The 1,082,679-nt window shown below is 35.4% G+C and overlaps 8 protein-coding genes across 19 annotated transcripts in view; 3 read left to right on the forward strand and 5 right to left on the reverse strand.

Annotated features, from left to right (window-relative positions):
- The window catches only part of LOC122399621 (icarapin-like), a 105,343-nt gene extending 88,976 nt beyond the window's left edge, over positions 1-16,367 (forward strand). The window contains exons 3-4 of the mRNA XM_043400420.1: positions 12,290-12,402; positions 15,194-16,367. Coding sequence (XP_043256355.1) covers positions 12,290-12,402; positions 15,194-15,427 — 347 coding nt within the window. The 3' untranslated portion in view covers positions 15,428-16,367. The remainder of the gene's footprint in view (positions 1-12,289; positions 12,403-15,193) is intronic.
- A 12,663-nt stretch (positions 16,368-29,030) lies between these two features.
- On the reverse strand, positions 29,031-33,442 carry LOC122399560 (dynamin-binding protein-like). 2 transcript variants are annotated; one of them, XM_043400325.1, is made up of 10 exons: positions 33,294-33,423; positions 33,148-33,197; positions 33,020-33,052; positions 32,825-32,943; positions 31,307-32,743; positions 31,078-31,227; positions 30,346-30,966; positions 30,079-30,261; positions 29,401-30,000; positions 29,031-29,321 (listed from the first exon to the last, which is right to left on the reverse strand). In XM_043400325.1, the coding sequence occupies exons 2-10, from the start codon at positions 33,164-33,166 to the stop codon at positions 29,127-29,129; spliced, it is 3,357 nt and encodes a 1,118-aa protein (XP_043256260.1). In that variant the 5' UTR covers positions 33,167-33,197; positions 33,294-33,423; the 3' UTR covers positions 29,031-29,126. The 2 variants fall into 2 exon arrangements, with proteins under 2 accessions (XP_043256260.1, XP_043256259.1); XM_043400324.1 differs by having other exon boundaries at positions 33,020-33,197; positions 33,294-33,442.
- Positions 33,443-34,010: 568 nt separating this feature from the next.
- Positions 34,011-35,589, forward strand: LOC122399663 (putative GTP-binding protein 6). The gene is made up of 2 exons (XM_043400503.1): positions 34,011-35,083; positions 35,161-35,589. Exons 1-2 carry the CDS (start codon positions 34,049-34,051, stop codon positions 35,587-35,589), a joined length of 1,464 nt encoding a protein of 487 aa, XP_043256438.1. The 5' UTR covers positions 34,011-34,048.
- Positions 35,590-40,439: 4,850 nt separating this feature from the next.
- LOC122399682 (plexin-A4) lies at positions 40,440-858,139 on the forward strand. Of its 6 annotated transcripts, XM_043400546.1 has the most exons (13): positions 40,440-40,718; positions 41,952-42,855; positions 207,734-209,014; positions 615,644-615,826; positions 833,673-834,404; positions 839,657-839,782; positions 839,947-840,408; positions 841,387-843,062; positions 845,535-845,748; positions 847,452-847,635; positions 850,170-850,880; positions 855,199-855,344; positions 855,428-858,139. In XM_043400546.1, exons 3-13 carry the CDS (start codon positions 207,845-207,847, stop codon positions 855,599-855,601), a joined length of 5,778 nt encoding a protein of 1,925 aa, XP_043256481.1. In that variant the 5' UTR covers positions 40,440-40,718; positions 41,952-42,855; positions 207,734-207,844; the 3' UTR covers positions 855,602-858,139. The 6 variants fall into 6 exon arrangements, with proteins under 6 accessions (XP_043256481.1, XP_043256483.1, XP_043256482.1 ...); XM_043400548.1 differs by lacking the exon at positions 40,440-40,718 and having other exon boundaries at positions 41,804-42,855; XM_043400547.1 differs by lacking the exons at positions 40,440-40,718; positions 41,952-42,855 and adding an exon at positions 112,882-113,328.
- Positions 858,140-858,294: 155 nt separating this feature from the next.
- LOC122399683 (NPC1-like intracellular cholesterol transporter 1) lies at positions 858,295-871,568 on the reverse strand. 4 transcript variants are annotated; one of them, XM_043400554.1, is made up of 10 exons: positions 871,504-871,568; positions 869,484-869,600; positions 869,169-869,415; positions 868,981-869,054; positions 868,445-868,880; positions 866,480-866,725; positions 866,005-866,307; positions 865,358-865,922; positions 863,246-863,728; positions 858,295-860,246 (listed from the first exon to the last, which is right to left on the reverse strand). In XM_043400554.1, exons 2-10 carry the CDS (start codon positions 869,582-869,584, stop codon positions 859,843-859,845), a joined length of 2,859 nt encoding a protein of 952 aa, XP_043256489.1. In that variant the 5' UTR covers positions 869,585-869,600; positions 871,504-871,568; the 3' UTR covers positions 858,295-859,842. The 4 variants fall into 4 exon arrangements, with proteins under 4 accessions (XP_043256489.1, XP_043256490.1, XP_043256487.1 ...); XM_043400555.1 differs by lacking the exon at positions 871,504-871,568 and adding an exon at positions 870,326-870,345; XM_043400552.1 differs by lacking the exon at positions 871,504-871,568 and adding an exon at positions 869,847-869,982.
- A 3,417-nt stretch (positions 871,569-874,985) lies between these two features.
- LOC122399664 (prostaglandin E synthase-like) lies at positions 874,986-879,292 on the reverse strand. The gene is made up of 2 exons (XM_043400504.1): positions 879,170-879,292; positions 874,986-875,369 (listed from the first exon to the last, which is right to left on the reverse strand). The coding sequence occupies exons 1-2, from the start codon at positions 879,290-879,292 to the stop codon at positions 874,986-874,988; spliced, it is 507 nt and encodes a 168-aa protein (XP_043256439.1).
- Positions 879,293-883,006: 3,714 nt separating this feature from the next.
- LOC122399553 (PI-PLC X domain-containing protein 1-like) lies at positions 883,007-896,097 on the reverse strand. Of its 3 annotated transcripts, none has more exons than XM_043400314.1 (7): positions 895,700-896,097; positions 893,771-893,896; positions 891,104-891,274; positions 890,343-890,574; positions 886,356-886,709; positions 885,034-885,221; positions 883,007-883,562 (listed from the first exon to the last, which is right to left on the reverse strand). In XM_043400314.1, exons 2-7 carry the CDS (start codon positions 893,820-893,822, stop codon positions 883,216-883,218), a joined length of 1,344 nt encoding a protein of 447 aa, XP_043256249.1. In that variant the 5' UTR covers positions 893,823-893,896; positions 895,700-896,097; the 3' UTR covers positions 883,007-883,215. The 3 variants fall into 3 exon arrangements, with proteins under 3 accessions (XP_043256249.1, XP_043256247.1, XP_043256248.1); XM_043400312.1 differs by having other exon boundaries at positions 891,101-891,274; XM_043400313.1 differs by lacking the exon at positions 895,700-896,097 and adding an exon at positions 895,610-895,634 and having other exon boundaries at positions 891,101-891,274.
- Positions 896,098-908,212: 12,115 nt separating this feature from the next.
- LOC122399665 (palmitoleoyl-protein carboxylesterase NOTUM) lies at positions 908,213-939,852 on the reverse strand. The gene is made up of 9 exons (XM_043400505.1): positions 939,630-939,852; positions 939,274-939,530; positions 921,367-921,733; positions 917,606-917,666; positions 916,753-916,976; positions 915,033-915,242; positions 911,628-911,904; positions 909,130-909,443; positions 908,213-908,550 (listed from the first exon to the last, which is right to left on the reverse strand). The coding sequence occupies exons 1-9, from the start codon at positions 939,850-939,852 to the stop codon at positions 908,213-908,215; spliced, it is 2,271 nt and encodes a 756-aa protein (XP_043256440.1).
- Between the last annotated feature and the right edge of the window lie 142,827 nt (positions 939,853-1,082,679).

Genomic DNA, 1,082,679 nt, shown 5'->3' on the forward strand with positions numbered 1-1,082,679 from the left:
ACATCGGTATGGCCGGTCGTTTAAAGGCCTTTCGGCGGTGAAAGTGATCTCCTGGCTGAAATAAACTTCGTTATGAACCGACCTTGGTGCCCGACAGAACCGCCGACCTTTGAAAAGCAAAACTTCGCCGTTGCTCCCACGACTGCGTTTTGCATTTGGTTACGCAAACTCTGGGGCAGGATACAGATAGTCATCAGCCTTTTTTTTTTTTTCATTAATCTCGCAACCTACCGTGTGTTGTCGCTACGAAGCATCGAAGTCGCTTTTTTCCTCTTCCACGGAAGTCGGATAACTTCATTATTTCCATTTTGTATTCTCATCCGATGGTCTCATTAAATTTTTAGCAAATTCAAATACATATGTCAGATGGTTCTTATATGTATTTTAAATATGTATTTGAAAATTTTATTTAGAAATAAATAAATATTTAATTATATTTAAATTTTATGTTTAGAAATAAATGAAAATTTTATTTAGAAATAATATAATTGGCACAAGATGTTTGTGGACGATTCCCTGGCTATAGAAAAAGTTAATCAGCATGACTTTTGACTCATTTTTAAAACGCACTAGAAAGAACTGTTTTACGAAAATCCTAAATAGCTCTGAGTCCATTTCGATCCACTTCGAAATTTAGCATTTCTGATTGAACTTTTACATTACAATATTTGTAAATTTTCTATTTAATATCACCTTTATCGCTCTTCATCAAAATTCAGAACTTTTCGACTTCGAACGAACAATTTATATAGGTCACATGATTGAAAGAAACGGCGAATTTCAATGTAATCGTCAACACAGTGGATTTCGTTAATATATAAAAATATATGGAAAAATTTTTTGTTAATGTCCGGTTCACTTAACCGATTGATCGCGAGATGAATGGTGGAAAACAAGATAGCGAAAACGAGAGAAAAATAGAAAAAGAGGGAAATCTGGTGTTTATGCCAGTTTCCTATTCGTTCATTGACGGGTATTATTCGTGGCACGGAAATACGTGGGAAACTATAGGAACGATATCGTTCATCGAGTTCACTTATGACCGTCCATACGAGCGATATTTGACGAATGAATTCGACTGTGTAATGCCGGACGTCGGTGTCGTTACATGGAAATGTCACGGATTTTATTCGCCGCTATGGAGCATCGACAGGAACGTTTTATCCGTGATGAACAGGACGCGGAATTTGACCGAACGAGCAAGAAAGCCGGTTGAATCGGAATTGTTGTCGTCCGGTTGAATAATTTGGTGCCTTGGAAACGCCATTTTCGAGCGCGATTTGGTAGTCAGATTCATTCATTTCGATTAATGGAACTGGTTCTTCAAATTGATTTCCGCATACGTACGGGGATTCTGATACGCGTTAAACGTTCTTTGACGCCCTGCTGTGCACTAAAAGACGGCCAAAACTACAGTAAACGAAATCTTCATAGTAAAAGTTTTCGTCATTCAGCAGACGAAACTAATCCAGACCTAACCCAGACCTAACCTAGAGCTAACACAGACCTAACCTAGAGCTAACCTAGAGCTAACCCAGACCTAACCCAGATCTAACCCAGACCTAACCCAGACCTAACCCAGACCTAACCCAAACCTAACCCAAACCTAACCCAAACCTAACCCAAATCTAACCCAAACCTAACCCAGACCTAACTCAGACCTAACCCAGACCTAACCCAGATCTAACCCAGACCTAACCCAAACTTGTTTCGAATAAAAATAGCAAGAATTTTAATAATGATATTAAATATATACCAAGAAATAATCGAGGAATAATAGAAAGCAGAAACCCAAAGTGTAGAATTTGAAAAAAAGTATTCCATTTCTGTAACAAACAAAATATTGCAATTTAATGCTGGGAAGAGTGGTGAAATTTTTATAAGGATTCTTTTTAATTTGTTTCAAGGAACTAAATTTGTAATATTATAGTGGTACTGCCACAGTTGTGTTTAATTACTTCAAACATTCTATTATACTACTAATTAATTTTTGAAATCTTACTAAATTTTCTGACTTTAATCTCGTTATATTGCTCTTCATAAATTTTCTATTGGATTTAAATCGAAACTACTTTTGAGTCTTCTTAACATTATGCATTATCGCGTTACTTTGCTAAAAAGTCAGCATCAAAAGTTCTCATGACTGATTGGTGACAAATCAAGATGTCCACTTATTACCAATTATCGAGCCAATGTTGTCTGAATTCATCAGATTTTTCATTATTCGTCTTAATTCTCGTCTAGTCTTGCTTTTGGATGAAATATGAGAGAAATGTAATTCCATATTTAATACACTATATTTCGTATAAGTTTTTCCCAAGGTCAACGAGGACTAATTATTTCAGACAGCTATTATTATCGGCACACCTTGTATACGAGGATACGCAAAGATCCCGAAAGCGATGTCAGGGTCTCGTTTTACCGGTTTTTGGACACGCTTCGCTTGCTCTTACATCATTTAATATAAATCTCCCGGCAACCAAGGTGAAATTATTAAGCCACGATCGTTCCTTGAAACTGGAACATTATTAGGGTAATTGCCTCATTAAATAATGGATCAAATAGATCTCGCGTCTGATAATTACGATTATTTCACTTCTACCTATAATTTATGTACTCGAAACGATTGATTTTCATCGCTTATTAATCGTGTAAATTAATCACTTTTCAGATAATCCTTGATCTCTTAACATCTAATATATTCTTGGTACATATTACATTATTATTAGCCAAGATTTTTAAATTTATTTATACTCATGTCCAGTATTGCTTACGAATGTAATATTAATAGTAACTATTCACCAAACACATGCTCGATAAATAATAATTGTACAGAAACATGAATTTACTGCTCGAAAGTTTATAAAATAAATCCTTTTCTGGTATTATTTATACAATAGCGAAAAGAAGAAGTCATTCATGAATTTAAAAATTATAAATGATATATTCAACAAAAGAATTAATTGTTTATTTGGTATTTTTTTTGCAAAAGCTTCTCGTTATTTGCAAACACTTCGCTGTTACTTCCTTGTTTTTTATCTTTTATTGAAGCAAAACGTTACGAATGTCGTTTTGTCCAGCTCACCATACTCAAGGTCTGGAAAATGTGCGTCTTTATCCTTCGCTTTTAACGTGTTAAATTGCTCGGCAAATATTCAAGGCCGTATTCTTGTCCCCCTATATTACTCGAATATAAAAATTTCCTACGGAACAACTAACTTCGATAAAATCTAGCTACGGAAATAGAGCAATTGAAGCTATCAGTTTGCGATCTCATATCCGACGATTTCAATTTCGAATTGTTTCGAAGTATTTTATACGTATATATGTGTACATAATAGCATTTATTACATGAATAATAAAAGATACTTAATGTTAAAATTGTTTCGGTATTTCAAATGTGAAAATTGCTAGTTTGACGATGTTTATTTATATACAGTTACTTTCAGTTATATTCATGTACACTATAATGATGATTCACCATAAATAAAAATACAGCTTCTTCTTATGAGTCGCGTTTTTAAAACTGGAATGAGTCCATTTTTTCATACATATGAAATTATGAAAACGAGGAATATAATCACAAATAAGTTTTCGAGTAGACCTTACGTCCAATGTATTTTCTCGGCCCATTTTTCTGAGGCTCTGAAACCCCATTACCATTTTCATGTCACTCGCTACATTACCGACAGGTTACAAAAATGAATAAAAGGGGAAGAGAGACAGAAAATCTCATTATACTTTGGTAAAGAATTGTTTTCTTGAAAGCGATTTGAAATTTTTTGATTTCGTCGAAAAATTTAGGCGATTTTTCTTAAAAATTAGTTTTTGATTTTTAATAATTTTGTTTGACGCACCAAAGAAAAGTTGTTTAATACTTTTTTGTAGGTATCCGTCGGCTCTACTTCAGAAAAAAATTTCATTGAAATACATTCGCTGTTGTAGGAGTTATGGCTGTTTGAAGATTGGACCATTCTTATGGGAGTTTTTCTCACTTTACGGGGTTAAAGAACAACTTATCGAATATTTTTGGAATTTTTACACATTCTTCACCAAAATATGCGTAGTTTGCAATTTGAAACATTAAAATCCTTCAATCCGTTCAGGAGTTATGATGTTTTAAATATTCGCATGAAATTTCAGGGTAACATTTCTGGCCAGACATTATATTTTCTTTTAGGAATTTTTTTCTCGAAAGTGTGTAGGATTTCGAGGGTAGGTCTATTCACCAAAAAGGATTGTAATTGACCCCAGCAACCAAAAATAATTTTTCCAGAACGATTTGAAATTTTTTTTTTCGTCGAAAAATATCGCACCTTCTCGAATTTTTTTCTACAAAGTGGGTAAGATTTCAGGGATATATCTATTCACCAAAAATGATTGTAATTGACCCCCACAACCGGAAATAATTTTTCCAGAACGATTTGAAATTTTTTTTTTCGTTGAATTTAGGCATCTGATTAGATTTTCGGTGAGGAATTTTTTTCTCGAAAGTGCGTAGAATTTGGGGGATATGTCTAATGACTAAAAATGATTATAATTGACCCCCGCAACCGAGAATAATTTTTTTAAAACGATTTGAAATTTTATTTTCCGTCGAAAAATATCACACCTTCTCGAATTTTTTTCTAGAAAGTGGGTAAGATTTCAGGGGTACGTCTATTCACCAAAAATGATTGTAATTGACCCCCACAACCGAGAATAATTTTTTTAGAACGATTTGAAATTTTTTTTTTGTTGAATTTAGGCATCTGATTAGATTTTCCGTGAGGAATTTTTTTCTCGAAAGTGCGTAGAATTTGGGGGGTATGTCTAATGACCAAAAATGATTACAATTGACCCCCGCAACCGAAAATAATTTTTCCAGAACGATTTGAAATTTTTTTTTTCGTTGAAAAATTTAGTCATCTAATTAGATTTGTTTCTAACGTATAATTTGAAGGAAAACAAATATTGTCATCCCCTAAATCATTGGATTAAACAAATATTGTTTTTCAAAGCAGTCAGACTCGGGCATAATATACAGACATTTTTTGAAAATATCTCGAGATCTAATAATTTTTCTGCCATGGTACCCTAATCATTTTTTACGTAGAATGAACAGAAGAATCGATCTGTGTAAAAAAAAAATACATTTCTATTTAAAGAAACGATGCAATTATTAATTGCACATGCACTGCTGCATCTAAAAAAAATTCAAAGGCCTACACATGTAGTGCTCTTCGAGCCATTTATCTTTTTCCTTTGGCATTTTTTCGGAAATGCAATAATAACGGAGTTATGACTTGTAACAATTGCGTGGACCACCCTGTATATTTGTTTTCGTCTATACGGCATTGTATTGCCAAGAAACGATTGTTTACCGGTTTTTTCGGTACAAAATGGCCTACTTGGCGACGGTTCCCCGCGATTAGGCGCGCGTCCGTCTGGTGTAACGCGATAAAGCGTTATTGGCCCGACGGCTGTCCGTAGGAGCAGAGAAAAGTGAAATCGCGGTCACCGGGTAGGGTCGTGTAGTAACGCGAAATCGATTATCGAGGAAATTACCATAATATCGCTGGGCGCTGAATCACTGCTCGTTATGGCGGGGATAAATTTTGCGTTTGAATAAAATGGTTGTAATCGCGAAGAAGTGCCGTGGAGATTATCGCGCTCGCGTAAAGGTTACGCCTGGATTACGCTGCGATTGGTCAGTGGTTTTCGTTAATAATTTAAAAACGAAGCCCCATCCGACATTTTTGCAAAGGAAATCGTTGTTCAGAATCGTCTCAGCTACCCCACGTTTCCGGTTCTTACGCTATTTACGGGACACCCTGTATGTACGTTGGGTTTGAGCGTTAAGAGTTCAGAAACGGCTTCGGAATGGAAACGTTCGTTTAAAAACAGTCCATCGATGGAAGACGTACAGGAAATCCTATTTTGATTTGCTGGGCAACATTATTCCAATCTAACTGTGCCGCGGCTTATAAGATTAGGTCGAATCAGGTTGCGTAATTGTACAGTGTGGATCGTATAAAACCGCTGCCAACAGTTTGTACACGCGTCGATAATTATGAAACTGGCCACAGAGTGATGGATCCAACAACTAAAGAAATATAGAATTTTAAATTTGAGATATAATGAAAACTACGAAAGACAATCTGGTGCTTGGTCTTTTATTTTTACGCATATTCGATACGAACGATTGGTTCGACATCGTCGATAGTTTAGAGTTTGTTAAAGTAAACGAGAAAATCGTCTAATGGCGTCGAGTCTTAGTCGCCCAGTTGACAACTGCATTTCTTCGAACTAATTTTATCATCAAATCTATGTAACGGTAAATTTATTCGAAACAACTTGAACTTCTTCAAAGTAGAATAACTGCTAGTTAATCTATATAATTAATCTGCAACAACAACAGAATTAGAAACAAAAAAAATAATTGCAGTATCAGAACTAATTGAAAATTTTAAGTTTCGTAATTACGTTTCTTGATACGATTGAATGGAAACCTTCCCGCAGTCGCCAGCAGAGGGCTATGCTCAACCCTTCTCTTTCTCACAAGTGCTCGAACAACCACCTATTCCTATATATACACCCTTCAACTGACTATTGGCTCAACGTTTAATCACAATAAACATAAATTAAAAAGAGAAAAATATATTTCAACGCTTAAAATGTTATGAATGTTGGAAATTTTTTATTTTCTTTGCCGTAGAATCTCATTTTCGACTATCTACCCCTGGAGAAAATTTTAATAGGAGATTCTAGAAGCCAAAATAAGACGAAAATCAAGGATACTAATTTGTTGATTGAAGCTTCGTTAAATAGTTATAGAAACATTTCCGGCCACACAATATATTTTCGGTAATGAATTTTTTTCTCGTAAATGGTTAGAATTTCGAGGGTATGTCTATTCACCAAAAATTATTGTAATTGACCCCTCCAACTAAAAATAATTTTTTTAAAACGATTTGAAATTTTTTTTTTCGTCAAAAAATTTCACACCTTCCCGAATTTTTTTCTAGAATGTGGGTAGGAATTCGGGGGTATGTATAATAACCAAAAATGATTGTAATTGACCCTTGTAATTAAAAATAATTTTTCCAGAACGATTTGAAATTTTTGAATTTGTCGAAAAATTTCACCCATTCCCGAATTTTTTTCTAAAAAATAGGTAGGAATTCGGGGTTATGTCTATTCATCAAAAATGATTGTAATGGACCCCCGCAACTAAAAATATTTTTTCCAGAACAATTTGAATTTTTTTTTTCCCCCGAATAATTTCATACCTTCTCGAATTTTTTTCTCGAAAATGGTTAGAATTTCGAGGGTATGTCTATTCACCAAAAATGATTGTAATGGACCCCCGCAACTAAAACTATTTTTTCCAGAACAATTTGAATTTTTTTTTTCCCCCCGAAAAATTTCATACCTTCTCGAATTTTTTTCTCGAAAATGGTTAGAATTTCGAGGGTATGTCTATTCACCAAAAATGATTGTAATTGACCCCTTCAACTAAAAATAATTTTTGCAGAACGATTTGGAACACATGAAATCTCAGGGGAATCATTCATTCATGGTCAGACATTATATTTTCAGTAATGAATTTTTTTCTCGAAAATGGTTAGGATTTCGAGGGTGTGTCTATTGACCCCTGCAACCGGAAATAATTTTTCCAGAGTGATCAGAAATTTTTTAATTCAATTTTTTAACAACGAAGCCTCAATCAAGAAATTGATATTCTTAATTTTCGTCTTATTTTGACCTCCAGAATCTCCCTTTAATATTTTGCTCAGGGTTGCCCGAACACCCTGTATATTGCGACGCTCTGTGCGTCGATTCTGTTTCTATCGCCATGATTGATAGAGACGAAAGTTCAACGACCTTTTCGCGGACTTGTAGATTTTTCTATGCAAACGAGGACGTCGTCGAATAATAGACCGAGCAACGTATCCTGATCGAGACTCCGCGTAGCGGTAATCAGCACCGATACAGTCGTCTATTTTGTTCTGGCGGGACGCATTGTAAACGTAATAAAATATGCGAAATTTATCGACGGAGGCTATCACGCGTCCTTACATTCACGGCCTCAATTTGCGCATAAATTATTGTTCCATCGCCGAGATATAAACGGTCGACTGGAATGCCATAGTGTGTACAATACGCGTGGTCTTATCTGTCGTTAAAAATGACACGACGAGGTAGCGTGTACGTTCCTAAGCTCCAACGACGGAGAAGAACAGACCTTTTTGCGGCAATTATTCACCGAACATTGGAAATAATTAATAGACTGCCCGGTGGATCAAAAAAGCGATAAAAAAAGTAAGAAACTCGTAATTAAAATAAAAACAAACAAATAATAGGAACACCTTGTATAATAGGTAGATAACAAATATAATTATAATTATTTTACAATCACTCGAAGCTTTTTACAGTATTTGCTAATTAATAAACGTAGTAATCGTTCCTCTTTGTACAAATCACGAACAAGAATTTTTCTTACATAATTTTGCTCGAAAGTTTCGCTCGCGATGTTTCTGTTTTAATGACGAAGAATCGTGAGGAAAGAAATTATAAATTATGATACGTAGTGGTACATGTGATGAATAATATCGGAGCAAAAGTTTTCAGGAACGTAATTAACTCTCGAACAGTAAAAGTTTCGGTATCCTCGTTGTGGGACGAGATAAACTAAACTTCGATTTTCCTGTTGGCTTCAAATATTCGGTAATCTTTTGATAGCAAGATATAAATAATAATGAATAGTTTGTAAAGAAAAAAAATTGTTGTTTCTCGAACAACGTCAATTCCGTTGCATTATGCAGTCCAAGTATTCTGCATTGATCGCACGACACGCAGCGGTTGTGGACGTTATTTGCTCTTTTCTGTGTACTTAGCGAACCATTTATAGTCGTATCCACAGCCAGGAACGAAAAAGAAACAGCACCATTTGTTAAAATCTTAATTTTTGTTAAATACGTCGCACGAAACCGATGCATCGTGTCTAGATTCCTCTAAATCGGTGATTCCCATCTTAAGAAAGACGCCTTACAAGTGATTGTACGAGAAAAAAACAATACGAGCGTAAATTTTTCGGAAAATTTCAAACAAATGCACGAAATGGTGGCAATATTTGTATTTTCATATTAAAAAAATGGCGCAAGTGTATTTCAGCACTATCAGCGACATCTATTGAATCGTACTTCAAGCTCTTAAAAGAGAACGCATAGGCGTATACTTAAAAAATGAATTTTCTATCTTCCTTCGATTCATTAATTGTATTAATTTTTGTTATACAGAAAGATTAGTTTTAAATTTATCCAACATCCTTTGGGTCTACTCGATTAAAAGGTACAAAAATAATTGGAAAGCAGAAGTGTTTTGGCACCGATCAATTACATTTTCAATCAACCGTAAAAGCAATTGTGATTAACTATTAATCGCTGAAACTAATACTTGTTCGCAAGATTTCGTTTCAGTTTTTGTTTCTGAAAGCTAGAAAGGGCGATGGTATTTTTCAAATTAATATCGTGACCTCGCGACGAAGATATCGGTATAAATAAATTGCGGTGGCTTCGAGAAAGACGACAGTTCGATGACACGGATATATCGCAGCGGGGGCTTAATTGAAATATATACATGTTACGGTTCGATTTTCAGCCGCCTTTATGGTCGTGCAATATGCAAACAGTAGTGTAAAGACTGTAAAGTAGAGTACCAACAGTGTTGGTGTATTAGAATAATAACATCGCAGGAGTTGGAACATCCTTGAGTGTGGCACAGAAACGTCATGTCGCTGAGAGCATTATTAAGCCATTATCCTGCCGCTGATAAAGCGGTTAAGCATAATTCTCATTGACGATGCTATAGAAATAATCACAGCTGCTATTTTTGCATCCGATTTAGCTAGCAACTTGGCTTTACAGCGCCGTTGTATCTCTCCTTAAATTATGCTTGATGTTCTTAGTCTTACGGGCCAATGCATACCTGTCGCCCCGAGGCTTTCTCAATATCGCTTTCCGTTCCGTGTCCGAGAAACTCTCGGCTTAAGCTAACAGTGCAAGTTCGATTACACTCGTATAACTCTCGATCCCTCTCGATCCAAACACTTGGAAGAAGGCAATATATTACGACCGTGGTCGTTTGTTTCGCGCTCGGCTAATACCCCAGTTGCCAGCCTTTCGACGAACAAAGTTCAAACTGATAAATAACCAGGCTCAAAATTATATTTAACGATGCCCGTTTCGACTAACAGGTGGCTCAATGATGATTATTATTCCCCTTTAAATTACTATCATAATATGAGCTACTCAATGATGATTATTATTCCCTCTAAATTACGATCATAATATGAGCTACTCAATGATGATTATCATTCCCTCTAAATTGCTATCATAATACACATCTGATATTTGAAATGTTGAATATTATTGTAACTAGAGGAATAATTATAGTTTAACATATAATTTGAGCTACTCAATTATGATTATTACTCCCCCTGAAATGCTATCATAATATGAGCTACTCAATGGTGATTATTGAACCCTCTAAATTACTATCATAATATGAGCTAATCAATGATGATTATTATTCCCTCTAAATTGCTATTAGAATAGTCATGTGATATTTGAAATGTTGAATATTATTGTAACTAGAGGAATAATTATAGTTTAACATATAATTTCAGCTACTCAACGATGATTATTATTCCCTCTAAATTACTATCGTAATATGAGCTACTCAATGATGATTATTATTCCCTCTAAATTGGTATCGTAATATGAGCTACTCAATGATGATTATTATTCCCTCTAAATTGCTATCATAATACACATGTGATATTTGAAATGTTGAATATTATTGTAACTAGAGGAATAATTATAGTTTAACATATAATATGAACTACTCAATGATGATTATTATTCCCTCTACATTACTATCATAATATAAGTTACTCAATGATGATTATTATTCCCTCTAAATTACTATCATAATATGAGCTACTCAATGATGATTATTATTCCCTCTAAATTGCTATCATAATACACATGTGATATTTGTAATGTTGAATATTATTGTAACTTGAGGAATAATTATAGTTTAACATATAATATAAGCTACTCTATGATGATCATTATTCCCTCTAAATTGCTGTCATAATACACATATGATATTTGAAATGTTGAATATTATTGTAACTAGAGGAATAATTATAGTTTAACATATAATTTGAGCTACTCAATTATGATTATTACTCCCCCTGAAATGCTATCATAATATGAGCTACTCAATGGTGATTATTGAACCCTCTAAATTACTATCATAATATGAGCTACTCAATGATGATTATTATTCCCTCTAAATTGCTATCATAATACACATGTGATATTTGAAATGTTGAATATTATTGTAACTAGAGGAATAATTATAATTTAACATATAATTTTAGCTACTCAGTGATAATTATTATTCCCTCTAAATTGCTATCATAATACACATGTGATATTTGAAATGTTGAATATTATTGTAACTAGAGGAATAATTATAGTTTAACATGTAATTTTAGCTACTCAATGATGATTATTATTCCCTCTAAATTGCTATCATAATACACGTGTGATATTTGAAATGTTGAATATTATTGCAACTAGAGGAATAATTATAGTTTATCATATAATTTGAGCTACTCAATGATGATTATTATTCCCTCTAAATTGCTATCATAATACACATGTGATATTTGAAATGTTGAATATTATTGCAACTAGAGGAATAATTATAGTTTATCATATAATTTGAGCTACTCAGTGATGATTATTATTCCCTCTAAATTGCTATCATAATACACATGTGATATTTGAAATGTTGAATATTATTGTAACTAGAGGAATAATTATAGTTTAACATGTAATTTTAGCTACTCAATGATGATTATTATTCCCTCTAAATTACTATCATAATATATATATATATATATACTATCATAAATTACTATCTAAATTTATCCCTCGTTAGTCCGAGAAAATGAAACGACACGAACTTATGGGACGACCTAATAGTTTGTTTCAAAAATTATTATATATATTATATATTTTTTTAAAAATTAAATTTGCAATATATAAATGAATGATACGTAAAAAAAAACTATTTTAATGGAAAATTGATTTCTTTTCCTTCTATACACATGCTCGTTACACTGTGAGTAGTAGCAAAACGTTGCTTCAAACTTGAAAAATAGCATTTTTGCCAGCGTTTTCTGGCGAAACGGTCGCAACTCCTCGTTTCTAATCTCAGTTTTCTTTTTCAGACGCTATGAACAGGCTGAAGGAGCAGATGATGAACATCCTGTCAGGCATTGTCGATAAAGACGCGTCTTCGGACGCGATTCCCGGAGTAGCAAACAGCACCTCCGTCACCAAGGTGAGTCGTCGTACGAATATTACAATAATTTCCGTTTGTCTCGTTTAACTACGGCCCCTCAGGTCCTCCCACCTTCGTCACGGTTAATCATTTCACCTCGCCGGCAAATTTCTTCCTTTAGTTAACCCTTTGTGCGCGTACGGTTGCTCCTCAATCAGCAAGTTGCGCGATGTATCCATTCCTCGCGCGAGCGTCTTCTTCCGGTCGTCGAGAAATGAAATTCACGCTCCGGCGATCTGTGTTATTCGCAATTATTGACGAACGAAACCGATAAAAGAGAGATAATATTGTTATTTTTACCGTAATTGCAACGAGCTTGACGCTAGTCGGCGATAAAAAACTATTTCATCGAGCAATATTTGACATCGTCGACGAAAATAAGAACAATATCTTTTCGAGTCGATTAGAGGTCGTTTAACCCGTTCGAATTGCTTGGAAGTTAAATCGCTGTCGATATACAGGGTGTTCGACCACCCCCTGGGAAAAATTTTAATGAGCGATTTTAGAGGCCAAAATAAGACGAAAATCAAGAATACCAATTTGCCGATTGAGGCTTTGTTGAAAAGTTATTAACAAAATTATTGTTCGAAGTTATTAATAAAATTTGTCCACCTCCACGAATTTTTTTCTTGAAAATGGCAAGGAATTCGGGGGTATATGTATTCACCAAAAATAATTGTAATTGACCCCCACAAACGAAAAGAATTTTTTCAGAACGATTTGAAATTTTTTTTTTCTTTAGGCACCTACCCCCCTATCGCTTTTTCTTAGAAATTCGTTTTTGATTTTTGATAATTTTGTTTCACGCTGTACGGAAATGTTGTCTAATACTTTTATGTAGGTATTAATGGACTCTATATCCTTCCAAAATTTCATTAAAATATATTCACTATTGTAAAAGTTATGGTCGTTTGAAAATTGGACCATTTTAAAGGGGGTTTTTCTCATTTTACGGGGTCAAGGATCAACTTTTCGAATATTCTTGCGATTTCTACATATTCTCCACTAAAATACGCGTTGTTTACAGTTTGAAAAATTAAAATCCTTCGATCCGTTCAGGAGTTATGATGTTTGAAAGATTCCCATAAAATTTCGGGGAACCATTTCAGTCCACAGATTAGATTTTCGGTAAGGAATTATTTTCTCGAAAGGGTTAGGATTTCGGGGGTATATCTATTCACCAAAGATAATTGTAATTGGGTCCTGCAACTAAAAATAATTTTTTCAGAATAATTGAAAGATTTTAATTTCGTCAAAAAATGTATCCACTTACTGAATTTTTTTTTCGAAAGTGTGTAGGATTTCGGGGGTATATGTATTCACCAAAAATAATTGTAATTGACCCCCACAAACGAAAAGAATTTTTTCAGAATTATTTGAAATTTTTTTTTTCTTTAGGCACCTACCCCCTGTCGATTATTCTTAAAAATTCGTTTTTCATTTTTGATAATTTTGTTTCGCGCTGTACGGAAATGTTGTTTAATACTTTTTTGTAGATATTCATGAACTCCACATCCTCCTAAAATTTCATTGAAATTTATTCACTATTGTAAATGTTATGGTCGTTTGAAAATTGGACCATTTTTATGGGAGTTTTCCTCATTTTACGGGGTCAAGGATCATCTTTTCGAATATTTTTACAATTTCTAGATATTCTTCATCAAAATACGCGTAGTTTGCTTTTTTAAAAATTAAAATCGGCCAATCCGTTCAGAAGTTATGACGTTTTAAAAATTTGCTTGAAATTTCAGTGAAACATCTCAACGGTATGGTCAGACATGAAATTTTCGTTAATGAATTTTTTTCTCGAAACTGCGTAGGATTTCGGGGGTATGTCTCTTGACCAAAAATGATTGTAATTGCCCCCCGCAACTAAAAATAATTTTTTTAAAACGATTTGAAATTTTTTTTTTCCGTCGAAAAATTTCATACCTTCTCGAATTTTTTTCTAGAAAATGGGTAGGATTTTGGGGATATATCTATTCACCAAAAATGATTATAATCGACCCCTGCACACAAAAATAATTTTTGTAGAACGATTTAAAATTTTTAAATTTTGTCGAAAAAATTCACACCTTCTCGAATTTTTTTCTCGAAAATGCGTAGGATTTCGGGGTTATTTCTATTGACCAAAAATGATTATAATTGACCCCCGGAACTGAAAATAAATTTTCCAAAACGATTTGAAACTTGTTAATTTTGCCAAAATTTTTCTTTTTTTAACTTTTTGACGAAGCCTCAATCAACAAATTGGCATTCTTGATTTTCGTCTTATTTTGGCCTGTAGAACCTACCATTCAAATTTTTCCCAGAGTTAATCGAAGACTCTGTATATAATTTATATTTTGGCAATTTATTTAGCACTTTACAGATTTTGAATTCTAATCGAAAGAACATAAGACGAAAATCAGGTGAATATACATAATAGAGTGTATTTGAACGTAATATATACATTTTTTTTTTTATTAAAATTCCTATATACGGTGCTTTGTTCAACAATTTTGACTTATATTAAAACTAGATACCAATATGGCCTCTTCTTGAACCGATTATGTTTCTTCCTTTGTTTAGATACATTTTCTGGATACTTTCTCGAATCTTACTGTTCATATTTACTATCCCTTTTCCGTTTTCTAACTCCCGTTAATCTCTGAATCGAAGGGTTCACCGCGTAATTAATATAAAAAAGTATCGATAGAACCGATATCGACGGGTATCCAAAGGGTTGATAAGAGTCGCCCTGTGTCAAAAGATAACGCAAAGCAAACTTACATAAATGTATCTGTTATAGGTCATCAATGGCCACGTGGTGACCATAAACGAGACGGTCTACGCGGACAAGGAGGACGAGTATGGAACGTGGATCCGTGTCCGCGTAATCTCCGTGGATCCCCAAAACGAGACGGTTTCGACGACCGAAAGGCGAGTCGAGAGCGAGGGTGACCACACGCCAAGAAGCGTCGAGACTGTCGAGGACTTCGAGAACAATATCCCAAAGAACGAGGTGGACACCTTAACTGCTTGAAGGCAGTCGAATTATTCGATCGATCATCCTCGGGATTGAATCCAAAGGAGCACACGCGTCCCGGTTCCTCGAAAATCTTCCAAGAAAATATGAAAATCGGCGTCCAAAATTGCACCGTACGCGCGTCACCAGAATTAATACTGTCAATTGTTATATGTATTATATATATTGTTAGAACAACGTAAAATATTTTTCATCCGCAAACCACCATAATGGATTCAGTACCGAAGACTCGGGGTAATGGAAAACTGTGTAAACTATCGCGTGTTAACAGAGCGTCTACTATCGTAGCGATATAGGAATAGTATTACATATTACATATAATATACGTTCTTCAATAATGATTATACATGGTATAGTTGAGATCGCCTGTAACGGAACGACCCGTAACGTTTTAAAAAAAACTAACTGTACATCTTTGCCGCGGTCTGGTTGGAAATGTGATCTAGCTTCGTTATATATTTTATGTAAGATCTACCCAACAGTAGTGAGACTATATTTGCAGGTTGTAACTATCTATAATATTCGACAGTGATAAGTGTTTGGAGGTGAACGAGAACTGTTATTATTTTTTAAACAAACAGTAAAAACTACTATCAAATATAAGATTCCTCTAGTTTGTCTCGATGTTCCTTCATGCATTCCTGAAAGATCCCCAAAGCAAGAATATGCAGCTGGTCGATTTTTTATATTCACAGGATAAGTTTCTATGGGTTTTAAGGAGCCGAAGTGCGCCATTTTTTATCCAAGAGCTGATGGGGGAACTTATAAAAAATAAATGTAAACTTTCGAGTGTCGCCATCTGCGAAACTCAACTAATTAGTGTACTTCAAGCAGCAAAACAATCGTTTAGGAAATTAACAGGTGCATTGGCGATGGTATTTAAGTAGATGTTTGTATGTGTAACAATTTATTGAAATAAATTCATAATGAAAGTAAATGCAATGAATTTTGGTAACAGACAGAATTTTTATTTTAAGATAAAATAATAACAATATTAACAAACATTTCTTCTTAATATTAATCTATATTGTTACAGACTATAATATTTCTGTCAAACTCGCCCCAAAGATGCTCCATTAAGTGCAAATCTGAGCTTTGACTTGGCCACAAAGGAACCGATGTGTTATTGTTATTTTATAAAAATTTCATAACAATTTTCACGGTATACTTTGGGTCGTTATCACGTTGAAAGACCAACACCTTATTATTTCCAAATTTTTCTATAAATGGAAACAAATTATCCTTTAACAACTCTATATATTTAATTGCAGTCGATTTTCCTTTGATAAATGCTAAATTTCCCACGTGATTGTTATTAAAGCAGCCCCATATCATGATAGAGTCATCTCCGTATTTGACTGCACAGTAATGACTCTTAAAATGAATCCAAAATATAATTTGTAAGTTAAACTTATCTATTCTTCCCAATGATATCGTTGTGTATAAATATCTGCACCAACTGCGAAGCAATGTTCATTATAAGAATCATTATTGTAGATGCAGTGCTTAAAAGCGTTTGAAATTTGCCAAGGATCATTAACAATAAATCTTTATCATTTTGGAAATTTATCGTTTGGAATGATGAGCCAAAATTTGCATTACGATAAAACAAACATTTATAACATCTGCTGTCAAACACAACGGTAGCTCTATTTCTCGGGAAAATAAGCTTGTTTGTTAACAATTACAATAAAAATTCTTCATAATCTTCATCTCTACTAAACCTAGGAAAAATTTTAATGGGGGATTCTAGAGGCCAAAATAAAACGAAAATCAAGAATACCAATTTGTTGATGGAGGTTTTGTTAAATAGTTATTAATATTTAAAGTTCCGCCGGTACTGAATTTTTTTTCGGGGAATGGAGTTGGCGATTTGGTACAATTTCACGAAATAATGAATGCAAATAAGTATATTGAAATAATAGATGAAAATGGGACTCGAAGAAGAAATTATTTTGCAATAAGACGACGACTCGAGGTACACTGCAAAAAGAAAAACAAAAAAATTTTTGAGGATTCCAATATTAAATTATTGGGATTTGAATCTTATCGAAGATAATTGTAATTGGCGTTTGAAAATGTTGATAAAAATTACATTGAAAATCTTATAAATAGCGTTCCACGATATTTAAAAGCATTTATTGCAGTAAAGGGTGGTCATACTAAATATTGATTTTATATTTTATTACCTTACCACTTATTTCAACAGAAATGTAGATATTAATTTCAATTATACGTTGAATAATCTATGTACCATAAAGATACATAATGTGTAAAACTTAATTCCATAATAGTTATACTACTTTGGTTAAATTTTATTTTTACTTATTTCCTTTACCTGTCCACTTAATTAGGAATTATTTTTACACTTTGAAAAGATACATTTGTTTACAAATATTTTGCTCATATTTTCAAATATTCTAATAAATGCTATTACAACATGTCCTTGAATGTTATTTGATTTATAACGACAGAACGATAAACGATATTGATATTAAATAATTGAATAGGAGAAAAAAATAATGACTGCGAAATATTTATCTTCCTCTTGTCTAATCAGTTCATGTTTTCAAAATAATTGGAAGCACAACACTATCTTTTGCATCTTAAAGACATAATCGTGGGAACAACTTACCCCCGGAACATTTAGCCTCAGTCTCCCCTAAAAATCTTGTAACAGATATGGTAATTTGCTCGTTTCAAACGCGTGAAAACTACGGGTCGATTCCTTCGTTCCTCGCAAATTTTTTTGCTCCTATTTTTTAGTTTTTCACGATTATTACTTATACAATATATATTCGATCGAAAAAACTTTCAAATTGGAATAAATAAAGCGCATGCGCAGAACGAAAGAAAAGTGAACGCGTAGCGCATGCGCAAATTCGAATTGATAGAACGAAACAATGAATATTATTCTATTTTCCTTCATTAAATATATTGAATGTTTACTACAGTATGTCTTGAAACAAGTATTTATAAATAATAAATATGAATATCCGATTGCAATACGTTCCTATGAATGAAAGTAAATTAAATCAATAATAAGAAATTTTTATTTCATCACAAGCAATGGACTATTTGAACTAATTTCATTTCACTTATAAATAGAAATTTCATAAAAAACTAAAGAAAAAGAAAACAAAAATATGCAAAAATCAAGGAAACCGCCAACATTGCAATCGAAGATAAACAATATCCGGACCGTCCATTTAAAGTTGATAACTACCATATCAAAGCATCAATCGATTCACATTGTCATAGTACAATAAGTGAGATTGCAGAGAAGCTCGACGTATCACAGTGCAAATGCTTATTGACATAATCATTCGTTATCTATCTTAGCTTATTACATGACAGAAGCAATAATTTATATACAATGATCCACAAAACAATAACAAAAGTGTATTTATCGAATGAAATCATTGAAAAATTACTATAATTAATTGGCCCGCCTTTCCTTTTGAGGACTTCCTTTAATCGTTTTGGGCACAGAATCGACTAACTTTTCTGTAAAATCCGGCTCCATTTTGTTCCATTCTTCGAGTCTGCTTTGTTTGTTATGTGATGTTTCATAATCCTGTTTTCTAATTCGTTCCAGACACGTTCAACAGGATTTAGGGAATGGGAAATATTATAAATGATCCAGTGGTATAGAAATATTTCTAGGAAATAGAAATTCTGCAAAAGGTATAATTTTTCAGTACTTTTGAATAAATTTTATTTCAATATATTTGAATGCGTGTATTTGTACGTAATATTATCTATAAAAATTAATTCGTCCCAGACGCTGCCATAACTCCACCATTTCCATGTTTTACACTCGATTATGTAAATCCAGTTATGTATTTGCCTTTCTTCAAACTAATATTCTCCCATCTGATTTAAATATATTGCTTCGTTAGAAATTCTTTGGCGAATTCAACCCTCGTCTTTCGATTTTTTTCCGATATTTCGTGCAACACACTCTGTACAGTTTTCGAACTTCATTTTGACAATTTTTAATTAAAATTATTCTAAGTTCTGTTTAATTTAGGATTTTTCTTCATTTCGTTTACCATTTCACGTTTTTCGCATTATCAAAATGTAATCTATTTATAAATCGTTTTACAATGCTCCTAACACTTATCAATCGAGACAATGATCTACAGCGAGATTAATCGTAACAAGACACGATCAAATGCACTCGTATCCGGCGAAATTTCAAAGTCGACTTTCTCGATAAAAAAGCCTCACATGATAGATTGTTATTCTATATTTTAGACTTATTTTTTCACGTAGAATCACCCCCTTTTCGCTTGCACCATCAGTTACCGAACACCCTGTATAAAACAATTTCAACATCAAAAATTAAAAATACAAATAAAATTTAAAAAAAAATTAATAGAAAATTGATAAAATTTAAAAATAATTAATCACTTATATTTGTTAACAAAGTCTTGCATTGATAAATAGGTGTTATATTTTCTATTTCTCCACGAACTCTGTGTCATTTACGAAAAATTTCAATGTAGAATTAGATCCTTTTCTCAAGATTTGAAAACGATATCCACTACTTTCTTATTTCTTATTCATTTGCAATACTTTTGCAGCAGTATTTGCGCATTTATGTGTTAGCTGTTATTGAAGAGGTAATATAGCAATCTTGCGTCAACTTTGAGTCACGGAATCAACGATAACTGTTTAGCTGATAATGCACAACAGATTTTCTGTTCATTAAATGTATTTCATAATTTAGCCATTCGAAACAACAGACTACAGGAGACATGGAATAACCTGAGTAATCATAAAAATTATTGCATGTTGCCTTAAGAAATGAGAAAAATTCACAAATCTTTGCTCTCTATTTATACATATGTATAGTAATTCGTTAGTTTAGGAATCGTTTAAGATATAATTCTAATTTCAATAATCTAATTTAAGAATAAGTCTAAAATCGACGTCCCCAAATGGGTATACCCTCTTAACTGAATGTTTTTCTGTTCATTAAATGTATTTCATTATTTAGCCATTCGAAACAACAGACTACTGGGAGACATGGAATAACTTGAGTAATAATAAAAATTATTGCATGTTGCCCTAAGAAATGAGAAAAATTCACAAATCTTTGCTCTCTATTTATACATATGTGTAGTAATTCGTTAGTTTAGGAATCGTTTAAGATATAATTCTAATTTCAATAATCTAATTTAAGAATAAGTCTAAGATCGACGTCCCCAAATGGGTATACCCTCTTATCTGAAAGTTTCTGTGCTGACTGGAACTGTTATCGTCCTCCTCGAGTACCGTGGAAGAAAACAATGACAGGATGTATTTACCTTCGTGAAAACTTTTTGTTCCGTGGGAATTGAGCATCGATTCAACAGTATCGATTCATTCAGGGGGAAAAACGAGGGCATTTTCATCTTGGTCACCGTAGAACGAGGCGAACAGGTGAATTTTATCTAACACACTTTAAATGTAAGCCTTGTACATTTGTTATTTTGTGTTTTTAAATGATTTGATCCGTCGAAAATAATTGCAATCGCTTTGATAATACACACTTGATTATTTTTACTGTTCTACAGAAATCTGCGATAAGATTGAATCTCCAATTTGATATTACGCGAAAAAAATTGTCAAAAAATGAAATGAAATTATATGTATATTAAAATACAAATATAATTTTTTTTATGACTCAATGTAAATAAATTTTGTTTTTGTGTTTAGTGATGTAGGCATTGGCCAAAAATTACGTAAAAAAATCTGGTGCATTGTGGTTATCGAGATACGTTTTCAAGAATTTTTTTCGATTTTTCGACTCCAAATTCTGGGTGTGATAAATTAAACACGCAAAATAACGCAGATAAATACCGATTTCGTATTGAAGCATTCGAGACACTAGATTTATATAATTACTGTAAATACGTATTATTATTGGTTATATCCCTGAATTTTATTAGATTTTTTGGCAGGGTGCGTTGTAGTAGCAAAAATCAAAAACCGATTTTTTCGACGTTTTTCGCGTGGAAAAGCAACTTATACTTTGAATTTTTGTGTTCCCTTTAATGAATAACTATATTCTATGGTTTTAAACAATTCTATGTTGAGTAGAACGGTGTATAGAATAGAAAAATAAATATAAGTCGCCAAATAAAAGGTGCTATGCGCGTTGTACATATACAGGGTGTTCGACCACCCTTGGGAAAAATTTTAATGGGAGATTCTAGAGGCCAAAATAAAACTAAAATTGAGAATAGCGAGCAGACGTGTCTTCCAAGTGTTTCTAATAACATTAAAGCTTAGTTAAAAGTAATATCTATCAAATTGTTTTTTTATTCCATTATCTATTTCCAATACATTGAACATTTCTTACTGTTGGCACAGACGAGGTATATGAATAGACCTTTTACCTTATGGACTTTCATGGCCGAATCTGACTGCCATACCGACCTGAAAATTCGGAGGTGATTTTAGCGGCCTCTTCTCATGGATGGCGGTCAGTTGAGAAACTAGGCACTGAATTAATATTAATGGGCAGCCAGCTGAATGTGTGCGTAAATACATGTGAGTTGACTATGGGAAAAATACCAAATATACAACTGGTCACCCGTGTTGATTCGGATATTTCATCCTACAACATGGTTGGAGACCAAAGGAAACAAAATAGCATGCGACTCACCAACTGTAGAATTCAAGCACCCGGGCGACGATGTTGCCTAGTAGGAGTCATCGGCGAAGTCATCAGCGACGTTAGAAACGAAGTCAGCATCAAGATCAGCAGCGAGATCATCGTCGAGTTTCTCTGGATCCACAAGTACGATGATGAGATGTCAGGATCCTTTAGAAGGAAAGAGTAAATGTTTTTACGAAAGGTTTCTACCGTATTTGAAAACTTGATGGCAAATTTAAATCAAACAATTTTTTTTAAGCGTACTCGGAACAAAATACAAAGGATACTTACATTCTCGCACGTGGGCATCGCCAAATACTCTTTTTCGTATAGATACAGGTTTCCTGTCGAAACGTGTTCACAAACTCTCAAAGCATTATGGCGTCGCGTGTATAGCGTGACCGTAGTTTCGCCGCAGTTGAGAGTCTCATGTGGTTGAATTGTAATTACGAGCTGCCACTGAAATAAAACACAAATTTGTTAACAGACACTTATTAATATTGGATAAATGCATCGATGGATAATGACGAAAAGAAGAGAACCGGTTAAAAATGAAAAATACGTTTGACCGTAGTCGAGCGTCCCGTGTTTGAATTGTAATTACGGGCTCTTACAGAAATAAAACACAAATTTGTTAATATGCACTTATTAATATTGTATAATTGCATCGATGGAGAATAACGAGGAGAATAGTAATGGTCAAAAATAAAAAATACGTACCTAATTCGTCGCGAAGCTGTCAACGCACTTCTCACACCACTTTCCAGACAAAGAAAGACGAACAGGATCGGACACGATCTCGCGCGAGGAGTGGGGAGTGGGGTGAGGGAGTCACGTAGTCCGTCTCGACTCTTGATGTGTATCTTCGAAATAAAGGTTAAACCTTATATCTCGAAGAACTGAAAATAAATAAAATTAATATAAAAAGATATGAAACAAACAATTAATTAATGATTTATAATCTTTATACTCCCGTGACGTCACAATGAGCAGCATCCGACTTTCGATTATTCGATAGATTCAATAGTGTCTCTTAAAGATGAAATATCGATATACATAGGGAACTCATTTTATCGAAATATGTACTAATTAATATGTAAATATATTCATTTTTAATTGAAATTTTGATAAATGCTTTTCATATAAATTGAGTGAACGCAACAACAATAGACAAATAATATGTATAAAATATACAAATATATTAATTTTTCACGATGTTTTTCTTTTGCGTCATAGGACTCCCACCGAATACCGTTCCTGTCTGTCACTCGTCTGTACCTATTTCTAGTGTATTCTATAATATTCTTTAAAAATAATTTTATTCTTACCATTGTTAGTATTCCTAAGCCAAGGATAATGATGCGATACGTTTCTTATCTTTTAAAAGCTCGGTCAGGTTGTGTTTACATTCTCGGACGCCGGCCTCTCGACTTCACCTTGGAGATGGACTCATGAATTCCTGATCTGCGTGACACTAACACTGTTGTTTTATGCGTCTATACTATGCATTGTCTGTGCCCTTAATCCCTGTGTTACGAAAAAATATCGCGTTCGGCGTCTACTTCACACTTCGTTTATGCCTGTTCAATGTTATCGACACCGCGTCAAAGAAGGTTGGATATCTAGTGAGAATTAAAATAAATATCTTTAGAAAATTTAGTAGAAACAAAAGAAACTTTTATATGAAAAACTGATTGAAATTTAGATTGTAAGTTAATACTTACGCATTATATGGTTATAATTAATATATTTTAATTGATCTAGTTATATATGCAACCAATAACAGATCGATATTAGATGAGCCAATGACAGCTTCCCATTGTGACGTCACAGGAGTATAAAGATTATAAATCATTAATTAATTGTTTGTTTGATATCTTTTTATATTAGTTTTATTTTCTTCGTGTCTTAATTTTATTTATTTTCAGTTCTTCGAGATATAAGGTTTAACCTTTATTTCGAAGATACACATCAAGAGTCGAGACGGACTACGTGACTCCCTCACCCCACTCCCCACTCCTCGCGCGGGAGACGTGTCCGATCCTGTTCGTCATTCTTCGTGTGGAAAGTGGTGTGAGAAGTGCGTTGACAGCTTCGCGACGAATTAGGTACTTATTTTTTATTTTTAACCATTTCTATTCTCCTCGTCATTCTCCATCGATGCAATTATACAATATTAAGAAGTGCATATTAACAAATTTGTGTTTTATTTCTGTAAGAGCCCGTAATTACAATTCAAACACGGGACGCTCAACTACGGTCAAACGTATTTTTCATTTCTAACCGGTTCTCTTCTTTTCGTCATTATCCATCGATGCATTTATCCAATATTAATAAGTGTCTGTTAACAAATTTGTGTTTTATTTCTGTGGCAGCTCGAAATTACAATTCAACCACATGAGACTCTCAACTGCCGCCAAACTACGGTCACGCTATCGACGCGACGCCATACTGCTTTGAGAGTTTGTGAACACGTTTCGACAGGAAACCTGTATCTATACGAAAAAGAGTATTTGGCGATGCCCACGTGCAAAAAATGTAAGTATTCTTCGTATTTTGTTCCGAGTACGCTTAAAAAAAATTGTTTGATTTAAATTTGCCATCAAGTTTTCAAATACGGTAGAAACCTTTCGTAAAAACATTTACTCTTTCCTTCTAAAGTATCCTGACATCTCATCATCGTACTTGTGGATCCAGAGAAACTCGACGATGATCTCGCTGCTGACCTTGATGCTGACTTCGTTTCTAACGTCGCTGATGACTTCGCCGATGACTCCTACTAGGCAACATCGTCGCCCGGGTGCTTGAATTCTACAGTTGGTGAGTCGCATGCTATTTTGTTTCCTCTGGTCCCCGACCATGTTGTAGGATGAAATATCCGAATCAACACGGGTGACCAGTTGTATACTTGGTATTTTTGACGAGTTAAGTGACCGCGGGTATGAAAAATACCCGTGAGTTATATTTTTTTAGTGCAGGCTAGGGTCTTCTTGCACTCGCGTTTTTTAATGTTATCAATAAATATTACACAATTTTGATAAAATATATGAAATATGTTTCTTATCTTTATATGAATTAAATAATTGAGTAGAATATGAATTAATATAATGTGAAAACATTATATTAATCGTATGATTGAGTAAAATATCTTACATCATTAATATAATTATTAAATATTCGTTTTATCAATTAATACATCATATGATGTATTTTATGTGCAAGAAGGCGTTTCGCGACTGGTCGATTTTCAACTCAAAGGAACATGCATGTTAATTTTATTTTTTTTTAAATTTACTTTGACGACAGAATCGTCCAAGGTTAATTGAATATTTTGAATAATAATTTAACAAATTTATTTCAATTTGCAAAGTAAATTATTTTATCATGAAATCTTTATTAAAGTCTTACATTTTGAACCATTAAATTTCAATTACAAATTTTTCTTGAATAATAATATCTTTCGATATTAACGTACTCTGTTGTTGATATATTACATATAACAAGTCGAGTCATTTTAACTGAGAATAGATACCGTTTAGTTAATTATTAATAACCAGTTGTTTTAGTCAGGATTTTCAGGGTACATTCCCGTGTTCGTTGCCTAAGTTCATGCACATGCCCAAGTGTTATTTGCACGAGCGAAGGCAACGGGGCACGATGACTTAGTTTGTAACATTTATAATAATAATTTATCCGTGCGACTGACAATGCTAGTGTCTCGTGCACGATGTACTGTCCACATATGTGTGTTTGTGGTTAGGTTGTGGAAGTGCATCGTATCAAAAGTTCATCGCAATTCAGATACAGAATTTTTTGACATTAGATTCATAACAATCACAATAATAATATTAAACTTATAATTATTATTTACTTGGCAATTGTTCGTATTGCATACACGTCGATAATATCGTAAAATGCATAATGAATTTTCAATCTTATATAATCATACATAGAGTATATTTTAATAAAGACTATATTAGATATGTTAAAATGTTTTACATAAATAATAAAAGTACGCAATGGGCACTAGCTTTGTCAGTCGATTCCAGAAAATGGTACGTACATTTAGAGTATGAATGAGGTTGTGTCCGGGTGTCGGAGGAACCCCCGGGGAGTCCTCTCTAGTTTAGGTCGCGCCCGGACATTGAGAATGAGAACCGTGGAGTGTTTGTTTGAGAGACTGAGTTTTGCAATTTTTTAAATATAGGGTTAGGTAGGTAGGTAACTTATTCTCTGGTGTGTGTGTTTAAACCTAAGTAGGTAGGGTCAGGGCAGGACTGTCCACATTAGTAATTCGGGTAGGCGCGTTTTCGCGTGGCAGTTCTGTTCCTGTAGTTACGATTTCGAGAGTAGAAATGTTGCTGATTCAAACGGTGCACTTGTGCTGTTTGTTTCGGCTTTATTTTCGACTCCTCGAATCGCGCGACTCTTAAAGTCGCTCTCTCGCGCTCGCGGTCGGGATTAGGTCCCTTTCGAAACGTTCGTTCCCCTCGAGATTCACCACGTATGCTCTTGCAACAATTCGTATATTGTTGGAAGACTACGTATTGCACAAAATCTCGAGCCCTGTCTTAAGTAAGTTTCAGGCATTGGCAGGACCGCCGAAGAAAGAAAAGGCTCTATATGAGCTGAAGAGGCTCTGACAAACTGTCTCAAGAGCGGGCTGCAACAAATGGCTTTTCATCTTCATCCTCGGATGAGAATGGAAAGTCATTCCTGTTACTACTTTGTCACTTAACTCGTCTGTAGTTGTAGTTAGTTTATTTTTCTGACTCGCTCACGTATGCATGTACCTGATGGTACATGATTGCACCATACATGCCATCTCTCCCCATAACTCGCGGTTATGATATACATAGAGTTGCGAATCACTGTTTTTCGCGTTTCCTTTTCAGGGTAGTGTTGCGCCTTGACACGATACGCGATTGGTTTTTTGCAAACTTAGGTACCGAATGTTTGCTTAAAAATAGCGTTGCGAATTATCGATAAACGTGATTGCTCGTAGAGTTGCGAAATACTATTTTTCGCGTTTCCTTTTCAGGGTAGTGTTGCGAACAATCACGATTCGCGTTGCTTTTTTACTCTTTTATATACATAATGGACATCAACCGCGTTTGTAATTTTCATTTCATAAATTAGCGTTGCGATCTCGATCAATCGTGCGATTTTTTATTTAGCGTTGCGATATTTTCAATGCCCAAATTCTACCCCAATTGTAGTACTAGCAGTAGTTAGTTTATTTTGTGGCCAGTACATGTCTACGTACATGTACCAATAGCCCCTGATTAAAGTTAGAGTTGCGAATAATATACAATGTTCGCGTTTGCTCGTAGAGTTGCGAACAAATATTTATCGCGTTGATATATTAGTGTTGCTCATAAACACGATTCGCGTTTCTTTTATGCAAACTTAGGAACCGGTCGTTTGCCTTAAAAATAGCGTTGCGAATTTTTGATAAACGCGATTGCGAATTAGAGTTGCGAATTACTATTTTTCGCGTTTGCTTTTCAGGGTAGTGTTGCGAATAATTACCATTCGCGGGTTGCTTTTATTCTTACAAGTCGCGTTTGGAATTTGTTCTATTATAAATTAGCGTTGCGATTGTTGATTTATCGCGTTGTTGCCCCGTAGTGTTGCGATATTTAAAACGTCTAACTTCATCCCCATATGTGCCACTCTATTGTAGTTTGAAGTAGCTTGATGTAGTTAGTTTCTTTGTACAGTTTTATTTATTGTCTGATTTATGTTTCAGGGAAACATCGTGGGATTAATCAAGACACCAAGAAGAAATATTTTTTCATATTTATTTGTTTTATATGAGTTATATATTTTATTGGATATGAGTTTTTGTTTCAGGAAAACATCGTGGGAGTGACGAAGACACGAAGAAGAAAATATCTTGTCGTATTTCTTCGTTTCGTGTCGGTTATATTTATTGTATATGAGTGAAATTGAAAAGTTTCAAATCGTTCTGGAAAAATTATTTTCGGTTGCGGGGGACAATTACAATCATTTTTGGTGAGTACACATACCCTCGAAATCCTACGCACTTTTGAGAAAAAAATTCGAGTAGCTGTATTTTTTCGACAAAATTAAAAAATTTCAAATCGTTTAAAAAAAAATATTTTTGGTTCCGGGGGTCAATTATAATAATTTTTGGTGGACAGACACACCTCCGAAATCTTAACCAGTTTCGAGAAAAAAATTCAACAAGTGGATAAATTTCTCGACAAAATTAAAAAATTTCAAATCGTTCTGAAAAAATTATTTTTACTTCAAGGGGTTAATTACAATCAATTTTGGTGAATACACATACCCCCGAAATCCTACGCACTTTCGAGAAAAAAATTCGAGTAGCTGGATTTTTACGACAAAATTAAAAAATTTCAAATCGTTCTAAAAAACATATTTTTGGTTGCGGGGAAATTTTCCAAATCCTATATAATTTACATAAATATCAAATATATCTCTTCATTTATATTTATGTATAAATATCAATTAAAAAAATACTGTTGAAATTGTAGCGAGGTATTATTTATTAAATTAATTAATAAATAACACACGTTCAAATAGTAACAATATATTTAAATTATAACAAAATTACAAGTACATTCACATTGAAACATACTAATATTATCACAGAAGTAATACATTTCCTTAGCAGACGAAGTTGTAATATATACTTTTTGCCTTTGTGTATGTGTATGTACAAATAAATTATTCGGACATACATTTAAGTCTAAAACATATAAGCAAGAATCATTGTACAATAATATGTTTCTAAAAAATTACAGTTGACAAAACATCTTTACTCTTAATTGTAAAAATATACTTACTAATATTCGATACTAATAAACATTTGGAATATTGATTAAACAAATTTATTACAATATAAAATTGTATGAATTAAGGTATCAACGTTAGTAATATAATTGATTAAGGTACCAATATTATCGACGTAACAGATTAAGGCAATAATGTGAATACTTAAGATAATAGACGAAGATATCGATGTATTAATAAGCGAAGACATTAATGTTTTTGATTTTACTGCTTTGCCACAGGCGGTTCGCGTAAATAGTTCTTAGGTACATATCCTTTATTACCATAACGATCTTCCATGAGCCACCATTCGTCGTTTCCCTTTTCATCGTGCGGTCTAACCAGTCTTAAAGCTTGTCCTTTAACAATAGACAATGTTCCAAGAATATTTTCCAAAAAATCATATTCCGCATAATAAAACTAAAAAAAAGATTGCAATTTTAAACTATGAAGTATCTTTTGACAATAACTTTATAATACATAATATATTGTTATATACTTCATAATTCAGATTTTGATATTGTTGAACTCTAGGAATTTGTTCGACGTTGCCATAGCAGTGGATCTCCTTTTTTACTTTTTCACTGATATCGAGATCAAGTAACTCTTGCAAATGCAATTGAGCTACACTCCCCTGCTCTTTCACAGGAGAATCCATGCAAATTAAATCAGGCATTGATGTATTAGACAATTTATTTGTAGCGCTAATTTCATCAGATGATGTACTTTGCGGTTGTTGTTGCAAATGTAACATTTTAGCCGGCAAAAATCCTTGGGTAACTCCATTATCTACAAACCACCTACTCGTATCACCCATAGGATCTTGTTTCTTTATTACCGCAACTAAGGTTCCACGTACTGCACCCATATCCAAAGATGTGGTGCTTACTATATTGTCTGTAACAATGTATAACTTGTCACTAGAATATTTGTTTCTCAATTTCATTCTTTGCCGTTCACTTTGCGGACATGCGGGTTCTGCTTCTTCTATTCTTGGGTTTGACCCGGCAAACGCAAACCGTGTTATCTGATTCCACAATAAGCTGTGATTAACTAAAAATGATTCTAAAATATCTTGAGACGACAGTTGAGTCGAAGCCTAAAAGTAAAGAGGAAAGTTAGTTATTTTCCTATTAACACGTTCGCTACCACTATCAAAGTGTGTTATGTAGAATACCTCACAAAAGGTTAGATAACGCTTGGTAATCTTTCCGCATAAAAGTTTCCGAGCTTGTGCAAAAGCACCAATACAATTAACTAATACTTCAGTTGCTGCATTAATCAGAATTGGCAATTCTTCTAACAATTGCTGCGTTAATGCTTCGTAATTACTTTTTGTTGTTGTCAATTCATCCTGTGCCTATATTAATTGTATGCAAACAATTAGAACGTTTTAGAATTTACTTAGCATTAAGAGAAAAGTAGTTTAATATAATATAATTACAATTCTTGATTCTTTATATTTCTCACTCTTAGAAATGGCTGCATCATAGTCGAGTAATTTGTCATGTCTTTTCGTTATTAACATTGCAGGTCCTTCTAACAACATTGCCAAAAAATTTATTGGTGCACTGACTCTATTCTTCAAACACGCTTTTAATTCTTGAATGAATTGCGACCAAATTGTGGATCGTATCTCCCTAAGTTTGTTTGCTTCAATATTTGGTGTTCCTTGATAGTACTTAATCAAGAAATCTGCTATTACTTCTCCAGAAATAGCTTCGTCGCTTAAATACATAAGACATTGTTCTACATCTTTAGCTAATTGTAAAGTACATTTCTCTATAGATCTAAACTGTTTTTCGAGTTCTTCAAATTCTGAATCAACCGCAACATTCGTTAATCCTAAACTTGCAGACAATCGTGTGCTTAATCTTGTAGACATTTTAGCAACAGAATGCATATTAAGTTTAGACATTTTACTCATTAATGTGTTATCATTGCCCAAATACTTCGTCACCAAATCTTTCCGACGTTTATACTCATTTATGTGACTTGCAACTGCTGTCATAGTCTTCCATGCTTCCTCGACTACAGGTTTATCAGGATGGTTGTCTTCGGTACACTAAAAAACAGCTATATGATTTCAAAAAAGATCATAGTGTACACACATATTCACACGCGCGCAAGTTGATACATTACAATACCATAAAATATACATACACGTAATACTGACCTTTACCAATTCATATAAAATAAGAGGATATTTCAATATTCTTTGTACTGGTTTTATAAGAATGGAGCTCATATCGAAACAAGCTACTTGATACCTTAATGTTTCAATACCTTTGTTGAATACTGTCATTATTTCTTCATTATTTTCATACTGAAATCATAAAATGTAAGAATATATATAGAATGTATAGGACACACATTTTATATAAATCACGTATATAAAATATAACCTTCTTCAACAAAACCAATGCAGCTTCATGATTGCTGCAATATTTAACATAGACATTTTTTAATTTTTCAGACATGTTTATAAAACAGGGCCCAATTGTTTGTAATTCTTCGTCGTGTCCTTTCATTGCTTTTAATATCATATCTAGCAATTCGTCAGCAACTTGAATAACATCAAAGATATTACCAAATAGGGTAACCACATCTATTCCCAGAGATTCAAGTGAACTTGGATTATACAAATTAAATGTTTCGTATGTTAAGTTTAAGTCACGGACATATTCCTTTTCTGTAAGAACTAATTCTGATATGACATTTTGCCTTTGATCTGCCTTTTTTTGTTTAACATCTATATTATTACTTCCGGCAACATCAATTTGTTGATTAATGTTTTCTAAAGTTTCTTTATTGTCCGCTGTATCTTTTTGTAATGGGATTCTACCAGGTGCTGGCACGGGCGGCGCGGGTCTGTGCGGTTCTGAACGTCTTTTTGACTTTTGTTCTTCTGTTCTCACAGAACTCGCTTCGTTGTGTCGTATTACAACAAAATCTTCGAGTACGTTTTGCGCAACATCGAATAATTCTGCATCTAAGGAACTTAGGTATCCTCTTGGACATAAACCAATTTTACCAGACTGATCTTTGACATTGACCCAGTCAGAATTTGCCATATTGATCACTGTAACTATATCACCTTCGATAACACTCATATCTCCATCCATTTGAGCTTTAAATGTGTGCTCCACTTTTACTTGAGCTCCAGGCATTAATTCATTGTATTCCGTAGTACTTGCATCTTGGTTAACAAAACTTTGTTCACCATTATTTTCGATGCAGTCTACTATAATGTTAACATACGATATAGGAAAAATGCCTTTATGGTTATCTATCATACCCTCTATCCATTCTGAATCTATATGTTTAATGAGATGTATTACTTCCTCTGCTCCGAAACTAAGTTCGTTCGGAAACTGAGCACTAAATGGGTATAAAGTTATGGCATATGGTTTTACATCCAATGTATTGAAATTGCTATTCTTTGTAGTGTCTTCTATCGGAGCTGATACAGTTACTTTATATTCAGGAAATAGATCAAAATAATTTGGTGCAGGTTCTTCAATAGAAGATTGTATAATTGTTTCATCAATATTTTTGTATATCATTTCATTGTAAGTTGTTGGTGTAGGAAAGGAATTTATGTCTTCCACAGGGGTGGTATGATCTGCTTGATCATCTGTATCACTTATATAAGTTACAAATCCTTCTGGAAATATTCCTTCCTTATTATCTTCTGTCAAACCACGACACCAACCGTCATTAAGAATTTCTGTGACAGTAACTATTTCCCCTTCAGCTAAATTAAGTTCACCTTCAAGTTGTGCTTTTAAACTAGTTTTTATTCTAGCCCTTTTTCTGACAGCTTTTTTCTCTAAAGTTTTCTAAACCAATAAAAGATTTATTATCTCTGATTTCAAATAGATTCTTTTAGTTTCAGAATAAACAGCGTTTACAAAGCATACCTTTAATAATTTAGAATCAAGTTGCCATGTATGTGTCAAAGGAAAAATACCCTTTAGGGAATCTATTTGTCCAAAATACCATCCGGATCCAATATCTCGAACTCCAATAATAATTTCACCTAGTTTTACGATATACAGTTTAAAACAAACTCTTTACTTTAAATTAGGTATTTTGTAAACATTGAAACAAATTACCTTGCTTAAAAGATAAATCTCCATCCTGCTGCCCTGGAAAAGCAGCAATTGAAACAAACAAAGTTTCCGAATCATGCAGTTTCGGTATATCTACTTTATGTAAATGACTTGAAGGGAATTTTCCTGACCTGCCACGAGATTCTCCATAACACCAGTGTTTATCTATGACACTATGTACCTGTTTCAATTTTACAATGATTATAGACATAATTTCGTATTTATTTTTCATAGGGTTATATGAAAATGTTTACATAGCATATACGTGTAAAATTACCACAAAGTATTCCCCTTTTTGTAAACTTAATTCTCCATCGACAGTTGTGAAAAAGTCGGACAAAACTTTCGTTAATATTCCTGGTTCCATTTTTATAAACAATTAAATTAAATTTGACGTTTGATCTTTGACAGTTGCAATTCGCAGTTCTAAAGACTGGTTCACTAATGCCTTGTCAGTTTTCTGATAAGCTGAATTAGTCACGTGGTAGGAATCTGTACGGATTTACGAAATCGTGTCGATCTGGAAATTGGCGTGCGTGAATAAATGTATTATAAAATACAGAATATATGAAACTGTTTAAAATAAGATTTCAAGAACGATTAGGATTATTTTGTAATACTTCTCGTAGTGTTATTATTCTTATAATTAATTCTATTTCTGAAGTTTATATAACTACTTGCTTCTTGTTTACAAATGAATTTATACAATTACGACACAACGTCGAGAAAAATTTACAATTGTTGTATAGCGAATATTGACTATTACAATACAAAGTAATTTTTTAATATAGTATTCAATGCTTTAATTTAATACATCATACAAGTGCAATGTATTTTTTAAGGTTATGGACGTATACAATTCGAGAAATTAATACTTTCGTATGAGTAATATTTTATTTATACCGTAATTTATAGAAAAATATTATAACATAGTTACAATATTGATAATTTAAAATTATTCCTTTTAAAGATTAAACTCAAATTATTACTTGATTTATAATTGTAAGGTTATGACATCATATAAATTATTCAATGATGCAGTGCCTAAAGAAACTCTTTTGTGTTATACAAATTAAGTCTCAATATTATAATGCAGTGAAACCAATATACAGAAAGAAAGAATGTACAGTATTAAATTTTGACTTTCGATTTAAACACGACTCTAATATAGAATTAAAAGGCTACGAAGAAAGTGAAGAGGAAAAGGATATTTATTCACAATTGTCTGAAGATTATTTAGGGTCAGCTGCGCTTGGGCATAGAGTATTCGTTTTACAGCCTTATATAAAATGGGGCGTTAATAAGAAAAGAGAAACTACACCAGAATTACAATTGAACGAAGCAGTAGCACTTATTAACACTTTACCAAGATGGTCTGTAGTTGATGCTAAAATTGTACCCTTATTAACTTTGGAAAAGAAAAAGTTAGTTGGTAAAGGTTCTCTTGAGACTTTGAAAAAGGATATTAGAAACTGTGCAAATGTTACAGCAATATTTGTTAGCACAAATTTATTGAAGTTTGTACAAATTCTTGAGTTACAAAAAGCTTTTAATTTGCCAATTTATGATCGTTACTCTATAGTTATTCATATTTTTCGTGAACATGCAAAGACTACAGAAGCAAAATTACAAGTAGCCTTAGCTGAAATTCCATATATAAGAAAGAAAATGATTGATTTATCTAATTGTCACGGCGGGCGAATAAATTTAGATGAAAAAAGAAAGAAATTGCTTGAAAGTAGGGAAAAGAAATTACGAAATACACTTAAGAAGTTAAGCGAACACAGGAAAATGATAAAAAGTCAAAGACGTAGTTATGGTTTCCCAAGTATTGCTGTAGTTGGTTATACAAATGCTGGGAAAACATCGCTGATAAAAGCATTAACGGGAGATGCGTCGTTGAAACCTGAAAATAAATTATTTGCTACCTTAGACACAACAGTTCATCAAGGATTTCTCCCCAATAAGTTAAAAGTACTGTACGTCGATACTATTGGGTTCATTCAGGATGTGCCAGAAACTTTAATAGAACCATTTATAGTAACGTTAGAAGATGCTATAAATGCAGTATGTTAATTATATTGTTTATTATTTATTTTAAAACATTTGAAGAATTCCCTGCTAATTTGTTTAATTCTTTGTAGGATATTATAATTCATGTCTATGACATGAGTCATCCTGATGTGAAAGCACAAATTCAACATGTTAAACAAACAATACAACCAATGCTAGATGAAAGTAAGTTAGTAATTAATGTTGCTAATAAATGTGATATTGCTAGGAAGGATACGGATGAAAAAGAGGACATACCAGAGGATACATTTCCTGTCTCTGCTGTTAAATTGACAGGCATTGATCTGTTACGATTGAAAATAGAGAATGAAATTTTGAGTGCTGCCAATTTAATATCAAAACGTATTAGAGTACAAGTCGGTGGTACAGTCGCCACATGGTTGTACAAGGAAACAACAGTTACAAATGCAGAACCTGACTCAGAGGATCCACAATACTTAATCATGGATGTAATTATGTCAGAGTCTGCATTTTACAAATTGAAGCGATTATGCAAATAATGAAATATTTGTTTTAGCCTATAATTTATTCATAATTGTGTTAATTGTAATATTTTTTCTATAGAATTTTTTAAATATGGCGATTAAATGCAACATTAGAAACCTTTATTACCATTGAATTTATATAGTTTTTTGATCAATTGGAAAATGTTAACAAGTTACGCAAATATTTATCAGTTTCAAAATCTTCGATATTGATCCCTGCTTCTCAAGAGGCTTTTCTTTTTACAAGTGGCCCTGTACACGTGTCTCACACGTGTTTCCTTGCAGTCGACACTTCCACATACCAGATGTAGAATGCACGATTTGAAATTTCAGCAAAAGTATTCGTTATATATTCGTTATATAAAAAAACAAAAAAAAAAATAAAAACAAGGTTAATGTCTGTTCAGTTCGTATTTAAAAAAAGGGAACGTGTATTCTTGTTTTGTTTACTATCGGCACTATGCGATTGTAAACATGTGAGAATAAAATTGGCCCAGAGGTTATTCAAATTATTTCTAAATGAAAATTTTGGGACATTTTTACGCAAGTGTTTGTGCATTGAAATCAATGCAGTGCATTTTAGCATAATTCGGTCTCTGACGTGACGCGTGAGCCGCGGAGGATGCGATTTCACATTATCAGGAGAGTAAAATTCCAGCATAGTGGATGGTACGTTGGAAAAGAGAGACGCGAAAATCCGACAAAGGGTAAACGAGATAAGGAAGTTTATTACACTCGGTTCGGTTTGCCTAAACAGTTTGATATACGAGCCTCGATAGTTATAACAGAACGGGGCCAATTACGTGGCCAGCTGTTAAACTAACCTCTAGAATTTAATGAACAATCGATCTCCCAGTTTCCGGATGTTCTTTACCGAGTAAAAATTCGCAGTTAGATTTCAAAGGTCGCGTTTATTAAGAGCGGAGTTTATTTGTCTTATCTCTCTCGGTGAGTGCAAGAACGATCATCCACCGCAAGAAACTTCGCAGCGAGGGTGCCGGCGACGTGATGTATAATTCATAGACCCGGTGGTTCATGCATATATAGATATATAAAGCGTCTTGAGGAATTAATCGCGGCGTTGTGTAGAAGAGTTTCGACGTGGCGTCCTTCGGTGAGGAATTAATGAAGGATTGATATCGCGATTATGGCTCCCCCTGTGGGAAGGGTCCGGGCGTGCCAAGAGCCGATCGACAACGAGCAAACGGGCCACGATAATTAATTACGAGCGTGACGTCGCTTTAACGTCGTTAATTTTCATTATCTCGATTGGAATTCGCTTGTAGCGCACCGTGTACCGCTTTCGGGCTTGCTAATTTCGCGCCTCGTCTCGGGGCCTCTCCGCGGAAAAGGCATTAATAATTCCGGCTGTCCTTGCAAAATTTGTCACCCACCAGTCGCGGCCAAGCCAGCGTTAGGTAATGGTAATGTTGGACACGCACACGAGACGCTCCGCTATGCTTTCACGGATGCAAGGATCCCGGCAATGCACTTTGCATGTTGTCTGGATTATTAAAGCGAACCAAGTGAAACCTAATTATCGCGGTGCCACTCCTGGCACTGGCCCTAACCGAACGACTAATTTCCACCGCTTTCCTACTGTTTACCGAGACAACAAAGCAACAACTTTACATTCCCGGCGCTCCCAACCTGTGGGACGACTCTAATCTCTGTAATCTTCGCGCGTCTATGTATTAGATGCATGATTGTCTGTCGACAAGTCGCACTTTTTGCTTGCATTGCATTTGCACATTGGGGATAGCAGCCAAGTGTTTTTTTTTTTACTATAGTTGTATATTTCAGAAAATATGAAGTGTGTAAATTAAGTAATGAGTCCCAAATGTTGACAGATCGAATGCTACGTTGCCAGTCTCGTTACTTAATTTACACACCTCGTATATTGTATTTGTTATAGTTAGACGTGGTATGGTCATTAGAATTTTATGGAGAAGAGTTAGTGGTTGAAAATGTCTGTCATTTCAAGGTTACAAATACGTAACGAATTAATTTTAAACGTGCTGCTTGACAACAGGTTGAAGATTAAATAAGTATCTGTTGCCAAAAATAGCGATACGCGTGTGTGATCTTGAATGACTTCGCCTGTATAGAGTATAAACGTTTTGTTTTAAAGAAAACTGGAAGTTGATCTTGAAACGTGTACCGATTCGTAGCTTGCATAGATACCGTTAATTTTCACACTTTTTATAGATCTCGTGAGGTTTACTTCTGACGTGTTACCTGGCGAATAACGATCGTGTTTCTTTCGTTTCAACGTGCCGTTCTCGCCCGTTAGCGCTGTGCGTTTATCTGATGCTTTCAACTACAAAGCTGCAGCTTAACCGGGAACTGTAACCCAACAATTATACGAACGATTGACTAACGAATGCCGATCACCACCGAGTGATTCGTATAATGTAATGATTGGCCGTCGCGTTGATTTGGTTGCTGTTACAGATTCAATTACGGTTCGCACGGCTTGATATTTTACGTCCCGATTGGACCTCCCAAAATCGACGGGATCGAACTTTGATCTCCGGCTGTCGGTGGTATCGGAATCGAGTTAAACGTGGCTATAAGCACAAAATCGAAAACTACGTCTATCGTTTATCGCAATTGTCACAACTCCGTAGGATATCATTTTAAACAGATATCGCTTATTTGTGCAACTCTTCTGATCGATCGTTCAGTAAAATTGTCTCGTTTGTAAAATATTTTTTTGCGTAAGAATGTCATGTGCAGTGACTAATTTCATAGATCTAGGAGGACAAAATGAAAATATTAATGGGAGATTCTAGAAGCCAAAATAAGACGAAAATCAGGGATACTAATTTGTTGTTTGAGGCTTCCTTAAAAAGTTATAGAAACATTTCCGGCCACACAGTATATTTTCGGTAAAAAATTTTTTTCACAAAAGTACGTAGGATTTCGCGGGTATGTGTATTCACAAAAAATGATTGTAATTGGCCCCCGTAACCAAAAATAATTTTTCCAGAATGATTCGAAATATTTTAATTTCACCGAAAAATTTGTCTACCTATTCGAATTTTTTTCTCGAAAGTGCGTAGGATTTCTGGGGTAGGTGTAATGATAAAAAATGGTTGTAATTGACCCCTGCATCCGAAAATAATTTTTTTGTAACGGTTTGAAATTTGTTTTTTCGTCGAAAAATTTGGGCCCTACATCGTCATCATCATCACCATAATAATAATAATAATTATTATTAAAATCCGTAAATATGTATAAAAAAAACAGATAGTGACAAAAAATTCACGATTATTATTATTATTATAAAAAAACCATAAATAAGTATAAAAAACAAATAGCGACCAAAAATTCATGAACATGTTTCTTAAGAAATTTGTCCATCTGGATCGTTTAAATTGCCCACGGTGTGTCGTAAAAAATAACAGGAGAAATAAACGGTAATAAGTTTGCAACGTTATGTTCACATTAAATCGTTAAGTTCTACTGTAAAGTAATTAATTATGCATATCATGCGAGCCCGGTTCGGCGAAGTATACGTTTCACTCGTCGACAGTATATTCTAAGGATCAGACTTCCTGGTTTAATTGCGTCGTTGATAGTCGTTGAACGGTCTCCCGCGACGAGAAATCAACGCTAAGGTGGGTCCTTTACGTGACGTGACCGATGTCCGTGGGACGGATACGAGCCGGTCGAGGAGCAAAGCCGGTAACATCAAAGAGACGCAGAAAAATTTGAACGGCCAATACCGGCATAGGAGAGTCTCATACTCGCGAATACCTTTGTTGGCTCCCACAAAGACTCGTGGAGCCGATTTACGCAGCAAATAGATATAATAACTATTTACAATCGCGTTTATTTATTAACAAATAAATGTGTTAACAGTAATTGTAACAATGGTTCGTAAGGGCTCTTGCAAATCTAGTTCTTTGTAACTGTAACTGATCCTTTGTAACTTGTAAGTGTTCTCTGTTCCGTTGTCAAAAGAGGTACATTCGCCAGATGACCAAATGAAGTAATTTAAGTAATATTGAAAATACATGACGCGTCCTATAATATAAAATGTTTGGAATTCCAAACAACCTTCGTCAAACGATCAACACGATTCCCTTTCCACGTGTACCACCTCTCTCTCTCTCTGTAGTTCAGTTTCGTTCCACGTTTTTGTCACATCTTTCACTCGTGAGGATCTTGGTAGAAAAAATATGTATTTACATATATGGACGTTTTCTTTGTTTTATTCTTTTTATTATTACGGACATGCAGATTTACACGTGTATCAATTAGCTCTAGTATTTCTTAAGATAGCATGACATTTAGAAGAATAAAGCTTAAAATATTATCGGTCATTTGTTTCACGGGTTGCGAAGAACCGACAAGTGGAAACAGACAAACGTAGACCATTAGAGTATTTCGTTCGTTTACCCAGTCACAACACGACTCAACGGGGCGATAGCTAGACCCGTACGTACACGAATCAGAGCCCTTGCTTTGCGAATACTTTTCATCCGTCATTATCGAATACCTTTGGTTTTACATACCTGTAACTCTTTAATTAAAGAATTCGTAAATATTTTTAGTAATATTACGGAATTGCTATAAAATTTAGATATTCGTTTTATAGGGTTACATATCGATCAAATTTTAACAATTGATCTTTATCGTACGGAAATATACTTCTTTTCGCATCGGTATCAACGACCTTAACGATAATGAATAAAATACGGGTGTTTTTTTCGGTATTTGTTGCGAAGCGTAACATTTATTAACGAACGCGAAATGTATTCACCGGTTTGACGCCCATGTAAATGGTTGGACGGTCCTGGCAAGAGGCTCCAGCATTGGCTGTTTCGCGGGCGTGGGAGCTCCGCAGGGGTTCAGTTAGTCTGCACGGGTAATAGAACTGCGCTGGGGGTGGGCGTAAGAACGAGGAACGGTTAGTACATCCTCGCGAAGGGTAGGAGCAATAGCCGGTTGGCGCAAGTGCGGCGGGGATATCGTGGCCTGGCGGAGCCCAGTCGAGTCCCGTGAGTCCGGGCAAGCACAGCTATTAAGGTGGTACGTGGTGGTGGTGTAGGCGTCGTCCGGGACTGAGATTTCGAGCCGCCATCGAAAAGCTTCTCAGTGTCTGTGCGTCTACGAGTATTCGTCAGTTTCGCGTGGTACGCATCGAATCGGCCCACACCGTGCTCCATTTCATTGTCCAAAATAACTAAACAGCTCCTTATCCTCTTGTGCCGCGTGTTATGAGAGTGTGTATGTGTGTATGATAGAGAGAAAGAGAAAGAGGGGGGAAAGAGAGAGAGAGAGAGAGAGAGAGTGAAGATAGAAGGATGGAAAGAGTAAACGTAGAGAGATTCAGGCGAATGAAAACTAAAGAATAGGGAGAGTGGAAGAGAAAGAGAGAAAGTATAGTCGATGCGTGCTACTATAGCCGAAAGAGCGGCTGCTCGACCGAACCCGGCGAGGAGGAGGCGAGAGCTGTCACTTCGATCGCCATTTTAGCGCCGAGGCGGTGAAGAACCACCGGGTATGCACCCGGCAGTGGCGACGAACCGGAGCGCCCTGACACGACGGACGGTGGTGCTGTTTATGGGCTGTGGCTCCTTCGGTGACTTTTCTCCGCGAGTGTATATCTCGTCGCGTCTTGGCCATCGAAGAGACAGCCACGCGAAAGAAAATAAAACGGCGAAGGAAATAGTGGTAAGCGCGCGTCGATCAGAGTATGTCCAGTGTGTTTTGTGTCGCAAGAGCTATGTTTTCTATGTGTCCGTCTCTGTCTCTTTCCCGACTTTTCGTTCGAAGTGCATCGTGTGTCGTATCGCGGCGGTTTGTTGTTCGTACGTCCGAGTGTATCGTTTTTTCACTCACCTGTTAAGAATACGAGTAAAACGGAATGTTTTGCCAGCAGTGAATTTGTCTTCGACAGTGGAATTTTGAATCGGTCTGACGGTATCTCGTTTCAGGCAAATCGGAGAATCTCGTGCGCGGAGTGACAGTCGAGTGTCGAACGTATGCGCGTGGTTAACTCGAAATCGCGAGGTCGGAGGAAAGGGAGCTCGCTAGAGTGAGAGACGGGGCACAGATGCGTGAACGGTAACGGAGAATGAGACGGTGCGAAGAAGCGAGCGAAGAAAATAGGGGGAAAGAGAAAGGAACGGACGGTCGTAAAGGAAAGAAAGAGGAGAAATGAGTGTCTGCGTGTGTGCGTGAAAGAGTGAAAGGGGTTAGAGAAAGAGATAAACGAAGAACGGCGCCATACTGGCTCTCCGTAGTTTCGTGGCACGTTAGGCAATCCCTCTGTCTCTCCTTCCAACCTCTCGATTCAGTTTACAACTCGTCGATCGTCGGTGGTGTATCGTGGAAGCCTCTGATCGATCGTAAATGGTTTTTAGGTACGTACAACGATAGGCCGACCTCGTGCCGGAACTCAGCAGACATCTCTCCCTTCCGGATCGACGAGCCTGTTTCCACTTCGTAACGGCAAAAAGAAGGATCAGTCATAAGTACCACGACGGCGGTTAGAACCACTTCGCTAGCCGCGCTAACGCAAACCCGTGGAAGACGCGTACCAAGTATATACGGAGGAATCGAACAGGCGTGTACGATGATTCTGCGCGTCTGAGAGCACCGAGGACGCGAGAGGGAGCGAGATAGCTAGATGGATAGATAGGTAGATAGGTAGATAGAGATAGATAGGACAGATAGAACAACGCGCGGAAAGGGTTACGCGTACTGTCGCGTTATTCGCAGTGTGCAAAGGATAGAGTGACAACCGGCGTTCCGTGATCGAGAGTGGGGGTAAACGTATCCTATCGCGGGAGGGTCACGAACGATGTTATCGTTCTTCGTCGCACGTTTCTTCGACCCCTGATGACCAGTGCTCGCTCTCAGTGTAACGGATTAACAGACTCTCACGAGTGTCTATCGATTAAACCGTTGAGAGAAGAGCGAAGAAAGAGGTAAATCTCGCTAAGAGGAACGAGACGAGGGAAATAAGGAGGAGACGAGCGAGAGCGAAATAATAAAGAGAAAGAAGATCCAGGAAAAGGAAGAGTGGTGAAGGATAGAGAATTAGCGGCAACTGTGAGTGGACCGTGGTGCGTGGCGAGAGAGTGCGTGTGCTCTGAACGGAGCACGTTGCGAACGAGTATCATCGAGGACGGGGGGTCCAAAACGACATTGGGGGGGCGTGTGAGACTTATTTTGCCCCCCCTACCCCCTGGCCCCGTCGTCCAAAATTGTGACTTCATCGTTGTCAAGCCAATTTCTCCTCGGCGTTGCAACGTTGCCGGTTAGGTGAGTCACATTCCATTAATTCTTTTCTTTTCCCGCGTATTCGTGCCCTTCGGGCTACTTCTCTTTGCCTTATCAATCGCGAATCGTTATACAGGGTGTAGGGAGCAGGGAGTGATTCTACGTAAAAAAATTCAATCGAAAATATAGAATAAACTTTTTTCATATCTCTTTTTGAAAATTTGTCGAGTACGCGTGTACTTGATTTAGCTTCAGTGATTATCTACAGTGATTAAAACAATAAATTATTATAGCGTTTGAACAATTAAAATTGCACAACAATACATTAGAAATCGTTCGATGCAATTTAATAAGGAGATCACAGTTATGTTTGCAACAACGTGGACATCACTTCCAACAGTTCATAATTTAGACGAATTCTGGAAATCTGTTCATCGATCCATAGACAACGTTTACGAATAAGAATAGAGGTGACAAATTCTCAAACTTATTTTTTTCAAAAATAAAGAGTCCTATATGAAAAAATTTTATTCCACATTTTCGATTCAATTTTTCACGTACACATCCTGTATTTACATGATTCTTATAATGAACCTCAGACGTGATTCGTCAGTTGACCATTTCTATCTCCCTTGGAGCCAGTGAAGTGTGAAAGACATTTAAAAAACGATAGGTGAGATACTGGCGACGATTTGTATAAAAGACAATGACTTTTTTTCTCATTCGTTGTCCTTTTCTTCGATCGTCGACTACGGCCGTCGGCAAAGGATAAAGGCGACCTCAGTTTCTCGCAGTCGATCCCGTTAATTACGTCGCCGCTTTTCGTTGCAAACTATTTTTGTTTCTTTCTTCCGCGACTTATCGTTGATACTTTCCCGTGATTATGGATAGTGACGCGTGTGCACGACCATGCACATACCATATATATAGGTATCGTTGTTACGGGAAAATTCTATGTTACGCTTAACCGCGCATGGTTCAGCACTGTATTACGATTTTATGGATCATGAACACATATCATTACTTACGGTGACCATCCCGATACGCACCGTGCGAGAATTACCCGTGTAATTTAATGTTTGCAACGTCTTTGAAAGTACCGTGCACTGCTCGGTATTCGCGCGGTAGTTACACGATTTCCAATTATTTACATTTCTAAATATTTATGAGCCACAGTTATGGGGATTCTCGATTAGTTGCGTCGTTCCGTTTAAACGCTCCGCTGACGGTGTGTATTTTTCATGGTAAAATTTTTATTTTACACGTTTAACGGATTATGTATTACAGATTACTTTATTACTTCCACAATGGCTCACACGATTACTTCTAGAAGTTACTTCTAGACCACCTCTGGGAAAAATTTTAATGGGAGATTCTAGAGAGCAAAATAAGACGAAAATCAAGAATACCATTTTGTTGATTGAGGCTTCGTTAAAAAGTTATTAACGTTTAAAGTTCCGCATGTGGAGTACGCAGATTGCCGTTTTACAGACGCAACTTCAAACGTTAATAACTTTTTAACGAAGCCTCAATCAACAAAATGGTATTCTTGATTTTCGTCTTATTTTGCTCTCTAGAATCTCCCATTAAAATTTCTTCTGTTCATTTCGTACATAGTAACGTAGATCGCGTACTACCTCCTCGATTTACAGTTATTCTTACCAGTTTTTCTGCGATTATCGTCGAAAGAAAATCTAGCTCGGAGCATGGCTACGCGGGAATTCATTTCTGGTTAACGGTGCAATTACTTTCGAATCGAATGACGACAAATAGCAGGCACTGTTTGCGCGACCGCGCTCGTCAGATTATATATTTAGCGAATACCGCGCCCCGGCGTATATTTCTTTTTTTTCCCCCCCCCCCCGTTCCCGAATATAATTGATTGACAGTGTGCAACGCTGAAATTCAATTACTGTTGATACAACGCTCGAATCTCGTCGACTTCTGATCAATACCCGAGCACGGCTGTTCCCGATGTACGTGTACGCCGTTGCAGCTCCGTATACACGTGCGTGGAAATAAAAAAAAAAAAATGGCACGGCGCGCGCGTTGCTTCGTGGAAATTCTTGTCATCCGCTGCATCCCATCCGCTTGTAAACCATTTCAGGAAATGCTCGTGCTCGTTTGACGGGGTGTTCTCGCGGGTCTAAAAGAAATTTATAATTACACGGGGTTCGTTAGCGGTCGCGCGGTGTTCTGTTTTTGAAGTTAATCGACGATGAAAGAATTTACCCCGGATCGCGATGAGCGGTGGCTTAAAATACGAGCAGCTTTCGTGGCTTTGACCATTAAAAGCCGTACTGCGATGCGGTTAACCTCAAAAAGTCTATAGTTGGGCCTTCCGTCGGCTACCCTGGGCAATTTCGCCGGAGAATATGAGGAAGGATAGGGCGGCGGAGAACGAGGTCGCCGGCGTAGGCTCGTCCTTTTTACTTTCTTTCGTAGCCCTCGGTTGCATCGGAAAAGACCGCTGCGTTGCGGCGTCGTTAACGAAAGCGTACGCTATAGTAGACGGTAGCTGCTTAATCGTGACCCTTCGTTCCTCTGCGTTTTATTCGACAACGGACAGGGAAGAGAAACACAAGGACCGTGGGCGGTAAAAGAAACGCGGATCGCTAAAATCCTTTTGATATACGGCCCGCGATAATCCGATCGATCGAGAAAAAATATGGCCAGGGTCATTTGGGGTCAGGGGGTACCTGAAATAACAGGAGGGCTGGTCGGATTACTCGATGTATTTGTTCAGAGGGTTCCACTCGTAAATTGTTTCTCGGGGCTTCGCGGGGTCCTGTGGCTATTCTCACAGCCCGGTCGCTGAGGTTTGTTTGAGGAGAAGGAGATCCGTTCGAACATCGTGTTCTTACGTAATAGCTAATGGAATACTGGTATTCCTTTTGTTTTCGCTGTGCAGTAAGTTCTTGATTTACACAGTTAATTCATACCGGAGCTTTTCGCGCAAATCGAACACCGTGCAAGGTGAATTGTGCAAATACGATCTATTGCAGGGTGATAAAAAGATCGATTATGAATTACATGCACGAGCATTGTTGATGTTGAGGTTTTTACTGCACAGTGTATTATTTTTTTATTTGTAACAAGTAATGAGAAGAATAATTAGCGGTACGACACGTGTCACATCACATTAGAAACTGATCTAAAATCAACAAATGATCCAGCAGGTAGCGATTACCTGCTCTATTTTATCGACGCAAGTGAGATTTACGTTTACGTTTTTATCTTGTTACTCCTGATAGACTACGTGGATTTGCAAAAGTTTATTAAAATGTTAGTCACGATACGACTTGCAATTTTTTCCAGAATATTTTCCCCTTACAGTACATCTGGTCTCGTAATTTCGAAAGTTAATCGAAGGTGTGTAGATCCAAAAATACTCCGTTTTTTATTAGTCCGTTTCTTATTAGATTGCGGATTTTTATGCAAATTCATATATTTATTAATAAAATTAATAAAATAAGAGCTTCGTAGAGGATTCTTTCAACCCCTAAATACAATAATTCTTATCTTACTTGAGTTTTTGTTATATTTTTACATATTAAATGCATTATATATTATAAATGCAGTCTAATCATTATCGAATTATATAGTCGATATTAGTACAACTTTATCAAATCAAATATGCACCGTTTTGTTCAATGACCTTGGCCCATCTTTCGGGTAACTGCATAATTCCAAAAAGAAGGTCCTTTGGTTCTGAAAAATAAATCCAGGTGATTTTTAAGCTCTACGAAGGATTTGAATGTTTTGTGACGAAGAAAATGTTTTAGTAAAAGAAACAGGTTGAAATCAGATGGAGCAAGATCAGAAGAATACGGTGGGCGAGGTAGAACGTTCCAATTAAAGTCAAATAACTTTTTTCATACAGACATTGAGTGATGATAGTGAATTTTTTTATTATCCATTTTTCCACTTAATTTCTATCGAAACAAACGTACTTAGTAAAGCCTGTGAAGTTACGTTAGTTGAGTAACTGTTAAGAAGCGAAGTTCTTAAAAAATTTACTATATATAATGTCTTGTGAATGTATAATTGTGATCTCGTAAATTATTATTTCATCAACCAACAGTAACACATCCAAAAACTTAATAAAAAATTTCATTGTATATCATTTCAAGATATTGCTATAGTCAATTTATATTATAAAATTAAATATAATTTTCATTGGATATGTGAAAATTATTCTATTATTAAATAACTTTTTTTCATAAGAATTTCATTGTATATCATATCAAGATATTGCTATAGTCAATTTTTATTATCCACTTAAAAATTAACTTTTTCTATTATTAAATAAAAAATTGTTTGTTACCATAGTAATCGGTTACAAGAGCAACGCAAAGCGCGCGAATTTGAAAACCTGATAATATTACGATTTGCCAGTCTAAGAAGGAACTTATTATATCGTTTAATTCCAAAGTTTTGCACGAAACGTTAAAAGGCGATGTTTCGAAAAACACATTTGTAGACACGATCGTTGTCCGATTCGTAAACACAGACAGAGAAGAATTGTTTTATCCGCGATTGTTCCCGTTAAAAATGAACTTTATCCCTCCCGTCTGCCTATGGTTAAGGTAATATCCATATCCTTGCTATCATTGTATACAAACAATGAGCTATTACGGAGAGCGTGTAGAACATAAACATAACGTGGTACGATGAAAGGTACACAAATCGTTAGGGAGAACAACGCGTCTCGTTTAAAGTACAGATGAAACGACCTGTACCGCCTAGCTTGCACCACAATGATGCAACTGGGCACGGCGCCCTTATAGAAAACGTGGTGCACGAGGAAGAACGAGAGGAGCATGCCTCGTGCACGACGTGCATGCCTCTCGACCATAGCCGGGGTCTATATGTATACGTGCATGCCGCGTATACACGCCGAGTCCTAGATTCTCGGTTTCGTATCCGTGAGAGAGAAGAGAAGGAACAAACTCGTAGCTCGCCAGTCCCACGGGGCCTCGGTGTCCTCAGTTATCTCGGGCAGAGGGGGCCTCACCTCTGCGATCCTCTTCTCCGGGCCCCCTTTCTCCCGGCCAGTCCTTTCGAATGCATCCATCTCGTACGTTCCTCTCTCTCTCTTTTTCCCACAGGAACTTATTCCCTCTCCGTCTCTTTCACCGCTTCAAGATCCCGCTTCCTCTCTCGCTCTTTGTTCCTTATTACGGAGTTAATCCTTTCTCCACCTTTTTCGCCCCTCCTCGTTGCTCTTTCGTTCTGTCGCTCGATTCTCGCTACGGCCGTGGCGGTATCTTTCTCCTCGTCACGATTCCGAGGCTCACCTCTGTACTTTCATAAAATATGTATCCGAGTCTCGCTGATAATGAGAAGACGAACGCTTCGCCGTTTCCCTTGACGGGGGAAAGCGGTTCCCTTTTCTCGCCTGACTCGCGTCAGTTATGAAAGACGGCTCTCGTGTCCGCCGATAATGACGCAACGGACGTTTAAATGCACGCTTCGCGCGCTCTGTCGTCCGTTGGTCATTGTTTTCTTCATTTTTCTTTATCGATCGGAACGGGAAAGTTTAATTAGACAGCCGACGAATTCCACGGGGAATTACTCCTCGTTTTAATATTCCCTCGCATGCCCCGCAAATACCAAAGGAGACCGCCCGAAAGACCGGACCCCAAGATACCTTGTGACCCGACCTCAACCTGTTCGACTGTTTAGGACTCCCGTTTCCTCTGCCTTCTTTTTTCCACTTCTCTCTTGGGGACCAGTCGGAACCCCTCTTGTCAGGCTACGGAACCTTCCCTCGACCTCAAATCCCTCCTCCCGCCACTCATTGGAATTCATCTTCCAAACACACACGTCTCTGCTCTCTTTCAGAGAATTCGATCGTTTCAAAACATCGTCGTGTCGTCCATTGACTCCCGTTTCGTACACTTTATTTCGATCACTCGGTGTAACGTTACACGCGGGGGCACACACGATCTTGGCCCCTCTTGTTGGATTTCCACGCACGTTGTCGGTTTTGAAACTCGAGCAGTCCCGCGAGGAGTCTCGAGGCGCGTTACGAGTTTAAGATGACAAATACGTGAAAGATGGGAGCGTGTTTCATATTTTGGCTTGACCAGCTACAACGGGGGTTGAAAGTTGTCCGGTCTGTACCATTGGTACGTAATGACGAAACAATGGCACGTCTTGATCGTGCATTGGACACGTAATCGTGGCCACTTCGGTCGGATTTCACTCAACGCCCATGCTTGAATATGCAACATCGACTCCGACATTCGTCGTATCGGCGCACGCTAAAGGTCTTGATACTCTGGTATGATTTATACACTTCCAGCAGCTGAACTTCGTTCGGTTTTACAACGCATTTTCAGACTTGATTCCCCAATTACTATATTTTATTGTGTTTTGCACGGCATTACTTTCGCGAGGAAATAGAATTGGAAACAAGTAGTAGATATTCCCCGCTGCGCTGATAGTTCTAGCATAAGTAGATAAAGCGAATAAGAAATACAAATAGTCAGTCATATAATTCTACATAAGCGCGTTCGTATCCCGTTATACGTTTCTTCTTTATACGACTTCCCGCTATAACGAACTAATTAATTAATACTAATAATAATACTTAATTTATTAATGATAAGGGTAGTTATAGCGAAAACCTGTCTAACGAGATTATAGGCATATACTCTTCTGATATGGTATGAAAAGCTACAGCTATTTATGTTGGCCATGTATGGCGATTAATATACCATATAGTGATGTTTTAATGTACTTATATTTTTATGTAGTATTGTATTTTTTAGTTGGTTTTTATATTAATATCGTTTTTGTCTTCAAAATACTTCCTATTTGAAATGATTTAGAATTTATTAAAATATCAACGCGTTGTCGTGTTGTATATAATATTACAATTTGCAGTATAAAGGCTGCACGATATATTTATCGTTAGAGATCAAGCGTAAAGATAGTATCTCCAGAACTTATTATTATTCGTCACACGATGAATGCGAGGATGCGAGTATTTAACATGTGACGGAACTTCGTGCAAAAGCCACTACAAGGAACAAGAAAGGCGTGTCTCGAGACATACCGTACCGAAAAGGTTGAGAAACTGGTTGCACGCCGTTAGGTAACACGTTAATCTATTTGCATCCGTAGGTACATACCATCGAATTATCGCGCATTCAATCTGATTTTCAAAATTTTGTCGTTCCTTCTTGTTTTCCATTAAAAAACGATATGATATTAATCATTTAGCCATTTTGCGAACATAGCTAGGCGATTCAACAAAATATATATTATCAAACTAAATTAAATTAATAGTTATACTCACTCTTCTTTAACTAAATGTACAGGGTAGTCGGTCAACCTTGGGAAAAATTTTAATGGATGATTTTAGAGGGTTCGTTAAAAAGTTAAATTAAAAAATTTCAAATCACTCTGAAAAAATTATTTTCAATTGCGAGGGTCAATTATAAGCATTTTTTCTGAATAGATATACCCTCGAAATCCTACTCATTTTCTAGAAAAAAATTCGAGAAGGTATGAAATTTTTCGACGGAAAAAGAAGATTCAAATTGTTTTGGAAAAAATATTTTTAGTTGCGGGGATCCACTACAACCATTTTTGGTCAATAGACATACCCTCAAATTCCTACACACTTTCGAGAAAAAAATTCGAGAAGGTGTGAATTTTCTCGATAGAATTAAAAAATTTAGAATCGTTCTACAAAAATTATTTTTGTTTGCAGGGGCCGATTATAATTATTTTTGGTGAATAGACATACCCCTGAAATCCTACCCACTTTCTAGAAAAAAATTCGAGAAGAATAGAAAAATTCGACGGAAAAGAAAAATTTCAATTCGTTCTGGAAAAAATATTTTTAGTTGTGGGGGTCCATTACAACCATTTTTGGTCAATAGACATAACCCCAAATTCCTACACACTTTCGAGAAAAAAATTCGAGTAGGTGCGTAAATTCTTCGTCGAAAAAATAATTTCAAATCGTTCTGGAAAAATTATGTTCGGATGCGGGGGTCAATTATAATTATTTTTGGTGAGTAGACATATCCTCGAAATCCTACCCAGTTTCTAGAAAAAAATTCGAGAAGGTATGAAGTTTTTCGACGGAAAAAAAATTTCAATTCGTTCTGGAAAAAATATTTTTAGTTGCGGAGGTCAATTACAACCATTTTTGGTGAATAGACATACCCTTGAAATCCTGCGCATTTTCGAGAAAAAAAATTCAGTTTAGGCGGAACTTTAAATGTTAATAACTTTTTAACGAAGTCTTCATCAAGAAATTGGTATTCTTCATTTTCGTTTTATTTTGGCTGCTAGAAGCTCCCATTAAAAGTTTTCCCAGGTATAATACTACGTAAAGATAGTATTTTTCCAGTAAAAATAAATTCCAAGAACATCTCAAGAAAGTTTCATAATACATCGTTTCAATCTCCTTTATGCGAGCTCTCTTCAGGTACTTACATATTATGCCGTCCCATAAGTAATGTCGTTTTCTGTCGACAAAGTCACCATTCAGGAATTTCGAAAACCACCCTCGACACTTTCTTAAATTTGAAACACGTTCACCATATGCTCTACAAATATTTTTAACAGTATCTGTACTTGCTTTTCTAAAAATTCATAGATTCATTTTAAAATTTCCTTTTGTATGAAAAATATCGATCTGGCTGCTTAGAACGCACGTTGTAGACCATCGAAAGAGTCTGTAAACACGTCACTGAGATGCGATTCGAGGGTTTATTCAAAGTAAGATAAGAAGCGACATAATGCATTGAATGAACTTGGTAGTTGGATTTTTTATTCTGCAGAATGTTTTCGAGAGGAGAACTGTACAGAATGTTTGCTCTCCTGATACGATAGTGTTCGAATGATCAAACATTCGGATGTTCGGTAAATATTTGTTAATTTTGTCGAGTATTGCACGCGTGTTTCGCGCCACGCGAGCCATCTTGTATATTGCGATCTTACGAATTCGTCGAACATCTTGGGGTTCGGGTCCTCTTACAATCACTTCGATGGCCGTCGGTATTCTCCTACGCCCACTCTTCCGATCTACCTATCTCTCTCGTTCGCTTTCCTTTTACGCTTCTTCTATCTCGTTCCCCCTCTTTTCTTCTGCCGGTTGCCAGGCTCGTTTTCTCATTGTCAGTGTCCGTCTCTTTGTCTCTCTTCTCCGGTGTTTCGCCGGTTCCCGTCGTTCTCTCGGGGCCTCTGGCCGCCTGTAGCTCTTCTGGAACTTCTCGTTGCCCCTTCCACAGGAATTCTCCTTTCCTACAGTCCTCCAGGTTGCCTCGGGCTTTCCAAACATCACCATCTTGTCGTGCCTGAAAGAGGAACCGAGAAACGGACGACTCTACCCTCCTCCCCTCCTCTCCCCCTCAACCGTTGAGCTTTTTCCTTTTTCTTGTTCTGCTTTTCCACTTCCTCCGCCTTGATTTCTTGACTCCTCGGATCGTCTGCTTTCGCCTGGCATCGCGAGATATCCCCCTGCTTCTTTCTGTCTGCAGCCTCCTCGCTTTGTCCATTATCAGTCGTGTTCGTTGCGCCTCCGCCAGTGTCTTCCAGACTCCTTTTCTTGATTTTCTACCAGGAATACGCCGCGATCATGGACAAAATACAACGGGCCCGCCGAGCCATGGAAACCACGAGTTTCCACCTTCCCCGTCTTATCAGGACGCATCTCTCGGGCTCCCTAACGACGAAACTTTGGGTAATCGGTTTTAACGAGCGCTTTTTCCCCCTCCGTTTGGAGATCACGATGCATCGAGATCGTTTTGGCCCCGTGACCGCTTGATTGCGAAACACCTGAATATGTAGTGGACGATTCGATGCAACCAACGTGCTCCAAATGAAATTGTACGGATACGTGTGCCAGGGTATTAGAGAAACCACTTTCAATACATGCATCGATCTTTTTCTATCTCGGTTATATTCTCATAAATTAAATAACTATTTTGTTTTCCTCTTGGTATTCTAGTTTCTGAGAAAAGTACGAAGGTTGGGTGTATATTACATATATATTTGAACGTATAAATTTTAAATTTATTTAGTACAAGTAAACTTGATATGTTTGTTAATTAAACTCGATGCTTTGATATAATATATGTGACATTCTAAGGTGTTCCAATATGAAAGTTACCGCGAGTAAATGATTGCTCGAGCGTTCGAGATGTGTGAAAGGAAAACACTCGGTATGGATTTTTGTGTACAACTTAGGGGCAAGTTGGAGCAGCCTGCGCGTTGTATCCGGAAAGTAGACTTTCACGAAGAGTGTTCGTTTCCGTCCAGAAAATGGAAAAGCGTGTATCGAACTCCGCAGGAAACTGTGCCGCGCGACGGGAGAAAAAGTTTTCTGTTCCATCTCCCGGTTGGTTCTCGCGGGTGGTAAAGTAGATTATGTATCCGGCGGTCGTCGTACATCTTTCCGCGAAACTTCGTACCTAATCGCGGCTAGATTGGTGAACAACGGCGAAGACGGGCGGAGAGGCGGCCAGCAACGGCGCAGAACCTTGTGATTTATCGGCTTAACGCGTGTACTGATTTATTATCTCGGGAATTGACCTTAAGACGCGATCCCGAGGTGCACCGCGCTCCACGGCTGATCACCGATGGGACGTCCTCGATAATGTCGAATGCGCACGCCGAGGAAATCATTGTTCTTTTAACGAAATTGCATTCATGTACCGCGCGATATTTAACCCCTTGCACTCTGACTTATCTAAGAATGAACACTCGACTGTGACTCACCTTCCCTACGTATTAACGAGCAACGCGAACTCGAGCTGATAAGTTGACCACGTATAATCGAGATTGAATTTTCCAGCATCGTTCAGAATCGGTATAAAACCGTAAGTTCTCTGATTAATTTTCCAAAAAGTTTTATATCTTCGTTATTCCATATAATATCTACGTAAAATATTTTATAAAATTTTTGTGGTTTAAACTTCATGTTTCAAGATTCGAAAGTCACCGAAAATTGGTCTGGTACGGAATGTGTGAAATATTGAAAAAAGGTCTGGGTTAGGTCTGGGTTAGGTTTGGGTTAGATCTGGATTAGATCTGGATTAGATCTGGGTTAGGTCTGGGTTAGGTCTGGGTTACATTTGGGTTAGGTCTGGGTTGGGTCTGGGTTAGGTCTGGGTTAGATCTGGATTAGGTCTGGGTTAGGTCTGGGTTAGGTCTGGGTTACATTTGGGTTAGGTCTGGGTTAGAAGTAACTTTAATTATCTAGAGTCATGAAATTTTTATTTTCTGATAAATAACAATGGTAATATACATTCCAAGTAACGATAATAATAAATATAAAATTTACAAATACGGTAATTAAAATTTACTGGTACGGAATGTGTGAATTATTGAAAAAAGGTCTGGGTTAGATTTGGGTTAGATCTGGATTAGGTCTGGGTTAGGTCTGGGTTACATTTGGGTTAGGTTTGGGTTATGTTTGGGTTAGGTCTGGGTTAGAAGTAACTTTAATTATCTAGAGTCATGAAATTTTTATTTTCTGATAAATAACAATGGTAATATACATTCCAAGTAACGATAATAATAAATATAAAATTTACAAATACGGTAATTAAAATTTACTGGTACGGAATGTGTGAATTATTGAAAAAAGGTCTGGGTTAGATTTGGGTTAGATCTGGATTAGGTCTGGGTTAGGTCTGGGTTACATTTGGGTTAGGTTTGGGTTATGTTTGGGTTAGGTCTGGGTTAGAAGTAACTTTAATTATCTAGAGTCATGAAATTTTTATTTTCTGATAAATAACAATGGTAATATACATTCCAAGTAACGATAATAATAAATATAAAATTTACAAATACGGTAATTAAAATTTACTGGTACGGAATGTGTGAATTATTGAAAAAAGGTCTGGGTTAGATTTGGGTTAGATCTGGATTAGGTCTGGGTTAGGTCTGGGTTAGGTCTTGGTTACATTTGGGTTAGGTTTGGGTTATGTTTGGGTTAGGTCTGGGTTAGAAGTAACTTTAATTCTCTAGAGTCATGAAATTTTTATTTTCTGATAAATAACAATGGTAATATTCATTCCAAGTAATTAAAATTTAGATTCTGGTCAAAATGAACCCGGGGAGTCTGTCCTTCCTAGTACAGCTGGGAGTGAAAAATGATATTTCTTTTTATATCAAAGTTTTTAAAATTTTCATCTAGCAGTGAAAATAGTAAAAGCGTCGAGAGAGTTAATTATAAATAAAATCTTGAAAAATATCATCAGTGTTCCTCCTGTTAGTCGTTCGTTCGAAATGTTTCGACTCTTCCTCGTTTCACTGGAAGGTTTTTCGGGGCAGAAAGTTGAAAGTTAATGACGCACAAAATTACGGAGCTACTCCGATTAGGGTATAATTCATGGCAACATGAAGAAGGATATAATAGATCGCGTGTTTGTCTCCTTTCGTCTATTAACTCGAGGCCGTCGAAACCTTCAATTACGTTATAATTGAGGGCTCCGAGATAACGCAGCCTCCTTTTCGTCTTGAGCTTTTCAAAAATTGCCGTCGGAGGTTCGTTGACTCCGTTTCGTCAGGTTCACGAACGGGGATGCGATATAATCATCGTCATCGTCGGGCGTCATCGGTGATCGTCGATGGCGGTAATGCGAATCTCTTGGACACGAGAGAAAATAAAGGTTGGGAGGCTCGTGAAACGCAGCTTTGTCCGACGGGTATCTCGATTCCAAACGAAAAAAATGAGCGTAGGTCGGCTGTGTGCTATCTTCTCATCGGGATACGCTTGCGTCGGAGGAAAAGAAAATCATCGTGATTAATTTTACGCGCGGCAGCGATCGACTACGCGAGATCGCGTTCCGATCGATGACCACGATATAATTTAATGTGTCCTTGGCTCGTAGATTTGATCGTAAGACCAGATTTCACGCGGAAAGAAAAATCCCCTGCTCTCTGTCAGCATTATTTATTCATTTTTTAAATTCTGTTGCAGACATCTTCTCAAACGTGTATACTTTAAGAAAATGAAGAAAACAGAATCGTTCTCTTCAAACTTCCACGATACCTCCCCCTTAACATCGATTCAATATCCACGATTTATTAAGATAAATCAAGCTCCAAAGCGACACTACGTTCACTGCATCACAGAAAATCTCTGAGAACGATGATTTGTTGCAATTCGAATGAGATACGAGCTGATGTTGAAACATTGGATCCAACTTGCCCGCGAAAATGGGCGCGAATGCGACGTACGTTGCATGTCCCTTCATAGATTTTACTTGAAACTTCCCTAGGACGGAGTTACTCACAGTTTCGAAGTTGCTCTCGTATCATTGCTCCCGTGTCCCGAGACCTTTTGATCTGTTTGGATTTCATTTGTGGCCGCGAGGGAGCCTCAGGATCTCCTCGCTGAAACTGGCGTCTCTTTTTCCCCGGAAAAATTTCCTACCCCCAGGCTGTTTCCTGATGACATCGTGCGTTCCGTTTCCTTGGCCGTGCCTTAAGAAGGTCGTTCTTATTCTTCGTGTCCCCCCCCCCTCTGCTCTTCTCGCTAAAGAGCAACCACCTCTCACGAGCGCACTTCCAACCGAGCTCGAAACGCGCACTCGACCCCTTTGCGTCCTTCTTTTCTTTGACGAAAAGATTAACGCACTGCATTTATTGCGGCCAGTTTCTCGAGAACCGTCGTTCCCGTGCAATCCGCTCGCGTTAATCAGCTTGGAACCCGCGACACCGATTTAGGGCATTGGGAGCATTCAGCCACTTGTAATCGCGCGACTTCCCCGCATTAAATGTTTCGTCGCGCGAAGCATCGATGATTTGTTAGTCGTATCTAAATATTCAACACGTACTACTTTACATTTCATTATGTCTCGGCGATAAAACGAATCATGTAAATAAATAATGAGGTTGTTAAGGTCTTTCGAACTCCCGGTTTTATGATGCGGTCGTCTGGTGTGCGTTATTTTTGAAAGACAGCTGCAGGCAATATCCATGAATTTAATTAGCTACGGTGACGGGGGACTGAGGCCCCAGAAGTTGCTTGTTGTCGGTGATCTTCCTCGTTTCTGGCGAACATGTGCATTTTTAATGTTTTAGTATAATTGTTGCCAAATGTGCAACTCTGAACGCAACTATAATAATCCCTCGTTAATGTTCGCTCCTATTTCCTTGAAAATGCATCGACTAGGTGAATACAAGCCTGTTCATTAAATGTTCATACATAGATTAACCATACTTTCTTGAAAACATGGAAAAAGAAGTTCAAAAATAGGAGAAAAGAAGTACACAAGGATCTGATGTTGAAGCAATAAAAAATGTGATACAAAAGAATAGGCTTATGTTCCCTGGTGAACGTTATTAACAAATCAACCTTCGCTATTTAAAAGTTGAGCTATCGTACTAGAATCATGCAATTTCTAAAAGATGTTATTACACATGTACTTTAATTTCTGAATGATTTTAGAATTCCTAAGTTAGAACATTTCTCTGTATTTCACTCACACTTTTCTTACTTTGGCCTGCAATGTGGTCAAATTTAATACAGATAAGAGTTAGCAATTCCCTAGTGCCTCCCTCCATAATGTTCGCGTTGCATTCTCGAGTGAACATTAACGAGGGTTCACTGTACTTATTTATTTTGCACGCGTCACGGTGGATCGGAGTGAATCAGAAAAACAGGCCCACGACGAATTTAGGCTCTAATTTGTCAAAATTTGTAGAAATGGTTGAGTCATTGCTATAATATTTTATTCATCGAAACGGAAAGTCTGTTAACAGTTTTTATATCATCTAGTAGAATTTAAGTTTACAATTATTGAAATTCTTCGAGAATTAGGCATGCGGAAATCGAAGTCTGTAAATACCTCGAATTTGATCGTTAAACACGTTACCGTGTTATAAAAATCTCTCGAGTTTTTTACGACTTCTCGCCTTTTGTCCGCGAGATTTCGGGATCAACGCGTATCTTTTCTTTCCTATTTCACAGCATAGCAATGTAAGCCTGCCTTACTACGTCCTTAATCCCAGTTCACGTGTGTCGACATGCGTTACTTTTATCGTCTTCGCCCATCCGACCGACGTATATCCGAATGTGTTCATTCTCTTTTATTACCAACCTGACAGAGCTCACAATTAAATCGACTCTTCTCACACTTTCGAAATTTAATTGACTGTCGAAGTTGGTTAAGCGAGTTGAAAGAACAAATCAAAATGTGTAGATTATTTTTCACGATTTGAAAAGTGATCGAATAGCAATGTGTATAATTTAGAGGAAAACGTGAAAATACGAGGGCGTAATCGATTGAAACCGGATCATTGAATTCAGTAATTAAGTAGATAATTGTGTCGAAGATCAGAAATTACAAGCTCGACATGCGTCTGATTTCATTACAACATACAGGGTGTTCAATTAGGAGAAAATGACAGAGAAAAAACTGTTACAGTTTCTTATGACCAATAGGACAGTTTATATCAATTTTACATAGTTACATTATTTTGTAAGATATTTTTACTTTAATATTTGAATAAAATGGTCCATATGGGAAGCTAACGCAGACGTAACCAACAAAATTATTATTAACAAGCGACTAACTAAGTGAATAACTTTTAAATGCACACTTTACGCACAATACACACACAAACATACTCTGCAATGCTTTCAATCGATAATCTCACATAGTATAACAGCACGCATTCATTAGAAACCTAAAGGCTGCAATTTTTTGAGAAATGAAGGTGACCCTCAATTTTTTAAATGAAACTTCATTTATTTTTTTATGTCATTTGAAAGGTCATTTGACCTTCGAGGTCATAACAGATCGAAAATGAAAAAAAGATTTTGAATATTCCATAACATTGTGTTTATAAGAACTCTTTATTAATAAGATTGCAAAAGATGTTCAATTGTGACTTCCTTGTGCACGAGAACACATTTTTGTCGTATTTTAGGGTTTAAATCATTTATATCTGTGAGTCACGCCATATAAAAAAGAAACATTTATAAATACAATATTATGAAATATTCCAAATTTCATTACCAAATTATCAAAAGATTTTTGTTTTGATTAACTTAAAAGATGCTTTGAACCTTCTATAATAAGGGGGGAGAAGTTTTGTGCCTGTACAAAATTCAAGAAAATTCACAAATTTCACAATTCACGCTATAGCTAGTCAGCGATTTTAAAGCTGTTTTTCTCGAAACTGCATTTTTCGGCACTGCGTATGTGACAACAAAAAAACTATTCAAGATATCAACATGAAATTGATACAGTATCTCTAGAACCGATCTCCCTATAGCATGAACTAGGATAATTGCGATATATGCAATACTTTTTCTTTTATTAACAAAAAAGCAACCGAATATACGAAAATATTCAGTTTTTTTCGTAAAATAGCTCCCATTTTGCCATTTTTTGTGTTTTTGAAAAGATCCTAGTTCATGCTACAACTACACTCATCTGCATTAAGAATATCGTCGGTTTTTGGATTTCGGTTAACTTGTTCCCAAAATATTACCTATGCAGTTGGGCGCAGTACCTGAAAACAGTTGTTTGTTGATCAACAAAAACTGCGTAATCAATGGATATTATGCGTTGCAAAAATTCGTAGATATAGCTAAATATATAATAAATGTATCTACAAAACACGGAATTAATCGCTCTTTAATAACCCGCAAAAAAAAATCACAAAGAAACACGTATTTTTCGTGCCTACAAGGTAGAATGGTCCCTTAACCCTTTGCACTTCGAATTTTTATTTCAATTTTGTTACCAGCAGCTCCCAACGCCTTTAAGTGTTTTATTTGAAATTTACCTGTTAAAATATCTGTTTTAAGATAAAAATTGATGTCGAATCACACTCGACATAGGAGTGCAAAGGGTTAAGTCCTGAGTGATTAACACTATATTGCCCAAGGAAGCCATTTTGACTGCTTTTTAATTTCAATTAGAAAAACAATTGTGTATATAATGACACAATTTCTTAGAATTTTGTTACTTTTTCTACAACATATAAATGAGTTTATTACTAATTGTAATTACCTCCTCCCTCCTTCATTTCCAGTATATATATATATACAGGGTGAGGCATTTTAAACAGGTCACCTGAATAACTCGCTTGTTTTTGAAGATAGGAGAAAATGCATTAGACCAAACTTATTTGGTATCGGGGGGCTCATAATCTGGTATTACCAATTTTTTTGTAGGTGGAGGCGTCAAGGAGATATGAAGGTCAACTTTGTTTTTTTAAATGGAACAGTATATTTTATTACTTACATTCTGATAGAGTGTTTCAAGGCGAATACAATGACCTATTATTAAGGTCATTCAAGGTCACCCAAAGTCAACTGCAATAGAAAATAAATTGTGTCAAAGCACTCTTCGAACACTTGGATACTTTGATACTGCTATTACAAGTGTTCAAAATGGCGACCTTGAACATGGATACATAGTCTAAATCGTTGCAATACTGATGACACTGCCTGGCAAATTTCATTTGTATCTATTACAGAGCAAGCTCTTCTTATACGTTCTTGCATGTCAAGTTTGGTAGTTGGTTTTTCGCGGTACACTTCTGCCTTTAATTTTCCCCACAAATAAAAATCGAGAGGTGTCAGGTCTGGGGATCGTGCCAGCCATTTGTTACTTCCTGATCGACCCATCCAACAATCTCCAAATTTTCTATTTAGAAATTCTGTAACATTGCGTGCTGAATGAGCAGGGCATCCGTCTTGCACGCAATGTTACAGAATTTCTAAATAGAAAATTTGGAGATTCTTGGGTAGGTCGATCAGGAAGTAACAAATGGCCGGCACGATCCCCAGACCTGACACCTCTCGATTTTTATTTGTGGGGAAAATTAAAGGCAGAAGTGTACCGCGAAAAACCAACTACCAAACTTGACATGCAAGAACGTATAAGAAGAGCTTGCTCTGTAATAGATACAAATGAAATTTGCCAGGCAGTGTCATCAGTATTGCAACGATTTAGACTATGTATCCATGTTCAAGGTCGCCATTTTGAACACTTGTAATAGCAGTATCAAAGTATCCAAGTGTTCGAAGAGTGCTTTGACACAATTTATTTTCTATTGCAGTTGACTTTGGGTGACCTTGAATGACCTTAATAATAGGTCATTGTATTCGCCTTGAAACACTCTATCAGAATGTAAGTAATAAAATATACTGTTCCATTTAAAAAAACAAAGTTGACCTTCATATCTCCTTGACGCCTCCACCTACAAAAAAATTGGTAATACCAGATTATGAGCCCCCCGATACCAAATAAGTTTGGTCTAATGCATTTTCTCCTATCTTCAAAAACAAGCGAGTTATTCAGGTGACCTGTTTAAAATGCCTCACCCTGTATATATATGTGTTATACCTATATTGCCCAAAAGCAGTCATTTCGACTGCTTGGGAAATTTTAAATAATCAAATGACTCTTATTATTGAATCGAGTAAATTTCTTATATGACCAGTTCGGCTCTGCATTGAAATAACAGTTTTCATCTTTTTTCGATTACCGACACACGATAACATACAAGTACATGATAAATGGTCGATTTGGTCGTATACTTGATAACTTGCAATTTCTCAATAAGCTAAAGTAGTACTTGTTATTCGAATCTTTATGCAGTGATACTAGTTCCAACAAGTTGTTCATTTTATTAAATTCATAATATTAAAAATTAATTTTAATCAAATTTCTTTACACATTAGTTATTCTCTCACGATACAGTCATTTTGAATGGGAACCGGGTAAGAAACTCGTAGACTGTCGGTATATTACAGGTATAATATATTTCGCAGTGGTTTCTAATATTACTCGGTTACAGCAACTAAAGTTCTACGATAAGACTAAACGAGGAATAACGTGACTGAATTCGTATTGAATCTCTGTCCCTATGTTTTGACGGCAGGGTATTGTGACTCAGGATAGATACAGATAGTAAACAGAGGACTGGTCTTCCAACAATACTAAGTGTTGATGAGGTCAGGATATAAGATAATAAACGTAGACACAAAACGAACAAAATGTGAATTTATATAAAAGCAAAACTATGGCTGTATACAAACGTTCCGTTGGAGATGAAAATATGTAATGCGACGGTCGCTCGTCGCAACGAAACATTCGAGACAAAACAATTTGTTTTAACTGGAACATTCTCAGCAGGCAATGAATGTACAGTCGCGTCGGTATTTAAGTTGACACTTATCATTTTTATAAAATAGCCGTAAAAGGATACAATAAAAATAAATAAAATACGAAATGTTTACAAAAATAAATTTATTCGTGTCTTAAGTAAATAATGTCACCTTATTAATTATGTTCATTTGAGTAACAATAGCATTAACAAATATTTTCTAATGAACGTCTATCGGAAAGCAAGTTGACAATGGTTATAAAGTAAATTATAATTCTATAAGTAACAGTAAAAAAAATATTTAATAAGCAGTTTGATACCCTTTGGCTTTAATTACTTCCAGTAAACGATTTGGCATACTGTGTATTAATTTTTTTAACGTTTTGGGCTGTATTTCATCCCATGCCTTTTTTAGTGCGGCTATCAATTTTGGTTTTGTATAGCGGTCCGATTTTGGTATTTTTCGATCGAGTTCGTCCCATAAGTGCTCAATCGGATTTAAATCAGGGCTCTGCGGTGGCCAAGAAAGCAGCAATAATATTGTTTTCGTCGATAAATTTTTTAACGATCTTTGCAGTATGTTTCGGATCGTTGTCGTGTTGGAATATGTATCCTGTATCTGGCCCAAATTTTTGAATCGATGGAAACAATTTTCTTTTAGAATATCGATGTATTTCGCTGCTGTTAATATACCATCAATAACTGTTAATTTTCCTACATTTTCATTGTTGAAGCAGCCCCATAACATTATAGACACTCCACCGTGAAACACGGTGGAGGTGATAACATTTTGTTTAAAAGCTTCTCCTTTTTTTCTCCACACATATTTCCTTCGTTTGTTTGATTGTAATTCAAATTTTGACTCATCACTCCAAATTATGGATTCCCACAATGCAGTCGGTTTATTAAAATGCTCTTTTGCAAAATTTAAACGTTTGCGAGCATTTGTTTCGGAAATGTGTGGCTTCTTCCTAGATATTCGACCATGCAACCCAGCTTCGTATAAACGGGATTTTATTTGAGTGGTCCCTATTGGCAAATTTAAATCTTCTTTGATCTGTTTGGCAGTAATAAATGGTTCCTTTTTTGTTATTTTAACAATTTCTCGATCCTGACTTTTTCTTCCCGTTCTAACTAAATTTTCAGGTTTCCCAGTAGTCTCAAATCTTTTTATAAATTTTTCGCACCCCTTCCTTTGATATCCCAAAATCTGTGGCAATCTGTTGCAAACTTTGCCCTTCTCTCCTTCTTTTATAAATTAATAATCTTTCAGACTCGTGTAATTCCCGTATTTTCGGCATGCTACAAGTAACCAACTCTTAACAATAACAATACATAACAAAAAAAAAAACATTATATAAGAGACTAAATACATTATCAAATTATTAAATGCGCGTTTAATAGCAAAATTTTATTAATGAAATAAAAACTTGATTACGTCAACTTACTTCCCGGCGAACCAAATTTAGGAAATATTTTTACAGATTGACTGTTATTTGATTGTACGCGGTGTTTTCACTTTGACACTCACTGGTATACTGAGGCATTTCTTGTACATAATGTAAACAATGTCAGAATGTACGGAAGGACGCGTACAAGTGTTTAAATTATGGAACAATATCGTCAATACCAGAAATACAACAGCGCCAACATAAATACCGACGCGACTGTATATGTATCCAGTGCCTGAGAAATAATCTCGTCCTTTTTCTTAACACTAAGTTTCAGTCTTTCCAGTGTTAAGCAAAAATTTGATCTCGATCGTTGATAGGTTGTACGCGGTTCCCTCGCACGCTGGTTGTTGCTACGTTGATACACTACAGCTCGGAGTCTGTTCCTTCTCTCCTTTATTTTTCATTTCATTGCAGCGTAAGCCCGCTCCCGGAACCTCCTTAATCCTCGTTCACCCGACGGCCGCGGTGAGTCGGTTTTACACGTTGTCGAGCGAACGGCTGCGAGCAAATCTCGTTTTCACGTGCGCACACGTGGACGACGGTGGGGGGGTCGTGTCGGGTCGGGATCGGCCCCGGTGTGTTCTACACCGGGTCCTCTCTTTTTTTTTTTTTTCCCCACCCCGGCACGAAAACGTCGGGGGCAAACGCGAGAGCAACTCGAGCGATGTAAACGCGCGTCAATCCGTGACGCGGCGCCGCGCCTAGCCGGACGTCGCGTCGCCCCGTTTTGTTTATTTTTCGAGGAAAGCGCCGCGCAGCACGTGGCGGCAGCTTGCAAATGACACATGTACACACGCTGTTCTCCCTCCCCGCTTACGTGCACCTCATTCATGCGGCCTGATCGTCCGGGACAACCGTTTCAATCCCGGCAAAAAAAAAAAGGTCCGCCGACGGCTTGTGCCACTGTGCTTGCTCGCTTCCCGTGAAAATAACGACCGCGACGGTGAAAATTAACGGAGCTCCCCGTTCTTTGCCTGGTGGATGTCGTCGTTTTAATCCCGATGCCAATAACCAAAATATTCACGGTTGTTCGATAACTGGGCTATTTGGGGACTAGAGAATACGCGCGGACGAGAGATAGGCTGTTACAATTGATCGTTTCTTGTTTTTCATTCGGTTCGTGCTCTATTTTCAATATTGATAATGATACTCGTGACAACTTTAAATAACAGAAAATGTACGTTTTATTTATTAATTCCTACAAAAGACCAATGTTTATCCAATATGTTGCGTTAGCACGTGGTTCAAATAATTTCAGATCCCGGAATTATCTTTTAACGTAAATAATACTTTATTTAAATTCAATAAACTTGATTAATACAAAAACAATTTTAATATTCTCCATTCTGTTTGAATTCTTCTAACTCTTTTAACACTTTTTACTTCCACGTTCCTATCTATTTTTTACGCCTCTTTCAGCTCCTCCCTACCACACACTTCACCATACATACATACTTCCACATCATTGCCAACTTACAGGAAGATTATTCCCTAACACAATATAAGATAACGTTTCGTTTGTCGCCTTATCAGGAGCAATCAAGAGCCATCAGTATTGTGAATCGAGGTCAGCATACATTCTTTTTTTGCTAAATTCTTTAACACTAGATTCACGGAATCCGTCAATTTGACGGATGTTTGATGCAATATTTAAAATTGCAGGTAAATATTATTTTTTAACAACTTATATTGAATTTTATTGATGCACTGGCATGAATACATATTCTAATTAAAAGAAAAATTGTATCTTAAGGTAATCATCAACGTGAAAGTGAATCTAGTGTTAAACAAAATATGTGGTGCTTCGTGGGAGGTCAGGAAAGCATTTAGAATACATTAGAATTTTGATTTTAGACCATTGTAAGCTGCATAATAATTTGTTTCGATACTGATTTTGTAACGTTGTTAAAATTCATAAATTCTATCCAAATTTATTTTCCAACAAAGTGTTAAGCATTAAGCATGAATTTATAACAATTTATAAGTCATAGTGTCGATTGGGGTTAGGAATTTTTTTATAAATACGTAACAATTAATTTAAGCATGAACTTGCAACAATTTGTAAATTATAATTTTTAAAACAAATATTTAGCAATTACAAGTCATACATAAATTAAAGAAATATATCAAATTGTTTATTGCACTCATCGATTCAATTTTATGGTGCAAATCATGCACGAAAAGGTCACGAAAAGGACCCTTGACTTATCGAAAATTTATTTTGTTTTAATTATCTCCTGCTATAAATATTTCCATAGATGTCTTATTTCTATAATTTGGAATCATTTTTCTGTGAAATATTACGTTACAGTTACCAATATATTGCATTAATAAATTACTGATAGATATTTCTCCTTATTTAACAAGTAACCTCAACTGACACCATAACTTGTAAATTATTGTAAGCTCATGCTTAAATTAATTGTTACGTATTTATAACCAAAGAATTTTTAAATGCTTTCCTAATCTCCTACGAAGCATCACATAATGGGGTTAAAGAATTTAGCAAAAAAAGAAAAAAAATGTATGCTGACCTCGATTCACAATACTGATGATTGATAACGCGGCAAACGAAACACTATCTTATATTGGATAAGCATTAGTCTTGTAGCAATTAATAAATAATGAGTATATTCATTAAATAACGACTATATTCATTAAATAAAGAGTATATTCATTAAATAAAGAGTACATTCATTATATCGACATTAAGTTTACTAAAAAGAGTACGAGATTTGTTTAGAAAATTGGTACAACCAACAGTTTTAAAATTAATATCGGATAATTGAAATCTTGAAAAATTATAAATATCTGTAAAATTTTATAAGAATTAGGAGGAAATGATTTTTGTTGGAGACCTCGAAATAGGAACAAGGTTTGTACTTTTAAAACGCACAACGAAATTCGAATTTATTCGAACGTGCCGAGAGGTTGGATTATTCCTACGCTTGGATAATAGGAGTTTACTGATTCCACCCTCCATCAATGATTTCCCGCACGGATAATAGGTAATCATGTACGGATGACTAAATTCGAGGATATCCATTGAGTTCGTCTAAACCAGGGATGGGGGCATGTGGTCTTTTCGCAATTATTGTCAATTATGTATCGTCGCCGTTTATAGATTATATATTCTCGCGCTACGTGTATTTCGATTGATTAAAAATTCAAATAACCTGGTAAGGTTTTCCTTCACTTCATAGTTTTGCATAGTCTGTGCTTATACAATACGAGACAACGTTGTGTTGAAATAGTGTTAAAACAGTTTGGCAACATTTAAGTATAGCTCTGAGTGAAAGTTAAGAAAATCTTACATTTATCCATGCAACGAAGACAAATATAATTCTCATTAATCGTACACAAATTAAAAACTTTGTAAACAGTTCTGAGCACACGAGTTTGGTATTAAGATTAGTAAAACATGGAGTAAAATTTCGTTTGGATAGATAAAGGCCTGTACAGTAAAATATATTGATCGTATAATATGATTATCTTATCATATCGCCCGAAGCACCGTTTGCTGTACGAAATTCTTAATCTTACAAACGTGGTTATCGTTGAAATAGTATACAGCCGATATTTTGGGTCGAAAATCTGTACTTTGAAATATTGATTCGAGTCGTCGAAGGTTCGGATGCTTAATTTTCAAAGAGTTTCGAGCACCGTCTGTGAATCCATATTTCTACATGTATGAAATAAGCGAAGTATAATTGGTGGCGTTCGTAAATAATTCAGCGACTTTCGATTGACGAAAGAGAGGGGAAGACTCGGTTAAACGCAAGCTGGTTGTCAGTTTGTGGGTTACTTCGATGGTCTTTCGATTTTATCATAGAACCGTAGACAGTCGAGTCGTAAAGAGCCAACAATGACACATAAATATGGCGATAGTTTGCACGCGAAAGTCGTAAGGCTGTTTTTAAGCAATCTTCGCGCGCGGACTATTATATTTCCAGTGACTCTTCATTATCTAACCCGGCGCCATTAGCATAATGAACGGCGAGTGTCACAGAATCAGGCTGTGAATTTAACATGCACCGGTGCCAAGATATTTACCTCTTTATCCCTCGTACGAGTCACGACGCGTCGTTAAATTACGTCGCTCGCAATGGGAAAAGACGAAGAGGAAGGAACACTGTCGCGTCTTAATGGCTGTAAAAGTCGACAAGTCGCGAAGATGATAAGTTTATTCAGGCAAAGATGTGGATAGCTGCTCGGGCGACGTTAAGTTACATCTTCATCAATTCTTGACGCGTTTCACGGCATACGTCGGAATGATTAATACTGCTCTATCTTAAACCACCAATCGATCCATAGTTACACTCAGAAAAATCAACAGACAAAGTAACCGTGTCAAAATTACTCTATATTCTCCATTTTCTGAGTTACATACCTGAGTGGAATGAAAAGTTTCCGGAATGACAATGAAAACGAAATAAATCTGTTCCAAATTATGTCCCCTCGGAGCTTGATACACTTGGTCCAACGTTTCCCTAGTTTTCCCATTTCCACCCGGAAGTGATTCTCTTCGAGATCACCAAAATATTCGTTTAGAGCCTCCAATCCATTGTTTTGGTTGGATTTTCGTTTCGAGCTCTTTATCCACAATTTCTGGCGTGTCAATTGCGTGACTGTGACCACGCTTGAATTTCGAAATCCAAAAATTAACCGTGGGAAAATGAGGGTGATGTATTGCCAAGAATCTTACCTTGGTTTCCCTCCAAATGAGAGAATTTGATAGAAAGCGTAAAATACTTGTAAAAACTAGACTATTTGATAGATTGTTTTAACATTTGGAGTGAATGCTCGTTAAAAATGTATCAACATAGCAACATGAAATCAGTTACAAACAAACTCCTGATGGCTATCCCAGAAACTTCTCAATCCGCTCTCTAGAACACGATTATAGCACCACCCATGCTTTGAAGTGTTTTGGACGTTTAAATAAGAACGAAAAAAAGTTAATTTTTTTGCAGGAAATTAAGTGTGTTTCTCGATTGTTATCAGTAAGTGTAAATTTGCTACTTTATGAATGGATCGATCAGAATGTGTTTTGCGTAGGTAAACGTTTATCCATGGAAAAATTCTTTCATAGATTGATATTCAAGATAATTATGATCTGTTATGTACATACGTTGTGTACAGGTTATCAGATCGGTTTGCTGTGTTGAAATGTGACAAATTTTGTTTCTTTAAGGGCTAATCATGATGAATGATTGTCAACTCGTTGTAAGTACATACATACCAGGTGTATTACTGTAAGTGCATGTTACGCGGGGACAAAGGTAATTCGAAAGTGTACTTTATGTTTAACATTTTTCTTACGATGTGGAGTAATGACTCCTTTTAAGACTAGTTCGGCCACACATCGCGTGAATTATTCAAGATCATAAACACGTAATAACACGATCTCGAAAGTGCAGCTTGTCGACAAGCTGAAAATCGAATTGGCCCTTGCATTACGATTTATTTTCAAGCAAACGTACTTGCTCAAACTATTTAATTAGTCGTGATATAGTTCAATTTTTATTAAATTTTCTAATTCATTCCCAAATATGGTAGCTTAATACTTTTATTATTTTGTCAAGTGTATCGAAGTTTGCACAAAATTCTGTGGGTGAAATTCATCATTTTCACACTTTCCACGCAGCCTGTATGTATTATTAAATAGCTTCTCTAATTTGCATTGTTTTGCATTAATCAAATTTGTGTGTATTCTCGAAAGATAAATAAAAAAGTGAGCAGAACCCAGAAAAAGTTTCAGGGTTGTTTTTTTCAAACAATGTGCAAATCAAACTTAGTTTTTTACTGTTCTAATCTTGGAAGTAATTATCATTCTACATGGCCTTGACATCTTCATATACTGTTAATTTTTCTTTGTGAAGTATACACGGTATTTTCGAACATTGTCATCAATTGGGTTCAGAATATTTTCTGAGATGTGTGTATTAGTGTATCGGGTGCGTTACGTAACTGGAATGCCTCGTTTCACCTGTCGTATTGAAGATGAAAAGACATATGTAAAAGATGGTATAACAAAGTCTAACTTCTCTTTTCATAAGCTGCAACGATGCACCTGCATTATGCAATTATAGTTGTTTATTAACGGAACCGTGTTCTTCTTGCATACGTAAATTCTTTTGACATTTTGTCGAAACTGTTTGACAAATGAAAGTTCACGATATAGTTTAAACGAAACTCGACGATACTCAATAATTTTTGAAATATCAATGATTAAAGTTTCATTATGCCAATTACCACCGTGGAGCGTGATAGTAAAGTAAGAGTCTGCACTCAGTTCGATTCCTGATAATTACATAAGTTTCTTGTTCTTAATATAGATAAAGAATAATGAAATTCACATATGAAAATGCTAATTTACTTTTGAATAAAGTGTCTCTGTATTTATTAAAATGTATAAAAATTTGGTATTGATAATCAGGAGAAATTCTCAATCCACAGTAGCTTTAAGAACCATTTACTCCGCAAATGAAGAAATGTTATAGATAGAGATAGTTTATATTCAAAAGGTAATTAATCTTTCTATGTGTGAATTCGACTATTTAAATTTATCTATATTAATTAAGAGAAAAAACTTATGCAGATATTGGGAATCGAACTTGGATCCTCTGGGTGGGAGTCTTTTACTCTACTTCAGACCCTATGGTGATAATTAGCACTTTATAGATTAAATTTGTATTTATGAATAATAATGAAACTTTAATCATCAAAATTTTTAAAATTATTGAGTATCTATTGGGGTTTAGAGGCCAAAATAAGACGAAAATCAAGAATAGCAATTTGTTGATGGAGGCTTTGTTCAATAGTTATTAACATTTAAAGTTCCGCCTGTAATGAATTTTTTTCTCAAAAATGCGCAGGATTTCGGGGGTATATGTAGTGACCAAAAATGATTATAATTGACCCCCATAGTCGAAAATAATTTTTCCAGAACGATTTGAAATTTTTTAATTTTGTTGATTTTGTCTATCTACTCGAATTTTTTTCTCGAAAGTGTGTAGGATTTCGGAGATATATCTATTCATCAAAAATGATTGTAATCAACCCCTCCACCCAAAAATAATTTTTCCAGAACGATTTAAAATGTTTAAATTTTATCGACAAAATTCGCACCTTCTTGAATTTTTTTCTCGAAAGTGTGTAGGAATTTGGGGGTATGTCTATTGACCAAAAATGTTTGCAATGGACCCCCACAACTAAAAATATTTTCTCCAGAAAGATTTGAAATTTTTTTTTCCACCGAACAATTTCATACCTTCTCGAATTTTTTTCTAGAAAGTGGGCAGGATTTCGAGGATATGTCTATTCACCAAAAATGATTATAATCGACCCCTGCATACAAAAATAATTTTTATAGAACGATTTTCAATTTTTAAATTTTGTCGAAAATATTCACACCTTCTCGAATTTTTTTCTCGGAAGTGTGTAGGAATATGGGGGTATGTCTATTGACCAAAAATGTTTGCAATGGACCCTCGCAACTAAAAATATTTTTTCAAGAACAATTTGAATCTTCTTTTTTCGCCGAAAAATTTCAGTAGCACCCCCCCTATCAATTTCACCCAAAGACCACTAATAAAACCTGAAATACTACACAATTTGTTTATTCAAAGCCAGGGAGATGGTTCTTTGTAACTATATTAAAGATCACCCTGGCGAACGACTCAAAAAACCTGATAAAAGTATTGCATAAGGGGGTAGTACCAACATCCCCCTTGTAAGACTACCGTACGCTTGGGACTATTGGCGTTCTGAATGAAGCAATTACGAAGCGAGATCTGGATTTGCAGCGACTTCTTTGGCTCGATACACGCTCCTTTTTCTTTGTCCTGGTGCCGCGAGGTGACGCGTTAATCTCTTCTTGAAGAGCTCCGTTGAATTGGATGATTCAAGTGAAGTTTGCCGGGAGTACATAACCGTTGATGAAGCGGGGGGTGGTGGGGAAGGTGGAGGGCACCGGGGTATCTCCTCGCATGAAAAGGGGTTGGAGACCCCTTCGGGCTGCGTTGGCAGGGGTTCGATCCCTCGGCGCGCGTTAAGCCTCGTTTTCAGAGTTACATCGGGAGAGAAACGACAGTCGTAGCCGACAATAAACAGCGGCGCACGGGCGAAATTCGCAGCGGGCACGGACACTGGGCCCCGGCCTGCAAAATTAACGAATTCAATCAACACACCGGGAGAACCGTCGGACGCGCGACGGGTTTGCTTAACGAGAAGGCTCGCGTTACGTCTGCCGCTGACACATAATGCATCGCTTTCGAGATTGCGATCGTTCTGTTTCGTTAATGAGGAGAATCGATGCATGGAATCAGGGGAGTAATCCGTGTAGTCATTTAAATTCAGATGTGACCCCGACTCGCGGGGATCATTCACCGGAATCACTTTTCGGGTCACCTCTCGCCGTTATCAGCTTTATCTACGACTTTCTAATTATTTTCTACGGCTCTTCCAGGCTGCTGGAAGAAGAAAAATCGCGGCGATTATTCTATTCGTGGCCAGGGAAAAGAGGGTCGTTCAATGAGTCCTTAGAAAATCCAAGTGCTGGGTGCTCGTGGCGTCGAAAATTATTTGTTTTTAGTAAGCATCATGGATCACTAGACAGCTATCAAAGTCTCGGTTATATCCACCACATGGTTTCATTTTTATTCTCGATTGAAGCAAGAAACTTCCTCTTGCACAGTTTCGATGGCCAAAATTATGGAATTAAAGTTTGAAATATTACAACATCCATCGTATCTGGTTCTCAGTGTCTCTTTTTTATTTTCAAACTTAAAAAAATGGGGACAACTACTATTTTGAGGACCTTCCTTTCGGAGGAAAAGTGTATAGAGCTAAAAGGAGATTATGTTGAAAAATAAACAAAAATCTACCTATAAAATAATTTGTTTTTCTATCTTTTTCTAAGGACTCATTGAACGACCCTCGTATTTAGGTTGAATCATACGTTCCTGTCCATAACTCACTGGACACTTGATGAACGAAGAATAAAAACAAATTAACACTGCAAAGCGATGAAAATTGCAAATTGAAACTAACATTTATTTATTCATTTCGTTATAAAGCTAAGTCATATCTGTGACATGAATTTTATCAACATTTTAGCGAACAATTTAAAATTTTCGTTTCGTGAGTGTATCAGTTTTGTTTGTAAACGATCTTTAAAATTAATGGTAGAATTCTATCGATTGTTTTTTAGTATTACTTTTATTAATACCATTTCAGCCTTTGTTGTTGTTGATTTGTCAGTTCTTCTTTGATTTTAAACACGTGTTTGTCTTCGAAATTTGCTTCATCGAACAATTTTACTTATTGCACATCTATTTTAATTTATCGCTTCGAAAAATTCAGCAAAATGTCTTATGGTGACTTATGGTCGATAATACTTATGATACGGTACTGTACATAAGTTCGTAGCGTTTTCTAAGCAAAATTTAAATAGGATTTTTAAATATTTATACGTACAGGCGACATGGAAATTAGAGGAGTTGTATTTTTTATATTATTTGTATTATTAGTAACAGATGTGAACAAAGTTAATTGCAATCCTTTGTAAGTTGTAACAATTGAAGTGTCCTATAACGCTAATATTTCGAACAAAGCAAAGTCTTTGACCCGGAAAGAATAACAAACTTATAATACTTCGCAGAACCGTTATTTACAATTGTTCAAGATAATTATCGTAAAGAAACAAGAACATTATAATTACCATGCAAATTCACTACTAGCACGTGACGCGAATGAGGTAAAATGGACTCGTTCCAATGAGAAACGTATGAAGAAGTTAATACGATCCACTTTACCTCATTCGAATCACGTACTACCGACGAATTTGTATAGCAATTATAATGCTTTTGTTCTTACACGATACTTTTTCAGAGCCAATAACGACGAGATTAAAAATGTCCAATTCGTTTCATCTTCCGTAAGAAAGGATTTAATTAGTTTGTTTTTTAATCAGATTAGGGGATCTAAGTTGGAATGTATTTTCGTTTACATTAATTTACTTGTAATTTATCTTTGTCTTTTTGTAGATTTATTAACATTTATATCTTTAAAAATTACCAATATGATTGTAATTGACCCCTGAAACCGAAAATAATTTTTCCAAAAAGATTTGAATTTTTTTTTTTTCGTCGAAAAATTTCACACCTCGAATTTTTTTCTAGAAAGTGGGTAGGATTTCGAGGATATGTATAATGACCAAAAATGATTGTAATTTACCCTTCTAATCAAAAATAATTTTTCCAGAACGATTTGAAATTTTTGAATTTGTCGAAAAATTTCACCCATTCCCGAATTTTTTTCTCCAAAATGCGCAAGATTTCGGGTATATATCCATTCACCAAAAATGATTGTAATTGACCCCTGAAACCGAAAATAATTTTTCCAAAACGATTTGAAATTTTTTTTTTCGTCGAAAAATTTCATATCTTCTCGAATTTTTTTCTAGAAAGTGGGTAGGATTTCGGGGGTATGTATAATGACCAAAAATGATTGTAATTTACCCTTCTAATCAAAAATAATTTTTCCAGAACGATTTGAAATTTTTGAATTTGTCGAAAAATTTCACCCATTCCTGAATTTTTTTCTCCAAAATGCGCAAGATTTCGGGTATATATCTATTCACCAAAAATGATTGTAATTGACCCCTGAAACCGAAAATAATTTTTCCAAAACGATTTGAAGTTTTTTTTTTTCGTCGAAAAATTTCACACATTCTCGAATTTTTTTCTAGAAAGTGGGTAGGATTTCGAGGGTATGTATAATGACCAAAAATGATTGTAATTTACCTTTCTAATCAAAAATAATTTTTCCAGAACGATTTGAAATTTTTGAATTTGTGGAAAAATTTCACCCATTCCCGAATTTTTTTCTCCAAAATGCGAAAGATTTCGGGTATATATCCATTCACCAAAAATGATTGTAATTGACCCCTGAAACCGAAAATAATTTTTCCAAAACGATTTGAAATTTTTTTTTTCGTCGAAAAATTTCACACCTTCTCAAATTTTTTTCTACAAAATGGGTAGGAATTTAGGGTTATGTCTATTCACCAAAAATGATTGTAATTGACCCCTGCAATCGCAAATAATTTTTCCAGAACGATTTGAAATTTTCGAATTTAATTATTAATAACTTTTTAACGAAGCCTCAATTAAGAAATTGATATTCTTGATTTTCGTCTTATTCTGGCCTCTAGAATCCCCCATTAAAATTTTTTCCAGGGTTGGTTGAACACCCTGTATATCTACTTGTCGCTCAGTCGTACAAAACGAGGTAAATTAATTTAAATAAAGTTATAATTTGTACTGTTTTAACGCCAATTGCGTAGAATTCAATTCTGAATTAATATTATAATATTATAATTATTCTATTTCATTTTCGAAATTAAAATGCATTCGGACGTTAATTATGTTTTCAATTTAAAAATTTAAACATTCTCAAGAGGAACTTCAGTATATCCACTCTCGAATTCCAGAGATAAGTTTTCAATGTTTTAATTAAAAAAATTTGGGTGATTTTCATATCTCGATTAACGTGCGAGATAGCAATAAACTAATTATTGGATCTCACGGTTCCCTCAATATCGCGCAACTTGTTCGAAACGTTTCTTCAGAGAACGGAGTGATTTATGTTCGGAAAGTGACTCTCCTTGTACATTGATACTAATTGATTTCTTACGCTTCTTGTTCGGGGTGCTCCGCTGTAATTAAAGAGTGACGTGAAACTATTAAAATTAATTAAGCGTGGCCCGATTTGCAACGGAACAATTACAATGATGCTCCTGAATAACGCAACTCGATTCTGAAATAGTATTTTCTGAATTTCGTTCCGCCGTTGTACGTATTTAATTAATTTCTATAGGATCGCGATGAATCACGGATGCGTTAGGTACAGTAAAAACACGATAAAAATTAATAGGATGTAATACTTGTGTACTCTAAGAATGAAAATTTAAAAATTTTAAACATCACTACTGTTGTTAGAAATGTTGCAAAATAGTTTATTATTAAGTTAACGATAATTTCTAACTCTCACATAATAATTTCAGCAAATTTCGAAGACATTTTTACACACGGAAAACGCGTGAATAATGGTATATAGTAGATAGTGGTACAGGAAAGAAAAGATCTAGAGGGTCATAGAATTTTTGAGAGAAAGATCACATATTATGGGAGCCAGAAGAAACGTTGAAAGAAACTAAATAGTTAATTTGGTACAATATAGGGCAGGTTGCCGTCCCATCGAATCCTAGTGATTTTTCTTTGAAACGTGGAGGCGAACTGGCGAAAAGCAAACTTGCGGCACAAGTTTTTCCAGCGAACAAGCATAACGCGGTTCTTGTACGATCGCGTTATTCATAGCCAGGTCTCGCGATATTCGTTATTCATCCTATTCGCTTCAAAGAGGAGAATTACGGATATTCAGGCGTATCGTGACTTTCACGGTTGAAAAGCACGTCGAGGTTATTCCCCAGAAAATAGACATTTTATTTAATTGCTTCGCGCGAGCTTCGATGGTCGAGGTTTCTTTATTTACCGCGAATTAAACGGACATCGGTGCATAGGAATCCGATTTTTAATTTGCACCGTTTTATCCGCTCCTCGAGCGCGTTTCAACGACACGTGTTTTCGTTGTGTTTAACGTTTGAGACTCGCGGGTATCAGATTCGTGTTTCGCGTCTCGCGTCTCGCGTTCGTTGTTCCCGCGCGCGAATTTTTCACCGAGCCCCGATCGAATATTTTAATAAAACGGTCAGCGACTTCGCCGAGAAAGCGAATTTTAATTAGCGAGAGAAACTTCCGCGGCGTGATTAAAATCAGAAGGAAACGCGGATTTTGTAAGCGAGATCTAACGATTAAAAAAAGAAAAACTGGAACATCGTTAATTAACGGCGGAACATTAGCAGATATTCCAATCATAGAGACGGTTGAGTGCACTTATCGGTCCTTCGCGGCAATTAATTATCGTAGGACACGAGCCGACAACCTTTCGGGCGAAGAGAGATAAATTACACGTTAAAAAGAAAACAAAAAAAAATTAAGTGACCCTCACCCTTAGAGATTATAAATAGAAACAGGAATATCGAAGTTTCGATGATTTTTCAACATTCGTCGACGAATAGAAAAATTACTCGAAGCGATTAAAATTTAGAAAATATATTTTTTTGTGTAGTGGGAAGGAGTTCGTTATTCAGTAGCTACACATACATAGCGCCATGTGTTCCTTTATACATATACAGGGTATTCGGCCACTCTTGGAAAAAATTTGACTGAGCTTCGTTAAGAAATTATTAAAAAATTATTTTTGGTTGCGGGGCTCATTTACGATCATTTTTGGTCAATACACATAACCCTGAATTCCTACTCATTTTTGAGAAAAAAATTCGTGTAGATACTGAAATTTTTAGACGAAATTACAAAATTTCAAATCATACCAAAAAAATTATATTTATTTCCAGGGGTCAATTACAATCATTTTTGGTCATTATACATACCCTCGAAATCCTACCCACTTTCTAGAAAAAAATTCGTGAAGGTACTGAAATTTTTAGACGAAATTAAGGAATTTCAAATCATACTAAAAAAATTATATTTATTTGCAGAGGTCAATTACAATCATTTTTGGTCATTATACATACCCTCGAAATCCTACCCACTTTCTAGAAAAAAATTCGTGAAGGTGTGAAATTTTTCGACAAAATTAAACAATTTCAAATCGTTTTGGAAAAATTATATTTATTTGCAGGGGTCAATTACAATCATTTTTGGTCATTATACATACCCTCGAAATCCTACCCACTTTCTAGAAAAAAATTCGTAAAGGTGTGAAATTTTTCGACGAAATTAAAAAATTTCAAATCATACCAAAAAAATTATATTTATTTGCAGGGGTCAATTACAATCATTTTTGGTCAATAGACATATCCCCGAAATCCTACCCACTTTCTAGAAAAAAATTCGTGAAGGTGTGAAATTTTTCGACGAAAAAAAAATTTCAAATCGTTTTGGAAAAATTATTTTCGGTTGCAGGGGTCAATTACAATCATTTTTGGTGAACAGACATAATCCCGAATTCCTACTTGTTTTTTAGAAAAAAAATCGAGAAGGTGTGAAATTTTTCGACGAAAAAAAAAATTTCAATTCGTTTTGGAAAAATTATTTTCTGTTGCAGGGGTCAATTACAATCATTTTTGGTGAACAGACATACCCTCGAATTCCTGCGGATTTTCGAGATAAAAATTCATTACTGGCGGAACTTTAAATGTTAATAACTTTTTAACGAAGCCTCCATCAACAAATTGGTATTCTTGATTTTCGTCTTATTTTGGCCTCTGAAATCTCTCATTAAAATTTTTCCCAGGGTTAGCCGAACATCCTGTATCTTAAAATCCTAATCAAAGACCATGCAATATTAAAATTATTGGCAAAGATTACAATTTGTTAAATATGCTCAAGATAAACAGTCCAAAAAGAACTATAACAGTTTTTTAAATTAAAAAATTGATAGCTTAAATCATACTGTCTGTTTCTTAGTAAAAAAATTATTACAGCCCTTTTATAACTTTTATTCTGTATATTATTATGAAAGTCTTTGTAGCAATAATTTTGTGATTCGTTGTAAATAAAAATTTCGAATAAGAAATAAAAGATAGACTACTGTTTAGCTGATGCTCGTTAAATACAAATTAATGTAGCAATTATAAAATTACTAAATTAATAAATTCCTATGCGTTGCATTTATTGGTTATCCATTATACGAATAAAATTATTGCCAACCCTGTCGCTGTATAAAAATTCTATTTTGCTTTTCACTCTTTAATATGTACAACTGATTGAATAAAGCTGCTTTGGGAAAAGTGACGCGAATGTTTTAAGCCTCTGAAATGAAATGAAACGTTAATGCGTTTCATCGATATTTTCGTGTATTAATGGCTGCATAAAAGATGTAATTTTACACACCATTTCCGAGTACGTCAGTAGCAGCCGTGTTGCCTGAAACGAACGCGATGAAAATGTCACTCAAGCCTCGAGAATTTTTCTATTCTTTCTTTCGTTCATGCTTCCATTACTGATTGAAATTCACCATTAACGTTGGATCGCTTGTTAGTGACTTTAACTACACGCGTACGATTGTTTAACATTCTCCAGGGTAAAGTAATAAATTTAATAATAAATTTCTCTCGTTCATTCGTATTTGTGCTTTTACGACTATTCAAATCACTACGTTTTGTAGCTATAGTCATTTACCATTACCACATTCTTAACCCTAATCGTACCATTGACTCTGAGTCAGGTTTGAACTTTGAACTTGAACATGAACAGGTTTGAATATTTCAACAAATATTCGCTGGACAGTTGTTGGACGAATTTTTCCCACCATGTTACGAATCTTAAGGAACACGTGTTGGGGGAAGACTCGAAGCGTTTCAGGATCCAAAGATGCAGAAATGGCCGAGGAAAAAAGAAGGGAGAAGAAGAGGGACGTTCTTTGGTAATTTCGACCTGATTTGAGCCAGCTGCATCGTCTCCCAAATGGTCAGAACAGAAAAAAAGAAGAGAGAGAGTCACAAGAGGAGAGCAAAGAATGAAAAGAAGACAGAGAAATGACCCGAAAAGCCGGAGAAATGAAGTCGTCGGAGATAAAACGGTGACGAGCTCAGGATGCGAAAAAACCAAGATACACGTCTTGCTAGATAACTTACAGTGTAATAAATTCGCTGTTCGAACCAGCAGCGTCTAATAACGATTCTATTAAATGGATAGGAAATTCGACATCTCTATGGCGGAGACACTCGATCCGAATTACATTATTTAAACCCAATTTCCCATTATACACTGACGCTTATAATTATTGGAACACTTGGGTGAATTTTTAGACTATTATAACTTCGTTAAAGGAAGTTCTTCTTAAAAGATGAAAATCTTCCCTCGTACCAGGAATAATATCTACGAGATTAGTCCCGCATTACGAAAATCAAGGATACTAATTTGTTGATTGAGGTTTCGTTAAAAAGTTATAGAAATATTTCGGGCCACACGGTATATTCTCAGTAAAGAATTTTTTTCTCGGATGTACGTAGGATTACGGGGGTATGTGTATTCATCAAAAATGATTGTAATTGGTACCTGCAACTAAAAACAATTTTCTTAAAATGATTTGAATTTTTTTAATTTTGACGAAAAATTGCACACCTAATCGAATTTTTTTCTCGAAAATGGTTGGGATTTCGGGGGTATGTCTATCCACGAAAAATGATTGTAATTGGTACCTGCAACAAAAAACAATTTTTTTAGAACGATTTGTAATTTTTGAATTTTGTCGAAAAGTTGCACATCTACTCGAATTTGTTTCTCGAAAATGGTTGGGATTTCGGGGGTATGTCTATCCACGAAAAATGATTGTAATTGGTACCTGCAACAAAAAACAATTTTTTTAGAACGATTTGTAATTTTTGAATTTTGTCGAAAAGTTGCACATCCACTCGAATTTTTTTCTCGAAAATGGTTGGGATTTCGGGGGTATGTCTATCCACCAAAAATGATTGTAATTGACCCCTGAAACCAAACATAATTTTTCCAAAACGATTATAAATTTTTTATTTTGTCGAAAAATTTCACCCATTCCCGAATTTTTTACTAAAAAATGGGTAGAAATTCGGGGTTATGTCTATCCACCAAAAATGATTGTACTTAACCCCTGCAATCAATCATAATTTTTCCAGAACGATTTGAAACTTTTTAATTAAATTTTTTTAAACCTTTTTAATGAAACTTCAAAGAAATTGATATTCTTGATTTTGGTCTTAGTTGCATCTAGAATCTCCCATTAAAATTGTTCCCAGGGATTTATTTCGCAGTTCTACTCCCGCGAATCGAAGTGGTATGTGCAACGGTATAGAAGCAACGAACCGAGCGTCGTTCCATTAACAAAACGAACATGAATCGAAGGTGAAGTTCTCGTGACGTTGCTAACCGCCTACGTATGTGTAGCACCGACTATAGCCGAGGTTGCTTCTGTGTCTTTAACCTTTGCCGGCAAACGATGCTCCGTTCGCGTTCCAGAAGCGAGCGAATCCCTATTTTTGCCACAAACGTGGACGTAACGCGTTACGAGAATCATAGACAGCTATAGGAATCGTAACAACAAGATATCTTTATCTTCCCAATACGTGTGTGCACAGTTGACTTCGTGATAAGCACGGGGACACGATAATGCAACTGCTCGAAGGGGAGCCCGCGTAGCGACGTGATTTTTCTAGTATCCCCCGATTGGTACATAAGTAATTCTGAAAAGCAGTCGGCGGTTCGTAAAATGTCGGCCAAGATAACGATACCATAAACGAGCTTGTCCGTGATTGTAGGGGGGAAGCTGATAATTTTATGCCACGGGTTATTCCCCGATAATTTGAATAAAACTGATTCATTAAAATAATTCCGACTTATTTTCAAGAACAATTTTGTAGTAAGTGGTCAACAGATATATCAGTCTCCTCTGATACGGTCTCACGATAATCGGACTTGACTCATGCGATATATTTAAACTTGTTTTGCTAGCTAGTCGGCTGGTTTTAATAGTAACCCGAGCATATCAGGACGAGGTGAATAAAATGTTATTTTTGACTGTATTTAGATAGAATTGAGATTTAAATATACAATATTTTTTTCAATAAACAAGCAGAAATTAGCTCGAAGTACACAGTACAGACTCCACAACTGAGATTTATACAGATTGTTCGTTTGAAAAGTCACAGCTGACATGTTTAAAAAATAATACATTTTCAAGAGAAGTGTTCGATGCAAAAGGAGGGTGGTAAAAATAGGTCGATTTTGGACCAACGAAAAGTTTAATCAGAATTCTTCATCTTCTAAAGAATATGAAACGTTAATTTAAACGTTAATTCGCTAAGAGCGTGGTTTCAGTGCTTAATAAATTACCTTCTATCTCCAAATAATAGTAATATGTCAATCTCTTAATCAACGTCCTCGATTCCGCGGTATCTGAAATATTTCTGTAATTCCAGGTCAGTTCTAAGTCAGTAAGAACAGGTAATTTGGACGTCGCGTTTAGAATTCTGGGATTGCAAAGCGATGCACCGACAAAAAGTTTCGTGAATCATGTTCAATTTTTACGGTTAATTGCACCGTTATGACCGTTGTCACAACAGTCGGATCGTTCGACTTTTATGGCGGATTTTATCAAGTTTCCGTGCACTCTTAGCGTCTCGGATCGTTTTCTATGAAATCGAGATCGCGATGGTCGTTTCACTCGTATCGATAACCACCCATTGAACGGTGGCAATCTATCAGAGCAGCTTTCTTTCCGCCACTTTTTTCCACGGTTTTATTAAGACGTTCGTCCTACGTGTGCCGATCTTATCGTCCCCCATGAGAATCGGTTATGACTCGCATTTGTCGCGCTTAAAAACTAGACCATACATACGTACTCTGACGTTTTCTGCGCCGACGTCGCGACGAATACGTGCCATTTGAATTGAATTCGTTCTCTTTCCCCCCTTCGTTCCCCTTTCGTCTTTGTCACGAGCGTTTAACCAGACACTGGCCGATAGGCCTGCACGACGCCGTTCTCTTTCACCGTCTCCTTCCTCCTCTCGCGACTCCATTCTTTCCCCGTTCTTTCTCTATCGTCTGAACTTTAACGTCACAATAATGTTCGTCGATAGAAAAAGACTATGTTCAACTTCCGTGCACCGCACGCAGACGGAATATACTCGATACTCTTTGAAAACGGATGCCTATGCGAAGAATACCGAACCAATTTGACGAATTTGCTATGGTTAGAGAAGAAGCTCGTTAAAACCAAACTAAAAATGATATTTACAAAATTTAAAAAGCAGCATATTGCAAAGTAAAGAAAGAACAAAGTAATGGCAATTGCATTTCAATATATATTGCAAATCATATAAATAACATAATTATGAAATATGATAAAAAACATAGAAACAAGTTTCTCTTCTACAAACGAATAATCATTGTTTCAGCACAGTTTTATGTAGGTCACGTAGTATAAAATATAGGTATTTGATTTTCAATGATTTTTTAATAAATAATCAATTCAAAATATGATATAATTACAAAGATATAGGAAAAAATAATAGGCAATGCATATTAGGGACTGTTTCAGAGTTTATTACTCTGTAAACAATTTTAAGATATAAATTTAGATTTTCTTTGCAAATATATGTTCCTCGATGCCCATAAATTCAAATAAACCAAAAATCATTATAATATCTTAGTTTCAAAATTGTACTACACAGGGTGGTCGGTCGTCACTGAAAAAAATGTTAATGGAGGATTCTACAGGCCAAAATAAGTCGAAAATCAAGAATACCAATTTGTTGATGGAGGCTTCGTTAAAAAATTATTAACATTTAAAGTTCCATACGTACTGAATTTTTTTCTCGAAAATGCGCAGGATTTCGGGGATATGTCTATTCACCAGAAATGATTGTAATTGACCCCCGCAACTGAAAATAATTTTTTCAGAATGATTTGGAATTTTTTTTTCCGTCGAAAAATTTTACATCTTCTCGAATTTTTTTCTAGGAAGTGGGTAAGATTACGGGGGTATGTATAATGACCAAAAATGATTGTAATTCACCCCCGCAATCGAAAATAATTTTTTCAGAATGATTTGAAATTTTTTGTTTCGTCGAAAAATTTCACATCTTCTCGAATTTTTTTCGCGAAAGTGGGTAGAATTTTGGAGGTATATGTATTCACCAAATATAAATATAATTGTAATTGACCCCTGTAACTAAATAGAATTTTTTTAGCATGATTTTAAATATTTTAATTTCGTCTAAAAATTTCAGTACTTACTCGAATTTTTTTCTCGAAAATGCGCAGGATTTCGAGGTTATGTCTATTCACCAAGAATGATTGTAATTGACCCCCGCAACTGAAAATAATTTTTTCAGAACGATTTGAAACTTTTTTTCGTCGAAAAAGGCACCTAATTAGATTTTCGGTAAGGAATTTTTTTTCTCGAAACTGCGTAGGAATTCGTAGGATGTTTTTTCACCAAAAATGCTTGTAATTGATCCCTACAATTGAAAATATTTTTTCTGGGACGATTTGAAATTTTTTAATTTCACCATAAAGTTTCAGCACTTTCTCGAATTTTTGTCTGGAAACTGAATAGGATTTCGAGGATATGTCTAATGACCAAAAATGATTGTAATTGACCCTCGTAACCGAAAATAATTTTTCCAGAACGATTTGAAATTTTTTAATATAAATGTATACATTACACAAAACAAAAACAAAAAAAAATAAGAATTATTATTTTAAATTTCTGCAACCTTAATTTAATAAATTATAATTTGTTTATATACTTTCATGTAAAGTCACTATAGTTCATTATTCCTTTGCGTCGTTATTTTAAGGTAATTTAGTTTTTAAATATGTTAAGCAGAAATCATGTTATCCAATGCTGTGGAAGTACAGTGTTGTACAAAGGTTCTCACAATTTTCTTATCGTGTTAGAGCGAAACCGCGTTATAAGATGCCGTGTTATAGGAGGACAACCTGTATTTTAATACAAAAATAACAATCTGCACAAGTATGAATAAAAAATGATCCATCTTTTCGAACATTCAACTCTAACTATTAAAAGTTGTATGGTAAATAGTATTGTACATTTATTTTTTAGAGACACCAAATTAACTTCTACACATAATAGAAAATATTTTGGTCGATGTATCTGGTACGTTTCCCCTAATACATCGAGAATGGTTAGTCCTTCGATGGAATTCCATTCGAATCCGCGTCGAAGAACGTTATTCGTCGACTAGTTTCGAACAAAACGCATGGAGGTAGAGTGGAATCGCGACGTGGAGCTTGGAAACTGAGCCTTTCATCGACGAGTATTCGGGACACGGATAAAAAGGATCGAATAGATTTTAGTAGCAAGTAATCGTGGTCTGCGCGATACTTGGGCCGAACGGTCCGCTTTTACGGGATGCATAGAATCTTTCTCCGTGAATTCTTTTCGTTCCGAATGCCGGGCTATACCTCATTCCGCATTCTCTTCACAAAAGATCGGTTATTTGGCTACTTCGTTGCCGCGATTCCCGGCTCGAGATATGCAAACTTTATATTTAAATATTCCGCGCGAGCCACATTATTATATTCTTTCATTCCCGAATCACGTTTCCGTCTCTGTTTCATTATGCTTTTTGCCCCGGCCCCCCCCTCCCCCTCTAAGCCCTGTTCCCGTGCTCGAGGTTGTTCCGCGGGTACACGAGAGCCAGGGGAAATTGTTCTCTGAAATTTGCTTTTCCACGTCGCGCGAAATTATCATCCCCGGAAGTCAGATAGGGATCCGTCGAAGCTGGCTCACGGGTGACGCAACGAATTACGGGTAAACAGGGGAAACGAACGTATGTACGGGGCGTTTCCGTCGCGACTATTGATTCCTCATTGTCGTACGCGCTGCGAGAGGGACACGCGAGGCGGACTGGCACCGCCGGCGTGGACAAAAAGGTAAAACTACCTCGCTACGACGGGGGGCCAGCCTTTTCCAAACAGCTGCCTCTATCGAACTTTTCCAATCTCTCGCTTACTCGGAATTTAACTCGGCGAAACGGTATCGCGGTGGAAAATAAATATCGCCCGACCGAGTGTCGATTTAGTTAAACGTTTCTAACTATGCTTTCCCACTCTTGGATCGATGTTGTCGATGCTCCCGATCGTCTCAGGCATTTCAATGGAAACGCGCGCCTTTATTTCCAGACAAAGATTGCCTCCGAACTGTTGCGTTACGAACCACACTGGGTCAGAATTGAATTTTTAAAATGTGCGATCCTATTCAAGTTTAGTAACATATTTAAATACAGTGGGACTCGAATTAATATTCGAACATTGTTGCTCTATATATTTGGTTATAATGAAGCTATTGATAAATTATTTTTTAATAGATTAAAATAATTATTGTAGTTAATAGAAACATCAATTTTATTTATTTTGTGACGCTGATTTGTCGCGTGTAGGAATTCGTGAGAATTGTCTGAGGAGTTGGTCGAGCGCTTGTGAGAGCATAAGCCCCCTGGTGGCGAGTATGAGAGGTAACGCCACAATTTAATGCACATAATCTTTGCATAACAAACAATAAATAAATAATGCCAAAATTTGTACTCTAAAAAATATTCGGATAGTCAACAAATCATATATGAAATATATCTAATTTTAACAATAGTATTATAATATTAATTTTTATGTTGATTGTCCTTTTAGTCTTATGACTTCATATAAACGTTTTGGCATATTAGATATAATTTTGTTTAAATATTCCTGTGTTATACTTTTCCTTTCCTCTAATAATTACACTTCCAATTCTTTTATTGTTCTAATACGTGTTTTTCTAATGTTACGATCCAACGGGGAAACATTTCTGGTCACAATAGTGTATTTTTGGTAAAGAAATTTTTTCTCGAAATCGAAAATAATTTTTCTAAAACGATTTGAAAGTTTTCAATTTTGTCAAAAAATTTGTCCACTTGCTGAATTTTTTTCTCGAAAATGGTTAGGATTCCGGGGATATGTGTAATGATCAAAACTGATTGTAATTGACCCCTGCAATCGAAAATAATTTTTCTAAAACGTTTTGAAAGTTTTCAATTTTGTCAAAAAATTTGTCCACTTGCTGAATTTTTTTCTCGAAAATGGTTAGGATTCCGGGGATATGTGTAATGATCAAAACTGATTGTAATTGACCCCTGCAATCGAAAATAATTTTTCTAAAACGTTTTGAAAGTTTTCAATTTTGTCAAAAAATTTGTCCACTTGCTGAATTTTTTTCTCGAAAATGGTTAGGATTCCGGGGGTATGTGTATTCACCAAAAATGATTGTAATTGACCCCTGCAATTAAAAATAATTTTTCCAGAACAATTTAAAAATTTTTTTTTTCGTTGCAAAGGCAATTACTGAATTTTTTTCTCGAAAGTGTATGCGATTTCAGGGATATGTCTATTCACCAAAAATGTTTGTGATTGACCCCCGCAAGCGAAAATAATTTTTTTAGAATTATTTTAAATTTTTTAATTTCGTCAAATTGTCCACCTGTCGATTTTTCTTAAAAATTCATTTTTCATTTTTAATAAATTTGTTTGACGCTGTACAGAAATGTTGTCTAATACTTTCTTGTAGGCACCCATGAGCACTATTTCAGAAAAAAATTTCATTGAAATATATTAACTATTATAGGAGTTAGGGTCGTTTGAATATTGGACCATTTTTATGGGGTTTTTCTCACTTTACAGGATTAAGAAACAAGTTTTCGAATATTTTTGGAATTTCTACATATTCTTCATCAAAATACGCGTAGTTTGCATTTTGAAACTTTAAAATCCCCCCATCCGTTCAGAAGTTATGATGTTTTAAAGATTTGCATGAAATTTTGGGCAAATATTTCTGGCCAGAAATTATATTTTCAGTAAAGAATTTTTTTCTCGAAAACGCGTAGGATTTCGGGGGTATATCTATTCACAAAAAATGATCGTAATTGGTTCCTTCAACTAAAAACAATTTTTTTAGAACAATTTCTAATTTCTTAATTTTGTCGAAAAATTGCACACCTACTCGAATTTTTTTCTCGAAAACGCGTAAGATTTCGGGAGTATGTCTATTCACCAAAAATGATCATAATTGGTTCCTTCAACTAAAAACAATTTTTTTAGAACGATTTGTAATTTTTTAATTTTGACGTAAAATTTCACACCTACTCGAATTATTTTCTCGAAAACGCGTAAGATTTCGGGAGTATGTGTATTCACCAAAAATGATTGTAATCGACCCCTGCAACCGATCATAATTTTTTCAGAATGATTTGAAATTTTTGAATAATTTTTTAACGAAATCTCAATTAAGAAATTGATATTCTTGATTTTCATCTTATTCTCTAGAATCTCTCATTAAAATTTTTCCCATGGGTGGCTGAACACTCTGGTTAAAGATAAAACGATGAGAATTACTAATAATATGTAATAGTAGTAAGTTTATTTAATTTTGAAAAAAGAAAAAAGTTTTGAGTATTATCTAATTTAATTAAGCTTGATTACCAGGAGAACGAAATATTAGAAAAGTCATTTGAATTTAGCACACATAATAATGGAGGAATCCATAGACACACGTTTGTCTTGATTATATTTTCTAGTTGGAAAAATTCTTGTGATTTAATGAATCTCTTTATGGAATGAGTTAAACAGCTTCGTGGAAGCCTGCTTTCGAAGAAGTGAAGTCTACCTTGAACTTCAATTCACACACCCAAGGTTGTACAAGAGGTATAAAACGTCGATAGTACATACCTGATTGGAATTGGTTACACGAGCTCAGTGTGTGACAAGAATGATTGGAACATAAAAACGTCTTTAACTCGAAAACAAGGTTAGATAGAATAAACGTTCGTACGAACACTATAGATCATGCGTGTCAACATGCAGCTTGCGGCCCGATCCATTAACTATTATGACTTGTTTGACCTTCTTATTATATTATAAACATCATTATTTACTTAGTCGACTTTTCTAAGTACCTATCAAAGTAAAAGCTCTACTTCTTGCGAGCAGTGTACATTTCAACATTTTTTTATGTCAAAATACTTGTTCAGAGTATAATTTCTATTTCTAATAATACTAATAAGAACTATTGAATATTTATATAAATTTAATTGAACAGTCATTGAACGTTGATCATATTTTTTGATCAAGCTCACACGTTCACTTAACGTTTAATTATTTTTTTAACGAATATTCTTTTCGATTGGTGAACAATTGAAGCGATGTATCATGTACGTTTTTAAGGATTTACCCAAATCCCCAGGTAGTAAGCCACTCTAGGGAATATATCCCACTAAAATCGCGAATAAAAACACCCAGATTCATCCTAAACTAAACAACCCCCACCACCATGATTCATGATGCATGAAAACTAGGTTTTTGAAAGTTTTCCCTCGAACACAAGAAATACCGCAATCCTACACTTAACATAAATATACCCAGGCACTAACACTCATTCTAAATGCAGGTTATAGGGTCCCCAGACCCAGGTACTGCGAACAATCATAAAAAATAACAAAAAAAAGAAAAAAACTTCCCAATATCCCAGTCATCCAAGGCAGGGCCTGCTTAGAAAGCCTTTTACTGATCAGTCCTTTCCTTTTCTGTTTTCCTACGATTCTCTCGAGTTCCACACCACAGCAAAGCAGTGCCACAATCTAAATAAGCCAAAGAAGGAACACGGTGCACCCTTTCTGACTTGTGTCTCGAAAAATGAAACGCAACACGCATGTCTATGGTTTTTGTAAATGAAAGAAAAAGTTTCTGTTAAAAAACGAGGCTCTCTCGAGGCAAACTATTGCTCGAATGAAATTTAGCTCGTCTCTGTCCGGCGTTAAGAGGTGGAAACGACGGTGGGAGGGTAAATGTGGCTCGACGAGCGATTTCCAGCTTAAGACGGAAATTATATTGATTGCTCGTTTCGGCGTATCAGAATTTATTGTTCCGCCGATCGAATGGTTTTCCACTTAAGTGGCTGGTTCGAATTTCCCCGTGGCTACGAGCGGGCGGAATAATTTATCGAACGAAACGAATGTCCCGGTAACGGTGAACTTTAAATCCCAGTTGGAGCGCGCTAAGGAAGATCGATATGAGTTTTTAAGGGACACGCGAAGTTCTATTTCGGTGTCGAAACGTGACCGTCCTGTTTCCCCTTCTTGGAAGTGCGTTCGCGAACAGAGACAGCGGGGAGAAAAAAAGGAAATGCAGGAAAACGAGCGGCGAGATTATATGGTCCTCGCTGGCATCTGGAAAAAATGTTGAAACCGCGCCGATCCACCGGAAATAAACCGAGTATACCGTGTCCAGGCTGTTTTCGAGCCGCGCCGAAACCCCACCATAATTATGTCTTTTTACGCGCGAGCGTAATTCATTCCTTCTCTACGAGCAGATAATTACAGGTCGCGCGGCGCGCGGTTCCCTCGTCGCTTCTCTTCACCGGTTCGCCTCGAAATAAATCATGCGGTGCCGGCGCGTTCCTTTTTAAAAACGACCCACGGCCGGTTGTGACCGATTTCAAGAATGGTCGAGGTATGCCTTTGCCCCGAATAAAGTCACTGAATGTACAGTGACGGATGTACAGTGCTCTGCAAAAGTTTACGCACAGCCACATTTCTCGTTTCATATTTTAACACCAGATTCACGGACTGAGCCAACTTTACTCGTTAAAAATTTGATTACTGTATACAGTTTGGGTATACTATTTGTAATTCTCATACTTTTATCTTTATAAAGGGTGTTCGATCACACCTGGGAAAAATTTTAATGGGAGATTCTGGAGACCAAAATAAGACGAAAATCAAGAATATCAATTTCTTGATTGAGTCTTCCTTAAATTCGTTAAAAAGTTATTAAAAAGTAAAATTAAAAAATTTCAAATCACTCTGAAAAAATTATTTTCGGTTGCGGGTGTCAATTATAAGCATTTTTGGTGAATAGACATAACCCCGAATTTCTACCCATTTTTTAGAAAAAAATTCGTGAATGGGTGAAATTTTTCGACAAAATTAAAAATTTTAAATCGTTCTGGAAAAATTATTTTCGATTGCAGGGGTCAAGTACGATAATATTTGGTGGATACTCATACCCCCAAAATCCCAACCATTTTCGAGAAAAAAATTGAAGTAGGTGTGCAATTTTTCGTAAAAATTAAAAAATTTCAAATCGTTCTAAAAAAATTGTTTTTAGTTGCAGGTACCAATTACGATCATTTTTTGTGGATAGACATACCCTCGAAATCCCAACCATTTTCTAGGAAAAAATTCAAGTAGGTGTGCAATTTTTTGTAAAAATTAAACAATTTCAAATCGTTCTAAAAAAATTGTTTTTAGTTGCAGGTACCAATTACGATCATTTTTGGTGAATAGATATACCCCCGAAATTTTACTCAGTTTCCAGAAAAAAATTCGAGAAAGTGCTGAAATTTTACGGTGAAGTTAAAAAAATTCAAATTGTTCTGGAAAAAATATTTTCTGTTGCAGGGGTTAATTACAATCATTTTTGGTCATTAGACATATCCTCGAAATCCTATTCACTTTCGAGAAAAAAATTCGAGAATGTGCTGAAACTTTACGGTGAAATGAAAAAATTTAAAATTGTTTTGCAAAAATTATTTTCGGTTGCGGGGGTCAATTACAATCACTTTTGGTGAATACACATACCCCCAAAATCCTATTCATTTTCGAGAAAAAAATTCAAGTTTGTGTTGAAATTTTCCCGGGGAAAAAAATTTTTCAAATCGTTCTGAACAAATTATTTACGGTTGCAGGGGTCGATTACAATCATTTTTGGTTATTGCACATACGCACGAAATTCCACGCATTTTCGAGAAAAAAATTCTTTACCGAAAATATACTGTGTGGCCGGAAATGTTTCTATAACTTTTTATCGAAGCCTCAATCAACAAATTGGTATCCTTGATTTTCATCTTATTTTGGCCTCTAGAATCCCCCATTACAATTTTACAAGCATTATAAATTATTGACAAAGCTAATTAGATTTTAGTCAGCTGTAAATTATAACATAGAAAATTTCATAAATAATTTTCTTCGATTACAAACCAAGCAGACGTTTCCCGTTTTGCTATGCAGTTCAAATAATTTGTTCTCAAGGTGAGATGTTAAGTCAAAATATACAGGGTGATAAATGTACCTGGGAAAAATTTTAATGGGAGATTCTAGAGGCCAAAATAAGACGAAAATCAAGAATATCATTTTGTTGATTGAGGCTTCGTTAAAAAGTTATTAACGTTTAAAATTCCGCCTGTAGAGCGGCGATCTGCACTGTCACGCGCATGTAGCTATACGCAGATTGCTGTTCTACAGGCGGAACTTTAAACGCTAATAACTTTTTAACGAAGTCTCAATCAACAAATTGTCATTTTTTATTTTCGTCTTATTTTAATCTTCACAATTAAAATTTGATATGATCTGTATAATTTATATAAATTATACAAAGTACACTAACAAATTTTAATTTCGTATACTTTGGTCTAGCGTCGTGTTAAATAACACCAATTATTTTTGATTGGAGGATTTAATATTTGTTGGTATGGATACTGGAGAGAAAACAGTTACCGCATGCGACCCAATTTCTAGAACCGCCTGGTATCTCGATTTTAGCCTCGAACGGTTAGCAACGTCCTTGAGCGGGACGTTGGTCGCAACTGAAATTACCGGAGGAACTGGAAAGCGTTCTGAAAGAATCTCGTCGACGTAATTATTCCGAATGGTCGAGGGTTAACGAGCTTGCGGAAATTTAGCTACTTCGTAGCTCCGGCCGCCGGTTAATGCGTTTCTCATTTTTTCCTGTCGTTCGACGGTCGCAAATCCCGGGCTGCTCTTCTCGATCCTTTTACGTCGATTACGCGGGGACACGAACTCCGAAAGAGGGCAACGTTGGCGTAATGATACGCTCGAAGAGTCGCCTTGTTTTCCTGTATCGGGCACGGAGAAAGGTCGTAGAACCGTCGGGGACAATAATATCTGTACTACTTGCACTAGCTGTGGAAGTCCGGCCAATGGTCTTGGCGACGGGCCAAAAGTTCCCGCTAAAACTCTGATTCATGCGGTGAAAGTAAAAGTTTTTACCGATTTCGCGAAACGGTGCGTTTCCTGACTCCCGTTTGTCGATACAGTGACACAGAAACGGTTACGGGATTTTCAACGAAAACCACGATCCGTGAAACTATACGGTTCTCTCTAACTCCTCCCACGATTCGAATCTCTGTTAAACGGAAACCATAATACAAAGGTTACGGGGGAAAAAGTGTTATCCAGAAAGGCACATATGCATTTACATGTACGTATATTTATTACATTTTGTGATAATATATGGTAGTTTTAGTATGACATACCGCTCTTTGTATTCTTTTTCCACAATATCTTCGTACCGTGTCTTCTTTCACATTTTGTTTCAATTTTAATATTAATTTAGATTGCAAAGGTTGGGACAAAAGAAATACATTCGTTGATGCAAGAATATTTTAACCAAACAATTTTCATGGGAGATTCTGGAGAGCAAAATAAGACGAAAATCAAGAATACCATTTTGTTGATTGAGGCTTTGTTAAAAAGATATTAACAAAATTATTAATAAAATTTGTCCACCTTCTCGAATTTTTTTCTCGAAACTGCGTAGGATTTCGGAGATATGTTCTTTCACCAAAAATGCTTGTAATTGACCTCTGCAACAGAAAATAATTTTTCTAGAACGTTTTGAAATTTTTTAATTTTGTCGGAAAATTTCCGCACATTGTCGAATTTTTTTCTGGAAACTGAGTAAGATTTCGGAGATATGTTTCTTCAGCAAAAATGCTTGTAATTGACCCCTGCAACTGAAAATATTTTTTCTAGAACGCTTTGAAATTTTTTAATTTTGTCGAAAAATTCCATACATTCTCGAATTTTTTCCCCGAATGGAGGTAAGAATTCGAGAGTATGTCTAATGACCAAAAATGCTTGTAATTGACCCTTGCAACAGAAAATATTTTTTCCAGGACGATTTGAAATTTTTTAATTTCACCAAGTTTCAGCACTTTCTCGAATTTTTTTCTGGAAACTGAGTAGAATTTCGGAGATATGTTTCTTCACCAAAAATGCTTGTAATTGTCCCCTGCAATAGAAAATAATTTTTTCGGAACGATTTAAAATTTTTGTTTTTTGTTGAAAAAAGGCATTTTATCAGGCCCTGATATTTTTCTTAAAAATTCGTATTTGATTTTTAGTAATTTTGTTTGATGCCCTATAGAAAAGTTGTCTAATACTTTTTTGTAGGTATCCATAAGCTCTAGTTTAGAAAAAAGTTTCATTGAAATATATTCACTTTTGTAGGAATTATGGCCGTTTGAAAATTGGACCATTTTTATGGGGGTTTTCTCACTTTACGGGGTCAAGGAACAACTTTTTCAATATTGTTAGAATTTCTACATATTCTCTATATTCAAAAGTGGTGATTTTGACGTGACAAATAAGTCTTGCTTTGGATGGTTCATGATGCTATTGTTCACAATTTAGTGAAGAAAAATCCATGAATTTCGATTATTTCGACTATGAAATCTGGTCAAAGAAAATTAAAATTAGGTCTCTGTTTAATCACATAATCATCTTTTAATTTGTGTACTGATTATTTGTACGTTTTCAACAAACACAGAAAATACGATCACTTTTAAAGGAAAGCTATCAGTCAGTCTTAACGATTTAAACTAATAGTCCGATCATTTAATATTTTTACAATCAATCGATCATTAACTCCTTCATCGCGTCATTCATACTTACAAAACTTCGTTGCAATTGTAATAAGAGCTTAGGTATTCATGGTATTCAGCTGAAAATGATAGAAAGAAATGTAGTTTGTACGAGAGAAACGATGAAACGCCGAAGCATTTAGTTTCGGAATGTGATGGAACACGAAGGATCGAATTAGTAGAAAGTAATTGCGATTGATTAATGACCTAGCCAAGAGTTATGGAGAAGATGAAAAAGCAACAGCGAAGGACAAATTTATAGTTGTTGCAATCAGTATAGATGTGAAGTGTGGGAGAATGAGTGGGAACTGAGGCAATCGAGATTCAGATAGACACACTGAACTCAATCAATAAATATCATCCTTATGCTAGAATCATGAACATGGAATTAAATTCCGAAATTCGAAGTTTCAAAATTAAGAACAAAAAATACATTCGCCAATTCAAGGTACATCTTCACTGTAAAAGATGAAAGTTAACACATTCATGGTCCAACAAAGTTTTTGACACAAATTTCGAATATTGTTTTATGAAAGCCTATATTTTCATCATTTTTATTGAATTCAGTAGAGGGAAAATACATAAATAAGCAATTAAAAATCGTAAAAGGGATTGCATACACTGCGTGCATCGCTCGCGAAGGCAATTGTTTCCCAATGAATCAGAATTTTATTGTGATTTATCGCGCAACGTTTGCAACGAGCGTCCAACTATAGAATTTTCCCGAGCAAATAAGAAATTTATTATCCCGAAATCCTTTCGAATCGGAAAGCAGAAATTTCACGAGGAGTTAGATTGTCCGTCGTTGATTGATAGTCGATATCGATAAATCGATAAGCGGCGCGAGAGGGAAGAGAAATCGGTGACTACGGAATCAAATCTCGTGCGATTTGACGCGAAACGGGCTCTCGACGCGCGTACATCGATACTCTGCCCAGGTTATGCGAAACGTACTCCGCCGTCTGCGTGAATGATGCGTGTGACGATTACAAAGCGATTGCATTACATGCGTAGCACGTTTCCCGGGGGAGAAATTGTTAATAGGCCGCCCCTGGAATGTGGAACGATATTTTTCGCCGTTCCTCCGCGGAAAGAATCCCCGAAAGAAACGAACGAAACAGCAGACCTCACCATTTCACGACTGATTTTAATAAAATAACAATACTATAAAAATTGCTTGCAATTTTGATTATAAAACGATACTAAGAGAAAGCTTGCATTCTACAGGAAGCTTTTAGACTAGTATCACGTATTAAAAACGCTAATGAATTTTCCAAATGATACGTTTCACTTCTATGGTTGCTGTTCAAAGTTGGACAAAAATTGTATTCTCAAACAAAGAGTAGAAATATTGAATTAATTTGTAAATTAGCTTCTGTTTACGTTTTGCTCGTAAATTAGGACAATAATCCCTCCCTAATGTTTGCTGACTGAGTTCCACGATGCGAATATTATCGAGGGAGGGTCTATTCCGGAAATTCCATTTCTTCTTTCCCATTTTTTTAAATTTTAATGTAAGATTTTAGAGGCCAAAATAAGACGAAAATCAAGAATTTTTTTCTCGAAACTGGTTAGGAATTCGGGGGTATGTCTATCAACCAAAAATTATTGTAATTAACCCCTGTAGCTAAAAATAATTTTTTTAGAACGATTTGAAATTTTTTTTTTGCCGAAAAATTTCTACACTTTCTGAATTTTTTTCTCGAAAATGGTTAGAATTTTGGGGTTATGTCTATTCACTAAAAATGATTGTAATTGGTTCCTGCAACTAAAAATAATTTTTTTAAAACGATTTGAAAGTTTTTGATTTCGCCGAAAAAGTTCAGCATCTACTTGAATTTTTTTCTCGAAAATGGTTAGGAATTCGGGGGTATGTCTATCAACCAAAAATTATTGTAATAAACCCCCGTAGCTAAAAATAATTTTTTTTCGAACAATTTGAAATTTTTTTTCCGCCGAAAAATTTCTGCGTCTTTCGAATTTTTTTCTCGAAAGTGGTTAGGAATTCGGGGATATGTATATTCACCAAAAATTATTGTAATTATCTCCCGTAGCTAAAAATAATTTTTTTAGAACGATTTGAAATTTTTTTTTCGCCGAAAAATCTCTGCGCTTTCTGAATTTTTTTCTCGAAAATGGTTAGGAATTCGGGGGTATGTCTATCAACCAAAAATTATTGTAATAAACCCCCGTAGATAAAAATAATTTTTTTAGAATGATTTGAAATTTGTTAATTTCGTCGAATTTGTCCACCTGTCGATTTTTCTTAAAAATTCGTTTTTGATCTTTAATAAATTTGTTTGACACTCTACGTAAGTACTCTACTTCATAAATAAATTTCTCTCAAGGTTTTAATAGATTATTAATATCAAAAATAATGTTGTGTATCTTTTTTTATATTTGCATTATAGTGCTACTTTTTTTTCACTTTTATTAGTATTTCTCTGCTTATTTACATTACTATCAAAAAAAGTTAAGCATTCCTCTTTTAAATCTTACTTTTAAGAGCAAATATGGCCGCGTTTGGTATCATTTTCATTGGAGAAAGCTCAGCAATGTGATTAAACTAATTTCATGGTTGTCAATTGGAAAATATGAAAACGTTAGTTTTGTTCCTTCGATGATTAATTCGTAATTGCTGTAAACAAGCTAGAATATCGAAAACAATATCGAACATTAGTGTGGGATTACTGTATCTCCTCTTCTTTTTTTAAATGTAGGTTATAGGTAGAAGCTAGTCCAGGAATGAATTTAACATTTTGTTAATAAATAAATCTTGCACGCGATAAAACGTAGAACCGGGCGACGAGGAACAACGAATGTTGTGCAATTTAGAACGGTTCGAATGTTTTCGAAGTTTTTCGGTGGGTGGGGCCGAGTTGTTACGGGGCCAAGAGCCTCTTCGCTTGATTTTAGCGGGACCAAAGGAATTGCAAAGAGAAACGCCCGGTCGAAGGCGGCGACAGAGGGACCACCGGCTTCATTACCGTCGTTAAGAGAATGCAGGCCTGCAGCTGCGCGCGTAGAAGTACGAATTTCGAAATCGTAACCGTTTGCCCCGGACGAGGGGTCTGAGTAGATGCGCTAAGGGAACCTCGTAGAAACTGGAACTCGTCGAATTGCCGGGATTCGAGCGGATGGAGGTACCGCTTTCATTTCAGCGCGAGGGAAATTTTCGTTGGGCGTGTCGCATCGGCGTTTTTGCCGTCTAGGTTTTACGATCCCGTCAATCAGAACATAACGTACCGTTTCCCTTTTAAATTCGCTCCTCGACGATTTCACCTTGTTCCCTCCGTTTTTCTTTCTCAATTCTGGAAGGTTGTTCCGAGCAAGGTAAATTGCATAGGTACTCGAGCGTTCGAAGTTTCAGTCGAGCATATCTCGCTCTGTTCGTAAACTTATGCAGACGCAAACTGCGCGTTACAAAGGACAGAGATACGTGGTCTGTTCAAAATGTAATCGAACTATTTTTAAAAAATATTTTTTCATTTAATGGGTAACTTATTGCTCTTTGTGTTCTTCAAAGTACTCCTCTGCTTTATTCACACACTTGTTTCAGAGATGTTTTCATTTTACGGAGCATTTCTGGAAAGCTTCTTTTGGAACATCCTTTTTTCTTAATGTCTTCGATTGAGTCAAAAAGGCGTCCTTTCAGCACTGATTTTAATTTTGAAAAAGTTCGGTTATTATTTTAACAGACCTCGTAGACCAATGATCGTGCTCTCTATCTCTCATGCGTTACAAAAATGGGGAAACTTTTTATTCAGATGAGAACGTCGAATAACGAATAAAATACAAACGACCATTTATCCGATTGTTTGGTTGCGACAGTTGATAGCGATTGAAATTTCTGGGAGAGTAAATCTCTTTTGAAACCATTCCGAAAGCTTCGACCAGTATCAACTGTTGATCCACAACTCGGTGAAAAAACCATAACAGCTTCGATTATAGAATGAATTCCATCTTTAGAAGACGACTGAGGATCGATAAGGGGAGGTTTCACGCCACGTGGCACAACTTTCTCGTATCTCCTCTCACCAATTCACAGGTTAAAAAAAGACAGAACGAACCGCCATTGCTTTCTCTCTTTCTCACTCTTGTGTTGCCTTCGACTCTTCTCGCGAGACGCTCGGGCTATATGTAGACTGATTAACATAAGTACCATTGCATAAGCACATGAGGTATGCGATTCCGTATACGAACGTTTATAACTATTGAAAAATGTGGCTGTAATAGTTGCTATTTATACGAAAAAGTGTGTCACGACAAATTTGTTCGACTCAAACTTAAGAATAGAATTATGACTTAATTGTAATTATGGTTACGCTTAAATTAGTGAGTGTAAAAATTGTCAAATCTGCACCAATACTTTTGTCTATACGTAATATGGCTTTGAAACACGTGTTTATTAGTCACGAATATAGGTTTGCAAAATGTTCATTTTTGCACGTATTAATTTAAGCGAAGGATATTCTGAGAGAAAACAAACACGAGTCATAATTGTATTTTTAGCTTTGAATTAAACAAATTTGCTCCAACACGTGTTTTCATATAAGAAACAAGATGTTTTTTCAATGTTTTTTTAAACATAAAAATGTGTTTTAAACCCATATTATTCAAGGACAAAAGTATTTGTATAAATTTGAAATTTTTATAAATGTTCTTTTTTTGTTATACAGGGTGTTCGGCCACCTCTAGCAAAAATTTTAATGAGCGATAGTAGAGGCCAAAATAAGACGGAAATCAAGAATACCAATTTGTTGATGGAAGCTTCGTTAAAAAGTTATTAACGTTTAAAGTGCCGCCCTTACTGAATTTTTTTCTCGAAATTGCGCGAGATTTCGGGGGTATGTCTATTCACCAAAAATGACTGTAATTGAACCCTACAACCGAAAATAATTTTTCCACAACGATTTGCAATTTTTTAATTTTCTCGAATAATTTCACACCTTCTCTATTTTTTTTCTCGAAAGTGGGCAGGATTCCGTGGGTATGTCTAATGACAAAAACTGATTGTAATTGACCCCCGCAACCGAAAATAATTTTTTTAGAACGATTTGAAAAATTTTTTTTCGCCGAAAAATTTCAGCACCTACTCGATTTTTTTTCTCGAAAGTAGATAGGATTTCGGAGGTATGTGTGCTCACCAAAAATGATTGTAGTTGACCCCCGCAACCGAAAATAATTTTTCCAGAACGATTTGAAATTTTTGAATTTAATTGTTAATAACTTTTTAACGAAGCTTCCATCAACAAATTGGTATTCTTGATTTTCGTCTTATTTTGGCCTCTACTATCGCTCATTAAAATTTTTGCTAAAGGTGGCCGAACACTATAAACGAGTGAAGTATGTATCTTAAATGAAAGTTTACACAAGAAACAAGTGCTATAAATCGTTTTTACCGTAGTTATAACTGTTTGTTTACATCGCGTTTCGCGTCGAGACTCGACTCCATCATTGAATGTGTTTACGTTTCTGTCCGACGAAGTCGAGTTCTCCATTGTTCGAGGGATGCCCCGAATAACTAGATTATTCGAGCAAGTTCGTCTACTTGATCGATTTACTCGAACGAATGGATACTATTGAATACTATGATACTATCTGAAACTTTGTGCAACATGGGGAAGGCGGAAGATATTTTTCTATATTATCTTTCCCGACCATATGTTAGTTATTTCATTCCCACTTGCTGTTACATTGTTATATTATTTTATCATTTAGTGTAAATAACATGTGTGGCCTATTTGAACAAACTGTGCTGAACCATTTTTTTCAGTGTACAATTTTTTGATAGCTTCTTGTTTTTCCATTGGAAAGTCGACAAATTAATTGCACGAATTACTGGAAAAAATTTCAATAGATGTTGGTCGTTGGATGTAATTTATGTTCCATTTCAGTCCAGTTGCGTTTTTATTTTTAACCAGGTTGAAAAACTGTGACACAACGTGGACTCAGGAACAAGATCAAATAAGGCACATGTTTGTGTAAACTTTTTTTTATTATATACAGGGTGTATTCTATAACAAAAGTTATAGTATATAGGTTGACAACGAGTATAAATTTTGTTATATTTATATATTTGAAAACGATTAGTTTTTTGTTTACCAACGCTGTTTATTTTTATTAGCACAACCCACGTGCAAAGTTAGCACTATAAATATATAATTCTGCTCTTTATAGACGATAAAGTAGGGTCGTGGAACGAAATATTCTCCCAATACAAAATAAGGACTTCATTCTTCCCATTACGTTGAAGCTTCCAGTATCAGTTGAAACGATAATAATAAATAGAGCAAGGGTATATTTACCAAGGTTCGTAGGACAACCAGCGACAGAGAACGAAATGTACACAAAAGATTCCCTCATCCTTCGCGCAGACGGTTTTATGGTTTTATGGTCGAAGTCGATGTTTTCTAAATCGCGTTCGACGAGGAAAACACACGCCCGATCGAAATAAAAATCGGGGGAATTACTTTCTGCCCTTTTGCATTGAAATTTTTATTTTTCCCTGGTCCGTGGCGACCGAGTTTATAACAAGGCGGATTTATCGGGGGTTAAATCGCAGGAACGGAATGCTCGAAGGGTGTAAAGATGAAATCAGCGTCGGTAGGTCGAGAGCGGATCTAGATTAAAGATTTCGATAATGGAAATTCGTGATGCAAAGGTCCGCGCTGGTCGAACCCCTCCCCCAGCATCGTGCTGGGATCGTAATCGAATTGTTATCGCTTCGTTTCACGGCGTACAGTAATTATTTTTAATTTACCTCGGCGAACAGATGCGCGCTCTTGACTTTGTAGGCACTTTCGTCATGCATGGAGAATTCGTTTCGAATCGTCCTCTGTCGTTCGACGAAAATAATTGCTTTTTTTTTTTACCCCCGTCGTGATTTCGAACTGTGTGCTCCGTCGATCGAAATTATCGGATCAATCTGTATCAAACGCGAGCCATGGAACACGGTTGATCGTAAAATTAAGTTGCTTTGTAGAATTTTTTCCACGCATTGATCACGGTACAAATTATTTCGATCGCTGAAGTTTTGGTACTAATAACAGTTTCGACTTGAAATCATCTAAAATTAATATCGACGGAGCTGATTGGAGTTATTCACTGTACGATTGTGATAACTTGTGGTTATTAATGTACGAGCAACTGATCTAGTATGCTACTTATATGCATGACTGTCGTATTATGTATATTGATGTGTTGGTAAACTTCAGTAAGGGTTTAGTAAATCGTTAGTGAATCTTTAATGAATCTTTTAATGGGTTTTGGGTATACTTGTAGAATATACGATTAACAAATTAGTGAGATGCCAAGTTTCTCGTTTTGGGGGTGTTTCTTCGAGCAAACCTTTGTCCACTTGGTGCTTACTGGGGTTGTACAGCGTTGTCGAGGGACACTGGGTATCTTTGAACCTTTGAGTGCTGAATACTCTTGCCCAAAGTGCTCCTTGAAGACGAAATACTATACCTTAGCGTGAACTCTGTTGATTGATTATACAGGGTGCTCAGCCAACCCTGGGAAAAATTTTAATGAGGGATTCTAGAGGCCAAAATAGAACGAAAATCAAGAATACCAATTTTTTGATGGAGGTTTCGTTAAAAAGTTATTAACGTTTAATGTTTTAAAGAATTTTTTTCTCGAAAATGTGCAGGATTTCGGAGGTATGTCTATTCACCAAAAATGATTGTAATTGACCCCCGCAACCGAAAATAATTTTTCCAGAATGATTTGGAATTTTTTTTTCCGTCGAAAAATTTTACATCTTCTCGAATTTTTTTCGCAAAAGTGGGTAGGATTTTGGAGGTATATGTATTCACCAAATATGATTGTAATTGGCCCCTGTAACTAAATAGAATTTTTTTAGCATGATTTGAAATATTTTAATTTCGTCGAAAAATTTCAGTACCTACTCGAATTTTTTTCTAGAAAGTGGGTAAGATTTCGGGGGTATGTACAATGACCAAAAATGATTGTAATTGACCCCCGCAACCGAAAATAATTTTTCCAGAATGATTTGGAATTTTTTTTTCCGTCGAAAAATTTCATAACTTCTCGAATTTTTTTCGCGAAAGTGGGTAGGATTTTGGAGGTATATGTATTCACCAAATATGATTGTAATTGGCCCCTGTAACTAAATAGAATTTTTTTAGCATGGTTTGAAATATTTTAATTTCGTCGAAAAATTTCAGTACCTACTCGAATTTTTTTCTAGAAAGTGGGTAAGATTTCGGGGGTATGTACAATGACCGAAAATGATTGTAATTGACCCCCGCAACCGAAAATAATTTTTCCAGAATGATTTGAAATTTTTTTTCGCCGAGAAATTTAGGCACCTATCGAAGCTTCTTAAAAATTCGTTTTTCATTTTTAATAAATGTGGATGGTGCTGTACAGAAAAATTGTTTAATACTTTTTTGTAGGTATCCATTAGCTCAAATTCCCCTCAAAATTTCGATGAAATATGTTCACTATTGTAGGAGTTATGGCTGTTTGAAAATTGGACCATTTTTATGGGGGTTTTTCTCACTTTACAGGATTAAGAAACAAGTTTTCGAATATTTTTGGAATTTCTATATATTCCTCACCAAAATACGCGTTATTCGCCTTTCGGGACATTAAATTCTTAAAAAAAATGACGTTTGAAAGGGCGAAAGCTTTGATCAAATCGTACGAAATAGAAGTATCTAATTAAAAATCTAAATTATAAGGAAACTTAAAGCCCCAGGAAAGTTTTATAAAATTGGCTTTGGCAGTCGACGTGTTAACAAGCTTCGATGGCTCCTTTCGTTACTCCTCGTCTTTCACGTTTCATACCTCAGCCGTAGAAATCTCTTCAGCAGCGTTTCTTAAACTTTTTTTTCACTCGCGACCCGTATTCAGAAGACGAAATAATTAACGATCCCCAGTTTTACAAAATCTATAGGCACTGTGAATTCAACTAACGTATGGAGCATAAATTATGGGAACTAAACTCTCCATAATAATGAAAAACAAAAAGTATCTGAAATTTTGTTACAGTGCCTGTAATTTAAAATAATGATATTCCAATTTACTTTCATTTGATAGAATTAAAGAAAAACACGCGGATAACGAAATTATTTTCTCGTATGATTTAATGGGAAACAAAAATCACTGCACAGGAATACTTATTTTAGGCAAATATCAATATTAAGTCCTAAAATTGATTTACAATAGTCACGAATCGATAGATCACACGATAGTGACTTTTGTACCTTGATAAAAAAAGAAAATAACATCGATTTTATGATATGAAAATGTATTTCTAGTATCTCGATAATTATTTTTTGCAGAGTCTATTCGAGATAATACTTTTTTATGTAGAATTTAATGCTCCATCTAAATTCTATTTAAAAAAGTGAAAGTGACTTTTGTGTCTTGATAAAAAAAGAAAATAACATAAAACCGATGTTATGATATGAAAATGTATTTCTAGTATCTCGATAATTATTTTTTGCAGACTCCATTTGAGATGATACATTTTTATGTAGAATTTAATGCTCGATCTAAATTCTATTTAAAAGAGTGAAAGTGAATTTTGTACCTTGATAAAAAAAGAAAATAACATCGATTTTATGATATGAAAATGTATTTCTAGTATCTCGATGATTATTTTTTGCAGACTCCATTTGATATAATACTTTTTTACGTAGAATTTAATGCTTGATCCAAATATAGGAAGAAATATTAACCATTCTATTTAAAAAAGTGATAGTGACTTTTGTACCTTGATAAAAAAAGAAAATAACATCGATTTTATGATATGAAAATGTATTTCTAGTATCTCGATAATTATTTTTTGCAGACTCCATTTGAGATGATACATTTTTATGTAGAATTTAATGCTCGATCTAAATTCTATTTAAAAGAGTGAAAGTGAATTTTGTACCTTGATAAAAAAAGAAAATAACATCGATTTCATGATATGAAAATGTATTTCTAGTATCTAAGTAATTATTTTTTGCAGACTCCATTTGATGTAGTACTTTTTTACGTAGAATTTAATGCTTGATCCAAATATAGGAAGAAACATTAATCATTCTATTTAAAACACTGAAGTATCTTGATAAAAGAAGGCAATAAGACCGATTACTATACCACCCTAAAAACCATGCAACTTTAATCCGAAACCGTGTAGCCTGAAAAGTTGCGGTATAGATCGGGCTGGATCTCTTAATAAATGCAAGCCGCGTCTCGTAATCCCTGGTAAAAGATATCAATTTTTACGATAGCCGAGCGTAGTCGGGGGAATCGTACGACCTCGTTATCGACTCGAAATTTTTCTCAATTTCCGTGAGAGGAAATCGAACGGTCAGTCGGAGTAATCTCGCTAACTGAATTCCATCTCTTGATGGACAAAAGCCAGCGCGCGCGCCGGTATTTCGACGGTTCTGTTTCGCCGTTTTCTAGGTCAGTTTACCCCCCACCCTCAACTCCGGGTGTTCATCCGACGGACCAGAGTTCCTGGTTCTGGGTAGGTCACCGTTTGTCTAAGTTTCCGAATGCTCCCCTATCGCGTCGAAAGTCAAGCACGAATGAACTTCGGGTCCGCGGGCAGAAGTTTTAACTGGCGGTACCATCTGCGATATGAGAATTAGTTACCGGAGGTAGGAGACAACGCCGCGACAACGGGAAAGTTACGGACGAGTGAACGGAGATAATTGTTGTTTGCTAAATTCCAAGCTGATATCTTGTAACGGAACTCCTTCTACGCGCGCATAGTCAGCATTATTATTCCATTAATTGAGCCTCCGCGCGGACACAGTGGAAGGCGTTTATCGATTTATCCACCTCACCACCCCCCACACACTTTCAACCGCCACCTTTTCGGCCCCTTCTTGTTCATCGTCCTTTCTGCCTTCTTCTTGACTCGCCCGGCACTTTGTACTTTTGTGTGGACGCGTTATTTTCTCCCAACGTGTCCCTCTCCGTGGGCCGGAATCCGAGCCCGGCAATTTCAGGTCGGATTTAAGGAAAGGATTCCGTATCCTTCGTGTCAAGCTACAGCGCGAACTATCCTTTTGTCCTTGGAGTTCCTTTGTACCGATACTTCGGTGCACGGGATACTTGCGTAGCGAGGATCGAACAGAATTCCGCGTCTCAGAATTATATGGCGAAACGGCGACGGCGAGTTGCTCTCAGGGCTGTAATACCCTTTTGCCGTGCGTAGAGCCCGGACCCCGGACCCCGGGATTGTTCATTGCGTTTCGAAGATATTGCTCGCAACCTCGTAATCCGTGACGCGGTTCGGAGAGAGTGGAACGCGTTAATGCGCCGATATCCGCGCGAATGCGCAAACAATTCTACTTTTCGCTGCCTGGCCTTTTTTTCTTTCAGCAACCTCGATCGGGGAACACGTAACAAGTTCGATAGGTTTATTTTTCTTTAGTTTAAACGGCGCTTAAAACCTGGTGACTTTTTAAATATTTTCTGTGTTGGCTAATTTTGTGGTTTAGCGACCTTTCTACATTTTGACAATTTTTTTGTGGTTTTTTTTAATACTTTGACTGTCACGTCACCCATATATGGGTGAGATTTATCACTATGATAGTAGAAAAATTAATTTTCAAGTTAAGTCGTCGAGGGAAATAAATTTGGATGGAATTTTAACAAAATTACGAGAATATATACTGAAACAAATTTTAGGTTATGTAGCTTACAATGGTGTGAAAGCCACCGTTCTCCATTTTGAAATTTTGTCTCTAGTTTTCTTTAACACTTTGACTGTCACCTATATATGAGACAGGATTTACCACTATGATACTAGAACAATTAATTTTCAAGTTAAGACGTCGAAGGAAATAAATTTGGATGGAATTTGTAAATTTTAACAAGGTTATGAGTATAAGAAACAAATTGTAGGTTATGTAGCTTTGAATGGTGTGAAAGCCACCTTCCTCCATCTTGACAATTTGACTCCAGTTTTCTTTAACACTTTTACTGCCACGTCACCCATATATGAGACAGGATTTACCACTATGATACTAGAACAATTAATTTTCAAGTTAAGACGTCGAAGGAAATAAATTTGGATGGAATTTGTAAATTTTAACAAGGTTATAATAAGTATTGAAACAAATTTTAGGTTATGTAGCTTACAATGGTGTGAAAGCCACCGTTCTCCATTTTGAAATGTTGACTCTAGTTTTCTTTAACCCTTTGCACTCCGAATTATATTTCAATTTTGTTACCAGCAGCTCCCAACAAAAAAGAAATTATTAATAATTATGTATAATTTTTAGTTTCATAATAAAAATTGACTATAGTGATATCTTAAAATGAAACACAATGAAATTCTTATGAAATAGCGTTATGGTATAAAAAAAAAGTTATTTAATAATAAGAAAAGTTAATTTTTAGTTGGATAATAAAAATTATTAGTGATATTTTAAAATGAAATGACTCGATCGAGTTAAGTGTTTTATTTGAAATTTACTTCTTAAAATATCTGTTTTATTTACGCTGTTGTTGCGTTACGAGAATAAACACTGAAACAAATTTTAGGTTATGTAGCTTACAATGGTGTAAAATCAAAATTTTAATTTTACAGAATATTATACAGTTTTCATCTGACAGTGAACGTGTTAAACAAAAATCTCTTGGTTTTTCTCTTCCTCAAAAATTTATTTAAAAATAATCGACTTTTAGTAGAATTCTACTGTAAATTATTATTATTATTCATTTTAATCTTGCAGAATATTATACAGTTTTCATCTGGCAGTGAACGTGTTAAATAAAAATCCCTTGGTTTTTCTCTTCCTTAAAAATTTATTTAAAAATAATCGACTTTTAGTAGAATTCTACTGTAAATTATTATTATTATTCATTTTAATCTTGCAGAATATTATACAGTTTTCATCTGGCAGTGAACGTGTTAAATAAAAATCCCTTGGTTTTTCTCTTCCTTAAAAATTTATTTAAAAATAATCGAACTTTAGTAGAATTCTACTGTAAATTATTTCTAGTTTTGAATTCGATCTAATAGACAGTTCTTTATTTTGATGTATTATGCTTTCTATAAGGTTTCCAGCGATCTTTAGCGAAGTATGAATCTATGGTTATGTTTTTTAAAAACCCAAAAGTCTCCAAAACCCAAAACCCAAAACCCAAAACTCAAAAGTCATTCCAGTAGGTATTTCCGGTTCAATCTTTTTCTAAAAAGTATTTAGAGCAAATCATGCAACGTAAAAACGTCAAAAGTATCATTTTTATCTTTTCCTAAGGTATGAATCATATTATTTAAAGTCACTGATAAAACTATTTGTTTTTCGCTTTATGTTTGACTGGTCGCCAGTACCACTGTGGAAGACTTGCTCAACCAGTGTTTTTTCGTAGACTTAATACACGTGGTTTTCGTCAATTATTTGTACTCGCAATAATATTTTAATTGGACACACTCAGGCGAACGAGAAAATAATACCAATCGGGTTTTAACTATAAAACGGATAGTTATGTGTTTTATTCGCTTGTAAAAATCTTTAGTTTTCTTCCTAATGACAGGTGTTTGAGTGCATTTAGAAATACAGGAAAAATAAATATCCAATTACAAAAAACACATTAATTATCAAAATAAAAAGTGACCGGGTATAAATTATGATGATCATTATTGTCTGCAATTTCGCCACATGAACATTTATTTTTATAAATGAATGTAAAATGCACAGTAATAAACATAATCTATTCCTGATTCTTTTTTTTTTTTTAAATTTTAAAGTCAAACATTTCATTTGATTTGAAAAATTAGTTTGCACGAACGAATTAAGCAACAGAGCACTATAGTTATGTGTCAACCCTGAATAAAAACTGATTTACGCTTAGATTCTTGAAAAATAAGATAAATAATACCTAAAGAAAGCAAAGAAAGCCTTTATTTAAATCAAATTGTCCCAAATAAAGACCAACAAATATATAAATTTCGTATAAAACAGTACCAAATTAGAATTTCTTTGGATCATTTTTCGAGTTCGATAAAAATCATGCAATTTCATATAAATCCAAAGTCTCGTTAAAAAGCATTAGCTACAAAACTCATTAACGACTACGAACCCAATAAGAAGGAGTATATATAATAAATTATAGCACTTAATGTCGTTTTTAAATACCTTTGACCATACCGATGGTTTTGTAAAACCGAATTATCTTTTTCTGATACGTGGTTAATATAAGCGATTCGCAATGTTAGTCTCGTTATTATATTCCCTTCTTTTTTTCAAGTGCCTTTCTGACATTCGCTAATTACGCGACGTTAGTTTTGCACGCTACGATCGTATCCTCGTTATTACGATCCGTTGCATCCGGATTAAGTCCGCGCGAATTTTTTCGATCGTAAAAATCAGGAATGGATTTACGGGGCGGGTCCCTCGTAAGATTTTGTTTTTCGCGCGAAAAACGAAATTCGCGTTGCGCCTGGAGATTGGAAATTACGAGCAGAAATACGAGCCTACCGCAGGAGGGGAATGCTCGCGAGGCCTTCGATAATAAATTGATTTCGTTCGATGAGAAGTGACGGGCAAGGATTAATGCCGAAGAGCACTTATCGTGAAAGCGTGGAACGGTTTTCATCGTCATTATACGTATTACTGCTTGTTTTTTCCTCGGTGCTCTAATTTTGCATCCTCCTCGAACGTGTAAAAAACACTCGTACGAATTCTCGTGCCAACCAGATTATCCGTTTCACTTTCTTTTCTTCCCGTACCGCGAGACGATTATTTCGGTAGCGAACAGGACGGATTAATATGGTGTATAGGAGCTATCTCTTAATCGGTGCTTTATTGGACGACTCCGTAACGCCGGTGGCCGACTTTTCGCGTCCAACGATAATTGCATCGCGTCTTTTTCTTCCCGCGTAAAAGGATTTTTAACGGTAACGAACCACCCCTTTAAACTCGAAAACCGGTTCGAGCGCCGGGCTTGGGGAAAACAACGAAAGCACCCAGCGCCGTATTTTATACGAAGCCACTCCGTTATTACACCCGGTGTCGACGAAGCGCCCGTATGTTTTATTTGCAACTACAGCCCTGGTTCTCCTTGCCAGCAGCCTTGCCCGAACCGGCCAACGACCGTATCTCTCTTACCTATCCTGTAGTACGCGTCTGATTCTCCGTCTCCCTTGCACTCCTTTCTCTTTCGTTGACTAACCTCCACTCCGTCCACCAGGTCTCTTTGATCCGTTGTACAGGTAGGCTCACGTGGAACGTGCATAACGCTCCTTGGACACTTTAAACGAGCCTTTTTCAAACGCCACACTGGGCCCCGGGAAAGCTTTTGCGCTTCCCTTCCCGGTTACGACCAATTCATACTTCGAGTTTGTCCACCCTTTGTAATTAACCACGTTAACTGTCGTTCACGCGAAAATGCAACAGGGTGTTAAGTTTTTCAAACATATTTGTTTCAGACATCATATTTCCCAAGGTTTCAGGATTTTTGCGTTGCTTACGCCATTGTTTGTCATACATTTTTGCGTGAAGCTGACTCGAGGCTTCCAAATATTTTCTAACACCAAAATAATTACATTCGATAACACAGAATATTCACTTTCAGTTTGCGTTGCTTACGCCATTGTTTGTCATACATTTTTGCGTGAAGCTGATGACGAGGTTTCCAAATATTTTCTAATACCAAAATAATTACATTCGATAGTAAATATTCATTTTTGTATAATGGTTTCTGTCGTTGATGAAAAAACGCAAATTTATGTTTCAAGTACAGTTTAATGGTTATACAGTTACAAAAATAATATTTGGCCATTACTAGGTCGTTAAAGGGTTGAACATTAATTAATTGTATTTATTTTATATTTGGAATGTAGATAATTTGGATGAATTGGTAAAAAAGAACTTGTTCGAGCAATAGTTTATACGTTAATAAGACGATTAAACATTTTGGAAAGTAATTTAATGTTGAAATAATACTTGGTATTAAACACAATTTGTCTCGTTAAAAGAACATAGTTTTAAGTAGTGTTTTGATTATAACTCTGAAAATTGATGTATCTCTAACGATTTCACTTTGATGTTTCACAAATATACAATTTGGGCGATACGTTCATCCGGTACGCTAGTTATAAAAATGAATATGAGAATATTCATGGATGTTTTGTTCATTACGAATGCCATTTCTCTATATCCTTCCTCATTATAACCAAATTCGATTGTATTACTCGTATTATGCAAATATATAATATTATATGTATTGTAATGCATAATACATATTCAGGGTATTCAGTAACCCCTGGGAAAAATTATAATGGGAGATTCTAGAGGCCAAAATAGGACGAAAATCAAGAATACCAATTTGTTGATGGAGGCATCGTTAAAAAGTTATTAACATTTAAATTTCCGATAGTAATGAATTTTTTTCTCGAAAATCTGCCGGAATTCGGGGGTATGTCTATTCACCAAAAATTATTGTAATTAACCCCCGTAGCTAAAAATAATTTTTTTAGAACGATATGAAATTTTTTTTTTTCGTCGAAAAATTTAGGCACCTTCTTGAATTTTTTTCTCGAAAGTGCGTAGGATTTCGGGGGTATATGTATTCACTAAAAATGATTATATCTGACCCCAGAACCTAGAAATAATTTTTTTAGAACGATTCGAAATTTTTACCTATACCTCCCTGTCGAATTTTCTTAAAAATCGTTTTTCATTTCTAGTAATTTTGTTTGACGCCCTATAGAAAAGTTGTCTACTACTTTTTTGTAGGTATCCATGAGCTCAACTACAGAAAAAAGTTTCATTGAAATATATTAACCATTGTAGGAGTTATGGTTGTTTATTAAATTGGACCATTTTTATGGAGTTTTTCTCACTTTACGAGGTCAAAGAACAACTTTTTCAATATTGTTAGAATTTCTACGTATTCTTCGCCAAAATACGCGTTGTTTGCCGCTTGAAACATTAAAATCCTTCAATCCGTTCAGAAGTTATAACGTTTTAATGATACGCTTGAAATTTTGGAGTGACTTTTCTGGGCCTGAAATTATATTTTCGGTAAGGAATTTTTTTCTCGAAAATGGTTAGTATTTCGAGGGTATGTGTAATGACCAAAAATGATTGTAATCGACCCCTGCATCCGAAAATAATTTTTCTAGAACGCTTTGAAATATTTTAGTTTTGTCGAAAAATTGCATACATTCTTGAATTTTTTTCTCGAAAGTAAGTAGGATTTCGAGGATATGTCTAATGACCAAAAATGATCGTGATTGACACCCGCAACCGAAAATAATTTTTTTACGAACGATTTGAAACCTTTTAATTTAAGTTTTTAATAACTTTTTAACGAAGTCAAGAAATTGGTATTCTTGATTTTTGTCTTATTTTGGCCTCCAGAATCTTCCATTAAAATTTTCCCCAGGAATAGCAGAACAGCCTGTTTAATGAAAATACTGGTTAAAAATACAATTAACATTTCTGTTGGTAAGAAAACAAAACCACTTTTCGAGCAATCCAATATTACGCCACAACGTAGTACGTCTCTCATCCCCGACATCTCCAGAGACCTCTGTAAACGAGATCCTCCAATTTTTTCCCCCGTCGTATCGTTTAACAAAGCAGTATCGTACTTTGAACTTTCACAGTCCTGATAAATCATCGGATAAAAGTTTCATGGTGCTATAAATAAATCAAAAGGGAAAGAGAACGACTTGGTCCAGCTTTCGTTCAACCGGTGAATGTAGGCGGCGGTACGCCTATCCTATCTTATCAGACGCAACGACCGAAACGGATGTTACGATAATGATACTCTCGGAATACGTCTCGTCTCGTCGCGGAGACGATCGTCGTCGCTGTCCCCGCGTTAAAAAGGAAACGCGTGCCGATAAACGGGCGAAAGACCCCGAAATTACACGGCGGTTCCCATCGATCGTCGTTCGAATCGCGAGCAACGACGTCGATTCGGTCGCGGGCGTTTAAATATCACATTCGAGGGAATATAAATTACGACGAAGATAAACAAAATTGCTGGCTCGGTGTTTTGTAATGCGCGCCTTCGCGCGGTTCGCGTGCCCCAATAAATGCAATTAATTTCCCCGGTCAATTACCGAGATAATGCAACGGTGTCCATTCCGAGACTGTAATTAATGGCTCAGATATGTAAAATAGAACGGCAATTTAGCGGCCGTTGTTGGAGATTTTTCATCTTGGCTCGACGGAACGCGCGACAGTAGCGTAAACAGGATTTGGCGAAAGAGGAAAGAAAGGAAAGCTCGTCGAAAAGCGATATTCCTTTGCTTCACGCGCGAGCGATCCGACAGAGTTCCTCGATGTCCAGGGAGCCTGGGCCTGTATACGCTTCTTCGTGTTGAAGGATGTATCGCGTTACACGTCCGTATCGCGTAACACCTCGATCTACAAAGGAGAGCACCTCGAGCGGCATGGAACGGACGTACCCACTTCGTGTGTACAGACGCCCGTGCTCGATCGCGCGCGCTGGATGAGAATGTATATCGTAACTCGTGCTTCTCCCGTCGCGTTTACGCGTATCCTTGTCGGTCGAAACGAGACTCGTGTTCGGTGAGCGCGGGCGGGCGTATTGCTCGCTTACGACGGGGTATGCATTCCATCGAAGGCTCGGAGCTTTCTCTCGGGGGACGACAGAAAAATACGTGAGAACGCGCATCGCGCCGATTAGGAAGAAACTGCGGTAACACGCTCTCGCTCTCTCGCTCTCGCTTTCGGGTGAAACTCGTCCCGCTGGATCGCCGCGCGCCGGTTACGGGAGTATTTGCCTCTATCGTGGTTCATTGCTATTCACGATGAACGAAAAAAAAAAGAAGCAGCGAGTTAGGAGAGGATCGAGAGTGAAGGGAGCCGAACGATCGCGCTCTCGTTTCTTCGACGCTTCGGAGTCTATGGGTAGAGATCTCACGATCAAGAACGAAAGAAAAAAGATAACGGCTATAGCCTTCGTGCCAGACAGTATAGTGTTTCGCTACTTCGTGGTCACGCGACACCCCCTCAAACCATGACGGGGCAGCGTGGTGTCGAATAAACGTTCGACTGGCGCATGCTTGATCGGACGCGTTCGTGCACGTCCGCGCAGACTCGGTGGTGTTCGGGCTAGTTCGGCCGGGTTCGAGCGTTCTCGGCGCTCGGGAACGACCGACGACTCTCTCCAGCGCGCTGAATCACAGTCTGGGTCAGTTCGCCGAATGATCGTCTCTCCAAGCGGGAGGACGCGTGCGCGTGTGCGGTTCTGTGATCACGTGAGTGGAGAGCTGTTCGATACGATTTTGCGGCCGAGAATCGGAGTGTCAAAACTAGTGCCAGTGAACCGACGGGAAAAAATACAATTCGGACTGTGGCGTGGAGGATAATGTTTAAGTGTGTCGCCGAGAAGGCTGTCGAGGTTGCACGGAGTGAGACGAAGCTCGCTGAGCAGAATAAGAACGCGTGACAGGTAAAACATAACCTCGATTCCGGGGAAGGGCATAAACGGGGGTGACGTTTTTTCGTGCGGTGGTTTCTGGAGCATTTACCCCGAAATCAGTCTCGTGTGGATTTTTCCGGGATTGCTTCGCCTCGTATCGGTTGTAGAAGTGTTTGATAAAGTCGGTCGGTTGGGCGACGGGTGACGCAAACGAGCAGTGGAAACGGTACGTTACTCCGAGTGATTTAAAAACGGTCGTATACGAAATTACACGCTTTCGATCGCACGCGTGACTTGTTTTATGACTGGCAAGAGAAAAGTACTCGAAAGCCACTCCGTATTTATTGTCGATACGCGAGGATCGTTGGTCAGTGAAAGATTTTAACTTGGTCTCTTTTTCTTTTTTCTTTTATTTGATTTTCGAACGGTCTCACGTGACCTGTGTGTTTTACCCTTGTCGCGAAGTGGCGCTTCCGTTTGCTTCGGCAAGAATGTTTCGAGCATTTATCATTGTGCGCGAGTGTGTTTCTCGCTCGTTCACCACGCCTTGAAATCCTCAAGCCTTTGATTTCACGCGGCGAATGAAAATTTACGAGTGCTGAAAGACATACTTTTCGCATTTCTGTGACTCGAGCGTTTTTAAACGGGGAGAGTGAACTGCGGTGTATTTTCAGGTAGTGATGGATTACAGTTTCCTTTAATCTTTAATACGACAACTATTGAGATTATTATCCGTGAGTAACAACGAAACACGTTGTACCATTATTATCGCCATTATTCTACGGTCGTGTGATCGCCGATGTGTTTGTTTTCTCCTTTGCTTCCTCTTTTTCTTTCCAACCAGTGATCAATTTTATTCCGTGCTCAAAGTCGCCTACTCAACTAGTGTGCGGAATTATTCCGAGAATTGTTTGTGCGTACGTGTCAAATCTCCGTTCCAGGTGTTTCGGCTAGCGTTATCCAAGATTGCATTGTCCACGTTAACGGTTAGTCATACTGACTTCTTTATTCGAAATTTTCTTTGTGTTACTTTGATGGGATTCGTAATCGGTGAATATCGAGAACAGTTTTGGCGACTAATTAGTCAAATTTTTCATAGTCTATTCAAGTGTACTGTTAATATTAGCGAGGTATATTATATTAATTTTTTTGTTCGGAAATTTAATAAAATAAAGTAATGAATTACTATTTAATCAGGTAAAATTTTACAAGTATCTTACATTTTCTTCCTTGAAAACTTTGTTCTCGTGTTTTACATATTTTTAGAAGCTTTTTTCATAGTGTACTCCGAAATTTTATATCTGATATTCAAGTGTACTGTTAATATTAGCGAGGTATATTATAATAATCTTTTTGTTGAAAAATTTAGATACGAAAAATTTAATAAAATAAAGTAACGAATTACTATTTAATCAGGTAAATTTTTACAGAGAAATTTTAAAAGTATCTTACATTTTCTAACTTGAAAACTTTGTTTTCGTGTTTTACATATTTTTAGAAGCTTATTCATGAATACGCGCGTATAAATATATTTCTTTGCGATTTTATTTGTTTTACGTATCAAAACATTATAATTCTATTTAATTTACTAAATCAATTTTTCTGATTCCACATGATTCTAATCAATGGAATATCGTTGAAAAGTTAAAGATTTTGTGAATGGATATTGCATAATGGACGTGAATTCTCTATCCGTTGAAGAATTTTAAATATTTCAAGGTCATTGTAATTTGTTGGCGCGCTATATCACATAGAATGACAAGCTCAGTGACCTAGTATAACCTCGAAGACTGTAGGTCGTTAATTTCTTTTCTAAAATTACTTTCGCGTAAACAAAGTATATAATTTCGTTTTAAACATGCCAATGACCTTAGCATGCTTGAAAAGTCTCAACTTGTGACCTTGTTTTTGTTCTTTTTTACCAGAAAAAAATATTGAACACTTTTATATGTTTGAATTATTGTATACAACAATTGTATTCCCAAAATTTGTCAACTTTTGTTTGAAATATTCTTCGATATCACAAATAATTTCGACGATGATTTTCGAAATCATTAGTGTCAATTTAAATATTGCAGAATATTTTCTAAAGCAAGCCTGTCGAACAAGCTCTTGCCTCCATTTTGATTTTAATATTTGTTCTATTTTTTGTTTATCGTATGTGCTTATATTTTTTAGTAAATATGTACACAGCTTATTTCAATAATAGACGAACCGATATTACGTTTCTAGAAATGTTAAACTATGTTTTCAAAATTTTCATAGATTTGTTGTTCTAATATCTGGAAAAACAGTGTCGAGCATCTGTAGAAAAATTAAATTTTATTTAACATGTGAGTAGTCCTATAGACGTGCTGTGGATTTATACTAAAATAAATAAAATTAACTAAATAATTCTAAATAAATAAAATGTTCAATGTAGTTGTGGCTACAAAACGGTCTTAAAAATATCTCCAATCATTATAAAATCTGCGATATGGTAGCAAAGTGGTAATTAGCACCAGAAATTGAGTTTGACCGTTTCACAAACATTTAAATTTCCCCAGCTGCGTTAATTTAGTAAAATTTATTTGCTTTCGTACCACGAACTGTTATATATACATAAATTAGAAAGACAAAGGTTAAACGGTGTCTATTTAACGTGAATGTTTCACGCTAGTCTAGATTTCGCGTAAACGGTGAAAATTGATAAAGCAGCGTTGACGAAAAAGATGACCCCGTTTCCGTTCGGCGCGGGTTAATGAAGACACGCGTTCAGCCATTCGCGTAACCGAATGTAAGTGTTCCCGAGTCCATGATCGCGAGCTAGTCGTAGTCGTTTGTATGCGAGAATTACGATGATAATCCGTGGACAACGATCGATGCGTTCGCTGTTTCTCCTCTGTCACGCTTTCAGACGTTTCAGCCGTGTGTTTCCCGCGTGAACTCGTCTATCAAGGAGCTTAACAAATTAGCATAAATATTCGTAGCCGGCACCCCGCATCTATCATACTTACGTTGATGCGAGTGCAAATTGAAAATCAACAGATCTCGCGATATTAAAAGAGAGAGAACTAGCTCGAGCTAATGACACTGACATAATCCTCTAAAAGACGTTTTTCACGATCGTATATCATTGTTTAAACATGTATGCTAAGTCGTAAATGGTCACAAAGTTTGCAGGTGCATTATAACGCCTTGAGATCAGAGAAAGTCTCAATAGAAATGGGGATTTATGTAAGATTTGAGATCAGCTTATATCACGGTACAAATTATCGGGGTTTTTTTATTATTATTATTCATTTATTGACGGGTTTAAACCCTTTAGTACAGAGATATAATATGTGAGGAACTATTGAAGCTTGTAAAGATCATTTTGAATTGATTGATAAAAATTTAGAGTGTTGGAATACCTTAGAAATCTCATTAATATATATTATAAATAGACGAGGTCCCAAAATGTGAACCTTGTGGAACACCAGACGTAACATTAATTTCTCTCGAGTTATTATTATTGAATTTAACTATTTGAACTGTATCTGATAAAAAAAACTGCATAGTCAAGAAAGCATACAGCTGTTTGTTCCTAATGCCTTTAATTTGGACATTGAGATTGAATGATTAATAGAATCAAAGGCAAATAGTATCAACCTGCATGCCTTTATCCATGAAGATCGTTCGGAGCGGGACTCGGAAAATTTCACCGTCGGACCGATCGCTCGCAACAGTTTTTCCTTAATAACTCGAAAACGAGCACGTCAACGCCTATTTTCGTTTATACGATACTTGTGCAGTTTCACGCCCCCTCCGTGGTTGGCAGGTCTTTTTTTTTTTATCTTGAATTTTGAGAATTTATTTTTTTTTTTCTTGAAAACGAGCACGACGACCTATATTTTTAACGACGGCATTGTGTTCCCCTGATTTTTTCCTATAAGATAGCGTGTCAAATTTTTGTAATAATGATACTCCACAAGGTTAGTCACATGATGCTTGTTAATAATGATGCATTTGCAAAGAAATGATAGTTTACGACTAATTCAATTTTCCTTAATCTCAGGCATGAGATTTTGAGTACTAATAGGTCTAAAGTTTGAAATTGACGTTGAGTAGTAGGTTTAATTAAACATAACTTCCATAATTTAGGAAAGATTTATTAAATATTAATCATAAGACTCTGGACATAACAGAATTACATGATTTAAAAGATATGGGAGGAATATTGTCGTATCCTGGACCACAATTATTTTTGAGTTCGTTAATACTTGTAAATATTTCATCAATATCAAGAGAAAGGTTAGAAATATTCATATTAGAGGTTAATTTAAGTAGGTGTTTATTTTTTCTATGTTGTATCCAAGAATATTTTATCAGACAAGAAAAATATTATGACGTATCTTGCAAATAAATCTTCGACTCATAGAAGTATTTAATAACATCGAGGAATTTCTATAACATACAATAACAAACACTATTCTAGATTTCTATAAACGATGAAGAATTAATGAAGAATTATAATAACGTGAGATAGAATTAGTTTTATTAACCAAAATCTGGGAATATTTCAAACTAAATAATTTTAGAATATAGTATTCTGTTTTATCGACAGTATATTTAAAAAAAGGTTGAAATATCTTTGAATTCTAAAAACGTAAAATTGTATTCGAATAAAAGATGGTGAATAATAACAATGTGTAGAAATTGGTTTACAACGTTTATTCAATTGTAGTTACTCAAACAAACTTGTATTCGTTGAATTTAATTCTAATTTTTCTCAAAATTTCGTTATTGGAATGTTCATGTACCCCTTCAACCCTCCCACAACACGATTTCGATATAACACAAAAATTGGACAACCCCATACATCACGAATTTTTCCATCACACTAATTTGCCTGAATCGAAAATTAACAATTTTTCTTCGTTTCGATCGTAATATATAGACTGCGGATCTTCATGCAAATTCATATTTTTGTTAATAAAATTAATGAAATTGGAGCTTTGTAGAGGGCTGTCTCAACCCCTAAATATAATAATTCGTATCTTTTTTGCATATTAAATGCATTCTGTAGTTTTTTGAGGATTAAAATTTCCCATAAATGCATAAACATCCGCAGTCTAGTAATATACGAACTCATGATAAAGCAACGTTTTATATCTCAACTCGATTTAAATACAAAATCGAATTAGCCATGTTCCAGGAGTATTAACGATAAGAATTGAGCATGTTTTATCGCGACACCGCGTATTGCGTAGTTTTTTCGACTTTTAGAAAGTTTCTGATTTGTTGTGCGTGGACGTTCGTGAACTTATGGCCTGTAGTGTACTTACATACGTGTACGTACGCCCTACAATCAAAAGTCGTCGACGTTGTGTTAAACGAAGAGGCACGTAGCAACCATGAATGGCTGGGAGGGCGAGCCGAAAGTATGAATGGGCTAATCAATTTCCAGGCACAATTGCGGTATAACGCGTGTCCCTAGTAACCGCGTCCGCCGGCGCAGCGTGCACGTATACGCGCGCTAGTATAAATTTTCAATTGCAAGTGGCGAGTAAGCGATCGCCAACAATGCGAAATGTTCGCCGATACGTCGACAGGCGTTATCGTGGCCGCAAACGTTCGCAAATGGAGACATATCGGTCCGTTTGCCTCGATCATACAACTCCTATCATGCACGCTACACTGTCGCCAGTCGGAGATTTACAAAATTCTTTCTCGTACATCGCAGAGTTCACTCTCTTCAGCATCGAGTCACACAAATATACATATACACTCCTGGACAAAAAGATAGCACACTTCCAAATTATTGTAATTTCTGTTTATTAACACTTTGGCTTTCACGTGACCCATATGCGGGTGACAGAACTTTTAACAGTGAAACGAAAATATTAGGTCGTCCCATATGTTCGTGCCGGGTTTTCTACTGCAACTTGAAGTAATATTTTAAACGTATGATGAAATTTTATGAAAAATAGTAAACCTCTTCTCGTTCAACAACTCCTTCCCCTTCTTTTGGCAAAGCCATTGTATCGTCGCTCCAAAACTTGCTGGATATTTTATTCAAATTTAGTTTAACGCTTTTCATTAAAACGTTGACATTTTCAAATTGTTTATCCACTAATAAGCCTGGAGATTGTTATATTTTATATCTTATAAGATTCGGTTTTATCAGGCTCTACCACGATTAAGAAAATTTTGTTCCATAAGCTAGTGTGGATTCCAAACTTCGAACTTTGACACAATATCTATTTGTTTCAAATTTCTATGAATTGTTGATGTTACTATGTTTGAAATTTCAGAAATCACCTCAACTGACAAATTTTCTTTATTTTTCATTGGATTACAAATTTTATCCTCATCAATTTTAGAATATCGAATGGCACGAACTTATGGGGCGACCTAATAATTAATTCTCAAGTCAAAATGTTAAAGAAAATAAATTTTAATAGGCTTCGGAAATTTTAATGAGGTCACGTAAGTAACTGCTACGACAACTTTTAAGTTGTGTAATTTACAATTGTCTACAATCAAAGTTTTGGTCTCGTAGACAATTTTAGGAGTTTAGACGTGTTAATCAATCTCTCGGTTGAATGCTGTTAGCACGATCGCGATTACATAGTAAAAATTATATATAATATTCTAATTGTCCAACAGTTCCATTTCGACACCTTTTAAATAAATATAATATTGTTGAGGGCACCCTTCTTGAGCAAAAACACAAGGTTGATTCGTCTAAAGTATAGAGTTTATTATTAATTACATATTATACAATTATTGCACGTGTTTAATTTTTCTAATTTAAAATACTAACTTAAAGTATAGAGAATCAACGATTAAATTTTCGTGCTTCCCTATATTCTCTATATTATCGAAATTTGTACTTAGAAATCTTTCTTCCTCCTATCTGCTTATCTATATTCAACTTCCCAACTACTCTATCGAGCATATATGGCTCTATCTCTAGCTCACCGACACATACACAATGCTTACATATATATATAAGACAACGGAGAAATTTAAGGACTTCCAGGAGAATAACCAACACGTGTTGCTCTATAGAAAGAGGTTATAATTTATACATAACATATATACAGTTTTTATAGATACAATGGTTAACTAGTTACCTATAGAAAGAGAAACGACAATTTAAGTCTATTCTCCTCACTGACTTACTACTAGTCCTATTCTCTTATTTAATGTTATCTATCGATCACTTAGATCATTGCACATGTGCCTTTTACACAATCTCCCTCTATATCCTGTCTTCCTCTCGTTTGGGTCTCGATATCCTGATTAGAGGGCGCGCTGAGGTACTAAAGCGCGGCTAACCTCAATTAAAGAAAGTATTCTTTCTTTACATATACTAAATAAATAATCGCAATTTCTATTCATTAAACGTTACAAATTCAGCTTTTTTTTTTTTTTATTATTAACGCAATTTGAATCTCAAGAAAGAGATTATTTTGCAGTGCTGTACAAACGTTTCAATACATTAGAATACTTCACCTAATACAATAAAACATAAACATACAATAAACATACAATACAAACATACAAACAAAACAATAAACATACGTATACTTGCTAAACAAACAGTTTACAGATGAAATCTTTTCTTAAATCCTTAATCCACAGTAATTCAGAAACGAGTAGATCAATTTACATATTTTAGACGTAGGCCTGGAGAGTAGAATGTTACATGAAAGCGGAAGATAGATATGTAGTTTTCGCAACTGTTTAATAAACGTTAATCTATGTTCATCAAATCTGGGACATTGCCATAGTACATGGTCAATGTTCTGAGTTTCATAGCCGCATTGACACTGTGGGTCGTTTATTACACCAAATTCAGCATTCTGTATGCATATATTTTCAGACTTGTTGATACATATGAATGAAATGAAACGAACCCTTCTTAATCTATCTATTTTTATTTGAAGAAATACAATTATTGACAAGATATAGAGGGACAAAATGGTAGCACATTTAACGAAAAACAATTAATGTTTAATATTTTATAGAACCTTCTTTGCATCTAATACTTTCGATCAATCTGTTTGGTAAAGATTTGTATAATTCTTCAATACTTTTTTTTGGATAATATTCTAAGATATAGAGGGACATAATGATAGCACATTTAACGAAAAAATTAATGCTTAATATTTTTGGTAGAACCTTCTTTGCATCCAATACTTCCGATCAATCTGTTTGGTAAAGATTTGTATAATTCTTCAATACTTTTTTTTGGATAATATTCTAAGATATAGAGGGACATAATGATAGCACATTTAACGAAAAAATTAATGCTTAATATTTTTGGTAGAACCTTCTTTGCATCTAATACTTTCGATCAATCTGTTTGGTAAAGATTTCTACAATTGATCAATACTTTTTTGGATAATATTCTCTCACTCGTTCAAAATCGTTAATATTTTGAGATTGTCTGCCATTTTGTCTGTCAAATCAATACAAAAAGTGTTTCTTTAATTGCATTTCTTTTATATGCAGCATCATACATAATTTTGCGCATAAAAAGTGGCCAGGCGTTTGATCGACAAATAGAATCGAGAAATTTACGAACGTTTCTCGTCGCGAGCAATTTTCTCGGATCTTTTAGGTTCGTTACGGCGCGACGAGGTGAAATTTATGGCGGTTACTGTACAAGCTAGGACGAAGACGCGCGCCAGAACATAGTTGAATGAGTCTCGCGCAAACAGCCGCGCGGATGATCATTGCCGCGAATGATTCAGTGACTAGTCATTCGTGCAAGGTCTCTCTCTCGGTTTTCTTCCGTGGTGTTTGCGTTTGCAGAGCCCACGTGGCTGCAACGACTCTCGATTATTCGTCACGCTGCTTGTGTCATGGTACGAGGGTCGTTCGATGAGTCCTTAGAAAAAGATAGAAAAAGGAATTATTTTAGGTAGATTTTATCTTATTTTTCAACGTAAATTCCTTTTAATTCTATACACACATGTCATTAACCCTTTGCACTCCGATTTATATTTCAATTTTGTTACCAGCAGCTCCCAACATAAAATAAAACAATTTAAACAAGTAGAGGAAGAAACAAATTCTATCAAATATCTGTTTTATTCACACTATTGTAGTATTTTGTAATTTTTAAGTGTACGACTTTGGTTTGGACTTGAAAACGGAGCTCCTGAGATAATAACCGATGACGAGTCACATAAGTGTTTCATAGAAATATTAAATTTACAAGAGTGCCAACACTTTTGTTGCGTCGAAAACTGCCCTCCGTGTATTTGTTACTATTTTTCATCATTACAAGTCTACTTAACCGCTTTATCTCGCTTGATACTGAAAGTTCAAACCTCAAACTTATATTTTATACAAAAAATAAGGAAGACGTGCTTTATTCACAGCTACATAACATTTTATTTGAAAATACGCTCTGTGCCAATACTTTTGTTCGGCACTGTAGGTATCCCCCTAATATCTGAGTTCCAGCGCTACCAACAGCAATCAGTAAAAATAACTACACACACGGAAGTTTCTTGCTTCGATCGAGAATAAAAATGAAACCATGTGGTGGATATAACCGAGACTTTGACAACTATCTAGTGAGTCATGATGCTTACCAAAAAACAAACCATTTTCCATGCTACGTGCGCCAAATCTTTGATTTTCAAAGGACTTATCGAACGACCCTCTTATTTTCGAGGAACCTCGGGAAGAATGGCGGAAGTCAACCGTCGCGTTATCTGATAAATCGCGAGGTAAAAAGTCGCTTCTCGCGCAATTAGCGCCGCGAGCGAATCGATCCCGGAAACGCGAAAAACCGCTCCTCCGAATCGAATCCCGAATCCCGTGATAGATGCGCGTTTTCACGATCGGTTGACTAACGAGGAAGACGTGGAAGAGCAACGCAGTGTTTATTTATTTCCACGGTCGCCCCTTTTGCAATCGGTTTCCCGATAAGCCGATTTTATTCCGTATAATTTACCGTAATTTGAATACAAAACGTTAATCCATTTTTAATGGAGTGTGTCCTTAATAGCTGCCGGGGATTTTAATAGTTGCGTTAATTGTGCCACTATTTTAGTCGCGACGTCGCTGGTTCCGGATGCGAATAAACTGACCGTCGTTATTTTAAGCGTCCGGTGGGCCGCGTTTCGATAAATTTATACCGACTGTTTTCCGTAGCTACGTTTTATCGAATTTCAATATTAACGGGCAGGTTTAATTAAAAAGTTCGATATTTATCAGAACTATTCGATTGCATAATTAATCGACACATTTTTCGTAACCGTTGACCAGAGTCTGGTCGGGACGACTGGAAAAATTAGATGGGGTTTCGTTTAATAGATGGTTTTTAAAACCCGTTTTACGTTAACGCGATTGCTGAAACGCGCGCTAATTAGTTCGCAGAAAATGTCAAGAAAGTTTCTTCTTCGACGAACTTTACTCGTTAAAAGGGTAATAATTTTCACGCTTCTGCAACTTTTTCGTAAATTTGTTATAACGGTGAAGAGTGTTATGTAGTTTGCCGGGTAAAAATGTGTCCGTCTGTGTTTAATATTCGTAAGAATACAACGCGCTCATGCTGTCGCACGAGAACTGCATTCCAAAACAGTAAGAATGTCGCGCGTACAGAACGCCGATATTATTGACGTACCAGTCGATAGGCAGATACGAGTCTTCTCTATTAATAGATCGACAATAAGCGTGAAATCTCAACAAACTTTCGATTAAACCAAACTTGAACACACCACGACCTGACTTCGTATTTGCTTTCCTTTGCTAGTAGCCTTGTTTCTCAACGACTAAGAAACAAAAGAGTAAAAACAATAGTACTTGTTACTTGTTAAATAAAAAAATGTAATACGAAGTATCAGTCTTTTCTTGTTATTGGTTGAGTTTTTTATTCTAGTGGAAGTGGACAGTGTAGGTGTTTTTAATTTCGTTTCATTGCGTTCCATTGGCTCAGGCGGAGTTGATGCAATTCTAAACTCGTGGAAAAAAAATATGAAGTGTTCCACGATGAATCGAACAAAATTTCATTATTCGATCGTGTGAACGTCATAAATAAATTGCTATACCTTGGTGTTATTGTTAATCTGTTATTCAAATAACATTTTGTCAACCGTCACGATCTATGTGCGTAAAAAAAAACTAAAAAATTTTGACCTCTGATTTACATTAAAGGAATCATAATTTCACCCAAAAATAACGGTTGATACACTTAGAATAAGACGATACAAGTAAATTATTAATAATGATTTGAAACTTCCAATCACTCTAAAATTTTGCGTAAAAAAAAATGATTTCTTGATCAAGCGTCAGGATCTATGTGCGTAAAAAAAAACTAAAAAATTTTGACCTCTGTTTTACACTAAAGGTGTTGATGAGGTCAGGATATAAAATAACAAACTTAGACACAAAACGAACAAAATATGAATTTATGTAAGAGCAAAACTATGGTTGTACACAAACGTTCCGTTGGACATGTGACGATGTAACCTCGAATATTCTCAGCAGGCAATGAAAGTACATATATCCAGTGCCTGAGAAATAAACTCGTTCTTTTTCTTAACAATAGGAATCACAATTTCATCAAAAAATAACAGTTAATACACTTAGGATAAGATGATACAAGTAAATTATTAATAAAATTTAAAAACTTCCAATCATTCTAAAATATTGTGTAAATGATTTCTTCATCAAGCGTCAAAATCTATGGGGGGGTGTAAAAAAAATTTTTTAAATTTTGACCTCTGTTTTACACTAAAGGAATCATAATTTCACCCAAAAATAACGGTTGATACACTTAGAATAAGACGATACAAGTAAATTATTAATAATGATTTGAAACTTCCAATCACTCTAAGATTTTGCGTAAAAAAAAATGATTTCTTCATTAAGCGTAAAAAAAAACTAAAAAATTTTGACCTCTGATTTACATTAACACTAGATTTACGGGCATTGATCACACGTATATTTGTTGATACCTTTCATGTTGACGATTACCTTACAATACGATTTTTTTTTTAATTAGAATATGTATTCGTGCCATTGCATCAATCAAATTCAACATAAGTTGTTAAAAAGTAATATTTACGCATTCTGCAATTTTAACACTTTGACTGCCACGTCACCCATATATGGATGACAGGATTTATCACTATCATACTAGAAAAATTAATTCTCAAGTTAAGACGTTGAGGGTATTAAATTTGGATAGAATTTGAGAATTTTAAGAAGGCTAAAATCAAAATTTTATTTTTGCAGAACATTATACAATTTTGATCTGGCAGTGAACGTGTTAAATATGGAATCTGACACCCGTCAAATTGACGGCTTCCGTAAATCCAGTGTTAAAGGAATCACAATTTCACACAAAAATAATCGTTGATACATTTAGAATAACACGATACAAGTAAATTATTAATAATATTTTAAAACTTCCAATCACTTTAAAATATTGTGTAAATGATTTCTTCATCAGGCGTCACGATCTATGTGCGTAAAAAAAATCTAAGTGACCTCTGTAGCTGAAGACCATCCTGTTGCAGATGTTTAGGTCTTCTACCAGCCATTGCTACAACCGTGCTTGAAAATCTGTCGATTTCGTAGTGTCCCAGGTCGGTTCCTGGAACGCTTCCCTTTTTCGAGGGTCGTTTTCATCGTGACGGAGAGGTCTTCTCCTTTGTCTCCGCGTAATTCACGCGGGCTCGCAGGTTGCCCGTGAACGCGTCGAATGGAAGTGCGAAGTCAAATTAGCTTTTGTCGACGTCGAAACGTCTCTTTTTCTTCGGTGCCGTCCTCTCCCGAGAACAGCTGTACGGATCTCTCTTTCCCGTCATTACGGGACTCTTTGTCTTTCTTCCTGGAACTCGTTTCGGGGCCCCATCGGCTTTCAACGCCACGGGACGGCGGAGGCCTGCTCGAAACGATCGCATTCCTGGTTTTGTTCTTGGCCTCGAGCCCTCCGCCGCCACGGTCCCTCGTCGCCGCCGCGGTGTAGTTCCACTTTCGCAGTCGAGGGGACTTCTTGCGGCGTACTCGTCCTCAGAATTCCGCAGAAACGCGGTATAATCGATGCGTAAGTGGCCGCTCCCGTATGCACCGTACAAAGTGTATGCACGTCGGTCGGTTGGATCTCCGTCGCGTCGCAGCTTTTTCACCCGGTTTTTGCGACACGTTGTCGAGGCCAGGCGTTATCGCGCGATGATCGTCCCGCGAGAAATTGCGTAATTTTCTCGATTGCACGGGCGCTACGTGGGTCGTCGATAATAATATTCCTTCGTATTCGAAAGAGATTCTTCTCGCTGAGACAAAAAGCACGCGAGACCGTGGATCCAGAGTACAATTTCGCGCGTTAATCAACCCGCGGTGTACTTGGTCAAGGAACGCAGGGACGCGGGGGTGATTTTCCATTGGCGACACCAGGCGTGCTTCATCCCTGTCTGACAAGTTTACCCGGGCGATAAAACGGCCTCGCCGCGGGTACAGCCGGGCAAATTGCAGGACGGGATGTCTGCCCACCTCCCGAGGAAATTCTGTCCTGGAATGGCCTGGGATCCTTCCATCCACGTGGTGGGATCCTCGAATAAAGGAGTCGACCAGCTGTAAAACGGCGAACCGTTATTACGAGGGGACTTGGCGCTATACGAGCCGTCATCCTGGCCAACGTTATACTCTGTAACTCACTCCGCCGCGACGCCCCTCGGTTTTCCCTCCTTTTTCGCCCATTTTCCGTCTCCTTCGTTCGTTCCTTTCGATACAGGAAGGAACCGGAGGGAATAATAGCGCCAGAGATCAAACGGGCAAAAATGATTTCACCTTTGAGCGAAATAATGGCTTCGCGATCGTATCCCCGTGCTTCTAGGGGCGAGGGTTAGGGGGGCTTGAGATCGAGACACGACGGGGCAGGGATTTTTCGGGCGCCGTGTGTTTAAGATACATATTTCGAGTTCGCCGTACGCGTTTGGTGAAATGTAGGGTAGGGATGGTTCGGAAAATAGGGGATCTGATTGTATAGGGTGCGTATGTTACGTATGGAAGCTCTTAAGGGTTGCTAGAATTTGTTTAAGGAAATATTTAAGCGTTCGAGCTCCAAACGATTTCAAAATATTGATGAATCTTTATAGGTTTGTTTTCCTACATTTATTTTCACAATTGTTTCTTGTTTTTCGTTGATTTTGAAAAGTCTGATTTGTGTATTGTATAATTGTAATTGGAAGTGTTGAATATTTGTCATATAAATACGACAGAGTTTCGACCTAAGTATGTATTTAATTCACGTAGTTTTACAAAACGAAAATGCTGTTCTTAGGTTTAGAGGCTTGGCAAAGAAAGAGTCGTTCAGGGGGTGCAATAAACGAGTGTCCTCTTCAGGTAGTAGTGACCTTTGCAAGGGAGTAGACTGCACCAATGGATACAAATTTTCATTGAAAATACATGCATGCAATGCTTATTCTCAACAAGAAGTATCGAATGTTTGTTCGATTTTAGATAACGAAAAAAGGATAAGGCAAAATTGATTAGTTTAGATGGCTATGATCCTGTTAGTATCGTGAAAATTAGATACAACTTTCCTTAAAGTGGAACTTTGTATATTATATTACATACAGAAACTTATTACAACATTTTTCAGTGATGTCGGTCTTTTCGATAATGTCTTTTTTATAATAATAGCACAAATAGCACAATAATAGCACTACGCATGCGTACGTTTACTTTTTGAGTTATTTTAAATATCATAATGTGGACTTTGCTAGATTTCTAAATAAATATAAAAGAAAATTTTTTTTTAAATGTAAAAATGGACCCAAGCTCCAACTTATTTTATAACAAAAATCACCATAGGACATTTTTTTCGATAATTCTAGAAGTAATCAACAACATTGGTAACACATAACAAGTGAAATAAACCAAAGAATTATTGAATATAATATTTAATATGAATTTAATATTTATTTCATAGTTTCTTCAGAAATAATTGTCAAAAATGACTCGTTTTTTGCACGTTAACAGTAGGGAGACTGCTTAACCCTCTGCACTCCTTAATTCTTGTTTTTTACCTCTCAACAACGTCTCAATTAATTTGCAAAATACATAAAAAAGTATCTGAAATAAAATAAAACAGATTTAAACATTGTAAGTCACTTTAGATATTGCATTGTACTGGGAAAAATTTTAATGGGAAATTCTAGAGGACAAAATAACACGAAAATAAAGGATACTAATTTGTTGATTGAGGCTTCGTTAAAAAGTTATTAAAACATTATATTTAAAAATTTCAAATCATTCTAAAAAAATTACTATCGGTTGCAAGGGTCAATTATAATCATTTTTGGTCATTAGACATATCCTCGAAATCCTACCTACATTCGAGGAAAAAATTCGAGAAGGTATGAAATTTTTCGACAAAATTAAAAAATTTCAAATCGTGCTGGAAAAATTATTTTTGGTTGCGGGGGTCAATCACAATAATTTCTGGTCATTAGACATATCCTCGAATTCCTACCGACTATCGAGAAAAAAATTCGAGAAGGTATAAAATTTTTGGGCAAAATTAAAAAATTTCAAATCGTGCTGGAAAAATTATTTTCGGTTGCGGAGGTCAATGACAATCATTTTTGGTCATTGGACATATCCTCAAAATCCTATCTACATTCGAGAAAAAAATTCGAGAAAGTATTAAATTTTTCGACAAAATTAACAAATTTCAAATCGCGTTGGAAAAATTATATTTAGTTACAGGTTTCAATCACAATCATTTTTGGTCATTGGACATACTCTCGAATTCTTACCTACATTCGCGAAAATAATTCGAGAAGATATGAAATCTTTCGACAAAACTAAAAAATTTCAAAGCATTCTAGAAAAATTATTTTCGGTTGCGGAGGCCCATTACAAGCATTTTTGGTGAAAAAACAAATCTCCGAAATTCTACTCAGTTTCCAGAAAAAAATCGGGAATGTATGAAATTTTTCAAGAAAATTAACAAATTTCAAATCGTGCTGGAAAAATTATTTTCAGTTGCAGGGGTCAATTACAAGCATTTTTGGTGAAAAAACATATCTCCGAAATTCTACTCAGTTTCCAGAAAAAAATTCGAGAATGTATGAAATTTTTCAACAAAATTAAAAAATATCAAATCGTGATAGAAAAATTATTTTCGGTTGCAGGGGTCAATTACAAGCATTTTTGGTGAAAAAACAAATCTCCGAAATTCTACTCAGTTTCCAGAAAAAAATCGGGAATGTATGAAATTTTTCATCAAAATTAAGAAATTTCAAATCGTGCTAGAAAAATTATTTTCGGTTGCGGAGGTCAATTACAGTAATTTTTGGTCATTAGACATATCCTCGAAATCCCACCTATTTTCTAGAAAAAATTCATTACTGCCGAAACTTTAAACGTTAATAACTTTTTAACGAAACCTCCATCAACAAATTAGTATTCTTGGTTTTCGTTTTATTTTGGCCTCCAGAATCTTCCATTAAAATTTTCCCAAGGGTAACCAAACATTTTGTATAACATCGATCCTCACTCGACATAGGACCTTCACGAAGAAGTTAAACATTCATAATAAAAAATTCAATAGGACATATAGAGGAGTTCTAAGCTCCAGTATACGCGAACCGGATAGATTTTTGGTCGTCTTTCTGAAAAAACGGAGACTCCGTGCGCTAAAACGTTATTTCTCGCATCTTATTTATTTATTCATGAGAAATCACTTCCTGCCGTTTGTACCGCGATCGCAGATACACTCTGTACATTATGCATTATAACATTATTTACATGGAAATATACACGTTAATGCTAGTGTTCGAAAGGGTCAAAGGTCGTATTCGAATGATAATATCGAAGACGTTGGATAAAATTATTATTCCCCGGTCGAATCGAGCAACGTTTCCGTATCCTCGACATAAAACGGAACAAGAAACACGGTATCGAGTTCCGTGCAGTCTCTAATGTATCGCGGAGAGTCCTTTTCCTACGTTTCCGCGCGTACTCGTGATATTTTTTCTCGTCGTCCGTTATCATCCCCCTCGCGCGCTTTGAAAGAAAGCTCTCAGCGCACGAGAGCAAAATGAGTTACAATTATTTCGGAACGAAAACGAACTACGGCCGGGTAGCACGATAAAAGTATAAATGTGTTTTTTCGTTTCTTTTTCTGGACGTTGCTCCCGCGCAGCGAAAGAAACGTTCTTTATTTTCTGAGCCGTTCTCGCGACTTTCATTTTATTTTCTCCCCTTTCTCCCGTACCTTTGACCGCCCTCCTCTCTCTGTGTGCGCCTCTGCTCAGAAGAAAATAATCCGAGAGACGTCTGCAAAAAATAATTTTCCGCGCGGCTGCCACGGAACAACTGCACACGCAGCATTGTGTTCCCTGGGATTTAATTTCTGGTCGAAGAAACGTTGCGAGAATTATTTCGTTTTTTTCCTCTGTTCTTTCCCCTTATTTCGTCTGTGACAAATTCAGCGTCCAACGACTTATCGACGCTGGTCGTCTTTTTTTTTGTTGCCGCTGTAACGGGAAACGGGATCGTCCGGATTGCCTTGATGTTCGAGTTGCGGCTTCCTCGGGGTTATCGTGTTGCGTTCAAAACTAAGTATTCAGGGCTACTCGAGCCCTCGTACCCAGTAAATCGCTTTATTGCTTCAACGGGCTACCCCGGCGTAACAGGTTTGAAAAGAATCGAGTTTTTGCGCGAATCGAAGGTACGATATTTCAAGTATGTGTTGGGAAGATAGCGTCAAAATTAAGGTCGAAACGACGAAGTTACAGCCCATTTAGCGAGACCCGTTAGTGCACCAATTTCGACATCAGGCTGCGTTTTTACAAACCGACAAGAAGAGAACCAAGATGCCAAAGATGCTTTAAAATTGCCAGTAGATGCAAATTGTGGGATACAAAGTTTTCTTTCTTTGTGTATAAATTACACTAATTACGGTTACTCTAGTAAAGAAGAGAAACAAACTTCTTGTTTTCTCGAAACGACCTGAATTTTCTGTTTCCATCGTATACGTTTTTTTTTGATAATTGTGTATTTTTTTAAAACTATTTTGTACCTGATTTTTGTAATTTTTACACAGAAATATGAACGATATTAATATTAGTTTCATTTCTTTATTTCTAATTTGTGTTCCACATTTCACACACTTCAGTAGTGTGTTTTGCAAAGAAAAATAAGACTAAATTGTTATATAATATAAAATTTATAAATGCTTTGTTAAGAAGTTATGACGAAAATATGAAATGTAGGTGTTTTTTATTTAGTAAACAAAGAAATGTATTAAAATTTTGTTTGAAGGGAACAACTTCTAGTCGAGGCACGAAATAATATTTTTAACGTAGAATTATGTGGATAATATAAATATTTCTTTATCAGAATTTAATTTCTATCATTTCTCTTGGATAAATTCCTGGGAATATTCTTTTTTCGATGATAACTTTTTGTTGAAATACAATTTTGAATTATTGTTCAAGTTGGCAAAAGATTGACTTTATTTTATTATAAATTTTTGTTATTATTTTACTATCCCGAATCTCAACCGAGTTTCACAGTTCCATATTTTTGTTATAATTTCTTAACAAAGCATTTATGGATATTTTGTTATACAGGGTGTGAAAATTTAATGTAAAATTTTAGTTTTGAAGAAAGCTATTAAAAAATTAAATTAAGAAGTTTCAAATTATTCTGGAAAAATTATTTTTGGCTGCAGGGGTCAATTGCAATCATTTTTGGTGAATAGACATACCTCTGAAATTCGACCCACTTTCGAGATAAAAATTCGAGTAGCTGGATTTTTCCGACAAAAATAAAAAATTTGAAATCGTTATGAAAAAATTATTTTTAGTTGCGGGGGTCAATTATAACCATTTTTGGTGAATAGACATACCCCCGAAATCCTACGCAGTTTCGAGAAAAAAATTCATTACCGAAAATTTCATGTCTGACCATACCGTTGAGATGTTTCACTGAAATTTCAAGCAAATCTTTAAAACGTCATAACTTCTGAACGGATTGGAGGATTTTAATTTAAAAAAATGCAAACAACGCGTATTTTAGTGGAGAATATGTAGAAATTGTAAAAATATTCGAAAAGTTGGTCCTTCACTCCGAAAAATGAGAAAAACCCCATAACAATGGTCCAATTTTCAAACAGCCATAACTCCTACAATAGCGAATATATTTCAATGAAACTTTTTTTTGAAGTAGAGCCCATGGGTACCTACAAAAAAGTATTAAACAACTTTTCTGTAGGACGTCAAACAAATTTATTAAAAATGAAAAAAGAATTATTAAGAAAAGTTGACAAGGTGCCTAAATTTTTCGACGAAAAAAAGAAACTTCAAATCGTTCTGGAAAAATTATTTTTGGGTGCAAGGGTCAATTACAATCATTTTTGGTGAATAGACATACCCCCGAAATCCTACCCTCTTTCGAGATAAAAATTCCTTTTCGAAAATATAATCTGAGGCTTGAAATTTCATGCAAATCTTTGAAATCTCATAAATCCTGAACGGATTGGAGGATTTTAATGTTTCAAGCGGCAAATAACGCGTATTTTGGTGAAGAATATGTAGAAATTCTAACAATATTGAAAAAGTTATTCCTTGACTCCCCAAAATGAGAAAAACCCCATAAAAATGGTTCAATTTCCAAACAGCCACAACTCTTACAATAGTAAATATATTTCATTGAAATTTTGGGGGGAACTAGAGTTCATGGATACCTAGAAAAAAGTATTAAACAACTTTTCTGTACAGCGCCAACCAAATTTATTAAAAATGAGAAACGAATCTTCTAGAAAAATTTTGTCAATTTGCAACATGAATTAATTATTTTGGTATTTTGGCTATAACTGTAAACCTGCCGAATAAAAATCTTTTTGATTTAGTCAACCTTGAGATCTGCAATAACCTACACCAGTGTTTAAACACATGTTTACTGCGTACGTGATAACATCGTTAAAAGTTACTAAAAATTAATAAAAAAATTATCTTATACTCCCAAAAGATAGCTAGATAAACTGCAAAAAAGAATCATAACGTCAGATGTAACATTTCCTTTAAAAAAATGAAGAAAAATGGTCCAATTTTCTATCATTCACATGAGACTCCCCTAATTTGAAAGGAACAAAGAATTCATCCTAAGCTGTTCGACGATAACAATGTTTGGAAGTCCAAAACAGCTGATCTTCGTCATAGAATCGTAATCCAGCAGTATCACGGGCAAGTATGATATCCGTCCCGCGAATCGCGCACGCGCCAACGTAAATCCACTTTCGCAATCGCGTAATTCGACTATAGGTTCTTAAGCGAGCAGCAACGGCCGTGATTAATCGACGAGCACGTATGGAAGTCATAATCGCCGTTTATGTCACGCTGCTAATAAATCTCTTTTTAAAACGGAGACACCGGTGCACTTGCTCCAACGAAATCGATTAATCACCCGCGAACAATCGGCGAACAATGAACGGTGGCATCGTTTATAAACATAAATCGTCTGGCGTTTCATGAATGGTCACGGTTCTGGAAGCGTTATAATAACGAGGAAATGTATTAATCAAATCGCCTTTCGCAATATCCTCCCGCGTCGATCGGGGGGGGAAAAAGGCGGGAAAACACGGGAACAAAAGAAAAACACAGAGCGGCGCGCATGCGTCCCGTTCGAAATCAGAATGCGCGTAGTCGGGTATTTTCTTCTTTTTTTTTTTTTTATTCGTTTCCTGCGTCCCACTGCCCTTATGCCGTGGCAGCGCCGACTTCCGGTTTGTGCTCGTCCCCGCGTGACGGGAAACGACGACACGCGATTCTTTCCCCGAACGATTAGAATCGCTGTAGGAAACCCGTGTAACGGCGGTTGCAACCATCGGGAAACAATGAACAGCTACGAGGGATCGTTACACGTATTCCGATCCGATCGTAATTAAATCAGATTCCACGCATCCAACGAACGCAGATGGTTGCTCGAGATGAGATCAATCGAGAATCAATTAACGAATGCCTTGGATATCGCGGGGGGAATCTTAATTCGTTGTTCACTGGGTCACCAGGTATTCGAGCTTTCTGATTCTTTGAAATTCTTTGCAAAACGATCGGTCAACTTGAGATAAATGTCCCAAAAATCGATGCATTTTTCCACAAACGTTGTATAAAACGAGGCAAACATTAGGAGAAAACGATTTTCATTGGTCCATTCACTGTTATTGCAAATGTACAGTGGAACCTTCATTGTCTGTGGCTTCGATCAACACGGTTTGCAATTAAAGGATCCTAATTTTTGTAAAATTTTAAATTACTGTTACTTGGAATGTAACTTGGCTATATGTAGAATGTGCGTCATTGAATTATTGAATATTTTTATTCTTAACTGTTGAACTTGGTTTATTAACAGTATAATAACAGTGGACTTTAGCGTAAGCAGCAATATATAAATTTTATTAGACACGAAGATACAAACAGAACGAACTGAACAGAATGAACAAAAACAGTTAATGAGGAAACAAAAAACGCATTATCACAGATCGATAATATCAACGTCACTTCGCGTACTTCATTCATTCGGATATCGTTGTTCTCCAACATTAACACTTTTGTTAGAGAATCGATGATGGCCGTTATCGATACGAACATATTGTTTTGTTTTTCTGTTGTTGTTCGGTCCAAATATGTCTCCCTGAGAGTACGCATCGCCTTTGTATGCACACGTGTTTAATTTACTTCTAAATATACGTTTATATTGAACAGTTATATCGAATGTGTCAGCTCATTACAAAACCCCAACAACTTTGACGGCCGCTGTCACGTATATGTGACTTTACGAGCTAACAGACTTTGGCCATTGTCACGTGCGCGTGATCTACTGTATCAGTCATCATTTCACCATACATTCAACTTATTACGTTTGTTGAGGTTACATTTATAATTCCTAGCATCTTCGTGTATCTCACTTTGGTGTACAATATCAGTGGTGATAAACAACAGTTTTTGAACACTATAATTTGAACAAACGTCGGAGATATGTCCAGAAATTAGAAATATCGTAACAGTCAACGTGTTAAAAACAAATTTAGTCATCCAAGATACTAAAATAAATAATTTTTAATTAACTCTGCGAGGAATAGAATCGTTACGGTCAATTTGAGCTTAGGTGAATCGACTATTAGCGATTGGTAGAAAAAATAGAACAAAAATAGTGAAACCAATTCATTAATTAATTCAGAGTCGAAAAATATTTGAAAAAATCGCTAATATATCGACACTCTTTGCGTAATTTTCGTATTAAAAAGATGGACGTATTTCTATTATTAGTGGCTCGTGTTAAAAACAAATTTAGTCATCCAAGATACTGAAATAAATGACACTAATTTTTAATTAGCTCTACGGGGAATAGAATCGTTACGGTCAATTTGAGCTTAGGTGAATCGATTATTAGCGATTGGTAGACAAAATAGAACAAAAATAGTGAAACCAATTCATTAATTAATTCTGAGTCGAAAAATATTTGAAAAAATCGCTAATCTATCGACACTCTTTGCGTAATTTTCGTATGAAAAAGATGCACGTATTTCTATTATTAGTGGCTTAATTTTGTAGACAAAAGCCTTACAATTTTACAACGAAATGAACAATATCGATGAAAAATTTATTACGAGCAAAGGAACGATGATTGAAAAATATATTTCAACGTTGTATCGAAGCAAATGTACATTGCAAATGAAACGAGTCCCAATTACAAATTGTTATCAAATTATAAAAAATTGGTGTCAAAATTCGAGAAAAAAGATTCACACTATAAAAGAAATAAAGAATTTGTAACCGTCTTAAGGGGTCCGTTAATTCTAGAATATTGAAAAATTCGATGGCTTAAATAATAGTTTGAAGCCTTAAAAACATTATGCGAAAGGTCTCAGTGTCGGAACAATGTTTTTGCTGAAAATTTAGAGCCCCAAACGATGACGTGTATCTGCGTCCTGTAGCGCGTTAATGCGTGCTAATGTTTCAGGAAACCACGAGTTTTCTTTGCTTCTGATTGATTAGTACAAAAGTTACTTACTGTCTCAGCCGTTTAATTGAGGTTCTATTTATTTACATTCTCAAAATGAAATTAATTTATGGCATCGTTCAATTCCACCCCCCCAGTGCCCGTTCCGTTTACGTTCGAATAAAGACGTAGATTCTGTTTAAAAATAATTACTGCTTTTCGGAGACGGCGTAGTACATTTAATTGATATTAATCACGGGTTCAAAGATATCGTATAAATCCTATTTGACCCGCCATAATGGGTCACTGGGGGCATACTATCTCATTTAGCCCCGCTATCCCACATGACTCATTGTTAGGGACTGGAATCTCACAATACGTATGCTGGAACGTATTAAAGTTGGGGCAGAATTTTATTCGAGCATACAAATATCGCATACAAACTTCGTACAACGATTTATTTGCAACGTTTGTTCGATGGAACAGTCAACTATTTCATCCAAGAAATAATCGAAAATCGTTGGTAGGAGTTGATCAGTTTTCATTGTTGGATTTGTTTCTAAAAACACGGTTTTTGTTAATTACAATGTTGTATTGTAAGGAAAATAAATATTATCATCCCTTAAACCGCTGGATTGTACAAGTATTGTTTTTCAAAGCAGTCAGACTCGGGCATGAACGTTGCAGGAGTTAAAAATTCATAGATTCGAATTAAAAAGTATCTGAATGCAACGATGGATGTAAGAAAGAGAGGGGGACGGAGGGGTACAGAAGCTTGACTAAAAAATTGTATTATATGAATTTTAAATTCTGAGAACAACCACCAAACCATTAAGATTTCTATTTGTATTAATAATTTCCAAGGATGGGATTCTGGGATTTTTTTTTTTTTATTATTAATAGTTTAACGTCGCATCAACTACATGGTTATTAGCGACATCGGCACAATTAATAATACTTATAATAACTTATTGAAAAGTCCAGTTTCTCTAAGAAATGAGAGTACGTTCCGCATTTTATGACCGACGAGGTTGTCTTCGAGCTCAGGTTCCAAACTATGTTGTATACGGGTCCTGTTGTATTTGGAGCAGTTTATCATGAGGTGTTCAATCGTCATTCTCTCAGAGCACTTATCACATATAGGTGCAGAGTCTCGTGACAATAAGTAAGAGCGAGTCATTCTAGAATGTCCAATCCTTATGCGCGTAAATATCACTTGTTCCCTTCTTGGTGTCATTAATTTCCTTTCTTCATTAGAGTGATCAAAAAAGCTCACAGTAAATCTTTTAATATGAGAAGGAGCATTACATATCCATTCCTCTTCCCATTTCATTTTTAGTTTCATTTTAATTTCTTTTAGAATTATTCCCCCTTCCACTTGTAGATCCGCGACTGATCGAATGCAGTGAATCATGTTTTACGATACTCGAGTATCATGCTCGTGGAAATGTGTTAATGGAAGCTCCTAACTGGCCATTTTCTTCTATTTCCATCTGCTTAACGTCGTAAATTATAGGGAGCACAGCCTGGCAGAATCTATCGTTGGGAAGAGCCGCGATGAGACGGATAAACGGTACGCGCGTCGTGAGCGTACAAGAACGCGCGCATGTTAATCGCGACATTACTATCATAGGCTTGTTCGACACCAGGAAAACAGCGGCCCCTCGCGAAGGTGGAAAAACTGGTACGCCGCTCGGCGCAGGTGTATCGATCATTCCGGAATCCAACGTCTTCGCTGCATCCGGTAATGAATGTGACTAACACGGTGATGACATCGCGAAGATAAAAATTACACCCAAGCCTCCGACGGCAGTTTGTTCTCTAATTATACGTTCGGTAACAACAGCGAACTCGCTAGCTACTCGCACGACGACGACGCAGTATTTCATTACGTACGATACGTACCGCGTGTAACGACGATTCTTCACAAATTTACAAGGTAATCATTTGCTTCAGCGATTCCTCGCCAATTTCGATGACCTTGAAATAGATTTTCAAGGTCACTGTTATGAAGATTTCTTCTTTATACATGGTACCGCCGCTCGACCTTCGTTTTCGAGATATTTGCAAAAATTATTTTACGTCTGAATTAGCCTGGGAGTGAGTTGGAGATAGAATATTAAACTTTATTCTTCATTATTGTTATTATTGTTGTTATTATTAACAGAAATTGGAAAAATGTCTGCCATTATGCAGGGTGTTCGGCCACACCTGGGAAAAATTTTAATGGGAGATTGTAGAAGCCAAACTAAGTCGAGAATCAAGAATATCAATTTTTCGTTTAGGGCTTCGTTAAAAAGTTATTAACAAATGAATTAAAAAATTTCAAATCGTTCTGGAAAAATTATTTTTGGTTGTGGGGGTGAATTACAATCATTTTTGGTGATTAGACATATCCTCGAATTCCTACTTACTTTCGAGAAAAAAATTCGAGAAGATATGAAATTTTTCGACAAAATTAAAAAATTTCAAATTGTTATGAAAAAATTATTTTTAGTTGCAGGGGTCAATTATTACCATTTTTGGTCAATAGACACACCTCTGAAATCCAACCCACTTTCGAGAAAAAAATTCCTTACAGAAAATATAATCTGAGGCCTGAAAATGGTTCCCCGAAATTTCATGTGAATCTTTGAAACATCATAACTTCTGAACGGATTGGACGATTTTAATGTTTCAAGTGGCAAACAACGCGTATTTTGATGAGGAATATGTAGAAATTCTAATAATATTGAAAAACTTGTTCCTTGACCTCTTAAAGTTAGAAAAACTCCATTAAATATGGTTCAATTTTCAAACGGCCATAACTCCTATAATAGTGAATATATTTCATTGAAATTTTGAGGGGAACTAGAGTTCATGGATACCTAGAAAAAAGTATTAAACAACATTTCCGTACAGTGTCAAACGAATTGATTAAAAATGAAAAACGAATTTTTAAGATAAATCGGCAGAGCAATTTTTCAGCGAAATTGAAAAGTTTCAAATCATTCTAGAAAAATTATTTTCGCTTGTGGGGGTCAATTACAATCATTTTTGGTGAATATACATACCCCCAAAATACTACCCACTTTCTAGAAAAAAATTCGAGATTGTGCTGAAAATCGACAAAATTAAAAAATTTCAAATCGTTCTGGAAAAATTATTTTCGTTTCCGGGGGTGAATTACAAGCATTTCTGGTGAATACGCTTACCCCTGAATTTCTACCCATTTTTGAGAAAAAAATTCGAGATGGTGCTGAGAATCGACAAAATTAAAAAATTTCAAATCGTTCTGGAAAAATTATTTTCGATTGCGGGGGTGAATTACAATCATTTTTGGTGAATAGACATACCCCCGAAATCCTGCGCGTTTTCGAGAAAAAAATTCAGTACTGGCGGAACTTTAAACGTTAATAACTTTTTAACGAAGCCTCCATCAACAAATTGGTATTCTTGATTTTCCTCTTATTTTGGTTTCTAGAATCCCCCATTAAAATTTTTCCCAACACCATGTATAAAAAAATGCAGGTATTCTTGTATTAAAATCATGACGAACAACGACAAATATTGTATACTGTGTCAAGCTAATGTCGGATAATATTAATAAAGAACATTGAAATGGAAGATGAATGCTTGCACACACGTTGCCACAGTCACGTCTGTATAGACAGAATTCATTGTAATAGCAGTGATCTTTTTAAAAAAATCTTCATAGCAGCGACCTTGACAACATATTTCAAGGTCATCAAAATTGGTGAGGAATCGCTAAAATATATAATTACCTTAAAGTGTTGCATAACAAAAAATCCATAAATGCTTTGTTAAGAAGTTATAACAAGAATATGAACTGTGAAACTCGGTTGAGATTCAGGACATTAAAATAAGAAATAAAATGTATAATAAAATAAAATCAATCTTTTCCAAGCATTCGAAATCGTGAGTTTCTCTGCAATTTACCGAACATAAACTTGAACAATAGTTCAAAATTTTATACCACGAAAAAGTTATCATCGAAGAAAGAATACTTCAGCAGCCAAGATAAACGATAAAAACTAAACTCTGATAAAGAAATGTTAACAAATCATTTACGAATTTTTTGTTGTATAACACTTGTCTTATGTTTACTCGTAAAATGCGTAACACCCTGTAGATTTGCACGTGGTCTATCAAAAGAAGAAAATTTTCGTTTACAAAAATCGTTCGTCCGCGATTAACAGCGATTTTTGACCGCGAGATTATCGTCAATGGGATCGAACGTTCACGATCAATTATCATTCTAATCGGAAAGTATCAACGTCGAGATTGTACCCGAAGCTACGCAGCGTAATTGTAGCCCGATCTATTCGCCGATGTCTGAATTAAACGCGGTTGTTTGCTTTTAATGATCCCTGGCGCGGTACGGGCTCGCTCCCCCACTGCTCGAATCGGCTCGAAATTATCCCTGCTCGCCAATAACGCGGCGCATTACCATAACTGCTGCCCGTGTCCGTGCAATTTTCAATTCTGCCCGGCCTTCTTGCATCGCGCGAGTCCTTTGCGCGCGGAGACCAACGCGGTGGGTTTTTCTGCGCGTCTCTGACGGGGTTCGCTTCTTCCATCGGCTGCTCGACGATCGGGGAAAAGCAATTCGTGGGTTGAACGCCAGGTTTTCTACCAGGACGGTGAATCACGACTCGTTTGGACCGATTAGCCAGCCGCGATCTACGATTCCAGATGCGTTTGTTTATCGTGGCGAACGAACCGCGGAGCATATTCGAAGGAAAGGATCAATTTTATTTGTCTTGCAATCAGCGTTGATTCGATAACACAAATTGTACCTGCTCCTCGAACGCTGCACCAGAATTCGTTTATCTGAAATGCTTTGGCCCGTTATTTCCAATAATCAACGTTCTAATGTACTATCTAAATACTGTCTAGACCTAGACAATTATGAAGAAGTATTTGAAATAATATATCTTGTTTGTAACTCTTAGAAATAGTAGATAGAGATTATACAGGATGTTTGGCCACCCTTGGGTAAAATTCTAAAGGCAAAAATAGGACGAAAATCGAGAATAACAATTTGTTGATTGAGGCTTCGTTATTAACAAAATTAAATTAGAAAAATTTCAAATCGTTCTGGAAAAATTATTTTTGGCTGCAGTGGTCAATTATAACTATTTTTGGTCATTAGACATATCCTCAAAATCCTACTCATTTTCGAGAAAAAAATTCGAGAATGTATGAAGTTTTTCGACAAAATTAAAAAATTTCAAATTGTAATGAAAAAATTATTTTTGATTTCAGGGGTCAATTATAACCATTTTTAGTCAATATGCATAACCCCGTAATCCTATGCATTTCCGAGAAAAAAATTCGAGTAACTTGATTTTTTCGATAAAATTAAAAAATTTCAAATCGTTATGAAAAAATTATTTTTAGTTGCAGGGGTCAATTATAACAATTTTTGGTCAATAGACATACTCCTGTAATTCTACGCACTTTCGAGAAAAAAAATTCGAGAAGCTGGATTTTTCCGACATAATTAAAAAATTTCAAATCGTTCTAAAAAAATTATTTTTAGTTGCAGGGGTCGATTGCAATCATTTTTGGTGAATAGACATACACTCGAATTCCTACGCATTTTCGAGAAAAAAATTCCTTACTGAAAATATAATCTGAGGCCTGAAATGGTCCCCCGAAATTTCATGTGAATCTTTAAAGTAACATAACTTCTGAACGGATTGGACGATTTTAATGTTTCAAGCGACATACAACGCGTATTTTGATGAAGAATATGTAGAAATTATCATAATATTGAAAAAGTTGTTCCTTGACCTCGTAAAATTAAAAAAAAAATCCTTAAAAATGGCCAAATTTTCAAACGGCCATAACTCCTACAATAGTAAATATATTTCAATGAAACTTTTTTCTGAAGTAGTGCTTATGGATACCTACAGAAAAGTATTAGACAACATTTCCGTACAGAGTCAAACAAATTGATGAAAAATTAAAACAAACAGAGGGTGGGTGCCCCAATTTTTCAGCGAAATCGAAAAGATTCAAATCATTTTGGAAAAATTATTTTTGGTTGCAGAGGTCAATAACAATCATTTTTGGTGAATAGACATATCCTCGAAATCCTACTTACTTCCGAGAAAAAAATTCGAGAATGTATGAAATTTTTCAACGAAATCGAAAAGTTTCAAATCATTTTGGAAAAATTATTTTTGGTTGCAGAGGTCAATTACAATCATTTTTGGTGAATAGACATACCCCCGAAATTCTACCCACTTTCGAGAAAAAAATTCCTTATCGAAATTATAATGTCTGGTTAGAAATGTTTAAAAAATCATAATTTCTGGACATATTGAAGAATTTTAAGGATCTAAAATTCAATCAATGAACAAATACATTGTATGTATGTCTACTGGCCGTACTTTAAGCGTTAATAACTTTTTAACGAAGCCTCAATGAACAAATTGGTATTCTTTTATATTGGCCTCTAGAATCGCTCTTTAAAATTGTCCCCAGAGATGACGGAACACCTTGTACAATATTTTACAATCTTCTGATGAAGTTACGAATCCTATTGTGTCATTAAAACGATGAAATGATGATGTAAGGAAAAAAGAGTGTCCGTCGTATGTATTTATAACTTCAAACGCACGATAATGGTTTATGTAATTCATAAGTGTACTGCCCAGTTGTTTCCCCACATGAATTTCGTCAGTACATATCATTAAAAAGTTAGTAACATTTTGTCTCCAAATTGAGGATAAACATTTCGATAGGGGAGGAAATATTTATTCATAATTTAAAGGGCTGGTAGTGGGGAACGCGATTCGTTTGCAACGATTTGCAAATCGTGATGTAATACGATTTTGAGCATAGTTTACCAGTCGCGGAGTATATTCGCGATATCATACGGATAATGGAGGGTAATCAGCATTATCGCAACGTGGATGGCATTAGGTGCTTTGGTAACATCGGCTGTCCCTCTTCATTGGCCAGGAAAGAACAAACTTTTTACGATAGCGGTAATTTTCGCGTGAACGTTCTGAATCCAGCGTGGCGCAAATAGAAGAGATTCGAACGGATAGGACGGACAATAATTGGAAAGGATAATTTTTCTCCCCGCGGTTGTGTATTTGGGATCGTGAAAATCTCGGCGTTTTCCCTCGGGACAGAGAACGTCGAGGGAGATCGTTCTCTCGATTCGCATTCCGGAATACGAAAGCGAGTGTTTGGTCGTTGATTGGCCACGGATGACTTCCCTTCCGCGTCGTGAAATCAAACTATCGTTGGCTGCGTCCCTAGACCAGAGGTAGGCGAATTCCTTATCTCGATAAAAATATATCGAATCAAAACAATTATTAAAGAAACCAACAAAGTTCCATCCATTTGATGTTCCTTTTATTTTCATTCGCTAAGAATCAGAGATCGTTGCTCCTTCGATGAATAAATGATATATCAAAATCAATATTAATGGGAATTTTCATTCTGGACACTCGTGTCTCGGATAAATTTTAATAACAACCAGTTTCGAGTTTGGAACTTCGAAATAAATTGCTCCAAAAAGTTAAATGGCGTCTCGTCCAGGTTGACGATGACCATTTCGATGAAAGGTAATTTCAAGAAAATTGATATCGTAATATGTAGAAATTCTAACAATATTGAAAAAGTTATTCCTTGACTCCCCAAAATGAGAAAAACCCCATTAAAAATGGTTCAATTTTCAAACGGCCATAACTCCTATAATAGTGAATATATTTCATTGAAATTTTAGGAGGAACTAGAGTTCATGGATACCTAGAAAAAAGTATTAAACAACTTTTCTGTAGGACGTCAAACAAATTTATTAAAAATAAAAAACGATTTATTAAGAAATATCGACAAGGTGCCTAAATTTTTCGACGAAAAAAAGAAATTTCAAATCGTTCTGGAAAAATTATTTTTGGTTGCAGGGGTCAATTACAATCATTTTTGGTTATTACACATACCTCCGAAATCCTACCCTCTTTCGAGATAAAAATTCCTTTTCGAAAATATAATCCGAGGCTTGAAATTTCATGCAAATCTTGGAAACCTCATAAATTCTGAACGAATTGGAGGATTTTAATGTTTCAAGCGGCAAATAACGCGTATTTTGGCGAAGAATATGTAGAAATTCTAACAATATTGAAAAAGTTATTCCTTGACTCCCCAAAATGAGAAAAACCCCATTAAAAATGGTTCAATTTTCAAACGGCCATAACTCCTATAATAGTGAATATATTTCATTGAAATTTTAGGAGGAACTAGAGTTCATAGATACCTAGAAAAAAGTATTAAACAACATTTCCGTACAGTGTCAAACGAATTGATTAAAAATGAAAAACGATTTATTAAGAAATATCGACAAGGTGCCTAAATTTTTCGACGAAAAAAAGAAATTTCAAATCGTTCTGGAAAAATTATTTTTGGTTGCAGGGGTCAATTACAATCATTTTTGGTTATTACACATACCTCCGAAATCCTACCCTCTTTCGAGATAAAAATTCCTTTTCGAAAATATAATCCGAGGCTTGAAATTTCATGCAAATCTTGGAAACCTCATAAATTCTGAACGAATTGGAGGATTTTAATGTTTCAAGCGGCAAATAACGCGTATTTTGGCGAAGAATATGTAGAAATTCTAACAATATTGAAAAAGTTATTCCTTGACTCCCCAAAATGAGAAAAACCCCATTAAAAATGGTTCAATTTTCAAACGGCCATAACTCCTATAATAGTGAATATATTTCATTGAAATTTTAGGAGGAACTAGAGTTCATAGATACCTAGAAAAAAGTATTAAACAACTTTTCTGTAGGACGTCAAACAAATTTATTAAAAATGAGAAACAAATTTTAAAGAAAAATTTTGTCAATTTGCAACATAAACTAATTATTTTGGTATTTTGGCGATAACTGTAAACCTACCGAATAAAAATCTTTTTGATTCTTTCGATTTAGTCAACCTTGAGAGCTGCAATCACCTACGCCAGTGTTTAAACACATGTTTACTGTGATAACAACATTAAAAGTTAATAAAAATTAATAAAAAAATTATCTGGTACTCCCAAAGGATAGCTAGATAAGCTGAGTTTCGAGTTTGGAACTTCGAAATAAATTGTTCCAAAAAATTAAATGGCGTGTGTTGCTCAGGTTGACGATCATTTCGATGAAAGGTAATTTCAAGAAAATTGATATTATTCACTCGTATATTCTTTAATAAATTACTCGAGAAGCTATTGGAAAGACTGAAATTAATGGTAGACTAAACGATTAGCAATTTCTAATCTGCTATTTAATCTAATTTAGAATTACACAATCGTTATTAAGTCGAATAAATCGTCAACCGAGTCTTCATTCTGTCCATCTTTCCCGATCGATCCCATTTCGTTACGTAACAAGGAGCTATTATTGAAAATTAATAGACAACAAGGATCGATGCAGGAAATAATTTCGATCGATTACGTTTACGCTAACCGGTTTCCCGATTATCTCGATTCTCCGGAACGTGGTGCGCTGGAAAATATTCTGCGTAAAGCGGATACGATGTCTCGGCTTGGTTCACCTTCAGAGTCGCGTTACATCAAGTAGAATTCTAGCCTGTGGTTAGTCAAACCTCTATTTACTACTTGCAAACAAAAGTTAAGAAACATGTCGGACCAGAGGCGGGGAACCAGCGTCCTTTCGCTGCGGTCTCTTCGCATATTTCGCCAATTACGTGTCCTCCGCGTTTGTAAATCACGCGCTCGGTAACTTTGATCGTTCGAAACGAACAAATCGTTATTTTTACAGCGTTGAAAAGTTAACCGATCAGTCCATTGTTTTATGGTTGACGCGCATTGTTGACCAAGACTTTACTCGTGTAATGGATGATCGATCAAACCAATGTATAGCAATTTATTCGTGACGTTCTAATGATCGAACAAATATATTTATATCCGCTCGTTGTGTAATATTTCATTGTGTAATTGAAATTCTCATTTAACGTGCAACGAATGAAAAAATGTCTTGGTAAGAAATTATTTGTTTACAAATCCTAAATAGACAGTAATTTGTATTTGGTTAAATTTTTGTAATTTTTGAATATTTTTGGTAATAACATGGCTCTTTAGTGTATTCAAGACGATAGCTATGGTAATAATATTTATTTGTTGTATCGAATTTGTAAACATGGAGAAATATTAATTAATCTCGATCGACTATTTTTCTTTTGGGAAAATACAATGTATTATTCATCTCTCATGCATTTATATTTAGAAAAGTATACTTCTTTTATCTAGATAAAATTTAGAGTATCACGATTAAACAAATATTATAAAATTTGAAAATTTAACGAATATTATAAAATTATGTTTTAATATTATGAAACACGATCGACTATTTTTCTTTTGGCAAAATACAATATATTATTCCTCTCTCATGCATTTATATTTAGAAAAGTATCCGTTTTTTAACTAAATAAAGTTTAGAGTATCACGATTAAATAAATATTATAAAATTTGAAAATTGGAAAATCGATGGACAAAATGGAAGTACTAAATACTAAATGTCTCCGACGGTAATATTTCTTCGAAATAAAATTACAAAACTATGTCTTGATATTATGAAACAGTAGATGTTGTCTATGTTTATTTAATAGAAATTAATTATACAAAAATCTTCTATTATATCATCCAGTATCGTTAATAAAATATATTTATATATATTGTTAGAAAGGAGTATCTGCTAGTGACCCACCTGTGGGTCACGTCGACTGTTTCGAACATTTAATAGAATTTAATTATACAAAAATCTTCTACTATATCATCCAGTATCGTTAATAAAACATATTTATATATATTGTTAGAAAAGAGTATCTGCTAGTGAGCCACCTGTGGGTCACGTCGACTGTTTCGAACATTTAATAGAATTTAATTATACAAAAATCTTCTATTATATCATCCAGTATCGTTAATAAAATATATTTATATATATTGTTAGAAAGGAGTATCTGCTAGTGACCCACCTGTGGGTCACGTCGACTGTTTCGAACATTTAATAGAATTTAATTATAAAAAAATCTTCTACTATATCATTCAGTATCGTTAATAAAATATATTTATATATATTGTTAGAAAGGAGTATCTGCTAGTGACCCACCTGTGGGTCACGTCGACTGTTTCGAACATTTAATAGAATTTAATTATACAAAAATCTTCTACTATATCATCCAGTATCGTTAATAAAATATATCTATATATATTGTTAGAAAAGAGTATCTGCTAGTGACCCACCTGTGGGTCACGTCGACTGTTTCGAACGATCAAGCAATATGATCCAGAGTCACGTAATCGCGAATATGTTTTTTTTTTATTTTTTAGGGAATTTTGAGATTCCTCAAATTCCATTGTAGAGTACAAATTAATAATTATAGGGTTTATTTAAGGGTAATAAATATTTCCAACTTTTTTACCTCTTTTTTTAGATTCCATCTTTTCATTGAAATTGTCGTCAACGTAGTTTTTATTTCGAGCAAAGTAAAACACAACTTTCGAATTTATATACACGGAGTCGTTATTTTGTTTAACGAGAGGGAGAGGAAGATGAAGATAGGAGTTCCATGATTTTTAACCGTAATTCAGATTCCCTGTTAGCCGCGTAATTTCGTTAGCGGCTTTTAGCGGGACTGGCGAATACGAGACCGCGATTACTCCATCGGAGTCATGCTCGGACGTTATGGTGTGCATTATGCCGCGGAAAAAGTGTGCAACATTATTTGCATGCCATTTGCATACGATTTGCATGTAATCTTTAATGAACCGTACTTTCAAATCTCTCCGGTCTAATGACGCGAGAATAGCGGACGCATTTTTGCTTTTACATCTGCCGAAACGCGTCCACCGATCGATCTTTGTTCCCCCGTTGTGTGGTAATCGCACGGAAAAGCGGCAGAAAAATACTGTCGGGAATAACAATGAATAATAAACGCATCGTTTCGTCCCAAAAATTACGTCTTACTTGCGGAGATATATTTTAACAGTCGTCGATCTGTTTGAATGCAAGCTTTGTTCACATTTGAAGCGGCTGATTCATGTTGAAAGTCTGCCTCGATTAATGATTTCTGTGTCTTTTGATGGAAACATTTGGTAAACAATGTTCAGTCTTGCGACAGTTTGTGTCAGTGCAAAAGAAATGTTGGATTCGGTTTGAACTGATATCTAAAAATTAAAAAAATACGGAAAGTAATAGTCGAATGATATAAAATTGAGATATTTGGGAAAGTGTTCGTAAAAAGGAGAACAATTTTAGTTCACAGACTATAATGGAAGCTGTTTGACGATGTTTGAAGCGACTGATTCATGTTGAACGTCTGCCTCGATTAATGATTTCTGTGTCTTTTGATGGAAACATTTGGTAAACAATGTTCAGTCTTGCGACAGTTTGTGTCAGTACGAAAAGAAATGTTGGATTCGGTTTGAACTGATATCTAAAAATTAAAAAAATACGGAAAGTAATAGTCGAATGATATAAAATTGAGATATTTGGGAAAGTGTTCGTAAAAAGGAGAACAATTTTAGTTCACAGACTATAATGGAAGCTGTTTGACGATGTTTGAAGCGACTGATTCATGTTGAACGTCTGCCTCGATTAATGATTTCTGTGTCTTTTGATGGAAACATTTGGTAAACAATGTTCAGTCTTGCGACAGTTTGTGTCAGTACGAAAAGAAATGTTGGATTCGGTTTGAACTGATATCTAAAAATTAAAAAAATACGGAAAGTAATAGTCGAATAATATAAAATTGAGATATTTGGGAAAGTGTTCGTAAAAAGGAGAACAATTTTAGTTCGCAGACTATAATGGAAGCTGTTTGACGATGTTTAGAGTAGAGTTAGGCGGTTAAATGTTGCTCGAATAACATTAATTAAATGAATATTATCCTCAAAGATGAAAAGGTAATGAGATTTAATTTTAAATATTACATTCACTGTGCTCGTGTCTGTTGATATTCGGGCACGAGATGTGCATCGAGTAAGAGTCAATACATTATATGAATCGATAGAGGGAATCCATGTTTAATTAGCTAAAATTACACGAGATCGATTCAATATTGACAGAATGGTAATTTTAATATTCCACCGATATCAGACTTGTATCTACAATCGAGAATTTGTAATATGTAGTTACATATGTATCGCGTACATGATATTTGAATACAATTTTTAAAAACGCAGTACTTTTGCATACTCTACATAACGGGTGATACTCGATTATTGGAAAAGACATTAAGAAAAACATTAGTTCTTGTTAAACGAATTTTTTAATAAATTTTGGAATTTTGTGATTTTACGTTGCTAAATTCATGAATTAAAATTAAAATATGACCGCTATTGTTGCCTAACGTGCACATTTACTAGTTAAAAAAAGACATTCAGGAGATCTAAACATATCTTTATTACAAACAGTGAAAGTTTTCACATTCGTTCTGGCATAAGGGGGATAATATGCAGTAGCTATGTGCATTTGTGCAATGTGAATTCTGTAACATAAATCATGCTCGTTTCATACTCGACCTTCTTCAATTTATGACTTAAGAACGCTTTGTCTCCTTTTTTTTCCTGCATTTAATATACGAATTTCTTAAATAACATATCATGATTATTTAATTTTTTAAACACAATTATATTGTTTTATAAAAATAACAATTCCGTGTTCAAAGTAATGGAATAAAGAGAATTTGGAAATCAATCGATGCGTATTGAAACTGTTGCAAAATATTCTGGTAGACGTAATTACAAATGTTAAACATTTATTTAAATATTTCATTAATATTTCGCGCCTCCGTTGTTTATCATTCGTATTTATAACTTCAAATACACTATACAGTTCACTGATTGCATAAATGGCGAATATACAGGATGCCCAACATGTTTATTTTTATTTATAATGTAAAGCCAGTTGAGTCATGAATATTTCAATGGCTGTAGCAGTTCAGCTGTACAAAGACAGCATAATTAATAGTGTTTAAATTCAAGACCTGTACGGAGGAATTAATAAAATATAAATCATCTCTATTAAGATAAACCTTCTAATTCTCTTTTATAAATACTATTTTTTGCTTGCATTATAATATGAAAAAAATTATGGCAACAGTACCCTTTATTAACATAATGGTTCCATATTTAATTTTCTAAAAATAGATCGTCCATGTTTCAATTATTTCTCGTATATGAATGCACGAAAATATAACAATAGCTTGTTAAATATTTCTTTAAAAAATTAATAGCATCAACACCTGAACATTTCACTTTTATTGTAAATTGTAATCTCATTTGTTCGCGATTTTATAGTGTTCCTAAAATTAATAAATTTAAAAGACATACTTTACAAAAATAACACAATTTATTTATTACTTATATAATAAATGTTAGGGTCGAAACTAGGTACAAATTCTATAGAAATTGAATTATAATTTCAAGTAAAAATGCTTAGGGTTGAGAAGACTCCAGAGGAGTAACTTTACTATTTAAAATACCTTCATAAATATTTTTTTTTTTATAGCTTGATGATATATAAATATCTATAATTTCATCAAATAGATAAATTATTTATTAATATATAGGTCATAATTTATTAATAACAAATTTTGAAGGGGGTTTGCTCGTCCCACCGCAGCGCCATCTTAGTATGCGCCATGTAGTCGTGCTTAGGCGTATGCTTATTTGAGTTTGTTCTTTTTATGCTTATTACTTATTATGTATCTGTATTACGTGTGATAACTAAATATATATCGTGTTATGTGCGCAGTGGAATTATTCAAAACCCCAACAAATTTTATATTTATATATTAATAAATATTTATATTATATACAATTATTTTAAAATACTAACCTCGTGATAATTTAAAGGATTAAAACGTTACTAGACATACTTTTTCGTTGTTTTCATTACGAATAAAATTTTCTCGACTATCTGTGAGTGGACATTTTAGATACTATGACCGAATAGGTACGTACGCGACACTTTCTCTCGAAGAATTCGTGGTGCTAGGAGCCGCCAGAAATTTTCGAGCAAAAGATTCCGGGCGGTTGGGACCGTACTTTCCAAGAGCATGTGACTAACGCGAATGGCCCGCGAATAGTCGAGTATGATAATTAATTTGAAAGGGAAAGGCCGGCCATCGACGGACACAATATACGCAGCAGATGTTTCTGTCGCTTCGCGTAACTCCGCAGTCCAAAGAGGTAGCACGACCAAATGCACATGTGCTTGGACATGGAGCATACCAACCAAGGCTGATCGAGATCTCGACAGAACCCGAGTCGAGGTTTCGAACCTTTTGAAAGTCTTAAATCGAGAACCAAGACCTCGAATTCCCGACCATTCAACATTTTTTGGCATCTTTTCGTGTATATTTTTAGTATACGAAAGATACGAATTGGAAGAAATTGTTTTTAAATGAGAAATTTGACGAATACGTTATTGATGATACGTGTACTTACTCGTTATAAGTAGACTGACTAGTAGATCTACCAATTTTCTTGTTCACCATAATCTCAAAGTTTGTTATTACTAGACTGCGGATTTTTATGCAAATTCACATTTTTATTAATAAAATTAATGAAATTGGAGCTTTGTAGAGGGTTGCCTCAACCCCTAAATATAATAATTCGTATCTTACTTTAAGTATTTCTTATATTTTTGCATATTAAATGCATTCGGTAGTTTTTCGAGGATTAAAATTTCCCATAAATACATAAACATCCGCAGTCTGGTTATAAGAAATTTTGTATATAATATGTAGGATTTAACGAAGAGGATTTAATTGAGGAACGAATGTACAAATCATATAATTATGATAAACGAATTTGGAACACACAAATTAATAATTAGCAAATTAAAATCACATTAATTGACAACACAAATTATAATCACGTTCGTCTTTCAGAATCAATCGTTTCCTACTTCCTGTTGTCTCGCTGTCCCTAGTAACAAAACACTTTGATCCCTTTTGCACATAAATTAACATCGAACAAGACTACAGCGTGGCACAAATATTCGATACAAATATTTATAGCATACAAACCTGGGTGTCTTAACCCTTTGTGACTCGAAATTATTTTTTTAAACCGTAAGAATGGTCTCTTAAATCTCCGCGTACTTTTTTGGTCAGGCATGCGATCATCGCGCCATCTATGTTGATGGATTCTTCCTAGGACGCGTTACAGTCAAAAGGTTAATGTACAATTTAGCTATTTCTACTTAGATCTTCCTTATTATAGTAATGAAAACCCAACTGAATTGTTTCACAATTATTCATAATTTCAAATTAGTCATCATTTGATATCTTTACACTCTAAAAAGTTAATAGATGTCGCTTGGGCTACTCGAATGCAATTTTGTTAATTGTCCATTTTAAAGAATATTAAAACTGTCCTTTTCGCTGGAGAAATTTATAAATGTTGGTAAATTTAAGTTTTTTCATTAGTTTCGTTGATTAGGTTTGGGTTACTATACGAAAACTTAAATCAAGTCGTGGTAGACATTATATGCATGTCGTCGTAGCGATGCCATTTGAGTGCAAAGGGTTCAAATAAGCTCCAATGTGCAATTTAGGTTTTGTTTCCCCTTTTTTTTCTGTGGATTTAACGGGTAAAGCATGCTGGACGAAATAATTATATTTAACCCTCCCTCTAAACGTTGTTGATGATCGAATGAGGACCATCTTAGCTCGAGAAAACAGGGTAATACAAACACAAATCGACTGAAACATGTTTTACACATATTAGTAATGAAATAACTGTCAGATGGATCGAATCATAAGATAGAAACAACGCTACTAAACAAATTCTATATCAAGCTGGATTTTTCAACTAAAACACTACGTCCAGGTTAATATAGAATCGCAGAGTTGCCTAGCCTCAAACACAAATCGACTGAAACTTGTTTTAATCATATTAATGAAATAAACAGTCGGATGGATGGTATCATAAGATAGTAACAACGCTACTAAACAAATTCTATGTCAGGCTGGATTTTTCAACTAAAATACGACATCCAGGTCGACATAGAACCGTAGAATTGCTTAGCCTCAAACACAAATCGATTGAAACTTGTTTTACACATATTAGTAATGAAATAACTGTCAGATGGATCGAATCATAGGATAGGAACAACGCTACTAAACAAATTCTATGTCAAGCTGGATTTTTCAACTAAAATACCACGTCCAGGTCAACATAAAACCGCAGAGTTGATTAGCCTCAAACACACATCAACTGAAACTTCTTTAATCGTACTAATGAAATAAATAGGAAGATAGGAACAACGCTACTAAACAAATTCTATATCAAGCTGGATTTTTCAACTAAAACACTACGTCCAGGTCAATATAGAACCGCAGAGTTGCCTAGCCTCAAACACACATCAACTGAAACTTCTTTAATCGTACTAATGAAATAAATAGGAAGATAGGAACAACGCTACTAAACAAATTCTATATCAAGCTGGATTTTTCAACTAAAACACTACGTCCAGGTCAATATAGAACCGCAGAGTTGCCTAGCCTCAAACACACATCAACTGAAACTTCTTTAATCGTACTAATGAAATAAATAGGAAGATAGGAACAACGCTACTAAACAAATTCTATATCAAGCTGGATTTTTCAACTAAAACACGACGTCCAGGTCAACATAAGACCGCAGAGTTGATTAGCCTCAAACACACATCAACTGAAACTTCTTTAATCGTACTAATGAAATAAATAGGAAGATAGGAACAACGCTACTAAACAAATTCTATATCAAGCTGGATTTTTCAACTAAAACACTACGTCCAGGTCAACATAAGACCGCAGAGTTGATTAGCCTCAAACACACATCAACTGAAACTTCTTTAATCGTACTAATGAAATAAATAGGAAGATAGGAACAACGCTACTAAACAAATTCTATATCAAGCTGGATTTTTAACTAAAACACTACGTCCAGGTCAATATAGAACCGCAGAGTTGCCTAGCCTCAAACACAAATCGACTGAAACTTGTTTTAATCATATTAATGAAATAACTAGTCGGATGGATGGAATCATAAGATAGTATTAAACGCTACTAAACAAATTCTATGTAAGGCTGGATTTTTCAACTAAAATACGACAAACAGGTCGACATAGAACCGTAGAATTGCTTAGCCTCAAACACAAATCGATTGAAACTTGTTTTACACATATTAGTAATGAAATAACTGTCAGATGGATCGAATCATAAGATAGAAACAACGCTACTAAACAAATTCTATATCAAGCTGGATTTTTCAACTAAAACACTACGTCCAGGTCAACATAAGACCGCAGAGTTGATTAGCCTCAAACACACATCAACTGAAACTTCTTTAATCGTACTAATGAAATAAATAGGAAGATAGGAACAACGCTACTAAACAAATTCTATATCAAGCTGGATTTTTAACTAAAACACTACGTCCAGGTCAATATAGAACCGCAGAGTTGCCTAGCCTCAAACACAAATCGACTGAAACTTGTTTTAATCATATTAATGAAATAACTAGTCGGATGGATGGAATCATAAGATAGTATTAAACGCTACTAAACAAATTCTATGTAAGGCTGGATTTTTCAACTAAAATACGACAAACAGGTCGACATAGAACCGTAGAATTGCTTAGCCTCAAACACAAATCGATTGAAACTTGTTTTACACATATTAGTAATGAAATAACTGTCAGATGGATCGAATCATAGGATAGGAACAACGCTACTAAACAAATTCTATGTCAAGCTGGATTTTTCAACTAAAATACCACGTCCAGGTCAACATAAAACCGCAGAGTTGATTAGCCTCAAACACACATCAACTGAAACTTCTTTAATCGTACTAATGAAATAAATAGGAAGATAGGAACAACGCTACTAAACAAATTCTATATCAAGCTGGATTTTTCAACTAAAACACTACGTCCAGGTCAATATAGAACCGCAGAGTTGCCTAGCCTCAAACACACATCAACTGAAACTTCTTTAATCGTACTAATGAAATAAATAGGAAGATAGGAACAACGCTACTAAACAAATTCTATATCAAGCTGGATTTTTCAACTAAAACACTACGTCCAGGTCAATATAGAACCGCAGAGTTGCCTAGCCTCAAACACACATCAACTGAAACTTCTTTAATCGTACTAATGAAATAAATAGGAAGATAGGAACAACGCTACTAAACAAATTCTATATCAAGCTGGATTTTTCAACTAAAACACTACGTCCAGGTCAACATAAGACCGCAGAGTTGATTAGCCTCAAACACACATCAACTGAAACTTCTTTAATCGTACTAATGAAATAAATAGGAAGATAGGAACAACGCTACTAAACAAATTCTATATCAAGCTGGATTTTTCAACTAAAACACTACGTCCAGGTCAATATAGAACCGCAGAGTTGCTTAGCCTCAAACACAAATCGATTGAAACTTGGTTTACACATATTAGTAATGAAATAACTGTCAGATGGATCGAATCATAAGATAGACACAACGCTAGTAAAGAAATTCTATGTCAAGCTGGTTTTTTCAACTAAAATACCACGTCCAGGACATAGAACATAGAGAGTTAGGACCGTAGAGTTGCTTAGGGACGTTGGTTTGTACGCAGTTTGAACAATTGTACGCTTCTTCTTTCTCGTTCCTCTCGCGACCTTGGCGATCTGTACCGGCGGAGCAGGCCTGAAATATCGCGCAGAATCCGGATTACATTCTCGCGAAACAATTTCGTAAGAATGTGTTTCTTCGAGGGGGCGCAATTGTCCAGGCATTCGCGGAATTAAATCGTTTCGAAATATTCACGTTGCCGCGGAAACGAGACCACCGTGCGCCGCCCCGATATCCGGCCCGCGACGCTTGCGAAAGTAATTTTCGCCGTGGATGCAGTCGGATTCGTGTCGGTGAGAGTCGTTTCCCGGAAGTCGAGTCGCTCGGGATAACGACGAAATAATAATAAAGACCATTGTACCGCCTAACCGTGCCCTGAGCGGGAGTATTTGACTCGAACGTTTGCTCAGCGTTATTTAAATGGTTCCATCGTAACGACGCGATCGTTTAATATAATTATTAATTAACATACCGTACGGTCAAATATTTATTTATTTGATCAACCAGCAATCCTTTTATTACAAACGTTGTAGCATGCCGGAATAATAAATACGTACATATTATTATGCAGTAAACTCACGGTTATCTGGTGCAGCCTCAACCGGTTTCCGGTATAACCAGCCACATTTTTGTCGCGAGGAAAATAACTGACCAGCAGAAAAGTTATTAACATTTCCCTTAATCGTTCAAACTTACTTTTTTTATTATATTGGTCGTTGTTTAAATACTCTTACTCTGATTAATTTCAGTTTTTATTTATATTAAATTTTTGAGTGTTGGAGTTTGTGTTTACTGTTTTCATTCGCGCACTTTTTATTTATTTTTTATTGTATAATGGCACATATGTTATATATGTGTAAATGATAATCATTATACGTAAATGTGTGCATTTTTTTTTGTTAAGAACCGATAAAGAGTAATTAGTATGTATGAGGAGAATCTAAGAAAATTAGATTTTAGAGTTTATTTAGAGTTTTTATTTACTGTTTTCATTCACGCAATTTTTATTTTTTTTTTTTTATTGTATAATGGCACATATGTTATATATACGTAAATGTGTGCATTTTTTTGTTAAGAACCGATAAAGTATAATTAGTACATATGAGAAGAATGTATGAAAATTAGATTGACCTTCAGATCTCCTCCACCACTCCACCCACAAGAAAATAATTAGTACTGCATGATGTAGTCTCTTCTACCAAACAACTTTTGTAGAAACATTTTTTTAATAACCACAACTCCTGAGATATCCTGCTGTTCTCATTTAACACGTTGACTGCCAGACCAAATCCCTCAAATTGTCTACGAAAAGGATACTCTTTTATGGATAATTGGAAACTAGCATATCCACAATTTGTCATAGAACTTATTTTTACAGCCTCGTTAAAATTTAAGTGTCCTATCAAGATTTATTCCCTTTAACATGTAATCTTGAGAAATAATTTTTTTAGCTGATCGATGAAAATTCATGTGACGTGGCAGTCAATGTGTTAAACAAGACACCCTGCACTACAATTTATATATAAGGGATAAATATTTAATATTTTGCATTACATGTTTTCGATATTGAGTTATCCTATTAGCACTAAAATGTTAGTAGCTTATAATGTTGTTAATAACTTTAGTCAACCTATCCCATACTATAAATCTACTTACCCCAACGTTGGGATTAGTTGACTAACATGGAAGGTGTTAGAAAAACAGTCAAATACTTTCAGTGAACTTTAATTGTGTCGTCATATAGTTAAGTGTAGATCTTACGACTCACATAATATTTGACATAAGTGATTAAAAAATAGAAACTGAAAAATTGGTCAAACCAGCCTCGAATTTCCCCTACCAATAGTATATGAATTTTAAGTGAACTTTAATTGTGTCGTCATATAGTCAAGTGTGTAGATCTTACGATTCTCATAAAATTCAGTTCACACAAGTGATTAAAAAAATAGAAATTGAAAAATTGGTCAAACCAGCCCCCAATCTCCCCTACTAATAGTACACAAACTTTCAGTGAACTTTAATTGTGTCGTCATATATAGTCAAGTGTAGATCTCACGACTTGCCTAATTTTTAGTTCACATAAGTGATTAAAAGATAGAAACTGAAAAATTGGTCAAACCAGCCTCGAATTCCCCCTACCAATAGTATATGAATTTTAAGTGAACTTTAATTGTGTCGTCATATAGTCAAGTGTGTAGATCTTACGATTCTCATAAAATTCAGTTCACACAAGTGATTAAAAAAATAGAAATTGAAAAATTGGTCAAACCAGCCCCCAATCTCCCCTACTAATAGTACACAAACTTTCAGTGAACTTTAATTGTGTCGTCATATATAGTCAAGTGTAGATCTCACGACTTGCCTAATTTTTAGTTCACATAAGTGATTAAAAGATAGAAACTGAAAAATTGGTCAAACCAGCCTCGAATTCCCCCTACCAATAGTATATGAATTTTAAGTGAACTTTAATTGTGTCGTCATATAGTCAAGTGTGTAGATCTTACGATTCTCATAAAATTCAGTTCACACAAGTGATTAAAAAAATAGAAATTGAAAAATTGGTCAAACCAGCCCCCAATCTCCCCTACTAATAGTACACAAACTTTCAGTGAACTTTAATTGTGTCGTCATATATAGTCAAGTGTAGATCTCACGACTTGCCTAATTTTTAGTTCACATAAGTGATTAAAAGATAGAAACTGAAAAATTGGTCAAACCAGCCTCGAATTTCCCCTACCAATAGTATATGAATTTTAAGTGAACTTTAATTGTGTCGTCATATAGTCAAGTGTGTAGATCTTACGATTCTCATAAAATTCAGTTCACACAAGTGATTAAAAAAATAGAAATTGAAAAATTGGTCAAACCAGCCCCCAATCTCCCCTACTAATAGTACACAAACTTTCAGTGAACTTTAATTGTGTCGTCATATATAGTCAAGTGTAGATCTCACGACTCGCCTAATTTTTAGTTCACATAAGTGATTAAAAGATAGAAACTGAAAAATTGGTCAAACCAGCCTCGAATTTCCCCTACCAATAGTATATGAATTTTAAGTGAACTTTAATTGTGTCGTCATATATAGTCAAATGTAGATCTTACGACTCGCATAATATTTCACATAAAAGTTCACATAAGTGATTAAAGAATACAAACTGAAAAATTGGTCAAACCTGCCCCCAATCTCCCCTACTAATAGTATACAAACTGTCAGTAAACTTTAATTGTGTCATCATATAGTCAAGTATAGATCTTACGACTCGCATAATATTTCACATAAGTGATTAAAAAATACAAACAGAAAAATTGGTCAAACCATCCCCGAATCTCCCCAACTAATAACAGTAATCCTAATGCAAAAATTCGATTAGAAACTTTGCACAAGAGTACGAAATAACGAAATTCAGCTTCGATTCAAAATGGACCCCGACAATGGGATTCCCCCCTCGTCCAAGGGTTGAGTTATCCTGGTCTTTTCACGTTAGAAATCCTCTGTTGCGTTCCTCACGGATGGTGCGACATTCCCCCGCTTCTGGAGCGTCCCCCCTCCGGTTTGGAAAAGACTGGCCTAACAGAATGGAATCGCGTGGATAACGCGGTCGCGCGAACGAGATTCGGTTGGCAAAGGGGTGGCGGGTTTTGAGAATCGGGCCAGCAGCGTGGCCCCGCGTACTATCCGATAATCGATTCCCCGTTCTACGTCGGCAACGAACTGCACGCTTGCGTCGGTGGCTTGAAAAGTATTAAGAATGAAACTTCGTTCACACCGTCTGGCCGGCGTCGAAATCAATAATGCCCAGGTTGAACTGGGTTAATACCACGGTACAGTTGGGTAGGAATTTCGTTCCACGCGTCCGCCCTTCGTCCATCCTCCTCTCGTCCCTCACTATTCCGCGTCTATCGTCTTTCTCGCTCTTGGCTCGACGTCGTTTTTCTTTTTCTTTCCTTCTTACCTTTTTCTCGACTTCGCTGCCTCCCTTCCGTTTACCCTCTCCTTTTTTTAATACCCTTCTTCCTCGCCATCACTCTGTACTCGCTCGACGGCCGAACAAGTGCCATTTTCTATCCCCAAAGTGTTCCCCAGACTCAACGAGGTGTTCTCGTTTCGAGCCTCGCTTCCTCCGTGATAATTAGGATTTAAGATAAATACGAATTTGCAATTTCTAACTCGCTCCTCAATGTATTTTTCAACTTTCTTGTCTCCTCGAACTTCAAGGTAAAAGTTCAGAGATTTTTCAACGTGGTTTCGACGGAACATACTCTCAAATTCAAGATAGAAGTTTAAAAATGTGTGTTTTAAAGGAAATACGGGGAAGCTTTCCTATTTAATCGACGCCATTTGAAGCGCCGGTCACCGGTGACCACCAGTTGCGTTGTTTAACAATTTTCTTTGTTCAAATTATAACAAAATACTCATAATGCAAGTAATATTGCTAAACAAGTTATAAAAATTGAGATCTATTTATTATTATTAGCGTTTTGAAGCGCCGGTCACCGGTGACCACCAGTTCCGTTGTTTAACAATTCTCTTTGTTCAAATTATAATAAAATACTCCTAATGTAAGTAATATTGTCAAACTAGTTATAAATATTGAAATCTATTTATTATTATTAGCGTTTTGAAGATCCATTTGAAGCGGCGGTCACCGGTGACCACCAGTTGCGTTGTTTAACAATTTTCTTTGTCCAAGTCAGCCCTCAAATTATAATAAAATACCCCTAATTTAAGTAATATCGCTAAACAAGTTATAAATATTGAAATCTATTTATTATTATTAGCGTTTTGAAGCGCCGGTCACCGGTGACCACCAGTTGCGTTGTTTAACAATTCTCTTTATCTAACTCTATCTTCAAATTATAATAAAATACTCCTAATGCAAGTAATATTGCTAAACAAGTTATAAAAATTGAAATCTATTTATTATTATTAGCGTTTTGAAGATCCATTTGAAGCGCCGGTCACCGGTGACCACCAGTTCCGTTGTTTAACAATTCTCTTTGTTCAAATTATAATAAAATACTCCTAATGCAAGTAATATTGTTAAACAAGTTATAAATATTGAAATCTATTTATTATTATTAGCGTTTTGAAGCGCCGGTCACCGGTGACCACCAGTTGCGTTGTTTAACAATTCTCTTTATCTAACTCTATCTTCAAATTATAATAAAATACTCCTAATGCAAGTAATATTGCTAAACAAGTTATAAAAATTGAAATCTATTTATTATTATTAGCGTTTTGAAGCGCCGGTCACCGGTGACCACCAGTTGCGTTGTTTAACAATTCTCTTTATCAAACTCTATCTTCAAATTATAATAAAATACTCCTAATGCAAGTAATATTGCTAAACAAGTTATAAAAATTGAAATCTATTTATTATTATTAGCGTTTTGAAGATCCATTTGAAGCGCCGGTCACCGGTGACCACCAGTTCCGTTGTTTAACAATTCTCTTTGTTCAAATTATAATAAAATACTCCTAATGCAAGTAATATTGTTAAACAAGTTATAAATATTGAAATCTATTTATTATTATTAGCGTTTTGAAGCGCCGGTCACCGGTGACCACCAGTTGCGTTGTTTAACAATTCTCTTTGCCTAAGTCTACCCTCAAATTATAACAAAGTACCCCTAATATAAGTAATATCGTTAAACAAGTTATAAATATTGAAATATATTTATTATTATTAGCGTTTCAATACTTAAAATTGAAAAAATCAATAATCGATTAAAAAATCGATTCAGAATCGAGTGTTCCTAAAATTGAGGGAATAATGAACGCAAAATATGTTCGTAATTTGTGAAACTGGAAAGAAAATTGAGAGTTGTTGCGCCAAGGGACGCGTACGCGTTTGCGAGAGAAGAATCGATGGTTTGGCGCGATGGTACGAGATACGTCGAACATGATATCCGACATTTTTCTAACGACCTAACACGATAGTTTGTCCGCGCGTTAATATCGTCGTAGACGCTCGACTGAATCGAGCGTTGATTGTGACGGCGTCGATTGTCGAGGCGCATTCGATCGGTCGATTCAGACGCCGGGTTCCGTGGCTTCGCCTCCGCTTTGTTTGCTCCTAACAACCGTAATTATCTTGGCACGACGTTATCTCACATGAATCATGCTAACCTGACGCAACGTACTTGTTGTTATTTGACGTCGCCGTGCGTTTAGGTACCTCGTTTGCGGGCTGTATCATCCACGGGACGCGCGAATCGACTCTAATTCGTAGATAAGTCGGCGATTAGTGATTCAGCACTCGGAGACCTGAGTCAGCCATTTTGGACCACGTAACTAAAGAAAAATTCGATCGACGTATCATGTTTATTCGCAGAGTTCATTTTAAAAGCGACAATCTGACTGGAATATTATTTTCTAGTTATAAAAATAATTGTTTTTAATCCAGGATCATTTCTTGCGGGGAAGGGGAGGAATTTTATAAAAGTATATTTAAAATTTGTTTGCACGATTTGGAACACGTTTATAACGTGTTTATTAATATTTTTGTTTGAAAGAAAAATGGTACAATGGTCCCTTGATATTGTTCGCTACTTTTCCCCTAAAATTTTGAAATTCTAATGACGAGCTGAACGTTGCAAGTCTGGATATTAATTGTTTATCTATAAACTAACTATACATCCCTGAAAACGTGAAATACAAAGTTTAAAAATACAGAAGTAATACATAAGGACCACGTGTTAAACACACTAGAAAGATGTGAAGCAATTAAAAATGCGATATAAAAGAATAGATTGATGATTCCTGGTGAATATGTTAGTAGAGGGCATAACATTATTAACAAATTAGCTTTCATTATTTTTTAATTGAGCTATTATGCGAGAATCATGCAATTTGTAAAGAAAACTACACATGTACTTCAATTTTTAAATGATTTTAGAATTTGTAGAATAAAGAAATATTTAATATTTCACTCACTTTTGTCTGTAAAGTGATCAAGCTTAACAGAGATAATAATCGACAATTCCAAGTCAATTGTTTACAAAAATCAAGAATATCAATTTCGTGATTGAGGCCTCATTAAAAAGTTATTAACAATTAAATTCAAAAATTTCAAATCATTCTGAAAAAATTATTTTTGGTTGCGGGGGTTAATTACAATCATTTTTCGTGAATACACATACCCCCAAAATCCTACCCTCTTTCGAGATAAAAATGGTTCCCCGAAATTTCAATCTTTGAAACATCATAACTTCTCAACGGATTGGACGATTTTTATGTTTCAAATGGCAAACAACGCGTATTTTGATGAAGAATATGTGGACATTTTAATAATATTGAAAAAGTTATTCCTTGACCTCGTGAAGTTAGAAAAACCCCATAAAAATGGCCCAATTTTCAAACGGCCATAACTCCTACAGTAGTGAATATATTTACTTGAAATTTTGAGGGGAACTAAAGTTCATGGATACCTATAAAAAAGTATTAAACAATTTTTCTGTACAACGCCATCCAAATTTATTAAAAATAGAAACAAATTTTTAAGAAAAATCGACATGGAGTAAGTGCCTAAATTTTTTAACGAAAACAAAAATTTCAAATCGTTCTGGAAAAATTATTTTCGGTTGTGGGGGTTAATTACAATCATTTTTGGTCAATGGACATACCCCCAAAATCCTACCCTCTTTCGAGATAAAAATTCCTTTTCGAAAATATAATCTGAGGAATGGTTCCCCGAAATTTCAATCTTTGAAACATCATAACTTCTGAACGGATTGGACGATTTTAATGTTTCAAACGGCAAATAATGCGTATTTTGATGAAGAATATATGGCAATTTCAAAAATATTCGGAAAATTATTCTTTGACTTCGCAAAATAAGAAAAACCCCATAAAAATGGCTCAATTTTCAAACGGCCATAACTCCTACAATAGTGAACATATTTACTTGAATTTTTTAGGGGAACTAAAGTTCATGGATACCTATAAAAAAGTACTAAACATCATTTCTGTACGACGCCATCTAAATTTATTAAAAATGAAAAACGAATTATTAAGAAAAATCGACATGGAGTAAGTGCCTAAATTTTTTAACGAAAAAAAAAATTTCAAATCGTTCTGGAAAAATTATTTTTAGTTGCGGGGGTCAATTATAATCATTTTTTGTGAGTAGTCATACCCACCAAATCCTACGCGTTTACGAGAAAAAAATTCGAGAAAGTGCCTAAATTTTTCTGTGAAAAAAAAAATTTCAAATCGTTCTGGAAAAATTATTTTTATCTAGGGGGGTCAATTACAATCATTTTTGGTGAATAGACATACCCACCAATTCCTACGCGTTTTCGAGAAAAAAATTCGAGAATGTGCCCAAATTTTTCTGTGAAAAAAAAAATTTCAAATCGTTCTGGAAAAATTATTTTTATCTAGGGGGGTCAATTACAATCATTTTTGGTGAATAGACATATCCTCAAAATCCTACCCACTTCCTAGAAAAAAATTCAGTACTGATGAAACTTTAAATTTTAATAACTTTTTAACGAAGCCCCCATCAACAAATTGATATTCTCGATTTTTGTCCTATTTTGACCTCTAGAATCTCCCATTACACTTTTTTCCAGGGGTGATCGAACATAAACTGTTCAATTTTATACAAGTTCTTGAAAATGTAATCCTTTAAATCTTGCATTCTTAGCTCGTCCTGTTTGGTCGTTGTTTAAATACAAAAATTCTATCATAGAAGGTGTTTTAATTGTCAAATCAGAGCTGGTCCCACTCACTGTGGATGCATATGGGGGTAGTCGACCGCGATGTCAAGGATTCCGGTGTCTGGGCCTAAAATCTTGAAACTAATTATCGCGTGCGTCGCGTAAATGTGTTTAGTATACGTTAATTTCCCATTATCGAACGAGACAGTACGATGGTAAAGTTAGAAATTTCTTAAATTGAAATAAGTCCAGTAAATTCTTTGCTATCAATATTCGAAGGAACTAAAGAATATCCCAAGCTGTTCAACAACACCACTGTTTAGAAGACGAAACACAATCCATTTTCTGAACGACTGAGCTAGAAACAACGATATTATTTTCGCGAATAGGGTTCGCATTTTTTCTGCCATTTATTCAATACGCTTTAAGTGTTTTAAATCGCTGAGGGGTTGCACCGGCGGCCTGAGTGCAGAACAAGTTAAGGCTTTTCCATCCACCTAATCCAGTTTTGATTATAAATCACTTAAAGCCGTCGTCCTGACGGCGAAACGAAGTTTTCGAAGGCACCGAACACCGGAGCGCGCCTGTATTTACGGACTTTTCCCAGCCGTAATTAAAGGATTTATCTAGGGGGAAAATCGACGCCCAGAGACAGGCGTCGCCTTTCTTTTTTTTTTTTTTCCACCTTTCCGACTACATTAGAAGCCGACACGGTCACGCCGTGGAAAAGTTGCGTGTCGTTGCGTATACCGTTGCATTTATGCGGTTGTTACAATTAATCCCCGACGAGTCGCCACGCGATGTGTTTGCACCGAGATCCGCGGCGATTATCTTCTAATTTTAGTGCTCTTGTCGCATTACTGGTTCGGTGTTACAACGCCGCGCGACAACCATCGGTCAAATAAATGCGATTACCAAGTGTAACAGACTCCTACGCCACGGGTTTCTCGCTTATAATCGCATCAACCATTCGAATGGGTTATTCGTTTCGGAGCATCACGGCTTTGAACATTCTTAAAATAAACTTAATACCATATTCTGGTGTTCCAAACTTGTTAAAATAAACCGTGGTAATAAAAAATTATTTATCTCATTGTCAGTGAATCGGTACAATGTCATTTTATAGATTATTTTTTTACCTGTGTACAGTTCATGACAAAAGTTCTCGTACACCTAAAATGTTCGTTTGATTACAAATGCTGTGACGCTTTTTCGTCATATTTTGCCTCTTCCGCTACAAAAATATTATACTTACTTTCGTCAGTGAATAATACTTTTCCCCAAAATTTAATATTCTCGTTTTCATGTTTTTTTTGCGATTTCAATTCTCTTAGAACGGTTGATGACACTAAGGATTTAAAAAATTATTTGTCTCAGTAAATAGGTACAATGTCATTTTACAAAAATATTATACTTACTTTCGTCAGCGAATAATACTCTTTCTCAAGATTGTATATTCTCGTTTTCATGTTTTTTTTGCGATTTCAATTCTCTTGGAACGGTCGATGTCACTGACTAAGGATTTCCTTGTACCAAGACTAAGGCTTTTAGATCTTGGCGAATAATTTACAGTACAGATCGAATATCTTTATTATTTAGGATTTTAGGGCGACCACTACGTGTTTTACTTTTGTATTTACCAGTTATTTTGAATTTTTTTGTTATGTGCTGAATAGTAGAATGTTTTCTGCCCAAAATGTTAGCAATTTTATGCAGAGATTTCTTCTCTTTATAGAATTTAACAATTAATTCGTGCATCTCAACGCTTGTTTCTCTCTTAGAAGCACTCATTGTTGCTAAATGATTGTTGGACATCTTTCAACTGAATCACAACATCATGTAAATAAAACATTGTCGGGGAAGCTCAGATATTATGTTTCAAAAATTTACTAGATTTATTAGATTTACTACCTTCGTATTTTAGTGTACGAACAATTTTGTAATAAACAGATTTCGTTCTTTCTACATTGTATAAAATATTCTTAAAAAAACAGTAAATTTTTATGTAGTTTAATTAATGGTATCCTACATAATAATAAATGAATATAATATTATACGAAATTGTTGCTTATTTTCTTTAAAATTACTATTTTAGAGGGTGCACGAAGACTTTGACCCCTGGGAAAAATTTTAATGGGAGATTCTAGGAGCCAAAATAAGACGAAAATCAAGAATACCAATTTGTTGATCGAGGCTTCGTTAAAAAGTTATTAACAATTAAATTCAAGAATTTCAAATCGTTCTGGAAAAATTATTTTCGGTTGCGGGGGTCGATTACAATCATTTTTTGTCAATAGACATACCCCCGAAATCCTACGCAGTTTCGAGAAAAAAATTCATTACCGAAAATTTCATGTCTGACCATACCGTTGAGATGTTTCACTGAAATTTCAAGCAAATCTTTGAAATGTCATAACTTCTGAACGGATTGGAGGATTTTAATTTAAAAAAATGCAAACAACGCGTATTTTGATGAAGAATATGTAGAAATTCTAATAATATTGAAAAAGTTATTCCTTGACTCCGCAAAATGAGAAAAACCCCATTAAAAATGGTTCAAATTTCAAACGGCCATAACTCCTACAATAGTGAATATATTTACTTGAAATTTTCAGGGGAACTAAAGTTCATGGATACCTTGAAAAAAGTATTAAACAACTTTTTTGTACAGCGCCAACCAAATTTATTAAAAATGAAAGACGAATTTTTAAGAAAAATCGACATGGGGTGCCTAAATTTCTCAAATTATCTTTCAAATCGTTCTGGAAAAATTATTTTCGGTTGAGTGGGTCAATTACAATCATTTTTCGTGAATAGACATACCCTCGAAATCTTACCTATGTCCGAGAAAAAAATTCGAGAAGGTATGAAATTTTTCGAAAAATTAAAAAATTTCAAATCGTGCTGCAAAAATTATTTTCGATTCCGTGGGTCAATTATAATCATTTGTGGTCATTAGACATGCCCCCCAAATCCCACGCATTTTCGGCAAAAAAATTCGAGAAGGTGTGAAATTTTCGACAAAATTAAAAAATTTCAAATCATTATAGAAAAATTATTTTTGATTGCGGAGGTCCATAACAATCATTTTTGGTTATTAGACATACCTTCGAAATCCTACCTACTTTCGAGAAAAAAATTCGAGAAGGTATGAAATTTGTCGAAAAATTAAAAAATTTCGAATCATTATAGAAAAATTATTTTCGATTGCGTGGGTCAATTACAGTAATTTTTGGTCCTTAGACATACCTTCGAATTCCTACCTACTTTCGAGAAAAAAATTCGAGAAGGTATGAAATTTGTCGAAAAATTAAAAAATTTCGAATCATTATAGAAAAATTATTTTCGGTTACGGAGGTCAATAACAATCATTTTTGGTCATTAGACATACCCTCGAAATCCTGTACATTTTTGAGAAAAAAATTTAGTACGGGTGGAACTTTAAACGTTAATAACTTTTTAACGAAACCTCCATCAACAAATTGGTATTCTTGATTTTTGTCCTAGTTTGGCCTCTAGAATCTCGCATTACAATTTTCTATCCTTTAAATTTAGTAATAGGGTTTCTGGGTTTAATAATATGAAGGGCAGTTAGTGCACTCATAGAGTCTTAGTAGATAATGAATTTGTCATTGTTATTAGCTTTCCTGATGTATTTCAGTCCCTCCAATAATAACACCTTTTAACAAAACCTAGATGGCAGAATATAGTAACGTAGATGTCGCGATTGTTACTATAGTGGAATTTCCATATTCCAACACAATAAATGTAAAGAACATGTATAATACATTTTGTTAATAAGACTATTGTCAGCTAGCTCGATTGCGTACATAGAACAAAAGAGCAGATCCAACTACAGTAACGATTCTTAACACGTTCACTGCCAGATCAAAACCGTATAATATTCTGCACAAATAAAATTTTCATTTTAGACCATTGTAAGCTAGATAACTTAAAATTTGTTTCGCTACTTATTTCCGTAACATTGTTAAAATTCACAAACTCTATTCAAATTTATTTCCCTCGACGTCTTAACGTGAGAATTAATTTTTATAATAATAATGTGGCAGTCAAAGTGTTAAAATCCTTTCTTTATTTCTATTATATATTTCTTTATATCACTTCCAACTTGAAGCAACGTTCATTTTAAGAATCATTACTGTAATCCTGAAACTGCATTCGCAGAAACATCGTAGTTCCTTGTAACAACGCTCACAGCGTGTTTCCCTTCTTTTCTCCAGCACCGTGCGACAAGACAGAGGCAAAAGTTTAGAGCACAAACATCTGTCGTCGATTCGCACCGGCGTTCCACGCGGAAGCGATATTTTTTACCCAAAAAGGGAAACAAGCCACCAAAGCAAATTTACACGTCGTGATAAATCCCCGAAGAAAATCTCTTCTTCGTCGCCGGGCATCATATCCGCGGTGATTTGTTACTCGGTCGTCGAGTGGGGTTGACACGTAGCTGTTTCATACTGATGGAAAAGCGCTGTACGAGTTTTCGCCGCGCTGCGAAAAGTCGTCAAGTCGCGTGACTTCGTGGCAGGTGGCTGATAACGATACCCAGCTATCCTCGATCTCTTATGACGCGCCATCAACGTCGAGCATACGCGGATTCCGGGCCGCCCTTTGTTTCTTATTGTTATTTCGCGGTGCCCTCTTCTCGAGCGGTTTTGTAAATAGCCGGCCAAATGGCCCATTTTCCCCGCCGCTGGCTCCCAGCTTCGCGTTCTTCGGTATCATTTCGTGCGCGCCGATTCATCACAAACTGTCACGCTGTCGCGCCGGGCCCGATGCATCCTAAATGCAACCGGACACTATCCGTTGCTCCTTTTACTTACTGTTCTCTCGATGCCCCGTTAACGGTGATTGATGCATTTTTAATGGCGGAGGCTCGTTCCTCATCGACTGCGAACACTTTACGAGCCGTGTTACAGTTTTCAGATTTCTTACGACGGAACGCATAACCCTCCCGCGTGACCCTGTCGTTTCACCGTGTTGCCCCGTATGGTCCACGGCAAATCGATCATTTTACGAGGTTGGTGTTAGGGATCTCGTTGAAATTGAAATATGATGTACTCCAGGCAAAATTGGGGCGAGAGGAGGGGGAGGGGGTTAAGTCATCGGCTTGCTGGTCTTGAATTTGTTTAATCCCTTAACGCTCATGCCCGAGTCTGACTGCTTTCAAAAATGTTTGTTTAATGGATCGATTCAAGGGATGACAATTTTTGTTTTTCTTGAAATTATACGTTAGATACAACATTGTAATTAACAAAAATCGCATTTTTATACAGCTTAGGAACAAGTCCAATAAAGAAAACTGATCATTGTTGGTTGAACATTTTTCACCCGAAAAATGTGAGCGTTAAGGGGTTAATAAGTACGAAACGTTGAACTTTGTTACTTTCGCAACAAACGAAGTCAAATTTCTTTGATGTTGAGGCCAATCAGTGTTGGTGTCTTCAATGTCCAAGGTGGAGTGTTAATCACTATAATTTGGAAGATGTTAGGGAACTGTATGTGAAACCGTTCCAATGTATTAGCAATGCGATTGTTAAGTGGTTTTGGTAATTTGATCCTGTTATTAAATAGGTGGGTGAATTTCTTTGAGAAAATTATTTCCTTCGTCGGATTACATGAAGATGATGCAGAGGTTAGGGTATATGAAAGAGTTAATTGCATTCTTCTGTAGTCAAGTGGTGGCAGGTTTTCTTCACTTAAGGGGGGACCTCTATGTAGAAATCCGAAATTAAGCCGATTTTCAAGAATTATTTCGAAGGATAAAGAATTAATAAATATTTGTAAGGTTTTGAGGACTATTTAGAACATACTTCAATTTCATTTTGCAATTTTTTTTGTTCGAATAAAATGCAAAATGGCGGAGATACAGCATGATTTGCTAGAAGCAAGAAGCGTCACAGAACGTCTTCTAAAACTATTAATAATTCTAGTGTCGGTTTTTATTATCCGAATCTGCTAAGCAACGAAATATGATTAGTATATAACAATAGTAAATGGATGAACCGAAGATATTGAAAGAAAATTAAAAATTGGAAAAATGGCAGACCTCGAAGCAACAAGCTTGATATTTCAAAGAAGACTTGTATTCGTTCTTTCGTGCAACGCGAGCAAAATGACTATTTTGAGGAAGCAGAAGGATTATTATACGGTGCTGGAATAGCAGATTAGCCAGAAAGCAACAAAATCATACATATTTCTCTTGTCGAAACTTTAAACGCGATTTACTCGAAACTTCTTTCTTCGCTAAGTTCAAAATCGGTGTACACGATTACTAAAAAACTACTCGACTTATCCGACTGAAATTTAATACACATTTTAATAGTAGTAATGTCACATGGATGAACTTAAAAGTAAGTTAAAATCGCGGAAATAAACATCATTTTTAATGCAAAAACGAATACAAGTCTTCTTTGAAATATTAAGGGCTCTGAGGTCTGCCATTTTTCCAATTTTTGATTTTCTTTCAATATCTTCGGTTCATCCATTTACTATTGTTATATACTAATCATATTTCGTTGCTTAGCAGATTCGGATAATATAAACCGACACTAGAATTATTAATAGTTTTAGAAGACGTTTTGCGACGCTTCTAGCAAATCATGCTGTATCTCCGCCATTTTGCATTTTATTTGAACAAAAAAAATTGCAAAATGAAATTGAAGTATATTCTAAATAGTCCTCAAAACCTTACAAATATTTATCAATTCTTTATCCTTCGAAATAATTCTTGAAAATCGACTTAATCCCCCCTTAATTTTTATCTTCTTACAGAGTTTTTGGTTATTTTTTTTTATTCTTTTTGGAAACTTGAAGGTCATGCTTGCATTGTAAAAATGATGAATCTTTATTTTAATTGTTTTTTAATGGGACAGGGACTTTTTTTGATGCATTAAGTGCAATGTAGTACAATAAACAGGTGTTGATCCATATATCGGTGATGATTAGATCTAGATTGGGTTCTTGAATTCTTACGAGTCTGTAAAAGGAATTTCTGTGACAAATATGTTGCTGGTTTCTAAATGTCTAAATACAAAGTGTCGATTTCGTGGACAATTCGAGGAGCTTAGCCTGACTCAACGTGTTAAATTGAAACATCGATAGGTGGGTGGATCAGTTAGGGTGCAATTGCATTTTCTTTGGAATCACTATCTCCAAGTGTAGATATAAAAAATCGATGCAGGACAAAATTGAACCCCATATTATTCTTTTACATATAAAAATATGAAGGCATGATCATTAACCCTTTTCTAGTCCAGCCTGTAACAGTCGTGGGCGGATATTTTGTGTCCAGCAGCTAGACTCCATTTTATTGTAAGATAACTTATATTATAATTAGACTTTGTGGATCTTTATGCAAATTCACATTTTTATTAATAGAATTAATGAAATGTGAACTTCGTAGAGGATTGTCTCAACCCCTAAATATAATAATTCGTATCTTTTTTGTATATTAAGTGCATTCTGTATTTTGTTGAGATATAAAATTTTCCATAAATATCCATAAACATTCGCAGTTTAGTTACAACGAACTCTACGAACACTAGTGTACGTACCTAAACAGAAAACGCTTATTTACAATTTCTTTTCGTGCTCGTTACATTTAAATAACATATCCATATAAAAGTAGACTGCACCGAACTGCAGCTTGATTTATATCGATCATTGACATCTAACTTTTAACATTGATGAGTGTAATGATAATTTAAAATTAATTACAACGGAATTGTTATAAAAATAGTTTTATAAGAAAAGAAAAATTAATTTTCAAATTAAAATTGTAACTAATTTTCACTGGATATCTGAAAATTAATTAATAATCTGAAATCTGTAGGAAAATATGTTTAAACTGATGAACGGGATACGGCGATGCAGGAGAATATAATAGAACTGATTTCACAAATAAAATGTAACTTCTGCGGTCTGTACACGTTCCTTTATTGTTCGAAGTAGAGACCTTGTCAACAGTTTGAGAGGTTACACATAACTGACTAATCACTTCAACCAGCGCAGAAATAAGGTCAAAAACAATAAAATACCCATGGAACCGTTCAAATGCTTTAAGGGGCCTTTCTACTTTGTGGGATTAAAAAAATCGAATTTTCTTTTGCATTGTCTTTTAGTATGTAGTCTCGAAAATATATCTACCAAATATTAAATTGAAATTCTGAAAACTAACGAAGTTATAGCCTGCTTAAATATACCGCGCGTAAGTATAACAACTGGACGTGAAACTTTAAAGCTGTTTTTCTCGAAACTACATTTTTCGGCACTGCGTGCGTGATAACTAAAAAACTATTCAAGATATCAACATTAAATTTATACAGTATCTTCAGAACTGGTCTCCCTATAGCATGAACTAGGATAATTGCGATATATGCAATACTTTTTCTTTTATTAACAAAAAAGCAACCAAATATATGAAAATATTCAGTATTTTTTCGTAAAATAGCTGCCATTTTGCCATTTTTTGTTTTTTTTGAAAAGATCCTAGTTCATGCTATAACCACACTCATCTATATTAAGAATATCGTTGGTTTTAGGATTTCGAATAACTTGTTCGCAAGATATCACGTACGCAGTCGGGTGCCGTTCGTAAAAACTGTTGTTTGATGATCAACAAAAAACAGCGTAATCAATAGATATTATGCGTTGCAAAAATTCGTAAATATAGCTAAATATATAATAAATGTATCTACAAAATCCGGAATTAATCGCTCTTTAATAACCCGCAAAAAAAAATTACAAAGAAACACGTATTTATCATGCCTACAAGGTAGAATGGCCCCTTAAACGCGACAACATAAAAGTACGTTAACACGCGGTCAGAATGAAACAAGTACGACACGTGAATTAATCCCACTTCTGAGAAAAGTCCACGAGATCGAGTCGCGGATAAACAATCTTTAGTAAAATAAATATCCAAGTAATCCGCGAAAAAGAGAAAGCTGACAATTCTTGCACCAATTTTGCGTAAATCACGAGGCTGAAAACGTAATTGAGCGTTCCGGCGGACCATTTTGGAAAACGTCGTTCCAGCAACGAACCGATCACCGATCGTCGGACACACGATTCGTCCCAAGGCATTCGTTGGCCATTGTTCGGCGCATGTAAACGCACCTTTAAAGGCACGAAACGTACGTCTCGCGGCGGATTCTCGCGCGCAGGCATCTGGCCGCATTATTACCGACAGTAGCGCAATTATTTCGGCCCCCAACAATGTCCTTTGTTCGAGGGACGTGTTTGCGGGTCGTGCATTTTCGGCAATCCATTGAGTTTCGTCGCCTGTCCCCGTCCGTTCCCCAACCCACGCCCCGCCGGGAACGCTCTGTTCCCGTCCTACCTCCCCCTCTATCCAGCTCAGGAGTTTAAGCAGGACGTCGTTGAGTACGGGCTGGGTCGATCCTCTTGGCGAACCCCAAAGCTTCGACGTCCCTCGAGGCTTCGGCGTACGATATAACGCACGAGAAACTTAACAGGCATCGAGCTTACCGGGGAACCTTGTACGGCAACACACCCCTTGCTCTCTTCCCTATTCGCCACGAGCAATCCCCGTGTACCCGGCTAGAGATTCCCTTCTCAACGCGCCGGTGCTCCTTCTCCGTCCATTCAGGACTACGCCTCTCTGTCCCGTGTTTCTACCCCCTTGAACTATAAGTCTCTCGTCGGACAGTCCCTCGTCGATACGCGTCGGATGTTTCTGTTTTCGAGTTTCGAGCGTCGCCCGTCTCAGCCCTGCGAAACATCTGCTCGCGGCGATTTTAGGGATCCCCGGGACTCTTGCAGATCGGTCAAACCCCCCATTCGGGGGAGAATCTCCAGCAACGAGTGTTTATGCGTCGCAGGGACGATTAAACGACGCGGAGGAATCTTCAGCGGACTCTCAAGTCCTATCAAAAAGCGTGTGTGGGACTGTAACTTCGATTTGTATAAGCTTTATTCAGCGCGACTGTTTATCGAGACTATTGTTGGATAAATTGTTGTACAACGGCCGATCTATTTCTCCTTCGTCAGATCTTATTCCACTAGTTCGACTCGTTTCCAGCGGCTCGTATTTTCTTTTATATATTCTGTCCTCTCTCTCTCTCGCTTTCTCTCAGATCCTCTCGCACTCATCACTCATTCGTCATTCCATTCCCTCTCACCATTCGCGCGCATTTATAAAACCTATAACACTATGTTCGATTGTTTTTGCCTGCTCACTTGTTACTTATATCAAATAATGGATGAGCCATTGCACATGTACGCTAATAATATACAGTTATAACAGGGATTTAATCGTTTTTCTGTTTGTTATGCAATGAAAACAACAACTGTGTTTTTGCTTGTCCACAGGCATCTAGACGTTGTTATTGGCGTAATTCTACTTACTTTTACCAAGTAATAAATGCGTTGTTGCACATGTACGCCAATAATACAGTTTTAGCGGGGATTTGGGGATTTATTCTTAAGCGTTTGACAGAAATGCAAACAGACGTGGACCTTAGACCATTGTCAGAGTTGTATGAAGAAATGTTTTATCCAGTGTCGCCATTTTTAGAGGTATAGTTAGAGGTAGAGGTCTTATTTCACTCCTTGCTAGGTAGCTTGCACATTATTATTAAAACGTAAATTATAATATTAGTGAAATCCTCCATTATAAATTTGGTTCAAGATTTCATCTTAGATAGTTATATACTGACGTGCAAAATTTAAGGAACACTAAATTTTCATCGAAAAATTGCTGATATTTAAAGTGTGATAGCTTCGTAACAAAACATCATTCTGAAGTCGTTTTAAAGTTTGGGAGCCTCTATAATGCCTATAAATACCAAAAAATACTTAATATTGTAAGATATTTTAGATATTTTCTCTTTAATATCTTAATACAATGGTTTGTACGGAAAGCTAACTCAAACGTAACTAACTAAATTATTATTAACAATTTATTATTAACTAATAAAATGAACAACTTCTAAATGCATACTTCACTCGAAACACACACACAGTCGGCAATGCCTTTAAAACTAAACGAAACTCTCACATAATGTAACTGCACTCATTCATTCACAAACCTAAAGGTTGCTTGCAATATATGCACATTTGTATTGGGTAATGCATACATTTGTATTTCATAGGTTAACACGTTGCTGTTTACAGTAAAGATTCCTAAAATGATTACGTGATTCGTAAGTTGAACATTTCTATCTCTTCTAATTTGAGGAATTCTTAGAGCCCAGTGAAGGGTGAAACACGATGTTTTGGAAAAGCCAGTTCCTAGATTCCTAAAATGATTACGTGATTCGTAAGTTGAACATTTCTATCTCTTCCAATTTGAGGAATTCTTAGAGCCCAGTGAAGGGTGAAACACGATGCTTTCGAAAAGCCAGTTAGGAGCATTTTATAGGTTAACATGTTGCTATTTACAGTCAAAATTCCTAAAATGATTACGTGATTCGTAAGTTGAACGTTGCTATCTCTTCTAATTTGAGTAATTCTTCTTAAAGCCCAGTGAAGGGTGAAACACGATGTTTTGGAAAAGCCAGTTCCTAGATTCCTAAAATGATTACGTGATTCGTAAGTTGAACATTTCTATCTCTTCTAATTTGAGGAATTCCTCTTAGAGCCCAGTTAAGGGTGAAACACGATACTTTAGAAAAGCCCAATTAGGAGAATTTCATAGGTTAACATGTTGCTATTTACAGTAAAGATTCCTAAAAGGATTACGTGATTCGTAAGTTGAACATTTCTATCTAAAGAAGAAAAAAATTTGAGGGTGAAACGCGATGCTTTGGAAAAGCCATTTAGGAACATTTCATAGGTTAACATGTTGCTATTTACAGTAAAGATTCCTATAAAGATTACGTGATTCGTAAGTCGAACATTTCTATCTCTTCTAATTTGAGGAATTCCTCTTAGAGTCCAGTGAAGGGTGAAACACGATGCTTTGGAAAAGCCAGTTAGGAGCATTTCATAGGTTAAAATGTTGCTATTTACAGTAAACATTCCTAAAAGGATTACGTAATTCGTAAGTTGAACATTTCTATCTAAAGAAGAAAAAAATTTGAAGGTGAAACACGATGCTGTGGAAAAGTCAGTTAGAAGCATTTCATAGGTTAACATGTTGCTATTTACAATAATGATTCCTAAAATGATTACGTGATTCGTAAGTCGAACGTTTCTATCTCTTCTAATTTGAGGAATTCCTCTTAGAGTCCAGTGAAGGGTGAAACACGATGCTTTGGAAAAGCCAGTTCCTTGATTCCTAAAATGATTACGTGATTCGTAAGTTGAACATTTCTATCTCTTTTAATTTGAGGGATTCCTCTTAGAGCCCAGTGAATGGTGAAATACAATGTTTTGGAAAAGCCAGTTATGTTTCGTTAACATCGCTAGCTTTTTCAAGGATCAATATAATCTCATTTTCTTTTGTTCTATCCCCGCTAAATCTTCAATGATTGACCACCTCATTATCAAATTTTAAAGACATCGCCAGGGGAACTTCCCTTATACCAACACGACGAGAAATAAATTTTTGCATCGACTATGCAGAGAAATTGTATCTGTAGTTTGTCCATCCACCGATATTTTCGTCAGCGTTGTCGTTGAATGGCGGCCTTAATCGCAATAAAACGCGCGTAGAACGAAATCGGCCGGGGGTATAGCGCGTCGGGGGTTTTCGTTGTCGAGGCGGTTTAATGACAACGGTAATGGAGTATAGAAATGAGGCAGCGAGAACGACCCGCGTGGGATTTCGAGCGAATGGATATGCCGGGCATTTATGTTTCATGAAACGTCGGTTCGTGCCAGCTACGAAGAGTAAACGTCCCTTTTGCCCCCGCGTCGGTGTGCTCTATCTAATGCAGTTTTCAACCGGACTACGCGCTCTCCTGACGTGCGTTTCATTTGGCCGGGATATTTGTACGGAGGTGGAATTTTTAATGTCTCTGGGATGCCTCGTTCCTGGAAACGACGCGTGCGCCGGCCACTTTTACGGTTCAACTTCGTCCTTTGATTCTTTCATTCGGTTCCGTGAATATTCCTTTCTTATTCTCGACGTGATCCTCTCTCTCTCTCTCTGGGTTTTTTAATAAAAGAACCTTACTATTTAATTTACTTGTGAAACTTTTTCCCAAGCAACGACATTCCCGGCGGACCACTATCCGCAACTTCTTCCATATTCAGGTTAAGGAAGAAGTCTGCTGTCAGCGGACGTACGTGTTCGAAGGTCGTACGCCTCGTTCCCTTCTACTTTCCCAACTCCTATCGGCTTTTCCATTTCCAGTTCTCTCGCCAGTTTCGACGTTATCTGCCCGCTACCGTGCGGCTCGAGGCTCAAGGGCACGGCGAACGCGTTAATTGCCACGAAATTATTCGGCTGGAAGGGCGCGAGGAAGAGATTGGGAATGGCTGCCAGTGAAAAGAAGAATTTTAGTAGTTTTCAGATCTCCCCCGCGATAAAAGTAACGATATTTCTGTGAAAGCTGCTTAGCTAGGACAGTCAGCGTGGAAACGTCTAGTAGGTTTTAGCCAAGCAAACAGATACTGCTTTTAATCTCTGCACTTGAACGAACGCTTTGTAGTTGTCACCTGGGCTCACTGATAGCGAACGAGTGGCTGTCGTTTGCTTTACATAGCTTCGTAAGACAGATCTATCTAACCCTGTTCCCCCTGCACACTAGATGCTCTGTTTCAGTTGGGTAGTCTTTTATCATATTTGTGATCAGCGGTGTACCTGGGTAACGCCCAGGGCAGCCATTCTAGGGGCCCAAATAAGACGAAAATCAAGAATATCAACTTCTTGACTGAGGCTTCGTTAAGAAGTTATTAAAAAATTTCAAATCGTGCTGGAAAAATTATTTTCGGTTGCGGGGGTCAATTACAATCATTTTTGGTCATTAGATATACCTTCGAAATTCTGTGCATTTTCGAGAAAAAAATTCGAGAAGGTGTGAAATTTTGGACAAAATTAAGAAATTTCAAATCATTATAGAAAAATTATTTTCGGTTGCAGAGGTCGATTACAATCATTTTTGGTAATAACGCATACCCCCGAAATCCTACGCATTTTCGGCAAAAAAATTCTAGAAGGTGTGAAATTTTGGACAAAATTAAAAAATTTCAAATCATTATAGAAAAATTATTTTCGGTTGTGGGGGTCAATTACAATCATTTTTGGTTATTACACATATCCCCGAAATTCTACGCATTTTCGGCAAAAAAAAATTCGAGAAGGTGTGAAATTTTGGACAAAATTAAGAAATTTCAAATCATTATAGAAAAATTATTTTCGGTTGCAGAGGTCGATTACAATCATTTTTGGTAATAACGCATACCCCCGAAATCCTACGCATTTTCGGCAAAAAAATTCTAGAAGGTGTGAAATTTTGGACAAAATTAAAAAATTTCAAATCATTATAGAAAAATTATTTTCGGTTGTGGGGGTCAATTACAATCATTTTTGGTTATTACACATATCCCCGAAATTCTACGCATTTTCGGCAAAAAAATTCTAGAAGGTGTGAAATTTTGTACAAAATTAGAAAATTTCGAATCATTATAGAAAAATTATTTTCGGTTGTGGGGGTCAATTACAATCATTTTTGGTTATTACACATATCCCCGAAATTCTACGCATTTTCGGCAAAAAAAAATTCGAGAAGGTGTGAAATTTTGGACAAAATTAAGAAATTTCAAATCATTATAGAAAAATTATTTTCGGTTGCCAGGTCGATTACAATCATTTTTGGTAATAACGCATACCCCCGAAATCCTACGCATTTTCGGCAAAAAAATTCGAGAAGGTGTGAAATTTTGGACAAAATTAAGAAATTTCAAATCATTATAGAAAAATTATTTTCGGTTGCAGAGGTCGATTACAATCATTTTTGGTAATAACGCATACCCCCGAAATCCTACGCATTTTCGGCAAAAAAATTCTAGAAGGTGTGAAATTTTGGACAAAATTAAAAAATTTCAAATCATTATAGAAAAATTATTTTCGGTTGTGGGGGTCAATTACAATCATTTTTGGTTATTACACATATCCCCGAAATTCTACGCATTTTCGGCAAAAAAAAATTCGAGAAGGTGTGAAATTTTGGACAAAATTAAGAAATTTCAAATCATTATAGAAAAATTATTTTCGGTTGCAGAGGTCGATTACAATCATTTTTGGTAATAACGCATACCCCCGAAATCCTACGCATTTTCGGCAAAAAAATTCTAGAAGGTGTGAAATTTTGGACAAAATTAAAAAATTTCAAATCATTATAGAAAAATTATTTTCGGTTGCGGGGGTCAATTATAATCATTTTTGGTCATTAGGCGTACCTTCGAAATCCTGTGCATTTTCGGCAAAAAAATTCGAGAATGTGTGAAATTTTCGACAAAATTAAAAAATTTCAAATCATTATAGAAAAATTATTTTCTGTTACAGAGGTCGATTACAATCATTTTTGGTTATTAGACATACCCTTGAAATTCTACCTACTTTCGAGAAAAAAATTCGAGAAGGTGTGAAATTTTGGACAAAATTAAAAAATTTCAAATCGTGCTGGAAAAATTATTTTCGGTTGTGGGGGTCAATTATAATCAGTTTTGGTCATTAGATGCACCTTCGAAATTCAGTGCATTTTCGAGAAAAAAATTCAGTACATGGGGAACTTTAAACGTTAATAACTTTTTAACAAAGAAATTGATATTCTTGATTTTCGTCATATTTTGGCGCCTAGAATTTCCCATTATAATTTTCCCCAGGAACAGCCGAACACCCTGTATATTAACATCAACACATTTTGGCATTCACTAGATAATCGTAAAACAAATCTATTCTTTCTTGTTGTCATTCTTTGTATGAACAAATTTAAACAAAATTAAATAGTATAAGTTTGAAAAATATTCGGAATTAAATCGTACAAGGGGTTAGTGTCCCCACGTTTCACACGAATACTGTTACAATCTGCTTTAAGCTTCTTGGATTCGATATATTTAATCTGAACAATTAATAATATTCATATATTAGCTTTCCTTACAATTGAAGTTTCCCAGTTAATTCGTTTGAATCAACTTTCTATACTGACATTGTAGACCAAAGTGAGGTACACGAAGATGCCAAGAATATTATTACGAGGCATTCTAAATATTAGATTACTACAATGAGTAGGCAAGATGAAACTTGAACCCCAAAAAATGCAATTTCGGTGATCGAAACGGTGAAAATCACGTACACGTGACAGAAGTCGATGACAACTGGCTGACAAGCTTACATACACGTGACAACGGGTGTCAAAGTGCTCTAAAGGAGTCTTTACACCAAAACAACCAAAAAATGTCATATAAACACTTGTTACTACACGATATTGTAGGATTTGTAAATAATTCAAATTTACAGTCAGTATCAGAACCAACAAAATGTTCACATACCCAAGTCTCTGTACTCAGAAAATTAAAAATACATCTGTACTATCAAAAGTTTTACTAGCGAGCGTCGGTGCATCAAAACGTTACATTCTATCCGTGAATACGATTCTTATCGCCTTTGGAGTTTTCAACTGTCCCTCTAATTTCGCCGCTATCTGCACGGTGCCGCGTGGCTCGAAGCTAAAGGGTATGGCAAACGCGTTAATTGCCACGAAATTATTCGGCTGGGAGGGCGCGAAGAAGACAAAGGACGTGGAGGCGGCGGGAAAAAGAAAGAAACAAAATGGAAGGGAAAGGGCATTCGCGAGGCGAGTCACGGCACTGCCACAGGGTCCGCGCCGTGACGGAATTCATCGTCTGGCATTGCTCGTACAGAGTGGTTGCATCTCCGTCCGCCTTTCGTTCGGGTCCATTCCTGGTTCTATTCCCTTCCACGACCGAGTGGGCTCATCCTTGCCTTCTCTGGTTCGGTTAGTTAGACGACACGCGGCGGGGCTCTCTCTCACGGACCCCCCTAGAACGTACCCGGTTCTATTTGTCTCTGTCACCGGTAAATGGCCTTTGCCGAGCGGCACGACGAGTCCTCGCGGTCTTTCTCCGACTCTGTTCGCCTCCTCGCCTTTTCTCCGATTCTCCTCCCCGTTCCCCCCGTGCCCCATGTGCACGCCACGGGCAGAGGGGCCTCATCGTGACCGGAAAAATCGGCGAACATCGACACGAACCACGCCACTAGGACGGGCCCCGTGCTGCTATTTCTCATTGGTATCGGTGCTGTCTCGTTTGCTTCTCTTTCCTCCGCGACTCGCGTCGTGTCCGTTCCGCGAGATCGAAGGCTCCCTCCTACGAGACCGATGACGCGGTTTTGCGGTAGGTCAGGTAAACACCGGGTTCCGTGGTGCCCGTTTCGGTGATTACGGGAACAATGGTACCGCAAGATATTCTCGTTCAGATTTACCTTTAACCCTTTGCACTTCTATGTTGTTGGATATTATATAGAAGACCAGCTTATCGCGACATCTCACGTCGAATGTACGGAACGTTTTATTTGTTTTTGTATTGCGACGAGACATGTTTGGGCGAGCCTCACTCTGTCTCTAACTACACGTATGCAAAGACCACCATTAGTCGAGCGTTATTAACCAAGTGTATCGATATTGCATACGAAATATAGACAATTATTTGTGGCATAAATCCCTGTGCACTAAATAATCCAACATATGTCGAGTGTGATTCGACGTCAATTTTTATCTCGGGAGCTCCTTCGTCAAGCCCCACTCGACATTTTTTTCAAGTCCAAACCTAAGAGATATCATACAAAATACAACAACAGTGTAAATAAAACAGATATTTTAACAGGTAAATTTCAAATGAAACACTTAAAAGCGTTGGGGAGCTGCTGGTAACAAAATTGATATATAATTCGGAGTGCAAAGGGTTGATACAGTAATGATTCCTAAAATGAACATCCGGGGTTGCTATGTTCATCTTCAGTACAATGGAGGCGAAATTCGACAGGAACATTTATACACTGCGATATAATGATGATTCTTAAAATGAACCAGACGTGATTCGTAAGTTGAACATTTCTATCTCTCCCAATTTTCAATTTATATGTGATTATTAGGTCTGGGTTAGGTCTGGGTTAGGTTAGGTCTGGGTGATTCGTAAGTTGAACATTTCTATCTCTCCCAATTTTCAATTTATATCTGATTATTAGGTCTGGGTTAGGTCTGGGTTAGGTTAGGTCTGGGTGATTCGTAAGTTGAACATTTCTATCTCTCCCAATTTTCAATTTAATATCTGATTATTAAAATATATTACAATATTCCAAGAATATGAATTTATGACAAAAAAAATTTGTGCATTTCTGGACGGTAAATTGAAAAAAAATGTGAGCGTTAAGGGGTTAATTCCGGGGAACTATTTTTATATATAATATTACTAAAGATGACCTAAAGATTGACTCGAAAAACAAAAACACATCTTTAAAAATTTTCAATAAGACGAGGATTATAAAAAATCCTTCGATCAAAGCTGTTCAAGTATGTGCTTGAAATTCAAACCAAGTCAAGTATCTGATTAGTCAGGCAGCTTAAATATTTCATCGATTTTGAGAAAATTCAATATTTCCAAATGTTCGAACAGCTTGATTGTTTATACAAAATGTGATTGTTCCTCTTGTTCCAAAACCATCTTGGTATAAACTCAAAGAAATTTGAAATTTTTAATCATCTCTTAACTTTTACACACTTGCCAGCGAGAAAACTATTCAAATATTAAACTTCCCCAAGTTATTTAAAGGAACAGATATTTTTTTTTAATTTCTAGAGTTATCGTGATTATTCTTGAGTATATGTAAAGTTATCTAAATCTTCTCCAAGCGAACTTTAGTATTGAAATATAGTACTATAATTACTATATATTATAATACTAGCATTCTGCTTTGTAGGCAAGAAAAATACATGTTTCTTTGTTATTTTTTTTTTTGCGAGCTATTAAATAGCAATTAATTCCGTATTTACAAATTTAAAAAAAAAAAAATGAAAAATGGCACAATGGTAATTATTTTACGAAAAGATATTGGTACTTTAATTACAATTTTCAAACTAAAATATATAAAAATAATATTTCAACAGCTAAGAATAATAGTTCACGAGCAGAAGAGAAAATAATTTAAATAGAATTACGTCATTGAAAAAAATTGATAGCTACGTCAATGGAAAAGTGACCGATCCGCGAAGAGATCGAGAATAATCTGCCATTACGCCAATGGATCCTCGAGCATCCCTAAAAAAAAACTTACTACACGCTCGAGTTCGACGTTTTTTTTTGCGGGTCAAGTTTCTTCTCACGTTTTTCTGCGTAGATTGTTTCTGTCTCCCTCTTTGTTATAACCTTTTTTCTATTACTCGCAGGCGCTTGTAGTCTTTTTTCCTCACTTTTTTTCACCCCCCCATTTTGCGTACGCGTTCCCAGAAACTCATCCAAGTTATCTCCATTCATTTCGTACGATCAATGAAAAAACTACGGACGACCGTAGCTCAGCGTAGAATCGTCGCATTCGCTTTGAACGAAATTTAAATTGAAGATCGCGAATTTTTCCATAAATATTCTTAACAAAATAAACTTCACCGAATTAATTAATATTTTCTCTTTTGTTTATAGTATTTATTCACTAAGTTAAGACACTGTATTGTTGCTTATAAAATACTTGGTTTTGCAAGACATATTCTAAAGATTGTTTACAATATGGCTGACGTAGAATCCTTCGAACTCCATCTTAGTTTTCAACACAATTGTTTGTGACTCAATTTTTTATAATATCACACTTGTAAAACTAATTGCATTATGTCATATTGCTCAATTATTTGTGTCAAAGTTTTAGTTATATAATTATTTAAATTCATGTTTGTCAAAGTATAAAGTCTGAAAACACAAATTAAATTTGGTCTCTGAATGCCATTAATGCTATAAATTTCGTATTTTTCGACAACTAAAGTGATCAAAGGAAGTTTTTAAACCTTCAGTTTACAGTTTCATTGTCTTCTAGTCGATTGGTATATTTCATCCAATATGGAAAAAATTCAGTTCCTGATTATGGCACACACAATCACAAACTAAATCCGACATTTAAAACCAATTTATCACCTTGTGAGGCTTCTTTATAACCTACTTCATTAATTTCAAACTCTTTTTTTAAATCTTTTACTCACACATTTGTTACATTCACACTAAATCTGCCACGATTGGTCAAAAGAGCGTTTTTAAAATTTCATTAGGAATTTTTAACATAGTATGTTATTTTAGCGCCATTTAACTTCACCACTTTTCATGTAGCATTTGTACAAAGAATTTTTCAATATTTATTTCTATTGTTGTTTGTTTTCTGAGAAAAATCTTGTATAAAACCGGGCATAATTTGGTATCAAATTCTAGTTAGCTTTCTATGTAAACTGGAGATATATACATATAGCTAAGATGAAAGGAATTTTCAGTTTCCACTGTCTTAGACAATCTAACAACGCGTATTATAATGTTAGTGTAATAGTGTTTTCTCTATAATTGAGCTACTGTTAAAAGTGGCAAGGGCTCTCATTCCCTTTAAAATCATTTTTGTTTTACGTCGATTCGACTTTCCATTTTGGAAATATCGTATTTTATGTAAAGGGGTATTTTTCTTGATTTTAGTATCTCTGTCTCCGTCTAACGTGTCAAATGACGTAGTGTTTGCAAGAATTTACTATTCCCCGTTTACTATTTACACGTGAGGTCAATGACCTCGCGTCGATGTAAACAATGAAGAGTAAACAAACGCTTCGAACCCTTATATCTCCGGAATTAACCACACGATAGACTTGAAACTAAAATTGCTATATCTCCGGAACTAATTAATCGATTTGAGACAAGTTTTCGATGAATATGACTACTTTTATAATTCATGCTGTTCTCTATATTTATTTTGATATTTACTTTGACAATATATGACTGAAGAAGTTTCCGTAATTCATATTGATTATACGACTTGTGTGCGATAAATCTGGATTATAAGTTGTTCATTTAATTGAAAATAAATTTGTATACAGGGTGTTTGCATAATTACTAGGCCATTTTTTCGCAAATAATTATTTCCTCCAGAATTAACTATGCTATCGACTTGGAACAAAATTCGGTTTCAAAGGTGTTCTATCTTCTATTCGATGAAAATTAAAAAATTTCGATGTAGTTCTTGAATTTTTTGTATGAATTTTTGTATAAAATTATTGAATAATTTTAAAAATGCATGATTTAAGAAAAAATGTGTTACATAAAAGAGATAATTATCTTACTAATAAACTTTAAAACACAACTTGCTATACATACAATGCAAAAATTGAAAGTACGTTGCCTCAAGAAAGAGAAAAATAAAGACTGGCCATTATTGACTATCCTTTGACACCTCGTCAAATCATCGTCACATCAAATGTCACGTCAAATCGTCACATCCTCTACCTGAATAATAATCTCAGCACCAGTTGGAATTTAAAATTCTCCGTTTCTACCTAAACAGTAACTTCCCAAGTGTGCTTGTGTCTTCGAGACGACGCTCACGAAAAGTTCGAAGGGAAAAAAGTGGGGAAGTTGTGTCGAGGAGGTACACATGCATTAGGAGTTTCGCGAGCACGTGTGTACATATTAAACCTAACAGCTACAGTCTCAAAGCAGCCCTATTTAACAGCGTGTCTATCTTGACTAACTTGGGACACTGTATTGTTGCTTATAAAATACTTAGTTTTGCAAGACATGTTCTAAAGATTGTTTACAGAGTATGGCTGACGTAGAATCCTTATCCTTGCGAAAAGTTCGAAGGGAAAAAAGCGAGGAGGCTGTGTTGAAGAGGTACACATGCATTAGGAGTTTCGCGAGCGCGTGTGTACATATTAAACCTAACAGCTACAGTCTCAAAGCAGCCCTATTTAACAGCGTGTCTATCTTGACTAACTTGGGACACTGTATTGTTGCTTATAAAATACTTGGTTTTGCAAGACATGTTCTAAAGATTGTTTACAGTATGGCTGACGTAGAATCCTTATCCTTGCGAAAAGTTCGAAGGGAAAAAAGCGAGGAGGCTGTGTTGAGGAGGTACACATGCATTAGGAGTTTCGCGAGCACGTGTGTACATATTAAACCTAACAGCTACAGTCTCAAAGCAGCCCTATTTAACAGCGTGTCTATCTTGACTAACTTGGGACACTGTATTGTTGCTTATAAAATACTTGGTTTTGCAAGACATGTTCTAAAGATTGTTTACAGAGTATGGCTGACGTAGAATCCTTATCCTTGCGAAAAGTTCGAAGGGAAAAAAGCGAGGAGGCTGTGTTGAAGAGGTACACATGCATTAGGAGTTTCGCGAGCGCGTGTGTACATATTAAACCTAACAGCTACAGTCTCAAAGCTGCCCTATTTAACAGCGTGTCTATCTTGACTAACTTGGGACACTGTATTGTTGCTTATAAAATACTTGGTTTTGCAAGACATGTTCTAAAGATTGTTTACAGTATGGCTGACGTAGAATCCTTATCCTTGCGAAAAGTTCGAAGGGAAAAAAGCGAGGAGGCTGTGTTGAAGAGGTACACATGCATTAGGAGTTTCGCGAGCGCGTGTGTACATATTAAACCTAACAGCTACAGTCTCAAAGCTGCCCTATTTAACAGCGTGTCTATCTTGACTAACTTGGGACACTGTATTGTTGCTTATAAAATACTTGGTTTTGCAAGACATGTTCTAAAGATTGTTTACAGTATGGCTGACGTAGAATCCTTATCCTTGCGAAAAGTTCGAAGGGAAAAAAGCGAGGAGGCTGTGTTGAGGAGGTACACATGCATTAGGAGTTTCGCGAGCACGTGTGTACATATTAAACCTAACAGCTACAGTCTCAAAGCAGCCCTATTTAACAGCGTGTCTATCTTGACTAACTTGGGACACTGTATTGTTGCTTATAAAATACTTGGTTTTGCAAGACATGTTCTAAAGATTGTTTACAGTATAGCTGACGTAGAATCCTTATCCTTGCGAAAAGTTCGAAGGGAAAAAAGCGAGGAGGCTGTGTTGAGGAGGTACACATGCATTAGGAGTTTCGCGAGCACGTGTGTACATATTAAACCTAACAGCTACAGTCTCAAAGCAGCCCTATTTAACAGCGTGTCTATCTTGACTAACTTGGGACACTGTATTGTTGCTTATAAAATACTTGGTTTTGCAAGACATGTTCTAAAGATTGTTTACAGTATGGCTGACGTAGAATCCTTATCCTTGCGAAAAGTTCGAAGGGAAAAAAGCGAGGAGGCTGTGTTGAGGAGGTACACATGCATTAGGAGTTTCGCGAGCACGTGTGTACATATTAAACCTAACAGCTACAGTCTCAAAGCAGCCCTATTTAACAGCGTGTCTATCTTGACTAACTTGGGACACTGTATTGTTGCTTATAAAATACTTGGTTTTGCAAGACATGTTCTAAAGATTGTTTACAGTATGGCTGACGTAGAATCCTTATCCTTGCGAAAAGTTCGAAGGGAAAAAAGCGAGGAGGCTGTGTTGAAGAGGTACACATGCATTAGGAGTTTCGCGAGCTCGCGTGTACATATTAAACCTAACAGCTACAGTCTCAAAGCAGCCCTATTTAACAGCGTGTCCTGCGGCGCGAGTTGGTAGACGGTCGAATAACAGCGGTCCAGAAATTCGTAGTAACAAAGGGGATAACGAGACAGCAGTCTGTTTCCAGAGGATTCGGTGTCTTTACGTTGGATCCTCCGGACACTTAGTTTCGGTTTAAGTTCGCGGAAGGTATGCCAGGCGAGCAAACCCGACGGAAGCGGAGAGAAAGAAAAGTTTCGCGGGACGATCCCGTGGAAATCGGTCGTTTTAAAAAGTCGACCGAACCGGGAGGGATTGTTTAAACTTTCGACTATTGTGTAACTCGTTAAACAGTCATTAGAGCCCGTTTAGCCCGCTGGCTTCGGGGAATACTTGTGTCCAGAGTCATCCGACCGCCTTTCTTTCTTTATTGGAAGTAAATCACGGCTAGGCATTCTCAGCAGCTTCTTTCGACGAATAATCTATTTGTTGAGGTGTGCTTTGTTTACGAGTTCCTATTTTCCTGTGTTTCCTCGGGTAATACTTTGTCGTTCGACTCTTTGAACGGTGGAACTGGAACTAATTTCGAGTCTAATTATGTCTCTTTTCGCGTGTTAGTGTTTTATAAAAGAATGTATATTTACATATTAGAAATTGATAATATTTATTCGTCTCTGGCTCATTCGTTGCAGAAGTGTATAATAGATAAGGTAACAAGACTAAATTATTGTCACATGAACAATCAACTCTCGTACTAGTTATTCTTTTTATTTATTTAGCAAAAATATGGGATTTTCTTCTTATTTGTTATTATTCGTCAATTTAATTTGTTTTGATTCGATAATTTATTTGTTATTTTCGTTAATATTCTTAAAACCTCTATTTTTAGTTATAAATACAATAATTGCATTCGCCTAAAATGCATTTGATGGAATTACTAATAGCTGACCAAATACTGCTTGGATAAAACACGAAAATATTAATATGATAAAAGTTAAAATATCAAATTTCATTTAAAAATTGTAATGGGAGATTCTAGAGACCAAAATAGGACGGAAATCAAGAATACCAATTTGTTGATGGAGGCTTCGTTAAAAAGTTATTAACGTTTAAAGTTCCGCCCGTACTGAATTTTTTTCTCGAAAATGCACAGGATTTCGAAGGTATGTCTAATGACCAAAAATGATTGTAATTGGCCCCCGCAACCGAAAATAATTTTTCTATAATGATTTGAAAGTTTTTTTTTTCGTCGAAAAATTTAGGCACCTACCCCTTAAAAATTCGTTTTTCATTTTTAATTACTTTGGTTGACGCTGTACGGAAAAGTTGTCTAATACTTTTTTGTAGGTACCCATAAGCTCTAGTTCAGAAAAAAGTTTCAATGAGATCCATTCACTATTGTAGGAGTTATGGATTTTTAAAAATTGGACCATTTTTATGAGGTTTTTGTCGGTTTTCGGGACGAAGAAGCAACTTTTCGAATATTGTTAGAATTTCTACGTATTCTTCATCGAAATACGCGTTGTTTGCATTTCGAAACTTTAAAATCCTTCAATCCGTTCAGGAGTTATGATGTTTCAAAGATTGAAATTTCGGGGAACCATTACACAGATTATATTTTCGAAAAGGAATTTTTATCTCGAAAGAGGGTAGGATTTCGGGGGTATGTCTACTGACCAAAATTGATTATCATTCAACCTAGCATCTAAAAACAATTTTTCAGAACGATTTGAAAAATTTTTTTCACCGAAAAATTTCAGCTTCTACCCGAATTTTTTTCTCGAAAATGGGTAGGATTTCGGGGGTATATCTATTCATCAAAAATAATTGTAATTGACCCTTGTAAACAAGTATAATTTTTTTAGAACGATTTGAAAAAATTTGTTTGCCGAAAAATTTCAGCACCTACCCGAATTTTTTTCTCGAAAATGGGTAGGATTTCGGGGGTATATCTATTCATAAAAAATGATTGTAATTGACCCTCACAACCAATAATAATTTTTTCAGAATGATTTAAAATTGTTTAATTTAATTTTTTAATGAAGCCTTAGTCAAGAAATTAATATTCTTGATTTTCGTTTCAAAATTTTTCCCAGGGGTGGGCAAACACCCCGTATATCAAGCTAACCATAGGAACTTTTATACCTCATCTTCTGAACTTTGAGTGTCGAGTTTACCCTACAGTAGCGATGGGAAGCCAATCATTTGTCATCATAAAGCAATTTACGTCTAATTATTAGGTTTCTTAAAAATATTACAAATGTTGATACACGTTTCTAGCCTTTTCTAAACTTACTTAAATGATTAAGAATGATTTCACTCTGCTAAAGGTAACTGACGACAAGGGCATCATTCATGCAATAACTTATATATTGCGTGGAATATTATCCTTATGAACTTTGAGGGGTGACTTCAGCCCCTAAATATTAAAACAAGCTGGAATAAAAAAATACGTATCGAATATTTGTCAATATTCTAATCTCTTGCAAAGTTTCGAAACAATTTGGAGGCGGACACCTAACAATCCTTGCTTGCTAGTTACAACTTTTATGCTCATCGTCCTAAGAATATTGTTTCGTTTGCATAATTATTACCTTCGATGAAACCAATATCCAAACGACGAGCCACGAAGTAACGCGGAGTATTCGTCTCCGTAAATTTCTTTTGATATCAATTCCAGACATTTCGCGATCCAAACAAGTTTAAACGCCCGTACAACAAAGGGTTTTAGTCGAGACTTTCGGGCGTTAGAACTTGTACGTCTTCTAATCGTCTTATCGGCGACGGCACTCGCCAGGCTCGGAGCGAGAAACAACGAAGACCCCTCGCTGTATATCTCTTTAAATTACTTGGCAACTTTTTTGTCCCCCCCCGCCATTTACTTAATGAGGAATCAGAGAGTTTCGCAGCTAGACGCCAGGAAGATTTAAAGGAACTTGCACCGCTTCTTTCGGCCGTGCACCGTTATATCCTGCGTTCCCTCTTCCTCGTTACCTTTTTCTACGCAGCCTAAGGTCGAATCCAAGTTGCCCGATCGCATTCGTTGCAGGAATGTTTCTTAAGAAGGCAGTTCGCGTCGAGGTGTCTCCCACGTTAGAGCAACACCCGTTCACCCGTTCGAATCCTCCGCGTTTCGAGCGTATTTTAACTGCTATCGTCGCTTCGCGCAATTACGCGTCAGCCTTCGCGGCTCGTTACGTTTTTACACGTCGTTCTCCTTTCCTGTAAAAATCTGAAGTGCCCGGATAGAAGGATAATTGTGTCTCGTTTCTTTGGTACGAAACAAAACTCTCGGATTAATTCGTTGGCCAACTTCTTAACTGGGACAAAACTTTTTACCAATTCGTGCTGATAGATCCTTTAATCGTAATATTCTGGCTAGTTACTCTGTGCACGTTGATTCCTCAGAAACGAAAGCCTTGCGTTGATCCCAAGAAGCAGGAAGTAGGCGCGGAATCAGTGCCTCCTTGATGCACATCCTCTTTTGGTTCCTTCCCGTTATCCACCCACGCTTCATTCTCCGATTCTTTTCCCTGCTCGCAGGCTCGTCCAGGTTTACCAAACGTTCGCATTCGTTACGGGAACTGCTCCTTGGAAAGGTAGTTACCCCTTAAGGTACGCTGGTGCTCTTTTAACGGGGCTCTTCCCTTTTTAAAACGTGCACATATGTGTCTACCGAACCTCGTAATTTACCTGTTTGGCCAACTATTTAAATTTCACTCTTTTTGAGCTCTCACGTGAGATTGCCCCCCCTTTAAGATGAACTCTTTTCTTAAATGTTTAACTCACGGTAATTCAGAAAAGAGTAGGTCAGTTTACACTGCCGCTCATAAGTATGTGGACACTTAACGCGTTCACGAAATTTGTGAGTGTAAAAAGTATTCGTACACTAGTCAATTTGAACAAAAACTTTGCAGAACTTTCTTTATTACGAAAGTATGTTAACAAAAACATGCATACATATTCTTAGAAATCTCTGGAACAAATGTCACTAACAACAAATTATTTATTTATATTTATTATGAAAATACCAACAAATTTCCAGAAATTGGCGTGAAATATACGTGCAATAAGTATTCGTACGCTTCTAATTTTATAACAAAAACTGTAAATTTTAGTACATAAACGTAACAAAAATCAGTCTATTTGCTATTTTAGTATCTAGTGGGATTTTTTTGCGGCAAAAAAAACTTGATTATAGTACTAGAAATATTGTTCCATTCCTCTAGAAGTGCATTTTTTAAATCTTGTTTCGAAGAAATGTGATGGTCTCGAATTTTTTCCTTATGTGGGACATTGCCATAGTACATGGATCAATATCCTGAGATTCATAGCCTCATTGACATCGTGGATCGTCATTTATGCCAATCTGAACAAGAGAGCTGGCCATATAATTATTTCATAGTTAATCCTTTGCACTCCTATGTCGAATGTGACTCGATATTTTGTCAAATACAAACCAAAGATATATCATACACTTGCAAAATTACAAAATATAACAATAGTGTAAATAAAACAGATATTTGATTGAATTTGTTTAAATTGCCTTATTTTTTAGTAAATTTCAAATAAAACATTTAAAAACAAAAATTCAAATATAATCCGGAGTGCAAAGGGTCAACATTTAATCGAACATCGTCACGAAACAGTTTGGAGATTGGATTTCTTTTATAATTTTGCCATAATTTTAAAAACGAACATTCAAACGTTTTCGACGTACTATGCTGTTATATTTTGAAACAGGAACGAACGAAGCGGAAACCTGTACGAATTTATGTAAAATGTACGGAGAGAATGTATTTTTTTAAACATTTTTATTTTATTTAAAATACGCTCTCTAGAAAATCCCCTCAATGGACGAAACTTAAATTCCTAAAAACGCTTGTTTAACTTTTCATCATTAAAATAATGTTCTTCATGTGGCATCCAGTATTTTTTAATGCATCAATATATTCAAGTCTGCATTCTCAACAGAGAAGTACCGCATTATGACAGAAAGCAATTAGTTTAAAAAATATTTCAACTCGATGATTGAAAAGCTTCAATATTTACGTTGAAATATCTTCTGAACTAATCATCTTTCATCATGAATAAATTGATCATTTTCAACGTGAAATGACTAGTTACATCGAATGATTAATTAAAAAATATATGATTCCATTAGAAAAAAAATGAATACTTGCGAAAAAAAATTACAGCAGATTATGCACTCCTCAAAACTATTTAATTTTTGTCTGAAATATTTTTAAAGAAGCATAGAACATAATAGGGTAATAGAGAATTTTGAAGCATAAATGAAAACCAAAAAAAAAAACAGTGGATTGTAATCAGAGTCGGTTGCGGGGGTCAATTACAATAATTTTTGGTAATTACACATACCCCCGAATTCCTACGCATTTTCGACAAAATTAAAAAATTTCAAATCATTCTGAAAAAATTATTTTTGATTGCGTCGGTCAATTATAATCATTTTTTATCATTAGACATACCTTCGAATTCCTACGCATTTTCGATAAAAAAAATTCGAGATGATGTGAAATTTTCGACAAAATTAAAAAATTTCAAATCATTCTGAAAAAATTATTTTTGATTGCGTGGGTCAATTATAATCAGTTTTGGTCATTAGACATACCTTCGAATTCCTACGCATTTTCGATAAAAAAAATTCGAGAAGATGTGAAATTTTCGACAAAATTAAAAAATTTCAAATCATTCTGAAAAAATTATTTTTGATTGCGTGGGTCAATTATAATCAGTTTTGGTTATTAGACATACCTTCGAATTCCTACGCATTTTCGATAAAAAAAATTCGAGAAGATGTGAAATTTTCGACAAAATTAAAAAATTTCAAATCATTCTGAAAAAATTATTTTTGATTGCGTCGGTCAATTATAATCAGTTTTGGTCATTAGACATACCTTCAAATTCCTACGCATTTTCGAGAAAAAAATTTGAGAAGATGTGAAATTTTCGACAAAATTAAAAAATTTCAAATCATTCTGAAAAAATTATTTTTGATTGCGTCGGTCAATTATAATCAGTTTTGGTCATTAGACATACCTTCGAATTCCTACGCATTTTCGATAAAAAAAATTCGAGAAGATGTGAAATTTTCGACAAAATTAAAAAATTTCAAATCATTCTGAAAAAATTATTTTTGATTGCGTCGGTCAATTATAATCAGTTTTGGTCATTAGACATACCTACGAATTCCTACGCATTTTCGAGAAAAAAAATCAAGAATGTGTAAAATATTTCGAAAAATTAAAAAATATTTCAACTCGATGATTGAAAAGCTTCAATATTTACGTTGAAATATCTTCTGAACTAATCATCTTTCATCATAAATAGATTCATAATTTTCAACGTGAAATTACTAGTTACATCGAATGATTAATTAAAAAATATATGATTCCATTAGAAAAAAAATGAATACTTGCGAAAAAAAATTACAGCAGATTATGCACTCCTCAAAACTATTTAATTTTTGTCTCAAACATTTCTAAAGAAGCATAGAACATAGGGTAATAGTGAACTTTGAAGCATAAATGAAAACCAAAAAAAACAGTGGATTGTACAGATAAGATTAGCTACGTAACGACCTGACAGTATATTTCGAGAAAGTCAGATTTACGAGAGCTATTTAATTTTAAAAATTCTTTTTAAAGCCAATCCAAATCTTGGAATCCTTTCTTTCCTTAAATCGTGCTAATAATAATTGAAACCATCATGCACGTCCGGATTGAATTTCTTCTCGTCGCTAAAAACCACACGTTTCCATAAACTTCCATCTCTGGATCACAAGAAACGATGAAAGAAAATTTATTTGAAGAATGTATGGTAAGAGTGCAATTAAAAAACAGAATATAAAGCGAAAGGTGCATGGAGCGGAAAATTAGAAATCGTCGACTTCAAACGATCGTAACTTCGAAACGAATGCAAAATTCAAGGATTCCAACGCTATTTTGTACGATAATTTTGTCAGGAATATTTTATTTAAGCAATTGAAACCCTTCTGGATTTATTTTGCTTTACAGAAATAACATAAATGGGTACAATAATATAGAATACAGAAATAATACAAGAGAATATAATAATAATACAAGTGAATACAGTAACAATGTCCGTTAAAACTAAATATGTAAATTACAATTTTTGAAAAAGGAATGAATACTAAGACAAGCTTCAATATTTGGCTTCGCTATGAGTGTGTCTATTTTGCACGATAATGTTGTCGGGAATATTAACTAACAATCATAAAAAGCTATAAAAAAATAATAAATAAAGACATTCATGTTTACAAATGCACCGTGTAATTTACTCGAAAAATAAAAAGTATCGAATGCAAAATAATAATAATTATCACATTTTGTTCTCCTCTTCTTCGAATGATAATTCTTCGACAATGTAACTTCTGAGAAAGCCGCGCAAAGAACCGGAATATAATTACAACATGTAAGTAATAACTCAAAACACGTTGATAAACTTTGTTAGTCGCAGGTATAAGCAACGATTTATAAAACTTTACTTTTACTCTCATCCAATAACACCGAGTGGATCTGTCGAGAATACAATCGTGTTTTAAATAAAATATTACTATCGAGATCCAGATCGATGTGACATTTACTATAACGAATGGACATAGCAGATGTTTTTATTTAAAGTTCAAAGTAATCATGTTCGTTTAAATGGTCCGTATTGATGAATATGCTGTTGCTTGTTTTATTCGATAAGATCCAAAACGAATACAAGCAGAGATCGGTAGTACATTTGCATGCACGTTTTCTCAATAATCATTTCACCAACGAATTATCATCCAAGGAGGAGGACAGCAAAATATAACAAATATTTTTCGCGTAAATTACTTTTTATCGTATAATAAATTACAGTGTACACGTAATTACAAACATATTTCTTCAAATTCATCGTTATTTATTACCTGAATTTATCGCTTTCTATGGTTGTTATAGTCGTTTCAAGGTATACACCTTCCACTTTATCTGCTTTCCGTGTAAATAAATGTACATTTGAAATTTCTTGCAGCTTATAGAAAAATGTCTAGCTTTTAATAGTATCGCATAATCGATCACTTGATCGAGACGAAATAGTCGATTAACTCTGCTGTGACTGTTAACAAATAACAATTTCAAATACTTCACTGTCTTTATTTTACAAACACGATACGAAAAATAACTTTATTTCGTGCAGGATAGAAATAAATTATTTCCAAATAATTATATATAAGAGGTTGTGGTGAGATTGTTATTTAATTCGAACGAATTAACTTTCATTTTGACTACTATGAATCAGTAAATTTGGAATAAAAGTTTATTGAAATAAACAAAAATTATTCCATTTCACAGTCAAATAACAAAATAATCCAGAAAAAAATAGGTCGACCATTAAAATAAACTAACACGTGATTGCTTTAACATGTTCGCGGACAGTAAAAATTTTATGAGCTGCAAAAATGAACGATTAACGTCAAGTGTTGCAATCCTACTTAATTTACACAATATGTTAGCTAAAAGAAATTTTTAAAAACATGAAGACAAAATAAAATGAAAATATTCAATGAACCAGTATTAACCATTGCATTGAAGTGCATAATAATTTCAAAAAATGCATAATAACGTGGCTTATAAATTTGAATATTTCACAATGAAAATGAATGCTATAACGCGAATAATGCCCGCGAAGGTGTTAATTAACATTTGGTTAATAAGATAAGAGAGATTTTTCGTCCACTGTGAGTCACATTTCTATTTTTTGCGAATTTTAATCCTTATTGTTGACTTTCCCAAACACAAATTTTCCTCCTTGTATTAACTACCATTTACACCATAAATTACCTCCATAAAAGTTGAATTTTACCAACTCTTGTCCAAGTTAGACTAAAAAACTGAAAGTTTATTTCAATAATGTTGAAACCTGCATAACCGGTGCTGTACGTGCATCGAATTTCGATAGGCGTTCGACAAAATCGTTTAACAAACGCGATTACCGATTTTCCGCACACGACTTCAGCAAATCTGAACACAGAAACGATCGAACGAAATATATTCTCGGTCCGTCGAATCTCTCGTGAAATCAAGGTCGGTCTGCGACGTGGATTCGATGTTGAAACCTGGCCAGGACGTCGACAATTCCGTTCGCAGGATCCTTGAATTCCTCGTTAAGGGGATCCGGGAAAAACGATCGCGAGGACATCTCGAGAATTTTAAGGAAATCTTGGACACTATTCGATTTGAGGGAGTATTGAAAAATTGTCAAAAAATCGATCTTTTTAATTTCATTTTCTCAAGATTATTTAATCTCCATTGGATTAAGAAAACGTCAATTTGACGAGTATTAGATTCCATATATAAAGTTATGGAACTTGTAAATTTGTGTTCAATTTTATTGACTCATATTCCAAAAGAAAAACCGCATTTCAATTAAAATATGTGCAATTAATACAATTTTTTAGTTTAACCCTTTGCCGTACAATGACATGTCTGACTTGATAAAATCTCAAAAACTGTACGTTCGATTGCTTTGAAATTTTTACACGTTGTTACACATAGTAACAGTTCTCGCCCGTACCAAAATCAAATTGTTATAATCAGTTTATCATACCTTTTTTTATTAAAAAGTTGCAAAAGAAACGACGAAATTTTGCAATTTTTAATTTGAGCTTTCGCCATTTTGTCAATTTGCAACGTAAATTAATTATTTTGGTAAACCTACCGAATAAAAATCTTTTTGATTTTTTTAATTTAGTCGATCTTGAGAGCTGCAATCACCTGCGCCAGTGTTTAAACACATGTTTACTGTGGACGTGATAACAACATTAAAAGTTACTAAAAATCAATAAAAAAATTATCTTGTATTCCCAAAGGATAGCTAAGTAAACTGCAAAAAAGAATCATAACGTCGGATGTAACATTTCCTTAAAAAGAATTAAGAAAAATGGGTCAATTTTCTATCATTCACACGAGACTTTCCCCTTAAATTCTTTAGCAAGCATACGAATGTTTATAATTTTTATTGTATCATGTGAAGTATTATAATGTATCGAAACGTTTGTACAGCACTGGAAAATGACCTCTTTTGAAATTCAAATTGCATTAATAATAAAAAAAAAATAATTATCGAGCAAGTTTCGATAGAAAAATGTATCGATGGAAATTTAGTGTTAAAAATGCCCCTTTGGGGGGGAAAATTCGGTACGCAAAGTGACCCTAGCAGAGACACCGACGCTAAAGCGTACTTAAAAACGGTCCGCACAAAGCAGGACGGGGCCACAACAAGCGAAGTAAATAAAAGTAAAATCTCGCGTTTCCGTGGAAATGATGAAATATGGGCAGGCGTAGAAAGCGCTATCGAGTGCATCGCGCGGAAACCCCGCCGGTTTTCCATTAAAATAAATGTGCATATTAAAGCGCGCGCTTTGTAATTAAAATTAACGCGCGGCCATTTCTGTCGGTGGGGTTTCGGCGATGCACGGGGCAGAAATTATTCCGCGCGTTCCACCGTCTCGTAAGCGACGGAATCGGGCTCGTGTTCCCTTTTTTCTTCATGTTAAACGAGGTTAACGATCGATGTTAGTTCCCAAACACCTTTTTATCAACAAATATACAAGCTATTCGATAACTGATGGTACAGGCGAAAGGGGGATGATTCTACGTGAAAAACTAAATCTAAAATATGGAATAACAATTTTTCATGTGGGGCTTTGTTTTCGAGAAAATCGACTGAATTTTCGCTGGGTATGTAGATCATTGTCTTGATTTAAGTTTATATTGATGAACACTTCCAGTGTTATGGAATTGTTTATTAACTTAAATTGCAATGATACCTATCGAAACGATCATCTATAGCGAGATCCTCTATAACAAAACATAGAAAATTCAAAGTCGATTTTCTGGAAAACAAAACCTCGCATGAAAGATTGCAATGATACCTATCGAGACGATCATCTATAGCGAGATCCTCTATAACAAAACATGAAAAAAAGTCGATTTTCTCGAAAACAAAACCTCGCATGAAAGATTGCAATGATACCTATCGAGACGATCATCTATAGCGAGATCCTCTATAACAAAACATGGAAAAAAGTCGATTTTCTCGAAAACAAAACCTCGCATGAAAGATTGCAATGATACCTATCGAGACGATCATCTATAGCGAGATCCTCTATAACAGAACATGGAAAATTCAAAGTCGATTTTCTCGAAAACAAAACCTCGCATGAAAGATTGCAATGATACCTATCGAGACGATCATCTATAGCGAGATGCGCTATAACAAAACATGGAAAATTCAAAGTCGATTTTCTCGAAAACAAAACCTCGCATGAAAGATTGCAGTGATACCTATCGAGACGATCATCTATAGCGAGATGCACTATAACAAAATATGGAAAATTCAAAGTCGATTTTCCCAAACACAAAACCTCGCATGAAAGATTGTTATTCCATATTTGAGACTTATTTTTTCATACAGAATCACCCCCTTTTCGCTTGTACCACCAGTTACCAGAACACCCTGTATATGCAACGATTACGTGTTAGCAGGGATTGTGTAATGATTCGTAAAAGTTCTTGAAATCTACTCCTTCCAAACTTGCATTCTATTGTATACTCTGGTAATTGTTCCCTTGTAACTGTAACTCTTGTGGTCCATATATCTGTAACTTCTAAATGCTCTGACCTCGTTTCTGTTCTGTGGTTAAATACAGAGTTCAAAAATGCGGTGATTCTATTTGCAAATCAGAAGTTTGCCCATCCCTCTCGAGACTCCAAATCCCACCCACAGAGCGGGTACATAGGCCCAAATTACCCCTTGAAACTAATAAAATGTGCTGAATGACTTCAGGGTACGGGAATTTCTATTGTCAATAAAGGTACACTTGCCAGATGATCTCTGAATTCTGCAAAGCGAAATATTTTAAGAACACCCTGTTACAAAGAGCATTTGAGCCCAACACAGGTAGCTTGGCAAAGGTTCCTAGCAATCAAGCATTTCTAGGACCCCAATCAGGTACTTTCGCGACCAGAACTGACCCCATAAACCCCATAAATAGAGTTCCTCGACAGCTGCACATGCTAACTACCCCAATAAAACATTACCTGCCAGTTAAACGACCAAAATTCCCCCAAAATGTTTAAACATTTAAGCCTCAAAATCATTCCTGATCCACCCTTTCCACAAAATAACAGCAACTAATCGTGATCTTCACCAAACCGTGAAGCGTGCAAACTCAACTCCGTCGATCAGATAGCATCCCAACGCTCAGTCAGAGTAGACTCCAAGAGTCTCGTCAGCTACCAGCTTGATTTCTAGGAAATAAAAGCGTTAACGAACATTACATTGTCTTTGCTTCTCTGAGCAACCCCTAACTAATCACTAGACTGCGGATGTTTATGCATTTATGGGAAATTTTAATCCTCAAAAAACTACAGAATGCATTCAATATGCAAAAATATAAAGGCGTGATTCCACTGAGGCAACATGTAGCATGCGGCAATGACGCATGCGACGAAACACAATTTTATTAAGGCAACATTTAGGCAACATGTCGACATGTGGCATGTTACAAGTCGCATAGTGTTGTTTATTATATTTAGGGGTTGAGACAGCCCTCTGCGAAGCTTCCGTTTCATTGATTCTATTAATAAAAATGTGAATTTGCATAAAGATCCACAGTCTACTAATCACAGAAATTTAAGTAGGCGTGTGAGGTACGCGTCCAAGAAGACAATCATCCACTTCGTTACGCGTACGAAAAATGATCAAATTAAGTAATTTCAGTAATATTGAAAATAAATCACGTGTGTCCTGTAATATAAAATGTTCGGAATTTTTCTCCTCGTGTTCGCTCGTAAACACGCTAATTAAAGTGTCGTTTCACGGTTCGATTTTCACGCGTCTCCCGACGAAAAGGTGAGGAGGGTAGTGCTAGTCCCCCGGTGGCTAGCGTCCTTCCGTCGCGACGTCTCGGTTAGATCGCTGGTACCCTGGTGTAAACTGTCGGCAATTAAGACGATCGTTAATTACGGTTTTAACCTACATAGAGGTGCGTGTGTCGCCCCGTTCACAATGAGGATACGCTAAGAAAGGCACGCGTGCGCTCATCAGATAGCAACCTACCTGCCGTGGTACTACCTACTGCCCATCTTTCCTTTTGATCTTTCGCAAGCGGTACGCGTGTGCGGGCTCTGCACGCACGTAACAGCCCGCTACAACGTGCCGCGGCTTTCCTTCTACGCGGAATCGCACCGTCTCGGATGTAGTATCTCGATAGTTATCGAGTCGTTGGATACCCACCGCGATTCTCTTCCGCCGTTTCTCCGCGATCGTTGCGTGTTCCTTCGTAGATTCGCTTAAAAGGTTGTGTTCCCCTTATCTTCGAACGAGAGAGCGAAACGCGATGCGGTGATGTAACTACCATCGCCTGAAATATTAAGTCTCCAGATTTATTTCGATGTTTATACTGTTTGGCGCACTGATAGTTGATGGGGACACACATGTGTTAAGGATTCTTAAGGAACCTTCGTGGGGTTTATGATACGGATGTGACTTCGCTATTCTTGAGGATCAGGCCTTCGAGATACTTTTAATTGACAAGTTACGTTATGGTCATCAAGGAAACTCCAAACTCCACATGGGATTTGGAATCCTTGGAGCTCTTCCTTGCCTCAATAGCGATTGACGTATCGTGAACTCGCGGTAGAGCATATCTGCAGACCACTGGGGTCTTAGGGGCTTTGACTTTCCCCCAATTCTTTATAAAAAAGGCAGTGTTCTTGCTCACTGTTGCATGGTGGACCTGGACACTGGACAGGAATGTTGCAAAAAGCAGGAAACGCCCTGCCAAGGTGATGACTTTGAGGATTGGCTTGACCAATCCTCTCATAGGTTAGGTCTGGATTAGGGTTAGGTCTGGGTTAGAGTTAGGTCTGGGTTAGGGTTAGGTCTAGGTTAGAGTTAGGTCTGGGTTAAGGTTAGGTCTGAATTAGGGTTAGGTCTGGTTTAGTGTTAAGTCGGGTTAGGGTTAGGTCTGGGTTTGGGTTAGGTCTGGGTTAGGTTAGGTCTGGGTTAGGTTAGGTCTGGGTTAGGGTTAGGTCTGGGTTAAGGCTAAGTCGGGTTAGGGTTAGGTCTGGGTTAGAGTTAGGTCTGAGTTAGGGTTAGGTCTGAGTTAGGGTTAAGTCGGATTAGGGTTAGGTCTGGGTTAGAGTTAGGTCTGGGTTAGGGTTAGGTCTGGGTTAGAGTTAGGTCTGGATTAGGGTTAGGTCTGGGTTAGAGTTAGGTCTGGATTAGGGTTAGGTCTGGGTTAGGTAGGAGAACCCAAGCTTAAATTAAGGGTAACACCAAGTTTTCGATTTAGATTCGTTTTTGATCGAGTCTTACAACCTCAAGTCGACTCTCTGCAAGGGTAGAAATACTCTTGTTCATCTAACACGAAGATCAACGGGCTCTCAATCAGAAGCAAGGGGCTTCATTTATCAGTATTTTCCCAAACACCAGTCTGGGTGGTCCTTTGGGCACAACGAAAGGGAAGAGAGTAAGGAGCTGTGGGTATAGTGCCTTACGGCCGAAACAGGGTGTCTTAACCCTTTGTGATTCGAAACATTTTTAATGTTTGATTCCTATTTTAATAACAACGAAAAGAGAGAAGGTGATTCTACATGAAAAAACAAATTGAAAATAAAGAATAAAATTATTTCATTTGAGATTTCATTGTCCAGAAAATCCACTTAGATAAATAAATGTCGATACTGGCTTTTATTATGTTTTTTGTACTTCTGTACACTCATGTTGACACGATTTCCTGAGCACGTATCATCATTTTATTTGATGTCTCAGTATGTTATTATCTTCAATTTTGTCTAATCATGGCCCCCATATTTGACACTCATTGATTCGTATCTATGGGGTTATGTTAACATATTGTTGACCGGCAATTTTACACAGAAACTATAACTATAAATTGCAATAGATAATGCAAGTGCAGTGACGAGTTAACTCGTCACCGATCAACAATGCGTTAAAACAAACGAGTATAAGAAGAATATTTGATGCACTTCTCAATTACAAGCGAGAATCATTTGTCATTCGAAGAATTAAATATAGAAAATAAATTAGAATCCATTAGTTCCTAAAAATCTAATTTAGAAAATTGTATACGTAGCACGATGGATAAAATAGTTTTTACCAATTAATACAATTATAACAAATACGTTCTATTCATCCACCCACAACAATTCTATTTGTAAAGAGAAATTATACCATTCTTGTAAACATAAGTAGATTTACCATAAACAGAACTCAACGTGAAATCTCACACTTAATATTTAAACACATTGGCCCAAGTATTACACATAAAACTCTAATTAATTAGAAAATGAATATTTCTAGAAAATTATAAGCAGAGGTCGAATAACATTGTTCGAGTCACGATAATAATCGCAACAAATGCCGTCTGGAGGAAGATATTCGAAGTTTTTCTCGCGGTTTTCCCCCCCCCTGTAAATTGAAATTGATGTTTGACAGAGCAGAAGGAAAGCCTCGACAGGCTCCGAGATGAGCGTTCGGAAAATAAGGAAAGTTTTTGTTGCGATCGAACGTTACCCTCTGCCGCGATAAGAAACGAGAAACACCTTTTCTTCGGTCCCCGCGCTCGTTTCCCCCTTTTCTCAGATTTTTTTCTCTTCCTCTTACATCTCACATATTTCTGTGCATCCCGCGTAAAGTCGGGCATTTCATTTCGTTAAAAGGAGTATGCGCCAGGGTTCGATTCAAAGGCACCTGGTTTCCGTAGTCGATAAATTGTCAGAGACGTCCCCAGTTCGTTCTCGTTCTCGTTCCTCTCTCTCCTTTTGCCACAGTCGCGTTCTCACTTTTCGTTTTCGTTCTCGTTCATCGACTTCCATGAAATCCTACGCGAATTGTCGAACAACCCCTTTACGATCGCGCCCAAGTAATTATCGCGGGATAATGTTACTTCTAACACGCGGGTATCTCGTGTTTTCCTCGTTAACTAGTGTCCCACTATGTTCGTGAAGCCTTTTATTTAGTAAATAAAAGTTCAATACCATTTACAAACACCTGAATTTATTCACAAATATGTACATATGTTATCAGTGTAATTTCAATGTTCTTGGTTCGATTCTTATGGAGTTCTTAAGATGTTCTGTTCTTGAAGTGTTCTAATTTGGAGAGGCCTATGTCCCACGATTTTATAGAGATTCCAAAATAGGTGGAGACCTTGTGTATCCAATCGAACCCCTGTCAATCCCTCGTGGGCCCTCAGATATTCGAAATCCCGCCCACTAAGGGTGGTACAGGGGTGTACACGGTCCCAAGGGGTAGTTATGGTCCCAAAGTACGGTACTTAACGGGTTTATAATACTGCAATCTTCTTTGTACCATGAGGTACTTGCCAGATGGGTAATTAAGTAATTTAAAATAACATTAACTAAATGAGGGGTATGCTAATGCCAACAACTAGAACATTTCTTTATTCTTCCATCGTAGATTAATTATTAGGCTATGGATGTTTATTTGCCATCTCACATGTGTTTACAAGCTTGGAAATGGTCTTGGTGTCCTTTTCTTGCCTTTTTGTATTCTCAAAATACAGTCCATTCCCCAATTTTTCGAGGAATAGTTCTTCATAGAAATATGGTTTCACTAAACACTTTTCATTCGTTTATCAACAAAATTTAGAAACAAAAAGATACTCTCTGGCGTCCAGTGACTTCTCTGTATGAATATTTCTGAAGCGTATAGAATGTCAACAGCAATATTCGTCTAAACAAAATATATTCATCGTATGGGTTAGAACTACCAAACCAGTCAAAATGACCAATTTGTAATTTCTAATAAAACTTGTAAAAAATTTACTCGACTGAATTTTGGAACATTATAAGAGAACATATAAACACTTATTTCCATTGCATTATATATTTCTTCGCGTATCTATCGTTTAAATTTCTTTGGTACAAATAAACACACTATAATTGTCGGTAGTTCTAGTCTTAAGTCGTTAAAAATACTTATTTTCGGTTGTTCATCGAATCTTTGCAACGAATAGAGAATCGTAAAATTCGACAGCAACTTTCAGTGTGTTTCACCAGCCTCTGGTTGACGGTTCCTGTTCATTATTATTCATAATTCACGGAGAATCGGTACTCGCGTGCGTTTGCTCGACTCGCCTTGAGTTTGAAAAGATAATCGGTGCAATTACTCGGCGGCAGAAGGTGTTTTGTGTCTCGAGTGTCGTTGGCCCGGTGCTAACTAACCATTAATGCAAAACACCTGTACACTCGTGCTAAAAATTTCACATCTTCCAAACACCTTCGCGTCAAATCACGTTCAAACTAAATTATCAATACGTTATCAGAAATATTGAATTTATACTATACAATTAAAGTTTATTCAGAAAATAAAACGCTAACATAAGAAATCCGTTTCATTTAGAATTTATTTCTATCAGAATAAATAGTGCAAAATACGCAGATATTGTTCATAGACAACTTTTGAAATATGTACACAAAATAGCCAAAAAAAAAAAAAAAAATACATCTTTCAGCAGGCTAATGCAATATTGCAAAATTAACAAAAGCATTTTTCGAATAAAATATTTTGCTAGTATATAATAGAGAATTCTTGGGAATTCTAACCAAAGAAATATATTCCTCTGGAGGAGTATAACACACAAAAAAAAATTAAGAAGTTATAAAAATCTCTTCCTAATAGAATGTTGGAAATTGTGAAAAATAGAGGTAACAACGCAGAGTATTGAGAAATCATGGAATTTGTTGATCTTTTGCAGAAAATATTATAACTTTGAAGGTCAATATTTTTGTAGAAAAACAACTGCCCTCCTATTGCACTCGTTGATTTAAAAACAGCCAACTAGCCTGAAAACCTGGTTAATAAAACACTGTCAAAAGTCACCTCAAAGTCACGATTTTCGTCCTTTCAATATTTTACTTACAAAAACATTAAATATCTTATAACACTCGGTTCACTGAGAACTGGCAGGAGATATAAACAGGAAGTTCACGTTTAGAAACGTTTTTTAGTTGCCCAACCTTTTTTAAATTCAATCGAGATGATTTTATTGCAAATTAAAATATAATGCAACAAATTTACAGATGTAACAAATTTATTTCACAAACATTAGAACATCCCACGGTCAAAAACTGTAGAAAATGCATCGATCGTATTGTTCACGTTATTTAAACATAAACGTTGGCAATCGGACATAATACTGATACATTAACCGAATCATTTGTAATTAATTTAAATTTTGACAGTTCAGACACGGAATCAACATAAATTGTACGGAGTGATAATTTTAATTTGTATTTTCATTTGTCTCCTTATTTACATTATTATGTAATTAATAATATCGTATTAACACATTATCGATGGAAAACGAAAATTCTCGTTTCATCGAAATATACGAGTATTCTGCACAAGTGTCTATTTTTCTAATAATAAAAAAATTCTAATATCATCCACACGTAACTTCTGAAAATTTCAATAAAATATATCAATCACAAAAATACTTATCTCATTTTTAATATACACATGAAGGAATTCTACAAGTCATAACTCCGTTATTATTGCATTTCCGAAAAAATGCCAAAGGAAAAAGATAAATGGTTCGAAGAGCACTACATCTGTAGGCCTTTAAATTTTTTTTGTATGCAGCAGTGCATGTGCAATTAACAATTGCATAATTTCTTTAAATAGAAATGCATATTTTTTTTTACACAGATCGATTCTTCTGTCCATTCTACGTAAAAAATGATTAGGGTACCATGGCAAAAAAATTATTAGATCTCGAGATATTTTGAAAAAATGTCTTTATTGAAGAAGATGCTCAAACGCTTCTCCATTACATTCTAAACATTTCTGATAACGTTTTTTTATTGTTTGCATAATTGCGTTTAAATTATCTGCAGTTATTGCTGCACATTCCAATATGATTCTTTCTCTCAGATTCTCTATAGAATCTATGGGATTTGAATAAATTCTATCTTTCAAATAACCCCACAGAAAAAGTCTAGGGGACTTAAATCAGGTGAACAGGCTGGCCAACGTATTGATGTATTTGTTGCGATAACGTTATTGCAAAACTTATTTTTTAGAAACCGCACTTTTTCAAATTCTTAATTTTCGTACTCGAGTTACGATATATGAATTGCTATTGAATGATGATATGCTTACTCGTAAAAATCAGTTTCTGTTATGATAACAATGTCAAAAGGGTGTTTACCTTTACAACATAGTCATGTAGTGTTTGAGCATCTTCTTCAATAAAGACATTTTTTGAAAATATCTCGAGATCTAATAATTTTTTTGCCATGGTACCCTAATCATTTTATACGTAGAATGAACAGAAGAATCGATCTATATAAAAAAAATATGCATTTCTATTTAAAGAAATGATACAATTGTTAATTGCACATGCACTGCTGAATCCCAAAAAAAATTTAAAGGCCTACAGATGTAGTGCTCTTCGAACCATTTATCGTTTTCCTTTGGCATTTTTTCGGAAATGCAATAATAACGGAGTTATGACTTGTAACAATTGCGTGGACCACCCTGTATATCATTAAAATCAATCAGGAATGTTTTAATAAAAATGTTAATATCGAGGACGACTGTTTTTTGTTTCGAAAATTAGCTTCCTTCCTACGATGTAGGGATCTGTATAGCAAGTTCTGCTCGCGTGCAGCTGTTTATATTTCCTGCAAGTTCTCGTTAGACCGGGTATAGTTTCAGTAGCAAGTGGATAGTTCCGTGTGCATAGAGACATAAACTAACGTTTGGTGTCGATTGGTTTTGTGCAGGTCTGGGCGAGGCTCGAGGAGGACGCCTCCGCGAGGATCATCGGGCGCAGCGAAGGAGGAGGAAGCCACGACAGATCGTGCCCCGTAGCGTAGGAAGTAGAGTAGTAAAAGATGCTAGTCTTCCCGAGTAGCGAGCCACCGACGAGGATGGGATCGATGCTGTCGCATCAACGGCAACTCCGTCTGCTCCTGTCGATACTGGTGCTGCTGTCCCCCCGGCTGCCGGTCCGCTCGACCCCCGCCGACATAGTAGAAAGGTTCCACGATCCGGAGGTGAAGCGTATGAACCATCTCGTCGTGGACAAGAACACCGGTCGCGTTTACGTGGGCGCGGTGAACCGGCTGTATCAGCTCTCGCCGGACCTAAGCCTCGTAGTGAAGGAAGTGACCGGACCGAAGGGCGACTCGCCCGCTTGCTCGATGATCGACTGTCCGCGCGAGACGCCGACAAGGCTGGTGGACAACGTGAACATGGCGCTGGTGATCGACTACACGACCACCAGGTTGATAGCTTGCGGGACCCTGTCGCAGGGCACCTGCAGCGTACGAAATCTTCAAAACATCTCTACCGTCGAGCTGGAGGTGAAGGAGGCGGTGGTGGCGAACAACGCCTCGATGTCGACGGTCGCGTTCATCGCGCCCGGTCCGCCGAATCCGCCTGTCTCTCAAGTCATGTACGTGGGTGTCACTTTTACCGGCAACTCGCCGTACAGATCGGAGGTGCCCGCCGTGAGCTCCAGGTCCCTCGACCAGAACAAGATGCTGAACATCGCGCAATCCGCCGTTACCACCGGCACCAGGATGTACGTGAACTCGTTGTCGCGCGAACGGTACCGCATCAACTACGTCTACGGTTTCAGCAGCGGCGGTTTCAGTTACTTCATGACCACGCAAATGAAGAACACCAACTCGCCGGCGTACTTGTCGAAGCTGGTCCGGATCTGCCACGACGACCAGCATTATTACTCGTACACCGAGATACCGATCAACTGCACCAAAAACGACGTGTACTACAACCTCGTCCAGGCCGCGTACGTGGGCAAGGCTGGATCGGTGCTGGCCGGAGATTTGGGTATCACCGCCCAGGATGACGTGCTGTTCGCGGTTTTTGCCGAGAGCAACGGCACGAACAGCGACGTTCCCAAGCCGCACTCCGCCCTTTGCGTCTACTCGTTAAAGGCTATCAGGAGGAAGTTCATGACCAATATACAGAAGTGCTTCAGCGGGGAAGGACACCGAGGACTGGAATACATCTCGCCGAGTCACCAGTGCATCTTAACGGTGAGTCCTTGGAAATCATTTTGTAAACCGAAAACGTGCAAATCAGCAATCGTTGGCTCCCACGAAGTTGGTGAAGCCGATTATCTAGCAATTTATTAACGATTCTATAATGTAAATAAGAAAACAAGTTAATGGAGAATGTCCAATGATGATGTATAGACATTTCGGTTAAATTCTTGCGAATATGCCAAATGCAGGTCAGTTCAGTTGCAAATTCTTACAAGTTCTCACGAATTCTTGCAAAGCCCTTAAAATGTTGCACGATCTTGAAATCGAAATTCTTAGAGGCTCTGTGCAATCCTTAAATTCTTGCAATCTAAGTCCTGTTCGGTTGTTACTTAACCCTTTATCATACAATTATGAAGACGCACACTCATCAAGTCTTGTCAATTTTTACATTCACGGAGGTAATCATAAAAAGATCTGTTCTTTGTCGTGGCCATTTCTTGTACGAATAGATTTAAACAAAATTAAATAGTACACGTTTGAAAAATTGAATCTTACGTCATATAAATTGTATTATGAAAGGTGATTTGAGCAAATCGGTGTTTGCTCATCTTTCATGAGCCAGTATTCCTTAAACTACAAGTCTCACCCACTGTGGGTGGGAACGAGGGTAGAGGGCGCTGGTATCTCTGCCTGAGACACCCTTGGAGACTAATTAACGAATGCACGTCGCGTAATGACTTCACTACATGGCAATTTCTATTAATAACATGGTAAAGTTGAACAAGATCGCCAGATGACCAAATTACGTGCAGTCAAGTGATTTGGAGGGTCTTAAGCCCTGGTACTATCAAACATTTTAAGTTTGGAACCCCAAACAGCAGTTCTCATCTACGCAATATTGTATAATCGAGTCACTGTACCGTTTTGTAGGCGGTGTTTGAAAACATGAAAGCATTGTTTGCTAGAAAATGTTCCTTCCAGAGATGACTTGTTGGCTAGGTAGCCACTGTTGAGAGATGTTGACACATTACCCACAAACTAATCGTCGCGAGGGGCTAAGGGAATAATCCTAGAACCCTCCAACTGTTTAGGTTCTTGGCTTGTTTAGGGACTTGGTTCGTGATCTAATAATAACCAAGAACCTAAGAAGTGGAGAGAATTAGTTGGATTCTCCTTGCCTCTTGCGTCGTTTATACAAATTGAATAGTACAAATTGATCATCGCGTCTAGTACCCACCAGAAAACTGCATTTATGACTTCTTAGTAGTAGGTGGATCTCCATATCAGCGAGAGATACATTTTTTTGTTCTATTTATGGTTAATACTCCGAGCAATATGGTTCTATCTTACTTTGTCTTTCGTTCGCTTTGTCACGCGATAGGATTGTACTTGCGATCGACTCAGCCAATAATGACAATGCGTGTGAGGATATTCCTTGCTATTATGGCCAATCATTATATGCCTAGCTAACAAGTCATCTCTATATAGCACGTACCCTTTTCTCACAATCTTTCCAAATCTCTTTTCCATCCAACTATAAGCCTCATAGTGTCGATCGAAAAAAGGTACCTCTAAAATTCTGGCTTCTAGGTAAAAATGTAGGACCAATATTAAAGATTCAGATTTAGTTTAGTTCATTTATTAGGAATGAAAGTTGTAATGAAAATCGAATTATACTATTTTATGAGTAATTTTTGCGACGTTCGGTTTGCATCGTCACGAGGACGACAGGTACATCATCGTTAATTTAACGTCGATGGAACCGAAAATTTCTGTCGTAGAAACTATACTTTCAATATTTTGAAATTTAATATAATTTAGTGTAGCTCGAAAAAAGATTATATAAAATAACATTATTATAAATAATACTTTGACACATAGAAAGCCAAGGAAAGCCAAGAAATTCAATAATACGACGTCTGCAATCTTACGTTTACACGCAAGGTGGTTATTTGAAACACCTATTGTGAAAGTAAATAGGTACAATATATTCAAGAAGGGGCTTGAAAATGGGGTCAAATGGAACATATGTTTATATGAACTTTTCTTATTGTTATACATATACAGGGTGTCCCATGTGGGACCCAATTTAAAAATGAATTCTGCATATAGCATATATCTATCCGTTACAGTAAATTTCTAATCCAAATCACGATACTATCTCCACCCATGAGATGAAGAGTTTGATATCAAGGAAGTAATAATAATTAAACATTTTCAAATATGAAATCAAACGTAACGATCTTTCTTTCTTCCATAGAACATGATCTTTCACGTGATAGAAACGATTAATTCGCGGCGGATTCCTTTGAATCTTTTCCCGCGTAAGATGTTCGCACGTTTGAATTACACAATGCACATTCCTGACTTTTTACGCCTGTTTCACGAGCAATTTGCCTCGCAGTTAAGCACGAATTCAATGCAGCATGGAGAATTACTCTTTTCTCACTTTTAATTAATGCCGACGATCGACCGGTACTTTTTCCCCCCCCGTTTGTAAACTGTTCTCTGACATTTCTTGATAGTCGAATCAATCGTAAACATAAAAAATTCAAAATTCATTCCTAAGCGGGAAGAATCGCGTTAGCTTCTTTTTTCTCGTACCATGACTGCATAGATGCTTAGATGCATTAAACCATATCATGCGTGTTCACTCTCATAGAAAGTTCCACCTTACACCGATGATACATATGAAAGTTGTAACTGTGCTATCTTTTCGCCAGAATATTCCAAGAAACTCAAATAAGAACAATTACTTACAGCTTCGATGCGGTTTACTATGCTTTCGAATCGTGTTGTTTTCACTTTGTTGAAAGTGTGAACATATCGTTCAAAATGTGGAGATATTACACCCCCGGAGCTATCTTTTTGCCCAGGACTGTATGTGCTCGGCTAAAACCACATTTGCACGCGAATAATCGCTCTCGAGAAACGCCGCTTATTACCGCGTTGCCTGTCACGTTATTTATCCATTAATAACACGTTTCCATTGACGCGACATCGGTTTCTAAGACTCGACGTTCAAACACAAACTGAGATACAATTATTCTCATTTTTTTCGTTTTCGAACGCGAAGAGACGATCGCCTCAACGTTTCTCACAAAGAACATCCGCCTATTTCGATGAAAGCACCTTATAGAGGGTGTCAAATATCAAATACAGACAAACTTCATTAGGTAAAATCGAATCTCCCTAAGTTGAGCTGTTCGAAAGATTTCAAGATTTCCTCTAATTCTTCATAATGAAATTATACGATAAACTATTTGACACAAAGTGCATAAAAACGTAATAAAACGCATAAAACTCTCGATCAAAGTTCGATGCAGTGTGTCGAAGTCGAACTCACTAATAATAAACAAAAAAGTCACTAAAGAAACGCGAATAGATTTATACAAATAACATCATGTATTATATCATTCCTAATTAAAACAATTTAATATTATTTTAATTTTGAAACTATAAATAGGTTATTACTCGCTAATGATCTTCTAATGAGAAATATTTGGACAAAAATAAAGAAGAAAAGGAAGCAATAAAATTGGAAGAATTATTTAAATAGTTATAATCAATATTGCAATTTTAAAATTTTGTTTAATTTCTTTTTGGTTAAACAAAGTTTTCTGATATTTTTTATTAATTCACATAGGATGAAAAAAAAATACAAAAAACTTGAAATAATATTTTAAACATATTTAATTTTATGAAAATTCCAAATAATTGAAAAATTTTGTTTTCTATCAAATTACAAATTTTATCCCCGTCAGTCTCGGAATATCGAACGGTACGGACTTATGGGACGACCTAACTATGTAGAATTTTCGTCGTTAGATGTTTTTCCGGCTTTTCCGGGTGGAAATTCCCTCGGTGTGACGTTTCGCGAGTTCCGTTGAATAAAATCGGTGATTCGCGGCTCGTCAGCGTCGCGGCGTGTTTCAGGGGAAACTTGGGGTTCGATTTGCTGGTACAGACCGCGAGTTTAGGGAGCAAATTCAATAATAAAAGCGTCGTTGAAGAGGCACGATGAAAGTTGAGCGGCGGTTGGAGTGCATGAATCGCGATCACGAACCGTAAATGGATTTTCCTCTTTACGGGGCCGTCGTTGAGGCGCGCGATAACGGTCCTCCGTTTCGTCCATCGGTGTCGATTTGCATTCAAGAACGTACGGTTGCTTTACTACCGTCGGGTAATCGGTAAACCGCCATCGAGTTTCTTATCGCGTGACAGCGCCGCACAGGGGCTTAAAGAACCCCTACGAAAGAAACACGAGAACAGGGCGCGTGCTTTCTTGCTCGATTTTACACGTGCACCCACGATCGGTTCATGAACCGTGGTTGCTACACAACGCGCGCCTGAATGATCGTTTCTCATTTACATACGGCTGAATATAAAGTAAACTTTGGAAGTGGCGCGTACGGAGTCGAGCGTTGGTATTCGTACGCGTCTTGTTACAACGAGAACTAAACGTTCCGCTGCAAGTAGCGATTATAACTTGAATTATGATACACGCCCGTAACGGTGACGTATACGGTGTCCAGAAACGGCCGGTACAACTTGAAACGAGTGATTATGCGCGGAAAAAAAAACCAATCGAGTCGAATAAGATCTTTTTCGCCGCGGGGCGTCAATTTTTCTGATAACACTATATCGATCTTGTTAACAACTTTGAAACGTCCGGGTGCTACGTTTATAATTTTTGCGATATCGTTTGCATATCGCGCGAAATACGAAAATTTTCCGACGCATTTTTGGTATGCAAACAAAAATATCAGACAAATAAAATAAAAATATTGAAAGGGAATTATTACGGACGCGATCGATTTTGTTGGTTGGTGAAATCAGAATTGTATATTCACAAGAGTTTATATACAGGGTGTCCGGACACTCCTGGGATAAATTTTAATGGGAGATTTATTTCTGAATTTTTTTTCTCGAAAATGTGCAGGATTTTGGGGGTGTGTCTATTCACCAAAAATGATTGTAATTGACCCCCCTAGATAGAAATAATTTTTCCAGAACGATTTGAAATTTTTTCTTTTCACAGAAAAATTTAGGCACCTTCTCGAATTTTTTTCTCGAAAACGCGTAGGATTTGGTGGGTATGTCTATTGGCAAAAAATGATTGTAATTAACCCCTGCAATTAAAAATAATTTTTTTAGAACGATTTGAAATTTTTTAGTTTTGTCGAAAAATTTCACACCTTCTAGAATTTTTTTCTCAAAAACGCGTAGGATTTGGTGGGTATGTCTGTTGACCAAAAATGATTGTAATTGACCCCTGCAATTAAAAATAATTTTTTTAGAACGATTTGAAATTTTTTAGTTTTGTCGAAAAATTTCACACCTTCTAGAATTTTTTTCTCGAAAACGCGTAAGATTTGGTGGGTATGTCTGTTGGCCAAACATGATTGTAACTGTCCCCTGCAATTAAACATAATTTTTTTAGAACGATTTAAAATTTTTTAATTTCGCCGAAAAATTTATCCATTTATTGAATTCTTTTCTCGAAACTGGTTAGGATTTCGAGGGTATGTCAATTCACTAAAAATTGTTGTAATTGATCCCCGGAACCGGAAATAATTTTTCCAAAATGATTTGTAATTTTTTTTTTACAGACTCCCTACTCCCTGTCGATTTTTCTTGAAAATTCGTTTTGCATTTTTAGTAATTTTGTTTGACGCTCTACAGAAAAGTTGTATAATACTTTTTTGTAGGTATCCATGGGCTGTGCTCCAGAAAAAAATTTCAATGAGATACCTTTACAATTGCAGGAGTTAGGGTCATTTGAATATTGAACCATTTTTATGAGGTTTTTCACATTTTACGGGGTCAGGGCTCAACTTTTCCAACATTGTTAGAATTTTTACATATTCTTCACCAAAATACGCATTGTTCGGTTTTTGAAACATTAAAATCCCCCAATCCGTTTAGAAGTTATGACATTTTAAAGATACGCATGAAATTTCAGGGAAGCATTTCTGGTTTCACATTAGATTTTCGCTAAAAAATTTTTTTTCTCAAAAGTGCGTAGGATTTCGCGGTAAGTCTATTCACCAAAAATGCATGTAATTGACCCCTGTAACTAAATATAATTTTTTTAGAACGATTTGAAAAATTTTTTTTTCCGAAAAATTTCAGCGCCTATCCGAATTTTTTTCTCGAAAATGGATAGGATTTCGGTGGTATATCTATTCATAAAAAATGCTTGTAAGCGACCCCTGTAACTAAATATAATTTTTTTAGAACGATTTGAAATTTTTGAATTTAATTGTTAATAACTTTTTAACGAGGCCTCCATCATGAATACATATGAATACAAAAATTAAAAAACATTCTGTTTGTACGATGAAATGATATACTATTTTTAAGTTTAAGATATGTACTGCATATCAAATTCTTAATTAAATAATATTACATTAATCTCTTAACGTTGATACTGTGCAAAATCCGTAATATTCCTGGATACAGACAATTATATCAAAATAATGATAGTTTCTATTAACACAGACACATTGTCTTCTTTTAACCTTGTTCTTTGTACATGGCATGAATAAACCTCTTATTCGTTTCTTCAGTCTTTGAGGAACCACTGTTGTATAATCTTCTTTTCAATTTTGTGGTTTTTATTATTGTTATCATTATCTTATTATTTTCTTCCTGTTGTTATTGTTATTATTATTGGTATCGTCAGCGCATTGTACATATATCAACACGTTACACAAGACACTCTTTTGCACAACCTTCTGTATTTCGACAAAAATTGCAAAAAATGCAAGAAATGTGTTGTAACATTCGTGGGACATGAATTTGTTAAACAAAAAATTTCTGTAAAAAAGAAAAATATTTGAACGTTAAGGGGTTAATGAAGATGGCCAATCATAACAATACGAGTACGATTAAGAACGTTGTAGAATGTCGTTAAGATATAATCACGAAGCAGATTGAACAAAGAAATCGAATTAGAATGATCGAGCGTTCGTAGCAGACAGCACTCGAAATCGATAATTTGTTGAATGGTTGCCAGGTAGGAAGGCCTCTTACAGAAGGCCACGATTCGTCCTCGTGGCCTATTACGACGTAAATCAATTGGCTGCATCTCCAAGAGGCTCTCAGCACTTGTATTTACGTAACAGGTGGTGGTATCGAAAACCTCGGAGATGATGCAGCAGAGGTGGCGGAGATCATGGACAAAGCATCGCGCGTTCCTTTCACGCGATCCTTGATTAATCTATACTAGACGATCTTCGTAACGTGTTCTAAAAAAAGGCACCATTCTCTGCCGTCGCGACGCATTCTGTCATCGTCGACACGAATTTGAGAGTCTCTGGGCTTTGCTGGATCCGCACTTCCGGTCTGTCGAGTCAATTAAAGTCGTATGTTTCACTTGCGTGAATTGGTCAGATTTCACGCCAACTTTACAATATACAGAGTGTTCAGCTAACACTGGAAAAAATTTTAATGGAGGATTCTAGAGGCCAAAATAAGACAAAAATCAAGAATATCATTTTGTTGATGGAGGCTTTGTTAAAAAGCTATTAACATTCAAAGTTTTGCTAGAACTGAATTTTTTTCTCGAAAATGCGCAGGAATTCGGGGGTATGTCTATTTATAAAAAATGATTGTAATTGACCCCCCTAGATAGAAATAATTTTTCCAGAACGATTTGAAATTTTTTTTTTCTCAGAAAAATTTAGGCATCTTCTCGAATTTTTTTCTTGAAAACGCGTAAGATTTGGTGGGTATGTCTATTCACCAAAAATAATTGTAATTGACCCCCCTAGATAGAAATAATTTTTCCAGAACGATTTGAAATTTTTTTTTCTCAGAAAAATTTAGGCATCTTCTCGAATTTTTTTCTTGAAAACGCGTAAGATTTGGTGGGTATGTCTATTCACCAAAAATAATTGTAATTGACCCCCCTAGATAGAAATAATTTTTCCAGAACGATTTGAAATTTTTTTTTCTCAGAAAAATTTAGGCATCTTCTCGAATTTTTTTCTCGAAAACGCGTAAGATTTGGTGGGTATGTCTATTCACCAAAAATGATTGTAATTGACCCCTCTAGATAGAAATAATTTTTCCAGAACGATTTGAAATTTTTTTTTTCCGTCTAAAAATTTCACTTCCTACTCGAATTTTTTTCTCGAAAGTCGATAGGAATTTGGGGATATGTGTAATGACCAGAAATGATTGTAATTGACCCCTGTAACTAAATATAATTTTTTTAATATGATTTTAAATATTTTAATTTCGTCTAAAAATTTGAGTACCTGCTCGAATTTTTTTCTCGAAAGTGGATAGGATTTCGGGGATATGTCTATTCACCAAAAATGATTGTAATTGACCCCCACAACCGAAAATAATTTTTCCAGAACGATTTGAAATTTTTGAATTTAATTGTTAATAACTTTTTAACGAGGCCTCCATCAACAAATTGGTATTCTTGATTTTCGTCTTATTTTGGCCTCTAGAATCTCTTATTAAAAAATAACACCCTGTATATTCGTCGTTAGTCGTAACATGCATATTATTTAACGCTTCAAGTCATCTTTGGAATTAATTAATAGTTCAAAATATAATGTTTGCACGATTGCTTGCATAGAAATTAAAATTTTTGCATTTGTCAAAAATATAGAGTCTATAATTTTATCTTTATTTTTGTCAAAAGTGTTTATAATTTTATTTTAATTTACTGCTGTCAAAGTGGTAAACAATAATTTATTGTATTAAATATATATAATATATTATTAAAATAATTTATTCGTAAAATTTGAATACGATCCTTAAACAGGAAACGTGCCCTCGAGCTTTGGGAATCTAACATGTAAAACAGCCTAAGCGCGGGTCCGTTGTTGCTTCAAATGGCATAGTAAATTTGTCCAGCTACCTAGCATTAATTTTCCTTTTGAATATGCTGGTACGAAAGCCCGGTCTTTCAATGCCCATTCGATCGAAGGCCCCGGTTCGATTACAATAGCTTTTGCAACTGTTTTCCCCGAGACTACCTGAACGGTCATGCGCATTATAGTGCACCGAAATTATGGTTTGGAATTTATTTCTTGGATTTTTCTAGCCCCACCTCTCGTAATGGTTCCAACCTGTAAAGAAATAATTTCTGTGAAATGGCAGCTCAATCGAATAACGGGAAAGCTGGCTAGTTTTACGCGTTAAAACTCTCGAACAATATGAATCATGGTTTTCCGTTATCCAATCGTGTGGATGTTTTACACGAATTATTTCTTTATGCATCGAAACCATTATCCGAGGCGGGTGTACAAGAATTCAGGAAATAAATTTCAACTATCTATAATTCCCGAGTAGTATAATACGCGCGGCGGAGTTCGGTCGTGCGGCCTCGGGGAAACACTTGCAAAAGTTATTGTAATCGAATGCACCCTCCGTCTGAATGGATATTGGAACGTCGTTTCCGTATCGGTAAATACAAACAAGAAAATTACTGCTAGATAGCTGGACAAATTTGGTACACCGTTCCGAGCAGCTACGAATCCAAGCTTATTTAGTTTTAAATGAAAAACTCCGAAGATTTAGGCACGTTTTCTCGTTACCTGATCGAATTCAAATGTATATTATTTTTTACCGTGGGATCTATAAGGAAATAAATTATTTTCTCTAAGAAATATTTTTTTAGAGAAACTTAACTTCTAGTTTATTATTTTATTTATTTAATGCTTGCATAGTAGGGTTGGGATGACTTCCATTTTACTGGTGATCACTTTTTCTATTTGGGAAGCTATAATTGTCTATGGTTTCTTAATCCTTGTGGCGTTGTCTCCCATGCTCGCCACTAGAGGGATTCGCGCTCTCACAAGCGCTCGATCGACATCTCAGTTGCTACATGAGCGCGCGGAAGGCGAGCGCCGTGATTGGTCAGTGTTTTTCGTTAATAATTCAAAAACGAAGCTCCATCCGACATTTTTGCAAAGGAAATTGTTGTTCAGAATCGTCTCAGCTACCCCCCATTTCCGGTTCTTACACTATTTACGGGACACCCTGTATATGCATTCCTCAGCCAGCAGCGCCAGATCCTATTCATTATTTACACTACGATTTATAATGTAGTAACTTCAAAGTTAATTGATAATTTGTGTTATTTTGTTTTTTTCTTTATATTAGTTATTAGTGACAATTTTAACACCTTGACTGCCACGTCACCATTATGATGATTTACCCTTTATGATGCTAGAAAAATTCATTCTCAAATTAAGACGTTCAGGGAAATAAGTTTGAATGGAATTTATGAATTTCAACAAGGTTACGATAATAACTGCTGTAACAAATTTTAGGTTATGTAGCTTACAATGGTCTAAAATCAACGTTTCACTTTTGCAGAATATTAGACGGTTTTTATCTGGCAGTGAACGTGTTAAGGAATATTTTAAATAAATATTAAAATGGATCCTAATTTGCATAAAAAGGTGTAACAGTTCCTTATTGGTTTCTCTTGCACCGTAGTTATGATTCGACGTTAACCAGATAAGTGACAATTGTGGTATTCTGTGCGTTTTAACCCTTTGCACTCCTATGCCGTGTGTGACTCGACATTTTTTCAAATTCAAACCAAAGATATATCATACACTTGCAAAATTACAAAATACAACAATAGTGTAAATAAAACAGATATTTGATTGAATTTGTTTGTTCCTCTGTTTGTTTAAATTTTCTTATTTTTTAGTCAATTACAAATAAAATACTTGAAAGCGTTGGGAGCTGCTGGTAACAAAATTCAAATATAATTCGGAGTGCAAAGGGTTAAGGAAACCTTCATTTTCTTGAAACTCACAGAACATGACATGTTGTTTGTTTGAGGACCCTCGAAATGCTGTTAGTAACGTAATGTTTCACAGAAAAATAGTTTTAAATCATGCGAGGAAGACATCTATATCTATAGAAGTATTTCTGACAGTAGCTAATTCATCATATAAAATAAATTTTTGATAAGACAAGTTGAGAGCCCTTTTTATATCTGCATATATTGTATCTGCATGTGTTATATTTCTCATAAAATTTCTGATCTTTATTTATAAAGAACTGATGCAAGTGCCATTTTGTTTGTTTGTTACCAAAGGCAAGAACAGCATTCTCACCTTTTTGGTGTCAAACAAGCAAAATATATCGAAAATGCAGCTTCTGATTTTCCATAATTCTACCAAAGAAGCACAATTGCACAGAAGCAAACAGAATTCTGTTCAAACAACCCTCGAAGTGTCAGCCATGAAAACATATAATAAAAATGCGGTTTAGAATAAACTTGGCTAATTAAATATACAATTAACGTCTCCGTTGGCAAGAAAACGAAACTACATTCAACCCAATAGAAAATAGACTAAAAAATGAATTGAAAAATAAGAAACCATCGATCGTAACGATCCTATTCCCTTCCAAAGACTGTACAGAACTCGGTGAATTTCTCGATCGAATTGGAAGACACATAATCGTTTGATTTAGGCGTCCAGGTGCGAATCGGCGAAATTCGCTGGTCTGTCATTGTCGCGTGACATCCAGCGACTTATCCGTCGCTGGAAAATGGCTTCAGCTCTAAAATAGACTCTCGCGGCGTCGGTCGATCATGTTTCGAACCGTTAGTGTGAGACACGCAGGTGGTTTTGCGTCACGAGGCGTAATGTCAAAGGTTCCCTCGAACGATTCATAATAAAACGTTCGCACGGTTTATTATCGCGTACGTCGCGTGGGTTAGAGTGGCGGAGGGGGTGTGTGGGTGGACGTAGGGGGTAGTTCGCACTTCATTGAGCGCGGCAGAGGCCGCTGGCATTTTCAGTTTCTCCCGTTTGGTGGAGGAACAGAAAACGAGATAGAGAACGAAGAGGGGGGTGGGAATGGGTTGTGGAAAGCAACGAAATGATATTCAGGACGGTGGCGCGTACCCAGCGAGATTTATTCAAATTTTCGTGACTAGACGGGGGTCGTTGGACGATCCTCTCTCTTCTATACCGGTCGGTCGTTTTTTCACCTCTCGTTCTATCCCTCTGTTTCATTCCCCGGTCCCGGAGTCTCTTATTTTTCTAACCTTCTCTTCCTCTCCCTCTCGAACTCGGTGAGAAAGTATGCGGGGAAACACAAAGGATCTCTTCACGTGCGGAGGGCGAGAAAAAGGCAGAACCTGCCACGGGAAAGCTGAAGAAGAGTCGGCTGGTTCAGATAAGAACGCCCATAAAGGAGATAAAGATTGTTTGTTTGGTCCAGGCCGACGACGGGGCTGCCGTGGGACCAGCGTTCCCTTTTTTACTCTTAGTTCCCTTCGTTTCGTTCATTTCGGTCAGCGGATGACTCTGCTTCTTCCATTTTCTCTTCTACCAATGACCTTTACTCCCTTTGTCGGGCTGCTCTCTGAATTCCTACGGTTGTCATTCTCTATCGAACATTGTTAGAACATAGATCATGCTATTGGAAATAGGTTGGTGGAATAAAAAAAAATAATTAGGACAATATAACTTTTAACTACTAAGCTTTATTGAAACACTTGGGAGGTACGTCTGCACAGTTTGAAAGCAATATACAAAATGAGAAGGTCAGTGACGAAAAATTCGTGCCCTCAGACACAATCAGGTTCTATACTTTGTCTAAACAAGTCAAGGAAGGGACACAATAAAGGTGTTTTTGTCACATAAAGGAAACTTTCTCTTTTAGAAGAGAAAAACGAATACATGCAATCGCGACATCTTCAGATTTGAGGCGTGAATACGTGTGTCTAGTTCAATATTGAGTAGATAAAAGGTTGTTACTGTCTTTGCATAATCAAATTTCAATAAATAGAACTCGTAACATTTGTCTATCGATTATATTGTTGGATTTTAATACTTCATAAAATGTAATAGTTCTTCAAGCGTATGTCTGGCTTTCGAAATATTTAGTTCTATATAAAGTTACTCACACTTGTGTTACAGTATATAACTAACCCATCTGAGTTAGGTCTGGGTTAGGTCTGGGTTAGGACCTTCCTTGGCTTCACTATAATTGAAAAAAGTTTGTTTCTTGTGAATCCAGCCATTGTGTTAAAAAACTGTATAGAGTATACAATTACTCGTATTTCTATACTATAATGGTGATTCATGCATAAAAAAAATTTGTTTCTTATCAATTGAGTCATCGTTGTTGAAATTAGTACAAGTCCATTTTTTTATATGTTAGAATATATGATAAATTAAGAAATTAAGGCATGGAATGTTGAAAACACCGGTTGTCGTCCGATCATCGACGTTAAGCTGCGTTGGTCGTGGTCAAGTACAGTACTTTGGGATGGGTGACCGCTTGGGAAACACCGCATATTGTTCTTGTTATTATTATTGTATATTGTTTGCATTATACTTCTCTATCGGGGTTAATAAACAAAAAGAAGAATCTACTTTGTAAATAGAAATTAAACACGGTGTTTACAAAAACACAATTTGGTAAAACAACGATTGGTAAAAATAAATGGAAAAAAATAAGAAATAAAACCTACGTAAATAGAGAAGTAACACAGAAGAAGAACTACTTGGTAAATAAAGTATCACAATGTAATAAACAACGTAACAATGTAAAAATAAATGAAAAAAAATAAGAAATAAAACTACGTAAATAGAGAAGTAACACAGAACTACTCTTCGTAAATAAAGTATCACAATGTAATAAATAGACTTCGGATGTTTATGCCCAATAAATATGTAATAAACATATGCTATTTATGCTCTAAATATATGCAAATATGCACAAAAAATATGCAAATATGCACGAAAAATATGCAAAGATGCACAAAGGACATGCTAATATGAAGGGAAAATATTACAAAATTAACAAAACATTTTGTGATTATTGTGACATATTATAATTCGAGTTACAATAAATGACAAGCATTTTTTCCAAGTTGGATGGTGTTAGTTGCCGACGCTTATCCGTAAAAATTACTAATAAACAATATTTGGTAAAAATAAATGGGAAATTCGTCCACAGGAAATAAGTTTCTTTTCATTAATAGTGAATCACTATTATAGGGTACGAATATGAGTGGGAGAGTAACTATAACATTCTTTAGTTAGTATAAAATTTCTTAGTGACAAAATGTACAATTCTTATGACTAAGAATGATTTGTCTTACCAGATTTATGGTGCTAGATTAGATGTTATTTACTAAAGATTCTGTTTGAAATCGATGAGTATCCAACAATATATTTATATATCATTTGATAGACCTCGTTTTCTTCTTTCAAATTATTGTTTTCCATTTGCTACTAATAATAAAAAAAATTGTGGTCAATAACTTTGAAAATGAATTTAATCCTAATTCCAAAATAGTTAAAATTGCTTAGAATATTTTTGCCACCTACGAGGAAGGTTATGTTGCTCATAAACCAGCGCATAAACGGTTCTTACTATCCCAGCAAGGTGATTTTGCTCCAAATGATGAAAAGTGTTCAAAATGCATGAAAAATTTGTCTACTTTTATCAAATCTAAATTTTCCAAGTCATAATAATAATAACATAAAAGTAAAATAACTGTTGAACGTAATATAATAAAAAAGTATAATAACGTAATAATAGCTTAACTCCTAGAGCAGATTAACATATACTTTCTTACGTTTCGACGTTAGAAGAAGGAACTAGAACAAACTTCCGCTTACATAGAGGGCGCGAGCATCCTGCCCTTACAATTTTAAGTTCAAACGATATACGATGTAACCTCGATTTTGTATAAAAAAAAATTCCTAAAACATTTTATATGAATGCAATGTTTTGTTCGAAACATCTTCTCGAATACTCCGTGATTAACACTTGGCATGCGGGCAACGTATTTTTACGTTTTTTACAGTCTGTACGTGTTTAGTAGATTTGTGATGGATAACGGATATTTTCGTAATTTCGTAAAAATATCGTTTTCTGTGCTAAAATAATCATACAGTATATATTTAAGTGTGAAATAAAAAAAGTTTCGTTGATAAAAACGAAGTAGTTTTCGATTTACTGTGATTTTACTGAATAACCAAACTTCCCACGATTCACGAAAAAACGCCCGCTGCACGCGTAAGTTGCTGGCGAAGTATACTCGTATGCCAAGTGTTAAAAGTTATCACGGTAAAGTTAATTTTTCCGTGGGTTTTGAGCGACGATTTCCGGTTTCCGTTGTTTCTTTCCTTCCGTCGGCGATAAAGGATATTCGCTTCTTCTCGGAATGTCAATATCGCGTTCTTTCCTATCTCCACACGCGCTACCCACACAGAGCTTCCCAGAACTACTGTGTGTTCCCGGAACACAAGGTGACATGATTTACGAGCGGTGAATCGAGAGTGGCTGTACGGCGCGCGCGCAAAACGCAGCCATAATCTACTGTTCCCATTCTGCTCGAATCAGTCGCGGGTATTAACACAGTGGCTCCTTCGCGACTGGTCGGACCGTCGTAATGATAATTAATGAACGAAAGAAACCATCGCGTATGGAAGCGTACGGTGCACGAACGGAGATTGTTTCCCGCGTGTTTCAAGGTTTCGAATGAACCGTGGCGAATTTCTACGAACGCGAGCGTAACTGCACGAAACGAACGTTCTCGTTCTGTTTAGAAACTAACAAGTTCGGTTAAAACGTCGTTCGACTCTTCCTAACAACTTTCTCGCGAACAAACGCGATCCATGGTCATTGTCAACTGTAACAACGACCGAGATATCCAACATGGCTCGGTAAATAACTTGGTCTACAACAAACCTGGGGAAAATATAGTCTGACTACATTCGCCACGATAAAAATTACCACGCAGTCTGTAATTATTCGATAATTAGGCTTTTACACGCTTTAAGGATTCAAGATTATAATTGCAGCGTGATCGAACCATAATTATCAGACTGCGGATGTTTGTGCAACGTGTTTTCATAGACGGATAGAAAAGTAGGACTTGAATTGAAATTTCTTTCAGATAAATGGTGTTATTACCAAGCAGATAGTGCCAGTATCGCACCAAAAAAAAAATAGAAATAGAAATTTCTTTCCTTTCTAAACGTTTCAGTTTGGACTCTGTTTTACGTGTTAAATGTATATCGAACGCATTGTTTACCATATTTTTTCGTGCATATATTCTTTGCATATTTTAACTTATGATTGCATTATATAAAATGTAATCCGATTATACTTTGCCCAACTCTGGTCCACAACACGCGAACGAAACTAAACCAAGACACAATGCGTTATTTATTTATTTATTTACAAGCACATACAGGTATAATCAGAGTTTGGGAAATTGTATTAAATTTATTTTATAAAGCTTTCATACTCGCTTGAATATTAATTTAACTTTGCAAACCAAGATCCTTTATGGATGATAAATATATTGTTTTTAAAATTTTCCAGCAAAATGCAACGCATGCTTGATATGCAAACAAAACGGAACTAAAAAAATTTGAGGCAATTTAAGGTAAAAGATAATAATAAGAAATTAAGATCAAATTTAGAGATAAAATGTAAAAGTAGGTTAATTCATGAATAAATCTAAAATTCTTGTTATTGGTGGATACAATTTTGTTTTAATAATTTTCCCAGTGAAATGCAACGCATGTTTGATATGGAAACAAAAATTTGAGGCAAATAAAACAGAACTAAAAAAATTTGAGGCAATTTAAAATAAAAATAATATAACGAGAAACTCAGATCAAATTTAGAGATAAAAAGTAGGTTAATTCGTGAATAAATTTAAAATTCTTATTGGTTATTGGTGGATACAATTTTGTTTTAAAAATTTTCCAGTGAAATGCAACGAAAAATTTGAGACAAATAAAACAGAACTAAAAAAATTTGAGGCAATTTAAGCTAAAATATAATAACAAGAAATTAAGATCTAATTTAGAGATAAAAAGTAGGTTAATTCGTGAATAAATTTAAAATTCTTATTGGTTATTGGTGGATACAATTTTGTTTTAAAAATTTTCCAGTGAAATGCAACGAAAAATTTGAGACAAATAAAACAGAACTAAAAAAATTTGAGGCAATTAAACTGAAATATAATAACAAGAAATTAAGATCAAATTTAGAGATAAAAAGTAGGTTAATTCGTGAATAAATTTAAAATTCTTATTGGTTATTGGTGGATACAATTTTGTTTTAAAAATTTTCCAGTGAAATGCAACGAAAAATTTGAGACAAATAAAACAGAACTAAAAAAATTTGAGGCAATTAAACTGAAATATAATAACAAGAAATTAAGATCAAATTTAGAGATAAAAAGTAGGTTAATTCGTGAATAAATTTAAAATTCTTATTGGTTATTGGTGGATACAATTTTGTTTTAAAAATTTTCCAGTGAAATGCAACGAAAAATTTGAGACAAATAAAACAGAACTAAAAAAATTTGAGGAAATTTAAGCTAAAAGATAATAACAAGAAATTAAGATCAAATTTAGAGATAAAAAGTAGGTTAATTCGTGAATAAATTTAAAATTCTTATTGATTATTGGTGGATACAACTTTGTTTTAAAAATTTTCCAGTGAAATGCAACGAAAAATTTGAGACAAATAAAACAGAACTAAAAAAATTTGAGGCAATTTAAGCTAAAATATAATAACAAGAAATTAAGATCAAATTTAGAGATAAAATGTAAAAGTAGGTTAATTCATGAATAAATCTAAAATTCTTATTGGTGGATACAATTTGCCTAACTCAGATACTGAGTGTAATGTGAGAAGTGAGGCAACAGAGAACAATACATAAATAATTTAATTCCTCGGTTATGAAATGAATAATGATTTTCAGATGATCCAGAAAATAGGTCGATTTAATCGCGAAATAAGTTAACTATGTTACAGACACAATTAATACAACTAATTGTAAAATTACAATACAATGCACGGTGCATATCGTTATGGAATAATTAACGGTTATGGAAATTTCTAACGAGAATATTGAAATTTATGCAATCCAAAATATCGAGCACACGGTATAAAATTTAGTGTTTTTAATAAAAATACTGTTCTTCGGTGTTAAAATTCAGTACTCATCAATTATAAGATTGTTTGATTATAAAATAAAATTCACCGAATTTTTAGTCGGAATTACAAACTTTTATATTGAAGGTATATTCAATCAGTTTTATCTTCGTATTTTATTCACCATTTAAGCCCTTAAATTGTGCACCGAATTCATTTATTTCTCTTTCAATGGATTTCGGGGTGAAGAGAAAAGTACAGCGTGAAATTTCCAGTTTTTTTACGTAATCTGGAATAAATATACAATTTTTTTAATTTCAGAATGGTCGGTTTATTGTTTTACTTTTTCTTTTATTTCTTTTGAAAAAAAATTTTAATGCATTTCTATAAACTCGTATTCAATGAACTTGACTTTTTTTTAACTTGAAAAAATGTACAAGATTGTTATAAATTTCCGACAGGAATGGAGATAATTGACTTGTTTCTGTTATTTTTGTGATATCTATGTTTCTCTTTACCCATTATGTTATGCAAATATTAAATGGTTAGGCTATTTTTGAAATTACTTGTACAGAACATGCATTTTCTTTTGTATCTCTTCTCTTCCTCGTTTCTCCTGTATGTATCTTTTTTCTATGATATGTAAAGTGCATTAAAGTCGTATTATTATCATATTTCCCCATTCTTGAAGCCCAAGATCTCGAGTTTCATATTCACGCCAAATACAAAGTATCGCGACGTAGTAAAATTACCACTAAAAGAAGATAATTCGCCGACTGAAATCAAATAACGTTTTGACAACGTCAAAGCCATTGACCATAAACATTACGGTGATTCTTCAACTTCATATCCCGCAATAAAACAATGGGGCAAAATTACGGTTGGGGAGGAAATCCCTCCAAGATAACCTCTGCAGCGATTGTCCATAATTTGCAACGAAAGAGGAAGCAATCGCGCTTGTTGAGTGACAGAATGGTCAAAGAAATTGCCGTGAAAATTGATCTGTCTAAAACAACGATTCCAAGAATCCTTCGTGAATATCTACATCTGAATAAAGCAAAAGCAACGTGTCTTTTCTTGGCCAAAAATACTCAAAAGAACTGAGCAATTTTTTAAAATCCGTGTAAGCCAACAAACTTAAAGGAATTGTTAGGAAATGGCCTGATAATAATTTTATCCAACATCATGCTTCTATACGTCGTAAGAAATCGAGAAATAATAATTATTTAACCACTGTGTGATTAAATATCCACACCTAATGTGTTTCATCTCTTTGATCTTTGAATAACTGTTTCAATTTGATAAAAAATCATTTAGAAGGTCTATAGGTAAAAATAAATGGTAAAAATATTCTTCGAAAAGTGCAAAAATAATTATTCTGATATACTTTAAATCTAATGAATAAAATTGTTAATAAAGATGTACGTTTGGATTCTACTGTAATTGGAAATGTTCAATGCTTGACAAAGAAATCTAAGAAAAAGTCATAATAAGTTAATATATTATGAACAGGGTGTTCCACTTTTGTAATTTTATCGTCTCAAATACTGATTGGTACTAAGATGGTATTAAAAAATGACAGAAAATAATATTTAGTTTAAAAGGGCAAATGTTACAAATTACTTTTTTCTTATGATCACATTTTTCGAGATTTCAAGGTTACCGAAATTTTTTTATATTGGAATTTCATATATTTATCACTTTAGTGGTATAGGAAAATACTATAGTTATCAACGTGACCTTCAAATGATCTTATACGTATCCAGAAAGTGGAAATTGTCATTTGAAGGTCACATTTTTCGAGATTTCAAGGTCATCGACATTTTTTTATATCGAAATTTCATATTTTTATCACTCTGATGTTATAGAAAAATACTATAGTATACATCGTGACCTTCAAATGACCTTATACGTATCCAGAAAGGGGTAAGTGTCATTCGAAGGTCACATTTTGCAAGATTTCAAGGTCATCAACATTTTTTTATATTGGAATTCCATATTTTTATCACTTTCGTGTTATAGAAAAATACTATAATATACAACGTGACCTTCAAATGACTTTATACATATCCAGAAAGTGGTAAGTGTCATTTGAAGATCACATTTCTCGAAATTTCAAGGTCATCAACATTTTTTATATTAAAATTTCATATTTTTATCATTTTGATATTATAGAAAAATACTATAGTTATCAACGTGACCTTCAAATGACCTTATACGTATACAGAAAGTGGTAAATGTCATTCGAAGGTCACATTTTTCGAGATTTCAAGGTCATTGACATTTTTTTATATTGAAATTTCATATTTATATCACTCTGGTGTTATAGAAAAATACTACAGTATACAACGTGACCTTCAAATGACCTTATACGTATCCAGAAAGTGGAAATTGTCATTTGAAAGTCACATTTTGCAAGATTTCAAGGTCATCAACAATTTTTAATATTGGAATTCCATATTTTTATCATTTTGATATTATAGAAAAATACTACAGTACACAACGTGACCTTCAAATGACCTTATACGTATCCAGAAAGTGGAAATTGTCATTTGAAGGTCACCTTTTTCGAGATTTCAAGGCCATCGACATTTTTTTATATTGGAATTTCATATTTTTATCACTCTAATGTTATAGAAAAATACTATAGTATACATCGTGACCTTCAAATGACCTTATACGTATCCAGAAAGTGGAAATTGTCATTTGAAAGTCACATTTTGCAAGATTTCAAGGTCATCAACAATTTTTAATATTGGAATTCCATATTTTTATCATTTTGATATTATAGAAAAATACTACAGTACACAACGTGACCTTCAAATGACCTTATACGTATCCAGAAAGTGGAAATTGTCATTTGAAGGTCACCTTTTTCGAGATTTCAAGGCCATCGACATTTTTTTATATTGGAATTTCATATTTTTATCACTCTGATGTTATAGAAAAATACTATAGTATACATCGTGACCTTCAAATGACCTTATACGTATCCAGAAAGTGGAAATTGTCATTTGAAAGTCACATTTTGCAAGATTTCAAGGTCATCAACAATTTTTAATATTGGAATTCCATATTTTTATCATTTTGATATTATAGAAAAATACTACAGTACACAACGTGACCTTCAAATGACCTTATACGTATCCAGAAAGTGGAAATTGTCATTTGAAGGTCACCTTTTTCGAGATTTCAAGGCCATCGACATTTTTTTATATTGGAATTTCATATTTTTATCACTCTGATGTTATAGAAAAATACTATAGTATACATCGTGACCTTCAAATGACCTTATACGTATCCAGAAAGTGGAAATTGTCATTTGAAAGTCACATTTTGCAAGATTTCAAGGTCATCAACAATTTTTAATATTGGAATTCCATATTTTTATCATTTTGATATTATAGAAAAATACTACAGTACACAACGTGACCTTCAAATGACCTTATACGTATCCAGAAAGTGGAAATTGTCATTTGAAGGTCACCTTTTTCGAGATTTCAAGGCCATCGACATTTTTTTATATTGGAATTTCATATTTTTATCACTCTGATGTTATAGAAAAATACTATAGTATACATCGTGACCTTCAAATGACCTTATACGTATCCAGAAAGTGGAAATTGTCATTTGAAAGTCACATTTTGCAAGATTTCAAGGTCATCAACAATTTTTAATATTGGAATTCCATATTTTTATCATTTTGATATTATAGAAAAATACTACAGTACACAACGTGACCTTCAAATGACCTTATACGTATCCAGAAAGTGGAAATTGTCATTTGAAGGTCACCTTTTTCGAGATTTCAAGGCCATCGACATTTTTTTATATTGGAATTTCATATTTTTATCACTCTGATGTTATAGAAAAATACTATAGTATACATCGTGACCTTCAAATGACCTTATACGTATCCAGAAAGGGGTAAGTGTCATTCGAAGGTCACATTTTTCGAGATTTTAAGGTCATCGACATTTTTTTATATTGGAATTCCATATTTTTATCATTTTGATATTATAGGAAAATACTATAGTTATCAACGTGACCTTCAAATGACCTTATACGTATCCAGAAAGTAACATCATTCGAATGTCACATTTTTCGTATATTATTGCATTTGATTTGACACAAGTTGATTATATACAGTAAAAAAACTAACGACCTGTGTGTGCATGTTTATTTATTTAATCAGAAATTAATGGTATTACACGTACAAAGTAAACGTCAGTGTGGAGGAAGTAGAGTATGCAAATTTCGAGATCTAATTACATAATGGCGTGCTATGAAAGCACAAATGACCCGTGTAATTCGCGGATAAATTATGTCAGTGGCACTTTGAGAGAGCGCTACTTTTCAGAAACTGCTTTCCTCGGTATTTTTAGCGGTGCAGTTTTTTTTTTCTCGAGCCATTAAGCCGAATCACGAAACTGCTCGACGTTGTCGTTCTTAATTGGAGTTAATTGACAAACCGCCTTTCCAAGCTTGATAGGCTTTTTATGGCTAACCGAAGATCAATGAGGTACGATGGCGGAAAGGAACACTCCTCTAGGCTAGAATCTCGATTAATTCAAGATTCGTGGTGCTTTTGAAAAATATATACGCATTTTATTGCTCGACTAATTATCGTTTCACTTAATATTTCAAATACACAGTCAATTTGTAAGACTTACATTCGTTCTATAAATTAAGATTTAGAAAATACGAGATTGTTTATAATTTTATAGATAATAAATTATTTCTCAGTTAAAATAAAAAATGTTCTGTAAATGTAACATTCAATTTCTCGATAAATTTCAAATACAGTAACTATATTGAAATGTACAAATAATGTTTGTAATAATATTTTAGATCATTAATTGGTCGTCAGAAGAGGTAAATTTTTATCTGTCGTGAAATATTTCTTTCCATTACTAACATTTTTATTTTTATTTATCGTTATCGCTCGATTTAATAGAAAACTAAATTGAAACAAAAATCAAATACTACAGTCGTAATTGCATACTTTCACCAAGAAAACGGATGAAATAAATAGTCATGAAAAACCAGAATGTGTCGACGATCTAATTAAATTTATAAAACGAGCAAAAGATTTCCGCGCTATTTTCAAATATAGAATTCTAGAATAGACCAGTTAACCCAAATGTTAAACTTTGTACCTGGTTAACGTTGATAACATTTGTCACGATCGTTGGTTTTTAGAAGGCAATACCTAGTTCCGAACTCTGAGATTGGGATAAAGAAAACTGTCGACAATGTCGATACGTCAATTGATAGAATCATGCTTTAGCAATCGAGAGTTTCGGGATTGTAACCTAGCTTGCGCCATTTCTTTTTACGAAAGTGCAGTGCAGTGCTCACATATAGAAGAAAGTGATCTCCCAATCGATTGTACCCATTTCGAAGAGATCGTAAAACCTTCGATGTTCTCTTTACCGAAAACTATCGAGATTGACATCTTCGATTAGTTCAGTCGTTTGGAACAGCGATCGTCGATCTGGTCCCAGCGATATGTAATCAATTTTCTCGCGTTAATTTATCTGCACTGTCTTCCGTTTAAAAATTACTCCTTATTCTTAGTACTTCTGCACATGTAATTATTAATAATGTTAGGTTTATTTGATACAAAATTTATCGATAATTTCTACGATTATTAAAATTGTTAAAAGAGTAACAGAATATTTAATTTTATAAATAGTAAAAATCGCTATCAGTCTTAGAAAATTCAAGATACATCTTGACAAAAATAATTTTTAATTTGTAATTAGAGTATAGTCATTATTTCACAATTTCAAACATAATTCAAGTCACATCTCCGATCAAAATTAATAAATTATAATAGTCTTTTCAAATGTTTCGAACAATGAATTCAAAATAGATTTTTACTGACATGAATAACTGAAAAATGGGGGCATGAGAACTAAGAACAAGGGTTGGAGCATAAAAATGCAAACTTAATTAGTTGAAATCGAGCTTATGGCGTTGCCTCCCATGTTCGCCACCAGAGGGATCCGCGTTCTCACAAGCGCTTGATCAACACCTCTGTTGCTACATATACATTCCTTAAACGACTTCCCAATATCCTTCCTTTTCTGTCTTGCTACGAAATTCTCACGAGTTCCTACCCTCAGCCAGCAGGGCCACAAGCCCAAGCATTTTCGATCGGATTTGTATCAGGGGGCCCTGAGATGTCCAAGGCAGCACCCCAGGATGATGTCGTTTCTCCCCTTCCATTCGATACACAAGCAGCTCCGGGTGTTTGGGATCTCGTTGTCTTCTTGAAGAAGCCATATATCACCAGGTTGATGAAACCACCGTCTTGTAGATGGCAATATACAGGGTGTTTCCTTAACTTTTGCCCACCTTTTTTCGAGCACTTCTGTTAATCTGACAGAGAAATGTTTCCAACAAAAGTTTATCAATGTCTTATGTACTACAAGATAAAATAGTGAATTTAAAAAAATTATTATTTTTTCAATAAGAAATCGAGGACAACTTGATTTTTTTAAACAGCATTGCATATTTTTTACTTCATATTATTATAGCTTGTCTTAAGACGAATTCAACGACCTGCTATAGCATGACCTTCGGATGACCTTGAACTGAGAAAATTGACTCCAATGCCCTGCTCACAATGCCCGCATAGTTCGTCAATATCTCGATTTTAAGTTCAGGAATCGTTGGATCGCTGGCCACCGCGTTCTCCAGATATATCCCCCTTAGATTTTTATCTCTGGGGACATCTGCAGTCCATTGTTTACGAAAAACCAATTGACAACGTTCAAGATCTTCGAGAACGCATAATACAGTCATGTAGTAACATAGATCGGAATGTGTTAATTGATGTGACAACTAGAAGTGTAGTACAGAGAGCGGAGTTCTGTGCTGTAGAAGAAGGATTGCAATTTGAACATAGGTTATAACAATGTTGTCACAAGTTATTATGAACTGGATTATCTAAACTGTAAAGATTCATCCTCATAACCGACCTGGTACCCTTCTTTTCGTTGAGTTTATTTAATGATATAATTTTTTGAAATAAACTTATGAATTTGGCAATTGATGTATCTTAAAATAAAGCAATTTTCATCTTTGATCGTTTTTGCTGATTGAACTCAATTTTTTCAGTTCAAGGTCATCCGAAGGTCATGCTATAACAGGTCGTTGAATTCGTCTTAAGACAAGCTATAATAATATGAAGTAAAAAATATGCAATGCTATTTAAAAAAATCAAGTTGTCCTCGATTTCTTATTGAAAAAATAATAATTTTTTTAAATTCATTATTTTATCTTGTAGTACATAAGACATTGATAAACTTTTGTTGGAAACATTTCTTTGTCAGATTAACAGAAGTGCTCGAAAAAAGGTGGGCAAAAGTTAAGGAAACACCCTGTAGACCCCTCTGCTACAATTTCATCATTTTTTGCGCGTTTAAATTGTCTGTGAAAACGCAGATAGTCCCCGAAACCTCGTGCACGAAAACATCCCCACAAATGCACCTTTGATGGATGTTTTATAGTCCTTTGAATCGCTAGTTCGCCATGAATTGATCAGGCATGGGCCCGAATTACCCCTTGAAACGAATTAAGTTTATCGCTATGGATGTGGCTTTAGTGTACGGCTATTGTCAAAAAAGTTGTCAGATGAGCAAATTATGTGCACTCAAGTAACTCAAGTAAAATTGAAAATACTTGCTGTTCGAATGCGGAAGATACAACACCCTAAGACAGAAATATAAAATAACGTCGACAGAGGTTCTGGCGACAAAGAAACACGTAGAAAATACCCTAAACTACCTAAAAGACATCATCAACATATACCACTGCATATGACTGGGACAGGAAAGGAGGAAACAGGTCCTAATCATCGCTAATGACCCGTAGATCGAATTTCAAAAAATTGAAAATAAATGACCCGTCCTACAATATAAAATGTTTGGAATTCCAAAGAATTTTAGAACAGAAACATTGCCTTGAAAATGCCCATTGTAAAGGAGAACGAGTACACTCGTCTGTTCGAAGTGCAAAAGCACGCGACATATAAAGGGGTGGGATGGGGGTGTAGCGATATTGCATTTTTATACAACTGGGCCCTCGCAATGCGTTATCCGTCCTCCGATTACGCGTCCGGTCATTCTTCCTATCTGCATATTCGCAGCTCCGGATTCGAGTTATCGGGGGGTTGTCGTTCGCCGAAACGAAGACAGTGGGGGAAAATGGGGTGGTGAAAACGGAGAATCGCAGTCTCGGTAACCTCTGGCGCTGGCACGTGCAAAAAGCTACGAGACAATGAAGCTGTAGCTAACCTGAAAAACTGGACGCGCGGAAAAAGGGTGAACGGGGGTGGAGGAGGAGACAATGCTTGGACGCTGGGGGGTGGAAGCGGGGTCGTGACGGCGGTGTGTACGTACCGTGCGTCTCTGCAAGCTCGAATTCAATTTTTACGTCACAAAAGAATCGCGGGAACGGCCGGAACGGGGACTGTACACTGCGGAAGGAAGGAAGGAAAGGGGTTGAACGGGTTGTGGAGGCTCGAGGAGGAACGTGGGAGGGGATGAAGTGCGTCACGTTCGAGGAAAATCCCATTCGTGCAAATTGGATGGCCCCCCGCCCCGGCCGGGGAGAGCCTTGCAATTAAAAAGTTTCGAACCGCGAATAAAAAAAAGCTTCCTCGTCCCCCCGGTTGCAGGGATTCGACGAAATATGTATTTTTTTCGGTTTTCGTTTTCGAAGATATGCCGTGCATTCGATCTGACGAGAGTTTTGGGGTCCGTTTCGTTCGTAGACGTTAATTATCCATTTAACCCCCTTTATAGTAATTTTATTAATAGATCGTGTTATACGTGCCAAATTTTGAACTTGAATTTTAAACGTATAATGGAATTTTATGAAAAACAGTAAAACTCCTTCCCCTTCCTTTGCCAGAGGAAGGTCTTTGATTTTTTATTAAAATGTAGTTCAGCGATTTTTATTAAAATATTGATGTTTTCAAATTGTTTACTCAGAAATCCCCTGAACCGAAAAATTTTGTTTGTTTTTTATTAAATTACAAATTTTATCCTCGTCAATTTCGGAATATCATGTTAAATTTAAATAGTATAGGAAATCACACAAATATGTGTTATTATATGGTAACAGTGTTGGATATTCAAACATGTAACGTTATATTGTTTATATTGTAAACACAAAGAGTAATGGTGCTGGGATAAATTTTGCTGATTCTTATTTACGTAACAGATTGTAAATATACTTGAAAATTATAAAAAAAAATCATTTTGATTTGAATTGTATTATTTCGAATTCCACCAGTGTACAAGGTTTCCGATTGAAATTCTTCGTTCTCGTATTTGTACGATTTTTATTTATAATTAACGAAGTGGAAGTTTCAACTTGAAAATAATTGAACATTAAATCAAATTGTATCCGATGAACCTGATTTGAATATGCATTACTTTCATAAAATATTATATCCCAATATGGCAATGCATATTTATTAGACTCTGAATTGTGAGCTTTAGCGTTATTTGCTCGTGAGTGGGGGTTAACGTCCGTGCATAAATCAGGGTATGTGGCCCTATTCAGAGAGAGAATCGCATAATCAAAAACGATGTTTCGGTCTATGCATTCGAGACCCTCTTCGAATTTTAGTTTAAGTTTAAGAAAATTTGTAATTCATGATCTCTTTCTATAGTCAATATTGTGCGGATATACCAGATTTATCAACATTAAGACATGTTAATATCGTTATTTTTAATCGAAAAATTCAAATCAAATCAATTTGTAGATTTTAATTCAAATCAATTCAATTTGTAGATTTTAATTCAAATCAATTCAATTTGTAGATTTTTATCCTATTTTATCCTCGCCACATTTTTTTATACGTTAAACTTATTTCGATTAATTAAATTTCAAAGTTAAAAATAATTTCTATGTTGAAAAATCGAAAAACAACAAAAACTATTTTTAAAGCAGTTCCTTTAATTTCAATATGTAGTTGAAAATAAATTTTTTAATTTGGAAAATGTCTCGAGTCTTGAACACTTGAGTATCGCTGTAATATTAATATATTAAAAGATAATTTTGTTCCACCTTCCATTTAGGCGACGTGTAAATATAAAAAATATGTCTGTGTGATTCAGTATAAATGAAAAACACTTGTTTCTTATGAATTCAACCATTGTTTAGAAACGTAAAAGCTCACATACGTTTTCAGGTTGGAATATTTAAAACCCCCTTTTTTCTGCATTTCTCGGTAAGGAATTTTTTTCTCGAAAGTGCGTAGGATTTCGGGTGTATGTCTATTCACCAAAAATGATTGTTATTGACCCATGCAATCGAAAATAATTTTTCTAGAACAATTTGAAATTTTTATTTTCGTCGAATAATTTCTCAATTTCTCGAATTTTTTTCTAGAAAATGGTTAGGATTTCAAGGGTAGGTCTATTCACCAAAAATTATTGTAATTCACCCCCGCAAACAAAAATAATTTTTTCAGAACGACTTGACATTTTTTATTTTCCCCGGAAAATTTAGGCATCCCCTGAATTTTTTTCTCGAAAGTGCGTAGGAATTTGGGGTTATATCTATTCACCAAAAATGATTATAATACACCCCCGCAACTGGAAATAATTTTTTCAGAACGACTTGACATTTTTTATTTTCCCCGGAAAATTTAGGCATTTCCTGAATTTTTTTCTCGAAAGTGAGTAGGAATTCGGGTGTATGTCTATTCACCAAAAACGATTATAATGCTCCCTCGCAACTGGAAATAATTTTTTTAGAACGATTTGACATTTTTTATTTTCCCCGGAAAATTTAGGCATTTCCTGAATTTTTTTCTGGAAAATGCGTAGGAATTCGGGGATATATCTATTCACCAAAAATGATTATAATGCACCCCCACAACTGGAAATAATTTTTTTAGAACGATTTGAAATTTTCTATTTTCCCCGGAAAATTTAGGCATCTCCTGAATTTTTTTCTCGAAAGTGCGTAGGATTTCGGGGGTATGTGTAATGACCAAAAATGATTGTAATTGATCCCTGTAACTAAATATAATTTTTTAAATACGATTTTAAATATTTTAATTTCGTCTAAAAATTTCTATACCTACTCGAATTTTTTTCTCGAAAGTGCATAGAATTTCGGGTGTATGTGTAATGACCAAAAATGATTGTAATTAACCCCTGTAACTAAATATAATTTTTTAAATATGATTTTAAATACTTTAATTTCGTCTAAAAATTTGACTACCTACTTGAATTTTTTTCTCGAAAGTGGATAGGATTTCGAAGGTATGTGTATTCACCAAAAATGATTGTAATTGACTCCCGCAACCAAAAATAATTTTTTCAGAATGAAATTTCTATCTTAATTTTTTAATTTTTTAAGTCTCAGTCAAGAAATTAATATTTTTGATTTTCTTCGTATTTTAGCCTGTAGAATTTGCCATTAAAATTTTTCCCAGGTGTGTTTGAACACCCTGTATAGGATGCACAGTGTCGAAAATCGGAAGCAAGTAGAACAATGTTGAAGTTGGTGGGTGCACGTTACGAAACTCGGGCGAGACAGTCTCCTCAAACGAAAGTTTTGATGAATTCCGCTAGTTCGGGGTATCTTTTATTTCCTGCCGTCCACGGGGCAAAGAATTTTAATCTCCGTTCTGCGTCGTCTTTGTCGCGAGTGCTCGCGAGTCGTAGCGATAGATCGATCTTTCTGACGTGCAATTAATCGCGCCGTCTCACTCCCGTTGCCGGCTGAAAGCCATGGCTACGGACATTTTTAACGACACGACCGTGTCTAACGGGGGGAATTGCCGTTCGCGCGACTATTGCCTCAAGACGGTAAAAAGCCGATGGCGGAGCGTTTATAACATTTTTCGTAAACGAGTCCCCGGCTAGCTTATTTAATTTTATGCTCGGGGTTTTCAATATTTTTTTTTTTTCCTTTCCTCCGTGCAACCCTTGTCGCCCCAAGCGGAACGTCATACACGACGATGCAATTACAACATCCCATCGACGTCGTTTTTTTTTTTCATAGTTGCTGGTGCTCCAGTTACCGGCAATTACTATGCTACAAATCGGCGATGTCGTCGTTAATTCGAGAACAAAAGTGTGGATACTTTTAAATTGCACAATCTTTCCCCCACCCAACGCAATTTGTCTTTAACTGTTTATTCAAATTCGTTGAAAAGAAATCGATTTGAGAAGTATACATGCATATTAAATCGTAGAATATATTTCCTGTTCGAGTCTTATTTTTTTATCAGTTTTTTTTAATAGAAATATTGCATTCTATCATCAATGATACTTTTGAATGCAATATTTGGGAGCTCGACGCTGTACGGAATCGGTAGCCACTTTTCAATACGATCGAAAGACGAAAAGTGTGACAGGGTGTGGAAAGGAAAAAAAGGTTCCTGGTGGTACGCAGATGTCGAACCGGTGTCGTTTTCGCCGATGCAATTTCTCGTGCATTCTCCCCTGACACCGTGAGACAATAACCCGGCACGGGGCCCGAACGGAATGCGACGGCGACGCGAAATAACGAATCGCAGCCGTCCTTTTGAAAAGTTCAAGCTAATGCATGGAGGGCCCCGCGTTGCACTTGCATAATCGCGCTCCATCGGCCCCGATTTCGGTTTCAACCCCGTTCTGTCGTTTCGACGAATACTTTACGGGACCTGGAGAAGCCATTTTGTCTGTCCATTGGACCGTGATACGTGGCTGATGCGTTCTGAACCGATTTTTAAAAAAATAATTATCCTGGTGATTTTTACAAGTTTAATTCCGACATTTTGATTTCTTCGGCCAAGAATCGATCCTCAATTTATGTAATCATCAATGAATTTAATTTTTTTTTTGGTTATTTTCGAATTTCACGTGGAATATTTTATTTTTCTATAGAAATAATTTTGTTGCAGTTTGTACGTTTCTAAAGATCTATCAGAAAGTATGTAAAGTTTCGTTAGAACATTTATTTTCAATCGTATATTATCTAACCATCGGAAAGATTTACCATTCGAATAAATTGCTAATAAACTGTGATTTATTTACAATTAATTCGCTTTTTTGCGTGAATTATTTCATTTAATTTCTGGTTATTTCTTTTCTAATTTTTTAAATATGATGCTCAATGCATTTTTGATGCTCAAGAACGACATATTTTATTGGTACCAAGTGAATCTGTGATATTGCATACTTTTTTTAAAAAGCTGGACCATATTTTATGTCCATCATATTAAAACTCATTTTATGTTTTATAAATAGTACCATTGTTTACCTTTTCATATTCTTATACTGCAATAAAAAGCCTAATACACTTTCATGTTTCACTTTAATTTTCTGATTCTAAATTAATTAATTCATGCTACTCTACTTTCTCATTATTCGTGATTATTTCTCATTATTCGTCGGATCTGATTCAGAATATTCACACAATTGGCTGAATAGCAAGTTTTGCAATAATAATAAGCATTGTCAAGGAAACATTCATTTGTTCGACGTTATGTATCGTCGAAAACCTCTAACTTCAGGCATAAATTATATTACTTTAGAATTAGAGAATTGAAATCATACGTGACATGTTCCTGAATTAGTTTTTTAAAATATGAATCGAACAATGTTTGGTACTAATAAAAAAATGCGTATTTTTTTAAGTTTTTCTTCCGTTTGAAACATTTTTATGTTAAGCCATCAAACTGATTTGTGACTCACATTGTGTATTCATAGGCTATTAAACCTTGGTCCACCATGCAGTAGGGTTTATAACGAACTCCAACAAAAAAATCTTGTTGGAGTATTTTTGGCAACTGTTAATATGTTAATATGTTGTTAGTTTTCAGTACTGAATTTTTTTCTCCAAAATGAGCAAGATTTCGGGAGTATGTCTATTCACCAAAAATGATTGTCATTAACCCCCGCAACCGAAAATAATTTTTCCAGAACGATTTGAAATTTTTTTTATTCGTCGAATAGGCCACCCCTGGGAACAATTTTAATGAGAGATTCTCAAGTGTCGAGCTACGGTCACCTTGGGTCCATGGGAATTTTTTTCCCGAAAGTGCGTAGGATTTCGGGGATAATTGTAATGACCAAAAATGATTGTGATTGACCTCCACAATCAAATATAATTATTTTAGAACGATTTGAAATATTTGAATTTAATTTTTCAGAAACGTTTTAATGAAGCCTCGGGCAAGAAATTTACATTCTCGATCTGCGTCATATTTTGGCCTCTAGAATCTCCCATTACAATTTTTCAAACAAACAATTTTTTGACAAACAAAAATAAATAGTTGTTATTAAGGACTGAAATCTTTTGCACTTGATTTTTAAGACTTCAAACTAATATTTGAGACAAACCAAACCAATTCAATTTTGTTGAAAATTCAAAATGTCTTAACCCCCCGTAAATTCCAAAATTCTATGGGTTGGTATAGGACTGCATTCTTTAGTGGTAACATCTTATAAAATCGAGGCAAGACAATGTTAGGCGCGTACAATGACGCACGCGCGTGGAACAGACTGGGAAGACCAACGGAATTAAAAAAGAATGGCGAGGAGGAGAGAGGTCGTAATTATATTCTGGGAAATACAGGCGTGTGCTAATGAGGTACACTAATTAAAAAGTTCTCGACTTTCTATGGGCGTTTCGAAGAAAGAAGCGGCGCGGCGTAGATTTTTCGCGAACCCGGTTACGCGATCCGACGCGCTTCTGGTTCCGGGGTGGGGGGTGGGGGGTAAATGTCTCTGAAGAAATTAAGGGGGGAGTCTCACGCGAGACCTCAAAAATATCAATTTTTTTTTTACTTCATTTTTTGAAATATATTCAAGAATGTACTGTTAAATTTTTAGAGATAAATGTCAAGTTTTGAGGTTTGTAGAACATTTTTGATTTCCATGTACAGTCCTGACATTACTGTTTCGAAAGGTTTACGATAGATCAAACGACATCTGCTGTTATTAGAAATTGAAATTTTAGCGTTTTTGTCATCTAGATGCCAATATTCTGTGATCATCCAATAATCACGTGATAACACCATTAAGAGTTAATAAAAATTAATAAAAAAATTATCTTGTATTCCCAAAGGATAGCTAAGTAAACTGGAAAAAAAGAATCATAACGTGGGATGTAACATTTCCTTAAAAAAAATTAAGAAAGTTCGATTTTCTATCATTCACATGAGACTCCCCCCTTAACCCTCTGCACTCCTATGTCGAATGTGACTCGACATCCTTTGTCCCACTCGACATTTTTTCAAATCCAAACCAAATAGATACACGCTTGAAAATTTCAAAATATAATATTTTTTAATCAACGTAAAGAGTATAGCCGGATAAGATGGTCAAAAGTGCCCTTGAGCCAAACTGATCAGTGAACATACCAGTTTATAGACCATTCAAAGAAAACCATTTGTGTCAAATGTCAACCCCGTACCCTTACTGAGAGGGTAGTTACAGGGCGTAACGCAATTTTCAGTTTAAGCTGTATATCTTTTGTTGTATTGTATCAAAGATTTTGAAAAAAATTGGGGGTATTTTGCTCCACGGCGTACGTGTTTGTGAATTTTTTCAGAATTTTTCACCGCAAAATGGATTTTTAAAAAATTCGAAAATTATAAAAATATTTTTTTTTAATAGAAATTATTAAATGACCACGTTTATATTTTTACAGTGTTAGTGTCTTGTTATGATTATTGATCTATAATTTTTTCAGATTTTTAGAAATGGGGGAGCGATGTTGGAAAAATCAAAAACCGACATTTGCTTGTATTTTTACCTTAATTTTTGTTGTGACCATGTTCGTATTGTGACAATTTTAATAGCTCGTTACTGTTATAAATATATAATTTGTTTGAGATTTTTTGTGGAGGTGTATCACATACAAAATAATTATAAATCGATATTTCCTAAGTTTTCGTTCGCAGAGGAGTAATATATTCGGGTAATTGATATTTTTACTTCATCGAATGTTCATTATATGCATGCTCAAAATAGTTTTACATGTATCAAATAATATAAAACTTAAAACCTTAGGAATGTCGAAAAAGACATTAATGAATACTTAATCTTTTATGAGTCATATTCTGAGAAATTCTAATGAGAAATTCTAATAAAACATTAGCTGCAATTCTCTTAATTCATACAACACTTAAAAGCATTGGGGAGCAGCTGGTAACAAGATTGAAATCTAATTCGGTGTGCATAGGGTTAAAGGAATTTGTGGAACGATAACGCGACGAGGGGAGCGGGACCGGTTGTTACGTGGGATTCGAATCGGAAGCGCGGGACGATAATGACAAACGACGATATGTGCGAGGTTGCACGCGGCGACAAAGCGGAAGAGAGGAGCCCGGAGTCTGGTTGAAAGCGAGCCAAAGGTCGTTTTATACGGGTGTCGTCCACGACGCGATAGTCAAAAAGAAGGGAAGCTGCTGCTGGCTGCTGCTGGCCCCGTTATGCTCAATTTCAAAAGTTCTGCAACCGCTCGGCCGTTTCTACTTCCGGAAGCCCCCGCGCGAGTTCCTTTCATCGAAAAAGAAATTAACGGCGAGGGGAGCTTAAAAAAAAGAGGAGAAGACGGAAGAGAAAGAAAAAAGTGCCGCCTAACGAGTCGCATTCAAAGCCCGCGGATTCCTCGATCCCGGCTCGCCCCGGCTGAAAAAATATTTTCACAAAATATTTCCGAGGACCCCGGGGGGGGGCTCGACGAATTATGAAGTAACATTTTCGAGCGTTCGTTCGTGCAGCGTGTCCTCGTTACCATTAACTCGAGTATCGGAATAGGGCGCAAAGTGGGTACATGGAAGTTCAATTTTCCAACGGGTACAGTGGGGGGGGTAGGGGGCGAAAAAATAGCCGTCGGTGAATCGCCGTTGCTTGTCTCCCTCGTGCTCGAGCAACCGTCGTCGTTACGCGCGAGCGAGCGTTTGTGCGTTTCGTTTTAAATGGGAACACGGACGCGGCCAGCCAATAGGAATCAATATGAAACGTGTATCGATGGAATCGTCAACGCGAAACGAAGATTGCTTGTAATTGCGACCGTTTCCACGAACGACGGGGGTGGGGCCGAGAGCCGGAAATCGAGAAAATTGTTATCGAAAAGAAATCGTTCCCCTCGCGGAATTAAAATACGATTGTTCCAGCCGGATTACCGAGATTTATTTCATTATCGATGGTCGAGGGGCGAGCGAAAGACATCGGGAACGCGGCGTGCATTGTACTCGTTGCATTCTCATTAATAGACACGAATCGCAACCGTTGCCGGGGGTGATGCGGAAACCCGATAAAATCGATGGCGGCGCGCGGGAGCGACGGCCACGTCGGCGGCGTTTAATTCGACCGTCAAACCTAAACGTCAAAAACTGTAATTACGTGGGCGACCGTTGAGCCACGAAATTCGTTTTCGAAACTTCATAGAGCCGCGCTTTGTGAGATTTCGCCCCTCCTCCCCCACCCCCACCGGTTCAACGTGGCCAGCAAACTGTAAAACAAGCGTTGAAAACCGCGATAACGGAGGCCCCATTTCGCGGATCTCGATGAATGCTTTGAGGCATGATTACGTTTCCGGCTCGCTAGTTTCAGCGATCACATTATTAAAAAACTTTATCGCGCCCGGGCTGCGAATTCGAGCCCAACGACAACGGAAGACGAACACACGATACGGTTTTCCTTGTCTCCGCTCCGTTTCCTGAACCAGTATCTACGGGCTATCTACTATCAAACGAATAAAGCTCTCGACGCCCACGCAGGTTGATCGAATCTTACGATTTTTAGGGATTTTTCTCTATTTTTTGCTGGATATCTCGATATTTTAAGGAGGCAGTCTCAAAAAAATCAATTTTTTTTTTATTTCTGATGGAACACATCTTCTGCTAAACAAGATCGACTCCGTGTGGCCAGTCAATACCCATAAGGCGGAATAATGATGTTCTGTACTTTCATATGTGTACATATATGTATATCTATATCTGAATCTATACAGGTTGTTCGGCCAACCCTGGGAAAAATTTTAATGGGGGATTCTAGAGGCCAAAATAAGACGAAAATCAAGAATACCAATTTGTTGATGGAGGCTTTGTTAAAAAGTTATTAACGTTCAAAGTTCAGCTCGTAGTGAATTTTTTTCTCGAAAATGCGCAGGATTTCGAGGTTATCTCTATTCACCAAAAATGATTGTAATTGACCCCCCTAAATAAAAATAATTTTTCCAGAACGATTTGAAATTTTTTTTTCCTCAGAAAAATTTAGGCACGTTCTCGAATTTTTTTCTCAAAAACGCGTAGGATTTGGTGGGTATGTGTATTCACCAAAAATGATTGTAATTGACCCCTGCAACCGAAAATAATTTTTCCAAAACGATTTGAAATTTTTTTTTCAGGTCAACAAATTTCACATCTTCTCGAATTTTTATCTCGAAATTGGGTAGGATTTTTAGGGTATGTGTATTGACCAAAAATGATTGTAATTGACCCCCGCAATCGAAAATAATTTTTGCCAGAACGATTTGAAATTCTTTTTTTTCGTTGAGAAATTCAGGCACTCGATTTTTCTTAAAAGTTTGTTTTTATTTTTAATAAATTTGTTTGACGCTGTACAGAAAAGTTGTTTAATACTTTTTTCTAGGTATCCATGAACTTTAGTTCCCCTCAAAATTTCAAGTAATTATATTCACTATTGTAGGAGTTATAGACTGTTTGAAATTTGGACCATTTTTATGGGGTCTTTCTTTATTTTGCGAAGTCAAAGAATAACTTTTCCAAAATTTTTTAAATTTCTACTTATTCTTCACTAAAATACGCGTTGATTGCTTTTTGAAACATTAAAATCCTCCAATCCGTTCAGGAGTTATGACGTTTTAAAGATAATCAAGAAATTTCAGTGATACATGTTAACGTATGGTCAGGCATTACATTTTCGGTAAGGAATTTTTTTCTCGAAAGTGCGTAGGATTTCGGGGGTATGTCCATTCACTAAAAATGATTGTAATTGACCCCTGCAACCGAAAATAATTTTTCCAGAACGATTTGAAATTTTTTTTATTCGTCGAATAGGCCACCCCTGGGAACAATTTTAATGAGAGATTCTCAAGTGTCGAACTACGGTCACCTTGGGTCCATGGGAATTTTTTTCCCGAAAGTGCGTAGGATTTCGAGGATAATTGTAATGACCAAAAATGATTGTAATTGACCACCGCAACCGAAAATAATTTTTCGAGAACGATTTGAAATCTTTTTTTCCATCGAAAAATTTCACACCTTCTCGAATTTTTTTCTCAAAATGGGTAGGAATTCAGGGGTAAGCGTATTCACAAAAAATGCTTGTAATCCACCCCCGGAAACAAAAATAATTTTTTCAGAACGACTTGACATTTTTGAATTTAATTGTTAATAACTTTTTAACGAAGCCTCCATCGACAAATTGGAATTCTTGATTTTCGTCTTATTTTGGCCTCTAGAATCCCTAATTAAAATTTTACCTATGTATATGCGCATCTCTATAAGAATAGTATACACGTGTTTTTCTGTACAGTTGCTCCTGTTCATCCATACATTTTCAAATAAATATTATTGTTAAAAGTATCATCGAGAAGGGTGGTTTTCTCTTATTTGAATAATAGTTTCGAGTCTGCCAATATTGTGGGATAGTTTTTACATTATTGCAACAATTCCATTTTTTTAAAAATATACATGTAAGAATGTTTATGACAGGGTCAAGAGACATCTGCTCTTGTCAAGTGATTACTGATTAATTTTTGTTTGAAAAGTGTTCCTTATTTCTGAAAAATAAAATATAAAATATATAAAAAAACTAATTCCTATCTCTTGAATGTGTTAAAAAAACATTAATTTTGGCGTCTTAATAATGATGGCGTTAAATTGAAGTTTAATATGCCCTAAATTAAAAGTTGATAAAAATTTAACACAGAAGATTAGGACAAATTGTTAATATTAAAATTGAAATAACTTACAAAAATCAAATTAAAAACTTAAACATTCGGCAAATAACAAGTATTTCTGTTCTCAAATTCAGTAAAAACGACAGTATTAAAATTGATGTTCCTTTACTGCTATTTTAAGATGTAAGGTTTTATAAAACATTGACTCCGAATAGTATCAGCGATCATTTTACACACTACCACGAGCAAACGCAACGACGATAATCGCTTCGTTTCGTGGTTTAATCAATCGAATTTCCACTCCGTCGTTTACCTCGAGATTGTTCGCGGCAGCTTGGCGAACTTTATTCCGCGGCAATTTGTTATTCGCGCGCGATACGGAGTCAGGAAACGATCGCGTAACGACGCATAGCCGTGAAATCGATAACCGTGTCCCGAGATAAATTGGCGTATCGGTGCCGCGGATAAACAGCAAAATTATTCAGTGTCGCCTCTCAGCAGCCACTGAAACCAATATCCGGCAGCTTCGTCGATTTCGCTGTCCTCCCGAACCCCCGCCTCGCGAAAGAAGCATCTCAAGGCTGACGTTATATATTGCCACACCGAAAGAAAACTGGCTGCTCGTGCACAGCATCCAACCAATCATCCGTCATAAAGTTCGCCGCCCCTGTGTCGTATCGTTTCGCGTATCCCGCGTGCATCGATCGCCCGCGAAACCGAGCAGTTCGTCTTCCGCGTTATCTCGCGTCCCATGTACTTGTTTTTCTCTGGTCTAGGTCAGGGATCGGAATCCTACGATCGTTTCGCGTTCCTTTTACGCGGTTTCTTTGCGTATTTTTTCAATTACGCTCCAAGAGAAAGTTAAACGCACGAATGATAGAAACGATCATTATCGAAATTGAACGGTCTGTGCACGGTGGAGCACGGTTTTTAACACTGGAGTTATGGAACATGTCAATTATACTGGTTTCAGATTCCACACAGTTACAGAACTCGTAATATTATTTGTTAGCAATTTATACTAAATTTGATAACGTTGAATTTGATATCGTACGAAGAGTTGTTATTCACCAGGATCAGGATCTCCGTGTTCCACAATAAAGACGGTATTCTGCGGAAAATTACTTTGGGTCATGAATCAGTATCAGATTAAATTGTTGTTAAATACTACTAGTCATTTTACCATCTGGGTTACTTATGACCCATCCTACTATACAAGGTGTTCGGCTACCCCTGGGAAAAATTTTAATTGGAGATTCTGGAGGCCAAAATAAGACGAAAATCAAGAATATCAATTTGTTGATTGAGGCCACGTTAAAAAGTTATTAACGTTCAAAGTTCCGCCCGTACTGAATTTTTTTCTATAAATAGGGTAGGATTTCGTGGGTAGGTCTATTCACCGAAAATTATTCTAATTGATCCCCACAACCGAAAATAATTTTTCCAGAACGATTTGAAATTTTTGAATTTTGTCGAATTTAGGCACCTACCCCCTGTCGATTTTTCTTTTTCATTTTTGATAAATTTGTTTGACGCCCTACAGAAAAGTTGTCTAATACTTTTTTGTAGGTACCCATGGACTCTACTTCAGAAAAAAATTTCAATAAGATACCTTTACTAAATAGTAAAGTTTGATAATTGGACCAGTTTTAGGGGGTTTTTCTCACATTACGGTGTCAAGGAACAACTTTTTTAATATTGTTAGAATTTCTACATATTCTCCACTGAAATACGCGTTGTTTGCATTTTGAAAAATTAAAATCCTCCAATCCGTTCCGAAGTTATGACATTTTAAAGATTCCCATGAAATTTTAGGGAAGCATTTCTGGTCTTACAGTAGGTTTTCGGTGAAGAATTTTTTTCTCGAGAGTGCGTAGGATTTCGGGGTATGTCTATTCACCAGAAATGCTTCTGATAGACTCCTCTAACTAAATATAATTTTTTTAGTGTGATTTGATAATTTTTAATTTAATTTTTTAATAACTTTTTAACGAAGCCTCCTTTATGAAGGTAGAAGTGTTGAAACTTTCCCGATTAAAATGAATCCAAACACGACATAAATCGTGAAACCTTTCGTGTATGTAATTTATTAATTTTTATTAGAGCAATCACACTTACGTCAAATCGAATATGCATCATTATGTGTATAATTGAGGGACCATTGTATGGCGTTTAACATATTGACTGCCACGTTACTCACCCATGGATGGCGTGATTTTCCATTAAGAAGCTAACAAAATTACTTCCCAAGATTAGGCCTGATTCATGGGAGAATCTTTTCTAACGTTTTTAACAAATAACTTCTTAACAAAGCATTTATGGATTTTTTGTTATATTACTTATAGAACACACTGGTGAAGTGTATTCAGAAAAATGCGGAACACTCTGTATTTAGGGGTGTATAAAATTATGCGCTGACTCGTGCTCTTTATCTTCATCCTCGTCTCGTTGGATGAAGTATACGAAGGTTGTCTGAAAAGTTTTGAGCCTAACATAGAAACAAGTAGTTTTCCGATTAAATATAGCTTCATTTTTCAACATAGTCTTCTCTTGAATCAATACATCCCAGCGATGCTGTAATCCTGTTAACCCCTCCAAATAGTAGTTGGTGTCCTGCCCTGCAAAGTAGGCATTCACGTTTGCGATGACCTCCTCGTTCGATGGAAATCTCTGTCCTCCAAGTGATATTCTAAGCTTAGAAAAGGGGGGAAAGTCGCTGGGGGGTCAGGTCTGGTGAATACGATGGGTGGTCGACCAATTCGAAACGCGATTCGTGAATTTTGGTTGGGTTAGGTCTGGGTTAGGGCTGGGTTAGTTAGCTTTATTTTTCAACATAGTCTCCTTTTGAGTCAATACACACTTCCCAGCGATGCTGTAATCCTGTTAACCCTTCCAAATAGTAGTTGGTGTCCTGCCCTGCAAAGTAGGCATTCACGTTTGCGATGACCTCCTCGTTCGATGGAAATCTCTGTCCTCCAAGTGATATTCTAAGCTTAGAAAAGGGGGGAAAGTCGCTGGGGGGTCAGATCTGGTGAATACAGTGGTCGACCAATTCGAAACGCGATTCCTGAATTTTGGTTATGGCGATCGCCAAAGTGTGAGCTGATCTATCTTTACAATACTGACATCGACCGACATAAACGGTTCCCAAACAACATCTGAGCGTCCAAAATTGCTGAAATTTCCATAGACATTTGTCAAAGCATATACCATTGTACCACCAGAATAATTTTGACGAGAAACACCACCTTCCTGACGAGACTCAAAACTTTTCAGTCCCTTTTGTAGTCCCAATCGTGATCCAGCGTGTACTGTCTAGCAACGTCCATTTTGCCCCGACACTTGCAATTTTTCCCCCCCATTTTGAAATAATATACGAACCGGGCAATCGTTCCTTTCACCTCTGTCGCCGGATTATCGAGCGCGGGGCAGAATTCACGGTTTGGTAGCCTCGGATCCCGGACGTCCAGTTTCTCGTTCGACGCCTCGCGCCTCGACGGCCGCAGACCACCGTCGCGGCGTCGGCAGCGGGCTTATACAAATGCAAATCCATTAAGCTCGCGACTAAGCTTAGGCTTTTATCGAAAAACCTCTTCGCGCCCCTCGCGGGGAGGAAAACCAGGGCGCTGTTCTATTTCGTTTCCTCGGCCCAATCGGGCCAGCCACTCCGGGGCTCATCGCGGAGAATTAACGGCGCTGTTCGAGTGTTTTTAATCCCTAGGAAATTTCGACCCCATCCTTCCGGCCCACCCTTCGAATAACATATGCAAATGCATGGCCACGCTCCCGGGGGATCGACGATCGATGAAATTTTCGTAGGTGGTTGTTTAATTTTTGTTTTCACCCGACCATTTAGGGGATCGATCGTATAAACCCTGTCGCGGTGGTCCTCTGTTTAACTCGGTACGGTTCGTCTGTGTTCGGTCGGAGAATCATTTTTTGCCACCCCACGAAAGGGCGGATTCCGTGGTTAAGAGCATCGGACCGTTCGAGTTCGGGCTTTTATTAGAGGCGAGCGCGAAACGATGGGACGAAATGAGAAAACTTTTTACCAGGGATTTCGAAGCCGAGAGCTTTCGAGCACTTTCGAAAGGCGATTTTGTCGCGCTTTAAACGCCCCCCATCGTATTTCGGTTGTCTCTTGGATCTTTCGTTATTAACTGCGTTACACGGCGAAGAGCATGACACTCATCAACACTCTACAAAACGCAACTAAAATGAACACTGAATCACACTGCATTCATAATTAAAAAATAAAATGAAAACTGAACATGTTCGATTAGTTATAACTAAAAAAATGTTGGAGATATAAAAGTGTACTTTGGTGTAATTTAAATACGTACTAAGTACATTTAATTCAATTACTCATCATTTACTTTGAAGAATCAAAGCAACAATAAACGATGATTTTAAGATTGAACGTTTCAAAATCATGTAGTCGTATAAAAAATCGACAAATGATAAAAAAAAATCACACTAAATCATGGCCCATGTGTCCCATTAACTATCAGTGAATTTCATTGTGGGTATATTTGTATAAAACCACTTTCTGCCGCGTTTGGCATGCAATGGGCCCCACTGTGGCGCCCCCCGGGGTCTTCCGCAGTGTGTTTCGAAAGCTGGAAGCCAATAACGCTGACAAATTTAGGCCCCCCTTCCGCCCGATCGCGTTTTCACACACCGTCCGGATGCTCCATCGACAGGTGAATTTCTTCCAACCGTGGAAGGGAAAGCGAGCGAGGAAATTGGCTGGCGTATCGCTGGTGCACGGATTCGTGAGAACCGCGCGACACACAATCGGCCATTGTGCGTCCCGCGACTGTGCACTCGAAGCTCGGACAATGATTCCGAGTTACGTCAGAGGCCGATCGAACGCGGGAAGCTCGCCGGGCCGAAGGATGAGAGGAACGAAGTACGAGGAGGAAAACGTAGCGGGATAGCGTCGTCGAAGCAACGTTTTCCCAAGGGCAAGAGAAAGCCGGTTGTCCTGGCAGCAGTAACCCAGTTAGAGCACGCGGTTATCCGTGCGTATCTCGTCCGTGTATCTCTCTGCCAACCCCCCCTACCCACCGACCCTGCGGAAAGAAACTCGAAGCCCGTCGACACCGTGAGGACGAGCACTCGAGAGGATCGCGAGGGCATCGTGCCAGCGTGTCGCGGATGAGAGCGATTATTGGGCCCCGAAGCTCGCGCTGGGAGCCTCGTTATTCCGGCAAACGAGGAAAAAACGAGAACCGGCGAGATAAACATGCAAATCCACCGAGATTCGCGAGTTGCGCAACGCCAGGACCGGTGCCGTCCAACCCAAGGCGATCGTTTCCTTTGTTAGAAAATTTCACCAGTTTTCGAGAGGGATTCCTCGAAAGGCGACGGGGACAAAAGGATGCAACGATTTACTCCCGCTGGAAAAAGTAGGTTGACCAGTTCGACGTAAGCGAAAATAACCTGGCGAACGTGGCGGATCCTGAGTCAAAGTTCCATCGAAATGGAACACTCTTTATACGGGAGGTTGCGTAACATATGACAAAGAGATGATTTTGTGTTCAAGCATAGGTCGAAAATATATTATATGTGATCTTGTTTTTATTCACTAAAATAGAATGCTTCTCTTCTTTGAGATATACCGACAACCTTGTTTAACCCTTTGACTGCTAAAGGCGTATATATACGCTTTCACAAGTCTATCAATATATACGAAAAGCGTAAATTTACGCCCTCTGCATTTTTTTACTATAACACCTCTTACTGTTTTCATTGTTTCTTAGTTTCTTAGTTTCTTAGTTTCATAGTTTCTTAATTTCTTAGTTTCTTAGTTTCTTAGTTTCTTAGTTTCTTAGTTTGTTAGATTGTTAGTTTGTTAGTTTGTTAGTTTCTTTGATTCCATATGGAATTGGATAAAAATTGGATATTTTAATTTATTTGCATTTATTATTTTTTTAAACCGTAAGAATGGTCTCTTAAATCTCCGGGTACTTTTTTGGTCACTAGTCGCAGCGACATGCGACGATCGCGCCATCTATGTTGATGGATTCTTCCCAGGACGCGACGCAGTCAAAAGGTTAATACATTTTCGCCCCTTTTTAACGAAGAATATTTTTTTATATAAAGAATTAACATCATCAGCTAAAAATTAATGTTGATGCTGTATTTAAAAAATAATGCTCGATGAAATGAAGAAAATTGTTGAAATTGTTTATAATTGACAGGGAATATCTTATTAGGTTTGGGTTAGGTCCCAAACAGATTCGTACTTTTACGAATTGGAATATTTTCGTTAAAAGAAATTGTTTCACTTCTTATTAATCTAAATTTTTATTAGAATCTCCAAAACAAGTATTTTGATGTTTTTCGGTCTTTTTCAAGATAATCGTTAAAACGAACTTTTACAGATGCGAATGTTAAGGTAATTTAGAAATTAGGAAACATAAATTTGCAGCTGTATGTGTGTATAATTTTGTATTGATATAGCTAGCTCTCTTAATGTCTAATGATCTGACTAACTTTTACCTGAAGAGAGCCAGTTTTAATAGTACAAAATTACGATTCCAATTTACAATAGTTGCACAAAGAAAAATTAATGTTACTTACATTCTATAGTTATTAAGTAGAGGCTAAAATGTTTCAATATTTCTGCACGTAAGAAAGATTCTAATAATCATTATCGATACAATTCTGTTTACATGTTGAAATATTGGAACATTTTAGTCACTAGATAATTCCTGAATGTACACATTATTATACAAATCTTAATTTTCCTTTGAACAATTTCAAACAAATACATTATTTTACATTATTAAAGCTGACCTGAAACTACGGTCATCTCAGTTGTGATCTTTGAAAGGATCAAAAAACATCTGTGATGCCATTTTTGTAATTTACATTAAAACTTTTTTATTCTATACATTATATCGAATACTTTTTAACACGTCAATCTTCAAATCTTTGAACTTAAGATTCATGGCAAAAATGTCGTGATAACCGGAGTTTTGACTCGAATTAAATTCTGTTCGATCGCTGAAATTGTTTTTATTTTCGACTTTTTTTTCGATATTTTTTTATCAGTTCCAGTATGTTTGAGGTGTGTGTTCGCGCGTTATGCGTGCGTTTTAGCTCATAACCCTCGATTGCAGTCGTGGCGGCCCCCGGGGGCTGTGCTATTGTTTCTTCTCACCCTCCTTGAAATCATTTAACCTTAATGAGCGGTACTTTTCTGTACCTTCTTAAATCCCAGTCGGCTTTTTGTATGTAAAGTAAGTACTCCATGTACCGACGATTTCCATATGATTTTCATACATTGTCTCAGTGTTAATATTCAGCGATGCTTTCAGTGGATATTTTCTGCAATAAAGCGTGTGCTAGATTAAATACTTTGTAAATATAATTGTTGGTTCTCCATCGTACGATAAATTATTTCAGAATTCTACGAAATAACTGCAATTGAACACGAAACATACATATACATACGCGTTCAAACACGATGAATATTTTATCTGGATAATATACACATTTATAAATCTGTATCGCGCAATAAAAGATTCATTTAAAAAAAATATAAAAGAAACAAAAATTTATATACAAATACATGTTTATTGAAATATAAAGCTTAATATTTTCTGTATAGTATTCTGGTCCAATATTAAGCAATCAGTCTCGAAATTTTTATCTCGATAAGAATGCCATTTATTATAATATATTCGTAATAAATATGAATAATGGATAGTAAGCGTTTGGAAGAAGAATTTACAACAAATAGAAATATTAGTTTCGATTTATTTTGTTTAACTGTATCGTATAAAGGTATTAATTCATTTATAATTGACATACATGTGTACACAATACTACAAAATCGATAACTTTATTATTTATAATATATGTATTCGTGCACACGTGGGTTCTATACAGGGTGTTCTGCTACCCCTGAGAAAAATTTTAATGGAAGATTCTAGAGGCCGAAATAAGACGAAAATCAAGAATACCAATTTGTTGATGGAGGCTTCGTTAAAAAGTTATTAACAATTAAATTCAAAAATTTCAAATCGTTCTGGAAAAATTATTTTCGGTTGTGAGGGTCAATTACAATCATTTTTGGTCATTACACATACCCCCGAAATCCTACTCACTTTCTAGAAAAAAATTCGAGAAGGTGTGAAATTTTTCGATGGGGAAAAAATTTCAAATCGTTTTGGAAAAATTATTTTCGGTTGTGAGGGTCAATTGCAATCATTTTTGGTCATTACAATTACCCCCGAAATCCTACGCACTTTCGGGGAAAAAAATTCCCATGGACCCAAGGTGACCGTAGTTCGACACTTGAGAATCTCTCATTAAAATTGTTCCCAGGGGTGGCCTATTCGACGAATAAAAAAAATTTCAAATCGTTCTGGAAAAATTATTTTCGGTTGTGAGGGTCAATTACAATCATTTTTGGTGAATAGACATACTCCCGAAATCTTGCGCATTTTGGAGAAAAAAATTCAATACAAATGGAACTTTGAACGTTAATAACTTTTTATCGAAGCCTCCATCAACAAATTGGTATTCTTGATTTTCGTCTTATTTTGGCCTCTAGAATCACCCATTAAAATTTTTCCCAGGGTTTATTGTTAGTGGAAATATGCAATTGAATTTTCAGAACATATTTTACAATTTTTATAAGAAATATATAATTTATAATTTTTTAAAACGTTGCTTGCCATGATGACCACTGGCGATCGACCAAAATTCTTTACAATAAAAGAATCGTAATTTTTGTAAAATTGTAAATAACGCTATTATTGTTAATAATTCTATAAAACAGAGTAAATTGTATTAATGTGTAAAATGAACAACTTGTTATATGTGACCTAATTGTGGTCATCAATAGTAATGTAATTGTGGTCATGAATAGTAATGTAATTGTGCTCATCAATAGTAAAAAGTATATTTACACATTAAACGAGTATCGTTACCGATATTGAAAATAAATAAAAAATACGAATTGTAACATACCTCACTCTCTCTCAGATATCGACAATTTATCGTAAACGGTGTAACGGGGGGTCAGAAATCTTTGTCATTTTAATGGAGGCAATAAATAAATGCACCTCTCATACATGGAGTATGTCTGGTACCAAAGTCGGTGGTCAAAATCGTAAACACTTGCGATCGAACAATGAAACAATAGCTTTCGCGGTCGCGAACGTTCCCATAAAAATGCTCGTCACCTACGATCGGACCAGTTCGATAGCCGAATGTGTGAACGCGCCACGTGCGTGTGGGTGTCTAATGTTTCGACAGGTAGGCCAGTTAGGTCGATTGTTCCTGCTTTGAGATCGCTGTGAGAGACGCCAGGCCGGGAAAGACAATGAGAAAGTCGATTTACAATAAGTGAGAGTATTGGGAATCGTGAGTTATGCACCGTATCTTTCGTATTAAATTATAGTTTGTTCTATCGTTTGTTGAGAAAAAGTGCCATTAATCATTCCTCCTGACCCACCGTCTCAATTCCTGTGCGTACACTTGTGAATCGAACCGAGACAAATCCGCCGACTAATTACAAGGCTGTGAATATTCCACTCGTGCAAGATTTTAGACGTTTGCATGGATGTCGATTCAAAAAAAGATAGATTTTAATTTTTTAAATTGACTCACCAACGAGTCTTGAACTTTTATTCGTTGTTTGATAATAAAATTTATATTAATGTGTAGTTTTTAAATTAAGAAATGATATTTCGTATAGAACCGTTTTTGAGTAATTATTTTTAATTTTTAAGTGTAAAGAATTCTCAGTTTATTGCAAATTAATGGACTGAAGTAAATTATATCTAATGTAAAAGTTTCGCGTTAATATTAGGCAAATAAATATTTTTTTTTTGGAAGAAGAAAGATTTATGGTAAATGTAGTTTAAAGTGAATGAATACATGAATGCGTGTTAGACCTATGCTCTTTGTATTTTGGAGGTGAAAGCAAACAAAATTAGAATTGATTAATTTTACAAAATTCTACAAGAGGCAGGGAAAGTAACACGGTTCATAAAAGGCGAATTTTGTTTTTTAACTCATGTTTTATACAAAAAAAATTCGTATGTTTAAGTGGAAGATTGTGTTTTCTAGTTTTCTGTTTTTTTTTGTCTTTGTACAGATGTTTCTAAAATTAATGTCAAACATTCATCTAACTGAAGCCTAAAAGATGGAATACTGTGAAAATCGAGGAGGGTTTAGTATTAAAATGTGTTCTGTTAGCCATTCAAATAGGAAACACTTGGGGGGATGGTGAATCTTGTTGATTTCGATGTTGTCTTCGATTGTAGGTCCAATTTTGAGTTTGTTAAATATTGCACATAGAATGCAACAGGATCAGACGATCTACCAAAGTTAACACATTACCGACCGATAGCCTATTAATCGACTTTTTTACCGGCCAACACTTACCGACCGATAGCGTATTAATCAACTTTTTTACCGACCAACGCTTACCGATCGATAGCCGATTAATCAACCACTACCGGTCGGTAAAGTGTTAAGACTTGGTACAATTCACAAATTAGTGTCACTTTTCAATTTAATGAGTATGATTAGGAGAATTCATACAGTTAGATTCAATCTTTACACGCTGAACTAATCTACGTAGCTAGGTAAACAAGTAAACCTCTCTAAGAGTAATTAACACCATATTATAATAAAATATTGCGAATAAAGTGAACAGAAGGCCTAAATCATCCCTTCCTGCATATTTTTTAAGAAGACTTAAGAAATGTGTGAAATAAGTTTTTCAAATTTTCTTGAGGAAACACCATTTGCAGTAAAATTTACAAGATTTATACATACATGTTAAAATTGATGGGAATGCATACTCCCAAACATAGTCAAACGTAACCCCCTTTAAAAAAGATTCACAATGCCCATGATTTGGGCCATTCCGTTCGTTTGAAATGAAAAAACACGAAAGATTCTTAATTAGTACGTGTTCGACATGTCGAATATTTGAAAAAAACCGCCTCGTAACGCACGAATGGTTAAAATTCGCTATGAGAATTCTGCGATCCTCGTTAGCGTAAGTTTCTGTGGTTGGTTCGCCGGAGCTTTTAATTCCACGTTCTTTCTTGGCCACTAAACATCCTGTTAGCGGGTAATAACAGTCCGGGCAAAAGGGGCCGCACGATTCCACGACGGGGCTCTCATCAGGTCGCGAAGAAGAGCCGAGCCGGAACGAGACGGTCGAGCTAATCTCGCTCGATTAAGGGGTGGTCGTGGATCCTAGAACGGATGTGAAAATTCCATACGGTCCGATGGACATTCGTAAATCAATCGGTCGTTTACTCTTTACCCGCGGACCCCTAAGCCGGACGAGCTGGTTCGATCCACGGACCACCCTGTTCCCAGAATCGCGACGAGCAAGCTCAGCAGACTTCTATAAATAAGGATTTAGCGAGAATTCTCCCTTTTCGTACTGCACGGAGGCAATTCGGGGCCGCTCGTAGGAAAATATGGGCTTATTGTGGCCGCTGGTTACGATTGGCCCGACGAAAATGTCTGAATTTTCTCGTCGGGCACGGGAGGACCTTCGACGTTGAATTAAGGGTGGGTTCTCGTATAAAAGCATCAAAATTAAAGAATTAAAAATTCTATTGTACTGAACTTTTAGGGACACGAAGAGGGGTCCTTAAACTATACGGAAAATATTTTTTTAGTACACTTTTTATTGCCTTTTATTAAATGGTAGTTAACTCTTTTAATCCTATACGACGATATAACTATAATTGGTGTACAGTAGAATAAACGAAAAATTTTCTTGAAGCTAGTTTCTGACTACTGGTTTAAACCTATTCTAAACAAGAAATATGGAAAATTTTGAAAAGTATAGTATTTTGAAGAAAAATTTTTCTTGGTATAAAAATAATACAAAATGGAGCAAAAAAATATTTTCGTATAGTTTAAGGGCTCTAGTGCAATAAAACATTTAGTTTTTTACGAACAAAATTAAAAAGGAAACTTTAATTTTAATGCTGTTACACAAGAATTCCCAGTTAAAGTTATTTTTTTTCAGGGTCCGAAAATAATGGTTGTACTACATTCGAGAAAAAATCATCAACTGTAAATTGATCAAAAAATAACGTGACTTCAAAATATCGATTTTTAAACTCTCTTGATTGTACGATAATCATTATTTATTTTTTGACATTTTACATTTGATGTTATAGTAAAACGAATCATAGTAAGGAGAAGAGTAAAGTATCATGGATAATATTAACATAACTGTTAAAAGTGAATAAAATAAATTTCTTTATGAAAGTCTATACACGTTGATAAACATCCGGAGAAAAAATACATTTTATTTCGTCTCGTTTACCGTAGACTCGAATCTGATTTCATTTGCATAAAAATCCGCAGTCTGCTAATAACAGAGGATTGCACTAATATTATAATTTACATTTTTACAGTAACGTGCAGCGTATTGCAACCCTTGCTCCAACATTGAAAGTCTTCTTTCTATTCAAATTCGCTGCTACTTTCGAAATCCTTAATCGTCCATTCCATTATTTCCAACGATTTATGGTGGGTTCGGAGAATATTGCTTGTTTCGCGGGACGAAATACTGGGTACTTCTCCTATTCTGTTTACGTTGGATTCGTGTTGAGACGTCCACGGACCCATTAAGCTCAAGGTATTGCCTCGTTCCTGCGGACGAGAAAGCTCCCATCGTCGTCCTCGCGGCCCCCCAAAAAGGAAAAGAGTCGTCTTCTTTTCCTCGCCGCGGGAATTCCGTGGCGCGGGATAATCTCGCGATCGTTTAATCAGAATGTCGGGCGGCGAAATTTTATCACGGATGCCCGTCGCGCGAACGGGACGATCAATTCGGATTGCGAGAGATAACGGGAACGGAGAGAATGCCTATCGTACGGACGAAAGGGCAATATGGAACGAGGAAGGACTCTTCCACTTTCCCCGAGATTCTTATCGGGCAGGAATCGCAGTCGTCGCGGCGCGAAATCTATCGGGAAAACTTTAATCGAGCCTGGCGCATAAAACGCACAGCGACCCGGGGAGGAACCCCGCGCAAATCGAGTTGGGTATCTTCGCGAAGGATTGAAATATTACGAGCGTTAGGTATCGCTTGGGAAGAAATGGTCGCCGGGATCCTATTTATGCTTCTATATTCTTTCCATTTCTTTGAAGTATTTATTACCGCGTTAACGCAATTGGACCCACAGGGGTCGAAATTGAAAAATTCAGTGACATTTTTTTGTACCTTTTGACCCTACAAAGTAATTATTATACTTAGAATTTGATCTGAATAATGTGAGAATGTTAATTTACAAGTAGACTGAAAAAAATTACGATAGCAATTATATATTTTAACGATAAAAATAATATAGAAAAGTCATATTGTTAAAAAGCTGATGCCTCTAACTAGGAAGACCGGATAGAGGTGCGCAGGGTTTACAGGGAAAGTGATTACAATAAAGTGGTTTTCTTTTCGTCCTTTTATTACAAACGAAGATGTGAACAAAATAAGAAAATCAAACGTAAATTGTTAATATGAAAATAGGAATGAACGACAGAATATCGAGGATTATCTTCCTCGTCGTCGCCTAAGCCGGTCGTCGAACTCGCCAGGCCTGGGTTAGGTCTGGGTTAGGTTTGGGTTAAGTTAGGTTAGGTTAGGTCTGGGTTAGGTCTGAGTTAAGTTAGGTTAGGTTAGGTCTGGGTTAGGTCTGAGTTAAGTTAGGTTAGGTCTGGGTTAAGTTAGGTTAGGTTAGGTCTGGGTTAGTTTTGGGTTAGGTCTGGGTTAGTTTTGGGTTAGGTCTGGGTTAGGTTATGTTTGGTTAGGTCTGGGTTAGGTCTAAGTTAGATTAGGTTAGGTCTGAGTTAGGTCTGGGTTAGGCTAAAGACGGCTATGTGTTAGACACACGTAAACACGTCCTCACGCTCCTGGCCTCGTTATTCGAACATACAAAAGTGCAGAATTTCGCCTGTTCGTAATATACGAACTACTATATTGTGTGGGCTGTATTTCTTGTCAGGCGTAGAAACGAATTAAACTTATTTTTTCCCCCGTTTTTTTGTCGATTGCCAAGTAGACAGGGGTGCAAATGGAGATTGTAAGCCTCCAAATGCACTGTTCCCGTGAGTATGCACTGATCCCACTGAATCTGCGCGTTATCGAAGATAAATGAATTGAGGATTTAAGAGAACGTGTTGTATATTAATTATAAGATTGAATTATATAATAATACAATTGTAGACAACAAGCAATAGATACACTTGTAATTTTATAGTGCTCTTATCAATGATTTACTAACATTTTTTGTTAGTTTGTTCGTTAGTTAGTTATTTAGTTAGTTTGCAGTTAGTTAGTTAGTTTGCTAGTTAATTAGTTAGTTCGTTAGTTCGTTAGTTAAGTTGTCAGATAGTTACATGGTTTGTTTGTTAGTTAGTTAGTTTGTTAGTCAGTTAGTTAGTTAGTTTGTCAGTTAGATAGTTAGTTTGTCAGTTAGTTAAATAGTTTGCAGTTAGTTAGTTATTATGTTAGTTAGTTTGTTATTATATTCTCAAAATCTCTGATGTTGTTTTATTAATATTTTTATTATAATTCCCATAAACGGTAATTCTGTTACCAAAATCATTTTCATTAGACTACGAAAATTATGGCTATGTAATGGTACGAATGTATCTATTGAAAATTTTTGTTTCACACGTAATGCAAAAATAATGAATTTTTTCGTAAGGAAATAGTACGATGTACTCGTTATATACAAAACGCTTAGAATGGCATGAATTTTATGCAGAATATTGATAATATACCTACTGTTCTAGTCTTAAGTCTTAAGCTGGTCAGTTATTGATACATTTACCTTCGCGTACAATGAGTGGTCCAGTCGCCATTGGTGTCCAGAATTGCCTTGCGAATGCATTTTCCATTTTCCATTATGTGCGTAGACCCCCGTATTGGGAATCATTATTCTTTTGTGAGAACCAATTTGCATTATTTTTTTTTAACCCGCTTTCTGTCGACGTCAAAAGACTCCTAATTTTGTATTCCATAGTGTCGTACACGTATGTGTAATATCTATCGTTCAAAGTTGTATTTTTAGTATAATTTTTGCGTACTCATTTAGTATGTTCGGTATCGTTGAACTACCCAAGAGATTAACTAGAAACAAAATTATTTCTGGAGTTACATTTTTAAATAGTACGGCACTTATATCTATCGACGGACGATTTTCAATGCTCCATCCGTCATATTGCCTCCGCCATTTTGAATTCAATAGATTTAACTCTTTCGTAATTATTGTTGGAATTGTGTTTGGTTCATTCTAAACAACTCATTTATTTCTACTCACAACGATCTACTCCGGTATTCCCCCTCATATCTCAGTTCCAGCGCTACCAACCACAATCAGTAAAAATACCTACACAATTATCGTCTCAAACTTTCGAGTAAATTTCACTATAATATATTCAACAGAAAATCTTACTGGAATCTTATTATCCCCGTGTTGCAATTTTCGAACATCCCCGCGAATATTTCGTTCACGAATACGTTTCCTCGCGAATGAAACGGCGCCATTATCCCGCCGAGGGACGAGCAACCGTTGTCTGTTAGGGGTACGCTAACTTCGACGTTTCGTTTAATGATCGTTTGGTTGGACCCGTACGGTCAGTAGCGAGAAAATGAATGCTCACGGTCGTTTTCCCCTCGCACTTAACGCTGTCGACGAACGATCCTCTCCGCGTGAATATGCAAATGTCGCGATAAGACGCGAGACGCTACGTGTATATCTCCGAGGTCGTAGAAACGCTGCGATTTGCACGCGTTACGTCACGGGGGCAAACTCTCCCGTTGAATTGATGTCGATCGTACGAACAGTTAGCGCCGAGATACATGGCCGGTTAATGGACCCATCGGCGAAATCTAATTGCTCGGATAAAGGCTATCTTCGAGCAAGCAGCCCGGGAGATATCGAGCATAAAATCAACGCCGTGGCCCCCCGATGCACGTGAAATTGAAACATTAAGCGTCGGGACGGTGTTGCGCGATGGAACGTGGAGGAATACCTTAATTCCGCGGCCCGGATTCCTCCAGTTAATTTCGTTTTCGCTTCCACGGGGCTGCGCCCACGCTCGACGTTGGCCATTTTTCGCGCCCCGTACCGGGCCAATCTCGAGCGATCTCTCTCGAGACTTCCTTTCGTTCCTCGGCGTCGGGGATCACGCGGGTTACCGAAGATTAAGGATAAGATATTCATCGACGAGTTTCGATTTAACGATAATGTTCCTTCGGATACCATCGATCCAAATGAGAGAATAAGGGAATCGAGATACGTATGGGCTCAGTCGTGAGAAATATCTTGGAGTCGACGATACGGACAAATTGATGGCTTTACCACGCAAAGGAACGGAGTATCTAAGATTTGATTGCTCGTTCTGAGCTACGTTGACCTACCAGACTCAAGTTTTTCGTCTAATCGTATCAACTAACATGTGGTAGTGTAATGTACAATAGTTTTCATGTAATAAATTATTTAAGAAATGGGGTACTTGTTTCAATCAGTAAAAATTGATTAAAATCTGTGTGAAAATTTCTATTTTTAAATGGTCTATAATATGTAGTTTAAAAAATGTAATAACAACTTAATTGACCGTACAAAAAGGGTACAAATATTACACACTTTTATTTTTATTAATTATTGCTTATTTTTTAACAACAATAATGACAAACTAATATGTCAATTTGTACAGTATCTTCACACTATCCTCTGTTAGGATGTATCATTGATTGCTCGTTCTGAGCTACGTTGACCTACCAGACTTAAGTTTTTCGTCCAATCGTATCAAGTAACATGTGGTAGTTTAGTGTAGTGGCAGTATTGGAAATGCGGCCAATGTCGGCATGGTTGCCGGGCCTGCAACCGTTGGGAAGCGAGGGGGAATCGGGTTTTCCCCGTACGTGAGCGCTCTTATGTTGTTTCCTGGCCATGAGGCGACTCGTAATATTCCATAACCTATGATATTGTTATTAATCAGTTTTGTTATAATGTGGTATAAATAAACTTTATACATGTGTTCGTTTGTAACCTCTAATAGTTATGATTTGGTATAAATAAACTTTATACATGTGTTCATTCATAACCTCTAATAGGCAGTTTTCATGAAATAAATTATTTAAGAAAAGTCGAATCACCCCGTATTGTCTGACTAATAGGATAAAATGGGGTACTTGTTTCGATCAGTAAAAATTGATTAAAATCTGTGTGAAAATTTCTATTTTTAAATGGTCTATAATGTGTAGTTTAACCCCTTGCCTTACGATTTAATTTCCAACTGTGTGCGCCAAAAGCGACACCAAGGTTTGGCCCGGTAGACTTATTACGTCTCTGAGACGTCTTATTCATGTTTGGCCCGGTAGACTTATCACGTCTCTGAGACGTCATTGTAAGCTAAAGGGTTAATTCATTACTATGAAAATGTAATAACAACTTAATTGACAGTATAAAAAGAGTACAAAAATTAGATACTTCTATTTTAACTAATTATTATTTATTTTTAACGATAATAATGGCAAATGAATATGTCAATTTGTGCAGTTTCTGCACTCTATCCAACCTCTATTAGGATGCATCATTTTTTCCATCCTCACTGTTCATTATCTGAGAATAACTTCCCTTTTTTATCCTTTGATAATTAAATTCTATTTTATTGTCTTCGATAGCAATAAGTTTATTCTTATAGAAAGTAAAAAATTGAAGAAAAGGTATTATGTCTAAATCGTGTACTAAATAATACAACTCTAATCATTGAAATTAATTGAATAAAATAGGATTTGTCCAACTACGCAGTTCTATAAAAAAACTGATTAAAACACATTGATTGAAGTTTGTAGAAAAAATGTTTATACTGTCAAAAAGAAGATAATAGCACCTACAATGGCTATAGCACTACCCTGTTTTGTCCAACCTTCGAATAAAACTGACTTATAATGTCTTACGTGTTCAAAGAAATCTGTAAGTTTCAAGATTTTATTTCAAGTTTCAAGAGTTTATTTTTATATGTACACATATTACCTTGAATTAAATAATTTGCAAACAATTTCTTCATATTGTCATAAGAAACAAATTTCTCTCGACTCCCATTAGACTCTGATTATTACTCATAATTTTACACGTAGAATTCATTAAAATGTTTCAATTATTTACAATATTAATTCTAATACTTGTCTTTTGTGTGTTACAGGTAAGGAACTCTTCCAATTAACATTTTACCTGTGCTCCTTCTGAACGCAATTCTGAAGTGAAAACAGCAAAAATAAAAGATTCGTGTTACGAGTAAGTAAATTTTATAGAAGTTATATTTTAACTTGTTTTTACGTCACGAGCCATTGTCAGTAACTTTGAATAACAAACGAATGGTTATAACAGTTATTATTTTGGCCGATATTTGCATGCTAGTTTTTCATTCAGAGTGAAAACTTAGAAAGCTCGAGGAAACTAACATAATAGTTCTTATAATTAGTAATTTAATCCAAGGTAAAGCTTGAATGATTCTCTGTTTAATTAAAAATTTTTTCAAACTTAAATTCATGTTATGAAATTAAAATGCATTCTAACGAGGAATAGAATATCGCTATCATTTACACGATTAATTAAAGCTTTCCATTTGAATTGTACAAATGCTGTGTACTTTTAATATACGATCTTAATTTCGAAAAATAGTTTAAATTAAATAGAAACGTACGTGCTTCATGTGTAAAGGAAAATTGAAGAAAAGCACATTTCTGCATGAAAAAGCAAATTTCAAAATCGATTTTGAAAATTTTTAGGGTTCGCGTACTTGAGGAACGTGTGTCTGCCCATAACTCGTTGTTTCTACTTGCGTTTATGTTTCGAACACGTTGACTGTCGCGTGACCTGATACTGGGTCATTTTCGAAGAGAATTTTAAATCTTAGAAATTTACAAAATTTAAATATACTTACCGATTACTGATATGCAGTGAGAAATAATTGTAACTAAATTTAAAACATCGAAATAAAAATATTTTTTCGGGGTTGAATTTCGTTAAAATTACAGTCGACGCTCTAAATATCGATCATGGTACGTTATTAACTATTTTTCATCAATCTTACCATTTTCTTACCAGTTAGGACCAGATGAAACAAACAATACAAATAGAATTAACAAATGGAATGAACAGTCGTGTTAGATAAGTTAATTCAGCACCGTTTATCTCGAAAGCAAGAACTTCTACGAGAGAACTTAATTACATATTTTTCCATTCACTTTCTTACGTAGAATGCACACTAAAACAAAGCGTTTATGAGGTCATAAGTGTTTAATTATCATTAAACCTACCAACGACCGGTCAAATGATCGTTTTTTAAATTTTGGTTAGGATCTCTAACATATAATGTTATTTTAGCGCCATTTAACTTGACTTTTCTTATACAGTACGAATTAATGAATTTTCTCAACATTCATGACTACTTTTACTGTTTGTTTTCTTGTAAAAAATTGGACAAAATTTGGTATCAAACATATAGCAAAGACGAAAGAATTTACTACCATTTACTTTCTAAGGAGGTCAATGACCTCGCGACGTAAACAATGAAACGTAAACAAACGCTTCAAATCCTTATATCTCCGGAACTAGTTGCGCGATCGACTTGAAACAAGTTTCATTTTAAAGGGGCTTTCATCCCCTATCCGATGACTATATCAACTCTCATTATTTATGCGGTCTTCTACGTTTATTTTGAAATTTTCTCAGACTATGCGCCCAAAGAAGTTTCAGCAGTTCTTATTGATAAACTTAGATTATAAATTGTTTATTCAATTGACAATGAATTGAAATTTGCACACAGAATGTTTACAGCATTACTATGCCATTTTTTCGTACATAATTCTTTCCTCTGGGTTTAGTGTCAAAGCCAGAAAATACGATGCAAACTTAGGATCTTCTACACTGGTTAAAATTCCAAAAGTACGTAGAAAATTTCTGCCGGTCCTGAGGGGTTAAGAGATCGAAGAAACATACAATAATTGTTATTCGAGAGTTTCTCGTAAGTTCTATCTACTCGTGAGCAGTTGAATTTCAGACAGCGCGTGTAACAACACATTTGTGCTATCGATAACGTTATCGTTCTTAGAACGTCGAGTACGCGCAGTCTGCGATACTCAACAGAACGAAAATATCGGGGAACAGATAAATAGGAAATCCCGTTTAGTCTCCCGCCACCCCCCGCCGGAAGCGTCGTTTTCATTGGTTTACATAGGCTACGACGCCTGGAGAAATAAAACTTAAATGATATCGTCCCGGAGAGAAACGGCGCCGGGTTTTATTGTGGGAACTCGAAACTAATCGCATCGTCTTGTTTCCCCGGGAAGACGGAAGCTCGTAGGAGGCACAACAATTGGTCCTGGAATGGTTTCGAGCAGCTCGTTGAATATGCCTATTAAATTTATTTCGCGAAAGACGGGGAGAGAAAGGGAGAAGGAGAAACATCGTGGGAGGAAGAAGGACGAACGTTTATGGTTGATTTTCTCGCGGCGCACGGGCTAATTTAATTTTGGAACGAAATTAGATTCGGTAATACACTCTTAAACCCGTTTCTACTGTCTGCGGATGGAATTTACGTGGTCTGAAACGGTCGTATCGACGTTTATTTTTTCCGTGCTCCTTAAAATCGGAATTGCACGTAAATGGGTACCTGGCGGAGAGAACCTGAGCTTCCTAGCTACACGGTGTGTGCAAAAACCGAGTAAACAAGGTTCTGACGAGAAATAATCGAATGGAGGTGAACGATTTATCCACTCAATTATATTTTTTTTAAATTTTAAGCACTGTTTTGTTTCCTACTTTGTAATACGAAAAGATTCATTTTTTTTTTTTAAAAAGAACTTAATATTTTTACTTTAGTGTAATCGATGAAAATTGTCCTCTTTTATATTGAAAATTGACAAAGTGACGAAAGCTTAAATTAAAAATTGCAAAATTTTGCCACCTTTTCCGCAACTTTTTATTAAAAGTATATGATATACTCATTATAAGAATATAATTTTGGTACGAGCGAGAGCTATTAGTATGAGGAACAACGTGTAAAAACTTTAGGGCAATCAAACGCATAGTTTCTGAAATTTTAATTTTAAGAAATGCATTTGAAGTACTGAAGATCGTATTAATCAATCCCAGCTCTACAATGAATTCCTAGAGCTTCTGGAATTCCTTCCAGAGTGTTGGCATCTAGGTGGCACGAATGCTAGAATTTCGACTTTTAAAAAGAGCAGATATCTCTTAATCCACAAGACTTGACATTTGTCTCTCAAAATTTAACAGTACATTCTTAAATATATATACTTTCATAAAATGAAATTTAAAAAAAATTGATTCTTCTGAGCTCTCACGTGAGACTGGTCCCTTAACAACGAGTAAAACAAATATTTCTCCATATATCGTCCTTCAACACTTTGGCTGCCATCATCCATATATGTATGGGTGGCAGTATTTTTTACTATGGAACTAGAAAAATGAATTCTCAGTATGAAATGTTAAAATTGAAATTTGAGTAGGATTCATGAATTTTAGTAAGGTTACGAAAATAAATGGTAAGACAAATTTTAAGTTACGTTGTTTACAATTGTCTAAAATCGAAGTTTTGATCCCGTAAAGATGTGTACAGTTTTGTAGGTTAATGTAGGTCGGGTAGCAAGGAACGAACGCCTGTGAATGAAATTGTCTCGAGGAGGGGGGGATACGAAAAAGGTTTAAAAAACTCTGCACACAGCAGCTCGTAACGTATTGTCGCTTTCCACGGGCCGGGAAAAATGTGAAATTAAAGGCACGGTAATTAGCAGTCACGGGGGCAAAAGTTATGCACGCGAGTTACGAAACGCGTTACGCGAGTATCATTCCCAGGATATGGTGGCACGATAATATCGTACGAATACGAGCCGACGAAATCGCTGCAGGCGCGGTGCAAAATGTAATCAACATACTTCGGCGGTGTAGGGTAAAAAAAAAAAAATAATTCCCCTCCGGTCGCGAGGGAGGACAGACACTGTAGGTAGCAACATCCCCCGCGGCTCGTATTATTCTCGCGCAACCCCAATTTTCTTGCCGATGCACCCTCCGAGGGTGGCCGCAGATTTTCAATCTGCATTTCTCTTCCACCTATCGCGGCAGTACCTTTCCACCCACTCTCTCCTTTCGCTATCGGCCACCACAACGCACTTTCCACGCCCGAATTCTCTGCGATCGTGCTACGCAAAAAGTGTAAATGTGACGGGGAAAAAGAAACGTGGAAAACAAAGAATATCGACTGTTTGGACTTCCAAACATTGTTATTGTCGAACGGCTTAGGACGTGTTCTTTATTCCTTTTAAATTAATAGCACGATGATTTAGGGCCCCCCAAATTACTTAAGGGGCCTTTCTACCTTGTGGGATTTAAAAAATCGAATTTTTTTTTGCGTTTTCTTTTAGTATGTAGTCTCGAAAATATATCTACCAAATATTAAAGTGAAATTTGAAAAACTAACGAAAGAACATGTATTTTTCGTGCCTACAAGGTAGAATGGACCCTTAATAGTACAGAATTTACCAGACTTATTTAAATTTAAGAAATTTGCAACTTTACCATTTTATTGCCTCATTCGACAATAGAGAATTGACGTATATTAAAACCATTTACGCGTCGTGCATGATAATTAGTTTTCAAGGGGTATTTTGGGTCCCCTGGACATTGCAGCCGCCACAGTAGGTGGGACTTAAAGTTGTGGAAGGACTGACCCATACGGGATGGGCCAGCTTCGATTTGACAATGAAAACACCTCCCATAATTGAATTTTGTATTTAAACAATCGAACAGGACGAGCTCAGAATGCAAGAGAATGAAAGATTTAAAGGATTAGAATTTCGAGAACTTGTACAAATTGAACCGTTTATACACAGTGTGCAAAAATGGAAAAAATTTTAATGGGAGATTCTGGAGGCCAAAATATAAATTAAAAAGTTTCAAATCATTCTAGAAAAATTATATTTAGTTACAGGGATCAATTACAATCATTTTTGGGCATTACACATATCCCTGAATTCCTATCGACTTTCGAGAAAAAAATTCGAGTAGTTACTCAAATTTTTCGGTAAAATTATAAAATAGCAAATCGTTTAACAAAAATTATTTTTGGTTACTGGGGTCGATTACAATCATTTCTGATCATTACACATACCTCCGAAATCCTACGCATTTTCGAGAAAAAAATTCGGGAATGTGTGAAATTTTTCGATAAAATTGAAAAATTGCAAATCGTTTAAAAAAAATTATTTTTGGTTGCTGGGGGTGATTACAATCATTTCTGGTCATTACACATATCCTTGAATTCCTACCCACTTTCTAGAAAAAAATTCGAGAATGTGTGAAATTTTCAAATAAAATTGAAAAATTGCAAATCGTTTAAAAAAAATTATTTTTGGTTTCTGGGGTCGATTACAATCATTTCTAGTCATTACACATTCCTCCGAAATCCTATACATTTTCGAGAAAAAAATTCCTTACCGAAAATCTAATGTGACGCCCAGAAATGCTACTCTGAAATTTCATGCGTATCTTTAAAATGTCATAACTTCTGAACGGATTGGACGATTTTAATGTTTCAAGCGGCAAACAACGTGTATTTTGATGAAGAATACATAGGAATTCTAACAATATTGAAAAAGTTATTCCTTGACCCTGTAAAGTTGGAAAAACACCATAAAAATGTTCCAATATTTAAATAGCCATAACTCCTGCAATAGTGAATATATTTAAATGAAACTTTTTTCTGAAGCAGAGCCCATGGGTACCTACAAAAAAGTATTAAACAACTTTTCTGTACAGCGTCAAACAAATTTATTAAAAATGAAAAAGTAATTTAAAAAAAAAATCGATAGTGGGTGCTTAAATTTTTCAACGAAAAAAAAAATTTCAAATCGTTCTCGAAAAATTATTTTCGTTTCCGGGGGTGAAGTACAACCATTTTTGGTAAATACGATTACCTCTGAATTTCTACTCATTCTTGAGAAAAAAATTCGAGATTTTGCTGAAAATCGACAAAATTAAAAAATTTCAAATCGTTCTCGAAAAATTATTTTCGTTTCCAGAGGTGAATTATAAGCATTTTTGATGAATACGTTTACCTCTGAATTCCTATCCATTTTTGAGAAAAAAATTCGAGATGGTGCTGAAAATCGACAAAATTAAAAAATTTCAGATCGTTCTCGAAAAATTACTTTCGTTTCCGGGGGTGAATTACAAGCATTTTTGGTGAATACGCTTACCTCTGAATTCCTATCCATTTTTGAGAAAAAAAATTCGTGATGGTGCTAAAAATCGACAAAATTAAAAAATTAGAAATCGTTCTGGAAAAATTATTTTCGATTGCAGGGGTCAATTACAATAATTTTTGGTGAATACGCTTACCCCTGAATTCCTACCCAGTTTTGAGAAAAAAATTCAGTACGAGTGGAATTTTAAACATTAATAACTTTTTATCGAAGCCTCCATCAACAAATTAGTATTCTTGATTTTCGTCTTATTTTGGCTTCCAGAATCTCCCATTAAAATTTTTCCCAGTGTTGGCGAAACACCCTGTATATCCATATCGCGATATGTAATTACAACTATTTATATCTTAAAACCTATTGAATATCTACACCTAATATTTGACATACATCAAAGGAGGCCTTTGCACCACCATTCTGCAAAAGCACATTAAAATTGATATCGTAGAGTCCGTGTCCTCCCCTGTTAACGATAATATAAACAATCTGTGGCTCGTATAATGAGAAAGATAAAATACAGTTGCCTGGTGTTTGGAGCGTTCATTTGAATAAGACGATCCGATTCGGATAAACCAAGTGTTGCACAGTGAGATTTACGACGTCTCCGGAGAGTCTTCATAGAGAATTGCGGTTCCCGATCGACGCGATTGTTCGCCGTGGAAAATCGATCCTGCAGTTCCCTCTCGATACTCGGTGGCGCTGAATAAACAGTAGGAACGGCGATCGTTCGCGGACGAATCGTTTCCTTCGGTTTCGAATCGCGATTAGCCCCGTCGAAGGCTCCCGGCTGTATAGCAAATTAGCAAAGTATCGGATTTAATGGGGGAATTAAGGTACGTAGCGCGAGGACTCGATTCGTTCCGCGTCTTAAGCCGATTCTCATTAAAATTAAAGACTCGGCGTTGTCGTCCTTTGGCCGCGGAATAGTTTCCGTGATTCTGCGGCCGTCGCGTCGCCGGGACGGCGGAAAAAATCCCGTCTTTGGCCGTGAGACCAGCGAGGCGAACCGGGGAAAGGATGGCCAAAGACAGTGACGATGTTTCGCGAGAGAAAGAGGAGTTGCTCGGGGTAATTAATTAGCGCGAGGTTAATGACTCGCTCGGGACACGTAGGCGGCGGATTGTAGACCGGCCACGGGCAAAAATTGCCGTGCATGAGGTCGTTGCATTAACCTATTTGCTCGGCGCGGCTACCATGAAACAGCCGTAATGCGACGACGTGCCGCTCGGTGAACGTGGCTAAGAAACATCGATGCCGGGGAGACCTTCTCGAACGAAAGCGGTTAAGTAACTTTCCGTATCCCCCTCCGCGTCCCTCCCCACGCTTTTCCCAATTTGCCAGCGTTCTCTTTCCTGCGCTTATTTTAACGCTAGAAAGACTGAAACTTGGTATCAGGTCATCCCATAAGCAATGTCGTCTCTTATCGTACTTCAAATAAACACTTGAATCGCATCTCGGACGATGTGTTTATAGAAACTTCTTTCCATGTAGCTTAAATAGTGCTCTCTGGACAGTCTAGTCAGTTCGATCCACATTTTTCAGTTGAAAAAGAATTTTTAACCATTTTAGTGCCGAGCGAAAAACGAGTGCCTATGCGAAGAATACCGAGCCAATTTGACGAGTTTGTTATGGCTAGAGAAAAAGCTCATAAAAACCAAACTAAGAATGATATTTAGAAAATTCAAAAAGCAGCATATTACAAAATAAAGAAAGAATAAAGTAATGGCAATTGCATTTCAATATTTATTGCAAATCATATAAATAACATAATTATAAAATATGATGAAAAGCATAGAAACAAGTTTCTCTTCTACAAACAATATTTACACGTAAGAATAATCATTGTTTGATCGCAGTTTTATGTAGGTCATGTAGTAGAAAGTATAAGTATTTGATTTTCAATGATTTTTTAATAAATACTCAATTCAAAATTTGATGAGGCTTTGTTAAAATGTTATTAACGTTTAAAGTGGAGCCTGTACTGAATTTTTTTCTCGAAAACGCGCAGGATTTCGAGGCTATGTCTATTCACCGAAAATGATTGCGATTGACTCCCACAACCGAAAATAATCTTTCCAGAACGATTTGAAATTTTTTTTATTCGTCGAATAGGCCACCCCTGGGAACAATTTTAATGAGAAATTCTCAAGTGTCGAACTACGGTCACCTTGGGTCCATAGGAAATTTTTCCCCGAAAGTGTGTAGGATTTCGGGGATAATTGTAATGACCAAAAATGATTGTAATTGACCCTCGCAACCAAAAATAATTTTTTCAGAACGATTTGAAATTTTTTTTTTCGTCGAAAAATTTAGGCACCTTGGTCTGGGTTAGGTCTGGGTTAGGTTTGGGTTAGGTCTGGGTTAGGTTTGGGTCAGGTCTGGGTTAGGTCTGGAAGAAAAATTAGATTTTCGGTAAGAAATTTTTTCTCGAAAGTGGGTAGGATTTCGGAGGTATGTGTATTTACCAAAAATGATTTTAATTGGTCCCTGCAATCGAATTTTACCTTTCAACATAATCTCCTTAGGAAAGTTCTAGCACATCATACTGTATCTCCGCCATTTTTGCATTTTATTTCAACAAAAAAAATTGTAAAATGAAATTGAAGTATTTTCTAAATTGTCCTCGAAACCTTACGAATATTTATTCGTTCCTTATCCGTCAAAATAATTCTTAAAAATCGGCTTATTTTCATACACTGTAACCGAATCACGTTGAAACTATAATGATGGTAAGACATGGGAAGATACAGTTTTGTAATTGGATGTTGGAGAAGTAGTGGAATGGTTATTTTGTGGAAGAAAGTAGGAGGAAAATGGAGGACGATCAGGATGAAGGGGTGGTCTTGGAAAAGGAAAGTCAAGATCGTTGCAAAGGATGATGGTGCCTAGGTAAACTAGGTAAACTATTTTCGAAATTTGGAAAGGTTGTGTTGATGTGATTATATCGCGTTCGAAACGACGATTTGACGGAATTTTAATTGCCATTTTGCTCCGACTGGCCAACTTGTATTGAAAGTTTTGGGAATTTACGCGACGGTTGTATTTAGTTTGTAGAGATTAATAGCATTTCAAAGCGTACCTTTGATTCCGTCTACCCGTGTGTGGTGTATATTAGAGCGCGATGAAATTAATCGATTAATTTAGCTTCCGTGAAGCCGGTGAAGCACTAACGCGGTCCGATGTAATTCAAGCGAGCTTAAAGCGGTGGCTGATTCGTGCATCAGTAGGCACTTACTACGCGCGCGGATTCGAGCCCGACCTTACGTTAATAATCCCAACGGTTTCTGCATCGTTACCCACTTACTACAATTGTGTAAGTACGTGTTCCTACGGTCGGCGGATGGTATGATCGTCCTACGTGATCCGTGGTATTACGTCAACGTAGAAAATGTCGATGATCGTGGACGGAGATGATGCTCGCCAGTAAGAACGCAGGCTCTGGATCCATTTAAGCAACTAGGCCAGGTCTCAGACATTTTCGAAACACGTAACGATTATCAGGTCAGCTTTACGAGGGTATATCTTTTTAAAACCCTATTATATTCCACAAAAGTAAAATTTTAATTTTAGCAAAAGCAGTAAAATTTCAATACTTATTTTTGTAACCTTCTTAAGATTTATAGATTCCATCTTAACCAGAAAATTAATTTTTCTAATATCACAATGTTAAATTCTGTTATCCATATGTGGGTCACGTGGCAGTCAAAGTGTTGATCGAATGTAATTACTAGACTGCGGATCTTCATGCAAATTCATATTTTTGTTAATAAAATTATTGAAATTGGAGCTTTGTAGAGGGTTGTCTCAACCCCTAGATATGATAATTCGTATTATTTACTTTTAAAATAAAATATTCTTTAAATAATAATTTTATAGCATCTATAATTGGTTGTATTAAACCTATAAAAAAAGATTTATTAGGTCCTTTTCGATCTTGAATATAACCTAAAATTTTTCGTTCATATAATGTTAAAAATGCAATTGCTATTATATTTATTAAAATTAATAAAAATAAATAAATTAATCCTATAAATATATAATTTAATAATGAATAAATTATTATTTATATAATTATATTATATATATATTTAAATTCTAAATTTAATTGCACTTATTGATGCAGTATTATATATTTACTTGCATCATTGTTTACATTGTCATTTTTAATGCTTGTTCTTAGAGTAGATGGTTGAATTTTTAATTTTTCAATTTCTCATATATTACACATTTTCGAGTCGAAACATTGAAGTTGAATTAACTTGCAACAAGGCAGCATCCGCTTTTAAAAATTCGAAATTAAATCCGTGATTACAAACTCTGTGAAAACAGTCCTAGCCATTAATGGGGATTAAACCCCCGGGAACAACATATTAAATGTGTGAAATGTTGTGTTGTTAAATTTTAAAGTATGAGAATGGGTGGTTGACATTACCCTGGCGAAAATTCTGATAAACGAAAAGATAGGGTAATTTGAACCAGCTGCCGGGGGTATTTTCGACCACCTCGTGCATTGTCAGTAACAAACCAGTATTAGTTGCCAGGGGCAATTTCCACCAGATACGTATCTCTGGTGAAATGCTATCGTAATGGTGCATAGTAATTGGTAACCAGAGTTACTAGGGCAAATAGAAAAAGAAAAAGAATATTAATGAAAATTTCGTTCATTGCTAATCTTTTGAGAAATAACTTGCTAGTAACCTAACCCAGACCTAACCCAGACCTGACCCAGACCTAATCCAGACCTAATCCAGACCTAACCCAGACCAAGGTGCCTAAATTTTTCGACGAAAAAAAAAAATGTCAAATCGTTCTGAAAAAATTATTTTCGGTTGTGAGGGTCAATTACAATCATTTTTGGTCATTACAATTATCCCCGAAATCCTACACACTTTCGGGGAAAAAATTCCCATGGACCCAAGGTGACCGTAGTTCGACACTTGAGAATCTCTCATTAAAATTGTTCCCAGGGTTGGCCTATTCGACGAATAAAAAAAATTTCAAATCGTTCTGAAAAAATTATTTTCGGTTGTGGGAGTCAATCGCAATCATTTTCGGTGAACAGACATAGCCTCGAATTCCTGCGCGTTTTCGAGAAAAAAATTCAGTACAGGTTCCACTTTAAACGTTAATAACATTTTAACAAAGGCTCATCAAATTTTGAATTGAGTATTTATTAAAAAATCACTGGAAATCAAATACTTATACTTTCTGCTACGTGACCTACATAAAACTGCGATCAAACAATGATTATTCTTACGTGTAAATATTGTTTGTAGAAGAGAAACTTGTTTCTATGCTTTTCATCATATTTTATAATTATGTTATTTATATGATTTGCAATAAATAATGAAATGCAATTGCCATTACTTTATTCTTTCTTTATTTCGTAATATGCTGCTTTTTGAATTTTCTAAATATCATTTTTAGTTTGGTTTTTATGAGCTTTTTCTCTAACCATAACAAACTCGTCAAATTGGCTCGGTATTCTTCGCATAGGCACCCGTTTTTCGCTCGGCACTAAAATGGTTAAAAATTCTTTTTCAACTGAAAAATGTGGATCGAACTGACTAGACTGTCCAGAGAGCACTATTTAAGCTACATGGAAAGAAGTTTCTACATTTGATAGCCTTCTAGAGAATTTCAATGACAGAATTTTATAATGCAATAGGCAAGACCAAGTTTATTTAAAAATAATGCAACTTTATCGAAGTTAAAATTCTTTCGAATTAATACAATTTTTCAAAGTTGTAGTTGTCATTGGATAATTTGGTATATAAAAAACAATATTAATTGACACCAAAAAAATGTTAACTTTGATATACTTGCTAAATTAGAGAATATTTTTGAATAGGTTTGTTGTCCTCTTTTTATATTTTTTTTTTATTCGTTTAAATTCTGAGAATCGAAAATCCTTTTCTGGTAAATTTGTAGTTCGAAGCCTTCGAAATAATATGCAAATGGTCCCGTATCGAAATTTGTATTATTAAGCAAATTATACCTCCTTAGGGCTAGCGGTACACACGGATATTAAATTATGTAACATTAAACTCGTTTTTCTCGAATCTCTGTTACGTGAAACGCTGCGACGCGATAACTGGGAAACGGTTATACCAATTAATTTTAAATTTAGAACAAATTTTAAAGATTCTTTTAAGCTTTGGATTTCGTTCATTTTTTGTTCTAAAAACAGAAACTGAAAGGGAAGAACTTCGAGTATAAATTACAAGCGTAAAGTGTTGTTTTTGGCTCAGACGAATTTTCCAGGTCGTAAAATGCCCACGTAGAATTTAGGAGTTTGTGAGAACAACAACAGTATCAATTTTACGTATTTATGGGCGTTCAATGCGCCAATTTGTTTGCCAAATGTTCTTTTAAATGTTGACTGCAGAGAAACAACGTAATTTTGCAGTCGACAGTCTGTGTACGCTTTAAAAAATTACTACATTTTACACGAGAAAACGTTTTGGTTTTTTTAAATAAAAATCTGATGAACCAAATGAGCTAATCTTTTACAGATATTTTATTGGTACAATTAAGAAGTTACATGAATTTTTTAAACACAAAATAACACATAGTTATTATACAATATTGACATCAGCGTTGAGATGTATTGGTTTGTCGAAATTACAAGAAAACGCAGTGGAAATTTAATTATTATTAATATTTCCATACAGCAAGACTAAGAAACATAACAAAAAGAAATACCTGTGATTTTTTACATTTTTTCTCGAAATACGTAACAAAAAAATAATATCTTTGAGCATCTAAATAATCCAACTCTACTATATATACAGTTAATCTAACAAACTTTTTTGCCTTAAACAAGATTTGACCATGATTTAACCATGAGTTAATTAGAAACTTGGGCAAAGTTCAAAGGCAATGAAATTTCCAAAATAACATTAATTTGTATAACCATGTCTTTTAAACGTATGACTAATTGTGGTTCATTACCTCTTCTCTTATGACACTACTGCACGTTTTTATATTTAACAGAGTTCAAGAATGGTAAAAATATTTGGTGGCCATCTTGAATCGAATCAGCGACCAAAAACTGTTCTGGATTATCGTACAAAATTTATTTATCATCTTCCATCCATGCATATATTCTGTTGCTTGCAGATGCGTCTTCGGTGGTATTCAAGGTAATTAACATAGTAATACGTCGCATTTCAATAACATTTGCAATTGCATATGTGCGTCGAGGTTTCGCGAGGGTTTAAGACGCGTTCAATGGGCGAAGGGGGGGGTGGGAATAGCGAAAGTTTTGGCACGATTGTTGGCAGGATTATGATCGAAATGGAGAGAAAGAGCAGATCATAAGGGGCGGGAGGGGTAAAAAGTCTCGGATGGAATCGGAAAAACGCAACAGGGCGGAAGTACGTCGAACAGGATAGCATTGTGCCATGGTGGAGTGAAGACCTCCCTTTTGTTGGCGTACTATTCCCTTGTTCGGTAGGGTGGTGGCTCGCAGTACATTCCACGACAAAAGTATCAGTTTATAACGTGGTCGCTTCTTGTACGTTGTATTTCCTGGTTTTGGACCGATTATAACAAAAAAGATGACGAACAGGCTGTAAATTATCCATGGGGAATTTTTTTTTCAATTTTACGGAGCTACTTTATAATTGTACCGCTTTAATTATTATTTGTATCTCAAAAAGTGTCGAGTACCTACGCTTAAAATTTTACATACGCCAAAAGGGGTCATTCTACATAGATTAATATATATTTAATATTTCAATGTACATATATGTATCTATTAATCTTGAGATCTATATACATCTATTAAAATATATTGAGTTTGATATTATACAATTATTTATGGATTTATCGAATATATACCATCATTCTGCAAAAGCACATTACAATAAAAATCGTACAATTTGTGTCCTTCTCTTATCAGAGTCGAATCACTTCAGAGGGAGCATGACCTGCCATACTGTTGATGCTATTTGGTTGTTAAGTTTCTCCACCTGAGTCTCGAATACCATTCGAATGTTACACGCTTCCTAATGGTATTAAATCCATAAGTATTATTAATACTTAATATTAATGATTTTTCAGCTTTTACACTTTTTCAAAACTAGTAGCTCAACAATTGCTGAATTTCCATTCGTAGAAGCTCCAACAACAAAAATACTAATTTTAAATAGCTCTTGAAATAACAGAGTTATGTAAGTTTCTAATAAAACTAAGGGTGGTATAAAGAAGCAATTGCTATAGTCAAAGGAACCAAGTTCTACAGATTTAAACCGTGGTTTGTAAACAAATCCTGTTCCAGAGATTTTGTCATTTGGAGAGCCACTTGGTTGCCTCACTCTTTGGGGTTACTTTATAAATGATTCAAAATGATACACCAACAAATAGAAAACAAGAAATATACACTAACATAGGGCAGAAGTATTGTAACAGATTATGGTATCATACTATATTATGGAAAAAGCAGCCACGTCAGAAAACTTGAAACAAACATAAAAAACAAAGGTAGATAAATACAAACCCCTAACAGCAGAGATAAAAGTGTCTTTAAAAAATACACCAGATCACAAGATCAGCCATGACTGTAGCCTCAGACACGCTTAAGGAACACGTAAAAGAATCATAGCTATTCATAGTATACCAACAATTATAGAAACCATATATCATAGTGTAATATTGCAAATGTGCAGAATAACCAGAGAATTCATGCAAACTTTTTAGTACCACCATGTTTGGTTAAGTCACCAGGACAAGATACTGTGAAATCACAAATAATAATGGAAAAACCTGATTAAATATAAAAAAACATAGCTACAGACAACAGTTATAGAAACTATATAACATGATATAATACTAGTACCACCATTTATCATGTTTGGTTAAACTTTTAATACTTTTGATACAAATTTTTTAATTCCATCATGTTTGGCTAAGTCACCAGGACAAGGTACTGTGAAACCATAATTAATAATAGAAAAATCTAATAAAATATAGAAAACCACAGCTACAACCAACACAGTTATTGATGCCATATAACATAATACTAGTACCACCATTTATAGAAGCCATATAACATAATACTAGTACCGCCATTTATCATGTTTGGCTAAGTCACCAGGACAAGATACCGTAAAACCATAATTAATAATAGAAAAATCTAATAAAATATAAAAAACCACAGCTACAGCCAACAGTTATAGAAGCCATATAACATGATATAATATTAGTACCATCATTTATCATGTTTGGCTAAACTTTTAATACTTTTAATACAAACTCTTTAATACCATCATGTTTGGCTAAGTCACCAGGACAAGACACCGCAAAAGCATAAGTAATAATGGAAAAACCTGATAAAATATAAAAAACCACAGCTACAGCCAACAGTTATAGAATTCATATAACATGGTATAATACTAGTACCACCATTTATCATGTTTGACTAAACTTTTAATACTTTTAATACAAATTTTTTAATTCCATCATGTTCGGCTAAGTCACCAGGACAAGACACCGCAAAAGCATAAGTAACACGTAGCAGAGGTTACAGAGTTTAAACAACCAACGACACATACGTTTTAAGGTTACGTTTATTTATATATAACATGGATCATTTTCGTACACGATACTCTCAACTGCGTTCGGCTATATAGAAAAAAAAAAGACTACGCGCACTCCTGCCAAGAAAGGAATAAAGGAAATCCCTCCAACACATGCATGTTTGCCAACATTCCCAACATAACAAAAAAAAAAGGAATAAAATATTCGCCCTGAAAAATTGATTTCGTTGTCTTCAAGACGTTATTCTTGCAACAAAAAATCGTTCACGTTCGATCGAAGCGTCCCGTAGACGCAACGCAACATGCTAATTCCGTTCGGCGTGTCGCGCAGCTCGGCTAGTTTCTTTATCGTCTGGAGGTTGGCACGGATACCGGTACTGCAGCCGCCTCTAATTCGTTAAACCGCGACCGACTCGGCGGTATAATTTCTCCCGGTAATTGCTGTCCGGTGATTTTTCCCTCGCGGTACGGTCTCGATTGTCTTTGAAATTGCCGTGACATTCTCACAAGCTCTCGCGTACTGGTGTCGTTACGTGAAACCGTCGCGTCGGTTTCACTTTTGCGCCGGAGAGTACGAAGCGCATACCGCCCACGCATTATCACACGTACGAATGCACACGGGTGCAGCCGGGTGCACGGTCTCGCGTTCGTCCGCAGATGCAGCCCAGGGAAGACACCTACCAATGGTTTTCGTGTACGTGCGCATTCACCGTTCCTCGGTACAGGAGATCGCATAGATGCACGTGCTGCAGCTACACGCGTGTTCCTCCCCCCGCGTCCCTCTTGTACGAGATAGATTGATAGATAGTTTAATGCACCCTGGGAATCCGGTCCCCTCCAGGATTCACTGCGGCTGCACGTACCACGGCGCACGGGAGTGCAGCAATGAGTATAATGCGTCCAGATATCGTCGCTTAGATAACGGCCGCAATCGAGAAACGGGGATGTCAGAAGGATAGCCTTCGACGAGGGAAAGTTTCTACGGCTGTTGCTCGACCTGTCGATAGAATAAGCTATTATCGCGCCTATCCGTGCCTCCATTAGGACTATTAATTAGGAGCGTTACGGGTATCTGAATGTCACGGCTACCGGACGACTGGAAACCGAGGAACAAATACATCCTTGGTATATTAATATTTTATTACGATGCTTTCTAATACTACTCGGTTACAACCATTACGGTTACAGGATAAACGTGAACTGATCGTCCACGAATTTAGACTGAAATCTAACGAAGATTTGGAACCTATACAGGGGTGTTTGAAAAACCCTGGGAAAATTTTTAATGGGAGTTTCTGGAGGCAAAAATAAGACGAAAATCAAGAATATCAATTTGTTGATTGAGGCTTCGTTAAAAAGTTATAGAAATATTTCCGGTCATACAGTATATTTTTGATGTAGAATTTTTTTTCTTGAAAGTGCGTAGGAATTCGGGGGTATGTCTATTCACCAAAAATGATTGTATTTGACCTCAGAATCTAGAAATAATTTTTTTTAAACGATTCGAAATATTTCATTTTTGTCGAAAAACTTAGGCACCTGTCGATTTTTCTTAAAAATTCGTTTGACATCCTACGGAAATTTTGTTTAGTACTTTTTTGTAGGTATCCATGGGCTCTACTTTAGAAAAAAGTTTCATGGAAATATATTCACTATTGTAGGAGTTATGGTCGTTTGAAAATTGGACCATTTTTATGGGGTTTTTCTCATTTTACGGTATTAAGGAACAACTTTTCGTACATTTTTTGAATTTCTACATATTCTCCGTCAAAATACGCGTTGTTTGCCTTTTCAAACATTAAAATCATCCAATTCGTTCAGGAGTTATGGCATTTTAAAGATTCACATGAAATTTCAAGGAAGCATTTTTCTGGCCTCACATTAGATTTTCGGTAATGAATTTTTTTCTCGAAAATGCGTAAGATTTCGGGGGTAGCTCTATTCACCAAAAATTACTGTAATTAACCCCCGCAAACAAAAATAATTTTTCCAGAACGATTTGAAATTTTTTAGTTTTGTTGACTTTGTGCATCAACTCGAATTTTTTTCTCGAAAGTCTGTAGGAATTCGATGGTATGTCTATTCATCAAAAATGATTGTAATTGACTCTCACAACCGAAAATAATTTTTCCAGAACGATTTGAAATTTTTTTTATTCGTCGAATAAACAATTTTAATGAGAGATTCTAGAGAGATTCTCAAGTGTCGAACTACGGTCACCTTGGGTCCATGGGAATTTTTTTCCCGAAAGTGCGCAGGATTTCGGGGATAATTGTAATGACCAAAAATGATTGTAATTGACCCTCGCAACCAAAAATAATTTTTTCAGAACGATTTGAAATTTTTTAGTTTTGTTGACTTCGTCTATCTACTCGAATTTTTTTCTCGAATGTCTGTAGGAATTCGATGGTGTGTCTATTCACCAAAAATGATTGTAATTGTCCCCCGTAGCTGAAAATAATTTTTTTAGAACGATTTGAACTTTTTCAATCTACGTCGCACATTATCGACACTTTAATAGAACTCATTTACACAATTTTATTATTATATCAGTTATACAATTTTCAACACTAAATTTACGAAAGCCGTCAATTTGGATGTCTGATTCAATATTTAAAATTGCAGGTAAATATTATTTTTTAACAACTTATGTTGAATTTTATTGATGCAATTACATGAATACATATTCTAATTAAAAGAAATCGTCAACATGAAATGTATCGATAAATATACGTGTGATCAATGCCCGTAAATCTAGTGTTAACGATATCTTTTCCAAATATTTATGCACGTATGTTGGTAGCGAACGTGTTAAACAAACTGATATTCGAAACATACTGATCGGTACAATCCATTCGCAAAATATCTCCGCGCGATGGACGCTTCCACAATTGGATCCAAAAGAACGAGCTGTAAAAGTAGAAACCTCAAAGGGTCATCGAACCTAACGTGTTCTAAGATTGGCGTACAAGTCGTCGAGTCGCTTAATCGCTTGAATAAAGAATGTCGAGCGCATATTTTGAACCGCGGAGGGTTGAAGACCGAGATCGACCTTCGTATCAGCGTTTGGTAGCGTTCGTAGCAATTTACGAACAGCGAGAGGCTGTTCGTTCGAAGTGAAGAATAATCAACGGCGTACTTTGTTTTCATAATTTATTCTTTCGACGATCGACGTTAATAGCGGCTCGGTTGGCGTCTCAGACCGTATTAATGGCCGCGGCGATTAAATAACAGACCCGGCAGATAATACGATGCAATCGAACGCAGGATGACAGAAACATGACCGTCCTCGAGAGAAAGTGTGCATAATTATTACCCTTGTTAGTGCGGAAAGCAAACGAACCGTACGCGATCGTAGATACAAGTGTAACGTCGTTGTTATATTTTCTAATCGCTATTAAAGTCGCTTATTAGCGTCCCGGTTACCGAGACGAGTATCCTCGGAACGGTCCCGCTGTCCCTTCTATATGTGTACCATTCCGGATTAATGGGTACCGGTTACTCGAAACACGCTATCTCGACCGTTCGTTCGATTTATGCCTGAAAGCGGGTTCGACGTCCAGGACTAGCTGTACTTACGCAGAATTCCAGCGACCAGCGACGATATCGCGAGGATAACGGTACCGAAAAAGATAACGTCTCCGCTTGGAAAATAGGATAGCAGGACGGCAGTCGACCTAACGTGAAAGTGTAGCACAATTATCGCGGGGTTGGCTCGCGAACCAGAAACCACCGCGGATTTCGTGACGCTCGCATAAACCTATCTGCGTAATGATCGAGCGTTCGGAAGCACGAATGAAATAACACGAAACGGTTGTATAATATTTGTATACGGCCGTAGCCGTGCAATTTCGATGCGCGGGCACCGTCGCCCGTGGACGTTTCGCCGGTTATTTAGTCATTTATCGCGTTTAGTTCCAGGCTGGTTAGGTGGACACGTTCCACGATCGCGTCGTTGGATAAGGCTGTTACAGCACGCGCTCGCAATCGGGGTCACTGAATTCAAAGAAACACACACACACACCGTGATTAAATTCGAGAAACTCGACTCGAAGGGTTCAAAGGAAATCCTAGCCCGAATAAACTTACCGAGATTCCTCCCCCGAACTGGCGTCTACTTGAGAACCTGGACTCGATGGAATTTAGATTTAGAGATCAGAGTAGGAGTGTTAAGAAATTGGCAAATTAGGACGGAACGTGATTGAACAAACCTTCTTGTCAGCGTGGAATTATCTTCTGATAACGTTAATCCTACCGCGATTGGTCAAATAACAGTTGTTAAAATTTCGATTGGGATTTCTGACATATAATATTATTTTGGCGCCATTTAACTTCACGATTTTTCTTATAGTATACGTACAATGAATTTTACAATATTCATTTCTAATCTTATTGTTTATTTTCTGAGAAAAATAATTCATCTGACCGGTTGAACGATTTATATATTTTTGTAAAAAACTGGACAAAATTTGGTACTAAATTCTCTATGAAATATTATATGTATGTATAGCAAAGAATCTTCAGTGTTCACTGTCTTAAAACAGTCTAACAACGCTCATTAAAAATAGTCAAACTTTAAACCCCTGCAGTATCGAAATTATTAGCATTTCTTCCATTATTGAGCCATCGTTAACGGCGGCAAAGCTTCCTCTTTAAAACGGTTTTTGGTTTTTGTCGATCCGACTTTCCGTTCTGGAGATATCGTAATTTATGTAAAGGGTAATTTTTAAAATTCCGCTGTCTCTTGCTTTCCGTCTCACAAAAGGCTATCAACGCGTATTAAAAATACTAAAAGTTTAGACGCGTGCAGTTCCGAAACTACTAGTGTTTTATTAATTATTAAGGTATTGTTAGAAGCGGCAAGGCCTCCCCTTTAAAACGGTTTTTGGTTTTTGTCGATCGGACTTACCGTTTTCGAGATATCGTCATTTATGTAAAGGGGTATTTTTCTTAATTTGACTGTCTCTGTCTCCGTCTGACACGTCGCGTTGCACGTGAGTCGTGACCGAGTGACAGTGGTTTGTTATTGTCGAGCGCGCGAGGTCAATGAACTCGCGAGCCCAACAACGAAACGTAAACAAACCTAGCCACCTCATCGACTTGAAATTAAAATCGCTGTATCTCCGGAACTAATAAAGCTATCGACTTGCACAAACGCTTATTTTAAAGGGAATTTCATCCTCTATTCGACGAACACACCAACTATTATTATTTTTGCTGTCTTCTATGTTTATTTTAACATTTACTTTGACTCTATATACCCAAAGAACTTTCAGCAATTCTCATTTATTATACGACTGGTGTACGATACAACTGAATCATAAATTGTTTATTTAAATTTTGTTAGGCTTGATTGCATTGCAGTCGATAGTGAAAAATACTGAAAGTGAGTAAAATAGAGAGTTTGTTTATTCTGCAAGTTCTAGAATCGTTTAGAAATCGAAGTACATCTATAGTTCTTTTTACAAATCGTATGATAGCTCAACTTTAAAATAGTCAAGTGTTATTTTTTAATAATATTACACCTTTAAATACATTCACCAGCAGAATATTTTTAAATTTCGCTTTTCACGGTTTTAAAGAAGTTTGGCGAGTCTTACGTATGAACGTAATATAGTTGCAGAAATTGGTGATGATGATTTTGAATATCAAGGGAGAGTAGCGAATATTAGTCAGGGACTACAGTAAATACCCACTTTATGACAAAGAAATATGAAAAAAGATATTCTTGGTGTGTTTAATTAAAAAATTGAGTCCCAAGCGTGTAGTGTCAGCGAACAGAAGACGCTATGGGGGTTCTACGAGTATTCTAAAAATCAGCAAGTACCTCTACTTTACTTCCAAAGGATCAAATCGATCGCGTCCGTAATAATTCTCTTTTACTCGAAATATTCTCCGAGTGGTGTCGAATGGGGAGTTTCGATCCGCTGGGAGCGTCGATCTCGACAGGAAGGAAGCTGGCGACAGGTCGCGAGTGATAATGACGCGACGTCCATTATATCACGATCCAATATATCGTGGTGCAACATAATGGAGAGGAAAGGCGGTCGTAGAAGTAGGCGGAAGACGCGACACGAAGACGATTCCGCGAATCTAGACACCTTTGTTAGGACGTCCTTTGACGTCCGCTGATGGAGAGAACCCGAGAATTTCCAGCCTGTATCTGGCCCACAAGTGTCTGTCGTTAGGCGAGCCGAAAAAAAGAGAAGAAGAAGCGAGACGTCTCGGTGAATTCTGACTTTTCGAGCAGCTTCTTCCAGCTCGCGGAGGTGGTCGAGATCGTCGAGGACGGGATTAGAAAAAAAGGAGGCGAGCACGCGCAGCTCAAAGGCGTTAACCATCCTCCAACTGGCATCCACCAGGATATCGACGAAAGACCTCGACGAGAGGAAACGAGACGTAATAACTTGACTGCGGACAGTAGGTTATATGTTGGCTGGAATGTCAAGTATTAACAAACGTTACACAGTTATGGTATTACTGGTGTATTGTAATTTCGAATTACAGTAAATTACAGTCAGTTTTTCTAAAATGGCGATCATTGATGGCATTTCTCAGTGTAAATTACTTTTTATGCGCCGAAAATGATTTTACTTAATACTTTTGTTGAGAAAAGTCAATGCATACAGTGTACATTGTATCGTGCGTTTTTACGGTGATGGTCGTGTTTTGTTTCTTCTCTCTTGGTTGTGGTATCTGAGCAAGAGTGTTGTGCGGCGCGTCTTGTATCGAACCGTAGTTATAATAAAGAATAAATTTATATATCATTCTAATATTCCCGAGATAACAATTATCTGCCTGATATTTCGCCAATCCTCAAATATTAGTTTTCTAACAACTTTGACTGCTACGTCAGTCATATATGACACGATTTTCCATTATGGAATTAGAAAAATTAATTTTTAAGTTGAGGTGTTCTTGGATGACCAACACGACCATGCAAACACCACTCAGTCACATCAGAAACATTACTCATCCAAATATTCTAATCACGATTTCTAATATCATATATGGGTGACACGATTTTCCATTATCGAATTAGAAAAATGAATTCTCAAGTTGAGACGTTGTTGGATGACCAACACGACCATGCAAACACCACTCAGTCACATCAGAAACATTACTCATCCTAATCACGATTTCTAATCCTTACTTATCCTGAACCTTGCACCCTTCCTGAGTCACATTGCCCCTTGACCATCGTCCCTACCTCTAACTATCTCCAGCAAAAGTATATAAAAGCTTGCAATATTGAAGAATGGTCAGAAATGGCCTAGTACTTAGTCGACCTAATAAAAGTTGTACGAGTTTCTTAAAAAAGTAAAGTGTTGTCAATTCTACTGGAATCCAGCAATGTCGTGGGAAGTAAATTTGGATAAGATTTATGAATTTTAGTACTGAAAGAAATGTTAATTTATGTAGTTTACAATGGTTTAATTATGGGTGACAGAATTTTCCACTATGGAACTAGACAAATTGATACTCAAGTTTAGATGTTGAGAGAAATAAATTTGACTAAGATTTGTGAATTCCAACAAGGTTACAAAAACAAGCACTGAAACAAGTTTTTGGTTATGTAATTTGCAATAGACCAAAATCAAAATTATAGTCTTGCAGAATAATTTATGGTTTTGATCTGATAGTGAATGTTGTAGCATGTTTATTGATTCTTCTATAAACTCAATGCTTAAAATACCTAAAATTATTCTTAATTCTTTGAATCCTGTATTTTTTCTAAAGTAGTACTTCATTTTAATAAATTCCTTATTTAATTATCATATTTAATAAAATATTAAAATAAAGAATTTATTTAATACAATATTAAAGTAAAGAATTTATTTAATACAATATTAAAGTAAAGAATTTATTTAATAAAATATTAAAATAAAGAATTTATTTATTAAAATAGCTGAAATTATTCTTAATTCTTTGAATCCTGTATTTTTTCTAAAGTAGCACTTTATTTATTTTAATATTTTATTAAATATTATAATTAAATAAGGAATTTATTAAAATGAAGTGCTACTTTAGAAAAAATACAGGATTCAAAGAATTAGGAATAATTTCAGGTATTTTTTGAGTTTGTACAAGATTAAAATTCTTTATTTTAATATTTTAATATTTTCTTAAATATGATAATTAAATAAGGAATTCATTAAAATGAAGTGCTACATTAAAATTCCTTATTTTAATATTTTCCCCACAATCACTGGTGATGTTTTGTAATCGATTTATAAAGTTCAATATTTCTATTGCCTGATCTAATAACAAATCTATAGATCTCAATTTTAAAAGGTGTTTTAACGAATATTTATAAACATCAAATTTAGCAAGACTTTAGTCTGTTATTTTTTTTAAACTTGAAACTACCTATCAATATAAAAAATAATTTCATAAGATTGATAGAAAAATGGCATATGCAATATATTGTTGCATATGTTTGTAAATAAAATATGTAAAACATATTATACAAAGAATATTTTTAGAATTTTTTAGTGGTGATATATATTTCTAAGTCCCATTGCTTCATCACTTTTCTACAAAAACATATATTTCCATAAACATCCACAGTGTAATAATTATGTTTGGTGGAAGGGTCGATCCATCAACGCCTGCAACGAATATTTAGATTTTTTAGAAAAGTACAGTTTCGTTATTTCGTTTTTTAATCCCTTAATAATCCCTGTTTAATCCGACCATTTAACACGTTGACTACCAGCCTAAAATCCTAAAATTGTTTACGGGACCAAAACTAGTTGCTTTCGTAATCTCATTAAAATTTACGAAGCCTATTAAAATTTATTTTCTTTAACATTTCAACTTGAGAATTCATTATTACAGTTCTACTGTTAAAAGTTCTGTCGCCCATATATGGGTCACGTGGCAGTCAAAGTGTTAAGGGATGAAAATCACTCGATTTCACGAAACTGGCGGATGCTACCAAAGCGATGTGTCGTCGAAAATGGCGCAAGTACACACATTGGGGGATGATGTAAACTCAGGACGAACCAATGGAATAAATGTAAGGGTTAAGTCGCCTTCCTGGAGAACGCTGGGCGCAAGGATTGAAATTCCTAGTTCGCGGAAACAACCCTCGCGGATCACTCGAGCGATAACCACAGAGGGGAACCTATCGATACTCGATGCCACTCATTGCTTTTCGACTATCGAGTTTTCGTCGTCGGCAGCTGAATTCATCCTGTCGGGAGCCGCTCAAACGCATATCCTATCTACGTTGATGCTCGAAAGTTTCGAGCACCTCCATTTTTAGAGGGCGATTCGGTTCGTTAATATTTTTTAGAATTATTTAAGGCCATCCAATGTGCTCAAAATTGTTCCTTACAACTTAATCGTTCTCTTAACAATATTATGTGTCTTTTCTTATCATGAAAATATGGTAAACAGGTGGTCCTTCAAATCATCTTCGAAAGATCGACCCTTGCAGGCCTGGGGGCATTAAATTTCTGTTCAAAATTATAACCAAAATCTTTATCGTATTCTACAAGTGTTATTGTTGAGAATAAGCATTGCGTCTGTATATTTTTAATGAAAATTTGTATCCATTGGTGCAGTCCCCTTCCTTGCAAAGATCAGTACCACCTGAGGAGGACACTCGTTTATTGCACCCCCTGAGCGTCTCGTTCCCCGAGCCATAAACTCAGTTAGTAGAAAACCGTCAGGCTAAGAACAGCATTTTCGAATTTATTTAGCAAATAAATATTCAACAGTTACGTATCGTGTATCTGGAGTAGAAATGTCGATTTCTGGCTTGCCATACGATTTATTAAATTTAGTGCATCAGTATGAATTCTTCACTGTTTAAACTTTGAAATGTTATTTGCAAGGCAATAAAAATTCTGAAACGATCGTAAGGTTACTCGGTTTGTTACGAGTTGGAACAAAGAGATTTGAACGACGAACGATAAAGAATAGAGCGTCTAATCGCCGAGCCAGATAAAGAAAGATAGACGGTAGAGTCGCGAGGGGGGTTCGGTATCGCGTATAAATGATATTTTTTAGAAGGGGCGGCATTGATTAGTCACAGCGTGCCGTATCTTTCATTGTCATCATTGTGTCGGGCGCAAGCAGTGAATTCGAAGTTATCAGGGAATGCATTTATCAGTCTACATGCTAGGAGGTATAATTGTTCGGTTCGCTGAGTGTCATTCCGATAGCGACCGGTCAACGAAGTTCGTGATTGCAATGGCTGCTCTACGCAGATCGAAGGGAAGATTAATTCGCTTTATTGTCAGCGTGCAAATGCGACCGCGGACAAAAGGGACGATGAGCAAAGCAAATTGGTATGTATTGAATTACCGGGTTCCTTATTATACGGTTGAATTCGTTCGAATCTTTCGGCGTGCTGGCGCGGTTCTTCAATTTACATAGCAATGACTAATTGAAAAAATTTATAAACGCATTTCAATGACAATATGCGGGGCGCTGGTCACCCGGTCACTCCTCGTTGGAGGGGACTATTGTCACGACACGAAGTTACCAGCCCCAACGAAGATGCAAAACGTATAACAAAATTCTTCTTCAAAATTTTTACACCTTGCTAGTTTGCACTTTGAGGAATTCGATGTAAACAACGAGTTTAAGACAATTTTTTAATGAAATTTTATAGGAACACTGTATAGTATGAATTTTTACATTCATTGTAAAGCTAGATTTAGCTTTGCTCACCTCAATGTCAGTTTCAAACATTCATTTATACAGATGTCTACAAACGAATCTAAAATTTGTATTCGATAGTCGCGAATAAAATTTGCCTGACCTTGGCCCCTACAATTATGTTTCACGTAATAAAACTCACGCTTATGGCTAGTCTACCAGACCAGGACCATAGAGAGGACCTTCTTCTTGTTCAGTAAACACCTGCAGCATAATTTCCATTGTGTTTTCTATTCGAGCTCTTTCGACAGCTTGATCGTCGTTCATAGCAGTGAGCTGTGTTCGTTTCGAGCATTAGCGTAAATTCCCGCCAGTTGTCCACCATTATTAACATCTCAGAGCATTTAAAATTGCATATTTCGCCGATACATTACTCTTCCGTGTTTCTGCAAATCCAAATCTCCCATAAATAGTTCTGATAACTTTCGAAACTTCGTTGGTAGGCGGTAGATCCTGTCTGAAAGTATCTAGTGCATTGTCTGCCTCTGTCTTCAGCCATTTGCACCAGTTTGCATCAATTTTTCTAGGGGTACAATGGCCCTTCGAACTCGAAGAACACTGTTTTTAACGCTAAAGAGTAACAGCTGGCCTAGAAATAAATTAGCAACGTCGGGATTAGCATTTTGGCCTGCTGTTTGGGATTTCCAATGTACGGGCGCAGAACACTAACGAACAGCGTGAATACCTCCGAGCAGAACCCATTGAAAACTATTTCGACTGGTGGCTGGCTGATGGATAGTGCGAATTCGCTATCACCCTTCTTGATTTCGCCGACGGTGGTGGTAAATCAATCGAGCGTTAACCCCGGAACAATTGTATCTCGTAAGTAGTATATCCTGCTGGCGCGGCTAGCTCGCCGATGCATCAGAAATTATCCCCCGTTTCCGGTGGTAGCAGCTTTGGAATATTACCAGCTGCGACCAGCAGCCGAACGATCGTTAATTAGATTCCTGGTAACGATTATTATTCCGTCGTCGAGGTAATAATTTTTGTCTCGGAACGATCATCGGTACGATTTGACCGTCGCGGAGGGTGAACCCCAGTTCACCGGCCCCGTGACTCGGATTCCACGGAAAACCGAATCCAATAGCATCGACGATGAATAAAAAACCGAATAAAAGGTAAGTTTGCTATCTGGGATGGCGAAGCGACTAACGCAGTGCTCTGTTGCGTCTGTCAATTTTGCTACTGTATTAGCCAGGATTCGTCGCAGCGGTCATCTCCGCGTGTACCCCTGCGTACGTTGACACTGCATAGGGGGTGGGACTGAAACTCTGTCCGCTTGAAATGTTCCCGTTATTCGATACGAAACGATTTTTGTTGGTTCTTGTTCCACGACGTGTCCAATGGAATTACAATAGTGATTCTTAAGATGAACACTGCTCGGGGTTTGGTAAATTCTTTTGTTAGATATGTTCGATTTAACCAGTTAACTGTGATTGACGAGTATACTCGTCATGGAAAAGTGACTGGATTTTGTGTCATGACGAGTATACTCGTCATGGAGAAGTGACAGGATTTTGTGTCATGACGAATATATTCGTCATAGAGAAGTGGCAGGATTTTGTGTCATGACGAGTATACTCGTCATGCGTGAAAACTAGTGACCATTGGCTATTTAAATTGTAATTTTTGTGGAAAATAAAACATGTTCTCCAATTTCAATTTCCGATTTTCGCGACACATATAGATGCGCGCTCTCAAAAGGGGGCGCCACAGCTAACTGGTTAACAGCGACACTTACTCTATGATTGACGAGTATACTCGTCATGGAAAAATGGCAGGATTTTGTGTCATGACTAGTATACTTGTCACGGAGAAGTGGCTGGATTTTGTGTCATAACGAGTATAATCGTCATGGAGAAGTGGCAGGATTTTGTGTCATGACGAGTATACTCGTCATGCGTGAAAACTAGTGACCATTGGCTATTTAAATTGTAATTTTTGTGGAAAATAAAACATGTTCTCCAATTTCAATTTCCGATTTTCGCGACACATATAGATGCGCGCTCTCAAAAGGGGGCGCCACAGCTAACTGGTTAACAGCGACACTTACTCTATGATTGACGAGTATACTCGTCATGGAAAAGTGGCAGGATTTTGTGTCATGACTAGTATACTCGTCATGCGTGAAAAATAGTGACCATTGGCTATTTAAATTGTAATTTTTGTGGGAAATAAAACTTGTTCTCCAATTTCAATTTCCGATTTTCGCGACACATATATAATTTCTTCACTAAAGGTCAAGTGAAGGTCAACATATTGTACCTCGATGAATTCGTCTTTTTATAAGCCATAAGACCGTCGCAGTAAAAATATGAAGTCCCATTTAAGAAAAATACAATGACCTTGGAATTCTCGAAAAGGATGACCTTGAGAAATAAATTTGCCCCATCACCGTATTGGCGCCTTCGAACAGAATATTTTCTAATTCTGACATTTTTTCTATCATACAAAATAAGCGATATATTTAAGGTGGTCGAATTAGGTGAAATGCCCTGTATAAGAATTTGACGCGTTTCTTGAAACGTTTAGTATGCAGATTGCATCGGATTTCGACGACGTTTCGAGCGTGCCCCGTCGATAACATTTTCCATCGGCAGTGGCGAGTGTCTGACGAATCGATAGCCGTAGCGGCCCCAGGGCACGAACAGCTGCCCCGAGGGGCTGTACATCGCGGCGAGGGTGGAAAAAGGCCGACGTATCGCCGCCCCGAGGGGCACGCCAGCCTCCAAACGCGTGTTCCTGACGCCGCGTCATTGTTTGGGAACGACTATTATGGGCTTGATTCGACTTCACTTTCGCCCGGTGGCGAAAAAAAAACAAGAAAAATATAAAGAAACAAAGGGACGCCTTTTGCTGGGTCGAAGCAATTGTTACGCGCGACTTCCTCGATGGGTGCGATCCGATTGTCTGAGGGCAGCAGGGATACCAGCAGCCAAGAATTCCATCTTCTCGCGATCCATTGGGTGTCATTAGATGGTTATCGCATGTTACTTTCTTGGCTGTCATCGAATATTACGGAAAACGTATCATAAAAGAACTGCTACCCCTATTTCAATTGTTTTTTACAGTTTTCACAATACGTTGTCTGTATGGAAATTATGAGATTGATGTGAAATTTTACGATGAACTGGAAAAATATTAACGTAACATTGTTTTCTATTATACTATTCTGTGTAGAGGTTCTTTGTGAGTGACAATTACTTGGTTTTCTAGTTTCTTGTATTTCTAAAGTTAGAAATGAATTTTAGAGCAAAGAATGAAATTTTGAACATTCTGGATCACTAATTTTGGCTATGATCGAAGTAGTTGAAGTAGATTTCTTTATTTTCTGAGATAACTTGAATTAATGTGTGTATGTGTATTCTTGGATTAAACCAACACACAGTGAAATTTGACAGAGAATAGGGAAACGTTGACATAGCTTGTAAACATGCACATATGTTGACGATTGTTTCGTTTTATATCTCAAGCGTGGTTTATTAGAAAATCGTAATGTTTGGTAGGGGAATTTTTGCATACAGGGCTTTGATACCCGGTTTTAAAAAATGTATGGCGGGTGGAGAAATATTGACATATTCCGTACGTGTATCTGCGTGTGTATATTGGCCTATATTTTGCTTTATATTCTTGAACTAATTAACTGGAACATCGTGAAATTTGATATGGAAACTTCTGCGTATGTGGGACACCGGTGCCAACTCAATTTGTGATAAAATTTAATGGAGGGAGAGGAAATATTGACATAATTCGCGTGCATGTATGCGTATTGGCCTTTCCTTTGCTTTCTGTATCGGGCGTGTTTCTTAAAGCATCATGAAGTTTGCTATCACACCTGACCTCAGCCCTTAGTATCAAACTTTCTAATTTTATATAAGATATAAAAAGGATTGAAGGAGAAGATTGAAATTTGACGAGGCGTTTGTTTCATTTTGTATTTCAAAATCGTGAAGTTCAGTTTGAAAACATTCACATATATAGGACACCACAGCATTGTGAAAATTCCATTATGCAAAATGTTATGGCACGTGAAGAGATATTGACATACTTTGTACAATGCCGTGGTTTTGTTTTATACTCTCCGAGTGATTAACCGGAATGTCACGCAGTTTGGTATGGAAACTTCTACATATATGACGCCATTAAATTTGCGAAAGAATTTAACAAAAGGTGGAGGGATATTGACGTATTTTTCATACATTCGTGTATGTATATTTGATTGACGTTTTAGGTAATTAACCAAAATATAGTGAAATTCGATATAACTGAGATATAGCAATATACAGGGTGTTCGATCACCTCTGGAAAAAATTTTAATGCGGAGATTCTAGAGGCTAAAATAAGAAGAAAATCAGTAAAAAAAAAATTAAATTAAAAAATTTCAAATCACACTACAAAAATTATATTTAGTTACAAGAGTCTATTAGAAGCATTTTTGGTGAATAGACATACACCCGAAATCCTATCCACTTTCCAGAAAAAAATTCGAGTAGAGGCTGAAATTTTAAACAAAATTAAAAAATTTCAAATCACACTAAAAAAATTATAGTTAGTTCCAGGGGTCAATTACAAGCAGTTTTGGTGAATAAACATACCCCCGAAATACTATCCACTTCCAGGAAAAAAATTCGAGAAGGGGATGAAATTTTGAACGAAATTAAAAAATTTCATATCATGCTAAAAAAATTATAGTTAGTTCCAGGGGTCAATTACAAGCAGTTTTGGTGAATAAACATACCCCCGAAATCCTATCCACTTTCAGGAAAAAAATTCGAAGAGGCTGAAATTTTAAACGAAATTAAAAAACTTCAAATCATTCTGAAAAAATTATTCCTGGCTGCGGGGCTCAATTACAATTATTTTTGGTGAATATACATACCCGCGAAATCCTACCCATTTTCTAGAAAAAAATTCAAGTAGAGGCTGAAATTTTAAACGAAATTAAAAAATTTCATATCATCAAAAAAAAATTATAGTTAGTTGTAGGGGTCAATTACAAGCAGTTTTGGTGAATACATACACCCCCGAAATCCTACCCACTTTCCAGGAAAAAATTCGAGTAGGGGATGAAGTTTTGAACGAAATTAAAAAATTTCATATCATGTTAAAAAAATTATAAGTAGCTGCAGGGGTTAATTACAAGTAGTTTTGGTGAATACATATATCCTCAGATTCCTACCCACTTTCGAGAAAAAAATTCCTTATCGAAAATATAATTCCAGGCGAGAGATGTCACTGCAAAATTTCGTGCGTATCTTTAAAACATCATAACTTCTCAACGGATCGGAGGATTTTAATGTTTCAAACGGCAAACAATGCGTATTTTAGTGAAGAATATGTAGAAATATCAAAACTTTTCTGAAAGTTGTTCCTTAAACCTCTAAAACGCGAAAAACCCTATAAAACTGGTCCAATTTTCAAACAACCACCACTCCTACAATAGTGAGTGTATCGCATTGAAATTTAGCAGGGAAGTAGAGCTCTTGGGTACCTACAAAAAAGTATTAGACAACATTTCCGTACAGCGTCGAACAAATTGATCAAAAATCAAAAACGAATTTCTAAGAAAAATCGACAGGGGGTAGGTGCCTAAAGAAAAAAAAAATTTCAAATCGTTCTGAAAAAATTATTGTTGACTGCAAAGGACAATTACAATCATATTTGGTCAATAGATACACCCCTGAAATCCTACTCACTTTCGAGAAAAAAATTCATGTAGGTGGACAAATTTTATTAATAATTTTGTTAATAACTTCTTAACGAAGCTTCAATCAACAAATTGGTATTCTTCATTTTCGTCTTATTTTGGCCTCCAGAATCTCCCATTAAAATTTTTCCCAAGGTTGGCCGAACACCCTTCATTTCCAGAAAGTGTCTTATAATTTTGTCCAAGTAAAATTGTATCATTTTAGTTTAGATTGAAAATTTGTTTAATATTTATCTAGTTTTTAAATGTATTAATTAGAAATAAATTTCATTGTTTAATATAAATACAATATTAAGAGAATATATCCTTATATCGTACAGGTACAAATGCATTAAGGTTTACGAAAAAATTTGGCGAGAAAGTGGGTGGATGTCGATGTATTCTGCACATATGTTGGCCTCGGTTTGAGGATGGAGCGTAGGAGCGTAAGTGCCCGTCGGTTTTTAATATTTCGTGTTTCGATTAGTGGGCGTGTGCATCTGGATTGGCAACATGGCGGAGCGTTTTAAGCACACTCCTATTGCGAATTGCGAAACATCGATACCTCTCCGACGGGCTGTCCACTCGGTTGCTCGTTCTTCAAGCCACCGACATAAGCACTCTCGGTTTGCACTTTTAATCCTTTATTTATGGTTTATCGGTGCGCTCAAATAATTGGCGGCGCGAGGTTGCTTCGTCTGGTCAAACTAGTTTTTCGAATCCACGTAGGAGTCGTTCTTTTCGCCACGTCCCAGCTGTCGTTAAAATTGTTGTCTGTATTCAGCGATGTACAAATCTCTAACATATAGGGTGCTCCACGAAACTATGCCAAATCACGTCAAAACGCCCGAAAATATAGAAAACACTGGAACAATTTACATTGGGAAAAATCAAATAACTTTCAAACCTTCCAAAATCGTTTCTATATTTAAAAATTTAATTCTATTTTCTGAAAACAGTATTAAGTTACTTGGGGCTACAACCCAAATGGGCAATTGGATTGATAAATATTTTAACTTTAATCTCACAATATCGTTAACTCGTGTTTGCTATCTGTATTCAAAAACACGTTGAGTTCCATTTAAAAGAAATTTTTTTTTCTACCATTTTAAGGTAATCCTAGATACAATATATTCTGTCGGTACTATTTCTTTTTTCCCCATTTTTTTTCAGAGAAACTCGGTTTGTTTTTGTATTGCGTTTGTGAGATTTCATTCATCATATTTTTTCAACATGTCGAACCGCGTTCAGTATCGTTTACTTTACCCATCAGTTGTTTTTTGGGTTCAATTCGAACAAGCGTGCAAACCATGTGACGGATGTTATTTTTTATCGCGTATCCTGCAGCGTCAATTATGGAGGCGTACGGTAATTTTGTTACCCCGTCAAATTTGTTTACACCGACGGAAAACACACGAACGCGGTTCGATTATTGTAGCAAATTGCTTTTGCGCCGCGTAAACCGACGTAAAGTGCATATTACACGCATAATAACGATTCACGGTTTCTTTCGAACATACTCTCGACGACTCGTCTCGGTTAACAGAGACCATTTGTCTTTATTTCTCTGAAAATTCGTGGCTCGATGTTTCCGTCGTCTCTGTTATTTCAAAACTCGTTGGCAAGTTCGGTAACGTCGAATCGTATCGAGTTTGCGGTGCAGATATGGTGGAACTGTTTTATACTAAACTTCGTTTTGCTCGAAACGAGTTATTAGCTTTGACCGCGAGAAAACTGAAACTTTCGTTTATTGTAAGTACACATTTCATTAACATGAGACTATAAACTGATCACGGAGTAAAACAAATAGGTTTCTAGTTCATTTTTTATAAATTGGTAAAGTTTTGTAAATAGTGAAACATTTCATTTGATTTGTGGATGCAAACGCTAATTATTGAGATATCCATATGTGTAATTCGTAAGGAACACGTATGTTTGCAGAATAACGACAGTATTAATTACAAGACTCGTGATAGTCGTCGAGACGACGCGTTAAGAAAATTTACTTGTTATTAACCCTTTGTGTTGACTTTTCTGAGCGACAATTGGCTAGTTACTCTTATTTCTTTCCTCCGCTACGCGTGTCAGCTATAAGATGCTAAAATATGAAAATTCCTTTCATTTCTTACAAAGTGAAACTACGTGGGTTGATAATTAACATCTCCAATCTTATAAAATATGTTTGAGATTCGAGGAATTAATTGCAACTGATCTCAAAATTAGTTTATTGTTTATTTTTCCACGTACTATTATTTAACGCGTTGACTTTTTAACCCTTTGCACTCCGAATTATATTTGAATTTTGTTACCAGATTTTAAGTGTTTTATTTGAAATTTACGTTAGCTAAAAAGTAGGGCAAATTTAAACAAATTCAATTAAATATCTGTTTTATTTACATTGTTGTTGTATTTTCTAATTTCCAAGTGTATGATATCTCCATGGTTTGTAAGGAGCTCCTGAGATAAAAATTGATGTCGAGTCATATTCAACATAGGTGTGCAAAGGGTTAATACCGCCTTCAGCTTTGGGACCAATCAGAAGTCTGATGATGTCCAATGGGAGGTGCACAGAAGGTGTAACCTTTCAAATAAAAAATCAAATACATTTGAAATGCAACAATGCTACAATAAGAAACTGAAACTTTGTAGGTTCAGACTATATTATACTTGGGTTATCAAATGCAGATTAGAGTATATTTATATCCCCATTAGTTTGGGACCTCAGTTATGGAACCTTCGTAAGTTGATTCCACTGGTGAAACTTAGGGAGATCCATTGAAGTTGGATACACTCGGGGTGCGAAAGATGATTCTATTTGTTATTTATAGTGTAAAAAATTGATGCTTTCTACGTTAAGACTACATATTCGAGGTTATCAAATGCAGATTAGAGTATATTTATATCCCCATTAGTTTGGGACCTCAGTTATGGAACCTTCGTAAGTTGATACCACTGGTGAAACTTAGGGAGATCCATTGAAGTTAGACACACTCGGGGTGCAAAAGATGATTCTATTTGTTATTTATAGTCCAAAAAATTGATGCTTTGTAAGTTAAGGCTACATACTCCAGGTTATCAAATGCAGATTAGAGTATATTTATATCCCCATTAGTTTGGGACCTCAGTTATGGAACCTTCGTAAGTTGATACCACTGGTGAAACTTAGGGAGATCCATTGAAGTTAGACACACTCGGGGTGCGAAAGATGATTATATTTGGTATTTACCAGGTATGTAAATATGAAACCGGAATTTTTGTACAGAAAATACACGTTTATTATATAAAAATGGTAAAAAATACTTTATTCGAAGTATTGTCCATCGCTAGCAATACATTTTTCCCATCTCTCTGACAATTTGTGGATGCCACGCCAAAAAAACTGTTCCTCTTTTGAGGCAATCCAGTCATCGAGCCATTGTCGTACATTTTCGTAAGACGTGAAGTGCTGCTCGGCTAGTGCGTGTCCCATCGATGCAAATAAGTAATAATCAGATGGAGCCAAGTCTGGTGAGTAAGCCGCGTGCGAAAGTATTTCCCAACTAAACGCCTCAATCGTTTCCTTCACCAGTTTTACAGTATGTGATGGTGCATTATCATGAAGTAAAATCATTTTGTGTTGCCTTTTTTGATATTCTGGTCAATTTTCACGCAAAGCTTGATTCAAATCGATCATTTGTTGTTGGTAGCGTTTGGTATCAACGATTTCGCCAGGTGTTAGCAACTCATAATACATCACACCTTTCTGATCCCACCAAACACAGAGCATTGTCTTGCGCCCATAGCGATTTGCCCTTGCAGTCGATGTCGATGGTTCGCTTGGAGTTACCCATGATCTTTTACGCTTAGGATTCTCAAAATGTATCCACTTTTCATCACCAGTCACAATTTGATGGAGAAATGACTTTCTTTTGTACCTGGCGAGCAGCATTTCGCAAGTGATTTTTCGGTTTTCCTGCTGTCTTTCATTCAGTTCATGTGGAACCCATTTTCACATCTTCTGGATCTTTCCCATAGCTTGCAAACGTATGGAGACGGCTTCTCGCCTCACGTTTAATTGTTTCGCGTGTTGTTGTTGCGTTTGAGCATCATCCTCATCCAACAATGATTGCAACTCGCTGTCTTCAAACTTTATCAGTGGTCTTCCACGTTCTTTGTTTCTCACGTAAAAATCGCCACTTTTGAATTTTTTAAACCACGCAAAGAACTGTGATTTGCCAAGAGCATGCTCGCCGTAAGCTTCGACAAGCATTCGATGCGATTCTGCAGCGGTTTTCTTCAAACGATAACAGAAAATCAATGCTGTCCGCAAATCGTAGTTTCCAGGCACAACATTCGACATGTTCAACGCTATTAAAAACTATGCTATTGTATGAAACTTGTATTGTTGTGAGTTGAAAATCCTTATCACATGTCAAAACAAAGGAATGGTGTCAATGAAACGGTCTGAAGGTAACAACATTAACAGCTTGCGCCACGTATGGGGAAATTCCGGTTTCATATTTACAGACCTGGTATAGTCTAAAAAATTGATGCTTTGTAAGTTAAGACTACATACTCGAGGTTATCAAATGCAGATTAGAGTATATTTATATCCCCATTAGTTTGGGACCACAGTTATCGAACCTTCGTAAGCTGATACCACTGGTGAAACTTAGGGAGATCCATAGTAGTTAGACACACTCGGGGTGCGAAAGATGAACATCTATTTCTTATTTACAGTGTAATCTACGTCCAAATGATAGGTGTGTTCACACTAATTGATGAATGGAACACACTTGGGGGGGCCCCATTCTCTCTGTTTCCAGTCGTATCTTTAAACATTGACTCAGGATTCTCGAAAATCAGCTTACAAACTGCTCGATGGTCCGCACGGTCACCCAATATGCACACAAGGGCGGGCGCCGTCGAAAAATCTCCGATTACGGAGCGTCGAAGGTTTCGGGGGCTAAAACCCGTGGGTGTTTTGGGGGCTCTTCGATCGCATCAATCGGGACGCGGTCGCGAGATCGCTCAGTCCGCGCTAAATAGTACCTACCGTGGCTTATGGTATCAGGCGTGATTTAGCGTCGTCCGCCAGAGTTCTTAAAGGCTATATTAGATCCGGTAATCTCCTCTCGTAATAAATGTCAACGGGAAAGATTGCCACGACCAATCGCCGCGAAACTCGGCTCGTTGCTGGCGTCACGTGGCCCCTGGCGGATTATCCCGTACGTTGGCTCGGGTCCGCGTTAAACGTCGGGATTTATAAGTTCGAAGTCGCTTCTAACGTGCCTATCAGACCGGTCCTGGTGGTCCCCGAACACCCAGCCGGACTTCTTCCGCCGTCTCGTTCAAACGACGATCGAGATTTATCGAGTTTATGTTAACGACCGCCCGTACCCGGCCAGCGACGCCCCCCCCTCGATCTCGAGGGGGTGGATCCTCGTTTCCTTGGCAGCGCGCGGACTCTTCTCGCGAAAGGATTTTTGGAAAGCTGCTTCTTTGTCGGGCCTCATGAATTTTTAATCCCCGGGACGCGTTTCTCTTTTCACACGGGCTAGCTGGAGGGCTTTGTTAGCCCCGGTAGCCTGTCTCCTCTAGCTTTTTAGGTGGCGCTCGACTCCCGGGGAATTGGGAATTTTCAAACGGTAATTGCATATTTAAAGGCACGGATAAATGTTTTCGCGAGAGTCTGCCTGCCCCGGTGGGAATAAAAGGACGCCGCGATAGAATTGCCGCTGCTTTTCAATTTTTTCTCAATTTCGCGTAGCTGAATATAGATCTCGCCGCAAAGTTATCTATCGACATTTATGAATCAGTTTCTACTTTCTGATCCGTTGGACGAAATGTATGTTGTAAATTTATTGTAATGTAAAATTTCAGCACCCCCTGACGATTTTTCTTAATAATTCGTTTTCCATTTTTAATAATTTTGATTGACGTCCCACAGAAAAATTGTCTAATACTTTTTTGTGGGTATTCATGAGCTCTACTTCAGAAAAAAGTTTCATTGAAATATATTCACTATTGTAGTAGTTATGGATGTTTGAAGATTGGACCATTTTTATGGAGTTTTTTTTATTTTGCAGGGTCGAGGACCAACTTTTCGAATATTTTTGCGATTTCTACATATTCTTGATTAAAATACGCGTCGATTGCTTTTTGAAACATTAAAATCGGCCAATCCGTTCAGGAGTTATGATGTTTTAAAGATACGCATGAAATTTCAGGGAACCATTTCTGGCCAGAAATTATATTTTCGGTAAAGAATTTTTTTCTCGTAAGTGGATAGGATTTCGGGGTTATGTGTATTGATAAAAAATGATTGTAATTGACCCCCGTAACTAAAAATAATTTTTTTAGAACGATTCGAAACTTTTTTTTTCGTCGAAAAAGGTACCTAATTATATTTTCAGTAATGAATTTTTTTCTCAAAATTGAGTAGGATTTCGGGGTTATGTGTATTGATAAAAAATGATTGTAATTGACCCCCGCAACTGAAAATAATTTTTTTAGTGTGATATGAAATTTTTTAATTTCGTTTAAAATTTCAGTTCCTAGTCGAATTTTTTTCTGGAAAATGGGTAGGATTTTGGGGGTATATGTACTCACCAAAACTGCTTGTAATTGACCCCTGCAACTAAATATAATTTTTTCAGAATGATTTGAAATTTCTTAATATTTTTTTAACGAAGCTTCAGTCAAGAAATTGATATTCTTGATTTTCGTCTTATTGTGGCCTCTAGAATCTCCCATTAAAATTTTTCCCAGGGTTGGCTGAACATAAGAGTGCAGCATATTGTAATAAATATTTTTTTTACACAATTGTTTATTTCATTAAGTGTGTTTACACGAACACAAATTATTTAGGAAATTTAATTTAACATAGAACGAATATTTATATTGTAGCTCGAGTCCCCTTCGAACCCTGACAAACATAAAATTGTACCAATTCTGTTTTGTAAATCTATATTTCAGAATTGTTCCAACAAATTTAATACAAATCGACTAGAATACAAAATCGATACGTAAAGACCCATATAACGATTGAAAACGTTACAATAAACAAAAAATGCTAAATAAACAAGAAACATATTTGTATTTTATTTTGAGACGTGTATTATATGGCCTTCCATGTATCACAAATCAAGTTCGTTCATACGGAGTTTAGGGTAACGTGGAATGTACTGTGCACGGTTGAAAAGTTGACACTTTAATTGCCCTAAGAACAAGAGGGGATGCGCTCGTTTCTATCGTTGGCCACGCTAAACGCCAATCAAGTCGTCGCGTCGCTCAGGCGCCAACTTTCCAGCTTCGAGCAGTAGAAATGTTCCCTAAATTCTCCAGAAATTGTCCCTAAGAGAAAATAAGAATTCAGAATGAAATCCACGCGTTCCCAGCAGTCAGGGGTTCTAAGTTGAAAAGTTTGCGGTCATCCGGTTGGCAAGTTTTCGAATGTGCGCGAAAGTTCAACCGAGCGAAATCACTGGAACACTTAAACATCGACAATGTCCCGTCGATAAGAAAAGTGTCCTCTCTCGGCGAGGTTAATAAATTCCCTCAATTTCTCGAAAGAAGCCCGGGGCGATCCCTCGGGCTCCGGTCTCGCAGATGTTCTGAAAGAAGATATGAAAATTTTAATTCGAATCCCCCTGGAAGTTGTTGTACCGCGGCATACGTGAAACGCGATAGAACGCGGGCGTTTTACATTTGCATCCCGGGCGAAGTTCGAGAAGAGGACTAGACTAAAAAATTAATAAAACTGGTCCGTGACACAGGCTGCACTCCACGGGGAGTGGATTTCTTTTCTTCTCCCGGTCGCTATCGGAGTTTTACGTTCCACGATCGTCTACTTTCCATATCTCCTTACCGTAGGCGTGTCGCGAAACGTCAACTTTTCGACCGGGATATCGAGGAAATTCGATCCCCGATGACGCTCCCCGAGTAACGAACGCGTTGAGAGAGCGCGTATTGTGAGCATTTTAAGACGTCTACCGAGCAACAATGTCCTGTCGCGATCAAAAGAATTCCTGCACGGGGAACTTCGTAAACCGATACTCGAACATTCCTATCCAGAGTCCCCGAGGCTGGACGGAAGGGGGACGAATTTTTAATAAAAGCTGCTTTCGCCATTTTCTGGCGTCCCGAAGCTTACGGGCTCCGACGACCCAGAATTCATTCGACAGACGCTCCTGATCGCGTATCGACGATTATTGTACACCACATTTCCCACAAATGCAACGGTTAAACTATTGAAAATATCAAATATATTTATTCGTCGACTTGAATTTGAATTTTATTATTTCACATTCCAGTATAGAGTTACAGATTAAATTGCATTTGTACATTTTTTGTTTAGTATTATTTCTGTAAACAGATTGATATACATACAGTTTATGAATACGTTTATACAGTGATTATAGTCAGGTAGTAAAGAGTGTGGGAGAATGATATATGGCGACAATTCTTGCACTCGCCAGCAGGGGGCTACGCTCTCTCACAAGTGTTCGAACGATCCCTTGTTCGTATCGATTTTGAATTTTAGTCGATTTGTATTAAATTCGTTGCAACAATTCTGAAATATAGATTTACAAGAATTGATACAATTTTATGTTTGTTAAAAAGTTATTAAAAAATTTCAAATCACACTAAAAAAATTATATTTAGTTACAGGAGTCTATTAGAAGCATTTTTGGTGAATAAACATACCCCGAAATCTTATGCACTTTCGAGAAAAAAATTCGAGTAGGTGCTAAAATTTTTCGACGAAATTGAAATATTTTAAATCGTTCTAAAAAAATTATTTTTAGTTGTAGGGGTTAATTGCAATCATTTTTAGTCAATATACATAACCCCGAAATCCTACCCACTTTCCAGATAAAAATTCGAGAAAGTGTGAAGTTTTTCGACAAAATTATAAACTTTCAAATTGTTAAAAAAAAAATTATTTTTGATTAGGGGAGTTAAATACAGTCATCTTTGGTGAATAGATATACCCTCGCAATCCTAACCATTTTCGAGAAAAAAATTCCTTCCCGAAAATATAATTTCAGGCCTTAAATGTCACTTCATCTTTAAAACGTCACAACTTCTGAACGGATTGGAGGATTTTAATGTTACAAACGGCAAACTACGTGTATTTTTGTCGAGAATATGTACACATTCTAACAATATTGAAAAAGTTTTTCCTTGATCCTGAAAACTTAGAAAAACTTAATAAAAATGGTCCAATTTTCAAGCAGTCATAACTCCTACAATAGTGATTGTATTTCAATGAAACTTTTTCCTGAGGTAGAGCTCATGAGTACCTACAAAAAAGTATTACACAACTTTTCTACAGGGCGTCAAAGAAATTTATTAAAAATGAAATACAAATTAAAAAAAAAAATTGATAGGGAGTAGGTGCCTAAATTTTTCGGCGAAAAAAAATTTCAAATCGTTCTAAAAAAATTATTTTCAACTACGGGGGGCAATTACAATCATTTTTGGTGAATAGACACACCATCGAATTCCTACAGACTTTCGAGAAAAAAATTCGAGTAGATAGACAAAGTCAACAAAATTTAAAAATTTCAAATCGTTCTGGAAAAATTATTTTCAGCTACGGGGAACAATTACAATCATTTTTGGTGAATAGACACACCATCGAATTCCTAAAGACTTTCCAGAAAAAAATTCGAGTACATAGACAAAGTCAACAAAAGTAAAGAACTTCAAATCGTTCTGGAAAAATTATTTTTGGTTGCGAGGGTCAATTACAATCATTTTTGGTGAATAGACACACCATCGAATTCCGACAGACTTTCCAGAAAAAAATTCGAGTAGATAGACAAAGTCAACAAAAGTAAAAAATTTCAAATCGTTCTGGAAAAATTATTTTCGGTTGCGAGGGTCAATTACAATCATTTTTGGTCATTACAATTATCCCCGAAATCCTACGCACTTTCGGGGAAAAAATTCCCATGGACCCAAGGTGACCGTAGTTCGACACTTGAGAATCTCTCATTAAAATTGTTCCCAGGGGTGGCCTATTCGACGAATAAAAAAAATTTCAAATCGTTCTGGAAAAATTATTTTCAGTTGTGAGGGTCAATTACAATTATTTTTGGTGAATAGACATAACCCCGAAATCTTGCGCATTTTCGAGAAAAAAATTCAGTACGGACGAAACTTTGAACGTTAATAACTTTTTAACGAAGCCTCCATCAACAAATTGGTATTCTTGATTTTCGTCTTATTTTGGCCTCTAGAATCCACCATTAAAATTTTTCCCAGGGTTGACTGAACACCCTGTATAACACTTTAGTCTTAATTTTATAATACTTGTAGGACACGTCGCTGAAGTGTGTACGGAAAAATGCACACCCTGTACAAATGTAAATAGTAATTGTAGTTTTTGAATGACCTTTCGAATCGAAGCAATCTTAATAGAAATCATACGAACAAATGTTGTTTAACATTTTAAAAATTTAAACGTGAACAGTTCCGATCTCAGTGGTTCGATGGCACGGATAAATCGTCGCGAAGTAATTTCCCACGCAAAGTACGCGCTCCGGCGTCCGTCTGTCCGTCTTACGGATCCCGGGGGCGCCTCGTGTATCGAGCGTGTCTCCGTCGAAGCGTTAAATTGCGCTCGCCGATAGCGAAGTCAATTACTTGACACCTACGTCACATCGATAGCCGATCGACGGGTTCGAGCGATTTGTCAGGGGTTTCCAGTTCCTCGCTGTCTCCATCCCCACGGGGAACAACGCACCCTGGTGGCTCGTGTGCGCGAAACGCGGACGGGAAACTCGCGGAAGGACGTTCGCGCCTCGACGGAGGATTCCCACAGCGAGATGGCCGATGATTCACGCGAAACAAGGGAAAGAGATCTCGTTCGAGTCGCTGCCCGTCCGGATCCCGATAACAAATTGCTCGAGGAGGCTCCCGGTATCGCGAGATCGGGGAAAAACTGGTCCACGGAGCGATTTCCTCGGGCCTCGACTTTCCTCTCCGGACCAGTCTTTGCGTCGCGTTTCCAACGATCGTCTCTCTCGATTTATTTCCTTCTCTCTCCGACGCCGCGGACCAGTCGTTCCTGGAGACCCAACGCGATCGTTGGCGTCCGTTCGAACGGAGGTCGAACGTTTTTTCTCGACCTCGACGCGATACCCTTTTGCTGGCCGTGCTCCAACGCCTCGAGGCCAGCGCTCTTGCCTTAAAGAGATCGCGCGAGAGAGTCGCTTTCGCAACTGGTTCGCGCGACACACGCCGCTTTAAGACTGCAAGAGGATGGCTTCCGCGTGGGAGAGCCTCGACATCCCTCTCAACTCTTTCTGTCCCACGACTCTGCTCTCACGAGAAAATTACAACCAAACCCCTCAAATTCTCCGTGAAAACGAATAAACCCACGATTTGTCAATGAACTTACGTTTACAGCCTCGTTGAAATTCCAGAAACCTATAACGTCTATTTCATAAGAATCTCATTGTATTTAATTTTAAAATGAAAAAAAAAAGTTGTAAACATAAGTAAAAATTTAATTTAGTGTGATATATTTTGAAAAGTGAGTTTAAAAATTAATCTCTACTATAAAATGTGAATGTATGTATGAATAGTTTATGTCACAATAGTTCTGACAAAGAGTATTTACCTAAAGCAGATTCTTTGTTTAACCCCCCGCTCCACATGTATGAAAAGTTTAAATATTTATCTTAATAGTAGTTTCGTGTGTCTGGGAAGAAACAATATCAACGAAGAAGAACGTTCGAAATTTTTAACAAGTTTTATAAATTTTGGAAAATTATATAAAATTAATATAACAGCGGGGACGCGGCTTAAAACGCAAGGATCCACAAATCTGACCGGGTAATTATTTCGCGACGAGCGAAACACGATATGGGAACTTCGAAACTGTCACAACGGAACGCCACTGGAAGGGAACGATTTCTCGCGGATGGCGTGTTGTTATTAAGAAAAAGAACAAAAATTACAGGGAGAAGTCGACGCTACGATGGCGAAACATCGGCTGCGTGCCGGCAATTAAACCTAAACGCTGCACCCACAATTAGGCGCTAATGTCCGTAATAACGGTTCGTGATGAGTATTTTAATCGCGACGTCGGGAATTTTGTGTTGCGCTCGCGAGCGCTCCTTGCGAACTACGGAGCCGGATTAATATGTGTTGGGATCATTTGCGGCAACTGTGTCTCACTCATTTTGTCCCCCGGGATCATTTGCACTATCTTACCACACCGCCGGCTGCGAATTTACAATTAAAAATACTTTAACCCTCGACTTGTATTATTTTTTTCTCCCTCCATCGACGCTAGAAGGAACTTTCGGGGCATTTTGTCTTAGGCGATTGTGCTATTTAGTGCACCTCAAACATTTTTTAATTACACTTATTTTAAATGTTTCGGAATTCGACGATTTATTATAGAAACATTTCCGACCACACAGTATACTTTCAGTAATTAATTTTTTTCTCGAAAGCACGTAGGATTTCGGGGGTATATGCATTCATCACAAATGATTGCAATTAACCCCTGCAACTAAAAATAATTTTTTTTTTCAGGGTAACCAGACAGTTATGGTCAGACATTATATTATCAGTAATGAATTTTTTTCTCGAAAATGCGTGGGATTTCGGGGATATGTCTATTCACCAAAAATGATTGTAATTGTCCCCCGTAGCTGTAAATAATTTTTCCAGAACGATTTGAAATTTTTTATTTTTGTTGACTTTGTCTATCTACTCGAATTTTTTTCTCGAAAGTCTGTAGGAATTCGATGGTGTGTCTATTCACCAAAAATGATTGTAATTGTTCCCCGTAGCTGTAAATAATTTTTCCAGAACGATTTGAAATTTTTTATTTTTGTTGACTTTGTCTATCTACTCGAATTTTTTTCTCGAAAGTCTGTAGGAATTCGATGGTGTGTCTATTCACCAAAAATGATTGTAACTGCCCCCCGTAGTTGAAAATAATTTTTTTAGAACGATTTGAAATTTTTTTTCGCCGAAAAATTTTGGCACCTACACCCTATCAATTTTTTTTTTTTAATTTGTATTTCATTTTTAATAAATTTGTTTGACGCCCTGTAGAAAAGTTGTGTAATACTTTTTTGTAGGTACTCATGAGCTCTACTTCAGGAAAAAGTTTCATTGAAATACAATCACTATTGTAGGAGTTATGACTGCTTGAAAATTGGACCATTTTTATTAAGTTTTTCTAAGTTTTCAGGATCAAGGAAAAACTTTTTCAATATTGTTAGAATTTCTACATATTCTCGACCAAAATACACGTAGTTTGCCGTTTGAAACATTAAAATCCTCCAGTCCGTTCAGAAGTTGTGACTTTTTAAAGACGAAGTGACATTTTTGGCCTGAAATTATATTTTCAGGAATTTTTTTCCTGTTTCCACCATTTTGAACATTTTTAGAATGTCTATATATTTTTCGCCAAAATACGCGTTGTTTGATTCCCAATTAATCGAGCAATATTCTGTTGTTGGACAAGACTATAACCTAATCGTAACTGAAAATTTTCAAAAATGATGAAAATATCAAACAATCATTTAGAACGTAGTTCTAATTCCATTTATTATAATTGTATAATATTTGTAATTACTGTAGTTGTGTAATTAATAATTTACCTTTTATTTGGATCGCGATCTCTATCACGAGTGCACAGAATTAAAAATAATTCCCAATTAATCGAGCAATTTTCTGTTAATGGACAAGGCTATAACCTAATCGCAACTAATAAATTCCAAGCTACCACCGTATCGGCGTAAAGAAAATTAATTCAGCGCAAAAAGGCAAAGTGTTGGAGATTGGGGCATTCCACGATAAATTAATATCGTAGATTAGTTAGAACGCGTGATTTAACAATATTCAACAGTCCGAGAGTCATGTAATAAATTTCGTACATAATTACAAAACAGGTATTACAAGTGTTGCAAGATTGTATCAGGAACGTATTGAGGAATTTATGATGACCAGCGTATATTTAGTATTCGAACATGTTCTCTTGGCAAAATATTATTGTCTGTGCTTCGTGCGTGTGATGATGGAATTTACTTCCCAATATTAAGATCCTTGTTGCGAATATACCAAAAGTATCATAACTTTTATACGAAAAGGTGATGTTTCAAATATTTCTTCGAAAAATTTTGATATTTAAAGATCACTGGGTACAAATTCATTTTTTAAGGATCGATAACCTTGGAAAATTCCTAAAATAAGCTTCCTAATTATTCAACCGAGAAAAATTAAACCATTCGCAGTTTTTCTGCATTATTATATACTCTCGATCCTGTTAATTGGTTTTCTGACCTTTTATCCCGAAAAGAAATAAACGTATATCGGCGCTTACCCCGTGTTCTCGCGTAATTATACTTATCCCCTATCATTTTATATCCCTATTATTACTGCAATTACCAACGGTATTATCGATATTATTACGGCCATTATTATTACCATCGCCAGTGTTAACTCTTTCCCTCAACGGTATCGCGAACATTGCAGATTTTTCTTTCAGTATTTTTCGATCATCGAAAAAACCGAATCGACGTTCCCTTTCGAAAGAAAATCACGAGTGACAGTCAGATTTCATCGAAAACATGAACCTGTAGTTAAACCGTAATTAGTAGTCAATACGATGAGACGAAAAATTCAACAATTCGCGTAATTACATTACTTTTTATCGAGCAAGACAAGGCAACCGAACCTTTGAAATTCTTCCGTTTTACGCTTAATCGACATTCGATTCCAGTAAAAAGCATTTAAATCCGACGCCATCGAACGATAGATACATCGAGAACGAATGATTTTACGAAACTTGCACGGTTCATCGAACAAAAATAGAACACGGATGCCAAAAGGTGCTTAAAATAAAAGTTCCGCTAAGTTTCCCGCACATAAAATCCAGGATTAAACGCGCGAAGTTTGCCGCCGAGCAGTCGTTCCGTATCCATTTTGTTTCCCCGTGTGAAAAGCTTTCTGGTCGAACGAAAAATATAAACAAAAATTCAAAGTAATTTTCTTTACTTATATTTTTCAATATACGTTCAAATTTTATTATAGAAGTGAATATTCATTTACATATAAATATTATTATTTGTAAATATATACGTTTTCAATCGTAAAATTTAGATTTATTATGTTAATTTGATGTATAATTATACAAAACTAAAATATAAAATTCGAATTAAAGTACAGCGTATTTTATTTTTTCTGAGATAGTTGAATATATATGGATTATTATGTTCTTACTGAAATAAATACTTTAATTGAGATATTATACATATATATGTGATATATTTTGATTGTTTCTTTCAGTTTAGAATTTTCGAACTTCACAAAAATTATTGATGGAGTTATATATGGATTATTATGTTCTTACTGAAATGAATACTTTAATTGGAATATTACACATATGTACATGTATGATATATTTTGATTGTTTCTTTCAGTTTAGAATTTTCGAACTTCACAAAAATTATTGATGGAGTTATATATGGATTATTATGTTCTTACTGAAATGAATACTTTAATTGGAATATTACACATATGTACATGTATGATATATTTTGATTGTTTCTTTCAGTTTAGAATTTTCGAACTTCACAAAAATGATTGATAGAGCAACTTTTATTTTCAACTTTTAGTTTCGATATTTCCTACTATAAATATATTCCAAGAAAATTAATAATTAATCTGCAATTATCTACGAACAAAAGGTCCAATTTATCAAAAGAATCTGAATTTTAATCACTTCATGCGATTTCTCTATTATACACAAATGTCGAACTTTAATATTTCAATTTTCTATTATAAACAAATGTCGAACTTTAATATTTCAATTTTCAATTATAATTTTCAGAGGTGCAATTCTTAAAATCTCGAATTTTTTTCAACCCCCATCCCCCTCCCAAACACTTCTAGATCCACCACTGGTATATATCTGTAACTGAAGTATAGTTTTTATTTAATTACATGAATAATCATTAATTTTTCATTGATTATAAATTTTATAAAATGTAAAAATTAATCTATAATAAGAAAAATGTTAAAATTATTATATCATATTTCAAGAGAACTTTGAATTTCTGTGCAACATAATTACAATGCACTTAACCTATCGAATGAAAACATTTCAACATTTGTGTTAATTTTTTTATGAAAACACGAAAGACTCAAAACTTAGTGGCTGAAATTATTATTTGAGATAAAGCTGTATGCAAATTTCAACCATTAAACACATTTTATTCTCGAAATATGAGTGATTTATGACGTAAAAGAAAGAAACATTCTAGTACCTAGCACAGTCAAACGAAAATGTGAAATCATTATATTGTACAAGCTGTATCAAACAGATTATATTATACAAACTGTTTATTTTTTTTGGTAATACAAATAAATATAGAACATTTTACTTTTTCAAATACTTCTAACCTTTGAACATTATGGATCACAAAAACAATTATCTATCTCATCTCTACTCACTGATCACATACAAAATCTGTTCACTTATGTATTGATTTAACATAAAAAAAAATTGTACTTCGTTTTTCTTTCTTCCGAAAGACAGATACAAGGCATCATTTTGTTATGTTTAAGTAACACGTATAATTCAGTTTCATACTTATATGTTTAAAATATTTCTATTTTGTATTATCATAAAAGTGAGTTTCTTAGTGACTAAAAACCATTTATTTGTCAATGAATGTTGTTGTTTGTGAACCTAAAAATTTTCCAGTAAATTACTTATCTTCAAATGCAAATCAGAATACAATTTCATCCGAGATACGAAACAAAAATATTTTAAAAACATAAATTACGTGTACGAAGATTCTTTAAATATAAAAAACGCTGCTTCGTAGCAGCGAAGAATGAAGGAAGAATGAAATATGATTTAGTTTGTATTTTGCATTTCATATCTTTAAATTATTTCTGTTTCGTATTACCACAGATGAAGTTACATTATGTTTTGCATCCAATGGTGAGCAATTTGGTGCACTTCGGAGTAATAATATTTATCCGTCGACGAATGTTGCTCGTACACCTAAATTTCAATGTTCATCGCAAAGTATAAACGAATAAATGAAACACAGGGAGGCTCTCGTCGCGAAAATCGTTAGAAAGCGAAACGCACGTCCGTTCGTTCCAAACATTGTTCGCGATGACGTTACAGCGTGGAATGTCGCTTGGATCAGTTCCAGACGTGCTTATCGTTTGATTAACCGTCTTAGTTTCCTCCTCGTGTACTCACGTGCGTGATGGAAGGAACGCGGGATTGCTTGGACAATATCGTCGTCCCCTCTAAATCCTTGTCAATTACCCGTCTAAATACAGGAATTATCCTTTCTCTATTGTCGCCCTGCTCTCGTCATTGTTACCTTCTGGCTGGCCCAACGGTGAAAAGAGAATATCCTCCCGAGACTTTCGAAGACACCTACAGGTGTCAGTGACCTGTGCTCCGGGCTCGTGCAACTTCTGATTTTCCGGTATTCCGAAGTCCGGTTCGTTTCTTTGTCAAAAGACTAGTTTTAAAGACGATCGTTGATACGCATCGTCCCCTTTATGGGACAATTCCTGTCTAGACCGCAATTCTTTAACACTAGATTGCCCAAGGAAGTCATTTTGACTGCATTTTAATTTCAATTAGAAAAACAATTATGTATATAATGACACAATTTCTTAGAATTTTGTGACTTTTTGTACAACATATAAATGCGTTTATTAATAATTGTAGTTACCTCTCCCCTCCTTCATTTCCGGTGTTATATCTATATTGCCCAAAAAAGCAGTCATTTTGACTGCTTGGGAAATTTAAAATAATCAAATGACTCTTATTATTGAATTGAGTAAATTTCTTATATGACCAGATCGACTCTGTATTGAAATAACAGTTTTTATTTTTTTTCGATTACCAACACATGATAACATACAAGTACATGATAAATTGTCGATTTGGGCTTACCTAACCCAGATCTAACCCAGACCTAACCCAGACCCTAGATCTGGGTTAGATCTGGATTAGATCTGAGTTAGATCTGAGTTAGGTCTGGGTTAGGTCTGGATTAGATCTGAGTTAGCTCTGGGTTAGGTCTGGATTAGATCTGAATTAGATCTGGGTTAGGTCTGGTTTAGGTATGGGTTAGGTCTGGGTTAGGTCTGGATTAGTTAATAATCCAAATTATCTTAACCCTTTGCACTCCTATGTCGAGTGTGATTCGACATCAATTTTGATCTCAGGAGCACCTTCGTCAAGTCTCACTCGACATTCTTTCAAGTCCAAACCAAACAGATATCATACACTTGGAAATTACAAAATACAACAACAGTGTAAATAAAACACTTATTTTAACAGGTGAATTTCAAATAAAACACTTACAAGCATTGTTCGTCAAGTCCCATTCGACATTTTTTCGAGTCCAAACCAAATCATACACTTGGAAATTACAAAATACAACAACAGTGTAAATGAGACCTAACCCAGACCTAACCCAGACCTAATCCAGACCTAACCCAGATCTAATCCAGATCTAATCCAGATCTAATCCAGATCTAATCCAGACCTAACCCAGATCTAATCCAGATCTAATCCAGACCTAACCCAGACCTAACTCAGATCTAATCCAGACCTAACCCAGACCTAACCCAGACCTAACCCAGATCTAATCCAGACCTAACCCAGATCTAATCCAGATCTAATCCAGACCTAACCCAGATCTAATCCAGATCTAATCCAGACCTAACCCAGACCTAATTCAGATCTAATCCAGACCTAACCCAGATCTAATCCAGATCTAATCCAGACCTAACCCAGATCTAATCCAGATCTAATCCAGACCTAACCCAGACCTAACTCAGATCTAATCCAGACCTAACCCAGACCTAACCCAGATCTAACCCAGATCTAATCCAGATCTAATCCAGATCTAATCCAGACCTAACCCAGACCTAACTCAGATCTAATCCAGACCTAACCCAGACCTAACCCAGATCTAATCCAGACCTAACCCAGATCTAATCCAGATCTAATCCAGACCTAACCCAGACCTATTGATAAATTACAGTTTCTCAATAAGCTAAAGTAGTACTTGTTATTCGAATCTTTATGCAGTGATACTTGTTCTAACAAGTTGTTTATTTTATTTCTGCGCCCTAAATTCATAATATTATACCATAATATTAAAAATTAATTTTAAACAAATTTCTTTACACATTATTTATTTTTTCACGATGCAGTCATTTTGACTGCTTTTGGGCAATATAGGTATATACTAAATTTCAGTCTTTCTAGTGTTAATGGTTTCTTAGAAATATTTGTCAAAGCTGCATATTCATTTAATTCAGTCTCTCATCTTTTAAGTGTGTGTCTCGAAAGTCTCCACAATTTCGTTCATAAACAATGTTAAAAACTGTAGGAGGTCTCCAAAAAGGGAAATATAATCTACTAAATCTGGTTGAAATGATTTTAATAACAGAATTCTTATTTACAAAACATATAATAAAAAGATATCAGAGATTTTAGAGATATTATTTAAAAATGTTAATAACATGTATGATATAATTAATAGTGTGTTACACGAACTTTGACACATACTGAGAAATGTTTCACGCAAGAATTAAATGGCTTCGAGGGAAGCATAATTTGATGTAATTTGTTTATAAATGGACGCGTAGAGAACATGCATCAGTAATATTTTTTTCAGCAGAATCACATATTTTTTAATCCACTGTTCAATGCAGCTCGTCATTTCTTGTAGAAAAATATTTAATCACTCATGACGAGAAAACATTGGTTTAAAATATATTATATTATATCATTGAAATATTATTATTCTAAAATAATGTTCTCCTTCGTATGACATTTAGTAAAATTAAAAATAAATGTGTTTAAGTATAATAATGAGTCTTTTAGGATTACTAGCTTGAACCAAACACAATCCCAACATGTAATGTTAATTAAAAATTAGAAATTAGAAACCATAGAATAACAGTGTAATAACAAAACCCCTTTATTATTTATAAAAATTATTTTAAATATTTAGTCCTTTCCTACAAAAATATTTGTAAAATATGAACACACAAGTGATGTGTTTAAATATTACATGTTTTGTCAGTCTATTATTGAGTCACAAATATAAATAAATGATCGTGAAATTGATAATTCAAGGAAGATGAACAATACTATATACAAAATTGCACTAATCTTTCAATGTAATAATTTTTGTAATTTTATTCTATAATCACGGGTGTGTCTCGATTTTGTAAACAATTCAATAATAACACGTACGAATTTAAACTGGATTTAATGAAGTAACATCGAAATGCAATACCTTGCATAATTTATTCCTAAGAAATTGCACAGGACCGAAAAAAACCCCATTATTCGCGTGATTAATAGTAGAGAGAACAGTATGATTAATTGGTTCATGAAACAGACATAATGAAAGTTTGAAAAAACTGCTATGTTGTGTCTGAATAGTCTTGTACTATTGTTCCTTAATTAGAACAGGCCTCGTGGTTCTCAGGTGTTCATAATGTGCCTGTAATCCTTTTCAATAAACTTGCATAATTCTTCAGAATGTTGATACCATTTTTACTAGAACTAAGAAATAAAATATGAACGATTGCTTACAATGATTCTCGATCAATACACCAAGTTTAGCAGAGTAAATTTAACACAAATCTACGAAATCAGAAATAAAGAAATTTAAAACACACAAAAGGATTTAATAATTCCCTTCAAATACTCAATTTGAAACGTCAAATTAAAATCAACGAGGTGTTTCTTTATATTAAAATTCTGTCGATTTCTTCAAATTATATTTGAAGACAGAAAAAAGGATTGGTCCGTAAAATGGACGTTTCAAAGTGGAAAAAGAAGGAGTCCAAGGTTCATAGACATCCATAACTTTAAATAATATTTGTACTACATGGACTAGCAATGGAGTCTGGACGATCAAACTGACATTGATCGATCTAGGTTCGTAAAAGTCATGCATTCTGAATTTTCCTTCGAATTCATAAATTTTTGCTCCAATACCCTGAGCAGTAAAACGCGACACGTAGTACCTCCGCGAGCACGTCCATAAATTTTTACAAATTCCTACAACAGACTGGCCTCGACAATAAAAAAAAACGACATTGCTACCAAGTAGATTGAGCAGCAGTAAAACGTTAGTTTAACTATCTATAAGAATTTATTTGGGATATAATAAACTGAAGTACACTATATAATTATTTAAGTAATTAATACTGTTAAAACAACGATGACAAACAATGTCTGACAATAACTGTCTGTTACCCTGAAAATTGAAAAGTTGCAAATCGTTCTAAATAAATTATTTTTAGTTGCGGGGGTCAATTACAATAATTTTTAGTGAATATACATACCCTCGAAATCCCAACCAGTTCCGAGAAAAGAATTCAAAAATTGGATAAATTTTTCGGCGAGATTAAAAAATTTCAAATCGTTCTAAAAAAATTATTTTTAGTTGGGGGTGTTTATTATAATCATTTTAGGTCAATAGACATACCCACCAAATCTTATTCACTTTCGAGAAAAAAATTCGAGAAGGTGTGAAATTTTTCATCAAAATTAAAAAATTTCTACTTGTTCTAAATAAATTATTTTTAGTTGCGGGGGTCATTTGCAATAATTTTTAGTGAATATACATACCCTCGAAATCCAAACCAGTTCCGAGAAAAGAATTCAAAAATTGGATAAATTTTTCGGCGAGATTAAAAAATTTCAAATCGTTCTAAAAAAATTATTTTTAGTTGGGGGTGTTTATTATAATCATTTTAGGTCAATAGACATACCCTCCAAATCCTATGCGTTTTCGAGAAAAAAATTCGAGAAGGTGTGAAATTTTTCATCAAAATTAAAAAATTTCTACTTGTTCTAAATAAATTATTTTTAGTTGCGGGGGTCATTTGCAATCATTTTTGGTGAGTGGACATACCCTCGAAATCCTAACCAGTTTCGAGAAAAAAAATCAATAGTTGGATAAATTTTTTTGGTGAAATTAAAAAATTTCAAATCGTTCTAAAAAAATTATTTTTAGTTGGAGGTGTTTATTATAATCATTTTAGGTCAATAGACATACCCTCCAAATCCTACGCGTTTTCGAGAAAAAAATTCGAGAAGGTGTGAAATTTTTCATTAAAAATTAAAAAATTTCTACTTGTTCTAAATAAATTATTTTTAGTTGCGGGGGTCATTTGCAATCATTTTTGGTGAGTGGACATACCCTCGAAATCCTAACCAGTTTCGAGAAAAAAAATCAATAGTTGGATAAATTTTTTTGGTGAAATTAAAAACTTTCAAATCGTTCTAAAAAAATTATTTTTAGTTGGAGGTGTTTATTATAATCATTTTAGGTCAATAGACATACCCACCAAATCCTACGCGTTTTTGAGAAAAAAATTCGAGAAGGTGTGAAATTTTTCATCAAAATTAAAAAATTTCTACTTGTTCTAAATAAATTATTTTTAGTTGCGGGGGTCATTTGCAATCATTTTTGGTGAGTGGACATACCCTCGAAATCCTAACCAGTTTCGAGAAAAAAAATCAATAGTTGGATAAATTTTTTTGGTGAAATTAAAAACTTTCAAATCGTTCTAAAAAAATTATTTTTAGTTGGAGGTGTTTATTATAATCATTTTAGGTCAATAGACATACCCACCAAATCCTACGCGTTTTCGAGAAAAAAATTCGAGAAGGTGTGAAATTTTTCGACAAAATTAAAAAATTTCAAATCGTTCTAAAAAAATTATATTTAGTTGCGGGGGTCAATTGCAATCATTTTTGGTGAGTAGACATACCCTCGAAATCCTACGTACTTTCGAAGAAAAAAATTCTTTACCGAAAATATGCTGTGTGACCGGAAATGTTTCTATAACTTTTTAACGAAGCCTTAATCAACAAATTAGTATCCTTGATTTTCGTCTTATTTTGGCCTCCAGAATCTTCCATTAAAATTTTTCTCAGTGCACCTTTTTATCCTTTATTATATTTTTATTGTTATCAAAAATTCGAAAAGAGGGCGTAACTTTTTTATAAAACTGATCCTCGATGCTATTTTAAAATTTTAATAGTCGAAATTTTTCCCATTGATTGCCAAACACCTTGTATAAGTGGTTCGTGTCAGTGGTTAGTATCAATTTTTTTATATCAAATCAGTTCAAATTGTGTTGCACTCTTGTATACTGTTTGAAACTCTTGTAACTAGTATAACTGATGTAACTATTCCCTTCTAACTGTAACTCTTGTGGTCCATGTATCTGTAACTTGTAAAATGCTCTGACCTCAAAAATAGACGGTGACTCTATTTGCAAATCAGAAGTTTGCTCCTGAGACACCAAATCCCACCCACTGAGGGACTGTAGGGGGGTAGTGGTCCGCGGTCCCAGGGGGCAGGTGGATGTGCTCAAACTACCCCTTGAAACCAATTAAATATGCCGAATGACTTAGGGTACGGCAATTCCTATCGTCGAAAACGTAATTAACTAATTTAAGTAAAATTCCAAATAGCTGCATTATTCCTTGAATACCGTCTTCCACGCAGAAAGCTCAGATCATGGCGAATATATTCCGATTGGAAGAGACGTCAGAAGGCTGATAGTGTGGCGTATCCTCGCTGGGAGCACGCGTAACGGAGATGAGGACAAATGGTTTACATGCGGGCGGAAGCGAGAAGAGGCTGCGTCGTATCTGCCGTCCGGGGAAGGGGGGACCTGAGATTTCGCGACGGAGGAGTCCCCGCGTGTGTTGGACCCTTGGACGGAGGCTTCCGCCGAGCGATTTCTGTCGATGCACTTAGCGCCGGGCAGCTCTGCGTTTTCCCCGACGCTAACGAGCGGCCTGGGTGAGCGTCGAGGAGGAGCAACAAGCAGCAACGGCAGCATCACGATGCAAAGAATCAGCGTGCTAGGGAAAGGGCAACGCCGGAGAGCAGAGGGCAGGCGCGTTACGAGCCAGACGAGGAGAAAAATACCGGGAGAGGAGTGGAGGGAAGAGAGCAGACGGTGGCGAGGAGCGCAAGAGCGAGGAAGAGGACGAGAGACTGGCTCAGAAGCAAGCGAACGTCGGCAAGATAGGAGGCGGCAGCCAGCAATTACTAGCTGGAATGTCTGGGAACGCGTGGGACTCGATCCTAAAGGCTCGACCACGACAAAGTCCCGCGATTCACCCCGCCTGCCCCTCGTCCGCGTCCGCGAGGAGGCCCCGTTCAGGCTCATACCGGGTGGTCAGCCGGAGAGGACGCGATCCTCCAGGTTAAATCGCTCCGTTCTGTTTCCTTTTTTTTCCTCCTCGAACCGTCCGTCGACCCACTTGGACGAAACACGTAACTCAACCGCTGCTCGCCTCCCACGCCGATAGCTCATATTTTACCATCGAAGATGAGGCCATAAACGGTCCTCCGAGGTGTTAAATTATGAACTAGGAAGCAAACTAAAAGTTAATATTTTCAGATGGTAAGATGTACGCAGCTTGGGAAGCTGTGGTTCCGCGTGGGATACCCAGCCACCGATTTATAACAGCACCCGAGAGTTTTCGAGTAATTCACCCGTCGATCGTTCCTCGAATCCTCCGCGGGTTAACCTTTTGCACCCGATTGTTCCTTCTAAGGGAACACGAGAAAACTGCGGGTAATTGTAGAGGAAAGCTTATGCAAATTCGAACTGTTTTCGAGGCATTCCGTTTCCATTGCCAGTGAAAATATAGAGAATATTGAGTATCGGTACTTGTACCAATTTTTATTTTACATGAAATCATTAATAGGTAAATACTTTAGACTTGATTTGATGTAGAAAAGATATACCTGTCTCTTTTTAAAGGGGCCTTTTTATGTGAAAAATATTAATTATTTCATAATATTTTTAATGAATGCGCCCTTTTAAGGACTCTGTGACTATTTTCATAGCTGTTCATATTTCTATGTGCTCATTGTTATTAGTTAACTTATTATTAATACCACTGTTAATAATAATATTGACGATCCCTTTTGATATAGTAACAGTCATTTAAATTCTTCCCTCAATATCAACTGCACATTATCAGTAATATTGATTGTTATAATGTTGACTTATTTCTTTGAATAACGTCTTTGATCTGTCTTCCTTTTTAATATTATTGGCGTTTTTAGTGAACCTTAACACTTTACCGACCGGTAGCGGTTGATTAATCGGCTATCGGTCGGTAAACGTCGACCGATAAAACAGTTGATTAATAGGCTATCGATCGGTAAGCGTTGGCCGGTAAAACAGTCGATTAATAGGCTATCGGTCGGTAAAGTGTTAAGTATTACTTTTATTATGATTTAAGTGAAACATGGACAGCCTTAATAAAAAACAGCCTTTTCAATTTAATTTGCCATTTATTATTTGCAAATGGTCTTGTGAAATGAATGGATAAAATGATTCCATTATTTTGAAAGATTATTTCATGTAATTTCTTACAAAATAATAATATTTTAACAATTTATTGCATGAGAATGTTTATAAAAATCATATTAAATAAATAGCCTATGTATTATTTTTTTAATAGCAAGTTTACCTAACGATTGTCTATTATGTTTTTTCATTTTCACTTTTTTTAAACTGTTTTAAACTTCCTTTTTCATTCAAGTTTTTCCCCCTTCAAATTACACTTTTCGAACGAAAATTAGGTTACATTGATCATTTACGCGGGAAATCAGGAGATCACTGAATCAGAGACATTTTTGGATTTATTTTAAAAATTAGACAATATGCTTCATCGGTTCTTTTTCAATAATTTGTTTACTGCAGTAGGCTTTTAGATAGTGTAGATCATATTAATAATTAATTTGCACAAAACTATCGATTGAACATTTTTCAAGGTTTCTGGCAAGAAATCCAAGTAAATTCTCTAAAATCGCTAAAAAAGCATTCTTTGAAAAATGCTTGCTACACTTTAACGTATACAAAGGGTAATACTTTTTCTTTATTCTTATATATTATTGAGCAAACGTAATTCAAAAAAATTTTCTATCTAAAAGATATCATAGTCGAAACGTCTAAAATCTGAATAAATCTTTATTTCTCGCGTGATCAATTAATTTGCATCGACCAAAATCGTTACCAAAATTATTACTCGATAAAATGGATTACGATAATTCGAAGCTTCTGCTTAGGGGATCTAAACCTTCACAGGTGCGCACATCGAACACACGTTGCAGCGAACGCGTTAACGAATGTCTTTACGATAATCGGTAAATCGAAGCTGATAATCGTTAATAGTATCTTCAGTATCATCACCGTTTCTAGCCTTAGAAAAAAGACATGAATGATCCACAATGATGGTGAAACGAGGCGTGCATTGGTAAGCACAGAAACCGAGCGTGAAGTTCGATACGCCTGCGACTCGGTCAGTGTGTTTCCAGCGTGATTGGTGAACTGTAATTAGTATCTTCCAAGGTAAACAGAATTGGACGGTAGCCGGGCCTGGTTCGATTGTTCGTTGCAAATTGTCGACAGTCGGTCGAATTAATCGTGCCCGTTCAAAGCGTGCACTCGCATGAGAGTAAATTATTTGCGCCGCGATCGACTGGCGCGATCCCGAGCCTCGGATCGAGCATCGATCGCGCGGAAAGTACAATTTCTCGGCGATCCGCCGTGCAGTCGAGCGTGTCACTGCGGTGCAAAAGCATAATCCTCAGCTTTGCTGGCTCAGAACTGAGAATAATCATAACGAACAAGAACGGCTTCGAAGATCGTGCAAAATTCATTTCGACAGAAATTATTGGGAGTACAAATCAGCTCGATCCGTTTTGAAATGACTCTGAGTGTTATGAATCTTTTTCTTTCATAGTGACAGCTAATTTCGGTTGTTTCAGAGAGCTTAGACATCTACCAATGTATATCGTTTTGAGTTTCATACAGAACTTTCGTTTTTTACTCTGTTGAATATGTCAAATTTTGTGTTAACAAGTATTTTTCGTATGCTTTCTGGTAGAACAAGGAATTTCGATCTCATACAGTTCCTATCTAAAAATGTTCCTATCTGAAAGAATTTAAAAATATTTGCCTTGAAATGTTCTTAAAGGAAGAAATGTACTTAGGCTAGTTGCTATGAACATTTCTATTTCACCATTAAATTTTTAGACAAGTAGTTTCAGTATGAGCAAACTCTAGTCTAGCTGCTGCACTGCTGTTTGAAGAAGAAACAACATTTTCGAGCAATATTTCAATTCCGTTGTAAAGAACTCGAAATGCATATGTGACTATGAGAACTATGAGTCTAGAATGAATTTAAAAATATTTGCTTTGAAATGTTCTTAAAGGAAGAAATGTACTTAGGCTAGTTGCTATGAACACTTTTATTTCACCATTAAATTTTTAGACAAGTAGTTTCCTGTCTTCCTTCACATTTCATGAGCAAACTCTAGTCCAGCCTGCTGTTTGAAGAAGAAACAACATTTTCGAGCAATATTTCAATTCCGTTGTAAATAACTCGAAATGCATATGTGACTATGAGAACACACAAGATAAATATTATACCTCTTTGAGCAGACCAACCGCATCGTCAATATTTATTTTCCTCCGCCTTTTCACCTAAGGTTCCAAAACGTGTCGCGAGGGCGGCTGTACCGTTGGAATTTTTCACTTCACGATGGTTTATAGTGCATAGTTGCAGCCATGTCTTCAATATAAATTCTTCCGTAGCCATTAATCTCTTCATTCTTTACTCGTATCACGCGGGAACAAATAATATGGTCCCCGATGGGGGCTTTGTTGCATTAAGTAACGAACTACAAGCGGTCCCCATATTTTTCTAAACTGGTTTCCGCTGAAATAAATTCTTTGTCGGGTTCGTGAATTGGAGTCTTGAAACTGCAACATTGTACGGTTATATTTTTGTACCGTGTCGTATAATTCGAAGGCTGTTGTCGGTATGCCTACGCAATCGGGAAAACACACGGCATTTTACGCCGACGTTTAACATTATTCCTTGGCTGGCGCTTGCACACCTTCGGGCCCCGTTTTACTTATTCCGCGGACACAAGCGGACTTACGCAATCCACATTTTTACCAAGGCGGTTCGCGATGTACGCGTGCCTCGGCCGCAATGTCCGTTTCTTGTGGCGCCTAAGGCTCGTTCTACTATGAAACTCGCGAAGCTTCAACTTCAGGTCCCAAAATAGAAAAGGCATTCTCCATTTATTAATTCGAATAAACTTCCATAAAGTAAATACTTTCGATTTTTTTTATACTCTAGATTCTTAGCGAAGCTTCAACTTCAGGTCCCAAAATAGAAAAGGCATTCTTCATTTATTAATTCGAATAAACTTCCATAAAGTAAATACTTTCGATTTTTTTTATACTCTAAATTCTTACGTATTTTGACGTGCTGATTACAAATATGACACTGAAAATTGACGCAAATTTTATTGTCATAGCGAAAACCATGAAGAAATCATAAAAATCACAGTTTTTTTTATTTATTTTCGTAAATAATGGGTATTTTGAAAAATACTTCAGATAGAAGTTGTAGACCTCAACAACATACATATTTTATGTCTTATCGATTTTTGTCATATAGCAAAGTTAGGCACTTCATGTCCCCTTGTAAGTACTATTATACAGTGTGTTAGGCTACCCGTGGAAAAAATTTGAATGAGAGATTTTAGAGGACAAAATAAGACGAAAATCAAGAATGCCAATTTGTTGATGAAGGCTTCGTTAAAAAGTTATTAACATTCAAAGTTTTACTCGTACTGAATTTTTTTCTCGAAATTGCGCAGGATTTTGGTGGTATGTCTATTCACCAAAATTGATTGTAATTGACCCTCGCAACCGAAAATAATTTTTCCAGAACGATTTGAAATTTTTTTTATTCGTCGAACAGGCCACCCCTGGGAACAATTTTAATGAGAGATTCTCAAGTGTCGAACTACGGTCACCTTGGGTCCATGGGAATTTTTTCCCCGAAAGTGCGTAGGATTTCGGGGATAATTGTAATGACCAAAAATGATTGTAATTGACCCTCGCAACCGAAAATAATTTTTCCAGAACGATTTGAAATTTTTTAATTTTTTCGAGCAATTATACAAAAAAATGGTCACTATTCGTATTTAGAAAAAGCGTTGTTTTCTTCCACGATAACATACGAACCATATAAAAATTTTAATGAGAGATTCTAGAGGCGAAAATAAAACGAAAATCAAGAATACCAATTTGTTGATTGAGGCTTCGTTAAAAAGTTATTATACATATATCCTTCACTGTTAAAAAAATGTAAATCAAATGATTGGCACAAAAACGAGAGAGATCGAACGAGGGGTAAAAAGTGTACGATTTAATTTGTCCGTTTAATTATCCGGGGAAGTTCGTTTGGCCGCGATCCACCGGAAACGTTCCTCCGTCGCGACCTAGGGTGTGAGTGGAAGAAAATGGCGGGGACAGTAATTCCTCGCGAGATCGAATTTCGCTGTTTGTCAGTGTCGTTGCTCGCGGATACCCGAGATTCAGTCCTCCCAAGATGAGAAATTTGGAGAATCCCTTTGTCGCGGCGCCGCACGTTACCATAGAGTTGCTCGAGATTACCTACCGGCTCTCGAGTGACCATGAGAAATTGCTTGCTCGGGATGTCGGATAATCACGAACACCCTGTACGTGAACCGGGCAGGATTATGCGACGTTGTGCATATAGGTACTGTAAACTCTCCCTTCCATGGCGGCCCTCTATCCGCTTGTCCTCGAGTCCCCTCATCTTCCTCACTCTATCTCCCTCTCTGTCTTTCCCTTCGGCGCGTCGACCTCCCCCCGTATCGTTGTCGCACAAATCTTCTCTTGTCTCATCTGTTACACCCTGAAATACTTGGACGTAATCAATGAGGGGGAGGGGGAGGACGAGGGGTGGCTAGGTTCGTGTCTCACCTGGGTAGCGCGTGTTTGTGTTTGCTGGGCTTGGGAGGTCTCGAGCCGAATCGTGCGCGGACCCGACGTGAAACCAAGGGTGAAACGGATGTCGGATATTAAGTGTACGCGGCTGGGCTAAGGAGTCTTCGGAGGTATCGATCTTTTTATCGTGCGTCTTGCAACTGGCATTTGACCCTGTGCGAGGTAATTTTCGATGCGCCTCCATTTTCACTCGCGGGAGCCTCGAATCAGCGTTGGAATTGGACATTTCTCAATTCTTTCATTACCACGTTAGCCAGGAAGCTATATAGAACTTTAGAAAATTATTACATTGGACAATAATTTTCTAATTATCCAAGCATCGTTCCAGTTGCGTAAACATCTTTCACAAACGAAAATATAAACAAAAAGTACCTTGCAAATGCATGTGTTTCTAGGAAATAGATGAAAGAGTGAAACCTAAGTAAAAGTTTGCTTCATCACTAGAGAACCTTAACCCCTTAACGCTCATATTTTTCGGGTCAACCAACAATGATCAGTTTTCTTTGTTGGATTTGTTTCAAAGATGTATAAAAATGCGGTTGTTGTTAATTGCAATGTTGTATCCGACGTATAATTTGAAGAAAAACGAATATTGTCATCCCTCAAACAATCAGATTAAAGAAATATCGTTTTTCAAAGCAGTCGGACTCGGGCATGAGCGTTAAGGGGTTAAGAATTGTCACAGTACAAAAATGGCTACATATTCATGTTGATTTGTTTCTAAAAATACGGTTTTTGTTAATTACAATGTTGTATCTGACGTATAATTTGAAAGAAAATAAATATTATCATCCCTTGTACCGTTGGATTAAACAAATATTGTTTTTCAAAGCAGTCAGACTCGGGCATGAACGTTATTAAGGGGTTAAAAATATATGTCGAAACATACTGCATGTGTCATATATATTTTCAAAATTGTTTCAAACCTTTGGATTTGGAAAACTTAGGGTTTATAAAGTGCTCATATGAAAGTGATTGATTCTGCTTTGTAATTAACCAAACACAGTATATATCTATCAATAATTATCGATACTTTATGCTCATTAGATAATAATAAATGTCTATACCTCTATTATATAGTATAATAACGTCTTAATCGTGAATAATAACAAATTGTAATGTATTTAATTTTGTTTATTGCAGGTAAGGAAATCCTTAAATTAGCAGTTTACCTTCTTTGAAATATGTTCGAGTACCAGGCTGCGAAACTACAAGAATCATTCTTTGAGTAAGTAAATTATGAGAATTGTTGTCTGAAACATAACTTTTGAACGATAGACTAAGCCATAGTAATTTTAATACTGTGCATTAAATACTATGATAAATGGTACGTAGTTTTATTTAAAGAAATATTAATGAAAATGATGTTTCTTTGATTAAAATAATTTATTTTTAGGAATTCTTTTGATCATTATGTCTGTTCTCTATTTTCAACAATTTCAATTGTTTTAAATATATGAAAATATTCATGAATAAAATAGTAAAATAATATAAAATTGTAAGATGAAAGAATTTTAATCTTTCAATGCTCAAACATAAACAATAGATAATTAGGTAAATAGGTAATTTTAATACTGTGCATTAAATAATATGATAAATGGTACGTAGTTCTATTTAAAGAAATGTTAATGAAAATTATGTTTCTTTGATTCAAATAATTTATTTTTAGGCATTTTTTCAATAATTATGTCTATTTTCTATTTTCAACAATTTCAATTGTTTTAAATATATCAAAATATTCATGAATAAAATTGTAGGATAAAAGAATTTAAATCTTTCAATGCTCAAACATAAACTATAGAAGTTGTGTTGAGAAGATAAAAAAATATGTCATTGATCATTGGAAAAGCCTAATATTCCATTAAATCATTATCAGTAGTTTCAATATTTCGTATTTTGTAACTGTGACAAATCTCGTTAACCCCTTTCCAGTCAGAATGCTGCAATAATAGATTAATCAAAGAAATATGAATAAACTTTTGCTAAAAAATATATTATATTTGTTACACATATTACACATATATTTTTGTACAAATATAATTTCAGAGAAAAAATAAGTTTTACGTATGTCAAATGCAATCACTATCATTGTGCAACAGCATGATAAAATCGAAGTCGGACAATTCTGGAGAAAATGGTAGAAAAAATGAGTGAGATACCCCTTTTATTTTTTAACCTAGAGAAATAGTAAAAATTAAAAAATTTTTATGAACAAAATCAGAGAATTTCACGTGAAATAAGTTGCACGACTATAAATATCGTGGACCTTACAAAACCTATGAATTTGTCGCTTTTTATAAATTGCTTCCAAATTGGACATCTAGAAAATGGGGTGATAATATGTGATAGCTTTACTTTTCTGGAGAATAACTTCTAAAATTGCATTAAAGGATTTCTAGAAAAGTTTTAGTAACATACAACTCTAAAATATAGCAATACAATTATAGTCTATGCAGTCTTGCAATAATTGCATATACAGAGTCCTTCGTGGCTCCGTGGATTAGACGCTTGTCTTCGACTCTCGAGGTCTCGAGTTCGGTTCCCCGAAGTTTGAGAAAATTTTTCATATATCAATTTTTCCAACTAGAACTATATTTCAGATGAATTGTACCTATAAAAGCAAAAATTATACACGAAATATAGTAATGCAATAAATAATGGCAATATATAATATTTCTGAACCTGTAATAATATTGGACAGAACAAACGTGTTGAATTCACAGCAGTTTACCCCCTTTAGTGTTTTCAGAAGATACATTTGATCGTTGGAAACTATAATACTGATTAACTAATATCAAATATCTAAAATTGGTATCATGCCTCATCTCATACACGAAATAGTAATGCAATAAATAATGGTATATATAATATTTCTGAACCTGTATAATATTGGACAGCACAAACGTTGAATTCACCAGCAGTTTACCCTTTAGTGTTTTCAGAGGATACATTTGATCCTAGTTGGAAGCTATACTGATTAACTAATATCAAATATCTCATATTGGTATCATGCCTCATCTCTCATAGAAACATACCTTCCTGCGTTTATTTAAAATCACAAAATAGGTAACATAAAAACAAACTTGTTGCATCAGAAACAACAAGCGTCTGTAAAACAATGAAATATCAATACATATTGTGCTATATTGATGTTACTTATTTGATCTTTAATACTTTAAAGATTAAGTCGTGTTTTCATCAATTGCTATACATCACTATTGCATTAGTGTTCTCATGTTCTCATGTTTCTACCCTATCTCATAATCTCACCTTCTCTATGTCTACACATGTGTCACAAAGAAAAGTGTTGTAACTTTGTTTCGTCCACACATGCGTCATTGACAGTGAAAGAATTTATAACTTAAACTTCCACAAGTTCCTCCTCGTGGGTTCCCCCATCTCGTAAAATAAACAATTCCAAGCTTTCAAACTTTGGTGCGCATCTTCCAAAGAAGTTAACAATTGTACCGGGCACAGAGCGGAGGAAAAAAGGAAAATCGATCGTTCGAACGACCCGTTTTTCCGCCCGTGCCGGATATGACGGCGAAAAGAGGCGAGGGGTGTCGGTACAAAAAAAAAAAATAAAGACATACCTTTGCAATCGCACGGCAGGCATCAACTGCCATACTTTACCGGTCCGGTTCTATCGCGCTTCGTGCTTGAACGATGGCCTCGTAAACGGCGTCGAAGTTGTGCTTTAATTTCGCGCGTGGAAATCGCGTATATCCGCGGAAACGGATGCGCCGTATTGCGCGGGAATTTATTCGCCGACGGACGGTCAAATAAACAAGTCTCAGGCGGTTGCCGAAAAGTCGATAGCCCCGGCGACAGACTTTATATAGGGGCTGGGAAATTGCGAGCTTTATTTCGAGAACGTTTCATTCGCTGTTTTACGCCAGAATCGGTCTTGTTGGCGGAACGATTTTCTACCGAATATTAAATACAGTGAGACAAACTCGGTGCAAACGTTGTCTATGGAACATAAACTAAAGGACACGAACTGTCCAATTTGGATTTTAATGTACTCTTGCGAAATTATAGTGATCCCTTTTTGGGGTATGTAAAATATTAGGTGTAGATACACTTTTTAACACTTTGACAAATTCATGGAGCTGATTTATTTAGCAAATAAATAATTATAATACCTATTTTTAAACACATGAGTTTAGTCAAAAATATATATACACGTGCTAACAATTATACAGGGTGTCCCGTAAATAGTGTAAGAACCGGAAATGGGGGGTAGCTGAGACGATTCTGAACAATTTCCTTTGCAAAAATGTCGGATATATAAATGGTTCGTAATTTTTTTGACATCTGATCCATTCAAATTGTGTTCTATTGCATCTCTTGTATACTGTAACTCTTGTGGTCTGTGTATTTGTAACTGTTCTGATTTTGTAACTTGTAACTTGCTCTGTTACTTGTCAGTGTTCTCTGTTCCGTGATTGTATAGCAATTAGGCGGTGATTCTATTTGCAAATCAGAAGTTTGCTCATCCTTCGTAGGCCAGTCCTCCTGAGACTCCAAATCCCACCCACAGAGGGTTGTACGGGGGTAGATGGGCCCAAATTACCCCCTGAAACTAATTAAGTATGCTGGATGGCTTAATGGCTTTAGAGTATGGTAATTTCCATTGTCAAAAAAGGTACATTTGCTCGATGACCAAATTAAATAATTTAAGTGATATAAAATGTTTGGAATTTTAAACAATGATAGTAGAAAAATTAGTTCTCAAGATGAGACGTCTAGGGAAATAAATTTGGATAGAATTTGTGAATTATAACAAGCTTGCAAAAATAAGTACTGAAAAATTCTAGGTTATGTAGCCTACAATGGTCTAAAATCAAAATTTTATTTTCGCAGAAATATTCTACGGTTTTGATCTGTCAGTGAACGTGTTAAAATACAAATAATTAATGTTGAGCAAATATAAATTTGTATGACCCTGTCGACTATTCACAGAATATCTCGTAAAATTTAATATCAATTCAGTTCATAAGTTTTTGTGCATTTTTCTATTATATTCAAGTTTATAGATGTTGCAATAGTAATTAGGAGAATTGCCTAATGATACTTACATACCACAATGAATCATCGATAAGTGTACCGAGTTGGTTTGGATTGCAATAGATTGAATTGTTTTGTAAGTATCACTCAGTGTACATCAGACCGTAACATTTACAAATAATTTGGTATGTGATTGTATAATAGTATGTGAGCGTCATTAGATCCTGGTGAAGGGACAGTTCTCCTAATTGCTGCACTATTGAAACATCAATAAACTCTTGGTACACATTTTCTTTCAATATAAAAATACAGAAAAACTTATAAACTGAATTAACTTTAATTATTTATATTTTTAAAAGTGTTGAGTATCTACACCTAATATTTTACATACAGAGAGATTCTAGAGGCCAAAATAAGACGAAAATAAAGAATACCAATTTGTTGATTGAAGCTTCGTTAAGAAGTTATTAACAAAAAATTATTAATAAAATATGTCCACATACATGAATTTTTTTCTCGAAAATGAGTAGGATTTCAGGGGTATATCTATCGACCAAACATAATTGTAATTGACCCTCGCAACCGAAAATAATTTTTCCAGAACGATTTGAAATTTTTTTTTTCTTTAGGCACGTAACCCCTGTCAATTTTTCTTAAAAATTCGTTTTTGATTTTTAATAAATTTGTTGGACGCTGTACGGAAATGTTATCTAATACTTTTTTCTAGGTATTCGTGAACTCTACTTTCTCCCAAAATTTCAATGAGATATATCTACTATTGTAGGAGTTATGGTCGTTTGAAAATTGTGCCATTTTTATGGGGCTTTTCTCATTTTGCAGAGTCAAAGAATAATATTTCGAATATTTTTGGAATTTCTACATATTCTCCACTAAAATACGCGTTGTTTGCAATTTTAAAAATTAAAATCCTCCAATCCGTTCAAAAGTTATGACGTTTTAAAGATACACACGAAATTATAGAGTGACATTTCTAGCCTGAAATTATATTTTCGATAAGGAATTTTTTTCTCGAAACTGAGTAGAAATTCGGGGATATATCAATTGACAAACAATGATTGTAATTGACCCACGCAACCGAAAATAATTTTTTTAGAACAATTTCAAAAAATTTTTTTTCGACGAAAAGTTTCGGTGGAATGTTCCTGGTCAGACATTATATTTTCTATAATGAATTTTTTTCTTGGAACTGAGTAGGATTTCGGGGTTATGTCTATTCACTAAAAATGATTGTAATTGACTCTCACAGCCAAAAATATTTTTTCCAGAACGATTCGAAATTCTTTTTTCGTTGTAGAATTCACCGGTCAGTATGGAACTTTAAACGTTAATAACTTTTTAACGAATTTCAATTTAATATTTGGTAGAAATATTTTCAAGGCTACACACTAAAAGAAAACGCAAAAAAAAAAAAAAAAATTCTATTTCTTTAAATCCCACAAAGTAGAGAGGCTCCTTAAAGTTTTACGTACAGTTACACCTGTACGTGATACATTTCAGCAGGCTATAACTTCGTCAGTGTTCCGAATTTCAATTTAATATTTGGTAGATATATTTTCGAGGCTACATACTAAAAGAAAACGCAGAAAAAAAGAAATTCGATTTCTTTAAATCCCACAAAGTAGAAAGGTACAATAAAGGTTTCAACTCGAGCTCGTAAAAAATCGAGGGAAGCTAAACAACCAGTCCCAAGTCATCGACTGGTGGAAGAATGAAGTATTAAGGTGTCAGCTGCTGGTAGCCCCGTACAAGAAACAATTGGAGTACAGGTAAAGAACTAGAGAAGCAAGAGTTGTAGAGAAATAGAGGCGACTTCCTGCAGTCTCGAAGCAGCTTCGAAAGCAATGGATTGTTCCGTAAGTGCATTGAGGATAGGAGGAGGGCGGAGGGGGGGGGGGAAGATAAAGTTTAATCTTTCGCAACGCAACCGATCAGGGTGCAACTTTTCCACCGTCTAGGAGGAATTGCAACCTTCGAGAATTGCCTCGGAACGCAGAGTTCGACCGTGTGCCGTTGCCATGAATTATTCAGAACAGCCGACGAGCGGAGTAAAACCGATTCTCGGCGTTAAACGTTCGACGACGATACTCTATCTGCTCCAGACGCACGCGCCACTTGTAACTCCGGTATTTTATTCGCCTCTCTCTCTCTCGGTTCGACACAACGGAACAGATAAAACCCGCCACGTTTCGCGTATTTCGTTGCAACGTTACACGCTCTCGCGGCGCGTCCAAATTCCGCAGCTTTCCGGCACATTCGTATCGATTAAACCTAGGTTAACTTCTGCCATGCTTTTCTCCTGCTAGTCCGATTCTGGGCTGCCCGACACCTTCGCGGAACTGTAGATTTTATTTAGAGGCAACGATAGGTAAGGTAAACAGTGCTGGATTAAGGGTGCATTTTCGTGCAACAACATCAAAAGTAATCGATATTTTGGAGGAATTTTTATTTTTCACTGTTGTTAATATTTGATTGTACATTTTGAGGAATATAAGATGGTGGCTGTTCGTATTAAAGTAACAGTGCTGGATTAGGGACGCATTTTCGTGTAACAACTTCAAAAGTAATCGATATTTTGGAGGAATTTTTATTTTTCACTGTTGTCAATATTTGATTGTATATTTTGGGGAATATAAGATGGCGAGTGGCAACTAGTAAAAAAAAGTGGCTCGAAAAAATTCAATTAGAAACCTTGTACTGAAAGGCGAAATAATAAAATGTATATTCAGGTCATTTATAATATATTTTTATCGATACAAAGTTAATTTATCTAAGTATTTAATTCTTTCTCTGTCTTTTCGTTTAAAAATTTTACATTCTGTATTTAAAATTTTATATTCTGTATTTAAATTAATTTTCAATTAAATAAACAATTTATGATCCAGTTGTATCGTACACCAGTCGTATGATCAATAGGAAGTGCTGAAACTACTTTGAGTATGTAGCGTCAAAGTAAATTGCAAAATAAACATAGAAGATAGCATAAATTATAATAGTTGTTATAGTCATCGGATAGAGGATGAAATGCCCTTTAAAACGAGCGTTTGTACGAGTCGATAGCTTTATTAGTTCCGGAGATATAGCGATTTTAGTTTCGCATCGATGCGGAGGCTAGTTTCGGAGATACGACGGTCCGAAGCCTTTGTTTACGTTCATTGATAATGAATGAACTCGCGCGCGTGAAAATAGTAAACAGTGCGTAGTAAATTCTTGGAAATACTACGCGAAACTAGGTCACGAGAGTCACGACTCACGTGCGACAAGGAGGTCCAACGCGACGCGTCAGACGGAGACAGAGATAGTCAAATTAAGAAAAATACCCCTTTACATAAATTACGATATCTCGAAAACGGTAAATCCGATCGACAAAAACCAAAAACCGTTTTAAAGGGGAAGGTTCACCGCTGCCAACAGTGGTTCAATAATTAATAAAACCCTAGTAGTTTCGGAACTGCACGCGTCCAAAGTTTTACTATTTTTAATGCGCGTTAATAGCCTTGTCTAACATGGGGAAGCGAGAGACAGCGGAATTTAAAAAATCATGTTTTACATAAATTACGATATCTCGAAAACGGAAAGTCCGATCGTCAAAAACCAAAAACCGTTTTAAAGGGGAGGCCTTGCCGCTTCTAACAATACCTTAATAATTAATAAATCTCTAGTAGTTTCGGAACTGCACGCGTCCAAAGTTTTAGTATTTTTAATACGCGTTGATAGCCTTTTGTGAGACGGAAAGCAAGAGACGGCGGAATTTTAAAAATTACCCTTTACATAAATTACGATATCTCGAAAACGGAAAGTCCGATCGTCAAAAACCAAAAACCGTTTTAAAGGGGAAGGTTTACCGTTTCCAACGATGGCTCGTTTATGCAGAAAACATGAGTAGTTTCGAAATTGTACGCGTTTAAAGTTTAACTATTGTTAATATGCGTTGTTAGACTGTTCTAAGATGGTGGATTCTCTCCTTTCGTCTTTGCTATGCATATATTTCCTATTTACATCGGAAGCTAACCAGAATTTGCTACCAAATTTTGTCTAGTTTTTTACAAAAAAAAATAAATCATTCAACCCCGGTCGTGGAAGGCAAAACTACATATTTTTCTCAGAAAATAAACAATAAGAACAGAAGAGAATATTGTGAAATTAATTGCAAGTATACTATAAGAAAGGTCGTGAAGTTAAATGGCGCTAAAACCCCCGAAATCCTACCTACTTTCTAGAAAAAAAATTCTGGAAGGTGTGAAATTTTTCGTCGAAATTAAAAATTTTCAAATCATTGCAAAAAAATTATTTTCAGTTGCAGGGGCCAATTATAATCATTTTTAGTGAATAGACATACCCTCGAAATCCTAACCATTTTCGAGAAAAAAAATCAGTAGTTATAGAAATTTTTCGTCGAAATTAAAAAATTTCAAATCATTGTAAAAAAATTATTTTCAGTTGCGGGGGTCAATTATAAACATTTTTAGTGAATAGACATACCCTCGAAATCCTAACCATTTTCGAGAAAAAAAATCAGTGGTTATAGAAATTTTTCGTCGAAATTAAAAAATTTCAGATCATTGTAAAAAAATTATTTTCAGTTGCGGGGGTCAATTATAATCATTTTTTGTGAATAGACATACCCTCGAAATCCTAACCATTTTCGAGAAAAAAAATCAGTGGTTATAGAAATTTTTCGTCGAAATTAAAAAATTTCAAATCATTGTAAAAAAATTATTTTCAGTTGCGGGGGTTAATTATAATCATTTTTAGTGAATAGACATACCCTCGAAATCCTAACCATTTTCGAGAAAAAAAATCAGTGGTTATAGAAATTTTTCGTCGAAATTAAAAAATTTCAAATCATTGTAAAAAAATTATTTTCAGTTGCGGGGGTTAATTATAATCATTTTTAGTGAATAGACCTACCCCCGAAATCCTACCCACTTTCTAGAAAAAAATTCAGTGCTGGCAGAACTTTAAACGTTAATAACTTTTTATATATTTTATATATTTACTAAAAATTTTAGTGGTAATAATGTACCACCGTGTAGTTTAGTCCCTTCTTCGTCTGTAATATATGAAAAAGGTATACTATGTGAATAATTTTAATCATTGCGTAGGTTAAGTGGCGTCGCCTTCCATGCTCGCCACCAGAGGGCTCGCGCTCTCACAAGCGCTCGATCGACACCTCGGTTGCTATATATACAATCCTCGAACGACTTCCAAATTAAGGCAGGGTCTGTTAGAAAGCCTTACTGATGAATCCTTTCTTTTTCTGTCTTCCTACGAATTTCCCGAGATCCTAACCTCAGCGAAGCAGTGCCCCCACATATTAAACAGATGAGAAGACACTTGTAGATATGGAAAACTGTGACGTGGCAGAGTTCAACGCTGTTAAGTTAAAAGAAACTCGAGTATTAAATCGAGAAAAATAATAAAAGAAAGCAAGAAAAAATTGCTGAAAATCTCACTCGAAAAGCGTCTAAAATAAACTTGAAATCTAAAGAAGAAAATTTCTATAAGAGTTAACAATAATAGGGCACTTGTTGTAGATATGGAAAACTAACGTGTGACAATCAACGCGTTATATTAAAAGAAACTCGATTATCGAATCGAGAAAAATAATAAAAGAAAGCAAGAAAAAATCGCTGAAAATCTCCACTCGAAAAGCGCACAAAATAAACAGAAATCTAAAGAATAAAATTTCTACAAGAGTAACAATATTGCACTTATTGTAGATATGGAAAACTAACGTGTGATAATCAACGCATTATATTAAAAGAAACACGATTATCGAATAGAGAAAAATAATAAAAGAATGTAAGAAAAAATCGCTGAAAATCTCCACGCGAAAAGCGTCTAAAATAAACTTGAAACCTAAAGAAGGAAATTTCTACAAGAGCAACAATAATTTTTGACGAGGATCTGTTCTATCCGGCCAGCGATCGCGGCGTTGAAAAGTCGCGGATGCCCGCGGGGGTTAAAGTTCATTTTCGCAGTTGGATTCCGTGGAGATCGCTGGGCACGATCGTCGGTTCTTCCAACGCGTCAACGTTTGTCGCGCGAAAGTTTTCTTGACGCGCACGTCACCCCGGTACAAATACACGCGCGTGCAACAGAAAAACATGAATAAATGCATCGGCCGTAAATAGGCGGCGTTGCAGTTTCCCAACGGCGTGCATTTACGCGCTGCATATTTCCCAGCGACGGTTTTCATTGCTGCCCGGTTTGCTCGCGATCTAATATTCTCCCGGGCGATTCTTTCGCGCGGATGAGCGTCGCATGCCCGTCGAGATTAACCGGTGATTTAATTTCTTTATTCGCTCGCGACTTTCCGCCGTCGTCTCGCGTCGTCTTCGACAATGAACACGCTCGCGCCCTGATGGCCCTATTAACAGGGCTGGCCGTGAAGCGACGAGACGTTTCGCTGGTTACCGGACGATCGATTATAGCGCGAATGGGCGCGATTGATGCCGCGTTATCGCGCGAATCTCGTTAAATTGCTCCTCGTATCTCGCCGCGAGAAAATTGCTTTCGCGATGCTTGGCTCCATTTGTTGCTAATACAACGCAATATTTCGACGCCCACGGCCTCCCGTCCCCTTCTGCGACGAAAAAGTTGCGTCCAAGAGAAAATACCGATCGATTTTACGTGGTTCGATAAGATTTGAGTGATGAAAAATATGAAAATTTGGTGAGAATTATATTTACGATATTCTGAATTCGATTATTCACGTATCGAGAAATAAAGGGGGGAGGGTGGTTAATGGCAAATTTATTTAAATGGTTGTTGCAAAATTGTACTGATAATTTTTATTCAGATTATGAAACGACAAACAACAAACGATACGACTCAGAAATAGCCTTTATGACCGTCATGTAACAAAATTTGTTGTTTAGGGGTCTAACAGTTGCGTTTTTTCCAGCAATTAGGAATCTAGATTTATTGCACGCCATGGTCAAAACAGAAAATTTTGGTGCCACCCACATCACCCCTTCTTCTAGGGGCTGGTCTAGCCTTACAAATTTTGTAACCAATCAGCGTTTTTCGTATATTAATAACCGCCCAAATAGAGTTCTACATATAAAGAACGATGCTCACTCAGAAAATAAAGGATTCAACAAGAATTTTTTGGACCATCAACAAACCAAAAAGTATTCATTTTTTCGCGTCACCGCATTGCTTATCCATCATAACTTTAAATACAGTCCACTTTCAGGGTTATGTCTGGGTTAGGTTAGGTCTGGGTTAGATTAGGTCTGGATTAGGTTAGGTCTGGATTAGATTATGTCTGGGTTAGGTTAGGTCTGGGTTAGATTAGGTCTGGATTAGATTATGTCTGGGTTAGGTTAGGTCTGGGTTAGATTAGGTCTGGATTAGGTTAGGTCTGGATTAGATTATGTTTGGGTTAGGTTAGGTCTAGGTTAGATTAGGTCTGGGTTAGGTTAGGTCTGGATTAGATTATGTTTGGGTTAGGTTAGGTCTGGGTTAGATTAGGTCTGGGTTAGGTTAGGTCTGGATTAGATTATGTCTGGGTTAGGTTAGGTCTGGGTTAGATTAGGTCTGAGTTAGGTTAGGTCTGGATTAGGTTAGGTCTGGGTTAGATTAGGTCTGGGTTAGGTTAGGTCTGGATTAGATTGTCTGGGTTAGGTTAGGTCTGGGTTAGATTAGGTCTGGATTAGGTTAGGTCTGGGTTAGATTAGGTCTGGGTTAAAGTTAGGTCTGGGTTACGTCTGGGTTAAAAGAAAACAGAAAATTTTGATGCCACCCACATATCACCCCTTCTTCTAGAGGCTGGTCGTTCCCGTCTTACAAATTTTGTAACCAATCAGCGTTTTTCGTATATCAGTAATCAAATAGAATTGTATAAAGAGCTCACTCAGAAAATAAAGGATTCAACGAGAATTTTTCGGACCATAAACCAACAAGTATTCATTTTTTCTGGTCACCGCGTTGCCTATCCATCATAACTTTAAATACAGTCCACTTTCAAACTTAAAATAATCGACGTAAGGGTTAGGTCTGGGTTAGATTATGTCTGGGTTGGGTCTGGATTAGCCTTCCAAACATCGTCGCTGGAAGACACGTACACGTCATAAATGAATAATTAAAAAAATGAAAAAGTCAGTTATTTTTCATGAACAGTATCCACGAATAAAAAGAGCCTTTCTTTCTTCTAATTTCTCAGTGTTCCTAAATTTCATACAATGAAGACCTATTATAATTATTATAATAGTATTAAATTGTCATTAAACACGTCATAAATGAATAAATGAAAAAATGAAAAAGTCAGTCATTTCTTATGAACAGTATCCACGAATAAAAAGAGCCTTTCTTTCTTCTAATTTCTCGGTGTTCCTAAATTTCATACAATGAAGACCTATTATAATTATTATAATAGTATTAAATTGTCATTAAACACGTCATGAATGAATAAATGAAAAAGTCAGTCATTTCTTATGAACAGTATCCACGAATAAAAAGAACCTTCCTTTTTTCTAATTTCTCAGTGTTCCTAAATTTCATACAATGAAGACCTATTATAATTATTATAATAGTATTAAATTGTCATTAAACACGTCATAAATGAATAAATGAAAAAATGAAAAAGTCAGTCATTTCTTATGAACAGTATCCACGAATAAAAAGAGCCTTTCTTTCTTCTAATTTCTCGGTGTTCCTAAATTTCATACAATGAAGACCTATTATAATTATTATAATAGTATTAAATTGTCATTAAACACGTCATAAATGAATAAATGAAAAAATGAAAAAGTCAGTCATTTCTTATGAACAGTATCCACGAATAAAAAGAGCCTTTCTTTCTTCTAATTTCTCGGTGTTCCTAAATTTCATACAATGAAGACCTATTACAATTATTATAATAGTATTAAATTGCAAGTGGAAATGGTCTTGGTTCAGAAGGTTGCTCGAGGAACCCGTACTTCATAGCGGTTCAAGTGCTTGAGAATTTGTCAGGTAGTTATGAAACGTTGTTCGCGGAATATTTGGAGTGTCTGTTATATCTCGAGCAGAATATCGTGGGTCTTCGTCGATCAAGGTTTTGGTGAAATCCATACCTATGGTACCCATAGAACGTTGCGTTCTAAACCAGTTGAGAACAGTTTGAACTGCTATAGTATGGCGCATACTATTCTCTATGATATTCTCAGTCGATGCTTTTTTAGATTTTTCATTCTGTGGGGGCACACACGAGAGACAATTTTTGCTAAGATCGAAACGTATTCTTCAGAAACTAGAAGACTAAACACCATAACATTAACGTTGAATAGATAGGGTTGCATATTTTCGTAAAAATTCCCTGAATATTACGAAAAGAACTTCCTTGAACAATCTAATACATATCGAATAATAATAAAATTAATAAAAATCCTAAAATATCTTTAATAAAAAAATAAAACGGAATTGTCAAAAATTAAACGTAAAGAATATTTCAACCCTAATGTAGAAAATAAAGTGTCGAAATCAGAGATTAAAAATATAATAATGAAGATTTTTAAAGAACAGAGCCTGATTGCGTACATTTGGCAATAGTAAAAGTGTGAGAATTGTGCTTCGAAAATTTCGAATTAATTTTTAATAAATGCTGAATATCATTCCAACTTTTCTATAATATTTTCCACAAGACCTTCTTTTAAAAAACGCTAATTTCTCTATATTTCTCTGCTTGGTGATGTCTTCGCACGATCCTAAATAAAGGCGAGCCTCATCTTCTTTAAAGGCTTTTTAAACATAGTTCCATTGATTCTTCTCGAGTGTTATACGAAACTTACAACAAAGTAATAACTTAAAATAACTAAATGTAACAAAGACAATAAGGTTGCTTTAGAAAATTGTGTTTGTATTTAATTTACATTTAATAATTACATTCACCAAGATGGACGAGCAAAATGAAATTTCCCATAAAATGAACAACTCTCTTCCATTGTCACGCGACGGTCTAAAATACTGTAACTTCTTGACACCTCTTTGCACATACAATGTAATTAAAAATAATGTAAACAGAGAGAATAATGTAAATTGCTCGAAATAAAAAAAAAACATGTCCGGTGATTTATGGACCAAAAGTTGAAAGTAATTTATCCCGTATATTTTATGTCATGCTCGTTTTTATATCATATATTTTTCCTGTGATGTAAAAGTGTTGAGACGTTTATAGACATATCGTTAAAAATTGCACGCATTTATCTCATTTTTCTCCGAGTCAATAAACCTGCAAAATTCTATCGAAATCGATCGAGAAAACGTTTCTGAGGGCTCCGAACCGATGGCTCGGAGAAGCTCCTTGGCTCCCATGATCCGAATCCTAGATTCAACTACGGGGATTCCGCGAGTTCGATGAGCACCGTATCCGCCGATAACGATAACAAACGAGGAACAGCGAACGTAACGAACGTGGATGAATCAAACGATCGTTTTCCTCGCGAGTTGGCCCCTCTGTCGCCGATTATCCGCCATAAAATCGAATCGATTCCGGTTGCACGTCCGATTTCGCGCGTCATGGCCGTCTATGGCGGCACACGCCGCCTCTTGAAAAATTCAACGCCGTCCGCGTACGCGCGTACTTCGAGCGGAAATTCGAACGGCGTGCTGCCGCGTAGCCCGCGATCGAGTTGACGTATCGATCCGTGTAATGCAATTCCGTCTTGTTCGGCGAACAAAAACAAGCATACACGCGGGCTGCGGAGGAACGCGCGCCCGGCTATGGTAAAAATCGCCGGAACGATCCGTCGCCGGGGTAATTGCTTCCCGAAGCACGAAAGAAAACAGAGGGGCGCCCGCTGATCAATAGGCAATTGTCAGGTGATTTTGCAAAACGCGTCTAGGATAACCTGTTCGCGCGACGGACGCGAGAAAATCCCATAATCGGCGAGGTCGACGCTGAATATGTATATTTCGCTGTTGGCGATTTCACCGTGAACGTGACGGGGACGTTCCGCAGCGGTTCGTCCGAAGGATGTGTGCCCATTAGGGTGTGTCTTGAAATTTTTAAAAAGTCCTACTCAACATGGTAACAGTTAGGTGGCTGTTCAATGGTTACGATACACGATATAAATAATTTATGAATCGTTTGACGACGAAGACAAAATACGGTTCAAAATTGGGCCACTTTCAAGTTCATCCAAATTTATTGTATTTTACTTCAAACAATTTATGAATTGCACGATTATAGAGACAGAATATGGGTCAAAATTGACCCACCGTTGTGGGCAAAATGTTAAATAGTATGTAGCGGTGCTTTGCTGATGGTAGAATCTTCTAAGTCGGTCGAGCGCTTGTGAGAACGCGACCCCTCTGGTGGCGAGTGTGGGAGGTGACGCGACAACGTGCATACACTTTTGAAGCGATTTGCTACTCTAGGAAGATGTGTGAGCGAAATAGCATAAAGAAAAGGAAAGGAAAGAGTGTGTTTCATCCTGAGCCTCTTTGTTAAATAAAGTTGCGTGGTAAAAAGGGTCTACTGATCTACGAACTGGTTTATTATAAATTGTTTTAACATTTGTACTTGGGTTCTCGCTCTAGGCTCGCGTAAATTCTTCTTCTTTGCTACTGCACACATACATACACTAGATGGCGTTGTCTCGCTCATGATCTTGTTCTCATGAAACGTGTTGAATGTAAATGTACCTTAATACTCAACACTCTTAATGGGACTTATCGGTAGAACGGCCTACTGACGCTGATACTCGTTGCGATACAAGCAAAGGGTTTAAGTTGTGGCAGACCATGCAGGCACTAGTGACGGATCTGAGCAAATAACTCATTCGAAGTTGAATCGTCAAGATTAAGTAAGAGCTGAGAACTGTACAGTTAGACCCACTGCTGGAACAAAAATGTATCATTTCGAATTCATCGAAATTTATAATATCGGTCGAGTGCTTGTGAGAGAGCGTAGCCCTCTGCTGGCGAGTGTGGGAAGTGTGGCCATAACCTTGTGCCTAAACTAAATTTTAAAATGAATCGTATAAACGTGTGATTGATCACAATTTCTTTGGTGTCCGTTTATTACTGGCTGTTTCTACTTAACACATTACCTACCGATAGCCTATTAATCGACTGTTTTACCGACCAACGCTTACCGGCTGAGAGCCTATCAATCAACTGTTTTACCGGCCAACGCTTACCAACCGATAGCCGATTTATTAACCGTTACCGGTCGGTAAAGTGTTAAGTTGAAAGTTATGCTGCACCGCACCTAATGAATTTTCAAAGTCGATTTTCTCGAAAACGAAACGTAGTATGAAAAAATTTTATCGTACATTTTCGACTTAGTTTTTCGTGTTCTACACGATTGTATCGTAATTACTGAGAAATGTGATATAAAATACTGTCTTATTTCCAGCGTTTATAGGGAGGAGATTATACTATTAATAACCAATCAGACCCGCTAGCCAATTTCTTATAGCTGTGTAGTATGTCCATGCCCGTGTTATGGTATCTAAATGATCTAAATTATATTCCCATTTATCACTTTTTTGTACTCGAGGTTAGAAACTTCCTTCTTGCCCTCAAGTAGTATATGTTTTACATTGAAGATTATTACTAGTTACTTTAATTGCTTTTCTTGCGTTATGATGTTATCTCTACTCTCTTTCCTTTATTTATTATATTATGTTTTATATGTATATTCTGGAAATTTCTATATCTCAAGGAATTCAGAATTTGGCTAAAACGTCGGTTAATTTACATTTTTAGGCGAAATCGAATTGTTCTTACATACCAAAGATCTCGATCTTTGATCAAATCATTATTTTTATATTATTAAGAATTCTGTCATATTCGTATTTGAGACGAAATCCATGTGCTTTTTACTGTTTATTATGTATAAAAAATGTACTAGTTAATGTCCAAAAATATACAAATAAACAAGAAGAACGTAACATATATTATTCTGTTTACTTTTATAAAGAGAAAGTACGTTCCTTCCCATCATGTTTTGAAAATTGAAATTATGGTTCCATGTATGCATATTAATAAGTTTTACGTTTTGTATGGACTGAAACGTTTACTTTTTGATTTCTTATGCATCTATGCAATTATTTTTTTAATCCACACGTGTTTTCATTTTTTTTTTTGTAACAATATCATTTTCGTGGTGGTTCATATCTTGAATCATCGTTACCAATACGAGTATTTAACATTATATAGTAAAATGGATCTACTTCCGTCTTTCATCTAAAAGATTCACTTTCAATTTGCATATTCTTTAGCAGCTCTCTCGTCGTTCGAAATCACATTCTTCGCGGTATGAAGATTTCACTTTTAAGTCAATAATCTTCCCTACATAATGTCCAATTATACAAGCTAAGCCAGGCATGTCCACGAGTGGAGCTTCCTATCCTAACGGGATAAAAGTGAGGAAAGATCTCGGGGCCAAGCTTGGACATGTCTGAGCTAAGCCCCGCAACGATGAAAATCCTCTTTCCCTTCATGCCCCATCGCCAGAAACAATAAGTCTGGAAATTTCTCCAATTTCTTGCTCGTCTGCAGTCAATTTCTTTTCACCCCATAACTCTTGTTTTAATCATTTTATCCCAAAAACTGTGACGAAACTCGGGAAATTCAGGTCACAAAATTTGTCGATTCCCATCGAAACTAATACCTGCTATATCTGTTGCGAAAATAAATCCATGATTACCGATCAAAACACAAATTAATTATATTTTTGTTCATTTAACGACTTTATTCATCAAATAATAAAAATATAAGCAGAATGTACGTGGAGAAAGAACGCTGGAGCAGGGTAAATATATCTAATGAAAATATCGACTTCATTTTTTGTTTTCAATTAAATGGTTCGGCTGAGCCAATATTTTCGTGCACAACAAATACTTTGGTGAACTAGTTTTTAGTGCATGTGTGCAAATTGAAATGAAATAGCTTGGAGTATGTGTTCTTAAGTTTATAAAATCGATTTTAATTTTCACTTCACATTTAACCATTTTGCTTATTGATAAAGTCATTCATCCAAGGGTGAGGAAGATGAAGATGATATTTTTGATAAAAAAACCAGTATAAAATCTCGTTAAATACGCAAATTTTAAGTTTTCTTTGTCGCTGCTTGTCGAGCTTTGTCGTTGAAGATGATTTTTTTGATAAAAAACCAGAATAAAATCTCGTTAAATACACAAATTTTAAGTTTTCTTTGTCGCTGCTTGTCGAGCTTTGTCGCTGAAGATGATTTTTATTATAAAAAAATTATTTTTAATACAGTATAAAATCTCGTTAAATACGCAAATTTTAATTCATTAGAGCGCTTGTGAGAGCACGATCCCTCTGGTGGCGAGGATGAGAGGCGACGCCACAGAACTTTCGCCGTCAAGGCAACCTAGCAATAGTACCAGTTCTGTTAATTGATCACTGTACTTGAGAATCGATCAGAATATATTCAAGTAGTATTCCTCACTTGTATTATTCACTTGATACAACCCTGAGCCCTATTAATAGTAAGACTAGGGGTATCTCATGAACTAGGTACACCTTTACCACTTGAGGTGTACCATTGCGACAGAGCAAGATCCTAAAACATCCTAAAAACCTATGTGGCTCCTAGGGTATAGAGCTCCTGATTCGTCCACTCCTTCTCGAGGCTCCCAGGGTATGAAACCTCTGCTTCGTCCACTCCTTCTAGCAGCAGTCAGAGTATAGAGTCCCTGGTTCGTCCACGTAACCTCCTCCTACGGCTCCCAGGGTATATAGCCCCTGGTTCCTCCACGTAACCTCCTTCTAGCGGCTCCCAGGGTATAAAGCCCCTGGTTCGTCCACTCCTTCTAGCGGTTCCTAGGGTTTAGAGCCCCTAGTTCGTCCGTGAAACCATACACTTTCCTTATAAATCTAACCTCGTGGCTTCCAGGGTATATAGCCCCTGGTTCCTCCACGTAACCTCCTCCTACAGCTCCCAGGGTATAGAGCTCCTGGTTCGTCCACTCCTTCTAGAGGCTCCCAGGGTATAAAGCCCCTAGTTTGTCCACTCCTTCTAGTGGTTTCCAGGGTTTAGAGCTCCTGGTTCGTCCATGTAACCTCCTTCTAGCGGCTCCCAGGGTATATAGCCCCTGGTTCCTCCACGTAACCTCCTTCTAGCGGCTCCCAGGGTATAAAGCCCCTGGTTCGTCCACTCCTTCTAGCGATTCCTAGGGTTTAGAGCCCCTAGTTCGTCCGTGAAACCATACACTTTCCTTATAAATCTAACCTCGTGGCTTCCAGGGTATATAGCCCCTGGTTCCTCCACATAACCTCCTTCTAGCGGCTTCCAGGGTACAAAGCTCCTGGTTCGTCCACTCCTTCTAGCGACTCCCAGGGTATAGAGCTCCTAGTTCGTCCGTGAAACCATACATTTTCCTTATAAATCTAACCTCGTAGCTTCCAGGATATAGGGCCCCTGGTTCGTCTTGAACTCCTTCCTCTTTCCTCACCATTCCTAGCACCACCGGTCGAGTACTGCCCTCAACTGAATCCAGGATCCTGCGCTCGCGTTCGTCACAATATATTAGAAAGTTTCCATAAACAAAAACTGAAAAATAAATAAGTTTCACATTGAATTATTCTTGATTCGCTGTCCTTTTCTACGTTCGAGAAGATACCAAGCTGAACGCCGTAGCTCGCGGCTTGTGCTTCTCTGGGAACGGAAAATTAACCACGCTTTTTCTAATTGCGTTTCTAATTCTCGCAGCTACCCAAGATTCGCTGCATTTGTTATCTACCAGAAGTCTCTCGATATTAATTTACCATACGCGGCGTTCCTTTTTTCAGACCTTTGGACGAAATTTAAATATCCTTCCCGAGACTCGAATAGACATTATTACCCGATTCGATATCCTTCTCCGATGGACACCGGTATCCTGTCGATTATTCGTTTTTCCTCCCCGAGGTTCTCGACCCCGGCTACAGAGTCATTTTTTCCCTCCCCCCGTCGAAGTTCTGATCAATCGCGCGTTCAGAAATTCCAGCCAGCCGAGTCGGTGGGGTCCCTTCAGAGGGAATACCGGGCAAAGTAGAGTCTCCCTTCGCGAGCTTTAATTTCGTCGCCGAGAATCGACGAGGCCTCCGCGGCCCGATGGGTGGAGAAGGGCGGTTCCGACGGGGCGGAAAAGGGAGACGGAGAAGCGGCAAAGCCGAGGCCAGAGGAGACGAGCGAGAGGAACGCTCGACAGGGAATATCGCACCGGGGTTGGATGGTAATTAGCATTTTCCAATTAAGGCGCTAAAGGCGGGAGGATACCCGGCCGCGCGGGCTGCTCCAAGAGACAGAGAATCGTTCCGTGCGAATTATCCTCGGCGTCGACATCAAGAAATCCTGTTACGTCCGTAATTCCCGACTTTCGCGAGTCCCGGGGCCCCCTCGCGTCGCCTCGAGAATTCCGTGGAAACGCGATACACGCGCGCGTGCCAACCCTTGAAACTCGCGTTTCAACCCCCGGCGTCGTCAGGGTTGCAATTGAGGTCTGACGCAAACTTTCGTGTCTCGAAATTCCGCGTTCTGCCGGGTCTCGTTAAATCCACGCGTTTGTTCTACGGTTTCAAGGGTAACGAGAGCATTGTTTTCGTATTTTAGATCCATGGATCGAAAACTCCGCGGGGAGAAAGGGGCGAACGGTCTTAACGAATTTTGAGTTAAATTTTTGTTTTACTGTTCGCTATGTCGCATATTAAACAATTTTTTTTATTGTAATTAAATCTTGATGTTTTTCGAATTCGCGATCACGTACGTCTTTCAACGTATTACCTTGTATCAATGGCAGGTTGAAATAATTTGTTTATTAAACTTAAAGGCATATCTAAATGTACTATAATTGCACAAAAATGCGTTATCCACAAACATATATCGTTATATACAGGGTGTTCGGCTACCTTTGGGAAAAATTTTATTGAGGCTTCGTTAAAAAGTTATTAAATAATTAAATTATATAATAACAAATCATTCTGAAAAAATTATTTTCGGTTGTAGGGGTCAATTACAATCATTTTTGGTGAATAGACATACCCCCGAAATCCTACCCACTTTCGAGAGAAAAATTCCCATGGACTCAAGGTGACCGTAGTTTGACACTTGAGAATCTCTCTAGAATCTCTCATTAAAATTGTTCCCAGGGGTGGCCGAACACCCTGTATATTAAAATCAACACATTTATACATTCACGAGATATTCGTAAAACAAATCTATTCCTTTTGTGACCATTCCTTGTACGAACAGAACGAAATTAAATAGTATACGTTTGAAAAAAATTTGAAATCGTATTAAGAAAATTATTTTTAGTTAGGGGAGTTAATTACAGTCGTCTTTGGTGAATAGACATACCCCCAAAATCCCACGCATTTTCGAGAAAAAAATTCGTGTAGGTGGACAAATGTTTCAGCGAAAAAAAAAATTTCAAATCGTTTTAAGAAAATTATTTTTAGTTAGGGGAGTTAATTACAGTCATCTTTGGTGAATAGATATACCCCTGAAATCCTTACCATTTTCAAGAAAAAAAATTCCTTACCGAAAATATAATTTCAGGCTAAAAAAAACACTTCGTCTTTAAAACGTCATAACTTCTGAACGGATTGGAGGATTTTAATGTTTCAAACGGCAAACTACGTGTATTTTGGTCGAGAATATGTAGAAATTCTAACAATATTGAAAAAGTTGTTCCTTGATCCTGGAAAGTTAGAAAAACTTAATAAAAATGGTCCAATTTTCAAACAGCCATAACTCCTACAATAGTGAACGTATTTCAATGAAACTTTTTTCTGAAGTAGAGCTCATCAATACCTACAAAAACGTATTAAACAACTTTTCTGTACAGCACCATCCACATTTATTGAAAATGAAAAACGATTTTTTAAGCAAATTCGACAGAGAGGTATAGGTGTCTAAATTTTTCGGTGAAAAAAAAATTACAAACCGTTGCAAAAAAATTATTTTCGAACGCAGGGGGGAATTACAATCATTTTTTATCATTACACTTACCCCAGAAATCCTACCCACTTTCCAGTAAAAAATTCGAGTAGGGGCTGAAATTTTAAACGAAATTAAAAAATTTCAAATTATTCTGAAAAAATTATTTTTAGTTGCGAGGGTCAATTACAATCATTTTTGGTGAATAGACACACCATCCAATTCCTACAGACTTTCGAGAAAAGAATTCGAGTAGATAGACAAAGTCAACAAAATTAAAAAATTTCAGATCGATCTAAAAAAATTATTTTTGGTTCTGGGGATCAATTGCAATAATTTTTGGTGAATAGACATACCCTTGAAATCCTAACCAGTTTCGAGAAAAAAATTCATTACTGAAAATATAATGTCTGACGACAACTGTCTGGTTCCTCTAAAAAAAAATTTCTTAATCGTTTTAAAAAAATTATTTTTAATTGCAGGGGTCAATTACAATCATTTTTGGTAAATACACGTACCTCTGAAATCCTACATACTTTCGAGAAAAAAATTCTTTACCGAAAATATACTGTGTGGCCGGAAATGTTTCCCCGAAATTTCATGCGTATGTTTAATCATAACTTCTGGAGGAATTGAAGGATTTTAATGACTCAAAATTCAAGTAATGTGTATTAATGGAGCTCCAGAAAAATGTGCCGAAAAAGTATATTGGATGTAAGGTCTGCTTGTATACCTCGTTTGTAATAACTTTTTAACGAAGCCTCAGTCGAGAAATTGATCTTGATTTTCGTCTTATTTTGGCCTCTAGAATGCCCCATTAAAATGTCTGCTTGTATACCTCGTTTGTAATAACTTTTTAACGAAGCCTCAGTCGAGAAATTGATCTTGATTTTCGTCTTATTTTGGCCTCTAGAATGCCCCATTAAAATGTTTCTAACATTAAATGTATTTAATATTTGACCAGAATTTACCGTAAAGTATTTAAATTCCAGCGATTAAAAATAATTTGCTCGCAAAGTAAGATTTTGAAACGAATTCTCGTAGGCTCGGTTTCACATAAAAGCGACCAGTCTGGCTCCGGAGTTTCTCGAACACGGGTCACTCGATTTCACTCTGGATTTTCATCGAGAGTCCTGGACAAAGTCGTGGCCGCGGTTGCAACGCGAATCGGCATTTAACGGACGTTCGAGGATGCTCTTTTATTTTGCCCCCTCGAAAAATCTCTGGCCACGTGCGCTCTGGCTCCTCCGGGCGCGCGTGTCCGCGCGTCCAATTACCATTCGCCAATTAAAAGTTGGAGCGTGTATCGGGGCCGGGCTCTCGAAAAGGCCTGCTCCGGGACTCGATTATAGCAAAAGTACGTTTACGACCGTTTAGAAAGAGACTCGGAGGAAAAAACGAGGGAGCTAGAAAGAAGAGAGGCTCTCGAGCAGGATGAAAGACGAGAAAAGGGGGGAATGCGAACGCAAAAGGGGGGGGGGGAACCGATAGTCCCGGAGAAAGACTGAATGTCGTAGGGGGAAGAATCTTTCGAGAAGCGGTCTATGGAGAGCTACCGCGGAAGTGGACAGAGCCAATTACAATTTTCCAATTAAAACGTCCGCTCGAGAAGATGCTTCCTCCCCGTCGTCGATGGGAAAACCAGCTGTTCGACGTGAGAAATCGAACGGGCCAACAATTTCGCTGATAAAAGTGGTTGCAGACAGTCGGTTGTTCGACGCTCGCGTTATTTAAAAACCCGCGATCCAGTTATGTGTATTGCAACGAGAAGCATTCGCTGTCCGAAACGATCACTTCGCGTCGATGATTTCTCTCTCGAGTATTTCGTGCGCCTTCCGTTGAATCAATTTCCTGTTTCCCTCGTGACTCGAGTCGAAAAATGAGCAGTTCTCACCTTTTCTCTCTTCTTTTCCCCCACCCAAATAGTTCTGTTAACTGTTAGTCCATAAGTTCGAGCGGGTTCCATTTTGTATTAAATGAAACTCAGAATACGTATTATTTTTACGTATGTTTCTTCTTGGAGTGAAGTTTTTCGTTCTGTATTTATAATTAAAAGTGGTCGAAAACTTTCAAGTCGCAGGTTAACAGAAATGAACATATAAATTTATTTAATGGGGCTGAAAATATAGTTGAAACTGTTACATTTGTATTATCTACCAAGAAGGTTATGTTGTTGATAAAATGACACAGAAATGGTTCTTACTGATTTCAGCAGTAATTGTAATCAGAGACAAAAATATATTGTGTTGTTCAATCAAATGAAATGTACACTAAATAAAATTTTTCATTTTTAAATCGCCCAAGTACGTGAGTTAAGCTTAGCTTGGATTGTTTAAGCAAATTTTATTATTGAAGAAAACTTTATCTATTCTTACTTAATTGTAGGATTATATTTGAATAATAAAGTTCGTTTGAATAAGATTTGGATAAGCGTGGATAAAATCGATAATAATCACGATACTTCTAGAAATTTCAAAAAAATATCTAATTATTTAAATAATTTTTCGTTAATAAGTTAGTATAAGTTGAAGAATCATCTGAAATTTGAAATTTCCTTGAGTTTAGCATAAAATGATCTTGGAACAATATGTAATATAAGTTTCTAACTTATTATATTATAGTAATTTTCACAATTTGGAACAATCATTCTTGGAACAATATGTAATATAAGTTTCTAACTTATTATATAATAGTAATTTTCACAATTTGCATAAACAATCAAGTTGCTCAAACATTCGAAGAGATTGAATTTTCTCAAATTTGATCAAATATTCGAGCTACTTGAATAATCAAATACTTGATCTGAAAAAATGAGTTCTGTTAGAATTACTCGAACATTTAAAAATTGTAAACTCTGTTTTTGCTCTGCCATTTGTAAACAATGGAAAAAGTGCAGAAATTTAGGCCATGTAACATGGAATTGGTAACTGAAAAATCACAAGAAAATATAAACCAAATTTATGTCAGATATCTATAATTTGATATTACTGTTTTCTAACAGTGAACAAAATTTGTCTTTATACTTTTAGATTAGGCCTGCAGAAGCTAATTTCTGTCAAAACAGATTTAAAGTAACGCAGGAAAATTGAAATTTTAATTTTATTCCGATTTAAACACATTGTTTTAATATTTTATGTCTCAATTTTTGTATAGTTTTAAAATAAAAACTAATCCTTCGCGTTTCACGTAAAAAGTTCATAATGATTAAAATCGAACACAAAAACCTACTTTCAAAAGCCTACTTTCGAAACCAAGAATCAGCTTAAAGTAAACAGTTCTTAACAAAATATTTCGTGTTCAATGTTTCGATCAGTTCTAAAATTTCAGAAAATAAAATTATGAAAATTAGAGAAATAATGTTTATACGAGACCTAACCCAGACCTAACCCAAACCTAAACCAGACCTAATCCAGACCTAATCCAGACCTAACCCAAACTCGTAGTTTAGGGTATCTTTAATGTGTTTCTCTGATATTAAAGCCAAGACTAATTCCAAATTACATCTTCATCTTGACTGTCCAATTCTTTTGCACTCGTATAATAGGTAGCTAACTATTATTTTTTTGTTGAAGTCATTTTAACGAATTAGAATTTTTTTAACTGTACTTCTACTTTCCGTGTGTCAATATCTGGGTTGTCAATATCATTTTTGGCAATATATTCTGAATTACTAGTAATCGATCAAAAATTTGAAAAATATCACTATTATTATTCCTTATAATACTGTTCTAAATATATATGATAGATTCTAATGTATTTAATTTTATCTGTTGCAGGTAAGGAACTCTTGCAATTTACAATGTATCTTCTCCCTCGAAAATTATTCGAGAGCCAGGACAGAAGTATAAAATTCACTGTACGAGTAAGTAAATACATTTACACTATCTGACAGAGATGAGAGAAATTTTATTCGTATAATAAATAATCATTCGTGACGTTTATTCGTCCGAGCAATTAAATTTTCATTTGTCCACTGTGGAATATTCATGATTGAAATTGTTATCCAATTTGATATTACACGAAATTTGAATCTAAACCAAAATTTTGCCTATCTCTGCTATCTAGTACATTCGCATTTAAACAACATCGAAATGATAGACGAGACCAAAACAGCTAAGAGATTCGTTATACGAGTAAGTAAATGCTGAAAGTTGCCGTCTAATATAATTATCGACATTTTTTTCATTATTTCAAAATCGAATTATATTTTTTGCTCTTCCACGCGAATCCTACAAATCTGCAGTGAATCCTACAAAGTGAATTTTCCCGAAATCGGTGCTACGTGGAAAAGTATTTTATCCCACATTTTCCACTTGTTTTTCCGCGTTCCTTACGCCTTTTGTGGTTGCACGATCGACGAGGCGGTCAAAGCGTTAATTGCGTGGAGGCACGGCGAGAAATCGAGGAACGGAACCGGGGGGGGGGTTAATTGCGCGGAAAGAAAAGGACGTTATTAAATTTCAATCGGTAAAGGACCGTAACGCCGCGGAAAGAAATTGTGTTCGCGCGTCGCTCGAGCGTCACACGTACGTCCTCGTCCGCGGACGATAATACAGGCGGGCGGGTTAATTGCAATTTCCCAATTAAAATGCCAAACAGTCCCATAACGCGTCGCAAATGGACGGCTTCAATCGGATTTCCATTATCGTGCCAGCGCCCGCGATAATTTGCGGCTAAACTCGCGTCTCGTTCCGGCTGACCACCGTACCAGCCTTCCTAGCTGGCTCTGTCGGTTATTGTTGCCGCCATTGCTCGTTGTTGCTTGTACGCCGGGCCCCGAAAACCCTCGTTTCGGTCCCCGCCACCCCCCACCCCCGTCGTTGCTTGTCCGCGATGCACCGATTCACCCTTTGTCACCCTCGGTAAGCGTCATCGGGTCGTTAAGTTCAACGTCAGCGGCGATTAGTTAACATGCTCGTGCCAGTCGACAGCCTCTGTTCGGGTCACGCGTGTAATTTGCGCGTCGCGGCGTCCCGACTCTCTCGTTAATTGCCTAATCTTTTTACGGTTACGCGACTTGCTCGGGAAACAGATTCCCCCTCGTCAGACGTCTCCACTTAAATTCAATCGAATCCGCGAAAATATTACAACGCAGTCTCAGAAACCATCTGCTTTGACAAACAAACGTTTATATCAGTGTAGGAGATTTGTGTTGAATATTTGTGTCACGATGTAGTTTGGTTCAATGTTAACTTATGTGCAAAAGGGTTGAAAGTGTTTTGTTAAAAATAAAGTGATTGGAAAAGACGGACGGGATTTGAATTTCTGTCGTCGATTAATGTGATTTTAATTTGTGTAAAAAGATTGTGTGCTTGGTGTATTTCAAATTCGTTCGTTTAATTATATATTATTTGTACATTTGTTCCAAATACAATTCTCTTTTTCAAATCCTACATTAGGTTGGGGGAAAAGAAATTCATTATTTTCAAAGTTTATTTCAAGATTTTATATAACATGGTTCGGATTGTACGATTTGTGGCTGAAATATGTACCATTTTGTTTTATATTACAACGCAGTCTCAGAAACCATCTGTTTTCATAAACAAACATTTATATTAGTTTGGGGGAAAAAAAATTCATTATTTTCACGTTTATTTCAAGACTTTATTTAACATGGTTCAGATTGTCCGATTTGTGGGCGAAATATGTACCATTTTGTTTTATATTATGGCGCAGTCTGACAAACCATCTGCTTTGAAAACATTTATATTAGGTCGAGGAAAAAGAAATTCATTATTTTCACTATTATTTCAAGACTTTATTTAACATGGTTGAAATTGTACAACTTGGCTGAAATATGTACCATTTTGTTTTATAATTTGTTCCCATTCGATTTGCAGATGGAAATTCGTAGGTACCTTTGCTTCAGAAAAATATTTCAATGAGATACCTTTACCATTGTAGGAGTTATGGCTATTTGAAAATTGGACCAGTTTTGGACAACCACGAAACAATTTTTTATTTATTTTAATATTTTATGAATAAATATTCACTTCTGCATTTTACACTGATTTTTGTTCATAATTTAACTGCTAATTGTATATTATTTATGTATAAACAACGCGGAAATTATCAAAAAATTAGAGGGAAGGTGAAACCAAGATACTTATATCGCCTGAAGTGATATAAAACCTTTCAAAAACAATTATAATATCGAACTTACAAACAATTCCGAGTTATAAATGTAACGTTGTTATATCAATATTGCAAATACGACGATAATTTCATGCGAGACTCCAGCGTTTAATTTCCATTATCGTTGGAATTGTAACCGCGATTCTCAATTTTTAAATCAGCCGCCATGATGTCTACTTTAGACCTCGAGAGATGGCGCTAAATATGCGTCCAAATTAAAAGACTCTTTTCAGCTAAAAATATATGTTTGTATGCGCCCCATTTTTGTTTTTTACTTAAATAAGTTTATCAGAATCCTTATAAAACACATGGCGTAATCTTGTAGACGAAAGAGAGGTTATGTTCGTTCCAGAATACCAGTTTAATTTTTATTCAATCCTTTATGTTTTAAACACGAACTAAGTTTGTTTATTAAACTTAAAGGCATAAAAAAATATATATAATTGCACAAAAACGCGGCACACATAAATATATTTCTTAGCTTTTAATAGACTCTCTTAAAATGGCGGGTGATTTGAACATCGAGAATCACGATTGCAATTCCAACAATCTCTATAACGATGATTATATTTTTAACACCGTGGCATAACAAAATATATATAATTGCACAAAAATGCGGCACACATAAATATATTTCTTAGCATAGTAGTCTTTTCAGCTAAAAATATATGTATTGTATGCGCCCCATTTTTGTTTTTTACTTAAATAAGTTTATCAGAATCCTTATAAAACACATGGCGTAGTCTTGCAGACGAAAAAGAGGTTATGTTCGTCCCAGAATACCAGTTTAATTTTTATTTAATCCTTCATGTTTTAAATACGAACTAAGTATGTTTATTAAACTTAAAGGCATAAAAAAATATATATAATTGCACAAAAATGCGGCATACATAAATATATTTCTTAGCATAATGGACTCTCTTAAAATGGCGGTTGATTTGAACATTGAAAATCGCGATTGCAATTTCAACAATCTCCGTAACGATGATTATATTTTGAACACCGTGGTATAACAAAATATATATAATTGCATAAAAATGCGGCACACATAAATATATTTCGTAGCTTTTAATAGACTCTCTTAAAATGGCGGTTGATTTGAACATCGAGAATCGCGATTGCAATTCCAACAATCTCTATAACGATGATTATATTTTTAACACCGTGGCATAAAAAAATATATATAATTGCATAAAAATGCGGCACACATAAATATATTTCTTAGCTTTTAATAGACTCTCTTAAAATGGCGGTTGATTTGAACATCGAGAATCGCGATTGCAATTCCAACAATCTCTATAACGATGATTATATTTTTAACACCGTGTTATTAAGCTTGTTCGAGCAGTTTTACGAGTCGCGCGTCATTCGAAAGAATAGAAATTGCGACTTGGAATTAACACATCGTCGCATTCGCGGGATGAGTAATTCAATACAAATGATGTATGAAGGTTTCCTGGCGAATGTAATTAAACGCGGATTGCGAAGGTCGTTGAAAAGCTGAAAGAACGTTCAATGGAACAAAAATTCTTTTTTAAGTAATTGAAGGAACGGTAAATCTGAAAGCAATGTTTCTTTTAACGAGATTTCCATCCGTTGGAAAGTTTCCGTGCAAAACGTCTGCTAATTTGATTATTCTGCGCCATATTTCGACGGGATTCAAAAGCTTGTCGCCCGCGGCTATAGAGCCTTTTAATTATTATACACACTCCTGTTCCGCGAACAAGGAATTCTCCACGCCTGGCACAATCCTTGGCAGGTTTCGGGGAATTATTAAAAATTTATCTTTTCGCTGGCTCGGCGTAATAATAACGCTACGCCTACTTCGCGATACAGTGTCTTGCTGCTTTTGGCTTGCTCGAATTCTCTGTCGATGGAGTGGAGGTTTTAAATAAAATTGTATGAGAACATTAGATTAAAGAAGCCTTCATCACTGATTTATTACAAAAGAATTAGTAAAAAATATATAATACAAAATAGGAAGGTCCAAAGTAAAATAAATAAAAATGTACTACTTATAAAAAGAAAAAGAGTTTCTAAGATGAAATACAGAAAAGTAACAAAATTGAAAATAGTTGCAATTATTTTGTCTCGGTAATTATAAAATAATTGATATGGGGGTGATTTTATGTCAAAAAATAAGTTAAAAATACAGAATAAAATTTCGTTATACGAGATTGTGTTTTCGAGAAAATTGTATAAAGTAGAATTTTTTTTCGACTTATTTTTTTACGTGGAATTACCCCCTTATCGATTTCACTATAATTACTGAGACATCGTTCAGAAAATATTGACCGTAGATGAGTATTTGTCTGTAGTGTAGAATTCTTAACCTGAGTAGAAAGGGTTAATAATGGATAAATACATTTATACGAAAAATTTGTTATTTTACGTCTTTTTTTGACCAACTTTTTTATACTGACTGTTTTCAGACAAAATTTTAAGATAAATGTTACTTTTGGTCTCTGCTAGAGTCGACGGACTATTATTTGAATGCATTTTTGTGAATCGTAAACTAAATTCTATGTTTAATAAATTCATTCATAAATTCATTTATAAATTGCAATTTACTAAGGAATGTTTTAAACCATCATTCGAATGAGCAAAGCCTTGGACAAAAAGTATAATAGTTTACGAGTGAATCTATCATTTCTTTTTTGACACATCGATGTCATCAGCGACTTATCAGTTGGGTCCTCCTTTCACAGCTAATCGAAGATTTCCGTTTCCTTCAAGCAGTCAAGAGTACCTTTTATTACGTTCTTGGGCTGTCGAAGCAATTTTCTACAATTTTTATTCGTTAAAATGTGTCCAACTCGAAAAGGTCAACAGTTTCGTATTTCACGGAACGAAAATTTTCAATGGCCATAGGAGTAGCGAAGGATGGAGCTATAAACGCGGTGTCACACGGTGATTAACGCGTTAAATGAATCGCAATCGGGCGTAATCGTGGCTGAATCGAACCGTTCGAGAAACACGCCTATCCCCTAGGCACTTTTTCGCGTTACAAAAGGGAAATCGAGATAGATAAGTGGCTTGGAGCTGCAATTATTGCCTCGAACCGATCCTTGCCGTTGGCCTATCACGAAAGATGATCCCACCGCGGAGGGTAACGGTCAGATAGCAATCGAGATATTACGAAAACAGCGTTACGATGGACCCCTCGATGCTTTCTACGTTTCGACAAAGCACGAATCATCGATCGAGGGAAACTACGAAACGATCTTCGACTCGATAGCTGGGGCACAGGTGCAAACAGTTGGAAAATGTCGTTCCTCGAATGGCATTCACCTCGAACACGTCGACAATTCGGCTATGCACGAACTCAGGATGTCAGAGATTCTTCCGCCACGCAGCGTTTAATCTCCGATAGGCTAGAATTCAACGATCGCAAGTGTGATCCAATTGAAAGGTTAATTGCAATTAACGCGTAAGTGCGCGAACGAACGTTGATTAGTCAATATAATGGATCATTTTAAATGATTGTATTTCACCTACTGGAATGCATCGATGGGAGTATTGAAACGTCAGGGACTCGATTACAATCATTTTTGGCGAATACACATACCTCTGAAATACTAAGCACTTTCGAGATAATAATTCCAGGTGTGAAATTTTTCGACAAAATTAAAAAATTTCAAATCGTTTTGGAAAAATTATATTTAGTTGCAGGGGTCGATTACAATCATTTTTGGTGAATAGACATACCCTCGAAATCCTGCACATTTTCGAGAAAAAAATTCAGTAACTGGAGAAACTTTTCGTCGAAAATAAAAAAATTTCAAATCAATGTAGAAAAATTATTTTCAGTTGCGAGGGTCAATTATAATCATTTTTTGTGAATAGACATACACCCGAAATCCTGCACATTTTCGAGAAAAAAATTCGAGCAGATGGACAAATTTATAAACAAAATTAAAAAATTTCAAATCGTTTTGGAAAAATTATATTTACTTGCGGGGGTCGATTACAATCATTTTTGGTGAATAGACATACCATCGAAATCCTGCGCATTTTTGAGAGAAAAATTCCCATGGACCCAAGGTGACCGTAGTTCGACACTTGAGAATCTCTCATTAAAATTGTTCCCAGGGGTGGCCTATTCGACGAATAAAAAAAATTTAAAATCGTTCTGGAAAAATTATATTTACTTACAGGGGTCGATTACAATCATTTTTGGTGAATAGACTTACCATCGAAATCCTGCGGATTTTTGAGAAAAAAATTCAGTACGGACGAAACTTTGAACGTTAATAACTTTTTAACGAAGCCTCCACCAATAAATTAGTATTCTTGATTTTCGTCTTATTTGAGCCTCTAGAATGTCTCATTAAAATTTTTCCTAGGGGTGGTATAGGAATAAAATAAAGTTGTAAAATTGATAATAGTAATAACAAAAATATGTGGTATAAAAATAGGAGAAATAGTTGTTAATATTGTAAAAAGATTGTTTTAGCAGTTTGAGAGGTACTATAATACTGTGCATAACTTGCAAAAATCAAATTAAAAACACAAATTTTCGATAAATGGCACATGTTTACGAAAGTGCACCGAAAATTGCAATAAATTTCAATAAATTGGTAAATTCGGTAAAAGTTATGGATAGTGTTACAATCTACATTCCTTTATTAACATATTGAGAGATAAGAATTTATAAAAGATGGACTTTTTTGCTGGACACACTGTGCGATGTTGAGAAACGCGTTCCCTCAAGAATATGGTTGCCTCTGGTTTCACAATGCGATGATCGATTCGTCCAGTTTGAATGCTATTGTTGTTTCCAAGCGTCTGTATTTATCGACACGCCCACTTTTAAGATACAAATTTAAGAAGTAATGAGAAAGCGGCTGTTGTTAATGGAACGTCGCACATTGACATTAATATCAACATTGCTTATAAAAGTCGTTATTGCCGCACCTCAGTCTTCGTTTCGTTACTTGCACAACGTCAAGTGGGATTCTTGAACAGCTAGACACACCATACACGCTGAAGACCTATCATAAGTTTTCGCGATGGAGAATTTATGTATATAGAATTGTTATCGTATAACAAAGTTCCCGCTGCAACTTTGGTACATAACCACGTCGTGTTCGTTACATCTACATACTCATCATCTCCACCCGTCAAGCTTTGAACTAGCCCTTATCAAACTTAATATGACTCAATCGCGACTGTGTGCCGCAACGGTTATATTGAACTTTCGAAGTTACTTGTTGTTAAACAATTAGCCCTGGGTTAGATCGTTCTTGGCCGATTATTATTTGAAAACTGCGCGTTGATGGACGCTCACGACACACTACGAGAACGTAATTTTATGCAATAGACAAACGTTTCTACTGAATTATTTCTCTCTTGGAAAATAGGTGGAATATATTCCTGGAAATTATATTTTTCTCAAGTTTCAGTTATGATGGTCTGAAGAAGGCATTCAACAATACATCTATGTTTACAGAAATTCCTTAATTATTTTTCTTCTCATCCGTGTGAATGTACTTTCTGATAAGTTATCAGTGTTCTCTGTTCTGTGATTATATACCGAGTTAAAAAATAGGCTGATTCCATTTGCAAATCAGAAGTTTGCCCATCATTCGTGGACCAGTCCCCCTGAGACTCCAAATCCCACCCACTGAGGGTTGTACTGGGGTGGGTGTCCATGGTCCCAAGGGGCAGGTAGATGGGCCCAAATTATGGTGAAACTAATTAAGTATACTAAATGGCTTTAAGTACGGAACTTCCTATTGTCAAGAAAGGCACATTTGCCAGATGACCAAATTAAGTAATTTAAGTAATATTGAAAATACATGACGCGTCCTATAATATAAGATGTTGGAATTCCAAACAAGCTCAAAGGGTTGAATATCGCGTCGTCGCAGCCCCGAGAATCGTTGCATCGATAAGAACCGCTAGGAGAAGAATGGAGGAGTATGAAAAACAATGGACGAGGTCCGACATCGGCCGCAGTCTCCTCGCAAGTACGTTGATCGTGGTTAGCCTATCACGAATGGTTCTTAGAAGCGAGGATCGGAACGTCGGACAGCGAAGGTAGCAATCAAAATATTGCACAAACGATATCACGGTGGCTAGACGTGTAACGCGATTGTCGTTACCCCTTCCCTCGGTTAGGCTGTCCGTCGTGTTCGTAGGAAAGTCAAGAAACATGGCGTCCACGGACAGGGAATCCGCTGGCCAGGCTATCGCGAGCCTGAAACGATGGAATGGAATAACTGTTTTGTCGAGGCGTGCTCGGTTACACCGTGCAGCTCTATGTCTTCCGGTCGCTGACTAACTCGGGTAATTGGAAACTGTTGTTCGCCAGAAGTGTGGCAAGTTGTGCGTTGCGACGCGAAAGAACCGCGGTTGTGTTCGTGAGCATCGCCGCTGCGTCCCATGCGTGTGCAGGTTTCATCGAATTCACCGTTTTCCACTGGACGATGCTCGAGTAGATGTGTATCGTTCATGTCGTTAATCGTTCGTCGTTACGTCGACTGAAACGGCCGACACGTGTTACGATTCTTCGTACGACATGTTTTTTTTATCCTTCATCTCCAAGGGACTTTGAGCACTGACGTTTGGTAAAATGTTTCAGGAGTAGCGTGTCATTTAACACATTGACTGCCACGTCACCCATATGTGCCCAGGGTTAATACAGTAATGATTCCTAAAATGAACATCCGGGGTTGCTATGTTTCATCTTTTGTACAATGGAGGCGAAATTCGACAGGAACATTTATACACTGCGATGTAATGATGATTCTTAAAATGAACCAGTGATTCGTAAGTTGAACATTTCTATCTCTCCCAATTTTTTCAATTTATATTGTGAGGATTGTCGAGGATAGCCAGAGCCGTATGGTTGGATGATTCTTAAAATGAACCAGACGTGATTCGTAAGTTGAACATTTCTATCTCTCCCAATTTTTAATTTATATCTGATTATTAGGTCTGGGTTAGGTCTGGGTTACGTTAGGTCTGGGTTAGGTTAGGTCTGGGTTAGGTCTGGGTTAGGTCTGGGTTAGGTCAATTATCGTCACAACAGAACCACCGTTCGTGCATTCCTTCTTAAAAATGTATAAATTATATAACATTGAAACAACCTTATTGAAATTATTTATTTTAATTTAGTCAGAATGTAATGCATCTGATGATACACATTCATCAATACTTTTACATTATTAATTCACTGTGATCTTTAAATGCTAATTGGTGACCAGCGATTTTTCACAAAGCATCGTCTTTTTCACGCTTCACTGGACTCCAAGGGGGGTCCCCCAAGTTGATAGAAATCGAAATGTTCAACTTACGAATCCCGGTTTGGGGCTCATTTTAAGAATCATCGCTATATTGCTGTGTATAAATATCTGCTGGTGTCGAATTAACATGCCAATCCCGGATGTTCATTTTAAGAATCATCGCTATACTGCTGTGTATAAATATCTGCTGGTGTCGAATTAACATGCCAATCCCGGATGTTCATTTTAAGAATCATCGCTATACTGCTGTGTATAAATATCTGCTGGTATTTAATTAACATGCCAATCCCGGATGTTCATTTTAAGAAACATCGCTATACTGCTGTGTACAAATATCTGCTGGTGTCGAATTAACATGCCAATCCCGGCTGTTCATTTTAAGAATCATTGCTACATTGCTGTGTACAAATATCTGCTGGTGTCGAATTAACATGCCAATCCCGGATGTTCATTTTAAGAATCATTGCTACATTGCTGTGTACAAATATCTGCTGGTGTCGAATTAACATGCCAATCCCGGATGTTCATTTTAAGAATCATTGCTACATTGCTGTGTACAAATATCTGCTGGTGTCGAATTAACATGCCGATCCCGGATGTTCATTTTAAGAATCATCGCTGTACTGCTGTGTATAAATATCTGCTGGTATTTAATTAACATGCCAATCCCGGATGTTCATTTTAAGAATCATCCCTGTACTGCTGTGTATAAATATCTGCTAGTGTCGAATTAACATGCCAATCCCGGATGTTCATTTTAAGAATCATCGCTGTACCACGATCCAAACACAAACGGCACGAACTTCCCGGACAATACGAACGTGTATAAACGTATAATCGACGCAGATTAACTTTTACCGTCGGATAACGAATAATGGACGGTAAAAGTACGCGCGCCGCGCCGCCATAGAAAAAGTTGGGCCGTTACAGCGGCGCGTATCGATCGTTTCAAATAAATTCAGGCATTTAAATGGACTACTTTCGTTTACTTCGACCGGAAACGAAAAACGTCCTGGCATCCACGGCGTTAACTCGATTAAAGTTCGCGGCGATCTCCGGGTGCCCGGGACCCCGACGATGGAAAAAAGCCATCCGCACGGCATTCGTGGAAGCAAACGTAACCGCGCATTAATGCGCACGCGAACCCGAGCTTGGCATCCAGCGTGCTCGGCGAGCCCCATTACGATCTCGCGTGGCGTAATTTTGGGACGGAAGAGGAGGAGGGAATGAGGTGGAGGGGGAGGTTTCGCGTAATTTCCCCGAGCATTTACGAGTCCCCGGGCCGTTCGAGTCACGAGACCCCCGAGGGCTCGTCGTTCTTCCTCGTTCCGTTCACCTGTGGGGATACCTTTCGGAACGGGTGGCGCCTCCACCCCCGTAAGCTATGGCCCTCGTAGCCAGCGGACGTTTACGAGCTCGAACGGACGACGCCTGCACCTAGCGAGTTCGAGTGAAGTACATACGTACCTACGTCGTTTCGCGGCTCGCGCGGACCTTCGCGTCGCGACGCCGCGCGCCTCTTTTTTCGCGCCGTCTCACGGCGGGCGATTTAAACGATCTGGTTGGACAAATTTTTTAAGAAACGTGTCCATAAATGTTTTGTCACCATTTGCTTTTTATACATATTAGAGGTTTTCTATATAATAACCATAATCATGAATTTTTTGTCACTATTTGCTTTTTCTACATTTTTATGGTTTTTTCAACGATAATATAAACGTATCGTAATATAATAATAATAATCATGAATTTTTTGTCACTATTTGATTTTTACACATATTTATGGGTTTTTAAACGATAATATAAACGCATCGTAATATAATAATAATAATAATAGTAATAATCATGAGTTTATTGTCACTATTTGCTTTTCATACATGTTTATGGCTTTTTAAGCTATAATACATACACATCGTAATATAATAATAATAATCATGAATTTTTTGTCATTAACAAAATTCGTAAATATTTCCTTCAACCACAAAACATTAAAAAACACATTAGTTACGAAACAATGGAATATTTTTTATTTATATCTTACAATACAATACGAGAAAATAAAAATTGACTTTGAAACAGCGTCGAGTGCTCAACTTCGAACATGTATCACGATCATTATGCTTCGTAAAATCAATTTGTAGGTGCATTTTCTATCGTTCCAAACCTTTTCCAATGCATTGCAAAATTTAAGGATTTTCTGACCGTCACTAGACATGACTTTCGTTCAGCTAGATTGGCGATTCGTCACGTTGCTTGTCCTACGTCACACGTCATATCTCACGAACGCGTCGCAATATTTTCCACCGCGATTTTCCTCCAACTAATGCACCCTGTATACAAGACGTGACTTTCGAAAGTGCGCTAGGAGTTATTCCCCCTGGTGGACCCGAACGCGGGGAAATAAACACCGGCGGCCAACCGAGAAGATTTATCGTCAATTTCGAGGCATTCTCTCGACCCTCTGAGTTTTATAGCGACCCACCATGCACCCAGGGAAGATCGTTCGTGTTACTTAAGGAGGTTCGATAGATCTCTTTAGGGGGGCGGTGAGAGGGGAGAACCTTGTACACAGGAGCTTTCCTTAACCCCCGTGCGATGTTCAAATAATTGCTACATTGCAGCGAGCCAGAAGCTCCCAGAAATTGGCCAAAATTCAATAAGCGAGAGAATTCGCGTATGTTATCCGCAGATGTCAATTACATCATGTTTCTTGAGGCGCTGATTTCAAGTATGGCCGAACGAGCGTGGAGAAAGTGCCCCTAAACCAAATTCTGTTTTAAACGTATCGATAGATAGGCCCTACAATAAAAGTTTTTTCACTACCTCTACCATTGGAGCAATTACACAGCAAAAAGTAGTCAGTTTCTGAATTTTTCAGAATTTTTCGTTGCAAAATGGAATTTTAAACAACTAAAAAAGTTTATAAATTGTTATAAGTGATCATGTTTATATTTTTACAGTTTTTTGGTTTTGGTATGGTTATCAGTGTGTAATTTTTTTAGATTTTTCGAAGTGATTTAGATATACATATTTGTTTAGATTATTATTTGAAATATTCGGTAAGCCATTTTTATATTATTATACAGTTTTAGCAAATTGTTATAATTATTCAGATTTTTTCAAAGTGGTCACTCGATAACTTCAATGTAAAATAGGCATTTTTGAAGTTTTAGTTGTTTAAAATTCCGTTTTGCTACCAAAAATTTTACAAAAAAATATGTACACCTTTGGATAGAATGGCTATGATTTTTGTCATAATTTTTTATTCTATACAACGAAAGAAATGGAGTTTAAAGTGTAGATTATGGTTTGCCCTGTAACTACCCTTGCAGTAGGGGTTGTATTTGGTTTTGGAGACACTTTTACCATACTTATTCGGTTATAATTCCCTTTGAACTCGAAATACGAAATGACAGATCCAGTATGACAGACTGAAATTGCAAAATCGATAAGAAAAATAAAGGATTCGTACAAGTAATTGTTATATTGCCTCCAAGAATGACTTCAAAGTTGTAAAATTTTAAATAATGGACCCAATATAGCAGATTAAAACAATTTCATAACGATTTCTTCTGTTTTTTGAACGACTTGGATTTTAAACTCAATCAGATCCCAAATTCAAAGTATCAATTTTATAAATGTGAATGGAGTATGTTTAACAAAAGAATGCCAATTGTTATCATTTAAATGAATTGCATTGAGTGTATGTACTCATGCTTTGACTTTCGAATTTTGAAATTCTAAAATATATGAAAAATACAGAGTAAAAAAAATATTTTAAAGGCAAAAGTATCTTATTAAAATTTCATGATAGAGTCGAGTAAATCATACGTTTAAAATTAAACTTTCTGAAGGGAGGAAGAATCGTAAGAACCATTTCTGTGTTGTTTTGTCAATTCTGAAATATTCTAAGCAGCTGTAACAACTATAAAACCAAATATAAAATATAAAAATAATAAATATAAATATAAATATAAAAATTTATAAAAATATTTGCTTTTGCTATTCTATGACTCCAATGTATTCAATCATAGCTCCTCTCATTATCAGCACAGAAAAATTCCACAATAATCCAAAAACTGAAAACAAAAGCTATCGAACGACATATAATATACAAACGTTAGATAAATAAATTCCATTCAATGAACTTACATGACCAGCCCAATACTTAAATGTGTCTTAAATCTCTATTCGTAATAAATAATGTATTACAAATATGAAACATTCACATAATACCTACAAATAGTAACACATTTGCTTACATATTTGATAATAAACATTTGTAGTAGATCTCAATAGCGTAGACTGTACATTCCGAATTATTTTAAAAGTAATGCTGTTAATTGTTAGAAAAATGATAATGGAACTCGCAAAAGTGGGGGATTGAAGGAGGTTTTGCGTATGCTTATTTGAGTTTGTTCTTTTTATGCTTATTACTTATTATGTATCCGTATTATGTGTGATAACTAAATATATATCGAGTTATGTGTGCAAGTGGAATTATTCAAAACCCCAACATTAATTAATGATTGAAAGGGAAGTAATACATACGTACAAATATATCATAGAATATTGCAAAACTGTCGACATGCAAGGAGAAATTGTGGGAATGATTACATTGCTGAATTGCTGGTGGAAGATACAATCTACGCTATCGTTAATCTAAACAACGAGGAAGGATTAATTAGACGTAAGATAACGTTAATTAAACGGACACAGATTGTGTTTATCCCAGCGCTGGCGTAAAATATTACGTGTCAAGCGTTCTATTCGACACTTTGAGCCTTTGTGTCACGTTTTTAATTCGTGCATCGAGAAAGCAGAGATTCGGTATATAGAAGGCACTTTGAATGTACTTTGCGTCACGTTTTTAATTCGTGCATCGAGAAAGCAGAGATTCGGTATATAGAATTTGCACTGCACCGAAACGTGTCTGTTTATGTCAAACACGTGGTGTTCTACATTATTCCGTCAGCCTTCAAACAACAATGGAGGCCATAAACCAGGGCGCGGGAGTCGGAGACTGCACCAGATGTCGAAACGCTCCGGGTCCAATTTTCCTGCGGCCCTCTGTACCATGAGTCTACCACCCTGTGCACACGTCGTGGAGGGTGGAAAATTCTTACCAGGGGCGGGGAGATTTTGCTCGCGAATTACGAATAAAATTTTAAACGGTCATTCGTAAACTTCGATTTACGTTTTATTCTTAAATTCGATCGTAAATTTTGTAGGATTTTTGCAAAATCCGTCGCTCCTTCGAACGTTCCCCCCCCCCGATTGAGCAATTAAATTAAATTGACGATTTGATAATGCATCTTTTGAGAGCAATTTCATCGGTCGTTTGTTAGAAATTATATTATTTGGCAATTTATAAATGTATCTTTTGAGAGCAATTTCATCGGTCGTTTGTTAGAAATTATTTATATAATAAATTGGTTACAAATGAAAATAAATGCATTAAAGTGTAAGAGTAAGTGTATGAATAAGCATAAACGAAATTTCGTGTCGATTACTTGGTCCCTCGCTTCCATGGTGCTCAGAATGTTAGTGATTTAGAAAATTAAAAATTATTAAACGAGGTTCAGAAGAGTTTAAATACACTTTCTCGCGTTTAATAGTCGCGAAAAATAATAAATTAGAAGAGAATCGATATGATACGATATTTCACTATTTCTGTGAATCTAGGAAGCAAGTGAAAACTTTTCTCAACGTCGAAGAAAAGCAATATGGCTGCAAGCTTACCGTTCATCTTCTTCCACGCGACAGAGTTCCTTTTTCGATCGCTTCACTCATTCGGAGCTTTAAGCAGATTTATGGCGAAATAAATATCGAGTATTGAGCGAGTAATGCCTGCGGAACAGTGAAACTATCTTTGGAGATTAATCTAGATATTGGTATCGTTCTTTTTTTAATAAAAACATGTACTCGTTGTTTCTATAAAACTGCAATTTTTCAGATGTTTCAGTATTTACGTAAATTTACAAGAATACTTCTGTAACATCAGAGTTAATGTTAGAGTCATTGTAAATCAACCCACGATCCTAATCATTTTCGAGAAAAAAATTCAGGAAATGGACAAATTTTTCGGCGAAAAAGAAAATTTCAAATCGTTCTGAAAAAATTATTTTTAGTTACGGGGGTCGAGTACAATCATTTTTCGTGAATAAACATACTCTTGAAATCCTAACCATTTTCGAGAAAAAAATTCAGTAAATGGACAAATTTTGCGGCGAAAAAGAGAATTTCAAATCGTTCTGAAAAAATTATTTTTAGTTGCGGTGGTCGAGTACGATCATTTTTCGTGGATAGACATACTCTTGAAATCCTAACCATTTTCGAGATAAAAATTTAGTAACTGGTGAAATTTTTCGTCGAAATAAAAAAATTTCAAATCATTGTAAAAAAATTATTTTCAGTCGCGGGGGTCAATTATAATCATTTTTCGTGAATAGACATACTCTTTAAATCCTAACCATTTTCGAGAAAAAAATTCAGTAAATGGACAAATTTTTCGGCGAAAAAGAAAATTTCAAATCATTGTAAAAAAATTATTTTCAGTTGCGAGGGTCAATTATAATCATTTTTCGTGAATAGACATATCCCCGAAATCCTTCCCATTTTCGAGAAAAAAATTCCAACAGATGGACAAATTTTTCAACAAAATTAAAAAATTTCAAATCGTTCTGAAAAAATTATTTTTGGTTCCGAGGATCAATTACAATAATTTTTGGTGAATAGACATACCCTCGAAATCCTACCTATTTTCGAGAAAAAAATTCCTTACCGAAAATCTAATTTCAAACCGGAAATGTCGCTCCAAAATTTCGCGCGTATTTTGCAATTTTTCAGATGTTCCGGTATTTACGTAATTTTGCAAGAATACTTCTGTAACATCAGAGTTAATTTTAGAGTCATTGTTGATTCCTGGTACGTCTATCTTTGTAAGTACAGTAATCCTCCGTTTAATGGCGAAAAGTAGGGCCCGTCAGATGCCATGAATGGAGAGTAGGAACAGAATTCTGTTTCAAGGTTATCGAGACCTATTCACGCGTGAAGTATCCGACGAGGAAAGTGAATGGAGTACAATGAGAATAGACAAAATGGAGTAATGGAAAGAGAATGGCTAAAATATTGCAGACACCATCCATATATCGACGTGGCAACCATAAACATAATATATATTCTTTTAATTAATGAATTGATGAGGTTTTCCTAACGAAAATAAGACTCAAAGTGATCTTATCTATAATATTTTTAATCGCATTATATACCTGGGAGTTTCACAGGAAAGCTTGGAAAATTCAGCGCGTATTACAGTAATCAAAAGAACTGATATAAAACGTAACGAATGTCTAGATAAATAGCAAGTAATTAATTGCAAATAATTGAGTAGTATCAATTACTCTCTCCCTCCTCGTTTAAATGAAAATTATTAAAATAAATACTAAAAGCAGTAACTCTGGAACACGAGCCAAGATAAATAAAACGCCGTTCGAATGGACTGATTTCTCGCGCCGAAGAAAAAAGAAGATGGCGACGTTGCAGAACTTTCCCCTATTAGGTGAGAACGTATCAAATTTTCTCGTCGTTAATGGCCAAACTTCTAAGGGGAACGGTTTTACTCGATTTTTCTTCTGAAAATTAAATGGCACGATTCTAAATTTGTACTAAATGACAATTTATAACACAAAATGGTGGTATTATGATACTTTTGTCTTAGTTATATCTCATTACATATAACGATTTGAAATATGGAAACTCATTCCCTGGAAATCATGATTGTTAAGTTGCACAATTATTGCAGCAAACAATAAATAAATTTTTTAATAAATAAATAAACAAAATACATTTTTAAATCAAAATGAAATCTTAATATAAAATTTTCAATATTTTAAATCTTAGTGAAAGAAAAATTTTAAATTTGTGAAAGTCACCATGGAAACAGGGGTACAATATTGTAAGGATGTCAAGGATGGTCACAGGCGTATATTCGGACACTTTCCGGGGTTGCTATGTTCATCTTTTGTACAATGCGATATAATGATGATTCTTAAAATGAAGCATTGGTGATTCGTAAGTTGAACATTTCTATCTCTCCCAATTTTCAATTTATATTGTAAAGATTGTCGAGGATAGTCAGAGGCGTATGGTCGGATGATTCTTAAAATGAACCAGCCGTGATTCGTAAGTTGAACATTTCTATCTTTCCCAATTTTCAATTTATATTGTAAGGATTGTCGAGGATAGTCAGAGCCGTATGGTCGGATGATTCTTAAAATGAAGCATTGGTGATTCGTAAGTTGAACATTTCTATCTCTCCCAATTTTCAATTTATATTGTAAAGATTGTCGAGGATAGTCAGAGGCGTATGGTCGGATGATTCTTAAAATGAACCAGCCGTGATTCGTAAGTTGAACATTTCTATCTCTCCCAATTTTCAATTTATATTGTAAAGATTGTCGAGGATAGTCAGAGGCGTATGGTCGGATGATTCTTAAAATGAACCAGACGTGATTCGTAAGTTGAACATTTCTATCTCGCCCAATTTTCAATTTATATTGTAAGGATTGTCGAGGATGGTCAAAGACGTATGGTCGGATTCAAACACGTGGATAATAAACGTAACTATGTAAACTATATTATTTAATATTACTATAACTATTTAACATAAAGAACATAAAAAAGCATAAAAAACGAGCGTAAAAACCATAAATGACTACTCTCGACCGAATTCCTATCTAAACCTAAATATTTTGCTCATCGATGCCAACGATCCTAAACACTTCTATCGACGCCAATGATAATAGTTCCCCGGGCCACACATGCATATACACTTCTTAAAACATATAGAATTGTGTTCGATTTTTTCTTTTTTAATTTTGGAACTTAGGAATGCTTAGAAGGTCAAGAACTACGATCAAATTGATCGATAATCACTGTCTATATCCTATCGGCTACAGTTGATAACGCAGAAAGACTCTGCGTCTTCCGCCGGGGGTAAAATTGAGTCAATACGCGAGGGAATACTGTGGGCGAAACATTGAAGCGACGATTTTCGGGAAATTCCATGCGTAGCCCCTTGAAACGTGCCGCGATAATCCGTAATCCCGCGAAACGAGTTCGTCCAGTCTGGTTTTCTCCACTTCCTTCCTCCCGCGCCGCTCCCCTCGCGCTCTTTTGCCCCCGGAGTTCCTGTTTCGCGCCGCCCGCGGGGCCCGCCACAGTCACCGGCTAATCCGTGGATTAACGCGCGACACTATAGGAATTTATAGCGCGGAAAGACAGGAGAGATGGTAATCGGGCGCAGTGAAACGCGGTAAAGTGTGCGAAATTCCCGCGGCAGGAGACATCCGCGCGGGCGCTGCGTATATTTTCTGCCCGTGTCCGCCGCCCCCGGCGCGACCGCGTTACTTATGGCGCGGAAGGGACACTTCGCATCCAGGTCGCTTTCTTGGCTAGCCTGAACGTGCCCGGGACGTAGGACTCCTTGGCGGAACTTTGTTTGCGTGGAATAACTTCACTTGTTGCGAGCCGTCGCGACGCTTTTACCCCAGATGCACACCACCGGTGCGTCACCGTCGCGTTTCTACAATTCTCCTTGATGTTCAGGATCGGTACAGCGTATGAGTTTATTCTACGGACGTGACTTCGCTATTTTTGACGATTAGAAAGAATTTCGAGACATTTTTATTTGGCAAACTACGTTATGGTCATTTTAGAAATCTCCAAACTCTATGTGGGACTTGCAATCCTTGGAGCTCTTCCTTGACTCAATAGCTGCGGAACACCGGGGAATTTTTGTTTGTTTGTGGAGAAAATCTTCTGGAGACTCCCTCCCACTTCTTTGGGGAGAGGTGGGAGGGGTGTGTGGGATTCCCCGTACCCATGGAATGGGAAAACCCCACGGTGACCCTTCTGCACGATTTGGGAGGATACTGGGAGTCGCTCGCAGCAAACTTCCGGTATCCTCCTCGAACACCGGGGACTTGAGGTGCCAACGGCGTCTTTCCCCAATTCTTAGTAAAAATGTAGTGTTCTGGCTCATCCTCGCATGATCTACACTAGCAGGGTGGGTGGGAATGTTGAAAAATGTTAGAAACCGCCCTAACAAGGTGACGACGTTGAGGATTGGCTTGACCAATCCTTCCTTCGATGAGCAGTGTTCGTCGTTGTCACCTTGGTAGGTGCAACCGAGGTTAGGTCTGGGTTAGGTCATTGGTAAAATAGGAAGGTAGGTCAGATTAATTTGGAGAGAGTTGCATTTCATAGTTAGTCACAAGTAGACTGCGGATGTTTATGCATGTATGGGAAATTTTAATCCTCAAAAAACTACAGAATGCATTTAATATGCTTGACCAATCCTTCCTTCGGTGAGCAGTGTTCGTCGTTGTCACCTTGGTAGGTGCAACCGAGGTTAGGTCTGGGTTTAGGTCATTGGTAAAATAGGAAGGTAGGGCAGATTAATTTGGAGAGAGTTGCATTTCATAGTTAGTCACAAGTAGACTGCGGATGTTTATGCATGTATGGGAAATTTTAATCCCCAAAAAACTACAGAATGCATTTAATATGCTTGACCAATCCTTCCTTCGGTGAGCAGTGTTCGTCGTTGTCACCTTGGTAGGTGCAACCGAGGTTAGGTCTGGGTTAGGTCATTGGTAAAATAGGAAGGTAGGGCAGATTAATTTGGGGATAGTTGCATTTCATAGTTAGTAGACTTATGGGAAATTTTAATCCTCAAAAAACTACAGAATGCATTTAATATGCAAAAATATATTGCCTGGGCCAACACAGGACCCAGCCTTGTACCCCTTGACGAACTTTGCTGCGTTACAAAATTACAAAAATAGCATGTTTTTGACTTGAAACGCAACAAGACTATTCGATGGATCGTTTTAATATTTGGAGCGAATGCTCGTTAACACTAGATTGCCCAAGGAAGTCATTTTGACTGCTTTTTAATTTCAATTAGAAAAACAATTATGTATATAATGACACAATTTCTTAGAATTTTGTGACTTTTTGCACAACATATAAATGCGTTTATTAATAATTGTAGGTACCTCCCCCCTCCTTCATTTCCGGTATATATATATGTGTTATACCTATATCGCCCAAAAGCAGTCATTTTGACTGCTTGGGAAATTTTAAATAATCAAATGACTCTTATTATTGAATTGAGTAAATTTCTTATATGACCAGTTCGACTCTGTATTGAAATAACAGTTTTCATTTTTTTTCGATTACCAACACATGATAACATACAAGTACATGATAAATTGTCGATTTGGGCGTACCTAACCCAGACCTAACCCAGACCTAACCTAGACATAACTCAGACCTAACCCAGACCCTAGATCTGGGTTAGGTCTGGATTAGATCTGAATTAGATCTGGGTTAGGTCTGGTTTAGGTCTGGGTTAGGTCTGGGTTAGGTCTGGATTAGTTAATAATCCAAATTATCTTAACCCTTTGCACTCCTATGTCGAGTGTGATTCTACATCAATTTTGATCTCAGGAGCACCTTCGTCAAGTCTCACTCGACATTCTTTCAAGTCCAAACCAAACAGATATCATACACTTGGAAATTACAAAATACAACAACAGTGTAAATAAAACACTTATTTTAACAGGTGAATTTCAAATAAAACACTTAAAAGCATTGTTCGTCAAGTCCCATTCGACATTTTTTCGAGTCCAAACCAAATCATACACTTGGAAATTACAAAATACAACAACAGTGTAAATGAGACCTAACCCAGACCTAACCCAGACCTAACCCAGATCTAATCCAGATCTAATCCAGACCTAACCCAGATCTAATCCAGATCTAACCCAGACCTAACCCAGATCTAATCCAGACCTATTGATGAATTGCAGTTTCTCAATAAGCTAAAGTAGTACTTGTTATTCGAATCTTTATGCAGTGATACTTGTTCTAACAAGTTGTTTATTTTATTTCTGCGCCCTAAATTCATAATATTAAAAATTAATTTTAAACAAATTTCTTTACACATTAGTTAGTCTTTCACAATGCAGTCATTTTGACTGCTTTTGGGCAATATAGGTATATACTAAGTTTCAGTCTTTCTAGTGTTAAAGATGTATCGACACAGCAACACGAAACCTGAAACAGGAACACGACGTTTACGTGTCATTCGCGTGAAACTCTGCCCTTACAGAGAAACAGCCCCAAAAGTCCGCCATGCCTCAAGATTCTAGGTTTAAAATGGTTTCCAATTCAAGTCCCAGCGAAGCCTGTTCCGGGATTTTGTTCGAAGCACGTGGCAGCAAACGGGTTAAACGTATCCGTGAAACGGTAGGCAAAACGAGAACCGGTGCCTCGAATCGGAGCTGAATTGAACGAGATGCACGAACGGTAGTCTCGTTTAAGCCGAAAAGTGGGCTCAGTTCAGTGGCGTTTAGTCGAACCAGAAAACGCAAGCGCGCGGAACGAGCGTCGAGTATAATTTCGGATAAATGGGAGGATAAGTGACGAGTCCCGCGGCGGAGTGAACGAGGCCTTCCTCGCGGAGGTCGACGTCCTGGCGAAACCATTCGAAACTACCGCTGAAGCGGCTAGCAGCCTCGTTAATCCTTGGCGTCGCGCGGTCCGTGCTAAGTCGTTGCGTTAGCAACTTTTTCAGAAAGAAGAAGAAAAAAAGAAGAGAAAAAAAATGAAAGACAGACAGCCAGCCTCGGCGAAACGCGTGAGAGAGAGTCTTCTCGGAACTTTGCGAGGCCGCGGAGCAAACGACGCCGCTTTCTGGCGCAATTAGCGCTTCGCGATCGGTAAACGAGCAGGCCTCGCCGGTGGTTGCTCGATTATTCTCGCGTGATACGGTTCATCGACTATGAATGAAGCGCGAACCCGGCTGTCCTCGTGGGAAAACGTTCCTGGTACCTTACATGGTCGCTGGGAAATGACGTACCAGGAATTCATGGCAATTTCCACGTAGATGCGCCGTGTCCCGTGCGTCTTTGATTTCGATCGCGGAGATATTTATCGACTGTTTCGTACGCGGTTTAGATACCATCTGGATTTCCTCGACGATTATCGACCGACGCGTTCGATTCTCAGCCTTCCCATGGGAAATCTCGATCGCGTGGGATTTTTGGCGATTCGTTGGAAATGTTACCGATTTTAACCGTAAAATTCAACGAACAGAATAGAATTTTTACGAAGTGGTTGAAAAACTGACGATTCGACTTACTTGAGTATGTGATATTCGATTCATCATTTTTCTAGTAACATTATGTTAATTTTTCTATTGCAGAAATTATATGTGTATTTTAGACACTCACAGAGAAATTATTTTTTGAAAAATTGGCTTTCGAAATTATATTTAGCATTGAGTTAGTCTGAACTTTGGTCAACTTGCAAACTAAAAATGTAAAAATGTAATAAAAATGTTTCCTCGAATGAGAATATTATTAAAAGTGGGCGAAAATTTGAATTTACTGTCACTGTATCCAGTATAGTTCAAGGGGCCAAAATAAAACAAAAATCAAGAATATCAATTTTTCGATTGAGGCTTCGTTAAAAAGTTAATAAAACATTAAATAAAAAAATTTTAAATCATTCTGGAAAAATTATTTTCAGTTGCGGGAGTCAATTATAATCATTTTTTGTGAATAGACATACCATCGAAATCCTATCCACTTTCGAGAAAAAAATTCAGTAACTGAAGAAATTTTTCGTCGAATTTAAAAAATATCAAATCATTGTAAAAAAATTATTTTCAGTTGCGGGGGTCAATTATAATCATTTTGTGTGAATAGACATACCCCCGAAATCCTGCACATGTTCGAGAAAAAAATTCGAACAGATGGACAAATTTTTCAACAAAATTCAAAAATTTCAAATCCTTCTGGAAAAATTATATTTAGTTGCAGGGGTCAATTACAATCATTTTTGGTGAATAGACATATCATCGAAATCCTATCCACTTTCGAGAAAAAAATTCAGTAACTGAAGAAATTTTTCGTCGAATTTAAAAAATATCAAATCATTGTAAAAAAATTATTTTCAGTCGCGGGGGTCAATTATAATCATTTTTCGTGAATAGACATGCCCCCGAAATCCTTCCCATTTTCGAGAAAAAAATTCCAACAGATGGACAAATTTTTCAACAAAACTAAAAAATTTCAAATCGTTCTGAAAAAATTATTTTTAGTTGTGTGGGTTCCGTACAATCATTTTTCGTGGATAGACATACTCTTGAAATCCTAACCATTTTCGAGAAAAAAATTCAGTAACTCGAGAAATTTTTCGTCGTAATTAAAAAATTTCAAATTATTGTAAAAAAATTATTTTCAGTTGCAGTGGTCAATTATAATCACTTTTTGTGAATAGACATACCCCCGAAATCCTGCACATTTTCGAGAAAAAAATTCAGTAACTGGAGAAATTTTTCAACAAAATTAAAAAATTTCAAATCGTTATGGAAAAATTATATTTAGTTGCGGGGGTCGATTATAATCATTTTTGGTGAATAGACCTTCACCCGAAATCCTATCCAGTTTCGAGAAAAAAATTCAGAACTGGCGGAACTTTAAACATTAATAACTTTTCAACGAAGCCTTCATCAACAAATTGGTATTCTTGATTTTCGTCTTATTTTGGCCTCTAGAATCTCCCATTAAAATTTTTCCCAGGGTTGACCGAACACCCTGTATATTACTATCTTAAAATGTTAACTATGTTAACTATGTTATCGTTTAACGCTTGAGACCAGTACAGATTAATCGGTTATTGCTTCTAAACCCAACTTTCTCTATTATTTCTCGTGAAAGTCTGAAACTTTTCCTCCCTTTCGTTTTCCACCACTCGTCTACGTTGCACCCTCGAATACAAGAGCGAACGTTAGACGAAAGTGCACTACAGAACACATTTAGAAATCTTATAGAACCCTTCAGAAATCGTGAAATACACACTGACCAAGCTCACGACTCGTTTACATGTTGGTACACCTATTCGTTGTTACCCCATTAATCACACCTTAATTGCACTAACAAGGAATCCACCGAAAACGATAATTTCTGATTTCTATGAAAGAATGATTCTCTAGTAAATAGAATTTTCCATTATGGAAGTGATCTCATTTTTATAGTTATTATATTTTTTTCAATGACTTCTAAAAATGAGATTAAAATATTTCTTACTACCAAGAATTTTAAAGTCAACATTCATTGATCCAGATCCCCAAAAAGAACGCTTGATCCTTACTTTGTAACTTCATTTGGGCACATATTAGAAATTACTTAGAACCTGACTTGTTTCATTTAATTATCCAATTTGTCTGCAGAGCGGTGGTACATCGCCAATGAAATCACATCCGAGTAAAATCACGGTTCGCAAGTCTGCACCACAACACGTTAGACAGAAGTTCCTTTGGCTATAGACGGATCAAACTCAATTGGAAGCTTAAGGCTACTTCCTCTACTGCGAATCACGCCTGTTTGTTTGAGAGACAGATTGTAGCTGTAACTTTGCGCGATGAGACGATAGATGGAGCAACGTGTTAGCCAAATGTTATGGTAGGGATAATCCTTCGATGGCCTTGAGCGATCAGTTGATTTTGATGCGCGTATAATGGAACCCAAGAGTGCACGATAAAATGCAATCTCTTTGGCGATTGTGTACCCAGGACCGAAGAGTTTGAACTAGACGTGCCTAATTTCGATCCTTTAAAAAGCTACATCATCCCTGACGATCTTTGGAAATAAGTAAAAAGTTTTTTCTTGAGGTGACTCTCGAGTAAAATCTGGAGGCTTTTTTATCTCGAGCCAACATTTCAATCTCAGTATCCCTAAAATTGATTAAATTTGTATGCATTGTTATTTGTAAAGGTATCTAAAATGTAGTCTATGATTTTTTAGTTATTTCTAAAAATAAGGAAATGGCATTTTGAAGAAAAATTTCAACTCTAAACATTCATAATAATTCAGTAAATCGTATACAAAAATTATATGCTATCATTGTAGACAACTTTATAATAACATATTTAAATTTTAAAATTTCTCTACTTTGTTTAACACTAAACCTACCGACATTTCGTGTATACCTATTTCTACCATGACTGGTCAAATGATTTCTAATCGCCTAATTTTTGCATTATATCGTATAATATACAGTCGTATGATCAATAGGAATTGTTGAAACTTCTTTAGGTATGTAGCGTCAAAGTAAATTGCAAAATAAACATAGAAGATAGCATAAATTATAATAGTTGTTATAGTCATCGGATAGAGGATGAAATGCCCTTTAAAACGAGCGTTTGTACGAGTCGATAGCTTTATTAGTTCCGGAGATATAGCAATTTTAGTTTCAAGTCGATCGCATCAAAGTAAATTGCAAAATAAACATAGAAGATAGCATAAATTATAATAGTTGTTATAGTCATCGGGTAGGGGATGAAATGCCCTTTAAAACGAGCGTTTGTACGAGTCGATAGCTTTATTAGTTCCGGAGATATAGCGATTTTAGTTTCAAGTCGATGCGGTGGCTAGTTTCGGAGATACGACGGTCCGAAGCCTTTGTTTACGTTCATTGATATCAATGAACTCGCGCGCATGAAAATAGTAAACAGTGCGTAGTAAATTCTTGGAAATACTACGTCTTCCTGGTCACGTGACTGTCTCGACTCACGTGCGACAAAGAGGTCCAACGCGACGCGTCAGACGAAGACAGAGATAGTCAAATTAAGAAAAATACCCCTTTACATAAATTACGATATCTCGAAAACGGTAAGTCCGATCGACAAAAACCAAAAACCGTTTTAAAGGGGAAGGTTCACCGCTGCCAACAGTGGTTCAATAATTAATAAAACCCTAGTAGTTTCGGAACTGCACGCGTCCAAAGTTTTACTATTTTTAATACGCGTTAATAGCCTTGTTTAACATGGGGAAACGAGAGACAGCGGAATTTAAAAAATCATGTTTTACATAAATTACGATATCTCGAAAACGGAAAGTCCGATCGTCAAAAACCAAAAACCGTTTTAAAGGGGAGGCCTTGCCGCTTCTAACAATACCTTAATAATTAATAAATCCCCAGTAGTTTCGGAACTGCACGCGTCTAAAGTTTTAGTATTTTTAAGACGCGTTATTAGACTGTTCTAAGACAATAGAAACTGAATACTGGACTATAATACAAGGTGTTCGGCCACTCCTGGGAAAAATTTTAATGGGAGATTCTAGAGGCCAAAATAAGACGCCCGATCGTTATAGGCAAAAGAGACTACATATTTTTCTTAGAAAACAAACAATAAGAATAGAAGTGAATATTAAAAAATTCATTGTACGTATGCTATAAGAAAAATCGTGACGTTAAATGTGCGCTAAAATAACATTGTGCGTTAGAAATTCTAAACAAAATTTTAAAAACGGTCAGTTGACCGGTTCGTGGTAGGTTTAGTGTTAAACACTCTTCTTTCAGTTCAATTCATTAAAATGTAATTTTATTTTTTGTATATAGTCTATTAAAATATATTTAAAAAATATATGGTAACGTACTTTTTTAACCAGAATTCCGTAAGTTATATCAAGGAATTATATTTCACGTGCCGTGCAGTCACATTCGGTGTTATAACTCAATTATTCGAATATAAACAATTGTACGCACCTGAAACTTTAACAAAATGAGAACAAAATTTAAAAAATTTTTAATTATAAGGGAACATACATAACAGTATGTATGTCCTATAACAAGAATATATATGAAGTACATAAACTCAGAAGTTTTAAAATTTTCAGTCTAACTTGGACCATAATTTTTCAAAATTGGATCGCATCCTATATTTGCTGATTTTCAGTCATGAATTATTAATTAATTATTTACGTTGTCTTATATGTCCAGGCGTGAAATATAATAGTAACGCAATGCTATAAACGAAGAATCAGATATAAAGATATTTGCGTTATGAAAATACCGGTTTAAAATTGTAATTTTTCTTTCGTAAACGATATTGACGGAGCAGGAATAGAAATAATATTCGTATGAATTTCTGGCTATCCTGGGATTTCTGAAAATAAAAAAATCGATCTACCAGTCGTAATCAGTCATTACAGTGCAATCAACTTGTTTAAAATATACTTTTTTGTTACTACTAATAGAAATTAAAAGCAAGTCAAAATATCTCTGAAAGTTTCGAAGCACATCTTTTCACGTAATTGTTTACGAACCTATTTTTTTTTTGTTTCCACTACCCTTAATAATACGGAAGTGTATTAGTGTCAGCTATTTCTATAATTCTACAAAATATTGCGCAAAACTCTCGTTTTAAAACATTCTAATCCCCTTTGTAGTGTTATAAAAAGACATAATTTGTCGAATGGGTGCATTCAGAATGGTCCATCGAGCAGATTAAAATCACTGCTTTATTTTTTACCGAAACAAAAATAAGAGTATGGTAATATATCTCATGGATCCTTACAGGCCTATACAAACTATGAATCGGTTGTTTTTTGTCTGGCTGGGTTTCCAAAGGAATTTTTCGTTCATTCTTTTTCAAGGTCTCAGAGTATGCTGGCCTTCTCTTTTTTAATTTTTCAATCAACTGTATCGAAGAATACTATTAATACTTTAACTGATTGTGAGTTTCAGTGGAAAATACGATTCACAAAATGGACAATATTCAATACAAAATAACTAGAGTAGTTGCAATTGTTCTGAATTGGTTCCATCGCGAAAGCTAATATAACTAATATATCTAATAATTTTAGTGTAAGTAAATGCTCGAAAAAGACACTCAGACAGATAACTCAATTTTGCTACGTTTTCAACAACAATTCTATCCTCATTTCGTTATTCATGATACAACCATGTGATTTCTCGTTAAAAAATAAGTTGAAAATAATGCATAAAATTTTTCGGGAAAGTTGAGTTTGAAAATGTATAAAGTTTCTGCTTCTATCGATGTCCAAATCGAATTCTATTGAGTCGAATACTATTTCACTAGCGCGTCCATTACTCATTGTTTCTACTTCTACTGATGTCCTAGTCGAACTCTATTGTTCACGATTTGATTGGTGCGTTCAGTAATCATTCTTTCTACTTCAACCAGTATCCAAATCAAATTCTATCTCACGCGTACCCGACACACTTTCAAATTCGATTTTCTCGGAAACGAAACTTCGTACGAAGAAATTTTATTCTTTTCCCCCGACTTATTTCTTTATGAAGAATATAGAGAATAATTCCTGCAACAATACAACTCGAAAACGGACCATCACGAGCGATTTAACCACTTTGATAGGACCGCTCTGTAAGTACGGAACGTTTATTTCTTCATTATTAAATGCAAAAGGAATCAAAGAAATGGAGGCTCGTTAACTCCATTTTCGTCGAGTTTAATCACCGAATATTTCTTTCGTGCGTATCTTTAGTCGAGCGTAAAATGATACATAAAATTTCATCGCAAACGGAACGTTCGAACAGAAATATTAGAATCGTAGATTATCGTAATGAAAATGGGATCATTAAACTCCCAGCTCGTTGGAACGTCTGTTTCGAGATGGTCAGATTTCTTCCATAAACATTCTTATTCGTTTTAAAAGTCTCTGGTATTAATGATCCATTAAAACTCCGGTGCTCTTCGTTTCCTGAAGTATCCCGAAGTGGTGTCGTGTTCACTCTGTTCTGCATAATCCGGATTACCGTCCGAATATCTACTGAAATCTTCGTCTTCTTCGTTCAGCATGGCTGGAGAAGTGGCACTTCTCCGGCATAGACCCAACATTTGAGTCTGTTACGCTCAAACCCTTTCATCTCGGTTGTCGGCTATATGTAGCTACGCACGCTGGAATCCAGTCTTGAAACGGCGAAGCAGAACTTAAAAATAATACGTTATTTCTGATCTTGGTCTCAACGGCGACGATCAAATGTTTACTTTGTTGCACTTACCTCGAGCAGCGAGCTCTTGGTACTGGAAATCTAACGCTCATACATGGCAGAATGAGACAAAAAAATGGAAAAATGGAAAAAATATGAGCGACGTAGCCTGTAAGACTAGTGCCAGTATGTACTTAACTCTTTGACTGCTAAAGGCTTATACAGGGTGATCCACGCAATTGTTTCAAGTCATAACTCCGTTATTATTGCATTTACGAAAAAATGCCAAAGGAGAGAGATAAATGGTTCGAAGAGCACTATATCTGTAGGCCTTTAAATTTTTTTTAGATGCAGCAGTGCATGTGCAATTAACAATTGCATCATTTCTTTAAATGGAAATGCATATTTTTTTTTACACAGATCGATTCTTCTGTTCATTCTACGTAAAAAATGATTAGGGTGCCATGGCAGAGAAATTATTAGATCTCGAGATATTTTCAAAAAATGTCTAATACGCTTTCACAAGTCCATCGATATATACGAAAAGCGTAAATTTACGCCCTCTGCATTTTTTTTACTGTTTTATCAATTGATTCGACATGGAATTGGATGAAAATTGGATATTTTAATTTATTTGCATTTATTGTTTTTTTAAAACGTAAGAATTGTCTCTTAAATCTCTGGGTACTTGTTTGGTCACCAGTCGTAGCGACAGGCACGCGATGATCGCGCCATCTATGCTGATGGATTCTTCCTAGGACGCGCCACAATCAAAAGGTTAAAGTAAAATGTCACTTATGTAAAAGATTTATAGAAATTATATTCTGGGTCATTCTTTATATTAAATTTTGTTAGTAAAATAAAGCAGTGTGTATAAAAAAGTGTCTGTAAAAGTAACATTTTGATTTTAGACCATTGCAAGCTACATAACCTAAAATTTCTTTCACTACTTATTTTTGTAACCTTGTTAACATTCACAAATTTTATACAAATTTATTTCGTGTGACGTGGCAGTCAAAGTGTTTAAATAGTTTTATTCAGAAATAAATTGGTTATTTTTTTATTTTTACTGTGAGGATGAAAAACCTGAAAATTTTTTCGAAGGCATATAAAATGAATATTGACAATATGATACCAAGAATCTATTAAATTTCTTTTGTTATTTTAGAAACTTGTTGAAAACACATTAGACACATATTAAACTTTCTTTCAGTGGAATAAATTTCCAGCATTTGGCTCAATTCGTAAACTGAGAGCTTTCATTAATTGTAGAATAATATCATAACCATTATTGAAAATACAGGTCATTCGATATTGACGCTATTTTCCAAATCATGGTATTCAGAGTTTCATTATTGTTCGAAGCAAAGCAATACAACGTTTTGTTAAGTTTTGATGACTTGAATCTGTGTATATTGGTTCGATCAATTCATACGATCAATAATATTGTTTGAAAGCGTTGGATTACGCTAAAGGGAGTTTAATGTACTTTTGTTTTGCATGAATTATCAAAATAAATAATTTTGTGAGGAGCAATTTATATTTCCAATGTTTCAGTGTAGATTCAATAAATAAATCTTTATTTCTCGTTCGACATCTCGGTCATAATTATTCACATTTTTTTGGATGACATTGTATATAGTTAAAATGAAAAAGAATAATATTTTTAATAAAGTACATTTGTGATTTCGACTAGAAAATTGATTTATGTACATGCATACACATATTATTTGTATTTTGGTACTATTTAATTTTAAAACCAATATTTCTTTAATGAATTTACACTGAGATACTAAGAAGGAATATAAAATTACCCTTTTTTACCAAAAGAATACGACTATCCGTAAAAATGCAAATATTTCATTTTTTTTTTATTTCCAAATGAATCCTTTCGAAGAAAAACTCTAATAATATTAAAAAATTAATGAAAAATGAATTCGATTTTTAGAGAGTTTCAATATGGTATATCCTATTAAAACAATTAACTTCAAATTTGCAAAAAACATTCTCGTTTGGTTTTCTCTAATACGCTCGTTTCAACGGACGAACAAACGAGTCTGGAAACAATCGGAAAAAAACGGGGAAAAAACTACTTCTACATTAACCCCTTCGCTGCCAATTGGAGGAAAAATCTGTCGGAGAAAAATTTTCGAAACTCCATAAAGAACTATAGAACTATAGTATAGTAATTTGCGAGATTTCAAATACCAAATCTGATATCACCTGTTCAGAATTTAAATAGCAGGATTAATAAAAAGACGAAGCTGGGTAGTCAAAGTTCTTTGAGATGAGATTTCAATTTTTATCGAAATAAACATATTTTTAAAAATTATGTCTCAACAGATTCAACAATCTAAAAATCACAATAATTTAAATACACATTTGTTTTAAGACACATATGAAAAAAAGGTACCAACAAAAAATAATACATACTTAAATTATCACAATTTTTCACTCGTTGAATCTCTCAGACCATAATTCGAAAAAACATTTGAATTTAAAATTGAAATTTTATTTAAAAAAATCTTGAATGAAAATTTACTGTAATTTTAAACGTACGATGAAACAAAAGTTATCGATAAAAGAAATTAAATGAGTTGCTTTACATCGATACGAGAGTAATTCTTCGTAACAAAGATGGCGACTGTTACGACTGCGCGCGCACCGGGGGAATTATTTATTTGGCGCTCTCGCTTTCGTTCGACTCCCTCGATCAGTGAATAGTTACGTTCTCCATATTGAAATCCATAGTTCATGAATTTTTATTCCCGCCCCGCCCCCCGTAAAGTCACACGCTGGCTTTGTCGCGTTCTCATTTCGCCCCCTGGTCGAACTTTTACGCCGGACCCTGTCGCCGGTCTAACTTTTTCAAACATCATTTGCCTTTGTAAAGCCAGCAGCGTCCGTTGAAAATTGCTTTCGTCGAGTATCGGGGTCCGCGGTAACATATTACATTCGTTCGTTGCGCAAAATGGAATATTTCTGTCTTTCTTCTTCGATTTTTTTTTTTTTTCCTTCGTTTTTTCTGTTTTTTTTTTTTTTATTCGTTTTCAACGGTAGGTATTGTAAACCTTTAAATCGCTCGCTTTTAAACGCCATCGCGGAGCCCGGTATTCAGCGGACAGATTCGCGAATGACATCTGTCCTGCTGCGAACGCGTGTGTGAGTTGTAATCTAGAAATCGCATAGAGCTTCGCTGAAAACTCGGCCTCTGCGAAACAGCAGATAACAATTCGCGGAAATCAATGATTTTTCCAACGCTAGGTGTTGCAATACATTCATCGCGTTTTATCCGGGATACATCGAGTTTCACGAAGTCTTCGCGTTTTCTGCGACGGTCTGTTGATGAACCGTCTCTGTTCGGTGGTTCCAAACCTTTCCAGAAACTTCCAACTAGAAAAAAAAAGAAACAAGTGACAACTTCGTGCTTTGTTATAGAAACGTCGAATATAATTTATTCTATGCTCTTTGAGTTATTATTATTACAAATATAAATATAATGCGTTCCAATATCTTTTAATGAAAACAGATCTCACTTTACCAGTCAATTTCTTTTGTAGGTGCCACTTTGAATAATGTGAATAACTTATTACTTGACATTTTATCAGATTTTATATATTTACTGAAAATTTTAGTGGTAATAATGTACCACCGTGTAGTTTAGTCCCTTCTTCATCTGGAATACATGAAAGAGGTGAAGAATGTCAATAATTTTAGTCATTGTGTAGGTTATGTGGCGTTGCCTCCCATGCTCGCCGCTAGAGGGCTCGCGCTCTCACAAGCACTCGACTCTCCAATATCCCAGTCGACTAAAACAGGGCCTACTAGAAAGCCTAATACAATTTTTAGTAAATAGTTGATTAGAGTTTATGGAAATAGTACTGGAAATTTCATGGTCCTGGATTTTACGTCGTGATAGTGCATTGTGAGTTTTTTTTATATTTTCTCGAACAAGAGGAATTTCTAAAATTCAGAACAATATAATGCAACTATCAAATCCTATACAGTACTCCCAGAATAATATAGCTCACGATAAATATGAATATTTAGTATATGAACAAAATTGATTGTAGAGATATAATTAAACAAAAGTTAACTTAACTCATATTTTTTAAATTTCTAAAGAGGATTTCTAAAATTTAGAACAATATAATGCAACTATCAAATACTATGCAGTACTCTCAGAATAATATAGCTCACGATAAATATGAATATTTAGTATACGAACAAAATTTATTGCAGAGATATAATTAAACAAAAGTTAACTTAACTCATATTTTTTAAATTTCTAAAGAGGATTTCTAAAATTCAGAACAATATAATGCAACTATCAAATCCTATACAGTACTCCCAGAATAATATAGCTCACGATAAATATGAATATTTAGTATATGAACAAAATTTATTGCAGTGATATAATTAAACAAAAGTTAACTTAACCTATATTTTTTAAATATGTTTTTAGCATATCACGGAATATTTCATGACTGATTGTTGATTCTTGACTTTATTTTGCACGATTCTTTTACTGTATTATAATTTATGTTTGAGTGTTGTTTTATTGCTATTATCTTCACATCTGTTATTTTTTATTATCATTGCGTTACTGTATGTGCCCGATGTATTATGGTTAAATGCTCTTAAGGGACTATGTTCCAGAGCAACAAACGGTTTTATCTATCTATCGGTCTATCTGTCTAGAATGAAAAATAGCCAAATAAAATATTAATGTGCGCGGTGTATAAGAGAATAATAATTTTAAAAAAGTTGTTTCCCGCCAAACAATACAAAAATTGTAAAATTTGTAAAAAAAAAAATGCAAAATTGTACCATGGAGAAGACAAGAGTAATTCAGACAAATTAATGTAAATTCTAAAAATTAACAAGAAAACTTATGAAATTAGAAAATACACAAATCTGCAAACGAATATAAAATTAAAATTAAGCTTGGCCAGATTGTGGTCGTTAAAAGTTTCGATATTTGTTTTACACCCTCTTCTAGTATTCATCTATTTACCAAAATATAATAGAAATAAAATAGTAAAATTGTCGTGAGTTTACAAAGTGATTTAACGATACATAACTAGATTAAAAAGTTGAATATTTTTGCATGGCAGAGATTTAAGGAAAGAAAATTATAATTGAATTAAACTTGTGAACAAATTACGTATTCAAAAATAAATTAACGAGCAATGAATAAAAGACAGATGAAAATATTAATAAGAATAGTAATTACACCAAAATTATACCACAAACGTAAGACAGCAATTATTTTCACATACGAAAGCAATTATTTTCGAAATAATATCAACGAAAAGAGACGTACCAATTACTTCAGTAAATTTTACTTCACGAATAACTTGTAATCGAATAGAATATATTGTTTAAAATAATCTTGCATAAAACTGATACTGTAAAAATTGAAATTGATCTCTTCGTCGTTGATAAAACAAATAAAGTCACGTAAAAAGATTAAAATTTAATGAATCGGATCGCCTGTTTGATATGTTTGCTTTAGACGAAATTAAACAAATTCGATGATCGTGTGAAAGTTTATAGGTCATGCACATTCGTATCCATTAAATTACATTAATCATTCAACGTGTTTAAATGCACGAAATGTTTTATATTTGTAGATATTAAATTGCATTGATCTTTTAACACATTTAATTGCATAATGAATTATCTTCTACGAGTGTCCTGTTAAAGTTGAACCAATTGCGGAAATAGTTCCTGTGTTTTTTTATTAAAGACGATCAAGGATCTTGATTTTCGATCTCTGAATGAGAAATTACTATAATTTACAATTACAAGTTATGGTAGAATAAATTCAGTTTACATGAGTTCATCAGAATTTTCTATATATTTTAATAGCATCGATACCAAAATGGTACGATAAAAATAATTTTAGTGGCGAACAAGCTCGAAAATAACAAACTTTTTTGGAAAATATTGAGAAATCAAGAGGCTGAGCTTATTAAATTTTAAATCAAATTAGTAGTAATATTGCTTGTTAATAAAAGATGAGTAATTTTTACGAAAAGTGGACAGAAATATAGGGCACATATTTAACTTTATTTCATTGGTTTAGATTAATAAAAATATTTGTATGTTTATATAATGAAATTATAAACTTCCTTAACGTCGAAGGCGTTTATGCAAAAAAAAAAAATGTAAAATAATGTTAATGAATGTTCGTATAATTCCTTGGAAAACCTAACTTACGCAGATTCCTACATTCGTTTCTGTTTTTCAAAATTTACAATCCGTTCTAAAGCATGAAAAATATTGTCGATACTTTTTGTAATTTTACTCGATTAATTTAAAATTAATCATTAGTTAATAAGAAATCGTTTCAATCAATTTGAAAACCGCGCGTAGAGGCCATCTTTGAATTTACGTTTATTTTAGTTCACACCTCCGAAATTTCAATCATGTTTCGAATTTTCTAACATTTAAGACGCACATTGTAGCCACCATATATTTACAATGTAAAAACAAAAGATGTTAAAATAGTTAAACAAGACAAAATAACAGAATCGTGATTACAAAACGCTGATAAACTTTTCTTTGACAAATAGTTGGTAATTGTTAGGCGAATTTTTCTACGAATAGCGATTGTAGCAGTGTTTAACGGAGCGTATTTAGTGCAGTGTATTTGTCAATGATTACTAATGATACCATCTAGTAGGTAATTTCAATCGTTCGTTTTATAACTCTGTTAGACCAGTGTTTCTCAACCTTTCATAGAATTTCGTTCATCTTTTTAATCCAAATCTAGTTTTCCATACTTTTTATTGAAGCACCATTCGCTTTTAAAAGTGTTCACATCATAAGTATTAAGTAAAATGTGTTTTTCAAATAATAATTTTCTTTAATTAACTAATTTAACTAATTTCCACGTCATTATGGTTGAGAAGACGGTTCCTAAAAACTGAATTTTCATTTTAAGGGATTAAAGAAAATTAAGAGATTAGAATTAGAATTAGAATTAGATAAAATTCATGAATTTCGGCGAGCCAAGAAAAATAAATAAACAAAATATTATACATATGTGTGTTCATCACTTTATTTAATTTTTGTATGTAAAATGAATTCTACCTGTATATATTTATTTATAAATAGCTAACAGGTGGCAAGAGGCTACTCCTTTGCATATAATAAAACCACACTTCTTCTAAACCATTGAACAATTGAAGATAAGAAACTTATATAACAATTTTCAGACTTATTAGTGGGTAAATGATTTGAAAATGTCAACATTCTTAGGAATGGTGTTGAACAATATTTTAATTAAAAATTGAACTAATGAAAGATGGAAAATTAACGGTAAAATTGAGAAAAATTTAATACGATACGATTATATGTAATAATTATAATTACAGTCCAATTGTGGTAAAATCTGGTAAAACAGATTTTAAATAATTTACAATAGAAAATTTATTCGAAATTAAATATCTTCAAATCAGATCATATTTTCCCAAAATTTTATACGAGTATATTTTTCGACCTATTACTTAATGATATTTAGATAACAATCAAACACTACTCAATCTACTGATAGACAAAAATAAAAAAAAATGATAGAGAAATTTGTATAAAATTGGAAATTGTATAACCGTCTGGGGAACCATGTGGCTCGTAATTTGAGAATCCCTGTGTCGGACTGTCGAGATTAGAATTCATCGTGTAGGCAACACGGTCGGTACGTGTCTAATTGTATCAAATTTTTCCACCCGTAAACTAATCTTCTACGTTCGACTGGGCACAGTTCTCTTTCCTCGACAGCGTTACGCCCGTGCAGAACCACGAAACGAACGCGTTGCATGTATTTGATTCCGGACGAAAGCAGAGGGGCCTGCATTGATGGGGGCCTCGAGGGCAATCGCAGGAACACTCAATTGCTTTTCAAGTAGATCGATCATGCTCTTACTTAGGGAAAAGTCACAATCGACAATTGCACAATTACGTCTGCGGCATTCATAATTTTCCAATCAAGCCTGCGCCCGGCTCGGCCATTAATTATTCCGGGCCGCCTGATTTCCCGCGGCTGATAAAACTAGAGTCGGTTCTCGTATCGAAATTTTCATTCCCATTCACGGTTTTACCATCCGCATTCACCGTTTGCCGGGGGCAAATAAAGATAAATAAAAGAAAGTCAATAGAACCTCCGTGCGTCGAAAACTCATTCTTAATTAAACCGTTGAAATGTACAATTAATGGAAATTCCCGTGCGGGGAACAGATCGACGTTATATCGACATTTTTCCCCATCGAATTCCCGACCAAATCTATTTTCCGTCCGCGAAAATTAATAAACACCGCGACGTCGAATACGGGGGAAAAACGACATTTGATAAATAGTAATATTTCTCATCTTCACGGTGAAATGAAACGTGCGGAAAGAGTTGTTCGAAGATACGCGAAAATTGCAAATTTTACTTTTTTTCCGGTAAAAACACTGGAATTACCATTGCACAGCGCGAGGAGATTTGTTCGGAATTTTTTCCCATGTATTTTATTACCTCGTGTTTATTACTCTTTATGTTATTTCAGTTTAAACGCAGCGCAGTCGGTTTCCATTTTGCTTCATGGAGCGGCTCGCGATTTGTCAGCGAAATTTTAACGGATCATAAAATACTAAAAAAATTAGTGTAACCGATTCAACGAGCCGCGGGTACAAGTTACAGTTTGTAACGCTAGAAAATCGATGGTTTTTTTTTTTTAACGGATCATAGACTACGAATAACCACCGAATACGTTAACGGGTTTCAGATAAAACGTCAAAAACCAAGTGATAAATTCGTTGTACTGTATGACAGATGTCTGTGGAGTAGAAAAAGTGTGATATCACCCGGTGATTTTTGCCACGTATGTACTACAGCGTTTTGCATTAATGTCGTTTGCATAAATTCTCGATTTAATCCTTCGAAACTATTTTCTGCGAAAAAAGCCCCATGAAACTGGAAAATTCAGCTTTTCGTGGAATTTTATCCAATTTGCGATGCAATACCTAACAATACGAACTCTGTAATGTGTGTTTGTTGTAAATTTTTTAAATGGTTGTACGTTTATTAACTTTGCAAACTATTAATCAAGTTAAAAGTACAATTTCGAAACGTTTGCTGCAGAAATCCAAGCGGCTGGCCTCCCGATAAAGCGTAATACAATCTAAGTTCGCTTTATTTGAGAAAATAACCACAGGAATCAAGCCCGATGGAAGTAATTCCGAAGTTAAGAATTTATTCATCGTAGAAACCCTAAAACGAAATTAAATTTCAAGCTGTGCAATTTCGAAATCCCATTCTGAAACTCGCGGCTCTTGATTCGTTCCTTTCTAGATCGAATGGATTCTTTCGATAAAGTAGTTTGGAACTCGGTTGGTTCTTGGTGAATAATAAATGGTAACATAAATTGATGCACATTGTTACTCGAGAATAATAATTTTAGATCTTTCGAATTCCTTTTGCGTTGGTCCAATACTGTCTCATTTCACTGAGTAGTATTCCATGTTTGGAGCACCTTAACTCAGTGATTATACTGATTTTATTTTAGTTATACTGATTAAAAGAATCAATAAGGTTTTTTACTTGTAAATATTTTAAATAAAATCAAATTGTTTGATCGATGTTATAAAAAATCGTAATAAAAAATAATAATTTAATGAAAAATAAAAAATTATTATTTTAAGAAACATTATTTGCTCGTCTAAGTCGTCTTCGTACATAATTTCTTACGTTAATATTTTTAACCTCGAATGTCATTTTCAAATTTTATAATATTTAAGGAACATTTATAAATAGAAAAATACAATCTTTTAAATAATATATGAGACACTCAATATATATAAAGATAATATATATAATAATATATATAAGATATAGTAACATAGTAACAACTATGTTACTATATCTCACTCTAGAGTGAGTACAATTTTGTAATTTGCACTGAAATTTTCGCTTCCAATTTATATCTCGTTATTAGTATTTATCAATTATCGTATTATATTGTTCATCGTATTATTCTAGGATTAAATTTTCGTCTATTTTAAAATTGTGGAACTCACAATAATCTAGTGCAACTTTGATGTCTCATTTTTAAGTTTGACTTAATCTTATCGTAAATATGTATCACTTGTGAGAGAGCGTAGCCCTCTGCTGGCGAGTGCGGGAGGTATCGCCACGTATGTATCAATTAAAGTGACTTTCAATTACAACAACTATGTTACTATATCTCACACCAGAGTGAGTACAGTTTTGAAGTTTGCGTTTACTGAAATTTTCGCTTTTAATTTATATCTCATAATAGTATTCATCAATTATCGTATTATATTGTTCATCGTATTGTTATAGGATTAAATTTTCGTCTATTTTAAAATTGTGGAACTCACAATAATCTAGTGCAACTTTGATGTCTCATTTTTAAGTTTGACTTAATCTTATCGTAAATATGTATCACTTGTGAGAGAGCGTAGCCCTCTGCTGGCGAGTGCGGGAGGTATCGCCACGTATGTATCAATTAAAGTGACTTTTAATCAGTGTACAACAACTATGTCACTATATCTCACACTAGAGTGTGATATTTTATATATAAATTTATATAATTTATATCTCGTTATTAGTGTCTATCAATTATCGTATTATATTGTTCACAGTATTGTTTTAGGATTAAATTTTCGTCTATTTTAAAATTGTGGAACTCACTATAATCTAGTGCAACTTTAATGTCTCATTTTTAAGTCATCAATTGAAGTGTCTAATATATCTCTTATTGTAAATATGTATCACTTGTGAGAGAGCGTAGCCCTCTGCTGGCGAGTGCGGAAGGTATCGCCACGTATGTATCAATTAAAGTGACTTTCAATTACAACAACTATGTTACTATATCTCACACCAGAGTGAGTACAGTTTTGAAGTTTGCGTTTACTGAAATTTTCGCTTTTAATTTATATCTCATAATAGTATTCATCAATTATCGTATTATATTGTTCATCGTATTGTTATAGGATTAAATTTTCGTCTATTTTAAAATTGTGGAACTCACAATAATCTAGTGCAACTTTGATGTCTCATTTTTAAGTTTGACTTAATCTTATCGTAAATATGTATCACTTGTGAGAGAGCGTAGCCCTCTGCTGGCGAGTGCGGGAGGTATCGCCACGTATGTATCAATTAAAGTGACTTTTAATTAGTATACAACTATGTTACTATATCTCACACTAGAGTGAGTACAATTTTGAAATTTGCACTGAAATTTTCGCTTCCAATTTATATCTCGTTATTAGTATTCATCAATTATCGTATTATATTGTTCACAGTATTGTTTTAGGATTAAATTTTCGTCTATTTTAAAATTGTGGAACTCACTATAATCTAGTGCAACTTTAATGTCTCATTTTTAACTCATCAATTGCAGTGTCTAATATATCTCTTATTGTAAATATGTATTACTTGTGAGAGAGCGTAGCCCTCTGCTGACGAGTGCGGGAGGTATCACCACATACGTATCAACTAAAGTGACGTTTACTAGTACTAGAATGACTACAGTTTTGAAGTTTGCACTGAAATTTTCGCTTCCAATTTATATCTCTTTATTAGTATCTATCAATTATCGTATAACTTTTGTCCAGAAGCTAAACATAATTTGTGCTCCAGAGTGTTAAAAGAAACGACTCGCCTAAGTGGTAACGTGGCACTGAACTCGCTCTAAGGCGCCATCGCGCGAAAGTCTCTCAGGATTATTAGGAGCCCTGCTGGCTTTTGTCTAGCGTATTCGCAGCGACGAGTAGCCTCGATTTTTCCGGCTTACGTTGGCACAGTGTGCGACCTCGAAAGCTTAAAGGTCCTTTCCCCGTTAGGATGATTTATTTCGATCGGTCGATCGACCGGGGGCCGATCCTTGCACGATATATTTCGAGGTTTATCTCGTAAAGTCGGTGCTTTCTACTCGATAGTGGTCTTCAATGGCGGTGCTTATCGTTTCTGAGAGGATGAATTTTTCCCCCCGGTGGAGGGGAAATTGTTTATGGGTTGTTACCGTACCTAATTCGATCCTTTTCGAAGGGATCCTTACGTCGAAGCTATTTAGATACGCGAGTGCTCTTCGTCTGGATTTCTTTACTTATTTCATAGGGGGGGAACGAGGAGTTCGTGATATGTTTTTATTAGTAAGAAACGTAAATACTGTTTCTGATTCGTTATTGATCCCAACTGGACTTTCTCCACGTAGCTTTTATTTTGTTAATTTCTGAAAAAACCTCATTACGATTTACACAAGTTCGTTGATTAGAAGAGAAATATTGTTACAGGATATTAGTTTCTAGACAGTTTTTTTATTTTTTACTTAAATAGTCCGAGTAATCATTCTATGTGCAACAAATTCTTTTGTCAAAATTTGTTAAATTTGTTAAATTTAAAGAAACAGTGTTATCTAGATCTCATCAAATTTTGTACCATTTACTTGAAATTTTATGTTGATTGTGCATTAAAATAAAAAGTTAAAATTGATTTTACAAACACATACATACGTTCAGGGACAAGTACTTCAAATTATTTCGATTTTTTTTATAAATATATACTTTTGTGCTTAGTGGAATACACTTTTCACCTTAACTTTGAAACTATGTACAATATACAAAAATGAACTTACACAAACTTACAAATACTTCAAACAAATGACATTTAGATATTTTTAGATATTAGACATTTACATAAAGAAACTGTAATCAAGTTCATTAGTTAGTACATATTTAACACTATGCAATAATTTCACGTTTCCAGAGAACTGTTTTTCGTAGTCACCAAGATGAGAAAATGCTTTTGAAACAGCGCGTTCAAAGCGCGTTCGAAACACCCGCCGCTATTCAGAATTTCGGTTTCGAATTCCGGCAGATTTTCGGGGATTTTTCGGGGAAGTAATCGACTCCCGGGAGTTTGGCAAAGAACACAACGGCGTAGAAAGAAAAACGCTCGAAGGGTACGCGGAGCGATTTCCATGAAAGGTATCCCCGCGTGGCACGCGCAATCACCGACAGAGACCAGTCCCGATAAAAATAACCGGTTTTCCCACGACTTATTTTCGATAATTGAAAAGCCCTTTTCGTCCATCTGTCCGTGTATCCCGCGATTGGAAAGGGTCCGGCGTGGCTTTTTGCCCGGGACACGGAAACCGTCCTAAATAACGGCCCTCGCGAAATTAAAGGAAACTTCGCCGTGCGCGAATCGTTTTCTATCCAAAACTAATCAACCGGATTTCCTTTTAACGGGCACAAAGCTCCGATACACGGCCGCGTAACCGGTTTCCATCGATAGGCCGTTTCGCGAGGCCTGGAAACCATTATCCGAACGATGATAAACGGCACGTGGACGGGGGGAGAGGGTGGGAATGGAGAAACGGTCGATGGAAAACCGCGGCGCTGTCGGAATGAAAGGAAAAATTCGATCACCGTGTCGGCCGTTGCCGACTCGATTTTCTCGACTCCCGGAAGCTCGGTGACCACGGTTAGACCGTCATCCTGTAATTAGCATTGTCGAAGTTGTCGAAGGTGCTCGAAGCCGAGCGTCCAGGCCCGGAAACACCCGGCCGTATCGCGCGTGGAATCGATATCTCGATTCCCTCTGCCCCTCTTCCACTACAGTCCCTCTCGGTCCGTTGCTTCAACCCCTCCGCGCTTCTATCCAACTACCGTGTCAGGTGTGCGCGCACAAAGCTACGCGTACGCGTTGTGCGTGCCTCCCACCCCTCGGCTGGATGCACCCACGGACAGATGTAGGTGATTAGAAACTTGGCGGAGGCGGTCAGAGGGTTTCACGAGCCTCCGAGCAAACGAACTCTCCTCTCGAGCCCCGCTGGTATCGACTTTTGCCGGCGAGAGTCGCTCCACTCGCGGCCATATTTCCCCCTCGAAAATGGGCCAATCCCTCCGCCCTCGACAATTATACAAGCGTCGGAGTCGCGTAAAACGCGCAATAAAACCAGCGATACCCGACAGCCAGCTCGTCTTAGTTTTCTTCATCGGCCATGCTCCTCTATCGCCCACGCACGTTGGGATTATCGTGCTTTATCGCGGCTTTTTGCCCGGGTTACAAGCTTCCGGGCCGCCGCTATCGATCGACGCGTCGCGTTTTTGAAAGTTAATGAAACTCGACCGCACAGGACACACGGTTTCGAGCGAGATTTCGACGCGATTCCGCGGCGTATCCGCATGGAGAGTTAGCCAAGTAGCTAGCAAGGACTGAGGCAGTTAGCAATGAGTGAGCTGGGTAGCTAGCTAGTAAGGAGTAAGCTAGCTAGCTAGCAAGAAGTGGACTAGCTGGCTAGCTAGCAAGAAGTGGACTAGCTGGTTAGCTAGCAAGGAGTGAGCTAACTGGCTAGCTAGCAAGGAGTGAGGCAGCTGACTAGCAAGGAATGAGGCAACTAGCTATGAGTGAGCTAGGTAGCTAGCTAGCAAGGAGTGAGCTAGCTAGCTTACTAGCAAAAGGAGTGAGGCAGCTAGCAATGAGTGAGTTAGGTAGCAAGAAGACATCTAGTCAGCGAGCAAGGAGTGATCTAGCTGGCTAACTAGCAAAAGGAGTGAGGCAGCTAGCAATGAGTGAGTTAGGTAGCAAGAAGACAACTAGTCAGCGAGCAAGGACTGATCTAGCTAGCTAGCAAGGAGTGAGCTAGCTAGCTAACAAAGGAGCGAGGCAGCTAGCTATGAGTGAGTTAGGTAGCTAGCTAGCAAGGAGTGAGCTAGCTAGCTAACTAGCAAAAGGAGTGAGGCAGCTAGCAATGAGTGAGCTAGGTAGCTAGCTAGCAAGGAGACACCTAGTCAGCGAGCAAGGAGTGAGCTAGCTATAATAGCTAGCAAGAGCATAATCCACCGATCGACACCAAGCACAGCCAGTCAGAATCGAATTTTACTTGCCCAGACTTTCGACTCGACGCGTCATTTAATCTACAGAGTGTTTATTTTTGCTCTCTATTCCAAATTTCTATAAGAATGCTACAATCTTTAATAACAATTTAAATAATTTTGGAACGCTAGGAAGTAATTAAGGTGTAATAGAAGCTGGAAAAGTAATATACAGGACAGGTTCGGCTACCCCTGGGAATAATTTTGATAACAGAGTCCAATTTGTTGATCGAGGCTTCGTTAAAAAGTTGTTAACAAAATTAATGTTAAAAAATATTGATATGGTAAAATTTGTCCACGTACACGAATTTTTTTCGAATAATTTTTTCAGAACGATTTGAAATTCTTTAATTTTGTTGGAAAATTCCACACCTTCTCGAATTTTTTTCTGGAAAGTGCTTAGGATTTCCGGGGTATGTCTACTGACCAAAAATTATTGTAATTGACACCCGTAAGAGGAAATAATTTTTCCAGAACGATATGGAATTTTTTTTTTCGGCCAAAAATTTTAGCACCTACTCGAATTTTTTTCTGCAAAATGCGTAAGATTTGAGGGGTATGTCTATTCACCAAAAATAGTTGTAATTACCCCCCACAACCGAAAATAATTTTTTCAGAATGATTTGCAACTTTTCGATTTTCAGGGTAATAAACAGTTATTGTCAGACAATATATATATAGTAATGAATTTTTTTCTCGGAAATGCGTAGGTTTTCGGGGGTATGTGTATTCATCAAAATCGATTGTAATTGACTATTACAAATGAAAATAATTTTTCCAGAACGATTTGAAATTTTTTTTATTCGTCGAATAGGCCACCCCTGGGAACAATTTTAATGAGAGATTCTCAAGTGTCGAACTACGGTCACCTTGGGTCTATGGGAATTTTTTTTCCGAAAGTGCGTAGGATTTCGGGGATAATTGTAATGACCAAAAATGATTGTAATTGACCCTCGCAACCGAAAATAATTTTTCCAGAACGATTTGAAATTTGTTACACCTACCCTCTGTCGATTTTTCTTAAAAATTCGTGTTTCATTTTTAATAAATTTGGTTGGCGCCGTACGGAAATGTTATCTAATACTTTTTGGTAAGTATCCATGAGCTCTACTTCACAACTAAATTTCAATGAAATCCATCGACTATTGTAGCAGTTATGGTCGTTTGAAAATTGGACCATTTTTATGGAGTTTTTCTCTCTTTACGGAGCCCAAGGAACAGTGATTAAAAAATGACGACTTTTTAAAGTTTGATTACCAATTTTTCATGTTTTTCTTTTTATTATAAGAGTCTATTTACTTTTATTATACGAGGTGATTTTACTGAATGTGTGCCTAAATTTTTAGCACAATTGGTCAAGTAGGAATCCGAGCACAAACTTTTGCATATATATTTTCGAAAGTATGTTCTTTAAGATAATTAAAAAAAAAATCAATTTTTGTAAAAGTTAATTTTAAGTGTACACAAAAATTTTTTGAATACAAAATAGTCAAAAATATAAGAGTTCGATAATGATAATCGCATAAGAAAATTTTACTCTACACTTTTGATATTTCGTTTCAATAGAATCACGTTTATCCTGCTTGTACCATGGTTACTGGGACACCTTGTATATTCAACAACATATAGTTTACAACCTTTTCCCAACGTAATACGCGGGGTCGTTCGACGAAGATCCTTCAGAATTAAGGCTACCAATTGATCTTCATAAACCGAGGACGGTCATTCTGAACATGGCTCGTCGGGGCCATCAAAATTGTCGTTCTAGAAACGTGCAAACGATTTGCGAGCTGTTCGGTCTCTGATACTATGTTATCCATAAATTGCACATACGTTTCGAGCAGTTACAGTTCGCGATACAACTTCGATATGAACACTCGATAGAACACTAACGTTACGAAAGTGGTCGATTTGTATACTTCCAATATATTTCAAATTGTTGCAATTTTCTTGAAATTAGAGAAGAAAATTGTCAAACTATAACTATATATCGTACTTGATAAACTAGAGATAAGTTAGCTATATATAATAAAATATTTACCTGGAAAGTGGAAGATTAATTCTAAAAAATAACGTTCAACGCTCCACGAGATCGAGAATAAAACGTTGATCTCCACGTCAGATTTCAAAGTCCAAACGTCCTCAACATTTGTTAAATTACAGTATAAAAAATGGGATTATTCTATGGTGAATCTGTTATTCTATTCCAATGATAGCAGCGTTACTTAAAATTTTACAAATATAAGAAGCCAGTGGCCACCATTGCAGTCAACGTGTTACTCTATTTCTATAGAACTCATAAATGCTGTTTGATTAGCTTACCTATGCAAAAATATACATCTTGACGAAAGTAAAATCCAAATTTTAATGTAATCGTCGACATAACGTTAGGAACTTGTGAATACCGCTATTTTTGAGGATAGATAATTTCAATTCGCTTGTTAATAGTTACATCTAAACGAAGAGTCAGGGCCCTGAAGAATCGTTACAAAAATTGAAGCAATTAGGAACCCCAGGACCCTGCTTCGTCGTTCTCAATAGCGATTGACGTGTCACAAACCTTCCAAGTAGTAGTCGAAAACTAGTGGTCGATTAAAAATATCCATTCTCGAGGGGGGGTCCAGTTTGTGCCCCAACTGGTGGACGACAACCTGGACTAGGCGGATTTCGGAAATAAACGAGGTTTTTGATACTTTTCCCTCGAGCTCTGACCCAAGGAAAACCACAATAACACATCCTCATAAACATCACAGACACTAACAGACATTTCAAGTGTAAGTTATAGAATACTGCGGGGAAAAACAGGAGAACGAGATAAAAAAAAAAGAAACTTTGGCAGATTAGGAACAAAATTATAGTTGGAAACGTCACTGTATCTCTCGTTGAAATTAACAAACACCAAATACGAAAACGTTTCCTTCATAGAAGGTGGTCCTTCGAGCAACACTCGACCACGAAACGAACAACAAGTTTCGACAGAAGTATGTGAGATCTTAAAACGTGTTTCCATTCGATGAAATAAACGAAAACTGACTTTGGTTGTTTCGACTTGTCCAAGAAAGTAAGTCGAGTGTGTGTTCTTTATTTGAAAGCGTTTGCCCGCTTTGTTGTTGCCTTCGTGCTCCGGCGCTTCAATTGGATGGGTTTCGTAGTCGGTGTTGTTTGTAATCTCCGGTGTTTCGGGGGTGTTCCGTTCGTTAACCGATTCCACGAGTTTGTTATTGCCGCGAGAAGTGTCCCGTGTTTGATTACGAAAGGCTCGCTAGTAATTCGAACTTCCCTCGTCGTCGAATTCGGGGACAATCAATACGGCGATACTCAGTATTCACGGTGTCCTTAACAGCTTCGGGTAACTACTGTTGGTTTGCCTGGACTTGGATACTTCGGGAACCACAGACTAGTGTCTCCGTTGTCGGCAGAAATTTCGTCGAGACGCAATAATAACGTTGCTAATCGAAATTCAATCTCACCGTGATTTCTATTAGCGCTGCTATATCGGTAAGTATCGAGGTTCCACCGATCGAATGATGGTAATTGCTCTTGTTTTATTGCGTAGATAGGTATCTCGACTATCGTAAACTTTTGATTAACAAAAATCACGCTTTATTTTTGTCGTTTTATCCTGACCATTTAAGTTTTACGATGGGACGATCCGATGGTGCGCTGCTCCGCTTCGAACAATGACGAACGACGTCCATTCTTGATCGCTTACAGTCTATTTATACGTCGTTCAATAAGTCCTTAGAAAAAGAGAGAAAAACAAATTATTTTAGGCAGATTTTTGTTTATTTTTCAACATAATCTCCTTTTAGCTTTGTACACTTTTCCAAGCGTTTCTCCAACTTTTTTAAGCCATCTAAAAAGCAAGATTTTGAGCACCAGTTCTTGGATTTTCTGAGGACTTATTGAACGACCCTCGTACATATCCAAGCCACCAAATTTTAGTCAAAAACGGTTAGTTTCGTTCGACAAACTAGGAGTTTGACAGAAAAAGTCACGAACAACAATTTAAATGTATAAATATTGGCAATTATACAAATTTTGTAAACAGAAATTAAGGTAACGATATATTTAATAACAAGAAATCAAATCAATTTATTGAACACATATATTATTGCAGTCACTATGTCACAAGCACTAAAATTAAAATTTATCTCAACTTTCTTTTCAAACATAAAATACAGACTGAAAGAAGTTTCAAAAATATTTAATTTCTTGCTTCCAGACCATTGACAATTACTTTAAATACCACCTTGCAGAGCCAAGATTTCAATTTAATTATATTTTCAGTATTTTTTTAAAATTTGTTTATAAACTGTCTCTAGTATTTAATTTATATTTTAAGTGAAACAGTTAATAAATTCGAGCCTTTTTCCTCCACTTTCAAATGATCAATATTCATTAACGGGTGTTACGTAGTTCATGAACATTTCATTTTATTCTGTGCGTAATTCCGGAACAAAAGTTACCTGCAGAATTTCATTAAAACTGCATACACAATTTACCAAATATTTGATTACGAATTATATTTATTCGCAATCGATTGTACGCGTTGCAATAGCGAATACATTGTCCGAGTTTTCCTATTTATTTTTGTAAATACCTGTCGTATTTATTAATATTTTTTTTAAATATTTGTTCCGTCGATTCACGGTGCTTTCGATCGAACGGTGAAATCCAAGCTCGTCCAATAGTCACGAAGAAATTTCTAATAACCATTCTGTTCTGCAATAAAACGGATTGCATCACGAGTTTCGCGTTTCCACGACCTAGTTAGGAAATGTTGCAATAAATTTGATTGGATGATTTGAGACTCGGGACTGAGATAAATTGTCGTACGGAGTAAATGCTTTCGATAGGTGTTGCAGGCACTAAAATCGGGAGACGAAATTGAACGATATATCCGTGGATGCAGCGTGCACGATCTGTCGCGAAGAAATATTAATCGTATTAAAATATTTGGTGAATTGCATGTGTGGTGGAAACAAAATGTCTGTTTCTATAGAATAAACGGTGATTTGCTAGGAAACGAGATGAAATGAAGAACATTGTGTCAGAGTGACATGTAATTATCATCAGAAGCGACGAAATATTCAAAAGCTAACGACTGGATAGAAAATTTATAAATTAATCGGGAAAAAATATATTGAAAAATTTGGCAATTTCCTCCATTATAATTTCAGTCGAAAGTTTAGTTTCGATGAAAAAAGTGTGCAATGGAAATATCAAAAATTGTAATATTTCCGTCGATTTCGTGAAGTTGACATGTTTTTTAGTTCTGTCACTTTTCATGCGGAGATGTGATATATTTATAGTTCATTCAAGGCGACAAAGGGAATGGAACAAAAAGTGATCCACATTCAGGCAATGGGGCATAATAAGAACTCAAAGAATGATGTATTCAGATACAATCGAACATGTTCGGTCATGCATATAGTTTAAACGTTTCGTATCGTTTTTGTTCCGATAACAAACAGCAAACAATAAGAATTCATTCTAGGAACAAAATTGACAGAAAGAAAATATGACATTGTTTAATTGTGTATTTTATTTAATTGACAATTCCATCTTATTCTTTCTCATTGATCTTCTATGAAGACAATTATTTTTGTTTATATCTAACAATAAACAGATTAAGAATGCGTTGATAAGTCAAGAGAGTTCATCAGAATTATAGTTAATAAAGAGAATAACCAAAAAATAATACAGAGAAACGTTAAGACATCTCAAATTTTTAAAATCAAATACGTAATATGTTAGCAATAAATAAACTTTGGTATTAGAGTTTGGTATTAGAAATTTTTTGTTTTTTTCCAGATACAAATTTGCGTCAGTTACTTTGCGTGCCTCAAATTCAATGGCGTCGTCATTTTGTACTATTTTTGAATAAATATTTGTTTTTAAATACTTAACGACATGGTTAATAACATTCTTATCCATCTATAAAAAAAAATCGCAAAAAAACGCTTTATTTCAGGTTTTTACAGTGGTTTTTTACCCCTTAATAAATTTCTAAAACGCGAACGAACTCTAATACCAAAGTTTATTTATTTACCAACGTATTACGTATTCGATTCTTTAAATTTGAAATGTCTTGACGATTCTTTATATTATTTTTTGGTTGTTCTCATTATTAACTCTAATTCTGATGAACTTTCTCGACTTATCGACTTGACTATCAACCCCATAACCCCTTAACGCTCACATTTTTCGTGGGGACCAACAATGATCAGTTTTCTTTATTGGACTTGTTTCTTAGCTGTATAAAAATGCGATTTTTGTTAATTACAATGTTGTATCTATCGTATAATTTCAAGGAAAACAAATATTGTCATCCCTTAAATCGTTAGATTAAACAAATATCATTTTTCAAAGCAGTCAAACTCGGGCATGAGCATTAAGGGGTTAAAAGGATGAAAGTTGACTGTAGTAACCTAAAATAAAGCGTTTTTTCGCGATTTTGTTTTGGATAGATGGAAAAGTAAGAGGATAATAATATTCAAGAATACTATTAAGCATGTTGTTAAGTGTTAAAAAAAAAATATTTATTCAAAAATAGTGCAAAATTACGTTACTAAAAATATTAAACTTTATTCTTTATTATTATTATTACTATTATCGTTATTGTTAACAGAAATTGGAAAAATGTCTGCCATATTATATAAAAAAATGCAGGCACTCTTGTATTAAAATCGTGTCGACCAACCAAAATTAATAATGTATACTGTGTCAAGCTAGTATCGGATAATATTAATAAAGAAAATTGAAATAGAAAATAAATGTGTCACGTACATACGTATAGACAGAATTAATTGTAGTAGCAGCGATCTTTTTAAAGAAACATCTTGGAAACTATAGAGAAAGAATCCTCATAACAGCGACCTTGACAACATATTTCAAGGTCATCGAAATTGGCGAGGAATCGCTAAAGTAAATAATTACCAAAAAAAAAATCGATTTTTTTATTTACCCATATATGGGTGACAGAACTTTTAACAGTAGAACTATAATAATGCATTCTCAAGTTGAAATGTTAAAGAAAATCAATTTTAATAGGCTTCGTAAATTTTAACGAGGTTACGAAAGCAACTACTACGACAACTTTTAAGTTGTGTAGTTTACAATTGCCTAAAATGACCTAATGCGACAGCCACGAGGGACCGTAGAATAAATCGGTGGAAACGTCAAACAGAGATGATTTTGAAAGACCTCGGAGTAATTTATTACCAACTCCTTGGAATAGATTCGATGGAAAGTCGGTGCAAAGGAAGATGAAAAACTATCAACAGTGTTACAGAGTTCGAATACTTTTGTGAGTGGCTTGCCATGCCTGTTTCTAGTAAATGTATCATAACTCCTCTTCACGTTGTTGAATCCTTTTCAAATTTTACTGGCATAATCCTAAGACTTCCATCTTCCTATTGGCATCTACTTGTTTCAGTAAATTGCTTTAATGTACATTATTTCGGCCATACAAGTTTGCATATGCAAGCGTTCGAATACTTTCGTGAGCCACTGTAGATTCGATGGAAAGTCGGTGCAAAGGAAGATGAAAAACTATCAACAGTGTTACAGAGGTCGAATACTTTTGTGAGTGGCTTGCCATGCCTGTTTCTAGTCAATGTATCATAACTCCTCTTTACGTTGTTGAATCCTTTTCAAATTTTACTGGCATAATCCTAAGACTTCCATCTTCCTATTGGCATCTACTTGTTTCGGCAAATTGCTTTAATGTACATTATTTCGGCCATACAAGTTTGCATATGTAAGCGTTCGAATACTTTCGTGAGCCACTGTAGATTCGATGGAAAGTCCGTGCCATTTCAGGTTGGAGAAAAATGGTGTCAATCCCTCGAGCGAATTCGATCGATCGCGTTCCGCGTGAGCGACGCCGGGGAGCTTAATTGAGAACGAAGTTCGCAGTCGCAGCCGATTAGAAAGACCGGCTCCGTCAGCGATAACCCGTGTTTTCGCCAGCCCAGAACGGTCCCTGTGCTGTAAACTAACGTCCGCTCCGGGTGGGTGGCTTCTGGTACGTCGAGGGCCTTTAACAACTTTAGCACGGGCGGCATAACCTCGTAAACCAACCGCACGGTCGGGTTATGTCGAAGGCTGCGGCTAGACAGCGCGAACTATCGCGCTCGCCACGACGAACTTGCGACTCGATAACTGAAAATTGACTTTGCACCCATCGGGCAACGTTGAAGCCCAAAAATTACGACTGGTATCGTCGACGCTGTTGCGCCTAGAGCTGTTCGTCTCCTGGCTGGGGCATACAAGCGGTCGAAGATCAAACTGAATGGATGGGGGCGAGAAACGCGATCGTACCACTATCCCGGGGATGCTATAAAATAAACCGAACGAACATCAGTCGCGCGGGTATAGGTGTCGTTTATAAACGTGCACGCTTCGTGAATATAAATTGAACCGTCATGGAAATTATTGGTAGGAGCATGAGCAAATAAATCGTTCCCCATTTTGGTTCTTGAGAATTTTAGTTGGACTGAATTAATACCAGACTAAATTTGTTAACTACAAAACTTAAAATTTATTTTCACTTAACGTCGCTGAAATTCATCACTCCTATTCAAGGTTATTTCCTTTAACATTTCAACTTCAGAATTATTTGGTTTAGTTTCATAGAAATCGCTGTTGTCCATGGTTGGATGACGTTGCAGTCAAAGTGTTAAGTTTCTTTTAGAAACTTTGAGAAACATAATGATTTCACATGATCCTTACTTAATCGAAGATCAAAAAAAATCTCAAGATCGTCTTTAAGACCATTCAGAGGTCATCAACACATTTCTACATATTGACAAGCTTGATAACCCAGCTTAATTAGTAATGATTAAATAATTATATGCTCTCATTAAATTTGTATGTATTCAGGGTGCCCTACTTAATGGAAGGTCGAAAAAAATCTCTCCAAGATTGTCTTAAGGTCACTCAAAGGTCATCACACATTTCTGTATATTGACAAGCTTGATAACCAAGCTTAATTAGTAATAATTAAATAATTATACACTCTCGTTAAATTTATTATGGTCTTAAAGTGACCTTAAGAAAGAAAGATGCATTTAAATTGGAACAATGTCAAAATAATGAAATACGAAGAGAATAATAAATCAACTTAGTGCTGGGTATTAAAGAATAACACGAATATGGTAATTGTTAAAAACAATTGACGATTTTAAAAATCGTATTTGTTTTTGATAAATGAGCAAAAAATGCAATTCATTTGTTCGATACAAATTTTAATGCGTTCAATTTTTTTGTTTGTTACAGGTAAGGGACCCTTGCAATTAACAGTTTATCTTTTACCTCGAAAATTATTCGAGAGCCAGGACAGAAATATAAAATTCACTGTACGAGTAAGTAAATAAAATTACACTATCTGACAGAGATGGGAAAAATTTTATTCGTATAATAAATAATCATTCGTGACGTTTATTCGATCTAACAATTAAATTTTCATTTGTCCATTCTGGAATATTTTATATTATACGAAATTTTAATCTAAAACAAAATTTTGCTTATCTCTGTTATCCGGTACATTTGCATTTAAACAACATCGAAATGATAGACGAGCCATAGTAATTAACCTACATACTGCGCAATAAACATGCACGAATTCATTTCTGTCATAAATTAAACGTAAAAGATTCAGGATGTTATCATCTGATCTTAAGAGATATCTAGATGAAATATACATGTGTTTTTTTAATTTAAATATCAATTATAATACGTAATTAAGTGCGTTTCACATTATCAATTGGAGTATACAGGGCATAAAAATATGCACTTCCGCTTGAACAAATCAGTCGTGACCTTCATAGCTCTTAAAAAGATCACTTTGAAAGAAAAAAGGATTGTGCCCAGCATCTGTTAGTAATTAACCTATATATAACGTGTGATACACACGCTCGCGTTACTTCCTGTCGTGAATGTAATCTACTCGTGCATCTTAGATGTTGTGCTGCTCTCCATTAGCCATAAATTTTTAATTCAAGATCGTGTTACGCTATATGGGATACCAAGAATGTGGTACAAGTACATCTATTACAATATTTTTTACTCGATGTACAGAGTGATTCTAGAAACTGTGTCAAGCTGAAACGAAAACTTTTTTTATCCACAAACAATACCTGTAAACTGATTAAATTTATATGCATAATAATATTTTTACAAGATATAATAATTTATTTTATAAAAATAATATAAAACTGGAAAAAAATTCTAATCATAAAAATAGTTTTCTAAACGAAGGTAATTCGTTTAACGTCAAACAAAATTATTAAAAATCAAAAATGAATTCTTAAGAAAAATCGAGAGGGGGTTGGTGCCTAAATTTTTCGACAAAATTAAAGAATTTCAAATCGTGCTGGAAAAATTATTGTCGGTTGTGGGGGTCGATTACAATCATTTTCGTTGAATAGACATATCTCTGAAATCCTAATCATTTTCGAGAAAAAAATTCGAGAATGTGTGAAATTTTTCGACAAAATTAAAAATTTCAAATCGTTCTGGAAAAATTATTTTTGGTAGCAGGGGTCGATTATAATCATTTTTGGTGAATAGACATACCCACGAAATCCTAACTATTTTTGAGAAAAAAATTTAATAAGTGGACAAATTTTTCGAAAAAATTAAAAAATTTCAAATCGTTCTGGAAAAATTATTGTCGGTTGTGGGGGTCAATTACAATCATTTTCGTTGAATAGACATACCTCCAAAATCCTAACCATTTTCGAGAAAAAAATTCGAGAAGGTGTGAAATTTTTCGACAAAATTAAAAATTTCAAATCGTTCTGGAAAAATTATTGTCGGTTGCAAGGGTCGATTACAATCATTTTAGGTCATTACATATACCCCCGAATTCTTACGCATTTACGAGAAAAAAATTCCTTACTGAAAATATAATTTCAGGCCAGGAATGTCACTCCAAAATGTCATGCGTATCTTTAAAACGTCATAACTTCTGAACGGATTAAACGATTTTAATGTTTCAAAATGCAATCTACGCGTATTTTAATCAAGAATATGTAGAAATCACAAAAATATTCGAAATGTTGGTCCTCGACCCTGCAAAATAAAAAAAACTCCATAAAAATGGTCCTATTTTCAAAGATCCACAACTCCTACAATAGTGAATATATGTCAATGAAACTTTTTTCCAAAGTAGAGCTCATGGGTACATACAAAAAAGTATTAGACAACTTCTCTGTAGCATGTCAAACAAAATTATTAAAAATCAAAAACGAATTCTTAAGAAAGGTTGCTGCCTAAATTTTTCGACAAAAAAAGAATTTCGAATCGTTCTAAAAAAATTATTTCTAGATTCTGGAGTCAAATGCAACCATTTTTGGTGGATAGACCTACCCCTGAAATCCTACCCATTTTCTAGAAAAAAATTCAGTACGGTCGGAACTTTAAACGTTAATAACTTTTTAACGAAGTCTCCATCAACAAATTAGTATTCTTGATTTTCGTCTTATTTTGACCTCTAGAATCTCTCATTAAAGTTTTAATATGGTTCGTACGTTATCGTGGAAGAAAACAACGCTTCTTCTAAATACGAATAATGACAATTTTTTTGTACAATTTCTTTTGATTTATCTAGTTATAAACAGTATCTCTCGGATTCATTGCACAAGCTAACACTTGCCAAATGGCAAAATGAAATCATCGAAAGGTAGTCCCCGTCGCGTGATTGAATTTTGTGTATGTACGGTTAGAAATAACTTGCCCCAATTTCTACGGTCATACCGCGCACTGAAATTTGTAAAAATGGAAACGTTTCGTTTGCTTTGGAAAAGACGAGAAAAATGGTAGTTTGAAAGCACGAAACTCGATATTCCAGCGGGCCCAGTTCGATCTTTTGCGCACAAAAGCGACCGTTTTCATCGCGAAGTTTCAGCCAAACGAAACTTCCCCGAGCGATTTCGAGAGCGGGTGTCGATAGGTCGTATCTGTTCTATCGCGAAAACACGTTTGCGTTTCAGTCATTCGACCCGTTTCGGAGTGCAGCGGAGAGATCGATTTTTTCTTTCCATTTTTAAATATTTACCGACAAAGTTGATATTCAGAAATTTAGTATTTAATTTTGAACGCGTTTTTCACGAAATGTAATTTTTTCACCTAGCGTGGATAAAATCTCTGGAATACGTACAGGTTATTCCACGCATTGCTAGTTCTCGTCGATACCAGAATTATATTTTTATATCGAGCACATCATAGTTTTTTTTATTAAAAGATACGTAATACTGGAATGTTCACTTTCAGCATTCGCTATTTCCCCAATTTTCAACATAAATTACGTATTCCGGATGATAATGTTAAATATAGTGATTAAGAATTTTTCCAATTCTTGGAAATCAGCATTCTGAGAGCTCCAATCATCTACCTCAACCAGACGTGAGCTTTTAAATACGTGTTCGTTGGAAGCGAGATAACAGTAAAAAGCAATTACTTAGAACTGTATGAAAAATGTAAATGTATGACTAAAATGTAGTTGAATAAACTGCAAAAAAGAATCACAACGTTGGACGTAGTATTCGCTTAGAAAAAAATTCATAAAAATTGCTAAATTTCGCAACATTCGCAGAGAGATGTCCCCCTAAACGACGCGAGCGTACTCGGTAAGAAGGGACTTTTCACTCGCGCCAGCCGCCTAATCCACTTTGGATCTGGTATATCTTCATCTATGGTAATTTACACCTGCCTTATCCGAGGGTTGGACGAAGGAAAAACCGCGCGGTTTTCAAGCCACGTACACCATGGTTTTCTGTTTCGCGTATCACGGCGCGTGGTCGCAATTTCAATTTGCCCGCTCAGAAAACGCACCACCAGCTGAGGATTTGAAATTATACGGTAACGATATTAGGAAACCTTCACGAATTGCGTACTTAGGAAAAGGGAATTTGTTTAGAAATATATTTATACAGTGTGTTCAATCACCCCTGGGAAAAATTTTAATGGGGGATTCTAAAGGTCAAAATAAGACGAAAATCAAGAATACCAATTTGTTGATGGAGGCTTCGTTAAATAGTTATTAACAATCAAAATCAAAAATTTCAAATCGTTCTGGAAAAATTATTTTCGGTTGCAGGGGTCAATTACAATCATTTTAGGCCAATAGACATACCCACCAAATCCTACGCGTTTTCGAGAAAAAAATTCGAGAAGGTGTGAGATTTTTCGACAAAATTAAAAAATTTCAAATCGTTCTAAAAAAATTATTTTTAATTGCAGGGGTCAATTACAATCATTTTAGGCCAATAGACATACCCACCAAATCCTACGCGTTTTCGAGAAAAAAATTCGAGAAGGTATGAATTTTTTCGACAAAATTAAAAGAATTTCAACTTCTTCTAAATAAATTATTTTTAGTTGCGGGGGGCAATTGCAATCATTTTTGGTGAATACACATACCTCCGAATTCTTATCCACTATCGAGAAAAAAAATCAGTTAGGTAAATGTTTCCGGTGAAAAAAGAATTTTTCAAATCGTTCTAAAAAAATTATTTTCGATTGCAGGAGTGAATTATAATCATTTTGTTTTATTACACATAACCCCGAAATTTTATGCATTTTCGAGAAAAAAATTCCTCACCGAAAATCTAATTAACTGCCTAAATTCTGTGAAAAAAAAATTTCAAATCGTTCTGGAAAAATTATTTCTATCTAGGGGGGTCAATTACAATCATGTTTGGTGAATAGACATACCCACCAAATCTTACGCGTTTTCGAGAAAAAAATTCGAGATGCCTAAATTTTTCTGTGAAAAAAAAAATTTCAAATCGTTCTGGAAAAATTATTTCTATCTAGGGGGGTCAATTACAATCATTTTTGGTGAATAAATATACCCCCGAAATATACCACAATATTTACTGTAAAAAAATTTATCTTCATTCTCTGAGACATGTCTCCCTAAAGTTGGATTTCGACTCCAATCTATATAATTCGTATCGCCCAAGACTCCAAGCAATCACATCGACGAATCCTCCAATACTATTTCGCGGCGTTTCAACTCCAAAGCCAAGACTGGGGGGGGCACGCTATCAAAAAATGCAAACGCACGTGTGGTCCGTCATCCGTCGGCCAAGGTTTCTACGTAACTATGCAGGAACTTCCATACACGTAGGACCATAATTCACAGACCTACACGCTGGACAACCCTATCATCAGACGGCGCGTCGCGTTTCGAGTTGAAGACCTTCCTTTCTTTCAGGCAATAACAACAAGACGGTAACAGGTATCCTTGTGACACTGTATAGGTGGTCTCTCGTAGCTCCGTAATCGGATAGTGGGTGTTTCTATTTTGCACCGCGTTAATTTCATTCGGAATTTTAATATTTGTCGCGAGCTTAGAAAAGATCGTGTACCCCAGATGCATAGGATACCAATTTTTATGAATATTTCTACGTTCCTAATCTTTCTTCTTTGTTTTTGGTATGTGACAGCGATTATTAACCTTGAGCTTATGGTTCCAAACCCTGGTAAAAATTTTAATGGGAGATTCTAGAAGCCAAAATAAGACGAAAATCGAGGATATCAATTTTTTCACTGAGGTTTCGTTAAAAAGTTATTAAAATATTAAATTAAAAAATTTGAAATCATTCTGAAAAAATTATTTTTGATTGCAGGGGTTAATTATAACCATTTTTGGTCGATAGACATATCCCCGAAATCCTACGCATTTTCGAGAAAAAAAATTCCTTACCGAAAATCTAACGTGAGGCCAGAAATTCTTCTTTAAAATGTCATAATTTCTGAACAGATTGACGGATTTTAATGTTTCAAAAGGCGAATCAACGCGTATTTTGGTGAAGAATATATAGAAATTCCAAAAATATTCGAAAAGTTGTTCCTTGACCCCGTAAAGTGAGAGAAACCCCATAAAAATGGTCAAACTTTTTGAAATGACTATAACTCTTACAATAGTGACTATATTTCAATGAAATTTTCCCCCGAAGTAGAGGCCAGGGATACCTACAAAAAAGTATTAGACAACATTTTCGTACAGCACCAAACGAATTTTTAAGAAAAATCGACAAGGGGGGTAGGTTGCTAAATTTTTCGACGAAAAAAAAATTTCAAATCGTTCTAAAAAAATTATTTATAGTTGCAGGTGTCAATTACAATCATTTTTTGTCGATACACATAACCCCGAAATCCAACTCACTTTCGAGAAAAAAATTCATTACTGAAAATATAATGTCTGACCATTAGTCTGGTTACCCTGAAAAAAAAAATGTTAAATCGATCTAAAAAAATTATTTTTAGTTAGGGGAGTTAATTAGAGTCGTCTTTGGTGAATATATATACCCCCGAATTCCTACCCACTTTGTAGAAAAAAATTCGAGAAGGTGTGAAATTTTTAGACAAAATTAAAAAATTTCAAATCGTTCTAAAAAAATTATTTTTAGTTAGGGGAGTTAATTACAGTTGTCTTTGGTGAATAGATATACCCCCGAATTCCTACCCACTTTCTAGAAAAAAATTCGAGAAGATGTGAAATTTTTCGCCAAAATTAGAAAATTTCAGATCGTTCTAAAAAAATTATTTATAGTTGCAGGGGTAAATTACAAGCATTTTTGGTGAATACACATACCCCCGAAATCCTGCACACTTTCAAGAAAAAAATTATAACCTTAAATTCGAACTTTCAATGTTAATAACTTTTTAACGAAGCGTCTATCAACAAATAGTTATTCTTAATTTTCGTCCTATTTTGGCCTCTAGAATCTTCCATTTCAATTTTTCTCTTGGACAATTCGTTTTAGAATTCGAGAATAATTTTACTCCAAGACAGTTTTCAATTCCAGCAAATTTTTAGTTCTAAAATCAACTAGTTGATTATTAGTTAGTCCTGCATTTTGGTTAGAATTAATATTACATAGAGAAGGGTTGTGGCTCTATTCCTCGTCATCGTGATCAAAATAGAAGAATTCTTAAGCACTTACAAGTGTTCACAAAATTCGTTTCTTAAACTTCTTCAATTTCTCAAACTTCTTCAGTCAGTATTTAAAAGTTTTCAAACACGTCTTCTATCTTTAAAAAACCACATATTTTGCGAATATTATTTGATTCAAAAAAAAATTTTCAAAAACATTGAACGATTCAGAGAAACTTGGCAATTGTTTACTGTCCGCTGCTAAAATAATACAGTGGAATGTCGGTGGCTCGGGGAAATCCCCAGTTCGATTCGTCAATTGTCAACTTTGGCGCCGATCGTTTCTCGGAAACTTTCGGAAACTTGTAGTCTCGACTTACGCCCCCGAATCGACGAGTTCGAACGATTGACGGGTCGGTTGCATAACTTTTTCTGGCCCCCCCTCCAGCACTATCGTCTTCCGTTTCAACTTCCAATTGAAGATGTCCCATTGACGTCGATGGTTCTCGCGTCGCGACGCCCAACAGCGTCGGGGAAGCGTGCCCTTCGGATCAAACAATTCAAAACCAATCAGTTTCCAACGTTGCTGTTTTCAGGCAATTCGAACTTTTGCTAGTATGTTCTCTAATTGGAGTCACAATAATTCATTATTTTCCATTCCAGTGATTTGATCGTGCAGGTTGCGCTTTCAGTTTCCTTTCTTTACGCTTTGGAGTCTTTCAAACGGAGTTAGGGTATGGCAATTCCTATTGTCAATGAAGGTACATCTGCCAGATGATCCAAATAAGTAATTTAAGTAATATTAAATATACATGACACGTTGGAATTCCAAACATATACCGGTATTTATTGTTGGAGTCCAAGGAAGAGTACGAGTTAGTGGCGTAGACTTGTTTAATATCGGCTTACAGATTCGACTGAGCCCAAGAAGGCCCTTTTTCGGGGTTTGGTCCCTATTTATCGGGAAGGGGAGCTTCTCTACTCTAGTAGCACACGGATGAGTCCTAGTGTTGATGAGTAAGACCGTGTCCTAGTGTTTACAATCTAGGGTACACTGACTTTGCACGTCCATACTCAGCCATGTGACTCAAGGGGGAAAATACTATGATTCATGCGTATGATACTACCGATATTCACCGTTATAATATCGGTATTTTACATTACGATAGGAACCCCCAATTGGGAGAGATGAGAAGTTAGTTGGTAGATTCTGGCGAAGTGTAGTGCACTTTCAGAAAAGAAGATTGCAAGCTGGAGACCATCCCAAGCCATAAGACGAGGATCGAACAAAAATAAACAAGTAAAAATAGCGTCTTTCAGCGCGTTTCGACGTCTGGGTCGTCGGTTTCGCGCCCCCGAACTCCGAGGCGACCCGGTGACACGGTGTCAGAAGCGCGAACGAGCGTGTACGCGCCTGGAGGCTCGACGCGGCGTGTGCAGTCCGCCTCGATACCAGATGATAACCCGCGTTATATACGCGCGCGAGTTATATGCCGACGAGCCCCGACAAAGGAGCCTCTCGAGCGTAAAGCGTGTCAGAGCGGTTGGGCTTGACATGCGAACATGATCCAAGAGAGCGAGACCCGGAGAACCACGCCACGGTGTTACGCACACGTGTGTGCGTCGGGGGACATGCTGGGTCAGGAGGAGAGTGCCAGCCCGTTGGAAGGGGTGTCCGAGCAGCGGTTGACTCGATGGCGAAAGCGAGAGAGCAAGAGGGAAGCGGCGGGTTTGCCAGAGGTGTCAGGGTTACGTGTAACAGCGGAGCAGATTTATTGGATCCAGGGAGTCTTGCAAATCCGCCAGGATCAGTGTGACCAAAGAGCTTGGTGTAGCAGGGGGGATGAAAGACACGCTGGACGGGGTTGCAGGGCGAAAGGCGCGTTTGGAGATAGGGCAAGCTTTTCAACGTACGAGCTAGTTAGATTTGGTTTTTAACAAGAGGCGTTCAGGAAGCTAAGGATAAGATTCGAGTCTTTCGACCTAGTTGCTAGGGAGCTTTCTCTCGTTGTGGCGCGAGTGGGAGTACCATGTGTCCACGAGAAGAAGGCACGGCGTGTTTACATCCCCACTCTTGTTGCAGTCCGCTGACTCACAGGCATTGGTCGAAAACGGTGACGAAGATCGGTGACAACCAATCAGCGGACTGCAGCAAGAGTGGGGATGTAAAAACGCTGTGCCTTCTTCTCGTGGATACATTAGATTTGGAAATTGGGACCCACGTGCTTTGACACGGGCCTTGGTAACAAATAGATGAAGAGGAAATGGGTGAAGAAGAACTCTTTTATAACTTTTGTTTAATCCGAAGTCGAATGGATTCGGATGTTAAAAGATTGCAGTAAACTAAGGTTCGAAGGACCACCCCTTTTTCAGGGGACTAACGAGACTTATTGTGGTTGTATTATATTTAAAAACTCAACAGAAATGTACACGTGACCGCGATTAGACACAGATTATGGGAAGCTAGCGCACTATCTGCTAGTTGAAAATGGTAAGGGCGAATTGTGGCGGGGTGCAGCGATGTCGACGTCGCTTGGCGTCCAAGGCGGAGGACATCTTGACTCTTAAAACTAAACGAGAAGTGAGGTGACGTTTAGATACCCAAAAGGAAAATCTGGTGTCCACTTAACGCGCTACAGGACGCAGAAACACGTCATCGTTTGGGGCTCTAAATTTTCAGCAAAAACATTGTTCCGACACTGAGACCTTTCGCATAATGTTTTTAAGGCTTCAAATTATTATTTAAGCCAAAAAAAAAAAAAAATCGAATTTTTCAATATTCTAGAGTTATCAGACCCCTTAAAGAAAAGAAACCATTGCCTGCACTATGTTTACTTCCCTGGCCCTCGATGACAAACAGTCTCAGACCCTCATACGGTCTTCATTTTTCTTTTTTTTTTTATTTGCAACGAAGGTTTATTGTGCCAAGAAAACAATGAAAATGGGTACAATGAACCAAAACGTACAGACGGCTATCTCATAACTAGGACTGCAATTTAGATTAACCCTTTGCACTCGGAGACTTTTCTTCGACCACCTACTACTAACTCAACGCACACTTTCTTACGAAATATATAGTAAATATCCAAGTAAACACATTTCTTTTTATATAATCACTTTAAAACAATAATAGCATTGTGTTTCCTTTGGAGTGTACATTCAAATTCTTTGCTGGATGACCCTTCAGAGGAGACAGCCGAGTGCAAAGGGTTAGTGACTCAATATAGAGCACGCATAATCTTAATTAAGGGGGCACCTCTGATGTAGAAATCCGAAATTAAGCCGATTTTCAAGAATTATTTCGAAGGATAAAGAATTAATAAATATTTGTAAGGTTTTGAGGACTATTTAGAATATAGTTGAATTACATTTTGCAATTTTTTTTGGTCAAATAAAATGCAAATGTCGCACTTAATGCTATGTACAAGATTGTTTTAAGAATGGTTACTTATACCAGGCACTAAAATGGCAGCAAAAATTATAACTAGGACTACAATTTAGATTAATGACTCAACATAGAGTTCGCATAATCTTAATTGAGGGGGGACCTCTGATGTAGAAATCCGAAATTAAGCCGATTTTCAAGAATTATTTCGAAGGATAAAGAATTAATAAATATTTGTAAGGTTTTGAGGACTATTTAGAATATACTTCAATTTCATTTTGCAATTTTTTTTTGGTCAAATAAAATGCAAATGTCGCACTTAATTATACAAGATAGTTTTAAGAATGGTTACTTATACCAGGCATCAAAATGGCAGCAAAGAAACTATACAAAGCATAATTAAATCATGTTACCATACAGAGGAAGGTTGTTTAGGATTAAGTAGAAGATATACAGTGGACAGTGTTTCTCATTGTTAGATTCAATTTTACTAATGATTATTAATAATCCAAATAAAATAAACTTTAATATACAGGGTGTCTCGTAGTATGTGGGATCCTTTACAGAGATAGATTCTATGCAAGAAAACAGTCTCAAAAGTTCATATAAACATGTGTGATATTTGACATTGTTTTCAAGTTATAACGAGTTCTGTAGTTGAATTAATTTCACTCAACTGTTTACAAAGGGAGCCCATTCTGAAGTTTATATTATGATATTGCCTGGATTTGGATTAATTTCTCATATTATTTTCAATATCTGTGGTTCAATCTTGTATTTTAATTCTGTAAATACTTCCTGTGAACATTAGTTTGTGGTCAGATTATTGAAATACAGTAATCAGAGGTGTACTAATGCAGGAATTGTCAACCCTTATCTCTGTCTGATGACACTAGTCATGAAAAACCCACGAAACAGAAATTAATCCCAAATACATGGCATTTACTATTTAAATAAATTTAAATATGTGTCTTAAATAATAATCTATACTGAAAATTCATACTCGTTTCTCTAGTAATAAAATTAAAATCTGAGTAGAGGTAAAAGTATAACGAGGATAAGTTTTAATCTGCCTCAACATTTAGGCCATAGTTTTTGGCCCTTCTCAGAAGAATAAATGTAATTTTATCACTTTGAAAATTGTTATACGAATAATTGGATAAACACAAAAAACTCTGTTTAGTGCACGACTAATCTTTCCCCGGTCGTTTATTTAAATAATAATTTTAAAGCCCACGTAAATTACAATGTACAACGGGCCGAAAGAGGTTAAACCAATTTCTCGTTAAAGTAAAACCACTTAAACTTAATTCCCCCAAATTACCTTTCCGTTTACGACTGTAAAAGTTACGCTTGCATATTCTGACCGTTTCGTTGAAATCATCTCGTTGTATATAGAGCGTGAAATTCAGATGTGTGGTTCTAAAGGATACCGTGAGACATAGTGACGTCTGTGTGTATTTTAGTTGTATGTTTATTAGAAATATAGTGCACAAATACAGTTTTTCACATGAGAATGTAGTGTCAATACAGGGTTAATAGAAACTAGAAAATAAACGTGTGGTTAGAAAGTGTATAATTGAAGACAATTTCGCGTGTAATTAACGTATTCAATTCCCACTATTATCGATTATAACTCAACATTGGTATATGCTCTCTGTGGGATTTTTAAAGCAAGATATTCACCGATAGTTCGCCATACTTTTCATACTAGAATTCGACTTTCTACTGTTTAAATCACATCGTTTCGTGAATATTCCAATGTTTATTTTTATACTGAATTTTACGACACTCGTATTAAATAAGAATGTGTTTGAGATCTTTTTCTCACAGCTCATACTTTCACTCTGTTTTTGCAAACAGATTGTATTTTTATCCTCTGGAATCCTCTATTAAAATCACAAATTATTTGCGTTTACAGGTACTTTTCATATAAAAAATTCGCAAAGAAAATCTTTCTTTCGCTTTTAATGTTTCTTCGAATTGCAATAAATATTGTATATCATCGTGATGTACTTTATAAAATGAAACAACGTCTATCTTTTCTAGAGTGAAATCTAATAACTAGGCCAATGGTTTTTAATGAAACGTCCCTTAGATACATTTCTGGAACTTGGCGAATTTATACTGTGAAATATTAAATATTTATACTTTGTACGAATAAAAATTATTTTCTATGCGATTTCGTATGAGGATTAATGACGTTATTCTAGGAAAGGAGTCCATGGGGAAAAAAGGTTAGGGTGGACTAGACGAAGGCAGCGATCTTTGTCTATCGAGAAGTAACGATTTCATTTTCCGTACGTTTTTCGTCGAGTATCGGTTCGATAGTTTTCGTTTCTCTTCCTCCCACCCGACATAAGAGTTTCTGGAGGCGGTTGCCTCGGCACGTCCAGTTTCTCAGCAAACAGTACCTTTATTTCAGCTTTGCCGCGGTATCTCATGAGACACTTGAGCGTTTCGCTCGTTTTCCTGGTATTATCGAGTTCAATGGCCCGAGGGGAGCCAAGTTAAGGGAGCTGGGAATGGCTAAAATGGGTAGAATGCGCTCCGGGGAACAAGGGGTGTTTTTCATTCTCGAAGGAATTATCACGTACAATGGCTACCCCATTTGACCGGTGAATGGACGAACGACGCTCGTCCAGTGCAGCCTTTGGACGACAATGTTCAAAAGACATCGATGCAGGGTTGCCAGATACCCGGATGTCCGGTTATCTGAATATCCTAGTGTCCTGTCCTGCTTGTCCGTTATCCGTTCGTTCGAGTACCGACAAATGAATATCCGCTTGCGTCTATCGAATGACATGGATGTCCACGTTATCCGTCTCGTTCACTACGCTGACGCTCTCCACGGGTTTCGGTTTATCGTGTCAACGTGATTGCATTATTCGCGTCGACCTCCAAATGGTCAATCCGCGACTAACGCAATCATATAATTACACTTAAGTAGTTTCTATTATAGACATTTCGAGACAAGTCGGTATTAATGATATATTGATACACACGATCTTGGTTCAAATTATTCTCGGTTGCGGGGGTCAATTACAATCATTTTTGGTCATTAGATATACCACCGAAATCCTAACTATTTTCGAGAAAAAAATTGAATAAGTGGACAAAGTCGACAAAATTAAAAAATTTCAAATCGTTCTGGAAAAATTATTTTTGGTTGCGGGGGTCAATTACAATCATTTTTGATGAATAGACATACCCCCGAAATCCTACCCACTTTCTAGAAAAAAATTCGAGAAGATGTGACATTTTTCGACATAATTAAAAAATTTAAAATCGTTCTAAAAAAATTGTTTATAGTTGCAGGGGTGAATTACAATCACTTTTGGTCATTAGATATACCCTCGAAATCCTACCCACTTTCTAGAAAAAAATTCGAGAAAGTGTGAAATTTTTCGACAAAATTAAAAAATTTCAAATCGTTCTAAAAAAATTATTTATAATTGCAGGGGTGAATTACAATCATTTTTGGTGAATAGACATACCCCCGAAATTCTAACCATTTTCGAGAAAAAAATTCCTTCCCTAAAATATTACTTCTGGCCAGAAATGTTACTCCAAAATTTCATGCGTATCTTTAAAACGTCATAACTTCTGAACGGATTGAAGGATTTTAATGTTTCAGAAGGCAAACAACGCGTATTTTGGCGAAGAATATATAAACATTCTAAAAATGTTCAAAATGTTAGTCGTTAATCCCGGAAACTTAGAAAACCCCCATAAAAATGGTCCAATTTTCAAACGTCCACAACTCCTACAGTAGTGAATATATCTCAATGAAACTTTTTTCTAAAGTAGAGCTCATGGGCATCTATAAAAAAGTTTTGCACAACTTTTCTATAAGCCGTTAAACAAAATTACTAAAAATAAAAAACAAACACTTTGGTTGGTGCCTAAATTTTTCGACAAAATTAAAAAATTTCAAATCGTTCTAAAAAAATTATTTATAATTGCAGGGGTGAATTACAATCATTTTTGGTGAATAGACATACCCCCGAAATTCTAACCATTTTCGAGAAAAAAATTCCTTCCCTAAAATATTACTTCTGGCCAGAAATGTTACTCCAAAATTTCATGCGTATCTTTAAAACGTCATAACTTCTGAACGGATTGAAGGATTTTAATGTTTCAGAAGGCAAACAACGCGTATTTTGGCGAAGAATATATAAACATTCTAAAAATGTTCAAAATGTTAGTCGTTAATCCCGGAAACTTAGAAAACCCCCATAAAAATGGTCCAATTTTCAAACGTCCACAACTCCTACAGTAGTGAATATATCTCAATGAAACTTTTTTCTAAAGTAGAGCTCATGGGCATCTATAAAAAAGTTTTGCACAACTTTTCTATAAGCCGTTAAACAAAATTACTAAAAATAAAAAACAAACACTTTGGTTGGTGCTTAAATTTTTCGACAAAATTAAAGAATTTCAAATCGTTGTGGAAAAATTATTTTCGGTTGCGGGGCTTAATTACAATCATTTTCGGTGAATACACATAACCCAGAAATCCTGCGCATTTTCGAGAAAAAAATTCAGTACGGACGAAACTTTAAACGTTAATAACTTTTTAACGAAGCCTCCATCAACAAATTAGTATTCTTGATTTTCGTCTTATTTTGGCCTCTAGAATCTCCCATTAAAATTTTTCCCAGGGTTGGTCACATGATTCTACGTCGAGTTATAGTCATATGACCGGTCGAAAGGAAATACGATTGGTAGTTCAACAGATGTCAGCGAACGGGGTTAATGCCTACACCTAATTCATCGTGTTGTACCCATATAGCCTCGTTTTGATAAGCCCGTGTCCAGATATATTGTACGAAAGATCATTACGTCCGTGGCCCCATTACCAGCGAACACGTCACGGATGAAAATCGGTCAGCGCTTGTAGGCGACTCTCCAACGTTCACCTCGAAAGTTTGCACAAGCGAACGAGCACTAGTCGAGCGTTCATGAATGCTGCAGAATGCTCGAGCTCGCGGAAGAGCGTCGTCGCGGAATCAGACTCCATCCAAATACAAGAACGGCCCCGTAAAAAGCGTGCAGTTAGCCCGGTAGCTCGGCGAACGAGGGGGGGAAAAAGAAGAAAGAAAGAGCCACTTGGACCTTTCGCGTCCGCCCCCGAGGATCCTCCCCGGCTTGTAGTACAGCGACCCCCGACCTAATTTCAAGGCGGTCGGAGCGGGTTGTTCCCCACTCCTTCCCTCTGAATTAATCGGCCAGCTAAGTCCAGGCAATTTGTCCACGGACGGCTGTCGTTGGGGATGTCCGTCGCGGATCTCGGACTACCGATCGTGCGTTGCATTATTTCGGTCCTCACCAGCCCCTCCCCGCCCCCTCACTCCGCGCGGTCCACACGAATTCTCTGGTCCGGCCATTACGACCGTCGCATGATCTTGAATGACGACAACGCGGCGGCGCAGATATTTCGGGGCCTCCGGCTGGAATTTGACACGGATTCCAAGAATCCGCGCGGAGAGCCCCATTGACGACTCCGATTCTGAATGAACGGGGCCGCCCTGTGCCGGGAATTCGATTACCTACCGATCGATCCTCACGCTGCACAGTGTGCCATTTTGCGAATCTACGCTTTGTTATTTTCGGGAGGTCTGGTGATTGCTTAGAATGGGGGGCTCACCGATTTTGATTATTTTCAAGTGTGTTATAGAAATCAACATTTTGGACAAATTTTGATTATATATATAACACATGTTCGGCTTTGGGTTCCGAGATGTTTGCAAAATTTAGTCGATGCTACTACTGTTCTTGTTAAATGAAAGTATTTTGTTGGATAATAATAGTAACATAAAAGTAAAATAACTGTTGAATATTGTAAGATTTCATATTGTGGTGACTCGCATTGGTCATGCGTTCCTGCCATTGCTACAACAGGACTATCTTGTTTTGCGACTGTGCACTGTCGGTTCTTCTTAGTTACATCATTATGTGTTTACCTTTCTCTACGCGTCTACGACATTTTTGGCTTTTGTGTAATTAATAAATACACTTTTATTTTCCGAGTCTTCTAATTGAAACTGCCCCTCCAAACAAATATAATATAATAAAAAAAGTATAATAATGTAATAATAGCTTGACTTCTAGAGCAGATTAACACCTTGACTGCCATGTCACCCATATATGGATGACAGGATTCACCATTATGATGCTAGAAAAATGAATTCTTAAGTTAAGACGTCGGGGGAAATAAATTTGGACAGAATTCGTGAATTTTAACAAGCTTATAAAAACAAGTCGTGGAACAAATTTTAGGTTATCTAGTTTGAAATGATCTGAAATCAAAATTTTACTTTTGTAGAATATTATACGGCAGTGAACGTGTTAACATATACTTTCTTACGTTTCGACATTACGCGCAAGAAGAAGGAACTAGAACTTCCGCTTACATAGAGGTCGCGAACATCTTTCAGTTCTTATGAATACATTAGTGGTTCACGATCGATTTTGTTTACGAAATATTGGTCAAATTTTGTGACGAGAGGTTTGGTAGTACTTTGATCATGAAAAATTCGATCTAAATTAAACTATAGTAATAATTCTTAAGATGGACACCATTCCATGGCATGTTCATCTTTTTTGAAGGCGCCTAAACGTAATATAGTTCGATTTTAATCTAATTCGTAAAAAGTGATTGTGTTTTAGTAGACTTCGACGATAATATCCGACCTAAATTAAATTAAAAATAATAATTACTAATACAGTAAATAAATTAAATTACAGTAATGATTCTTAAGATGAACATTACTGCCACTAACGTTGACGCTGATATGCATGTATAGTCATAAATCAATATATTAGCAGGGATTACGTACATAAAAAAAGATTGTTTAGAATGCCGCGTTCTATCAGATATTTGAAAATCCTTCTATTTTAAATAATTATTGTATTCAGTTTGTTATAAGAAGAAAGCTTAAAAAATGGCCCTCAAGCCTTTAGATCGAAACCACGCCTTAAGATACTAATACATTTGAAATTTCTTTTTTACTAACAAATTTAGGCACGATCGTTTAAATTAATGTTGAAAATCTCTCGATAATCGTTTTTTACTATTTTTTTCATTAATTTCGCACCCAGACCTAACCCAGACCCAGACCTAACCCTAACTCAGACCTAACTCTAACCCAGACCTAACCCTAACTCAGACCTAACTCTAACCCAGACCTAACCCTAACCCAGACCTAACTCTAACCCAGACCTAACCCTAACCCAGACCTAACTCTAACCCAGACCTAACCCTAACCCAGACCTAACCCTAACCCAAACCTAACTAGTGGGAGGATTGGTCAAGCCAATCCTCAAAGTCGCCACCTTGACAGGGCATTTCCTGCTTTTTGCAACATTCCTGTCCAGTGTCCAGGTACACCATGCAACAGTGAGCGAGAACGTTGCCTTTTTTATAAAGAATTTTGGAAAAGCCAAAGCTCCCAAGACCCCGGTGATCTGCAGATGTGCGCTCAATATTGAGGCAAGGAAGAGCTCCAAGGATTCCAAGTCCCGAGTTTAGTTTGGAGTTTCCTTAATGACCATAACGTAATTCGTCAATTAAAAACATCTCGAAGGCCTAATCCTCAAGAATAGCGAAGAAGTCACGTCCGTATCATAAGAATCCTTAACAGTAGTGGTGTTGATTTCGTTGCAAGTGTCCCTAACGCGGATGGACGCAATAAGCGAGGCAGTGCCATAGTCGAGGAATAAGTTGGCACCTTCGAGCTCCGCGTCGAGTGTTTTATCCCCTGGTATTGTGGTTAATGGTTTAATTTATCGAAAGGACAAAGAATGCGTTGCAGAAATCAGGCTCAGCGGAGCATGGTGTATCCACGGAAAGCGCAAACGATACTTGGCTCGCGAAATGTAACGCGGGCGCGTTCATTCGCGTCTCATTAAATCCCCCGCTAATGCGTTCGGGTGTGCCGCGAGACTCGTTAAAGCGGTTGGAGGAACATAAATCTTGTTCTGAAAACGGCGTGTTCCCGGGACGGTGGAAAACTGCGCCGAACCAGCCGCGACGCTTCGAGGGAAACGCGCGTTTATCTTGATGTATGCGAATAATATGGCATACATCAGCGATATTCTTTCCTATTTTTATGGAGATGCACGTTTATCGGAGAAGGGAATATTAAAACGGGAACGTCTCTTTATCACGTGGCCCGGCCATGAATTCGTACGTGAATTCGCGCGTGCGCGCGTACGCTCTGTGTCGCATCAAAAGCTTATATTTAGCGCCGTAAGCGTCTATCGCGCTCTAACCGGGCGAAACATTCATCCCTATAGCCGCGCCATCGACGCCCTCCGTGAGAGAAAGTAGACCGTGCCCTTTTTTCTTATCACGTTACGCTTTACGATTCCTCGGCCTTTTACAGCGTCTTATAAAAACGGAAGGGCCGACTAAAAAGCTTCATGAGTGATACAAGCTACGCAACAAAGCTGCGATACCCGCCATCGAACGACAGAAGTGCGTAGTTTGGAGAGACCAATGTCTTAGTTTATATTTTTTGATCACTTATGTGGACATAAATATCACTATGAGAGTTGTGATATCCGATAAGGTATACACTTGTGATACAGGGTGTTGTTCGACCAACCCTGGGAAAAATTTTAATGGAAGATTCTAGAGGCCAAAATAAGACGAAAATCAAGAATACCAATTTGTTGATGGAGACTTTGTTAAAAAGTTGTTAACGTTTAAAATTCCGTTCGTGTTGAATTTTTTTCTCGAAAATGCGCAGGATTTTGAGGATATGTCTATTCACAAAAAACTATTGTAATTGACCCTTGCGACCGAAAATAATTTTTCCAGAACGATTTGACATTTTTTTATTTTATCGTTATGTTTTGCATCTTCTCGAATTTTTTTTTAGAAAATGGGTAGGATTTCGGGGGTATGTCTATCCACCAAAAATGATTGTAATTGACCCCTGCAACTAACAATAATTTTTTTAGAATGATTTGAAACTTTTCAATTTTCAGGGTAACAGACAGTTATGGTCAGACATTATATTTTCAGTAATGAATTTTTTTCTCGAAAATGCATAGGATTTCGGGGATATGTCTAGTCACCAAAAGCAATTATAATTGACCCTTGCAACCGAAAATAATTTTTCCAGAACGATTTGAAATTTTTTAATTATGTCGAAAAATTTAGGCACTTGATTTTTCTTTAGAATTCGTTTTTGATTTTTAATAATTTTGTTTTACGTCCCACAGAAAAGTTGTCTAATACTTTTTTATAGGTACCCATGAGCTCTACTTCAGAAAAAAGTTTCATTGGAATATATTCGCTATTGTAGGAATTATGGCCATTTGGAAATTGGACCATTGTTCTCGGGTTTTTGTAACTTTATGAGGTTAAGAAACAGTTTTTTGAGTATTTTTAGAATTTCTACATATTCAGCGCCAAAATACGCGTTGTTCGCCGTTTGAAACATTAAAATCCCCCAATCGGTTCAGGAGTTATGACATTTTAATGATTCGCTTGAAATTTCAGGGAAGTCTCAAAATAGATTTTCGGTAAGGAATTTTTTTCTCGAAAATAGTTAAGATTTCGAGGGTATGTCTATTCACCAAAAATAATTGTAATTGACCCCTGCAGCTAAATATAATTTTTCCAGAACGATTTGAAATTTGTTAATTTTGTTGAAAAATTTGTCCATCTACTCTAATTTTTTTCTCTAACATGTGCAGGATTTCGGGAGTATGTTTATTCACCAAAAATAATTGTAATTTACCCCTGCAACTAAAAATAATTTTTTTAGAATGATTTGAAACTTTTCAATTTTCAGGGTAACACAGTTATGATCAGACATTATATTTTCAGTAATGAATTTTTTTCTCGAAAGTGAGTAGGATTTTGGGATTATGTGTATTGACCATAAATGGTTATAATTGATCCCTGCAACGGAAAATAATTTTTTCAGAAAGGTTTGAAATTTTTTAACAACTTTTTAATGAAGCCTCAATCAGGAAATTGATATTCTTGATTTTCGTCTTATTTTTGCCTCTGGAACTATATTCTATGTGATGACATAAGTAAAGTTTACTGAATGTGATTAGAATTGAAGCAGTTGAATATTTTTCATACATCGACAACTTATTCTCGTGCTAGTACAATAACTCAATATCAAAAAACATATTTTATTATTACAAAATATAAACTTTCATTTTTATTTTTTATACTCATTTTTGCAACATCTCATCTGCATTTAATTGGTCCAAATAAATAGACATAGTATCCTTATAAATAATTTCAATTAGAATATACCAAGATTTCACCTAACTCAGACCTAAATCGTCATTGATTTATAAACGTGTAACCCTTTCTTAGGACCAACTCTTATTTTTAGTTTAAATTAAAATGTTTTTTTCATTTTACAATATGAGTAGTTTCGGTGATTTTATGAAACAATTTCGATATTAATAAAAATGTTCAAAAAGGGACGTGTTTGAACAATTTCTAAACGGCGACTACGAATTTCGCGGGAAATTATCCGCAGGAAGGAAGCGAGTCGCGATAACGGTTTCTATGAATAATTTTAGTCGCGGCATCCGCTCGAACATTTCGCGTCGCGCGCGTGTTAACCTTTGATACGTTCCGCGCGGTAATTACGCGCGGACGTATTTATAAAGAAGAAAAAAAAAAAAAAAGGAAGGAATCTTTATGCACGGATTACCGTTCCACGTGGGACGTGATAAATAGTCGGGCGCAAACTAAGCGAATGTTACTAACTAACGCCTACTAGTTAGACTCTAGCTGCAGAGCCACGTTTTTCCAACCTTCCTCGCCCTAACGCCCTTTTACAAAATCGTTTTTTAGGTCAACGCCCCCTTTCTCACGGAGTACGAACACTGCGATTCTATTATGCACTCTTCGAGGCATAAGTTTTTCGATTAAAACAAAGTTCCAAGCGGCGTAGAAATTTTCATTCGATAGAATGTGTAACAATAGAATTATTTCGGTCGTTAACCGTGTAAAACAATACTTTTTCGCCTCGAATAATTTAATATTTGGAGGGGAATGACTCGACGAAACAGACTGAGTGCAACGTAACATGAATCTCTATATTTCTGTTTTAATTTTTAGAAGAGCTGGAACATTTTTTAATCCATTATATTCCAAAGAATTAATGAGATATCTGGTCTCGATTTATTTTGGAAATTTAATCTGAAGAAACGAATAACGCTGGAATATTAGCTTTTAGTACGGATGTTTGTCATCGTTTTATCTATCTGCAGGAATTTTTGCCATGAGCTGTTGTGAATATTTTAAAAGTTATTAACATTCTTGTAATGTCTCTTCTGGTCGTTTCAAATAAAAAGTTCATAGCGTATTTAAATCGTGACAATCGTAACAATTGTGGCTACCAGAAGAAAAAATATGTAAATATGTTTGACAAAATGGCGACTTCGTACATTGTGATTTTTGAAGTTTGGTATAAAGCATCAATTAATATACAAAATTGAAATTTCATTAAAAGGTCAAAACTGTTGTACCAAATAGGGTCTGAAATAAATCGTTGTTCTCAATAAAATTATTTAGTATCAGAAAATACGCCCATAGCGTATTTAAATCGTGACAATCGTAACAATTGTGGCTACGAGAAGAAAAAATATGTAAAAATGTTTGACAAAATGGCGACTTCGTACATTGTGATTTTTGAAGTTTGGTATAAAGCATCAATTAATATACAAAATTTAAATTTGATTAAAAGGTCAAAACTGTTACACCAAATAGGGTCTGAAATAAATCGTTGTTCTCAATAAAATTATTTGGTATCAGAAAATACGCTCAGTCAACGTGACTGGTACCAGGACTCGTAAGACAACTTTGTTTACGACGGAATGTCGTATTGGTAAACACAGTCCTTGTTAGATGTTAGACATCGCCAACGTGAACCAACCAAGCTTAAGGTAGATCTCATATCGTATTTCTCGCTGTTACTAAACCTCGCAAAAAGAAAAAATAAAATACTAAGCGTATCTCGTGTTGACGATGTCTAATATCTAACGAGGACTATGTTTACCAATATAAACTGCCGTCGTAAACAAAGCTGGCTTACAAGTCTTGTTAACAATCGCATTGGCAATTCACTTTAGTTTGATATAATACCACAGACGCGGTATACGAGTAGACCTTTCACCTTATGGACTTTCGTGGCCTAATCTGATTGCCATAACGACCTGAAAATTCGGAGGTGATTTTAACGTCCTCTTCACATGGATGGCGGTCAGTTGAGAAACTATTCACTGAATTAGTATTGATAGGCAAACAGTTGTAGTGTTGCGTAAATACATGTGAGTTGACTGTGGAAGAGATTAAAATTCATTTCTGAATCTGTCGGTAACATTCCATAAAAATAGGCCGCAAAAATACATTGAATGAAGGATCTACTTCTATACCACATCTGTGACAATACTCTAGAATCTTTGATGAATCAATGAGAATCAAAACTAACCTAGCGAAGAAGCTCTATATTTGTGATGACCTATGCAAAGCGGATCGCAGCCAATTTGCTAATATTATTCAGTTTTTAATTAATAATTGCATTGCCCAGCTAAGAGTGATACGATTATTAATTAAACGCTGAATAATATTACCCAGATCTCACCACGTGGAGGTTGCTGCGAATGAAGACCCGCCCTAACCGAATCCCAACCACCCTCCATTTGTCAATTCGAACAATTGCCATACGTGGGCGAAAAATTCTGAGGTGATTTTAGCGTCCTCTTCTCATGGATGGCGATTAGTTGAGAAACTATTCACTGAATTAGTATTGATAGGCAAACAGTTGTAGTGTTGCGTAAATACACATGAGTTGACTGTGGAAGAGATTAAAATTCATTTCTGAATCTGTCGGTAACATTCCATAAAAATAGGCCGCAAAAATACATTGGATGAAGGATCTACTTCTATACCACATCTGTGACAATACTCTAGAATCTTTGATGAATCAATGAGAATCAAAACTAACCTAGCGAAGAAGCTCTATATTTGTGATGACCTATGCAATGCGGATCGCAGCCAATTTGCTAATATTATTCAGTTTTTAATTAATAATTGCATTGCCCAGCTAAGAGTGATACGATTATTAATTAAACGCTGAATAATATTACCCAGATCTCACCACGTGGAGGTTGCTGCGAATGAAGACCCGCCCTAACCGAATCCCAACCACCCTCCATTTGTCAATTCGAACAATTGCCATACGTGGGCGAAAAATTCTGAGGTGATTTTAGCGTCCTCTTCTCATGGATGGCGATTAGTTGAGAAACTATTCACTGAATTAGTATTAATAGGCAAACAGTTGTAGTGTTGCGTAAATACATGTGAGTTGACTGTGGAAGAGATTAAAATTCATTTCTGAATCTGTCGGTAACATTCCATAAAAATAGGCCGCAAAAATACATTGGATGAAGGATCTACTTCTATACCACATCTGTGACAATACTCTAGAATCTTTGATGAATCAATGAGAATCAAAACTAACCTAGCGAAGAAGCTCTATATTTGTGATGACCTATGCAAAGCGGATCGCAGCCAATTTGCTAATATTATTCAGTTTTTAATTAATAATTGCATTGCCCAGCTAAGAGTGATACGATTATTAATTAAACGCTGAATAATATTACCCAGATCTCACCACGTGGAGGTTGCTGCGAATGGAGACCCTCCATTAATAAAGATCCACTGTGATCATCGTTGTTCGAAGAAGAAACAAACGAAAGTGCAACCAATGAAAGAGACAATCATCAACAAAACAGAGAAATAGACCAAAATATTGCCTGTCTGATATAATGATTAATATAGAGAACCAAACTCCTGCCTAACTATAAATCTAAATTCATTTACATCCTACCTATCTAATCATCTAACAAAATACATGGAAAATATATTCTTCCTTGTTGATCCTTCGACAAAGATTTCCTGAAACATACTGTTACATTGTACCTAACTATAAATCTAAATTATTAAAACATAAACTAAGCAATTTGAAACAAAATACATGAAATACATTCTTCTTTCTTCTATCTTCTATTTATCCCACGATGATTTCCTGAAACACAAACAAAGCAATATCAAACAAAATTGTAACAGTTCTTAATTGTTACTTCTATAAACCTAAAACTTCACACAAATGTTATACATATTAAAACGAACATTCGTAATTGTAGTGAAAGAAACTTGGATCGAGACATCAAGTTGAATCGACACCAAACAATCAAACGAAATGGAAGAATCAACAAAGTACCTCCGTAGAATATTACGAGAATTCGAGCAAGAATATAATATTATATTATTATATCCTGCAATATTATACGTATCAAAGCAATCACGTAAATTCGAAAAACAATGTAAAAGTAGAAACAGGGAAAAGGAGCATTCAAAGGAGCATGATAAAATCAGATAGATAAATAAAGTTGAATTCACATCAAACAAACAAATAAAAATAATAAAATATAAATAAGTGGAGTGGACTTACTACTTGTTGTCAGTACATAGGGTAGTTACCACTGGGCCAGCTGTAAAGTAAGAAAATATTCATATTATAGCAACGTCAGTTAGGCAAGGGAGGCAAAATCAGTTCATTGAAGTGAAATTGGCATCAAACGATAGAATAAAAGAGGGGAGAGAATTTTTAAACAGTCAGTAGTGGCCAGTAGTGGTCAGCAGTGGTCAGTAGTGGTCAGCAGTGGTCAGCCATGGTCAGCGCTGGTCAGTAGTGGTCAGCAGCGGCCGGCAGAGGTCAGCAGCGGCCGCAGGTACACTTCTGGCGATTTGTACACTCGCGAAACCGCGACGAGACTGAAGAATTTTTCGCAGTGACCCTGCTTATCTGTCTAAGGTAATGTAAGGGTGGGGAGACCAGTCAGAGCCAACGTTAAAGTTAACAGTTAAGACTGTCTTGTCTAGAAAGAAACTATTTCGATTGGTCCCACCTCTTGACCATTTCTGGATCTTCACTGGACCGCTGACCGTGATGTCAACCTCACTGTTGACCACCAGTGACCATAGTCATTGTTGGCCATCGACCCATTGAAACCATTACGAAGATTAAAGCCTTCTCACGAGGATCCCCTTACAATTTGATGCATGATCTTTTCAACATTTTGTTCCACTTTGGAGGAGTGTATCTCGTTAATTTTTGTCTTTTTGTACGTCAATTCGAACAATTGCCATACGTGGGCGAAAAATTCTGAGGTGATTTTAGCGTCCTCTTCTCATGGATGGCGGTCAGTTGAGAAACTATTCACTGAATTAGTATTGCCATACAAAGAGCTGTAGTTTTGCGTAAATCTATAACTTTTTGATAAAACCGATCCTCGATGCTATTTACCTTCGCGAAACTTCGAATTTATCAATACTCATTGACTGTAGCGGGAGGAAGGACGTGCACGGGGCCGAAATAACTCGGAGCCGTGATTAAATTAATTGCAGATACGAAAACAAATTTGCAAAATTAAACGGCTGCTGAATTATACTCTTGGACGGTCCGATAGCGAGCTACGTTTTAGTTAATTAATACCGTGAGCCGTTAATACCGCTGCAATTTATGCCAAAATCATTGCGCCCGATCCGACGAAGGAAACGAAAAAAAGAGGAAAAAATTAATAACGCGCGCGGTCTCGTTTGTCGTCGAAATTAATAACAGCGGCGACAGGGCACGTTCAACGCGGACAGACAGTGCGATTATCGCGCGAATCCCTGAGCATACAGGTGACGACCATCCGAATTCGGTGCACTTGGGCTCCTCGCATATGTAACGAGGGAGAATTCCAACCGGGGGGATGAAGTGGCGGGCTATTCAGTTACTTTGAACTACCGATTCGTGTTACGTTACCTTCGAGCCGGCCCTGTTAACGTTTCCCGAATATTCGACAACGCGGTGTCGGGATCGCGTTCGATAGTCACGCTGTTACGCGAACCCAGCGCGCGCGACAAAGAAATTTCGTGCATTGGAATTTAAATAATTTCAATCGTCGAATCGAAATCGAAATAATCGTGCAGTTTCATTACGGAGACGTGTTATTACGATGGAGAATTATACAAGGGGATCGGGTATAGGGGTAGAAGAACTCGAATAGATACCAGGTATGTAAATATGAAACCGGAATTTTTGTACAGAAAATACACGTTTATTGTATAAAAATGGTAAAAAATACTTTATTCGAAGTATTGTCCATCGCTAGCAATACATTTTTTCCCATCTTTCTGACAATTTGTAGATGCCACGCCAAAAAAACTGTTCCTCTTTTGAGGCAATCCAGTCATCGAGCCATTGTCGTACATTTTCGTAAGACGTGAAGTGCTGCTCAGCTAGTGCGTGTCCCATCGATGCAAATAAGTAACAATCAGATGGAGCCAAGTCTGGTGAATAAGCCGCGTGCGAAAGTATTTCCCAACTAAACGCCTCAATCGTTTCCTTCACCAGTTTTGCAGTATGTGATCGTGCATCATCATGAAGTAAAATCATTTTGTGTTACCTTTTTTAATATTCTGGTCGTTTTTCGCGCAAAGCTTGATTCAAATCAATCATTTGTTGTTGGTAGCGTTTGGTATCAACGGTTTCGCCAGGTTTTAGCAACTCATAATAGATCACACCTTTCTGATCCCACCAAACACAGAGCATTGTCTTGCGCCCATAGCGATTTGCCCTTGCAGTCGATGTCGATGGTTCGCTTGGAGTTACCCATGATCTTTTACGCTTAGGATTCTCGAAATATATCCACTTTTCATCGCCCAGTCACAATTCGATGGAGAAATGACTTTCTTTTATACCTGGCGAGCAGCATTTCGCAAGTGGCTTTTCGGTTTTCCTGCTGTCTTCCATTCAGTTCATGTGGAACCCATTTTCCCATCTTCTGGATCTCTCCCATGGCTTTCAAACGTATGGAGACGGCTTCTCGTGTCACGTTTAATTGATTCGCGAGTTGTTGTTGCGTTTGAGCATCATCCTCATCCAACAATGATTGCAACTCGCTGTCTTCAAACTTTTTCGGTGGTCTTCCACGTTCTTCGTTTCTCGCGTAAAAATCGTCATTTTTGAATTTTTTAAACCACACAAAGCACTGTGATTTGCCAAGAGCATGCTCACTGTAAGCTTCGACAAGCATTCGATGCGATTCTGCAGCGGTTTTCTTCAAACGATAACAGAAAATCAATGCTGTCCGCAAATCGTAGATTCCAGGCACAAAATTCGACATGCTCAACGCTATTAAAAACTATGCTATTGTATGAAACATGTATTGTTGTGAGTTGCAAATCCTTATCGCATGTCAAAACAAAAGAATGATGTCAATGAAACGGTATGAAGGTAACAACATTAACAGCTAGTGCCACGTATGGGAAAATTCCGGTTTCATATTTACAGACCTGGTAAAAATATCCTGTGATTCTTAATACTAGATTTACGGAAGCCGTCAATTTGACGGATGTCAGATTCCATATTTAAAATTGCAGAACGCGTAAATATTATTTTTTAACAACTTATGTTGAATTTGTTTGATGCAATGGCATGAATACATATTCTAATTAACAGAAAAATCGTATTTTAAGGTAATCGTCAACATGAAAGGTATCAGTAAATATACGTGCGATCAATGCCCGTAAATCTAGTGTTAATATTGATAACATGCAATTGATTCGATATCAAAGTATCGAGTTGTTGAAAATTATTGGAACTATCAATTTATGGGAAGAATAATTCTTTTATATACTGTCTTTTATTATTTGTGGAAGGTGTAACTAGATTTGCTCTTAACTCGACTCAACGATACAACAAAAAAAAAAAAATTCGAAGAAGAAAGATGCTGCGATATTGGTCGATAAGTGTTATTATTTTATGTTAATTCTCGACTACATGTTGCAAAGAAAACAGGAAATTCTCTTTTAACCTTATTATTTTCCTCCTACAGATCATCATTTCTTCAAAGATTTAGATACCTTCCTAACTCGAAGGGCGTAAAAACTGTATTTAGCGTATTGATATGTTTGTGTTATGAAAATATTGCAATTTTAAAACCGATATTTTAAAAAAACATGTCGAAAATACGAGCACATAAAAATGTCAATTAATTGCGTGTAAATTAATTAAATGTGTTTGATGACTGATCTTCTTTTTGGCCCTGATGTTCCATCAAATGTGTCTGGCTTAATTATGGAGAATCGATCATTCGAACAGCCGTAAAACACCCAATTAAAGTGCATGTTTGGAGTTTCGGAACTTGGGTCTTTACAAATATGTTGAATTCCCAGAAAATTGTACTAGAGGGATCTCTTAGCATCCGTGGAACGCTGGTTTGATGAAGTTTGAGACGAGTGGATTCCTCGAGGGAACAACGATCCTAAATACCAAAATCGCATTTGCATTGGCTGGGCATATCACTCAAGCGATATTAATCCAATAGAAAATTTTGTGTACAATATGGCGTACAAAAATATGTATAACAGTTTCATACATCCACAAATTAGTCGAAAGCATGTGCTAATGTTGTGAAACTACAGTCGATGACAATGGAGATTGAACCCACTATTAACACTAGATTTACAGACACTGATTGCATGCATTTTTATTAAAATCCATGGTGTCATTTTTCTTTTAATTGGGGCATTGTTACGATATTTAAATTCAATATAAATTTTTAACAAATAATATTCACGAGTTCTATAACATCGTGTATAGAATCTGAAACTTGGCAAATTGACGAATTCCGTAAATCCAAGTTAAATAGATGAGTATTTGTGTTTTAGATGTGCTTTCAGTCTATATGTATACAAGTTTTCTAAAAATATAATGATTTTTGCACAGGTATTGCGTTCACGCTCTTGTTTTTGTGTTACAGTTTTACATGTGGAAAAATTAGGTAAAAATATGATCAAACGTTGTGAAACTAGATTTGATAACTATGGAAAAATTTATTGGGAGATTCTAGAGGCCAACATAATACTAAAATCAAAAATATCAATTTCTTGACACAGGCTTCGTTAAAAAGTTATTAAAAAATTTTTAAATATTGTAAAAAAATTATTTTCAGTTGCAGGGGTCAATTACAATCATTTTTTGTGAATAGACATACCCCCGAAATCCTGCACATTTTCGAGAAAAAAATTCGAGTAGATGGACAAATTTTTCAACAAAATTAAAAAAGTTCAAATCATTTTGAAAAAATTATATTTAATTGCAGGGCTCAAGTACAATCATTTTTGGTGAATAGACATTCCCTCGAAATCCTGCACATTTTCGAGAAAAAAATTCGAGTAGATGGACAAATTTTTCAACAAAATTAAAAAAGTTCAAATCGTTCTGGAAAAATTATATTTAGTTGCAGGGGTCAATTACAATCATTTTTGGTCAATAGACATTCCCTCGAAATCTTATCCACTTTCGAGAAAAAAATTCAGTAAGTGAACAAATTTTTCCTCGAAATTAAAAAATTTCAAATCATTGTAAAAAAATTATTTTCGGTTGCGGGGGTCAATCACAATCATTTTTGGTGAATAGACATACCCTCGAAATCCTACTCATTTTCCAGAAAAAAATTCGAGTAGATAGACATATTTGTCAACAAAATTAAAAAATTTCAAATCGTTATGGAAAAATTATATTTAGTTGCAGGGGTTAATTACAATCATTTTTGGTCATTAAATAAATCTTCGAAATCTTACCTAGTTTCGAGAAAAAAATTCGGGAAGGTGTAAAATTTTTCGACTAAATTCAAAAATTTCAAATCATTCTGGAAAAATTATATTTAGTTGCAGGAGTCAATTACAATCATTTTTGGTGAATAGACATACCCACGAATTCCTGTACATTTTCGAGAAAAAAATTCGAGTAGATGGACATATTTGTCAACAAAATTAAAAAATTTCAAATCGTTATGGAAAAATTATATTTAGTTGCAGGGACAATTACAATAATTTTTGGTGAATGGAGATACCTTCGAAATCCTGCGCATTTTCGAGAAAAAAATTCAATACGTGTGGAACTTTAAATGATCGAAGAGTGAATTTACACCGATTTGAAGTATCAATTCATATTTCTTCTGACGAGGTTGTGCGTTTGGACGCAATGGTGATTTAACGACGCAACTAGCGTAACAGTAGTCCGTCTGAATACGCGACCAAGCTGTGACCAGAAGCGTAACGATACATTCGCCGCGTGTCCTCCTCAGAACCGACATTTCCGCCGCGACGACAGCGGCTTCTCGTTAATTCCACGCTGGTAGCGTTTTATGGCCTCATTGTTCTTGAATGATCTTTTTCATTGCTTCTCTTAATTCCTTTTTCTTTCTTTTTTTTTTGCTGTGCTGGACTTCGTTTGAAGTTCTTTTATACCCACCGAGGAACCCAAAGGGGACAATATTCGTGCACGGAAAATTTGTAAACTTGTAAGCACAATCGATCCATAAATTTTGAAAAATGCGTTTAAAGTTTTAAATATAATTCTAAGACACGTTGGTTACTTTTTCACTCTTTGACACGTCTTATTTACGTTTCAAATATTGTTATTCGAATTAAATAGTTACGCGTTTGGTCCATCTGGCATATCATTAGTAGATTTACAGGAAAACAGTTGATGATCCAACAAAATATCGTAAAAAATGAAATATTGATACCCGAGGACGGCATTATTGGGAACTGTTTTTGTTTTGAAAGTATCGCTCTCAAGAAAGTGATTTTGAAGATTTCTTTTGCAGTTTTCGCTATTGGTACTTGAATCTCCAGCAGGATTTTATGAAGAAGAAAGTGAATATTAGAGTCGTATGCCTAGGGCTGTATAGAATCAGAAGCTTTTGAAGTGTTCGATACTTTACAGCGCTATGGAGCTGCTTATATCGAGCGATTCTATAATTGCTTTGAGCAATATTGAGTCGACTTTCCTTTGAAGCTTTTCTCAGGTTAATGTAACGTAAATACATTGCCATGGTGCAGTATTTACTCGCTCAAGAATAGCTGGTTATTGCATGAGTGAACTTTAAACGAGACTTCGTTAAAACGTGCATTTGACGTGACTTGCAATTAGATTCAGGAAAATACTATCAAATACTTTTTAGGGGAGTAGAATTTTTTATTACGAGAAAGAAACTTTGAATAGGGAATTCTATAAAGGTTCTGAATGCTTAAAAGAATTTTGTTGGTACACTTTTGTTGTAAGAACAATTGTTTATTTCAGAAATATAAACGTAAATTGATTATTGATGACGCAATGTAATATTGTGATAATTAACAAAAATAAAGTAAAAGTGAAAAACTTACAATTAAAATAAAGGATCATGTATAATAGGTAGTAAACACTGTTGTTAATTTTGTGGAAGAATTTTTAATAATTTAATAATAACAGATTTCACCTACTTACTCGACTACATATTATATTTTAAATCATGAAACAATACAGTAATAGAATATCATTCGGTCGAACAAGTAATAACAACCAACGCGGTCGGTTCTAGAAACTCGTCCTTTTAAATTAGTGACTTTGGTTCGTGTTGTTCTGAAGGAAACGTCGGTCTTCTTCGTCTAGAAATTTTGGGGACCAATCACATTAGCGAAATCCCCAGATAGTTGCCACCGTGGTTCGTGCGTCGCGGAGCAAAGTAGTGTCGCGCTAGTTGGAAAAGTCTCCCGCGGTAGTAGGTCGTCGCTACGTCCGCCATCTTGGAACCGGCTTTAAGTTGCACAAAATTTAAAGAAAAATATTTCAAATAAAATAGTTGTTGCGGCGCGTAATACATTAATAATTCCGGATGGAGGATCGAAGAGGTTAAGAGTTATTTAGTTTAATTAGTTTATTATATTATTTATTCCTGGAGAGTGGTGTAAAGTGTTGTAAGCGAGTCGTAGTACGAAGGATTCTAGTTTAGATTGAGTTCTAAAGCGATTTCGAGTGAGTTCCAACACCAAGTGATTTTTTCTCGTCAGCGATGTACTAAAAAAACCCCATGCATGCAAGTAATACTTTCTCTTGGTTCGAAATTTTGAGGTTTGTGCTGACACGTAGATCTATAAATCCTGACCTTGCCTACTGTTGACGAATTTTTGCCCTACCACAAACCTCGCGTAACAGCGAATCTACGCGGTGTGCTGCTACAGCTTTCAACAATTATAGGTGTTGTACAGTTCAAATAAAATAATATTTTAAATAGCAAATGAAATTTCAACAAACCCAAATATCTTTAGTTTGATAATCCGAAGTATAACATGAAATATTTTAAGTTTGCATTTCAAATATGTATTTTAAATATTTATTGACGATGAAAATGAACGGGGACTAGACTTTAAATAATTGTTTCGTATGTTAGTATTTCATAATATTATTTCAAATATGAGAATAATGTTGAACTGAAAAAGATGTTGATTGTTTCTTATAACAATATGTTAACCATATGTTGGAAAAGATTATAATGTTTTCAATTTTTTTTTGTTACAGGTAAGGAACTTTTCTAATTAACAGTTTATCTTCTTTTTCGAAAACTATTCGAAAACTGATACATCAGTCAGATTCACTCTACAAGTAAGTAAATTCGGTGTAAATCTATTATCCAAGATATCCACATGTTGAGGTTTTTTTTACTGTAAAGCAGTTGAAATAATTTTTAACCGATATAGAAATATAGTATATATATTTGATGCATCGTATTATTAGAGACATTGTCATCCAAATACTCGTTTCTTAATTTTGGGTTTGTTTCTGTGTCATTGTATCATTTATGTACGATTTATTAGATTGAAGCCTACGTCCGATAATCCTGAAACTTTTTTAAGGTTAGGAAATTGCATTAACTATTTAACGATAACGAACTCGCCAGACAATTAAATGAAATTATGCTTAGTGAGTGGGCTAATATAAAATAAAACACAAAGCAATACAAATTTTAAAGTAGAAATTTTAGTATATCGTGAAATTAGAGAATGTTGGAATTTTTTAGATCGACTAATAAAAATTCGACAGAGAAATGGTCAAATTCACCCTCCATGAACTTATAAACTTTTGAGTAATATAAAATGCAACACCTTGACATATTATATACAAAAATAATAATAAGTAAAAGTTTCTTCAATTTAACTATACATATAAGTAGCTAATTTTTCAGCCTTTTACATTTATACACGAATTTTAGTCGCTTTAAAGGATTCCTTTATTCATTAGAAAATGTTAAATAATTATCAAAATTTCAATATTTCTATTTCTATTTACAATCTTATAATTTTATAATAGAGACAATACTGTATTTCTGAAGTGATTTTTGTATAATGTTTCCAATCTGTGGCTTCAAATCAACAGACTGATATAAATAAATTTAATTCTATTTATTTGGATTTGCTTTACAAATTTAAAATGTCAATATTTTGATAATTGTTAATACCTATTTAAGAAGATAATTTATTTACGATACAGATGTCCATTACAACAAAAGCTTACGTTTTTCAATCGAAGAACATTTTAAAAAGTTTCTGCGCGTGTTGCATAAAATCTGTAGACTTTTAGCATTTTCCTACCTTCTGCAAGTCATTTCTATATCAAATAATTATCAAAATTTCAATATTTCTATTTCTATTTACAATTTTTTGGGGTGGAAATCTCGAATTCTCGAAATCACGAAAATCACTCGCAATCAGTTTAAATTCATTGAAGATGATTTCATCAAAATATAGTGCACGATTAAATAATATTATTTAATGCATTCTTTGTTCAGTGGTAACACAACTGGTCGAGAAAATTAAATTTACACATAAATTACATTTAAACGTTTCGATTCAAATTTGAATCATCCTCGGTTTAGAAAAGAAAAATAATTAAAAATAGCCAATAAAAGACAGTGGAATGCTAATCCGCCTATTTTGTCGAGGCGATGTGTAATCGAACAAGTATGCACGCTCCCATAAATTCGACTCGATTAAGTCGGAATGGCATTCGATTGCTTCTTGACAGAAAAATCGTACAACTGAAGAACAATTGAAACGATAAAATCCTATAGGTGCGCGCATACTATGGCCGATTTTCGATCAGACCAGAGCGAAATGGAGTCCTTACCACAGTGGTTCCCAAACTAGCGACTTTATCGAACCACTGCAAAGTTAATTGAATAAATATTGAAATCTTTTAAAAACCCGATCTTCTATCTATTTACTGCGGAAAATAAAATAAAATCCTATAGGTGTGCGCATACTATGGCCGATTTTCGATCAGACCAGAGCGAAATGGAGTCCTTACCACAGTGGTTCCCAAACTAGCGACTTTATCGAACCACAGCTACGTTAATTGAATAAATATTGAAATCTTTTAAAAACCCGATCTTCTATCTATTTACTGCGGAAATAAAATAAAATCCTGTAGGTGTGCGCATACTATGGCCGATTTTCGATCAGACCAGAGCGAAATGGAGTCCTTACCACAGTGGTTCCCAAACTAGCGACTTTATCGAACCACTGCAAAGTTAATTGAATAAATATTGAAATCTTTTAAAAACCCGATCTTCTATCTATTTACTGCGGAAAATAAAATAAAATCCTGTAGGTGTGCGCATACTATGGCCGATTTTCGATCAGACCAGAGCGAAATGGAGTCCTTACCACAGTGGTTCCCAAACTAGCGACTTTATCGAACCACAGCTACGTTAATTGAATAAATATTGAAATCTTTTAAAAACCCGATCTTCTATCTATTTACTGCGGATGGCGCTCTAATGTCGAGGAATTTAAGGTCGTCGGGCACCAGTTTGAGTGGTTCGTGGCTCCCGAAAGAGTCTACGAGCCACTTTCCAGCTGAAAGAATAGCGTTCGCGAAATAAACTCGTGGATTTCATTTAAAGGAGTACGTTTTGCATTTTTAACGTCGTAGTCGGCAAGAAAACCCGAAGTTTACGAGCTTCTGCGGGCCGACTTACGCTCGAGTTTTTGGCGTAGGCGGAGAGGCCCTCGGTCGAGAGCCATTGGACTCGAATAATAACGAACGACGAAGGTACAATAAACCTTTGTTATTTAAGTGAGTTCATCGTAACTCGCGTCTACCGAACCGACCAGAATTGGGCAAATTTTATTCGCGATTAACGAATGAAAATTTGAGATTCATTCGTAAACTAACTTTTCTTTATATCCAACTCCCAGGGTAGGTTTTGTTTTTAAAATTGAACCGAATTTACAAGATTTTATTCACTTTTAATTGCGATAGTTTCTATCTACCTTAACATAATACGCAAATTACGACCATCGTATCGTAAAAAATTGTCTCTCGTGGACGTGTTATCAAGGAACAAAAGTGATTAAAGAAAGTTATTACTAGAATTCGTTAATAGCGAGAATTTCCAGAACTGATACTCAAGGTTGAATACATTATGTCTTGGTAGATATATCCTGCAATTTTTATTTATGGCAGCAGTATCATTTTACTATTCATATGTATAAATTATAGTTATATAAAGTATATATTTATATATTAGTATAATATTAGTATATTATTAGTATAATATTTATAGTTTAAATTATAATTTGTAAAGCTTTAAACTGACATTTAGATGAGCAAGATGGGTTAAATCTAGTTTCAGAATGGATCTGAAAATTTGATTCGTTAATCGTGAATAAAGGTTCCTCGATCTGTTTTTGAAGTCGAACGAATCGAGGAAGGGAGGAAGCTTTTTCGAGGGCACTTGGTGCGTTTTTACGGGAAAGCGCCCATTTATACTGGCCTTTATCGATTCCTTGTCCGAACGATATCTTTTGGGGGACAACAATTCCGACCTCCCTAACGGCCAGAGGAAAAAGATGGAGAAAAGACGCGACGGTCGCGCAGTGTCATTTCATTGTCTAGACGCCGGATTCGGCAGGTCCAACAAGTGGACAAACAAGTGTTTCGTCCGTCTCGTATTTGCCCTACTAAAATTTGCATTCTATTCCCCCTCCGACGACAAACCGCACGCAGAACATCCGGAAAGAATTTTTACGACTAAAAAATTTGTACCCTTAATTGCATCGTGATTCAATGTCGAATGCACGCGTTAATTCTAGCGTGACATATGGTATTTTTAATACTCTTTTCTTGGTTCTTTTTGTTAAAATATTATACAATTTTTTGCAATAAAAGTTTAAAAGTATATTTATATCCTTGGGAAAAATTTTAATGGGAGATTCTAGAGGCCAAAATAAGACGAAAATCAAGAATATCAATTTTTCGATTGAGGCTTCGTTAAAAAGTTGTTAACGTTTAAAGTTCCGCGAGTACTGAATTTTTTTCTCGAAAATATGCAGAATTTTGAGGGTATGTCTATTCACGAAAAACGATTGTAATTGACCCTTGCAACTGAAAATAATTTTTCCAGAGCGATTTGAAATTTTTTTATTTTGTCGATATGTTTTGCACCTTCTCGAATTTTTTTTTAGAAAATGGGTAGGATTTCGGGAGTATGTCTATTGACCAAAAACGATTGTAATTGACCCTTGCAAACGAAAATAATTTTTTCGGAACGATTTGAAATTCTTTAATTTTGTTGGAAAATTTCACACATTCTCGAATTTTTTTCTCGAAAGTGGATAGAATTTCGGGGGTACGTGTATTCACCAAAAATGGTTGCATTTGACTCCAGAACCTAGAAATAATTTTTTTAGAACGATTCGAAATTTTTTTTTTCATCGAAAAATTTCAGCACCTCGATTTTTCTTAAGAATTCGTGTTTGATTTTTAATAATTTTGTTTGACGCCCGACAGAGAAGTTGTTTAATACTTTTTTGTAGCTATCTATGAGCTTTACTTCAGAAAAAAGTTTCATCGAAATATATTCACTATTGTAGGAGTTATGGCCGTTTGAAAATTGGACTATTTTTATGGGGTTTTTTTAACCTTACGGGGATGAAGGAACAATTTTCCGAATATTTTTGCAATTAATACACATTCTCCACTAAAATACGCGTCGTTTGCCGCGTGAAACATTAAAATTGTAAAATCCGTTCAGAAGTTATGACGTTTTAAAGATTCGCACGAAATTTCAGTGAAACATATCAACGGTATGGTCAGACATGTAATTTTCGGTAATGAATTTTTTTCTCGAATATAGTTAGGATTTTGGGGATATGTCTATTCACCAAAAACGATTGTAATTGACCCTCGCAAACGAAAATAATTTTTCCAGAACGATTTGAAATTTTTTAATTTTGTCGAACAGTTTAGGCACCTGATTTTTCTTAAGAATTCGTTTGTGATTTTTAATAATTTTGTTTGACGTCCGACAGAGAAGTTGTCTAATACTTTTTTGTAGGTACCCATGAGCTCTACTTTAGAAAAAAGTTTCATTGGAATATATTCGCTATTGTAGGAGTTATGGCCATTTGAAAATTGGACCATTGTTCTCGGGTTTTTGTAACTTTACGAGATTAAGGAACAGTTTTTTGAGTATTTTTAGAATTTCTACATATTCATCGCCAAAATACGCGTTGTTCGCCGTTTGAAACATTGAAATCCCCCAATCCGTTCGGGAGTTATGACATTTTAATGATTCGCTTGAAATTTCGAGGAAGTCTCAAATTAGATTTTCCGGTAAGGAATTTTTTTCTCGAAAATAGTTAGGATTTTGGGGGTATGTCTATTCACCAAAAATGCTTTTAATTAACCCTTATAACTAAATATAATTTTTTTAGTATGATTTGAAATTTTTAAATTTGTTTTAAAAATTTCGGTACCCACTCGAATTTTTTTCTCGAAAGTTGGTAGGATTTCAGGGGTATGCCTATTCACCAAAATTGATTCCAGTTGACCCCTGTAACTAAATATAATTTTTTCTGAATCATTTGAATATTTTTTAATTTAATTTTTCAATAACTTTTTAACAAAGCCTCAATCAACAAATTGATACTCTTGATTTTCGTCTCATTTTGGCCTCTAGAATCTACCATTAAAATTCTTGCCAGTGTCTTGCCACAACATTAAAAAGTGTCATGAAAAAAAATGAAAGAATCAAAAATATTTCTCGCTATTACTAGTGCATCTATAATCAAAACTAGAGTAAACAAAAAATGTTAATAATTTAGAAAATTGTAGCTCTCTAATCGACTTAATCATCCATCTTGTCCATCTTGTATCTATAATCAAAACTAGAGTAAACAAAAAATGTTAATAATTTAGAAAATTGTAGCTCTCTAATCGACTTAATCATCCATCTTGTCCATCTTGTATCTATAATCAAAATTAGAGTAAACAAAAAATGTTAATAATCTAGAAAATTGTAGTTTCTACTCTCTAATCAACTTAATCATCCATGTTGTCACGTTATAAATAATTATTTCTACTTCAGACAATAATCTTGTGTTTACTGAACATTCATATAAAATATGATGCTAATTAGTCGAGTAGATTTCAAGATATCGTTAAGTACATCCTTTAAGAAGTTAGAATTTCCTTATCTTTAAAAATCCGAACATAAGCTTTTGGAAATATATTTGGGAAAGAATGTTTTTTAAAAAAATTAAGAAAAAAGGAAACTCTATTTTCTCAAATTAATTGAGTAATTCGACAATAACTTAAAAAGGTAAACAAAGTCATCGAGAATAACGACAAATATTTTGAAGATGTTGCATGGTTCTTTTGATACTTATTTCACACCAAAAACTGCTAATAATCTTCCAAGATGTTTTTTTACTTAAATAAAAATAAAAATTTACAAAAATAGTAATGAATATAAACGATTCATGAGTCATAATAAAAGTGTGTTCCATCGTGGTTTATATTCCGACCCAGTTTATAATAAATATTACCGAAGCATTAAACGTCGCACAGAATAAATGTTTACGCGTTCTATTTCCGTTATTTTTGGTCGAAAATATACCACCGGAATTAATGCTTACGTTTTTCAGAACACCTTGTATTCCAGATAATTATAAAGCGCCCGAGTTTTAGATCTGGAATTAATCTGTAGAACGTAGACAACGGGGAAACTTTTTGCCGATGTTGTTTTGCGTAGAACGAAAGGAATACACGAAATACGAGCATTAAAACATTTACAACGTTATCCCGACCGGGCTCGTTCGGTGCGATTAGCCCGGTAATTGCAAAATTTTCGAGATAATGAATTTCGTTATAACGAGACTTAATCCGTATTAGTTTCCATGCAGTCATCGTTAGCGAAAATTCTGACAAGTGGCCTTATCCCTCGGTGCATAAATTGCACGCGGAGAAGAACGTATACTTGCGCGAATCGCGTTATAATAAACTCTGAATTTTCCGATACTCGTAGGGAAAACTGAAAAATGCGATGAAAATTTTAAGCGGAACTTGCGCTATCTTCTGCTAGAAGGCTGACTGAAATATTAATCTCACCACTGATGTGCAATTTTGATACTAATTCTTACATGTTATACATATAACAAAGACACAATTCAAATAACGAATTATGTTTCTATATTGACAAACACCTAGCAGTTATAATTCTTTTGAAAGTCTGCATGTAATTATTCACCAAACATTGGTGAGAAAGTATAGTTATTTTAACGAAAATTATTAAAATTTCTGTTGCGAGCAGTGGATCTTGTTTGCAATAAGTATGAATAGCAGACTATTCACGAATTTATTTTTGTTTTCTCTATTTAACGTCGCGTCAACATTCGGGTCAATAACGTCGAGTTTCCGTTGGAATATTATATTTTTAAGTACGTGTTTGTTTCTTCAAGAAAATCTATTTTCGAGGTCCAATGTGAACTTTGTTTCTGTTGAAAAGTCCAATGATAGAACACTGATGCAATAAAAATCGTCTCGTAGCTCGATCTTAGAGGATCCAGCGTGTCGTGGACTAAAAATTTTGATGAATCGAGTGTCATTGGTATATACATGTATTATACATGTATGCTGAACGTTGTAAAGATTGGCCAGGTTTTTCGAATTTCCGACCATTGTGCGTCGTTTGGACGGTGATTGGATCCTTCGTGTCTCTCTACGGCTCCACGGTTGTGTAAAACATTTGTAACGAGGAACGAGGAGAGGCTGGGTACGAACGACACCGTCTGTCCCGATATCGCGAACAAGAGGCGAACCGGGCCACGAGAAGGTGGTGCTTTTCCGTTGAATACCTTTCGCACTCCAATTATTCCCGGATCCGCTCCTCGGTCGTATCCAATTTGCCTCGTGGCGAGCACACGCATCGTCGAGGCGACTCTTCTCCGGTGCTCGGATCTGCATTCAGATTTAAATGTAGTCCGAAGTTTCGTCGGACCCACGGATACTATGTTTCCAACTAGTACGCGTTACATTTTACCGCGAAACGTGTGTCAGCTCTTGTGTCGATAACAGAGTACAGCAACGATCCCTTAAAACGAGACCCCAGATTTGATTCGAAAGTTTTTTCAGTATTTATTCTTTCCCTCAAATTTCAACTCATTTTGTTATGAAGAAATAGACTTTTAACTCTAGTAATGATTCTTAAAATGAACACGTGATTCGTAAGTTGAACACTGTTGTCACAGGAAACCGTTCGTGGTATATCACGAGACGGAATCCGTTAACGGTTCAGCGTTGCACACGTCGTGGTTTGCACACGGCGTGCAATCGCCCTTTTCGGTTAGGGCGATCGTCGATTGTTAAATCAAACCGTTCTTAAGACGAGCACCGTGCCGTGCGTTCTGCAGATCGTCGCGAGTTCGTGTCCAGACACAACGTAACAGATCATTATGTGTTTCACCTTATATATCAAAGTCTTCTGCTCGTTATTGTTATCTGTGCCTATACTTTCGACCACAGTGCATCTCCTATTGCTATCCCATTAACAATAAACACTACTAGACTTCTCAATTAAGGGGGGTTCCCCTTTGGAGCCAGTGAATCGTGAAAGATGACATTTAAAACACGATAAGAAGTGTCAGCTCTTATGTCGATAACAGAGTACAGCAATGATCCATAAAACGAGACCTCAGATTTGATTCGAAAGTTTCTTCAGTATTCATTCTTTCCCTCAAATTTCAACTCATTTTGTTGTTGTTGATGGGGTCAGGATATAAAATAACAAACTTAGACACAAACGAACAAAATATGAATTTATATAAGAGCAAAAACTATATAATAATCTCGTCCTTTTTCTCAGGCACTGGATACATGTACATTCATTGCCTGCTGAGAATGTTCCAGTTACAAATAATTGTTTTTGTCTCGAATGTTTCGTTGCGACGTGCGACCGTCGCAGTACATATTTTCATGCCCAACGGAACGTTTGTGTAAAGCCATATTTTGCTATTATATAAATTCATATTTTGTTCGTTTTGTGTCTGTGTTTATTATTTTATATCCTGACCTCGTCAACAGTTATAAAGAAATAGACTTTTAACTCCAGTAATGATTCTTAAAATGAACACGTGATTCGTAAGTTGAACACTTCTATACTCCCCGACTGGGATTTGATTCGAAAGTTTGTTCAGTATTCATTCTTTCACTTAAATTTCAACTCATTTTGTTATGAAGAAATAGACTTTTAACTCCAGTAATGATTCTTAAAATGAACACATGATTCGTAAGTTGAACACTTCTATACTCCCCGACTGGGGGGTTCCCCTTTGGAGCCAGTGAATCTTTGAAAGATGACATTAAAAACACGACACAAGTGTCAGCTCTTATGTCGATGATTGAGTATAGCAATGATCCTTAAAACGAGACCCCAGATTTGATTTGAAAGTTTTTTCAGTGTTCATTCTTTCCCTCAAATTTCAACTCATTTTGTTATAAAGAAATAGACTTTTAACTCCAGTAATGATTCTTAAAATGAACACGTGATTCGTAAGTTGAACACTTCTATACTCCCCAATTGGGGGGTTCCCCTTTAGAGCCAGAGGATCTTGAAAGATGACGTTTAAAACACGATACAAGTGTCAGCTCTTATGTCGATAACAGAGTACAATAATGATCCCTTAAAACGAGACCCCAGATTTAATTCGAAAGTTTTTTCAGTATTCATTCTTTCCCTCAAATTTCAACTCGTTTTGTTATAAAGAAATAGACTTTTGACTCCAGTAATGATTCTTAAAATGAACACGTGATTCGTAAGTTGAACACTTCTATACTCCCCAATTGGGGGGTTCCCCTTTAGAGCCAGAGGATCTTGAAAGATGACGTTTAAAACACGATACAAGTGTCAGCTCTTATGTCGATAACAGAGTACAATAATGATCCCTTAAAACGAGACCCCAGATTTAATTCGAAAGTTTTTTCAGTATTCATTCTTTCCCTCAAATTTCAACTCGTTTTGTTATAAAGAAATAGACTTTTGACTCCAGTAATGATTCTTAAAATGAACACGTGATTCGTAAGTTGAACACTTCTATATTCCCCAACTGGGGGGTTCCCCTTTAGAGCCAGGGAATCGTGAAAGATGACATTTAAAACACGACACAAGTGTCAGCTCTTATGTCGATGATTGAGTATAGCAATGATCCTTAAAACGAGACCCCAGATTTGATTTGAAAGTTTTTTCAGTGTTCATTCTTTCCCACAAATTTCAACTCATTTTGTTATAAAGAAATGGAATTTTAACTCCAGTAATGATTCTTAAAATGAACACGTGATTCGTAAGTTGAACACTTCTATACTCCCCGACTGGGATTTGATTCAAAAGTTTGTTCAGTATTCATTCTTTCACTTAAATTTCAACTCATTTTGTTATGAAGAAATAGACTTTTAACTCCAGTAATGATTCTTAAAATGAACACGTGATTCGTAAGTTGAACACTACTAGACTTCTCAACTGGAGGGTTCCCCTTTAGAGCCAGAGAATCATGAAAAATGACATTTAAAACACGATAGAAGTGTCAGTGATGATTTGTATAAAAGACAATGCTTTTTTTCTCATTTGTCATTTACTCTTCTTTTCTTTGATTGTCGATAAAAGATAAAGGCGACTCCAAAGCTCAACGATATCGCTGTGTGTAAATATCTGTTGGTGTCATGTTCATTTTAACACTTCGACTTCCACGTCACCCATATATGGACGACAGAACTTTCAACAGTGGAACTAAAACAATTAATTGTCAAGTTGAAATGTTAAAGAAAATAAATTTAAATAGGCTTCATAAATTTTAACGAGATTACCAAAGTAACTAGTAGGACAACTTTTAGGTTGTATAGTTTACAACTGACTAAAATCAAAGTTTTGGTCTTGTAAACAAATTTAGGATTTTAGACTGGCAGTCAACGTGTTAAGAACCATTCCTGTATCCCCTTTCATATATCAGAAGCTGATGTTAGAGTAATGATTCTTAAGATGAACATGCCAACTACGGAGCTATTCAAAGTATATAAATAATTATTTTATAAATTGCAATATTTTCGTATGGTAGCTTAACTTAAAAACAGCAAAGGTTGATTTGTTAATAACGTTACGCCTTTTAATAAACTCACCAGCCAATCGTCAATCAATGTTTTCCTATCATATTTATAACTCGCATTTTTTTAGAGCATCTAAAATTTAGTTCTCACGTATTTCTTCTTCCCTATTCTTAAACTTCGTTTTCAAGAAAGTATGGTTAGTTTTATGTATGAATAATTAATCTAAGAAATTGGTAAAGACACCACGAACAATATCGAGGGAAAAAGCAACGAACATTAGCGAGGAACTACTGTAGTTATTAGAAAACTTCTATTGAACCCATAAAACGAAGTAAAAAGGTTTCAATAGGCCAAGAAAGATGCAAATTGGACAACAATAGATTTAGCAAAAAGTATTGCGAACAGATTGGTCCTTGACGTCGAAAATTTAATGAAAAATTATTATTCCAATGTATTTTATCAATGGCAAAATATAGAGTTGGTAATGTGATAATTTTGGGATGCTTTGATGCAAAGAAAGAGGAGAATTTAGTCAAAATAAAATGACTCTAAATACAGTGAAAAAATTTATCAGAATTATTTAAAATATTTAGCAGATAATAGCGAGATTAAAATAATGCAGAGACCACCACGATTGTCGGATTTAAATCCCATCGAGCTGTTATGGGCTGTTAAAATAAACACGAAGTGTCGAAAATCAGGAAAACAGTTGTAAACTTATTCACAAGATGCCTGGAAAAAATTTTGAAAAAACACAACTTTCAATAATTTTCACTGATTCGTTATAAAGTTTTTTTAAATATACAATAAATCCAAAATCCTCTACCCTTTAATGTCATTCGATCGTGTCAATTACAAGGAGAAATATTGCAATTTAATAAAGATATCAACGTTTCAATCAAATCGCATTTACTGTCTATAATAACGATAATATACAATTTAGGAACATTGTACTAAAATCGTCCCCTTTCTGTCTTTCTCAAAATATATTAACTAAAGGTTCGATTCATGCTTGTTAATATTATATTAAGGCTTTTATTTTAAATGACTAACAGATTATTACAAATTACTTTTTCACTTGGACAAACGGGCTCACACTTTTCTTATGGAACATTCCTCACAGTAGATACATTTGTCTCAAGACAATACACATGGCGTCTGTTTATTTCGTACATATCAACGTAGATCGACTACCACCCCATCGATTTTCAGTTATTCTTAACAATGTTTCGTGCAACCTCGTTCAATAAATTCTTCCGCCACGAAAGCAGACGTTCCACGGGGGGGTTGTACGATTTGGGCAAGTTTAGCCTACTCGTGTACCCCGGTAATCGACAGAGAAGGGTTGGTAACAGTCCTCTCGAGGAGTGGAGCAAGCGTGCAAGAGCATTCGATGGAAATTTATACCCGGAAACGTAATTTCGGCCATCGCGCGGTCGAGCACGGGGCAAGAAGGCGAGGGGGGTGGGGGGTACGTCAGGGCCGTGGCCGCTCGATGTTTTTCCACGTAGCCCTTGCGGGTGACCCGGCCGTAAGCGCCGTCCCTGGACCACCCCCGACGACCCTCGCCCAACCGCGCCACCCTTGGTTGCGAGCCCCCCTCCGGCCCCTCACCACCCCCCCTGAATCCCACGACTCGACTCGACTCGACTCCGCTCTGCTCAGCTCGGGCTCCTTCCTTCGTTCCCATGCGAATCAATAGTGCGTAGTCGCGACGCCGTGGCTCGGTTTAGTGGGTGGTTGGCTCGTTCGCGAGGGGTTAGGGAACTGAGAAACGGGGACGGACCGGGGTACGCGGCCCGAGGACGACCGAGCGTCGCCGGGGCTCGCCGATCCGAGAACGACGCGGGTATTCGGCGATCGACGAACTTCCACGAGGGTGCACGCCTTCTCCCTCTTTTTCAACCCTCTTTCCACTTATTCTTTCTCGCGAACGGTCGCGCGCCCCGCATCGTTCCCTCGAAAACGGTCGAAGCTTGTCGCGCGTTTCTCTCACCGTGCCCCCGCCACTGTTGTCGTCTCTCCTCACCCTGGTCGTCTTCACCCTCTCCGTGTTTTCCTTTCCCTTTAATTTATCGTCCGCGGGCCGCAGCGACGCCTTTTTGCACCGGTTCGACCGTCGGGGTTAGGTCACCGGATCGTGGATTAAGCTCCCCCCCCCACTCCCCCACGGGTCACGGAACGACAGTTTTCCCAATAGTGGAGTATCCATCAGGGGTAGCTAGGTCGCGAGAGTGCATTGTCGAGAGCGTCGTCTTACAGCTCACGGGATGAATGGGCGGAATGAACCGACCGGAATACCGTGTTTCGGTAATATTCGGTTAAAGGGGCGGTCTAGTCCAACCTGCAGATACGACATCTTTAGAATTTTATCGAACAGAAACTATTCGTTCTATCGGTTTCATGCTTTGCACGACCACTCACATACAAGTTATCGAATCACTTAATTTTTTTCGTGCAAAAATAAATAATAATTTCGAAAATATTCATTTCCCCTATTTTCTAAAATGTTAACGTTTTTGTAACTGTTTATATTTCACTGGTATTTTAGGGGTCTAATAAAATATGCATTCTTTTAATAAAACTCGAAAATATTTAGAATTAGGATAAAATTAGGATCATTGTGTCTTCCAACAAGTAGATGAAACAAATATTCTACATTATTATAGGTTAGAAGTCTAAATTTATAAGTATGTGGGCCTAAAAAGACTCAGCGATTGACCAAACTTTTACGATGGTTTATTTACAAAACCATCCTAATCGAACAAATTCAATATTGTCCATTACACTGGGACATAAAATTAATCTAGTGTATGCATACTCGACAGATGTGCAAGTCTCGATAGAATGGGTTTCAGTTGATTAACTTAAACTCTATTTGATTAAGATGGTTCTGGAAATCAATATGAGACAAGTATCTTCTAGGGCTGATTCTATTAGAGTAATTGTTCAAAGTGCTGTTATATTGAACTGCCATATGCAAGAATTTTGTTATATACTCTTAATTGGCAATGTTCACCAATGTTTAGTCACAGATACGATAAATTTGATTTCTTATAATTCTGAAAATGATAACCTGAAAATTTGTAAAATCGAGAACCGTGGTATTTTTCTCTGTACACGGTATATCTACCAAAATTGTTGTTTGTGTTATGATTGCATGCATGAGTCATACTTCACCGCGAAATTGTATATTGGTCGTGCACGGCTTCCGATCAATTTTCAGCGCAAGTGGTTAAAGGATAGCATCATCCTGAAAGCCTCTAAATATAGATGACGTTTGAGAGTTTTTTACATCGATAATTATTGCATAAAATATTTACATTTTTTTAACGTAGAAAAGCAACAACTTTATTTTGAATTTTTAAAACGTAAAAATGTTTAAAAGTTGAAACATCGATATATGGATTTTATTAGAATTTTTATATTTTTTCACGAAATTTGAGAAATAATAAATAAAAATTTCCAAAGATTTCGCGATGTTTAGACCAAAAATATAGTTTCCAGAAAAACGCAAAAAAAATTCGAGTCATTGATGTCGTCAGTAGTTTTCTGAATAGAAATTGTAGATTTTATTAATAAATTCGTAAATAGATTGTTTATACGGACACCTGGACGAAGATAGCAGTGGCTGAAAGCAAATTTACGAACGGATCTGAAATGTTTATTAAAGAATAAAATTTGCCTGACTCTGGTACGCAGTAATGTCGACATTTTCCCGCAGAACGTCGTTTTTGGAGCTATTGACCAAATAATGGAATTCAAACTCTCGTTAGGATTTTGTGTGGATTCACCCTCGCGTCTCTTTGAAAGTTCGCCCGAGTTGAAGCCCTCATAAATCGGACGAACTTCATCTTCAACAACTTGAAGAAGAGGATTTTTGTGGACATAGTCCTTCAAAGCATTGTTCGACTTTGCTCGTTGCCTGGAGTACCAGGAGTCTGTGACGCGAAGGGTCGCCTCGACCATCCCCTCTAACTTCGCTAAATGTTTGAATTTTGGTATATCGCTTTAACGAAATATTCTACAACCTTAAAGAAAATGTTTACGAAAATTCGATGTCTCGAAACCATCAGCGAACTGATATTATTTAAAACGTTCTTTCATTGACAGTATTTAATTTTGATGTCCACTCGATTTCACGCGTGAAATAATAATTGCAAATCACTCAAAGTATCCCAACTTTGTCATTTCGTATTCCAGTATAACAGTTTTTGCTTTGAAGAATGTAATAATTCTTGAAGAATTGTAGTATTTGCATTAAAAATTCCTTTAAAATGGAATTATTGAAAAATGTGAAAGTTGCATCGACCTCGATTCGTCAACTCGTACAAGAAATGGATAAAACAATGTAAAATACATGGCATTGTTTTATTAGTACGCGATTGGGTCAAAATTTCCTTTTAATACAGCTCCTATCCTTCTCAGGGTAGATTCGTACAACCTTTGAATAGTTTCCAATGGAATGTTATCCCATTCCTCTATCAAAACGTCTTCCAATTGCTCGAGAGACGATGATGGAGGAGGGAATCTGCTTCTCTAGTATCAACTCTGATCCCCAGAACTATTCATAGCGGTTATACCTGGAATGATATTTAAATCGGTTGACTGCGATGGTCCGTGAAACACGTTGAATTATATCTTAGTCCTCCGAACCAAGACGAAACTTTCTTGGCTTTTGAAGCATGGGTGCATTATCTTCCTGAAAAATAGCATCGTTGTTGGGAAACAATATGTGGATCGTATGAACCTGATCGTCCAGAACGTGCAAACACTCGCTGGCAGTAATACGACCATTCAGGGTAATGGAGCCATCTGAATTCACGGTTATGGCCGTTCAAATCATCGCAGATCCACTCCCACGTGTTTAATAGTTCGAAGTAGAACGAATTGTAGGTTTTTTATTATTTTATTTAACTGTTGTACTATATGGATCTCTTCGTAATGTAAATATATTGTTCGATTCGACTTTGTTTCTAAGTTACAGCAATTTTTATGCTCCAATGTATAGTTACCTATTTATATATAGTAATGTCATAAAGTGTTTCAATCTTTCAAATATCCAGCACACTTAGCAGCCTTTTCGTATCAGTAGAATCTTGGATTATTGCAGGGAAATTGAAGCTAAAAATTCATGCGAAAAATCAACCACATTTAACCTTGGAACGTGGTTACAGAATAAACAAATGATTTTAAGTGACAGAAACAATACAGGAGGTTTAAATATGGAAAATGAACAGGTAACAGATCTTATGAGAAATCTTTTATTGAGGATCGATCTGGTTACCCGCTTGAAATGGGAATTTAACCCCTTAACGCTCATATTTTTCGAATTAATGATCTCTTTATTGGATTTGTATCTAAGCTATATTAAAATACGGTTTTTGTACCTTACAATGTTGTATCTAACGTATAATTTGAAGGGAAGCAAATATTGTCATCAAATATCGTTTTTCAAAGCAGACAGACTCAGGCATGAACGTTAAGGGGTTAATGGAAATTCTTCCAATAATTCCTGGAATCGATTACTCGAGAAATTAACATTAGATTGAGTCGTCGATCGCCCATTAAGAAATACAAGGAGTTAACATTTCACAGAAACAGATTAGTAGAATCAGATGTTCTAGTTCAGTGTGTGATTAACCCCTTAACGCTCATATTTTTCGGGTTAATGATCAGTTTTCTTTGTTGGATTTGTTTCCAAGTTGTAAAAAAATGCGGTTTTTGTTAATTGCAATTTTGTATCCGACGTATAATTTGAAGAAAAATAAATATTGTCATCCCTTAAACAATTAGATTAAAGAAACATCGTTTTTCAAAGTTGAGGGCTTAAGAATTGTCACAGTACCAAAATGGCTACATATTCGTGTAACCTTTTTCTATTATTTTTACGTCTTCCATCATTAAAGTAGGTATCACACGTTATAGAACACTCTGTACTATAAAATTTTAAACATTCCATATCTCATTAATACATAACCTTCCATTAGTATACAAATTTACCTAGAACCCCCCACAATTACTCAAACTGATTTAAAGTCGTAGTCTTTGTAGGATCAGGATAACAAAAATTATCAGTTTTTTGGACGTTCAAGAATAAAAATCAGTACGCTTTGGAGAACAAAATATTTATTCTTCAACCCTTTGCACATCAATCTAGTCACACTCGACATCAATTTTAATCTCAGGAGCTCCTTTGTCGAGTCCTACACGACATTTTTTCAAGTCCAAACCAAGGAGATATCATACACTTGAAAATTAAAAAATAAAACAGATATTTAATTGAATTTGTTTGTTCCTCTATTTGTTTAAACTTGCCCTACTTTTTAGCTAACGTAAATTTCAAATAAAACACTTAAAAGCGTTGGAAGCTGCTGGTAACAAAATTCAAATATAATTCGGAGTGCAAGGGGTTAATAAATCAAATTTCGATTCAAATCTGAAGTCTGGATCCATTCTGTTTCGCTAAAACACGTGTCACGCAGGTAATACCTGTTTAATCGTGGCGGAGGTTCGAGTCTGAACCAGGAGACGCGACGTAACGTTGCGGAATAAGGAACAGTTGCATCGTATCCTCGTGAAGTGCATTACGCTCGGGCTGCAGCTCGCTCGAGTGTTCTCTGCGTGCGAGCGTATCCGGTGCTTTAAGATTTTCCAGGTCCTGAGCGCGTGTATCCCGAAACTTTCTCCCGGGCGTCTCGCGGGAAACGTCGCGGAAGTCTGCAAGTATAAATATACTCCACTTCGGTGGCGTCGTCTCGAAAAAATTTGAAACATCGTGTTCCCCGAGCTGCGAGAAGTCCGATTGTCGCGCTCCTGGATAGTTGTTCAACGTCTCTCGATTGATCTTGGTGATTCCCACTTAAGGGAGATCCATCGGTCTCCATACACGTAGAAACTCGTGAAATATTAGGGAACGCTGAGAAAGTCGCGACATGTTGCTTTCGAATATAGTTTTGGTGCATACAAACGATTTTTCGATGATTTTTGTGATCAGCCATTTTGATGGAAAAAAGAACTAGCGTTGAAGAGTGAAATTTTAAGGATTGATCAATTTCTCTAGTAGATCTCTAGAAAAAGGGATACAAATTTTTTATTTGCGAGCTATCTTTCTGACTGTGATCCCAAATTCAAATTCTACGTCTTTCCCCTTTTTCGATATCAAAACTCGTTAAAATAATTCAGTACGAAAGATTCAATTTCGAAGTTGATAGAATATTTATTCATTTACTGTTCCTAATGTTACAGTCTAGTACGTTGACTCGAAGTTATCGAAACTCACACCCAGTGTAGTTAACCCTTCATTTCTCAGTACTTATGGGAGCTGTTTTTCGTTATTTGAGATAAAAATTGAAAGTTTGCAAAATCTAGAGCACTCCAACGAGAGTGATTTAGTATCTATTTCAAGGTTTTAGCACTAAAAAAAACAGTTTTTATATAATTTCTATACGTGTTTCACTAGACACAATAACGATCCTTAAAATGAACCCCAGACGTGGTTCGTAACTTGAACGTTTCTATTCCTCTCAACTGGGGGGATCCCCCTTAGAGCCAGTGAAGCATGAAAGACGAAATTTAATCCGTTGGTGTCGAATTTCACCTCCTCTGTACGAAAGATGAACGTGAACATCTGGTCAACCCCAGAGCGATGTTCATCTTAAGAATTATCACTGCATACTCGATCATAGACCCACGGATAGGACGAATAACAAATTCATTCGACGTGATTTCGATGTAGACGCGTTTAATACCGTCATGGAGTAGCACAAAGTCCCGATAGGCTTAAAAAAATGACTTAAATCGCGAAAGACGTCACACAGACTCCACGACGGGGGGTTCGTTTCGAGAAAGGAGGTCAATTATTCCCCAGACTATTCCGACGAGACACTGGAATTGTTGTTCAGGAGCTGCAACGGTAGTTTCATGATCTATGTATAACGTAATTCAAAGTTCCATCTATTTTCTCCGTGCTCGCGACTGTTACAGCCGAGTATACGATTTTCGTTAAATTTCAAAGCCATCGTCGCATTTGTCGCGAGATAAGAGTGAAACGTTGGCCAGCGTTGGTGATCGGATGTGGCCACAGAGGGTGTTTCGTGTTCTCGTGGCTAGGATCGTGTCTTGAATTGCGCGAGGAAACGTAATCCCTTGGAATAAGGAAAATCCGTATTAAACCCTCGATTCTCCCCTTTTGGGCGCGTTCCCGCCCCCCTGGTAACGTGTTATTCGACCGGTCAGAAACGTACAAACGACAGTCTTCAAATTAGTTTTCAAATGTTGCGTTATACGCTGTGATTGTATAAGGTCTGATTTTTTAACTACTAAATTTACAGTTTGCACCAACTGTAGATGGTAGAGACTCTCAAGAAGTTCTCAAATTAATCTGCATGTAACTCCTGTGTTAATGCAAGAGATCATTTGATTTTATACGCGTTTGCCCTCAGTTTATTCTATACTTTTAGTATTATTGCCTTTAAGAAAGTTAGCAGCTATGGACGAAGCATCGAATGAAAAATGAAGACGCTTATATCGAAATTGCACTCTAAGTCATATGTTGACAAGTTTATTCCTAGATTTCTAAATTAATGCAAGAGAACATTTGATTTTATACGCGTTTGGTCTCAGTTTATTCTATACTTTCAATATTGTTACCTTTAAGAGAGTCAGCCATGGACGAAGCGTCGAATGAAAAATGAAGACGCTTATATCGAAATTGCACTCTAAGTCATATGTTGACAAGTTTATTCCTAGATTTCTAAATTAATGCAAGAGAACATTTGATTTTATACGCGTTTGGTCTCAGTTTATTCTATACTTTCAATATTGTTACCTTTAAGAGAGTCAGCCATGGACGAAGCGTCGAATGAAAAATGAAGACGCTTATATCGAAATTGCACTCTAAGTCATATGTTGACAAGTTTATTCCTAGATTTCTAAATTACCAACAAATTATACAACATTAGACTATAAATTATAAACTGATGATATTGTAGAATGTCCTGTTTGGAAGGCCAGTACAGCCTTACGAATTATCGAGGGAGGTGTGTGTATTATTCCAGGAATTGCATTGCAGGCAAAAGAGTGAGAATCACTGAAAGTGAATGAAATAGTGACGTTTACTCAAATCGAAGTATACATGTAGTACTTTTTAACCTTAAAGTTTGGAACATTCTGCATTACACAGTACAGAGCATCACGTTCCCCTCAGAACAGCTACGCGTTAGTCGATACCAGAGGCTAATAGCAAACAGAACCAATCAAATCCAAATCAACCTTCATTTACTTCTACCTAGCTTATCTCGAGAAACAACGCGAACAGAGTTAATTTCTGATCCTTTATTTATCATTCCAACACGTATTTGAACCTTCAGATTAAAAGAAATTCTTTAAATTGGATTTCGTTGACCCTCACGTGACAAGTCTTACAGAACTTACAGAACTTACAGAACTAATACAATTAAGTTTCAGTGTCGAAAGAAATAAATTTGAATAAGATTCATGAATTTTATGTAGTTTACAATTAACTGAAATCAAAGTTCTGACCTCGTAAGCAATTGTACGGTTTCGGGGCTGGTAGCCAAGATGTTGAGGGGCAGCGCGCATTGACGCAAGGGCCGAAAAGGGAACAGGTAGTCGAAGACAGACGAACGACACCTGGTCTGGAAGAAGGAAAGAGAGGTCCTCGACCAATCCCTGAAGCAGCAGCCAGCCCCCGGGCTAAGCCTGGTGAGTTTCGTTTGGTCCGCGCAGGGACGACTGCGCCTGCGAGAGCAACGTTTAGACGGTGGAGGGCAGGTCTTGGAAGCTCGAGAAGGGAGACGGAAGGGCGAGAACCCTTCAGGCGGCGACCCATTGATACCTACTCCTCGACCTTCCCGTGCACTGTCCTTCGTCGTTGCCGCCGTTGTTGCTTCGCGCCCTTCGAAGCCTCTTTCTCTTTCTCGTCTTCGAGAACGACCGGCGCTGCGCTATTTTAATAATGCCTGGCACACTGCCCCGCTGAGTGCGCATCTAGGGCCCTGTCCTCGCCCTAGCATCTTTCCTCCCTCCAAGGGACCACGCTTTTTTTTGTCTTTTTCTTGGGATCCTCTCTTGGGGGTTGAATAGGGGACCAGGTCGAAGGCACTGTGAACAGTGTTTAAACCTTACGGGATAGCTGAAACGCGATACAGCGACTCGAATTTAAACTCGAGGCAAGGTGTATTCGACTTCTCGGTGACATGCATTCAACGCAGCATTTTTTTAAATTATCAGCCATACGATTAACACCTTATACTACAATTTAAGTCTATGATGAAGAAGAAGGTCTTGTGTTTGTTATGTTTGCAACAATAAATGTACTACAAGCCTTTATTGTGATATTGTGGGTGAAGAGGTCAAGTGGAGGAAAAAGTTTCAGCCATGTACCTTTTGTGATCAACCAAATCCCTAAAACGACCATTCTAGGATGACACAAAACTAATACCTCTGACATCAAACCACACTCTATTCCTGTGGAATTATGTCAGCTATAACTGGACCAGTAAGGAATAATAATAGTAATGGAAGAGTATTAAGGCTGACAAATGCTTGCTTTATCTACTAGTATGGTTTAGCTTCGTTTCATCTTTAGTAATTGACTTGTACGACTCTGGAACAAGAAAATTATCATTCCAAACACTTATTTCATAATTACGTGAGTCAATGTTACCAGATATAGTCACAATCTCAGATTAAAATGTTTAACACTATGCTTGTGTAGCATTTAGTCCAGTTGGTTGTTAAATATTAGCGATTGCTTCCTATAACTTCTTTTATAATAGTTTATACTAATTTTCACGAAGAAATTCCTCAAACCCAGACCTAATCCAGACCTAACCTAACCCATTGTAAGTTCTGAGTTACATTGCTCAGCTATGATTTCTAATTGTACGATATTTAACGAAGAAATTTGGGAACTATCGTATTAAGGAGCTATTCTCATTCGGTATGACATTTTCTTAAATTATAGCCCTTTGAATATTTTAATTGAAAATGTAAGTTCTTATTCTGATAATCATGAAATTACAGTTCGACAGTTTTGATGTATAGAGCATATCATATTTAATTCTATTCTTTGACCTTGGTCTAGATTCAGTCTTAGATGAAAATTTTAAGAAAAGAAACAAAATTTTGAAAAATTTGAAAATTGTTTTCTTGAGGAACGACAATAGTATCATTATATGAAAAAAATAATATTACATTCAACAGGATTTTGTCACTAATCACATACTTATAATACTAATGTATTATTGACAGTAAATAACAGTGAATTAAATAAAAAATAGAACATCAATTTGTGGTCTGATAAATGAATCGTTACAAGAAAAATTTAAAAAGGAACCGAGGTTTGAACGTAAAGAGCTACAGGAACGAATGAAAAAATATTGATATAAAATTGCATGTAAACACAAAAATAGCCCCAAAATTACAGCACATTGGAATTCTATGTAATTAATAAGCTGATGAAAGGTTCGTAAAATTGGAAATAAAATTCTACATTTTCAAGCACTGCACCAGTACGACGAAACGAAAATGTTCGAATGAAACGCTGCGATAAATCGATACCCTATTAACGATCATACAGTGTATCGTGTTATAATCCATATTATCGTGCGTTAAAATCGATCGTACGGCAATTTACGGGTAACGTCAGCTTTTCGGTGCACCCGCTTTCCCTTGAAACTTTAACGCGCCATGATCTCCATTCCAGATTTATGATCGCTCGTCCGATGCAGTTCTTTCCTCATCAGGCCACCGGCGGGGGGCTTTACGATATTCGTCGCGTAAAGCGCGGTTTAAGCGTGATCGTCGTGTTTTAACGCGATGCTCGAGTTTATGCCCGCGTAAAATTCCCCATTAAGCCAGCTGTAAATCAGTTTAATTCGAAACTGCATCCTAAACGCGTTCCCCGTGCGACGTGTCCTTAGATACCATGAAGGATCGCCGCGAATACACCACCAGCTGGGAGACGCGATCCAGGATGTATCTGTTGAATGCACACTGACAAGGGAACTTCGGTATACCCGGTGATCGGTGCAGAGCTATAGCGAACTATAAGTATCGATCAGTCGCGAGACACGTACGTATAGTACTTGTCCTCGTGAAAATAACGTATGGGTCCATGGGTGTGGTGCATATCTATTTGGATTCACATGGAACACTGATTTTCAGCCCATGGATAAATCGTTGATAAATATTATACGTGTGTTTATTTCGTGTTCATATTTATGCTGAACAAGCGAGTCGCGATTGAAAAATTCTGGATGTATTACAATTTTACAGCAAAGGATGTGTTAGTGTTTAAATTTACGAGGAACATAACTTTGCACGTGGAGAAAATTTTGAACAGTATTAGACAGTAGTTTGTTCTCATTCATATTTCAATGGATGATCCTTCTAAATTTGTGGATGATAAACTTGTGTACTGCTGAGGCAAGACGAGTACAAAGAGATATCCCTAACTGTAGGCTTCCACTAGGTTCGTGGAGCCGTTTTATTTAGTAAATAGAGGGTTCAATACTAGTTACAAATACTTGAATTTATTTACAGATGTATACATATGTTTTAACAGTTCAATTTTCAATGGTCTTGGTTCGATTCTAATTTGTGACGGTTCTTGTGATGTTCTTATAGTGTTCTAACTTGTAAAGTCTTATGCCCCGCGATTTTATACCCATTTCCAAATAGGTGGAGATTCGGTGTCGCCAATCCACGGTTTTTGTGATGTTCTTGTGGTGATCTTGTGTTGTTCTAAATCCTAAAGTCCTGGAGACCTTGTGTATCCAATCAAACCCCTCGTGGACCAGTCCTCAGACATTCGAAATCCCACCCACTGAGGATGATGCAGAAGTGGGTATCCACGGTCCCAACTTCAAAATAGGTGGAGATTCGGTGTCGCCAATCCACGGTTTTTGTGATGTTCTTGTGGTGATCTTGTGTTGTTCTAAATTCTAAAGTCCTGGAGACCTTGTGTATCCAATCAAACCCCTAACTATCCCTCGTGGACCAGTCCTCAGACATTCGAAATCCCACCCACTGAGGATGATGCAAAAGTGGGTATCCACGGTCCCAAAGAGCAAGTATGGTCCCAAAGTACAGTGTTCAACGGCTTAATAGTATGGCAATTTGCTTTGTACCATAAGGTACCTGCCAAATTGCTAGTCGAGTAATTTCAAACTAATATTAAACCAAATGAGGTGTATGTTAATAACACGTTGGAATTCCCAACACTACCTTTGACGATTCTTTAGCCAGTATTGTCGGATTCAATAACAACAAACGACTCTAGAACCAATCATCCCTGCATTCCTTCCACTCATCATCTTCTCAGCTCTACACAGTATCTGGCTTGTTAAATTTGACAGAAACTAATGTATTGTGCATATGTAATTAAATTTACGAGGAACACAAAAACATTACCTAATCGATATGTAGGAAGTCTCTATTTTGTTCTTGATCTTCACAAATACAGTCTAAACGATGAAAAGTTTATTCCTATATCCAATTCCCGAACATTATAGTATTAAACTGCTGGTCTTCTTCAGGGACCAGCAATCTATACTTAAATATATTACGTAAATTCGTTTTATCAATTATCTATTATTAAATTTGTCTCCGAAATTCAATTCTAAAACGAAGTTAGCGAGAGAAGAGAAAGGTTCGATATTTACAAATATATTTCATTCGTTTTCATAAATATTTACATTTTTCTCAGTGATCAGACATTATATTTTCGGTTACGAATTGTTTTCTCAAAACTGGGTAGGATTTCGGGGATATGTCTATTCACCAAAAATGATTGTAATTGACCCCTGCAACTAAAAATAATTTTTTTAGAACGATCTGAAATTTTTGAATTTAGTCGAAAAATTTCACACCTTCTCGAATTTTTTTCTCGAAACTGGGTAAGATTTCGAAGATTTATTTAATGACCAAAAATGATTGTAATTGACCCCTGCAAATAAAAATAATTTTTTTAGAACGATCTGAAATTTTTGAATTTAGTCGAAAAATTTCACACCTTCTCGAATTTTTTTCACGAAACTGGGTAAGATTTCGAAGATTTATTTAATGACCAAAAATGATTGTAATTGACCCCTGCAACCAAAAATAATTTTTCCAGAACGATTTGAAACACAAAATCATTCATTCATGATCAGACATTATATTTTCGGTATTGTGTATATTTACAATTAACAGTTGGGCTAATTTAATTATAAAAAAACATATAAACATTAAATAAACATCAGCTACATGATGTAATAAAAAAAATTATACAATTATACGCAAAAAAACATAACCTTGTAAACTCCGAACAAAATTACTCTAGAAAGAAAAATTTTTTTACAAAAGAAAGGTTTTTTCAAACCATTCAAATAGCATACAAAATATATTTTTGTACCCCCCATAATTAGAGGAGAGATTTAGGTGGGCCACCCTGTATAACGAATCAAAAATTTTTTAAATAATTATGTGAGTTATTTTCAAATAATAATGATTTAAATTAAATCTGTACGAACACATGAACAATATACGTCGCCTAATAAGTATTGTATTATATTTTGAAAAATATTTGCTCATCGTGTTTTCCTTTCATTTCTCGGCCAGCGAAGTGTAAATTGGCGCCTGAGCGAGAATCGGAAGGAAATTGGAATTTCTGGGTCGGTGAAATTTCGTTGGGCGACGTCGTTTCTTCCGCGGTGGAAAAACAAAAACGAGGTCCTTTTATATTATCGACGCGCCTATGCAAATCTCGCGGCGCAATTCCTGCGCTCGTGATTCCGAAACGAGCGTTCCGGCGCGGCGTCGCGACGTGCCGGGGATGCGGAAAGCTTTAGAGCGAGAAAAAGTTTAAGGGAATCATCGGAAGCCGGACTATGCGAGATTCCACCCGCTTAAGGATTTCTCTGTCTCCGAAGATCTCCTTTCTCCAGTATTTTCTACGCAAAATTATCGATAGCCTTTGAGAATTTCCTCCGTTCTCTCGTGTTCATCGTTTAAGGAATTACAACACTCCTATGAGTGCTGTGCTCGCCTGCTTTTGTCCTAGAGGATAGCCTGTCGAGATTTTGCCCTAAGACGATTTTTGCCGCCGGAGCGATCGTTCGCGCCAGTTTTTCGTCAATAACTCGAAAACGAGCACGTTAACGCTTATTTCCGCTTACATGACACTTGTGCAGTATCACATTCTCTACCTGATAGGCTAGTCTTTTTTCTTTTACCTCGAATTTTGAAACTTTTTTTCTCGAAAAGATACATTTTCATTTTTATTTTCAAAGATTCCTGATTACGCAAACAACCGGGGGGTCGATACGAAGTTGCAAAGTTATTTCTAGAGAGTGTCAGCTAATAAAGTATGTAGGTTTTAGGGTGAGAGAACCCTCGTTAGGCGAACCGTAAATTTCAGGACAACATCCCCGCGTTGTTGGATTAGTGGCCCGAAGAAAGAATCTTCGGTATATAAAATCTACTTACAACTCATGGAGGGTCGAATATATTTTACTTTTAAAAAGGGAGGAAATTGCCTCTGCAAGATGTTTCTTCTTTATATATTTCTTATTTAACATAACATTCTCTGCATTTCGACATAACGAGCGAATTCGTATTCTTTTTCTTCGGTCTTATTCAAATTGCGGAAACTTTAATTTCTAGAGTTTTTGTTTCATTTCTACCCTTTTATTTAATTCCATTCCCGGCTGTGCATTCAAGTTTCTATCTTCGATGGCTGTCAATATAAATTTATTCTATTATTTTGTTAATGGAGTTTCTTTACTGTCCTCGGTATTGTGTATTTTTAATTCAAGACTTGCCGGTTCGTTACCTCTTGAGGGACCCTTTTCCGGTACGGTTTATACCTTTCAGCCTCATCGACTACCCTTTTCTAATGAACCATAAATTGCAGGTTAACGTTCATCGGCTACCGCTCCGTCTTTCTAGCGGATAAATTATTTTTACATTCCAGAAACACTAATAGTCTGCTATATTTTTTTTTGTGGAATCTTGGAGAACAATTAGCCGTCACATTTTCTATTCCAAAACCACAATCACATAACTGATATTCTAATATGAATTCTTGAATAGTAAGTTATGAAACAACGAAGATAGAAAAACTCATCTGTGAAATTATCAAAATACTATTCGATTAAAAATAATCAAATTGATATAATGAGTTTATCTTTTTTTTTTTTATTAAAAAGTTGCAAAAGAAACGACGAAATTTTGCGATTTTTACTTTAAGCTTTCGCCATTTCGTCAATTTGCAACATAAATTAATTATTTTGGTAAACCTACCGAATAAAAATCTTTTTGATTTATTTGATTTTTTTGATTTAGTTAACCTTGAGAGCTACAATCATCTACGCCTTAAAATTCAATAAAAAAATTATCTTGTATTCCCAAAGGATAGTTAAGTAAACTGCAAAAAAGAATCATAAAGTCGGATGTAACATATCCTTAAAAAAAATTAAGAAAAATGGTTCAATTTTCTCTCATTCACATGAGACTTTCCCCTTAAATTGTTTAGCAAGCATACGAATGTTTATAATTTTTATTGTATCATGTGAAGTATTATAATGTATTAAAACGTTTGTACAGCACTGCAAAATAATCTCTTTCTTGAGATTTAAATTGCATTAATAATAAAAAAAAGAAATAATTATATGGTTTTATGTTGAGTTTGCGTTGACAATTCAAGCAGGCCGAGACTCGTAATTTACTCACTTAATTTACTGACTCAGATGGTTGATAGAGCAAAAAGAACGATATTCGAACGTTTGAAATCTATATTCGAAAATGGTAGACGTTGAATTTTTCCCAGAGTTTGGGTAAACCAATCGATGGCCCAGATGCGGCACGGGCGGCTATCAGTTGATGAAAACAAACAAAAAATCCGAGTTGGAATCGAGGTACGCTGGCTTCCTTCGTAGAATAATACTTACGATCAATTTCCATATTCCGACGGTCTTCGCTGCGATTCCGTCCGGGACAATGCTTCGTTCTGAAAGCATTATTTCCGCGCGGGGGTTAAAAGGAGCACGGAAACGTTACAGAATTAACATACTCGAGCGCTCCACGAGACTGCCCCACTTTCATTATCCGCGATCTCGGCTGGCCCCCGAGGGCTGTGTCTCTCGGAAGCTTTCGAATATCATTTTCATACGGGGAACAGAATACGTATCGAGGAACGATCCTCGTTTCCTCTCGTGGAACGTTTCCATCTTTTACCCATTGCCGCGGACGGAATTCCGTTCGATGCCCCCCCGGCGGTTCTGTCCGTTTAATAGTTTTATTATTTTAATGACTCGTCTGGCAAGATGCCTCGGTCCACCGTTTCCTCCATCCCGGTCGAAATTTGATTTAGGATCCATTCGTCCGTGCACGAGGAAACGGTTCCTCCTCCTGTCGTTTTCATATGCTTCTTGCCCCCCTTCCTCTTTCTCCCGCGGAACTGCACCGATACGACGAACGATCGACGATGATCGTTTCCTTTCAATGAACTCTGGCAGCCCACTTCGTCTTTGCGCTACCGTGCATAAGTATCTCAACGCTTGTACGTTGTTGTCGAAATGTGAATTATTTATTTACGGGGGGCCTGCAACCTTTCATATGATACAGTTGCATAATATGTGTGAATGTCTCGTTAATTGCATATGTTATGAGATGCAGTGCGTACAACACTAGTGATACGCTTTTTAAAAGAATACAGAGAACTGCTAAAGAAGTCCAGACGCTGGCTAAACTGGTTAGTTTGTTATAATTATGTATAATGTTGTTTAAATGTTGGAATATGGAAGAATTCCATATTTCGAGTAATTCTCCCCGGAGCATTAAATTTAACTAATTGTAAGATTTCGGGACAATTTATATAGTTATTGATGATTTTATAAGCAAAAAACATAATAATTATAATATTAGTGCAACCTATTATTATAAATTTGGTCCAAGATTTCAAGATGGTCCATCCCTGGGAAAAATTTTAATGTGAGATTCTAGAGGTCAAAATAAGACGAAAATCAAGAATACTAATTTGTTGATGAAGGCTTCGTTAAAATGTTATTAACGTTTAAAGTTCCGCCCGAAATGAATTTTTTTCTCGAAAATGCGCAGGATTTCGGGGGTATGTCTATTCACTAAAAATTATTGCAATTGACTCCAGAACCTAGAAATAATTTTTTTAGAACGATTCGAAATTCTTTAATTTTGTTGGAAAATTTCACACATTCTCGAATTTTTTTCTAGAAAATGGGTAGGAATTCAGGGGTATGTCTATTGACCAAAAATGATTGTAATTGACCCCTGCAATGGAAAATAATTTTTTCAAAACGATTTGAAACTTTTTAATTTTGTTGGAAAATTTCACACATTCTCGAATTTTTTTCTCGGAAGTGAATAGAATTTCGGGGGTAGGTGTATTCACCAAAAATGATTGCATTTGACTCCAGAATTTAGAAATAATTTTTTTAGAACGTTTCGAAATTCTTTAATTTTGTTGGAAAATTTCACACATTCTCGAATTTTTTTCTCGAAAGTGGATAGAATTTCGAGGGTAGGTGTATTCACCAAAAATGATTGCATTTGACTCCAGAATTTAGAAATAATTTTTTTAGAACGATTCGAAATTCTTTAATTTTGTTGGAAAATTTCACACATTCTCGAATTTTTTTCTAGAAAATGGGTAGGAATTCAGGGGTATGTCTATTGACCAAAAATGATTGTAATTGACCCCTGCAATGGAAAATAATTTTTTCAAAACGATTTGAAACTTTTTAATTTTGTTGGAAAATTTCACACATTCTCGAATTTTTTTCTCGGAAGTGAATAGAATTTCGGGGGTAGGTGTATTCACCAAAAATGATTGCATTTGACTCCAGAATTTAGAAATAATTTTTTTAGAACGTTTCGAAATTCTTTAATTTTGTTGGAAAATTTCACACATTCTCGAATTTTTTTCTCGAAAGTGGATAGAATTTCGAGGGTAGGTGTATTCACCAAAAATGATTGCATTTGACTCCAGAATTTAGAAATAATTTTTTTAGAACGATTCGAAATTCTTTAATTTTGTTGGAAAATTTCACACATTCTCGAATTTTTTTCTAGAAAATGGGTAGGAATTCAGGGGTATGTCTATTGACCAAAAATGATTGTAATTGACCCCTGCAATGGAAAATAATTTTTTCAAAACGATTTGAAACTTTTTAATTTTGTTGGAAAATTTCACACATTCTCGAATTTTTTTCTCGGAAGTGAATAGAATTTCGGGGGTAGGTGTATTCACCAAAAATGATTGCATTTGACTCCAGAATTTAGAAATAATTTTTTTAGAACGTTTCGAAATTCTTTAATTTTGTTGGAAAATTTCACACATTCTCGAATATTTTTCTCGAAAGTGGATAGAATTTCGAGGGTAGGTGTATTCACCAAAAATGATTGCATTTGACTCCAGAATTTAGAAATAATTTTTTTAGAACGATTCGAAATTCTTTAATTTTGTTGGAAAATTTCACACATTCTCGAATTTTTTTCTCGGAAGTGAATAGAATTTCGGGGGTAGGTGTATTCACCAAAAATGATTGCATTTGACTCCAGAATTTAGAAATAATTTTTTTAGAACGATTCGAAATTTTTTTTTTCGTCGAAGCATCTACCCCCTGTCGATTTTTCTTGAGAATTCGTTTTTGATTTTTAATAATTTTGTTCGACGTCCTACAGAGAAGTTGTCTAATACTTTTTTGTAGGTACCCATGAGCTCTACTTTGGAAAAAAGTTTCATTGAAATATATTCACTATTGTAGGAGTTGTGGGCGTTTGAAAATTGGACCACTTTTATGGGGTTTTTCTTATTTTCTGGGGTCAAGGAACAACTTTTTCAATATTGTTAGAATTTCTACATCACCTATTATCAACACTTTAATAGAATTCATAAAATCGTAGAAGCTATACAATGAAGTTACAAAATTTGTAATAGTACCTTGGATGAAATAGATTTTTTTTAATACATTGCTAGGAACCCTTAAAAGGAATTTCCAACTGGTTCTACAAATGGCGAAGGAATATGTCACTTAATTTTGTATTTACGTGTTTGTTCTAGTTCTCTTTTAAACTATTTTTCATTAATGACGAATTTCAGTTTGAGGAGACCAATCCACCCCTTGATAGAAATGTAAATTTATAAAACGAGAGGGTGAAGAACTGCAAACTCTAAAAGACGATTCCTCGAAAAGAATAGATTTCTCGAAAACTATTTCTGTCTAATTTCTTTTCTAAATAGAAAAAGGAGGGACAGTTTTTGTGTAATCTTTTTTTTCGACATCTCTTGACGTTCTGAAGGTAGAATAAAACATCTGCATTTTTGTCAAAGGGTAACTGCACTGCGTCAGATGAAACGAAAAATGGTTTTGTACTATAGACGAGTACTATTTGTACAATATTTTTCAAAGTTACCCGAATTTTCGAGTTCGCCATGTTCCCTTGCTAGGTAAATACGAACAGCGTCGTGCGTGAGTTTTTTTTTGCGCGCGAATATAACAAAGAGAAAGCATTGCTATCGATCGAGGTTTGGATGCCCCGGTCTTTTGCAATTCGCCATTTTTTGAAATACCCTGTTATATTCCGAATAGTTCAAGTATACGTCAAAGGGCAGCCATTTTGGATTTCTTGAGTCCATAAATGCTAAAAACAAGTTGCAAAATTCTATTCGTACGTGTTTTGTTTTATATCTTAGGAATGGTTTATCCAATTATTAGTATTCTAACTTCCATAAATGTGTTTTAAAATTTTTGACAATATTTGACAATGGAGTAAAAAGATATTGAAATACCTTTGTGCAGATATGTCGTTTTTTATCTTGCTTTATATTTCAGAAGTAGGTTATCGGAAAATTGTAAAACTCGATATGTCAGCATGTAGAGTTACTACACATATACAGAATTCACATGAAAATTTTTTTCTTTAATTTGACGTGAGGTGTACGGACAAATCAGTGTCTATTTTACCAAAAATTTATGAAACTGGTAGTGATATATCTACGCGTGAGATTATAAGATTTTATAACAAAAGAAAACAAATTTTCTAATTTAGTCTTGCACAAACAATTTTGATACAGAAATATGAGGTTAAATTCGAAAACAGCATCCACTCTGTACTTTCATCGTATTAACCTTTACACGTATAATATCATCGATTTATGCAATGAAAATATTAAATACCTATTCTTATCGAAACCCATATCTATTTTTAATTAAGGTATCCACATCAATGAAATTCAATTTGCAAATATGAAATCTCAATCTAAACATGAACAAACTACAACAAGAAACGAAGATACCGACGAAATTGTTTCTGGAATATTTTTCGTTGCGTAATATTCGATAAAAGCGGTCACCAATATTTTTTTGCTACGGATACGTTCTGAGCCACTGTGCACTGGGGAGGTCTTATTCGATTTTACGAGCAGCTCGCTTCGATCGGCAATTAACTCGTTCAGAACTACGGAAAATTGCGGAGTTGATCGACCGTGTGCAGTGTATTAAGACGGCGGAGAATGTCATCGAAAGTTTTCGTTATTTCTTGCCTCTTCCGATTCGGTGTTGTTCTTTCTTTGCCCCCCCTAATTTAGCTCGTCTACGCGACCATCGACGCAGCCAAACTTCGAGTCAACATGTTGTCGGTACCAGCAGTTCTTACCGACTTCACCTATACTAGCTCACCGAATTTCCAAACGCTCATTTATCTTCTACAAATTGACACGTGAATTTCCCGAGTAATCAGCAATTAACGGTTCTTTTACCGAAACGTCGCGAAATTCGCCGATAACAGATATCGAACGCCTGGTTTGTGCGAAATTGTTATACTTTAGTCCTGTGGCGGCGCCTCCCATGCTCGCCGCCAGGGGGGTCGCGCTCTCACAAGCGCTCGATCGACACCTCGGTTGCTATTGTAATTCTTGGACCAGGATGGTTAATAAAACTACGCGCATCACATAAAATACCAACACTTTCCTAATATCTTTATTAATCACTTATCGAATATATCCTTCTCTCCACGCGTGCACGCTTCCCTTTCAATCCTTTCCCGTTCTTCCCGCACTTCTTCTGTTTTTCCCGCTCGTCATTTCTCTGCTCGGCTCCTCTCGACCGCCTTCGGACATTTCCGTTCTCTCCGGACACACACACACACACACACAGACATGCATCCACTATTTCTTACACTATATATACATTCCTCGAACGACTTCCCAATATCAAAATCACAGCCAACCAACTCAAACACCTCCCTCACAGAATGATCCTCCAGCTCTACTATATCTACAGTCCTATCTTCTAGCATATTTTCCCCGCTACCTGGAAAACAGCACGTATCATACCCTTCCCCAAACCCAAGAAATCCCGCCTAAATCCAAATAACTACAGACCCATCAGCTTACTGGGCATACTTGGTAAAACTTGGAAAAAATAGTACTCTCTCAAGTCATCACACATCTCCAATCCAACAACATCATTATACACGAACAATTTGGCTCCCGAGCCAAACATTTCACCATCCAACAAGCACTAAGGCTCCAGGAGGGCATTGCCTTGGAGGTGAACAAGAACCGTTCGGTGGTCCTAGTACTCCTAGACCTCCAGAAGGCCTTCGACACCGTCTGGCGCAATGGCCTCCTCCTTAAACTCCAACAAATCAACCTCAACCCACAACTAATCAAAATAGTTTACAGCTACCTCACAGACAGATACATTACAGTCACACACAATGGCTCCCACTCCTCCCTCAGACTACTACATACTTGGGGTACCGCAGGGATCAGTCCTTGGGACCCATCTTATTCAATATATTCATAAACGACATCCCCAAAAATCCCAACACCAAACTAGCCCTCTACGCAGACGACACCGCAGTGTACTCCTCCTCGTGGAAAATAAACCAAGCTATCAAATACACTCAAAACCACCTCGATCTTACAATTCAGTTCCACTTGGAAGCTGACAATAAACAAAACCAGAAGCTACTATGTTCACCCCCAAAAGACTCCACAACCCTGACACTCTCACAATAGATAACCACCTAATTAACTGGCCCACTAAAGTTAAATACCTGAGCATATGGTTCGATAATAAGCTAAAATGGCAACACAACTCCAAAGATAGGGCTTGCAAAAGCATCGGAGCATTCCGCACTCTATACCCACTCCTAGCACGAAATAGTCCACTTCCCACAGAACTAAAAATCCGGCTCTACAAAAGCTGTATCCTCCCCATCCTCACATACGTCGCTCCAGTATGGCGCACCGCAGCAACATCGCATATATCCAGAATCCAAATTGTACAAAACAAATACCTCCGCGTCATCCTAAACAAAACGCGCTATCACACAATCGCTTCGTTGCATGGGGAAGCAAAAATCGAGTATATCCGCGAGCATGTCACGAAGCTGGCCGCCGCAGCTCAAGTTACTAACTCCCAGCATCCAAACCCCCTAGTAGCGTCGCTAGGGAATTACGACCCCGAAGATATACCATTAAAGATCCGAATACAAACTCCCAGACTAATCATCAACTAACCGTCCACAGCACCACACTCGTCGCATGATGCATGTAAACGAGGTTTTTAAAACTTTTCCCTCGAGCCCTAACCCAAGGAAAACCACAATAACACATCCTCATAAACATTACAGACACTAACAAACATTTTAAGTGCAGGTTATAGGGCGCCAGCCCAAGGTATTGCAGAGAAATTAAATTGGTGCCTCAATTTAATTTAACTTAACTTACTTTAATTCAATTTGTTATGAATTTGGTATTTAATTTAATTTGTTTCGCCTGTCAGATCTCCTAATGGAAACAAGATGGCGGTTGTGATACAACGAAGTCGTCGATGCTTTTTTGCTTATTCAATGCTTGAAACTGCATATCTGCCAAATGATATTAGAATTAGTTGAATAAATGATAGCCCGATAGAGTTAGGGTTGTTTCTTTAAACCAGAATTATAAATGATTTAATACAAAGGCATCGAACTAATTTTTACACGTAATAAAATGAATATTTGCAAGACATCCATTTCTTTTTGAATTTTCGTTCGCCTTGATGCAATATTTGCATTGTGGTTGACCTAATCGGTTTCCAATTTTGTTTCTAATTGTAAATTCTAGTAGTTTCGATTTACAATTTTTAATTTCGACAATCGTGGACTTTCTGAATATTATACATCACTCAATTAGAAATTGTCTCCAAAACTTCTTTTCGAATTTTCTTATATCATCGATAGTGTAAATATGATTTTAATTACGTATTTATATTTAATATTTGCGAGATAAATGCAGCGCGAAAGATATCAAAAGCTATTCCTCCACCGTCGAAACCAATTTTTGCCAGATGGGCTACGCGGAACGAGGCAGAATTGTTCTATTGTTAATACTTAATATTTCACTTAATACAGTATATGCTTAATATTTGCATATTATTCGTGCGTATTTGCATACTTTTTATGCATATTTGCATATTTTTTTCGGCACATTTACATATTTTTCGCGCATAAATTTCATACGCTTTTTGCATATTTATCGTGCATAAATATCCGCAGTCTAATGATTAGGTTTTAATGCTTTGCCGTTATACTTTTTGCAGTAATCGTTGCCGCTACATCTCCGTGGCACTGCCTCGTTAAAACAATTAATATACGGATACGGAATTTTCTTTCGTTCATTTTTTAAAAACCTTAATAGCATTGTGCACGCGTATATTATAGAATTGTTGTAAATTGGCACTGTAAATTATTATTATAATCGTATAATAAATTCAAAATGTGAGAAACTGAAATAATATATAATATAATAATAATAATAATTAATGTATTTAATTTTGTTTGTTGCAGGTAAGGAACTCTTAACGTTTATCTTCTTTCTCGAAAAATATACGAGAGCAGAAACTAGAAAAATACAAGAATCAATTTACGAGTAAGTAAAAATAATAATTAACATACATAGTGTGTAATAAACACACATACATTATTCTTTGTTATCAATCAAATTTATTATCTCGGGAAAACTGTCTTTTCGTCTCGAAAAGTTTCTCATTGAACAATATTGAGCTACTATACATAATTAAATTAGCCCAATTGTCAATTGTAAATATACAAAATATGAAAATGTTTTGCTGAAAAATGGAGATAAAAAGAGGTATTTTTAGTCATTTTTGAGAATTTATTACGAAGAAAATAATAACTACAATATTGGCGTTTTGTGCAAGCGTTTATTAACATTTTATTTACCTGTACGAATTTTCGCCGCGGGCTGTCATGAATATTTTAAAAGTTATTTTAATTTACGTAAGTCATGTTTTAAAAATATAGCCTCAACTTTCTGGAATAAAATGTTTGTAGCTTGTTGTAATTGTCACGAGAGTGTTTGATGTTCCGATCAGAACAAATTACGTACATAAATATTTGACAAAATGGCGGCTAAGTAAATTGTGTGTCACGAAAGACTTTATTAATAAGAGCCAATAGCCTGAATATTTTTATAAAAATATAAATTAAACATAATTTATAATGTCGTATTTTAAATAACCATGGAACCTATTTCGAAGATTTGAAAAATGCGTGAAACGTGAAATTTTGACATTTCTAGAGCAAAATACAATTTAGTTAACATGTACGTCCATTACTCATAATTTCGACTTGTTTTAGGGCTTGGAAACAGAAACATTGATGGTAGCTTGATATATTATCAGTTTCAACCAGTTAAAACTAGTTAGAAAATAGTGAGATAGATGGAAAATGGATAACGCCGTACCATCGTAACTATTTACGAACTTTACCACAAGTGGAAATCATGAGTAATAGACAGACGTGTTCGCCATTTCCAGAGAGAAAATATTTTGTTTACAATGAATAAAAATTCAAACTGATATTGACATAGGGATATCCATCAACCTCAGGACGAGGGTCGCTTTTTTGGGAAATTTAATTATTGTAGTAGGTTATCATATATATTATTATATTAGGTTACCACGTGGTTAACCTTAAAACTGCATTATTTCGGGCTGCGATACAGCGTCTGCTCGCAGCGCCCTCACCTCGATCAACCGAACTTACGCTAGTTTCCGCTACTACGCTAGTCATACACCATATAATAAACATTTATTCGTATCACAACCCTTTGTCTCATAATGTATAATATGGGAAATATAATAAAAAGAATTCCTGCACAATTCAGTCAGGAAATTTAACAGAATTCGCTCAAATTTAATTAATTAAAAGACAAATAAAGGAGAAATAATTTCTGTTTGGAAAGATACACTAAAATTCATGTAACAGCGTTAAATGGGTAGTAATTGCCACCTGTTATCAAAATTGAGATATTTTAATTTCAATATTGGGCAGTAGTACCCAATTTCAATGTAGAATAAAAAAATATTAAAGTATCTTTTAAACTAATTTTTTGCTAATTCATTAGAAAATATATTATTCTTACAAAAAGAAAATAAAATTTACAAGGGAAAAGGGCTCTATAATACTTGCTTACATTTACATAACATTTTTAATATCATCGGATATTCGACTGGATTGACCTAATCGAGACACATCGTAAATAGAACAAAATAGTGATAATTCAATCAAAATCAAAATTTAAAAAATGTGTGACTCAGTTTAAATCTAGAGATTTCACGATTACAGATAAAATTACAATTTTATTTGTTTATTATTTAGATTTTCGATTTACTTTTTACACGATGAATATCCCTACTTTCCGATCAAACAATTTGTTAGATTGTTGGATACATATATATATAACGGTTTAATAATAATGAACAATACAGAAGTGATACAACGCACGACGACCACACAACAATCTCGGTGGAAAGCGACGCAACGCTCATGCGCGCGTTCTCACTCGCGCACACTCCTCTGCGCATACTCACAGGCGCACGCTACGGGATGTGTGACAAACTTCCATCACAATTTTTAATGAATTCCATGTTCCCTAGTTTGTTCGAAAAGGTAAGCTTATAGCGTAGAATTTGGAATATTTCCCTGTTAATCATTATTTAAGCACGTGCTTCTGTTTAACACCGTCGACAAAGTCGTTTATTTACACGCGTCATTTAATCCGATTTATCGATATTACACGCAATCCTCTTTCTACCTGGACCGAACAAAACAGGCAACGCACCCCATGCGGAGTCCGTCAAAGACCCCCTCTATGATTTGGGAAAAGGTTCGAATTGTTCGAGAAAATGGCTCCCTATTGCACAATGCGTTCATTTCTGGCACAATAAAAGTAATTGTTTAATTTCTGTAAGAACTCTGCGTAGGAAAATAATCGATAAATCGTTTTCTGCGCAGAACGCAATTGTTCTCTTCGTTCTTTGTCCTAACAAGTGATTTCCAAACTTTTTGAAAGACACATGGTATTCATATTTGGTTATAATACAATTTTTTTAAAACAATAACAATTCAAACAAAGTAATTCCATTCGTTTAGAATATGAAAAAATGTTTTGTTATTTTGGTGGTCAATTTTCTTCTATTGAGGCTTCGAATGATGGTTTTTGAATTATTGTGAATACACAAAATATTGAAACTAGTTGATGCTAACCCTTGGATAAGAAAATCGGTATAATATTATAATAGTTATTTCGAAAGTTGCATTTTTCCTTGATGCTAAGTAGATTTCCTGGATCTCTTTAGGGAGTTTTTACAAAAAGAGTACGTGTCTTCAAATTTCGAAATTTTCCGTACATCTTTATTTATGTTTTACAAATGTTTATAATTTTTTTCAAATGATAGTAATCGAAACTGACTGAATTATGTGTCATTGAACGAGGTTCCTTTAAGGTGGTATTATACCCTGAAGTACATTTTCTTTTAACTTTCTCGAGGAATTTTTTTCAAATAAACTAGAACATCTTTTGCAGTCAAATGTACAAGCTTTATTAATACTTGTTTTAGTGACATTTTACAATTTTTGGGGGCGAAGGAAAATTAAAATTGATGGCACTGTATACTTTCAAACATAGTCGTCTCACGGTGTCCATGATTTCGGCCATTCTGTTTATTTGAAATGAAAAAATTAAAAAGATTCTTGATTAATGTGATTGTAACTGTGGCGGCCAAGGCACCACATACGCCTTAGCCGTTCGAAGCCGCTACAATGTATGGTTGCACACGAGACGATGGTTGCACACGAGACGACCAGAGCCGCGTGAGCCGAAAAGCCGTTGTCGTCGTCTCTGACCGTCTTTTGTTTTTGAAGGCCTCTTGGTACGGTGGCGATGATCGTACCAGAGAGTCGAGCGTAACCCGCACCACGAGTCACGTCGTTGTACGACAGCAACAATAAAATTGTGCGGAACGGAACAGAGCGGAGTCATTATTTTCCCGATCCCACATTGGTGACCCCGACGTGATCTCGCCGCGCAAGTAAAGTTTTTTTTAAGAAAATTTGGACATTTTTTGTATACGGACAATATTAGTTAGTGTAGAGAAATAAGTGTATAGTGTTAAGGACATAAGAAAAGGACACGGTCTGACAAATAGTAAGCGCGGTGTGTGTGTGCGGTGAAACTATTTTTTTTTGTGACCAAGACTGGTAAAATGACTGACCCTAACGTTAACGCAGGGACATCCGCGGGTGTGCCGTTGGCAGTTGATCGCGTCGCTGTACGGATACCCGAGTTTTGTCCGGGAGACCCGGAGATGTGGTTTTCAATGGTAGAGAGAAGTTTTGAGGTATCCAATGTAACGTCGGAGACCACGAAATTCGGGTACATTCTCGGCGCGTTAAGTGCGCGACACGCCGCGGAAGTAAGAGACATTATCATGAATCCCCCGGCCGCGGATCCGTACACGACGCTAAAAAATGAGTTCATTCGCCGGCTTAGTGCGTCGCAGGAACAGAAAACGCGGCGGTTATTGGAACACGAGGAAATCGGGGACAGAAAACCGTCCCAATTTCTTCGTCACCTGCGCGGATTGGCCGGTACGGCTTTTTCGGACGGTGTATTGCGGACGCTTTGGATGGGCCGACTACCTGCTAATATGCAGGTGATTTTAGCCACGCAGCGGGACACCCCGCTGGATAAGGTGGCAGAGTTGGCAGACGCTGTTGCGGATACGATGACACCGCGGGTACACGTCACGGAGGCCGCGATTACGGGCGTATCTACATCCTGCCAAATACCCCCGCCGGGCCCGAGCATCGAGGCCATGTTAAACATTAAGATGTCACAATTGGCTCTTTCCTTGAGGCAGGAAATTTCTGCCATCCGTGAATCCTTGGTGGACCAGGGGCAATCTTCCCGTCGCAGGTGGACCCACCGAAATCATCCAAACTCGCGCTACCGCAGACGATCTCTATCGCGATCGCGAGAGCGGCCCGCGGGAGGACAAATGGACCATCAAGGGAAATGCTGGTACCATTGGCGGTTCGGTCCGGCCGCGCAGAGGTGCGTTGCACCGTGCAATTGGAACGCCACGGATCAGGGAAACGACCTGGGGAGTCGTTGATGGCGGCCAGCGACACAAATCCAGCATCACGCCGCCTCTTCATCTTAGACAACAGCTCGAAGACGGAATTTTTAGTGGATACCGGGGCCGATTTGTGCGTTTTTCCGCGCCGCCTGCTAGGCGGATTGCGAGAAAGATCGGAGTACCAGCTGGCGGCGGCGAATGGGAGTGTAATTAACACCTACGGGACAGTGTCGTTAAACCTGCACCTCGGCCTACGACGGGATTTCGTGTGGCGATTCGTGGTTGCGGATGTTACAAAACCCATAATCGGGGTAGACTTTCTCGATCACTTCGATCTTATGGTGGACATCCGCAATCGTCGCCTCGTCGATCGGACCACGTCGTTAACGGTCCGCGGAACACGAGCCGAGGATGAAACGCCGTCGGTGAAGACAGTAGCAGGGACTACCGTTTACCACCAGCTCCTGATGCAGATGCCGGAACTTACACGGCCTAGCGGCACCCCGATGAGGACTACGCACCAAACGGTGCATTACATCGAGACAACCCCTGGAGCACCCGTTTCCAGCAAGCCGCGGCGGCTTGCACCGGACCGGCTCAAGGCTGCCCAGAAGGAGTTCGACGCGATGGTGAAGATGGGCATCGCTTGTCCTTCGAAGAGCGCGTGGTCAGCACCCCTTCATATGGTTCCGAAGAAGGGCGAAGAAGCTTGGAGGCCTTGCGGTGACTATAGAGCGTTAAACGCACGGACAATTCCCGACCGATACCCCGTGCGTCACATTGAGGATTTTGCGCAACAACTGAGTGGCAAAAAGGTATTTTCCACAATAGATCTCGTCCGAGCTTATAATCAGATTCCGGTTGCGTCGGAAGACGTCGGAAAAACGGCCATTACAACGCCGTTCGGGCTTTTTGAATTCCCGTACATGTCGTTCGGGTTACGAAATGCCGCGCAAACATTTCAGCGCTTTATCGACGAAATTTTACGCGGTTTCGATTTTTGTTACGCGTATATAGACGACATTTTGGTCGCCTCAGAATCCCAAGCCGATCACCTGCGCCATTTAGAATTATTATTTAAACGATTAAAAGATTATGGCATTGTTGTTAATCCGAATAAATGCACGTTCGGACAGGAAGAAGTTAAATTTCTAGGCTATCGGGTAAATGAAAGCGGCACTCAACCTTTGCCCGGCAAGGTACAAGCCATAAAGTCATTTCCCCTTCCGAAAAACGCGAAGGATTTGAGGCAGTACTTGGGAATGCTTAATTTTTACCGCCGTTTTATCCCAGATGCCGCTCGCTTTCAAGCACCCTTGAACGACCTTCTAGCCGGCAATTTAAAGGGCAAGACCTCGATAGCCTGGACTTCGGAAGCGCGTCAGGCTTTCGAAAATACCAAAAATAGTTTAGCAAACGCAACCCTGCTTTCTCATCCTGCGGTCAACGCTCCATTGTCGGTTACCTGCGATGCTTCTGATTACACCGTAGGAGCTGTTTTACATCAGTGCGTCGGCAACGAACGACAACCATTAGCATTCTTTTCTAAGAAATTAGGATCTGCCGAAAAGAAGTATTCAGCTTACGACCGGGAACTACTTTCTATCTATTTAGCAATAAAACATTTCAAACATATGCTCGAAGGCAGACATTTCACGATTTTTACAGACCATAAACCCATAACTTTCGCTTTCAAACAGAAATTAGATAAATGCTCTCCTCGACAATTCCGATACCTAGATTACATTGCGCAATTCTCTACAGATATTCAACATATTTCCGGTAAAGACAACGTCGTTGCCGATGCACTGTCCAGAGTGGAAACGGTTAACCACTCGATTAATTTCGAAGAATTGGCAAAATCGCAAGCCCAGGATGAGGAGTTGCAGCGGTTGTTGAATAGCGAATCTAGCCTGCGATTACGCAAAGTCTCCTTGCCTGGCACGTCTTCCGAAATTTTTTGCGATATTTCGACTAAGAATGTAAGACCTTATGTCACCCCTCCTTTCCGACGCGCAGTTTTTAATATGTTACATGTATTATCACATCCAGGTATTAACGCGACGATCAAGCTCATAACGCAACGTTATGTTTGGCCGTCGATTAAAAGAGATGTTCGCACGTGGACACGTTGCTGTATACCGTGCCAAAGATCAAAAATTTCCCGTCATGTGACTGCACCATTGGCTACATTTGTTAAACCTTCTGCGCGATTCGAACACATTCATTTAGACATAGTAATTTTACCGGTGTCCGAAGGTTTCAGGTATTGTCTGACCTGTGTAGACAGATATACGCGGTGGCCGGAAGCCTTCCCCATGGTCGATCAGGAGGCCCAAACCGTAGCTCGAACCTTTTATGACGGTTGGGTAGCGCGGTTTGGTGCTCCCGTACGGATTACCACCGATCAGGGTAGGCAGTTCGAATCCAAATTATTTTTTGCGCTGAACAATTTAATTGGATCCACACGCCTTCGCACAACGGCGTATCACCCAGCGGCCAATGGGATGGTAGAGCGTTTTCACCGACAGCTCAAGTCGGCTATAAGGTGCCACGGATCCGACAAGTGGACAGAAATACTTCCGACGGTTCTACTCGGTATTCGTTCCGCCTGGAAAGAAGACCTCGGCGCTACCTCAGCGGAATTAGTTTATGGCGAGCCATTAAGATTACCGGGAGAGTTCTTGTCTTCGCATTCAGCGGAAGGCACAGAAAATGCTTCCGATTTTACTAATAGACTACGCAACCATTTTTCTAAATTGAGTCCCTCTAATGCATCACGCCATTCCGTTAATCGTACATTCGTTTTCAAAGATCTTAGCAGTTCAACACATGTTTTCATCCGAACAGATTCAGCCAAAACTATTTTACAACCCGCTTATGAAGGTCCATACGCCGTAGTGCGCCGAGGCGAAAAAACATTTACAATAAACATTAGAGGTAAGGAAATAAATATATCAATTGAAAGGCTAAAGCCTGCTTATATGCTAGCAGAAAACAGACCGGATCCCGTGAGCATAGAAAATCAGCCGGTCACACAAACAAACGTACCTGACAATGCGCCGGTTATACAGCAACGTGTTACGCGTTCAGGTAGACGCGTACGTTTTCCCGATCGATTTCAAATTACGCGGTAGTACTTAAGGCTTGCGCATTATTATAATAAGTATCATATACCATTTATTTTTATCCATCACTTTTATGTACTTTCATGTATTTTTAGGTATTACGTATTATATATTAAACTCCATGTAAATTCCTTTTTTTTTCTCAACTCTGTTCAAATACTGTAATGTAAATCTTAGTTAGGATAACGTATTTTATATAGTAGAGTAAATGGTAGTGGTAATGTAGTCGGTCAATTTTTCGTAATTGTGCCAATTACTGGCAGGGGGGTAGTGTGGCGGCCAAGGCACCACATACGCCTTAGCCGTTCGAAGCCGCTACAATGTATGGTTGCACACGAGACGATGGTTGCACACGAGACGACCAGAGCCGCGTGAGCCGAAAAGCCGTTGTCGTCGTCTCTGACCGTCTTTTGTTTTTGAAGGCCTCTTGGTACGGTGGCGATGATCGTACCAGAGAGTCGAGCGTAACCCGCACCACGAGTCACGTCGTTGTACGACAGCAACAATAAAATTGTGCGGAACGGAACAGAGCGGAGTCATTATTTTCCCGATCCCACATAACTATAGTGTGAACCAAAATGCCAGAGAAAATATATCCGTATTAGTGAAATGTCAGTACGAGTCACAAATGACTCCGGCACAGTCTACGAAGTCCTGTACTTGGAGGGTTAAATAAGAATTTCGCCCATCTTTGCTCTTTTCAACCCCTACAAAGACCTTTTGCGACGATGTGATCCAACAATCGAACGAATCGACGGCGAAGAACAAACGGGGTGGTTCCTTTTTCGCGCAACGGCGCGATAGCAATTTGCGAAACGTCGCGGTGTTTAATTGGTGCGTCGAGCGATTTTCTTGGCCGGTTCGGGGTCGAGATAGCGACAGAAGAAGTTCTTATCCGCGACATGGTTTTTCTTGGCCGGTTGCTCGTTCACTCGCCGTGCCAATTATCGACCGATACCACTCGAGTCGCGATCGTTCTGCACCCTTTTACCAACGGTGCTCCAGGGCTCGGTGCAATATGCCCGTTTTTGCCCCAGCCAGGATTTCCGTGGAACATGGCCGATACAGCGGTAATTAAATGATTAAGGCTGACTAAATTCCTCCGGGATTGCGTTTTCTTGGCTCCTCTGCCGATTACACTCGCGGGGAAAAACATACCACGCCTTATATTTCTTTGCATTTGGTCTTATAAACTGGAGAAGATAGACAGGGTGTTTGATCACCCCTGGGAAATATTTTAGTGAGGGATTTTAGAGGCCAAGATAAGAGGAAAATCAAGAATACCCATTTGTTGATGGAGAGCTCACTTTATGCTTAGACCACTCCTTGTTAGCTAGCTATCTAGTTCACTCCTTGCTAGCTAGGTATCTAGTTTACTCCTTGCTAGCTAGCTATCTAGCTCACTCCTTGCTAGCTAGCTTACTAGCTCATTCCTTGCTAGCTAGCTACCTAACTCCTTGATAGCTAGCTAGCTGACTCCTTGCTAGCTAACTACCTAGCTCACTCCTTGCTAGCTAGCTTCCTAGCTCATTCCTTGCTAGCTAGCTATCTAGTTCACTCCTTACTAGCTAGCTTCCTAGCCAACTTCTTGCTAGCTAACTATCTAGTTCACTCCTTGCTAGCTAGGTATCTAGTTTACTCCTTGCTAGCTAGCTATCTAGCTCATTCCTTGCTAGCTAGCTACCTAACTCCTTGATAGTTAGCTAGCTGACTCCTTGCTAGCTAACTACCTAGCTCACTCCTTGCTAGCTAGCTTCCTAGCTCATTCCTTGCTAGCTAGCTACCTAACTCCTTGATAGTTAGCTAGCTGACTCCTTGCTAGCTAACTACCTAGTTTACTCCTTGCTAGCTAGCTACCTAACTTCTTGATAGCTAGCTAGCTGATTCCTTGATAGCTAGCTGACTCCTTGCTAGCTCACTCCTTGCTAGCTAGCTATCTACCTCACTCCTTGCTAGCTAGCTATCTAGTTCACTCCTTACTAGGTAGCTTCCTAGCCCACTTCTTGCTAGCTAACTATCTAGTTCACTCCTTGCTAGCTAGGTATCTAGTTTACTCCTTGCTAGCTAGCTATCTAGCTCACTCCTTGCTAGCTAGCTATCTAGCTCACTCCCTGCTAGCTAGATATCTAGCTCACTCCTTGCTTGGATTATACTCTTATATTCTTTAATTAATGATTTTCCTACACAATACTCGTAAAGTTTTATCAATTAACGTCAATTCGAATTAACTCCTTAACATTCATGCCCTAGTCTGCTTTGAGTCTGCTTTGAAAAACCATATTTGTTTAATCCAACGGTTTAAGGCATGATAATACTTGTTTTCCTTCAAATTATACGTCAGGTACAACATTGTAATTAACAAAAACCGTATTTTTAGAAACAAATCCAATAAAGAAAACTGACCATTGTTGCTTAATCCGAAAAATATGGACGTTAAGGGGTTAATGTAAGATACAGCAGTCTTTTTCGTTACATATTATCTAACCTTCAACTTCATACATGTGATCATTGTTGGTTAATCCTAAAAATATGAGTGTTAAGGGGTTAATGTTAGTTACAGCACTCTTTTTCTTCAACTTTTTCTTTTAACCTTCAACTTTATACATATTATTATTACAGATTGCATAATATCTAACGAGAAAAGGGTTGCTGTGTTTCATATTAATAAAAATCGACTACTATTATGAGGTTATGTTTTGAAATATACGGTGATAAAAAGTAAATTTTATATTTTCAAACACTTCTGTGTTGTGTAAACGAGTAAATAAAATTAAAATTATTTAAAAAAATATTATATTAACGAGGATAGTTTGTGGATTGTGGTAAAAGTATTAAAATCGTGTATCTTCAATTTTAGTCACGGTCGCCATTAATTACAGCATTCAATGTCAGTAAGTTTTATAATTTATTACGAGATATCAAGCGTGTGACAGGTAGTACATTATCACAGGTCTGTGTAAACAATATTACGATACATAGCTGCCATTTGCACGCTGGAAGAAATTACGGTTAATTTTCCCAGTTGCCAATTTGATACACATTTTTGACCTTATAATATAATATTAAAATTAAAACAATCAAGACAACAATTGATTTCTTTAGACACAATTATTTATTTTGCTCAAATTATTTCGAAAAATAACAGAAAATATTTATTTTTTGAGAACCTTTGTTTCTTTTGGTTTTTATCTTCTTTTTTTCTAATTTTTCAATCGTTCAATTTACTATTATTTTTTGTTACTTGTATTCATTTTCTTTTCGACTTTCTCGTAATTTATGTTCACATACAACTATACAGTTTTGAACGAAATGAGTTCTGATTACATTCTGATTAATTACATTGCAACTACATGGTAAATGATGGCGCAGCGGGGTTAGAGTGAACGTGTAGTTTATATGAACACAGTTTATTTGTGATATAGGCAATAAAAAATAGGTTACATATTTATAGAATACACAAATGGGGTAATATAAATGACAGTATATAATAGTAATAAACTTTTACGCGGTTACATCTTTAACACGTGCCACAAGCAACAAAAAACCACAGCAGCGAGCGAAGCGACGCGCCACGGCGGGCCCTAACACTACTCGCCGCGGGAATTATAACCCAATTACAGTAAATATAAGGTTTAATAATAAATTAATAAACAGAGATATCACATAATTGCAGCGGAATTTCAAACTAGTCATAGTTACTTTGCAGAAGTAATCCTGACAAATTTAACGAGATTTTATTTTGTCCAAAACTGTTAGTATACAATTATTAATTATTTAAAAAGTTTCTGTATAAAAGCCTATAAAACAAAGCTGTGAGAATATATGTTAGTATTGCTGTTTTCTTTTTTTATACTATATTAAATATTGTCCAGATAACAAGAGAATCATAAATTTGTCAAACCTCTGCTATATCCATTAATTAATATCACCGTGTCTATTGAAATAATGATTATCTTGTTGAATAATTTCAAACTTAAATCGTGCGTTATTAACTAAAGAGAGAGAGTACACATATCAAACTGTATCCCCATAGTAATGCGGATTATCAGATAATGAATCGTTGGATGCTGTTCCGACGATAATGCATTCGTATATCGGAATTGAATTTTTCGTCAAAATTTGTCCTTGAAATTATTCAATGCAATGATTGCGGTTACCATCAATGATACTCTTTGTTGTTAACTTGGTATCGATTTACCAATAAAATACAACGATTAATATACAATGGAGGAGAAAACACTTGGAAATTTTGATTTTCCCAATGTGTCGTTTAAAAGATACTAATGAGGTATATTTGTGTCATAGTGAGCCATGTGTCAGATAACACACTTTATTTAACAAAAATAATGTTTCAATTTGTTCGTATATTCTTTAGAAATGGAAACTCTTGAGAAAAACAATTACTTTTATAATAAACAAAATAGTTAAATGAAACTGAAATTTATGAAAAAAGCAAATAAGTGTATCATGAATAAGTAATAAAATCGAGATATAAAACGAACATTATTTGAAGAAACATAATTACAAAAACAACAATTTGAGGAGGTGGGGGAGGGAAAGTTGCTTAAAAACAAGCCTGTGTTGTCAAATTGTTGTTAAATTTTGTTTCTAAATTAAATCCTGGTAAAATATAAAATGCATCACTCTAAACATTTAAAAGCAATCCTTGAGAAAGGTCAATTTTTATTTTATAGCTTTTATATAGAAAAAATAAAATTGTAGAAGCAAAGATTAAAAACAATTTTTTAGATGTAATATGTTAAATGAAAGTATTTTATTGGATAATAATAATAACATAAAAGTAAAATAACTGTTGAACATGATATAATAAAAAGTATAATAATGTAATAATAGCTTGGCTTTTAGAGCAGATTAACATATACTTTCTTACGCACAAGAAGAAGGAACTAGAACAAACTTCCGGTTACATAGAGGCCGCGAACATCCTTCATAATATTAAAAAGAAAAATTAAAATGTTAATAACATCTTTCGTGTAGATAGTTTTCAGAACTTAAAAAGAACACAAGCATATTCGTGTCCCAATAACTTAAATATGGAGACTGCACAAATTAACAGCATTTTAGGTTATAATGACAGATGGAGAATGTCGATGAAAATACGTCACAAACAATCGAATTCGTATTTTCGTAATTCAGTGGGATTTTAACGAATAAAATGTTATAGAAAATATTGTAGATCGGAACAGAAAGGAAGCGAAAAACGAGATATCGTCGAGCATTCAACGCGCTAAAATAGGTTTCGATATTTACCTATTTGCTAAAAATTCCGGCATTTTGCATGAATTGAGTTTGCCTCGCGCGATTTTTAAAAATGATCGCTCGAAATTCCCAATATTTCGCGGGATTGTTTGATCAGGGGATCGGGGGATCTCTGGTGAATTGCTGCGAATTAATTTTCATCGCGATAGCTCGCGTTGCTTGCAGATTACGCGGCCTCGATCGTGTAATTCAAATCCCCGCGGAACACTGGGGGCCGAATAAAAATTGAAAAACCGAGAAGAGCCGAACGCATTGCCTTAATTTGAAGCGCAGATCACCGTCAAACCGCAAAACGTATTTCACCGAGTTAAAGCAGCGTAAAACGGCTGCAAATCAGTCCAACGATTTCGTTTCCTCTTGATCGGTTGCGAAAAGGAAAACTGGAAATCGCGGCGACGATCGACGAACACGTGGTTCGTAATAATTCGAATTTTCACTAAATTTACACACAATATTGTTCATTTTTGTCTTCGAATGCGAGAAAAGAAGATATGGCAATGATTTATTTTCAACAAAAGTTATAAATTATATCTAAAAGCGCAAAAATTTTATAATTCGGATCTTTCTTTTTATTTTTAATATTACTAGTGTTCGAATATATTTTTATATGTTATTCAATGCCCAAATTTGATTAATTTATCTTAGTTAGAAATATCTCTAAATTTCACTTGTATCTTTAAAATAATAGCTCTAATATAAATATATTTACTGCAACTTATTTTTTTGTTAGAAATAATCACCTCATTCCAACTCTGATGTTAGTTTTTAAGCAATTGTATTTATCAACAGAATTTCGTGAATTTTTCAAACTTCTTTCAATTCTAATTCTAATTATTAATTTTCTTTTAATTTTACCTGCATAAACGAAATTCTAGTTAAAATATTTAATTTTATCAAATATAATAGTATTGACTGAAAATTTTATCTCATGTTTCCCCAATTTTTTAAACGAGTTAAGTAGTTTCTGAAACATGCGATTATATGGAATTTTTGTTGTTATTAATGCTATCAGTGTGTTTTTAATAATTAAAGCAAAGTGTAGGTTTTGGTAATAATTTTTAATTATTGTCGTCGACTTGAGTCGAAAATTTCTCAATCCACATTCAAAGCAAATGATAAGATAGTACTAAATCACGTTAATTCTAATCATTCTTTGAAAAATATTTCCAATGTGTTTTCTATCCAATCAAATATGCTTTTAACATTGAAAGAATTGAAATTCTTCACACAGAGAACTTCTAATATAAACGCAATTTTTTGAAAGTTTTGAATATTAAATTAGAAACTATGCTCGTGAATTTCTGAACAGAAAGTGCAATAACTGTGTTATTGGAATCCATGAAACATAGGATATTGAAATTATGTAGGAATATGTTAAATTTTGTACATTCCATATATTACACACTATCGAAATTAGGCATCTGTATGTTATATCTCATCAGCTAACGATAATTAGCTTCATTATCTACATGTTCAAACTTCACTGGATTCTCACATTGCGGTATGTACCACGTGCTGGCTATTACAACTATGTGCTGTTTGGCATTCACTATGCTCATCTCGAACAACTTCAGTCAGATAGTGTTCGGTATTTCAATGAATTTTTTATATTTGTTTGTTAAAAATTTACAGCATTTAAAAAAAATTTCTTCTTCCACCATCTTCCAATATTTTTTCAAGATCTTTTTCGATCGCTGATTTTGATTTGTATCAATAAAATATTAAATGTTCTGTTCCCCAGAAATTAATTAAAATTAATTCTTTTGTCATTGATTTTTTATTGCTATTTTTGCAACATCTTATTTTTGTATTCAATTCGATAAAAGGAGATTTAATATGAATCTATTTGAAACACTCGTGGATATAGTAAAGTCGAGCAATAATTTTCATAAATTTTGCAACTTGATTTGTGAGCCAATGAAATGTGCCCCATTAAAGATCGAATAATGAAATAATCTAATTTTTACAAATAAAATTTATTCTTCACAAAATTATATAGAAAAGGACAGAAAATTGACCACTCAAAAAAATTTTATATTAAAAAACAGAACTCGTGTTTATCTAGTTATTGGATATAGTGAAGTCGAGCAAAAATTTTCATAAATTTTGCAATTTGATTTGTGACCTAATATAATGTGTCCCATTAAAGATCGAATAATGAAATAATCTAATTTTTACAAATAAAATTTATTCTTCACAAAATTATATAGAAAAGGACAGAAAATTGACCACTCAAAAAAATTTTATATTAAAAAACAGAACTCGTGTTTATCTAGTTATTGGATATAGTAAAGTCGAGCAAAAATTTTCATAAATTTTGCAACTTGATTTGTGAGCCAATGTAATGTGCCCCATTAAAGATCGAATAATGAAATAATCTAATTTTTACAAATAAAATTTATTCTTCACAAAATTATATAAAAAAGGACAGATAATTGACCACTCAAAAAAATTTTATATTAAAAAAAATTCTATAAAGTCTTCAATTTTGTCAAATAGTATACACTCGCAAAACCATAAAATTCCCTATCAGGAGCTTAACAGTAAGAAGAAGAATCAATAATGCAAAGTGACTGGATGCAAATTGCAAATGAAGCAATAATGAAATAGATCCAATATCAGGTGTTGAAATGGTAGAAATGGAATTAATCTGATACTACCACCCAAAAGGATTACAGTAAATCTTTCTCCAGTACTCATGAAACCCATTTATTTCAGAGTTGTCAAGTTTTGGTATTTAATAAATAATGCTACGAGCTTGAAAAATTAACGACAAATACATATCAAATTTACAAATAACGCAAAAATGCGACCAGAAACTTTGTACTGGAGTAGAAAATAATAAAGAAAGTCCAGATTTTAATCAAAATGGGTCAAGTGTTGGATTAAGTATTTTACAATTTTCTTCAAATCGGGGGAAAAACAAACGCCTGCCATTTTGTCGTCTATCCATCGTCGTTCTCTTGTACGTCAATAATTGCGGGACAGACGGGAGGGGGTCGTGATGGAGGCTCGACGTAGGATGACGCGGTGGCGGATGATAAAATTGCATTTTTGGATTTTTCCTTCCATCTTGTTTTCGCCAATCCCCTTTTTTCCCGTCCCGGCGCCCGATCCACCCCCCCCCCTTCTCGTCAGCCAGATTACGTGCACTCGCGCACCTGTACCCGGAGAAATCAATAACCGCGAAAATTTTCATCGTTCCGGGCCATTTGAGCCGTAGATTGTGCGAGTCCACGGGATTCCAGTTCGATTTTCCGCATGGCTGTGCTTACGGCGAAATTTTTTGGCCGATACACCCGAACGACGCAAGGACTTCGCGCGTCTCGACGCCACGAATCGGAAAGTAGGTGGAGAGACTCCGCGACAGGTACGAACCGTGTCGTTGGCACAAGGGGTGCACGAACGCTGACGGGGTTGCAGAAACAGAAAGTAATTCCTTTCGAGCCTGCTGCATTCCTCGATTCAACCTCTCGAATAGGCGAAATTAGTTTTCTCGATTTTGCAATAAGTAACAATTACGATTTATTCCGTGTTGCAGCGTAACTGTTCAGGCTCGGTACAGCGAGCGGGTTTATGATATGGACGTGACTTCTCCGCTATTTTTGAGGATTAGGCCTTCAAGACATTCTTACTTGATAAATTAGGATACGGTCATTAAGGAACCTCCAAACTCCACACGGGACTTGGAATCCTTGGAGCTCTTCCTTGCCTCAATAGCGATTGACGTATCGTAAACCCGCATTGGTACACAGCTGCGGACCACCAGGGTCTCGCTGTCATTGGGCATTTCCCAATGTTAATAATAATGCAGCGTTCTCGCTCACTCCTGCATGGTCTACCTGGACACTGGACGGCAGGGTGGGGGGGAATGTTGCAAATTGTTAGGAACCGCCCTGCCAAGGTGACGATGATGAGGATTGGCTTAACCAATCCTCCCTCCGGTAGACAATGTTCGTCGTTGTCACCTTGGCAGGGGAAACCGAGGTTTCCTTATGGGAAAAGTCGGAATGGGAAGGCAGATTGATCGGTTAACTTCAACAGAGAAACCACCTCAAGAATCAGTCTCCGCAGACTTCAGTTTGCGTATCAGGAGCGACAGCTTCTGAGGGTTAAGGCATAGCTTAAGGGCCCAGAGTGGCTGTGCAATACGCAACGACCACGAGCAAGATTTGTGCATCTGCGAATATTTGGTCGTGGCCAAAACAGTAAGAGTAAATTCATAAAGCCAGCGGATGTAGAGTCAAACCTTTCGTACAATCAAGTGTCATTAAGACGGCTGTTTAATTATTAAATTTATTTGGAATCTGCATGACCCTCCGAATCCCTGCGTTCTATGACTGTACTACTATTCAGTGATGACTTGATGGCTAGGCACGCCGATTGGCCGTAGCGTAATAGCGACGCCTGCTCTCACACGCATTGTCGTTATTGGCTGAGTCGCTCACAACTACAATTCCATCGCGTGACGAAGGACGCGAACGTATAGAGACAGAGTAGGATAGGACAAGACTGAGAGGCAGTGGGGCATCCGTACGCTCAAAATACTAGCCATGAATAGAACAAAAGTGTATCTCTCGTGGTTATGGAGACCCTACTATGTAGCGTGACGTCAAAGCGGGCTATTATGGTGGAATAAGGCGGCGCGTAGAGATTCCCTCCTTGCCCTTGCTCAAAATACTAGCCATGAATAGAACAAAAGTGTATCTCTCGTGGTTATGGAGACCCTACTATGTAGCGTGACGTCAAAGCGGGCTATTATGGTGGAATAAGGCGGCGCGTAGAGATTCCCTCCTTGCCCTTGCTCAAAATACTAGCCATGAATAGAACAAAAGTGTATCTCTCATGATTATGGAGCCCCTACTACTATGCAGCTACTACTGTGACGTCAAAGTGGGCCTCTATGGTGGGAATAAGACGGCATGTAGACCTTCTCTCCTTGCCCTTGCCCCGTTTAGTTTGTAGGTGTCTAGCCAACAAGTCATCTCTGAATAGTACCTGCAATAACATCGAAAACCGGTGCTAGATGTTTTATGGCGAGTCAGGTATCGCAGGACACATCTGGGCACCAAGTGTGGACCTGGGCCCGTCGCCACCTCGCGGAGAAACCTAGACGAGGGAAAATTATTAAAAATAACCGCTACATGCCGCCTCCCATCGATCAACTTCGCCTCCAAACTGGTTGCCTAGTATATTGGCAATTTTTGACCGATCTAAGACCGATTCTGCCTTCCATGGCCTTGGGTACGCCCATGGCGAGGTTAGCTTCTTGGGCAACCTTGGCCCAGAGATCGGATCAAAATTGTGGCGTTGCCTCCCGTGCTCGCCACCAGAGGGCTCGCGCTCTCACAAGCGCTCGACTGACCCCTCGGTTGCTATATACAGGGTGTAAACTATAACTTTGGCAAACATTATAGGGTAAGTAGAGGCCCCATAGGCAAGTATTTTGAGCATGGGAACCCGTGTCCGGAAATGCACCAGTAAAGAATTACGGCGATCTTTAACTTCGGTCTTTAGCTCCTGATGGATAGAAAACCCATCGTACTGGAAACTGTTTCTTTTGAGGTGGGTCAGTCGTGTAGGTGACAAAGATGACAAACATTGAAAGTTTTACGATGAACAACGTAAACATTTAATGAAATCATGGTCAAGAAACAATAAACTAAAAAATTTATTTTGTTATTGGTTGTTACAAGATTCCACTGAATGTGATTCAAGTATTTACACAAATATTCGTCATTAACGTTGACGTGTGAAGTTGAGCACATCAGAAAGTTTCTTTCACCAAATTTAAACTATTTTGCTCAACCTCTCAACAAGTAGGTTGTCATATTATTTAAACATCCTTCTATTGCTATTTAATATTATGTCATATTACCGTCTCTAGACGTCAATTTTCTACACGATCTTTGGAATTAAAAATAAAAAATTATGATACTTTTGAATTGAATTCCATCGCATGGTTTCAACCTATATTTAAGAAGTAGATATACACAATTTTTTTTTAATAATAATAATAATATTTAGGATGGTTGAAAATATAATTCTTTTGACAGAATACCTTTCGTTGAATACGTCTTCACATTTGTTTCAATTGCCAACCATTTTGCTTATCCAAACTGAACGAATCATAAATCATTTTATTCGGTGTTAACGCAGTTGGTGCTAGAATTGCACAAAAATATTTTGGCAGCACTTCAAAATTGATCTATCGATTTTTAAAAAATTTCTTTTGTACTTTCTATTGTTTTTTTAATTTAAGTTGTTCGCTTAAACTCGTCCAGATTATAATTTTGTAATGGCTTTTTAGAAATTTCCTGTTAAAGAAGATTATATTCTTCGTTCAATTTGAATCCATACTTTTAGTTTTATGTTTCAAGAATATTTACAATTTTTTTTGTACAAAAATATTGAAAATTTTAGGAGTTACGATGAATCAAGTAAAGCATTCCTTTTTATGATGTAATATATTTCTAATACTACGTATTATATTTCTAATGTTTGCAGTACCTTCAAGTTAGATTTGGAGTAGTCTTACACTGTTACCAACTCCACTAAGCTGCTAGCAATTAAACGAGTTTGGGTTTGATTTGAGTTCGATTTGGGTTAGATTTGATTTAGGTTTTATTTAACGTTATATATGTAACATAGACGTATTAACTTGTTATAACGCAAACTATGCCAAATCAAACTGAAACTCGTTTAATTGCTTGATTAAGTAAACTAACCCAGACCTAGCCTAAACGCGGCCTAAATCTATAACTAACCTAATTCCAGCGTATCCCAAAACCTTCGGAATATATGTAGTATTGAAAATATTTTTATACTGGGTGATCCACGTAACCTGATCAGATTAATTTATTCTGTTACCAATATAGTATTTAAGAAGCTTTTTGTCTAGTATAATATGGTTCAGGTGAAGCTTTAAAATAATTTTAAATTACCTTCTGTTAACTTCTGTGTTTTTAAGTTTTTATAATCGTCTCTAGTTTCTTTTTTTTATAGAGAAATTTAAAAAGAAATTTTGTATGCCTAATATTAAATTCATCATGGCCTCTAGAATCTTTAAGGAAAATTCTTATTTGTAAGAATTTCACATATTATTAACGAGGAATATTTGCGATGTAACCAGAAATTGGGTAATTGGACCATATTTTATAGCACTCTAAATGGTCAGAAATACGCCATACATACTCCATATCATATTGAATTACAATTTTTGGATGAAGTTCCATTAACGTGTGCATAAAATTTCCTGGACATTGGATCAGTTGTTGTAGGTACAGTGAACTGGCTAGATTAGATTTTTTGCAGATAAAATGAAAGAAAAAGTTTCTAAAGAAGTTTCAATGACATCGATATTCAAGTATATTGTTTCTAATTGATATCATTTCAAACATCGTTTAAAACAAGTTAAGAAATTTTTTCCTTAACATTCTCTTAGATTTGGATAAGAAAAAAGGGATTTGTTACGGAGTTTGTCAAATTCGCCCTATATTCGCCAAAAGATAGGTGTTTTTTCTCTATAAAAAACTAGAGACGATTTTGAAAAGTTCGAAAAAAGGAACTAAGGATAAGGTTCGGTAGAATTATTTTAAACCTCTTTCTGAACCATGTTATACTAGACAAAACACTTCTTAAACAGAGCATCAGTAATAGAATAAATTAAACTAATCAAATTACATGGTTAACATTATTTAAGTACAGAGGAATTTTTACTTTTTTAGCCTCCATTATTGGAATGTTTAAACTTCCAAAATTTTGTAACACTAATAATTGCAAGAAAATAATATAACAACGATTGAAAAATAATGGTAATTCATGTATCGAAAAATAAAAACCACGTGGAATTGTTATAAGTAGACTGCGGATATATATGCATTTATGGGAAATTTAGATCGTTAAAAAACTATAGAATGCATTTAATATGCAAAAATATAACAAAAACTCAAGTAAGATAAGAATTATTGTATTTAGGGGTTGAAAGAACCCTCTACGAAGCTCTTATTTGATTAATTTTATTAATAAATATATGAATTTGCATAAAAATCCGCAGTCTAGTTATGAGCAAAATAACAATAGCAAACGCGTATCGTGTAGTTTCACATTCGACGCTGAAACGTTAAATAAAGTTCCATGGTTTGGGTCCAGTTTTTCTCGTTGCAGCGTATTCTTTTGCCAAGGAAACGTCTGATAAAATATGTATAATTGAGGGAATTTTTTGGCGGAAGTGGAGCGGTAAAATTGAGGCGGCACTCGGGCAGCAAGTATCCTAGAAACGCCCCTGGTGCACGATATCCTGGAGGGATCGACTCGGGGGAGCAGGAATCGCGGAAAAGCGGTCGCTCCCTGGGTCGGGGCGGTTCGCTCGTCTCGCGTTTCTTGCGCGCGCGTTTTTCCAGTCCCGTCGGTTGGACGTGGTTAGACCGCAGTCGACCGACCGTGCACGGGGATTTCTTGCATGGAAATCCCGGCCGGAGAGGCCGAAACGGCTTCGTCGTGCATGATGCGGCTCACAGAGTAGCCGAAACGGTAATTGGGCTAGCAGGGAACAAATGAGAGGTTCGCTTGCACAACGGAGTAAATTTGTTTAGCGAAACTTTTCGTCGATTAACGAGGATTCCTCTCGTTCGTGCCTCTGCGTATCTGCTAGGTTTTCCGAGATCCTCGAGTCTGGTGCCTGTGTAAGCCGCGTGTCTTTAAAAAGGACAATGGCAAAGAGTGGCCAATTCCCGTGCTGACGGGGAAAGAGAATTTTTACGGAACGTGCTCGTATACATTCGGAACAGTTTCGGTTATACGGGCCAAAATAAGACGAAAATCAAGAATTTCAATTTCTTGATCGACGCTTCGTTAAAAGTTATTAACAAAATTAAATTTAAAAATTTCAAATCATTCTGGAAAAATTATTTTTAGTTACACGGGTTAATTGCAATCATTTTTGGTCAATAGACATATCCTCGAAATCCTACCCAGTTTCGAGAAAAAAATTTGTAACTGAAAATATGTCTGATCATGAATGATTCTCCTGAAATTTCATGTGTTTCAAATCGTTCTGAAAAAATTATTTTTAGTTGCAGGGGTCGATTGCAATTATTTTTGGTGAATAGACATACTCTCGAAATCCCACGCAATTTCGAGAAAAAAATTCAGAAAGATGAACCTTTTGGCGAAATGGGAAAATTTCAAATCGTTCTAAAAAAATTATTTTTAGTTACAGAGGTCAATTACAATCATTTTTTATGAATAGAAATACCCCCGAAATCCCACGCAATTTCGAGAAAAAAATTCAGGAAGATGGACTTTTTGGTGAAATGGAAAAATTTCAAATCGTTCTAAAAAAATTATTTTTAGTTACAGGGGTCAATTACAATCATTTTTTATGAATAGAAATACCCCCGAAATCCTACGCACTTTCGAGAAAAAAATTCAGGAAAATAGACTTTTTGGCGAAATGGAAAAATTTCAAACGTTCTAAAAAAATTATTTTCGGTTGCAGGGGTCAATTACAATCATTTTTTATGAATAGACATACCCCCGAAATCCTACGCATTTTCGAGAAAAAAATTCCTTACCGAAAATATAACCTGATGGTCCCCCAAAATTTCATGCGAATCTTTAAATGGCATAACTCCTGAACGGATTGGGGGATTTTAACATTTCAAACGGCAAACAACGCGTATTTTGGTGAAGAATATTTAGAAATTCTAAAAATATTCGAAAAGTTATTCCTTAACTCCGCAAAATGAGAAAAACCCCATAAAAATGGTCCAATTTTCAAACAGCCATAACTCCCACAATAGTGAATATATTTCATTAAAATTTTTGGGTGAACTAGAGTTCATGGATACCGGCAAAAAAGTATTAAACAACTTTTCCGTAGCGCGTCAAACAAATTTATTAAATATGAAAAACGAATTTTTAAGAAAAATCGATAGGGGGTACCTAAATTTTTCATAAAAAAAGAAATATTTCAAATAATTCTGAACAATCCCCTGAATAAAATACTCCTTTAAGGGTGTATCGTAATATAGTTTCATTTTTTTTGGTTTTTAGAAATTTATTTATGCTTCACAAGTGTTCATAATTTTCTTCAATTGAAAATAATTAAAGCTGACCGAATTATATGTCATTGAACAAAGTTCCTTTAAGGAGGTATTCTAGTGTGAAGAGTATTTTTGAAAACTATAACACTTTTTGCAGTCAAATTTACAAGATTTATTTACACATATTTTAGTGAAATTTTAAAATTGTTTGGCGGAAGAATATTAAAATTTTATACAATACTGCTGGAGATAGGTAGAGGTAGGGACGTTGGTCAAGGAACAGTGGCTCAGGATGAGTAAGGATTAGAAATTGTGATCAGGATGTTTGGATGAGTGATGTTTCTGATGTGACTGAGTGGTTTTTTATATGGTCGTGTTGATCATCTAACAAAAGTATTTCACCGTTTCCACCAAAAAAGAACCACTAATATATTGCGTTCTAGAATCTCCCCATAAGCGATAATGTTGAAGTCCAGGTTGGAGAAATTAGTACACAGATGAAATATGAATATATTTCAAGCAAACAATGGAGATTGAAACGAGCTCGACAGTCAGACAGTCAAGAATGTAACGCTGCTTCTTGCATACTTTCTAAATCTTACATACTAAAACTGAAAAAAGGAAAAAGGGGGGCATGGTATGACGAAACTAGGTGAACTATGAAACTAAGGAAATAAGAAACTCAGAAACTAAGAAACTAAGAAACAAAGAAACTAAGAAATTAAGAAATTAGAAATTAAGAAAATAAGAAACTAAGAAACTAAGAAACTAAGAAACCATGAAACTAAGAAACTAAGAAACTAAGCTCACAAAATGAGCAAGAGCTTGCCATCTAGGCGACTAAGAGGCGATGAGCCAGAATATACATTGATAAGGAGGTTGGTCATCCAACAATAAAAAGGAAGAAAGTCGCCTGGACCCATACAAGAGGAGGATCCTGGCCGCGTACGACGAATCACAGGGCAATCGAGCGATTTCCGACACACTCGTCGACGATAATTTCAGCGCCACCCCCGATCGAGAGTGCACCGTCGTATGGGCGTATTAATTTTCCTTAAGATAGCGTTTCCTCTCTCGCGTCGTCGTGTTTGCCCATTGTCCCGGGTCGGTCCTTTATCACGGAGCGCACGGACTCGATTCGAGCGATAATCGATCGTCGTTGGTCCTCCGTAACCGACAATGGGGCCCTTCTGGTCCGATTGCGTGCACGCGCCTAGACAAACGATCGCGGGCCGATTCTCTCTCTCCCTGGATCCTACTCTTCCCGAACTCCAGGACCGCGCGCTGCCTATCTGGCCGCGGGTTCGCATAAGTAATTACGCTTCCGGCCATTAAATCACTGGGAGACAGACACGGCGCCGGAGATACGAAACTGAAAGGGAACAGAAAAATACGAGATGATAAAAAAGGAGAACGGGGCCGTAGCAGGCCGTGGCTGTAAGAGGAGAAGGGAGACCGGGCAAAGGAGTACAGAGCACGCAGTGGAAAGGAAGAGAAAGAACCAGGGAACGAAGGGAAGAGAGACACAGGGAGAATGTGGCTCGAAATTAACCGCAACGCGACTATTTTCCACCGACTCTGTCCGCCGCGTCTTTCTCTCCGTCTCGTTCTCCCTTTGCTCGCCGCCTCCACCCGGGCATTCATTCAGAGCCGCAACACCGAGAAAACGGGAGAGATCGGGTGGTGGGAGGGTTGAAGGGGGTGGTTGTGTGTGCACGCCGGTGGAAAACGAAGCAGGCCACGCGGTAGGCATCCGACAACGAGCGCCCCGATGCCAGGATGCGCCGATGAAAAAGCGCACGAAAAGGACAGACGACGCGCGTACAAGGGGCGGAGAAAGACCACGAGTGACAAGGAACGGGCAACCGTAGGGAAAAGGACACCCTGAGGGGAGAAATCCATAGGCTAGGCCGACAGGGTGGCCCGACACCGTATTACAGGTAATGTCTCCCTTAAGGGGGCATTCTAGTCTACGATTTCATTTTTTTACAAAAAAGTATACCTTTATAAATTTCGACATTTTGCGTACATGTTTATGCATGTTCTCCCGAACGTTTACAATTTTTTTTTCAAGTGAAAATAATCAAGATTGGCTGAATTATACGCCATTGCTACGAGGTTCCTTTAACCCCTTAACGTTCATGCTCGAGTCTGACTGCTTTGAAAAACGATATTTGTTTAATCTAATGGTTTAAGGGATGATAATATTTGTTTTCCTTCAAATTATACGTTGGATACAACATTGTAATTAACAAAAACCGCATTTTTAGAAACAAATCCAATAAAGAAAACTGATTATTCTTAATTAACCCGAAAAATATGAGCGTTAAGGGGTTAAAAAACTGTGTCCAACTGGCTGACACGATTCCGATCATTCTGTTTATCTCGAACGAAAGAATCAATAGGATTTTTGATTTGTATGATTGTGATTATGGTGTGAATTTTTCTTATTGTTTTTTTAGCTCGCTAAATGTGAAAACAAGTAAAAAAATCAATATTCGAAGTGTCGCTATTTTGTAAATTTGTACTATATTTTTGATCATATAATCAAAGTCATATAAGTCGACAATCTGTTTGATGTTTTCATTTCAAACAAACAGAATGGCTGAAATTATGGTCACATTTCTGGCCTCACATTAGATTTTCGGTAAAGAATTTTTTTCTCGAAAGTGCGTAGGATTTTGGGAGTATGTGTATTCACAAAAAATGATTGTAATTGACCCCCGCAACCTAAAATAATTTTTCCAGAATGATTTGAAATTTTGTAATTTTGTCGAAAAAATCCAGCTACTCGAATTTTTGTCTCGAAAATGCGTAGAATTTCGGGGGTGTGCCTATTGACCAAAAATGGTTATAATTGACCTCTGCAACTAAAAATAATTTTTTCATTACGATTTGAAATTTTTTAATTTTGTCAAAAAACTTCATACATCCTTGAATTTTTTCTCGAAAGTAGGTAGGATTTCGAGGATATGTCTAATGACCAAAAATGATTGTAATTAACCGCCGAATCGAAAATAATTTTTCTATAATGATTTGAAATTTTTTAATTTTGTCGAAAATTTTTTAACGAAGCCTCAATCAACAAATTGATATTCTTTGTTTTCGTCTTATTTAGGCTTCAAGAATCTCGCATTACAATTTTTCCCAGAGATGGCCAAACATCTAGTACAACTCGTTGACTACAAATGAACTTTAATACTTATCAATCTTTGAATAATGTCATTAGAAAGACAAAATAACAAATTCTCTATTGAACTATTGGAATATTTCTATTTATCCCGCTATAAAAACTGGTTTCGAAAATCAAGACGAAAATCAAGGATATCAATATCTTGTCTGAGGTTCCATTAAAAAGTTATTAAAAAATGAAATTAAAAAATTTCAAATCATTCTGGAAAAATTATTTTTGGTTGCGGAGATCAATTACAATCAGTTTTAGTAAATACACATACCCCCAAAATCCTACCCAGTTTCCAGAAAAAAATTCGTTACCGAAAATATAATGTCTGATCACGAATGAATGATTCCCCTGAAATTTCATGTGTTTCGAATCGTTCAAAAAAAAATATTTTTGGTTACACGGGTTAATTACAATCATTTTTGGCCAATAGACATATCCTCGAAATCCTACCCAGTTTCCAGAAAAAAATTCGTTACCGATAATATAATATCTGATTATGAATAAATGATTCCCCTGAAATTTCACGTGTTTTAAATCGCTCTGAAAAAATTATTTTCGTTTGCAGGGATCGATTACAATCATTTTTGGTGAATAGACATACCCCCAAAATCCTACGCAGTTGCCAGAAAAAAATTCCTATGTACCCAAGGTGACCGTAGTTCGACACTTGAGAATCTCTCTAGAATCTCTCATTAAAATTGTTCCCAGTGGTGGCCGAACACCCTGTATATTAAAATCAACACATTTATACATTCACGAGATATTCGTAAAACAAATCTATTCGTTTTGTGACCATTCCTTGTACGAACAGAACGAAATTAAATGGTATAAGTTTCAAAAAAATTTTGAATCGTTTTAAGAAAATTATTTTTAGTTAGGGGAGTTAATTACAGTCGCTTTTGGTGAATAGATATACCCCCGAAATCCTAAACATTTTCGAGAAAAAAATTCATTACTGGTGAAACTTTAAACGTAAATAACTTTTCAACGAAGCCTCCATCAACAAATTGGTATTCTTGATTTTCGTCTTATTTTGGCCTCTATAATTTCCCATTAAAATTTTTTCCAAGGGTGGTCAAACACTCTGTAAACAAAATTGGATCTGATTCGAAGTGCTTCGAATCCCATCACTAGTAGGCCTCTTATGGGCATTGTGCCGCAAGGAACCGGAACCATAAACATGTCATCGAGATTTAGGTTCGATAGCGGCGCAAGTGGCGATACTCTGATGTGTCATTGCGATTCTGAGTACCGCGGATGTCATAACTTCGAGGAGACTGCAAAGAGCTCGACACTTTATTGCCGACCACCGGAGAGGTGCGTGCACTAGGCCGGTCACCCGACGTCACCGATGCTTCCTAGCACACCGATAAGGATTGAGAATGGAGGATCTAGCTACGAAGGTGCTAACCTTCCAGCAAGAGCAATGGAATCGGATTGCTCAGCACTTACCTCGGAATCGTAAAATGAGAACGCATTCACTTCGAAGGAATAAAACGTTTAACGAGCTCGTAATCAATATTTTTCAAATTATTATCACTCGTACAATTAATATTTTTTTTAAATAAAGGTAACGCTGCAATTCACTGCATTCACAATGAAAAAGTAAAATGATAATTGAATGTGATAAATTAGGTATAACTGATAAAGTAAGAGGAGTGTAAAAATAAAATTTAGTGTAATTTAAGCACGTATTAGGCAACACTAGTGCAATAATACAAATTTTCAATTTCTCAGAAACGAAAATATCACATCTGATACGTTTTTTATGTTGACAATGGCAATTTCTTTCAATCTACAAAACTGTCTTTCAATTTCAAAATTAGCTCATTTTTTAATGTTTTTGGAATAAGATGATTCCATTAAAATTTCAAGAAAAACATTTCGTTTTGATTTTATTGAATTGTGACTCGGTCAGGATTTTGTATTATCCATATAACTAACACATTATACAAACATATATTGCTATATCAATATAATGCGCAAAGAGATTATAGATTAAGCGACCAGCGTTGTGTAGCTCTTCGACATGAATATTCCGCAAACAGTTTATCCAATATGTCAACGGCCCTCTTTGTTCAATTACAATAATTTATAATGTCGCGTTTTTAATTACTTTTCGATACATAAATAGTGTGTTTTCGACGTATCGTTGATAATAATACCACTTTCGAGGTTTCGCTGCAAGTAACACCAATGCAAAGGTTTTATGAAATAAAAATACCTGGGAATAATGTTTGGTACGTTTTTGTAAAGGAAAATCATTAAAAAATTCACACACATGTTGAAGCTAGCTTTGAAAACGATGGGACTCCAAGTGAAATTTATGAACTATGAAGTGTATCTATTCTAACGTCGAGAAATTGACAATTTGTCGTGTCTAGATAGGGTTCGTTGATTTCAATGGAACGTGTACGCAAATAGTTCCAAAGTATCCGACAAAAGCTGAAACAGTGAACAAACTGCTTTCTTCTAAATTACTTCGCGTCTGGGTGAGCTTCAATGGCATCGAAAACATGTTCAACGAGCAACGAACTTATCTTTAATGCTCGCGGGATCGGTTCTGCGGAGAATATAGATCGAGTTTCGGTCTCCGAGCTTTCAGGACAAATTACAGCCCCGACGTAGCCATCGGTACGTAAAAATGCATCCGGAACCCGACAATATCGAGAAGAACGAGCAAGGGACGAGTAAGAGGACGCAGACAGACGTCGCTCCACGAAAAAACCGGATCGATCGCGTTGAACATTTCGAAATACCAAAACATCGTTTTTCAGTACGCTATAAAATTCGTGTCTTCTAAACTGACCTTAGAAAAAAATGGTACGGGGCGGGAAAAGGTACATGACACGGCAATATCTGTTTTCGTGTAACCTCATTTTCTTAAGGGGGACCGTCGCCATCTTGCTTTTAATCTTCAATTTTCCAAGAATACTAAGCTAAAATATTGAGGCAAAATTCGAAATATCAACGAAGGTATATCTTTTGTCGAGCTTGTTTTACTTGTACAAAATTTCTTTTGCTTTTAAAATTTACATGTTCGCTTTCGAAAATCTACTGTTTTTTCGAAATCACGAAATTCACTCACAATCGGTTTAAATTCATTGGAGATGATTTTATCAAAATATAGTGCACGATTAAATAATATTATTCGTGTAACCTCAGTTTCTTAAGGGGGGCCATCGCCATCTTGCTTTTAATCTTCAATCTTCCAAGAATACTAAGCTAAAATATTGAGACCAAATTCGAAATATCAACGAAGGTATATTTTTCGTCGAACGTGTTTCTAAAGAAACTATTGTTTTTAAAGAAACCGATATTTTAAAAGATTCTTAGGCCCAACAGTTGGGGGGCATTAATCGAGTTTTTAATCATTCTAATTTCATTCAATTCGAACCATTAGGATCGACAGATATACATTTTACAAAATTACATTCCTATCTCTAAAATGGATATTTATTTTATTTTTTTGCCCATTACTTTGTCGAGATCACTTAACGAAATACCTTTCGCTATAATTACTCCTAAGTATAATCATTCTATTTCGTAATGAATAATCGACGGGAAAATTTAATTCGAACATTGTTTGCGAGGAATGCCGTACAAACTCAATTATAAGTAATAGGACAAAGCGAGAGAAAATTAAGTTGCTGATGGAGAGCACATGCTTTGCAGTTTCCCTAAGATTCTCATAAACAATTAATATTGTTCGAAATAATTCTGTTTATATTAGTTGAAATTCATTTATGCATTTATATATCTTAACTCGTTTTGTTTCTCATGGGTTGCCGTATATTATATCATTGCTAAATTTAATTATTCATACTGATTCACAACTTTAACGGTAGCTTTAAATTGAATCAAAAACTAAACGTGAGCGTGTATATCATTATTTTTGAAGAGCAGTAAACACTTTGTAATTAATTTTATTATTTATATTACTTTTTAAGTGGAACAAAATTAATTTCGATTCATAAAATTATCAACGTCGATGGATTTTTAAAAGAATTGCAACCTAAATATTGCAACTAATGGGAATCTAAGCGTAGATATAAGCAAAAGTGATTTCGAATTGTTGATAAGTGATCAGAAGAAAGTTTTTGAGTGCAAATTTTTATTTATAAATTTTGGGTATTGGAACATTCAAATCCTTGAAATGTCGAATTTTTGTTAGGCCTGCTATCACTAGACTGCGGATGTTTATGTCAATAAAATATGTAAAAATATGTAAGTGACATATATCAAATATGTATCTATAATATGCAAAAATATGTTCAAATAATTTTATTACTGACATATAATAATAATTTAAATTACAATATATTAGGAGAATTTTTTCAATATTTGTCAAGTGTTAGTTGATGATGTTTATTGCTTAAAGTCAATTCATAAACTGAGAACGAACGCTCAACATTAACACTAGAACTACCGACAATTATAGTGTGTTTATTTGTACCAAAGAAATTTAAACGATAGATACGAGAAAAAATATATAATGCAATGGAAATAACTGTTTATTCATTCTTTTGTACAAAATTACGATAAATTTTCAAAAATTCAGTCGAGTAAATTGTTTACAAGTTTTATTAGAAATTACGAATGGGTCATTTTGAATGGTTTGGTAGTTCCAGTGTTAAAAGATGTGATTGGTGCATATTTGAATTTCTTGAAGTAGCATGCTTTAATTGTTTTAGCATTTTTTTACTATAACACCTTTTACTGTTTTCATTGTTTCTTAGTTTGTTAGTTTGTTAGTTTGTTAGTTTGTTAGTTTGTTAGTTTCTTAGTTTCTTAGTTTCTTAGTTTCTTAGTTTCTTAGTTTCTTAGTTTCTTAGTTTCTTAGATTGTTAGTTTGTTAGTTTGTTAGTTTCTTTGATTGCATATGGAATTGGATAAAAATTGGATATTTTAATTTATTTGCATTAATTATTTTTTTAAACCGTAAGAATGGTCTCTTAAATCTCCGGGTACTTTTTTGGTCACTAGTCGCAGCGACATGCGACGATCGCGCCATCTATGTTGATGGATTCTTTTAAGGACGCGCCGCAGTCAAAAGGTTAACAATCTGACCTAATAAAATTCGTTTCTATACAACTGATTTGCCAAGAATATTCCAGAATTACTAATTAATACTATTCGTAGTATCCACAAACTGTTACCATTAATGATTCACTATAGCTAAATATCAGATATATGTATAAATAGCTATGTCGCCATTTCTGCCACGACTATCGCATTTAAACGTTGAACTAGTAACTTGAAATAGGTGTTCAGAAGCCCATATAAGCATTAATTTGATCAAAAGAAATACAATCAACATATACGACATATGTTTCTATAAAAAATATGCAAAACTTATACTATATGTGTGGTCCGATAGTAATATAAAATGTCATTTATTCAGGTCTAGTAACCTATACAGTGAGATTACAAAGGTAGCGGAGGAAGAGATGTTTTATAAAACGATTGGTTAGCTTTTCTTGGGGGTTCCCCTACGGTAACTCAATACTCCAGCGTAAAGCGCCATCGTGCGGCCATAAGCGTGCCCACAACATGCAAAATACATAAGAAATATATTTTTAAGAACCTCTAGCGACGAAACAAACTTCTATAGGGTTGATGCATAATTATCCGGCGTTTTCTCAACAAATTTTATTTAACAAAATTAATAACAATATTTGACAAAAACTTGTTTAAACGATTATTCGGGAGCGTAGTCACCGTCTACTTCAATTACTGCTTCCCATTTGCTTGGCAGACGGTCGATTCCACGTGCGAAGAAGACACGATTCTTAGAGACGATCCACGCTTTGACATCGGCCACCAAGTCATCCAAATCGTCGTAAATCTTATTCATTTGCCAGTTTTTCAAAGAGCGGTTGACGCGATAGTCCGTAGGTGCTTCGGTCGGTGGTATCACCTGATTTGAAACGGGCAAACCACTCCCTACATTGACTTTCGCTGATTGTTCCTTCGCCAAAAAGTTCGTTGAGATCGCGAAACGACCGTGCTGCTTTCCAACCTTTCTCGAAGTGTTAGAGCATAATATGGCGAATATGAATATGGTTTTCGACACGCATTTTTCTAAAACAATAGAGAAGATTATTTTCATACAAAAATAATAAACAAAACGCTACTTTTCACTGACGAAAAACGCATCGATATAAACGCCGGATAATTATGCACCAACCTTATATTTAGGTTTCATTTGCATAAACATCCTCAGTCTAGCTATGACTGCTCCCACCTGACCCAGATCAGGACTTCGAGGCCCCGATTTAGCAACGGCGAGACGTCGTACCGCACGTTCGTTAATGGCGATCGGTGCAGCAACGGTCCGCCGTCATATTTGCGACATCAAACTCCGTCTTTATTACTGGTTTTATCAGCGTGGCTGGGACCAACGCGACGGATATGTCCCGGCAAGTTTCGTAATTCGTTGCATTCCGTCTAGCTATATTTACTCCCGTCGATAACCGGCGCGCGGTAATGGAAACAGGAGAAATTGCCGGGGAACGAATTTATTCGACAAATTGATGGAATCGAACCGGTGGTTATTCCAGCGTCCATTTCGTGTTTCGCTGTTTCCGCGCGGCGGCCAGACATCGGAACAGCCCGTCCGTTTTTCGACGTGTATCTTCGCGTTTGACAAACGAACACGTTCTGCTTGTAATTTCCCATGGAGGCTGAAAGCCTCCGATACTTGGCCCGGACGTAAACACGCGCGTTTGCATCGCCGGCTGCGTGCACGGTCTCTGGGGGAATGTGCTATCGATCCTGGGGAAAAATTTCGTCGGATACGCTGGACGGACGCTGGCAAGACTGTCGTCCGATCGAACTCTGTCCAGAAACAGTAATCCCTCGCTCGAAGACGGAACTTTAGCACCGTGTTAAAGAAATCCAGAAATGGTAGTAACTATATGTTTCTAGTTTTTAGTACTTGTTAACTTTGGAGAAGTATACCTATATCTGTATTATACAGGATTTTCGGCCATTTCTGGGAAAAATTTTAATGGGAGATTCTAGAGGTCAAAATAAGACGAAAATCAAGGATATTTTCGTTAATGAATTTTTTTCTCGAAACTATGTAGGATTTCGGGGGTTTGTCTATTGGCCAAAAATGATTGTAATTGACCTCCGCAATCAAAAATAATTTTTTTAGAACGATTTGAAAAATTTAGGCAAATCTACCCTCTACCCCCTGTCGATTTGATTTAAAAATACGTTTTTGATTTTTAGTAATTTTGTTTCACGCTCTACAGAAAAGTTGTATTATACTTTATTGTAAGTATCCATGAACTCTAGTTCTCCCTAAAGTTTCATTAGAATATATTCACTATTGTAGGAGTTATGGACGGTTGAAAATTGGACCATTTTTATGGGGGTTTTTTCATTTTGCGGGGTCAAGGATCAACTTTTCGAATATTTTTAGAATTTTTACATATTCTACACCAGAATACGCGTCATTTGCCTTTTGAAACATCAAAATCGTTCAATCCGTTCAGGAGTTATGATGTTTTAGGAAACCATTTCTAACCTCGCATTAGATTTTCAGTAATGAATTTTTTTCTCGAAAGTGCGCAGGATTTCGAGGTTATGTCTATAGACCAAAAATGATTGTAATTGACCCCCGTATCTGAAAATAATTTTTCATGAACGATTTGAAATTTTTTTTTCGTTAAAATTTAGGCACCTACCACCCCCTGTCGATTTTTCTTAATATGATTTCTAGTAATTTTGTTACACGCTCTACAGAAAAGTTGTATTATACTTTATTGTAAGTATCCACGAACTCTAGTTCTCCCTAAAGTTTCATTAGAATATATTCACTATTGTAGGAGTTATGGACGGTTGAAAATTGGACCATTTTTATGGGGGTTTTTTTCATTTTGCAGATACAAGGATCAACTTTTCGAATATTTTTAGAATTTTTACATATTCTACACCAGAATACGCGTCATTTGCCTTTTGAAACATCAAAATCCTTCAATCCGTTCAGGAGTTATGATGTTTCAAAGATTCGCATGAAATTTCAGGGTAACATTTCTAGCCTCACATTAGATTTTCAGTAATGAATTTTTTTCTCGAAAGTACGCAGGATTTCGAGGGTATGTCTATTGACCAAAAATGATTGTAATTGACCCACGTATCCGAAAATAATTTTTCCAGAACGATTTGAAATTTTTTTTTCGTTAAAATTTAGACACCTACCATCCCCTGTCGATTTTTCTTAAAATAATTTCTAGTAATTTTGTTACACGCTCTACAGCAAAGTTGTATTATACTTTTTTGTAGGTATCTATGAGCTCTACTTCAGAAAAAAGTTTCATTAAAATATATTCACTATTGTAGGAGTTATGGACGGTTGAAAATTGGACCATTAATTTAGGCCCCTGTCGATTTTTCTTAAAATAATTTCTAGTAATTTTGTTACACGCTCTACAGCAAAGTTGTATTATACTTTTTTGTAGGTATCTATGAGCTCTACTTCAGAAAAAAGTTTCATTAAAATATATTCACTATTGTAGGAGTTATGGACGGTTGAAACTTGGACCATTTTTATGAGGGTTTTTTTCATTGTGCGGGGTCAAGGATCAAATTTTTGAATATTTTTAGAATTTCTACATATTCTACACCAGAATACGCGTCATTTGCCTTTTGAAACATTAAAATTTTCCAATCGCATAAAATTTCAGAGAACTATTTCAGGCCTCAGATTATATTTTCTGTAATGAATTTTTTTCTCGAAAATGGTTAGGATTTCGAGGATATATCTATTAACCAAAAATGATTGTAATTGACCCCTGCGACCAAAAATAATTTTTTTAGAAGGTTTTGAAATCTTTTAATTTTGTCGAAAAATTTCACACCTTCCCGAATTTTTTTCTCGAAACTACGTAGGATTTCGGGAGTTTGTCTATTGACCAAGAATGATTGTAATTGCCCCCACAATCGAAAATAATTTTTTCCAGAACGGTTTGAAACTTTTCAATTTTCAGAGTAACAGACAGTTATGGGCAGACAGTAACGAATTTTTTTCTCAAAAATGCGTAGGATTTTGGGCGTATGTCTATTCACCAAATATACTTGTAATTGATTCCCTCAACCAAAAATAATTTTTTCAGAATAATTTGAAACTTTTTAATTTAATTTTTTTATAACTTTTTAACGAAGTCTCCAACAAATTAATATTCTCGATTTTCGTCTTATTTTGGCCTCTAGAACCTTCCATTAAAATTTCGAAACTAAAAGACTTATACTTCTTTTGTAAAGAAATCCCTAAAAAACCAAAAAAAGGAACTCTAAATTAAAATACCCCCTTAATAAAGCGGAAGCAAAATATATTAAAATTAAGACGTCAACGTTCCGATCTCTACTAGATCCTTTTCAAGACGTAGACCTAAATGTATAAGATAATTTAAATTTTCACAGCCTGGATTCCGACCAGTCGAAATTGGTTGAAATTGCGTGGCTGTAAACTGTGTCCTTCGAGGAAAGTGTTCCAACGTTTTTAGCTTCTACAAGCTTCACACGTCACTAAAATTTATATTTATCGATATCAGTGTGATACGTGATCCCTGGAGAAGTCAGAAACGAGTCGTTGAAACATTTTTGACGACGTATGCAACCTACCCCCGGGAGCTTCAGCCAGTTTAAATCTGAACATGTGGCTGACATAGATAGATTCGAATTGTTAAAACATCAAAAAATCAAACCAAAATTATTTAAAACCTTCATGCGTGATGTTCAAATAATTGTAAAAAATCTTATGTATCAAAAAATGTGTTCCAAATGACCACGTGGTGCAGAACAGGTGTTAGAGGGTTTTCTAATGCAAAGTGCGTTTTTCTAAACTTTATTGGGGAATTTTTTTCAAGTGTACTATAACACCTTTTGCAATCAAATTTACACGATTTATCTATAAGTGTTTCAATGCCATTTAAACATTTTTTGGGCGCATATTCTCAAGCATAATCACACCTGTAGTCGCTTTTAAAAAAGGTCGTCTCACAATGACCATTATTCCGGCCATTCTGTTTGTTCGAAATGTAGAAACGTAAAAGATTCCTAATTAGTAGACTGCGGATGTTTACGCATTTATGGGAAATTTTAATTTTCAAAAAACTACAAAATTTAGTTAATATGCAAGAATATAAGAAATACTTAAAGTAAGGTACGAATTATTATATCTAGGGGTTGAGACAACCCTCTACGAAGCTCCAATTTCATCAATTTTATTAATAAAAATATGAATTTGCATGAAGATCCGCAGTCTACTAATTAGTATGAGTTTGGATATAGCAAAATCGACTTTGATAATCGATTCATTTTAAATCTCGAAGGCCTAAAGAAAGATAAAAAATAAATATATGTGCACTTAAAATTGCAAACCAATTACTCAAGTAGATTTCGAAATATCATGGACACCATTCTGTTAAACATATCTAGTTTCAAGAATAACGCTTTTGAAGTTTCGTAACAGCCATAAGTTCCTTAATTTTAGTAGTTCATACCCAAGAGTTTGCAGTTACATTTTCCAAGCGATATTCTTGAAGAGAATGCACGAACAGATCGATTTTTTCGAAGGTACGCGATAGAAGACTCGCAATCTTCTCACGGCGGTTGACAGTGACGTCAAAAACAAGGCGACAGGAAGCTCGTAAAAATTCACAGGACGTTACCTTGGAATTCGAGCGATCGGTGATCTCGAGGAGCAACCCTATTTTAGTCGTTTCACGGGAGGGTGGGAATTTTCGATCAGCCACCTGGGTAACGTTGTGATTCCAACCGCCGCGGCGGCGGTACGAAAGGGGGGGACGCGGGGGACGTTAAGCCGGGTTTATAAGCCACGGGTGGCTCGTCGCGGAGTGCCGCCTTTATGTTTCCCATCCCTTATTCCCGAACAATGGCGCGGAGAAACTCTTTTACCCCGGCGTGGCCGCAGCGACTCGCGTTTTAGAAACGACGATAATGATATCAATTACGGTGCTTCGCGTCCCGAAAGGATGGCACGTTTGTCCGCGGCGGAGGAATATATTTTCGCGGATAAAACGGCCCAGAACGAAAGGGGGGGGGAGGGGGAGGGGGGGGGGTGGACGCAACCCTCTCGCGGCCTCGTAATTTCGACGCTCTATTTTGCTCGTCCTCTCGTTATTTTCCGCCGGTCGCTTTCCTCTTAAAATATTTTGTTTTCCTGCCCGCTCGACGCTCGGCACGTTCGCGTGAAAAATCCTGCCGACGGGACGGCTCGTCCACTTTGACCGAGCCGTTTCATTATTTTAACGAGAACCGGGTATATGTATTCCCGTAACGCGGCGGGCATGATCTTCGTCCTCGCGATAATTTCCGTTTAGTCTCGTTCCTCGATTGTTCGGCTCTCGCGCCTCGTCTGTTGTTCCTTCTGCGCGGATTTGGAGGACAGAACAACCCTCAACCCCTTAACGAACAGTTTTTTTGAAAAAAAACCGGCCAAAAAAGATCAATTTTTTTTTTTTTTTGTAAAAAAACACAATTTAGGACATTGTCTTGGTAAAAAAATTTTGAAAATACAAAAATAATCATAATTTTTATTATAATTTGAGATTTCTAATTTTCAGAATATTATTATTATTGTTGTTGTTGTTATTATAATTATGTTTTATTTTGCATTATATTTTAGTAAAATATATGTTGAAAAATGAGCGAATCTGAATCTGAATATGAATACGCTGCCGGAAAGCGGCTCAGAAGAAAGTGATAAGTATAGTAGCGATTCTGAAGATAGTTCAGAAGAAGATACAGCCGTTGATTGGAATTTGATAAGCAATATCCAACCAAATCCACGTCCTCAAAGGTTTCCATTTGTTACCGCCCCTGATTCAACTTTCCTTTTGGTGGACAATTTTGATACACTGCGCTTTTGTTCTATGGAAAAAGGCTATATTTTATTCTTGAATAAATAAGTGTTATAAGTGCTTACAATCCCCTGTAAATGATAAATATCAATAAAACGATCCTTTTTCTTTGCTTTCATATTGTTATTTTCAATTCTCGACTATATTTGAGTGTGAAAAATTATAGCAGCATATAATACAACGCCGCTCGAATTATCTCGAGCGTGCACAGTTTGGCCAGTTTAGCGCGCTCGAATTAACTCGAGCGTGTGCGTTAAGAGGTTAAGAGGCCTTTCTATCTTTTGATAATTCTACAGTAACCCCTTAAAAATTGAGTACAATTATATAGTGGGCGTTTTGCAAAGGATGTAGTTTTCGTAAATGAAAGAAAACTTTCTCCTTTTCAAAGAGACGAAACAACAAAGTGAATTAAGGGGCCTTTCTACCTTGTGGGATTCGAAAAATCGAATTTTTTTTTGCATTGTCTTTTAGTATGTAGCCTCGAAAATATGTCTACCAAATATTAAATTAAAATTCTGAAAACTGACGAAGTTATAGCCTGCTGAAATGTACCACGCGCAGGTAAAACGACTGGACGTGAAACTTTAAGTTGCCTTTTTACTTTGTGGGAATACAAAAATTGAATTTTGTTTTTTTTTTGCATTGTCTTTTAGTATGTAGTCTCGAAAATATGTCTACCAAATATTAAATTGAAATTTGAAAAACTAACGTAGTTATAGCCTGCTGAAATGTACCACGCGCAGGTATAACAACTGGACGTAAAACTTTAAGTTGCCTTTCTACTTTGTGGGATTCAAAAAATCGAATTTTTTTTTGCATTGTCTTTTAGTATGTAGCCTCGAAAATATATCTACCAAATATTAAATTGAAATTCGGAAAACTAACGAAGTTATAGTCTGTTGAAATGTACCGCGCGCAACTTTAAAGCTGTTTTTCTCGAAACTACATTTTTCAGCACTGCATATGTGATAACGAAGAAACTATTCAAGATATCAGCATGAAATTTATACAGAATCTTTAGAACTGGTCTCCCTATAGCATGAACGAGGATACTTGTGATATATGCAATACTTTCTCTTTTATTAACGAAAAAGCAACCGAATATATGAAAATATTCAGTATCTCTTCGTCAAATAGCTGCCATTTTGACATTTTTTGTTTTTTTTTAAAAGATCCTAGTTCGTGTTATAACCACACTCATCTATATTAAGAATATCGTTGATTTTTGGATTATGGATAACTTGTTCGCAAGATATCGCATACGCAGTCGGGCGCCATTCGTAAAAACTGTTGTTTGTTGATCAACAAAAACAGCGTAATCAATAGGTATTATGCTTAGCAAAAATTCGTAAATATAGCTAAATATATAATAAATGTATCTACAAAACCAGGAATTAATAGCTCTTCAATAGCCCGCAAAAAAAAAACACAAAGAAATATGTATTTTTCGTGCCTACAAGGTAAAATGGCCCCTTAACGGTTGACGATCTTTGTAATGGTAACAATATTGGTCAAGTATGAAGAAAGCATCAATAAAAATTTTAATGGAACTAATATTTAGAAAATTGGTTTGATAGTTAAATTACAGAATTGGTAAGAAAATGGTCCTTGGTGCCCCCAGGTTAGGTTTTTCGTTGGACTAGATTTCTTCTTCACCGTGGCATTCTCTTCTTCCGAACAGAAGAATTGATTCACTGTCTTCGATTTAGCCAATTTAGCTGGAAACAATTTGTTTCGATGTTTCAAACTCGAAACTCATTACTAAAACGTGATCTTTTCTTTTATAACACAATAATTTTATATTTATAAGTGGTAATAATAATATAAGTAATGTTTGAATCATAGAAAAATAAATTATTGTTACTTTAATTAATTTCTTCTATAAAATTAAAATTTTATACAAAATTAGTTTACGAACTTTTTTTTTTAATTGAAAGTTTAAAGTTTATACTGTCTATTGGACAAAAAAAAATTTTAAATAGTGGAATTAAATTAAACTACAAAACCAGTATATAATGTAGAAAGTCAATCAATCGTTTAAATAAACTTTACGTGTTACAAAAAAATAAATTGGAGCCTCGGAGTTGTTAATCTTTAGATTTCCTATTTGATAGGTTTTTTATTTCTGTACAAAAATTAGATTTATTAACTTCGTCAGCTTTCATCAGTTAACAATTGGGTAATTAAGCAGGCTTCGAGTACGTTCTATTGCGTCCTTGTCGAAGATTTTAGAGTAGGTTCCGTCTCGATTCGATCGTGTTTGCTACCCTTTGTGAGGACTGTTCAACGCAACTTTTGCCGCGATAAGAATTGATCGATAAATCTTCGCGAGATTGTTTCGGACGTGTCTTTCATCCAGCATGAAGTTAAGCCCGATAGAACGCCGGGAAAATAATTTCATTATCCTGATAACGGATCTTTGAATATTGGGAAACTCTTGATTACTTCTACCGTTCAATTCTCATTTCGCTGAGTTGATAAATTTAACGATGACAGGAAAACTCGATCGTCACGACCATCTTTTTCTCTCTTTCTCTCTCTCTATGTTCTATCAGCGATAGAACCATAGAACTATCATGGAAGTAAGTGAGAAAAGGTGAGAGGTTTCCGCGTACATTGAAATTCTACGACGCTTGGCGCTCTACTATCTCCAGTTCTACAACGTCCTCCCTGATTATCCTTTGATTTAACAGTTTCAACGAAAGATTTTGTCTGCAATTTTGCTACGCAACGTGTTTCATTCATCAGCAACTATGTAGTCAAATAAAAAACAGTGTACAAAGACACTGTGCAAACCCCCTAAAACTGGTTCAATTTTCAAACGGCCATAACTTCTACTATAGTAAAGGTATCTCATTGAAATTTTTTTGTGAAGCAGAGCTCATTGGTACCTACAAAAAAGTATTAGACAACTTTTCTATAAAGCGTCAAACAAATTTTTAAGAAAAATTGACAGGGGAAAGTGACTAAATTATTCGAGGAAAAAAAAAATTTTCAAATCGTTCTGGAAAAATTATTTTTGGTTGCAGGGGTCAATTACAATCATTTTTGGTCATTAAATAAACCCTCGAAATCTTACCCACTTTCCAGAAAAAAATTCGAGGTGTGAAATTTTTCGATGGAAAAAAAAATTTCGAATCGTTTTGGAAAAATTGTTTTCAGTTGGGAGGGTCAGTTACAATCATTTTTGGTGAATAGACCAACCCCCGAAATTCTACCCATTTTCGAGAAAAAAATTCAGTACGGGCGAAACTTTAAACGTTAATTAACTTTTTAACGAAGCCTCCATCAACAAATTGGTATTCTTGATTTTTGTTTTATTTTGGCCTCTAGAATTCCCCATTAAAATTTTTCCTAGGTATGGCTGAATATTCTGTATACTATACATTTTATGCAGTACAAACGTAGTCGCTAACATTCCAAAAGGGTGCATACGACGTAAAATAAAATAAATAGAATAACAAACAGATAAAACCAGCGCAAGATCCATTATATTAATTTGTACGTAAAAATATTGCAAACAAACAGTATCAAAGTTGACGCTTATAATATAGAGCATTAAATTTTTGAATAAATTTTATTACGCGAGGTAAAAAGATATTGACAAAGGGAGTGCCCTATTTTGCAACGTGTTTTCAAACAATTATTACTTGAAGTATTCACACCTATTCAATATTCCATATTTCAGTAACTGACACTTATACAGTAAATAATTAAAAATTAGTAGAATATTCGTATGAATTTATACGTAAAGATAGGACAACCGTAATAATATTGCAAATGCAAAGTATTTAAGGATGTCACCAACTGTTTTTCAACACTCACCCCTAGCGATTTATTAACCCTTTACGCTCCAATGGCGTCGCTATGGCCACCAAAATTTGATTCAAGGTTTACTTGCGATGACACAAACTTAATTAACGAAATTTTTCTGAGAGAAAAGACAATTTTAATTCTCCAAAATGGCGTCACAAAATTGCACCCAAGTGTCGCTTCTATTAAAATGCTTGCAGTGCAAGGGGTTAAAAAATCTCAAAATTTGGTTCGTTTACATTTATAATGCAGAGCATATTAAAGTCATTAAATTTTTAAAACAAATTACGGGGATGGAAAGATATGGGGAGTATCATTTCCTGAGGTTAATAAACGATTTATCAGAAGCGAGTGATGCGTTCCAGACTGATAGAAGAAATAGTTGTGCAACAACTTTGCCAGCTTTTCTCGTTACCTTTATTGCCGACGCTTACCTAAATTCTCGATACCTTCGAGCGTTTGATCGCTGTTCCAGCCGAACACAGATCCCGTTGGTTTCCGGGCGCTGCTATCAAAATTTCACCATTCGATTTACCCCCCGAAAAACACGCGTTACCACTCACGGGGTGGATTAAACATTCACGGGGGAACTCGTTTCCACGTATAAAGATGTTACGCCGTAGCATCCCCTGCACCAGTTCCACGTTCGGCCTTATCGCTCTCCGACATCTTATTCCCTAAACACACGGACCTAATATGTATTTTTAATCAGTGCTCGAATCGCGCTCGACCTCGTTCTCTTCCACCCTTCGTGCTTCTTCGTCCTCCTTCCATTCGACTTGCCTGGGATCCTATTCCCCCGGGAGGAATTCGCAGCGCTGGGACTTCCGAGCGAAATTCGATATTCGCAATTTCGTTCGACTGTCACCAGAAGCGGGGAAGGGGAGAGACTCGTTTGTTTTTCTTTGACTTGACTCCGTTTTCCACCCTCCTTGTCTTTTTCGTCTTGGGCTGGTAATACCCGCTCGATTGAAAGAAACCTGCGAATTTTGTCGCCATCTTCCGCTTCTGGTCCCCGTGATTGCGACTAACTTCGTGTCACGGAATGCTAATCAGGATTTTTCGAAGAGCAGATTAGTACGAACGCTTTGGCGCAAGAAACTTTTGGAGAAAACGCTTATTGTGGACACTTGTGTTTTGGGATCGATTGAAAGAAACCTGCGAATTTTGCCGCCATCTTCCGCTTCTGGTCCCCGTGATTGCGACTAACTTCGTGTCACGGAATGCTAATCAGGATTTTTCGAAGAGCAGATTAGTACGAACGCTTTGGCGCAAGAAACTTTTGGAGAAAACGCTCATTGTGGACACTTGTGTTTTGGGATCGTCGTTTGTACATTTTCATTCGCGAATAACGAATAAAATTTATTTATTCGTGAACAAGCTTGTGTTCATTGCTACGCTTGTTTGGATATCGATTTATATAATAGAATCGTGAAGGGAAGTTAGTTTACGAATGAATTTGAGATTGATAAATATCAGGAGTCAATATCGGTTTCAATTTTTGTTTGTTTCAAACAAAGTCACTTGTCCCTGAAGAAGTTAACAGGTGCTCGAAAGCTCTGATGAATATTTCCGTCCCCAACGTGCTAACTGTGTCACCGTCTACTTCGTACCACGGTATATTTAAATAGATCCAGGAATTTCCCGCTCGAGCACAATTCGGATTCAAGCAAAATACAAAACTATACATACTCGACACGAATAACTTACACGAGAGAAAGTCGAACAGCAAAAGAACGTTCGAAATAACAGTACTTTCGTTTATACTTGGAAAAATAAATTGTTCGCTATTTATCTATGCAATCCCCACTATGCATTATGTTTCTATGCACTTTTGTTCGATTCTTAACAAGCTTCAGAATTCCATCGCGGAAGAAACTTTTCAAACTCGTGCATAACCAACATTTCAACGATCTCTAGGCTCTTCTCTCGATGGATCATTTTTAAAATGATTTATCCACTTGTGAGTTTTGCTTCGACTCGACAACTATTACTATACTGCAAAGAACTAAACGAATCTCTATTTCAAGAGTGATTATAAGTGGTGTGAATAACTTTGTAAGTCACATTTTTTAAGAAAACGATATATATGAGAGTTTTACGAAGCTAAATAATAAAAAAAAAAATCTCTATTTCGATTTTCGCAGATTTTCTAAACAAATTAAGTACATCTTATCGTGGATTGTCGAGTTAATATAAAAGTTTGTTTAAAAACATTATTCAGCCGTCAAAATTCTTAATTTTGATGATTTACATTTAATAAGGAATAATTTTTCGATCGATCAAAAAAAAATGTTTTTTCACTTTCTCACCTTTTTTTCAAATATTTTATACGCTCCTGAAGTTCATTTAATTCGTACCCAACACTCGTGTAATCCATTCGGTGTACGGTGCACAAATTTATCGCGCGTCAGCTGTATAAAAGGCATTCAGCGTCTCTTAGAAAAGAAACTCACAAATTGTGGTCCGTGTCTTTTTTTTTAACGAGAGGCCGGACATCCAGAAGAACTTCAGAAAGTAGCAAGGGGCAGCACGTTTCCGTTTTCGGGGGAATAAATTCGCGAAAACGTGAAAATGACAAATGTACTTGCACGAAACTGGATTCATAAATCGTTTCTTGTGTAAAAAACACCTTTCTATCATCTCAATTTTTTATATAAAATACAGTATGCACAGACATCTTTGATAATAAAATTAAAATACAAATAAATCATATTACTTTTTTTTTTAATTTTATATCATTGTTTTCCATAAATTAGATTTCAATTTTTCGTAGTGATTTAAATCTCACTGAACAATTTCGTGAAATTGGTTGACATTTGGCGGTTGAAATTGTATTTTTAAATCTTTAGTTACGATTGAAGTTCAACATAATAACAATAATATAATATAAAGAATAATAAGATAATATAATAAGTAATGTAATAAGGTAATATAAAGAAATCATTTATCTCTTTAAAAAAACAAAATATAATAACAGGATTTCGTCAAATAAAAATTCTCTTTTTTTTTCAGTTTTTCTTATTATTTTTTTAAAAGATTTATTAAAAGGACGATTGTAAATAATTAGCTCGTTGACCAAGTAGACACTTGGATAGTGTTTGATAGTATTTTGACAGTCAATAATCAAGAAATAGAATCCATCTGATACTGAAGATACAATTTACAAATAAAAAAAAATTTGTATATTTTAAAAAACACTTTAAAGGAACGTTTCGATGGAAAATGGCGCGGATCCAAGTAACAACGTGAAACGATTCTTCTTCAACGTTCGATCATTCGAACTTACAGTTTCGCGAGTACGGGATTTGCTAAAATATTTGCCATCAACCGCGGAGAAAGTCATCTATCCGACTGACCCTGCAACTTTAGCGATCAGATAATATTGTACTGCTTTCAAAGCACTTGGACATTTAGATTTACGACCAGGAGCCAGTACAGCGATAGCACATACATGAAAAGCGACTATAAAAGACGCATAAGTGAGACTTGTTAATCCCGGCCCGGGGAATCCAAATGTATTGCTTTACTCGCGCGGAGTTCATCTTCTTACAGAACCTGAAACTATGATCCGTGTTCTGCGAGTATTATTCCGCTTCTACGCCCTCTACAATCGTAACAAGAGTTATTAATATTCTCCGTTCTTCTTCCACCGGTTACAAGCATTATCCAACCAGCGACGCGTTTATTTACGTCCACGACTGATAATTCCTCGTGGAAATTATAACGATGGGAAATAAATGGAAGTTTTTACCAATTCACTTTGGTATTCTTCTTGGAATTAATTTCTCTTCGTAACGTGAAAAGATACTTCCGGTTTTTGCGGTCAAACTTCGGTTGGAGGAGTATAGAGGAAAATAATCCTAATTCTATCGGTGACTTTGGATCATGTATAACGTTTAAATAACTGTATTTGTATAATTATTTCATCAGTTGTTAGACATGGTACGGGAATAATTCAACACATTTTTTTTTACGAGTCAAAAGTGACTCCGGCACAGTACTCTGAGGGTTAAATGCTATGAAATGAATTTTTTATAATAGTAGACTGGGAAATATAAATAAATTGAAACGACTGAAACACAGAGCAAAGCTTACTCATTGAAACAACTTATTAATAATCATAGTTTTTACCAAAAATTACATTGTTTCCATTAAGTGACGTGATAAAATTTTAAAAGATGTCCTGTAATGTTTTGTCCAAAAAATTCATAATTTTCGTTATTTGTGCATATTAATGGTACACCATGTATGGTAAAATATGTTTTATTAGTAATAATAGTAAAGTTAGTCCACGTCAGTGAAGAAATTCGGTGGAGTTAAGAGTTAAGAAGTTCACTGCTAGATGAAAAGCGTACAATTTCTTGCAAAATTAAAATTTTTATTTTAGACCATTTTAAACCAAATAATGTAATATTTGATTCAGTCATTTTTGTAACCTTGTTAATGTTTACAAATTCTACCTAAATTTATTTCCCTAAATATCTCAGTTTGAGAATTAATTTTTCTAGTTTCATAGTGGAGAATCATGTCACCACATATGATCAAATATATAAAATCAGAATTTTGATTTCAGATCATTATAAAATATTTTAAAATTTGTTTCAGTAATAATTTTTGTAATTTTGCTAAAATTCTCTAATCCTATTTTCTTCAACATCTAAATTTGAGAATATTTCTAGTTTCATAGTGAAAAATCCTGTCACCAATATGGTCAAATATATACAATCAAAATATTGATTTTAGATCATTATAAAATATTTAAAAATTTGTGTGAGTAATTTTGTTAAAATTTACAAATCCTATTTTCTTCAACATCTAAATTTGAGAATATTTCTAGTTTCATAGTGGAGAATACTGTAACCACATATGGTCAAATATATAAAATCAAAGTTTTGATCTTAGATCATTATAAAATATTTTAAATAGGATTTATGAATTTTAGCAAAATCCAATTTTCTTCAACGTCTAAATTTGAGAATTTTTCTAGTTTCATAGTGAAAAATCCTGTCACCAATATGGTCAAATATATACAATCAAAATATTGAGTTTAGGTCATTATAAAATATTTAAAAATTTGTGTGAGTAATTTTGTTAAAATTTACAAATCCTATTTTCTTCGACATCTAAATTTGAGAGTTAATTTTTCTAGTTCCACAGAGAAAAATCCACATATGGTCAAATATATAAAATCACAATTTTGATTTCAGATCATTATAAAATATTTTAAAATTTGTTTGAGTAATAATTTTTGTAATTTTGCTAAAATTCTCTAATCATATTTTCTTCAACATCTAAATTTGAGAATATTTCTAGTTTCATAGTGGAGAATACTGTAACCACATATGGTCAAATATATAAAATCAAAGTTTTGATCTTAGATCATTATAAAATATTTTAAATAGGATTTATGAATTTTAGCAAAATCCAATTTTCTTCAACGTCTAAATTTGAGAATTTTTCTAGTTTCATAGTGAAAAATCCTGTCACCAATATGGTCAAATATATACAATCAAAATATTGAGTTTAGGTCATTATAAAATATTTAAAAATTTGTGTGAGTAATTTTGTTAAAATTCACAAATCCTATTTTCTTCGACATCTAAATTTGAGAGTTAATTTTTCTAGTTCCACAGAGAAAAATCCACATATGGTCAAATATATAAAATCACAATTTTGATTTCAGATCATTATAAAATATTTTAAAATTTGTTTGAGTAATAATTATTGTAATTTTGCTAAAATTCTCTAATCATATTTTCTTCAACATCTAAATTTGAGAATATTTCTAGTTTCATAGTGGAGAATACTGTAACCACATATGGTCAAATATATAAAATCAAAATTTTGATTTTAGATCATTATAAAATATTTAAAAATTTGTGTGAGTAATTTTGTTAAAATTTACAAATCCTATTTTCTTCGACATCTAAATTTGAGAGTTAATTTTTCTAGTTCCACAGAGAAAAATCCACATATGGTCAAATATATAAAATCACAATTTTGATTTCAGATCATTATAAAAATTTTAAAATTTGTTTGAGTAATAATTTTTGTAATTTTGCTAAAATTCTCTAATCATATTTTCTTCAACATCTAAATTTGAGAATATTTCTAGTTTCATAGTGGAGAATACTGTAACCACATATGGTCAAATATATAAAATCAAAGTTTCGATTTTAGATCATTATAAAATATTTTTAAATTTGTTTGAGTAATAATTTTTGTAATTTTGCTAAAATTCTCTACTCCTATTTTCTTCAACATCTAAATTTGAGAATTTTTCTAGTTTCATAGTGAAAAATCCTGTCACCACATATGGTCAAATACATAAAATCAAAATTTTGATTTCAGATCATTATAAAATATTTTTAAATTTGTTTGAGTAATAATTTTTGTAATTTTGCTAAAATTCTCTAATCCTATTTTCTTCAATATCTAAATTTGAGAATATTATCTAGTTTCATAGTGGAGAATCCTGTCGCCATATATGGTCAAATATATAAAATCAAAATATTGATTTTAGATCATTATAAAATATTTTAAAATTTGTTTGAGTAATTTTGCTAAAATTCACAAATCCTATTTTCTTCGACATCTAAATTTGAGAATTAATTTTTCTAGTTCCATAGTGAAAAATCCTGTCACCACATATGGTGAATTATATAAAATCAACATTTTGATCTTAGATCACTATAAAATATTTTAAATATGATTTGTGAATTTTAGCAAAATTACAAAAATTATTACTCAAACAAATTTTAATATATTTTCTTCTTCTACGAAAAAAAAATAGAAAAAGAAAATATATTAAAATTTGTTTGAGTAATAATTTTTGTAATTTTACTAAAATTCACAAATCCTAATTTCTTCAACATCTAAATTTTAGTATTAATTTTTCTAGTTCCACTGTGAAAAATCCACATATGGTCAAATACATAAAATCAAAATTTTGATTTTAGATCATTATAAAATATTTTAAAATTTGTTTCAGTAATAATTTTTTTAATTTTGCTTAAATTCACAAATCCTGTTTCCTTCAACATCTAAATTTGAGAATTAATTTTTCTAGTTTCACAATGAAAAATCCTATCACCACATATGGCGAAATATATAAACTCAAAATTTTGGTTTTAGATCATTATAAAATATTTTAAAATATGTTTGAGCAATTTTACTAAAATTCAGAAATCCTATTTTCTTCAACATCTAAATTTCAGAATGAATTTTTCTAGTTTCATAGTGGAGAATCTTGCCACCCACAAAAAAAAATTTGACGAACATGGCGTCCTCGCATTTGTCTTGTTTCCGAAGCGCGGTAATTTTCATCGCCCCGCTTGATTCGTACTCGACGGGGACGTTTGAAGGGTGGCGATTACTCCGAGGTAATTAGAACGGGGGATGAACTCGTCGACAAAATTGAAAATGCCTACCAAAGTATGAGAATAAATAGACAATTAGAAACGGTAATCAAGTGAAACGAAAGGGGACGTTGTGATTTATGAGCGGGGTGGTGATCTCCTGCTCCGTGGATTCGGTAAGCCGGTTTATATATTCCTTCGTTTGAGCAGAAATTTGTTACGTCAACCGGCAGATTAATAAGCAGCCCGTCCGAGCAAAGTAATCGCGAGTAGCTTCACCCCTCTGGCGGAGGATTCCCGTTAGATTGCGTTCTTTTGATTAGGAGTTCCCGTGCATTATCCGTAATTCAGTCAAAAGGTCTCCGTTTCCTTCAGCCTCCGTGTAATATTCCTTATCGGGGTGTTCGTGAATTCATTTTTCATCATTTTTACCGTATCTCCGAGTTTCTTGGTTAACTTCCGCGGGTGCCATGGTCACGGTGAATAGGGTTGTGCTTGTACTTTGATCTGACGGTAATTGCTTAAACCACGGGTGGAGACCCTCTTGGCATTGGAAGGTCGCAAATCATTTCGTGGATTCCCCCCATAAACCTCGCCTCACGTTCCACCAAAATTCAAGAGAGATATTTACCTAGACCTGTGTAATTCCTTTTTGCACAATCTCAAACTGAAAATTTATCTTTAAAAGCATAGTTTTAAACACCGGAATTTTTAAACAATTTATGAACGATTTAGAGTAACTGTGTTTAGAGAAAAATAATATTCCCTAAAGATTAATTAAAACAGTTGCTTTTATCATTGATCGTTCACAATTCATTTTTGCAAACATATTGTTTCTATTTATTCCAATTAAATATAGAAATTAATGTTATTTCTATTTATTCTAATTAAATATAGAAATCAATATTATTTCTATTTATTCTAATTAAATATAGAGATTAATATTATTTCTATTTATTCCAATTAAATATAGAAATTAATGTTATTTCTATTTATTCTAATTAAATATAGAAATCAATATTATTTCTATTTATTCTAATTAAATGTATAGATTAATATTATTTCTATTTATTCTAACTAAATATAGAGATTAATATTAATTCTATTTATTCTAATTAAATATAGAGATTAATATTATTTCTATTTATTCTAATTAAATATAGAGATTAATATTATTTCTATTTATTCTAACTAAATATAGAGATTAATATTAATTCTATTTATTCTAATTAAATGTATAGATTAATATTATTTCTATTTATTCTAATTAAATATAGAAATTAAATCCTTTTATTTAAACAAAATTATTTTAATCAGAAAGTATCAGGATGTGCCTAATAATCGGAATCCTGAGATTCATAATAATCATTTATTTTTGTGTTTTCGTCCAAAAAATAAATGCAATTAAATCGAAGTTTTGCAGACAAATATGTTGCATTTCGAACTGAAATTTTATTTCCAGATACAAAATATTTTTTTAAGGGATGCATACACAGTTTATCAATTTTTTTTACCAGCAGGTAACTGTGAATTAATCATTTAGTTTTACGTTTTCCTCGAAGAAATAAATCCAATTAAATCGAAGCCCTGTATTTAAGTATCACACAGATATGTTATTTAATGTTGAAATAAATAATGAAAAAAATTGACGAAGAAATCCTTCTTTGAAGAAGTTCTTCTTTGGTAGAGAAAGGGTTGCGACTGAAAAAGAAGTTCAAGAATCGCTGATGAAGCCCGAACGTTCCGATCCAATCTAATGCGAAACTTGGCGGAAAAGAAATTTGTCCAGCAGCTCGATTGATTAGAAAAGTGGCCCGATGAACAAGAGATCCCCCGATTCGGATCGATTCCCATCGAATCCAGTCGCTTCAGCTATAATTTTTCTGCCCGCCATTTCCCGCATCCAATTCCTCCGTAGGTCCCGTAACGTCCATATATCTTCGAAGCTTGCCCGTGAATACCGGAAATGCTCTTAGCGTCTAAATATAAACGAGACGACTGGACCGTGGCGCGGAACTTTAATTAAAGTTCGTTTAAAACGACTGGGATTAATTTAACGGAAAATTGAATCGAAACGGCGACATTAAACAAATCGTAGCTACGGAGCGGAGTCTCGCTCGTTAATTAGAGGACCGATTCGATGAATTCTTAGAGATACCGTCTCCCCCAGTCTCGTTCTCTCGTTCTCGTTCGCGGCACACCCACGCTGGTACTGTTATTTGGCGGGTTGGAAACGACGCATTGTGATGTCTTGTCACGACGCTTCGAGGCTCCTCTTCGTAGCCGGAATGTGTGCCGTCGCGTCGAAGAACAAAGGGCGGTTTCACGGTCAAGGCCGCGCCTAGCTACGACATCGACACGCTGAAGGCTCTTTATTCCCTCACCGACCGCGTACAGCCTCGTTTCCTCCGTCGTTGCCTCGATCTTTCCCCTCGATGGACCCCCAACGATCCTTCTTTCTCTCTTCGTGCTCTCGCTGGTCGCCATTGAATGATTACTTTTACTTTATTTTTCGCCGGTTCCGGTCAGATCAACAACGAACCTAGCACGACCGATCAAACGACCAGTTTCAAAATTTCTTATCTATCTATTTATATCTATCTATATCTATCTATATACTTATATAATTTTTTTCTCGAAAATGCGCAGGATTTCGGGGGTATGTCTATTCACCAAAAATGATTGTAATTGACCTCCAAAACCGAAAATAATTTCTCCAGAACGATTTGAAATTTTTTTATTTTGTCGATATGTTTTGCACCTTCTCGAATTTTTTTTTAGAAAATGGGTAGGATTTCGGGGGTATGTCTATTGACCTAAAACGATTGTAATTGACCCTTGCAAATGGAAATAATTTTTCCAGAATTTTTTACCCCGCGGGAGGGGGGGGGAGTGTTGCAACGTTTGTATGGGGAACACTTTATTTGTGGTTGGATTTGCTTCAAACTTGGTCTTAATGCTCATTGATACACCTATTTCGCATTAAAGTTGCTTTATTTCCGTAAATGGATCTAGAAACTTCAAATTTAACATGTAAGTACGTAATTATCTTATCACTAAACCGTTGCAATGGTGTAAATACGCCTAAATATCGGTATGGGTGTCGTTATTAAGGTTTTTTTGGGACGTTAATCACGAAAATCGTATCAATTTTGAAATGTAAGATGGCGACATGACGTAAAATTAAAATTCTATAGAGGTGAATGGGGGCTTAACAGGTTTAATGGAGAAACAATATCTATTCCCGAGGGAACTAAATACTGGTATACAATATTTTCAACGTCATTTAATTTTTTCACTTCTTATAGCATACATACATAATGAATTTTTCAATATTCACTTCTTTTCTTAGTGTTTGATTTCTGTAAAAAATATTATACACATTACTTTACCTACTATTTATATTTTTTTGCAAAAAACTGAATAAAATTTGTGTTAAATGATGTTTAAATAAAGTCTGAAATTAGCAATGATATTAACTGATATTAACTTTTATTTCTGCAAATTTGTAACGCTGGGTTTGTGTACTGGTACCGATATTTGTTACGATACAACCCTAATAGCACAAAAATATTGCAAAAATATTTTTTAAGCCACATTTTTTCACATGAGAAAAATATTGGATCTGAATATTGTATACATGTAAAGAAAGTATAAATTGAATGTTTAAAAAAATGTAAGCTAAATATTCAGGCGATATAAACTAGATATTTAAAAAATATCAAGTAAATATTTCAAAAATTGGAATCCAATATTTGAAAAATATAAATTCAAATGGAATCCAATATTTGAAAAATATAAATTCAAATGGAATCCAATATTTGAAAAATATAAATTCAATTTTTAAATACCATTCTATAGAATTTTCAAATTTAAGAAAAAGTTATACAAAAAATTAATCTCTCTATATATATATCAACTACTTTTTATGCACTCAATCATATTACGTAAGACGTAAGAGCTACACGATTATTTTCATGTACAACTTTGTCGCATTAATGTTCTTATAATATAAATACATGTCGATTAAGTGATATACACCAATTCAAAGTAAAATAAAAGTAAATAATTTACTTCATCATATTCTGGAACAAATATTCATCCATGATAAACATAAAATATCTCCTGCATATTTAAAAGAAAATATTCTACTTCTAATATTACATAAAGATTCATTTTATAACAAGAAAAAATTATTTTTTTCATAATATGAAATATATATTATCTGTATATTAAGAAAAAATATTCTATTTCTAATATTACATAAAAATTCATTTTATAACAAGGAAAAAATATTTTTTTCATAATATGAAATATATATTATCTGTATATTAAGAAAAAATATTCTATTTCTAATATTACATAAAGATTCATTTTATAATGAGAAAAAATATATATTCCATGATATGAAATAAATATTTCCTGCATAATTAAAAGAAAATATTCTATTTTTAATATTACATAAATATTCATTTTATAACAAGAAAAAAATATTCTATTTCTAATATTACATAAAGATTCATTTAATATTCAGAAAAACCTATTTTTCTCATAACATGAAATAGATATTTCCTGCATAAGTAAAGAAAATATTTGTTACTTAATATAAAATAAATATTGTATGTATATTTGAATATTAAAAAAAGATTGAATCTCTTTTTAATATCATATGAATGTGTATACAATATTTTGTGCTACTAGGGAAGTTTCGATAGAAGCAATAATATTTCGATAGAAGCTCTTTTCAATCTACGAGCAAGTTCTGTTAGCAAGCTTTTCCTCCAAAGAAAATAAATTTTTCAATGGGCCCTGTTCCCTGTTATTATTAAGGGTTCGAACTACTATTTTGTACAAAAACTTTTGATTATTTTTCCTAGTAATGACGTTTCTACTGGCTTATGAGTTATGGTCTCGAACGATGCTGAAGGACTTCGACGTTTCGAACGATTTCGCGCTACTCGAGATGTCGACTTTTTCCTACGACAAATTAAAGTTTACGATCCCCTTTTCGAACGAGGGAATTTTTTCCCTTCCCTCCAGACGTATCAATTGAATCAGACGGACCGCCCATGATCGAAGAAACTCAAACTTCTTGCCGTTTATCCCATCTGCCTCGTTGGTTCGCGTGTCCCCCGACCGAAAACACTCCCATCGATCGTCCGTAAGATTTCTCATACCGTGATCCCTACTTGGAGAAAATAATACCTCATTATGGCGTCTGTGCAGAGTTTAATATGTAATTGGCAAAACACTGTCGGGCGTATTTAAGCTTTTTCAATCGACCCGTGATTTTTCCACCGCGGCCTATTAAAGCCCCCAAGGCCGGTGCACTCCCAGCGACCCGAGTCGAACGATCAGAGAGGCTGGGAACGAGGCTAAATTAAGGAGAGATTTCAGTCTAGAAGGCTTGAAAAAGATCATTTTTAAGGTTTCGTTTTGTAACAAACTAAACAAGGTAACGATCTGTGGTTTCGACATCTTATTGTGCATCCTTTACAACCACAGAACGCGTAAATATTATTTCTCAGCCATTTATGTTGAATTTGATCGATGCAATACATATATTATAATTACAAGAAAATATTTAATTTCAAATTATCAACTTCAATATTTCATTTAGTTTCAATAAAAATATATATATTCAATGTTCGTAAACCTGGTGTTAAACATATAAAAAGTTGTTCAATTTTTCGTTTTATACTAATATTCAGAGTGATAGCAAATATCCTTAGAATCAGACTACTCTTACTTTATTTTATTTTCATATATACAGACGAAAATCAAGGATACTAATTTGTTGATTGAGTCTTCGTTAAATAGTTATAGAAACATTTCCAGCCACACGGTATATTTTCGGTTAAGAATTTTTTCTTCGAAAGTACGTAGGATTTCAGGGGTATGTGTATTGACCAAAAATAATTGTAATTGACCTCTGCAACAAAAAATAATTTTTTCAGAACGATTTGAAATTTTTTTTTCGGAGAAAAATTGTCGATTTTTCTTAAAAATACGTTTTTGATTTTTAGTAATTTTGTTTCACGCTCTACAGAAATGTTGTATTGTACTTTTTTGTAGGTATTCATGAACTCCACGTCCTCCCAAAATTTCATTGAAATATATTCACTATTGTAAACGTTATGGTCGTTTGAAAATTGGACCATTTTGATGGGGGTTTTTCTCATTTTACGGGGTCAAGGGTCAACTTTTCCAATATTTTTAGAATTTCTGCATATTCTACACCAGAATACGCGTCATTTGCCTTTTGAAACATTAAAATCTTCCAATCCGTTCAGGAGTTATGATGTTTGAAAGATTCGCATAAAATTTCGGGAAACCATTGCAGTCCTCAGATTAGATTTTCGGTAAGGAATTTTTTTTCTCGTAAATGGTTAGGATTTCGAAGGTATGTCTATTCACCTAAAATGATTGCAATCAACCCCTACAACTAAAAATAATTTTTTTAGAACGATTTGAAATTTCTCCATTTCGCCAAAAAGTCCATTTTCCTGAATTTTTTTCTCGAAAGTGCGTGGGATTTCGGGGGTATTTCTATTCACCAAAAATGATTGTAATTAACACCTGCAACTACAAATAATTTTTTTAGAACGATTTGAAATTTCTGAATTTAGTCGAAAAATTTCACACCTTCTCGAATTTTTTTCTCGAAAGTAGGTAAGATTTCGAAGATTTATTTAATGACCAAAAATGATTGCAATTGACCCCTGCAACCAAAAATAATTTTTCCAGAACGATTTGAAGATTGTTTTTTCTTCGAATAATTTAGGCACTTACTTAACCCTGTCAATTTTTCTTAAAAATTTGTTTGACGCCTTATAGAAAAGTTGTCTAATACTTTTTTGTAGGTATCCATGAACTCTAGTTCACCCCAAAATTTTAATGAAATATATTCAGTATTGTAGGAGTTATGGCTGTTTGAAAATTGAATTTGGGCCCTGATTTGTTACAAATAGAGTGCAAGGCGCGACAATGTATAAAATACGAAATAATTAATAAACGTGTCCCCCACAAAAAGTCACACAATTTCTCTCGAACGACACGACGCAGAAATTCGCGATAGCGAGCAGTTAAAAATACATAGACACGTCGTTTGTGCCAGATATCCGAGCTTCCTTCTGAATTTTTCTCGACGTCGACGATAAGAGAAATCGCTCGGTGCTTTCCTGCTGGATCACGCTGCATCCGCTGCGGATGCGTGTAATTAATTATATTGTAACGTTGCGCGAAGATTAGGAAGCTCTTGCCACCCTGGAAAGACAAAATAATAAACGGTGAAAATTATAAAAATGTCTCCTAGTATTAATCTCTCTTATTTAATATTACGAGCCAAGTTTTGAGTTATTGCTGGAGCGCACTTCGATGTAAAATATCAAGTTTATTAAAAGAAAAATACTCAATGAAACTCGTTACTGATCCTCGCGGTAAAGCTGAACAAGAATTAAAAATTCTGTTCAACTCGAGAGCTCTTCAAAGTTCTTCGAGAACAAGCATTTTCATAAAATGTATAAGTAATTCGGGTTGAACGATAAAGTGTATAAAATTGAAAATATTCAAACTGAAGATAAGCGGTAAAATAAAAATGATATTATTAATATCGTTCGGGTTGAAGATTCATGCGAATTGTGATTCTCAATTTTAAATATAAGCTTTTTAACGTTTGTTGTATACTAGTATGGCGTTGGTTCTCATGCTCGCCGCCAGAGGGCTCGCGCTCTCACAAGCGTTCGATCGACACCTCAATTGCTATATATATTCGATTCTATATACAAACGACTTCCCAACAGTGATGGACAATCGTGGGAATTTTGGTCATGCGCACTTGGAGCATGTATACACTTAACCTAGAATTTAGGGTACCGTTGGATTCCAGTAAGAAACAAAATTTTAAGGAAGTTACAGGGACCGAGACAAAAACATAAAATTTCCTCTTAATTTGCATGAGTATAGCTAGAAAAATACGTAGGGGATCTTCGATAACTCAATTTTTGTGCGATTGGCGAGTATTTGAAGTAGAAAGTTCAATTTTGCACCTCTTTTTGCGCCAAAGATGCATCTATGGCAGAAAGCTAACGCATGCGCAGAAAGGAATCCCACGCATATTCTAGTGCGCATGTCCATCACTGCCCTCAGCCAGCAGCGCCACACTAGTATCCATATTTTAATCTCCCAACTCTTTACTTTGAATAATCGTAAAACACTGTATCAAAATGTAAAGAAAATATTCGAAAACAAGAAAAATTAGACGTCATATTTATGAAAACTTGAAACAGATTGAATTACAAATTACGACAATAATTAAATTCCCCTGTTTGTTCACATAAATTTCTGAACTAGTTTTTAACTTCGCAGGATTAATAAACTTTATGGAACTGAATTGGCCCGTAGGCCAGACTTTGTGCATCTATGCGTTGCAAGTAACATTTCCATCATTTTCTCTCCTTTTTTCATTGTTCTTCTCCGTTGTGTAAACAACGAGAGCGAGGAAGAAACAATACTTTGTTTTTAGAAGCGTACGCATTAACTTTTATCCTTTTGATTCCACTGTCATTCCGTGCATACCCACCACTGCATTTTTATATCCCACAAACCGAAGCTGCATTGCAACCGATGTTGCATCGGTGCAGCTTACCAATGCTGTCGTTTTCTGGTTTATCGTGCAACGGACCAGAAACGCGTCCCCCTGAGCAAAGATTTCACCTTTGGAGAATAGAAGGAAACCGTAGAGAGCTAAAGCTGACGAGTATCGGCGGATTCTCGGGAACTTTTATGCATTTGACAGCCGAGGAAAGCTTCCTTGCGAATTCACCGTGAACCGACTCATCGAGCGAGTCCACAATATTGCAACATTATTTTCAAATATCTTACTCGTCGCCATATTGTCAATTTGCAAGCTACTTTTGCTTCGCCACTCTCGTTTCTGACGATAGATTTACGTAAAATAAGAAACGTTACATTGGAAGAATTCTGAAGAGCTTTCAACTTGAGTCGAATTTGTAATTTTTGTTCAGTTTTTGAAATTATCAAGTAAAAATGGAACTTAATCGAAGTCTAAAAAATTCGACCTAGACTGATAGTCCAGGTTGTTAAGACAGATTGCTTTTTAAGGTTTACACTTTTTCTATAAATTTGAAGACGTAATTATTGTCTCATATTTAAAGTATAGAAATTAATGCTAGATTAATAGCTTGCAGAAGACAAAACCATGTGCAAAGGAAGCTATGAACGAAAGCTAGTTACTATACAAATTGACTTACAGGCTTTACAGTTGCTCAAACTTGCTATGTAACCCAAAGTCACGTCCCAATGGGATTAGCTCAAGTTTAGAACTCGATACGTAGCACGTCTGTTGTCCAAAAGTTGAAAAAAGAATTTAGTTTGTATAAATTGAAGCACACAAAAGACAATCTAGATTTGCCATTTTATTAGTCAGATTACTCGACATTTTTCGATGCTAGAATGGATTGTTATCGATATCTTGTAACAGTAACTAATTCGAGCTCGTGGTAATAATCTACGTATTCCACCAGATGCATTTCTGCATTGGCAACTAATTAGTAACCCGACACATCGCCAACTGCAGTGTGCAGATATGTGTATCAAGATTCACTCCATTTTGTTTTGTCGACTAAACTGGTCATCATAATCTGCACACTACAATTGCAATAAGTAAATTGAACGAGTCTCGAAGGAAGAAGTCATCAATTGATGTCGCTTCTATCGGTGCATCTGTGCAGCGTGATCGTTTTCAGTTGTTGAATTTGTAGGCCACTTTCGCGTTAAGTTGTCCGTAAGATCGTTGAAATGGTAACTTAGCCGCCATTATACTTTAATCGTTTCTTTCGTCTATAGAAATTTATTTAATTTTATTAATAAATTTGTAGATAACTTGCAGAGGAAAAATTGTGGAAAAATCTGCAATATTGTTTACTGCTTTTTGCAACAGTATAATATAATTGTTAAAAAATAATTATGGTCCATTTATAGAAATTTATTTGATAATTTTATTAATAAATTTGTAGATAACTTTGCAGGAAAAATTCTGAAAAAATCTGCAATATTGTTTACTGCTTTTTGCAACAGTATAATATAATTGTTAAAAAATAATTATGGTCCATTTATAGAAATTTATTTGATAATTTTATTAATAAATTTGTAGATAACTTTGCAGGAAAAATTCTGAAAAAATCTGCAATATTGTTTACTGCTTTTTGCAACAGTATAATATAATTGTTAAAAAATAATTATGGTCCATTTATAGAAATTTATTTGATAATTTTATTAATAAATTTGTAGATAACTTTGCAGGAAAAATTCTGAAAAAATCTGCAATATTGTTTATTGCTTTTTGCAACAGTATAATATAATTGTTAAAAAATAATTATGGTCCATTTATAGAAATTTATTTGATAATTTTATTAATAAATTTGTAGATAACATTGCAGGAAAAATTCTGAAAAAATCTGCAATATTGTTTACTGCTTTTTGCAACAGTATAATATAATTGTTAAAAAATAATTATGATTTCTGAACCATACAATGTAAATTCATAAACTTGTCAGTCTACTTTTAGTAATGACAGTTCTTTGAAAATCTACTTTTAAACATATAAAAAGTTATTCTAGATTATCAGTTCCAAGCAACGTTTCTGAACACAAAATTACCATTGTACATATGCAGTGTTTATTTGTGTATAATTTCAAACTTTTTCATTATTACTGTATATAAAAATTGTTTACGTAGGTATTATAACCATCCAGATTTTTACCCACGACATTAATGTTACGTTACATTTGTAAAAAAGTTTGCAATTAAATTTCTCTGATGGGCCTGTTCCAAAGCTGTAAGCGTCCATAATCGTTAATTATATGCTTGAAGGAAGTTACATGCAAGAATTTCACTTTTTCAATACTGTAGCATAAGTAGCGAGTTGTCCTTGGGAACCCAAACTATTATTGAATTTGTACACAGTCGTGTAGAATTCAAAATATTTGTGGAAAATAAAGGACTGTGAATTGGAAAGATGAAGAAGAAGCAAATATTAAATGAAAAAGTCCCGAAGCTAACCTAAAACCAAAATAACTTCCGCAATAGTAGCAAATTGGGGGACAAATAATTTATCTTTTTCTCTGAATACTTTTTGTTGTCATCAAAATTATTTTTTTAGAAACAATTCCAATATATGCAGATTTCCTATGGTTTGGTAATTCAGTTGACTTCAATCAAATACTAATAATTACGAAACTACACGTAATTAAAGTTTCATTAATTGCAATATACGTTAGTAATCAGTTTTAGCGTGATCTTAAAAAACTTACCCCTTTCATAAATTACTATATCTCGGAAAACGGAAAGTTGGATCGCCATAAACCAAAAACCAAACAAATCAGGGAAATATAAACAAAAATACGTTTGATATAATCACGAGTGCATACATGCATGTATCCTAAATGAAATATTCCACATTGAACCCCTCGAGGTATTCCATACAAGGAAACTCAATGTTATTTAAACTTTCGAAAGTTATAGGTAGACTGGCGGATATTTATGCATTTATGTGGAAATTTAGATTGTCAAAAAGCTATAGAATGCATTTAATATGCAAAAATATAAAAACTCAAGTAAGATAAGAATTATTGTATTTAGGGGTTGAAAGAACCCCTAAGCTAACTACGAAGCTCTTATTTTATTAATTTTATTAAAAAATATATGAATTTGCATAAAAATCCGCAGTCTAATTATAGGTTAAGAAGATAGAAATTTACAATTACTATTGTTCCAAAAACTTGGTCAGATCTGAAAAATTTTTCTTTTTCATATCTAATTTTACTTCGTGGCGTTCTTTTATGAAAATTAAATTCAAACAAAATTACTTTAATGCACTTTTATGCATTCCAGTGGTAAACATATATGGAGTATAAATAATTAAATATGCGGTCAACTGACCCAGCCATTATCTGGACGAAATTTCCATCGACCCAAGATAAATCGCAGTATTTTATCAGAGAGGGCAGTCACTTTAGATAATTGTGGTTTCCGGGCGCGGCTTTTTCCCCCTTTGATTTTGGCGATGGAACGCGGCCAGAAAGTTCACGCGAGGAACGAATCGCATGCATCTCCGTCGCTACAAGTTTCTCGAGACTTGATCCGTTCGTGTCTGTGAAAACTTTTCGCCGATATTCGTTCATAATTACGAGCCCCGGTTAACTTCCACTCCAACGTCGCGATCGCGGATCGATCCGACGGCGATTCTATTCCACTTTCGACGCCCAGGGTATTCCGGCTGACGCGAATGCACCCTCTAGAGAGGGGTCTGGGAAACGGATATTGGAATAGTCGAAAATGGACTCACGCTCGCGCTCAACCTCACACCTACCCCCCCTCCCCCACGTTCCTTCGTCTCCCTTTTCTCCATTATATATCCTCGCCATCCCTGGTCTCTTTTGCAGTTTATTTTTTTTTCTTCTTTTCACCGAGAGGTTTCCCTCCCGGTTTTCTTCCGCGCCATTTCTGCGGCTTCTGCGTCGTCTCTGTCCTCCTTCTCGACACTGTTTTCCGGTTGCTTCGATTTTTGCGTCGCTCCACCCCTCCGTGGGAATATTTCCTCGTCTCATGGATTTCTTCGTTCCATTTACTTTCTCGTTAGGATTTTAATTTACTTAACATACACACGCTTAATTTTAAAACGAGTCACATTCGTAGTAATAGTAATTTTATTATTATTGCTTGATGATTCATACGAGGTCTGTTCAAAAAATAACCCGAACTTTTTTAGTTGTGTGTTTGTGTTGACAGCACTGCAATTGTCATAATCTTCCGCGTAACTGACTTTTTTATTTATTTATGATGAGCCACTTTATTTATTTAAGTGCACATAAGTAGTAAATGATAAAAGATACAAAAAATTAGTTAAATTAAAAGTCATGTTCTTTAAATATAAATTAAAAGATGACCAATCGTAATTTTCTCAAACATGATAGATACGTGTGTCAGCACTGAACACCTATATTCGTTTCAGAAAAGTTCTTGTCGGAAGTTCTAGCGTTAAAAATATGAGTCTCAATACATTTGGGTCCTTTTTCATTCAGGAAGGTTATGAGATAGAGTAGAAATATGAGGTAATAAGGTTATGAGCCATATACAGGGTGTCCAGTAAATAGTGTAAGAACCGGAAATGTGGGGTAGCTGAGACGATTCTGAGCAACAATTTCTTTTGCAAAAATGTCGAATGGTGCTTCGTTTTTGAATTATTAACGAAAAACACTGACCATACAGTACTGACATATACAGTATAAGAATGAATGAAAACGAAGTATGATCATCATCAATCATCAATAAACTATAATTGTATTGCTACATTTTAGAATTTTATGTTTATATTGAAACTTTTCTATAAATCCTTCAACATTAAATAAAAAAAATTTTTTTAAAATAGTTCGATTATTTTTTGAACAGATCTCGTATTCTCTAGCTTTCTAATCTGTGGTTTTGTCGTCTTCTAATAGATTAGCAAATCATATCGAACGCTTCTTTTATTCGCAATCATAAATTAATTTGCAAGACGAAGTGTTGAAATAGACAACCTTGATAACTATCACAAATAATTTGCTTAATTTTTACTGATAGACGAAAATACTTTTGGACAAATCTTGCGTGATTTTAAGAGGGACACGATCTGATACGAGTAGTTATTTTTCGCGAAGGCGAAGTATTAAAGTGTGTCAGATGTCACACGTATTCCAACTTAGGACGAAAGTTATTAAAACCAAAAAACTTTGAAATTGGATTAATGGGCCCTGATAAAACCGAGCAACCTTATTAAACTTCAAGCATTAGTAACTCTATATATAAATCATATAATTTGGGGTGCATTTGGCGCAAAAATGCTGAAGAAAATTTCTCAGTTATTTGTCTAAAATAAGAAAAAAAATAGTTCCACGCTTCTCAAAAAAACCAAGTGCATGGTTTTAATGGGCTGTTTCATCTGCTACTAAAATGTTAATATTGTAAAAAGAAATAAGCACTGTTCGTATCTAAAATTACTATAATCACGTATTCAGTGAGCATTTGTTACTTCATTATATTTTTCTATCTCTTAGTGTTTTTTGTTATTCTATTTTATCACATATTACATATTAATGTAATGAACGATTATCGTATTATTATTTTTACCGTCGAAATAGCAAGAAGAGAGACACGAATCATAAAATACCGAGAAACACTGTGCATGTTAACACAACGTGAAAACATAACATAGTTCGAAATATTCCTCGAGGGAACATGATTACGAAAGTAATATTTTCCAACTTTGTGGAAAATATTACTTTCTCGTTAGCGTAAACATTTTAGAAAAAAAAATGCTTAATGCTTTCCGTGTTTTCTTTTGCTTTGTACTTGATTAGGCTCGAATATATTTTATCTTGGAGTTAACGATCGGAATATTTGCGTATTTTTATCCGTTTCTCTCCGTGGGTATGGTTTAAGAAACGGACGGTCGCGAAGAATCTTGTATTCTCTTTATCTTGCTATTAACTTCAAAACACGCTGTTCGCCGTGGAGTACTTGTTAACCCCATCGTAGAGAACATCACACGTCCTTGGGGATTTCTTTAGGAATGCTGAACATGCGCCTACACTCCAACGGAGTGATATTCGCCAACGAAGAACGTCTAAGTATGTACCGGCAAGAAAGTAATAAGCAATGCTGTTACGAGCATGCAAGTCAGCGTGCTCGTGCAACTTTGTGCGTCCTGAAAGCACGAGACCTTTAGACACGACGCGTGTCCCAGGGAAAACGTTTAATGCCCTCTATTCAACTTCTTTGTATCCAAAGACACGTATCCCATTCGATAATTGCCACGCGTCGCATAAAAGTGATCCATCATTCCGCGGTAAAAACTGGTATCGCGTTTCTTGGACCGTCTACAAAGAGTGTAATTTTTCAGCGTCGAAACAAGAGGGAAAGAAACTTGAAAGGATTCATATCTTAACACTGGGAAACTCCCAATCGACAAACGTGGAGATATAAACTCTAAACGACTCATATTTTAACACAGAGAAACTGATAACTGATACAACTAGGGAAATAAGTTTCAAAAGCTCAAATTTTAACGCAGAGAAAGTACTAACTGATACATCTAGGGAAATGAGTTTCAAAAGCCTCAAATTTTAACGCAGAGAAAGTAGTAACTGATAAAACTAGGGAAATAAATTTTATAAAGCCTCAAATTTTAACACAGAGAAACTGATAACTGATAAAACTAGGGAAATGAGTTTCAAAAGCCTGAAATTTTATCACAGAGAAACTAGGAACCGATAGAACTAGGGAAATAAGTTTCAGAAGCCACAAATTTTAACACAGAGAGACTAGTAACTGATAGAACTAGGGAAATAAGTTTCAAAAGATTCAAATTTTAACATAGAGAAACTAGTAACTGATACAACTAGGGAAATAAGTTTCAAAAGACTCAAATTTTAACACAGGGACACTAGTAACTGATACAACTAGGTAAATAAGTTTCAAAAGCCTCAAATTTTAAAACAGAGAATCTAGTAACTCTGAAAACTAGGGAAATAGGTTTCAAAATCCTCAAATTTTAACACAGAGAAACTAGTAACTGAGAAAACTAGGGAAATAGGTTTCAAAAGCCTAAAATTTTAACACAGAGAATCTAGTAACTCAGAAAACTAGGGAAATAGGTTTCAAAAGACTCAAATTTTAACACAGAGAAACTGGTAACTGATACAACTAGTGGAATATGTTTCAAGAGCCTCAAGTTTTACCACAGAGGAACTAGGAACTGATAAAACTAGGGAAATAAGTTTCGAAAGACTCAAATTTTAACACAGAGATACTAGTAACTGATACAACTAGGGGAATAAGTTTCAAAAGCCTCAAATTTTTACACGGAGAAACTGATAACTGATACAACTAGGGAAATAAGTTTCAAAAGCTTCAAATTTTAACACAGAAAAACTAGTAACTGATACAACTAGGGAAATAAGTTTCAAAAGCTTCAAATTTTAACACAGAGAAACTGATAACTGATACAACTAGGGAAATAAGTTTCAAAAGCCTCAAATTTTAACACAGAGAAACTGATAACTGATAAAACTAGGGAAATGAGTTTCTAAAGCCTCAAATTTTATCACAGAGAAACTAGGAACCGATAGAACTAGGGAAATAAGTTTCAGAAGCCACAAATTTTAACACAGAGAGACTAGTAACTGATAGAACTAGGGAAATAAGTTTCAAAAGACTCAAATTTTAACACAGGGACACTAGTAACTGATACAACTAGGTAAATAAGTTTCAAAAGCCTCAAATTTTAAAACAGAGAATCTAGTAACTCAGAAAACTAGGGAAATAGGTTTCAAAAGACTCAAATTTTAACACAGAGAAACTGGTAACTGATACAACTAGTGGAATATGTTTCAAGAGCCTCAAGTTTTACCACAGAGGAACTAGGAACTGATAAAACTAGGGAAATAAGTTTCGAAAGACTCAAATTTTAACACAGAGATACTAGTAACTGATACAACTAGGGGAATAAGTTTCAAAAGCCTCAAATTTTTACACAGAGAAACTGATAACTGATACAACTAGGGAAATAAGTTTCAAAAGCTTCAAATTTTAACACAGGGACACTAGTAACTGATACAACTAGGTAAATAAGTTTCAAAAGCCTCAAATTTTAAAACAGAGAATCTAGTAACTCAGAAAACTAGGGAAATAGGTTTCAAAATCCTCAAATTTTAACACAGAGAAACTAGTAACTGAGAAAACTAGGGAAATAGGTTTCAAAAGCCTAAAATTTTAACACAGAGAATCTAGTAACTCAGAAAACTAGGGAAATAGGTTTCAAAAGACTCAAATTTTAACACAGAGAAACTGGTAACTGATACAACTAGTGAAATAAGTTTCAAAAGCCTAAAATTTTAACATTGGAAATTTATATTACGATATAATTCTAATTTATATTTTGCAACCAATATCCAGATGAATATTTCGTACAACAGGAGCGATAAATTTCATCTCTGACATTCAAGTAATCTTCGCGCCTTTTTTAAAATACACGCTTTGAAGAAACAGATTCAGGAATAGGGAAATATTTTTCGAACGCAATCTTATGTCTAAAATAATATTTAAAAAATTCTAATTTTAACGGCAAAAACAAAATTTCTTCCTTCCGGATTTTGCAGAAGTGAATTCCGGGAATGGGAAAATATTTCTTTCCATATAACTGTGGGGATACACGTCTGTGTAGATATTTTATGCGGTTATGGATATTTCAGACGTTCTAGAAATTTCACTGGCTTTTTCAAACACATTCTTTTTAGAAGCACGTTCGGGGAATAGAGAGTGGCTGTTTAAAAACGGCGCAATGTCGGAGATAATATTTAAAAAATTCAAGTTTTAACACTGGAAATTCATCACATTTCGTTAATCACGTTCTACGATATGGACGACATTTTCCATTTATTTCGAACGTACTCGAAATCTCTGCACGTATTTGAAATATTCAGTTTTTACAAGCAAGTTCGGAGAATAGAGAGACATTTTTTTGAAAACAGTAGTGTCGGAGATAAGGTTCAAAAAGTTCAAATTTCGAGAGTGGAGATTCATCTCGTCTGGGCACACATTTTATTTTTCTTTTAGACTTTTTGAAATGGGTGTTTTGTAGAAACAAATTCATGGAATAAAAAGATATTTTTATTAAAGCTTTACATTGTTCTAAATAATACAAATTTCTTTGCATATAACAAACAACTGAGACAAGTTTAATTTATTTTTCTTACGTTTACGTAGCCAAACAACTTGTTCGAAACACATAATTTCTAGATAATGACTGAACGAATAAATTTTTAATAACATTTTTTACAGAACATTTGGATATAGTTTTGTAACAACTATGGTATTTTCATCATACTTCCTTCAAAAACGTTTCTCCTTGCACAATCATCAATTCGTATGCACTTATCCGGTTTCCGCAACTTCCGTGGTCAAAATTCATGACACGTGGAGTCCCGACACGAATACCGGAAGTAGCGTGCATATAGGAGCTTGAAAGATATTGCCCCTGAATGAAATTTGCATTCAATGATCAGAACTTTTGGAATAGTTTATTTCACGATTAGTTTTAGATGATATTCAAAATTGTTTCGCAATTTTTATGCTTTCACAAATACATACAAATACGGTTTTCCATATAGAATAATTATTTTACGTCTGCTTCTACATCTATTGTATAATATTTTACAATTATAAATCAATCAACTGTTGAGAGTGTATTAAAGAAATATTGTGCATAAATGAACAAAAAACAAAGTCAAAGACTTGGGTAAATAAAAGTTAAAATTAGTTCAGTATTATTTATTTATTTACAATGTTTTTTTCAAACAAGAAAACCACAAATAATAATTATTATTGTCTATGGATTAATTTTGCTCAAAATCTAAGAAATCTTGTGTGATCAATACACACATGCTCTACATACCAATACACATACGTTTAAGAAATATATATTTTTGTAATAATCAATCTTACTCAGTTTACTTGAAATTTTGTTTATTATAAATTCTACTCTGCTTTAAAGAGGGGAAAAGTAAGAAAGACTTAAAGACAGTTTCGTGTTCTTTTTAACTGTAAAATCATCTCCTAAAATATAATTTAATAAGAAATAAAAAATTGAACTGTGTTATTTTATTCAAAATTTTTAATGTGGTCTATTTTTGTGTGTTTCAGGTAAGGGAGTCTCTTGTCATTAATAATTTGTCTTCCTTCTCGAAAACATCGTCGAGACATCGAAGGTATAAAATTCGCTTTTGGAGTAAGTAAATATCATGGAAATTACTATGTAAACACAGATAGGCAAAATTTTAGTCGAATACTATATAATTAAAACGACTATTGCATGACAATTAATTGCCCTGTTGGACAAGCAAATTTTTATTTTTTTTATTGTAAAATTTTGTATTATACATATACTTAATTTTACAAAAACATTCACAAAAGCTATTAATAGTATCTCAACACAAATTTGACTAGTAAAAACGGAAATTGGAACTATTATAATGTTATTATCACAGTGAAACTCCATTTATATGAATTCAACGAGAAACAATCGATGCATGTAATTTTTTATTTAAATAACCGGATTTAATTATGATTAAACTCATTTAAAAAAAAAAATCTTGCAATCATTTTCATAAAAAAAACACAGATAGGCAAAATTTTTTAGACGGTAAAACCTTTACTTCAAATGCATCCTTTACATAAATGGAGGTAAAAAATCATCTGGATCAGTTTTTTGCCAGCAAAGTATAAAAATGTTACGAGCGTGGAATCATACTACCGCCAGAAAAATGACAAAAGGTATTGGACCAGAATGGACAATATATAATTCAATGAAATATTTATTCACTGTAAGAAAATCGTCTTTCATTTTCATAAAAAAAAAAAAAAATGAAATTACTTTCCAAACAATAAAATGTCTCACATTAGGGTGAGTAGAATTTAAAATTTTTGTTGAAATTTACCTTGAAATTTGTATCTCGTTATTAGCGTTCATCAATGGTGGTATCGTGCAATTTTGTTTATAAGCCTGATATACATAGGTTATAGAGGGTTGAGAAGCAAGAACCACCCTAATGCGCACGCACGCTAGTTCGACGTCAGCGGGCTCTCGAGATCCGCAAATGCGAATTTGCTTTTGCCAAGTTTCGTCCCTTTGTACGAGCAACGAGGATCCCGAGAAGGGGGGGGGGGGAGGAAAGTTTCCGATGAATCGGCACACGGTATTGTCCTAGTTACAGAGAAAGAAGCGCCGGAAAGAACGAAGCTATGGCGTACTGGGGGGAACGACGGGGGACAAAGAACGAGAGAGGACGAGACAATGAGACGGTGCTTTATTATGTTCCGGGAGTCCTGGAGACGATCCTCCGTCGTTGTCCCTCTGTCTTTCTCCTTGTCGTTTCCATCCAGTCACCGTTTCTATCTGGTAGCATTTGCTTACGACTAATTAAATCGCGTTGTGTAGCCTGTTGTACGACGATCGATCGAAACCTCTCTCGCGAGGACGAAATGAGCTCTCGCCCCGCGGGCGCTGTTCATTAATTCCTTCCTAAACGCGAGTGTCCTTGCCGACTCTCTCGTTTCTCCGCGCTTTCTATCGGCCGACGTGCTTCAATGTCGACCCCTCTCTACTTTTCGTCTCGAATAAATCGAGATAAACGACCGTGTGTGACGGCGTTTCATCTGTCGCGCGGCGTACGACCGCCCCGGTTCTTTGAACGCTCGAGAGATTCCGAGGGAACCGGAGAGGTCTGTCGATATTTGCGCGCATCGGCCCCCCCCTCCCAGTCCCGTGCAAAAGTTTGCCGCCGGTGAAAATCTTGAAACGAGTGTACTTCGACGTCGTTTGTGTAACCCCGCCGCGGCGCCAGTGGCTTTCGAAATCGAGCTTTTCTCTGCGGACGTGTCCCTGTTTTGGGTTCCCCGGTACTTTTCAACGGGCTTGTCGAGGGAATCGTTACCTCGCGATTCCATTGGTATCGTTAGCAACGAGAACGCATCGTTCGACGACGGGGATGTTCACTTTGGATAATAACGGAACGCCTCCAAAGTCGAGTATTTGGACTAAAAAGATGGCCAAACCTATTTTGAAATATGGTCGATCTTTGAACTGCTATAATTTCTTTACAATTTACTTGATATTGACGTTGCAGTAAAAAACCTCTCTATCCTTACAATGTATGACGTCTGGGTTTGTCGCAGGTGGAGCGTCCCTGGAAACAAGTTGACAGTCGTTTTTGTTTTTTTGCTTGAAGGCTGCCGTTTTTCGGCAGTTGGAAGCAATAAGTCGGCTAGGACGGGACGCATGCAAAGTCCTGGGTTATTTTTCCTTTGTACACTCAAATATATATAAGTTTTTCCGGAGAACTGTGACTTTCATTAAACTAAGAAACTGCTTCCATGTAATTACAACAATACCCTCAACAATTGATAAAAAAGAAAATAATTTTGAAGCTTGAACCTTTTACTTTTCGAACCTATAACCCTACTATAGTTTAAATTTGTGCTAGGGGGTAAAGGTCGTCCTTGCGAAGAAATATACAGAAAGCGAAAAAAAATTACATTGGGATATTCTAGAGGCCAAAATAGAACGAAAATCAAGAATACCAATTTGTTGATCGAGGCTTCGTTACAAAGTTATTAACGTTTAAAGCTCCGCCCATATTGAAATTTTTTTTCGAAAATGTGCAGCAATTCGGCGGTACGTCTATTCACCAAACATGATTGTAATTGACCCCTGCAGCTAAAAATATTTTTTTTAGAACGATTTGAAATTCTTTTTTTCGCCGATAAAAGGCAATACCCCTGTCGATGTTTCTTAAAAAGTAATTTTTCATTTTTAATAAATTTGGTTGGCGCGGTACAGAGAAGTTGTTTAATACTTTTTTGTAAGTATCCATGAACTCTAGTTGTCTCCAAAATTTCAATTAAATATATTCACTATGGTAGAAGTTATGGACGTTTGAAAATTGGACCAGTTTTAAGGGGGTTTTTCTCATTTTACGGTGTCAAGGAACATCTTTTCCGTTATTGTTAGAATTTCTACATATTCTCCACTAAAATACGCGTTGTTTGCATTTTGAAACATTAAAATCCTCCAATCCGTTCAAAAGTTATGACATTTTAAAGATACGCATGAAATTTCAGGGTAGCATCTTATATTAGATTTTCGGTAAGGAATTTTTTTCTCGAAAATGCGTAGAATTTCGGGGGTATGTGTAATGACAAAAAATGATTATAATCGACGCTTGCAACTGAAAATAATTTTTTTTGAACAATTTGAAAAATTTTTTTTCCGCCGAAAAATTTCAGTACCTACTCGAATTTTTTTCTCGAAAGTGGATAGGATTTCGGGGATAGGTATATTTACCAAAAATAGTTGTAATAGTCCCCTGCAACTAAAAATAATTTTTCTAGATCGATTTGAAATTTTCTTTTCACGCCGAAAATTTTAGGCAGCTACCCCCTTATCGATGTTTCTTACAAAGTTGTTTAATTTTTAATAAATTTGGTTGCCGCGGTACAGAAAAGTTGTTTAATACTTTTTTGTAAGTATCCATGAACTCTAGTTGTCTCAAAAATTTCAATCAAATATATTTACTACGGTAGGAGTTACGGACGTTTGAAAATTGGACCAGTTTTAAGGGGTTTTTCTCATTTTATTGTGTCAAGGAACATCTTTTCCGTTATTGTTAGAATTTCTACATATTCTCCACTAAAATACGCGTTGTTTGCAATTTGAAACATTGAAATCCTCCAATCCGTTCAGAAGTTATGACATTTTAAAGATTCACATGAAATTTTGGGGGACCATCAGGTTATATTTTCGGTAAGGAATTTTTTTCTCGAAAGTGTGTGGGATTTCGAGAGTATGTCTATTCACCAAAAATGATTGTAATTGACCCCTGCAACTAAAAATAATTTTTTTAGAACGATTTGAAATTTTTTAATTTAATTTTGTTAATAACTTTTTAACTTTTTTTTTTTGCTAACAAATTTAGCCACGATCCTAAACTTAACCTAAGATCGGCTTCTCCTACCTAACCCAGACCTAACCCTAACCTAGACCTAACCCTAACTCAGACCTAACTCTAACCCAGACCTAACCCTAACCCAGACCTAACCCTAACCCAGACATAACCCTAACCCAGACCTAACCCTAACCCAGACCTAACTCTAACCCAGACCTAACCTAACCCAAACCTAACTAGTGGGAGGATTGGTCAAGCCAATCCTTAAAGTCGTCACCTTGGCAGGGTGTTTCTTGCTTTTTGCAACATTCCTGTCCAGTGTCCAGGTCCACCATGCAATAGTGAGCTAGAAAGTTTCCTTTTTTTATAAAGAATTGGGGGAAAGCCAAAGCCCCCAAGACCCCGGTGGTCTGTAGATGTGCGCTCAATCGCTATTGAGGCAAGGAAGAGCTCCAAGGATTCGCAAGTCCCGTGTGGAGTTTGGAGTTTCCTTAATGACCATAACGTAATTTGTCAATTAAAAGGCCTAATCCTCAAGAATAGCGGGGAAGTCACGTCCGTATCATAAACCCCGCGATGTGAAGGTTCCTTAAGAATCCTTAACAGTAACCTTGCTGTCAGAAGTTTTGAATCCTTCGAGCAAAGCACGAGTGAAACTAAAAACGATATTTCGTTGTTCGAAAAGCGTTCCATGAGGATTCGATCGGGGAGAGAATAATGGTTTAATGGAGGGGCCGATTCGTTGGGAATAGAATCAAGCGGAAGCGAAAACGGTTGAACGATACAGAACGAGGGATTCCAATATTTCCCTATCTGAAGTTAATGGACGCCGGTCGCGTCTCGGTTTTCCCGTCGCCGTAAATGGAAAGGCCCGTAATGCGAAAAATAGTGGAAGTGCCGGGCAAGAGTGGAAGTCTTGCGTGGAGTGATATTAATGCGAAGGAACGATCTCCCTTTATGCCGGGGACGACGAATCCATCTCGCTCTGGCTCCATTAAAAGTGATTTCTTTCTCGATGCCGTGGACTGGAGCGAGAACGGAACGGGACGGGGGGAGAAAAAAAGAAAAGAAAAATAACGGAAAAGCGCTCGTCGAGACTCTATGCCAGGATATTCACTCCGCGGAAAATCGACGAAGGTACGTCTCGTAATTGATCAACTAAATATTCACATTCCCCCGTTTGGGAATGGATCAACGTCCACCGTCTGCGTTCCCTCGAATTCTTTCCTCGTTCCCGTTCGCCAGCTGTATACAATTATTTGCCTATCGAAAGACTCTCCGGCATCATAATTTACCCGCACCGTAAGTAGCGAGTAATCAAGTTAAACAGAAACGTCTTTCGTGCACCTTCAATCTTTTATCGCGCGTTCGCGGCTTTGTTCGTTGAATTGTTTCGTTTTGTCTCGGTTTTCTGAATACTTGCATCTTTAATACGTTCCTTTTCTTGAAAAATAAACGTCTATTGGATCTGTGATATGTACAATTTTTACGCGGTCCAATGAATCGTGCGATTCTTCTTTTTAAGAAAGAATTTATACGGAAATTGGTGGCTGAGAGGAAAATAGATTCTTTATTCGATGTTGTCACGAATTGGGGAAATTAAACTATTTTAAGGATAAATGCATAAAAAATGTAAAAATGAAAAAAGGGACAGTTAACAAACGGATCGTGGTAGATTGGTTTCCTTTTATGTAGAGTATTTGTATTCTTGTTGGCGCAATTTAAATGCAATATGGCGCTGTTGTAGAGGGCGCCTTCAGTCGCATGCGTCGTCTCCATTTTTAGTTCAGTTTTGTGAGCACGCTTCAAAATTATTCGCTCAAGTTGATAATGCTGCAAAGATGAATGAAATAATCAGACAGCGAACGATTTTTTAAAGCTTCTTTATTTGGATATATATAAAAAAGCGTAAAGATTTGTTGTAACTTGTATTTTTGCAATTATAAATCAAAACTTTTGAATTTTCTTTACGATTTTGTTACCTTGAACTCTAAGTTATATATATAACTTTTGAATTTTCTTTACGATTTTGTTATGAATTTACGATTATATATATATGTTACCGTGAATGACCGAAATTGGAGAATGTCAACTTTCACCGGTGAATGTCAACAGATACCAAATACGTCGGTGAAAGATCGAATATTTCATTACATTGTTGTACATTCGGACCCTCTCCGGTGTGTGTCGACAATCACAGATATGCTCTGGTGGAGGTCCAAAACAGAAGAGTCAAAAAACAAGCGACTGGCTCTCTCCTGCCAAATCCTTTATTCTGCTCGGAGTCAATCAGCTTTGTCAGTCTTATGCAAGCTTTGATAACGCGAGCAACGTTTTCTTAATTTTTTTTCCGATACCCTAATTTATACTAAATGGATACTGCAGTAAATCGTGATCTTTTTCTAACCCAGACCTAACCCAGACCTAATTCAGGTCTAACCCAGACTTAATTCAGACTCATTCCAGACCTAACCCAGACCTAACCCAGACCTAACCCAGACCTAACCCAGACCTAACTCAGATCTAATCCAGTCCTAACCCAGACCTAACTCAAATCTAATCCAGACCTAACCCAGACCTAACCCAGACCTAACTCAGATCTAATCCAGACCTAACCCAGACCTAACCCAAATCTAATCCAGACCTAACCCAGACCTAACCCAAATCTAGGGTCTGGGTCAGGTCTGGGTTAGGTCTGAATTAGATTTCGGTTAGGTCTGGGTTAGGTCTGGATTAGATTTCGGTTAGGTCTCGGTTAGGTCTGGGTTAGGTCTTGGTTAGATCTGGATTAGATCTCGGTTAGGTCTGGGTTAGATCTGGGTTAGGTCTGGGTTAGGTCTGGGTTAGATCTAGATTAGATCTGGGTTAGGTCTGGATTAGATCTAGACTAGATCTGGGTTAGGTCTGGGTTAGATCCTTTCAGAAAGAGAGGCGAAAAAGTTACGTCACCCTTGTGACGTTTTATAGCGACTGAATTACGGAGAAGAAAATATAAATCTCCAACATGTTCAACACTCACCATTAGTGCATGGTGAATGTCAACATTTGCCGGTGTAAGTCAGAAATGAGGGTGTTTAGCAAATATTTCGGTCATACACTAAGCGACTATGTGAATGTTGACATTCAACGGTGAAAGTCGACATTCTCCAGATTTCGGTGTTTCACTGTAACATATATATATATAACTTAGAGTTCAAGGTATATATATATATATATAATTTAGAGTTCAAGGTAACAAAATAGTAAAAAAAATTCAAAAGTTTTGATTTATAATTGCAAAAATACAAGTTACAACAAATCTTTACGCTTTTTCACCGTACAAAATTATTCGCTCATTTTATATTAATTGCTATTTTAACGAAATTAATATATTATAAAATTAATATTTACTGAGTTACATAATATTCATAAGACTGTAAAAATCATTTTTATCAAGAAACAAAATTCTAGAATAAAGATATTCTATTAAAATTAAATAAAACTTCTTTAGTTGAAATATTTGCTAAAATCTTTTTGTTAAAATATTGCGTTGTGAAAGTAATTACGCAATTGACTTGTTTATCAGTTCAAGTTAAAATTGTTCCACTTTTATTTGTGCAGTTGTTCTACTTTTTACGGATACTTTAAAATTGCATTTATTTTCAAATTATAGAAATTATTGCTAGACTTATGTGTAATGATTTGCTTAAGAGGTCATTCCTCTGTGGAAGTTGCAAAATTTAGTAATTTTCATGATGCTATGTATAGCGTTGTAATTCTTTTTTGTCTAAAACCAAAAAATTAGGAAGATTATGAATTATTATGTTTATTATAATCGTCATAAATAAACAGTTTATTTTGAGAATTGGCAAAATGGCGAATGCTGAAAGTGAAAATTCTTGAATTTCTTATCTTTTTTGGCAATTTTTTAATACAAAAATTATGATACACTAAAAATACAATATCCCGTACAAATTTTAGAGTAATCAGCCATGTTTTAAAATTTTTTCTACGGCCAAGTAAGTCGAGAGAAACGCTATTAAAGTTTTATACTACAATTAAGTACTCACTAAATTTTTGAAAACATTACTCGAACAATACTTGAAGTTTTTCTTCAAAAATTGAACAGTCCATTCTGAAATATATGTATTTTCAAAGTCGATTTTTTGAAGATGTCACGGAAAATAATTAATAAAACTTACAACAAAGTTATTATTCAGTAGTAATTAATTTCAGTTCCTAAAATGATATACATATCAATTTGAATATGTACAAAATTTGTCGTTTCATGCAAGAATGTTGATTCCACTAAGTTCGGTAAACCCTGCCTACAAGATTGCTGTGTTTTTGCATTAAAATCACCGTTGATACGTGAACCGATATTACGATCTGGTTTGTGTTTCAAAGCACACGGCGATTAAAAATTAAAGCGCATATTCAGGTTGCTGTTTAAAACTGGTCGATACGTGCAAATTGAAATCCCAAGTGGGCTCTAAAATATTGCCCGTTTAAGCCGATTCGAGCGATTTCCGGCGCGATCGTGGCAGTCGACATCGATTAATCGTGCGTTCGCCGATAACGGAGGCTGGTTCTCGAGTGTAATTCGTCGCAGAAATTAGTTACGCGTCCGTTATCAATGCTGGCGATCATTATCGAAAATAGAGCAGAAAGTGTCCATGGTGGCGCTATGTAGCAGCAGCGTTGGAATACAAGACGGCAAAGTTGCCTGGCCCGTTGCAAACGATAAATATATCTTCAATCGGGGCTGGTTAGTTCGTGTAAGGCTTGACAGATGGTCAGGGGTCGGTCGTAATTTATGTTACGAATTTGTCGCTCAAACGAGTCGAATGACTTATAAGTTAGTTAGCGGAGTTTATACAGACGACAGGGTTATTAATACGACGCGAGGCGGAGAGACGATGAATTATAGAGGCCCCGAGCTCGACGTATTATGATCGGCAATTTAGTTTGACTCGCGACCCGAACAATCGATAAATTCGTTTCTCGTTCGCTGTACGAGGGTGTCGTCTTCGGGAAGTGCCTCGAGAATATACGAGGGGATAGAATTTTTGCGATTCGAGGTAGCGACGGTTTTCAAGGGACTCTAGAGGTATCCGGTTCTGAAGCGTGGAAACAGAATTCGAAGTACAATATAACGTTAATTGTTGGAAATAATTGGGAGGCAAAATCTTTCCAACAATCGACCTGGAGGAATAAAAATTGGAGATTTTTATTAAAGGGATGTAGCTAGTCAGAAGTTTGAAAATATCAAAAATTTCATTTTCTTTAATATGTTAGGTCTGGGTTAGAAGAAATCCATTATTTTTTACATAGATAGAATATATATATGATAGAATATCAATTTCTTGATTGAGGCTTTGTTAAAAAGTTATTAACAAAATTAAATTAAAAAATTTCAAATCATTCTAAAATAATTATTTTTGGTTGCAGGGGTTAATTACAATCATTTTTTGTCATTAGACAAACCCCCGAAATTCTACGCATTTTCGAGAAAAAAAATTACTTACCGAAAATCTAATATGAGATGCTACCCTGAAATTTCATGCGTATCTTTAAAATATCATAACTTTTGAACGGATTGGAGGATTTTAATGTTTCAAACGGCAAACAACGCGTATTTTAGTGGAGAATATTAAAAAATTCTAACAATATTGAAAAAGATGTTCCTTCACACCGTAAAGTTAAAATAACCCCCATAAAAATGGTTCAATTTTCAAGCAGCCATAACTTCTGCAATAGGGAATAGATTTCAATGAAACTTTTTTCTGAAGTAGTGCTCACGGATACCTACAAAAAAGTATTAGTCAACTTTTCTATAGGACGCCAAACAAAATTACTAAAAATCAAAAACGAATTTCTAAAAGAAACTGGGGTTAAATTTTGTAATTTTTTTATTTCCATTATATTGTTTATTTATTTTAAAAATATTAATGGAAGTAAATCGTACATAATTTGATTCAATTTAAGGTGAGTCTGAATTAATTTCAGGATTTAAATTTTTGGGCAAAAAAAAAAATTTTAAATTGTTCTGGAAAAATTATTTTCGTTTGCTGGGGTCAATTACAATCATTTTAATGTATGAAGTGACATGATTGTTCACTAAGGGGCTAACAAAATTAATTTTCGAGATTAGATGTTAAAGAAAATAAATCTAGATGGGACTTTTGAATTTTAACGAGTGAATGTTAGTCAGATTTACATGAGATATGAATATACATACATTTATATATGATTAAATATGAACCATATATGAATCATAAAGGCCCATATCTGATATCATAATGTTCCCCTTATGCCAGAACCATGAATATGGAAATTTCTACTTTTTGCAGTAAAGATGTGTTTTGGACTGTGTCTTTTCTTTATTTTTAACTTTAATGTTAAAACCATACATGAGTACGTATACTATACTAATACGTAACTATAATAATTATACTCTAAACTTGATTCACAAATGTCAGTTGCTGTCCACTTTGAATTTCAGAATTTATCGAATTGCATGTTCATACATATGTAATTAAATATTATTTGTATCATAACATAATTTATTACAAATTTGTTCTCGATCAGTCATAATTTCTGACACTCGAAAATATTATTATCTACGTCCAGATATTAGCACGTACCATCTCATGTGGACAAATACTAAATGATATAGTACGTCTATTATGCATATAATATGACCATATATTATTTAGTATAATTATGCGTTGTTTCGTACCGCAAATTTTTGCATCTCATTTATACATGATTGAAACACAATTCTATACGTACAATGTATGTTAATTATTTTCCATCCCTCGTCAAATTATTTCAAACATTTATTGAGATCATCGTATCAAATTTCATGTTTTTTTGAAAAATTACCCCTGAGATACAAAGCAAAAGAAATGCTATTACAATTCTATTTGTAAAAATGTGTCAATATTTTCACATTCACTGGCATCTAAACTCCATACTAAATTTTGTGATTTTCGGATAAACCGCTTTTCTTGCATTTTTTAATTCAGGGCATTTAAAAATATCGAAAAATACGAGAAAAACTGGAGTGTTAAATTTGGACCTACAGCCCCCCCCCCCCTTCCCAGAAAGTATCAAATTTCAACCTATAATCGTTACCAAATAAATATTTAATTAAGATATTATCAAATGATAGAATTTTGTTCTTTTTTAATCTTTACCTATAATTTGGATCTATAGCCCCCCCCAGTTCCCGAAAAGTATCAAATTTCAACCTATAATCGTTACGAAGTAAATATTTAATTAAAAATTTATCAAGTGATAGAATTTTGTTTTTTTTTAATTTTTATTTGCATAATAAATACTTATATAAAATTTCAAGCAATATGCACAAAAGTTCTGCTGATTCCAAACACACGAAAAAGGTGTTATTTATCCTCTTAATCTTCACCATTAGGATCAGGAAATTGCAAATTCTCGATTTTCCCTATAAACCTACTCCACTTCATCAGGAAGTGGGTTTTAATTTTCCGGGACGCATCGTTCCCTTATTAATATAGAAAATAACTGCTGGGAAAGTATAAGAAAGTAGGCGAGCCACGAACCGTTTCCTCGCTCCAAGAATCGAAGTCGACGTTTGGCGCCAGGCCTCGAACTAAAGCGAAAATTCTCGGATTTTCCTCGCGTAACCGGCGACCACGATTCAGTGAAAGTCGCTTTCCCCGCCTTAAGTTTTCCAGGAAACGGTGTCTAAGCGCCTTGGCGACAAAACGCACGAGCTATAATTTCTCGACGAACAAAAGCGTTCGAACGAGGTCTGAAACTTCTCGTCCAATCATTCGAATGCATTTACGGTTCAAATATTTACCCATTGAAACACTATTTAAAGTTTAAAGTTTAAATTTGGACCTACAACCCCACCACTTCCTGGAAAGTATCAAATTTCAACCTATAATGAATTTATAGAATAAGAATTTATCAAATGATAGAATTTTGTTCTTTTTTCATTTTTATTTGCATTATACTCAAGCAATATACACAAAAGTTCTGCTGATTCTAAACACACGAAAAAGGTGTTATTTATCCTCTTAATTTTCAACGTTAGGATCAGGAAATTGCAAATTCTCGATTTTCCCTATAAACCTACTCTAATTCATCAGCAAGTGGGTTTTAATTTCCAAGACACATCTCTCGAAATTTAAAGTTTAAATAGTATTAAAAAATAAAAATAGTATTTAAAGTTTAAATAGTATTTGAGATATTAAATTCGTAATCGTTGCTGTCCGTACGAAACATTTTACGACAAAGTGGATTATTTGTAATCATTTCCCTTGCACGAGCCAGTCTGATTATCTTCTACTGGTATTCCTGGAACAAGCTTTCCCCCGCGAAATAAACCGGATTAGTCGGTTAAACAGTTCATCGACAGTCGTTATTACGAACTTACTGTGGCGGGCAACCATTTGGCTCGTACGCGGATGCTAATGCTCGAATGAACAAGTTTCCCCAATCGAAAATTCAGATAGATACTTGAAGAAACTTAATTGGAACCTTGGAGAAAAATGACTAAGAAATTTACCAGAATTCCTGTCCCCCTCGAAGAAAGAATAGAAAGAATAGAAATTATTTCAGCTAATTAATTTCTAACACGTTGAAACATAAGAAATTAAATAAGCAAACAATCAGAAGAAGCAAACAGTGCAAAATCCTAAAATCATAGTGCTTTGAGACAACATGGGAAATAATAAATCGTTACCTGATCAAAAATAAAAAATAATGATTAACTTCCCCTTGAAATAACGTCCACGTCCCTGCATTAAATTGTCAACTTTCTGCAGATAATGATCGCCTGTTTATTTGTTTTCATCATATTTTACACAATTAAGTTTGCTCATATAGCAGGAGCATCCTTAAACTAATATTTGTAACCATTTTCTGAACCACATTATTTTTTTCCAAGAAGAGACCCTGTCGACTTAGATTTCGTGGCACCCCTGTGCAGATAATAAATCGAATTTTATACTCCAGGTTCGAAAATTTGTCAAACGAGACAAGACATCAAACAAAATCAAAAGTCGATATTAACGAAGACAGAACTATCTGTTGTGTTGTCTCGTTCGACAAGGTTTGGACGCGAGGCAAACAAGAGGGCGAAGAACGAAACGCAAAGGTGTAAATGGAAAACGATCATCGTCGCTTTCATCGTTTAATTCCCTCCCCTCGCGGCGCATTCGGCGTGTCGATTTTAATTATTCGTGCTGGTAATTGATTGCTCGAGACGTCCCGGTAATTGGCGGAGACGATGTCCTTATTATCGCGAAACACAGCGTTCTTCCCGTGATTCCGTGGGAGTCACGCGCCTTCTCCTTTCCTCGCGTTCAGAGGGTCGCGTTCGTTTGTGTGTTTGCACGGGTTGTCGCTCATTAAAATCGCGATACGAATATTCGAAAGGGCGGAACGACGAGGAGGGACGATAGACGGCGAACGAGGCGAGATAGATGTACCGGCGGCAGCATCAGCAACGGCATCGGAGTCTGCGGAACTTTGCGAAACTCTACTCGTTACAGGCGAGCGAAACGAGAGCTTACGCGAACGAATCATTACGCTAATTAATTACTTTGCCTGGCGCGGCTCGAAAAGAGACACCGTGGATCGTTCTCTCCTCTGGTCGTCTCTCCCTCCGATCCACTGTGTATTCTCCACCCCCTCAATTTCCCTCGTATACTACATCCTCTCTCTCTCTCTCTCTCTCTAATTTTCTCTACCAGTTCATCTCCCTCGGCGTTGGCGCTAATGCCGATATCTTATACGCGAACAAACACGCGGGAACGTCGCTCGTTCCTCTCTCTCTCTCTCTCTCTCTGTGAATCCCCCAAACCCCTAGCGGTCGTTCTGAACTTGCACCTAGAAACGTTAAACACCAAAATTACTGAAATTGCCCGGGAATAGTGGGGCGCATTCAAGCCCTTCCGAGCTCGGATATAATGGCCACTTGCTTATTCCTTTTTTGCCGATGCCTGGCCATTCGGTACTTGCGACTTTAATGATCGAAACGCTGCCGCCGCTTCCAATTGGACGGCTGGTTTCTTGCGCTACGTCGAGGCGCGCGTTTAATAGGGCCATGCACGCCGGGATGTCCCGCAGTTTCTCAATTTCACCATTTGCGGTCCTAGACATTTTTGGTATTTCGCAATTCGGCCATTTTCAATTGCCAACGATGATTCTCGAGGTGCTGTTCTAGGCAGAACTGAGCGAAATGTGTTACATATTGTTAAATTTTAATATATTCTTTAGAAGTTTACCACTCAGTTCCACAAGAGCGTTTCTAATTTTGTCACTAGACAATCTGTTTACTAATCGGTTCATTCCACTGTTTGAACACTTGGCTTCGATGCTTTTTTGAGGTTAAATCAGTAGTGTGGGCTATGGAAGCGTCTCTCAACGTCAGAAAAGGACGACAAAGCAATTTTAAGAATCTTTGAAAAGAATCCTGGGTGTTCCCAGCGAAAGGCCAAGTTAGTTTTAGCGAGAAAGGGTGTAGAAGTGAGCCTGAATTGCATGGGAAAATGGCAGGAAAGAAATTATACAGAGTATAATTAAATAATAATTGAAAGATCGGTGGAGGAGTGTATATGTACATATAAGAATGGGAGAGTCGGTCGAGCACTTGTGAGAGAGCGTAGCCCACTGCTGGCTAGTAGTGAAAGTGTCTCTACATACACTTCGAGATGTTCATTCTCACAGGTAGTGTTATTACAGCTTATAATGATCTTCATTTATTCATTTATTATTATACACATAAAAAATCTATTAGTATACAATGTAAAAGATAGATAATATAAAAGATAGTAGAATAAATTAGATACAACATAAATAATTGATTTATAAGTTGATGCTTGCTTAATGAATTCACGAACAAATTAACACGTTAACTGCCACGTGACCCATATGTGGGTGACAGGATTCACCATTATGATACTAGAAAAATTCATTCTCGAGTTAAGACATTGAGAGAAATAAATTTGAATAGAATTTGTGAATTTTAAAAAAGGTTACGAAAATAAGTAGTGAAATAAATTTTAGGTTATGTAGCTTACAATGGTCTGAAATCAACATTTTACTTTTGTAGAATATATTATACGGGTTTAGTGTGGCAGTGAACGTGTTAATGGCGTGAAGTCGTGGTGAAATAAGGTATTGTAGACGAGGTTTACTGTATTGGAAAAACTGTTTATTTCGTGGTGAGGATGTACATTTAGAGAATGTCTGAGGTGTGGTGTGCTTTGGTTGGAGCTGTTAGGGTAACTGATTGTTTGGCTAGTGTAGGGGGTGAGTTTTTGTGGGGGTCGTGAAAAATTCCATGAGAGAAAGTCTCTCGACTATGCCCATATATGGACACAATCATCACTTTATGGCTTTGTTCCAAAAAGTGCGTGATTTTTGCCTTGAGACGTAACACTAAGAAATTTGTTATCAAAAAAATCAACTTTGAACACATTGTATGGTTTTAAAATTGTTTAAAATTGTTTTTGTTAACATCGTAATATATTTGTAATATATTTTCCCCCCCCCCTTAAACTTGAAATATGCATACCATGCAATTTTTATATACCTTTTTGAGGCTCATTTAAGTTCGAAACATAATTACGTAAAACTTTAAAAAGCATCATCAGCTTTTTATCAGAATACGGTGAAACTTCAACGCTGGCAAGAATCGATGGTAATTTGCGTTTCGCCGGGTCCTCCGATTTCGGGATCGAGGGAGTTTCGATCGCGTACTGCCCGGAGCTGTACAGATTTGTCCCAGGGGTGCCATGAGGCAAGGGAGCGGAATCTTTCCCAGCTGGGACTACAAACTGACGGTTACATTTCTACGACAATGTAAACCAGAGACGGAGTACCCGTGGCCTTTTGGGGGTTACCAGTTGCGGCCTTTGGTGTTTATCAGGTGATAATGAATCGGGTCAACCGTTTAACTCGTCTTAATTATTTCCGAGCATCATTAGTCCATTTTTTTTATACTTCGATTCAAAGGGGCAGGCTTGCAGGTAACACATTCTCTTCAAGTTTTCAAATTCATAAACAGCAGTGTAAATCGTTTGCTTGGGCCACATATTTTCGTGATATTATTTGTAATAGATCTTAAAAAACGCAGAATAAATCGAGATAAACACGTTGCTCTTAACCCTCTGCACTCCTGTGTCGAATGTGACTCGACATTTTATCAAGTCCAAACCAAAGAGATATATATTTGAATATGACAAAATACAATATTTCTTAATTAACGTAAATTTCAAATGAAACTGTTGGATTTCCTAACCGTCTCACGTTGTTACGAAAATCATCTCCAGTGACGATTGTATATGTCTGGTGTTTTGGCCATGGGTTCTACGAACTCAATGGTGTTTATTATACAAAGATAAGAGTTCGTCGCTAGGGCGAACTGCGCTTCACTCTCGCCTTTCTTCTGCGGGTGAAGTCACAGTCTAGTAACAGATCTTTTAGAGAACAGAACTGAACTCTTAGATATACCTTCTACATATCATTTAATAAAAAGTACATTTGATTAGTAATTATTGTCGTTTCATTCGAATCACACGTCCCATAGCCCTACCTTTTCCAATAGAAACACTTAAAAGTATTGGGAGCAACTGGTAACAAGATTGAAATATAATTCGGTGTGCAAAGGGTTAAGATAAGGGATGATTTATTCCTAACGATGAAAGCTTGTACATTCAGTCAATATTTTGATCTTTATTTGGTACGAAATGAACCTGTAGACAAATAATGGTGAATAAAATTTCGGTTGAGTGAATTGCTGGCTTCGGATACGTGATTCGGTGATTAACGATGTAATTGTTTGCTTTCGTTCGATAACGGTCAGTAAATGATGCTTTTTGTGACGTAAGGAGGTCGAGAGAAATACCAGTAGGAGTTTCTAATAGACAGACCTAACTGCCACGTACACACAGATAGGTCATTAGACCGACCAGCCTAAGTACGGGCGGCGTCGATTAGCTTGCCCTTCCTACCTCCGACGTCACTGGAATTTCTCTTGATCTCCCTACATTACACGTCAGTCATCAGTAACGATGATGTTAATCAGCGTGTTAAAGGGAGATAAAGATACCTGACGGTTTCAGAAAAACAGAATTCTTTTACACATACACCTGTTCTTCTAGTTTCGAACATATAAGATATTATTACCTAGGAAAGTTATAATTGATAAAATATTGTTCAAAGTGGATGTCACAAAAGTTCCAAAATTACCTGTCGATTTACTTCAAATTTCATGAAAATATTCCAAACATAATCTCCTTAACCCCTTGACGTACGATTTAATTCCAAATAATTTTTCAAACGTATACTATTCTATTTCCATTTAAATTTGTTCGTACAAGGAATGGGCACGAATAAAATAGATTTGTTTCACGAATATAAAAATCTGTTGATTTTAATTTACAAGACTCGATGACGAGTCAAACGCGTAATTGTATGGCAGGGGGTTAAATGTAGCATAAATTTGATTTTTGTGACCAAAATGTAATTTTTTCTCGTCAAATCGTGCTCAAAATTTTTCACCTCCAAACATCCAGTCGACTGCCAGCAATCGATCTTGAATAACTTCGTAATTTCGAAACATTTATACTTTTTAAAAATCAGAAAATAAGTTTAAAAGTTTCTTTCGTATCTTCTAGAAATATCTAAACGTTCCGTTCAGCGTATCTATGAAAAAAAAATTCCTAAACTTTGTCTAATCGCGGAAGCCTCGCGGCTGGAATGTTTCGTTCAACCCGGATTTTCATTTTCTTTCTCTTTGCAACACTCTTCTGCCTTTTCACGGATTGGATTAGACTTGACGGGTTGCTCGGACGATCGGTATCGCGGCGTTGCGTGGAAATTCATCGTGAGACGGATTTTATCGTTCTGCTTCGTGCCCGCGAGACACCATGGAAGAGCGCGCACGCGATTCCAACGTTTTCGTAACACTTTTAACAGGTAACTAGTCATCGAGGTAATTGGTGAACAAAGTGAGAAGCATATTTCAAGCCGTATTACCGGTGTCCGGGAGATTTATAAGGTAACCAAGCGCCGGGGTAATCAACATCGCGAGGCGTTCGTTTTTTTTTTACCCCTTTTTTTTTTTTGCCCCGTCGCCTTTGACGCTCGACTGTGTTGAATATTTCCTAACGCGTACGTGGGTGCCTTTGCACCGGCCCGGTTGTTTGTACCGAAAGGGTATAGCCGAATAAGGGGGTCAAATGTGCCCTTGAACGAAATGTGACATACGATGGATCCATCGATAGAGCATCAAGAAAAAACGTTCTGTGCCAAATTTTAACCCTCTATCTTGTTTGGAAGGGTAGTTATTGAGAAAATTCGGATTAACGAGTTTGTGCCTATTTCCCCTATTTAAACGAGTACAAAAATTATGAAAAAAATCTGGTACATTATGGTTATCGAGATACGTGTTTGAGAATTTTTTTCCGATTTTTCGATTTCAAATCCTAGGTGTGAAAAATTAAAAACGCAAAAAAACGCAGAAAAATACCGATTTCGTATTGAAGCTTTCGAGACACTAGATTTATATAATTACTGTAAATGCATATTGTCATTGGTTATGTCCCTGAATTTTTTCAGATTTTTTGGCAGGGTGCGCCGTAGTAGCAAAAATGAAAAACCGATTTTTTCGGCGTTTTTCGCGTGAAAAAGCAACTTATACTTTGAATTTTTGTATTCCCTTTAATAGATAACTATATTCTGTGGTTCTAAACATTTCCATGTTGAGTAAAACAGTGTATACAAGAAGAAAAGCAAAAATAAGTCAAGAAAAAAAAACGTGCTATGCGCGTTGTATTCAGAAGTATCAGCATTATTTCCAAGAGCTGCGATGGTGCAGTGAGTAAGATGCTTGGCTGCGAGACTGCTGCAAACTTTTTGACGCGCGTTCGCGCCCTGCTATGGTACATTTTTTTTTATTATATTAATTTTTTTTTTTTCAATTTCTAACTAAACGACAATGAAAAACTATTAGTTTATTAATATTTAAAAAATATTTTTACCTAAAATATACGCAAAAACAATTATGGAGCAGTTTCTATTCCATCATTTCTCTAGTCGTATATTTGCTTAAATACCCTACTGTTTCATTTTTTCTACGTTAAATGAATATACGTACTTAGTTTTAAAATCGCATACCTTTAATAACTTTGAATAGTGGAAGAAGATTTCTTCAATAAAAAGAATATTAGCAGTCTTTGCATATATGTAGTTACGGATATCATGATGACAAGATTTATGATGACAAGATTTATGATGTGCAAGGTTTATGAATGTTTACGTCTATTGGCAGTCTAAATTACTTATTTCTCTTACTCGAATACCTTGCAGTTAGTAGTGATTCTAGTATTAAAGATAAAATAGGTGATTTTACATTATCAGAAGAACGTCTTAAAATATTCACGGGATTAACTTGGGAAAATCTAATTCAACTTAGAGAAATGATGAAGTCCATGAGAAATACGGAAAAACGAGCTGTGACACAGGCTATTGTTGTCTTTTTATTTAAATTGCGTACTGGAAATTCGAATAGTATGATAGCTTCAATTTTTGGGTTAGAGCGCGAACAACAGGTATCCGATTTTTGTAAAGCAGTTAGGAACTCGTTTGAAAAAGATATTTTACCATATCATTTCGGAGTCGCGGCTTTTTCTCGTCAACATTTAATAGAAAATGAAACGTCCATTATTGCTAAACAGTTATATAATATAACAGACCAGTTAGCACTTATTTTTGACGGTACATATATTCGCCTTTGTTGAAATGTGGACATGTGTAACGGAAATGGATAATAAGAGAACAATTTCTCGTCTAAAATAAGTAATTTAGACTGCCAATAGACGTAAACATTCATAAACCTTGCACATCATAAATCTTGTCATCATGATATCCGTAACTATATGCAAAGACTGCTAATATTCTTTTTATTGAAGAAATCTTCTTCCACTATTCAAAGTTATTAAAGGTATGCGATTTTAAAACTAAGTACGTATATTCATTTAACGTAGAAAAAATGAAACAGTAGGGTATTTAAGCAAATATACGACTAGAGAAATGATGGAATAGAAACTGCTCCATAATTGTTTTTGCGTATATTTTAGGTAAAAATATTTTTTAAATATTAATAAACTAATAGTTTTTCATTGTCGTTTAGTTAGAAATTGAAAAAAAAAAAAAAATTAATATAATAAAAAAAAATGTACCATAGCAGGGCGCGAACGCGCGTCAAAAAGTTTGCAGCAGTCTCGCAGCCAAGCATCTTACTCACTGCACCATCGCAGCTCTTGAAAATAATGCTGATACTTCTGAATACAACGCGCATAGCACGTTTTTTTCTTGACTTATTTTTGCTTTTCTTCTTGTATACACTGTTTTACTCAACATGGAAATGTTTAGAACCACAGAATATAGTTATCTATTAAAGGGAATACAAAAATTCAAAGTATATGTTGCTTTTTCACGCGAAAAACGCCGAAAAAATCGGTTTTTCATTTTTGCTACTACGGCGCACCCTGCCAAAAAATCTGAAAAAATTCAGGGACATAACCAATGACAATATGCATTTACAGTAACTATATAAATCTAGTGTCTCGAAAGCTTCAATACGAAATCGGTATTTTTCTGCGTTTTTTTGCGTTTTTAATTTTTCACACCTAGGATTTGAAATCGAAAAAACGGAAAAAATTCTCAAACACGTATCTCAATAGTAGCAATGCACCAGATTTTTTTCATAATTTTCATACTCGATTAAATAGGGGAAATAGGCACAAATTCGCTAATCCGAATTTTCCCAATAACTACCCTTCCGAACATGATAGAGGGTTCAAATTTGGTACAGAATGTTTTTTTTTGATGCTCTATCGATGGATCCATCGTATGTCAAATTTGGTTCAAGGGCACATTTGACCCCCTTATTCGGCTATACCCTTTGTTTCTCGTTTAAATTTTTCTCGCTCGCCGCGGCTTCTTTACCGCGCAAAGAACAAAACCTTCCAGTTTATTCGTACACCTCGACTTCTTAATTACAGCCATCTGTAGTATTCTTGATTATTTTCGGGTTTTGCTATTGCGTTAACGTTAATACGTTGAAGTATTAGATAAAAATACTATATTCAAAATTAAAATACTCAATTCTTGTGTTTAGATACATTACAAAAAAAAAAAATAGTCTTGAACTCATCAGAACGCCTCCACCTTTTCGAGATGGAGGAGACCTAACCCAGACCTAACCCAGACCTAACCTAACCCAGACCTAACCTAACCTAGACCTAACCCAGACTAATCCAGACATAACCCAGACCTAACCCAGACCTAACCCAGACCTAACCCAGACCCAAATTATGCAACATCTCGATTTTCTATATTCTACCGTTGATGGGTAATGATTGGACCCCCAAAGATGCGTGAGACACCCTGTGTATCAACACATTGTAACGTTAATACGTTGAAGTATTAGATAAAAACACTATATTCAAAATTAAAATACTCAATTCTTGAGTTTAGATACATTAAAAAAAAAAACAAATAGTCTTGAACTCATCAGAACGCCTCCACCTTTTCGAGGTGGAAGAGACCGAACCCAGACCGAACCCAGACCTAACCCAGACCTAACCTAACCCAGACCTAACCCAGACTAATCCAGACCTAACCTAACCCAGACCTAACCTAACCCAGACCTAACCTAACCTAGACCTAACCCAGACCCAAATTATGCAACATCTCGATTTTCTATATTCTACCGTTGATGGGCTATGATTGGACCCCCCAAGATGCGTGAGACACCCTGTGTATCAACACATTGTTGCAGAAATGCAATCAAATACGACCCAATACATCCACAGAACACAAATTTACATATAGAAAAAAATACGTGGATTTTTGGAGTGAAAATTTAGAGAAAATCTTAGGAATAAGGGGTTGAATAATTTGGTTCTTAGCAAGTTTGAACAATTACAAATGCTGTCATGCGTACATAGAAATACGTTCGATATTTGTTTAACCAAAGCAATATTTCGTGGATCGGTCTTTCGTTTGGTGGGCCACCTTTTACCCGAAAGAGCAGCCCGCAAAGTGATACACGCGTTCGTACCGTCTCCGCCCCCGCGGTCTGAGAGGGCTCACGTAGAAAATGGCGATTCCTTTCGGATTTTCGTACTCGTCCACGTCGTATTTCCCCCGGGCGCGTCTCACCCTCCGATGCAATAGCGGCAGGAACGTTCCCGAGGACAGCTGCCATCCTTCGTTCCCGCGAATCTCAATGGTAAGTTAGCGGAGTAGAAGGTAAACTCACCGATGGCTTCCAGAGTGGACGCCCCTCGTCACGATTCCGCTCACGATCCTGCCATTTGTCTGAAATCGCATAACGCTTACACCGGCTACCGGTGTTCCCGTCTTCCGCGCTCGCTTTTCCACTCTGTTTGTCCCGACCTCCATCTTATCGTTCCTCCTCGCGACCCTTCAGCCTTCTTCCTCCATTTTCCGGATCGTTCCCCGACGATTTTGCATTTTCTCGTACCCCCCAGATGCACAGAGGGTGTTTGCACCAAAAAGCGGGGAAAAAGTATAATAATTCTTTAAAACTTAGTGTAAACCATATTATTTTTGGTGTATAAGGCAGTGGAATACGTATAGAATACCGTACCATAACTGCCTTCTTCCTCCATTTTCCGGATCGTTCCCCGACGATTTTGCATTTTCTCCAACCCCAGATGCACAGAGGGTGTTTGCACCAAAAAGCGGGGGAAAAGTATAATAATTCTTTAAAACTTAGTGTAAACCATATTATTTTTGGTGTATAAGATAGTGGAATACGTATAGAATACCGTACCATAACTGTCTTCATCATTTATGCATTCATAAAAGAGTGTACTTCGTTAAGTATGTGTGTTGTCAATAGATCATTTACTTTGGTCGAAGGGGATGATCCATTTAGTGCTGTGTTATCTTGAAAAGCATAATAACAGTTTCCTAGGTATATTGGCGAATCAAGAACGATAATTGCTATGGTCGACTAACGTTTCTTATCGACTGAGTCAATTCTCAATGGAGGGTGACGTAGTTCTATTAATCAGTGTTTTTCTCGGACAGTTTATCTTTATTATCACTGGTTATTGTCATTTATAAATTTAATATGTGGGAAATACCTTGTCCAAGAAAATGCAAAGGAAATTATTAGAATATTCGTGAAATCTGTGTATTTTGATTTTGATATAAGAAATTAAAGATAAATTGAAAACTAAACTATCTGCACTAAGAATATTATTGTAAAAATGATACGGGATATTTGATTTTACAGAAAAAGTACATTTCACAAGAAATTATTTGATAACAATTTACAATGTTTTTTTCTTGTTTCGTTACAATTTCTCATAATGTATACTTTTTTATTTCGTTAGACTGAAGATCACTCGAGCTAGAGTAAGAATTAGAATTTAATTTTCAATTTCTTACATTTCTTTGCATTAGACCTAACTCAGACCTAACCCAGACCTAACCCACAATAAATTAGAGTTTAATCTTCAATTTCTTACATTTCTTTGCATTGAGACTGAATTAATACAATATGTAAAGAACCAAATTAATTTATTTGAATCAGATTGCTTTATTTGCTTGTCACAATGTCCGTCTCGAAGTACAACTTTCTAATCAATCATCATTAAACATCGGCCGCTCGGTGTAACAACGATCTCCCTGCGCAACGTACACACCGTGTGAATATTCGCAACTTGCATACAAGGCAAACATTCTCTTACAAATATTATAATAATTATTATCGAAATATTCATCATTTTCCCCATATTTGACGCAGTTGAAGCAATTAAAGATAAATTGAAAACTAAACTATCTGCACTAAGAATATTATTGTAAAAATGTTACGGGATTCGAAACTAAAATATTTGATTTTACACAAAAAGTACATTTCACATGAAATTTTTTGATTTACAATGTTTTTTTCTTGTTTCATTACAATTTCGCATAATGTATACTTTTTTATTTCGTTAGACTGAAGATCACTCGAGCTAGAGTAAGAACCCAGACCTAACTCAGACCTAACCTAACCTAGACCTAACCCAGACCTAACCCACAATAAATTAGAGTTTAATCTTCAATTTCTTACATTTCTTTGCATTAAGACTGAATTAATACAATATTATAATAATTATCATCGAAATATTCATCGTTTTCTCCATATTTGACGTACTTGAAGTAATTAAATATAAATTGAAAACTAAACTATCTGCACTAAGAATATTATTGTAAAAATGTTACGTGATTCGAAACTAAAATATTTGATTTCGCAGAAAAAGTAGATTTGACAAGAAATTTTTTGATTTACAATGTTTTTTTCTTGTTTCATTACAATTTCTCATAATTATACTTGTTTATTTCGTTAGACTGAAGATCACTCGAGCTAGAGTAAGAACCCAGACCTAACTCAGACCTAACCTAACCTAGACCTAACCCAGACCTAACCCACAATAAATTAGAGTTTAATCTTCAATTTCTTACATTTCTTTGCATTAAGACTGAATTAATACAATATTATAATAATTATCATCGAAATATTCATCGTTTTCTCCATATTTGACGTACTTGAAGTAATTAAATATAAATTGAAAACTAAACTATCTGCACTAAGAATATTATTGTAAAAATGTTACGTGATTCGAAACTAAAATATTTGATTTCACAGAAAAAGTAGATTTGACAAGAAATTTTTTGATTTACAATGTTTTTTTCTTGTTTCATTACAATTTCTCATAATTATACTTGTTTATTTCGTTAGACTGAAGATCACTCGAGCTAGAGTAAGAACCCAGACCTAACCCAGGCCTAACCTAGATCTAACCCAGACCTAACCTAACCTAGACCTAACCCAGACCTAACCTAACCTAGACCTAACCCAGACCTAACCTAACCTAGACCTAACTCAGATCTAACCTAACCTAGACCTAACCCAGACCTAACCTAACCTAACCTAACCTAGAGCTAACCTAGACCTAACCCAGACCTAACCCACAGTAAATTAGAATTTAATCTTCAATTTCTTACATTTCTTTGCATTAAGACTGAATTACTACAATATTATAATAATTATTATCGAAATAGTCATCTTTTTCCCCCATATTTGACGTAGTTAACTCTTGGAAGACCCCATTGTGAATTTGAATGTTCTAACATAGCCTATGCCCAACATTTTGACCTCAGCGCGTCCTAGGAAGAATCCATCGACATAGATGGCGCGATCGTCGCATGCCTATCGCTGCGACTAGTGACCAAAAAAGTACCCGTAGATTTAAGAGACCATTCTTACGGTTTAAAAAAATAATAAATGCAAATAAATTAAAATATCCAATTTTTATTCCATGTCGAATCAATTGGTAAAACAGTAAAAAGTGTTATAGTACAAAAAATTCAGAGGGCGTAAATTTACGCTTTTCGTATATAGTGATAGACTTGTGTTAAACAATCAATAACAAAGGGTTAAAAAAGTGAACAAGGTTCGACGCAAGAAATATTGTTTTTCCCGTTGTCTGAATATCTTCTTCTCGGTTCATTGTTAGTAGGTATAATGGAAGTTCTGCTGTATCCGAATTTGCTGGCGGTGTCGTTGATGCGTGTAAAACGTATCTCGAACGACACGCGTCCGTGTAGACACGTCCCTGAATGGGCCGGCCCAAGGTAATGCAGAAACTGTTCCCTAGTATCTGCAATTTAATTACCGCGATGGGGTAATTACAAACGATGTCGTGCAGCCAGTGTCTCCCGTTGCAATAACGAGGAACGATCTATCCGACTAAATTCTGATGCCTGCTAACAGCTCGGGCAAATGCTCGGGGCTGCAATTAAATTCCAGCCCTTTCGGCTCCACAAAAGGACGCATCGATGACGATCGGTCGCTCGTCCGCTTTTGCCAAACGCTCGCGAGTCTGCTGTCTGCACCGTTTGCATAATGGTCAACTACCTGGACAGTCGCTGTTAAATTAATATCTAATGAGAACACGTGCTTCTCCGCGTATCCAGTCAGAAAGATACAGAATGTTTAGTTAATGGTTAATTACTTAGATATAGGTTGTATATAGGATATCTAGCGAAATAACCTTATTTGTCTACGTTGCAAATTGTTTTTTGTCAAAGAACTACCAAATCAGTCAAAATGACCTGTTTGTAAATTTCTAATAAAAATTGTAAAAATTAGGATTTTTGCAAAGTTATCGTGGTTTTCTATAAGAGAATTAATAATATATATTATACATTTCTTCAAGTATCTACCGTTTCAATTTATTTGGTAGAAATAAAGGGGCAGTTAAATTGTCGTACAGTTTTTTTTATTATTTAGTGTTCATGCTGTACACGATATTGACTATTCTTTTGTTGAGTTTGTAATTTATTACAATACTTTGTAACACGTGAAAAGTGTACATATTTAAATTTTACTGAGTCCCAAATAGAACTGTCTGGAAATGAAGCCAGAATTAAGTTTATTTTTATACTAAAATCTACCTTGGAACCATAGCTAAAGAAGTCTTATAATCAGAGAGATGTCTGATTAATTATAAAAACGACAGCAAAAATGTTTGATTCTTTTCATGTTTTTCGCCTGGAAACCGGGTCGTTCAGGGATCCATAGAGTAATTTGACAAAAAATCGACTGAGTTTCGCGGGTTTGTCGACACTTGGTCGTCGAAAGAAAAGGGAGACAGGACTTGAAGGGGTTGCGAGATTCGTGGTAGACCCACGGTGACCGACACACGGGTCCCGTTGAGGGGGGATGGAGAATGGAAAAATGAAGAGAGCGTAGACTCGCGATAAAGAGCCAAGCATACGTGAAACACATCCAACGGAACACACCGTCAGTTGTAAGGACACGAAGAAGCGTGTGGAAGGTGTATCACACCCACAGGGTTTCACGTACGGGCGGGGGGTTGGAGGGGCTACGTTTCTTTTTTCTCCTTTCACCCTCATTATCGGCGGTGCTTTGAGAAGCGCAACGACGTTTCGCGTGCAGCTCGTGTGAACCGGGCACAAGGACACCGTGAAACGGAAAAAAGGCAAGAGTGGACGGGCGACAGGTGAGGGGGAAGCTTTAATCGTTAACGTCGATGCATCGCTAAAAGCCTCGAAACGAGTGGACCATCACGCAGCAAGCGTGCAACCAGTGTTCATCAATGACGGAACTCGGTCGAAGAACGCAGTCGGCAAATATTTTCCGTGACCGCCAGATTAGCGTAATTCTAAGCTAATTTGCGCAAAGAATTTCCACCAGGACGACACAGTTTCATCCCGTAATCTCGATTAAAAATTATCAAACCTTTTTGTTTCGATCTGTGGCGCTGCTGGCTGAGGGTAGGATCTCGTGAGAATCGTAGGAGGACAGCAAAGGAAAGGAGGGGGAGCGTTTAGATGACTGGGATATTGGGAAGTTTTTTTTTTTATCTCTTTCTCCTGTTTCCTCTGCAGTACTTATAACCTGCACTTAAAATGTTTGTTAGTGTCTGTAATGTTTATGAGTTGAAAATCGTAATTGTAATTCCAACAGCCTATTCTGGATTAGTTATCCGAAAAATCGATTATCGGATCGAATTTACCTCCTTATTAGTTCGAATAATCAACGTTAGTATAGATAATGGGTACGTGGCTTCAAAGGACTGGTGGTGCTGCATCGCTGCGGTGTGGAACTCGTGAGAATCGTAGGAGGAAAGAAAAGGAAGGCCCTGCCTTAGATGACTAGGATATTGGTTTTCTTTTTTTTTTTATCTCGTTCTCCTGTTTCCTCTGCAGTACCTTGGACTGGCGCCCTATAACCTGCACTTAAAATGCTTCTTAGTGTCTCTAATGTTCATGAGGATGTGTTATTGTGGTTTTCCTTGGGTTAGGACTCCAGGGAAAAGTTTCAAAAACCTCGTTTACATGCATCATGCGACGAGTGTGGTGCTGTGGACGGTTAGTTGATGATTAGTCTGGGAGTTTGTATTCGGATCTTTAATGGTATATCTTCGGGGTCGTGATTCCCTAGTGACGCTACTAGGGGGTTTGGATGCTGGGAGTTAGTAACTTGAGCTGCGGCGGCCAGCTTCGTGACATGCTCGCGGATATACTCGATTTTTGCTTCCTCATGCAACGAAGCGATTGTGTGATAGCGCGTTTTGTTTAGGATGACGCGGAGGTATTTGTTTTGTACAATTTGGATTCTGGATATAGGCGATGTTGCTGCCGGTGCACCATACTGGAGCGCCGTATGTGAGGATGGGGCCGGATACAGGTTTTGTAGAGCCGGATTTTTAGTTCTGTGGGAAGTGGACTATTTCGTGCTAGGAGTGGGTATAGAGAGCGGCATGTTCCGATGCCTTTGCAAGCCCTATCTTTGGAGTTGTGTTGCCATTTTAGCTTATTATCGAACCATATGCCCAGGTATTTAACTTTAGTGGACCAGTTAATTAGGTGGTTATCTATTGTGAGAGTGTCAGGGTTGTGGAGTCTTTTGGGGGTGAACATAGTAGCTTCTGTTTTTGTTTATTGTCAGCTTCCAAGTGGAAGTGCATTGTAAGATCGAGGTGGTTTTGAGTGTATTTGATAGTTTAGTTTATTTTCCACGAGGAGTATACTGCGGTGTCGTCTGCGTAGAGGGCTAGTTTGGTGTTGGGATTTTTGGGGATGTCGTTTATGAATATATTGAATAAGATGGGTCCCAAGGACTGATCCCTGCGGTACCCCAAGTATGCAGTAGTCTGTGGGAGGAGTGGGAGCCGCTGTGTGAGACTGTAATGTATCTGTCTGTGAGATAGCTGTAAACTATTTTGATTAGGTGTGGGTTGAGGTTGATTTGTTGTAGTTTAAGGAGGAGGCCATATTGTGCCAGACGGTGTCGAAGGCCTTCTGGAGGTCTAGGAGTACTAGGACCACCGAACGGTTCTTGTTCACCTCCAGGGCAATGTCCTCCTGGAGCCTTAGTGCTTGTTGGATGGTGGAATGTTTGGCTCGGAAGCCAAATTGCTCGTGTATAATGATGTTGTTGGATTGGAGATGTGTGATGACTCGAGAGAGTACTATTTTTTCCAAGTTTTACCAAGTATGCTCAGTAAGCTGATGGATCTGTGGTTATTTGGATTTAGATCGGATTTCAAATATTATTTGTTAGCAATTAATGTTGAATTTGACTATGTTGGCTCCCACAAAGTTCGTGAAGCTTTATATAACAAAGAAGATTTATATAACAAATAGATAATATAACACCTATTTACAAACACACTACTTTATTAACAAATATATATGCTGACCTGCCGAAGGTCCTTGCTAATTATGTGTCTATCTGGATGTTAAGTATGTTAATTTCATGAAAGCTTTTGACACTATTTGCCGTAGTATTGTATATTACAAATTATTACGTAATAATTAATTATAAATAGCAATCATATTACGAATAAATTGTGCTTATTCGGTTGCCTCAATCTTAAGCTCTAACACTCAAAAGATAAAGGCAATCATTCTCTGTTTTGATCTACCCCTTATTTGGCTGAATATAAATTTGTTCTTTATCACTAAGTAGAGTTTTCTTTTTTGTTTCAGGTAAGTCACGAGAACTTAAATTAGACGAATTTGCAATCTATTTTTAAAGAAATTCATCATCACAGGTATTTATCATAATTACTCGTTAACAAAGAAATATTTGGTTATCTGCTAAGTATGCAGTTATTTTCGATACGTATTTAAGGTAGGAACAATAAACAACTATTGTTAACATTTAATCTGACGGAAAATCTTCAGGAGCCGTTCATAAATTACGTATAATTTTTTACACGTTATGTAAAATATAAAGTTCTTTTAATAGATCAGTTTTTTACAGCATAATAATTAATAATAAGCGAGTAATAAGTAATTAAAGAGTACATTATTATTATGAAAATAACTGAAAGGAATTCAGGTATAATACAAGACAGTGAAATATATTTCATAATTAATAAAATACATTTATTTTTGAGATTATTTATCATTAGCTAGATTTTGACATGTATTATGAATGGATGAGAAAAATATGTCAAAATCCTTTCATTCATTCATAATACTTGAATAATTGGGAAAAGTATCGAATGCATTTATCATGCACATTATACAATAGATTATAATATAAATAATAATAACTGATAAGTAGGGAAAAATAATTTCTTTTTAGAATTGGACTCACTATGAGGATTAAAAAATACTTAGATAAACTAGATTTTTATCCCCTCTATTCCTCATAAGAAAACGTAAGAAAATGTAATAAAATGGCGATCCCATACCACACCTAAAATCTAACGTAATTTATGGACGGCTCCTTAAGAAATGAAAGAAGTTTTGATTTAGTGAGAATACTAAGTAATAAACAAAATAAAAGGCAGCTGGGTACAATGGTTATGTACGCAGGCAAGTTAACTTCCCATAACTCTGGAACTTTCTCAGTTATATACATCTCGTTAAAACGAAATAACGGAACAGAGTACTGTAATATTTAGTGACATTGGTTTTGTAATCTCATTGTAATTACTGTTCGGTTACGATTATGTAATTGTAATCGTAAATCTTTAAACCGTGTAATAACTGTTTAATTACTCGATACTTCTTACTCGTTATTCGTTATTCGTTATTCGATATTTGGTATCCGTTACTCGATGCTTGTAACTCGATACTCGTTACTTGTTACTTGATACTCGTTCTTTGTTACTTGATACTCGTTCTTTGGTATTTATTATTCGTTACTTAATACTTGCTGGTTGATACTTGTTATTCGATACTAGTTATTCGGCGTTGCTTGTTATTCGACACGTGATATTCGATACTTAATACTCGATTCTTGATACTCGATATTCGATACTCGATATTCGATACTCGATATTCGATATTTGATGTTCGATATTTAATACTCGATGCTTGATACTCGATACTCAGTATTCAATACTTAATACTGGAGACTCGATACTTATTACTCGTTATTCGGTATTTAAGTCTCGTTATCGATTCACCTTTGACGCGCTGTACCGCGAAAACCGTAGAACTGCAGTTTCTTGTCGTAAATAACTAAAAATTTTCTTCCAGAATGATTGTTATTATAACGTATATTTGTTATTAACGCTCTCTTACAAGTATTCGACCCACCATTTACTCCTATATAAAGTGTTCGGCTACCCACGGGAAAAATTGCAATAGGAGATTCGAAAGGCCAAAACAGAACGAAAATCAAGAATACTAATTTGTTGATGGAGGTTTCGTTAAAAAGTTATTAACGTTTAAAGTTCTGCCTATACCGAATTTTTTTCTCGCAAATGCCCAGGATTTCGAGGGTATGTCTATTCATAAAAAATGATTGTGATTGACCTCCGCAACCAAAAATAATTTTTTTAGAACGATTTGAAAAATTTAGGCACCACTAACCTCCTGTCGATTTTTCTTCAAAATTCGTTTTTCATTTTTAGTAATTTTGATTGACGCCCTACAGAAAAGTTGTTTAATACTTTTTTGTAGGTACCTATGAGCTCTATGCCAGAAAAAAGTTTCATTTAAATATATTCACTATAGTGGTAGTTATGGCCGTTTGAAAATTGGAGGTTTTTCTAAATTTACGAGGTTAAGGAACAACTTTTCGAACATTCTTAGAATTTATATATATTCTTCACTAAAATATGCGCAGTTTGCCGTATGAAACATTAAAATCCTCCAATCCGTTCAAAAGTTATGACATTTTAAAGATACGCATGAAATTTCAGGGTACCATTTCTGGTCTAATATTAGATTTTTGGTAAGTAATTTTTTTCTCGAAAAGGCGTAGGATTTCAGGGATACGTCTATTGACCAAAAATAATTGTAATTGACCCCTGTAACTAAATATAATTTTTACAGTACGATTTGAAATTTTTTAATTTCGTCTAAAAATTTCATTACCTACTCGAATTTTTTTCTCGAAACTGGGTAGGATTACAGGGATATGTCTATTCATCAAGAATGCTTGTAATTGACCACTGTAACTAAATATAATTTTTTCAGTACGATTTGAAATTTTTTAATTTCGTCTAAAAATTTCATTACCTACTCGAATTTTTTTCTCGAAACTGGGTAGGATTACAGGGATATGTCTATTCATCAAGAATGCTTATAATTGGCCACTGTAACTAAATATAATTTTTTCAGTACGATTTGAAATTTTTTAATTTCGTCTAAAAATTTAATTACCTACTCGAATTTTTTTCTCGAAACTGGGTAGGATTACAGGGATATGTCTATTCATCAAGAATGCTTGTAATTGACCCCTGTAACTAAATATAATTTTTTCAGTACGATTTGAAATTTTTTAATTTCGTCTAAAAATTTCAGTACCTACTCGAATTTTTTTCTCGAAAGTGGGTAGGATTTCAGGGATATGTGTATTCACCAAAAACGATTATAATTAAGCCCTGCAACCAAAAATAATTTTTTCAGAATGATTTGAAATTTTTTAATAAATTTTTAACGAAGTCTCAGTCCAGAAATTGATATTCCCATTTTGGCCTGTAGAATCTCCCATTAAAATTGTTCCCAGGGGTGGTTGAGCACCCTGTATGCACTCCTCGACTAACTATCGAATGTACCAGCGTCTAAAATAGGGTCTGCTGGGGTTGCTTTGCTTAGTCTACTAGCAGGCCCAGGACGAAATGCTTTTCCCTTTTCCTCTCCTTTTCTCTTACCTTTTGTTACCTGGGTTTCATCCGCCAACAGCAAGCCGCCACAAATATCCTCTGGCAAACACCGACCCACTATAAGTTGAAAATTCCCCCGGTGTATTTCAAGGTAATCTACGACTTAAATTCTCCGGCGGCCAATAAAAATGAAACGCCTTCGCAAGAAAGCGCTTCAACGAACGCGGAACCATTTTTCTATTCTCATTTCTCTTCTACCTTTATTATTTCTACTTTTCCTTTTTTTACTACCGGAAAATAAGACACAGGGTGTAACGTATATCCCGGCTAATTGACGTTTAGAATTTTCTCTTTTTAATTTTACAAACCGTAATTCGTAAGCTTTTTTACCGGCCAAAATATCTGACTTAATATAATTTGAAATTCTTTGTAGAACCCATCGTTTCTGCTTTTTACAATACGTTTAGAATTCAATTTTTGTCCAGAAAAGTTACTTACAGTTAAACAAATCCATATATCATTCATATTTGTTAAAAAAAAAAAAGAAGAATTGCAGGAAAAATATTTTAGTTCCTAATTGTGTATAGGGACATAAATGGTAGCACAGTTGCATAATTCGAGAGTTTACTGTACAAATTATTGATGCAGAACATAGTCAAATAGAATTAAAACTATATAACTACATTTTAAAATTAAAAGTGTATAATATGTAAACTACAACAAAATTTACTACGTTTGGTCGCAGATCTGTTAAGATTCCCCTCAGTCTGCTTCGACAAGGCTATTCTAGGCAGATCCTGTTTTAGGTGTGTTGACTTGGAAGCAGTCTCTTACGTGTGAAGCTTTTAAATCAATCTCAGTAAGTTACTAAATTCATCGAACTGGCGTAAACAAGTTAATTCGACTTGGTTGACACCTCCGACGCTGCAAGATTCATAGCATTTCGTTCAGTATGGAAGGTAGCGATACCAGCAAACAGAATAAGGAATCGAACATTATGCTTTCCGTAAGGTTTTCTGGGCTACCACGAACAGGATTCTTCGGTAATCCCTTCACGCTCGGATGTCGAACTAGAGGCAACGTAAGTTTGCGGAATCGTCGATCAGGCTTTCGGTTAACATTCAGTTGTTAATCAGGATACGTGGGAGAGCTTATGCTTCCATCAGTCAGTTCAGTCGTGGAATCACTTAGGTTTCGTACGGTTAGGAACAATCCTACTTCCGGTTAACAGTCACTCGAGATCGAGAATCATTCAACAGGGTTAAGAGTTAAGAGTCTTCGGTAATTTGAGGGATTTAGGCTGTTGTACCGTTTAGTTATTCAAATGAACGGTTTACCAACGTTTATACAGCAGAATCATAATGTGTATGGGCTCTATTAATCGGTATCAGTTTTTAATAAGTCCACTGCAAGTAGGAATTCTCTTAAAATCTATAAATTGTTGAAATTCGATTCCACTTCTCTGATTTTTTAATTAACATTGGCAGTTACCATGCCCACCGTAAGCAGAGATTATCTAGAAATTTATACATCGTTGGTATTTAATTAAGTCTGCTTAAAAAGTGCACAGTGCTGTAGGAATTTCAGGAGGAATGTTGGTTTATTAAGAATATTGTACACACAGAGTGTTCCGCCAACCCTGGGAAAAATTTTACTGGAGTATTCTAGAGGTCAAAATACAACGAAAATCAAGAGTACCAATTTGTTGATAGAGGCTTCGTTAAAAAGTTATTAACGTTTAAAGTTTCACCAGTACTGAATTTTTTTCTCGAAAATGCGCAGGATTTCGGGGGTATGTCTATTCACCAAAAATGATTGTAATCGATCCCCACAACTGAAAATAATTTTTCCAGAACGATTTGAAACACGTGAAATTTCAGGGAAATCATTAATTCATAATCAGACATTATATTTTCGGTAACGAATTTTTTTCTGGAAACTGGGTAGGATTTTGGGGGTATTTCTATTCACCAAAAATGATTGTAATCGACCCCTACAATCGAAAATAATTTTTTCAGAATGATTTGAAATTTTTTAATTTATTTTTTTAATAACTTTTTAATGGAACCTCAGACAAGAAATTGATATTCTTGATTTTTGTCTTTTTTTGGTCTCTAGAATCTCCCATTAAAATTTTTGAATGATTTGAAATTTTATTTTGAAATTGTACCTACACCCTTCGATTTTTCTTAAAAATTTGTTATTCATTTTTAATTCATTTGTTTGACGCTCTACAGAAACGTTGTCTAATACTTTTTTGTAGGTATCCATGAGCTCTTCTTGATAACAAAATTTCAATGAGCTATCTAGCAATGGTCGTTTGAAAATTGGATCATTTTTATGAGGTTTTTCTCACATTTTCCGGGGTCAAGGAGTAACTTTTCTAATATTTTTGGAATTTCGACATATTCTCCACCAAAATACGCGTTGTTTGAATTTTGAAACATGAAAATCGACCAATCTGATCAGAAGTTATGACATTTCAAAGATTCACATGAAAATTTGGGGAACCATTTCAGGCCTCACATTAGATTTTCGGTATGGAATTTTTTTCTCGAAAATGCGTAGGATTTTTGGAGTATGAGTAATGACTAAAAATGATTGTAATCGACTCCTGCAACCAAAAATAATTTTTTTAGAATGATTTGAAATTTTTTAATTTCGTCTCAAAATTTCAGTACCTACTCGAATTTTTTTCTCGAAATTGAGTAGAATTTCAGGGGTAGGTCTATTCACCAAAAATAATTGTAATTGGCTCCTACAACTAAAAATAATTTTTCCAGAACGATTTGAAATTTTCTTTTTTCGTCGAAAAATTTAGGCAGCTACCCCCTGTCGATTCATGTTTCATTTTTAATAAATTTGGTTGGCGCGGTACAGAAAAATTGTTTAATACTTTTTTGTAAGTATCCATGAACTCTAGTTTTCCCCAAAATTTCAATGAAATATATTCACTCTGGTAGGAATTATGGACGTTTAAAAATTGGCCCAGTTTTAAGGGGGTTGTTCTCACTTTAGGGTGTCAAGGACCAACTTTTCCAATATTGTTAGAATTTCTACATATTCTCCACTAAAATACGCGTTGTTTGCATTTTGAAAAATTAAAATCCTTCAATCAGTTCCGGAGTTATGACATTTTAAAGATTCCCATGAAATTTCAGCGAAGCATTTCAGGGCCTCAGATTATATTTCCGGTAAGGAATTTTTTTCTCGAAAATGCGTAGGATTTCGAGGGTATGTCTATTCACCAAAAATGATTGCAATCGACCCCTCCAACTAAAAATATTTTTTTTAGAACGATTTGAAATTTTTCCATTTCTCCAAGTTCCTGAATTTTTTTCTCGAAAGTGCGTGAAATTGCGGGGTTATGTATATTCACCAAAAATGATTGCAATCGACCCCTGCAACTAAAAATAATTTTTCCAAAACGATTTGAAATTTTTCCATTTCGCCAAAAAGTCCATCTTCCTGATAAAGAAGTTTTTTCTTGAAAGTGCGTGAAATAGCCGCAAAATAAATACAATAGCTTATTTTCTTTCGAACGGTTTCGCGAAAGTCATCCCGTATCGCGTTCCCCGGCGCTTTATCGAGCCGCGTGGGGCCACGACGCAGCCCCGTTTCGACATTACGCGTCAAACACAGTATGAAATTGTGTCCGATGGATTCAAAGGGTTCGCTAATCACGGGATCTCGACGGCCACTCGAGATGCTCCAATTTTAATTAGGGGGTCCCCACGACGAACGCGGCGCAGGTGGAGGGGTAGCGAGGCTGAACGCGCGGAATTAACGTTGTCGTTGAAAAACTCTCGAGATTACGAGAGTCAGAAGCTGTCGTATCGGGGAATAATGCGCCACGTTTGCCACCAGGGGGTTGCTGAGCACTCGCGAACAGTCGACGAATGCTTCTCCACCCCCCGATTGCTACGATGGTTTGGAATTTTTTTTTGAGCCGACGATGAGTCTTTCGCGGCAGAGGAGCGCACGGCGAATTGAATGCAAACAGCTCCAGTAGCTGTACGAGTCGATCGCTTGGTACTTCGTGTGTGTGTGCGCGCGCGTACGTGTGTTATTTTGTAACAGACAAGAGCACCCCGAGATCGAAGTGGTTTCCAACGATACGCGAGCCGCGAGGGGTTCGTATCGTCGATCGAAGGCGCGACTTCGAAACCGGGCTACGCGAGCGTCCTGAATTTTTCAGGTCGATATCGGTAATTTTGCTGAAAGTTAACCGCCATCTAATCCCAACTTCCTCTCGTTAAACCATCGAACGAGGGTGATTTTTGCACTATCGTGCTAATTAAACAGGAAGACGTTTGCACTCTTGCGTGGAGCGTGACTCGACATCAGTTCTTATGTCAGTAGCTCCTTTGTCGAGTCCCACTTGACATTTTTTCAAGTTCGAATCGATAGAATTCAATTTCATTTTCGTACATTCCGAAAGAAAGCACAAGGTTTGTGCAGTTTGTTCGAACAGAGAAATACCTGAAGGAAGAAAGGGAATCAATCTTTTTTCTGTGAAACAAGTTTCAAGAGATATCATGCACTTGAAAATTACAAAATACAACATCAGTGGAAATTAAGCAGATATTTAATTGAATTTGTTTGTTCCTCTATTTGTTGAGATTGCTTTATTTTTTAGTTAACGTAAGTTTAAAGGTGTTGGGAGCTGCTGGTAACGAGATTGAAATATAATTTGGAGTGCAAAGGGTTAACGATCGTTTATTAATTACGGGGCTAGTTTCTTTCCGCTATCACCGATAAAATTTTTTAGTTGCAGGATACCATTTTCTAAGAAAAAGAAACGAGGCCATTGGAAGGGTTCTCCGTTTTCTTTAACAGCCCTACACGAATGAAGGTTAACGATTATTATCTGGGGGTCGTTTCTGCTCCGAACTCGGTGGATTCTGTTAATATTTTGTATTTAGGGTAATCTACAGGTTAGAGCAGGAACGTGGAATCCGTAGATTACAAGTTGTGTGCGCCATTTTCAGACGTATTGAGACATTATTGTTTATATGGTCGATTAAATTTTTTGTTTACGTATTTTCAAAGAATAATAATATAAACACATAGGTTACCCTTGGAAAAAATTTAATGGGAGATTCTTGGGGCCAAAATAAGACGAAAATCAAGAATATCAATTTTTCGATTGAGGCTTCGTTAAAAAGTTATTAAAACATTAAATTAAAAATTTTCAAATCATTCTGAAAAAATTATTTCTGGTTGGGAGGTCATTTACAATCATTTTTTGTGATTAGACATACCCTCAAAATTGCAACCATTTTCGAGAAAAAAATTCATTACTGAAAATATAATGTCTGTTACCCTGAAAATTGAAAAGATTCAAATCATTCTGGAAAAATTATTTTTGGTTATGAGGGGCAATTACAATCATTTTCTGTGAACAGACATACCCACAAAATCCTAACCATTTGCAAGAAAAAAATTCAGTATGTGGACAAAGTCGGTGAAAAAAAAAATTCTAAATCGTTCTGGAAAAATTATTTTCAGTTACAGGGGTCAATTACAATTGTTTTTGGTGAATAGACATACCTCCAATATCCTACGCATTTTCGAGAAAAAAATTCATTACTGAAAATATAATGTCTGTTACCCTGAAATTGAAAAGATTCAAATCATTTTGGAAAAATTATTTTTGGTTGTGGGGGGCAATTACAATCATTTTTTGTGAATAGACATATCCCCGAAATCCTAACCATTTGCAAGAAAAAAATTCAGTATGTTAACAAATTTGTCGGTGAAAAAAAAATTCTAAATCGTTCTGAAAAAATTATTTTCGTTTGCAGGGGTCAATTACAATTGTTTTTGGTGAATACACATACCCCCAATATCCTACGCATTCTCGAGAAAAAAATTCATTACTGAAAATATAATGTCTGACCATAACTGTCTGTTACCCTGAAAATTGAAAAGTTCCAAATCATTCTGGAAAAATTATTTTTGGTTGTGGGGGACAATTGTAATCATTTTTGGTGAATACACATACCCCGGAAATCCTATGCACTTTCGAGAAAAAAATTCGAATAGGTGCTGAACAAGTTAAACGTTAATAACTCGTTAATGAAGCCTCCATCAATAAATTAGTATTCTTGATTTTCGTCTTATTTTGGCCTCTAGAATCACCCATTTGTATATTTAGATCGATACATATTTTAAGAATATCCACAATTTTTTGCGTGTAAAAATGTTGAATATTGTAGAAGTTACGATAACCTTAGCAAAGGTCCTTCAAAAATGGAAAAATTAAGAAACATCATGTTTACAGTTGGAACTAGAATAATAAAAAATATTAAAAAATAGACATTTGGCAACATTTTAAAGTCAAAGAATCTATTCCCTGTGTTGTAAAGCAAAAAATAGTAAGAAACATTTGGAAAATCGTGGCTCAGGTGATACGAACACGTGTGCTGAAGATTCTCTCTAAATATCAATCGATCCACTAGAACTTGAGATATCGTTGCAACAATTTTGAAAAATACGGTTTCGAGAAAATCGCGTTTAAAGTTTTTCAGAATATTTTCGAGGGCATATACTTTCAGAAAGTAGAAAAGAAAGAAATTTTGTTAAGGCTCAAGGATAGAACACCGTCTTAGAAAATACGATAAATTCCATTTTCCAAGCCTGGCGATTACGTTTCTAAATTCCCATCGTTCTCGTTCAGCCATCCGTTGGGATTCCCAATAAGTATCCCCATTAAAGCTCGTTAAATATTAATAAACGGAAAGCGAGATGCATTTCCAATAACAAATTGCGCTCAGTGGAGCGAGTAAAGATGGCGTAAGGTAAGGTCGTCGAAAGTGAGCAGTAAACGATGACCGGACGCAGCAAACGCGATAATACCTGGCGTGAATACTGTGCATACTCGGTGCTAAATTACCATAACATTCGCTATAAACGTTGTATCGCGTAATCTTGACCGCTTCGTGTCGCAACGTCAACAATGCGATTGTCATTACGCTCGCGAGCGCGTCGGTACATTTGTATTCCATCGGTGGGCCACGGCAAAGGTGTTGAAAATTCCTCAATGTCTCAGTGATCGGTTCTTCTTTATTCCCTTTCTTCTTTTATTCGCGATTCCGATAAATGACTCGGGACATTTGCAGACAACGAACGTTACTGCCTCCGCGTTCTGCCCCCGAGTCGCGGTAACGCTCCATCTAAATAGATTTCCATCCATTCATAAACCCGAGAATGGTCGATCTCTTTTTTCCATCAGCGTGTACTTCGATTCAGTAACCCCCCCAAACTCGTGAAAGGATTTTCGAGTAAAGTGGAATGCCGGTGAAATGTTTTCGATCGGTTACGCGGCGTTCGCCACGATTCAACCGTGAAACTCAACATTCGCCGACTTCTCGTTACTTTAAATTAATCAAATAACGGCCAACTTCTAGATTCTTGCAATTTCTATGGAAATCGATTACGATATTACTGGGACGTATACTGAGACGAGGAATGTTTACAAAATTCTAAACTTTAATTTGTTTCTTCGAAAAAGATATTTTGATGGAGGCCAATCTAGTTAAGTTTTAAATTTATTGAATTTTTTAGGGACTATTCATTAAATATTTCACGTTTCTATAGAGAAGTTGAAAAATGTGGTATGGGGAAATCGGATCAAGTGTAACATTTATGAAAAAATCTCTTTTTCTTTTAGTTTTCCATGATTTGTAAGATTCTTTACATTTGCCTCTTTTTATTTATTTAATCACTGTATTCAGCAATTAACACAAAGTAATATACGTACACTATCGTGAATAAATATTTGGACACTTGCACATTGTTGTAAAAATTTGAACTACAATATTAATGCAATCCTCTATTATAAATTTGGTTCATTTCATCTTAGACTTAATATTTAACATATGTACACTTGTATTGGACAATGCATACATTTGTATCTTATAGATTAACGTATCGCCATCTACAGTAACGATTCTTAAAATGAACACGTGATTCGTAATTTGAATATTTCTGTCCCTTCCAAACACAGACGACATTTAAAAAACGACACGAGTTTATAGTATATATTCATATTTGATACAAAAACATTTCACCTTTTCTACCAAAAAATTCTCAAGTGCTATGGAAAAATTGATGAACAGTACGAGCTTTACTAAATTACCGTAACTTCTAAAATATTGAATATTTTTATATAGTAAAAATTGTGAATATTCTTGAAATATAGATCTAAATATATGTATTTAAATTTGATACAAAAATATTTCACCTTTTCTACCGAAAAATTCTGAAGTGCTATGAAAAAATTGATGAACAGAACGAGCTTTACCAAATTACTGTAACTTCTAGAATATTGAATATTTTTATATAGGAAAAATTGTGAATATTCTTGAAATATAGATCTAAATATATGTATTTAAATTTGATACAAAAATATTTCACTTTCTCCACGAAAAAATTCTAAAGTGCTATGAAAAAATTGATGAACAGACCGAGCTTTACGAAATTACTGTAACTTCTAAAATATTGAATATTTTTATATAGTAAAAATTGTGAATATTCTTGAAATATAGATCTAAATATATGTATTTAAATTTGACACAAAAATATTTCACTTTCTCCAGGAAAAAATTCTAAAGTACCATGTAAAAATTGATGAACAGAACGAGCTTTACTAAATTACCGTAACTTCTAAAATATTGAATATTTTTATATAGGAAAAATTGTGGATATTCTTGAAATATAGATCTAAATATATGTATTTAAATTTGATACAAAAATATTTCACTTTCTCCACGGAAAAATTCTGAAGTGCTATGAAAAAATTTATGAACAGAACGAGCTTTACTAAATTACCGTAACTTCTAAAATATTGAATATTTTTATATAGTAAAAATTGTGAATATTCTTGAAATATAGATCTAAATATATGTATTTAAATTTGATACAAAAATATTTCACTTTCTCCACAAAAAAATTCTAAAGTGCTATGAAAAAATTGATGAACAGACCGAGCTTTACGAAATTACTGTAACTTCTAAAATATTGAATATTTTTATATAGGAAAAATTGTGGATATTCTTGAAATATAGATCTAAATATATGTATTTAAATTTGGCACAAAAATATTTCACTTTCTCCACGAAAAAATTCTAAAGTACCATGAAAAAATTGATGAACAGAACGAGCTTTACTAAATTATCGTAGCTTGTAGAATATTGACTATTTTTATATAGGAAAAATTGTGAATATTCTTGAAATATAGATCTAAATATATGTATTTAAATTTGACACAAAAATATTTCACTTTCTCCAGGAAAAAATTCTAAAGTACCATGTAAAAATTGATGAACAGAACGAGCTTTACTAAATTACCGTAACTTCTAAAATATTGAATATTTTTATATAGGAAAAATTGTGGATATTCTTGAAATATAGATCTAAATATATGTATTAAAATTTGATACAAAAATATTTCACCTTTTCTACCGAAAAATTCTGAAGTGCTATGAAAAAATTGATGAACAGAACGAGCTTTACTAAATTACCGTAACTTCTAAAATATTGAATATTTTTATATAGTAAAAATTGTGAATATTCTTGAAATATAGATCTAAATATATGTATTTAAATTTGACACAAAAATATTTCACTTTCTCCAGGAAAAAATTCTAAAATACCATGGAAAAATTGCGTTCTAAAGTACAAAAACACTCCCTTAACTCTCGGTTGGGTCAAATGTGACCCACAACTGTTTCAATCATTTCTTTTCCGGTTTCTATAGTAATTAATTTTCCATTGAAACTCGTTTCCGTTTCCATTACTGTCACATTTGTTACTTTTATCTAAAATTGTTCGTTATATCGAATAAAGTTTAGTTTATATTCCTTTCCATTGTTTTTCTATATTATTTTAGTCATTTATCTTGGATTCTTCTCTGTAATAGGTCAAAATTATTATCGAATTTGCATGAAATTTGCATGAAATCCAAACGATGCAGATTTTGCTTTTGCATACATTATATATCTAAGAAATGATCAAAAATGGAATTGGAACGTTTGCAGCAAGATCTTCCATTGTTTTATTTTCCTTCTTGACTCTTGTGCAACGAGTATAAATCATTAGAGTACTGATATACTGATTTCGTTCTACATCACGGCCAGCCCAACAAGCAATTTTCTGTATAACGCACCTATTTGCGACAGAACCTTACGTGGAACTGCCATAACTTTTCAACCGTGCTCTCGGTTACAGTTTGACGCAGGCATTCAGCGGACTAACCGCCCAGGTGTTTGGTATTTATGCTCCCCATAGTTTAGTTAAACTCTGTCGCATGTTCGAGAAGGTTGTTAATATCTGCTCGTTCGTACTTTTGAAACGAGACTACATATTACCAACGTTCAAACGATACTTCAAATCGGGGGTTCCTCAAATTTCACCATCAATAAATTTTCTAATATAATATATAATTCTAATTACTTTTTTTTTGTAATTTAAAACTGTTAAAGGAAAATAATTTATACTTTGAACCTATTATTCGATTGAAATAGTCACATAATTTTTAACAAGAATTTCTATAAATTCATTTAAAATAATACACAGAAATAAATATGGCAGAAATTATAGGACTTCATTATTATTTAGTTTAAATCGCTGTTTATTAAAACAGTGTACAAAAATGAATGCATTTATACGGTTGGAATTTTCTCGTGAAAATGTTGTCAATTGTAATTAATGATCATTGATTAAAAGAGAGTAAACTTTATCGAATACACGTATGATTTTAAATCACTCATTAAATTTCAATTCGAATTTACGATTTGTTAGATTATTATTTGAAAAAAGTTTCTTTTCTCTGAAAATCTTTTAACGTCATTAAACCAATAATTAAACAATATTATTCTGAAATTAAATTAATCTGATTCTCGAACTTGCTTAGTTTACTCGCGAACTTTCAGGGCACGAATGATCTTTTTTCTATCAAAAATTCATCAGTCCACAAAATTGAAATTCTTCGAACAAGTCATAGTGTTAAAAAAATCTGAAGTTTTCAATTGACATAAGAAGCAACTGCTTTAAATATTATTTTCAGTTTCAAGCGGATCTGAAATTCCAGTTAAATAAATCATGTGTTTTTGTTTTTTATTCTTGTTCACGTTTGTCTCGTTTACGTGGCCTACTTAAATGTTAAATAAATAATGTTGTCTGGTCCCCCGTGGTATCAACATCAGAGTCGGCGTGATATGGGAATTTGGGCTACTGCGATCGTTAAAATCACGTTGTAATTTAATCTCAGGTTTTGAGAGTGAAGCTCAGGACGGCGACATTTCGCTGGCGGGATTCGAGATTGGATTCCTCGGTTCTGCAACAGGCGAGAGATTCAACGAGGGAGTTGGTAAATATGGTTTATGAGCGTGGTCACTATTTCCTATCAACGCTTTCAAGACTGAATTATGAAACATGCGTAAAGTACCCGGCGTAATTGGAAATATATTACGGTAAACGTATGCACAGCCGTGTAAAAGCGTTTCTAGAAAATTATTTATCACACAGAAAATTCAGCTCGTTTCGTACGATTCTAACAATTCTTTGGTCGTGTTGAGTGATTCTTGTAATTTTAGACCAACTGTAAAGAAAAAGTGACCTGTCGGGTGTCTTTGTTCCAATCCTGTTAATGAAAAACCACGTTCGTCGATGTAAAAACTCAATTAAATTCAAGTTTTCACTTTTTCCTTGATTATGGATTCATTTCTTTGGTCAAAGATTTAGATTTCTATCAAAATTTATTGTACAAAGCGTTACATTGGAATCCTTGTATCTTGGAAGCTTCTAAATAATAGATAAAATGTAGAGGAAAATTATGGTTTATAAATATTATTTGAAATTGTTTCAAGTTTTTTTAGAAACGCCATCTGTCGTGTACGTCGCGAAACAACGACAAAATGGTTGGCTCACGACGAAGTATAAAATGGTGGTTGATTTAATTATTTATTTATTAGTGAAGCGCGCTGAATTAGTTCACGGCGAGGACCTTTACAATATTCTGATCGAATACATACAATGTTATATTTCGGATTTTTAGAATAATCTTGTTCGAATTTTTACAATAATCTCCCATCGTTGCTTGCAGTCTACCTTATACAGGGTGTTCAACTACCCCTAGAAAAAATTTTAATGAGAGATTCTGGAGGCCAAAATAAGTCGAAAATCAAGAATACTAATTTGTTGATTGAGCCTTCGTTAAAAAATTATTAACGTTTAGAGTTCCAAACTTACTGAATTTTTTTCTCGAAAATGCGCAGGATTTTGGGGGTATGTCTATTCACCAAAAATGATTGTAATTGACCCCCCTAGATAAAAATATTTTTTCCAAAACGATTTGAAATTTTTCTTTTTCGTCGAAAAGTTTAGGCATCTTCTCGAATTTTTTTCTTGAAAATGCGTAGGATTTTGGGGATATGTGTAATGACCAAAAATGATTGTAATCGATCCCTGCAACGGAAAATAATTTTTCTAGAACGATTTGAAATTTTTCTTTTTCGTCGAAAAATTTAGGCATATTCTCGAATTTTTTTCTTGAAAATGCGTAGGATTTCAGGGGTATGTGTAATGGCCAAAAATGATTATAATCGACCCCTGCAATCGAAAATATTTTTTCCAGAACGATTTGAAATTTTTTTTTTTCGTCGAAAAATTGAGGCATTTTCTCGAATTTTTTTCTTGAAAATGCGTAGGATTTCGAGGATATGTGTAATGGTAAAAAATGATTGTAATCGAACCCTGCAACTGAAAATAATTTTTCCAGAATGATTTGAAATTTTTCTTTTTCGTCGAAAAATTTAGGCATCTTCTCGAATTTTTTTCTTGAAAATCCGTAAGATTTCGGGGATGTCTCTATTAACCAAAAATGATTATAATTAACTCCCTCAACTGAAAATAATTTTTCCAGAACGATTTGAAATTTTTCTTTTTCGTCGAAAAATTTCGCAACTTCTAGAATATTTTTCTTGAAAATGCGTAGGATTTTGGGGATATGTGTAATGACCAAAAATGATTGTAATCGACTCCTGTAACCGAAAATAATTTTTCCAGAACGATTTGAAATTTTTTAATTTAATTTTGTAATAACTTATTAACTTTTTAACGAAGCGTCAGTCAAGAAATTGATATTCTTGCCCACCAATGACATTTTGTATGTATATTAATTTTTTCAATTTGCTAAACCATATTCTGTACGAGTTTTAAGAGGAATATAATGGAGCAACGAGCTACTATCAAATTTTGTATTAAATTCGGTAAAATTATAATGAAAACCTATTGGATGTTCAAAGAAATTTACGAAGACAATTTTCAATTCAAATAAAAAAGTAGAAAAATACCAATGTGTGTATTTTCATTGTTTTTAATAAACTGATAAATTGATACATTAATGAAATTAATATTTCCAAGCTCCTTACATTTAATCCATCATTTTAACGAAGTGTAGATTTTTATTTGTTAATGAGTATATAGTAACTTTCAATTTCTTTTGTATCCCCTTTGATTTTAAGTCAATTTGAGAAATTTCAAATTCTTGTATTATACATGATATTATATTATATTATATTATACATGATGAACTTATATTAAACATTCTTATATTATAAATGATTTACGTAATCGGTAATGTCAATTATGACCATCGTAATTCAACTTCTTTAACTCTTAAATGTCTATTTGACTCCCATTAGAATACATTAAATTGTTACTCGATGAAATATAAATTAAATGTACTGTTTGCACAAAGAAAAATGTTTATTTGCTTATAATTAAAAACGAAACAAATACTTAAGTTCTGATAAATGTGTAAACATGAAACTAATTTATTTATAGTTGACGCAACTAACAGTTGAAATTAGAAATTTCTATTTTAAATCGGTGTCCAACAGATTTAAATGTTTCCAATAAATATTCCTGCGCGATTCGTCGTCGAACGTTTGCGTCGCGGAAAAAATTGTGCAATTTTTCTTCCTGAATGTTCGGGAAGCTTTCAGATCCTTTGCTTTTTTATTTCCCCCGTTAATGGCTCTTATATATCGCGATGAAACGCGGAAGTTTGTAATAGAAAAAAGCACAGTGAAAAATTGAAAGCGCCGGCAGGAAATCGGATTTATATCCCCGAAATATTTGTTCAACGATCTGACAACTGAAAATTCATATCCTCCTTAAAATAAGGTGATTCACGGCCACTCGGTTGTTTATTTAACAGCGAATGAATGGTTTCGGCTAGTTATATTTGCTGGCGTACTATTGACATCGCGGGAAATATTCTTTTTTCTATTCTATTTGCGTACTCTTTTATAAACGAGAACGGAACGAAAATATTGTAAAATCCCGCCCGTGGATGTTTACTCGAACTAAAAATAAGTAAAATAATCGTTGTTGTAAAACGTTTGAAACAAACGAGCGTATGAAGTTAGAAAAGTTTAAAAAGTTTTCGTTCCGGTTTGCCGGATAACGATCTAAAGTAATTTTCAATTGAAAACTGAAGTACAACATTGACTCGAAAACTAAATTTCCAGGCGATCTGCGGAGCGTAAATTTATTCGCTCGTTAGATGATTATTGAACAAGTTTTAGATTTGATTTATGTTTTTTGTACAGTTGATTCTCCAAGTTTATCTTTACGATCAAAAAGAAAAGTTTCTCTAGTTACATTTTGATCACTTATTTCTAAGTAGTCTGTTAATAATTTATTCGTACATATATTGGGTTATTCGATATATTTATTCCGTTGTAAATTACGAAGAATATTGTTCCTTTGATAGATTTTTATAACCGAGGGAAAATATCTGTATAAAATAAAAAAATTGACGATATAAGGCAATAATTATATCAGATTAAATAGAGTCGTATCAGATCAGATTTTACATAATAATATATTATTTTCAAAGGTCAGATATAGTTATGTCGTATCTTGTCAGAAATGAATTTATAATAAAAATTATGATGCAAATAGAACGAATAATATTATTGGATAGTATGTGTACAATGCTGTTAGTGTTATTAAGTTTTCTGTTTAGTTCGATTTACCTAGCTAAAAAAGAAAGAGAAATGAAAATGAAACGTAAAAGTAGAATTTAAATGGTTTAAAGAAGCATTTTATAAATATGGAATTATTATCGATTCTTCTTTTTCTTCTTTACAGTCTATTGACAGCAAGACTAATAAAAATGGAAACAAGCTTTTCAATTTGCAACAATTTTTCTGTTGTTTTTACCTTAACTTCCAACAAACTTGTTACACATTGTGACGTACACGAAACTTATGATTATTTTTTAATAGAGAATAATGAAGCTTATAAAATAATAAACTAATGACATTGCAGCCGTTCCACGCATTTAAAATAATATTTTATTGTAAACCATGTTTTTTCTGTCACTTTTATACATTTATTTTATTTATTGCACAAAACGACAGGATTATATAAATAAAACGAACTTTAATGCGGCAAAAATGAAGTGTACACAGAATCTAGGTACAGATACTGTTTATAAATCCAGCAACAAAATAAGCAAATATAAAACTAAAACATAAACGTAAATATATAATAAAAATAGTAGGCTTCGTTAACAAGTTATTAACGTTTGAAATTTTGTCACAACTGAATTTTTTTCTAGAATGTGGCTAGGATTTCGGGGGTAGGTCTATTCGCCAAAAATAATTGTAATTGACCCCTGCAACTAAATATAATTTTTTCAGTATGATTTTAAATTTTTTAATTTCGTCTAAATGTTTCATTACCTTCTCGAATTTTTTTCTCAAAAGTGGGTAGGATTTCGGGGGTATGTCTATTCACCAAAAATAATTGTAATTGACCCCTGTAACTAAATATAATTTTTTCAGTATGATATGAAATTTTTTAATTTCGTCTAAAAATTTCAATACTTACTCGAATTTTTTTCTCGAATGTGGCTAGGATTTCGGGGATATGTCTGTTGACCAAAAACTATTATAATTGACCCCTGCAACTGAAAATAATTTTTTTAAAACGATTTGAAATTTTCTTTTTTCGCCGAAAAATTTAGGCAGCTTACCACCCTGTCGATTCATGTTTCATTTTTAATAAATTTGGTTGGCGCGATACAGAAAAGTTGTTTAATACTTTTTTGTAAGTATCCATGAACTCTAGCTCTTCCCAAAATTTCAATGAAATATATTCACTATGGTAGGAGTTATGGACGTTTGAAAATTGGACCATTTTTATGGGGTTTTTCTCATTTTTCGGAGTTAAGGAACAACTTTTCCAATATTTTTGGAATTTCTACATATTCTCCACTAAAATACGCGTTGTCTGCATTTTGAAAAATTTAAATCCTTCAATCCGTTCAGGAGTTATGACATTTTAAAGATTCGCATGGAATTTCAGGGTAGCATTTATCATATCTCATATTAGATTTTTGGTAAGTAATTTTTTTCTCTAAAATGCGTAAAATATCAGGGGTATGTGTAATGACAAAAAACAATTGTAATTGACCCTTACAACCGATAATAATTTTTTCAGAATGATTTGAAATTTTTCAATTTCGTCTAAAAATTGCAATACCTTCGCGAATTTTTTTCTCGAAAGTGGGTAGGAATTCGGGGGTAGGTCTATTCACCAAAAATAATTGTAATTGACCTCTGTAACTAAATATAATTTTTTCAGTATGATTTGAAATTTTTTAATTTCGTCTAAAAATTTCAGCACCTACTTGAATTTTTTTCTCGAAAATAGGTAGGATTTCAGGGTTATGTCTATTCACCAAAAATAATTGTAATTGAACCCTGCAACTAAAAATAATTTTTCCAGAACGATTTGAAATTTTTTAATTTAATTTTTTAATAACTTTAACGAAGCTTCTGCCAAGAAATTGATATTCATATTTTGGCTTCTAGAATCTCCCATTAAAATTGTTTCCAGCCCGAACGCCCTGTATAAAAGGTAGAATTAGCATATAAATATGTGCTTACACGTACAATAATCGCTATAAAGTTTGACGAAAATTGTGTACTCGTTGAATGGGAATGAAAAGTGTCTAAATTTGGAAACTCATGCTTTATTTGGTTAAATATAAGATTAAATAAGGCTGTAAGTAACGTTAACGTCATCCTTAAACGTCGAATGTCTCGTTTTCGTATTGATCGAGCCATCAGCGACGTTCGCGTCAACCCTTAGTTCGACGAGGAACCAACAAAGAGCTCGTGTCGCAAGACTTTCTACTTCCCCGGGGTAGTTTCTGCTTTGAGAAACGGAGATTCGCGACTTTGGCGCGTAGAATCTATATCGCTCTCGTGTTTTGCCGCGACGCGAAAACGGAAATTAGAGAACACCGAATGTCGAGCGTTTTCCGCGGATATCCGCTTTCATCTTTCGCCCCGAAACCACGCGGCGCGATGTGTTTTAAACGAAGAAGAAACGAAACACAAAGCGGCATTCAACCGTTTCGCTGCAATTTTCAAACGGCACTTCTTCCACGGTGTTGTTAATTACTTTCGTCGAGACAAACATTACTGTAATTAATTTATACATTTATTCATTTCGCGACAGTTCGGGATTACGTTGTAAAACGGCGATTCGTTGAACCCTACCTTTCAACTATGCTTCCTCTGTGTGTTGTATCTTTGTGAACTTCTGCTTTGTTTCGTTGCGACGGATGAAGTTGTCAGGCAAGAAGAAAAAGAGTGCAAAATTCGCAAAACCGAGAAACACATATTAATTGCATGTAGTTCTGTGTATATTCAGATTTAATGGAGAGATTTCTTAGCACAATTATTTATTAAATTATGGATATTCGATCTGACGAATTTAGAAAACATTTTAACAAAATATAAAAGAAGTTTTACAAACATTGTCGAAGAAATGAAAGGTGTCGAATTGAAAATGAATTATATTTTCCCATAAAATTGAGGGGTACACTTGAAATATCGGTTTAAATCGTGGTATAAAATTCAACAGTAACTTGTTGGATGACCTAATACTTTGGAGAAGTCGATCTATCCTCGTGGTTCATTAATATACATTTATCCAACAGTCTGACAGCCATTTATTAACCGATACAAATTTCTTTGACGGTGACAGGTTAATGTTACAGAAACTGTAATTAATCACTTTCATTTTTAAATTGAAAGGTAAAAGAAAACGTAGTTAAATCGATAACGTCAATCGTATTCTCAATTTTACAGTAAATTGCGACAGAAACAAAAATCTCCCAAATTAAAATTTGGATACAAAACTAATTTTTAACCTTCGTATAATTTTACAAGATTGGAACATAATTGTTTACCTTTAACTTGGCTTAGAGCTAATTTTAATCGACACAGTAATTTTCCCTCTAGAAACAAAAAGTTGAAGACAAGAAAATTTAACTACAAAACTAATTTTTAACCTTCCTATAATTTTACAAGATTGGAACATAATTGTTTACCTTTAATTTGGCTTAGAGCTAATTTTAATCGACACAGTAATTTTCCCTCTAGAAACAAAAAGTTGAAGACAAGAAAATTTAGATACAAAACTAATTTTTAACCTTCCTATAATTTTACAAGATTGGAACATAATTGTTTACCTTTAACTTGGCTTAAAGCTAATTTTAATCGACACAGTAATTTTCCCTCTAGAAACAAAAAGTTGAAGACAAGAAAATTTAACTACAAAACTAATTTTTAACCTTCCTATAATTTTACAAGATTGGAACATAATTGTTTACCTTTAACTTGGCTTAAAGCTAATTTTAATCGACACAGTAATTTTCCCTCTAGAAACAAAAAGTTGAAGACAAGAAAATTTAAATATAAAACTAATTTTTAACCTTCCTATAATTTTACAAGATTGGAACATAATTGTTTACCTTTAACTTGGCTTAGAGCTAATTTTAATCGACACAGTAATTTTCCCTCTAGAAACAAAAAGTTGAAGACAAGAAAATTTAACTACAAAACTAATTTTTAACCTTCCTATAATTTTACAAGATTGGAACATAATTGTTTACCTTTAACTTGGCTTAGAGCTAATTTTAATCGACACAGTAATTTTCGTTTCAATTTTGTTTATTCACTTTGTCGCGCCGGATTTGTGTCGACAAAATTTGTCTTAGGGGCGGATATCCGGCGGGGAAATATCGACGCGTCGCGTATGACAGAAACAGCGAAGTACAACGAACATAAAAGACGAAAAGAGGATTCGAGAAACGACGGAAGATAGAACGAACGTGGAAAGCTGTGAAGAATATTGCAGGAAAAGCGGTATCGATCGTGCGACTGACAGTCGCTTTTCTCGAAACCGCGTATCCTCGATTACAAACCGGAATCGTACAAACAAATCTCAAGAAGTCTTTCGACGTCGCGTGTAAGGAAATCACTGGTTCAAAAAGGAACATGACAATAATATTAACAGAAATGGAGATTAAGAATTAAAGAGATAAAATAATTAATTCTCAAGATCAGATGTCAAAGAAAATTAATCCATGGAAGGACTTGTGGCGTCGCCTCCCACGCTCGCCGCCAGAGGGATCCGCGCTCTCACAAGCGCTCGACCACGCAATTGTTTCAAGTCATAACTCCGTTATTATTGCATTTACGAAAAAATACCAAAGGAGAAAGATTAAATGGTTCGAAGTGCACTACATCTGTAGGCCCTTGAATTTTTTTTAGATGCAGCAGTGCATATGCAATTAACAACTGCATCATTTCTTTATATAGAAATGCATATTTTTTTTTACACAGATCGATTCTTCTGTTAATTCTACGTAAAAAATGATTAGGGTACCATGGGAAAAAAATTGTTAGATCTCGAGATATTTTCAAAAAATGTCTTTATTGAAGAAGATAATAATTATTCAAATGAAATAGTATTTTTACCAATATATTAATTGAAACATTTCGATGTTGTGTCGATACACATTACATTTCCTTATTTCATTTGTACGTAAATTTGACCACATACACACACACACAATCTGGTTAATTGTGCAATGGCGTGGATAATAGATTGCTGTCGATTCAATGATATCGATACCATTTACGAAACAATTCAAGTACTTACTGTTGGTTATGTTTGTTACTTCATAAGTGGATAAAAAAGATTTCTCACTTCCTTATTTCGCTATAATTACAAATTATATTTCTCGAGGCAGAAAAGTCGAAACATTGATTTCTCAATTGAAATGAAACTATAATTTCCAATGTTCTGGATAATGTAATGCTCGCATTACCAGCGATATACAGAACAACGGACGTTTAATTTCAATTTTATTCTTTGAAATTTCAGCGCTTTCGTTGGGCCCAGTTTTTTCCTCCGCGATCGAAAGCATCGCGGCAATTCAATTAACACAATTGCAGCGAATGAAAAGCGGAAGCCTGCTTTGAATTTCGCGATTCGCTGCGTTTTTGTAACGTGTGTATGTTTTTTTTTTTGCGCTTCAAACATTTTATACCTGAAAATGGTTTTTAACGCAAATTAAATTAACTGTAATGTAAAATGCAATACAGGCCGGAATTCGTAAAAATGAATTTCCCGACGTTCTGAAATGGGGGGAAAAAAGCAGATTACGAATAATTGCATGAATAATTTCGGCGGCTTTCAATAGCTTCGATTCGTTTCAATCGCTCGTTGCGAAAAGTGTATGAACAATACACGGAAACAAGCAGAATTAATTCGGATCAAATGGGATAAAAGCGTTTTCAACTCCTCAAATCTTCTCAGTTTAAAAAAATTATAATAAAAACACCATAAATACGTAGAAAAGCTGGTACCATCCCCCTCAAAATAGAACACTATTTTGGGATGATATTTATCCAAAAATAGCCAACGTTATTCATAAATTAATTTTTTATTTCATTTGGATTTCAAGAAATTTCGCGTAAAATTCCTGGTAGTCCAAATATTTTTTTTTAGAAAACTAAATGTTTCAGAATTCACACGTTGTAAAAAAATTGTCGAAATAAACTTGCACGCTTTGTTTATTTAGTTGTTGGATACCTATTTTCCCTCGATATTTTTCACAGCTCTTGCTTGTTCATAAAAACACTCGTATCCGTCGATATTTTTTTGTTTATGGTGTTGTTACAACCTAAACCACACATCTGGTTCAGCTCGAAACATAAGTTTATAAAGGAAACGCAATGTTGCGCCATAATACTTGTTTCCTCTTTTTCTTTTAATACTTTAACCGCAACGATGGAAGCAGGTATACGTTGTGGGTAATTCCAGTGTTAAATAATATAGGAGTGCAACTTTGAAAGCAAAAAGCAGACTGTATTACGAGCAAAAGTGTGAGGATAAAGGAAACATATTGTTCTTGTAACTTACTTAGGCGAAACTAGCAATGAGGCTAGGAACGTGTAAAAGTGTTTACTAACTTTACTGCCTAGCAGACAATCACATTTTACATGATATAGTGCGATTAGAATTGATGCACTTATACTATCCATGACGAAATTACATAAAAATAATAATCATGTGTCGAAATAATAATAATTATTTCATAAAGTTTCTTGTTATCATTTCTGTTTGTTTACTAATGAATAAACTGTGCCAAGTGTCTTAATTACATACTTGGACAGCTACCCTAAATCTATGCTTTCTAATCTTTCTAAACAATTCTAAAAATTCTAAACAATTTTACAGTAGTCTGGGAAAAATTTTAGTGGAAGATTCTAGAGGCCAAAATAAGACGAAAATCAAGGATACTAATTTGTTGATTGAGGCTTCGTTAAAAAGTTATAAAAACATTTCCAACAATACAGTATATTTTCGGTAAAGAATTTTTTTCTCGAAAGTGCGTAGGATTTCGGGGGTGTGTCTATTCGCCAAAAATGATTGTAATTGATCCCCTTAATCAAAAATAATTTTTCCAGAATGATTTGAAATTTTTTAATTTTGTCGACTTTGTTTGCCTACTCGAATTTTTTTCTCGAAAGTGCGTAGGATTTCGGGGGTGTGTCTATTCACCAAAAATGATTGTAATCGACCCCCACAATCAAAAATAATTTTTCCAGAATGATTTGAAATTTTTTAATTTTGTCGACTTTGTTCGCCTACTCGAATTTTTTTCTCGAAAATGCGTAGGATTTCGGAGGTGTGTCTAGTCACCAAAAATGATTGTAATTAACCCCTTTAATCAAAAATAATTTTTCCAGAAAAATTGGAAATTTTTTAATTTTGTCGACTTTCTTCACCTACTCGAATTTTTTTCTCGAAAATGCGTAGGATTTCGGGGGTGTGTCTATTCATAAAAAATGATTGTAATTGACCCCCTCAAACGAAAATAATTTTTCCAGAATGATTGGAAATTTCTTAATTTTGTCGTCTTTGTTCACCTACTCGAATTTTTTTCTCGAAAGTGCGTAGGATTTCGGGGGTGTGTCTATTCACCAAAAATGATTGTAATTGACCCCTACAATCAAAAATAATTTTTTTAATTTTGTTGACTTTCTTCACCTACTCGAATTTTTTTCTCGAAAGTGGGTTGGAATTCGGGGGTGTGTCTATTCACCAAAAATGATTGAAATTGACCCCCACGGTCAATAATAATTTTTCCAGAATGATTTGAAATTTTTGAATTTAATTGTTAATAACTTTTTAACGAAGCCTCCATCAAGAAATTGGTATTCTTGATTTTCGTCTTATTTTGGCCTCTAGAGTCTCCCATTAAAGTTTTTCCTAGGGGTAGTCGAACACCCTGTATAATAAAAAAAGTGAGGCTTTGATCAGACAAAATGATTCTATCAACTGCAATAATATTACTAATCTTTCTACTGTATTAAAATAACACACAATTCTTTACGATCAAATTAAACTATCTATCTTCCAGAAGATATACTTTAATAATTGCGATCAATTTCTCAAATATAACTCTTTTATATTAAACCACGATTATTTCGAAAAAAATTGTAAGAAAATTAGTCGTTAATTAAACCAAATATCTTTATATTTTTTTATTCGTAAATTTTTCCTTTCTATCGTTCGTTAAAAATATATAGTTTGCTACGTATCGTCGAAAATGTCCAAATTTGGCTATTTTCCCCCGCTTTCAGCAGTGCGAGCGTGTCCCGTAATTATTTTTATTTTTTATTCTTTTGCTCGCACATGGGTTCACCGTAAACAATTCCCGGAAACAGGTAAAGCGGGAAACTCGGCACGATAAACGCTTTGGAAGTTATCTAAATGTTGACGCTGCTTATTGGACGCGGCAGGTAACTGATGGGGTGGGGGGTGGGTTGATGTTCGATAATTAGTCGTGTTGACATTGGTTGGCGACGTGCATACCCATAGCCCTAACCGATGAACTGTCACAAGGTGGCCATCGAGCAACGTCCTTCGATCCCTGGTATTAATTGCGCGCCCTCCGGCACCGACGTCCCTTTGACGCGACGTTCCAGTTACGCGCACCGATTATTTCTTTCTCGTGGCTGGCTGGAGCACGCTCGATTCACCGTCAGCTTTTATTTCGACACAGTTTCGCGCGACGTTCGCCCGCCAAGAGAACCCGGGTAAATGAGTGGCGTTCGTTAAATTTTAATGAAGTCTCTTTACACCGAATCCCGAATTGTTTGCCGTGCCAGGTAAATTAGATTTTGTTGAACTTTAGAATAAGGTGGAGAACGGAGTGTGATTCCGCAGAACGAGCCAAATATCACGGAAACGATGTTGAAATTCTATATTCACCGAATAATATTTATTTAATATTTTAATTACACGTTCTTACTTTTCAACTTCGCAGTTTCTCTATTTAAACTCGACTTGTCCATTTTGATCCACGTGAAACTATTTAAATTTTTATAATTCCTGTTTTTAATAATATTCGAGTGTTCTCATCACATTATAACACTAATATCGTTATTCAAATATTCAGTAATATTTCTTGCAATACAATTATATGAAATCGTAAAATGAGATTTTATTAGTAATTTGATCAATGTCCAAAAAAGATTTTTAGAAAATTGGACTCTCAGCATAAGTAATCTTAAATATGCATATTTTTAAACACTTAATTGCATGGTCAATGTGTTAAAATTGAAAAGTTTTGTTAGTGAGGAATTTACAAATATAATAATGCAGAAACCTTGCACAGAAATATGAAATATAAAAATTCAGTGTCAGGTCAAAATGGATTCACAAGTCATCGAGACTGTGTTTGAGGGTTGAAAAAGAAATTTGCACACAATATAGAAAATAATAAATTGTATCTGATTTAAATTCGTTTTTAATATTAACACCCCCAACACTTGTGTGTATTGCACTTCTAATAAGCAATTTATACTTCTTTAGAATTTTACTTACTTTCCGTGGTAAATGGAAAGGCTTGTTTAACACTAGATTTACGTGCATTAATCGCACGTATATTTATTGATGCCTTTCGTGTTAACGATTACCTTAAAATACGATTTTTCTTTTAATTAGAATATGTATTCATGCCATTGCATCAATCAAATTCAACATAAGTTGTTAAAAAATAATATTTACCTGCAATTTTAAATATTGAATCAGACATCCGTCAAATTGACGGCTTCCATAAATCTAGTGTTAATAACATTCCTGTTTTTAATAATATTCGAGTGTTCTCATCACATTATAACACTAATATCATTATTCAAATATTCAGTAATATTTCTTGGAACATAATTATATGAAATCGTAAAATGAGATTTTATTATTAATTTGATCAATGTCCAAAAAAGATTTTTAGAAAATTGGACTCTCAGCATAAGTAATCTTAAATATGCATATTTTTAAACATTTAATTGCATGGTCAATGTGTTAAAATTGAAAAGTTTTGTTAGTGAGGAATTTACAAATATAATAATGCAGAAACCTTGCACAGAAATATGAAATATAAAAATTCAGTGTCAGGTCAAAATGGATTCCCAAGTCATCGAGACGTTGTTTGAGGGTTGAAAAAGAAATTTGCACACAATATAGAAAATAATAAATTGTATCTGATTTAAATTCGTTTTTAATATTAACACCCCCAACACTTGTGTGTATTGCACTTCTAATAAGCAATTTATACTTCTTTAGAATTTTAAGACCATTTATATGGCAAAACAGACAGCTGAAGGGTCAACAAATTATAGTTTAAAGCAATAACCTCCGTGTCGTCGCGAAATACAAATTTTCATCTTCGTCATTGATCGTCGTGGAATTATTTAGCTCGCGAAAGTCTTCCCAAAGGGTTAATGTACAACATTAATATTAATGTTTTCGACGTTAACTACGCGCGCGCGTTTAATATCTTCATATTTACACCCTTAAGAGTTACCGTGAAATAATTTACTTTGGTCCAAGGCATTATGTCCCCAAAGGGGTAGTACGCGCACAAAAACATTAATAATTTCTGCCGTCGTCACGTCCGTATATTTACATTCTATGTAGCGTGAATTTCTAGCGGAGTTCGTACGCTCGCGAAAGTGAATTTAGAACCGTTAGAAGTTCCTCCCCAGTACGCTCCAGCTATTATATTTAATGAAAAACCGCGAAACAAGCGCGCGATGAACCGTCATGATGAATCATTTTCGCTGAAGAAGGAAGCATTTGGGAGCAAAAGTGAAACCATCGGATACTTACGTATGCAAGGCTGTACAGGGTGATTCTAGAAACTAGGCCGACCTATTGCTCTCTTCTAAGCGAGCGTGGAGAAGATTGGCAGAGAGAAATGTTGCACCGCGTGCTTAGATCGATCTTCCAAATTTTTCAGGAAATTCAACGATATACCAGGTGCAACTGTAATTTCTTTTCGATACGAAATATTTGTTTCTTCGCGAATCGACTTTTCTCACGTGTTAGAAAAATATTCCGAAATTGGAAGACGAATCGTTTATTGGTGCACTTCGTGCTTGATGTTGAACAGTTTTGCAGTATTGCGTCGTATTGCAGGTTTACGATGTTTCACAAACGTAATTATAAACCTGTTTTATTAACAAATACACATCTGATTAGATATACATTTTCACGACTTTTCTTAAGTGTTATAAAAATATTCCAAAATTGGAAGATGAATCGTTTATTGGTACACTTCGTGCTTGATGTTGAACAGCTTTGCAGTATTGCGTCGTGTTACAGGTTTACGATGTTTCACAAACGTAATTATAAACCTGTTTTATTAACAAATACACATCTGATTAGATATTCACCTTTCGAATCCTTGATACGTTTATATTTGGAATATCGTGAGAGAAATGATTTATATAAGAGAATTTGCGTTACTTTAAAAGAGCAAACTTGTAGTTTATAGGTGCATCGATGCATCTTTTGAGAGAAATCTGTCCCTTGAAGCTGTACAACGTCTTTTAATCAGTATCTTTTATATTCGCTCAGAAAGGAGCTATCGATCCAGTTTTTATAATCACTCTGTGCTTTTGTTATCAAATACTGCTAAGGATTTTTTTCAGAAAATTTATTTTCGATCTGGATGCATCGAGGATTAACGAAAACTGATTATAAAACATGTTTTGTCCATAATGTCACTGACTTTATACTATAAAATAACTGAATAAATAATATTAGAAAATAATAAGAGTGGAATTGGACTATTGAATATTCCTATTTGTTACGCTATGAGTTGAAGAAACATTTAGAATATTTTTAAATAGAAAGAACTGGTAGTCAACGTATTAGGTTCGTTATACGTAATATTTTTCGCGATTGTCTGATTAGAACATCCTATATTTTTGTAACCATCGATAAAGGTTTCTTCAATTTGTTAGTAACTTGCCTCGTGGAATTCTAATAAAATTGAATTGAAATATACACGATTTTTATGAATTTATAGATTAATTTTAGTACGAATATATATTTTTTAACTGTCACATCATCAGGGAGCTAAAAAGATTATTTCTCTAGACTAAATGTTAAAAAAAATAAATCTTAGGATTCTCGAAGTTTAATGACAAGTGATAGGTATGCTAATTTCCAATTGTCTAAAAACTAAGTTTGGTTTTCGTGGATAATTTGAGGGGTTTGGTCTGGCAGACATGTTAAGAAGAATTGAACTTGAATAGAAATGTAGACAGACTTTAAATATAAATATTTCCTCGTAATTACTTCTATATTCAATACTAATCTCAATACTATACTCAATACTTTAAATGGAAATGCATATTTTTTTTAGACAGATCGATTCTTCTGTTCATTCTACGTAAAAAATGATTAGGGTACCATGGCAAAAAAATTATTAGATCTCGAGATATTTTCAAAAAATGTCTAATACGCCCTCACGTATCCATCAATATATACGAAAAGCGTAAATTTACGCCCTCTGCATTTTTTTTACTGTTTTACCAATTGATTCGATATGGAATTGGATAAAAATTGGATATTTTAATTTATTCGCATTTATTATTGTTAATTGTCTCTTAAACCTCCGAGTACTTTTTTGGTCACCAGTCGCAGCGACAGACATGCGACGATCGCGCCATCTATGTCGATGGATTCTTCCTAGGACGCAGTCAAAAGGTTAAATATATTAACAAGTTGCTTCGGAATGAAAAGATCATGTAAAAATGTAACTATTAAGGTAGCTAACTCTATTTCTTTAAAAAATGGACTTACTTTCATAATAAACGGCTCAACTAAAGAACAGATCTGGCATTTCTTAAAAGCACATCAAAACGTAAGTGAAATTATGAAGATTTCGGGCAGTGTATGGTATAATTCTCCCGTAAAATACTTGAAATGGACTTAAAAGCTGGAAGCAACCGCCATGCATCGTAATCAAACATTCCGTACGAAACGGGGAAACGCGTAAATTAATCGACGCGCCCAAACATCCCCCAGTTCGGGGGTGAAAGGTCGTCTGTTCGCGGGGGTTTTTCCAGCTTCGGTGTACACGTCGTTACTCCAATTTTCCGAGTAGCTAAAAAGGGAGAGACGAGGGACAAAAAGGCGCGTAGTAACGAGCCACCATTTTCGTCTTGATGGCCGCATTAGCCACGTTTCAATAGAGCAATTCGGACGACGTTGTTTTCTCATAACCGTTGTTCCACGCCTCCCTCCGTCTCTGTCAGACTTCAAGTGGTCCTCCTGTCTTAGCCAGAGAAAGAGAGAGAGAGAAAGACGACGCGTTCCGGAGGCGAAAGTGTGCTGCAACGCCCCTTTCGCAACGTGGACGGCGTATTAGCACCAGGAATGCAAATAATTGTTCGGCGCAGTGTATACAGGGTGGCGAAAGCAACCCTGGAATGTAAATAGAGTCGACTTCCCAGTGCCCCTGTCTACTGGCCGGCTTCCTGGTTCGCTTCGCGATGTATTGGCCTCCCTTGGCGCGCGTACGTGCAGATACGGGAAACCTTGGCATCCCTCGGTTTCGCCCGGCATTCGCGGAACGATCCTCGCGAATCGTTTCTCTTGGACCCCACTTCCCCCGAAACTGGTCTTCATCTTTCTCTTGTAAGAAGTCTATGTGGACCGTGGTACCGTTGGCGTCGATCATGTTTAGTCTAACAAGTAACACTACTGCAGGCTCCCACTATGTCCGTGGAGCCGTTTTATTTAGTAAATAGAAAGTTCAATACTATTTACAAATACTTGAATTTATTTACAATTATATACACATGTGTTAACAGTTTAATTTTCAGTGTTCTTGTTTCGATTCTTATGGGGTTCTTAGGATGTTCTAACCGTTCTTGAAATGTTCTAATTTGGAGAGTCCTATGCTCCACGAATATACAGGGTGTCTCACCCGATTTTAACATCTTGATTTTCTCGCTATTGTTACTCGTAACAAAAAAATGTTTCAGCGAAGTCTTGAATGGTATCGAGTGGAGCATATTCTGATGTTATTAGTTTTTTCGTGAGTGGACGCGTAAAGGTCATGTAAAGGTCAACTTTGTTTTTTTAAATGGAATGAGGTATTTTTTAATACATCGATCGATTCAGCTGGACAATCGTTATAAAAAAGTACTAACTATGTAACGTCGAAAAATTAGTAGTTCAGGAGATATTTCAATTTAAATTATTTAAATTCTCAAGGCATCATTACTACCGCACTAAGACGTTAGCTCTGTTTACCAACGTTAGACTAGTACAACAGTAATGGTGTTTTAGAATTATGTCGTAGACAATTTGGGGTGTTTGGTGGAGTTTGTTCTAGTAGTCAAACGTGTTTAATACTCTTTCAATTCTAGATTGTGGGTATGCTACTTTCCAATTGTTTAAAAACAAAAGGTTTCGGTTTCGCGGACACTTTGGGGGGTTTGGTGGAGTTTGTTCTAGTAGTCAAACGTGTTTAATACTCTTTCAATTCTAGATTGTGGGTATGCTACTTTCCAATTGTTTAAAAACAAAAGGTTTCGGTTTCGCGGACAATTTGAGGGGTTTGGTGGAGTTTGTTCTAGTAGTCAAACGTGTTTAATACTCTTTCAATTCTAGATTGTGGGTATGCTACTTTCCAATTGTTTAAAAACAAAAGGTTTCGCTTTCGTGGACAATTTGAGGGGTTTGGTGGAGTTTGTTCTAGTAGTCAAACGTGTTTAATACTCTTTCAATTCTAGATTGTGGGTATGCTACTTTCCAATTGTTTAAAAAGAAAAGGTTTCGGTTTCGTGGACAATTTGAGGGGTTTGGTGGAGTTTGTTCTAGTAGTCAAACGTGATTAATACTCTTTCAATTCTAGATTGTGGGTATGCTATTTTCTGATTGTTTAAAAACAAAAGGTTTCGGTTTCGCGGACAATTTGGGGGGTTTGGTGGAGTTTGTTCTAGTAGTCAACGTGTTTTTAACCCTTTGCACTCCTATGTCGAGTGTGACTCGACATTTTGTCAAATCCAAACCAAATAGATATCGTACACTTGAAAATTACAAAATACAACAATAGTGGTAAGAAAACAGTATTTAATTGAATTTATTTGTTTAAATTGCCCTATATTTTAGTTAATGTACATTTCAAATAAAACAGTTAAAAGTGTTGGGAGCTGCTAATAACAAAATTGAAATAGAATTTGGAGTGCAAAGGGTCAATACTCTTTCAATTCTAGATCATTCTTATTGGTTTCTTGAATACTTCCCTTTCAAAGATTAACACTAGATTGCCCAAGGAAATCATTTTGACTGCTTTTTAACTTCAATTAGAAAAATAATTATGTACATAATGACACAATTTCTTAGAATTTTGTGACTTTTTGTACAACATATAAATGCGTTTATTAATAATTGTAGTTACCTCCCCCCTCCTTCATTTCCGGTATATATATGTGTTATACCTATATCGCCCAAAAGCAGTCATTTTAACTACTTTTTAAAAGGAAATTTTAAATAATCAAATGACTCTTATTGAATCGAGTAAATTTCTTATATGACCAGTTCGGCTCTGTATTAAAATAACAGTTTTCATTTTTTTTCGATTACCGACACATGATAACATACAAGTATATGATAAATTGTCGATTTGGGCGTATACTTGATAAGTTGCAGTTTCTCAATAAGCTAAATTAGTACTTGTTAGTCGAATCATTATGCAGTGATACTTGTTCCAACAAGTAGTTTATTTTATTTCTTTTGCGCCTAAATTCATAATATTAAAGCCTAATATTAAAAATTAATTTTAAACAAATTTCTTTACACATTAGTGATTCTTTCACAATGCAGTCATTTTGACTGCTTTTAGGCAATATAGGTATATACTAAGTTTCAGTCTTTCTAGTGTTAATGAACATTCAGGAAGAATTAAAAATTTACTCTATTCGTAAAATGAATTTTTGGCAAAACGTCGAGTAATTTCTGGACCGGAACCGCCGCGCAGGACGTTCGTCCGTTTCGCGGAAGAGGCTCTGGTAGCGGAACAGGGACGAACCGGAAGTCAGGGCGACGGTCGCCGGGATTTCTTGCGGTGCGCTTCTAAACACGAAGAGGAACGTTCGGCACAGGGCAATAAAGTATCGCATCTCGTCGCGCGACGCGATTAATCGCGGCCCGGCTGGAATTAATTGCCGACGCCGCGATAATTTATCGCCGGCCGTTCCGCGGCGATATTTTAGCGCGGATAATATTTTTTCGTGGTCCCGCGCACGCGCGATAACCCCACGACCCGGTTTCCCGCAACGAAAACCGGCGCGGAAATCTCGTCGGATTCCTTCCCGTGCGGCCTTCCCGCGGGATTCGCACGATCAACGTTGACCTTATCATTTCGCGTTTAACCTTGCTCCCGCGTACGCTCGATCGCGGATAAACTATGCACGAGCCGCGCGTACGCGACCGGGCTTTATCGCCGCGACGTCTTAATTCCTTGGAAACCCACAATGCTCGTTAAATATTGATCGTGCATTAGCCGAGTTGTTCGTACGCGTAACTAATTGCACGTTTGCCTTTTTGTACGCGTACCTCACACGCCTACTTAACACTTTACCGACCGGTAGCGGTTGATTAATCGGCTATCGGTCGGTAAGCGTTGGTCGGTAAAAAAGTTGATTAATACGCTATCGGTCGGTAAGTGTTGGCCGGTAAAAAAGTCGATTAATAGGCTATCGGTCGGTAATGTGTTAAAATTGTGTGAGTAGTTAGGGTGCTTTGTTCGTTAGGTCTTTATTTGAATACTAGTAGATGACGAGACTCTTGGTGTGTACTCTGAATGAGCGTTGATTGATTTCTGTCTAACGGAGGTATCTTTTCGCGCTTTTCGACTCGGTGAAGTTGTGGTTGGTTTCATCAGTGGAAAGGGCGAGATGGATGGCTTCTTATTGGTGGTGCTTGGGAGGAGGGTGTATCAGGAATGTTCTTGAGGCGTGTCTTGAATGTTTAAATATTTTTGGGAAAAATGTTTGTCGTTGGGGCAGGTATGGTTTAGTGGGGGTGTTTGCACGTGAGGTGCAGCTGTCTACGTTTATGGGGACGGTTTTAGTCGCGAAAATACTTAATTGCCTTGCTTCTATGGTCTGCTTACGGCGACCTTTTTCCAGCTACGTTGGCCGCAAATGTTCGCTGTTATAGAATATCCCGTTCTTAAAACGATTTCGCCTCGCGACACGACTGTTGAAGCTTTCTTAACACTTTACCGCCCGGTAGCGGTTGATTAATCGGCTATCGGTCGGTAAACGTCGACCGATAAAACAGTTGATTAATAGGCTATCGGTCGGTAAGCGTTGGCCGGTAAAACAGTCGATTAATAGGCTATCGGTCGGTAAAGTGTTAAGGGGGAAGAGTCGTTTTCGAGGCTCAGAAAATTTCAACCCCTTCAGCGAATCATTTTAACGCTCAAATGACGGACTCTCGGGCCCATCATGCCCCGATTGTCAATTTTATTGTTTCACATTCCGGTACGAGGACCCTAATTTTTGTGTTATTGTGTTTATACATTCTATATTTATGTCGTTCATTTTATAAGCTTGTTTAATACTAGTTAAACTGTCTCATGAGTTCGTGTTGTTCGACATTCTAAAATTTGTAATTTAGTAGCGAGGACCCTAATTTTTGTGTTATCGTGTTTGTACATTCTATATTTGTGGCATTCATTTTATAAGCGTGTCTAATACTAGTTAGGCTGTCTCATGAGTTCGTGTTGTTCGACATTCTAAAATTTGTAATTTAGTAGCGAGGACCCTAATTTTTGTGTTATCGTGTTTGTACATTCTATATTTGTGTCGTTCATTTTATAAGCTTGTTTAATACCAGTTAGGCTGTCTCATGAGTTCGTGTTGTTCGACATTCTAAAATTTGTAATTTAGTAGCGAGGACCCTAATTTTTGTTTTATCGTGTTTGTACATTCTATATTTATGTCGTTCATTTTATAAGCTTGTTTAATACTAGTTAAACTGTCTCATGAGTTCGTGTTGTTCGACATTCTAAAATTTGTAATTTAGTAGCGAGGACCCTAATTTTTGTGTTATCGTGTTTGTACATTCTATATTTGTGGCATTCATTTTATAAGCGTGTCTAATACTAGTTAGGCTGTCTCATGAGTTCGTGTTGTTCGGCATTCTAAAATTTGTAATTTAGTAGAAAGCTAATAAAATTTATCACTTTAAGGAATTTACAAAATTTTAAATATTCCAATATTAATAATTTATAGGAAAATAGGATCCACACTTTTTTGTTACATTATAATAGAATCGAACTATCCCGGAAACACTTAATAGTTTGTGATAAGAAATGGAGCGTAAACAACAGTCTTCAGCTACCTTATTAGTGGGTGTTCCTAATGGGGCAGTGATAATTAGTATACAAATATTGTTTTCATAAATTGAAAAGCAAAAGAACCCAAATGCAATTTATTGACTTCCTTAATTATTATGGGTGATACTCTCTCCACATACTTAAAACCAAAAGAACTTTTGTACATATTAAAGTTGTATATAAATATTGTTTTTGATAATTAGTAATTAAGACTAGAGATTAAGTAGTGTTATTTTAGTTTTATTTTCTTTCGTAATAGGTTAAGGTTTATTATAGGTTTATTATAGGTTTATTTTATAGATAATAAGTATATTATAATAACTATATAAAATTATTAATTTAATATCTATAGTTATTTATAAATATATATCTATAGCTTGATAATATATAAATATCTATGATTTCATAGAATCAATCTATTAATATACAAGTCATAATTTATTAACAATAAATTTAATATTTATATACTAATAAATATTTACATTAAATATAATTATTTTTTTTGTAACTTTAATTTTAGTTGTAAACGACTGCTGGAGGCGAGGTTAGGGTTGCGGGAGAGTTAAGAAGGGGAAAAGGAAAAGGAGTTAAAAGAGTAGAAATGAGGGAAATAACTGAAGTAAGAAACAGGAAACAGGTAGAAGTAACAAATAGAGGATTTAAAAATTAAATGATAAATAGTATTATTACAAAGCCAATAGTGCTAATATCACACCTAAAAAATATAAAATAGAAATAGAAATTATAATAGGGTAAAAAATTTGAAAATTTCAACGTTTTAAGAAACAGCATTAAACTACATTTCAATGAAAAATTAAACAAATTTCATAACGACGATATTTTAATGACTTCGTTAAACGAGTTTTCGTTTTTCATAAAATTCTAACTCGTAACTAATATTACTATCATTATTTATTGAGAACCAAAACTTCACTCTTAAAGAAATATTTCGAACAGATTAACGCTTTGACAGTATAAGTGTTTAAAAATATTATCAGCAAAGCTTATAGCAATTTCGTGAAACTAGCTCTGCTATTATGGCGTCGTAATTTCTTTATTTGGATCGAGACCTGGATCGAGATTTCTTTTTACGATTTTAATGCTAGAACCACCAAAGCAGTCAAAATGACCCATTCCTAATTTCTAATGAGTAGACTGCGGATGTTTATGCATTTATGGGAAATTTTAATCCTCAAAAAACTACAGAATGCATTTAATATGCAAAAATATAAGAAATACTTAAAGTAAGATACGAATTATTATATTTAGGGGTTGAGACAGCCCTCTGCGAAGCTTCCGTTTCATTAATTCTATTAATAAAAATGTGAATTTGCATAAAGATCCGCAGTCTACTAATGAGACTTGTAAAAAATTTATTCGACTGAATTTTTGAAAGTTTACTGTAATCTTCTATGAGAAAATGAATGTACATTTATTTCCATTGCATCCTATATTTTTTCATGTATCTGTCGTTTTAATTTCTTTGGTATAAATAAATTCACTATAATTGTCGGTAGTTCTAGTGTTAAATAAGGGACCAAAAATAAAAATTTTCTATGAAAAATATCATTGACAGTTAGTTAGTCGAGTCAAGTGGAGTTGTGTACGATTGAGCTAACATTTCTGCCCATTATTCGATCTTTCTACTTACATTTATGTTTCTAATACGTCGATCACTGAAATATATTTGGGAAATGTGAACTGGAATGCTGGTGATAGTTTTAACGTTTTCCAGATCAATTTGGATTGTTATTTAGGTAGAATACATGTGTTTTGTAGGACCCTTGTAGATACAAGAGCCTTGCAAGCAAAGGTAACGAGTAATGGTCAGATACGTTGGATAAACCATACTCGTTGAAATTTTGAAAAATTGAAGTTGTAGATTGTTGTTCCTCTTATTTGCTGTTACGTTCCATAGATGTCTATCAAATCAACTCGAAGAATATGAAATCTCAGTTAAACAGTACCCGGATAATTGAAACTCAACTGCAACTGAAGAACAAACTGTAGACGGAGAAGTTGAGTGGTATAACGTCCATTCTTCGTACAAATTAGCTTCTATTTGTAACCAAATTCTACTTATAATTCGTCTGAATTGCGTAACACGCCCAAGGTTTGGCCACAGCTGCGAATGGTATTGAAACAAACCCAACAATGAAACCGCTGCCAGTGGCAGATGGCTACGCTTCTGTCATTTCACGTGAAACGATCGGAATCCGGCGTAAAAAAACTACGCACGGTACGCTGATTTATTTCGCACAGTGACGTTTGTCGTAATAAACTCTCCCGTTCGCGTCATTTACCGCGTAAATAGATTTATTACCGATAAAAGCTTGCGCCGTTTACAATATTACCAGTTACAAATTAATGCGAAACAATGAACTGTAATCGACGCCAATGGGATCGTTTCAAGCTCCCGTTGTTTCATACTCGTAAATGTTTATGTAGATGAAAATTAATTACACGCTCTAATAGAAAATTTAATTCCAACAAACGACAGCGTATAGTGCGGTTCGCGATGGAAATCGATGTTCGTCACGTTTACGCGGTTTCAAACTTCGACACACTGACGCTGGTGTTTAGGTTTCTTTTAACTTCACCAACCTGAAATATCTCGACACGTTTTTTCATTTCTATAGCTACTTCATATTGTGTCTTATATTGAAGTTATATCACTAATAGTAAATTCGATATAGTTGAAATAGATTCAAAACAGGTAGTTATACTATTAATTTTGTATCTTTCGGATAAAGTCATTTTTATTAGTTCTAGAATAATATAAATAAGTCAAAAATGAAGAAAATGTGTAGGTTATATCGTACATTCACAAATCTCTTGTTCTTCGTTTTGCATATAGGGAAGTTGCCCGAATAATCTTCTCTTTTCTCATTACTGGGCCATCTTGGTTTTTTCTAAAGTAATTTGTTTTAAATAGAAACACGCTGGTGTTTAGGTTTCTTCTAACTTCACCAACCTGAAATATCTCGACACGTTTTTTCATTTCTATAGCTACTTCATATTGTGTCTTATATTGAAGTTATATCACTAATAGTAAATTCGATATAGTTGAAATAGATTCAAAACAGGTAGTTATACTATTAATTTTGTATCTTTCGGATAAAGTCATTTTTATTAGTTCTAGAATAATATAAATAAGTCAAAAATGAAGAAAATGTGTAGGTTATATCGTACATTCACAAATCTCTTGTTCTTCGTTTTGCATATAGGGAAGTTGCCCGAATAATCTTCTCTTTTCTCATTACTGGGCCATCTTGGTTTTTTCTAAAGTAATTTGTTTAAATAGAAACACGCTGGTGTTTAGGTTTCTTCTAACTTCACCAACCTGAAATATCTCGACACGTTTTTTCATTTCTATAGCTACTTCATATTGTGTCTTATATTGAAGTTATATCACTAATAGTAAATTCGATATAGTTGAAATAGATTCAAAACAGGTAGTTATACTATTAATTTTGTATCTTTCGGATAAAGTCATTTTTATTAGTTCTAGAATAATATAAATATGTCAAAAATGAAGAAAATGTGTAGGTTATATCGTACATTCACAAATCTTTTGTTCTTCGTTTTGCATATAGGGAAGATGCCCGAATAATCTTCTCTTTTCTCATTACTGGGCCATCTTGGTTTTTTCTAAAGTAATTTGTTTAAATAGAAACACGCTGGTGTTTAGGTTTCTTCTAACTTCACCAACCTGAAATATCTCGACACGTTTTTTCATTTCTATAGCTACTTCATATTGTGTCTTATATTGAAGTTATATCACTAATAGTAAATTCGATATAGTTGAAATAGATTCAAAACAGGTAGTTATACTATTAATTTTGTATCTTTCGGATAAAGTCATTTTTATTAGTTCTAGAATAATATAAATAAGTCAAAAATGAAGAAAATGTGTAGGTTATATCGTACATTCACAAATCTTTTGTTCTTCGTTTTGCATATAGGGAAGATGCCCGAATAATCTTCTCTTTTCTCATTACTGGGCCATCTTGGTTTTTTCTGAATTAATTTGTTTTAAATAGAAACACGCTGGTGTTTAGGTTTCTTTTAACTTCACCAACCTGAAATATCTCGACACGTTTTTTCATTTTTATAGCTACTTCATATTGTGTCTTATATTGAAGTTATATCACTAATAGTAAATTCGATATAGTTGAAATAGATTCAAAACAGGTAGTTATACTATTAATTTTGTATCTTTCGGATAAAGTCATTTTTATTAGTTCTAGAATAATATAAATAAGTCAAAAATGAAGAAAATGTGTAGGTTATATCGTACATTCACAAATCTTTTGTTCTTCGTTTTGCATATAGGGAAGATGCCCGAATAATCTTCTCTTTTCTCATTACTGGGCCATCTTGGTTTTTTCTGAATTAATTTGTTTTAAATAGAAACACGCTGGTGTTTAGGTTTCTTTTAACTTCACCAACCTGAAATATCTCGACACGTTTTTTCATTTTTATAGCTACTTCATATTGTGTCTTATATTGAAGTTATATCACTAATAGTAAATTCGATATAGTTGAAATAGATTCAAAACAGGTAGTTATACTATTAATTTTGTATTTTTCGAATAAAGTCATTTTTATGAGTTCTAGAATAATATAAATAAGTCAAAAATGAAGAAAATGTGTAGGTTATATCGTACATTCACAAATCTTTTGTTCTTCGTTTTGCATATAGGGAAGATGTCCGAATAATCTTCTCTTTTCTCATTACTGGGCCATCTTGGTTTTTTCTAAAGTAATTTGTTTAAATAGAAACACGCTGGTGTTTAGGTTTCTTCTAACTTCACCAACCTGAAATATCTCGACACGTTTTTTCATTTCTATAGCTACTTCATATTGTGTCTTATATTGAAGTTATATCACTAATAGTAAATTCGATATAGTTGAAATAGATTCAAAACAGGTAGTTATACTATTAATTTTGTATCTTTCGGATAAAGTCATTTTTATTAGTTCTAGAATAATATAAATAAGTCAAAAATGAAGAAAATGTGTAGGTTATATCGTACATTCACAAATCTTTTGTTCTTCGTTTTGCATATAGGGAAGATGCCCGAATAATCTTCTCTTTTCTCATTACTGGGCCATCTTGGTTTTTTCTGAATTAATTTGTTTTAAATAGAAACACGCTGGTGTTTAGGTTTCTTTTAACTTCACCAACCTGAAATATCTCGACACGTTTTTTCATTTTTATAGCTACTTCATATTGTGTCTTATATTGAAGTTATATCACTAATAGTAAATTCGATATAGTTGAAATAGATTCAAAACAGGTAGTTATACTATTAATTTTGTATCTTTCGGATAAAGTCATTTTTATTAGTTCTAGAATAATATAAATAAGTCAAAAATGAAGAAAATGTGTAGGTTATATCGTACATTCACAAATCTTTTGTTCTTCGTTTTGCATATAGGGAAGATGCCCGAATAATCTTCTCTTTTCTCATTACTGGGCCATGTTGGTGTTTCTAAAGTAATTTGTTTTAAATAGAAACATGTTAATTCTCTTTATTTTAACTAGTTGAATGTAGAAATTGAGATGTTGTAAATGACTGACGTTATTAATTTTTGAAGATAACAAGTTTCATTTGACCTTCTCTTTTCCCTTTACTGGGCCATCTTGGTTTCTTCTGAATTAATTTGTTTTAAATAGAAACATGTTAATTCTCTCTATTTTAACTAGTTGAATGTAGAAATTGAGATGTTGTAAATGACTGACGTTATTAATTTTTGAAGATAACAAGTTTCATTTGACCTTCTTCTCTTTTCCCTTTACTGGGCCATCTTGGTTTTTTCTGAATTAATTTGTTTTAAATAGAAACATGTTAATTCTCTCTATTTTAACTAGTCGAATGTAGAAATGAGATGTTGTAAATGACTGACGTTATTAATTTTTGAAGATAACAAGTTTCGTTTGACCTTAACTTTTCAATCACTGTTACCATACTGAACAAGTGTAGAAAGCACAATCGTGGAATTGTATTTCGTATAAATAACGAATACTTCTATTAGAAACGATATTATTATGCATTCATTGAACTCAAAACAATCGAATCTGTTGCTTGATTTTGTTTAATTTTTGATGATCGATATAGTAATCGAACCAAGGTTCAGGTTAGGTCTGGGTTAGGTCTGGGTTAGTTACTATTAACACTTTACCGACCAGTAGCGGTTGATTAATCGGCTATCGGTCGGTAAGCGTTGGTCGGTAAAAAAGTTGATTAATACGCTATCGGTCGGTAAGTGTTGGCCGGTAAAAAAGTCGATTAATAGGCTATCGGTCGGTAATGTGTTAAGTCCATGGGATAGGTTGCACTACAACGGTCTCGACGATAGCTATTACAAATTATTGCATGAAAAATTTGACTGATATCAACAAAATAATTTGTCAAACCAATAAAGTGATTTATTCAATGCAACACGTGAATTTTGATTCGTTTATTGTGGTACACATTTTGTTCCACGATTCTACGATTAGCGAATAAAAGATGAATATCTCTATTTACTGACTAATGCGTCCATGTAATAGTTACCTAGTATTTTTAAAGATTGACAATTTTATTAGAAATTCCAGTGAGTAGTAATTAATGGATTTTGTTTGCCTGTTCGTAGAAATTGCAGACGATCAGCGAGGATTTCTGTGGTCTGGACGTGAACACGCCTCTGGGAGGCGAAGACGCCATGAACGCGACCTCGGTGCTTACTTTCGACACTCATCTCACCGCGGTAGCTGCTACATCCACCGGAGACTACACCGTCGTCTTCCTGGGCACCCGCACAGGTCACCTGAAGAAGGTCAGTGCACGATACTCTTTATCTCGTTGATCGAAGAAGCGCGAGACTCGTTCGAACGGTACCACCCGTTTCATTAAGGGCTTACGCCATCTTGTCGGCGTCGAGAACCAGAGAGCCAAGGTATTCGACACGTATGGCCTAGCAAAAATTAAACAGCCATCTATTAACCCCTTAACGTTCACATTTTTCGGGTGGATCAACAATGATCAGCTTTCTTTATTGAACTTCTTTCTAAGCTGTATCAAAATGCGATTTTTGTTAATTACAATGTTGCATCCATAAGCTACAAAATTCACTAACGATCCTACGAGAAATAGACTGATGCAAGAAAGTTTTAAACTTATTAAAAGACATTAAAGTATACCAATTGGTCTAAATATGATCAGTTCCACTAGGTAACCCAATTGTGGTCACTAATAACCAAGGTGCATGTGACCTAAAACGCTCAAAAAAATGTTGCATCTAACGTATAATTTCAAGGAAAACAAGTATTGTCATCCCTTAAATTGATCCATTAAACAAATATCATTTTTCAAAGCAGTCAGACTCGGGCATGAGCGTTAAGAGGTTAAAGGATAATTCAATTTATTCAATTTGATTAAAATCTAGAATTTTTTAATTGGTATTCGGAAACATTTGTAACCAATATGGCCTAACCAAGAAATATTGAGTAATTTATACGAACACGTAAAATCTATTCTATACGTGTTTCGTGTGACTGTTTTTTGGTAAATTCTATTGCAATATGGAAATACGTAAATTTGAAGAATATTTCGTGTTTTGAGACGTTCAAACATTGAACCCATTGTTTACTAGAAGTAGAGGAGAGTATGTTGGTACAGTCAAATTATCTGAACACTAGATATATGTCAATCAAATAGAAAAATATCTATCAAGTTTGTTACTTCAGTGTTCATAGTTTCGTAGTTCACTGACATTAGTAGCTTCTATTTTGTTAATTTTTAATTTATTTAATTAATTTTATTCTTTATTGAACTATTCGTAGATAAGGTAAACTTGTTTTTTTTATTTTCATTCTACGTACTACATTTTTTTTACAATGAAATGTTTATATAGTCATTGCTTAAGAGGCAAGTTGTTTCCCTATGGAGCACACTGTTACAATGTAGTATTTTATGGTTGACTAAAAGAAAAGCTCTATAAAGGAATATAAAAGTAGTATAAATACACAAACATAAAAAGGAAAATTATACTACTAAATGTGGATAAAGAACATAAATTGTGCAGAACGAAATCTCCGACGTCATAAATAAGTCGTAATAAACCAAGAACGATATTAGATATAAATGTCTCATTTCCTTGGGAACTGGACAATCTGGGTTATAAATCTGACATTAATGAACAAATGTAATTTATGACGGCGAAACGCGTGGAAACGTATAATGTCTTAAATTGTAGACACAGAAGGCTCTTATTTCCAAAATGGTACTAAAATATATTAATTAGTGAATGTTAAAATTTATGAAATAAAAATGTTAAGTCGTAAAGATATTTCGTTCTGAACAATACCATATCTAGATATAGATTCTAGAAGTCAAAACAAGACGAAAATCAAGAATATCAATCCCTCGATTGAGGCTTCGTTAAAAAGTTATTAACAAACTAAATTAAAACATTTCAAATCATTCTGAAAAAATTATTTTTGGTTGTGGAAATCAATTACAACCATTTGTGGTGAATACACATACCCCCGAAATCCTACGCATTTTCAAGAAAAAAAATTCGAGAAGCCTAAATTTTTCAGCGGAAAAAAAATTTTTCAAATCGTTCTAAAAAAATTATTTTCGATTGCAAGGGTCGATTACAATCATTTTAGGTTATTACATATACCCACGAAATCCTACGCATTTTCGAGAAAAGAATTCGAGAAGATGCCTAAATTTTTCGGTGAAAAAGAAAATTTGCATATCGTTCTAAAAAAATTATTTTCGATTGCAAGGGTCGATTACAATCATTTTAGGTTATTACATATACCCACGAAATCCTACGCATTTTCGAGAAAAAAATTCGAGAAGATGCCTAAATTTTTCGGCGGAAAAAAAATTTTTCAAATCGTTCTAAAAAAATTATTTTCGATTGTAAGGGTCGATTACAATCATTTTAGATCATTACACATATTCCAGAAATCCTACGCATTTTCGAGAAAAAAATTCCTTACCGAAAATATAATTTCAGGCCAGAAATGGCACTCCAAAATTTCGTGCGTATCTTTAAAACGTCATAACTTTTGAACGGATTGAAGAATTTCAATGTTTCAAACGACAATTAACGCGTATTTTAGTGTCGAATATGTAGAAATTCTAGCAATATTGAAAAACTTATTCCTTGACCCCGTAAAGTGAGAAAAACCCCATAAAAATGGTCCAATATTCAAACAGCCATAACTCGTACAATAGTGAATGTATTTCAATGAAACTTTTTTCTGAAGTAGAGCGCATGGATACCTACAAAAAAGTATAATACAACTTTTTTATAGGGCGTGTAACAAAATTACTAAAATTCGAAAACGAATTTTTAAGAAACATCGACACGGGGGTCTAAATTTTTTGGTGAAAAAAAAAATTTCGAATCGTCCTAAAGAAATTATTTCTAGGTTCTGTGGTGCGATACAACCATTTTTTGTGAATACACATACATCTGAAATCCTACGCATTTTCAAGAAAAAAATTCGAGAAGTTGTCTAAGTTTTTCTACGAAAAAGAAAATTTTCATATCGTTCTGAAAAAATTATTTTCGGTTGCGGGGGTTAATTACAATCGTTTTTGATGAATAAACATACCCACGAAATCCTGCGCATTTTCGAGAAAAAAATACAGTATGGGCGGAACTTTAAACGTTAATAACTTTTTAACGAAGCTTTCATCAACAAATTGGTATTCTTGATTTTCATTTTATTTTGGCCTCTAGAGTCTTCCATTAAAATTTTTCCCAGAGGTAGCCGAACACCCTGTGTATGTTATATTATTTTAGAGATTTTTAGGTTAGCGAACATGACTTTCATCGATCAAAATCGTTTTTTTATACGAATTTCGTCACTCTATAAAAAGGGCTAAAATATTAAGCAGTGATGTTTATTCAAGCATATAGTTCCGTTCTGTTAACGATGAACGACCATTTTGAATTTTAGTGAATTTTAGTTGAACGATACAGAAATTCGAAAATATAATGTACAAACATTTGGTGAGGAATATAATATAGTATTACGATATTTAATCGATATAAAAGTACAAATACAGTATTTACATAAAATGGGGAACAGTATTTGTTAACTATTAATTTTAAAATAAATTTTTGCAAACACTTTCTGATCGAACAAAATTAATCTCGATTTGTCAATGTTTCCTCAATTACTTAAATCATTTTTTATTTTTATGATTTTTCAATAATCTTAACAAGTTCCAAGTAAACTAAATTTCATACAAAAAATATTTCAATGTTTTTCAAATGGCAACGATTGCATCAATTCACAAAGCAAATAAATTAAAACAATACTATATCTCTATAATTCTATTAACTTAAAAAGAATTTTAGATAAATATCATTCGCCCTGATATTAATTTTAACAAATCGAAAGCGAGTAGATTTTATAATTTTATTAAAGAGTGAACATAAAATATTCGAATTGTTTGTTGAAAATGTCACCCATGGATATTATTAAATATTACAGGGACGAAAAATTCATCGAATCTTTCGTAGTTATGTTTATGATAAAAATTATTCTCATCCAATTGAACGAATACGTCATTGGTAACTATTTTATATAATATTTTCGAGGTTTCAAACTGTCGTTTCATAAAACAGAATTTCTACATTTTTCCGTTACAAATATGGCGTAACCCCTTAATCCGACCTTGCACGTTCCGCGTTCCCTTCGCGCGAGTTTCTCGCAATCTAATTCTTCCATAGCGACATCCGGACTCGTTCTCCGTACTTTCCTGCTCTCTGGCCTTTTGTGAGCGGATAGTCGAGTATTTACAGTTGGGCGAGTACTCGCACCGCGTTCTAGTTTCTCCTACCCGTGCGAGGGGTTGCTACCCTCTTCTCTATCAACGATTCCCGAGTCACTACGAATATAGAAACAGAGATACCTAACGAAGAAAAAGGGAAAGTGACAAAGAAGTTCGAAACTCGTCGCTCGACTAGTCGTCAAAAGTTTCGATCTGGGTCATCCGACTCTTCCATCGAAATCACTCCTTCTCGGTACCATTTATCACGAATCAAATAACGTAATATCTTCCAGAACTCGCTCCACGGATCCCACCGATGCGTTATCGACGATTTCGAGATAAAAATTTTCTTAAGCATCGCGAGTCTCGTGAAAGAGTTGTTAGGAATCAGAACGATATTCAACGAAGTTGCTCGACACGTATTACGGCGGGAAAGTTTATGGGATGTTCGACGCCGCGGGAGAACAGTAATGAAACGGAAAGGCGGATACCGACGAGTAGAACGTTTCGCAATAAATGTCGTACCACTTGCGTTACCTTCGCGTTCATTTTGCGCCGCGGTAGCAAACTTCAGAAATTCCTTTCACACCAACACCGGCGGCGAAACTTTTGAACGCCCGTGTAACTTGAACGCGTAGCTCGATGAGTGAAGCGGAACCACATTGTCCTGTCGTGGCGGTACCATTACCTCCCCGAGCCAGTCTCTCGTGCTCTCTTTCGCACTGGACATAATTAATTCCCCAATTGGTCCCGCGGTGGTGAAAGTAATCACAATAGATATTAATGAAAACGACAGAATCGGGTCTACGGCGAAACCCGCTTTCCGCCAACGTTCCATTAGCCTCGGTTCAGGTAGCCATTACGGGATATCGTTGGCGCGCGAAGCGTTAACGGGTCCGCGTTGCTAATGGACGGGTCCACGGCTTCGCGAACTTTGGCAGCCCCTGAACTCGTGCTCGAACTCGACGGATCGAATGGCAGAGGGATCTCTGCGGACGCCCACGCGCGATCGGTAAATTAATCGCGATCCACGCACGATCGTGAATCAAACGTCGTGCGAGCGTAACGCGAGCTGCGTAATTGGCTACGCGACGCGAGGAACGACAAAAGTAACGAATAGTTACAAAATTATGGACCATCGAGGAAAAATCCACGAACGGATCGTTAGCCGGTTGGGTGCATTTCCAGGAACGCGATATCTCGCGTTGGCCCTCTCTCGAATCCGTTGTAATTAATCACGATTATCCGGCTAAAATCCTCTCCGATTTCTTCCGCGACGCCTGGACGTCGTCGTTTTATTTACAGAATCGCGTTACTCGATATCGGTGGAAAATGTTTGCAGGCTGTGTGGACACGGTGGTCGAAATGACCGTATTTCTTCTGGAAAAGTGAACAACGATCGAATTTTTCGGACCAAAAATGATGTTAATAGTTCTTTTTTGTGTTTGGGAGTCATTTGGAGTCGAGAAACGATGCTTAATAATAGTTATTTTTGTTCGAATCCGTCGTATTAATTGTTTTTTTTTGGGATCAGGATATTTGTTGATGTCACCACATACATACAGTTCAAAATAAAATTGCTGGGAAGTAATATTTACGAATTCTGTAACTTTGACTTTTCAAGTATGAGGTCTATATTGTGCACAAATTAATAAACCTCTTCGTTAGTATTTTAGAAATAAATTATATTATTTAAGTTAAGGTATGTTTTATTTTTCAACGTTATTCAATGAAATAGTTCATTAAAGGAATTACATTTATAACTTAGTTGTACCTTGCATAATCAGTCCACGAGCTCTTCGACTAAGAATATTCAACACTTTAAATCTTATCATTCAAAGATTGTGTAGCAAATTTATCTATTTTATTGAACATCTTCTCAGTTACGTAATTTCTTAAAAAATCAATAAAATTTAAATGTATCGCTTGAGATTGAAAAATCGTACCTGAAGGATCAAATACGGAATCAAAAATCTATCAAATTGAGGTGTTCCGTAAATCTAGTATCAATAACTTCGTAACCATAAATAAGATATATCATATATAACTTTCATCTGATACCACAAACAATTTGTTAAAAATTGTACAAGCTCACATATTTGAGAACGAAGTAACTTGACCGAGGTCACTTTTCTATAAAAAAAAACCTTCAAAGCCCTTTACTCGAGCAATAAGTGAAATTACAATTACGAAAGTATGATTTCCTCAAGCAATTTATTCGCAGTGTGTTTGACTAAACGATTGTCTGAGTAAGGTATTAGTTTAACATGAAATGCAATTCGATTTTATCCGAATAATAATTTTTCTCACGTTCGACACAAACTTGTGAAGGTGTCTGTACGAGGCGACTTTATTTGAAACAGGAAATACGTTTTCTCGCCGCGTCGATCGCGTCTCTTTCGGCCGTTTCGGTGATTTCGATGCGCGGATAGGAAACGTCGCTTGCAACGAAAGAGTATCGCGAACGAATGATTCATCGAAAACGCGATACTAACTATATTACTAGCAATATTCTATCAGGTTATATCGTATTAAATTGATCATATTTTATATTTAGATTCTAATTTTGCAAAAAATTAGAGAACTGTACTGGAAAATGGAGGTACAAACATATTTTCACGTAATATGCGTTTACGAAGAATGTTTTCACTTATCTATTTATCTATTAATTTATTTAACTGCTTTATTAGATAAATCGTTAGTATTATACATTTACAAAGTAAACGATAGTACCTACTATAAAATAAATTATACAAGAATATGAGACACATAATTTCCATCGATGTCTATAATTATTCTTCGAGATTCTGTTTCCCTGAAGCTATAATACATTAGTACTAATATTCTATCAGGTTATATCGTATTAAATTGATCATATTTTATATTTAGATTCTAATTTTGGAAAATTAGAGAACTGTACTGGAAAAAGTAGGTACATAGAAACAAGTTTCACGTAATATGCGTTTACAAAGAATGTTTTCACTTATTTATTTATCTATTAATTTATTTAACTGCTTTATTAGATAAATCGTTAGTATTATACATTTACAAAGTAAACGATAGTACCTACTATAAAATAAATTATACAAGAATATGAGACACATAATTTCCATCGATGTCTATAATTATTCTTCGAGATTCTGTTTCCCTGAAGCTATAATACATTAGTACTAATATTCTATCAGGTTATATCGTATTAAATTGATCATATTTTATATTTAGATTCTAATTTTGGAAAATTAGAGAACTGTACTGGAAAAAGTAGGTACATAGAAACAAGTTTCACGTAATATGCGTTTACAAAGAATGTTTTCACTTATCTATTTATCTATTAATTTATTTAACTGCTTTATTAGATAAATCGTTAGTATTATACATTTACAAAGTAAACGATAGTACCTACTATAAAATAAATTATACAAGAATATGAGACACATAATTTCCATCGATGTCTATAATTATTCTTCGAGATTCTGTTTCCCTGAAGCTATAATACATTAGTACTAATATTCTATCAGGTTATATCGTATTAAATTGATCATATTTTATATTTAGATTCTAATTTTGGAAAATTAGAGAACTGTACTGGAAAAAGTAGGTACATAGAAACAAGTTTCACGTAATATGCGTTTACAAAGAATGTTTTCACTTATTTATTTATCTATTAATTTATTTAACTGCTTTATTAGATAAATCGTTAGTATTATACATTTACAAAGTAAACGATAGTACCTACTATAAAATAAATTATACAAGAATATGAGACACATAATTTCCATCGATGTCTATAATTATTCTTCGAGATTCTGTTTCCCTGAAGCTATAATACATTAGTACTAATATTCTATCAGGTTATATCGTATTAAATTGATCATATTTTATATTTAGATTCTAATTTTGGAAAATTAGAGAACTGTACTGGAAAAAGTAGGTACATAGAAACAAGTTTCACGTAATATGCGTTTACAAAGAATGTTTTCACTTATCTATTTATCTATTAATTTATTTAACTGCTTTATTAGATAAATCGTTAGTATTATACATTTACAAAGTAAACGATAGTACCTACTATAAAATAAATTATACAAGAATATGAGACACATAATTTCCATCGATGTCTATAATTATTCTTCGAGATTCTGTTTCCCTGAAGCTATAATACATTAGTACTAATATTCTATCAGGTTATATCGTATTAAATTGATCATATTTTATATTTAGATTCTAATTTTGGAAAATTAGAGAACTGTACTGGAAAAAGTAGGTACATAGAAACAAGTTTCACGTAATATGCGTTTACAAAGAATGTTTTCACTTATCTATTTATCTATTAATTTATTTAACTGCTTTATTGGATAAATCGTTAGTATTATACATTTACAAAGTAAACGATAGTACCTACTATAAAATAAATTATACAAGAATATGAGACACATAATTTCCATCGATGTCTATAATTATTCTTCGAGATTCTGTTTCCCTGAAGCTATAATACATTAGTACTAATATTCTATCAGGTTATATCGTATTAAATTGATCATATTTTATATTTAGATTCTAATTTTGGAAAATTAGAGAACTGTACTGGAAAAAGTAGGTTCATAGAAACAAGTTTCACGTAATATGCGTTTACAAAGAATGTTTTCACTTATCTATTTATCTATTAATTTATTTAACTGCTTTATTGGATAAATCGATAGTATTATACATTTACAAAGTAAACGATAGTACCTGCTATAAAATAAATTATACAAGAATATGAGACACATAATTTCCATCGATGTCTATAATTATTCTTCGAGATTCTGTTTCCCTGAAGCTATAATACATTAGTACTAATATTCTATCAGGTTATATCGTATTAAATTGATCATATTTTATATTTAGATTCTAATTTTGGAAAATTAGAGAACTGTACTGGAAAAAGTAGGTTCATAGAAACAAGTTTCACGTAATATGCGTTTACAAAGAATGTTTTCACTTATCTATTTATCTATTAATTTATTTAACTGCTTTATTAGATAAATCGTTAGTATTATACATTTACAAAGTAAACGATAGTACCTGCTATAAAATAAATTATACAAGAATATGAGACACATAATTTCCATCGATGTCTATAATTATTCTTCGAGATTCTGTTTCCCTGAAGCTATAATACATTAGTACTAATATTCTATCAGGTTATATCGTATTAAATTGATCATATTTTATATTTAGATTCTAATTTCGGAAAATTAGAGAACTGTACTGGAAAAAGTAGGTACATAGAAACAAGTTTCACGTAATATGCGTTTACAAAGAATGTTTTCACTTATCTATTTATCTATTAATTTATTTAACTGCTTTATTGGATAAATCGTTAGTATTATACATTTACAAAGTAAACGATAGTACCTACTATAAAATAAATTATACAAGAAGATGAGACATATAATTTCCTTCAAGATTCTGTTTCCCTAAAGCACATTACTCTGATGAAACATGAAACAATTTCGCATTATTTCATTCGAGTCATCGAGCAAGAAACAAAACAGACGGAGAATTAATTACGTTTATTAGCTACAATTCTTTTAAATGTACGTTCCACGTATGTAAGCCTCTTATCGATACATCAACCTAGATATCTTACCCGACCCGCGGTTGGTAAAAGTGATTTGTGAAAATCTATCATTGAACACGTTTCTTTGCGAAGCGTAAACATCGCACGGGCATGTTTGGCGAGGGGGAATTTAATTTTCTACTTTTTCTACCATCTATCAATTAAGTTTGTACGCGCCTGGAGGTTTCGCGATGCTTCCACGCAGCGTTCATTAACAATCTAATACAGAGTCCTTGTAACGTCATTCCCGATCGGGTCGATTAATTACAATCGCGACTAGATCCCGTCCAATTTGTTGCACAATCCCGCGTCGGAACGTAGCCGTCCTGGCGCTAGAAAAGAAACGCCGGCTACGGATCGGAAAATTATGGATCCGTGTGTTGTCATTAGCGATAGGCGTGTATCGTTCGAAACGAGTTTCAAGGGAAATAGTCGCGCGGATTTCTTTCGTTTAACCGCAATTATCGCTGGGAACAAACATTTCTTAAATACCGAACGAATGAAATATTACTTCTTTTACCGTCGAAGCCAAATCAGTGCGTCATTTTAAGGGCTAACACCACTGTGGAAACCTAAAATAAAGCATTTTTTCGCGATTTTTTTTTTTTTTTTTGATGGATGGAAAAGTAAGAGGATAGTAATATTCAAGAATATTATTAAGCATGTCGTTAAGTTTTCAAAGAAAAATATTTATTCAGAAATAGTGCAAAATGGCGTCACTGGAGCCATTCTCGCAAGGCGTGTTGAATTTGAGGCGCTCTAACTAAAAAAATAAAAAATTTTCTCTTAATCTACATGAGTATAGGAGAAGTACGTGGGGGATTTTTAAAATATTCATTTTTGTGTGATTGGCGAGCATTTGAAGTAAAAGGTCCAATTCTGTACAAAATATGGGGCATTCATTTGTCAATAAATAATTTTAAAATCAATTTGTATTTGGAAAAAAATAAAAAATTTTCTCTTAATCTACATGAGTATAGCTAGACAAGTACGTAGGGGATTTTTAAAATATTCATTTTTGTGTGATTGGCGAGCATTTGAAGTAAGAAGTCCAATTCTGTACAAAATATGGGGCATTCGTTTGTCAATAAATAATGTTAAAATCAACTTATCGAAAATCCCCTACGTACTTCTCTTTGGAATGTTAGTTCAAAGATATGGCCAAAATTTGGAGCGAATAGAATGAAAATTGTTGAAGTAACACTGCGTGCCATTTTAAGAAATCGCGAAATTTTCGAGAAAAACGCCTTTAAAGTTTTGACATGTGTTATGAACGTAAAAGAATGAAAAATTTGATCGTTTAAAAATTTTTACCATTAATCTGCTATCCCAGGACCATAAAACTGACCTTCTCTGGTTAAATATTCTTCCTCGCTTTGTTTCCTCCTCGATTTTATTATAGAATGTTTAAAGCATCTTTTAAGTTAATAAAAACAAAATTTTTGATAATTCTACAGTTGTGTAACCCTTTAAATAGTCACGTTTAAAAAAATTTCATTGTCTTCATCGAGTTTATCGCAATTTCTAATTTATTTCTCAGTTTTATTTTAATTATTTCTGGAAGATGATAGCAATTTGTTATTTACTTCTCATTTTTATTTTAATTATTTTTGCAAGACGATAGCAATTTGTCATTTATTGCTCAGCTTTATTTTAATTATTCCTGGAAGGCAATAACAGTTTGTAATTTATTTTTCATTTATTTTTCAATTTTATTTTAATTATTTCTGGAAGACAATAAAAGTTTGTAATATATTTCTCATTTATTTAATTTTATTTTGACTATTTTTGGAAGACGATAGCAATTTGTCATTTATTTTTCAGTATTATTTTAATTATTTCTGGAAGATGATAGCAATTTGTTATTTAGTTCTCATTTTTATTTTAATTATTTTTGCAAGACAATTTTTGTACAGGCACAAAACTTTTTCCCCCTTATTATAAAAGGTTTAAAGCATCTTTTAAGCTAACAAAAAAAAATTTTTGATAATTCTACAGTGGTGTAACCCCTTAAATGAACACGTTAAAAAAAATTTCATTGTCTTCATCGAGTTTATCGAGTGATTCAAGCTAGGATACAGAAAGTCAGTTGCTTATTTTCGATTTCTAATTCTAAGTCAGAGATGTTAATCAGAATTTATATTGCCTTTTGTCGAAATAAATAAATAGTCATGTAGTGTGGTATATTGCGATTATTTTATGTTTTTCCAAATACGAGACTGGGGCACTGATTGTTCATTTTGCATTAACACATCACCAACCATTATTTAGTTGGATAACAACCTGTCACGGATCACGTTTGTAGAAATTGTACTCGATTGTGTGCTTTTAACTATGCACAAATAACGCGTATTTAATAGACCGAGTAAATATGCTGAGTAATATGTCAATCGTAACGCGACACTGACTTATAGCTCATATTTCGTTTATTTATACGGGCATAAAATAGAAAATCATCGATATCACGCATACGTGACGTGACGTTGGTCTCTAATGAGAATCGCCGCGTTACAGATACGTGACATGTGCTAGCAAATGCGTTAAATGGTTTATGATTGTATAATACTTTACTCATAAATAATGCAAAGTTGTCGAATCTGGACCTGTACATTTTCATTCGTAGGAAATAAATTGATCGTGTACGTCTTAAATTAAGGTAATTAAATTTTTGCAGTGAAAAATTGAATATCAAGAATCGAGCAATAACATATTTTAACTTTAGTTTTTTATCATTCTATTAAAACACATTTAGTCCTAACTTTAGGACCTGAACGTTTATTCTGTGCTTCTTCGTCCATGTTTAGTATCAATTGTACACATAAAATGTATATTTTATGAAAGAATACATTTCCATTAGCACGTTGACTGCCAAACGAAACTTTGATTTTAAACAATTGTAAACTACATAACATAAAATTTCTCTTAGTACTTATTTTCATAGCTACACTAAACTTCGTGAATTTTATTCAAATTTATTTATCTTTAACATTTCAACTTGAGAATCAATTATTTTAGTGAATAGTTCTATCACTCATATGTGAATTACGGTGGCAGTGAAACTGTTACACAAATAGAGGTACCTGCTTTAATATATTCGAAAAGGCTCCACTTATGAAAACGACCCATGCACCAAGCAATGCATCACTCGAAACCATTTAATTTTTAATTTTTCTTATAAACATATAGTTTCCTCAATGTTGCGTTGATCGTACGAAAACAGCACAGAAAATGGCACGCTCAAAACTTTCGTAACAATTACTTGATTTACCCCCGAAATCCTATGCACTTTCGAGAAAAAAATTCAGGAAGATGGACAAATTTTTCGGCGAAAAAAAAATTTCAAATCGTTCTGAAAAAAATATTTTCGTCCGCAGGGGTCAATTGCAATCATTTTTGGTCAATAGTCATACCCCCGAAATCCTACCCACTTTTTAGAAAAAAAATCGAAAAGGTGTGAAATTTTTAGACGAAAAAAGAAAATTTCAAATCGTTTTGGAAAAATTATTTTTGATTGCAGGGGGCGATTACAGTCATTTTTGGTCATTACATATACCCCCGAATTCCTACGCGTTTTCAAGAAAAAAATTCGAGAAGATGCCTAAATTTCTCGACGAAAAACAAAAATTTCAAATCGTGTTGGAAAAATTATTTTCGGTTGCAGGGGGCGATTACAGTCATTTTTGGTCATTACACATACCCTCGAAATGCTAACCATTTTCGAGAAAAAAATTCGAGAACATGCCTAAATTTTTCAACGAAAAAGAAAAATTTCAAATCGTTCTAGAAAAATTATGTTCGATTGTGGGGTCTATTACAATCATTTTTGGTGAATAGACTTGCCCTCGAAATCCTAACCATATGCGAGAAAAAAAATTCATTACAGAAAATATAATCTGAGGCCTGAAATGGTTCCCTGAAATTTTATGCGATTGGAAGATTTTAACGTTTCAAAAGGCAAATGACGCGTATTCTGGTGTAGAATATGTAGAAATTCTAAAAATATTCAAAAAGTTGATCCTTGACCCCGCAAAATGAGAAAACCCCCATAAAAATGGTCCAATTTACAACCGTCCATAACTCCTACTATAGTGAATACATTTTAATGAAACTTTTTTCTGAAGTAGAGCTCATAGATACCTACAAAAATGTATGATACAACTTTTCTGTAGAGCGTGTAACAAAATTACTAGAAATTATTTTAAGAAAAATCAACAGGGGGTGGTAGGTGCCTAAATTTTAACGAAAAAAAAATTTTAAATCGTTCTAGAAAAATTCTGTTCGGTTGTGGGGTCTATTACAATCATTTTTGGTGAATAGACTTGCCCTCGAAATCCTAACCATATGCGAGAAAAAAAATTCATTACAGAAAATATAATCTGAGGCCTGAAATGGTTCCCTGAAATTTTATGCGATTGGAAGATTTTAATGTTTCAAAAGGCAAATGACGCGTATTCTGGTGTAGAATATGTAGAAATTCTAAAAATATTCAAAAAGTTGATCCTTGACCCCGCAAAATGAGAAAACCCCCATAAAAATGGTCCAATTTTCAACCGTCCATAACTCCCACTATAGTGAATACATTTTAATGAAACTTTTTTCTGAAGTAGAGCTCATAGATACCTACAAAAATGTATGATACAACTTTTCTGTAGAGCGTGTAACAAAATTACTAGAAATTATTTTAAGAAAAATCAACAGGGGGTGGTAGGTGCCTAAATTTTAACGAAAAAAAAATTTAAAATCGTTCTAGAAAAATTCTGTTCGGTTGTGGGGTCTATTACAATCATTTTTGGTGAATAGACTTGCCCTCGAAATCCTAACCATATGCGAGAAAAAAAATTCATTACAGAAAATATAATCTGAGGCCTGAAATGGTTCCCTGAAATTTTATGCGATTGGAAGATTTTAATGTTTCAAAAGGCAAATGACGCGTATTCTGGTGTAGAATATGTAGAAATTCTAAAAATATTCAAAAAGTTGATCCTTGACCCCGCAAAATGAGAAAACCCCCATAAAAATGGTCCAATTTACAACCGTCCATAACTCCCACTATAGTGAATACATTTTAATGAAACTTTTTTCTGAAGTAGAGCTCATAGATACCTACAAAAATGTATGATACAACTTTTCTGTAGAGCGTGTAACAAAATTACTAGAAATTATTTTAAGAAAAATCGACGGGGGTGGTAGGTGCCTAAATTTTAACGAAAAAAAAATTTTAAATCGTTCTAGAAAAATTCTGTTCGGTTGTGGAGTCTATTACAATCATTTTTGGTGAATAGACTTGCCCTCGAAATCCTGCGCATTTTCGAGAAAAAAATTCAGTACGCGCAGAAATTTAAAAGTTAATAACTTCTTAACGAAGCCTCCATCAATAAATTGGTATTCTTGATTTTCGTCTTATTTTAGCCTCTAGAATTTGAATAAAATTAAACAACGTATGTACTTAATAACTAACACCTGGACAACGATCCACGTGCGATCGCAAAACCCCACCGGAAGTCCCAAGCGCCATCCAACTAATATACTCGTAAAGGTCTGTGGATTGTAAGATATTTTCCCTTTAATATCTAAATTCAATGGTTTGTACAGAAAGCTGGCTCGAACGTAACTAACTAAATTATTATTAACAAACGATTAACTAATAAAATGAACAACTTCTAAATACATACTTCACGCGAAACACACACACATAGTCGGCAATGCCTTCAATCGAAACTGTCACATAATGCATTCATTCATTACAAACCTAAAGGTTGCTTACAGGATATTGTCTATGCAATAGCGGAGGAATAACGTACGTCGATTAATTTTGTATTTACGTATCTCTTCTAGCTGTATAACTTTATAAAAAAGGGCATTGCTTGTTAAATTGTATTATTCAACAACACCTAGAACGACAATAATAATAATATCCAAGTATTTGAAGACAAAGACCGTGCAAAAAAAAAGTTAACACAATGCTTGCTTCGAAGGACAGAAACTGTTGCAGATGTGAGCGTTTTGTAATTCGCGCGCGTCTTTGAAGGTATGTAGGAGCAGTGTGATCGTCGATTGTTAGGCAAATAAAAGAATCGTACTAAGAAGCCGCATGTTGTTCCGTTCGTTTTTAATCAAGAAAACCCCATAGCTTTAACAGAAACTTTTCTGCGTCCACGATCGATTCAGCCACCTAGGGGAAATCGAAAAACAATTAACAATTAAATAATCGTCGAATCTTTTGTGATTCTGACGCCCCGGATCGGCCCAGTTGCGCCCCGTGGAAGTAGAAAATAATGGAGAGAGAATTAATTCAAGAGACGGAGGGGGGGGGCTCTAATTAATAAAGAACCGTGGAAATTCCCAGGGTATCGCGCGGAATTGATAACGAGCGCCGCTCGATCAAAGGGTTAATTTGTTCCGCGATCGTCCGAAAACCCGGTGGATCCTGTTCGCGGCGTTGTCTCTATCGCCGTCATCGAATTAATCCTAATCGTTGCGCTATTATGCGGCCGGGATTTGCATAGCGTGACGGGATTTTTTTTTCTTCTTCTCCTTTCCCCGGGACGAGAGCCGCGTCGCGGCTCGCATTCATTAGCGGGCGTTAAAGAAAATGCAAAATCGTGGCCCGGGAAATCAAAGTACGAAAGGGAATTTATCCTTGAGGGGGTCGTCGGAAATTTGCAAGTTAACGAAGTTTCGCGTGGCACCGTCGTTGTTCGTCGTGATTAATTAAAGCCGCCCCGTGGCCGTGGATCGCCGGGCTTCGATTATAATTATCTGTGTGCAAACGCGAAACTCAAATAGCTCGGCGGCCGAGCGCAAACACGCCGTGCAAATTCGCTGAAAGGAATACGGGGGCCCTCGCTCCTCTTTGGCGAGAGTTCAGCGATTCACGCTATTAAAAATTTATCGATGCTCGAAAGGGGGGTGGGTGGTGGCGGTGGGCAGACGTCTGATTCTGGTTAAGAGAAATCGAAGGCGTGCACGAGGTCTGTTCAAAAAATAAATTATTGCTCTTTGTCTCCTTCAAAATACTCCCCTCCTCTATTCACACACTTGTGCCAGCGATGTTTCCATTTTACGGTGCATTCCTGGAAAGCTTCTTTTGGAACATCCTTCTTAATTTTTCTTAAGGGGTCTGGTAACTCTAGAATATTGAAAAATTCGATTTTTTTTTTTTGGCTTATATAATAGTTTGAAGCCTTAAAAACATTATGCGAAAGGTCTCAGTGTCGGAACAATATTTTTGCTGAAAATTTAGAGCCCCAAACGATAACGTGTATCTGCGTCCTGTAGCGCGTTAAATGCATTTTCCTCGGAACTAATGTTTTACGAAACGGTGTGCAGCATTACTCCAGTTCTAATTAATCAATTGCTTTGAAAATTTACAGTTATCTTTACTATTATATTTATTAGGCATTGACGATCCGTTTTTTTCAAAATTGTCAAATAATTCTGCAAAATATTCGTAATAAGAACTCGTTTTTGTGTTAAAATTCAATTTTAAGTTTCAAATATCTGCCACATTGTTCATTTTTATATAAATTGAAATATCTCATCGTCAATGCCCAGGACATTTATCATAGTTAATGGAATATTTCGGTTTTTGTTGTACATAACAACCATTTTACCACAATCCTGCACACCAGCTGGGCATCAAAACAAAAAGTGGCTCGGGAACATGACGCTGTGTAGGCTTAATTATAAATATTTTTTAAACATTGCCAAGGGTTTTTTTCAACATTTGTTATACCTAAATACAGTGCAAAGTTTCAGGATAATTGAATGCTTACTTTATCTTCAGTGTTGCTTAAAAAAATGCCTCGTTTTCCATACCGCTAGAGGTACCAGACCCCTTAACCCCTTAACGCTCATATTTTTCGGGTTAACCAAGAATGATCAGTTTTCTTTATTGGATTTGTTTCTAAAAATGTGGTTTTTGTTAACTACAATGTTGTATTCAACGTATAATTTGAAGGAAAACAAATATTATCATCCCTTAAAGAGATTAAACAAATATCGTTTTTCAAAGCAGTCAGACTCGGGCATGAACGTTAAGAGGTTAATGTCCTCAGTTGAGGCAAAACGGCGTCCTTTCAGCACTGATTTTAATTTTGGGAACAAGAAAAAGTCGCGGGGAGCAAGGTCTGGGGAATAGGGAGGTTGGGGGAGGACAATCATCTGATTTTTGGCACAAAACTGGCGAATTAACAAGGCTGAGTGGACAGGCGCATTGTCATGGCGAAGGAGCCATGAGTTGACTCGCCACAACTGTGGTCTCTTTTTGCGAAATTTTTCGCGCAACGCTTTTAAAACGCCTTCATAGCACTGAGCGTTGATTGTTTGACCTTGAGGCAAAAATTCAAAATGCACAACTCCGTGGAAATTGAAAAAAACGGTGAGCATCACCTTGACAGAGGATCGAACTTGTCGTGCTTTTTTTTAGGCGTGGAGATCCTTTGTTAACCCACTGTGATGACTGGACTTTCGTCTCAATGTCGTATCCATAAACCCAACTCTCGCCCACCGTGATGATCCTTTGAACGAATGTTTCACCATCGTCGGCTTTTTTAAGGAGTTCCTGGCAAACGTTCACTCGATGTTCCTTCCGCACTTCGGTCATCAAACGAGGAACAAACTTTGCTGCAACTCGATGCATGTTTAATTTTTCGGTCAAAATCTCGTAACATGACCCAATTGATACTCCAACCTCTTCTGCAAGTTCTCCGATAGTCAGACGACGGTTAATACACACAAGATCTTTGATTTTCTGAATGCGAATGTCATCGGTTGAAGTCGAAGGCCTTCCTGGTCGAGGATCATCTTCAATCGATCGACGACCATTTTTAAATCTGGTAAACCATTCGTAACACTGCGTACGAGAAAAAGCATCACTTCCGCAAGCTTGCTTCGAAAGTTCAAACGATTCCGTGAATGTTTTACCCAGTTTTACGCAAAATTTCACGTTGCATCGTTGCTCTCGTAACTCGGCCATTGCGAAAATCGCCACGAACAGTGAAGCACGTTGCACTCAAACAGCAATAACTCGAAAACTAAACAAGATATAAAGAATTTGTAAAAAAGTCAGTTACGCGGAAGATTATGACAATTGCAGTGCTGTCAACTGTTCGTTGCTACGACGATACACAAACACACAACTAAAAAAGTTCGGTTATTCTTTGAACAGACCTCGTATTAATCATCAAGCAATAATAATAAAATTACTGTTACTACGAATGTGACTCGTTTTCGTCATGTTGTACAATTAAGCGTGTGTAACTTAAGCAAATTAAAATCCTAACGAGAAAGTAAATAGAACGAAGAAATCCATGGGACGAGGAAATATTCCCACGGAGGGGTGGAAACTGAACGCGCGGGTGGGAATGTGGGCTACCTTTTTCATTTTTTAACCTAGAGACTTTTAGAATAGTCAGACTAAAAAAATTTGATGAACGAAGAAGAGAATTTAGAGAATTTCATTTAAAATTAGCTACACGAGTATAAATATTGTGGACCTTAAAAAATCTATAAATTTTCGCTTTTCCTAAATTGATGCAAAATTGGACATCTTGAAAATCGGTGATATAAGACAGCATTACATTTCTGAGAAATAAATTCTGAAACTACGTTGAAGGGTTTATAGAAAAGTTTCAATATAAACATAAAAGTCTAAAATGTAGGAATACAATTATAGTTTATTGATGATTAATGATGATCATACTTCGTTTTCATTCATTCTTATACGTCAGTACTATATATGACTCAAAATATTAATACGTTTTTGATATTTGACGGTTCTCAAAACCATATTATCTACTGGAAATACCCTTATAATTTATTACCAGAATAAAATTGATAAACAAAAAGTAAAAAATTAAAAATAGAAAGATTGTTCTGCCACTTAAAAAAATCAAATTGTGAAACTGAATTAAAACATTGAAAATAAAGTAAGTTTGTTACATTGAAAACCATTTCATAATTAAAATTTAATTAAACGAAGTTAAGTTACGCCTAGATTGCACATTTGTTAAATCCACATGATTTGAAAGGCATTACGAAACAATTAAGTTCCGGTGTTACATTAATAACGCGAAAAATAAGAAAACAAAGCGCTAAGACTTAAAAATGGTTTCGTTCTATTTACTTAACCGATGTAATTGTATTTTTTTATCGCGCTCTCTGAACCAGTCAGTGATCAAGAATTGTCACGCTATGCATGAAAATGACATGAAAATCAAATAGAATTCGCTTAGCTCGAGATGCATTAAAGCGTACATAATTATTCGAGGAAAAGTAAATACGAATTTATGCAGTAGTTTGTAATTCCGGAACACTCGACAACAGGAAATTATTTTCAAGCGTAAAAGCATTTTATTGTCTTTTAAGTGAATAATTATGTTGTAATAAATTTGTCGGACCGTGAAGACTCGTTCGCTTATGCAAGGTGGAACGCATAACTTTTTCACTATAAATTACTCCTAAAGTACGCGTTCCGCAAAAAATATAGAAATTATGCGATATCGAAGAGAACTTAACGAGAAGAATTTATCGGTGCAAAAAGAAACCTTCGAGTTTCTATATAAAAAAACTGATCATCTTGGGTATTTTAAATAGTATTCTATTTTTCATATTTATAAACTTAATTATTTGGTTCTAAAATAGTTAATGTTAACTCTTGCACATTTGTTTGGTTTTTCTAATTTATTTGTAAAAATCTTTTGAAACGTTTTGAATAAATCTTAGAGGAATTTAATTTTTCTCAAATTAGTGTATAACAAAATCAATAAAATCTCGTTCTTTGCATACTTGAATCAAGTTAATAATCATTGATGAATATATTAATGCAATATATTTGTTAAAATATTCTTTCGTTCAATCTGCTTGTGTCTTATAAATGTATTTTATTTTTCGTGTATTTTATTTTTCATGTTAAAAATTATTATTCTAAAATAAGTTGATGTTAACTCTTGTACATTTGTTTGGTTTTTCTAGTGTACGTTATTTGTAAAAATCATTTGGAACGTTTTGAATAAATCTTAGAGGGAATTTAATTTTTCTCAATCTAGTGTATAACGAAATCAATAAAATCTTGTTCTTTGCATACTTGAATCAGGTTAATAATCATTGATGAATATATTAATGCAATATGTTTGTTAAAATATTCTTTCGTTCAATCTGCTTGTGTCTTATAAATATATTTTATTTTTCGTGTTAAAAATTATTGTTCTAAAATAAGTTGATGTTAACTCTTGTACATTTATTTAGTTTTTCTAATTTATTTGTAAAAATCATTTGAAAAGTTTTGAATAAATCTTAGAGAGAATTTAATTTTTCTCAGCCTTCTCTAGTGAGTAACAAAATAAATAAAATTTTATTCGTTGCATATTTGAACCAAGTTAATAACGTAAACATTAATATATTTGTAAAACTATAGTTTCGTTCATATAATTATTATTTTTCAAAGTAGTATTAAAATGATGTGTTAGAAAGTTATTTTTTTTGTTTTTTTATTGAATGCTGTTTAACCCTCTACAGGATTATTAGCAATACAATTAGGCTATATACCTACATTGAGATTATCTGAATACACTTATCGATAACAAATAATAAATTACAGAAAATCAGCAACTTAGATTTGGATTAAATATATATATGTTACCGTGAATGACCGAAATTGGAGAATGTCAACTTTCACCGGTGAATGTCAACAGATACCAAATACGTCGGTGAAAGATCGAATATTTCATTACATTGTTGTACATTCGGACCCTCTCCGGTGTGTGTCGACAATCACAGATATGCTCTGGTGGAGGTCCAAAACAGAAGAGTCAAAAAACAAGCGACTGGCTCTCTCCTGCCAAATCCTTTGTTCTGCTCGGAGTCAATCAGCTTTGTCAGTCTTATGCAAGCTTTGATAACGCGAGCAACGTTTTCTTAATTTTTTTTCCGATACCCTAATTTATACTAAATGGATACTGCAGTAAATCGTGATCTTTTTCTAACCCAGACATAACCCAGACCTAACCCAGACCTAACCCAGACCTAATCCAGACCTAACCCAGACCTAACCCAGACCTAACCCAGATCTAACCCAGACCTAACCGAGATCTAATCCAGATCTAACCCAGACCTAACCCAGACCTAACCCAGATCTAACCCAGACCTAACCGAAATCTAATCCAGACCTAACCCAGACCTAACCGAAATCTAATCCAGACCTAACCCAGACCTAACCCAAATCTAGGGTCTGGGTCAGGTCTGGGTTAGGTCTGGATTAGATTTCGGTTAGGTCTGGGTTAGGTCTGGATTAGATTTCGGTTAGGTCTGGGTTAGGTCTCGGTTAGGTCTGGGTTAGGTCTGGGTTAGATCTGGATTAGATCTCGGTTAGGTCTGGGTTAGATCTAGATTAGATCTGGGTTAGGTCTGGATTAGATCTAGACTAGATCTGGGTTAGGTCTGGGTTAGATCCTTTCAGAAAGAGAGGCGAAAAAGTTACGTCACCCTTGTGACGTTTTATAGCGACTGAATTACGGAGAAGAAAATATAATTCTCCAACATGTTCAACACTCACCATTAGTGCATGGTGAATGTCAACATTTACCGGTGTAAGTCAGAAATGAGGGTGTTTAGCAAATATTTCGGTCATACACTAAGCGACTATTTGAATGTTGACATTCACCGGTGAAAGTCGACATTCTCCAGATTTCGGTGTTTCACTGTAACATATATACAATGCTTCTCTAGGAATTTGAAAATAACCATTAAAGGGGAGATACTTGGTCGAGAAAGAAAAGTGTTAACCGTGTTGGAAAGTTATCGATTTCAGTAAATTTCGTATTATCGAGGCTTGATTTCCGTTTCCGAAGAGGTTAATTGGGAATTGAAATATGGGCGTCGCAGAGAACGAAGCAAGCAAACAACGCGAACGACGTTTGTTGTAAAACCGAACACTCGAATAGTTGTTGGGGGCCCAGAGAAGGCGCCTCGAGTTTCGAGCATCAATCCAAACAAGGATCGCGTACGGTCGTTTACGAGATCGATAAATCTTCGGGTCCCGTAGGCGTTGGACAGATGGAGATTTCACGCGCACGGGGCTGTAAATAAAATTAATTTACAACAAATCGGACGCACGTTGGCCAGAGCCGAGCGGAGAGATGAAAATAAGGTGAAAAGTCGGTACGACAATCGCGCGTATTTCTTATTTCCAATTTGCAATCCTGAATCGTTTGATAAACTTGATTTAACGAGCGAAATGATCGCGGTTTCGCAGCGTTTTCCATTCAGGTTGATTAATTAAATCTTTCGCGGCCTCGTCTCTTACATCCTGCCGCCGTTGTCGCCCGGAGAATAACTGCCAATCAAGATTAGAAACCTCAAAAAGTTTACGCTTAGCAGTTTCGTACGCTTGCGCCATCATAAATCCGTTTGATTAGCCTCCGCGACTACGTGTTCGCCGTTCTGCAATCTGTGGAAATTTCATTCTCTTACCCACGGTTGGCGTTCCAACGTCTTCTCTGTTCCTTTTTCCCTTTCAGTAAACTCCTTTTTCTTTTTCCTTTTTCCTTTGCTTGTCCGTTCTCCAGTCGTGCCTCCCCTACCCCGGAATTTTATTTTTCTACGTCAATATCTCTCCTACTTCCTTCCGTAAGAGCTTCCTACATTTTCGCTGCCCTCTGCACCGGGTCCCTCCATCGCTCGCTGAAGTATCCGATACTTTAATAGTTCCGACATGTGTCGAAATCAAGAGTATGTAATAGCGTGTCTGCAAGTTTCCTCTTTCCCTACTGTTCGTGATAGTTAATAATCTCGAAAATTTCAGCCTATTGTAGAAAATATTTTATACTTTTTGGTATATTTAATATGATATAATGAATGATGTTAAAAAAGGACTTTAATAACGTAGTTTAACACACTGTTTTTCAATAAGTTCGTTGGATTGAGGTTTTATTTTAAGGGGTGATTCTTCTGTGACAGCTTCAAAAAATCAATTATTTTTCATTTTTCAAAAATACATACAGGGTGAAAAATTTTAATGGGAGATTCTAGAGGCCAAAATAAAACGAAAATCAAGAACAATTTCTTGACTGAAGCTTCATTAAAAAGTTATTAAACAATTAAATTAAAAAATTTCAAATCATACTAAAAAAATTACATTTAGTTACAGGGGTCAATTACAAGCATTTTTGGTGAATAGACATAATCTCGAATTCTTACCCACTTACGAGAAAAAAATTCGAGAAGATGTGAAACTTTTCGACAAAATTAAAAAATTTCAAATCGTTCTGGAAAAATTATTTTCGTTTGCAGGGGCCGATTACAATCATTTTTGGCCATTACACATACCCCCGAATTCCTACGCATTTTCAAGAAAAAAATTCGAGAAGATTCCTAAATTTTTCAACGAAAAAGAAAAATTTCAAATCGTTCTGGAAAAATTATTTTCGGTTGCGGGGGACAACTACAATCATTTTTGGTGAATAGACATACCCCCAAAATCCTGCGCATTTTCGAGAAAAAATTATTAATAACATTTGTCTACCTACATGAATTTTTTTCTCGAAAGTGCGTGGGATTTCGGGGATATATGTATAAACCAAAAATAATTGTAATTAACACTCGGAACCAAAAATAATTTTTTCAGAATGATTTGAAATTTTTTAATTTCGCCGGAAAATTCTCCAGTCAGTATGTAACTTTAAACGTTAATAACTTTTTAACGAAGCCTCAATCAACAAATTGGTATTCTTGATTTTCGTCTTATTTTGGCCTCCGGAATCTCCCATCAAAATTTTTCCCAGGGTTGGCCGAACAGTATATTTAACACTAAACCTACCACGAACCGGTCAAATGACTGTTTTTTAAATTTTGTTTAGAATTTCTAACGCACAATGTTACTTTAGCGCACATTTAACTTCACGATTCTTCATATAGCATACGTACAATGAATTTTTCAATATTCACTTCTATTCTTATTGTTTGTTTTCTGAGAAAAATATGTAGTCTCTTTTGTCTATAACGATCGGGCGTCTTATTTTGGCCTCTAGAATCTCCCATTAAAATTTGTCCCAGGAGTGGCCGAACACCCTGTATTATAGTCCAGTATTCAGTTTCCATTGTCTTAGGACAGTCTAATAACGCGTATTAAAAATACTAAAACTTTAGACGCTTGCAGTTCCGAAACTACTAGGGATTTATTAATTATTAAGGTATTGTTAGAAGCGGCAAGGCCTCCCCTTTAAAACGGTTTTTGGTTTTTGTCGATCGGACTTTCCGTTTTCGAGATATCGTAATTTATGTAAAACATGATTTTTTAAATTCCGCTGTCTCTCGCTTCCCCATGTTAGACAAGGCTATTAACGCGTATTAAAAATAGTAAAACTTTGGACGCGTGCAGTTCCGAAACTACTAGGGTTTTATTAATTATTGAACCACTGTTGGCAGCGGTGAACCCTCCCCTTTAAAACGGTTTTTGGTTTTTGTCGATCGGACTTACCGTTTTCGAGATATCGTAATTTATGTAAAGGGGTATTTTTCTTAATTTGACTATCTCTGTCTCCGTCTGACGCGTCGCGTTGGACCTCTTTGTCGCACGTGAGTCGAGACAGTCACGTGACCAAGAAGACGTAGTATTTCCAAGAATTTACTACGCACTGTTTACTATTTTCACGCGCGCGAGTTCATTGATATCAATGAACGTAAACAAAGGCTTCGGACCGTCGTATCTCCGAAACTAGCCACCGCATCGACTTGAAATTAAAATCGCTATATCTCCGGAACTAATAAAGCTATCGACTCGTACAAACGCTCGTTTTAAAGGGCATTCCATCCTCTATCCGATGACGGCAACAACTATTATAATTTATTTTATCTTCTATATTTATTTTGCAATTTACTTTGACGCGATCGACTTGAAACTAAAATTACTATATCTCCGGAACTAATAAAGCTATCGACTCGTACAAACGCTCGTTTTAAAGGGCATTTCATCCTCTATCCGATGACTATAACAACTATTATAATTTATGCTATCTTCTATGTTTATTTTCACATTTACTTTGACGCTACATACCTAAAGAAGTTTCAACAATTCCTACTGATCTTACGACTGTATATTATACGATATAATGCAAAAATTAGGCGATTAGAAATCATTTGACCGGTCATGGTAGGAATAGGTATACACGAAGTGTCGGTAGGTTTAGTGTTAAGAGTGCACAAATTTTTACAGTCAAACTTCAAGTGATTTTTAAATATGTATTTCTTGTAAGCGAGATAATAGTAAAGAATAATAACTTAAAACTGTATAAAAAATGTAAATATATATCTGCAATGTAGCTAAATGAAAAACAAAAAAGAATTGGAACGTTTGAGGTAGCATTCTCTTTAAATAAAAATTCATGAAAATTGCTGAATTTCACAACATTCACGGAGGAATGACCTGTAAAAGTGTCTACACTAATACGAAGAAACTCGTTACTAGAGACCATTGCCTTGCATCGGCAAGTTTTATTATACAATTTACACTTTATGTAGGTTAACTGCCCCCAGTAATCGGGCAGTTAAAGTTTATCGCAAGAATAGAAAAATTAGTGCAAGTGGTAATTGCGAAACATGGCGGACACGTAGACCAAAGAAAGTTTCTAAGAGTTTTACATTATTCATGATAATTATTATTATTGAAAGATAATTGGATTAATGCAGCTTAAATATATTGTTTATGGGGCTGTACCTAAACTCTGTTCACTATTTTTTCTTTTTTTTTTTGTAATTTACAACTTTATATATATTGTAATACAATTTTAATATGTACAAAAATTCTTTTGTTTTGAAGTACGTGGAAAGAGGTTTCTTGCCTAGTAATACCCATAATAATTAATTAAGAAAGTCAACAGATTGCATTTGGGTTCATTTGCTTCTCAATTTACGAAAACAATATTTACATACAACTTTAATATGTACAAAAGTTCTTTTGGTTTTAAGTACGTGAAAAGAGGTTCCTCACCCTATCAACTTGTATCGTTAGAAAATTTGTAAAGTTTTTCATTAAATGTAACCGCATTATCAATTAGTGAGTAAAATTTTAACTCTGAAACAATTAGTCCATTAATAATTGCGAAGAAGAAATTTAAGTCTTTAAATTTAATTTAAGTTGGTAAATTTCGCAAGTTCCACAAAAGAATGGGCTCTTAATTTAAAAATCGTTCGAGCGTGGCCAACCCTTGGGACGATAACGCGTCGTCCCGCTTCGTTCCTTGCGTTTTTTGGCGTTGCTCGCGCGACCGAGCCGGGCAATTCGCGCCCCGACGGAGCGAGTTTATCGCGCGCGGGATTTATGGGCTCGATTTTTAAGTAATCCGCGAGCTCGTTGTTCCCCGGGCTCCCGTGGGACGGTCTTTCGCGGCGCCACGGCGTACCTCGTTGATTCCGTTCGAGCTCTCGAGATAGCGGGCCCTTTAAAACGTATGTTTATTGTAACCGATGGCCATTAGTTTTACGGCGCAGGTGTTGCCGCTTATCGGCTACAACGAAAGTGGCAAACTGCTCCTGGATGAATATTTCAGCGATATTTACGGGGAAACGGCGGGCGTAATTCGGTTCCCGTTTGCCAGCCGTGTTTCAATTACCCGCCGATCGTGACTGTTCTCGAGGAGACGTTCGCTTTCCCTTGCGACTACGGACGAGGACGAGGACTCGATCGATCCGGGTTTGCTTTTTACGGCGTTCGACAGACTTTGAGTATGCTATCGCTTGTTCATGACGATCGTTTCCCTGTTTCGAGAACAATACCACTGTTTCTCGAGACCGATCTTCGAGCAAGGAATTCTTCTGTTTTGCCGAGGCATTACCAGCTCTGAAAGGTCTGTTCGCGGATCAAAGAACCGTTCGAGTAATCAAGGCGCAGGTTACACAGTGTCTTCAACGTCGAGTGCTTTCGTAAACGATGCCCAGTGGCACGAACGCTTCGAACGTTTGTTCTTCCCCCATTTTCGTTGCACATTGATCGCCAATTTAGTAAAGAGATAGCTCCGATAATAGAAGCTTAGACAATTTTAACTGTTATCGGAGGAAATTCTTCAGAAATTGTGCATTTTCTTAGTTAGGGTACAATTTTTGTTCGACATTATATTTGCATTATTTTGTGACTATATAAGTTAAAAGAATTTTTCAAGTTCATTTTATTCTTGGAGTATTCTTCAATTTACTGTAGAGAGCATATGTTGTTGGATACGTAAGTGATCACGATATTTTATGGTGAAAAAGAAATACATTAGTATCAAGACTGGTAATAATTAATAAGGGAAACGAATCAAGAAATCGCTGCTAGAGTCGTTCACGTCGCCTCTCTTGCCAACTGTTGGGAGATTGTAGTTTCAACATCTGTGTGTATTGTTTTAATTCTTCCATTTTTTAGTGTTCCCAACTGTACTCCCAATGCTCCAAATGATACACAAGAGTAAGGTGATGAAGATTCTTTGAAAATAGTTCCTGATCCCTTATTATAGCTACTCTTAAGATTCTTTGCATCAATATCTATCACTATGTCCAGATTCCGACTAAACTTGACAGCTAGAGTCTCAACAACTGGGCTCCCAACGGTATACAAAAGTAGGGCGATGAAGATTCTTTAAAAAAAGCTTTATCTGATCACTTGCTCTAGGTACTCTAAGCCTCATTTCATCAGTGTCTATCACTATTCCCACGTTTGGACTAAACTTGACAGCTAGTGTCTCAACAACAGGGCTCCCAATGGTACACAAGAGTAAGGTGATGAAGATTCTTTGAAAATAGTTTCATCTGATCACTTACTCTAGGTATTCTAAGGTTCATTTCATCAATATCTATCACTATGTCCACGTTTGGACTTAACTTGACAAGTAGTGGCTCAACAACTGAGCTCCTAGTGGTACACAACAGTGAGGTGATGAAGATTGTTTGAAAATAGTTTCATCTGATCACTTACTCTAGGTATTCTAAGGTTCATTTCATCAATATCTATCGCTATGTCCACTTTTGGACTAAATTTAACAAGTAGTATCTCAACAACTAGTCCCCTAGTGGTGCACAACAGTGAAGTGATGAAGATTCTTTGAAAATAGTTCCTAATCCCTTATTATAGCTACTCTTAAGGTTCATTGCATCAATATCTATCACTATATCCAGGTTCCGACTAAACTTGACAGCTAGTGTCTCAACAACTGGGCTCCCAACAGTATACAAAAGTAGGACGATGAAGATTCTTTAAAAAAAGCTTTATCTGATCACTTGCTCTAGGTACTCTAAGGCTCATTTCATCAGTGTCTATCTCTATTCCCACGTTTGGACTAAACTTGACAGCTAGTGTCTCAACAACAGGGCTCCCAATGGTACACAAGAGTAAGGTGATGAAGATTCTTTGAAAATAGTTTCATCTGATCACTTACTCTAGGTATTCTAAGGTTCATTTCATCAATATCTATCACTATGTCCACGTTTGGACTTAACTTGACAAGTAGTGGCTCAACAACTGAGCTCCTAGTGGTACACAACAGTGAGGTGATGAAGATTGTTTGAAAATAGTTTCATCTGATCACTTACTCTAGGTACTCTAAGGTTCATTTCATCAATAACTATCACTACGTCCACGTTTGTACTAAATTTAACAGGTAGTATGTCACCAACTAGTCTCCTAGTACACAACAGTGAGGTGATGAAGATTCCCGCGATCGTGTTTCGAACTTTCACGATCAGCGTCGATCGACTATGTTAATTGTCGCGGACGAAGCCCGAGATGATCGATAATCGTTCCGTGACGCGTTGTTTATCATTGGTGATCGGGCCGATGTTGCAACGAGATAGCCGACGTGCGAGAGAAGCACCGCGCTTTGCCACGCCGTTGAGACGGCGTTGATTCATGACTCGCCCCGTCCCGGAAGGTATTAATTAATGATCGCCCTCTTCTACATACACACCAGCGGCACCGTGGCTTCGGGTCGCGGCGAAAGGTTATCCCGAAGGTATTTAAACATTCGCCCGTCCTCCCCATAGCCCTTCCGTTTATTTCTTCGATTGTCGTGCGATCGAGCCGCGGGAACCGGTCGCCGTCTGGTCAGGCTCGACATTCTGGACGCGAGTAAATCAATCGGTAGTTAAAGCCTGCTGAAAGGTAGCTCGGAACTATTTAATTAAACAGCGTTTAATATAGTACGAAGGGATCCCATGTTTGACGTCATTAATATGTAGGGACTCGAACAAGTCACGCGACTTTTCTTTGTTTACGACCTATCATTACCCGCGGCTCCGTTCGCGTTCATGTAAATAAGTGTCGGTGTTGTGCATTGAAAATTTATGCACAACAATAATATTTTTAGATTTAATTCTCAATAAATTATGTTACAAGCGCTTTTGCCGCAGAGCTAAGTGGAATCGCACGTTTTATAGTTGCCCTCTTCAAGCACCGTCCTCTTGACGGAGATTTTATCGTCGTGTATATGTCATTTCCTATTGTTGAAAGGTAATAAGAGGTAAAATTGCTGGATGAACAAATTATATGCAGTTAAGTAATTTAAAAAATAAACGCGTCCTAAATAATGCTTCAATAAACCGTGTTTGGAATTCCAAATAAGATAAGAAGAAATGAAGACTGAAGAACTGACGAAGTAACAAAATGAACAAATGAAAGTTCCTGAGATAAAGTAAATTGTTTCATGGGACACTTTGACTGCATTTGGTATTTATCTGCGATATTTCGTATGGTAAATTGCTCGTACACCCGTTAGAAATCATTCTTGTCTCTTGAGGAAAGAGTCCTCCGGGACCAGCTCCGGAAGCATCCAAGATGGCCGAAGGAGACACGATTTTTGTTGTTCTTGGAGCTTGTGACGGTTCTTCCAGAGGTGCAAGAATCATTTTTTATTGCTTGCACCACCTACGAACGTTGTTATGTTATGAAAAATTAAGTACCACGTGGTTAACCTTAAAACTGCTTTATTTCCGCTCGCAGCGCCCTCACCTCGATCTACCTACGCTAGCTTCCGCTACTACGCTAGTCATACACTATAGTTATGACAGAGGGCTATATCCAAACACCGATTTAATCCCCTCCAAACATTAATCAGAAACCATTAAAGATTGTTCACACGAAAATCATATTTTGTCAAATCTATCATGTTGCAACAGCACACCACGTGCAGAGAAAACGAATGAATGCCATTCCAAAGCTATGATTCCAACGAGTATGTGTTAGCAGCTCCATTTTTGAAAATTTCAAACCTGTTTTAAATTCTTGTCGCTATGGAAATTAACTAAAATTCTTTCATGGGCGAGTACAAGTCAATTTTTGACCAAATCAGGGCGAATAATACAAATCAAAAATTGCTGTATAGTATATGTAGAATTGAACTGGTTTTATAAAAATTTTTAAACCAGAATGTCTCATGCTATACTATTTTTTGACTTGTTATTCCCACCTTTCTAAGAATTCAACATCTACCAATCTTGTAATAATTTCGCTGTTATTTATCAGAAATTTAATTATTTGTTTATCTGTATCATTGTGTACTTAGAAGTAATAGCATTAACCTAAGGAAACGTTTAATATACGCCAAGGAGTCACGTACAATTTTTCCATAGAAATTTTAATTATGGCCATGACTATCAAATTACATAATCTATATATAGGATCTGTATGCCTGTATCGAGAGGTATAAACCTTAGATATGATCGGAGAAAAATGCCTAACTCTCCTCTTTGACGCATTTGTGTTAATTTTCTCGAGACCAGCGACCGTCAAACATAATCCTTCTTTTCCCAAGGGCATTAATCCTTAGACTCTTCGCGAGACCGTAGTTGGTGGTCGTTAATTCTAATCCTATCGCGACGCCATTGTTGGTCACATGCCAAGGCTGAGTAACTATACGATTTATAAACAAATTTATACACCAATACCAGTGTATTATTATGTTATGAATTAAATAAAATGACTTTATTATACAAATTTATTTACCTGAGAATTACTCAAATTTGGTAAAAGCAGCTATTAATATTTGGACATTGTGTTATTCAAAAAATATTATTGTTGATATTGATTGTTTGTAATAGTCCATTTGCATTTTGTTATAATTAGACTGCGGATCTTTATGCAAATTCATATTTTTGTTAATAAAATTATTGAAATTGGAGCTTTGTAGAGGGTTGTCTCAACCCCTAGATATAATAATTCGTACCTTACTTTAAGTATTTCTTATATTCTTGCGTGTTAAGTGCATTCTGTAGTTTTTTGGGAATTAAAATTTCCCATAAATGCATAAACATCCTCAGTCTAGTTATAATGTATTAGAACACTCGTTATTCATTGCACATACTTTTCTTAATATCAAACAATAAACTGAATTATGTCAAAATATAACGTGGCGAAAATTCTTGGACGTTTGAAGAACGATAATTAATATTTTTATAATTTTTTGTAATTTAGCGGAACATTCTTTGATTAATCATTGTTTTAACTCTTCCTTCGATTTTATTGGTGTTACTTGAATTAATAATAAAATTAGGGCTAAATACTTAAATAAAAATTAGGGTTAAATACTTAAATAAAAATTAGGGTAAAACTTCGTATAAAATTCTAAATTACGTATATTCAATCGCAGTTTTAACGATTATGTTCATGACACAATAATAACTGGAAACCTAATCGTACACGTGAGGGTCAATATCCTCGATGATATTATGTATATTACGCGTCGATAATTTAATTTTTTGCAATAAAAATTGTATTTTTTCGATTATCGAGCCGTGTCCGTATAAAAATTAATTGCTTCGAAGAATGCACTGGAAGCATTGGGAATCCAAATTTAGTTTATCTCCATAATTAATCTGCCGAATCATGAATGCTGTGGCGTGTCAATGCCCTCGCGTAACTTTTCCGCCGATGGAAATTACCGATTCAATTACCTGTGAACGTTTGCAAATTAAAAGGTATCCTTCGTTATTGAGACTCCATTGCATCGAATATATCGAAGTTTTCGTTCAGAGTAGTTCTCTCAGAAAGTCTATTTCGAGGAGGCAATTTAAAAAGTTGATCGTATTCCTGGTAATCGTGATTTCGAAAGTCTATTTTAAACAGAATATTTCAAAAATACTATTGTAAAATTTCCTTGAAGTACTGTGAAATGGGATTTTTCAGTCATTTTTGCATAAAATTTTTACACTTATTTTTTAGACAAGGTAGAGTCTCAAAAGCTGTCAGAAAAACAGGTTCGTTATCAATGAAAAGAAATTGACAAAAAAATAAACCTAATTTGTAGAAAATGTAGAATGTCCATATGTGTTAATGTTTTACTTTCTATCACAGATAACTATGATAAATATCTATGAATTATATATATACGTTTTATTAGTTTACTGCTGACAAATATTTATTCAAAGTTTCCCTTTTTTTTAAAGGAGTATGACATAAAATTTCCAAATTTTGCATACATATATTTCTACTTTATAAGGTCAAATTTATATCCTCATATATGAATCAATCTTTGTTGATTAAGAGTCGTATTGAAAGGGATAATCGTATTTTAATAAAGCACGAATAAACAGTGGATCTCAACGTTGTCATCATTTATGATCCTTTTTTGGGTTAGGCCACCAATAGTGAAAGCAAAGACTGAACGAACGAACGCGTCTAAACGCCTTTCCAATTTAACCATAGACACCCATGTAGATATATTTGTCAGTGAGAGAGCTTACAATGGCTGCACGAACCGTGACAATTGAGATTAACAGTTCGTTCGGTGGCCAGAGAAAATCCAACAAAGCAGGTGCAAATTATTTACGAGCGAACCATAGGCGCAATTTTTTCATCGAGTTCTATTTTCGAAGCTGCGGATTGAAAGTGGTTTTGGTTGCAGGGTTGCGTAACCTGGCGCACGTGTGTTCGCCCGTGGTAGGGATTAATTTAAGGAGCTGGAAATGGCGGGTACACGCGCATAGTTTATTCGCGGGATTATTAGAAACCTTGAGGCCACGCAAGAGACGCAAGTCTTCTCACACTTTCTCTTCATCGACGTTTTCTAAATAGTTAAAGGATTGCCCGAGCACCCTGGGAACAAGGTCCTCCCAAGATCGCTCAAACATAGTTCGAATCGCAATTATTTCAAGGATGTAGTCTATATATCAGTCATCTACGAGAATAAGAACGGAAACGAAAACCTGTTTTTGTAACAAATTATATCTTTAATTGCAGCTTTCACTGTTTAAAAATCATCCTTACGTATTCATACTTGGTTTCCAGACGGTGTAAACGAAATTATAAAAATGTCTACTTCACATATTTATAATGTGGCTAATTATAATACATTCAAATTGTAAACGTACAGAAACCTTTCATTATTTCATATAAAATTGTTATCTTTTTTTTTTTGTAAAATTTCTACGATAAAATTACGTTTTGTAATTACAATTGAAATTGTTGTCCCTCGAAATCAAATTAACGCGAGATTTTTTTCTTTATACAGATGTTCCCTTTACTCCAAGAATTTTTATAAACATTTCAGTATTATGTATCCATAGGGAATTTCATGCTTTTTAGATTGGTGTAACAATCCAGTTAAAATTTATTGATATAATTTAATATTTATTCTAAGTCAAGCTGATCTAAACTAACACTAAAATTAATCAAAACTTTTGAAGTATATTTTTCCTTGCTACAGGGTAAAGTTGTTCAGAATATGGGTATTGTCAACATATTTCAAGGTCATTGGAATCAAAATTTTAATGGGAGATTCTAGAAGCTAAAATAAGACGAAAATCAAGAATACTAATTTGTTAATTGAGGCTTTGTTAAAAAGTTATTAACGTTTAAAGTTACACCTGTAACGCCTGCCTCAACCTATCATGCGCACGCAGCTGTTCGCAGATTGCAGTTCTACAAGAGAAACTTTAAACGTTAATAACTTTTTAACGAAGCCTCAAAACACAAATTGGCATTCTTGATTTTCGTCTTATTTTGGCTTCTAGAATCTAATTAAAATATAATAATTTTTCCAGAACGATTTGAAATTGTTTAATTTAATTTTTTAATAACTTTTTAAAGAAGCCTCAATAAACAAATTAGTATTCTTGATTTTCGTCTTATTTTGGCGTCTGGAATCTAATTAAAATATAATAATTTTTCCAGAACGATTTGAAATTTTTTAATTTTGTCGAAAAATTTCACAACTTCTCGAATTTTTCTCTAGAAAGTGGGCAGGATTTCAGGAGTATATGTATTGACCAAAAACTATAGTAATTGACCCCCGCAAACGACAATAATTTCTTTAGACCGATTTGAAACACGTGAAAATTCAGGGGAATCATTCATTCGTGATCAGACATTATATTTTCGGTAACGAATTTTTTTCTCGAAACTGGATAGGATTTCGGGGGTATGTCTATCTACAAAATATGATTGTGATTGGCCCCTGCAACTAAATATAATTTTTTTAGTATGATTTGAAATTTTTTAATTTTGTCGAAAAATTTCACACCTCGAATTTTTTTCTCGAAAGTAGGTAGGAATTCGAGGATATGTCAAATCACCAAAAATGCTTGCAATTGACCCTTGCAACTAAATATAATTTTTTTAGTATGATTTGAAATTTTTTAATTTCATCTAAAAATTTCACACCTTCTCGAATTTTTTTCTCGAAAGTAGGTAGGAATTCGAGGATATGTCAAATCATCAAAAATGTTTGTAATTGATCCCTGTAACTAAATATAATTTTTTTAGTATGTTTTGAAATTTTTTAATTTTGTCGAAAAATTTCACACCTCGAATTTTTTTCTCGAAAGTAGGTAGGAATTCGAGGGTATGTCAAATCATCAAAAATGTTTGTAATTGGTCCCTGTAACTAAATATAATTTTTTTAGTATGATTTGAAATTTTTTAATTTTGTCGAAAAATTTCACACCTTCTCGAATTTTTTTCTCGAAAGTAGGTAGGAATTCGAGGCTATGTTAAATCACCAAAAATGCTTGTAATTGACCCGTGCAACTAAATATAATTTTTTTAGTATGTTTTGAAATTTTGTAATTTTGTCGAAAAATTTCACACCTTCTCGAATTTTTTTCTCGAAAGTGGATAAGAATTCGATTGTACGTCTAATCACCAAAAATGCTTGTAATTGACCACTGTAACTAAATATAATTTTTTTAGTATGATTTGAAATTTTTTAATAACTTGTTAATGAAGCTTCAGTGAAGAAATTGATATTCTTCATTTTCGTTTTATTTTGGCCTCCAAAATCTCTCATTAAAATTTTTCTCAGGGATGGTAGAACACCCCTGTATAAACTGTTGCCTCGTTAAAGTAAAATGTTAGGTGTCAGAACTTCCCCAAAAGATAACCATTTTCCCTCCCTCGTTTATCGTCTCCTTTGCAGGATGGATCATCGGGAGGTCGAAATCCGCTGTTTCTATTTCCGGAAATACGAAACCTATCCCCTGGAGCCTTCGTGTTCCCTGTATCAGCCAGGTCGTCGAATTTCTCTTTACCCTTTCCAACGATACCCCGCGAATCGTCTCGGCGCGTTTAATCCCATCGCGGAATCTGGCATTGTTCGATCGAAACGCGCGTGCGTACACACGCACCGCTCAATTATCCCTGTTAACTAACGTCCGTGGTTCGCCCGTGCGGTGAATACCAACGATCGATAGATCGATAAGCCGATTTGCTCTTTGTGGGCCGCCGGCCCGTCGTAGGATCGCTATAAGACGCGCATTAATTAACAGATCGACGCGCCGGCAATTAGGCGATCGCGATAGATGCGCAACGGAAACTTGCCTTGTGGATCCTTAATTGAATAGGTTTATAGCGACGAGTAACTAAACTCTGCTGCTCTCTGCTCCCCTGTATGTCATCCTCTCTCCCCCCCCTCTTTCTCATTATCCCTTGATCTATCATCTGTTCAGTCGCGCATACAGCTTCTCGATCGTTTAAGGGGCCATTCTAGCACGAAGTAAGTTTTCTTGATCTTTTTCGAGGAATTTTTTACAAATAAATTATAACACCTTCTCCAGTCGAATTTACAAAATTTATTTACAGATGTTTCAGTGAGATTTTTTTTTTATTTATCTAATTTTTTACAAATAAATTAAAACACCTTCTCCAGTCGAATTTACAAGATTTATTTATTGATGTTTCAGTGAGATTTTTTTTATCGATCGAAAAATTATTAGTATCCTTATTAAATGTAAATCGTAAAAATTAAAAATTTTAGTGGCTGAATAATGTTTTTAGAAAAACTTGACAATCCACGATAAGATGTACTTAATTTATTTAGAAAGTCTGCATGTGCTCGAAATAGAGATTTTTTTTAAATATTATTTAGCTTCGTGGAACTCTTGTGAGAGTTATACATATAGCTATACACGAATATAACAGTTTACAAGTGTGATTATAAGTGGTGTGAATAACTTAAATTTGTGAGTTACATTTTTTAAGAAAACGATATATATGAATACACGCTACAATATTTGGTTTTATAAGAAGGGATCTCATGTCCAGAGGGAGATCACAGATTTTCTTTTTGTTTTTCTAGTAAAATTGTTTTATCGCTTTTTTTCCAGTGGGATTTTAAAATTTTTTGGGCGAAAGAAAGTTAAAATTGGTGAATACTCTCAAACGATACTTTTCGTCGAGGAACAATTAATTTTTTATGCGAGATTGTTAAAGAAAATAAATCTGGTTAACTCAAGAATTTCGATAAGGTTACAAAAAATAGATCGAGTAGGTTCAAATAATCTGAAACAAGATGTTGACCTCGTAGAAAAATTCAGAGATTCGGTCCGGCAGTAAACGCGTAAAAAGTAAAATGAAAGTGTACATAATAGCCCTTCTATTCTGATATTTATTACAGTTGATCCAAGTCGAACTGCTACCTTTCCGTTCGTGTGACTCTGCGTGTTCTCCGTTACGTTTAATTGCATTACTTCGAACGTGTTTTTATTAATGTCTATGTGTGCCGTGTCTGCAAGTCGACTGTACCGATTTTCCGTGTCATAACATCAGGTTTTTCCTGTTGGAGCAATACGAAGACAGGATATAACCGAGCAGGGGAAAAAACAGCGGTGGAGTAACGGTAGAATTTGATTGGAAAATGCAAATCGACTGTGAGTTTCTTGAGAAAACGTGATAGCTTACGCCCAAGAAACTTCACAGTTATAGTTTCTTACTGTTCGTGACACGAACATAATTATACGAGCATATAGTTATATTTAATAAATAATAATAATAATATAATAATATAATAATTTGGCCAATTTGTGTCTATAATGTACTAATTTGTACTCTTATTATATTTTATATTTAATAAATAATAATAATAATATAATAATATAATAATTTGGCCAATTTGTGTCTATAATGTACTAATTTGTACTCTTATTATATTTTATATTTGATAAATAATAATAATAATACAATAATTTGGCCAATTTGTGTCTATAATGTACTAATTTGAACTCTTATTATATTTTATATTTAATAAATAATAATAATAATATAATAATATAATAATTTGGCCAATTTGTGTCTATAATGTACTAATTTGTACTCTTATTATATTTTATATTTAATAAATAATAATAATAATATAATAATATAATAATTTGGCCAATTTGTGTCTATAATGTACTAATTTGTACTCTTATTATATTTTATATTTAATAAATAATAATAATAATAATAATAATATAATAATTTGGCCAATTTGTGTCTATAATGTACTAATTTGTACTCTTATTATATTTTATATTTAATAAATAATAATAATAATACAATAATTTGGCCAATTTGTGTCTATAATGTACTAATTTGTACTCTTATTATATTTTATATTTAATAAATAATAATAATAATAATAATAATATAATAATTTGGCCAATTTGTGTCTATAATGTACTAATTTGCACTCTTATTATATTTTATATTTAATAAATAATAATATTTAAATTAGACAATGACCTGATATTTGTTTAAAAACGAGCAATAATAAAAATATTCGTTAATCAGCCCGTCTAGATTTGGCTTTATTTGTCTGAAATTATAATGTAATCTCCAAATTTTGTGAATATTTGGGCCTCCCTCAACAGTAATTTGTTAAAAAAGGCATCTTTACACGCGCTATCATCAAATATTTTATGTTTCATACTACTGGCCCAAATTTAAAGATGGAATATTTGCCAAATATAGAACACGTATTACGCGACCTAACTTTTCGTCCAAAAAACAGTTCTCTAAAAATTTCCTGATAAACAGTTTCGTAACGTTAAGTTTAAGAAAGATCTATTTCAATTAAGAACAGTGCAGCGAGAATTTTGGCTTGTTAAGGGGGGACCTCTATGTAGACATCCGAAATTAAGCCGATTTTCAAGAATTATTTCGAAGGATAAGGAATTAATAAATATTTGTAAGATTTTGAGGACTATTTAGAATATACTTCAATTTCATTTTGCAATTTTTTCTGTTCAAATAAAATGCAAAATGGCGGAGATACAGCATGATTTGCTAGAAGCGTCGCAAGACGTCTTCTAAAACTATTAATAATTCTAGCGTCGGTTTTTATTATCCGAATCTGCTAAGCAACGAAATATAATTAGTATATAACAGTAGTAAGTGGATGAACCGAAGATATTGAAAGAAAATTAAAAATTGGAAAAATGACAGACCTCAGAGCCCTTAATATTTCAAAGAAGACTTGTATTCGTTTTCGCATTAAAAATGATGTTTATTTCCGCGATTTTAACTTACTTTTAAGTTCACCCATGAGACATTACTACCATTAAAATGTGTATTAAATTTCAGTCCGATAAGTCGAGTAGTTTTTGAGTAATCGTGTACACCGATTTTGAACTTAGCGAAAAAAGGAGTTTCGAGTAAATCGCGTTTAAAGTTTTGGGCAAGAGAAATATGTATGATTTTGTGGCTTTCTGGCTAATCTGCTATTCCAGCGCCGTATAATAATCCTTCTGCTTCCTCAAAATAGTCATTTTGCTCGCGCTGCACGAAAGAACGAATACAAGTCTTCTTTGAAATATTAAGCTTGTTGCTCCGAGGTCCGCCATTTTTCCAATTTTTAATTTTCTTTCAATATCTTCGGTTCATCCATTTACTATTGTTATATACTAATCATATTTCGTTGCTTAGCAGATTCGGATAATAAAAACCGACACTAGAATTATTAATAGTTTTAGAAGACGTTTTGCGACGCTTCTAGCAAATCATGCTGTATCTCCGCCATTTTGCATTTTATTCGAACAAACAAAATTGCAAAATGACATTGAAGTATATTCTAAATAGTCCTCAAAACCTTACAAATATTTATTAATTCCTCATCCTTCGAAATAATTCTTGAAAATCGGCTTAATTTCGGATTTCTACATAGAGGTCCCCCCTTAAGTGAAGCAAACCTGCCACCATTTGACTACAGAAAAACGCAATTAACTCTTTCATATACCCTAACCACTTCATCATCTTCATGTAATTCGACGAAGGAAATAAGTTTCTCAAAGAAATTCACCCACCTATTTAATAACAGGATCAAATCACCGAAACCACTTAACATTGCTAATACATTGGAACAGTTGCACATAGTGCTCCCTAACATCTTCCAAATTATAGTGATTGACACTCCACCCTGGACATTGAAGACACCAACACTGATTGACCTCAACATCGAAGAAATTTGAAAACCACGATCTCTTGAAAGCATCCTTCCTAGAAAGTTCCAGCGCCATTTTTCAGACTATTCCACCTAACTTGACCACCAAAAAGTTTCTGGGTTCAGTAACGTGATGGGCAGTGAGTGCACTCATACAGTCTGAGTAGATAATGAGTATGTCATTGTTATTAGCTTTTCTGATGTACTTTAGTCCCTCCAATATAGCATATGCCTCGCATGAGAGAACTGAAAAGTAATCTGGCAATTTAAAGCCAATATTTCCTTCGGGAGTCACTAGACCACAGCCAGCACCCAATTGTGATTTAGATCCATCACAGTATACAGAGAATTTCACCTAACTTGACCACCTTAAATATATCGCTTATTTTGTATGACAGAAAAAATGTCAGGGGAAATATTCTGTTCGAAGGCGTCAATACGATGATGGATTGAATTTTTTCTCAAGGTCATTTTTTCGAGACTTCAAGGTCATCGTATTTTTTTTAAATAGGACTGCATATTTTTACTACAGCAGTTTTATAGCTTATAAAAAGACGAATCCAACGAGATGCGATATGTTGACCTTCAGTTGACCTTTAGTGAAGAAATCATGAAATGTTTGTCAGTAACTTCAATACACGTTCAGTTTTAAGTTGAATCTCTATTTTAGAAGGTTTTCAAAATGCGTACCATGAACGTGGATACATTTTTGGAGGCGGTAAATAAATTCTTGATGCGTACCCCATATTTTTATGTTGAGCGTATAAAATTTGTTCATTTTATTTAACCTAATGCTATATCTAACGTTTGTAAGGTATCGTGGTTGGTAATTACACTAATGGATTGATGCAACAGTAAAAATTAAATAAAAAAAAAAGATCTATTTAACAAAATACGTCTGAAGAACGATCAAGGCTATTTTATAATTCCAGACGAATGGAACCAAGGTCTGGATAGTCAAATTAATAATATATTTTGTCATCATTCGGTACAAAGGTCAATAAAAAAAAATTTTGTTTTGTTTAATATTATAATTCTTTTGAAATTATCTGGGAAAGCGGTGTCTTCTAACAGTTTGGAGCAAATATTGTCCCCGTCCTCAGCGTAAGTAGAATCTTCGTAAAACTTTAGATTTCGTCGCCCCGCGGAAATAAATCTCGAAACTTCAGGATTTGAGGAAGTTGAGGATCAACGAAGTGGGATGGAGTTTGTTTTCGAATGGTTGAAATTCTTTTTTTTCCCCCCTTCGCGGGAAGAACGTTGCGCCCGCGGCGAAGTTGAACCGTCGACCTTCGCGCATTTTATGGAAATAAAGATTCTATTCTTAACGAGGCCCGTCGGAAGTCGAGCGTGTGCGACTGAATATTTCATCGTTCCTCGAGTGTACTGCGTGACTGTTTAAAAGTTCGCAAGAAAAGTGGAACGCGAGTTCGGGTTCGGGGCGAGAGCGACGGAGACGTTTGAGTTCCACGAATGGTATGCGCTTTTTGTTTCTGCTCTTCGAGGAAGAACGTCGAATGCGACGACCACCGTCGGGATAACGCGTTTCCGCCGTACGGGCTCCTTTAACCCACTGTTGCATAATTGGAGACGCGGTAAAAACAGTTCCAGCAACCGTTTATTAAACACAATTTACAGAATTTGCGTAAACATTCTGATTCCAGCTGGACGAAATTATTAAAAATTGTAATAATTTTTTTCTTTTTGAACTCTTTCTCCTTTTGTTTTATCTTTCCTATGTGAAAGATATTTTAATATCAGATATAGTAGAAGTATTATTTCTATATTATTTCTTCAGACAGTTACGTTAAAATATCTCCTTTTATAAAATTAGTATTTAAGAGAATTTTTTCTTGTTTTGTTTTATCTTTCCTATGTGAAAGGCATTTTAATATATCAGATATAATAGAAGTATTATTTATATACCTATTTTAGTTAAAATCTGTCACATATTCAAACAGGTATGTTAAAATATTTCTTTTTATAAAATTTGAATTTATGAGAATTTTTTCTCCTTTTGTTTTATCTTTCCTATGTGAAAGACATTTGAATATATCAGATATAGTAGAAGTATTATTTTTATACCTATTTTAGTTAAAATCTGTCATATATTCAAACAGGTACGTTAAAATATTTCTTTTTATAAAATTAGAATTTAAGAGAATTTTTTCTGCTTTTATTTTATTTTTCCTAAGTGAAAGACATTTGTAACAGTAGGTAAACGGATATTATTTTTATATCTACTTGTGTTAACATCTGTCATATTGACAGAACGTTAAATTGTAAATTAGAATATGTATTCAAATTATTACAGACATATTTTGACGTACATTGTGGCGCTGCTTCGCTGGTCGTGGAAATCGAGAAAGTTTGTAGGAGTAATTCCGTAACATTGAATTTTTGAAATTACTGTTAAAAATTATTAATAAAATTTGTCCACCTTCATGAATTTTTTTCTCGGAAATGCGCAGGATTTCGGGGGTATGTCTATTCACCAAAAATTATTGTAATTGACCCCCGCAACTGACAATAATTTTTTTAGAACGATTTGAAATTTTTTAATTTCGTCTAAAAATTTCAGTAACTACTCGAATTTCTTTCTCGAAAGTGTGTAGGATTTCGGGGGTATGTGTATTAACAAAAAATGATTATAATTGATCTCCACAACCGAGAATAATTTTTTTAGAACGTTTTGAAACTTTTTAATTTCGTCTAAAAATTTCAGTACATACTCGAATTTTTTTCTCAAAAATGGGTAGGATTTCGGGGGAATGTCTATCCACAAAGAATGATTGTAATTGATCTCCGCAACCGAGAATAATTTTTTTAGAACGATTTGAAATTTTTTTCCCCCCCGAAAAACTACCCCCTTGTCGATTTTTCTGTAAAATTCGTTTTTGATTTTTAGTAATTATGTTTGACGTCCTATAGAAAAGTTGTCTAATACTTTTTTGTAGTTACCCGTGAGCTCTATTTCAGAAAAAAGTTTCATTGAAATATATTCACTATTGTAGGAGTTATGGCTGTTTGAAAATTGGACCACTTTGTAATGGTGTTTTTCTCACTTTACGGGGTCAAGGAACAACTTTTTCAATATTATTAGAATTTCTACATATTCTTTACTAAATTACGCGTTATTTGCCTTTTCAAACATTAAAATCCTTCAATCCGTTCAAAAGTTATTACGTTTTAAAGATATACACGAAATTTTGAAGTGACACTTCTGGCCTGAAATTATATTTTCGGTAAGGAATTTTTTTCTCGAAAGTGCATAGACTTTCGGAGGTATTTCTATTCACCAAAAATGCTTGTGATTGACCCCTGCAACTAAATATAATTTTTTTAGTACGGTTTGAAATTTTTTGATTTCGTCTAAAAGTTTCAGTATCTACTCGAATTTTTTTCTCGAAAGTGGGTAGGATTTTGAGGGTACTTCTATTCACCAAAAATATTTGTGATTCACTCCAGCAACTAAATATAATTTTTTTAGTACGGTTTGAAATTTTTTGATTTCGTCTAAAAGTTTCAGTATATACTCGAATTTTTTTCTCGAAAGTGGGTAAGAATTTGAGGGTATTTCTATTCACCAAATATGCTTGTGATTGGCCCCTACAACTAAATATAATTTTTTTAGTATGATTTGAAATTTTTTAATTTCGTCTAAAAATTTCAGTACCTATTCGAATTTTTTTCTCGAAAATGGGTAAGATTTCAGGGGTATGTCTATTCACCACAAATGCTTGTAATTGACCCCTAGAACTAAAAATAATTTTTTTAGAACTATTTAAAATTCTTTAATTTTGTCTAAAAATTTCAGTATTTACTCGAATTTTTTTCTCGAAAGTGGGTAGGATTTCAGGGGCATGTGTATTCACCAAAAATTATTGTAATTGATCCCCGCAACCAAGAATAATTTTTTCAGAATGATTTGAAATTTTTTTAGTTAATTTTTTAATAACTTTTTAACGAAGCCTCAATCAAAAAATTGGTAGTCTTGATTTTCATCTTATTTTGGTCTGAATCTCTAAAATCTCTCATTAAAATTTTTCTCAAGCTAGGGAACACCCTGTATAATACTTCAGTGTATTTGGTCAAAAATGTTTATCCACAAAATACAAGTATAATCTTAACAAATGCATGGGCGCCTACAATACTATTTTCTGATTTTTATTATACACCCAATATCATTAAGAATTCTAAATTTTCTCACATTGAATTTTTTCTAAGGTTCACAATGATTTAGTAAAAAACTTTTACGTACCTAATACAACTCTAATGTCAATAAACACATCTTTCGATTCCTGTGCATTCAATATCGTTAAAAAAATTTTTAAAAAAGTACCCTTTTTCCGACGTTGGAAGTAACCAATCAGCCATGATCGAACCGAACGGCGATTACGCAATTACGAGCGACGGAGTTCGACCAGCGCGGAAACGCGCGTTCGTCGAAATTTACACGGGATGGAAATTAGGCACGACATAACGGCGAATTAATCCGACAGCATTAGGCCGAGAATCGACAGACATAACCGCACGGATCGTAGATTAATTCGTGCGTCCGTCAAACACGCGACGATGCACAGGATTACGATTAATAATCACAACGGTCCGATCCGTGGATCGCGATTAATAATCGTTCCAGTGTGCGCGCGCACGCTTGCCTTTTCGAAAAAGAAAGAACATCGACGATACGGAACTAATTACTCTTCAATTAGAACTATCGATCGAAAATTGATAAGCGTTTGCGACTATCCGTTAGACGTATATAACTAACGTTCTATAATACCGTCGTATTATCGAGTATCGTAGAAATAAGGATCGCTATTAGTAATGCATCGATAGTAGGACTAATTCCGATGGTAACTGTAATAATCCAATGAAATTGATTATTGAATACCGATGTCCGCCGGTGTTGCTATTAATGCCGCTGTTGGCGGAGGCACCCGCGGTTTAGGCGGGTTACAGATATTAGCTGGTATTACAGTTACTGGTCGAAATGATAATATTATATAAAATTGATGATTAATTTGCGAACGACGTTCGTTTCGATATTAGGGGATTAGAGGGAAATGGGATACGCGTGCTGAGCCGATTTCCGCGGATCGATTCGCAGAGCAGCAGTCGTCTGGCGAATAAAATATTCCGAGTTGGATTTTTTCTTCGATACCGATGGATCATCTAAATAAAAAGACTCGAAAAAATTTAAATCGTACGTAGAAAAAAGTGTTTGCCTTGACAAGGAATTAGAAACTCTTAGAAATAGAGCGCTGTGGTGCCCACCAAAACAGCGATTAGGGTATCATCTATAGAAGCTCGCTGGAGTTGAAGATTTACTAGTTCCTATGGATTAAGAAGATTCCATATTTTTTTTTTTTTTTAATTGAATGTTTAAGGTCACATGCACCTTCTATTCCATATTTGTTTTATTCGATTTTTGTTATTTTGAGAAACAAAGAATTCATTCATTCTGTGTTTGGTTCTTAATGAACAAACATGTAAACTTATATGTTAATACAATATTTAATTGAGATATTAGGTTAATTTGGCGTAGAGTCTGCCATAGCGCCATTTGCTTCAGCGCCACTTGCTTCAGCGCCACCTAGAGTTCTTCTGACTCGCTACTTTTGTACCGCGTGTCTTTTGTCTATAATGAAGCCATGTGCTCATTAAAAAGTGTGATGCTGAGAGGAAGTCGAGTTTTGCTCATTTTAATCCCCAAATTCTCACAGAAATTATGCGAAAAATTTCAGTTAGCATTTTTTTCGTTAAACGATATTGATAGTTGATCACTGAACGCGTGTTGTGACAATATAAACATTTATTAATATATAAATATAAAATTTATTGTTAATGACCTATATATTAATAGATAATTTATCTATTTGATAAAATTATAGATATTTATATATTATCAAGCTATAGATATACATTTATAAATAACTATAGATACTTCTTCACACGTATTTCGTCAGACTATTTTAAAAAATAAATTTATAAAATTTATCTTCAAAATATTGTAAAACTTGTTTATTACTACTATATGTAAGTTAAAAAGTAATCTCAATTAAATTGGAAACGTTAAAATTGCCAATAATTTTTTCGAGTTCAAATTTCTTCAAAATGTTCTGGTAGTTACCATATTAAGAATAATTTGCTACTAGAAATAATGTGACAGGGTGGAATAATTATTATTTACAAAAAAACTTTTACTTAATTGTAATACCCCAATTTGTTGTGAAATTTAAATACAAAATTGTTCTTTGAAACATATTCGACACACATTTTATTTTTAGAGGATAAAAACAGCCCTCGAAGTTAGGGGTGGAAAACATATTTTCAGCAAAAATGTATTATTGTTAGATTTTTGATTTGCAATAACATCGAATTTTATGTGGATCGTTTCTACACAATAATTAACCTCGTTTCGATTCACTAAAGATCGCGAAAAAAAATTAAAAGAAAGATATAAAAAGATATGAGGAATCTACAAGCATTGGGAAAGAAATTATATTTTGTCGAATAAAGCCATAAATAATAAAATATTAAAATAAAACAGGTAAATGGGTATAAGATATAATCAGGCATTTTTTAAACAACTTTTGGGCTAGTTCCACAGAGAATTTAATTCATAACAAATTATATAGACTATTGGAAACTTCTCTTGTTTTAAAAACGGTTCTAGGAATATTATTTCTAAAATTTTGTTTGTAAAACTACCGACTCATGAACTATTATAGATAGTTTATTTTAGTAATGACTATATTCAAGAATATTATACGATTTATTCTTAAATCATGTGTAGAAAAGTATCTTATATTTTATTTACATTGTTTGTTTCATTTTATACGTTTTATTCTTAAACCATGTGAAGAAAAGTATCTTGTATTTTATTTACATTTTCATTGTTTGTTTCGTTTTACTGCTTTTGCACCATTATTGGTAACAAATCTGTAATTCTATAGTTACTATTATAATTCATCCAACATGGAGTTATTTTTTAATAACAACATAGTATTTTATGTCCACTTAAGATTCAAAACGTGTTGAAGGGTTTTAAAAAGTCTGAGAAATTCAAGTATTATCTCTGACATCAGAAAAATATATTACAATAATTCTATTGGTCAGATTGTAAAATGCTTTTGAAAGTACACTAAAGAACCATAGATTCTTGTGCTTAAAACTATATTTCGTCACAATTGTCACTTAATAAACTAAGGTTCCGTGAACAAAACTTTCTAGAATAGCCTAATAATAATTTTATTTCATTATTTCATCGGTATTTCAACTATGTTTAAAAGTTGATATCTCAAAACCTATTTACTACTTGTATAAAAATAAAATTGAGAAACACACACCAGACAATTTCAGTCTTAATTGTGATCCCAAGTTTTGGATCATTTTCAGAAAAATATTACTCGATGATTGGTAAAGATGATGTGATTAAGAGACTAATGAGAAAAATTTTTATAAATAAAGCAAACGTGGTAAGGAATTATTGTGTCTGGTCATCGATTTTATTTTTGGAGCTTTATTTCTGGCTTACCGGAGGGGTTACGGGATAGACGATTACGCTCCGCCATTTTTTATTAAATTGAAATAAGATTGAAGGCGGAAGAATAAGGAATCGTCGCTGTCCAATCCCCGGATTTTGCTACCCCACAATGTCCTCTTAGGTTTCCATCACCCATCGATTTTCTTCTTCCCTCTCGACTCGATTTCCTGAGTCTTCCCCTTTTCCCTTTCAACCGTGAGCCTCATTCTTCCTTCGAGGAACGTCTTTCATTCATTTTTACCGCTTGGTCATCGGATCAATCAATATTAGTTCCATCGGTCCCGCGTAATCGAATATCACGAACTTTTTATTAATATTAATTGGTCCCCCAACACCGTCGAACGCTGGATTCATTCATAAGCATGGCAAATTTTTGCTATTGGAAGACTTTACGAATACATTTAAGATTCGTACTATTTTATCACGAAAACTATATCAGGTGACACATATTCAGGTGAACAAATATTCGCAGGTTTTACAAGTGTTGCTCGTCGGTCGTTGCGTATTGCACAGCCACTCTGTGCCCCTAACCTGTACCCTGACCCTCAGAAGTTGTTGCTTCTGAGACTAACTATCGAAGAGGTTACTCTGTCGAAATTAATCTGCCTTTCCGTTCTGAATTTTCCCATAGGGAAACCTCGATTTCCCCTGTCGAGGTGACAACGACGAACATTGCCTACCGCAGGGAGGATTGGTCAAGCCAATTGATGTCATGTTGAGGATTCAACATAAGCTACAAACTTCACTAACGATCCTACGAGAAATAGACTACTGCAAAAGAGTTTTAAACTTCTCAAAAGACATCAAAGTATACCAATTGTTCTAAATATGATCAGTTCCACTAGGTAACCCAACTGTGGTCACTAATAACCAACAAGGTGCATGTGACCTAAAACGCTAAAAGCAGTTATTTACTTCCAATGCGATTAAACAGTGTTGTATGAAATAGATTTGTTGCACGCGTAGTTATAGCAATAAAGGAACAGGCAAAAAGTCAGGCTGAGAACAAAAGAGCGCGGAACCAATGTATCCATAGAGCGGAAAACCTATTTCATGGTCCATGAACACATCCGCTGTCAACAAATTTCAATAATTTGCATGTAAACATAATACGTAGACGAAGGATTCTCCAGGCACAGAAGTGTAAATTTTAAAATACAAAAAAGTAGTAATAGTAAAAACAAAAATAGGAAAAATATGAATAGAAGATAGAAGAAAATAACTTACACGTGGACTACATAAATGTTGGTTTAACAGTTGCAAATCGTCTAAACTATTTAACTTGCAAATTGAAACGAAAAATATTAATCTAAAATTTACTTCGAACTCTGAAACGTCTCTATTGGTCTTGAAACATGCTGTCTAAATTATATGCGTACGAACGTGTAGTTAAAGCTAGAAATGTAAATCTGTCAATAGTTTGAACATTGTCGTAAATGTCATAGAATTATGATGCAACATTGTAAATGTACGATAATCGATAATTAATGGTACCGTTACACGTGTAAATAAATGGAGATTGGCGGTTAGTGGTCGTGGGTCGGATAACCATAAACATTTTGACAGGCAGTTGCCGCCGAGAGACTAAAGAGTTTGGACGTGTTCCAGAATAACCAGCAGCATTTTCTGCGAAGTATAATTTATTTCTGTTGTGACATACTGTAGCCGTATAAATACCTCAACGATAACAATGTACAGCATGTCTCACGAATTATGTCCACTTAAACATCTTCGTTGCTTCGAATATGTTACAAAAAATGAAACGTTTAAAGAAGTAAACAATATTATGGTTAGATTGATTTTTTTACAGGTATAAAAGAGATATAGCTAAATTTGATTTTTAAACAAAATAAATTCTGAATATAAATGTACGAAGTTATGATTGCTCTAAAATTGATACTTTTTTTAGATATTTGACTCTGATCATGGTATTAGTTTCGTTATGTTTTTTCTATAAGAAATAGAAGTATTATTCTAGTATATAGCGAATATAGAAATGTTTATATTGGCTCATTAAACAGAATTTTTTAATTTGTATCAAAGAATACTTTTTATTTATTTATAACAACAGTGATTATAGGTAAATAATACATAACATATAATAGAAATACGGATAGAATAAAATACAATTGCTATTGAGATTTATAATTTGATTATAAATTGTAAACCCGATTTTTGAATAAGGAAATATTATTGGCAAAGAAACTTTTGATTGGATCAATGCAATAATTCTTACTTGAAGAAGTAAACTATTGCAAACATGCATTATCTTTTAAATCATGAAACAATACAGTAATAGAATATCATTTGGTTGAACAAGTAATAACAACCAACGCGGTCGATTCTAGAAACTGGTCCTTTTAAATCAGTGACTTTAGTATCAGTGATTTTAGAAATATAAACGTAAATTGATTATTGATGACGCAATGTAATATTGTGATAATTAACAAAAATAAAGTAAAAGTGAAAAACTTACAATTAAAATAAAGGATCATGTATAATAGGTAGTAAACACAGTTGTTAATTTTGTGGAAGAATTTTTAATAATTTAATAATAACAGATTTCACCTACTTACTCGACTACATATTATCTTTTAAATCATGAAACAATACAGGAATAGAATATCATTCGGTCGAACAAGTATCAACAACCAACGCGGTCGGTTCTAGAAACTGGTCCTTTTAAATCAGTGACATTGCCTCGTGTTGTTCTGCAGGAAACGTCGGTCTTCTTCGTCTAGAAATTTTGGGGACCAATCACATTAGCGAAATCCCCAGATAGTTGCCACTGTGGTTCGTGCATCGCGGAACAAAGTAGTGTCGCGTTAGTTGGGAAAGTCTCCTGCGGTAGTAGGTCGTCGCTATGTCCGCCATCTTGGAACCGGCTTTAAGTTGCACAAAATTTAGAGAAAAATATTTCAAATAAAATAGTTGTTGCGGCGCGTAATAAATTAATAATTCCGGATGGAGGATCGAAGTGGTTAAGAGTTATTTAGTTTAATTAGTTTATTATATTATTTATTCCTAGAGAGTGGTGTAAAGTGTTGTAAGCGAGTCGTAGTACGAAGAATTCTAGTTTAGATTGAGTTCTAAAGTGATTTCTAGCGAGTTTCAGCACCAAGTGATTCTTTCTCGTCAGCGATGTAGTAAGAAAACCCCTTGCATGCAAGGTAATACTTTCTCTTGGTTCGAAATTTTGAGGTTTGTGCTGACACGTCGATGTATAAATCCTGACCTTGCCTACTGTTGACGAGTTTTTGCCCTACCACAAACCTCGCGTAACAGCGAATCTACGCGGTGTGCTGCTACAGCTTTCAACAATTATAGGTGTTGTACAGTTCAAATAAAATAATATTTTAAATAGCAAATGAAATTTCAGCAAACTCAAATATCTTTAGTTTGATAATCCGAAGTATAACATGAAATATTTTAAGTTTGCATTCCAAATATGTATTTTAAATATTTATTGACGATGAAAATAAACGGGGTCTAGACTTTAAATAATTGTCTCGTATGTTAGTATTTCATAATATTATTTCAAATATGAAAATAATGTTGAACTGAAAAAAATGTTGATTGTTTCTTATAATAATATGTTAACCATATGTGGAAAAGATTGTAATGTTTTCAATTTTTGTTTGTTACAGGTAAGGAACTCTTCTAATTAACAGTTTATCTTCTTTTTCGAAAACTGTTCGAAAACTGATACATCAGTCAGATTCACTCTACAAGTAAGTAAATTCGATGTAAATCTATTATCCAAGATATCCACATGTTGAGGTTTTTTTTACTGTAAAGCAGTTGAAATAATTTTTAACCGATATAGAAATATAGTATATATATTTGATGCATCGTATTATTAGAGACATTGTCATCCAAATACTCGTTTCTTAATTTTGGGTTTGTTTCTGTGTCATTGTATCATTTATGTACGATTTATTAGATTGAAGCCTACGTCCGATAATCCTGAAACTTTTTTAAGATTAGGAAATTGCATTAACTATTTAACGATAACGAACTCGCCAGACAATTAAATGAAATTATGCTTAGTGAGTGGGCTAATATAAAATAAAACACAGAGCAATACAAATTTTAAAGTAGAAATTTTAGTATATCGTGAAATTAGAGAATGTTGGAATTTTTTAGATCGACTAATAAAAATTCGACAGAGAAATGGTCAAATTCACCCTCCATGAACTTATAAACTTTTGAGTAATATAAAATGTAACACCTTGACATATTATATAAAAAAATAATAATAAGTAAAAGTTCCTTCAATTTAACTATACATATAAGTAGCTAATTTTTCAGCCTTTTACATTCATACACGAATTTTAGTCGCTTTAAAGGATTCCTTTATTCATTAGAAAATGTTAAATAATTATCAAAATTTCAATATTTCTATTTCTATTTACAATTTTATAATTTTATAATAGAGACAATACTGTATTTCTGAAGTGATCTTCGTATAATGTTTCCAATCTGTGGCTTTAAATCTACAGACTGATATAAATAAATTTAATTCTATTCATTTGGATTTGCTTTACAAATTTAAAATGTCAACATTTTGATAATTGTTAATTCCAATTTAAGAAGATATTTTATTTACGATACAGATGACCATTACAACAAAAGCTTACGTTTTCCAATCGAAGAACATTTTAAAAAGTTTCTGTGCGTGTTTCGTAAAATCTGTCGACTTTTAGCATTTTCCTAACTTCTGCTAGTCATTTCTATGTTATTCTTGTAAAATTTATTTGAGTCCACTATTCGACTAACGTACTTTAGTGTAAAGATTTTAAATAAATTTAAGGACTTCTCAAAATGAAATCATTATGAATGATTAATAGATGGACGTTTACGGAGCTCCGGAAAATCTAAAAAATTGTTTCCGAATATTCCACATCATTATTCGCGACAACACACACAGTACAGAAATTACACAAAGCGTTTCGTAATTTTTTAAATCCTGCGTTAAGATTATCATGTCGTTGCTAAAGATTAATTGATTTTTTTATCGTTTGAAACATAGCGCGCCTGTAATAATTGTGGCTTAAGGACGCGTATTCCCTTGATAAATTGAGTCACCGGTAAAAGCTTATAGCAATTATTAACGGTAGTTAGAAATTGTTCGTTGATCCAGCCCAACGCCATGAGACATTAAAACCCCGCGTGTCCAGATGCGGCGACGGTAAAGTTTTATGACAGGGAAGTAATTTCACGGCAGTGAGGGTGTGGAAGGGGCGCCCATAAAATAATACTCCAATACGCGTATGCAAACGTTATAGATCTTCTCGCGAGCTGCTGTTTTCAATATTACAACACCATATATTATCACCATCGTTTTCGATGCCCTCTAATGTTTCCGTTCGCATGAATTCGACGTGCGTCGCCTCGAAGGCGACTTCGACTTCGTTTACTAGCGTCAGCCTCGTAAACAGGAACTTCCGGGCACCTGATCTCGTGCATCAAAGCCTTAGTATCATCCAACGGTTATTATAATACTGCAAGCACATATACAGGGTGTTAAAAAAGGAACCTTTGTAGGCTTATACAGGGTGTTCGGTCAGTGGGAGATTCTAGAGGCCAAAATAAGACGAAAATCAAGAATATCAATTACTTGACTGAGGTTCCATTAAAAAGTTATTCAAAAATTATATTAACTATTTCAAATTATTCTGAAAAAATTATATTAAGTTACAGGGGTCGATTAGAATAATTTTTGGTGAATAGACATATCCCGAAATCCTAACCATTTTCGAGAATAAAATTCATTATCGAAAATCTAATGAAATGCTTCCCTAAAATTTCATGTGAATCTTTAAAATGTCATAATTTCTGAACGGATTGGTGGATTTTGATTTTTCAAAATGCAAACAACGCGTATTTTAGTGGAGAATGTGTAAAAATTCTAACAATATTGAAAAAGTTGTTCCTTGACACCGTACAATAAGATTTATTAAAAATGAAAAACAAATTATTAAGAAAAATCGAAGGGAGCAGGTGCCTAAATTTTTCGGCGAAATTGAAAAATATCCAATTATTCAAACATTCGAATGGGAGATTCTAGAGGCCAAAATAAGACGAAAATCAAGACTATCAATTTCTTGTCTGAGGTTCCACTAAAAAGTTATTAAAAAATTTAATTAAAAAATTTCAAATTATTCTGAAAAAATTATATTTAGTTACAGGGGTCGATTAGAATAATTTTTGGTGAATAGGCATACCCCCGAAATCCTACGCATTTTCGAGAAAATAATTCGAGTAGATACTGAAATTTTTTGGCAAACACAATTTTTCAAATTGTTCTAAAAAAATTATTTTCGGTTGAAGGGGTCGATTACAATCATGTTTAGTCATTACGCATACTCCAAAAATCCTACGCATTTTCGAGAAAAAAATTCGAGTAGATGCTAAAATTTGTTGGCCAAAGCAATTTTTCAAATTGTTCTACAAAAATTATTTTCGGTTCAAGGGGTCGATTACAATCATTTTTAGTCATTACACATACTCCGAAAATCCTACGCATTTTCGAGAAAAAAATTCCTTAGCGAAAATCTAATGTGAGGCCTGAAATGGTCCCCGAACTTTCATGTGAATCTTTGAATGATCATACCTCATGAACGGATTGGACGATTTCAATGTTTCAAAATGCAAACAACGCGTATTTTGGCGAAGGATATGTGGCAATTTCAAAAATATTCGGAAAGTTATTGTTTGACTTCGTAAAATAAGAAAACCCCCATAAAAATGGTCCAATTTTCAAACAGTCATAACTCCTACAATAGTGAATATATTTTATTGAAATTTTGGGGGAAACTAGAGTCCATGGGTGCCTACAAAAAAGTATTAAACAACTTTTCTGTACCGCGCCAACCAAATTTATTAAAAATGAAAAATGAATTTTTACAGGGGGTAGGTGCTTGAATTTTTCGACGAAAAAAAAATTTCAAATCGTTCTGGAAAAATTATCTTTATTTAGTGGGGTCAATTATAATTATTTTTGGTGAATAAACATACCCTCGAAATCCTAACAAATTCAATAATTAGATAAATTTTTTGACAAAATTAAGACATTTCAAATCATTCTAAAAAAATTATATTCGGTTGCAGAAGTCAATTATAATCATTTTTGGTAAATAGAAATATCCCCGAAATCCTGCGTATTTTCGAGAAAAAAATTCAGTTCGAGTGGAACTTTAAACGTTAATAACTTTTTAACGAAGCCTCAATCAACAAATTGGTATTCTTGATTTTCATCCTCTTTTGGTCTCTAGAATCTCCCATTACAATTTTGTATTTATTCATCGAGATCAATAAAAAGCGTTTAGCCAATATAGATCCTATAATCAATGCTTTCGATATGAAATCGACTTTTATTGTTTGGGAACATTAAATGTCTTTTTACAATACATTGAATGCAAACAGAGAAATCTAGATGTTGATAGACACCTGTAAATTACATATAATACTTTTTTTTTATTTCATACAATTTTAATTTCATTTAAGATCATTTTGCATTACATTGTATGTGCACATCAAAAAGGTATTAATATTTCACAACTTTTCAGAAACAAGTAAACAGTTTGATTTTTAATAAATTTTGTATCATGGAAGGGTTGGAAATAGTCAATTCCCTTGGTTAATCCCTCTATGGTAAAGATTGCTGAGATCGTGGCTATTTTTTTGAGGTCTGTAAAGGGTAGTTTGTGCGAGTTTCTTGGTGCTTTTGGTATTTTCATTTCCCTGAATCTCTTCGTGAATTTAATTTTTCTATCAAACTCGGAAATTTCCTATTTCTACTGTTCTTCCTGTTTCTACGTTCATTCTTGCTACGGATCGTATCAGGTTTTAGTCTTTCACGGAAAGATAATTGAGAAAACATGCGAAAAATCTGCAGCAAGCGCTCTTGAAAAGAGACTTCCCCCCTATCCATGGACGGTTTCGTCGACGAGGTATCGTCGTTGTCGATGTAGGAGTCGTTGAATAGCAACGGAGCGTATTCCGCGATGGCCGAGAGCGGCGTGCCGTGGGAACCCCCCGTGCAAACCCGTCATACCGTGCGCTCAGTTAGCGCCGTGCATCGGTAAGCTGCGGGAGGGAGACAACAGCAGGAAGAAAAACGGTATCGACGCGGAGAACAGGGCGTGGTTGCATCGCGAGTGCGAATTTCCGTGGCAGTAACAATTTCGGTAGACGTTAATCGGATCGGGCCGGCGGAATTTCAATTTACTCGCGGCCCGGTGAGGAACGACCCTTTAAGTGGGATCACCGTACGTTGAAGGGCGCAGCCGATTATTGCGCGTAAGGAGCGCGTAGCTTGGGGGGTTAAGGGCCCCCTCCCCTCCCCCACGATGCTTAAGCTCCGAGATTCCCGGTTAATTAATTGGCATTAACCTCTCGACGCTCCGTATCACGTACGAACTCTGAGTTTTTCACGTATCGTCGACGTTACCAAGAGATACGAACGCTTGGTTACTCGCAGATATACAAAATATTTTGAAAACGCGAGAAACGTCGACGCTAGCGTGTTCTTCGCACAAAAAGGGATGGAAAAGTCCTTTGAGGGTTTGCAATTCGAGGCCTCGTTTCGGAGATACGAACGATTGAAAAGTGATGGTGCCACTCCCAGCGCGCGCCATTTGTATTCTAGTCAGCTGATCGCACCCGAGGCGTGCAAAAACTTTGACTGTTTGTAACTCGGAAACGAAGCCTCGGATTGCAAAACGATAGAGGACTTTTCGATTTCATTTTACACGAGGAATTTGTATGGTTTGGTTTATACCATTGTTTTGAAACACTCTGGAAAATATACGGAAATTATGATAGAACGACTCGTGATTAATGGCTTCGATTATCTTGATTGTCTTTTAGATTTCCTGAAGAAAAATTGTGGAATAATTTAGGTTTCTTGAAGGAAAGGAATATAATTTGTAGTATTTTTGAATGGCCTTCCTAATTTTCAAACAAATTCAGTATTGATATTCATAAAAGTGTATGAAAGTCTTGAATATTGTAAACTGTATTGCACACTCGAGTCATCCGTCGTTCGTTACTTTTTAGTAATTGAAAGGATTAATTTTGTGAACTACAATCGAAATAAAAATATGCATATTCGAAGTAATGATTGATTGGGTGCAAATAAATCAGAAATTTTTAATTTGTTAAATATTTCAACCCCATCGTGGATCTCGTATAGAAAATTTACATTATTAACAAATTGATAATATTCTTATTTGGCCAAGAAAAACAAAAATGACCAATCACTAAATTTTTCATAAATTTGCAAGTTTCTCTCTTGCAAAGGGATGATTTCGCCTTTGAAGCCAAAATATGGCATAGTTATTAAATTGGAGGGATAGAAATTCACGTAAAGTTTCGCGGGTTTCCTTTGTGACTGTCAAACGAACAAGAGCGTGTTGGGGAATATTTCGTCTACGAGCTGTTAAGGGGTTAATGAAAGCAAAAGGGTTGGACTCGGTGTCCTATCGAACCGTCGCGTATAATTGTCCACGGAGGGATGAGGGCGCGGCCAAGCAGTTTAAATATGAAATTATGGATACATTGCTGGCGAGTCCGGGACCCTGATAGAATTAATTGAATTCGGCGGTCCGTTGGACGCCGGTGATTTCGAAATTGATGAAAGAACAGGAAATCAATTTATTCGGCCGGTCGCGCAATGACGCGCGGTAATCGGTCTGCTAAAAGTGCGCACTGTTCGGTGACATTGCCGTGAAAAGGGGAGGCCTTAAGGGTGGATTTCCATCAGGGAAGCGATTAATTAGATAATCCTTGGGAATTGTTTCTGACGAATATTCAACGGAACGCAGATGTAGATTTAGGCATACGCGTATGTTAAATGAAAGTATTTTATTGGATAATAATAATAACATAATATAATGAAAAAAGTATAATAATGTAATAATAGCTTAACTTCTAGAGCAGATTAACATATGATTTCTTACGCTTCGATATTACTCACAAGAAGGAGGAACTGGAACAAACTTTCGCTTATATAGAGGTCGCGTGCATCCTTCAACATATGTATTGATTTTTAAATGAATTTTTTAAGTGGATTTCCATCAGGGAAGCGATTAATTAGATAATCCTTGGGAATTGTTTCTGACGAATATTCAACGGAACGCAGATGTAGATTTAGGCATACACGTATGTTAAATGAAAGTATTTTATTGGATAATAATAATAACATAATATAATGAAAAAAGTATAATAATGTAATAAAAGCTTAACTTCTAGAGCAGATTAACATATGATTTCTTACGCTTCGATATTACTCACAAGAAGGAGGAACTGGAACAAACTTTCGCTTATATAGAGGTCGCGTGCATCCTTCAACATATGTATTGATTTTTAAATGAATTTTTTAAGTGGATTTCCATCAGGGAAGCGATTAATTAGATAATCCTTGGGAATTGTTTCTGACGAATATTCAACGGAACGCAGATGTAGATTTAGGCATACACGTATGTTAAATGAAAGTATTTTATTGGATAATAATAATAACATAATATAATAAAAAAAGTATAATAATGTAATAATAGCTTAACTTCTAGAGCAGATTAACATACGCTTTCTTACTCTTCGATATTACTCACAAGAAGAAGAAACTGGAACAAACTTTCGCTTATATAGAGGTCGCGTGCATCCTTCAACATATGTATTGATTTTTAAATGAATTTTTTAAGTGGATTTCCATCAGGGAAGCGATTAATTAGATAATCCTTGGGAATTGTTTCTGACGAATATTCAACGGAACGCAGATGTAGATTTAGGCATACACGTATGTTAAATGAAAGTATTTTATTGGATAATAATAATAACATAATATAATAAAAAAAGTATAATAATGTAATAATAGCTAAACTCCTAGAGCAGATTAACATATGCTTTCTGACGCTTCGATATTACGCACAAGAAGAAGGAACTGGAACAAACTTTCGCTTATATAGAGGTCGCGAACATCCTTCAACATATGTATTGATTTTTAAATGAATTTTTTAAGTGGATTTCCATCAGGGAAGCGATTAATTAGATAATCCTTGGGAATTGTTTCTGACGAATATTCAACGGAACGCAGACGTAGATTTAGGCATACACGTATGATAAATGAAAGTATTTTATTGGATAATAATAATAACATAATATAATAAAAAAAGTATAATAATGTAATAATAGCTAAACTCCTAGAGCAGATTAACATATGCTTTCTTACGCTTCGATATTACTCACAAGAAGAAGAAACTGGAACAAACTTTCGCTTATATAGAGGTCGCGTGCATCCTTCAACATATGTATTGATTTTTAAATGAATTTTTTAAGTGGATTTCCATCAGGGAAGCGATTAATTAGATAATCCTTGGGAATTGTTTCTGACGAATATTCAACGGAACGCAGATGTAGATTTAGGCATACACGTATGTTGAATGAAAGTATTTTATTGGATAATAATAATAACATAATATAATAAAAAAAGTATAATAATGTAATAATAGCTTAACTTCTAGAGCAGATTAACATATGATTTCTTACGCTTCGATATTACTCACAAGAAGAAGAAACTGGAACAAACTTTCGCTTATATAGAGGTCGCGAACATCCTTCAATATATGTATTCATTTTTAAATGAATTTTTTTTTTAACTTGATACAAAACAAATTCCCAATCATCGACACATTTTTCAATGATCGTCGCTTTAAATGATAGTAAATTATAGGTGTTATTTTTCGCTTGCTTCGTTATAAGAGAAAATAGATAAATACTACGCGTTACGTTAGATTTTAAAAATGTCTGAACTGCAATTTTTAGCTGTGAAAATTATCCATTGCAAAAAATAATTAAAATTCAGATTTTGATCCTTTTCCACATAAATTTTGACTTATTTCGTTGACTACCTATACTAGCAGCTCTCTACACGAAACAGTCTTTAATAATATACATAATTGGCATCATTAGACGTCTATATAGAGAACAAATTACAAAAAAATAATATAAACATTAATAAAAAATAAGGGAAAAAGTAAGCGTTAAAAAATTCTTTTAAATTGGAGAATACTTAAAACATAAATGAGATTATTACCGATGAAAGTGAAAGAGTGTAAAAATGTAAAGAAATAATTTTAATTTAAACTTGCATAAATATATTGCATTCATAAAATAAAATCCACATCTGAAAAATAAGTATTTTATAAAATACTGCAACGAATGTCCTTCACCGAAGTATTTTTATTTAAGCTGGTATCGTCGTCGAATAAAATTATCTTCTTTTTAATTTGAAATTTCAAAGGGACTCGTTCCTGAATATTTCCTGTAACGTAGTTAGTCTCTTCCCCCCCGGCGGGTAATAATATTCTTTTGATGGAAAAAATATCGCTGCAGCGAGCGTGGAAGGAATTTCGATCGATGTCCGAATCATCCCGAAAATTGGCAATTTTGTACGATTCGAAGCGGAAGCAGTGGAAAAAAAAAAAAATATGTCGAAACTCGGTCGACGGGTTCGCGACCCTTTCGACCCAAGAACTGCTGGTTCGACAAACCTCTCTGCTCATTATCGACCTGGAAAATATATAATGCTTATTCGGTTTCCTCGCGAGATCCTCTTTTGATTGCTCGACCTATAATCTGTAATCCGTTGGGCGTTAGGGACTTCTTTATTTTCCGTTACGGAGAATTCTTTCCCCTCTCTGTCCATACCGTCGCGTATCTGTTTCCCTCATCTATCTATTTGTCTATTTGTCTTTTCTCTCTTGTGTTCCTAAACGCTATCGTTAGCTTCTTAACGTAATGGCGGTAATGCAAGGTCCATGCTGCGTTTAGTTTCCCAGACGTCCCTGGGGAATCAAATCCCGGAATAAATGAGTTTTACTTATCAGCGTCGGAGATTCGTTCTTATCTCTCTAATTGCACTTTTTAATGTCTAATCGCCATTGCAACGTGCAGCGCTGGACAAAAGTAGTAGTCTTAATTTTCATAGGAACGGTGATTACACTTAAATAACGTTGTTTAACATGATAAAATGAGAAAATGATAAAACTTGTACTTTTACAGTCTTTAAATAATTAATGTTTTAATTCATACACGAATTCCGTGCCCATTTCTCAAGAAGCGATTGTTTGGACCCATGTTAACTTATTTTTAACTGTTGAGTAAAGTTATTTTCTCTTTTTTTAGAATATTTTTATTGCGTTACTTGTAATTATATAGTTGAATTATTATTAAATGGTTTTTTAAATAAGTTTTAAATAAGAGGAAAATCAAGAATTTACAATTTATCGATGGAGGCTTCGTTCCGACAGTATTGAATTTTTTTCTCGAAAATGCGCAGAATTTCGGGGGTATATCTCTTCAACAAACATGACTGTAATTGATCCCCGCAACCGAGAATAATTTTTTTAGAACGATTTCAAATTTTTTAATTTCGTCGAAACATTTCACACCTTCTCGAATTTTTTTCTCGAAAGTGTGTAGGATTTCGGGGGTATGCCTATTCACCAAAAATGATTATAATTGACCCCCGCAACCGACAATAATTTTTCCAGAATGATTTGAAATTTTTTAATTTCGCCGAAAAAGTCTACCTACTCGAATTTATTTCTCAAAAATGCGCAGAATTTCGGGGGTATGTGTAATGACCAAAAATGATTGTTATTGACCCCCGGATCCGAAAATAATTTTTTTTAAACGGTTCGATATTTGCTTATTTCGCCGAAAAATTTAGGCACCTTTGTCGATTTTTCTTAAAACTTCGTTTTTGATTTTTAGTAATTTTGTTTGACGCCCTTTAGGAAAGTTGTTTAATACATTATTGTAGGTACCCATGAGCCCTATTTCGGAAAAAAGTTTCATTGAAATATATTCACTATTGTAGGAGTTATGGCTGTTTGAAAAGTGGACCTTTTTTAAGTGGTTTTTCTCAGTTTACAGGGTCAAGGAACAACGTTTTAAATATTGTTAGAATTTCTACATATTCCTTACTAAATTACGCGTTATTTGCCTTTTCAAACATTAAAATCCTTCAATCCGTTCAGAAGTTATTACGTTTTAAAGATACGCACGAAAATTGAAGTGACATTTCTGGCCTGAAATTATATTTTCGGTAAGGAATTTTTTTCTCGAAAATGCGTAGGATTTCGGGGGTATTTCTATTCACCAAAAATACTTGTGATTGGCCCCTGTACCCAAATATAATTTTTTTAGTATGATTTGAAATTTTTTAATTTCGTCTAAAAATTTCAGTATTTTCTCGAATTTTTTTCTCGAAAGTGGGTAGGATTTCGAGGGTATTTCTATTCACAAAAAATGCTTGCGATTGTCCCTGGCAACTAAATATAATTTTTTTAGTATGATTTGAAATTTGTTAATTTCGTCTAAAAATTTCAGTACCTACTCGAATTTTTTTCTCAAAAGTGGGTAGGATTTCAGGGGTATGTATATTAACCAAAAATGCTTGTTATTGACTCCTGCAACTAAATATAATTTTTTTAGTATGATTTGAAATTTGTTAATTTCATCTAAAAATTTCAGTACCTACTCGAATTTTTTTCTCGAAAGTGGGTAGGATTTCGGGGGTATTTCTATTCACCAAAAATACTTGTGATTCACACCTGAAACTAAATATAATTTTTTTAGTATGATTTGAAATTTTTTAATTTCGTCTAAAAATTTCATTACCTTCTCGAATTTTTTTCTCAAAAGTGGGTAGGATTTCAGGGATATGTATATTCACCAAAAATGATTGTAATTAACCTCTGCAACCAAAAATAATTTTCTCAGAATGATTAAAAATTTTTTAATTTAATTTTTTAATAACTTCTTATCGAAGCCTCAATCGAGAAATTGATATTCTTGATTTTCGTCTTATTTTGGCCTCTCAATCCATGTGATGTCTACATATTTGTGGAAGATACGTTCTCACATATCACTAAAAATTTTCACGCTAACATTATCCTATCACAAGAAACCACAGATAACATGTGTGTGCTATCATTTTGTCTGGGGAGCGTAATCGAACCGAAATATGGGAAGGACATCCAGAATTAGGCGGTAAAATCAACACTAACAACCTGCCAAGTTCGACGAAGAACGATACACGAAAGGAGGAAACACGGTTCCGGAAGTTGAAGCCCATTCAGCGGAAGTGTGGAGCACGCGGACGTCATAAATGAGATTCCCGCGTTGTTGTATTCGTTAATGCGCAATAACGAGGGCGCAATAACTCTGTGGCGTGGGCGTCGGACATGCAAGCCTGGCGAACAATTGGATTATCCAATGTTTCGATCATCTGAAAATTCCAATTAACAGTAATGATCTTATAGATAGATAGATTCCATCGTTCGTGAGCGGAGCGAAAGGTCGTCCAAAGCGATAATCCTTCGCCGTTCGGCGTACTGTAACGCCATAATGCGGCTAAATTAATTAATCGCGGGGTCCCGGAGAACGAGAAGAGAGTCGGCGCGTTATCTTGGACCAAGGCTGCGATGGAATTCCGCCTACGGGGGGCTCCTCCCCCTCTCCTCCCCCGTCTTTCGAGGGATCGAATTTGTTCGGCTCCGGTAATTCCCGATTGCGGTGCGCACTTATTAATTTACCCGCTTTAGGATCGTTTGACCGACTGCCGTTTTATTATTTTCTCGTTTCGTTTTACCCCGGACGTTTCTGCCGGATCCGCCGTGGTAGAACGAGAACGATTTTAATGCCCGGCTCGCTGATGAGCGCTTTCGTTGAACGTTCGCCGGGGGATCGTGAACGAGGAATCGTGAACGATACCATGAGAGGCTGGTAATTAAGTAGAATCGAAGATACCAGGGGGTGGATCGTAGCTCCGGGTTGCTCGAACTCTAACGATTTTTATCTTCATCCTGGAACGATCCCATAGAACTGGACTGCGCTATCTGTTGCCTTTCGAGATTATTATTATCGGTGCCTTCGGTATTTCGTCAATTAGTAATTATTTATTTTACGGAGGCATGTTCTGTGATACAATAAATATAATACAATCAGTTGGAAAGTTTGGTATCTTGGAAATCATGTCCTTGAGAAAGGAACTATGAGATAAATAGAATCGATGGAGACACCAAGCAATTTATTTTACGGGGACATGTTCTGTGATACGATAAATACAATCGGTTAAAAAATTTGGTATCTTGGAAATCATGTCCTTCAGAAAGGAACTATGAGATAAATAGAATCAATGGAGACGCCAAGCGACTAATATGAAACAGTAAATGAAAAACGAATCCGAATTTTACCGTATTCGGCGAACTGTTGAACGAATTAAGAAAATTCTGACAGAAATTAGATGAAAATTCGTTTTAATGTCTAGAGGAGTATGAAGAATAAGCCAGGTGAAACAGTCGAAAGTGACTGTACTCAAATAATTGAAAATGTCTAAAATAGAGGACCAAAAACTCCTAACGTGTTAAATATGAAAGATAACTTTGAATTCTTTTATTTTGGTAATTAGTTTGTTCAGAAGGCTACCTGTGTTGAAGTCGTCGAGATTAGATTCCATTTAATTATCTTTCTCTACACTAGAAATATTAAGTACCGATTGTTTTTATAAGCTAAAGCTACTTTTGTCAAACTGTTTTTCGCAGCTCTTCTACTTTGTTTGTTCTCAGTTTTATTTTAGTTTGCACTCATTTTTATAATACTTTTGGTCAATATAATCTCACTTTACACGTGTTGGTTTGTTGAATTTATTCGTATTTGTGGTTCACTAAGTTGGAATTTATGGTTATTATTTATTCACCTGCTCTTCAGATACTTTATGCGTGTAGATTTTTTATGCTTGTTTCTAAATTATGGGTTTTATTGGAAACTCTTTATTTCGGGCTCAATGCTTATTGGAAGTGTATAACTAACCAAGTAAATAGTAATATAAATAATACAGATTGATTTTAAAGTCTCACACACAAACATTCAATTTGCCTGCAAACAACATGTCTAAACAAACTAATGAAACGAAATAAGAAATATAGTCCTGTTCTGCGTAGGATGTATCAAAGATCACGAATGCTTGCAATTTACCCCCTGGCCACTCCAAAATCAAGAGATTATGAGTAGTACTTAAGGGCCGCCATCTTGATTCCAAGTACATTTCATTATGAGGACATTTTCTCTAAAGTCTTTCACTCTGAATCTATTTTTCTTTAACACCTTGACTGCCACATAGTCCATATGTAGTACTATATTGATTTTCCACTATGGAACTAGAAAAATTAATTCTCAAGTTGAGATGTTGAGGAAAATAAATTTTAGGTTATGTAGCTTACAATGGCTTAACTTCAAAATTTTAGTCTTGCAGAATATTGTACGGTTTTGATTTGGCAGTGAATATGTTAAGCAACTCATTCAGGAAACTAGGTCCCTTGATTGACAAAATTCCCCTTGATTTTTCTAGAATTAAAGGCCACCATCTTGATTCCAGGTACATTTCATTACGAGGACATTTTCTCTAAAGTCTTTCACTCTCAATCTATTTCTCCACGTGGCCCATATGTAATACTACAGTGATTTTCCACTATGGAACTAGAAAAATTAATTCTCAAGTTGAGATGTCGAGGAAAATAAATTTTAGGTTATGTAGCTTACAATGGCTTAACTTCAAAATTTTAGTCTTGCAGAATATTGTACGGTTTTGATTTGGCAGTGAATATGTTAAGCAACTCATTCAGGAAACTAGGTCCCTTGATTGACAAAATTCCCCTTGATTTTTCTAGAATTAAAGGCCACCATCTTGATTCCAAGTACATTTCATTATGGGGGCATTTTCTCTAAAGTCTTTCACTCTGAATCTATTTCTCCACGTGGCCCATATGTAATACTACAGTGATTTTCCACTATGGAACTAGAAAAATTAATTCTGAAGTTGAGATGTCGAGGAAAATAAATTTTAGGTTATGTAGCTTACAATGGCTCAACTTCAAAATTTTAGTCTTGCAGAATATTGTACGGTTTTGATTTGGCAGTGAATATGTTAAGCAACTCATTCAGGAAACTAGGTCCCTTGATTGACAAAATTCCCCTTGATTTTTCTAGAATTAAAGGCCACCATCTTGATTCCAAGTACATTTCATTATGGGGGCATTTTCTCTAAAGTCTTTCACTCTGAATCTATTTCTCCACGTGGCCCATATGTAATACTACAGTGATTTTCCACTATGGAACTAGAAAAATTAATTCTCAAGTTGAGATGTTGAGGAAAATAAATTTTAGGTTATGTAGCTTACAATGGTTTAACTACAAAATTTTAGTCTTGCAGAATATTGTACGGTTTTGATTTGACAGTGAATATGTTAAGCAACTCATTCAGGAAACTAGGCCCCTTGATTGACAAAATTCCCCTTGATTTTTCTAGAATTAAAGACCGCCATCTTGATTCCAAGTCCATTTCATTATGAGGACATTTTCTCTAAAGTCTTTCACTCATAATCTATTTCTCCACGTGGCTCATATGTAATACTACAGTGATTTTCCACTATGGAACTAGAAAAATTAATTCTCAAGTTGAGATGTCGAGGAAAATAAATTTTAGGTTATGTAGCTTACAATGGCTTAACTTCAAAATTTTAGTCTTGCAGAATATTGTACGGTTTTGATTTGGCAGTGAATATGTTAAGCAACTCATTCAGGAAACTAGGTCCCTTGATTGACAAAATTCCCCTTGATTTTTCTAGAATTAAAGGCCACCATCTTGATTCCAAGTACATTTCATTATGAGGACATTTTCTCTAAAGTCTTTCACTCTGAATCTATTTCTCCACGTGGCCCATATGTAATACTACAGTGATTTTCCACTATGGAACTAGAAAAATTAATTCTCAAGTTGAGATGTCGAGGAAAATAAATTTTAGGTTATGTAGCTTACAATGGCTTAACTTCAAAATTTTAGTCTTGCAGAATATTGTACGGTTTTGATTTGGCAGTGAATATGTTAAGCAACTCATTCAGGAAACTAGGTCCCTTGATTGACAAAATTCCCCTTGATTTTTCTAGAATTAAAGGCCACCATCTTGATTCCAAGTACATTTCATTATGAGGACATTTTCTCTAAAGTCTTTCACTCATAATCTATTTCTCCACGTGGCTCATATGTAATACTACAGTGATTTTCCACTATGGAACTAGAAAAATTAATTCTGAAGTTGAGATGTCGAGGAAAATAAATTTTAGGTTATGTAGCTTACAATGGTTTAACTTCAAAATTTTAGTCTTGCAGAATATTGTACGGTTTTGATTTGGCAGTGAATATGTTAAGCAACTCATTCAGGAAACTAGGTCCCTTGATTGACAAAATTCCCCTTGATTTTTCTAGAATTAAAGGCCACCATCTTGATTCCAAGTACAGTTCATTATGGGGGCATTTTCTCTAAAGTCTTTCACTCTGAATCTATTTCTCCACGTGGCCCATATGTAATACTACAGTGATTTTCCACTATGGAACTAGAAAAATTAATTCCCAAGTTGAGATGTCGAGGAAAATAAATTTTAGGTTATGTAGCTTACAATGGCTTAACTTCAAAATTTTAGTCTTGCAGAATATTGTACGGTTTTAATTTAGTAGTGAATATGTTAAGCAACTCATTCAGGAAACTAGGTCCCTTGATTGACAAAATTCCCCTTGATTTTTCTAGAATTAAAGGCCACCATCTTGATTCCAAGTACATTTCATTATGGGGGCATTTTCTCTAAAGTCTTTCACTCTGAATCTATTTCTCCACGTGGCCCATATGTAATACTACAGTGATTTTCCACTATGGAACTAGAAAAATTAATTCTGAAGTTGAGATGTCGAGGAAAATAAATTTTAGGTTATGTAGCTTACAATGGCTCAACTTCAAAATTTTAGTCTTGTAGAATATTTTACGGTTTTAATTTGGCAGTGAATATGTTAAGCAACTCATTCAGGAAACTAGGTCCCTTGATTGACAAAATTCCCCTTGATTTTTCTAGAATTAAAGGCCACCATCTTGATTCCAAGTACATTTCATTATGAGGACATTTTCTCTAAAGTCTTTCACTCTGAATCTATTTCTCCACGTGGCCCATATGTAATACTACAGTGATTTTCCACTATGGAACTAGAAAAATTAATTCTCATGTTAAGATGTTGAGGAAAATAAATTTTAGGTTATGTAGCTTACAATGGTTTAACTTCAAAATTTTAGTCTTGCAGAATATTGTACGGTTTTGATTTGACAGTGAATATGTTAAGCAACTCATTCAGGAAACTAGGCCCCTTGATTGACAAAATTCCCCTTGATTTTTCTAGAATTAAAGGCCACCATCTTGATTCCAAGTACATTTCATTATGGGGGCATTTTCTCTAAAGTCTTTCACTCTGAATCTATTTCTCCACGTGGCCCATATGTAATACTACAGTGATTTTCCACTATGGAACTAGAAAAATTAATTCCCAAGTTGAGATGTCGAGGAAAATAAATTTTAGGTTATGTAGCTTACAATGGCTTAACTTCAAAATTTTAGTGTTGCAGAATATTGTACGGTTTTAATTTAGTAGTGAATATGTTAAGCAACTCATTCAGGAAACTAGGTCCCTTGATTGACAAAATTCCCCTTGATTTTTCTAGAATTAAAGGCCACCATCTTGATTCCAAGTACATTTCATTATGGGGGCATTTTCTCTAAAGTCTTTCACTCTGAATCTATTTCTCCACGTGGCTCATATGTAATACTACAGTGATTTTCCACTATGGAACTAGAAAAATTAATTCTGAAGTTGAGATGTCGAGGAAAATAAATTTTAGGTTATGTAGCTTACAATGGCTTAACTTCAAAATTTTAGTCTTGCAGAATATTGTACGGTTTTAATTTAGTAGTGAATATGTTAAGCAACTCATTCAGGAAACTAGGTCCCTTGATTGACAAAATTCCCCTTGATTTTTCTAGAATTAAAGGCCACCATCTTGATTCCAAGTACATTTCATTATGGGGGCATTTTCTCTAAAGTCTTTCACTCTGAATCTATTTCTCCACGTGGCCCATATGTAATACTACAGTGATTTTCCACTATGGAACTAGAAAAATTAATTCTGAAGTTGAGATGTCGAGGAAAATAAATTTTAGGTTATGTAGCTTACAATGGCTCAACTTCAAAATTTTAGTCTTGTAGAATATTTTACGGTTTTAATTTGGCAGTGAATATGTTAAGCAACTCATTCAGGAAACTAGGTCCCTTGATTGACAAAATTCCCCTTGATTTTTCTAGAATTAAAGACCGCCATCTTGATTCCAAGTACATTTCATTACGAGGACAGTTTCTGTAGAGTTTAATCTATTTCTCATTAACCCATCCAAGGAATTAGGCCTGTTGACGACGACGACATCCATGATCGGTGGGATCGACAAGTTCCCTGCTAATTTTTTCAGACTTAAATCCGACCCGTCTGCGGGTATTAAAATGTCATCCCTGGTAGTCTCTCTGTATCAGATTTCAAATTTTCGGGCTATCGAGTTGCCCGGGGCCGCAGACTGAGACGAAACAGGGACGATGAAAAAGGAACAGTCGCGATCTTCGTCTCGTAAACTAACAAAGGCCGCAGTCTTCGGGATCTGATGGATCGTAAAGGCGGTGGAGGGCCGTTCTCTATCGATCTCGGGGAGCAAGGAGCGCAGCTTTCTTCCTGGTGGCAGTCGTTTCATCTTGCGGTAGCCCGATTCTCAAGCGTTTATTAACCGGCTCTCCCGGCTCTTCCGTGTCGATGAGAGAGGATCGTGTCTGGCTTCGTTGTAAATCGGTGTATCGGTGTCGTGATCGTTATCGACAACGCTTCACCGGCATTCTATTATCGTCGATGCAACGGCGCAATTGTTTGTTACTCCGGACACGTAGAGATCGTCGTGTTACTTTCAGTCTGCTCCGCTCGTTCTTTGCATCACGGCAGCGAGGATTTATCAACGACCCCGAGACTCTTTTCGACGTTGGTGAACGAAACGCTATTCATTAACCATCTTGATCTTCGAACGTTCGATCTGTCGTTGCACCTGCGGCGTTGCGAAAACTGCCAACCGCGCGCGATCTATCGTTCCTCCTTTTCAGCTAATTTCCATAATTTTCTGTATAACGAAATTGAATACATACACAGAGTATCAAGGATTCTAGGAACCAAAACGAAAGGAAGATCAGAAACGACGAAATCGTGGTAAAGGCTTCGGTTCGATGAAAATGCGCGAAAAAACGAAGGGAAACGTGAAGTATTAATCACCTTAATTAAGCGCAAATCCGACGCTTGGAACCGTATTTGCAAATAGCACAAAGTAGCACGAGGGTAATAGGATACAATGATCGTTTTCGCGAAACGTTTAAACCTATGGTTTCCGTGTTTCTGAAGATCGTTATCGACGTTGATTCACCGGAGCTCGTTACCGTTGATGCAACAACGCAATTGTTTGTTAGTCCAGACACGTAGAAGTCTTCGTGTTACTTTCGATTCCTGCGTCCTTTATACGTCGTCCTACGGACGCGAACATTCACGTACGAGCAGAGATTTTTTTCAAGTAGGCGATGGAGATTGTCGCAAATACGAAACATTACTCATTGGTCGTTTTCGATAGGAACTTCAACCAATCTCTTTCTTGTCCCCGTTGATCGTTATCTGCATTAATTAATTAAATTCTTGTCTATGCAATGAGCAATGAGTAACAAGTACAGCACGAAACAAAATTATAGAACGCTACATATTTGAATGTTTTCTATAGCTAAAAGAATTGTTGAGAAATTCAAAATTTTATATGCTTATGTTGCAATTCATAGTTGTGGACGAATATAATAGACAAATTGCGTGTAGACCATAGCTAAATGAAGAAAATTTTTGCACATTATATGTATACAGTGTGACACACGAACCCAGTTTGAATATCTTCAGAATTGTTCACGATGTTGGAAAACGTTTGTGAGAAAAATTAAATGGTTTTGAGGGGTGCATCATCTGCTGTAATTTTTAAGAATCCTCTTGATTTTATCAATTCAGATAAGCAGAATGATCGGAATCGTGTCAGCCAGTAGGACAATTTTAATTACTTTCACTCGAAAAAGATTGTAAACATTCGCAAAACATAAATAAATACGAAATTAAGAAATTTGTACTTTTTCTTGTAAAAAAATTCATGAAAAGACCAAGAAAGTGGAACTTTAGACTGGAATACCCGTTTGAGAGGGTATTTTACACTGGAACGCAATATTTTTTGGGGATCTTTTGGATTTTATTTTTTTGGAAGCATTGAAATACTTTTCAAGTTTTAACACATACATTTAGATCTGTATTTGAAGAATATTCCCAATTCGTGTTGCAAAATATTTCCATCATTTATACCTTAAAAACTGTCAAGTATCTTATTGGAAAAGGTAGGGCTATGGGAAGTATGATTTGATTGAAAGAACAATAATTAATGGTAGAATTCACTTTTAGAAGAAAGGCGAGAGTGAAGCGCAGTGGATTTTAATGTTTCAAACGGCGAACGACGCGTATTTTGGTGAAGATTATGTATAAATTCTAAAAATATTCGAAAAGTTGTTCCTTGACCCCGTAAAGTTAGGAAAACCCCATAAAAATGGTTCAATTTTCAAACAGCCATAACTCCTGCAATAGCGAATATATTTCGATGAAACTTTTTTCTGAAGTAGAGCCCATGGGCAACTACAAAAAAGTATTAGATAACTTTTCTGTAGAGCGCCAAACAAAATTACTAAAAATCAAAAACGAATTTTTAAGAACAATCGACGGGTGTAGGTGCCCAAATTTTTCGACGAAATTAAAAAATTTCAAATCATTCTAAAAAAATTATTTTTGATTGCAGGGGGTGATTACAATCATTTTTGGTCATTACACATACCCCCAAATTCCTACGCATTTTCAAGAAAAAAATTCGAGAAGATGCCTAAATTTTCAACGAAAAAGAAAAATTTCAAATCATTCTGGAAAAATTATTTTCGGTTGCAGGGGGCGATTACAATCATTTTTGGTAATTACACATACCCCCAAATTCCTACGCATTTTCAAGAAAAAAATTCGAGAAGATGCCTAAATTTTCAACGAAAAATAAAAATTTCAAATCATTCTGGAAAAATTATTTTCGGTTGCAGGGGGCGATTACAATCATTTTTGGTAATTACACATACCCCCAAAATCCTACGCATTTTCAAGAAAAAAATTCGAGAAGATGCCTAAATTTTCAACGAAAAAGAAAAATTTCAAATCGTTCTAGAAAAATTATGTTCGGTTGTGGGGTCTATTACAATCATTTTTGGTGAATAGACATACCCCCGAAATCTTGCGCATTTTCGAGAAAAAAATTCAGTACGAGCAGAACTTTAAACGTTAATAACTTTTTAACGATGCCTGCATCAACAAATTTTATTCTTGACTTTCGTTCTATTTTGGCCTCTAGAATCTCCCATTACAATTTTTCTCAGATGTGGCTGATCACCCTAATAAAAACTGCGATTTTTCATGGAAATTTCTCCTGTACTAAATTCTCTAAAGTCAGTAGTTGCAAATACCTTTTAACGAAAAATAATGTGTATAAATATTTGCATTGTCGGATTGTGGGACATATGGTTTAAATTAAACAACAATATTGAATAGTAGCCGTTGCCTATGAGATCTGTTTCTGAACTGTGCAGTTCACCCGCAGAAGAAAGGCAAGAGTGAAGCTCAGTTCGCTGTAGGGACGAACTCTTGTCTTTGTATAGTAAACACCATGAGTTCGTAGAACCCATGGCCAAAACTGAAAGCGAAACTCCAGAGATATACAATCGTCAGATGATTTTTGTAACAACATGAGACAGTTAGGAAATCCAACATATCTACCTCCAATGTTTTACATACACCAAAAGGACCCTACCATCATTCTACGAAAGCACGTTAAAATCGAGACAATTCATGTCCACCCCTCGTCGGTATCATGTTCGATAACAGCGGCCAATTTCTCCACGGGACAACGGGTATTTGAGATGTTAGCCTCGCGGGGAAGAAGTCTATCCGCGAATAGAGCTGGATTATGTCGAGGCAGTCATCCGACAAACGAAGAAGAATCCTGCTTCGAATCCTTTCCGTCCAGCCGGTCCGTGTCCCCCATTCCTCTCCACATTTTATTTCATCGTCGAAGCGTCTCTATGGCCGAGCCAGCGAAGTCACCGACCACTCAAAAGACCGTTCCATACGGCGAGCAAATCGTTGGCCGAAATCCGTGGTTTTCTTCCTGCCAGCAGCCCGCGCGCTTCATCTTGCAGTAGCCCGATTCCGGGGCGTCTATTAGCTCGATGCAGGAGGATCGGGTGTGCATCTCTCTCTCACTCTCCTGGTCTCTCTCGATCGACTCGTTGGAATAAGAGGAGCACCACGACAGAATAAGCGACCTGGTTGGAGGGAAGGTGGCTTAGGTGTACGGACTACGGGGAAGGGCGAAGGGTGGAGGTTCGTGGAGGAAAGCCTGAGGATATCGGGTACCCAGAATGCCCTGGGAATAACGAGAGATTGGGACGACGAGGAAATTTCATCGCTTGGTCGGTCGATGTTGTATGGCTGAGGAGAGGGGAGGGCAGAGAGTGGAAGGGCGGGAAGAGAAGACGAGATTTATCGGATTTTCGAAATACCCGTGCACTCAGCGTGTCGAACCAGGCGCCTCTATTTCTCTCCTTGTCGCTTTCTACCTTACTTCCTCTCCCCTCATTTTCAGCGCTTCTTATTCTCGCTCTTCCGGTTTCTTTTTCCGGTTCCCGCCACCTCTCGCGGTGTTTGTCAATCCTCGTACCCGATCGACCACCGTTCCGCGAAGTCAATCTTCTTTTGCTAATACAATTATCGCGGGACGATTTTATTTCCCAACCTGCCAAGCTTGGAATCGTGAATCAAAATTTTGTAAATTTACGTTGGCGCCATTTTTTAAATCTGAAATGCATCGTTTGCGTTCGTACTCGATTAAACTGTAATTTCGTTCTTTATTTTTCTGTGTTACTGAACAAAGACAGTTCGTTTAGGAAACATAATGCCGTACATACGAGGTGCATAACCAAAAAAAAAAAAAAATGAGAAACTCATTTTGTTAATTTTAATTAACAATTAGACCACACAATAAAAAGAAGGGGGTCAATATCAAGGGTATCAACTTCATAGTATCAACTATGATCCCCAAACGGTCATCCTTTTTCAATAAAAATGACATATTTACTATTTTCAATTAAAATCTATAAAATTCCATAAAAGTTTTGAAACCAAAAGTTGACAATTAATAGATCAAGGTGGTTACAGATGTTGGTATATGCAACAGTTAAATATCGGATTTAGCATGAATGAGACATACCCAGTCAAGTACACATTTGACGTGGCAGTCAAAGTGTTAAGGTGGTCAAGTCAGGTGAAATACCCTGTATATAGAATAGACATCCTACATAAATATGTGGTATAGCCACTGTTTGGAGGGGCAATTTCAATTGGAAGACTCGGAAAATGAAAGTGTATTTATTAATTACACAAAAAGCCAAAATGTCGTAGACGCGATGAGAAAGGTAAAAACGTAATGATGTAACTACGAGAACCGACAGTACACTTCCCCTCGACGTGCACTCGTCAGCGCTCCTATCGACAGCATAAATTCATCCCAAGCTTCTTCAAACAAGCCCAGTGTTTTGATCCTGAGATCACTTTAGTAAGTACATCGGCAGCCATGTCTTGGGATGACAGATGTTGAAGTTTCATCCATCCTTCTGCCAGGACTTCTCGCACGAAATGATGTTTGGCATCTATGTGCTTGCTCCTGTTGTGGAAAACAGGATTTTCCGCCAATTTGATGGTCCCACAGTTGTCATCAAACATTCGTACGGATGCAAGTTCGTCGGTCGCAAAACAAGATAGTTGTATGTGCGTCGCAGCGTCGACAGTTTTTAGCGACGATTAAACGACGCTTGGAATCAGTTAGGATTCCTCGAAGTATGGAGAACAGTGGACTGTAATTAATGAAAACTTGACGCGTGTGTAATTGTATTTTAGCAAACAGACTTTATTCTAACGTAGATGTATAGCGACTGCCTAGCGACTGACTAGCGAGGAATTCCTCTTCCCCAAACAGTCCGAGTAGGCGTACAATTTTTGAATCTTGAGGGTGAGGGAAAACAGTTTCTCATTGGTCTATTGGCTGGCTAAAAATTCGGGTGGAAATAGCAAACGGCAGTGACGTGGACAGAAGGTCCGGATTTTCCAAGTTGGCCGTAACGAGTAATAAAGCCAAGCAATTCCTCGACGTGAGAAATGCAACACAAAGACTCTACTGCTAAGGCTAACGGTTCTGGTAACCAGATGCGACTAAGTAATAAACGAAGTTATTCGACGGTACGTACCGATTCCTTGGGTCTTTATTACTGCTACAGGTAAAGGACCTAACAATAGTCCTGTTGTAGCAACGGCAGGAACGCATGATCAATGCGAGCCACCCCGATATGAAATCTTACAGCCACGATGAGAACGAAAGGGTTAATGGGCAATTCCTGCTCGCGATCCCCCGTCTGCTTTCGCGCCATAGAAACGATCGCGTTCGAGGCGATAAGAGGGGGGCAGGCTAAAATCTATCCGCGGGCTCGCGCGTAGTTCTTCAGGAACTTCGTTCGAAAGCACATAGCGGGATTTTCGGTCGGACGATTGAAAACGTGAAAGCACATCGGACCTCTCTCTTCGCCGGGAGTTGTTTGCTCTCCAGGGAGAGCTCATCTCTAGGCTTTCTTCTGGCCCTTCTGCGCCGCATTGTCTTCTTTCCACCTTTTGTCGCTGTTCGCCGTCTCTTCGATCCCCCTTTTCCCTGGCGCATTGTCTCGCCGCCGTTCTCCTCGACGTTCGACCGAACGACGAAACGAGACGTGGATTGGAAATATCGGCGACGATTTCATGAAGCCACCGCTGAAACTCCCCGAACATTTTACCTCGAGTTAGGGAAATCTGCGGTGTCTCGCGCGAACGACACTTCGCGTTCTAGAATTCAGTTTTTCTCTTCGATCCTGATGTAACCGCTATGGCTGCCATCAGGTCACCATTTTAAATAATTTTTAGACGAAACAATGTAAATATTTTTATCGTCGATAGCTTGTCTTATTATTTGTGGAATACAGTATGGGTCAAATCCTTAGCTGCTGCACAAACATCCTCCCAATCCTTGTTATTTGAAAACCAAATAACGAAATAGTCTATGGTTTTAACAGTTTATTTTAACAACTTGATTGCCAATTTAGAACGATAAAGTTGTTTACGAGACCAAAACTTTGATTTTAGACAATTGTAAACTACGTAACTTAAAACTTATCCTAGTACTTATTTTCATAACTTCAGTAAAATTTATGAAGCCTATTAAAATTGATTTGCTTTAACATTTCAACTTGGCAATTAATTGTTTTCGTTCCACTATTAAAAGTCTGCTAATTCTGCTCTTTCACAACGAACAAACAGAAACTTTAAATCTCTTTTGCATTCCAGCACCTTCCATCTTAAACCAAACTCCGCCGATAAGTCAGGGTCCCAATCATTCAGTCGATAACAAAATGTTATTTTAACGATCAGTTCCCAATCACTTTATTCGAATAATTCCCAAGCCTGCTGGCACGTTTGCAAATAATCGTTAAAATGGCGGACGGTTTCGATCGTCGAGCACCGCCGCGGCAAAGAGCTACGATCTCTCGGTGGACGGTTCCAGTAAATGGTTTCCCGGTTTTTTTCAACGATGATGAAAAGAGGGAAGACCGCGTTTCCTTTCCGCGGCGGGAGATTCGTTTCTCTTGCCGCGGAAACTTCATCTCGAAAAGATTGTATTCGCTTTCAGAAAATTCTGCGCGATGACGGAAAATTTCCCGCCCGAGAGACGGGCTCCTCGCAAATTACGTTATTCGCTTTTGAGGCGAAGTGCTTCACGTTGTAAGAGCTTCTACAAATATTCCAGTAGCAATATCAGCCTATTCTCTCTTTCTGTTCGCGGTTCCGTGCTTTCGTTCTCTCCCTCGCTCGCGTTAATCCTGCTTGGACTCGTGAATTCCTGCATGCCGGGGGTCCCAGAGGGTCTCCCGTAGAAATTATGAACGAGACGAGAATGTTCGCCGAGCGTTCAGATGCGAACGCCGTGTATCCGCTCTTCCGCATCTCTCTCTCTCTGTTTCATTTCGCCCTGTTCGCGTTTCCCACATTTATTCTTGCAACGCCGCCGATGGTAAACTCGAATTTCCCTTCGCGATTTGTTTTATCGTACGCCGTGGACGACGGGATCGACGCTCGCTACGAATCCTCCGATAATGCCACCCGCAACATTGGACGACGTACTGACCTCCTACCAATTGAATTTTTTATTTATTAAACATTTGAAATTATACAAACAGATTTACATGCTCTATAATGATGAGAAAAAATGGTGCAATATAACGAAGTTCTTAAATTCGTAATTTACATTCTTTGAGGAGAAAATAATTTTACAAGCCTGAATATTAGATTTGTAAATATACAGATCGATGCTTGCCGAATTTTTCTTTTTTTCTTTTTATTAAGCATTTAAAAACATACAGAGTGTTCGATAAACCCTGAGAAAAATTTTAATGGGAGATTCTAGAGGCCAAAATAGGACGAAAATCAAGAATACGAATTTGTTGATGGAGACTTTGTTACAAAGTTATTAACGTTTAAGGTTCCGCCCTTACTGAATTTTTTTCTCGAAAATGCGTAGGATTTCGAGGGTATGTCTACTGGCCAAAAATGTTTATAATACACCCCTGCAACCTAAAATAATTTTTCCAGAATAATTTGAAACACGTGATATTTCAGGAGAATCATTCATTCATAATCAGACATTATATTTTCGATAACGAATTTTTTTCTCGAAACTGGGTAGGATTTCGGGGATATGTGTATTCACCAAAAATGATTGTAATTGACCCCTCCAACCGAAAATAATTTTTTCAGAACGATTTGAAACACGTGAAATTTCAGGGGAATCATTAATTCATAATCAGACATTATATTTTCGATAACGAATTTTTTTCTCGAAACTGGGTAGGATTTCGGGGATATGTCTATTCACCAAAAATGATTGTAATTGGCCTCTGCATCCGAAAATAATTTTTCCAGAACGATTTAGAACACGTGAAATTTCAGGGGAATCATTAATTCATAATCAGACATTATGTTTTCGTTAACGAATTTTTTTCTCGAAACTGGGTAGGATTTCGGGGTTACGTCTATTCACCAAAATTGATTCTAATTGACCCCTGTAACTAAATATAATTTTTCCTGAATCATTTAAAATGTTTTAATTTAATTTTTTAATAACTTTTTAATGAAGCCTCAGACAAGAAATTGATGTTCTTGATTTTCGTGTTATTTTGGCTCCTAGAATCTCCCATTAATATTCCACTTCTCAATAGTTTTGTTTCGTACTTCAAGTATTGTTACAACTTACGATGTATTATATGATTTGCTATACTTTATTAATGTTACTAAATCGCTTATTTTTAATCCAAACTCGAATCTGAAACAAGTAGTTTATGTTCTAGAAATTATATACGACACCCTTATATGGAGAGTAAAAGCCGTAGTTAATTGTTTCTTATAATAATGTATTAATCATATATGATAACTTCTAATGTATTCTATTTTATTTGTTACAGGTAAGGAACTTTTGCAACTAACAAGTCTGCCTTTATTCTCAAAAAATATTCGAGAATAATAACTGCACAGGTTCACTGTACGAGTAAGTTCAATGTGAATTTTTATCTAATACATCTGATGAGAGATTTTTAATCATGATGGACATTGTTTTGGCCCCTTTTTATAAGAGATATTTATAAAATATTTTAAAATTTTATTCTTTATTCTAGAATTTAAAATTTTTTCATCATTTTGGACATTGTTTTAGCCCCTTTTTATAAGAGATATTTATAAAATTTGTTTAAATTTTATTCTTTATTCTAAAATCTAAAATTTTTTAATCATGTTGGACATTGTTTTATCCCGTTTTTATGAGATATTTATACATTTTTTTTAAATTTTATTCTTTATTCTAAAATCTAAAATTCTTTAATTTTAGTCCATTTTATTTTTTGATTTTAGTATGATACAAAATGTTGAAAAGTGAATAAATTGATAATTTATTGAATATACATACATAGTTAAAATACATACTTTTATTTTTTATTTTTTATTTTTTAACGTGAATCTTTATGAACAGTGAGAAAACTGCGTATTAGGTGGACATATTGTTTGATTTTACAGAAAATGCCAAATTTTCCTTTGTATACTATTTTACTACATATGTGTAGTAGAGCTAGTAGTATTAGAACATTTAATTCCTTTTTTAGGAATTTTCTATAATTTTGAAAAGGCAGAATGTCGCGATTAAATGCTTCAAATAAAGCTTAATTATCTACAATTTCTCTTTAGAATCTCCAGATTAAATATCTTTCGATTGTATTTTTCTGATTCCTTTTAAGGATATGATAATATAACACATGTTGTTACAAAATCAGCAGTTGTTGTTTATTAAAATTGTTACAGCATGATATCACTAGTACTCTCATAAAAATCTACTATGGATCTATTATTATCTACTATAATATCATATATTAACTTCAATAACAAAAGCATCCACTGTGCCTCATTAATTTCAATAAACGAAACTTAATAATTCTGCAACAATACATATCAGAAATATCGTATTAAATCTATTATAACCTAGAATTATAATCCCAAAGAAAATCAAAAAATGTCGAAATATCAGTCTGAAATTATTATATCCTTTTTACATTAAATAAAACGTTCTTCTAGAGATTCTAACAAAAATTGTGTTTGTTCACTGCGTGTAAGATACACAATAGGACGAATAAAAGTTCCAATTGTTAAGATTACAACGTAATATTGCCCTCGTAGCAATTTAATTTATCCGCTAGTCGGATGGACAACTTCTACTTTGGACAAAAGTCTTTTCTCCAATTTGAAACGCGATTATTACTTGCAACGGGAACGTTTTTGTTTGGAAAGAGGTTTTCTTGTTGCCGTGGGCCTCGAAACTATCACCCGGAAGTTGAGCCAGCGGGGTGCATTTCGGCGCGCAATTTCAGCGGCGGTCGATGTCGGAGTTAAGCACGCGGCGCGCGGAAATTCTTGCTTTCGTTACCGTCGAGCCACGGTAACCCGGTGACACGAGGGAAATCCTACGTTGGCAGCTCCGCTATCGCGCGAATTCCTCGCGGAAGCATAAAACCGAGCCTAGCCTTCTTGCGAGTCACTTTAAAGTGTCAGGAGAATCATTCCCGCGGATTTCCCGCGCGCCGACTCGCTCTTTTTGCCATCGCGTCACGCTCCTCGTCGATCCATCTCTTGCAGCGTTTCTCGTTTCGCTGAACGGCTTCGATTCCACGCGTTACGCGTTGTTTGATACATTCTAATTTTTTGTTAAACCTACAAATTCATTTTCACCTATTTTATGGTAATTTTAACGTATTAGGTTGTTCCATATGTCGAGTTTTGTACCACAACTTAAAGCAATATTACAATCACGTGGAATTTTATCAAAAACAACCCATCTCATTTGACAAGTCCCTTCCCTTTCTAAATGTAGTTCAACGCTTTGCACTCCTATGTTGAGTGTGATTCGATTCGATGTGATCAATTTTTATCTCAGGAGCTCCTTCGTCAAGTCCCGCTCGACATTTTTTCAAATCCAAACCAAAGAGATATCGTACACTTTAAAGTTACAAAATACAACAACAGTGTAAATAAAACAGATATTTTAACAGATAAATTTCAAATAAAGCGCTTAAAAGCGTTGGGAGCTGCTGGTAACAAAATTGAAATATAATTCGGAGTGCAAAGGGTTAATACGTTGACATTTTCAAATTATTTACCTTAATTTATTTACCTATTCGGATTATTAATTGTATTGGTCCCTACAGCGCCATCTATTCGATTCACTCTTTCGATCGTCCGAAGAAATTGAAAAGAACAGTGTTATCTCTGTTAAATTGCTATCTTTTTTTAGAGAAGCATCAGACAACTGCTTGATAATTTGCAGAAATATATATAGACGCTAATTGAGATTATTTTTACATGCACAATCTAGTCTGCATCAAAAATGATTCTAATTGATCCCCGCAACCGAAAATAATTTTTCCAGAACGATTTGAAATATTTTTTTCGCCGAAATTTTAGGCACCCTTGTCGATTTTTCTTAAAACTTCGTTTTTCATTTTTAGTAATTTTGTCTGACGCCCTATAGAAAAGTTGTAGCATACTTTTTTGTAGGTACACATGAGCTCTACTTCAGAAAAAAGTTTCATTGAAATGTATTCACTATTGCAGGAATTATAGCTGTTTGAAAATTGGACCATTTTTATGGGGTTTTTCTAACTTTACGGGGTCAAGGAATAATTTTGTCAATATTGTTAGTATTTCTGCGTATTCTTCACCGAAATACGCGTTGTTTGCATTTTGAAACTTCAAAATCCTTCAATCCATTCAGAAGTTATGACGTTTTAAAGATATGCAAGAAATTTCAGGTACCATTTTTCACATTAAATCTTCGGTAAGGAATTTTTTTCTCGATAATGTGTGGGATTTCGGGAATATGTATAATGACCAAAAATGATTGTAATCGACCCCTGCAATCGAAAATAATTTTTTTAAGACGATTTGAAAAGTTTTGTTTTCGCCGAAAAATTTCAGCTTCTAACCGAATTTTTTTCTCGAAACTGTGTAGGATTTCGGGGGTATATGTATTCACCAAAAATGATTGCAATTGACCCCTGCAATTGAAAATAATTTTTCCAGAACGATTTGAAATATTTTTTTCGCCGAAATTTTAGGCACCCTTGTCGATTTTTCTTAAAACTTCGTTTTTCATTTTTAGTAATTTTGTCTGACGCCCTATAGAAAAGTTGTAGCATACTTTTTTGTAGGTACACATGAGCTCTACTTCAGAAAAAAGTTTCATTGAAATGTATTCACTATTGCAGGAATTATAGCTGTTTGAAAATTGGACCATTTTTATGGGGTTTTTCTAACTTTACGGGGTCAAGGAATAATTTTGTCAATATTGTTAGTATTTCTGCGTATTCTTCACCGAAATACGCGTTGTTTGCATTTTGAAACTTCAAAATCCTTCAATCCATTCAGAAGTTATGACGTTTTAAAGATATGCAAGAAATTTTGGGGGACCATTGGCCTCACAGTAAGGAATTTTTTTCTCGAAAATGTGTGGGATTTTGAGGATATGTATAATGACCAAAAATGATTGTAATCAACTCCTGCAATCGAAAATAATTTTTTTAGCCCGATTTGAAAAATTTTGTTTTCGCCGAAAAATTTCAGCCTCTATCCGAATTTTTTTCTCGAAAGTGGGTAAAATTTCAGTGTTATGTGTATCCACCAAAAATTATTCTAATTAAACCCTGTAACTAAATATAATTTTTTTCAGAATGATTTAAAATTTTTTAATTTAATTTTTTAATAACTTTTTAACGAAGCCTCAGTCAAAAAATTGATATTCTTCCATTATTCTTCCATTAAAATTTTTCCCAAGGGTGACCGAACATCCTGTACAGAAAGGTTGATATAGTGTTGATGCAAAAAGTACTAAAAAACAATTGTTGATAGAATTCCACTATTAATTGAAAAGTTTGTTTTCAAACAAGGCTAATACACTCATAAAACAAAAATTTTGTATTGTTCGTTGACATTTTCGTAAAATCCATGACACGACTTACGCTTTCTTTATAATGAAACGAATAAATGTTCAGTTTATAATTTACATCGCTTCACAGTGTTAATTTGTTTTTATTTTTCGTTTGTCAAGTGCCCGATGATGCAAAATCTAGATTATCGAAATTTTTCGCAAATATCTTGAAAACTGTATGGTAAAATTGTCCAGAATCCAGAGTCCAAGACCCCGATTACATATTTCATTATCGTCGAAATCGATGAGGTGCTCCATGACATAATTACCGTATCTTCCGCGCTTCTACTATTCCACGTACAATTTCACAAATCCAAAATTACACGCCTGTTACGACGAGAAATAACAATTAGGATTTATTCTGTGTTGCAGCGTAACAGTAAATTCATAAAGCCAGCGGATGTAGAGTCAGACTTTTCAAACAATCAAGTTTTGCCTATAATCAAGTGCCCTTAAGACGGCTATTTAATTATTAAATTCATTCAAATCTGCACAACCCTCCAAATCCAGGTGTTCTATGACTTTACTACCTGCAATAACATCGAAAACCAGTGTCAGATGTCTTATGGCGAGTCAGGTATCACAAGAAGCCTCGCGGAAAAACCCAGACGAGGGAAAATTATTAAAAATAAGCGTTACAAGCCGTCTCCCTCATCAACTTCGCCTCCAAACTGATTGGCCAGTATATTGGCAATTTTTGACCAATCTAAGACCGATGCTGCCTCCCGTAGCCTTGGATACGCCATGGCGTGGTTAGCTTCTTGGGCAACCTTGGCCCAGAGACCAGATCAAAATTGACTCTTAAACACCACTCATCAATAGAATTATTGAGAATAGATATATTTTCAATGTCCAGCATTGCGATTTTTCTCTGCTCGACGTCGACCCAGGTCGGGTCATAAAACCCATAGGTCTGTGGGAGGAATTTGGTAGTCATATTAAATGAGCCTCTTTCTGTTTAATAAATTAACGTATATATATTTTTTACAATGTTCTCTCCACGTGTGCATCACACTCTCTCGATACATGGGACTTCCGCGCGTCCCCCTCTCGCGCCCCAGCGTTGCCAACATCCACACTCATTCATTCCCCACTCACTCACCAGGCATACCACACAATAAAAATAACCCCACAAGGTCTGCCGATCATTTGGCGACGCCTATAAAGCCGGACTTTTTCTCCGTTTGGAGTTAGTTGTGCGACAACCCTGACCGCGAAGAAAGTCTTTTCCTTAGTTTTTCGCCTCTGTGTCTTGTAATATCCATTATTATACTTTTCAATAAACCATTTTTTCTTCTGCATGTAAGCGGTTGAGTTCAATCTTTCATAACGATAGATCCTCAACAAGAATATTCAACAAATTTCACCAAATTTAAACTATTTTACTCAACCCCTCAACAACGCCAATGCAACGCGAATATCGAAAAGCAAAGAAAGCCGCAGCGACGGGGGAAGAAAGTCAACGGCCATTTCGCGGAGCACAAACTAAATTCCCAATCTCGCGATAAATCTCGTCCGGTTATGTCAGTTATTTCCGAACACAATTGCGAATTACTCCCGGCCGGGCGTGTCGGCCACTTCTCCGAGCATCCATTCCCCTCCCCCTCCCCCTGCGAAAAATCGAATTTCAGCGGCAACACCGGGGCCGGGAAATGTTTTTCGTCGACGAGATTCGCCTTTGTCTGGCGGCGATCCCGCGGCCAAGAGAGTCCTACGGTTCCACGGTTCGGTCGCGCGGAGCATGGCATCGAGCATTTTCCAAATTCCTTTTCTCCCCGTGAACGCAATCCCGTCGGTCTCTTAAAATCGCGAAAGCCATTTTCCGGTGCGAGCGTTGTAACGCGATGTGGTCGCGATTGATTTCGGACAAGCGGATTTACCTCGAAACCGAATTTCATTCGTCGAATATTCGCTTCGTTCCGCGCTCGAAGGACGAGAGAAAAAGGGGTTGGGAGCCCCCGTGGAGCACCAGCAACATCGTTGCCTTGCCCCCCCCCCACCCCCCCTCCTCCTCTTCACTCCTCCCCGTCCCACTCCTCTTCTGAAATTCAATTTTATTTCTTGCTCGCATATCGCGCGTCGTCTCGCAGTCGGCGGCCGCATTGCGGCCCGGAATTTGCGGAACGCGCTAGATGGAAACGGTCCGAGTTTTTCCGCGTTCCCTTTCGTTTTTATCGCGGCCACTACAACGCGTAATATTCGTACCGCGGCTCGGCGAAGCGTCGCGATGCCGTTAAATAATGCTGCCCTCTGGCATCGGTGGCCTGGAAACGCTGACGACATATTGTCAAACTGTTTTTGAACAAGTTTACAGGTACGGTGATCACTAGGGTGGTTCTTAGCTACGGGGGTCAAAATCTGTGGTAATTATTTACTTTAGCGATTTCTCGTCAATTTCGATGACCTTGAAATAGGTTGTCAAGGTCACTGTTATGAGGATTTTTTCTTTGAAACGCTGACGACGTATTGTAAAACTGTTTTTGAACAAGTTTACAGGTACGGTGATCACTAGGGTGGTTCTTAGCTACGGGGGTCAAAATCTGTGGTAATTATTTACTTTAGCGATTTCTCGTCAATTTCGATGACCTTGAAATAGGTTGTCAAGGTCACTGTTATGAGGATTTTTTCTTTGAAACGCTGACGACGTATTGTAAAACTGTTTTTGAACAAGTTTACAGGTACGGTGATCACTAGGGTGGTTCTTAGCTACGGGGGTCAAAATCTGTGGTAATTATTTACTTTAGCGATTTCTCGTCAATTTCGATGACTTTGAAATAGGTTGTCAAGGTCACTGTTATGAGGATTTTTTCTTTGAAACGCTGACGACGTATTGTCGAACTGTTTTTGAACACGTTTACTGGGAAGGTGATCACTAGTGTGGTCCTTGGCTACGGGGGTCAAAATCTTCGGTAATTATTTACTTTAGCGATTCGCCATTTTTGATGGCCTTGAAATATGTTGTCAAGGTCACTGTTATGAGGATTTTTTCGCTGTACATATTACCGCCGCTCGGCCTTCGTTTTCGAGATATTTGCAAAAATAATTTTATGTCTGAATATTAGCCTCGGGTTGAGTTGGAGATAAAATATTAAACTTTATTCTTCATTATTATTAGTATTATTGTCGTTATTATTAACAGAAATTGGAAAGATGTCTGGCATTATATAAAAAAATGCAGGTATTCTTGTATTAAAATCATGACGACCAACGACACATAATGTATATATGTACTGTGTGAAGCTAGTAGGGGGCGTGAAAAGGAAAGGAGAGGACGCGTTTCGTCCGGGGCCTGCTAGTGGACTCATCAGTAAAACTTTCTAGCAGGCCCTGCATTCTTTTTTTTTAACGAACGTTTATTGTGCCAAGAAAACAATTATAAATATATATACAAGGGGGTACAATAAACGTAAACGTACAAACGGCTAACTTATAACTAGGAATACAATTTAGACTAATGGATCAACATACAGCTCGCGTAATTTTAACATTAAATAATGTCTGTCGCACTTAATGCTACTTACAAGATAGTTTTAAGAAAAGTTACTTATGCTAGGAACAAGATTTAATATTTTGTATGGACTAACATGCCTTAGACGACTGGGATATTGGGAAGTCGTTCGAAAATTGTATATATAGCATCCAAGGGGTCGGTCGAGCACTTGTGAGAGCGCAACCCCTCTGGTGGCGAGCATGGGAAGCGACGTCACAGATAATATTAATAAAGAAAATTGAAATAGGAGATGAACGCCTTGCTGCGGCCGGTAGAAAAGAATCTAACCTAAACCTAAACCATTATATTAATTACTAGGTAGAATAGTTAGGTTAAAGTAAGGTTTAAAACTATAACGAGAACAATTTTAATGGGGGATTCTCGAGGCCAAAATAGGACGAAAATGAAGAATACCAATTTGTTGATTGAGGCTTCGTTAAAAAGTTATTAACGTTTAAAATTCTGCTCGTACTGAATTTTTTTCTCGAAAATGCGCAAGATTTAGGGGATATGTTTATTCACCAAAAATTATTGTAATTGACCCCCGCAACCGAAAATAATTTTTTTAGAACGATTTGAAATGTCTTAATTTTGTCAAAAAATTTATCTAATTATTGAATTTGTTAGGATTTCAAGGGTATGTTCATTCGCCAAAAATAATTATAATTGACCCCACTAAATAGAAATAATTTTTCCAGAACGATTTGAAATTTTTTTTTCGTCGAAAAATTTCAAGCACCTGTCGATGTTTCTTAAAAATTCATTTTTCATTTTTAATAAATTTGGTTGGCGCTGTACAGAAAAGTTGTTTAGTACTTTTTTATAGGTATCCATGAACTCTAGTCGTATCAAAAATTTCAGTGAAATATATTCACTATTGTAGGAATTATGACTGTTTGAAAATTGGACCATTTTTATAGGGTTTTTCTTATTTTACGAAGTCAAACAATAACTTTTCGAATATTTTTGAAATTGCCACATATCCTTCACCAAAATACGCGTTATTTGCATTTTGAAACATTGAAATCGTCCAATCCGTTCAGGAATTATGAAATTTCGGGGAACCATTTCCGGCCTCACGTTAGATTTTCGGTGAGGAATTTTTTTCTTGAAAATGCGCAGGATTTCGGAGAGATGTGTAATGACCAAAAATGATTGTAATTGACCCCCACAACCGAAAATAATTTTTCCAGAACGATTTGAAATTTTTGAATTTAATTGTTAATAACTTTTTAACGAAGCCTCCATCAACGAATTGATATTCTTGATTTTCGTCTTATTTTGGCCTCTAGAATGCCCCATTAAAATTTTTCCTAGAGGTGGTGTAACACCCTATATGTATAGAGAAAAAAATCTTCTTAACAGCGACCTTGATAGCATATTTCAAGGTCATCGAAATTGGTGAGGAATCGCTAAAGTAAATAATTACCAAATCTTCGTTTTAGTTTTATTTTTTTACGCAGAATTCATGTATGCAAAATTTTAGCGCGATTGGATAATTCGACCACGTGCCCCATTTGAATTGAACTTTTGAAATTATAACGATTTCACATTAGAGTCGAATGTACTTGTATCGCCTTATTCGAAATTTATTAATCGATATTTCTTGGTGAAATTATAATTCAATAACATTGCTTGTGATCTCCAATACTATCATTCAGTTTATTATTAAACATCGCATATACGGGGGCGGATTGAAAAGTTTCCCGAATGACAATGAAAACGAAATAAATCTGTTCGAGATTATACTTTATTTTTCAATAGTCCCCTCGGAGCTTAATCCACTCGGTCCAACGTTTCTCTAGTTTTTCTATTTCAGCCTCCAATCCATTGTTTCGATTGGAGTTTTGTTTCGGGGGTGTAGTATATTTTAATGGAGAATATGTGGAAATTCCAAAAACATTGGAAAAGTTGTTCCTTGACCCGGTAAAGCGAGAAAAACCCCATAAAAATGGTCCAATTTTCAAACGACCATAACTCCTACAATGGTCGATGGATTTCATTGAAATTTAGTTCTGATGTAGAGCTCATACCTACCAAAAAGTAGTAGATAACATTTCCGTACAGCGCCAACTAAATTTACTGTTGGTTCATGTTGAAATAACGTTCTTCGCCCAGATTAAGTAAAAGACAAAACAAGATTTATTTACCAGATAAAATACAGCAGTACAACACGTGGCGATACACAAGACGACAAGGCAAAAGAAACGTGAAGTAAGTAAAGAAGGGGGAGGGGGGCTGAGCCCAACCATACCCGGAAAGCAAATAAATAACGCGTTTGCATGTTCAACATTTACTAAAAATGAAGAACGAATTTTTAAGAAAAATCTACAGGGGGTAGGTGCCTAAATTTTACATACACAAAACATCGATTGTTTCAGTTGAAAAAATAACGAAGAAATCCTAAAATTCTAAAATCCTAAAATCCTGAAATCCTAAATATTTGATACAAAGTAAATAATTTGTCGAGGTAATAAATTACTCGTCTAAAATCGATGGAAAATAGGCGTAAACTGTTTAACGTAACGATTTAATATTACTTGTATAGCGCCACTCCCCAGCGGCGCTTAAAATGGCGTGGGACATGGGCGTCCCATTTGGGGCGTAAGGGTTAAAGAGACATTATAGAGGTCCGAGTGTGCTTAAATAGGTACCCCGTTGTCACCACTGCCCTCGATTATGATATCCCCCCGTTATATCCGGCGTTTCGGTTGACCCGACGTAACCTCCGCGACGTGTATCCGCATCGAATCCTCGCAGGGAGGAGTTGGTTTATCGGCTGGAACGGTTCTCAGGGCACTGGACTCTCTCGGCGATCGGCCTGACCTGACTTAACCTCGCGATCGTCGCCCGGGAACATCGTGAAAACCGGTCTCTCTCTCACCCGTTGGACCTACTTCCGAATTTACGATTGGAAAGTCACATCTTTTCGTTTCGTTCCCCCTGAAAACGACCAGTTTCCCGACGTGGGCACACCGGTTGCAGAACTGGGTAAATTCTATTCACGAATAACGAATGAAAATTGTACGTTCGTATGTAGTTTTCAGTCACTTGATAGGAAGTTTGATCGAACGATCGGTGGATTCTAATTTACGAGCGAAACGTAAACGAAAGTTTACTTACGGACGAATTAAAAATTTTGATTCGGATTTGTCGACTTTTTTTTAGATTCGAAATTAAGAATCCTTTGACACTCAAAGTTTGTATAGGGTGTTCCATCATCTGAGGGAAACATTTTAATGGGAGATTCTAGAGGCCAAAATAAAACGAAAATCAAGAATACCAATTTGTTAATGGAGGCTTCGTTAAAAAGTTATTAACAATTAAATTTAAAAATTTCAAATCGTTCTGGAAAAATTATTTTCGGTTACGGGGGTCAGTTATAATCATTTTTGGTGAATAGACGTACCCTCGAAATCCTACGTACTTTCGAGAAAAAAATTCAGGAAGGTGGACAAATTTTTCGACAAAATTAAAAAATTTCAAATTATTCTGAAAAAATTATATTTAGTTACAGGGGTCGATTAGAATAATTTTTGGTGAATAGACATATCCCGAAATTCTACGCACTTTCGAGAACAAAATTCTTTATCGAAAATCTAATGAAATGCTTCCCTAAAATTTCATGTGAATCTTTAAAATGTCATAATTTCTGAACGGATTGGTGGATTTTGATTTTTCAAAATGCTAACAACACGTATTTTAGTGGAGAATATGTAAAAATTCTAACAATATTGAAAAAGTTGTTCCTTGACACCGTAAAATAAGAGAACCCCCCCTAAAACTGATCCAATTTTCAAACGGCCATAACTTCTATAATAAAAAAAATATCTCATTGAATTTTTTTAGTGAAACAGAGCCCATAGGTACCTACAAAAAAGTATTAGACAACTTTTCTGTAGAGCGTCAAACAAATGTATTAAATATAAAATACAAATTTTTAAGAAAAATCGAAGGGGGCAGGTGCCTAAATTTTTCGGCGAAATTGAAAAATTTCAAATCATTCAAAAACTTTAATGGGAGATTCTAGAGGCCAAAGTAAGGCGAAAATGAAGAATATCAATTTCTTGTCTGAGTTTCCATTAAAAAGTTATTAAATAATTAAATTAAAAAATTTCAAATCTTTCTGAAAAAATTATATTTAGTTACAGGGGTCGTTTAGAATAATTTTTGGTGAATAGACATATCCCGAAATTCTACGCACTTTCGAGAACAAAATTCTTTATCGAAAATCTAATGAAATGCTTCCCTAAAATTTCATGTGAATCTTTAAAATGTCATAATTTCTGAACGGATTGGTGGATTTTGATTTTTCAAAATGCTAACAACACGTATTTTAGTGGAGAATATGTAAAAATTCTAACAATATTGAAAAAGTTGTTCCTTGACACCGTAAAATAAGAGAACCCCCCCTAAAACTGATCCAATTTTCAAACGGCCATAACTTCTATAATAAAAAAAATATCTCATTGAATTTTTTTAGTGAAACAGAGCCCATAGGTACCTACAAAAAAGTATTAGACAACTTTTCTGTAGAGCGTCAAACAAATGTATTAAATATAAAATACAAATTTTTAAGAAAAATCGAAGGAGGCAGGTGCCTAAATTTTTCGGCGAAATTGAAAAATTTCAAATCATTCAAAAACTTTAATGGGAGATTCTAGAGGCCAAAGTAAGGCGAAAATGAAGAATATCAATTTCTTGTCTGAGTTTCCATTAAAAAGTTATTAAATAATTAAATTAAAAAATTTCAAATCTTTCTGAAAAAATTATATTTAGTTACAGGAGTCGTTTAGAATAATTTTTGGTGAATAGACATATTCCGAAATCCTACGCACTTTCGAGAACAAAATTCTTTATCGAAAATCTAATGAAATGCTTCCCTAAAATTTCATGTGAATCTTTAAAATGTCATAATTTCTGAACGGATTGGTGGATTTTGATTTTTCAAAATGCTAACAACACGTATTTTAGTGGAGAATATGTAAAAATTCTAACAATATTGAAAAAGTTGTTCCTTGACACCGTAAAATAAGAGAACCCCCCCTAAAACTGATCCAATTTTCAAACGGCCATAACTTCTATAATAAAAAAAATATCTCATTGAATTTTTTTAGTGAAACAGAGCCCATAGGTACCTACAAAAAAGTATTAGACAACTTTTCTGTAGAGCGTCAAACAAATGTATTAAATATAAAATACAAATTTTTAAGAAAAATCGAAGGGGGCAGGTGCCGAAATTTTTCGGCGAAATTGAAAAATTTCAAATCATTCAAAAACTTTAATGGGAGATTCTAGAGGCCAAAGTAAGGCGAAAATGAAGAATATCATTTTCTTGTCTGAGTTTCCATTAAAAAGTTATTAAATAATTAAATTAAAAAATTTCAAATCTTTCTGAAAAAATTATATTTAGTTACAGGGGTCGATTAGAATAATTTTTGGTGAATAGACATATTCCGAAATTCTACGCACTTTCGAGAAAAAAATTCTTTATCGAAAATCTAATGAAATTCTTCCCTAAAATTTCATGTGAATCTTTAAAATGTCATAATTTCTGAACGGATTGGTGGATTTTGATTTTTCGAAATGCTAACAACGCGTATTTTAGTGGAGAATATGTAAAAATTCTAACAATATTGAAAAAGTTGTTCCTTGGCACCGTAAAATAAGAGAACCCCCCCTAAAACTGATCCAATTTTCAAACGGCCATAACTTCTATAATAAAAAAAATATTTCATTGAATTTTTTTAGTGAAACAGAGCCCATAGGTACCTACAAAAAAGTATTAGACAACTTTTCTGTAGAGCGTCAAACAAATGTATTAAATATAAAATACAAATTTTTAAGAAAAATCGAAGGGGGCAGGTGCCGAAATTTTTCGGCGAAATTGAAAAATTTCAAATCATTCAAAAACTTTAATGGGAGATTCTAGAGGCCAAAGTAAGGCGAAAATGAAGAATATCATTTTCTTGTCTGAGTTTCCATTAAAAAGTTATTAAATAATTAAATTAAAAAATTTCAAATCTTTCTGAAAAAATTATATTTAGTTACAGGGGTCGATTAGAATAATTTTTGGTGAATAGACATATTCCGAAATTCTACGCACTTTCGAGAAAAAAATTCTTTATCGAAAATCTAATGAAATGCTTCCCTAAAATTTCATGTGAATCTTTAAAATGTCATAATTTCTGAACGGATTGGTGGATCTTGATTTTTTAAAATGCTAACAACGCGTATTTTAGTGGAGAATATGTAAAAATTCTAACAATATTCAAAAAGTTGTTCCTTGACCCCGTAAAGTTAGAAAAACCCCACAAAAATGGTCCAATTTTCAAATAGCCATAACTCCTGCAATAGTGAATACATTTCAATGAAACTTTTTTCTGTAATAGAGCCCATAGGTACCTACAAAAAAGTATTAGACAACTTTTCTGTAGAGCGTCAAACAAATTTATAAAAAATAAAATACAAATCAAGAAAAATCGACAAGGGGGTAGGTGCCTAAATTTATTAAAATCTTGGTTTTCGTATATTTTTAATAATTAATAAAGCGATCACAAACCCTCAAAATTACATCATTCTTAATTTTCGTCCTATTTTGACCCGTGGAATCGCCCTATAAACATCTTGTACAATAGAAGTTACCATAATTTCATATTTTTCTGAAATACAAAGTAAAACAGTGTTCAACATCCATATATATAGAATTTTTTTTAGTTTTTTAATTCCGGATAATTCGAAACATCGAAAAGTGCTAGAATGGGGGTCGATTGCCAAATTTTTACCGATAACAATACACCTCTGTTTTATTCAATAACAGTGGAGGGAATAATAGAAGAGAAAAATGTTGAGCTTTCCCTTTAAAATAACATTTCTAAGGGTCAGACGCAATTCTCTGCACCGAAAGAATTTAAGCTCCGCAAATTTCATCCCCTAACCGTAGCCCTGTGTTATTGTTAACGATGTCAAATCGTTCCCGCCTTCGTAAGGTCTCGAAAAAGACAGGAAGTTACAACAATAATCTGTCTTCGTATTTTCGATTCATTGCACGCAATAAAAACGATCAATTTGTTTCTAATGTATGTATTATACTATATAACGTCTTCTCAAATTATTGAACTCTCTCAAAACATCGAGGATTTTAAGTCAGAAATATTAGTTTCTTTTCTTCGAACCTTACAGATTATAAACGTGTATGTAGAAAATTTGTGAAATGATTAAAACACTGTTGGAATCTGAACAATAGTAAAGTAAATCAAATTATATATCTAACAATATATCTAGTATCAGTTCAGATAAAATGAATGATAAAGAAATAGTGGTCCCAAGTAATATACAAGCCAAAAGTTGTAAAGACTATAGGAACAAATAATATAAAAATAATCTGTTTCACGAGAATCAAAATGTAATTATTAAATAATTTTCTCAGAATGATAATCTTCAGACAAACATCGAGAGAACGATAATGATTGAAAGTTGTGGATAAACATATGAGACATAATTACAACTACTTAACTTCTTTAAATGCATTTAACTTTTGTTTAGAATGCAAACAAAAACGTATCGATAACCTTCGATTTTCAAAACATTCCAACAGTCTTGGAACATTATAGTCAATATATTTTTAACAAAGAGTTTGCAATTATATTCAATTTTCACATGTTTTTAGATAAAATCATATCGAATGTTGATAGTTTAGTTTATTCAGCTGAAACTTATAAACAAAATGGTTGGGGACCACACTTATGTCCGAAAATGCTTTATTCAGAAAATATAAGCTTCTAAAGATATTTATGATTTATTGTGTTAATTATAAGAAATGGTCGAAAATTGCAAGAATGCAGAGGGAGGATTAGTGATTCAAATTTGGTCAAACTCTTTAAAATATTTCATCTGTATTGGGAATAATAGGAAATTTTGAATACATTCCCAAAGTTGATTTTCATTTTTGATCCTATTTCTCCAAACCAACCCTTCTGCTTGATCTCAAAGAATTTAGCCTGTAAATTTTTATGAACCCTAATATCTTTTCAATAATATATTTTTCTATTTTTTATCTACTCGACTTCAGTAACACTATATACAATAAATCCCTCTTTTGTTACATGTACATCAGACAAAAACTGACAAATAAACAGAGCGTCTTATCTTTCTATCCCTGACTGTACAACTTTGGGGAAAAAGGTTCCAAACGATGATGAGTAATGGTCCAAGAAAACAATTGCCAGGATGAAGTTACCAAGTGATTTATGATAGGAAGAAAGTTGATTACCCAACAATGCAGGCCGCCACAAAGAAAATGGCGAACGCGATGCACGCGTGTCGACGTTCTGAGGTTAAGCATTTATAAAATAACAGCATTCTTGGTGTAAATAATTTTCTTTTTCTTCCATCGCGATCTTCGAGCCCCGAAATTGTTTCCTCGATCGTCCCCCTGCATTTCTAAACGGACAATCCGTTAGGCAACTCGCACACGCCCGGCCTTGTTCCGCGTTTCATCAATAACGCGCGAACTTCCTTCGATACCTTCAGCCCCGCGCCGCGTGTAACGCAACGAGGGTTGAAATTCCGATTTCCGTGGTCTGCCAGCGCAACGCGCCGGAAAAGGTGCACGGGGTGAAAATAAAAGGGGCAGGTAACCGCGCGACCGCCGGATCGCTTTCGCATCGGACAGCAGCGCCGCGGGTAGGGTAGCAGGCGAACGCGATGGAAATTTAAATAATACGCACGCAGTTTCGCCGGCGGAATAAAAGGGAAAACAAGGGATATGAAAGTCGGTGGAAATAAGGAGGTTTTCCCGGGAGATCGCGGCGCGAATGCAACGCCAGCAGACGGAGTCCAATTTGCCGTTGCCACGGCTGAATGCCACGTACAAAAACGGGGGAGAGTTGGGGGGGAGGGGGGAATATACAGGTTGCTTCGAGTGAATGTTAACACTTGTACGAAAGTAACTTCTTTGAAGTAATAGAACTGATTTCGCGATAAGGGAGATCCCGAAGACGAACGGTGGGCAGCCATTTTGGATACTTTGGGGGGCCAATTACAAAATTACATTCGTTATACTTCTTCAGAATTTTGGGGGATTATCTGTAACTATCTTAATCTATTAATTGTCTATTGATTAACTTTTGGTTTCAAAACTTTTATGGAATTTTATAGATTTTAATTGATAATAGTAAATATGTCATTTTTGTTGAAAAAGGATGACCATTTGGGGATCATAGTTGATCCCCCTTTCTTTTTATTATGTGGCTTAATTATTATATATAAACGTACGCACCATAACTCGATTCAAGTTTTATTTATGACAAATTAAATTATGGAAATATATGAATAAAATTTTAATTATAGGTTTTCCTGGAGAAAAGAATATTTTTTTTATTTTTAGAAATCACATCAAAGAATTGCATTTGCTATTGCTGGTTACTCATATTAATAAAGACTCTCGGAGTACAAAGGGTTAATTTCATAAAATGAGCATATAACTTTCACTATTTGTTTATTTCCTGTTATTTTATTACACAGTTTTCCTGCACCGATTCTCCGAACGATTCATTATTAATTTGGGGGTAATCGACCGTAAATAAAATTCTGCGTAAAAGGAATTAATTTTCACAGAGATATCGCGTTAAAAAAATAAGCGATAAACGTTAAAAAAAGCACCGTGTAGTGGAAGAGGTGCCCAGTTTCCGAGCCCCACGTGGAATCGAAACAACGATCGAGGCGCGCGTTGAAAAGTCGATCCGCTTGCGGAACGCTGAAAGCAATACGGATAATTGCGGATCGAACTATTCGCGTAATTGCTTGCAGATCGTATTCGGTGGGCGATTCCCACCATCGCTGTTCTCTCCCACTTCTCTGTCCCGGTGCCCTTTATTCTCCCCTTTTTCCCCGTCGCTCGTCCACGGTTTTCTGCAGTTTGCCGCGCGTTTACATGATTATCGAGGCGCGGCGGGGGGAAAAAACCGCGTCGCGAGTTCCTCTTTCGCGGACGAGAGACGGTCGCTGGGGGATGCTGGACGCGAGACGGGGGCGAAGGAAATAATGGGCCTCCGTTTACGCGATTCCCCCGGAGATCGCGCGCGCGTCACTCATACAGATCCTGAATAATGCATGAGAAAAACGGAGGCGCGATTCTACGGTTCGAGAATTCCGGGGCCCGGCGGATTATTTATACCGCGGCGGCGTGGAAGACCGGTTGCGCTGATCGCGTGTTGCTCTTTGACTTTGTTCCCGCGGAGGAGCCGCGAGTGTCGTTTATCGGGGCGGAATCGACGCCTGCAGGGACACGCGGTCCCGGAGTTCCCCGCGAGTGGCTGGAATTTTTTAATGCCGTCGCGTCTCGCGAGATGCACCGCGAGGGAACGGTGAAACGTTGCCCCCTTCTCGTGGTCGATGTTGCTTAGGACGATTGCCGCCGATCCCGTCGATGTTGATAAATTCCCATTCCCTACTTGTTGCGACGCAGGATGACGATCTGTCCAGAATCAACGGATCGTTTGCGTTCGCTCTTCTTCGTTCAAATTAATGTACGAAGAGTCGTGATGTTAGAAGAGATTTTTTTAAATGGGGTTGACACACCTTTTGTAACACTATTTAAACTTTAATATAAAACAATGTCTGTACAGAGATAGAGTGTACTGTGGTAGCGAGTGATATGTTGGTGGTTTCTCTCTGAGTTCTGTCTGAGGTTGGGATTGGATGCTGATATTTTGGGGAAAGGTGGATTGTATGAATTAGGATTGGTCGGTTGTGTTGCGAGGGTGGATCTGAAAATGGTCTTGAGGCGGAGCTTGAATGTTTAAACATTTTTGGGAAATGTTGTTCGGCTAGGGTTAGCAGGTAATGGTTTTATTGCGGTGATTGGTACGTGATGTGCAGCTGTTGGAAAGGTCAAGTTTATGGCACAGTTCTGGTCGCGAAGAGTGGTAATTGCCGAGCCTAAAAATGCTCGGCTGCGACGACCTTTCTGGAGCTACCTGTGTTGGGGCTCAACACTACTCTTGCTTCTTAAGGGGGGATCTCTATGTAGAAATCCGAAATTAAGTGAATATTTGGGCCTCCCTCGACAATAATTTGTTAAAAAAGGCTTCTTTACACGCGTTATCATCAAATATTTTATGTTTTATACTATTGGCCCAAATTTAAAGATGGAATATTTGCCAAATATAGAACACGTATTACGAGGCCTAATTTTTCGTCCAAAAAACAGTTCTCTAAAAATTTCCTGATAAACAGTTTCGTAACGTTAAGTTTAAGAAAGATCTATTTCAATTAACAACAGTGCAGCGAGAATTTTGGCTTGTTAAGGGGGGGGCCTCTATGTAGAAATCCGAAATTAAGCCGATTTTCAAGAATTATTTCGAAGGATAAAGAATTAGTAAATATTTGTAAGGTTTTGAGGACTATTTAGAATAGACTTCAATTTCATTTTGCAATTTTTTTTGTTCAAATAAAATGCAAAATGGCGGAGATACAGCATGATTTGCTAGAAGCGTCGCAACACGTCTTCTAAAACGGTGTACACTCTAGTGTCGGTTTTTATTATCCGAATCTGCTAAGCAACGAAATATGATTAGTATATAACAATAGTAAATGGATGAACCGAAGATATTGAAAGAAAATTAAAAATTGGAAAAATGGCAGACCTCGGAGCAACAAGCTTAATATTTCAGATCATTCTGGAAAAATTATTTTTGATTGCGGGGGCCAATTACAATTATTTTTTATGAATACGCATACCCCCGAAATCCTACCAACTTTCGAGAAAAAAATTCGAACAGGTACTGAAATTTTTACACCAAATAAAAAAAATTCAAATCATACTAAAAAAATTATATTTAGTTACAGGGGTTAATTACAAGTATTTTTGGTGAATATACATAACTCTGAAATCCTACTCAGTTTTGAGAAAAAAATTCATTACTGAAAATATAATGTAATATATTTAAAATGTCATAACTTCTGAAAGGATTCGACGGTTTTAATGTTTCAAACCGCAAACAACGCGTACTTTGGTGAAGAATATGTAGAAATTCTAACAATATTGAAAAAGTTACTCCTTGACCCCATAAAGTTAGAAAACCCCCATAAAGATGGTCCAACTTTCAAACAGCCATAACTCCTGCAATAGTGAACACATTTCAAATGAAACTTTTTTCGGAAGTAGAGATCATGGGTACCTACAAAAAAGTATTAGACAACTTTTCTGTGCAGCGTCAAACAAAATTACTAAAAATAAAAAATGAATTTTTAAGAAAAATCGACAGGGGGTAGTGCCTAAATCTTTCGTCAAAAATAAAAAATTTCAAATCATTCTAAAAAAATTATTTTCGGTTGCGGGAATTAATTACAATCATTTCTAGTAAATAGATATAACCTCGAAATCCTACGGAGATTCGAGAAAAAAATTCGAGTAGATACCGAGATTTTTCGTCAAAATTAAAAAATTTCAGATCATTCTGAAAAAATTATTTTTGGTTGCGGGGCTCAATTACAATAATTTTTGGTGATCACGTATATCCCTGAAATCCTACCCATTTTCGAGAAAAAAATTCGAATAGGTACTGAAATTTTTCGTCGAAAAACAAAATTCCGAATCGTCCAAAAAAAATTATTTTTAGTTATGGTGGTTAATTACAATCATTTTCAGTAAATAGACATAACCCCGAAATCCCACGGAGATTCGAGAAAAAAATTCGAGTAGATACAGAAATTTTTCGTCAAAATTAAAAAATTTCAGATCATTCTGAAAAAATTATTTTCGGTTGCGGGGGTTAATTACAATCATTTTTAGTGAATAGATATAACCTCGAAATCCTACGGAGATTCGAGAAAAAAATTCGAGTAGATACAGAAATTTTTCGTCAAAATTAAAAAATTTCAGATCATTCTGAAAAAATTATTTTCGGTTGCGGGGGTTAATTACAATCATTTTTAGTGAATAGATATAACCTCGAAATCCTACGGAGATTCGAGAAAAAAATTGTTTTTCGAAAATATAATGTGAGGTTAGGAATGTTACCCTGAAATTTCATGTATGTTTAAAAAATCATAACATCTGAACGGATTGAAGGATTTTAACGATTCTAATGATAATGAGTTCTAAGTGCCCCATAAAAATGGGCCGAAAAATTCCATTGGATGTAAGGTCGACTCGTGTGCCTCGTCTGCGGTGAGAACTACTATCGCTTGCAAACGCTTGCAGGTGGAACCTTAAACGTTAATAACTTTTTAACGAAGCCTCAGACACAGTAGTAAATCGTTTGATGTGAAGGTTCCTTAACCCTTTGCACACCTATGTCGCCTGTGACTCGACATCAATTTTTATCTCAGGAGCTCCTTTGTCGAGTACCACTCGACATTTTTTCAAGTCCAAACCAAGAAGATATCATACACTTGAAAATTACAAAATACAACAATACTGTAAATAAAACAGATATTTAATTGAATTTGTTTAAATTTGCCCTACTTTTTAGCTAACGTAAATTTCAAATAAAACACTTAACACTTTACCGACCGGTAGCGGTTGATTAATCGGCTGTCGGTCGGTAAACGCCGACCGATAAAACAGTTGATTAATAGGCTATCAGTCGGTAAGCGTTAGCCGGTAAAACAGTCGATTAATAGGCTATCGGTCGGTAAAGTGTTAAAAGCGTTGGAAGCTGCTGGTAACAAAATTCAAACATAATTCGAAGTGCAAAGGGTTAAGGATCCTTAACACTCGACCAAACGGAAATCGAATGGCAACAAATTATAAAACAACACGGTACATATTTGAACACGAAAATAATGGATTTCCTCCCCAAGCTAATATTTACAAAGCCATAAGTAAGGGCATGGCTGACAAAAGTTCCCTTAACTATTTGACTCGGTGTCCTGAAAGCGGAAAATAAACGATAGAAGGAACGAAGTGGGCGACAACCGGCGCCGAGAATATTGCAACAACAGTCGTCACTTCCCCCTTCCCCCGTTGGATCGTTGTTTTACACCCCGGGCAATTCGCGAACTCTCCTTGAGATACTTTCCGACCGATTTTCCAGCTCGGCGCCAATGATCGCTCTCGTTACCAACCTACTTTCGTTCGCAGCGTTCTCAAGGTTCCTAAGCGTGCAGCTTTTTCCAGATCCCGCGAGAAACCGATCCAGCCCCCCCCCGGGGCTGCCCCCGTCGATCGATCGATCGAGATCGGGCCGGGTCGATCGGGTGTCGATTGCGACTCCGATAGCTTGGCTATCGTTCATCGTTTCACGGGCTGCTGCATCGGATTGATTAAAACTGGCCGCGATGCGGTACACGCGAAACGCGAAACAGATTGGTACGACTGATCGAGGGTTACTCGAGGAATATTGTTTTTCGAAATCTGTGGATCGTTTGTACGAATTCGGGGAAACATGTGTGATTTGGGATTAAAACTATTAGAGGTTATGAATGAACACATGTATAAAGCTTATTTATACCAAATTATAACTATTAGAGGTTACAAATGAACACATGTATAAAGTTTATTTATACCAAATTATAACAAAACTGATTAACACTTTACCGACCGGTAGCGGTTGATTAATCGGCTATCGGTCGGTAAGCGTTGGTCGGTAAAAAAGTTGATTAATACGCTATCGGTCGGTAAGTGTTGGCTGGTAAAAAAGTCGATTAATAGTCTATCGGTCGGTAATGTGTTAATAACAATATCATAGGTTATGGAATATTACACGTCGCCTCATGGCCAGGAAAACAACATAAGAAACCCCGATTCTCCCTCGCTACCCAACGGTTGCAGGCCCGGCAACCATGCCGACATTGGCCGCATTTCCAACAAAAACCAAATTACATTTACAAATGCAATGTAGGGTTAATCGATGTACCATGTTTTAAAATATATCATACGCAATCACATGTTTAATTGTATATATATTTATATCATAAAATGAAAAAGTTATAATGCTTGATATAGAATGATTTGTGTCACATTCCATTGTTCGCTTTATGCCCTCCGTTTTGGTAAAACTTCATTCGCATGGCATTATCAATGCAAAAAATATGTTACAATATCCCAAGTATATGAATTTATGACGAAAAAAAATTTGTGCATTTTTGGACGGTAAATTGAAAAATAATGTGAGCGTCAAGGGGTTAAGAAACGCTGGTCCAATTTGTTCGTAATCTGTTTTCGAACTTCATCGAATCGTCTGTTTATTATATAATAAATATCGCTCGAACGACCAGGTTACTTCGTTTACGCGATCCGTATAATTCCAAAACTGCGCGAAATTATTCGCCCACCTGTGCTTGTCATAATTACAACTCTCGTTTCATCGATAACGTTTAGCAACGTTAATTTAGCTCAGTCAGTTAATTAATCTGCTCTTACTAGTGTTACCATCGTACGTTGCGCAGTGATTATTATTTCCAGTGTGCTATAATTCCATGTACAAACAAGGGCGCGTTAACAAAACACGAACGACGGTGAAACGGGTTTTCGGGAGGAAAGAAATACGCCTGGCGGACCGCAGGCTCATGTCACAGTAATTCGCAATTACAGACTGAATCTTTCATCGATGCTTCCAAGGAAGATGTCCGACACTAGAGACAGCGGCGTTAGTTTTTCACAAGATCGAATTTTCTTCCCGCCGCTTTCGGTGAATAATACAGAGGGCAGTCAATAAGTAAAGGGAAACTTTAAAGGACAATTTTAAAAATAGAACATTGGAATGAAAAATGACTGGTTTTTTAGTGCTCAGAAAACATTGGTACCGAATTATGTTGCAAAAGAATTTCTTGTTTCCATGGCTTGTCGAACGTTATTTTTTGTTTTTAGTGAACATTAAACTGGAAAATTCTGAGGAAAAATAAAAAAAGTTTCTTTTTACTTACATTATTTCAAAAGTGGCTCTTACCTATGAATTTGTTATTAAACACTGTGAATAAATGCTGTATTGATTGTATTTTAAAATGTGACTTCCTGAAGAGGTTATACAATTTTATAAATAAACAGACAATTTCACACATTATCTTGCATAAACAGTACATTAACAACGTTAGATTGTTGAGTCTGTAAAAGAAGTCATTTATCTTCTTTATTATATTAAATTTACTGTATTTAGGTAGAACTGCAGTTAATATAAAACAGATTGTAATCGTAGATCGATAAACCGAGAAGATAATAATCTTTCTTCTCCAAATTATATTTTCCAAAATTTAACCAGTATATTTTATTATGTTGACATTTTTTAAGTACATAGACAGAAGTAACAATATTATTCTGAACATTATAGATTATGGTTGACACTATTCCTACCGACACTTATACCTATTCCTACCGCGATCGGTCAAATAACCGGTTTTCAGCACAACTTATATTTTTTAATATAGAATGAAGATAATAGCCAATTTTATAGTATAAAAATATAGTTTCTTTTATTCAGATACAATAAGAGTAATATGGCGTCGCCTCCCATGCTCGCCACCAGAGGGGTCACGCTCTCACAAGCGCTCGAACGACTTCCCAATATCAAAATCACAGCCAACCAACTCAAACACCTCCCTCACGGAATGATCCTCCAGCTCAACTATATCTACAAACAGTCCTATCTTCTAGCATATTTTCCTGCTACCTGGAAAACAGCACATATCATACTCTTCCCCAAACCCAAGAAATCCCGCCTAAATCCAAATAACTACAGACCCATCAGCTTACTGAGCATACTTGGTAAAACTTGGAAAAAGTAGTACTTTCTCGAGTCATCACACATCTTCAATCCAACAACATCATTATACACGAGCAATTTGGCTTCCGAGCTAAACATTCCACCATTCAACAAGCACTAAGTCTTCAGGAGGACATTGCCCTGGAGGTGAACAAGAACCGTTCGGTGGTCCTAGTACTCCTAGACCTCCAGAAGGCCTTCGACACCGTCTGGCGCAATGGCCTCCTCCTTAAACTCCAACAAATCAACCTCAACCCACACCTAATCAAAATAGTTAACAGCTACCTCACAGACAGATACATTACAGTCACACACAAGGGCTCCCACTCCTCCCTCAGACTACTACATACTTGGGGTACCGCAGGGATCAGTCTTTGGGACCCATCTTATTCAATATATTCATAAACGACATCCTCAAAAATCCCAACACCAAACTAGCCCTCTACGCAGACGACACCGCAGTGTACTCCTTCTCGTGGAAAATAAACCAAGCTATCAAATACACTCAAAACCACCTCGATCTTACAATGCACTTCCACTTGGAAGCTGACAATAAACAAAAACAGAAGCTACTATGTTCACCCCCAAAAGACTCCACAACCCTGACACTCTCACAATAGATAACCACCTAATTAACTGGTCCACTAAAGTTAAATATCTAGGTATATGGTTCGATAATAAGCTAAAATGGCAACACAACTCCAAAGATAGGGCTTGCAAAGGCATCGGAGCATTCCGCACTCTATACCCACTCCTAGCACGAAATAGTCCACTTCCCACAGAACTAAAAATCCGGCTCTACAAAACCTGTATCCGACCCCATCCTCACATACGGCGCTCCAGTATGGTGCACCGCAGCAACATCGCATGTATCCAGAATCCAAATTGTACAAAACAAATACCTCCGCGTCATCCTAAACAAAACGCGCTATCACACAATCGCTTCGTTGCATGAGGAAGCAAAAATCGAGTATATCCGCGAGCATGTCACGAAGCTGACCGCCGCAGCTCAAGTTACTAACTCCCAGCATCCAAACCCCCTAGTAGCGTCACTAGGGAATTACGATCCCGAAGATATACCATTAAAGATCCGAATACAAACTCTCAGACTAATCATCAACTAACCGTAAACAGCACCACACTCATCGCATGATGCATGTAAACGAGGTTTTTGAAACTTTTCCCTGGAGCCCTAACCCAAGGAAAACCACAATAACACATCCTCATGAACATTACAGACACTAACAAACATTTTAAGTGTAAGAAAATCCGAGGTTTTGGATCACTTTAGATACCAGTCTGGCAAATAAACACCGTAAGGCCGATAGGCGAGTGAGAATTATGAACACTTGGAAGTGCCTAAAGCAGTCTCTGGAAGGCACTTCTCAGCTAAAATCATGCCACAACTGCATTATCTTTCGTTCCTAACGACTTTATAGCTTCAGAATTGAGTCTTCGAGATAATACTGTCACAAAAAGATATAAATCGTTCAACCGGTAAAATGGCCGTTCGTAGTAGGTAAGGCAGACTACAAACTATTCTCAGAAAATAAACAATAGTATATTTTAAAATCATGCCACAACTGCATTATCTATCGTTCCTAACGACTTTATAGCTTCAGAATTGAGTCTTCGAGGTAATACTGTCACAAAAAGATATAAATCGTTCAACCGGTAAAATGGCCGTTCGTAGTAGGTAAGGCAGACTACAAACTTTTCTCAGAAAATAAACAATGATATATTTTAAGAAAAGTCGTGAAGTTAAAGATGATGCAATTACGTAGTACATAGAAAATTCTAAACGAAATTTAAAAAACGGTCATTTGACCGGCCCTGGTAGGAATACATAGTGTTAAATAAGTACATGCGTGCTCACTAAACATTAAGATTCGATTTTCTCGAAGATGGAACTCCGCGAATGGAAGAATACCATTCTTCGTTCGCGATTTACTTTTACACGGGAAATCACGTTCTTCTCGGTCGTGCCACGGTTTCGGAATCACCCTGTATACGTCCTATTATATAATAACAAGCATGGAACGAATGTTGAAACGAAGAATCGCGTAAGCCAGACGCGTTGACATGCCGCGTACCAAAAGGAATCGCAGACTGCATACGTGTTGTGCTCGTTCGACCAAAAACAACAGAAATTCCCGACGGTGGACGTCGATGGTGAAACGTTCTCCACCTTCGATCGTGTGTCACGCGTCCATGGACATATAAGTACCGAGTCATGGTGCACCGAAAGTGAAAGAGGAACGAGGAAAGCGAGAAAGACGCGGGACAGGGGGAAACGCGAGCGTTGCAGGCCGACCTGGTGCATTTTGCTCATACTTGGCGAGGACGAACTTTCACGCGGCGAGAATTCTCCACGGTGCGACAAACAATTACCGCTGTTACACCGGTGACATACAAATTGCTTTTTTAACGCCACGGGAACGACGTGCTTTATTGCGCGACTTTCTGTCTTCTTTGTCGAGTCGACGATAGTTTATGCAGTTTTCATGAGCTTAAGAATAGGGTGAAGTGCCGGTTACGGATATCTGACCAGTCCTGGGTTCGATTGCGAAAACCCGATGCCAGTGGCGCCCATTAAAAAATTAAACAATCACCACGCAACGAACAATTTATTAAGACAAGGTTTAAAAATATTACGTAACATTCTTATCGAAAGATAATTAGATTATTACTGCCTTAATTTTTTAATTCATTTCGTTAATTTCGTAGGTTTTTCTCGACGATTTATTCATTTATTTGTACCAAAGATATTAAAACAAATGCAAATGTTTATTCATTCTTTTATAGAAAACTACAGTAGCTAGAATTCTGTTCAGTTCACTCTTCTTCATTGCGATTTTTACTTTCCTTTCATGAAAACGATTGTATCGGATGTATTTTGAAAAATTCGTTTTTTAGCTGATTTGTAAATATATACAGGGTGTTCAGTCATCCCTGGGAAAAATTTTTATGGGAGATTCCAGAGGCCAAAATAAGACGAAAATCAAGAATATCAATTTCTTGAGTAAGGTCTCGTTAAAAAGGTATTAACAAATTTTAAATCATTCTGAAACAATTATTTTCGTTTGCGGGGGTGAAATACAATCATTTTTGGTGAATACACATACCCCCGAAATCCTACCCAGTTTCGAGAAAAAAATTCGTTACCGAAAATATAATGTCTGATCATGAATGAATGATTCCCCTGAAATTTCACGTTTTTCAAATCGTTCTGGAAAAATTATTTTTAGTTGCGGGGGTCAATTACAATCATTTTTGGTGAATAGAAATAAACCCGAAATCCTACGCATTTTCGAGAAAAAAATTCGAGTAGATGCTGAAATTTTTTGAAAAAAACAATATTATAAATTGTTCTAAACAAATTATTTTCGGTTGCAGGGGTCGATTACAATCATTTTTAGTCATTACACATACTCCAAAAATCCTACGCATTTTCGAGAAAAAAATTCCTTACCGAAAATCTAATGTGAGGCCTGAAATGGTTCCTCGAAATTTCATGTGAATCTTTGAAACATCATAACTCCTGACCAGATTGAACGATTTTAATGTTTCAAAATGCAAACAACGCGTATTTTGGTGGAGAATACGTGGAAATACCAAAAATATTAGAAAAGTTACTCCTTGACCCCGGAAAATGTGAGAAAAACCTTATAAAAATGGTCCAATTTTCAAACGACCATTACTATATAGCTCATTCAAATTTTTTTCTGAAGCAGAGCTTCATTCATATGTGGCAATTTAAAAAATATTCGGAAAGTTATTGTTTGACTTCGTAAAATGAGAAAACCCCCATAAAAATGGTCCAATTTTCAAACAGTCATAACTCCGACAATAGTGAATATATTTTATTGAAATTTTTGATAGAACTAAAATTCATGGATACCTATGAAAAAGTACTAAACAAGTTTTCTGTACAGTGCCAACCAAATTTATTAAAAATGAAAAATGAATTTTGAAGAAACATTGTAGGTTCTTGAAATTTAGACGAAATTAAAAAATTTCAAATGATTCAGAAAAAATTATATTTAGTTACAGGGGTCAATTAGAATCAATTTTGGTGAATAGACATACCCCCGAAATCCTACCCAGTTTCGAGAAAAAAATTCGTTACCGAAAATATAATGTCTGATCATGAATGAATGATTCCCCTGAAATTTCACGTTTTTCAAATCGTTCTGGAAAAATTATTTTTAGTTGCGGGGGTCAATTACAATCATTTTTGGTGAATAGAAATAAACCCGAAATCCTACGCATTTTCGAGAAAAAAATTCGAGTAGATGCTGAAATTTGTTGAAAAAAACAATATTATAAATTGTTCTAAACAAATTATTTTCGGTTGCAGGGGTCGATTACAATCATTTTTAGTCATTACACATACTCCGAAAATCCTACGCATTTTCGAGAAAAAAATTCCTTACCGAAAATCTAATGTGAGGCCTGAAATGGTTCCTCGAAATTTCATGTGAATCTTTGAAACATCATAACTCCTGACCAGATTGAACGATTTTAATGTTTCAAAATGCAAACAACGTGTATTTTGGTGGAGAATACGTGGAAATTCCAAAAATAATAGAAAAGTTACTCCTTGACCCCGGAAAATGTGAGAAAAACCTTATAAAAATGGTCCAATTTTCAAACGACCATTACTATATAGCTCATTCAAATTTTTTTCTGTAGCAGAGCTTCATTCATATGTGGCAATTTAAAAAATATTCGGAAAGTTATTGTTTGACTTCGTAAAATGAGAAAAACCCCATAAAAATGGTCCAATTTTCAAACAGTCATAACTCCGACAATAGTGAATATATTTTATTGAAATTTTTGATAGAACTAAAATTCATGGATACCTATGAAAAAGTACTAAACAAGTTTTCTGTACAGTGCCAACCAAATTTATTAAAAATGAAAAATGAATTTTGAAGAAACATTGTAGGTTCTTGAAATTTAGACGAAATTAAAAAATTTCAAATGATTCAGAAAAAATTATATTTAGTTACAGGGGTCAATTAGAATCAATTTTGGTGAATAGACATACCCCCGAAATCCTACCCAGTTTCGAGAAAAAAATTCGTTACCGAAAATATAATGTCTGATCATGAATGAATGATTCCCCTGAAATTTCACGTTTTTCAAATCGTTCTGGAAAAATTATTTTTAGTTGCGGGGGTCAATTACAATCATTTTTGGTGAATAGAAATAAACCCGAAATCCTACGCATTTTCGAGAAAAAAATTCGAGTAGATGCTGAAATTTGTTGAAAAAAACAATATTATAAATTGTTCTAAACAAATTATTTTCGGTTGCAGGGGTCGATTACAATCATTTTAGTCATTACACATACTCCGAAAATCCTACGCATTTTCGAGAAAAAAATTCCTTACCGAAAATCTAATGTGAGGCCTGAAATGGTTCCTCGAAATTTCATGTGAATCTTTGAAACATCATAACTCCTGACCAGATTGAACGATTTTAATGTTTCAAAATGCAAACAACGTGTATTTTGGTGGAGAATACGTGGAAATTCCAAAAATAATAGAAAAGTTACTCCTTGACCCCGGAAAATGTGAGAAAAACCTTATAAAAATGGTCCAATTTTCAAACGACCATTACTATATAGCTCATTCAAATTTTTTTCTGTAGCAGAGCTTCATTCATATGTGGCAATTTAAAAAATATTCGGAAAGTTATTGTTTGACTTCGTAAAATGAGAAAAACCCCATAAAAATGGTCCAATTTTCAAACAGTCATAACTCCGACAATAGTGAATATATTTTATTGAAATTTTTGATAGAACTAAAATTCATGGATACCTATGAAAAAGTACTAAACAAGTTTTCTGTACAGTGCCAACCAAATTTATTAAAAATGAAAAATGAATTTTGAAGAAACATTGTAGGTTCTTGAAATTTAGACGAAATTAAAAAATTTCAAATGATTCAGAAAAAATTATATTTAGTTACAGGGGTCAATTAGAATCAATTTTGGTGAATAGACATACCCCCGAAATCCTACCCAGTTTCGAGAAAAAAATTCGTTACCGAAAATATAATGTCTGATCATGAATGAATGATTCCCCTGAAATTTCACGTTTTTCAAATCGTTCTGGAAAAATTATTTTTAGTTGCGGGGGTCAATTACAATCATTTTTGGTGAATAGAAATAAACCCGAAATCCTACGCATTTTCGAGAAAAAAATTCGAGTAGATGCTGAAATTTGTTGAAAAAAACAATATTATAAATTGTTCTAAACAAATTATTTTCGGTTGCAGGGGTCGATTACAATCATTTTTAGTCATTACACATACTCCGAAAATCCTACGCATTTTCGAGAAAAAAATTCCTTACCGAAAATCTAATGTGAGGCCTGAAATGGTTCCTCGAAATTTCATGTGAATCTTTGAAACATCATAACTCCTGACCAGATTGAACGATTTTAATGTTTCAAAATGCAAACAACGTGTATTTTGGTGGAGAATACGTGGAAATTCCAAAAATAATAGAAAAGTTACTCCTTGACCCCGGAAAATGTGAGAAAAACCTTATAAAAATGGTCCAATTTTCAAACGACCATTACTATATAGCTCATTCAAATTTTTTTCTGTAGCAGAGCTTCATTCATATGTGGCAATTTAAAAAATATTCGGAAAGTTATTGTTTGACTTCGTAAAATGAGAAAAACCCCATAAAAATGGTCCAATTTTCAAACAGTCATAACTCCGACAATAGTGAATATATTTTATTGAAATTTTTGATAGAACTAAAATTCATGGATACCTATGAAAAAGTACTAAACAAGTTTTCTGTACAGTGCCAACCAAATTTATTAAAAATGAAAAATGAATTTTGAAGAAACATTGTAGGTTCTTGAAATTTAGACGAAATTAAAAAATTTCAAATGATTCAGAAAAAATTATATTTAGTTACAGGGGTCAATTAGAATCAATAAAGGTGAATAGACATACTCCCGAAATTCTGCCCATTTTCGAGAAAAAAAATTCAGTACGAAGGAAACTTTAAACATTAATAACTTTTTAACGAGTCTCCATCAACAAATTGGTATTCTTGATTGATATTTTTGATATTAAATTCACATTATTTCTCATAACAAGTCGCATGGTAACATGTTATTTCCTAAATTCTATGTTTTCATACACGACTATTTGTTTCAATTTATTGCCGTGGACGAATATTTATCGACATTTCGTTTGCGATGCAAACGTTGTTCCGGATCACCGTGTATTCAAAGACACGAATTACACGAGGGAAAACACGGGTGAAAAAAGTGGCGCGAGTTCCGTTCAGAACACGGATAAACAAGGTTTCCGGAGCGAGCCGCGGCGGGAAAGAAAAAATTCCGAGGCGATTCCTGTTTGCCCGTAAAGCTCGAGGTCCCGTGAAAAATCGTTGATCCCTCGAAGACCAGTTTCTCCGATAAAATCTAAGAAACTCTGCCCGAGATCGTGCTGGCTAGTTGCGCCATGGGGCATGTATGTAAAGCGTGTGCTCGTCAAAGCGTGACACGTGTCTCGTCACGGGGCGCAGAAAACGATTTTCTCTCTAATCGAGAGCCCGCGCGTTGAGTTTTATAAATAAAAGTCTCGTTTGCCGTATATTCGATCGAGAAATCCTTACGAAGATCGGTACCGGTCGGTCGGTTTCGCGTCGAACACGCTTGGACGACAAAGGATATCGTCTGGGATAATTTATCTTTCGCCTAGCAGGCTTTTAGCGAGAAGCGTAGAACCGCTAATCTCTCATATTTGAATACTTAAGCGGTCAAGTGGGAGTCGAGTTATTATGCAAACGTCGTAGCCCTCGATGCAATTTCTCACAGTGCCGGTTTCCTTTTGATTCATGACGCAATTTATAGCAAACGCTTCACGGTTGCGTTGAAGTGTCTGAATCAAATCGGATCGCGTTACGGTGACATTTTTGACACCCGCGAAGCGTGATTTATTTACCGATTACCGGCCGGCAATATCGATTTATTAACGAATTCCTCCGATTGTTGCAGCTAGCAAAGCCGGATTATACGGTAAAAGATAACCATATTTGCAAACGAGAATCATTCGACACAAACGAATGTACGAGGTCTGTGTTCAAAAAATAATCGGTGTTAAGTAAAGGGTTTATCATTAAGCGTGTCTGAACTTTAAAATTGAATAAAAAGAGTTGTGTACGACATATGACGGAAACCTTTATTGTGGATTAAAGTACATTCAATACCATTATGTTTTAAAAATGATATCATTCAAATCGCTTCCGCGGCTTCGTTTACAGGACTCGATCCGAGAGATCCAATTTTGTATGACTCTGTTGCATAAGTCGGGCTGGATCTCACCAATGGTTTGAATGACGTTGTTCTCCAGTTGGTCAATTGTTGTTGATTTATTACCATAAACGAGCGACTTAACGTAGCCCCAAAGAAAAAAGTCTAAGGGTGTTAAATCGCATGATCTTGGCGGCCATTCCACATCGCCTCTTCTGGAAATAACGCGTTCTAGAAACTTTTCTTGCAACAAATCTAATGTAACACTCGATGTGTGACACGTTGCGCCGTCTTGTTGGAACCACATGTCGTTCAGGTCCATGTCATCTAATTGAGGTCACAAAAAGTCTGTTATCATGGCACGATACCGTTCGCCATTGACAGTCACCGTCTGGCCATTCTCGTTTCGGAAGATGTACGGCCCAATGACGCCGCCTGACCAAAATCCACACCAAACAGTAAGCTTTTCCGGATGCAATTGAGACTCTTGATACTGCTGTGGATTACTCTCTCCCCAAATGCGGCAATTTTGTTTGTTCACGAAGCCGTTTAACCAAAAATGTGCTTCATCACTGAAGATGATTTTTTCGCCAAACTTTGGATCCGTTTGCAACTGCTCCAGAGCCCAATCAGCGAACGTACGACGAGCATGGTGGTCTTGGGGCTTCAATTCTTGTGTTAATTGGATTTTATACGGATGCATGCCCAAGTCTTTTCGTAAAATTCGCCAAGTTGAGGTCGCAGAAAGACCAATTGTTTCTGCACGACGAGGAATCGAGAGATTTGGGTCTTCAGCCACACTTTCAGCAACAGCATCAATATTTTCCTTCGACCGCGCGTTTCTCCGTCGTACAGGGACTCCTCGATCAGCAACCGAACCGCTTTGCTGGAATTTCGCGATAATTCGTTGAATTGATCGCTCGGTTGGACGATCATTTCGGCCGTAAATATCTCGTAGCTCGCGAAAAGTTTGGCGAACAGAACACGAATTTTTATAATAAATTTTAACAATTTCGACGCGTTACTCAATCGTGTAGCGCTCCATGACAAAATGGTAACTATGACAAAATACAAGCGTCAAAGAATGGTAGTGCTGCCACTTGAAACGTCACAGCAATATGCTGTCAAAGTTCGGACATAGCTACTGAAAAACCCTTTAGTTGTCCGCTGTTATAACGACCTAATCTGAGAAAATATTAAAAATATTTGCAGTCCATCGTGTTGTAAATAAAATTATTGCGATATTATGGTTTAATGTACTTCAAAATATATTTCATATGAGTTTAGTATACGAAAAATACAATGAATAAAATATCAGCACTGTTTATTTCCTGAAATAACCAGCGGTCTTAAGTAGCTGGCCGCCATTGTATCTACTCAACAGATAGTATCGACTTGGTGGCGCTCTCATCGCCGTGATTCGGTTCCTCTGCAAATTAATACGCCTCCATTTATTGGCGGATCGTACGTGTCTCTAATTCAAAGCGTGTTTTCCGTTTCGTTTCAGCGCGAGCGGGCGCGTGGCCCGTCAAAGAAGGCTCGCGCGCCAGCCGAGTCGTCATTCAATTCCTCGCGGGAATCGCGTTAAAAAAAAAAAAAAAAAGGGAAAAAAACACTTTGCCGGTGTAACGCAATTAAAAAAAGCGCGCGCGGGCGCGCGGATCGCGGCGGAAACGTGCACGGTATAACGAATTCCAACGGTGACGCGTTGTGTTTCGGTAATAGCCGGTAACCGTGGAAATCGTGTCAGCCGTTGGAGAATATTGCGCCGCACGACCGCACCCGGATAATTCCAAAAATCTGAATGAAATTTAATTAACCCCGGGATCTGCGGCGCCCTATTGATTCCCCTGATGGTATTCTGCTCGGGATCCGGATCGTTCGGGTCACCGGTTCCCGATTGAAATTATTTTTTCCATCCCCAATTACGACGACATCGTCAATTTAAGGGAGGGTTCCGGATGAAGGAAAAACTGGCCCATTTTCGAGATTTTCTAACGCAAATTCGCAGTTTATAATGGCCCAAAATAACCACATAATGCACCAGAACCTCGATTATTCGAACTGGAACACAGCCATTGATATAATCGAATAGTTTTTTTTTTTACTCTGGAATAATACTTTCGTGACCCTATTTATTTTATGAAAATGGTGTCTCAGTAATCGTACGTGAAAGGGATGATTACTATCTATTGTTTGGTCACCAATTATTATCTTAGCCTCAACACCAATATTGTTAATAACTCCTTTGTTATTAGGACAAATTACCCGAGAAAATTCATGTCTCTTCTTCGTAAATGTGTTAATTAATATAGAATGTTTCGGTTCAATGCGTCGCGTAGCTTTCTGACAAAAAATTCCCATCCCCAATTACGACGACATCGTCAATTTAAGGGAGGGTTCCGGATGAAGGAAAAACTGGCCCATTTTCGAGATTTTCTAACGCAAATTCGCAGTTTATAATGGCCCAAAATAACCACATAATGCACCAGAACCTCGATTATTCGAACTGGAACACAGCCGTTGGTATAATCGAATAGTTTTTCTATTTACTCTGGAATAATAGTTTCGGTGCTCCATTTATTTTATGAAAATGGTGTCCCAGTAATCATACGTGAAAGGGATGATTACTATCTATTGTTTGGTCACCAATTATTATCTTAGCCTCAACACCAATATTGTTAATAACTCGTTTGTTATTAGGACAAATTACCCGAGAAAATTCATGTCTCTTCTTCGTAAATGTGTTAATTAATATAGAATGTATCGGTTCAATGCGTCGCGTAGCTTTCTGACAAAAAATTCCCATCCCCAATTACGACGACATCGTCAATTTAAGGGAGGGTTCCTGATGAAGGAAAAACTGGCCCATTTTCGGGATTTTCTATCGCAAATTCGCAGTTTACAATGGCTCAAAATAACCACATAATGCACCAGAACCTCGATTATTCGAACTGGAACACAGCCATTGATATAATCGAATAGTTTTTCTTTTTACTCTGGAATAATACTTTCGTGACCCTATTTATTTTATGAAAATGGTGTCTCAGTAATCGTACGTGAAAGGGATGATTACTATCTATTGTTTGGTCACCAATTATTATCTTAGCCTCAACACCAATATTGTTAATAACTCCTTTGTTATTAGGACAAATTACACGAGAAAATTCATGTCTCTTCTTCGTAAATGTGTTAATTAATATAGAATGTTTCGGTTCAATGCATAGCGTAGCTTTCTGACAAAAAATTCCCAAATATCGGACATTTTTCGACCCAAGACCCGGGGACACCTATAAATTATCGTCGCTGGAATTTCCATCGAACTTTTAGGAAAATTTCGTACGAGAAAAGAGCAACAAGGTTGCGGCGAATGGGGGGTTGGAAGGGGATTTTTAAACTGCGGAACGTCTGCGTCGCGTAAACGTCGCGGTTCCATGTAATTAAAATTACTTCCGAACGATGGGATTCGCCCGGCGACTGGCTTTTTAACGAATTGTCGCCAATTAAAGCGACTCTCTCGCATCATGTTGAAACCAAATTAATTCCTAGCGCAAAGGACGCGTCTGCGCTGTATGCCCCGTCCACGTAATACGTTCGTTTCGGCTTTTACCGGGTAAATGTGTTTCGCGCTATGATTCGGCTCGCCTGTGCGGTCATTGAAATCTCCCGTTCGATTAATGACGAGTTAGCGTAGAATTTAAATGCCGCTCGTAATCGTTTTGGTTACGTTCTTATTAAAATTGCCGCATCGGTGATGCGTTCGTGCAATTTGTTGGGAAATGTTCGTTCCGAATAATCGAGGAACAAATCGAAGAAAAAAGCGCGCAAAATTCGCCATTTATGTCGAAGTAACTGCTGCTTGAAATTTTAATATTTATTCAATGGCGGTAAACAGTATTTCTAAATGCCTTTGAGGTGTCATTCGTTGTACAGAGTTCTTTGGTTTGTTTGAAAGCACATTAATGTTAGATTTAGTTATATAACTGTTTTTGAGATGCAATTATTGAGTACATCGAGATTACTTTTTGGGTAATATAAAATTCAGAATACGAAGGTCTCGGTTAAATGACTTTTGCAATTTTTATTATCAATTATTCTATCATTATTAGGTAATAGTATTTTGAATATACATTTATAAATTTCAAATTCGATTTAACGAACGATTCATATAAATACATAAAATTCATATATTTCAAAATATTTGTAATGAGTTGTACAAGCTTAATAATTCTTGTTATGTACGAATGGGATGCGAAAAAATGAAGAAAAAAAATAAAAATCACGAACAAAATACAAGAGAATAAAATTGTAGTAATTACGAATTCGAGAATTTCCTTGAGGAGAATCGCAATGGCCACGATATCAGCGAGATAAATAATCGATATGGGGATATTCATCGAAAATAATGGAAACTATTTTACTTTAAATTATTTTTGAGATACAATTATTGAGTACACTGAGATTTCTTTTTGGATAATACGGGATTTGGAACACGAAGGTCTTGATTAAACATCTCTTGCACTTCTTATTATTAATTATTCTAACATTGTTAAGTGATAGTATTCTAATTTAACGAGTGATTCATATAAATACAAATTAATACAATAAAATACAATAAAATACAATAAAATACAAATTAAAATTCTTGATATGTACAAATGGAATGAGAAAAAGAATAAAATCGTAACATTGACAAATTCGCGAATTCCCTCGAAGAGAATCGCAATGGTATCGTCAAGAGAAACGGTCGATACGGGGGTGTGCATCGAAAATAGGTCGATCGGGACGCGAATTCCGCGCAGAAAGCATCAAGGACTCGGTTTTGAAGGAAAGCCTGGAATTCCGCGGCGCGGAAACCGGTTTGCTCGCACGGAGGAGGACGAGCGAGTGAAAAAGGAAAGTCGCGGAGGTGGATCGAGACGAGGCCATCGCTCGTTTCTCCAGTGATCGGGATTCCATCGATAAATTTGCATCTCGGGGGCGACCGTAATCGCGATCATGCCGGCGAAAGGACAAATAGCTTCGATTAACCCCGGCTCTTCGTATTTCCCTGTTTTTTATCAGTTTCTTCGATAATCGACGATGCAGCTTTCCTTTTCAGAAACAGGAACTCTGTTTTTTGTGTTTTTAATGCATTTGCTGTTAGGTCTGTTGCTCAGAAGGGAAGGATAACTTGGCTTTTGGATGTAACTTGGCTTAAAATGTCGGCTTGTAAATGTATTAATTTAAATGCATCCTACAATACTTTTATAAAGTGTTACGTGTTGAAATTTGGATGATGTCGAATTAATATCTACTGTTCCTAATTAGTTAATTAGATAGATAGAGCTAAGTAGTTAGACAGCTAGTCAGTTAGTTAGTTAGTTAGTTAGTTTACAGTTAGTCAGTTTGTTAGCTAGTTAGTTAGTTAGTTAGTTAGTTAGTTAGTTAGTCAGTTAGTTAGTTTGCAGTTAGTTAGTTAGTGCCAAATTGTAGCTTTCGAAGAAAGAAATGGAAAAGTTAAACATTTTTTAAAAGATATGAAATTAAATTATTTATTTACTGACATAGAAACTAGCAAACCATTCGTAACTATATTCTATATTCCTCCTCTGATACGTTTAATTCAAATTTGTTCGTGTATTATTGCATCGTGGTTAAAATCATTACATGTTGATTATGTTTGAAATTTAGGTTTGATTTAGGTTTGAAATTATTCGAATTGAGAGGGACTCGAGGATCGAATATGCGTTGTAAAATACATATTTTACAGTCAAATTTGATCAAAATTATTTTTAATCGTAGAAATAGATCGACTATGATTGGTCTTGGTATTAATTTAAATATTATTGATTTGTAATGTACTTGTCTGTACAGCAGAGATCATTGATATTCCCACCGGTATAGGTACTTCAATATTGCACATAATACAGATCATTGATATTTCAACCTGTATCGCGGATCGATAATATTTAAATCAGTAGAAAGGTTGTCTGGCTTCCAAAGTCTATTATTCATGTACTCTTCAACCTACTTACATAATGACACCCGCTTGCAAAATAGTGATTAATTAATGCACTCATTCCACGAGCGTCAAATTATTTTACCCCTTCAAGACGAACCTGACGGACCCCGTCAAAATTTGCGAAACGCAACTAAAGTCTTAAAAAATATCAAAAACGTGGGAAATAAATTGCTTTCGATAGACCTGTGAAACGTTTGATTCGTTTGAAATAGTCATTTACCGCCTTACATAAAATTACAGAAAAGTGATTTCCATTGTATTTCTATTTTGACTATTATCTCTTGGTAGTTCACAACAAACATTTTTAAAAGAATGCTAGATAAATGCAGTGTTTTCGCTTCTGTCAAAATTTTCGTACATTTAGGTGATGATATAGCGTAATTTTTATAAGTATTATCGAATACAGTACTTAATAATAATTTTGCAGATTTTTAGGGGCCAATTGAAGATTATCAAAACAAGAATTTCGTACCTAATTTCTTTTTCTGTAAACGGAAAAATTAATATTATTGTTTTCGTATTTTAATTTTTCCTCTTCTCTGATTGAACTCCATCGCCCTCTCGAACTACTGTCGCGACACCGATAAACTAAAAAGTTATTGAATAATAAGAAAAAATCAATTCTGTGTCCAAAAAGTAAGGTGACTTTTTAATTTAAACTTCGCGGCTTTATCCAAACGGATAAACTTTTTTTCCGTAGCTTGGTAGCTCTGTTACTGTCGTCTATTTCAAATTTCACGTAATTATCTTCAGTTGTTTTTGAGATACGCTTGTTTATCCACAACAATAAAAGTGCATTCGGCGATTTTCATAATGAATATTTTTGTTGAGCAAAGAGTTTGTATTAAATTTTATTTGTGGAATGAAAAGCCCTCGACGACCAGGCTATGTCAAAAAAAAATCTTTATAAGTGGTACAAAGAGTTCCAAGATGGCCGAGAAAGCGTCGAAGACAAAGAGCGCCAAGGACGGTCATCAACGTCCACTGATCAAAGCCACGTCGATGAAATCAAAAAACTAGTGCTACAAAATCATCAACTGACAATAAGAGACCTTTCAGACACTATTGGCATTTGAAAAGGCTCAGTGAATACCATTTTGAAAGATGTTTTGGGCTTGAAACGTGTCGAGTCTCGATTGGTACCGAAAGCACTGAATTTGTTCGAAAAAGAGTATTAACACCTGTAAAAAGATGATTTCCGGCTATGAACCAGTCACGAAACGCATCATTACGGGAGATGAGACTTGGATCTATGCCTACGACCCGGAAACAGCTGACCAATCGAGCGAATATCGTGCCAAAGGTGAAGAAAGACCGAAAAAATCGCGCCAAAGTCGTTCAAAAATCAAACTCATGTGAACAGTTTTTTTCGATTATCGTGGTATGGTGCACCATGAACTCCTCCCGCCGGGCTAAACTGTTAATAAGGAATGTTATTAAGTGTTACGCGTCGCTCGCGTGAAGCTATTCGCAAAAAGAGGCTGGAATTGTGGCGAAGCAACTGTTGATTTTTAACGCGCCGCCTCACACTGCGTTGATTATTCGTGATCATTTGGCCAAAAATTCAACTCGTATCGTTCCCCAAGCAGCGTACTCGCCTAATTTAGCCCCACGCGACTTCTGGCTATTCGGTAAACTCAAAAGACCACTCCGGGGACACCGGTTTGAGACTATCGAAGAGATTCGACGTGAATCGCTGCGCTCTTCGAAGGCCATTCCAGAAGAGGACTTTTTCAGCTGTTTGGAGGATTGGAAAAAACGTTGGCATAAGTGCATTATGTCGAATGGGGATGAAATTGATTTGAAAGAATAAGTAAAGATTGTTCGTTTTATAACAAATGTCACCTTACTACTAGAATTGGCTTCCGGGTTGGAGCCGCGTTCAGAAGACGAGAGAGTCCGACGTTTCGCCAGCATTGCAGCTAGCTTCATCAGGGAATCAAATAATCTCTGATACTGAAGAAAGTATCAGAGGGGACCCTAACTTGTACCTGTGCCCATCGTTGCGGATCAGTGCACCATCGAATAGTTTTTAATTGGGCAGCTGGTCAATTAAAAAAACTGGGAGGAGGCTGTTCCAGATTGGATTGAGACATAGACCTTTATCCCGATTGATGTTGTTCGGGTTTTTTCGGATTTCTACCGCTTCACGGTATTTTCTGGGGAAATAAGCTTTTTCCTTAGCCAGGACTTTGACATCTTGGAAAAGGATCTTGTGGCCAGTCTCAATCTAGTGTTCGGCTACAGCTGACTGTACGTAACCCAATCTGGAGCATCTTTCGTGTTCCTTTAGGCAAGTATTGACACTCCTCCCAGTTTCACCGATGTACACCTTACCGCATGAGCAGGGTATTCTGTATACGCCTGGGCAGGTAAGGGGTGGACACGGGCCTTTGGCAGAGGTCAAGATTTGACTCACCTTTTGAGCCGGTTGGAATATCGTTTTAATATTATATTTTTTGAGAACCCGCGAAATCCTGTCTGTTATTCCCTGTAGATAGGGTAAAAACGCAATAGATGTTAGGGTGTTTTGTGAAGGTGGGGATTGTGTATTTGTGTTAACTGGTGTATTTGTTGAACTTGGTTTATTAACAGTATAATAACAGTGGACTTTAGCGTAAGCAGCAATATATAAATTTTATTAGACACGAAGATACAAACAGAACGAACTGAACAGAATGAACAAAAACAGTTAATGAGGAAACAAAAAACGCATTATCACAGATCGATAATACCAACGTCACTCCGCATACTTCATTCATTCGGATATCGTTGTTCTCCAACACCCTTCCTCAACGATATAATTCTAAAATTATTTAATTTGTTAATACAGTCCACACCTTTTTGCCATATATTTTAATTTTACTTTTCCAAGAGGTTTAGTTAACATGTCAGCAGGCATTTCATCTGTAGGGCAGTATTGATAATCTATTTTTCCCTGATCCTTAATGTCTTTTATATAATGGAACTTTGTATCAATGTGCTTTGTCCTATTATTAAACTTCTTGTTAGATGTGAGTTTTAAGCAACTTTGGTTGTCTTCATAGATGATTGTGCCCTGGGTCCCTTCTCCAAAATCTTCCAGTAGACGTTGTATCCATACAGCTTCTTGAGTAGCTTCGGCAAGAGCTATATATTCCGCTTCTGTAGACGATAGTGAAATACATGGCTGCTTCCTACAAGCCCAACTTATTGAAGCTCCGGCGAATTGAAACAAATATCCGCTATTCGACTTTCTATCATTTCTTTCTTGTGCCCAATCGGCGTCTGCAAAACCAATTAGTTTCCTGTTTTTAACCCGTTGACCAAGTTTCAATTCATAATCAATTGTTTGTTTTAAATAACGAGCGACTCTTTTCGTTTCTGTCCAGTCATTTGTCGTGGGATGCTTGTTGTGTTGGCTCAGAATAGCGACGCTTGCGGATATGTCCGGTCTACTGTTCACTGCTACGTACAATAAAGCACCGATGAGCTGTTGGTACCTGTCACTTTCTGGCATTTCTAATCCATTTTCTTTATATTTGGAATACCCTTGATTTAAAGGTACTGAGGGGGCTGGAGGTTCAAGTGACAAACCTCAATCTACCCCAACAATTATTAAAGAGTTTATTTCGCGGGTGTCGGGGGTGTAGCCACACGTAGGTAAAATCGACACTATAACTGGCTTCGCAAACGCGCGACGTCTTAGCCAGACTCGGGTCTAAAATAGACTGGGGGTCTTTCTTCTCACGTCCCCTGAATATATACAATTTCTTACCCTAATAGCAAAGGTAGAGAAAAAGAGACAGGACAGAAAGACGGAAAAACGAAACTGGAAAATACTCAGTATAGGAAAAGTTTAGCAAAAGCGAGTCATAAAAGTCAAGAGGCTCGCCGGGCCCGGATCAGGGTGGTCCGAGGCCCAGGCGAAACCTTGAGGGAAAACAGACGCCTCGCACGGCTCTGGTCGCCAAGTGTTTAACAGGACGACCAGGCTCGCACGAGACCCTGGGAAAATGGAAAAATAGAAAGCTTAAAACTATCCTTAAGCTGCGTCCCCACTGGGTCGGCACGGCTCGGCATTTGCCGATAGCTGCGTCCCCACTGGGTCGGCACGGCTCGGCATTTGCCGATCGGCACTGCCGATCGGCACAGCGTTCGGCAAAAGGCGGCACAAGGCGGCACGGCCGTGCCACTGCTATGCACCGCGGAAAAGCCATTTCAGTACACAAAAAATGTACAGTGACGACGAAATAATAACTGGTGCTGCTGCAGTTATAGTAATAGCAAATGCAAAAAAAATGCCTAAAAAACGAAGATTTTGGATGCGTCCGAGTTTACGTAGCAGAAGAATATATAGTGCCAGTGATATGATGAAAGATTTAATTTTGGACGACGTAAACGCAATCAATCTGGAATACAGGTGTAACGGTGGCTTTAAAAATTTTTTCCGCATGTCCTCTACTGAATTTGAACAATTGCTAAATTTAATCGGGTCAAAAATTGCTGCGAAGGACACAAATTTTAGGGAAGCAATCCCTGCAAAAGTGCGTCTTGGTGTGACATTACGATTTTTGGCAACAGGGGATTCATATCACTCCCTTATGTACTTATTTAAAATTTCAAAACAAACAATTTCAAAAATCATTCCAAAAGTATGTGAAGCTCTCATTGATGTACTTCAAGATTATATAAAAGTAAGTATTGCTGGATCACGTTAGTTATAATATTAAATAATTAATCCTATTTTTTATATTAGATTTATTACTATTATTTACAATACAATACATAATTTATTTTACTAGATTCTATCCTATATTTATGAAGTGTCAAAATTATGTTCTATATTTTGTGCAGGTGTATGAGTGGAGGTGTATGCGGGTGTATGAATGGAGGTGTATGTGGGTGTATGAGTGGAGGGGTATGTGGGTGTATGAATGGAGGTGTATGTGGGTGTATGAGTGGAGGTGTATGTGGGTGTATGAATGGAGGTGTATGGGGGTGTATGAGTGGAGGGGTATGTGGGTGTATGAATGGAGGGGTATGTGGGTGTAAAAACAATTAATCTTTTCATTGCCGTTAAGAAACTTGTTACTGTTATTGTTACTTATTACTTGTTAAGATCACCTTAATTTTTTTTGTAAAATTGTATTTTTTTGGTCATAAATCGATGCATCTTTGTATCCTCTTAAAAAAAGTATAGAGGCCTTAAGTCGAAAATTGAATAGTTTAGGAGTTATTAATTTTGTCCCGAACTCCCATATACTTGTCACACTGTGCGACGTTTGGCCTTGAAGACCGTACCACCCGCGGAACAATATAGCCCTTCGCTGGTCAACTCGGGCCTAGCGCTTTCGTTTCGACAAAGCACTAAATTATTTTACAACAAAATTTGCCAGATGCGGAATATTCGAGGACTTTCGCGACGAAGTAACGGTTCCACATCTGGCAACATAAAAAAGCGTAAAAACCTGAGCTAATCAAACGGAACACTGACTTCGTCGACTAGTGCAGGGGATGAACAGTTAGTGGGGGTTGCGGAAAATTCCGTCGTTGAATGGAACGAAAGGCTATCGACTATGCAAAAATATGGGCACGAGGAAAAAATCTTTCGCCTATGACCATATTTGGTTACAAGACGGGGCTTTATGGCCCTGCCTGGGCCTTTCAGAACTGGAGGTAGCAATCGTCGCGCTGTGAAATTTTCCGTTCGATCGCGAAAGAATACCAATTTGTTGATGGAGGCTTTGTTAAAAAGTTATTAATGTTTAAAGTTCCTGTATCTTTGTATCTCGATGATGGTTTTGGAACGAAATTGACATGAAACTTTCGTGCTCTCGTGTCTTGGCACGATCTCTTTTGATGGTTACCGACATCGTGCCGATCGACTCGTCGGCATGCCGTTCGGCTTTTCAAGCCATGCTATCCAAGACGATGCAGTGTTTGGCTTTGCCGAGAAGTACTTAGGGTGCCGATCGGCCGTGCTAGATGACAGATGCGGACGCAGTGTAGACGCAATTCTCGGCTTTTGCCGATCGGCCGTGCCGAACGGCAAATGCCGACCCAGTGGGGACGCGGCTTTACATTCCATTCCCATTCATACTCTGGCAAGGGCGTAGTGGCTATACAATGGCCGCTACAGTACACTTGATCCTTTTGCATCTTGAAGACCGAATCTGTGTAATATTTTCCTAATATATTTCGCTTGATTTATACAGTAAAAAACCTTCTTCATTTCTTCTAATCTCTATTCCTAAATAATGTTTCAACAATCCTAGGTCATTCAAACAAAAATGTTTCTTTAATAACCCGGCAGTCTTATCAATTTGGCTATCATTTTTTGCTGCAATTAAAATGTCGTCAACATAAATAATAACATAAATCAGTTCTCCTTTATCTTCTTTTGTATACAGACATGGGTCTGCCTGACTTTGTTTGAAAGCATATTTCACGAGTAAATCGTTTAATTGGTCATTCCAAATTTTGGCAGCCTGCTTCAAACCATAGATGCCCCTTTTTAGTCTGCAAACATAGTAATCCTTTTTACCAGGTAACTCATATCATTCAGGTTGCTTCATAAATATTGTCTCGGTTAGTTTTCCATTTAAAAAAGCAGTTTTTGCATCAAAATGTTTTATCAACATACCTTTTTGTCCAGTAACTGTTAAAAATGTCCTGAATGTAGATTGTCTTACCACCGGTGCAAAAACTTCATCGTAATCCGTACCATATTTTTGTGAAAAACCTCGAGCGACAAGTCTGGCTTTATATCTCTCCACGCTTCCATCGATGTTTCGCTTAATTTTAAAAACCCATTTACACGAGACTATATTCGTGTCTTTTGGTTTGGATACAATTTCCAAGGAGTCGTTCCCCATTAAGGAATTCATTTCATCATCCATGGCTCTTTTCCAATACTCTTTATCAGATCCTGACAATGCTTCCTTCGCACTTCTTGGTTCATGTTCTGTATTTAGGACCATGTTTGACGAAGCTACATATCTATCTGGTGGTACTCCTTTATTCGTTCTTTGAGACCGTCTGCACTGTATGCGATACTGGGCCCATAACCTGTTGAACTTGGTTTATTAACAGTATAATAATAGTGGACTTTCTGCGTAAGCAGCAATATATAAATTTTATTAGACACGAAGATACAAACAGAACGAACTGAGCAGAATGAACAAAAACAGTTAATGAGGAAACAAAAAACGCATTATCACAGATCGATAATACCAACGTCACTCCGCATACTTCATTCATTCGGATATCGTTGTTCTCCAACAGTATTGATTATTATAAATGTCACCTTATTTTTTTGGGCACAGTAGTAAATCGCGGGTGAGTACAAGGTGGCCATTTTTCCGTATGGTGGCGAGAGGCTTCGTGGCTTGGCGAGAGCTCTCGAAGTAAACACACGCCACGGGCATCGTTCAGGCGGATCGTTTTCCCCTGCAAGCTGCGTCCTACCGATAAATCTGCCGCCCCGTACACGCGTAATCGCGCTCGTTTTGTTACGTGACGTGTACGCGGCCACGCGAAGTAGCGACAAATCGGCCGAGCTTCGCGGCCGATACGATTAACGAGTCGTATTACAGAGTCTCGGAAAGCACTTAACGGGGGAACTATTTAACTCGTCGACACGGAAAGAGCGAAAGGTAATCCGCGATTCGATGCATCTGCTCATATATTCGCGAGGAGCGCCGCGGGAAAGGTAGACTCTCGCTGCTCCGCCGGACGATTGGAAGCAATTTTTGGAACGGAAATTGAATGTGCTCTCGCTCCCTCCCTCCCCCCTCTCTGGTCTTTTTTTTATTGTTTTTAGCCCTCTCTACGCCCCAGGGGCGAGACGGGTCTTCGATACCTCGAATCGTTCGAATTTTAATTCGGATATTCCGCCATTTTTTACTGTCGTCGTCGCGGTCACTGACCGTGGTCGCGCTTCCGTTCTCCCGCCATCAAGATCTGATTTTTTATTACCGTGAATGTTAACTTAAACGGTAATTAGGGTTTTAATCGAGAATTTCGAATTTCACGATTTATGACGAAATTCTAGAAATTTTATAAGATTCACAATACAAAAATGTTTTGTATTATTCAATAATATGATAATATTATCGTTGAAAATTTACTAAAAAGTTGGTTTATTCTCAGAGATGGACTCAGAAGTCGAGTTTGGAGAGGATACCTAAAAGTATATTTCCGAGCCCTCGTTTACACAATTCGAAACACATTTATAATTCACTTACTAATATTTTTAGTAGCCTAATTAATCAAATTCGTAATATTTGTTCATACAAGTGCATATTCAGAAGCGTTTATAAAGTGCAATATACAAAGTGTTCGATAACCCCTGGGAAAAATTGTAATAATAGATTCTAGAGGTAAAAATAGGACGAAAATGAAGAATACCAATTTGTTGATTGGGGCTTCGTTGAAAAGTTATTAACGTTTAAAGTTCCGCCTCAACCTATCATGCGCGCGCAGCTGTTCGCTGATTGCAGTTCTACGGGAGAAACTTTAAACGTTAACAACTTTTTAACGAAGCCTCAATAAACAAATTGGTATTCTTGATTTTCGTCTTATTTTGGCCCCTAGAATCTCCTATTAAAATTTTTCCCAGAGATCACAGAACACCCTGTATACTTCAAAAGTTTTTTAATTTTTGATTGTTTGTTTATAAATCCATAAAATTGTATATAAAAACATATGTTAGGAAAGAATATATAGTACGGTTTCATAAGTCCAATTGTACTATTTCACTATTAAAATAATAAAATTAAAGTAATATTAAAATAGTATTTCTTGTAATAAATAGTCTTCTTTTCCTTCTTTAGTCTTCTTTTCACTATTAAAATAATAAAATTAAAATAATATTAAAATAGTATTTCTTGTAATAAATAGTCTTCTTTTCCTTCTTTAGTCTTCTTTTCACTATTAAAATAATAAAATTAAAATAATATTAAAATAGTATTTCTTGTAATAAATAGTCTTCTTTACCAACCTTGGTTACGTGTTTCAAATTTCTCTTAAACTGTCCAAAATGAATTAATTTAAGTCCAGAGTCGGTTAAAAATCCCATATTTGCATATTTAGCAGATCGTATGTTAACTGGAACAAGTAAAATTCTGAAATATACTTTCAGTTGATAATGAAGTAAATTTTTAGTTACCTATTTTATGAAACGCATAAAAATTTGCATGTATTTTGCTTTTATAATGTTCTGCATACATTTAACCAGTACATAAACTAATACATCAAACGATTTGCATAATAATATATTTTACTAAGTATTTTCTGAATTTCGTGTAATATTATTTTTGCTAATAAATGTTGATTAATCCAGAGTAGAACTCTTCTCTAATTTGAACAATTTAAAAAAAATTTATTTCTTTTTTAAAAATTTGTATTCAATTTAAATATTTACATATACGGTAAATATTCTGTAACTAAAATTGTCATGAGTTGTTTATTAAAATAACGCATAAAGGTTAGCACGAATGAAATTAACTAAAAATTCTGAAATTAGTCTAAAAATTTATTTAAAATTATAGAATAATGAATTACTTTATTACTTTCAATAGAAACATAATAGCAAATAATATTGTTAATAAATTCATAAAAACGTTATATTTAATTTTACAAACAAACAGAAGGAACAGTAAAATTGAAAAACGCTGTAAACGCGAGCTTTTCTCACCGTGTTATAAATCTTTCGGGAAAAAATTCATAAAGAAACGCTGAAATATTTGCACAGCTCCAGGTCGGAAGACTCCCTTAATAAGAATAAAATATTACAAGTATTTCTCTTACTCCGCGATGTTATATGCCTTTTTTCCTCCGAGATTTCGCGGACCCTAGTTCGAGGAACGTTAATTTAAGGTTCAAGATTGCATGACATGTACGTCAAGAAAGAGCGGAATGCACTGGATACAAAAGTTCACGTTTTCTTCATAATATATCACCATGACGAATAGCATTCCTCGTGAAAATCTGAGAATTGTAATGGAATTGTTATTGCGTGCGTGGATTATCACTTTTAAAATCGGCGCTGCACTCGGCTGTTCCGCCTTCTTAGATGCGTCCATTCTCGCAAATGGAATTTCTCTTCGACAATGGAACCTGTTACCATTCCCAAAGAAGCGGTTTGTCCATGCTCGGAAAAACGAAACTTACTTGCTAGCAAACGTTTTAACCCGTGTTTGCTCTACAGTCGAGCGACGGACGGTTCGTCGAAGGGCTGCAGAATGTTTAACGTTGACTCGAAATATCGCCAGCGATCCAAACATTCCGGAAGTGATTTCTACGGATGTTTGCGTGAAACCGCGTGTATTGGAAACACTGCGTTCCAGTTTCTCCGCGAAACTCTTGTACGCTGTTACAATTTCATGACTCCATAGTTCCAAATGAATCATTTCTCGTCGAAAAACAATCAAATTTAATAATAACACGTAATTTAATTTTAAATTGAATGAAAATTTATTTCATTTTATTTGCTCCATTTTGGATAAACGAACGTGTTGAAAGGTGTTTGTTACTTGGTTGTAAGTAACGACTGAAGATTATTATAATTTAAATGAGACAGATTCTTATTTGTTGACGAAGGGTAGGAGTTAATGGCTATAATTTATCTAAAATGAAATAAATTGTCGGGGTTTTTGAATAACTCCACTTACACACATAACTCAATATATTTAGTTATTACACATAATGCAGATACATAATACAGATATATATATAATGAGTAATAAGCATAAAAAGAACAAACTCAAATAGGCATACGCCTAAGCGCGTCAACATGGCGCATACTAAGGTGGCGCTGCGGTGGGGCGAGCAAACCTCCTTCATAAATTTTTATTCAATTTATTCCATTTTAGATAAACGAACGTGTTGAAAGGTGTTTGTTATTTGGTTGTAAGTAACGACTGAAGATTATTATAATTTAAATGAGACAGATTCTTATTCGTTGACGAATTTTAGAAGTTAATGGCTATAATTTAGTTTTAAATTGAATAAACATCTATTCTATTCGCTTAATTTTTTATATGCGATTGTGGAAAGAGATGTTCGATATATGATCTTCAGGAACAGTTAAAAATTGTCATAATTCGAGCCAAAAAAATTTTTAATCGACGCGTTGACAAACTTCGAATTAATTTCGTATCAAATTGTGACGACTATCAGAAATTATACATTTTAATGACAAACGTTCTTCCTGACGAGAGTTTCAGTTTATGAAACAATTATCGGACGAGCACATGAGAATGAAACGTAAGAAATAACGACCACAACGGCGACGAAAGCGGAGAAAGTACCTTTATGGGCAGTTATTATGGCACACGATGAGAATCGTAAATAGAATTTCAACGTTTTTACTGAGAACGCGGAAATTTCAGAATAAATAATTTTCACGTCGATTGCGACGTCGAGATTAATGTCGTCCAAACAGTACGCGGTCAACCGACGATTAATCGAATATTGCGTGTACTTTTACCAACGAAATTACCGCTCCAACTGTCGACTTTTATTATTTGTGTGCTGTTTTAATATCGCGGTTTAACGCGGGAAGACTGCGTCGTTTTTCACCAATAAACGCATCGGGCAAGTATCGTTTATTAAAATTCCGATTGTCTTGCGTCTGCGCGTTTGAAATTAATATAAAATCCAAGTACAAAGAGTGCAACCAATCAATTACATTTGCAACGAATTGGATGCAATTATATATTTGATACACAACGCGTTGAAATTTCAATACGCGATTAATCGCATAACGATGTACTTATAGTCTAAATGTTCTGTTTTATAGATTATTGCGATTAGAATTTCTTGTCACAGAGAGATATTTTTATTATGCAATTCACAAAAAATTCATAATAATCTTTTACACAAGTGGGTCGATAATTTTTTCGAGGATGTATTTTAAAATTTCATTTATTAGTCGTTTTAGTAATTTCTTTACAAAAAGAACATAAGTTTCTTAGTTTCGACATTTTGCATACATATTTGTTTATGTTTTACGGATGTTTACAATTTTTTCAAGTAAAAATTTCATTTTTAAATCGTTTTAGTAATTTCTTTACAAAAAGAACATAAGTTTCTTAGTTTCGACATTTTGCATACATATTTGTTTATGTTTTACGGATGTTTACAATTTTTTCAAGTAAAAATTTCATTTTTAAATCGTTTTAGTAATTTCTTTACAAAAAGAACATAAGTTTCTTAGTTTCGACATTTTGCATACACATTTGTTTATTTCTTACGGATGTTTACAATTTTTTCAAGTAAAAATTTCATTTTTAAATCGTTTTAGTAATTTCTTTACAAAAAGAACATAAGTTTCTTAGTTTCGACATTTTGCATACATATTTGTTTATGTTTTACGGATGTTTACAATTTTTTCAAGTAAAAATTTCATTTTTAAATCGTTTTAGTAATTTCTTTACAAAAAGAACATAAGTTTCTTAGTTTCGACATTTTGCATACATATTTGTTTATGTTTTACGGATGTTTACAATTTTTTCAAGTAAATATTTCATTTTTTAGTCGTTTTAGTAATTTCTTTACAAAAAGAACGTAAGTTTCTTAGTTTCGACATTTTGCATACATATTTGTTTATTTTTTACGGATGTTTACAATTTTTTCAAGTAAAAATTTCATTTTTTAGTCGTTTTAGTAATTTCTTTGCAAAAAGAACGTAAGTTTCTTAGTTTCGACATTTTGCATACATATTTGTTTATGTTTTACGGATGTTTACAATTTTTTCAAGTAAAAATTTCATTTTTAAATCGTTTTAGTAATTTCTTTACAAAAAGAACATAAGTTTCTTAGTTTCGACATTTTGCATACATATTTGTTTATGTTTTACGGATGTTTACAATTTTTTCAAGTAAAAATTTCATTTTTAAATCGTTTTAGTAATTTCTTTACAAAAAGAACATAAGTTTCTTAGTTTCGACATTTTGCATACACATTTGTTTATTTCTTACGGATGTTTACAATTTTTTCAAGTAAAAATTTCATTTTTAAATCGTTTTAGTAATTTCTTTACAAAAAGAACATAAGTTTCTTAGTTTCGACATTTTGCATACATATTTGTTTATGTTTTACGGATGTTTACAATTTTTTCAAGTAAAAATTTCATTTTTAAATCGTTTTAGTAATTTCTTTACAAAAAGAACATAAGTTTCTTAGTTTCGACATTTTGCATACATATTTGTTTATGTTTTACGGATGTTTACAATTTTTTCAAGTAAATATTTCATTTTTTAGTCGTTTTAGTAATTTCTTTACAAAAAGAACGTAAGTTTCTTAGTTTCGACATTTTGCATACATATTTGTTTATTTTTTACGGATGTTTACAATTTTTTCAAGTAAAAATTTCATTTTTTAGTCGTTTTAGTAATTTCTTTGCAAAAAGAACGTAAGTTTCTTAGTTTCGACATTTTGCATACATATTTGTTTATTTTCTACGAATGTTTACAATTTATTCAAGTAAAAGTAATCAAGACTGACTAAATTATATGTCATTAAACAAAATTCGTTCGTTTCTTTTTTTGTTTTGTAAAAAAGACCAAAAAAGTGCAACTCTAGACTAGTACACCCCCATAACATTAGATTTATGGATATTGTATATATATTGCTATTGAAACTCGTTATACTGACAGATAAATTAAAGTGAATTTTGTTATTTATTTAATTAGAAAAATGTCTAAGGCAACGTCATGCTCTTAGGGTAGTGGGGGTTAAAAAAACATAATAATTTGTAACATAGATTTAGTGTAACGTGCCATTACCGAAGAAAAAAATAACATATTAAAGAAACAATTTTTCTCTTTATATTTATCAAATAGAAACTACTTTTCTCATATTTATATTTCGTTTCGAAAAGGGGAATGAATTTATACCCCAATTTCTTTATAAAGGGTTAGGTCTGGGTTATGTCTAGGTTAGGTCTGGGTTAGGTCTGGGTTAGGTAAAAGGTATTTCTGAACATGACAAATGATGAGCGAAAGAGGGTAGTCAAACTTAGATAAATTTTGAAAATAAAAACTACTTTTTTCGTATTTGTATTCCGTTTCGAAGTAAGAAATATCGAAATTTATGACACAATTTTTTCACAGGGTGTATTTTTGAACACGTAAAATGATAAAGATTAGAGACTAATCAAGATGAAACATATTTTGAGAATAGAGATTACTTCATTCATATTTATATTTCGTTTCAAAAATGGTGATGTCAGAATTTGTGACATAATTTTTAAACGATAAGGGGAAGGAGGTAGCCAGTGCCAGACAAATTTAAAATATAAAAATTGCTTTTTCCATATATTTTATTTCGTTTGAAATAGAATGGTGTCGAAACTCATAACTAGACTGCGGATCTTTATGCAAATTCCCATTTTTATTAATAGAATTAATGAAATCAGAGCTTTCTAGAGCTCTGTCTCAACCCCTAAATATAATAATTCGTATCTTACTTTAACTATTTCCTATATTTTTGGATATTAAATGCATTCTGTAGTTTGTTGAGGATTAAAATTTCCCACAAATGCATAAACATCCGCAGTCTACTAATAACACAATCTTTTCACAGGTTATATTTTTGAACAATCGATGGAGGGTAGTCAAAGTCAGACAAATTTCGCGTCATGTTTCTGCACGTTCGCCGGGGGGTTAGAATTTACGATTAGTTTGGAAACGGTGATCGAACCAAAACCAATTGTTTACGGGCGGCAGATTCTCCAAGAGACGTTTTTAATTGTCTGTGTTGGCCGATCGGAACGACGAGGCAGGATTTTCGAGTACCTCCGAAAGTCTGCCCCCCTCCCGCGCGACGTCCATTACGTTAATTCGCGGCGGCTGTACGCGCCACTCTCGAATCAATTCGAGGCTGCCACGCGAGAGGGACGTTCTAATTTATCAGCGCGCAGTTTATTTGCGCGACGAGCCCCGGCACACTTGTTCAGAGAAAATGGGAAGAGCAACCGGGCGCAAAATTTGCACGGATACACAAACAGATGAATATCGGGACACGTCTGCGCAGCCTGATTCATAATACGATACGTATCGGGCGGAGAACGGAGGCGGGGAGGGGGTTTTGGGCAATCTCGTTCCCATCGCGGGCACGCAGTTTGTATTTTCATTTGTCCGGTATAAACAGATCGAATCGTATGGAGGGTAAATTATATAGGAAACGACGCGACGTCTGTACCACCCTCGCCAGTATTCGGTGCTTGTTCAGGGACGACGCCAGACGTCTTTGAATTTTCGATGCGACCCGTTACACGTCAAATCGATGCCCTTTATACCTGGAGGTCAGGAATTTTGACTATATTAAAATATCGTGAAATTTGGTATGAAATTGAACGGAATTAGCGTCCAACTTTTTTCAACCCCTTGAACTGTTCTTCGATGATAAGTAGTAAAAACTCAAAGGAAATATATATTTCTTCGAATTTTATATATAATCGCCTTAAAACAATAATTTCGTTGTGCCACCTTAGAGGGGACCTCCGAATTTTTTGCTAGATTTAACCATTTTTACATGAATTTTTTCTATTCACTGGTTGGTTATTTTGCAATTAGGAATCAATAATGCTATACTAGGGATAGCTACTTATCGATTTTGAAAGCTGTTTGATGATTTTGGAAATTGGAACATATGTGTCTCATTAATGTGACGTTATGAGACATATGTGTTAATTGTATATACAGGGTGTTCGACCACTGGGAATAATTTTAACGGGAGATTCTAGAGGCCAAAATAAGACGAAACTCAAGAATATCAATTTGTTGATTGAGGCTTCGTTGAAAAGTTATTAAAAAATTAAATTAAAAAATTTCAAGTCATTCACGAAAAAATTATTTTCGATTACGGGGGTAAATTACAATCATTTTTGGTGAATACGCATACCCCCGAAATCCTTCGCACTTTCGAGAAAAAAATTCGAGAAGGTGTGAAATTTTTCGACGGGAAAAAAAATTTCAAATCGTTCTGGAAAAATTATTTTTAGCTAAGGGAGTCAATTACAATCATATGTGGTGAATATGCTTACCCCCGAATTCCTTCGCATTTTCGAGAAAAAAATTCAAATTGGTGGACTTTGTCGACAAAATTAAAAAATTTCAAATCGTTTTGGAAAAATTATTTTTGGTTGCGGCGGTAAATTACAATCATTTTTGGTGAATACGCATACCCCCGAAATCCTTCGCACTTTCGAGAAAAAAATTCGAGAAGGTGTGAAATTTTTCGACGGGAAAAAAAATTTCAAATCGTTCTGGAAAAATTATTTTTAGCTAAGGGAGACAATTACAATCATTTTTGGTGAATACGCTTACCCCCGAAATCCTTTGCACTTTCGAGAAAAAAATTCGAGAATGTGTGAAATTTTTCGACGGGGAAAAAAATTTCAAATCGTTATAAAAAAATTATTTTTAGCTAAGGGAGACAATTACAATCATTTTTGGTGAATACGCTTACCCCCGAAATCCTTCGCACTTTCGAGAAAAAAATTCAAATGGGTGGACTTTGTCGACGAAATTAAAAAATTTCAAATAGTTCTGGAAAAATTATTTTTGGTTGCGGTGGTCAATTACAATCATTTTTTATGAATACGCTTACCCCTGAAATCCTACGTATTTTCGTGATAAAAAATTCTTTACCGAAAATATAAATTTCCCCTTAAAAATATTATCATAAATATTAAATATAAATCGTCCATTAAAATTTTCCCCAAGGGTGGCTGAACATCCTGTATATTCATTAAATTTGAAAATACAATATGTCCTAGCAATTTTGTCCCGGTGCAGATAAAGGTAAATAAATGCTCTCGATTTTCTATCAGTGACTTGTATACATATATGTATACATATTATATGTGCATATTATTATACAAACTTACAGTACAAAATTATTAAAATGACTTGTGGTATTTTACGAAACACAACTTGCAAAGAAAAATTTAACGACTACTACAAATTGTTCTTATTTTTGTTTTTGAAAACTTTGGTATCTCCTTTTTGTGCAAAGGAATACAAGAGGAGTACAAGAGCAGTTTATGTTTTTTGTAAAAGCATAGTGATAGATGTATAAAATCCGCCTGGTGTACCTAACCCCTACTAGCCGCCATTTGTAAAAATATAGTCACTTCTAGTATGTTTCTACATTGGTTTGACACTAGATTTACGGAGTTTCTTTGTTTTACTTCTATTAAAACTCATATTAACAAGTATATTAAAATGCGTTGCTTTCTTTAATATTGAAAATAAATGTTAATTGTTCTGTATACATATATATAATATGTAACGATAGATTGATTTGAACCACTTTGTTTCGCGTCATCATACGAGATATGAAAGTGTTACATTCTAACGTAATTGTTAGCTCAAAGAAAAGAATTTTTATGTTTTAAACACGAACTAAATTTGTTTATTAACCTTAAAGGTATAACAAAGTATATAATTAAACGAAAATGCGACCCACAGAAACAAATAAGGATATATGTATATTTTTAACCTAAAAGTCTCTATTTCAATTTAGACGGCTCAAAGAAAAGAATTTTTATGTTTTAAACACGAACTAAATTTGTTTATTAACCTTAAAGGTATAACAAAATATATAATTAAACGAAAATGCGACCCACAGAAACAAATAAGGATATATGTATATTTTTAACCTAAAAGTCTCTATTTCAATTTAGACGACTCAAAGAAAAGAATTTTTATGTTTTAAACACGAACTAAATTTGTTTATTAACCTTAAAGGTATAACAAAATATATAATTAAACGAAAATGCGACCCACAGAAACAAATAAGGATATATGTATATTTTTAACCTAAAAGTCTCTATTTCAATTTAGACGGCTCAAAGAAAAGAATTTTTATGTTTTAAACACGAACTAAATTTGTTTATTAAACTTAAATGTATAACAAAACGTATAATTGAACGAAATTGCGACCCACAGAAACAAATAAGGATATATGTATATTTTTAACCTAAAAGTCTCTATTTCAATTTAGACGGCTCAAAGAAAAGAATTTTTATGTTTTAAACACGAACTAAATTTGTTTATTAACCTTAAAGGTATAACAAAATATATAATTAAACGAAAATGCGACCCACAGAAACAAATAAGGATATATATTTCTAACTTAAAAGTCTCTATTTCAATTTAGACGGATATTTAGCGCCATCTCTTGAGGCCCAAAGTAAAGTGGCAAAATAACATGGCTGCTGATTTGAAAATTGAGATAATAATAAGAAGAAGATTTTTATACTATAAAATAAGGAAAATCTTTTACAAATAAGGTTATGCAACCTACAAATAAAGAAATCAGTTGATTCAATGATCTAATTAAAATTTATAATTCCTTAAGTTCTGGATAGTTTAATAAATCGATATATTTTTATACACGATTCAAATTCCTAATATATCCTGTGTAGTCTAATAAATCACTTGTATGTTAACACTTATTCACAGTTTTGATTACCATTGTGCAAAACACTCGCACTAAACGATCCCTAGTACTTACAAACTTTTAAATAATGTGATTGGAAAATTATTGAATATTATTATTTTCCACACTATAATTTGAGTTATATTGAGGACCTAAACATGAAAAGCAGGTGTGACACTCAATTATTTAAATCAATTTTTTACCTGTTTTATCAACTCACGGTAAAAGGGATCAAAATTATGCGAGGCTACATATTTGTCTTTGGAAGCAAGAAAAATTCCATACGTTCCAAGCTGATGGCCAGAAAATTCTGCAATAACGTTGCCAGGTTCAAAAAATATTCAAGATAGTTTGAAACTAAGCTGTGGATTATATCAGGGTTAGTAGATAGTTTAGGGCTAAGTGGACCGTCGACCGCCAGTATTCGCGAATTCTTCGGCAAGCAACGAACCTTGTCCGGGCGCCACGACGCCATTTTCGGGTCCTGGAAAACGTTGGACCGAGCTCGACGAGCTAGAAGCGATCGACCCAATGCAACTCGACGGGCAGGGTCGCTTTGATCTCCGTAAAAGATCGATAAGACGTTCGCGGGGAACCGCAAAAACGGAATATCTCGAATGACCTGTCCTCCTAGCCATCCCCCACCTCTACAAGAAGACTTGCATTCGTAGCAAGAAGTTTCGTGAGCGGAACGCAAATTCGTGTTCGCGTTGGATAAAAAAAAAATCCTCGAGCTGCGCACCGTTGCTACAAAAGCTTTCACGGGTCTATGAACATGTTTCGCGAACGCGTACTTTATGCTAGAAACGTTCCGCGAGACGGCAATCGAATCCACGCTACCGGAACTCGTTCCTTTCTCGATCGGGGAAAGAATAGCCGGGGTCTGCACAGAGAGCAAAGGCAACAAAGAGGGGAACGAAATACCGCCATGGTTGCGAAACGCGATCGAGACGATCGACGAGTTCTCGAAAACTGGACTTAGAAAAGAGACATTTCGATTTTACAAGACGATTATGTACAATGAACAAAATTTAAATCGACCAAGACATTGTGTTAAGAAAAAGGACGAAATTATTTCTCAGGCACTGGATACATGTACATTCATTGCCTGCTGAGAATGTTCCATTTACAAATAATTGTTTTTGTCCCGAATGTTTCATGTCCAACGGAACGTTTATGTACAGCCATAGTTTTTGCTCTTATATAAATTCATATTTTGTTCGTTTGTGTCTAAGTTTGTTATTTTATATCCTGACCTCATCAACACATTGTTTTATTGAACCAGAAAGTACGTACTGTCTATGTTATTCGATTTAAAAATTTGACTTTGTTCGATTTTTTTGAATGGAGAACTTAAATTTTATTTGTTATTCATTTTTAGTGCTGATAAATGTGTCACATTCTGATGAAATATATTCGTGTATATATCATATTTAAGTGAAATGTAACAAAAGATACATTTTTAAATTCCCTTGCAGGAATAAATTTCAGTTTATCTCGCTATTTGTTTTTTAGAAATAAAACATCTGTAGTTATTAAACTGTGAGCAGTATTGTTATGAATTATTTTGTTGGGGTTTTGAATAATTCCACTTGCACACATAACTCAATATATTTATTTATCACACATAATACAGATATATAATAAGCATAAAAATACAAACTCAAATAAGCATACGCCTAAGCACGACTACATGGCGCATACTAAGATGGCGCTGCGGTGGGACGAGCAAACCCCATTCATATTTACTCTTATTTTTCTGTATTTAGAATATTCTTGTAAGGAAGGCATCCTTAGTCTGTTTGAATGTGGCGCGTGAGTAGTATGTCGCGATCTCCATACGTGGCGCTATAGTGACGAGTCGAGGGAGATGTGCCACGAGGGTAAATGCGACATTTATTTGAAAGAGTGATTAGTGTACAAGAAGGGTGTGAATAAGAACATTGAATGTTGTTTCTTTGTTTTTACAGGTAGAATTGACTGTCAATTCATTAAGTAGTCATATTGCATTGCGTTGAATTTAATAAAAGTCTTTGTTTTTACAGAGAAACACTTCTACTTATTTTACACCACCAACCTACCGATAAATAATACATTATAAAACAACATTCAATGTTCTTATTCACACCCTTCTTGTACACTAATCACTCTTTCAAATAAATGTCGCATTTACCCTCGTGGCACATCTCCCTCGACTCGTCACTCTAGCGCCACGTATGGAGATCGCGACATACTACTCACGCGCCACATTCAAACAGACTAAGGATGCCTTCCTTACATTCTTATATAAGCTTCTTGACTCAAAGACCTTCCCCTAAGGATTTGAGCCTCTAGTTTGAAAGCAGTCAAAATATTATAAACTCAAGTTTCAGATGACTTATTACAATCAAAGATCAGTATGGTTTATACACTATACATATTATACATGATAAAACTAGCTTAAAACTAATGAAATTGCTCGAATCCATATTTTGCTCATCAGAATGACCACATTTTTCGAATAACTTCTAAACAAATCTCTGGTATTCTATTTCCTAATTTTTTTTTTAAGACACAGTTTGTAACGAAATATTCAGCAAGAGAACAAATATGGCTGTGTTGATATTTTTTTCAGATTTTTAAACATTCAATCAGATTCGAATATTCGACCCTTATTTATCATTCATGTTAAAACGAAATCCGCTCTCAAAGCAGAGATAGTAAAACACAAACACATATCCCAACATGTCGAAAACTATTGAAAATATTAAAAAAGTATAAACGAATGAATTTTACATTTTTTATGACAAGTTTCACTGTACAGCTGAATTAGTAAAAAATACATTTGTTTAAATTATACAGAGTGTTCGGCTACCCATGGGAAAAATTTTAATGGGAGATTCTAGAGGCCAAAATAAGACGAAAACGAAGAATACTAATTTGTTGATCGAGGCTTCGTTAAAAAGTTATTAACGTTTAAAGTTTCGCCTATACCAATTTTTTTTCTCGAAAATGCGCAATATTTCGGGGGTATGTCTATTCACCGAAAATGATTGTAATTGATCCCCGCAAACGAATATAATTTTTTCAGTACGATTTGAAATTGTTTTTTTTCGTCGGAAAATTTAGGCACCTACTCCCTGTCGATTTTTCTTAGAAATTCATTTTTTATTTTTAATAATTTTATTTGACATTCTACAGAAAAGTTGTCTAATACTTTTTTGTAGGTACCCATGAGCTCTACTTCAGAAAAAAGTTTCATCGAAATATATTCACTATTGTAGAAGTTATGGTCGTTTAAAAATTGGACCATTTTTCAGGGATCAACTTTTTGAATATTTTTGCGATTTCTCCATAATCTTAACCAAAATACGCGTTGTTTGCCTTCTGAAACATTAAAATCGTCCAATCCGTTCAGGAGTTATGATATTTTAAAGATTCCCATGAAATTTCAGGGAGCCATTTCTGGCCTCAGATTAGATTTTCGGTCAAGAATTTTTTTCTCGAAAGTGCATAGGATTTCAGGGGTATGTCTATTCACCAAAAATGCTTGTAATTGACCCCTGCAACTAAATATAATTTTTTTAGTATGATTTGAAATTTTTTAATTTCGTCTAAAAATTTCAGAAACTACTCGAATTTTTTTCTCAAAAATACGCAGGATTTCGGGGGTACGTCTATTCATAAAAAATGATTGCAATTGACCTCTGCAATTGAAAATAATTTTTCCAGAATAATTTGAAACTTTTTAATTTTGTCGAAAAATTTGTCCACATTCCTGAATTTTTTTCTCGAAAGTACGTAGGATTTCGAGGGTATGTGTATTGACCAAAAATGATTGTAATTGACCCCTGCAACTAAATATAATTTTTTTAGTATGATTTAAAATTTTTTAATTTCGTCTAGAAATTTTAGTATCTACTCGAATTTTTTTCTCGAAAGTAGGTAGGATTTCGGGGGTATGTCTATTCACCAAAAATGCTTATAATTGACCCCTGCAACTAAATATAATTTTTTCTGTATGATTTGAAATTTTTTAATTTCGTCTAAAAATTTCAGTACCTACTCGAATTTTTTTCTCGAAAGTGGGTAGGAATTCAGGGGTATGTCTATTCACCAAAAATGCTTATAATTGACCCCTGCATCTAAATATAATTTTTTTAGTATGATTTTAAATTTTTTAATGACTTTTTATCGAAGCCTCAGTCAAAAAATTGATATTATTGATTTTTTATGTCTTTTATTGTCCTCTAGAATCTCCCATTAACAAGAGCACCCTGTATATTGAAACATAAGCTTGAAAAGGGGAAATTCTAATACAAAACTCGAACTTACGTCTTCATACTAAAAACGATAGCTTCCCAACTTCTAAGCCGTATTCCATTATTTATAAACGTAATTCGACTTTTAAAAAAATTCGCGTCTTCCTCGAAATCACCCTATAATCTGGAAGCTCATAGTTATTTATCGCGCCCAGTCAGCCGAGCAACCTATTGGCGCTGTTCCCAATCAAAGGATGAGGACTACTGTAAAAATCAGCGGAGTCAGCCATTAAACGTGGAAATCACTTTCTTGGTAGCCTCGGAATAGTCGTATAATCGCAAGGAACTCCGGAAATCTGGACGCTGTTTATGTACGGTTACTATTCAAATGTAGTAGGCGCTTCTTTCCCGAGTCTTTTGATTATTTTTTTTCCCCGTTTGTACCCAGCATCCGTGGCCCCGGTCCAAAGCGTCTCTCTGCGCGAGGCCATCGCGGCTAAATAACAAAATCCCCTCTAAACTGTAACATAGATCACCCGTTGGAAGGATAAACGGCTAGATAAAAGCCGCTGGTGAAGCGGGGGACCGCAGAGGGTGGATGCACAGGGGTGGAAGGAAGAGATACAGACAGGATTGACAGGCTGAAGAGAGAGCTGGAGTCTCTTTCATCTCCGGGGTAGCGGCAGTCCTCGCGACTGAATACGAAAACGTCATTTAATTCGTCGTTCGACGATAGTCTCTCCCTGCCTGCTGTCTGTCTCTCTTCTCTCCTCTCCTGCAACCCTCCTTGCTCTCTCCGACTTTGTAAATCGACGCTCGTTCTTTGTTCTCGTTCTTCATTTCCTTTTTTTCCTTTCTACGACCAATCACGGCAACTTCGCGGGATATCGATCATACGGCGCACGGAGATCGCTGTCGGGCCGGCGAAACGAACAAAATTTTTCCCAATATTTTCTCTCTCGCGGCGAGTTCGCTTCAATTACAGCTCGGTGAATAGTACTTGCGGGAAAAAAGGAACAAAATTGGTAGACACACAGGACGAAGGGAAATTTGAAGAAGTGGCAATGACCGGATTGGGCGGTGCAGCTCATCGTGCCATTTTTCGAGTCGTTTAGCATAATTCGGCGGCTTCCGGTCCGCGCGAGCCGTCGAGTCGAGGATTTTGTAAACGCTGAGCCTCGGGTCTTTAACCTGGAATGGAAGTTAAATAATGGAATAGGTAAAAAACGATATCTTTTTGAGAAAATAGGTTCGTCAAAAATTATTTTTTACTGAGTCGAGGAAACTATACTTTGTGTTTCAAATTTGAACTAAACTTGTTTATTAAACTTAAAGGCATGATTAAAAATATAATTGCACAAAAGAGGGGTACTCACAATATATAAATTACAATATATACAACTTCTAGTCGTAAATATTCTCCTTCAATCCGGTGTGGTGGATAGGTATCTGCTGGTAGAGTCTTCAAATATACACTTAATGCGATTGCGTTCACAAAGACTTTCATTTCAAATACACGCTTCGGTTTTTATATGCTTCTGTCTTCTCGAGAGCGTCGAACAGAACTGGGCCCTTTTCATCCCTTGGGCCATGTACCAAGGGGGGTGCGCCAACTTAAATCTAAATACTACAAACTAGTGACTTTTCATTTTACTTAAACTAACTAAAACTAACTAGACTAGGAACTTAACTAGATGGCGCTTGTTACTCCTGTGACGTTAGCCGCCACACCGGACGCATATGTAGCGTCATCTTTTGAGGCCCAAAGCAAAGTGACTACATAATGGCTGATTTCTTTTTATATAAATACATATCATTATGTTTTTCTATTACTTACTGATAGATAATTCGTGGATTCGTAATTTCAACATGCTTTGTATACTTTCCTAAAATACTGGTGTGACAATCAACATTTTAAACCCAACTGAGGTTTGTTCGAAACACTTTTCTCTAAAGGTTTCTCTAGTTTAGGTACTATTATTAATTAGTTCGAATATTTGAAATTACGCTTCGTAATGTGTACTAATTAAAAGAAAGCAGAATAAGCGACGACAAGAATTATTTGCCATTTGTGTCCAGTACATTTTTCAACCTGGGAACTGTCATACTCTGCGGAGCAGTTTCCGCTAGACCTAACATATTTTAAAATTCGTGACAGCGGTCCGGAAATCTGATATTTCGCACACTTCGGGGATTCGTGATTTTCTGTTCCAGGGGGACACTGTCTACTGACACGCATAACGACAGTTTCTGTTGGATCGTATATCCCAACTTTCCCGAATCACTTGTCAAGGCTCCATGCTTCGGTAGCAGATCAGAAAAATCGTTTTTAAATCATTTTCGACGCACGTCAATTTCGTTCGACAGACTCGTGATATCCTATTAAGTTCTTTATTAATCCTGAAAAGACCGCTTGACCGCAATGTGAAAATTATGTACAGGGTGCTCGGAAAAAATTGTAATGGAAGATTCTGGAGGCCAAAATAGGACGAAAATCAAGAATACCAATTTGTTGATGGAGGCTTCGTTAAAAAGTTATTAATGTTTAAAGTTCCGCCCTTACTGAATTTTTTTCTAGAAAGTGTGCAGGATTTCGGGGGTACGTCTATTCACAAAAAATGATTGCAATTGACCCCTGCAATTGAAAATAATTTTTCCAGAATGATTTGAAACTTTTCATTTTCGCCGAAGAATTTAGGCTCCTTAACCTGTCGATTTTTCTTAAAAATTCGTTTTTCATTTTTAATAAATTTCTTTGGCGCTGTACGGAAATGTTGTCTAATACTTTTTTGTAGGTACCCATGAGCACTACTTCAGAAAAAAATTTCAATGAGATACGTTCACTAATGTGACAGTTATGGCCGTTTGAAAATTGGACCATTTTTATGGGGGTTTTCTCATTTCCTGGGGTCAAGGAACAACATTTCGACTATTTTTAGTATTTCTACATATTCTTCACCAAAATACGCGTGGTTTGCCCTTTGAAACATTACAATTCTCCAATTCGTTCAGAAGTTATGACACTTTAAAGATTCGCATGAAATTTCGTGGGAAATTTACCGATATTTTCGGTAAGGAATTTTTATCTCGAAGGAGGGTAGGATTTCGGGGGTATGTGCAATGACAAAAAATGCTTGTAATTGACCCCTGTAACTAAATATATTTTTTTTAGTATGATTTGAAATTTTTTAATTTCGTCTAAAAATGTCAGTACCTACTTGAATTTTTTTCTCGAAAATGCGCAGGATTTCGGGGGTACGTCTATTCACCAAAAATGTTTGCAATTGACCCCTTCAATTGAAAATAATTTTTCCAGAATGATTTGAAACTTTTCATTACCGTCGAAAAATTTAGGCACCTGTCCCTGTCGATTTTTCTTAAGACATCGTTTCTGATTTTTAGTAATTTCGTTTGACGGTCTACAGAAAAGTTGTCTAATACTTTTTTGTATGTACCCATGAACTCTACTTCAGAAAAAAGTTTCATTGAAATATATTCGCTATTATAGTAGTTATGGTCGTTTGAAAATTGGACCATTTTTATGGGGTTTTTCTAAGTTTACGGGGTTAAGGAACAATATTTCGAATATTGTTAGAATTTCTATATATTCACCACCGAAATACGCGTTGTTTGCATTTTGAAACTTCAAAATCCTTCATTCCATTCAGAAGTTATGACGTTTTAAAGATATGCAAGAAATTTCAGGTACCATTTTTCACATTAAATCTTCGGTAAGGAATTTTTTTCTCGAAAATGTGTGGGATTTCGGGAATATGTATAATGACCAAAAATGATTGTAATCGACCCCTGCAATCAAAAATAATTTTTTTAGAATGGTTTGAAAAATTTTGTTTTCGCCGAAAAATTTCAGCCTCTACCCGAATTTTTTTCTCGACAATGGGTAGGATTTCGGGGGTATATGTATTCACCAAAAATGATTGCAATTGACCCCTGCAATTGAAAATAATTTTTCCAGAACGATTTGAAATTTTTCAATTTAACTGTTAATAACTTTTTAACGAAGCCTCCATCAACAAATTGATATTCTTGATTTTCGTTTTATTTTGGGCTCTAGAATCTCCCAGTGGTGACTGAACATCCTATATAGTACAAATTTTTCATTTACAAATGTATAGTCAGCGATCGGTGGTTACCAATTAAAAAAAAAATACGTCATGATTTTGCGAAGCTTCCTTTACAAATTATATAATATTTTAAGTAAAAACTTCATAATTAATATTTGAATGAAATTTCTACTTAATAAATCACATATTTTATCAAAGGAGTTTCAAAGAATCAGGAGATACCATTTTTGTAAGAAATTGTTTGTAATTTCTATGTCGAAAACACGATTATTTCGCCTAAAGAACAATTTATTCCAAAAGGTCGATCCTTCCCAATGAAATCATGTCTCGTCAAGGAACTCGATACTTTATCGAGTTTATATTATAGTTTTATAGATGAAAATTGATTTGTGCAAACCAATTTTGCTAAAATCGGCAAAAGTCTTCAATCTTGACATTCTATATTTTTAAACAAATTCGAATCCAGCAAAGTGATGACAAAACTTTATACGGATTACAAGATATTTCAATCTTATCAAAATCTCTGACCCCGGCTACAAATAGTGATCGATTCGACATGAAATGACCCACTTGCATTTATCTCGAGAAACTATAAATAGTTCGTACATCGTTTCTGTAATTCTAAATGATCTTTAGCTACCATATGAGTTCTATTTCGACGACAGAATTTTCGATAGTCTATTAGAGACTGCAAAGAGGGTAGATATTCCGTGAAGAGAACGATAGCACTCAATTTGTTGCATATAAAGTGGTATAATACGAAATTCGAAATGATAACCGTCATCTATGCAATTGATATGAAAGATCTGTGCAGGCCACATCCTCAATTACAAAACTCAGACGACGTAGTTGCTTTCAAATACTCAAAATGATGGTGCATTGTGTTAACCATCGATTTAGAAACAATTGTCTGTCCTCTTTCTCACACGAGTTACAAAGCTTGTTACAGAGCTATTTCTGAATCGATCGTTAGATCGTTACCGACTAGAGCTAGAAATATTTAGAAAAAATACTTAGAAAATCCCTACTTCTCACGGCGAATCGTTCGTCTTCGCGCAAAAGCGTGGAATTCCAACAAGTGGCGCCATACTCCTTACACTTCTCGTATTTGTTTGCATGCCTGTCTTTGGGACGAGAATATGCATACAGGATAATTTTAAAAAACTCAAACTCTCCTTCAGAATCAAAAGTAAGAAAAAATTGATTCGTTCCTTAATTTGGTACGACGATGCAGTATTTCATGTTTAAATGGAACCATTTTGTTCTCGCAAGCCTATTCCCTTTGTCATTCCGTATACATATAAAAATATTAATTTGTGGCTTGATTTACGAGATTCTTTTATGTTAGGCATTAAAACGTTCTATTATTATAGTTTAAATACTTTATTACCCTTTCCTTCGTGGTTTTTATTATATTTTTCAATTATACATATTCTTTTTGTATAGCTTCTATTTCCCCGCTGTATAGAATGTAATTGTTACGCCAATTACGATCATTTTAAAAAGATTCTGACAGGTCATTTCACTATATTTCGAACCTTATTATTATTGCTTGTCGCGAGGGATGTCTCGTGGTATAAATATGATCGTGCCGGGGCCCTTTTTACGAGGCCTCTCCCAAGGTAAACGATTCGCAGGACGAAAACGAGCCTGGCACTAGAACAGGTTAAATATCTCTGACAAGGCACCCCGTTATGTAATCAAAAGGTCTAGACTTCTTGAACGGCGAAGGGTCCCTCGGGGCACCGCGTCATAATTCACCGGTTTGCCCCGCGGAAAAGTGCACGCGAGTGGCGAGAGCACATTCAACAGCCCGCATCCTCTTCAATGGAGATGGGCAAATTTTATTCCAATAATAGACGACGAATGAAAGAAACGTACAACGATTTATACGATTCGAAAGTTGAAGTTTTAATCGTACATCACGAATTATTTCATTTCACATACAGGGTGTTCGGCCACCTCTAGCAAAAATTTTAATGAGCGACAGTAGAGGCCAAAATAAGACGAAAATCAAGAATACTAATTTGTTGATGGAAGCTTCGTTAAAAAGTTATTAACAATTAAATTCAAAAATTTCAATTCGTTCTGGAAAAATTATTTTCGGTTGCGGGGGTCAACTACAATCATTTTTGATGAGTACACATACCTCCGAAATCCTATCTACTTTCGAGAAAAAAAATCGAGTTGGTGCTGAAATTTTTCGGCGAAAAAAAAATTTTTCAAATCGTTTTAAAAAAATTATTTTCGATTGCGGGGATCAATTACAATCATTTTTTATCATTACACATACCTCCGAAATCGTACGCACTTTCGAGAAAAAAATTCCTTACTGAAAATCCAATTAGGTGCCTAAATTTTTCAACGGAGAAAAAAAATTGCAAATCGTTGTGGAAAAATTATTTTCGGTCGCGGTGGTCAATTACAATCAGTTTTTGTCATTAGACATACCCACGAAATCCTGCCCACTTTCGAGAAAAAAAATAGAGAAGGTGTGAAATTATTCGAGAAAATTAAAAAATTGCAAATCGTTGTGGAAAAATTATTTTCGGTTGTAGGGTTCAATTGCAGTCATTTTTGGTGAATAGACATACCCCCGAAATCTTGCGCATTTTCGAGAAAAAAATTCAGTAAGGGCGGCACTTTAAACGTTAATAACTTTTTAACGAAGCTTCCACCAACAAATTAGTATTCTTGATTTTTGTCTTATTTTGGCCTCTACTATCGCTCATTAAAATTTTTGCTAGAGGTGGCCGAACACCCTGTATAACTCAAACTCTGATTTGGAGCGTTTGGGGCACTGCCATATTTGTGTTTATTATTGCGTTGATGGGTTAATTTATTTATTTACAAGGAAGAAAACTCATCGATTCAGAAGAATTTTAGTTCGTCGTGCGTAAATTATTGAAGTTTTAATCGTACATCACGAATTATTTCATTTCACATATAATTCAAACTCTAATTTGGAGCGTTTGGGACACTGCCATATTTGTCTTTATTATTGTGTTGGTGGATTTATTTATTTATTTACAAGGCAGAAAACACATCGATTTAGAAGAATTTTAGTTCGTCGTGCGTAAGTTATTGAAGTTTTAATCGTGCATCACGAATTATTTCATTTCACATATAATTCAAACCCTAATTTGGAGTATTCGGGACACTGCCATATTTGTCTTTATTATTGTGTTGGTGGGTTTATTCATTTATTTACAAGGCAGAAAACTCATCGATTTAGAAGAATTTTAGTTCGTCGTGCGTAAATTACAAAATTACAAAAAATTCTTTATTTGACCTCGAAATTTCTCAAAAGATACATTAAAAAAATCAACAGATAATATTTATTAGCAGTAGTGTTATGTTTATATATAAAAAATATTACATTTTACGTCCAAGTTAAATAAGTATTTTGGTAGTTCAATTGAGACAAACACTACCCATAATAATTAAATAAATCAATAGATCGTATTCAGGTTCTTTTGCTTTTGGATTTATGAAAACAATATTTGTATACAATTTTAAGTATCTTTTTATTTTAATTTATTAATTTTATTAATTTTAATATGCACAAAAGTTTTTCTGGCTTTAACCCCTTAACGCTCATGCCCGAGTCTGACTGCTTTGAAAGACGATATTCCTTTGATCTAATTGTTTAAGGGATGACAATATTTGTTTTTCTTCAAATTATACGTCTGATACAACATTGCAATTAACGAAAACCGCATTTTTATACAACTTGGAAACAAATCCAGTAAAGAACACTGATCATTCTTGGTTAACCCGACAAATTTGAGCGTTAAGGGGTTAAGGGGCTCCAATGACCAACCAATTTTTATCGTTAGGGTTAGAAATTTGTAAAGTCACCGATTTTTTATTGTTAAAATTAATCATAAAAATAATGATTAAAAAATAAATTAGAAATAATGAAATTACATAGGTTCTTCCTCGAGTATGCCTCTGTTCTCGCTTTACAGTCTCCATAATTGTCGACAATACAGGGTGTGATTATTCCGAGCAGCCTCAACGTCAATGCGGCAGTTGCGCCACACAGGGCCTTTTAAGTTAATCTCTCGAACGATTTAAAGGCTCGGGTATAAATCACGGCCCTCAAAGAGAGGCCTCGCGAGCTCGTCGTAGAAACGAGTCGATTGACCAAATAGGAAAATCGACGGCGGGGCTGGACATTCGCGTTGTCCGCGGTCGAAAATTGCTCTGCTCGTTGTCGCTTCTCCCGACGGATTAAACTGCTATTTATAGTAGGACAAAAGGCGCGAGCGAGGATTAGGGCACGCAATACTGTTTAGAATCGTTTAGAAACTGCACAATGTATTTTATCTTCGTTGTAATGTTGGATTTATAGACAAAGAAATCCCTGAATTCGATCGACAATGATTTTTAGAAAGAGTCACAAGTTTCAATGGGAAAACCTTGTCTCGGTATATTCTATAGTGTTTGGTCAACCCTGGGAAAAATTTTAATGGGAGATTCTAGAGGCCAAAATAAGACGAAAGTCAAGAATACTAATTTGTTGTTCGAGGCTTCGTTAAGAAGTTATTAACGTTTAACGAGAAACTCTACTTAGCGACGTATCGACAGCCTCGCAGTTTTCTGAGTGAGAACCACTACCGCGCATGCGCAGCTGTTCGCAGATTGCCGTTCTACAGGCGGAACTTGAAACGTTAATAACTTTTTAACGAAGCCTCGACCAACAAATTGGTATTCTTCATTTTCGTCTTATTTTGGCCTCTAAAATCTCCCATTAAAATTTTTCCCGGGGTTTATTTAAAAGTTGCAACAAAAATACGAAGTGAAAACAGTATCAGAGGTTTAAATTAATAAGGCTAAAATTAGCAATATTTACCTTTAGTTTCGTTATGGAAACTATGATTTCTAGTTGAAGTTGTCGAACACTTTGAGATAATTTTGTACCAATTATTTACGAATCGAGAGTGTGCAGATATGCACCTTATTTACGTGAAAAAGTATGGCGAAAAGAAGTAGGGTAAACTCTTCTTCATTGCGATTTTTACTTTCCTTTCACGAAAACGATTGTATTGTCTTCATGTATTTTGAAAAATTTGTTTTTTATCTGATTTAAAAGTATATTATTTGAGAGCATCGTAAAGTACAGTTAACAACATCAGAATTAAATTCACATTATTTCTCATAACAAGTCACATTGTTACATGTTATTTCCTAAATTCTATGTTTTCATACGTGACTATTTGTTTTAATTTAGTTTGTTCGATATATTCTTCCGAAAAATATTTTATTGTTTAGAGGAAATAATACATTAACGTCCCAAAAGAAACGTCGCGAATATATTGCTTATACTGTGTTGCTAATCGACGATTAATCAAATAGAATGTTGTTCATCCCTGGCTTGAAGTAAAACGTAATATTGATCTTAACCCTTGTAACTGTTGTTCGAGCAAAATTAATTGGCGTCCGAAGGTCATGTATGATCTACCCCCCTGTATTTCTGGTATCTTGGCGCGAATTTGCAGGCTCGCTGTGTATATCTAACAGAAAATTGCACCTGGTGAGATTCGCAGTCAGGAAACTAGCCGCAAACGTGCACTCGATGTTGTTTGGACTACAATATCGCCAAGGAAAATGCGATTGCTCGAACTTCGCATGTTACCACCGCCAAGAAGATTCGAAGGTTAAACACTCAACGATAATTTATGAACACTATCGTTCAAACACGATAAATTTATTTTCGAAAGATAGTATCTCCTGTATGCTCGTGTCGTAAATACGGAATAAAAGAAATTCTACCAGACGTCTGTTCCAGCATTCTTTATTCAGATATATCAATGCATGTATTGATTTCTATTACCATAGCTTGTTATCTTCATTGTGTGCCCATTGCTCGTTCAGTTTTATAGTCACGGGTTTCTTTGTTATTCCCAGCGGATATTGATTCGAAACCAATATATTGCAGTGTCTGACGCGATTGTTACGAATATCGAAGCTCGTTTCTTTTCAAGCCGCTCTCTCCTAACGCAGAGACGAAATTTCTTTGATTCCGGTCAGTATCAGCATATATTTTATACATTAAAAAGTACGAAGTAACAAGCACGGTCAAAGTGGTTAATCGTGTGACATGTCAATGATTCTAAAATTCAGTCAACGATTTTTTTTTCCATTTTATTCGATATATATTTTTCTATGCGAAGTATAAAAGTTATGTTATAGATTGTATATGTTTTCTCTGTTACTGGTTAACCCTTTGACTGCTAAAGGCGTATACAGGGTGTTCGGCCACCTCTAGCAAAAATTTTAATGAGCGATAGTAGAGGCCAAAATAAGACAAAAATCAAGAATACTAATTTGTTGGTGGAAGCTTCGTTAAAAAGTTATTAACGTTTAAAGTGCCGCTCTTACTGAATTTTTTTCTCGAAAATGCGCAAGATTTCGGGGGTATGTCTATTCACCAAAAATGACTGTAATTGAACCCTACAACCGAAAATAATTTTTCCACAACGATTTGCAATTTTTTAATTTTCTCGAATAATTTCACACCTTCTCTATTTTTTTTCTCGAAAGTGGGCAGGATTTCGTGGGTATGCCTAATGACAAAAACTGATTGTAATAGACCCCCGCAACCGAAAATAATTTTTCCACAACGATTTGCAATGTTTTTTCTCCGTTGAAAAATTTAGGCACCTAATTGGATTTTCAGTAAGGAATTTTTTTCTCGAAAGTGCGTACGATTTCGGAGGTATGTGTAATGATAAAAAATGATTGTAATTGATCCCCGCAACCGAAAATAATTTTTTTAAAACGATTTGAAAAATTTTTTTTCGCCGAAAAATTTCAGCACCTACTCGATTTTTTTTCTCGAAAGTAGATAGGATTTCGGAGGTATGTGTACTCACCAAAAATGATTGTAGTTGACCCCCGCAACCGAAAATAATTTTTCCAGAACGATTTGAAATTTTTGAATTTAATTGTTAATAACTATTTAACGAAGCTTCCATCAACAAATTAGTATTCTTGATTTTCGTCTTATTTTGGCCTCTACTATCGCTCATTAAAATTTTTGCTAGAGGTGGCCGTACACCCTGTATATACGCTTTCACAAGTCTATCAATATATACGAAAGACGTAAATAACACCTTTTACTGTTTTACCAATTGATTCGACATGGAATTGGATAAAAATTGGATATTTCAATTTATTAGCATTTATTATTCTTTTAAATCGTAAGAATGGTCTCTTGAATCTCCGGGTGCTTTTTTGGTCACCAGTCGCGGCGACAGCCATGCGACGATCGCGCCATCTATGTCGATGGAATCTTCCTAGGACTTAACCGTCGAATGTCACTTTTATATTTACATATGGGATTAAATATAAAAGAAACTAATTAAATTTGGATTATTGGGTGTTCAATAAATGTTTGTTTACAATAGTTTACCAGGACAGAAATGGAATAGGATTATCTACTTTTTAACTCGTCAATCGTCAATTAAATATTGCTAATTTTTACCAATATCGTTTTCCAGGAGGCAGTTTGTATTTTAGTGCTCGTTTATCCGAATTTCTTCGTTCAAATCTCTAACATCTACTCGAATCTGAGTTTTGTTCAAAAAACATAGTTTTAGAGTCTTGTAGCCCTACTGGACACGACGAAACGACTTCTATTTGCGATTCCCTTTCCACACGAATCCCCCAGAGGGACTAATACCTGTTTTCGTCGCGTTTATAAATATAAAATACCGCGCGTGGGCGACGCCCGTGGATTTCGAATGAATTACACACACGGAATACGGAATACGGTAATATGGCGGGCGAGGTTCGTCGATATTTAACGAGAGTTGATTATTATCGATGTTATTATTTTCGGGACAGATTACATTAACAAATTGGCTGCATTTGGCGTTTCAGCGAGTCGAACGAACAGGTGCGTCAACGATACGCCATATTCGTATAATTAGGGGTGGATTCTGATGGAGGACGCAAAAACATCAATTTGTTTTTCTCAGAAAAACAATAAACAGAAATATTTTCGATGTAACAGAACACATAGCACGACTTTTCGGTTATTTGTTTCATGGCGATTCTTGTCCAGTCCTTTTTCAATTATTATTATTGTTCATCAACACGATACCTGACTGTTTTATATGCAAGTAATGACTTTATAATTTTATTCTCTTTTCTGGAAATTTCTTTCATTTCTAACTTATTGTATACTTAATGTATATTTAAGGTGTGTTTTACATCGTGCCTTTGTTCGATTTCATTAAAAATATTTCTGTTTATTGCTCAGGAAACTAAAGTTTTGTTCTTTTCGATTTAATTAAAATTTCCACGTTTCAATCGAATCGAAATATAGAAATTGCGAAGACCATCGCAGAGCTCGTATATTCTTATCATTTAAAAACTGTTTCGCCCTTGCCGCGTGCTTCGGATCATTATCAGCCTGCAGAATCCAATTTTCTGGCACGCGATTATTGGCAAGTGGAAATGTAACGTCGTTTAATGTGTTCGTATGCACATATTGGTCCATAATGCCATTAATTCTGTGAATCGAACCAACGCGGCAGGGACATCGCTTTCAAAATATTTATGGAACCTTCTGTACCTTTGACTTCACGCATTTTAGGGAAAAGCTTTTCGTCATCGAATATATAGTTTAATAAATTTGAACGTGTTTGTATAAATTTTAATTTTCCATCAAAATTTAGTCCAATATTGACTTTTCCTATTACATTTTTTATAATATCCTAACCTTCGTTTAAGTACATCATCTGATTAGTCGATTTAAAAAATTCGGAATAGTAGCATTCTTATACAGGATGTTCATTTGAAAACTTTCAATCTAAATATATAGAAAACGGCATACTTATTTTGGGGAAAAATATTAACTATAAAAAGTTACTTGGTTTCAAAGGGGAATCACAACTATTTTATTTATTTTTTATTTGTTCAACACTTTCAAATTTATTTGAAAGAAGCTTTGTTTTTTAAAATGAAAACCTATATTTTTATTTACAGATTCTTATTCTACGTAAAAAAAAACAACTTTTATATAAAACATTTTTTTATCAAATTTTATCTTACAAGGATATTCAGTAAAATAAAAAATTTATTTCCTTATGAAACTTCTTTGCTTTTTTTATGATTGAATACTGATAAATCGAGAATAATTATACTTTTTCACGTGGGTCTTCTACTATACAGGTTGTTGAAAAGACGAAAGGAAGAATATCAATTTATTGAATAAGTTTACATTAAAAAGTTATTTAAAAATTAAATTAAAAATTTTCAAATCATACTAAAAAAATTATTTTTATTTGCAGGGGTCAATAACAATCATTTTTGGTCATTAGGCATATCCTCGAAATCCTACCCACTGTCGAGAAAAAAATTCGGGTAGAGGCTGAAATTTTTCGACGAAAACAAAATTTTTCAAACCGTTCTAAACAAATTATTTTCGATTGCAGGCGTCGATTAGAATCATTTTTGGTCATTATACATATTCCCAAAATCCCACACATTTTCGAGAAAAAAATTCCTTACTGTGAGGCCAAAAATGGTACCCGAAATTTCTTGCATATCTTTAAAACGTCATAACTTCTGAATAGATAGAAGGATTTTGAAGTTTCAAAAGGCAAACAACGCGTATTTCGGTGAAGAATATATAGAAATTCTAACAATATTCGAAATATTGTTCCTTAACCCCGTAAACTTATAAAAACCCCATAAAAATGGTCCAATTTTCAAACGACCATAACTACTATAATAGCGAATATATTTCAATGAAACTTTTTTCTAAAGTAGAGCTCATAGATACCTACAAAAAAATATTAGACAACTTTTCTATAGACCGTCAAACAAAATTATTAAAAATGAGAAACTAATTTTTAAGAAAAATGGACAAGTATATCAAGCTATTTCATAAGAATTTCATTGTATATCATTTCAAGATACATTGCTATAATCAATTTATAATATCCACTTAAAAATTGAGTTTTCTCTATTATTAAATAGCTTTTTTGGGTAAGTGCCTAAATTCTTCGACGAAAAAAAATATCGAATCGATCTAGAAAAATTATTTTCGCTTACGGGGGTCAATTACAATCATTTTTGGTCAATACACATAACCTCGAAAACCTACGTACTTTCGAGAAAAAAATTCAGTAATAGTGGACAAATTTTTCGACAAAATTAAAAAGTTTCAAATCATTCTGGAAAAATTATTTCCAATTCTAGGGGTCAATCGCAATCATTTTTGGTGAATAGACGTACCCCCGAAATCCTGTGCATTTTCGAGAAAAAAATTCCTAATCGAAAATGTAATTTGTCATCTTCAAAATGTCATAACTTCTGAACGGATTGGAGGATTTCAATGTTCCAAACGGCAAACAACGCGTATTTTGGTGAAGAATATATAGAAATTCTAACAATATTCGAAATATTGTTCCTTAACCCCGTAAACTTAGAAAAACTCCATAAAAATGGTCCAATTTTCAAACGAACATAACTACTATAATAGCGAATATATTTCAATGAAACTTTTTTCTAAAGTAGAGCTCATAGATACCTACAAAAAAATATTAGACAACTTTTCTATAGACCGTCAAACAAAATTATTAAAAATGAGAAACTAATTTTTAAGAAAAATGGACAGTGCCTAAATTCTTCGGCGAAAAAAAAATTTCGAATCGATCTAGAAAAATTATTTTCACTTGCGGGGGTCAATTACAATCATTTTTGGTTAATACACATACCCTCGAAATCCTACGTACTCTCGAGAAAAAAATTCAGGAAGGTGGACAAATTTTTCGACAAAATTAAAAAGTTTCAAATCATTCTGGAAAAATTATTTCCAATTCTAGGGGTCAATGGCAATCATTTTTGATGAATAGACGTACCCCCGAAATCCTGTGCATTTTCGAGAAAAAAATTCCTAATCGAAAATGTAATTTGTCATCTTCAAAATGTCATAACTTCTGAACGGATTGGAGGATTTCAATGTTCCAAACGGCAAACAACGCGTATTTTGGTGAAGAATATATAGAAATTCTAACAATATTCGAAATATTGTTCCTTAACCCCGTAAACTTAGAAAAACTCCATAAAAATGGTCCAATTTTCAAACGAACATAACTACTATAATAGCGAATATATTTCAATGAAACTTTTTTCTGAAGTAGAGCTCATAGGTACCTACAAAAAAAATATTAGACACCTTTTCTATAGACCGTCAAACAAAATTATTAAAAATGAGAAACTAATTTTTAAGAAAAATGGACATTGGAAATTCTTCGGCGAAAAAAAAATTTCGAATCGTTCTAGAAAAATTATTTTCACTTGCGGGGGTCAATTACAATCATTTTTGGTTAATACACATACCCTCGAAATCCTACGTACTCTCGAGAAAAAAATTCAGGAAGGTGGACAAATTTTTCGACAAAATTAAAAAGTTTCAAATCATTCTGGAAAAATTATTTCCAATTCTAGGGGTCAATGGCAATCATTTTTGGTGAATAGACGTACCCCCGATATCCTGCGCATTTTCAAGAAAAATAATTCAGTACGTGTGGAACTTTAAACGTTAATAACTTTTTAACGAAGCCTCCATCAGCAAATTAGTATTCTTGATTTTCGTCCTGTTTTTAATGGTGTGTCTTAATTTTTGTGAGAAATTGGGTGTGTTCGCACAACGATGCACGGACATTTTAAGAACGCGTCCTTCCGGCGCCTACTTGTACTCGTACAGGCATTAGCCTCATCTGTTCTTTTTTTTATTTAATTTTTACTGTTGCATCAACCCATTAGGGTCATTAGCAACCACAATACCTTACAAACGTTTGATATAGCATCAGGTTATATAAAATGAATAAATTTTATACGTTTAACATAGAAATATAAGGTTACGCTAGACACAGAGATTAAGTTGTTACTGTTTCTAACAACTGTTTATTCAACCGTATGTGTTACATGTCGCATCTCCGACGAGCTGTTCTATATTTATGGCGTATATTATATCGAGCACTAAACAAATATTCCCTTAACTGCGTTTAATAACCAACAATTTTAATGTTTTCGAACGAACAGCCTGTAAAAATTTCGTCAAGTCTGAACGAAATTATTATTCGGACGTCTGGTACGTTTCAACCAAAAACGAAAGGTAGAATCGATGAGGGAGTTTCTGTACGCGGGGTCGACGGGGCGAAATTTCCCGTCGCGTCGTCGCGCTCCCCGGATAAGAAACTTGACAGAAATTAGATTAGAAATTCTGGGAGAAAGGTGTCTGGGTGATTCTTGTCGGGGCCGTCTGCCCTTCAGCCGGCCGGAATCACCGTGAGAAATTGCCAACTCCGCGATGACTCCGGACGAACGTGAGTAGTGTCGCAAAGAACGAAGGAGTAGACAAAATAGAAGGGAAACTCACCGAGGCGCCTTAGAAATTGTTTTACAGCCCGGAAACGCTCTACCTGCGCGTTCCCGCGGCTCGAAACCGCTGCTGTTCGCGGAAATTTAACCTCGTGGACGTCGTGTTATCGGAATCATGCGTCGAACGACAAATTAAATAGCGATCCCGCGGAACCATCATTATTACGCCGCCGCGGGAATCCCGTTAGTGTCAGCCGTAAACACAATGACAAATTAAATACCGATTCCGTGGACGCGATCGTTGCGTCACGCCGCGGATTTGACCGGGTTTATTAATGTCTGGACAGCGGGCTTTCCGTCAAAAACACGCGTAACGCAACCATTTTGCATACCCAACCAGCAACTTGGATAGAATTTCATATTTTTCGACGGAAGATCATCGAAAACTTTTGAATGTTTATTTATTTTTCGTGACGTCTTTTGTTGAAAAATGTCAGGTTCCCTTTCATAGGAACTGATTAAACAAATACATAGACAAAATTTCAATATCAAACACAACCACTTTAATTATTCTTTAGATATTACATAGTTCAACTAATTAACACCGAAATTATTTTTTTTTCAAATTTCAAAATTTCACTTATTCAGATTTATTGGTAACCTTGCCCTGAATAAGAAAATATTTTCTAAAATTTTTTCCATCACATTTTTGAATTTTGGCCTCTCCTATAAATGAGACGCTGGGACTTAGTGCTATCAGAATTGCAAGTGTATAGTATATGTATATGAAGGTATTGAAAACAACTATAAACTGAAATATTTATTTAAAACTAATAAAAATACATTTATTTCTTATGGTAATCTATAAAACAATTTTTACATAATATTACTGTATACTTTTTACAATATGTTAGTGATTTAGCTTTGCAACCCTCTCCTTGACATCGCCTCTATTTTTCACGCTTTTCCGTCAAATCTTAGGTCCGTGAATACTTTACAAGCTGATGTACATGGTCTTCCAACTGTAGTTCTTGTATTTAAAGTTAGTTTTAGATAGGAAACTGCTACAGATCGACGAAATTCTGATAAACTGATATTTGATTTATCGACTCGTTTGTAAAGAAGCCATGAATTTACTATTGTCATATCAATTAGTCTTGTGAAAATTGGCCAATACCACTTCTTAGCTCTGATTTTAGTGGCATACTTTCCGACAAATCATGTTGATCCACGCCACCCATATAAGTATTATAATTTTTCAACACTTGTGGTTGAGAAATTAAACATTTAAGGTTGAAAAAAAATAAAATACTCGGTGCCCCATAAATAGGGCACTGGCTTATAATGGGTTAAATGGCGCTAAAATAACATTGTACGTTAAAAATTGCAAATAAAATTCAAAAAACGGTAATTTGACCGATTGTTAGTTTTTATGATTGAGTATATAATTCGAGACAAAGTAAGAAAATTTATGCAATGTTTACAATTTTCTTATTAAAAAAATATTGCTAATATAATACAATAATAATTATAATTTAGTTTAATACACCCTAAAATATATGGGGGAAATTTTTCATTTAATTTGAACCAATTTTAAGGGTTGAAAAAAAATAAAATACTCAGTGCCCCATAAATGGGACACTGGCTTATAATGGGTTAACATAAAATGAATTGCAGTAATACCAACCATGTGACTGGAACAAAAGACACGGGAATCCCCGCACGATCTTCAACCTTATTATATGTAGATGTCGCCATTTGGCCGCGAGATTATGAACGGCTCAACATCTTTAATTAATAACGATTTTTCGAATCTTGGGCCTTAACATAGTATTCGTAATTAAACAATTAATAAAATTCTTCTTCGATTGTTAACTAAAGTCTCTGAAGTTGTTGAGGTTTGTGAATTGAGGCAGTGAGACTGCTTTTTGAAGATTTATTTAACAATTACAGAAATTAATGTTGCACACATGGAGGAAATATAAAGCGAGCCCACTCCATAGAGAAATCGACAATTTCTACGATCTGACAACAAATACAAAATTCAATAGGAAACAGCAAATGGCGATAACTCGAATCAGAACTGGACACACCAAATTAACTCACTTGCACCTAAATAACAGTCAACCCAGGTTTTATGAAACATGCATCACACCCTTAACTGTTAACCACATCATCCTCGATTGCAGGAAGCACGATCAAGTCAGAAGAGGCCTGAAAATCACCAAATTAACTCACTTGCACCTAAATAACAGTCAACCTAGGTTTTGTGAAACATGCAGCACACCCTTAACTGTTAACCACATCATCCTCTGTTGGAGGAAGCACGATCAAGTCAGAAGAGACCTGAAACTCAGCAAATTAACTCACTTGCACCTAAATAACAGTCAACCCAGGTTTTGTGAAACATGCAACACACCCTTAACTGTTAACCACATCATCCTCGATTGCAAGAAGCACGATCAAGTCAGAAGAGACCTGAAACTCACCAAATTAACTCACTTGCACCTAAATAACAGTCAACCTAGGTTTTATGAAACATGCATCACACCCTTAACTGTTAACCACGTCATCCTCGATTGCAGGAAGCACGATCAAGTCAGAAGAGACCTGAAACTCAGCAAATTAACTCACTTGCACCTAAATAACAGTCAACCCAGGTTTTGTGAAACATGCAACACACCCTTAACTGTTAACCACATCATCCTCGACGGCAGGAAGCACGATCAAATCAGAAGAGACCTGAAACTCACCAAATTAACTCACTTGCACCTAAATAACAGTCAACCTAGGTTTTGTGAAGCATGCAGCACACTCTTAACTGTTAACCACATCATCCTCTGTTGGAGGAAGCATGATCAAGTCAGAAGAGACCTGAAACTCACCAAATTAACTCACTTGCACCTAAATAACAGTCAACTCAGGTTTTGTGAAGCATACAGCACACTCTTAACTGTTGACCACAACATCCTCGATACCAGGAAGTACGATCAAGTCAGAAGAGACCTGAAACTCACCAAATTAACTCACTTGCACCTAAATAACAGTCAACCTAGGTTTTATGAAACATGCATCACACCCTTAACTGTTAACCACGTCATCCTCGATTGCAGGAAGCACGATCAAGTCAGAAGAGACCTGAAACTCAGCAAATTAACTCACTTGCACCTAAATAACAGTCAACCTAGGTTTTGTGAAGCATGCAGCACACCCTTAACTGTTAACCACATCATCCTCGATTGCAGGAAGTTACGATCAAGTCAGAAAAGATCTGAAACTCACCAAATTAACTCACTTGCACCTAAATAACAGTCAACCTAGGTTTTATGAAACATGCAGCACACTCTTAACTGTTAACCACATCATCCTCTGTTGGAGGAAGCATGATCAAGTCAGAAGAGACCTGAAACTCACCAAATTAACTCACTTGCACCTAAATAACAGTCAACCTAGGTTTTGTGAAGCATACAGCACACCCTTAACTGTTAACCACATCATCCTCGATGGCAGGAAGTACGATCAAGTCAAAAGAGACCTGAAAATCATAGACAATATCACCGAGGCGACCACTTCACCCTTGTTTTAGAACATACTGCTATCATTCTGCAAAACCATCGAAATTCTAGACGATCTATGAAGACTACACCAGCCTCGCTAATCCTATAAATTTTCCTCCACAATTTTCCCACCAAATAACTACCATAGACAGATAAATCGGGCCAATAATATTCGCTAATAACCCCTGTTGTGAAAGAAAAAAAAAAAAATAGTTGAAAACGAGTTCGTAAATAAAGATGATTTTCCGCAATTGCACAGAAAGAAGTCCCCCCTCCGTTGAAAAGCGCATGAATTTTGGACAAAATTTTCTGACAACGTTGACGAGATGGCATTCTAAATTAGCTCGTTACTCGGTACGAATTCGTTGGAAAATAAACGGGAAATAAACGCTCGGTAAATAGCAATCGTACAAAGACCAGCTGCCACTCTGTTACATAGTAATAGCTTTATAGGATTAGCCAAACAGACCGAGTGCACGATTACGCCGCAGAGAATCACTTTAAAACGCCGCGTCAGGGGATCGTGTCAAAGGTCCTACCTAATTTCCCTCGTCAAACGAGGCGTCATTACGCCATAGAATAGCAGGTCGAATCCGACTCGTTCAGAAGGGACAAATGGATCGAGCACGAAGATTGACGCTCGTCGGGCCAGTTAATTATGCGCTGCGTCGCTTTTATATACTAATTACGATACCGTTCGAAGCGTATCTTTGCTCTCGGCGTCCCTCCCCCCATGGCGTCGTTGCATTACCGTTCGGGGCTAGCTTCGAAGGGCACATTGTAAGATACATCCGTTAATTGCGTTAATGCCTGGAGATAGAGGATGCTTTGTCAGCAGCGAACAATAGCGCGACAGTCGCTAAGAAGTCGTCTTTTCTTTCCTTATCTCTTACGATTTCTCACGATTATTTCACTAGTGTATGGGATGCCAGCCATAACGATGATTCTCCAGACATTTTCGATGATCCTTTAAAAAATGAACAGAAATTAGTCGATACTTGATTCTTAAAAAGAACATTTCATTTGTATGTATAGTTCGAGCCACGATATAGCAGGGTCGTAAACTAAACTCTTGAGGGTTGGGACTGACTACTGCTGTGGCACTTAGGGTCGTATGTACATGATATCTTGCTTGAGGATGCCTTTTTTCAGTTTCTAGATGCATATATTATAAACAGGTAAATTAAGATATTTAAAATTGCAGATACGCGTAAATATTATTTTTTAACAACTTATGTTGAATTTGATCGATGCAATGGCATGAATACACATATTCTAATTAAAAGAAAAATCGTATTTTAAGGTAATCGTCAACATGAAAGGTATCAATAACTATACGTGCGATCAATGCCCGTAAATCTGGTGTTAAAGACTTGAGTAAGACCTTTACCTGTTACGATACCTCTAAAAATGGCGACACTAGATAAAACATTTCTTCGTACGGCCTTGACTATGGTCTGAGGCCCTTAAACGTGTAAACTTTGACACCTACTCGAGTTTACGACCTCGCTATATCGTGGCCCAGACTATACATTCGTTAGTTTGCGAATCCGGTGAATGTCATTGCTCCTTGTAATCGTACGAAAATTACGTCTAATACTTTTTTGTAGGTATCCACGAGCTCTGCTTCAGAAATAAGTTTCATTGAAATATATTCGTTATTGTAGGAGTTATGGCTGTTTGAAAATTGGACCATTTTTATGGGGGTTTTCTAACTTTACGGGGTCAAGGAACAACTTCTCGAATATTTTTAGAATTTTTACATAATCTTCACTAAAAAACGCGTCGTTCGCCGTTTGAAACATTAAAATCCACCAATCCGTTCGGAAGTTATGACATTTTAAAGATTCGCATGAAATTTTGGGGCAACATTTCTGGCCATAAATTACCTTTTCTTTTAGGAATTTTTTTCTCAAAAATGCGTAGGATTTCGAGGGTGTCTCTGTTTACCAAAAATGATTGTAATCGAGCCCTACAACTGAAAGTAATTTTTTTAGAACGATTTGAAATTTGTTAGTTAATTTTTTAATAACTTTTTAACGAAGCCTCAATCAACAAATTGTTATTCTTCATTTTCGTCTTATTTTGGCCTCTGGAATCTACCAATAAAATTTTTCCTAGGAGTAGCCAAACGCCCTGTATACGACTATGAGTAAGAGTAATTGTGTGCATTTTTATTTAAGTTCCCATTGTTTTATCAGTTGTCTATAAAAATATGCATTTGCATAAACATCATTAAACGTAATATGAAATTAGGTTGTAATAAAATGACTTTTATTTTTTTCTATTTCATTATTCACATTTATTTATTTACTTAAACATGAAAAATCAATTTCTTACTTTAACTTGCTGTTAGAGAATGGTGTTGAGCAAAGCATGGTACAATGCATAATGAATATAATATGAATCCGTAATTGCTTCTGTGATGACTAATAAAAGACAACGATACATTTACGAAAACTAATTCGTAGTATATGCGGTTCTTTTTATATTAATTATTTGTTTGTTTCATTTCATCTTGACCTCTAAACATTTTAAAGACATTAAAATTTACGAATATAATTTAGTTCTCGCCAAAATTACAATTTAAAAATCAAATTGTACCTAAATTTTAAGTATGGAGGATATAGTCGTCGTGACACAAAATTCTGCCACATCTCCATGATGGATATAGTCGTCAAACACACTTGACTGGTTAATAAAGTATTATCAAGAGTTGTTGGGAATTCCAACAGTTATCAGCATACCCCTCATTTAGTTAATGTTATTTTAAATTACTTAATTAGCTATCTGGCAAGTACCTCATGGTACAAAGAAGATTGTCGTATTATAAACCCCCGTTAAGCACCGTACGTTGGGACCATACCTGACATCCACCCCTGTACCACCCTTAGTGGGTGGGATTTCGAATATCTGAGGGCCCACGAGGGATTGACAGGGGTTTGATTGGAAACACAAGGTCTCCACCTACTTTGAAATCTCTATAAAATCGTGGGGCATAGGACTTTCCAAATTAGAACACTTCAAGAACAGAACATCTTAAGAACTCCATAAGAATCGAACCAAGAACATTGAAATTACACTGGTAACATGTGTACACATTTGTAAATAAATTCAGGTGTTTGTGAATAGTATTGAACTTCTATTTACTGAATAAACGGCTCCACGAACATAGTGGGAGCCTACAAGAGGAAAGTAACTAGTATAGGCTCGAGGCGGATCTCTGAGGATGTCCTGGTGCGCTCGTCATTTTCCGCGGGGGTTAAATCGTTACTGTTGGCGCAACGCGATACATCGCGAGGCCCTCGCGTATCGATCGCGTCCTGTCCGCGTTGGGGTTCGAGGAGCACGCGAGGAGCCCTGGAACGGATGCACGATTAGGCCAGGTACGCGAAACGTTGCGCAAGATGATCCCCGCCGGTTTCTGCTATCAGTATACGCCGATCGGCCACGATGTTCCGATTACAATCCTGTTCGCGTACACTTCGACCGTGTAACGATCCCTGAAGAGCATGGGAACCGGTAACGGTACCCGTTGTTTTCCGGGAATCGGGTCGCGTTTCTCGAGACCGTTCCCTCTCTGGCTCCTCCCCCCTGTCCTTATACCTTTTTATTTTCTCTGGTCTTTTTTTCGGTCGATGTTACGGCGACGAAGTCTTATGATCACGATGCCGCCTTCGACGCGAGGGAAGCGAAATACCGTTGCGCTTCCTGTAATTTCCTCCGCGAAACGGGCGTACCTCGATGGTCCACGCTGTATCTTCTCGCAGAGCGTCGACGAAACGGGAAATTTCGGGGAAACGGAGACTCGTCCAGAGGAAGGTTCTTGGGAAATGCTTTGAGAAACGCCAACATCGATTCTGGAATGATCGGTTCTCGCTTGGTTGCGAGGTTACCATTTTTGTTCTCGCGTGTTTTAGGGCATTGGACAGTCTTCAATATCCCCTCTGAAAAACACAAATGAATTATACGTTTAACACGTTGACTGCCAGTCTAAAATCCTAAAATTGTTTACGAGACTGAAACTTTGATTTTAGACAATTGTAAATTACACGACTTAAAAGTAGTCGTAGTAGTTACTTTCGTACTTTACCTCATTAAAATTTGCGAAGTCTATTCAAAGTTATTTTCTTTAACATTTCAACTTGAGAATTAATTGTTCTAGTTTCACTGTTAAAATTTCTGTCATCCATATATGGATTTGACAGTCAAAGTGTTAAGGTGAACTATATAGGATAAAATTACTCAAGTGTAAATGAAATATTTTTTTTTTCAGTTTTTATCGTCTATTTCGTAAGAAAATATGTGACTTCGGGTCATTTTTGACCCGACTTTCTTGGACGTAGAAATTGAATTATTTGTAACACCAGTTTAAATGTAAATATTTTCCTACAATTTTATTGTGTTACATCTCTATATATTTTGTCATGAAATTCTGCCACAATATCGTCTTTTCCTATTCTATTATATTTTTTTTATTCAGTTAGAATTACAGATGTTGTGATGGTAGTGACGTTGGTAGAACGGCTGGTCAAGTCGATCTAAAAAGTGCAGCTGCACGGCGTCGGGTACCGGACGGGGATGGGTGGACCGCTCGTTTTTCCCCGGAGTTCTTACATTACAATAAAATTATTACAATTACAGATTACACATTTACGAATATAGCAAAGAAAAACACAAACATACACATCTAATATATTGTAAATATTGTTACCTGTGTGTGTCATACTTTCTGCATACTATTCGAAATCATCTTCGTTTTAACTCCCTATAGAAAGTGGTGAAAAGGTAACTGGGATTGAAAAATCAACTGTTTGTAACATAAAAAGGACAGAAATGTGAAATTATGAGAGTTATATTCTACATCCAACTAGAAACGAGAAAACACAAAATCTTCTAAGAATGGAATTTTTAACATAAATTTGTACGAGTGGTTTTGTGACAAACAAAATGAAAAATTTAAAAGAGCATTCTAGTTCCAAAATAGCTTCAAGTTAGTCAATAAAATTAAAATCGTGTAAAATTCATGGACTCAATATACAGATGAAACTGGCCCATCGCAAAATTATTTAAATCCACTCGAATAAGTTATTTATCATTTTATTTTTTAACATTTTATTTTATGCCATTTTATTGATTTAACAGCCAAACAGAAATTTGAAATATCACAGTTAGAAACGGAGAAAATTTTAGTGAAATGATACGTAACCAAATTTTTATAATCCAAGTTTCATATTTTTGTGAATCTGAATTTAATTTAGCAACCGAGGGGTCGATCGAGCGCTTGCGAGAGCGCGATCCCTCTGGTGGCGAGCGTGGGAAGCTACGCCACAGTTCCTTCGTTTGGTACTTACTATGTACTCTTTCTTTATACTTTCAACGTTGTATTCCATATGAAAATCAGCACACAACCCCATAATCGAAACGTTGTGAATACAAAATTAAATTAATTTTACAGTTTGCTCGATAAAATCAATAAATATAGAATTCCCCTTCAAGTTTGTTTTGCACATCCGCGCGAATAAAGAAAACAAGACTTTGTTTAATATTTCCGATAATATACCCCACTCGTAAAATCTACTAATTGGCAAACGCGATATATAAAAAAATGCGAGCAAACATTCGGCTTTTGATTAACGATCATATACACATAATTTGAATGTTTTTTCAAATAGAAATATTTATTAATATTAACGTGCAATTATTCATAAACCATAATTACCAAACCTTTCATTGCTGAAATAAATGTAAAAAGAAATGAAACTCAAACTAAATGAATCTTTTAATGCTTCATATTAATATTTTCAATTTGCTTATGAAGATATAATTTTCAGCTATCGAATTTGTGATTAATAATTATAAAATCTTATAATCTAAACTTTATTATTTATTATCATCCCTTGATAATTAAAACAGAAACATTCTCGACCATATATTACAAAATTAATAACAAGTACGATGGTGAACATTTTATTTAATATTTTCTAAGACATCTAATTCCTTAGATGTGTAAGAAAATTAATTACAAGTAATGTTGCCACAAATTAATTCCAAAGCGTTATTTTTTCTTGGTTTTTATTTTGGACAATCAAAATCGACGGAACACTATCGTTCTATGATAAATAATAATTAAAAGGAAGCTGTAAATAGTTTGTAGACTAGTTATAATTCGCGCGCGTTGAGCAAACAAAAAAAACGCGTGTTATTGAGTCCCACCGCTAGGCGGCTCCCTTGTCGCCTCAACATGGCCGCTGTATGCGCGGCGTGTGTTATAATGATAATACTTTGATCTTATTAATGTTGATTATTACTAGACTGCGGATGTTTATGCATTTATGGAAAATTTTAATTTTCAAAATACTACAGAATTCAGTTAATATGCAAGAATATAAGAAATACTTAAAATAAGGTATTATTATATCTAGGGGTAGAGACAACCCTCTGTAAAGCTCCAATTTCATTAATTTTCATTAATAAAAATATGAATTTGCATGAAGATCCGCAGTCTAATTATTACTAACATATTGTTCCTACTATGTGTTTATACTAAATATATTTCTTTTAATCCTGGTGTGCTTGTTTTTGCTCACTGCACCAACATATTTGTCAGATGGAAAAAGAAGGTATAACCTTGTAGAATATTTCTAACAATCTCACTCATCTACTTCACAGACCAATTTTCAGCAAAATACGATTCTTCGAAATACATAAAAATTAATCGAAATTAACGATGCGTTGAATAAAGCATCTCTTTTTTTTATCTTCACTGCTTTAAATTATCAAAAGCGACACAATCGTATATTGCCAAATGAAAAAAGAACAGATAACCTCGTAGTAATTCAACATCGTATATTTCCCAATTTTCGGTAAAGAAATTCCCCAACGATGACCCAATTATTGTCCCAAAAGGCGGGGAAACCAGTTCGAACATTAAATCGTGAAAAATGTAGCCAAATTGGTCGCGACGGTGGCGCCCTCTCGAGATCTTAATAACTCCCTCGAGTCGAGAGAATCAACTTCTCGAGAGAACAGTAGGAGGCGCGTCGGACTCGGGCGCAACAAGAAGAAAATCACGGTTTTCTTAAGCGGCGCGAAAAGCTTTCGCCCGTTAGGAAAAGCTCTTCGTTAAAGGGACGTCCCGTGGAAGAGAGCCGTCTATTTCGCCGCGACTTTTGTCGAGGTTTATTCGATAAGTGGCGTTCACCGAGACGAACGCGGGAGAGGGGGTGTATATAGGCACCGCGCCCTTTTCGAGGACCTCGAAAGCGAGGGATTTTTAATGTCTCGACGAGACGAAAGGAAACCGTGGCCGGATATATCTATATCGGTTCCGTGGACTCGAGAGAACCGAACCTGGAGAGAGGCAACGAGGGTCGCTACGGGAGGGGCTAGAGCGAAGTAGACTCGGAAAGGGGGGGGTGTGGAGTGTGTAAGTACGCCCCTTTACGTCTGGTCTAGGGATAAAAAGCCAAGCCTGCCAAACTTTCCGGCACTCGAGAGAGGCAGCCCTCTGGGGTCGTCGTCGTCGTCGTCGTCGTCGGTACCTTGCTGCATTTACACCGAAACGTTTCTCTCCCTCCTTTATGTTTCACGCAGTCCCCCGCCGCCCTGAGGAATTCCAGTGATCTTCTGGATCGACCGGGAACTAAAGATTCCGGCGTTGTGACCCTCCGGGGGAAATCGGTTGTGTGTACCTTATGAAACGATAACGATTTGCAACCCCGAACGGGTGCACCCTGGAATACCTGGACCAATCTATCTGGTTGAAATTACTTCATTTTTCTACTTAGTTCGTAATGCGATTTATGGTGTTCCGAGGTGTCGAAAAGAATCGTTTGAAAAATCTTTGTTTCGTTTTTTAGGGACAATTCTATTATTTTTCATTATTTTAAACAGTGTATACTTACAGAAACAATTCAAATTTACTCGCAACCGAATATTCGTCTAAATTTGAATTTTTGTTTCACAATTTAAATTCAATTATTTTTAGTTACTTTGAACGTTGTAAACATACAGAGATTTTTGCTTAAATGTAAATTTATATTTTTAGAATTTTCATTGAATTATTTTTCATTATTTTGAACATCGTAAATTTACAGAGAATTGAGATTAATTCCAATTTACTTGCACCGAAATTTTCGCTTAAATTTGAATTTTTCATTTTGGAATTTTAATTTAATTATTTTTAGTTACTTTGAACGTTGTAACCTCACAGAGAACTACGATTAATCCAAATTTATGCTTAAATACAAATTTATATTTCTAGAATTTTCATTGAATTATTTTTCATTATTTTAAACATCGTAAATTTACAGAGAATTGAGATTATTTCCAATTTATTTGCACCGAAATTTTCACTTAAATTTGAATTTTGAATTTTACAATTTTAATTTAATTATTTTTAAGTATTTTGAACATTGTAAACTTGCAGAGGACTGTGAATAATTTAAATTCACTCATATCCAGATTTTTGCTTAAATTCAAATTTATATTTTTAGAATTTTCATTGAATTATATTTCATTACTTTAAACATCGTAAATTTACAGAGAATTTAGATTAATTCCAATTTACTTGCACCGAAATTTTCGCTGAAATTTGAATTTTTAATTTTACAATTTTAATTTAATTATTTTTAGTTACTTTGAACGTTGTAAACTTACAGAGATTTTTGCTTAAATTTAAATTCATATTTTTAGAATTTTCATTGAATTAATCGTGCATCAGGTGCCATTTTGCCGTGGGTCACTCAAAACTTATTGTGGGTCATTTGTAATTTTTCGTGGGTCATTCGAAACTAACGTGTGTCGTTTAAAACTTATCGTGGGTCACTTATAACCAATCGTGCATCAGGTACCATTTGTCGTGGGTCACTCAAAACGTATTGTGGGTCATTCGTAATTTCTCGTGGGTCACTCGAAACTTACGCGTGCCATTTAAAACTCATCGTGGATCATTCGTAATTCATCGTGAATCGCTTACGTTTTATCGTGGGTCATTTATAATTAACCATCTGTCGTGGGTTACTCAAAACGTATCGTGGGTCATTCGTAATTCCCAGTGGGTCACTCCTAACGTATTGTGGGACAGTCGTAATTTCTCGTGGGCCACTCAAAACGTATTGTGGGTCATTCGTAACTTCTCGTGGGTCACTCGAAACTTACGCGTGTCATTTAAAACTCATCGTGGATCATTCGTAATTCATCGTGAATCGCTTACATTTTATCGTGGGTCATTTGAAACTCGCCGTGCATTAATTATGATTTATCGTGAACCGCTTAAATTTTACCATCACTTTTTTTGGATCGCTTAAAAAAAAAGCTTATCGCGGGTCACTTGGAACATATCGTGGGCTATTTGAAATTTATCGTGGGTTTTATGCATTGTCGATATACAGAATTTAATCACTCTTAAACAAATCCACAGACTGCGTTCTTTAGACCAGTGACAAAAATGGTAAGCAAATGAAGGAAATATCAATTTCTTGTAAAACGTGCAATACCATTGACACGAGAAGATAATTGCACGAACATTCCCACCGTGGCACAGTGTGTCATGTAAATGGGAATTCAGAACAAAAATCATAGCTTCTAAACCAGTCAATTTTCGACCTATGACCTCTTACACTTTTTTAAAGAGAATACAAAGTAAAAAGATTGAAAAGAAAGAAAATCAAGTAAAAGATTGATTAGTAGTTTGGAAAGTGCTATAATAGTGTACACAACTTGCAAAAATCAGATGAAAAACACAAATTTTCGGTAAATGGCACATGTTTAAGAAAATGCACCGAAAATTGCAATAGATTTCTGGCATCATTTTCCACAACAAATTGGTAAATTCGGTAAAAGTTATGGACAGTGTTAAAATCTACGATCCTTTATTAACATTTTGGGATATAAGAATTTATAAAACATGGACTTTAGTTTTTTGACTTTTGTATAATACATTGCTGGACACACTGTGTTTCGGGCAAATTAGGGCAGCTAAAATTGGCGTTGAATTAAAGTTTAATATACCCTAAATTAATATGCAAAAAATCATCGAGGTATTTTATGGTATTTTTTTTTAAACACAAATTAAAATTGATAGACATTTAACATAAAAAATTGGGACCAATTGTTAATATTGTAAAAAGATTGTTTACCAGTTTGGAGGATGCTATAATAGTGTACAGAACTTGCAAAAATCAGATTAAAAACACAAATTTTCGGTAAATGGCGCATGTTTAAGAAAATGCACCGAAAATTGCAATAAATTTCTGGCATCATTTTCCACAACAAATTGGTAAATTCGATCAAAGTGTATTAACATTTTGGACTTTACAACATGGACTTTAGTTTGTTGACTTTTGTATAATACATTGTTGGACACACTGTGGGTCGTGTAAATTTCCTTCGCAGCGGCGTAAACGCGTATTTTTAATTATACAGATTTTCACTTTCACCGTTGCAATCTTGACCACTTTACACGCTGTTACGTGCCGCTCGGTCCGATAATGCGCGCGTCACCGCGGAAAAGCTGCAAATAAACCACGGTTTCATCACAGTGTGCGGTCGCGGCTCCACGCAACCGAACGCTTTAACAATCGTACGGTCTTCGACAAAAACCCGCACATCGCGATTATAATATTTGTACAACCCTCCAACAACCGCAGGCGTTCATCAGGGAACGCCAGTCTAATTACTTCGCTAACAACTCATTGATTTAATTTAATTAAAGCTTGCTATTCCAGATAATCCTCTCTTTTAGCGTATTTTATATCATGCCGTCGTTATGTGTCTCCTCAGCCGGCTGAATTTAAATAATTTGTGGCTGGTGATGGTTAAAGACCTCTTCCAGTGCTGAACAATCTGTACATATTTAATACATTGTACGCCGGACGGAACAAGCAAAATTATGAATTACATTTTCAGGGAGTAAATTAATATTTCAACTCGATCCAATTCCATCTGTTTCATTGTTGGATTTATTTAAATTTATATGGAGAGAAAATTAGTACCTTTTGATTTTTACAAATATTTATAGCGTTTGTAATATCATTTTTTTTAAATAAATGATCAATTTGTCGTCTAATGAATCATTTAATTAATATTTGAAAAAGTTTTCGGATACTAAATTCTAAATACAACTTGGTCCAAAATAATGGCATTGTTTCTTTGCCAAGCAAGATGTCAAATTTATTTAACCTAAATAATCATAATTTATCATATTATAGACCTACAAACTTGTTGTGTCTAGTTTGAATTCTAGGTTTTGTGCAATATTAATTATACGTTAATTATTTTTTTAATTATTCTGAACGAAGCAGTCTCTTTCCTCGGTAGAAGTAAATATGTATATACATATTTGTACAATATAAAATGCATGCGTGTTCTTCAAGGACAATTTTTGAAATTTCATACCCAAAATATTCTTTTAATGCAAAAAATAAAAACTGAATTAAAACGAAGAAAAAACGAATTGCAAGAATTAAAAAATTGCAAATCATTCACAGAAAAATTATTTTCAGTTGCGGGGGTCCATTGCAATCATTTTTGGTGAATAGACATAACCCGGAAATCGTACGCACTTACGAGGAAAAAATTGTTTACCAAAAATACAACGTCTGACCATGAATGATGATTCCCCGGAAATTCGGCGAAATTGAAAAATTTCAAATCGTTCTAAAAAAAATATTTTCGATTGCAGGGGCCAATTACAATCATTTTTGGTCAATAGACATATCCCAGCAATCCTACCCATTTTCTAGAAAAAAATTCGTTAAGGTGTGAAATTTTTCGACGAAAAAAAAACAATTTCAAATCGTTTTAGAAAAATTGTTTTCGCTTGCGGGGGTCAATTACAATCATTTTTGGTCAATACACATACCCTCGAAATCCTACGTACTTTCGAGAAAAAAATTCAGGAAGGTGGACAAATTTTTCGACAAAATTAAAAAATTTCAAATCATTCTGGAAAAATTATTTTCAATTGCAGGGGTCAATTGCAATCATTTTTGGTGAATACACATACCCCCGAAATCCTACCCATTGCCGAGAAAAAAATTCGAGCAGAGTCTGAAATTTTTCGGCGAAAACAAAATTTATGAAACCGTTCTAAAAAAATTATTTTTGATTGCAGGGGTCAATTACAATCATTTTTGGTCATTATACATATTCCCAAAATCCCCCACATTTTCGAGAAAAAAATTCCTGATCGAAGATCTAATGTGAGGCCTTAAAATGGTACCCGAAATTTCTTGCATATCTTTAAAATGTCATAACTTCTGAATGGATTGAAGGATTTTGAAGTTTCGAAATGCAAACAACGCGTATTTCGGTGAAGAATATATAGAAATTCTAACAATATTTGAAATATTGTTCCTTAACCCCGTAAACTTAGAAAAACCCCATAAAAATGGTCCAATTTTCAAATCTCTGTAACTCATACAATAGTGAATGGATCTCATTGAAATTTTTTTCTGAAATAGAACTCATGGGTACCTACAAAAAAGTATTAGACACCTTTTCTATAGACCGTCAAACAAAATTATTAAAAATGAGAAACGAATTTCTAAGAAAAATCGACATGAATCGGCTTTGACTGATGACATTTACATTCAGAAAATCGAAGATCTTGTGTGTATTAATCGTCGTCTGACTATCAGAGAACTTGCAGAAGAGGTTGGAGTATCAATTGGGTCATGTTATGAGATTTTGACCGAAAAATTAAACATGAATCGAGTTGCAGCAAAGTTTGTTCCTCGTTTGATGACCAAAGATGCAGAAGGAACATCGAGTGAACGTTTGCCAGGAACTTCTTAAAAAAACCGACGTTGATGAAACATTCATTCAAAGGATCATCACGGGGGGGCGAGAGTTGGGTTTATGGATACGACATTGAGACGAAAGTCCAGTCATCACAGTGGGTTAACAAAGGATCACCACGCCCAAAAAACGCACGACAAGTTCGATCCTCTGTCAAGGTGATGCTCACCGTTTTTTTCGATTTCAACGGAGTTGTGCATTTTGAATTTTTGCCTCAAGGTCAAACAATCAACGCTCAGTACTATGAAGGCGTTTTAAAAGGGTTGCGCGAAAAAATTCGCAAAAAGAGACCACAGTTGTGGCGAGACAACTCGTGGTTCCTTCACCATGACAATGCGTCTGCCCACTCAGCCTTGTTGATTCGCCAGTTATGTGCCAAAAATCAGACGACTGTCCTCCCCCAAGCTCCCTATTCCGCAGACCTTGCTCCCTGCGACTTTTTCTTGTTCCCAAAATTAAAATCAGTCCTGAAAGGACGCCGTTTTGACTCAATTGAGGACATCAAGAAAAATTAAGAAGGATGTTCCACAAGAAGCTTTCCAGAAATGCTCTGTAAAATAGAAACATCGTTGGAACAAGTGTGTGAATAGAGGAGGGGAGTACTTTGAAGGAGACAAAGAGCAATAAGTCGTACATTAAATAAAAAAAATTTGTTAAAAATAGTTATTTTTTTAACAGACCTCGTATCTAATAACGAAGTAACATTGAAGAATATTCCTACGTGAGAACTATTTATGAAAATCGCTGAACACCCAGTCCGGAGGTTTGATAAACTTCATTATCGAATCGTAGTTCATTTACTTCCTTGTGACTAGTCATCGTCACAGTCGATCGATCGCCATTCGTTCCCAGGGAGTGGAACAACGGGGAATCCCGGTGCCTGTTCGCCGCGAGATTGACATATCGTTGCCGTCCAGTTGTGTCTCATTCTTAATTACCGTTACGCGCGGAAAAACGCTGACGGCGTTAGGTGTCTCGTTCAAAGGATCGGTTGGGGGGAGGAAATTCTTTCCGTCTCGCATTATAAGAACAACTGCAGGCGTGCAGAGAAACGGTAAACAGCGAATGGCGTAGGCAGTCGCTTGGTTTATTCGATACGTGGCTGAAAGTCCGAAGGTGACAAAGCACTCTGTTCCAGGGCGGGCATTATTGCCGGCCGTGCGCTGAATCCGAAGGGAATCCTTCGCGGGGAACGATGTTACGATGTTGCAGGTGGGGGAGGGGGGGGCAGGGAAACGACACGGCGTCGAATTTACAGGCTCGGGGGGCGGAGAACCAGTTATCTTTGGAATTCTCCGTGACGAAATTTCTTCGAAAGGAAATTCCTCCCTTTGGACAGCCGGTGTCCTCCATTGATCGCGATTCGATTTATTTTAAATATTGATATACTTGGTGTTGATGAGGTCAGGATATAAAATAAGAAACTTAGACACAAAACGAACAAAATATGAATTTATATAAGAGCAAAAATATGGCTGTACACGAACGTTCCGTTGGACATGTAACGATGTATGATTCGAGACAAAATCAAACATTTGTAATTCGAACATTCTCAGCGGGCAATGAAAGTACATGTATCCAGTGCCTGAGAAATAAACGCCTTTTTCTTAACACTTGGAAAATTTGGTAATATTACTAAAAGAAACCACGATGGACAGTGATAGTCTCACGAGCAATTTTATATTTTATACAGGGTGTTCAGCCACCCCTGGGAAAAATTTTAATTGGGTACTTTCAAAAAATGAAGCAAAAAAAAAAATTGATATTTTTGGGGTTTCACACGAGACTCCCCCTTTAAGAGATTAAAAAGTAAATTTGCCCAAAAAGGTTTAATCAGACTTGTAATTTATCGCAGGGGGTGTAAACGAGCCTCGAGACAAGATTTCGAAATATTCAACCGGAAAGACCGTCGGGGATGAATCATTCGAGAAGGAGAGATTTTATATTTTTAATCCGACCGTCGTCCATTTTCATCCAGCCTCGCGTTCAAGAAAATGTATAAAAACGTGATAAAAGACGGGGGCATAAAATTATTTCGCAGCCTCGTAAACAATGGATACCCGCGTCACTGGGCCATCAGCGTCTTCAACCCTCTCTGGCTCGCGACGTAGCAGAACCCCGGCACGCCGAAGGGTAATGGGCAATAAGGGCGAGAAAGGGGTGAAAAGCTGGCGCGAGAGTATACGACCGGGGAAAACGAGGCGAAGAGGAGCGAAAGAACGGATGGCCGAGCGACAGATTTAAGAATAATCTCGCCGGAATGAAATATGACGCGGAACGGCCGTCGGCGTGGAAAGGGGTGAATCCGTGAACATTGATCCGACTTTAGGCGACCTGGCGATTTTATTTTACGTAAGATACGCAAATGAGATGCACGATGAATCCTGACAGAAATGGTCACGCGCTGAGAATTTTTTTTATAATGATGAATATGCAGGGTGTTCGGTAACTGGTGATATAAGTGAAAAGGGGGTGGTTCTACATGAAAAAAATAAGTCTAAAATACAAAATAACAATTTTTCGTGCGAGGCTTTGTTTTCGAGAAAATCAACTTTGATAAATTAAAACAACAGAATACGTTAGAAAACGTGCATAGAAATTTAATTGGAAGAGCAGAATTATGTATTCGACAGAATGGGCAACATTTTCAACAATTTCTGTAATAATATACTTTATGGTTACTCCAATTTTCTGTTACGATAAAGACAAACATAAATACTCATCGAGACAATCATTTATAGCGAGATTTGCTATAACGAGACATGGTTAAGTCCACACCTGGTGAAAATTCAAAGTCGACTTTCTCGAAAACAAAGCCTCGCATGAAAAATTTTTATTCTATATTTTAGACTTATTTTTTCCACGTAGAACCACCCCCTTTTCGCTTATATCACCAGTTACTGAATATCTTGTATATTCTTTTAGTATTTACTCAAAGAAATGACTGAAATTTCCCTCTGCAAAAATGCACATTTAGTGGACATCGAATATTGGGAAGTTGTTCGAGGAATGTATATGTAGCAACCGAGTGGTTGGTCGAGCGCTTGTGAGAGCGCGGATCCCTCTGGCGGCGAGCATGAGAGGCGACGCCACAAACGTGACTATCGAGACGTTTAAAAGTTCCTAATGTATTACGAATGTTGTCACGTACGAAAAGGGAAGGTCTAACGACAAAGACTCTTCACTCGATACAAGAATAAGCTGTCCAACAATGAAACATACGACCCATTCAATGTTAGAATGGCGTGTTCTGCTCCATTATTAATTTCTAACGGAAAGAGTATCACAATGCTCGTAATTCTGATAATTTTTTGTGCAAATGAAACGTGTTCATTACCTTGGAAAGGAAGAGTTTCAGGACCTATGATTATACGATCTCACAATAGGTCACATATACATATACATTTACAGTCTTAAAATGAGAAAAACTATCGTTCATTGTTTCCTATAATAACCAACTTAATAATATCTAGCGAACAAATTCTAATGTATTTAATTTTGTTTGTTGCAGGTAAGAAACATTTGCTGTTGACTATTTATCTTCTGTATCGAAAATTGTTGGGAAACCAAAACGACAAAAGTAGAAGATTCAATGAGTAAGTACATTCTACGAGAATTACTATAAAATACATCTAGTGATTTTTTCTTTTACACTATGTAGCAGTTTAAATAACTCTGAAATGGTAGATAACCTATATCATTAACTAGTTTCTGTTATTAATATAAATATCAGAGAAACTATCTAATTGATCCAAATGAGGCGTTCAAAGCTGTTTTCTCAATTTTTATTTTAAAATAATTATTCAGAAGTGCCAATCCTGTTGTGTGCTATTCTGATACATTTAATCAAGTTGAACAATATTTACTAAACCCATTTTTTGTATTATTGTGCATTATATATTATATAATATCAGAGAAACTATCTAATTGATCCAAATGAGGTGTTGAAAGCTGTTTTCTCCATTTTTATTTTAAAATAATTATTCAGAAGTGCTAATTCTGTTGTGTGCTATTCTGATATCTTCAATCAAGTTGAACAATATTTACTAAAACCATTTTTTGTATTATTGTGCATTATATATTATATAATATCAGAGAAACTATCTAATTGATCCAAATGAGGCGTTCAAAGCTGTTTTCTTCATATTTATTTTGAAATAATTATTCAGAAGTGCTAATCCTGTTGTGTGTTATTCTGATACCTTTAATCAAGCTGAACAATATTTACTAAAACCATTTTTTGTATTATTGTGCATTATATATTATATAATATCAGAGAAACTATCTAATTGATCCAAATGAGGCGTTCAAAGCTGTTTTCTTCATATTTATTTTGAAATAATTATTCAGAAGTGCTAATCCTGTTGTGTGTTATTCTGATACCTTTAATCAAGCTGAACAATATTTACTAAAACCATTTTTTGTATTATTATACATAAAGTTTAAATAAAAAATAATTTTCTATCAATATTTAATATAAATTAGAGTTACAACAGTTCCAATTGTTTCGTTGTGCTTAACTTGATAGTTAAACTAATTTAGATCAATGATTTTTCGAATTTCTTCGTGTTTTAAATTAAAAAATCAAAGAATTTTTGCAAAAACAGATATGCATCTCATTGAACTACTTTACGCAAGGTATATGTATACTAATTTTCATAGTATACTATTTATTCCTTCGTAGAAAAAATTCATAAGACACCTCGAATTTTTCGATTAAAACTATTAGATATTGAAGAGATTCATAATGAAACTGTGCAATTATAAGAGTGCAAAAAGGTTCGCGCGACGACGATGAATTTTCGAAATTACCGCGCTTTTTTCCTGCGCCAAGCTGCCATTTTAACGCAAAATTGCATTCCGATTAAATTTTCGATAGGAAAATAATTGGACGCGATTAATGTAAAATTAAACGTCGAACGACAAGAACGACCAACAAATACGAAATTCCGACGGATCGTTGGATTTTTTGGACATTTTTTCTCCGATATATTCGAAAATTGATACGCATTATCGCGTTTCTGTCATTTTCTCACGATATTTCTACCGAATCGTACGTTTCGTTGGATTATTATCCGAAATAGGCGGCATTTTTTAATAGAAGGAAATTGGTAAAATTGACAACAGAAAAACCCACTCTGAGCTTGTCATTCGATAAACAACAGGGCAGAAAAGAAAGATGGAAATATCGAATTTTTGTTATCGTAGCGTCGAATCAATGATATTTTCCGCTTAATCCACGAGGCTGACGAATCGTGGAGTAACCGTGATAAAGAATATAGTCAAGATGGTGGCGAAGTACACGGAGGAATAAAAGTAATATAAATAAAAGGTTTCGAAAGACGAGCGAGCGTAACAGCGGAAAGAGTTTCCCCCGGTAAACGAAGAAAGTCTTAGGCCACTGCATCGTGTGGTTTTTCAACGAGAAATGCAGCCAGGAAGATGAAGATAGACGTGGGGGCCGTAAAGGAAACACCGAGCCAGCAATAAGAAAATAAGCTGGCTAAATAAGAAAACGAAGGGAAAAGGGAGAATCGCGTACCAGCTCGGAGGTCGAAAGTTAGCGTGCTCGTGCACGCAGACCGAATGATTTTTTGGGTAAAGGGAAGACCGGTGAACCAAAATGTACGATGTGCTTAAGTTATGCAAAATGGTGAGGATTCCATGGCGGTGGGAACGAAACGAAGGAACAAATAGAGGGGATAAGAAGTCGAAGCAGGGGTTGGAGGATTAGTTCAGCTTACCCCGTTACCAGAAATTTTCGTAGCATCCGGGGTAACTTCTTATATCCAAACTAGGATCGTACGAATGGGAAAATGAAATACCAAAAAAAATGCTTTGAACGTTTTAGTACGGGGTGGCCAGAGGTATGGAGAAAAATCGTCTTTTTTCTTTTTAAAGAAATTCGTTGTAAAAGTGAATTGAAGTTGAGAAGATCCATAGTACTCTTTTATAAAAAAAAAAAAATATTTGACAATATGTAACAGAGGTTATAGAAATCAACAATAAAGGACATATATTTTAGGTTAGGTTCAATGCATATGGTTCGTATCGTTGCATACATCATACTGGTACCGCTCAGTGTTATATTACTATATTAAAACAAAAGATGGCGCGCACGCCTGCCAACTAGGTAAAAAGAAATACCTCCAACATACGCATGTTTGCCAACATGGGAATGAGAAACATTTCCAACAGTTACTGTATAATGAAATAGAATTATTATCAATCTTGGTAAATATTCGAGAATTCAATAATTCGAAATGTTTAATATTACTATTCTCAGAATAGAAGAAAATTATTTTGAGAATCTTTGATATTGTTCAGTCACTCCATCGTTTTTTCGTTTAGTTTGCTCGAATAATACATAACCAATAAGACCAACATATACAAGGTGTTTTGCCACCGAAAAATTTAGTCCCCCTCATTAGATTTACTGAAAGGAATTTTTTTCTTGAAAGTGCGTAGGATTTCGGGGATATGTGTAATGACCAAAAATGATTGTAATTGACCCCCGCAACCGAAAATAATTTTTCCAGAACGATTTGAAATTTTTTAATTTCGCCGAAAAATTTATCCAATTATTGAATTTTTTTCTCGAAACTGGTTAGAATTTCAAGATTATGTATATTCACCAAAAATGATTGTGATTGACCTCCACAACCAACAATAATTTTTTTAGAACGATTTGAAATTTTTTAATTTCGCCGAAAAATTTATCCAATTATTGAATTTTTTTCTCGAAACTGGTTAGAATTTCGAGGTTATGTATATTCACCAAAAATGATTGTGATTGACCTCCGCAACCAACAATAATTTTTTTGGAACGATTTGAAATTTTTTAATTTCGCCGAAAAATTTATCCAATTATTGAATTTTTTTCTCGAAACTGGTTAGAATTTCGAGGTTATGTATATTCACCAAAAATGATTGTGATTGACCTCCACAGCTAACGATTTGAAATTTTTTATTTTAATTTTTCAGAAACTTTTTAACGAAGCTTCCATCAAAAAATTGGTATTCTTGATTTTCGTCTTATTTTGGCCTCTAGAATTCCCCATTAAAATTTTTGCCAGAGATAGCCGAACACCCTGTATATCACACCATTTGATCAGTTAAATTGTTACTTTAGTGTGAGATATTTCATTTTAACCGTAACGAGTAACGAGAAAACAATCGTTTAACTTTGGTCAAGATAATAATTTTATCCATTTCTGCCTATAAACACGCGATTTACTGCCCTATAGGTAGACAATAAAGTAAACGCGATAGTCATTCCTGTCGCTACGTACGGTGAATAAGTGACCTTGAGCTACCAATTGATTTTAATCCGACTTGTAATGTACGAATAAAATGCGAAATGTGAGGTGGAGATACGGCAGAGTGTAAGGGAAAATAGATTGCCTATTGTCAGACATGTTTTATGGCGAACACGGCCAGAGCAGATTATAAGGGAAAATAGACTGTCTGTTGTCAGACACGTTTCACAGCTAATACGATTTCTTGAAACATTTCTTACGTGAGCTAGTTTTAAAGTTACTAGGAATTACGCAATAAACGCTGTTGCAATTTCATCGCTGGACCCAACGTTTATTTTAAAAATTTCACTTTTAACTTTTTGATCGATTTATTTACCATTTACTGGTCATCTTCAGGCGTGTAAACTCTATAATAACGAAAGTAGAACAAAAAGTAATTCAAACATCAACAAAATTATCAACAAAATATATATATCAACGAAAATTTAATTTTGAAGTTTAAGTAAATAACAATATCTTATATTATACAAAATTAATAACTGATACTACTTTTTTTTTTAAAGGAATTAATCTACATAATACAAGTTTTCGTTATTCATTTAGAATTCGAAATTAGATTTTTATTCATCTATATGTTATATTTCTGTTTTAATTATTGAAGATTAAGTATATTATGTTCAGCTAAAAAAGTGACCATTGAATGATTGAAAAGATTTATAATCCATAAATAAAACTGACTCAATAGACTAAAACGATACAAACATTTTTTTTTATTTTCTCCAGCCTAAACTACGAGTTATTTACCTTGTTACTAGTTTTACTTTTGCAAAGTAAGAAAAAGACGTAAAAATTTATTAAGTGGACACTCCAAGATATTTTTCGTGTCACAAAGACATAACAAAAGATTATACACAACCATGGAGCTCCTCGTAACGGAATTAGTGAAGCTCCCCGTGTCGAGACAGAGGAAAAGAAGTACAAAAAAAAAGCATTAAGACAGGAAACGAGGAATGGAAAGAGGGGAAGATAACCCGTGGAATCTCCAGGAAACGAGGCATTGTTTCTCCGGACCAAACCAGCGACGCAGCGTCGAGACTAATGAATTGCATTATTGGGAATCCGGAATATAAATAAGATTAGGCTGGTACGTCGTTCGATGGGTAATTGCTGGCAGCATGCACGCCACCCGCGAGGAACGATGTATTACACGGCGATATTTCACGAGAAACGTGAGTCTGAGAGATTTCCCTTTCGAAATTCGATCACACGAGACTCTACAGTCCATTTATTTCGCTATAACGAAAAATATTTCTCGTAGACTAGTTATAATTCGCGCGCGTGAAGCAAACAAAAAAGAAAAATGCGTGTTATTGAGTCCCACCGCTAGGCGGCGCCCTTGTCGCCTCAGCATGGCCGCTGTATGCGCCGCGTGCGTTATAATGATAATACTTTGATCTTATTAATGTCGATTATTACTAACATATTTGTTAGATTTTTAATGAATTTATTGTGCAACCATATAATACAAAGCACGCGTACAAAACGCGTTTCGCCACGCGCGCGGTACAAAAGAGAAACCTCGCCCTTTTCTCAACAGCGCGTGTTACTCCGCCGGACGCTACGACAAGAAGAGCGGGGAAACCCCGGACTCTCACGAACAGCCGCGAATCTCCCAGATAAAAGACACTCGTCCCGAGGCGGCGCCTTCGGGAAATGCACGTGCGCAATAACCCAGTGATTAGCGCGCCAAAATTCAACAATATTGTTCCTACTATGTGTTTATATAGGGTTATCCAAATTGAGTGTCGCATCTTTCAACAAACGAGACTGCTAAACGGTTTGATTCTCTAAACATAATCAAATTATCGTGAAACGCTACACTGTGCAACAACGTGTACAAATTGTTGAAAATTATTAGAAACATTCAAGCTCCGTTCGAGCTTGTTTTCGACGCCTGATTTCACGAGGAGGAGACACCAACTGGGCCCCAAGATCATGCGATCTAACTCCATTTGTCATTTTTTCTTATGGGCGATTTTTTAAAAAGTAAAATTCACGCGAATAAACCACAAACGATTTACGAGCTAAAAAAACAATATTATAGTCGTCATTAATGAAGTAGAGCCCTAATTATGTAACAGTGTAATAGAAAATTGGGTAGAACGAGTCGGGGTTGTGAAAAAAAGGCGGTAAATTCGAATGACATCGTGTTCCACGATTAATGCTATCAAGTGGACTTTATATTAAAATAAAGAAACCTGAAATATCTCAGATAGTTTGTGTTTTATTTAAATTTAAAGATGTGACATTCAATTTGGATAACCCTCTACTTTAATTTTGTACATATTACTTTTCAATGAAAAATCTTTCTTTTCTGAACGACAAAGTTAAAAAAAGTATTTCTATTTCTATTTTCTATTTTTTTGGGGGGTGCGATACTGGCACTATTGTCTTCGTAATAACACCATTTATCTTCTATTTTTTAATTTTAATATTCTCTATTTCCTACTTCCATCTGTCTCCTGTTCCTTACTCCAGTTATTCCCCTTCTTTCTACTCTTTTAACCCCCTCATCATCTCCTTTTCCCCTTCTTAACTCTTCCAATTATAATGATAATACTTTGATCTTATTAATGTTGATTATTACTAACACATTGTTTCTACTATGCGTTCATACTAAATATATTATCTCTTTTAATCCTGGTGTGCCAACATTTCTGCGCTTGATAGAAAATGGATTTATTTACGTTGAATTTCATAAAGAATTATAAGTTGCTCTTATCAATTTTGATGGAATGAATTTTTTACTCATTGAATATAAGATTATTTAAAACTAAATGAATTGTAATTATATCGCCCATTTTGTCCTGTTTTTAATAATATTTAGAAATGGACACATTTATTAACTTATAACTGGTGTATAATAAAACACAACTATACTATCAAAAAATTGGTTGCACAAAATGGAGTGAAATATTCATTAGGAGTAAAATAAATATCTCGCTGATTATTTAAAACTAAATGAATTGTAATTGTATCCATTTTTTCCTGTTTTAAATAATATTTAGAAATGGACACATTTATTAACTTATAACTGGTGTATAATAAAACACAACTATACTATCAAAAAATTGGTTGTGGATTTTCACAAAATGGAGTGGAATATTCATTGGGAATAAAATAAATATCTCGCTGAGGTATAATATTAAATGATACTCCACAATAAACCACAGTTAAGTAGAAAATACTTCCCTATCTACCAATGAGGAACTAAAGTAACTAAAAATGGGGATGTTTACGTTATTCAGTTTGTTTAGTCAGAAAAAATATTATTTAATTTCTTTCAATACAAATACTTGGTTTATTTAAATTGGTGTAACTTGAGATTTCTTTTTACTCTAAATTGTTTTAATCAACTAGTAAAACTAATTGTAAGGAGTAAAATATGAGAATATTTAAATTGAGTAAAAATGAAACACAAATAAATTTGTTAAATTTTGTTAAATTATATTTGAAAAGTCAGCTCTATCTGGGTTGCAAAATATTTTTTGTCTATATTTATATTACGTACAATCGATTCAGCAATTAGGTAACAATTTTCACCAAACCTTCTTTGTTATTGAAAAGTGAAAATAACTAAAAATGGAGATGTTTACGTTATTCAGTTTGTTTAGTCAGAAAAAATATTATTTAATTTCTTTCAATACAAATACTTGGTTTATTTAAATTGGTGTAACTTGAGATTTCTTTTTACTCTAAATTGTTTTAATCAACTAGTAAAACTAATTGTAAAACTAAGGAGTAAAATATGAGAATATTTAAATTGAGTAAAAATGAAACACAAATAAATTTGTTAAATATTGTTAAATTATATTTGAAAAGGGTTGCAAAATATTTTTTGTCTATATTTATATTATGTACAATCGATTCAGAAGTTTAGATAACAATTTCCACCAAGCCTTCTTTGTTATTGAAAAGCGAAAATTCACAATTGCCAAAAACTACGCTATTAGTAGTATATATATTAGTTTTGGACTGACGAAATCTTCTCTGACGCTATTTGTCAGTGTCTGAGGAACGAAATGAACATACAGGTCAGCCACCCTGAAAAACCGAATAAGCGAAGAAGTGTGGCAAGCAACCCATCTGTTGCAAGTTTCCCTATTTGACGGTATCATCCATTATTGTATACAGATCGCAAACGATAAATTTCAGTCGAGTCGTATATATTCCTTAGTTTCTTTTTCCGTGGTTCCTTTTGCTATATACTTTTCGCTCGAATCGTACTGTAAAACTCCAGTTACTTTCGTCGTCTGTACGAATCAATTAACACTAGAACAGTCAAAATGACCCATTCGTAATTTCTAATAAAACTCGATATATTATACTGTACTAAGTATACTGTAATAACAGTGTAATAAACAATATTTGGTAAAAATAAAAATGGAAAGAATTCATGAAAAACAAAACAACATACATAGGAGTGATGCACAAAAACAACTTTGCAAATAGTGAAATACCATAGTGTGTTAATATACAACATTTGGTAAAAATAAAGATGAAAAGAATTCATAAAAAATAGGACTGTATAAATAAAAAAACACAGTGTAATAAGCAACATTTGACAAAAATAATAATAAAAATGGAAAGAATTCATGAAAAACAAAACAACATACATAGAAGTGATGCACAAAAACAACTTTGCAAATAGAGAAATACCATAGTGTGTTAATATACAACATTTGGTAAAAATAAAGATGAAAAGAATTCATAAAAAATAGGACTGTATAAATAAAAAAACACAGTGTAATAAGCAACATTTGACAAAAATAATAATAAAAATGGAAAGAATTCATGAAAAACAAAACAACATACATAGAAGTGATGCACAAAAACAACTTTGCAAATAGAGAAATACCATAGTGTGTTAATATACAACATTTGGTAAAAATAAAGATGAAAAGAATTCATAAAAAATAGGACTGTATAAATAAAAAAACACAGTGTAATAAGCAACATTTGACAAAAATAATAATAAAAATGGAAAGAATTCATGAAAAACAAAACAACATACATAGAAGTGATGCACAAAAACAACTTTGCAAATAGAGAAATACCATAGTGTGTTAATATACAACATTTGGTAAAAATAAAGATGAAAAGAATTCATAAAAAATAGGACTGTATAAATAAAAAAACACAGTGTAATAAGCAACATTTGACAAAAATAATAATAAAAATGGAAAGAATTCATGAAAAACAAAACAACATACATAGAAGTGATGCACAAAACAACTTTGCAAATAGAGAAATACCATAGTGTGTTAATATACAACATTTGGTAAAAATAAAGATGAAAAGAATTCATAAAAAATAGGACTGTATAAATAAAAAAACACAGTGTAATAAGCAACATTTGACAAAAATAATAATAAAAATGGAAAGAATTCATGAAAAACAAAACAACATACATAGAAGTGATGCACAAAAACAACTTTGCAAATAGAGAAATACCATAGTGTGTTAATATACAACATTTGGTAAAAATAAAGATGAAAAGAATTCATAAAAAATAGGACTGTATAAATAAAAAAACACAGTGTAATAAGCAACATTTGACAAAAATAATAATAAAAATGGAAAGAATTCATGAAAAACAAAACAACATACATAGAAGTGATGCACAAAAACAACTTTGCAAATAGAGAAATACCATAGTGTGTTAATATACAACATTTGGCAAAAATAAAAATGGAAAGAATTCATGAAAAACAAAACAACATACATAGAAGTGATGCACAAAAACAACTTTGCAAATAGAGAAACACCATAGTGTGTTAATATACAACATTTGGTAAAAATAAAGATGAAAAGAATTCATAACAAATAGGACTGTATAAATAAAAAAACACAGTGTAATAAACAACATTTGGTAAAAATAAAAATAAAAATGGAAAGAATTCATGAAAAACAAAACAACATACATAGAAGTGATGCACAAAAACAACTTTGCAAATAGAGAAACACCATAGTGTGTTAATATACAACATTTGGTAAAAATAAAGATGAAAAGAATTCATAAAAAATAGGACTGTATAAATAAAAAAACACAGTGTAATAAGCAACATTTGACAAAAATAATAATAAAAATGGAAAGAATTCATGAAAAACAAAACAACATACATAGAAGTGATGCACAAAAACAACTTTGCAAATAGAGAAATACCATAGTGTGTTAATATACAACATTTGGTAAAAATAAAGATGAAAAGAATTCATAAAAAATAGGACTGTATAAATAGAAAAACACAGTATAATAAACAACATTTGGTAAAAATAAAAATGAAGAAAATTCATAAAAAAATAAGACTGCATAAATAAAAAAAACACAGTGTAATAAACAACATTTGGTAAAAATAAATTCATAAGAAAGTTTCTTTACATCTATAGTAAATCACCATTGTAACTGTATGTATATTAAGTAATATATTCCGTGTTTTAAAATACGCCAACAACCACTTATTAAAAGCAGGGTAATGAAAACAAGAACCAACGCGTAAATGCTCCTAATGAGAAGTAAAAAAAACATAGTTACTGAATTTTAAAAGGATTAATAATGGAGAGGAGTGAGAGAGGTTGGGCGTACGCGAATACAGATTCGAAAATATAGAGTCCCCCGGACTTCTCAGTTTCCTCTTTATCCGGTACGCGACGCGGAGCTCCGTCGGAATAATTCAACCCCTTCAGAGAATCGTTGTAACATCCGGGGAAAATTTGTACGACGAGCAGCGGCTGTTTTACCCAATCCCCGATCGTCTGCAACGAGACGAGGAAAAGGTTCGTCAGACGGCGCGTAGTTGAACATTATCAAATTCCAGTGTTCGTCCCGGCGCGACTCAAAAACGAGAAAACTCGTGGCGAAAGTCGTTAACAAACCGCCGTCGACGAGACGTTATTGCGCCGGAACAGCCAACTTTTCCCACCGACGGTGTTTATTATAAACGACGAGTTGGCTCGTTCCGCGCAGTTAAAGGATCGGGGAAAATCGTTATCTTCGGGGAAAGTTTTGCTTCTATCGGATTCAACGGCGGTAACGTATTCGAGCTGCGGAGCCACGGCTTTTCCAAGAGCCATTGTAAGGTCGTTAGAGCCGAAGGAAATCGAAGGAAGCATAGCAAGCCCCGTGAGAAGCTACGATTTCATGGGAAAAATCCGATTAAACCTCCCATCCCTCACCGTCCACGGCTTTTGAGTTTCTTCTTTCGTTCGATCCAGTTCCTTCCGATTCTTTTCACGACTTCCGATCTTTCGCGAGCCGGTGTCGCGCGAACCGACGAATTCTTACAAAAAGAAACGCTGATCGCGTTAATTTCGTTCTCTGGGGGTTAATTTCCCGAATCGACGCTTTTTATGGTGGATTTAACCCTTCCATTTTCACTGTAGCCATGCAACTATAGGGCCATCCACATATTCATCGTCTTAACACGTTGACTATCAGATCAAAACCGTAAAATTTTCCACGAGAATTTTAATTTTGGACAATTGAAAGCTACATAACTTAAAATTTATATTACTACTTATTTTCGTAACCTCGCTGAAATTCATAAATCCTATTCAAATTTGTTTCCTTTAACATCTCGATTTGAAAATTATTTCAATTCCATAGTGAAAAGTACTAAATATGTTCTGCTGAACCTCAGATATACAAACTTGTAACTGAACCTTTATGTAATAGAAGCTTAATTCATATGTAATAGAAGCTAATCTTGGTGCAAGCTGAAACGTAATTTAATACAATTAATAAATTTCTAGATCATTTTTGAATTATCATTTATCATTTGAAAATTATTTTAATTCCATAATGAAAACTACTAAATATGTTCTGCTAAACCTCGCGAAACATAAATCATGGATATTAAAATATTGAATAAAGAGTAAATTGCGAAGCTTTAACCGACGAGTCTGACTCGTTATAAGTTCTTGATGTCAAGTTTCACAATCATGAGGCCATTCACTCGTCATAGAATCTTGTGTATTAAAGTCAACACATTTTTACAGTTACAAAGTATTCATAAAACAAATCTACTTTTTTCTCGTGGTCATTCCTTGTGCGAACAAATTTAAAAATAATTAAATAATATAGGTTTGACAAATTATGTGGGATTAAATAGTACGTCGAGAGGTTAATATTTGCAAACTTTTTTAAATCGTGTACCACTTCAATGTTCCAAAATTGTTGATCGCATAAAAAACACCTGCTAGCGTGCAATATGATTTACTAATTACCCACAAAATATTCAAAATGGCCTCCTATGGGGCGGACCATACAGTGTAAAAAAAAAAGACATTTACTTTGGAAGATATTTCGATGCTTGCTTCAACTGTATTTGAACCATAATCGTAGATCAGATCAAAATTGTGGCGTCGCCTCCCATGCTCGCCACCAGAGGGCTCACGCTCCCACAAGCGCTCGACTGACCCCTCGGTTGTTCAGTTTCAGTTCATTCAAATTTTATTGGAATGGAAACTGGCCTGAAGCTTCTATTTATAATTAGTTTTAATATGAATCAGACTAGAACTCAACTTTTCAACATTTCATAATTCACTTAATGAAAATTCACAGTTCATTGAAATTTCATTGCAATGAAAACTGACCTAAAGCTTCTATCTGTAATTAGTTTTAATATGAAACAGATCAGGACTCAACTTTTCAACATTTGAGTTGAATATTTCATAATTCACACATTGAATATTCATGATTCATTAACATTTCATTGCAATGCTCACTTGGACACGACTTTTTAACATTTGAAATATTATCTGTAATTAGTTATAATATGAGACAGCCTACGACTCAACTTTTCGACATTTCATAATGCACTCAATGAAAATTCACAGTTCATTGAAATTTCATTGCAATGAAAACTGACCTAAAGCTTCTATCTGTAATTAGTTTTAATAGGAAACAGATCAGGACTCAACTTTTCAACATTTGAGTTGAATATTTCATAATTCACACATTGAAAATTCATGATTCATTGAAATTTCATTGCAATGCTCACTTGGACACGACTTTTTAACATTTGAAATATTATCTGTAATTAGTTATAATATCAGACAGACTAAGACTCAACTTTTCAACGTTTCATAATTCACTTAATGAAAATTCACAGTTCATTGAAATTTCATTGCAATGAAAACTGACCTAAAGCTTCTATCTGTAATTAGTTTTAATATGAAACAGATTAGGACTCAACTTTTCAACATTTGAGTTGAATATTTCATAATTCACACATTGAAAATTCACAGTTCATTGAAATTTCATTGCAATGCAAACTAGCCTAACGTTTCTATCTGTAATTAGTTTTAATATGAAACAGACTTTGGAATAGAAAAGAAAGTCAACCCAGGAATCAACTTTTCAACACTTGAGTTTAATATTCAATGAAATTCAATGAAATTTAACACTTACTAACACTTGAATTTGCAATTTTAATAAGAAACAGACTATGTAAAAAAAGAAATGTCAACCCAGGACTCAACTTTTCAACACTTGAGTTTAATATTTCATCAAAAATTCACTATTCAATGAAATTTCAATGCCACACCTACTAACACTTGCATCTGCAATTTTAATAGGAAACAGACTTTGCAAAAAAAAGACCGACTTCCCAAAATCCCAGTCTTCTAGGGCAGGGCCTGCTAGGAAGCCTTAATCCTTTCCTTTTCTGTCCTCCTACGATTCTCACAAGATCCTAACCCCCAAATTGATAAAATTGACTCTCAAACACCACTCATCAATAGTATATTCAAGAATTTTTGTACATTTCTGCTATCCAACGTAGAATAAATTGTTATTGGTTGCTACAAGATTCCACTGATAGTGATTCAAGTATTTACCTTCCATATCCCACAAATATTCACTCGTCATTAACGTTGACGTGTGAAGTTGAGCACAACAGAAAGTTTCTTTCAGCAAATTAAAATTATTTTGCTCAAGCCCTCAACAATCGTCATAGAGTTTAATTACGTTTCTCGAGACGCTTCTTTCTAAAATCGTCCCCTTTCATGCGCTTCCTTTTGCCGTGGATCGACTTGGCACCGCGTTTCAATAGAGATCTCGCTCGTCGATTCGATGGCAATTAATCTCGATCGGACGCCACCGATAAAGGAACACGGCGGAGCAAACAGCTGGAAAGTTTTATCCTTCGGGAGCAGTCGGGAATTCGGGGGCGTTATCTCGTATCCGGCTAGGCTCTCACAAAACTGCGCAAGAAAAGCAAAGAGTATTATCGCGGCTTCTTTCTCGCCTCGATAATGCCAGCCGGGGGTTCGATTTTTAAAAGTTCGGCAAAGTCGACGGAGGAAGGAATATCGCTTACGTTTGGAAGTCTATTTTCTTTCCGTTGGAAAGAATGGGGAAAGAAAAGTAGGAAAAATTCGCCCGTGGAAAATGCGCGGCTCTTTTAAAGTTTGCCTACGCTGATTTCTTTTTCTGTTATATTTTACCCGTTGTCAAAGTAGTTTTCGCGATTAAACTGCAGGAGAAAGAGTTTTGGAAGTTCGACGAACCAAGGGTATTATCGCTTAGTGTATTTTTGTCGCAGGAGACAAAGAATGGTAATTATTAGACTGTGGATCTTTGTACAAATTCATATTTTTTATTAATAGCATCAATGAAATGGGAGCTTTTTACAAGGTTGTCTCAACCCCTAAATACAGGGTGTTTGGCCATCCCTGGGAAAAAATTGAATGGGAGATTCTAGAAGCCAAAATAAGACGAAAATTATGAATAACAATTTCTTAATTGAGGTTTCGTTAAAAAGTTATTAAAAAATTTCAAATCATTCTGGAAAAATTACTTTTGGTTACAGGGGCCAATTATAATCATTTTTGGTGAATACACGTACCCCCGAATTCCTTCGCACTTTCGAGAAAAAAATTCAAATAGGTGGACTTTGTCGACGAAATTAAAAAATTTCAAATCATTCTGGAAAAATTATTTTTGGTTGCAGGGGTCAATTACAATTATTTTTGGTCAATAGACAAACCCCCGAAATCCTACCCACTTCCGAAAAAAAAATCCCTTAGCGAAAATATAATCTGAGGCTTGAAATGGTTCCCCGGAATTTCATGTGAATCTTTGAAACATCATAACTCCCGAACGGATTGGACGATTTCAATGTTTCAAAATGCAAACAACGCGTATTTTAGTGAAGAACATGTAGAAATTCCAAAAATATTCGAAATTTTATTCCCTCACTCTGCAAAATGAGAAAAATCCCATAAAAATGGTACAATTTTCAAACGCTCATAACTTCTACAATAGTAGATATATCTCATTGAAATTTTTGGAGAAAGTAGAGTTCACGGATACCTGCAAAAAAGTATTAGACAACTTTTCTGTAGTGCGTCAAACAAATTTATTAAAAATGAAAAACGAATTCTTAAGAAAAATCGACAAGTGCCTAAATTTTTCGGGGGAAAAAAAATTTCAAATCGTTCTAAAAAAATTATTTTCGATTGCAGGGATCAATTACAATCATTTTTAGTCAATAGACGTACCCTCGAAATCCTACGTACTTTCGAGAAAAAAATTCAGGAAGGTGGACAAATTTTTCGACAAAATTAAAAAGTTACAAATTGTTCTAGGAAAATTAGTTTTGCTTGTATTTCTTACATATTTGAATATTAAGTGCATAAATGCATAAATATCCGCAGTCTAGTAATTATAGATTTCCTTGTCAGTCTATTATGAACTACGATTGAGTTTCATAAGTATTTTCATTTCTAAACACAGTCAATAATGATTATTATTATTACAATGCACTCAAGTCGTTCAAAAGCAAATAAAAAACAGTCAAATTTGCAAAGAATAGTCATAGATGGTGTTATGAAATACACCAGGGAATTATGAAACATTTATATATGTTACACAGCTTAGATATTTACAAAATCGTCAACCATCTGGAATTTTGTCATTCTGAAAACACACAAAACACTTGATAACTTGTACAACACATATGCAAACGGATAATATCAAAATAAGTAGGCTGTTTCTACCTAAACACATTCAATAACCACAACTTATTAGTTCAATATTAGAATCCAGAAAATTCCACAAAACAAAATCAGTTAATATATCAGTAAAAAATCAGTCATATATGTTAAAGTTAAAACTGGAAGTAAGTACTAGTTTCAATTACTCAGCAATACTATTTTTACCTAGTCAGTTCTAGATCTAATTAAATGTAATAGTAGATACTAGTGTTGCCTAACAATCGTCCAGTTGATACTAGTTCCAACTAGTTTAAGCTAGTATCAACGAAACACCCACACAGTTGAAATCTGTTCTCAGGTGAAACTAGTTTTATCCAGTAAAAGTTAATAATAACTACAATTATTTTGCTCCTGCAGCTATTGAAAGAGATGCATTTTATAGCAAAATACGACTTTTGTGTACGTGTGTATTTAGTTCAGCGTGCACTATAGCACAGGATTGCTGATCGTGAAAGCAGAGGATGCTTCTCATGATTTTCTAATCGACAGCGAAGGCATTAAATTTTCAAACGACGTCTACCACGACCTTTGGTGGCCATTGCCGCAAATACTTTAGTACAGCCACGTACCAGACTCCATTGTTGTAAATGTAAAATATCTAACCTAAATTTTTGAGTTCCAACATAAATATATTCGATGACACTCAATATTTTATTATTCTATATATTATCGAAGAATTACATTTAATTAACTACATGGGGAACGATTTGAGGGCAATTCAACGCGAAAAATAAATCGAAAATGTGAAATAAAATTTCTCCGTAGCTTCGTTTTCGAGATAATTGAATTTGAATATTTGTTGAAAAAAAATATGTAGATTGGTTGGTCGAAAGTTTACCCCTTTAATTCATTTGTTGACCGAAAGTTATAGCAATTTATATCCGGCACGGCGCACACTCCCACTTGTAAAAATGCACTCGAATAAGTTGCTGAGCGTTAATTGCAAAATTCTGGTTCCGACAGTTCGACAGAAAATAGAAAAATTCGTACACACGTTTATATGTAAAATTTCCCGCTCTCTCAATTGGCAAAGTCATTTTTTGCAAAAAGAAAAGTCCACCGGACTTATTTCGAAAAGACCGTAATTTTCCTCCCAGTTTCTTTGATAAAAAGTCATGTTCGTGACTTCACATGGTGAGCTTTCATACATTTATTTTTGACACATTTAAGGGTAACATTTTTAACCGAGGATCTTTTTCAAAGTTAAAACCTAACTTTACGACATTGATTTACCAAAACATTCCAATGAATAGTCATAAGAAAGAAATGTAAATATTCAATGAATAGAGAAAAATGTGAAAATTTATTTAAATACTGATGGAAATCTAGAAACAAGAATTCTACAAATTTGGGAAATAATTTACTTGAATTATCGAAGCAAAATAACGAAACAGAACAATGAAAAGTGATACATTTTATTATGTTTTATGAGTTTGAGAGCTTTCATCAACAAACTATTAATCAAGTCCAGTGATAACTTATGCCAATTCGTCAGTTATCAATAGGGTAAAATTTACTAAAAATAATGACTATATATTTTATATTTTTGATATTGTTTGTTTCCTGATATACGAAACTATAATTACTCTTGAAATACTTGTGTTTGGAGACCATTTTCGAATTACAACTATGGAAAACGTGGGATCTGACGAGGCACCAATGTCTCTCTACTAACGTGTCAGGCGCCATCTTAGTCCCTGAGAACCGACATTCAATTTTCAAAATCGAAGACCAACAGTATAAAATTTACAAAATAATACTAGAACATATGTTTACGCCTTTTTAATGGATATTATTTACACTTTTCATAGACTTTTTTAACACTTTGTTTTTTAAAACAAAAGTAGCTAGGTCCTCTTAGAATTAAATAAACGATATTTTATATTTATAAGACTATTGAGAGATCTTTCTAGTAAATTCAAAGATAGAAGAAAATTTCAAACACTAAAAGAACCACATAAAAACGTGAAAAGTTACTTAAAAACAGATGGAATCCTGGAATCGAGAATTTCAACTTTGAGAAATAATTTAGCTATAAATTATTCATGCATCGTTTTAATATTTCCATAATATATTGGGGTTTTCAGTGTTTTCAGTGTCTTTGATGAATCCCAGTAGGTTGTGTAGCTTTTTGTTGGTGAGGTTTTCTTTAAGTTGTGATTCCAGCTTGTGTTTACGGCGAAGAGTATTGTATTTTGGGTAGTCAAGGATTAGGTGGTCCGTTGTAATTGTTGTGTTGCAGTGTTCGCATATTGGGATGGGTTCCTTTGATAATAAGTATGAGTGGGAGATTTTGGAGTGTCCAATTCTTATTTGGGTTATAGACTGCTTCAAGTAGTTTGTTAACATTATACAAAACCACCATTACTCTTCACATACTTGTGTTTGGAGATCATTTTCCTTTCAAAACTATGGAGAATGTGGGATTCCCCGGTTGGTCTTCGACACGTCAAGCGCCATGTTGATTCCTGAGGACACTCAATTTTCTGAATTGGAGATAAACAGTATAAAATTTGAAAAATTATACTAGAACATATGTTCACGCTTTTTTAATGGACTTTATTAAAACACTTTAACTGAAAATGGGATTTTCTGCTTTTGTCTTTTCAAACAATAGTAACTAGGTCTTATATGACTATTGAGATACCTTTTTAGTGAATCCAAAGATAAAGGGAAGTTGCAAACACTCATATATAAATATAAAAAACGTGAAAATTTACTTACAAAGAAATGGAAATCCTGGAATCGAAAATTCCAACGTTGAAAAGTAATCTAGCTATAAATTATTCAAACACCGTTTTAATATCTCCATAATATATTGCAGTTTTCAGTGTTTCTTAGTCTCTTATCTGAATTTTGTTTCAAACCAGCGTTTTAAAGAAAATATCAGAAAAAAATTAAATATCTTTAGAAAGCGGTAGCACCCAATTTATTGCATATAAAATAGCATAATAATATCAGCCAATGTTCAGTGAAAAGTTACTTAAAAACAGATAGAATTCTCGAATCGAAAATTCCAACTTTGAAAAATAATCTAGCTATAAATTATTCAAGCATCGTTTTAATATCTCCATAAGGTATATTGGAATTTTCAGTGTTTCTTAGTCTCCTATCTGAATTTTGTTTCAAACCAGCGTTTTAAAGAAAATATCAGAGAAAAATTAAATACCTTTAGAAAGCGGTAGCAACCCAATTTATACCAATGGTTCTCAATCTTTATTTTCTACGAAACCCTCTCCCAAAATAACGCTTTAAAATATTAGATAAATCAATATTTTTGAAACCATTGCTCCGCTAAGAGTTTATACTGAACAGAAGAGTATCGAGGTCTTCTGTAGTACTTTTAGATGTTAGTGAATTTCGTTTTCTAAAGAAATTGGTTGAAAGTTTTGACTTTCAACTGCATCTTGGTAGCTTTGCCTACACTTGGTAGCACATGCTTCAATAGTTATTGTCATTTTAAAGTACTGGAAGAGTTATACTTATATTTTTACTGTACCGTATGTAACATTAAATAAATATTTATTAATTCCTCATACAAATTCGTGGACCCTCATAAATCTATGGATTTTGGGAACAATGGACCACAATTTAAAGGGTTACATATCGCTGTTTAGACTGTTGTTCGATTCGTATTATGATTTTTTCCAGATGTGTTTATTTTTCTTATAAATATATACAGTACTTTGTCCGTCCAAAAATATTAAAAGTTGTGGTTGTTATACCTTCTTGTTTAATGGCTCTTCTAAAGAAGATTTCACGATTCCATCCGATCCACTAAACCTGATACAAAAATGGAGGAAGTATCTTCATTGGGAAGAGTGTAGTTATAGCAGGAACTGGAGTGAAGTCTAAATCTAGATAAATAAAAACATGGCGAAACTTGAAATCCTGAATTCATATTTTTTAGCTTTTTCTTGTGTTCAGCTTGTTGAAAAGAAATACTAAAACTCAATATTTTTTAGTATCTCTAGTTCTAACAATAAAGGCGTATGCGTTGAAAATTTTCTCCAAATATGAAGTAAATCGATCAGATAGATTTTGAGATGCCTGTATATTATTCTATATGACGCTATATTTAAATTCTTGTAAAAGTACTTGTTTAAACGATCATAGATGTCTAGACTGTTGTTCGATTCGTTTTATGATTTCTTTAAAACGTGCAATAGGCAATTTTATATCGAGATTTTCCAGATGTGTTTATTTATCTAACAAGTTTATTTATCTACAGTATTTTGTCCATCCAAAAGTATTGAAAATTATGGTTGTTATAGCACGAATTGAAGCATATGGTCCAATACACACAGTTTCAAAGTAATACATTTTAATGTAAATAAATGATAGTAATTTTTTTCAAAATTCAAGATAACAATATTCCCTTAAAAACGAACTACTGGTCTATACGATTACTATGAAAAACGATCCTCCACGTGTCGCGAACCCGTCGAAAATAATTCGCGTTGTTCGCACCCATTGGTTCGCGATGGAATCAGACGACGAATTGACGATAAAATTCTCCGTGAATTCCTAAGAATATATTAATACTGATCGCTCTGGATGCCGATGGAGTCAGTTTTTCGGTTTTCCTCGGACGCGTTCGAGAGGAAAAATCACGATGGACGGTGAATTCCGCGTCGATCGTGTCCGAGAATGCGTTCGAAAATTCCAAAGAAATACCGCGCGCGCGTTCTCCACTTGTGTAACGCGCGCGTTTCAGTCATTCGTATGCTCGAGTAATGCCAGTGTCGTGTTTAGATAGAACGAGAGGGAATGGAACGCGATTAATTTCTGATCGTTCAATCGTCGTTGTGTATTTTAGCTACGGTTGTTTCCGAATTAATTTATTCGCGTGAGTATAATAAATCCGTCGCGGAAACGGTGGAAACGCCTTGCGTCTCGTTGTTTTATAATTATCAGGAATTTGATGTATAGATATCTATTATGAAGTTCTTCCTGCAATGTTTGACGTTTTTGGGCCATCGTTTAATTTCATTCGATTTCAGTCGCACGCGACGGGTTTCGATATAAATCGTTATCGACGGGTAATGAATGACGTTAGTATTGCTCTTCATTTTGTCCATCGATCAACGTCGGCGATACACAAAGTTATATTATTTCGCTGTCCAGTGATTTCAATATAGTGTTAATTTGACAACCCGGAATATTTTTTTTTTATAACGAGAAAACAATATAGAGACAATAACAGTATTTTATTTTTTTATATACAGGCTACTCGGGAAAAATTACCTGGGAAAAATTTTACTGGAAGATTCTAGAGCCCAAAATAAGACGAAAATCAAGAATTTCTTGACTTCATTTCAGAAAAATGAAATTAAAAAATTTTAAATCATTCTGAAAAAATTATTTTTGGTTGTGCAGGTAAATCACAATCATTTTTGGTGAATACACATAACCTTGAAATTCTATCCACTTTCGAGAAAAAAATTCGTGTAGCTGCTGAAACTTTTGCGGCGAAAAAAAAATTTCAAATCGTTCTAAAAAAATTATTTTTGGTTCCCGGGATCAATTACAATAATTTTTAGCGAATAGACATACCCTTGAAATCCTAACCAGTTTCGAGAAAAAAATTCAATAATTGGATAAATTTTTCGGCGAAATTAAAAAATTTCAAATCGTTCTAAAAAAATTATTTTTGGTGCAGGTGGCAATTACAATCATTTTTTTGTCGATACACATAACCCCGAAATTCTACTCATTTTCGAAAAAAAAATTCAGTACTGAAAATATAATGTCTGATCATGAATAAATGATTCCCCTGTAATTTCATGTGTTTCAAATCGTTCTAAAAAAATTATTTTCCATTGCAGGGATCAATTACAATCATTTTTGGTGCATATACATACCCTCGCAATCCTACCCAGTTTCGAGAAAAAAATTCGAGAAGGAGTGAAATTTTTCGACAAAATTAAAAAATTTCAAATCGGTCTAAAAAAATTATATTTGGTTGCAGGGTTCAATTACAATAATTTTTGGTGAATAGACCTACCCCCGAAATTCTGCGCATTTTTGAGAAAAAAATTCAATACAGGCGGAACTTTTAACGTTAATAACTTTTTAACGAAGCCTCCATCAACAAATTAGTATTCTTGATTTTCGTCTTATTTTGGCCTCTAGAATCTCCTGTTGAATTTTTTCGTTTCTTAACGAATTATTTAAAATGTATCTACTTTACAGTTATTCTCCTGTCGATTTTCTTTAATATTTTTAAATATGTCAACTATTGTTAACGTTAGATTCGGTTGTTCAACAGATTGGCAATTTATGTTTTTAATTCCATTCCTAAAAATGTCCTCTATAAACGAATACATTTCTTTATCAATTTAATGAAATCAATATTCGTCTGTTAAATTGGTTTGCCTGAATTTGAACTCAATTGGAAATCTATGAGAGATATAAATTGACGATATTTTTCGAATAATTATCAGTTGAAAAATATAGATAAATTAAAAGTTGCAATTATTGAAACTCGAAGTAACATTAAAGGGAGCCCTCTATTACAAATCTCGTGAAAAGTATAAGTTAAACGTGACAATCCTGTAAATTATTGAATCGAACCTTTACAAAAAGAAATAATAACGATAAACCTCATTTTACAAACTGATTTCCGGAAATTCCGAAGTAATATTTTTCTAATGAAAGAAAAAGCTAACATAAACCTCGTCATACCCCTGAAAATTTGCACCAACTTGATACAAATTCAAAATATCAATTTCTTGATTGAAGCTTCGTTAAAAAGTGATTCAAAAATGGAAAATGGAATTTAGAATAGAAAACTACTCTGCAGACATATGTACGTGAATTTCAAAAACAAGAATTTATTCTAAAAATTTTAATCGAAATTTTCGATCATTGATAAACGAGCAAAATCGATGCGTTTTGAACTAATCCTAGTAAAATTCTGGAGCTTTTTTAAGGAGATTTGACGCGACACGGACGAAAAATTTCGCCTGATGATATTCGGCGAAATGCCAACTTAAAAATTTATACTCACCCGGTGGAATTTTAAATTGCATTACAAATCGACCGGTCTGCTTCCTCGGATCGCTCCCGTATTCGCGTTACACTCGAAAATTGACGAAGTTGAATTATAACATGCAAATCAACGCGCGTCGAATCGAGCGCCGAACATCGATTCGCCATCGAGGTTCCTTCAATTTACGCGCCAATCACGATACAGTCGGGGTGATTCGAAGCCGACGTGTCTGGTTAATTTACGAAAATGTCTATCGAAACGAAGAATAAACATTTACGAAGATATCTTTCCATAGAAAACTGGAATATTGCATTCAAAGTTGAGAAACTTTGCAAATGCATGATTATTCTCAAAAATGCTACATCTACGTACCAAATCGTCGGTTTCGTGCACCCACAGAGTATTTGTGAGACGAGTTAAAAAATAAAAACAAACCCTTGCTCATTTTGTCAACAAGGGTAGAGTTCACCTAAGTTCGTCATACCATGCCCCTTTTTCCTTTCTTTAGTTTTAGTATATAAGATTCAGAAAGTATGCAAGAACCAGCATTACATTCTTGACTGTTTGACTGTCTGGCTCGTTTTAATGTCCGCCATTGTTCCCTTGAAATATATATACATATATTCATATTTCACCCGCGTACTAATTTCTTCAACCCGGACTTCAACATAATAAACATGATTGTAAATAATATTATTGTTTGGAGAGGCAGCTTTAATTAGAAAACTCGGAAAATAAAAGTGTATTTATTAATTACACAAAAGCCAAAAATGTCGTAGACGCGAAGAGAAAGGTAAACACATTATGATATAACTAAGAAGAACCAACAATGCACAGTCGCAAAACAAGATAGTCCTATTGTAGCAACGGCAGGAACGCATGACCAATGCGAGTCACCCCAATATGAAATCTTACAATTATAATATCTATTTGCTACATAAATCCGCTCCACGAGTCTTTGTAAACACCAACACTCAACACTATTAATGCCATGAAACGAAACAGAAAATTAAAACATTAAATATTTTTATTTTTGATCGTGACACTTTGCGATAGTTCCAGTTTCGCGACTTCCCGGGACCCCATTGATTCTCCGGGTATTTCTTGCCGCGCGACGCGGGTGAACTAATTGCCAGAACACAAAGCGTTACAACGCGCTTAAGCCGGATTTCGAGCGGCCATTAATGCGCACGAACGTGCGAGCATGTTACGTGGGACGCACGAACACGCTCCGCGGCTCGAAATCGATTCAGAAATGTCGACGCTCGATTCCTTTTTTCCACCGCCACGCCGCCCCTCGTCCGCTCCGCATCCTCCTCACCCCCCCTCGCCTGTCGAACACCGATACCTTCGTTGCCCACGCTTTCGCGCGTTCGCGTACGCGTACAAAGTGCTCGCGGACCGAGAACATCGATAGGAGAGCAGCCAACGAGAGAGCAAAACGAAGGAACGGACTGGACGGAGTAATTAAGACGTTCACAAAGTTCCTGGTGGCTTCGTATCGTTATTAGTTTCTTTGTGTCTGGCGATCGCGGGGCTGAAAAGACCCCCGATAGGTGGCTACTTTTATTTCCGCCGGATCGCGATTCTTTGTGTACCTCGCCTCGCCTTTTTATCGATTTGTCGAGGCTTTTTCTTTGTAGTCGCGCGGTTATTAAGTTGAGCCCCGTTGGATCCCGGGACGCGGCGACTCCACGACGGATTCCTCCGACGTTCTCGACGGGAGATCGTGTGCCGTTTAATCGCTGTGTAGGGAGCGTCGAGGGTGCCGGACGCGGAAGGGGAGCAATTTTTTGCCGAACAAGAGCACGAGAAGGGATCAAGAGCGTCACCCTCCAGATGGATTGATAAATTTGCGATCACCCTCAACCCTCGACGCTTGTTTCTCTTTTCGTTCGACCGGTCGCTTCTCTTGTTTATCTTCCCCTCGGATTTTTTCTTACGACTTGGCTTCTTTTCCAGGCTGTAACACGGTCGGCTTTAATTCAAGATTTCTCTTTTTGCACCCCCTGTTGCGTAGTGTGCCCTACTGGGAACACAATGATCTGACGATCTTTGTACAATGTTGCACAGAATTTGTGTTTTCTTGTAGGGTCACCCAATTGCAGATTCAATCATGGAACTTGAATAGCTAACATCTATAATGATAGATAAACAGCGGCTGTTTTAGAAAGAAATAAGTGAGACAACAGGAGGAAAAGAAAAGAAAGAGATCATCAGTTGAGCAACCTTAGCAAGCCCTGTCTTAACACATTGACTGCCAAACCAAACTCTTCAAACTATCATAATTTGTCATTAAACTTATTCTACAACCTCGTTAAAACTCAAGAATCCTATCTAGATTTATTTTCTTTAACATCTAATCTAGGGAATTAATTTTTTTAGGTACTTAGTGAAAAGTAATGTCACCCATATACAGAGTGTTCCACCTTTGGGAAAAATTTTAATGGGGGATTCTAGAGGCCAAAATAAAACGAAAATCAAGAATACCAATTTGTTGATGGAGGCTTCGTTAAAAAGTTATTAACAATTAAATTCAAAAATTTCTAATCGTTCTGGAAAAATTATTTTCGGTTGCAAGGGTCAATTACAATTATTTTTGGTGAATAGACACACCCTCGAAATCTTACGCATTTTTAAAAAAAAAATTCAGGAAGGTGGACAAATTTTTCGACAAAATGAAAAAAGTTCAAATCGTTTTGGAAAAATTATTTTCTACTGTGGGGGTCAATTACAATCATTTTTGGTCATTACACATACCCCCAAAATTCTACGCACTTTCGAGAAAAAAAATCTTTACCGAAAATCTAATTATTTGCCTTTTTTCGACAAAAAAGAAAAATTTCAAATCGTTTTGGAAAAATTATTTTCTGCTGTGGGGGTTAATTACAATCATTTTTGTTCATTACACATACCTCCGAAATCCTACCCACTTTCTGGAAAAAAATTCAAAAACGTATGAAATTTTTCGACTGAAAAAAAAAATTTCAAATCGTTTTGAAAAAATTATTTTCTGCTGTGGGGGTCAATTGTAATCATTTTTGGTGAATAAACATACCCACGAAATCTTGCGCATTTTCGGGGAAAAAATTCAGTACGGGCGGAACTTTAAACGTTAATAACTTTTTAACGAAGCCTCCGTCAACAAATTGATATTCTTGATTTTCGTCTTATTTTGGCCTCTAGAATCTCCCATTAAAATTTTTCCCAGTGGTGGCCGAACACCCTGTATATGAGTGACGTGGCAGTCAAAGGAATCAAGAGGAGTCCAAAAGGTTGGGACCAAACTTATACTACGTATTAGCGAGGTCAAATAGATGAATAAGGTTCATATAAACTTATTTTAGAAAATGCTTCATTAACAAAATATAAGCGTTCAAAGATGGAGAAAATTATGGACAAAATTCGTCTTACAATACGATAGAAATAGAAGATCAACTTTGAATATGTATTTAAAATATATATATTATTATTTCCAATACTGATAACAGAGTTCGATAATCACTAATTCGACGAGTGGAAGCCAACAACCTAAATCATAAACATTTTATATCTTTCGAATGAAACATTTTCGAGCATAAGTTCGTATGAATTTTTTGTATCTATCTGACCTCAGTAATACGTAATATTTTTAGACAACCTGTATACATATGTATAGGAATAAATGATCGGTCAAGTAGGTACTTGTGAGAAAGATACAAGTCGAGCGTAGCCCTCTTCTGGCGAGTGTGGAAAGTGTCGCCACACGAGCAAGAAATAATTCTTATTCTCAAAATGTAAATAGAGGTCCACTACGAAAATATAGTGTGAACTTGTTTTTATCTAGTGTCTTTCGAGTATCACAAATCCTTATGTCTATTACATATTATTAATATAATCGAAATAGTTTAAAATACTTATTTCTAAATGTACTATTGGAATAAATTTTCGCTTTGGCTCCGTAACTACGCACAATAAAAACAAAATGGTTCGAGTAAATATTATTCAATTTTATAAAAGCTATCCAAGTAACAAATATTGCCTTCCAGTAAATAAATCTATGTAATAAAACAGAAATGAAGTCGATATCTTCGTTGGTTTCCACGAAAGCAGCTTGCAACACTTTATTTGGATCGCAAAGTATAGTTGCGTCTTACATTTGCATGGAAAATCGTCTCTTTTTCTTTTCACGATTGCTCCACTAACCCTGTATATTTATAGAAATGGGAGTCTATTTACACGGTGTCTCGTAAAACGTCGGAGAGCCGCGAGAGTGAAATCAGCGTACAGACATTTTCCTGATCTCGTTTCCGAGGCACAGCTGCGTACTTTGTAACCGATTCACGCTCGAAATTATGACCATATTTTACGGAAACACCTCGTGGAAGCATCGCCGCGGCGTTATCGCGTTTAAGAAAGCATTCTCTCTAATTGACTATAAAAGGAAACCAGGTGCGCGACGTGTCCCAGCCTGATATTATGCTTTTTAATCGCGTTGAAAGAATCTCGGCGCAAAGACGCGGAACGAGGTTTTTATTTAATTATCATTCGCGAAAGATGAGAGATACGCGGGTAATTGAGGCCCACCGATACGGGGAATCCCGTGGCGATAATTATATTATTATATTTAACAAGCAACGGCGATTAATCTTTCGTTCGCGACGTGGCGCAGCGATCGTGAGAAAATGGGATTCACCGATGGTTGGCGATTGGCTTTTCCTCGCATCTTTCTTCTTGGTTTGTCTCTTCCAAAAGAGAAAGGTTTCTTTATGTAACAAAAACCATCGCGTTTAGAGATACAAGAGGGTGTCCTTTCCTTGGTTTGTTTAGACAAAGAATAGGATCGATTGAGTCTGGGCCGATTTTTCGTCACTGACCTTCTTGTGGATGTTTCTTTCAAACTGTGAAGACGTGCCCTCACCCTGTTCCATAAGAGCGTGTCGGTCATATTTTCCACGAAAAAAGGAATTGTTCATAATTGAACGTATGGCCTCGAAATATAAGCATTGTACTACAATGCATTTACTTAGTATGTTGTCCAGTCGCCATCATTGTCGATTATAGCCCGGCACCGTTTAGGCATACTTTCGGCGAGATTTTCCGCCATTGTTTCGGGCAGAGACCTCCATATTTGGCGGATGTGACGTTTCAATTGTTTCACATTAAATGCTCGCTTTTCTCTGAGCTTGACCTTCATTGCTGCCCACACGTTTTCGATGGGATTAGCGTCAAGCGACTGAGAAGGCCAATCCAGTGTCCTGACGCCATTTTCGCGTTTCCACTCCGTGCATGCACGACTTCGGTGCTTAGGGTCGTTATCCTCCTGAAGCACCCACAAGCTGTTATCTGAGCCAAACCATCTTCCAGCAGACTTTAATAAACAATGTTGATATATTTTGATCATCTTTTGGGCATTAAGATTGTCCGTGAACAGGTATAAAACTCAAAATCTTTGTCTACAGGAGCAACCCCAGACATGCACCTTTACCGGGTGCTTCACTGTGCGCTGGATAACGGGAACTGCACGAGGTGACCACGCATGCCTTCTTGTACCCCAGGTCCAAAAAGAGGATTCATCCGTAAAGATAATGTTGGAGAAATCACGGTCGATATTATCTCTCGCCCACAACAGACGCTTTTCAACATGCTTTTCAAAAATGGTTTCAACTTTGTGCACCGCCACCCATAGTTATCATCATGTAATCGACGTCGAATTGTATTCAGGCTCACTTCTACACCCCTTTTCGCTAAAACTAACTTGGCTTTTCGTAGGGAACACCCAGGATTCTTTTTAAAGATTCTTAAATTTGCTTTGTCGTCCTTTTCTGACGTTGAGAGACGCTTGCCACGTTCAGGCAGGTCGTCAACATTTTTAACTTCCTCATACCTTTTCACTCACTTCTTAATAAAGGACACTGACTTGCCCATGTAGCGACTGGCCGCTTCGAACGACATTTTGGGTCCTTTTGGATGATTACAGAGAAACACCGCTTCGAAGCGACTAGCGTACGCTGCACTCATTGTTATTTTTGTCATCTTCAACGCAGATAACAGCCCACACTACTGATTTGACCTCAAAGCATCGAAGTCAAGTGTTCAAACAGTTGAATTAACCGATTGTTAAACAGATGCGTCGTCTAGTGACGAAATTAGGAACGGCACACTCTTGTAGAACTGAGTGTATTTCCAATATTTCTTGCCAGTGAAAAGATGCAGTGAGAGGTCAGGAAAACGAGCACGTAATTAAAACGTCCGTTTGCGTCACGGTAGCCTCGTTAATTATAATTATTCCATGCGCGTCCATCAGTCACGCTGAACACCGAAATGTTTCCGCACAGATTGTTCGTCACCTTCGGTGTCCGCCTCTAGCTGGACTACGTCCTCCTTGATCTCTGATTCATGGTCCACGGGACTGCAGAAACTTCTGCCCCGTCTCCCCAAAGCATATATTTCACTTTTACGATTCAATTTCCGCCAGCGGTATCTCGAACGACGAATCAGTGTCTGCGAGAATCTGCGCGGAAGAAAAAGACGCGCAAGACGGAGTAAATCTTGGAAAATAAAGTGGCCAGAAGCTGAACTAACGCATTGCTAAACGAAGCACATTGGCCACGACGGTATCTCCGTGGCTTTTACGTGAAACGGTCTGGAATTTGTAGAAGAGACGATTCGGTTGGTCTCGTTAAATCTTGGAGGGCATTCTAGCTCGTACGTGTATCAAAGAGCAACTCGAAGTAAGAAATTTTGTTTGTTAATATTTAATTAAGCTCCAGGAGATTTAAGAATTAAGGTACTTTTGCAAAAAGCAAGTTTTTTTTATTTTGGATGCTATTTAAATGATTGAGAGTGATACCTGGTGATGAAGGTGATTTCACAGAGTTATATTTTCAATCAACAAATTGATATTCCTAATTTTCGTCTTATTTTGGCTTCTAGAATCTCCCATTAAAATTTTTCCCAGGAGTGGCCAAACACCCTGTATATGCTAACCTAACCACGCTCTGCTGCGACAAGAATATTATACACGTGTCTTTCTGTACAGTTGCTCATGTTCATCCATATATTTTCAAATAAATATTAAAAGTATTATCGAGAAGAGTGGTTTTCTCTTATTTGAATAATAGTTTCGAGTCTGCCAAGATTGTGGAATAGATTGTAGATTATTGCAACAAAGAAGTAGCGAAACTATCATCTGTGGACCGGTAACGAAAGTGAGTGAGGTATGCACGGCACCTCAGGGTTAAAGTAGCCTAGAAAGGTCGATACTTTTCCGGGCTTAAGAATCTTTCGTGCGAGGCGTGCACCAGGTAGAATCGGTTGGATCCTCGAAGGGGGTGGTCGTCTAGGCGGTAAAAATCGCGTGGCTCGCGTTTTTTGTCGGGGTTAGCTCGCGGAACCCGGCCATAGCCGTGCAATTAACATCACTACCACCAAGTCCGCGGTAGCCCGATAATTATTGTTATTATTTCTGCACGCCGGACGTGGACAGAGATTGCAACATAGTCGCGGCGGCGTGATCGGCTGTCCCGGGGCAAGTCGATTCGTTATTCGGGTCAGAGGTCGCGCGCCGACCAGTCCCCTTGGACGTCGCTTCCTTCTACGACCCGCTCCAGGGCCCCGTTGCCCGCTGCCTCCGCTCCTCCGCCACGGTCTTGAACTTTGTCTCCTTTCTATCGTGCGGTTCATCGCGGCCGATGCATGCGCGCCGTGCAATTAAACGGTTGGAAAATAAAGGGTTAAGGCTGCCCGTTAGGCTTCCATGCTCGCCACGATAACCAGCCGCGCCGTCTCGTGGGTGGGATGAGATGTCGCTGGCGATCGACGGATACGAAAAACGTAATACGCTCGTTGGACGGTCTAGGGGCGGATTGGAAACTCACCAAAATCGTGCTTTCCATGCGTTCGTATCAACCCTCGATTGGCATCGTTGGATCACGAATGATCGACGATTGCTTCAAATATTATTTTTATTATTTCATGGTTTTCTTACGCAGCATCCACTGCGGGGTTATTAGCGACGTCGGTAGGGTGGTTTTTTTCTTATATTTTGTCAATTAATTTTGTTTCTTTGATGAATCCCAGTAGGTTGTGTAGCTTTTTGTTGGTGAGGTTTTCTTTAACCACATAAAAAACGTGAAAAGTTTTGCCATGTTAGTCCCTGAGAACCGACATTCAATTTTACGAAATTGGAGACCAACAGTATAAAATTTACAAAATAATACTAGAACATATGTTCACGCTTTTTTAATGGGCTTTATTAACACTTTTCATAGACTGTTTTAACACTTTGTCTTTTAAAACAAAAGTAGCTAGGTCCTCTTAGAATTAAATAAACGCTATTTTATATTTATAAGACTATTGAGAGATCTTTCTAGTAAATTCAAAGATAGAAGGAAATTTCAAACACTAAAAGAACCCCATAAAAAACGTGAAAAGTTACTAAAAACAGATGGAATCCTGGAATCGAGAATTTCAACTTTGAGAAATAATTTAGCTATAAATTATTCATGCATCGTTTTAATATTTCCATAATATATTGGGGTTTTCAGTGTTTTCAGTGTCTTTGATGAATCCCAGTAGGTTAAGTAGCTTTTTGTTGGTGAGGTTTTCTTCAAGTTGTGATTCCAGCTTGTGTTTACGGCGAAGAGTATTGTATTTTGGGTAGTCAAGGATCAGGTGGTCCGTTGTAATTGTTGTGTTGCAGTGTTCGCATATTGGGATGGGTTCCTTTGATAATAAGTATGAGTGGAAGATTTTGGAGTGTCCAATTCTTATTCAGGTTATAGACTGCTTCAAATAGTTTGTTAAAATTATACAAAGCTACCATTACTCTTCACATACTTATGTTTGGAGATTATTTTCCTTTCAAAATTATGGAGAATGTGGGATTCCCCGGTTGGTCTTCAAGACGTCAAGCGCCATGTTGATTCCTGAGGACACTCAATTTTCTGAATTGGGGATAAACAGTATAGAATTTGAAAAATTATACTGGCACATATGTTCACGCTCTTTTAATGGACTTTATTAAAACACTTTAACTGAAAATGGGACTTTCTGCTATTGTCTTTTCAAACAAAAGTAACTAGGTCCTATATGACTATTGAGATATCTTTTTAGTGAATCCAAAAATAAAGGGAAATTGCAAACACTCATATATAAATATAAAAAACGTGAAAATTTACTTACAAAGAAATGGAAATCCTGGAATCGAAAATTCCAACATTGAAAAGTAATCTAGCTATAAATTATTCAAGCACCGTTTTAATATCTCCATAATATATTGAAGTTTTCAGTGTTTCTTAGTCTCTTATCTGAATTTTGTTTCAAACCAGCGTTTTAAAGAAAATATCGGAAAAAAATTAAATACCTTTAGAAAGCGGTAGCACCCAATTTATTGCATATAAAATAATATAATAATATCAGCCAATGTTCAGTGAAAAGTTACTTAAAAACAGATAGAATCCTGGAATCGAAAATTCCAACTTTGAAAAGTAATCTATCTATAAATTATTCAAGCATCGTTTTAATATCTCCATAATATATTGAAATTTTCAGTGTTTCTTAGTCTCTTATCTGAATTTTGTTTCAAACCAGCGTTTTAAAGAAAATATCAGAAAAAAATTAAATATCTTTAGAAAGCGGTAGGACTCAATTTACACCAATGGTTTTCAATCTTTATTTTTTACGAAACCCTCTCCCAAAATAACGGTTTAAAATATTAGATAAATCAATGTTTTTGAAACCATTGCTCCGCTAAGAGTTTATAATGAACAGAAGAGTATCGAGGTCTTCTGTAGTACTTTTAGATGTTAGTGAATTTCGATTTCTAAAGAAATTGGTTGAAAGTTTTGACTTTCAACTGCATCTTGGTAACTTTGCCTACACTTGGTAGCACTTGCTTCAATAGCTATTGTCATTTTAAAGCACTCGAAGAGTTATATTTATATTTTTAACCGTACCGTATGTAACATTAAATAAATATTTATTAATTCCCCATACAAATTCGTGGACACTCTTAAATCTATCTATGGCTTTTGGGAACCGTGGACCACACTTTAAAGGAGTACATATCGCTGTCTAGACTGTTGTTCGATTAGTTTTGTGATTTTTTCCAGATGTGTTTATTTATCTTATAAATATATACAGTATTTTTTGCGTCCAAAAATATTAAAAACTATGGTTGTTATAGCTTCTTGTTTAATGGCTCTTCTAAAGAAGATTTCACGATTCCAGCCGATCCACTAAATCTGATACAAAAATGGAGGAAGTATCCTCATTGGGAAGAGTGTAGTTATAGCAGGAACTGGAGTGAAGTCTAAATCTAGATAAATAAAAACATGGCGAAACTTGAAATCCTGAATTTATATTTTTTAGCTTTTTCTTGTGTTCAGCTTGTTGAAAAGAAATACTAAAACTCAATATTTCTGAGTATCTCTAGTTCTAACAATAAAGGCGTATGTGTTGAAAATTTCCTCCAAATATGAAGTCAATCGATCAGATAGATTTTGAGATGCCTGTGTATTATTCTATACGACGCTATATTTAAATTCTTGTAAAAATACTTGTTTAAAACTTATTAAAACCGAACTGGAAGGATTGATATAATTTTCCATGCAACTGCTACCTAAATTTCAATGTAATTTATTTAATGTTGCAAATATGGTGAGAAAAGGAAAATAATAATGAAACACATGGATATAAATGGATCTTTTAGTTTTAGAGAAATTAAGAATGCAGGAATATTGTGTGTGACTAGCAAATTATTAATTAAATATTAAAAATCCCAATTACAGAGATAAATTCTTGGAAAATTTTTCATATTAAGCTGGATTGGCTAGTTGTGACAAATATACCGAGGTCATCGGCGTCACCAAGACATTTTCCGTAGCTCGTAAACCTCGGTAAGCTGGTAAATAAGTAACAAAGAGTAGGAAATAATCCATTAAGCCTTGAAAATATTTCTTCCTGCGGAAAGGATCCCAACTGTTTACAGAAGAATTACAGAAAAGGGATGAAATGGCCCTGCTGTGTACAATCGTAGGATTAACCTTTTCGGAGATACTGGCGCATTTATATGTATTACATACATGTACTGAATTTAGTTTCTCAGATATTTTAAATATTGTAACATGGAAATAACTATGATTAAATCTCTTACCCCTTCGACTGCTAAAGGCGTACATATACGCTTTCACAAATCTATCAATATATACGAAAAGCGTAAATTTACGCCCTCTGCATTTTTTTTACTGTTTTACCAATTGATTCGACATGGAATTGGATAAAAATTGGATATTTTAATTTATTTGCATTTATTATTTTTTTAAACCGTAAGAATGGTCTCTTAAATCTCTGGGTCATTTTGGTCACCAGTCGCAGCGACAGGTATGCGACGATCGCGCCATCTATGTTGATGGATTCTTCCTACGACGCGCCACAATCAAAAGGTTAAGGATAGCATCGTCACAAAATCTGTACATGTTACGAATCATGAGTTAAAATTTTTGTTTATTTCATCTTTTTCTATTCAGTGATGAATTAATATAAAGAAAGAAGAAAACAAAACTTTTTAATATAATATCACTCGTCGAGGTCTATTATTCTGCCATTTCTTAATTCACAATTGGCGTTGCGGTGTCTTTTCTACTCAAATGTGTGCTTCGAAATAAAAGATGATTAAGTCCAATAAATATTAATGGGAAGATTCGAAGCATCGATCACGTTTCACCCTTGAAGATCAGAATAAATTACAGTTTTAATATCCTTTACCTTGCCGCCATTTTTTTTTTTTTACCACCTACCATGGATGCAACGTAAAAAATCATAAAACGAGAAAGACAAGCAGTCTGTTTCGCGATATAGCTTTCACGGGGGATAGAATTTTTTTTCGCGCGATCCTAATCCAATTTTAAAAAATTCCGTTTTCGCAATCATGAGAAATAATAGGCGCGCCTGTTCCCTTTTTCTTTCTGTTAAAGTTTTTATTACGCGATGGAAACTCGTTTGAAACTTGAATATTAGTTTCCAAGCGAAGCTAATAAACGCTTTTCAGCTTTATCGTTTAATCAGGCCTTTTTTTCTGGCCGCGGGGATAGATTTTACAGAACCGCCGCTTTGAAGCCATATTAGCTCTGTGTGTTTAAAATAGAATGAAGCGTGGACTGGAGAAGGGGAAAAAGAAAGTGCAACATATAGAAAATCGAGCGACACACTCGAGGGAGAAAGAGCATGTACAAAGCGTAAGGACGTAACGAGTGAGAGATGACATATTTCAAACCTCGCGTGAAAGAGATAGAACCGTGGACGGGCGTGAAAGAACGGTTATTTTCTACAGGTTAAAAAAACAACGAAGCGCGAGAGTGTTTCTTCATCCACCATGAAGTTGTACGATAGACTTGTCCCGAATGGAGTCAAAGAATTTCCTTCCGAATACAAAGAAACTTCTCTTACTGGCTACGTAACTTGCAACCAATTACAATTCGTAATTCGACTCGTTGGTCGTTAGGAATAAAAGAACCCGTTAGATTCAAATCAAAATTTTGTTTTCCTGGCTCTTTTCAAATTCATAAATAGAACAAAATTGACTATTTTAGATAAAAGTTTCAATAAATGATTATATGAAACTATTTCCTGGTACATTTTTATTTTAACTATCGATATGGGGAAATTCGTAGACGAAACTTATTGACTTTAGTGTTTTTTTTAAAATCGGAATTAAACAGAGAAACACTCGTGTAAATCGATAAAACACTTTCGAGAATATTTTGCTAGGGAAAAACATGTTTTAATATTTCCTGGTTGCGTTTTGACTGCTAGGAAAAATATACATTTTATTATATGTGCATATATTCATACATTCGTGATTATGTAGACGTTGACTTCTCATTTCTGCACAATACATAACCTGTACGTCTGTTGACACGATCCCACCTAAATGACAAAATGGATTTCAATTAAACTACACATTCAAGTGTTATGATCTTATCTCAACCCAATAAAATCCTTTACAAGTACATGGAACGAATAAAGAATGATAGTATTCACAATCTTTGCCATCACCTTCCATTCTATGGTATATTTTTGTTTGCAACTTTCAGTTTTGTCATTGATCATACAATTGCAAGAAACACTTCACGATACATCAATTTGTACACAACAGAAGTTTCTCTGTTTTTTAATCGGAAGAAGTGTTGGGAATTACAACATTTTATATTATCGAACACTTCATTTATTTCCCATATTACTTGAATCACTTAATTTGGTCATCTAGCAATAGTACCTCTTTGACAATAGGAATTTCCATACCCTAAAGTTATTTAACACACTTAATTAGTTTCACTTCCCTACAATCCTCAGTGAGGGATGGGTAAACTTCTGATTTGTTAATAGATTCTCCTCCTATTTTTGAAATCAGTGTATAATCACGAAGCAGAAGAGTCAGAATGTTTATAAGTTACAGAACAGAACTCAGTTACACGCAGAACATTGAAAGTTACGATCAGAACATTTATAAGTTATAGAACAGAACTGAGTTACACGCAGGACATTGAAAGTTACGATCGGAACATTTATAAGTTACAGAACAAAACTCAGTTACAATCAGAACATTTATAAGTTACAAAACAGAACTCAGTTACACGCAGAACATTGAAAGTTACGATCAGAACATTTATAAGTTACAGAACAGAACTCAGTTACAATCAGAACATTGAAAGTTACGATCAGAACATTTATAAGTTACAGAACAGAACTGAGTTACACGCAGAACATTGAAAGTTACAATCAGAACATTTATAAGTTACAGAACAGAACTCAGTTAAAATCAGAACATTGAAAAGTTACACAAGAGCAAGTTACAAGTTACGGTCACAACATTTACAAGTTACAGACCAGAACACTTGACCAGTTACAATAGAACAGAGAACAGTTAGAGATACATAGTATACAAAAGTGTAATAGAACAAATTTTTACCTTTTCACTTCTTAATAAAGGACACTGACTTGCCCATGTAGCGACTGACCTCTGCAAACAACATTTTGGGTCCTTTTGGATGATTACAGAGAAACACCGCTTCGAAGCGACTATTGTACGCTGCACTCATTGTTATTTTTGTCACCTTCAACGCAGATGACAGCCCACACTACTGATTTAACCTCAAAGCATTGAAGTCAAGTGTTGAAACAGTTGAATTAGCAGATTGTTAAACAGATGCGCCGTCTAGTGACAAAATTAAGAACCACACACTCTTGTGGGACAGAGTGTATCTATTTACTACATAACTCGGCTTCTTGTGGGAGCCGATAAAAAGATTAAGAGGTTTAAGAAGTTGAATGGTGACTTTTTCGCTAACCCTGGCTAGCTCGTACGTTATACGAGCTAAACAGTCCGGTATTTCTGGCCTTGTCCGTACGTCGGACGGATTAAACGGCGAAGGGGTTAAACTTCCGCGTTTTCGCGCGAGTCGACTCGTCTTAACCCAGTCAACGAGATTAAACGCCAACGCAGACACCGTGGCGGTTGGTATAAACGAAACACGCCCTGCATTTTTAACGTCGTACGAGCAACCACCGAAAGGTTCCGCGAGGCCAGTTTATCATCCCGGTGATTACTGTTATTCGCCGTTCGGTACCGTGGAAAGGGTCTCGGCCTTTTTATTAGACAAGCGAACGTAATTCCAGCGGGAGGGCGACCTTCCGTCATCGTTCCCGTCGTTTCGCCGTCGGTGAGTGAAAGCTCGTCGGGGACTGAGATTTAATTTGCGACCCTTTAACCGCGACCGCGAACGAGCCTTTTGCGGTGAAGTCCGAGAAAATGAATGCGCCGAACGCACGCCGGCTGGCCGACGCGAACGCGAGAGGAAACGGGCGTCGCGAACGCCGCGAAATGACGGACGTAAATTTTACTTTGTAACGCGCGTTCCGTCTGGCTACCATCTGTCCACGCTTCGGAATTAATCGGTGCAACCTCATTCACCCTTTGCCGGTATGACGAATTCGAATGTTTCGAATCGAGACAGTGGCGCGTTCTGAAATTTAACAACGCGGGTGCGACGGAAACGGGCAATGTTCGGAGATGTTCGATTCTCTTTGACTCTTTGAAGCATAGTTAACCCTCTATGGGCCCGTGTAACTTTCAGGTCACATTTTAATTTATCGAGATTTTACCAAATAATTATAACTTTTTTCATGAGATGGCGCATAAATCTTAATTGTATAACGTTGTCAAGACAACCAATATCAATATTTATGACCGTTGCTAGGCTCATTAACCTGAAATAACAAAGTAAATGATGTGCAAACTGTCCGCAGTAAATATAAGCGAAACCATTTGATCGAATTGATATTACTTGTGCTTCTGTCAGTGATTACGAAACTAAAAATAGTGCACATAATAGCTTTGGTTTCGTATATCAATAACAACTTATTTGTTTGCATTTCAATTTTCAATTTGTTACTGTTTTTTGATGATACAGTTTTGCAACTTTGAGGCCACAATGGGCTATTATGGCAGATTTCGGTACATTTAGAATAAAGCTTGTGCTTTCTCCTGTTTTCAGATTTATTACATTATATACCCAAAATATGAATACAAAATCGCATAGAAATAACAGAGGAATTTTTTTTTCATTTGCATATATAGATTTATAATTGACTGATTTTTCGTTCCCCCAATTTTTTTGAATTTAAAATAAAAATTCGGCCCATAGAGGGTTAACACTATATCTACCACGACTGGTCAGATAACTTAAAATGAAATACAATGAAATTCTTATGAAATAGCCTTGTGGTATAAAAAAAAATTATTTAATAATAAGAATGATTAGTTTTCATATGTCCAGTGAAAACCATTAATAATTGTATTTAATTTTTAGTTTTATAGTAAAAATTGACTGTAAGGTCAAATGATCATTTTTAAGATTTTGTTTAGAATTTCTAGCATACAGTGTTATTTTAACGCCATTTAACTTCACGACTTTTCTTGTACAGTGGATGAAATTTGCATGGGGACACCATGATTTACTAACGTACATTGATCTCAATTAGAAATTTATGTTAGCTACAGTGCTGGACATAAATATTGGCACAGCATGGTTGTGGTGGTACAAATGCTTATAACTACTAAAAATATTGATTTGAAGGAATAGCTTTTTGGCATATTCATGTATTATCTATTTTAGTTTATTACATTACAGAAGCAATAATATATATATACATATATTGATTCACAAAACGATAACAAAAATGTATTTATTGAATATTTTATGGCTGAACAAATGTATTGGCACACATAAATAAAAACATTTAAAAATGACTTGGAATTAGATTGAATTTTAACATTGAAAAACTAACTGGCATTGAATCAACTAACTGTTTTCAAGATATCGTAATTTAAATGAAGGGGTAATTTTTCAAAAACTCTGCTATGTCTCTTTTCGTGTTACAACAGACTACTAACTATTGAAATTACTAAAACTGTAATTACATGAAGTTTCTAAATTATTAGTATTTTCTCCATGATTGAATCACCGTTAAAAGCGGCAACACTTCCTCTTTCAAATGGTTTTTGGTTTATATCGATCTAATTTTCCATTTTGGAAAATTACATCATTTCTCTGAAGAGGTAATTTTTTTAATTTGTCTCTGTCTTCGCCTAATGCATCAGACCTCTCTCTCTCGCGCACATTTACTACGCACTGTTTACTATTTACACGCGAGGTCAATGACCTCGCGCCAATGTCAACAACGAAAAGTAAACAAACGCTTCGAACCTTCGTATCTCCGCAATTAGCCACGCTATCGACTTGAAACAAGTTTCATTTTAAAGGGCTCTCCATTGTCTATCCGATGAATATAACTACTTTTATCATTTATTTTGATATTTACTTTTACACGCTATGCAATTAAGAAGTTTCAGCAATTCCTATTGATTGTGCGCTAAAACTGGATTATAAGTTGTTTATTTAATTGAAAATGAATTTAAATTTATGTACAGGATATTTGCGTAATTCCTAGCCAGTATTTTTTCAAAAATAATCGTTTCCTCTGGAACTAACTGCAGTATCATCTTGAAACAAAATTCGTTTTCAATTTTTAAATTTTCTGTGTTAAGTTTAAGTACTAAGTGTGCACATTTAAAATAAAATTATTACGTTATAAAATAGCCAAACGTAACCTAACATCTCTGAAACTAATAAATCCCCGAAACTACAATTTTATATTTAGACTCCACATTTCCTCTCTTACATTCTTTATAAAATTTATATCGATTGAAAAGGTGTGCCATTCAGAGGTACAACCTATACTAAGTTAGTAGGAATTCATAATCATTAAAATCGGTTAAGTTTGTACTTCAGATCCACCCATTGTAGCAACGTTAACTGTCATGGCGGCTACTGGTAGTTTAAAAAGGAACAAACACTGATACTTCCAAAATTTTTAGTAACGCCACTGTCATTGAATTTATCATTGAATTTATTTCTATTTTCGTCAATATAATTTAAGTAAAATTTGAAAACATTTCTACACGTGGAAAACTAACATGGCAAATAATGTGGTAAGGACCAGGGCCACGTATCCCTTTTGTTCTTGTTACGTCGTGTTTCTGTGCGCCACACTAATGTAATTACACCGTAATTACAGTGCAACTGCTTTACAGAATCATGACAAATGTAATCCGATTACATTGTGCCCAATAGTTAAACACATCTCTTCACAAAACAAACTGTGGTCGACGAGACTGGCTTAAACGTAAACCAGACACTGCAAATTTAAACACTAACTTAACCTCGTGTATGTCGATATTTAAGCCTACCGAAAACATCAGTAGTAACGATAGAAATGTCAGTAAAAAAAATATCCTTCTCTTTGGTTTATTCCAGTCTTGCTACACATAAAAAAAAATGAACATTCGTTGCACGAGGGTGCAATTATCGTCTAGCACCCCCGTGAATACGCCATTGAATCGGGAAAGTCGAAGCAACGGGGGTACAAGCGGCAGAGGGATGGTCCAGAATGGGGCACGTCAACTCGTCGGTGATTATCGGTTAATATTTAATAAATATTGAAGCGAACGACGCGCCATTTGTCTTTCTCCGCGTAGACCGAGGCCACAACCTGGACATCAACCTGACGTGAATATTTAATTCTTTCATACCGCGCGCATCGGTCCACGGTCAGCCGTTTCGATGAATAAACCATATACATAGTGGATTGCGCGAAACCCACGAAAGAAAATAATGCGTCGAGTTCCTCGTTAGCGACGATTCAGGCTGGCGATCTTCGAGTTTGTTCCTGGAGGATTGAATCGAGGAAATTGTTGATTCGATTTGGCGACGGGTCGAGCCGGGGAACGTTCACAGTTGGACGATCGAACATGGAAGCAGGTTACATTTGCGCCCGTAGGGTAACCGCGCGCCGCCTCTCGAAGTACAACAAATTAATTTTCATCCCCAGCCACTGATTTTCCTTCGTCGTAAATTATTAGGTTACGCGGTAAATCCGTTCTAGTCAACTTCGATACTTTATTAGACATTTTAATAGCAAAAGATACTAGAAATTTGATCACAACTGCATAAACTAAAAGCAACAATATGAAAGAAATGGCTATTGTTCATAATTAGAAAAGGAGTTTCTCAACAAGCATATAAATAGAAACGTTACGTTTTCATAACTCAAACGATGTTGTATTGTTAAAGTAGAAGAAAGTTAAAATTGTTTGTTTGATGAGATGCATCTTGAATTATTGATCATTCAAATAGAAACTTCTTTTTATATTTCAAAAGTGAGTTTCAATAAATATATATAACTACTGAACAGCGTACAAAAATTGAAAGACTGAGATGACGCCTCATCAAATAGCTGTGTTCATCGTGCCAGCGTACGCCATGTTTAATCAGTTATAAAATCTCGTCGAATGACTAACGTTTTTCGACGATTAATAAACCAATTTTTCATATCTAGAGATGCCTTCAACATGGCCGATAAAAATATTCGACGGATGACAGTAACTTTATTTAAAATTTTGCAAGTTTTGTTTTATCTAAAAAATTTTGCAATCGACTGGACGACGATCTAATCTGTGCGTCATGTTTCTTCCGTAGGTGGTGGTTGAGAGCTCGACCGTAGCTCAGGAGTACGGGGAGCTAGAGATCGACCTGGGCTCGGTGGTGAACGCGGATCTGCTGTTCGACTCCCAGCTGATGCACCTGTACGTCATGACGAACAAAACGGTCTCCAAGGTCAAGGTGCAAGAATGCTCGGTGTACAAGACCTGCTGGGACTGTCTGGGAGCCAAGGATCCTTATTGCGGCTGGTGCTCGCTGGAGAACAAATGCAACCTGCGCAGCGACTGCCAAGACGCCGCCAAGGATCCGTTGTACTGGATCTCGTACAAAAGCGGTAGATGCATAACGATCACCACGGTCACGCCTGATCAATTGCAACGCACAACCGCCAGGACCCTGGAGCTGGTCATCGAAAATCTGCCCACGCTTCCTGGCCAATTCCGTTGCGCTTTCTCGACCCTGGATAAGACCTTGATCACGAACGCCTCGAGGAAGTCGTTCGGCGTAAACTGCACCACGCCAAGGACCGATCTCCTGCCGTCTATCTCGCAAGGACAGCATCACTTCACCGCGAAACTGTCCGTCAGGATGACCAACGGGCCGGACCTGGTCGCCACGAACTTCACCTTCTTCGACTGCAACACCTACAGCTCGTGCACTCAGTGCGTGTCCTCGAGGTTCCCCTGCGATTGGTGCGTCGACGGGCACAGATGCACCCACGACACCGCTGAGAACTGTCGGAACGATATCCTGGTCACTGGAGTTAGCGTGAGTAGATAATTTGTTTAAGGGGGGAGTCTCATGTGAGACCTCAAAAATATCAATTTTTTTGTACTTCATTTGTTGGAAGTATATATATTTAAGAATGTAGTGTTAAATTTCGAGAGATAGATGTCAAGTATGGTGGATTGTAGAACATTTTTTGTATAGCCCTCGCGGTAATTACCGGGAGTCATTGCTTTGGGTGATTTCCATGTACAGTCCTGACATTACTGTTTCGAAAGGTTTACGACAGGGTCAAAAGACATCTGCTGTTATTAAAAGTTGAAATTTGAGCGTTTTTGTCATCTAGATGCCAATATTCTGGAAGGAATTCTATATGGAGCTGAGATTGATGAGTTTTAAATGCGTTTCTCTCGGAACGTTACTTTCTTAACTGGCGTAGATAAAATCTCAGAAACTATACGTTCGATTGCTTTGAAATTTGTACACATTGTTGCACACACTAACAGTTCGCGCTCGTACCAAAATCAAATTGTTATAATCAGTTTATCATATATTTTTTATTAAAAAGGTGCAAAAGAAACGACGAAATTTTGCAATTTTTACTTTAAGCTTTCATCATTTTGTCAATTTGGTAAACCTACCAAATAAAAATCTTTTTGATTTTTTTGATTTAGTCGACCTTGAGAGCTGTAATAACCTACGCCAGTGTTTAAATACATGTTTATTGCAGACGTGATAACAACATTAAAAGTTGATAAAAATTAATAAAAAAATTATCTTGTACTCCCAAAGGATAGCTAGATAAACTGCAAAAAAGAATCATAGCGTCAGATGTAACATTTCCTTAAAAAAAATTAAGAAAAATGGTTCAATTTTCTCTCATTCACATGTGACTCCCCCCTTAAAGGAATCATTCGTGAAAGTTGCGAAATTTAGCAATTTTCATAAATTTCTTTGAAGCGAATGCTACGTCCAACGTTGCAATTCTTTTTTGGAATTTGTTTAACTACATTTTAGCCATACATTTACATTTTGTCACGCTGTTGAGGCTAACATTTTTGCTAAAAAAATTTTGATTCGACAAATTATCGTCGTACAAGGGTATTCTATTAAAATTGAATAAAACTTCTTCTTTAGTTGAAATATTTTTTACTATTATTTTTTCGTATTAGCAAACATTACATTCTGTAAGTAATTGTACAATTTAATTGTTCGTCAGTTCGATTTAAAATTGTTCTACTTTTATCTATGGAAATGCTAGTTCTACTTGTTACGGATTTACTTTAAAATTGCATTTATTTTCAAATTATAGCAATTATATCTATACTTACATGGAATCATTTTTAGCAATGGTGTAAAAAAGTGGATATTTAACAATTTTCGTGAATTTTTTTAAAGCGAGTACTAAGTCTAACGTTGCCTTTATTTTTTTTAGTTTATTTGAAATCAAATTTTTTTTTCGTCGAAAAATTTAGGCACCTAATTGTATTTTCGTTAAGGAATTTTTTTCTCGAAAGTGCGTAGGATTTCGGGGGCATGTGTAATGACCAAAAATAATTGTAATTGACCCCTGCAACCGAAAATAATTTTTTTAGATCGATTTGAAATTTTTTAATTTTATTTTTTCATAACTTCAAATTTCACCCATTCTCGAATTTTTGTCTAGAAAATGGGTAGGATTTCGGGGGTATGTGTAATGACCAAAAATAATTGTAATTGACCCCTGCAACCGAAAATAATTTTTTTAGATCGATTTGAAATTTTTCAATTTTATTTTTTCATAACTTCAAATTTCACCCATTCTCGAATTTTTTTCTAGAAAATGGGTAGGATTTCGGGGGTATGTGTAATGACCAAAAATAATTGTAATTGACCCCTGCAACCGAAAATAATTTTTTTAGATCGATTTGAAATTTTTCAATTTTATTTTTTCATAACTTCAAATTTCACCCATTCTCGAATTTTTGTCTAGAAAATGGGTAGGATTTCGGGGGTATGTGTAATGACCAAAAATAATTGTAATTGACCCCTGCAACCGAAAATAATTTTTTTAGATCGATTTGAAATTTTTCAATTTTATTTTTTCATAACTTCAAATTTCACCCATTCTCGAATTTTTTTCTAGAAAATGGGTAGGATTTCGGGGGTGTGTCTAATCACCAAAAATGATTGTAATTCACCTCCAAAACTAAAAATATTTTTTCCAGAATGATTCGAAACTTTTTAATTTAATTGTTAATAACTTTTTAACGAAGCCTCCATCAACAAATTTATATTCTTGATTTTCGACTTATTATGGCCTCTAGAATCTCCCATTAAAATTTTTCTCGCGAGTGGCCGAACACCCTGTACAGTTTTTCAAGAAAATGTAAAAAACAATACAATATTCCCTTAAACACTAAACATGGACAAAATTTTTATTCAAAATTTTATATAACGAGTGAAAAAAAACAACTGGTTTTAATTAATCAAAAAATGACAAGATCAACAAAAAATCAGATGATACCATACTATAATGTAAGTAGAAATAAGGAGTTATGGTCAGGCGCGTTAATCAAATTTTTTAAAACAATTTTTCTTATGTTTTGTATTTTCAATTCAATTTCTTACATAGAATATCCATATCGTTATACGTATATTGTATATTTGTTTGCATTTCCATTGTTCATTTCGTTTATTAGTATTTATTGGTAAAGAACGAAGAGTTTCATTACTTTTATCATATTATTGAAAACGGAGTTATAATTCTATATTTTGATCTAGAATTCACTTAGTGTCTAGTCCAGACTATGTTCAATTCGACTGTCTATCGAGCAATGGCGCACTTTTTGCAAAGAAGGTGATTCAACGATCGTGACATCATACGCAAACGTGCAGATTTTTTGTTGCTAAAGAATTAGTATAGTATTGCAGAGGAATAGAACTACTTTCAAAACGATGGAACGCTAAATTCAATATGATCATTCTCAATATGATCGTCTCAGCTACCCCCCATTTCCGGTTCTTACACTATTTACGGGACACCCTGTATTCGAAATTATTTTATTTTTTGAGACACTAATATTAATTGCAAGGAACATATCAAAATCAAGAAAAATTGATTAGTGAAAGGTTTAACTAGATAAGCAGGCAAAGTCTGCTCTTCTGAGTCTGAAAACTACAATTTTTTTAAATACCTCTATGTAGGACAATTTTCAAAAATGACAATTTTGGTACTTGCTGGAACAGAAAATGGTTTACCTGACATATGTACATTTGCACACCATAAAGAATCAAGAAACACTATGTAATCGATACTCGGTGAGAAAGTTGCAATAAACACAGCTAAAGTTCAGAACGACGTGGCAGGTGCAACACGCCTAGATAATTAATATATGTCACTCACGTCTTCTTCGTACGAGGGTTTGTTTACGAAGTAATTAATCAGAAAATAGTTCGGTAAGTCTGTGAAAGGTCTAGTAAAACCGAGAAACCATAAAACAGCTGTTACAGGGGAGTAACAACTAACCTACAACTAGTACCTCGTTCACTAACTTATGTTCGCGCGCAAAAATGGAAAATGTACTGTTTTAAGTACTCTTGCGAACGCTTAAATTTTTACCGACCACCTTAGCTGTTGCTCGCTCGAAGCGATGGTTTCGTAGTTCCGCCATTTTCTTAGACACTTCTTGCACTTTCAAAGCGATTTTCCGAATGATTACTTTAGAAATCCATTAATTAGACAAGTTTTCTTAAATTTAACACGTGGACTTTCAGTTTATGACTTTATCATCGCAGAACATTCTGAAATAGTTATTCTAGGAATCTAATTGTTCACTTTAATAACACAAATTATTTTTGTGGACTTTTACCTTTTACACCATTTCTTTTCTATTTCAAGTTAATAATTTATATTTACACTTTAACTCTATTTTAACAGTTTTGTTTTAACAATTATTTTTTGTTCGATTAAAATAAATTCGAAAGGAATACATACATCTTTTAACAGATATTTTACTTGTTTAGAAATTTTTTAAAATTAGAATTATGAAAGAATTGAAAGCGAAATAAACGTGAAGGAGAAAGCAAATTATAATTTTTTTATGACCATATTATTTTACTAACAATAGCAGGGAAATTCTACGAACTATAAAAAGAATTTAATTACACGTATGCACAAAGTTTTGTTTTAGGGGTAAAATATTTTCCAAAATACTTTTATTAATATTCAAATTAATTTATGATTTCTTTCTCTTAAGTTACAGATAATATTAACATTTTACGTGTATATGATATTTAATTTTTTTGCAAATAACAGCCTAATACTGTAAAAATTTACTATAGTTTGGTCAAGCAAGTGTAATTTTTACTCAACTTTTCTTAAAAATTTTAATGAATACACTTTATTTTATAACTGTTTCTTGGAACAGTAAAAACAACAGTAAAACAAATTCCTGTTATTTGGTAATTAATTGAATATTTGAACAGTTTCGTTCGATGTCTACAGGGTGTCCATTTGAAAACTTTAAATCTAAAAATGTAAAATACAAAAGTTACTCGGTTTCGAGGGGGAAATACAACGATTTTATTTATTTTTTATTTGCTGCACGATTTTAAGGTCATTTGAAGGGCATCCTTGTTTTTTAAATAGAAACCTATTATTATATTTTTATTTATAGAAATTTTATATGAAATATTGTTTTATCAAATTTTATCTTACAAGGATATTTATAAAATAGAAAAACTTGTTAATTTATGAAACTTCTTCATTTTTTTTATGACTGAATGCTGATAAATAACAATATCGCTTTTTCACCTGATTTTTTTACTACTTAAAGAATCACAATAGTTGCTTACATCTCCAAAACATAAACGAAATTTTGAAAAACCACAGTGCTTTTATCTACATGACATGTTTTCAAAATGCTCTCCATTTTATGCTAAGCAATAAGCAATCTGTCGTGAAATTGACTCCTCATGTGTAATTGTTATTGATTTGCTATCATTCAATCCCCCAAAATATAAAGAAGTTTCATAAGTAAACAAATTTGTTATTTCCTTAAAAATATTTTTGTAACAGAAAATTTGAAAGTTTGTTCTATTCTTGAATAGAATAAAAATCTGTAAATAAAAATACAAATTTCCATTTTAAAAAGATCACCCTTCGAATAAGCTTAAAAAAAATGCATCGTTTTCGAGATATTACATAGACGTAAAATTTGCAAATGAACAACCTGCGACAAAATAGTTCGCTGAACGTTTACATCGTCAACCAGGAAGTGCCATTTGGTGACGCAGGACTTTGAATTTTTCAGAGAACGGGACCAAGTTACAGAAGCGGGCCAGCGTTCTGTCCCACCTTGAATGCCACCGAGTCCGCGGAAATCCTAGTGTCTTCCGGCATCAAGCAGTCCATCCGTGTCAAAGTTCACATCATCGGGGTAAGAACGCCGACGTAGAATCCCGCCAACGTCTTTAGCATCGATACCTAACGTTCTCGCGTGTCGTTAGCGAGCCTTTCATTGAGGATCATTGTCACGGAACAGACGAGCGGACAGCTCGCGGGATGATCGACGTCTAACCTCCGTGAAACTTTTTTTTCCAGCAATTCATCGTGCAGACCCGGTTCGTCTGTCAGTTCAACATAGAGGGCCGAGTGACCAGCGTGAACGCTCGGTTATTGGGGGACACGATTTACTGCGAGGACTACGAGTTCTCGTACACGTCACGGGCCCCGAACATCACCGTGCCCTTCGCGGTGATCTGGGGCGGCTCGAAGCCCTTGGACAATCCGCACAACATCCACCTGGTCATATACAGGTGCCGCGACATGGCAGACAATTGCGGGATGTGTCTGGCGCTCGCGACCAAGTACAATTGCGGATGGTGCCAGAGCTCGGACAGGTGCGAGGTAAAGAAGCACTGCGACAACGGCACCGGCATTTGGCTCAACAGCAACGAAACCTGCCCCAATCCCGAGATACACATGTTCGAGCCTGTGATGGGTCCATGGGAAGGTAACACCAACGTCACCATACGCGGCATCAACCTGGGTAAAACATTCTCGGTAAGACGCACCACCTCGAACCTTTCCATTTCTCTGATGTTCGTCCTATAAACATTTATTCAGGGCGTTAGAAAATTATATGGATCGATGAAAAACTGTTCGAAAAAAAAAAGTTGACCTTGACTAATTTTTTCAAGGTCAACAAATCAAGCATTCTCTCAAGTTCCTTTTTTCAACTTTGTTCCATGTGATCGGTAGAATACGTAGCGATTATATACAAATTTGACCTTGAGAGAACTGTCCAAGGTCAATTTTACAAGAGTGTAGAATAATAGTGTTCATTTTTTAAATTAGCCATATATACCATGGAAAGTATAAAAATCTGATAATTTCACGACATCTACCTTTCCATTTCTCTGATGTTCGTCCTATAAACATTTATTCAGGGCGTTAGAATATTATATGGATCGATGAAAAACTGTTGAAAAAAAAAAGTTGACCTTGACTAATTTTTTCAAGGTCAACAAATCAAGCGTTCTCTCAAGTTCCTTTTTTCAACTTTGTTCCGTTTGATCGGTAGAATACGTAGCGATTATATACAAATTTGACCTTGAGAGAACTGTCCAAGGTCAATTTTACAAGAGTGTAGAATAATAGTGTTCATTTTTAAAACTAGCCATATATACCATGGAAAGTATAAAAATCTGATAATTCCAGGACATCTACCTTTCCATTTCTCTGATGTTCGTCCTATAAACATTTATTCAGGGCGTTAGAAAATTATATGGATCGATGAAAAACTGTTGAAAAAAAAAAGTTGACCTTGACTAATTTTTTCAAGGTCAACAAATCAAGCATTCTCTCAAGTTCCTTTTTCAACTTTGTTCCGTGTGGTCGGTAGAATACGTAGCGATTATATACAAATTTGACCTTGAGAGAACTGTCCAAGGTCAATTTTACAAGAGTGTAGAATAATAGTGTTCATTTTTTAAATTAGCCATATATACCATGGAAAATATAAAAATCTGATAATTTCAGGACATCTACAAGGGCGTTATGGTCGGAGGGATGCGATGCCTGCCTTACGAGGAACTGTACATGCGAACGAAGCAGATCGTCTGCCGCGTGGACGGGCCAGGCACGATCGAGGGCAAACGTGGTCCGGTGATCGTGGAGATCGAGGACTTCAGAGGTCAGTCCGAGTACAACTTCGAGTTCGTGGACCCGAAGATACTCTCCATATCTCCGGAGTACGGTCCGGTGAGCGGCGGTACGACCATAAGCATCACCGGGAAATATATGAACGCCGGCAGCACCATCGAGGCCTTTATCGACGAGCTACCGTGCTCCATCATCAACGCGGATACGAACTACACCCTCTGCGTGACCAGCGCCAGCGACCGGAAGAGGAACGGCCAGGTGAAGATGACGTTCGACGGTGCGTTCCGGATCTACGACGGGTATTTCAAGTACGTGGACGATCCGACGATCGAGAGCGTGGAGAGCGGCGTGGCGAGCCAGATGAAGATCCCCAAAGGCATACCGGCGGGCGGCATAAAAATGTTGGTGACGGGGAAGAACCTCGACTGTATACAGAGGCCACAGATGTACGTGTACTACGACAAGAAGATGTTCGTTTCTCAGTGCAAGGTGCACAGCCAAGAGACCATGGTCTGCAAGTCGCCGACCATCGAGGTCCCCGACGACGTAGTGTTGGACGGTGAGAAACCGTTACCGTTGGAGTACGGATTCCGCATGGACAACGTAACGGGCGTGCAGAATCTCTCGCAGAGCGGGTTCAATAGCTTCTTGCTCTACCCGAATCCGATCTACGAACAATTCGGCGAGGAAATCAAATACTACAAGAGCGAGTATTTGACCATCAACGGGCTGCACATCGATCGCGCCTGTCAGGAGTCCGACGTCACCGTGCAGATAGGAAACGCGTTCTGCAACGTCACTTCGCTCTCGAGACAGCAGCTCACCTGCAGACCACCTCTCACACAGCCGCCCGCTATTGACTCGGAGGGTCTGCCCAACAAGCAGGAATTACCCGACGTCATAGTGATCGTCGGTGGCACGCTTCGTTATAATATAGGGAAATTAAGCTACGAACTGCCGGCTGGTCTCAACGGACCGTCGAAACCAGCCCTAATCGGCGTGATCGCCGCCATCGTTATCCTGGTATTCGTGTTCATCGCCTTCCTCATCGCTTATCGTCGCAAATCCACCGAGAGCAATCGCGTATTGAAGAACATGCAAGAGCAAATGGACATTCTGGAGCTACGCGTCGCCGCTGAGTGCAAAGAGGCTTTCGCCGAGCTGCAAACAGAAATGACCGACTTAACCGGTGATCTGACCAGCGGCGGCATACCGTTCCTCGATTATCGCACTTACGCAATGATGATATTGTTCCCCAGCGACGACAATAGCCCGGTGTTACAATGGGACCGACCGGAACTGGTGCGCAAGGAGAAAGGCCTGCGTCTGTTCGGCCAACTAATAATGAACAAAACTTTTCTGCTTCTGTTCGTACGGACCCTGGAGAGTAATCGATACTTCTCGATGAGGGACAGGGTCAACGTAGCCAGTCTCATCATGGTCACGCTTCAAAGCAAGATGGAGTATTGCACGGATATCCTCAAGACGCTTCTCGCGGAGCTGATAGAGAAGTGCACAGAAGGGAAAAGTCATCCGAAATTGTTCCTCAGACGGTGAGTTTCAATATCTATCTTGACCTATAGGTGGGGAATGGATTTTGTTTAAACTCTGTGCAAATGTTTTTTTCTACTTGAGAATAACTTAAACTTTGATCAGAGAGAAACTTTGTTTAAAAATGACCTTTTTCATAAATGATAGGAAAGAAAAGTTTTTGTGTTACATTTGTGCATAATAAGGAAACAATAATTGTTTAGGGTAGTATACGAGTCTAAATACTGAAAAGTTGAAGCATTTTTCGAATTTTATAACACGTAAACTATTTAACACTTTACCGACCGGTAGCGGTTGATTAATCGGCTATCGGTCGGTAAACGTCGGCCGGTAAAACAGTCGATTAATAGGCTATCGGTCGGTAAAGTGTTAATATTTCTCAAAGTGTATATAAATGAGAATAATACATTTTTGGGCATACTATTTATTTTCATATTATAGTAAACAAAAGAACAAGAAACATGGTAAAAATGAAATTTTTAATTTTAAATAGCAGTCATTTTGTTGTAATTTATAATTTTCAAATTACAATTGGACAATAATAAAAATGTTAGGTATTATAATGCAATATAATTAATATTTTTCAATTATTCTTTTTTAATTTAATTCTCTGAAAAATTAGCTTTTAATGTGTTCGTAAATTAAAATGAGAAAATAATTACGAAAGTTAAAACTACACATTATACAATATCCTTAGTTTTCAAAACTGCGCCCTGGTCATCCATTTTAACTTACATGACTATAGCTACAACCTATAAAACTATACAAAATTAGCAAATGTAAGAAGACATATCTTCGATATTTTCATACAAATTTAAATTAAAATTTTCCAATTTTATGTTTGACCGTACCTCCCCCTTCTCTTAAGAAGCTTGAAATCAGTAATGAGATATTTCAATTGTGAAAATCTGTGCTGACGTTTGTAGCTCGATCCTAACGCCGACAACGAAGCAAACGCGATAGATTCAGATTAGATTAGAGATTCTTGTACCGTTGAACAGTTCATGGGTCAGTTCTTACAGCATCGTGGGTCACTGCTTGACTCAGGGGGCATAGGTTGATGACCATTGGCGTAGCACGCTGCAAAATAATTAAATATTCCACGTCTCGAAGAATTCTTTTTAGCATCTAAGTGGACAGTGGTGAATATCATTTATTATTTGACAGAATTAAATTTAAACATCTGTATTGCAATTTTAATTTAATAACAAATATTCTACGAATTCACGACTTCCATGTTTCATCGCAAATGTGATATAATAAAAGTTGGATACATGCACGAAAATTGGGATTCCAAACCAAGCGTTTATGGAGTAGATAGATCGATTCTAATTATAAAGATCACACAGTCGACTATCGAACATTGAAAAGGACAATTTCCCCTCAGTGGTGGGGATGAACACCGGATGTTTATACTGAATAGATCAGTTCAGGCATATATCGAATATTTACCGTATATTGTGCAACAAAAATATTATTTTAGATGTTCTTCACTCCAACGTTTCTTTTAGGAACCATAGTATTCCATTAATGCCAAACTATGCATTTATAATGCTTTCTTTTATCAAAGTTTTATTAATTTTCACGAAAGACAGAGATCAATTGAATTTATTTTAACACTTTACCGACCGGTAACGGTTGATAAATCGGCTATCGGTCGGTAAGCGTTGGCCGGTAAAACAGTTGATTGATAGGCTCTCCGCCGGTAAGCGTTGGTCGGTAAAACAGTCGATTAACAGGCTATCGGTCGGTAATGTGTTAAGAAATTGGTTATTTTGTATTCAAATGTAGCCTCAACCACGACTGGTCTTCCTTTTCTTTTTGCAATACTTGCCCACGAAAATTCATTGCTCGAAACACATTTCAGAACGGAAGGTGTCGCTGAAAAGATGTTGTTTTACTGTATATTGTGCAACAAAAATATTATTTTAGATGTTCTTCACTCCAACGTTTCTTTTAGGAACCATCGTATTCCATTAATGCCAAACTATGCATTTATAATGATTTCTTTTATCAAAGTTTTATTAATTTTCACGAAAGACAGAGATCGATTGAATCTATTTTAAGAAATTGGTTATTTTGTATTGAAATGTAGCCTCAACCACGACTGGTCTTCCTTTTCTTTTTGCAATATTTGCCCACGAAAATTAATTGCTCGAAACACATTTCAGAACGGAAAGTGTCGCTGAAAAGATGTTGTTTTACTGTATATTGTGCAACAAAAATATTATTTTAGATGTTCTTCACTCCAACATTTCTTTTAGGAACCATAGTATTCTATTAATGCCAAACTATGCATTTATAATGCATTCTTTTATCAAAGTTTTATTAATTTTCACGAAAGACAGAGATCGATTGAATTTATTTTAAGAAATTGGTTATTTTGTATTCAAAGGTAGCTTCAACCACGACTGGTCTTCCTTTTTTTTTGCAATATTTGTCCACGAAAATTAATTGCTCGAAACGCATTTCAGAACGGAAAGTGTCGCTGAAAAGATGTTGTCAGCCTGGTTCACCTTCCTTTTGTACAAATTCATGCGAGAATGCGCCGGAGAACCATTATACGTGTTGTTTCGCGCGGTGAAACAACAGGTTGATAAGGGTCCCGTTGACGCCATCACGTCTGAAGCACGGTACTCCTTGTCGGAGGAGAAACTGATCAGACAGTCCATCGACTTCAAGCCTATGGTAAGAACGCTCATTCTAAGACATAGTGTGTTTTAAGGGGTCTGGTACCTCTAGCGGTATGGAAAACGAGGCATTTTTTTAAGCAATACTGAAGATAAAGTAAGCATTCAATTATCCTGAAACTCTGCACTGTATTTAGGTATAACAAATGTTGAAAAAAACCCTTGGCAATGTTTAAAAAATATTTATGATTAAGCCTACACAGCGCCATGTTCCCGAGCCACTTCTTGTTTTGATGCCCAGCTGGTGTGCAGGATTGTGGTAAAATGGTTGTTATGTACAACAAAAACCGAAATATTCCATTAACTATGATAAATGTCCTAGGCATTGACGATGAGACATTTCAATTTATATAAAAATGAACAATGTGGCAGATATTTGAAACTTAAAATCGAATTTTAACACAAAAACGAGTTCTTATTACGAATATTTTGCAGAATTATTTGACAATATTGAAAAAAACGGATCGTCAATGCCTAATAAATATAATAGTAAAGATAACTGTAAATTTTCAAAGCAATTGATTAATTAGAACTGGGGTAATGCTGCACACCGTTTTGTAAAACATAGTTACGAGGAAAATGCATTTAACGAGCTACAGGACGCAGATACACGTCATCGTTTGAGGCTCTAAATTTTCAGCAAAAACATTGTTCCGACACTGAGACCTTTCGCATAATGTTTTTAAGGCTTCAAACTATTATTTAAGCCAAAAAAAAAAAAATCGAATTTTTCAATATTCTAGAGTTACCAGACCCCTTAAGCCCGTGGGAAAGTTCTGTCGATTTCTTATTCGCTCGTTGTAGCAGTAATTTCCAAACATTTTGGGAAACATCCCCCATTTTGGAAAAAGAAAAGAATTTATATTAGACAAAACATTTTTGTCGTATTTATTGCAATTCGTTCAAGATTAAATTATTTTTTATTTAATATTTCTCTCGTTGAATATAAGAAATATTATTTGGAGAAAGCCTGTTTTAAGAATAAATGTTTAGAACAAAACTCTCGTACTAATTATTAAATATTTATATAATTTTGTTTGATTTAATTCGATGATCGATAAAGAAATGAATTACCGCCATTTTTTGTATTTTTCTTCCATTTTTACTTATTTTTATGGTCAATTTTGAGAAGTTACTTGAACAAGTTAAATAAACGAATTCAGAAAATAGTGTCTATGTTTGAAGAAAAAAGCAAATATTTGTCATTTTGTGAAATATTTGTGATTTATTAATCAATGTTAAATGAAAGTATTTTATTGGATAATAATAATAACATAAAAGTAAAATAACTGTTGAACATAATATAATAAAAAAGTATAATAATGTAATGATAGCTTAACTTCTAGAGCAGATTAACATATACTTTCTTACGCTTCGATATTACGCACAAGAAGAAGGAACTAGAACAAACTTTCGCTTATATAGAAGTCGCGAACATCCTTCAATGAATTTTAGCATGAAGGGAGCATTTCTGCAGGCTAAGTAGCTGATTTAGCAGGCTAAGAAATCATGCTACTTTATATTTCAAGCTGCGTGGAATAAATTATCAGAGGAAACCTTCGATCAACGAGTTTTCCCATTCTTTATAAGCATCTCGAGCATCGCATGCGTAGAAACCGACAGAACATTCTCGTGGAACGAACAATTCCTGTGCATCTGCACCTTCGAAACGAATTTTGCAATTCGATGTTCATCTTGCAGACGGTGTACGTGTCAATATCGCAACAAACGGTGTTCGTGGGGGGCATGGATCCGAATACGGAAAATGTGCCGGTTAAGGTCCTGGATTGCGACACGATATCTCAAGTGAAGGAGAAGGCTCTGGACACCATCTACAGAGCCACGCCATACAGCCAGAGGCCCAGGAAGGATGACCTCGATCTTGGTAAGATTTAGAAACCTCAAAAAAAAAATTCCCTAGAAACGAACCATAAACACAAGCATAGTTCGACTCACATTTCCAAGGCACTAAAAAATCACAGGATACCAAGTAATCATTTTTCATAGCATTTTAACATTCTAGAAACGTCTATAAATTTTTCAGTATTATTTTTGTTGCAAATATGTATGATACTTTACATTTCAAAGTTTCTTTTTTTCTTGTCTTTGGTCAACATACCCACATAAAATATTTCAAGGATGTTATATTCTAGTTTTTTCGAGTGTATATCACATTTATAGTAACACTTATGAGCGTATTGTAAAAATACTAATTCATCGTAAAACTTTTAACACTTTACCGACCGGTAGCGGTTGATTAATCGGCTATCGGTCGGTAAGCGTTGGTCGGTAAAGAAGTTGATTAATACGCTATCGGTCGGTAAGTGTTGGCCGGTAAAAAAAGTCGATTAATAGGCTATCGGTCGGTAATGTGTTAAGTATGTGTCAAAATATATGCTACCACCATTAACACAATTGAACAAAAAGGAACTAGATTCGATGTATTAATTGAAATTAACTAAAAGACACATTCACAGATTTGAAAATATAGATGGCAGTAATATTTGATTCGATAATTCATAATTTAAACGTTTAGGTCCAAAAATTGGACTCTTCTTAACAAAATTGGTAATTTGTAAATATAAAAATAAGAGTGTGCAGTGAAGGAAGAACCAACTGAATAAAAATATAAATTCAGGTCCCCTCAGAGATTAAGAAAAGCTTTTTTCGATAATAAGTAGTATTGTTATTACAAAAATCAATATTACAGTGTTTTATCTTGCACCAACTCATCAATAATAGGGCCTAACTACCAGATTGTGTCTCAAACACGACCCCATTAATCGTTTCAACAATTCAATCTAATTATCTACTAATAATCTACCTATTCACTGGAGACTATTCTAGGGATTAATTGTCCCGTCTGAAACAGGATCTAACAGATAAGTCTTACTGGTAGCTTTAACTAACAGATCCCAGATAAAACACAATGATGTAGCAATTTAATTTCAAGCATATTACTTATTATTTCCAAAACATACAAATCGTTTAATTGTCTATATTGGACACGTTTAAGTGAGTGGCATACTATAAAATGAAGTTAAAAAAAATTTTCTTGTAACAAGAAATACACTGCATCACTAATTTATATTTTTAAATAACTGAATCGTCTTGCACTGCTTTATTTTTATATTATGTCTTTTTGGGGCTATCAATTTTACCAAAGAGAGACTAAATTTAGCTGGAAATGTTTAAAAAATGTCTGTGCTTGACATTGATAAAAAGAAATTCTTATCGAAATCATAATTCAAAACTAGTATAATATTTTGTAACAATTTATGAATTTGAATTAAAATACATAATTTAAAAAATGTCTGTGCTTGACATTGATAAAAAGAAATTCTTATCGAAATCATAATTCAAAACTTGTATAATATTTTGTAACAATTTATGAATTTGAATTAAAATACATAATTTAAAAAATGTCTGTGCTTGACATTGATAAAAAGAAATTCTTATCGAAATCATAATTCAAAACTTCTATAATATTTCGTAACAATTTATGAATTTCAATTAAAATACATAATTTAAAAAATGTCTGTGCTTGACATTGATAAAAAGAAATTCTTATCGAAATCATAATTCAAAACTAGTATAATATTTTGTAACAATTTATGAATTTGAAGTAAAATACATAATTTAAAAAATGTCTGTGCTTGACATTGATAAAAAGAAATTCTTATCGAAATCATAATTCAAAACTTGTATAATATTTTGTAACAATTTATGAATTTGAAGTAAAATACATAATTTAAAAAATGTCTGTGCTTGACATTGATAAAAAAAAATTCTTATCGAAATCATAATTCAAAACTTGTATAATATTTTGTAACAATTTATGAATTTGAATTAAAATACATAATTTAACAAATGTCTGTGCTTGACATTGATAAAAAGAAATTCTTATCGAAATCATAATTCAAAACTTGTATAATATTTTGTAACAATTTATGAATTTGAATTAAAATACATAATTTAAAAAATGTCTGTGCTTGACATTGATAAAAAGAAATTCTTATCGAAATCATAATTCAAAACTTGTATAATATTTTGTAACAATTTATGAATTTGATTTAAAATACATAATTTAAAAAATGTCTGTGCTTGACATTGATAAAAGGAAATTCTTATCGAAATCATAATTCAAAATTTTAATTATTGACAAGAATTTGAATTAAAATAAACCTTACTGAATTATTACAATATTTGTAAGTTTGAATGAAAATAAACAAATTTTGATAAAACACTGAAAATTTCAAATATATTTTAATAAATTGTTAGAGATGTAAATAACTCGTAATACCAAAGAATAAGACGAGATAAATTTTAATAGATCGTAAGAAATTTGAATGGAAGGAAATAAATTTTAAGGAATGTAGTTGTATCGAAAAGTGTGTGATAAATTCTTTGTTACGACAGAGTGGCGAACCGGGGCGTCAGGAAGATTGATCCTCTACGACGAAGACTCGACAACAAAGACGGAGGGCGAATGGAAGAAGCGAAACACTTTAAATCACTACAGGGTACCGGACGGAGCGTCGCTCAATTTAGTTTCGAAGCAGTCGTCGATTTACAATTTGTCGATCCTTTCGGAGAAGACGGACAAATCGCACAAATACGAGACCCTGAACCTTAGCAAATTCAGTTCGGCCAGTCCCCCGTTGTCGCGCGCCACGTCGCCGTTGAATCAAAACCACGATGGCGGCCTAAAGTGTTGGCACCTCGTCAAACACCACGACTCCGACGCGCGAAAGGAGGGTGATCGCGGCAACAAGATGGTGTCGGAGATCTATCTGACGAGGTTACTGGCAACGAAGGGTACGCTCCAGAAATTCGTCGACGATCTGTTCGAAACGATCTTCAGCACTGCCCATCGAGGCTCGGCCCTGCCTCTTGCGATCAAATACATGTTCGATTTCATGGACGACCAAGCTCTGCAACACGGCATATCTGATCCCGAAGTGGTCCACACATGGAAGAGCAACTCCCTTCCGCTTAGGTTTTGGGTTAATCTTATTAAGAATCCGAATTTCATTTTCGATATACACAAGTCCAACATCGTCGACTCGTGTCTCTCCGTGGTGGCGCAGACGTTCATGGACAGCTGTTCCACTTCGGATCATAGATTAGGTGAGTGTTCATTGAAATATAACAAATCTGCTTATATAAATATCATAACGATAAACTTGGTATGAAATTCTCTGGTAATTATTTTAAAAATGGGTTTAAGGATTTTGAAATATGTAATCCTTCGCACTTTTGAGAATAAAATTCAGGAAGGTGGACAAATTTTTCGACAAAATTAAAAAAGTTCAAATCGTTAATAATAATTGAGGGCTTCATTCTGAACAACTGTTTCCTATACATGTAATATGCCATAAGACTTCATGTGTCCGAGATATATGCAAAAAACTGGTAATTATTTATTATAGAAGAAGTTGATGAAGTTGGTGAAATCGACTTTGACATATGTTCTCAAGGACAACCTGTTGAGTAATTTACAACAGATCATAGTAAATAGTATATGTTCATAATTCGAATGATAAACACTTACAACCAATCACTAACTAGTAAACTAGTGATAATATTGGTTGTGTAATAAAAATTTAATTGAAGCTTGATCCAAGCCTATCTTAAGGTTTAAAAAGACAATATAAAAATGCATCGACTGATGTGATGAAGAATGTACTATCCTGTTAAAAAAGACAGTAATGACTTTCATTTGTCCTCTACGTGTACACTTACAACAAACTAATAGCATCAGGATGTGCCCCTCTGGAAACTATTTAACTTCATATGAAATATATTTCTCTACGTGTTATAATAGTGATGGGAATCAAGATGGTACTAACTGGTGACCTACTGTGTAGTATCAAAAATATTTTTGCAATGTATACGAAAAAGTTGTTCAAAATGATCTTCCTGGCAATTATCGAAATTTTAAGTGAGTTAAACAAGGTATGCAAAAATTGATAAATCGACACTTATAAGTATACAGGGTGTACGGCCATCCCTGGGAAAAGTTTTAAATGAAAATTCTAGAGCCCAAAATAAGACGAAAATCATGAATATCAATTTATTGATTGAGGCTTCGTTAAAAAGTTATTAAAAAATTTCAAATCGTTCTGGAAAAATTATTTTCGGTTGCAGGGGTCGATTACAATTAGTTTTTGTCATTACACATAATCACGGAATCCTACGCATTTTCGCGAAAAAAATTCATTACCGAAAATATAATTTCTGGCCAGAAATGTTACTCGAAAATTTCTTGCGTATCTTTAAAACGTCAAAACTTCGGAACGGATTGGAGGATTTTAATGTTTCAAATGGCAAACTACGCGTATTTTGGTGAAGAATATGTAGAAATTCTAACAATATTGAAAAAGTTGTTCCTTGACCCCGTAAAGTTAAAAAAACCACATAAAAATGGTCCAATGTTCAAACTGCCATAACTCCTACAATAGTAAATATATTTCAACTGCTTTATAGGGCATCAAACAAAATTACTCAAAATCAAAAACGAATTTTTAAGAAAAATCGACAGGGGGGTGGTTAAATTTTTCGACAAAAAAAGAAAATTTCAAATCGTTCTAAAAAAATTATTTTCGGTTGCAGGGGTCAATTACAATCATTATTGGTGATTAGATATACCCTCGAAATCCTACCCACTTTCGAGAAAAAAATTCGAGAACATTGGAAATTTTTCGACAAAATTAAAAAGGTTCAAATCGTTTTGGAAAAATTATTTTCTGTTGCGGGGGTCTATTACAATCATTTTTGGTCATTAGACATTCCCTCAAAATCCTACCCACTTTCGAGAAAAAAATTCGAGAACATTGGAAATTTTTCGACAAAATTAAAAAGGTTCAAATCGTTTTGGAAAAATTATTTTCTGTTGCGGGGGTCTATTACAATCATTTTTGGTCATTAGACATTCCCTCAAAATCCTACCCACTTTCGAGAAAAAAATTCGAGAACATTGGAAATTTTTCGACAAAATTAAAAAGGTTCAAATCGTTTTGGAAAAATTATTTTCTGTTGCGGGGGTCAATTACAATCATTATTGGTGATTAGATATACCCTCGAAATCCTACCCACTTTCGAGAAAAAAATTCGAGAACATTGGAAATTTTTCGACAAAATTAAAAAGGTTCAAATCGTTTTGGAAAAATTATTTTCTGTTGCGGGGGTCTATTACAATCATTTTTGGTCATTAGACATTCCCTCAAAATCCTACCCACTTTCGAGAAAAAAATTCGAGAACATTGGAAATTTTTCGACAAAATTAAAAAGGTTCAAATCGTTTTGGAAAAATTATTTTCTGTTGCGGGGGTCTATTACAATCATTTTTGGTCATTAGACATTCCCTCAAAATCCTACCCACTTTCGAGAAAAAAATTCGAGAACATTGGAAATTTTTCGACAAAATTAAAAAGGTTCAAATCGTTTTGGAAAAATTATTTTCTGTTGCGGGGGTCTATTACAATCATTTTTGGTCATTAGACATTCCCTCAAAATCCTACCCACTTTCGAGAAAAAAATTCGAGAACATTGGAAATTTTTCGACAAAATTAAAAAGGTTCAAATCGTTTTGGAAAAATTATTTTCTGTTGCGGGGGTCTATTACAATCATTTTTGGTCATTAGACATTCCCTCAAAATCCTACCCACTTTCGAGAAAAAAAATTCGAGAACATTGGAAATTTTTCGACAAAATTAAAAAGGTTCAAATCGTTTTGGAAAAATTATTTTCTGTTGCGGGGGTCTATTACAATCATTTTTGGTCATTAGACATTCCCTCAAAATCCTACCCACTTTCGAGAAAAAAATTCGAGAACATTGGAAATTTTTCGACAAAATTAAAAAGGTTCAAATCGTTTTGGAAAAATTATTTTCTGTTGCGGGGGTCTATTACAATCATTTTTGGTCATTAGACATTCCCTCAAAATCCTACTCACTTTCGAGAAAAAAATTCGAGAACATTGGAAATTTTTCGACAAAATTAAAAAGGTTCAAATCGTTTTGGAAAAACTATTTTCTGTTGCGGAGGTCAATTACAATCATTTTTGGGCATTAGACATTCCCTCGAAATCCTACCCACTTTCGAGAAAAAAATTCGAGAACATTGGAAATTTTTCGACAAAATTAAAAAGGTTCAAATCGTTTTGGAAAAATTATTTTCTGTTGCGGGGGTCTATTACAATCATTTTTGGTCATTAGACATTCCCTCAAAATCCTACCCACTTTCGAGAAAAAAATTCGAGAACATTGGAAATTTTTCGACAAAATTAAAAAGGTTCAAATCGTTTTGGAAAAACTATTTTCTGTTGCGGAGGTCAATTACAATCATTTTTGGGCATTAGACATTCCCTCGAAATCCTACCCACTTTCGAGAAAAAAATTCGAGAACATTGGAAATTTTTCGACAAAATTAAAAAGGTTCAAATCGTTTTGGAAATACTATTTTCTGTTGCGGAGGTCAATTACAATCATTTTTGGTCATTAGACATTCTCTCGAAATCCTACCCACTTTCGAGAAAAAAATTCGAGAACATTGGAAATATTTCGATAAAATTAAAAAATTTCAAATCGTTTTGGAAAAATTATTTTCTGTTGCGGAGGTCAATTACAATCATTTTTGGTCATTAGACATTCCCTCGAAATCCTACCCACTTTTGAGAAAAAAATTCAGGAAGGTGGACAAATTTTTCGACAAAATTAAAAAGATTCAAATCGTTTTGGAAAAATTATTTTCTGTTGTGGAGGCCAATTACAATCATTTTTGGTGAACACACATACCCCCGAATTCCTACGTACTTACGAGAAAAAAATTCTTTACCAAAAAAAAATATACCGTGTGGCCGAAAATGTTTCTATAACTTTTTAACGAAGCCTCAATCAACAAATTAGTATCCTTGATTTTCGTCTTATTTTGGCCTTTATAGTAGTATATAGTAAACGCCCTGTATAGAGTATTTATGAAAATAAGCAAAAAAGGGTTAATTAGAAATCAGTCTAGAAATCAACAGTTTTATCAATTATAAAACAAAATTTTATTCTGTCATAGTATTTTCACTTTCTTAAAAAACTGTAAATTAAAAGTGTAATGCAGTTCTATAAATTGATGTATACTTTTTGGTAACTGTATTACAGTATTGCCTCGTTTCATGCAACAGTCTGTGTTAGGGATATATGCAATGGAATTACCCCCACTACTATTAAAGCTTCCAATAACCGACTGTCGTGTAATTAAAACCCTAATTGAACTTTTTCTATTGGAAAATACGGGGAAAACTTAGAATTTTCTAATATTTTCGAACTTAATGCATCAAAATTTCTTTGCAACTCAAAACTATTGATTTCTAGTTTACTAACACTTAAACAATAATTTATTCGTTTAAAATTTGACTGGAACGCTTTAACAATACCATAACCGTTTGATGTTTCAGGTAAGGACTCCCCGAGTTCTAAGCTACTTTACGCAAAGGACATTCCAGTGTACAAAGAGTGGGTAGAACGTTACTACTCAGATATCAAAGTCATGCCAGCCATATCTGATCAAGACATGAACGCCATGCTTGCCGAAGAGTCTAGGGTTCGTATATCTACTCCTAAGTTCATACCCTTCGAACGTGTAATACGAACATATCTATAAACCAATTGTTTATTTTTCTACAGTTACACACGACGGAGTTCAACACAAACTGCGCCCTCTACGAATTGTACACGTATGCGGGTAAATACAACGAACAGCTGATAGTTACCCTCGAGGAGGACGAGTTCTCACAGAAGCAGAGATTGGCATACAAGCTCGAGCAAGTGCACAACATCATGGCGGCGGATAACCCCTGATGTACCATGAACTCTATGAAGCATATGACAAAGCCCGCCCGCCAAGAGTTACCCTGCTGAATACTCGACCGGAGTTAGGTATTCTCAAGGAAGCACCAAGAGGACTGGCCTATCTTGTAATCGATCGTCTCAGGTTTTCGTGCAAGCCAGTTATCTCAGCTTAGTACGCGAATTATACACAAGAAGAAAACACTGCACAACGGACCGCTATTGAAGTTAATGAGGAAGAGTTTCAATCGAGGGGACTGTGTGTTTTATTTCGTCTTATTTTATTTTTTTTTTTTTAATTCCTTTTCTTTGAGGTACGTGCGACAAGAGTCTTCTGGAACGGTCGCTGGCGGGCAGGTGTGCGGCGGCAATCACAACGCATGCCCCACGCATAACTGTACATAAGATACCAAAATCACGATTAATTGTAATAGAATTATTGATGCGCGCTCACACCGGCCGGCAGCCAGAACACGCAAAACGATAACCGATAAGGATTTAACGGAAACCGCGGGGCTCAAATCGTGGCCGCGATCACGCCGCGATCCTCACGGATTAGGGTTTTAAACGAAACGAAAAATAATAGACATTAGTGATATAAGTGAGTGAACGAATCGACCGATCGATCCTGATATATTTGTAAATGTGTTTAAAAGGTAAAGAAAGGAAAAAAAAAATGACAAAAAAAAAAGAAAAGAAAACAGAAAACGATCGATAATGCCCGCGCGCTATCATCGGGGATCGGCGATTTTTAACGAAGAAACATTTCCATCCACCGCTACTAGCTGAAATTTTTTGAATTACGAACTGACGAATTTTAATAAATAAGATAATTAACGATTAAACGATGATTAATTCAATAATATGGGTATATTATATATACATTGGATGGTATGTCGTATGTATATGTGTACATATATACACTTTATACCGGCGCAAAAGTATGTGTGTATGTATATGCAGTATCCGAGAACGAGCGCGCGTACAGTATCGCCCACGGACGACCGGGATTTCGACGTTTCGACGATCTGTTGCACAGAAACGACGCCAACGACGAAATCCTCGTCCGTTTGTGAACGCTGGGCCTCGCCCACCGTCGGTCGATCGAGCGGTGTTCGTCGTACTGTATGTGCGCGTGCATTGCGCGTATTATTTATACTTACATGCATTCAAAACGGAAGAGAAAAGGAAGGAGTCATCCGCGAATCGGAGACAGACTGTGTATTAGTTGATAGGTATTAATCTATAGACTATGGCCGCGCGCGAGGCCAGCTCGATGTGACGGTTGTGTTGAGTGTGCGTGCTTCCCCTCTTTGGTCTCCAGCTCATTGTTCCATTTTACCATTAATCGTTCGTTCTCATCGTCGTGCGTCCATCGCTGATGGTCATCTATCATTGTCGCTATTTCATAATCATCAAAAATACCCCCGCCCCGATATCCCTTGACCCTTTGTCCTCGTGTCATTATCTCTCTACGTATTACATGTAGCAAAAATGTCCACTATCGACGGCGCCTCCTTCTACTCTTTCTCATTCATCCTAAGAATCACACGTTGTGCCACTCTCTCCCTTGTAATGCTTCAACGCCTCCGTCGTCATGTTGTTGTCACTCTTAATTATTGTAATATATAATGAATAACGATCACTGTTGAGTATTGTCTGATTGTAATACATTGATATTGAATTGATATGAATTGATAATCATTAATTAAAAAGCGTAACATTAAACTTTGTGGATGTAGCCATATTGGTGTGGGTGGAACGTTTAAGCACTGATGCAGACAAGAGTGGTCGGGAGCCGTTCGTGGATCGACAGTACCCGAATTAATACTTTTTGCCCTGGAAACGTCGTTCGCCATTGTATCTTATCAAGGGGATCAAAAACAAAAAAAAAAAAAGAAACACGGACATCGTCAATTTCGATAATCCATCGGCACGTTGTTCTTTTCTATGGTTCATTGTACGTTTAAACTAGCCAATTCTGCAACGCACATCGAAGCCCAACGAGGGGTCCTCGCCACGTTGGAGACGTTTAGCTGACGCGTAGGATGGGGTTACGACGATCGAGGCTATCGTGAGGAGAATTCATATCGGCGAAGGAGCTCCGCGGCGCGTGCCACGGGCGACCTTCGAGGGTCCTGTCGACGCGAGCGGCTGGCAGCGAATGAGAATCGTTTGCGTATGCATGCGCGTGCGCGTGTGTGTGTGTGTGTGTGTGTCCCGTGCGTCAATTCAATGTGCAGTTGTCAGTGGAGAAAGTATTTATTGCTCAAAAAACATCGGAAGACCGTGTGTGGAAAGGTAAGGCAGCGGGAAAAAGATACGGAGTTGGTAGGCTACGGGAAAGGAACGGGGGAGGGAGAACGGTAGGGATACGGGGAACATGGCGGCGAACGCGCGTGAAAGAGGAAATGGATCACACAGACAGGGTACGTCGGCGGATCGATGGGGAACAGGTAAAATAACATAACGGGATGAATTTCACGTCGTTCGACCGTTGTATCGCATAAAAGAAACAAAAATACTAATTAAATAAAAAGAATAAAAAGACAGAAAAATACAGTAAGGGATTCGTAGCGCCCTCCCCCGCGCACGCCGACTTCAAATGGTACTAATAAACCCAAAGTGCCTCTGGTAGATTTTTGGGCATAAGCTTGAGTAATAAAGACTACATAGCGTTTACTATAAAAGCACGACTACGACGCGATCGCTGATTGTAATAAAACGATGATAATAATAATTAAACGGAAGAGAGAGAAGAAAAAAAGGGGAGGAGATACGAGAAGAGGGAAGAAATGAAAACGCTGAACAAAGCAGTGGGAAGGAGTTGTAGCGAGATTAGAGGAAGACAGGTGGAAAGCGAGGGATGGAAGTAAGTGTACGGAGCGTTTACGCGCGCTTACCGATTATAAAATGAAGGAAAAACGAAAAATAATAAAGCGAAAAGAACCCGACTGGCGGGCGGAGTGCGGGCGTACCGTGTGTACGCGGTGCGTACGCTAATTACACGTTTAGATAGGTATACATATAGTCTGGTAGCCTAGTCTCTATGTCAGTGTCTGCCCTGAGTGTCTTTCCCATGGTGTATTCCTATAAAGTGCGTGTACCTTGAACTCCTGGCAAGCAGATGTGCAACTCTCCCTCCCAAAAGTATCCAACGACCTTCACCCACCCACCCTCTCCCACGGTCGGTTGTCAACCCTCGAACAACGAAGAGAACCTGCCTTCTCTTTTCCCCTTCTGCCAACGTCCTCCTGCGCCAACTTATCATCCCCTTCCACCACCGATATCATCGTTATTATCATCGCCATCGTCACCGTCATCGTCATCATCAAAACTGCCCCCTTCTCCCTTCTTCGTAACGCGTTTAACTGTGCTCGCACATCACGCGTCCTTCGCCACACTACCGATCGGCACGTTTTGCTAAGTAAATATTATTATTGTATCGATGGTTCCTCATTAATTATGGAATGTACGATCCCAATTTGTAAAATTCGACTAAGTAAGGAGATGTGTATCGCCGTATCGTTCGTGCGTGGCTTGCTGCCCCGGCAGTCTAACTCTACCGTGTATGTGTGTGTGTGTGCGTGTGTGTCTCGAGAGAATCGTGCGCCTCTGTCAATGAGTGACCGTGTACGCTTGAGGATACGTGAAGGTCTTTTCGTTTGTCCGTTCGTCTCTTCTCGGACGGTGGCCTCGATCCTCCGTCGAAACAATGATCCTGAAGAAACGAGCCGAATAGCGGGAAAAAAAATTAAAAAAAAAAAGAAGAAGGAAATAAATGGATGACGAACAGAAAAGACCGAGAATGATAGAATGCATGAATGTCCGTGGACTGTGTAAGACTGAGAGAGGCAGCGGAGGGAGCTTGCCAATCAATCCGGGGTCGCTCCCTCGCCGCTCATTTTTACGTCGTAAACATTAATTATGATTATACATAGATAACGCATCCAAGCAACACAATTACGTTACGTTTATAATAGTCATGTTCCTTTCCGATCAATAATTATTATTAATAAATCTATATCAACCTTGCTACATTATTTTGTATTTTGTTTTAATCTTAATATATTAGATAAATATAAATATATATATATAAATAATGCCGTTTTTAAGTTATCCGACCTTTATTATTATTATTATTATTTTTGTATAAATGTGTGATTAATAGTACGGATAGTGTAATAATTTTGTATGTTTATTGAACCAAAAATAAATATTATTGATAAAGAATCATAATGACGTGCGTTCTCTTAACTCTCCGTTTCTTTATTCAGCGGACTGGTGACGGTGTCGGTCGCCTCCTCCTCGTTTTTCTCAGGCGACGGCCGCGGTGTGCTGTACGATCGCAGACTCCGCGGCCCTATTGTGCTCAGTATAACCGGCAGGAGGAACAGCCCGTGCCACAGACCGAACACTATCACCAAGATGAAGATCCTCAGGAACGCGTGGAACACGTAACTCTCCGAGAACGCCATCATGGAGAGCGCTAGCAAGGTCGAGCCCGCGCCATATGCAACCGCCGCGCCGATATACCTCACTGCCACGTGGGCTCTTTTCATGCGATCCTCGCTTCCGGTCTCGGACGCGGCGTGCACGAACGCGTGTGCAACGTGAGCCGCGTAATCCACGGACAAACCGATACCCAGCTCCAGACCTGGACAGCGAAAACGTAACGATCACTTTAACTCTACGGTGTAAGGATTGTCGAGGATGGTCGGAGAGGCGTGTGGACGGATTCAAACACGTGAACACTAAACGTAACGATATATGTAGACAGAATTCATTGTAGTAGTAGCGATATTTTTGAAGAAAAATCTCGAAAACTAAGGCCGAGCGGCGGTTATATGTATAGGAAAAAGTTGTTCAAAATGTTGACTTCTACAACAGATTCAACAATCATCGAAATCGGTTAGACCCGACCTTTTCTAAATAATTACCACAATTTTTTCGTATCATCGATAGTTATTGAAGTATCGCGACTGTCATACTTTAGCGGGGACACCCTGTATATTATTATCTACTGCGTAGGAAGCCAAGCACGGAGGAACGTAACAAAAAAGTATGAATGCAAGAGCGTGTAAATATGCGAGGTAAATCGTTGAAGCAAATTATCACTAATACTAACCTATGTGCTGGATAGAGTTAAGGTAGATATGGGGACAAAACTGGAAATTAAACCATGTAGATATTTGATTTTGATTTTAGACGCAACGTCTTCGCTATATTAGGCAATTTCCTTAGACATCAATGTCTAAGATTGTTAAAATAAGAGATCATCTCATAAGGTTACAGTATTATCGGACATTCTTCAAAGTTCTCATTTTGTCTATTTATTATCTTTATCAAAGGCACTTTATCAAGGCAAATTATTTTCTCATACCGATGATCTCAAATTGTTTTGCATTGTGAATAATATTGACGCATGATGATCGTCTTTTCGTGTATTGTTGTCAATCTGTGAACATTTCATCTGTTTTTATTGTGATTGTTTGGGCTTCTTTGAATCGACCAAGTTTATGCATGGGCAAAAATATAGGATTTCGTTAGCAAATACAAAGTGTCATATGAATTAACCGCGTAAATAATTTTTATATTTTTAAATAAAATATAATAAAATTTCTATAAAAATAATTAATAATTTTTTTTCTTTCTTTTTAATAAATTTTTTGATTTGGATGGCACAGATGTTTGAGACCAACAACTTAAGTAGAGCCATGATGCAAATGGGTAATAAGCGTCAGTCGTGGTAAATAATAGACTTAATATTTCCGAGTGTCATGTAATGAGTATATCTCGAAATCGACAGATAATTATGTAACCTTATATGCTATTCTCTGCCATAGATAGTGCCTACGACCTAAGAGTAACCTACGATGAACGTTTGTTTAACTCCCAGTATATCATTACGATTATAAATATTGCATATGTATACAGGGTGTTCGGCCACCCCTGGGGAAATTTTAATGGGAGATTTTAGAGGCCAAAATAAGACGAAAATCAAGAATACTAATTTGCTGATGGAGGCTTCGTTAAAAAGTTATTAATGTTAAAAGTTCCGCCTGTATTGAATTTTTTTCTAGAAAGTGGGTAGGATTTCGGGGGTAGGTCTATTCACCAAAAATTATTGTAATTAAACCCTGCAACAGAAAATAATTTTTCCAAAACGATTTGAAATTTTTTAATTTTGTCGTAAAATTTCACAACCTTCTCGAATTTTTTTCTCGAAAGCGGGTAGGATTCCGGGGGTATGTATGATGACCAAAAATAATTGTAATCGACCCCCACAATCGAAAATAATTTTTTTAGAACGATTTGAAAAAATTTCCTTTTGCCGAAAAATTAGGTCCTCCTCTGTCGATTTTTCTTAGATATCCGTTTTTAATTTTTAGTAATTTTTTTTAACACCCTATAGAAAAGTTGTCTAATCCTTTTTTATAGGTACCTATAAGCTTTACTTCAGAAAAAAGTTCCATTGAAATATATTCACTATTGTCGGAGTTATGGCTGTTTGAAAATTGGACCATTTTTATGGGGTTTTCCTCATTTTGCGAGGTCAAGGATCAACTTTTCGAATATTTTTGGAATTTCTATATATTCTTCACTAAAATACGCATCGTTTGCATTTTGAAACATTAAAATCATCCAATCCGTTCAGGAGTTATGATGTTTTAAAGATTTGCATGAAATTTCGGGGTACCATTTTTCTGGCCAGAAATTATATTTTCGGTGAGGAATTTTTTTCTCGAAAGTACGTAAAAATTCGGGGATAGGTCTATTGACCAAAAATTATTGTAATTGATCCCTGCAACTAAAAATAATTTTTTTAAAACGATTTGAAATTGTTCAATTTTGTTGAACAAATTATCCGCTTTTCGGAATTTTTTTCTCAAAAGTGCGAAGGATTTCGGAAGTATGTGTATTCACCAAAAATGATTATAATTGACCCCCTCAACCGAAAATAATTTTTCCGTGAATGATTTCAAATTTTTTAATAAATCAAATTTTTTGATTTTCGTTTTATTTTGGCCTCTAAAATTTCCCATTAAAATTTTTCCAAGGGTGGCCGAACACCCGGTATAGGTTATTTATATTTAGTGTATCGAAACTGCCACGGTTTTAATAATCCACTTGCCACAAAAACTCTATACAACATGGACGGTGACCAACTCAAAAACAGACAGTAAAAATTCTTTCATTTTGAGTCGATTCAACAACATTTAAGTTTGCAGAAGTTTAATAAACGCGAAGTACCACGTGTACATACCTATACTGGTGTAATACATTCTATACTACTGTTTTAAAATTAAAACTGATACACAATGATAACAAGAATAAATAAATGTACAAAAATGTAAATACTGGGTGTATAATTGTAAAGTCACGTGGGATTATAGTGAATTCAAATGGCACACGAAAAATAAGCATATTTCTAAAACTATTACACTCTGAGGATGAGTGCATTAATAGAAGAGGAGAATGACCCAACAGATGTCACTACATACCAAAGCTGTACAAATTTTATTCACGAATAACGAATAAGAATTTTAGATTCCTATTATATATCTTTTTTACCTGCTATCCAGAATAAATTTAGAATATTTGTTATTGGTGAGTAAAATTTATCCAACTCTGCTGCAAACAAAGATTCCTTACCGATGCAAGACGCGATGTCGATCGTCAGACCCCAAAAGTACATGAATCCACAGACGTTCAGTAGTGTGAGAAGCACGCACAAAAAGATCCAAAAGCAAGTTTGCAGCTCGGCGATCAATATTGCTGTCATCCCCATAACGCAAATCAGTGCCAACAAAACATTGCGAAGGACCTCTTGAGCGATCAGCTTATCGGTTACCCACAGACTGAACACCTCGCTCCAGACTGTAACGTAACCGTCGATCCCGGCACCGCGAGCCACCATTTTGCTTTCGTCCATCGCTGGGATCCACTGATGAGGACCGTGGAATCGTTTGAAGTTAAAGTCTATGGTGGTTGCTAGAATTGGCGGAGCGCTTTGTCCACATTTTAGATCCCTGATGAAACGAAAGTTTCGCTGATACTTGCCGCCACTTCGGCTGAACAAGAACCTGGACAGGTAACTATAAAAATCGCCTTCGTCCAATATTGTGTTCCTTAAATCTAAAAATTGAAATTATCAGTCACAATAATGATTATTTCGTGTTTCACAAGAAAACTCTACAGCTGTACCCCAAAAGATTTTTTATGATACTCGAAAAATTTTGAAGATCGAATGATGATATTTTGTAGGATATTTTCACTAATTTTAAACGTAGTTTTATGGCACCCATTTATACATACGTTTATCAAGTTATTGGTTACTTGAAAACAATTTTAATGCTATTTTGGAGTCTTGTTAAACAGTTTTTAATTGTGTCTATATGTTCTTAAGCAAGTATTTATGTAAAGGAATTATAATACTTGACTAATAAGGTCGCATACAATTTAATTATTTTAAATAAAAGTTATTAAACTTTAAAGTTCCGCCCTTACTGAATTTTTTTCTAGAAAGTGGGTAGGATTTCGGGGGTAGGTCTATTCACCAAAAATTATTGTAATTGACCCCAACAACCGAAAATAATTTTTCCAGAAAGATTTGAAATTTTTTAATTTTGTCGAAAAATTTCACACCTCGAATTTTTTCCTCGAAAGTGGGCAGGATTTTGAGGGTATCTATAATGACAGAAAATGATTGTAATTAAACCCCGAAACCGAAAATAATTTTTCCAGAACGATTTGAAATTTTTTAATTTTGTCGAAAAATTTATTCACTTATTGAATTTTTTTATCGAAACTGGTTACGATTTCGGGGGTACGTCTGTTCACCAAAAATGATTATAATTCACCCCTGAAACCAATCATATTTTTTTAGAACGTTTTGAAACATTTTTTTTTTCACCGAAAAATTTTTCTTAAAAATTTGTTTTTCATTTTTAATAAATTTATTTCATGCCCTACAGAATAGTTGTTTAATACTTTTTTGTAGGTACCCATGAATTCAACTTCCCCTCAAAAATGAAATATATTCACTATTGTCGAAGTTATGGCCGTTTGAAAATTGAACCAGTTTTGGGGGGGTTTTCCTCACTTTACGGTGTCAAGGAACAACGTTTTCAATATTGTTAAAATTTCTACATATTCTCCGCGAAAATACGCGTTGTTTGCATTTTGAAAAATTAAAATCCTCCAATCCGTTCAGGAGTTATGACATTTTAAAGATCCGCATGTAGGGAAGCATATCTGGCCTCACATTAGGTTTTCGGTAAAGAATTTTTTTCTAGAAAGTGCGTAGGATTTCGGAATATATCTATTCACCAAAAATGATTGTAATTAACCCCTGTAACTAACTATAATTTTTTTAGTGTGATTTGAAATTTTTTAATTTCATCTAAAAATTTCAGTACCTACTCGATTTTTTTTCTCAAAAGTGGATAGGATTTCAGGGGTATGTGTATTCACCAAAAATGATTGTAATCGACCCCTACAATCGAAAATAATTTTTCCAGAACGATTAGAAATTTTTTAATTTAATATTTTAATAACTTTAATGCAACCTCAGTCAAGAAATTTAATTGAAATTTTTTTAATGCACTTCCTCGTGAAAAGATTAAAATTAAAAACTTTTATAGATCAAATGTTAATTGTATATTTAAAAAAAATTGTATCATTCGACCTTCAGATTCATCACCCCAAATATAAATAAAGCTGTAGAGACATTTTCTCAGGTTTTCGTTAAAAAACATTGCTAACCTTTGTGATAATATTGGGAGACGAATTCTGCAAAATCTTTGGGCCACGAATCCAACTTCTCCACCGTCGATAAATTAGCAAAACTTTCTGTTAAATATATTAATTTTGGATATTCGGCAGTGTAATTAAAATTCCCCATAAGAATTATTGCCTCGTAACCGCGATCAGGATACTCGAGATATTTAATACTAATATACTTGCTTAGATACGAACTATTTGGTATGAACCACCGTGGATCGAACCACTGTTGTAATTGCAATATACCCACAATGCCCGCTGACGCTGTGGCAATCGTTATTAATACTATTATTAACTTTCCAGGTTTCGTTAAAACCACGTTCGAATACAATTTATTTATTAACTTTGATGAAAATTCTTCCTCCGGTCTGACAAACTTTTGTGTATAATTATCGTGAACGATACACGGTATTATCGAATTCCGTTTATTCTCTATTCGTCGAGCGTCCAAGGTGAAAAACGCAACGTAAAATGTGATTTGAAATAAGAACGTCAATAGGACGCCAACAGCTGCATAAATACAAAATGATTGAAGCGATGGCAGTATCTAAAAATAAATACGATGGTATGTATATTTAATTCAACGTATACAATTGTTTAAATTGTTGATTAAATTCGTTTAAACTTACTGTTGATGCACCAATAATAAATGCAACAACATCGGTCAGAGATGTAATACTAATTGCCGAACCGGCATGTCCTAACATTAAAGCTACCCTCTCTTCTAATGGCTTTTTTCGGTTTGACTTGTCTGCGTGTATTTCTTTCCAAGATGCCATTATTAAAAAGTTATCATCGACCCCAAGAGCCAATAAAAGAAATGGTAAAGAAGTATGTACAGGCCCATAGGGAATTCCAAGAACAGAACAAATACTTATTGAAGTTATAAAAGCACCTCCCACGCATAAAAGACCAACAGTTGTGAGGTAAATCTACAAAAAATTGTATTTTAAAAAAGACAAGTACAGTACCCTGAATCTCTAATCATAATTTTCTGTAATTGCTATTATAACATGTGCTTTAAATCAAAATATCAATTCTACTGTAGCTTGGTTTTTCAGGATACATTGTTCAATTACATTGTCTTATTAAAAAGAAACTTACTCGCCATCCCACCCAATTATAATCAGAAAATATGACTAGAACATAGAAGAACATTAAAATGAATCCTATCGACAGTATATCAATATTTCCAAACATTGTTACAAAAGTAACATCCCCGAAACTTCTACCAGCTTCGTACCAGATAGCCAGTGTATGATTTACACGTCTCATAGCATTCAACAGTTCTGCATTTCTGTGCAGTACATCCAAATAGGACAGTTCCCATTTCAATACATCATCCGTAGCCTACACATAAAAAGTGAACTACTGTAGAAATAAATCACCACATTTTTTCAAAGAGTTGTTGATGTTATAGTATTCTGGATGTTAAATAGATGAATAGGAATGCAACTGTTAAGAAGTAGTCGTTTAAGCAAAGTCATAAATTGTAAGTACTGATTTTGTCTGAGATCAAAAGTGAAGTAATAAATTGTGATTACTGATTTCGCCTAGGATCAAAAGTGAAGATAATATTGAAACGATATGTATTCCATGATGTGTACATGCATCATGAAGATTATCAACAGAAATGTGAAACAGTTTTTCGGAATCGATTCTACATGATAAAATAACGAAAAAATTAGGTGGGTTATTTTTATTAATTGTATGTCTGATGAGTGAATGTAGCGTGAAATAGGCTTAATGTTGGCAGCACTGGCACGCGAGGGGATCTACGCGTCGATTCCATTGTCTTGCGAGAGCTGTGTACAGCAGAAAATTTATGTTACCTATATGTATATTTGTACTAATATTCTCTATTAATACTGTCTGAATAAATCTAATTAATTGCTACTAATATCTAAAAAATAAAACTCTATTCTCGAATATATAAAAAAATGTTACCATGAGTTACAAATAATTTAGATCTGTTTTTCCCTCAACCGTCAAACCTTAAAATTTGACCGAAACATTTTTATTTAATTATTTATTTGGCCACGTACAATTACCGTCATTTCAGTATTATTCATTTTTTTTTTAACAATCCTACATGCATTCTTTTTTACATTTTAATTTGAAATCTATTGAGAACGGAAATCACGTGTACCACATATAAGAAAACATCAGTTTAGGCAAGACCACCGAGTTCAATAAAAAGTCAACTTCCGAGTTAAAATTACAATATTTTTACGCAGTAAGAATAATATATTCATGCACTACAAGCACAAACTTTTTGAATATGTAATTCCACTGTAATAAACCATAAATATTTTACATCTCCAATCTGATACATTCTTTAACAGGTTAACAGTCACTTCATTGTTTTGCGCGCATATTTCACTTCGACGAATAATTTATTGAAGCCATACACTTTCCAAGTATGGAACTGCTTGTTTTTAATTAGATTTGAATGTCTATTTTTCATTTTGTAGGCTTATATTTCTAAATTATGATTATCTTCGGATAATGGAAGAATTTTTACTCGCGGAGCTTGTGACCAGACAGAATTATTCAGAAATGTTCTGAGGTTATTCCATGTGTATAAATGATGAGGTGATCATTTTCAAAACTCAGGCAGAAGGTACGTTTATATTTAAACATGCTAATCAAAATTAAACCAAGCATTTGAAAATATAACCAACATAAAAATTAACGAATAAAACTATAAAAATAATAAAGTCTAAATAATATATTTGTATGAATTTTTAAGTACTTTTAAGAAGATTAATCTATAGAACTCATTTTGAAAAATTGTTCCATAGTTTTGTTAACAATTTACATATGAAGTGACCGATAATTTTGGTAGTAAGCAAACATAAATTGATCTTGACAAAATCATTTTAAATATATAATAAGGCCCAAATCATATAAAACCCTTAATATATGTATATTATTTAAATTATATGATATGTTATATACACGAAACATATTTATAATAAACAGTGTTGTAAAATTTTACAATGCATTTAAATTTAGTAACACTTGTATTTAAATCATGATTCAGGCCTTTATATGAACTTACCTTACCCAATCAGCTGTTCCAACGTCGTTCCCAAAGTTATCCATATCCACTTTTGAAAAATTTATGTGCACTGCCCACTGCGTTTTTACAGCTCTAGCTGAGATAATTCTACCCTGTTCATCTTTCGTTATGCCACCCAACAATTCTGTAAAGTTCAGCGGATGTCCTAAGGTAGGGCTAACCTTTGCTTTGGTTATGTCATTGAGAATTTCTTCTCTGGATTTTTGAAGAATTACATTATTGTTGTACTCCCATATGTCCACAATACTATTTAAAAGGCAAGCTTTTGGCAAGTTGTCCACTATATTACAATACAGCTGAGCGTTAGCGTGAACCGCAGGTTCAATCCTGGTTTTATTAATATCAGGTTCGATTTCAAAAAAATCATCAAACTCTGGGTTCCGTTTCTTTCTATGTACAATACCTGATATAACAGGCACTCTACATATTGAAGAAAACAAACTTAATTTAGCTTCTTACTAAATTTTATGATTATCATAAAATAAAATTTATTCGCTTGTATGCACAGAAGAATGCTTACTTGAAACATACGTCTGTCCATGCAATGTGGTCAGAAGTTTGTACAGAAATAATCTGCTTCGTTATTTCGTTCAACTGCAACGATTTAAACACTTATATAATCATCATGCTATTGATAACATTGTACAGCTTGCATTATAGTCGCAGCTCATTTTATCACGCTACAATTCCAGAAAAAGTGATAATTACTGTCGCAAGAGCTTCCGGTTCTAATACGTTGTCAGCTGTTAATATCATAGATTCTATTCTTAATCCTTGCCCGAACTGATCGATCATCCATTCTGTGTCGTGAATGAAATCGGAATCCTGTGGAACCCATAGCTTCATTGGGTTCTTTTCTTGGTGAAAGGAATATAAACCAGAAAGAGAAACTAAAACTATCACAGTACTGCCAATCAGCCATTTCAGTGGTCGTCGAGCGATTCTTAACCCAAGTCTGGAGAAAATACGAAGCAAACAATGTAAAACGTATAGTTTATGCTGCGAATTATTTTCTATACCCACCCATAAAAGAAATGCTCCACTATTTCCGACAAACGACGCGGTACGTGTTGTAAATAACTTCGGAAAGTCCGTTTACGAACGACTCCTTCTTGTATCTCCATTATTCCGACACTGAAACTGAATTATAGCACCGTCGTATTCCTATGTTTCATGTTTTAAATTTTACGTGCACCTCCCGCAAATCACGACGGAAGAACGCGATATCGCGTACGACCAACGCGTAAAGCATTCAGCTTTGTTGTCACTGTTCTCACCCTTGGTTACAGCCGTTTTCTACGACTGAAGGACAAGGGTCATCTAACCTCTAAATCTGACGGCCAATTACGCGCACGAACAAATACAGGATTGTGAAGATAAACATACCGGCGAATACAAGCGCGATCTGAGTGAATCTGTGCACGGAGCTCTTATAAATTTCCAGCTCCGCGAACACCCAACTGACGTTTTCCATGTCGCGGTTCCCCGCCTCACTAATCGCTCGTTTCACTATATCAGATTGCGCGCGGTAGTTAATATGCGTCGCTGCGCATGCGCGGTTGAGCGCAAATTATTCACCAAATTCGGCAACGAGATTGATAAATCACAGACACCATAACTTGTAACGAACATTTTTGTCGTGTTGTTTGCATTATTAGTTATGTTTTTAAGAGATCTGTTTAAATATTATTCGTAAACAGTTCATTACTTAGAAAGAAGCTCATATAGTGCAGCCGAGTCAATGTCACTGTTATTAGTGTCATTATAATGAATATGTAAGTGTTTTTCTTTTCTTTTTTTTACAGATACAAGTATAATACGTACCCCCGTTGTAATGAATGAAAATTAGTAAAACTGTTACGTACTGTATTCGAAATTTGAATCATGGTAAAGTTCGAAAAACTTGACAGTGTTGTTTTTTCATTTCTGTGTTGTCTACCTAGTTTGGGACAGAAGTGAGCAAAATTTTATTCAAATAATAGATAAGAAATACACTGTATAATATAATTTTACTTTATAATATAAATTGTAGTTTTTAATGAACAAGTAAGGGATCAAAAGTTGTTTATAGTTCATTAATTACTCAAAATTTGTATCTAGATAATAATTTTGCACATGTCTGGTTTGGAGATAAAATAGATCAAATTTTTGTTTGCATTGCATTTCATCGAAATTTCAAATCTTAAAATTATCATCAATGAATCGTACTTAAAAAAAATTCCTATAGCATGGCAAACGGTGCACGAATGTAAGTGTAACCATTCAAATTAATATGTTTTGGTAGTTTTTCCAAAAAAATCTCAAATGTTACCAAATTTTTGTAACTCCAAACTGTTATAGATAGAGTCCTTAAGACCTACAGTGATTCAAGCGAATGCGTGTCAAGGTCTACAAATGACATATTCCTCATACATACTTATGCTTTGTATACGATTCTGGATTCAAGATTACCGGCATACTGGTTTCAAATGAATTAACCTAGCAGTTTCGAAAGGAAATGATCAAACAGAATCGCATTCGTCGTAAATATTTTGCTAGTGATTTCAGATCGCACGGACGCCTTTTTATAAATGATTGAAAATTTTTCACAGAACAAATGTTTTAAATTAATTTTAATATAATCACATAAGTATATCCACGAAGTAAGACAAAAAGAAATAAAATTTAATTATACAACGCTTTCGTAAAATAAATCTTCACATATTTCTATAGTCAAGACAAAGGTAACCAGACTGCGAAAATAAATGTTTCGTTTTTAATAGATTTTTATGCTACACATCAAGCTATTTTTTAAAAATGCATCTTAAAAATTGACAATTTAAGAATTCTTAAAATAATTAAGTTAGACAACAACAATTTCAATATGCTAAGCGATGATATATTCACGTAATGAAACATGGGCAAAATAAGTAAAAAAGTGTACGATAACTATATAGATAATAATTTTAATTGCTTCCACATATTCGCAAAGGAAGTTCTTTCCTAATCGCATTGATGACATCGATGCATCGAATCGTGGTAAAAATTGGTGACAGAAACTTACCAAAATCTTCCGATTTCGATCGAGATCGATTTCTCACAGGATCAACGTCTTTCTTGCTGGTCGACTACCGACTGACGCGACTTATTCTCCGGATACGCTCAACTCGCGATAAAAATTAACATAATGATCGACCACTAGCCTTAAATACGTAACACAGTAGACACGTTGTAATCTGTAAATTTTAAGTACTTATCAATTAAGTACAATGATAATGAAGATACGATGCGACGACGTCTACAGTTTGGTACGTTCAGTGTGTGACCGTAAGTTGAATGATCAGGATCGTCGATGCGATATTGTATCGTCAGTCTACTATGCAGAGGAAAGCATACGCGTATAGTAGTCTGCGAAATAATGAGTACAATTAATTTCTTTTGCGGTTTCTTTCATGTCTGATTATGAATTGGGAACCTCGGGAGTGCATGTGTGTACGTGGAGATTCTACAAACTTTGTCCGAGCTATACTGGGTGTCGCGAAACTAGTGTGATTTTAAATAATATTTAAATTACTAACTTACGAAACGACAGGACATTTTTTATTCTTCGTGTAGAGTCTGTGAGAATAATTAGCAGAGACGAATACGTGTCAGGATACTCAACATATCACTTTACTATTTCAGTTAAGGATATTTATTATTTAAGTATGCAATAAATAGGATTTTGTTTAATTTTTTTTTTATATTATATATCATAAAATTTGTTTAACTGTTCTATGTAAAATATGTATCAAATTTATAGAGATTAGTTGGATGAGAATACGGAACTTAAATATAAAAGCTGTTTAAATAAAATTATTTTAATAAATATGTGTTTATACAAATTAATTCTTTTTAATGGCCAAACCTTGTTTCAAGGAGTCTTAAAATGCACCTTCTCTAAAAAAGAATACTTGAATTTTTCTTGATTAAAATACTTTCCTTTTTTCTAAATCGAACAGCAAGAGTAACCTTTCTAAAGTTATTTTAACGTCAATTTAATTTTGTACAATGAATTGATGTTTGCACAAGATTTGAAATGAAAGGCGTCTCTTACATCACAATGCTAGTAACTTAGCTGTAATTGATCTCGATTGCCTTGATAATTTTTCAATCGTTTGTTTTTGAGATTATAATTATCTATGCATCAATAATGAATTATTAATGAGTTTATTGTAGATTTATTTTATGATCAATTACATGATGATTGTTGGATTCATATCATATCATGTAGTTTCTGAATAAAAGATGATGTCTTCTCAAGAAATAGCTGTATAAAGTAAAAGACTATATAATGGAACATTGTTAAGCATTAATAACGAAATTTAATACTGCATAATCTTCGAACTTTTATTCCATCTCAATGGAGAAATTATTGCCAGTCGATAAAAATATTTTTTTACAATATTTCGAGTTTTTTACTTAAAACGAACGGAAGAATCGATCTGTGCAATAAAAACTGTGCATTTCCATTTAAAGAAATTATGCAAATATTAATTGCACGTTCACTGTTGTAATTAATAAAAATTCAAGTGCCTGCGAATGTAGTGCTCTTCAAACCATTTATCTTTTTTCTTTGACGTTTGCATATTTCAACATATAAGTGTATAAACATCATTCTAGTGTATCATTAAAATTATGCAATCACTGCACAATTGTACAGTTATTGTAAATTAATTTTAAACGAGAAATATATTCTATCATTCAGTCGACCATAGAATACATCATTGCAAATTAATTTTATACCAAAAATATATTCTGTCTTTCAACCAAATAGAATATATCATTGCAAATTAATTTTAATAATGCACAATATAGCGATTATGCTATTGTTTTAAGAGTGATACATATTTGTGAAAATAACTATAATATATTTGTTCGCTACAGAATATAAAGGAAGTGAATTTTAGAATACACTTTTCTTGACTGCCTTGACCTTCAATAATTTCTGCTTATTATGCATACCAGTCATCACGTTACAAAGAAGTGACAACGTGCTGTGATTTCAGAGACCAGATAAGTTCAAATCAGCAATATTATATTGCATTTTGCGAACACAGTAATATTTTCTCACGTTCAGAGATAATTTATATTTGTGATTCATGTTGCAACAGCTTTTAGTTTAATATTCTATGAGTTAACAGTAACTATGAGTCTTAAAAAAGATAAAATTTACATCTATAGAATTGAAATAGAGCAACAGTATTTTTTATTTTTTACCTTGTGTAATTATACTTTTCATGTGTCATTTTCGAGATAATAATCGAAGGATCCACAGGAAAAAGAGGGAATGCAAATTTAAACATCTTTCAGAAAAAGAAAATTTATTTTTTTTTTATAATTTAACTTCATACTTTCTCGTATATATTAAAATAAATATTGCATTCCTCCTTTTTTATATTCTCCTCTTTTTCGTTGTAGAATCAACAACGAAACAAAATATTTAATTCACAATGCAATATGGTCAGTGATAAAGACATACAAACAAATGTTAAATTCAAAATTTAACTCGATCTAGACACACTATATCTCTAATGCGTCTGAAAATTCTACAATTACAAAATTACAATTTTATTTACATGGATAAAGAATAATTTCCCGTTCAACGAAACCATTATTCTTTATTCGTGATTAAATCTGTGGATTTTGTCGTTATTCTTTATTGAGAATAAAATTTGGTCCCACAAAAGAGATCTCTACTCATTTTGTTGATTGCCTATATCAATTGAGCTTATTTTATCTAAATAATCATTGTTACAACTTAAACAAAGATACATCATATCAATCGTTCTTGTAAAATCCGTTAACTCGATCTAGACACACTATAGACTATATCTCTAAGACGTCTAAAAATTCTACAATTACAAAATTACAATTTTATTTACATGGATGAAGAATAATTTCTCGTTTAACGAAACCATTATTCTTTATTCGTGATTAAATCTGTGGATTTAGTAATTATTCTTTATTGAGAATAAAATTTGATCCCACAAAAGAGATCTCTACTCATTTTGTTGATTGCCTATATCAATTGAGCTTATTTTCTCTAAATAATCATTGTTACAACTTAAACAAAGATACATCATATCAATCGTTCTTGTAAAATCCGTTAACTCGATCTAGACACACTATAGACTATATCTCTAAGACATCTAAAAATTCTACAATCACAAAATTACAATTTTATTTACACGGATAAAGAATAATTTCCCGTTTAACGAAACCATTATTCTTTATTCGTGATTAAATCTGTGGATTTTGTCGTTATTCTTTATTGAGAATAAAATTTGGTCCCACAAAAGAGATCTCTACTCATTTTGTTGATTACCTATATCAATTGAGCTTATTTTCTCTAAATAATCATTGTTACAACTTAAACAAAGATACATCATATCAATCTCATTCGTTTATTTTGATATTCACATCTCATTGACGTAAATCAGTTTAATCGTTGCAATTGCAACTACATATCGAACGAAACTTGTTCATGGAATTGAAACAAATGACTTAACCAGAATGACGAGAAGGTTCTTCGAGCCACAGTGCGTTCGCGTGATGGAGCACCGACATGGCGGACATGCAGACCAAGATGCAAAGTTCAACGGCGGAGAGAATAGTTGTGCAACGACGGTGAACGTTGACGATTTCCATGTGCACCAGGGTGTACGATAGATTGACTGTCGCGAAGCAAGGAAGAATCGATCTGGCCACGGGATACAACGGCGACGCAGACAACCATAGCGGCGCGATTAGCAAGAAAGGGAGCACGGATCCAAGATCGTGCCGATGCGCGCTTCGAATGCGATCTACGTCCTCGTGGCCGCCTCCGGTCGGACAGAAAATTATGTCAGGACCTTTCATCCACATTCTGTCCTCCTCGCTGTGGATCACCTGCAAAATCGATCAGAACGACGGGATCCAATTAACGAGATGCAATCTTGCTTGAGCGACTTGGTCTACTCCGCTCGAAAAATGTTTCACGCTCTGTGTTGGGACAGGACTTCGTTGCGTTAATGAAATTCAAACTTTGAAAGCCGTCGAGCTGCTTCTACAATTAAAAAGATGTCCTTTTTGAGATCACTTTTACTCGTGATGGCGAGAACACGAAGTGGGATTAAAAGACATCGATCTTTCATTTACTTATTGCGAGAAGATAATAGGAAAGAAAATAAAATTAGGAAAAGTATTTTACGTGTAAAAAGTAAGGAATTGATTGGAATCAGCATGAAGAGGTTTTCTAGTAATCCACGTGAAAAAATCGATGTTTTTTGGCATCTTTTTAAAGTTGGAAACCTCGAAAATGTGTCTACAAAGCCATTTGATGAAATTTGTAAAAATAATGAAGTTATAACAATAGTTTTGACCGATTCATTTAAAATCTTTAATAAATCTTTAGTAGACATGTTTTTACAGTCTAGGGATATTAAGACGCGTTATTTTATTTTTTTTTATCTTAAAGACGAGTAAAATGAGGACAAATTGATACATCAAACTTAAATTGTTATCAGTAGACTGCGGATCTTCATGAAAATTCATATTTTTATTAATAAAATTGATGAAATTGGAGCTTTGCAGAGGGTTGTCTCAATCCCTAGATATAATAATTCGTACCTTACTTGAAGTATTTCTTATATTCTTGCATATTAACTAAATTCTATAGCTTTTTGAAAATTAAGATTTCCCATAAATGCATAAACATCCGCAGTCTAGTTATCAGTTTTTAAAAAATTGAGATATTGGATTTTTTTAGTTCGGGCTATAACTGTATTCTTACTAATAAGTAGAATATATTTCTAAAACAGACTATACAGGGTGTCCCAGCTAAAGTGTGACAGTCGCGATACTGCAATAACTATTCCAATCATCCAAATTATTAGCGACATCACCATCCTCAATACTTTTCATGTTTCTGACTCTTCGGGCCTGCCGTTCCGAGCGTAGACCCTTGCTATCGGTTTCAACAGGCGGAGTCAAACAGCGCAACAATAGGGCCGCTTTTATGACTTGCCACTCAAGCCGAGACGTCTTCGCCGAAAATCAGTAAATTTCCAAGCGCTATATCTTGAAAACTAATGAAAATCGGGTAAATAAATTGCAGGTTAATGAATTCGTATTGAAAAACACTATCGCATGATCCAAAAAAAAATATATAGTTCCATTTAAAAAACGAAACTTCATCATCGTATCTTTGAAATTAATAACATAAATAAAATTTCCGTTTACGCCAGAATAAAGATCCTATTTTATCCTGCAATTTTCATATAAACAATTTCTCCGTATCATCAATAGTTATTGCAGTATCGCGACTGTCACACTTTAGCTGGGACACCCTGTACATATCATTATGGAACTCCAACATTTTTTACTATTTTGTATTGAAAAAATTTGTGTGTATCCTCAAAAGATGGATAACAAAGTGAGCGAAACTTTCATGTTTAAAAATCTCATGGTTTTATCGTAAAAAATTAACAAAAAATGCTTACTTTTCCGTTCATTAGAAGACCTCTTTAGCGATGGATTTAACTTCATTTAAAAATTTTGAATTTTAAATTCTAAATGAAATCATTTTGTATGCTTCTTGCGATTGATTTCTATTAGATAATCCTACAAGTTCGTATTAAGTTTTGTATCACAACCTACAGCAATATTTAAAACATTCTATGGAATTTTATAAAAATAGTAAATATATAAATTAGTAAGTAAAGTTATTATACCGTATCCTCAAAAGATGGATAACAAAGTGAGCGAAACTTTCATGTTTAAAAATCTAATGGTTTCATCGTAAAAAATTAACAAAAAATCTTACTTTTCCGTTCATTAGAAGACCTCTTTAGCGATGGATTTAATTTCATTTAAAAATTTTGAATTTTAAATTCTAAATGGAATCATTTTGTATGCTTCTTGCGGTTGATTTCTATTAGATCATCCTATAAGTTCGTATTAAATTTTGTATCACAACTGAAAGCAATATTTAAAACATTCTATGGAATTTTATAAAAATTAGTAAGTAAAGTTATTATACCGTAGCTATAAGACTTCTTCGATTTTTCATTAAAATGTTATTCAACGCTATACTTTAATACGTCAACAGTAAAAGAAAGTGACATTGCCGTCATCTAGTTTACTTAATGCAATTATAGTTTTGCAAATTATAAAGATCTTTTTAATCAATAAAAAGAACTTATGGAATGACCTAATACAGTATCGTCCTTCCACGAGAAGAAGGCACAGCGTGTTTACATCCCCACTCTCCCTGCAGTCCGCTGATTGGCTCTCACCGATCTTCGTCACCGTTTTCGACCAATACCAGTGAGTCAGCGAATTGCAACAGGAGTGGGGATGTAAACACACTGTGCCTTCTTCTAGTTCAAGGACGATACAAAAAAAACAATATAAGCACTGTATTTACGTAAATATTCGATGCATTATGTAGTAGCAAAAACATGAAAATTGTCTTTCACAAAGCTACTAATATTCACTCAGAATTTATGTTGTTACAATTCAAAGGAAAGTAGTATAGATACATTAGAAGTGCTCGTGTTGAAAGTATACAAAATTCGACTCGATTTGTAATCTATTAATAGTGAGAACACAAAATTAATGTAAATTACGTTATACATAAATAAGAAAAAATTTATATATTTGTACCAATATTCTCTGTTAATACTGTCTGAATAAATCTAATTAATTACTACTAATACCTAAAAAATAAAACTCTTTATTCTCGAATATATAAAAAAATGTTGCCATAAGTTACAAATAATTTAGATCTGTTTTTCACTCGACCGTCAAACCTTAAAATTTGGTACAATTACCGTCATTTCAGTATTATTTATTTTTTTTTTAACAATCCTAGATGCATTCTTTTCTACATTTTAATTTGAAATCTATGGAGAACGGAAATCACGTGTACCACGATAGTCCCTCGCTAATGTTCGCTACTTTGTCAACATTGTTCGCTCAGTTGTTCTTGACAATTCCTGGAACTGCATCGACGAGGTGAACATTGCAACCCTAGTCATTAAATGTTCATAACTAACCTATATACATTTTAAAAACAACGGCTCAGTTGATGAGAAACAAACTTTTTTCATTTATAGTGAATCGCCATTATGGTGTACAAATACAAATGAGAGTAACGTAATCCATAATAATTACACGTTCACTGTTTACGAAAGAAGTGTATATCTTTAACCTGATGTGTATTTTATGCTGCAAAAATGAAACAATGGAAGATACCGAGAGAGCTACGATTCATTGCTCTATCAACTTTTCGATTAAAATTTGTCAATTTTATTTTATTCATATTATCTTAATTATATTTTCTAATCATATAACACGATGAACACCTCCCATATGATTTACACATATCGCTGGTCGATATTGCGTTTTTCTTTCGACCAGAACGACTTCGAGCCTCTTCGAAGAGGTCAAATAATCATTCCGCAGGTTGTGTGTGACACATCATCGCAACATGCCAACACGTACTGTTTCAACTGGCTCTTACGATATTAATTCGTCGTCAGAGTAATACAACGCCGTGGAGCGTTCGATCGTGTCCACCAGTGTTCGTTGTCTGATTATAGCAACGAGTTTAAAGATGGAGTTCGTATCGCAAGGCCACCGAAGACCGTTCGCAAGGAAGACAAGAATAGAACGGAAGCTACGCGAAGAACAAAAAGGCTGTTTACCTGTCTAGTTACTCGAATCCGCCCGGTGAACCACGTTAGAGCGTTCATCTTCAATATTAGGACGCACGACCACCAGGCGTAAATAGCCCACAGTTCTTTCGTTTCGCGTGCAAGATCGTCCATTGTTTTGGCCTTTACGGTCGACCTGGTCCTGTTTCGAGAAACAAAGGACCGGGAACTGCCTTTACTCGACCGATCTCTGATTCCTCAGCGCGTCTTTCGCGTCGTTGCCAGCATTATGGTTCGACGGGACGTTCGTCAACAGCAACGACGTACCGGTGACGGTGAAAATGAAAAAGAAGAATGGAAACCACGGTATCGAAGGCTATCTATCGATATTAGAGACGTTTAGGTAGCGTGGATGGGATGAAACGCGTTAAAATTCTCGACGCATCGGTTCGCCGCCGGTGGCTGCCAGCAGACGACTGACTACGTTCCTCGAAAAACCGGTGTCCCAAACGTGATATCCAGCGTCAGGCCACATTTGGAAGTCAAATCAACGCCGCCTGAAACACGGCGCCGTCGGTCTCTGGGCGGAGCACGTTTCCGAAACGTCGGATCGTTTGTTTCCGTGCTCACTTGCTCGTGCGTCGTAACGAGAGAGCATTAGGAACAGCCAAACGAGAAGACTTTTTGCACATTCGAACTGTTTTCGACTGGTAACGGGACGCTCGAAATCTACGAATCTAGAAATTTAAACGTTTCGAGTTCTCGAAGCCCGAAACTTTTATGCTATTTTTTTTTTTTTGTAATTCACAGAGAAAGAACAATTTCAAGGACATGTCTCCGATTTTTTTTATCCTCTGGATTCTTACGTATTTTTATATACTGATTGCAAGTATGATAGTGAAAATTGGCGCAAATTTTATTGGAAAAACCATAAAAATAGTTCTTTTATTTACTTACGTAAATAATGGGAATTTTGATAAATATTTCAGGTAAAAGTTGTAGATCTCATCAAAATACACATTTTATGTCCTATTGATTTATGTCATAAAGATAATAGTTTCTGAGAAATATGATGAATGTTTAACATTTTAAATTTATTATTGATTTGTCTGTGTACAGCTTGAAATTTTTTATTTTTTGAAACGAATATCAGGTTTATGTAATGTGCAACAAGCAACTGATGGTCGAACAAAATGATAGGGCAATTTACGAAATAATTATTTTACGAAAAAAATACGAGAAAGAGGTATTAAAAGTTTGGACATATTTTTAGACTATTTTTTAATACAATTGTTTAGTAAATTTGAATACTACACTCATTTGTTTGTTAAATATTGACAGATATTGTGAGAAACTAATTGTTCGACCAACATCAACTCATATTCCATTTTTACACCGTATAAACGTGACATATAAAGATATTAAATATTTATCGCGTGTAAAATATACATCTTCTTTTAGTTATATGAAATATACAAACGTGTAGAGTGTCTTATCATATCTTCAATACATTGCTATCATCTATGTACTTAAAAAGATTATTAGGCATCACAGTTGATAACAAAAGAAATAGACTGAATTCTAAATGTTTTTACAATTTTTCTAATGTCAACAAATTAAATAATGTCGATAATATTATTTACTTAAAGAAACCTACAAACCTGATGGGAAAAATATCTCCGCTTTAAATTGAGCTAACTAAATAAATCAAAATTTGTAATAATCGTTAACACGTTGACTGCCACGTCACCCATATATGGGTGACAGATCTTTTAACAGTGGAACTAAAACAATGAATTCTCAAGTTGAAATGTTAAAGAAAATCAATTTTAATAGGCTTCGTAAATTTTAATGAGATTAGAAAAGTAACTGTTACGACAACTTTTAAGTTGTGCAGTTTACAATTTTACCTACTTCCTTTATGCGCCATATTCTTCAAATCTTCATAACTTTCGCAACTTCTCAAATTCATCGAAGATCAAATAGTACCATATTTTATGAATTCAAACTCGATCAGGAATTACTCAAATAGTTTACCACAAACACTCGAATGAAATACGAATATTGCTATTTAAATACAGAAGTGTTTGTACATTTAAGTATTCATACATTTTTACTACGTACTATAATATAAATAGTATTATTCGAAGATGCTTCGTAATGAAAGTTGAAAATAGGAAAGTTTTACTGATCATTTTAGTCTTTAATATTTTATGAAATCTATGAATTAAATTATCGAAAGTTGTTTATATCATTAAATTATATTTTTACTTTTGTATAATTTCTGAATCTGTAAATCTCTTTTCACGATCGAAAACCTGTTTAAACATTAGAATAGCCAATAATATCCGAATAATAATGAAATTTTAATCGCTGAGGTGTTCGGATATTCGACAAACAAATAATTGGCCAAGAAGTTTCAGTCGATTATTTCTATAAGAATCACTAAAATGAAATAATATTTTTATTGGATACAAATAGACTTACACCGCTGTAGGATCGAATGCATTTGTAATTTCATCTGAAAGCAATATCTGAAACCTCTATGCACATATCTATACAAGATGTCCGATAAGCGGTGGTATAAGCACTAATGTGGTTCTTCGTCAAAAAGTGAATCGAAAATATAAAATAAAATTTTTCCATTCGAGGATTAGTTTTCAAGGAAAATAACTTTGAAAATTTTTGGGGCACGCGCCGGGTCGCCTCGATAGAACGGACTTTATCGCAGCATTCTGGTCCTTTGAATTGAGAAAAAAAATAATGTAAAGCAATATTATTTGTATTGGACAGTTAAAGTAAATTATTATAACGTTTGAACGATTAAAAGTGTAAAATATTGAGTTAAAGAAGGTTTGTTAAAACTTATTAAAAAGAGTACGATTATGTGTGAACCAAATTGGACAACATTTTGAGGAATATTGTAGGTGTAAATGCTATAAAAAGTAAATTAATAAAAGAGTCTGTTTCGAAAGTGAACATTCAATTTTTTGTGTAACTTTGAATACTGATTAAAATTAATTCGAACAGAAAGTTACATAAGATATAAAGAAATCTGGTAAATCAATTTATCCTGGTGCACCATTCTCGATTTTGCATGAAAAAATTTTATTCTACATTTTCGATTCATTTTTTCATCTAGAATCGCCATGTTACTGTTTGTACCACCGATTACACCCGTATAGGACACCCTGTATATTCGATCATTGTTTAGTATTGGGGGAAATGGTCACATCTACTAAACTCTGACCTACTTCTATTAAAATGTAAATGAAATTTTAGCACTATGACGCATAAATCTGTTCCTTTGGTAGTTATTTAAATAAGGTGTTTTTAAGCTCATTTTGCTTTTTATTTTTCACTAATCACCTTTCCAGTTCTACACAATAGTCACAGTGATTCTTAATTTTCTAGTCAGTGACTTCCTTTTAGGCCACAAATCACTGTGGCTAATGAATCTCGAGTTTTAAATACTCAAAGTAAACTACCTTTGTATTTTAGCGCGACCAAGTCTCCATCACGGTAGAACATGCTTCTAAACAGCTTCAGGGATTCATAGATCTCTTTCAAATTAGTAAAACAAAGTAACAACATAGATTCGCAGAGTGGTGAACAATTGAACTTCGATCAATCGTTGGTGATTAGTAGACTGCGGATCTTTATGCAAATTCACATTTTTATTAACAGAATTAATGAAATGGAAGCTTCGCAGAGGGCTGTCTCGACCCCTAAATATAATAATTTGTACCTTACTTTAACACATTACCGACCGATAGCCTATTAATCGACTTTTTTACCGGCCAACACTTACCGACCGATAGCGTATTAATCAACTTCTTTACCGACCAACGCTTACCGACCGATAGTCGATTAATCAACCGCTACCGGTCGGTAAAGTGTTAAGTATTTCTTATATTTTTGCATATTAAATGCATTCTGTAGTTTTTTGAGGATTCAAATTTCCCATAAATGCATAAACATCCGCGGTCTAGTGATTAGAATTCGGCGAATCTTCTATACAAGACAGCAACAGGATACAGGGCCAAGCTTCCGAACAAATCATCTTTTTCATCAGAGCTCCTTTATCGTCGACGAATCTAATTAAAATACAATCTCTTCTTGATATTCGCCTCTATCGACACGTCGATCAGACTGTTCCCGAGGAAAAAGTCCGTGGCTACTATGTTGGTCTCGTTCCACCACTCCTCCTGGAACTTCAGCGTCAGATTCCTGTTCACGGAATCTGCCATCTCCCGCAGTCCACCGGATAGATTAAAGAGCATGTTCTGAAAATGTGGCGTCAGTTCCGCCATCAACGCCCACAATGGGTTCTGGCTGAACCTTTTCGGTCCTATGATCACGTCTTCCAAATACTTGAACAGGCCCTCTACCGTCTGTTGATTGCCCCAGGCTTGGGACATCGCAGGCCAGAGCCAGTAATACTCTGAAAGGAATCATTGTGTAATCAACACTATTTTGACCAAAGGTGTCAAAAGACTTTTTAAAATTTTAACTTGATATTAGTTTCTGAATGTAATCATTTTTTTTTTCTATATAATAACATTTACAGTTATTTGCATCATGCAAATTCAAGGTGTCCAAGGACTTGAAATAGGTTGAAATAGGTGTGCATAAAATCGTGATAGAAATAGTGTTAATCCTTTGCATTCCTATGTCGAGTGTGATTCGACATCAATTTTTATCTCAGGAACTCCTTTGTCAAGCCTCACTCGACATTTTTTCAAGTCCAAACCAAAGAGATATCTTGAAAGTTACAAAATGCAACAACAGTGTAAATAAAACAGATATTTTAACAGGTAAATTTCAAATAAAACACTTAACACTTTACCGACCGATAGCCTATTAATCGACTGTTTTACCGGCCAACGCTTACCGACCGATAGCCTATTAATCAACTGTTTTATCGGTCGACGTTTACCGACCGATAGCCGATTAATCAACCGCTACCGGTCGGTAAAGTGTTAAAAGCGTTGGGAGCTGCTGGTAACAAAATTGAAATATAATTCGGAGTGCAAAGGGTTAAGCTAAAGCAGAGAAAGTGTCAAATGTTGAGGAACAAGGTGCAAGAATAGTAGTCCACCTTGCATATTATACTTCATGAAATTCATCAAATCTACTTCAACCCTTTGACGAACAGAACATGTGTAGCCAATATAAATTATTAAACACGTTTTTTTCTGAGAAATAAAACATTCTTTAAATAGTAAAGTAGATACGTTGAAAACATATGTCAAGAATTTCGTATTAATTTTTATAATGGAACAGAGTAAATTTGAAATATAGTTGCAAGAATTTAATGAGGTAATACATTAACCCAGTACTTCGAAGGATTAAAATATCATGTACATATATCACTGCTCAAAAGTTTGGGGCACCACTCTATCTTTAAAACAAATGAGCCTTTTTTTTGTACATACACGAACTTTTTACTGAAAATATTATCTTTATACATATATTAATTTGGCGTTGCTTAAGTGTAATTCCGGATGAATAATTGTAATTAGAAAGTTATCGTGTATACTTTGGGAAAAAGAATTAAGTTTTGTTATATTACCCAAATATCTTTAAAAGTGTTGATGATGTCGAAAAAATTTTGAAACAAAAATTAAATGGTTTTGATAATTCTTTCTTTATAAATTTTTTTTTTAAAAGAATCATTTTTAATAAATCATTGGGTGTAACTAGTAATTTCCTGTGGAAAACTATTAACCAATTCATGATGAAAAATAATTAGTCTAGAAGATATTGGAGCATTAAAGCTTCCAAAACAAGGCTTTACAGTTTTCTATTTTGAAAATAGAAAAATTGTAAAAATTTTAGTATATTTGCAAGTGTGGAAATAAGAACAAACCATCTGAAATGGCGAATAGATTGAAACTTAGCTATAAATTTACCATTAACGGTGTGTTTATCGCCGTAGCAGATTATCAAACGTTTCCCATCGGTCCAAATATCATTCAAGGTTGGACCAAGACCTTCGACCCCCATGTCAGGTTTTAGAATCAGTCCTTTGAATTCACGATTAAGAATTCTGACCAATCGTCGATGCCTACACAGCCTTCCCTCGAATCCCACTGGAAATCTAAACACAAAATCAATTAATATTAAATTACACTTTAATTTTCCAATAACAATTGTATTTATATGTATATCAATGAGAATTTGCAACCAATTTATTTAATTCTCATGAAATGCAATGTATATCGACATAAACATCGATCCAGAAATAGACAACATTCTATTCCAATAATTTATACAATTTGTAGATGGCGAATGAGAACACCGTATAACAATTAATTCACAATAATAATTTAATTTTATATAATAATTGAAATTTAAAGGTTATATTTCCCAACATTTAGAAAGGAGTTTTTTTTAAAGAAAAAAGAAAAATTCTACGCCTGAAATAAACGAAGAAAAATATATGACGTATGTTCATATTCAATGGTTCAAAAAGTCAATTTTTAAATAAAAGTTTTTTGAATTACAAACGTCTAAAAATGTGTTTTTGACATGTACTGTCGGAATTTGTAAACGTGACGAAGTTGTAGCAGATTTTTAACAAATCTATTCTAATGAATCGCGATCCATAGAAAAAAATACATTATTAATTTCAAATTTCAATTATATTAATAGACGCGGCGATTATATTCATTAAAAATCCGAAATTTTTCAACAAAAATATTAAACGAGTACATAAACTGCCATTTTGTGAATGGAAAATGTGAATTTAATGGGACAGGAATTCTACATATACGAAAAATTCAGTGTTAATTTATATTCTTCATATATCATTCTAATACGAGCAATAACTACTCTAAAATATAGATTAATATAGATTAAGATTGTCATGCACTAATTATGTCTAAACTGAGTCGAACATCCACAATTAAATGGCAACCCTGTAAACAAGTTTGTTAAATACACAACTAAAAATAATTAACGATTTTACGAACACATGAAACAATTACATACAAAATGCATACTTAAATTTTCGAAACATGAATTCATGAAAAATGATATTCCAAAAGAAAATACCCTCCAAAATAGAAAACAATTATATATTCATATTAATCGCTTCTTTATTATTCTGCTTGTTCGCTGATATTCGATTTAAATAATTCGTAACCACTTGTCCCACAATCGGGGCGACGCATTCCCAACGTTATTGATTTGCAAATTGACAGCATTATATTATTCTGTATCGTCGAATTACCTGTGGAAGTCCATGATGACGACCTCTCCCCTAGCAACGTTCAAAAAGTTTCTCACGTCTTTGATAACAGCGGACAACGGGGTGATTCGAAATATATCGTGGTTGACCCAGAATCTGCTTATTTGGTTGTTTTCCTCAGCGTTGGTGGTCCCATTCGGATTGGATGGATAATAACCCACCCTGATGTCCAGATACCTGATACCGTGCACCAGCTGCGTCCATACGTCACGGTCCTGCGTTAATAAATATCGTTGATAGGCCAACCTTCTCGACAGGTCTCCATGTTTGTAGCATCCTGAATTGTGGGTCCCGGGAATCATCAAGCTTCCAATCGGTAGCCTTCCTAATAGCTTTCTGAGAGGAAAGGAAAAGCAAATAAAACGCGTTTAAACATTTTTAAAAAGAATCAGGGGAAATATAAAGATAAGGTTAACTTCAAAAGTAATTCATAGAGCTCAATTAGCGAATAAAAATGTTGGATTCGCTCGTGAACTAGCTTTTGCCCACGGCTTTGCTCTTAATTCAAAAAATTTGTTGATAGATTCTAATTTATAAACGAATTTACGAATGAAACGTACATAGAAGTTTATGAATCGATCGAAAATTTGATCGTGAATAAAATTTACCCAACTCTGCAGCTGATGCACTAACAATGTTTTGTATGCTCGTTGTTTGCTGCTTTTGAATTGCTATATCAATGGTTTATGACGATCAAGATGGCATCAAAGACGTAAAATTTTCTTATCAACAGTAAACACTGAAGCAAATAATGATATAGTATTTTACAGGGTGTAAGAGCAAATGAAGCATATAACGAAGCATTCCCACTCACTGACAAGGGGACAGGCTCGATTGTGTCACTTCGATTTTTAAAATTTTTTATACCATAATAGAATATATATTTCTAATCGCACGTGTGAAATTTTAGCTGCAAATACTTGATTATTTTAGAAATATAATTAAAGTTGCATACCTAGCGATGTTCTATATATGCAGGATGTTCGACATACATTCGAAAAAAATCTAATAGGAGATTCTAGAGGCCAAAATAAGACGAAAATCAAGAATACTAATTTGTTGATTGAGGCTTTGTTACAAAGTTATTAACGTTTAAAGTTCTGCATGGAGAACGGGAATCTGCGAGCAGCTGCGCGCGCACGACAGTGGTTCTCAGTTTGGTGTTCTTTGATTTTCGTCTTGTTTTGGCCCATAGAACCTCCCATTACAATTTTCCCCAGAGGTGGTCGTCTAATTATGTACATTAATTAGTATATTTATACAAAATGTTAGAACGATTATAATATAATAAGTTAAAACTTATATGTTAATTTTAAGAGTTACACTTATATCGCGTATTAAGGTTTTAAACCTATCTTTCGTTTTAATATTATATATTAAAATTTTCAAACATTCTTTAACTTTTACTAACTTGTTTACAAATATCGATAGACTTCTAGAATTATCAAGAATGACTTTATCTAAGCTTACCCATAATCTTATCTAAACTTTATTATTCACATATAATATTATAATTAAGTAATAATACAAAATCATGTTGATCTAAATAATCAAGTTTCCTTGGATAATCAAGATTACTTAAACAATCAAAAACATAATTTGATTTAAACAATCCAATTTAAATACTGTTCAACAATATGTGATGTTTGAGTTATTTCGATACCAGAAAAAATGTCAACAAATACAATATGTATGCACATTATGGCAATGATTGGAAATACCTACTTGTCAGTATTAATAAATACGTTACTGGATTGATTTCATTACTGATGACACGAATTCTAGAATGTTTACGATTACCAAACGTTTCTTGTAAGTGAGAACCACTATGTTTTGTAATTGAGAACCACTAGGACCAACCTGATGCTTAGCTGTTCTACAGGCGAAACTTTACACGTTAATAACTTTTTAACGAAGTCTCAATCAACAAATTAGTATTCTTGATTTTCGTCTTGTTTTGGCCCATAGAACCTCCCATTACAATTTTTCCCAGGGGTGGCCAAACACCCTGTATACTAATTATACACATTAATTAGTATATTTATACAAAATATTAGAATGACTATAATATAATAAGTTAAAAACTTATATGTTAATTTTAAGAGTTACACTTATATCGCGTATTAAGGTTTTAAACCTATCTTTCGTTTTAATATTATATATTAAAATTTTCAAACATTCTTTAACTTTTACTAACTTGTTTACAAATATCGATAGACTTCTAGAATTATCAAGAATGACTTTATCTAAGCTTACCCATAATCTTATCTAAACTTTATTATTCACATATAATATTATAATTAAGTAATAATACAAAATCATGTTGATCTAAATAATCAAGTTTCCTTGGATAATCAAGATTACTTAAACAATCAAAAACATAATTTGATTTAAACAATCCAATTTAAATACTGTTCAACAATATGTGATGTTTGAGTTATTTCGATACCAGAAAAAATGTCAACAAATACAATATGTATGCACATTATGGCAATGATTGGAAATACCTACTTGTCAGTATTAATAAATACGTTACTGGATTGATTTCATTACTGATGACACGAATTCTAGAATGTTTACGATTACCAAACGTTTCTTGTAAGTGAGAACCACTATGTTTTGTAATTGAGAACCACTAGGACCAACCTGATGCTTAGCTGTTCTACAGGCGAAACTTTACACGTTAATAACTTTTTAACGAAGTCTCAATCAACAAATTAGTATTCATGATTTTCATCTTATTTTAGTCTCTAGAATCTCCCATTAAAATTTTTCCAAATCAATGCCAAATATCCTGTATAAAGTTATTATAAGTCACGCAATATGCCACATTGTTGTCGCAATTTTTACGACCAAACACCCATTTAATTAATTGTATCTTCAAAACTATCAAATATCCACAGCTAATCTTCCATATATCATTAGAAATGTGTGTTCTATTAACCAACAAATCGTCGTTAAAATCGAAATGGTACAGTTAAAGTCCTTCCCTTGTAAATTACGCCCAAACATTTGAAAACTACGAAGAGATTCTGCACGATACTGCCCAACCAACGTGAAATAGAACCAGTGATTACACAAATAAAAAAATATCTTTGGAAATTGCTTCTCCATCCAACGATTTGTTCTCAGAACTTAATTAACCCGTGTGAGGTAGCTGTTATCCTGACTTGAAGGCGCTAAGTATAGCGGTGAGCCGATGTATTAGGAAGATAAACTTCAGGAAGGAATTAATTAGCATTCACGACCTTCTCAAACGCTGACAAGCAATTAAAGATCACCGAGGAGACTATATTAAAGGATTGTGAAAACATTTATGAAACTAAATAAATTATTTGTGCATTACTTTTGAAGTGACATAATAAAAAAAAATGGTCGAAAAAAATCTTACTCAGGTTGGTAAAAACTAGTCATATAACAGATGTATATCACTATTTGTTTAAAACAATGTAGGAGACCTTTTTTTTGCATAATATTCGCCTGAGACTTGGGGCATTAAAATAGGAAAAAGAATTTATAATAAAATGAAATCAATCTTTTGCAAACATTCGATATCGTGTGTTTGAAACTTGAACGTTTAAAATTTTATGACAACAAAAAGACAGAGTACTTCAGTATAGTGATAGAAACTAAACTCTGATAAAGAAATGTTATCCACATAATTCTACGTTAAAAATATTTTTTCGTTCCTCAACTAGCAGTTGCACTCAATAAACAAAATTTTAGAAAATTTGTTTAGTAAATAAAAAAGCATTACGTATACGTGACAACGGCCGCCAAAGTGTTAACAAAGAATTTATGAAGTTTTTGTTACATAATCCTTTAGAGTTATTTTTACTTGCAGAAGACAGTGCTGAAATGTGTACGGAAAAATGCGGAACACCTTGTATATCGGCTTTAAATTGAAACAGTTATAAATCCCGGAACCGATACCATAACTGTTTCTAACCCCTGGTACAAATTAGTTACCTTAAATCGTACATCCATGTCGGCCATATCCGCAAACAGGAACTGGTGAGGATTTCGCCATCCTTGTAAAGTGCAGCATAATGTTTCAAACAATGAGGACCAGGATGCGTGGCGCCATCCTTGGTGTCCCATCCACCAGGAAGTGGTGGGTGACCAACTGTGATGTTCGTTCGATAATAGCCCCGAGGGAATTGCAACGAAGTCAAAACCAACTTGGGCTTGAGCTTCGTATCTGAAATCACAACGTCATGGCGTCGGTGGTTGCGTCGACTGGTACCGTTTTAATAACAAACACCATCTTTCAAGATGATGCAAGTCGATTTCTTTCCCCATTTTCTTAAATTTTAACAAGCAACATAAAAGTAGACTGGGATGAAGCTTTGGTTCAGATCTTTCAAACAACATAAAATCAAGATTCTGAAGAATTGTAATATTTGCTTATCTTTCTTCTGTAAAATTTACACTTTTTTAGTTGTGTCGCTCCTTTTGCTACTGTATCACGCATAGAGATCGAAATTTATTGCAACGATAGACGGAATGTGTTGGAAAGAACAGAATTCATGGAAGCTACGATCAATAGACACCGATGGAACTTGACTTAATCTCTAAAACATGAGTTACAACGTTCGTATACGAGTAAACACATATTTTTGTAAGAAAAGAATTTATTAAAGCTGCGATCGATCGATAACGAATGGATTTTAATCCTTAAAACATGAAAATTTAAGGATTAAGAAGAATTAAAGAAGACTTATTACCACGCTCTGGATCAGTATTAAACACCTTGATGGTATCCGGGTATCCTGTATCAGATGGACAATCGATATCCCAATTCACTTCAAGCTCAGTGTCGACCACTTTGTCACTGGCAGCGATCGGTTTCCACAAGGAGGAAACTGTCAGCCATACTCTTCCGCACTTCGCTGCCAACGCTGAAATCACAAACATTATGCTCATGAATAGGGTATCGAAGTATAATCCGTGCTAGTTTGTTAAATTTATAACGATACATCGAGGATGACCCACGATAAATTGTGAGTGACCCACAGTAAACGTTATGTTAAGACTAAACGATAAGACTAAAGTGACCCACGATACACTGTGAACGGTCCACGATATATCTCGAGTGAGCCACGATAAATGTAATGTAACCCACGTGCTATTTTGTTAAGTCTATAACGTTACATCGAGGATGACCCACGATAAGCTGTGAGTGACCCACAGTAAACGTTGTGTCATCCACGATAAGACTAAAGTGACCCACGGTACACTGTGAACGGTCCACGATATATCTCGAGTGAGCCACGATACATTTTATGTGACGCATGGTAAAGTAGAAGTGGCCCACGTTATATTACGAATGGTCCACGACAAAGTTGCAATGACCCACGATAAATTTTATGTGGCTCATGGTAAAGTACAAGTGGCCCACGTCACATTACGAATGGTCCACGACAAAATTGTAATGACTCACGATAAATTTTATGTGACTCACGGTAAAATAAAAGTGTCCCACGGTACACTGTGAAGGGTCCACGGCAAAATTGTAATGACCCAAGATAAATTTTATGTGACTCATGGTAAAGTGCAAGTGGTCCACGTTACATTACGAATGGTCCACGACAAAATTGTAATGACCCACGACAAATTTTATGCTACTCACGGTAAAGTGCAAGTGACCCACGGTCCACGACAAAATTGTAATGACCCACGATAAATTTTATGTGACTCACGGTAAAGTGCAAGTGACCCACGGTCCACGACAAAATTGTAGTGACCCACAGTAAACGTTGTGTCATCCACGATAAGACTAAAGTGACCCACGATACACTGTGAACGGTCCACGATATATCTCGAGTGAGCCACGATAAATTTTATGTGACTCATGGTAAAGTATACGTGGCCCACGTTATATTTCGAATGGTCCACGACAAAATTGTAATGACCCACGATAAATTTGGTGACTCACGGCAAAGTAAAAGTGGCCCACGTTACATTACGAATGGTCCACAACAAAGTCGCAATTACCCACGATAAATTTCATGTGACTCACGGCAAAGTAAAAGTGGCCCACGGTACACTGTGAACGGTCCATGATAAATTTTATGCGAATCATGGTAAAGTGCAAGTAGCCCACGTTACATTACGAATGGTCCACGACAAAATTGTAATGAACCACGACAAATTTCATGTGACTCACGGTAAAGTGCAAGTGGCCCACGTTCCACGACAAAATTGCAATGGCCCACGATAAATTTTATGTGACTCACGGTAAAGTGCAAGTGGCCCACGGTCCACGACAAAATTGTAATGCCCCACGATAAATTTTATGTGGCTCACGGTAAAGTGCAAGTGGCCCACGGTCCACGACAAAATTGTAATGACCCACGGTAAATTTTATGTGACTCACGATAAAGTGCAAGTGACCCACGGCCCACGACAAAATTGTAGTGACCCAGGATAAATTTTATGTGACCCACGGTAAAGTAAAAGTGGCCCACTGTACACTGTGATCGGTCCACAACAAAATTGTAATGACCCACGATAAATTTCATGTGACTCACGGTAAAGTAAAAGTGGCCCACGGTACACTGTGAACGGTCCATGATAAATTTTATGCGAATCATGGTAAAGTGCAAGTAGCCCACGTTACATTACGAATGGTCCACGACAAAATTGTAATGAACCACGACAAATTTGATGTGACTCACGGTAAAGTGCAAGTGGCCCACGTTCCACGACAAAATTGCAATGGCCCACGATAAATTTTATGTGACTCACGGTAAAGTGCAAGTGGCCCACGGTCCACGACAAAATTGTAGTGACCCACGATAAATTTCATGCGACTCACGGTAAAGTGCAAGTGGCCCACGGTCCACGACAAAATTGTAATGCCCCACGATAAATTTTATGTGGCTCACGGTAAAGTGCAAGTGGCCCACGGTCCACGACAAAATTGTAATGACCCACGGTAAATTTTATGTGACTCACGATAAAGTGCAAGTGACCCACGGCCCACGACAAAATTGTAGTGACCCAGGATAAATTTTATGTGACCCACGGTAAAGTAAAAGTGGCCCACTGTACACTGTGATCGGTCCACAACAAAATTGTAATGACCCACGATAAATTTTATGTGACTCACGGTAAAGTAAAAGTGGCCCACGGTACACTGTGGACGGCCCATGATCAATTTTATGTGACTCATGGTAAAGTGCAAGTGGCCCACGGTACATTACGAATGGTCCACGACAAAATTGCAATGACCCACGATAAATTTCATGCGACTCACGGTAAAGTGCAAGTGACCCACGGTCTACGACAAAATTGTAATGGCCCACGATAAATTTTATGTGACCCACGGTAAAGTACAAGTGGCCCACGTTACATTACGAATGGTTCGCGATAAATTTCATAATCGCGCTCACCGATGTCGCAAAACAAGTGCAGAAGCAGGAAAATTATTGCCTTCAACATCATCGAAGAATGTTGCTTTATGGATCTTCTCTGAACGGGCCGTGTTCAGATATTCCACATCAGAAAATGGCGTATACCTGAAATAGTCAAAAAGAGTTTTCATCGTTAAAAGAATTAGCTTCCGATAGAAATTAATACAACTATAACGGGGAAGCTGGTCTTCACAGAGTTGGAGTCTCGTAATGTGTTCGAAAAATACCAAAATACCATACTTTTGGGAATTTATTTTTTACGAGGAACATTAGATCGCTCTTCGATTTTGTTGTGATACTTAAAAACTAAGTGACACGTGTTTTTGTATATCTGTAGATATGTATGCGCTTTAACACTAGAACTACCGACAATTATAGTGTGTTTATTTGTAATTTTGTACCAAAGAAATTGAAACGATAGATACGCGAAGAAATATATAATGCAATGGAAATAAGTGTTTATATATTCTCTTATAGAAAATTACGATAAATTTTTTCAAAAATTTAGTCGAGTAAATTTTTCACAAGTTTTATTAGAAATTACGAATGGGTCATTTTGACTGCTTTGGTAGTTCTAGTGTTAAAGGGTTGAAGCCTACCCTTAAAGATTAATGCGTAACAAAATATCGAACCGGAATTGAAATAGGAGAAATGTCTGACATAATCTTTCCAGATTAGACTTTGCATTTCGTAAATGTTCCTTAATTTTATATGAAGTTGAGGGATGCTCAGAAGTTGGGGTAGTTATTTGCTCAAGTAATGGAAGTCATTAAAATTTCAACGCCTCATTTTTCAAAATTATTTAAGTTGTACAATCATTGTACGTTGACTTTTGCAAAACAGATATATGAAATGGCTAAATAATTATAAATATAAAATTTCGATTAAACAAATATTTTAAGATATTGTATAATTATGACCAATCATTCTTCCAAAATCTGACTTTATTTTCTCATTTCAAAAAAAGTACGTTTGGCTACGATAATCCTTTTCTTTCATTCCAAATATCAAATAGTCCCAAAATAATGTAATTGCCTTAAAAATACATTGTGAGATGAAAAGTTTTTCGTGACTAAAAATGATTGGGAGACGTTGATCTCAGATCTAGACGTTTTTTAAATTTTATATGTTAAAATATGTTTGTAAATTACTAGATTAAGATTTAAAAAATTGGCAAAAGTACAGAAATTGTAATGTAACCATATACATACAAATATAAATTTTAACTCTTGGTGCACGCAAAGCGCTTGTTTCTAAGATTCGTGTATTTAAATTATTTAAATTGAACTATCTCCTAAACAAGTATAATTGCATAGAAAAGTATATAATTCCATTTAAAAAACCAAAATTGACCTTCATATATCCTTTTAAGGCACATTAAATTGAAATATCTCCTAAGCTACTTGCTTTTCGACATACATAGGTCAGTACTTTTTTATAAAGAATGTCTAGCTGCATTGTTTGATGCATGATAAAGTACCTCATTCCATTTAAAAAAACAAAGTTGAAAAAATTAATAACACAAGAATATGCCCAACTCGATATCATTTAAGCTCCCTATAAAACATTTTTCGCTACCTGCCACAATACCGAGGAAATCAACCTGGCAAAATCATCTGAAACACCCTGTATATTGTGTTAAATAACACATAAAAATTTGATAATAATTGCAAACCTTCAACAAAACTTTTTAGCCCGTCAAAGTGACCTGTCATCGGAACAACGAACGAACATGTTTCACGCGTAACTAAATAATACAACCACAAAGCGAAACATACTCTATAGAGTCCAAATATTACCGTTGCGCGTTCTACATACCAATGTTAGTGTTTATCAGGCGGACCCCACCGGAGCAATCATGTCACGTTTGTTCGCCGCGGTATCGAAGGGTTGACAATAGTTAGTTACCGATCGCTGCTGCTGATCGTGGTCAATGTCACTTCATTCGCCAGAGAAACCCAGAGGATTCGGACGTGTACGGCTGCCTAAACGACGAGTTCAAAACTGGCGCGCTCCAGGTACCGGTTCCGATTGCAGTCGATCGCTAGGAGTCCCCACGGGAGTACTGGTTCTCCTTGGTCGAGAGCCGATCAAGTATTCGGTGCAGCTCGATTTACCGTTCCACGGAACCGTCGCTGGGCGCTTCTCCGCGACAACGTGACTTCAAACCGATCAGGAACCGTCCGTTCGTGAGGACATGGCTGGTGTCCGCGCGTCCGGTCGAGAGGAAGAATCGATCACGGCGAGGAACGACGGGAGCAGGATCGGATTCAGCGGTGGCCAAGCCGATCCCCAGCCGTCTGGAGACAGAGTCCGCTGACTGAACGATGAACAGCCGAACGGCCCGTAAACCGGACCAGTTTAATATAGAACCCACTCGCTTACGGGAGATTCAAGCGCATTGTGCCATCATCCTTCTATCACTTCCTCGGACACGTCAATTGCTCGATGGGGACCACACACGCGCGGCTGTCCTTCTCCGGCATTCGATCAAACACGCGGCGTTTTTCTCTGTCCGGCGTGCAGGTCATCCTATAGCCCGCGTCCACCACCGGGGGGTCAGACCCAGCCTGACCCGTTGCCATTAAACACCATTTCCTGCGTAATCTTGTGGAATATACACGGTGTTCGGATATATCATTTATCAATATCAGAGGGCCAAAATATGACGAAGGTCAAGAATGGTAATATTTCGATGGAGGCTTCGTTTAAAAGTTATTGAGAATTTAAGTTCCGCCTGAATTATGGCAATCTGCAGACAGCTGCGTGCGCACGGTAGGCTGGTCATAGTGGTTCACACTTACAAGGGGTCACGACCTGTCACCTGGGATTTGAAATTTGGTAGAAATGTAGGGGCTGATGTCCAAATGTAATCTGTGAAATACTGGACGTTTATGGCCAGCCATTTTTGAAAAACTTTAAAGTTTAAAATTTCAAAGTTGTCGGATCGAATTCGTTTTTTTTTTTAAATTGTAGGCCTCGACGAGGGGAACACAAAGTCCAAAACATTTTTGTGGTACCATCGATAGTTTAGCCAAAGATTTGAGTTTTTTGTAACGGGATAAATGCATATGTACTGTATAGTTGTACACTGAAATAAATGTTTGGAGGCTCATATAAGCATTAATTTTGTGAAAAGAAATGCAATAAATATATATGACATATGCAGTATGTTAAAAAAAATGACTTTAAAGTTTTAAATTTCGAAGTTGTCGGATCGAATTCGTTTTTTTTTTTTAAATTATAGGCTTCGACGAGGGGAACACAAAGTCCAATACATTTTTGTGGTACCATCGATAGTTTAGGCAATATTTGAGTTTTTTGTAACGGTTTTTTATAGTTGTACACTGAAATAAATATTTGGAGGCTCATATAAGCATTAATTTTATGAAAAGAAATGCAATAAATGTATATGACATATGCAGTATGTTTCGACATACGGTTTTATAAAAAGTTTTAAGGACCTCTAGTGATGAAACAAACTTCTATTTAGGTTTCACTCTTTTATCTATTTCCTAGGAATAATGTGCATTTGCATAAACATCTGTAGTCTGGTTATTGAATTTTCAAATGTGCTTTTTAAAGTCTACAAAGGAGTTTGATGATAAACGACATTTTCGTATCTCCTTGCGCTGACGGTGAACAATGTAACGAGGTTAGCAACTGACTTTGTTGAGAGCTGTAGGAGCATGTCTAGACTCGCTGTTAGGCGAGGTTCATGGGCAAAAATTCCAAGAATACAGCTCTACCATAAACTTCAGAATTTCGAACAGAGAGAAAGCATTGTCTGCGTGCTGTCAAAAACAAAGACAGTCTTCTTTTAACAGTCTTCTTCAATGGTCTCACTCCCACAATATACGTACCCCCTTCCAAATGTATCGAGCTAAGGGCTGTTTCTAAGGGAGGATGCGGCTTCAGAATTTTCTTTAATACATCGCGAAAGAAGAAAACTCATTTCGTGCTAGAACTCACTCAAAACCAGAATTTCGTATTACAACTGTTGTATTCCAGGGTGAGAAACGATTGTAATTTAATAAATACAATATATATAAAATGGGAGAAAAATCAAGACTACCAATTTGTTGATGAAGGCTAAAAAGTTATTAACGTTTAAAGTTCCACACATACTGAATTTTTTTATCGAAAGTGCACAGGATTTCGGGGGTATGTCTATTCATAAAAAATAATTGCAATTAACCCCCGCAACCGAAAATAATTTTTCCAGAACGATTTTAAATTTTTTAATTTCCTTTTTTAATAACTTAAAATTTCACCCATGCTCGAATTTTTTTCTAGAAAATGGGTAGGATTTCGGGGATATGACTATTCACCAAAAATTATTGGAATTGACCCCCGGAACTAACAATATTTTTTCCAGAATGATTCGAAACTTTTTAATTTCGTTTTTTAATAACTTAAAATTTCACCCATTCTCGAATTTATTTCTAGAAAATAGGTAGAATTTCGGGGGTATGACTATTCACCAAAAATTATTGGAATCGACCCCCGGAACTAACAATATTTTTTCCAGAATGATTTGAAACTTTTTAACTTCCTTTCTTAATAACTTAAAATTTCATTCATTCTCGAATTTTTTTCTAGAAAATGGGTAGAATATCGGGGGTATGACTATTCACCAAAAATTATTGGAATTGACCCCCGGAACTAACAATATTTTTTCCAGAATGATTCGAAACTTTTTAACTTCCTTTTTTAATAACTTAAAATTTCACCCATTCTCGAATTTATTTCTAGAAAATAGGTAGGATTTCCGGGGTATGACTATTCACCAAAAATGGTTGTAACTGACCCCCGCAACAGAAAATAATTTTTCCAGAATGGTTTGAAACTTTTTGAAACTTCAGGGGAATCGGAATGTTTGAGTCAGACAGTGCTTTTCGGTAAACAATTTTTGTCTCGAAAACGCGTAGGAATTCGAGGATATGTCTATTCATACAAAATAATTGTAATTGATCACTGCAACTAAAAATAATTTTTTTAGAATGATTTGTAATTTTTTTTTTTTGTCGAAAAATTTCGGCACCTACTCGAATTATTTTCTCGAAAACGCGTAAGAATTCTGGGGTATATCTATTCACCAAAAATGATTGAAACTGACCCCTGCAAATGAAAATAATTTTTTCAGAATGATTTGAAATTTTTCTAATTTAATTTTTTAATAACTTTTTATCGAAGCCTCAATCGAGAAATTGATATTCTTGATTTTCATCTTATTTTAGCCTCTAGTATCTCCCATTAAAATTTTCCCAGGGGTAGCCGAACATCCTGTATAATCACTTACTTGTTAGTGGTTCTATTATTTATGAACAATCCTGGTGTGTGTATGTGTGTGCTCGCGTATGGATAACTTTTGTGCACAATATTGTGTATTGAAAGTAGCATTTTCACCCTCTCTTTGTGAAAATCTCGTCGAATGAATTTTGATATACCCTTCTGGATTTTCATAAGCAGGTGAATCTCATTCAACGTGACATGGTTGCCTTTCCACGAGTTGATGCAAAACTGTAAGATTGTCAATACGTCGATAAGTAGACTTTCTCATGTCGTGTGAGCACCACTAGGCCGATCTATCACGCGTACACAGCCTCTCGCAGATTGCCATAATTTAGACGAGAATTTAATTATTAATAACTAGACTGCGGATCTTTATGCAAATTCACATTTTTATTAATAGAATTAATAAAACGGAAGCTTCGCAGAGGGCTGTCTCAGCCCCTAAATATAACAATTCGTATCTTACTTTAAGTATTTCTTATATTTTTGCATATTAAATGCATTCTGTAGTTTTTTGAGGATTAAAATTTCCCATAAATGCATAAACATCCGCAGTCTATTGATAACTTTCACACGAAGCCTCTACGGGAATATTACCACTCTTGATTTTCGTTTGATTTTGACCTTTGGAATTGTCCCCTCGAATATTGATAAATGGTATCCGAACACCCTGTATAGTTTCGAGACAACAACGACGACGACTAGGGAGAGGGTGGTTAGGTGCAGTGGAACGCAGGGAGGGCACGGTGATCAGTGTGTGCCGCGCACGACGGATCATCGGGAGTTGGGGGACGAATTCTGATTCTACATTGAATTATCACCCTCGCTCGTGGGTCAACGGGGGACGGGGAGCACTCGTGAGAGCTAACAGGATGATGATTAGGTACAAGTGCAGCCAACGATGCGACTCGATTTATCGTTACTTCGAGCTATCGATGCTGTTTACCCTATCCACTTCGACCATCTATCTACTAGCTCATCTGGTGACCGTGACGCGAAGAACTAAAGAAATAAAATCACTAGCAGTCTCTCTTCTGGTGATTAACACTAGAGTTCAACCGCCATAACAAATTAATTAGTCTGCAAGATCTAGACTTATCCTTTTCCTATCCTTGTTTTGTTGCGACTTGTTCGGTACCAATGCTTGTGTTATTTCTGAGAACTCGCAAGAGCAAATAGGGAGCTTTTTGGACACTGTTCTTTATCCGTAATCGGAGTTCTGTACGAGGATCATTCAATAAATAGAGAGACAAAGAACTGCTATTTTAATATGATTTATACAATGAATGTTACTATTTCTCTATTCTTTGACATAATCCCCTACTACCATTATACATTCATCCCGATTTTGGTACACTTAATATTTCGTTAATAAACCTTTAACCTTCATAATAGCTTCAATACGTATAGACATACTTTACATACTACATCTTCGTCATATTCTGGCGTAATAGAATACCATTGTTCTTACACTCTATGCCATAAACCATCATTTAAACACATCTGATTAGACTGTTTATTCGAGTCAAATGACCGTTTTTAAAATTTCGTTTAGAATTTCTAACACACAATATTATTTTAGCGCCATTTAACTTCACGACTTTTCTTATAGTACACGTACAATGAATTTAACAATATTCACTTCTATTCTTATTGTTTATTTTCTGAGAAAAATATGTAGTCTGTCTTGCCTACCACGGTCATCTGACCGATTGAACGATTAATATTTTTTTGTAAAACACTGGACAAAATTTGATACCAAATTCTGGTTAGCATCCGATGTAAATAGGAAATATATGTACAAGATTAAAGATTAAAGGAGAGAATCTTCAGTTTCCACTGGCTTAGAACAGTCTAACAACGCGTATTAAAAATAGTTAAACTTTAGACGCGTGCAGTTTCGAAACTACTCATGTTTTCTGCATAACTGAGCCATCGTTGGAAGCGGTAAACCTTCCCCTTTAAAATGGTTTTTGGTTTTTGTCGATCCGACTTTTCGTTTTCGTGATATCGTAATTTATGTAAAAGGTAATTTTTTTGATTCCACTATCTCTGTCTCCGTCTGACGCGTCGGACCTCCTTGTCGCACGTACGTGGTGTTGACCTACCACGCGCGAGGTCAATGAACTCGCGAGTACAACGAAACGTAAACAAACCTAGCCACCGCATCGACTTGAAACTAAAATCGCTGTATCTCCGGAACTAATTACGCTATCGACTTGTACGAACGCTCATTTTAAAGGGCATTTCATCCCCTATCTGACGAGCATATCAACTATTATTATTTATGTTTTCTTCTGTGTTTATTTTCACATTTACTTTGACGCTACATACCCCAAAGTAGTTTCAGCACTTTCTATTGATCATACGACTAGTGTACGATAAAACTGGACCATAAATTGTTTATTTAATTGAAAATTAATTTAAATACAGGATGTTTGCGTAATTATTAGCTAGCACTTTTTCCAAAAGGTAAAGTTTAACCCCTTCCCGTGCCATTTACCTTTACCTTTACGAAATCCAGGCCCAAACTATAGGCGTCAAAGCGCGGTAAACAGACCAGACTGATACCAAACTGCTTTGCAACAGAGATTATAAGAATCGTGACCGACTCTTGTGGCGTACTGATAGGAACTAAAACTCAATCACGATCGTGATTTGCTGTTCGTGGTATTTATGTTTGGGCCAAAATCTTCATCACGAGTCAGACTCGTTAAAGCACGAGAAGGGGTTAATATAGAAGATTAAAAATGGTAAATCCATTGCAGTGAATGTGTTCTCTAAAACGTCTATAAACAAAATTATTTTTCATATGCCTTATTGAAACTTGATACGTAAATATTTTTTGGGATACTGAATTTGAGTCTGTTGTAAAAGTGGAGAAATTCAATATAGTGAATGTTAAGTGATTATTCCCACCCATATTGGATCCACTATATTGAAGTTACTCAATTTTCGCCCCAAATTCGTAAACTCCAAACAATAATTAAATTCCAAGTTAGTTACTTTTATAGACATTTGTAGGAGATATATTCATCATATTATATCCGCCATTTTTAATTTGGTATTTTCAATTCCAAATTTCTGGTTAGTAGCCACAAAAAGTGCAAATTACTAATTTTTATTTATAGCTTACTAATATTCCAATTTCGATAAAAAACGTCAGTTTTACAACACATTAGTAATAAATTATTTATTTAAACTACAAATCCAAAAAAGGAATTTTATTTGTTAAAAGAGTCTCTTAACCCTAAAATGTACCTTCTACTAAATATAATAAATAAATTATTTATTTAAACTATAAATCCAAAAAAGGAATTTTATTTGTTAAAAGAGTTTCTTGACCCTAAAATGTACCTTCTATTAAAAATAATAAATAAATTATTTATTTAAACTATAAATCCAAAAAAGGAATTTTATTTGTTAAAAGAGTCTCTTGACCCTAAAATGTACCTTCTACTAAATATAATAAATAAATTATTTATTTAAACTATAAATCCAAAAAAGGAATTCTATTTGTTAAAAGAGTCTCTTGACCCTAAAATGTACCTTCTACTAAAACTAAAACATTGAATGGTACGTGCAACAAAGGAATAATACAATTTTTGAACTATGAAAGCACGAAAATTATAGAAAGATATACGATTGTTGCTCCAATTGACTCTGATAAATTATCATCACGGGATCACCGACAGAAATAAAAACTAGTTTAAATTTGTTTAGTACAACAGATATACAATTTATTTACAGTTTCACGCGGGTATAAAATAACAATGTTTATACAGTATACACGGATGCAAGAGAGGAGCGGTAAAAGGATCTCGGATAGAATTTTCCATTAAAAAATAAATTAAATTCTGAAAATCTCTGGTGAAGTCTCTCGTCCCCGTTGCGTGAACGTTCCTTCTGTCGCGTTAAATAAATAATATTATTAGTCCGACGAGTATATTACATTGCTCGGTACGTAGATAGAACGACGCCCATAGTTTACGAGCGCGTTAATCTATATTAATTACTCTTGCCGCGTTACTCTCTAATCGACGTTTATAGTACACAGAAGGACGTTAATACGATTTGATTCGTTGAGGTAGATAATTTAATCAGTCTATGAAGCTGTTTTGTCGGTCGATTTACTCGTTAGTGGCATCAATTCGCAAAACTCTGTTCCGGCGTTTCTATTGAATCGAGCTGAACGTTTTGACTCAATTTGCCTCGTTCAACCTTGCGGACAGACGAGTGTTTCGATATGAACCAGTTGCGTTAATACTGAACGTTTAAAGTCAGGACCACTTAAGTACCGTAATACAAATTTGTTCCATTCGAAGTGACAGGTAAATGCATTGCTCGTCATTTTAAATTTTCGTGGCTCGTGGTTACGATTAAATAAAAATTTTAACGATAGAGTATTCGTACTCGGCTTGTTTGATGTTAAACAAACTGAGAATATCTACGTCAGCAACAGGACTGGAACAGTCCTGTCTACCAAGTCTAAATGATGCAAGCCCACAAAAACTATAATACTACTGCTATTAGTATTGAAAAGATCAATGATATATTTTTAACCGTGGAAGGTAAGTCAATTTTGAAAGTAATGATCTGAGCCTTATGGTTATTGACTAAACGATTGAATGATGTAGTTAGATCAGTTTACAGGTGTATTGTTGGGCTGTGCTTGGAGCATCAGTTGACATTTACCTGGCCCTGATTGACAAGCAATGTACAGAAAACCAATATTTCTAATTTTATAGATATGGCAGTGCTCGGTCCATTAACACTCGCACGACTTAATTATAATATTTATAGAAACATACGTATTTTATTCAATGATCTGAAATATTTATATATATATGAAGAACTGTTATCATCTGTATGTGTGTGTAATTCGCCTAACACGAGCACCTAAATAACATATGAACTGTTTGTTATATAAAGAAGCGTCTAAAACAAAAATCATAGTACTAAGAGGGACGTACAATAGAATAATTAATATTTTGTTATTCAAAAAACTCAAGTTATATTCATACCTCAATAAAAGAGCAAAGTAATTATAATACTGTATTTTTCTCTTAATATAATCAAGGTTAGATTAATAAAGGTATACCTCATATTTGTACCTAATGAATTAATACATATAATCTCTTCTATGCACTCAATTCTAATTTCTTAACGTTTACAAGTACGGTACAATAAAAACGTATTGTTATTACATCATATAATTTTTGTTTCGAATATCCCCTTCATATAACAAACAATTCATGATTGGGGTGGTCAAGTTAAGTGATTTAAACTATCTAATTATGTTTGCATAAATCGATTCTTTATATATGTAGATGTTCAAATTATCCACAGTTATCTACAGTGAGTGTAAAAAGTATTCGTACACTAGTCAATTTGAACAAAAACTTTGCAGAACTTTGTTTATTACAAAAGTATGTTAACAAAAACATGCATACATATTCTTAGAAATCTCTGGAACAAATGTCATTAACAACAAATTATTTATATATATTTATTATGAAAATATTAACAAATTTCCAGAAATTGACCTAAAATATACGCGTAATAAGTATTCGTACAGTCTTTGATTCGTAACATTCCACATAGAACGATTACAAGATAATCCATGATATGTAAACATACTTAGCATCAGTATGTCTGGAGACGCTGTCGGTATAGGTAGTATCCTGAATTCAAACATTATCAATGAAATTATCAGTAAAATGGGACGAAAACGCAAGGATACCTCTGAAGAAGAAAGGAAAATTGTTATAAATTTACATAATAAGTGTAAAACACTGAGTGAAATTTCTAAAGTTTTAAATAGACCGAGGTCCACGATTCAAGGAATCATTGACAGATATGGCGATCGAAAAACTGTAAAAAATAATCCAAGAAACGGACGTAAACGAATAATAAATGAGTATACCGGCCGATGGATAATTCGAAAAATAAAGCAAAATCCAAAGATAAGTGCGGTGAAAATCACAGCTGAACTTAAAAATGATCTGGACATTAATGTATGCAGTAGCACAGTGCGTAATTTTTTACGGGATAGAGGATATCACGGCAGAGTAGCTCGTAAGAAATATTTCGTAAATGAAATTAATAGAAAGAAACGATTGCAATTCGCGAAAGAGTACGTTAATGTTCCTATGGAGCACTGGAACCGTATTATATTTACTGATGAGAGTAAATTTAACATATTTGGGTCAGATGGACGATGTACAGTATGGCGGAAAAAAAATACCGAGTACGAAAAAAGAAATTTGAAGCCGACCGTAAAGCATGGAGGAGGATCAGTCACAGTTTGGGGCTCTATGAGTGCGAGCGGAGTTGGATTCCTCCATTTTATCGATGGTATCATGGATCACAAAATGTACATCGATATTCTAAAAGAGCATCTTCAGGTTAGTGCAAATAAAATGCAGTTACAGGGCAATTATATATTTTTGCAAGATAATGATCCAAAGCATAATGCTTATAATACACGTCAGTGGATCCTATACAGGGTGTTCGGCCACCTCTAGCAAAAATTTTAATGAGCGATAGTAGAGGCCAAAATAAGACAAAAATCAAGAATACCAATTTGTTGATGGAAGCTTCGTTAAAAAGTTATTAACGTTTAAAGTGCCGCCCTTACTGAATTTTTTTCTCGAAAATGCGCAAGATTTCGGGGGTATGTCTATTCACCAAAAATGACTGTAATTGAACCCTACAACCGAAAATAATTTTTCCACAACGATTTGCAATTTTTTAATTTTCTCGAATAATTTCACACCTTCTATATTTTTTTTCTCGAAAGTGGGCAGGATTTCGTGGGTGTGTCTAATGACAAAAACTGATTGTAATTGACCCCCGCAACCGAAAATAATTTTTCCACAACGATTTGCAATTTTTTTTCTCCGTTGAAAAATTTAGGCACCTAATTGGATTTTCAGTAAGGAATTTTTTTCTCGAAAGTGCGTACGATTTTGGAGGTATGTGTAATGATAAAAAATGATTGTAATTGATCCCCGCAACCGAAAATAATTTTTTTAGAACGATTTGAAAAATTTTTTTTCGCCGAAAAATTTCAGCACCTACGCGATTTTTTTTCTCGAAAGTAGATAGGATTTCGGAGGTATGTGTATTCACCAAAAATGATTGTAGTTGACCCCCGCAACCGAAAATAATTTTTCCAGAACGATTTGAAATTTTTGAATTTAATTGTTAATAACTTTTTAACGAAGCTTCCATCAACAAATTAGTATTCTTGATTTTCGTTTTATTTTGGCCTCTACTATCGCTCATTAAAATTTTTGCTAGAGGTGGCCGAACACCCTGTATAATGTGCCGCAGCAATTAAAAATCCCTCCACAGTCTCCAGACATAAACGTAATAGAGCACTTATGGAGTCATCTTGAAGAAAAAATTCGAGACCATCACATTTCTTCGAAACAAGATTTAAAAAATGCACTTTTAGAGGAATGGAACAAAATTTCTAGTACTATAACCAAAAATTTAGTAAATTCAATGCCGCAAAAGCTTAAAGCGATTATACAATCCAAAGGAAATCCCACTAGATACTAAAATAGCAAATAGACTGATTTTTGTTACGTTTATGTACTAAAATTTATAGTTTTTGTTGTAAAATTAGAAGTGTACGAATACTGATTACACGTGTATTTCACGCCAATTTCTGGAAATTTGTTAATATTTTCATAATAAATATAAATAAATAATTTGTTGTTGATGACATTTGTTCCAGAGATTTCTAAGAATATGTATGTATGTTTTTGTTAACATACTTTTGTAATAAACAAAGTTCTGCAAAGTTTTTGTTCAAATTGACTAGTGTACGAATACTTTTTACACTCACTGTATATCGAACATAATCTTTTACGACTCTCTTGGATTATAAGACGTCCCCTACTTTGGAATGGACTGGTTTGGATTGTATACATATTGTATAATCAGTCTTATAGTTTGGTAAACGATGGATACTTTAAAAAGATCAATGTTACAGGGTAGTCCGTCATTTTTGGTACAAATATATAATTTACATAACTTTTTGAACTTATCACTTAATCTTGTCATTCTTTCTTTTGTTATCTTTTGTAGCACATTTCAGTTGGGAAGGTATAGATTATATATTTGCAATAGAATTAGACCACCCTCGTCTGACCGAAATACGCAAGAAGTATTAAGAAACACGAATGATACTGATTGTTAGGTCTGGACCAGTGTTTCCCAACCTTCCGTGAACCATGGCCCACCTCAAATACTTAAAAATTTAGATGACACAAGAGGACGTCTGGTAGTACAAGCAATGATTCCAACTATATCTCTGACGAAGTTAAAAAAGAGTATCAACGTTGGGAAACACTAGTCTAGGAAGACCCGTCGACGGTCGTGCGAGTGTCAACTTGCTGCGATCTTATTCGACGGATCAAAAAAACGTTCAGGAAGCAAAAAAATAAAGTTTTCTGGAAGATGTGTGAGATATTGACCAGTCTCTTGGAGTTTGCTCGATAGGACGAAGATCTAACGATTTTCCATGGCGAAATCGTCGTCCACTGAAAAATATTCTGTAACTGCGATGTTCCCTTACTTGACCAGGTACAAATGTTGAAGAAGAAATGTTTTGGTAAAACGGATGTCAAGCCTCGCGCCTGATCAGCAATCGCGTTGCCGCGACGAAAAAATTGATTACATCGTAACAACATGATTACATGCCCGTTTAATTTCGCTATGAACTATAAAATAAATTAAAATACTCGGCTGTTACGTTCCTCGTCGCGCGACAATAGTCTTGTACGAAGGATCGTTAACTAAAATCCTCCGACGAAGTTATCCGAGTATTGCATAGACTCTCTAATAAATTATGTACATTAAATTTGGTTGATCTCTGCCCGAAACGCATAGTCTGTGTAGTTTCTAGAGACACATTGAACGCTGTCTATTCTCGCGGTATCATCGGGTCATTTCATGCCTCGATTCGTCTTCGAGGCGACTCTTGACGAGAGAACGATAGAGACGACTGGAGACTAAAAGAACACATCGTTGCTTCGCACCGAAGTCCTGCTGTTTCTCGTCCGTTCGAAAACCATGACCACGTCGTTCACTGACCGTCGTTCCAATGTCCGTTTAATTCGCTCGTTGCGTAAGAAGATTGAGCAGTTCGTCGTGGTCCATGCTGTTCAACGTCTGTATGTCAATACCCAATGCATTCGCCACGCTTTTCATGTCGAGGCCAAAGCTTTTCAGCAGCTCGATAAAGTCCATCTCCTCCCCGGTAAACGGATTGTGGAGCTTTGGACAGCTGTGATTACACTGCGGCCAAGTGCAACGTTCGATTAGCCGGAAGTGGCAGCCCTGGACGCACTTCCGTTTGCCAGATGGTATCACCGAGCGCTGAGGTCTAGTCCCGTTAAACATGCCCGTGTGGTTGCTGTCGTTGTTCTGCTTGTTGCCCTTCCGGCGGCCTGAAGTTTTAACAAACACCACTCACAGATTAAACGCGTTGTCGCAAATGGAAATGTATTGTTTCTTTCTTTTAATTTATTCTTAATCGATTTAGACAACAGCCTATTACAATCTTGTGTTTCTACATATTATTATATTTACACTGTAATAAAGTATTTACTTCAATATGGTCTAAAACAAAAATATACATGGAAATAGAATTAAGGTATAAAATTGAAAATCTAAAACAAGAACTAAGAAAGTCCATTGAGTGATTTTCAGTTCCATAATACCTTGGAATTTAATATGAATTATTCATCCAAGCAGAGTGCTCTGATTCTTATTGCACTATTTGTGAAGTGTCAGAATGGAAATCTATTATTTAACATTTGTCTCTTGAGTTTAACAAGCCCTTATTGCAATGTGCACGGATTTTTTTATATAAATCAATTAACTATTGCAAATAGTATCCACGTAATTTCAGTGTTTGTCGTGACATAAATTAAAGGAAGGAATTGCAGTTCCTGAAATTAATTGTCGATTTCCCGGAAGGCTTTTAACCCTAATCGAGGTTTTACGTAACCATCCGTGATTCGTACCAGCTTTTCTTCGCTCGTGTTTCTCCTTCTTCGTTCTCGTCTCTTTGTTCCTGTCTCTCCGTCTGCCTTTGTGCTTCCGCCTCTTCCTCTTTTTGTTTTCTCGTTCCTGCGACTGAACGGACGCCGATTTCGATTTCCCCGCGTCCGACTTGTTAATGGCGGTGGACGAGACTTTCTGCAAGTCCGCCAGAGACTCAATTTTCCCGGATCGTCCGGTTTCGGGCGACGTTCCGTTTCCCTTCGTCAGCCCGGAACGCAACAGCTTCCGAAGCGATTTCGAGCACGGTTGGTTCGTTTCGATTGGCGATTGAGTACTGAAATCAGAAGGCCACGCTACAATTAACGCAACAAACACGGTAATTAGTTTTTATCTTCACCTTGACGTACGTCTTACAGGTGAGGTTATTAACTCTTGCAAATGTTTTAATTGGCGATTACTTGTAGTTTTTCAGATAAATTTATTTCAATGTTATAAATGATTAGAAATAAATTTTTTAATTGAAATTTTTCAATTTTATTTTTTAGCAACATAAAATTTCATACATTCTCAAATTTTTTTCTAGAAACTAGGTAGGATTTCGGGTGTGTGTCTAATCACCAAAAATGATTGTAATTGACTCCTACAAATGAAAATAATTTTTTCAGAACGATTTGAAATTTTTCAATTTTATTTTTTAATAACTTAAAATTTCACCCATTCTTGAATTTTTTTCTAGAAAATGGGAAGGATTTCGAGGGCGTGTCTAATCACCAAAAATGATTGTAATTGACCCCCGAAACTAACAATATTTTTTTCAAAATGATTCGAAACTTTTTAATTTCCCCAAAAAATGTCTCCATCTACTGAATTTTTTTCTCGAATGTGCATAAGATTTCGGGGGTATGTCTATTGACCAAAAATGATTGGAATTGACTCCTACAACTGAAAATAATTTTGCCAGAGCGATTTGGAATTTTTCAATTTTATTTTTTAATAACTTAAAATTTCACCCATTCACGAACTTTTTTCTAGAAAATGGGTAGGATTTCGGGGGTGTGTTTAATCGCCAAAAATGATTGGAATTGACCCCCGCAACCAAAAATAATTTTTTCAGAACGATTTGAAATTTTTCAATTTTATTTTCTAATAACTTAAAATTTCACCTATTCTCGAATTGTTTTCTAGAAAATGGGTAGGATTTTGGGGATGTGTCTAATCACCAAAAATGATTGTAATTGGCCCCCGCATCTAAAAATATTTTTTTCAGAACGATTTGAAATTTTTCAATTTTATTTTTTAATAACTTATAATTTCACTCATTCTCGAATTTTTTTTCTGGAAAATGGGTAGGATTTCGGGGGTGTGTCTAATCACCAAAAATGATTATAATTGGCTCCCACAACCAAAAATAATTTTTCCAGAACGATTCGAAATTTTTCAATTTTATTTTTTAATAACTTTTTAACGAAGCGTCAATCAACAAATTGATATTCTTGATTGTCGTCTTATTTTGGCCTCTAGAATCTCCCATTAAAATATTTCCGAGGGGTGGTCGAGCATTGTATAAATAAAATATTTTTTTTCTTTTTTTTAAGACTAGAACAACCTACAATTATAGTGTGTTTATTTGTATAAATGAAATTGAAACGATCTTTTAAGCGAAGAAATATATAATGGAATGGAAATAAGTGTTTATATATTTTCTTATAGAAAATTACGATAAATTTTCAAAAATTTAGTCGAGTACATTTTTTACAAGTTTTATTAGAAATTACGAAGGGGTCAATTTGACTGGTTTGGTAGTTCTAGTGTTAAATAAAGAATTTGTTTTCGTACTTTTTTCTATGCCTTCTACCAACATTAACTTAATTTCAAAAAATAACTAAGAAACCAATATGACTACAATACATATACATTGCTTGTGCTATTTATACTGTCTTGACTAATCAAAATTCCGGAATTTAAACCGCATTATGGCATCAATGAGATATTGTTTTGTTTACTTCCATACAATATTTCAACAATTTCTATCTTTCGACTATATATTTTAAGAAATATCTCAAGAATAAATAACGAATAAAAAGTCACGTGATTCATTGAAAGAAGCATTGCAACCGAGAAGCAGGTAATTCTGCATGGAAAAGTAAGTCGAGTACGTGGAAAAACTTTGTTCGTACGTGGTTTCGTTTCCGAGAAAATCGATTTCGAAGATACGCGGAGCGACGGGTTAATCTTGCTCGGCACGTCCCGGCAGTGAAGAAGCGCGCTGCCCCAAAAGATTTTTAATACCGATTTTCTCGAAAACGAAGCTTCGTACAAAAAAACGTTATTCAACATTTTCTGTGTACTTTTTCACAAAAATTATATCCCCGTTAATTATAACTCCCGTCGCGGAACACTTTTTACAGAGAAAAGAAACGTATCTATCGCTGTTCGTGATTTTTCGCACCGACGATCGATCGATCTTCCTACCTTTCACGACAACGACAATATCATTATTACGACTCTCGATACTCACTCGTTACGGTGATTCCCGATTGGCATTTGTTCCCAACAATGCAACGCTTGCGCCAAAGAAACTTCGTCTATTTTAACCAACTGCCAATCCCTCTTCGTCAGGACGCTGTGACTAATGCAACTCGGGGCAAAGACCGCCGTAACGTTTTCGAAGGTCTGCCGAAGGCTGTCACCCATCTTGTGAATGTAATCCCATTGCTGCTTCGTCACCGGTGCGCCCACGTTGTCGGCCGACATCTGCGCCTCGTCGAACAGCCATTGAAAAACGAACAGGGGCGCTATGATTTTCCGGGAAGCAAATATTTCCGTTAGAGGGAGACGAATTCGTGTCGTCGTTTCGTTTTCGTTTTGTCGCGTCTGTCTCTCGTCGGTTAATTGTAATATACCAGGCGTTTCGAAACTGACAGTGCAAGCTCGACTGATTAACGGAACTCAAAAGAACAAAGTGAAAAGTCTTAAGGCGTGATTCCACTGAGGCAACATGTAGCACGCGGCAATGACGCATGCAACGAAACACAATTTTATTAAGGCAACATATAGGCAACATGAAATCGACGTTATATAGACACTTGACATGTGTATTTGCTACACATTCATTTGTTTCCTTTCCGAAATAAAGAAATGCGGAATTATTTGATATTGTTTTGTCGAATCGACAAGATTGAACATGTCGAGCAATGTCGTCAGTTAATGACAAGTAGCATGCTACAGGTCGCGTAGTGTTACCGAACGACATGTGGCATGTTACAAGTGGCATAGTGTTGCCACAGTGGAATCATACCTTTACTGAACACAGGTCCGTAAGACTAAATTGTTTCTGAGATAATTGAAATCCTCGCGAACTCTATTTAACACGTTGACTGCCAGACCAAACCCCTCGAATCCTCCACTTTGTTTCTAGACAATTGGAAACTAGTATAACCATAATTTGTCATAAAACTTATTTTCTAAGTATCGTTGAAATTCAAGAGTCATATTTAGATTTATTTTCATTGATATTTAATCTTGAGAATGAATTTTTTTAGCTCCTTAGTGAAAAACAATGTCACCCATATGTGGCTGACGTGGCAGTCAATGTGTTAAGGGAGTATTTTACACTTGCAATTTTGCAATTGCTTGTTACAAATTTTTGTTAAAGAAGGATACTCTTTTGGGTTAAATTTGAGTAAATATTGTTAATTCTATGGGTCAAGAGTATTCGCCATTTTTTTTACTATCAAAATTTTAATTTTCAATATTTTTGCACAAAAATCATTGTGGATAGTGAAAAATGTGGAAAATGCACCTCACACTAGAATATCCCGTTAAAATGGTTGCATAATACAAGAAGATTGAAATACAGACACATTCTAGATTGTTTTTTTGCCTGTACCTTCGATTTTATTTAGGTACTGTTATCAATATTTCAAACTATGCAATTTTAATACCTGTTTCTGAAAATTGTGTCGAACAATTTTTGAGAATGTTGGAAATACAACGGTTTGAATTAGTCAGATTTTTGAAAATAACATTTACGAGATATCTTTCCGGCGATTTTAACATTCTCGAATATTTTTCTAGAAAATGGGTAGGATTTCGGGGGTCTGTCTATTCACGAAAAACGATTGTAATTGACCCCCACAACCAAAAATAATTATTCCAAAACGATTTGGAATTTTTTAATTTTGTCCAAAAATTTCACACTTTCTCGAATTTTTTTCTCGCAAGTGGGTAGGATTTTGAGTATATAGCTAATGACCAAAAATGATTGTAACTAACCCCCGCAACTGAAAATAATTTTTCCAGAACGATTTGGAATTTTTCAATTTTGTCCAAAAATTTCACACATTCTCGAATTTTTTTCTCGCAAATGAGTAGGATTTCGAGTATATAGCTAATGACCAAAAATGATTGTACCTAACCCCTGCAACTGAAAATAATTTTTCCAGAACGGCTTGGAATTTTTTAATTTTGTCCAAAAATTTCACACATTCTCGAATTTTTTTCTCGTAAATGAGTAGGATTTCGAGTATATATCTAATGATCAAAAATGATTGTAACTAACCCCTACAACTGAAAATAATTTTTCCAGAATGATTTGAAACTTTTCAATTTCGACGAAATTTATCGATTTCCCTGTCGATTTTTCTTAAAAATTTGTTTTTGATTTTTAGTCATTTTGTTTGATGCTATATAGAAAAGTTGTCTAATACTTTTTTGTAGGTACCCATGAGCTCTACTTCAGAAAAAAGTTTCATTGAAATATATTCACTATTGTATGAGTTATGGTTGTTTGAAAATTGCACCATTTTTATGGGGTTTTTCTCATTTTGCGGGGTCAAGAAATAACTTTTCGAATATTTTTGAAATTTCTACATATTCTTCACTAATACACGAGTCGTTTGCAATTTGAAACATTAAAATCGTCCAATCCGTTCAGGAGTTATAATGTTTTAAAGATTTGCATGAAATTTTGGGGCAAACATTTCTGGCCATTAATTATATTTTCGGCGAGGAATTTTTTTCTCGAAAATGCATAGGATTTCAAGGGTATGTCTATTCCCCAAAAATAATTGTAATTGACTTCTGCAACCAATAATAATTTTTCCAGAACGATTTGAAATTTTTCAATTTTATTTTTTAATAACTTAAAATTTCACCCATTCTCGAATTTTTCTCTAGAAAATGGGTAGGATTTCGGGAATATGTCTATTCACCAAAAGTGATTGTAATTGACCCTTGCAACCAAAACTAATTTTTCCAGAACGATTTGAAATTTTTCTATTTTATTTTTTAATAACTTAAAATTTCACCCATTCTCGAATTTTTTTCTCGAAAGGTGGTTGGATTTCGGGGTTATGTGTATTCACCAAAAACGATTGTAATTGATCTCTGCAACTAAAAATAATTTTTCCGTGAATGATTTGAAATTCTTTAATTTAATTTTTTAATAACTTTTTAAACAAACACCCAGTATAACTTGTTGACTACAAATGAACTTTAATACTAATTAATTAATCTTTGAATAATGTCATCGACATTAGAAAGACAAAATAACAAATTCTCTATTAAACTATTGGAATATTTCTATTTATCACGCTATAATATGAAAAACTGGTGTCAACATCTCAAAAAAATCGAAATATCTCACAAGCACTAGATAATTGTACAGGAAATAACTATGCCAAATGTTAGTTAAATCGCTTTATTAGTTCCCAAAATATTTTTAGTACTTTGATCGAGAAAATACTGTTTTGAATAAAGTTTGGTGTAAAACACTGAATTATTCAATGAAATATCCAGAAAAGTCGCTTCGAGGATAATGCATTTGAATAAAAATATTTTCGAAAACGTCTCTTTTTATTAAATACGATACGTCGAGAGTGAAATATTGCATTAATAAGGGATGAAGTAGAAATTTCTTTACCAGTCAAAGTTGGGTACAGCCTGTATCCAAAGTAGCATCTCCACGGTTCATTTGGATGCTTCAAGACGCAATTATGGGGCATACGAGCCTTCCAAAAATCCATCCCCTTGTGAACAGCATCCACTGGTGACAAACCGTTCGGTGAATAGGGAGCTCTGTCCAGAAACCACCCTGAGTCCGAGACACCCCGTATAGCGATATGTTTCAATCCTGTACAAACAAACAACAATTCTATAAACATTAAACAGTATAATTCGAAATTTCATAGATCACGAATTGTATTAATTATTACTAGAATGGAAAGTATTATAATCGAGGAAAATTCCCACTAAAATGCGTTCTATTACCCCGAATCTCGTTTTTATTATTCAAAAATTTTACCATTAGACATCAGACACATTTTTTTATAATCTTTTCGTTCTTAGATAATGTAATGAATGTAAATAAAGAATTAATGGTATCTAATTGTAGAGACAAAGCAACAAAAACTTTAAAAACAATTCAAATCATAGTATAATGATCGTACATATAAAAATAAACTTTTTAACTAATAGAAATATGAAATATGAAATATGAAAGAAAAAATAACGTATGATTTTTGTCTCCAAACAATTGTTCAACATTGGCTGTTGTATAAATATTTATAAGCTTTTCTCAGTTCTTCCTTTCATATTTTGTAGGTTAAACAAATTGTTGTTTATGCACAACGAGCTCCAGTATTAATTATTGACTTTGAAATATATTACAACCGAGACGTTGAAAGTGTAGAAGTTTCTATCGAACTGCTCTTATCAGTAAAGTAGTTAACATTAGTTTGTTTATTTACATCCATCAGATTATTATAACCTTCACTATATCATTCAGATGATTACATTTGCAATCATAAAGAATTCTATTGCCATTTAGTAAAGTTGTTAACATTAGTTTTTTTATTTACATCCATCAGATTGTTATAACCTTCACTATATCGTACAGATGATTACATTTGCAATCATAAAGAATTCTATTGCCATTTAGTAAAGTAGTTAACATTAGTATTTTTATTTACATCCATCAGATTGTTATAATCTTCACTATATCATTCAGATGATTACATTTGCAATCATAAAGAATTCTATTGCCATTTAGTAAAGTTGTTAACATTAGTTTTTTTATTTACATCCATCAGATTGTTATAACCTTCACTATATCGTACAGATGATTACATTTGCAATCATAAAGAATTCTATTGCCATTTAGTAAAGTTGTTAACATTAGTTTTTTTATTTACATCCATCAGATTGTTATAACCTTCACTATATCATTCAGATGATTACATTTGCAATCATAAAGAATTCTATTGCCATTTAGTAAAGTAGTTAACATTAGTTTTTTTATTTACATCCATCAGATTATTATAACCTTCACTATATCGTACAGATGATTACATTTGCAATCATAAAGAATTCTATTGCCATTTAGTAAAGTAGTTAACATTAGTTTTTTTATTTACATCCATCAGATTATTATAACCTTCACTATATCGTACAGATGATTACATTTGCAATCATAAAGAATTCCTATTGTCATTTAGTTTTATTTATTATACGGTGTATGAAAGAACCAGGTCCTAAACTTCCTAGTAACAGCGCGTACGAGACCAAAAACAGTTGGAATAATACGCGTTCAAATGCTGAATGAGTTCAGGGGTCGTTGAACGATCAAAGGGAGCCTGTCTCACCTAATTCATGGCGAACCAAATTGTGCACGTGATCCAAATTCAACATGACACCGGTTCCACCCGCGCTGCTGCCTGCCAAAAGAAGGGAGCTGGCGTTTTCAAGGCCAAGTGGAACGAGGTCCCGCACCACTTGCAATACGATCTCCGCCCCCATGAAGGAAAACATGTCGTTCGGCGAAGCTCTGGTGCCGCTCCAACTGTCACTCGTGCAATAAGGGACGAATCTGAAAAAACGAAATAGCCTCGTCACGAATATGTCACTATCCTCACATTCCACCCAACTGAATAAAAATAAACGTTTCAGGAACTTCTAAATGAAAAAATCTCGAATTCGAATTCGTTACGCAACACTAGGTGAAGGTTAAATAATAATTCATAGAGATCAGAAAAGCTTTCTCTTTAATAACACGTAAGTATTTATTGTACCTAATTTGCAGACATTAAAAAACTAGAATTAAATTTATTTCACTAATTTTTAGATTTCCACCAGTGTACATGTACATACGTTGTTTACAGTTTTTTATTTTCTAGTAAGTATTTTATTTTGGGTTTCTTTTTGACAAGATATGACCTTTATTTTTTTTTTTTTTTGCGGGGGAACTATCCACATCCATAACCATTTCTTTTGCACATATTTTTTTGCATTTGTTATATGTTTTACTAATCAATGGATGTGTCAGTAGAAGAGAGTCAAAACAATGTTTGTACACTAAAGGATGAAACTTTATAAATCTTTTTATTTTGTAATCAAGTAACATTGCCGCGATGAAATTAAAATTCTAACGATATTTATTTAGAGAATGTAAAACCAAGAAGGGTTCGAGTGAGTTTAACCAAGATGGACAATACCTACACGTGATTCGCATTCCACCAGAATGGATTTTCCTCCGGATTCGCCGACAGAAGACCACCAACTGTAACGAAACACAATTATTGAATTACCATTGATATGATTACAGATTTTCGTTTTGCATTTGAATTTAATCTATTTGCACAATTATCGTATATATTTTCCTGACCATTATCACCAAAGAGTATACTATACTGTGTGTACGCATTCACATTGTGAATGAATAGTGGTGGATGAGAATAAATCAGTAAAATATTGCTCTGGTAATGCCTCTTAAAATATTTGTTCTTAGATTTAATAAATTAACTAGTGAAATTGTCGATGACTAAGTTCATTTTAAAACATTAGGCAGAATTCAATACAGGGTGTTCGGCCACCCTGGTTGGTAGAAATTTTAATGGGGCATTATAGAGGCCAAAATAAGACGAAAATCAAGAATATCAATTTTTGGACTCAGGCTGCATTGCAAAGTTATTAAAAAATTTCAAAACATTCTGAAAAAATTATTTTTGGTTGCAGAGATCAATTACAATCGTTTTTGGTGAATACACATACCCCAGAAATCCTATCACCTTTCGAGAAAAAAATTCGGGTAGGTGCTGAAATTTTTAGGCAAAAAAAAATTTTTCAAGTCGTTCTAAAAAAATTATTTTCGGTTGCAAGGAACGACTACAATCATTTTTTATCATTACATATACCCCCGAAATCCTACCACTTTTCAAGAAAAAAATTCGAGTAGGTGCTAAAATTTTCCGGCAAAAAAAAATTTTTCAAGTCGTTCTAAAAAAATTATTTTCGGTTGCAAGGAACGATTACAATCATTTTTTATCATTACATATACCCCCGAAATCCTACCACTTTTCGAGAAAAAAATTCGGGTAGGTGCTAAAATTTTCCGGCAAAAAAAAATTTTTCAAGTCGTTCTAAAAAAATTATTTTCGGTTGCAAGGAACGATTACAATCATTTTTTATCATTACATATACCCCCGAAATCCTACCACTTTTCGAGAAAAAAATTCGAGTAGCTGCTAAAATTTTCCGGCAAAAAAAAATTTTTCAAATCGTTCTAAAAAAATTATTTTCAATTGCAAGGAACGATTACAATCATTTTTTATCATTACATATACCCCCGAAATCCTACCACTTTTCGAGAAAAAAATTCGGGTAGGTGCTAAAATTTTCCGGCAAAAAAAAATTTTTCAAATCGTTCTAAAAAAATTATTTTCAATTGCAAGGAACGATTACAATCATTTTTGGTCATTATGCATACACCCGAAATCCTACGCATTTTTGAGAAAAAAATTCCTTAACGAAAATATAATTTCAGGCCGAAAATGTCACTCCAGAATTTTGTGCGCATCTTTAAAATGTCATAACTTTTGAACGAATTGAAGGATTTCAATGTTTCAAACGGCAAATAAGTCGTATTTTAGTGGGGAATACGTAGAAATTCTAACAATTTTGAAAAAGTTGTTCCTTGATCTCGTAAAATGAGAAAAAACCCATAAAAATGGTCCAATTTTCAAAGAACTATAACTCCTACAATATTGAATATATTTCAACGATATTTTTTTCTGAAGTATAGCTCATCGATACCTAGAAAAAAGTATTAGACAACTTTTCTGCAGAGTGCCAGACAAATTTATTAAAAATGAAAAACGAATTTTAAGCAAAAAACTGTAGTAGGTGCTTAAATAAAAAATTTTAAACCATTCTGGAAAAATTATTTTTGATTGCGGGGGTCAATTACAATCGTTTTTCGTGAATAGACACACCCCCGAAATCCTACCCATTTTATAGAAAAATATTCGGGAATGGATGAAATTTTTCGACAGAATTAAAAAATTTCAAATCGTTCTGGAAAAATTATTTTTGGTTGCGGGGGTCAATTACAATCGTTTTTAGTGAATAGACATATCGCCGAAATACTACGCACTTTCGAGAAAAAAATTCTGTACAGGTGGAACTTTAAATGTTAATAATTTTTTAACGAAGCGTCCATCAACAAATCGGTATTCTTGATTATCGTCTTAGTTTGGCCTCTAGAATCTTCTATTAAAATTTTTTCGTGGGTTGTCTAGGAAAATCAGTGAGTGCAGAAAATGGTAGACGAATTTTAAGAAGAAATGAATATAATGGTCGTGTAACACGATCAAAGCTGCTTGTAACTGCCAAGAATAGAAAACAATGACTAGAGTTCACTAAACATTATATAAATAAAGACAGATTTTGGAAAAACGCCATCTTTATGGATGAAAGTAAAATTAAGATTTTTGGAAATGATGGCAAAATAAAAATTTGGCGGAATCGAATCAAGAGTGGAAAGTACAAAATTTGAGGCTGCGTTTCATCGGTAAGGGTTGAAAATTTTGAATTCATTGAAATATAGAAATATGGATAAGTGGTGTTATTTAAACATTTTGAAAACTCGTTTGAAAGATAGTGCACATAAATTAGGATTGTTAGACTCATTCATGTTTTACGGGCGATAATGACCCGAAACATGCATCAAGGATCGTTCAAGAATGGCTGTTGTACAACTCAAAAAAAAGTCATTCGCATACCGGCTCAATCACCTGATTTAAATATCATTGAGCATGTTTTGGCGTGAATTAAAATTGCAAGTGAATGAGCGTGAAAAATCAAGTGAAGATCAATTAAAAGCAGCAATACGGACAGCGTGGGAAAATATTGAATCAAGTTTTCTAGAAAAGTTACTTCGATCTATGCCACAACGATTGCAGGCAGTTATAGACAATAATGGCTATCCTACTAAATATTAAACTAATTTTTCATATTTGATTTGTATTTTACTCTATAAATATGCTGTATAACGTGAGGATGATTTGACACATAATGTTGTTATTGTTTTTTATTTTCATCAATAAAGAATAATGTTTAATTCTTTATACTTCGTATGAGAAATGACCAAGCATTAAGCTACAGATTACTAATTTATTCTCGACCAAATTCCTTCTCCCATAACTATACCGATTGAGTACTTCTTAACACTTTACCGACCGGTAGCTTATTAATCGGTTGCCATGAAAATAAAAAATATCACTAGATTTAATTACCCTATAATAACAGAAAGAGATCAATATAGTAACCACTGTCGCAAAGTTTCATTTAACATTCCTATAAGTACAAGAAAAAGTAGATATACAGGGCGGTCCACGCAATTGTTACAAGTCATCTTCTTCAATAAAGACTTTTTTTTTTAAATATCTCGAGATCTAATAATTTTTTTGCCATGGTACCCTAATCATTTTTTACGTAGAATGAACAGAAGAATCGATCTGTGTAAAAAAAAATATGCATTTCTATTTAATGAAATGATGCAATTGTTAATTGCACATGCACTGCTGCATCTAAAAAAAATTTGAAGGCCTACAGATGTAGTGCTCTTCGAACCATTTATCTTCTTCCTGTGGCATTTTTTCGGAAATGCAATAATAACGGAGTTACGACTTGTAACAATTGCATGGACCACCCTGTATAATCTAGGGTCAATCGGTACCGGTCGGTAAAATGTTAAGATAGAACCTGTACGATTTTCAATGGGAGTGACTGTACCCGTTTCCCAAAGGAGCCTGAACTTCGCGACCCAGGAACAATGTAACGCGGCGTCGCGTGTCGCGCGTGCAACGCCAACAGCGTGCCGCGAGCGGAAAGAAAAAAAGATTACGGAATACCGTTCCACGGAAACGTTAGAAAGTGTCAGCCACGGTGAACGCACGAGTTTCGAGCGGAAGGGTCCTCACCGTCGCGTGTCTCAGGCCACTGAGTCGACGTCATCAGATGCCTTAACCTGAGCCACCTGTTCCTGCAGCTCTTGTGGTCGTAGCAGTACCAGCCACCTTCCAGGAAAATGATCCACCTCTTCGAGCCGTGCGACTTCCGCAGGTAAAATCCCGCCTGGGATCCGTCGTTGCAAGTGATCGACCTGTTGCTCAGGTAGACCCTCTTCAAACCCCTCTGCTCCTCGAGACCGTACTTCTCCAGGATCTTGATCAGCTTCTGGATCGTGTTGCTTTGGATCGCTGGCGAGCCCGCGGACACCGAAACGGTGTTCGTCGGTTTCTCCTCGGCAACTATCGTCAGCACCAGAGCTGTCAGGCACACGGAGATCTAGAATCAAATATGAAAAAATTGTTAGAAAACCGCTACCCCCCTTGCACTGCCTAAATTCATTGCTACTTCGAAGCTCTCGGGGTCTAAATCGGAGAAACATAATAATAATCTATATGTAGGAGATCTGTATTGAATATTTGTGCCACGCTGTAGATTTGTTCAATGTTAATTTATGTGCAAAAGGGTTGAAAGAAAGAACGGGTTACTAGGGACAGCGAGACAACGGGGAGGGAGAAACGAGTGATTGTGAAAGACGGACGTGATTATAATTTCAGTTGTCAATTAATATGATTTTAATTTGTGTTGCTAATTATTAATTTGTGTGTTCCAAATTTGTTTATTATAATTATATGATTTGTACATTTGTTTCTTAAATAAATCCTCTTCGTTAAATCCTACATACATATACATGTTTACCTTTACAACATAGTCATGAAGTGTTTGATTATCTTCTTCAATAAAGACATTTTTTGAAAATATCTCGAGATCTAATAATTTTTTTACCATCGTACCCTAATCATTTTGTACGTAGAATGAACAAAAGAATCGATCTGTGTAGAAAAAAATATGCATTTCTATTTAAAGAATTGATGCAATTGTTAATTGCACATGCATTGTTGCATCTAAAAAAAATTTAAAGGCCTACAGATGTAGTGCTCTTCGAACCATTTATCTTCTTCCTTTGGCATTTTTTCGGAAATGCAATAATAACGGAGTTACGACTTGTAACAATTGTGTGGACCACCCTGTATAATGAAAGACCTGACTCACTGACTTATCAACGCACAGGCTAAGCTTTTGGACGTAAAAAGCTGAAGTTTTGCACAGAGGTTTTCCTCTATGATATATACAATCTATCTATATGCCGTGATTGGTCAGTGTTTTTCGTTAATAATTCAAAAACGAAGAATTTTGCAAAGGAAATTGTTGTTCAGAATCGTCTCAGCTACCCCCCATTTCCGGTTCTAACACTATTTACGGGACACCCTGTATATGTATTATATAGCAACCGAGGGGTCGGTCGAGCGCTTGTGAGAGCGCGAGCCCTCTGGCGGCGAGCACGGGAGACAACGCCACAGTATTAACACGTAGATAACAAAAATTGATCAAATTATCACAAAAAGAAATGAATCTTTATTTCTGTGTTCCAGTGTGCAAAAAAGTATGCATTGAAAAACAAAATATAAAATATTTTCTTTCGTAACAAATCATAAAATTTATCTCAAACAATTATTTAATTAAATTATCATAAAATTATCTAACTAAATTACTAGGCAAATGTGGTTGTCTGCCATAGATGCAATCGTTTCCAGAATAAAACTTATTGCACTACATAATTATTATTGCCTTCAGAGATATGAAACTGAACATTGGAAATGAAAGTACAGGTTCCCTGCTAGCTTCTTTCTAAACGTGATTTTGCAATTTTGAATATTTCTAAGTAATTTATTACCAAAGAGGCTGATTACTGGATAGCGGCCAACTATTAGATCAGTTGCTCTAAATGCGTCACGGAGCAGAGAATTTAAGGAATATTGTTTATCGCACGGGTAATATTATTAAACCAAATGGCCCCCACAGGTGTGCTATAAAAGAATGGTTAAGCAGTTTCAAGCAAAATTTAGTTTTAAAAATCTCCCAATGGGTGGAACGTTGAGGTTAATCGATCTTTCACCATCGAGTTATATCGTTGAGTATTTTGATATTCCAATGACTGTATCGTAAAAATAATGTATTTGTAATTAATATAAAATGCCTTCTAACTTCATCTCTAGAATACTTGTAAAAAAAAAAGACAGGAATTGGAGTGTGCAAATACTCAACGACGCCAATTACTGTGCCCAGTTTTATTTATTATAGTAATCAAAATGTCACTATTGATTTAAAATCAGCGGGAAAGGTATGTGGAAAGCTGCTGTGAAAGTGATAGTGACGGAGTACCGGAGAATGTACCTTTTATAGAACAGGTCAAGCACCTCTGTTTGAATTGCCAAAAAAGGTGCAAATATAGCATTGTCATTAATTTTATGATTGTTATGGAATTGGTCTCAACTTGGAAACTTTCACTTGGAAAGAACTAAGGTGATAAAGAATTTTAACAAAAGTACAGTCTCCTAGAACATAGTAAATTGAAAACTTCGCTAGATGTCGCTGTCTACAGGGGCCATGACCCAAAAATATCAGTCATCTCAACGATTTCCATATCACCGAGAAGCAACCTATCTTGACCCCCGACTACAATTGCATGTAGGAACATTTTCTCATAGGTCTTTTTCATTCTGTTTAAGAATTTGACTGCCACGTCATCCACATATGGGTGATTGGATTTACCACTACGATACTAGAGTTAAGACGTTGAGGGGAATAAATTTGGATAGAATTAGTGAATTTCAACAAGGTTACAAAAATAAGTAAGACAAATTTTAGGTTATGTAGCTCACGATGGTCTGAAATCAAAATTTTACTTTTGCAGAGTATCATAGAGTTTTGATCTGGAATTGAACGTGTTAAATTGGATATACATGGTGGAGATTTGAAGAGAACTTATGAATTTCAACAAGGTTACAAAAAATAACTACTGAAACAATATTTAGGTTATGCAGCTTACAGCTAAAATCAAAATTGTACTTTTGCAGAGTATTATACGGTTTTGCTCTGACAGTGAACGTGTTAAGCCTATGAGTTAACAACACAGCCAGATACATGACCAGTTCAAACAAATAGCAATCAGAACCCCCAAGCGGCGATGAAACGAACGAGTTTGTCGCGGGAATAATTTAAAAGTAGGAAACGTCGATTTTCCACGACGCCACTCTCTCCGTCTCTTCCTCTTCTATGGCGTTCCACGTCGGTGTGTTTCGCCACAACCTTCCTTCCTTTCTCCTCTACCTATCTCGGTCTTCTCGGAGGTTCAATGATTCTCTCCGTTTTGCTTACGCAGTCACCTCTATCGGGACGCTTGGCTACTTAAGATCAAATTCCAGCTTTCGAGACGGTAGCCGGCGGCGGAAACACCTCGAAAACAGAAGCTCGTTCTGCCCGGCGACGAGATGAAAGGGAGCCGCCCGGGCGTGCACGCTGGAAAGGAGAAACATTGTTGCGACGCAATTATGATCGGGCATAATGGCCCGCGAACACCCGTTCGCCCCCCCAGAACACGTCATTGGCAACGCCAGCGGCGAGACACATAGAACCTAAATAAGGAGCACCCATCGAGCGTTCGAAGCTGATTTCGACAAAGCCTCGCAGATATGCACGTCGATGAACGCGAATGTCCTCGATCGAGTGGAACGGTCTCCGATTCCATTGACAGGGCCATAGAAAAATATGGACCGAGTATTTAGGGACGTAAATATGTACAAGTAATTGTGTGCTGTTAAGTAGAAAAGAAAGGATTTGAAATAGAGTGGACTTTTAGTTGTATTCAACTTTAATACACACATCAGGGCTTATAAGGTTTTTCTGGAATAGTTGTGATTAGAATAGTAACAGTAATTGTGTAGAGGTTGCATAATTAGAGTAATCTGGTTTATGCAAAACATCGATCTCTTACCGACGATTTTACTCTTCATATTCAACATTCTTACGATGTAGTTATGTATTTTAGTTGCAAGAAATTTTTTAGACTGCTGGCAGAGAACATATACAGGGTGTTCGACCACCCCTGCGAAAAATTTGAATGGGGGATTCTAGAGACCAGAATAAAACGAAAATCAGGAATATCAATTTGTTGATTGAGGCTTCGTTAAAAAGTTATTAACAAAATTAAATTAAAAAGTTTCAAATCATTCACGGAAAAATTATTTTCGGTTGGGGGGGTCAATTGCAATCATTTTTGGTCATTACACATACCCTCGAAATCCAATGCACTTTCGAAAAAAAAATTCTTTACCAAAAATATAATTTCCGGCCAGAAATGCATGAAAATGTTTAAAATATCATAACTTTTGAACGGATTGGAGAAAATTAATGTTTCAACAGGCAAACTACGCGTATTTTGATGGAGAATATGTCGAAATTCCAAAAATATTCGAAAAGTTGTTCCTTGACCCCGTGAAGTGAGAAAAACCCCATAAAAATGGTTCAATACTACAAACGTTCATAACTTCTATAATAACGAACTTATTTCAATGAAATTTAGTATGGAAGTAGACTTTATGGATACCTACAAAAAAGTACTAAACAAAATTTCCGTTTGACGTCAAACAAAATTATTAAAAATGAAAAACGAATTTTTAAGAAAACTCCATACGGGATAGGTGCCCAAATTTTTCGAGGGGAAAAAAATTTCAAATCGTTCTAAAAAAATTATTTTCGGTTGCGGGTGTCAATTATAATCATTTTTGGTCATTACACATACCCTCGAAATCCAATGCACTTTCGAAAAAAAAATTCTTTACCAAAAATATAATTTCCGGCCAGAAATGCATGAAAATGTTTAAAATATCATAACTTCTGATCGGATTGGAGAAAATTAATGTCTCAACAGGCAAACTACGCGTATTTTGATGGAGAATATGTCGAAATTCCAAAAATATTCGAAAAGTTGTTCCTTGACCCCGTGAAGTGAGAAAAACCCCATAAAAATGGTTCAATACTACAAACGTTCATAACTTCTATAATAACGAACTTATTTGAATGAAATTTAGTATGGAAGTAGACTTTATGGATACCTACAAAAAAGTACTAAACAAAATTTCCGTAAGACGTCAAACAAAATTATTAAAAATGAAAAACGAATTTTTAAGAGAACTCCATACGGGATAGGTGCCCAAATTTTTCAGGGGGAAAAAAATTTCAAATCGTTCTAAAAAAATTATTTTCGGTTGCGGGTGTCAATTATAATCATTTTTGGTCATTACACATACCCTCGAAATCCAATGCACTTTCGAAAAAAAAATTCTTTACCAAAAATATAATTTCCGGCCAGAAATGCATGAAAATGTTTAAAATATCATAACTTCTGATCGGATTGGAGAAAATTAATGTCTCAACAGGCAAACTACGCGTATTTTGATGGAGAATATGTCGAAATTCCAAAAATATTCGAAAAGTTGTTCCTTGACCCCGTGAAGTGAGAAAAACCCCATAAAAATGGTTCAATACTACAAACGTTCATAACTTCTATAATAACGAACTTATTTGAATGAAATTTAGTATGGAAGTAGACTTTATGGATACCTACAAAAAAGTACTAAACAAAATTTCCGTAGAACCTCAAACAAAATTATTAAAAATGAAAAACGAATTTCTAAGAAAGATCGTTAGGTGCCTAAATTTTTCGAGGCAAACAAATTTCAAATCGTTCTAAAAAAATTATTTTCGATTGACAGGGTCAATTGCAATCATTTTTGGTGAATAGACATACCCCCGAAATCCTACCCACTTCCGAGAAAAAAATTCAGAAAGGCGGATAATTTTTTCAACAAAATTAAACAATTTCAAATCGTTCTGGGAAAATTATTTTCGGTTGATAAGGTCAATTACAATCATGTTTGATGAATACACATACCCCCGAAATCCTACACACTTTCGAGAAAAAAATTCGAGTAACTGAACAAAGTCGACAACATTAAAAAATTTACAAAATTTACACTTATACTGCGTCACACTGCGCATTTTTTAAACGGAGCACACGCGACATTGTTGTGCGTATTACAACGTAATCGTGTCAGCAAAATGAATTCATTCTTGCAACGCATGTCTATCCGATTTTATTGTAAAAACGTCACAAAAACCCATCGATAACAATAATCCATCAATAATCCGTGAAAAACGACTTTAGTCGCTTCCCGAGCAAAATGTGTTAATTTCATGTTGTAAACCATTAAGGACGAACGAACGAACCTTTTATTTTATTGTTTGAATGTTTATAGAAATTGTAACATTAACAATAATGTATATATTAACTAAAAATACAAAAAATGATTCAGCATATGTATATTTCGTAATTTCTATACTTTCTTCTTTAATTTTATATTTTTGTATGGAAGCGAAGCTTCATCAAAATCAGTGTCGGACGGTCCGCGATGTCTCCTTAAGTGGCGAAGACAAGGACATTAGCTCCCGGCATCCCCTGTCATAGGAAACACGCCTGGAACAATTACCAGAAATTGGCCCGAAGTTGTCCTTATCGCTCGGGGTAGTCTGTTAATTATCTCCCAAGTGTTTCCGCTCAGGGAAACAGAATCTCTAAGCCGGCACCGTTAACTACGGCTAATCCGTGCAAAGTCGTCGTAGAATCCGGCAAGCCAGTCGTAAATATCATTTACACGGGACCGTTCCTCGGCCGTGGCTGGGGGGGGGGGGTCACCTCGTCAGCCGGAAGAAAACGTTTCTTCACGGTCCAACGACTCCAGATCGCGGAAAAATCCGCCTCCCAGCGGGGAAATCGTCATCCATCGAGTACCCGAAACGTTGCAAACGTCGTTCGTTCGTCGTCGATTTTACGACCAGGTCGGCTCTTGCGAGCGTCGTCGCTTTCCAACGGAGGCCGCGACGAATCTGAACATTCCGGCAGATCGTAAATAAAATTCACGGTTCGAGTCCCTCCTACGCTTTGCGTAACCGCTTTATTACGCCGTAAATCAGTCTGTTCCCGCGTTTGAACGCCTGTTACCGAGAGGGTAGGTTTCGCAGGAAACCGTGTCGACCGTTCGCGAAAAACCTCGTGCGGGGGAGGGAAAAAAATGGAAGAAATCGAGGGGGAGAAGGAAATCGTCCCGTGTCGACGGAGCACCCTTCCGGCCCTGAGCGATTGCGACACGTAAATCCCCGCTCGAATTGCTTTAATTCGACGCCGTTACATCCCCCTATTAATTTCGCACGGTTTAACGCGCGAGCTTGTCACGCTGATAGAGTAATGGATTTTATGCTTTGGATGCTTTGCCTATTTTTGGCTACTTTTCTACTTTAAAGAGCGATCATAATTCATATAATTGGGGGTGGGCAGTGAGGCAAACGGGAGTCTTTCTTGAATTACGACTTTAGATGTGAATGTAAAAGTTTTTATTATCAAAATATAAAGTAATTTATCCCCCCTAAAGTAAAATTCATATATTTCTTCAGTCTTGGCAGTAACAAACGGGGCAATCTAATTTATTTGATCAGATATCGATCTGTTTATGAACAGGCAAGCATTTCCATCGCATTTAATAAAATCTTTATTAATTTCAATTTGTATTGTTTATTCTTGATTTTTCGTTCATGCTGTATTGTTAAATATTTCATACTTTCTCGTTTTTACTTTATTATATGTTTACTAAACTATATTTGATTCTGGGCAACAATGGCGTAGTCATCGAGAAAAACATACCGAAAATTAAAAAATTTCTTTCGTGGGTACAATTGCCAATATTGTTTAAAGGAAGTATATTTATTGGACATTCAGAACCATGTAGTTAGTACTAGGTTCAAATAATATGCAGTACATGTAAATGTACATGAAATGGTCAAGATGACCCATTCGTAATTTCTAATGAAAATTGCAAAAAATTTACAAAACAGAATTTTTTAAAATTTACTGTACTTTTCTATAAGTGAATGAATAAACATTTATTTATCTATCGTTTTCATTTCTTTAGTACATACGAATAAATAAAGTATCGGTAGCTCTAATGTTAACATTCTTTCGACATTTTCTCGAAAACCAACGCGATGACCTACATTTTTGAACGCACCATTGCGTTTCTCTCGGTATTCTCTAGAGAATAGCGCGTTAAAATTTGCTTGTACGTCGAATTTTACCGCCGAACCGATGCTTCTGGGTTTAGCAATACACCGCTGGACTTGGTTACAAATCTTCGAAACTTCTCAAGCTATGTTACGTAAACTTATAAATAATTATCGCGCAAAAATGAAACAAGACCCCTTACAAATATTAATAACTACAGGAAACCTGTTTTGTATAGGACATTTGGGGAAATTAAATTTTCTATAAGATTATATTTAACATGCAATAACTTTTCACAATTTGCATTATACAGAGTGTTCGGCGATCCTTGGAAAAATTTTAGTGGGAGATTCTAGAGGCCAAAATAAGACGAAAATCAGGGATACCAATTTGTGGATTGAGGCTTCGTTAAAAAGTTATAGAAACTTTTCCGGCACAGTATATTTTTGGTAAAGAATTTTTTTCTCGAAAGTACGTAGGATTTCGAGGATATGTGTATTCATCAAACATGATTGCAATTGACCCCCGCAAACAAAAATAATTTTTCCAGAACGATTTGAAATTTTTTAATTTTATCGACTTTGTTCACTTACTCGAATTTTTTTCTCGAAAATGCGTAGGATTTCGGGGGTACGCCTATTGACAAAAAATGATTGTAATTGACCCTCTCAACCGAAAATAATTTTCCCAAAACGATTTGAAATTTTTTAATTTTGTTGACAAAATTATTCACCTTTCTGAATTTTTTTCTCGAAAGTGTTGGAAATAGTAGTTTTGCTTTCTTCGAGTATATTTTTATGCTTTATTTTATCCATAAGCAATAAAGGTACGAATACTTATGGGATTAACTGTAAATATCTGCAACATATGCAATTAACATATGCAAATTCACTCTTTCCAAATTGTACTGGATTTTATCATTTTGTCTAGTTACGCGTAAATTCCAGTAATTATTTAACAATGACAAAAGGACATGGTCACTGACACGGTACAAAAAGAATGTAACCTTGAACATCCGTTTAAGAAAAATAAAAGGAAAGAGAATCGTAAGTGACGTAATTACAGCGATCGACAGAATTTCACAAAAATGGCGAGATCTACGAACTGCATACGACGATCAATTTCTACCGAGGTAACCGGAACTCGTCCTTCTAATCCACTTTCATCCCTTAGAAATTTATAATCCACTCCTGATCCACGTATAATTCGGGCATTCCTTTCAAAGAACTTGTCCTTCCGGTGCTTACGAAGGCCTCGAGTCGTTCCTTTTTTCCCCTCCCGTTCGCCAACCCCTTCTGTTCCACCCGTCCGAGCGCTTCAGTCTTCCGCGTCCGGGGCATTAGAGGGTGTTCTGGGCGTGAAGGTGCCCGTCATGATTTGCCACCGGGCGCATAATCCCCGTGACAAAGGCCGACAAAGTGACGACTGTTACTGGCCGCCACCCTCTATTCAGACCCGCAGAGATTCCGGTAGCAGGTAAAACGTTTAAAGATTCCGGGGACTTCGAGTCTCAAAATGAATCGCCACGCAAATAAATTACTACGACGGGACTAGACTCCGGCGACGGGACTGATACGATTAAGTATTCATGATACCCAGAGACGGGCAAATTTCATTCTCGAACAACGAATTAAAATGGTAGAATCGTTTGTAAACTAGTTGTTTGCCCATCCAAATATTAGTTTAGAAAATTACGAATTAAAATTGTAGAATTACTTGTAAACTAGTTGTTTGCCCATCCGAATATTAGTTTAGAAAATTCGTTAATAGATTCTAATTCATAAACGAATTTATGAACGAAATGTACAGAGTTGTTAGTTCACGAATCAGTTTAAAATTTGTATTCGTTATTCGTTAATAAAATTTGCCCGATTCTGACGATACTAATATTTAATAAATAACCAAAATCTCTGGTTCTTGATATCAGAGATGGGGCAAAATTCTTATGTAAATGGAAAATTTTTAATGTAAATTCTAAGATTTATTGTATAATTTATTATTATTTTCTATCAATACTGCATTAAGTTCTCTTGTATGGCAATCATTTAACAATGGTCATCTATCATTTTTTCTTTTTAGTAGAATCGACTTATGTGAAGAGAAATATAAAGTCCTATTTGAGTAATTAAATAGGTTATGCTGTTAGCATAAAATACGTTGCTATAATTTTCAACAAACATTTGTATAGTACATTTAGAAATATTACCTACTTCTGTCAACATATTAAGAGCATTAATTAAATCCTATCCAATTACTCAAAAAATACTAGTGCAAGATTGAAACATAATACAATTTAATACCGAAGAATTTATCGGAGCTCGTTATTGCCAAATTAATTTCTTTTTGTTTTTATTTTAAATTTCTGTTACTGGTTTTTGGTAATCCATTAAATGGGATTAAATGGTGTTATTTTCTTTTTCAAAAGTAACGATGGTACTCGAAACGGGAAGGTTGACATATGTACGTATGAATTACTAAGCACGGAGTATCATTGATCTATCTATTTCGATCTATAAATCAGTGCCAATAAACACTCCAGTACTGTTTCTACGACAGTCGATTATTTATCTATCATTGCGATAGAATTCTGTACCTCCTAACGATGTTTACCAAGGATCTGTTCGAGTAATTGAAAAAGTTACATTATCAGACTGAAACACGTCCCGACTCCTGAAAATTTACAGTGTTAACAACGGTTCTAATTGTGGGAACAAATGGGAGGGGAAACAATTTGCTGAATTCTAAAGAGGATTCCCGATAGTTTAAGACGCTTTCCAAACTTTGCGATGAATTTCGAAATAGGAGCCATTCATCCAGAACGAATGGGGAAACGTACTGCAATCCTGTTTCGTAGATTGAATTTCTCGAGACAATCGGCTAAACTGTTCAAATTCTATACCGATGGAATGAAAATAATGTCCTGCCCCTTTAAGAAACGTTTGTACATCAACTTACGCAGTAATCAGTCTCGATACTTCCGCGTTTACAATTTTCCCGCGAATCTACAAACAATGGCCGATCCAGAAGAGATTAAAATCGTGTTTGAATTGGATTATTCAGTTATCAGTTTTAATCTACCTTTCTACGGAGCAATCGAGACACGTAATCTACAATTCTACAAAGTATCAGGCGCTATAATATGGTAACCTTGCTACAGTTCAAACTATCCGCAACTGATTCAGAAGAAAAATTGAAAATGTAGCGTCAGAAGATACTACGTCACGGATACGATTGCAATTAAGAGTTTAGTGAATGGAAAAGCTCCGGTACATTGTGATTCGAGAGATCACAGACACAATCAATATTCCGCAAACAACATAATCCTTTGATCAAATTTGGATAGGTAAATGTCTCCGAAATGTGAGTTTCTAATCAACTGACGGAACGAAACTTGTTGGATCGAGTGTCCACGCAATGAAGGAACATATCGTTTCACGTGTGTCTATTATTATAGAGGGTGTTTGGCCACACCTGGGGAAAATTTTAATGGGAGATTAAAAAATTAAATTAAAAAATTTCAAATCATTCTAAAAGAATTATGTTCGATTGTGGGACTCAATTACAATCATTTTTGGTGAATACATATACCTCTGAAATCCTACCCACTTTCGAGAAAAAAATTCGAGTAGATACTGAAATTTTTAAACGACATTAAAAGGTTTCAAATCATACTAAAAAAATTATAGTTAGTTGCAGGGGTCAATTACAAGTATTTTTGGTGAATAAACATATCCTCGAAATCCTACCCACTTTTTAGAAAAAAATTCGAGTAGATACTGAAATTTTTAAACGACATTAAAAGGTTTCAAATCATACTAAAAAAATTATAGTTAGTTGCAGGGGTCAATTACAAGTATTTTTGGTGAATACACATATCCTCGAAATCCTACCCACTTTCGAGAAAAAAATTCGAGTAGATACTGAAATTTTTAAACGACATTAAAAGGTTTCAAATCATACTAAAAAAATTAGATTTAGTTGCAGCGGTCATTTACAAATATTTTTGGTGAATAAACATATCCTCGAAATCCTACCCACTTTCGAGAAAAAAATTCGTGTATGTACTGAAATTTTTAAACGACATTAAAAGGTTTCAAATCATACTAAAAAAATTATAGTTAGTTGCAAGGGTCATTTACAAATATTTTTGGTGAATAAACATACCCTCGAAATCCTACGCACTTTCGAGAAAAAAATTCATTACCGAAAATCTAATGTGAGGTCAGAAATGACAAGATGAAAATCATACAATTTGTAAAAATAAGCTACATACTTTGACTTCTGAATAATTTTAGTGCCTGTAGTATAAACAAACGTTGAATAATGTTCTCTATTTCACTGGCTCCCAGTGTCTCTTACTATCGTCTGCAATGCGATTAGGCTTAACAGAGATAGCACTGAACAATTCCCAAAACAGTACCTCCCTCGATAAAACGAAGGATTATTGTATACCATTTAAAAGTTTACTAAACTATTTTGGTATACTCTTCAGATGTTATGGGATACTCAAACTACAACAAAATATTATACAGTTAAATTAGATATAAAAAAGTACAAAATTCATCCTTTTGCACATTTCCTACATTTCTGATAATTTACGATGTATTCGAGTAAATACGATTTGTTGTTTCTACATTATGGATGGATTTCCACCCGTCAACATGGACGATGATAGATAACAAAAGATATGGTTACAATATTTTTGGTTACTCTGCCATTGTGCCTTTCATCAAAATTGGCGACTGACACTTCGGTATGTTCTATGAGTCTATATTATTCTAACAATTCATCTAATGACTAGACAATCGACGTTCAGTGAGTTGTTGCTTCGCGTTATGAAGCTCAGAGGCAAGGATCACAAAAGCAGGGTAGCTACCTCCAGGCTGCTCCTCACCAGGAGCCACGTCTCAGAATGATCAGTCTTCTCAATACTTTCCATATCACCGAGAATGGATACTAAAACGTCTCATCTTGACTGTATTATTCTAGCAATTCATCTAATGACTAGATCCGACAATCGACGTTCAGTGAGTTGTTGCTTCGCGTTATGAAGCTCAGACGCAGGGATCACAAAAGCAGGGTAGCTACCTCCAGGCTGCTCCTCACCAGGAGCCACGTCCCAGGATTATCAGTCTTCTCAATGCTTTCCATATCACCGAGAATGGATACTGAAACGTCTCATCTTGACTATATTATTCTAGCAATTCATCTAATGACTAGATCCCACAATCGACGTTCAGTGAGTTGTTGCTTCGCGTTATGAAGCTCAGACGCAGGGATCACAAAAGCAGGGAAACTACCTCCAGGCTGCTCCTCACCAGGAGCCACGTCACAGGATTATCAGTCTTCTCAATACTTTCCATATCACGAGTTTCCATGAGAAACGTCTCATCTTGACTTCAAGTATTGTTTACAAAGAATAAGGATACAATTGGTCGAAACAAAGTAAGTCAGTCATTCGAACACAAACATAGAATAGCATCACACGCATTTTCGTTACATAAATAGGTGAAATCGCTTATAGTGGGGAATAGGTGAAACGAGCAGCCTATTCTCCTGACCCTTGCATCGTCCCGACTGCGAACTTACCAGCAGTGAACAGTACAAATGGCATACAAGAACATTTTATCTGGGGTCTTTTCATTCCAGTTAAGTCTATAATATGAGAACCAGGTCCACGACCCGGGAAAATCAAGTTCCAATGCAATGGGGATACCAAAACCTTTCCCCCCAATCGAGGGTTAATTAAATACGCGTCCGCGTTTCGGAACCTGAAAATCGCAACGGCTCAATAGTAACGCAAGTAAATGACATTAAAGCTTTCTCTTGGGACCGCGTTCGGCAACGACGACGAAGATCTAAGGACGGCTGACAATTGCAGTCAATCTCTGCGTAGAGCTAGCTAACAGGTCCCTGGCGGGTAAAAGCGTTTGTCGAGAGTTGCGGCGTAAGATCGTTAAGCCGCGGTAAGCTCGAAAGCACGCCACATCCAAGAACGCGTCGTCGTCATCGGCGTTGGCCGACCGGTGGAAACCCCCGAAGAAGCGGCGACGGTTTCTGTGCGCAAACGCGGTTATGGTAATGCGAGGTTTGCGGTGCGTGTTAGCCGCCTGCGTGAGCGGCCCTCGTAATGGTAACGAGACGGTCTCTCACCATCATCATCAACATCCGGACGACGAAACACGATGCGAACGATCAACGACTGTTGCGGGTTCCGAGACCGCGGCCTCAAAGGTGCCGACCGCGATCCACTCGCTGGCTATTTTTAACTTGTTTTCGCGTCCACCCGTGAGTACCGAGGCACACCGGTGCCTCATTCGATGGAATGCCACGCACCACCGGCCACCGGAGCACCCGCGAAACGAATCGACCTTCTGGAAAAAAAGAGGTCGCTAGGCTCGAGACGTCGGGGATGCACCGCCCCGGGGAACAAAGAGGAGCGGCTAACGAGGAGACGTCGCGCTTTCTCCGATTCACCATTCGGCGGGACGCGGTCCCAATCGACCTGTGACCGGGGACTTAACCTCCTTAACACTTTGACTATCACGTCACCCATATATGGGTGTCAGGATTTACCATTATTATACTAGAAAAATTCATTTTCAAGTTAAGACGTTGAGGGAAATAGGGGGATAGAATTTATGAATTTTAACAAGGTTACGAAAATAAGTACCAAAACAAATTTTAGGTTATATAGTTTACATTGGTCTAAAATCAAAATTTTACTTTTAGGACGTTGAGGGGGATAGATTTTGTGAATTTTAACAAGGTTACGAAAATAAGTACCAAAACAAATTTTAGGTTATATAGTGTACATTGGTCTAAAATCAAAATTTTACTTTTAGGACGTTGAAGGGGATAGAATTTGTGAATTTTAACAATGTTACGAAAATAAGTACCAAAACAAATTTTAGGTTATATAGTTTATATTGGTCTAAAATCAAAATTTTACTTTTGCAGAATGTTATCCGGTTTTGATTAATCTGGCAGTGAACGTGTTAGGGAGGGGCGCCAATGTGATGGCTGAAAATAGAAGCAATTTTCAAGAATTTTTTGAGAGTAACTATCAAACTATTTCTAAGAAATGTTGAATGTTTTTGAAAATACATTTCTTGTAAAAATTTCTTATAAAAATATTAATTATTTCCAAAAATTTGTTCAAACCGGCGCACGTGTAATTTTTCACTGCAAATTCTAAAACAAGAAATCATGCAATTTTCTTAAACTACAGCAAAACTGAACACACGTACGACATTTTAACGAAAATAATTTCGTATTCAATATTTGCATACTAGAATACAAAAAAGACAAAATACTTAGCATTATCTATAATCTAACTAATTTTTAGTAAACATTTCAGATTTTGGTAAACTTAATATTTCGTTCATAAACCTTTAACCTTGATAATTGCTTCAATAAGTATAGACATACTTAATACATACTACATCTTCATAATATTCTAATGGTATTAATAGAATATCATTGTTGTTGCTCTTTATGCCATAAACCGTCATTTAAACACATCTGATCAGACTGTTTATTCGAGTCAAATGACCGTTTTTTAAATTTCGTTTAGAATTTCTAACACACAATATTATTTTAGCGCCATTTAACTTCACGACTTTTCTTATAGTATACATGCAATGAATTTCACCATATTCACTTCTATTCTTATTGTTTATATTCTGAGAAAAATATGTAGTCTTTCTTGCCTACCACGGTCATCTGACCGATTGAACGATTTATATTTTTTTGTAAAAAACAGGACAAAATTTGATACCAAATTCTGGTTAGCATCCGATGTAAATAGGAAATATATGTACAAGATTAAAGATTAAAGGAGAGAATCTTCAGTTTCCACTGTCTCAGAACAGCCTAACAACGCGTATTAAAAATAGTTAAACTTTAGACGCGTGCAGTTTCGAAACTACTCATGTTTTCTGCATAACTGAGCCATCTTTGGAAGCGGTAAACCTTCCCCTTTAAAGTGGTTTTTGGTTTTTGTCGATCCGACATTCCGTTTTCGAGATATCGTAATTTATGTAAAAGGTAATTTTCTTGATTCAACTATCTCTGTCTCCGCCTGACGCTTCGGACCTCCTTGTCGCACGTGCGTGGCGCTGACCTACTCCGCGCGAGATCAATGAACTCACGAGTTCAACAACGAAATGTAAACAAACCTAGCCACCGCATCGACTTGTAACTAAAATCGCTGTATCTCCGGAACTAATTATGCTATCGACTTGTACGAACGCTCATTTTAAAGGGCATTTCATCCCCTATCTGACGAGCATATCAACTATTATTATTTATATTTTCTTCTATGTTTATTTTCACATTTACTTTGACGCTACATACCCAAAGTAGTTTCAGCACTTCCTATTGATCATACGACTTGTGTACGATAAAACTGGACCATAAATTGTCTATTTAATTGAAAATTAATTTAAATACAGGATGTTTGCGTAATTACTAGCACTTTTTCTTAAATACTTGTTTCCTCCAGAACTAGCTACGGTATCGACTTGGAACAAAATTCGTTTTCAAGGGCGTTTTATCTTCCATCCGATGAAAATTAAAAAATTTTTAATAGAAAAGAGAAGGATATCTTACGAATAAACATTAAAACACAACTTTCTATACGTATAATGCAAAAATTAGAAGTACGTTGCCTCGTAAAAGAGAAAAGAGAACTACAGAAGAGCTAAAGAAATTAATGCTCAAGATTAGATGTTAAAGAAAATAAATCTAGTCAGGACTCTTGAAGACAAATTGTGGAAGCGCTACTAACAAAGTTTCGGTTTCGTCGATGATTTCAAAAACAGGATTGGAATGAAATATTCCAGTCAATATCGAAAAAAACTAACTAAAAGCTGTAGAATTGACTCATCTGCGTTTGGAGGGTCGGAAAGCTCCTATTTAATATGTCCTGCCCCTGTTCCAGCAACAGTTCCATTGATTTGCCCCGCACAGAGTTCGAACGCCGTCCGGTTACGCTTTGACAATCCTCACGGTACACTCTGGGATACTATCGTTTGAACCCCTCGGTGGCAAAGCAGCGTCAAATTCACCGAAAGCGCGCGATAAATATTCAGAAGCTGCCAGGCGTCAATATGGATACATTTGCTAGCTGGTTCGCAGCCCTCTCCGACAGCAAAGCGTTACTAAATCTCCGACGAGCAACCTCGCTCTAGTCCGTCCGACATCTATCCTCGTCGACAGCTCAATCGATGGAGTCGGCCACGATCGAGAGTCGCATATCTCCTGGCGGCGGAACGGAGCCGAGCACGCCGCGCCGCTAAAGAGGCCGACAAGCGGGCCCGTAGAAGAAGAAGAAGAAGAAGAAGAAGCGTGCGCAGAAGATCTCAAACGCGCCGTCCTCCGTGCCAAAGATACGTTTCCAAGCGTCGATCGCGCTCCGTTCCGACCGGCCGATGAGTTTCAACCTCCTCGATGTCGATGGCCTCGTTACGGGCTGAGGTTACGAGCCCTTCAACGCGAACTTAGCCTAAGCATACACTACCCACTTTTCGTCACACGATGCCAGAGTTCGCCAAATTTTATTAGACAACGAATGTACAGTGGCGGATAAAAGTATTGGCACAGAGCGTATTTTCAAATAAAATGTTATGTAACTGTGAACAAAGCATAATATCTTCCTTATTTTTGGTATAAAATATAAGTTTGAGGTTTGAACTTTAAGTATCTCGCGAAACAAAGCGATTAAGTAGGCCTGTAATAATAAAAAATAATAACAAACACATACAGGGCAGTTTTCGACGAAACAAAAGTATTGGCACACTTACTATTTCATAATACAATATTCAATTTAATATTTTGTTTGTAATCCTTTTTGTCTTATTACACTTTGTAACCGATTAGGCATCGAATGTACTAAATTTTGTGTTACTTCTAAACCTATTTCGTTCCATTCCTTCATAAGTGCATCTTTTAATTGGTCCTTTGTCCGAATAAGGTGTTTTCGGATCCTTCTTTCTAACTCATTCCATATGTATTCAATCGGAATTAAATCCGGCGATTGAGGAGGGGTTGGCAATGTATGGGGTGTATTAAAAACGATCCATTGGCGGACAATATAAGCAGTATGCTTGGGATCATGATCTTGTTGGAAATAGTAGTTTTCCCCAAGATTTAATTTTTCCACACTTTTTTTTCAGTTTTGTTTCAAAATATTTAAATATACAAATTTATCCATAATACCGTCTATAAAAACTAGTTCTCCAAGTCCGGAGGAACTCATACAACCCCATACTAATACACTACCACCCCCGTGTTTAACAGTTGAAACTATGTTATGTGAATCCAACTCGGTATTACGCTTTCGCCATATTCTTATTTGACCATCAGATTTGAAAATATTAAATTTACTTTCGTCAGAGAAGAGTATTCTATCCCAAAATTCTAAATTTTTGTGTACATACATCTCTGCAAACTCTAATCTGTTTTTTCGATTAATTTTGCTGACCAATGGTTTTCTTCTAGCCACTCTTGAATTGTACCCGGCACTTTTAAGAACTCTCCGGATAGTTATAGGATGACATCTACCTTATTTTCACTTTTCATTTGTGCCGCTATTTCTGTAGAGGCAACTTTAGAATTTTTTTTCCAATCTTGGTAATTTTTCGTTTATCTCGTTCTGATAATTTCTGTGGACGACCACTTCGCGGAAGATTTTTTACATTTTGTTCGTCAGGAAACCGTTTAACGATATTTCTTACGGCGAAACGACTTCTATTTACTACTTTAGCTATCGTAGAATATGAATTTCCCTCTTTCGATAATTTTAATATAATTTTTCTCTCTGAAATTGTTGTTTCTCGTGTTTTCCGATACATTGTTGTGTTATTCACTTTATTACAGGCAAACTTAGTAAGAAATAACAAATGAATATCAAATTGAATCTTGGGACTTCCCTGGATAGAACAGTCATGCCAATATTATAAATATTTACATAAGTGTTTCATAGAAATATTAAATTTACAAGTGTGCCAACACACAGTCATTAAAGCAAATGGCAAAACAACAAAATACTAGAATTAATATGACTTAACGCAAAATTTACTCAAATTTTACTATTAAAAACAATGTTATGACATCGATGTGAACGACATAACCTACAAAGTTTAGGTGAACATCGTATAGCTATACCTCGCTTTTGTACCCAAATACCTCCATTTGTAATTTCTTCTTCACATAATTAACGTTTGTAAGTTTGGTATATACAATTAAGGTGTATTATTATTGTTAATATTATAATCTATCTAACTGGTGGGCAGCTCACGTACGATCTCTGCATACTAGGGGTGTCACTCAAAATTTTCAATTTAAACAAATTTGGGTAATTTAATTGTCAAAGTAACTGTAGAAGAATACTATTTTCGAACATTTTGAATATTCTACATTGCTCAACATCGCGATTTACTCGATATAGCTATACAATATAGTAACAGAAGATAATCAATTCTAGAAGAAGTAACCTAAAAATACAAATACAAAAAGATAAACTTAAGTCAACTGAAGTAAATACAAAAATAAAAATTCTGTTTCATTATTAAGAAGAAACATAAAGAAGTAAATTAAAGTGAATATAGATTAAACAGTTTTATTTTTCATTATATATAATCCCACAATTTGAATATACAGAAGAACGTTCCACTGCTTTGCCTTTCTTTGAATATTAAGACCAAGAAAAGGTGCTGATTCCACTACGTTAAAAATTTTTTTCGTCCCCCCCTTATGGCTAGAGGCACCCTACTTTGGAAATCATGCGGTGAAAGGCGTGGACCAATATGGGAGCGTGCATACTTGCTCGGCCCGACAAAACAGTAAGAGCGACACTCGATTGCTTCTCGACAAAAAAATCGCGCGGCGGCGAAATATGGCAATTCTTCGATCAAAGATAGGATTTTAGTACGCGATTAAAAAAACTGAATCATCCCCACCACTGTTTATGTTTTTCCAGGTCGAGCGACCCACCGACACAGCAGCCGGCAGCTGGGGAATTGAAAACCCGTCGACCAAGCTTCAAAGCGATGCCGCACCGCGTACCGGTGTGGCAGTCACTAATGCAAACTAAAAACTTTTATACCATATATACTAGACATAAACTCGCGGTTACGGGAGCAAAAATATTGTGGAATTTCCTAGAATCTCATCTTAACCGCCCATCCGTTGAAAACAGATTTTTACGAAGACTTTAGATCAACAGCGAACTACATACAGTGCCGAACAAAAGTATTGGCACAGAGCGTATTTTGAAATAAAATGTTATGTAGCTGTGAATAAAGCACAATGTCTTCTTTATTTTTGGTGTAAAATATAAGTTTGAGGTTTGAACTTTAAGTATCTCGCAAAATAAAGCGGTTAGGTAGACTTGTAATAATGAAAAATAGTAACAAATACACAGAGGACAGTTTTCGACGAAACAAAAGTATTGGCACACTTGTAAATTTAACATTTCTATGAAACACTTATGTAAATATTTATAATATTGGCATGACTGTTGTATCCAGGGAAGTCCCGAGGTTCATTTTGATATTCATTTGTTATTTCTTACTAAGTTTGCCTATAATAAAGTGAATAACACAACAATGTATCGGAAAACACGAGAAACAACAATTTCAGAGAGAAAAATTATATTAAAATTATCGAAAGAGGGAAATTCATATTCTACAATAGCTAAAATAGTAAATAAAAATAGAAAATAGTAAATTCAAAGAATGGCAAAGTAGTGGAATTATACATAATAAAAAATAAAACTGTTTAATCTATATTCACTTTATTTTATTTAACCTTCTCTTTCGTTAATATCTTTAATTTATTTCTTTATGTTTTTTCTTAATAATGAAACAGAATTTTTATTTTTGTATTTACTTCAGTTGACTTAAGTTTATCTTTTTGTCTTTGTATTTTTAGGTTACTTCTTCTACAATTGATTATTTTCTGTTACTATATTGTATAGCTATATCGAGCAAATCGCGATGTTGAGCAATGTTGAATATTCAAAATGTTCGAAAATAGTATTCTTCTACAGTTATTTTGACAATTAAATTACCCAAATTTGTTTAAATTGAAAATTTTGAGTGACACCCCTAGTATGCAGAGATCGTACGTGAGCTGCCCACCAGTTAGATAGATTATAATATTAACAATAATAATACACCTTAATTGTATATACCAAACTTACGAACGTTAATTATGTGAAGAAGAAATTACAAATGGAGGTACAGTGAAAACTCGATAAATATCCTCAAGAGCTGTTCCATAAATGATACATTTTTATCCCCACCACTAGGGGGATCCCCCTTGAACCAGTGAGGCGAAGTGTAACCGGAGACGTAGCGGCTTTCTTTAAAAATCTTTATTGCCTTCGTCAACTTAGTTTAAATGTCCCTGTCAGCGTGATCACACTACTGTACAAGAAGAATGTTTTTTATTTTTTACTTTTTTTTAATAAAAATTTTACTATCATGTGGGGAAGATTTTTCTAATTAAAATGAGACTAAACACGATATAAATCGGCCAATATTTGTTACCATAATATTGAATTAAATGTTGTGTACTCGTATCTTCGCAAGGTCAGTGGATTGGTACATTTATCGAACAGTGGTAGCTAACGAAACCCCCTATTTCATAAGTGTTGCAGTTTTTGATCACTTACGAAACGGTGGAACTGTTCCGTTTGAAAATAGCTACCTCCCGTTCGATAAATGTAGCCAGCACCTCGATGCGTCGTTCTTTGATATTTCCGAACATAGAAAAGGACAGCACAAGAAGGATAAATAAAGAGAGAAAGACTCGCAAGTACAATATTTAATTCAATATTATGCTACCAAATATTGACCGATTTATATCGTGTTTAGCCTCATTTTAATCAGAGAAATCTCTCCAACATGATAGTGAAATTTTTATTAACAAAAAGTAAAAAATAAAAAACTTTCTTCTGTGCAGTAGTGTGGTCACACTGACGCGGATATTTAAACTGGGGCGATAAATCCGAGTTTCAGTCCCTCTTTCTTCTTTAGCTACTGACTCTTTCTACGTTCGAAGCGTCGGCAAACTACAATCAAATTCGAAAGACGATTCTCCTATTCCGTAAGTGTTGCTGACCGGACCCGGAGTAGCGACATTTATCGAGTTTTCACTGTATTTGGGTACAAAAGCGAGGTATAGCTATACGATGTTCACCTACACTTTGTAGGTTATGTCGTTCACATCGATGTCATAACATTGTTTTTAATAGTAAAATTTGAGTAAATATTGCGTTAAGTCATATTAATTCTAGTATTTTGTTGTTTTGCCATTTGCTTTAATGACGGTGTGTTGGCACACTTGTAAATTTAATATTTCTATGCAACACTTATGTAAATATTTATAATATTGGCATGACTGTTCTATCCAGGGAAGTCCCAAGATTCAATTTGATATTCATTTGTTATTTCTTACTAAGTTTGCCTGTAATAAAGTGAATAACACAACAATGTATCGGAAAACACGAGAAACAACAATTTCAGAGAGAAAAATTATATTAAAATTATCGAAAGATGGAAATTCATATTCTGCGATAGCTAAAATAGTAAATACAAGTTGTTTCACCGTAAGAAATATCATTAAACGGTTTCCTGACGAACAAAATGTAAAAAATCTTACGCGAAGTGGTCGTCCACAGAAATTATCAGAACGAGATAAACGAAAAATTACCAAGATTGTAAAAAAAAATCCTAAAGTTGCCTCTATAGAAATAGCGGCACGAATGAAAAGTGAAAATAAGGTAGATGTCATCCTATAACTATCCGGAGAGTTTTTAAAAGTGCCGAGTACAATTCAAGAGTGGCTAGAAGAAAACCATTGATCAGCAAAATTAATCGAAAAAACAGATTAGAGTTTGCAGAGATGTATGTACACAAAAATTTAGAATTTTGGGATAGAATACTCTTCTCTGACGAAAGTAAATTTAATATTTTTAAATCTGATGGTCAAATAAGAATATGGCGAAAGCGTAATACCGAGTTGGATTCGCATAACATAGTCTCAACTGTTAAACACGAGGGTGGTAGTGTATTAGTATGGGGCTGTATGAGTTCCTCCGGCCTTGGAGAACTAGTTTTTATAGACGGTATTATGGATAAATTTGTATATTTAAATATTTTGAAACAAAACTGAAAAAAAAGTGTGGAAAAATTAAATCTTGGGGAAAACTACTATTTCCAACAAGATCATGATCCCAAGCATACTGCTTATATTGTCCGCCAATGGATCGTTTTTAATACACCCCATACATTGCCAAAACCTCCTCAATCGCCGGATTTAAATCCGATTGAACACATATGAAATGAGTTAGAAAGAAGGATCCGTAAACACCTTATTCTGACAAAGGAGCAATTAAAAGATGCACTTAGGGAGGAATGGAACGAAATAGGTTTAGAAGTAACACAAAATTTAGTACATTCGATGCCTAATCGGTTACAAAGTGTAATAAGACAAAAAGGATTACAAACAAAATATTAATTTGATTATTGTATTATAAAATAGTAAGTGTGCCAATACTTTTGTTTCGTCGAAAACTGCCCTGTATGTGTTTGTTATTATTTTTTATTATTACAGGCCTACTTAATCTCTTTGTTTCGTGAGATACTTAAAGTTCAAACCTCAAACTTATATTTTACACCAAAAATAAGGAAGATATTATGCTTTGTTCACAGTTACATAACATTTTATTTGAAAATACGCTCTGTGCCAATACTTTTGTTCGGTACATAAATCTCGAAACCACCATCCAGTGCATACAATGTGACCGGAAGGTTTGAACAGAATTGTAAGGGGGAGAGATGTTAAAAATGAAAATTTGAAGCTGAAAGAAAAGAGAATTTGTAGTTTTCATATTGGATTCACTCGAACGAAACGTTAAAACTGAGATATTTTCATTGTGTAACTTGTTTCTAGTTTGTCGATCCCGTTGATGAGTTTCGCAAAGGTCAGGGTCAATAATCAACTTCCGACATAACGGAAAGGTTAAGTGAACAATTACACATAATTACATAGCTGCAACGAGGAGGGGAATGGTAAAGCCTGCGCTGTGGTTTCAACTGAAAAATCAAAGGTGGAAGGCGAGAATCACGATATTATTACCATGTATATTCATGTGAGGCTACAATTAGACAATTGATTAAATAAACATTTATTCGATGTCATTATTGCACGAACTAACGACATAATGCATACGAAGTAGACATTAGCATGAGAAAGTAAAGTGTGCAAAGAGACGAGGTGCAGCTGAGATGCTTTTTCAAAACCTAACTTCAATACATTACAATGAAGCTGTACAAAACCTTTAATTTCAACATATTATAGAAAAATTCTTTTATTGAATAGTGCTGTGTTTTTAAGGACAATTTGAGGTGAAAAACTGAAAAGGTTTTGAGTTATTTTCATTTTAAAATTTTTGTTCGTTACATACAAAGTAACAAAGTAAAAAAAAAATATATATATAAAATATTATTAAAATAAATTCGTCAGACGACATACAATGCAAATAATTAAGAAATTGTTAAAAAGGACAATGTCTATTATATGTACCGAAATTTTTCATCAAAATTGGGAACATGAAATTGACAACTTCTTGACCCCCATACATATGGATCAATGTGTAATTTTTGAAAGCGACCTATAACCTTTTAACTACCATCAAGGATAATAACACTATTCCAGATGTTCAAATTAACAAATACACAAGATACAAGTTTTCTGAATCTTCTGGATCTGTAAACTTTTGTACTTCTCATTTAATTCCCCCTAGCATTTATCACCATGTTTAAAAAATCAATTGTTAGGATAATTAAGCGCCGAGGTTTTTCGCGTTACTGATTAATTCAACAGTAAAAAGGCAAGACGCAGAATTAAGCAAATTTTATTCACGAATAACGAACACAGATTTTAGATTCGTTGGTGATTTATCTTTCGCCCCAGAGTTTCATTTGTCCGGATGCCAGTTGAAAAATTCCTTCCGTGGATTCTATAATAATTTACAAACGAAACGTAATGGGAATTTGGATTTTTGTTGTTCGTAAATAAAGTTTGAACAACTTGGAAGGAACAGATAGGCCTCGTTCTCTTCCACGCGAGACAACGATCCACGAATCTCTCAGCTTCCGTTCGACTCGCGGAGATCGCACGTGAAGATAGGTCAGCAGGTGTTTTCTGCGGTTCTCTCCTTACTTTCGACCCGTTGCGGTTCAATTTAGGTTTTTCTTCTTTATTTCGGACCAGTCGGTTCGTGTTCGTTCGAAGCAGGTACGCGGCGTTGAATGTGTACAGGACGAGACACCTGACGCTGGAATAAAAACTTTTTTCGCCCTTTTTCGCGTGTAATTTCGCTGGTATAATATTGTTACCGGATGATTATCTTTACGAGATATTCTACAACAGAACATTACCTTAACTGCATAAGTATATATATTACCCGCCATATTCAAAACGCATATTATAATAAATATTCTCCAAACAAGTAAAGTGTAATTAGGATCCTCTAGAATATAGAAAATATAATAGAAAATCAGATTGTTTATACCTAGAAATTTTTTGACGACTAAATTTGAGTTGCAACAATTATCACACATGAAATGCATGATTTCGAAATCCAATACAACACGTTAAAATTGTCAATTTACGTATTGTAATATAGTGGAAAAATTATATAAGAATTCTGCATTATTTTTTTATTCAAAAGAGGTGTTAAATAATAATAAAGAATCTAAATTATATCCTAAAGAAAAGATCGATTTGGCATAAAATGAACCACAGAAGACCATGTAGACCATGTATACCGTGAAAAAAATTGTCAAATGACACTATTTGTCTCAAAACTATGTTTTCAGAGTTTCACTACCATGTTTTGATTTTTCACATTTTTGTACCTCTTATAAATTTACGATTATTTCATTTCTATTATATAGAAAATAAGAGGACGTGTGTATTTTTATTTTAACGACAATAAACTAGTGGTTGTTATCCCAGAATTAAAATATGTTTTACTACTCCTACTTTAAGATAGGTTTCATCCCTATTAGACTATGTCAAGAAAAATACGAGTCGATTATTTTTAGTTACTCTATCACTGTGCCAAGTTTCATAAAAAATGTAGATTAACACTTTGATATAGTTCTTTGTGAGATGTAAAAATAAAAATTAGGACTGAGAATTCAAAAAGCTAAACTCTTCGTGAGTCTTTCGACGTACAAGCATTTGGTTTAGAATTCAGAACGATCGCGTTGAGTTAACCCCTTAACGTTCATGCCCGAGTCTGAGTGCTTTGAAAAACGATATTTGTTTAATCTAATGGTTTAAGGGATGATAATATTTGTTTTCCTTCAAATTATACGTTGGATACAACATTGTAAATAACAAAAACCGCATTTTTAGAAGCAAATCTGTTAGAATATATATAGCAACGCAAACGAAGGTGGTGGTGGCGCTACTGGTAAGGACAGCAGAGGTTCGTGACAGAAAAGACGTGTATTACATCAATAAAATAAAATCTATGCAACAGACCGTTCGTTAGTGTTTATTTTTAACAAAATCCAATAAAGAAAACTGATCATTCTTGGTTAACCCGAAAAATATTTAAATTTTTCTTTATAAAGAAAAATTGTATTACGAATTAACCCCTTGCCATAGAATAACATGTCTGACTCGTTACAAGTTCTTGATGTCAAGTTTCACAATTACGAGGCCACTAGTCATCAAACCTTGTAAATTAAAATCAACACACTTTTACATTCACGAGGTATTCGTAAAACAAATCTATTTATTTCGTGGCCATTCCTTTTCATTTAAAATTAAATACTGTATGTTTGAAAAATTATTTGGAATTAAATCGTAAGTCAGGGGGCTTAATACTTTTGTTCCATGAAAGCTGGTACTTTTATAGAGGTATAAATACACAATAGAGCGTACTGTTACTAATATTGTTATGGAAGTATCAGTCAGGCATCGATGTTCCTGTAAAAGTCTCAATATTTTTACAGAAGTTCCAGCCAGGTATCGATATTTTTGAATAAGCACGAAATCTTTGATTCAACTGTTATTGATAGGTATCCAGGCGGTAGTGGTCTCAACAGGTAAGCATTCTTCAGTTTCCCCAAACTCTGGGGACCAACACAGTGATCCTCGAACGATCCCGGGACCAATCGAAACCTCGAACTAGAGCTTCCGGGAAGGAGAGGGGGAGCTGTGAACTGTTTTCGCGGTAAATCGCAGCCAAAGGGGTTCACGGAGCCGCGTACGAGAGAAGTGCGTTGATCCCGGGTCGCCTCGGAGAAGACCGACCGATAAATTAGTTGCCAGAAGATATCTCCTTCGCTTTTCCTTCGTTCGGAAGGCGCACTGCGGCCAAAGCCATGGCAGGCTGAGGCGAGGCGAGGTAGGGCAAAGGCAGTCATATTTCAGCCCTTGTTAGGCCGAGGGGCCCCCGCCGAGACGGGATGGGGAGAAAATCTCTTTGACTCGCCGCTCCGCGCCTTAATCCACTGGCGTATACCCTATCTTGCCACCTGCTCTCTCTTCCTTCCTCCGTTCCCCTCGCTCTTCTTCTTCGTCTTCTTCGTCGAGTCCATTCCTCCCCCTTTATCTCGCCTATCTGCCTCTATATTCCACTTTCTCTCTTCCACGGCTTCCGTCCCGCTTCTGCTGTCTTCGGCAACCTCGTCGATCCTCCTCTCTCATCCTCGAGTCCTTCACCATAAATTACAGGGGATATTACGACGTGCCCCTACCCCCTCTTGTCTCTTGTTCCGGATGCGAGCCGGGGTACGCGCGCAGGGCACGTTTACCCCTCGTCGCAGCGCAATTTTTGGGTGCCACAGTTTCAGCATCGTGGTTCGCGAAATTGTCGCGCAGCCAACCAGGTTCAAGATCTCAAAATTATTTTCCTAGTTGGATCATTCTTCCTCGACAATAGTTCCACAGTTGTTTGCATCTAGATGTGGAGGTGTCAAAAAGCACCACTTGATCGAAATAAATATGCATAAAATCGTGGTAGAAATAGTGCTAGTTACATTTTTGTTGAGGTTAGGACATTTAGGGATTTTAGCATCGTGTTTTGCGAAATTGTGGCGCTGGGAACCCGGTTCAAGATCGCAAAATGATTTTCCTAGTTTGATTATGCTTCCTCGACAACAGAATTCCTCAGTTTTTTGCATCTAAATGTAGAGGTGTAAAGAAACACCTTTTGATCGAAAGAAATATGCATAAAATCGCGGTAGAAATAGTGCTAGTTACATTTTTGTTGAGGTTAGGAATTGTGGCGCAGCGAACCCGGTTCAAGATCTCAAAATTATATTGAAATAATCTTCCTAGCTTAATCATCCTCCCTTGACAACAGAATTCCACAGTTATTTACTCTAAATGTGAAACTGTCAAGAAACACCTTTTGATCGAAATAAATATGCATAAAATGGCGGTAGAAATAGTGCTAGTTACACTTTTGTTGAGGTTGGGACATTTAGGGATTTTAGCATCGTGTTTTGCGAAATTGTGGCGCTGGGAACCCGGTTCAAGATCGCAAAATGATTTTCCTAGTTTGATTATGCTTCCTCGACAACAGAATTCCTCAGTTTTTTGCATCTAAATGTAGAGGTGTAAAGAAACACCTTTTGATCGAAAGAAATATGCATAAAATCGCGGTAGAAATAGTGCTAGTTACATTTTTGTTGAGGTTAGGAATTGTGGCGCAGCGAACCCGGTTCAAGATCTCAAAATTATATTGAAATAATCTTCCTAGCTTAATCATCCTCCCCTGACAACAGAATTCCACAATTATTTGCATCTAAATGTGGAGGTGTCGAGAAACACCTTTCGATCGAAAGAAATATGCATAAAATCGCGGTAGAAATAGTGCTAGTTACATTTTTGTTGAGGTTAGAACACTGGAAACGGACACTTTTTGAAACGAAATATGTTCGTTTACTAAGTTGTTTAACTTATTACAGTTGAACTTCATGTGTTTGAATTGTATTTGTCGGGCCGAAATTTTCCGTGCTCGGTTTAGTGAACTTCCGTTGAACTTCTATTATTTGTGCTGCTGAGCGTCGTTCTGGTTGTACGAACATTTGCTACGTACGAAATTGCAAATAAATACATTTTTAAAACAAGCACGCTTTGTTTTCGTCGTTGTCAATGTACGTTTTATTGTCAATTATCAAGCAGTGTTCCGAAAAAGTAATCTTTCAATTAGAATAGTTGTAAAATATGCGTATTTCAGAAAGTTGATATCAAACGTCACAGACACGTAGCACTCAACGAAAATAAGTAAACAATTCTTAATAAACATTGCCTCAAATATTATTCATTTTGAAGTTATAAAACGTTTTAATCGATGTAATATTACCTATCAGTAAGAGTTTCAGAGCTACGTAGTAACTAGCATTTTTAAGGGGATCATAGAATTTACGCCATTGTATAAAAATGGCTGCTCATAAACGTCTGATATTCTCTGATCGGTTTCAATGAATCGTATCCTACATTTTACGCCCTGTTATGCGCAGAAATGCTCGTCCCATTGATATCATCCCTTTGTCAGGATGAAAATGATTTAAAAATTATGAACATTTCTTTCTAACAATTTTTGCGTTTAATACTTGGCTGCACGATCGGTCAGTATTTGTTCGTCGTTGGATCGACGTTGGTAAAAGTTGTGTCACTCGATAAACGCGTGCATTTAGCGGTACCATTGGGATAATGAAGACGTTGATGGTTTAAAAATTATCAACATTTCTTTCTAACAATTTCTGCGTTTAATACTTGGCTGCACGATCGGTCAGTATTTGTTCGTCGTTGGATCGACGTTGGTAAAAGTTGTGTCACTCGATAAACGCGTGCATTTAGCGGTACCATTGGGATAATGAAGACGTTGATGGTTTAAAAATTATGAACATTTCTTTCTAACAATTTCTGCGTTTAATACTTGGCTGCACGATGGGTCAGTATTTGTTCGTCGTTGGATCGACGTTGGTAAAAGTTGTGTCACTCGATAAACGCGTGCATTTAGCGGTACCATTGGGATAATGGAGACGTTGATGGTTTAAAAATTATCAACATTTCTTTCTAACAATTTTTGCGTTTAATACTTGGCTGCACGATCGGTCAGTATTTGTTCGTCGTTGGATCGACGTTGGTAAAAGTTGTGTCACTCGATAAACGCGTGCATTTAGCGGTACCATTGGGATAATGGAGACGTTGATGGTTTAAAAATTATGAACATTTCTTTCTAACAATTTCTGCGTTTAATACTTGGCTGCACGATCGGTCAGTATTTGTTCGTCGTTGGATCGACGTTGGTAAAAGTTGTGTCACTCGATAAACGCGTGCATTTAGCGGTACCATTGGGATAATGAAGACGTTGATGGTTTAAAAATTATCAACATTTCTTTCTAACAATTTCTGCGTTTAATACTTGGCTGCACGATCGGTCAGTATTTGTTCGTCGTTGGATCGACGTTGGTAAAAGTTGTGTCACTCGATAAACGCGTGCATTTAGCGGTACCATTGGGATAATGAAGACGTTGATGGTTGGTAAAAAGTAGCAGGATAGCAGCCGAAAAATGTGCCAAAGAAATCCCGCAAAATTACCAGCTGTGATCGAAGTATTTTTCTGCGGAAGAACGATGATGATGATGATGATCACTTTGTACGCAATGACTGCGTTCGCCACCGCTCGGTGCGCTTCAAAACCGCAATTTGCACGAGCCAAGATTCGAAGGTAGCTCTTCCGCGCTGCGAGACCGCAACAGTTGCGACTTCCAGCCCTCGAAAATTGCCGAAATTACCAAAAATTTTGCAACAAATGCCCAAGAAGGAAGAGATTTAAAGTGTTCGCAGAAAACACCGTAAGCTCTTGTCCGCTTTTTGTTTTTTTAACGATGCTTCGAAACCGAGGACATGAATTTGTATGTTAAGCAGGGAATAATCGCGAATGCGAATTTTCGCTGTTCACGCTTCCTTATAATTCGGTTCACGGTTCATTATGCAATGCAGTTGCAAGGTCTCTGTTCCGAGAATCGTCGTGTTCGATTCCTCGTTTTCTTATTCTAGAAGTGACACGGTAACTGGTTTAGCTCATAATTCGATCGATTATCTCCTATTGGCGTAATCGAGTTCCTAGTTACAAATCTGTAAGGAAATCTGATAATAGAACGAACAGAAAACTGTTGGAAATGCGACGACGACAGATACGAAATATTCTATTAAAACGAGGTTAGGTAAAATAAAAAATGAATAAAGTTTGTAGGAATTTGTAAAATAGATCGAAAAATGCTATACATATTGCTAATAAGAGTTGTAGGAAAATCTTATAATTTATCTTTTTTACAGAATCGTGAACCTTGTAATCTTATAATGTGAAATGAATTATGAGTTCTTTTGAATTAATCCCTCGAGTTAAACCCTACGTATCCAATTAAGATCCCCATTCTACTTTAATAAATTTATTAATCTGAACGCTCGGTGCACACAGTATTCTATAGAGATTACGTATGTCTACAGAAACGTGTACATGTACATTGTTGCTGCCAAAAAATTTTGCAAATGTTTCATTCACAATTTAAAACTAAATATTGTCTGTATGCATATGCAAATGTTTGAGAGAATACAAAATTGATAGATTCATCGAATATTTGTGAAGTCACAATAAAGCGAACATTTTGTACGAAACATAATAAAAACAAAAAAATTATTTTCGGTTGCGGGACTCAATTACAATCATTTTTGGTGAATAGCCATACCCCGAAAATCCTAACCATTTTCGAGAAGAAAATTCAGGAAATGGACATGTTTTTTGACAAAATTGAAAACTTTCGAATCGTTCTGGAAAAATTATTTTCGGTTGAGGGGGTCAATTACAATCATTTTTGGTGAATAGGCATACCCCCGAAATTCTACCCACTTTCTAAAAAAAAATTCGAGAAGGTGTGAAATATTTCGACAAAATAAAAAATTTCAAATCGTTCTGGAAAAATTATTTTCGGTTGAGGGGGTTAATTACAATCATTTTTGGTGAATAGGCATACCCCGGATATCCTGCGCATTTTCGAGAAAAAAAATTCAGTACAGGCGGAACTTTAAATGTTAATAACTTTTTAACGATGTCTCCATCAACAAATTAGTATTCTTGATTTTCGTTTTATTTTGGCCTCTAGAATCTCCCATTCAAATATTTCCTAGGGGTGGTGAACACCCTGTAGACCTCTATACGAGTTTCAACAATTAAGTACAATTTTCATGTTTATTTGAAAAAGTATCGACTGAACCGCTAGTTGTACGATTTTAAGTGACTATGATTGTATATTCATATAAACCATGGCTACAATTAGACAATTGATTAAATAAACATTTATTCAATGTCATTATCGCACAAACTAACGACATCATGCATACGAAGTAGACATTAGCATGAGAAAGTAAAGTGTGCAAAGAGACAAGGTGCAGCTGAGATGCTTTTTCAAAACCTAACATCAATACATTACAATGAAGGTATACAAAACCTTTAATTTCAACATATTATAGAAAAACTCTTTTATTGAATAGTGCAATGTCTCTAAGGTAAATTTGAGGTACAGATGCTAAAAAGGTTTTATGTTATTTTAATTTGAAAATTTGTGCTCGTTACATACAAAGTAACAAAGTAAAAAAAAATATATATAAAATAGTAGTAAAATAAGTTCGTCAGACGACATACTTTTAAATACAAATAATTAAAAAATTTAATATACAAATTTAATATACAAACATACAAATAAATAAAAAAAGGGTGATTTGTAAAAAGGACAATGTCCATTATATTTAGTCAAATCAATTCCTCAACAACTGCAGAGTGTTTAAAATGCATTTGGTTACCCAACTAAATAATAATATAAACAATTTTTATTATATATTATTCTAAAACTCTATCTCATTTCCTCTGTACGATTTTTACTGACAACTGAGTTTCATACATAACCTCAAATTTTATTCTATTTTTATTACATATAATTCTAAAACTGTATCTTATTTCCTCTGTACTATTTTTACTCACAACTGAGTTTCATACACAACCTCAAATTTTATTTAATTTACCAAGTACTATTAAAGATTTTTTTGTTGTTATGTATCAAATATAGAAAGATTGCACTATACAGGGTGTTCGGCCACCTCTAGCAAAAATTTTAATGAGCGATAGTAGAGGCCAAAATAAGACGAAAATCAAGAATACCAATTTGTTGATGGAAGCTTCGTTAAAAAGTTATTAACGTTTAAAGTGCCGCCCTTACTGAATTTTTTTCTCGAAAATGCGCAAGATTTCGGGGGTATGTCTATTCACCAAAAATGACTGTAATTGAACCCTACAACCGAAAATAATTTTTCCACAACGATTTGCAATTTTTTAATTTTCTCGAATAATTTCACACCTTCTCTATTTTTTTTCTCGAAAGTGGGCAGGATTTCGTGGGTATGTCTAATGACAAAAACTGATTGTAATTGACCCCCGCAACCGAAAATAATTTTTCCACAACGATTTGCAATTTCTTTTCTCCGTTGAAAAATTTAGGTCACCTAATTGGATTTTCAGTAAGGAATTTTTTTCTCGAAAGTGCGTACGATTTCGGAGGTATGTGTAATGATAAAAAATGATTGTAATTGATCCCCGCGACCGAAAATAATTTTTTTAAAACGATTTGAAAAATTTTTTTTCGCCGAAAAATTTCAGCACCTACTCGATTTTTTTTCTCGAAAGTAGATAGGATTTCCGAGGTATGTGTACTCACCAAAAATGATTGTAGTTGACCCCCGCAACCGAAAATAATTTTTCCAGAACGATTTGAAATTTTTGAATTTAATTGTTAATAACTTTTTAACGAAGCTTCCATCAACAAATTAGTATTCTTGATTTTCGTCTTATTTTGGCCTCTACTATCGCTCATTAAAATTTTTGCTAGAGGTGGCCGAACACCCTGTATACCTCTATACGAGTGTCAATAATTTAGTACAATTTTCAATGTTTTATTGAAAAAGTATCGCCTGAACTGTTGGGTGTACGATTTTAACCGACAGTCACTGTAAATTCGGAGTGGTGGGGAGTTTCATACATAACCTCAAATTTTATTCAATTTTTATTACATATAATTCTAAAACTGTATCTTATTTCCTCTGTACTATTTTTACTCACAACTGAGTTTATTACACAACCTCAAATTTTATTTAATTTACCAAGTACTATTAAAGATTTTTTTGTTGTTATGTATCAAATATAGAAAAATTGCACTATATACCTCTATACGAGTTTCAATAATTTAGTACAATTTTCATGTTTTATTTGAAAAAGTATCGCCTAAACTGTTGGGTGTACGATTTTAACCGACAGTCACTGTAAATTCGGAGTGGTGGGGAGTTTCATACATAACCTCAAATTTTATTCAATTTTTATTACATATAATTCTAAAACTGTATCTTATTTCCTCTGTACTATTTTTACTCACAACTGAGTTTCATACACAACCTCAAATTTTATTCAATTTACCAAGTACTATTAAAGATTTTTTTGTTGTTATGTATCAAATATAGAAAAATTGCACTATATACCTCCATACGAGTTTCAATAATTTAGTACAATTTTCAATGTTTCATTGAAAAAGTGTCGACTGAACTGTTAGGTGTACGATTTTAACTAACGAATTTTAAATAACGATTTAAAATGGTGGGGATAATTTGTAGACACACGGCGACAGATTCGTGGACACTTAAGGGGTCTGGTACTTCTAGCGGTATGGGAAACGAGGCATTTTTTTAAGCAACACTGAAGATAAAGTAAGCATTCAATTATCCTGAAACTTTGCACTGTATTTAGGTATAACAAATGTTGAAAAAAACCCTTGGCAATGTTTAAAAAATATTTATAATTGAACCTACACAGCGCCATGTTCCCGAGCCATTTCTTGTTTTGATGCCCAGCTGGTGTGCAGGATTGTGGTAAAATGGTTGTTATGTACAACAAAAACCGAAATTTTCCATTAACTATGATAAATGTCCTAGGCATTGACGATGAGACATTTCAATTTATATAAAAATGAACAATGTGGCAGATATTTGAAACTTAAAATCGAATTTTAACACAAAAACGAGTTCTTATTACGAATATTTTGCAGAATTATTTGACAATTTTGAAAAAAACGGATCGTCAATGCCTAATAAATATAATAGTAAAGATAACTGTAAATTTTCAAAGCAATTGATTAATTAGAACTGGAGTAATGCTGCACACCGTTTTGTAAAACATAGTTCCGAGGAAAATGCATTTAACGCGCTACAGGACGCAGATATACGTCATCGTATGGGGCTCTAAATTTTCAGCAAAAACATTGTTCCGACACTGAGACCTTTCGCATAATGTTTTTAAGGCTTCAAACTATTATTTAAGCCAAAAAAAAAAAAAATCGAATTTTTCAATATTCTAGAGTTACCAGACCCCTTAAACGGGCATTGTAATTGTCAGTGAAGTTAGCTAGAGATCGATCGAAAGACGGTCGAATTCTCGTGGCGTTCGACAAGGATAGCCCGGGGGCGGTCGCGAATCGCCGTGGGCAGAAATCTATCGGGGCGAGCGTGCAAAGTGATCGCGAGTGTGGTGGTTGCACGGTGGTCGTGGCCGTCGGTTACGGTGGTAGAGACGGCGGTTGGTGTCGGTGGCGCTGCGGCTCGGACGCTGGCAGCGGCGGCGACGGCAATGGTAGCGGTGGTCCATCGGAGTAAATATATTGGATGGCGGTAGGATTGGTGGCGGTGTCTTCCGCTCTCTACTTGAGCCGCGTGCCCGCTCGCTCGTTCACGCCCGAGGTGCGCCTTTGATGTGCCGCCTACACCGCGTTCTTGCTAACTCTCGCGCTGCCGACTCGCCAGATTGTGTTTTTCTTTCGCGGCAAAAAGATCCTCTCCCGTTCTCTCTCCTCCACCTTTCCCCACCTCCTAGCCTCTCGCTCGCTCGCTCTCTACACCTCTCCGTCCCACCACCGCGAGCTTTTTTCTCTCTTCTGTTCGTTGGCCGCTGCTCGCGCCCGGTAATAAAGGAGAGTCGGAAAAATCGTGATCAACGGCCGGTTGCCCGGTTGAAACGCGACGCTGGCCTTGATTCGGAAGCGAAACGAGACGATGCGAAACGGAGGATCGATTATCGCCGGTCGTTTGAGGAATCGACCGCAACGGAAACGACGTTTTTGCGAACCGCCCTTCCTCCAACCGTCCCGCTGCTCCGGGGAATCCTTTGACGGTCATGCTGAATCACATTTGCCGGAGAAATTTGTTTAGAGTCACCGCAGGGTACGGTACTCCCTTTCAGGTTGTCGAGATCGGGTCGGTGTCAACCGTGAGGGAGGTTGGCGAAATTTGATCGCTCTTCTTAGTATTGATCATAATAGTATCGACTACTTCGGTTATTAACGACTTGTTCTTTTCTATTATTTTGGCCAGCAACTTCGTTTACTTTAACTCTTTTGGGGCACGCTGGGATTAAAAGTGTCCCGCCTTTTTGATGCACCGTAATGCATGGTGGGACATTTTTAGTCCCACCTCGAAATATTGCAATGGCTGCATAAGCATAGGTTTATATTTCGTCTTATTTACGTAAAGCAGTTGGTAATATTTTCAACAAATGTTACAAATGTATTCACTTGTGTTGGCAACATTCAACATGCCAATACAGGTTCATCAATTGTTGCAAGCGGAAGGTTTATTGCGACAATCTTTTTTGTTTTTTTATGTTTTTACATTACGTGATACCATTATTAATAAAAATATACCAGTTTGGTTTAATTTAAAACACAATAAAATTTCTATGCAAATGGACCTATTTTATTATCTGGAATCCTGTGCCGCGAAGAGTTAACAGTAGATCTACCGACAATTATGGTATATTTACTTACATATACCAAAGCAATTAAAACGATAGTCTCTTGAAGAAATGTATAATGTAATGGAAATAAATGTTTATTCGTTCCCTTATAGAAAATCACGGTAAATTTGCAAAAATTCAGTCGAGTATATTTTTTACAATTTTTATAAGAAATTTCGAATGGATCATTTTTACCTAGACGGTAGTTCTAGTGTTAAGATCGTAATAATGTTATTAATCTTGTCTTTATTGAAATTTTCTTTTAGCATTTCGAGCAATGCAATGATATGTGTTTTATGATTTTAGTCATTATGTATGAGTGTCCTAGCTAGTTTGTAGGTGTTTGTGGATTTTTGAATGATGTTATCTGTCAAGTTTTTTATATAAAAGGAGACGGTGTTTCATTATTTAGTAGCAAAATACACAATTACATTCAATCAATTATACAACTTACATTTTTTTTTTTATGTGGAGTTTAATGTCGCATCGTCTGGTAGATCATTAGTTACTTCTTTACTAACTTATATAGGGTGTTCGGCTCTAGAGGCCAAAATAGGATAAAAATCAAGAATACCAATTTGTTGATGAAGGCTTCATTAAAAAGTAATTAACGTTTAAAGTTACGCCCGTACTAAATTTTTTTTCTCGAAAATGGGCAGGATTTCGGGGGTATGTCTGTTCACCTAAAATGATTGTAATTGACCCCCGCAACCGAAAATAATTTTTCCAAAATGAATTGAAATTTTTTTTTCGCCGAAAAATTTTACACCTTCTCGAATTTTTTTTCAGAAAATGAATAGGATTTCGGGGGTATGTCTATCCACCAAAAATGATTATAATTGACCTCCGCAACCGAAAATAATTTTTCCATAACGTTTTGAAATTTTTTCTTTTTGTCAAAAATTATAGACACTATTCTGACGATTTTTTTTTTAAATTCGTTTGTCATTTTTAGTAATTTTATTTAACGCCCTATAGAAAAGTTGTCTAATACCTTTTTGTAGATATCCATGAGCTCTACTTCAGAAAAAAGTTTTATTGAAATATATTCGCTATTGTAGGAATATTGGCTGTTTGAATATTGGACCATTTTTATGTGGTTCTTCTCATTTTATGGGGTCAAGGAACAACTTTTTCGTTATTGTTAGAATTTCTACATATTCTACATCAAAATACGCGTTGTTTGCCGTTTCAAACATTAAAATCCTCCAATCCGTTCAGGAGTTATGCCATTTTAAAGATTCGCATGAAATTTCGGGGAACCATTTCTGTCTTCAAATTACATTTTCGGTAAGGAATTTTTTTCTCGAAAGTGCGTAGAATTTCGGGGGTATGTGTAATAACCAAAAATGGTTGTAATTGACCCCTGCAACCAAAAATAATTTTTTTAGAACGATTTGAAAGTTTTCTTAGATACCTACTTGTCGATTATTCTTAAAAATGTGTTTTTGATTTTTAGTAATTTTGTTTGACGCCGTACAGAAAAGTTGTTCAAAACTTTTTTGTAGGTATCCATGAGCTCTGCTTCCCTACTAAGTTTCAATGAGATACGTTCACTATTGTGAAAGTTATGATCGTTGGAAAATTGGACCATTTTTATGAGTTTATTCTCGCTTTACGGTGTCAAGGAACAACTGTTCCAACATTGTTAGAATTTCTACATATTCTTCGCCAAAATACGCGTTGTTTGCCTCTGGAAAGATTAAAATCCCCCCATCCGTTCTGAAGTTATGACATTTTAACGATACGCATAAAATTTCATAAAAGCATTTCTGGTAAGGAATTTTTGTCTCGAAAATGCGTAGAATTTGCGTAGGAAATGCGTAGGGAGTATGTCTATTCACCAAAAATGATTGTAATTGACCCCCCCCAACCAAAAATAATTTTTTCAGAATGATTTGAAATTTTTCAATTTAATTTTTTAATAACTTTTTAAGAGAATCTCTAGAATCTCCCATTAAAATTTTTTCCAGGGATTTCCGAACACCCTGTATATTTTCTAACAGATTGGTGTCCTTTAGGAATACCCTCTCCATATTTCAAACCCCTTTTATTGCGTCTATAACCTGTCCTTATTTATAACAAACTTCCTAGACAGTTCCTAGTGTTATAAACAATTTCTCGTAAAAAAACGCAAGTTCTTTGCAATGGTACACAATATTTCTTTTGTAGAATGAAGTTATATTTGAAGAAAGTCGCCATTGTTTGAAATGTTTGGTACACTTTTTCTAGGCCCTAATATATTATCAACTTATACTTTTGTATGATAAATGACTTTCTTGTCGAGCATAGATTGTTGTTTGCAACAGAGAAAGACTCTCAAGTACAATATTTAATTCAATATTATGGTAACAAATATTGGCCGATTTATATCGTGTTTAGTCTCATTTTAATTAGAAAAATCTTCCCCACATGATAGTAAAATTCTTATTAAAAAAAAAGTAAAAAATAAAAAACTTTCATCTTATACAGTAGTGTGGTCACACTGACAGGGGCATTTAAACGAAGATGGCGAAGACAATGAAGATTTGTAAAGAAAGCTGCTACGTCTCCGGTTACACTTCGCCTCACTGGATCCCCCTAGTGGTGGGGATAGAAATGTATCATTTACGGAACAGCTTTTGAGGACATTTATCGAGTTTTAATAACGAAGGTCCTTGACGGATCCCAGCGCGATCGCCTAAGGGTTCCAACTGTAGGTCTTCGTAGCCGGTGATCGATATCGGTCGATGGAAATATGGACACGAACGCAAAGTCGGTCGTCCATCGCTGACATAACTGTGTCAATGTCTCGAAGTTGCGCCACGAGGAACGACGGCGAAACAAAGAAGCTCGACGTGGCCGCGAGGCGAGTTAGATAAAATCGAACCTGACGTCGGTAGCGGTCTGCCTAAGGCCAATCATTTTACACGGAATTATTTCGACGATATCCCCGTCCTCTTCGTCTTTTTCTCGGTTCCCGTTCTTACGAACATTCTTCACGCGTGCTCGGCCCGCGCGCGGACCTTTAGTGCATCCGTATGCTTTCCGGAAGCCCCCACGAACTTCGGCGCACTTCAAAGGTTCTCTCCGCGTTGATCAGCGCGCCGGCGTACAAATCGATAATGCGATTCATAGTTGCTCCGTGACGGGGTTTCGCCGCAGCCTTTTGTAACGCGGACACCCTGGCCGACTCGTAATCTGCTAGAACACGCCGGCACGATGTAGACCTCTTTGCTTTGCAGGGCTTTAAGCGGAAAGCTACTTTGATTCGCGCGTTAATCCTCCAATCAGGGGATTGTTACGCGACAACTGTCGCGAATACTGCTCGGGGGATCTCGAACGGGAAACTTCCAAAGCGATTACACTCCGCGACAAAACCATACGACGCTTCTGATTTCATTGAATAGGGTAACTGGCCTAGTAGTCGGCCTCTAGCTAGTAGTCAGCCTCTTTGGTAATAAATTACTTGGAAATAAGAAATAGTAGCAAAGTCACATTTAGGATGAAACTAGCAGTGAACCTCTATGTCTATTTCCAATGTTCTGTTTCATATCTTTGAAGGCAATAGTATGTAGTGCAATAAGTTTTGTTTTAACACGTTCACTGCCAGATCAAAACCATATAATGTTCTGCAAAAGTAAAATTTTGATTTTAGACCATTCTAAGCTACATAACCTAAAATTTGTTTCACTACTTATTTTTGTAACCTCGTTAAAATTCACAAATTCTATTCACCTTCAATGTCTTAACTTGAGAATTAATTTTTCTAGTATCATAGTAGTAAATCCTGTCCATGGCAGATAACTGGTGAATAGTTTCGTAGTACATACTTCATTCAACAACTAAAAATAGCATATATCGATAATCGTAAATCTTGTTTTTTAATATATTGAATACACAATGAGAAACATTTGAATAAATTGTTTTTGAGTGTAAAATGGTATTAAAACGTTAATATGTACATTTTTTTTCGACAGGGCTGGCTATTGGTATTAAAAACACAAGAGAAACCAATAATCGACCCCCCGTTTGACTACTGGATATTTTTCAGAATTGATATAAAACTAGTAGTCAGTCGTAATGTCTAAAACAATTGAAAACAATGTAACGCCATCGTGATTGGGTTAACAATTGGCTGTTAAATAATAGTAAGTTTTTGTATGCTAATATTTTAAATACACATTTGTCTAATAACTTATAAGGAGAATACAGGGCCTTTGGGTCACCGATTTCATTGAAATTTTGACTATTGATAGATCTTGTTACCCATTTACAAATATACATATATCATTATAGGGTTAGATACTCAATATTTTTCGAGATATTTACAATTAAAAAGCTTCGATAGTCCTTGAAAAGTACTTGAATGGACGCCAATAAGCAAGAGGCCTAATTCTGGAATTCAATTTTGCGTCCATGTAATTTTTTTTTTTTCTGTATTTATATATACAAAATATTTTATATACAATTTAAAAAATGTATGAAAAAATATATTTTCATGAAAATATTTTTAGTTGATATTAGCTCCAAATTTTATTTACTGTACAAACAATTACGTGTGAAAAAATATTTTTATTTATTGCTACTTGAAATGCATTTTTTAAATTAAAAATTGAAATATTTTGTAGATACAAATATAGAAAAAAGAAGAATTAAAAAAATCAAATTGCATGAACGAAGAATCGAACTCTGACCCCGTCCAGTCAGCAGTCTGAGACGTAATACTTGAGTCACGCTAACTCTTGATTACTGTCGTCCATTCAATTTCTTTTTCGGGAGTATCGAAGGTTTTTAATTGTAAATATCACGGAAAATATTGAGTATCTAATCCTATAATAGTATACATATATTTGTAAATGAGGTAGCAAGATCTACTAGTGCTCAAAATCTCAATGAAATCGGTGTCCTGAAGGTCCTGTATTCTCCTCGTTAGTTAAATAATTTTATGATAATTTAATTAAATAGTTTGAGATTTTTATGATTTGTTAAGAAAAAAAATATTTTATTTTTTGTTTTTCAGTGGAATTATTTATTATGTTCTATATTTTGCACATTGGAACACAGAAATAAAGTAAAATTTCTTTTTGTGATAACTTGATCAATTTTTGTTACCTGCATACTAACACTATTTGTAACGGGTGATTATTGGTGAAAACGAAATTTCTGCATATTTTTAGATACTTTAGCTACAAATTACTATAGTATTAAAACTTTGATCACATATTTAAAAAACACAGGCTTTAATGAATTGAATGGCATATAAGACATATAGAAAATATTATATTAACAATGGTAACGCGTAAAATGAATTTTCACTACGATCTAAACGGCCTACTACACGCACAGATACCCAATCATGGTTTAACCCTAATGTCAATAAGTAGCTTTTCCTTCATGGTCAATATACAGGGTGTTCGACCACCCCTAGGAAAAATTTTAATGAGAGATTTTACAGGCCAAAATAAGACGAAAATCAAGAATATCAATTTGTTGATGGAGGCTACATTAAAAAGTTATTAAAAAATTAAATTAAAAAATGTCAAATCATTTTGGAAAAAATTATTTTCGGCTGTGAGGGATAATTACAAGCATTTTTAGTGAATATATATACCCCCAAAATCCTACTCACTTTTGAGAAAACCGAGGATATATTGTGTGGCCAGAAATGTTTCCCCGAAATTGCCGTTCTACAGGCGCTACTTTAAACGTTAATAACTTTTTAACGAAGCCACAATCAACAAATTGGTATTCTTGATTTTCGTCTTATTTTGGACTCTAAAATCTCCCATTAAAATTTTTCCCAGGGGTGGCCAAACACCCTGTATAGGGTACCTTAAGCATTTCTGCTCAGGCAAATTCAGCATATGGCAACGATTTTGCTTCTACATTGTATTATTTTTGCTATCTACTAAGTGTTGGTATGTATATAAAAATAATAATTTAGGGCGAAACATGTCCACAAATCGAAATTTTTTAAACACATTATAACTTGCATCTATTCTTTATCTCAAAATGTTTTGAGGAAGACTTAAAACTAGTTCCAAGTCTTAAACAAATATCGCAAAATTACATTATGGAAAAACAGAGATATGGGGTTTTACCTGTTTATGCGAGTTTACTCTATCTTCCCCTATATCTTTAAAACTGTCAAGTAACTAGGCCCAATATTTCAGATATAGTTAAAAACCTGTATGCTATCAATTTAGAAAACAGCCGAAAGAAAATGTCTGACATGGAGTCTTTTAAAAGGTAAATTTATGGTTTTACGAAGGTATATTTCCCATACCAGTACGTATTATAGTCTATGATTCTTTGACTTTGTTTTTTCCTACGTTTTCTTGCATACGAGACAAATTTTTGAATTATGTTTTATGTTATATAACAATATACCTAGAAGGACCAAACTGAGACGTTTTATGGTAGAATCAACGTCATATCAATGACAAATATGACAATAAATGCATTAAAAAGCGTGGAAAATATTCTCTACTGAAGAAAATTTACTATTGCTGTTCACACCAAATATATTTTACTCAAATCTAATTTTCCACCTTCCTGTACAACTTTAATAACTAACAAAATCATACATCTGGATAGTTTGCTAGAATTGCCATTTATTTTTAATTTTTTCTGTCGTTGGAAAACAAAATTTGATGATTGAAATAAGAATTTCTCGAACCTTTTCATATCAATGACAAATATGACGATAAATGTATTAAAAAGCGTGAAAAATATTCTGTACTGAAGACAATTTACTATTGCTGTTCACACCAAATATACAGTGAGTGTAAAAAGTATTCGTACACTAGTCAATTTGAACAAAAACTTTGCAGAACTTTGATTATTACGAAAGTATGTTAACAAAAACATACATACATATTCTTAGAAATCTCTGGAACAAATGTCATTAACAACAAATTATTTATTTATATTTATTATGAAAATATTAACAAATTTCCAGAAATTGGCGTGAAATATACGTGTAATAAGTATTCGTACACTTCTAATTTTACAACAAAAACTATAAATTTTAGTACATAAACGTAACAAAAATCAGTCTATTTGCTGTTTTAGTATCTAGTGGGATTTCCTTTAGATTGTATAATCGCTTTAAGCTTTTGCGGCATTGAATGTACTAAATTTTTGGTTATTGTACTAGAAATTTTGTTCCATTCCTCTAAAAGTGCATTTTTTAAATCTTGTTTCGAAGAAATGTGATGGTCTCGAATTTTTTCTTCAAGATGACTCCATAAGTGCTCTATCACATTTATGTCTGGAGACTGTGGAGGGATTTTTAATTGCTGCGGCACATTATACAGGGTGTTCGGCCACCTCTAGCAAAAATTTTAATGAGCGATAGTAGAGGCCAAAATAAGACGAAAATCAAGAATACTAATTTGTTGATGGAAGCTTCGTTAAAAAGTTATTAACAATTAAATTCAAAAATTTCAAATCGTTCTGGAAAAATTATTTTCGGTTGCGGAGGTCAACTACAATCATTTTTGGTGAGTACACATACCTCCGAAATCCTATCTACTTTCGAGAAAAAAAATCGAGTACGTGCTGAAATTTTTCGGCGAAAAAAAATTTTTCAAATCGTTTAAAAAAAATTATTTTCGGTTGCGGGGATCAATTACAATCATTTTTTATCATTACACATACCTCCGAAATCGTACGCACTTTCGAGAAAAAAATTCCTTACTGAAAATCCAATTAGGTGCCTAAATTTTTTAACGGAGAAAAAAAATTGCAAATCGTTGTGGAAAAATTATTTTCGGTTGCAGAGGTCAATTACAATCAGTTTTTGTCATTAGACATACCCACGAAATCCTGCCCAGTTTCGAGAAAAAAAATAGAGAAGGTGTGAAATTATTCGAGAAAATTAAAAAATTGCAAATCGTTGTGGAAAAATTATTTTCGGTTGTAGGGTTCAATTACAGTCATTTTTGGTGAATAGACATACCCCCGAAATCTTGCGCATTTTCGAGAAAAAAATTCAGTAAGAGCGGCACTTTAAACGTTAATAACTTTTTAACGAAGCTTCCACCAACAAATTAGTATTCTTGATTTTTGTCTTATTTTGGCCTCTACTATCGCTCATTAAAATTTTTGCTAGAGGTGGCCGAACACCCTGTATAGGATCCACTGACGTGTATTATAAGCATTATGCTTTGGATCATTATCTTGCAAAAATATATAATTGCCCTGTAACTGCATTTTATTTGCATTAACCTGAAGATGCTCTTTTAGAATATCGATGTACATTTTGTGATCCATGATACCATCGATAAAATGGAGGGATCCAATCCCGCTCGCACTCATAGAGCCCCAAACTGTGACTGATCCTCCTCCATGCTTTACGGTCGGCTTCAAATTTCTTTTTTCGTACTCGGTATTTTTTTCCCGCCATACTGTACATCGTCCATCTGACCCAAATATGTTAAATTTACTCTCATCAGTAAATATAATACGGTTCCAGTGCTCCATAAGAACATTAACGTACTCTTTCGCGAATTGCAATCGTTTCTTTCTATTAATTTCATTTACGAAATATTTCTTACGAGCTACTCTACCGTGATATCCTCTATCCCGTAAAAAATTACGCACTGTGCTACTGCATACATTAATGTCCAGATCATTTTTAAGTTCAGCTGTGATTTTCACCGCACTTATCTTTGGATTTTGCTTTATTTTTCGAATTATCCATCGGCCGGTATACTCGTTTATTATTCGTTTACTTCCGTTTCTTGGATTATTTTTTACAGTTTTTCGATCGCCATATCTGTCGATGATTCCTTGAATCGTGGACCTCGGTCTATTTAAAACTTTAGAAATTTCACTCAGTGTTTTACACTTATTATGTAAATTTATAACAATTTTCCTTTCTTCTTCAGAGGTTTCCTTGCTTTTTCGTCCCATTTTACTGATAATTTCGTTGATAATGTTTGAATTCAGGATACTACCTATACCGACAGCGTCTCCAGACATACTGATGCTAAGTATGTTTACATATCATGGATTATCTTGTAATCGTTCTATGTGGAATGTTACGAATCAAAGACTTTACGAATACTTATTACGCGTATATTTTAGGTCAATTTCTAGAAATTTGTTAATATTTTCATAATAAATATAAATAAATAATTTGTTGTTAATGACATTTGTTCCAGAGATTTCTAAGGATATGTATGCATGTTTTTGTTAACATACTTTTGTAATAAACAAAGTTCTGCAAAGTTTTTGTTCAAATTGACTAGTGTACGAATACTTTTTACACTCATTGTATTTGACTCAAATCTAATTTTCCACCTTCCTGTACGACTTTAAGTACCTAACAAAATCATACATCTGGGTAGTTTGTTAGAATTGCCATTTATCTTTAATTTTGTCTGTCGTTGAAAAACAAAATTTGCTGATTGAAATAACAATTTCTCGAACCTTTTTCTGTTTGGTCGCCATTCATCGATAGCAAAGGTGATCGCTAAACATTTTTGCGCGTCAAAGGGCGTTTGAAAGGGCACCTCAACAAATTTGCAAAGGGTTAGCAAAAGCACGCGTATTTATTCAAGCGTCCTTCCCCTCTGCCGTCCATAAAGATCACAGCGCCACTACCTTCCTCTGTCCAGTCGCTTCCTTTGATTCTATCTACCGGTTCTTCCCTCCTTCTTTGCCCACTGGCTTCTTCCATACATCTTTCCTTCAGGTTTCTCCGTTGCATTCGATCATTTTCAACGTCCGTCTCCATTTCTTCCTCATCATCCGTCATGCGTGACACTTTTACCTTCATTACGGCTCCTTTTTTACCTATTTACATCTTCTTTTCCTATGACAATTTTTTTAACGTTTATATTTTTCTTCCATTTTCCGTGAATTTCTCATATTTTGTTCAATTTGTTAACTCTGTGTCGGATGAAAACTCGCTTTTATAGGTAAACTTCCAAAATTTTCTGTCGCCATCTTTGTTTAACTAATTCTATATCACCAATAACTTCTTGTTATCAGACAAATTATAATATTTATAACATCTATTTTTTCTATTGGTGTGGAACTTTGTGCATAAATAATTTTTCTTAGTAGATTTTCATCACTCAGTTTGTAAAAGATATACTGTACTCGAATTCATTTTGTTTCAATCGATAATATGAAAATTGCACGTTACATTAAAACTGTAATAAAAAATGTGAAGAAACGAACAATAAAATATTTAAACGTGCACAGTGGAACGTTTAAACGACCAATGAATATTTGATAAAGAATTGGGGGTTTTCATGCATTTATATGAACGATAATAAAATTTAAAAAACAAATGCATATTGTAATTGCATTGTATTTGCAACAACAAAAATCATATCATGAAATGATAAAAATTGCTACAGTTTGTCCCAGTGTCTAGAATAAGAACAATCTAAAATTCGTAGTTAAATAAACGCCAGAAACAGTGAAATGTTAATAATTTGTCAACTTCTCTTACTTTTTCGCTTCAAACTTCCCCTTTTAAATCCATTTTTTTCGCTGTACTAAATCCCTAACACTTGTTTTAACCACCACGAATCCATGATCTCGCACCCTCGCGTCCACCCCTCGAAATTTCATTTAATTTCACCTTCACCGCGTCTCGAATCCACAAACTGTCCCCGTTCTTCCTCCTCTTATCTACACTTTGAATTTACACTTACCCTTTGCTTTCCACCCACTCTTGTCCATCCCCTTCATCTTCGCTTTTCCCAATAACGTCCCAACATTAATCCCCGTTTCCCTTTCGTCCCCCCAAACGAATCCCACCGTTTTCATCCCCCTCGCCCTGTTCACATATTTCCCTCCGTTCCACCGACCTCGATATCCTCTATTTACCCATCCCCCTTCCTTCTTTGTCCTCCGTCAGGCTCCGCCGTCTTCCTCCCTCTCTCAGCCCCGTGACCCGCGTTCGTTATTCGTACATCCGTGTATATCGGGCCGGAGCCGGCGCGGCGTCCCGGCGCACAGTCGGTTCACCGTATGGTGGACCGAGAGAAGCGTTTGATCTCACCGCCAAGCCAGATCGGCAAAAGGCCTTTTTCTGCGGGCCCCGAGAGAGCTTGAAGCCGACCTCAAAGACTTGACTGATGACTTGCGGCCACGACGACTACACCGGAGAGTCGCTCGCTCGCTCGGGTCCCGCGGATCGACGCCGTGGAGGAAGAGAGGACCGATAAAGACGGACACTCGGCGAAAATAAGCGGAGGAAGGTGGATCCACGCACGGGCTCGATCTCGATGTTCTAGCGGTGAACACCGATTTCCTGGGAAGACGCGTGCCTACTCGCGTGTCCAGCGTTTCGGGATTCCCCGGCCTGGCAGCACCGCGCCGGGGCTCTCTCATCCCCGTGGATCGATCCTCCTTTTTCGACGATCGATTCTAACCTCGCTGAGACGATTCAACGAGGCACGATTTTATTTTTGCGGTAATTATGCAGAAAAAGGTTCACCCTCGTTGGTATCAATGACCGTGAGATGTATAGTGTTATTCAAATTGAGTGTCACATCTTTCAACAGATGGGACTACTAAACGGTTTGATTGTTCTTTGTTATATTTCACACACGCCCATCACTAAGCGTAAACAAATCATGATGGAATGCTACACTGTGCAACAACGTGTACAAATTGTTGAAAATTATTAGAAACGTTCAATTTCTGTTCGAGTTTGTTTTCGTGCACTTCGCGAAATTCTTGGTCCAAATAAGCAACCTTCTGGCAAAACAATTCGTCGAATTGTGAATAAATTCAAAGAGACTGCTCAGTTTGTAATGTAACACGCGATACGTATCAACGTGGAGCTAAAAAACAATATCATAGCCGCCATTAATGAAATAGAACCCCAATTATGTAATAGTGTAATAGACAATTGGGCAAAATGAGTCGAGCTCATGAAAAAAAGCCTAGTCGGTCATTCGAATGATATTGTGTTCCACGATTAATGTTTCGAAGTGGACTTTATATTAAAATAAAGAAACCTGAAATATCTCAAACAGTTTGTATTTTATTTCAATTTAAAGATGCGACACTCAATTTGGATAACCCTATATTTTAAGGTCAACATCCTGAGTGTTTTCACTTGGCCTCGGTTTTAAAAGTATAGACAAAAGTATTTGGACATATACAGGGTGTCTCACCCGATTTTTACATCTTGATTTTCTGGCTATTGTTACTCGTAATAAAAAATGTTTCAGCGGAGGCTTGAATGGTATCGAGTGGAACATATTCTGATGTTATTGGTTTTTTCGTGAGTGGACGCGTAAAGGTCATATAAAGGTCAACTTTGTTTTTTTAAATGGAATGATGTATTTTTTAATACATCAATCGATTCAGCTGGACAATCGTTATAAAAAAGTACTAACTATGTAACGTCGAAAAATTAGTAGTTCGGGAGATATTTCAATTTAAATAATTCTAAAACACCATTACTGTTGTACTAAGACGTTAGTTTTTCGGCTCTTGAGTACTTCATTTTAGAACAAACAGATAGATGTCTAAGACACATGACTATTTTTAATTTAAAAAAATTATAATTAAGTTTAATTTGCAGTCAGAAATAGGTAAGGTTTGTTATTATTTTTGTAGGAAGGGTTGTGGTGCATCCCTCCCTTCATTCTAATATGATTGAAAAAGTAGACTCAAAACATGACTATTTTGAATTTTTAAAAATTATAATTAAGTTTAATTTGAAATCAGACATAGGTAAAGTTTGTTATTATTTTTGTAGGAAGGGTTGTGGTGTATCCCTCCCTTCATTCTAATATGATTGAAAAAGTAGTCTCAAAACATGACTATTTTTAATTTTTAAAAATTATAATAAAGTTTAATTTGAAATCAGACATAGGTAAAGTTTGTTATTATTTTTGTAGGAAGGGTTGTGGTGTATCCCTCCCTTCATTCTAATATGATTGAAAAAGTAGTCTCAAAACATGACTATTTTTAATTTTTAAAAATTATAATAAAGTTTAATTTGAAATCAGACATAGGTAAAGTTTGTTATTATTTTTGTAGGAAGGGTTGTGGTGTATCCCTCCCTTCATTCTAATATGATTGAAAAAGTAGACTCAAAACATGACTATTTTTAATTTTTAAAAATTATAATTAAGAAATAGGTAAGGTTTGTTATTATTTTTGTAGGAACAAGGAAGGGTTGGGGTGGATAGAAGGGTAAGCCTACGTTTTAATTTTAATATAAAACCCTCTTTTGGCACATATGTACGCTATCAATTTTCAATATATTTTAAACACTGTAACGTAAAAAGGGTTACACTAATTTTAAATATAATAAATATTCATAATTAAATTTCTCAATGATGTAACACAGCAACATTATTATAAACATAATAAATGCCAATATCAGGCTAAAATTTATTTTGTTTGAAACACAATGATTTGTAGCTTGGAAAGTGGGGTTCCAGTAAAATATAACTTGTTTTATTATCAGTAGACTGCAGATGTTTATGCATGTATGATATGCAAAGAACATATGACATTTATGCACGTAGAATTGTACATATTTGCATGAAAAATATATAAAATGTGCAAGTAATGTGTACGATATACACTTATCATGTAGGTCATTGTTCGAATCATTGTAAAATTTTCTTAAATTTTAAAAAATATTTACCAATTTTAAAATAAAAGTTTTGTAAAGATTAACTAAAGATTAACTTAGCCTGATGCTAGTCATGCAGGTAACATAAGTCCGTCGATCCTACATTTCTGTTGTGGGACTCTCGTCCACGCGCCTAACGGAAGGTTAATACGGTTCACGACACATACTCTCCGTATCAATGGCATAATCACCGTTCGAATTAGTCGTATAAACTTGGAAGGGGATGGTCCATGGGCCAGTATAACTCATACTCTTGGATACCATGGATTCAAGTATAGATTCAAGCTACAAAAGCCTTAAATCTCAGACACTCCTGACCTCTTATTATTTCGCTCAGACGTAGACCTATCTCCTCCAACTCTACTTTACCTATTTGTTATCGTTTCGACTGAGACATCAACAAGAAAGAAACGCAAGAAAGTTGGGAAACTAGTTGTTTTCATCAGATAGAGAAGAAATTCCCTCATCCTTGGTAGAAACCATCCATTGTTGGAAACTGCAAAGACAGAGTCCGCGGGGAACCGGAAGCCTCGACAGCCGAAAACTTGACTCTGACAATCGATAACACGCACGAGAATGGTCCCACTGCACGTGATCAAGAGGACGGAACGCGATCGTGAGAGGTATCAAGAAGAGGTGGGGTGAGAGAGGAAAGGTAGAAGAGAGAAGGAAAGAAAAGAAGAGGGAGTATCGGGGGCTAGTCAGGTCAGCGTCGTCGACGGTTGGTTGGGCTCTGGGGTATACGAGGAAGAGAAGCGTTGTTCTTGGGCCCAGCATTCGGAGGGGATGGCTCGGAGGAGAGGAACTGTCGGCTCCTTTGAAGTCGGTCGGTACCGTGTGTAATTAGGCCGCCGCTCCCCACCCCGCCCTCAGCCTCTGATCTCGCCGCGCTGTGTCGCTAATTGCTCACCGCCCCACGGCAGAAGCGTCGTCGTCGTCGTCGTCGTCGCCGCCACCGTCGTCATCGTCGTCGTCATCGTTATCGTTATCCTCGTCCGCGTCTACGTCAGGGTCCTTGTAGTCGTCGTGGACGAGTCGCTGTTTCTACCAGCGGAGTCCTCTTAAGTGTAACGAACTAGACAACCTGCCCCCGTCTAACCCAACAACGGCCGTGTGCTAATTCCTGGCCGGGGGCTGTACACGAGTTAGACCGTTTCGACGGACGTGCTTCGGTAGCCGGACTATAATTGTCTGTGCCGAAGTGGTTACTTGTAGCGGGGGATTGCGACTTTGTTGTGTTCCGCGCGTGCACACGCGAGCTGCGGAACCGCACCTCGGCGTGAAGTAGTATTCGGGAAAGGATCCTCTTAGGTGCGCTGACGATTGGTAAACGCAATGACCAGTAAGAGACATAACATCGAGGAGTTTATTATCAGCGAGCAATTAAGCTGACTTTATCACAAACGGAGTCCTATGGTGGGTAAAGGACTGTAAGCATTTGCTCCTTACACTGTCGATGTAGATGGCCAATGGGTTGAGAGATATTTAATAACGAAAATTATAATCCTCCTCGAGGATGGTATTTGGGAAAGACTTGGAGGAGTTTATTAACAATTGTTCTTTATACTATCGTAGATGTACATGGATAGCCAATCGGTTAAGAGATATTCAATAATGAAGATTGCAATCGTCGACGATGACAGTATTCGTGAAAGGCTTGAATGCATGGATGATTGGCAAATGTAATTACTAGTTCGAAACATAACATCGAGGAGTTTATTAGGAATGAGTAATTAAGCTGACTTTATCACAAACGGAGTCCTATAGTGGGTAAAGGACTCTGAGTATTTGCTCCTTACACTGTCGATGTAGATGTCCAATGGGTTGAGAGATATTTAATAACGAAAATTATAATCCTCCTCGAGGATGGTATTTGGGAAAGACTTGGAGGAGTTTATTAACAATTGTTCTTTATACTATCGTAGATGTACATGGATAGCCAATCGGTTAAGAGATATTCAATAATGAAGATTGCAATCGTCGACGATGACAGTATTCGTGAAAGGCTTGAATGCATGGATGATTGGCAAATGTAATTACTAGTTCGAAACATAACATCGAGGAGTTTATTAGGAATGAGTAATTAAGCTGACTTTATCACAAACGGGGTCCTATAGTGGGTAAAGGACTCTGAGTATTTGCTCCTTACACTGTCGATGTAGATGTCCAATGGGTTGAGAGATATTTAATAACGAAAATTATAATCCTCCTCGAGGATGGTATTTGGGAAAGACTTGGAGGAGTTTATTAACAATTGTTCCTTATACTATCGTAGGTGTATATAGATAGCCAATTGGTTGAGAGATACTCAATAATGAAGATTGCAATCGTCGACGATGACAGTATTCGTGAAAGGCTTGAATGCATCGATGATTGGCAAATGTAATTACTAGTTCGAAACATAACATCGAGGAGTTTATTAACAACGAGTAATTAAATTGACCTTATCGCAAATGGGCCTCTACCAGGCAACATCCGTGAAACGTAAGGCTGGGTTTTAATGAAACTTTAAATGCTGTTGTAGATATAAATGGCCAATCGATCAAAAGATGTATAATAATAAAGAAAATTGATATAATATGAGCTAGCTTGTTCAAATGCTTTGTACATAGTGGTAGAGAAATATTTTGAAGCTTTTGTGGTTGCTGTCTAACTTGTGAACAATACAGAAATAACAGGTGATAGCTATATTATGTTATTTTTTATTTTTTGGTTTAAAGTTTTAGTATTCACTGAATTTTGTTCGATTATTTTTCCTTTCCCGGTCTTGCAAGAATTAAAGATAAATGTCCAAATGGTGTATCTTGGTAATATCGAGTGACTCTTGAATATTGATAAAAGTATGAACCACTTTAGATACACAAACCTGTTTTAAAATTAACATCATGTACGAGTAATGTACAATGAATTAAAAATAAATACAAAGTAAGAAAATTAAATATTTTTATTTTAAATAATACAAAAATTGCTAGTATTAGGCTAGAATAGAAGGAAATATTACAAAAATTGCTAGTATTTATCAAGCTATATGAAAAGGAAATACTACAAAAATTGCTGGTATATGTTAGGCTAGATTAGAGGCAAATAATACAAAAATTGATGCCATTTGTTAGGCCTGGGGTTAGAGGACAATTATACAAAAATTGCTGGTATTTGTTAGGCTAGATTAGAGGGAAATAATACCAGAATTGTTAGTATTTGTTGGAATAGATTAGATGGAAATAATACAAAAATTGATACCATTTGTTAGACCTGGGTTAGAGGACAATTATACAAAAATTGCTGGTATTTGTTAGGCTAGATTAGAGGGAAATAATACCAGAATTGCTAGTATTTGTTGAACTAGATTAGATGGAAATAATACAAAAATTGCTAGTGTAAGGATAGATTAGAGGAAAATAATACAAAAATTGCTAGTATTAGGCTAGAATAGAAGGAAATATTACAAAAATTGCTAGTATTTATCAAGCTATATGAAAAGGAAATACTACAAAAATTGCTGGTATATGTTAGGCTAGATTAGAGGCAAATAATACAAAAATTGATGCCATTTGTTAGGCCTGGGTTAGAGGACAATTATACAAAAATTGCTGGTATTTGTTAGGCTAGATTAGAGGGAAATAATACCAGAATTGCTAGTATTTGTTGAACTAGATTAGATGGAAATAATACAAAAATTGCTAGTGTAAGGATAGATTAGAGGAAAATAATACAAAAATTGCTAGTATTAGGCTAGAATAGAAGGAAATATTACAAAAATTGTTAGTATTTATCAAGCTATATTAAAAGGAAATACTACAAAAATTGCTGGTATATGTTAGGCTAGATTAGAGGCAAATAATACAAAAATTGATGCCATTTGTTAGGCCCGGGTTAGAGGACAATTATACAAAAATTGCTGGTATTTGTTAGGCTAGATTAGAGGGAAATAATACCAGAATTGCTAGTATTTGTTGAACTAGATTAGATGGAAATAATACAAAAATTGCTAGTGTAAGGATAGATTAGAGGAAAATAATACAAAAATTGCTAGTATTAGGCTAGAATAGAAGGAAATATTACAAAAATTGCTAGTATTTATCAAGCTATATGAAAAGGAAATACTACAAAAATTGCTGGTATATGTTAGGCTAGATTAGAGGCAAATAATACAAAAATTGATGCCATTTGTTAGGCCTGGGGTTAGAGGACAATTATACAAAAATTGCTGGTATTTGTTAGGCTAGATTAGAGGGAAATAATACCAGAATTGCTAGTATTTGTTGGACTAGATTAGATGGAAATAATACAAAAATTGCTAGTATTTGTTATTTAAAATAAAAATTAAATTTAGAAAATAATGAAAATGGTACGAAGTGTCGGCCATTTATTTTTCGACGCTTCTTTGAATAATTAGAAATTTTTAAGATTAACGATACACAACTGAAAAATATAAATTAAAAAATGCTAAAAAACGTTTGTTCCGACTAGTTCTATGCGTTATGGAAGGTTTCGAGGTTACGATGTAACTGGTTTCATGTTCCGCGTACAGTTAGGATTCTTTACGATCCTGTCTAACGCCACTCCTGCAATTTTTGACGTTTGCATTCCGGCTGCAGCAGTCTCTCGTTTAAGAAAAATGCTTGAGTCCATAATACCCGTCTCGCAACGAGACAATGACTCGTATTCAGGACATCCAGCTAGTTAGAAAGGCGTCACGGAACGAGCAAGAGTTTCAGATTGTTGCGGACGCCGGAGATGCTTTGCTAAATGAGTCGCGTCAATGTCTACGAAGAAACTAAAAATAATCTGACAATGGTAGATTGTCTGCTTGCTTTTGGTTCGCCAATTTGAAAATCGCATAAAATGCAGGGTCTTCAGTGACCTGGATCGACTACGTTCTCATGAAGAAATTGCAAATAAAAATGTAAGAACGGGTAAATACGAAACGGAATACACTAAAAATAGATTCTCAGTATTTCTGACTTAACCCTTTTAGTGCCGAACGACGATATATCGTTGCGTATGCGATGGTGCCTTATTCTTCGCATTAGGAGAAAGATCTGTCTCAAAAAAAAATTTGTAAAACATTATAAAGGGTCTAATTTTATTGGAAAAGCATTTAAAAAATTATTTTTGGGTTTAACCCTTTGCCCTAGAAGCCCTTTTCGTTCGGGCGAACCAGCAACTCGACACTACTTTGTGGCGGAAACGTATGTATTCTGGAGTCGTCATATTATACAGGGTGTTCGGCCAACCCTGGGAAAAATTTTAATAGGAGATTCTAGAGGCCAAAATAAGACGAAAATGAAGAATATCAGTTTCTTGACTGAGGCCTCGTTAAAAAGTTATTAACAATTAAATTAAAAAATTTCAAACCGTTCTGGAAAAATTATCTTCGATTGCAGGGGTCAATTAAAATCATTTTTGGTAAATACACATACCTCCGAAATCCTACCCACTTTCGAGAAAAAAATTCGAGTAGGTACTGAACTTTTTAGATGAAATTAAAATATTTAAAATCACACTAAAAAAATTATATTTAGTTACAGGGGTCAATTACAATCATTTTTGATCATTACACATACCTTCGAAATCCTACCCACTTTCGAGAAAAAAATTCGAGTAGGTACTGAACGTTTTAGATGAAATTAAAATATTTAAAATCACACTAAAAAAATCATATTTAGTTACAGGGGTCAATTACAATCATTTTTTATCATTATACATACCTTCGAAATCCTACCCACTTTCGAGAAAAAAATTCGAGTAGGTACTGAACTTTTTCGATGAAATTAAAATATTTAAAATCACACTAAAAAAATTATATTTAGTTACAGGGGTCAATTACAATCATTTTTGATCATTACACATACCTTCGAAATCCTACCCACTTTCGAGAAAAAAATTCGAGTAGGTACTGAACGTTTTAGATGAAATTAAAATATTTAAAATCACACTAAAAAAATCATATTTAGTTACAGGGGTCAATTACAATCATTTTTTATCATTACACATACCTCCGACATCCTACCCACTTTCGAGAAAAAAATTCGAGTAGGTACTGAACGTTTTAGATGAAATTAAAATATTTAAAATCACACTAAAAAAATCATATTTAGTTACAGGGGTCAATTACAATCATTTTTTATCATTACACATACCCCCGAAATCCTACACATTTTCGAGAAAAAATTTCTTACCGAAAATTTAATTTTTCTTCCAGACCTAACCCAGACCTGACCCAAACCTAATCCAGACCTAACCCAGACCTAACCCAGACCTGACCCAAACCTAACCCAGACCTAATCCAGACCTAATCCAGACCTAATCCAGACCTAACCTAAACAAGGTGCCTAAATTTTTCGACGAAAAAAAAAATTTCAAATCGTTCTGAAAAAATTATTTTCGGTTTCGGGGGTCAATTAGAATCATTTTTGGTGAATACACATACCCCTGAATTCCTACTCACTTTCTAGAAAAAAATTCGAGAAGGTGTGAAATTTTTCAACGGGGAAAAAAAATTTCAAATTGTTCTGAAAAAATTATTTTCGGTTTCGGGGGTCAATTACAATCATTTTTGGCGAATACACATACCCCTGAATTCCTACTCACTTTCTAGAAAAAAATTCGAGAAGGTGTGAAATTTTTCAACGGGGAAAAAAAATTTCACATTGTTCTGGAAAAATTATTTTCGTTTGTGGGAGTCAATCGCAATCATTTTTGGTGAATAGACATACCCTCGAAATCCTGCGCGTTTTCGAGAAAAAAATTCAGTACAGGCTCCACTTTAAACGTTAATAACTTTTTAACAAAGCCTCGTCAAATTTTGAATTGAGTATTTATTAAAAAATCATTGGAAATCAAATACTTGTACTTTATGCTACGTGACCTACATAAAACTGTGATCAAACAATGATTATTCTTATGTGTAAATATTGTTTGTAGAAGAGAAACATGTTTCTATGCTTTTTATCATATTTTATAATTATGTTATTTATATGATTTGCAATAAATATTGAAATGCAATTGCCATTACTATATTCTTTCTTTATTTCGTAATATGCTGCTTTTTGAATTTTGTAAATATCATTCTTAGTTTGGTTTTTATGAGCTTTTTCTCTAACCATAACAAACTCGTCAAATTGGCTCGGTATTCTTCGCATAGGCACTAAAAGGGTTAAATATTCAGGGTGACAATTTTAATGACCATAGTATTGTTCTATTTGGTACCCAGTTGTCTCTTTTGGTTGTGGGGTACATAACCGTATAATTAAAGTTTAACGAGTCGTGTTCGCATCTGCTTGTCTCATACCCTCCCAATAGAAACTTCCAAAGAAAAAGGAGCACGTCGATCGAGGATAAGAATACGCACTGGGATTTGGTTCACGAATCTCTTAAAAAATCAGCGTCTAGAGGAGGCAAGATTATCGTACACGAGAGAGGACGAATGATTAGAGATAGATGAGGCTTAACGATCAATGGGTAGACAGAGATAGAGGAGACGGATGAGCCAGAGAGATCGAACCGATGCGCCGGCTATGCGTGGCGCGCGAGATCACAGACAGAATCCCGACGTAAACAGGCTTAAACCGTAATCTCTGCCTTTCGGCTCCTCTCAGCGGAATACTTGTTGCTCCTCTGTCCTTTGATGTCGGTCATGCACTGCTCCAAATCAATTTGGACTCATTAACGGGTTGGAACACGGTGCCAAAGGATATCCGAGCAAATATCGCGTGCCATTAACCTTGCCTCCTTTAGCAGGTGCCGCGGCGGACGGGACGACTCTTTCTTCTTCTTCTTCCTTTTGTCCCACGTGAGCGTTTTCGATCCCCTATTCCGGGAGACGCTTTGGACGCCGAATCTCTGGCGGCTCGTTTCGGGATTGCCGTTCCGCCGCAATTCGGTCTCGATTCGATTCGAAATCGGATTGAGTTTCGCTCGACCCGCCATTGACGAACGATAGAAATTTTACGAAAAGATCCAAGGGTGCACGACAGTGTTTCTCAAATATTGCTTCCTCCGCGAACACGATAATGGAAAGTTTTTGATGAATTCCTCAGCATAGAATTAAATTCTCACTTTTTTAATATAATTTATTGGGTTTTATTACGAGCAAGTTCAGTTGTGTTCGATTCTTTTTAAAGTATAAAATTACAATTAGTCGATTATATTTTTTTCGTTATTATTTGTGATAGATTCCTATTTTAAAAGCAATTGTACCTCCAAATAGAATTTTTAGAATTAGAATATTATGCTAATTATTTAAGGTATAACACTTGCAGCAGCGTGTGGCTCAAAAGTACAAGCCAAAAGTTAAACAACAAATACAGAATCAATCACCTTTATTATATACATATATCAGAACACAAGAAGACGCAGAGGTAGATCACCGCAAGAGGCGCACGCATCAGCAGCGCCGCAGACCAGCATGCATTGCCAGCTTACATGTCTCAACACTAATAATAAGAAAATGTATTTATGTTTCGATCGTTTTTATTCAATTCAAATAGTTTTATGCTTGATAACTTTAATTTTGTATTACTTTTCAATGAAAAATTTTTCTTTATGAACGACAAAGTTAAAAAAAGTATTTCTATTTCTATTTTCTATTTTTTAGGGGTGCGATACTGGCACTATCGGCTTCGTAATAACACCATTTATCTTCTATTTTTTAATTTTTTTAATTCTCTATTTCCTACTTCCACCTGTCTCCTGTTTCTTACTCCAGTTATTCCCCTCCTTTCTATTCTTTTAACCCCCTCATCATCTCCTTTTCCCCTTCTTAACTCTCCCTTAAAAAAAGTAACTGTAGATCTAAGAATCTTATTAACGTAGCAATATCAAAGTCGAGGAAAGTCGCATGATTTGTGTACAATGCTACTACGACCCTCAGTCCCCATACCGATAAAAGACCCATTAAAAATGCATTCTCTGGAGCAATTCGAAAAACTAAAAGGCCCCGAAAAACGATAAATGCGACGACGTTTCCGTCCCTAAAGAGATATGTCGAGTTTTACGAGACGTTAGGACCAACGACAATTTCGAAACATTAATTAAATAGAGGCAAGTCAATAAAATCGAGGTACGAGGTCTGTTAAAAAAATAACCGAACTTTTTTAGTTGTGTGTTTGTGTATCTGATTTTCAGAATTTCGTATCTGATTTTTTTAATTATTTAGTAATTTTCTTTTATCGAATAAATAAAACATTGATCCAAAAATTCTAATAAATATTGTTTAAAATATGTATAAATTTGTTATTAGTAGTATTAAAACCTTTATAATAGAGGGTTGCACTAATGTTATAATTCATATTTTTACTAATTTTAAATTCTAATAAATATTGTATAAAATATGTATAAATTTGTTATTAGTTGTATTAAAACCTTTACAATAGAGGGTTGCTCTAATGTTATAATTCATATTTTTACTAATTTTAAATTCTAATAAATATTGTATAAAATATGTATAAATTTGTTATTAGTTGTATTAAAACCTTTACAATAGAGGGTTGCTCTAATGTTATAATTCATGTTTTTACTAATTTTAAATTCTAATAAATATTGTATAAAATATGTATAAGTTTGTTATTAGTGGTATTAAAACCTTTATAATAGAGGGTTGCGCTAATGTTATAATTCATATTTTTAATGTTAAAATTCATATTTATATTGAAACTTTTCTATAAACCCTTCAATGTAGTTACAGAATTTATTTCTCAGAAAAGTAATGCTGTCTTATATTAGCGATTTTCTAGATGTCCAATTTTGCATCAATTTAGGAAAAGCGAAAAATTCATAGATTTTTTAAGGTCCACAATATTTATACTCATGTAGCTTATTTGACATGAAATTCTTTAAATTCTCTCCTTCGTTCATCAAAATTTTTGAATTCTGACTATTCTAAAAGTCTCTGGGTTAAAAAATGAAAAAGGTAGCCCACATTCCCACCCGCGCGTTCAGTTTCCACCCCTTCGTGGGAATATTTCCTCGTCCCATGGATTTCTTCGTTCTATTTACTTTCTCGTTAGGATTTTAATTTACTTAAGATACACACGCTTAATTGTACAACATGACGAAAACGAGTCACATTCGTAGTAACAGTAATTTTATTATTATTGCTTGATGATTGATACGAGGTCTGTTCAAAAAATAACCGAACTTTTTTAGTTGTGTGTTTGTGTATCGTCGTAGCAACGAACAGTTGACAGCACTGCAATTGTCATAATCTTCCGCGTAACTGACTTTTTTACAAATTCTTTACATCTTATTTAGTTTTCGAGTTATTGCTATTTGAGTGCAACGTGCCTCACTGTTCGTGGCGATTTTCGCAATGTCCGAGTTACGAGAGCAACGATGCAACGTGAAATTTTGCGTAAAACTGGGGAAAACATTCACGGAATCGTTTGAACTTTCGAAGCAAGCTTACGGAAGTGATGCTTTTTCTCGTACGCGGTGTTACGAATGGTTTACCAGATTTAAAAATGGTCGTCGATCGATTGAAGATGATCCTCGATCAGGAAGGTCTTCGACTTCAACTAATGACATTTACATTCAGAAAATCAAAGATCTTGTGTGTATTAACCGTTGTCTGACTATCAGAGAACTTGCAGAAGAGGTTGGAGTATCAATTGGGTCATGTCATGAGATTTTGACCGAAAAATTAAACATGCATCGAGTTGCAGCAAAGTTTGTTCCTCGTTTGATGACCGAAGTGCAGAAGGAACATCGAGTGAACGTTTGCCAGGAACTCCTTAAAAAAGCCGACGATGATGAAACATTCATTCGAAGGATCATCACGGGGGGGCGAGAGTTGGGTTTATGGATACGACATTGAGACGAAAGTCCAGTCATCACAGTGGGTTAACAAAGGATCTCCACGCCCAAAAAAAGCACGACAAGTTCGATCCTCTGTCAAGGTGATGCTCACCGTTTTTTTCAATTTCCACGGAGTTGTGCATTTTGAATTTTTGCCTCAAGGTCAAACAATCAACGCTCAGTATTATGAAGGCGTTTTAAAAGGGTTGCGCGAAAAATTTCGCAAAAAGAGACCACAGTTGTGGCGAGACAACTCATGGTTCCTTCACCATGACAATGCGCCTGCCCACTCAGCCTTGTTAATTCGCCAGTTTTGTGCCAAAAATCAGACGACTGTCCTCCCCCAACCTCCCTATTCCCCAGACCTTGCTCCCTGCGACTTTTTCTTGTTTCCAAAATTAAAATCAGTGCTGAAAGGACGCCGTTTTGACTCAATTGAGGACATCAAGAAAAATTAAGAAGAATGTTCCAAAAGAAGCTTTCCAGGAATGCACCGTAAAATGGAAAAATCGCTGGATCAAGTGTGTGAATAGAGGAGGGGAGTACTTTGAAGGAGACAAAGAGCATTAAGTTGTAAATAAAAAAAATTTTTTAAAAATAGTTCGGTTATTTTTTTAACAGACCTCGTATAATAAAACGAAGCTGTCGTTCGCTAACTAATCTCCGACATTCTTTCCGGTGAACAGCGCGGCGCGCTCGGAAAAATAATGGAATTCTCGAGCCGATTAACTTTCAAGATGCTTCGATAAATTAAAATATATAAAATTCCACGGACGCGCGATCGGGCAGCCAAGAGAATTGAAATTTAATTAATCACGGATGCGGTGAAACGGAGAAGGAGGGTTTTGGCGCCACGTACTCGTAAGAGAAGGCACCCCACGAGCTGTCGGCTAAGAAGGGCGATAAATTTAGGCGAGTCGAGTGGGTCTCGCGGTTTGTCGCGCGTGTCTAGATTCGCGAGTGTGATTTATTACGTGTTCGGGGATCGCGTGTGTCGTCTCCAACATAGTTGGGATTTTGACGGAGGTTAAGGAAGCATGCGACGGTGACGAGGTTCTTCTTGAATCTAAAGACCGATCGCGTTGTCCAGTGTCTAAAGAAAGAACTGTCAACGCTGTTGCAAAATTTTTCCTCTGTTATAATTGAACGTTACGAACTGTTTCCTTTTTAACAGTCAACATTTCTAACAGGAACTGTTACGATTAATAAAATTAGATGAAACTTGTAATGGAAAATATTAACTAATTTTAAATCATATTCAATTATTGATAATTTTCACTGGATATATGAAAATTGCTCTATTATTAAATAGGATTTCTGAATCATATAAAATTATTTCATAAGAATTTTATTGTAACACTAAACAAACTTTTTCCTCCTTTTTGATTATTTAATGGTATTAATTTCGGAGTATATTTGATATATAAAGTAAGAGGAAAGGTAACATATTTATGCGAATAAAATATGTCTTCCCACTCCTTCATAAAAATTTTTTCAAAAATTTAGTAGCATCAATGTTTGTTATATAAAAATTGCTATAGCAAACTTTATAACTTTTTAACAGATTATTCTTGAACTATAAAGCAAACTAAATGTCAACACACATATGTTATTTTCATCCCCCAACCTCCTATCAATTTCCTTTTAAATTTTGGATATCAATGTCATATATTTACAGGTTGTTTCAAAATTATAAATAATATTAATATATTCCACGGGAATATAAATCGAAAAGGCGCCTACTTAGGTAAGATTTATGACAGAGTTATTGAAACTAGTCATTGAAACCACCATACTACACACTGGATATTTTTCAGATATTTTTAAAACGTTTGTTGAAAATAAGAAACTGCGTATCGTCAAACAGGGAAAACATTTCTTTTTTGCTCCGTTAAAAAAATAATTTACGCTAAAGTAAGCGAAAGAATTCGATTTATTTATAAAGAGGCGTAGGTATAATTATTCATTTTAGAAAAAGATATGTTTTCCCTTTTGTGCGTTTCAAAGTATATGGAATAATGTTATATAATATTTGTGTTGTTTCTTTATCTAGCAATCAACGATAGAAGCTATTTAATTCTTTATTACAAGAAAGTCGTAATCAAGAACAAATAATGTTTAAACGATATTTATTTACTAACATTATACAGGGTGTTCGGCCACCTCTAGCAAAAATTTTAATGAGCGATAGTAGAGGCCAAAATAAGACGAAAATCAAGAATACTAATTTGTTGGTGGAAGCTTCGTTAAAAAGTTATTAACGTTTAAAGTGCCGCTCTTACTGAATTTTTTTCTCGAAAATGCGCAAGATTTCGGGGGTATGTCTATTCACCAAAAATGACTGTAATTGAACCCTACAACCGAAAATAATTTTTCCACAACGATTTGCAATTTTTTAATTTTCTCGAATAATTTCACACCTTCTCTATTTTTTTTCTCGAAACTGGGCAGGATTTCGTGGGTATGTCTAATGACAAAAACTGATTGTAATTGACCCCCGCAACCGAAAATAATTTTTCCACAACGATTTGCAATTTTTTTTCTCCGTTGAAAAATTTAGGCACCTAATTGGATTTTCAGTAAGGAATTTTTTTCTCGAAAGTGCGTACGATTTCGGAGGTATGTGTAATGATAAAAAATGATTGTAATTGATTCCCGCAACCGAAAATAATTTTTTTAAAACGATTTGAAAAATTTTTTTTCGCCGAAAAATATCAGCACCTACTCGATTTTTTTTCTCGAAAGTAGATAGGATTTCGGAGGTATGTGTACTCACCAAAAATGATTGTAGTTGACCCCCACAACCGAAAATAATTTTTCCAGAACGATTTGAAATTTTTGAATTTAATTGTTAATAACTTTTTAACGAAGCTTCCATCAACAAATTAGTATTCTTAATTTTCGTCTTATTTTGGCCTCTACTATCGCTCATTAAAATTTTTGCTAGAGGTGGCCGAACACCCTGTATAAAGCAGCCTCAAAATCTAATTGATTAGGCCACATGTTCGTCACAATATTCGAGTTGGTTTGGATAGTTTAACAAAGAAGATTTCAAATGGAAGTTCATTGGTATCGAATGAAGAATTTATGCGTACAAAAGAAAGATTCAAAAGTATTTTTTCCCAGATTTTCAACACTCGAAATAATTCTGTATTTCGTTTGAACTACCAAACATCGCAAGGAATTTTATTTGTGAAAAGAAAGAGTAATGGGACGAAGAGATTTTCGCAGACGCAAATAAATTTTCGGTTGGATGAACGTGCCATGGAAAAATTTACGTCCTATTTCTAAATACGGTGATTTGTTCTTGTCTCGTATAAAGGGTGTTCGACCACCGTTGGGAAAAATTTTAATGGAAGATTCTAGACGCCAAAATAAGACGTAAATCAAGAATATCAATTTGTTGATTGAGGCTTCGTTAAAAAGTTATTAAAAAATTAAATTAAAAAATTTCAAATTATTCACGGAAAAATTATTTTTTGTTGCAGGGGTCAATTACAATCATTTTTGGTGAATTGACATAACCCTGAAATCCTACGCACTTTCGAGGAAAAAATTCGAGTAGGTGGACAAATTTTCGACAAAATTAAAAAATCTCAAATCATTCTGGAAAAAATATATTCGGTTGCAGGGGTCGATTACAATAATTTTTGGTTATTACACACACCCCCGAAATCCTACGCATTTTTTAGAAAAAAATTCGAGTAGGTGGACAAATTTTCGACAAAATCAAAAAATCTCAAATCATTCTGGAAAAAATATATTCGGTTGCAGGGGTCGATTACAATAATTTTTGGTTATTACACACACCCCCGAAATCCTACGCATTTTTGAGAAAAAAATTCGAGTAGGTGGACAAATTTTCGACAAAATTAAAAAATCTCAAATCATTCTGGAAAAAATATATTCGGTTGCACGGGTCGATTACAATCATTTTTGGTTATTACACATACCCCCGAAATCCTACGCATTTTTGAGAAAAAAATTCCTTACGGAAAACATAATTTTAGGCCAGAAATGTCACTCCAGAATTTTGTGCGTATCTTTAAAATGTCATAACTTTTGAACGGATTGAAGGATTTTAATGTTTCAAACGGCAAATAAGGCGTATTTTAGTGAAGAATATGTAGAAATTCTAACAATATTGAAAAAGTTGTTCCTTGATCCCGTAAAATTAGAAAAACCCCATAAAAATGGCACAGTTTTCAAACGGCCATAACTCCTACAATAGTGAATATATTTCAATGAAACTTTTTTCTAGAGTAGAGCTCATGGATACCTACAAAAAAGTATTAGACAACTTTTCTATAGGGTGTCAAACAAAATTACTAATGGAAAACGAATTTTTAAGAAAAATCGACAAGGGGGGTATTTTTTAGCGAAATTGAGAAGTTTCAAATCGTTCTGGAAAAATTATTTTCGGTTGAGGGGGTCAATTACAATAATTTTTGGTGAATAGCCATACCCCCGAAATCCTAACCATTTTCGAGAAAAAAATTCAGGATGTGGACATGTTTTTTGACAAAATTGAAACCTTTCGAGTCGTTCTGGAAAAATTATTTTCAGTTGAGGGGGCCAATTAGAATCATTTTTGGTCAATAGCCATACCCCCGAAATCCTAACCATTTTTAAGAAAAAAATTCAGGAAGTGGAGAAATTTTTCGGGGTAATTAAAAAGTGTCGAATCATTCTGGAAAAAATATTTTTAGTTGCGGAGGATAATTACAATCATTTTTGGTTAATAGTCATACCCCCGAAATCCTAACCATTTTCGAGAAAAAAATTCAGTAAGTGGAGAAATTTTTCGGGGAAATTAAAAAATTTCGAATCATTCTGGAAAAAATATTTTTAGTTGCGGGGACCAATTACAATCATTTTTGGTGAATAACCATACCCCCAAAATCCTAACAATTTTCGAGAAAAAAATTCAGTAAGTTGACAAATCTTTTGACAAAATTGAAAACTTTCGAATCGTTCTGGAAAAATTATTTTCGGTTGCGGGGACCAATTGCAATCACTTTTGGTTAGTAGTCATATCCCCGAAATCCTGTGTATTTTCGAGAAAAAAATTCAGTACTAGCAGAACTTTAAACGATAATAACTTTTTAACGAAGCCTCCATCAACAAATTGGTATTCTTGATTTTCATCCTATTTTGGCATCTAGAATCTCCCATTACAATTTATAAAAATAATGGTAGTTGGAAAAATCGGATATTTGTAAATGTCCAAATTATTTTAACGTTTTTTTTGGTTCCTATATCGTTTGTTTAGGCAGTCAGTATGAAAAATGGCATTACATTGTTAATTTTGTCTCCCCAAGTCTGAATTTATCGAGACTGTATTAAAAAAAACCGTCAAGTTTTCGTTATAATATGCACGTTTTAACAAGGTGTTTATTTACCAAAAATTAATTCATCTTTCTAAGACCTAGTTCTTATAATTTCGGGGCTAACACCAAGAGCTAACACCGGATAGATATATTAGCAGGGATAAGAGTCTAGGACCATACACATTCGATCCTTGGTCTTCGATACGTAAAAGATCAGTCATTCACAAGAGTTTGTTAAGTAAAGATATACCTTGCTCCAACAAAACACATATTTTTTAAAAGGTGTATAAATCGTAATACAATTTATCTTCTATAACTCGATAATCCTAATACTTTCAATCTACGTTTACAAAGGTCGTTCTGCTCGATATAGTGTGTTCTGTCTACCACATAAATACTGAACGGTTTCTTCGAACAATCTCCATTTTGTTCAGTGTTTCACCTGGAGGAGATTCTGTTACTTTAATCAGCCGCATCTAAAACCCCGTTAAAAACGAGTGCCACGGCGGACCGATTGAACAATACTAAATTGCGCCGGGGTTCTCGCGGGACAAGACCGAGTACAAGGGCCTGGAACAAAGGCGAAGAAGTATCTCGAGGGGTGGGCGTGCTGGCAAAAGTCAAACGACCCTTAGACGCCCGTGGTTGGAATTTCGTTCAAAGGCTTTCGTTAAATCGTACTTAAAAGTTAAAGCTCGAAGCGTAAGCAAAGGATCTGGCGAACGGGATGAGGCCGGGATGGATGAGGGAGTGGGAAGGGGGGGGGAGGGAGAAGAAGCATAACAGGAGGCCGTGAAAGCAGAACCTCGAGATGATCAAAGAGCGTTAAAAGAGGATCGGGTTTGTCTTGCCGCTACTCGTTTTACGTTGCGCTCGCGAGCTCATCTACCTACACGCACCACCCCCTCCAGCCAAATAACATCCATGAAAATCTACTTTCTCCGATTACGTACTTTCGGTTCAATGGCGCGCTTACTATGAAATTTTTATACGAAATAAAATATCAACATACGTATATGTATCGATAGTTAATTATTTAAAAATAATAAGTCACTGTTGGAATCCATTTTAGTTTCTCAACCCTTAAAAGGCATGGGGGTGGTTTGGCATCACAGTTTTGTAAAAATAATGTATTTATCATTATTATTGTGGTTTATAAATCAATTCTTTAAATCCTTTTTAAATCATTTTTGTTTCTCAACCCTTAAAAGGCATGGGGGTGGTTTGGCATCACAGTTTTGTAAAAATAATGTATTTATCATTATTATTGTGGTTTATAAATCAATTCTTTAAATCCTTTTTAAATCATTTTTGTTTCTCAACCCTTAAATGGCATGGGGGTGGTTTGACATCACAGTTTTGTAAAAATAATCTATTTATCATTATTATTGTGGTTTATAAATCAATTCTTTAAATCCTTCTGTATATGAAAGGTAAAAGTCAATATTTTGAGAGATACTTAATTTTATTTTTTAATACTTTAACGCTATTTCAGTGCTAATAACTTTTTCAATTTCCAAAATTTACTTTTACATATTTGTTTTCTTAATTTTTAAGTATAAATAATTTTGGGTCAATGAAACAATTTTTCTTTATTGTTTGATCCTTTAATATTGAATGAATAGTTGGGAGGAAATTTTGGAAATTTATGGGCATGCAATAGTTCTCGGAGGCTGAATGTACAGGTCTGAATAAGAAGAAATTAAGCGACGAAATTACTTGATTTTATTTGAAATTTGGAAAAGTGTAGTTTGTGTTCCAAAATCTGATCAGATTTGGAGTAAAATCAGTCTATCATAATGATGATTTATTTCGTGTGATATTGTGTTTTTTTTTTAAATATATTCGTTATTTATACAAATTTTAAATCTGAAAATGACGCTCGAATTTCGTCAAGAATGTTAGTACTCCATTTCGTTAAATAAATTGTTTACGAACGAATTACCTACCTGAGACATCAAAGAAGAATATTAACCCATATATTCTCGAAGTAAATTTTAAAACTTTTTGAATTGTATAAAGTCCAATATTTGAACAAAGATACTAATAATAACTATTGATAATAAATTACAAGCATTTAAGGAAGCAAACGAATTCAAAAAGAATTTTCGAATACAAAAACTAAAAGTTGAGTTTAAAGGAAGAGAATAACTAAGAAAGATTAAAACCAGTCCCATGAATCCACGAAAAAGAGTTTTTTATATTTTAATCGTTACATTTACTATAGAAAACATACTCAAAAATACGCAGTTTCAATGGTTTGTTCTGCATTTCATAAAATTCAATTTATTTGACCAACAATTGGGTACTCGTCTGATCAGGAAGTACTACGAACCATGATGTAGGTGAAATTGCTCCAATTGCATCTCTTACTCAAAAAGCTAAATTAAAATGCAATTCCTATTCCTTTACTTTATTCATACCAACTATAGATTTACTAACAAAAGAATCACTAAAATTCATTTAATGTCAAAAATGAATCAAATGGAAAACATACTATTTAAAAATACGCAGTTTCAATGGTTTGTTCTGCATTTCATAAAATTCAATTTATTTGACCAACAATTGTAGGTGAAATTGCTCCAATTGCATCTCTTACTTAAAAAGCTAAATTAAAATACAATTCCTATTCCTTTACTTAGTTCGTATCAACTATAGATTTACTAATAAAAGAATCACTAAAATTCATTTAATGTCGGAAAGAACGGCGACAGTTACTCTTAACCCTTTGCACTCCTATGTCGAGTGTGACTCGACATCAATTTTTATCTCAGGAGCTGCTTCGTCAAGTCCCATTCGACATTTTTTCAAGTCCAAACCAAACAGACATACACTTGAAAATTACAAAATACAACAACAGTGTAAATAAAACACTTATTTTAACAGGTAAATTTCAAATAAAACACTTAAGAGCATTGGTAGCCGCTGGTAACAAAATTGGAATATAATTCGGAGTGCAAAGGGTTAAGCGATCAAGAACTCCCTAACAGCAGACCAGTAAAGAACAGCCACAAAACGAGTCTCAAAGAAACTCACCTGAATTTCCGTCCTCATCTTCGTCAGCGCCGTACCTCGTCCTTAAGAAGCAACGAAGCGTCGCCGGGAAATCCTTGTTTGCCCCGAATCACCCCTCGATCATCCTCGTTGGTCTTGTCCGGTAGGTTCATGGGTCGAAAACACTACCGTGTTCCATTTTCGTTCCCGGGGGAAAATCAATCTCGTCGATTGGGTGGTTAAACCTGACGCAAATTGGGCCGAGGAAGGGTTGGCGATGTTCTGACCACGTGGTGGCTCGGACGCATGAAAACACGAGGACCGGGTACGGCCTGATCTGGGCTCCGACGCACGTCCCGGTTGACGGTTCGCGGCGCACTGCCGCCACTTTCCGCTTCGCACGCTTCCTCTTCTTCACCTTCGTTCCTTCCGCTGCGGCGAACTCTTCTTCCGAGTCACGAGGAACCCGGTGCGCGCACGTGCCGGCCACGGCCGAGGAACAGCGACTGACACCTCCTCTTCTTCGCGCTTCGCCCTTTCTCCTTCGCCTCTGGCTCGCTCTGTCTTTCGACGGGGCCCTCTCTTTGTCGCCGGCGGCCTCTTCTTGCTCTTTAGCCGCTTGTTTGTTGTGGGTGTTTTCTTTGACGGCGCAGGCCTCCGCCGCCGCTCTTTTTTCCTTCCCGGAAGAGGAGAAGCGAAGATTAATTGACGGGGACTTCTTTAGGGGGCGGGAGGAACGTTCTTTCCAATCTCAGCCTCTTTCACCCTTCCTCTCTTTGCTCACTCAACGACGGTCCCACTCGGATTGATCGACACCGAACCGATTCAACCTGAACGCTTCACGAATCTTTCCGTCCTGACGGTTTTTATTCCCGAAACGATGAGAGTCAAACCCAATGCCTCGAAGCTGGAGGTTACTATTTAGACTATCAGAGACTTCCTCGAGTCCCAAAGATACGGTAATGGCGATGTTATTCTTCAGATACAAAGGTCGCGGCAGGAAGGACGACTCTTGTCCCGGCGACTACGTTCGGTGGCGCTTCAGGCACGGAATTTCGTCCCGAGTGGTTCAAGGTACCTTGCGCCATCGGAGCTTGGCACTGACTGACAATCGGACCAGGTTAAACCGCGCCAAGTAACCAGACAACAGAGTGACGGGGCGGGGAGACGCATCAGGTCAGGGAGAAATGGGTGGAGAGTTACGAGGGAGGGGCGTCGGAGAATCCCTGCCACGTGGAGGGTTGTTTTGATTAGAAATTACATTGTTCGAGCTTCCTCCCCACACGACGAGTTCGAACTCGTGCAGATTTGGTCAAAAGAGATGGTCAACATTCTCATCCGGATGGAACCTATCAACACTAAATTTAAGGGCACACGTTGTGTACGTTAAAATGCAGTTTCTCTTTTAATCAGGGTATATATTCGTATCATTACATCATTTAAATTCAATATAAATTACTAATAAATAATATTTATGAGTTCTGCAACGTTAGGTTTAGAATCTGAATTCTAAGTCTAAGTCTAGTATTAATATAGCGATTAAATTATATTTAATATATGTTTGATTATAATTATGATACATAAAGCCTTCTTTGTTTATCACTTTACTTTCTTTGTTTTACAATTTTTCCAACTGTGCTTGTCCTGCTGTTTTGGGTCAAATAGGCCTTACGAATACTACCAAGATTCCCTCTTTATGAATCAAAAAGCCAAAAAGTCAAATTGCAAAGTCTTTATCTTCCTACACTTTTCATTATGATTGCTCTGTTTATTGGAGGAATTTAGTTTTTAGTTTTAACCCTTTGCACTCCGAATTATATTTCAATTTTGTTACCAGCAGCTCCCAACAAAAAAAAAATGATTAATAATTATGTATAATTTTTAGTTTTATAATAAAAATTGACTATAGTGATATCTTAAAATGAAACACAATAAAATTCTTATGAAATAGCCTTATGGTGTAAAAAAAAGTTATTTAATAATAAGAAAAGTTAATTTTTAGTTGGATAATAAAAATTGACTATAGTGATATCTTAAACTGAAACACAATAAAATTCTTGTGAAATAGCCTTATGGTGTAAAAAAAAGTTATTTAATAATAAGAAAAGTTAATTTTTAGTTGGATAATAAAAATTGACTATAGTGATATCTTAAACTGAAACACAATAAAATTCTTGTGAAATAGCCTTATGGTGTAAAAAAAAGTTATTTAATAATAAGAAAAGTTAATTTTTAGTTGGATAATAAAAATGATGAATATGACTATAGTGATATTTTAAAATGAAATGACTCAATCAAGTTAAGTGTTTTATTTCAAATTTACTTGTTAAAATATCTGTTTTATTTACACTGTTGTTGCATTTTGTAACTTTCAAGATATCTCTTTGGTTTGGACTTGAAAATATGTCGACTGGAACTCGACAAAGGAGTTCCTGAGATAAAAATTGATGTCGAATCACACTCGACATAGGAGTGCAAAGGGTTAATACATATTTTACAGCCAAATGAATAAAGAAATTGGCATCCCTACAGTGAAGTAGGAAATTGCTCGATTCAGCATGAAATGTCAACAGCAGTCAACCTTTTGGATACTTCTGACGAGCAAGAAAGTATGAAAAGACATTATTTCCTTTAACTACCCCTTAGATTCGCTGGCTTAAGTCCAAACCATCATATTGATTGATAGATTGTACTTATGGAGTAACTAAAATAAACGAAATTTGTATTTTAGTCTGAAAATGAATCTGAGTCTAAGTTTCAATAACAATACTAATATACTAATGTTTAAAAACGAATTTTTGCTAAAAGTATGAGGAAGAAATGCGTGAAGTTTCAAATTCATCAGCGTTGGAGTTAAAAACAAAAATTGTAAGAAAACGCGTTTAAGTCCACTTAAATTATTATAAGAAAACAGTGTAGAATTAAGTTAACCTCAAAATATATAATGATCCATTGATAGTGTATCACTTGACTAGCAAAGAAGTACATAGACGATAATGATGAAGTATATAAAGTATATATGTAATAAATGTGGATAGTCAAACTAAAATGAAAGGAAAATGTTGAAATTTGTGTAAAATTTGACTTTACTACTGAAAAAAGTATACAGGGTGGTCCACGCAATTGTTACAATTCATAACTCCGTTATTATTGCATTTCCGAAAAAACAGACAGTTTTTGAAAATTTCTCAAGATCTAATAATATTTTGGCCATGGTACCCTAATCATTTTTTATGTAGAATGAACAGAAGAATTGATCTGTGTAAAAAAAAATATGCATTTCTATTTAAAGAAATGATGCAATTGTGAATTGCACATGCACTGCTGCATCTAAAAAAAATTTAAAAGCCTACAGTTGTAGAGCTTTTCGAGCCATTTATCTTTCTCCTTTGGCATTTTTTCGTAAATGCAATAATAACGGAGTTATGACTTGAAACAATTGCGTGGACCACCCTGTATAATAATCGATATCCACAAATGAATAAAAAAATATTAACGGAGTAATATTAAGTGATTTTACAGTGGACAGATCCAGTCAGAACCAGATTTTGTTGTCAAGGAAAAATAAGTTTCGAATAAATCTTTTTATATCGGTGTCCAAAAGAAGAAATTTTCTTAATACTAGATTTACGGAAGTTGTCAATTTGACGGATGTCTGGTTCCATATTTAAAATTGCAGAACGCGTGAATATTATTTTTCAACAACTTATGTTGAATTTGATTGATGCAATGGCATGAATACATATTCTAATTAAAAGAAAAATCGTAGTGTAAGGTAATCGTCAATATGAAAGGTGTCAATAAATATACGTGCGATCAATGTCCCTAAAGGGTATAGCCGAATAAGGGAGTCAAATGTGCCCTTGAACCAAATGTGACATACGATGGATCCATCGATAGAGCATCAAGAAAAAACGTTCTGTGCCAAATTTTAACCCTCTATCTTGTTTGGAAGGGTAGTTATTGAGAAAATTCGGATTAACGAATTTCTGCCTATTTCCCCTATTTAATCGAGTAGAAAAATTATGAAAAAAATCTGGTGCATTGTGGTTATTGAGATACGTGTTTGAGAATTTTTTCCGATTTTTCGATTCCAAATCCTAGGTGTGAAAAATTGAAAACGCAAAAAAACACAGAAAAATACGAATTTCGTATTGAAGCTTTCGAGACACTAGATTTCTATAGTTACTGTAAATGCGTATTGTCATTGGTTATCTCTCTGAATTTTTTCAGATTTTTTGGTAGGGTGCGCCGTAGTAGCAAAAATGAAAAACCGATTTTTTTCGAAGTTTTTAGCGTGAAAAAGCATCATATACTTTGAATTTTTGTATTCCCTTTAATAGATAACTATATTGTATGGTTTTAAACATTTCTATGTTGAGCAGAACAGTGTATACAAGAAGAAAAGCAAAAATAAGTCACGAAAAAGAAGTGCTATGCGCGATATATTCATTTGAATTTTTTTTCGAAACTGTGTAGGATTTTGGGGGTATGTCTATTCACCAAAAATAATTGTAATTGGCCCCCTTAGCTAGAAATAATTTTTTCAGAACGATTTGAAATTTTTTTTTCGTCGAAAAATTTAGACACCTCCCTTGGTTGATTTTTCTTCAAAAATTGTTTTTCATTTTTAATAAATTTGTTTCCCGCTCTACAGAAAAAATGTCTAATACTTTTTTATAGGCACCGATGAGCTCTACTTTAGAAAAAAGTTTCATTGAAATATGTTCACTATTGTAGGAGTTATGGCCGTTTGAAAACTGTGCCATTTTTATGGGGTTTTTCTAATTTTACAGGATCAAGGAACAACTTTTTCAGTATTGTTATAATGCCTACATATTCTTCACCAAAATACGCGTTATTTGCCGCTTCAAACATTAAAATCCTTCAATACGTTCAGAAGTTATGACATTTTAAAGATTCGCATGAGTGTTAATCGAGAAACCTCGTCGAGAGATCGTTGTCTTCGTGCGTTAGGGGTTGTAATCGAGGAAACGAAGAACCTCGATTGATGGAGAACGCACGCGTGGAGGCAATTTCTTGAATCGACGCGAGTACGTCGGTGGAACAAACGGATATCAAAGAGAGTATCGTGCAACCTTGCTGGCAGTCAGGCGGCTTCTAGATGACCGCTAATGATCGCAGTGTGCCGTTCGACTCGAGTCCGGACTCACCCTAACGTGGTACATGATTTCAACGATAAACTACGACGCACCCGGCAGCACCCGCGGCACAGCAAACCCGTTTTTCGAGCAATAGACTTTTTCTACGCGTTAATAAACCTTCTTCGTTCGCTCGATTCGCGTCGCCGCGCACTGAAAGGGATTTTCCCAAATGTGGTGAAATAATACATATATACAGGATGTCCCGTAAATAGTGTAAGAACCGGAAATGGGGTATAGCTGAACAACAATTTCCTTTGCAAAAATGTCGGATGGGGCTTCGTTCTTCGAACAATCGAGAAAAATAATTCTTTGTGGATATAGAAAAGAAATCAATTTTTTAACGTTCCTAGTGAAAATCTCTAATCAACACTAGAACTACCGACAATTATAGTGTATTTATTTGCATCAACAGAAATTAAAACGACATGTACTTGAAGAAACGTATGATGCAATGGAAATTAATGTTTATTCATTTTCTTATAAAAAGCTACGATAAATTTTCAAAAATCCAGTTAAATAACTCTTTTACAAGAATAACTCTTTTATTAGAAACTACGAATGGGTCATTTTGACCACTTTGGTAGTTCTAGTGTTAATGTACAATTCCTGTATTCAGTATAACTTGAAAGTATTTAATCACGTATCTGATACAACGAATGTTCAGTTTTTGGGACTTCTGGACATATTTTTATCTTTTTGAAAATGATAATTAAATTCTTGTTTCTTTATTAACACATTGACTGCCATGCCACCCATATGTGACTTTTCACCAAGAAGTTAAAAAAATTAATTCTCAAGCTTAAATGTCAATGAAAATAAAGCTAGGTAGGGCCCTTGAATTTTAACGAGTCTGTGAAAATAAATTCAATAACAAATGATGGGTATGCTAGTTTCCAGTTGTCTATAAACAAAATTTAATTTCCCTTGTAATTTGAGGAGTTTGGTCTGGCAGTCAACGTGTTAAACATATACTATACCTCTCTATAATACCTCTTAGATAAATACAATTAACAAGTTAAGCAACATGTAAGGTTATAATAGTAAACTGTGTAGAGCTACGACTTATTAAACTATTTAGTCTTCCATTGTTTATAACAAGTGGTCAGATAAAGTAGATAGTGTATGTGAATCTATCACAAACCATGTAAAAAATTATTTTCAAAACTATCAATTATATTCGTTTATTCTCTAATATTATAATACTATGCTTTTGGTTAAAGAATGAAACTAAAATTTTCTAATTTTCTAAAATTATAACAGTAATATTTCTATACAGTAATATTTCATAACAGTAATATTTCTATTTATGACGTCCAAACAATTTTTTATCAGTTCGATGAATACTGTATATTTTCGCCGTTTTTATCTGCGAGTTTTATCCGTTTATTCTTAAATTCTTGAATTTCTTGATTACGACAAGTACTTGATTACGACAAGTACAAGTACTTTTCAAAGAAATTGCGAATGACCAAACTTTCACTTCTTTTCGAACAAGTCGTACTTCGATAGTTTATTGCCTCTGAATATTGATAAAGTTGTTTCAATTTTACATGATCATGGGAAAAGATTTTGTTTTCGAGGTCACATTTTTCTTTTAAATTCCTAAAAACTGTCGATTATTTTTCATGGTATATGTATTTTCAAATCTATGCCGGCGACAGTTATTAACGAAAAATAATTAACAAACTTAAATTGTTATTTTATGACAAAATACAAAAATCGAATTTGGCTTGGAAAATATCCATAATCCATAAATCCATTACTAATTTCTACTTAACGAGATTTATTGTGACCAAGAAGAAGATCCTCTTATCACTAACAACTGCAATAAAGAAACATTAAAGTATACCAATTGCTCTAAATATGATCAGTTCCACCAGGTAACCCAATTGTGGTCACTAATAACCAGCAAGGTGCATGTGACCTAAAACGCTCAAAAGTAATATCAAGAATAACATTTTATTTAATTGTTACTGTTGCATCAACCCATTAGGGTCATTAGCAACCACAATGCCTTACAAACATTTGATATAGCATCAGGTTATATAAAATGAATAAATTTTATACGTTTAACATAAAAATATAAGGTACGCTAGACACAGAGATTAAGTTAAATTAAATGAACTATGTTTATATGTTTAAGAAATTGTAGTACACTTAAGTAAGTACCAAACAAGGGTAATACAATTTTACAAAACCATCAGTATGGTTAACGATATTTGAAAACAATGTTAAATATTATAATTTATTATGTCTAATGTTTTATTAGTGTACTGTTTCTTATTTTATTTTATAGTCGTTGTAATCTAAACAATATTTAACGAAAATAAATATTAATGGTGGATCTTCCAAGCATACAACGGTGAATCCTGTACACCATTGAATAAATTAGAGGAATTTAAAATTCAAATCAGTGGCGATTTAATTAATAAGATTGTCAGGTATAAACAAACTTTTTACTAACAAGATATAACACCCTACTTAAATTCCACGATGCGTGAAAATTAAATTGAAAGACCGCTTTCGTCTACAATTTGGATGCTATCCAATGTTCTTAATTTGGATGCAGTCCAAATGCACTTTTCACCTTGTTCTTTTAAAAGATGATATTATCTCCAACATAAAGAATTTCTGGACGTAAAAATCAGTCCAACATCCCCACTAGTTGGACACAAATTAAATTTCTCTGAATAAATAGTATTCCAAGGTTCATCCAATGTGTTCAAGCATTGGAAGCTAGGTTTATGATACGGATGTGAATTGCTACTGTTAGAATAAATTTCACCGGTTTTGTGAAGCTACACAGATTTTTATTTATAATATTACACTGTTTATTAATGTAAACGTACGTTTCAACATTTTATACAGAGAACAAAATATATAGTACATGGAAAAAGGGGGATAAAATAGAAAAAGAGTGAATTTAAAAATATAGGATTTATTTCTAATAGTTACTATTGCCGACTTATAGTTATTTTTCAGTTTGGTAATGACCAGTCGAATCCTCAATTTGAAGGGCCATCGCTGGAAATTAATAATGTTCTCTTGTGCCTCAATAGTAAACGATGTGTCATAAACCTGCTAGGTCGCCACCATTATCTGGATTTTTCTCAACGTGGGTGACGTGCATACCGCTCCAACAATTTGGAGTATCAGTGGGTCGTGGGCGTCGGCCATTTTAGGGAGGTTGACAAAGTCTTCATTGGCCAGTGTTCAGCCACTTATCGACAAGAAAAACTTACTATTTTTCACCTTTATGGAAGGGCTCGATTTTCTGATTCGAAGAAAAATGAAATCCGTTTGTATTCTATAAATCAAGGTTAATTTGGCGTGTTGGAACTCACGAAGTACCAAATCGATATTGAGGAGGATTCGCGACGAAACACAATGAATTGTGTTATATTTTTAAGCATTAAATTAAGCATAATCACTCTTAAAGATTCAAAATCAGTGTCGTTCATAGTTTTGCCATAAATCGGTGCTTCAAAAAATTTACCTTAAACATAACCAAACAAATGCAACATTTTATTTACGTATAAAAAGAAAATTAATTTATTGAGTTCTCAAAATGATTTCTAACTATGAGATGACGTAAATGATATCCAAATTTTGCAACCCTTTACTATCCAAGAATTTATTTTAGTAGAAACGAATAGTTTAGTTGCTTGAATGCAATTTTTTGATGAAATTTTAGGGAATTAAAATTGTCTTTTTTCTCAGAAAAATTTATAAATGTAATTTAAAATAAAAGTTTGTGTTATTACACATAAGCCTAGAATCAGATTCTGGAGGATGTTATGTCGCCATAGCAACGCCATTTAATTGTTTAAAACTCGTTGAAAATTATGTTTTCGACTTTACCACGCTATAAAGGCGATTTTTATACACTATGTCTTTGGCAGAGACGAGTAGAATGTTATTTGAATAATAAAACGCGATTCTATTATTCATAACAGTTGATTCAAATAAGTTATTATTAGTTTAATGTGGAGCCTAATTCGAATTTATGTCTCTAGTAGATGATACAAATAAATAAATGTATGTTCTCTAATATCCTTTTATCATTAACTTTCCCTCCAAGTCTGTAAAGACTATGACTGCCAAAAGTCCATAATACCTAAACGACGATAAGTATCAAGATCCACAAAAACATGTTTTTAGTTTACAAAAAAATATGTTGATTTATGTACTTCATATTTATCATTTCAACTTTTCAATCTATGCCCGCCATTTTGACAATAAAAATAAATGGATTGACACCGCCAAACAAATTTAAGAGCAATTCCGGTCGGCCGAGAGGTTAGGTTTTATTTTCAAAGAAAGAAGAAAACTTTTAGATTCATTCGCGAACAAGCTTCCGTTTACGTTTATTTCCCTTAAATTAGTTACGTAAATTCATTCGTAAATTAGAATTCATTAGCGAACTTTTTCAAGCGACATTCCGGGCGAGCCTCGCCGCGGGCAAAAACCGATTTACGAGCGAATCTAAAATTTTTACTCGTTATTCGTAAATAAAATTTGCTCGACTCCGTTAACGACGCTCTTAACCCAAACTGATTGTGGGAAACATTTCCGAAAATTGCCGTACACGCCGTTGCCAGAAATTCCTACCGTCTCGATACCGCGCCGTACAATCGACGTTCAAATATAGTTTCGCTCGTGTTATCGTCCAGCGAAATTCGGAATACGGTCAAAACGGCATTCCGGTTAAGCCAACCTAATAAATAAACGGTTCAAGTGCGTTTCCACGACGCGTTCATACTTGGACCAGATACACCCGACAAGAGAGAGAAAGCGAAATGGATTATTTATTTCCCCGTGGTCGACGGCGACCTTTAAGCGGCGGCGATTTAAATGGGCGCTTCTTTGCAAACTCGCCGATCGCAGGCGACCGAAATGACGTTATTAACGAAGAACGTGTCGCCGGGATGTTATCGTGCCGAATTAACGATAAGCAAAAGATCGTGGTCACCGTATCAGGAATCTTATTCCGTGAGTCATCGTCGGACCGGTCGATACCAATTGAGGCCGATCGAGAGAAGTCGAGACGATCTCGGGCTGAGGCCGCGCGCGCCGTCTTTGGCGGACTTTTAAATGATAATCGACGAGAAAAACGACGCCGCGATTAAGATCTGATTACTGGACGAAGAAAGAAATCACGGAACGTATATGGGATCGCGCGATGAGGCACAACGGCCATCGATCGCCGATCGACGACGCTCGAGCGCGCGATAAGCACTGAACGATATTGGAATTTGAATCAAAAACCGATCAGTCTGAATCAGAGATGGGCAAAATTCTTATCTAGATAGAAACCTCGGAACGAAGAATAAAAGATGAACGACGTTTCTACATCTGGTTCATCTTTGGGGATGGTAATATATGGGGGTGGACCGCGTAACACGATCACCTTCGATTATTCTGTCGCTGGTGAACCGATAGTCATTTTCATTGCGTGGCATAACGATTTTTGGGTGTATTCCCGTCTGGAGTGTAATTTTTTAACCCTTAAAAAAGTATTTTTTTTCATTTTTGCTGGAAATAATATACAAATAATACCTTTTATAACCGTTTTTAACTACGTCAATTGACATAATACGCTCATGAACAATTCCATCATTAGGAATAAAAATAAATTCAATTTCTGGACGAATAAATCAAATTCCACATTCAGTCGGTAAAATTCTCGACTTTTTTTTAAATGAAAGCGAGAGAAAAAAATTTAAGGAAATGAAAAAAATAATGAATAAAATTATTCTTGATTTTATTCCATTATAATAAAAATAAAATTTTATAAAATATTATTTTATATTAGAATAAAAGAATAATAATCAAGTTTTAATAAAAAAATATTATGTTGTTTGAAAATAACATAGCGCGTTTGTGAGAAAACATAAAGTATGGTCAATAGAATAAAAAAACAAATTTATTATTCTTTATTATTAAGAACTTAATACTTATGAACGTTAATAATTGTTATTCGTTGAGGTGTTTATAAAAATAGTTTTTAGTTTTCATATCACGAAGAAATCGCAAGTTGTGAAAAAAAAGTATAAAAAAAGAAACAAAATCAGAGTTGCTTGCGAATTAAAATTATTTGCAATAGTCGGAACAATTATTGTCTGTGGTTAAAATAGGTCAAAAAAAGTAACTATGAAATTTGAATGCATTTTATTTCAGTGTTGTTTGAAAACAATACAAATTTAAGGGTTAATAGTTGCTTGAAAATTTTTGTTAAAAGGAGGGTATCTTTGTTCCATTCAGTTTGAACCCATATTTTAAGCTATAGGTGTTAAGAGTATTTACAATTTTGTTTCATACAAAAATATTCAAAATTATGGGAGTTACAATGAATCCAGTGAAGTTCTTAAAAAGAAGGAAATAATAAAATCGAAAGGTATTTTATTTAGTATGAATGTGGCTCTGACCGAAACTGAAATCATGCAAAAATATTGAAAATTAAAAATTGCCTAGTGAAAAACAAAAAAAAAATAGAAAAACCATAAAAAAACAACCCTTCTTTTTTAAAGGCTTTTACTGGATTCATTGTAAAATAATTTTTTTAACATTTCTGTACGAAATAAACTGTGTACACTTGAAATATAGAGCTAAAATATATGAATACAACTCAATGATCAAAAATATCCTCCTTTAACAAAAATTTCTAAGAAACCAGTAAAAAATTGCGATCTAGACGCATATTTTATTATAAAACATTTTTATTTATTCAAACAGGTAGAAACTGTGACCATAGTCATGATTGAATTCATTCGAGATCACATTTTTTATGATTTTTATTTCTTTTTTTGTTTCGTAATTTTTAAGGTCACCTTCACTTTTCTTTTCTTTACATAAAACTATAATTTTGTTACACCATCTTATGGGATGAACACGTTAAAATTACTTCAGTCAGAGAACTAATTTATTTTACAACATGATTATCGATATAATAAATAAATAACATTTAATTATCAGTATTAAGCCCACTATTTTTATGATAACTTATTCTTAGTGTAAACATAATTATATAACCTATAAATATGAAATGAGAAATATAATTGTAAACATCTCAAAGAGATGCTTGGAGCAAAGTCGAATAAAGAAATAAAAATGCAATAATGGTGAAAGTAGGTTACGTATGAAGTAATGTTAATTTAAATGTCTGTAATAAATAATGACATACGTACAATGTAATTCGTACACACGGAACACTCACACTTTGAAAAAGAAATGAAAAGAATTCTTTTGCAGGATTCGCAACATGTTTAGTGTTTTTATTCTAATCATATTATATTAATGTGTAAAAAAGATGAAATTAAGAAAAATACTGAATAAAATTAATAGAAAGCTGATGAAACACATATTAAAATTTCTTGTTCTTCATAAAATTTTTTTGAAAGCACTGACCACTATTTTACAAATACCGAAATATTAATATTTGGTATAAAAGAAATTTTATTTTACCAACGCTTTACTTAGCATTTAATTTTTATGTATTTAACAATATTTAATTACGATCATTCTTCAAGAGAGTTTTTTTTTAGTGATAATTGGTTTAAAATGGTTAGGAACTTTCCTATTTATATTAGCACGAAAAATTGAAATATATCAAAATGTTTAAATAGACTTACACGTCTAGAAATCTTTATTTAAACACAAGCATCATATTAAACTGTTTGCCCAGTCTCTAATTTCATTCATTCGTTTTGATTCTCTTCTTTTATAGATACAAATCGGCTAAAGCGTCAAATATATTACAAATAATATATTATATTAAATAAAAAAAAAATTTTTATTAAATAAAAGAATATATTACAAATATAATTACAAATGGCGTCCACTGTAGCAGCTAGAGAGAGAAGGTGCAACTAGATCAGCTGTTTTTGAAACCTAACCTCAATATCTAGGTGTGCAGAATGTAATCCGATTATTAGAGGTACGCGAAAAAATAGAATTTATAAAATTTAAAAATTACAAAAATTGAAAGATGGAATGAAAATAATACATTGAATCAGTAATAAATATAACAATACGTATAGTATATGTATATCGAAATATTACATAAACTTGTTACTAATTTTATGCATTATTTTCACTTCATGCTGTAAGTTTCATAATTTTATAATTTATTTTTTCATGAACTCAATCACATACCGAGAAATACACGTAATAATACTATAATCGCACGATAATTAGACAGTTACTGCAGCCTTTAAAGATTTACGATTATAATAATACTATAATTTGGCGCTAATTATACATACGATTATCGTGTAGTCGTATCAAAGTAGATACATATAATCGAATTACATTTTACACAATTCTGCTCAATAGTAGTACCACGGACGAGATATCGAGTAGACCTTTCACCTTATGGACTTTCGTGGCCCAATCTGACTGCCATACCGACCTGAAAATTCGGAGGTGAATAATCACTGTATAATACAGGGTGTCTCACCCGATTTTGACATCTTGATTTTCTCGCTATTGTTACTCGTAACAAAAAATGTTTCAGCGGAGTCTTGAATGGTATCGAGTGGAGCATATTCTGATGTTACTAGTTTTTTCGCGAGTGGACGCGTAAAGGTCATATAAAGGTCAACTTTGTTTTTTTAAATGGAATGAGGTATTTTTTAATACATCAATCGATTCAGCTGTACAATCGTTATAAAAAAGTACTAACTATGTAACGTCGAAAAATTAGTAGTTCAGGAGATATTTCAATTTAAATAATTCTAAAGCACCATTACTGTTGTACTAAGACGTTAGCGTTTATTTACAGGAATGGTTCAACGTAACGACCATTTACATCACGGCATTTTTTAAATCGATCAAATAATGACTGGTTTACGTTGTTTTTGCTAGTCTAACGTTGGTAAACAGAGCTAACGTCTTAGCGCGGTAGTAATGACGCTACAGGACGCAGATACACGTCATCGTTTCGGGCTCTAAATTTTCAGCAAAAACATTGTTCCGACACTGAGACCTTTCGCATAATGTTTTTAAGGCTTCAAATTATTATCTAAGCCAAAAAAAAAAATCGAATTTTTCAATATTCTAGAGTTACCAGACCCCTTAAGAATTTAAATAATTTAAATTGAAATATCTCCTGAACTACTAATTTTTCGACGTTACATTGTTAGTACTTTTTTATAACGATTGTCCAGCTGAATCGATCGATGTATTAAAAAATACCCCATTCCATTTAAAAAAACAAAGTTGACCTTTATATGACCTTTACGCGTCCACTCACGAAAAAACTAATAACATCAGAATATGCTCCACTCGATACCATTCAAGACTCCGCTGAAACATTTTTTGTTACGAGTAACAATAGCGAGAAAATCAAGATGTCAAAATCGGGTGAGACACCCTGTATATATCACTGAATTAGTATGGTAAGCAGCAGACTAGTTGCGTGTAAACGCATATCAGTTGAAAAGTACGAATTATTCGCGATTCCTTGACTAGTTAAAGTAGGAAATAATTCGCTGAGAATCAGTCTAAGCTTCGCGAGATATCGGAGCTTCCCCCACCCCGCCGCCTAATGCGCGAGAATTACCGAGCACCAGCGAACGGCCATCATTCATACTTCGACGTCAAGACGTATCGGCGTTCCGGGACCGAGGTGCGTATTCCTAACCTGTTGATCTTTCCACTATTACTACTCGCGTTTTAATTACGATCTCTTGCAATACGGTTTCGATTCAATCATTACTTAATTATAATAATCGTTTGTGTACTTTAATGCATCGTTATTTCGTTTCTGTCACAGTCTCTTCTTGGAATTCGAAATTAAGAAATAACAAGACTTGTCGAAACCTGTCAAGACGTGTCGGCGTTTCGCGACCAACGAAGTATGTATTTCTAACCTTTTGCTATTTCCTCATTGTAATCAATCATTGTTTAATTATGATTTAGTTTGTTTATTATTTCTGTTGCAGTCTCTGATTGATATTCGACGCCATGGAAAGTTTTATTGGCGCGTAAAGGACACCATAACAGATGGCAGACGAGTCGATAAATTTTGAAGGAAATATTGGTAACATTTAAACAATTAGAACAAAAATTAACATCCATGTTAATATTTATACATTTTTATCGCTTTATCACGTAATTCGTTGCAAGCATGATCTTAATTTTGTAATCGGTCATTGTTAAGATAAAATATTAAAATCGTTAACAAACTTTTTATCCACTTCGATACATATCGAAGTATACAGAAATGGCGTCGATAGATATTAACGATAAATTTGGAATAGTTTATATTAGACTGTATTCTGATCGCGATTTCCGACTGTTATTTATTTAATTGATCGTTTATATTTCTTTATGAATTGTTGTAATTACAATTTGCATATATATTTCGATACAAGTTTCATAAAACGTAGTAACCGCGGAGTTGGAATATGCTATTCAAGCATAAATAACTAGCGAACTTTAATTCTTGCAAATTTCGGAATATTTATAAAACTTACGGGATATTCTAACATTCGATAAAGTAAATATAATCATGCTTACAGCTCTAACTATGAAACTTGGTGATATAGTATTTATAAGTTGAAATTCTCATTGATTGAGAATATTTTACATGATAAACTATGTATACAGCAGTGCTAAATAAAGCAGTGTTTCCGTTGTTAAAGTCTAGTAAGAAGAAAAAAGAAAATGAATAGGCTAAGCACAGGCGTGCTTGTTGTGTTTCTTGTCTCCTGTCCCTTTTCTTTCAGCTCTTTTCTTTCCAGGAAATTTGTTGGCCGCGTGCAATGCGGCCGGTAGATTCAGTGATTGTGCGTAACAACAAGTTTGTTTCTCGGGGCAAAGTGACCCCGAGTACGTTGTCGTTGACGATGTTAGGCGAACGCGAGAATAGAAGCAGTGTTTCTTACGCGGTATTAAATTACTTCCAGAGCATCGTGGCTCTTTCTGTTTTCTGAATCGCGATAATAGAATCATTTGTTCGCCGATTTCAATCTTCGGCCGCGGTAATCCAATTTAATACTTTCCAATCAAATTAATTATTTTTTCAATTTGAAATTTAAACTCCTCGTTACCGGAATTAGAGTCAGTGCATCACTGAAGAGGATTATTTAGCGATGCTCCACGAGCAAACAATGTAGGTATAAATTTATACTTTGGAATTTTTAATTAAAAATCTCTACAGTTTTAACAATAGATTCTAATTGTTTTCTTACAGTTTTCTTACAGTTTCTGAACATGATCCTGGGAACCAGCAGCAGTACCTGGGGGGTATCTGGCGGTGGACCACGAGCGAACAACGTAAGTATAAATTTATACTTTGAAATTTGATAATTAAAAATTTCTATAATTTTAACAATAAATTCTAATTGTTTTCTTGCATTTTTGTTACAGTCTCTGGACCTGAATCTAACCAGCAGGACCATGCTGACTGATGGATGACGGATGGATGACTTCAAGGACTTCAAGTCATCACTGGTAAGTCGCATGCTATTTTGTTTCCTCTGGTCCCCCAACCATGTTGTAGGATGAAAGATCCGAATCAACACGGGTGACCAGTTGTATACTTGCTATTTTTGACGAGTTAAGTGAATAGAAACATCAACTATTATATTTTTTAGAGCAGGTTTTAGGGTCTTTTTGCACTCGCGTTTCTTAATGATACAAATGAATATTACACATTATGATTATTATAAAATTTTTACAAATATACAATTTTTATAAAATATATGAAATATTTTTATTGACTTTATATGAGTTATATGATTGAATAGAAAATTAATTAATATAATGTGAAAACATTATATTTATGATGAGATCGAGTAGACTATGAATGATAATTATTGACATTGTAGAATAATATTTATAAGATTCATATAAATTATTAAATATTGATCGTTTACTTAATTAATACATCGTATGATGTATTGAATGTGCAAGAAGGCATTTCGCGACAGGTCGATTTTTGAGTCAAAGTAACATGCATTTTATACTAGTTTCACCTTTTAAAAAGTTTACTTTGACGACAGAATCGACCAAGGATAATTGAATATTTTGATTAACAATTTAACGAATTCATTTCAATTTTTAAAGTAAATTCTTTTATCATGAAATCTCAAGTAGAGTCTTTCATTTTAAATAATTCAATTTCAATTACAATAGTTTTATTGAATAACAGTATTTTTCGATATTAACTTATTTTATTATTGATATATAACATATTACAAGTCGAGTCATTTTACCTAAAAATTAAATACGAAATACCGTTTAGCTATTAACCAGTTTTTCTAGTCAGGATTTTCAGACTAATTTTTCCGTGTTCGTTGCCTAAGTTCATGCACATGCCCAGGTGCTATTTGCATGAGCGAAGGCAACGGGACACGATGAATTTATTTATAACAATTCAACGACATATTGACGACTGACATTGGCTAGTGAATCGTGCGCGACGTACTGTCCACATGTGTGTATGTGGTTAGGTTGTGGAAGTGCGTCGTTTCAGATGTTTTATGATTGCAATTTGCATACAGAATTTTATAACATTAGATTTTTATCAATAATAATATCAAATTTCAATTTATCATTTATTTGAATACTGTTGATTTTAATGGATTTGAATCTTAATATTTTTCAATCTTGAATGATACATACATACAATAGATTTTATTAAAGACTATATTCCATATATTGAGACATTCTATACAAACGTTTATCTATATAATATAAGAACGCAAAGATCACTAGCCTTTGTCAGTCTCAGAAACTAGTAAGTCCACAATTAGAGTGTGAATGAAGTGTTATGCCGGGTGTCGGAGGAACCCCGGGGAGTCCTCTCTAGTTTAGGTCGCGCCCGGACATTGAGAATGAGAACCGTGGAGTGTTTGTTTGCTTGATTGAGTTTTGCAATTTTTTAAATATAGGGTTAGGTAGGTAGGTAACTTATTCTCTGGTGTGTGTGTTTAAACCTAAGTAGGTAGGGTCAGGGCAGGATTGTCCACATTAGTAATTCGGGTAGGCGCGTTTTCGCGTGGCAGTTCTGTTCCTGTAGTTACGATTTCGAGAGTAGAAATCTTGCTGATTCAAACGGTGTACTTGTGCTGTTTGTTTTAGCTTTATTTTCGACTCCTCGAATCGCGCGACTCTTAAAGTCGCTCTCTCGCGCTCGCGGTCGTGATCAGGTCCCTTTCGAAACGTTCGTCCCCCTCGAGATTCACCACGTATGCTCTTGCAACAATTCGTATATTGTTGGAAGACTACGTATTGCACAAAATCTCGAGCCCTGTGTTAAGTAAGTTTCAGGCACCGGCAGGACCGCCGAAGAAAGAAAAGGCTCTCGATGAGCTGAAGAGGCCCTGACAAACTGTCTCAAGAGTGGGCTACAACAAATGGCTTTTCATCTTCATCCTCGGATGAGGATGGAAAGTCATTCCTTTTACTACTTTGTCACTTAACTCGTCTGTAGTTGTAGTTAGTTTATTTCTCTGGCTGGCTCACGTATGCATGTACCTGATGGTACATGATTGCACCATACATGCCAACCATCCCTCCCCATAACTCGCGGTTATGATATACATAGAGTTGCGAATATCCAATAACCGCGTTTGCTTTTAGAGTTGCGAATCACTGTTTTTCGCGTTTCCTTTTCAGGGTAGTGTTGCACTTTGACACGATACGCGATTGGTTTTTTGCAAACTTAGGTACCGAATGTTTGCTTAAAAATAGCGTTGCGAATTATCGATAAACGTGATTGCTCGTAGAGTTGCGAAATACTATTTTTCGCGTTTGCTTTTCAGGGTAGTGTTGCGAATAATCACGATTCGCGTTGCTTTTTTACTCTTTGATACATGTAATAATGGATGTCAACCGCGTTTGTAATTTTCACGTTATAAATTAGCGTTGCGATCTTGATTAATCTTGCGAATTTTTATTTAGCGTTGCGATATTTTCAATGCCCAAATTCTACCCCAATTGTAGTACTAGTAGTAGTTAGTTTATTTTGTGGCCAGTACATGTGCATTTACATGTACTATTAACCCCCGATTAAAATTAGAGTTGCGAATAATATACAATGTTCGCGTTTGCTCGTAGAGTTGCGAACAAATATTTATCGCGTTGATATATCAGTGTTGCGAATAAATACGATTCGCGATTGTCTTTATGCAAACCTAGGAACCGGGCGTTTGCTTTAAAAATAGCGTTTCGAATTGTTAGTAAACGCGATTGCTGTTAGAGTAGCGAATCACTATTTTTCGCGTTTGCTTTTCAGGGTAGTGTTGCGAATAATTACCATTCGCGGGTTGCTTTTATTCTTTCAAGTCGCGTTTGGTATTTTTTCTATTATAAATTACCGCTGCGATTGTTGATTTATCGCGTTGTTGGCCCGTAGTGTTGCGATATTCAAAACGTCTAAATTCATCCCCATATGTGCCACTCTATTGTAGTTTGAAGTAGCTTGATGTAGTTAGTTTATTTCGTGCATGTATGTTTGTAGCTACAACCGAAGATGCCAGCACCTGATCCAGCATTTTTGGGCAAAACGCGATTTGCATTTGCGTTGCGAAACATAAATATATTTCCAATTAAAGATAGAGTCGCGAATATACAACAATCGCGTTTGCTCGTAGAGTTGCGAATTCCTATTTTTCGCGTTTCCTTTTCAGGGTAGCGTTGCGAATTCCATACGCGATTGCTTTTATTGTTATTTAAGAATAGCGTTGCGAATGAACCGATCGGTTTGTTCTTAGCGTTGCGAATAATCACCATTCGCGGTTGCTTTTATCGTTATAAATCGCGTTTGGAATTTTTATATTATAAATTAGCATTGCAATCTTGACTTGTCGCGTTTTTTATTGATTAGAGTTGCGATCCAATGCCCAAAAGCTGGCCAAAACGCTGCCCACTGTACCAAGATCATCGAGAAGCAAGCTGGGATTCTGCAAAGCCTCGAATGACTCAACATCGTTATTAAAATTAGTGTTGCGTATGATTTGATATGGGTGCACGCGATTTAATTGATAAAGGAACCCTGTATGATTCATTTTACGAATAACAAGCACCATTCGCGTGTAGTTTTTTATTTTATAATTTAGCGTTGCGAAAGAAAGAATGGTCCACTCGCGGGTTGTTTGAATTTAAGAGTGGACGTTTATGTCAAATATATCTTTTCTTTATATATTTGCCAAAGGAAATACTGCTTGAAAGTACTGTTGTAAATAGACTAATTGTTTTATTCTTTCTAACGTGTTAAAATCTGTAATTTATGTGAATGTATTTTCCATCACAGATTTTTGATGCATTTAAAAATTCTATATTATGATTAATTTTATTGTAAATTGAATTCATGATTGCAATATATATATCACTAATTATTCATTGTTAGAGTTATTTGTACGGGATATAATAACCTTTGCAATCCAATTATTATTTATAAATAGTGAATTTTTTATAAATATTCTGTATTTTTTGCATAAATCAAAGTTTGCTCGTGATCTTTGTTTTGATCGATGGAAAATAGAATGCTTGCATCAAAAGTGTATGCAAATTGCAATTCGATATTTCATATTGAGAGTTCATTTCCGCGTAGAATCGACATTTTCGTTCGTTATTGCTTTTTCTGCACGAACCTAATTTAGTTTTCAATACAGTATAATATAATTATTGCAATCTATACGTCTTGAAAATTTTTTTATTTGATAAACGAAACGAAAAATAAAATCTACTTATCTTAACACTGAGACGAATTTAACTTTTCTTTCAATTTTACGTAATATTTATGTTTTTAAACTTTCTGATATCAATTTTTACTCGTGGAAGCTTTAGTTGAAATATTAATTTCATAATATTTTTCTGTGTTCGTTAATACACTTTCATTTCAGCTATTAATCCTTCGAACAAGTTCTTGTTACAGAATATACATAATCATTGAAGAATGAAATTAGAAATGGTACACGGATTCCATCTTGATCGTTCTTAGAAAAATATTTCATAAAATTCTATTCATTGTCTGAGTTTATGTTTCAGGGAAACATCGTGGGACTAACCAAGACACCAAGAAGAAATTATTTCCTCATATTTCTTTGTTTTATATGAGTTATATTTATTGAATATCAGTTTTTGTTTCAGGACAACATCGTGGGATTGTCGAAGACACCAAGAAGAAAATATCTTGTCATATCTTCGTTTTATATTGGTTAGATTTATTGTATATGAGTGCATGTTTTAGAAAAACATCGTGGGATTGATGAAGACATCAAGAAGAAAATATTTCCTCGTATTTCTTGCGTACTTCAGATTGCGTTAGAATATAAGTAAAAATGTACATAGATTATAAGATAAAAAAGCGTTCTCCAGCGTTTTATTAAACACTACTGAAACGTGTGCGTAAATTTAAGTGGGAATGATTAATATTAAGGTACATATTAGTATTCTAATATGCAAGGTCCATACGTGCATTTGCACATTTCTGGTTGGATCTTCAGTGTCTTATCAGACACTGTCATAATAAAATCATCCATTTAAGAAGGAACAATTAATAATAAAGTACATATTGGTACTTTAATCATCAGGATTCGTACGTGCAGTTTTGCACATTCAAATTTTGTTTCCAAAAAACATGTGATGGATTATTTCACATGTATCAACATTTTGTTAGGTTTTCGATCTCTTCATCAGAGTTCGTACGTACAGTTGTACATTTCAATTTCGTTTCCAAAAAACATGTGATGGTTTATTTCACATGTATCAACATTTTGTTAGGTTTTTCGATCTCTTCATCAGAGTTCGTACGTACAGTTGCACATTTCAATTTCGTTTTTAGTAAACATGTGTATCATCTCACATGTATTGACATTATGTTAGGTTCTTCGTCTCTTGATTGGGCAGTTCTTTTAAGAACGCTCTTTTTCTAGCTCGTTTCTAACTTTTCGATAGCTTCTCCCTTCGATAGGTATTCGAATTCCTCGCCAAAGGAAGGGTGGTTGGGGCGAGGCTAGGGCGGGTCTCCATTCGCAGCAACCTCCTCGCGGTGAGACCTGGGCCATATTATTTACTATATAATTAACATAATTATTAATTACATAGCAAATAATATGAGCTAATGGCTGCGTTCTTCTCATAGTTCCACATACCTTCTTCGTCCTGGTGTACGGTCTGATAACACTGATTTCGAGTCGCAAATACGTTTTTGCCGAGTTATTTTTTAAATAAATGATATATTACAATTTAAAATAAAAAATAGAGGATTTGCGGTGTACTTATAAATGAGATCCTTACGTATTTTAATAATTTTGAAATCTTTAAATAATCTCAATCGATTGGTTATTCCATTGAAATTAATCGATTAATGTCCAATGATGGACCCTACAGCTTTAATTCCGTTAAAAAATACTAAAATTTCTGTAATTTCATTTTCTGTCTCACTTACTCTCGTGTTCATTTCTAAATCTGTAACGTTGCGAGTGATAGGGAAATAGTAATGGGGTCTCGAACCCCCAGAGAAACGGGCCGAAAAAATACATTAGGTGAAAGGTCTACTCGTATACCTCGTCCGTGGTTGTACAACCTAACTTTGAAATTATTAAAACCTAAGAATTATGCTCGTAGGATCTTTTTTAGGAGCTAGATACACGAGCTCCAATCCGACCCCATGATTAACACTAAACCTATCATGCTCGGTCAAATGACCGTTTTTGAAATTTCGTTTAGAATTTCTCGTATACAACGTTACTGTATCACCATGTAGCTTATTGACTTTTCCTATAATATACATACAACCCATTTTTCAATATTCACAACTTTCTTTATTGTTTACTTTCCGCAAAAAATTTATAGCATGTCTAGTCTACCACGAACGGTCATTTGACCATTTGAAAAATTCATGTTATTTACGACTATATTCTTCGGAAAGCGCACTCCTGAAATTGTTTTACGAGTCTGCAAGGTAATTGTGGATTTACAGTGTAGACAAACGCGCGATTGGAACAAATGCATAGCGTTCTTCATACGACAATACGATCTTGCGATCCGAACAGAGAGCATCAAAATTTCAAAGTGTATTATAGAAATTATTACGTGGTATAAGTGATAGTTTCGACAAAGTCAACAGAGCCAACAATATTTTGTGGTATGATTTACAATTTTTTTTTATTTCTGGTCTCAATGTTTTCGCCCCGTTTGATTTATATTTTTATATTTTAGTTTTTACTTTTTACTTTATCATTTGTATATTCATCCCCAAAAATGTCGAGACATTCGAGGAATATCAATTTATTAGACAAAATAAATAATATCGACGAGGATTGTTCTGAAGATGACCAAGAAGTTTCCGATTTTGATGATGATACAGCTGAAAATAATTGTGACTTATTTGACAGCGATACGGACGAAGAGAATATTTTGAATATACGAAGAGGACAAAAAGAAAGAGATTTATAGTTAGTTCCGAAAGTGAAAATGAGGAAGGAATTGAAACTGCTATGGACGGAACTGTTTGGCAAAAAATAAAAGAAGGGTCTAATCGCGGAAGAGCACCGATTTATAATATTTTCAAGGAAATTTTTTGAAGCGGTCATTTGACCGCTCATGGTAGGATTAGGTATACATGAAATGTCGGTAGGTTTAGTGTTAAATGACAATCAACCAGCGGTGGTTTACACACTCGGGCGGAAGGTGTGAAGGATACTTATTGCGTTATCGTCAAGCAGATACTATAACGAGCCTCTCGTAGGCCTCTTAATTAGTAAGACGACGATACACGCACGCGAACAACGGGCGACCGTTAACAACCGTTCTTTATTATTCCACTTCCATGCGTGACGTTCGAAAGGATCGAAATATTTTACCAACGATGGACCACCAACGAAGTTTATACGACCGCTGTCGTGATTGTTCTTTACTACTCGGGCCAACGATCAAACATTTACAATAGGATTCTAAAAGCGTTATTATCGTTAATTTCAACGGTGAAAATCGAAACAGGGTTCCGGTTTGTTGGATACTAAAATGAGTTGTTCGCAGGAACGCGTGTTTTGAAAATAAATTATCACGCGAAATTCAAATTTATCATTACGATTTCATAACAATTTAACTATAAATATGTGTAATTACAATTAAATAGAGAACAAACGACTAGTGTTGATGGAAATGAGAAATTTTTACTGATATTGGAATAATTTTGCTCAGTATGATGTAAATAATAATGATTACTGGTAATAATTTTAGTACCAACCCACTGGTAGATTAACTATTTTCCCGTTTTTTTTTTTTGGAAACTTAGAGTTAAAATTGTGTATTATAGTTTTGTTCGAATTACTTTTAAAGTTCTTTTCAATTAATGCATGAACATTCTCCGTGTTGTAATTTGTTAACAGGAATTAGTCTGTAATTTAAGTTTTCTGAAGTCGAATTTCCAAAACCCTTTCATATTTTTTTTTAAATAAAATTTATCAAGAATATTTGTTTATTTTTTACTTTTATTTGACAGAACGTGATCGTAAACGAATCTTTTGTTACTGAATCATCGTGTATTGTTAATGAAATGTATTTCCTTGTGGTGACTCACATGTGTATCACCTCATTAGAAAAGAGCATTCGACAGTGACCCAGAAATGGGTCACGTAGTCACGAATAAATTATATACCTTATTTATTGTATTATTTATTTAGATTTCTAACGTTGAATTTCAATGACTTGTCAAAAGACACGATAAAATATAATTAGTCGCGAAATTCATAAAGGATATTAAAGTAATAAATGAAAAATGGCTGTCACGAGAGTCCAAAAAGATCCATCGACAGCTATGCGATTATTAACATTAGATTCATGTAACCTATCAAGCTTACAGGGTTCAGAAGTTACATAACTCAGAAACATTATTTGATATCTATGATGAATTTGATAATTAAAAGAAAAATTGAATTTTAACATAATCGTTAACTCCTTGCGGAACAGATGTCGCATAGAAATTTTATTGCGTTTACAAACGGCAAATAAAGCGTATTTTAGTGAAGAATATGTAGAAATTCTAACAATGTTGGAACAGTTGTTCCTTGACACCGTAAAGTGAGAATAAACTCATAAAAATGGTCCAATTTTTAAACGATCATAACTTTCACAATAGTGAACGTATCTCATTGAAACTTAGTAGAGAAGTAGATCTTATAGATACCTACAAAAAAGTATTAAACAACTTTTCTGTACAACGCCAACCAAATTTATTAAAAATGAAAAACGAATTTTTAAGAAAAATCGATAAGTAGGTATCTAAAAAAACTTTCAAATCGTTCTAAAAAAATTATTTTTGGTTGCAGGGGTCAATTACAATCATTTTTGGTTATTACACATACCCCCGAAATTCTACGCTCTTTCGAGAAAAAAATTCCTTACCGAAAATGTAATTTGAAGACAGAAATGGTTCCCCGAAATTTCATGCGAATCTTTAAAATGGCATAACTTCTGAACGGATTGGAGGATTTTAATGTTTCAACCGGCAAACAACGCGTATTTTGGTGTAGAATATGTAGAAATTCAAACAATAATGAAAAAGTTGTTCCTTGACCCCATAAAATGAGAAGAATCACATAAAAATGGTCCAATATTCAAACAGCCAATATTCCTACAATAGTGAATATATTTCAATGAAACTTTTTTCTGAAGTAGAGCTCATAGATACCTACAAAAAAGTATTAGACAACTTTTCTATAGGGCGTTAAATAAAATTACTAAAAATGAAAAACGAATTTAAAAAAAAAGAATCGTCAGAATAGTGTCTAAAATTTTTGACAAAAAGAAAAAATTTTAAAACGTTATGGAAAAATTATTTTCGGTTGCGGGGGTCAATGACAATCATTTTTGGTGTATAGACATACCCCCGAAATCCTATCCATTTCCTGAAAAAAAATTCGAGAAGGTGTGAAATTTTTCGGTGAAAAAAAATTTGAATTCATTTTGGAAAAATTATTTTCGATTGCGGGGGTCAATTACAATCATTTTTGGTGAATAGACATACCCCCGAAATCCTATCCATTTTCTGAAAAAAAATTCGAGAAGGTGTGAAATTTTTCGGCGAAAAAGAAATTTCAATTCATTTTGGAAAAATTATTTTCGGTTGCGGGGGTCAATTACAATCATTTTTGGTGAATAGACATACCCCCGAAATCCTGCCCATTTTCGAGAAAAAAAATTCGGTACAGGCGTAACTTTAAACGTTAATTACTGTTTAATGAAGCCTCCATCGACAAATTGGTATTCTTGATTTTTGTCCTTTTTTGGCCTCTAGAAACTCCCATTAAAATTAAAAAAGAAATGTAAATTGTATAATTGATTGAATGTAATTGTGTATTTTGTTACTAAATAATGAAACACTGCCTCCTTTTATATAAAAAACATGACAGATAACATCATTCAAAAATCCACAAACACCTACAAACTAGCGAAGGACACTCATACATAATGACTAAAATCATAGAACACATATCATTGCATTGCTCGAAATGCTAAAAGAAAACTTCGATAAAGACACGATTAACAACATTATTACGTTCTTAACACTAGAACTACCGAATTGGTAAAAATGATCCATTCGAAATTTCTTATAAAAATTGTAAAAAATATATTCGACTGAATTTTTGCAAATTTACCGTGATTTTCTCTAAGAGAACGAATAAACATTTATGTCCATTGCATTATACATTTCTTCAAGAGTCTATCGTTTTAATTGGTTTGGTATATGTAAGTAAATATACCATAATTGTCGGTAGATCTACTGTTAACTCTTTGCTGCACAGGATTCCAGATAATAAAATAGGTCTATGTTGCATAGAATTTTATTGTGTTTTAAATTAAACCAAATTGGTATATTTTTATTAATAATGGTATCACATGATGTAAAAACATAAAGAAACAAAAAAAGATTGTCGCAATAAACCTTCCGCTTGCAACAATTCATGAACCTGTTTTGGCATGTTGAATGTTGCCAACACAAGTGAATACACTTGTAACATTCGTTGAAAATATTACCAACTGCTTCACGTAAATAAGACGAAATATAAACCTATGCCCATGCAGCCATTGCAATATTTCGTGGTGGGACTAAAAATGTCTCACCCTGCATTACGGTGCATCAAAAAGGTGGGACACTTTTAATCCCAGCGTGCCCCAAGGAGTTAACACGATGGATTTTTTGTAAAAATATGTGCGATCAATGCCGATAAATCTAGCGTTGATGATAATAAGAGCCATCCTCGGGTTGTTTGTGAAAGAGCCGCGCTCCCGGATGACGTTCGCGTCCCCCTCAGCCGGACTTTTCCATGGTGAATTTTCCCTCTTTCCACGAATCAGCGTCGTCGGACAGAAGACGCCAGATATCAGTTTCTTCGAAACGACGATTCGGGCTGGCGTCGTGAGCAGCATCGGTCGTGGTGAGCGTTACCGAGCGCACGACGAGGAGGGAGGATAAGCGAGAAAAAAGAGATAAACGAGAGAAGCCACGAAGGAAGGGATGAAAGGCGCCGACTGCCCTCTAAGTTGCTCCCCTCCTGCGGCTCCCTTTTCTCGATTACACCTGGTCACAACGCCATTCCCGTATCCCGCTCCTGTTAGTGTCAAATCACCGTGTTATGTGTCCTACTACGTACCGCGAAGTCAACGCTCCTTCCGTTCTTTTCTCCTCTTCGGCGAAGAACTGCTCGACCTCGCCGGCCGACGTGCCCCGATTTCGCAACGCGAACTTCGACGCGCTTCTTCTTCGTTTTTCCCCGCTTTACAATTGATGGAAAACGTACGGGGATTTGGACGCGGGCAGCCATTTTTGGGCAGCGGGCAACGAAAGGTTTCATCTACTCCAGGTCACCTGATTAACCCCTTAACACTTCGACTATTTAGTAATTTACTGTTTCAAAACATGAATTTTTATCATGTTTATAATATAGTGATACAGAAATTACCTTTAATTGTAGAATGTATTAAAATGCAACATAGTGATAATAACCGGTAACAGTTATAGTGGTAACAACAAGAAAATAAAAATACCAATAATAGAAGGAACAAATTAAAAATTATAAAAATTAAAAGATACTATATATAAAGAGGACGTTTATTGTACACTAGTTGCTCAAAAACTGAAGAAACGAACAAGAGTTAACGGAAAAGGCTGGGAATATTATCATCCTTCGTTTATTCAATATACAGGGTGTTCCTAAGACGAAAATCAAAACAAACAAAAAAATGAAATTACAAAATTTTAAATCGTTCTAAAAAAATTATTTTTGGTTGCAGGGGCTGATTACAATCATTTTTTGTCATTACACATACTCACGAAATCCTACGCATTTTCGCGAAAAAAATTCAATACCGAAAATGTAAATTTCTGGCCAGAAATGTCACTCGAAAATTTCTTGCGTATCTTTAAAACAACATAACTTCTGAACGGATTGAAGGATTTTAATGTTTCAAATGGCAAACTACGCGTATTCTGGTGGAGAATATGTAGAAATTCTAACAATGTTGAAAAAATTGTTCCTTGACCCCGTAAAGTTAGAAAAACCCCATAAAAATGGTCCAATATTCAAACGGTCATAACTCCTACAATAGTGAATATATTTCAATGAAACTTTTTTCTAGAGTAGAGCTCATGGATACCTACAAACAAGTATTAGACAACTTTTTTATAGGGCGTCAAACAAAATTACTAACAATTGAAAAATGAATTTTTAAGAAAAATCAACAAGGAAGTAGGTACTGAAATTTTTCGACGAAAAAAAATCTCAAATCGTTCTGGAAAAATTATTTTCCGTTGAGGAGGTCAATTACAATAATTTTTGGTGAATAGCCATACCCCCAAAATCCTAACCATTTTCGAGAAAAAAATTCAAGAATTGGACAAGTTTTTTGACAAAATTGAAAACTTTCGAAACGTTCTGGAAAAATTATTCTTGGTTGTGGGGGTCAATTACAATCGTTTTTCGTGAATAGATACACCTCCGAAATCTTACCCATTTTCTAGAAAAATATTCGAGAATGATAAAATCGTCGGAAATACATCTCGTATATGTTATTTTCAAAAACCTGACTCATTCAAACCGTTGTATTTCCAACATTCTCAAAAATTGTTCTTAAAATTGCATATTTTGAAATATTGATAACAGTACCTGAATAAAATCGAAGGTACAGGCAAAAACAAATCGATTTTAAGAAAAATCGACAGGGGCTAGATGCCTAAATTTTTTGACGAAAAAAGAAAATTTCAAATCGTTCTAAAAAAATTATTTTCGGTTGTTGGGGTCAATTACAATCATTTTTGGTCATTAGACATTCCCTCGAAATCCTACCCACTTTCGAGAAAAAAATTCGAGAAAGTGTAAAATTTTTCGACAAAATTAAAAAATTTCAAATCGTTTTGGAAAAATTATTTTCCGTTGCGGGGGTCAATTACAATCATTTTTGGTGAATAGACATTCCCTCGAAATCCTACCCACTTTCGAGAAAAAAATTCGAGAAGGTGTGAAATTTTTCGACAAAATTAAAAAATTTCAAATCGTTTTGGAAAAATTATTTTCGGTTGCGGGGGTCAATTACAATCATTTTTGGTGAATAGACATACCCTCGAAATACTCCGCATTTTCGAGAAAAAAATTCTGTACGGGCGAAACTTTAAACGTTAATAACTTTTTAACGAAACCTCCATCAACAAATTGGTATTCTTAATTTTCGTCTTATTTTGGCCTCCAGGGTCTTCCATTACAATTTTTTCCAGGTTTGGCCGAACACCCTGTATAATGAATAAGCAATTATAAAAATAGGATGTCATAGATTCGATCAACAAATCTCAACTAGACTAAACAAATTGTTAAGTCACGAATGTATCATCTATGCCTGCACATGCCACAGCCATGAACATTAAGATATTAAAAGAACGTTGAATTTAGATAATAGTCCAAATTCGGAATACAAAATAAATAATTGAATTATTAAAATGGCGATCTGTTCTTCTTCTTCAACTTTCTAAGTTGCTCGTCGTTGTTAAAAAACTCCTCTTAACGAACAGAATTGTACAATTCTCGAACAAACCGAGATAATAACAAAATTACTAGAATCTGAAAGAAGAGAGTAAACAATTACGTAGTTATGTGTACGTAATTCGCCACGAACATTCTCGAAATACATACAATGGTCGTACGATCGTACGTTGCGGAGTAGAAAAGGAAATGGCGGCACGTAAGGCGCGCGACGGAGAAAGACGTTTCCCTCGAACGCGACTTGACCTTTTCAGTTTTGTTCGAGAGGAGCGGCCCGTAGATTAAAGGCACGGTTATCTAGGGCGGCGTACAGAAGGCAATACGGCCCTGGCGCCGAGGGGTGGGAGTAATGAGAATGCTCATAAAGGAGCGAGAGGAGGATGCAGCGAGCCGTTTACCTGGACGCGCGACGAAGGCAGGTGCGTGTCGTGGCTGTCGGCACGTTTGATGTTCGCCACGCAGCTCGCCGGCAGGAAAGGTGGATGCGTGTGTCGCACTTGAACGAAGAACGAAGGATAGACCGAGACGTCTCGCGGACGATGACGGGACTCTGGGGACGGGGACCGGGACGAAGAAGGGGGGAGACTAGCGGGAAGCAGGAATTAGGCGGAAGAAACCAGAGAAAAGTGTAACAAACCGAAGGGGTGAAAGGGAGAATGATCGAAGTTGAATGGAAGTGCAAAAGATGAAGAATGGGATAAATGTCCCATTGATTAAACTTCGATTATATGTTCATTAGGGTGGAACGAGAAAATAAAAATTTGTGTTTATTCTTTTAGATTAGGTCTGCAAAATTTTTGTCAAAACAACTTTTAGGTGGCGCAGAAACATTGAAGTCTTAATTTTTTGTTTTTTTAAACACATTTCTAAAATGTTTTATATGTTAATTTTGTTATAGTCTTAATGGAGGATTCCCGTGTAACAGAGTCAAAAAATCGATTTCTTGTTTCTTAATAATTCAAAAGAGTATGTCAAAAATATGTTCTCGAAATTTTAAGGTCGTATTTCCAAAAATAATGGAGTTATAACCTGTTTTGTAAAATGCATCGTATGCGAAACGATGGCGTTTAGAATAACTCAAAAATCAATTGATTGCTTTCAAACAAAAATGTTGGTTTAATCTTTTATTTACTCAAATACTATAAAATTGTTCTCAATTACTTCTCAAACACTATCAAATATTTCAATGTTCAATTTTAAAAATTTTTGATTAGGTTTAATCTCAGTTGAACTACCTAGCTTTAAACAATTTCTTGTTATTTTATAATCAGATGTAACAGGTGCTACACCGTCTGTAACAGTACATCGTTGAAGAGGTTAACAAGATTCTACATTAGTTAATAAAAAGTAAAAAGAATTTACATAATAGTTTAAACAAAAAAAGTTCATAAATATATCAGTTACTTTTAAAACTGTTATATGAGAATCATTCTTTAAGGTAAAATATAATTCTTCATATTTCCTTGGAAAACAGCATTATTGTAAGGAGCTTACTATACCCAAATGGTAGAGAGGATCATAAAATTTCATCTGTTCACTATGGAAGCATAGATTCATAATGGTTAAAATCAAAGCACAAAAACTGATATCTGCTTTTGAAACGAAGAAACAGTTTCTAATAAAATATTTTACGTTTTATGTTTCAATTAGTTCTAAAACAGAAAATAATAAAATTATAAAAATTATAGAAATAATGTTTGAATGACTTGTGACATCTCAAAAAATTTGTTGATTAAATTCAGATTGTGGCAGATTAAATACCATTATAAAAGGCAACTTTCGTCTGCTATTAAATGTTATGAATTATACAATAATAGTTTTCTCCTATACTTCGTTCCACCCTGATGTACATACATATAATAGAAACAATAAAAAACAAAATATCATGTTATTCTGCTTGCTTCAAAATACAATACATGAACTCTAGCCTTTTGACAAAACTGTGTAAAAATTGTGGGGTCCATCGCTTCCTGTACTCGCCGCCAGAGGGACGCTTTAACACATTGGCTGCCATGTTGATTATTGATGATCAACGCTTTGAGTTTACAATGATTTTTTAAAATACTTACACGAATCATAAAATTTTTATAATTTTGTATAACGTTGCTGTCATTGAGAATACTATAAAATATCGAGTATATCGTTAAACAAATAGATATTTCTATTTTTCACAATCTAATGTGAAAAATGGAAACATTTGTATACATACATGGAAGACAAGCATGGTAGCCAACGTATTACCATATAATAGTTTTAAAAGTAAAGCATGATTCAACATCGTTAATGGATTTAGAACAACTCTGACGCCATACTCGAAGAAGCTTTTACACCATTCTCGATTACTGAAATTTTTAAACCACGATCTTAAAATATGGAAATTAAAGTGAACTCTTAGCGTATATAACCAGTTCCATTATCTTCTGGATCGAATTTATTTACAGTCTACATCGAATTTTTGATATGTTCATCAGCCAAGACTTCAACTTTGTAAAATTCAAATCTGAAAATAGAAATTCACTGCACAGAGAAAAAATAAGAAACAAACATTTTCTAACCATGTTTGTATATTAAATTGAGAAAGTGGAACACATTTCCTTTAACAAATCTTAAACTGGAAGAACGTTTGAAGTCACCTCTCCAATTATAGAAGCTGAACTAAGACACAAAGTTATAATTTTGGAGATCAGAGAGTAACAAAAGATTTGTTTAAATATAAAAACAACGAAGGAAAGTACCAATTTTAACCAATTTTAAAAATAGAATCCACCATGACTGTAAGTAAAAAAAAATGATATCAAGAGGTGGTTTTGCTCCGTGTTCAAGAGGACACTTCGAAACTAAAATGGAAATGAGCACGTTTAAGAAGATGGTCTCACTTGGTTTCGTAGGGAATTCAAAGAAAAACAAGCAGGATTACGGGAGTCAAGTGTACGGAGAATCAAGTCGAACCACTATCAAGTAAACAGCTTTCGACGTGTTACTTTCCGGGGCTAACCGATCCTGTTTCTGAATCGGAAAGCTGTTGAAGCTGGCAATTTGTGAAATTAGCATGAAGTATCGAGGTGTTCTCGACGCTCGTATACGGTATGATTTATGAAAAATTATTGCACCGCGGATACCTCACTGGCGACCATCCCGACGCCCTTATTACCATAATCGTGACATCGCGGTTATTTCAATGTCGAATTAAATTAACACCGTGCCTGGTTTCCCTTTCGAGTGTTACTCCCGTCGTGGCGACAGCCGGGCACAGTTTACGCGACAAAACCGCTAATTATTAATGCATTCTTTCTTGCGTACAGTGATCCAACAATTGGTACCAAATTATGATACTCCACGGTGCTATGAATTTCGTGAACCGTGACCAAAATTCGAACAATCATTTTATCGACATTTTGAACGCGAACGAAATTAATTATTGAGGAATGTAACGCATCACGCATATAAAATAATGCCAACACAGTGTTAATAATATATCTACAATCATTTTTGTAGAGGTAAATGAAGTTTATGCAATAATAATTATTTAAATATTTATAAGCTTGATCGATACGGTCTGGCGTTTCACGCACAGTGGAAGATATTGTGTAAAGTTGAATTGTTGTCACTTTAATTGTCATAGAGGCAAGTAGGATATCTTAATTGCTTCACCTAATTGTAAGTCTATTCGCGGCCATTTTGAAGCTCTCACCTTTAGATTTTCTATTATCATTTAATTATCATTTTATCGACATTTTGAACGCGAACGAAATTAATTATTGAGGAATGTAACGCATCACGCATATAAAATAATGCCAACACAGTGTTAATAATATATCTACAATCATTTTTGTAGAGGTAAATGAAGTTTATGCAATAATAATTATTTAAATATTTATAAGCTTGATCGATACGGTCTGGCGTTTCACGCACAGTGGAAGATATTGTGTAAAGTTGAATTGTTGTCACTTTAATTGTCATAGAGGCAAGTAGGATATCTTAATTGCTTCACCTAATTGTAAGTCTATTCGCGGCCATTTTGAAGCTCTCACCTTTAGATTTTGGATGACTTACTCGATCTTGATTCCTTTTATTTCCTTTATTCAATATAAACAACACGTGTGTTAGAAGTAGGTCTATCGGGTGTTTATACTAGAACCAATTAGGTCGTCAATGTTTGTCTGGTGACAACTTTTCAGTTCTGCACAGTACCAACACAAAGCAAACATCGTGCTGGCTAGTTACTTCTATTGTTTATCTTTTTTGCATATTCAATTTTGTTATTCTTTTGTTCAGTGGTCTTATATTACTTCAGTTTAATAATGCTCAAAGTTATTCTATCATAAGACGATTAATTCTTTAAAATATGTCTTTTATACTTAGATTTATCATTAAATGAAGTTTATAATTAATATGATTTTAATGCAGATTACTTATTATTCAAAATACACCATGATCAATTAAGATAAGCCTTATTTTCCTTCATGACCGTAGAGCTTTCTTCTCAGCTAACAGAATTTTTTCCTTCTACACCACTTATTTCTTCCGGCTGATTAAAAGATATCTTTAGCTCTTTGAGATGCATCATTTCGCGCAAAGGGAAATGTAAACCACTTATGGTAAAGTTAAGTGAAATAGGAAGCATGAGTAACTGTTTTTTAAGTTTCATTAGCAATATATCAGTGAAATTTGTTGAGGCCTTTGTTTACCTGTCTTCAATCAGTGGTGGATTAGATGACTGGCTCATGAATTAGTACTTTATAAACAGAAGTAGGTAAACAAAACCATCAATGAAATTTTAGATATAGTTCTAGACTGTTGCATGGTAGTAATTCTAACTGAAGAATAAGAACAGCACAGAACTGCAGCTTTTGTTGTGGTTTTGAACTTATTATACTGCAAGACAACAGTTTATTAAAAACATGATAGAAGTACGTGCATGCTTTTCAATATTTAATTCTATTACTGACTAGAATTTCATTTAACCTAATACTGTTAAGGATTGGATAAAGTGTATAGATTACTCAAAATGCGACATTGTAAAATTTCATAAACTAAATAAACAACATTAAAGAAGTAGGTAAACAAAATAATCAATGAATTTTTAGATATAGTTCTAGACTGTTGCATGGTAGTAATTCTAACTGAAGAATAAGAACAGCACAGAACTGCAGCTTTTGTTGTGGTTTTGAACTTATTATACTGCAAGACAACAGTTTATTAAAAACATGATAGAAGTACGTGCATGCTTTTCAATATTTAATTCTATTACTGACTAGAATTTCATTTAACCTAATACTGTTAAGGATTGGATAAAGTGTATAGATTACTCAAAATGCGACATTGTAAAATTTCATAAACTAAATAAACAACATTAAAGAAGTAGGTAAACAAAATAATCAATGAATTTTTAGATATAGTTCTAGACTGTTGCATGGTAGTAATTCTAACTGAAGAATAAGAACAACACAGAACTGCAGCTTTTGTTGTGGTTTTGAACTTATTATACTGCAAGACAACAGTTTATTAAAAACATGATAGAAGCACGTGCATGCTTTTCAATATTTAATTCTATTACTGACTAGAATTTCATTTAACCTAATACTGTTAAGGATTGGATAAAGTGTATAGATTACTCAAAATGCGACATTGTAAAATTTCATAAACTAAATAAACAACATTAAAGAAGTAGGTAAACAAAATAATCAATGAATTTTTAGATATAGTTCTAGACTGTTGCATGGTAGTAATTCTAACTGCAGAATAAGAACAGCACAGAACTGCAGCTTTTGTTGTGGTTTTGAACTTATTATACTAGAAGACAACAGTTTATTAAAAACATGATAGAAGTATGTGCATGCTTTTCAATATTTAATTCTATTACTGACTAGAATTTCATTTAACCTAATACTGTTAAGGATTGGATAAAGGGTATAGATTACTCAAAATGTGACATTGTAAAATTTCATAAACTAAATAAACAACATTAAAGAAGTAGGTAAACAAAATAATCAATGAATTTTTAGATATAGTTCTAGACTGTTGCATGGTAGTAATTCTAACTGCAGAATAAGAACAGCACAGAACTGCAGCTTTTGTTGTGGTTTTGAACTTATTATACTAGAAGACAACAGTTTATTAAAAACATGATAGAAGCACGTGCATGCTTTTCAATATTTAATTCTATTACTGACTAGAATTTCATTTAACCTAATACTGTTAAGGATTGGATAAAGTGTATAGATTACTCAAAATGCGACATTGTAAAATTTCATAAACTAAATAAACAACATTAAAGAAGTAGGTAAACAAAATAATCAATGAATTTTTAGATATAGTTCTAGACTGTTGCATGGTAGTAATTCTAACTGAAGAATAAGAACAACACAGAACTGCAGCTTTTGTTGTGGTTTTGAACTTATTATACTGCAAGACAACAGTTTATTAAAAACATGATAGAAGTATGTGCATGCTTTTCAATATTTAATTCTATTACTGACTAGAATTTCATTTAACCTAATACTGTTAAGGATTGGATAAAGGGTATAGATTACTCAAAATGTGACATTGTAAAATTTCATAAATTAAATAAACAACATTAATGGGAAGACTGTCAGAAATCAATTTTAATGAAATATTGTATAAAAGTTTGTTGGTCCAACTTATTATTATGCTATATTTTGTTGTTACTACTTGTAGACTTTAAAACAGAAATCACTTTATTATAGGGGTCCTCTTAGACTCTTCTATTTTATTTATGTTTATGTAATTCTTAAATTACAGATCTTGAAAAATGTTTCAAATAAGGTCTGTAAATTGGTGAGAAAAAATGTTAAATTTAATTTTCTCTATTTTCTTTTCAATCACAAGTTTTCATACGGAATTTTAAATTCATAGGGGTCCTCTTAGACTCTTCTATTTTATTTATGTTTATGCAATTCTTAAATTACAGATTTTGAAAAATGTTTCAAATAAGATCTGTAAATTGATGAGAAAAAATGTTAAATTTAATTTTCTCTATTTTCTTTTCAATCACAAGTTTTCATACGGAATTTTAAATTCATAGGGGTCCTCTTAGACTCTTCTATTTTATTTATGTTTATGCAATTCTTAAATTACAGATTTTGAAAAATGTTTCAAATAAGATCTGTAAATTGATGAGAAAAAATGTTAAATTTAATTTTCTCTATTTTCTTTTCAATCACAAATTTTCATACGGAATTTTAAAATATGCATAAGAACATTAATGGAATAAGAATTGCGTAACTCGAGGATTTATCGTATCTAGTTTCATTATCAGTCACAATTAGGTCTACTTGAAGAATTTGGTAATTAACATTATGGTTACGTGTCGAGGACTTTGTTCTACAGCGCGTTGTGATCTTAGGTTTCATTCTTCGCGTTCCTCGATTCCGAATAAAGCATTTTTAAGACTCCACACGAAGGGAACGAGAAGTTATGGCTGAGCGCGACCACCGACGCCGATGAGTCCTCTAATTATTATTCGACCGTATGGTTAGTTTCGCGCACAGACGCCGCGCATGTACGGATATTTTGTCGGTAGGTGGGCGGGGACCAACAGTGGCGTCGAACGGGCCTAAATACAGGCAATCGTTCTAAATATTACAGAGGGATCCGGTTAAATAAACATCGGTAATGCCGTTCCGCTGCCTTTTCGCGAAAACGATCCCGACCGGGGCCCCCATAAGCCTTTAGTTTATTGTTATTGCGATGTACTCCATGCCAATGGTTTCCACGCAGCGGCCGAGCACTCGATAAATTAATGTAATGCGCGCTGATGGCTACAAGTTAATGCCCGATCAATATAAACACCGAGTATGTTCTTTTACCGCTTCGTCCAATCCCCTTGAGAACTGGCGCCGAAGTGTGAACGCCGATGGAATAAATTACGGCGAAATATGAAACTGTTTTCTGCGTGATTGCAAACTAATTCAGTCATCGTGGATCACTGAGCAATCAGGCGTTAGGTTATGTCCAGCACAATTAGTTTGTTTTGATGCAGATTAAAACACCCCTATGGACATTTTTTTAAACTCCATTTAACCCTAATTACAGTATACGTTTCCATTTCTTCTGCGTATCTTTGTTAAATTGGGAACACAAGCTCTTTTAGAACAAAATAAAATGCCACGAAACATATAAATCGAATGTTGTAAAACACAATTATGGAAGTTTCAATTAGTTTGTTTTGATGCAGATTAAAGCACCCCTATGGACATTTTTTAAAACTCCATTTAACCCCAATTTCAATATACATTTCCATTTCTTCTGCATATCTTTGTTAAATTGGGAACACAAGCTCTTTTAGAACAAAATAACACGAAACATATAAATCGAATATTGTAAAACACAATTATGGAAGTTTCAATTTTATTTCAGATTATGTAGATCCGAAGAGAACAGCAGGGTTAACCATTTTAAACAGTTCTTATTATTCATTCCTTTTTTTTATTAACTTCAGTGGTATCAATACTATACATATATTTATTGAGTTTTATAATTTTCTGGTAAACCATTCCCAGAGATAGAAAGCAAAAACCCTAATCTGTATTTAATTCATATTGACCAATTCAAAAAATGAAATAACATTTTTTAAAACAAACATTTTAATCATTAATAATTTTTATATACTTTTTAAAGACGCTGATGGTTCGAAAAAGTTTCGTCCAGATCAAATATTTCAACTTTGAGGGTTGGTTTTTTATCCCTTAGATGTGGATACAAAATGAGTAAATTTAAAAAAAATCGGTATGTCACACTTCATCGATGTTTTAATCGATATCTATTAATTTCAAGCAATTACACCTCACTTCTTTATAAAATGTGCATGAAAATATTCAACAGGTGGCACAATGTCACTTCAGTCGATGGTATTTACAATTAGAAATGTCTTCTTTATAAAAATGGTTTGAGAAGTGTTTTCTATTGTACATACAAATGATAATCCAATAACAAAGTAAGCAGTATCGGGAATCGATACACTCTGTTCAAGTCGGATATTAATACTTGGATAAGTAGCAGTAACATTCATAAGTCCAATCTAACCCCAATATTATACATTAAGCTAATCAATTTACTCTCTCATGATTTTTTACGGAATTAGACATAAACTGTGATATCTCTTGTTTGAAACGTTCATAAAGTTGAATTTGAATTTGGAACTCTCATAGATTTTTGACGGAAATTAAATAAACAGAATTTCGACGGGACCAAATTTTTTCAATCGAATTTGCAGACTGCCGCGTAATAAAGGACATTGTTTCAGGTAGCTTCGAATGAAAATTGAATCGGGCAAAAAGTGATATTTGATGTTTCATTCGGACGATTCCGTGGAATTTCATTCGATCGCAAATTGTCATCGTTTTTCGAAGTTCTGGGTTCACGGGAATGTCTATAATTCCTTTTTCAATCACCCGTTACCGGGGCCCGCTAACTAAATACCAGTAAAGCATCTAACTTGCAATTTGCAAGAGCTGCAGTGGTTTCGTGGAGTCGCTAAGGATAAGTAACACGATAATCCTGCAACTCTACGAACTTGTAATTCCCCGATCGCAAACCGGGCGGGTCTCGTGAGATTATTATTAGTCGAACTTTGAAAAGACTTTATCGGGAAGGTTCAAATCTCATCTTCCACGAAATATAGAACTTTAGAATACTCGATCCGCATATATTAGAAATTGTCATTATATTTAATTAACTCTTTGTTATAGATTCAATATGGATAATTTGCTTTATTAAAATTGTAAAGAATAAAATTGTCATTATAATTAATTAACTCTTTGTTATAGATTCAATATGGATAATTTGCTTTATTAAAATTGTAAAGAATAATTTTTAGAAAACCAAACATTAAGACGGTGGTTGATACGAGGTGAGTGGGGGTTTTATAAGGTTTTGAGCGTCCCTTTTCATCATTGATCGTTAACAAAGTTTTGTGAGTGAGATTGTTGTTATTGCGTGAGAGGTGTGACGAAGTATGCGTGCGTGTGAATGAGTGAGAGTGAGTGAAAGAGAGAACAGGTAGAGCGACATCTGGAGGAGCGTGTAGAAGATTAAAAAAATGTGTAAAGAGAAGGTTATGTCCGGCGAGTTATGCGTGAATAGATTCTCTAGTGTTCTTTTCCATTTATATGTATAATATTGTTTGCTGTCTACATAGTTGATTGTTTTTAATAATATAATGTCGATTCGTAAATAGGTGTAATTCTTTTTCATTTTACCATCCGATCTGCACAAATTTCGCCAAATGTTGAACAATAACCAACGCTTAAATATTTAGGAAATGGGATTGTTGAATTTTAGTTGATCCATTCGTTTCTCGTTTAAGTTATAATATTAATCTATAGATAATTTATGGCAAGGGTGACGAACTTCTTTGCCAAGAGCCCTAAGAATTCCATTACCACCCAACCGTTTCTTCTACCATTAGGTTCCTCACTTAGGTGAATATAATTAGGTGTATACATGTACATATACTGGGTGTTCGGCCACTCTTGAGAAAAATTTTAATGGGAGATTCTAGAGGCCAAAATAAAGCAAAAATTTTGGTTATTATACATACCCCCCAGAATCCTACGAATTTTCTTCACGAAAATATAATTTCAGGCCAAAAATGTATTTCCGAAACTGCGCGCGTATTTTTAAAACGTCATAACTTCTGAACAGATTGGAGGATTTTAATATTCAAAACGGCAATCTACGCGTATTTTGGCGAAGAATATATAGAAATTCTAACAATATTGAAAAAGTTGTTCCTTGACCCCGTAAAGTTAGAAAAACCCCATAAAAATGGTCCAATTTTCAAACGGCCATAACTCCTACAATAGTGAATATATTTCAATGAAACTTTTTTCTAGAGTAGAGCCCATGGATACCTACAAAAAAGTATTAGACAACTTTTCTATAAGGCGTCAAACAAAATTACTAACAATGGAAAACGAATTTTTAAGAAATATCAACAACTGAAATTTTTAGGGGAAAAAAAAATTTCAAATCGTTCTGGAAAAATTATTTTCGATTGAGGGGATCAATTACAGTCATTATTGGTGAATAGCCATACCCCCGAAATCTTAACCATTTTCGAGAAAAAAATTCAGGAAGTGGACAAGTTTTTTGACAAAATTGAAAACTTTCGAATCGTTCTGGAAAAATTATTTTCGGTTGCGGGGACCAATTACAATCATTTTTTATCAATAGTCATACTCCCAAATTCTTAACAATTTTCGAGAAAAAAATTCAGTAAGTGGACAAATGCTTTGACAAAATTGAAAACTTTCGAATTGTTCTGGAAAAATTATTTTTGGTTTCGGGGACCAATTAGAATCATTTTTGGTCAATAGTCATACCCCCGAAATCCTGCGTATTTACGAGAAAAAAATTCAGTACGGGCGGAAATTTAAACGTTAATAACTTTTTAACGAAGCCCCAATCAACAAATTAGAATTCTTGATTTTCGTCTTATTTTGGCCTCTATAATCTCCTATTAAAATTTTTCCCCGTGGTGGCTGAACACCCTGTATACAGGGTGTCCCGTAAATAGTGTAAGAACCGGAAATGGGGGGTAGCTGAGACGATTCTGAACAACAATTTCCTTTGCAAAAATGTCGGATGGGTCTTTGTTTTTGAATTATTAACGAAAAACACTGAGAAACTAACGACAGAATTCAGGCTCAAAAACACGTAATTCATCGATTAGCAATTAATTACGAATTTCGTTCACAGTTTGTACGATGTCGAGTTCACCGGCCTGAATCAACTGATCAAGGAAGTTATTACAATTTGTGTCTACATTTACATTACGTAACATGACATGATTAAAACTTTTGGAAAAATGTACATATTTTATCAAATTCATGTGCTTCAATAACTGCGAATTTAAAAAGTTACTTAAAATGTTAAGTGCCACCGAAGTCTGTTGAAGTAAATGAATTACTGTGTCTTAATTTTGGAAAAAAACGCTATATTTATAGAAAAACTTCAGAACATACTATAAAAAATATAAAAAGCTTTTGCTTCTGGATTTTTCATGGACACAAGCAGATTTTTTCTAGATTTTAAATTTTCACTTAAGACCAACTTTTGCAAAAAATACAATGCGCTATACCAACTCCCTGAAAGTGATACTACGGATATATTATGAGATAATTATTGTGTAGGACACAATTTTTAAATTTTATGGAAAGTACTCTGGTATCTCGTACTATTGGTACACTCTGGAATAGCAAAGCTACTGTTACGGAAGAACGCACGATAGTCGGAGAAAAGAAAAAGCTGCAGCTTTTCTTGTTCTGGGTCTTCTAATGGACTCATTAGTAAGTCTCTACAGTATAAGCACAGACTAGGTATACAAGTAGACGTTGCATCCAATGCATTTTGCTGGCCCATTTCTCTGAGGCTCTAGAGCCCCATTATCACTTCGATGTTACGCGCAACATTACCAACAAGTTAGAGGTTGTGATCATAGCGCTTATTATGGTAGAAAATTAAATTACAGGCATTGTTATGTTTTTTAATCAAATGAAAGCTGTACGGACCAGAAGTAAGTTGCAATTAATAATCGGGAACAGCCGTTTTAGGCTGTGGAGAATCACACCTGATGCAGCTAATACGGCTTCGTGATTTGTGGACCCTACCCTGAAAAGCAAACGCGAAAAAATAATGGGAACACTAAAAACAGTTGTGATCAAATTCATATTGTTCCTGAAAATCCTGAAATAAAAAGACTGATTATAGTAAATAAATAACAGATAAAAAATAATGGAAACACTAAAAACAGTTGTGATCGAATTCATATTATTCCTGAAAATCCTGAACTAAAAAGATTGATTATAGTAAATAAATAACAGATAACGAAATATTATTTATCTCATTTTCAGTTGGGAAGAGTGAAATTTCTATTTATGACAGATCAAGAGCAAAAATTTTCTATACATTAATATTGAAAATGATATCATTAAAAAAAATTATTATCTTTTTGAAATTTAATTATTTAGAAGAGACGACTTGAATCAAAATTTAACAATAAAATAATTTACCTTGAAAGTTCAAAATACTTTATCGAAGCAAATTTATTAACTTGATAATTGAAATATTCAACTTGGTACGATTTAGAAAATGCTGTAATTTAATCAAAGTAACTGATCTATTTGAAAATATTAAATTATACTATTAAGAAATATTTAATTAAGCACTAGTGTGCTTTTTTACTTTCTTTTTTTCTTGTTACTTTAATGTTGTTCATAGGAAATACCATATTTCAATAAAAGTAACTGTTCAATTTGAGAATATTGTTGATCAAGCACTAATATGCTTGTCTACTTTCTATTTTTCTTTCTACTTTTCTGTTTCTCACAGGAAATACTGTGTTTCAATAAAAGTAACTGTTCAATTTGAGAATATTGTTGATCAAGCACTAATATGCTTGTCTACTTTCTATTTTTCTTTCTACTTTTCTGTTTCTCACAGGAAATACTGTGTTTCAATAAAAGTAACTGTTCAATCTGAAAATATTACATTATATTACAATAATATATAACTTTATAAGTAAGAGTTACCATTATTTTAGTTTTTATCTTTTTTAGTATACAGTAAATGGTAAATTTATTTTTTCCTAACAATTTTGCTATTTCGCCATAGCTCTTGCCTTCATTATGTCACTTAGTTATCAATTTCCTGTCAGTGATGCTTGTTTCGGATTCTTTTGGACTCATTAATTACTAAAACTGGGGCCGGCCATGCTTACATTTTGTCATATTTAAGGTTAGTTTTGTTTTGTGAGGTTCGTCGTTCGAATACTTTTGTGCCGCTCATTTAGTCGATATCACCAAGAATTGTTTCATAACTAGTGATGATATTATCAAAGACACTTGAAATTTAATATATGTAATCATGATTCTTATATGTTATTATAAAAATATTTCGTAATTCATAATATGACTCGTACCTTTTAAGCTCCAAACTTTTGTGACTCACTGTACGTACAAAAAAGAAGTGATACAAACAATTTTTTCAATAGATTTTAACATTTTTATACCAAATCGCGTACTGTGACAATACTTATGTCCACTACTGTATATTATAAGCGTCCTATATTTTTGGCCAGTACTGTACGAGACTGACTGTACCCGGCATAAACGGTTCCAATTTTCATCCAACGAGCATAGTGTCGATGGGGCGTTGCTACGGAAAATCTGAAACTGAATCCAGCCGGCTTCATTAACCTCCATCTGAATTTATACAGAGAGCTTCGGCGGTGGCTAACAACGCATAGGAAGCCGGCCCCCGTACCTACAGTGGGCCAGGATACAATGCGGTTAGATAGGCCACTAGATAACTGCAAGAGGAGGACACACGTGTCCGGAACACGTGTCCTTTTCGTGGCCCCGCCGTAATATCGTTGCCTCGTCTTTACCTCGCCGCGATACGTGTCTTCTGTGTTCCACGAATTGGACCGCGCGGTCGGCGACGATCGAACATCCATTGCTTCAGCGACCGGTTGTGGTTGTTCTAGGTACCAGCACGGAAACGGTGTCATTGTTGTTTCGCCCATCTTCGGTCGAAAAGTCGCGATTCAGGTCGTGATTTGAGGTACCGTCTCGTAGGCACTCGCATTTCTTGGGATTACTTTTTGAGTTGGTTCTTCTTTAATCCAGATCAAGGCAGAGAAATTTCCTATCGAAGTCAAAATTTTGAAATCCATAAGGTTCATTCAGATCCATTTTCTTTAAGGTCTTGACTAGAGAATTAATTTTGTTAATTATAAAATCTGTCCACATATACCGGGTGTTTGGCCACCCCTAGGAAAAATTTTAATGAGAGATTTTAGAGGTCAAAATAAGACGAAAATCAAGAATATCAATTTGTTGATTGAAGCATTGTTAAGAAGTTATTAACGTTTGAAGTTCCGCCCGTACTGAATTTTTTTCTCGAAAATACGCAGGATTTCGGGGGTATGATTATTGACCAAAAATGATTCTAATTGATCCCCGCAACCGAAAATAATTTTTCCAGAACGACTCGAAAGTTTTCAATTTTGACAAAACATTTATCCACTTACTGAATTTTTTTCTCGAAAATTGTTAGGAATTTGGGGGTATGACTATTGACCAAAAATGATTCTAATTGGTCCCCGCAACCGAAAATAATTTTTCCAGAAAGACTCGAAAGTTTTCAATTTTGACAAAACATTTGTCCACTTACTGAATTTTTTTCTCGAAAATTGTTAGGAATTTGGGGGTATGACTATTGACCAAAAATGATTCTAATTGATCCCCGCAACCGAAAATAATTTTTCCAGAACGACTCGAAAGTTTTCAATTTTGACAAAACATTTATCCACTTACTGAATTTTTTTCTCGAAAATGGTTAGGATTTCGTGGGTATGTTTATTCACCAAAAACGATTGTAAATAAGCCCCGCAACTGAAAATAATTTTTTCAGAAAGATATAAAAAGTTTCTTTTTCGCCGAAAAATTTAGGCATCTTCTCGAATTTTTTTCTCAAAAATACGTTGGATTCCGGGGGTATGTGTAATAACCAAAACTTTCGTCTTATTTTGGCCTCTAAAATCTCCCATTAAAATTTCTCCCAGGAGTGGCTGAACACCCTGTATATGTATAGATTATATGTATTCACCTAAGTGAGGAACCTAATGGTAGAAGAAACGGAATTAACTCCTTTAATCCAGATCAAAGCAGAGAAATTTTCTATCGAGCCGAAATTTTGAAATCCATAAGGTTCATTCAGATCCATTTTCTTTAACGTCTTGACTAAAGAATTAATTTTGTTAATTATAAAATCTGTCCACATATACCGGGTATTCGGCCACCCCTAGGAAAAATTTTAATGAGACTTGAATTTTATGAATTTTATCAATTTGTTGATTGAGGCATTGTTAAAAAGTTATTAAAAAATTAAATTAAAAAAATGTCAAATCATTTTGAAAAAATTATTTTCGGTTGCGGGGGTTAATTACAAGCATTTTTAGTGAATAGATATACCCCCGAAATCCTACTCATTATCGAGAAAAAAATTCGAATAGGCGCTGAAAGTTTCGGCGAAAAAAAAAATGTTTCAAATCGATCTGAAAAAATTATTTTCCGTTGCAGGGGTCAATTACAATAATTTTTGGTCAATATACATACCCCCGAAATCCTACGTACTTTCGAGAAAAAAAATTCTTTACCGAGGATATATTGTGTGGCCAGAAATGTTTCCCCGAAATCGCCGTTCTACAGGCGCTACTTTAAACGTTAATAACTTTTTAACGAAGCCTCAATCAAGAAATTGGTATTCTTGATTTTCGTCTTATTTTGGTCTCTAGAATCTCCCATTAAAATTTTTTATTCCCATAAACGTGTCGAAGAATGAAGATCTCTGTGCATGAAAACGTACCATTTTTGTTTTGTGCAAGGTAACGCTCATTTTATAAAATAAAATAAAGGAGGTAATAAAATATGTATTCACACATTAGAGGAATTTAACATTTTCTTAAATTTGTAATCTTTTTGACAAACAAATTGTAAATGTTTTTGACAATTACTGTTTTTTATTTATTAGACAATGCAGTAAAACAGAAAATTCTTAACTTTAATTTATTTAAAAAAATAAGAAAGTCATTTGGTCCAAATTGGGAGACTTGTTACTTAATTCAGACTTTCGTTATTCTAACTTGGACATTATGAGTGAAATATCAAATTTTCTATGTAGATTACATTTATTAAATTTTGTAATTAATTAAATATATTTATTAATTGTTTACATTGATGCATAGTTTACAAGAAACACATCCAATCATTTCTTCTATATTTATCATCCGTTTTTTGTATCTTTCTTTTTTGTTTCTACTTTTTTTTTTTAACTCATAACACACAAATACATCAAAATAGTTAAGAAATATTGAGAACACGTTGGTAATAAAAATAATTCATATTTAAATCGATCCAAAATGAGTAACCGAGTATTTAATTTAAGCAACTCTGTCGTTACAAAGTTTTTACTGTGCACTCGTGTAGCTTCTTCATTAAGCCCAAACTTTTTTCTAAACGACATTTCACGAGGCTTCAATATTATATAGTAAACATATAAAGTATTAAAATATATTAGCTTCTGAGTTTTAAACAAACTAGAGTTGCTAGTTTTAATGTTTCATCAAACTCTTCAGAATGATATTTTAGAGTGCAATAAACCAATTATTGCACTTTCAATAATGAAAATTGACCAATTTGAATAATATTATGAAAATATTGAAAATACATGCGATAAATGAAATTGAGAAGAGAGAGGTTCAAATAATGCAATTTTATTTGCTCTAATAAGACCAGATCGTTTCATTTCTCATCTATTATCTTAATAAAATTTTCTCTGACTACGTATAGTATACAAAATCATTTATTATTATTGATTAAACTCTTCTCAACTGTGAATATGAACTATATATTTTTAAAATTTTCTTTCTATTCGACATAGAAATAAAACACAATATTTGGAGTTTCTATTCGTTAAAAAATTCTCTACAAAATATGGTAGGTTATGTAACACCTAAATGAAACAAGTAGCCGTTTCCAAGGAATACGCTACACAAACGGTCGTTGTTTTATTTCGACGACGAAATAAAAGTCAAAATCAAACGTAGTTACAAAACGCAGACGCTCTTTAAACCACAGAGTGAAGTATAGCGGCTCTCTTTGATGTTCGCGTTACGACGGTTTATGTTGAAGTACTAAATGCGTAGCAGCTTACATGGAAGTATAAAGCGCGTCATTATGCTACATTTTGATCCGCGAACCGTGTTAATTTGAAATGCAAAACCATTTCAATACCATGCGATTCTCACGAACAGTGCATCGCGCCCAGTTACGGAACCTTCCTACTCTAGAACAGTATGCATTTATTTAAAAATTAATGAACTCCCAGAACGGAACATCCGCCAACATCGATCGACATTCGATATCTGCGAGTCTTCCAAGAGATTTGACAATGGGTATCTATTGAATCACTGTACAGGGTGTCCCACACAACTGGAACAGGCTGCACCTCCCAAACGGTTGAGAATAGAAAAATATGTTATAAGTAGACTGCGGATCTTTATGCAAATTCACATTTTTATTAACCCCTTAACGTTCATGCCCGAGTCTGACTGCTTTGAAAAACAATATTTGATTAATCCAACGGTTTAAGGGATGATAATATTTATTTTCCTTCAAATTATACGTTAGATATAACATTGTAATTAACAAAAACCGTATTTTTAGAAACAAATCCAATAAAGAAAACTGATCATTGTTGATTAACCTGAGAAATATGAGCGTTAAGGGGTTAATAGAATTAATGAAACGGAAGCTTCGCAGAGGGCTGCCTCAACCCCTAAATATAATAATTCGTATCTTACTTTAAGTATTTCTTATATTTTTGCATATTAAATGCATTCTGTAGTTTTTTGATGATTAAAATTTCCCATAAATGCATAAACATCCGCAGTCTAGTTATAAGTCAAAGTTAAATGGTAGTATGCAACTAATTTTATGCACTTTTGTGCATCGGTGCATCAGAAAAATGCAACTGTACTTGTTTTTTAAATGGAAACCTACATTTTTTACTGCACCAGTAGATGTAGTTTCTTTTGCTCCACATAAAAGTACTAACATACTTATACCCTAAACTTATTCGTTAGGAAGTTATCGAGGATAACTCTTTCCTCGTCGTCTTTGATCCTCAATCGCGTCTTTACGATTTCGAATCGCCGTGCGTGATTCAGCACGCATCCTGCGTCGAAAAGAAACGCGTGGCCGAGAGAGCAGGTCCCAAAACCACAAAGCCTCGACTAATATACGGGGAGTACCGTTTCAAAGTGGTTCGTCGCGGCACACTTTGAGGCACCGCAAAAGTAACCAGGTTTGTAGCCTGTCGTGAACACGGTGGCGTAGAGCTTAAGGGATGCGAATCGGTTTTCAGGGTTGCCCCGAGGAGAAGAACGTCGGCGAGACGGCCGTCAAAGATGAGAGGCCGTTTCGTCGCAATAGAAGAGCGCATAACCACACGGCATAGAGAGGCTCCGCGGCTCACAATACCGGTCACATGTCACCATCTCTTTGAACCGTGCCGCCGGCCTCTTTCTTCTAGCCTCTTGCCACTACAGATCCCTCCCCCTCCCCCTGCCGCCACAGCCACCCCACTGTACACCCCGCGCGCTGTCACGGCCAATGAGCACCTCGTACGCTCGATTTCGGATCCAATCGGTTATGCTCGCTCGATGCTCGTGGAAACCCAGTTTTCGAGCAGGTTATTCCTACGCGGGGATTTCTTCGTAGGCTGTTCACTTGGAAGATGCAAGCTCACCGATGGGGAACCCCCCAATCGAGTAAATCAGCGTTTCTCTAACTGGGAAACACCAGATCTTGCAAGGGAAACACCAGACATTGTTCGCCAACGGTTTCAATTGATAGATCTACTTACATATATCTATAACTTCAGTCGTAACAATCGAGTCAATTATGAGAAAATTAGATGTAAAATTTCTATACTATAAAAATGTATATTAACACATTGTTGACTGGTGACGAGTTAACTCGTCATTTCATGTCCAAACGTTAACGTCATTGCACTTGCATTATCTATTTCAATTTATAGTTGTAGTTTCTGTATAAAATTGCCTGTCAACAATGAGTTAATAATAAATTTATATTCACTTCGAAAGCATCATTGACTTTGAGTTACTAATTAAATTAATTTTTTTAATTACCGTGAATTTCTGAGCTGAAGGTCATCCAAAGGTCATTGTATGAAGCCAAAAATGCATAGTGCTATTTAAAAAAGTCAAGATGACCTCTGTTTTTAACGAATAAAAAAATTTTTTTAAATTTGGTGCACTTCGTTCTTATCATAGTATTGAACACCTTTATTCGAAATATTTCTTTACCAGATTGGCGTAAATGCCTAAAAAATTGTGGCGACCGTTGTGGGTGGATGTTTGGAACGTATTTATTATAATTGTATGACGTTGGTAAAAACTATTTTACAAGAAATCGATACAATAACAATGATTTGAGTGGAGAAACACAGCTCCACCACACATCAAAAACATAGATGACGCCTTTTTTACAGAAAACACAGCAACTACTTTAACTAGAAAAGAGCAAACTGCTATAACCCGAATAAGAATTGGACACTCCAAAATCTCCCACTCATACATACATGCGGAGCATAACTATAGCACTACTAACATTTTTAACATTTCCGACCTGTAAGAAAATAATTTGAAACAACCAATTATATGGTATGAAAAAGCATTGTAAATAATGGATTTTAGGTGAAATTCATTGAAGTTGTCTACTTATATGTCAAGATTTAATCGATAAACGTTTGACGATCGGTGCAAAACAATAGAACCAGTTCATTTTTAACGCACTTCAAGGGTTTCTGTTGGAATTTTTTTAGTAAACCCGGGAATTCTTAGTTAATTGATACAATGCCACGTGGCAGCTACCTTAATGATCAAGAGCAAGGTGCAATTTCAGCGTACAGAGAGCAAAAATTGGGGATACGTGAAATCGCACGTAAACTCGGCCGATCTCATAAAGTTGTACTGAATTTTTTACGCGATCCCACTAAGTATGGGAGAAATAAGAAAGGGGGGCCTAAGAAAAAGTTATCCCCTCGTACTGAAAGGCAAATTGCTAAAGTTGCGAGCAATTCGTTAAAAAGCTGTAAACAAATTGCGAAGGAATGTGATCTCGGCGTTTCTTGTTGGACTGTCCAACGTGTCCTTAAACATAATTCAAACATTATAAGACAAAAAATGATGTCTGCACCTATACTTCTGAAACGTCAGAAAATAGCCAGGCTTGAATACGCGCGAGAAAACATGAACAGAAATTGGAATAATGTAAGTTAAGTTTAGGCATTCGTAAATCGAGATGTTAGCTTCATATTTGATATTCCTTATTTAACTTAGGTTATTTTCTTTGACGAAAAAAAATTCAATTTGGACGGTCCAGATGGATTTAATTCATATTGGAGGGACCTTCGTAAAGAACAAAAATACTTTTCGAAACATAATTTCGGTCGAGGGACACTTATCGTGTGGGGTGCATTCTGCTCCTGTGACAAGCTCAGATTAGCTTTTCCAACTACACGAATGAATAGTGCGGAGTATATTGGAATACTCGAAAATCATTTATTGCCTTTTATTTATGCAAACAATCACATTTCATGGACTTATCAACAAGATAATGCTCCAATCCATAATATCCGAGAAACCACAGTTTGAAACGTTTGATGTCAATGTATTGAAATGGCCTGCATGCTCCCCAGACCAAAATCCAATTGAAACCCTATGGGGTATCATGGTACGGCATATTTATGGAAATAATCGACAATTTTCGAACATTTCGGAGCTAAAAACAGCAGTTATTGAAGCGTGGAATCAAATTAGCGAAGAAACTTTGAAAAAACTCATTCCAAGTATAAACAATCGTATTTTTGAATTAATACATAAAAAAGGAGGTCCTACTCATTATTGAAACTGCCCGCTTCAATAAACTGAATTAGAAATTCAACACTTTATAGCCATTTAACCTTATTATTACGTTCCAAATACATTGGTGCTATAGTTATGCACCATTGCAATATTTCATTTATTATTATACTTCATGTTAAATAAATGTTATTTTTGTATTTTTTCCATTGATTATAATTTTTTTCTAGTCCTTTTCACGTGGTATTATTAACATTTAGAAATCATTAGTTACAACTACAAAACTCTTGAAAATTATAGTGGTGCTATAGTTATGCTCCACAGTGTATTATCAAAGGAACCCATCCCAATATGCGAACACTGCAACACAACAATTACAACGGACCACCTGATCCTTGACTGCCAAAAATACAATATTCTTCGCCGTAAACACAAGCTGGAACCTCAACTTAAAGAAAACCTCACCAACAGAAAGCTACACAACCTACTGGGATTCATCAAAGAAGCAAAATTAATTGACAAAATATAAGGAAAAACCACCCGACCGACGCAACTAATAACCTCGTAGTGGATGCGGCGTAAATAAGCCACCAAATAAAAAAAAAAAAAATAAATAATAACAATGATTCGCCTCACACGTCTTCTCGCTTACAAGTGACCAGTTTCACACACGTTGCTCTTTCGTTCACTCTTCGATCATAAAGTATACAAACTATTTAGACCATTCACAGTCACACTCATCTCTCATACAAAATATCACTCACTTCATATCTATGAAAATCAGTACCACATTTTCGTGTTGCAAAATCTTAACACATTACCGACCGATAGCCTATTAATCGACTTTTTTACCGGCCAACACTTACCGACCGATAACGTATTAATCAACTTTTTTTACCGACCAACGCTTACCGACCGATAGCAGATTAATCAACCGCTACCGGTCGGTAAAGTGTTAATGATTTTAACCCTTTGACTGCTAAAGGCGTATACAGGGTGGTCCACGCAATTGTTCCAAGTCATAACTCCGTTATTATTGCATTTACGAAAAAATGCCAAAGGAGATATCTATGACAACCAGTACCACAACCGTTAGGACGAACACACTGTAAAAACATGAGTTTGTATTCGCGATCGGTGGATCGGATCTGTTACAGTCCTTGGCCCGAAGTCGAAACAGTCTTCTCCGCATTGAAAGCGACTGTTGGGTGGCCGCGACAGAGAGCAAAAATCTAATTAAAAATCAGTCGTCCGGTCGGTCCGTCGAGCGGAGAAAAGAGTTTAAAAAGTGTCGAGACCGCGTGCTTATAAGGAGATGTCCCTTCCGGCACGGCGTGTGCGCACTCGCGAGCGAGAATATTCAAAAGATCGGAAGTTCCCTCTGATGTACCGGCATCGGCTATGGACGTGCTATGGAAACAGGCGTACGAATACGGCATCCACGCGGTCGCGTGACTTTTTTACGGATAAAAACGACGTAATCGTATACGACGACCGATCATGTAATGTTTTCGCGAGTCTGCGACCGCATCGAGAAATCCGCCAGCGCTTAATTAGCCGCCGGCATCGTCGGCTCCTCGAAACCGTGCTTTGATCAGGGACTGGATTATTCCATCGGCGGACGTTTTTTTTGCAACGTTTTTGCCACGCGAAAGTGAGCGCCTCTAAATCGACGAGCTTCCGGCGAGTCGGCGACGACGCGCTTCCGTTTCTTACCTTCCTGACCGACGTTCTTGTTTCGCGTTTTCTGAAAATTATAGATTGTCCAATCGGTGCACCGCTACGATAATGCAGACCTGTATTTCCTGTACCTTTTTCTGTTGTACGACCACATGGGACTCGTAGAGGTGACCAAGTAACTTGAAAACACTATTCGAGTTGAAGTTAATTTGAATCGTTCAAACCAAATCAATTAATTGAGTATTCGGTGGCCGAACACCCTGTATAAGAGCAAAAAAGGGTATAGCCGGATAAGATGGTCAAAAGTGCCCTTGAGCCAAACTGATCAGTGAACATATCAGTTAATAGACCATTCAAAGCGTAACGCAATTTTCAGTTTAAGCTGTATATCTTTTGTTGTATTGTATCAAAGATTTTGAAAAAAATTGGGGGTATTTTGCTCTACGGCGTACGTGTTTGTGAATTTTTTCAGAATTTTTCACCGCAAAATGAATTTTTAAAAAATTCGAAAAGTATAAAAATATTTTTTTTTAATAGCAATTATTAAATGACCACGTTTATATTTTTACAGTGTTAGTTTTACATTTATGAATTAAGAGAATTGCAGCTATTGTTTTATTCGAATTTCTCATTAGAATTTCTCAGAATATGACTCATAAAAGATTAAGTATTCATTAATGTCATTCATTGATATCTTTTTCGACATTCCTAAGGTTTTAAGTTTTATATTATTTGATACATGTAAAACTATTTTGAGCATGCATATAATGATCATTCAATGAAGTAAAAATATCAATTACCCGAATATATTACTCCTCTGCGAACGAAAACTTAGGAAATATCGATTTATAATTATTTTGTATGTGATACACCTCCACAAAAAATCTCAAAAAATTATATTTATAATATTTATAACAGTAACAAGCTATTAAAATTGTAACAATACGAACATGGTCACAACAAAAATTAAGGTAAAAATACAAGCAAATGTCGGTTTTTGATTTTTCCAACATCGCTCCCCCATTTCTAAAAATCTGAAAAAATTGTAGATTAATAATCATAACAAGACACTAACACTGTAAAAATATAAACCTGGTCATTTAATAATTGCTATTAACAAAAAATAGTTTTATACTTTTCGAATTTTTTAAAAATTCATTTTGCGGTGAAAAATTCTGAAAAAATTCACAAACACGTACGCCGTAGAGCAAAATACCCCCAATTTTTTTTCAAAATCTTTGATACAATACAACAAAAGATATACAGCTTAAACTGAAAATTGCGTTACGCCCTGCAACTACCCTCTCAGTAAGGGTACGGGGTTGATATTTGACACAAATGGTTTTCTTTGAATGGTCTATTAACTGATATGTTCACTGATCAGTTTGGCTCAAGGGCACTTTTGACCATCTTATCCGGCTATACCCTTTGTAGGTATCTCTCTTTCTCTGAGGAAAGCCACGTGCCGAATAAGTAGTATTAATGTTAAAATATAAATATATCAAAACTAAAAGGAACCGAGTTAATTAATTCCTACAATTAACGTACCAATTACAGAAATGATCTGTTAAGAAGTTATACATCGTATATGCATATGAATATTGTATATGTAGACAAACATAACCTCAAAACATATTTATCTCACTAAACTCGCTTGGAGAACGCAGAAAATAATGGTGATTATTATAGAAATTAAACAAAAATTTATTTTGTTGATAGAAAATTCCAAATTCTAATTACAATCGAAGAATAGTAATTCATTATATATTTTTTTTTTATTATGAAATATTTCGGTATATCTGCTAATTAGCAAAACTGGCACTCGAAACTGGTGATTAAGGTTTAATTAGTTACGGCAAGCAGGTAAACACTTGTTAGGAAGTACAACGGAATTGTTATAAACTCTGAGATTGTTAAACTAAGAGGATACAATAGCATCGGTATCAAGAACGTGTAACAATAGAATACGTCGAGGATGAGAATAATACGCGTGCACGCGTCTACGTCGGTGTAATATCGTATCGAAAGTAAAATGGCTCGCGAGTGCCATCCAATTAATAAAGATTACCGGACCGGTTTGTAAAAATGATAAGGGCTCGTTCTAAGAAGCCATTTGCGATAAGAAAATGTCCACGCCGCCGTGATCGGTATTCGCCGGTTTGTCGGATCCAGCCAACAAATTCGTCCGAAGGCATTTGCATTCGCGTGCACTAAATCGCCGGATCCTGCAGAGAAGAGATCGTTAAGAGGCGCTTATAAATGAAGGAGATTTAAAGAACGAGATCAGACGATAGTCGGGCTACGCCACGCCGCGCCGCTCTCTGCTCCAAAACAAAAGCGAGACCGATTACAAAAGCCTTCGAAAAACATGCAAAATGTTATGCGACGAGAATTATTAAAATTTTTGTTTGAGTCCTTCCTTACTAATACGATAATATCGAATTATAAAAACATGGTGTTAAATTTAAAAAAAAATGTAGTGAAAATTAATTGGCAGCTTTGTTTGTGTACATAGAACGTGAAGAGTATATGTAATATATTATAGTGGAAAATAATAAAATATAATAAAACTTAATGACAACATAATTGAAGCCCATATTGACTACCAAATCTGTAGTATAATACGAATATCTTAGGAGAGATTAATTTACATTCTTTTTAGTGGATTTGTGTGATTTATGGTTACATTCAACAGAAAATCTACTATTTATACAGAAGAGGGAGATTCTAGAGGCCAAAATAAGACGAAAATCAAGAATATTAATTTCTTGACTGAGGCTTCATTAAAAAGTTATTAAAAAATTCAAATCGTTCTGAAAAAATTATTTTTGTTTGCGGGGCTTAATTACAATCATTTTTGGCGAATACACGTACCCCTGATATCCTAACCACTTTCGAGAAAAAAATTCGAGCAGGTACTGAAATTTTTAGACGAAATTAAAAAATTTCAAATCATATTAAAAAAATTATATTTAGTACACGGGTCTGGGTTAGGTCTGGGTTAGGTCTGGAAAAACTATTGAATAGACTATTGAATAGATTATTGAATTCCTAATGTAAGGTACTATCATTGTAGGTGTTTCAAAAAATGGTGATCCCATTTAAAAAAATGAAGGTGACCTTGATTTCTGTAAAAAAAATGACAGAAATAAAAATATTTTTGGCATCGTATGAGGTTTGTATCATTGTACCATTCAATTTTGTTCTGAAGACATTTGACGTATCTTTAAAAATAACAAAGATATTTTAGGTGCAAATGTTAGGTGACCCACCCTGTATGTCCGTAAATTCTTAAATGACCAAACGGAAAAGAATACTATATAAATGAAATAAAAAGACGAGTCCCGTAGTATTTTAGTGTTTTATAAGCCACACATTAAATAGTTTTGTAGCTATAAAGCTTTAATTTACGAAATAGTCGAAGCTGTTACTATAGTTTTTGATAAAAGTTACGAAACGTAGAAAGCTTTATTAAATTTTTATCTTGCAATGCGATAATTTTATTACATAACCAAGCAATAATATGTTTTAATAGTATTCAGTAAAAGGAATTAATTTATTATTAAATAGCATTAAATAAGCCCCCCAAAATATATATGTGAGTCTGTTTATTATGGAAAACTTATTTTCATGTATTGCTATAGTAACTACTGTATAAAGAATCTTCAATAAATATGATGAAACGTGTGTCATATTGAAAATTTACATATACAGTGAGTGTAAAAAGTATTCGTACACTAGTCAATTTGAACAAAAACTTTGCAGAACTTTGTTTATTACAAAAGTATGTTAACAAAAACATGCATACATATTCTTAGAAATCTCTGGAACAAATCTCATTAACAACAAATTATTTATTTATATTTATTATGAAAATATTAACAAATTTCCAGAAATTGACCTAAAATATACGCGTAATAAGTATTCGTACAGTCTTTGATTCGTAACATTCCACATAGAACGATTACAAGATAATCCATGATATGTAAACATACTTAGCATCAGTATGTCTGGAGACGCTGTCGGTATAGGTAGTATCCTGAATTCAAACATTATGATCGAAATTATCAGTAAAATGGGACGAAAACGCAAGGATACCTCTGAAGAAGAAAGGAAAATTGTTATAAATTTACATAATAAGTGTAAAACACTGAGTGAAATTTCTAAAGTTTTAAATAGACCGAGGTCCACGATTCAAGGAATCATTGACAGATATGGCGATCGAAAAACTGTAAAAAATAATCCAAGAAACGGACGTAAACGAATAATAAATGAGTATACCGGCCGATGGATAATTCGAAAAATAAAGCAAAATCCAAAGATAAGTGCGGTGAAAATCACAGGTGAACTTAAAAATGATCTGGACATTAATGTATGCAGTAGCACAGTGCGTAATTTTTTACGGGATAGAGGATATCACGGTAGAGTAGCTCATAAGAAATATTTCGTAAATGAAATTAATAGAAAGAAACGATTGCAATTCGCGAAAGAGTACGTTAATGTTCCTATGGAGCACTGGAACCATATTATATTTACTGATGAGAGTAAATTTAACATATTTGGGTCAGATGGACGATGTACAGCATGGCGGAAAAAGAATACCGAGTACGAAAAAAGAAATTTGAAGCCGACCGTAAAGCATGGAGGAGGATCAGTCACAGTTTGGGGCCCTATGAGTGCGAGCGGGGTTGGATCCCTCCATTTTATCGATGGTATCATGGATCACAAAATGTACATCGATATTCTAAAAGAACATCTTCAGGTTAGTGCAAATAAAATGCAGTTACAGGGCAATTATATATTTTTGCAAGATATTGATTCAAAGCATAATGCTTATAATACACGTCAGTAGATCCTATATAATGTGCAGCAATTAAAAATCCCTCCACAGTCTCCAGACGTAAATGTGATAGAGCACTTATGGAGTCATCTTGAAGAAAAAATTCGAGACCATCACATTTCTTCGAAACAAGATTTAAAAAATGCACTTTTAGAGGAATGGAACAAAATTTCTAGTACTATAACCAAAAATTTAGTAAATTCAATGCCGCAAAGGCTTAAAGCGATTATACAATCTAAAGGAAATCCCACTAGATACTAAAATAGCAAATAGACTGATTTTTGTTACGTTTATGTACTAAAATTTAGTTTTTGTTGTAAAATTAGAAGTGTACGAATACTTATTACACGTATATTTCACGCCAATTTCTGGAAATTTGTTAATATTTTCATAATAAATATAAATAAATAATTTGTTGTTAATGACATTTGTTCCAGAGATTTCTAAGAATATGTATGCATGTTTTTGTTAACATACTTTTGTAATAAACAAAGTTCTGCAAAGGTTTTGTTCAAATTGACTAGTGTACGAATACTTTTTACACTCACTGTATAAATACATTCTTTGAAGAAGCAGTTTAAAAGACATTAATAAAATAATTACGTTGAGCAGCGATTATGTGTATAAGGGAACATGCTCAAGACGTTGACCTTGACAACGTATGTATATAAAGGTTATTAAAACCGGTATGATGAAGCCTTTTCTGCATAATTACACATTCTTTTAAATGGATATAGGATTAGGAATTAAAATGGATATAGGAAATGTTTAAATACTTTAATAATGTAAACGATTTTTTAATGATACAATTATTTATATGCACGTAATGGTGCAAACGACAGATGAGAATGTAGTCCTCGTTGAAAAACTCAACCGTTCCTTCTATCAATTTTCTGTATTATAATTTATGGAGGTTACAATTTCCAAAATCGCTTCAAAAAAATTATAAGTAGCGATAATGTAGTTTAAATCGAGGAGTAAATGTGTTAAACATTCGTGTATACGAAAGGTTGTAGAAATGGCGTGTTGGGATATAAACAGAAAAATATGGATGTGGAATTTGATCGACGTCAATGACAATAAGAAAAACTTTTAACGAGTCCGGAGTCTTGCTTAAAAATTCCAAAAGAAAAGCGCAGTGGATTATGCTCGGTGGCGAACGTCGAACAGAAGCGATACAATTATGGCGGCCGTTGGTCCGGATTAGGGATACGTAATGCTCGCAAAAACGGGCCGGCATGGCAGCAGCCACGTGGCAGTGATTATCTCTCGATGCTTTGCACACGTCTGCTGGTTTTTGTCCGGCACGATGCATTACACGTCGACTGGGCTCCACGAGCCGACCAAATACCTCTGCGACTTTGTAATTAAGGTCCCGCGTTTCCTATCCTTTGACATTATCGACGGTCTGGTTTGAATAAATGGTCGCGTGACCGCAACTTGTCGTCCTTTGAAGTCCTGCGTGCCTCGACCTTTTCGCGAACTTTTACGAATTACGCGTTTCAACGATACTATCTGCGCAGCACTCGTTAAAGTTAAGATGATAATTTAAACATTCGGAGTCGCGTTTTGAACGGCTCTCGGAGCGATCGTCTATCATTCAACTCTTCGCGAGTTTAGCGAGATAAATATGTTTTGAGGTTATGTTTGTCTACATATACAATATTCATATATGTATATTATCGTATATTATCATTACTATTACTCTTTTCTTAATTGCTATTAACAATATCACTGCCCACCGATTAAATGAATGTTATTTGCGGGTTGTTTGATAATTAAACTTTATTTCGTACAGATATCAAAACCTCCAACTCAGTCGAGCAGCAAAAAAACCATATACACACGAAAAAACAAAAGAAGGAGGGGAAAAACTTAACCTATTACGGCGCCACCTAGCGGCATCACTAACAAAAAGAAAGGCGCGAAATTGAAACTGAATATTCTGACACGGGTGTGTTTCTACAAGAAACATTAAACATACTAGATTTATTCTGAAAAAAATGAATAATAGTCTTCTATAGAAGAAGTGACAATTAAGACAATTTAATTCTATAATTAGGAAATCATACTCTTGCAGTTACCGAACGAGTCAAAATTCTAGGTCTAATCTTCGACAGTAAATTAACATTGTATCAGAGAAATAAAACACACGTATAATTAGAAATATGTATTCCATAATCATATGAAAAATCGTTAAAATCGAAATGGTACAGTTCACGTAATAGCCTCGTAATCTTCACGGCTGTAAACGATACGAAATTGTGGTATCGATTCGATCGTTTCCGTTTCGAAAATTTCCTGTTGTTTTCTGTGCACAATCGTTAAAAACAACCGGAGCAAGTGTCGCGTAAGTGTTAAGCCCGAAACCGTGAAACAGAGTGGATTACATGGAACGTAAAGCGTATTTTAATAACGATAAATAGGATAGCGGATGATAAGCGAGCATGCTGGCCCGTGTAGACTTATGTGGGTGACCGGCCCCCGTCCGTGCAAACAAGTAGCTCGTGTTGGTTCGTGTAAGCCGCTCTTCAACAAACCACCTTGTCTTGGCTTCCTTTGTAGTTACCGCCTCTAGGGCGAGCACAGTAGACACGTTTTCGCTCCCTAATAAACACAACTGATATATAATATATGACTAGTGGGTCGGCTTATGGTGTACCTAAAGCGGACGTCCGAAAAAGAAATGAACACGGGCCTGATATACGACGCATCGTGAATTATCATAAAACGATATTTCACTTTTTTGGGGGGAGAAGACGCCGGGCTTCTAACCGGCTACGACCGCAGCCATACTAAAACGGAGAGAAACGGAAATAATAATCATGGCGATACGCCTGAGAGGAAACGGACATCGGGGGGTTGCTAAGTGGAAGTTATCCTTCGCTTCATTTTTAATGGTCGCGCGAAAGCCGAGTAATTCTTAGCTTTTTTTTGGAGTCTAGAACGATCGAATTGGAGGTCTATTTTGGAGTACGAAGGAACAAATAAATACAAATGACCCACAAAAGTAATCGAATGCTCTCAAATGATAAATTTGATATTTAACACTTTGACTGCCACGTCACCCATATATGGATTTACTACTATGATACTAGAAAAATTAATTCTCAAGTTAAGACCTTGAAGGAAATAAATTTGGATAGAATTTGTGAATTTTAACAAGGTCACAAAAATAAGTAGTGAAACAAATTTTAGGTTATGTAGCTTAGAATGGTCTAAGATCAAAATTTTACTTTTGCAGAATATTATACGGTTTTGGTCTGGCAGTGAACGTGTTAAAAAGTGTCAGTCAATTATGAAGTGCTTTTGTTCCTATAACAACATATAGTAGCATGATTACAATAGGTATTGGGTGCTTTAAAACTATGTGTCACGGCCACCATAGTGTTACACCATAGTGTTATACCTCTGGATCGGTGGAGGTGAACCAAACATTGACAAACTTGTTCAAGGTCAAATTTTTGCACGATTGCAATTATAAGAAACAAAAGTCTCAAAGGAATCACATTTTAAAGAAAACACGGAATCACTAAGATCAAGTCTGTAATAGTCTACGTGTTTACAAGTGTCAAATCTAAAAATTGAGAAAATTATTTTTTTGATTAAATGCTTGCAAATTTTAATTTTATATACTTTTGGGAAACCTTGTAAATGTTAAATTTGAAGTGTACTTGTAAAACATTTCTTGGTAATGTCGACTATATGAGATCAAAAATGAGTGTTTATTAGTATAAAAATGTGTTTCTTTGCTATTTGTATTTAACAGATATATAATTTATAATGCAATTATCACTGTCGACTTTTATTATAGATCACTTATAAAGTAATAATTGTTAAATGATCGTCAACTTTGCCAAGTAAAATTCAAGGCTTTCGTAGCCTAAGTTTATACTCGAGTTGAGGGCTTCCGGATGGATTTGCAGACGTTTTGCAAACGTTGCAGTTTGCATCATCAGAGCTTCAAGCATCGAATAACAACAGACACCATAGCTGAACAATTCACAGAATATTCAACCCAATTATGAACCAAAAACCACCAACGAAAACGAAGTTTCGTTAAGAAGTTATTAAGCAATTTTTTTCTCAAAAATGGTTAGGATTTCGAGGGTATGTCTACTGATCAAAAATGATTGCAATTGCCCCCCACAACTGAAAATAATTTTTTTAGAACGATTTGGAATTTTTTGATTTCGCCAAAAATTTCAGCATCTACACGAATTTTTTTCTCGAAAATGGTTAGGATTTCGAGGGTATGTCTACTGATAAAAAATGATTGTAATTGCCCCCCACAACTGAAAATAATTTTTTTAGAACGATTTGAAATTTTTTAATTTCGCCGAAAATTTGAGCACCTACCCGAATTTTTTTCTCGAAAATGGTTAGGATTTCAAGGGTATGTCTACTGATAAAAAATGATTGTAATTAACACCTGCTACTGAAAATAATTTTTTTAGAACGATTTGAAATTTTTTAATTTCGCCAAAAATTTGAGCACCTACACGAATTTTTTTCTCGAAAATGGGCAGGATTTCGGGGGTATGTGTATTCACCAAAAATTATTGTAATTGACCTCCGCAATTGAAAATAATTTTTTTAGAACGAATTGAAATTTTTTAATTTCGCCGAAAATTTGAGCACCTACTCGAATTTTTTTCTCGAAAATGGGCAGGATTTCGGTGGTATGTGTATTCACTAAAAATGATTGTAATTAACCCCCACAGCCGAAAATAATTTTTCCAAAATGATTTAACATTTTTTAATAACTTTTTAACGAAACCTCAGTCAAGAAATTGATATTCTTGATTTTCGTCTTATTTTGGCCTCTACAATTTCCCATTAAAATTTTTCCCAGGGGTGGCCCAACACCCTGTATGAGATCCCTTGTTCCTGTGGAGAAGTGTACATAGGGGAAACCGGGAGTAGGATCAGTCACGTATTAAAGAACATCAACAGTGTGCTAGACCTGGTAATTTCTTTCATTTTGCCTTGGCTGAACATTTGATGGACACAGATCACAACAAAGCAGAAATGCTGGCCAACACCAAGGGGTATTTTGCTCAAAAATAACGCCAGAGCATGGAGATTGCCAAACATCCTAACGATCTCAACAGAGATCGGAGGTACCAACTAAACCCAATCTGGAACACTGTTCTTCCGTTTTTTTTTTTTTGTCAAACTCTGCTGATTGACTGACACACCGTTCCGGACGAATAATCACCGTTATATAAGGACTTCCAAAAAACAAGAGACCTCAAACCAGAGCCTCCATCCTTGATGATACAAACTACAACGTTTGCGAAACTAAATTGTTAAATATAGACGTGACATGCATCCGGAAGCCTTCAATTCGAGTATTTTGAAATTATTAATCGTTTATCAGAATGCAAAAGCTTCCAACATTTGATATGATTATTTTAAATCCAGTTGCTCCTCATAAAAGATGGCGTGCAGAAGAAATAATTTCTTTAATATAAAGAGAAAAAAGCTAGAAATATGACGTTGCGCTCAGGATCTGCTAGAGAACTCTTCAGGACGGCTTTTCCAGCGGATCCTTACTCAGGCTGTTCAAACGAGTAATCGTTTCAAGAGGTAGGATCAGCTGGTAAAGCCTTCCTGAAGAGTCTACTAGCAAATCCAGAACGAAACGTTGCAACTTTTGTTTTTCTCATTGCCAAAGGAATTACTTCTTATACAGGATGGACCACGAAATATTGCAACTAATATCACTGTTTTAAATAGCTGTTAAATCAACTATTGCATCCTACCATATGATATACAAATCACTTTTTCGTTATCTTGCTTTCATATGGAGATTTTTAGGTGATTTTCAATTATTTATTTTTTAAATGAAACGCCATCATTTCATCAAGTGTTCGCAACATTGAAATATCTTCTTTCTCAGAATTCGATTTTCTTCCAAATCATCGTTTCTGAGGAAGAAGATATTTTAATGTTGCAAACACTAGTTGGAACGATTGCTTAGATATAGTGTGCAGTGTTGGGGTATAATATTTTTGTTGATATGCTGCAAACACTATTTAAAATGGTAAATTTAAGTGATCCACCGTGTACACAGAGCATCAATTAAATGAAGTGTTGATTACTAAAAACACCAGTCACCTCAAATATTATCGAAAAAGGCAAGGTATGCTTCTGAAGTATTTTCCAAATAAAATCAATTTTCTTTTAACACACATAGGATTTGTACTCGACTTTTAAATTTTTCGATCTAGGATTGGAATTGCTTAGTTATCGAAGTTTTCTGTACTAGAGTAGTTCAACATTTCTGTAATTCAATTACTCGATATGCACTGGCCAAGTGTGTGAAATATTCATAGTATTTGAATAGTGTGACGTGGACTATAAATCAAGTTCCTTAAATTTATTTTCATGAGATTTTAATATTCGAAGTTTACACGTAGTACTCGAACACCTACGATAGATTAGAATTATTTATTTACATAGTTCCAGTTCTAGTTTGGTCTTTTTATTTTAGTCTCCATTGATCGATTATACCAGTAAACTATAGTAACTATAGTTTATTGACTCCTGGGGATGCCTGAATGTCTTGGTAAGAGTGTATGAGCTCGCACGTTAGAAGGAAAATAACAGACATGTTATACTGGGAAAAATTTTAATGGGAGATTCTAGAGGCCAAAATAAGACAAAAATCAAGAATACCAATTTATTGATGGAAGCTACGTTAAAAAGTTATTAACGTTTAAAGTGCCGCCCTTACTGAATTTTTTTCTCGAAAATGCGCAAGATTTCGGGGGTATGGCTATTCACCAAAAATTACTGTAATTGAACCCCGCAACCGAAAATAATTTTTCCACAACGATTTGCAATTTTTGAATTTTGTCGAATAATTTCACACATTCTCTATTTTTTTTCTCGAAAGTGGGCAGGATTTCGTGGGTATGTCTAATGACAAAAACTGATCGTAATTGACCCCCACAACGGAAAATAATTTTTCCACAACGATTTGCAATTTTTGAATTTTGTCGAATAATTTCACACATTCTCTATTTTTTTTCTCGAAAGTGGGCAGGATTTCGTGGGTATGTCTAATGACAAAAACTGATCGTAATTGACCCCCGCAACCAAAAATAATTTTTCCAGAACGATTTGAAATTTTTTTTTCCGTTGAAAAATTTAGATTAGGCACCTAATTAGATTTACAGTAAGGAATTTTTTTCTCGAAAGTGCGTACGATTTCGGGGGTATGTGTGATGATAAAAAATGATTGTAATTGACCCCCGCAATTGAAAATAATTTTTTTAGAACGATTTGCAATTTTTTAATTTTGTCGAATAATTTCACACCTTCTCTATTTTTTTTCTCAAAAGTGAGCAGGATTTCGTGGGTATGTCTAATGACAAAAACTGATTGTAATTGACCCCCGCAACCAAAAATAATTTTTCCAGAACGATTTGAAATTTTTTTTTCCGTTGAAAAATTTAGATTAGGCACCTAATTAGATTTACAGTAAGGAATTTTTTTCTCGAAAGTGCGTACGATTTCGGGGGTATGTGTAATGATAAAAAATGATTATAATTGATCCCTGCAATTGAAAATAATTTTTTTAGAACGATTTGAAAAATTTTTTTTCGCCGATAAATTTCAGCACCTACTCGATTTTTTTTCTCGAAAGTAGATAGGATTTCGGAGATATGTGTATTCACCAAAAATGATTGTAGTTGACCCCTGCAACCGAAAATAATTTTTCCAGAACGATTTGAAATTTTTGAATTTAATTGTTAATATTTTGGCCTCTAGAATCCCCCATTAAAATTTTGTCCAGGGGTGGCCGAACACCCTGTATAATAGAATAAAACAGAAATGCTTCCAGCTGTATTGTATTATTATTAATGGCGGTTAGTATCAATGTTTGATATCAATACCTTTGAAATGAATACTGAAATGATACTAATACAGTTTAGTAACGACTAGATATCGATATCTTAATGATGGAACCGACATCGAATATTACAGAGTAGCTATAGATCCCACAATGATCGAATTTATGCAAATGATACTTAATCATTTAATTATCTAATATACATGTACTCAATTTACGCTGATCCGTTTTGTTGCCCACATACAGGATTAGGTCGTCAATTATAAAATGTATTTGTGACATAATTTGTTGGAAATTAAATTTAAAAACTCTTTTGTTGTATATAAATTTTCGACACACAAATCCAATTGGAAAAAAAGTAAAAAAAGCAGCAGGTAATAATTAGTATAGAATACATTTAATACAATGGTGAATTTTTTATAAATATTCAATATAAAATTAGCGAACATATTTAAATATAGTTTCAAAATATAAGGATAGGTAAATAAATAGTTATAAATGATAAAAATTACAATATTATATCTTTCTCGCTTTCTTTGAGTGGTATATGATCATTTTAATTAGGAAGAAATATTATAATAATATTTCATTGTTACTTCTCAAAATGGAATTGATTTTTAAAGACTCGCCATACCAAAACTGCCTATTATTAATTGTTGTTTCAAATATACTTATTTTTAAAATGTTGACAGTGTTATTTTCGATTGAATTATAAATTCTAAGTCACAGCTTATTTTGTACTCCATTTTTTTAATGATATCTATTGCAATTTTTGAATTCTGGATTTTTGGATTGTTAGTTCAATTTTTACTTCATTTTTGGATTCATACTTTAAGCTTATTTTGTACTCCATTTTTTAAATGATATCTATTGCAATTTCTGGATTCTGGATTTTTGGATTGTTAGTTCAATTTTTACTTCATTTTTGGATTCATAATTTAAGAATTGCAATGGTAGCTATTCAATTTTTCACCTAAAATTTCAAGCAGGGAAACATTAAGTAGTTAAATTTTTACTTCATTTATTAAAATACATTGGCGTAATGAGTCTGTGACATTTATTATGTTTTTTTGAGAAGCAGAATGATGTAAGTTAAATTTCTCTTTCAAAAGGTTGAAAAAATCTTTTTACGTAGATTTTGGGCATGGAAAAATTTTTTTCGTTTTTTTTTATGTTGAAAACAAGAAAAAGTAACATTATGATTTTTTGGTCCAACGAACTTTTATAAACCAGAGTTGGATAAAATGTAATCTAATTGCATGTGCCATAATACGATTACATGTAATCACACTGTAATTATATTATAATCACGCGGTAATTAGAAGGTTATTACACGTTTGAGAGATTTATGATTATGATTACATCGAACTGAGACGATAATTACCATATAATTAAAGTGTAATTATAGTGTGATTACATGTAATCCTGTCGTGGCAAATTGAACTACATTAGGTTAGGCACAACTTTGATATAAAACATAGGAAGAAATAATATTTTTATTTATATGCTTTGTATTAGGTTCTTGTAATTAATCCCTCGAATGAAAATTATAAATTGAGTTCTTATAACTTGCTTGCACAAATTTAACTTTGTCGGGTTACACCAGCCAAAATATTAAAAATATTTAAATACCATATTTGGTAATAAATTAGGAAATTTAATAAAAAGTGAACAATGTTAATTTAATTTTCAATAATTGTGCGTACAGTACTGTAATCAATAAATAGTCTGTTGATGTAGGTTTGCTTGAAAATAAATCATAAATCAAGGTGTTAATACATATCAATACTCTTGGAGAATAATATAATAACTTTTTAACAAAGTCTCCATCAACAAATTGGTATTCTTGATTTTCGTCTTATTTTGGCCTCTAGAATCCCCCATTAAAATTTTTCTCAGGAGTAACCGAACATCCTGTATATGGCAAACTGTCATGGCAGCCAACGTGTTATATAATAGTTTTAAGCAAAGTATGACTCATGGTAACATCCTTAATGGATTCAGAACAACCCTGACGCTATACTTGAAGAAACCTTTGCACCACCTTAAAAATTACAAACTCTTAGCTTACATAATCAGTTCAATTATCTTCTAGAATGTAATAAAATGGCTATTTAGAATTCTACATCGATCTGTTGACTCTGATGTGTCCATTAACCAGGACTTCAATTTTATAAAGTTGGCAGGTTCTCTGAGTCTGAGAATGGAACTATTGATTCACTTCAAAGGGACATACATACAGAAAACTATAAACATACAGAGGAAAAAATAAAAAACAAACATTTTTGGACATTAGACGAAGAATTCTACATCGAACTATAAACTGCAACTTGAGAAAATTCATAGTTTCTCTACTTTTGAGAATGGACATATTGGCCCACTGCAAATAGGAGGAAACACACATAGAAAGGATTGTAAATACATGGAGAAATAATAAGAAAGAAACATTTTTGTATATTAGACGAAGAATTCTACATCGAACTATAGACTGCAACTTGATCAAATTCACAGTTTCTCTACTTTTGAGAATGGACATATTGGCCCACTGCAAAGAGGAGGAAACACACACTGAAAGGATTGTAAACACACAGAGAAAAAATAAGAAACAAACATTTTTGTATATTAGACTATGAAAATGGAGAAAATTTTAAAACGAAAGAACCTGAAGAACCTTGAAGTCTTTCTTCCAGTTATAGAGACTGAACCAAGACAAAAAATGGCAAAAATTGTAGAGATCAGAGAATAACAAAAGATTTGTTTAAAGTTCAAGATAATGGGTGATTTGACGGGCCATCTAGATAAATGAGATCTTGGATAAGTTTCCACCCTTCCGTGGCGTCATCGCGGCTTTTTCCACCCGTCACGAAATCGGTACAGGGTACTTGCGGAGAGGGCAATTCACCGCGCTGTAACCCGTGACGCCACTTTCGGCATAGGGCCATTACTTCTCTTACTTTTTAACGATCCGTCTGGATGCGCACGGTGTTCCTGTGGGCTGGGATCGGGGCCTCGTGCTCTCTTGGAGGTTCGCCGCCGAGGCGGAGCATCCCGCTGCGATAGTCTGGAGTCCCCTTAACAAGCGCCGATACCATCGTGAGCTCGCTGCCCCGAGACTCGGCTTTGCATACCGCTGCGAGCACGGTGCCGCCGCGTCGGGACGCCTCCTACGCTTGAATTCCGACAGCAAACAGTGAACTATGAATGAGCCGCATCCTTGTCCCGTTCGCTTTATAAATTTTACAGCTTCCTGCCTCGCGGCCCTCCCCTGCGAGACCAGATCCTCCTTCATAACTGACACTTGCTCGGTACTTGGACGGTTGTGCTACGAAGATGGGGACAGGTCCGCTTTAGATATTTGCGGGGATTGAGTGCAATCTTTCACCACCGCGTCTTAACCAAAGTACTAAATTTTATCGTAAATATCAGGTCAGGGAAAAAGAAATCCATTATTTTCACGTTTATTTCAAGACTTTAACATGGATTTTAATACACTCAGTTCCACGAGAGCGTGTAGTTCCTAATTTTGTCACTAGACGACGCATCTGTTTAACAATCGGTTAATTCAACTGTTTGAACACTTGGCTTCAATGCTTCGAGGTTAAATCAGTAGTGTGGGCTGTTATCTGCGTTGAAGGTGACAAAAATAACAACGAGTGCAGCGTACGCTAGTCGCTTCGAAGCGGTGTTTCTCTGTAATCAACCAAGAGGACCAAAAATGTCGGTCGCAGCGGCCAGTCGCTACATGGGCAAGTCAGTGTACTTTATTAAGAAGTGGGTGAAAAGGTATGAGGAAGTTAAAAATGTTGACGACCTGCCCGAACGTGGCAAGCGTCTCTCAACGTCAGAAAAGGACGACAAAGCAATTTTAAGAATCTTTAAAAAGAATCCTGGTTGTTCCCTACGAAAAGCCAAGTTAGTTTGAGCGAAAAAGGGTGTAGAAGTGAACCTGAATACAATTCGACGTCGATTACATGATGATAACTATGGGTGGCGGTGCACAAAGTTGAAACCACTTTTGATCGAAAAGCATGTTGAAAAGCGTCTGTTGTGGGCGAGGGCTAATATCGACCGTGATTTCTCTAACATTATCTTTACGGATGAATCCTCTTTTTGGGTCTGGAGTACAAGAAGACATACGTGGTCATCTCGTGCAGTTCCCGTTATCCAGCGCACAGTGAAGCACCCGGTAAAGGTGCATGTCAAGGGTTGCTTCTGTAGACAAGGATTTGGAGTTTTGTACCTGTTCACGGACAATCTTAATGCCCAAAAGATGATCAAAATATATCAACATTGTTTATTAAAGTCTGCTGGAAGATGGTTTGGCTCAGATAACAGCTTGTGGGTGCTTCAGGAGGATAATGACCCTAAGCACCGAAGTCGTGCATGCACGGAGTGGAAACGCGAAAATGGCGTCAGGACACTGGATTGGCCTTCACAGTCGCCTGACGTTAATCCCATCGAAAACGTGTGGGCAGGAATGAAGGCCAAGCTCAGAGAAAAGCGAGCATTTAATGTGAAACAATTGACACGTCACATCCGCCAAATATGGAGGTCTCTACCCGAAACAATGGCGGAAAATCTCGCCGAAAGTATGCCTAAACGGTGCCGGGCTATAATCGACAATGATGGCGACTGTACAACATACTAAGTAAATGCATTGTAGTACAATGCTTATAAAGGGTTATCCAAATTGAGTGTCACATCTTTCAACAGATGGGACTACTAAAGGGTTTGATTGTTCTTTGTTATATTTCACACACGCCATCACTAAGCATAAACAAATCATGATGGAACGCTACACTGCGCAACAACGTGTACAAATTGTTGAAAATTATTAGAAACGTTCAATTTCTGTTCGAGTTTGTTTTCGTGCACTTCGCGAAATTCTTGGTCCAAATAAGCAACCTTCTGACAAAACAATTCGTCGAATTGTGGATAAATTCAAAGAGACTGTTCAGTTTCTAATGTAACACGTGATACGTATCAACGTGGAGCTAAAAAACAATATTATAGCCGCCATTAATGAAATAGAACCCCAATTATGTAATAGTGTAATAGACAACTGGGCAAAATGAGTCGAGCTCATGAAAAAAAGCCTAGTCGGTCATTTGAATGATATTGTGTTCCACGATTAATGATTCGAAGTGGACTTTATATTAAAATAAAGAAACCTGAAATATCTCAAACAGTTTGTGTTTTATTTCAATTTAAAGATGCGACACTCAATTTGGATAACCCTATATTTCGAGGTCATACGTTCAATTATAAACAATTCCTTTTTTCGCAAAAAATATGACCGACACGCTCTTGTGGAACAGAGTGTATGTACCATTTTGTTTAGCTAAGGCTTCGCAGATGGAAATTCGATTCATCAATTCGTGTGGCACACAAACATCGAGCTTCTTTTTGACTCCAGCTTTATGCAGTTTAAAACTGTTTTATGGTCGATCTTTAGCACCTGTGCGATGCTACGACTGCTAACACGTCGATCTACTTCGATCATTTCCACGATTTTATCGACATTTTCGACGTTGGCTGTGACAGTATCGGGACCATAAACACCATTCACAATATCAGCCTTCTGGCTTGCATTTTCACCTCCATCGAAGCAAAATTGTAAAATATATTGAATTTTCTTTTTGTTAACTTCCATCTTTTACACCATGTAACTCACAACTGAATCGACCAACCAAAAAACTGTAAAAGAGTTCTTTTTAGTACGGAATGTCACTTTTCCAACGACCAGAAGTCTCAATTTGTGTGGTCAATACTTTTAGAGATGTACAATTGTAAAATATACTGAATTTTCTCTTTGCTAACCTCCATCTTTTACACCATGTAACTCACAACTGAATCGACCAACCAAAAAACTGTAAAAGAGTTCTTTTTAGTACGGAATGTCACTTTTCCAACGATCACAAGTCTCAATTTGTTTGGTCAATACTTTTCGAAATGTACAGGGTGAGTCACCTAACGTTTGCACCTGAAATATCTTTGTTATTTTTAAAGATACGTCAAATGTCTTCAGAACAAAATTGAATGGTACAATGATACAAACCTCATACGATGCCAAAAATATTTTTATTTCTGTCATTTTTTTTTACAGAAATCAAGGTCACCTTCATTTTTTTAAATGGGATCACCCTTTTTGAAACACCTACAATGATAGTCCCTTCCATTAGGAATTCAGTGACTATAATTATTTAAGGTACATACTATAGGTATATATAGGCACAAATATTAAAAAATTTTACAAAATATTCTTAAACAAAAATAGAAAACAACGTAATTACAAGGAAAGTCAAAACATTCGCCATGTTTACTACTGAAGTGATTAAAAAATTAAGTACAACATTTTACGAGGCTATTTTTCTTGTTTTTCTGTTAGCACAATTTTTGATGATGCATTTATAGACTGTTTTGTTTATCAATTGTTGTTTTATTTGACCAGATATGTCAATCACAAAGTACACATAGTATATGTATACACACCTATGTCAGTTTTAATTTGAAAAAACTTCTCTGAAAGTTGGTTAACAGTATCCTGAAAAAAATCTGTAGCAATATTACAATATTCAGAACCGATGGGGTCCTTAAAAAATTTTTTCTTTCAGCGATAAATTTTTCCTTATTAATGTCATCGTAATCGCAATTTAGTTGACACTCATCAAAAAGATTCAACAAAGTAAGAAAAGTATATTTTTGAGTAAGATTATGCAGTTGTCGAAATTTAAAAATTATTTTTTGATCACCCTATTTAGCACAACAAAAAGTCATGCTTTTTATTATAGTAGCCTTAAAAATCTAAAAAATGTGCTACTCAGAGTGGACCACCCCCTCCGTCCACCCTTAGCAACGCTACTAATCGAAATATCAATGAATAAATCTACACGTTACAAATTTATTCTCTTTATCAAAGTCTTGATCCAAAATTCTTATGTTATACCTGTTACAATTATCTTAAGGATGACTCAAAACTAAAGGTCCAAACGTAAGACAAACGTTACATAATGTAAGCTTGTAATTGGAATCGAATCTGACTGTTTCACATCTTATTAGTTCTTTCAAAATCCTTAAAATTGAGGTTCTATTTATTAAAATTGTTAGATGATATAAAACGTTCAGTAGTGCATAAATATTTCCTCACTGGAAGATCCAAACAATTTCTAACAAATATTAAATGAATTCGTCGACTTCGTGGCACGGCGGAAGATTTGATTGTTCCAATTTTCTCTCGTGGACAAACTTATTTTCATTTTGGTCGAGTATAAAACGGTTGGTAATTAGTTTGAAACAAGAGTTAACCCAATTAATCCCCCACAGCGTCATCAACACCCCAAGCATCTTCGCTCTAAATTATAAAGTAATAATTTCGACACATTTCGTGTTCCCGCTTTGCTTGGCATACTAATAAGCTGCGTCAAGTCGACGCCTCGGCGCTTCCTGGCTGAAATTCCTACGATCTACGTAAACTATGCGCGGCGTCTTTTGTTCTGGATACACGCGACGGAATACGTATTCGGAAGCGTCTGAAGCATCCCCCGGCGTATTCAGATTCCTGTATGAATAAATTCCGCAAATCGTACAACCTGCCGCCCTTTGCACGTACACGTAATTTAATTGTGAAACTTGTTCATGGGCGAAATGAAACGACCGCTTATTAAAACATTGATTACAGCCACACGAATTCCCCAATTTTCGATTAAGATATTTCTGACTTTCGCCGCCAGGGTTCAGACGATTAATGCTGGCTAGGAATGTTGGGCAAAGCAATAGGTTATTAATTTTAAATCATATTATTAATCATGCTTGCTGATTATTAAACGATTAATTATGATTTTATCAATCACAATCTATCATTAAAGAATCAGTAATTATGGATTACTGGATAACAGAGGTAATCGTAGTCTTTGTAATCAAGGGGAATTATCGATTAAATAATTATTAATAATTTGTTTGTAATAATAGTACTGTGAATATTTTTTTTTTAAGCACAGTATAAGATTTCAATTATTGTTATACTCCTTTTGAAGATCATTAACACCGATGTTCCTCCATATTTGAATCGACATCCACATTTTGAAATATAATTAGTTAATTTTATTCAAAATTAAGTATATCTACCGATTTTGATTGATCAAATTCGTTACTTATTAAACAGAAAAAATATTTAAAGAATGCTTTTGGCCAAATTAAGTGGTTAAATACTGCATTCTACAGGGTGTTATACAGGGGACCATTTTTATGGGGTTTTTCTCATTTTACGGGGTCAAGCTACAACTTTTCGAATATTTTTGCGATTTCTACGTATTCTTCACTTAAATACGCGTTGTTTATGGCATTTTAAATATCAGCAAGAAATTTTTGAACAACATTTCTGGTTATAAATTACATTTTCTTTTAGGAATTTTTTCCTCGAAAATGCGCAGGATTTCGGGGATATGTCTCTTCACCAAAAATGATTGTAATTAACCCCCGTAACCGAGAATAATTTTTCCAAAACGATTTGAAATTTTTATTTCCGTCGAAAAATTTCAAACCTTCACCAATTTTTTGTCAGAAAATGGGTAGGATTTCGGGGATATGTCTATTCACCAAAAATGACTGTCATTGACCCCCGCAATCGAAAATAATTTTTACAATACGATTTGAAATTTTTTTTTTCCGTCGAAAAATTTCACACATTCTCGAATTTTTTTTCAGAAAATGGATAGGATTTCGGGAGTATGTCTATCCACCAAAAATGATTGTAATTGACCCCCGCAACCGAAAATAATTTTTCCATAACGATTTGAAATTTTTTCTTTTTGTCAACAAAGGGCACCTACTGTCGATTTTTTTTTTTAAATTCGTTTTTCATTTTTAGTAATCTTGTTTGACGCCCTAAAGAAAAGTTGTCTAATACTTCTTTGTTGGTATCCATGAGCTCTACTTCAGAAAAAAGTTTCATTTAAATATATTCACTTGTGTAGGAGTATTGGCTGTTTGAAAATTGGATCATTTTCATGGGGTTTTTTTCACTTTACGGGGTTAAGGAACAACTTTTGAACATGTAAGAACATGTAAGAAACACCATCGAATTTCTTAACGAAACCAACCTCTTCCACAAAATCTAAGACCAACACAGTACCACGTCGCTAATGACCACGATGCTGATGCGACGTAAAACCTTACATAAAAAAAAAAAAGATGTTCTTTTGCGCTAGTTTCGGAAACACAGACTTAGAAGCAAAATTACGGGGATTTTTGGATTATTGAAAAATTCATCACCCGTGGAACGAACTTTCGAGGTGCCAACTTTTGAGGTGTCGGCAAATATCTTGTTCGTTGGACGGGGTAAGTGGTCGTCAAATATTCTACCTTCATCCGCGGTTCGTGAAACCCGAATTCGGGTTCACGCGTCTCACAATTCATTATTCGATTCGTTGAAACGTTCGTGTACCGATGTAATACTCATGTACTCACGAATTCGAGCGAAAGTTTCTTGAATTCCTCGACGATTCCGGGCAGGTAGCGTTCCCCGAAACGGAGCCCGGACTCCCTTACCGGGAAGCCCAAGTATAGAAAGATTCCGGAAGTTCTGGAGTGGTACCTACCGGGTGGTCTCGGTTCTCTGATGATTACCGTCAGTCATAAAGGGCGCCCGACCAATGACACAATAGAAAAATCTGACGAGTCCATCAGGAATTCTGGTCAGTTGGCCTATACAGGGTGTCAAAAAAAACCATTCAATATTTATAGGTTATATAGGATACATTGTACCGAGTAAAAAAGCTTTATTAAACATAGGTCAAAAGGTCAATCAAAAAGGTTTCTGAGATATAAACATTTTTGTTTGTTGTTATCATAATTGACTTGCTACTGAATTTTCGATGTTTACAGAAGATTTTCCATGGGTCCACCTTCCATTTCTACACACGCATGGGCGTCTTCTTTTTACAGAATCGCGAACTCTCTCGAAAATTCCACATTTCTGTCGAATTGTTTGACAAGAATGGTGGATTCGGTTACGTGATTCTTCTAAGTCATTTATCAGAGAGGAATACACTAGGCTTTTTGAATATCCCCATAAGAAGAAGTCCAAAGGGTTTAAATCGGGGGATCGAGGAGGCCATGCAACTGGTCCACCACGTCCAATCCACCTTTGATCGAACACCATGTTTAAATGGTCTCCCACATTACGCACAAAATGGAGTGGCCCCCCATCATGCATGTAGCACATCGATAATCTTTCTGCCAAAGGCATATCATCCAAGTACTGAGGTAATGTGTACACCAAGAAGTTGAAATAAGCAACTACAGTGAGTGTAAAAAGTATTCGTACACTAGTCAATTTGAACAAAAACTTTGCAGAACTTTGTTTATTACAAAAGTATGTCAACAAAAACATACATACATATTCTTAGAAATCTCTGGAACAAATGTCATTAACAACAAATTATTTATTTATATTTATTATAAAAATATTAACAAATTTCCAGAAATTGGCGTGAAATATACGTGTAATAAGTATTTGTACACTTCTAATTTTACAACAAAAACTGTAAATTTTAGTACATAAACGTAACAAAAATCAGTCTATATGCTATTTTAGTATCTAGTGGGATTTCCTTTAGATTGTATAATCGCTTTAAGCCTTTGCGGCATTGAATTTACTAAATTTTTGGTTATAGTACTAGAAATTTTGTTCCATTCCTCTAAAAGTGCATTTTTTAAATCTTGTTTCGAAGAAATGTGATGGTTCTCGAATTTTTTTTTCAAGATGACTCCATAAGTGCTCTATCACATTTACGTCTGGAGACTGTGGAGGGATTTTTAATTGCTGCGGCACATTATATAGGATCCACTGACGTGTATTATAAGCATTATGCTTTGGATCATTATCTTGCAAAAATATGTAATTGCCCTGTAACTGCATTTTATTTGCACTAACCTGAAGATGCTCTTTTAGAATATCGATGTACATTTTGTGGTCCATGATACCATCGATAAAATGGAGGGATCCAACCCCGCTCGCACTCATAGAACCCCAAACTGTGACTGATCCTCCTCCATGCTTTACGGTCGGCTTCAAATTTCTTTTTTCGTACTCGGTATTTTTTTTCCTCCATACTGTACATCGTCCATCTGACCCAAATATGTTAAATTTACTCTCATCAGTAAATATAATACGGTTCCAGTGCTCCATAGGAACATTAACGTACTCTTTCGCGAATTGCAATCGTTTCTTTCTATTAATTTCATTTACGAAATATTTCTTACGGGCTACACTGCCGTGATATCCTCTATCCCGTAAAAAATTTCGCACTGTGCTACTGCATACATTAATGTCCAGATCATTTTTAAGTTCTTCTGTGATTTTCACCGCACTTACCTTTGGATTTTGCTTTATTTTTCGAATTATCCATCGGCCGGTATACTCGTTTATTATTCGTTTACTTCCGTTTCTTGGATTATTTTTTACAGTTTTTCGATCACCATATCTGTCAATGATTCCTTGAATCGTGGACCTCGGTCTATTTAAAACTTTAGAAATTTCACTCAGTGATTTACACTTATTATGTAAATTTATAACAATTTTCCTTTCTTCTTCAGAGGTTTCCTTGCGTTTTCGTCCCATTTTACTGATAATTTCGTTGATAATGTTTGAATTCAGGATACTACCTATACCGACAGCGTCTCCAGACATACTGATGCTAAGTATGTTTACATATCATGGATTATCTTGTAATCGTTCTATGTGGAATGTTACGAATCAAAGACTGTACGAATACTTATTACGCGTATATTTTAGGTCAATTTCTGGAAATTTGTTAATATTTTCATAATAAATATAAATAAATAATTTGTTGTTAATGAGATTTGTTCCAGAGATTTCTAAGAATATGTATGCATGTTTTTGTTAACATACTTTTGTAATAAACAAAGTTCTGCAAAGTTTTTGTTCAAATTGACTAGTGTACGAATACTTTTTACACTCACTGTAAGTCGATCATGATACTAGCAAACAAAAATGTTTATATATCAAAAACAGTTGACCTTTCGACCCATGTTTACTAAAGCTTTTTTACTCAGTACAGTGTATCCTATATACCATATAAATATTGAATGATTTTTTTGAACACCCTGTAGAGGCAGCACCGATGACTAGGAAGACGCGATTACCGCGTGTACGGGGTCACAGAAACCTGAAAAGCTGGTCGAAATTAAAATTTCTCGTTCACTAGAAATAATTTGAAACTCTGTTGGATATAAAGAGTATCAGTTGGACTTTATATCTGTGTATATTATAATGGAGATATGGTGAAATTTCCACCTATTTAAATAGTTGATATTTACCTTTTAACATATTGACTGCCACGTCACCCATATATGGGTGACATGAATTTTCATCGATCAGCTAAAAAAATTATTTCTCAAGATTACATGTTAAAGAAAATAAATCTTGATACGACACTTAAATTTTAACGAGGCTGTGAAAATAAGTTCTATGACAAATTGTGGATATGATAATACATATTTAGCTTACATTTTTTAGACATTCAATTTATATTTTTTGTACATGTATACAATATTCAGATCCAATATTTTTCTCACACGAAAAAATGTGGCTTTAAAAATATTTTTCCAATATTTGAAAAAAATATTTATCCAATATTTTTGTGCTACTAGGGTAGTTTCCAATTATCCAAAAAAGAGTATCCTTTTCGTAGACAATTTGCGGAATTTGGTCTGGCAGCCAACGTGTCAAAGTGTTTTATAAAAGATTATATTTCAATTATTCTCTTATATTTAAATTTAAAAAATTTTGACGAATCAAAAGAAATGAATATGTTGGATATTTTATAGCCTCCACCGTTTATTCAGAATATTGTATATTTTAAACAGTTGGCGAATATATTGCGCCAATCATGGAAATAATTTTCGAATTCATCGCTTATCTTTCAGGTTATAAATTACATTTTCTTTTAGGAATTTTTTCCTCGAAAATGCGCAGGATTTCTGGGATATGTCTCTCCACCAAAAATGATTGTAATTGACCCCCACAACCGAAAATAATTTTTCCAAAACGATTTGAAATTTTTTTTCCCCCTCGAAAAATTTCAAACTTTCTCAAATTTTTTTTTCAGGAAATGGATAGGATTTCGGGGGTATGTCTATTCACCAAAAGTGATTGTCATTGACCTCTGCAACCGAAAATAATTTTTACAAAAGATTATATTTCGATTATTCTCTTATGTTTAAATTTAAAAAATTTTGACGAATCAAAAGAAATGAATATGTTGGATATTTTATAGCCTCCATCGTTTATTCAGAATATTATATATTTTAAATAGTTAGTGAATATATCGCGCCAATCATGGGAATAATTTCCGAATTCATCGCTTATCTTTTGTTTTGATTGAATGTTATTGCCATTTTATATACTGTAGAAAATCCTGATTCTCTTCGGTTGAAAGTTGATAAGCTGTACCAACTTCGATACGATTAAACGTGTCAACGTAAACTTGCTTAAGTAGGTATTCAAAACATCGACGTTACTAAGTCGAAGTTAGATGTCGTGAAAACGTAATCAGTTATTAAAACTTTAGAAGCTTCAGGAGGTCAGATATTTGAGGATTCGTTGTATAATTTATCTACTAACGCAATAGTTTCGTAAGCATTCAATTTTACGTAAAGCTTTCTTCAACTAATTTTTTAAATTTGGAAAATGAAGGATTAATAAAATCAACGTAGATTCGAATTAAAATAGAATCTTTCTTATCCGAATTTTCATTATCCCCACTATCCAAATACTTTGTTATTCGAAAGTTCTATAATTCTAATATTTTAAAATATTTGTACCAAATTCAGTATAAATCTAAATGTTGCACGAATTGTTCACATGGCATTCTAATATCGAATAATGTAATGGAATATGGAAATATTGACAACGTTAATATACCTCATTTTCCAATTTTTTATTGCCAATTTTTATTACCAATTTTTAAGCACATGAGGCTCTAGAAAAAGGCGTGATATGGAATGAAGTGTAACAAGGATCTAATTTTATTCTAATGAGCCTATTGAAAAATTTGTGTAATTTAAAATTGATGTATAACCTTATTATTTCTTATTTCTATTGTTGATATTTGTGTTCCTTTTTCTAAAATCTGTGAGGATCAATATCAGAAAAGAACGTGTCGTATTACTCAACTTAAAACTTAAAATTTTCTATATCCCTCAATTTGCATGGAAATTACGTTTTACATATTTTATAATTTATAAATATAGACCCTACAGTTCCTCAAACTTTTTTTTCTGTAGTAACGTTGGACATTGAAGAAACATGCAAAAGTTCAAATTTGACAATTAGACTGTCATTTGGATAAATCTATATATTTTTCACCATTATGTTCAATATTACTCTTTCAGAGTATGTCTATATTTATTTCAAGGCGTTTAATAATAGATGAGCAACGATATAAGCATTTTTCGTAATTTATAAAATTCTGTTGCTCCTGTATTTACAAATTCTACAATTAAGAGAAAATTACCTTAAATAAAGAACGGAATTTAATTACACTGCATAGACATTTTGTTTAATTTAAAAAATTGTTTCACTTTTGTTAGCAAAACCTTTTCAGTAATTGTTTATAAAAATGGTATATATGAAGCTCATTTAAATATTTTTCACTGCTTCCTCATTAGAAATTTAACTTAATTGCAATCGTTGCATGTTAATTAGCCTATCATAAACTATGAATTAAATTATGTATTTTATTATAACTGAATTAAGATTGTATGTATTAATTTATGTATATATTTGTCTTTATTAGTCGACTGTGAATATTGACGTTCAATATGTTATAAATTATAATTTATAATCTTAATAAAATAATAATTATAACTTATAATCATTTGAGTACCATTTGTTTTTCTTTGGTGTCTTGTCTCGTTGGACAGTTTTTATCGTAACTAATAGAAATTGAATTTAATAAAAAATTAAGGTCATAATGACTTTTTAAAATGGCGGTATGAATTTTTTTATTTCATAGCGTTATAATTGAAGAAAAAACAAGTTCAACAACGTATAATGACCTTTTTTTATATAATGACCTTTGCATGACCTTTAGCTTAGAAATCTACAATAAATAAAATGATAAGAAATTATGTTTCTTACATACAGTTATTGTAAAAATGATTCATACAGTATTATAATGTAATTATTATAAATAACGGTAATATCATAAGGTAAATCCGGAATCGATCATTTTTTTAAGAAAAAAATCATAGTATTGTTATATTTCTTTCCTGTTTGTAACAACGGTCATTATGAGATCAAAAAACTAAATTATTTATAATTAATTATACCTTTGTTTTAAAATATTAATACTGGTCGATCTCTGCCAGTCATCAAAGTATCACAGTTATTTATAATAATGTGTACTATTGATAAAAAATAAAAAAATTGAGAATAATTGTGTTTACATTTTTTAGTGTGAAAGTATCAATGACTATGAGTCATGTTTATGTTTCACTTGTATGTAGGAAACATAATTTCTTGTATTTTATTTATAGCAGATTTCAAAGCTAAAGGTCACGAAAAGGTAATTGCATAGCACGTCATTGAATTCGTTTTTTTATCAGTTATAATGTTATGAAATAAAACATATATGACATTTTTATCAAACAAAAAAATTTATCGAAATTTTTAATATTTTAGTTCATTCTCACCAAAGTACCAATTAACTTCTGTTGGAAACATTCTTTCATCTTAGTACATATAAGTTCTATCTATAAACAACTAATGGGATACTCATCCCATTGTGAACCAAGACTCTACCATAATCGATCTCAAGCTTATCAACATTTTTCAGTCAATAATTCCCGGATGCAAAATTTCTCAAAAAAGGAGGGGCATCATCGAAAGAGTTTGGGGACAATTGGTGTGCAATCTACGTAAATCCCCCCGGGGCCAAAGGTCGCAAGCTTCCCTGGGGATCCCCTCGTAGCCAGGTTGCGGACTTTTTCGGCTCATCCCCAACAATTTCAGCCACCCAAAAATTGATTCCACACCACCGATGGGACGCGATAGAAGGGAGGCGCTGGAGGGGAGGGGGAAAAGTTTTGACTCCCTCTCCTGCTGGCAAAACTCGCCAGGAATTCCTGGGGCACGGCTGGCTGGAACCTCTCGTCTCGTTCGAGCGGGTCCCGGCTACGGGGGCAAGCCTCTTATCCACGTAGGATCGGTCTGTGACTTTTGTCGGTGCGCGTTCTCCGGTCCCCTTTGAGTAATGGAAGTCGACCGAAATCAATTTCAATTCCTACGAGCCGGCGCTCGCTCGCCGGCCGCGGTTCTCCCTTTGAAAGAGCCTCACCGTTTGAGCTTCCATACACGCTTCCTTGCTTAACACCTTCGGATTTTATGTGAACGGCCTCTCTCGCCGATCTTTCCTGTCGTCTCTCTGGCCCCTGGTATGCCGACCATTTCGCGAATGTCACTCGAACGGAGGTTCGAGGCCAGCGGCCAGCTGATACCGCGCTGAGCTTATCCGGTGATATCTAATTTCGGAACGGCGTGCACCATCGTCGGGACTAGGAACCTCGACAGAAGGAAACGGGCACTTTCGTCTGCGAGCGGTTACTCGTCTCTCGTATCGGTGCTTCTCGAGATATCGCCTGCAGAGGCTGGCAGCGATTAGGACGGCCACGTCCGGACGGATGTAACACGTAGGGGCCGTAGATTTAACGATCGGAGCCCCACCTACAGCTAGTCACATTGAAAATCGTACGGATTGTTTCGTAAGAAGTACTGACTCGGTATAGCTATGGGATAGGGAATTTGGTTAAAAATAAATCAGTAATCTATAGCTTGATGCTTGGTCATTGCTCATATGAGGAATGAAGAATTAAACAACATTATGCGTCAAAGCATCCTCACATTCAAGTCCAAACTTATACATATACCTATTATACGATCCTGCTCGGTTACATGAAATACTTGTCCTTCATTGGGTTCATATAAATGGAGTTCTACTGTATTTGACTAGTTTTCTGGGAAGAAGGTGTATATTATAAACGATTAGACTTCATTTTATTGTAAAACAGTAGGCAATATAGTAGAAGATATGACATTGTGGCCATCTATTAGAAGAGCATGACGTTCTGCTCACATGAATCTGGCATATATGACACTCACATACTCACACCTATATATTACATACACAAAATGTGTAGAAATACCGGAATACAGAAATGTGTAGAATACTTCAAATGAAGAAGAAGTAAAGATTAAACGTATTGCAGAAACATAAAGCTGGTATAGTGAATGACTTTAGGGCAATTGTAAAACATGAATTAGTCTAATAATCCTAATTTATGTACAATATCTTTCAAATGAGTTTTCAAAATATTTAAATAACACCACTTATCCATATTTCTGTCAATAAATTCCAAATTTCCAATTCCTACCATAACGTTGCTCTTTCCGTGTTTAAAGGTTGGATTCAAATTTTGTACTTTCCACTCCTGATTCGATTTCCGACAAATTTGTATTTTACCATCATTTCCAAAAATATTAATTTTCTCATTTGGATGTTCATCAGCCTCGACTAATTTCATCTTCGGATTAACTTTTATTCCATTTCTGAAACGATTTTCTCCTTTTAAGCGTTTTATTATACAGGGTGTTCAGCCACCACTGGGAAAAATTTCGATGGGAGATTCTGGAGGACAAAATAAGACGAAAATGAAGAATATCAATTTGTTGATGGAGGCTTCGTTAGGAAGTTATTAACTTTTAAAGTTCCACCCGTATTGAATTTTTTTCTCGAAAATGCGTAAGATTTCGAGGATGTGTCTATTCACCAAAAATGATTGTAATTGACACCCGCAACCGAAAATAATTTTTCCATAAAGATTTGAAATTTTTTTTTTCATCAAAAAATTTCAGCAGCTACCCCTTTGTAGATTTTTCTTAGAAATTCGTTTCTGATCTTTGATAAATTTGTTTGACGCGGCACGGAAAAGTTGTTTAATACTTTTTTGTAGGTATCCATGAGCTCTACTTCAGAAAAAAATTTCATTGGAATATATTCACTATTTTAGGAGTTATGGTCGTTTGAAAATTGAACCATTTTTATGGGGGTTTTCTCCCTTTACGTGGTCAAGGAACAACTTTTCGAATGTTCTTGGAATATCTACATATTCTACACTAAAATACGCGTTGTTTGCATTTCGAAACATTGAAATCATCCAATCCGTTCAAAAGTTATGACATTTTAAAGATTGGCATGTTTCAAGGAAGCATTTCTAGTCCCTAGGAATTTTTCTCTGGAAAATGCGTAGAACTTCGGGGATATGTCTATCGACCGAAAATAATTGTAATTGACCCCCGTAACCGAAAATAATTTTTTCAAAACGATTTGAAATTTTTTCTTTCCGTCGAAAAATTTCACATCTTCTCGAATTTTTTTCTAGAAAGTGGGCAGGATTTCTGGGGTATGTCTATTCACCAAAAATGATTGTAATTGACCCCCGCAACCGAAAATAATTTTTCCAGAACGATTAGAAATTTTTATTTTTCGTTGAAAAATTTAGGCACCTAAGGAATTTTTTTCTCATAAGTGCGTTGGATTTCGGGGGTATGTGTAATGACCAAAAATGATTGTAATTGACCCCCGCAACCGAAAATAATTTTTCCAGAACGATTTGAAATTTTTTCTTTCGCCGTAAAATTTAGGCATTTACTCGAATTATTTTCTCGAAAATGCGTAGAATTTCGGGGGTATGTCTATCGACCGAAAATGATGGTAATTGACCCCCGTAACTGAAAATAATTTTTCCGTGAATGATTTGAAATTTCTTAATTTAATTTTGTAATAATTTTTTAACGAAGCCTCAATCAACAAATTAGTATCCTTGTTTGTCGTCTTATTTTCCCAGAGGTGGTCGAAAACCCTCTATATCATACTATGTTCCATTATAATCGAAAGACTGGTTTTTCTTAACCTCTTAACGTTCATGCCCGAGTCTGACTGCTTTGAAAAATAATATTTGTTTAATCCAACGGTTTAAGAGATGATAATATTTGTTTTCCTTCAAATTATACGTTAGATACAACATTGTAATAAACAAAAACCGTATTTTTAGAAACAAATCCAATAAAGAAAACTGATCATTGTTGGTTGACCTGAAAAATATGCTCAAGGGGTCTGGTACCTCTAGCGGTATGGAAAACGAGGCATTTTTTTAAGCAACACTGAAGATAAAGTAAGCATTCAATTATCCTGAAACTTTGCAGTGTATTTAGGTATAACAAATGTTGAAAAAAACCCTTGGCAATGTTTAAAAAATATTTATAATTAAGCCTACACAGCGCCATGTTCCCGAGCCACTTCTTGTTTTGATGCCCAGCTGGTGTGCAGGATTGTGGTAAAATGGTTGTAATGTACAACAAAAACCGAAATATTCCATTAACTATGATAAATGTCCTAGGCATTGACGATGAGACATTTCAATTTATATAGAAATGAACAATGTGGCAGATATTTGAAACTTAAAATCGAATTTTAACACAAAAACGAGTTCTTATTACGAATATTTAGCAGAATTATTTGACAATTTTGAAAAAAACGGATCGTCAATGCCTAATAAATATAATAGTAAAGATAACTGTAAATTTTCAAAGCAATTGATTAATTAGAACTGGAGTAATGCTGCACACCGTTTTGTAAAACATAGTTCCGAGGAAAATGCATTTAACGCTCTACAGGTCGCAGATACACGTCATCGTTTGGGGCTTTAAATTTTCAGCAAAAACATTGTTCCGACACTGAGACCTTTCGCATAATGTTTTTAAGGCTTCAAACTATTATTTAAGCCAAAAAAAAAAAAATCGAATTTTTCAATATTCTAGTTACCAGACCCCTTAAGGGGTTAATACATCGACAACGACGACAACACAGTATAAATATGCTTGCTTTACGCTCTTGTACGTAATAAATGTTGACATAACTATCGTAGCCCTAGTTGAAACTAACAGACAATATGTTTGACTCGATCAGAAACCGCTGGCGACAGGAACGGTCCAAAACAACCTTTTACAACGTCTTCACGGCAGAAGGCTTGTCGGCGGTGTGTTTTAACGTCCGACCAGAAACCATTCGCACGGATGGATGTTGCATTTCCCTGTTTCTCTCTGCTCGTCGACGAAATTACACGAGGGTCGACGAGCTCTACCGGGAAGACACCGGGAGACGTAGAAGTATACAATTTTACGATCCTATTTGAAATTCGGCGCGGTCGTAAAGGACATAAGAGCGGGATGTCAGATCCTGAAAAGGCGGCCGTGATTTCGTGCACCTGTTGTTTTCGCTGGTGCGCGATAAGATCGTGGCTCGCGCGAGCGCACGAGACCGCCGCGAGTACCATCGGTAGGAGAGAGGCTTCAATTGACCAAGTCAGCCTCGCGAAGATGAAGATGTATCGTAGATAACGCGGCCCCGTACACCTGCACAACGGCCGTACCTCGCTCGTACCATAAAACTTAATTAACCCCTTCCCCGACGATTTATTCCCTCGTCGATTAAGGGGATTCCTCGATAATCTGAATCCGCCGGGCGCTTAAATCTACGGTCATTTAAATCACACGCGATTCGAGTTTTACTAGTCACGTTTGCTCCGAATGGATTCCGCTCGGCGCTCGTTTCGAATGCGACATTTTATTGGACGGGGGGTATCGTTCAAAGGGTCTTCTCGCTTTAAAGCCCCGATAAATGGGTCATCTTTCAGAATTTTCTTTTCTAGAAAAAGTGGAGGGGACATTGCATGTTTGGAATACGCGTTGGTTTGAGACGAATGAGAAATTACGGCGGGGGGATAGGAATAAATAAATCTGCGTGATACGTGCGATTAAGGAATAAGTCCTTGAAGCCTTGATACTCTTCTTTTTAACCGTATACAAGTTTTTGCTATGAAATCTAATGGTTGAATGTTCCACTTTGTGTATCTACAAATGTTCATTCAGAACTAATTATTCCTTCGTAGAAAAATAAAGAATACCTAATTTTTTATTTTAAATAGCAGATGGGTTTCTCGGAATGTAAAATTTCAGGCTCCTGCCAATCAAGGTTGGATGTACAGGGTGTATTCCACTTTGAATGTCTACAAATGTTCAATTCAGAACTAATTATTCTTTCATAGAAAAATAAAGAATACCTAATTTTTTATTTTAAATAGCAGATGGGTTTCTCGGAATGTAAAATTTGAAGCACCTGCCAATCAAAGTTGGATGTACAGGGTGTATATGAATAAATAAATGGAATATATAGAAGAATATGTTTGAAGAAAATCGACTTCGAAAAATCGGAGCGTGCACCAGGATTCCTCGATTTACGAGATTTCTTAGTACACTACATGTATTTTGAATTCATCTTAATCGGTGTTCAAGGTTACACAAAAAATTGAACGTTCACTTTCAAATCAGACTCTTTCATCACCTACAATATTCCCCAAAATATTGCCCATTTTGGTATACGCATTATCGTACACTTCTTAATAAATTTCGACAAATTTTTTTCAATGTAATAGTTTACATTTTTATAATAATTTGTCTTAATTGTCTAATACGAATAATATTGCTTTACATTATTTTTTTTCCAAAATTCAAGGAACTAGCATCAGAATGCTACGACAAAATCCACAAACGCGTTAGGTTCTCTTTATACAGATAGAGGGAACCTAACGCGTGCCCCACAAATTTTCAAAGTTCGTTTCCTTGAAAACAGAGCCTTGAATGGAAAAATTTCATTCTATATTTTCGATTCACTTTTGTAATTCAAGGAATTAGCATCAGAATGATACGACAAAATCCACAAACGCGTTAGGTTCTCTTTATACAGATAGAGGGAACCTAACGCGTGCCCCACAAATTTTGAAAGTTATTTTCCTTGAAAACAGAGCCTCGAATGGAAAAATTTCATTCTATATTTTCGATTCACTTTTGTAATTCAAGGAATTACCATCAGAATGCTACGACAAAGTCCACAAACGCGTTAGGTTCTCTTTATACAGATAGAGGGAACCCAACGCGTGCCCCACAAATTTTTAAAGTGCGTTTCCTTGAAAACAGAGCCTCGAATGGAAAAATTTCATTCTATATTTTCGATTCACTTTTGTAATTCAAGGAATTAGGATCAGAATGCTACGACAAACTCCACAAATGCGTTAGGTTCTCTTTATACAGATAGAGGGAACCTAACGCGTGCCCCACAAATTTTCAAAGTTCCTTTCCTTGAAAACAGAGCCTCGAATGGAAAAATTTCATTCTATATTTTCGATTCACTTTTGTAATTCAAGGAATTACCATCAGAATGCTACGACAAAGTCCACAAACACGTTAGGTTCTCTTTATACAGATAGGTGCAACCCAACGCGTGCCCCACAAATTTTCAAAGTTCGTTTCCTTGAAAACAGAGCCTCGAATGGAAAAATTTCATTCTATATTTTCGATTCACTTTTGTAATTCAAGGAATTAGGATCAGAATGCTACGACAAAGTCCACAAACGCGTTAGGTTCTCTTTATACAGATAGGTGCAACCCAACGCGTGCCCCACAAATTTTCAAAGTTCGTTTCCTTGAAAACAGAGCCTCGAATGGAAAAATTTCATTCTATATTTTCGATTCACTTTTGTAATTCAAGGAATTACCATCAGAATGCTACGACAAAGTCCACAAACACGTTAGGTTCTCTTTATACAGATAGGTGCAACCCAACGCGTGCCCCACAAATTTTCAAAGTGCGTTTCCTTGAAAACAGAGCCTCGAATGGAAAAATTTCATTCTATATTTTCGATTCACTTTTATAATTTCTCCACAGAAGCTAACAAAATGTCATGACGTAACGTTTTGAAGTGACGTGACGTCCGATATGTAACGTACAGGATTTCGTTCGATAATATATCCACTTCCATATCAGGCTCTAAACCGTGCAACTATGCGGCGACTCGTAAAAGACACGTCACCGTGACCGTAAAAAGACGAAAGTTTCGTTTCATGAAACGCCCGCGATTATGAACGTCCCGTCCCGAAAAATACCGTACAGTTAACAGCTCGTTCGGCAGCCGTAAATGTTGCCCGTAATCGTGTTACGCGCTTTTACGGCCGCAATGAAAAGGAGTATTAATTGATGTCCTTACACCTTTATCACCAAACTGCTGGTAGGTACGGCGATACGACTTCATACTTCGAAATCCTTTGATTCGTGCCGGTGGAAATTAACCGCGGCTGCGTTTCGCTTTGTGAACGCATCGCCGCCTTCGAGGATCGAATCAATTTCCGCGTATTTCCCGCGCAGCGTAATCGCATGCAACCGGGAGAATTGGCGTGTAATTAGTGGGTGATTGTAAAAGACTCAATGCGTTTTGAACGAATGGTACCGAGCCGGTACAATGCCTACCCATTGTTTCAAATAGAATTGTACGAAATGAATGGACTAATAACATAATCACGAAATACATATTCCTGATATTTTTCAAAGATCCTTTTCGGATCACTTTTTTGATTATCGTCTTGTATTTATTAAATAATACAGTGGAAAAAGAATGGACACCGCACGGATCTTATGGGATACGGATCTAATTTAACCGGGGGCCATTTTCCATAAGATCTGTGCGGGGTACTTTTATTTAACGAATTTTAACAACTTCTTTCAAAAAGTTATTCGGGACAAATTGGGAGACTAATTTCTTAATTTGCCATTATTTGGACAGCCTTTTGTGGTACATAGTATTTACTGTTTGTTTGAGTACATATTCCTGAGAAACATTGTAATGGGAGATTCTAGAGGCCAAAATAAGACGAAAATCAAGGATACTAATTTGTTGGTTGAGGCTTCGTTAAAAAGTTATTAACGTTTGAAGTTCCACCTGTACTGAATTTTTTTCTCAAAAATGCGCAGGATTTCGGGGGTATGTCTATTGACCAAAAATGATTGTAATCGACCCCTGTAACCAAAAATAATTTTTTCAGAACGATTTAAAGTTTTGTAATTTTGTCGAAAAATATCACACCTTCTTGAATTTTTTTCTAGAAAATGGGTAGGAATTCAGGGGTATGTTTATTGGCCAAAAATGATTGTAATTTACCCCTGTAACCGAAAATAATTTTTCCAGAACGATTTGAAATTTTTCTTTTTCATCGAAAAATTTAGTCACCTACCCCTTGTCGATTTTTCTTGAAAATTCGTTTTTTATTTTTAAAAATTTTGTTTAACGTCCTACACAAAAGTTGTCTAGTACTTTTTTGTAGCTACCTACGTGCTCTATTTCAGAAAAAAGTTTCATTGAAATATATTCACGATTGTAGGAGTTATGGCTGTTTGAAAATTGGACCATTTTTATGGGGTTTTTCTCATTTTGCGGTGTCAAGCTACAACTTTTCGAATATTTTTGCAATTTCTACGTATTCTTCACTTAAATACGCGTTGTTTATGGCATTTTAAATATTTTCAAGAAATTTTCGAACATTTCTGGTTATAAATGACATTTTCTTTTAGGAATTTTTTCCTCAAAAATGCGTAGGGTTTCGGGTGTGTGTCTATTCACCAAAAATGATTGTAATTGACCCCTCCAATCGAAAATAATTTTTTCGACGATTGGAAATTTTTTAATTTAATTTTTAATAATTTTTTAACGAAGTCTCCCATTATTAGAATCTCCCATTAAAATTTTTCCCAGGGGTGACCGAACATCCTGTATAATCTACGTTTGACTGAATGTATCCTAAAAATAACAATTCAGTATGAAGCTAACAGAAAAGAGCTGTTTAAAAAGGTTCTGTTTTCATTTGAGTATAATAACGAAGAAGAAACGATGAAGCTTTATAAAAATATAAATTTGAATGTAAAATCGAATACCTCCCTCGAGCCAGCGAAAATAAACAAGGGATCACTGTGTATAAATACTACCAAGCTTAGTTCTTCTGCTCTTAAACATTGCTAAATAAAATGATAATCTAAATCTTAATATTGCTTATCAATGACAAATGTAGTTCCATCGTCTGTTGATTACTTCCCTAATTAAAGGAGTAATCAATTATGAAAATCTAGAAAAATAATGGTTCAATCTCCCATAATTTTTCATTTCAATCTTACAATTAGACTGCGGATCTTTATGCAAATTCACATTTTTATCAATAGAATTAATGAAACGAAAGCTTCGCAGAGGGCTGTCTCAGCCCCTAAATATAACAATTCGTATCTTACTTTAAGTATTTCTTATATTTTTGCATATTAAATGCATTCTGTAGTTTTTTGAGGATTAAAATTTCCCATAAATGCATAAACATCCGCAGTCTAGTTATAATATTCAGTGTTGCTTATACTCTAAGTCAATATTAATCTATAGAAATTTTTGGTCTCGGAGTATAGGAGTGATCGACGTGGCGTAAAACGGCCCTCACGGGACTTATACGGTGGTAATAGTTTTCCGCTCGTCCCCCTCGGAGTGTCCACTCGCCGCGGGTGATAGAAGAGGAAGATTAATACGAAAAATCACCAGACGTGTTTGGCGTCGGTTAAGTGACCGGTTGCTAGTCGGCTTCCCTCTGACACAAGCCG

The sequence above is a fragment of the Colletes gigas genome, unplaced genomic scaffold (assembly GCF_013123115.1).
Source record: "Colletes gigas isolate AHSC1104 unplaced genomic scaffold, ASM1312311v1 Colletes_gigas_Sc00014, whole genome shotgun sequence".
In the NCBI taxonomy this organism is placed as follows: Eukaryota; Metazoa; Arthropoda; class Insecta; order Hymenoptera; family Colletidae; genus Colletes; species Colletes gigas.

What these genes read in the sequence shown, in the direction of transcription:
- LOC122399663 (XM_043400503.1), top strand. Translation starts at nt 34,049, where the DNA reads ATGATGCAGTGCCTAAAGAAACTCTTTTGTGTTATACAAATTAAGTCT. An exon ending in TAGAAGATGCTATAAATGCA is followed by an intron (nt 35,084 to 35,160) that starts GTATGTTAATTA and finishes AATTCTTTGTAG; the next exon opens with GATATTATAATTCATGTCTA.
- LOC122399682 (XM_043400546.1), top strand. Translation starts at nt 207,845, where the DNA reads ATGCTAGTCTTCCCGAGTAGCGAGCCACCGACGAGGATGGGATCGATG. An exon ending in GCACAGGTCACCTGAAGAAG is followed by an intron (nt 615,827 to 833,672) that starts GTCAGTGCACGA and finishes TTTCTTCCGTAG; the next exon opens with GTGGTGGTTGAGAGCTCGAC. An exon ending in CCGAAATTGTTCCTCAGACG is followed by an intron (nt 843,063 to 845,534) that starts GTGAGTTTCAAT and finishes AACGCATTTCAG; the next exon opens with AACGGAAAGTGTCGCTGAAA.
- LOC122399665 (XM_043400505.1), bottom strand. Translation starts at nt 939,852, where the DNA reads ATGTATGTACACAAAAATTTAGAATTTTGGGATAGAATACTCTTCTCT. An exon ending in TTTGGTTCGCCATGAATTAG is followed by an intron (nt 915,243 to 916,752) that starts GTGAGACAGGCT and finishes TTGTTTGTACAG; the next exon opens with GATTGAAACATATCGCTATA. An exon ending in ATCGGGAATCACCGTAACGA is followed by an intron (nt 909,444 to 911,627) that starts GTGAGTATCGAG and finishes TTCTGATTTCAG; the next exon opens with TACTCAATCGCCAATCGAAA.
- LOC122399553 (XM_043400312.1), bottom strand. Translation starts at nt 893,822, where the DNA reads ATGATGTTGAAGGCAATAATTTTCCTGCTTCTGCACTTGTTTTGCGAC. An exon ending in TAATACTGATCCAGAGCGTG is followed by an intron (nt 890,575 to 891,100) that starts GTAATAAGTCTT and finishes TTGTGATTTCAG; the next exon opens with ATACGAAGCTCAAGCCCAAG. An exon ending in GTCATCATGGACTTCCACAG is followed by an intron (nt 885,222 to 886,355) that starts GTAATTCGACGA and finishes TTTTGTGTTTAG; the next exon opens with ATTTCCAGTGGGATTCGAGG.
- LOC122399664 (XM_043400504.1), bottom strand. Translation starts at nt 879,292, where the DNA reads ATGGACGATCTTGCACGCGAAACGAAAGAACTGTGGGCTATTTACGCC. An exon ending in GGATTCGAGTAACTAGACAG is followed by an intron (nt 875,370 to 879,169) that starts GTAAACAGCCTT and finishes TCGATTTTGCAG; the next exon opens with GTGATCCACAGCGAGGAGGA.
- LOC122399683 (XM_043400554.1), bottom strand. Translation starts at nt 869,584, where the DNA reads ATGGAGATACAAGAAGGAGTCGTTCGTAAACGGACTTTCCGAAGTTAT. An exon ending in TTATTATTGGTGCATCAACA is followed by an intron (nt 865,923 to 866,004) that starts GTAAGTTTAAAC and finishes ATTTATTTTTAG; the next exon opens with ATACTGCCATCGCTTCAATC. An exon ending in CGACATCGCGTCTTGCATCG is followed by an intron (nt 860,247 to 863,245) that starts GTAAGGAATCTT and finishes TTCGCTGTCCAG; the next exon opens with GTCTGGAGCTGGGTATCGGT.
- LOC122399560 (XM_043400324.1), bottom strand. Translation starts at nt 33,383, where the DNA reads ATGGAACCAGGAATATTAACGAAAGTTTTGTCCGACTTTTTCACAACT. An exon ending in TTGATTCTAAATTATTAAAG is followed by an intron (nt 32,744 to 32,824) that starts GTATGCTTTGTA and finishes TTATTGGTTTAG; the next exon opens with AAAACTTTAGAGAAAAAAGC. An exon ending in CATTGGTTTTGTTGAAGAAG is followed by an intron (nt 31,228 to 31,306) that starts GTTATATTTTAT and finishes TTATGATTTCAG; the next exon opens with TATGAAAATAATGAAGAAAT.